At 28.1% G+C, this 956,854-nt stretch overlaps 33 protein-coding genes, 1 long non-coding RNA gene and 4 pseudogenes across 61 annotated transcripts; 19 read left to right on the top strand and 19 right to left on the bottom strand.

Annotated features, from left to right (window-relative positions):
• Positions 1–3,184: 3,184 nt before the first annotated feature.
• LOC149058373 (uncharacterized) lies at positions 3,185–4,578 on the top strand (annotated as a pseudogene).
• A 69,403-nt stretch (positions 4,579–73,981) lies between these two features.
• On the top strand, positions 73,982–96,302 carry LOC107165115 (uncharacterized). 2 transcript variants are annotated; one of them, XM_089221021.1, is made up of 4 exons: positions 73,982–74,950; positions 78,658–78,992; positions 90,875–91,153; positions 94,985–96,302. In XM_089221021.1, exons 1-4 carry the CDS (start codon positions 74,767–74,769, stop codon positions 95,180–95,182), a joined length of 996 nt encoding a protein of 331 aa, XP_089077147.1. In that variant the 5' UTR covers positions 73,982–74,766; the 3' UTR covers positions 95,183–96,302. The 2 variants fall into 2 exon arrangements, with proteins under 2 accessions (XP_089077147.1, XP_089077148.1); XM_089221022.1 differs by lacking the exon at positions 73,982–74,950 and adding an exon at positions 76,113–76,331.
• Positions 96,303–131,401: 35,099 nt separating this feature from the next.
• LOC107165345 (uncharacterized) lies at positions 131,402–161,886 on the top strand. Of its 3 annotated transcripts, XM_015513534.2 has the most exons (6): positions 131,402–131,520; positions 141,500–141,651; positions 141,740–141,925; positions 142,774–142,875; positions 146,303–146,452; positions 160,735–161,886. In XM_015513534.2, the coding sequence occupies exons 1-6, from the start codon at positions 131,508–131,510 to the stop codon at positions 161,179–161,181; spliced, it is 1,050 nt and encodes a 349-aa protein (XP_015369020.1). In that variant the 5' UTR covers positions 131,402–131,507; the 3' UTR covers positions 161,182–161,886. The 3 variants fall into 3 exon arrangements, with proteins under 3 accessions (XP_015369020.1, XP_015369026.1, XP_015369035.1); XM_015513540.2 differs by lacking the exon at positions 146,303–146,452; XM_015513549.2 differs by lacking the exon at positions 131,402–131,520 and having other exon boundaries at positions 141,510–141,651; positions 141,744–141,925.
• A 14,156-nt stretch (positions 161,887–176,042) lies between these two features.
• On the top strand, positions 176,043–177,837 carry dUTPase (Deoxyuridine triphosphatase). Its single transcript, XM_015513523.2, has 4 exons — positions 176,043–176,366; positions 177,085–177,221; positions 177,289–177,434; positions 177,500–177,837. The coding sequence occupies exons 1-4, from the start codon at positions 176,239–176,241 to the stop codon at positions 177,554–177,556; spliced, it is 468 nt and encodes a 155-aa protein (XP_015369009.1). The 5' UTR covers positions 176,043–176,238; the 3' UTR covers positions 177,557–177,837.
• LOC107165372 (leucine-rich repeat and WD repeat-containing protein 1-like) lies at positions 177,832–182,951 on the bottom strand. Its single transcript, XM_015513574.2, has 6 exons — positions 182,595–182,951; positions 182,351–182,472; positions 179,072–179,280; positions 178,813–178,999; positions 178,211–178,476; positions 177,832–178,141 (listed from the first exon to the last, which is right to left on the bottom strand). The coding sequence occupies exons 1-6, from the start codon at positions 182,670–182,672 to the stop codon at positions 177,852–177,854; spliced, it is 1,152 nt and encodes a 383-aa protein (XP_015369060.2). The 5' UTR covers positions 182,673–182,951; the 3' UTR covers positions 177,832–177,851.
• Positions 182,952–183,077: 126 nt separating this feature from the next.
• Positions 183,078–189,211, top strand: LOC107165266 (rRNA N(6)-adenosine-methyltransferase ZCCHC4). Of its 3 annotated transcripts, none has more exons than XM_015513437.2 (10): positions 183,078–183,341; positions 183,560–183,650; positions 184,847–185,036; positions 186,183–186,336; positions 186,407–186,604; positions 186,676–186,898; positions 186,963–187,076; positions 187,150–187,307; positions 188,153–188,275; positions 189,105–189,211. In XM_015513437.2, exons 2-10 carry the CDS (start codon positions 183,578–183,580, stop codon positions 189,153–189,155), a joined length of 1,284 nt encoding a protein of 427 aa, XP_015368923.2. In that variant the 5' UTR covers positions 183,078–183,341; positions 183,560–183,577; the 3' UTR covers positions 189,156–189,211. The 3 variants fall into 3 exon arrangements, with proteins under 3 accessions (XP_015368923.2, XP_015368915.2, XP_089076862.1); XM_015513429.2 differs by having other exon boundaries at positions 183,530–183,650; XM_089220736.1 differs by lacking the exon at positions 183,560–183,650.
• Positions 189,212–190,421: 1,210 nt separating this feature from the next.
• LOC107165390 (uncharacterized) lies at positions 190,422–194,435 on the bottom strand. The gene is made up of 8 exons (XM_089221231.1): positions 194,304–194,435; positions 194,062–194,197; positions 192,056–192,487; positions 191,767–191,996; positions 191,451–191,703; positions 191,306–191,375; positions 190,841–191,050; positions 190,422–190,778 (listed from the first exon to the last, which is right to left on the bottom strand). The coding sequence occupies exons 2-8, from the start codon at positions 194,079–194,081 to the stop codon at positions 190,692–190,694; spliced, it is 1,302 nt and encodes a 433-aa protein (XP_089077357.1). The 5' UTR covers positions 194,082–194,197; positions 194,304–194,435; the 3' UTR covers positions 190,422–190,691.
• Positions 194,436–204,082: 9,647 nt separating this feature from the next.
• On the bottom strand, positions 204,083–212,011 carry LOC107165124 (UDP-glucosyltransferase 2-like). The gene is made up of 4 exons (XM_089220634.1): positions 210,663–212,011; positions 204,801–205,020; positions 204,503–204,722; positions 204,083–204,396 (listed from the first exon to the last, which is right to left on the bottom strand). Exons 1-4 carry the CDS (start codon positions 211,500–211,502, stop codon positions 204,111–204,113), a joined length of 1,566 nt encoding a protein of 521 aa, XP_089076760.1. The 5' UTR covers positions 211,503–212,011; the 3' UTR covers positions 204,083–204,110.
• A 29,141-nt stretch (positions 212,012–241,152) lies between these two features.
• Positions 241,153–436,550, bottom strand: mtt (mangetout). 3 transcript variants are annotated; one of them, XM_089220730.1, is made up of 14 exons: positions 436,257–436,550; positions 421,351–421,871; positions 389,396–389,541; positions 346,455–346,770; positions 330,440–330,682; positions 319,747–320,031; positions 298,950–299,099; positions 289,592–289,725; positions 287,131–287,456; positions 280,527–280,689; positions 278,624–278,837; positions 268,090–268,241; positions 264,533–264,683; positions 241,153–241,748 (listed from the first exon to the last, which is right to left on the bottom strand). In XM_089220730.1, the coding sequence occupies exons 2-14, from the start codon at positions 421,769–421,771 to the stop codon at positions 241,651–241,653; spliced, it is 2,799 nt and encodes a 932-aa protein (XP_089076856.1). In that variant the 5' UTR covers positions 421,772–421,871; positions 436,257–436,550; the 3' UTR covers positions 241,153–241,650. The 3 variants fall into 3 exon arrangements, with proteins under 3 accessions (XP_089076856.1, XP_089076855.1, XP_015368827.2); XM_089220729.1 differs by having other exon boundaries at positions 241,154–241,748; positions 330,440–330,691; positions 436,257–436,549; XM_015513341.2 differs by lacking the exon at positions 436,257–436,550 and having other exon boundaries at positions 241,154–241,748; positions 330,440–330,691; positions 421,351–421,878.
• On the top strand, positions 419,115–895,949 carry LOC149058366 (uncharacterized). 4 transcript variants are annotated; one of them, XR_016190470.1, is made up of 3 exons: positions 419,115–419,488; positions 436,481–436,653; positions 895,612–895,947. XR_016190470.1 is itself a non-coding variant. In XM_089220734.1 (2 exons), the coding sequence occupies exons 1-2, from the start codon at positions 419,238–419,240 to the stop codon at positions 895,856–895,858; spliced, it is 498 nt and encodes a 165-aa protein (XP_089076860.1). In that variant the 5' UTR covers positions 419,115–419,237; the 3' UTR covers positions 895,859–895,949. The 4 variants fall into 4 exon arrangements, 1 of the variants encoding a protein (XP_089076860.1); XR_016190469.1 differs by lacking the exon at positions 419,115–419,488 and adding an exon at positions 429,644–429,938; XR_016190471.1 differs by lacking the exons at positions 436,481–436,653; positions 895,612–895,947 and adding an exon at positions 420,763–421,322.
• Positions 428,986–429,517, bottom strand: LOC149058372 (uncharacterized; annotated as a pseudogene).
• On the top strand, positions 438,270–444,097 carry LOC149058371 (uncharacterized). Its single transcript, XM_089220638.1, has 8 exons — positions 438,270–438,350; positions 438,558–438,606; positions 438,670–438,770; positions 439,725–439,802; positions 440,700–440,835; positions 442,211–442,401; positions 443,112–443,441; positions 443,795–444,097. The coding sequence occupies exons 1-8, from the start codon at positions 438,270–438,272 to the stop codon at positions 443,885–443,887; spliced, it is 1,059 nt and encodes a 352-aa protein (XP_089076764.1). The 3' UTR covers positions 443,888–444,097.
• On the top strand, positions 459,176–462,330 carry LOC149058370 (uncharacterized). Its single transcript, XR_016190523.1, has 3 exons — positions 459,176–459,329; positions 461,687–461,854; positions 461,971–462,330. It is a non-coding gene; the product is annotated as an uncharacterized LOC149058370 (long non-coding RNA).
• Positions 460,333–464,847, bottom strand: LOC107165294 (nucleosomal histone kinase 1-like). Of its 2 annotated transcripts, none has more exons than XM_015513469.2 (8): positions 464,630–464,847; positions 463,889–464,021; positions 463,775–463,821; positions 463,412–463,478; positions 462,985–463,184; positions 462,701–462,914; positions 462,437–462,619; positions 460,333–460,758 (listed from the first exon to the last, which is right to left on the bottom strand). In XM_015513469.2, the coding sequence occupies exons 1-8, from the start codon at positions 464,720–464,722 to the stop codon at positions 460,643–460,645; spliced, it is 1,053 nt and encodes a 350-aa protein (XP_015368955.2). In that variant the 5' UTR covers positions 464,723–464,847; the 3' UTR covers positions 460,333–460,642. The 2 variants fall into 2 exon arrangements, with proteins under 2 accessions (XP_015368955.2, XP_015368965.2); XM_015513479.2 differs by having other exon boundaries at positions 463,889–464,025; positions 464,630–464,829.
• Positions 467,141–485,108, bottom strand: LOC107165528 (uncharacterized). 4 transcript variants are annotated; one of them, XM_015513828.2, is made up of 10 exons: positions 484,679–485,108; positions 484,394–484,460; positions 477,714–477,883; positions 474,810–474,875; positions 470,676–470,939; positions 470,365–470,607; positions 468,947–469,069; positions 468,626–468,845; positions 468,243–468,571; positions 467,141–468,180 (listed from the first exon to the last, which is right to left on the bottom strand). In XM_015513828.2, exons 3-10 carry the CDS (start codon positions 477,855–477,857, stop codon positions 467,932–467,934), a joined length of 1,638 nt encoding a protein of 545 aa, XP_015369314.1. In that variant the 5' UTR covers positions 477,858–477,883; positions 484,394–484,460; positions 484,679–485,108; the 3' UTR covers positions 467,141–467,931. The 4 variants fall into 4 exon arrangements, with proteins under 4 accessions (XP_015369314.1, XP_015369306.1, XP_015369321.1 ...); XM_015513820.2 differs by having other exon boundaries at positions 484,687–485,108; XM_015513835.2 differs by lacking the exons at positions 477,714–477,883; positions 484,394–484,460; positions 484,679–485,108 and adding an exon at positions 473,617–473,684.
• LOC107165576 (uncharacterized) lies at positions 492,319–505,480 on the bottom strand. Of its 2 annotated transcripts, XM_089221011.1 has the most exons (6): positions 504,869–505,476; positions 504,369–504,794; positions 503,429–503,645; positions 502,515–502,964; positions 494,901–495,137; positions 492,319–494,072 (listed from the first exon to the last, which is right to left on the bottom strand). In XM_089221011.1, exons 2-6 carry the CDS (start codon positions 504,785–504,787, stop codon positions 493,047–493,049), a joined length of 2,349 nt encoding a protein of 782 aa, XP_089077137.1. In that variant the 5' UTR covers positions 504,788–504,794; positions 504,869–505,476; the 3' UTR covers positions 492,319–493,046. The 2 variants fall into 2 exon arrangements, with proteins under 2 accessions (XP_089077137.1, XP_089077138.1); XM_089221012.1 differs by lacking the exon at positions 502,515–502,964 and having other exon boundaries at positions 504,869–505,480.
• On the bottom strand, positions 511,595–517,776 carry Rep (Rab escort protein). Its single transcript, XM_015513940.2, has 9 exons — positions 517,510–517,776; positions 514,467–514,533; positions 514,179–514,376; positions 513,939–514,119; positions 513,385–513,845; positions 512,984–513,309; positions 512,770–512,915; positions 512,525–512,713; positions 511,595–512,454 (listed from the first exon to the last, which is right to left on the bottom strand). Exons 1-9 carry the CDS (start codon positions 517,556–517,558, stop codon positions 512,317–512,319), a joined length of 1,755 nt encoding a protein of 584 aa, XP_015369426.1. The 5' UTR covers positions 517,559–517,776; the 3' UTR covers positions 511,595–512,316.
• CSN7 (COP9 signalosome subunit 7) lies at positions 518,114–519,404 on the top strand. The gene has a single exon (XM_015513388.2). It carries the CDS (start codon positions 518,248–518,250, stop codon positions 519,007–519,009), a length of 762 nt encoding a protein of 253 aa, XP_015368874.2. The 5' UTR covers positions 518,114–518,247; the 3' UTR covers positions 519,010–519,404.
• On the bottom strand, positions 520,189–524,985 carry LOC107165310 (very long chain fatty acid elongase 4-like). Of its 3 annotated transcripts, none has more exons than XM_015513504.2 (7): positions 524,605–524,985; positions 523,561–523,649; positions 523,226–523,413; positions 523,075–523,155; positions 522,442–522,624; positions 521,178–521,327; positions 520,189–521,057 (listed from the first exon to the last, which is right to left on the bottom strand). In XM_015513504.2, exons 1-7 carry the CDS (start codon positions 524,622–524,624, stop codon positions 521,010–521,012), a joined length of 759 nt encoding a protein of 252 aa, XP_015368990.1. In that variant the 5' UTR covers positions 524,625–524,985; the 3' UTR covers positions 520,189–521,009. The 3 variants fall into 3 exon arrangements, with proteins under 3 accessions (XP_015368990.1, XP_015368976.1, XP_015368999.1); XM_015513490.2 differs by having other exon boundaries at positions 522,331–522,624; positions 524,605–524,980; XM_015513513.2 differs by having other exon boundaries at positions 522,331–522,624; positions 524,759–524,980.
• LOC107165138 (very long chain fatty acid elongase 4-like) lies at positions 527,787–537,638 on the bottom strand. The gene is made up of 7 exons (XM_089221036.1): positions 537,432–537,638; positions 537,282–537,367; positions 536,877–537,064; positions 536,723–536,803; positions 536,145–536,444; positions 535,884–536,033; positions 527,787–528,167 (listed from the first exon to the last, which is right to left on the bottom strand). Exons 2-7 carry the CDS (start codon positions 537,346–537,348, stop codon positions 528,090–528,092), a joined length of 864 nt encoding a protein of 287 aa, XP_089077162.1. The 5' UTR covers positions 537,349–537,367; positions 537,432–537,638; the 3' UTR covers positions 527,787–528,089.
• On the top strand, positions 530,398–533,745 carry LOC149058369 (uncharacterized). The gene is made up of 2 exons (XM_089221038.1): positions 530,398–530,470; positions 532,702–533,745. Exon 2 carries the CDS (start codon positions 533,183–533,185, stop codon positions 533,699–533,701), a length of 519 nt encoding a protein of 172 aa, XP_089077164.1. The 5' UTR covers positions 530,398–530,470; positions 532,702–533,182; the 3' UTR covers positions 533,702–533,745.
• LOC107165412 (mitochondrial import inner membrane translocase subunit Tim22) lies at positions 545,025–546,172 on the top strand. The gene is made up of 4 exons (XM_015513627.2): positions 545,025–545,451; positions 545,590–545,774; positions 545,849–545,921; positions 545,992–546,172. Exons 1-4 carry the CDS (start codon positions 545,244–545,246, stop codon positions 546,075–546,077), a joined length of 552 nt encoding a protein of 183 aa, XP_015369113.1. The 5' UTR covers positions 545,025–545,243; the 3' UTR covers positions 546,078–546,172.
• LOC107165222 (uncharacterized) lies at positions 546,994–553,485 on the bottom strand. 2 transcript variants are annotated; one of them, XM_089219782.1, is made up of 17 exons: positions 552,777–553,485; positions 552,256–552,423; positions 551,990–552,168; positions 551,812–551,923; positions 551,076–551,191; positions 550,842–551,001; positions 550,674–550,769; positions 550,350–550,609; positions 550,131–550,289; positions 549,864–550,072; positions 549,594–549,804; positions 549,236–549,351; positions 549,033–549,158; positions 548,513–548,864; positions 548,058–548,437; positions 547,246–547,374; positions 546,994–547,136 (listed from the first exon to the last, which is right to left on the bottom strand). In XM_089219782.1, the coding sequence occupies exons 1-17, from the start codon at positions 553,069–553,071 to the stop codon at positions 547,112–547,114; spliced, it is 3,093 nt and encodes a 1,030-aa protein (XP_089075908.1). In that variant the 5' UTR covers positions 553,072–553,485; the 3' UTR covers positions 546,994–547,111. The 2 variants fall into 2 exon arrangements, with proteins under 2 accessions (XP_089075908.1, XP_015368862.2); XM_015513376.2 differs by having other exon boundaries at positions 550,350–550,615; positions 552,777–553,480.
• Positions 556,026–556,852, top strand: LOC107165403 (macrophage migration inhibitory factor homolog). The gene is made up of 3 exons (XM_015513620.2): positions 556,026–556,356; positions 556,424–556,596; positions 556,663–556,852. Exons 1-3 carry the CDS (start codon positions 556,249–556,251, stop codon positions 556,739–556,741), a joined length of 360 nt encoding a protein of 119 aa, XP_015369106.1. The 5' UTR covers positions 556,026–556,248; the 3' UTR covers positions 556,742–556,852.
• Positions 557,824–562,527, bottom strand: Cnx99A (Calnexin 99A). 2 transcript variants are annotated; one of them, XM_015513747.2, is made up of 10 exons: positions 562,348–562,527; positions 562,174–562,254; positions 561,946–562,108; positions 561,114–561,577; positions 560,796–561,061; positions 560,380–560,611; positions 559,744–559,884; positions 559,225–559,344; positions 559,000–559,146; positions 557,824–558,289 (listed from the first exon to the last, which is right to left on the bottom strand). In XM_015513747.2, the coding sequence occupies exons 2-10, from the start codon at positions 562,246–562,248 to the stop codon at positions 558,212–558,214; spliced, it is 1,686 nt and encodes a 561-aa protein (XP_015369233.1). In that variant the 5' UTR covers positions 562,249–562,254; positions 562,348–562,527; the 3' UTR covers positions 557,824–558,211. The 2 variants fall into 2 exon arrangements, with proteins under 2 accessions (XP_015369233.1, XP_015369241.1); XM_015513755.2 differs by having other exon boundaries at positions 562,352–562,517.
• Srp54 (splicing regulatory protein 54) lies at positions 562,773–565,260 on the top strand. The gene has a single exon (XM_015513736.2). The coding sequence runs from the start codon at positions 563,088–563,090 to the stop codon at positions 565,086–565,088; it is 2,001 nt and encodes a 666-aa protein (XP_015369222.1). The 5' UTR covers positions 562,773–563,087; the 3' UTR covers positions 565,089–565,260.
• On the bottom strand, positions 566,401–572,284 carry Polr1C (RNA polymerase I and III subunit C). 2 transcript variants are annotated; one of them, XR_016190465.1, is made up of 10 exons: positions 572,125–572,284; positions 571,985–572,032; positions 571,785–571,892; positions 569,478–569,610; positions 569,302–569,409; positions 568,506–568,688; positions 567,803–567,922; positions 567,622–567,738; positions 566,889–567,031; positions 566,401–566,622 (listed from the first exon to the last, which is right to left on the bottom strand). XR_016190465.1 is itself a non-coding variant. In XM_089220716.1 (9 exons), exons 1-9 carry the CDS (start codon positions 572,164–572,166, stop codon positions 566,504–566,506), a joined length of 978 nt encoding a protein of 325 aa, XP_089076842.1. In that variant the 5' UTR covers positions 572,167–572,284; the 3' UTR covers positions 566,401–566,503. The 2 variants fall into 2 exon arrangements, 1 of the variants encoding a protein (XP_089076842.1); XM_089220716.1 differs by lacking the exon at positions 566,889–567,031.
• g (adaptor-related protein complex 3, delta 1 subunit-like garnet) lies at positions 577,107–588,093 on the bottom strand. Its single transcript, XM_015513931.2, has 19 exons — positions 587,464–588,093; positions 587,265–587,360; positions 587,079–587,207; positions 586,875–587,015; positions 586,549–586,818; positions 586,413–586,486; positions 585,631–585,680; positions 585,371–585,420; positions 581,641–581,689; positions 581,435–581,580; positions 581,230–581,378; positions 580,943–581,173; positions 580,737–580,887; positions 580,451–580,671; positions 580,225–580,384; positions 579,549–580,166; positions 579,279–579,419; positions 579,063–579,200; positions 577,107–577,815 (listed from the first exon to the last, which is right to left on the bottom strand). Exons 1-19 carry the CDS (start codon positions 587,557–587,559, stop codon positions 577,435–577,437), a joined length of 3,291 nt encoding a protein of 1,096 aa, XP_015369417.2. The 5' UTR covers positions 587,560–588,093; the 3' UTR covers positions 577,107–577,434.
• LOC107165146 (uncharacterized) lies at positions 599,331–616,442 on the bottom strand. 6 transcript variants are annotated; one of them, XM_089220724.1, is made up of 18 exons: positions 616,148–616,434; positions 616,015–616,072; positions 613,625–613,805; positions 612,148–613,526; positions 611,355–611,414; positions 610,192–610,308; positions 609,988–610,116; positions 609,690–609,885; positions 607,702–607,799; positions 607,429–607,633; positions 605,239–605,478; positions 605,049–605,170; positions 603,150–603,401; positions 602,965–603,081; positions 602,710–602,906; positions 600,910–602,534; positions 600,705–600,849; positions 599,331–599,655 (listed from the first exon to the last, which is right to left on the bottom strand). In XM_089220724.1, the coding sequence occupies exons 4-18, from the start codon at positions 613,440–613,442 to the stop codon at positions 599,627–599,629; spliced, it is 4,827 nt and encodes a 1,608-aa protein (XP_089076850.1). In that variant the 5' UTR covers positions 613,443–613,526; positions 613,625–613,805; positions 616,015–616,072; positions 616,148–616,434; the 3' UTR covers positions 599,331–599,626. The 6 variants fall into 6 exon arrangements, with proteins under 6 accessions (XP_089076850.1, XP_089076851.1, XP_089076853.1 ...); XM_089220725.1 differs by having other exon boundaries at positions 613,625–613,784; XM_089220727.1 differs by lacking the exon at positions 613,625–613,805 and having other exon boundaries at positions 600,910–601,284; positions 601,384–602,534; positions 616,148–616,432.
• mys (position-specific antigen beta subunit myospheroid) lies at positions 616,918–632,378 on the top strand. Of its 2 annotated transcripts, none has more exons than XM_015513920.2 (15): positions 616,918–617,300; positions 626,528–626,713; positions 626,903–627,170; positions 627,237–627,465; positions 628,730–628,817; positions 629,179–629,349; positions 629,412–629,510; positions 629,587–629,751; positions 629,857–630,147; positions 630,207–630,449; positions 630,514–630,789; positions 630,899–631,028; positions 631,093–631,239; positions 631,313–631,452; positions 631,520–632,378. In XM_015513920.2, the coding sequence occupies exons 2-15, from the start codon at positions 626,546–626,548 to the stop codon at positions 631,586–631,588; spliced, it is 2,484 nt and encodes an 827-aa protein (XP_015369406.1). In that variant the 5' UTR covers positions 616,918–617,300; positions 626,528–626,545; the 3' UTR covers positions 631,589–632,378. The 2 variants fall into 2 exon arrangements, with proteins under 2 accessions (XP_015369406.1, XP_089076859.1); XM_089220733.1 differs by lacking the exon at positions 628,730–628,817 and adding an exon at positions 627,550–627,634.
• On the top strand, positions 632,775–642,966 carry LOC107165381 (lysosomal membrane ascorbate-dependent ferrireductase CYB561A3-like). The gene is made up of 6 exons (XM_015513588.2): positions 632,775–633,033; positions 633,218–633,322; positions 635,609–635,653; positions 636,645–636,869; positions 637,166–637,520; positions 642,626–642,966. The coding sequence occupies exons 1-6, from the start codon at positions 632,988–632,990 to the stop codon at positions 642,744–642,746; spliced, it is 897 nt and encodes a 298-aa protein (XP_015369074.1). The 5' UTR covers positions 632,775–632,987; the 3' UTR covers positions 642,747–642,966.
• dlg1 (MAGUK family member discs large 1) lies at positions 647,044–652,608 on the bottom strand. Its single transcript, XM_015513768.2, has 6 exons — positions 652,472–652,608; positions 652,039–652,363; positions 651,593–651,864; positions 650,237–650,871; positions 649,657–650,173; positions 647,044–648,035 (listed from the first exon to the last, which is right to left on the bottom strand). Exons 2-6 carry the CDS (start codon positions 652,223–652,225, stop codon positions 647,439–647,441), a joined length of 2,208 nt encoding a protein of 735 aa, XP_015369254.1. The 5' UTR covers positions 652,226–652,363; positions 652,472–652,608; the 3' UTR covers positions 647,044–647,438.
• mRpS6 (mitochondrial ribosomal protein S6) lies at positions 653,763–658,610 on the top strand. The gene is made up of 3 exons (XM_015513799.2): positions 653,763–653,842; positions 658,020–658,324; positions 658,404–658,610. Exons 1-3 carry the CDS (start codon positions 653,798–653,800, stop codon positions 658,510–658,512), a joined length of 459 nt encoding a protein of 152 aa, XP_015369285.2. The 5' UTR covers positions 653,763–653,797; the 3' UTR covers positions 658,513–658,610.
• On the bottom strand, positions 659,530–874,426 carry LOC107165554 (protein qui-1). The gene is made up of 25 exons (XM_089220722.1): positions 874,083–874,426; positions 798,579–798,700; positions 741,612–741,691; positions 696,527–696,649; positions 691,974–692,140; positions 682,965–683,125; positions 682,754–682,895; positions 681,900–682,693; positions 680,859–681,086; positions 680,584–680,772; positions 679,613–679,705; positions 679,298–679,531; positions 679,095–679,217; positions 678,754–679,009; positions 678,056–678,255; positions 677,441–677,827; positions 677,151–677,297; positions 676,098–676,321; positions 675,753–675,946; positions 675,029–675,209; positions 673,685–674,093; positions 670,531–670,742; positions 670,265–670,375; positions 666,665–666,734; positions 659,530–659,889 (listed from the first exon to the last, which is right to left on the bottom strand). The coding sequence occupies exons 2-25, from the start codon at positions 798,682–798,684 to the stop codon at positions 659,879–659,881; spliced, it is 4,842 nt and encodes a 1,613-aa protein (XP_089076848.1). The 5' UTR covers positions 798,685–798,700; positions 874,083–874,426; the 3' UTR covers positions 659,530–659,878.
• LOC149058368 (uncharacterized) lies at positions 664,200–665,551 on the top strand (annotated as a pseudogene). Its single transcript, XR_016190468.1, has 2 exons — positions 664,200–665,059; positions 665,129–665,551. The product of XR_016190468.1 is annotated as an uncharacterized LOC149058368 (transcript).
• Positions 758,666–760,506, top strand: LOC149058367 (uncharacterized; annotated as a pseudogene).
• A 7,385-nt stretch (positions 895,950–903,334) lies between the features above and the next one.
• Positions 903,335–904,675, top strand: LOC107170957 (uncharacterized). The gene is made up of 2 exons (XM_015521181.2): positions 903,335–903,465; positions 903,653–904,675. The coding sequence occupies exons 1-2, from the start codon at positions 903,457–903,459 to the stop codon at positions 904,544–904,546; spliced, it is 903 nt and encodes a 300-aa protein (XP_015376667.1). The 5' UTR covers positions 903,335–903,456; the 3' UTR covers positions 904,547–904,675.
• A 41,771-nt stretch (positions 904,676–946,446) lies between these two features.
• LOC107172287 (ribonucleoside-diphosphate reductase large subunit-like) lies at positions 946,447–955,545 on the bottom strand. The gene is made up of 14 exons (XM_089219378.1): positions 955,061–955,545; positions 954,523–954,611; positions 951,259–951,436; positions 951,023–951,183; positions 950,747–950,949; positions 950,454–950,679; positions 950,142–950,383; positions 948,186–948,387; positions 947,951–948,100; positions 947,661–947,882; positions 947,383–947,595; positions 947,217–947,312; positions 946,960–947,148; positions 946,447–946,879 (listed from the first exon to the last, which is right to left on the bottom strand). Exons 1-14 carry the CDS (start codon positions 955,110–955,112, stop codon positions 946,694–946,696), a joined length of 2,409 nt encoding a protein of 802 aa, XP_089075504.1. The 5' UTR covers positions 955,113–955,545; the 3' UTR covers positions 946,447–946,693.
• Between the last annotated feature and the right edge of the window lie 1,309 nt (positions 955,546–956,854).

The raw sequence follows: 956,854 nt of genomic DNA, 5'->3' as shown, positions 1-956,854 counted from the left end.
AAAATATATAATAAACTGTAATTATGAATTCAGCATTATAATTTGATCTGGAACTGATTTTGATTCCGAAACCCAATGATTATATAAAGTTAAAAATAATAAATAATTATTGGCTATTTGTTGGAAATTTCGGAAGTAAGCGATTCCAAAGAAATCATAATTAAAATATTATAGTATTGACGTATTGTAAAAATACATATAAAAATATCAGTTGGCAATTTTTTGTCTACCTATTAATGAAATTGTACTTAAAATGGCCACTTATCTCAATTTTTCATTGGTATTTTGATAAAATAACTCTTTCCATGACATAGTCAAAATAAAAAACTCAATTATCGAAGCAATCTAAAAATGATTACTTAGACAAGTCTATATTTTACTGTTCAAATTTAAAATAATCTATAATTTAACTAAGAAATTACAAAGTCATAAGCTACATATTACAACATTAATAAAACCTATATTATTATACATCACATAAGATGTTTACAACAAAAGATCTAGCATAAAATATATATTTTATAAAATAGTACAATAATACTTTAATATTGGTCATATGGTTTTATGATCTTAACCCTTAACCATACAGAGTGTGATTTTTTTTAAATTATTTAAGCCTGTTATATGCATAATGTACTTCCTGTTTTATTTTAAATTGCGTATATGATATACAGTAGGTATATACCAGCCATTTATTTTTAATAGATTTAATAATGATGTGAACAATTTTCATCTTTTTAAATTATTTTTATAAAATAATCGTTAACTTTTGTGGATAGTTAATAATAACAATATTATTTATTGATCACATAAGAAATCTATATTATTAATTATTTTAAATTAAACTTTTTTAGATTTTACGGTTCCAAACCATAACCTTTCATCACGGTTGTATTCGCCCATCCATTCATTAGGTACCTGCAGTAAATAGTTACGATATTTATGTTAAGATTATATAGCCACGGTTATATTCAAAATAAATTCATACTACCCAGTTTTAAAAAATATCAAAATTAGAATATTTAATGAAGATTCGTCGTAGCCCTATATAGGCTACCAAATATTTTTAAATTGTATGTACGAGTAGGTAATATTGAATAACAAAGTCCATTGCGTTGTATTAAAATACGTTTAAAAACTAGGAATTTAGGACGCTTACCGAGTGAACTTTCCTAACTTGTTTTATATAGTATGTGTTTGCACGCGTACCGTTATACATTGCAGTATTGTTCTCGTGAAAAGTATGTGTACAACAATGACAATCAATTAGTAAATTTCGCGATGGAGGATGACGGTGTAATAGGTATATGTTTTAATTCTTCACAGCCGGCCAAAACTTCACGATCGTGTTTGGCATAATTTTAATGACGCTTCACTTTGCACGAATAACGATTGTGATTCTATTGTCATCGCTATTATGTGTGGGAGGATGATGGCAATATTCCTACAGCCTTTACGGGCTATTAGCAACAGTCTTCTTGAACATGGCATTTCACTGTATATTATACCATTATTATTAGTGGTTATACTCGTATAGAGTACAGGTTGCATTAAATATATAAATTTAAATCCCAGCTATTATAATCTATTTTTATTATCATTATCCTTGTAGGTATAGACATAGATATAATATTATAGCATCAAAACCATACTGAAAATTTAAATTTAAATGAAAAAAATTAATCAGTCAAGAAAATCAACGTATTTTCCATTTTATTATTTTTAATATTGAAATGGCAAAATATAATAATTATTATTAGTTAAATGATAAATGTTAGGTATAATAGATTAACATTTCGAACAAAAAACAATACATTACTAACCTATGTGGCTATGTTATAAGTATTTTGAATAGATTTTGGTATTTTTTTTCCGTTTGTTCTTAAAAAATCTAACAAAATGGTTAAAATAAGAATGACAAACAGATGAAAAAATGTTGTAAGTGTAGCCACATAAAATATATTTGTAAGAAATGTCTTGACTAAAATAGAGCTTTTCAACGTAACATGGTAATTTGTCAAAATACATTTAGTAAAACACAAAATCATAAAAAGTGAATTAATTTCTCCACTTAGAATCCAAAATAATTTAAAGAAAAGTTAAATTTCAAGACTTGGTCCAAAAGTTGGCTTTAAATTTGGTTGATGGATTATCTCTGAGTATTACATGAACTAGAATAATTACAGTCACAAATAAAAAAACAAAATTATTTTAAATTCAATAGGGTGAGTAATTATTAACTATTAATTTAATATTTTATTATAAACTTTTATAATACATATAATTATCATGTATTAATGTATTATAATAGAAAGCATTATATTACATAGCACTATTATACCCTCACGTTACTAATAAATAACAAATTAAAATTATTACCTTATACCTTCCAAAAATGAAGACGTATAAAATTAAATACTAAAAATTATATCATAAAAATAGTTCTAAAACTATAATAATATTATAGTGACTAACCTACTAACTGTAATAGTCAAACCTTAAAATACTATGAAAAAAAGTCTCAATAATACTGATGAAATATACTAGTTTTTTTTTACTCTTTATTATTATATACACAATCTGTACCACATGGGTACAATAAGAGTATTAGCTGAGATAATAATAATACATGAAAAGGCTTGTTAAAAGCACCCACCCAGTGATGACACTTAAATATTGAGATTATACATCTATAATATAAAAATGAATCGTAAAATGTGTTGGTTAGAGGCGTTAGAGCATAAGTCAACAACGCCTGGACCAATTTGGCCAATTTTTTTTTTTTTAATGTTTGTTTAAGTCCAAGGATGGTTTTTACAGCGAGAAAAATTCGAATAATTTCTGGAAAGACCCTAAAAACAGCCCTTTTCTTTTTAGCCCTTACTATAATATGGATAATATAACATTGATCGTCTCCATGGCAATGTAATCACTGATCAAGAACATCATTTGTGGTGGTCGATTATTTGTCAATATGTCGTAAGTGTTGTTTTTCTTGGATTTTCTGTTACCTACTCTACCGAGTTTGCTTTTGTCAACTGATACACGAATTAAATTCGAATATCGTGTTTTGTGCAGAGTGTTAAGTTACCTATGATCACTAATTTATTATTGCATGTGACACAATAATTCATATTTGATATGCCTCCTATACGACGAAGCAATATAGGTAGAAAAACCCAAAATGCTACAAACCAAGGTAATTACCGATCTAACCAAAGTGCACAAGAATGTGACGACCGAAATGAACGTGAAAGAATTCGGATATCACAAGCGCTTGAAGCGCGAGCGCGACATTCAACTAATAATCGCGCAAGTTTGAATCGAGCTGCTTTCAATTACGATGTGTCAATTGACTACAGTAGCTACCACTGTGTTGTTATTGGTAATATGGATTTGGTTTGCTCATATTGTAAGGCTTTGAAATACAAAAACGAAGCCAATGGATTGTGTTGCGCAAATGGTAAAGTGAAATTGATACCATTGGATCCACCACCAGAGCCATTGTACTCATTGGTTTCAGGAATAGGAACGAGATTCCATACACTTTTTAACAAATATCCAACAATATAACAACTGATTACTAATTACTTCATTTGGGGCAACAAATGTAGTTCGGGAAAATGTTATGCCAACTTGCAAGGTATATATTATTATAGCAGTTAATCATAATTATTTTAGCGAACAATATTTTCTGTCACCTAAGTTAAGATGTGTCACTTAAGTCTTAAGTCATCATATTATTTGGTGATTCAGTTTTAGTGACACTTTTATTATTTTGAAACCCAATATAATTATTTGATGATTCAAATATTCATCAATTTTTAAATGTTTTCGTCGATTCATCTCAAAATATACATAAAATTGTATTTATTCAATTTAGTTACAACTAAATATTACATATTATTGAGGTACCTAATCATATTAAATATTATTTGGTGATTAAAATTAGGAGACAGATATAATTTTTAAGAACAAATATTATTTAAGTTTGATCACTGACAATCCATAAATTTATACCCCACGGCCCCCACTGCTTATTTATTTTATAATGTTTGGTACAAACATAATATTTTTTTTAATTTACAGATGCAAGGCCAATTATACCACAGAGTAGGTTCACTGTTACCAGTGTCAGATAGCAACTACAAATTCCTGCAAATTTATTTTATGGGCAATTCACCACAAGATATTGATCTGCGTTGTGTACATAACAATTTAGTAAAGAGGTCTATTGTAGAACAATTAAAAACTTTATTTCATGAACACAATCAATTGATTATATTGTTTAAAACTGCACTGGATCTGATGCCATCTGATAATTACAAAATTGTAATCAGAGATGATAAAACACCTGCGGGTCAACATGCAAGACGTTTTAATGCACCAACTATTGATGAAGTTGGTATCGTTGTAGTTGGAGAAAACTTGGAATCCTGTGATATTGTTTTACATCGTCGGAATGATCGATTACAACGTATAAAGGAAACACACAGTTCATATGATGCACTGCAATATCCCATTATATTTTGGCAAGGTGAAGATGGCTATGATTTCTCAATAACAATGATAAATTGATGGGGTCAACATTTAATATAAGGCTTCCAACATATTGTTTCAATAGCAGTTGAAAAATATCAAAAATAAATTGGCACGATTTTTTTTTTTATAAGCATTTAAAGTTCAAATTTTGACTAAATACGTAAAAAATGACAGCTATGTTCAAATTATCTTGATGAAATTCACACAACATTTTATTTTTAAATCTAAGATACGAAAATTTAATCCAGAATTCCTTATAAGTTTGGTTTGTCTACCTGTATCAAAAATAAAAAACACTTTCCACTGGAAAGTGAAATATTTTGATAAGTATTAATAATAAGTAATAATAATCTATAATATTATATCCTAGACAGATAAACCGTCTCCGCCCAGAATCGTTTTTCGTATACAATGATATAATATCATTGGATTCAAATTTAATTCCATCCGTTACAGTAACCCACTTGTAACCTACTGTACAGCAGAGCGATATCCACGACTTACCCGCTTTTTATATTTTATATTATTGCACATTTTAAGTATAGGTAAATATAATTTAAGGTGCTGAAAAACTATACTATACCAATAGTTATATATAATATGTCTATGATTTAACAAACTTAAATACATATAATATATTATTATTTTATTAAGATTGTGTCTCACTCGCGTCGGATTTTCCGTGGTATTTTTTTCCGTTTGCGATATTTATGCATATGGTGGCTACAGTTGCGTAACAACTAAAATGGTACACTAAAATATAATGACAAAATTATTTATTTATTTATTTATTCACGTAGATTATTTGTGGCCACGTGGGTCATGTTTAGAGTACACATTAGTACGCAATTGATTTGTTAAAATATATTTGGTAATTGTTTGTGCAACGCAACATTAGCATATTAATTCGAGCCCTACAGGTTAATCATTAAAATCTATTTCTGTCACTCTTTTCTTTTCGTCGTTAATATCTTTCAAGTGATAATGTGGCGGATAATATATGTTTAAGCCTTGACTCAGTGAAAATCTTAAAAATATTTAAATATCTTAAATTGACTAAATTGTATAAACTTATATAATATTTCTAAATTATAACAAACTATTGTAAATATTTCTCACATATAAAAATATTGTAAGCATCCAAAGCCAATGACGTTTGTTGTAGCGATTCATTTGAAGTACAAAAAAATTAAAATAAATATTTATAGTACAGTTTAAGCTCTGGGCAGTATTTGTGTGCCGTTACTTATTGTGTACTCTTTTAGATTTGGCGACAGAGTATTGTCCGAATGCAGCTCGGTGTTGAACTACAATAGAAAATATATTGTGTCTCAAATTTCGTAAATCGTAATGATATATTAATCACTGCATAATAAGATATAATAACACTATATTGAAATATGTAGGTATTAGTATATTACGTATTCTAACAATAAAAACTGCATCATAATACATAATATTATTATTGAATAACGAATAAAATAGGACCGCTTTTTTTGTTGCATGAAAACTAATTTAGAACGACATCTATTGGTGTTTTCTTCTCGTTATGCTTAATAACCGGTAGAGCGCGTTGAATAATAGCCAAAGCCCAAAAGTAATAAATAATAATAATATTATACGTATTAGAGGTACAGTTATTAATACGTCCTGTTAAGTGTACAACTTTTTTCTATTCCACGAATCAGATATCTAGTAACATCTCAATAATTACTTAATTTTCTAACGATTATTTAAACAGTATACGTTTATGAACGAATGATATTATATACATACCATATCATCACTTAAGGAGCAAGACCACCTATCTAAGTTGATCAACTTATTAGAAGAGCAAAAACAAAAATTCTCATACACTCGATAACACAACCTACCTTAACATAGTATTTAAAACCCATAATAAACATTTATGTGTGAAACTTAAATTTGAAGTAAATAATAAATTATTTCAACAATTAAATCTGAAAATGTTAAGACGAAACACACATATTTTTATAAAAGCTTAATTGATTCAAATTGGACCGTTGAACAGAGGATAGGTGACGTTGCCTTAATATTGTATAGATAGGCTAGTATGTTACATTTTAATATTTTATCGATTAGTGCGTTATCTATTGACTTTATCCTAAATCTAGTACCCTAAGTCGCGTATGAAATTTTGAACAAAACAGTGTCAAATCAATTTGACCAAAATGTAAAATACGTATAGACTTATTAATATATTTACCGAGGAGAGTCCAATACACACTTCCAAATGTTGCCAATTACCAACGTTTATAGAAACTGATACCAGTGTCAATACCAGTGTAATATAGGTAATGGGACCTAACTATATAAAGGTGTAGCTATCTTTTTCTAAAAGTGTTGATCTCTGGATGTCTCTCGCTCTGTTATCAGTAAATTTATTTATATGTCTATAGAGAATAGAGATACGTAGTATTTTTTCTTAAGCGACGCTATATATTCCAACCTACTCCAGTTTTAAAATGTAAAACACAATAACATATTCAATATCGATGAACAAATATGTATATATATTATATATATATATAATATTCGACTTTAAAATAATATTATACAGCATTTTTTTCAGTCATCCATTATCATCATTCGTTAAACCAACACATTTACACTAATTAAAAAAAAAAATAAAAATCATAATCTTCAAAATGTCTTACAATATACCGGTATGTAAGATGTAATCTGGTGTTTATAAGTGATCGAGTCCTGAACAAAAATTTTAGTATTAAAACTATAAATAATAATGATAACTTAGTTTTTGAAATTTAAATTTAAAAATGTGGTTCAAATTCTTTTGGAAATTCAAAATAGTCAACTTCTAAACCTAGATTAGAACCTAATTTATAAGGAAAATTTTGACGGTAAAAAAATGTATCAAAATTATATAGCTTATTTTACAGAATTATATAAAATATCAATATTTTTCGAGGGAATTAATTTAAAACATGACAAATTTTTTCAAAATATTATTTTTGAAAATTTTATGACATGAATATTTATTATCCATATAATTTTCATAATTTTTATCATGAGTAGCATCATATTTTTTTTTTTTTGTCAGATATCTTTATAACTGTATTTACAGTTGAGTACTTGACTCACGATAAGTCAAAGATGAAGCTAGATAAAAAAAAATAGCTTCGAGATAATATATATTATTCGAGATACCTAACTCAAATTTATCCAAACCTAACTTTAAGGAGAAAAAAAATCAAGGTGTCGAGTTTTTTTGAGTTATCGAGGCTACACTGTTATTAATTTACGTGGCATTGAATAAAAAATAGCTATACTAATGTCCGACCAACATAAATATTGGTACGGCAAAAAATGCGTAACATTATTCAGAATACAGGTAGTAGGTATATAGTAATTAGTACTGAATGGTAAAGACTACATACATACCACATATCTAGCTAATTATTGTTAGTTTGTTTTTTATTATTATCATCGTTGTTAACCAGACTTAGGCGTAAGGTGAACCTGACGTTGAAATTATTAAAATAAAAAGGTTGGACATGCGGTTAGATGATTTGGCTATGATCTACGTCATCCACTATATCTATAGTTAGGTACTTCCTACTACAGTCCTATCGTATCGTTTAAGCGTACGTATAGTAAGGTAGTTTCTTGATGTATATCACTAGCTAACGCATTTTTGGTACTATACAGAGTCTCCAAAAATACCGTGATTATAATATTAGTTATAACTATACGTGCACATTATTTTCCAATGTAACTAAAAAACAATACGTATAGTGTAACACCAAATAATGATGCATTATGTCATGTCAACGACTCAAAATAGATTTTATATTTATATTTTTGTACATTTGTTGTACACTGCACCCAGCGCAGGACAGACTATATAGGGCACACAACAATTATTTAAATGCATATTGTGACACCCACAAATTACAATTACTGTGATTTATTTATCGTATTAATCATATTGTCAAATCAATCAAACATTTTATCTATAGTCTAGAATCTATTTTAATCTGTGCTTTGTGATAATATATCTATTATCTGTGTATATTGTATACACTATACAAACCATACAATTCATATAATACTACAGATGTGGTGGTATAACAAATAATAATTAGTAGCACGTATTTACTATTTAGCAATGATTATCAAAATGTGCATGTCAATTTTTAAGACTAAACCTAAATTAATATACAACAAATAAATCTAGTGCTCTTATGAGTTATAAGTGATGTGACGAATCTGTACAAGGACGGAGATCAATGTACGACTTAAAGAAGAAAAGCACAATATAATACAGTAAACTAAAATATATTGGACATTCTCGCAATCTGTGAGTATATACTTCTTTAAATTTCATCTCATAAAACCAATGGTAACATTATAATATATTATTTTGAAAAATGCAATTTAAAATATTTATTTTATAGTTATTTGATTTAAAAAAAAAAACACATTTGTAAATACTTTGAAGTATTCAAATTTATTATAGACGTTATGGTTTTTCTCAAATGATGTTCATCACAATATTGTCGGTTTATAAACGGACATAGCTGAATTATAGTCTAAAGCGGGCCTCTCATATTTTGCCTAGTCATTTTTGAGGCTTTTCCAATTTGGACTTTTGCCAGTAGTACATAATATTATTATAAAAAAATTATATTATATATTATATATCGTAGACGGCAGAAACTTGGAAGGGAGAAAACGATTTATCTACTGTCTGAATATTATGTGGTTATGCATCAATTATACATCGATTATCGCCGTCGATAGGTGTAGGTATGCAATACAACTATCGTTTAGTCCATTTTTTAGCATATTCATATCATTAAATCGCTCGCGGTGGGGTACCTCTATATGCTAGATCATATTATTAAATCGCTCACGTGGGTTACTTCTATATAGACCTTCGCATAACAAACATTTTATTTGGCCCGTGGGCGTCCTCACAAAACTTGCCGAGGTTCTTTTCCATCTTATTGCAATAAATAATTATAAAACGACTCGAAAACTCGCACACACTCACTAAATCGAGCCCGCTTGTATACATCGTGTGATTATTACTATAACACACTATACCTACACATTGACGATAATCCTACGATCTTAAAATGTATTTCTGTACTCCGTCAAAATAACGCTCGACATGTTAGTCGTACGAGTTATTCGTATACGAATAAACTGCTGTCGCCGTCGTCGTCGTTGTCTTAGTTTCGAATAAAATTTAACGCCGGCTTGCAAGTGTTCTTGCGCCACACGCTCCCGTCGTAGACGATCCATGGTAAGTAATCCACCTATATTATAAACTGTATGACAAATTACAATATAATATCATCATTTTTAGTACCTATGTATAGTTGACGAATATGAAAAATATTTCATAAAACTTAATACGTATTATGCTAATAGAAATAGGTTAGGCTGGGTTACGGTTCGTCTCAGAAATGGGTCCGAGAAATTCTATTTGTATGCTGACCTCATGACAAATCATCACAGGACACATAGCATATTCACACCTTTTATTCTTTATCTGTGCACTTATTCAAAATCTAATTTTTGGCATTTTTAAATATGTTGTTTTAAAATTCTCGATATCGTACTACTTAAAGTATGTCCTATGGAGATACTAACTTGTATTTTTTAAATAAAAATTCTCTTTTACTGCTGTAAACTATTTGGTGGTTTCTGAAAATGTTTCCGTATTAAAATCAACATTTAAACTAGTATTTTTGGTTGGGTAAGTTTTGAATTTTAGCGAAAACGGTTTACTTAACTTTGAATACTAAGAATAAAATTGTTCCATGATAATGGGTTTGAGAAATAAGTGGGCCATAGTAATCTGAAAATTTAAGCGATTGTTGTAATTATAAGAATAATATGATTTGTAAAAATTGTCCAAAAATATAATAAATAGGGTAGAGTGTGGTAAGTTGATGAACTTGAGGATTGATTAATATTTATATTATTAAATAATAGTCGGAAAATCTTGAAATTTTGTATGAGCATTGTATTAAATATGAAGAATAACCTGTAATAATTTCAAGCTTTAATATTAAAAGATTTATCACTTATAAATTTTACTAAAAAAAATTCTGAATTCGTCATCTTAGCCCGTACTTGGGGTAAGTTGACTTTCCCCTGGGGTAAGTTGACTGGTGTATATTATTACATCGATAAATCAATGAAATATAGAATACATATTTTGTATATTTAATCTATGATAATATTAAACATTTTATAATAAATGACTCAAGGTAAATTATTGAATATTATTTTTAATTAAATTATATTTAAGGAATTTATTTATTTATTTAATATTATTAATATGTTTCATACTAATATTGTATACACAATGAAAGTGCAATTTCACAAAATAATACAAATTATTATTTGATTGAATAAAAATGATCAAACAAATTCAAATAATACAATAACCTTTATTCAAAATTAACAACTTAATTAATCGTCAACTTACCCGTGTCATCTTGCCCCATAATTTTTTTTTAAACGTTTTAATTATTTATCGTAACATGCAGTATGTAATCGGTTACTAATATCGATTGATATCATAATTTGTTTAGAATTATAATCAATTCGTCAACTTACCCAACTCGTCAAATTACCACACTCTTCTTATAATAAATAGATCCAACTATTTAATGTTACATCTATCTTATATTTGTATACAGCCATTGTTAAGGACTAATATTCTTAGAATAATAATTTTGATAACTAAGAAACTACTCGTTTAAATTTTGAGTTAGGATTTTATTATCAATATTATTATTATTATGTATAAGTACCACTGGTTTTCGATCTATTATTATCTATTATTACACAGAATCTTATCCATACGGAATTAATATTGATCGATACAATAAAATAACTGGTAGTAAGTCGGTGACCTTGAATCGGTTTTGTAGGTCTAGCCAGTAATGTCGAAAAACCAGGATGTGAGACTCCATCAGTGTGCCACGAAGACTATATACTATATAGTATATAGTGAGTCAATGTGTACACAGTACACATAAGTGTGTGTGGGTGTGTGTGTGTGTGTGTGGATTATGGTCAATATACATCATAGCGATAGGTAGGTACGTCATAACTTTTCGTCGATGTTTCGATTATGCTAATGAAAATATTTTTATGTCTGGATTTTTTTTTACTTTTTACGTTTCGTTTCTCGTAGGTTAAAATCTTATACCACAAGAATATCATAAACTTCAATTAAATTTGTTAAATTCGCTCAAAATAACATGTTTCTTTTGATCGGTACCGGTCTCGGCCGTGTTCTAACCACAATTCAACGACAATGACCAGATATACTTTACAACAATAGCACTGGGGTGTTTGCTATTAAAAAAAAAAACTAATGATTTTGAAAATTGGTTTTATAAAATCGACGTTGCTCACTTATGTGTAGGTATCTATAATCGTATGAATATATTATTATAAATTATATTCAAAAATATACAAGTACGATTCTATTTAAAGATATTCATCACTATCAACATAATTCAAATGACGAACTCACATCAATCAAATTATTTATAGTTACTACCTGGAGTTCTTTGAACCGGAATACCGGATATATAGGTATTTTTATACTCGAATACATTTTTAGTACTTCTTGCTACCTCATCTATCGGATTTTAGTTGATATTTAGTCACTACTAAATTACGTAATTAAACAAGATTATAAAAGATTATAAACAAATTAAATACAACATTGTGTCATGTTTAACATACAATAATGGATTTGGATTTAAAACAATATTTCAATGTTGATTTTTATTACTTATATTAACTTGTAACTTAATACATTTATTTAGGTATCCTAATAATTAGATTAAAATTTACAATATTATCCATTAAAAATAATTTTGAATTTGTCATAATTATTAGCGTTTCTATAATGATAAGTAGTAAAATATAAAATATTCATAAATTAACTATAATCTTCACTTATATCATATATGCATATGATATAAAAATTGTAATATAATTATATATATTGATGTCGTAAAAATAATAAATATTCTCCAAACAATATTATTTAGTTCGATTACATTGTTAAATGATAAGGTACCTATACAAGAATGTATAAATGAGTATAAACCTACAACTTAATATATTATATATATACAAACACACAGAAATAATATTAAAAATGAAATGTGAAAGATCAAACCACATATACATATAAAATATTATGATTTATGACATAATAATATACTTAACCTACTTGTATTAAATTTGATTTGTTAAAATTAAAAATTTTATGAAATGATTAGGTATTAATGAATGGTTAAATTATAGATTGAATAATATTAAATGATATACGAGGGGACACGAGGTAGATACTAGATATTATATCATTTCGAAATTATGTAATATGATTTATTTCCGGTAATAACGTACTTATATTTTAATAAATTATTTAATTTAATTGTTATTTTGAGCTTATGGGTTTTCTAAATCACTAAAAAATATAAACATCGATGGTATCGAAGTGAATAATCTCTAAACGTTAAATAAATAAAAATTAAGTTAATGATGATATCAATTATAAATATGTGCAAAATAAATCCATTATTGGCGAAGAGGGTATCTTTAAAAAACACTAACTTCAGCTTTAGATTCTGAACGAAGTGATGAATGATTGATTTTACAATGATGTGTGTACAGCATAACTAGGTAGTCGAAATAATGCTTCAATTTCAAACTTTGGGGGTGGTTTCCGATGCAAAAGTGAATATCCTATAGAGGTCAAAAGTAAACATTTTCCAACAGTTTTCAAAAAAATCGAGAAAAACAAAAAAAAAATGACAGAAAAACAGGAATTTTTACGCAAAACCAGTTTTCGACCAAATCGATTTTTTTATATGGTTGTAATTCAAAAACTAATCACTATAAATACTTGAAATTTTCACCAAGTGTTTATGTTAGTGTTATCTATATACAGTTTAATTTTTTTGAGTTATTTATAGACGACTGAAATTTTCAATTTGTCTGAAAATTTTTTTTTGAAGTGTCAATAAAATTTTTTTGGCCCTATCAAAAAACTTGAAAATTTAATACACAGTTCCTCATAAGTTATTCTTATAATGATTAAAACATTATAAGAATACATAGATACAATTGTTTTAAATTATTATTTGAAGTTCAAATATTGACAAAAATTCGTCAAAACCATGAATATTTTTATTTTGTGTCTGTCATCACGTTTTGATACAGTAAAAGTGCTTCGATTTTTTACTTCAGTACCTTATTCGATCAGAAAGTGAATCTAGTTGGTACATTGTACCATTTATATCTAGTTGGTACTTTGTAAAATTCTTAATATTTTTCCAAATAATCGGGATAAACAAACTAAAAGTTTAGGGAAAAACAGGAAATTTTACGAACAATCAGTTTTCGACAAAATTAATTTTGATTTTTGATGTAACTTTAAAACAAATGACCGTTGAACGTTGATACATGAAATTTTCAAAAATTTTTGAATTGAGTTGAACTATTCATAGGTATATGTAATTTTCGATCATTATTAGTTTTTTTTAAATTAAAATCGATAAAAATTTATTTTTTGAGTAGAAAATCTTGAAAATTTAATACAAGGCTCTTAACATATTGTTACAATAGCAGTTGAAAAATAAAATAAATTCATGGTCACAATTTTTTTTTATAAGCATTCAAATTTTGAATTTTGACAAAATACGTAAACATCACAAAAATTCGCAAATTGTTTTAAGCTAGAAATTCATGAAAAATTTTCTTTTTAAATCTAAGATTTGAAAATTTAATACAAGATTCCTTACAAATTTTTCAATCTTTATCACAAAAAAATATCCACCGGAAATTCAAATTGAATTTTTATTAGCATTTGAATTTAAAATATTGACAAAAATTCGTCAAAACCATGAATATTTGCGAATTATTTTGTAGTTCAAAATTCATAATATTGGTTTTTTTTATTGATCTTTATAGCTTCGGCGACATGGGCCATAAGCTTTATACATAATTTACATTATACTAATACTTAAAACTTAAATAATATTGTTTGTATTTATATTTAAGGTTATAAAATTAAACACTAAGTTTTCCATAAGTTTATTGCTTCAGATAGCTATAGAGAAAATTTGAAGCGTCATTATAGGAAAAATGTATTGAGCGTTTGAGTTTTAAATTTTTATGAAATCACGCATGTAATGATAACGATTTATCCTCAAACCAGGTATATGTATAATATCTATGATAATATAAGGTATTATTAATTATGATAACTACATGCAATGTTTTTGGAAAAATTGATTAACCATACCTTATGCAAAATGCGTCCTAATTGAAAAATAAAATATTCGTTTCAAAATAGAATGTATGACAATATTTAAATATAATATATTATCCTAGACCAGGGGTCACCAACTAATTTCTATGGGGGTCCGTTTTGAAACTTACCAAACTTTACGCGGTCCAAACAGTTTCAATGACATAATTTATAAATTTGTGATTATATTTATTTATCTATTCACATTGTATTTTACACACATTAATAAATAGGTAGGTATATACATTTTAAAATTTGTATTTATATTTATTTATTTATTTAAATTGAATTTACAAAAAAAAAGATTATGTTTGAAATATTTCATTTTTAATGTGAAAAATTGGTCAAATTCATACGCGTCACTCCGACGACGGCGCGTTTCCCTCGCCGGTTTGGCGCGTATGAACTTAATCAATGTAAAATGAAAACGAGCTCGCGGTCCATAAAAAAAGTGCTCGAGGTCCGTATCCGGACCGCGGTCCGCCAGTTGGTGACCCCTGTCCTAGACTGACAAATCATCTCCGTTCAGAATCGTTTTTCGTATACAATGATACCTATCATTGCATTCAAATTTAACCTACCCTAGTCAGAGGTCCACCCCACCCCCAATGTACAACAGAGCGACATCCACTTACCCGCTATTTGAATTTTATGCATAAGTTTGTTTATTGGATAAATATCAGAACTTAATAGACTGTTGTTACGAAATCAACGTGTTTACATGATGTACTCATTCGTATTGGCTCATTGTACTCGACTGAGTACGCGAATAAAAAATGACAGAAATATAAAATTAAACTGCTAACAAATCAGATAATGATTATTATTAAAATAATATCCATTCAGGCATTACAGTTGGATCAACATCGTGTGTGGGCTCATATGAGAACGTTGCGAACAATATTTTTTTTTTTTTTGAAGGGTCATATTTGCTCTAGAAAATCTTATTGCGCATAAAACTAAACAATTTAATTACAACAAATTTGCTATTATACTCGAAAAAAAAAATATTATTAGCTATGTACAACAACTAAATACATACATATACTTTATATATATATATCAACGCATACTAATTGAGCCCGAACTTGGAAAAAATAAAATGTATCAATAGAGTCAGTAGACTTTTTTTGGCATTCCATTCTATATAGACCGGTTCATGATTTTTGTTGACTTTAAACAAGCCTATGATAGTATCAATAGACAACAACTATGGATAGCGCTGAGAAATTTCGGAATCCCAGAAAAGCTAGTCAAAATGATAGAAATATGTAATTCGAACACATATTGTAAAGTCCGGTACCAAGGTGAGCTATCCTCACAATTTGAGATTCAATCTGGACTAAAACAGGGAGATGCAATGTCTCCTATACTGTTTAATCTGGCGCTTGAAAAAGTAATCAGCCAATCAGGGATATCCCAATGAATCATGAAATGGAGTTAAATGGAAAAAGTATAATGCTTGCCTACGCGGATGCAATCGTAATATTAGGAGACACCAAAAACGATATAGTGAAGGTCACAGAGAAATTAATAGAGTCTAGTCACAGAATGAACCTCTTTATCAATGAGAATAAAACTAAATACCTAGTAATAACAAGACACATGGTAAACGCAGCAGCTCTAAAAGTAGGTCCCTACGCTTTAGAGCAAGTAGATGAGTTCAAATACTTAGGAGTCAATATTAATACAAAAAATAATATGCATAATGAAATTCAGTTAAGAATAAATAATGCGAACAAAGCATACTTTGCTACGAATAGGATGTTCAGCTCCAGATTACTGTCTAAAGCTACAAAAGAGAAACTGTACACCTCCTACCTTAGACCAATAGTAATGTACGCATGCGAGACAAGGTCCACAACACAGAGGGACGAAGAGAAGTTACTCACTTTCGAAAGAAAAGTATTACGGAAAATTTATGGACCTGTACGAAATCAAAATGGGGAGTATGACAGACGAAAGAACGATGAACTAGGAAGATTATATAACAAACCTAATATCAGATTATTCTTAAAAGCGAAAAGATTGGAGTGGGCTGGCCATGTAAGGCGGGCTGGTGATAGTGTCATACAAAATGTCCTAATCCGAAACCCAACAAAAAAGCGACCAAGGAGAAGACCTCGCCAGCGATGGTTAGACAGAGTTAAGAAAGATATTTCAGATACCAACGAGACAAAGCGATTAGAGGATGCAATGGACCGGAATGTATGGAGAAGTTTAGTTGAAGCGTGCAAAAAGCCTTAATGGCCTGTATAGCACTAAAAATATATATATATATATATATTTCTATTATGCATTTTTATAGTTGTAGTTCAAATATAAATACCAACACTGTTAAACATTGAATTAGTTCATCAAACAAACTTAACCAAAATAAATTATATCATAATTAAAAACAACGAAATTAGAGGGAAAAAATGCAACAAGATTTGAATACATAAAATTTTTATAGATTAAGATTTGATCGATGATCGATGTAATGCATGAATTTATTTATTATATTTAGCAAATTAATAACATTTGTCCACAAATTTATTAAATTTATTAAATATTTTTAAATTAACATAAAAAAAAATTGTTGCCGTTCATGTAGTGTGTGTATAGAATTTATTGTTGTTACAAAATAGCCCTCTTATAATGATAGTGTTATCAATTCTCTAAGCTTGTAGAAATTTGAAGAAAAATATTTTTCTTTTAAAGTTTGACGGTACCTTCTCAATTGGTGTACACCTAAAAATTAAAAATAACTCGGGACTTCATTCATTGCAAAAGATTTTATTGGGACTCAGTTCATATGCAGCCGTTATAATATTAATAAATAGGTAATAACAATGTTGAGTAAAAAATTATCTGCAAATAGTGATGAAAATAAATCGTTAAATGTGGAGCGCGCACAAGTCGGAAAATGTTCCTTAACTTCATTATAATTATTTATTATACATACGCCTTAGTTACCTAAACACGCATGCAGCATATTAATGCACTTGTTGATAAATATTCGCGGGCACAACCATTAATTTTATATTAGGTATGATATTGCGCAACAAACTGCCTGTAATAATAATCACGCAGCTATCAAACAATTCAAACTTTATGCTTTTATCGTATTCATTGACAATATAATACTTTTCTATGTGTAGGTACTATAATAGCATTATTCTGCAATACAAACGATAATAAGTTTTGTATTAATGAGTACTATAACATCATAATATTCGCTAGTACTGTATCGATCGAAAAAATGTCACGTAAGAACAACAAACTCATACGGTACGCAATAGAATATAAAATAGTAAGTATTATATATTGTATATATTATATTTTATTATTTTAATTTACTCGGTAAAACAAAAATCGTCATCTATTATATAATATAGATAAGAATATTGATCAGGGAAAATATTCTAGAAACAATTGAAAAATTATTATAATACTTTTCTATATGGATATCATTCATAGTAGGTGCCTATATACCTACGTACTTATATAGGTACCTGTTAATATTATTACTTATTAGGAAAGTGTATTTTTTAATTGAAAAAGTCTAATTTATCACGAATTGCTTGCACAGACAGAAACCAAAATCTATTAATTTAAAAACATATTATAAAAAGTAGTATATATTAATTTTATTAACTTAATGTTAAGACAATTATTAAATTATGTTTTTTTTTTTTTTTGAACGAAGCGATAATATTTATTCATAGCAATCAAATGTATTTATTGTCAGTTTTTTCGATATATCCAAAATAAAACATCCCATTTAAATCAATTAAATTAAAACACACAATTAATTTTCAATAATTTCTGATAAGCATACACCTATATAGGTATTGTTATTATTGTTGTTGTTTTTATTGTTATTATCATCATTAATATTACATTTTAGCATTAAATGTTACGCATGATAAAAGATCTTCTGATTTAAGTACAAAAATTGTTAATAACAAAAAAAAAACCGTTTATTCAATTTTTAATTTGACATAAAATCCTGTAAGTAATCGCAATTATTTTAGCTCATATCAAAAGAATTTCATCAAGTCGGCATTTCTCATAGTCCTGAAAACGTTAATCATTTCATTTTCATAAATGTTATACCATTTTGAAATATGTACCTGCCGTGTATTACGAACATACCTTGACGTTTAATAGTTACTAACGTTTAAAATATTTAGTGGTATAGAAAAAAAAGAAATTAAAGCTAACATTTAATTCTTCGTAATCATGTGTTAAATACATTATATTCACACGATAAACGTTTGTACTTATTTGTGACGTATAAAAGATAAAACCGTACGCCACTATTCAATGGCATTTAAAAACAACCCTACGTGCATTATGTAATAAAACCATGAATCTATGCCATTTGGATTTTTATAATATGTCTATATCAAATTAATATTAAAACGTAAACACAAAGTTTTATAATAATTTTTCCTATACCTACAAGTTATGAATGCTGTCTAGTAGTCCTTTCATTCCGCCTTGATCACATTGATTTAAACTAGAGGTCCAAACTACGCGGCCCTTTAAGAAATTAACTTTTTATTGTATCCTATTAGTTTTATTTATTTTATTTTTCTATTTTAAACTTGAATCAAATTATAATAAAATAACAAAAGAAACAGAGAGATACTGTTCATTAACATCAAAACAACATTAAATCAAATAAATTAATTACAAAATATCAATCTAATAACTTAATAAATATATTAAATTCAATATACTACCTATGCTAATAATTTTAATAATATGTATAAAATAAATTATGAATTGATTCTAAAATTATAAGTTTAAGAAAAACATTTGTATCATTAACGAACTTTTTCTTACAATACTCTTTCCTAACAAAATATCCTGTCTCACTTTAATATTCTCCGCTAAATTTAATAAGCAGTTGAAAATTTTTATAATATTTTTAGTAGTGAGGACTGCTGATTTAAATATGCTGTGTACCTAGGACGTTAGCGCATCGCTATTGTTATAACAATTATTAATACAGAAAAATTATTAATAATTTTTTATTTTATTGATCTTAAATTTAAAAATTTATTTGGAATAATTTATAGGAATGATTTTTTTACAGACCGTATAATACGCATTACTATTATTATAAAAATATTGTATTATAATTAAAATAAAATGTCATTATCGAAGTTTGAATAGATTTTGTAATTCTTCATTGTTTACATTCGCAAAAATCACAAAAGTATGAATTATTGTTATTTAAAAACATATTGAAATAAAATCTTAAAATTAATCTAAATATCTTATTTTGACTAGATTTGTTTATTAATTTTTCAAAAAAAAAAAAAAAAAAAAAATAGAAAATAGTTATAGGTAGGTACAATTATTTTTAAACTTAAATCTTTTTAAATCTCACTATCTGAGATAGATGTTATATCACCGTACTAAAACTAATACTCATTAATTACTGTTATATATTTTTAGAACGCGCGATGTGCAAACGACTAAACATTTTTTTTTTTTAGACATGGGGGATTAACTATGCACAAACAATAAACTCCGGATTAAAGTAATTAAAGGAAAAGTAATGATTATCACACCGCATCGTGATTGTGATACAAGGAAAACTATTTAAAACTGATTGGAGTAACCCATAATATATCTAATGCATATAATTTAGAGACAATGAGATCTTACATTAAAACGTTATTTAGTTCAATAAATTATATTATTATATTTAATATTATGTATTATATTATTATCATTTATATTTTATTGAAAGATGAAAAAGTGATCAATATGAATATGAATAATCTAAATTCTAAACTATTTAACTGTACATTTATAAATATTATTTTTTATAGCATTGCAGACATTGCAGCAGTTTACTATTATCGTGCATAGCTTAACTGCATTTTACGTTATAAATCAGTGATCGAAGTGGGAGGATACTGTGGAGTTTCATCCTTCATCTTGTTTTGTCAAAAATATTAAATAATACATCCCTCTTATAATTATTTACAAATATTAATAATTTATATTCATTTCTTCAATAACATTTTTTTTTTCTTATTAATGTTTTTAAATCTAGTTTTACATCAGTACAATAAACATTGATATTTATTAATATTACAGATCTTATTACTCTTTTGTTAAGAAACTAGTAAGTACCTATTTATTCTCTGGTTGAAATCGGGATTACTAGATGTCTAGATCTAATAAATCTAAACGTAATTTCTTACAATTTTATGATGATGATAAGATAATATTATCCTGTCGGAGTAGATTTCTAAGTTTCTTTCGATTAATTTTACAAAAGTTAATAAATATAAAATACAATTTTTATTTTTATTTTTTTTAAATTTAGCTTTTTTTATTCACTATATTTCTTGTATACTTTCTATATAATGCACTGTTCGAATTAATAAGTTATAAGTACATAAACACTTAAAGCATTATGTATAATATTTGTATATACATAATTATAAATTATACACTATAAATGTAATATTTGTTATATTTTACATTCAAAATATTTTTAATGTTGAATAGAAGACACTAAGTTAAAAAACTAAAATGTATACTATGCGTAGGTATCTACATAAAATTGTATTATAAAAAAAGTGTAAATAAGTGAAACTCCCCCATAACTCAGAGGTTTATGACTGTTTAAGTTATACATGAAAACTATACAAATCAAGGGCATCCTTCCACTTATTTTGAGCCACTTCAGTCGTGTATTTACGGGGGGGGGGGGGTCCATGGGGTCTGGACCCCTCCCACCATTTGCTCCATAAATACGTATCTAAAGTTTAATATATTTTTATATTCTGTGCACAGTGCAAATATAAGTTGTAACAAAAATGTTAATTTTTTACGTAATCGGGAAAAAAAATGTTATCACAAATTGTTATGCAAGGTTGACACGTCGTCTTTTTTTCTTAGACGTTTTGCCAGTTTAAAATCGATAAGAGTATATTATCTTCGGCTGTTATCAGTTTCTCAGGCCACTTGGGGGAACAACTACGGAGTAGTTAAAATTGACCTCTTCTATTTTGTAGAAGGACCTGCCGCAGATATAGATGGTTAATCTATTTACAGAATTGAGAATATGATAATATATGAGTCAAAATGATCGTAATTAATGATTACTTTTGTTATTGGTTTTGGTACTGAACAGTAAATGACCCTTTTTACTCTATTTTGCTTTTTGTATGTTAATTTTGTGTTACGTTAAAATGTCTAAAATAACAATATTTTTCACGAAGACAATGTCTACTACCACTACTGTGTCATCGTGGACGACTGGTAGTAGTAAGACTGTTGAGAGTGATGAGAGTGTAAATCTGAAAATATTACACAATGCCGAAGATGATATGTGCAACATTTAAATAAAAATGCCATTTATTGACAATTTTATAAACCAACTTACAACTAGATTTTTAAATCATAAATCCATTTTTGAAGGTAATGGGTATATTGAATTATCTAGGTTAATATAAAAATTGGTATTAAATATTATGTTTTGTATATTTTTATAGGATTTGAATGTTTATTTAGTTTAACATTTACTGATGCAGAAAAAATATCATTTGAGAATTTGGTTGAGTTTTATTTACCACCAGCTGAAAATGATAATGCTTATGTCGGAATTAAAATATGGAAATTAAAAATAACAAGTCAAAATGTAAACATCAAAAGTGGATTAGAAGCACTTTTGAGCTGCCCAAAGATTGACTTTCCAAATATACATTTTTTAATTAAATTGTTTCGCACATTACCGGTGTCAGCAGCAACACCTGAAAGATCTTTTTCAACCTTGAAAAGATTGAAAACATATCTAAGATCCACAATGAACGAAGTAATCTTTTAATTATTTTGAAAAATATTTAATATCTACTATATAACAATATAACTAATTTATACTGTATTTTTAATTATATTATTATGTAGACGAGGCTAAATGGACTAGCTATGATGTCTATTCATCGGAACATACATCTAGATATTGATGAAATAATTAATGAAATGTCATTAAGTCCTAGAAAATTGGATTTTGTAATATAAATGTTGTTTGATATGCTTAAAAATAAATTAACATCAAAATGGATATATGTTAATTCATTGTAATAAATTGAATTTCTATATAAAAATATAAAATATGGTAAATTTATTTAATAATGAGTAGGTAATTGGGGGGGAGCAAAGCCCCCACGGATCTGTATTATGAAAATTGTCTGGACCCTCCCCATGACAAATTCCTAAATACGCCACTGAGCCACTTTGACAACTGTATAAATCATTGTATTGTAATTTCGTGATGAATGCTCATAATAATACGTAAAGGTATATATTACCCATATCTTTATGCCAATTATATGACAATATCGCAAGTCGTATCAAAACAATTAGTTTTGATATCTAAAATTTGACTTAACAATTTAGTTCAAATGGAATCGTTTACAAGAGTTATGAGTTATGACTAATGAATAACAATGTACTAAACAAATATTAACAAACCGGTTTTCAAATACGACGCGACTGCTTAAGAATGAGTTATAACTGCATACATAAAATTACGATTAAGTCCAATTATTAAACAGTCCCAATAATCGTAAACACTTCGTAAAAACATATGAATCACTTGATGAAAAATACATTCGTTTTTCAAAATATGCAATCGTTATTAAAACTGTAAACTAGTAATACATTGAACTCGCATATTATTATGCACGATAAATGACCGTTTACCGACAAGAAAATAACAATCGTAATCGTAAAAGTCACAGTCAATTTTATAATTTATATATATTATACATTATAATTAATAAACATAATGAAGTACATAAATTACTATAAATAATTTAAGATGTATTTAAACAGTTTTTATTCCCTCCGCGTTTCATACCAAAACTTATGTGCCAATAATCGATTTCAGGGAGATAAAAGGACATATACATGCTATCCTACAATATCCAATAACATCCGCTGACATATATAATAAAGATTGTATTCTATTATAGTATTATGTGAAGAAAAAAATAATATACTCTATGACATTAATAATTGCTTCATCGTCTTTGTCCGTCGCGGCTATTGAGCCCAGTGTTTGTTTTTATATTTGAGGAGTTATCGTCTTACTTCAAAGATTCAAAGTGGAGTGACAAATATATTGATTTTACAATCATGTTTTATTATTATGATGTTTTAATTTGGTGTGTACACACGTTTTATAGCAGCAAAAACGCTTTGATCTTCAACTTTTAAAATGGTTGCTGATAGAAAATTTGATCTAATTCGTACTTCAAATTAAACAAAAATCAAAATTCTACACATTTTTCAAATAGGTAACCATGAAAATAAAATCTGAGTTAGTGGGTACTGCTGTGCTGTACAGTAGGTGTCAAGTACCTAAGTCTTGTAATGGACAAGCCCGTATATTGGGGGGGGGGGTCCTTCCCCAAAGTAATATTTTATTATTAATTAATTAAATTTATGTGTTAGTTGGTTTTTTTTAATTACCTACAAAGAGAATATTATTTGATTTAACCCCTCCCCCTCCTCCCTCAAAAATTTGTTCTTGCTACGGCCTTGGTAATGTATAAGTTAAAAAACAGCTTACGAAAAATAAAACTGAACGAATGACTAGTCGCTTACTATTTTATGATGATATTATATATAATTACACTAATATAATTTATTTTACTATTAATTATACAGTAACTAATTAATTTTTGCCCAACACATTTTATTTGAAATTATTATTTTTCAATTAAAATATGATTGCATACTTTAAAAGTTTCAAGTACTATTTTTAAGTTAAAAAATAAAACTAAAATAGTTATCTTTTGTTAAAATATTTAATTTAGTCCAAATTTGAATAAATTTTGTGTAAAAAACAATAAACATGTGTTTTTATATTTTTTGGTTACTGTATGGAGTAGTTACGAGAAACCTGATTTTAAATTTTCAAACCTTAGCTACAAAAATTGAACATTTTAATATTTTATAGATGTTTAACTACAAAATTATTTGCACATTTTCATGATTTTGTGCAGTTTTATAAACATTTTTACTTCGAAGCTTATAAAAAAAATAGGCTTACCTATGAATACTTAATATTTTTTAATTAATATATATTAACAACATATTATGAGGAAACTTGTGTTCAATTCAAAATTCCAACTTTTTAACCCAGAAACACGTTTTTAAGTAAATATAAAAAAAACTTGAATTTAAAATGTCTACAATTAACTCAAAAAGAGACAAAATATTAATTTTAACTTTATCATATTGTATATTAAGATAATGGGTCAAATTTCCAAGTATCTTTGATTAAAAGATTTTGAGTTATACCAAAAAAGCAAAATCGATTTTGTCAATCATCGGTTTCATTAAAAATTCGCGTATTGTTTCTTAAAATTTTTTTCGTTCTTATCGACGTTTTATTCTTTTTGACTAGACTCAATTTGGTATCATAAACCACTCTCGAAGTTTAACCCGCCATGAGTCGCACCATTGTATGTAACACATGTGGTCGCACAAGGTCTTTTTGACCGTTCACTTATTTCTCATATTTTTTTTAACATTTTACATACAAATGCATTTATTAATAATTTACAAAAATTATATTTTATTTATTTATTATATTTTACAATATAAATTGATGTTAAATGAAATTGACGACTATCTTGACGCGTATAAAGCTATACGGAATGCGCCGAGAGAGCGGAAGTCGGCCGCGCGGTTTTGACTGTTTTGAGGTCTAATTTCTCCCACCAAGTCGACTGTCGGCAAAAATAAACGAAAATATTGCAACGTTCGAAGAGATAAGAGGTAAGTGACTAGATATATTGTTTTTGTTGGTTTTTCCATTTAAATTTGTATGCCGACGAAAATAATACGTAACAAAATTGATACCGAGTTTAGTCGCACACGGTCTTTTTGACAGGTTACGGACTTTACAAATAGCTATAAATTCAATGAACAATAATAGACTGTTCTAAATAGTTTTAAAAAATAGGTCAACGTGTACATTGAAGGTAACCAAATGCATGAAATAAAGTAAATTACTCACAATGATTTATAAGTAAAATAATAAACTCACGGTCTTTTAGACCGTGATGCGACTCATGGCGGGTTAAAATCAATGACTTCTTTCGACTTCGTACATAAATATCCACACAAACAATAAATTATAAATATCTCTTCATTCAGAATCCAAATTAATTACAGATAAAAGAGAATTTCTACACAAACTTCGATTTTCGACATAATCAATTATTTTTTCGTAATTCAAAAATAAGCTATCATGCAGATAAACATAATATAATTTTGTAAAATATATTTTGGGCCATTTTATACTATTTATAGATGTGCGCGATTGCCCCGTGCCATATAGTATAAAATACATTAGGAACTGTTATACCGTACGTCTATTAATAATATAATTTTATACGTCTATTAATAGTTATCGATGGATCTATGTATGTAGAGATTCTGTGCGTACACCCGACTACAATGACGTAGATAATAATATTATGGTACCCCTTCTTATACTCGCATGATATTATTATATGCGTACACATTATAATATATGAACCACAGACCTATTAAATTGAATGCGTTTATCGATCCGTCTTCATAACGATTGGTCGACAATATCGTATTATATCCGACTGCAGCCCAAGAAGAAAAAACCATTTGACAATAATATATGCGATGACGGCGAACCGTATAGATACTTAATAATAATAATAACAATAATAATTTATGAATATAATTTGATAACTTGTGCATACTATGGATTCGCGCCATGGTCTGTAGGTATATTATTATCCTATTTATATTGGTAGACGGTTTTTTGATATATGTCTGTCCCGTGATTTCTTATTAACGCATCAATAATTGAGACGTCGCCATCTATACCTATTTTTTACTTTTAAAGACGTCATTGTTTCGATCCCTAAGTAGGTACACCGTATTCCAGACAGCGCGCAGGTCGTGTAGAATACGCACGTGCTCAACACGACCTCCGCTCCAAGACTTGCTCCCTCTGTCACTTTCTTTCCTTTGGTCTTCCGACCAAAATAAATAATAATTGACATAAGTTAGTGCTTCTCATACCAGTCTGCGCATAACAAGTTCGCGATCAAGCCGGTGTCGTTTTAGAGCCAGCCTCATAAACACACACCCCGTGGCGTCCCCATCCGTTTTCAGCCATAAGACTTTGCTGGCCGCCCGATCGATGAGTTAAGATATTATTTTATTATCACGCGTTCTTACGCACTCCCGGTACTGGTTCCTAACCTCATAGAAACGGCTCCGCTCGCCTCGGAAATCGCCAATCAGACAAACACCCACAATCTGGCAACCACTTGTCCAATCAAATCCCGGTCGATACAGTAGTACCTCCACTATATACTAAAAGTCCCCCCTGCTTCGTTTTTTTGGACCAAGTATATCTCGGCGCCCGCCCGTGATAGAGACTCGGTCTCTTCACTAACTTTTTTTTGTTTTGTCCTGCTTACAAGTCCCTCCCATAGCCCGAGGGTCTAAAACCCCTCTACAGGGACCTGAAGAGATTCCGGGAACCACTGGTCCGATCGGGCCAAAACTTGGCGACCACATTTGTGACCTCCCAAGAACCTCCCAACCAGAATTTTATGAAATTCTGGCATAATTCGAGAAGCTGCACTGCCACCGACAGATCCGGAGCCTGCAGTTGTATGTGTGGTGAAAAAGACCATCGCATGATAGACTGTAAAGCTGATGACGACTGCTATCTTACATGTGAGTTGGCGGGTTTCCAAAAGGTAAACCATAAGCCAGGATTGGGCGCCTGCGCCGCGAGTAGACTGGCTGCCGACTTAAAGACCCACCTGCCGTGATGATTGCCAAAGCGCCCTCACATTTCCGCCTAGATGGAAGAGAGCTCGATTGGTGTTTATTCACAAGGGACCTGACAAACCACCAGAATCCCTCTCCAGTTATAGACCAAATTGCATGTTAGACACTCTGGGGAAGTTACTCAAACGGCTGTAACTGCAAAGGTTAGAGGTGCAACTCGACGCCCACGGTGGGCGGATAAGGGCACCGAACCAATATGGTTTCCGCAAAGGTATCTCTACCGGGACGGCAGTGGGAAAAGTGCTGACAATCACATCAAACGCCGCATCCAGGACAGGCACAAAGGACCTTTGTATTATGCATATGACTCACTCTTAAAAATAGAAGTCCCGAACGGAGTGCACCTCATCGGTTTCACTGATGATATGGCATTGGTGTGAGTGGCCAGGACCGACCAGCTCCTGGGAGATGCGTCTATTCGGTTCTCCAGGACATTGATACTTGGATGCGGAATAGGGCCTGGAACTCGCACACCACAAGACCGAGGCGGTGATACTCTCTAAAAGATGAGCATACACCCCTGCCCGACTGCAGCATGTCGGAGAACACGTAGTCGTGCCATGTCGGAATCTGAGGTATCTTGGGGTTATCCTTTATCAAAGACTCGCCTTCACCGCGCACGTGGACACGGTTGCCAAAAAGGCCTCCCGGACGGCGGCCTCGTTGGCTAGGCTGATGCCAAACGTGAGAAGCCCGTCTAAATGGAAGAGGAGGCTGGCATTGGCATTGGTTGCTGAGAGCCAGCTCCTGTACGCAGCTATGGTGTGGTGAAAAACTGTTTCGGAGTCGGCCAAGACCAGGGCTAAACTCATTCAGCCGCAGAGAACCGTTGCACTCAGGGTCATTAGGGCGTACAGAACTGTGTCTGACGAGGCTGCACTATTGCTGGCATTCATGCCCCCAGTCGACCTAGTCGGGCTCGAGAGACTAAGAATCCGAAAACGACTGGACACTTCGGCTACCCCTGGAGAGGCCCGATCATCGAAAACGGCCATTAAGAGAGACGAAAGGCTGGCCACCATTGGCCAGTAGCAAACGAGATGGGCTTCAACCACTAAAGCGTCATGGACAAAAGCGCGTTAATCCCGGACGTCAGAAGGTGGTTGGGAAGAACTATGACCAAGGTATCTATGACATACTATATGACGCAGGCACTGGCGGGCAACGGTTGCTTTCAGCAATACCTCAACCGTTACGGAAGGGCAGAGAGCGCGCGGTGTCTGTACTGCGACTGCCTCTCCAACGACGCGGAGCACACCCTGTTCGTTTGTCCGTGCTGGAGCACTCACAGACAGGAGTTCTATGAGCGACTTGGCCCCAGCCCAAGCCCTGAGAACATGCGACATATCCGACATTATGTGTGGCCCGGAATTAGAGAGCCTCCCCATCGACCCCGCCGAGAAGTGCGAGGTGCTATGTCAGGCGGAGGAGTCGTTCCCGCTCTTTTATCGTATGGTCGAGACCATCGTGTCACTAAAGGAAGAGGAGGAGAGAGTTAGACTGGCTCAGGAAGGAAGACGGAGGAGATGATGACGAGACACACGAGACCAGGACTGCCCGGCCCGAGACTGGATCGTGAAATGGTGCACGAGTTCTCTAGGCCGACGGGCCGCAGCGCCGGGCCGTGAAGCAAAGCGGCGATGGACGAGCCTCGAGACCAGCTGGCGAAGGACGGGTCGAGAAAACTGGTTGGACCAACCTGGCTGGTGGGCTTGAACACAGTTATTGTACAGCTATAAAATAATAGTAATTTTTTCTATTTGTTTGTTGTACAATAAACGATGGAAGCTAAGGTGGGAAGCAATGCTAACAGCAGCCCCCTCCCTGATTCTCGATAACACGAAAAAAAAAGTTCACCGTATTCCAATACATACAATAATAATGATTGTATAATATTATCCATATTCCTTCCATCGGATTGCGCCAATTTATTATACCTTCAGACCTTCCTACAACCGCGTTCATACACCTGCAGCCTATACGTCACAACTCCAGACATACGATTTATATGACGTTCATCATTACGATATCATGATGCGCATACGATAAATTATAATTTTACCCGAATATTTTAGCGCGCGAGTTTCCGCTGTCACTAGACGTGTGAGTATTTTTCACTTGTGGTATAACGTCCACAATGTATACTACCATTATAACAATACAGTGCATCTTCACCGCGATATCTAAGTGGTATAATGTTGAATATTATTTCATAGTTTCGATTATTTACAAGCAATCTAAAACGTATAACCTTTGACTACGTCTTAAAACTGTGATATACTTATAATTTAATCACAATTTAATTGCAATCAAGAGAATTTTTACTTACGGGTGTTTCCATTTAAAATTTTATTTCTCCAATATTGACTATCTCGTAGACTATATCTCGTATCATAATAATATATTATTGTCACTATGATTTATAAAGATATAATATTATATGATATACAATAAACATACACGAGAGAGAAAAACAGAGAAAGGATTATTAGTATATTTAGTATATTCAATAAGTAATTACCAATGCATTAAAAATATTAATCAATCACATTTCAGCAACTACTATATTATGTTTGTGACTTTGTGTAGGCACTGTACCTATAATAATTAATAACTAATAACCCTCAAGGAGACTCAAGAGTAGCCTTAATCCTGTATCCTGTAGCGCTACAAACTTCTGGTACTAAAATAAGAACTACCATTTTTTACTGTAAATTATTTATCAGTTGATATTTTTAACGTCGATTCATCTTAATCAAAATCCAAAAGTGAATAATTTTCGAAGTTATTAAATTAATTATATATATACTAAGAATAATAGCCCTAGAAATTATAATAACGAATTTTATGAAATATTTAATAAATGTAATATTTATTCTTGTACTTCTATCCTCTGTTGCTTGTACAATTTTTACAAAATTAATATTAATTACATTAATTTTCAAATCATCTTAGCCCCTATGTATTTGAAACCTATTATCCCGTGGATTATTCTTAGTGCTTATAATTTACTACTTATTAGAAATATTTTTTATATGTATATATATTATACATCAACAATTTCAAAAACTCATCATCTTGTTAACAATCTACAACGAAAAATCGTATTGGATCTCGTTTAAAAAAAAAACTTGTATCGTTGTATCGCCACAGCCTATAGGACACACTTTAAGCTGCATAAACAACTAAATATTTGAAAATATGTTTTTTAGGTAACCCTACATAAAAATTCCAAGAAACAGAACTAATAAATTCATAATTTAAGTGAAAATGGGGTTGAACGGTATAATGGTCTGCAGTAAATCACCCTGCACTTTTCTATATAATTTATAATATGGATATTGTAATATATGTTATTCACAGGATCTTTATAAGTTATTACAATACACAGTTATCCACACAATAGTTTACGACCATTGTTGGCGTTATAATTTAAACGGACAAATAGTTTTTATCGAAATTACAATTTTCTATTTTCATTATATATATATATATATATATAACAGTGGGGTCAATGGCCAATGCATGTGGTTTCCGAAATAATACAGCAAGGCAATAATAATATTCTTTCGACCAGCCACGGAGGTCACAAAACATCGATATTAACAATATTATAGTATATTATTTTCAGTACCGTTTCAGTTAACCATCTTCGGTTCATATTTCCGATTTAAAAACATATAAAGCGGCACGGTATTATAAATACATATAAGCGCCTACAGTACTAACTCAGTACCTGCAGTTAAACGTCATATATATGTAACGAACATCGTTTGTGGTGGTTATATCAATGGATCTTAAATCATCTAAAATAGCAATGTTATATAAAGTTTTATGTTGATATAGCATAAAAAATTAAATTAAAATATAAGTCAGCATACAAATGATACAACACGTGATTAGGGGCCAAAAGCGACAGTTCAAAATTGATTACACTTGTCTAGGCGCGCTTACTTGCAGGCCACAAACGATGCTTTAATTGTTCTCTCTTATTCGTAGGTACTCGTGGTTACCAGTTACCGAATTTCATACCATGGTGTGACGTTTATTGTTAAAACTCATTGTTAACCACTTGTATAGTGATGCACTTGAATAACTTAAACCACAATATCTAATGGAAATAAAAGTGGATAGGTAAAAAAAAAATTTCCAAATTTAAATTTTTTTGTTTTTTAATTTTACTGATTGTGTTAATGTGATATGTTAGTTTAGTATAGATGAATGATTTTTTTTTCGTGGTAAATAATTTTTCAACAAGGGCTAATCCACAATATATGTCATATGCCAAGTCGGGAGTTACCCGTTTCCGCCAAAAGTGTACCTTTCCCTTTTCTCCCAATTCTCTTTTCCGCCAAATCTAAAAAGTAAGTCTAGAATTTGAATAATGTTTGAATATTATATATACAATATACATGTCAATCATATTATAATTTTACTATACTATTACTACTTTATACTTATATACTATATTATACGTATACTTTACTGAGCTTACTTATATTATAGTAAAATTATTGTTATATACATATATATATATATATATATATATATGTTATGGGTAATACAATGTAAACCAAAGGTAATAGGTATACACGTAATGCATATGATTTTTTCATAATAATGTCTGATATTAATCTCGAGTTCACAGGTATTGATAATTTTCATTCACACGTATATAAAAATATAACATAATCAGGATATTTTATTATTTCATAATATATGGTTAAGGCACCTGTATCTAGTAAATAATATAAGTAAAGAATTTACAGCGAACAAAAAAATTGTTATTTTAAAACATGAAACCAAAGTGAAAATTATTACGATAATACTATAATGTACCTATATAGACATATTGTGATCATAGAAATAAATCAAAAAGAAAAGGAAAAAACCAAAAATAGATTAATACCTATTATATATTATCTATAAAGGTATGACAAAAGAAAGTCAGACTCTCCAAGTAGGTATACCGACGTCCGACATACATATTATAAAATAGAATGTAAATTACTTAAGATATGGATTAAAATATACAACTCTAAAATAACCGTTTTAAAATGAATAAAAACGAGTACTTAATATATACGAATATGTAATTACCTATTGTTTAATACGATCAGAGTTTTCAAATAAAAGTATGTCAAAATAATTTCAACAACTTTTCAAGTGCGCCATTAGGAATATTATCGTATAATGTCATAAATCATAATAAACCATTACCATAACACACTGAATAGCCTAACTTCGGAAACATTTCGAGAATGCGCGAAGCAGGCTATAAACTAAACATTTATTTGGAGTAGTATTTATTTTATTTGAAAGTATATTCTATTCGCTGCAGCGGTATAATATTGTATCACGTGTTCACTAATTTAATAAAACGTATGTGTAAAATATATTTATTTGAATAAACAACAGTGATCTATATTAACTTTAAAACGAATATGTATAATGGTTTTAAATACGCATAACGAACATGTCTATACGTTTCATTATTTTCCATACGAATTATTATATTGTTTTAACACACATTCAGACAACACTAAAAACTTGACGCATCTAGGTAGATCGAACAAAAATTATACAATTACTATTATTGCACATTTACACAGTTGAATTAATTACCAATAAGTTAGAACGATTTCCAAACTCAGATAATTCAATGGCATTGATAATTTCAGCCTATATACCTAAATCAGTTTTTTGCAATGAAGTTCTACATTAAGATTACATATTATTATGCTGACGAGCTATCATCATAACTAATCCTTGATACTTTCACCGGAAATTCCTCAGTTTCCCACACACACACATTCAGACACACGTAACATAGCATCTACACACCCTCTCAATACCTATGTCACCGTATGCTCTAACATGCAATCTATTGCGTTATGTATGTTGCTACAATCCGTCACTAAACCTCGAGGATTAAATTCGAAAATTTTTCATCAGAATTTGGATAAAAACTGTACTTCTTTATTTTTATTTTTTAAATCGGAAGCTATGGCCATTAGTAATTTGGGGTGGGTTGCGGTGGTTTGTGAGGAGGGGGACAGAATTAAGGTTTAAAAAATCAAATTTTATTAAGTTGCTTGGTTCAGCGGTTATGCTTATAATTTATGATGGCTATTACGAGTATATATCTTACAATTTAAGACCTTTAGTTTAATATATACCTATAAAAAATATATTATAAGGCAACTTTTTATAAAGTTATAAATATAAACTGTATACGTACTCTAATACAGTTTACAACAGTTACCTTACCAATAATCCAATCAATAGGTATATCAAATATTAGTCTTATTCTGAAAATTAATTTATCACGAGTACATCAAATAACGCTTTTGTTTACGATTTATTTAGTGTTTTTTCGTACAACTTGTTATACTTATATTATTAACTATTTACACTTTGTGATATCAGGTCAATGTCTTTACTACGTCGTTGGCTATATTGAAACGTTTACATTATTACTAAGCAAATTATTAAAATTAAGATTGAAATCAACTACATGTTATATTAAATATATATTTTGAGTAATATATACTATATAGTAATTTGTTTCATACAATAAACCTGACAAGTAGGCATAAATATGTTCGAGTACGCCAACGTTAACAAAATAATTATCCTTAAAAATAATTATACTGATTAACAAAAGTATTATGTGTAGTTAAACTAGCTGGCCACCATATTATGATATACGATAAAAAAAAAAACCATCAATGTTTCTTTAAGTTATATATTATTATATATGATTAGATGTAATGAATAACGATATAACAAGTAAAAAGGTATTGAATTATCAAGAGATTTAGAATCAATTTCTATTAAACTTACACTAAGTATAGTAATTATATCAATTACCATACGTTGTAAATATTATAAGTATTTACAACCAATGCTTATAACTACATACAATAACTACAATACGTCAATACATAATATTATTAAATTACAGTTTTACATTAAACACTAATGAAACTTCAGATGAACGTCGTTTTTATTAATCCAATCCAATCCGATATATTATTTTTATTATACTAAATTAAATAAACATAAATAATATACAGAACCATTAAATTATAATTCAATTTCAAATGAAATTTTTATTTAAATCATACCAATATGTTAATTAATTCATGATACATTACATTTCATATTCTTCATCAAATTTATTTAATTATATTAATACTATTTCAAAAACAGAATATCTACTATTAATTTGTTTAATTTAAATTTTGAACGTTTAACGCTCTTTCATTTGACTCTTACACATTTTTTTCTACAAAGTGAATCATATTAAACTAAATTTAAAAATTAAAAAGATATTTTATTCACGTATTTCATGTTTAATGCATGTTTATAATGTTTAATGATCAGAAATATAATAATATATTATTAATTAGGTACTCAATGACTTTTAAACTATTTCCTGCTTTCTTGTTTTGAATCATATAAAAATACGATTTTCTGAAACTCAAATTATATTTTAAGGTAACGTCATTTTGTAGTTTAATTGTTTTTAATATGTATATAATATTTACACTATGATAGAACTGTTCTTTACGTTTCTAATAATTATGTATAGCTATAAGTTTAAAAATCAGAATATAACACTGCAGTATTATACAAAAATATTTATCAAAGATACAACATACAAAATTGCATTTAAAGTGTACCTACGTTCTATTGACATTAAATTATCAACGGAAAACAATAAGAGTCAAATAAATTATATGTTTAACAGTTTCCATACGAATGTAATATTCTGAAAAATTTCGTTTGGCGTGTATATAACTCAAGATTTTGTTGAGCTTGTTCTTTATCAAGCCTAACCTTTTAAAGGTACTTGTCTCGAAAAGTATCGCCAAAGTTTTACGTGTTTAAAATATTATTTTTTTTACGTTAAAATCATAATAAAACAATATTTTAGAAAAAAAGGTATATTTTTTGTTGTTATTATTTTACATGATACTACATCTATCAACAATTTCATATTCAAAAGCAATAATTAATTTAATGTGCTTACTATAATTACATTTTAAACGTGTAACTAATAAATTATAATTTAAGCTATAAGTGTTAAAGTTTAGATGATTGGAGTCGGAGTAGAATTTCACAGATGGTTATTGCTCAATGATTGTCTCGACTCATCTAAAATTTAAGTTGCGTCTGAAACAAAATTTGTGTTTAAGGATCAATGTACCAATTATTGTTTTCGCCGACTCTTGATTTCTCCGAACTTTTTATATGTTAATTCCGCTGGCTTATATATTGTTACACACTTTAATTTTTTTTATTAATTCAAAATTTAATTTAAAAAAATCTGTGATAAATACACTGGTAATATATCTGAATTCAACCTGAAAATACGGTTATCGTTTTCAAATATCATCAAAAAAGTGTGCGAACATACTCATTCGAAACTTAACCCAAAATCCACTAAATCATATCGTGTTATATTTTTGTTTTAATATATTGTATTTAATTTAAAAATATAAACTAATTTATAATAGTAGAAGATCAAAATATTCTGAAGATATATAAATTATTCGAATTATTTTTATGAATATTTGAAGTCTAAATTTGAACGAGAGTCTACATTTAAACGAAGAATAATGATAGAAATTATTCTGTTATACCTAATTCAAAATATTTTTCGGCCATTCTTCTCATTACCAAGACGCCAGGAAGTAATTTTAAACAGACTACGGATAGGTCATACATGGGTGACTCATAAACACCTTATGAACAGATCCGAACCTGACCAATGCCAAACTTGCGGTGAAACTTCCACGGTTGAACATCTAATATGCCTGCACTGCCATAAATTCAGCGACATCAGAGCTAAGCTCAACATAGAAGACTACCTGGAAGAAGCTCTAAGTCCACAGCCAATCAACACAGAAAAACGAATTAATTATTTAAAACAAACTAAACTATACCATCTAATTTCATCTAGATATATTTCAATCTTTTTTTTTCATACTATTATTATTTCTATGTATATATTATTATTAATGCTTCATACTTGTGTAAAAAAATATTAATGTTTAAGGCCAATAACCTTTGTTGTTGAGGCTCAATTTAAAAAAAAAATAATAATATTTTTCGTGATTTTTGAAATATTTGAGTATTGAGTATATTATTATTTATAATAATACGATGATTACTATGAATAGTAAAATTTAATCTATATATAATACTATTTATTATACTATATAATACATAAATGGATTTCTGTCTGTTATTTGTTTGTCCTTTATGCATTCCTTAAAGTATGGGCCAATCGCGACGAAATTTGGTACAGTGATATATTACACCTATGGACAGAAGATAGGCTAAGTTTCAAAGTGATAGGGCCAACCCCGGGAGGTAATAAAACAGACATTTTGAGATTTACGATGGAAATTTTTGTTTATTTATAAATGGTTGCTATTATTATAGTGATGGTTACTATTAAATATTAATGATGGTTGCTTATTAATTATTATTATTATATCTTTTATTTCTATCTATAAACATAAAAATGGATTTCTTTCTATCTGTCATTTATGTATTCCTAAACGTGGACCCTTTGCGACGAAATTTGGTACAGAGATATTTTAGACAGATATTTACGATGGAAATTTTTGTTTATTTATAAATAGTTGCTATTAGTGATGGTTGCTTATGCATATATTGTAGAGCATTCAAATTTAAAAATGAGGCACCAGGTATATGTGTTGTGCTGGCAGAAAAGTAAAATAGCCAGGATTACATCCATCCCCCGCACCATTATGAACGTTGGTATCAGGCGAAACGAGCATATAAAAACATTTCTTACCGGACATCCGCAAATACAATTTACATTTCCAAATGATATCATTCGGATCAACGAATATTGTGCGTGACTATTACATGGAAACATTCAAAGTGCAAGGTCGAATCTATCATCGCGCTGGATCATTACTATCAATGCCAAATACTGGAGATGTTCAGACATTTTGAAATTTACGATGGAAATTTATTTTTATTTAATTTATTAATTTAGGCGTCGAAAAATTGTATTTGTGTACGGTGCGTACAGAAGGAAGAACAAAAAATATTGTGTATCCAAATGCACCTCAATAATAATACCATTCAATTGAATACTTGAATTGACAGACTTTTTTCGATAAAACAAATAAAATTACATATTGATATTTGGTAAACTAATTTGAATATCGTTGTAAGATTATTACTTAACCGTTATCTATCTCTATTTATAAAAAAATACTACTAACATAATCACAGGTAACGAGTTTAACACACAGTTTGAGACATATATAAGAGGTAGAATTTTTAACGGGCTACGAACTACGAAGTGCAAGGGTTCAGCTAGTATTATTATAATAATGAACATCAATATTTTTATACGATAATAGGTTAAAGGTTGTCAGAACGTCTCCACTCTAAATCGTTTTTCATTTGCAATAATTTATTATTGAAATAAGCTTAAATACATCTATTACGGCGGCCTACTCAATAATGAGGTACAACTCGACTCCTACAACTGTACAGCAGGGCGATTAACTACGTTCCCCTTTTTAATTCTGGGTAATTTGAATTTTCAATACAGTTTTCCCATTGATATTATTACAGAAAAATTAGCATTTAAATGTGTTATGGATTTACCGCATATTATCTATTGTCAATAGGATTATACGGGACTTTTGAGACAAACTATTTATATACTATAAGTATTATAATATATTTCGGTGCGTACGAATTGCGCCCCGTATAAAAAGGTATAATATTAATTGCGTACCGGGTTTTTCTCGAGAACAGTTGAATTTCGTCCCCATTTTGGGCAGAATACTCGGCTACAACTATACGAACTACTAATAGTAGTGAAGCTTTTCATTTGAAGCTCAAAGATATGTTTTATAACGCACATCCAAACATTTTTCAATTTATAAATATTTTGAAACGGTCACAAACTGACATTTATATAAAATAACGGAGCACTCACTTAAAAAACCGTACAATCTCGATAATTAATAGAGAACAATTATTAAAATAAACAATGGCAGATTTTCAATAAAAAAAAAAAAAATAGTAGATTCGAATTCATAAAAAAGTTATCTTTTGAATTTTTACCAATATCATAATATTTTTTACTACTTAGGTACGCTTATATTTTTATACAATTATTATTATACAATTTTTTTTTACTACAGTTTATATTTCTATATTTTTTAATATTTTTATACATTTAAAATTACAAATGCAATAAATAATATAAAAATCAAAAACAAAAACAATATTTTTAACCTACCTATAGTAGTAATATTATTATGTAAATATTATTTTAGACAGTTCTAAGACTGTATAAAAATGGGAAGGGAAATATTATTTAGTTTTTAAAATATATGAGACGCATTTGGTATGCACAAAAAAATTCACAAATTCGGAAAACGCAATTTGGAAGGAATTGGTACCGCGGGACGCAATTCGTATGCAGCCATATATTTTGTGTACTAGGTGAACATCCCATATAAGAAGGTGAATATAATTTATAAGACACCATATTGTGTTCAATGTTTTTCAAATTGTACACGACATCAATTTTGAAAGGACATGTGTTGTTGCATGCTATTTTCGCATAAGTATCTAGATAATATAATATTATTATAGTATATAAAATGTCGCCAACTAGTCTGTTTGGTGATCGCGCACGTACGTTTGGCTTTGGCCGCACGCTAAGCTAAAAAGCGACGATTATAAAAAAAAAAATACTCTACACTATATATGATACTGTATTCGATTCGATTAACACTGCATTATAATTTTTATTATTCAAGCGCGCGTGTATGTATATATGCATATGTTGTACATAATATTATGGACGTGTTGCGTCGCCAAAAATATATCATGCAAAAACGAGAGTGAAAAAAAAAACATCATATATCTATATATAAACATAATACATATATACACCTATTCAGACTTCAATTACGTAACGATTACAATAAGATTAAAATGATTATCACAAAAAAATAATTAAAAAAATCATAAACTCGCAGACGTTGCGATTTATCGTTTTTCGCCGACCGGCGTATTACGCGAGGACGGCATGCGTATCACAGACACAGACACACACAAACAGACACCTATATATGATATAGATAAAAAAAGTGGAGGAGGTACGCGAAAATCATAATCTAATAATGTAACTCGATTTGTCGACTGATTTTTCCTGCTTCCAAAATCAATCCATAACGTAAACGGGGAAAATAATTTATGATAATATTATAGTATAGTATATACTATTGAACATATCCAACAATTATCTTATTATAAATTATAATGTTTTGGTATACTAAAATACTATACTGACTGATAATATGGTACAAATAAATAGATTTTGATAAAATACATTATTAAAAGAAAAAAGGATGAGATTATAATATGGTGAATCATTCAATCATCCTGTATAGAAAACGATTTAACGGCCGTTGCAATTTTCCGTGTTTTATCAATTTCATTATTTTCGCTTGTTTTATAATTATATTTTTTTTTGGCCGTTGGAAAATTCAACAGAATACATAATAAATAAAAAATATCAAAATGCTTATCATATTATGTGAAACAGCCGATACATTAATGATACGTGTATAATATGTTAATGTGTAATAAATATTATATATTATGTATATTTATCATACAATAAGTAGACCGTGCAATTGGTGCTTGGATGAGGTGGAAGGTAATATACTTTTATTTTTTTTTTTTTTTTGGTTTTGACATTGAACTCGTTCAGGAAAAACATATTTTTTGTACATTCCAACGCCAACACGCTAACTACAATTCTGTCACGTTACTATATCCCAATACGATCGAACGACACTGCGCATTTCGTTCTTTCGCTCACGCGATTCATCGATACACGGCCATACGTCGACGACGTCAGCGACGGTGTTTCAATATTATATTTTTGTTCTATGTAGACTATGCTTTAATATATGTACACAAGGTCGGAGAGTTTCTGACGTGATACTGTGACTGCGGCCGGTTAATGATTCACCGCCCGCACACCCGCCCGTCTGCGCTTTCACACCGGCCGAGTCCTCGTTCGACGACCATTTCACCGCCACGCCGCAGCGGCCTTCTGCGTTGGTTATAGTATTGCACAATTTACACGCGAAAAGTGCAATTACTCCGGAGATATCAATGCAAATAAACAGTAGAGAACATAATATCGCAATACACAATGATAACAACAGTTATTGGTTTATTTTCATTCAATGACGATATACATTTTAGTGACGTCAGTCATATAAACTGTAAAATGTTATGTAATATCTCGATTACTATACTACATAACAACCGAAACACTTCCCATTCATAACGGAATATTATGACTGTCCTTGCGGAGTCACAAGACTAGGTCCTGCACATGTTTTATGTTTTATCCTTTTATCCGGGATTTAAGGTGGTTATGACTAATTATAATAATGTATCGAACGCAATCATCATATTTTATTATTTTATAAATCATGACACTACATCATGACGCTTGATTAATAACGTGATTTTAGATGATTTTAGACGGATCAGAGAACACTACGTTTTAAGGGAAATTATATAGGCAACTTCTTATGTACAGTGCCATCGGACTTTGGTCGTAAATGATGATTTAGAATTTGAGAATTGCTGACATATGCTTTTATAATCTCAGATATTTTCCCACAAGTACAAATAAATACGATTTTTTTTTAGACACAAATGTATTTCACAAACATTGTGTTTTTACTTTGAAAATTCTATGCTCTGTAGTTAAAACAATAATATCCAAAGTATAAACGCGTATATTATTCAACACCTATTCGGAAATGATTGTTTTATTTTGTCACGCATAAACATTAAATAAACAATTTGTCCCACTGTATATTTACAGTATGCCACTATAATACACGCTAAACATTTATCTATAAATATTAATTTATTGTTATATGAATATTATAGTATGATCACTATGAACAATATACGAAAATAATAGATGTATATACTAGTAAACCTACGACAAAGTTGTATGAGAATATAGTATCCATGTTTTTTAAGTGATAATACTTGGCAGTTTTATAGAATTTCTCTGTCATTTTGACTCTGGTTGGTGATGATCTATACGTAAATTATTGCAACATAAAGTGTACAGAGGTAATTGAAAATCCAACAGTTATTTAAACCACATAATATACACTATAATAAAGTATATATAGGTACCCGCATTATACACGGATGATGTACAATTTTCAAATATCCATTTTGAATTTTTTTACGGCCTTTAAATGTTTCACTTTTGTAATACATGCTTGCGGTGAACTGTTATACACTTATTATACCTTATAATTTATTAGCCATCTAACTCTGTCGGCATCGCAACAGATTAACCAATCTCGTCGAGATCATCGTCGCCTGTAGAAATCTAGTCATATGAAATTGTACTTATATATGTATTTTAATGTTTTTGTAATATCGGGTAGTTAAATAGAGAAAACTAAAATCAAAATTACGTATGATAAAACTACTTAATCCAAATTCACATACTATAAATAATTAATCACGATTAAATAAGACATAACAAAAGTAATTTACAATAATTAAATTAAATTATAATAATTGTCAATACATTTAAATTTTCAATTATGTGTGAATATGCCGGTTGATGACAAATATAGACCATAACCCATTGACCTGTATATCTTTTATACTATATGGTGGTAGAGATGTAGGGTTGCAACCTAGGTTACGTGGGGAACAATTAAATGAGTACTAAATCGTGAGATTAAAAATAAAAATATTATAACATCTAATCCCAGCTAAAAAAAAATATGTCTGGAGGCATCTACGAGGAAAGGTTTACACATATTATTATAATTTGTACCGAGTGTATTAAAATAACAAAGTACAAAGTAGGTACATTACGATTTGTGGCTTGAAAAATCATGTTTTTGTGAATAAACAAGCACAAGTTCTAATATGTTTTTAATTTTAAAAAAAAAATAATATATATATATATAAATTAGAGTAAGTGCATTCTAATAGTCTCATTTGCGGTTAGTTTAACGTTTAAGCGCTATTATAAAAAATAAGAAACACTTCACTGCTAAATTTAGCTATGAACAATATTTGTTTAGTGATAATGTTTTTATAATTATTAACGTTAAAAATTAAAAATTAGTTATATGAATATAGTATTTTTAAAAACATTTAATAGTAGTCCATCTAACAGGAGGTTCCTTCTAAAGTGAAATTATCCATCTTAATAAAGTATATTATGTAATCACAAATTCTTAGCTGTAAATATCTACAGATTGTTTTCCAATAAAACAACAACAAAAAAATAGAAAAATGCATTGACTATTACATTACAAAGTCAGAGTCGTGAGATAGTTTTCTAAGTATATTTTTTTGGTAATTTTATAACTTAAGATTTTATGACATGTTTAGCTTTTTTGTTCCTTCGTTTTTCTCGGAATCCATATTAAACGATTTAAACGCACATATACTTTTAAATTTTCACCATGCTAATTGTAGTTTTACATATTTTTGTAAAACAGAATTGCAATATATTCTGTATAAATTATTTATTAAAGAAATATTTCGTAAAAGGACGTCGTAAGTGCATATTATATTATCTTCGTCTTACGACCTAACGCATAAAACTAAACATTTTATGTTCCGAAGAGTCTAGGATTATTATTATTATTATTTTTAGACTAGGTTGAGTTATTATGAATGAGATTTTTTTTATATTTAAAATAAATATCAAAACCATGTTGGGCTTTAGATAATATTCTTAACTTCAAATTTAATAAAAGGTCATTTAATTTCAATAACCACATTTCAATATAAACAAAGGTGGTATAATGGATTCTTCTGAACAAAAAAAATACTATAATAAAACATATTAGTAACACAGTGACAACCCTTACGGGTTTTGCAGCGTTATACAAATTTAACTTATTTTAAATGATGATTTTTAATTAATATTACGCGCATTACTATATACTATTTTAATCTAACAAATTGATTTTTAACTAAAAAAAAACAATAAAAATTAGATATCCATAAAATGTTTTAAAATATACATTATATATAACATGCACCAAAAATACATATAAATTACTTAAGATTTTTACAGCATAGGTGATAAATATACTACTTACTTATATGGCAACATAATATTATGTCGATTTGAGTATTAAATCTATATATTTTTAAGTTTAATGTAGTTAGTAAATGGCCGTATTTTCAAAATGTACAACTATCGAATAATTCTGAAAAAAACTACCGATGTAGCGCTAAATATTTTTTTCTCAAATCACTTATATCATGCATTTCAATAATGGTAATGATAACATTATCAGTCAATACAAGGTACTTAATCCATTTAATGTTAACCTATTTTATACAGCTTGTTACAAAACATAAAAAGCGGGGAAGTCGTGAATATCGCTCTGCTGTACAGTAGGTTACAAATGGGTTACTGGAATGGATGGAATTAAATTTGAATCCAATGATATTATATCATTGTATATGAAAAACGTTTCTGAGCGGAGACGGTTTATCTGTCTAGAATATATTATAGATTATTATTACTTATTAATTATCATTAATACTTATTAAAATATTTGACTTTCCGGTGGAAATATTTTTATTTTTTTTTATTATTGATAAAGGTAGGTAGACAAAAGAAATCTTGAATTAAATTTTCAAATCTTAGATTTTCAAATAAAAAATTTTTTTGGAATTTCTATCTAAGATAATTTGAACATTGCCGTCATTTTTTACGTATTTTGTCAAAATTTGAACTTTAAATGCTTATAAAAAAATCCTCACTCCGCTCAGAATCTAAAATTTAATAAAGTCTTGATAAAATGGATACATGGTAATAACAGTTTAAACCACCGTCACCATTCACATAATATTCATATCATTTTTACACGTATATAAGCGCAGTGGTAATCACTTTGGGTGGTTATAATTTACATACACCACACACGAAGAAAGTGTCGAAAACAAAGTTAACTATTTAAGGTATGTGAACCACCGGAAATTCGTTAACAATGACTGTATCATAATATCATGTACACTCTAACGAAACATTTTTGGTCGATTACAAGTGGTCAGTGCAGGATGTTTGTATGATTTATTGAGAGGAATTAAAGACAAACGTTTTAATCAGATCAACGACCGTGAAACCAAACGATTTTCGTATTATTTTTTTAAACTACGTAGGCACTTACCTGTTTTCGGTTTTGTTGAGAAATGTCATCTAAGGTTATACTAAGAACTGATTTTTGGGATAATGACGCCTTTGTATGATGACTTCAACAATGAAAAAAAATATTTTTGTAATATTATATAATTTATTATATTCTTTTATTATATATATATATATACATTTATATATTGTATGAAATATTAATGGAAAATATTCCTTTTATATTGATAGGTACGTTAAAGTAACGAACAAACCATTTTCTAACAGTTCTGAGAAATTATAGGTATCATTGTATCAAACTATAAATACCATAAAGTATATATTATGTACCTGTACCTATATTCATACGTATCAATACGAAGCCAAAAAAAATTGTTTACCTAAAATAATTAAATGTTTAAAAATTATATTATACCTACTCATAAAAGTGTAAATAGTGTAATACCACAATGCTATTCAGTATTCACTTGTATTTTAACTAAAAAACTTTCTATAACGGAATGTAAAAATATTTTATTTACAAGTGTTTTAAATGGTTTGTTTATTATTAAACGTTACGAAAACGTCTAAAATTAAAAATTATCTACACATTATAAATAATGAGAAGTTACTTTAACCACAAATTGGCAAATACGATTGTCCATAATTATTTGTGCTATACTGTGTTTATACATCGATCATTGAACCTTGGAGATAAATTATCATATTTTCATATTTTTTTATTTATGAATACAACTTTATATTTATTGAGGAATAATATACTATATAATTTCTATACTATCATCGTAAAATAACTACAATACAATGTTAAATTTTTTAATACTTAATCATCACTTATTTTGGCATGACACGAAACAGAGAGCAAATATAAACAAAACAATAGCTCGAGAACTTGACGATACATAAAATTTGTTGTCGGTAGGTATTATTATTTATTTTATCTAATAATAATAATTAATATTAGTATTAATTATTTCTTAAATATTCATAAATCGAAATATAAATATGTAGGCAATTGTTGATATTTACATCGAATCTTATCATAATGGGAAAAATTGAAAAATTCTATTATCAAATCATAGAAATAATGATTAAAATAACTATATGGTAAAATTAATTTAAAATACCAAAATTCAATATTTTTAACTCTTTTATACTGCACCATAAGTACATTACATACCATTTTTAATTATTTCACAATTCAATTTTATTATAGGTAGGTACCTACTGCATTTAATATAAAGACAAAAAAGAAAAACTATATAGTCCTTATATTTAAAAAAATTTGTATATGTATAACTTTTTTATACATCATCAACTGTAAGTAAATGGTAATGACTAATTTATAACGATTTATTGTTCTGATATAATTTTTTAATGTGAGTCAATTATATTTTATGTGAGCCGTAAGTCAGTTTTGTTGTTTGAAATTAATTATTAAAAATTTACAATTAACTATGATGATAGCGATACGGTAAGAGCGTTTTGATTACTTCATTTTTTCATCATCACTATAAATTTCAACGTTTTAAAAATCAATACCTAACAAATGTTTTCTCGAGATTCGATGCCCTAACGATATCATGTACTCACCACTCGGGGTTACCGCGCAATTTGAGCGATTTGTCGTCTCACGCGCGCTAAATTGTATAGAGAATTCTTCACGTTTAGCATTACATCGTTAAGTTAAATTTATTACAAAGACCTCGTAGAAGCTCTTTGATGATGTTTTTACTTAAACTTTTCGCGGAATACGATTAATCACAAGTACGAAACGAATAGATTTCCAAATACACGGATCGTAAACGAACGTCCGCCGTGTCCGAAACAAGGTCTACGAAACGAAATTATCCATACAGGTGTGAGCATAGATCTTTTTTTTCCGGTTTAACCGAGAGCCGGAGAAGAAACTATTGCTCACATTGCCTCTCCTCCGGTCCCCGTCGTTGGTGTGAGCATAGATCTATAAGCTAATGGACACTGGACGGCGCTTTTCACTCTACCCTGTCATTAACTATGTGTGAACGAATCACGGACAAAAAAATCCCAGTAAAATAGTTCCCCGCTAGGAAAAAAATGTCCTGACGTAAAGTCCTTTTGTTCCACCTTTAATAATACAGACTTGATTTCAATTATTACCTTTTATTTGTGACATTTCTGTACCTAACGATTAGCAGTCGAACAAATACTGAGAATCGCTTCGATATAATTTATATAATAATAATAAATACCTACAACAAAATAAAATAATAAAAGATGTAATGATAAAATGTTGTAATATACATTATACACTAAAATTCAAAGTATAACTATAGAACTATACAAGAAAACGTATTTTGGTAAATTTTTCGTTTAACTTGTTTCCGTAACATTTTAACCGGGACTTTTTTCCGTCTACATTGTAAACACGTAACTGAGATGAAAATAAGTAATAAAATATGTTAGGCACCTAGTGAAATATTGAGGAATTATGTACGACACTTCTATTCTTACCAATCCCGTTTCCATTATCAACCATGTTATCATATTATCAATATTGTCATAAATCATACATTTATAGATAAAGCTTTAAAGTACTTGCTACAACAATTACTTAAAAATTAAATATTAATCCGTGACATATATGTTTTGAATTGTATAAATCTAACGCATTAGTTATAGAAAAAAAAAACACATTAGCTTTTTATACATTATTATTAATACTTAAAAAGTACCTTGTGGAGATACAAACTTCTGTTTTTCAAATGAAAACCATCCTACCATTTTTACTGTTGATTTATTATACATTTATGATGTATACAGTCTTGATCTGTATATAATAGAATTTATTATTACTAATAATTAGGGCAGAGGACTTGAAGCATTTGCATATTTGTTTAATTCATTTACAAAAATAGGAGAGTACGATACAAATATTACATTCCATGCTTTCACAAAGCTAGTTTTGTAATAATTCGCAACGCATATTTTACGTTTTTTTGGTTTTTAAGGCATTTTTACACTTTTATATGCTATTTTGTACTTTTTGAGACATATTTGACTTAGATCGATTTTTTCCACTGTGGCATTTTTATTTCAAACAATACAGTCAAAATGTTTGGATAAAAATTTATTTATTTTTAATTTTTGTTGTATAATATGATTTTTGACTGTCCACGGGCATACATTTTTCGTAGAAGCGAAACCGAACTAACGTCGTACATTATACCTACGACATCACCACCACAGCTTTGTGCACGCCATCACGCGGACTTTTATTCGATTAGGATTTATTTATAAAACATTTCTAGACATGACAATAATCAATATTTTAGTATTTATAGTCTCAGTCAGTTTTGCGAAATGTATATTTGTGTTAAAAAAATTTTAAGTGCATAAGTGCTTGCATATTTAGAATTACAAGTCCTCTACCCTACTAATAATTAGACAATTAACAATTATTTAAATAGACAATATTTTGATAATGATTCATGAACACATTCTGACGCAGTGACGTATATATTATTAAGTATGAAACAAACAAACGGAATTAGAAAATTGTAATTACATTAATCTCCCCCTCCCATGACAATTAAGCTGAATTCAACATTATTTTTTTTCATCTAAGAGTCAACCTTATTTTATTTTTCCAATATGAGTACTGATAATCATTGTTCAATTGATGTTTCATAAATCAATATTAACTATAAGCGAAGTTAATAGATAGAATTATATAAAATTGTAATAACTTGGTTAATGGTTATAACTGTTTTGGTAATTTTTAATTAAAATATTTCGTATAAGATTTAAGAATAATGTAATAAAATGACGACATTACTTAAGTAATAATTGTAAATTTACACAAATGACAATGAGCGTTTTTAACAATAATAATTTCAAAAAAAATAGAATATTCAACGATGTCAAAATTTAAACTTTTAACTTCAAACGCTATAAAAAAAAACCATATCACGCTACACGATATTTTTTTTACTATAAGGAAAATCTATTAATCATAAATATGTTTTTGTTAATAAAAAACCACGTGAACGAAAATTTGATAATAATAAAAACATGTCCTAAAACATATTTATGTTTAAAAATTATGTACATATTTTCTACATTTTAGATTCTGAGCTGCAGAGCAAAGAATGTATTGATTTTAGTTGGTATACTTTGGAATTTGGGGTGTCAAAAGTAAAAAATTCTCAATATTTTTCTAAAAAATCGGGATAAACAAACTAAAAATTAAATAATTTGTTTTGAGGTGTTTACTGACATTTTGATTTTTCAACTTTTTTAGTTTTTTTTTCTCTAAATATCGATTAAGTTCGATAATCAGTTTTTACTTTCTATACATCACTTATATAGTTTAGCGTGCGATCGGTGGCTTGACGTCGAGTATGTTTTCAATGCCGCCGTGACGTCGGAAACTCTTCAGAGGTCGATGACGCCCGTTGGTTACAGATGGACCCGAAGAAAATGTCTGTACTAAATAAATCATTTATGATTATAATTAATTACTATACAATAATTATGTACTATTAGCCATTAGGTAACTGGGGCCTTGAGTTCCTACTATACCATGCCATAGTGACATGACGTAGTGATCCGTACATAATATTACGAGTATAATGCATAATGCATATCCCTAAGTATAACATGTCACTATGTCAGTAACACGCTACCTACTACAGGTAGAACTTTAATAATATTATATTCCAATCTTCACGATACGGTGTAGTGAGAACTCGACTTTAAGAAACTACATATTGTCCAACACGGACAACAAAGTTACACCAATTATGGCACAGTAGTGTAAAAGTGCCTTTTCCTTCGAAGTGCGACCGTGTTCGGTACTCCGGCGACATAGTAACGAGAGCGTTTGAACGTCGTCGTCGTTTTTACGAATGAATCACAGTCTGCACAGAGAAACGGTTGTACGAATTATAATAATATTATTATTATTATATTATGATTCAGCCGCCGCCGTCGCGCAACGGTCGATCGAATAAACAAACTTAGACGACCTTGTGACGTCACGCCTGTGGCCGTCGTCGCGCCATCGACGTGTTCTCACACGCGCACACACCTGTGGCAGTAACATAATAATAATATTTCACTATAGCCTGTTGCATCTGTCCCAGCTATAATAGTGTGCACTAGTGCACTTATGACTTATCGCGGATACCTCCAGTCCTACTGTTGTAATAAGTGCCTATACTGTCTATACCTATTGTACACATACCGTTTTATTAGAGAAGTAGCATGCGCCAAAGGTTTTTTCGAGGAATTTGGCTCAAGTCTGAAGTTATTAAAATGAATAGATGTGTGATATATTGATAAGAACACAAAAACATATAGTAAAATATGGACATTTCGTTTTTTTCTGTAAAACAAAAAAATATTAATTATAGAATCGTATTACAAATCTATTTTGTTTGGGGGAGGGCCCTTAATATCGTATAATATTATGTTCTCTCGAGTAGAAAATTATTTTTATATACATAATATTTATATTTATATTATGTAATGAAATAATAATAATACAAATTTCAATATATTGTCTTATTGCCTTGACGCGTTTATTATACGATCTTCGGTGCAGTCGATTCCTGAAATCGGGCGCTATATGCAATTCTATCGTTCGGTTTTTGTTTTTTTGTGATAATATCATGATCTACTGGTACTGAATGTTATTATTATTGGTTTGAATTTGTTTCACTCTTATTTGGCACCCGTCGGCCGCCAATGACATAATCATGTAATATGAAAGGACGCTGCAGCTGCTACGCTAATAATGCACGTGTGTGCATACAATATTTTATACGTGGGAAATTATTGACGTCACGATGATTTTTTGATTTTCCGGTAATCATTTTTCTTGATAATAATTACTCGCGTAGTCGCGTGATATATTATGTGATATGATGGGGCCAACGCGTCCTTGAACTATAAAATCGAAGAAACCGATATCTTACAACGGGACAAGAGATAACGTATTTTTACACAGCGAATCACTCGAAACCATAGTTAAGAATTTTTAATAGATATTCAATGATCTTTAATCGAGCTTTAAACGCAAAAAGTTTAACTTCTTATGCCAAACGACAAACTGAGTAAATAAATCAGCGCGTAGCGTCTTCAGTCTATCTTCATAATAGCCGTGTATTCTATTCGAATAATTAAATTACAGACCGTATAATATGTAGTGGCTCTGATACCATTATTTTCGTTTATTTGTGTTGTGTAATGAATTATACAATGATTCACAAAATATTATATATCAAAAAATGTCTAAGTTACCACTTGACACGCGTTAATACTTATTAAGATAAGTAGTTGCATTGGTGCTTCAACCAGCGCAAGTTTAATTGAATTCAGTTCAAATCTATCTGAAACTGTTATATTATATTATATTATATACATTAAAGTCATTAAAGTCATACAATATACGTAAGTATTAAGTGTGTTGTTTTTATTTTACCATCACGTTATACTTTGTAGTGCAGTACTGTTAGTATACCTATACATAGTAACTGTTTAATGTTTATTATATCCAAAAGTTTATTTATTATTTTTATTTTTTAGTGAAGTATGTGAAGATTTTTTTCTTTTCATTCCGCATGCTTAAAATGAATTTCAATAATAATTTCAATTATACACTTATTGCGTGTCGTACTGTTGTACTCCAAATATCCGTGCGTGTAGAGTAAAACTGTGCCTTGTGTCGATATATATATATCATATATTCCTGTGTAACTTACGCATCTACGTAAAGCCGAAATTTTTCATTTATTGCGATCTTAATATATATAATCTGTAACGGTGTGTTGAAATCTGTAACGGTTGTACAGTGTACACTATTTCTTTCTCGAAGAAAGTAAAAACTGGTTATTCTCGAAACATCAATTCGGCCAACCGGCTGTTATGGCATAAAACGTCCTAATAACCCGATGACTCATATAATAAAAAAGTTAGGAACTAAGTTAATGTTGTTTACCTACATAATTTTTATACTGTATATACTCTACCTCTATAATAATACCTACACGGAATTAATAATTGTGTGGTTTTTTTTATTCCATCATAAGGCGATTTGTTTTTGGTTTTTTTTTTAAATATTATATTAGCTACATTAAAGTATAATTTTCTATCAAACCTTATCGTTTTAATTTAAAACTTTACTTCATGTTGTATAATATAATATACATAGAATTATCGATCAATGGTTTATATTTTTACTATTAATTATTAATTAGACGTATGCCTTAAAAACTTTTATTTTATTATTATCATGATTATCCGTTGAGACTTTAGTCGCGATGATTATTAATCTACTTTTAGATTAAATACAAGTTATAAGAGCATGTAAGAGTAAGGCTAGGTTAATAAAGGTTTTAGCATATTTTTATCACAATGAGATGGATCGAAAATTTTTTTTAGCATATTATTACTACTATTATTTTTAACACTTTGTTTTAGTTTTCAATATTTATAATAGGTATAACATTTCAACATAATGCTTATTAAAAAAAAATAAAAAAAAATTTAAACAATTTTAATATATTTATATTATTTTACACCAATATAATTTAATTATAATTCTATAATTCTATGCAAACAAAATTACAAAATGAATTAGGTGTTTGGTCAAATTAAAATATAATATAATATAGCTATAATATTATTACGTTATTCAGTTGTTAATGGATAAGCTAAGTACTTAAGTACGCATGTATACATTAATGATAAACTCACCAACGTATCAAGCATTTAAGCATATTAAATAACACACATATTGTATTCTTCAGTTGTGATATCTTTTATTAAATGATTTTTTCCGTCAATAACCGACTATGTGAACGAAAGATACAGATGTTCGATCCCTTTTTAATCCGGTTAAAAAATTCTTCAAGTATTAAATTACAAAGAAAGAAATATTCTGTTATTCATAAAAAAAACCCCTATTGTGACAAACAGTATAAATCTGAGTAACAAAAACATAAGATATTTCAATTGAGGAAGGACAATATTTTATTGGTTTATAGTGTTTTTAGGGTTTAGAAAGAAGGTGCCTATTTTATAAGATTTATAAATCCGATTTAAGTATTTAGTGCCGGCTACAGCTTATTATAGCTAAAATAAGAATACCTTATATATTATATTATAATTTATCTTTATCCTTGTATTTAGTCGTTTACTTAATGAATAAATAAAATTTGAGAACAAAAATTGATTTTTACTATGTGTAATTCTTAACATTTAAAATAATGAATTCGGTAAAAATTTCATTTTTTAAACTTGGATAACGTCCAAACGGCTTGAATATTTCCTGATTAAATAGAGGAATTTTAGTTTAAAACCAACACATCAATATACGTTAATGCCGATCAATTTTACTAAAACAAACTGTACAAATACCATTACTAAGTTTTAATGAATACATGCAATATTTACACACTGATATCCGACAGTGAAAAAAACCACACCATTCATTGTTAGGTTTTAGATGGTTTATTTAGGCATGACATAAGTATTCGATATTCAAAACGTTGTCCAGTCACAAACATAATAAGATTTTAGTTGAAAATGAATGGGCTCTAAATTTATACTGTTTATCGAAACCTGTTCATGAATTTCGTGTGGAAAATGTATTTATTTAATTATATTGTCCTAAGGCTCGTTTTCATACAAACTATAACAAATTGAAGTATGTTCGGAAGTCAGAAAAATATTCGCTCACTGACTAAAGTTACGGTTATGGTTATTTCTACAGATAAATTATACTTGACCGAACCAAAACATTGAACAATGTTGCATTGGAATCGATACTGAATATGATTAACTTTTAACACTTTTCTACCCTATTATATTCCTAAAATTTATACAATTGTTTCAATTATAAATCTGTTCAAAATAATGTAACAAACGCTAGTTGTAAATTTTTTTATACGAGACTGTTCCTCAACGATTAAGTGTGAATAAATAAACCGTGATCACGCATTTGTATACATATAATTTGATGGTTTAAACGTTGTTGTACCTAGTAATTATTTTATATAAATAGATATAGCGAAATAGCAGGTTATCAAGAAGTAAACCAGTATTATAGTACTTTTATATATCATGATGACGATAATATTCGATAAACATACCAAAATACCTGTCGGAGGAAGCAAATTATTGGTTGTCATGAATAACAAAGTTCAGTTTTTTTAGTTTTCTTCTACGACCAAAAATGAGGATTCCAGATTCATAATAATATTATCATTCAAGGAGATCGTGGTCCAGAATTATGCAACTTGGTTCATATTGTGTCTCCCTCCACCGCCAGTCATTCTCTGTCACGGTCGGTTCTATACATCGTATAGCAGTTCCGGTCGCTTTCTTTGCATACCTGACGCACATTACCCCGTATTGCCTCCACCATGAGGACATAATTTAGGTATTTCACGAAATCAAACTTACCAAGAATGTTCGTACGCTACGTAATATAATAATTTTTATCGGCTGACTCACACTAAAACACGAGTTAGACGCGCGACGCCACCGCCGCGACGCCGCACCAAATTCCGGTAAATACCCCCTTAGATCAATGAGGAATTCGAACAGCAGGTACCTTCGATCTTGATTTTTTACCACTAAGCTTATGGATCAGATGTAAACGTGTTCATACACACACAAACCGGAAAGGTTTCGTGGTATAACTTAAACACGACAACAAAGTAAAAGGATATAACGGGTTTTATCATTCTATTTATCGTACACATACGTCTGCAGTACACTTTCGATTTAGGCGAAATTTAAATATGAGTTAATTTGTAACGGTTGGGTAAAGTTGTGCAATATGTAAAAATACAATTTGCTTCTATACTAAATGATCGAAAGTATTTTTTGTAGTTGTTTTTTTCTTTGGTTACAGTCATAGTTACAACCTTTTTGGAAGGTCGTACCAAACTCATAATGTTATTATTTAAGCCGGTATAAAGATTTTTTTTCAAAAATATACCTACTGAAATACTATCAAAATTAATTAAACAAAATAAATATAATACGTCTATTATTTTGCTATTTAATCATTTTTTAATAGTTTTAATTGGTCAAACAATTTATTTTTATCGTGTTGGTATAAATTGCGTGGGTGTTATTTTTAGTGAGAAACTGGCGACAAGTCACAAAGATTAGATTTTAATGATGACAATACATATACCAAAATGTTATTGTTAAAACAATACTCATTTATAACAATATTATATTATGATCTCAGCCCATTAATAATTTATTGTATAAAACCGAATACATCAAACTATAATGTTGATTTTATGTAACAATAATAATACGTTTGCAATGTTACAACTAGTTTAATGCAACACGTTTAGTTTTAAAGTCATCTTTTTCTCACGGTTAATACAGATAGGTATGCAATATGCAAACTAATAATAAACGCTTATGTTATGGTTAATATATTATACTCATATTAGTCGTCATAATGTATCACAAATTCACAATATATTATTAATTAATAATTAGTAATAACGTATATTACAAATAACTATTATTATTAACAATAAAAACTATTAAAATAAACTTCAATCTTATCAAGAATGAATGTGCAATTGTCGATCAGCATTCTTGTCTACAAAATTGTATTGCTCGGTGTTATACAAGACGTATTGCAGTAAATATTATTAACCTTTATTCAATTTTTTCCGGATTTATTTTTTCCTAATTTAATGTTTCTAGGTATTTTTTGTGCTTAATCTTGTATCGTTAATAATTGTTTATTAAAGAAAAGTAGTATTAAATATTAAGTTTATGCCCTTATTTTATTCACAATATCGCTCCATATACAATAATGATATCTGTCAAAAAATGTAGTTATCAAGCAATATTTTTGAATAATTGCAGCTTTGTGTCATATATATATACATTATTATGTAAACTAAGAAACCACGGAAGTTGATTATTAATATTTAAGTTGAAATCATGTTATGACGATTAACTAATCTTTAGATAAAAATAAAACTATATTTAAATAATGATTAATTTAATTTTTTATGGCACTAACAATATCAATATTAAAATTAAATAATGAAACGTGACAATAATAAATTTAGGTTTAGCCCGGTTTAGGTATTAAAATTTATGTTTTTAATATTTACTACACGGATTTCTGTCATTATTTATTTATTTTTAAATAATAATTAATACATTAGGCATAACAAAACATAAATTGCAGTCATATTTTCCAGTCTGGTATTATCTCCAATTTTATTATTTAAAAGTTGTCGTACTAAAGATTTGTCTATATTTTATAGCTATTTAAGATTTGCACAAAAATTGTATGTGAGCTACGTAAGTACTTAGTTTATGATTTTAAACAAATAATAACTTTAATGATTTTACTTCAAGCCAACAAGCTGTGATACAAAATATATTTATTGATATTAACAATATTAAACATGTTTTTTTATTTTTTTATATACACAGTTAAGTATTTCACGTTATAAAATAATTTTGACAATATGAATACCAAATTATCAATAACAGTAGGAAATATCAAAATTCCTATTCGCTACTTCTACTAAAATATGTTTATATAAGTGCCGACACATTACATAATCGTCTGCAGTAAATGATAAATTGAGACGTCTAATGACGTGAGGCTGACGATATGCTCAGATTTTTTATCATCATATTCAAAATAGATTGTATGATTTTATTAATATATATATTATGTATATATATATAAATGCTATATTGAGTTACTTGTTGAATTTTGCACACAATCAAATTATTTTAAAGATCATAATATTACTAAATTTGTACGGAAATGATGAACAAGAAGATTCATTCACATGATCATAAACAATTATTTTCCATAATTTCTATAGTAATTTCTTTTAATCAGTTGATATAAATATAAATACTATAAGAATATATTATATCAATTCTTTTCACATTATCGTGGACCTTTCATCATAAGAACTCAAAGTTAAAAAAACTCAAATACTACTCGTAGGAAATTCGATTATGATTCATTAACATTTTTAGAAAAACTATTCACTGTATAATTTATAGTTGAAACCGGGTTTTCAGTTGAGGTGATCATGTTTGGTGCATTATCCTATTTATCTATATCAGTCGTTCTCAAAGGGGCGATATCACCCCCAGTGGGTGGTGAAGTGTCACTGAGGCATTGAACTAATTTTGAGTGGTAAAGAGTACATGATGCGACCTAAAAATAATTCATACTTGATAATCCATATAATAACTATCAGTTGCTAATATGTACTATATGTTGAGCAATGCACACTAACTTATTTTTCATTGTTGACAAATTTATAATCTTTATTATTTTACAATATTTTGTGCGTGGACATTATAATTTATTATAGGTACCTACCTATAATATTAACCAACCTTTTAGTACACCGGCTACACCGTTTGATTTGACTCACGCATGTTGTAATAATTTACGTTATTATCCCAATGCGTTTATGTACTGTGTAAAAAAGTGTTCTCCAATGAGTCAATGAAACCGTCTTGTTTGCAGGAACATTTGCAATAAATTCATTCTGACCAACAGGATAAAGATTTGTCGTTCTTCACAAATATTAGGGACAAGTTTCTAAAAGGACCATCCATCTTAAGCTTATTCGAGAGTTCATCAAAACAATTCGATGATGGTTTGATTGCTTCTAATAATATATCAAAATTGATTGCAAAATCGGGAAAAACCCTTACCAAGTGAAGAGTTAATATTTCCAGCCGTCAAGAAATTTTAGAAACGGTTTTACACCACTCAGCCTCATACAGTGTAATCAAAAAAGTCACATTAAGCAACGATACTGTGCGACGGCGAATCGATGAAATGGCGGAAAATGTTGAAATTTCATTATGTGAACCTAGTATCCACTGAATTTGTGTATCATTAATATTAATAAGTATAATGCATTATAAGTACCACCTATGTACAGACATAACCAACTTTGTGACGGGGAGAAACGAGGCTCTGACCCCGGTGGCTGTGTTTCAAGCCCTTATCCGTCTTGCACGGGCGAACTCTCTCCTCGCCTTCGTGACACGGTCTCATCCCTCCGGCGAGTTTTAAACGCGGGCGCCCGGACGCCAGTCACGCCTCCCGCCCGCCGGCGGCTCTCTTTCTGAGATCGATCGTTGGGTCTCGAGTCCCGTGTCGGCGACCGCCGGTATCTTACCTCCGGACAAGTTTCTCCCCTTCTACTAATGCGTTACTCCCACAGTCTCCACGAGGCCGTCCACATAGGCGCGGGTGTGCGACGAGCCGGGCGCGGGCGCGGGGCATGGCCGGCGCACGCGTGCGGCCCGTCGGGCACGCGCTCCACTGCTAACCAGAACGTCGCTTTCCTTCCGGGCCGTGAGGCATTGTCGGTCTTCGCGGCGGGGCGTATTTCTGGTTCCCGTGGAATGGGATTTCGGAAGCCATTCTTCCCGGTACCCACAACGACCGTTTTCCCGCTGGCATTATCGTCGGGGACGGAGTTTTAGTCCGCCGCGGCGCAACCCTTGTTGGAGCGGTACGGTTTTTGTCGCGGGTTTCCGTTCCCGCACCGATTTCTCGGTGGTGCTTACTAGCGGCGATGACCCCGAGCCGGTCTTCTCCGTGCACTAGGCGTCCTGAACGGTCTGGGTTCAATTGGTCGGACTCTCGATCGGAGTCGGACGAGTGATAGCCGGCATGTGATCGGAGTTCCACGGATAGGCTGGCGTGAGGTACCTACGCGTGGTTACTTTCTCCCGATCCTTCCGTCTCCACTCGCCCAATTTCCCCATCGGTATGTCGCAGATCTGCGGGCATTTCCTTTTAGTTGTGCCCCTATTCCTACTCGGGTCTGGTTTTCCTCGTGCGGATTAGGAAGGGGTTATCCCTCTTTACCCTCGATCCTGGCTTCCCCAGGATTCCGTGTCGGAATCTTACATTAACGCCGAAGCACGCCTAACGAGCCAGCCCTTCATCAGTGCGCTTCTCAAGCGATTCATGTGCGAATCTTTGAAGCGCCCGGAACATGACCTCAGATCCGGTCATGTGCTCTAAGCTGCACGGCCAGTCCGCACCGGTCGCTTGCGCCGCAGCTATGAGTTGTTCTCTTTCTCGGTCAGCAAGTGGGCATTCAAACAGCAGATGCTCGGCGGTTCCTGCCGGGAACCCGCAACGGCAAGCTGCATCGCCAGTAAGGTTGAAACGGTGGAGTGAATGATTGAAGTCCCCGTGCCCCGACATTAGCTGAGACGTGAAGTGGTCTGGGATACACCACCCACGGTCCAGCCGCATCCGGACGTCCGGGAACCACCTCTCAGTCCACCTTCCCTTACTAGAGGCGACCCACTGTTGCTGCCAAAGGAGGATGGTTTCAGCGGTATATCTTTCCTCCCTATTTGCTGCCTCGAGGGCCGTCATCGCGCCTCGCCTTACCGCGGCTCTGTCCCTTTCAATTCTGGCCAGTTTCTTTAGCTCGAGGTCCAGCGGGGGCACTCCCGCTAGGACCTGCAACGCCACCGTGGACGTCGTCTTATAGGCCCCCGTTATCGCTAACAACGGTTGTCTCTGTGCCATATTTGCCCTCGCTCTCCTGTGTCCCGAAGCCATGCACTTCTCCGCCCAAATCGATGCCGCGTACCCCATCTGAGGTACGAACACCGATTTGTAGATCCGTAGTGCCACGTTGCTCTTAAGTCCCCATCGGGTCTTGGCGACTCCATGCAGTCTGCTGAACAGGCTTTTCGTCGCTTCGGCCTTCTCCGCTAGGTGAAGGCTGAAGTCCTGTTTTTGGTCAAATGTGACCCCAAGGTATTTCGCCTTGGCGGTCGATCTTATCTTTACTCCGCCCAGTCGGAGTTCCAGCGGCTTCGAGAGCGAGTTTTTAAGCCATAGCGTTTGAAACTTGGCCGCGGAAAAGGTGAGTTTTCGCTGCTCCGCCCATTGCGACGCTCTCTCGAGTAACGCATTTGTTCTACTAGTGACTTCCGGTCGGTGTTTACCGGAGACTAGAATCGCGATGTCGTCTGCATACGCGACAATTTCTGTTCCCTCAGGCAGTTCCTGCGTTAGCAACGGATTCATCGCGTATCGCCACAAGTCCGGGCCGTAGCTCGATCCTTGCGGCGTGCCCTTAGTTAGGGTCCTCGTTATGTCGACGCCGCCGATCCTCATACCGGCCCGACGGCCGTCGAGATAACTCTTTGTCAGTTCGATGAGCCCGCTGCTGCAGCCTGCCTGTTGCATATCGAGTATGAGCTGGGGCCACCAGAGGCAGTCGAACGCGCCCGATATGTCCAGGAATACGGCATGCACGTATTTCTCTGTCCTGTTTTCGGTCCAGCTGAGTACGTGATTGATCGCGTCGATCGTGGAGAGGCCTTTCGTGAACCCGAATTGTCTTTTCGACATGCGGGGATCCGTATCTTTGCGGATTCTCTCTACTATAATGTGCTCAAGCGCTTTCGAGATCACCGGCAGCAGGCTTATAGGTCGATACGACTTCGGCTCCGCCGGGTCCTTACCCGGGGCTTTCCTGAACACTACTAGACGTGCAATCTTCCACGATTTCGGGAATCGCTTCGTCCTAAGACAACAATTGAAGGCCCATGTTATGTCCTTGCCTATCACTGGCCACGCCTGTCTCAGTATTTTCGCCGTTATGCCGTCCAAGCCTGGTGCCTTGTTCGGAGCCATTCTCCAGATGGCTCCCTTGACCTCCTCCACATCGCAAGGGTCAATCGGTCCCGACTCTACTTGTTCCGGTCGAAATGTTCCCAGGCCGACCCCCGTTCTTTCCCGGGTTTCTTTTTGTTCCAGGTTCTCGCCTACTTCCGTATCACCTGGAACCAAGGCATCCATGAGTGCATCGCCTGTCTCCTTAAGAGTTAACGTGTACGATCCGTCCAGCTTACGGATCGAGGCCGGAAGGTCTTCCGAAGGCTTAGTCCCTCCGGTTTTCAGCCATTTGAAGACGGGTCCCCACGGGTCGCTATCTCCCGCGTCCGTGACGAATTTTCGCCAAGCGCTTCTTCTCGCTCTGAAGCAATGCCTCTTGAACGTGCGCTTACGTCTCATGTAGACAGTACGGATAGCCCGTCTTCTGAACGCAGTTTTTGCATTCCTAAGCTTGACCTTCCAGCGGCCGAGTGCACTCAATTCGCTATCCAGCGCTTCGTTCCACCACGGGGGAGGTCTCCGTCTGGCCTGGGTCCTCTTGGTCATTTTGACCTCACAGGCCATTTCCAGCACTTCGGCGAGTGCTGCCGTGCAAGTTTCAACGTCTGGCGACTCGAGACTTCGCGATTTCGCGTCTCTGCATTCCCTCAGGAACTTCCGGAACTCAGTCCAATTCGTTTTGGTGCAATTATATTTCCTTGCCGTATCCTGGGTCTCGACGCGCACGTCTGCCCTCGTTATTATATTAAAGCTGATCAACGCGTGATCGCTCGACGTAAGGTCGTGAGTGGCCGACCAGTCCGCAACCCTGACGTTGTTACGCGTCAGCGTCACGTCCAGGCAGGCCGACCCCCTGTTCCTAAACGTCGGAGGGTGCCCCGCCCTGTTATGCACTGAGAGGTCCTTCCGACCAATCAAGTCCACGACCATGTCTCCGCGGGCGTCCGAGACCGTGTCGTGCCACACCGATGACCGTGCATTTACGTCCGCGCAGATCAATACGGCACCATTGACTTTGCCTAGAATGTCGTCTAGCTCGTCAACGTATGTCTGGGTCGGCTCACTGTGCTGAAAGTAAGCGGAGACCAACGTCAAGGTAACGTCTCCATAGCTCAGCACGGCCACGGCAAAGTGGCTGGAATCAAATTGTCTAAGAGTCAGGAGTCCTACGGCAGGGTTCACGACGACGATCGCAGCCATGGGCGTGCGACCGGTCGCTATCACCCTAAAGGGGCGCCTATCCAGTAGGTAGACCCCTCTGCCGTCGGTCGCTGGCTCTTGTATCAGGCAGACATCTATTTCGTTCCTGACTAATAGTCTCTCAATTTCATGCATGACAGCTTTACTTCTGGCTGCATTTATTTGATAAATTTTAATTAGCGTCTCCGGTGGCACTTGGCCGACCGTGTTTTCAAGTCTACTGGCGTCAGATGCAGCGCTGACATCTGAGCCAGCCGTTCCTTCTTTATCAAAGTCACCCTCAATTTGAGCTGGCTCCTCCGCGAGGACAGCTAGGGTGGTTTCCGCATCTGCCAAACCACCTGACTCGGTTGGTAAGTCTCCGGGTGCCACATCCCCGGGATCGACAGTCTTTTTTGGGCACTTAGCCCGTTTTCTCAACCTGAGTACTTTCCGTCTCACTCCCTTCCGGGAGCGAGCCGGTGCCCGCACTGGGTCGCAGCTAACAGCTGCGGCCGCAGCCTGGCTTAAGCGGCTTTCTGTCGACGGGCCGCTCAGCACCGTCCAAAGACCTAAATCTTTGACACATGGGTGGTGGGACTCCGCAATCCGATCCCCACCTTCCGAACCGCAGTTCGGCATACACGGAGTAGTTGCGCTTTTCGCTATTTTGTCCATGCGTTTGTGGGATTTAGGGTCTTCTAAGACTGGAGTCGACCACTCTCCAGAATTCTCCCCATATCACCGGGGGAGCCGGTTCGGAGATGCGCCCTCCGCCGGCGTTGAGAGAGTGGTGCGGGGTCCTGAGACCCGAGTAGGCCGCTGCCAGCCTTCCCAGTTCCGCTTCCGTCTGGAACTCGCATGACCGTGTCCTCAATCCCACGATCGGTTTCGCCCATCATCAGTCCCGGTACAACCGAAGCTGGGCTTATCCAGGCGGGCGACCAAGGGTACGGCCTTAAGCGATCGCCCGCCCGACTCCTTTCCCTACGTAGAGTTTACGGGGCCTGGTATATCCCAAGCGTCCTGACTCTTCGCCACCCGGAGATTAGGTGGTGCATAAGTCCTTGAGGTTAGCGGAGACGTGTTACGCCCTACATCACCTGCCTCAAATTTTTACGCAGTCTCGATCCCATGGATCTGAAGCTAGGGACGAGCTTCGTTAAGTCTTCCGCGTCACTCGCCTCGTTTCCGCGGGGGGAATGACCAGCAAGTCGCAGGCGACGTGATCCGTCCCCGCGCGTCCGGTTTGCGCGTAATGCTAAGACTTCCCTCGTCACTTCCGCGGGCCCCCGGACGAGCCACGAAGCCGCGCGCGTAAGACGCTGGTCCCATGTGCGCCCCGCCCTCACCGGCAATTCGTTTCGCGTTGACTCGCGTCAACGGGTGCCTCGTTTGGCTAGGCGTAGGCACACCGTCCCAGTCGTCCGGCGGGTGCCTTACCACCCGCGGCTCCATGGTCGCTCGCGCGCCCCGGTCGTGTCAAGGTATTTGCGGTGCTTACGAGTCCCGCGGGAGGAAACCCACGCCCCGACCGGCCACCGGACGACCAGCCAGTAGTTTCTTTAACCAGCCAGCCGCCAGCCACCGGCCGGCACGCCAGCCCGTCCCGGTCCTTCGTCGGCATCGCTAAGATGCAGGCCTGCCCGGCGGCACGGGATGTGGTCCCGGGTCGCCACCCGCTTACGCGGTTTAAGTCTTAGAGCCGTGCAAATTGTGTTTATGCGCTCAATACGGTCAATCCGAGACGCGCGCCAATCCCCCGAGGCATACCGCCCGCCCGCCGACCGAAATCGACGAGCCGCGCGGCGCCACGGAGGGACACGGCGCACGCTCTCAGCGCCGCAATCCCACGGGTAATAGGGTTATTTCACACGGGCACGGCCAGCCTCTCGGCCGTCTCCGCGCTCCCTAGACCCGGTTGGGGTTCTCGGTCGGGCTTAGCCACGTTAGGTTCCGCCCATTCTCGACACAGTCCTTATCCGAGCCGGTCCACAACTCCGGTCTCGCCAAGTTGTAATCGATCTCGTGCAACCTCTGCCCCTCTCGATCGTCAAACATTAGCCACCGCAACGCGCCCAGCCGGCGAGCCGGCGCCGATATACCGGCCCACCGCTGCCCGCGTGGCGGCGACCCTGTCCCGTGCCGCCGGTGTGTCAACGCGGGTCCGCCGCGCCTTCCCCGTTCGAACATCCAGCATGTCATTCCATGATCATAGCCACCGAGTAATCGGATCAGGACAGTGAGTTATCATTGTCGGATTTCTTACGCGGCACCAGAGACGGCGCTAACGCGTCGTAACTGGGGACCGAAGTCTCCGGAACGATGCCATCTGCTCGCTAGTCCGGCGTGACCACTCACTATCGCATCTATGCGGCATGTCCCCTTGGGGGCTTTTACGAATATGCACGATATTTAAGAACACCAAGGCGCGTCAGACCCGCCCGGACGCCCGGGGCCCGACTGACCATCAGAAGGGTCCTTCACGGGGGAGCGAGTCGAGCCACCCGGGACGAGCGCTCCGGCCGCCGCCGAAGGTCCGCCGCGACCGGCCCGAGACTTCCCCGAGTAAACCACTCGGTTATCACCCGCCCGCATTTATCCGTCGGCCTGTTCAGACCCGACGTTCTTTCCACGAGGAAGTGCATCAGTCCGGCCGCGACGAGCGCCCCGACCACTGTCGGAGGTCCGCCGCGGTCGGCCTTCAACTTCCCCCGGTGAACTCTCTCGTTTGGCTGCATTGTTATGCAAGATTTGGCGTAGCGGTGTATTCGAGTTTGTAAAGAGAAAAACCCGACTAGCGGCCTACGCCGCTAGCCGGGTAGTTCGCACCCGTCCGAAGACGGTTAGAGATGAGCAACTTTCGCCACGTGCAGTCATATGCACGTGTTTCCATCCAGAACCACGGGGAGGTACGCTCGTGTGCTGGCCGGGTTTTCCACGCCCGGCCAGCCGAAACCCCAGCGGCGGACGGGCGACCGAAGTTAATCCGTGCCCGTCCCCCCGGCTGTGGTTTCGCTAGATACCACCTATGTACAATACAAACTATTATTTTATCATAAAAACGTTATACTGGAGTATTATTTTTTTTTTTTTTTTTTTTAATGGAGTGAAATTATAGTTCAATAAATTAAAGTCATATTGCATTTAAGCAGTAAGTACTTGAGTGCAGTGCTCGACGCAAACGCTGATATTATAATTAATATTAAATATCTATACAGTAATATGCAGTTCACTTATTGTCTTTCTATAATATGTCATAGTAAACAAGAAAAAATAATAAATTACATAATATATAATTATAGACTAAATTTAAATGTTAATATTAAATGTTGGTTTCAACATTGATGACTATTTTGAATTGGATGATGTTGGCTATGGATTGAGGGCGATTGTATCGTATTTCGGCTAGTGATTTGGGCAGGTTGTTCAGCATTTAGTGAACAGAAAGCTCATATCTGTATTTATATTAAAACAATAAGCGAATGACATAAAATGAATAGAAAAATAAGAAAGGGGAAGACTGCACCCATTAGCAACACCGCCGGGAGTAAATTAATTGTAGACTTAAAATGAACATGACGTATATACTATTAGTATTATACGTAATTTTATTATTTTTCAAATAATATAGAACTGAATAGTGATCTAATGTTTACAATTATTTTAGTTGATATATTTAATAAAAGACTATACAGTAATATCAACAATACGTAAAAACAAAAAACACATAATATAAAATATAAAATACGCATGTAATTGATTATAAATCATAACATGTGTATACAGTAGGGTCTCGATTATCCGAACACAGGCTAATCCGAAAGACGCGGTAATCCGAACGGGCTTGAGAATTATCTTATCGCCATAATATGTACATACTACATAATATGTACATATTATGTATGTATTTATAAATAATATTTTCCGGTAATAAAGTTTTTCAATTATGTGGGACAAGGCTACCAATTCATAACGGGAACCAATGTACAAAAAAAAATCAATATTTTAAATGGTAAAGTTCATAATTAATATTAATATTTTTATGTATTCAATGTCTTTTGAAATAACGAGTTTTTACACGATTAATACAAATAAAAATAAAATTTCATATTTTAAATAAAAATAAAATTGATGTTTTTTTTTTAAGCCATAGGTAATCCGAACAAATCGCTAATCCGAACGACCCCTTTCCCCAATCTCGTTCGGATTATCGAGACCCTACTGTATGTCTTATTTATGAATGCTTATTATTATATCATAGCTACCTAAATTATATATTTAATTGGATGATGGTACCGAACTATCGTCTGATGCAGCCTTCCTGCAATATAGCGCAATGCACTCATACTTCCTAACCATGTTTAGTATCGTTTCCATCATTTTCAATTCAATCACTTAACATATATTATATTAATACAAGTAAATAGTGTTTGTCTTATTTAAATATTATTTATTTCATCATATAAACATTTAGCATTACTAAAACATCTTATCTTAAGTTGAACTAGTTAAGATTTTGGTTGAGGATCTATATTGATAAATACAAAATAATTACACAATGCAAAATTGCATATATTAATATTGTTATACGTTTACCGTACAAGTCGAATTATATATTACACTATATTGTGTATAATATTAAACCGTACTAATAGGTCGTTTCAGAGTCGAAGGTAAATGTGTGTTTATTTTGTATAAAAATGTATAGAACACAATAATTAATAATTAATGCGTCTGTAGAGCACCAGCGATCAGCAATGCAGTAAATGACCGACTAACCGGTCCGAATACATAATAATATAAATGTAATGATAATGGTAACTACAAGTAAAGACGTGCAGACAAAACGTATAGGTACCTACTACCTACGTTTTCCAATTGACCTCATGACAGTTTATTTGTTCATAAATAGGTAGGTAGTAGATGTAATAATATATTATTATTGGTTGCAGGTACTCTTCATGATTTTATTTATAAACCGTTTTAATCCATACCTAATAATAATATTACTAATATTAGTTATGAAATCAAATCTTTTTATGGATTGAATTCTTTATATTTTGTTTTGCATTTTTATCAGATTAATTATTAATCTACTAATGATAAAATTTTCCCTAAATTAGATATTTTATCGAAAGTGCACAGTTATAAAAGATATATATCCCTATATATATATATCCCTTAAATACATATTGACACCTTGAGCATAGAAATTAATTCATGTTTGCCAGATACGTCATATTCATATACCTTGAGTATAATCACTATAATCATATTATACTCACTAATCTAAACATTTTGGGGAATCCCTATGATTTTATTGATAAAAATGGCGAGTTCACGCGAGTACTGAGTGTTCAAGGTGAAGTTAATAAGTTCAATGGAATTCAATAACTATGCGTCTATGCTAGTTGATGCCTTGTGGAATAATATACCAACAAGTAGTTATCATTATACATATACAGCATACTACTTAAAAAGTTAAATCAATCAACATCTTTGTCATAATATTTACAACTTATGTTGACTCTAACAGTGTAGAAATATAAAAATACACATCTATACGTCTATCATATCAATATTCTATCGTAATTTTTTTAATGAATTATTCTTTGGTCATTCACCATAACTCCCTAATATTATTTTTTAATATTTTTTAATATTGTCATTAATTCTAGCGTTTGTGAAAGAAACAAATTGTTGCGAATCTGTTGGGAAAATAATAGTTGACATTTAATTTTCCAATAATTAAAAAATATCGTAAGTACCTAAATAAAATAAATAATTGTTATTTTGACGGTGGCATATAACATGGTTAATATTTTAATGAATTTATATTTTCACCATAAAAAAAGTAGTTTCTTATTTTAAACTATATAGATTTGTTTTGTAATTTGGTATATCACAGTATTTTGTCAAGCTAAAACAAATAAAGGATACCATTATACCAACAATTTAAAAGCATGTCTATAATGTGAGTATTAATGTTTGTACTGTGCGAAAGTAGTTTTCAAAATGTTCCGTTTAGAATTTATTTTAAACACTTTTTATCTTTAGCATTTACAATTTACCTATAAATAATAAATTACTGTCAAGACACAATCAAAGCAGTAAGTTGAAAAATCAAAATTGGCTAAATGGATCTAGGGCACTTAGTCATATTAATATATTTACTTATATTATAGTCAGTTCGTTTTTAATTTCAATACCATACAATAGTATTTTTGTATTGTGATACCTTTAAATAGTTCTAACGGTTATTAATAAAATTAATTTCACTACAGAATGCCATCAATGTCCATATTATTCATAAGTAGTATATTATTGAATTTCTTGCACTTGTTGATTTATCTGAAAATGAATACTAGCACGTGCAATGACAAACATTGTTTTACTTAATATTTGTTTATAATAAAAATTTTCCATTTTTTTTGTAAAAATTACCATTTGTCGTTTGTCATATGATATATGCTTGATATTATGATATGATATATATCTATATGCTTCTGTAATCGTGTATTTATTTAAGTTAATTAGGCTAGAGTATTTCTGATTAGAAAACCAATGATATAAAATACAAAATATTATTGAATCGGGATTCTCAAATTTATTTATATAGAATTAAGTACAAGTAAACTATTACGGTTTATTGATACCTAACAATATTACACAATACTTACAATTTATAAAAACGATAAAAAAAAACCTAATGTAATTTAAATGGAGAATTTTATTTTTCAATTTTGACATTTAATATAACGTTAATGACTTAATGTTATAATAATTGTTCAATACATACAATTCTTCAAATTAATTTTCGCTTAAAATGTCAAAAATCTAACGTCATTATATTTTACACATAATATAGTTGAAACTGTCCAAACCTTTGGCCGTTGTAAGGTTTCATATTCATAATAAACTGCACTAGCCATGCAGATTGGTCATGTTTACATAACGTTAATATTTCTTCGAGTCTTCATGAACGATTTAAGTCTTTAATAAATATATCAATAATTTAATTGGGAACGAATAAAAATCCGATTTCTCTTTTATTCATTAATACCTATAATAAAATATTTTTAATAACTATTGAAGACGATTCTAAACTGAAATTTTAATAATATAAAAAGAAATTACTCTCTTATGGTTTTGATTAATTTTCTTTGCTTCTAATATTTTGCAACAAATGTCTACGAGACACAGCGACTTACCTATAGGCAGCAGACTGAATAAACATATATGTTTATTATTACAAAAAAACTAAATATCATACTGATTTAAGCCATTGAAATTAAAAAAAACGTGTAAGTCATGGATGTCGCTCTACTGTACATTAGGTTACAAGAAAGTTACTGTAATGGATGAAATTAAATTTGAATCCAATGATATTATATCATTGTATACGAAAAACAATGCTGAGCGGAGACGGTTTATCTAGATGTCTGTCCTAGACTCTAGGATATATTATAGATTATTAAAAATTTTCAAATCTTAATTTAAAAAGAAAAAGTCACTCAAATGAAAATTTTACCATGTCTAGGTAAGGCTAATATAAGTAAACAACCCAAATTTCAAGTTTTTATGAATGTTTTTAACCGAATTACAACAAAAAAAACTCCCAAAATTAAAATTTCAATAAATAGCTCAAAAATCGCTAAAATTTTCCGAACATTAGATTGAAAAAAATAAAATCCAAAATACAACAAAACAGATCTGTTGTAATTTTTCATTTGAAGTAATATTTCTGGTAGAAAACGTCGTCCGTAATTATTTAATATTATAAAATCGTGAAATCGTACGTTTTGGTTTCTTTATCCTTAAACCACATTTTTTTCGATTACCGTTACGAAAATCGAAAAATGAAGTACCAGCTCAAGAACATTACCTTTCAGAAAAGATGCAACACTTGATACTTTTGAGCAAAATTAGAGGGAGAAAAATTGTTTACATAATAAAAAATAAAAATAAAAATAAATAAACATCATTATAAAACCAATACATTCTTCGCTCCGCTCAGAATCTAAAATATGTTAAACAGTCATTGAGAATATGCGTCTATATATTTTGTGACGCACCAAAATAATTTAAAAAAATTTGTTACACCGCAAATGCATATTCGTTTTGTTTTATTTATAAATATCTAACTCAAGAACAGATTAGGCCAAATGAAATAAACTTCAGTTTTTCCAAGCTATACTAAAAATTGTTTTATTGTTATAATTTGTTATGTGTTCTTGTTTTTACTTGTAGGTTTCAAATTTTTATGACTTTCGGATGTGGTTGACCCTGGAAATAAAATACAATCAACGGTAAAAATTCAAATGGGACAAAATATATCGAACATTTCTTGAGCTATTTTATATTTTTTTAGTGAAACCTATATGACCGTTTCAATCACTCATCGATAACACATACGCCCCTTTTCTTTTAACTCCAAATGCCGCTGAGTGATTATTATTTCAGTTAAAACGTGAAAATAAAACGTTCAGAATAGGTAGGAAACAAGGATCATAATATACTATATAGTATACACTATACGTACATTACATTATATTGCATCATATACCTGGTGATTGAATTATAAAATACTTCACAAAAACGTGAAACATTGAAATTTTTTCTAACACATAAATATTAACGATGATTATTTATCAATAACCTAACTAAAGAAAACCATCATCACAAATGAGGAGGTAGTGATTGTTTTCCCTAATATTTTAAAATTTTGAAGGTTAGTTATGAAAATTATACTTATTAAAAATTAAAATAAAAAATATTATATTACTGAAATATTTCATGAAATGTATCACAATTTTAAATTTCATAAAATTTTCAAACACTACATATACCATATCTTATATGTATACGCACGAATACGTCTATTGACCTGCAGGCTGAGATAAGACGGATAATTCAATTTGTCTGTCTTTCAAGTTTAACATTAAATAGTATAATAGATTTAAATATAATAATTATTATCACTATACTTATCAGGATTCTTACCAAGATATTATGTTTAGGAAATCTCGTTAAATTACTATATTTATTGCATTACAAAATAATATTATATTGGTTTTATAGATGATACGTAGTTATTATGTGTCTTATAATCAAAAATATATACAGTATTTTGAAATAGTAATAATCCAATTGTGATATTTCATTTTTATTTTTAGTTGCCAATTAAGGACTAACGTTGCCTTCTCCAAGTGCTTGGAAAATATTATTGTGTCTGCATTCACGCTACTGCACACAATCGGTAAAACTACTGTATAAGAAATTCAGGATTCAAGACATATCGAAGAGTTTCAAAAAAGTAAGTAAATGTATGAAAATCGTTAGTAAATCTTAAATGAATATTATTATTATTATTGTTATTCGCAAACATACACCAATACTATTTTTATAAAAATTACATTGGTATATTAACGAGAGACAATTTAAAAAAGAAATGAGCACACCGTTATGACGTCAATCGTCGTCTTTTTTCTACGAGTATTTTTACACTAACTAACTGGAAATGTCTAACCGGAAGCATAATATAGGTGTAGAACATATTATAGATTTTCGTGAGGATGTTACCAATGACCAGTCACGGATGAAAGATATTATATTGTTATCATACTCATCCTTGCGTTAATACGTTTTGAAATTTGTTTTTATTTTATTAATAAATCTTATGAGACGTGATGTAAATTTAATACTTAATTAATTGATTAGTAAAAACTAATAAATTAAAATACATTTAATATATATAATTTTTATACATTTAATTAAAATGGTAATTTAATTTCTGTACATATTTCATAAACTACATTTTTATCATTTATTTTATATGGTCTACAACTTTAGGCCAATGCCAAAAAATCCAATCTTAACCAATGCCCCATTAAATATTTCTAATTTTACCATTCATTCTGACTTAAAAATCAAAAGCATTCATGAAGAAGCTAAAACTTACCATAATCGTTTTTCAACAAACTGCATTCTCACCCTAACCCTCTAATGTTTGACCTAGCCACTCATACGATTCCTGGTAATCCACTATGGCGTCTAAAAATAAATTGGTGCAGAGATCTTCTTAACGATTAATAAAAAAAAAAAAAATAACAATTATTAATTTAATATATATATATATATATATATTATATATATATATCAAATTATATTTAAAGAAAAGGAAGTAAGATTACTGGATGGTTTCTTCCCTCACCATATTCATGTTTTTCTAAATTATACTGTAGCACATAATATTCTTATCATGCCTTTGTGTATAAATTGTATGTTCTAATTATTAAAAATTAAAAAATGTATTTAATCAATTCGAATTTGGTAGCACATTACAGTCTACACAATTTCCATAAATATTGGAATTTTATCATAAAATACTTATATAAATAAAAGTTATTTAAAAACTAGAAAAATAAATAAGTTCAATATGTTTAATTTAAATAAGTGTCCATAATTTAAAACAAAAAATATATACCCCAACATTGACTATAATATACGAACATCGCCTTTAATTTCAAATAAATTTAGCATGGGTAATATCTTTAATTTATTGATCATTATTATTTATTGCATGAAATATGTATTTTTATTATTTAATTTTTTTATTTAAAAATTCATTAAACAAATATTAACCAATAAGACAATGAGAAAGTGTGATGCCTAAATAATATTTATTTTTAATCTGTGAACTAATACGTTAAGTATGTAAGATTATAAATGTATTTAACAGCTTTTAGAACATTCGTAATATTTTTTTTTTACTCGAAAACTAAGTATTTAATACAAGGTCCCGTAAATCCTTCTGGTTCACCGTGTATAGCTTGAAAAATATGTTTATTAATGACATCATATTAAAGAATAGCGGAAGCCAATTATTTTGATTTTAGATAATTAGATTTTGAGCAACATGATTGAAATCTATGAGTTTTACAATGTTTTTATTTGTCTGTTTCATCACGTTTTGAAACAAACTTCGACATTGAGTGCAAGAATTTTGATCTAGTAGAAAATGTAGGAAAGTAGGTACCTAGTGGAATAAAAAAATATGATCAGTATTTTTCTAAATAATTGGGATTATCTAACAAAATGTACTAAAAAAAGGAAGGAACCTAATAAGTTTCCGTATAAAATCGATTTTTTTTTTTTGATGCTATTTAGAAAACAATTAGGTATTTCGGAGATTTAAAATGTTCACTAAAAATACTTATAGGTACAGTTGAATCGCGATAACTCTATTTCTGACTTTTATAGCCCAGTGTGTTATAGACTTATAGTAATACAAAATACGTGAATTTTTAGCTTTTACAAAAGTGTATACCTACTTATATTATTAAGCATACTATATACTTACACTTCTTATATTCTCTTACTCTTTGTGAGTGGAACAATATTGTCATTTTTAGGTTACTATCGCATCGTAGTGCAGGCGGAAGTCAACAATACGCTCAAATACTAACTGACGTATAATATGTAGTATTTTATATAGGCCATAGGAGATGACGGTGATAACGTGCACGATCAATTTTTCATTTTACCAGAATATCGAAATTAGACCTTCTCGCGAACTGTTCTACTTGACACGTTGTGCGTAGTGACGCAAAGTTCCTAGGTTTAGATGTAATATTATATAAAAGTATCACCAGAACTTGTTTTTCCCTCAAAAATCGTTATTTCCTACTTTATTTATAATACCTATTACCTATTTACGCATGTATAGCGACGGGACCTAATCCCACACAGATGACATTATTATCCTAGTGTATTGTGCATGGTATAGTACACCTACACGCGCTGCACAGTGTAATTTATCCTTATTGCAGCACTTAATAAAAATAATATTATTTGCGTGGCCATCATCCCCGACGGGGGCCATACGAACCGTGACCGTCACCGCCTGGCTATAGGGTGATAGTGGTAGTGGTAGTGGTAGTAGCAGTGACTGTGGTAGTGGTAGTGACGGTGGCTGTTGTTGTAGCAGTGATGGGAAATACCCCCACGGTGTTTTCTGGACCGTATACAGTGGCGACAGGACAGCTATAGCGAACAGAGCAGTATGTCATCGTTCGTTGACGTCACCGCGTGTCCGTCCGCGCTCTCCGCGGCGGCGGCGTCGTCGTCGTCCGCGGAGGGGAGCGCGCGAAATTCGGCTCGCGTGCGTCTGTGTGCGTATACGTTTGCGCGTGTGTGCGTGCGCGCGTCCTGAATGAATGAACCCCCGGTCGCTTTGGGCTGGTCCTCCCGGCCGTTCAACAGGTCGCCATTGGTCAACCGGCGGCCGGGTGGAAAACCCATGGTCGTGCGGGTGGGGGTCCGGCGGGCCGCCCTTACGTTTGCCGCCACCGCTTCTGCTGCTGTTGCCGCCGCTCGGTCCACCGTCGAGACTTAAATGTCCACCGGAGTCAGGTGGCTATCTCAGTTGATCGTTTTCGGTCGACGGTGGTCATCCGTATAAATATATAATATAACATCATTATCATCGTCGTTGTCGTCGTCGTCCCGTATATTGCACGCGAGTTCACACTATTTGTTTAATAATATTATTATTTTATAATTTGAACCGTATCGTAATTTAAATAAAATACGTTAACATACAGCAGACTTATCAGTTCGTCAGATATAACACACATTAATTTATTATTATTGTTTTTCGATCGTTTTTTATTATTATTTGTGTTTTATCGACGTTCGTATCGACATCGCGCTCGCCGGCACAATATAACAACGTCTCTCTAGGTACGCGTGTGACATAATATACGTATATTATTGTATTAACCGTAATCAGTTCGATCGGACGTGCCTAATATTCTCGAAAGAATACGTTTTTTGACCATTAAAATTTTTTTTTTACACTTCGATTCGACCTCCGACGGCCTTATGGAGTCTTACGGAGGTACCGGGTGTGTTGATTGTTATCGAGAACACTGCAGGCAACAAACGCCTTCGGTGCCGGCCACGGCGAACGTGCCAGACCGCCGGACGCCATCGCTACAGATGGACCGCTGCCAAACTGCCCCTAGGAGATTTGATTTCACCCGCCGTTCGTGTCGGCTATTTTTTGGTGAGTCCCTGACGACAAGTCGCCATTATAATATTATCAAACACCTATACATCATGTTAACCCTATCGTGCCTCAGGTCATTTCATCGAATATGTTTTGCATCCTATGTATTGTAGTATAAGTAATTTTTCGCAAAGAATTCGTAGGATCGTACTGTAAAACCATCACTGCATTCATATCCTCAAAAAAGGGAATATAATAATAATATAATATATCATGTTATGACGAATGATGATAATTTAATATTGTTATACATATAATATTATAATTTATTACACCTAATAATAAATTAAAAAAATGTATAATAAAAAAATCTAACTGATCGCTGGAACCACGTTAGCGTTTTTTGTTATCATTCCTTTTGCGTGCACTGTTGTTTTGTCTGCAGCAGCCGTGCGAGCGGCAAACGACACCGGTTGCATTTCGTTCGAAGCCGTTCGAAAATTTACCTCACACCGCATATTAATGACGATGACGGGGACAATAGTTTATTTTATCAACATGCTCTTTGCTTCGAGTTTTTCATCAATCTACTGATTAGGTCGCCTCTTTGGTCTTCATCAAGATTCACTTGCAGCGTAGCGCTCTGACACCGTCGTCGCCTCTATTATTTTGAGTGTTTGAACTAAAACAATAAATAGCCGTAACTTTTCATCGATATCCACATTATGAACTTTATTTATTGTTATTAGGTATATAATATCGCTGCAAGTACACGTGTGCGGCATATTCGTCGAACAGCCACCGTGCGTGGCATTGCCATGCGATCGACAGTTGTTACGCTTTTCGATTATTCGTCACAAGTTATATTGCGTGATCGTAATCGATCCATATGTATTAATATTGTACAGGTATAATATATATATATATATATATATATATATATATTCTGACATACTTTTACAACTCGATAAGCTTTGAGTACCGCGCCAAGTGATTTTCATTCGCGTTTCGGGTTATAACATGTATAGGTGGTTTCTATATTACATAGAAATAAAATGACGTATGCACTAATTATCTTAATGGAAAACAAATGAAAAATAAAACAATCACGGCCTTCCGATAACATTGATAGTTGTCGATTGATCGTAAATGTTTCCATATACTGAACTATTAATAATTAATAATTATGTACGAAAAATAATAAATCGTGCAATGTGTATACCTCACATCCACACAGTACATTTTAGTCGTCGCTTGACGACGCGTCGACATCGTTGTGCCTCTCGTGATAGCGATATAATATTATGTGTTGTGCTGTCTGTGACGATGACATGGTCACTAGTACCTAAACTAGATTAGATATGTTGACGAATTATTCAAGAAACATGGTCCTTCGAATTACTAATGGCCCAACGAATCCGACTTAATTCATTTATAGGTACGATTAAATTTTTATTGCTCAAAACCATAATTTGAAATTTTAATTTACAAACATCGAAAAAAATGTTTCTGTTTATTTTACTGAAAAAAATTATGTTTTTTTAATATGATGTTTTGTTTGTTTTTATTTATAATATTATTACATGTTTATTACCAAATATAAAAATTAAAACTGCAGTTTTCCAGCTACGCACTTAAAAATGTTTATATTTTCTTTATACATTTAATTTAAATTAAAATTGTGGTGTAAATAATAAGTGATTTAATACTTTATTACTAAAGAATACAATTCTGTGTATTTAGAGGTAATTTTTATAATTTAGGAATAAAAATAATATTAAAAAAGTATAGGCTTGGTATCAAAAAATAAATGTTTTGAAAGTGCTAGCTGTTATGATAAAAGCGTTTTTACAATTAGTTAGATTCCTAATGCTAAATAATACATTTTTATTCCCATTCATTTCATTAAATTACGAACAATTTTTTTTCTTCATAAATCTGTGTGTTTGTCTCAGTAATTAATTAATAAGAATATTAGAAAAATTACTCACTATATATGTTGCCATGAATTCGTATAAAATAAGCAAATTTCGCACTTTCAATTCGAACAGAATAACTTTGTAATGCAAGATAATAAAAAAAATAATCTTGGCCACTTAAAACAAAATTCTAAACTATGTAGGTTTTTTTTCGTCTTGGACTTTCATGGTGGTCAATAAATATGTTTTATAGACACCATCGGTGTTGTAATACGATCGGTTAATAAAATGGCATCTAATAAGGTGGATCATTTTTGACAACAATAACAAAACAGATGCCGTATTCAAATAATATAGCGTGTATATTATATCTATATAAGTTGTACTCTATAATACAATGATATACGAGTAGGGAATATATATAGGTGTATAATATTATATCGGAAAAATATTTACGATGAGCACTATTTTCTATACAACGCGATTTATAAAACGGTGTTTCTCTAAGAGGATAACAATTAACAATTATATAATTTTTTTCCTCCGTTTAGCGTATACGCACACATACAATAATAATATATATATATATATATATATGACATATGTATATAATATACAATAATAAGTACGAGTGATGTCGTCGTAATAATGTACGAGATGAGATAAACAGCGGCTTCGACAAATAGATACATAGTACATATATATATATACCTGTAATATGTATACCTATCGAAGACCAATAATAATTCCCATCGCATCACCTGCAGTGGCGGTGATCGGGCAAACGGGTTAGCAAAATCGCACGGGGGTTTAAGATAAAAAATAAAAAAAAAACCTTGTAAAATCGCCGGTTTGCCGTGAATTTTTCGCTAATTGCTCGCCGAGCTTTTCGAAAGAAAAAAACCGCCGTCGCGTCTATGTTATACCAAACGAAATGAAAAAAATAATAATAATAAATAATCGATGCGAAAAAAAACCTACCTGCAACTATAATATACCTATATTACAACTACTCCTCCACACCTCGTCCTCGTCAACCTCATTCGTCCTCCTCGTCATTCTCTCTTAGTCCTCTACTCGTCTTAGTCGACGTCGTCCCTCTTGTATACCTATACTCGGCCGTCGCGGCCAAAGACGTTGTGGCCGTCATCGCGCGCGCGCGCTCGCGCTCTCAAACCGCCGCGCGTGTGTGGTCCCCGCGCGACAACAATACCACACGCAATCGACCGGCAGGCCGGACGATAATAATTAGCCAGTAATGTGCGCTACGTGTGTGAGAGATCTGTTGCCGCTGATCGAATGTTGCTGCGACGATCACGTATGGACCACGACGACGACGGTCGGATCGGAGACAGCCCGGCGGGCACTTTGCAAACGCGACGGAGGTTTCTTTCCCGCCGCCACCCTCGTCCGCAGTGCAATCGTCGCGCGCAGAGTAATATAGCTAATTGGGGTGCCAGACGAAGGTACAATAATTATTATTAAACGTATATATTATGCTCGTACATGCGTAACGTACCGGTCTTCAAGAGCGATATAGACACGATCCGGCCAATTTACAACGTCAAAAAATAAGTATAATATGTATTAGCGCTGCAGGTATAAATAATATTGAATTATATATCAATTATATACATTATGAGACAATCGCATTCATTTCAGTAGTTTTTTTGGTCTTTAAAAAATTCTTTCTCTTGTTCGTGTGTATAGTACTGCTTAGTAGCAAACTATGTATAATATACTGACTACAAATAAAATTTATATATTACATTATACACTTACACATCAAAATGTCTATGCTTTTTAAAATGTAACTCGTTATTTATATTTTTTTGTTTTTCACAGCTGGTTCGTTCGTTATCGGACTGATCTTGGTGCCCTGTGCCATGTCCGCACCCGCCAAATCGTCAAAGTCTCCGTCGCCGACGCCGCCGCGCCCAGTCATCGCTACCGGTACGCCGTTTTGGCACAACCCGTGTGGCACGCTGCTGACGTACGACGGTAGCGGTGGCGGCGCCACTGGCGCCATGATGAGCAGCGCCGTGGGCCACGACATTATGATGATGGAATCGGAATCGGAATCGGAGTCTACAATGCGGCGCGAAGAGGATATCATCCATGGCATCGTCGTGGCCGCAGATCAGGCCCTGACGCACGCCGAACAGTTCACCGGTGCTTTCGTAAGTACCCCCCACCCCCCATGATATCTAAAACGATATATTTAAAGTATCATTATTGTTTAGTTAGCGATTAGTTTGAAAATTAAAAACTGAAACAATATACATTTTAAGGGTTTTACACAGTTCAGTCACAAACCCGAAATTATATTTATACGGCATTATTACATCGGTTAATAACCCTAATTCAGTCCAATTTTTTAGTAATTGATACTCTAACTATAAGATAGCTGCCATAATATTGTCTGCTGATAGCATAGGCGCCCACAGAAATTTTTCTAGGAGGGGGCAATGTTAGGATTTGAGGATAAATATTATAATTTTACTAGGTGTTTTAAAATAATAACCTTTTTTATTATATTCGTATACAATATATTATATTTTATTATATTACAATTTATTTATACTTTAAATTTGTTGTATAGTATATAGTAATTTATCTATTCAATTAAAAAAAACATTTTGAAAAAGCCAGGAGGGGAAATGCCCCCCCCTGCGGGCGCCTATGAATCAGCTCCGTAAAATTAAAAGGAATATTGTTTTTTGAACTCAATTACGTTACTCTTCAGACTCTATTAGGTTATTTTTGTACCAAATTAGGTGCAAATTTGCCATTTAGGTCAATGGGAGATGGAACTCAACTGTAATACTTCCTATTAAATCTGCTTAGTATACCGAGCGTTATAAATTCTGGTAGCCTATCATTTTGTAGATTATCATCACGATTTGATTTCACCATTACACTACCAACCTATCTCCCCACCCTGAGAAATTAATATAATGACAGTTATAATATTACGGCCCACTAGATTTTGATAAAATAATAAACGACCAAAACACATATACAAATACCTTCGAATTGCGTCTATAATAATATTATTATGATCAATTCGATGTACAAGCATAATAATGTTATCACGCGGTATAACTATAATAGTATATTATTATATTATATTGCATATAGCATAGGTAGGTGTACACTAACATATTATAATAATAACATATTAATGTGATTCACTGGCGGCACGCGGCAGCGATGACAACGTGTTCGCGTGGCGCCGCCGCACGTGCGTTTCGAGTGCGCGCGCGTGCGTTCGACCCGCACCGCCACAGAGGGGGTCGCGCGTCGGCAACGGTCGAGATGAATGAAATACATGCGGCGGCGGCGGCGGTCAATTAGAAACGGTCGTCAACGCCGCCGTCGCGGCCACTCGGGTGTTTGGGAGGTCGTATATTTTCAGGGGCGGTACCGTGAAATACGTCCGTTAAAAACTAGTTACATTGTTTTCGCGTGTGCGAACAAACCGCACTCAGACGGAAATGCCGACCGGACGGAATAAAAACATAAAACATTAAATATAAAGTGTGTAAGTACGCGAGTGGCGAGTGTAATGTGTATTGCGAATTCGATGACCTGTGCTCCAAGGTGTATACAGTTAATAATAAGGATCGTGCATGTGTGTGCGCACGTTGTCTATACGATATTTTTGTGGTCGTACGTTTAAGTCACTGCAAATATACCGCGCGAGTTCAACCCCCTCTGCTGCTCCAAACCACGGAAAAGTCACGTGATATTAATAATATACCTACGAATAGGTATAGATATAGGATCGTGATTGACGTCTTGCCATGGTGTGTCATCGGTTAAACCTGCTGCAAAGAAAACTGTCATCGTATTGGATTTTTTACGAGAAGAACGCTCTATAAAATTCGTTTGTCCGCAATTATTTGACGAAAGCGAAGCGATAGGACGTGAAAAATGATAAATTAAGTTTAAATCTCTAACTTCTTTGTTACAGATACAACATCACAATGTTGTATAGCGCTCTTCAAATTCGGTAATGGATGCTTTAATAACGGTTAGATGAACGGAGATAGGGTTTACATCCTCGTAAGCAATTCGCCCAACTAGGAGGGTCAATACGGTGGTTTTTTCGATTGACGATCGGCTTCTTTAATCTAATAAACTATTGTTACGAATAATTAATAATATATAAATATATAAAATATATTGCATATTATACTAATACGCATGCACAAGGTCCGCATATAAGCATTGTTGTTTTTTCAAACTTTCAAACGACACGTATAACACTGCATGCGCCGTCAATTTCCCACGGTCTGCAAGCGATTATATGCGCAGCCGCCGCCGCGTGTACGACAATGTGTGTAAACAAGAGTCGTCGTCGGCTTCAAAAAATACATTAGTTCGCACCTAAATTATTGTTTCCGTCGTCCGCGTTCGTGTGTGTGCGTCGACGAGCCGCGGTATATACATCGTAAACAATATTTGTATACGGCATGATATTATATGTATTGCATACGGGAAATATCGGTAAAAAGCGAGCGGGACAAAAGGCGTCGGTGGCACAACTGTGGCGGCAGAATTATTGACGTAGTTACGTTGCGGAAACGTATCGGTTTTCCGTTGCGAAAACTACCGATCAAAGCCGTTTACGACTTATAAGTATTATAATAGTAATATAATAAAAAAGTACATCAATCGTCGTCATACGTGTTGTATTATGATGTACCTGTACGGCACTACTTATACTCAACGATTCAATTTATTCCGTGGATCGTAACGTATATCACTTGTTGTCATTTTTCCTCGAAGTGCACCGCAAAATTACGACATCACCGCCGCCGCCGGAACGTGCATGGTTCTTATATTATTATGCCGCCTACGCCACCGCTGCTGAGTGTGCATATTATACAACTCGGGAAGTGATCAGGCAAAACAATATCTATTAATGGCCTTTGCATGCCGAGTTGTTATTGAGATGAATTAAAAGAAAAAATACAATATCACAATAAAAATATAATATTTATATAATTACAACCCTTTCACGTATAGTTGTATTTATTATTATTATTCGCAAAGACGGAGAGTGACAAAATCTCGATCGCACGCGCGTGTACAGAACGTGTAAACAATAACGGTGTTTACGATAATATCAAATATTATAATGCGTTCGGTTAACCTACATAAACACGAATCCGTCAGCAATAACAATAATAATAAATATGATTCTCAACTGGTCAAATGATAAATCAACATTAGACGCCTACAGCGGCTACAGCATATAATAATTATATAATGCGAACTCTGATCGAAATTCGACGGTAAACTTATATTATCGCATCAATGCTAGTCCACTCTCGAGAACTCGAATCTCAGAAGTAAGAGGTGATAAAATTAAATTCAACTTCAGTTTTTTCCTGGTAAAATACTTTAAAAAAAAACATATAAAGTATAAACACTTCAAGAGCAAGAAAAAATGTTGAGTAACTTATAAAGTTTTCAAGTTATCGGGATTCAACCCTATAACTATATAAGTCTATAAAAGAAATGCTCCGAACTATATATTTTTATTAAGGACAATATTATATATATATATAGAAAGTGCTAAAGGGGAAAAAATATTCTGTTTACCCCTTATAAAAAAACGATGTGGCTATTATTGTATCTCTATATAATAAGAATCGTCTTTTCTGGATAAAAATAAAATATTTTTCTTGTCGTTCACTCTAATAATCTATATACCTATAATTACATTGAAACATTCGTTGCATCTAACATCATATAAATTAGAGGACTTTTTAAAGGAAAATTTTTTTAACGAAATTTCGGATGATATAATCTAACACTAATTTTGTACATTGTTGAATATTTTTGTTGTATTCAAGCGTATAAATTACATTTTTTAACAACTGCCTAATTTTTATCCACTTTGTTCGTATTATTATTTTTGGATTCGTTTTTCAATAGATGAAAACTAGTGACATGCGTAGAAAACTGACATTTCTAATGCCTACACGGATAATTGTTTAGAACGCGTTTAAACTAGACTAACCCAATCGAATCCTCGTTATGATGACTGTTATCGTCAAAATTCATAATGATTAAAATTATTATTATATTTTATGCGTACGCAGTACGCACGAATTATACCAAAACTCAATACGTTTATTTTCTGGATGACTCATTTCGTTTTCTATCCGTAAAATATTATACGCACTATAACAATACAACACGATCAGCGGAAAAAAAAATCAACGATAATTTTCGATATCTTCTAGATGTATGTGTATGTATTTATGCGCGTATGTGGTGTATAATAAACGATATTCGAAACGTCCGAAAGTAATATTCTTTTTTTTTCAGCGCACAGTTAGCGCGTGGGAGAACAAAAAACGGACAACAATCACACACACACTGAGGTTTTGAAGAAAAAAAAACCGCAGTTTACGTTATTTTATTCTGGCGTGAATGTTTTCGTTACACCGTCAGTTGTCGGCGGGACAACAACGAAAAAAAAAATAATAATAACGATAATAAAGAAAAAAAAACCAATGGTAAAATATGATATAATATTATAATAATACGCGCGGGCCGATACCTAAGTGATAACAGACGGTACCTGTGAATATATTTTTTTTAATTTAAATAATTCATTACTGGACACAGTGGTAACAATACTGACGACATAATATTTTATCTACATTAAACGCGCATTGGGTATTTGAGTCTTACTGACAGGAACTCGAAAGCAAATAATATCGTATGACTATTATAATTAACCGATAATATATTCTTATTAATAGACATGAGGTGTTTATGCGAAGCGTGCCGAGTTCGAACGGCATTTACTATAATATACAATATTATAATAATACGAGAAATAATTACGATTTACTATTATAATAATTAGGACGGTGTCGGTGGTCGGTAAAATAATAATATACCTAGTAGGTACTTACATTACACGATGTTGACTGTGGGACGACGTCGACGACAGTGCGGGGAATTTGCGCTTAATCGTTAATATTGTGTGCTTGCAATTATTATCATTTATCACCGTACATCGGACTCCGCTAGTCTTATCTGTGATTTTCACATTCATGCTAGTTAATTTTATGCATATTTAGGTATAAGTGAAAAAAAAAATCAAATATAAATCATACATTTGAGTATAAAATATTATTATTTTACAAGAATATAGTCATGAAGAATATCTGAATATGTAAGAACGTTTGCTCGGTTTGTTGCAATATTCTATTATACGTCGATTAATATTATTACAACTTCCAGTATGGAACTATTTGAGTGCGTAAGAAAATATTATTAGGTACCTTTTTATACGTGTTTCCAGGACATTTTCTATTGCCAAACTTCTGAATCTCTTGCATATAAAAACAACCTCTCGGCTACCTAGCATTCGAACTACATTATATTATAAATTTCAAATAACATCACCAGCGCCAGCGGTTTCACAATAATTATTGTAATACGAGTCTCATATTCAGGTTTATTATAGCATACCTAGACTTTAAAAACCCGATATTATAATATTCCAAGTGATAAGTGATAACATAATATATGGAAGGGGATATATTATAGGGTATAATGACTAATTAATAGTATTTAAAGATAAAACAAAACAGATAGGATGTTAATTAAAATTTAAAATATTAGTTAATACATTGATGATAGACTTAATATTATATAACTTATAGCTTATAACTCCCCATAACTTGTTCGATAGTGATGAACATTCTTCACAAGGACTTGTGTCTCATATAAATAAAATAATGGTAAATCATATCCATTCTTATTGATATGTATTAACTGCGCAGTTTGAAAGTGTTGTATCATGTTCCGTCGCCACATTAATTATCACATTATAGTAACGGTAGACATAATATAAAAATATAAAAATTATAATAATATAATATATTCAATATGATAAAAGTAAACATATTAAAAATAAATACATTACGATCTGCGAGTGGAATCGGTGTACCGTCAATTGCGAGCGGTAATTTCAGCACACGTTAATTGGGCGTGATAATTATAGCGCTCGACAATTAAGCGCAAAGGTACGACATTTTGGCGTGCATTAAATTAGTGGATACGACATTTTAGTGTGTGGCATTTAAACACGCAACAAAATAATACAATTTAAAAATATATTTATATCTAATCAAAAGAATTTAGTATCTAGATAATCGAGATAATCTGATATGGGTTACTACTTTACTATTATGAAATAATTTAGTGCAATATCAACTGTTTTTCATAGTCTGTAATATTATTGTATATTATAAATCATAGTTAACATATTTTTAGTCTTTATAACATATAACAAGACAAAGAGGAAAACGATTATTAGTATACAACAATAATTATAGTCATAGGCAGGACAGAAAAAATGAAAATAAAATAATTTGGAGTTGCAATGAAAATCAACATTGCCCAGGACGTGTTCGTTCATCATATATACAGAGTAAGTACACGCTAATAAACGAATAATTCATCAGCCTATTTGGCAAATAGCGTAACTCTAAAACACAACATTTTACTACTTTATATAGATGATATATTAAAATATGTAGACCACAGTCATTTTTTAGATGTTGCTAAAATTCAATAATAATAATAAAAAAAAAACAATCCAAGAAATGAAAATTTTAATGAAATAAAACAGTTTAACAACGCGTGATAGTTTTGGGGAAGGCTCTTCGCAGTTAAAAATATAATAAACAAATACAATTATAAATGTGCTGCAGTATCAGCACAACTACCAAACTTGAAAGCTTTAAAAAGAACTACACAACGAGCACGTCAAATTAAACAAATTTCCCCAACCTATCCAAATTCTGAACGATTCGATGTACTAGATTTATTCAAAAAAACATTATGTGGAGAGCAGTTTATTTTTTTCGACAGTGCTAATTCAGGAAATTTTAATGATCGGAATTTAATTTTTGCCACAAGGAAAAATTTAGATCTTCTGGCATATTCGAATCATTGGTTTGCTGATGGTTACATTTTCATCATGTCCCAATTTATTTTATCAATTATTATAATTTGTTACCGGACAAAAAAGAAACCACTTATATTATAATGTTCTGTAATTTAAAATTTATAAAACCAGACTTAAATCCAACTTCTTTTTTGATTGGCATCGAAAAAGCGGTAATGAATTCTATTAAAATCGAATTTCCACAAACAAAAATTCAAGGTTGTTCCTTCCATTTAAATCAAGCCATACGGAGGCATATTCAAGAATATGGTTATATTGTAATGATGCTGTGTTTGCTCTAAAGCCACGTCCACACCTGAGCACGCGCAGACCGAGCATGTGTGCTCATGTTGTGCGTTCTACAAATTTGCATGATTTTGACGCACAGCGAACGCGAGCCGAGTCGGTCGGCTCGGCGTGAGCACACATGCCCGGTCTGTGGACGCGGCTTGAGAGTTGAGAAAATTAGCTGCTCTTGCCTTCGTTCCAATAGAAAAAGTGACTGAATACTTTGAAGGTCTATTAGAAAACGAAGAATTGTCGTGCGCTAAAATGACTGCGCTGAATTGTCACCGATCCAGTGGGACCGTTACGGCGTGCGCACCATCTACCTCCCTCCAGCGACCGGCACTACGCAGTCCACCACGACAAAGTGGCGCAGATCGTCGGCCGCAGACCGTTCGTCGCCGTCGGCGGATGCATTTTCAGCGAAATCCTCGCGGGCCGTTTCCCATTCATCGTGAATAACGGGCAGACCGGCCATAATATTATCAATACATTGTTACGACATTGTTATGTCGTCCGTGCGTCTCGGGTGACAGCGTCGGCGGAAAAACAAAAGCGTTTTCCGCGAAAACCGTCGTCGCGCGCGCACTCCGCAATGCGTATTACAATGACATCGCTATCGCTCGCCGCCGGTTATCGCGCGCTCAGCTCTTCGTATGACCGGACATGCGGTGCTCGCACAAACAATAGCAATAATACTGAGCGACAATGATGGTGGCTCTGGTACCGTACCGTGTTTCAAACGACGCCGCCAACTAGGATTCGACGATTTTTTAAAAAAATGTTTCGCTCTTCGTTTTTCTATTTAGACCCAACGTGGCAAACGTGATCTACATGGACGTATCGTTATGCGGACAGTAAAACATAATATTTTCATAAACCACGTTTGTCTATGTTACCCACATAAACTGCTGCTTATCGGATCTACAGTGAGAAGAGTTTAGATTAGTTGATAGGAGGATGTGGATTTTTCGCTATTTTTAAACAACGTTACGACAAAAGAAAATTGTGTTTTTGCATACAGAAAATTGGAATTTTTATTTTAACAATAAATTATTATAAATCAATAGACGAAAAAACCAAAGGGGGATCTTGACTGACTTCCTTTCCCAATTCCGGATAAGAATGATATCATATTATATTATAATATTATGATCATAATAATTATTATATTATATTATGGACGACCGACTCAAAAATAAATCGACACCGATATGTCCGATTATGTTTTGAATTTTTTTCTCAAACAATAATATTCCCTATATGGTCATATACACATATACATAACATATATAATATTATAATATCCATGAGTACGTGAATATTATGATAAATATTGACGTTATTATATTACACTCGATTATAAAACGATAATAATATGACATAACGTGTTCTCGCCGATTTGTTATTGAATTACTTTTTTCAGTATACTTACATTAAACACACAGACACATATATTATTTAGGTAATGTTATATATACACAGCCGACGGATGACGGTTAAGTTTCTTTTATCGTTTCGATTTTGTTTTCAAAACTAGAATCGCAATTATTATACTATAATATGGCGGATTTATAAAAAACGCACGTCTTGTGCATTTAATATAGTTACAATATACATGTATAATACTCAACTGTTGCGATTAAAACATAAATTATTAAGCATATTGACTCATGATAGATATGTGATATAATTGTGTAATAGTTATTGTTTTTTTCGCCTTATACTCTCATACTTACTACAATATTCAAACGAGTACCTATACTTACCGTTTATAATTGCCCTTCTCGATAATTTCGTTTCGACGGTGTTTATTTACAAACTATTACGTCCACTGAGAAATTAAAACATCTTAACGTGAAATAAATTGCAATCGTTAATATATTGTATATAATATAGTCATTATTCTTAAGTAACGTCGTAGTATTATTGTGGGATGGATCGTATTAGTATTTGATTTTATAATATAGTCTATATACACGCGTTGTTGATTCTTTTCCCTCACACCAAATGGTCACAATGCATACTATTATTTTGTACTCTGTATATTATTAGAAACCGTTGACGCGACGATATTTTTGAAGTAACTCCGAACAAAGTGTTTCAGTACATTGTCGGCCTACCGAATATTATCGTTATTATTGTTTGGGGGGTCACGTTTATAAAGAACTTATCGGACGCGTCAAAAAACAAAAATACATATAAATTATTTATCGTATAAATTGACAAGTCATAAATTTCACGTAGTGTATAAATGAAGCGTAGGGATAGATTGTGTACAATGTAGTGAAAGATAAAAAAAATCTTACCAACGCCCAATAACACTCATCGAAATCGATCAAACGATCGTCATGGTCGCTGCCAGGCGCCTGTTTAAAAAAAATCCGACCAAGGCGAAAAAAAATTAAAAAAATATAAATAAGAATAAGACTAATCAAAAATAATAATTATTGTAATAGGTATATATACACATTGTAATGTAGGCTTTAAAATATGTACGCATAAATTTAATATATGATTTTTATTTTATGTTTTATTTGAATAATAATTATAATAAAGTAAGTTGTATAATACATAACCAACCGGTCTGCATTATTATGCAGGGATAGAGGTGGGAAGGGCGGTATACCGCCGAGTAGTATTGTTTACAAATTTAATTATTTAAAAAATGAATTTAAAACAACAACAAAAAATCGGTTTTTTTTATTAAAAATCAAAACTGACGACGGACACGACGACGACAACAACAATATAACCGCTACAAACCGTCAACTCATCACACTTTACGATCCAAGGGCTGGTTGTTTTTTTCCGATGCGATTACAACTGGCGCGTATTGTGCGACCGAGATATAACAATAAACGACGCTGCCGTCGCCCGTCATCGACACATAATCGTCACATTTATATTATAATAACGATATTACAATCATAATATTATTATGTCGTGTTACTCGTATATGTATTATCATATCAATAACTGGTGATTTTTTGATTTTGCAAAGAACTCTTGTTCTTTAAAAATAAAACATTTAAAGTTTTTCAAAATATTGTTTTTACAAATAATATACGAATAAATATAAATTTATGTTAACTAAAATTTTTTTTACCGTTTTAAAAGTTTTTTATTTGTTTTTTTAATAACAATATACATTTTTAATTCCAATAAAGCAGAATTTTTGAATGAGCGTTTACAATTTGAATTTTGTGGTATGCCTCCAGTATACTTAATGATTACTACTTAGATTCCCTATACTTTAAATAGTTATAATTAAATAATGAAAGCTATACTCCTCCAAAATTAAATATATAAACATTGAAATACTTCAAACAATATTCTGCTTTGGAATATTATGAAATTAAAAATGTGTGTTGACATCCAAATAAGTAAAAATGTGATGACATTTAATATTTTCCACAGTAGTATTTTTAATGTAATAAAATTATAATAGACTTTTGACTTGCACTACATCTTATGCCTTAGGTCAGGGATGGGCTACTGGCAGCCCTCGAGCCTTTTTTATCTGACCCGCGCTACATTTTCAAATTACTTCATATAATTTTAGCGATTATCTGTGTTTTATTTTATGTTTTTCGATAAAATGTGTATATAAATTCTTATCTAGTTTTAAACCGAAACTAAATTATTAAATGTCTAAATATATATTTACAATGGCGTAGCTAACATAGTATTTATTTCATTTTCGGTTTAGTCATATCCGTACTGCCGTTAGTAAATTTAATGGACCTTTTTTTTTTTTTGCTTTCTCCTATGCATTGCGGCCCGCTAGATTTTAAAGTACTTAAAAGTGGCCCGCTAGTTACTTTGAGTTGCCCATCCCTGCCTTAGGTTATAGCTAATATTCTGAAATTTTAAATCTGTACAAAAATTAATTATTATCTTATATATTTTATAAAATTAAGCTCACAGGAAGCACCAAAAATTAAAAGATACTCAAAGGCAATACTTCCGGGCTTATTTAATATGCGTAAAATATGTGACCCTTATTATAATAATATTATAATATTATTGTTATGCTGTGGACGTTTATGGGACTTTTCCTCGGTCGCTTTGCAAGCCGGAGTACTACGCGCGATGTGAGTACCAGAATAAGATGTCGTAATCGCGGTGAACGAGCGTGAAAAAAGTCAATTGGCCACTCGTCGTATTGTTGTAATATAATTTATAAGTATTGTTATTATATGCACGAGACAATAAGTGAATATAGATGTATAATATTGTCTTCGTGCGGTCTCTTCGTCCGTGTTCTTTAATCTCGGATTATGGGCCGCGCCGACCAACGGTCATCGTCGATGTATCATTAATTATTATATTTTTTGCACACATACATACACACACACAATCGCTATAATATGTACGCGCAAACCACAAATAAAGATAAATCAAAAAAAAAAATACGACTGAGAATATAATATAATATCAGAGGCGCAACGGTCGTTGAGAGCGAAAGACGATGAAATTTTGCGCAAACCACTCATTTATGTACTTATGTTCGTAATGTGCGTATATTTCATTGAATTTGACACCAGACTATATTATTATATATTATTGTTGTATAAAACCGTCATTTTATGAAAGAAAAAAAGTTTAATGTATATATATATATATATATAAGACCCACCACACCGCCCCGCATGTATATTGTCGTCTAGATACATAAAATACATATATGTATATGTAATAAAACGTAATAAATATATGTACATTATTATTACAGTTATTATCATCATACGCTGACCTAAGTGAATTTTTTTATTCTGTTGCGCGCAGGTGGTCGAAACGTTTCACGTCGACGTCAAGAAAAACCACGATCACTGGAAAGGCATCACGCTCGATTGGCTTGAGCTGGCCAAGTACATGCCCAAAGCGCTGGACGTGCCACTCAGCAAGTCTTATCTGGCCAGTTTGACTTTCAGAGACGTACTGCACGCCGTGTACGTCGGCTTACAAAACTTGGCAGTGGGTCTGGAACAAGTGGCGTGGGACCAGGACCGGGAGATGCTCCCGTACGCTAAGTACTTCAACGAGACCACATTGAAACTTAGAACTGTAAGTATTTGTTTTGTGTAATATACTGTATAGTACTATAGTTTTTAGGGAATATTATATTATGTTAATAGTGGCCACATATATTATTATGCTGAAACAGTAAACCAACGTAATCGTAGAAACACCATCTCATCGTTTGAGTAAAACGTAAACGGTTTTAAGGGCTAGTCGAAAAAATAACCTCGGAAATGTTTTCTTTCTCTCACTTGGAAAACATTCAGCTGAGTATGCCACGAGCCGAGTGCAACGATGTTGAGCATCTCATGAAATACCTACAACGTTCATAATCGTAGTAAAACGTTACGTTATCATAATGTTTAGGGTAAAAAAACATAATTTAAAAAGTTAATAGATAAGTTAGATTAGTTGCGTGTAATTTAAAATTGAAATACGACCTGCTGGTCATTGAGACTGTGCGCGAAACACCGAAATTATATTTATATTATATAGGTGCAATCTGTTACGGCGTTACCGCTCTAAAAGTCCTTACTTATTTTTATATAATATTAACGTCATAATATGACGTTGGAAACAGTTTGGTCGAAAAATGTGTGATCGATAAATTCGCTAAAAAATAAAACATTTTTCTTGACGATGATATTGTATAATATACTATATATATTATATTTAATAATTACATAATAATATTAATTTCATATAGGCATGTGATCACTCGCACGTACACATGACTCTATATGCGGTACCCATTTTAATAATAACGTGATTTTTACGACGGACCATAATGATATTAATACGTACCTATAATATGATGACTCTCTGTTATAACATTATGGCTAATCGATAATAGTACGATATTATTACGAGTATATGGAAATAATTTACACGTTTGGATAATAGCAGTCTTAGCAGTGTTTTTATTTTTTATTTTTCCTATTGCGCTACCGGAATCGTCGTACAAAATACAAGCAACGCTATAAATATATAATAATAATATTATACACCCATTAATTAATAGTTACACCGATAAAATAATGTTAATTTTCGACGCGTGAAATTTAACAAAAAAAGTCGTCCTGCGTATTTAGCTTATTATTATAATACGTTTAGCCATTTAAATAGCACACGTTGTGTGCATTATAAATAGTTTACCGTTCAAGTAGGTACGCGTAATCACCATGATGGCAATAATATAATAGCGTAGATTCGAAACCATTAGGTTAGATTGTAATTTTGTAAGTCGTTACGAATTATTGTCTGCAATTTATAGTTTACTGTTATTAGGTACATACGCACATTCCTAGGTGGCTAGGTTTTTATTAACACAAGCCGCGAAAAAATGTAATCATAACATTACATTATACATTTTAATCGATTCAATTAAATATTATAATTGGCGAGTCTATGCGTATAATATTATTAGGTATTATATTTTGCACGATGAGCGTACCGAAGATAGACGAAAACGCCGCGTCTCACCTTTGTAGGTCTGTTTAAAAATTTACCGAGTCCCACACCGCTGATAACATATAATTTTGAAATGCCTTATTTATAACACGTCTAATATCTATTATAATATAGGTACGTCCGTCCATCCGATGGACAATCTATATTACCGTTTATCTTTTAATATTATAAAATCAATACTAGTACGAACCTACCTATAATGATACATATTGTATTGCTCCGAGCGCCTTTGCCTCGAGACATCATAATATTATTTATGAGGCGTTTAAAATCAGCTGTTCTTGGCTCAGGCGGGGGTTGCAGGGTTGCTAATAATTATTATTACAGTTTTAAATAATATACGAAAAGCGTGTTCTTTCAAAAAACTTAAATGTTTGTACGTGCGAGTATACCCGTCGCAGTAGGAAAAAAATAAATTATACCATCATAATATATGTTACACGTCTCGCCGAAAACAGTAAGATCCGGCACCCAAATATTAGCTGCCAATTGCCATGGTTTCATACATTAATAATACAGTATTTGACCTACCGCCTGTGCATTCGTCTACAGTTCTACACGTCACTGCTTCGCAGGTGATTGTCCGTATTATAGTCTGTCATTATCGTATCATAATTTATAATATTATTATTATACAGGTATATATTATAATATTAGTTTGAACCACGACAAGGTTCACACCGGTTTTACTTTTTTAATATATTTAAATGTCCTATATTGTTGTTATTTACATTTTATTTGGAACTTTGCCCGATAATCAAAACGGTTATAGTTTCATGATCACGAGTACGAAGTCTTATGGTTGATGACGATGATGATGATACTAGTTCAAAATAATGTCTGTGAATAAAAATATACCTGCAATATTACGATACGCAGCATCGTTATCTCATTACTCGCGTAGTCTTAAATCGATCGTCTTAAAATAACATACATAATTCACGGTCGATAATATAATATTAATAATAATAGGGTTTGGATTTCGTATCAAAATAAATCGTCGAAAAAACATTTAAAATACAAAAACAAAATATATTTTTATCCTTTCCAAAAGTCAAAACAGTCATTTTAATACAACTTTTATGATATTTCATCAGTTCAAACTCAAACATTTCACTTATTACTGGCGATAATATTATTAAAAAATAAAAGTAATGACGGTAACCTGGATGATAAAATACAATTGAGAAAATTTGATATTTTCGTGAAAATAATTAAAAATCATGCTTATGGCGAAAAATTAAAAACGAAGATGAGGGTTTTTCAATAATATTCCAAAACAGAAATCTATTATTCAAACTTCCAAAAACATGCTCCATATTCTCGGCTGAAGCAATTGCGATACTTGAGGCAATAAAAAGAATAATACATAAAGAGCACCCTAAACATATTATATTTAGTGACACCCTAAGTTCCCTCAACAGCATCAAAAATCAATTCAATCCCGAAGACGCAATCGCAACAAAAATACAAAACAAACTAAACGAGGCCTCAACTAAAAACAAACATATCACGCTCATTTGGGTCCCTGGTCATACTGGCATCATAGGTAACGAGCTAGCCGACCAACGGGCTAAAATTGCCACCATAAATGCGGAAGCAAGATTAATAGGTACCACTGGTACCAGGGCTAGCATACGATGACTAAAAAACCCAGATTAATGAGATGTCCAACGACAAATGACTTTGGTTATGGAAGTAACAAACTACCAAACTGAACACAATTAAAAGTTCCATCCACCGATGGTTTAACAGCTCTCTAATAAGGAAAGAAGAAACAATATTAAACCGCATGCGTATCGGACATACGAGACTAACCCACGGACACCTAATGGCTAAAGAAGAAGTTCCTATAATATGTGAAGTTTGCGGTGTAAGTCTGTCCGTGAAACCCAAATTAACTGAATGTTTCAAGTATGAACAAGACAGTCAAAGGATCCGAATCGACGCGACACTTGGCACCGCCTAAGACCAGAAACTGAGAACAATATCAAGATGATAAACTTCCTAAAATTAACTAACTTATACAACTCACTTTAAAAATGATGTATACCTTTTTTTGAGTTCTTAGTTATTAGAATACGATAGTATAATGTGCACCTATTGTGCCCAACTTTTGTGCCACCATATAGCTGTAACCAATGGCCAAAGATACCGAGTTGTATTTAAGATAAATAAAAATAAAATAAATTGGATTTACATTTAAGAATTATCTTCCTATCACAATATCTACCAAAAAGGCATTTTTACAAAATCCTAGCCCCATAGTATAATATTATAATACGCATATAGGGTACCTGTGTGTATGACAATGGACAATGGTATTGTCGTCATCGTAATACCTATCTACCTACCTACCTTTACTACCTATCCGTACTAAAACGGTTTGAATTTGTTTTCTTTTAGATCCTGTGTGAAGTTTCGATGGCAATTTACGAAATCAACGATACGCCAGAATCGCACGTGTCCAGGGACATCATGCCGATGGAGTCAAGGATTTCGCGTGACAATCAGTCACTCAGGGACTGGCTAATACTTCGTGAGTACATGACCAGCCTTCAATACGTGATCGAGGCTTTTGGATACCTGAAAACTAAAAGATAATAGACGCGCCCTGATTGCCACCGCCGTCTCTGACCGCATAATACATCATCACCGCTGATACATATTATTATTATTATTATTATTAGCTATTATTGTGATAAATGTTTGTCGTCGCCACTCGTTCTCTTTTTCGCACACGTCACTTATTATTACAACATATTATATATAAATTATTATTATTATTACAATACATATGACACTACGGATACGGACGCCGCGCGTTTACGTTTAGTTAATTACGTATATAATTATGATATTTATATTGTGCTTAAATGTTTAATATTATCAAACGTTAATCATTCATCCCCTTCTCTACCTCCAGACCATCCAACTAATCCACCGCTATCGTTCCCACCTCCCTGCCATCACCTCGTTCCAATTGTTTTATGTATATTATGCATATTACCTGTGTAAAATAGTTTTAAGTCTTTATTTGTTTCATGGTTTTGATTTATTTGATTTGTTTTTATAAATGACCCGCGCACTAGCGTACAAATGTATTGTTGTATTACCTATCTCGTACGTATATTATCATACTATTATTATGTGTTCTATCTATAGGTAGTTAGATATATTTTTTTTAGTGTTAAACATTTTTTATTTACTGATTTATTTATTTATTTATTTATTTGGTACCACTACGTATCCAGACTGTTATTTACACATTGTATAAATGTTTATCGAATTGTTTTTACGACGACCTAATTTAGTATCAAACATAATTGTGTGTCTAGTTTGTTAAAGTCATTGTAGTTATTATTATTATTATTATTATTATTATTAATTATTATCATCATTATCATTATCATTATCATCATTTTCATTATTATTATTGTAGTGTTGAGTCCGTCACGCGAGATTCGATGATTTACCTATACACCTGCAGTTGTCCCTCGTATTAATATACTACACTATATACCTACTGTTTGTTCGAATAATTTTTTGTAGGTATGTTACTTGATGTAATCGTTTAAGTATTGTCTGTGATATTTTATTGCCTATTTAGATTATTATTATTATTATTATTATAGTTATTATTGAAGAGTATGAAAGCTTATAAGGAAAAATCAGTGTTGTTATGACAAATAAATCATTATTAATAAATACACATACGTACGATATGTACTGTAAAAAAAGGAAAACTTAAAATTATTTGTTATTTTTTATAATATAAATGTTGTTTTATATTTTTTTTCCCGCAACTTTATAATAGGATACCCGAGATATTAATCATTTGTTCAGGTATTTACGTCCCTGCAGTAGACTATACGTGTGAAACGGATTGTTTATCGTCTTTTCGGCAGTGTTAGCGCTGCGGGACAATTGTTGCCGATCAAGGGTGAAAGGGATCGAAACGTTTTTGCAACGGACGTGGGAGGGCGCTATACATCATCAAAGTAATAATAATACAAAATACAAATTATATGACATGTCGTCGTCCAAGACCAAACACCGTCCTCGTGTACAAAATTATAAAATCACACGGATGGTAATGGTAAAATGTACACACCGAGTGTGTTACGAGTATATAGGTCGATTCACCAATCGATACTCTTCTTTTCTTCGATAATGCAATTATTCGAAATCTGATTTCCAGAGTTTTTAAATAGGTGTACCTACATGCAGTGTACACAATGTTAGACAACTCAAAAACTACTCGTTCGAATTTTGTTTTTGATTCGTCAAAGTTTTCATAAAAATTATCAGCTAAATATCGTAGAAAATAATGGTTCTCATTTTAATATTTTTATCCTTATAGCATAAACATTTTAATTACAGTAAAACTATTATCGTTCGATGGTAAAAAATACTCACTAAATAATTTACATTAAAAGACGGGTTCTCGTTTTAAAACCATAAGTTTATATCGCAAACATCGTCTCACTCCTTAAGTAGGTACCTAGTACAAAAAAATCTCAATAATTTCAAAATATGTTCTATGTTTTGTTTAAAAATACAAGAAATCAGAATTTTAAATTATATACATTTCTAGAAAAAAATGCGGTTAAGTGTGATTGGAAAATCACTCTTTATTACATGTTGTGCGCCAAAACGATGACCCCTCAAATAGCCGCGGTGACGAATAATTTATTTATTTTCCGACACTAATTTATTGTCTTCCCGGAGTGCTTGCAAATCGCCACTCAAGGATGACTCTCGAGGGTGTATGAAGGTGAAATATCGCTATTATTATTATTATTACTGTAAGTACGTGCAGTGTGCAGTTTAACATGCGCACAACTATAACAACGACTTTATATGTGTAACGAGTTGTGGAAAATATCACGCGGCTGTGTGTACCTAATACCCATATTATATGCATGCGAAATATAATTTTGTTGAGACGGTCTTTGAAACGGCAGTAAAAAAAAATAAAAAATATTTATCAAAAAGAAGCCGCGGCCGGCGATAATATACGTGACCGTGAAAACGGGATAAAACTCTCGTCCCGTTTCCATCTGGTCGAGCAGCGGACGACCGGAACGACCCGATGGCGCGTGTGTGGTATACATTGTTGGACATTATTATTATAATTTCAATAGGCGTGTATTGCGACGCGTGTTAGTGTCCGACAGTGTATGGTATAGAGGCAACGCTATTATGTTAAAACAATATTTATTTATTATTTTCAAGCTAGCTAGTTGTTACAATAAAAACGAAACAATTTAATACAAACAGTTATAAGTTTGTCCACCGCTTATAAACTATACATAGCGGTTGTGGAATGAACTTGAATGTTTAAAGATACTAAAATCAATATCTATAAATTATAATAATTAATAAGGTCTCTGTGCTGAGACGTTTATGTCTGTCTGATAGCAGTGTCCAGATCAAGATCCGAATAGGACTTTTGTGAAACGCCATCGAAATCTGCTCTATTCGGAGCGTTTCAACAAAACTGAAACCAATATTTGAAGATAAATGGTCTTCAAACTAGTAAATGTTTTTAAGTACCTACTGCAGTGAAAAATATTGTATATCGTCATCGGTTCTAAACAGGAAATGAAAAATGTTCCTTTTGGTTTTAATAACAGAAATGCCGTTTACTAATACTAAAATACAGTTGTGTTGAAATGTACGAGTATGTAAAATTAAAATATGTATCATAAGAACATTATTGTTATTAGCTATTTTAAGCACCAAGCTATTATATAGTAATATTTACATTTTGCTTTGATTTTATAAAAAAAACATGTAATAATATTTTATCATTTGTCAAATCTTGAATATTGGTATTAACCGAAATCATAATTTTACATTCCGATGAAACATTTCAAACCATTAAACCTCCAATTCTCCTAGATGATCGATGGCTGCTATGTTAAAATATTAATTAATTATGTAGATTACCCATAAACAAGTAATATATGACTAACCTTTATTCATTATTATTAGCGTAGTGAATTAAAATGACTTAAGTAAGGAAATATACAATAAAAATAAGTTTGCGATGAAAATTCCAAAATATGTGAAACACTACAAAATAAACTGAATAAAATGTATTCTCAATATTTTATTTATGAAATAAAAAGAAAAAATTATTAATACGCATAAATTTAAAAAATTTTAGGAAGTAAGTACCTTTAAACACATTTATGGTTTGAACAAAAAATAAACCCGGGTAGTCATTTTCAATGTAATAACAATTTAATTTCAAAAACACAAAATTAATGATGTATCAATACAAAAAAACGATTCTAGAAGAAACCGTGTGTTGGGTTGATAAGTATCTATTTTTATGGATATTTTATAATTTTTTTATATTACTATTAATAATATGGTATGTTAAACTTGAACTCATTTTTATCAAAAAAATCACATGTATTATAAAATAACTATTAATTCACCATATATAATAAATACAAACCCACCTAAAAAATGAATGTTTTTACCATTATTGATGAATTTAAAACTGTACATACCTCAGTCGATTAAAATTTTGAATTACAAATTAATTAGTGAAACAAAAATAACTCGATTACATTTTTAAAATGGATTATTAGTGGATTATAGAAGTAGCACACACTGCGAATCATATAGCTACCACAGATATAATTGGCAATAGTTGCTCTAACCCTTTAGTTTCACAAAAAGCTACTTAAAACTCTAAAAAAAGTCTTAAAAATTACTTGTGAAATATTGTTTAAGATTTGAAATGGATATCAGCATATTATGGGTTAGGTTATGCCAACTTCACATAGGTACGTGATGAATTCGATCTGTACTTCTGTCGAATAGTATTAGATGAATACTCAAATGTAATATAGGTACTCGATATTGGGCGACAATCGATATCCGATGTATTTTAATTTTGTTTTTTTTTTTGTTTTCATTATAAGTGACAAAATTTAGAGCTGGAAAACAAATCATGTTTACGATAGTACCGGATATTATATATTATATTTCTATTGTTTTGATAATCAAACATTATGTATACCTATTTATATCAAATAAACATTGCAAACGACAATCATAAAACAAATATCGAACAAATCATCATTTTATCTACATACTCTTTTTAGTGACACAATGTTACCTATCTATAAATTTTATACAAATTAATGTACATTTGAATATGGATCACATCAAATACTAAATCGACAGAGCGAGGTACTCTGATTTTCCCTTGAATTGAGCTACACTGAAAACGAGATATACCGATAGTCGATATGGGACATATTTTATACTTTTTAATTTTTCTCGGATGAAGTCAGGTTATACAGCTATAGTAACTTGATAAAAAAACAAATGGCATATTGTCTACTACATACTAATGTTAGATTCTGAGTGGAGCGAGGAATGTATTGATTTTACCATGATGTGCAGTGTGTGTGGGTTTTTTTTCTGTGTCTGTCACCACGTTTTGGGAAAAATGCTTCGATTTTCGACCTCAGTACCTTGTTAGATCAGAAAGTGAATCTATTAGATAATTTGGGTAGGGGGTCAAAAGTTAAAAATTCTCAATATTTTTCTAAATAATCGGGATAAACAAACTAAAAATTAAGGGAAAAACGGGACATTTTTTGCACAATCAGTTTTCGACAAAATCGATTTTGGTTTTTGATGTAACTTTAAAACAAACGACCATAGATAAATGAAATTTTCACCGAATGTTTATATAAGTATATTCTATCCACCATGCAATTTTCAAACATTTTCGACTTAAGTTGAACTATTCACAGGTATTTGAAATTTTTGATCATTATTAGTTTTTTTTCTATAAATATCGATAAAAATTTATTTGTTGGGTAGAAAAGCTTGAAAATTGAATACAAGGCTCCTAACATTTTGTTACAATAGAAGTTGAAAAATAAGAGTAATACATAGTTACAATTTTTTTTTATAAGCATTCAAAGTTTGAATTTTGACAACATAGTAAAAATCACGAAAATTCGCAAATTATTTTAAACTTAAAATTCATAATAATTTTTTTCTTTTTAAATCTAAGATTTGAAAATTTTTATTATTCTATAATATATCCTAGACAGATAAACGGTCTCCGCTCAGAATCGTTTTTCGTATACAATGATATAATATCATTGGATTCAAATTTAATTCTATCCATTACAATAACTCACTTGTAACCTACAGTACAGCAGAGCGACATCCTCGACTTAATACCCGCTTATTTTATAATGATCTTAACAATACCAAAAGTTATTAAATTTATCAACTTTTTTATTTTTATTTTGTTTGATAAATTTTAACCTTAATGATTTAATCTCTAGTAGTGGTGAGTTTTGAATTTTCCAAAAATATCACGAGTCGCATGATGATTTTGAGATATTGTAATTAAGTTGTTTATAACTAGGTACCTATATACTTTTTATTACATAATCTAATTATTTGACTTGTTTGAATATGAAATATAAAATGTAGGTATATAGTTTCTATAGCATTTTATAGTAAGATTTGGATGAGTGAAAATTGAACATATCATTACAGTTGCTTTTCGAGAAGTCGAGACCCATGATCTAGGTAAAGTGGTTGATCGTTTTTACACAATGAGTTTATTGCTTCCTACAAAACCATAATACATTATATAATTATTCAGATGACTATCGATGACCCTAAAATTTAGGGCTTAAATTATGTACCAAAATCGTTAAGAAAGTAAAACCAAGTTTAGGTACTTGTTTCCCAATTACAATATTGATAGGTTTAGATGTTATTTTTTCATTTAATGAATTTTATTTTTTATGGTTAGTGATTCATTAGCAATTTCATCAGATTAAAAAAGAAAATTTATCTTTACTTTCGTTATAAATAGATTTTAAATAATCTTTTTATTTAAAGTGTTAGTTCCGAAAATAACACGTTTCCATTTATTTTCAGAAATATTGCGTTTTAATAGAACACTCATTTATTAGACAATTTATTAGCATGAAAAAAAAAACTTAATTTATCTCTTATAATATGAACATAAATAAGATAAAATAATATAACTACATATGTAATACTTATAATAACATGAGAAATAATATATTATTTAACAATGAATGGGAATAATAAGCTTTGTGAAAAATTAATAGAAATAACACTTAATGTTAAAACAGAATATTGAATCCTGTACCTTGTTTACCTACGGAAAATAATACGTTGAGACACAATATTGAAATCAGTATAGCTACGTTATCAAAGTAGAGGGATACGGAAATATATACAGCGTTTTAACCTATAAAGTATAGCACTTTTTAAATTGCATTTTCTATAGCATCGTTAATAATATCTTGTGTGAAATTACGTTAGCTTAAAAATTAGTTCCCCATCATAATTCCAATAATTAAAATCAATGTATAACTAAATGCTTATAAGAAAAATTGCAAAACCTACGTTATTAGTAATAATACTAGTATTATTACTTATTTCTATTGTGTAGGTACAGGCTCGTAGTCGAGGTGGAAGTTTAGGGTGTTTAAACTCTCTGCCCGACTATATAACCCAAAAATATATTATATGTGTGAACAGCTGCACCTTTAATTTAAATTTATTTTTTATTTTTACTATAAACCTAAACCCCCCACCCCCTTGAAGAAATCCTGACTACGTGACAGTGTAGGCACTAGGTATACGCACACATATACCAATTAATCACTATCAGAATCAATCAACTGAACTGTCAAAAAAACTTTGAGATTTCAGCTTTTTATTTTTTATCTGAAAAATATTCAACTAAATAAACCGCAAGTTTATCTTCATCTCCAGTTCTTAATAATAAATCAACCCGTACGCAACACAACTGACACCATTGTTTTACCAACAGTCGGCACCGTCACTCTGCGGAGCGTCCACAATATTTACAAAAATAATATAAATAAATAAAATATGATTATTAGTGTTATTACTTTTTATTCAATATTAATAATCGTGTATTTAATCCGTAGCTTTTTGATGATATTAACGAGTTATTTTAAATTCCGAGTTATCAAACCTTTTTTTAAATTAGGAATTTAGGATAATATTGTCGACTTGGACTGACGGCACGTAAAAATAGTTAAAAACATTATTTATTATTTATAAAAAATAAAGCCGTCAATATGAAAAAGGTTTGAACACACTGCTTACATGTATAATTCTTTATACTTTGACAAAAAAGTGCCTTTGATTCTAAAAAAATTCAATATTCGCTGCAACATACATATTATTATGTGTAAATTCTACAATTTCTACAATGAATTTTAAGTTATAATAAATAATAATCATTATAATTGAATACAGTATTATTATAATACAATGAAAATGTTCACAAATTATACAAAAATTATGGATTGACATAAATCACTCCAGTAAATACATTTGCTTAGTAATTTACAGTAAAGCAAAATATATAATAATAATAACGTCATAACTCATAATAATAATAATATTATCATATTGTGTTTGATTTAATGATGACGCGCGCCGGTTCCTGAGTTACGTCAACTCGTACGCAACCCAACTGACACCATTGTTTTACTGACTGTCGGCCGCCGACACTCGACGGGGCGTCCATAGTTACAATACTGAATACATACGGTCGAACCGAACACATGTGCACCCGAAGACCGATTCCATTGTCAAACTTTTCGCGATTTGCTAATATTATTTGCAATCCCTGACAATACGAGAATATAAGCTTATATTATAATGTTATCTTAATTGTTGAGATGAAGCATCGAGAATTCTAATCTATTCAATATAGTATAGTAGCATAGACAAATCATAATCATAATTTTAATTGAAATCAACTTAATTTAATTTAAATCATAATTTTTGAACTTTCATCTGAAAATTAATCCAAACAATTGCCTGGGGGTCAATGAGAACCACTTCTTCGTGGTAGCTCCTGGGTAACTCTAAATAGTTTACAAACTATAATTTTGACAGATGAAAAAAAATATATTTGGCGGAAACGAAAACCAAGTTTTTGGCGAAACGACTTGCGCCCCTTTTTTTCGAAACCGAATGACAGCATTTTGCGATTCATGTTTTTAAAACTATTCGAATTTCCAACTTTATTACATTAACTACATAAAATCGTTTAAAATATTTTAACCATTGTTTAACTTAAGTACATATTCTAAATGAATATAATATTTGATTTAGGAACCTTGTAATTTTAATTTAACTTAAGAATTTTGACATATCAAAATACTGATTAAATTGGCAATTATCTGAATCGTGATTTAATATACTTACATAATAATACGCTTTAAACTCCACATTAATCTTTATCAATATATTTATTAAACTAAACATGATACCTATGGTAATATATTTTTTATAAATAAGTGTGCATTATAATATTAAGCTGTGTTCGTTTAAATGCAAATTTTTCTTATTTCCGTTTTGTTTTTTTTTTTTCACGCCAAAGGTGAAATCCGTACAGCGTATAATTTGGGTCCATACCACGAGGTGAAAGCCAAAAAACCGACAAACGTTCAGTATACAGTGATGTGCCGAACGACCTTTCTTTTCTCTCAATCGAAAAAACGTACTGAAGGCTCACGTACCTACCTACGCCATGTTCAACATATCGTTGTGACGAAGGATCATGAAAAAAAAACTCACCCTTTGTGCTTCGCTTACCCATAAAATACCTCAACAAACGGTGGTCGTTACACGAGAATAATATAATAGTATAATATTAACAGCCACGAGTCGCGACACATTACTAAATGTTATTATTGTATTCAGCTGGTGTTGATCTACTCCGTACTCGTATGGTCTGAGCCTTCCTTTTCGCGTTCCCAATACATAGGTAGTGACATCTAAACACGATCATTTATTTTATTTTTCTGTCACTCCTGGTAATGGTCAGAAACTGCTTGCACGATTATTAACTACAGCTAGGTAGGTCTAAGGGATTTTATCCTACACTGGTCGCTGTGTTAATCGTAGTCACTCTGATGGTTTTTCACCGATGACAGCCAGTTGAGTGTAGTTCCTGAAGTTAGGAACAACGTCCTCCACGAAACATAATATTATAATGATGAAAAAAGAAATCCCGGTGAAAAAATTATAAGGTAAACAAAGTCCTAGAGAAATATAAAATTACATTTTGTCAATAACTGGGTTTGAGTAGAATATGGAAATTATAATTTTTCCTTAACTGTTTATTGTTTTTTCTGATTATTTTAAAAGTCCTGGTCCCTAGAAGGAATCCCGGACGAAAAGTCCGAGGACAAAAAGTCCGAGAACAAAAAGTCCGGTATGGAAATAGTTGGACAAAAAGTCCGGATTAATTTTTGATTGCCGGACAAAAAGTCCGAACACATTTTTAGTGTCGGACAAAAAGTCCGTAAATACAAAATTGTCTATTCAATTTTCATTTATAATTATAATGTACCTTATATTATATAATATTATTATGTAGGTATATATAAAGTATACACATGTAATATTATATATAGGTATATATAGTCAGTTCATATATAATAATTATTAAAATGTACCTAATTGTAATAATTTTATTACATTATTATATTATCATTGCATCTACTTTTTTTTATATTTTCTTATTTCTTATTATTTCTAATACCTAAATAAATATTACGGAAATCCGCTATAGTTTGGTAGGTAGGTCTATATGGATCTAATGTTTATCGCAGCCGTATGTCTACAGTTTATCTACCATAATATAATATCATACCTACAATCTACATGCTACAATAGCGTTATTACCACGATTATAATATAAATCTTGATAATATTATATTATATAGGTACATTTTTTAAATAAATAATAATTATATACGAACTGACTATTATATATAATATTACATGTATATACTATATATATAAATATACATAATAATATTATATAATATAAGGTACATTATAATTATAAATGAAAATTGAATAGACAATTTTGTATTTTCGGACTTTTTGTCCGACACTAAAAATGTGTTCGGACTTTTTGTCCGGCAATCAAAAAATTAATCCGGACTTTTTGTCCAACTATTTCCATACCGGACTTTTTGTCCTCGGACTTTTTGACCGATTATCCCCGGTAAGATTTTAAGATTCGGCCACCAGAATATTAATTATAGATTCAATTTGCTACAAGAGACCTCCATCAAAATAGTTTTTTTACTATAAATTGATGTCAGACAATTTTTGTTTTTATATCAGACAAATTATTATTATTCGTCATGATGATTGCATATTGGGGCATTGGTAAAGCCTGTGATCTGCCGGGCATTTTAAGGTTTAATGTGTGATCTACCGAGAAAACAGTAAACCACAAGTAAAATAAAAATTATAAATAAATATGTGGGTACCTAACATTATCTCATAAAAATGTAATTCAATTAAAAAAATAACTTTATTTAATACATTTAAGGTTCTTTGTGTCTACAAAACAAATGATACAATTAGTATGAGTCAACATTTTTATGAAACAAACTTTTTTATATCTTCCAAAAAATGTATAAATGAAATTATTCAGATTTTTTATTGAGAGGTACTAACATTCAATTAAATAGCGTGGTAATAGATTTTCATTGTCCCCAAGCATTTTTCTTAATATTTTAGGTTTTAATATTGACCATAAACTTTCTGATGTTTTCGTGTAGCCCTATTTACGGGATTCACGAAATTTTCCGATTTTATTCAAAAAATGTATTTCTCTAATCGGTTTTTTCAATTAACTTTATCGTACATTATCACCATGTATTTAGTCACAAAAAGTATATTTATACATACATTACCTATTAATAATAGATCACGGCGGACTCGGTAGATCACACACTTTACCAATGCCAATATTGGTGATGTATTGATTTATTTTTAAGTACCAAGAGGATAACACGGTGATACACATTTTTCTAGTTTTTTACACTTTTAATTAGATACAGCTATCCTTCAGGTAGATGGTTTCTCAAAAATATCTTAAGGAACACAAATTCTTTTGCGGACAACCGTTACTGATTTATAACATTTTAATAATTTGCTTAGGTAAATTTAAAAATTGAACTGCAACGTTTCACGTGTGTAAAAGGTAGAATGTACGGCAAATTGTAGAGCTATAATAATAATAATAATAATATAATAAGGTCGTAAAGAAACGTGTACCTAGTACAACAATATGACCAGCTGCAAATGTTTAACCCACATTTATAGGTCTTTTCCGCTCCGAATTCAAAGACCTATACGGTACGACAATAATGCATAATATACCTACTATAATATCTAGGGTATAGACAATTTGTATTCTTAGAAATTCCGTTCACCGCAGCGCGCCATTCGTTAGACGCGTTGGTACCTATCGCTAATGAGTGAAAATTCGTTCAAAACGAAGACCTCTAAGTTTCTTTGCAACTACGAACATGACTTATAACAATAATTTGACATGTACATTATTGTTCTGGATATTTTATTGTTTGCGATCGATACATTTATGTACATACCACACGTCCCGAAATAAACTGTATAACCATAGTATAATTTATAATTTACATTTTATAGGGGCAAAGGATGTGCGATCACAGGATGGTTTCTTCTCTCACCCTATTTATGTTTTTCTAAATTATATTCCAGCACAATTGTCTGATTCGTATTATGCCTTTGTGTATAGATTGTATATTCTCTAATAAAAATTTAAAAATATATATATATATAGATAGATAGATATATATTAATAGGTAGCAAGGTGTTAAACAACGAGCTCGTATAGAGACGTAGACACGCCATGTACCTACCTATTAATCTAAGTACATATCGATCGATTTTCTACGAAAAATCTTGAAAACTCGCGATTATTTGGGAAATTCGACTACGTATTGTTTTATACACAGTGCCGTGTCAAAGTTTTCGAAGACAAGAAACATGAGATTCAATACAAATTCCATAGTAAACGTGACTCTTAACGTTTTGTGCAAAAAATCGATAATTCAAAAAATGTCACAAATGCGTAGAAACGTATTAAGTCCAATGGAGGGGGGAGATCTCATCGAATAGAGTCACTGTATACAGTTGTATAACTGCAAAACATGTCACATATTAACTGTTAGGCAGTTTTATGATTGTGGAAGTTAGAAAATGTTATATCTATAACATAATTGTAAAGAACTTATTAAGTAGTTTAAAATGTGTTCTAACTGCTAGCACCGATTGGTGACACTATAGTTTCTGGATGGATGACCACTCAAGTTCTTCGTGGAAAATCTGTGAATTCTTGCCACACATACACATATTTGAACCTACCGTACTAACTGTAAGTCCGTAACCCTTACAACAGCTAATCATCATAATTTCTGTGCTCTAGATCAATAAAAATAAATAAAAATAAAAATAATAATGCATTATATCATATAGTTTAAAATAATGTTTTAAAAAAAAAAATTTTGATTTAAGGCTTTTAAATTAAAAAAATCGACAAATATTTATTGACACAACATTGAAACGAAGGTAATAAATGCACACATGAATTGGACGTTGGAAAGTAAGTATATATTATATAATATTATCAACTAATTTTCCATTTATTGGTCTAAAACAATAACAAATTTATGGTGTTTCGACAGCTTTACTAAGTTTAGCCCCAGTTGGGTTTTATATACTTAATATGATAATTTAAAATCAATTCCTGAGTATTGGCAAGACAATTGACGTTTTTCCATTAGTAAATTTATAATTTAAAACTCAGTGTAATTTATTCTTAACCCCGAACCCATTTCCTAATCCTAGCTATGCCACTGTTCCTGAGATTTCCAAACATTTTAACAGACAATATAAATGGGATTCACAGATTTAGAAAATCATACAGTATGGAAATTACTTCGAAGATCCTACGGGTGCCTGTTGTAAATTAAATATCTAGGGATGAATGGTCTATTAAGTATTAACTCGACATTTAATTATAATCAAACTATGTTTTTAATCTATTAAGGCACTTTCTAGTTTTTGTAATGAATTATATCATCAATGATCGTGATATCAATATTTAAATCAAAATTACAGCCAGAGCTCCACATGGGTATAGGAATATTGAACCTGCTTACAGGTGCCCGGCTATTTAAGTGGAATACTGATATGAATTTTTAATTTTGAAATTTTGATAGGAATACTTATTCTATATTTAATTATGTTTTATGACATAAATTTATATTATAATATATTAAATAGAAATTTTTTGTGAGACACTTCACACTTGTATTATTTGTAAGTTGTAAATTGTAATGGATTTTATTTTATCGGAAGTTTGGTAAAGGTCTTCCAAAAACATTTAGTACACGGTCCCAAAATTTTATATGGGGGCCTGATGGGCCTGCATAAATCAACTAATCTATTAAACATAAAAATTTATATTATAAATTAACATAATCACCTGAAATGTGATATTATCACGTACAAATTGTAATTTATTCATTGCTTGAGCGCATTGTCCCACGTGGCTCGTCAACATAATATTATTAATTAGGTATTCGTCAATCATTATTAACATTATCAATTTAAAACAATAATCTCGACCACGTGTATTTTGTTTTAATAAATTAATTTTTAATGCTACATAATTAAAGTATCAAATTGACGTGTTAGGTTTTTTTAAATTATTTATTGAATAATGGTCGTGTTTTATATGTGAAAGTAAATTCACCAATCAATTTTATAATCTGAAATTTGGCTTTAAAATAATGAGTAGGTATATACAAATGTGTGCATAAAATATAATCTATTTAGAAATACATAATAAACAGATTGTGTAGGTCGATTTAATTATTGTCGAGACATATATAGTAAGTATAGTGTATATAATAAACTATATAATATACAGTATTGTGTATAATACTATATATACAGCAAATTGATCAAATATTAATTATTTGAAACAATGTGTTTAAAATATGATCATTCGATACGTGTTATTAAATCGTTTATAATTAAAATTGATGTAGTAATTTAGTTTTGACTCATACAGTTGGTTTATTATTTATTATACCTATATAATGTAACCTTGTAGTTTTATATTTGCAGATGGAATATTATTTTTAGATCTTAGTTCATACAATATGCAATAAATTTATGTACTACTAATAATTTCAAATCTTATGTAACTATATGTATAATACTATAATATAAATATATTATCTTTAATACACTTATTAAAGGGGTTTAATTTGTTTAAAGGTTAAAACAAATTTAAGTATTTAAACGAATCAATTTATTTTACATGTAGGTACATCCCGTATTCCGAATGACAATCGTATAGTGAATCTTTTTAGATATTGAACATTTCTCTAAACTACCAAAATGATACCTCATAATATAGATATCCATTCCCTGCCCCCTAGCTATAATTTGAATAAAATAATTTATAATAATAATGATTAAATTATCAGATAGAATTTTATATTTATATTTATAATTTTAAGACTAATTTATTTTCATTAGTGTAATATTACTTTTGTGCAATATATTTTTATATTGTTATAGTGAGTGTATTAAAAAATGACATTGTGATCAGTTGTAACAATTGTAACAAATCAGTACATTCTCAGAAAGCTCGCTGGGATTTTCTAAACGATTCTACAAAAAAAATGAAAATAAAAAAATAATTCGTATTTATTATACGTATAGCATTTTACTGTATAGATATATTTCCTCTGAAAGAAATTGGAGAAATTATATCTATGCTTTTGGGTACAGTGTAATGGAAAAATATTTGGTAGCACACTACATTTTGTTAGGAATTTGATACAATTTTTTTTATATGGCAATAATGATGATGAATAAACAAAGTGTTACAATCAACCCAAAAACATAGACATGTTTTTAAATAAATGAAAATGATACCTTTCTAAAAGCCTGAAATGGTAAATGTGATTTGAAATGTCACTAAGAAACCCTTGTGGTAAAAGCTATCCCGGATTAAGAAATAAATTGTTTTTTTTAAATTAAAGTTAGGCACTTAGGTATAATGTAAAAAATAAAAATACAAAAACAAATTATATATAGGTATTCGCTATCTTATGTTATGATTTTAATAAATAAACATTTTTTTTGTACCTATATATTTTTATGTAGATAGTCGGGCTTCACTCTAATTGACTATTAATTGAAATTAAGTATCTACACATATTCATTCTCACACTCAACATAATAATATGCACCCTTTATTCCTTTCTATTATTAGTCTGATAAATTATAATCTAGCCTATTAAAACTAACATGATTATATGATGTAAATCCATATTGAAATTAATAAATAACACTTTATTACATGAGTTATGCGTATATGATATTTATTACGTACGAGTGTACATCTATAGTGGACTACATGCTATTGAAAGTTTTGATACGTTTTAAATTATAGTTAATCCATGTTTAACATTTCTAAACATTTTATATACCTCTTTTACGTCATAATACGTTATGCATGTGCATAATATATATATGTATATTGTACAATATAGGTATACACATTGAAAACATACCTAGGTATCGATAATAAAAATAGCCAATATACATATTTAACGTTAGGCCTGTAGATTTTGTGAGACCATTTTTTTTTTGTTAAATTATCATGCTAACTTTTCACTATGACATTAACCCACTATAATATAAAATATATTTCCAACGGTTTTTGAATCAGGTTTTGTCTCGATCTTAGGCTATTACAAATATATATCATATTATTATTATTATTATTATTATTGTCAGCAGTTATAACAAGTATATTCGTAATTTTTAATACAAAAAAGTGAGTAAGTGGATGTCGCTCTACTGTACACTAGGTGGTGGGGTGGACCTCTGGCTAGGGTAGGTTAGATTTGAATGCAATGATAAGTATCATTGTATACGAAAAACGATTCTGAACGGAGATGATTTCTCAGTCTAGGATATATTATATTTAAATATTGTCATATATATTCTATTTTGAAACAAATATTTTATTTTTCAATTAGGACGCATTTTGCATAAGGTTAGGTGCATGGTTAATCATTTTTTCCAAAAACATTGCATGTAGTTATCATAATTCATAATACCTTATATTATCATAGATATACATAAACCTGGTTTGAGGATAAATCGTTATTATCGTTTCGCGATTTCATGAAAATTTAAAACTCAAACGCTCAAAACATTTTTCCTATAATCACGCTTCAAATTTCCTCTATAGCTACTACTAGCTATATACTTTAAGAAAAACTTACGGAAACTTAGTGTTGTATTTTTAATCCTTAGTTATAAACACAGCAAATTTTATGATTTTTCAATTTCAAAATTACTTGCAAATTTTCGCGTTTTCCACAGATTTCGTAAAAATTTTAACTTTAAATGCTTACAAAAAATAATTGTGACTAACGATTTTTAATTTATTTTTTTAGCTACAATAATAATAACTCATGAGGAACCTTGTATTAAATTTTCAAGTTTTTTTAGGCATCCAACATTTTTTTACCGACACAAATTTGAGTTGTCTATAAATATCTCAAAAAAAGTAAAAAAATTTTGAAAATTAAACTGTATACCTATAGATCAGTGGCGGATTAAGAAATTTGCCGCCTACAAGCAGGACATTTGCCGCCGTTTCATTTTCAACTTTTTTTTTTAAAGAACAAAATACATATAGAAATACCTTGCGAAAATAAATTATTATTGACAAAAACAACGTCGTATCGCCGTATCGGCTATCGCGATATAGCTATGATTGTGTTTAAATACACCTTCTCGGGAAAAAACATAGTTTTGCTAATAATCAAAATTTGAGTTGATCGCGTTCACCGTAACCATTTCGATATTCAGTGAGTTAATAACCTAATGAGTAATGACTAATATTCATAAATTATAATATAAGTATAATTGTATAAATACATTTTTGTTTCAAGTGCGGCAAATTTGCCGCTCCAATCACCTGATTACTTTGCCTGTAGGGTAACCCACCACTGATATAGATAACACTAACATAAACATTTGGTGAAAATTTCAAGTATTTACAGTGATTAGTTTTTGAATTATAACCATATAAAAAAATCGATTTGGTCGAAAACTGGTTTTGCGGAAAAATTCCCGTTTTTTTGTCATTTTTTTTCTTTGTCTTGATTTTCTTGAAAACTGTTGGAAAATGTTTACTTTTGACCTCTATAACACCAAGGATATTCATTTTTACATCGGAAACCACCCCTAAAGTTTGAAATTGAAGCATAATTTCGACTAGTTATGCTGTACACAGACACAAAAAAAAAAACAACACATCATTGTAAAATCAATAATTCATTTATCACTTCGTTCAGAATCTAAAAAAAACACACATCATTATAAAATCAATACATTCATCACTCCGTTCAGAATCTAAAAAAAATACCTATACATATAGTCTAACGTTATTTTAATAACGCTCCATTTCACTTACTAATAAATCCACTATAGTTATAGTAGTTACACAACGAGTAAAGTCTTCCTTAGTTGAATAACAGACTATACGAGCATTCGGAAGAGGTTACTATGTGTAATTGTGTAAATTAATTTGTATTTGAATATGAAGTGTTGTCCAAAGTATAAAATATGATATGTTACTATCAATAATACGAATTTAATTGAGACACGTATAATCAATCATAATTTATTAATCATAATGAATATTATGTTATTTTAGATATCGAATAAACATTACAATTTACAATATCTTATACATACTATCATACATTTCGTATCTATTATTTTAGATGTGTGGTATGTCTGAACAGTAAATATACATATCTTATATGCAACGACCAGTATTTGACTTCATAGTATTATGTTAATAGAAAATACAACCATTCATAAATTATAATAGATTAAAATGAGTTTTAATACGGTAATTTATTTAAAATCGTTAAAATTTGTATCTATAGATTTATAAAAATATTATAATTAAGTAGACAATCTTATTAACACGCGTTACGTAGGTACAGTAGTAATATTTATGTTAATAAAAAAAGAAACGTCGAATGATTAACACAATAAAGTATGTACAAAAAATGAACGAAATAACGGTGTATAATGAATACTTACCTAGTATATAAATATACACCATAAAAATTCATTATTCACTCATCAATCACTTTTCCACTTTTCTTGTTTAAATATGCACACGACCGTGGTAAGATTTTAGTATACCTATATCTACCTATACGTACTTGTATCTCCGTTTGCATGGTATGGACAATATTCCATACATATTTTAAGTTCGTTGAATTCCAACAATGTTCACACTTGAAAGCAAATAATATGCGCAATTAAAATATGGTTGTAAATCTAAAGTACCATAGTAAACGAAATGTAATAAATATCAGTTTCAGTTTTCACAAGTCTACCATAAAATAGTGTATATTATACGCTAACCCGAGAATATTGGCTTGATCGTAATGATATCTTATACGTGTCTCACCTTTGAACTCGTTGGACAATGTTTATATACCAACCATAATTTGTTGCTTTGTCAGTACTTTTGTCTGTACTCAAAAACTGAAAATAACTCAAATGTATACTATATTTCACAGCCGGATATAATGATATAGTTAATCGTTTTATTGTAGGTATATCTTATATATTCACGACACGCGACTATTTACTTTTTTTTCTCATGATTGTACATTAAAATTAAGACGGACCGACTGATATAAATTATTTCAATTGATTTTATTTAAATTCGGGAATTTTACTAAAAATGGGTCTCTTTTTTTGTTTTTTTGTTTGAGGTTCAATACTGAGAAACTAGTTTCCCATTGCTTCCTCTATACATCGACATCGTTTATTAATAAAAATACAATGAGATTACAATTGCTATACATTTGATAATATAATGACTTATTATATCGTACATTATACATAATATACAATTATTGACTTAAGGCTTAGTTTGGCTCGCGCCCACATTTTGCTAATCCGGATGTTTCCCTTTTTTCGGCTTTATGTTCTCAACAACGAAGCGTCCTTTCCCAACTGTATACAAATGTGTCTAATCTATTATTCGATTAATTTTATTATTAATGTTATCGTCCTTGGCTTTGAAATATTTTTTACACGAGTTCTTCGAACTAAAATTAATTTATTGCTTTTCACTAAAACCCCATATAATTTCTATATCGAATACATTTCACGTAGTAAGAATGTGTGCTAAAAGTCAGTTGGTGTGTATCGTGAGAAAATATACTAAGGAGTATAAGAAGACATGTACGGTGTATCTAAAATATTTAAGCACCTCATATATTATAAATTATATTATTCCATATTATGTTACATGCGTGTAATCAAAATTAATTTGATTTTACAATAAATCGTGTTTATTGCTCAACGATGACCTATGATACTGGCTGAGAAATATTATTTTATGGAATTTTAATTGCCTACTTTTTTACGATTTTAAAATCAGTCATTCATTTGAGTTCTGTGTGCAATAACATAAAATCTATATGTAAACATGTAGCCACATATGATTTCAATTTTTAGTAACTAAACGCATCATTCGCAATCGTTTCCATGTGACATAAAGATATTGTATAGACATAAAATTGGTGTATGCTGTACACTAATTAATAGTCATTTCAATACTCGACTTGCGTGCATTATTTCCTTCGCGTATAATACGTCATAAAAAAAGATGTTTAGACATTGTATAAGCGAGTATGTATTTTATATGATTGTGTAATAATTAATTTTCGAAAATCAAGAAATTATGTCTGAAATAATCAAAATTATTTATATGTTTTACAATATTATTAAAATTATTATTTGAAATCAGCATTTTACATAAGTGTCATTTTTTAAATGGTTACACTATTAGAACCATACACGAAGGTTCTGTATACTTTGTCAACAAATCTTGTCATTTCTTAGTGTTTCGTCGAAAGGTAATTATAAAGTAATGTGTTTCTCTTATGACTCTTATTTATGTATACGGGGTACCTATATATATATATGCATATATCGGTAATTTGAAAATGTCACAAAGTATAAAACGCGGAAATAATTAAAATGTGTTTAATATTTCAATTTAAAAAAAAAACCTCTATCAAACAATAATTGTATGAATTAAATTTTTATTTTTATTAGATTTGTGCATTTATACAATATTAATCTATTATCATTTACAAGTTAATGTATAACATAACTGTATCAATTATAGAGTCGGTGATAAATGGAAATGAAACACTAAATAATTATAATACTTAAAATTAACTATTATAGAAACATACAACATGGCTAAATGTTTAATTTACTTATCATCAATACATTACTTTTTACTCATATATACGCATAAATGTAAATTTTGTAACACATTAAAAGTTGGAATTATATCATAATAATACATCATTGGTAAAAAAAATTGTAATAGGAACATATGATTCACATTTAATGTTTAATATCCAATTATTTTATCAATGTATTTTAATTGTTACCTAATAATTTATAAAATAAATTAAATAATTAAAATTTTAAAATTTAAACAATAAACTAAAAGACATGACACTTATGTATGTAATAATATGTTATTAGTTACAATGCATTTTAACTGCTGTCCTATAATTTTTTAAGTGGTCAATAATACGTATATTATAGTTCATGATAAATGTACAAATTATAATGTATAAAAACAAACATGAGATACCTATTAAGTTCTTCATCGGTGTACCTAGTCCAAAGTATTCCAAACTTCAAACACTATATTTTATATTAGGTACTTAAATGCTTAACTAATTACATAGTGCAAATAGGCACATATAAAGTAAAATTATTTAATTTAAATTTTTAAATGTTTCTACAGTGTTGGTGTTTACTAAAGATTCTTCAATCCATATATTTTAAATATAATTATTATGTTTTTTATATCCATCTGTAAATCAGTGATAAAAAAATCACATTTTTTATTCCTGAAAAATTAACATTATTATTAATTATGGATTTATCATATTAAACACAACCATAAAAACGAATTAAAATATAAATATTTTTTTATGAAATATTTTCCAATCATCGAAATAGGTGTAGGTATCACAATTTATAGTAAATTATTTATTGGTATTTGGGTCACGATGAACAAGTTTCAAATACATTACCTATATAATATGGATGAACAAAGATGAACAGATGATAATAATATAAAATGTTTGCAACATTATAGACTTTGTTTTGATATAATGTTATTCCATTTTAAAACGCGCGTATGATTATTGCGTCTATATAACATATTACGTGGACATTTCATATTAATTATTACGAATATTATGTTAATCACGGTCTCGCGCGATTGTATTGATCCGAAACAAAACTTCAGCTAGTATATTTAGGGTCTAGAGCAATCTACTTTACATGTCAACTCAGCGGCGTAATTACGGATGGGGGATTTGGAAGATGGACCCCCCTGGTCTTTTTTTTCTATTATTAAAGAATTTACCTATAAATACCTAGACACTAAATCGTGTTTAGTATTTTTATATGTTACTTTTATGTGTGACATTCAATGGGTCATCCCCTCCTGATAACAATTCTTAAATACGCCGCTGTGTCAGCTATAGACTTGTAATCTTTGAAGGGTATGAACTACAAAATATGTAATTTACTGGTAATCTTTTTTTTTTGAATTTACATTGACGAAAGTAAAATACAAATATGAAATTAAGGTTCGTTGAGCGAATAACGGCGGCAGAGACGTTTCCAAGATTTTATTCTGAGGGGGTGGATCAAGTTAAAAACAAATCAGTATTGCAAAAAAACTAGCTTTTTCCTTCCATCCAGATTCCAAAAAATATCTTCGATGACATTTCCGGGGGGGGGGGGGGTACGGGCTCCATGGGGCATGGACCTTCCTGACTATTTCTCTGAAGGGTGGATTTTTGATTTTCTAACGAAAACTTGTGTATAAAACACGCAACCAACCAGTTAATAATATATTCGCATAATTGGTAAGTTTCTGAAGAGTGGTACATCTAGGTGACCGATTATGGAGGTGTTGAGAGAAAATTGTAATGTATTATAGGTACACGACACATGCGTATATCTCAACAATCATATACACAGGTAGATTGTAAGTTTGTAAAGCATAAACAAGACAAGGCTGCCTTACACTGGCAAGCAAAATTATGTTTTGTGATCGAAAGATGATATTGGATCGGCGGTCGCCCCGAAGGATAGATATTTATATATAAAATATATTATATACGATGTGAAGAACGCAGCGGTCTTCCTCGGCACTTACGACCACGACGACGGCCACGATCATGATGCGTGTTGTTGTTGATGATGATGATGATGATAATATTATTTTTATTTTAACAAAGTTATAGTCGTTGCCTCGGGTTTTTGTAACCAGCAATGATTTATTCGTTTCAATCGAAAACCGTTTTAGATGCCCCACAGCAAAGAAAACTGTAAATACCGATCAACATTGAACACATCAACTCTTATTGTTATTATGATAAATAATAATATTAGAATCTCGGCCGAACTTCCTTTCTCTCACATATACATATTATATGCCACGAATAAACGATTGCGTGAGTGGTAAAATAATAGTTTTCGAAACAAAAAAAAAATCCGATTGTCTCTTAGAGAGGTCATATAATTAAATTAAATTGTGGAATAATTTATTTATTTGTTTATGGACATATTAAACAGATTTTGGGGAGGAGATCGAATTGCATAAATTTTTATAATTATATACATGAAATATATTTAACAATCGTATCTATAAATAATTAATGAACATAGATACCTATATCAATCTGTATATGAAACTAATTAAGTAGAAACATAATTTTTAATGAATGGAAAGAAATAATTTAATAAAAACGAACCAATTTTATATGAACGTTTACAATGTTCATAATTCTTTTAAGTGTTGTGTTAGTAACATAATTAATATTTTCAAACTTTTAATAAAATATGTTCAGGGATTAAATTGCATATTTGTATCTATAGTTCTTAATGTATAATCAAGAATAATTACCTAACCTAACCCTGGAATTATTTAGTTTACTTAATTTTTATAGATACCCTATGGTTTATTTATAAAAAATAAACAATAATAATACAAAATAATAGTTCAGAGTACACCGTGATACTTTTACGCAGAAATTATAAATACTATATATTTAAATAACATTTTATAAATTCTAATTGTTTTTATTATTATTATCATTAAATTAACTTAGATGCAACAAAAAAGTATTACATCACGTAAGTACTTTTGTCGGCGTTCAAATGTTCAAATGTTCAAAGACATCGTTTTAATAATGTACTACCGGTTACACTTTAACTTTTAAGACGCGAGTAGCTGCCTCAGTGTGAATCATTTGCGGAATACGTTAAACGTATACGACGTGGATACGTGCCAAAGCGAATGTTACAAACATTATAATACGTTCCTCGTAATTTACTGCACATAACTAAACATTAATGACCAAGTTGGAAGTATAGCATAATTATATGTACAAAGTAAATTAATTAGCGGTGAAGATATAGACACTTATACTCTTTTTAAAACGAAAAATGTACCTAATGAATTTAATATTAAAAACCAGCCTTAATAAATTTCAAACAAGTATATGACAAATGATAGTCTTAAAAATTATAAATATTTTTCTACTGAAAATCATTTAACGGTGAACAGTGTTGAAAATAACTGCGAGTGTAAAACACAACACACCATGTAATATATTACGTAATATGCACCTAATATGTATGTTAGATTTCGTTGTACGACGGCGATGGTGACGAAATACAAAAATGACTGAATCGATCATTAGCTGCAGTGCAATTATAGTGTCTGCATCAAAATGAAAATGAAATCATTTTGGCAAATTGACTTATTAAATAATCACATAATAATAATATAATGTACAATAATATCATATTATTGTACTTGTCGTAGTAAGAACGGTAACGGAATTCGAATCCGTCACTTGAACGTAGGTACCAAATTCCAATATTATACTTAAATTCAAACAAAATTGAAACGTTTATATCGATGGGTGAGTGGAGAAGGGGAGAAGATCCGTAACTCGTGACATTCGTTCGGTGTCGCTTGCATTGTCCACAAACGTTTTTTCGGTCTTCCGACCGGTCGGTCGTGCGCATTGTATATATACGAGGAGACGCGACGCTCGTTCGTTATTTATTATATAACACTTATTATTATTAGTATTTCTATGTGTGTGTGTGTGTGTGTATGAATCGCGGCGACGTCCCGTATTCGTCGTTTGACGATATCATTATTATTATGGCGTGGGTGGCAAATTCCAGCAGACGGAGAAAAAAGGCTTCCGACGAGGCCGCCGCCCGCATGCGATACACGCGCCTTTGTATGGTATATACATCGCGGTGCATACGACGTCATTATAACTACCGTTTAAAACCTCTGCAGCTACCCGGGTCGGCACTCAGCGGGCGCCCACCCGAACACCGCACGCATCGCGCGCAGATGATAAAAGGTATTATTATAGGTGCACGACGCGGCGGCGGCGACCGAGGGAGACGGACAGACGGGCCGACCCGGTCCAGAGTCGTATGCAAACAAGTATTTTATTGTGTACATAAAATATATTATTTATAGGAACATAACATAAGTGTAAGAGTAGGTGCACCGGGTGTCGTAGTTTGTAAGATGACTTGTATAGGCCTCCCCCGGCGTAATAAAACGAAGTCAAATACTCCGCCACAGGACGCGACACCCTATATTATGCTATTATGCGTGTGTATAAATGATAGCGTATAATATAATAATTATGTTATACGACACACATTACACGTCCCATCATGTCATAAATGCGTATCTACCTATCTATATATAATAGGAGTACACAACGCGCGGTATAGCCACTAACTAGGTAAAACGTTTAATCCAAGTTAAAAAGTTTTAATTTTAATTTTACCCTTACGGTTATTATTAGCTAATAGGTCATTTATTTCAGATATATTTAGTCTCTTATTTATTATAGTATATATCAGTTAAATGTATACTTCTTTACGATATAAAGTTATAAGTTAGAAAGGTAGGTAGCCCGAGGTAGGTATATCGTATCAAAAATTATAAAAATAATTGACTCGTTATAATGATTAATTTAGATAACAAACCATAGTAGCCAAGCTAATATTGTTCTATGCTAATATCTGAGTTAAATCTAAATTTATATTGTGTACATATGTAGTTATTTAAATAGTTAAACTCAAAAGTGGTTAACAACTACAACCGTCACGATTTGTCTTTAGGATTTATCCACACTGCAATAAGCTTAGTTCTGGAGAATTTTATAATTTGTATTTTTAGAACAAAAATACGCAATTATTTGATAACGCTACGGGTGTCAATTTTAATCTAAAAGTTTTTTAGGATCATTAAAACAGTATAATTTCAAGGTTTTAATTATAAAAAATACTACAATTTATTGCATATTGTGCTTTCAATTAATTGAAAAATCATTTAATCTAGTCGAGTTTTGAGTTTTGGAATTTTTAACCATAATACAGTGAAACCTCTAAATACCGGACACTCTCGGTCGCCGTAATGTTGTCCGTTATTCAGAGGTGGGAGAGGGGGTTAATTCTCAAAAATAACTCGGAGAAATTAATAATTACATATTTTATTATTATTTATTTATATAATATTTATAATCTATTATATTTCTATTATTTTAATGAAAATATTAATTGTACATAATATTATTCAAAATTATATGAAAAATTCAGTTAATTTTACTTGTTTATGCCTTGATGCATAGTAATTTCGTGTATCAAGGCATTTTCTAATTTAACTGTGTTGGAGACAATACGTTTAAGGATACGTTCGTAGTAATGGAATCACAAACACAATTAAATACGAGTAGGAAATAGTAATGTTTAATAAATGTTTAATCGACGTGATCATGGACAAGATAAGATTAACTTAAAACTATAATAGATTAGATAGATATTTATTACGGTATTCTACGATTATTCTATATTTTAGAATTGTCAAAATCAAAATGAAATTATCATAAAAGTGTCCGTTATTTAAAGTGTCCGGTATTTAGGGGTTTTCCTGTGTAATAATAGTGACAATTTCTCCGTTCCGGAAAAAATGTCCTCTATTTGAAGGTGTCCGTTAAGGGAGGTTGCATTATATTTTAAAATTACCAAATTTTTTGTATCCTATTTTAAGGAGGGTCTTCTACCGATTTAAAATTATTTTTAACATAAATATGTTTTATTTTTTTTTTTTTTGGGCTAAACAGGTTCGTTTTCAACCTATTTTTCGTAAAATGTTGGTTTTCATGGTATAACAAAAACTTATTTATTAATCAAAAAATGTCTTTGTGGAAAATAATCTAAATAATATATCGAGTTGCGTGTTTTTGCAGTACTATTTTTTTTTAAACGAGAACCATTCTTTTTCACTGTATAAACTATACAGCAGATGATTTTCTTCAAAAAATGTATGTATCCCAACGAGCAGTTTTTTATTTTGTAGGTTGTTAATCAAGAAAATTTTAATAGGTCTATCATCTATGGACCTATAATCATTTAGTACATGAATAATAGCTATAGAAGGCTTATAAGATATAATGAGTTTTAAACACTAGTAATATATTAATCTAATGATGTTTTAAGTTTTTAAGAAATGTCTAATATATGCTAGTCACAAGGTTAAAATATATTACACATCTATTTTAAAATGTTTTAAAATTAATTTTAAAGATTATTTTATACCTACATTTTAATATCTTATGAGATACAGTTCGAAATCTAATTATTTCAAACACTTTGTGCTTCGTAAAATATTTACATTAAATAATCTTGGTGCTTGTTTGAAAAAAGTAAGTTTGTATGAACACCGGAAACACTTAAATGTCGTACAAAACTCGTGTATTTTAAAATATATGGTCCTTACATGACGAAAAAATCACCTCGAAAATCATAATTTTAATAAATTCGCTATAGGTACAAGAGAAACTCGGGGGTGAGCTACGGCATATCCGATGAATCACCCTGTATATTATAATAAATAATAAATAATAATTATCTATTATAATTTACCTTGCCGGTCTGTATACCCGCGAGGAAAACATTGACAACACAGTCATTGGACACGGTCGGCGTAAGCGTTTGTTGTGTACGAGTATTGTGCATGTCTCGGGGCGGACGGCGACGGGTACGCGCGCGCGCTCGCCCACCGGGAGGGCGCCTCGACCGTATCATTATTATACGCATAAAAATCGCAGTACCACCCCGTGACCGACCGCGCCACCCGATTATTATTATTATTTATTATTATTGTACGGAATTCACGATATACCACTCGGATTATTGTGTCCGATCCGATGCGCATATTATTATTATTTTTACTATGCGCATTGTACCTACACAATAATATAATCGATTGTACGATTGGATACGATCTCAAATATTGTATTGTATAGTTGTAGTCTCCGTCTATTGGAATCAATTTAGGGCCCAAGCGCTGATTTCATTGATTGAATGAGTGAATTTGAGGCGAAAGGTACATATATAGTGGTAGAATTATTATTATGGAACATAATATCTATTGTAATTTGTGATAAAAAATATATAATTTGGTCATGCAAGATCAAATTAAAACGTAAAGGTACTTACTTATAAATGTTCATAATTATGCATTTACCTACTTATGTAATTTTTAATATTATGTATCTTATCACTCACAAGGAATAAAAAACAAGAACATTGAACACGATTTATTACATTCCTAGATATAAATATGATTTTCTGCTTTTTTAAAGTGTTTCAAAATAATTTTAAAATTATGTAAAAAACATTTTCTTTAAAACGTTAATACATTTTGATGAGTCGAAGAAATAGCAATAATCAACAAATTATACACATATATGTGATTAAAACAAGAAAATAGACTTCAAAATGTAAAAAATACATACATATACAGGCCATACAGGGGATAGACAGCGTATAGCTAGTATAATAATAAGTAGGTAATAAACGTATTTTTACCTATAGGTATGTGTTAGAAAAATATTATATTAAGTAATAGACGAACGAGTCCCATTAAGTGGCGATTACTGTATTATATTATTATTGTTATATTATGTGTATATTAGATATTATAAATGTATAATACGGTATCGTAGGTATACTTATTTTGCATGACGTGTGTTGGATACGCGCATGATCCACGCCCGTGAGACTTTTTTCTCCGCCCCGTAGTATTGATCGCGAACAAAAGGGTTAACGCGCCTATTTTTTCAAGGTTTTTGCACAGACATGAACCAGTTACGATCAGAACAAATTTTGGATTTAAGTTATATCACTGCACCAATATATTATATTGTATTCATTATTTATTATGGTCAATTTATGTATACCGATTGTGCTTCCCGTTTAGTTTTACTGTCAGGTACCTATGAAAAATATGTTTTTCATTCAATTTAATTACATCAACATTGAATCGTAATTACACCATAGGTACATCATAAAAATAACTGAAGATTATAAACTTCTATATTGATCAACTCATTACTGAGTGACTGGTTACCATGATGTCACATGTTAACTCAAAACGTATTGCATTTTATATAATATATAGCCATACAGCCCATACAGGCAGGGACGGCTTGGCCCACCGGGATACCGGGAGATTCCCGGTGGCCTGCCCTATTGGGATTTTTCATTGGCCTGACGGCTGTATCACATTATTTTTTAAAATAATTAGGTAGTTTTTAATTTCTTTACACTAAAATTACATATTTAATATTAGTAAACTTGTATACTATACAGTATAAAAATCCCGATTAGAACACCCCTTGCCAGTAAATTGTAATATAATAAGTTATTAGTGCTTATTACTATATAATAAGTAACAACTAGAGTTGCTCATGGGTATTTTGGAATCAAAGCTGGGCACTAACTAGTTAGAAAGTTAAAATTAAGTTAGAAAGTTACTTTTTAAGTAACTTTCTAACTTAACTAGTTAGTTTTAATATACAATAACTTTCAAACTTAACGAGTTGAATTGAAAGGGTAAAATAATTCTAATCTAACTCGTTGGAAAAATAACTAACTAGTTAGTTTATTATTATTATTATTATTACTTTTTTTTCATTCCAAAATTCTAAAAGCTATATAAAATATATATATAGAATATGGATTATAGGTTCATGGATAATAATTATTAGTATTTACTATTTATAATAATGTACTCACAGGAACCATGGCTTTTCCACTTAGTCCGTAGAATGTAAATATAAATACTATCTATACGGGTGGGTTAAACCGAGAGTAGGCATTTGACACGATATCGAATTTTCGTGGTAGTGTTATTGTTGGTCTTGGTTTGCCCATTTATCTATATAACTATTATTACTATTGTCTATTGCAGTATTTTAAATGATGATACCAATGAAGTCACATATGATGATTTTTTACATTTTGATACTATAGAAAATCCAGAAACAGATAAAGTTCAAAATCTATTTAATGATTATTCAAACTCTTCTCCTAAACTTTCATTAACTGTATTTTCTAAAGAAATACAAAAATTGTATATTCGATATAATACTAGTATTCCCTCTAGTGCTCACGTGGAGAGACTTTTTAGCGCTGGAGGGCAATTATTTGATGAAAGGCGTGGGTCTATGTCTGATAACAACTTTGAAATGACACTTTTGTTAAAATTTAATGAATATTTTAAATAAAACATAAAATATCTGATTACACTATGACTGTTATGTATTGTTATTTTATATTTATATTTTATGTTGTCATACTGTTATATATATTTTTTTATTTTGTTTCATCATTTATGTTTTAATAAGTAATAACTAAAATTCCAAGAACTTGAAATTATTACTTACCTAATTAGAACATGTGATCAAATTACTAGGTGATTAATTCAATTTTTCAGTTTTTATCAATAATATAAGTTAGATATAACTTACATTTGAACACAAACGTTTTTTAATCTAAAAAAAAAATCTAACTTCTAACTTCTAATCTAACTTAAGTTACTATTTTCACCAAACTAACTTCTAACTAACTAAGTTAAAAATTTGGACAGTTTCAGAAACTAACTTATGTTCTAACTTAGTTAGTTTTTTTGCTAAAGAAACTTAACTTCAACTAGTTAAAAAAAATGACTAACTTGCCCAGCTTTGTTTGGAATGCATAAAAGCATTGTTATTATTATGTATGTTTCGTCGGAGTTCGGAGAGATTAGGTACTTCGCGGCTAGCGCACACGAATGCGGGTCCGGGATTGCTATCTAAATAGTACCTAAATAATAATAATATTCACAGCCCATACCTCCTACTCTATTTTTAGTCCGATCCAACTATATTGATAACCGATAGAAATTATTACAATAATATTATTCTATGAAACGTATTTACATTTTACACACCAGCTATAATAATAATTCTATTTTATTGTTTATAAAATATAATTTGTTATAAAAAATTCAAGCATATAGTGGCTAATTGAACTTTTTGTTCATTTCTTTAAAGAAAATCTATAGAGTCATAGAGATAGGTGTAACTAGAAACTAGAATGTCATGTTTCGAAATTTAATCGAGATGTACAGTTTCACTAAAATATTGATACTGATTGAAGGTTGAAAGTCTATTTTATTTATGTCCTCTTACATAATAATATAATAAAAACTAAAAGATAAGATAATAAATAAATTGGTAGCGTGGGAGTAGAATATAAGCTCAGCAATCCCTTACCCCCCTCCACCACTATAGTAACGCCTAAAAGTAAACATTAATAAGTGGCCTGGGTAATACATTTTCCCGGCCTGAATTTTTCTCCCAGGCCGTCCCTGCATACAGGTAGTATAATTCAGTGGTGATAGCTTATATACTTTATAATATATAGGATAGCTTATATCGAGCTTAAGCAACACATACATTTGGTTGGTGGATGGCAGATTGGATGTTATGTGATTAATATAATTATTTATTTATTTATTATACAATAATTTAATATAATTATATAGTTTAACCATAACATATTCATATTATATTATTTTAAATGTTGCACTATAGTGAGTCATTGTATAATAAATAGTTATTAACCAACCTACATGGAATCGAATAAATCAAAAAAAAACTTAAAAAATGTAGAAACTTTAATCTGTGTATAGGTAAATAGCTTAACAAGTTGAAATATTTTGAAAATTATTTTATGCCTAGTAATTTTTATATTTAGTAAAAATGTCCAGTCTCCACAGTTTGATATTTATTTTTGAGTTAGGTTAGGTTAGAGAAAAAAAAATCAATTTTGTCTTAACTAGGTCTGTTTATAAATACTTGCTGTTATTATTCCCGAATTGTTTTATTGTTTGGAAATTTGGAAATATATGTGAGTATGTGACCCTTTGATCGTATATTAGAGATGTACATGGTCATAGATAACAAGGAGATGATTGTTCTTAAGTGTTTATATATTCAGCTAAATACAGCTATCGTTTGTAGGTGGATGCTCAGAAATATTCTCAATAACACATATTATTTTAAGGACAACCACCACTATACTATATATAGTATGTTTAATACTACCAATGTTTTAATAATAATTGATTACTTCTAACATTGTATACGGTCGCAAATACTATATTTTATTATTATTGCGTATACATTATGCAAAATTTTATAACGCGATGTCGAATAGGATACTTATTTTACATAACACGTGGCTGGTACGCTCATGATACACGCCCGCGATACTTGTTTTCCCGCCCCGTATCGATCGTGACGAAAAGGGTTAACGCTGTTATTTTTTGGTCAGTTTGTGAAGGGTGTCGCAACTACCATAGGCGCAGGCGGTGCTACGATACGCCTACGATGGGCCTCAATACATACATATAGGTACACAGACTTCGAATTTTACATCGTACACGTTTTTAACTACGTACATGAAATTACAAGTTTTAAATTAATTTATGACTAATATATTTTTACTGAATTTTTTAATTTATTATGTGAGGCCAAACACGCATTAAGGTACGGTTTCATTGCAGCGTCAAACAGTGGAACAGCACGCCATGTACAGATTATAGACGTCCGGTCCGGTAGTTAACGATAAACGCGGCATCGTCCTGCAGTCTATTCAGCGAAACCGTATCTTAAGAATATTTGTTGGTGAGTACCTACGTTGAGGTACGATACAAGTATACCTTTTATCAAATTAAATTTTCATCTTTTGTTTTGCTATATTAGGCTATAACTATGTTATGATTGTCCGTGGGTTATGGCAGGCCAAGTTGTTTGTGATGGTTATATTCTATGTAATTGCACACATAATTTACTGTTATTACAAAAAGGTTATATTTACAGCTTGTTGATTTCTTTAATAAACGCGAAAAATAAGAAAAAAACTTACCCAGAACAAAATCCTGAAAAGTCATAAAGAGATACTCTTGTTACCTGACCGTCATGTTATTGTCACACTCAATAGACAAAATGGAAACAACCACGGATGTACTTGTCGACGTTCTCGCTATACTATTTGTATTTTTATTAGTATTTGACCAGCTATCGCACAGATTATGTGAATTTATTACACTTTCATTATCTTTATATCTGTATGTATTTCAATATAATTCCCAATAAGGCAATAAACAACTTCCTATTAAATTGTGTACATGCAAATAGAATTATCACTGATTTATTTTGACTTTTTCATTTATCCACTGTTAATGATAATAATATGTACTTGATTTCGCTATACATAAATACTTTCGATGTTTTAATTTTCAATCTTTTATTACTCCGCAGTTATAACTTTCACTATTTCGAATGAATACCGTTGCACCATCACGTGCAAAATTAACGTTCAGAAATCAGTTATACAAAGGCACGTAGTCAGAAAATTATTCACTTGGTGGGCCAATGTTAGGTGGGCCCTCTCCTTCCCGACCAGAGGCGGTTCGAGTATACTGTTTTTGCTGCACTGCACCACCAATGTTAGGGAGGTGGGTGGTCTTGGTTGAGCATGTGCTGACCGCAATGTTTAATTTTAATTTTTAATAAATGACAAAAGTAATAAATCAATGACATTTGATAAATGATAATCGTGGCTGAAACTGTTGAAAGCGTCGAGTTAAGAATATAAGGGCCTTATAATTATAAACTATAAACTTATAAAAAAATCTTTATTTGTAATTTCTAATATGAAGGGGGGGAGTGAGTGGGTGTCTACATATTGTCTTGCACCACTAAGTATAATACATCAAAAACAATACAAAAACCGCCTCTGTTCCCGACATTTCTATATTGTAAAAAGGTAGTTATACTTATAATTATTACAAATATATAAGTATATAACCTAATAATACCATATTTTATCATTTTTCTAGTAACTAATAATGAATGTAATAAAAAAAAAAAATACGTTCAAATACATAAACAAATATCAAATACAAAATAATGCTTCTAATAATAATTGTAATGATAATAAAATCCAAATATTTTACAATGATAAATACACAACTTTTTAATGAAATACAATAAATATAATTTAAGCACTAGTATAAAAGTATTTTTCTATTTTTATGTTTTATAGGAAATCTATTTAAAATTTGGAAACAATTAAAAGCCACTGGGTGCCTCTGAACACTTTGGGTGGGCTGGCCTAAGACCGGACACATATTAAGGTGGACCAGACATATTCTGGACCCCCTACGTGTCTGGTTATACGAGATAAGTCAAACGTACAGGGTTAGGTTTTGGTATACAACCTATAGAATCTTTTGATTATATCGATACTGGTTCTGGACCTCGAGAAAAACATTAATCGGGTCTGTTCTGGTAGGAACCTGAAAAAAATAAGTGAATGATTAGTGAAATCCAAGCCGACGATCGTCAAAGTTGGTTGAGTGGTCGTACGAAGTACAAAACAAATAAGATAATGCGTGGTACGATAAGTCGCGTAGGAACTCTATGAAAGAACGTTGAACGAGCATCGTTGTATGGCCCGCAGACTGCCGACAAACACTTAAATAATATGCGCCTATGTATAGTACCCTCAGTTGGCCGCTTTTGGAGACGGCGCTGTCTAGAATCATTTGTAATCGACTTGTTCAGTACCGAATCGGAGTTTCACATCGTATCATATTTTGATATAATATTATAATATCAGTTATTGTATACCGTCCAGCTTTTGTATATTATACGCATATGCCTATGGCCGTATCGCCGCGGCTGCATAACACTGACACTTGAGGTTTTCATACAGAAGCTCCGCACGATAGTCACATCACCGAAACGGCAGCGGTGGGTCGCATTAAGAGTGCGAATCATATTATAATAATTCTGTAAGCGCCTCTCAATATACAATTATTGCACGCTATGATATGTATACACGATGTACACTCGTAATATAAACATTCAACGATTACTGAATTGCATATTACTTTTTTTAATTATAAATTCACCTGCGACAACATGGTGACCAATGGGTGATTATTTGTAGTAGGTCTTATCAAGAGGGTGTACAGTTGGTTATAGAACACGTTTTTTTTTGCATATTATGTATCAAGGATTCGATACTAATGAACGGGTCAGCCATCCGAGAGCTAGCAACACTGGCTGGGTGGTACACTCAAAGCTAGTATTGGATATATGCAGTGCATCGTATGCAGTGAGTCGTTGCAATTCTTTACCACTGCATCGGTGTGAGTCCGGCTTAAGACATATACTCTATAAATTTTGTATAGTACATAATATCATGTAAAATATTGCACTAAGCGTTATATTACGTATTTATGTTTGTATCAAATATATAGCCTAAGTTATAATTAAAACTTAGTATTATAATATTAATTTATTAGCATATTATATTATGATTTATGAACTTTGAAACAATGGTATATTATAATTTGAGTATTAATAACACATGAAAGCCAGCAAAGGAAATCGATTTTTTTATTTACCTATATATATGTATATTTCATATTTTGAATCAAGATACCATTGTAATATTATTGTAATGATAGAATGACGTTGTATGTGCCAGTCGTAAGACATAAAAGCTCATCATGCTCCCATGCTCGTAATTACAACACGTTTAGTAAATGTGTTTTATGTGTCTATACCAACACTTTTCTCGTTCCTAAATCTGCCTACGCCGCCCAAAGCGATCACGACCTATTTTACGCGATGATCAGTGGCGGCGCCTCCGGTATAGTTATATACTACTTCTGCAGTGAGTCCGAAGACTCGTATTATAGTCGTATAGTTTTTTTTTTTTTTTTAGTAAGTAGACGTTAGATAGGAATGGTATATAAATACTACTGTACTAGGCACTTGATTTATATTTTGTTAATAAATTGGCGGGTGGGTGGGTCAAATAATTGTTTGAAATCTCGCTCGTGATAATATCATAAGTTCACGTGGCGGCTGCACCACGGTGGCCTTACCCAAACGCGTGTCAGATCGTTAATGTAATGATAATAATAATATTATATTGGGCACCATTTAAGCCGGCTGCAGCTGGTACCGCGTTGTCTACCGACGCCGACGTCAGCGTCGTCGCGTACTTCGTGGTCGTCACACATTATTATTGTTTTTATCACGTCTTAACGATATCATTATCGTGTGTGTGTGTGTGTATGTGTGTTAGACGGGTGTCGTAGTATAGTATTGTAATAGTCGTATTATTATAATAATATTATACGACGATGTGCGGTAGTGGTGCACCGCAATGTAACGGGTGCGTCGGGGCCCGCGGGGGTACTAAGCGGTGTCGTAGGGGGGAATGCGGCGGCGGCGGCGACACGCCGTGTGTGCGCGCTGCCGACGGTGCGCAGTGTGTTCTTTTTATTTACTAGTGCCGGACACGATGGGCTGCAGACTGCGCGGTCGATGCACCGACTCGCCGTATACGATCCGACGACGACATGGTGTTCAAAGGTGAGACGATCGCATAACTTTTAACTCACACCGTATATTATAGTATTAAAATATAACATTGTCGCGTATTGGTACACTCAGTGGCGTGCCGGAAAAGATTTTTGAGGCTATTATTGCCTCGAGTCGAAATTGGGTGGTTGTGTGATAAAATGTATAATAATTACAAAAAATTATTTAAGTCCGTATGTTGAGTTGGCGAGTTCTTAAATTTCATTTAATCTCGATTGATTTAGCACGCCACTGATGGTGGTAGATTACAGCATTTTTGTTGTTATGTTATTATACCATGATTCGCCTCGTATAGGCATCATAATGTATACGTTTTCCGCATCCATGTGCAGTGTCAGTGTGCCTGCGTACTATGTATTTTGGACTTTAATTTCAGATATATTTCTACGTCTTGAACAAGTTTATGAATTATGGAATCCCATAATTTGATATGATCTCCTTTCTCCTTTTTAACTTGGAAACTGTAGATTAAGGGTTTACGTATTCTTGTCATCTACAAAAATAGACATTACTATTTTGAAGTTCAAGAACGATGGTCGTAAATCAATTTTGTGTAAAATGTATATTCATATATATATATATATATATATATATGTGTATTAATGTATTAGGTAGCTTTTATTAAGGAATCGTCCAAAGAAAATTTAGTCAATTTAAGTATGTATTGGAATTACCCATTTGTCGATCTATACAGGGTGATTTTTTTATCATGAACCACTCATTATTTCAAAAAGTATCAATGTTTTTGAAAATATTTTTTACAAAGTTTCATGTGGTCATTTTTTACTTTTTTGAATGACAACCTAGAGTTTTAATTTCATATTCCAAAGCAGAATATTTTTCTAAGTATTTTGATACCTACGTAAACATCGAATTTTGGACGAGTAGTTTATGAGTTAGAAGTATTTAAATTTTAGAGAAGTGGAATAGTGGAAAAACATTTTGCGGGGTAACCCCTTACCACTCCACTCTACCAATCTAAACTTTAAATACTTTAACTCATAAACTACTCGTCCAAAATTCGATTTTTACGTATCAAAATCCTTAGAAAAATATTCTGCTTTGGAATATGAAATTAAAATTCTAGGTTGTCATTCAAATAAGTAAAAACTTAAAAAATTACAAGGATAAAAAATATTAAAAAACATAATTTTTTAATAAAAACGTTGTTTTTTTAATAACATGAAACATTGTAAAAAAATATTTTCAAAAACATTGATACTTTTTGAAATAATGATGAAAAAATCACCCTTTATTTATAAATATTTATAAATATAGATATATGTTCGTTGTATAGCTTATATTTTGATCAACTATTACTGTATAATATATTTGCGTAATTGCGTATTATAGTGACATACTGACGTATTGTACATGTACAAATTTCTAAGTAAAACATCAAAAAACAGGTGAATAATTTCACGATTTCGATCCTATGTAATACCACTAATTATAGGTATACCCAGTAACTAGTTTATAGTGACATTACAACGTTCTATATTTTTCCGAAAAAAATGAATTGATTTTATATTTTAGGGATGAGCAACGTAAACATATTATTATATATACTATAAGTATAGTATCACAAGTCAAAATAATAGGTGTAAAATGATTTTGAAAAATATTCAATTTTTATCGTTCTGGAATTTAAAAAATAACTGTTTTTCTGGAAATAATATAAAAAATAAACATTTATATTATATTTAGGTAATAACATCATTATCCAAAAACATTTAACATTGTTCCATCCTTTATTGGACACAATGCATGGCAGCCTTGCGAAATTATGTTTTTATTGGTCACATCAGCTGTGTATTACAGTTATTCCGATCTCCGGTTGGCCGATTAAGTGACGAGTGGATAATGGCTATCGACGAACACCGACGACGAATAATTTTCGTTCGAGGATCATTCCGAAGTCTCCCGGAATGATGAAATCGTTTCATTTGTCACTAAAGATGATCACTCTATATATAGTACATGATAATAGATTAGTCATTTTGTTTCGATCGTCAGCCTTTTCTGATGTTATATTTATATAGACATAATGGGGCAAAGGGGAAGGTGATATTGATGTATCTATATCCCTACTCGTAAACACAAACCTTGAATAGGGCCGCTTAGAGAGTCAACCAGATGAGTTTGAGTGTGGGCCAACTACAATTCAGGAATAAAAATCATTTAAATACAAACAAAGAAGTTAATGGACCATTTGTTAATTTCGGGTCGTATATAATAATATAAATATCGATGAGCCAGGACAATCCTATAAGACGGAGTTAGTATAATATTTAAAATTAAAATATCGTTCAATTTCATTATTGTTTCACCCTCCTGAACACATCTAATATGTTAATCAATTCTATTATAAGTATAATATACCGGACTTGACGTCACTTAATTCGTGTATAAATGCATATCTATATTAAGTTAAAATTATTTCGAACTGTTTTTTTTTTTTGATTATTATTATTAAAACAAGTTATATGCATCATCAAGGTTAGGCCATAAACACCCCGGAGCTGTATATTTGGGTGTAATTCTCTTTTTATTTTATTTATTTTACACTACCTAACTATATCTATCATTATTATTTCAAGATCACCTGTCTCGCTTTCCTCCTCCGATTTATGTCTTGTGTTTGAAGCCTGAGCACAATCGGCTATCAGATCGTACCTTTGTCTCATACAAACACACACGACGCACATTCGTACGTAATTTATATTATTACGGTTTGTATATTAATCGTCGAGATTAGACACCTGTTGTTGACTGCTGCTACACGATGCTGTGAATCCTTATTGAATTTATCGAGTGTGCGCAGTCGTTATGGTGGAACAGCGGAAAAACTGCCGCTGAAGAATGGAACTGTATTACCTATATGGTTTAATCTTGAGATAGTCAAGAAAATTGCTGAGGTGTTAAGATTTCTGGCGCTAATAGGTCCCTCGGAATGAAAAACACGGAATCCGCAGTATCGCTGTGGAAAAAGTACCTATCTTACAATCGTAATCATAAGTTTCTGGCATAGGTATAATCGTCGCCGCAATAGTGCAAATATCGGCCAAGTGATCATTTTTATAATTTAGTTAAACATCAATATAACTTCATTAGCCCCAAATAACGTATAGTAGGTAGGTATATAAAACTATAAACCACAATGTTTTGTATTACGATAAATTCAATGATGAAATATTTCGGAAACGCGACCTACAAAATGCGTGTACCTACTACCTACTTATATAAGTCCCGACAATATTTGTCATCGACGACAATCAACAGAAATGCAATATACACGAAGGCAGTATAGGTACTACATCAATAACATGACCATATAAATGCATAGTAGCTTTTTTTTCGGACATTCACGCTTGATGATACACGCATAATATTGCAGTGTGGTAAAATGATTTATACCTTTATATGCAAAAATTGTCTACGATCGATATAATATATGTATTGATAATAGTTTTGTTTATTTTAGTTTTAACTTTCGACCGGTGCATAATAAATATCATCAGGTACCTGACGGCTATATTGCAAATATTCCATACCGTTATTAAAATAGTATTATTTATATAGATCACTGCGCGGGCCATGTGCCCATGTAGCCAAATATAATTTTAAAATATTATGTTATTAGTGTAATGCGTTGCGAAATCATGTCGGTCAGTCAGCACTTAGCTGAAACGGGTGGTCTTGTATACCTACATTGCAAACGCATTTTAGGGACATCGCCACATTATAATATTATATTTACGATATGATGTTATGCATATTATTGTATATTATATTATTATCAGTATACACGCGATCAGCGCATTTGAAGCATAATATTATCATGTATATTATTATTTATTAATGAACATCATTATAGATATTGATTGCCACGGCCACTAACTGTCCGCTGACATTCATCTTCGCGCGAGACAAGTGAATCGTTTTACTCGTCCTGTTTAAATTAATTGTCAATTTGATGTTTGAAATCGTTTAAACGGACTTTTATAAAATAATGTATTACAGTAACCGCGCGTGTACTATATTTAGATTGTCTATAATTTTGCCAAAATGTTGGTGTAGGTACTTCACGTTTCTATTGCAACATACAACGGTTTAATCATAAATCATTCACACTTTGCATTTGAGATTTCCATCGGTATTTGGTACATACTAATTAAGTAATATAATATATTATGATGTAAATTGATAAATTGTATTATCTTAAGCGCTTATAATACGTGTTAAAATTCAAACGTTAAACAACGTATTGTTATATCTTTATAAATTTATCATAATAATTTTTGCATCTATCTTCCTACATTATCAGTTATCCTAGCGAACTTGTTTAAATTTTTTTCTTTTTTGTACCTTTAAACGGCACGTCATCGAATTAATTGTTACCAAAATGTTGCAGAACGGTTTAAACTTATACATATTATGCTATAAAAATTAATACCATTCTTTAAATGTTTATATAAGAATATACAATATTAAATAATCATTTTACATAGTAAATATATTTCAGGATATTTGTTTAAAAATGATTCATAATACTAATATTATTGGCTACAATCTTTATTATTATACGCCTACCAACCAGTTTTTTTTACATCCGATTTTACTGATCATCGACATTACGCTGTATACTTACTAATCAATAATTAAATACGGATGATTAATCATCGTATAGTTTAGAATATACTTTGCGGGTGTTTACTGTGTTTTGAGTTCTCACAATAATTAACTTGTTTATTCTTTACGAAATAAAGGAAAAATAATTTAACTTATGACTAAAAATAATTACGATAAATATCAAAATATTATTCTTCAATTACTAAATCTATAGTTCTATACAATAATTATTTATACTTATGAAGTTATTATAAATAATAAACTTTAATGTACTAATATTTTTATTATTTATAAAATTTAAATTTATAATTTTTAGTATTTGATGTTGTCTGACGACTAGTTCATTAAATATTTCGTAGTTATAAACACAAACATTTTTATGATTTTTCAACTTCAAAATTACTTGCAAATTTTCGCGTTTTCGACAGATTTAGTAAATATTTGAACTATAAACGCTTATAATTTAATTGTAACGATTTTTAATTTTTTTTAGCTTCAATAAGAATAGCTCATAAGGAACCTTGTATTAAATTTTCAAGTTTTTTTTATCATCCAAAATTTTTTTCCGACATTTAAAAAAAAAATTCTCAAGAAAATTGCAGTGGTCTATAAATAACTCAAAAAAAGTCGAAAATTTTTGAAAATTAAACTGTATATAGATATCACTAACATAAATATTTGGTGAAAATTTTAAGTATTTACAGTGATTAGTTTTTGAATTACAACCATATAAAAAAATAGATTTGGTCGAAAATTGGTTTTGGGCAAAAATTCCCGTTTTTCTGTCATTTTTTTGTTGTTTTTCTCGATGTTTTTGAAAACTGTTGGAAAATGTCTACTTTTGACCTCTATAGGATATTCACTTTTACATCGAAAACCACCCCCAAACTTTGAAATCGTAGCATTATTTCGACTAGTTATGCTGTACACAGACACAAAAACAAACAAACAAAAAAAACACACATCATTGTAAAATCAATACATTTATCACTTCGTTCAGAATCTAAAATAATTTATCATTTTTATCTATGATGATATTATTTATATTATAATCAATAAACATAATTGTATGCCACTTTTACATTTTTAATCGAGACAATTATATACATTCAGGTTTCAAACAAAATCAAATGTCAGTAGGTAATAGCCGTATTTTGTGTTCAGTTATTTATAATAACTTGTGTATTAATAGTTGAAATATTAACATTGTTCAAAATAATACGTGGAAAGAAATTCGCAAAAACATTTAAAATATATTTTCAGTTTATTTATTCCCACGGTATTTAAGTACCTAAAAAAAGAAATAATGGATTTTATAATAATACTTTAATAGATACTTTTAATTAATTTAAAATTTTATAATATATCTACCTATATTCTTTTTTATATAGATTTTCAAAAAGGTAATTATATTATTACTATTATTATATATATATTTTTTTTTTAAATTCGTCGACATCATAGCTTTAGATTTTATAGTCTTAATGATCAAAACCATATTTAAAAATTAATGTAAATTAGGTAAAACGTTCATAATTTTGTAAGCTTTTTTTTTTAGAAGTAAAGTTGTCCTCGTGATTTATAACGAAATTCTAAACGTACTTTTAATTAAAAATTGAATCGTTTAAACTATTTAAAACTTTGGTTAATACTATTCAATATAAATAAAATATTACAAACATCATACTATTATAAAACATGGTACAATAATAATAATAATAATAATATGAAAGTAATTTTAAATCCTATCATAGATTATTGCGCCGGTTAATTTAAAGGTGAATGTTGTTTCTCATGCTAAGAAAATAATATCTTAATAAATCAATCAAATTATATAAGTTGGATCCCTTTTAAATAAATTAGAAAAATATATAAATACTTACCTAATATACTGAAAATATTTTAAAATTGACGTATAAATTATATCGAAACCTTATATTTTACCAGAGTTTTTAGTTAACAAGTTTGAAATTTTCTATAAAAACCAAGTTTATCAAATAAACTTATATTGCGTTATTTAATTACAGTATTGAAATACTATAAAAATTAAACCCATCGTTTTCTATGTAAAACGAATGAGTGATCCGTGTGCTTTTATGTGTGAAACGTTATAGTGCGAGGCTATAAAACAACGTCCATGTAACAAAATCTGTTTCCAATGTTTTCCTCGTTCGTGTACTCACACAATCGTTTAGGTCGACGCGTATATGAGTGGGTTATAAACGTATAAAGTGTATTGAGGTAAAAAAAAAAAATACCATACATTATAACTACATACAAACCCCGGAAGTACGGTGATATATATATATGTAGGGAATCTCTCCTCGACGGGATGTATCGGTAGTTCTTTGACAAAGTACAGAGTGGTTATTTTAATAGTAAACACTCAATATTTTAAAAAGCATTAAAGTTAATGTTGGTAATTTTTTCCCTCCATTTGTATTTATTACGAGACAAAATAGCTGAAAAATAATTATGTTATTATAGTCTTATCGTTATAATTATGACTCCATTTTTTTGAATTACAGCTAGCATACATTGTTAATTATATCTCGTTCCAAAGCATAATATTTTTCTGAGAATTTTGATGAATTCAATTTTAATTTCGATCAAGTTACAATTAATTATATATAAGTATTTAAAGCTTAGTTATCATGCGGAGTTGTAGACCAAAATTATTCTGGTTCCGAAAGTGAAATGAATGACATTCAAAAAAGTAATATATAAGGTATAATAATAGAGGTAGGTATAAACATAACATAATGTATTAATTATATAATAATGTTATGGTAAGCCTTACCTTAGTAGTTAGTAAACTTAATCATATCAGAACGAGTTAACATTATTTTAAATATGGCACATCAGATTGATTTCAATCCCCCATCACGTACCCCTAAGCTTGTAATTTATTGTACTTACAGGTAGCGTGTAGTTGACGAATTACGAAGGTAAAATTGTGTAGGGATATATTATATGAAAATATATTAATATAAAACAATAATATGATATTTTGATGGTTTGATAATATTCTAATACACTGTGACTCGACAATCAAAAGCATATAAGTACTTTGATTATGGAACATAAATGCGTGTACAAATTTAATAATATTATGTAGAAATAGCATAATAATAACTTTTCAGCACAAAGTTTTCGGTTCCGATCTGAATCGGGGAGGTCACCTCAAACACAAAACGAAATACAAGCGTGTCATAATACATGATTTATAATTATTACAAATAATATGTTATTATTATTGCCAAAATTGATCGTGGGTCGCGGCGGGTGTCCCGCGGCAGCCGAGACCAAGGATCTATATACCTATATACGACATACGTGTACACATTATGGAACCTACACGCATTTGATGGCCGGTCGAAATAATTAATTGGACGTATAGTACCGGAAAATATTATAGCGTCGTCTGACAGTCTCGCGCAGCGGCAAGAAGGCGATTGATCATTATTTATCGAGCGAGGGCGCGCACGTCACACGTCCGCATTGCACGCGTTATTTTATAAATTATTACAATCGTACGGATTTAGTGTTTACTACAAGTTTCGATATTACATAATATCATCCGTGTGCTGGAGTATTGATCGTATTTACGTTTTTTGATGGATGCCAGATTTCGGGATGTGATCCATACCAGGGAACACGAAAATCGTATAATCACCGTAACTTTTATCGTCGTCGCACAGTAATATTGCAATGATAATTAATATAATAATTAACTGTATATCTGTATACTGTATTAATTGTAATAATAGTTATTCTATCTGTGTTATCTACGTAATCGATACCGTAATATTACTCATAAATATTATAATTATTATCACGTTGGTCATGCGGTCTATGCATTTTTGCGCATAAGCCAACGCGTCGACGACTCCTCCGCGTCACACGTGTTCATCCGTCTGGCATGTCTAGTCATTGAACTGGCGGTCCAATCATTTAAAAAATTCGGGTGACTCGGGTGTGTCCGTCTGGTAGGTACTTGGCAGATTTTTTACGGATCCATTAATAATGTTATAGTTTCAATACTATTGTAACAATTACACGAGTCAATCGGTTCATAAACGTGCTAGTCCACGTGTGTCTGTTCGTCCGTATGATCTGTACTACATATACCTACGTCTGCGCCGTGTCACAATTTTATCATAATATCCTTTCATCGTATTCCAAAACACGACAAATTATAATAATATACGACCTTTTACATTTTAACACGGCACCCGCGAGTAAACAGTATTATCTACATAATTATCTCACTGCGAGTCTTCAACATAATAACGTCATCATTAAGCCAAGGGGGATGGTTGATAGGGGTCGTACAATCGGGGTCGTTGCTGAGGGATCGTGTGTGTTTCTGTCTTTTTCGGGCAACGGTGTATGTGTATGTGTGTGTGTGTGTGTGTGTGTGTGTGTGTCCGACGCATATAATATTCGAAGTATAACGCCGTCGTTTTTTTGGTTTTTTTTTTTTTTTTTTACCGAATATTATACCTAATTATTGTTTTTAAGATTCCGTATTAAATCGTAAACTTGCCTATCGTCTTCGGTTTAATGTCCCAGCAGTACATTATGTATATGTTACTCACCTGGTATTACGTATGTTCTACTGTGGGTGTGTATTAAATATTATACTTCATGGTTACGCTCGCATGTAGGCAAATAAACGTATCTAAATAAACGTACTGACAATACTGACATACAACAGTATACATAGACGCACGCATTTAGTATGAATATAATATATTGTGTGTGTGTATGTGAATCGAAGAATAGCCAAGAATGCGGATTTAAAAAATATAAAACGTTTTTATCGAATAATTTTTCCTTCTACTAATTCCACATAATATTAAATTAATTGTTAGTTTTTTTAGGCAAAATTGAATTAACACGTTTTTGTTAATTAATTTAACAATAAATTAACATTTTTAGGACTCATTATCTTAAAAATCAGTTTTCAAACTCGATATGAGTCTTTAATATTATATGCATATATTAATAAAATATGCTACATTACATTTAAAATTTATACATTGAAATAAGTACGTATTTTAAGTTACATTGATATAGAGATATCTTAAGTTATAATGTAATCTATTTATTATCTTTAAAAAACGTTAGATAATGAAAAATACCTTCATTATTATTAGTTGATAAAATTCGAGTTCAACTATAATGATTCAATGACTTGTTTCGTTCAACGATTTGCATTGGCTATTTTTAATACGTGGGTCTATTATGGATGGTATACAACTTTCTAATTTTTAATTTTTTACAGCATCAAATTCGTCATAAAAAGTAATTAAAAATTTTATTTGTATTCCAGCCAGTCGTAAAATAGGTCGAAAACTTAAAACTAGAGTATCACTTTTGATATTGGTCTTTTTAGCAATGCCAGCAGCTGCAAGAGATAACGATTTAGACTTCACGGTCGTGCCCATTACCTCGTTAACCATAAGACACTGTGGTCATATTCTAGTGAGTATCAATACTTAATATTTATGTTATTTTGGAATACTTCTACCCTCACCATCTGTACTCTGTTTACCATTTGCGTTTTGTTTAGATAGCCTCGAAAGCAAAAAACAACGAATTATACATGTCTATGAAATCCCGAAATCCTACCGAAGAATCGATAAACTTAAATAGAAACAATGACATCAAGATACTGAAAAGAGTGCGGACGCAGCTAAAAGTAGCTAGAAATCATTTTCGAAATAATCGAGAAGTAATCGCTCGGTTTTATTCGGATGTAAGTATATTCAGCCATTGATTGAAAAACATAAATATTAGGTTTATACAATAATTTTGTCATATTGTTATTTAAGATTTTTAAAAATCTGTACGTTTTTATTATTGGTAATTAAATCTCTGATAATATGAAACAATATTATCACTAATCGAAACGTTTATTGCTTTGGCCTTTAGACTTCCAATTATTTATTTATAGTAACAATAAACATGTACCTATATACATCACGGCGACATTAAATCAAAAATCAATACTGGTATAATTGTATAAGTAATTGCACCCAAGGTCAATTGTATGTATTATTCAATACTAAATATTTAATAATACACTGGCGTATTAGACCGATACAATCAGAGTAATTTTGTCCAGCATATCAGACCATCATTTATCAATATTATTAATTTACGTGATTTTAAGAGCACCTGCTATAATTCCTCATCAATTTAAGTACTTAACTATTCTTGTACAATCTTGTATATAGGAACACAGCGTTGAAATTATCTGCAGTGTAGAGTAGAAAAAAAATCTGAAATTAATGATGTTCACATTATCTGTCTGGCAAGTCTAAAGGTGTTTAATTCCAGCGGGGATACGAGTATTTGCATATACGTTTCCTGAAATTCTTATGTACATTTTAACGTACCATATATTATTATATTAAAATGCGCTGCGTCAACGTTTTTTAAGAATCTTTGAACAAAAAGAAATATTTACTTGTGTAACGTTTTGTAAAATATAATAAATTAATGTTAAGTGTTAAAACATAGGTTTTTTCGTTTTTTGTCGAAACTGCGTTGACGATTCATTCGAAGATAATACAGTATAAATATACGTTTACTTGTTTACAGGTGAAGACCGTGATGCAAACAAATTATCATTACGAGTGGTTGCCCTCTCAGTCGCTGGTTTGGTATAAGAAACATGTCAAAAAGCTTGACAAGGACACCAAGGTGAGCACAATTAATTGAAATTGTTACATATTATGCGCAGTTATATAATATATTATTATAGGTAATAGGCAGGTGGGTATATTCAGATTGAAAAATAGAATGATATTATTTCTCTTTCTACGTGTGTTTGACTTTGAATCGAAATTAATTATATAACTGTTATACTTAAGTGGTGCGTTTGCGCTTTTTGCGTTTTTACACAAGTCCATTGATTATTATATGGTAATAAGTAAGCGGCGAATTATATATAATATACAATGTATATATATTGTATATAACAATTATTATAATATTAGCGCATAAAGGTAATATAATATTCTATTCTATTCGTTAACACCACTTAGCGGCAATTACGCAAACATTCCAAAGCTCAATTTATAGTCTGGTGAGACATATCCCGTGTATACAAAATGTACACTAAAACAATTTATTCCGTACGACGGTCAAATGATAACAGTATAATAACGACCAACCAAGTCCTATAACACATGCCATCCGATGCATTATCACATAAACATCCGCATACATAGTTTATACCGTTGCAGTACTTTACGATGCAATTATATTACAATTTATAGTGTAGACATTAAAAGAATGTTTATATCGAAGATGAAATTCATTGTTAGAAATATATTTTGTATATCCCAAAATCCCGACGACTGGTAAACATCCGTACACCCTATACAAAAACGCTAGTAAATTATTTTTCAATCCATTATACACCACCTAAAACGATGTGGAAATTAATTTCAAAAATACTTTCCTGCAGGTTTAGTTGTATAAGATAAATATAGGTATACGAGTATCTTTAATAATTTATTATAATACCACACTCCCGGTATGATAGGAGTGGTGTTTTTCAAAAATTTTTCACGTAAAAATAGCTTTTGATTTTTTTTTAACGATTCGCGTCTAACGTCATTTAATCGCAACATCCCCAAGGAATATACTTAAAATCTATGGGAGAGGGGCGAGGAGGAGTGTTAAAAATACATTTGAATAAAAAGAAGCAATAAAATCCAAACGAAATCATTATCAATGACACGGTATCACTAAATCAAAAGTAATAAAAAACAATAAATTAATAAAATTTTGTCTATAAATTAGGGTCAGTAATGCGGATGGAACTTTGTATCATTATTGCGACTATGCTAGGTAGTAATTTTTGGTAAGCTATTTAGGGGCAATGATTATTAACAATCCGTGAGATAAATTACTTTTCCACTTAGTTCGTGAAAGTGACGTATTATATTCGATACAGCGACGGGTGCCAAAGTAGCTAATCAGTATATTAAGCATATTTTTTAACCAGCTCGTCTGCATAAAAAAAACTGAATTATTACCTCATTAAATTGAATAGGTTAGTGGGATGATCCACATATTAATAATTAACGTCAACGAAATACGTTGGTAAAATGTACAATAATATATGACGTTCTGTCGTAATGCGTGTAACGCATCGTTTACAAAATGCGCCATTTCTGTTCTACTTAATAACTGTCGACTGATGCAACGACGAAACGTAAACGAATTTATACTGATAAGATATTGACTTATACTTTTAAATATGTTTTAAAAATTCAAATAACATTTCAATGATTTTTTTTAAACAAAATATTACCTATCTTATTATAGATATACTATTTATTAAATTTAAGGAATAGATCGTAAAATGTATAAATCATCCATAAAATTTATCAATATAAAAATTTATTGTTTCTATTCACATGAATTAATTACACAATAATATAATATATAAAAACGAATATTTTTCAATAAAGACAATAAAGTATATACATATATCAATAGATTTCTTAAGCCGTCGGGAGTGTTTGTAGCTTGGTCTTTTAACCACTATATTGGCTAGTCGTCGATAAAGGGTGGCTCACGCATGCATTTTTTTTTCGGCCGATGAAAATCGAATATTTTTATATTTATGTATAGGATTATTGCATGGTTACAAATAACAAAATATTGATAATGATTTGATATCGGTTTCTATATCTATATTTATTAAACAAAATGTTTTTGGTTGTAATAATGATCCACTACGAAATCTATCACAATAATAATTCTAAAGTTTGGTTGGTAGATACATAAATAATCCTATGCCCGAGGTTGAGCAATTTGATGCCATTTTTTTTTTAAATTTTAAAGAGACTCAAAATAAAAATTTTTGGCTCACGAGAAAAATTTTTTGCTTGTATAGTGATGTCATTGGTTACGTAAAAAATTAAATATTTATTATAATTATATATCTACTATTAGACCGGTAGGTATATTATTTATATTTATTCAAAACCACCCAAATTACTGTGTAAACATATATGTTTAGTTTACATTTAACGGAGTCTAGTATAAAGTAGGGTAAATTCACTGACATTTATTTGTCATTGGCAACGAAGTGGAAGATCAGCGATAAATAGGATGGCTTAATAATTTAGTTTTGGCTTACGGAAATCGAAATTTTTTTTTTTTTTTTATTTAAATGGTTGCTCTTGATTACAGATTATATTTTTGTCGTTGGTCACAGAAAATAAAATAATTATTATGATTGGATATAACTATTATAGACTGGTCGTATTATTTTAAATTATTAGATCAACACAACCCAAATAACTATGTTAAAAATCAGTGCAGTTAGTTTACATTTAACGGATTTTAAGAATGTGTAAATCCACAGGCATTGTCTGATTTATCACGGTAAACGTGTAAAGGGTCATCTAATATTACATTTGTCATTTATACGTTAATAGCGCTGTATACTATAATTAAGTCCCTAATAGCTATTAACTCTTTAGTTGTAAAATTGAGTATATTAATTATTATGTATAAAAATCAAAGAATGTGGTTTAAGTTTAGGTATAGTCTAAAAATTATATTTGACTAATTTTGACAAAAAAATTTGGGAATATTTCAATTGAAGAAAAACAGAAACGATAAATAGATTATAATAGATATTAAGTTAAAATATTGATATATTACCCAAATGGCAAAATCTGCCGTTTTTGACCTATTGCCACCAAATTTTGTACAAACATGATTTATAATTTCAAATTGGTCGTAATAAAGCATTAGAATTTAGAATAGAATCCACTGATGTATAATGGTCAGCTATATTATACAAAAAAGAAAAATAACCGAGCTACAGTAGCGACGCAGGATTTTAGCTCACTTAAGGATTTATAACAGACCCGTTGGGGGGATTCTTCTCACAAGCCACATTCAATATACATATATATATGTTACATTTGTTTTTTGTAAAAAACGAATTAACAGATTAAGAAATAAACTTATAATTAGCAAAAAATAAAAAAATAAAAATATAATAATAACAAACGTGTAATATTATGGAATAACATACAATTTTAAATTAACTAAACATTTTTTTTTTTCAATTTTAATGTATAGTGTTATATTTTTCTAGGTGTTTATACTTTTGCCTGTGCTTCGGGATTCATTGCACAATTTTTCAGTAACACTCGAACAAATGCGATTGTTCAACGAAACACATTTTATATCCAATTACTCAATAAGAAAACTTATGTTAGACGATCTATCCAAACATCTTATCGCAGTGAGTTATTATTTAAATTAAACGTCAACTACGCGTTAAAATAGTACAAATAACAATATTACACATAGAGGTTTTTTTTTATATGCGATGACGGTATAAATTTCAAAATATCCGAAACCCATTTATAATGATATATACATACGAACATACAGGGAATTATATTCTCACCAATTGGAAATATCTTTGATTACCTATTCGTTTTAAATTGAAATAATTTTGAAGCTCCTTGTATTTCCTGGGATATTTCTCCAGTATTCACAACTGAATCAAACTCTCAATAGGTATCTCTATACGTATAATTGACTTGCCAAAATCATTTCGGTACAGCGCAGACACATTATTATACATATACCAATAGCTGCATATACACCTATCTATCTCACCCTATATCATGGTGCGTAATAAACTCGTTAACCACCGTGTCCGGAACCCAATAATAAAATCGTCACAAATACTACACATGTATTATTATAATATATTTTACGTAGTTGACGTAGTTTTGTATGAGTATACGTCGCTCGGTGGCGCTGCAGACAATAGTGCGCTGATCAAGGACCTCCTACGTTGCACCTGGTATGCACGCGTTTATAATATAACTATAAACGTCGTCATATACAAATAAATTTAATGCGCATATCATCGTGTATATTATACACATATAAGTTGATAACCTATATATATATATATATATATATATATACGATTGACTACGAACGCACCCCGTCATCGCCACACGTCTTTCGCGACCTCATATTACTCGGGGGTACACGACAAGCGTTATAGGTGTATATATAAATAATTTAAATAAATCCAGCAGTGGCTATATTATTATACAATATATAAATGGCTGCTGCACCGCGGTGCACCCGACTTGAACTGCAGTAGTGCCGACGGCGGACGGTTCGCAGCGTTTTCCGTCAAAGAGTATAATATCCTACAATACATGGGTACTGCCGGCTATACTGATGACTACAATATGATGTAGCCACATTTAGTATAAACGCGTCGGCGATACGCACTGTACACGAATATATTATATAGGTACACACTACGTACTATATAATAATGTGAAAAAGTCGTACCTATATATTATACGCTGCATCACCACCCGCCGGGCTCGCGACGACTGCCGGCGGAACACGTGTTCTTTATAATGCTTTCTTAAACACACACACACACACACAAGTATAACATATACATGTATATTATATAAGTACTCGTCTATATATATATATATATATATATATATATGCAGCGGGCTCTTCTACCGGCGGTGTCGGACAATGAGATTGTTTTGGGGGGCTGCTGCAGTGCGGGGCTTCCGTTTGTCTGACCTGTCACTGCAGTACAGTGTGTACGTGATTATAATTTGGTCCACACGCGCTCGCACACACACACACACACATTATATTAATAATGCGTCGGCTCCTACGATATATTATTACCATTTATATATAAGGGATCGCCTCGCGAAGAAAACGAAACTTGACGCGGCAACGATGTGGTGTTTTTGTATATACATAAAATGTGTATGTGTGAGTGCTTGGTGCTATGCGAGTCCGCGGCGATACGAGTTTAAACGGCGTGTAGTGTCTGCGTCTGTGCTGTCGATCCGACCATCGTGCTGCAGGTTATATAGGTCCCGCGGGCGCTGCAAAGAGATCCCAAATGTCCGATAATAATATAATATCCTCCGCTCCCCCGGTCGCCCAGGATCTCATCCTGCAAACTGCTCTGGTCATCGTGACGCATATTAAAATATTATTATATTTTAACGCATGGTATAATAATATTATAACATACTTGGCTGCGAAAAGAAAAGGTCAAAAAGAACCCGATTTATAACTAGGTATACACGTCGTGTAGAGGTACTTTGTCAGTTTTAACGTTCCAATAAAAGAAATCGATCGACACGATTTACAGTGCACTGACACATATAACCTGTATACACCTTGTCTGCTGTATTACCCGCGCGCGTCCACTTCAGACTACGATAATGATGTTCCGTTCATCCCTCTAATCATAACAATGTTATATGGTATATAATGTGTAAATTTGTGCTGTGTGCTGTTATTTATTTTATTTTCCAATCCTTCGAGTCGCGATACGATATTGGAATATCCGTATTGTGTGTATATATTCTTATTTCTTATTATAGATATATAGTGTATATTATATACATTTATGTGGATAGGTACCATATTATTTGCACGAACAAACACACACCCCCACACACCGTGGATAATAATCGAGTACCTACACGTTCTGCTGCTTTAAATTGTGATGTATATATAAATATGTATATATCATAGGTATTTCTCGTACGTATATATACATAATAAAGTTGTACGTTTGTGATGCGACACGTCTTTAGATAATGTTTCTCGAGAGTCTCGAGTAACATACAAGTATCGATTTTTATAAACAATTCTGAAAAAAATATATTTTATAGCATTATTTATTTGCAATATAGGCACTCAATATTGAAATTTGAAATGTACGAATTAGGTTTGGGTAATAACGTATATTATACAATATATTTGTTATTTATTTAATGATTTCGTAAATAGGTGAAAATAATATAAATTGGTGTACGTCAATAAAATACCATAGGTCTTATCTTTGGTAAAAGGGTCATCGAAACTTTTTTAATAGACCCGGTAAATCCCAATGTATCATATTATGGTACAAATTAAAATCTAAAAAAAATTGCAGTAATTGTATACGTATAGACGGTTGCAATAAATGTTATATGCATTCGTTATTATGGAAGGAAGTGTGTCATAAAAAATTGTTTACACCTAATTACGTTTATGCGAATCTAATAATATGTTATGGTATATCGTTTCCAATTTTCCATGACGTGTTATGACCAACGAATAACAATCGTAACGATTTTATTGACGAGAATTTTCGAATATTACTACGATAACCTCAACTCAATAATTGTCTACGAGATTTACAATAATGTGCGAATTCCCAAAATATCAGCTACCTATTCGTTTCAATTAATTTTTACCCTTTTTTATCTGAGGCATTCATCAGCGCCGTGTAGTACGACTTCATCATAAATCCGCAAAATGTGTTACGATGGTTTCGCTAGGCGTGATCGCATACTGTACTTACTGATTTTTATCTTTGGAAATACTACGCTGTCGCGTTGCAGTACAATTTCCTCTTTACATGATACCTTTTATTGCACTTTTTCTTTGTTATCATAAGTAATTTAATTTTTAATCAATGACTATTTAGGTTTTTCTATCACTCATTATGATATTAGTCATTAATGTATAATCCAAGAATAAACATCATTATTGTACAGATTTAATAATAGTTGAGTACATTAAGTTAACTGCATATAATCTAACATACATCTTAAGGAATTACTGCTATAGAATAGCAGTTAATATATTTACTCCTAAAAATCTATCTAGTCACTTTTATTTTATTTTAGTTTTTAATCACTGAGATATTCATTCAAGGTTAAAAAATTTATAAATCGATTTTATAGTTATATATTTCCGCTCAATATTGTACAGTAGTTTATTATAGTAATAATTAAAGCATAACGATGACGTCTTGACTCAATGTCGTAATTGATAAAACTGAAAATTCAAACACAAAATATTTATTAAATATTAATTGCTAGTATTAGGTACTTATGTTTGATTTAAATAATTATGATATAATAATGAAGAAACACCGCGGAAAAAAAAGAAAATTAATGGTTGATGAGACAAAACAAGGTGAATCACAACTATATGTTAGACAGAATTTTAAAATAAATACAATTTTAGTTATCATAGATCGATTAAATTTGGAATTAAATAAACGTGTAATAGCATATATGAACAGGTCAGTGAAAAATTTTCTTTCTTCTTTAATATCACTAAATTATCAAGTACTGAAATTTATGAAAAAGCTGAAAACTTACAGAAATTTTACAAAGAAGATCTTGGTATTACATTTCCTAACGAATGCGTTCGTTTTAGTTCTTTTTTATTGTCGTTGCCTGATGATGAATTTTCCGATACAATAGTCAAAATGCATTCAACAATATTATAGATAATGAATGTGAAGATTTATATCTATATGTTGAAATTGCCTTAATAATATTCATCTGCTGCCTATTTCAAATTGTTCAGCAGAAAGATCTTTTTCAATTTTGAAAAGAATTAAGTCATACCTCAGATCCAAAACAACTGAAGTAGTTACGTTTAAATTGTTAAGCAATTTTAACAATTGAGTCAGATCTAACCAATAAATTGAATTATGATGATTTTATCAATTTATTTGCCAATGAAAAAGCTCGACGTAAACTTTAAAGGACTATGATTTAAAAATATTTTTTTTATCATTTAATTATACCAAACCATTTAATTATTTTATTTTATATAATTATTGTCTATTGATTATGAACGCTAAAAAAGTATATATCAATTTGATAAAACTGCTTATTTTTCTAAAACCTATACTATTGATTTATATATATACTAAGAAGAGAAGTACGCGCGGGGCGATAAAAATTATTTTGACCCTGGATGCCAAATCTCTAAATACGTCTCTGAAAATAGTATTTACAATTCACGGAAAATGTTTTTCAAATTATAGAATTTTCATAGATTGATTTTATTAACTATATATAACTATATTCAAATTATTATGGCCTTCATATCTTACACATCTCTTACCATTGATGAATATTATCCTTTGATAATCTGCTTCACAATTTACTTGATATATATAATTTTTTTTTATAGAGAATTTAGTATCGATACGGTGCACTCACCAAATTAAAAGCTATGAAAAAATCTTAGAATTTAAAAATATTTTCATTCAGTACCTATTATAACCTACTTAAAAATCACAATAATCAGAATTTGATTAATTAAAGGGAAAAATAGAGAGTGAGCATACTCGTGGAGTCACATAATAACTCGTAATTTTTTATGTTATTACTTTATTTATTTCCTACTTTTATCGAAAACACTCAAAATTCGTCTGAAAACTGTTAATAACAACAGCATTTTGGTCGTTAACGGATTATGTTTCCAGTGAACTCAGATCGACCGCACATGAATATAATATGCCAATAGCTACCCAGCTATCTATTCAAACTGAAAAAGGTGTATATAAATGAGTATATAAATGTCGACATTTCGCTGCGGTTTCATTAAACACAAATTTTTAACTAAACATATCATATGTATTGTGTACGTTATTAATAAACAGTGTAAACACTATAAATACGATAAATATGCCCCACAGTTGGCTGCAGATCCATTCATTCAGACTAGATCTTTTGACATGCATGGCATATCACATTATAATATGGTCCATTCGGTTTCATTATTATAATAACAATATTGTTCAATCGTTCTTCAAACCATCAATAAGAACTACCTGTCTAATATATTATTGTGGTCCGGTACTTTGGTCGTTTTTGAACAATTACTTAATTCGAGTTTAAAGCGTGTAATGTGTAGGTATACCCATTATATTCGGCCAGGTAAAATTTCCAAACGAATTTGCGGAAAGCCATTTATCACGTCGTTATATTATTATTATAGTGTGCTGTGGGCGGGCGGCCAGAGCGTGACTAAATCGAGTCTGTTCCCGCCTCATAAACGCACATATTATTAAATATTATTATAATAACATAATAAATATAGGCGGATCCGATGTATTTTTCTCAAAAACAAACTGACAGTGACGTAAGGCGGATAAAAAAAAACGTGGGTGTCTCACATTAAAAGGCACTAAATCGCTTTTTCTACGTTTTTCTTGTGAACAAGTATTAATTACTATTTTTTTAATTTTTTTTTTTTTCTATAAGTATACAATATAACATGGCTTTATTATATTTAATAGTAGTAGTATATTTAATAAAAGTAAAGTTACTGAAATTTTAATCTCTAATATCTATAATATTTTTAAAATTGATTTGCGGTAAAAAAACTTAAATTTTGAAAATCATCAAATCAAAATCGTCAATTATACCTATATCTTAATCGAACGACCCAAGTCATATTTATGTGAAAATATTTAAAAGCATTAACAGAAATATAATTATATTGCGTAATTTCATTGTATACACTTCAAAATGCATTATATGGATTATTATAAAAAAAATATGGAAGTGGTAGATTAACTAAACAAAAATTCTACGATAGTCGATAATCTTAATCTTAATCGACCGAACAGTTAATTGAAGGAACCACGCGAATGTGACGTGTGTAGGTACCTATTGGATAACGCCCAGCGTACTATCATTTTCTGTATACTTACTACTTAGTCACTCTTTCCTTAAATTAATATTAAATGTATTAGGTCTCATATCAACTCTTCGGGGGTTAATCTTTTTTATTTATATATTTATAAAAAATATAGATGAAACTATTTATTTATCGCTAAAATTAAATAATTCATGTTTTTAATGTTTTAAGCTGACATGGTGATATCCATCAAGATAATTATTGAAAAATGTAGAAAAGTATTTAGTCAAGTATTCTAAGATTAGAAAAAATAGAAAGCAAACATATTTGTAGAGTTATCACTAACTCGGGTTAAATAATATTTTAATTCACCTTGCAGCAGCAGTTATGAAAATGCACATGGTATATATTCACTTAGCAGTTTTGCAATTTATTCATTGTTATTAATAAGTATCATAATATTATAGTTCAATCTTCAATAATTAATAACTAATATTATTAAATCGAACACACGATTTTATTATCACTGTATAATATGATTATAATGATTATATAGTATATGCCTATCCCATTCATATATTATTATTATTATTACTTATACTTTACTAAAGCACAATAATAATATGGCCATCATCGCTCATTCACGCGTCGAACACACTCCTTGGTCCGACATGGAGTTTTCATATTACACGTGTTATTGCTTAACAATTAGATTTAGGTAGAATAATATATAGGTAATATATGTACAAAATATCTAAAGTAATAACTTCAAAATTAAAATATTCATGTCACTCTAACATAAATGAAAATTAATGCTTTGATCAGGCCGTCAAAGTACTATTCACTCAGTTATCGCTTTGTCAAATCGTCTCACTAGTCACTCAGAGATGATATACGACCTTTAATAAAATATCTATATGTATATGCACAGTTATGTGCGCCAACAATGGTCGTATTATTCCACTTTATGCTTCTCAAAATTAAGTGAAATATTAATTAATGATATTTATTTGGTCATTTGGTTTCCTAAATCTTGAGTTTTCCAGATAGTTTGATGGATTTATCACAATACACAGAGTGACCACACATACGTATTCTTAGTGGTGAAAGAGGCCAAGAGGGCGCACCAATATGCATTTCTTGCGAGGTTCATATTATTATCAACATTAAACATTTTACACTGAATGCCACTTAAAATATATCCTGGATAAATGAGAAAATTTCAAACTTTTAGATACACTCAATCAGGACCCCTGTATCTTTAACTCAACCGCATTTAATATCTCGCAACGGTTTAAATACTGTCGTATTTGTCAACTGCTTATCCGTGTTTATCTAATCTATATATTTTTATATAAATAAATAGAATACGTAATTCTATCTAAATGACTACTGTAGCTGAAGGTTGTGTCAAATAAATAAATTTAAATACGAAAACGAGTACCTACGGTAAATTGAACTCGCAACTGCATACGTAGTAGCTGAATAGTATAATAATTGCGCCTCGCTATTATGCGATTGCTCGTAAAATTTGCACGATCCACGGTGTTTTCCCATAATATTAACGTGATGGCGTTACAACTTTGTATCATTGAATGTGTTGACATCGTGGCCGCAGTGGGAAAATTCAACGGTCGGTTTTGTCGTATCCGTAATACGTAACTCTGCTAATTTAATTACATTATAATATTGTACATGTTGTGGCCTTGGTAAAGGGGTGGGTTAAAATCGGTATAAATACTCACAGGTCATGAAAAATATTTGCCCAGACAATACTTAAAAAACACTTTAATTACATTTATTTTATGCTATTAAAATAAAAATAATAAAAATTGTTTTCTTTAATAATTGTTTTAGGTATGAAATTGTTTCAAAACCATATTAAAATATTATAATTCAATTAGCATTATTTTATTGATCGTACAGCGTGCTTATAAATTGCAGCTTTGTAAAAACTAAAAAGCAAGAAAGATATACTAATCGTAAAAGAAAAAAAATTAAATTGTATAAACCAAGACAACTTTCATAATAAATAATTTTAAAAATCGTACAAATATTAATAATGTATTGATATTTTTTTATCTATAAGCCATGCAAAGATTGCATTGTGGGCAATCGTTTGCGTAAACACCAAACCACATGAAAATAATATTATAGCTTATATAACAAACACAAATTATATTTTTTAAAGAGCTCCTACAGTAAGTGTAATCTTAATCCGACGTATAGGGGAGTGTGGGCCTGCATGTATACTTAGTGACAAACTGACATACTTAAGTTGGACGAAAAGTTACAATACAACATTATAACATGGAGGTGTTTCTGCGGTATAAACTGCGTACCATACGCGTGTTTAACGATGACTGACCGAATGAGAGTACAAACATTGTTATAGTGGGTCGTGTGTAGTGCGTATGTATACAGTGTCCGCGAATGAAAGAGCAGAGTACCGATAACATGTATATAATACATTGTACATAGGTAGGTATGTATATACAAGTTCGTACGGGTGCACGTTGACGAGTTGACTACACCGGTATAATATTAGGTACCTATGTCCTAAACATACCTATGTATATAATGTATAAATATATGTATATAGACACAAAAATATAAAGACCAATATTATTATGTGATACAGGCAGATGTTTCGCACAGACGTCCCCCGCGAATAAATCACCGCAATAATAAAGGCGTGAATGTTTCCGTGCGGTCTCCATTGACGTTGGTTATACCTCAGCGGGGCGCTAAGGGCAATCAATGTACATAACTCGGCAGTTTTTATCTATTCAACTCGAAATTATTATTATTATACTGCTAAAGTCAAGATGCGCCGCGTATATAACACTGTTTTTTTCCCGCCCTATCACACAACCACCCTCTATCGTATATACGCTCATTCCGTCGCCTCACCGCCTGTCTCGTTTTGTGACGCACTCTGCGGGTCGACAGAGACAATCGTAAATTTATTACTCCACCGAAACGCCCGAAAACCACCTCCCCGCAATATTTAGGGTTGGTTCGACTAATTTTACGGCCTGTTTTCCAAACGAAGCGCGCGCCACTGAACGCCACTGCCACCACTGTCTCGCGTCCGCTCAAACGCACTATTACTCGTAATTATATATTATTTACATGACATTCGTATATCATCATTACACGCTCAGTGTCAAAGACGAATTTCAATCATGTGACCTCGGCAGCAGGGCGTAGGTAGTGCGCGTCTTAAGGAGGCCTTATATACTTTATATGATCTGCAGAAGCCAATTATTGTTATTCTTTCTATCTCATACGCATTCATACCATCATACAATTAATATTTACGATTGAACGCGTCGAACGACGACACGCATTCAATGAATATTACTCAATAACCGACGTTATAATAGTAATGGGGCGGAAGGAAGTATTAAAAGATTTACAGGTTAATGGCTCCTGAACGAAAATTCAAGAAATAATTGACGTCTGCATTGATCCTATTATACTGCATGCAGCCACTTTCCTCTAACTTTTTTTTTATCTGTTTATCTGTTTATAGGTTCATTTTATGTCTTAAAATTTAAATGAAAATCGCTTTAAATGACATTACGACCGTATATTATTATTATATTTGTGTATTTGACCACGGCCAAGTATTGACATATACATGCAAATAGGGAGGTGAGTGTGACATCCTCGAACTACGCGTTGTTGGATCTCGATCGAGTGTCGGTATTGCAAGAATTTGTCATTGAATTGATGATTAAAATTTAACAATAAATGGTTCAAAACAAAATTAAGATTTACACATCCTGAATTCCGAATATTGCAAAATATTTATTGAAAGAGAACATAAAAAAGTATCACGAGAACTTAGAACCGAAAACTATAAATCGAAGAATGATTCGTGGTTGGTACATTAGTACATAATATATAGGATACATATTATACTATTATACATGAATTATCGTGTTTGATTCTAAACAAATTTTTAAATCGCCATATTAAAACACAAAATAATGTATGACTTTTGCTATCGTATTTCTCATTTTTATTCTGTTTTATATCTAAAGTGAAATGTGACCAGATAAAATATATATTATTAAACAGAGAAGCGTATTAGTATATTATGCATATCGAATGTATTGCATTACATAATAATATTGGAACATAGCTATAATTATTGTTTGATATCATATACATATAGGACTAATATTATTGTATAGAAACTTTTTATGTACTTATATTAATTTTCAATTCAATCTTCCATATTAAACTATTAAAATCAGCTGTATACGATATAATACAGTAGTAAGTGTAGATAGGTTATAAAACAACATATAATCTCTTCGTGTTTAAAATTTATTCATCTTAAGTGTCAAAAAAATTTTATATAATTATTATAATATAATTTTTTTATAAAAATGCAATCATTGCAACTTCAGCCTTTGGAGATAATAAAATATAGCATAATGTTGAAACATTGCCTGCATTAACATTTTATATTTCAACGTGCACAATGTTTAAAAGTTTGAGATATTTGTATATTTTATTTTTTCTGTAATTTATTTTCTACAACAATAGCCGTATAACAATTAATTGCTCGTTAATCATTAAATTATGATTGTATATATTATGTTTTTCTTATTAAACCTTAGTTGACATATTTGATCACTTGTTCTAAGTATACACACATTATGATTATGTATTTTCTATAATATTATACTGATAAGTTTATGAAACTAAAAACTTACAGTTATACGATAAAACTATTCCCATATCGTCATGTACTATGTACAATACTAATTAACTGTCAATTTATTCCTGATTACGACTAAAATATAACCGATGGCAAACGTCGCGGATCATATTATTTTATCATAAGCAGACACAGTGAATACACAGCTTCAAAAACAATGTACCTACAATTTCGTTAATAGTTCGCGGTTAGTATTACTGCACTATACCACCACCACCGCGGTCGACGTCGAGTAGGTACATTATAATGTAATCGTAATAAAAAGTAAAAACTACATAGTCGTATTATAGGTTGCACACACTAACCTTTTTGGAGATTAGAAACATCGATTACACGCACATCGGACGGATCATCAATGTGTCACTAACGTTACCTATTATGTATATACCTACGTCGTGGCGGGCATGTTGTGGCGTGGCGGTTCCCGAGATCCCACGAAGGGTAGTTTGGTAAAAAAAATAAAATAATCGTGTAAATATAAATAAAAACACACACCAAACAACCTTGAAGACAACGACGACGAGTCCCAGACGAAGGTTGGAATGTTTGGCGTAGGTGCGACGAGATAACGGTTGTGCGTCAAGAAGTCATTATAATATTAATATAGTTATGATAACTATTAATTGTATACGTGTTTATTACCTATTCGTAAATGCATATTTACATCCAGTTAATTAAGTTCCATTGTACGCGTCGTATCGTATTGATGTCTACTGTTTACGCACACGGTAGACCCACTAGACCCAATAAAATCAAAAAAAGGTATATTAATAACGATGCTAATAATCTAATACAATTATTAATCAGTGGAGCTCGAGAATGGGGTTGCACAACGGAATTAAGTCCTACCGTTATTGTTTGCTACGAAAACTTTCATTTATTACATATTAATATATTTTGCACATCGGTACATCGGGTAGGCGATGGCTAATAGTAAAATGTTATAAATCTCCCGAGTGGCCGGGCACTCTTTAAGGTATTTACGTATTAATTCCGATTCCGATTTTTTTTTTTTTTTTTGGTACATACAAATTAAAAATATTAAATGCAAAAAAAAAATATTATAAACTTGGTGAACTTTCTGTCTTGTTAACTTATGGACTTAATTTTTCTTCTCATTTTTTATAGACTATCTGGTATGATTAAGAATAGTGTGTAATAACTAATATAGTATTTTAACATAACAATGAACGGAGCTAAAACTGATAACGTTCAACAATATCATATTACAAATTTTATTTGGTGAATAAAATGGTTTCGCTGTGTGTGTTACTCACATTTCAACTACTGTTAAGTTATACTGTCTATGTGAGTCACCGACCAATATTATGTTATTATTTTTATTTTTGAATAAATAAAATATCTGATAATGCGATTAAGATTAGGAAGGCTGATACAAGTTTATCGTTTTACCTGCAATAACAATTTTTATTCACTTTTTGCGTGGTTTAGTTAAGTTTAATCAGTTATTAAACTGCTCGCTTTTCACAATACTTTTTTAATTTTTTTTTTTTAAATCTATTAATAGGCTTTATAGATCATATGCTTACTAGCTTATTTTATATTGTACTCCTGCATACAAGTAGTGATGGTAGACCACCTAATTAACTTATTTTTTCAAATATAAGGTAGGTACTTGGGGGCTTGGGGCTTCAGAAAAAAATGATGTTTAATTACAGTTATTAATATTTATCAAAGCCACATAAACTTTTATTGGATTTACCAGCAATAGGACATAATAAATCTTACTATTAAGGGGTTTTAAATAGGCAACTTCAAAGACATTTTTGAATAAATTAAATGATTAAATAATTAAAAAGTTGTCGAAACTATCTGTTACCCGGTTAAATTTAAATTATATCATATAAAACTAGTTTTTTTATTATGTCGAAAATATAAATATTTAAAATATTTTAATTATTTGAAATATAATATTATCGTGTACTAACAATGTAATATCAAAGGTACGTTGATTAACAGTATTGGGGTTCTTATGTTTTTTATGCTCGAATTACAACAAATACATGCTTACGCCTACTTAAAAGTTAGTCACATCCACGACCACATGTGTATTCTCCGTTTTACAATAACGAACAATATATTGAAATTTCGTTCAGCAAAACCAATTTTGTTTGTTAGATTTGTTCAACTGTTCTTTAAATTGAAGATATGGACATTTCTGTATTTATTTGTTTCTTTTCTATGATATTTCAATTTTCTTTTTGTATTCACAATTTTTAAAATGTTTATAACTTGATCTGAAATTAGACTCTACATCGAGCACTGGATAATATTTTTACTTCAAACTTAATAATAAGTAAATTCACTATAATACTAAAAATAACATAGTAAAATGAATTCTTCGTAAGAAACGTAAGTTATAAACCGCTATTTGTGTTAATTTCATTTTATAAACTCAAATCATAGTAAATTTTACGTTTAGAATAATCAATTTGATAACTTATTGTTTGTTATTTTATTTTTTCTATAAACTTCTTAAATCACTTGTTCTTATTGTAAATCATTATTTTACAGGTTGAACAATTTTCCACATTAAAAAATAAAAAATAATAATCCATTTAATCGTGTTTTTTTTAACACTAGAGTAAATGTATCTATTATAAAATTTAAAGTAAAACTATTTAATTTAAGGTTATAAAGTACTACGTATAGGATGTTTTTGTATTTTAATTTAAAAGGAAGTTATGAACATTTTTATTTTTTTTTATTTAAAACACTCATAGATATATTATGTTGGATAATATTTCTACCTTCAGGCTTCAATTTTTATTTTAAAATGGAATATTTTGGACGTAAAATACGCTGTATCATATTATGTGTTAATAAGACAAAGTCAATAATATATGTGGGAAGTCGAGTAAGATCTCATATTATAAGGGATCAGCGTTGTCCTTTGAATATCGGGCGTTAAACTCTAACAAATTGAGAACAAACATAACAGAATTATATGCTCATAGTTTTAATTTTAATTATTATTGTGCAGGTGCACTTATACATTCGGACCTTACAGATACCCAAGGCACACCCTTCCCACTTAAGTTCTAATTCACTAAATTTCTTGAAGCACTTGTGGCTCTGGATTAAACATGTTAGAAGTGCCCTACTACAGGCTGTGTCATGATTATCACTGTTATTTCCATGTCTCTTATTTCCTGTCACGCAGTATTTATTTCTGTTGGTACGCATACTATTACCAGTATTACCTTTGCTGACTATTACATGCTATAGACATCATGAACTGTAACAGTGTCCATTGCAACTTTTATTCCAAACATTTTTTATATCATAGTGTTGACTTTTTTGTGCAGGTGTTGTGTGAGGTGGAGTCGGCAATGATAAGCCTGAGCACGTGGCACAACAGAAAGATGCCCGACGGGCCACAGACCACGATCGTCGGTGGTCCTGGTTGGGACCCAAATCCCGACCATACGACCATGATGATCCAGGACTGGGGTGTGTTGACCATCTACTATAGGTTCCTAAAGGACTGGCTGCACATCAGCCGGAAAATGGTCCAAGACCAGGTGGACTTCCACCAGCATTGGTCAGCCGTCTCAGCGGTTGCATCAAACAACGACGACGGTGATGATAACGACGACTCATCTTCTGCCTCCACCATAGACCGAATACTACCTGTAACTCCACTGTCGTCATTATCACCACTGTCTTCATCGCCGCTGCCGTGTATCAGACACCGTAGATGTGGTTCGTCCAAGTATAACAAGCGGCCCAAAAAGTCCGGCTCGGTCACGTAGTTACCGGTCCCTGAAGGGTTAGAACAAAAATTATTAACTAATTCAATTTTTTTTTTTTAAGTCTGTATATATTTCTACAATATACCTATTATTTATTTATTTATTTATTATTATTATAATAATATTATTATTTTTTGTAATTTTGTGACATAATTTATGTACTCCACTGTTAACGATCGCGTGTGATGTGTAAAATAACTCTGTCGTAATGGCATTATTACCGACTTTTTTTTTGAATCTTCGATTACTACGCGATCGTTCTGTAAGTCATGCAGTATAGACATGATCTAAATCAATATTATTTTTACTACTATATTACGAATAATTTTAATTTAATATAATAAGCATTATATTGCCTATATTTTTATATTTTATGAAGGATTGAACACGAACAAACTGTATTTTTTATATTTTTAATGATAATAATATTAGTAATGAACATTTTAATTTAATCATCTCTGATAATTGGTCGGTGTGTTTTTTTTAATTTTTAGAACCAATGAGCCGAAATGAATGGGTTCTAATAATCTAGTAAAGGCGATGATAGTCCAAGTGTTACCACTGTCCGCCAATAACTGTAAACTAGTTTTATTCTTGATCCTTACGAATTTTGTATATATATTATTTGGAACAATATGAGCTATGTAGTCAAGACAGCCAACTTGATACTATATTATTAATTAATAAAATGTGTTGAACAATGTACGAATTATTAAATTTATAATTTTAGTATGGTAATTATAATAGAATACGGCCTTTATTATATCACAATTACTGCATTATTTCACTCATATTCGCGATAATTCAAAATATAATTACAATAATTATTTATATTGTATATTATTATATATGCAATAATAATTAATATTATAATTTGTAGTAGGCACCTACTCAGTAGAAATGTATGTACAAAAAATTAAACTCAAAAGTTGAGCATATAATCGGTACCTATATCATAGCAAAATATACTGTACTAATAGTGTAACCTACATTAAGATAATTTTTATTTTAATACAAATTATCATAGTATGCATTAGTGTGAATGTAAAATTTCAAAATTACTAAAAAAAATTTACATCACAACTTACAAATCAAAAAGTCCTATATTGGTTACCTACATAGCTTTTACTACAACAGCAACTGTATATTTAAATAATATTATATAATATATTATAATTAGTTATAACTAATACTTTTCTTAACTATGGTCTATGGTAGGTATTGTGCAATTTGTGCTTTACAAAATACTTATTTTATTTTCATAATTATTTGTTTTAATTTTAAACGGCGTAGTAGTTACCTATATTCATTTCATAATAAATAATAATACAACAGGCATAATTAAGTCTCAGTTCCTAGACACAACTCAGCACTCATTCCTTAATCACACCAAAATATACACAGATGCATCTAAATCCGAACATGGGGTAGGCTTTGCAGTGGTTAAGGATGACACAATCATCCAACACAAACTCCCGAAAATAACCAGTATATTCTCTGCCGAAAACTATGCCATATTTGAAGGGGTAAAACTTGCTAATACCCTAGAGACTAACGATATACTCATAATTAGTGACTCCCTCAGCACCCTACTAGCACTCAAAAACACATCACCAAGAAATGAAATAACATCAAACATCCAAAAATTCTATTAATATTCTAACTTTCCTAAAAATAACCAAACTTTATAACCTCATATAATTTCATATGTTTGCCTAGATATTCCCCTACTTTACTTACACATACCTACCAAGAATAATTTTATTGTAATATTGTAAAATGTATTGTAAATTGTACCTGTATATATAAGTAATATTTTAAAATATGTAAGCTAATAACCTTAGTTGTTGAGGCTTTAAAGTAATAATAAAAAAAAAAAAAAACAGTTGTAGGTATATTAAGCATTTAAAATTTAATAGGTAGTAAAATAAAATAACTTAACGGCAGTAATCACAAATGTAAGCAACCGTGCTTTCAGAACCAGCACATAAAATACCTTATGCTCAATTGTTTTGCTAGAAAGGTTATGCTAAATCGTATTATACTCAATGCTTTACTGTACGAGTATAACCGTCTGAGTTGTGTTAATGTTAATAATTACAACTCAGATAATAACACGGGAGTATGCGATAGAATGTTGAACTAATGTAATCTGCATCATTACTGAATTGTTGGTATACAATATATTTTGAAGAATTATAAATTTATAACAATATTAGGGTACTCAATATTCAGCACGCAATAAATTATTTGTTAAGTCACACCGGATTGGATGAAAATTCACCTCAGTTTCACTCCCCTGTAACGCCCCTTTCAACACACCCTCCCACGGTTAATGTATTGTAAATTATAACCAAATTATTTATATAGATATGGTCTGACATTTATTTTGCGTTGACTGTTGAATAAATAAATATAAAGTAGTCACAACGTAAGACCACAATTGTATTAAACTTATATTTTGCAAACCGTCAACATTATACCAATTAAATAATATTATATAACGTTAAAGAACGTTTTCATTCAAATGAAAGTGTTTTTTACACAATCCATAATGCTCACATGGAATACATTTTTGTGCTTTAGACGTACCATTTAAAATACATTTGATAGTGTTTTATAAAATTTTAAATACCTACCTAATTGGTAATTTCTGTTTCAATAATTTAGAATAAAATCATTAGATAAAACTATACAATTTGGACATAATTGCTTACGTATATCCAAAAAATGGTTTTGTTGGAAAATTAATAACCATGGTGATAATTTAACGATACTATTGGCCATTTATAGTTGTAGCTATAAACAACTCATTGGCATAATTATGTATTTAAATCATAGATAAATTTAGAAAATCGGACGAATGAAAATTTATTCGAAAAAAACAAAACATGTAAAATTAATAGTTATGAATTCAGAATTGATTGTATTATTATAATATTTATCCAAATGAAATCAGCCTGAAAAATCCTATAGTGCTAAAGTACTTTTGCCGTACTTATATAATAATAATATTAGGTACCTACATATGATTTGGGTACTACTTTTTGAATTAACTAAAAGTGTACGGTGTACTTAATACCTATATGTATAAAAATAATAGTATAATAGTATATATTACATTACTATTAAGGAAATGGATAGCTTTCTATAAAGTAGCATTTTTTTTTTTTTAACAAAAAGCTTAACCTAAACTTTTTTTTTTTTTATTAAAATAATCTACAATCTATACAATTATGTACCTACAATAAGTAAGTTTAACAAATGATATATAATTTAAGTTAACAGTGGTTCTTAAGATTAGGGAGGTTGCAGTTTATACGTGTACATATTTATCATTTCATATAGCAACGTTTAATAAAAATGGAAGAAAAGAAATGAATATTATAATTATAGTTAATTTCATGAATATTTTTTTTTTTTTTTAATTATCCCGCGGCAACTAAGGCCATTGGAAAGGGGAATGGAGTAGTACTGTAGGTTCTTATGGAACTGTAGGTTGGTTTTACACGTGGGTGAGAGTTTTGGCAGAATTTCTATTGGGGCACCCGTAGGTTTCTGCCATGCCCCGGAGTAGGGATGGCGGCACTTGTTCTCCGGACACCGTGACTTGCCCGGAGAAAAATGTCGCCCGATGGTCAAGGATCGAAGCAGGTCCGGTTGAGCCACAACCGACGCGTTAGACCGCTCGGCCACCTCGTCCCCCATGAATATTTTATAACACTTAATATAGGACAGGACCTAGGTAACACTGTTGTTTATAAAATATAATATAATACGTATTGTTTTTTGAAAAATAAAATAAAAATATGATATAATTTATTGACTATAACTGCTTTAGTGCTAGAAAATCATCTATACAGTTATAATAAAATAATAATTATACAAAGTACACGATATAAGTATTATTCATTTCATGAAATGGATGTCCAAATAATGTATTTTCGTCAAAATTCATGAACTGAACAAATTTCACTATCTGGATATCCAGTTCATGAAATTAGTGGTTTCACTATGTGGATGCGACAGATTATATACGTATCTGTACTATAGTCGATGTACGTAGAAAAATCTGATTTAGCCGTGACCGTATTATATGAGTGTCATGTGCCGTGTGTATATTGTATAATATAGGCCCCAGCACACTGCCAGTTATTGTATCAAACACCTGCAGCATCTGGTTTCAATCTCAAACAGTTTTTTTTTTTTTATTAATATATACTTGTTTCCGTATACCTTTATGGGTAATAATATATAGTTTTAAATCATTGAATGCAACCCATTATTCGTTTCAATTAATAGTGTGCATTATATCAGCTACTTACAATATTCTTATAATAGTAACTAATTACTATTATTGTATATGAATACAAAATATGCACGAGAATTAGTGCATACAATAATGGTGTACTATACAAGTCTTATAATATACGTTTATACATGTATCGATCATTGTAACTCATTTTAATGGATTTTTTACTGATTTTAGTTATTAGCATGTTTTATAATATAAACATATTATGTTTCATTTTGAATATATTAATCCCACATTGTAACACATCTCGATTGTATATGTTCCTAATGCATTTGCAGGTACCGCGAGAGTTATTAGCCCGCGGTTGGAATATCCAATCATACTTGGAAGTTGGAATAACAAAAAAAGAAATCGTTAGTAGCACTGAAAACTCTATATGTTTGCAAACAAAAACAATTTAAAAATTAAATTAATTTACGTGATGGTCCCTGCCAATAGTGTACAACAATAAGCCACTCCACTCACCACTGATGCCCATCATAGTGGAAGTGAGATCCGGTCTTCCATCTGGTCGCGTTTGTGATTATTATATTTTAGATAGGTACTAATAATATAATATTTTGTATGGTGACCATATTATATTATGTGTCAATGTGTGTGTATATTCATTCAAAAATCGACCAGCCTATTATAGGTGACGTGTTTTCCTTGTGACGACGACACGGAATGCCGTTCAAGACACATATATATTCGGTACCTACGTCTTATTATACGCCTTGTATTTGTCGGATCAACGCCTTTTTCACACACGCTCACACAATGTGTTTACATCTCCGAAATTATTGTAACAAAAACCGTCAGCCACCGCCGCCGCCCCGTGTATAACATTTTTGCGTCCTTTCGTTTGAGTGGCGCCGTCGCGTCGCCAAACGGTATACAAACAGTTTTCGATACAATAATAATAATATTCTCTCGCGCCCGCTGAGATATCTACACAATGAGACGCGATGAGATGCACCGCCACCGCCACCGCCACCGGAGCACCACCTCCAACGATGCATTTTTTGAATATTTTTATTCATTCGCGTTCATCTCTTTCTCCGTCTTTCCACAAACGCGTGGACACCGCGTCGAGCTTCCGGTGGCTACTCCTCGGTGGTTGTAGCCGTATTTGATCTTGATATATTTTTATGCATTGTGTTTGTTTATGGTCCCCCCACCCCTTCCACCATTTCCCTCTAAAAAGGACGTTTATTATTGTCCGTCGTGTATAGCTTATTTACGACCACGATCCTCGACGATGACACGGTGGTACATATTTGTACATTGTGTAAACTTGCAGTGCTGCAGTATTCGAACTGTCCTCGTAAATCAACTTTTTTTTATTATTAATCCTATACGTATGTATAAAATATCACCTAATGTATATATTATATTGGATTCGAAGCGGTTTCGAATCAATGAATTTTTAAAATCCGAAAATATGTTTGGCGGCCACTCGAACGATGGGGTGTAAAATGATTTTACACGGTGGGCGGCGACAGAGGGTCTTTATTTATTACGATAAATAATAATTTTGTCGGTGTAAAAATATTGTGTGTGAAAAAGGCGTTTGATCCGATAAATAGCGTAGGTATATAACTATACAATAAGACTCATAATACTTAGTCAAGGACGTTAAGATATAATAATATAGATATCCGTACACCCTCGACAGCATTCCGTTTCGTCGTAACCTCGTAACAAGGAAAACTCCAAACACGCGTCACCTATATAAAACGTATTATTATGTTATAACATATTTATTATTGCGGTAACACATAAAAGAGAATAAATGGCACAGTGTACTTTACGGGATAACGTGACAATTTAAGCTTTTGAACTCAAAATTAGCACTTTAAGCGCGTTAGTATACATATTTTGACCACTTAATAACAAGACATTTATAACTTTTTTTTTAAGTGACATATTTTATTAAAAGAAATTCCAAAAAGTATGCTTTTTCAGGGTACAAACGACTCTTGTAAAAGTGGGATGGAATGACCGTCTAACTACACACGGCGTTTGGTGGATTGGCCCATTACTATTGTACCTTTTCATATATTTTTTTTTAATTTGTTATTTAAAAACAACATTTAAATCATTTTAGATTAATTTAGTTTGGGCGTTGATATTGCAATCGTTGTTGGATTATTAAAATACGTCAAATATGTGAAAATATTATCATACTTGAATATTTTACTATGTAATTATTAATTTTTTACTATAATGCTTGTCTATAATTTTCTAAAATCTTAAATGTATTACATTACATATTTTGTAAAGTTGTTATTATACTAGTATACATGCATACATAATATGTAAGAATATCATAAAAAAAGTTTAGTGAAGTCGACAGCCGGGTAAATTGGTAAGTTTCTTACAAGTAAAATTATATATATATTTTTTTTTTAACCGACACCTTTTACACTGAAAATAGTATTATAATAAACACGATCATGAAAATAGCGAATAAGAAATACAATACAGCTATACAGCGTACCCTAAAATCGAGGATCGAACGCAAAGAGTAATTTTACTCACATGCGTATAGCAGTGAAAGATTCTACCTTCAAAAAAGTTTGTAAATATTATGTTTTATTAAATATTGAAATTTCAGCTATAGAAATAAATAAGTACATTCATTTTCGTTTTTTTTTTTTTTTTAGAATTTGGTTTGATTGTTTGATTCCATCTATAAAGCATTATTAATACCTAAAAATCTCTCACAGTTATTAAGCATCGATCCATTACCTTTTTCAGTATCTATAGCTATTATACAAGAAAAGTATTTGTTAAAAAAAAAAAGCATTTAAATACATTTTATTAGGTACCTATTGAAATGTAATTGATATTTTTTTAAGAGCAATACTCGTGTAATCAAACTTCATTATAACTCATGAGATCTTTTTTTCATGCATTCATATTATTTGCAAATACAGATAATTAGCTGTTACAATAATAATAATATCAACGAACAGGTAGGTACGTTTTATTAATCTCTATGAGCATAATATGCTTAATAAACTGTTTAATTCTGACAAACGACGTGCATTAATGACAAAAAGGCGAATTTATTTAGATATATGCAGGTGTTCTTCTTGTTACTTTTTTTTCTCGTATTGATAAAATCGTCCAAATAAGCGGTTTATTGTCTAGTCCACACAATATATAATTCGAAAGACTTTTGATTTTAATACCTTCAATACCTTTAAGCGACGTTATCAAGCCGACCCACGGGCCACGACAAACTGCAGATTGATGGGATAAACAATTTGAAGCTGTAGACTTGTATGGATTAATTGGGCTATAATGCGCTTTTTATCCAAAAGTGTACACCATTGTGTTTGATTGTTCCCGTTTTTTTATAGGTATAATTCTCGTTTTTTCAATGTCTATAATAATCGCGGGTACCGTGTGGGCCATCGATCTATTTCTGTTGTTAAACGAAATCGCTTTTGTTCAATATAAAAATAAAAAAACAACAGCCTGCATGTAGCGTCGCTCAGTTCTCTGTCAGCTTCCGCCACTCACGTGATATAAAATAGGTCTGTGCATGTAGGTGGAGTGAGTGCGTATATGTATGTTGGGTAGACGCTAAAAATGAACCTATGCGGAGCGACAATATACACGCTTATAAATGTTTTGTTATCGGATGAAACCGATTTGTGTTAGCTAAAAATAAAGTCTGATAATATTAGTTTATAAATAGTTCACACGTAGATTTCAACAACCGAAATACGCCTGACGGACTAAGTCACGGGTAAATAAAAAATATATTTGATTCGTTGTAATCGAATAGTAGGGGCGGGCACAGAGAATAAGTTCAGTGGGTGTAACAACCAACGGAAAAAATCAGTATATTATCAATTGCTCAATACAATTTTTTTCAAAATTTTCTCTAAGACTTTTAAATAGGATTTTGTGAAATATTGATTAACAATTTTTTTTGCTTATGCTTTTGTTTTTCAAATAATTTATTAAAATGATTAATTAAATGCCTCCCCCTCCCAGGTAGTAAATAAGAAAGTAAGTATATAAGAACTGATTTTTGATTACCAAAATTTGATTGTATTTTATATGTATATATTATAAAAAAACAAATCAACTAATACTAAAAAATAAAAACAGTAGTTATTGATTCGGTGCCCTAGGCCCTTAATACACATATTTTAGAGGAAAAAATTGAGAACGGGTATTGTAATTCCTCAAAGATAAAATTGATAGAAAAGTATGGTAAAATGTATTTAATTTAGAATTTTAAAATTTTTAAGTATCACTATATGTCTATGTATTATTTATATTAATATGATTTATAAATATACAATAATAGTAGATTTTTCACATTTTTGTTTAAACCAAGATGGATGTATAAGACGCCAAGACCTGGCGCGTTGAAAAACAAAAGAAATGCATAGTCATAATTTTTTTTAAAGCATTCAAAGTTTGAATTTTGACAACATACGTAAAAATCAAAAAATTCGTAAATTATTTTATGCTAGAAATTCATAAAATTTTTTTCTTTTATAGGTATCTAAGATTTGAAAATTTAACACAAGGTTCCTAAAATATTTTTACAATAGCAGTTGAAAAATAAAAGAAATACAAAGTCACATTTTTTTTTTACAAACATTCAAATTTTAATTTTGAAAAAAATATTTAAAAAAAATAAAAAAAATAATAACAATAATATTTATCCAACATGTCTGCATTGTACCTACTATATAGTCTATAAGCAGACACATCCTCTGAATAGAATTTCGGGGGGAGGTACAAAATATATAGCAATACAAATTATACAGCAACATAATAAAACTATTTCTTCCTAATCTTCCTCCTTACTCATCATTTATTTTGAATGTGACTATTATTATGCTAAATATCAAAATGTAATGTATGTCATTTGTTCAGAAGTAAGAATATAGGAATATCACTATATTAGGAAAATAATTTCCGGGTGGTGGGAGCTGAACCACCCCTGTATATAGGTATAATATCCAACATCGACTTCATAAATAAACAATAGTCGTACAAGAGTGTCGTACACTCGAGTTTACTGCACACCTCTACATATTATATTGTGTTTCAGTGATGAGAAGGCATACATAATATTACTATGAGTGTTGTCTCCGACTCAAATACCCCGACCAGATGAGTACACTCGTCGATAATAATAATAATAACAACAACAACAACAACATAACACAGCAACTACAGCAATAGGCACCAACATCAGAAACGACAACAATATAATAGTAGTAATAACAATAATATTATTTTTGACAAGTCGGATTAAACCGCGTACCCATAATATATATATATATATTATATTATACAAACGTGTGTGCTGATTGACGAGACGGCGTTTACGTTTACAAAGGACGTACTTCACGTACACCGCGGCGAGAGTTCGATAACGACGGTAATCCTCGGCCGCAGATCAGGACAGACGATAATCGTCTTAGTATTATTTTCTTCTCGCCTGCAATTGTGTATGGGTGTGTGTGTGTGAAGCCGCGTAGGGGTAGTTTTAGGGGGCACAAAAGTGTAAAATAACCGACACCTACTAGAATTTGATATCTATGCTCTGGTTATGTATATTTATGTACAGGGTGTTATGCCGACCATGATCACCCTCTTTTTTTTTTCAATAACGCAATAATTCAGTTATTCAAAATGTGATTTTTGTGATTTCCGAATATAGAAGACACCATATTTTCAGTTACTTAGATTATTTTATATACTTTTTAAATTTTAATTAGGTAGTATTTTGTTACGATGTAAATTTACTATATTTGTATCAAATAAGAATCACCTTCCTAAACTACTATATACATATATTATTCAACGATTTATCTTTTAAGAAATATCTTTATAGGTATCAATCTAATTTGTAATTTGAAGGTATACATTATATATAGTAGTTTCCGAGTTTATTTTAAAAATAATTATAATTGTCCATGATAATGGGCTAAAAGATATGATGGTTTTAATAATCCGAGTACTATAGTAATTAACACTAATATAGGTATTAACATTTTACAATTTATAAAAATTTTCCAAGAATAGCAAGGAAAATGTAAGAACTAGAAAATGATTAAATTTTATACTTTTGTAAAACTATTTTTAAGAATTATTTTTCTTTGTATAAAAATTTTATTAAATTTTGATTTATATCAATATTTCCTAAGCTGATTATCGATTTATCACATTACCTGCTCTCATTTGTCTTTAACAAAATAATTATACTAACTAAATATTATCGTGTTGCAATATCGTTATAAAGTGTATGACCTTTTTAATAATAAATAATGGAATAATCCATGAAATAGATTCATGAATAGATCTATTTGTTTTTATTGATTAAAAAACATGGAGATAATTAATCATTTTTAGTGATGAGGAATATAGCAGACGGCTAGAAGAAGTAAAAAATTCCAAAACTGTTTTTATACATGGGTTTTTAAGAACAATCCTACAAAAATAGTAACATGTGATAAACATTGTTTGATTTTAAGAGAGTAAATCGTACACAATAAAGTCAATAAAATTAAATCACTTTCTGAGAAGCTGCCGAATAGAAAGTCAGGGATATCAAAGGTTTCATCCAAATCAGATGCAAAAATAAACGATGTGCTAGTCGAGCAACAAAATTATGTTATTTTAAGTGCCTAAGTAGTATGTCTTGTGAACATTAATAAAATAGATAATTTATTTTAATTTTTAATCTTTATAGTAGTAAATAGTTTTGTCGATTTAAGTAATATTCTAATAAATAAATTAAATATTATCCACTATGACAATCAAATGTTGAAATGTATATATTTCATTGTAGGTACCTACTTTCTAGGTCAGGGGATACCAATTAATATTTTTGAAGAGTTAAGAATCTGAAAATCGTTCGTAAATCAACGAACAAAAATTATAAGCTACAACACTATAACATATAATATCATAATATTATTTTAGATAACTGTTTTTATTTTTTTTTCTTATCCGCGGACCGAATAATATTATTCCGCCATTTGGCGACCAAGGTCTAGGCAATGTCAGCATTTCCTAATAAAATTAGCCATTTTTATGAATAACTGATTTTCGACATTGATGGTAATGTAATATACATCAAGTATTCAAGTCATCAGCATTTAAAAAATATATATTAACTTAGTGTTGAAGAGTCACTTAAAAAAGGAATAGTCTCATTTAAAAAACAGAAGTTATTATATCTCTATAAGAGACCTCTGATAGGGTACAAAAAATCTTGTTTTATTTACAAATATAGCCATCAAGTATAAGTACCTACTTCAAAATTCTAAAAATCAGAATTTCATTGAATACATTAGTAAAAGAAATAAGGAGTGAGCGTGCTTTGTGAATCACACTGTATATAATATCAAGTAGGTATACGATGAATGGATTTATTTCATATTATGTATACTGCATATGTATGTACTATGTACATACATGTATACAAACATATATATATATATAGCGGTACTGTTATTGTCGTCGGTTTGCATCTCCGTAAAATACTATACATATAATAATGTAGTACGTATGTGAATGTGGTGTACCCGCTTGTATATATATTATTATATACGTACCTTACATGTGTATGGTATAGGTATATGAATATTTTTCACATCGGCAAACACACAAAAACGCACACATACATACACACCATACACACACACACACGCACACACACGTACACACGTGCGACAAAATATTATAATAATATAACATTATATACGTATTTATTTTACTATAATATTATATATTTATATATTATTATATACAAAGCTCATACATCTCTTCGTCTTCAATGACAATGCGCGTGGCCTCGCAGGCGCCGATATCATTTTATGCACCCCCTAAAATACAATGATATACACGCGTACTATATGTACTATACATTCGATTACCCTAATGCTCGGAAACTAATAATAATAATAATAATTTTTATTCGCCATTTTATTATTGTACACGCACGCTTGTCTCGCCGATCTGTGAATGAGCCATATATTATATATATGCATGATATTGGGTAACTACTAATTACCATATTATGCTCCAAAACAATTGTATAATTTTCCTTTAGAAATATTATATCATAAATTAAATGAATTATGAGTTTAAGCAAAAGAAGAATTGAGTGGCTCGCAAAACTTTTTTGCTTTTGTTTTTGTTTACTGCAGCTAGGCTGAAAACAAAAATGGGTAGGTACACTGTCGTACTTGAGTGAAACTATGAATCTGACCAGTCAGACTATGACCTACCAAATACTGACTGGATGGCATATTGGCTTTATTGGCTTAAGATGATTTTAAAGTTAAAATTAATAACTTATCTTGTAGGTAATTTGAATTATATTCCATACTTGTATTGTTTGACCTGTCATAATAAAACTAATAAAATCTTATGTACACTTAAGTTAATAAAATCATCCTAAGAATAATATTGAAAATTAATGAGTATAAAACCAAGTATTTGGTCATACCCAGGATTACCTATCAAAACACAAAATATTAAGGCCAATATACCGTTGAGAAAATGGATGACTTTAAATGCCTAGGTATAAATATAAATGCTAAGAATAATATGCACAATGAGACGAACTGTCTATTTTGCCATTTCTAGGTATTATTCTATTATGTTAAAATATAATTTACTTTTAAGGATACAATATTTCAATATTATGTTTTGTGTAAACGGCAAATACATAGGCAATTTATAGTCACGTAGGTGAATTGAGTGCACTGTCATCAAGTGGTTAAGTTTGTTCTATTATTATTATATTATAGATTCGTTATTACTTATTAGGTATTTACTATTTATAATAGTAAATGACAGTCAGATACTTTGACGTTTGTAGTTGAATTAGCTATTAGGTATCAATTTTAGTTATCTGTCTCCACTAATTATCTAATTTAATATAGTAGTATAGATAGTTCTACAAAATAGACTTTATGTAAATAAATTAACATTTTAAATGCTTTTTGGTTTATACATATAGTTGAATAATAATAATAATATAAAAATTTATAATAACGTTACAGTTTGTATTTATTATAACTATTGATTTTGGGTTGTTGTATATGAATTATAATTTATTGTAATTTAATGATGAAAAAAAAATAGTATGCTCTTATACTTTGTGGCAACTAACAATAATTCAATATTTTAATCAACTAAACAAAAATATTTTTTATAACTCAGTAGTTTATACTTATACCAGTTGATAGTTATATGCAATGCATGATGAGTTATAAATTATAATATAATAATTAGTGAGTACCTCACTACTAGTTACTAGTAAACCGGAATGTCATATTTGGTAATGCACTGAACTCTATAAAGTTTTTGTTATATTTATCCACAATATTCAATACCAAATCAATTACAATATTATATATGAAAAAAAATATCATATCATACAAAATTACACATTTACATTTTTGAAAAGTTTCAACATATTATTATACTCATAAATATAAAATATAATTAAAAATTATGAACACGATAACTTTATTGGTATTAATACATGCAATAGCAATATATTATACATACATATGAATTGTATGTATTATTTAATTACAAGTTAATCGTAAACGCGTTGTCGTGTTAGTATTAATGCCCATACGAAAAACCTTGCACTAGGCAAGGTAAAATTTATAAATTTACCTTGTTATGCGGAAATCATATAAATAATATCGTCATTCTATTAAAATTATAGATTATGAACTAAAACAGACTAATATAAATGGATTAAAAACTAATTTATGTTTTATAAATGATAATGCAAATGTCATAATTATTATGTAATGTATAACGTCATTACAAAGTAAAAACATTTAAGTGTAAAATATAAATCGAAGCTACACATCATATAAAACGGCTGTCAAAAAATAGCTCTGAAAGCCACTGGTTTCGTGAAAAACAATGAACGAGCAAATGTATAGCGATATCGGAAGACTGTACATGGCATGCAGTCGGATCAATGAACAACTCAATAGAAGGAGCATTACATTGCTAAATAGAAAAAGATTAACAAAAAACAAATCAAATGAATCACGTCAAAGGCTTACTTCTAAGATGTTTTACTTTCATAATCATCATGATACGATAATATTTACTAAAAATAAAAATGATAATATAAATGATTTTATTCGTTTACAAGATTACATCCAATATTGGTTATTAGAATTAAATTTTTGTTCCGCAACATTTCAAGGTCTTTTAATACTCGGTTGATTTTTTTCATTCTCTTGCCGCTCTCCTAACATGACAATCATCGACTTGATGTCTTGATTGTAAAAAACATTCTTATTTGTGTTTTTTCTAACTCGTATTTTCAAAACTGATTTCGCGGGCGCGGGCGAAACACTACAATTTAGTTATTAGCACATCTTTGGTTTAGACGAGTTGGCGAGATTAGTTCGGCCATCGGTCGAGGTCACACTGTTTGTTTGTGAACGCTGGTTGTTCCCGCGTTTTCCAAATTGGAGGCAAAACGTTCATTCTTTACAACGCGATAAAGAAAAAAAAACAAGTTTCCCGCGTTTGCCTTTACTCGACACATCACACAACGACGATTACCATTCGCCATATTCATTTCCAAGCACTTGTCATTAGTCATTCGCCAACCGCCGTTGCTGCTCACCTTTTCTCTTCCTACCACCCGTGTGGCATACACATTTTTGTACCAACTATTTCGTTTAAATCTTAACGTTTATCCGTACTACGTTGAATTTCATATCACCATGCCTAGCCCAATGAAGAAAGTACGCAAATGCATCGACGAAAACGTTTTGGCCTTTTCCAAACTCACTGAACACGGTTTCACCCCCATCAGGGGTACCGATTACTCGGCAGGTTACGATTTGAAGAGGTAAACTATTTTTTTTATAGTATAGAACTATTAAACTGACATTATAATGTTTGGATTTTAAGTTCTTCATCACTACCACATAACAATCATATTTCTACTAGTTGTAAGGTATATTATAATATTAGACACCTATAACCATGTGGAGACAACGCCCCTCTAAAAATCATTGACTTCTAAGCTCATGTTCAGGTCCATGCTTTTTTGATGACACTCCCTATGATAGGTTATAATGAGCCATACTTAAATATATATGTATATATTTATATATATCTGTGCTGCTGTAACCTTTGAATAAATTGCTTCCATTTTACATTACATTCTTTTAGAACTTTTGTATTACTATTTTTGAAAAAATAACTTAATATGAAATATTTTTACCAAACATTAATTTTTAAATAAAAACTGATTTATGTTATTACAATATTATGTTAGACCTAACTGTGTTATAATAGTCCTAGGTATACATTTATACATTTTCCACCCCTATAAAATATACCTAACTATAAGATATTTTACTATCCTTAAAAAATGCTTATGTAACCACATGTTTAGTGTTTATTAGGAAATACGACACAGAATCTATGGTATTGTGATTGGTGGACGGTAATATACATTATTGTGAATTAAATGGATTTAAGCACCACCGCTGGATGTTATTATTCTCTATACCAGTCATTGTAACCACAATACTCACTGTCATTTGTTTATTTATTCACAGTGCCTATTCATATGTTGTGAAAGCACATGGAAAAGAGCTAATCAAAACCGACATCCAAATTAAAGTGCCTCAAGGTACCTATGGCCGTATTGCCCCACGTTCTGGTCTTGCTTGGAAAAATTTCATTGATGTTGGTGGTGCGTATTACCACTGCAAATAACTAGTTATTTAGATTGTTCTTACATTTTTACTGTTGTGTTTTAGCTGGTGTGATTGACAGCGATTATAGAGGAAATGTTGGTGTTCTACTATACAACCATTCTGATGATGACTTCATAGTAAATAAAGGGGATAGAGTTGCACAACTTATATGTGAGAAGATTGTATGTCCAGAAGTAGTAGAGCTCGAGGTATATTGTATAATTTTTATTACTTTAACACAACTTATTTAATTATCTTTGTTATTATATTTCAGACATTGGATGATACTGTTCGAGGTGAAGGTGGTTTTGGATCTACTGGCACTAATTAAGATGTCCATTGTTCAAGTTATGTTCCCTGTTGTGGATTAGTTTTTTTATCAAAAAAATTGTGATACTTAAGTATAATTAATTTCCTTCTTTTTTTTAAGCATTGTACACATGGACCCTTAAGTTATCCGTTGACCTGACGTAATTTATAAGTTTGTAAATTGTTTAAAAAAAAAAAAAGGGGGTTATAACTTATAAGTTTTGTCTGTAATAATAATTATTTAATTTATATACAATTTGTAATTTTTCCTATTAATTAAAATAAAACTACTTTAAATATTAATTCTTAATCGTATTTTATTTTTTTACTGTTGACTTCTTATATAAACAAACTAAATTATTATTAGTTACAGCTACAAGATATTTGCCACTAGAGTGCACAGCACATTTAGCTATTACTATGTCATAAACATCTACTTCCAATTTCTTTTTCTTTTTCAAAAACTTGTCTTGAAGTTTGGGCCATTTCAAAACTGAATTGACGGTAATGACCTTGGAATCACTTTTTGAAGATTTGAAGACAATGTCCTTCAGATCGTAAATCCATATGCTACCTTTATCATCCCCACACGCTAAGAGCTTGCCATCTGTAATATGTGTGAATAAAATAGGATATTAGGGTTTTAATTACAATTTTAATAATGTTAAATACATACCAAGACCAACACTACAGCTCATGAAATAGTTGTCTGTATCACTCCATTGAAGTATATAATTTGGTTTTACTGCACACTTGTTTTTCTTAGTTTTAGGCAGCATTGCATCTAGATTGAAAATGTAAATAACTCCGTGTAGTGCCACTTTAGTGGCAATCCAACTGTCTTTAACAATCTCAACTGAATCAATCACACTTTCATTTTGATCCTTATACATTTCATTAGGATTTTTTGGAAGTTCAAAATCTATAAGTTCTTGATCCTTGCTACACATAAATTTTAGTAGTTAAGAAAGATTAATGATTTTTGTATAAATCTGTACTTAAAAAAAAAATATGAAACCAGGTTGGATTACACAGATCTGATGTGCATGGCGCTGACATCATTAATTTACAATTTATGCATCAAGTAACAGTATTTGTTTTACTTAAAAGATTTTTTTAACCACCCACTCTTGTAAACAGATCAAATGCACTATCTAAAGTTTATGCTCGATGCTAGCCTTAATAGTGATCTGTGATCAACTAGGCACTACATGAATGACCCATTCATATTTTAAAATATAATAAATAAATTATTTTTAATATTAATGATTGTATTACCTCTGAAAGTTATTCCATCCTTTTAAACCTTTATTAGTGGCAATGAGTAAATAATCATTTTTTTCACAAAACACTAATCCAAATATTTCACACTTGAGATCAATGAAATATTGATGTTCAAGATTTATAATACGACTTTCATCAGTTTCAAATGTGAGTATGTACAAGCATCCATTGCTTAATGCACCTATAAACAGACCAACACATATCAATGAATATAAATATTACAACAAAAATTGGCGATTAAGGAAATACTTACAAAACAATACATTTTGGGAAGGATGAAATAAAATGGAACTAATAAATACTTTTCCTTTGTTTCTATTTTTTCCTTGGAACAAACTGTAGTGAAGGTATGCTAATTTGGATGACTTGTCTATAAGCACAATTGTATTAGTAGTCCCGCCAGTGGCCAATATATTATTGTGGGGGCATGCTGTGCTCCAAGATAATGTATACAACAATCCTCTATAAAAATATAACAATTAGAATTAACTCCTACTAGGTATAATATATTCTAAAATAAAATTTTAAAACTTATATAATAATATATTATATTATAACAGTATAACAGGAAAAAAAGCCATAGTAAAATCAAACAAATTTCTTTTGTATTTTTTATTACATACTCATATAATCAATGATTATTTTTATTGAATAAAAAAATTTTCACTGAAAAATATACTCCAAATCTATAGGCAGGGTTGGGCAGTATCTTTGATACAATTGTATCTTGTATCTCGATACAATTATATGAAATATTGAGTATCTTGTATCGCAATACTTCAAAGCAAAGTATCTTGTATCTAGTATCTCAATACTGCTTTTTTAGTATCTTGCCCTTGGAAATTATTTTTCAGTACCGATAAATCATAAAATTATAAACTATTATTTATTAGGATTTAGGACATTATGTTATTACTAAAATTATTTTTATTATGTATTTATATAATTATTATTATTTAATTGTTCTGGAATTGTATTGTGATTATTATTGCATCGTTGACAACAGCGAGATTATGTTATGTCGTAATTGATTTGTTTTGTTATTATTGAATAAGTGTCAATTTTTATTATTTTATTTGCCATATTTAACGGAGGTGGTCATCCCCATAATAATAAACATATTTTTTTTTTTAAAACCAGTGACTAATTTTATTAAAATGTATGTATCGAGTATTAAGTATCGCGATACTCCAAAGCCAAGTATCGAGTATCTAGTATCTCGATACTGCTTTAAGTGTATCTTTCCCAACCCTGTCTATAGGATAAATGTATTTCCTCAGAAAAATCCTAACAAATATAAATTGAATAAATATTTTACATTTTGATTGTATTTGTATATTATAGGTTTGTGCACAAATTTGACTTGAAGAGCCACACTCATTGGTGGATATCCAGGATAGTATAATAAACGAGTAGTTAATGAGTTATAAGTATTTTAAGTTTAGACAAGCGGAGTAATGGACAAACATTTTGCGGGGTAACCCCGTACCATTCCACTCTGCCAATCTAAACTTTAAATACCTATAAGGCTATAACTCATAAATTACTAGCGCTAAATTTGATTTTTATGAATTAAAATACTTAGAAAAATATTCTGCTTTGGAATATGAAATTAAAACTCTATGTTGTCATTCAAAAAAGTAAAAAACTTAAAAAATGATTAGGATAAAAAAATATTTAAAAAATATGATTTTTTAATAAAAGCATTGGTTTTTTAACAACTTAAAACTATGTAAAAAAATATTTTAAAAAAAGTCAATGTTTTTTTAAATAATGAGTGTTCTATGATAAAAGAATCACTCAGTATATACATATATAAATATATTATATTATATTATATACCTATACAACAGCCAACCAGTGTTGCAATCGACTGGTCAATCTTTTTAGGAATATAGGTTGAAAACCCCTACATTTATGTAAATAATTTTAGCCCCCCCCTCCCCAAACATTTTCAATGGACATCCGCTTATAGCCACAACATAAGTTTTTTTTAGGTAGGCATCAAAAGACTATCCTTAAAAACTTTTCCGCCTAACCACTGTAATTTGGGAATATTATAAAAACATTGCATTATAGAATCCTGGAGATGCATTATTTAATTTTTACAATGTTATCAATTAGCAATTTAAATTCTATTAAAAATAATATGAAATATTTAACACGGATTTTAATGAACTTAAAACACATTTGTTAAATTAAAATGATCATACAATAATTTATAATCAATTTTCAAATGTTTTTGACTGTGTTCATCACTAGTTGTTATTATGAACGATAATTTTTGAAAATGAGCATTGCGAAGACAATGTTCAGCAATAAATCAAGAACGACTGGATGCTCTGTTATACATGTTTATTGAATAAGATGTTAGGAATTCAGTAAATTATGATGAAGTTATTGGAAAATTTAAAACCTTAAAGTTGGATGATGAAGATTAATTGTTTAAAGTTTAAATAATTATTGTTTATCAGTTTATTAAAATACATTTAAATTTTCTACTTAAGTATATTTTATTTATAATTTTTAGAATGAAAACTGGTAGAGGGGGTTACAGTGTGAAGGGATGGGAGATCAAAAAATATATGTATCTGCTACATAAATCTGCGATTTTGCACGCCCATGTTGTATGTATAATATGTATATATCACATGGTGATTTATTATTTTTAAATGTAAAATAGTTAAAATCTTACTCATTATTTTAAGATAAATTCAGATTTAAAATTAAAAAGGCAACTTAAGTTTCAATGCCTTGTGTAGTGAAGTGTACATTTTAAGTTGTATTCAAAGTGTCTATACTTTACCCTAAAATGGAATACAGTAGTTGCCGCTTATTTTATTCACAGTTAATTGACTCATTTGCCCATTAGACTCCAAACAGCTGGTTAAAATTTGCAAGTATACTAATTTGTCTATTTGACAAACACCAGTTGATGGGATGATTTAAAAATTAGATGAATAAAGAAGACTTGTATCTATTGTACTTATATTGAATAAACTTACTATAAATGCAATGTAAACCATTACCAGTAAATTGCTTTTATCATGGAGATAAATTAAATTACCTTATTCATTCCTTTTCCAAACCAAGCAGTTGTCAATGTTGCCTAATTAACTTATTTGGTTAATGGACTCAAAATGGTATGGTCCTAAAGTGAGCCTAATAAGCGACGACCACTGTACTATTTATAGTATTCTTAATTTCTTATAAATTTATAACTTTTGAAATAGGATTATATAATTATATGACTTGATCACTATAAAATTAACAAAACTTGGTAGGTATATCATAATTTTTTTTAAATTTACAAGAATCTAATAACAGTATAATATACTTGGTATTGTATGATGTTACATAATGTGTTTGATTGAATGTGTTTTTAACATATTTTATGATCTAGGTTCTTGGTAGATAAAAATATTGTTTTTAACTTGTACCAACACAGAGTATATGACAAATTTACATGTAGTTTGTGGTACAACTATCTGAGAATGAGAAGCAAAAGCTGTAATATAATTCAATGACTTACTTGGGATAAGTATATCTATATTGGACTTTTCCGGTTTCTGCGTCAATAATACAGACTTTGTTACCACCACACGTGGCCACTAAGTGGGATGTTTTGGATGGTTCGAAGGCCGCAAACCATACCTACAAGCAACAATGAATGATACATTAACAAACTGAGTGTGACAACATTATTACGTCCAGTTTGTTTTAGAATTGTTCTATATACCAAGTCTAATTAGTTATTACCTGATATTAGTAGTTACCTGTGTAGAAACGTCAGCCGAATCATTGTCGGACTTTGAATGACACCTGAGGAAATGGTGAGCCACAAAATTAACCATACTCGGTGGATGTTAGACAGACAAATGGTCGATTGATGTAAGTCGCTATGTAAGTTTCGTACGATTTCTAATTTCACCGTATCCCATTCAGGTAAGAATTCTGGAGTTCAGGAATCAGGATGGTTAGCAGAACGCGAAACCACGGATTAATATATGAAAATTAAAGTAGTATATTAAACAGCCCGGTACTCGATTAATACGTTTCAAATACCGTAAATCTTTTACAAGAATTATGGGTATTCGATTTCAAGATTTAGTGAATTTCCCTCCATTTTTACGTCTTGTACAAACTCTTGCGAGTCTTATCATCGTTATCACTTGAGCATGATAATCATTATCATTATCAAATAGAGTTCAATGTTGATAAAAAGCCGGATTAAAAAAATTACAAATGATAATAGAAGTTAAAAATCAACAATCATTCACACACGTGATGTCTTCGCCAGCCTCATTAGTCATTGCCATTATTAGTCATTACTTCATTAGACAATAGAGACTAGACAGTTGTAGTCTGGGACAGCCTCAAATTTCAGTGCACCTCAGGAGTGCAGGACACAAGTTATATTATGAAGAATTTGGTGTCGTGGTTTTAGTCTACAAAGTTGTAATTTTAGTATTCTTGAACCTCGTTTCTGGGATCAGTGGAATCTGTCGTCATATTGTATTTAGGTAAATAGTAAATATTTAATCAATGCTGTAGTGCTGTAGATAGTACTGAGGGTTCTATAAAGCGGTCATTTGTCAATTCGTCATTTTGTCAGTTTACCAATTAAGTCTTCTAACTATTACTTTAACATCTTTCTGTTCTAATTTCTAATACCCACATTGAAATAAGTACCATTTGATCAACCACACAGGGTAATATTAACTGTTTTTCACGCTGCCAGCTGTTTTTCGACACAAAGATGACGGAGGAGTACATCAAAACTGTTGCTGTTCACATGGACAATTTGAACGCACATCCTCAATGCTCTCACGGTAATTATTTTTTTTGTGTATTTACGAGGGCGTACCTAAAAGAAACCGAACTGTTGTTGTGCGAGACAGAGTATTAATAGTACCGTGTTTTTGCTGGTTGGGGCGTATAGACATACTTCTCAAAATTCAGTATGCCAAATTACCAACGGTCGTCATCTTTGAACGTTGCGTTACGTTGGTGTAATTTTTTTTTTTTAAGTTATTTTGCGTACCCGTCGTTTTTGTAATGGCTGATTTGCGTGAACAGCGCGCGGCCATCAAGTTTTGCTTCCTGCTCGGGAAAACGGACACAGAAACCCTTGAGATGTTGAAAACGGCTTACAAAGGTGATGCTTTAGAGAAAACTCAAGTATTTGAGTGGTTTACTCGTTTCAAAAGTGGTTAAATGTCGATAGAAGATCAAGCTCGCTCTGGACGTCCTTCGACGTTGCAAACCAACAAAAATGTAAAAAATATTCACAAAATTATCCTGGAAGATCGACGGCAAACCATCGAAGAAGTAGCGGAGAGATCTGGTGTGACATGGAGTTCAGTACAGAGAATTTTAAGTGAAGATTTGGGGATGAGACGGGTGGCTGCAAAATGTGTTCCTCGACTGCTGACTGAGCAGCAAAAACAAGGCCGTGTGGAATCATGCTCTTCTTTGAGAGAAGAAGAGAAGAATTCCAAAATGACCCAAATTTCTTTGCCAAGGTCATTACAGGTGACGAATCATGGTGCTATGGATATGACACCCTGAAACCATCAACATTGATTTGACAAACCTGATTTGTGGCAGTCGGGGGAATGGTGTTTTCATCACGACAATGCTCCTGCTCACACAGCCCTTTCTGTACGGCGGTTTTTGACCAAAAATGGTATGACCACTGTGTCCCATCCACCCTATTCACCCGACCTGGCTCCCTGCGACTTCTTTTTATTCCCAAGAATGAAAAGAGACATGAAAGGAAAGTGTTTTGCGGACATCGATGAAGTAAAAAAAAAACGACGGAGGCGTTGGCAGGCATCACAAAAGATGAGTTTAAAAAATGCTACGATAATTGGAACAAAAGATTGGATAAGTGCATTAACTCCAAGGAAGAGTACTTTGAAGGAGATTAAATGTTTTTTGTAAAAAAATTAAATAAATAACTTTGTACAAAAATAGTTCGGTTTCTTTTGGGCACGTCTATCATTTTTTTTTTTTTTGTTTCAAGGACCAACACTATTGTTTTCTCGAGGATCTGACAATAAAAAGTTTTACTCTTGCTCGGCACATAGAGATCGAAAAAAATGTTCTTTTTTTGTGTGGGAAAATCAAATTGAATCAATTGGACAGCAATTTATGGATCAGTATGAAAGAGATCTCATTGTTACAAAAATGATGAGATACAAACTACAATCCAAGTGATTATCATTAATTTATCTAATTACTTTTAATTTGACAGCAATGTATAAAAAAAGTAATTTTATAGCTAGGAGTGTATTTAGAAAATAACATGGACAATTTTAAACATTTTGTCAAATACAAATTAAACTTGACATAGGTAAAAATAACATGTTACAAAATATTTCATGGTAAAAATTTCCAAATCTATGTAAAAAATAACTCAATAAAAAAGTGCCATGTTTGGAAAAAATCAAATTATTTTCAAATTTCAAAAATCTGCATACCTATATTTCAGTTTACTTTAGGTCTAAGACCATGATATAGACTTACATACTCAAATATATAATTAGGTTCTGTTACTACAATATAATATGTTTGAAAGGTTGAATCTGATGAATCCAATACTGTTAATATACTTAGATATATCAAAGAGTCATTCAGGCACTTAACTAATATTTGGCATACAATTGTGTAGACTGATAAAGTGATAATTATGTCAACCACAACTTAGATATAAAATAAATTTCTAATATGAACAATACAATTCACCTCTATAGATGCAAATACTATGCAGTAGTCATAACTAGTTAATTCAGCTTCATATAATTGTGATCTATAGTATTTAGATGTGGGATGTGTCAGGAAAGTGGTCATCGAATTGATGTATGAACTGTGGAAACGTGATGACACATCTTTTGATCATCAGGGATTCTACTAATGATTGGGATTGGATTTATGACGTAATGGATCTTAAAACCACTCATATTTAAACATAACGTCATAACTGAGCTATCAAGAGCACAATCATATTATATATTAGACTTTTATTCAAATTATTGTTATAGGCTTGGACAATTTATATTTTGGACATAGAAAATGATGAATCGAATAGTATTCCTCTACAAATAAAAAGTATAGAGTTCAATTGAATTTTTTTTGGGAGTATAGAATATAATTTTACAGTTTAAATAAAAAATATATTAATGAAATTACAATAAATACTTTACATATATTTTGGTTTTCAATCTTTTTTATGATTAAAAATACTTTCTTACCCTTCTATGGTTGTCAGTACATTAGGCCCCAACATTTTTAATTGGTAGTCTATAATATAAAATATCAAGAATGTTTGACATTTCAAAACAGTTTTAAATATATTTCAGGTTCAATCACGTGAAGAATTTAAGCCCAGAAGAAAGATGTTTCTGTCAGAAATGTGGAGAATTGTTTTCTAAAACTGAACAGGATTCGCATTCAGACCATGGTGAAATGCTAGTAGAAAATATAAATGACTTAAAATTATCTCACCCTTCACAGGTACTAATTATAAACTTATTTTAGTACTAAAATATATTAATGAGGTATAAAATGTGTTGAATTAATTTAGTTGTTTAGACCACTTCAAGAATCTAAAAGCGAATCTCAGTATTTTTTTACTGAAAACACAATTGAAATGTTGATAAAAATGTTTCGCTCTGTAGGTACAACTAATGTTATTTGTATCGGTGCTCCTACTATACATGAAAGGATATCATGCGATGTGCCCGATATGAACAGTGTTTTACTTGATATTGATCATAGATATGTATGTCAAATAATATTTATTTATTATTTTCTGACTTAATGGTACAAATTTAATATTTATATTTCTTTCAGCTGCAATTTTATGAAAGTCACCATTTCAGATGGTTTAACATGTATAATTGCCATATACTTGAAGAATGTGACACAGAGTTTGTGTTAGAAGATATTCTGACTCAGGGAGATTCTACAGCCGTATTCATAGATCCTCCGTTTGGTGGCAGACTTGAACCACTAGCATATACACTAAAACAATTTGATCAAATTAGGAAAAAAAACAACAAAAGCATATTGTCAAGTAAACATATTTCATCCTTTTTATTGTGTTTAAATTAATATCAAATGGGTGATTTATTTTTTAGAGTTTCTGGTATTACCTTATTTTATGGAACGTTTTGTGGTCAACTGCTTACCTGGTATGTCAATGCTAGATTATAAAATTGACTACATAAATCATAAGAAATTTAATAGTTCTGGTTTGTATTTTTTTAATGTTGTTAAACTGTTTTTTCAATTGTAAATACTAAAATAGATTTATTTTATATAAAGGAAGGAATAAAGGGTCTCCAATTCGGATATTCACAAATGTAGATCAATGCAAGATATCTTTACCGGTTGAGGAAAATTATAGATTTTGTGATGAATGTAATCGATGGGTTTGCTCAGAAAATGTACATTGCTACAAGTGTAATAGTTGTACGTCTAAGGTAAATATATTTTTAAAAGATGTTATTAAAAAATTCAAATTTATAGTTTGTATAAATACTTATTATTTATCTTAAACCATTAAAAAAATTCAAATATCCAAATATATTAAAGTAATTAAAAAAAATAGTTAATTTTTGTAGATTCACAAGAATTTAGGGAATATATTTTATTGATTTCTGTTAGCATAAGAAAAAATTTAAATTAATATTATGTTATTGCCATTAAGACTTATCTGATAGATAATCATTGGTATATCACATTATTTTTTATTTAAACATAAACTCTATTTAGTATTACATTTGTTTAGAAATAAAATCAACTCTTACTAATTTAAAAAGGACACATATTCTCTATAATGGGTTAGATAAAGGCATAACATTAAATTTTAATTTTAATCGTAATTTGTAAACTGACTTGTAATAGTATGTAATATACTGAGACCTTTTTGTAATTATCAAAGTAAAAATCTATATGAATTATTCTTTAGAATGAATGATTTGGATTGTCTATTAGTAAAAAATTATGTTTTAAAAAAAGTCCATCACTTGTTTTTTTAATATGTATATATTGTGAAATATTGGCCGAGCTACTGTGAATACTGTTTCTGTAGGTTTGTTTAGCATAAAACTATTTCATAGATTAATAATTGATGTTGTGGTGTCCTCTTAAAACCTTCATTTCAACAAGCTATCAATTATTATTGAAATAAGTATAGTCATCAAACGATGGAAGATTAAATGAATTACCTAATTGTAAAATCATTTTTTGAAATTTATACATTATAATCTGTCAATATCAATATTTATTTTATGGTTTTGTATTCATTAAATATTTAATTTTACAGAATGGTCGTGCATACATACACTGTAATTTGTGTAAGAAATGTGTGAAAAGAACATGGAAACATTGCAAAGAATGTAACAAATGCTGTTTAATAAAACACAGTTGTATGAGATTCCCAACTAAGGTTAGTATATGTTTTTAGTATTAGTATTGTAGTACAACTTAATTGGCTAGTCATAGCATATTGAGTTAAATACTTAAAAAGCAAAATAAAATGGAGGTTATCATATAGTATGTGGTCTACCAGCTAACACGTTCTACAGGCCGTTATCTGCTATAGGATGTGGCTTACCTATAGCCGGCTGGTTTTTATACCGGATTTTGATCTTTAATAGATACGGTCTAATCTCTTTCAAATAAAGAACATCTTTATGACTTTCAATAACAATGCTTCAACATTTCGTAAAAGTGAACTCTGACATATTTGTGAGTCACTGGTAAACAGCATTACTATATAACAGCCATATTGAGAACATGTTATGTTTTTAAAATTGAAATTGACATAGTTAATAATGAATATGGTTAAATATACATAGGACCAGCCTGGTCACAGCATGGGGCAGGGATTTCTGCCTGGGACTTACTGTGTTTTAGTTTTTGGGCCTATTCAGTAATAATATAATATAACCATATATCACTATGTTCAAATATTGTCTACTTCTTAAAATAAAGATTATGATTGTGACAATTTGGACTGTTATTATCTACATAATATTATACTTTTTAGTTTTTTTCGTTTTTTAAAACTATTAGGTCTAAAAAAATCCTGTCTGCACTAAAACCTGGAAAAACTTGCATATACAAATGTAAATTTTTTTTGTTATGCAGTATACAAATTCTTTTAGCTAATATGATAATATTATCCCTAATATACTATAAAATTTTTACTTTTAAAAATTAACTTATCATTTAATAAAATATTTTTATCATAATTGTATATTTGTTTGTTATAGAGAAAAATGAAGGACAGACCGCGAAAAAAACATATATTGTCAAAAGCATAAATATATAAATAATATTCAATATTAATATATTTCATGAATTAAATTATTGAAGTATACTTTGTTGTTTTTATTGATTTAAATTTTTTAAATTTTATAACTTTATATTTACCAAGGATTCTAATTGGGGGTTGAATTAACAGATTTAGATTTATGGCATCTAATCCTCAAATATTTATTTTCATTATAATATCATAAATTCTGATGTCTGAAATACCTAACAAAAATCTTCAATATAGATTTTTGATTAGTAGAATCAAGTTTAGTTACTCATCTCATCATAAATTAAATAATATTAAATATATTGTTTGTCATTCAAATATACAACAAGGGATGGTGGACGAAGACAATTTAACTACCATATTATATAATTCAATTTTTATCTTATTAAATAATTTATTCTTTTTTAATAACAATATGAATTTCTTGTTAATACTAAGGGCCAGTTGTTCCGTCTATGGTTAAACTTCGATTACGCTTAATCAGCTGATGACAGATATTTAACCGTGCGAATTCGGCCGATTAAACTCCGGTTAACTTTAATCAGAGACGGTACAACTGGCCCTAATACTAATAGTATTTATAATCAATGATATTACGTGGTTTAACTTGTATTATATATTTTAATATTATTTATATTACATCAGATCTTATTTTTAGAAGCTATTTTATAACCTAAATGGCTAAATTATCTATTATTTATAAATCATATTTAATTAGTATATTGTGAATTAAAAACCTAAATCAATTGTACATGAAATCTGATTTTCTTACTCAAATATAAAACTCAATTTAAAAATAATACAGTTAAATTCTCTGTATCAGTCAGTAGTCACTCATTTTAATATCATAAAATAATTGATTCCAATTAGAACATTTGCAACAGAAATAACATTAAATTCAATTATTAATGATACATTTTTGATTATAATTTGCTATCGTAGATATTATAGACAATCTAATTATTATTTAATTTGGTAAATTAATTATATAACTGTTACTATTGAAAATAAAAAATGGCCAGAATACATACTTATATCTAAACTAGAGCACCAAAAACATCAAATTGTCAGTTTTCATTTAGAATGTCGTCATGTTGAACTTTTTTAATATTAAACATTCACGATGACTATGCTTGTTTCAGATTTGACTTTACTTAAATAGTTAAATATTGGTACCACTCTATTAACTAAAACCATTTAAAATTCCCCAACAACTTTGGGAAAAGAGTTTCTGTTCCAGCTGTATTTAATATGAATTACATTAGTATTACCTGCATATTAATTTATATTTAGTAAAAATCTGTGATTGACAATATTTTATGATACATTCTTTACAATTAAAATACTATTTGTTGATACATAGGTACATCTAAAATTAAAAATTTGTTGACTAGTCTTAATAAGTAAATTAACTTTTAGGACATTGGTATAAAACAATATATAAATAGCTAGAATTTGAGTAAAATAATTCAATATAAAAATTAATAATTAATAACATTAAATTAGTTAAATATAGGTAATAATTATCATCTTCTATTCAAACAATCTTCATTTTATAATATAAATGCCCCAACTTTTCATATATTGATACAGTTTTATTTGCTTTTATCCAGTTTTTCCAATTCTGAAATCAAATTTAAAATATAGTTCCTTTATTACTGTAGTGGATAATAATTTTTATCTCACTTCAAATATGTTTAATGGCTTATAATGTATAAATTTAATTAAGCTATAGATAGCTTCATCATCGTCGTTGTCAATAATTGTTGGTCCAGAAAAAACCCAATGACAAATACCTGATAATTGACATAATGCCTTGGAAGTTTGCTGTTTATAATTATAAAGCTTGATATCATCCAATATTATTCGATGCCATTTTATTTGATATAATGGATCCTAAAAATAAAATTTAAAATGTGATAAACATTTTTTTTTTTTTTAATTCATGCAGACTGTATCAGGATATTTTTTTAGACATTTTTTGAAAGAAATTGAGTTAATAGCATGATAATTATGTCATAAACAAGTTATGATTCATAATATTGTTTTTTAACACTAAACAACTTACATGAAGTAAATATCAAATACAAAATTATAATTTAACTAACTACCTATTGTCTTAAAAATGAGTTATTAATAGCATATTCTTACATTTAGTTTGTTGCGGAAACTTGTTAGAACCAGTGTAACTGTTGTGATAACGACATCTTTTTGAGTTAAACTAGAATTTTAAAAGAAAATATGTATTGCAATTGTTAAGTATGTACTTAATAATAATAATGTTAAAATCAATTACTCATGTAGTGATATATCTCGACATCTTCCATAATGAAGCCACACGTTTAATGAACCCTGTTTTTTCAAAAGATCAAACCAATGATCTATACTTGATCTTGGGCATAAAATCAATGTACATCCTTTTGAGGAAATGGTTTCATCCAAATCAGTTTCTCCTTCTGATTGTGTGTTATCCGAATTAGGAAGATTGGACTTTGATAACAAATGCATTAATATTGTAATTTTGCAATCGATGGTACCCATATCAGTTGCTATATCAATATAAAGTAAATTAAGTTACTACATATATTTTAATATTTTCAATTTAAACTTGCCAATTATTCCACCATATGGTTTTTGACTTTCTCTGGTAATCATCCATTCAACAACTTGATTTTGTAGATCATTCATATTAAAATTAGAGTTGTACAATATTTGTGATTTATCATCATCATCTTCATCATCATGATCAGAATTATTTTTGTTCATTAATACATTATTATTGACAATAACAGTATTATCCTGTAATGTTTCTTTAGATTCATCATGGACAACAGATATTTGACTAAAAAATAAAAAATAAATTTATCATGAACACCTAAATTAACGTTCAATATTTCTTACCTATCATCAACTTTAACTTTTATTGTATTTATAGAAAGATTATTAGAACTATTATGACTCCTACTGCTATTTTCCAGGCTTTTTTCATTGAAACTTGTATTGTACTCTTCTTCATCAATTATTTCCTCTTCTTCTTTTTCTGATTCATCAGCTTCTTCTTCTGATCCATCTTCAATTATTATTTCTTCTTCTGATTCATCTTCATTTGCTACTTCTTCTTCAGATTCGCCTTCATTTACTACTTCTTCTTCTGATTCATCTTCCATTTCATCTTCTGATTCATCTTCACCTACTTCTTCTTCTGATTCATCTTCAAATGAATCTTCATCTTCAGAACTAGAATTTTCACTACTAGACTGTTCTTCAATCTGTGCTCTACGCAGCTGAGCTTCAATTTCTACTCTACGATGATGGCGTTGTTGAAACAATTTTCTAAACACAACAGTAACAAACATTTATTAAATTATTTTGATTTAGAATGATTATGAACAATTAATATAAAATTTAAATTAGGTTTATACAGTAAGTATTATGTACATAAATAATTTCCAATTTTTCTAAAACATAATCAAAAAAGTAAAAACTCAATCTCATTTATTAAATATAAAAGGCAAAAATGTAGTAAAAATTTGTAGTTCAACTGATTTATTAATGAGAGAAATACAGAATATTATAATAAAATATCTAGAATACATTTTGCTTATACCTTTATTCAAGTTAACTGAACCAATATAGGTGCTACTCCATATATAACATTATAGGAATGGGAAACGAGAATGTAAATTAATATAGGTAATTAAATATTTTTTCCGATCAAACCAATAAATGAGTATATATTATATTTTCATATATATTTATATAATATGAATATTAAATATTAAATATGAATATGTATAATTCACATTATTTTTAAATTAAGTTTTTTGCATCTCAAATCTTACAAGTCACACTTTCTAAATTTCTGGAAGACGGAAATATTTTATTTAGTTAAGTCTCAAAAAAAGTGGAGAAAGCAAAAGGAGCAGTCGCTTTAAGTACAGAAATTCTGAAACTGTAAAACTTAGTGAACTTACTATGTTTCAGTAATTTAAATTATAATGCATACTTCAATACTCAATACTTAAATGTTTGAAATGTTTATGAACATTTATTTATTTTGCATATGCTAAGAGAAACTTCTCAAAACGTAAATTAATTAAATCATATATTTTAAGAAACAAATAAAGCCAAGAAACCTAACCTTTTAAGTCCTTCAATTATTTTAAGTAAACTTTGTTACTATTTTTTGGTTTATTCACCTTATTTTTAATAACCAGATATCAGCTAATTAATAGGAATAAATTTTAGCTATTAAATTTAATATGTAAATGTGATTGTAGATTGTAGGTAGGTCAATAATCAATATTAATATATTATTCAAACAAAACAAGTGTACAGTATCGAAAATAAATCAACCTCACCCCATACAAAATTACAAACATAATTAAAAGTATATATTTGTTACAATATTTTAATGTTTTAAAATATATTTTCCTAAAATATTAGTTGTTGATTGTTTTTATGGTCAAATGTTTGAACCTATGCGGCTATGAATATAGTTTTAATTTACAATTATTCAGAAATTTATATTAAATGTATGTACCTAGGTAGATTGAAAAAAATAAAATAAATTTGTAGGGGTGTATAATGGCGTTGCTAGTGCATAATGACTAATGAACTTGAATTTATTAATGTATCGGAAATATTTCTCTTCATCAATTATCAACACATGGCTTATAGTTAATATGATGAAGAAAAAAAGTGCATACACCACCTATACAGTAGGTATACATGACGTGTGTTATAGGCTATGCATAGTAAAAATGCAAGTATTTTGTATTTCATTAAATTGAACAGATAAAATATCAACAGTTATACCGGATTAATTAAATTTTAGTTAGTTTTTAAACAAAAAAATAAATTTAAAAACCAGTGGCTCAAACCCTAGACTTATAACTATTACATACCTTCGATCGGGAAGCTGCATTTTAGACAGTTATTTTTGCTAAACAGTAAAATTTCAGAATATTAGGTATTATTTTTGACTGATGTCTGCTGTGCTCCTTAAGTCCAAACGAAATGCGTATCGACCATGAATCGTAACTAGCAAGAAGTTTAATGACAAAAACGAAATATTATAAAATGTAATTAATACGCCGACATGCCACTATTTAGAACATTTGGAACGGAATTAATAAATGTTAAATACCTGCGTCTAAACTAGTAAACTCTTACTTAATTTATAGGTAGGTACCAAGCTGTTATTAGTCTGTTGTTAAGTCTCAGCTGTCACATTCGGTGTAAATGTGTAATAAATAATAATTAGGTAATCAACGACTGATAAATTTAATCGATAAACGAAAACAGAAAAACCCATAAAATATATTTTGCCGTACTATTTACTAACGAGTAACGACTGATATCTGACGAACACCAAAAATAAAATTGTACAAATTAATCTTGTTGATCGTTAATCTTTATGTACGATCGTGTGTTTTAGTCTTCCTAGTTGTTTTCTAAAAACTTCCTAGTGGAGGACTTGGTTCAGAGAAAAATGTGTTCATCTACAATAATTAAAAGCCTGGGTAGTACTAGTCTCGGCCCTTGGAGAAATATTTTTCAATCGGCCCGTAATTTGCTTTAGTAGCCCATATTGGACGAATTTTAATATTAATAAATAATTATGACCTTATCAGTTACCTATCACGTTTGTTGACTATTATATTATTATAGCAGCTGGCTGTCATTAAAATCGTGTTACGTGAGCATTTCGGCAAATTTATCATACAAGTTGAAAAATGAAAATGTTAGCGGGACCTTCGAGACTTTCTCGAATGCTTGACTGCCCTATCCGAGCCTCTAGGCAGTTCGAAAAGAGTCAAAATATTATTATGTTAGAAAAATAGTCATATAAACATTTGGCAACAATTTAAAGTATATTATTTATGGTGACCAGACGTACTTATTTTATAAGGACAGTACTGTTTTTTGGTAACATGTCCTACTGTCCTAAATAAATGGTCGAAGTATACTTAAATGTACTTATTTTTAATAATTTAATAATTGTAAATGGAAAAAAAATTACCTAAATTTAAATTTAAGGGATTTAAAAAAATGCTGTCATCAAACAAAAAAGTTTTAATAGGTACCGTGATATAGTGTTAATATTGTAATCACGGCTTTAGATACTATCTAATAATAATATAAATATAATAATAATAATCTAAGTTCTAAAGTTGTCTTTTATTAAGTATTTATTATTATAAGTCTTGTTTTTCATGAAAATCACATAATGAGTAGAGTTACCTATATATAAAAACACATATTTTATTTTTCACCGTTAGTAAGATTAAAAATCTGTGATGCATATTTATGTTTAAAAATAAATAAATGAGTTTAAATTAATGTTATATTGTTATGTAATTATATTGATATATATATACACATAATGTATTAGCCTATATTATAATGTACTGTTTTTTCTCTTTTAATATCTGGTCACCATAATATTATTATGTCTATAGGGTGTTCACCAATTTAGAGAACAGTGGATTTCTCGGCCTTTTTTTTAAGCTTTAAACTATAATGTATACATTTTTTACCGGAAACTGTTATTTTAGAAAAATCGCTTAGACAATCTGTGGGTGTCGAAATAGTATACAAGAAACTGTCACTATAATATATAATCTTTAACTAGCCTTACCTATAGCCTAGCTACCTATACTAGGTATATTAAGAACGGTAATGAGAGATACATGCTCTCAATATTATAATACTTTGGTAGAAAGAACAATGCAGAGAACGGAAGAATCCATTTAAAGAATTAACTCTTAATCCTATCATTAGGTATTTAGGCATTCTACTTAAAAGTCCGGTTTATTTATTATACATAAGTAGTACAATAAAATATTAATGTCATTAAAAATAATAGCAATAATTTATAATACAATAATTACAATCAATGTTATAGGTAGGCACAATAAAAAATTAAAATATTACATAAAATATGGCATTATAATTTTTTGGTTAGGAATTCATAACTCCGATCTAAGTGTTGAAGAGTTTTTAACTCAAGTGGGACATAATATTAGGACACGGCCAAGGTGATTAATGTTTTCTTGTACGGTTGTACGACATGACATTTTATTTTTGTATATTTTATTTTTATTTAAAAGTAACAATCAATCTGACCAAAAAATTATGTCATATTTTAATTTTTATTGTAGGTACTATAATATTGATTGTAATAATTGTATTATAAATTATTGCTATTATTTTTAATAACATTAATGTTTTCTTGTACTACATATGTATAATAAATAAACCAGACTTTTGTTCACTGGACTTTTATTACATCGGACTTTTTTTCGCGGGTCTTTTTTTTATCGGACTTTTGTTCGTAGATTCTATCATTATATTATTATGACGTATAATAATTTATTGATAATAATCTATATATATATTAATATATTATATAAATATATTATTATTTTTTTTCCGTTTTTTTTTTAAAAAACTATTAGAAGTGCTGTTTTAAATTTTCACGCCGATGAAACAGAGTAGGTACCTACGATGTGAAAACAAAAATTAGAAATTGGTTTCAACAAAAAATTCCAATAAAATAATTCGCCTGACTCTTAAAAGAAGTAAACTAAAATTTAACGACGAATATTTGTATTATTTAAATTGCATAACCAATAACCATCATTATCGTTATTACTACTATTATTATTATTTTCTTATTTTTTAATGCTGTTAAGATAACAGCTGAATTATATATAATGTTAACAGGATCAATATTTAACCCATCCGATCCTAGTTTTTATCTAGTAAAAAAAAAAGGATACAATATTTATATTAATTATTCTTAATGAACGTAATTATGGTGACAAATTATTACAATATATAAAAATATTTACATAAATTATTTGGTAGGATGATCACACATTAAAACTTTAATATAAAATAATGTTATTAGGTTCCTAATTTTGTAATTGATTATTAAATTATTTATATCCTAAGATTATTGCAAAGTATTTTTTATTGTTTGATAGAGATGATTATTTGATGTTGGATTTTGGATTATCAACATTTTCATTATTTTAACTATAAAATATTTTAAAAAAAATTAACTAAAATGTATGTTTTATTTAAATTATAGGTATTGTTTTAAGTAGTATGTTAAGGGGATTCCACACTACAGCTTTTTAGAGTAAAATAGATCTATACGGGTTCCAACGTACTAACTTGAGTTTTACTTCTATAATAATTTTGAAAACACATTTAAATTAATTGTGCAGTTTATTTTGAATTATTCGAATCAGAAAAATAAAAAATAAATGATTTTTTTCTAAATTTCAAATGAGGGTTTTTCTCTTTAATAATAATAAATTAAAAATGTGACTCGAAGGATCTAAAGTTGATTAAACAACAAAACAAAAGTTGTTTCAAAATTATTATGGGTGTAAAACTCAAGCCGTCAAGTTGGAATTCGTTTAGGGTTTAGGCCTTTGGTTTACAACATTTCGCTACGAAATAAATTCATTGTGACCGTGTGACCGTGTATGCGAGTGACACGTGTATGCGAGTGCGCAACGCTTATCTAGCTCGCTGTCAAGATAATCGCTACATCGATACGTCGCGTACGAATTATCGGAAATCTAAATATATTACCTTCATATAATAAGAAAATATTAAAATCCGAATATTACCGATAATGGTCGAAGATAATTATTGCCGTCGTCGCTGACTATATTTTATGTGTACCTGGTGCTCGCGCATTCACACTCAAGTATTATAAGAACTAAGAATACTTTATGTTATGATAATATTTGGTTTGTTGTAAACCATCACGTCGATCACCAGATCTTTATTCTTTAGTGTACCTATAATCAGGGGTGTTCCAATTAGGTATACTACATATACGCTGTATATTCTCAAGAATTTTTTTCAATATTACAGGTATACTGCGTAATATAAGGGCAATGTATAGAAAAATTTGGTTTAAAATTCTTTCCATATTATTGACACGCTCTTATTGGCTTTACTCCTATAAACCATCAGAAAAATATTTTTATTGTTTTTAAATGTTTATATATTATGATGATATTATAGTATACTCTCAAAAAAATGAACGGGGATACCTCTGCCTCTAATAGGCGATCTAGGACATCTTGGCGTGGCCGTATTGGCGTGGCCACTTGGCCTAAATCAATTTGGCGTATGGCTAATTTGGCGTAAGACTATTTTGGCGTTAAGTTTTGACTTAATATGACTAGTATATCAGCAGTTGTACGTGCGAGTAATATAATAAATAATAATGTAATAATCATTATGCATAATTATTATTAATTGATGAAGTAGGTGGAGTAAAAAATCAATTGATATAAATGTATATACTATACATATAGGTAAATAAAAAGTAATTGACTTTAGTGCTTTAGTCAATACTCAATAGTCTAGTAGTTTAGTTCATATATATAAAAAATATAAATATAATTTGTGTATAATTTAGTAACAACTTATATTTTGAGCTATTCCCCTTAAAAAAAATATATACCTCGACCTCAAAATACTCTTTATTTGAGCTATTGCCGATTACAATACTGATTAGTAAATATTAAACTTTATGACAACTTATTACTGATTACCCGCACAGACGACAGATATACAGTCACATAAGTCTGCTTTTCTAGTCTACCGTCATTTTATATCATACATTTTCAAATTCTTATTACTTTTAAATATACGCCAGAACTTAATAACAAAATAGTATTACGCCAAAATGTTTTACGCCAATACGGCCACGCCAAAATGTCCGGGTCCGTAGTAGCATATAGTTTGCAGTTATATAGTATAAAGTTATAGTTGCACTTAGTATTTGTAAATCAAAAAATTTTACATTTTTTATAAAATGGGAAAATTTAAAAAAAGCGTTGGTCGAAACAAAATAAAATGAAAAGTTATGTATTTAATTTAAAAAAGAAAATAGTGGAGTTCTCTAGCGTTGCATGGCTTAGTTGGTTTGTAAGTTAATTTGTTATTGAATTATTTATTTTAAGTTCTGAGTGAAGCATTAAGCAAGTTTATGTGTTATAATATGTTTCAAATTTCATGTAGGTACGAGGTACGACCATGAAGATCTAGACGGGAGATCAATATTTTTAAATGAGAGTTTTTCGAAAAAAAACTATATTATAAATTAGGTTTTTAAATGTACAGCATAAGCATTATTATTTAATGTAGATACAACTAAACTCCTAAAACAATTTTGATGTGTCTAACTCGAGGATTAATTGAATAGGTGTTGTGAATATTGAGTTAGTATCTAAAATATTATTTTATTTTGTTTTAAACTTATGATGATCTGTATTTGAAGTGTATTCAACAAATAATTTTTTTACATTTACCGATTATCTAATCAAAATATCCTGATTTCCAATAAATATCTTAAAACCAATATGTATAATAATAATGGATTTATTACATATTCGTACATCCAGTTTTTTACAATAAAAATGTTATCATTAATAATCCAAATACATTTTCTTCTGATATTTGGAGTGCATGCGCTCAAACATGTTTTGGTAAGTAACGTTAACAGAGTTTTTAACTGGTGTACAAAAACTCTCTAATAACGTACCGATCTGGTTTGCTTCACATAAAACTATGAGTTCAATTGTATCACTACCGTCACCTGCATATGGATATCGTACTATTTAGCGCCGCATTGTGCGGACCTTAACCCTTAAAAAAAAATATTCAAAATTAACCTATAATTAATAATTATAAATGGTTTATATATAAAAATGTCAATGGCTCTTATTCAGTTAATTTTGGTTTTTAGCCATGGCTAACTGGTCAAAATGACTTAAAAATTCAGTCTATCCGAATTTGGTATCAAAAATACCGGCTGCCATTTAAAAAAAATGCAAGTTATGTTGTGCATGCGCGTACTGAGAGAGTTAAAAATTTGAAATATATCTAAAAATGTGTATTTATGTAGGTACTACTAGCTTGTAATAAAAAAATCGATTTATTCTAATACAATTCGGCCGACAAATCGAGTGTTACCTAAATATTGGTGAACGCACTGTATATAGGCTTTGTGGATAAGATATTATTAATTTTTGTGTTATAACTACACCATAAAATAAAAAATCGATTTTTTTGAAGAATGGGTTTGCCTATAGATTATTGTTATTCTTTATTTTTTTTTTCGGACATTTTTAAAAACTATTGGATTTTTTTTACTTTTGACCCTCTAAAGTACCAATTAAATTCACTTCCTACCAGAAAATATGCTGAAGTAGAAAATCGATACTTTTTACTGCCCCTAAAGGGTATGACATATACAAAAAATTAAAACTAATATACATCATTATAAAATAAATGCATTCATCGCTCCGCTCAGAAAATATATCAAATTAGTAAGTAGGAAGGTACTTCTTAGGTAGTGCTATAAGTAGGTCTGTTACCCCAGTTCCACTAAATTAAGAATTATCTAAGTCGAAAAATATCACAACAGTTGTTATTTAATTTGTAACGATCGATTTGTTATCCTACTGTCCTAATTTCGTCATTTGTAGGTACCTACTTTACATATTCTCAATTTTGTGAAAATCGATTTATATTCACGTGTGGTGGTACGTGGGTTGCTTAATTATACCATTAGGTAGTACCACAATTTTTATAAAATCGAGTTTAAAATGTCTGAAATATAGTTGTTTTTTTTTAAAATTTTTTGAAGGAAGTATTTGATACTATTTAAAAGAAGTAAAAAAAAAATTTAGATAATTTAGATACGTTAGATATTTTTAAGACAACATTTTTATTTTTGTAAAATAGAACTACTTGTTGGTGCTCGATGCAAGTGTTTGTACTCATTGCAACTTGAAAGTAATAGGTACTAGTCGAAAGCTTGATTGTTGTATAAAGAGCGTAGTAATGGTATAATTATGGTTACACCAGTACTGCCATGTGAACATTGACTTTCCCAAATTTGGGGAGTTAATTAGTACTAGTATTTTTAAGTTAATTTATATATACATATCATCATGATTCAAATCATACTATATGTTATGCGATTTTCGTTCAATATGTTGTAAAAAATTAAGTGTAGTAGATTGTTGTGAGGTGACATTGATATTATTGTTGGGGTGATTTTGATAATCTTATTTATGTATATATTACATGTATTTAGATTATTTTAGTGGTTCATGTGTATAAAAAAAATGGGTAGTCGTCCATATGCTAATATTAGAGATGAAGTTGTGGAAGAAGCTCTTCAAAAAGTTGCTGAAGGGGAACTTTTAATTTTAAAAGCGGGTACAATTTATAAAACTCCGTAAGGCACATTATACAATCGTTTTAATTGGAAATACAACAAAAAACCTGAAGGGCAGCCAATATTTAGTCATGAGAATGAAAAAAAAAATGGTAGCTGTTGTATCAAAGTGTGGTGTTTGGGGATTCCCTTTAAGGCTTTAACTTTAATGGATTTAAGGTTAACATACACAATTTGTCTATATTACAATTAGTTTCAAAAGTAATTAAAATAATCTTGTTTTAGATTAATTGCAAAAACATCAATAGAAAAAAGAGGGATAATAATACAAAAATGTAAGGATAATCTTCCAGGTGACGATTGGGCAAGGAATTAGTTTAAAAGATACAATACTCTGACCCAAAGAATCACAACAAACATTTCTCACATTTCTCGATGTCGTACGGAAGTCTCCCCTACTACAATAAATTCATATTTTGATAATTTGTCTTCAGTATTAAAAGATATACCTGCTGATAATATTTTTAATTATGATGAGATCAACCTCCAAGATGACCCAGGTAAAAAAAAATTTTATTCAAGCGTGGTACCAAATATCCTGTTCAAGTGCAAAACCACTCTAAAAGTGTTCGCACAATAATGGTATATGGGTCAGCAAGTGGTATTCTATTACCGCCATATATTATTTATAAGTCAAACAATTTGTGGGAGTCTTGGAAAAATGAAGGACCAAAGGATCTCCATGCTGTGAAAGTCCTTGCTGTTCAAAAGGAACCAGATATAATTGTACACCACATGGACGGATAGAAGTTTCACTTTCAAAGAATGGGATTTCACTTTATTTTTGCCTCGTACAAACCGTTTGATTGGGTGAAAAGTATTAATAGGAGACAATCTAACATCTCATTTAATCTGGAAGTAATACAACAGTGTAAGGATTCTATTGATTTTTATGTTTACTCAAAATGCAACTCATTTAACTCAACCACTAGATGTGTCGATGTGTGTTTTTTCCAGCCTTTAAAACAAAGTTGGAGATTTATATGGGTTAGTTAAACATATTATACATTTACGTGACTTTTTTTTAAACTGGCGAACCATTTTTAAGTATAATTATTTTTAGGTACTAAATATGTAGTATATTTTATAAAACAACATATAAAAACCCGAATTCCCTATAATGGTATAGCTGTACCAGGTACCTACATAAATAAGGTAAAAAACAATTAATAATAAAAATAGTGTAACGTGGTCAGGGGACCTTGTTACGATATTAGTTATTCAGGTAAGGTTTTCTATTCCTTATGGAAAAGTTTTCCGTATAGCTGGGGGTTAGAGCACTGTGTATGAGGTTTTTTTTATCAATAATAAGACACGTTTGGTTTATAGATCCATATTAATTATTATATTAAAAATAATACTTTACTAATGTAGATGGCTGTTGATTAGTGTATTGGTGAGTTCGCTCCTGTTGATGGTGACCGTCGAACTAACTGCTGTGTGTCATTTTAATAATAAGTAATTATGTGCATGGGTAGAAAAGTGTTGAGTGTGTATATTATGTACTGGTCAATCATATAGTGTGTGTTAAGTGTAGGTATAATATTTATATATGTATATGTATATAAGGTGTAACGAATGTTACAATAGGTAAATAACATAACATTTTTAAGTTCGAGATTTTGCGTATATTAAGCATGTTATGCAGATTATTCCACGAATCTACATAGAAACTGCAGCTTAGTTTCCAACTATTAAGTGATTTTCGACAATCTTTTTTCACATACCTATCTGTATTCTTTTTTAGTTAAAACAACAGTGTAATTAGAATTTATCAATTTTTCGGTGAAACTTAATTATAGCTTCAAAGTTATAATTTAATATTAAAGTTATAAATTAATAGTTAAAATAATAATTGAAATAATGATAATATGTTTCTTAATATAAGACTTATTGTCATTTATAATATAGGTTATAATATTGTACCTATATCCCAATAATGCACGCGTAGAGAATAATGAGCTTAAAAAAAAATTAGAGTGTGTGAGTTACACTCTGGGGAAGTAAAACTTCTTTCATAAGTATTAGGTCCGTTAAATCATAAGTGAGATAGGGAAGGAGTGAAAAAAATCAGTACGAAAAAAAACACATAAAAAACACTCTGAAAATATTAATTAAAAAAAAAAAACAAACAAATTTCAATAACACTACCAATACACTTTTGTAACCTCATTTTTTTTTCACAAAGAGGAGAGTAGAATTGAAAAAACATAGAAACACACTAAGCAAATGAAGCGCTATCACACTCGGATATATAAATATAACATTTAACCATTCAAGCGATTTCTGTCGCAGTCATACACACGCATTCATACACCGTTTCATTTTTTCGTGACGTTTCATTCTTTCGTGGCGTTTCATTTTTCGTGACGATTTTTTTCTCCATCCATACCTCAAGAAAGAAGTTTTACTTCAAAAAGGTTATCCACGCCAATGAAGATCATGGTTTAGTAATTAGAAAAATTGCTCGTCTCTCCTGGTGTAGGTAGCATATAAAGGTTTGGTTAGGAAGATTGCAGATTTTGTCATTTTGACAGATTCTTATCAATATATTACATTGATATGATACTATAGACATGCGTAAAAAAACAAATGCAGAAGAATAGAAATAATATTTGTAGGCGATATTTTTGTAATATCACTTATTATTCGTAGGTATTAGTTTATTGTTTATTCGATCTTTGCTTTCACATTATGATAACATTTTGAAATGCATTTATAAATACTTTTTAAAATTTTGTAGATTGCAAAAATAACTACAGAAATTAAAATTATTGTAAAAGAAATAACATCCAATAAGTAATATTGATACCATGTTAGATTAATCGCATGCGATTTTAAATGTGGTGCACCTTTGTGGCGAAGAACATATTCTGTCCAGTAAACAACCGATTGTGCTGGTGTCATCGGTCGATCTTTGAATACATTTGAAGCAGTTTTAGCATTTATCTTGTACCTATAGAAAATAATAAATATATATTTGGTACCTACCTAGTCAAGTTAAATTATTTTTACTCATTTTGTTCACTAATATCATATTATAATTATTAATTATATTTTACTTTTTGTTGTTGATAAGTTCTAAAACATGTTTTAACAATGTTTCTTCAGACACAGATAATAAGTCCACGGAGATCGCCATCCCAGCATTGACTAAATTATCTATATTTCTATATTGATCACCAAATAAAGGAAATCCAAGTACTGGAACACCGGCATCTACGGCTTCATATAATCCAGATATACCACCATGACTGATGAATAGTTTAACTTTAGGGTGCACTAAAGAGTATAGAATCAAGTAAGAATTTAAAAAATTTAAATCAATACCTAGTTTTAAAATTTTTATAATTTATTTACTAAGAATGTCTCTTTGGGGAAGCCACTTTTTCATCATTACGTTTTTGGGTTTATTTTCTAATTCATCTTCATATTTCCATAAAACTCTCTGAGGAATTTGAGCCAAGACATCAATAAACGCATTTCTAATGTGTTCTGGTATTGAAGACATTTTAACAGTTGAACCAAAAGTGAAATAAATGACACCATGTGAAGATTGTTCTATAAACTCTAATATATCCTGAAATCATAACATTAAATTATTATATTTTAAACCTTAGCGTAATTAATAATATTATTTTACTTTATAATGTTTAATCATGAAGGTACCTAACTAACTACCTATTACAGTCAAACTTGGCTAACTATAATTTGAAGAGACCGGGAAGAAGTTTGAGATGAAAACGATTTTGAGTTAACCAAATTCAACAGTAATTTAACTTCAGATACCTTTGAATCGTTTTGAACTATTAATATTTGAAATTTGAAATTATATATTTTTTATTTTTTATATAAATGCCAATATTTTTTTTTCGTTGGGCCGAAATTCTTCAAAATTCAACACGAGATATACCTCATAAGTTATTATGATTGCATTCGAAAAATATTAAAGATCGATAATCTTTTTATAAGCCTTTAAAGTTCAAATTTTGAACCATCGATAATTTGCAAATTATTTTGTAGTTTAAAATTCATAAAATGTTCAATTCTTATTGTTAAAAGTATAATTAATTTAAAACAAGGTAATAAATAGCTTAAACTATAACTAAATAATCTAAAAAATATATAAGAATAGTTTTTTGATAGACATTATAATTTAAAATGTGAACTTAAATAATATTGTACCTTATAATTTATAAGGTATAATATTATTTTATTTTATATTTGTTTAATATACTAAACACCATGAATACAATTTTTTCGGTTAAAATTAGGCCAAACTTTCTTTTTAAAATTTAACAATTACAACTTATGACTTATGAAGAACCTTGTAGCATTTTCAAAGTGTATGATCGAACTTTAATTAAATCCACAATTTTGTTTATCCCAAATATTTATAAAAGTACTTGACAATGTAATCCTTTATTTTTGATTCCATAAAGAACTAACTCATCCGATTTTCTACTCAAAAGTCAAAATTGAAAAACAAAAATAAGTACTTCTTGGAGAAGTACGTTGAGACGATGACACAAAAAAAACCAATAACTACAAGATAAATATATTCGTCATTTTTCTCAGAATCTAAAATAAACCTGTAAAGCACAGTGGATTCCACCAATGTGGGCATTCGCGTAATACGGCAAACGGTTTGGTCCATTTATTTTATATACTTAAATGTTTACTAACTAACTAATTTCAGTATTTATATGGCAAACCACTTAAAGTCAGCAAGTGAGTTTGGCCCCAATCTGTCCACATTAAACAAAATCTACTGAATTAACAAATAGATGATACATTTACATTTAATATAATTACATACATTTGTTTAAGTTTTTTACTTTTAATTGTTTTAAAAAATATTATCTTAAGTAGTAGTTTTTAGTCGCTGCGATGTAAAATTGAATATTATTTTACGTATTTCGTCATATAATAATGTAATGACTGTACAGTGAAATGACACGAGCCACGAATAGACGATAGGTAGGTATTATTTTATTATTGTGTTAGTCATTGCGATAATCAGCTGTATTATGGTTATAAACTTTTAAATAATAATATACTACCTATGAATTAACTTAATAATATAATATATTAAATTGATTTTATTCTTATACTCTTATATGTATATATAATATATATTACCTATGTTAATTCTCATTATATAAGTTGAGAACTACCCAATCAAATTTAATATGCACTTAAGTATGTGTTATTTCAATAATTACAGAAAATTTGTCAGAAATAAATATGTAGGTATACATTCTAAAACCGTAGTTACATAATAATAAGAGCAAATAGTACCTACCTATACGGGCTATACGTAACATGTTTTGATGGTTTTCAAAAAAGTTTTTATAATGCACTTTGGTATAATGAAATATAATAAGTAATAAAAAACTAAACTCTTAAATGTAGGTACCTATACATTTTAAAATAGGTATTAAAAAGTATCTCATCGTTTTTGTCCACGTATTTACGTTACTTTAAAACTTACAAAGTTACAAAACTATTCAAGTACTTAATGGAAATTAATAATTAAGTTTATAACTGATTTAAGACATTAAAATTCAAAATATAATTTTCTCTACATTGGCTTTAAACACAAAAAGAATGTTTAAAAAGTTTTGTTTTTCGTTGAGTGCCAATAATTATTCTTGGCGAAAATTGGAGTGGAGACGTATTTAAATTATAAATATTCTATCAGATGATGCATTTAAGTGTTAAATGATATTTTTTATTTATTAATATTTTTTACTTATGTTTTTATTCACTCATATTATTTAAGTATACTTGTATTATATTTTTATATTAAAAAAAAAAAAAATATATATATATATATATATATTATATACGACAAAAACAAAAGCGACAAACGACATAAAAATAGTGCAAGTTTCTTAAAAATACGAATTTCGTTTACGTTTTATGTGATATATGAGAATGATATTCTCACGCGTTGTTCTAAAAATATAACGTGAACGTATTCTTTCCCAACGGCCAACAGTGATCAACGAAATTATCGACACTAATCGATATCATGAACATTGAAAATTGCTACAGTATCGATGTCGAATTTCAAAGGGTTCATTTTAGTGATTGATAATTGATAACTTTAGTTGGTGATGAGTTAACGTATTGAAATATCTTGTGTATGATTATAGATAATTACTATCTCAGGAAGCTAATGATGTATTTAGTTTTATCAAAATTAGTACATGTTATTATCAAACATGCTATCTACTTTGTATAATATTCAGCTGCATTTGATTTTTAAATATAAATATAGACACGTCTTAAAAAAAAAAAAAACACTTAATTTATCGCTATTAAATTAACAACATTAACTATATAAAATTGTTAATGTATAAAATGTAAAGAAGATTTTACTCTATAGGTTTTTTGATTCTTTACTGTACTTACTCAGCTAGCGCTAGATGTCTGCACTCTGCAGCAATGAACGGATATCGACATATTATCGTCCCACCCATACCTACCCTCACAAAAGACACTTTAACACTTAAAGTTACTCATTTCCAGCTCTCCCTATTTTAGTCGGTGATACCAACTACTAATAATAAGTAATTGAACATATATAACATGACTATTGTTAATTTAAATTCAAATAATATTTCTAAGATAACACAACTTATCATAAAATATTTTAATATATTCAGTATTTCAGCATGACGCCATGACGTATGTTTCCCACAGTGATTAAAAAAATTATTTTCAATTTTTATTACTCAATCAAATTTGTTTTTGTTTATGACATTATTTCAGTTATTTTCTCTTAAATCACAAATAGTAAAACGGATCGTTTATAAACAACAATATCAACTTGCAATAATTCACACTCTACGTAAAATATTTTATCATTATCATCCTTTCCATTTTGCGAGTCATTAATCTCGATGCGCCAGGACATATTTTTGTACGGCTACACTGCGGTTTTGCGTTGTTGAATGTGACCAGTGCGTTAGGTACCAGTGGTATACTCACCATTTGGCTTATTTTTTGTCTATTAATTTTTCTTAATATACTAATAAAGTAAAAATTATAGTTTTAAATGTTTTTTCGGATAATTTTTATTATTTCATGTTTTATCTATCAAGTTAAGTTTGATGATAATAATAAAAATATGTGATTAAGTAATACAATCTTATTTATCATGGGTCGATTTACGCCAAGGCGTTACTAATAACGCCTGCAGTTCTTTATTTTGAAAAGAAATTGAAAGGGGTATGAAATAGTTGGAATAAATCTGCGTACCTCAATATTTAAATGTCTTAATGTTTATTTAGAATGGGTACGCATTAATATATTTAAAAAAAAGTAAAGGGACTCCGTCTCCATATGTCTCCTCGTAATTTAAACAAGTTTATAACTTACCTATACGTACTGGTACTATACAATACGATTTAACATAATATCCTAAATCGTGATATCAAGTTTATAGACGAATAACTCAGGCTTGTGCGTTGGCTCATTTCAATGATTTTCGGAGGTTCTGACCTTAGTTAAAAATTCATTAGTCTAAAATTATCCCCATTATATCAACAGTTATAAGCAGAGCTAGGATTTGTATTCAATAAAAATTGTAAAATATGCATTTTATTTACCAAAATATGCAAAAATATGCATTTTAATTTCTATCTTTGATTTTATATTGACCGACATACTTTTATTAATTGTGTTTATCTTTCTCCGTCAAACTATTCAATCTTTAATCGCATACCTATTGTACCATAGGATTGTATTTATAAAAATAAAATTTGTGTTTGACAAAAAAACCAAGTTTTATACTTTAATCAGTAGAGCTAGAATTAAATATGAAATAGTAATATTTTTTTAATTTTAATTTTTTTAATTTGCATTCTACTAAAAAATAATTATAGCAAAGCGATTACAAAAAATATTAATATTAAATTATAAATATTAATTACGAAATATACTATAAAACATGCATTTTTCGCATTCTTATAATCGAAATATGCAATAATATTCATTTTATTCAATATATGCATTTATATGCATTTTATCCAAAATATGCAAAAACATGCAAAATAAAAACACCACCATTCATATCATCATGAGATGATTCGTGGACATTACTGACAAAATCAATAATCAGAAGTCGCAAAAAAAACATGCTGTTGCATACAAATCCTAGCCTTGGTTATAAGTAATCGTGTATAATAATTTCCATTGAATATTAAAAATAGTAATTTCTATATACCATACATTTTTCAAAATATTTTGACTCTTATTGAGCTATTTATAGGCGTGAGAATATTTTAATTTTAATTTTAATTAATGTCGATAAAAAATAGTTCGTTTGGTAAAAAGAACTAGAAATTGTAATACTCGGTTTCTATCATAAGTTTCCTGTTAGTGGGAACTAAAAAAACGTTGAATATAAATCTACAATATTTTTTTTATGAGCGTCTGAAGTTAGAATTTTAATTAAATTCGTTAAAATTATGATGAATGATGATCATCGATATTAAAATAATTTATACTTGCAAACTCTCTAAAAATAGCCTTACGAATTCTTTCAAACTATTTGCTAACTCTGAGCATAATTTTCAAAAATTTTAAACAAGCTGTAGAGCCAACTTCACGGATGTATATTGTAAATCACGGGTAAACAAAAACCCGATTAGTCAGATCAAGTTTTATTTTTATTATACTTTGCTATTATTAATTACAAATAGGTAGGTAATTAGTTATCAAAAACCAGTCCTCAAAAAAAAAAACATGTTTTTTTAAAAAAGTTTCATGACTGGTAAACAACACTATTTTAACACCTACTATAAACACTTGAAAGTAGGTCAATGGTCAATTAATTTTTTAATTTGTTGATGAAAATAATAAATCATTTTTTAAAGTTATAAAAACTAAATAGTAAATTGTTCTTTTTCGAGATTCCTATTTTCCTGATAGTAAAAAACATACAATAATTGTCTACTCCTATACGTTTATTAAAATATCTAGCACCTAGCACTGGTGTAGGAAGAAACAACAACTAAATAATGATTATCCACCAAAAAAATGGACGCCTTGCGGTGTTCTTATTTTAAAATGTTTGTGGCAGGCGAATGTAAGAATACAATTTTTTTTGTTGGTATAACGTGGTCTAAAATAGTAAAAATAGTAAGAAAATGTTATACCACTCTTTTAAAAAAAAATTTAACATGTCACTTATCGCTGGCGTATACGTACCTCCGGCAACTCTTTAGGTGGTCTCAGGTGTATGCCGCCGACGTGGATGATGGACGGCAGGACGGGGTTGGGGGGTTCGCTGACGTAATGGCCGTTGATGAACATCAGAGACGTAGTGACGGTTGGCGCCGTATCGTACTCTTTGGGATCGGTGCACTTGAGAACTCTCTCCGCGTACTCTATAGCGACGTCATTGTACGCGAACAGCGCTGAATTCGTCAGCCTCTGTGCAAACGTCTTGGGAACCCCGTGGCCGGCGACCAGGTGCGACGCGGTCGCGGGGTTGGGCACGTGGCCAGTATGCAAGCGTTCCATTAACCCGATGGCCGGTAACGCCGATGCGAATATGAGCGGCACGCCCAACTGGCCGGCCACGTACGACACGCAATCCGACAAGAACGGCTCGACGATGACGACGTCGAACGGCGGGCGGCCGTCCCGGCGATGCAACCGCAGCAAGTCCCTCATCGCCGGGTGGCCGTAGACCATGTCGCACACGTACCGACTTCGCCGTGCCCACTGTAACGCTTGGCCAACGGGCGTGCGCCACTTTTGCACGATGTCCGCCAACTGATTGTCGCGGGCGACCAGCAATTCCCGGGACAGGTCCACCTCGGTGTAGTTGTCACGCGGGCGGTCGCCGTCAGCGGTCGGAAACGGCGTGAATGCGGTGATCGTGTGTCCGCTGTCAACAAGCGCCCGCAGCACGCCGCTCATGAAGTTCCAGTGGCTCACGCCGGCCATCGTCTCCACGGCCAATATCCTCGCGGCGTCCGTAGCGCACGCCAACGCGGCCGCTAGCGTGACCACCGATTGCAACGACCACGGTAACCACCGCATATCGTCACTGTGGCGCGACGCTCCAGTAGGTAACCGAAAGGTAGTGACAGGTGAACTTCTTTTATGAGTTGATAAGTGATGGGTGAGTGTAACGATTTAGTATTTAACTTAAGTGTTTACACGAAAGGCAATTAGGAGTATGACGGTAAATGCCTTTAACCGGGTTCGGTCGGCTAGAATAATTAGACTTGCCTCTGAAGAGTTCATCGAGTTTCACCTCGCCACTACATCTCGATGTCGTCGATTAATAAATAATTATTATTCAGTTGGTGTATAAAAGCGAGACGCGTTCATTTTGTTTTCTGAATTATCCTAACACGCGGATAAACGTAAAATTGATTGATTAATATGAATATGTGGATAAACGCAAAATATATAGACAGACGTGCGCTTTTCGCAACGGACAACGACGACTACGATGACGACCCGACGATATGCAACGCATAGGATGACAGTAGGTACGACTAGAACTCAAGGATTTCTGATTGGTTGGCAGTTGGTACATAATATTGGTACCTACCTATATATATGCTTCAGTGCTTGGTATACATCATTAATCTAACAAACCGGCAAATGTGCGTGTGACGTGTGTAATGATGCAATATCATCTAATTTTATAAGTTATGCAACTGGAAATTATTGGTAATTATTACCTACACGCTGAATGTGATCATTGATCGCAATGTAATATTATTACCGTTATAAAAAATGTTTATCTTAGAACATGCGTATGATAACGAACGCAAATATAATGTTATACGTGATATTAGTTGGGAGTTGGTACAATGTTATCTATGTACCTACAAACCTACATGTATAATATAATATAATTGTGTATATTTCAATGTTTCTGACCCATCATCAAACATGACGTATCTGCCTGCTATAACCTAATAATAGGTATTCGTAGTACCTATCACATTTTGTGATATCTTCATAATACTATTTACCGAATCGCGGAAAAAAAGCCCAAAAAAATAAACACACCAAGGAAAAAAGTATAACAAATATAGGCAATCTTATATACGGATTACGGATACTCAAATACAAAAATATTAGGTACAATATAAAGTCATAGGTACAATAATAATAATAGTCACAGCAGGTCAGTCGACTGTAAGAGTATAACAAATAACAACAATTATAGTATAAATATTTATTGCTACCTAACCTAACCTATGATATTAAATATATAATGAAATTAAAACTCTATGTTGTCATTCAAAAAAGTAAAAAACAAAAAATTATAAGAATAAAATGGTAAAACGGTATATAAGTGTATTTATATTTCTGGGCTTTTTTTCCGTGGGCTTTTTTACCGTTAGGTTTTTTTCTAGGCTTTTTTTCCGCCTACCTTATTTACCATATATAATATCTATAAAAATTATTTTTTTTTATTTTATTTTTTTAAATTATTTTTTGAGATCTGTGTGTGTGTGTGTGGGGGGGGGGGTGTTTATATCTTATTTTTCAACACATAGTTAATTAATAGGTACTTAACTCGCACATATCAAAGATTTTTGAGTTTATGAAAAAGATTATTTTTTTGAGGGTTATTATTGTGGTTATGGTCTATGGTTAATATCATCATAATATAATTTTTAACAGCTTGTCCAATAATTATAATTTGTTATGATAATAAAAATGTTATAATAGTAATTTTAAGTTAAAAAATATGCCAACTACTATTATTTTAAAAAAAATTTATAGATGTTAGATTATAGCCTTATCGGGCTTATCTACGTTATATTATTTCCTATAATTTGTTTTAATTTTTTGTAATTATGCTCATGTAAGCATTATGATTGTTCATAAATCAGATATTATAGGTAGTTCTTTAAACTATTATAGCTTTTCAATATAAGCAGTACCTATCTATATAATTAATGAGTACTTAACTATATGCAAATGTATCAATGTATTAATATCAACTATTGTTACATCTCCTTATAAAGTAATAAAGTATTTACTATTTGTGTAGGTACTGCAAAATTGTATTCATTTAAATATTTATCTAATAATATGGTCCATTGGTTCCTGAACATTAACATCACAATTTACAAACTTATACGTTTGTAAACGTCACTTCAGGAATAGATTATGCGTTATACCTTTTATACACGTTTCAATAGGATTATAAAACGATATGATATTATTTATGTGTACCTACCGTGAGAATCCCATTCATCCTGTATTTGTAAGAAGCATATCGGTCTAATGGAAATGGTCCAAAATACCACTTTCGTTCCATAATTTGGATAATCCGTCCTGGGTAGAACACGATTGCGTACGTTTGTCCTTTTTGGCAACACGATTGCGTATGTTTGTAAATGGGTTAAAAGTACCTTTCAGAAAAAAAAATAAACACGATTGCGTATGAAATTGTATGCAACGTTGTCAAATTTACCAATTTCATCGTATATAAAATAAATAATAATATAATATAATATGTTATGATAATATAATAAATATCGAATACATTTACAGTTCTATAATAATACATAAAAAAAAAAAAAATAATAAAATAATAAATAAAATGAGATTAAATTAATAATATAAAAGTAATTAATAAATAAATAAATCGTCAATTATTATTTTAATAAAATTATCGTAAATAAATAAATAAATAAAAATTATGTGAAAAAAGGACGTTGCATCAGCGTAATCGTTCTATTTACTTAATCTATACATTTACAACTTACTTGATAATTCGATTGACAAAAAAATATAATTTCATAAAATAAGACCGATTTTAATTCAGAAATAGTTAAAAATCCAAACAAGTCTCAAAAATCCAAAAAAAGCACTAAAAATTAAAAAAATCATTTTTATTTCGTTCATAAGCAATCCAACGTTAATAATGTCTTTTCTATTTTTTTTATTACAATATTATCTAAATTAGAAAAGAAAAAAACAAGTACCTATATTTTAATTTATATTTAATATATTTTTTTTAAGTTAAAATTTTATTTTGCGGGCTTTGAGCTCAGCTTAATCAATGGTTAAATATTAAATGACTATATAATAATATATATATTTCATAAAATGTTATTTTACAATATTAATTAATATAAAATAAGTATTTCTACTAAAATTTCAAAAATTACAAATAAATTTCAACGGGCCCACCGGCCCTTAAAGTATTCGGGCCCCTGTACTCAAGGTCCACCAGACCCCCTTGTGGGGATTCTGTATACCGTTATGAAAATTGGCAACAACGCTTAAAACTTCGTACGCAATCGTGTAGTTAAAAAACAGGTAAAATCGTACGGAATCGTGTATCGCCGATAACGAACGTACGCAATCGTGTTTTACCCTCCGTCCTATATGCACCTTATTTTAAAATTATTTAAAAAAATGTAATGTTTTATTATCATTTAGCATTTTAATATTTAAATAATGATTGAAAAATTAATAATTATTGAAATTATTTAAAATGCCCCATATTTAAAAAAAAAATAAATCTCGCATCCCTGATGGTGTGCCGGATTTATTAATATAGTTTATAATTTATTTATTCGTTCGTATACCTACATACTTTGTGTATCTATTATGACATTGTAATGTTATTTAATGGCAACGTTGTATGTTTAACTTACTTTTACTTTAACTAACTTAAGAAGATATATACCGTACTCGACTATAAAATTAAATTGTTTAAATATTAAAACGTTTAATCCACTGCAGTAGTAGAATAAATCTCAAGGTAGCTTATAACGTCAACAATCGACGATTTTAAATATTGTTATACTTTAATACTTATTTCTTAGCTTATACATGCATACACATTATACCTATGTCTATTTTAATTTTTGAAATAATTATTACAATAACCACCACTAAGTAGGTACCAACAATGAAATTATCGATCCGGAAATAAGGCATTATGTGTTATTCCAATATTCGTCGTTAAAAATCGTCAAATGTATATATTATAATGATACATTTACTTGATATAATAAGATTATAATTTAATGTAAATTTAACTTTAAAAATAAAAATTTGCAATTATATTTATAGATGTGAGTGTGATTGCATATTTTTTATCTAGGTAGTTTTTCATTTAATTGTATTAACATTTTGTTCTGCAAATGTTTATGTGTTATGAACATAATCATGTAACTTGTATTTAACTATTTAAATTATATTGTATAAGGTATATAAAAATTTGTGCCTAAATTAACATTTTAGACTGTTCCAAAAAGTATTTGCAAGGTAGGTGTAGATTGGAAAGGACGATGTTATAAATCTGGTGTACTGTACTGTCATATTATGCACAAAATCAGTCCTGTTGGTAATTACTTGGAAAAAAGTAGATGGGTGTGCTACGCCAATCCGAAATTTTTTCCCACGAGCCCAAGGACGTATAATTATCAAGTTATATGATCCACCCAAATATTAAATTTGATTTTTGTTTATATCATACTCTATATAGCTTAATTTATTGTCCCTTATTACCTTATATTGTCTGAAGTCTTCTCATTATTTAAGCCTAAACATGATTCATGTTTATAGTTATTTACATGCAGAATGACAATTTTAACGTTTGATGCAAGCCCAATAAAAAATTATATCCCCAAATTATAAAGGTAGGTACTATAGAAAATAAAATAAACGTCGAAACCACTATAGATGAAATAGACATTAGACAACCAACCACCGCCATCATTTGTTTTATATAGCATCTAGGATTTATTTGGTTTATGTTTTATATTTTAAATATAAACATTGAACGTTATAAATTTACGCACTATAACTTTTGTTCGGGGTCTTAAAAGGGATGAACTGGCCTTATCGTTTCTAATGGAATTGAAATTGGTTCGTTTGCGAATTTGTGTACAGTACAGTGAACAAAGAAATCGCCAGGCGTTCATGGAAGGCGAAAAAATAAAAAAGTAAAAGTGGATCTTGATCTAAGATAGAAAATTGAATTTATATAATAATGTATACATACATACCATACAATCACAGTATACAATGAAACGGCTGATGTAATAATTATACCAATAGGTACCAATGGTTGTTGCGACGAGAGCGCTGCGAGTGTTTTATACATACAAATATATATCAAATAAGAATTGGACGCCATCTGCATCGATAGTAGCAGCAACCGAATAAGACGTATACTTACAGGGTGTCAGGGTGACAATTTTTCTAAATTTCCGAATTTGATTTTATGAACTCCAGCTGTCGAGCACAGACGTAAACCTTTTTTTTTGAATCAAAGTATAGGTACCTAGTACCTACTTCAAAGATGTATTTTTTCGATATTTTATGTTAAACTAAAAGCTTTGTTGTAGTCGTTTAAAAATTAAAAATTGTAAAAAAAATAGAGTATAATTGTATATTTCATTATATTATATCCATGTTGAGGATAATAAGTATACAGTGTGTAAAAGAAAGATATGACATTCTGCAATCATATCTTTTATATGTTTTATTTGTTATATCTTTTTGGGTGGTACTCTATATATCTGTTATTTCAAATGGTGGCTCTTAAAGAGTTTTAGTAAGATGGTATATATTATAAAAATGATATTTTATAGGAAACTTAATATTTTGCTAGGTCATAGACATCTAGAATTATAGTTTATTAAAATTAATTTAACCATTTAAGTTTATAAATGGACCACTCTGTATGAAGACAGGGCTAGGATACGTGAGTAAAATATAATACTATGAATAAGAGGAGTCGTATAACATTTCTTTGGTGACGGAGATCGCGTACAAAACGGGCTACGTGGGTAAGAATGCGACGCAAAAGCGTCCTAAAATAATATTATGTTATGTGGAGTGTTTTATGAGCGGTGAAATTGCAATAGGTCGAGAAAGAAATTATTTCGTTTATTCACTCCATCCATATGTTGTTTTTTTTGTCTAGTTGTGGTTTCGTCCAAATAGTTTCTTACTACACATTTACTAATATTAATTTTTAGATTTATTACTTGACACTATGTAAATTGTATCGTATAATATTATGTACCTGCAATAATTATAATATTATAATGTCCAGGTTAAAATATTATTAATAATATGTATATTACTTACCTATAGTACCTATATAGGTGTTTAGAGAACAACCACCATGGTTTGGAGGACGAATTTATTATTTTATTTTTTTATAACTTTATGAATTATGAATGACAGGCAGTGGTTATTGTTCAATTTATCATGGTTATTACGGAATAAACACAGTTGACGTATCTATATATGATCATTGGATTTACGATGCTCGTGGTAAAATAAGCCAGTGGTCCTTAAGTTTAACAACCACACTCAAAATGTTTTTAAAACATTATGAAAATTAATATTATACAGTTTGATAAAGGATTTATTTATTTGATTAAATTTTAAAACTTCAATTTATTTTTAAATTATTAAATATTTTATATTTAATAATAAATAAATACAATTACGTCCCACCCAATGATTGTAGAATAATAATATTTAAAAAATAAATGTAATGAATTTAAATCATAATTTTTAATGAAAATAGTTCAAAATACTACAAATGTATATACAGAATGTGCCGCAAGGATTTACACATTGCAATATCTCCTGATATAATAAATATATCATATATCTGTTTTTTTATTAGAGTCACACAGACAAAAATTACATGTATTTAATTTTTTAAAAATTTTTTATTAGAAATAAACAGTCTATATATTAAGTATGTATAATAAGCTTATGTGTTAAGAGAAGACAGGACGTGAGAAATTGAATAAAAAGCCACCCACTGGCAACACTTAGCATGAATTATTTATATATATATATACCTATATACCGTGTGTTCAATTTTAAAGGTAACAGGAAATATTTCGAACGCATGATCTTGAATTTGATTCGGGGTTTTTTTACAGGATACAGGACATATAAATACATATTTTTTTGATAAATTTAAATTTTTAACTTTTTTTTATCTACACATTCGCAGTAAAATAAAAATTTCATAAATAGGAACCATTATTTTTGACACTGGATTTGGATTGCTCTATTTTTTTTGATTAATTTTGATCTTTACAGTTTGTTGATATCTTCAAAATTACAATTTTTATGACGGTCTAAAATTTTAAATCAGTTTAATTCGTAAATATCCTATTTTTCAACGCTCAATCTTAATTACACATTTATAGGTATTATTATAACAATTTATTTTTAGTAAAACTACAATCTGTATTTATTATTACATCGAATTTATAAAAAAATATCATTATAATTTATTCGTTGAAAAATGTGATATTTACGAATTAACTGATTTAAAACTTTCGACAGTCATAAAAATGGCAATTTTGAAGATATCAACAAACTGTAATGATCAAAGTTGCTCAAAAAAAATAGAGCAATCTAAATTGTCGTATATTGTAGACTGCAGTCATCGGAATAAAATTATTTAATATATATGTAATATAAGTGGGAATATTTTTATTATAAATTGCTAGCATAGGTCGGGCCGAGGAAGCAAAATGTGCTGAGGCGACAATATTGTATTCTGTATATAACACCGCCGTACGCGCAGGCACTGGAGAGTCCGGGGGTCGCTGAGCGTTTAGGCGAGAACGCTGGTACTATGATCGTACGTGTGAAACGACGATTGTAGTACGGGCTACCCATCTGGACTTGTCAGTGTTTTATTATTATTTTATGTTTGTTTTGTTTTAATAAAAGTGTTTCCGACCTATAAGATATATGTTTTGTTTGAGTAGTCACATAATTTTATTCTACCGTACTCCTTGAATGCGATCTGTAACCGATCAATTTTTGGTCGTTGAGGATTGAAAGTCTAAACAGTAAGGTAGCGATATCGCCTTCTTGAGAGCCAAATTGTAACCGGTTAATTTATGGTCTTTTGGTAACTCAAGTGTCGATAGAGGTATATCATCGAAATAAGGTGCATATACGACAAAATCCAGTGTCAAAAATAATGGTTCCTATTTAAGAAATTTGCGCAGATAAAAAAAAGTTAAAAATTTAAATTTATCAAAAAAATATGTATTTATATGTCCTGTACCTGTAAAAAAAACCCGAATCAAATTCAAGGTCATGCGTTCGAAATATTTCCTGTTACCTTTAAAATTGAACACACAGTATATAGGTATACTTATATTTTTTGATTTTTAATTATTGATGATTGAAATTGTGGATATATGTAAATATTGTATATTTTAACTACATTTTTTAATTAAATTAAATTTTTTGATAAAAAAGTTATTTTTTAATTTTTGAAAAAAAAAATGAAGATACATATTTTTTAGAGTTTATTTTGATAAAAATGTTGACCTTCCAACATTTTATTTTCATTAATCTCATGATTTTTAATATTTTTTTAGTTAATAGATAAAACGGCAAAAAACTGGTTTTTATTAGGCCGACGAGTCCCCTCTACGGCTAATGGGTATATTCCCACGGAACATCCTGTATACATTTTATGTACCTAATATAATATGTACAAAAACTTAATTGTTCAATATTCAGTGTAGGGCCTGAAATACCATCTTATCGTTATGGCATACGATTAACGGATAAATACAATCTGATCGGTACACCGTGTTAATCTTAAGTCATAAGGTATACTCTATTCAAAATAAGACCGTGACCCGGCGGCGACCAGTTTTCGTCGGGCGGCAGTCAGACTCCACCAAAAAATAAAAAAATAAATATTTGTTCAATTATTAATATTGAGATGTCTATAGTCTTATCATGTTATAATTATGTAAAGTAAAATAGGTGTATAACTGTACATTATGATAAATGTTCAATACAATTGTTTATTATACTTGGGAAATTAGAAAGAACGCTGTTACTCTTAATAGTTTTTGTGATCCACATACCAATTAGGTAATAAAAGTACTTACCTATAGATTAACTTTTTCAAACTCAGTTAAATTTATGATTTGATAACTGTTAACTTCTAACTTATCGATCATGACGTGTTCTTTTAACTTGACTTGAGTTGATAATTATCATTAACTTCCCACCACATCGCGAGTAGATAATAAACTAAAAGATACCTGCAGTACAATTTTGACTAACCATTAGCAGCATTCTTGGGTTTTACGTGGTAAAATGTATATTGTATATTCCATAATTACTTTTTTTTACGCGATGTTATATAATAATATAATATTGTATATTAGTAAGAATAGTGAAAATTATAATTTGCATCATACCGACGTGAATTGAATAATATTATTATAAGTCAGTGGCTTAGGTGGTAAATATGTCTTCTAATAATAAAAAAATAGGTTTTAAGAATAAGAAATATTATTTATACTCATAATTTGTGATGAAAAATATTTTCCAGTACTGTTTTTATTTGTATTTTGTGTGGAATAAAATATATCCAAATTTAATATTAACTTTTACCTGTTAATTTAAATATATATTTTACCTCATTCAAGGCTTAAGTATACTTTATGTTAACTAAATGAAAACTGATATACCTATCGTATACATCAATATTTGTATGGTCTGCTAATTATTGCAATCGCAATTCATTGTAGGCGTTAGACGGAAAGTGTTCAGAAATTTGAATTCTGAGTTACAACCACAAATAAAAACTACCTATATAGAGAGTAAAAAAAAATGATTGGTAATAAGTTTGATTAGGATAATTATTTACTAACCGACGAATTGGTTTTGGGAAATAATTTAAAACTACATTGAGAATCTAAACTAGCTATTATAAAGTAAATACATAGTTAAGAACAATTTTATTTACAATAGTAGGTAGAAGTTATTTTACTTATATTGATAATCATTGGTATTTTTATGCATTCATTTTTCTTTTATCTCAATAAAAGTTTCTAAGCTTATTACCAACATAAATATTTATTCGTAGGTAATTATGGCTAATAATTACAACATTCTAGACAGGAATTATTTTTTATTGGAAGTGTAAGCCTATATAAGCTTGGTTGTAGATGCCCCTACCATCGTCCCACCTGCCATCAAGGCTAGGATGAAAGCCGCGGAAAGGTAAGCCACGCCGAAGTTGTAGAAAAGGCTTTTGACGTCATTTACCAAGAGTTCCTAATCTCAGTTGTACGCCGAAGGGTTGGAAGGACTCTGCCAAGGGTTTGTCTCTTGTTCCACACGACACAGTTCCTCTCAGAACATAGCTTTTTTCAATAGTATCTACATAGGGTGTGTAGGGTTGAAACCCTTCAATGCGTTCTGTGTATATTATATACTTACCGTGTGTATATACAAACACATGGTAAGTATATTATATTTAAATTCGTATTTATTTATTTATGTATAGATAACGCCTCGAGGATACAAGTACAATACAGATTTTGATATTGGATAATGCGTAAAGAATACAAAGTACAAGAGAAAAAAGTAACAAAGCTAACGAGAATATAAGTTAAGATAAATATTACAAACACAATTTTTAAATTACATATTATAACAAATTATCGTTTGAGAATTTTTCGAGTATTAACGAAACTGCTTAATGATAATTATACGAATGTTTGATCAAAAATGCGTCTATTTACTTAATTTAATTTTAATGAAATATTTAATACTTATTACAAAATATAATTTTTTTTTATATAATAATATCATTTTTGTTCCTATAATTTGAATTACTGCATGGATTAACCGCAATCTTATTCCGAGGTCAATTGAGAGTTTATACAATGATCCCGGATAGACACCTAATACCACAGTTGATCTTTTTTCCAATTCTTTACAACGTGAATAAACCAATCGTGTATTAAAATACTCGAGAAAATAACTAAAATATGTGTAAGTCCGATGATATCGTAGTCGATCTAAAGATGTGTTGAAACTAACTAAGCCCTTTGAAAGTTAATCCTTTTGAATCCAACTGCAGTTAAAGGTGTATAACTTCCTCTGTAGAATTAGATTAGAGGTTTACGTCTTTTCTTACGTTTTTCGCCCAGTAAGTTTTCGAAAAACATGGCTATTTAGTCCGTTCTACTTTAAACTATTCGCTTTTAATCAACAGGTAGGTAATAAAAATCTGTGTTTCGATCCTTGGCCGATGAAAACATTAAACAAAAAAAATTATTCTATTTCTTGCTTATCGATTTCAATTATGTGTTATATTACTGTTTTATAATATATGATAACTATTAAAACGTTGTGTATTTCTATAGATTCATTATATCAGGGACATGTTAATATCAAACAAAGGGAATATTTGGGAGGGTTTTGATGTTAATAATATTGAACTAGACATTTAGTAGTTAAACTAAGTCCGTTTAACGTATAACTTTTGAAATATAATAATATATATTTTACTTTATCAAAGATCTACAGAGTACAGGTGTAGCGCAACACGGGAAAAGTGATGATACGAAACTAATCTATCGACCGTAGTAAGCACATGTATATTTTAGCAGGAAGTAGTATTATTATTATTGAGGTCCGTCACTCCAGCAACCCAAGTTAAAAATATTTACACCAAAATTTCACAACATTATGTAGCCATTTTGTAACGAAATTTAACCATGATAACTTTTTTTGTAACTTACAAGAGAGCTCAGACATTATACAGAATGCTTTTATGCTGCATTAAAATTCGATTACATATTGTAATTATTTTCTATTTAGTATATGCATCTTGTTTTTTTTTTTTAATTAATATTTTAAGAATATTATTTATTTTGTAACTAACTTATAAAAACAAAAACATGTTTTTTTTAAATATGAGGCAAATATTATATTTTGATAATACCCAAAACTCAATAAAAATATGTGGCCCGCTAATTGTATATTGATAATTTTCTAACAAATGTTTGTATAGGTGGAATGAGTCCTTAGAATTATCATCAGCAACACGCCAACACATATTTCTTTGATGATAGCCGCCAATGCTGCTGTTACAATAAAAATGTATTTCATTATAATTGCCTATATTAATCTTCTTAAAACGAAAATAATTCCTATAAAAAAACCAAAACAAAGTTGGATTAGATCAATTTAAAACTTTTTTTTTTCATATTTGTTTTTATTTGTACAATCTTTATAAAAACAAATAATTACAATAAGTACAATGGATGTATAATATAATATAGGTCATCATGGTTGGCTTGGTGAAAAAACTATTCATTAATAGGACTTCATGACGGGATGGTGGACTAGTTAACTAGTCGACTAGTAGGTCACGGCACCAGCTACGCTTTAAACGTCGGCCAGGGTCGACCGGGATTGTTCCATGAAGAGAGGTTTTGAATGAGAGGGTTTTGGTGATTTGAAAATTTAAGGTGGAAACGTTTATATAGGGTTTTGGAAACGTTTTTTACTGTTGGAATGAGGAGGTCCCTGTGGAGGGTATCATTTGATACATAAAAGGGAGCTTTAGTTATCTGTCTGAGGCATTTAGATTGAAATGTTTGGATTCGGTTTATATTGGAGTCTTTGGCTGATCGCCAGAGTTGAATTCCATAGGACCAGATAGGTTTAAGGAGTACTTTATACATAAGGATTTTGCTGTGTAGTGAGAGATGTTTGGATGACAGTAGGAGGTGAAGTTGTCTTTGACGATTATTTAGTATGAGTCGCTTGTTACGTATGTGGGTAGCCCAAGTGAGTCGGCGATCGAGGTATAGACCTAGGTAACGGACATTTTGAGCGGTCAGGAGAGGGTGGTTGTTAAGAGTGATGGAGGGGCAGCTTATTGGTCTGAGAGTGAATGTGCAGTGGATGGATTTGGATTCATTGAGTTTATACCTCCAATCTTTGTACCATGTCGAGAGGATGTCGAGGTGGGTTTGGATTCTGCTGGATGCCTCGAGAGGGTCACGGTGGATAGCCAGGATGGCTTTATCATCGGTGAAGTCACCAGTGATGGTGAGGTTGGTAGTGGGTTGGTCTGACGTGTACAGGTTGAATAAGAGAGGTGCCGCTACAGCTCCTTGTGGCACTCCAGCTTTAATTGATGATAAGTCAGATAGAGCTGAGCCATATCGTACGGAGAAGTGCCTGTCTTCTAGATAGGATTTGAAGATTAAGTAGAAGCTGGGAGGAAATATTGACTTTAATTTAAAGAGGAGGCCGTGATGCCAAATTTAAAACTATAAATATAAACATAAGTTAATTAGGTATAAATGATACACAATATAATTATATATATATAATATAATATAATATAATACATATAAGGTAGGAACATTATTTGTGTTCTCTCGTTGATCTTTTACGATATTTTAATTTTTAAATGAGTTGTGTGCATTTTCTAATATTCATACTTTACATACTCATTTAAAAATTAAAATATTCTAAAAATCAACGACAGATAATGTTCTTACATAAAAGTTTGATAATGGATCAATTCACTCGAATATCTAAATTAACGGCACAATATTGAAAACAATGAACGACTATTTGGTATGTCGTAAGTGTGTAAAACGGAGACAACACAAGCGGGTGTGACGTCCTCTTGAGTATAGTAATTTATGTTTATGTAAAAAATTATTTGAAGTATTTAAAAAAACTAAATTTTTTGAAAATTTTTATTTTATTTCAATCTTAACAAGCCGACCATGATAGGTAACTAAAATAATTTTTTCGCATGTGTGAGTATATAAAATCGGCTAAATAATATAATATTAAGCTAATGCGACTAAAAGCATTTATAATCAATAAAATATACAAATAACGGAACTACTAAATTACTAATTTGTTTTGTTTTAAATTTTTTCGATTTGTAGACTTAAATATGAATATATATATATATATATTATGTATACATATTATATATATAAGGTGTTCAAAAAAATAAAAACGGTTTAATTACTATTTGAATATTTTTATAATTATATAAAGCAATAATTGATAACATTGTCTTTCATTAGGTAAAATAAGCAAATTCCACGAATATTTTATAATTTATTTTCTATTTGTGATTCGGTAGGTTGGACAGATAGAAAATAATAATATGTATAATGGCTATAAGTTTCAAGCCCCTGTGATAATTATACAGTATGGAAACTGAAATTATTATTATCCATTTAAATTTATAATTTCATCAAATGTCGACCCTTAGAAACAATGCATTGATTAAGAAAAAAAAAATGCATAAAAAGCTACCCCTGTCACTGTAGTCAATGTGACCATGTCCATTGTGTGTTGAACTTACGAATAATTGAATAATTAGGTATCACTACACAAAAGGTAACCACTGATTTATATAATATTTATGTTATGTACAGGAATACCCTTTTTTTAAAACGGAACAACTGATTTACGTTACAAAAATGTTTTAGCTTTTGATCGGAGAGTATAAAACCTGATTTTTTTTATAAGATAAATGAATTTAATTACAGATTCATTTAAATCTGATTCATCAGAGTAATCGCGATTGAAGAATGATTTATTACGAACAATTTTCGTTTTGTTTCACTAACTTCTTTGTCCTTGTATGTTGTTTAGTATATATTAGTACATCTTAAAATATATTATTATAATATCTTATTAGTGCTATTAAAGTTAATCATATAAAACTATATAATTTATTCTTATGTCTAATACGAAGTTTTATATTCGTGTAGAAAAATAAATATCTTAACACATTAATATAATAATTATTATAACATTTTTATAAAATAGTTATTTTATGAATATGCTAATCTGATTCTGGAAAATTACAGGGGAGGGTATATACGAATTAAAATATTACGTCAGTCACAACTTACAAACCTATCAAAAGTTATTAATTAATATTTAAATAACCAATTACTGAAAGTGAAATATATATTGTTATTTATTTTATTAATCAATGTTTAAATATTTATGATCAACAATTATTGAAAGCAACTACCAAAAATGGCAAAAAGTAATATTGATAGTTAAACGACGATGTATACTATTCGTGTTTAAATAAATTGTGTTAAAAATTGTGTGGCAATACAAATAACTAAACTAATATTGGTATTAGGTACGGTAATCAGTTGAAATATTTACTGCGAGTCATAATAATTAAGTACACAGTATAAAAAGCGCAGTGTTTCATTCAGTTATGAACTTAAATGTGCAGTAATAATTATAATTATTTTTTATTTTATAAACATGATTAAGTAGTTATATTAAAATTCGAAATTTAATACAAAGCTCATGATATATTTTTATAATATCATTTGAAAAATATTGAAATTACATATGCATAATTTTTTTTATAAGTATTTAAAGTTCAAATTTTGATTAAATTTATTAAATTTAAAATATACAAATTATTTAGTAGTTAAATATTTATAAAACTTTCAACTTTTATAGCTAAGGATTGAAAATGTAAAAAAAGGTTTTGCGTAATTAGTTCATTCTGTAACCAAAAATCTAAAAAATTTATAAATATAGTTTTTTTCATAGTTGTTTTAATTTCAAATTTCGACGAAATTACATATTAGATAACCAAAATTAATGATTTAAGTTTGAGTATTTGAGTAAATAGTATCACGTATTATCACTATTAATAAACTGCCACCACGGCAGTACGGTAGCAGTGCAGCACATATGAATATTTAAATTTGATTTTATCAGATACATGCAGCAATCATAGATTATAGTAGATCTAGAAGGTATCTAAGTATTTAATAATTATCTAAATAATCTTAAATATATCGTATTATCTAGAAGCTAAACGTGTGCACTGGTTCCAAAATAGCTCAAATTTTCTAGCATCACTTTTTAGGATAATATTATTAATAATATTAATTCAACTTACTGGTTACCGTATTAATAATAAGTAACAACAATATAAATATCCTTGACTCATAAATTGTCTCCGCTCGGCATATTTTTCATATACCTACTACGATATTATTAAATTATTGAAGTCAAATGTAATACTATCCATTATATTCACTACCCACATATGTAACTAGTGGGACATTTTTGATAATTTTTTTTTTATTGAACTTAAGCCCAGAATCTATAGCTATTAACAGTTTTTGTAGGTTTTTAGTGGTTTTTATTTGTCTTGTCACTAAGGACCCGGATGGTCACTTATCTGGGAACTAGTGGTACTAGTGGCTTGTGCTTACTTTCAGATCACGTTTCGCGATTGATTGCAACTATACTCTAGCATAGCGGTTCTCAACCTTTGTTTAGTGGTGACTTAAGATGTTTACCTAATTTTTCATGCGACGTTTTTATGTATAATATTCAATGGGGAGAATAAAAAATAACCGAATCATTTAACATAATTGACGACCCAAAATTAGGTCACGACCATTGAGAACTATTGCTCTAGCAAGTACACTAAAAATGCAATAATTAAATTTAAAAACATTTAGCATGGCAATGATTATTTTAAAAATGTATGATATATTTTATAGGATGGTAAAATCAAATGATATTTACCTAGTGAACTTTTACAATTATTTAGAAACAAATTGAACTTATAATGTGTGTGTGTGTGTGTGTGTGTGTGTGTGTGTGTGTGTGTGTGTGTGAGAGAGAGAGAGAGAAAGAGATAAAAAAGAGAAAGAGAAAAAGAACTGAAAAGTTCGTCATGTGGTACTTTACAACTGGGCCTCTTGCCTTCATGTTAGCACTGTAACAGTGTATAATAAACCTGCACACGACTACACAAACGAGCCACTACTAATGGTTGTGTGTAATAAATTGCCGATGCGTGAGAAACGAAATAAAAAGTAAATAATTTATACTCGTCGTACGACTATAGATCTACTTTTTACAGAAAAAAGGGTCTACAAATATGCCAACCGGAACGATTGTGATAGTTTTTCCGGAACAGCTTCAACGTGCTTATTTATATAATATCAAAAAAAAGTACTTTGGGAAAGTAAGAAAGGCTTTCTGTGCGTAAGATAAAGCGATTGGAAGAAAAGATAGAATTTTTTATGTTAATAAAAAAGTGAAATCAATCTCAAAATTCTGTGCCAAAAAGGCACATTGTTGAAAAAGTTTCTGTAATTTTTGAGGTTAATAAGGAAGTAAAATAAATTCAAAAATTCTGATACCTCGACTTGAAAAAATATCAATTTACAAAAATTTCAAGATATTCCATTGTGCAAACATAGAATAAAAATTAGCACAGAACGGCGCGAATTACAAATTGTCAATAAAAATTCGAGTCAGATAGATTAACTTGTAAAAAAGTCGACAACTACGATTTAAAGCCAATTTCTTCATTAATATACGCCGTTTTGTGATAATTTTATTTTTTCACTGCCAATTTTAGGTCTGTCTTTTTCGCACTATACGTATACAACCAAGACCAACGCGTGTGAGTGAGAGATCCGAGCGCCAAGACGAAACTTAATGTATAATACATAGCAATATCTCGTTATCGGGTTGGGTCGAGTTGTTATTTATTTCATATTTGTGTACTGTTTCTTCTCGGTGTTTTTTACGCATAGAAAAGAGTCTCTAGCGAGACTCTTCGATAAAACTTCAAGTAGGTATCTGTTACCGAGATTGAAAGTTTTTTTGTCGTACATTATATTTTATAATGATTAATTTCTATACAACAATACGTTCATTTACTAGGAAAACTTTATATTATTATATTATATAATTTAAATAAGGATAACCAATATTGTTTATGTCACTTTAATATATTATCCTTATAATATAGTAGGTACATAACATAATTATCAATTAAAAAATTAGTTCATTTCATAAAATTATATTTATAATATAATATGGTTGACTAATGACTATTTACCGTGGACAACTAGTAATAGACTATAGTTACTATAGAACGATAAGTTCAAAATTCATCAACAATCTATAAATACACGTAGTTCATTACGATTCCAGTATAACGTTTGAGCGAACAGACTTGTATTATGTTATATAATCGATTACAATTAGATTTTTTTTTAAATCAACAAAGTTAAGCCTGGATTACACTAGTACGAAACAACAGGTCACGTCACGGCAGCGATTCGTCAAAATAATCTTCACCGTAGTATTTTGTTATGTCGTATCGTACTAGTGGGAATCTGGCTTATTGCTGATGACTTTAAAAAAATTACAATTATAATGGATTATATAACATAATACAAATCAATGAATATTGCATCGTTTTTTTGTCGTTTCTCTGGTAAATTGTTTACAGAACATTCACGTTTTTTCAAATGCTTGATGCAAATCATATCATAATTTTAGATTCTGAATGTAGCAAAGAGTGTAATGGTTTTACATTATCTAGTGATTTTTATCATCATCTTCTTCTAAGAACATATTTTCTGGTAAGAGGAGTACTTGAAAAGTTTCGTGTAGGTATTCATCTTTAAAAATCGATTTTTTAATGGTATTTTGAATAAGTAATTTTTTTTATTTTCTCAATACTACATATATGCGTAAGAAAATACTATAGAGTACAGACAACCGTTAAAAATGTTTGAAGAAATGTCAGCAAGCTCCGAAAGAATTTTATTGTACTTCTAAGAATCACAAAATTCACCAAAAAAACTTCATAAAAATAGCACTAAAATCCGATTAGTTTATGCGAAATAAACAGCTACATTTGACAGTATATCATTATAGGTCACATGGTCACATGGGGTCACACTATGTATAAACTTGATTAATTAATTTTTAATCGATTCAAAAACATTCACAATAATAAAGAAAAAAACTGTTCATATTGGCGAAAAAAAACATGCAAACTTAGTTCAAGGTATTTCACTTAAAACCATTCCTATCACAAGACATTTTTCTAGAAGACTGACTAATAGAGCTTACATGCAAATGTCTTACATTAACTATCCAATATGTGATATTATAACTATGAAGGCCATGAGTATGTAATATTGTTGTAATTTTATAACATGATAAAAATACGAAGTACCTATGTTGACACAATTAGTTAAATAATAATATTTTAATGGCCAAGAAAAAAATAGTTATTATAAAAATTGATAGCGTGTATGTAGGATACTCCGTGATGGTTCTGATTAATTACAATAATAAAATAATTTGCTAATGCAATAAATAAAAATTATATAATCATCAAATGTAACGAGTCATATATCAATTATTATTTATTAGAATATTTTAGTACAATATTAAATGTCATAAATTATTGAATAAATACAATTACAAGCTGTTTTTGGTTAACACAAAAACATCAATTATCTAGTAGAAACATTAAATTATTTTTAAAAACATATATAATTAACAAAATAAATAAAACATTGAGCAACGCATTCGTTTAAATAACATTATAATATAATAGTTTTAGACATTTGCGGAAACCAAATAAAAAACTTAACACACAAATAAAAACGGAAAATTTGTCTTAATAATAAAAATAATAACAAAACGAATGTGTTATTATATCAACAACTTATAATATATTGAATAAATATGTATATGAAAATGTCACAGGACAAAAACGCAACGTCGTAATATTATTATAATATATCGCACATAATAATATACAGTATGTTCCAAATGCACCCATTATTATTATTTATACATATTACAGAAATATCATATTATTATGTAGGTGCTATACAATATTTCGTGCACATCCGTCACATTTTTCTGTAATGTATTATTATTAATATTGTAAATTTTTTTATTACGTCTTATACATCGCTCGTTCGTTCGTACGTTTTTACAAAGATAAAATATTACATTTAAACAAAATAATATCAAGCATAGGTACCTATATACACAGTATACACTTTGGAGTATGTGTTCCAAAATCCGTATTATACCCGGATATTGGAATATTTAGTAAAAATATTAAACACGAACATGATTTGTTTGAATTGTTTGTATGTTATTATAATGTACATAGAAAATCAGAAAATATGACGCCACATCGCAGGAAGCTGATTAATATTGGATGTGAACTAAACGAAAGTTATGTCACGAACATAATAAACGGATGTTTTTGATATATTTTTATAAGCTCGTCTATATTTATCAGAGGTAATGAGTATTAAGTAACAACACTTTGAACTTCAAACATTCACCAGGAGATTTAATAGGTTTCAATTCTTTCTGAAATCGGTTTTTTAATGATTTACCTAAGTATATAAAAAATGTACCTAGTGGCTAGTAATGATATATTATTATTCTTCCAGTATTCATGGTATCCCGAGCTCACATGCAAAAGTAACTATCTTGTTGCATATACACATTGGGTAACTTTCATTCTTTAATATTATCCTCAGTTCGGAGTTCCTTTCGACTTGGAATCTATTATACATATAATATATATTCACGTTCCAATTATATTCAGTTGTATATAATATTCACAGCCATCCTCCTTTATAACCGGATGAGTAATTTTTTTTAAATACATTTTTTGTTGAGCTTGTACCTATTCACAATTTAAAATGTATTTTTTACTGTGAATCAATATTTTCAATTTTTCGTCTTCAATCGTGATGATACAAAATATAAGATATATTACATGATCACATTTTTTCTTCAATAGGTATTGGGATAATAAAACAGAAAATGTTATTTATATTTTATTGCACTCATATAATAATCATATATTTTGTATAAAAAGGTGCTAAGCAAATATATTCTATAATTTGATGAGAATTAGGGTTAATTTGGTGCTCCCTAACGGCCTATTTTATAAAACCCTCCCTATACTCGCCGTAAAATAAAATATGCTGCTGCTATATATTTTTTTTTATGATTATTTATTTTACGATCGAAAATATATTTTGGTATTCCGGTGACGAGCGAAGGCGTCTATAGAAAACGTCAGATAGAACGAAAAACGATTTAAATGTTCGATTGAATGTATTGGTTTCTGGAATAAACGTATGCGTGGATAGTAATATAATATATTCTATAGGTACGATCGAAAATAATGCAACACAGAATGATTAATTATGTTTTTATTTTTTTCCAACCATAGCTGTGATTGTGTTTTAAAACAAGATCGAGAAGGAAACGTATTCAATATTCAATATAAAGTATTATAATGGCCATCACGTAAGGTTTAGTCCCACTGACGAATAATACCTACTTAAGGTTTATAAAGAAATCGAAAATGTAATATAAAAATCGTCCCATTCAGAATTTTAAAATTGAAGCCCACACGTTGTTTTATTTTTAACGCTTAAATTAGAATTTTAAATTTAGTTATTTATATAATATAACATAGTCAGGAAATTTATAATATTTATATGGTACTATGGTGCGATATCGTTAAATTGAAATATTTTGGAAGGGTCCTAAAAAGTAGGTATGACGATGAAGATATATTGATCATTTTAGAATATCTTCATGTTAGAATGTTAGAGTATCGTACTCGGATGGATATAAAAGCAACATAGTAGTAGAAGTGTCCGAGGATGCGAATATATATATTATATACGCTTGATTTCAATCGAATTAAATCAGGGTGTGCATTGTACCAATATATCATTAAAGGCAAAGATTTCTTTCTTTTCCCAACAAAAGTACTACTCGACGAGTTTATATGCATGGAAAAGATATAGTATATTTTTTATTTATGGATGTGAGAAATAAAACAAATAAAATGACGTTATTTCGATGGGGCGATTTGAAATGTAGGTACGAGCGCATAAAAATAAAACGTTTTCATTATTTGGACTTGGGAGACATTTTCTAGTGTGTCGAGTCAAACCTTATTTATTCAGACAAATGCGCCCGACGAGTGTAAAGTAAAGGTATACCTGGAACCTGCTACGTTTTCACATTGCTTTTCTCGTACGATTGTATAGTGTATAAAAATGTACAAATTGTGCCGTGACTCGTGAGACTACGCCACTAAGGTACGTTACATATATCATATATAATATGTATAGATGACCTTTTAAATTTTCATTTCAAATTCATTTCTCACACATTTCCAACAAAAACTAATAAAAGCGTGATACCTGGTGATACCTAGTGGTTGTTAAAGTGTCTGTGACGCGTATTAACTTATTATTTTATATTTCATATACCTATTTAATACCATATACCTAACGAGAAACAAATTGGAATTATAGAAAGTAGAAACAGATATTTGTCGTTCTTAATAGGTTTATAGTTTTAGATAACATTGTAGTAAGGCCAAGGACCATATTTTCACTAAAACATATATTAAATAATAATATTATCATATCTAAATACTCTTCAAACGAAACTTGTAAGACAAGTTTGGTTTTTTTTTTACATGCTTATGAACAATGGTTAAATTAAAAGAACAGTACAGTTAGATAATTATTTTAATCAAATATCTTGAATAATAAAAACATTCTTCTTATATTATAATATATATTAACACTGCCATTGACTATTATATTAAAATTATGGTTTTTAATTTTTAATGATAAAAACCATAATTTTATCAACGTTTGTAATAAATTTTTTTATAAAGTAAAAAGAAAAATCCAAAATTGTATACGGCATTAATTTATGAGTAAGTTTTTTTATGAGTTTCCTTCTTATATATTTTTATTATATGTCCAATGATGATGACTCGGTGACTTAACTTCTCCAATAATGCATGGTTTTGAATGAAATGAGTTCGTTTTTTGTTTAGTTAGTTTGAAAGTTGTAAAGAAAATATAAAATTGATTAATGCCATAGTAAACGTTATAAATATTTTATTTCTGAGCATAATTAATTTTTGTACTAATCAGGTGCTACGTATACGTTGTTTAATCATGTTATAATTACACATCCATTGCTGTTTGATAAAAATCTACTTAAAAAAATTATCATATGCTTTCACACATTTATAATCATTGGTAATCGTATTAAATGATATTATAGTGATGTGTACTTATATATGTATAATGTATGCTAATCTAATTAAAAATTAGGTCCATGTAATAATATTAATATTTACTAATTTATTATGTTTTTAAAATTATGTAATCGTTGCTGGACAGTTTAGTTGTAAAAATGTAATTTAATATTATTTTTATAAACAAATAGTCTAATTTAATTGTTGTTCAGTGGCTTTTACTTAAATTAAAGTAATTTGTTTTTTTTCCCCCATAAAATATGTATAAGAGGTATATTATATAGGTATTAAATATACTTACATATAACATGTATAATAAATAATAATACATAAATTATAGACATTTATATACGTTTTTCGTTAGACTAATATACTAATATATTAATGGACTAATGTAAATGTATATGATTTCATTTAATTTTGTCTATGAAAACTTATTATTAGGTTAAAATGTTTGATACATACATATTTTTTTGTATAGGTATATTACCTAATATTACATGATAATAATATAATCTAGAAATGTAACATAAATCAGGTACATTAACCTGGCACAAAAATGTTAAAATTTCACAATTTTGTTTTAACATTGATTGTACCAAAACTAGTATATTTCTTTGAAAAATATTTCGATATGAATTCTAAAATGTTTGTTACAAGTTATGAAGTTAATAGTAAAAAACAATCGGGATAGGTGTTTGAATATTATGGCAGATGAAAAATATTTAACTTTTAAGTTGGTTATAATAAAGTATAGAGTTCGTACCTAGCTACCCTGGCTATATCTATAAAGATTATACGTTTTAAAACTAAAAGTAAATATATTGTATAATATAAGTGATGCTTATACTCATTTCGAGGAAGTTTGCATTATCTTCATAGCTTAATGTCTAAATTAAGTCTTAGACGATCAAGCCGTAAAATGGCTTAAATAACCCAAGACCTGTTTAATATAATCTTCTCCATCAACAGTTACCAAACTGAACAAGAATATTAAATAATATGAGAAATATCTTTGATTTGTAGTAAGTTATTATTGCAGTTATGATAAATTGTTTGTTTAATATTATCAATGAAAACCATTAGAATATATCAAATGTATACTTTTTGTATAATATAGTATAAGTCATATTATATAATATATAATAACTAGAAATATTTAGTAGAGGTTAAACATTTATATAAACGCAGTGTAAATTATAGTTTGTATTAATTGAGTAGTAATTTAGAATTGTATGGTTTTAAATGTTAATTTCGTTTAAACGATTTTTCTATCATATACATTTGTTGTTATATTTTTCAAAATAAGTTTTTGACAATGTGGAACAGTTTATGAGAGAAAAAATTTTTATCCATTTATTTTGACTTTTATGGGCACAAAAGTTCAAACTTCGATTAAGGAATTATTGATTAAATTCCGAGAAAGACTATCTGCAGTACCTATCTGCTAGGACATGGGTGTAATCGTTAATCCGAATTAATAAGTTTTAAATTTTTGATGAGAATATAAAACTGTTTGGTAGATTCAACAATTTATATTTTCGTGTTCAACGACGATCGCCATTTATTGGCGCTTGAAATGAAACGTTTTGATGACGGTCTCACGGAAAGCGTGGTGTTATTAAGATAAGTATCTTTCGGGAATTGTAAACGAATTACACGATCGATTGTTTTTTTTCTGCACGAATCGAGAAGATTTATTTTGCACTTCAATTCCATAGGTACCTACGTATAATTAATCGATTTAGTTTCAAGTTTCAACATACAACCTATAATCAAACGTATCCTCTACAGATAACTATTACCTATATCCGCAAATTTTTTTCTCAATTATCGAGTAAAAATTTTACTATTAATCAAAATAGATCCATTATACAATAGTATAAGACGAAACGACCACCGTCCATTCATTGTACGCGTGGCTTAAATTAAAATATAAATCAAAACAAACTAAGATCGACGGTGTATGTTTTTTGGTGCATAAAAAATATATGAAAGATATATTGTGTGCTATGCTGTTCGACGAGATATTATAGTTGAAAGATTGCAGCAGAGACAAAATCAACAAAAATGTTCTCATTAGTAGGTATTATAGGTACCTACGCAAAATGATTTAACATAATATTCAAATAGATATCAGATTTCCAATCCAATAAAAACGACAAACCTACGCGTTATTAGATTCAAAAAGAGATTTATGCGGTTAAATTATACTAGGCGTATTGATCAGTCAGACGGGTTGTTTATTCAGGTAGAATAGGTAGGTAAGTGATGTCAAAGTAGATTTAATACTAATTAGTAATGCAGTTATATAATGGAAATATGTTATAAAATAAATTTAATACATACATTTATAGGTTTATTTTGTGTTCTCAAACGACCCAAATAGTTTCACGACTGGTATAACGAATGTAGTTATATTTTTGTTTGAAATCATATTTTATTTTCGATACTTTCAATGGTTTTTTAGTCATCTAAGATAAGAAAACGTTGCTTTCACATATTTTTTCAAACGAAACTTAAATTTCCTTCCATGTAATTCGCGTTACTTGTTATTATTACATTCCTAGTAATTAAATTGAAAACGAATTTTCTAATTAAAATAATTTCTGCAAACATTTTGTTTTGTGATTTTATTTTTAATGTTATGTTATTCATGTTACTCGGAAAACTTTACAATATAGGTAAAAAATAAATTTAGGGTTTTAAAATTTTAAATTCAAAGAAGTGTTGTTCATGGACGTATTTATGCTAATAAACAATTGTTAAATTTTTGAACAATATGCTTTATGTATATTCCCTCTGTACGTCACCATCAAGGATCGCCGTGAATTGAATAAAGAACTATAACGATAGAGATCATTAAAATATATATTTGGTTAAATATTAACAATCGATTCAATTAATATTATAGATATTGAGAAAAGTGACATTATATATAACAAAATGTTGGAATATATTTTTAGATGAAATTACTATATTTAAATAGTGTATGGATTTTCAAGGTATTTTCATAGAGAAATGTGTTGTGTTTAAACTATGAGATCGAAGTGTGCATAATGAATGTTTGTTTAAGTTATTGAGCACTTAGTTCAGACTTGAGTCATTTGTTATAAACGTTTGCAATTAGTCATAGGTAACTACTAAACAACGTGCATCTCTCTAGGTTATCCCTAAAATGTATATTTATTATTAAACACAATTTTTATTTATAGTTGTATTAATGGTTCTTTTCTAAATGCGTAGTCAATATTTAATCATTTTGCTAAAAATCTCCTAACAATAGTTAATTTTATATTGTCGAACGCGGAACGCCCTAATAAGTAATGAATTTAGATAGAGTTGCCCATAATAGAAACTAAAAAATAAAACCATGGTGCAGTAAAAAGTACTGGTAAAATAATATTTTTCATCATTATAGTACTTATTATGAAGACATAAAAATAGTAGCGTTATATTATCAAAAATAAATTTTATAGTTGAGAAGCGCAGTATAATAATAATAATAATAATAATAAAAAAATGTTGTTGGTTATAACTTATAACAAATTATACATTTATAAAGTCCATATTACAGTATAAGCAATTTAATAGTGATATGATAGATATGATACTAAAACTAAAACAAATCGCATTCATTATAAAAATTTTTGAAAGTTTTAATATTATCCACTATTAGACAATTCATGCAATATTATTTTGATTTGTTAATTTTCTAAATCGAAATCAATAGGTATATGTGTATTGTGTATCACCGAAGTGGTATACGCTAACGTTTTAAAACATTGACGATTTTTAATACTAATTTTGGACTTTCTACCTGAATATGTATTCGGAGGGTTGGCAAATACACTTATCTACGTCGGCGCACCGGAATGCGATCGTAAACTTCTAGTTAGGGGACGGGGGTTCATGTCTTGTCCGTAAAATTGGGTCGGTACATCACCGTGCTGAATATATCTGTTGGCGAGGTTAACAAAACGACGTGGCAACGACCCTAAGAATATATAACGTGTATAGAGATTTTCCCTGGCGATCCGATTTTACGAACCATTTTCTCTAACCACCAGAAAGCTGCGCGTTAGAGATAAAATGACATGTAAAATATTTCACCATTTACACTTTTTTTTTCGTTTTTAGTTTCGATTTTTACGCTCCAACACGAGCAAATTGCACGTGACATTTTTACCGGCGTTGTCGAAATCGGTTTCACAGAAATTTAATTGCGAGGAAGAGACGTTAACGCACCGGGGGGTTTTTTTTAGGGTAAAACGTTTTTTTCTTAACGACAATTAACGAATACGGTTTTGAACTTTCGACGAGAAAGTTCGACAGCAGGCCCTTCAGACCTTTTTTGGGCGTAGACTTCTCGTTTTTGTAATCGTCAGACTTTACCCATGGCATAAAGCCAATGGATAGAAAACTTTCGAAAAGATAATACCGAACTTAAAAATTATATTATTGAGGCTATGACAATTTTCATGCAACAATCGCACCCTATTTAATTGTGTTATACATTTTATTTAACTTTAAACCTTTAAAATTTACTTAAAACGTGTCAAAAAAATAAAATAAAAAATAAACAAAATGCTTATTAACATGCATGAAGTTATCTACTTCATTTGGTAGTTTAAACACGTGATTGATAATCGTCGAGTTGTACGGAAAAAGTTACAAGCTTTTTACATCATCATTGCACATTCATCAAGGTAACGTAATAAATATATTATTCACACCTACAGCAATAGTCTTGGAAATCGATTTACGTCGTTTCGGTTTGTAATATTAAATTAAATTATTTTTATTTACGTGGATAAAAATTTTTGGTGCTATAACAGGTTTTCAAAAGTTTGAACTTTCGATAACACAATTGCAAACGGTTGTCAGAAGATCAAACTTTGACATATTTCTTTGATTGTCAAAGGAATAATATTTTACAACTTAAATTCAAACGGTTGCGATTAATTTACCTAGCAAGGTTGCCAAGTTCAATGGTTCATATCGTTGTATACTTGTAAAACGATACAAATAATAATAACGATATCGTTGTAAATAATTTTTAATAATAATATTATCTCTAAAATCGTATTTTTTGGATAAGCTGTCATAACTTTATGTTTATTGGTGGACAGCGTAATAGTATTAAATATTATATTTTGTTAAAATGGAAAATGGAAAATTATTAATTTTGAAAGTGAAAAAGAATATTAGTATTATTGAACAATTATGAATTATTATTTATAAAGTTACGCAATCAAATTAATGAACTAGAAGTGTTCAAATATAAATTAGTATTTCAGTACTTTAATAGCTGTTGGTACATTTGTTCAAGCATTAAATAGTGAACAACGAAGATGAAAAACAAAAATAAACAAATCAAAAAACAAATATTAAGGATAGTTGTAAGCGAAAAGCTGAAGAAAATATAACTGAAAAACCTCTAAAAATGATTCAAACTGAATTACTTAATAGCAACGTAACAAATATTTAAAACCACTATGTCACATCAGTACGAAAGGTGATGTATGACAAAAGGAGGAAACAGCAAAGTTAGGGACATTTTTATGTAAATAACTGTTCAAATAATTTTTTTAGATCACTTACATTATTTTCCAATAGAATATTCAAATAAAAAAAAAAAATGGATATTCAAAAAATATTACCACGCAATTATTTTTTATTCGATAGTTAGTTGAACTTAAAAAATATTTGAATATTAATTTTAAAACATAATTCAAATTCCTACATTTTTATCCGTTTAATTACTACAAAAAGTATCCCTATTGAGTAAAAAGTTATTTAACATTCTATTCAGATGATTATTTAAATATGAATTTATTTGAATAATGCCTTATTCTGCCGTTTGCAATGATGTTATACCCAAATTGTACGGACCATTTAACAAATGTAAAAAAAAGTTGCAAAATATTAAATATTACGGGTTTGACCTATTTGACTGTCAAATGTCGAATAAAATAAATGTTAAATAACTGATTGACATATTGCGACTCAAACACACTCGGATTAGGGCTATTAGTGTCATAGTCGTATGCACATCCACACTATAATAATATGTAGCATACTATTCGTGATCTTCATCAAAAATGAAATTTCAGTCAACCTTCCAACGAATGGATTAAAGGTTAAATCCATTACAGTTACAGAAGATCTAACTAGGTTCTAAGTAGACAGTCGGATAATTTAAATTCACCCACATCGTATATTCGTGTATATACAAGTGAAATAATAGTAATTGTACGGCCCAGATGATGCTTTTGTAATTTCCAAAAACGATTAGAATAATCCGAATTAGTGAGTCGTATGGTAAAATGAAACGATTCTGCAATTATTTATAATTGGAATGACAAAATGGCAAACTAACTATAGCTACCACCTTGTACGTTGACGAGAAAACAAATATACATGTTACAGTATAAATGTGTCTGTACATCTCTCACCATTTGGCTTTCCGTTAGTGACATTATGGCATCAACAAAAAACTTGGAAAATGCTGTGAAAAAACAATCTGAATAAAAAAATTAATTTTAAAACGTCTGTTATTCATGTCATTTACAGGTTAAGTAATGTAATGTCATAATAAATAATTTTAGAAAAAAAACTGTTTTAAATTATATTAAATTAAAATAACTAGTTTCATTACGAGAAACAATTTAACTTCAGTAACAATATACGATTCAACTAAACAAAGAAGTTATTTTCTAATTTATGTTAAGTACCTAAATTGTACTCAAATTAAAACAGACAACAGCCGCTCAGCAAAGTTAAATTATTTCCATAATAATATGCTTATTTAATTAAATCTATTTTTAAACGTATATTTATTTTTAAAATTAATTATTTTATGATACGATGTACATTATAATTATGAACCTCAAACAATTATAAACCTTTCAGATTTTTGTTTTTTTCTTTGTATATATTTTATTTTTATACAATTTGTTCGTTATATGTTATATTGTATATTTTATATTATTTACAGAAGTAGTATACGTTTTTTAGGAGCTTTTTTAATACTTAATATTTTTATTATATACTGTTTTCGAATATCAATAATTTAACGATTATAATTGACTTATTCAAATGTAGAAAACACATACATATTTACTTGTTTTGAGAATAGCACAATGACTAATATATTTTCGGCGATGGTTTCAAATTATGTTTATTTTAAAACTGCTCAAGTGAATAAAATCGTTCTTACCAACGAAAAAACATATTGAACAATCGTAATCAGATTTTTTTTTTAAATGTTTGATATGACCACTCTCGTATTAAAGTTATTATATTTATACCTAGTATTGTTATTATTACGAGCCTCCAAAACTTTAAAAATTCTTGAAACGTCCATAAAACATAACAACTGTTTCAGTCATGTCATATACCTTTGTGCTTTCAGCTGGGGATTTGAGGAGGAAAATACATTATAATATGTTCAAAATTGTTTGGCGATTATGATTCCGGTATGATTCTGGTCTCTTCTGTTTGTACGGCTCGTTCGAGAACCTGTTTTCGATTTTCCAAGCTTATCTGCATGTCTGTACTGGAATCTGAAAAAAAAAATACATTTGAATGGAATGACAAGTATATATAAATATAGTAGGTGGGTGGCGGGTCGTTGATATCAATTACACTTCGTTGTAAAAATAAATTTATTCAATAATTTGCAAACAACGGTTTTCAGTAAAATTCAATACGTGCGTGGTAATCGCGTTTAACGATTATTTGGCCTTTCGGTAATAATAGGCCATTATGGACGATGGAAAAAAGTAATTGTGCCAACGAATATCTTCTAATATCGATGTTTTTATTATTATTATGGTACAATCGCATTTGGGATCAAACCATTATTCTTTTACATTTGAACCAACGCAGCAACGTCACGATTAAAATATTGATGTACATTAGTTATGTAGTATAATATGGAAGTTTCAAAGTTCTGTTTTTAATAGTTTTGTAACTTAATTATAAATACCTACCTATCTAATTTACAATGCATATTCGTTGTTAATAATACGGTTTAAATTATTGTTTGATGATTTAAGTTTTTCACATGATAAAATTAATTATTAACATAGTGAAGGTCTACTTCACACGTTAGTAAACCATATGATATCATCATATAATAAATCTTTGATTTTAGGTTCTGCAGAACGGAGCGATAAATAAATTGGTTTTACAGTGATTTTTGTGTATGTTTTGTCTTCTTGGGAACTTGTAAAAAGAATTCTTTGATCCTTCAACTTTGAGGGTAGTTCTTAATATTTTATAAGTTATGCTTATAGAAATAAAAAAATACTGAAAAATCAATACAATTTTTTATAATCTTTTAAATTTTTCGTTTTGAAATTCTTAAAAAACCATACGAATTTGTAATTAAAAATTCATAACTTTTTTAATCATAGTACTTTATGTTTTAAAATAAGTAGGTATCTCCTAAGTTTTCCTTCCAAGAAATAAAAAAAGTTTTGCAGAAAATTAAATAAATTTTTTATGACCATGATTGGATGTTCATAAAAAAAATAAAGATTTTTATTAAAAGGTTTTAATTATTATTAGGTTTTAATTCGAACCAAAATAAAATCATACAATATAATTGTGTTTAAATTGTTTAAACTTTAAAATATTGATTAATTAAAAAGAAATTCTTGGTATAAATATTAATAATAGTGTCGTATAAGTAGTGTAGTGTGTACAATACAAAATTAAAAAAAAGCGGGAAAGTGGGTATCGCTCTGCTGTACATTAGGTGGTGGGGTGGACCTCTGACTAGGGTAGGTTAGATTTGAATGCAATGATAGTATTGATATAGATCATTGTATACGAAAAACGATTCAGAACGGAGATGATTTGTCAGTCTAGGATATATTATATTTAAATATTGTCATATATTCTATTTTGAAACAAATATTTTATTTTTCAATTAGGAGTATTAGGACGCATTTTGCATAAGGCATGGTTAATCAATTTTTCCAAAAACATTGCATGTAGTTATCATAATTCATAATACCTTATATTATCATAGATATTATACATATACCTGGTTTGAGGATAAATCGTTATCATTACATGCACGATTTCATAAAAATTTAAAACTCAAACGCTCAATACATTTTTCCTATAATGACGCTTCAAATTTTCTCTATAGCTATTTGAAGCAAAACTTATGGAAAACTTAGTGTTTAATTTTATAACCTTAGATATAAATACCAACAATATTATGAATTTTTAACTACAAAATAATTTGCAAATATTCATGGTTTTGACAAATTTTTGTCAATATTTGAAATTAAAATGCTAATAAAAATTTAATTTGAATTTCCGGTGGACATTTTTTTGGTGATAAATATTGAAAATCTTGTATTAAATTTTCAAATCTTAGATTTAAAAAGACATTTTTTTATGAATTTCTAGCTTAAAACAATTTGTGAATTTTTGTGATTTTTACGTATTTTGTCAATATTCAAAATTTAAATGCTTATTAAAAAAAATTGTGGCTATGAATTTATTTTATTTTTCAACTGCTATTGTATCAATATTTAAAGATCCTTGTATTAAATTTTCAAGATTTTCTACCCAAAAAATAAATTTTTATCGATATTAATTTAAACAAAACTAATAATGATCGAAAATTGCATATACCTATGAATAGTTCAACTTAAGTCAAAATTTTTTGAAAATTTCATGGTGAATAGAATATACTTATATAAACATTCGGTGAAAATTTCATGTATCAATGGTCGTTTGTTTTAAAGTTACATCAAAAACCAAAATCGATTTTATCGAAAACTGATTGTGCAAAAAATGTCCCGTTTTTCCCTTAATTTTTAGTTTGTTTATCCCGATTATTTAGAAAAGTATTACTTATATAAACATTCGGTGAAAATGTCATGTATCTATGGTAGGGTGACCAGTTTTACAAAAAAAAAAAACGGGACAAACAATTTTTAGTTTAAATACTCTAAAAAAACATACACATTTTTTAAAAATATTTTTTATATTTTATATTAACAATTTACAATTAAAATATTTTTTAACTACCTTGCTTAATATTTTAATAAAAAACTTGTTTACTTTTATTGAGTTGATGTTGATTGCTCATCATGTCCTTTATTATCTATTGTGCTGTTATTGTACTTTTGCGATGAACTGATTGCGTTTAATAGTTTTGGTTGTGTTAGCAAAAAATCATAAAAATCATTACACGAATAATTTTTGAAATGATTTTTCAGAATTATAATTGACTTGATGGTAGGAACGATAAAGCGATTTTTTTCATCTGTCCATAACATATTAGTGATAGAAAATACTCTTTCAATTGCAGCATTTGTTCCAGGCATTGCTAGAGAATATTCTACAATAAACCAAAAATTATTTATCGATATATTTTTACTATTTAAAATTTTATAGATAGCACACCATCTTTCTTCAACACGAACATTGTTATTCTGCCATTCTTCTAAATTTTCATTTATAACATTATTTACATGATTATATTCATCAAAAAGAATATCTTCATCCACATTCCAACCGGTTTGTTTTTTATTATTTTGCAAAATAAATTTTAAACTTTTTTGAATATCATTCCATGTTGGACAATTTATCAGTTGAGTCCAACGAAATATTTTTAGTTCTTCAAATGTATTTCCCCACTTTTCAATGTACATAATAAATGTGTCATAAAACTGGTTAGTTTGCTCTATAAATTGTTTTTTTGTGTATTTATTTTTTGTCTCTAGTTCTAAAAGCATCGAGTTTACACTAGAAGTTAAAAAGTTTTGTGTTTTTCTATTTTTTATTTTTCCACATAGTATTTCTAATTCTTCTGATACTTCACATGCAGATATGTTGTCCCCTTCTATTCTTTTTATAGTGTCACAAACGACTTTTAATTGACTTTGTATAAAATGAAACCATATTATTGCAACGGGGTCACTAAAAAATGATTTTAAAATGGTTGGACATTTATCCTGAGTGTCAAAGTACAATTTTAAAGCTGCATACATTTCAATAATTCTGGAGACTGCTGGTTGTAAAGATAACCATCTTGTCTTTACACTTCCAAGTACGTTTTTGTATTGTGTATTTGTAAAATCACAAAATTCTTTTAATGTTTCCACTCTCACAGTATAAATATAAAAGTATTGAAATATTTTGTTAACGATACATTCGATATCAATAGGTAAGATATCTGTACTAGTTTGCATAGCGTTGTGCAGAATATGAGCTGCACAACCAATTCCACAAATGTTAGTTTTTAAATTATTGTTTAAAATCGTAAAAACATTTTTTGTTCCCCTCCTTGCGGCACCTCCAAAATTGGTATTACAGTTGTCACCGGTAAATGCAATGATTTTGTGAGCTAATTTATGTTTTGTTAAAATTTCCATAATATAAGACGACAGTATATCTGAAGTTTCTCCTTTCAAATTTGTGAATTCTAACACTTTAATTTGTACCCCGGTTTTAGGATTGAAATACCGAATAAGAATGGGGACAATTTTTAAATTTTTATGATTTGAAGTGTCAATCATAACTGTCGCAAAATTAACAGCTTTCAGTTCGTCTATTATTTGATCCATTGCAAAAGGAGCCAACACATTCAGAATAATTGATTCACACTTAGTACGTGCACAAGAAAACTTTTTTTCATGTAACTTTTTTATTAAAGTAGTAGTACAATCCATTGATCTAAAAGAATGGTTATGTACTATAGTGTGAAATGCAAACATTCCCTCTTCTGCTGCAATTTTTAAACCTTCACTAGTTAAGCCAGCTGGTCCTTGTTTTATAAAATATGATGTTACCTTGTCACTTTTTGAAGCACTAGATAAGGCCGTCGTATGTTTTTTCTTTTCCATATGCTGTTTGATATCTGAGCGTCCTCCATGTTCAATTGAAAATACTGCCTTGCACACCGTACAAAACACTTTTCCAATTTCATCACATTTTTTTAGGAAAGTAAATTCAGACTGTAAAGATACAGTGAACGTGCATCTCCTCTTTGGCATTTTTAAAAAAAAAAATAATGCACCAACTCACAAAATTGAAATAAAAATACGATAGGTAGGTAATGGCTATAATAAACACAATCGCTTTACTGTCCGTACGTTACTATTCGACATATTTTGTTGTTCGACTTTTAGATTAAACAAATTAATATAATAATATCTAAATATATCATCGATTATAAATAGTATTATATTTTATTTTAGTTCGTAATGCAAATGCTATTATACGACGTGTATCATGCTTATTTTATTATTATTGTTTATTTGTATTGTTCCTCGGCATCGGCACTCGACGTTCGTTCCACGGAAATTTTAGTCTGTTATTTATAACTTTGGTTTCAAGTTTTAAATATAAACTGTTTTATACTTGGTTCATCAATTTATTTTATTCTTTTACAAAAAAAACATTAATTATAATTTAATTATTTGGAAATAACGGGATTAAAACGGGACAATCTTCTAAAAACGGGATAAAAAGCGTCCCGTTCGAAGTTTTTTGGGACAACGGGACACGATGATCAAAAAGGGGACAATCCCGTTTTAAACGGGACGTATGGTCACCCTAATCTATGGTCATTTGTTTTCACTTTTGACCCCCCAAAGTACCAACTAGATTCACTTTCTGATCGAATTAGGTACTGAAGTCAAAAATCGAAGCACTTTTACTGCCCCAAAACGTGATGACAGACACAAAAAAAATATTTATGGTTTTGACGAATTTTTGTCAATATTTGAACTTCAAATGCTAATAAAAAAAAATTGTGCCTATGTATTCTTATAATTTTTTATTCACTATAAGAATAGCTTATGAGGAACTTTTTATTAAATTTTCAAGTATTTTTATTGGGCTTAAAAAATTTTATCGACACTTCAAAAAAAAAAATTAAAATAACAAATATTTAAAATCGTTTGAGGATAAATCGTTATCGTTACGCTATTTCATAAAAATTTAAAATTCAAACGCACTTATAATTTTTCCTATAATGATGCTTCGAGTTTTCTCTATAGCTACTTGAAGGAAAACTTATGAAAAACTTAGTGTTGTATTTTTAATCTTTAGTTATAAACACAAACATTTTTATGATTTTTCAACTTCACAATTTCTTGCAAATTATCGCATTTTCGACAGATTTAGTAAAAATTTGAACTATAAACGCTTATAAAAAAAAATTGTGACTAACGATTTTTTATTTTTTTTTAGCTACAATAAGAACAACTCATAAGGAACCTTGTATTAAATTTTCAAGTTCTTTTGGTGATCCAAAATTTTTTTACCGACACTTCAAAAAAAAATCTCATAAAAATCAAAAATTTCAGTGGTCTATAAATAACTCAAAAAAAGTCAAAATTAAACTGTATATAGATAATACTAACATAAACATTTGGTTTAAATTTCAAGTATTTACAGTGATTAGTTTTTGAATTACAACCATATAAAAAAATCGATTTGGTCGAAAACTGGTTTTGCGTAAAAATTCCCGTTTTTCTGTCATTTTTTTTTTTGTTTTTCTTGATTTTTTTGAAAACTGTTTACTTTTGACCTTTATAATGCCCCAAGGATATTCACTTTTACATCAGAAACCATCCCCAAAGTTTGAAATTGAAGCATTATTTCGACTAGTTATGCCGCTGCACATGAATTGAGTCCCAAAGATATTTAACGACTACACGAATTGCGTCCCAACCATATTTAACAACTACCTGAATTGCGTCCCAACGTAAAAACATTATTTTCCTTCTCATTTCATACAGACCTTGGACTGTCGATAGTAAATTACGACTATCGGTAGGTTAAAAATATTGTTTTTTTTTATCATTGTTACCTATGCAATTAGATGTAAGTAAAATAAAATGTGTAGGTTAATAATATAATAGTTAAAAAAAAATATATATATATATATATATATAAAGTTATAATTATAAAATTAAAAAGGCGGGTTAGTCGTGGATGTCGCTCTGCTGTAAAGTAGGTTACAAGTGGGTTACTGTAATGGATGGAATTAAATTTGAATCCAATGATATTATATCGTTGTATACGAAAAACGATTCTGAGCGAAGACGGTTTATTTGTCTAGGATATATTATAGATTATTAAAAATTTTCAAATCTTAGATTTAAAAAGAAAAATTTTTATGAATTTCTAGTTTGAAATAATTTGCGAATTTTCGTGATTTTCGTGATTTTTACATATGTTGTCAAAATTCAAACTTTGTAAAAAAAAAATTGTGACCTTGAATTTATTTTATTTTTCAACTGCTATTGTTAAAATGTGTTAAAAGCCTTGTATTAAATTTTCAAGCTTTTCTACCGAACAAATACATTTTTATCGATATTTATAGAAAAAAAAACTAAAAAAGTTGAAAAATTAAAATGTCAGTAAACAGCTCAAAACAAATCTAAATATTTTTTAAATTTCATAAAATATAGAAAATACCTATAAAAACATTCAGTGAAAATTTCAAGTATCTGCGGTCATTTGTTTTAGACTTTTAGAGTTACACCAAAATAAGAAAATCACTAAATGTGAAATTCAGTGAAAATCCAATGTTATAAAAATTTAAATTTCAAATGCTCATAAAAATTTAATTTGAATTTCCGGTAGACTTTTTATTTGTAATAAAGACTGAAAAACTTGTAAGGAATCTTGTATTAAATTTTCAAATCTTAGATTTAAAAAGGAAATTTTTATGAATAATTTCTAGCTTAAAATAATTTGTGAATTTTTGTGATTTTTACATAATATGTTGTCAAAACTCAAACTTTGAATGCTTATAAAAAAGAATTGTGACTATGAATTTATTTTATTTTTCAACTTCTATTGTAATAATATGTTAAGAGCCTTGTATTAAATTGTCAAGCTTTTCTGCCTAACAAATAAATTTTTATCAATATTAATTTAAAAAAACTAATAATGATCGAAAATTTCAAATGCCTATGAATAGTTCAACTTAAGTCGAAAATTTTTGAAAATTGCATGGTGGATAGGATATACTTACATAAACATTCGGTGAAAATGTCATGTATCTATGGTCATTTGTTTTCACTTTTCCCCAAAGTACCAACTAGATTCACTTTCTGATCAAACGAGGTACTGAAGTCAAAAATCGAAGCACTTTTACTGCCCCAAAACGTGATGACAGACACAAAAAAATCAATACATTCATCACTCCGTTCAGAATCAAAAAATTATAGCTTCTTTTGAAAAACCGTGGTTATTGTAGTTAAATATACTAATATTAATAATCAATCAATGTTTCAAGTTTGTTTAAAATTTATTTTTTCCGAACACTATTTAAATTACCTACAAACTATGTTTGTTATAAATTGTATTTTTAGATTTTGAGCGTTGAATGATGAAAAATGATTAATATCACAAAAACATGCAAATTTTATAGGCAACAGTAATAACTAATAAGATAGAAGAAATATTCAATGTTAATAGTCGAGAATTAAAAATTTGTGAAAATGTTAATTAATAATAAAATTTAGGCAAAAGTTAAAATGAACTCATAAATTTAGGCTGTCAAACTGCCTTTGACCAGAATTGCTGGTCATATATTATAACGATTTTTTATTTTTTATATAAAAAGTTATACTTAATTTATAGTTATACTACCAGTAAATATAGCTTGTATACCTTGCTGGTTATATATTTTTTTGAATGGTTTAGAACGTTTGCTAAGCATATTTTTTTCTCGTAAATATACAAATAAAAATATAGTCATATAAACATATATAATTATATGTATATATAATTGATATATAAAATTGGATAAAATGTTAAGCTTTAAAATAAATAGTATACCAAGTTATATTTTAATTGTGTTCCGTGGCTTTGACTGATATTTTAATAATGGAGCTTAAATAAATAAAAAAAAAATTATAAAAAGTTGATTAATATACATTTAACTTCAATTTTGAGGTAATTCTTCCTCTAAGGTTAGTACCTAGTGGAAATAGCAAAAACAAATTATTGCAAGTTGCCTAAGTAAATGCCATTTAGATCATCTATAGAGGCATAATATTTACTTTTATTTCGGTATTTTCACTGGTTTTTATTTTTTATTTTTAGTATCATGCATCCCAATTTCGATGGAAAACTAAAAAATTAAATATAATTTTAATATCTCTGACATTTTGATGCGTAAAATATTTTATCATTAATTGAACATTGTTATTTTCTAACAATTAATATTTCTAATTGAGTGTAGTTTTGCATCGTCCAACTCCTGTTCTTAAACGATTTAATGCTTTCCATTTTTCCCATTTCCAGTTTCTTCCTTTAGGTAGCTCTTCTTTTAATTCCCTCGTAGTGTTTTGTTCTCTCTCCTTCCATCTGTTGATTCTTTCTTTTTCTGGTGGGTTCTTTATTGGTTGGATCGTAGTAAGGAAACTTTTCCTGGATTTAAGTCGTGGTTGCGGCGGGCTCTTTCCATGTAGTGGGTGCCGGGGATCGTTTTGTTGTTTGTGTCGTTCTATCTCTGATGCAATCTCTCTCCTAATATCTGGTGGTGCTATTCCTGATAGTACTTGTATTTCCTCGACCGGTGTTGGTTTGAGGCATCCTGAGATTATTCTGCATGTCTCGTTTAAAGCATTGTCAACTTTTTTCGCATGACATGATCTGGCCCATACGGGGGCAGCATATTCGGCTGTTGAGTAGCATAGTGCTAGTGCTGATGTTCTTACAGTATTTGGGTCTGCTCCCCATGATGTTCCTGTGAGCTTTCTAATCAGGTTGTTTCTCGCGTGGGTTTTTTGTTTTACGTTTTCGCAATGATGTTTGAATGATAAGGTTCGGTCTAGTGTGACACCAAGGTATTTTGGGTATTCGGTATTTTCAATCTCAACATCTTCCCATATTATTCTTAATTTTCGTTTTGCTTCTTTGTTTCTTAGATGAAAAGTGCATACTTGGGTTTTGTTGGGGTTTGGTTTTAACCAATTTTTTTTGTAATAAATTGACATTTCCTCTAGTGCGTTGTTAAGAGTGCTTTCTATATTTCCAAACGAGCGATTCTGAGCAGTGAGCGCTAGATCATCAGCGTATATGAAACGCTGGGTTCCTAATAGTGTTGGCTGATCGTTGGTATATATGTTAAATAGCAAAGGTGCTAATACGCTACCTTGTGCAAGTCCATTTTTTTGAGTCCTCCAACGGCTTTTCTTTCCTTGCAACTCCACGAAGTATCTTCTATTTCTTAACATTTCAGCGATGAAGGACGTTAAATTGTAGTCCCTTGTTATCTCGTACATTTTTTTGAAAAGAATTCTGTGGTTAATCGTATCACAGAATTCTTTTCAAAAAAAACATAATAATGATGCTGCTTGACTGAGCATTGTATTTAATATATAAGCACATTATTTACCTTTTATGATCATACATTTATAAAGCACATTTCAATCATATTATATAAAAAAAAAAACACACATCATTGTAAAATCAATACATTCATCACTTCGTTCAGAATCTAAAAAATGTTCTTAACTTTTTTTCTTTAAAAAAAAAAATTATTTTGTTATTATGAATTTCAAATATTTTGTAAATATAAAATAGGATTGTTGTGTAATTTACAATCATAGTAACTGTTGACTGTTGATTAAATTTTAGATTTATCTTTTTTTGGCCATAGGATATACATTGTTTTTAATAGAATTTATTATTGTAAAGTTTGTGTTTGGGTTTGTTTAAAAACTGAAATCACTATGTGTCGGAGGGCGGAGGTTATAAAACTGACCATTGTAGGTCTTATAAAAGCTCTCTGGCCCATAAAATGTACTATCTTCAAAAAACTAGTTTTGTGTTATGCATTTTAAATATTCCTCTGTAGTTATACAAAAAAATTCGTCATTTTCCGAAACAAAACAAAATCGGTCTTCATGAAAAAAAAAAAAAAAACAAAAATAATTTTCTACCAATTTTAGTTAAGACATTGGTTCGTTGAATGACGTGGGAAAAACAGCACATATTATAAGTTGTTAATATAGTACATCACTTTACATACATATTGTATATCACTGCATCTTATATCTCTTGGATTATCTTTAATTTATCGAATTTGTATAGTTTTTAATGAAACGAACACGAACAACACCGCACTACTATACGAATCAAACTGATTTTACATCAAATTAATATAAATTTAGGAATATAATGAAATATGTTAGTATCTATTCTACATCGTACCTATATTTTATTGCCGATAGTATCTATCATAATAATAGAAAACCAAAATGACTTACTAAATAATAAATGGTAAGGTACATTCGAAACCTACAATACAGCAAAGTGATTTTTTCCATTTTTTTAAATATAAATATAACCAAAATATCTAATAAGATTTTTTCTGAGAGATAATTTTAAATCACATCTAATCAGACGAAATCATTCATCAGACTGTCACGTACACATCGAATCAAGGAAAGGCGAAGTTCTAAATTAGATCTGCTTTTGTAGTTCCTTATATTTCCTTTCAAAGCACCCAAGAAAAAAAAGTATAATTAAATTATGAGTTTTAATATATTATCCTCTCAGTGTGACCCAAATCTCGGGTAAGAAACTTGAAGTTTTCGTTAACTATAGATGTAGTATGTACCAGAGAAAATATAATAGGATCTTTGAACAGAGGAATGTGTATTATTTACTCTAATGTGCACTGTGCAGCCCTAACTTATAAGTTACGATCAATAATATCGTGACTACTGAAGGATAGAATACTATCACCGATCGTATATTAAACATCGATTGTTTTCAGATTTAAATATTTAGCCAATTATTTGCAGTTTATCTACCAATGTAGCCCGCTTTATACGATATTGTTGATTATTTCTCAGAGGGATTAGGTACCACTCTTGTTTATTTTTCACACTGTTTTGAATCAAAATATATAGGTAACTTACAGTGGGTAGTGGATATCTATGTAATGATCTGAAATAAATATAATATGTATAGTTAGTCGTACTCTGATAATGTGTGTAACGTGTGCCACGTCTCCAATGAGAATTTACAGAACGTTTAGAACGCCAGTTGTTGTATCAAAGTGATATTGTATTATTTTATGTTGCCATGCAATACTTCGTTTTATAAATGACAAACGATATCGTCAAAATTTGCGTCATTGTGATGCTCACGTAATTCTATATAAAATATAAAATAAAAATGTAGGTGTATACTTTGTAAAGCAAAAATGTAGAAAATAAATATTTTTATTTTTATTTTGATAGTTTTTTTTCGACGTTCAGATAAAATAGAATTGAAAATTACCTTTTTTTTGTTTCTAGACGGAACAACGAGGCGATTGGTTTTCAAACAGATGCACTGTTTTTCTTCGAAAAAAAAAAAACAATTTTCGTATGCTTGTAAATGCGTTTCAAAAGTTTAAAATAGCTTATGTAATCGATTGGAAATTGGATACAGACTTTACATTAGTAACTATTCTACCAGGTAGTTAACTACTAACAATATGTCTGATCTTGAATATTTGGTTTGAAAAAAAAGAGTCGATTATAGATTGTTATTTAAAATTCTGATTAAATGGAGGTATGGATGAATTACCTAATGTATTATTTTTTTTGTAATAAAGTTAAAACTTTTATCTATTGATGAGGTCGATTTTAAATGTAATTGGAGTTACTCGATAGTTGTATGAATAACTATTACGTCAATTTATCAGTTTTTTTAAAACAAAAAATTCTTTAATACCATTACACCGGACGTGGATTCAGTGAGGAACTATGGTTGATCGGGCACCCTATGTCGTCTAAGCCACAATTGAAATAAATTTATATTTTCAATTATGCAATCTAAAAAGTTTTAACCATTTTATTTTTTTAAGAACCCTCTGTCAACATTTTATGGATCTGCGCCTGCATTGCACAACTAGTTAATTTATGGAAAAGATATTAAATTTCATAAATTTAATTTGCACATTTATTTAACTTTATTTAATTTTGGTCTTTTTTTAGTAGAAAACTAACATAGTGTAGCTCTTATATCTAGTTATTATTACAAAACCTTCCTTATATCACTATAAGACTAATTATTGTAATACCACGCATATCGATACTAAGACAGTAGACCAGATTTAAATACGTAACGAGTTCGTACAGTTTTTAATACAAAAATATTTAAAATAATCAAAAATTAATGTGTGCATTTAGCTTAAATCAGCAGACTATGTAATCACTCTAAGTTATTTAAATATTATCGTATACCTATATCACTGTCAATCATTATTGCTATTATTTTACTTTTCTACTAACTTAATAAATTGTTTTTAAATATCTGTTTTTATTTAAGTTTAAAGTTTCACTATGAGGTCCATTAGCTTTGTACTATTGACTACCTAGTCATAATTTTGATTTAAATAAGCATTATATATTTATACAACAATATAAATATCACTTCAATATATATATAACTCAAAAACGACAAAACAACACTTTTAGTTTCATTCTCTACAAACAGTGTCAGGCGGCTAAATGTAATTATATTAATTCTATTGTGTTCGGACATATTGTTTAATTTTAATATAATAGTTCGCATATTAATTGTAAAGGAAATGCGCATAATGTTAATGCATTGTTTTACGAATACATATCGTAAAATAGAAGTGATTGAATTTGTAACCTAATATCATTTAATTTAAATCAAATCTGTTTGATTTCAAAATATTCCATCACTTTATTGTTTCTTTCAAGATTAACAAATTATAAATTATAATATAAAAAGATAAATACCTATGTGAATAATTAAATTATCGTTATTTTGCTAAGTTTGTAATAAAATGTGAATAAAAATTGTGTACTTGTGTATTTCGATATTTTCTGTTTAAAATTTAGATAATTTTCACTTTCAGACATATTATATTATAAATACTTAGTTTGAAGTTTCCTTGACAAAAACAAAATCATTACTTATATTAGAGAATTCACGCTTAATACGCTTTGCTTTTTGAATATCATTATAGTTTATCTGTATCGTATTACGTATTTCAGTAAATACGTATAGCATAGTACTTAGAATCCATTGTTGCTCTACCAATCAACACGATGTAATATCCTGAATAGTTGACAAAGGTCACAATATTACACAGATCTATAACATTATACACCGTGGGCGTCGAAACGTTTTGACGCCAACTTACAACTTTTGAACAAGTAACGTCATTATTCAAATTGAATATCTCATACACTCCAAAATCAAAGTTGTACGGCAATAGCAGAAATTAACTCCACTCTCTCTTCCTCACTAACACACACACACAATTATTATTATTATGATGTATTATGTATTATGTATTGGATCAGTTTCATGATTTGTATTTATAATTTATTTTCAAATTTTAAATTCAAATTATAAACCAATTAACTGTATTTAATAATAATTAGAATAATTTTAACTACGTATTTTACATTATTTTCTATAAGAGGCACAGCTGCTCTTTGGCATTTCTATGAAAACCATAACTGATCCTTGTACGTATTGGCCCTGTGATTCAACTCACGCGCAAACTATTCACATAATTCATACATATATCATTTATGTGTTACAAAAAATAATATTTTATGGAAACTATGTTAAAAAAATGTGATTAACATTTTAGTTCTGTTATATAAATTGACGAATTCCAATAATATGTATAAACAAATGTTATGTAAGTGTTTGAAATAATTCCATGATAAAAATAATAACATATATCTATATATTTTTTATTCATAATTATAGGTATAGGTAAACTATTAAAATACACATTTATTATTTTTATTGATTTTCATTAATCTTTTTGATAATTATTACTTTTATTTCATATGAATGTAATGTAAATTGTATTGATTAATGACGTATTTTCTTATTATCTTAATATTTTTTTTGATACTTTCACTTTAAAAATAGTTTTCATGTGTTGTATATATAACGAAATTATGAAATATTAAAATAACATACGAAGCAGAAGTCAATCTAGCCGAGTCGTCAAAATTGCAACCACTACATAAGGTGACGTCTGCGGCGGGAGCGAGGCTTTTTTTCTTTGTTTCGCTTATTGACGTAGCTAACGAACAGTATTTTAAAGTTTCTTTTTATTATTATAATTATTTTTTATTTTTTATTTTATTATATTTAATTCCTTTTTTTTTTTTTAAACCAAGTGTCACTGTTTTTCTTTACTCATTTTTTTTAGAATATTTTATCTTACGAGTGGACACAGAGACGTTGTGGTGAATAACACTTTTAAAAATAGGTACCTAGTAAGACACTGCAGTAATTATTTTCTCGTCCAGCACTCGTTATCTTCGTCAGTCGATAAAGAGTAAGACTTTGTCTAGGTTAAAGATATCTCACCCTCGAACATCCAGTACTCGCTATCGTGGTCAGTTGTTCGGGAGTAAAGTAACCTTAGAGTTGTATAGTGTAAATCCTGTTGGACTTCTGTTTAATTATCCTTTTGCGCGGCACTCGTTATCGTGGTCACTAACAGGAGAACTTAAATAATACTCATACAGCAGGTATCGAAAATTTACTCGTTCAACGGTTAGAGAATCGGAAACCGAAATATATCTGTTATATACGTCAAGCCTTTGCGTGGCGTATACGACACATGTAACATAATCAACATTTTAAATCGATTATTGAACTTTGATAAATTTGGTTTTAATATAAAAAAAGCGGGTAAGTGGATGTCGCTCTGCTGTACATTAGGTGGTGGGGTGGACCTCTGACTAGGGTAGGTTAGATTTGAATGCAATGATAGGTATCATTGTATAAGAAAAACGATTCTTAATATCATTAACTACATTAAATGAAACGTGTGACATTATGATGTGAAAAATTAATAGTTAGATACACTTATATTTAATATTATACAGTTCGAATAAAATTAGTCAGATCTACACTGATGTAACTAAAAGTGAAACGGGTATAGGACTTGCAGTAGTCCACCTCAATGTAACTAAACAGTTCAAACTTAATAATTTAAGCAATATTTATACAGCCAAATATCTATATCTATATATATAGGAACTTTATAAGCTCTAGAAATCAATGATTTAAAAATAGATATATGTTCTGACTCACTTAGTGCCTTGACTAATCTGGAATTTAAAAACTAACTGAGTCATTGGCTCTAAAAATTAGTAACTTTTTTCCTCATCAAACAAATTCATTAGAGTCCTTTAGACCCCAGGCCATTGCAAAATAAAAGGAAATGAGGAGGCAGATAAAGCAGCAAGAAATGCATTAAATAGCCCCACCAGTGAAATAATTACTTTTTTATTACTTGTTGACATAAAATTAAATATAAACAAAATCTCATTGATTTGTGGAACACCAAATGGCACACTATCACGGAAAATAAGTTAAGAGAAATTAAGCACTCTGTTGAAATCTGGCCGAAATATACTGACCTAAACAGAATAAAATTAGATAATTCTTAATCGACTTAGAATAGGCCACACAAAATTCACACATGGGCACCTTATGGCAAATACGAATCCACCAATATGTCCAACATACATTGAAAACTACTCCATCAAGCACATCATCGACCACTGCTCAAAACTTCAATGAAGCTAAGAAAGGCTTCAACATCCCTGATAACCTGTACGAAGCAATTGGTCTATTTTTTAACTATCAGAACATAATTTTATATCTAAAAAAATTGTATTGTACAATAACTTATAATAATGTAAAAATGTAATACTTTTGTTAAAGCTAACAACCTATGTAGTTGACGCTTAATCAATAACAATAATAAAAAAAATATTTAATAAATTCCAAAGGATGTAAGTACCTACATACTTTTAAATTTAAATTATTTGGAGTATAAGAAATCTTTTATAGAGCCCAGACATTGCATAATTATAACACACATTTGAGTATGAAAAAAAAACACTCACGAACTCTGAATTCGACGTTTTGCAATAATTCCAATTCCATCAATTCAATGTTTTGTTTTTTTCTTCAGTAATTTATTACATCTGTGGTTATTTATGAGACAATGAACACATCCATTGTTTTTTTTCCCTTTATTTAACCCCTTTTATTGCTATACAACATGCCGTTTGGGTTACGCGATCTCGTTGAGCTTCCCCTACTTGTCCTTTACAATTCATTTCCAGTTGCCTCGGAAATTGGGTTTAACTTAATTGGGTCGCCTCTGTTGTACAGCTCGTGAAAAAAAACTTTTACTCCAAGTGGTTTTCCACTTGGTTTCTGCGTTATCGGTTTCAATGTTGACATGGAAATTATTGCATTGGTGCAGTGGACCAAATAGCTCCTTGTCACCTGCGTAGGCCACTAATATGTTTGGCGTTATCAGTGCATAAAGTATCTTATGTCCCATACATGGATACGTATGCTGCAGTCTAGGAGTGATGACATTGTTCTTTAGCCAAGTGAACAACATCAATATATCTTTTTAAGGATAAAATCAAGGAACAAATTTTTTTAGAGCTGCTAGTTTCTCGAGCAAACTATACTAAATTGAATGCAATGATTAACTACAGTTTCGAAAATCGTATACAAATCACTATACTCGTATTATACAAAATAGTACTACCAAAAATGTTTAAAAATATATATTGATGTGTAATATATACAAGAATACAATCGATTATGCGTAATAAATAAAATAAGTATAATAATTACTCATCACAAATAATTTGATTTACCGATAAATAAAATTTCATTTGTTTTTTGAGTCCATTAATTTAATTTAAATTGTAAAAAAAAAATATTAATTTATTTTTATAACTACTTATTATTTACTAATTAATCTTTTCAACGAAATGAATTATTCAGGAAATATAAAATTTAGAGTAATTTTAAGAATTAAAGATGAGATAAACCTGAGATAAACCTGATGCAAGAAAACATAATACTACAAATAAAAATGAAACAAAAGTAAAAATCCATTAATGACTCACAGAAGTTGAATCCCCAATAGCCTACAAATAAGATAAGAGATAGAAGCGTTATATTAAGATAATTAGTGACGGAAGATGATATAAGATGATACGATGAAAGTGATAAAGAATCGTGAATTGTTAAATGGTGCTTTAAAATTAACAAGAATACTATTTACTGAAATGATATAGTATGCATAACCCAAACACCGGATATATATTTAGTTATAATATTCCTATGTACATTAAGTACCTATGAATAAATATAAATTCTCTCCTATTATAATAAATTGTTAGGAATAGATATTATCGCTCACCAATGAGAGGGGGAATTGAGATTCAAAAATGTGGTTAGTTGTGTTATATACCCCAATATATGTATAGTAATATTTAATAATGTGCGATTGACGATTATAGCCATGATAAATATTTAATAATGGCCGTGCCACACTAGAGCGGTTTTGACGCGCGGTGAAAACGCAAAACCGTGGCATACAGCGGTGTCACGCGGTAACGCGCGGTAAAATCGCGCTAGTCTGACGCACTCCATTACATGGTATGCGTTTTCATATCGCGTTTTTGACTAGTGTGGTGCGGCCCTAACATTATTTATATAAATAAACGTATACGTAATATTTTATATTACTTATATCAAATATCATGGCTAAAGTATTATTTATAAATGTAAAAACCTGTTTTAGGCCTAAGAATGATTGAGTAAGAGCAGTGGTGGATTTAAGAGGGGCAGAGGGGTTTTCTCCTCTGCCACCCTTGGCCCATAAGATGTGTAAGAATATAACTGTGACTTAAAACTTATAATCACGATTCACGAAAAATTCAGGTTTCTGATTTTGTTTTGATACTTTATATTTATTTAATTATATTACACTTTATTATATTTACAAGTCAACCGTAAAAACTGCTATAATTTTACGTCTTATCTTGTACTGATGTAAAAAAATATCCCCCCCCCCAAAAAAAATAAAAAAAAAATTCTAGGTCCGTTACTGGGTGAGAGGATGACTACTCTTTCTCTTTATACTCACCTCTTTAAATTAAACGTTGACAATAGACGAGTACTTTAAAAATACATTTCAATAATACTTATAAGATAATGTTACACGGGTTACTTGGGAAGGCAATTTAGCTACACCATTGTAGCGGATTCATTGGTATTTTTAAAAAACACATAATTATATGGAATACTCAATGATCGAGATATCACATTTATAATTTATGTGTGTAAATAAATAATAGTAAGATAAAATAAATATATTATAACATTCATGTTTACTAATGTTATAATATATAATTCAAAACAACGATTTTTTATGATATTTTATAAACATTTCGATTGGATTTATAGTTCATAAATTAATAATTAATAATTTAAACTTGTACAATACTAATATTAATTTTAATTGGACTAACTGAAATAAATCAATTTGTATGAACAAGAACAAGATCAAGACTATGAAAAGCTTGATTTTGGTTTGCTCATCACCGGTCCGAAACTGGTCACATTTTACACTCGATTCCGCAAAACACACCATTTTAGAATTTTACTATAATATAAAACTAAATAAATATTCTAACTTGAAGCACATAGTACTAAAAACCGGAAATACGTTTTAATAAATTATAATGTTTTTTAGGATATTCAATTTTAAATCATATTTTATTCAATAATACCCTGTTAAATAAAACAAAAATAATAATAGGTAAAAAATACGAAATACTTTAAAATACATAATCAATAATTATTTCAATAAATATCAAGGAATTAATTTGTCCATTATCTTACATTTAAATAAATATAATCATTGTAAAGGTTGATAGGTGGCAGGGGGCTTTTAAAGCTATATTATAATAATCTTATTTCAGATAAATATTATTATACTCTTATTATTATTATATTAGTTTATACTTTTAAAACAATCATACTTTAATAAATCAAATATGATACACATCTTTTGATTATTAAGTACAATTTTAATGGAAGTAAATCATAAACGGCCGTTTTGAAAGTAATTCTGAACTCTAATTACAAAAATAGGCCAGTTTTACAATCGCAGTTAGGTTATATTAAGTTGAACAGTGCAAAAGCAAGTCTCTTCCTCAAACCTTTATCTTCAATTCAGTAACCACAATAATAACAAAAATATTGTTTAATTAAATCATATTAATGTCATATTTAGTTAATAAATTACAAATTAAATGAAAATAAGCAACAAAATATACTAGTTTTAAATAGAAATAAAATAATATACTTATTATTTCAAAGAAATTCGATGTATCAAAAATAGTAGTAATACAAAATAATTCAACTATCAATAATCAAATTTTTAATTGAATGTGCAGCACTTATAGTCTTGCTCAGTCACCAACAAGAATAATGGTATCACACAGTCTAGTAGTAGTAGATTTTAAGGACTATTTGAAGATAGTAACAGTTAATCATATTGCTGTTATTGTTATTTATTGTAGATTTGATAATCAAATTATAAAGGTATGGCAATGTTTATTAATGATATTATAATAATTTACAATATCATCAATAATAATATGCTTAAGTAAAACAATTTACTATGTATCATAAGAGTTCACACGGGGTAGCTATATTATTGTGTTTGTATTATAATATTGTATACAATTTGGGAAATTTAATACAGGTCATACATTGAAAAATATGGACATCGAATACGTAGTAAAGTGCATGTCTGTATACTTAAATTTCTTATAGTTAGCTATAGGATATAGCTTCATACATCTACCTGTTTTTCATGGTGACACTGAATATGTAATAGAACTTCCGCTGTTTAATCAAGGCTATTTATTTTTATGCTTAACGAAATCAATAACAAAGTTCAAAACGGAAACACGATCAAATTTTAATTAACTCATAAATCCCAATAATATTATACAAATTTTATTTGACACTCGAGTGTTGATGGTGATTAAAAAAAGAAATAATAATAATTGTTACACTGTAAACCAGAGAATGTTTTTTTCACCATCCATTTTACATACTAATTTATTATTTTTCCAATAATAAAAAGCCAAAGAACGTCGTTCCATTGTGCATAGGCATACATAAACACAAACACAAAAAAAAAAAAATTAAAATTACAACTGGAATAATAATAGGTGGCAAGTGTGCAGCATGGTACACTGATACAATATATTTAAAAGGTTATGGTACGTAACTCAAGTGGCGTTTGGCCAATGTCAGTGGTATTATAATTGTTTTAATAGTATCATTCTGTTCGCTAATCAATAAATAAATATTAAAACTAAAAAACCTTAACATTGTTGAGCAATGCACCGACACAATAAGCCCTTCATAAGTTTTTGTCCGCCATATTGTGCGTGCTGTAGGGTATAAATAATTCGTTAAGCTCTTATTAAATAAAGGCATATCAGATTTGTCACTTCAACCAAAGTTTACGACAACAAAATATGTATGGACATAAAATATGTACATTTTCTGCACAAAATATTTCTGTTTGAAAATAATAAGTCATTATTTGCAACGAGTGAGTTATCACCTGTGTATGTTTGTGTTGGGCCTATTTCCCCTTACGTTACTACTAATTTATCGTCACTAAAAATATCAGCACTAGATTAGTAGGAGGTTGTATAGATTGTATTGTTTGTAATATTTATCAAATGGAAACACATCGCGTCGGAATACATTTTATACTTTATCTATTTGTTTTTACGTTTTTAAAAGTTTATACAAATGTATTTAATGTGGAAAAATGCTGTTCTTATAAAATAAGTAACAATATATTATTTTCAAAGCAAATACATAGGCTGAAAGTAAAAACTTTAGTTTTATGGAATTATTTACAACCATAAATTCTCAAATGAAATATTTAGTTGCGGAAAAAGAAAACTTACTATTTATAAAATAATACAATATTAAGTATACCCCCACGTCATAAGTGAATATCATCACATGTGTTTACCATGTAGTTTTGAAAGTTCAGACAAAATATTACTTGAGATACCTATTTGATTTATTCGTCAATGATTTATAATTTATGAAAGTAATTTTTTTGAAACATTAATCATCAATTTGTTAGTTGATTGTTTCTGATATTAAATTAATGCATATATTACATAATTGTATCTAAGTTAATGAAATAAAAGCAAAATTGGTAAATTGAAATAACAAAAAAGCATTATTATCCAAATGAGGATATTAATGCCTAACGTTTTAAAAAAACACCTAATATTATGTTTATTTTTTTCGCCAAGGGATAACATTTCAAATCATCTCTACCTATAAATTAATTTAAATCATGGTAACTAATCTAAAGCTTACAACCATGAAGTATATTTTATGATGGCTTAACTGCAATAGGCACGGCGAAGTCAAAATTTTTTTACAATGATTACTAATTTGATCCTTATTCGATTTACTCTATATTATGTATACTACAATCAAAATGCACACGCGCTCGACCATTACATCAATATATTTTATACTAATTCGTCTCTGTCTTGTTTTCAACATTCATGTACTGTCCTCCCCGGACAAGTATTCAACTATAAATTATATTATATTCGCTCAAATTGTGTAAACTATCAACGCGTTGTTACATGAAAACCAACAGATGTGGAACGACATGAATAAATGGACGTTGTTTCAAATATTCCAAATAGGTAATCTCATCAACTACAATGCTACGCGTGGTTACGGGTTTCCCACACCTTTAGAGCCATTCATACTGACCAACTCATTTGCGATCGACCACTCACTGTTTTCAATTAAATCATTCAAACCTATTCACATAATTATGAACAATATACATGTACAATAATAAGTGACTGATAGTCACGTGATTTGGATTGTACTAACATTTCGTAACCCATAATTCGAATTTTGTAATATAATATTATTATTATAATAATTCATTGGATTATTTTTATACAATATAAATATTTCAAAATCAAGCTATAAGAAATTGTGCAATTTATTTATCCAGTAATTTATCTAACGTTTAACGAACACCACATTTTCCATACTTACTATAAAAAGTAGGTATTCATATACAGTTTTAATTTTTTGCCTAATAAAAATTGGTCTGATCTTATTTTTTTAACAAAAATGTTTTTGAGTTATGAATTAAAAATTTTTAATATTTTAAATAACTTTAACAGTGGTGAAAAGAAACTGTAAATATTATAAAAAATAATAATGATACTTAATTGTTAACTAAAAAATAATGTATGATAATAATTATCATATTAAAAATACTACCTATAGGTAAATAGTATTTTTTCATTTATTTATTGATAACATTTTTCTGATATTATAGATTTGGATATATTATAATAATCAAAAACATAATTATGTTTATTTATCATATTTTAATTTTAAATTTAAATTTTCAATTATCATAATGTCGTACCTTTATAAGCTAATGAGCTGCGTCTTCTTGTTGAATTGTTGCAAAACGCATTTGTATTTGATGTTGTGAATGTTTTTGTGCCCGTTAACTTCATATTTGGCATCATACTTTGACGCACGTTTCGTTCCGGATGACACAATATTATGTACAACTAGAAAAATTTATATAATATGGTATAAAAAAGTCACATACAGTATGTACAAGATTTTCTAAAGCTATAATATAGTAGTCATCTCAAAAACTAACTGTTTCAGTATGAAAAGCAGTCTAATTTTTATCGCAAACTAATATTATTAGTTTATTGTTTAATCTTTATTAAACAAAGTAAACTAAGTAGAAGACAATTTGAGATATTGTATAATTCATATTTAGAACTACACAGTAATATCTCAAAATTGGGAAAAAATTTAAGTTTCTCGAAAATAATTTAGTTTATAAAAATATAAATAAACTGTTGTGATTTTACTGTATTTTACTAAGCAAATTACTCATAATATATATATATATCATCGTTATAGAGTTGTCATTATAAACAATTTGAATACTGATTTCCAAATCTGACTTGAAATTATATACGTACCTACTGAAAATATCAATCACACAATGTGTGCATAATATATAATGTTATGTATAAGTAGGTAACAGTAGAATAATTCAATTTATTCTAACATAACTATAATATTACATTCATAATAATTAAGCAGTCCTTCATGGCCAAAACATATATTGTACGGGCATCATAATACTGCCGGATTTTAATAATAATTATACGTTTAAAGTATTTATGTTATTGTTATTATAATAAAATACAATAAATTATAATGTTATGTAACTCTGCTACTTATAGATTTATTTTATATTTTACCTTATTAAAATAAAACGAAAATGTAAATTATCTGAAAATATTTTATTTCTCATATATATATATATATATATATATATATTTACTAATTTATACTCATTTATTATTGATAACGTATTTTTAATAATTTAAAAATAATTCATTAAAATTCGGTTCATATATTATACTTGTAAATTGTAATAAATATCATATAATTCTAGTATAAAATATTCCTAATCAACTCAATATAAAAAAAGCAGGTAAGTCGTGGATGTCGCTCTGCTGTACAGTAGTTACTGTAATGGATGGGATTAAATTTGAATGCAATGATCATTGTATACGAAAAACGATTCTGAACGGAGATGATTTGTCAGTCTAGGATATATTATATTTTAATATTGTCATATATTCTATTTTGAAATAAATATTTTATTTTCAATTAAGTCGCATTTTGCATAAGGCATGGTTAATCAATTAGTGTAGTTATCATGTAGTTATCATAATTCATAATACCTTATATTATCATAGATATACGAATACCTGGTTTGAGGATAAATCGTTATCATTACGCGATTTCATAAAAATTTAAAACTCAAACGCTCAAAAATTTTCCTATAATGACACTTCAAATTTTCTTTATACCTATTTGAAGCAAAACTTATGGAAAACTTGGTGTTAAATTTTATAACCTTAGATATAAATACAAACAATATTATGAATTTTGAACTACAAAATAATTTGTAAATATTCATGGTTTTGACGAATTTTTGTCAATATTTGAAATTCAAATGCTAATAACATTTTTTTTGTGGTGAAGATTGAAAAACTTAGGTATAAAAGGAAAATTTTTTATGAATTTCTAGAATAAAATAATTTACGAATTTTCATGATTTTTACGTATGTTGTCAAAATTAAAAATTGAATGCATGTAAAAAAAAAATGTAGCTATATATTTCTTTTATTTTTCAACTGCTATTGCAAAAAGATATTATGAGCCTTGTATTAAATTCTCAAATCTTAGAATTAAAAAGAAAAACTTTTATGAATTTCGATCTAAGATGATTTGAACATTGCCGTAATTTTTATGTATTAAGTCAATATTCGAACTTCAAATACTAATAAAAAAAAATTGTGCCTATGTATTCTTATAATTTTTTAATCACTATAATAATAACTTATGAGGAACTTTGTATTAAAATTTTAAGTATTTTGATAGGGTCAAAAAATTTTTATCGACACTTCAAAAAACAATTTTCAGACAAATTGAAAATTTCAGTCGTCAATAAATATCTCAAAAAAAGTCACAATATTTTGAAAATTAAATCATGTAAAGAAAATGCCAATCTAAATAACTGATAAAATTTTCACGTATCTACGACTTATACTTTTTGAATAATAACAAATGTTTAAAATCATTTGAGGATAAATCGTTATCGTTACGCTATTTTGTAAAAATTTTTTAATTCAAACGCACTTAAATTTTTCCTATAATGATGCTTCGAGTTTTCTCTATAGCTACTTGAAGGAAAACTTATAGAAAACTTAGTGTTGTATTTTTAATCCTTAGTTATAGTTAACACAAACAATTTTATGATTTTTCAACTTCAAAATTACTTGCAAATTATCGCATTTTCGACAGATTTCGTAAAAATTTGAACTATAAACGCTTATAAAAAAAAATTGTGATTAACGATTTTTAATTTTTTTTTAGCTACAATAAGAACAACTCATAAGGAACCTTGTATTAAATTTTCAAGTTTTTTTGGTTATTCAGAATTTTTTTTACCGACACTTCAAAAAAAAAAATTTAAATTTCAGTGGTCTATAAATAACTCAAAAAAAGTCAACAATTTTTGAAAATTAAACTGTATAAAGATAAGACTGACATAAACAATTGGTGAAAATTTCAAGTATTTAAAGTCATTAGTTTTTGAATTACAACCATATAAAAAAATCGATTTGGTCGAAAACTGGTTTTGCGTAATAATTCCCGTTTTTCTGTCATTTTTTTTGTTGTTTTTCTTGATTTTTTTTGAAAACTTTTGGAAAATGTTTACTTTTGACCTCTATAATGCACCAAGGATCTTCAATTTTACATCGGAAACCACCCCCAAAGTTTGAAATCAAAGCATTATTTCGACTAGTCATGCTGTACACAGACACAAAAAAAAAAAAAAAAAAACACACATCATTGTAAAATCAATACATTCATCACTTTGTTCAGAATCTAAAATGTAAGAAATTATAACTAGTGAAATTTTAATATGATTAGATAGTAGATACCTAATAAGCATATAAAAGTATAAACCATGTTAAATACTTTTTTGATTAAAGTATAGGGAAATCTCTACATTGTTATTTGGGCATTTGGAATTGCAGAAGTGTATGCTTTAATAATTAATTCATGTAGGTAGGTACATAACATTATAATAATAACATATATTCGTAATTTAGTTTATTAATTGATCACATTATTAGGTCTCGTTTAGACCTGCCTCGTTACAATTAACCGGATATTTTAATAAAAAAATAATGTTTCTATTATTTTATTTCAAATTTACCAAATTCAAAGAGTAAAATGAACATTTACTGATGCTCCGCTTTGTCCATAACAAAATTAATTACACACGAATTCTACCGCAGATCACATAATATTATGGTATGGTGTTGTCTACGGGCATTAATGCATTATATAATAACATTGTATAGTACGTACCTTTGGAGAGAACAGGCAAACTATAGTTACGCTAGCTGAAAGGCTAATAGTAACTGACATGGTAGTTATCCTTAGTGGAGTGTGGTTGCCAATTCCAAAGTAAAGTGGAACGAACGCAAGCCATATGACACAAGTTGTGTACATCGTGAAACCTGTTAAAGAAAAATTAAGACAGTTAAAATAGATACGATTTGGTTTGTTCCCAACAATAGTTAAAATTACTTATGTAGCTTAAGATGTGCATATAGAAGGCTCATAACTCATTAGTCTATAGAATCATTTTCCTGCTTGTATCAGCTATATTATATTTTTATCATTTTTAACATATTCTCCCAAACTTTATTATTATACAAGTACATCATATTATTATTATAACTTATCAATATGTTATGTCTAATTCAATTTTATATTGTTTATTTATAAATATATATATATATAGTTACTGATGTTTTAGATCGTTTATTTTTATCGTATTATACTTGAACTAACCTAACAACTGTTAGACGTAATATATACCCCATGAATATGTATAGCCTACAGTACCACCCTTTGAGATTGCGACAACGTAGTTCTGATGATTTATATTAGCCAGATTTAGCACGAAAAAGGGAAGTAGATTCGTTTCCAGAGAGAATTAAAATTATTTTGGAAAATTAATTTATTATGGAAGCCACCTTCAACTGAATTCAATAAATAAATTACCTCGACATGCATGCATTAATAAGAGATATAGTTGTAAGCAAATTAATAACAATGATAGTTAAAGAAATTCGTTAAGTAAATATTTCAATACTCATAAATTCAAACATATATTATACTGTAGGTACTTTATATTTATGTTGTACACGTAGCCAGTATAAAAAGAAGCAATTCAAAACATTCCGGAAAAAGGGTCAATTGAAAATTGATTTGAAAACATGTTAATCGTGATAACGAATAGTACAGCGATTTCTAACGATCCTATTATAACAAAAACAAATGAAGGAGTAAAGAATAAAGATATATTACATACAAATTAAATAAAATGCACATAACACCATATAAATTAGTCACTTAAGAACTAATCAAACTTCTCGTGGTTGGAAAACTTAATTTATCGCAATTGAACAATATAACAATGTAAAGTATTTAAAACAATTTAAAGCAGTGTGGTCTTAAAAAGTTAAAAGTACTTAAAACCAACAGTATTAATGTACAATTGAATAATACGTTGGACAATGACTGATATTATCATTTATCTCTTTAATGAATAATATTTATTCTCATAAATGATCATTGTTTGAATTCAAAAGTGTAAAGTGTTGCTTTAGAACAACTCTCACCTTAATAATGTGTATTATAATACACACAGATATGAAAAAAAAAAAAAAAAAACATTAAACTGGCATACATTTTGAAAAAAGGGAGTACTTATGTAAGTACAATAGATTACAATATTTTACATTTAAAAAAGTCATGATCATATTTTTAAATACAAAAAAAAACAATAGTTCAATAGAATTTATGTTGAATATTAAAACTGTCGGAGATATACAATAATTACTAAACAATATGATTTAATTGATTGGTATATATTTTTTTAATGATTTATTATTATTATTTGTTTACAATACAAGTCTAAATACTTTGTCTTTAAAACTATTGTAACAAAATCGTATACTTAAATAGTTCACTAACATTAATTTTCTATATAATATAGGCACTCCGTTGAAATTTCATGTTCATATTTGATTTATTCTCAATCTTTACTTTATAACATAATAAACTTTTTTTTTATAATAAATATACAATCTATACTAAGTAGCACAATAGATATATGTGACGAGAATTTCAAAAATAACATGGTAGACGTGATTAAGAAGTCACCCACTAGTGACTCTTAGCATGAGGGGTGATTGTGAATGTTGTGGTACAAGAGATTAGAAGAGAGAAGAGGTTAGGTGACTTTTTATTGTAATAGATCTCTGCACCATCTCTTTTTCAGGTGACGCCGAGGATTATTAGGGAGCGTTCAGGTATATTTAAGTTACTAATATTAATAGGCTGATAATTAACTTTAAGTCAGTTCAATTAACACAACGCGCTGTTATACTTTTATTTGATTTGTATTTCAATGTTTTGTCCATTAATTCTAACATTATATGCTACAACAGTTGGAAATAATCAAATACATTATTTTTATTGACATTAAACTACCATCGATGAAATATACAATTCAAACGCGAACGTATATTTTGGTGACCAAGAAACGTATGATTAACATACCTTGAATAAACTTAATATCACAATATTCTCATCCGCTGCGAGACCTATATGCGAATATCTGATCATAGTTTACAATCGATCAATGCAAATATTATTATAATAAAGTAATGATGTGATGCTGTTTCGAAAAAAAAATGCATCTCGTATTCATGTGCAGCACATAGCAAGCAGGTAATTTACATAAGTATCAAAACCGTGTAAATTGTACTGTGAATATAAAATACATTTTTATTCATTTTATTTTATACGATGATATCAGGAACCTTAAAATTTGACACATCTTAACTTTTCTAGAATAAACCTATTCAATGTATACGTTAAGCGCTTGTGTTGGACAAATTGTTGAGTACCTGCATTAAAGTGTAAATGGTTTTAAATGAATTGATTACTAATAGGGAAAATCATATTTTTCCAGAACAATGTTATGTAATACATTGTATACTTAATACTTAATTTTATAGTCCTTTTAACTATTAATATTAGTACTTTATGCTTAATTTTATAGTTAATTTAACTTTTAATAATAGTAAACTATTTTAACTATATTTGTTAGTTAATTCAAACATTAAAAACCGCGTTAACTATAAAATATAGTAAATATTACCATAACAAACAACTATATTTTTATAGTTATAATAAGTAAATAATTTTAGTTATGTTACCTATTAAATAGTTAAATTTACTATAATTTGTTTAACTATAATATTTTAGTAATTTTTTTTTTCCGTGCAACAATCAATATTTTTGTAATTTTTGTTAAACAAATAAATTTGTTATTAATGTCACTTTTATTAACTTCATTCTTACAAAACCACGAGAAATTTCGAAAACAAACTTTCTAAAGTTCTAACTTTTATTTTCAAACTTAAATAGTGTTAGACAAAACTACGAAATAATCGTTTGATTGTTTAACCAATATTTTGATCATATTCTAATTAATAATTTAAAGATTAGACCTGCTTAATGATATAATTAAAAATAAAAACAGTTTAAACTGAAATTATGTAATTAAAGTATTTTTTAATTCTTCCAGTCAGATAAAATTAATTTAATGAAATTCCTATTTTTCCATAAATAATTGTGGAGAAATAAATAATGAATAACATAAAGGATCCATTGTTATATATTATTTGTAGTGTTCAAAATATCTCAGAAAAACACATACTTCCGAAAATACACCAAATAACAGTTACCGAATTTCTGGTTCTCTTAATTACTTTTAGGAAATAGCCAAAATCACAAAAACGTTATAATATAATATGATTGAGTATTTTAGTTTTCGAGAAACTTCTACTTAATATTTAATTTAAAAAAAAATTACAATAATATATTCACTAGTTCAAACCGTTTTAAGAGATATATATGGGTACCTAATATGTGCAAAAGACAAAGTACATATGAAATATTTAATGTTTCTAACAAAAACTAATTTGTTATATTTTGAATTTTAAATATACGATCTAATGTAGTCTTCTAAATTATGAGCAATAAAAATGATAAATTGTCTATAATTAACATGTATTAGGTACGAAACGTATACGTACCACCATCGTTGTGGAAACCTTATGCAAAAAAACCTTCTGAACGTTATACAAATTTTTTTAATTATCAATAAATATTTCATTTATGCTATTATTTTTTAATTCGTTAATTTAAATCAAATCGATATGTTTATTAAAAATTTCTCGTAGCGTCTAATATTAAGTTTTATAACTTGTTATGTATTATATTACATCTGTTTATACCTTTTTATTGTTAACATTATTATATCAGTTCACTGTTACTTAATTATAGTCAATTACGTCTCGGCGTAACTATCACTAATGTACATATTATGCTAGATAGCAAATTCATCATACTATTTAAATTTTATATAAATTAATAATCATGTTAAAATTGTTAAAAATGTACCATCCATTGTAATATCAATAGATGTAGATAGCCAAGGCTAGGAACATCTTATTATATCTAATTAAAAAAAAAAAAAAAAAAATTAAAAATTTCATCTTTCCACTGCATATTTAATTATTTGATTGTCATGCAACATTTTTAGCTCTTGTAATAAAAATTCACACAAATAATTCTGTTGACGATGAATTTAGTGCTTAATGAACTTTAATATTTTTAATTTATTAGTTTATCTTATGAGACGAGGACATTTTTTAATGATTTATAAGTGTTTTAAAATATAATGTAATTTTTTTTCCGTATTATTGAGTTTATTATTTAAGCAATATAGGAAAATCTTCTGACCGTACTAAATTTCTGATTTTAGGTTCTGAACGAAGTGATGAATATATTGATTTTACAATGATGTGTTTGTTTTTTTTTGTGTCTGTGTACAGCATAACTAGTCGAAATAATGCTTCAATTTCAAACTTTGGGGGTGGTTTCCGATGTAAAAGTGAATATCCTTGGTGCATTATAGAGGTCAAAAGCAAACATTTTCCAACAGTTTTCAAAAAATCGAGAAAAACAAAAAAAAAATGACAGAAAAACGGGAATATTTAGTTTTCGACCAAATCGATATTTTTATATGGTTGTAATTCAAAAACTAATCAGTAATCACTGTAAATACTTGAAATTTACACCAAATGTTAATGTTAGTGATATCTATATACAGTTTAATTTTCACAAATGTTTGACTTTTTTTGAGTTATTTATAGATCACTGAAATTTTCGATTTTTTTTTTTGAAGTGTCGGTAAAAAAATTCTGGATTGCCAAAAAAACTTGAAAATTTAATACAAGGTTCCTTATGAGTTATTCTTATTGTAGCTAAAAAAATTAAAAATCGTTAGTCACAATTTTTTTTTATAAGCGTTTATAGTTCAAGTTTTTACGAAATCTGTCGAAAATGCGATAATTTGCAAGTAATTTTGAAGTTGAAAAATCATAAAATTGTTTGTGTTTATAACTAAGGATTAAAAATACAACACTAAGTTTTCCATAAGTTTTCCTTCAAATAGCTATAGAGAAAACTCGAAGCATCATTATAGGAAAAATTTTAAGTGCGTTTGAATTTCAAATTTGTACGAAATAGCGTAACGATAACGATTTATCCTCAAACGATTTTAAATATTTGTTATCATTCAAAAAGTATAAGTCGTAGATATTTGAAAATTTTAGCAGTTATTTATATAGGTATTTTCTTTACACGATTTAAATTTCAAAATATTTTGACTTTTTTTGAGATATTTATAGATAACTGAAATTTTCAATTTTACTGAAAATTTTTTTTTGAAGTGTTGATAAAATTTTTTTGCCCCTATCAAAATACTTGAAATTTTAATATAAAGTTTCTCATAGGTTATTCTTATAGTGATTAAAAAATTATAAGAATACCTAGGCACAATTTTTTATTAGCATTTGAAGTTCAAATATTGACAAAAATTCGTCGAAACCATGAATATATTTTTTTTTGTGTCTGTCATCACGTTTTGGGGCAGTAAAAGTGCTTCGATTTTTGACTTCAGTACGTTATTCGATCAGAAAATGAATCTAGTAGGTACTTTGGTGGTCAAAAGTATTCTTAATATTTTTGTAAATAATCGGGATAAACAAACTAAAAATTAAGGGAAAAACGGGAAATTTTACGCACAATCAGTTTTCGACAAAATCGATTTTGATTTTTGATGTAACTTTAAAACAAATGACCATTGATACATGAAATTTTCAAAAATGTTTGACTTAAGTCGAACTATTCATAGGTATATGCAATTTTCGATCATTATTAGTTTTTTTTAAATTAATATCGATAAAAATTTATTTTTTGATTAGAAAATCTTGAAAGTTTAATACAAGGCTCTTGTATTTAACATATTGTTACAATAGCAGTTGAAAAATAAATTAATTCATAGTCACATTTTTTTTTATAATCATTCAAATTTTAAATTTTGACAAAATACGTAAAAATCGCAAAGTTGTTTTAAGCTAGAAATTCATAAAAATGTTCTGTTTAAATCTAAGATTTGAAAATTTAATACATGATTCCTTACAAATTTTTCAATCTTTATCACAAAAAAAATGTCTCCCGGAAATTCAAATTAAATTTTTATTAGCTTTTGAATTTCAAATATTGACAAAAATTCGTCAAAACCGTGAATATTTGCAAATTATTTTGTAGTTAAAAATTCATAATCTTGTTTGTATTTATATCTAATGTTATTAAATTTAACACTAAGTTTTCCGTAATTTTTGTTTCAAATAGCTATAGAGAAAATTTGATGCGTCATTATATGAAAAATGTTTTGAGCGTTTGAGTTTTAAATTTTTATGAAATCGCGTAATGATAACGATTTACCCTCAAACCAGGTATATGTATATCTATGATAATACAAGGTATTATGAATATTATGATAACTACGTGCAATGTTTTTGGAAAAATTGATTAACCATACCTTATGCAAAATGCGTCTTAATTGAAAAATAAAATATTTGTTTCAAAATATTTATAATAAAAATAATGAATTATAATGAATTGAAATATCCATAATATTTAAATATAATATATCTTAGACTGACAAATCATCTCCGTTCAGAATCGTTTTTCGTATTATATTTTATATTCACCATCAAATAAATATTATTGATGTCCATTATATATACTTATTTCACGATTATTTTTAAAAAGTAGCAATGTTTTTCATTAAATTTTAAATTTATGTTTTTCACGTACCAATATAATAATATAAATAATGTAGATATATTTATTTTTATCTATACTCGTTATTTTTAACTTTAAATTTATAATATACATAATATACAGTTCTGTGTTATGTTTATGCTTGAGTGAATTACAGCAATACAAAACTCGTAATGATAAATTGTCAATTGTTGACTACTCTAAGACATGACGTCCCATTGTCAAAGTATTTTTGGACATAAAAACGTGACACTCAACTTTAACAATCAGCACGTTTATAATCCTAGTCACATTGTCAGTTTGAATTAAATTATTCTTTGCATATAATTAAATATTAATATATTTATAATGACGATAAGTAAAAACGCTAAAATCGATTAAAAGAAAAAAAGACAGATACGAAGTTAGTACCTACTAATTACAGTAGCAAGTATTTTAAAACAAAAATACCAAAAATGGTACCTATTTAAAAAGTTGATCTAGAAATATTTTGGTATACATTTACTAAAACAAACATTAAAATATTAAAATGAAAAATTGATTAAAACTCAATTGGTACTATATTAGTATGTATATTAGATGTATTACATTGATACAATTTGATTCATTTATACTAGTTTTTGAATTCATGTAGATGACAAAAAAAAATATTATGGCATATAACGCAAAGGGTATATTTCGTTTTAATAAAAAAAAAATTATATATATTAAGTAATTTAAATCTATTTAACAGAAATAAGTCTGGGATAAGCTAATGGAAATTTGATGTTGTACCATGTGGCTTTTATATAAGTAAAAATATGTTATTCTAGTTATCTCAGAAAATTTATGGTGATGTAGTTGTCGATAAATATAATTGATTTGTAATTGATATAACCATGATTAACAATGAAACATTTTACAATTATTCTTACTACCTAAATTATTCAAACAAATTATTGGTGCCTATTCTAAATTAACTATTTACTCTGAAATAATTATCTACTTTAATTTATATTGAGAAAATAATATATGATTATCTTAAATATTAATTGTTTGTGAATATATATATATAGTGTAATATATATAACATAAATACAATTCATGAAAAACTTTACAACTTTAAGTATAATTTTGTATAGTGAATTAAATTATGCATATTAATGTCTTAATTTATTCTTTCACTTTTTAGTTATAATTTGCTTAAAAGATAAACAGGTGACAACTTAAAATTTTTAACATCCCACAAAATCTCGAACAACATTGATAACAGCTAGTAGTAACCAAATTCACCGAAAATACTGTATTAACATCTGTTTTCATTAAGTAATTCTTCACAATTCTAAGAGCTTCCATCTGATGTGTTATATTATTACTATTTTTTTTTTGTGATCATAATTTTTGTATATTAAGTTGACTTAACGATCAGGTTATAAATTACAACTTCATTCTATCGTCTGGAGTCCACACTTAAGTTGTAAATACACAACTCACAAGTAGATAACAAATGTACCTTGGCAGTTATTATAACTTCCAGTAATATACAGGTGCTAACATATTGAGTTCTACACATTCATTTTATTTATTTATTTTAATTTTAAGCTAAAAAAATTCAAAAATCGTTATGAATTATAAAGTGGAAATTATTTTAAGTGTTTTTTTTTTTTTAAATGTAACAGGTACCTATTGTAATAAATACCGAAGTTATGATTGAAAACCATACATTTTTATTTTTTCGATATACACCATAAGAAATATTTAACCGTAAAAAGATAAAATGGTTTGCCTCGACATAAATAATAAAGTAGACATTTTGTGAGAAACATAAATACAATATAGTAATTTCTGATACGTGCAATAATAATGGTTTTTCGTACGCCTATCATTGGATCGTATAGAATTGTATACCATGCGTTAGAGTCTAGAAGATAAAGTAATTAATTTGATAGTGTAGCGATTACAACGAAACGTATTTGTTATTTTTAAAACATGCCTAAACTCTGAAATAGGCCAATATATAGAATTTTCGGAGTACTACTCACACGCACGTACACCACCGTCAACATCATCCCTTACTTGTAGTTATTACTACCACTCCCCCGAACTCATAGGTAAAAATATCGTAAGGACAGTCTGTTAAGTTCCATTTAAGAAATTGGTGATTTAGCAGAAGAATAAGTTTTTTGCGTTTTTAAAATAAAATAGTCTCGTAAATTATAGTAGATGGTTGTATGTATATTTGTGTGTATGTAGTACCTATGTGTGATGGATGGGGTGGGGGGGATTTAGTAAAGAGAAAGGTTGGAAACCATGAATAAAATATTGAAATCGGGCTACTGCTTCAGTTAATTGTTTACATAAATGCTAAAAAAATATATAAACTAACTGAATCCAATAGAAACGATGTTTACGATACTTATATTATTATGTTAAATGCATTTAAATTCGGAGATAACGATGAGTATTATTGGTTTTATAATGATGTTTTTGATTTTTGAGTATGAATGTGATCGATTTAAGAATGAGTGCTTTGTGAATTTTCTATTTTTAACTTATATGATGTGGTTGTATTTCAATTTTATTTGATCAAGAATAACTATAATATGGTATTTAAATTTAAATTAGAAAGTGGTTACTTACATAAATTGTTGTTAAGTTCATAAATTTTCAGAATAATCAGATAGCGATTTACTTAAAATAATAATTTTTTTTAATAGGTATTTGCAGTTTTTACTTTTATGTCTTTTGTGTATTTATTTACACACAATATGTTTGGTGTGTGTGTTTTTTTGGGATATACAATTTTAAAGGTCTTTATAGTGAATGAACTGTATTTAAAGGTAAAAGTCTGAAACTTTTTATTGCATTTCTTCTAGACAACATGACAAAGTGATACTAATAAAACCCTAAACAACCAAATTTGGTATCCAATTTGAGAGATCTGCATTGTTAAAAAAAATTTAGCTAAATTACTAAAAATAGTCAATTAATTTTTTTTATTTTGAAATTTTATATTTTGTAGCTACTCGATGAGCTCTTTGTATTATCTACCAATTGTCCAGCTCTATTTTAGTTTAAGATAAAAGAAAAAATGTAAGTGTATACTGTATAGGGTTAAATATGTGAATATTTTTCTGGATTAAAATCATTATACAGTTTGGGTATAATAACAAATCTATTTTTTTTTAAATCGTATAATATTAAAGTTAATTTTATTACGCACCTACTTATTATTATTGAGTAACATTTTTATTATTTTTCTATTTACAATAAACCGTAATGTTTTCAAAATTCTAACTTTTTCATTTCAATCATCATGCATAGATGATTTAATATAAGGAAAATAGTATAATATTATAAATATAACAACAACTTGTCTTGTAATTTCTGATAATTTAAAACATTACACAATAACCGTTGATATAATATGTCGATAAATTCTCGAGACTATTTAATTTATCACTAACAATGTCGATTTTACGAAGGTAATTGATGGCAATTTCTGGATAATATCATGCAGTATGTTGAATAGTACCTACCTCGTAAACTCGGGTAATTTACGACAATATCTAGAGATCGCAGTGCTTATTGTCATAGTTTATCTAAACTTAGATATTAAATAAACGGCCCACAAGTAATCACTCACCGATGTGCTTGGATTCGTTGAAAGCTTCCGGGATGTTTCTGGTGAGCACGGCGTATACGGTGCACACGACAATCAATACTATTGGGTATCCAAATGCTATCACGTACGATGTGTTGATGAATGATGAGCAGACTAGTATGTTCGATTCTCTGCTGGGGTAATAGTGTATGACTTTTGGCGGACTGACCAGCATCCATACACCGTTGATGAGCACCTGAAACGTGGTCGTCCATACGAAACGTGTGTATAGGTACGGATGTTTTCGTAACATTACATTATAGACAGTTTGTTTTATTTGTTTCATTTGTTTTCGACACTATTAGTGTGTGCCAACACGCGCATGATATATAATACAACATATTTTGTATTTTGTGAAATTTTTAAAAAATCATCATAACTCAAACTATAAAGATTCGCATACTGTAGTTAATTCTATACGTGATCATCGCTATTTTTAAATATGAAATATTTTCTAGTAAAACAGTAAGTGAGTGAATTTTTTTTTGATTAAAATAATATATATATTATATTATTGTATGCGTATAATATGTACGTAGATAAATAATTCATTAAACACGATATAACAATATAATATATGTTTTTAAAATTTTTAAAATTCGGTGTAACCCAAACGGTTTCCATCTATTGTTAGTAAAATCCCTAACAACTCCCATCGAAAAAAATTTCATAAATACGTAAATTCCTAAACGCTTCCGGTACTTGATAACATAAATTCTAAATTTAAAATCAATAGTGTATTTGGTGGGCTAAACTAGTATATATGGCTAATTGGTGACAATAATATGAGCTTTAAATAGAAAGAGATAGCCATTTCTATCATATAACATGACCTAAATATACGTCTTCCCCAACTTAGACTTAAAATGACTGAGAATCGTTCCATTGTATATTCAACAGTGAAATCAATAATGTTTATTTCACCGTATCCTTAAAATAATTCAAATACTGACCGAAATACGATCCGAGACACAAATCAAAGCTTGTAGTCTTGTCAATACATCTAGCAGAAAATTAAAAAAAAAACAAGAATTTTCCGGGGTCTTTATTGATGAATTAAAAACTATTAAAATATCTCGAATGTAATATATTATTTAAAAAATGAGTACCTCAATAATTTATCTTTAGCCTGAAATATTATTATAGTGCTAAATTTTGTAATTTATTTTTCATATAAAATTTAAAAACACTAATGCATTTAACCTTACATCTTTTGAGGTAGTCCTAAGTCTGTATAAAGTGAGAAGAAATTTGTGATGTCAAAAACAGGAGCCGTAGCCGCATGGAAATTGTACTTTTTGTGTAAGACGGGAACTGTTTGAGAAAACGGAAGCCAAATGGACTAGTCAAAATATCGACCGGACATAATATTATATCCTTGACATAAGGAAAATCACATCTTATTTTAAATACATGTTTAATTGAATACATTTTATGATTTGATAAATCGTAATTTGTTTTTCGTTATTTAAACAATAGGTTTCTAAAAAACAACCTAGTATAATATGCAATTACATTTTCACAGATAGGTAAGGAAATAAATTAATGGTTTAACGTCTTCTTCTATTTTTGTTTTATAGTTATTAAATATCTACCGACGTATTACGTTTTGTGAATATCAAACAAAATAATTTATTTAGAAGAAAATTAAGAATAATTTGTTGAGAAATCTCGACTAGTTTTAAACAGTAGATTTGAAATCAATAATAATCTTAGAACATAGAAATAAAATGATTTATTTCAATACAATTTAAATATATTTTTATGTCATAAACATATAATATTGTAATGTATTGAATATTTAAACTACCGTATTGTTTTGTAGAAGTTAAACAAATACAACTTCAAAATATCTTTCTCAATAAGGTACACAAAAATAACATACTTGTATCGATATGAGACCTGTGCAGATGACCAGTTGAGATTTTGGTGATATAAAATTAGGACGTTTAACGGTTCGCCGTCCAGCATTGAATATGCGTGATATACGATTTGTTTTCGTTAACAACGCAGCGTACACAACAGTAAAACAGAATCCAACACCGAATCTGAAACATTAAATTAACGAATAAAATATAAAGGCGTTTATAGCTATTTTATCATATTTTATAAACGTGAGCATATGTTGATTCTTTCAATAGTTTGAATATTTTATGTTTACGGTTTGAGTAAACGTAAATTTTAGAAACTTTATAATTATGTTTGTAAGTATAATATATGAAACTTTTAACATGGCATCTAAAAAAATCCGAAATAACTTTATATCCAGACAAATAAATAAATTCAGAATTTTGAACTTTTTACTTGAAAATTATAACAAGGTTTATTCTTACACTGAATTGGGTCATGATAAAAAAATCTTAACACGAAAGTTAAAACTGAATGCTAGAATAAAGAAAGATTTACATAAATTATATTAAAATTAAACATAAAATGCGTATGAATTCAAATAAGTTCCAATGTTTAATTACACCTAATATATCTTTTATAATATATAATTCTAGTAGATCAACTAAAATAATATAAACACTTCACTTGAGGATATAATGCCTAAGTTAGTTTGCTAGTATGCTAATTATTATTGCAAAGTTAATTTGATAATTTAAACTAATTACTCACTATGTAATTTAAAATTAAGATGAGATTTTAATTATTTAGAAAATTGTATTATAATAATGTATTTTTAAAGAAAATGTTTCGAAATATTAAATACTACGAAGGTACTTGCACAAACATATGTATGTATACACAATACGTGAAGTTTTTTTAATCGAATTAAAATAGTATGTACATATTCTAATTTAAGGTTAGAACAGAGCTAATTAATAAATGAAATTAATATCTTCGTAAATGCTGTGATGTTTAATTAAAACTGTCAAAATGATGAAATATTGTCATTTTGGTTCACTGAATTATATTTTATGGTAACAGTTTCATGAATATAGCAATTGTATATTATTAAAGACATTGAATGTGTGACACGAATAAAATACACTGTGAATCATTTCTGAAAACTGAAGTAATTTAAAAACTATAAGATTTCATTAATATTAACGAGATTTGTAATCAAAAGTCAGCTAAGTTCCGAAGTTCCAACCAATAAAAGTTATACTATACTACTAACTTATCAGTTATGGTTGGCAAAAAATGTAGCTGAATATTTAGAGGAGTATCAACGTGTTAAAATACATTTTATACTGAACAACTTTGTGTATAGTTCCTTTATAAAAAGGAAATTTAATAATAAGATACTAATATATGGTAATATTATATGCGCAATATGTCACCGTGTTAGTATGATAAATGATTTAAAGTATTTTGCCCAATACAATTGTAAAATATATATTCATCACAGAATATTTTTTCTTTTATTTGAAACTAAACTAACGAGACTAGCGAATTGCGAAGGGTAAATTTAAAATTAATCAATTTAATTATTATTATTATTATTTTTCTAATTATTTCTTATTTATATGAGCTTCATTGTTAGCAGATAGTAAAAAGCACATTAATGATTATTTGGAATAAATTATAAATGTTTTATATTTTGTTTAAACATTCATCCTAATCTTTAAAGATTTTAACAACAAAATTGAAACAAATAAAATCACATATTAATATTAAGTGGTAAAATTCAAAATTATGCATTATGAAATTATGTATTTAATAATTCTCTCTGTTCTTTATACAAACATTTACTTTGAAAATAAAAATAAATAGTTTTAATATTACGAGCTGACCTAATTAAATTTTTTTATTTAAAATGATGTTAAATTATTTAAGTTTAAGAAAGCTTAAAAAATTGAAAAAGGTCATTATTAATAATTATATGTTAAGAGGTATTTATATGATTACTATCATAAAATTTCGTTTTCATAATAAAACAATTTTATAATAAGTTTTTAGATCTTCCACCGTTTTAAAATTATGAGATTTGGTTAATCTGATTTTATTTATGCATTATTTATAAAATTTTAAAGTGTTTACCATATTTATAAAATGTAATCGAGGCGTTTTTTTTAAAATAAACTTATGGTATGATTAATAAAAATTTCCATATTCTAAAGTTTTTACTTGTGCATATATTCATAGGTATTTAAAAAAAAATGTCCGATCAAGTAAATAACAGAAGAGACATTAATCAATATCAAAACTTTTTTTACAAAATTAAAATAGGACTTGCTAAAGTATTACAATTTGTATCACAGTGGAATAATATCATCAAAGGTGACTTGGTATGCTGTCGTAGTTTCATTATTATTATATCAAGTCCTTTTTTTTAGTACCAAGTATGTTGATACAAATCTGATGGATGCCAAAAACCTAAGTTTTTAAATATAATTCTGAATCTCATAGCGAGTACTAATAAAAATAATTCTACACTTGAAGAAAAAGCTGATAAAAGAGGTATGATATCAGCCCTATTCACATAACAAATTAACAACAGATTTTCTTAGCTTTAACTAAGCTAAAGAACGGAAAATCTGATGGTGTTGATGGGATTTTTTCAGAGTTTTTCCAACAATTTGGGTCATGCACTAGATCATGGTTAGTCTCTTTCTATAACAACATCCTAGAAAATAAAAAATCCCAAAATAAAAGCAATTTGTAATCTAGAAAATATCCCCCACAAATTCATCGGTCCATCATGTTTCTGAGTGTTAGACACTGTTGATTGCACATTTTTTGAAAGGCTAACAAAAATCAATCGAATCTTTTGTTATATATTTGAATAATGCAGTTAATTAATTATCTTTTACTTTATTATTTCGTTATTTCTTTTTGATTTTTTAGGAATATTTTATGTCAATTCCTATAATTTATATTCAAGTTGGTTACCCCAACTGTTATGAATTTTTATAAAATTTGATATTGTGTTAGTCGTTAGTTTTTCGGTTGTTAATAAACTAAACTAATTTAAACTATAATATGACGTCAAACAAGCTCACAAATGAAAGGGTGGTAAAGGTTAATAATTTTTTAGATTAAGATAAAATGAAATATAAACATGAATTAATTACCTTCTTAAGAGCTTACGTTTTTGTTTATTGAACATTAGCATGAAATACTGGACATTTAATATTATGTATCATTATTCAGGTTTGAATTGGAAAACTAAACGATGTTCAACGACGTAATGTAATGATTGGACATTTTAATAGAGAAATTTAATCATTGCATAATTGGACAGCATAAAGAAGTCCTCACGAACTTGGGGAATGCCCATAATAATAAATGTTATGCTATGTGGTAAGTACCTACATTTTTTATGGCTGAGTATAGTTACAAATAATATATATTGTTAAAATTAACTATTATTTTGTGGATATAAGGCTCTTTGTTTTTGAAAAATATGTTTTTATAATTTAATCGTTTAAATATACTACATATTACTTTCAGTAGGCAATTTAAATAGATTCTATATTGTATTTTATCAGTCGCATGAATCATAGCTATTATTTAAGTTATTTGGTTAAGTGACTGAAAAGTTAATTTAAAGTTAAACTTTAAGTTAATGTACTTCTTGGTGTATAAAAATTTAGTATAGGTACGATATACCTGGAACATACATACATGATGAATTCAAATAGTTATAAATTTGTTACCTACTTGGTGAAAAAAAAATAGTAGTATTTATAGAAGATTATGTAAAATTAATAACCTCAAAAAATCATTATTTTTGAATTGAACTATAAAATATTTACTTGTGTTGCATTTCAAGAAAAAAAAAATTATAACTTCTTTTGAAAAACCGCGGTTATTGTAGTTAAATATACTAATATTGATAATCAATCAATTTTTCAAGTTTGTTTAAAATTTATTTTTTCTGAACACTATTTAAGTTGACAAAATTACCTACAAGCTATGTTTGTTATAAATTGTATATTTTTAGATTTTGAGCGTTGAATGATTACAAAATTATCAATATCACAAAAACGTGCAAATTTTATAGGCAACAGTAATAAGATAGAAGAAATATTCAATTTTAATAGTTAAGAATTAAAAATTTTTGAAAATGTTAATTGATAATAAATTTTAGCAAAAGTAAATTCAACCTATTGTACCTGTTATAATTGAAAACGTAATCGCTTTAATAGCAATTCCATTAAATGTACTCATAAATTTAGGCTGTCAAACTGTCTTTGACCAGAATTGCTGGTCATATATAACGATTTTATATCTTTTATATAAAAAGTTACACTTAATTTATAGTTATACTACCAGTAAATATAGCTTGTATACCTTGCTGGTTATATATTTTTTCGAATGGTTTAGAACGTTTGCTAAGCACATTTTTTCTTGTAAATATACCAATAAAAATATAGTCATATAAACATATAATATGTGTATATAATTGATATATAAAATTGGATAAAATTTTAAGCTTTAAAATAAATAGTATACCAAGTTATATTTTAATCGTGTTCCGTAGCTTTGACTGATAATTTAATAATGGAGCTTAAATGAAAAAAAAAATTATAAAAAGTTGATTAATATACATTTAACTTCAATTTTGAGGTAATTCTTCCTCTAAGGTTAGTAGTGGAAATAACAAAAACAAATTATTGCAAGTTGCCTTTGTAAATGCCATTTAGATAATCTATAGAAGCATTACTTTTATTTCGGTATTTTTACTGTTTTTTTTTATTTTTAGTATCATGCATCCCAATTTCGACGGAGCACTAAAAAATTAAATATAATTTTAATATCTCTGACATTTTGATGCGTAAAATATTTGATCATTAATTAAACATTGTTATTTTCTAACAATTAATATTTCTAATTGTTTAACATAATAATGATGCTGCTTGACTGAGGAATGTATTTAAAATATAAGCACATTATTTACCCTTTATGAGCATACATTTATAAAGCACATTTCAATCATATTATATTTTTAACAATGGAACTTTAATTTAAACATAAGCAACGTAAATTGTTGTTAATTTGCATTATATTTCATAACACTATAGACACCTTCTCTAATTTAAATTTCAAATAGTTATACCTATATAGGTGGACCTAATTTATTCTATTTAATTTTTTATAATTACCTCAATTATAAAATAAAGTCTCAATACTTTTTTTTCTGATCCTCGATATAATATTAAAGTATTATTGAATAACATTCCCTTATCATTTTATTTATACTTGAGCCAACAATGGGTCAATATCTTAATATTTCCAAAACAAATTTATCAGCCATCAATCTAAATTACTTAATATTAATTTTAACTAACTTTTCATATTTAGTATTTTTCTAAATAAATATAAATTTAATTAAACAACTTTTATATCGTTTATATTTCCCATCAATATCTTATATTATAATATTTTGTTTATAATCCGATATAAAAATGTATACTCATCATGTTTCTGTGTTAAAGCTGGTGTGTCCAATTTAGAAATTTATTTAATACTTATACAGCAGACCCATTAGCTATTACAATTAACATCACCACCTCCCAAGTATAATTTTAAAATCAAAGCTCCCAGTTCGCATTAAATGTATTATATTACATAAATCCCTTTTGCAACTCATATAGGTATACGATATACGTGTTAAAAATTTGTGGCCGTGCTAAGCCGTTCCAAATTCGTACAGTATTAGTGTTCCAGTTGATCACTTTCTGTATGATAACTTCCATATTTTGGTTTGTATCTAACTTCACACTAAACTTTAGTCTTAAGATCAAATCAATTGACCAATTAACCACCAAACATTACAGATCGTTTAACTCCAAGATGTATTCCTATATAAATAACAAATCTCAAACAATAAAAAATTCATAAATCCCAAACATCGATTCAAGAGAAAATATTGGTAGAGTTTTATTAACCTAAAATGTATCACATCGGGTTCCATCACTGGTTGGCCTCCCTCCTCATATTATTCATAGTTAAAATATATATAAACCATCATATTTACTTATTGTGTTATTCCAACATATCTAAGTGAATCCTTTTAAGTAAAAAAAATAATAACTGTTTTTATAAACGTTGTGTTTTTGCGATGTCATCATAGTTATCATACAGGTATTAATTATTTTTATAAGAACAATAATGTTGTATTGTGCATTTAAAAAAAGTTTTTTTGATTGCGTTATATTATGTGATGTATTTATCCATACGAATAAGTTTGTGTGTTTTTAAAATTATTCTAATTAAACTTGAAAACTTTTTTTAACAGTCATTCTTCTCATACACCGTTGGTTAAACTTTAAATGTCAATTACTAAAAAAAGTCAGCCTAAAAAATGTATGACAGAAATGGTTATTTTTTTAAGTAGTTGGTACGAAAAAACCATCAACTACTTAAATAAAAAAAAAAATGATTTGAATTTTAATGCTTAGAAACATGAGTGTGATGAAATAATCATACTCCATGATGAAACATTATTCTGATTTTAGATATTATATGTGGTGTGCTGAAAACTACGATATGGAAACATCAATTGAGATAAAGGATTTTAATGATTTTGGACTTACCTTTGTATGGCACATACGATGTCAGTGGGTTTGAGTACGAGCACGAACGTGATGAGATAGCATAGCAGTATGCCTGACAAAAGTACGTATGAAACTTCTCTGCCGGCGGCCTTTACTATTGGTGTGTGATTGTGTTTGATAAAGACAGAAATCACTAGCACAGTGATGGAAACACCTGCCACGGACAGTGTCATCGCTCCAATGGCCCAACTGCTTCCAGCTCGTAAAAATGCTTCCGGAATATCCAAACACCGTTGACGGCTACTGTCGGGTAACGTGCCCTCGGGACAAACTTCGCATCTGGTCTCGTCGGTTGGTGAACGGATCTGAAAAGGTGGTCACGAATAATACTATATTATCATGCTATATAGTTTCAATATGCATAAACAGGATAGAATCCACAAACAACTAAATTGCTCGTCCATTATCAATTTAATTGAAACAATTGTTCCTGACTCAATATGTACGTTTTATAACTAAATTGTATGCACATGTCTGTGTTTAATTGTATCACAATTTGTTAATTATACTGAAGGTATCAACTATTATATTCTTGTCTTTCAGAAGTAACATATGCTAACCTAGACGAGTCGTGTATTGCTTCCAATTAAAAATGTGTACGATTAAAAAATCAAATAAATTAAGTGTTCTGTAACATCCATGGTCCATGTTAATTAATACGAATATATATTTTAGATTAATATTCAGAAATGTGAACAAATAAATAATTTTGTAACTATTATTAAAAGAAAATATATGATTATGATTTTGAAGTATGATCTGTATGAATATAATACACCTACAATAACTATTCGTATTTAAATTTTAGTATAATATATACTATATAAGATAAGCAAAGTTAAGACTATGTTAGTATTAGTTTTTCTAGTTTATAGCAAATGGAAATTTAAATGAAATGTGTGTGTACTTGAACATTAAATAATAAATAATTTTCAGTTACAATATTCCTGTATTCTATTGATTTAGTTCATTATTTCATACTAAATGTTTTTAAATTGATGTATACTACTTCGGAATACTACGCATGTAAATAATTAAATTCTGCTGAGCAGAAAATCAACAACACACAGTGAATTCTCTTAACTAAACTGGAAATTATTAAATACATTACAGGCCGTTTGAAAAATTATTAAACATTCAAAACATAATTATTACAGTTGATGATTTTACTTTTCTTGAAATTTCAATTAATGAAGCAAGCTTGTACTAAAAGATTTCAATTTTTTAAGCCCTGTATACTTACACGTCGTTCCAAAGAATTTAAAATGATGTTTGTTATAATTTATTTTGCATTTGAGTTTAAATTTTAATTTGTTATGGATTTTTGCTATAGTAATTATTTGCAAATAACACGGTACAATTAAGTATATAAAAACTGAATCTAATGTTACCTTTTAATATGTAACAGTAACATATATAGCGATGAAATAAAATAGAAAATCACAAACTAAATTATATGCTGTTTTGAAGTATGGCTGTATTATATTGACAATTATTAGTCGTCAATCGACTACTATGAATCAATAACAATTGACAATACATTAATCTTAATAAATAGTATTATATTTTCAGTATTGAAGTTAAAAAAGTGAAAGTGAAGCTTTAGTAAACTCAAAAAATACAGTTAAGATAAAAATAAATAAATTATACTTAGAGGTTGAATATCATAAAATAAACAACTGTTAATTTTAAAATGTATTGCAACTGAACGTATATTAGGACGGCTGAATTGGGTTTTAGATTATAGAACGAATAGTTTGCCTAATAAAAAATAAAAGTATAATGTTTAACTCAATATTATCATTATGTTGATTTGAACACTAATGATACCATAATATAAATAATAGGTAACCATGTAGCTGATGCTTAACATTAAATCAAAATAAAAAGATAAATTATAAATATTTTTCTCTCGTATGAATTTTGTTAAATAAAATATTTAATGGTCCCTGGTAAATATAATATTTACGTCGAAAAGCGCTAATATTATTAGACGCATAATCATCTAATATCCTTATAGTAAAATTATGTGTGGCTGAATTACTGTTCGACATTTTGTTTCAGAACAATACAATTTATTTTACGAACAATAGGTAAAAAAAAAACTATAGGCTTGTGGAAAACCTATGTAGAATATTAAAACAAAAAAATCTGAAAAAAAATAAATTAAAATGTTTAATTATTCACGTAGGTAGATTTTAAAAAAATACGATAACCTCATATGACGTTAAAAAAAATAAAACAAACGTATCAAATACTGGAGCTTACTCTGAAACGATATGGTATAAGAATAAAAATGAATACGCATAATTCTACCTAATATTTCTTATTTATTTGTATGCCTAAAACGATGCCAATGGTTTTCGAATACATCAAATAATGAGTTATGGAAATGATATCGCGTTATTGTTTATTTTCTTTATTAAAAACATTGTCTTGCCTGATATTGTGTGCAGTTGAAACAGTGCCAGCAGCATTTTTCGCCCTCCAAATATTGCTTAGCTTGGCCTTTTTGGCACGGCAAACTGCAAATGGATTCTGGTGGATTTGATGAGTCTGTTTTGAACCGCATCTCTTCGAAGACAATACACATATACATAATATTTAATCGTTAATATTAGCTTATATAAACTATTTTACAATATAACATACTGGGTGAAGATAAGTTAGTCAGATTTTGAGTTTTGTTTCAATAAAATTGAATTATAAAAAGAAAATAATTAGTGACATTAATTTTTTCCAAAAAATAAATACATATATTATTTACTTTTTTTAGGTTTCTTTTTATCTAAAATGACAACCTTCTATATTTTCATTTTAAATAAATGGTTTTCTGATAAATTCGATTAGATATTGATTTAACAATTTATATAATTTAAAAGCTCTAAGAATGGGTGGTGGAATGGCTAGAAATAATATTCATTTTTTTTTTTTTTTTTTTTTGATAATAAACTATTATATTATAAAAATGTTGTAGCGCTAAATAACGAAATGAAGAGAGATAACCACTATGAGTTAAATAGTTGTAATTTGTTAACAAAATATTGATTTTTAGATTTCATTGTACTTTTTTTCGTGAGTAGATATGGCCATACCGTAAAAATGTGAAATAATAATGTTTTCAATTGAATAAAGAATTCGTTTGAAATAAAGGTACCTAAAAATTAGCTTTCAGTAAATCTTTGTTCCTATCCGAGTAAACACCAAATATAAGAATATTATAATACCTACATGTTTTTTTATTTCATAAAAACGAGTAAAATTTTTTTTTTTTTAATTATCCCGCGGCAACTAAGGCCATTGGGAAGGGGGTAGTACTGTAGGTTCTTATGGAAGTGTAGGTTGGTTTTACACGTGGGTGAGAGTTTTTGGCAGAATTTCTATTGGGGCACCCGTAGGTTCCTGCCATGCCCCGGAGTGGGGGATGGCGGCACTTGTTCTCCGGACACCGTGACTTGCCCGGAGAAAAATGCCGAGTATAATATTATAAACAGTATAATTCATCATTATATTAATGACATACAGACATTTATGTTTGGTACTTTTTATTTCAAAACAATTAAATCCGAGTTTTATTTTCATTATTTTCGTTGTTTTTTATACTTTAAAAATTGGCAAGAGACAAGAAGTTAATAATTATTTATACCTTTCTGAATAATGTTTAATGTGAATATTTCACATTAAATCGATTTTCATTGACGATATAAAATAATTACATAACACAGTATTTCACTAGTAATAGTTAATAGTTTGCAATGAATTATAAACTATCTTAGCCAGACTTGTTGTATGTATAATGTGTAGGTATATCATACAATTGTGTAAGACAGTACTCTATACTATGTCAGCATGACTGACGTATGAGTGTCTTCATTTTTAAAAACGAATCACCTACAATATAGCGTATTAAATGCGTGCATAATTTGGAGAGAAAGTTCTAGAATGTGCACGCAAGACCAAAGTTAAGACATAATATGCCTAATAAATATATTTATAAATTTATACAGGTACATATAATATCATATCGAATGCAAATATGCAATACCCCTTGACCTAAATCACGAAAACAATAATAATTTATACGGTTTTTGTTTTTGTTTTTTTGCTTAATGCCCCGATAAAAATCAAAAGTCAAGTCATTATTACAAAATGAGTACAAATCAATCGCTACTGTTGTATCTATATAGTATAATTCATACTATAGATAAAGCTACAGCGATAATATAAATATTTTTAACAAACATCTCAGTAAAAACGCTATAGATTAGGTACACATTTATTATGATTTATTTATGGTGTACCTACCTATAATGATTTACTATTTAGTATAATTATATTAATTGTTCTTATTTTATATTTTTATCATTGCTTAACAAATCGTATGAAAATTTATTATGTGCGTTTTTATATGTTTCAAATGATTTATCATGTAGAATTTTTATATTTAGTGGCTATATGCTATATTTTTTTATCAAAATTATTTTTTACGAATCAATTTTAGAATCAGTTGTAAAGCTATTCCTACCAATGTAATGTAACTTTATGATTTTTAAATTATATCAATGTTTACCTATTCTATTTTTAAAATCTAAAAAAGTATACATGACATTGTTCAACAGTCACCTTATTTTTATATATATTAGTGGCATAGCGTGGCTTAGTGGTTGTATTCAGTCACAAAACGTGTTCTGAGTGCAAGCATCATCGGCAGGGCTAGGATTTGTATGCAATAAAAAATTGTAAAATATGCATTTTATTTACCAAAATATGCATAAATATGCATTTTAATTTCTATCTTAGATTTTATATTGACCGACATACTTTTATTAATTGTGTTTATCTTTCTCCGTCAAACTATTCAATCTTTAATCGCATACTTATTGTACCATAGGATTGTATTTATAAAAATAAAATCTGTGTTTGACAAAAAAACCAAGTTTTATACTTTAATCAGTAGAGCTAGAATTAAATATGAAATATTAATATTATTATTTTTTTTTTTAATTTGCATTTTATTAAAAAATAATTATAGCAAAGCGATTACAAAAAATATTAATATTAAATTATAAATATTAATTACGAAATATACTATAAAACATGCATTATTCGCATTCTTATAATCGAAATATGCAATAATATTCATTTTATTCAATATATGCATTAATATGCATTTTATCCAAAATATGCAAAAACATGCAAAATAAAAACACCACCATTCATCTCATCATAAGGGGATTCGTGGACATTACTGACAAAATCAATAATCAGAAGTCGCAAAAAAAACAAGCTGTTGCATACAAATCCTAGCCTTGATCATCGGTGTCAGTAGTTCTCAGATGAATGACCGCCCAGACTTTTAATGACAAATCATTGCTACACTTCATGTGTTTAAACCAATCGTACCTTCCCCCTTACAAACTTAATAAAAACCTTCAAAAAGTTAATGGCCATAATGTCTGGCTTTAAGATTAATATAAATACATAAAAAAAAAAAAATACAAAATACAAAATTATAATTAATAAAAGTGTCATCAGGTAGATTTTGGTTTTATTTATGTTTTACTTGTCTGTTGTTTTAAAGGGGTTTAAAATTATTTAGTTGATTCATCTATAACTGACCATATAATATAGTTAGGTGGGATATGTGTGTATTTATTAGGAAATGTTAGAATATTCATAGAATAAACATTTGTATACATATAATTATATATTTTATAAGTTTCAGTTGGTAATTTGTAGCCTGAGTGAAGTTTTTTCTAAACAAATTTAGATTATTTTATCAGTTATCAGTAGGTATTATTATAATATAGAGATTAGTTGAGACATAAGTACATAACTAAAAATTAAAACAAATCAATAAATAATTTTTATTTGTCCCAAAACAGTATCATAGAAACAACATTGGTGATACTCCAGACTCGATATGTCTGTGTGTGTGTATTTATATTTATTTTCGAATCCCTGGTTATGACAGTGAAAGCTGGGAAAGAATCATCTATAAAATTAATCCTAACACGTTTCAAGCACAATATGATGTATTAGAGTGTCAATGTGGTTGGGTGACTGATTACGTACTTGATATTGACTTCATACCTATCCAAATCAATAGTAAATGATTGTTATTTGGTATAAAATTACGGTAAAAATATCGTACCAACCGCACTCTGCAAACTAACGTTGTTCTAAATTATTCTAGTGTAAGTATTTAAATATCTATTCTTGACTCTCTTAATATATGATACACAGTTTTACCACTGTCCACTATTTATGATTATCTTATTTATAAACCATTATTGGTGATTTCAAAATTTCATTATACGATTTGAAGATAAAAATTGATGAAAAGACTTCAAATAGTCTATTGCATTGTTTTTCAAACAAATATATTTATTTATTCAAATATTCGGTAAAACATTTTTAGAATATTTTAAAAACTATTGAGTTTCTACATTATCTGCATGCAACTTTTATTTCATATCATTATTTCCAAATACTGTTTTTTAAATACTGTTGTTGAATTCAAAATAACAAAATAATTACGAAAAAGATAAACATAAACATGTAAGGTACATTATTAAAACAGGATACAATACAGAGACTTATATATTGGAATGTGAAGTAATTTACGAGTTATGAGTTTTTTTACCAATCATTACTTGCTCACGAAGTAAAATAACGCAGGAACTTGCGATAAAATATTTATAAGTACCCTCAATGGAATAATAAAGAATTACAAATGAAAACTTCCATTGTGCGTATATCAGTTCGTAATAAATCTAAATCATGTAGTTTATTATAAAAAATTGAGTATTAGTCATACTTTAGTTGATTATAAATTTATAACTAAAACATGTGTCTTAATTATTTGTATAATACAGTTATTAGTTGTATTTTGTATCTAGGTGTCAAAGTTTTTTTTTTTTTAAAACAAGTGCTTTATAAGGTTAGGTTAGGTTAGGTTTGCAACAAATGTAGACTGTAAATGATGTAGGTAATCGTAAAACTATGAAATAACTGACCAAATGATAATGTTAGATATTTAAAAATAATATAATTTTATGTAGATTACTTGGTAATGCTAATCTATAGATACTATTTATGATATTATTATTAAATGTAAAAAATAATATTATTAATTTTAATTTGTTTAAATGTTGTTAATTTGAACATGAATTCAGCTATGTTTATGACTATTTAATATTTACTACCAATATCATGAATTTTAAAATGAGAAATATAATATATAATTATTCATCATATAGTTGTTGGGCTACTTAAACTCAAAATAAATAGAACTTAGAACTCATAAGTTTTTTTAATGATATATGACGAATTAATGTAATTATTCTGAAATTTGAATTACTTTCAAATTGCTTAGTGTCTACACTTCAATTATTAAGTAGGAAAGAATCTGTGCAAGATTAATACATTTCATATTATTTCAGTGTAGAAAGGCTGGAAGGGTTGCATAAAATATAAGCAATTAAAAACTCTGAAACACAGTCTTACATAATATTTAAGAATATAAGTAAACCAAATATTTCTGTTTTATTTACATTAGGGATCTTAAAGTGATACAAGCAACAATTTTACTATAAAATATAGTTTATTGTTTGTTTCTTTTTTTTTCATAATTAATACCTCGCTCATTGAAGACTGAACTCGCATTGACACGTTTCCATAAAAAAGTGACCAAAATTTAATTCCCATTCAATATCACAGATAACATTTTTTAACAAACTATTGTTTATCCAATAATATCGTTAACCAATACTTAAGCTTATCAAAAACGGAGTTCATACAATTTTCAAAATATAAATAAACTGAATCTAAAAGAAATATTGTCTTGAAGCTATTTATAACCATCAAAAAATAAATAAAACTGAGTTCACAATTATTATTATTTGATATTTATTATTATAGTTCAATGTTCTTAAATCTGCAGAAAACCAATGAACGAGTGGTTTATAAAGAAAAGAAAAAACAAATTAATGCGGTTCAAGTATCAACACAACGTTTGTATTATTAGAGACTGTCTTCATTTACCCCTTGCAGAATATTATAAAAATCACGTTCGTATAATCAAAATAAAATATATTCTTCAAAATATGTTGTTTTAGAAGATTCATGATCTCAGTAAAGAAATTAAAGGAAACAGAATTTTCACGTCTGACCTTTGAAATTCATTATTTCATTACATATATAATATATATTATTATTATTTTATTTTTGTGATGGCTGTGTGCTTGTGTCACGCACAAAATGAGATGAAAATAGATGTTTCTTGGAAATTTGAACGTAGGTTAGTATTTGAAAATAAATAATGTTACCTATACGAAATATGATCAAAGAAGATAAAATTATCTGGTGGTATAATATTGAATTAATTCTGCAGATAACGAACGATATTGTCACGTAGTATTCTGTAGTAATTGTGATTATTATAATGTTGTAATCGTAAGTATTGTGTAATACCTTATATATTATGTCCCCTGAGCATTTCGTTACCATATGATTACCAATGTTATAACATATTTGATTTTTTTATAAGAAACTGAAACATTTTCTAATTATACAAAAGAGTCATAACAAAATTATTTTCAATACAGTAAGATGTTTATGATTTTTAATTAAATAGCTTATTTTTAGTATTTAATTTTAGTTCCGTATACATTACGAGTATTATTATATCATGTTTATGGTCCAGGAAATTACTATTTTGTGCTAGCTATGTGCTCGAGAGTGGTTTTTGTTTCAAAAGGAAACAAACAAAGCAGCAATAAATCTATGTATCTAATATTATATTTTGTATAGCTGCTTATAATTTCACCAAAATAACTACCTACTCGTTAAATTATTGCAATATGAAATTAAATAAGTGTTTTTTTTTTTTTAAATAATCGTGCTCAAAAATAATTACCACTTTATTTTGGATTCCATTTCACAGTAAATACAAAGTGTTTTATCTATACTGGTATTATGTTCGTATTATATTCATGTGATTAACCCTTTTAAATAAAAACAAAAAGAACCTAATATATTTTTTTCTATCATTAAGTACCTAAAATACAACTATAATGCCATAATGAGCAATAAGTATAGGAATAATAATGATCCAGATGTTGATCAATAGTTGAAGTTGCAATAAACCGTGAAATCAATACAATTTTAAATTACGTAACTAATAATAATTATAATTTACCATAGATTATACTATCGTCGAATCTAAATACTTATTGAATCATTCAATTTGAATGTAGAAAAAAATATGTATGTAGTAAAAAAAAAAATTTAAAATTTAAAATTTTTTAAATACAAAAATAAATGTAAATAATTCTTTACCACTTTAAAATGTATAAACTGAAAAAAAATAATACAAAAATAAAAGGATATCATTTTTTTTATCCTCCTCTTAATATGTTAGGTACATATCGTCATAATATTTCATACACACAATGACAATTTCAAATAATATGTTGTTGGAAATAATTGATTCAACTTATTGTACCAATAGATGATTAAAAATATATTATTTTAACAAAGCAACAATATCATACAATGAACTTAGTAGTATAGGCTAACGATTGTCTTCGATCATAATTGATTTAGTAAATAATTATTAGATATCATTATATTCAGATTAAACACATATATTCCAGTGATACACACGACCGTCACCTAACGTACCATAAAGCAGTTCCCACTTGCCCACATTTTTTTTTTGCACTCTGGTTGGATGCGTTTGCAGTAATAATCTTATTTTGAATATAAAAAATATTGGTCGAATAAAAATGATATAATAAAATGTATATAACAATATAACGTAATAGAAAAACTTTGCCAGAACTTTAAATTTGTATTTTATTACCTTCCTAATAACAATTTGTGTTTTATGATCAAATGGTAATTTGACTTTGTCTTGTCAAAAAATTTACGATCTACAAAACAATCTGTTGAAAGATATTTATGACAGATAAATTGCAGGTACAACTAAATAGCACGCTATACAATTTATATAGTCGAGAAAAAATATAATGTTTACATCATGGGTGAAGATTATATTATATACTATATCCTAAATTCAAAATAACTATACAGGCTGATTCGCCATGCGTATGCGTATGCTACCATTTTGCCATTAATGTAGTATTTATTTAAATTCTGATTTTTTAATTTTGAAATAAACTTAAGGAAATATTTTAAAATATTCAGATTATTACATCACGAAAGGAATATTTTATGAAATACAAATTTCTTTATTTATAATTAAAATCACCTTTTTCCTTGTAAATTATTAAACAGATACATTTTTCGAAAATTTTACTGCGTCTAAGTCGAAATCCAAACTAGTAGTTTTTGAATAATGTATTTTACTTTGTATTCTAAGGATATTAGGCCCATGGTGGGTTTAAAAGATACGGGGACTATAATAATTTTGGTAACTTTAGTAATTAATATTAATCAATCAACATTTGTAAAAGTTATTGAGAATAATAATTACTAGATCCAATCAACTAACTAGGATTTTATTTAAGTAGAAGATCATATAGGTAACATATTACGATTATTACTACTTGAATGATTCATAAATCAGTACCAACTACTAAGAGCATTTGCAACCTATAAATTTGGGTATTTGCTACAAACTAAACAAACTATGTCTCATATCTTCATCCGATGCTCATTTTATCATTATCAATTTGCCTCAAAGCTCCATAGTTTATGAGAAACAGTCAAACTCACAATGATACGTGTTCATTAATGAATGAATAAAGACGCGATTCCAAAACTTTCACAATAATTAAAAAAATTCGAAGGGAGCCCGCCACTACAACCTAGGAATAAAAATACTAAACAGACGTCTACGACCTGGACTTCCTCAGTACATTCTCCTAACGGATAGCGAAGAGTCATTATCAGAAGACCCATAGAAGAATACACTTACACTTATACTATATATAACTATAATTTACTCAACTGTATCAATGTAAAAATTCATGTATCTAGTATAATCGAATACATTGTTAAAAAATAATTACTTGTAAGTTGTAATAGCATCATGTGTGCTGAAACATTTTATGATTATAAAAAATAAAAAAAATAATGGCTTAGATATATAAACATTTAAAAGCAGTTAAAATTTACACTAATTGGTAAGTTTTTTTGATTTATTAAATACAAAACAGTACATTTAGTTGATACATTTAATAATATAAACATTGTATTGTTTGGCTTTACTAGTTTGATGAGTTTAGGTTAATGAATTATAATTATATTTATTCAAAACTTAATAAGGCAATTACATAATAATTAATTAAGAGTATTAGGTACTTCAATACATAAAAAGTAGTACACCATCTACAAAAGACAAAAGTTAGAAACGATTGAAATGTGAATTTGTGAAATGTGATAATATAATGTAAAATATTTTGCACTTCTTTTATTATTCTCCTGTTGTAAAACACATTTCGCCATTTCGGGTTGTATGTTTTTATGGCGATGTGTATATCGTATAAAACACATGTCATGTGCACATAAAAATACTTGAAATATAATTTTGTGCAAGATCTATGTATAATAATAATAATAATAATAATAATAAATGCCTTCATGACCAAAAACTGATGTAAATAATAATAATACAGTCTATGTACATTGCATACTGTGGACCATTAATCATTATTACTGTTATATTATATCGAAGTGGTTGAATAACAGAGTTGGTTAAGATAAATAAAATGCCACATTTGTAGAGCTTTTACTGATATAAAGTATACGTACTATTTTAAAATACTCACCATCCATATTGAGATTGAGTTTTCCGTCTGAGTACACACCGACTTTGATCCATTTAAAAGTGCCCGGCTCCACCTGTTTGAAGTGAATGATATTATAACGGGCAGGTCCATCTCCGTTGTTATCGAAGTGAAAATTATCACCCGTGAGACCTGTAACACATGTGGTATAGTCGTATAGGTACAAATAGTAAACACTTTTACTGTAGAAATCTAAGTTTTTAAGATCTGTACGTGGCTCAACCAACTGCAGAAATAAAAATTATATGGATAAAACGAATCGAAAATGAAATAAATATAAATATAATGTACTGCCGTTGATAGGCTGGAAGTGTTTTACGAAAAAAAAAAAACTGGTGAGTCTTGATATAAAAAGGGAGCCTACTGATAACATTATTTATTAGTTTGTGTTTTGTGTAGTTAGTAGAAAAAACAAAACAAAACGAAGATATTCGATAAGAAACATTTTTTTTCTTGAAATTAAAGTTGCTATAATTGTAGTTTTATGTGTGTAAGTGTTCTTTTCTTAATAAAAACGACCAGTGAATCAATTAATGAGGTTACTCCTTCATCTTATTCCAGATATTATATGCATATATATATAACGTTTTCCAAAAGTTATAGATAATATATATTATTGTTGAACCATTTAAATTGTTTCTAATTATACCTAATGAATAATGATAATCGATATTAGCATAAGTTAATTGATTAAGTATAAAAATGTCACCGAAATATTATAATGATCCCATAATAGTGTCGTTATGACTTGAGTCGAAAATCATAGTGATATTAATAATATAATATAATTTTGTTTAATGCTATGTTAATATATGATGTTAACATTGGATGTATAAAAAATTCTATCTTTGTTGGATGGAGAAGATCCATCGCACAATAAAAGTTTTTCATGTATGTTGTACATATTATATAATATGTATAATATAATGTGTATTACATTTTTAATAATATTAATCATAAACAAGATGAATAAATATAATGTCCTAAAAAATATGATTTATTTTAATATTTTGTTTTTAAATTTTAAAAACTAGTAATAATAATATGTTCTTAAATATTTTATAATATAAATAATTTAATTTGAATTTACTTACATCTCCTAATTGATACAATTACCATTTAATATTCCACAATTGTGAAAGTGTCTAGTCGTAGGTTGAACATTTTATAGTACCAACGTTAATGATTTTCGTCGATTTTTATCAGTAAATATGACCATTTAGTAGAACATAAATTAATAATTAATAAAATATCAGACAATTGTCTTCATAAGTTTAGCGAAATGTTTTCATAAAGAATATTCGAACGTGAATGAACTTAATGACATGATTAGTTATTTTTAACCTAACTGGAGATCTTTTATATATTATGCAGAATGCAGATAAGTTTTAGACCAAACTATTGATCCAACATTATTCAGGGTTGGTCCACCTAGGGAATAATATACATTTTTAGTTTTGATGTTATCTTAAAATTTCGAGTATCGCCTACCCATTTCTAAAAAAAATATTGAGAAAATAATTTATTTTGTTAATGAAAGATAGTGTTTTTTAATATTTATTCAAAATGGTGGGCGGAATTTAAAATAAAAAACTGATCAATAATGTATATCCAGACCTAAAATTGTAAAAAAAAAATTAAAATACATAAAAATATTATCCAAAATAAAAATAAGAAAACAACAGTTGACCATTAGGTACGTAGTCAAAAAATTCAAAAAAATCTATAATAAGTATAAATCATACAATATCGTTTATGAGTTTGGAAAACTTGAGCTACAATGATAAAATTTCCATTAAACATTAGTTCATTAATCACCATGAATTATGCCGCAGCTAATACACAAAAATATCAAATAAAACTATCATTATGTTTTGAGTTGATTAGCGTATACATAACACAATTTTTACATCACATTGCTGATGTAAAAAAGACGGTCCGTAGAGTATAAACGATTAAACGTGGTAAAGGGCTAAGATAATAAATTAACGGGAACACGATGTTTTTTGCTTTTGAACCCCTTTAATAATATTAATAAAATTGCTTTTACATCGTATAATATTCCAATCTTAATTCAAAGGTTAATTAAAATATGCAAATTATTATGGAACATTCTAAAAAATAGAAATCTCAAGTAAAAAATTGCGTATAATTAAATTACTTAGTACACCAGAAAAAAAACCATGTCTAAGTAAAATTAAAATTGTATAATACCTCAATTCAAATTCTGAAGTAATTTATCCGCATTTTTTTTATGAGATTTTACATTTTACTTTACGGTAGCTATTTTATTTTACATAAATAATTTATGTAGCTTGTGTACACAGCGATGTATAACTATATGAAAATCAATAGTACATATTTTATATAAGTTTATTTGCAAATTTAATTGTTTATTTGTATAATTTAATCTCACCAGATTATTATTTTATTTTGTATAATGATGATGCTTACACATTTGAGAAATACAATAATACTCTCGTGACGCCTTTCCAGTTATTCGTTATAATAATTATTTTAATTTATAAACTCGGGATAATATAGGTTATTTCCAAATTAATAAATAATAGGTACAAATAATAATTTTGTTTCTTTCCAAAGTAACAATATTGGGTAAATTATTTAAAAAATAAATGATATATACTTCTACTCGGTATTATATTAAGCGACACGTATGTAATGTATAATATTATCATCCTTATCTTTCTCGTTGGATATTCTTTGTGGGAACATGAATTACACGTTTAAAATGAAAATGATTTATAATACCTACATATTTATCACCAAACGTGAAATGGAGTGGCAGACAACACACTTGCGTGTCTCTTGCAGCACAGTTGCACCACACCATGTTGAAAATGTAACCCCTTCCCCTACGTGTTTTTATTCATTGTAGCACGGAACCTGCGCTACATTGCCATTGTAAATATAAAAAATGAAAGTAATAATAATTAGTGAACTAAATCGATTATACAATTTCTGTTTGGAATCGACTGTCTGTTTTTAATATCAAAATAAATGTCGAGCTCGTCTCGTGTACACAGTCCAGTAGGCCCTGTCGTAAAAATTCAAATCGAGATTATTTCAACTAACTTCAGAGTATTCAGTGGTGTACTCAGGAATATGATGATCCCGGTATTTAATGAAGTAACGCCCCTTTTCCATTAACATTAAACAAAATCGACATAATTATAAGGTGTTGGGTTACATCGTTGACCGTTATTTTCCAGTATACCACACATTCTATAATATCCCTTCAATAATTTGTGAAATCTTAACGTGCAAAATCGAATCTTATTATAAATCTGTTTTTTAAGCTACTCAACATTTTACTTTTGACACTCACTTTTTATTTTATTTCCAAGAAGATTTGGGAATAACATGTTAAATTGTAAAATTATCGTAACATATAGAAAAAAATTCTTCATTGGTAGTTTTGATATATGGAAGTTAGAACCTTGATCATCGACGCCCCTTTACTATAGGATTCAGAAATTGGCACACACGGCAGTTCCCCTACTCATGGTTCCCACTTTTCCACCCATAAATACACAACTGACTATCGGGATGTCGGTATGTATATTATAACATCGACTTAGGAAAGGGTCTGCAGGAGTGCTGAACACTACAATAAATCACAAAACCAAAGTGCATAAATGCATAATAAACGTACTATAACAGGGTTGTATACAACGAACAAAAAATATAACTAAAAAGCTCTTAAGTTAATTGGATACATCACCGCCGCCTGTTTCGTTTGTTGACTAGAATATTATTCTAATTTACACTTGGCACACCATCACTAGAGCAAGACGTGATCCATCTCAAACCTTCGTCTCGTTCACGGACGCACTTTGTTAAAATAATCCGCTAGTCAATAAACGAAATCGATATGCACTGTGCATATATGCATGCATGATACACGTTATCCAACGTTATCTAACCTAACCAATTCGTATCACAAATAAATAATATTGATACCTGTCACCTGATGTTATGGGATAGTATGACTATTTTTTTTATTACATGTGTACATAACATTATATTTTTTTGTAATCTGAGTATTTTATTAAGCACGTAATTTTTTGTGATATTATGCACGTCGAGCGAATTGTCTTGATCAGCTTTTGGCTGTTTGCCTTCATTAATTTGACGAAGAGTAGGCAAACGCCACGCTAAAAAAATATTAGTAGATCTCAACAGGGTAATTTATTCATGTTTAATGCATTATTCAACGAATATTTGATTATCTAAACAAAATGAGGTACAACCAAATTTATATTATTGTTCAAATGTTAAAAATAAAATAACGTTTTTAAAATTCTAAGTTATGGACTAATATGTATTTTAAAGTTTTTGTATGTTTTCGTTTGCATTATTCTACGTCTATAAATAAACAATAAATCTAAATGATTTCCAACTGCAAGCTTTCTTGATTATGATTTATTTAGTCGATTACATACCAGTGTCCAGGTTTTTTAAACTAGTTTTCTCAAATAAAATATATTCAGTTTTACTTACACAGTTACCAGTGGCGAGCTTAACTGAAATGACGCATTTTCATATCTAAGTACTTAACACCATCACCACTCCCCAATGTCTAACCTCGAAAATCCATGGGGCTATTATGAACCTACTTTGAAAAGTTGACGCAGCTGCGTCAAAATTGAGCCCTTCGGCTCGCCACTGAGTTACATATTAATAATATAAAAACTACAGGTAGCTACGTACTGGATATTATAGTGTAAACAAATAATCATAATTTTAAAGTTTACAAACAAGTAAGTATATCTACTAAGATAAATGCAACTTAAATTAACAAAATATTTTATCAAGAAACAAGAAACATAAATACTATGTACAAATAACAAATTACAATAATACATATTGTAAAAATATTATTAATTTGATATTTAGATGTACATAAATAAATTGTACAAAATATTATAATAAATTAAGTTTAAATTTAATTGTGAAGGATTTATTTTCATTATTATAGAATTGTATTTCTCGGTTAAAAATCGTAAAACTCTTGGTGATGTGAATTTTAATTTAACTATAAAATACATACTGATTGCTTTAAGAATTTTGAAAATAAATAATTATTTGTTCATATTTATAAAAACATATTTTCACCCATTCCCGAGACGACCAAAAAAATCCTCAATTTCGCCAACTCAAAAGAACTGCGTAACTGATTTGAATATTCAAACTACTAAAACGTAAATCTGTAAATATAGGTAATAAGTAGAAATTAAGCAAGTATGTAAGAAATTAATGTAAATTAAATATGTAACGCTGGCTAAATAACCATGCAGTTAATGCCTCACACAATTATTATTTTTTTTTTAAACCATATTTTGATAAAGAAATTACAATATAATTTTAAATTATATGAAATTTATGAATCTAAACAAAAATCTGTAAAAATTTGATTCTATGAAAATTTTGGATATGTGCACTTTTTGCATTTAACGATTCATATAATATACAATATATTACATTGAATTATTTCTAAATGTTATACAATAGGTATAAAAATAGTATTATGTTTTTAAAATGCATAAATAATGTAAATGTAATACATAACTATATATTATTAAGTAATCTAAATCCTAATCCAGTGAAGTCCATGCTAATAAAGCGGGTAAGTCATGGATGTCGCTCTGCTGTCCAGTAGATAACAAGTGGGTTACTGTAATGGATGGAATTAAATTTGAATCTAATGATATTATATCATTGTATACGAAAAACGATTCTGAGCGGAGATGGCTTATCTGTCTAGGATATATTATAGATAATTAAAAATTTTCAAATCTTAGATTTAAAAATAAAAACTTTTTGAATTTCTAGCATAAAATAATTTACGAATTTTCGTGATGTTTAATTATGTTGTCAAAATTCAAACTTTGAATGCTTATAAAAAAAAAAATGTGACTGTATATTTCTTTTATTTTTCAACTGCAATTGTAAAAAACAAATATGTTAGGACCCTTGTATTAAATTTTGAAATCTTTGATTTAAAAATAAAAACTTTTATGAATTTTTATCTAAGATAATATGAACATTGCCGTAATTTTTACGTATTTAGTCAAAATTTGAACTTTAAATACTTATAAAAAAAAATCGTGCATAGGTATTTTTAATATTTTTCATCTACTACTGTTACAATGTGTTAGAAGCCTTGTATTACATTTTCAAGCTTTTCAACTCAACAAATACATTTTTATCGATATTTATAGAAAAAAAAAATTTTTAAAGTTGAAAAATTAAAATGTCAGTAAATAGCTCAAAACAAATCAAATATTTTGAAAATTATATCAAATATATAAAATGCCTATATAAACATTCAGCGAAAAAATCTAACTCAAAAAATAAATATTTATTAATATTAATTTTAAAAAAAACTAATAATGATCGAAAATTGCATATTCCTATGAATAGTTCAACATAAGTACAACATTTTTGAAAATTGTATGTATCTATGATCATTTGTTTTAAAGTTACATCAAAAACGAAAATCGATTTTATCGAAAACTGATTGTGCGAAAAATTTCCCGTTTTTCCCTTAACTTTTAGTTTGTTTATCCCGATTATTTAGGAAAATATTGAAAATTTTTTACTTTTGACCCCACAAAGTACCGACTAGATTCACATTCATTGATCGAACGAGGTACTAAGTCGAAAATCGAAGCACTTTTATTGCCCCAAAACGTGATGACAGACACAAAATAAAAACACACATAATGGTAAAATCAATACATTCCTCGCTCCGCTCAGAATCTAAAATCTAATATAAAAAAATATTGGCTTAGGTACAAAAACATTTAAAAGCAGTTAACATTTTTACTAATTGGTAAGTTTTTTGATTTATTTAACATAAAATAGTGCATTTAGTTGATAAATTTAATAATATAAACATTGTATCGTTTGACTTTTACTAGTTTGATACTCGCTCTGCTCAGAATCTAAAATAGTTATAATTTATTTTAGTAGGCATTTAAAAATCCTAGTTCTGATTGTAGGCATTATTCTGTTCAAATTATATACATGATATAATATACTATCATTATGTCCTTCAAGTTAGTAGTTCTTTAATTTTTACATTATAATAACTTTTATCATTTAATAATATGATATGATATTTTTAGTACAACTTTATCTAAATAAATCCTCTCGGAATATAATTTTTAATAAATAGCAATCTTTTAAATAAGCAAGAAGGATTATTTATTTATGCATATTTTAAATGACACTATATTGTTTTAAGCTATATTTCTCATATCCTCCATATTGATAAAATAATAAAAATTTAAAATAATGGTTAGAAAGGGTGAACAAAATCGTTCTTAAATCATATGATGATCGATGAGTATATTACATCATAATATTATTTTAATTTACAATATATTTTTCTTTATTAATAAAAATAACATATTTAATTTTTCCATTAAATTAATATTCTACTGATAAAATTATAAAAAGGAAAGAAACATTATTCTGAGCAATTATTTCTGAAAAAGATATAGAAATTAAATAATATTGTTACTGTTTGGCAACTATGTAGTTGCTTCCGTTGAAATCATCATTGACTGTTTGTTTTTAAAAATAAATATCTTATGAGAGCGGATTACGAAGAAAGGATGATATATATATTGTGGCTGTCAATATTATATAACGGTAGGCGTAGCCAAATGCCAATCATATTTTTTTTTTGAATAAAAATTATAGTTATATTAATAAGTTATTAATAATAACTATTATAATACATTTTTTTTTTTTTTTGTTTAATTTTTATTAGAGAATATTTATTAATATTTGTTCTATACATAAAGGCATAATGAATATGTTCTAGGTACAATATAATTTGAGAAAAATATGAATAGGGTGAGGGAAGGAACCATTCAGTGATCGCACTTCCTTTTGCTTATTAATAATGCATATAATAATTAAAACGTATTTTAATGAAATAAATATTAAAATTATTCGCTTTTTTTATGAATATTTATTAGAAAAATCATAATTAAACTAATAAATAAAAATAAGTTATTGATTTATTGTTACTAAGGTTATCTGCGTTGTACATAACCGTGATTTATACCGTCCTATGTAAAAGAAAAATTATGACTTGGTGTAGCGCGGTGGTTGCAATCAATCGCGAAACGCGATCTGCACATACATACGTCTATGTGTCAAGAAACTAACCATAACATATCTACCAAAAACAGCAAATGTCCATATTTGCCGGGCTTGAGTTTAATAAAAAAAGTTGTTAAAGCAAAAAAATATATTAACTTTTAAAAATATTATATAAGACACAATAGAAGAAACATCCACGGTTTTCATTAAGTTTCACCTTCTATGACTTCATTAAAATAATAAAATCTTTGTAATCTAAACAGATAAGTTCGTTTCGGTGGTAAATATTGAAATCTTGTTCCAATCTCATTTCTCTCAATATAGTGTTTCATTTTAAAATTAATTTTTATATTATTGTTAGTTTTTTCATTAATTATTATTGTTTTTAAAATAAATATTTTATATACTTTATGAAAGTGCATATGTCTTTATTTTAGTATACTAGATATTTGACCTATAAACATATGGTTGAATTATTCAAATGGTTAGGTTATAAAATCGATTGTGCAATTCAAATTTAATATTATAAATGTACTTTGTTTACTTATGGTTATTACATTTTGATATCAAAATTAAATACTAATCTGTTGATACACAATTTAAAAAAAAAATTGAGATTAGGATGGATAAAAATAATATATAATACTTATATATTAAATAATATTAAAACATTGATACACCTACTTACTACATGGTACAAAAATTTCAAATATTTTCATTGTATTCGTGATAAAATAAATGATTATTCATATCTAGTGCTTATTACATTACATATTCCGAAATAAAATGTATTTTATACTAGGTAGTTGAATATTTTACCTTAAGAAATAAGAGTCATACTTTATATGATTCAGGAAAAAAGTAAAATCAATTTTTTATTTGCATTTACTATTTTATTACTAACTTAACTTATAATAAAAACAAATATAATATATATTGTTAATAACACATTCCAGTCTTAAATCTATTATATATAAATACAATATGGAAAAATTAACTATTACATATATTTTTTAGATTTATTAAACTCTGCAACAAGTTTAATATACAACAAAAACAATAATGGTGCTAAATTAAAAATAATTTCAAAATCTGAAACTGAGAAAAAAATAGTACTATTACTAGAAATGCCAGCAGGGCAATAATATTTGGCATTCAAATTAAACATATATATTTAAACATTTTTTGCCCCTTTAAAATGTTATAATTTGTACCACCCCTAAGTACTTACCCCATTGCACCCCCTTGGCATTGTTTTGAAATAATTTATCAATTTTAGGATACAAATACGTCACAAATACAATGAATGTACAAATTGGTATAAAATGATTAGATGAGTCGTGATAAAAAGGAAACGAAGTTAATTGGATATCCAACAAGTAGAAAAAACATAATTCCTGCTATATAAAATAAGATGTGATCCTAACGCAATTAAGAATAGAGGATACTTGATGTATAGAATGGTATCCGGAAGGGAAGACGAAGGGCCATTTTATATCTCCTGATAAAATTGCTGTTACCTTATGTGCAAATTAGATTCAACCAAACGCATAGCCAGTGAAGTACAATTAATCGTCAAACACTTCCTTGTAGAGTGTTGAAAAATAGCAATTGCCAGGTATAAACATATTATCATCCACGAATTTCTCACCATCAATCACTAAGGTAAGACAAAACGACCAGTGCTATTAATATTTTTACATATTAGCAAAAACTATCAGCTTATGAATCAATAGCTGTAGCATATTATTATAATACAAATATTAATATAAAATATAACCTCAGTCCTTTAAAAAAAATTGATATAATTACATTAACAAAAATAATAATGGTTTTATAACCCTATGCTGATTTAAAACTATTTGTTTGATGATATTTCATAAAAATAGGTAGGTACTTAAAATATTTGAACACGGGTCGTGGAAATACTTAGATGACATAAATGAAAAGAAACAGTTTTTGATGATTATCTTGTTCGTAATTTCAGCTAATAATACTATTACCTATATACAAAAATAAATTACAAATGTTTTTCATCAACTTAACTTACAATTAAATTTTGTTTTATTTTATGTTAAGATATGTTAATATTTCAATTTTCTTTTTTTCTTTAATTCTCTACAATTGTACACTATATCACAAATACTATGCCTTAAACGTAATACCTACAACGTATCTATTGTTTTCCCTTTGTATTCATTTTAATTATTTTGAATCTCGTCTTTTTTTCTTATTTATCTCTCTTTTGAAATTCAAATTCCTTTCAACTCATAATATCCTAATAATTAAACCATAAACTCTTTCATTATAAAATATGACTTTTTGATTTCAGTTATACGCCAACTCCTAAATATATTTATTTTTGTATCCTAAACAATATTATGATATATTATTCTGTTGTGACAATTATTTTTTATTTTTGAATTAATGCTTTGACATCTCAGGTTATTAACTTGAAGTTAGGTTAGGTTAGTTAGTTGGTTTTTACTGTGATTATTAGTCTGGCTTAGAACAAGTATACATGAGTCGAGCATTGGTCACTAAAAAACAGGTGAACATTGGTCACTTAATGAAATCACCGATGCTTGACCTCAGAACACGTTAGTGATTGCGGTCGATCACTATGTCACACCAGACCCCTATTTTAAATTATTGATAGCTGTCCTAATAAATTTTAAAGCAATAAAAATAAATTAAAAATAAATAATATTTATACAAAAGTTAAGTAAATATATTTTGATGAATTTCATTAATAAATATGAAATACAATATTTGTACTGCATTGATATACTAATATTTCTATTTATTTGCTTAAATAAATAATAAAAAATGTTAAATTTAATAAGTGGGAAGATAAAAGGTAAAGCTAGGTATATTTATGGACATTTTTATTAAAAATATGAATAATAAACAGTTGTACAAATAGTAAAATTGTATTGTTATTGCATTCAGATCTATAAATTGAATGGCTATAATTAATAATAGTAATTTTTCATCATATCATAGTAGATACACATATTATAATAATTATAATAATTATTAACCATGATATGGACATTAACTGTATCTACAACCATTTTTTATTAAGTGTATATGGAAATTCTCTAAAGTTTATACTTTGGGGATTTATAGTTTCCTCTTAAATGATTACATATTTGGTACCTAGTAAAATTTATATACTCTTTTATTTATTCACGGAGAAAAGAAACTCCGTATAAATTGTCGGGCCAACTTTTTTATATACTATAACACAACCAAAATAACGTTAACAATAGACAGAGAAAATGAAAATACTTTATACTTGGAACTTAAGATAATTTTTAATAATGTTTAAGTCGTGTATGCACTATGCACCACGTAAAATTGCTCGGGAATAACTTGAATACTTTATTATTTTTAATATCTTAACTCAAATTGTATTGCTTTTAGTTAAATTGATAGAATAAGTATGAAAATAACGATACATGCATATGCATGCATGCAATTATACATTTATACCGTGTTACTTCCAACATAATATTATATTTGTGCGTGTCCATTGAAACCATTACAAATTCATTTTTGACATAATATGTCTGAATATATTATATTCTAAGGCTAGTAATTGCTCAGTGTCCCAAATTGAAATATAATCAATCAATTATTATTAAAAATGGGTCAATAAGAAAAATAATGTTTAAAAATTATCACATTTAAATCATTCATCATTATTTGTTACTTATAGGCATCTAAAAGCTACATTAAACAAATGTAATCCTCCTATAAACTACTACTTACCACAGAATATCTGGATAGTAGGTACAACATCGATTATTTATATGCATACGAATATAATTTACTATCAGGAGTAATAAAATTGAATACCTAATAATTTTTGTAAGTTTTTATTTTGTTTCATTATTTCAACCAAAAATTGGTACCTACCTACATATAATTTTTCGGACTTCGAAAATTTAATTATTTAAGTCACAATTTTTTTGATAACTTGAAATACATATTTCGGTTATAAAAATATAAACATAAAATGGTTAATGATGCTTACACGACTCAGCTTAAAAAATATATTCATGGATCGGTTTAAAATTTAATTCGTACAACACACATTCTATAGAGGAGGATTATGTAAAACAACAGTGTAGCAATTGTATGACCTAGATTCCGTATAATATGGACCATAATATATTATTATGTACAATATATACACTAACCTTGGGACTAAATATTTGATTTTATGGAACGTGTAAAGTACAGCTATCTCCAGAACCTTTGGTTATGTTTTTAAATTATATCTGTCCAATAAGACTGCGTGTGGTTTCACGGAATCCGGAGTAAAAACCACACGCAAGGAGAGGCAATTTTATATTTCGCAATCAATCCTTTGAAATCGGATTCAAATAATCGTTTGGATTTGTACTGCATTGGAATTTGACGTGATTTAAGCCAAAATAACTTTATATGTGTGAATTTAACATTTTTTTTTTTTAGTGCATGTAAATAAAATTTTGAAATAATCAAAATGACTTTGGGATGGAATTTGATCTTTGTAGAGTAAAATATTCTTTCATTGCTATAAAATATCACGTATTTAATATAAATTTGACAATCTTAGTTATTTAATATTAAGTTTTTACGAATCTGATTTATTGTTAAATACAACATTATTGTAGTTTTAATATTTAGGTTAGGTTAAAAAATAAGAATATATTAATAGCTTTTATGATTGATAACGAACTGAATTTGATTAAAAAGAAAATTTAACTAGAATTTAATTTCAATGAAGATCGATGTTTATCAGAAGAAAAACAATTATTATGTTATGTGGTTTAAAATCATGTAAAATTTTATATCACACAATGTGTAGATGACGATGGTAAAAACAATAATTGACCATGATAATAATATAACACAGTTGAAAAAATTGAAAAGATAACGTGTTCAATATCAAATTTAGTTTATCATCACAATAATAATAATTAACGATTTCTTTTAAAAGTTTTAACTAATTTATTAATTCCGAGTAATAATATTTAACTAAACAATATTTATTTAATTTTAAATCATTAAAATTATTTGACAAAAATAAAAATATATTTGTTTTATAATTTTATTGTTGTAAGTAAAATAACGCACACGTAGTAGATTAGTAGCATGTTTAGTTTTATTTGTAGAAATAACCAGTAAAATTAAAACTATGAGTAAAATTATAATGCATGGATATACCATAGTTGGTATTAAAAATACACAATAGATATTTATTATGATAAAATGAAGCACATTTTTAAATAACGCATAAATATTATTAAATTAAAATGTTTGATGTTAGTACTTAGTTTTTATAACTTACACTGTATATCAAATAATATATATATTCCCCCGTTTGTCATCACTTAATGGCTATCCTCGAAATGCCTATATATGGCCGCTAAAGCAGTAATCGTCTTTGAAATAAATCTGATGGTCCCTGTAGGCGAATTGTCAACTTGACGTTTACAGCCCCTTTTAAAATTTATAAGCCGATTCACTGTTAAATGTGTAAAAACACATAACATTGTCAAGTCATTGCAATATTTGTAATAAAACGTCTACTGGGACAAAAATCTAGGTTAAAAACTGCGTTATTTTTATTTTCATGCATGCATGTTGTTTTGAATGAAGGTAGATGGAATCCGGATGTAAATGAAATGCACAACGACTATTAAATCCGGCGCTGCGATGAGTAAAAATTTCAATAAAAGTTTTCACTCGCTTATTATCTACACTTAAATAAATGAGAAAACGAAAAGTTGATTCACAAGTTGAATGAAAGTTCGTTCAAAATTAATTTCACTTGGTACTTTTAGTCACTTAACCTTGTTTTCTCGATTGGTAAAAACATAGTAATACTGAATAGATACCACAAATAAATAAAAAAGCTCATCAGTTGTTAAATGATATACAAATAAATCGCATTAAAAACTAAAAATATTAAATAAATAGTAAAACTTCCATACCTATGGGGAATAAAAACAACTAAAAATTGTAATATAGAGAACTTCGTTAATTGAACTACGTAACTTCCACATGATTCGCATAATGAAAGTCATGGTTCTAAAAAAAAAATGCATAAAACAGAAATTTCGTTAGTTGGAAGTTTCACTGTAGTATTAATATATTATTATTGTGTTTAATATAATTTTTTTTTTCATTTATTAATTATAATTGTTTCAACAAAATGTTTGTTTTTAAAATTTTTTTTTTTTTATACATTTATATTATTCATACATTTCATATATAGAGTAATACAATTTGTACATTATTTTATTTTTTAGTAAAATGAATTTAAATTTGAGTTGTTTAGTTAGGTCATTGATCTGATGATACCGATGATGAAGATGATGAGGATGATTCTGGAGGTAGCAAGATGTCTTGAGGTAGCCGTGGCTTTAGTCTGCGGTTTTTAGTTATTTTCCCAATTTTGAAGTGAAGGGCGCCTTCTATTGTTTTTAGTTTCGTGTGAAATTTTTTAAAATTTAAATATTGATAATTTTTGTTTAAATATTTGTATTTAGAAATATATTATAAAATAGTTAGATTATATATTAACATTGAATAATAGTACTAAATATAACGCCTTAAAATGTACAAAAAATATTTAATTTTTTAAATTTTTTTTTACAAGAAATAAACAATCTGTATCATAAATTATATCTAGACACAATAGGATTATATGCTAAAAGTTAACAGGTCATGAAATGTTGTTGAAAGGAGCCACCCAACAAAAAATATTTAAAAAAAAAAATATTAGAATTCAAAAAAATGATTTATATGTGTTTGACAGTAGACTAAGGTCTGATACCCATAGCATTCGGCAGTTAAAAAATCCATAGATGAATCAATTAAAAATCTATTAACAATTGTGCTATTTATAGATAAATTTTATTGCGTATTGTTGTGTAATTATTATTTTATTTCGATTCCATAATAATGTCCAGCAGCTTTTAGTGTCAATGACTAAAATCAATGCTATAGAAATAAATCAAAATACATTAACTGTGCTTAAAACGTTCCTATTCGTTACCCGTAAAATCGTAAACTACTAAAAATATTATTGTTCAATAGAGCTATATTTATGATAGTTATACAATCTTACTATTAGTGAACTCACACGTTATAAAACCTGAACATATTTTATTTCAAATACGTAATTTAATATATGATTTAATTGCTATAAGTAAATAGTAGAATCAATTCATAAATTAATGTAAATTAAATACAACGGTATTCTTAAAAGCGGTTTTGAAATAGTTTAGTTTTAATTGAATTTAAATTGAATTAAAAATTTATCAAGACAGAACATTTTCAATTTTCAAATACACAAAACTATAAGTAATTACGTTTAATAATAATTCTATATGTATTTCAAACTTCGTATATAATACATTAAAAACAACCATATTATGTTTTTAAATAATCATATTTTAGATTCTGAGCAGAGCTATAAATGTATTGATTTTACAATTATGTGTATATTTATGTGTCTATGTACACGATAAGTTGTTGTAATAATGCTTCGATTTTCAACTTAAGTAGCTTTTCCGGTTGGAAAGTGAATCTAGTTGGTGTATTGGAGAGGTAAAATGCTCAGTAGTTTTCAAAAGAATCAGGAAAAACAAAAAAAAAAAATTAAGGAAAAAACAGGAATTTTAACGCAAAATAAATTATAGAGAAAATCGAATTTTGATATTGGTGTAACTCTAAAACAAATTACTGCAGACACATATAATATTATATTATATAAAAAATATTTTAAATACATTGTCAATTTTTTTTTTTAAGCATTTAAAGTTTGAATTTTGACAAAATACTTAAAAATCTCATAAATTTACAATTTATATTGAGTTAAAAATTCATAAAAAATTATCTTTTTAAATCTAAGGTTTTAAAATTCAATACAAGATCCTTCATAAGTTCGTCTACTTTAATCAAATAAAAAAAGTCTACCAAAAAGTAAAATTAAATTTTTATGAGCAATTCAATCACAACCCATGAAATTTACTAAATTTCTGCTGATCAATACTCTTATTTTGTTGTCATTAAAAAAACAATAATTTTTGAAACTTTAAATTTACACAATATGTTTATTTTGTCAGTTCCTATACTTGTTAAAATTTTCAAAATATTTCAACTATTTTAAAGTTATTTATAGACATTTGAAATTTTCTATTTTTTGTAATTTTTTTATAAATATCGTAAAAGTTTATTCATTGGGTCAAAAATCTTGAAATTTTAATACAAGATTCTCCATAAGTTTATTAATTGCAGTTGGTAAATATTAAAAATAGGCACGTTTTTTTTCACAACCATTTAAAGTTAAAATGTTGAAGAAATGTATTTAATTTTAGATTTACAAATTCTTTAGTTTTTAAAAGTATATAAAACATTTAACTTTTATAGCTAAGGTTTGAAATTTTTAAATAAGGTTTCCGTGTAAGTAGTTAATTCTGTAACTAAAAAATCTAAAAAATATCCAAATACAGTTTTTGTTTTATAGTTATTTAAAGTTAAATTTATTTAACTCAAGTAATTTAAAAATATTATTTGTGGTTACTTAAAATTTCTAGAATATACTTTATATTCTGATATTAATAGTTAATGTCGTTAATGACTACATTTAAAAAAAAAAATAGAAATAATATAATAAATATATTATAAAATATCCTAGACTGAAATCGTCTCCACTCAGAATCGTTTTTCATATACAACGATATTATGTCATTGAATTCAAATATAATATTATTCAAATACCATTCATTACAGTAACCTGCTAGCTATTATAAATACATTTTGAAAATGGCAATGGTCTAGAGATTTTCTTAATGCTAATAAAAAAAAAAAATTATCTAAGGAGAAATTACTAAAAATATATAAAAACCTTAATTTCTTGTCGGGTGGTACTTTTGAAAGCCTTCCTTTTCTGTATTTAATGTTATTTTGTTATTTTGTCATCACACTTACTTATTATACCATTGTATAGATTGTAAATTTACTATTTTTAATAAAAAAAAAGTTTATTTCGAATAAACTCAAAAACTACCTACTAAAATGCATTTTATTCAGGCCCGGAAATAAAGAAAGTAATATTTAATGAATTACTTACTTGTGAATACTACATAACTGTAATGGGTAAATTTTTAAATATACTGTTACCTGGTCGGGGGACCTTGTTACGATATTAGTTATCCGGGGAAGGTTTTTTATTCCTTATGGATAAGTTTTCCGTATCTGGGGGCTAGAGCACTGTGTATGAGGCATTTTATCAATAATAAGACACGTTTGGTTTATAGATCCATATTAATTATTATGCTAAAATAATATTTTACTAATGTAGATGGCTGTTAATAAGTGTATTGATGAGTTCGCTCCTGTTGATGGTGACTGCTGTGTCATTTTAATAATAAGTAATTATGTGCATGGGTAGAAAAGTGTTGAGTGTGTATATTATGTATTAGTCAATCATTTAGTATATATATATATATATATAAGGTGTAACGAATGTTACAATATCTAACTGTCATTTGAGTAAAAAAAAAAACACACATCATTGTAAAATCAATACATTTCTCGCTCCACTCAAAAACTAAAACGTCGTCCGTAATTATTTAATATTATAAAATCGTGAAATTATACGCTTTTTCTCCTTTAACCACTTTTATTTCGAGTATCGTTACGAAAATCGAAAAATAACCTATCTAAAGGACTATAGCTTAAGAACATAACCTTTCAGAAAAGATTCTATACTTGATACTTTTGAGCAAGTTTAAAGGGAGAAAAAGTGTTTACAGAATAAAATAGAAAAAGAAAAAGAAACAAACATCATTGTAAAACTAATACATTCCTCGCTTTGCTCAAAATCTAAAATATCATATAAATTAAATTATATAACTTTATATAGGCTATAAATATTTAGTAATGATAGTACAATTAGGGTACAAAACTTTTAATATAATGTTATAGTAGTTAGCATTTTAAATTACCAAAATTACAATAGATTAGTATATTTTTAACGATATACCTTTTTTTTATCAAAAACAAAAAAAACACGTTTTAGTAAATTATTTTAAAGTGTTATTATAATTAGTTTTTCAAACAAGTTTTTCTAATTTTATTTTTCTTTCTAATTACTCAGTACACACCTTACTTTTATTGGTAAATATCGGTTTTATCTTATGACTTTTTAACCCATGCACAATTAAAATTATTTTATTTTTATTTAGGCATACAACATTAAAACACCGTGTTAGTATGTTAGTATCGTAAAATACAGTTAGTTTTTTGTGCGCTTTTCAATTATTATTTTATTTAAAATATAATAAACTATTCAGCTATGAAAACAGAAAACAAATTAACCAATATTATTTTACAATGTAATAAATTGGGCTTACAATGAATCTATTTACATATATGATTTTAATATGGCACAATGTGTTAATTAAAACCATAAATATAAGTTTACGACGCTATCCTATATTTAATATTTTATTTTATTTTTTAAATGATTTGAAGTATTCTCCTATGGAGGGAAACTCATGTTTCGTGAAATTATACATTTTTTTGGTCTTAATTATAAATAAATATATATTTTTTCATCTTTTAAATTTCATACATCAATATATTAATACTAAGTAAAAAAGTTCATGTTGGAAAATTAAGTTAATCATATTTAGGGTATCAAAGTGTATTTATTTGTAGAGTTAATACACGGCACACGCATATAATTTTCAATGAAACCAAGTTGTTTTATTTAAAGTATGGATTTCAATAAATTCAAGATATTTGAAGTTTAAATTTCAATGAAATACCTAGTAAATAGTTTAAACTTTTTGCTACATTGCATTAAATTCAAATAGGAAAATTCACTGTAATAATAAATAAATACTTTCCAGTTTAGAGAAAGCATTAATTTTGAAACATGCAATACTTTCTGAACAAGAATTCAAAAAAATGTATTATCAAATAAAATGATTTTTTTTTTGATTTGACATACAAATAATTAAACACTAAGTCTTATAGTTTTCATTTTAGATTGTAAGCGGAGCGATATATGTATTGACTTTACAATGATACGTGGTTTTTTTATTGATTAGATACTGTATTATTTTTGTTAACACATTTTTTGTGTTATATGTATTTACATTTTTTATTAGTTTTTTTTTTTGTAATTGAAAAATATTATTTTCAGGAACTTGAAACTTTTGAAGTATATTATTTTGTATACCCATGATGACATTTTCAAATAAAATTGAATTATTAAAAATTGATTCAACCGGCTGTATTATTAATGTCAAATATTAAAATAAATTACTTTAATATGTAACAATGATACAATGTGCTTAGAAATACTTAATAATATAGCCTAATAAGTCTAACAGACTAATTAACTAACCTAACAAATCATGTAGGCTCAAAATAATTTATTTTTGTATACAGTAATTGTATGCATTGAAATCAAATTTAACCTATTCATTAAGCATTTATTTAGTATCTAATAAATTATCATACACAAATACTATAGGTATGTAACTTTAACACAAAAATGCAAAACTTACACTTTGGCATACTTTAATTTGAATAAAGATACTATTTGGGTTTACAACAATTTTAATTTTAATTTGGTATCTGTAGCTTACTCAATCGAATGAGTTTTAACCATATCTACTTGATATAAGTATTAACAAATTATTTAAGCACACATTTTGTTTCTTTTTATTGAAAATTGTTTTACTTATTTAATAAGTTACAAATAGCGTAAGTGTATTACTCTTTGTAATTGTTAAATTCTATATTAGATGTGTTTCTCTTAATTACATTTTTGTTTTAAAATTCATATTGATACTCATTTTTGAAGACGTATGAACTGTTAATTATATAAATAAATGCATATTGAATATTTAACTTTTCCAAAGATGTGTAAAGCTCATTAACCCAAAAGCTCTCCCCTTTCCTGGATCCATTCTTTACAGTATTTAAACATTAGATATTATTATATATTCCAGACGCGTATGTCATCTTACATTCATTCTATATTACCACAGAGTCGCACCATATTTATAGGTGTTATAACAGACTATTTTTGATTACTTTATAAAGTTTAAAATAATATTTCTTCGACCTACTACAAAATATGTATATGTGTGCCGAGTCTTGATTCATCGCTTGCGATCCACGATTGCTAACATATTGATTTAACTAAGTGCCAAGTATATTATTACTAATATCAAAATCCTCTCATATTCCCCCGATTGTTATTTATCTGACACCTATCAGCGATAGATATCGTTTTAATAGATACTACCACGTAATTATTTTAATGCAGAAATCTTTGGAAAATGTTAAATTTAAGATGTTCATGAAGTTTTTGGTTTTTGTGGAGATTTTTTAATTAAATTGCAGTTACACCTAGTGCTTCTTAATATCGCCTTAATAAAATAAAACTTATTAAAACTTAGTATATCATTAGTATAAATTAAATCGTCGCAATCCTTAAAATTACCTTTGCAGAAGATTAGCCACATTAAATGTAACGATATTTTGTTGTAAATTTATTGGTGTCACATATACTCTAAGAAAGTTTTATTTAGTTAGTTAATTTCAAACGACTTACCTGTGAAGTTTACTTTTCTGAGATACATTAAGAGCTCGGGTCCTTTAACAGGTTTCATAGCTTCACATAAACCAACAAAGTTCGGACCACAATGATCAGAATGCATATCGTACAATGCATGTGCAAATGCTAGCACAGAATCGCTCACAAATTGTAATTGGTTTTCAAACTTTGGTATTTTTTCCCTTAGATGAAACTTAGAATCACATTCATTTGAATAATTAGAGTTGTATGGTGTTCTCATACTTCTTGGATATCGACACTGGAAGTGTTCTTCCCAGAATTCTGAAAAAATCATGTTATTGTCATTATTTAATTATTATTATTTTTTTTTCTGAAATAATGATAAATTTGTTTAATAATCTACATAACATCATCACTATATGAAATAGAAAAAGTTAATAACTAAGTTAATATTCTATCGATTCAGAATTAAACAAATAAAGTAACTGGTATAATATTTACCATACACGTATTTCAACATTAAATTAAATTAATATATTTTCACAAGACTATAACAATAATAAGCTAAAGTTAAATTGTCTGTATTGTTAAAGAACAATTTTCGTTTTAGAAATTACTTCGAAGTATGTACAGAAATTAAGTAATATACAATAAAAATAATAAATCATTTCAGTTACAATACTTGATTAGTAAAATATAATTGAAAAAAAAGAAGACGAACATTAAGCTCAGCAAATTTATAATATTACGTTGTAATTAAATAACATCTACTCAGATTGATAATATTAACGGACTTCAGAAACAAAAAATGCAATTATATTTTTACTATATTGCAGCGATAAATGTACCTAATAATATCCTATAAGGTTATAACTTTATAAGTATTCAAGTATAGATCGATGATACGAGTATTATCATTGATGCAAATGGGGATGGGGAAGTCATCCAAAAAAATGTGGTATTTTTCCATCTATGGATTAAATTGTTATACTAATATATATGACCACATGGATTTTGATCACGGTCTGCCTTGTCAGTTGTCGATCATTATCTCTGGCGCCACGCTGCGGCCGTTTCTCTCCTTCCGTTCATAACATCAAATACAGTTTTCATCAAAAGTCACATACACAGTTATGTAACGACTGTATAAAATAATATATTTTACAAAACCTTTCACTTATACAGTATACCATTGACCAAGTTTAATTAATGTATATTTATTCCAGTTTTCTTACCAAATGTTGCGTTTTTATTTCAATAAATAATATTCTATTATATACAACCTCACAACCATCGCACCCCCTTAATATACCTAATGACATGTCGACTCAATTACATGTTACTAGCAACATACTAGCAAGTGTATATAAATGAAAATATTCAATTTTATTATTACCGAATACATCTGTGTCTAAAAATATATGGATCAATATCGCTAGGTATATTTAGGAAAAACAATTTATGTTCACACGTCGATTCCATTACCTACCTAATAAATGTAATTATTTTTTTCCTAGTCGTCTATATCATGACAAAAACAGTTCCACGAGTATCGTGTTATATTTTTTTTCATTACAATTTTTTTTTTTTACATTTTCAGCTTTATTAATAAATTTAGTTTTTAGATTACAGTATTTGTTATCAAAGTTACAATTAGTTACAAAATAGGCTTATTGAGACTTAAACAATATTCCAAAGATAATAATAATGTTAGGTATTTGAAATTATTATTATTATTGATTAATTCTACAAATATTGATATGATGTTAGATTTATTTACACTTGGATTTTAATTATTGCTAGGTATCGATAACAGAAAGTTTTCATCAAGTACTGTAACGATTTACAGATTACTGACTCATCATTTATGTCACGCTCGGCGATTTTGCTTAGGTTAACAGAACGCAGGAACGTAGAGTACGAGCATATAATGTATATTATAAAATATAGCCAGACAGTCCAAACCTTGGTTGTGTCTAAAACACAGGCAAGCCTACCTTTAAAAATCACTTTTTCAATTGTTCAGCTCGTACTCCACTACTCCTATGATCTTCAATATACTACCTTCAAGAACAGGGTTACTTAGGTGATAGTGTACTATATAATATAAATATTATACAATCATTTAATAAATCTTTTTTACGTTACTATATCGTGTTCTATTGTGTTAGCCTATGGACGCAGGTCATACGTTCGTAGGACATGTAAAATATAACTTAGGAATCTTTATTTGTACCGGTCCAACAACCCGGTTCTCAAGACTAGTCCATGTAGTAGGAATAGCTAACCTACTACTCCTTAACTGGATAAGATTTGGTATAAATATCGACAACCACTTAGTTTTAATAAACGAAGGAGGTGTGTTGCAGTACTGACATTGTGGTAGGTAACGTTTAAAATTAATATTTTACTGTATATTAAAAAAAAAAAAAGACTTTTCTGTAAAACTTTATGCTTAAATACAAAAATATTGGAGAAATATTTTCTATAAATGGTATCAACTTTATAGGTACAGATATATTTCCACCCTATTTATCAGCTACAGTCTATAGGTATATTTTGGTATCATCGGTAATAATTATACGAGTATTTTTGGCAATTATCAAATAACGTTTATCTTCCAGTATTTTCCACTTATAATTAATCATTTACAATTGATTTTGAACATGTTGTACCGGAAATTCCACCGGTCTTGTTAAATGTATTTTACTTTACCAGTATTAAACAATGTTGAGTTGTTTATTAAACATAAACAATAATGTACCTATTCAAAAGAACAAATATCTTTTTTTATATAAATAAAAGCGCAAGGATAATAAATAAATAAATGGCAGGAAGAACAAAATAAGATTGTAAAATATTTGATTTTCTATTTTATAATAGATAAAAATGACAGTTAAAAGTTTATGAAAATGTCGATTGATGCACAATATATCTAAGGTATAAATTTTATTTCGTGTGGATAGGTTTATGATATAATTTGCACTTTAATAGTTGGCAGCATGTATAATATATTTTTTATTACTTGTACATTATTTAATTCATGATTTTTGTTTCAGCAATACAAGCAAATTTTGATTTTATTTAAATAGTAATCTACGGCAAATATTTTTCTATCGGATAATTGACAGAGTAATATTATGTTCATGTAATCAAATGCAATACGTATATTTAATAGGTAATCAAAAATACAAATGTATGTAAAAGAAAAAAGAAAAATGTTGTAGCTGATTATGAGAATAAATTTTCAATATTTTAGTTGTACAAACACGTATTTTGTATATATTAAATAATTATAATTTTATGGCGTTCGATGAGGACGGAAGAAATATCCATTCACAAACGACGTATTTTAATAAATATAATATTCTATATTTTACTTCATAACTTTCATTGCCACCATATTATATAAAAATCTATATAATACCAATAACTGAAGTCTGAAATGGTTTCATTCGCGTATAGAAAACCTGATATAATTTTTTTAAATGTTGTCGTTTTCCGTGTAAAGAGAAAGACCTACCTATAATGTACATGTCATACACGATGACAGATTACTTGGTTCAAGCCCCATGCATTATAATAGTAAACACGCATTTCCTGACAGAAAAGTTTCATACAGTAAAACTGTACATGTTTCAGGGTCTGTTCTATCCAACTGACCGCGCAAATTACTAGTATAATGATATAGTGACGCCTTCTCAATCACTCTCTCCCTCTCTTTCACCCTCAATATTTTTCTTCCTCTCTCCCTCTATCTTTCTCTATCTGTAGAAAAATGGCATATATTTAATCGAAATGTCATAGACACAAAACGCGCAAAGACCAAATCCCAGTTTTAGTGGTTGTGGCGGCGTTGTAGTGGTAGTGGTGTTAGTGGTGGCGGAGTCGATTTGGGGATCGGTTGGAAGTTGTTGATTTTTTCTCGATGTGGTTTCTGTTGTTTTGCCATCATCGAACTTTATTTTCCCCTCTTCTGGAAAAACTGAGATATTCGATTTATGCCTGCAGTGTTTGAGGGTGACAGAAAATAAATAAATAAATAATACCGCCTATACACGAACTGTTATTATACGGCCGTCACGAGAGACCGACGCGCCTGGTGCATTACTGCTGCAGTGTTTCATGAACTAACACGTGCGACTATGAAAATTTTTCATCGCCCCAATTCCCCTACCCCCCCCCCCCCCCGCAGTAGATCCGAGGGGCGATCGTGGTGGATATGAACATTTTTAATCTATCGAAACGACTAGTATATAAATGCCATCTTTGGTGATTATTTATAGTACCATTTCGATATTACCGAATTTTATACGCCTCCATGCCCCATCTTATCCAAATCTTGATAAATATTACACTATATATACGCATACGACACACGCCATACGAGCTATCTTTTTATTTGTCCGTGCGAACGACCTGAAGAGAGTTCTAATTATAGGCGAGACGCTTTCAGCTAAAATGTACCTTTCCTTTTTTGGCTGGTGTTACGTTCCATCAACCTGCAATATCCGTTTTCTACAAGTACCTACACTATTTTGGTTTCAAATTTCAAATTGGATTATAAGTTTATTATTAATAATTTAACATCAAGATTATGCTTCTCGTTCTAGGATCGGACATTTGCAACACGATTATCATCTATCTAAAATATTATACCTGAACAATATTGGTATAGGATTTTCTTTTGTCGCAGTTATTGATATTGTCATTTATTTATAAGTTACTTTGCAAAGTTATTTTTAGTGTATGTGTTACGTGTACCACATATTTCATATTAAGTCACTATTAGATTGAATTATGAATCTAGGTTTTTTCTTTTAATATAATTTAAAAATATTGAAACAGTATTAAAAATAAAAATAAACACAATTAAATAATTTTGTTTGACTCACACTTCATATAGTTTATTTATTTTAATTTTTTTTATATTGAGTACCATAAAAGTTTACTTAAAATTAAGGTAAAGGTTTATGTTGGCTGATATTTTAGCCCAATATATTATATTATTATATCCACAATCCATTGAATGAACGTACCGCAAACTCAGAACTCAATACGTTCGGTATTATTATTATCATACACGGTGTTTCAGGGGTTTCAGTACAATGATCTTGTGTGAGTAAGTGAAGTATAAACATAATTTTTTTTCTGGGACACCTAAGTATGATAGCTATTTTATTTTTTACTTTTTTATTAACTTGTAACTATAACTATGGAAATTCTTCTGTGAGAATTAATTTTTCAATAAAATATCGATTTAAAAACTCATCAATAGGCCAATAAAAATAAATATAAATTACCATAACCCATAAGTACATTAAGTATCCCGAAATAAAAAAATTTAAAAAAAGGTTTTTAATTTTCATACACTGACATATGGGGTTGTTTTCAAAGTATATTATGCAGAAAATCCGGAAACACTCTGCATGACAGACTTACAGTTTTATAACACGAAAATTCACAAATAACGTATTTTTTTCTTGATAACTATTTATAAAGATAAATAAATTGTAAATACACACTGACGCGGATTTTTTTTATTACATTATATAAATAATTTTGGGGTAGCAAAATGATACTCTTGCGACCTCATAAAAATGTTTGGGGTCACGACCGCTACCCCTCGCTATCCCATAGTTATACCACTGTAGACCACAATGACAAAATTCTAATAATGTTTAAGTTTTACTGCACTTCTCAGTTCTCAAGCTATATATAACGTGTCTTTGTTACAAAAGAATTATTGGGTTTTGGGTTTTGCTAATGATATATTGAAGACATTTCGTTTCAGGTTGTATATAGTATAATATTATTGTACAGATAAGTTTTATGTAAATTAGGTAACCAAAAGGTATGTCTATCAATAATATATATATATATATATATATATATATATATATATATATATATATATATATATATATATATATATATATTAATATCCATATTTATAAATAAGTGCTTAATTTCAACTGCATAATTATATAATATTATATTATTCATAAATGATATAAGTATAATCGTAGATATATCTGAATAATATTCAAACCGAATAAGTGTGCTGCAGATTTATATCAACTAGTTGTTTATTTATATATATTTTTTTTAGTTTTGCAATATAATTTACAATTTTTCACTGATTAGAACAATAAGTAAAATAGATGGAAAAGCTTATATTTGGATAAAAACAGATTAAAGAAACCTTCTATTAAAAGTACTTTGTTTATTTATATAACATATTTAATAAGGGTTAAGAAATACGGTGATACTAACATAGAAAATGGTTTGAATACAATTAATTTATATTTATTGTACAATTTGGAAATACCTAGAAAATTGTATTTTTTTTTCTCAAACTCGATGATCCTAGTAAACATATCAATGGATTTATGCAAAACAATTTTTTTAAATACTAGGTATAAATGTAGACGAGTTTAAAATAAGGATAAATAAATGTTAATAATTATATAGAGATTTATCTAAATTACGAAATTAATAATTATTGTTTGATATTTTTATTTTTTCAATGCTACCACATAAATAATTCATTTAAGTTTATAAATACTCATTGCAATGTTCCAATTCGTAGTAACTATCATATTAAAATATTTATAAACATATTGTTAATTTACCTAAAAAATATGTATTTCTCTTTTTGTGAATCTAAAATTAAAATTCATCATCAGTTTAGCATCATAATAAAGAAAAATATAAAAATTCATTTATATCAATATGATATAATACTAACCCATAGCAACATAGACCATAGGGTAGTTATTTTTAGTAGGTTTTTTTTAAACTGTGACGGAGGTTAAGCTATGGTTAGCTTGAAACATGTGTATGTGTGTCAAGATTTTTAACACTAAGAATCCGGATGGTCACCCATCCGGGAACTAGTGATATCGGACGGTCCTTAAACTCAATCACGTTGCATGAATTATTGCAGAAACCGCGTCACGCCAAGCCACATTATGATATATTATTATTATATACCTAGAACTATTGAAAAATTATAAAAATAATATGTGACTAAAAATCAATTCAATTTATTTGAAATATATTAAGAAATAATTCTTATTATCATAACATATTATATTAAACCTTTTATTTTATCTTCCTAATACAGAGATTCCTAACCAGGGTGCCATGAACTTTATTTGGGGTTCCGTGAAATTCTTTGAAATAATAATTAAAATAAAAATACTTTATAGTTAATATTCAATGTAATAATTTGCTTAGTAAAATATAATATGTGTATAATATACTATATACCAAGAAAGTTGGAAAAAAATCTCCAGTAATAGCATTATACCGGTAATATTAAATTATTTTATAAATTATATAATATGAAATATAAAATAAATATTTTATATTATGTTAAAAACTGTCATCCTATAAAAACGGGTATGCTTATACTCTAAAAATCAATACTAGTTATTACTAAATATATATATGCATTATATTATATGTATATAAAATGTACGCCACGATAATTAAACTTTCGGTATTTTCAACAGTATACCTAAAATAAAAGCGATCAAGATGTAATTCCAACTGACCAATTAGTTGTTATTTGTTTCAGTTCCGGTAAAAGATAGTAGATAGTAGATACCACGCATTCTATAATCGTCGTAGATAAATAATATTATAATCACATAACATTTTAATTTATATTTAATTGTTATTATAAGTTCGGGGCTGACTAGGTAATATAATCACCTGTATATTATACATATGCATGCATTTTTTTACATATAATATAGGGTAAAAGGCAATTTTTTTTTATAAAATAATATACAATATTGATTTTATTTCTATTATATCTTATATATAAAATATGCTGGGGATTTTTTTCCCGCAATTCGTGTACCAATGACTTACTACTTTTATTTATACTTCAGTACTTATACACTGCTAAATAAAATAGAAGTATGCTAAAAGGTAACTCCGGATTTTTAGAAAATTTCTTAGGGCGCCGTGAGTCAAAAATGGTTGGGAACATCTAACCTTATGTTATTATACCTATCAAAATTGCATTACAATATGATGTGTAGAATACTAATAAAATAATAAATTATTATAATTATATTATAAAATCAGACAACTTGCTCTGCTAAATATTTTGTTTCGAGTTAACCTCGATAGGTAATGAGTGACCCTATTGTAATCGATGAGATAAATTTTTGTTGAAGTAGATGGAAAACAATTATGATAGAAAATATTGTGTCAGCCACAATTACTAAATTTGCCCATTATAAAAATGTTCCAAAATCTAAATTTTTTACAATTATCGAAGGTGATGTGTTGAAAGGTAATTATAGACTTGTGGGAAGAATCTGTCCATTAATATGAATGTGTGTGTGTGTGTGTGTGTGTGTGTGTGTGTGTGTGTGTGTGTGTGTGTGTGTAATAATATATAATAGTACCTATATATTATTAATATCGTGTTAAAACTGCAAATACTAGATAATATCGCAAATAAGTTCAGGCTGTAGAAATCTTAAAAATAGTATAAATACCCTGAAAATTGTATTGTATGTAGAATATGCAATAAATATAATGGCTAAAGTTTCAAATCCCTTCAGTTAATAATTTTTGAATCATGATAAAATAACTAAAGAAAAATCGTTGAACAAACAATTATTATATTTCGTTTAAGCATCCAATTTCATCTAGATTTGAACTTCAAGTATCTATACAAAAATATTGCTAGTGTATTTTAGATATTTTTAAATTGTTTGAAAACAACTTATGAGGAATATTGTATTACGTTTTAATGTTTTTACTTATTTGAATGTTTTCAACTTTAAAAAAAAACCTATATAAGTTCTTAAATTTTAAATCTCTATAAATGGCTCAAGGCAATCAAAAATAGGTTGGAATTATATTATATCGTCTATAAAACTCTTATGTAAATAATTCTTGAAAATGTGACTTTCTACATATTATATTCCTTACTTTTTTAATATATATTTTATTTAATAATTAATGTTGTGGAAAACTGTTGTTCTGTAAATATTTTCTTTTTTTCCCTTTCTATAGATACATTCATCCACAATACCTATTGAACTAAATTGTTGAAAAATTGATATATATTTACTTATCAGCTTTGTGGTTTGATGGTAATCACAAAAAAAACCCAAACATCATTGTAAAACTAATATGCACTAAATGTAAAATTCTATATGAAAATAGCAATAATCTTATAATGCGTTCATTGTTATAAATGAAAGTTCTAGTATGTCTAGTTGATGGAAAATTTTTCTATGAAAACGTGTAAAATATTGAATAAATGTGAAGTTTGACGAAATGAAAAAAAAAATGAAGGCAAAGATGATGAATTGTAATTTAATAAAATTGTATAAAATTGTTTTATGAAAAGACGTCTCAAGGACAAAAACCTCTTCGACAGAATTATCTTAAATTGCTTTACTGAAGTTTGGACAACAATTTATTTATTAATTTATTTAGACGCCAAGTTTTATTTTACATTTGATTTTTATGATCGGGATGTAAGTTTTAAGACTTTTATTTTGAATAACCAATAGATTTACTCGTGTTAAATTAATTGTATAATAATAGTTTATGTTAAGTACTTACTTTTTATCACACAACAGTTAAATTTAATCTTACAAACACGCACTGAACCTTTATAGTAAATGTACATCAGTACCATATCGATACTTAATAATAGGTAAGCCTCAGCGGGGCATCATATTAATAATAAATTGACAAAAGAAAAATATAAAATAAGCACCCAACTCATCTATTTATATATAAATTGTACTATCTATACAGTATCTAGGTACTATCTAATAGAGAGTGTCCCGCAAAGATTTGCCCATTGCGATATCTCACGAAATAATGGAGATATTAGAACTTTAAGGGATAGGATAGATTCACAGGGATAAGAACTACAATTATTTCATTTTTTAATTAATTTTAATGTTTTGGTAAAATAATTAAAAAATAAAGATAGCCATTTTGTAGAGTGTATCTTTCTAGGTTAGAATTTTTAATATTGTTTCTAGTTTAGAAGAAATAAAATATGATTATAACTAGGCACACGGAAAGTATCGGTTGGCCATATGCGAACGCGCGCGACGTGGTAGGTCACATGTTTGATAACATTACGGTGTTAAATAATTTGCAATTTTTCTTAAAACTAAAAAGAAAATTAAAAATTTGGAAATTAATGAAAATAAAATTTTGAAACGTCAATATTTTCAGAAAAATAAATCCTAAAAAACAGCTATAATCAATTTTTTTAGAAATAATTAAATAAAAAAATATATTGTATAACTTTTTTACAAATACAATTAAAATAAATTAAAATATGAATTATAGTAAAATGTGGAAAAACGATATTGAAAGATTTCTATTACAACATTGATGGCTGGTATCAATCAGATTAACTTTTATTAATATTTTTTAACGTTTATATGTTTTTGTGGGGAATCAGGTATATAAAACACAATCAATTTTAAAAACTACACTATTCAATCACTTTGCAATTGATTTTGAGACATTCTGCAAAATTGTTAAATAGTAATTTAAAATTATAAACATTTTAAAATAATGAAACCTTGTTCTGAGTGGAAACATATCATATTTTGTTATTCAAACTTTTCATGCCATCAATATATATCATAACCATCATGAAAACTTTGATATAAGTTAAATTAATATAAAATAATTATTAATAACAATTAACCTTATTACATACCAGTGAACCAAGGATTTCTTTTGTTGTTTTCAACAGTAAGTCCTAAAAAGTACTCTTCGAACCCGATGACAGGGTTGGCTTGAGGTTGAACAGATAAACATCCTTCCACTTCGGCTTCATTAGTAGCAGATACCATATCTCTTGCGCTCCATCCATCTGAACCGATCCACGAAAAATTTCCAGTAGCATTATTTCTCCTCACTGCTTTCATTAAACTCACCACTTCTTGATCGGAACCAAAAACTATAACGCCTAAAGTTAAAATAAATAAATAAAGTTAATTTTTAAAATTATAAACTATTACGTTAATCATCATTGAAATCGTTCTTTATATGAAGTTAGATTTTTTTAAATTTACCTCAGATTGCTGTTTAATCTTATTACAGGTTCTTTAAATCAACATCCATTTTATATTACGATTTAAAAATAGATTCTAAAATTATATTTTTATATTTTATAATTCATCTTTTCTTTTAAGATTTTTTCAACGTATGATTTACATTGTTACTACTATTATATATATGTCGATTTTAAAGGTAAATTCTACAAAAATTCAGTTAAATGAGATTTATATAAAGGGAATCTTGTGATACTACTTTTTAATATAACTGTAACCATAATAAAATATATTCCATTATATTAGAAAATAATAATAATTTAAGTTTTGACAACAATCATCCAATGCTATTTGGTATAGATCTAAAGTCACATAAGTATTTTTCATTATATTTTGAAGATATCTAAATTTAATGTATTTTTTAGATTTATAATATATATATATATATATATATATATATATATATATATAATCAGAAATTATTTAGTTAAACATTTTTTATTTGAAATATTACTTAGAAAAAATTTGTATTTGAATACACAACATGTGTTTAGAAATTTCATTTTTCCTAGAATTTTATTCTATTTTGTCAAAACTGTAGTTATGATAATGTCATAACTGCAAACTATGCATTAATAAACTAGTGTTTTTAGAATATTAATAATGAACGATAAACTTATAGTGAACTGTGATAATAATTCTACATTAAATTTTTGAAATGTCATTGAATATTACAGATAATAATTATATACATCGTGTTGAAAAGTATTACATTCCTTCAATTAATATTTTTTGAATTACAACACAATATTGAAAATTGTTATATTTTGTGTTTAAATACCTATCAACATTTTTAAAAATTAGAAACTTAAATGTCTATGTAAAATTTTGCCTATGTATTTTTAATAATATATATTGCTCTTTTTGTCTTAATATTGCTTAATATAAATTGTCATACATTATGATAATTGATATCACAAAATGTATATTATTACTAGTTAAACAACGCAATTTTGATATACAATTTACGAAAAATCTTCGTTGAGTAAACTATAAAAATTGTTTTCTAATAATTACTCATACGTTATGTTATTATTTTAGTAAATTTTGTAAGGGTAATATTTGATTTGTATAGTTTCCCCCCTCCATCAACTTTTGACAATAATATACAATTAAATAGCATTATATGAATAGTTAAGATGAGAGACTCACTTGTAGTAATATCTTAGTGACTCATCTTACTTTAAATGCTAAAATATAAAGTATTTGATGTTTACCTAAATGCCTAGTTGTAAGGAAAAGATATTAAATATTACATTACAAAATTATACCAATTTTTAAGTACTGATAATTATTAAGTATTATAAAAATCGTATATTTAAAATAAATAAATGAGGTGCGTATCCAATTCAGTTTATTTATTATCTAAACAATAATTTGTTAAGATAACCAGCAAAGTTCGTCATAGGAACTTGTTCTCAATGTTGTGGTGTATCAGGGTATCCGGAATTATAATCACAATTTATTATTGTCAGATTTTCGTACTCAATAATGGTTTACCATAAACTATCACTAGTGCAATATTGATGTAGGTATTTAATTATTTAGATATCAAAATTAATAGGAGTGCTATTCGGCACCACAGTAGCCAGGCAGGGTGGCGACGGCTTATTAGACGCGCAGGGCTCGGCGGGATTCGGTCATATAGTTCACGGTTGATGCGGTGAGGAATTCAAAACACCACCGCCAAACATACTTGTTTTATATATAATATATAAATTATCATATATAGCATCGCGCAGGCGCATAAAATATTGTGCGGACCGACCGTCCTGCAGCCTAGGGCCCGAGGAATGACGATGGTAGAGCCGAGGTGTATGCGAGTGTAAACGGATGTGATGGTGGTTAGTGGGTGGTAGGGTGGGTGGAGGATATGAGTTCCGTAGAGAGACGTGACGAGAAAAAAGAAAATTAGGGTCGCTTCTCGTATACGCTGCACTACAATATACATCCACTGGTAAATGCCTTATAATATATATTTTCAGCTCCCACGGTGACGTGGTGGAAGATAAACGAGTCCGCGGCATCGTTTAAAAGCTTGTTAAGTTCTGTCGATGTCAATGCGTTTTATCGGACCGGTGCAGGCTCACCATACAACGTCGACCGCCGGTTTATCATACCTTCTCTGCCGCCATTACCCCTTTGCCGTCGGCCAAATGACCCGCGAAACGTCGATGTGCAAAATTAATGAACACTTCTCTCTCTCACACACACTGTCTTTCTCTTTCTCTCTTTCCCATATATACACACACTCAGTCTTTTAACCGATTTATTACTAAATTGTTCCTTCAATGGACCTTTATACACATTTTCTCAACATTGATTATTAAAGTATAGTGATGTATAAACCCCTAGTACCTACTCTATATTAAATTGGTGGATGGACGCGAAACTTCAGATGACGAAATATTGATTGAAAATAACTTCATTGACTCATTAATAGTCATATTTCATACAACTTACTGCGTAACTGGTCATCGAAATACACAGCTCGCAAACGAGTTGGTTGATGAGTTGACGCTTCAAAAAAATAATGTATTTTTCATCATCTATTACAGACATATAGACCGGTCTACTATCTGGTAAATACGCGGCATGTACAATGCGAACTACCGAAAAACCAATTATATCATGCCCATCGATCTTTGGTATTCGAAACGACCAATTTTTAAACAAATAAATACCTAGTGATTGATAGCTATTACTATTTTTATAACTTATTTTCATTCTAAATCGAATGACAATTTCTTTGTTTGAATATAATATTAACTTATATATTATATATGTATATATATATATATTATATAATGCCATGATATGACATCTAAGGATGTGCCATAATTTTTGAGTGATGATATTTATGGCTTTAAGGGTTTATTGAATCCTCTGTACTTGAAACTAAATGGGAAATGGCATATTTGGAATATATCACTTTTCCTTGTAAACAATTTATAATAAGTATTTTATGGTTGTTAAATTTCAAAATGTATATAACATTAGTTCATTATTTATATATTATTATTATTATTATGAATACAATTGATACTAAATTTATTAAATTAAAGTGGAACACCTACACATGGAATGTATATTAGATTCTAATATGTACAAAAATATAAGGCAAAATAGATTCTATTTTAAATTACATACTTATATAATGTTTTTCTCCTAGAGTGATTTATTTTAATATTCACAACTTAAAGTACTGTATGTGTGTATGATTCAAGATTGGCAGCTTACGCATAGGAAAAATGTTGATAACATGTGGACATGGGAAGATTAACTATAATATACATTATCCTCAATATTTTTTTTAAATTTAACTTTAAATAGTGATTATACTATCAACAAACAAAGAAAAGTTTTTAATAGCAACCCAAAAAACTTTAAGTTGTATTTATTGTCTTGAGAGAATATAATGATTTTCTAACATAATTTTCAAAATATTCTTTAAGATGAATATTAGCTTAATATATACCTGATAAAAATGTCATTAAATAAAAAAATATAAACGAGGAAATCAAGGAAATCGAGAAAATCACTATGTTTTTATAAAATGTTTATACTTTCGACTTCTCTAGTTTATCGAAAAGTTATAAGTTTGTTTTAAATTTTGAAAAAATAACTAAAAGTTTTTATTGTTCTAAAGATTTCGTAAAAATTTGAACTTGAAATACATGTTTAAAATAAAATGCACATATGCATTCCACTGATATTTTAAGTAATAGTAAGAATAACTTATATACAACCTAACATACCTAGTATTAACACTAAAAATTATGCAAATAAATAAAAGAGTTTGCAATTTTGATGATTTTGATTAATTTTTCTCATATAAAAATAAAACGTCGTACCTATAATTTTGTTATCTTATAATTTATGTAAAAAAAACTAATAAGAAACCTCGTATTAAATTTCAAAGATTTTTGACCAAGAAAAAAATCTATAAAATAAATTCAAAAATCAAAAATTACAGCAAATGGCTTAAAATGTTAGTTTTAAAATGTTTAACTTAACTTTGTGTATAGAAAATATGTGTATCAGTCAAATAAAAGTTGAATGTTTTATGTTTCTATGATTAATATTTTTTGAATTATACAAAATAAAGTTAATCGTTTTAGATTCTGAACGAAGTGATGAATGTATTGATTTTACAATGATGTGTGTTTTTTTTTTGTGTGTGTGTACAGCATAACTAGTCGAAATAATGCTTTAATTTCAAACTTTGGGGGTGGTTTCCGGTGTAAAAGTGAAGATCCTTGGTGCATTATATAGGTCAAAAGTAAACATTTTCCAACAGTTTTCAAAAAAATCGAGAAAAACAAAAAAAAAAAGACAGAAAAACGGGAATTGTTACGCAGAACTAGTTTTCGACCAAACCGATTTTTTTATATGGTTGTAATTCAAAAAATAATCACTGTAAATACTTGAAATTTTCACCAAACGTTTATGTTAATGTTATCTATATACAGTTTAACTTTCAAAAATGTTTGACTTTTTTTGAGTTATTTATAGACCACTGAAATTTTTGTTTTTTATGAAAATATCTTTTTGAAGCGTCGGTAAAAAAATTTTAGATAACCAAAACTATTTGAAAATGTATTGTAGCGCATAGTAGGTCAAATAATTGAATTATGTTTAGGAATAAATTGCAGCTGTTAACACTTTTTTATTCTACCGATAAATTTACTACAGTGCTAAAAATAATAATAAATTCTCAAGTCAAACTAATATAATATAAAAAAAATAATGAAAACAAGTTCCAGCAAATATTATCAAAAAATTGATTTATATTTTTTTGATAAGTTATAACCCACATCAACTTATAACCTTATATTATGTTATTTATTTAAATACGGGCGCAACAACGGATATAGCTGTTCTGACCCTTAGGCATCAATAATAATCAATACATGTACACCTAATATTAAAGTTAAAATGACATTAAATAATAATTTTTCTTTTTTATGTGCGTGATTACCAGTGTTATTATTACACTGTCATTCACTATTCTGTGTTTAATCAAGAACGGTTGAACGGTTTTAATTAAATTAGGAATAATGTAATTTTTTTTAGAAGGAAATTAAATGGAAATATTCTTCCAATTTTTGTTCTTTATACAACAAATAAGCAAAAAGACAATACACAATTTTCTAACCACATAAAAGATCACGTCAACGTGAATAAGCGTAAAATTCATAAACACAAAGAGTGAGTTTAAAATTAAACTATTAAGAAACTACAAAAAACAGATTGAAAAAGATAGGGTAGTAACCCAAAATATTTAATGACCCGTCATCCTAAAGAATTAAAAAAAAAAAAACAAACTGATATAATTATATTATATTAGAAATGGAAGTTATGATGAATTATTTTTTTCTAGAAAATTACATCACAGTGGAACTAAGTATGTGTATCATTCGTATTATTTGTTTCATTTAGGTAGTTCCAAAATATTCTGGTAACATGAGGCATTTTTTTAAATTGATCTTCTTAAAACCATTCATTTTATAATTACTTAACATCGAAAAAAAAACAACATAAAATAATGTAAAAGTATTTGTTCATTCAATAGTTCAATACACTCAAAAGTGAAAAAGTAAAATTGCATTAAAAAAAATAAACAGTATGAACATAAAACAAACATATTTTTACCTTGTAATTTTTTTCTTCAGAAATCATTGGTTGATTCACAAACAGTGACCACTATTATTAACTATATTTTTTTACTTCTACATTTTCATTTTGAAAAAATATAGATGCTGAAAATTTTAACATTTTATACTTGCCTTATTAATTTGTACTTAATATTTTTTTTATAAATATCAAATTTTAATTTTATTTCAAAAAAAAAACCCTTTAAATTCAATGTACTGAAGCAGAATGATTCACTAGGAAAATGTATGAATATTGTAATAAGTAAATATTAATGTATAAATGTTAAATATTTTTTATTATCATCGATAAACATTTAAAGTTTTGAATTTGTGGGGTAGAATTAAAAAAATATATATTCCTTCTATATGTCGCCTGGTGGAAATAATTCAAAATCATAATAAAAAAAGCGGCAGGTCGTGGATGTCGCTCTGCTGTACAGTAGATAACAGTGGGTTACTGTAATGGATGGAATTAAATTTGAATCCAATGATATTATATCATTGTATACGAAAAGAAAATTTTTTTTTGAATTTCTTGCTTAAAATAATTTGCAAATTTTCATGATGTTGTCATAAATTAAGAGTTTGAATGTTTGTAAAATAAAATTGTGAGTATATATTTATTTTATTTTTCAACTGATATTGTAAAAATATGTTAGGAGTCTAGTATTAAATCTTAGATTTAAAAAGAACATTTTTTATGAATTTCTATATAAGATAATTTTAACATTGCCGTTAATTTTCATGTATTTAGTCAAAATCTTATCTAACTAACCGCCATGCCATTTCCAAATCCGGTTTGAATCTTCTGTCTCGGGAATTGAAAAAAAATTTCGCTGGTGTCCCTCAGGGTGGATCCTCTCGCCCATTTTATTCAATATTTACACATCAGACCAGCCTGTCTTTCAAAATACTATAGTAGCCTATTACTTGGATGACAAAGCTATAATCTCGATTGACAAATACCCCCAAATTGCATCTTTGAACCTTCAAATTCATCTGAATTTATTGTCAGAATGCTACATGAAATGGTGAATTAAACCAAATCCAAATAAGTCAGTACATACAACTTTCACTTTATGTCACTCCTTCTGTCCAAATATCTCTTTAAATAATATTCCTTTTCCAACGTCTAACACAAACTGTGGACTCAATTTGGATAAACGCCTTACTTGGAATGCCCACATCCGTATCAAGAGACTTGCTTTAAATGCCCGACTCCGCAGTTTACATCCCTTGCTTACAAATAATAAACACTCTAAACTAAAAGTTAAAGTTCTTATGTATAAAACACTATTAAAACCAATGTGGAACTACGGTCTTCAATTGTGGGGTACTGCAAAAGTATCTAATACTAACAAAATCCAACAGTTCCAGAATATTGCTCTTAGAAAAATTAAAAATGCTCCACCTTTTGTGTCCAATTATACTTTACATAAAAACCTCACAATGAAAACTGTGACAGAAGAAGCTGTAGATTTCTACAAACGCTTTCATAATCGCCTACAAACCCACCAAAATCCATTAATAAAGAGCCTCTACACTCAAACCATACCGGGAAACCTTCGGCGTCGTCTAAAAAGGAACTGGTGCCGTGACTTGTTATAAATATATATATAAAAAAAAAACGAAGTTCTAGACTCTTCCCAGCCAAGTGTCACCTATGGGTGATTTCTTAATTCAAGATATTCATGTTACTATTATAATATCATATATACTTATTGTGCTATGTCGTATAGATTGTGTATTTCAAATTGTAAAATAAAAAAAAAATTCAGTCAAAATTTGAACTTGAAATGCTTATAAAAAAAAATCGTGCCTATGTATTTTTAATATATTTCAACTGCTGTTGTAACAATATTTAAGGTGTTTTGAATTAAATTTTTAAGCTTTTCTACCCAACAAATACATTTTTATTGATATTTATAGAAAAAAAAAAAACTAAAAAGTTGAAATATTAAAATGTTAGTAAACAGCTCAAAACAAATCAAAATATTTTGAAAACTTTATCAAATATACAGAATATAATGCCTATATAAACATTCAGTGAAAATGTCATGTATCGATGGTCATTTGTTTTAAAGATACATCAAAAACCAAAATCGATTTTGTCGAAAACTGATTGTGCTTAAAATTTCTAGTTTTTCCCTTAATTTTTATTTTATTTATCCCGATAATTTAGGAAAATATTGGGAATTTTTCTTTTGACCCCACAAAGTACCAACTAGATTCACTTTTTGATCGAACGAAGTACCGAAGTCGAAAATCGAAGCACTTTTACTGCCCCAAAACGCGATGACAGACAAAAAAAAAAAAAACACCATAATAAAATCATTACATTCCTAACTCCATTCAGAATCTAAAATAAAAATATAGCTTGTTATTTAAAATGTTGATTTAAATAAAATGAGACACTTTCATCGACAGTCATAAGGGGTAAACAATAAATGAAGTTATATTAATTTATTACATTTTCCTTACTAAAAATATCAGCGATATAGTATTTTAAATAAAGTTTATAGTAAATAAAAGCTGCTGGAACAATCAACGGGCTATGATATTAATACAAGTTTATCTTATAGTATTAATTTCAGCTTACTATATTTTAATCAAACTTCAAATTCAAAACTCAATAATTAAAGGGCAATCATATTGTATGTGTAATGCATTTCAAAAATAATTTTCTCTTTTATCTCTTAAAAGTACAGTCAAGATCAAATTTGATACCAGAAACCACTATAAAAAGTTCAATATTGAATCATTTCTTCTGCTGTAAAACGTGCACACAGGCACAATAAAAACTCTAGTTTAAGATCTAAAACAAATATTTAATTTAAAATCATGATCGTAAATCTAGAACAATTAAATAATTTCTCAACTCAAAATAAAGTTTAAATTAAGCACGATTCTTCAATCATCTTTTTTTTTTTAATTATCCCGCGATAACTAAGGCCATTGGGAAGGGGGTAGTACTGTAGGTTCTTATGGAACTGTAGGTTGGTTTTACACGGGGGTGAGAGTTTTTGGCAGAATTCCTATTGGGGCACCCGTAGGTTTCTGCCATGCCCCGGAGTGGGGGATGTCAGCACTTGTTCTCCGGACACCGGGACTTGCCCGGAGAAAAATGCCGCCCGATGGTCGAGGATCGAACCCAGTCCTGCTGAGCCACAGCCGACGTGGTAGACCACTCGGCCACCTCGTCCCCCTTCAATCATTTTATTATTGAACATAATACTATATAAAATTAAGAAATATGAATTATTCAAATTGTAATATAGTAAGAGGATCTTTTTTTTATCAATTAAAAATAACTTTACAATTTATGTATAAAAGTATATAACCTTAAACAAAACCATTGATCTATATTATAATGTACAAACGACTAATTTTTTTCTTTTATATAATACAGGGAGATTCACCAAGCGTGCTCATCCCCTTTTTTTCTTAAATAATGAGGTTATTCAAAATCTGATTTTTTTAATCTTTAAAATATATGCTCAAAGTCCATATTTTCAAATTCTTGAGATTTTTTGTATCACTTAAGGAGTATCCTGTGGCGATACAAACTTTTGTTTTTCAAATGATAACCACTCTCTTTTTTTTACTGTAAATTTTTAGCGGATAAATTTTTTGAGAATTTTGATGTCTCGAAATCAAAATTCACACAAGTAGTTTTCTAGTTATTAATAGGTTTATTCTAAGGATAATAATCTTTAAAAATCGTTTTACAAAAGTATAAAATACAGGTAATGTTGGGACTAATATTTATGATACTTAGTTCGTTTATACAAATCATTTATGTTGATAGATATTATAGATTAATAATAATGACTAGTATTTTCAAATCAACCATAGACCACATATTTTATATACCTAAAATATGGACCTTTTATCCTTATAGCACAAAGTTAAATAACTCAAAAACTACTTAATCATTAAAATTTTGATTCCAATAATCAAAATTCTCAAAAAAATTATCCACTAAATAATGTACAGTAAAAAATTGAGGTTCTCGTTTAAAATACAAAAGTTTGTATCACAACAAGACACTCCTTAAGTGGTACAAAAATCACAAGAATTTAAAAATAATATGGTCTTTGAGTGTATTTAAAGATTCCAAAAATCAGATTTTTAATCACTTCATTACTAAAAAATGGAGGAAAGCATGCTTGGTGAATTGTCCTGTATAAATTATACGAAAATAAATTAAGATATACTGGCAACGAGACCGAATCAATTTAATTGTAAGAATTATATTATATAAATTATATATTTTAAAAAAAAATGTAACTGCAAAAATATATTTGAAAAAAGTACATTACCTAGCCTATATTAATAGATATGAGATATAATGTTAAATAAGCAGTTTAATTTTTTTTGAAAAATGCATTAGCTTTCATGTCAATGTTTAAGATATACCTATACTTAGTTATCAATTATCATCAATAATACTCGTATATATTTAATATATTCGTTTACAACTCTAAACTTTCTATTATTATCTATTTTTTTTTTTTTATTGAAATCGGCTTTACATGTAAACGAAATAGTTATATTTAGCCATTACATACCATAAAACATAACGTTTAATTTGTTCGTATAAGACATTACCACTTACAAAAAGCTCATTACCCAAACAGGTTCAAGAGTTTTAAAGTTTAAACATAATGTGGAATCCTTTATAATGGTGGAGGTACTTGTTGCCCCGTTTATTTAACGGCACTTGATGGCATAATAAAATATCTCTTTATATGGCACTATTATTTGGGGTATTTTCTTATTATATAAGTTTTTTTATGTCCCATACACTTCTAAATATAAACCTAAAGTGTTAATGTAAATTATGGTCTATAAAATATATTTTTCATTTTTTCCTTAATATTATAGTAAAATGTTTTATGATTTTCTAATCATATACAGGATGATTCATCCATGTTCAACCCATTTTTTGGCTACAATCATACGTTTATTTTAATTCTGTAACTTTTTTGTATTATTTTAGAAGTGTTATGTGGCGATATTTTTGTTTTGTTTTAATGAGAATCCTTTTTATGTGTATAAACCGTGTTTAATTTTATATTGGGTATTAAATTGTTATTTCATAAAAATAAAAATAACATTTTGTTCATTTATTTCATGTTACCATCGAAGCATACGTATTAAATTGATTTATAATTATTCATCTTTATTCGCTGGTTATTTTCAATATATTTACTTTTTCATTTTTGTAAATATTGGTGATTCCGAATATTCTAGGAATATTATTTCTACAGTTTTTAACTCCTGATAGTATCTTTGATTTTAATCCACTTTTGGTGTCGCTGCTATTTAAACTTGTCTCAGACGTTGATAAATCAGAAACAATTATTTAATGGTCGAGTTTTCTGCAGTTTTTATTTTATATTTATGGCTGAAAGAATTTTTAAGTTTCAGCTGTGTATACATACCTACTACAATTATTTTTCAGTTTGTGGTTCCAAGGTTGATAATTTGGTGCAGTTGTATTGTTGCTATATTATATTTTTCGGTTTTTTTTTTAACTGTCCCAGTAAATATATTTATAATTTTAATTTGCTTCGTTAATTTCTTAAAATAATTTTTTATACGTTTTACTGTTAGGAATGTATACTTATTATTTGTTGTAATTCGTTATGGATATTTATCATTTATCATTCTACATTTAAAATCTTTGTATTTTGCAAATTTAAGTACGAGTATAATGATATTTATAATATAATAGTATAATAATAATTATTGTTTTCGTCTGTATTTTATTGGTATTTTTTAAATAATAATATTAGAATACTTTCAGTTAAGCTAACTTAGATTGTATCTATAGACAATCGTAGTTCAGCTAAGATATAAGTAAGCAATGTTTTGTGTTTAAAATGTATAATATTTTTACCTTTACCATAAAAATATTGAAATATATTCTGAGTAATTGTTGAATTTGTAGAAGTATAAATATATAATGCGTTGATCCACTTCTAAGATTATGCTTGTTAATGTTTAGAGTAATATTGTTATAATTCAAGATTTATTTTAAGTTTTTCATTTCCCAATGAAATTTTTCTTTAAAAGTATGTTCTATTATCTTTATAGTTCTTGCATAATGAATTTGATTATTATATTCCGTGACATAAGGTGTTGTTTTTACTGTACGAGCATTTTATTAGCTGATAAATAAAAACCTTTTTACACTTAACATTTTTTCATATTTGTTTAAATTATCTCAAATATACAGCAATATAATAGAACATTTGTAGGAATAAATTTTGAATGTTGTTTTTTTTATATTTATAATATTCTCATATAATCCATATGTATCTTTCGTCACAATAATTAATAAATTTCATTAATTATTTTGATATCTTTTCATAGGTTTTGGTACCTATTTAATAATGCCGTTAATATTGTAACTAGAATTAGTAACCTACCTATTTCATTTTTAATACATAATATTTATTTATATATGTATAATACCATTCATTGATTAAAAAAAAAAAATATTAATGATAAATGCATTTTATTACGGGATGATAATCATTTAAAATATGATATAATATATATATGTAGGTATGTATTACTAGCTGATCCCCGTGCAATTCATTGCTCGGTAAAAATGCCAATTCCGTATGATTTAAAATTTGTGTTTAATTTGTCGTTTAATACCCAGCTAGTCGTGTTCAAAACTTCCCGTGAAAAGTTCCTGTGGATATACAAATTTACAAATTTACAAAAACGCGAAATGAATAATGCGAAAACGCCGAAAACAATAATAAATAGTTATTATTAAGAAATAATCCACCTTGGATTTGAAACCAATAGCTACCTTACAATATACAAAAACATTTAATATTTAGTATAATTTTTAGTGGGAAGATGGTGAAACTATTGTATTTTTTAGTAAAGTTATTTTCTTATCCCCACTATCATATTGGACTAAATTTATGCCAAAAACTTTTTTCACAATTTACTCTTTCGTTCGTTTAAAAAAAAAATCAAGAAGATCTGATAAGTAGTTCCAGAGTTTCTCTTGTACAAAGATTTATATTTTAAGATATTATTTTCTAACCTTTATAGTTGACAAGGAAACCAAATAATATCAAAGATGAAATAATGTTATAATTTAGCTTTATGGTACCTATGTTGCCCTTTAATAACCGATGCACATGATAATTACAGGTACCCAACCGATTTCGCGTTACAGATTACAGTACGTCAGTATCATGTTTTCCCTTTAGACATCGAAGAATGATATAATAGGTATAACGCATTACCATGCCAACCAAAATAAAAATTTCCCTTCAAAATTTTAACACAATGTCAATATCAATTAGTTTTTGAGCTAAGCACGATTTTATTAATGCTCTTTTTATTTCCGTTGAAATCCAAATTAACTTTAAGAATATATTAAATTTAATTTCTAACAAAATATAACATGCTACTAGATATTTTTTCACTAAATAGTAAATACTATATTCACAAAAACATCTACAATTCCTCAATTTTCATCGCTCACTCATTATCGTAACCATAATATTACCATTTATTTTACTCATAGTTTTAAAAACTTATTTATGATTTCAATATTTTCAAGTGGCATGCTATGTTTTTTAAATTGTTTGTTGACTCAGACTTTCAATGTTGTATTTAATTAGCTTCTATGTCTATAAAGATAGGTTAAGATTCCGAATAGTATTATGAAAGCTAGACTAATAACTAATTTTATTTAGGATGTGCTGTTACCATAACTCATGCTAAAAGGTTAAACGATATTCTATGTCATTTAGGTACATGTACATGTTTGGAAATATAAAAACTATATGTTTATTCTTCCAATTTGTATACACTATTGATGTCGAACGATTGTTCAATTCCACCTGCATTTCTAGCAAACGTTTTCTTAAGCCTAGATTCGTTACTGGGGTATATTATTTAAGAACTCAATTTTCACTGTGACAGTTGACGATTATACGTCTTAAAACTCTAAGTACGACTGTCTTTATAATACAATAGACACTGTCAACTGGGATTTACAAACAGCACAGGGTTAGTTCTTAGTATTTAATATACTATGACAGAATCGAGTTATCAAACTTTTGAAAAAAATATTACACGTTAAACCATTGAAGCGGGGATATAATACATTTTCAATCGCATGAAAAATTGCATTGGCAATGGTTCTCATAGGACTCTTAATAATTTTTATATAACTAAAATAATATAATTTCTATAATAAAATAAATAAATTGCTTAAACATAAATTTGGAAAGATAATTGTTTTACAAATTTGCTGATTTGAATGAGATTTAGTCAGTAATTTAAATCAATGAAACACTATAAAATACATTTAATATTTTCGCAGCAGTCATAACGAGTTAACACGTTTTGAAAGTTATTAAAATTAAGCTGAATAATACCTGCCTAAAAGTATGTAGTATACTATACAGGAGCATAGTGTATATATTAATGTACTAGTCGAATCCCGTTGGCACGTTCGAAATTTCCAATATTCTATCGGTAGCTGTTTCTGTTGCTGGGAAAGCAATTTTCGAAACACCTGCATCTAGAAAATACAGCCTGAGGGGTGTGAGAAGCAGTGGTAGTATATTATAATATTATGATGTATGTTTTCTATATAATATATACGCAAATTATTGTCACCATAGACAACAGGACCGTATGAAATGATTATGTTATTATTACCACAGTGGACAATGTATGTGTTTGAAGGTATCTATCTTTTCGTAGCATCAAAATCGTTCTCGTTCAAATAGAAACGGGACTAGAGATCATAAATTTCTGTCGAAATATACGTCGAGATATTTGAAATAAATCACGAAATGTTATTTTACATTAAATTCGTCCTGTAGTCATCTTTTCATTGTGTTTTCATTTTATTTTTCTCCTTTTCTGTTTATATTATTATAAATGTATATATATATTTTTTTTTAAGTGAAAAAATCAACACTCGACATTTTTATAAACAAGAGGGTCGCTTCGAGGCTTTTTTTAACGTAATTTTCACAGCCAAATGCTGTGCAAATATTATCAACCGTTGTATAGTATCTTTTGTCCTAAATCTTAACGTAACAAAAGTGAATACGTTTCTCTGAAAATCTACAGTTCTCACAGAAAATCTCTCACCCATCCACATTGTCACATTAAGAAATCAACTCAGAATTAATGTTTTTATTTAATTGAACGTCATTTTTCATCTGCCAACGTCATATATTTCTGTTCTTACAATGTCACACTCATTTAAACCCTATTTAGGTCCTCCATGATAGATCTACCACCTCCGGTTAATCTTAATAGAACAGCTTAAAGTGAATTTTATAGTTCTTTTTCTCTGAAAGTTTGAACTTTAGAACTTTGTCAAACCTCATTATATTATAACCCAAATGAAATATAACTGGCAAAATATTTATGTTGTTTTAATTAATATCGTGATTTACCATATTACAATATTAATTTCATTAAATGTATTTTAAATTTTTCACATGTGAATAAAACAACTTTTAATTCATAGTTTTACTTGGGTGCGAAAATTTATAAATTTATAATTGTAGGATAAACTGAGTTTAATATTAAATAAACATATCAACTTCACAACCTATCACCCAAAAGTTTCTGATATATTACCTTACAATATAATTAATACTTACCAGTAACTAATTAAAAACAACTACTTCCCGAATATATTATTTAGATGAATACATGGATTACTAAGGTACCTAAAATTTACATGTTTGTAATAAAATATAATAATTTAAAATTATACTTAAAAATCATAGCTATTAATTATCAATCCTTAAGTAATGAAAATAATTATCGAATAATTGAACTACTTGAAAAAATATTTTGAAATACGAATTTGCATTTAAATATAAAACTGTATACTTTTCAGATGAAACATAGACACATAAATTATAGTTATAACTTTATAAGCTCTTACCTTTAGCCTTAGGCTTTCCGAGAAGTTTAATCACGATATCGTCGTAAGCTTTTTCTTCTGCCACGCCTGAATCTTTTACTAGTTTTTCCTTTGCCGCAATACAAATATTGTACCTGGGCATTAATTTTTCTAATTCCTCAAAGGCTTTAATTCCATAACTAGACTCTTCGTAAATAATGGATATATAACTCCAGCCAAGTCTCCGAACAATTTCTACCATTACCTTTACTTGGTAAAGATCTGAAGGTATAGTTCGTGTGAAGTACTCAAATCGTTGTTTATTACTTAGTTCGGGACTAGTTGACCAAAATGACACCTAAAAAATGCAATTTAGCTGTATAAGAATATAAAAAATTTGATTTTTGATAGTTAATAATAGGTAAGTAATAAATGGAAATTTAACTTATTTCCAATTTGATGTGATATTAAAAATAAAACTAAAATATATAAGTGATAAATGTATTGGTCTACAATGATAGGTGATTTAATCTATGACATTTTCCTGAAAACAATCTTTATGATAAAAATACACATAGATCATTAATATTGAAGATGGTTTTTGGAAGCAAATTCATTCTTATTTGCGCTTGGTGAGCTTAAAGGCTGAAATGGATTTGTCAAAACTTTTGAAATTAATCAAGAAATATAACACTATGAAAAATGTTAATATTTATGCAACAATAGTTTTCGAAAAAACAATTATTTTGGTTTTTTGTTGTAATTATAATACTATCTAATTCTAATAATATCCATTTGACTTAAAATATGTAATTTTTTCAAGATTTTAGATTCTGAGCAGATCGATGAATTTATTGATTTTACAATGATGTATTTTGAGTGTGTGTGTGTGTGTGTACACGATAAGTTGTTGAAATAATGCATTCGATTTTCAACTTCAGTTTTTTTTTCAAAAATAATAACAATATAATTAATAGAGTATAACATATCATGGATTGACAAACCGTCACGTACGTTACCCCAGCCCCCCCCCCCACCAATTTGATTTTCGCAATTTTTTTTGCGGCAGTAATTAGTGCTCAATTCCTTCCGCAAACCCCGGAATTCCTGCTCTAACGGTTTTCCCGGAAAGTCAAATTTTCTCCGGGTGGGGCTTTAGTAACGTTACCCCAGCCCCACCCACCTTCTAAATTTGAATTTTTGCAATTTTCTTTTCGCCAGTAAGTAGTGCTCAATTCCTGACAATTCCTGCCTCAAACCCCGAAATTCCTGCTCAAAAACCGCACGAAATTTTCGATATTAATCGAATCAGTTTAAATTTTATAATTTTAAATTTATAATTATTTTATATCAATTAAATTAATTTTTTTTATATAATGCCAAATACTAATAAAATAGTAATATTATAAAAATAAATAACAGTAAAAATTAAATTTAAAATACCTATAGTTAAAGATTTGTTACCTAATTTCTAATTATGATTGGTATTTGCACGATTTTACAAATTTCAACATTTTAGAAGCAAGTTTTTAGATTACAGCTGTACATAAATCTGGTCTTTACTCAATTTAAATGCAAAATTTTCGCGAAAATAACACAATATTCAATATTAGAAAGTTACGTATTTAAAAACTACTAATTTTTTCACATACAGTGTGAATTTTGTCAAATCATTCGACTTTGTAGAATTACAAATATTAAATAAGTTTTATCAGAACAATTTTTTTTTTAGTTTTTTTACCAAAACTTTAAATTAAATTAAAATATGAAATAATTATAGTCTTTGTCTATCCTTGTCAGTCTAATAAATAAAACAGAGTTATAATAGTTTCATTATTTTAGGAGATATCCCAATTGGTAAATCCTCATGGGGACATCCTGCAGTGTGTAATAAAATAATTTATTATTCAGACTTATAAGTATTTTTAAATGTGCCGATCTATGGTTGTTGTAAATGACTATGAAAACTTCCCAAGGTACCCCCCCCCCCCTCCACCCCAATGATACCACTGTTGTTATCGGTGTCTATTATTTGATAGGTAGTAAATATATAGGTTAATTAGTTATTTTATAACAACATTTTGTGGCCATTTGTAATCTGTATTTAATACATTTATTCTATTTAATATAATATTTAGCTTATCCTACATTTTTTAATATAAAAAGCGGGTAAGTGGGTGTCATCCTTAGTTATAAACACAAACATTTTTATGATTTTTAACTTCAACATTACTTTCAAATTTTCGCGTTTTCGACAGATTTCGTACAAATTTGAACTATAAATGCTTATAAAAAAAATTTTGACTAACGATTTTTAAGTTTTTAAGCTACAATAAGAACAACTCATAAGAAACCTTGTAATACATTTTCAAGTTTTGTTAGTCATCCAAAATTTTTTTACCGACACTTATAAAAAGTCTATAAATAACTCAAAAAAAGTCAAAAATTTTTGAAAATTAAACTGTATATAGATAAGACTAACATAAACATTTGGTGAAAATTTCAAGTATTTAAGTGATTAGTTTTTGAATTACAACCATATAAAAAAATCGATTTGGTCGAAAACTGGTTTTGCGTAATAATTCCCATTTTTCTGTCATTTTTTTTTTTGTTTTTCTCGATTTTTTTGAAAACTGTTGGAAAATGTTTACTTTTGACCTCTATAATGCACCAAGGATCTTCACTTTTACATCGGAAACCACCCCCAAAGTTTGAAATTAAAGCATTATTTCGACTAGTTATGCTGTACACAGACAAAAAAAAAACACACACACATCATTGTACAATCAATACATTCATCACTTCGTTCAGAATCTAAAACTAACCAATACAATATAAATTTATTTTTAAATTGTTTTATTATAATATGTAAAGCATAATAATCAATCTGACTTAAGGTACGTATCAATAGGATACTATTTTTGTTTTAATCAATGGAACTCTGCAAAGTGGGTACTTTATACAAGTAAGAATTATTATGCTTTATGAATATGTACGTAAAAAAGATGTTGGGTGGTGAATCTGTGAGATGTTGCCCTAGTCAACAAAAACTGAAATGATACCAATAATATTTCATATTATTACATATTATCGATTTGACTATTAATTACAGGCGCAAAGAAATTTGCAAAAAGTTAAATTTAAAAGGTGGGTGGGGCTAGGGTAACGTTACTCCAGCCCTACCCGGGGAAATTTCGACTTTCCGGGAAAACCGTCAGAGCAGGAATTCCGGGATTGGCGGCAGAAATTGGCAGGAATTGAGCACTAATTACTGACGCAAAAAATTGCAAAAATCAAATTGGGGGGGGGGCCTGGGGTAACGTACGTCAAACCGTCTCTACTCAGAATCGTTTTTCATATACAATGATATTATATAATTTAATTCAAATTTAATACCATTCATTACAGTAACCCACTTGTAACCTACTGTACAGCAGAGCGACATCTTAACCTACCCGTTTTTTTTCGATTTAAAGTAACCATTTGGATTTTGAGAGAAAAATTTGAATATTGAATATACAATCGTCATAAATTGTTCTTAAGCGTCGTCCAGACTAAAGAAAAATTTGTCGAGAACAAGTGTTTCCGACATGTCGTCGACAATGTTTCTGATTTCCCGTCATAAGCGGTAACATAAATATTTGTTGACGACAGTGTCAGCAATATACAGTGTGATCACGATAAGTGGAAACACTCAATAACTATGTGCAGGCTTCATATATTTCAATTCTGCTTTTTCGGCTAACTAATAAACATTATTATACACATTTTCAAATAATTAGACTATTTTTTTGACACTTAACTTTGCGCATGCGCACAATAACTTTTTTTTTTAAATGGCATGATCCATTTTTGACCACAAATTATTTATTTTGGTATTTTTTTATGAATTTTAGTGGTTGAATTTCTTTTCTAAGTCAAAAAATGACCGAGTTACAGCAATTTGATTTTACGTTATTTGCACGGGTATAACAGATTATAAAATACTTAGTTAATAATAAAAAAATAAAAATAACTAATCCAATTTATGAAATACCTGTTTACCTATTGTAATAACGTAAAATCAAATTGCTGTAACTCGGTCATTTTTTGACTTAGAAAAGAAATTCAACCACTAAAATTCATAAAAAAATACCAAAAAAAATAATTTGTGGTCAAAAATGGATCATGCCATTTAAAAAAAAAAGTTATTGTGCGCATGCGCAAAGTTAAGTGTCAAAAAAATAGTCTAATTATTTGAAAATGTGTATAATAATGTTTATTAGTTAGCCGAAAAAGCAGAATTGAAATATATGAAGCCTGCGCATAGTTATTGAGTGTTTCCACTTATCGTGATCACACTCATAAGCGTGCGCACGGGGGAGGCAGGGGAGGCGGTTGCCTCCCCTGCGAGATTTTCCTCTACACCAAAATATAATATTATACCTACCAATTGGAGAAAATCGGGTGGGGGGATTGGAGTCTGGACCTCCTTAGCTAAAGTATTGCCTCCCCTGCCAAGAATACCTACGCACGCTTATGATCACACTGTATATGTTCCGGACAAATTTTTCTTGGTCTGGACCGAGCTTTACAGGAATTTTTTAACTATTTGAAACTGATGGTCAAAATTTTTATTTATAAGCATTTGAATAAATTTAATATCTCAAGGAAAAATAATAATGTTAGTTATTTTACTGCGATTCAAACTATATTACCCGCAGGTACTTGAAACTTTTTTCAATATTGTATTATATTACTCCCTAAACACCATAAAATCTCCAAATAAAATATATCAAATATAATTACATCGTAAATAGGTTATAGTAGTATAAATTGTAATCTATTTATACCAATAATCTATTTACACTTCATTGATTGAATGATTTTTTAAGGTTAAAATGAAAATAACAAATGGGAACAAACGAAAATTATGAAAAAAAATATATATGATTTATTAATTTAAAACTAATATTGACAATGATGTGAACACTACTATACAGGTAACTATTAATTCAGAAATACAGTTTTAATAATAAATGGTATTTTAAAACAATAGAAGATAGAATAATTTTTGAACAATAGTCAAAGAGAAGAGACAGTGTACTGATTGGAAATTAAATATGCAGAAAACAAGGGAATTGAGCAAAAAAAGGAAACATAAACGATAAACATTTAATTTATCTATACACTTATAAGTTAAGCTGTATGCACACATCAATATACATTTTTGAAAATATTTATATAAATAATGAAATCGAACAGTATAATATAATTTAAGCTTGATAATAATGATATTCTGTACCAAGAAATATTGAATTAATATTTTTCAACTAATATCATAAATTGTAATCTAATTGATAAAACTCATCGTTTGCTCAGGAGTATGTAACTTTGTTTTCATGTGAGTCTAATTTAATATTTCAATTTATTGTTATATTATCTGATGGTTTAGGGGATCCATTATTTAGATTATTTTATAATTTCTTAATCCTAAATCAGTATTCCAGTACAGCCTTAGTGTCGCTTAAAATGTAGGTATTCTTAGTCTAGACATATTTATAATTGCATTTTAAAGAAAATGCATTTTATGTATATATAAATTGATAATTAATATTAAATAAGTTTTATAATTTCATATTATAGTATAAATGTCATTACTGAGATGTGCGGTTATTAATTCAGTAAGTTAATAGTTGAATATTAACAATAATAATAATATACAATATGTTACTTTTTATTAATGTTATCACATTTTTTTATACATATGTTAGCTTTGCGATAATCTAAATAATTTTACAAATTATATAAGTTACAATAAGAATCAAATCAATTGTATATTAATACGTAACTAATAATAAGAGTGTTATCAATTATTAGATTTCTATACATTATATTATTTGGTTTCTATATGTATAATATCAAAATGTTGAAAAGTAATCATTTATTATTGTATAGATAATAGATAAGGAAAAAAGTTAATTTGAATAAAATTGTGTAATTTGTATACAACACTTCGAAACTTTTAGTTGCTATTGATATGTGCAATCTACTAGTAAAATCTATTTAATGATAATTGTACGTAGATTTATACCATATAGATTTTAACCTATTTTTCTTAAATAATATCGATAATGATAAATATATTACGTATTTAAAACAAATGATTAGGTAGTTATCAGATACAAATATTGTTAAATTTTATGCTTTATCATCACTGTATATAGTACTTATTCCTAATGTTAAATTAATTTTGATTATATGTTCTGATTTAATAATATTATAAACTGTGAAAAAGTTTTATGAGATTTCTACAACTTTCAAACAGAGAAAAATAAATCAACTAAGATAATTGTATTTTGTATCTTGGTACCCTGGAAAATGTATCATTAAGAGGACCCACCCTCGCATATATGTTGTCTTCATAATATAACAAATGTACAACAAAGTAAAAACTGTTTTTCGTGGACAACTCCTTTTGTATTTATAGTGAAATTGCCCAAATTCTAAAACTCATAGGGAATAACTTAATTTGTGACTTAGTGTTTTTATTTTTTTGAAACCATTAACCATTCGTTTTGAATAACTAAATAAAAAAAATCTAATATTCTCAATTTGATAACTTTTATTGTAATTATAATATATTATATAAACAATATGACACAGATGAAATTCTTCCATATTTTGTAGACTGTCTCAATACAATGATTGTACCGTTCTTTTATACCTGCAGCGGTCGGGAATATTTTCGTGCAAATGAGTCATTAAAAAAATAAATATATATTATTTTCAAAAAGTCAAAATGGTTGAGATAAAAAAATCATATCATATTATAAAAACCATTAATATATTTTACCAAGAAATTTCATTGGTAATTTATAAACACTAAAAACATAATAATTCATTTAAAATTTAGAGAAACCTTATTTCACTAATTCATTATTATTATGTATTATGATTTTATTATTGTTTTTTACTTATTATTACTTTTTTTTTATTATTTTTTTTTTTTATTATTATTATTTTATTATTTTATTATTTTATTATTTTATCATTTTACCAAGAAATTTCATTGGTAATTTATAAACACTAAAAACATAATAATTCATTTAAAATTTAGAGAAACCTTATTTCACTAATTCATTATTATTATGTATTATGATTTTATTATTGTTATAAACTTACCTATATAAATATGATATTATATTCAATTTGACACAATGATAAAAAAAAACTAATTTGCTTAAATAGTGTGATTTTTGACACTGAATTTCTGCGCACATTTTATTCAAACTTTAAGAATAATTTGTGATTTTTGACTTAAAAAAAGAGTCAAGCCTTATATATTATATCAATTGGTTGCTTTTTAATTATTTTTAATAAAGTTCATATTTGAAAATTTTTGAATTATACATTATACCATAAAATTATATTTAAAAAAATATACCTAATCAAATTTTAATTTATATTTTACGGATCTAGATATTAATGCATTTTCCAAAGAGTCATGTTAAGGAGCCGCAGGTTTCCAACCAACATAACCTCAGTCTGATACAGATTATACAGGTAGCTTTTATTATAAATTTAAATCAAAGTAAATAATACAAGTATAATAATAAAATCTTATAATTATGATTTGTGAATAAATTTAAACAAAAATATATAGTTATTATTATTTCAGCTAAATTTTAATTAACGCACAGACATTACACCATATATTTTAACTTTTATAGTTTATAATTTCTATAAAATAACTAAGAATAGATATATTATTTTGAAATATAATGTATAAGATACCTGAGAGTAAATTACAATAAAAGAAAATAATTTTCAAAAGTCATTGACGTAAAAAAAAAATTCCAATATTCCAATATTTCCAATATTTTTCATATTTTTATAAAATCTTAGGCTATTATTGTACAAGCAATTCTTTTCTGCATCAAAAAGAAAAATTTAGTTGTTCTGGATAATTGTATAACTTTTAGACAGTATAATGTAGTATTACTCTCTCATTATTGAATGTTCATCATCAAATTATGATTAATTCTACAACTCTGTTGACTTGTGTAGTTGTGTTCATATACATATTTTGTTATAACTAAAAAACTACTTTCATCCTAACAATATTGATATTAGCATAAACTTGATGAGGTTGTAATTTTTAGTATGTTAGCGATTTTTGTTCTTATCCTCCAATGTTTTGAATAATAATTTCCATGAGATGATAAATTATTTATAATAAAACAAAATATATAAATATTTAAAAATATCACATATTATATATATATATATATATATATATTTTTTTTATTGGACACACGCACTCACACGGTTATTTTCATATCACTCATTCTAAAAGTTACGAAATTTCAGTAAAATATACTATAGGATTTTTTTTCTTAACAATAAATAATAATAATAGTAGTAATAATAATAAAAAAAAAAACAATCGTTTACGTAAAAATATTTTGTGTCATGTGGTATGCGTTTGAATAACACAAAGTACTCGGTTACATCATATTGTGTGGTTGTATGTTTTTCTATTGTATTCTCATTTTCCCCCTCGGTAAGACCCAAAAAGCAAAAAAAAACTATCAAACGAACACTTGTGTATGTATGTATTGAGTATATAATATTTATATATATATTTATTTAGGGAAAGAGAATGCGTGGCTTTTATGGAATACGATAAAAAAATCTCGTTGTGACTGTGGTGATGTCTTTTAAAGACACACCAAAGTGCAAATGCGTGAATATGGTTCGTTGTCACTGTCAATTTGGTCTGAAGACTAACACGGTGAGCTTAATAATTTAAGAACTCTCGTGTGTGCACGCACGCGCTTAGGGGTGTGTGTGTGTGAGCGCGCATGCATGCGCTTAAATGTGCGTATAGATGTGCGTATAGATGTGCGTATAGATGTCTATAAGATATCACTACCAGTAATAAAAGTCTGTGGGATATGGAGGATTACCAGACAGCCGTAATCGTATATTCTTTTACACATACCTAATGGCTAATACATGTACACTATTCTTTTGCACAATGTTATTTACACAAACAGGCACGTTAATAAGAACACACAGCACACATATGTAATGGGCTTAGAACGAGTGAAATTAAACTCTGCGCATGACAATAATTATTATCACTTGGAGCTGGGCCCGAAATCGGTGTCGAACCAAAAATGTTGTTTAATATTCCCGGGGTACTAAAATTGATATCTGGCTGATGGTCTAGCCACTCTAGTGGTGTGGATTTTTTTTTGATTTTTATAAATTTGGATGTATATCTGTTTATTATTAGTATTACAAGACGTGTTATAACTTGTATAAATTATTCGTGAATTTCGCCTGATGAGTATACTCTATGTATACTAATGATACATTAATACTTGCTCCGGTATGTTATAAAATATATAATATAAACAATAATGGTGTCATTATTTTTATTTTTGGTGTAGGAGGGGGGGGGGGGTTGAAGGAGAGTGTACATTTGCATCAAATTTTTTTTAAACGCCTTTTTTGGCCTCCCAATAATAAATACATGCATCGATACATCTAAGTGTTGTATACTATAAAAATAATTGTGTTACCGTGTTTTTATTGTATTATTTATATGGCTGTTTATAGAGGGTTTGGTAAGTCTCCACATGAAACATAGCAGGTAAGCCAGTACATATGTAAGTTCCCACACGAAAAAAAATACACTTGTACGTAAGTTCCCACACGAAAAAAATTACGGCCGTACGTAAGTTCTCACATGGAAAGAGTTAAGTTATTAAGACTTAGGAATGACAACTTAAAATTTGTTTTATTTTTGTATTAGATAAAAGAAATCCAATTCAATTTTTTTAGGTATAAAATAATAATAATAGGTAATAGAAAAAAATCAAATTTTATTTGGTTTATTGCGAAAGCTTCACATAGTGTCATACTGTGTATAATTATTTTTAAGTTATAAAAGTTATATAAGTTATTTGTCAGTCCTAAGTCTGAATAAAGTGGGAAGGAAGTTTGTGTTTAGCAAGGCTGAGCATTAACGAATTAAAAGTTAAAATTATAAGCAATTTATATATAAACATAATTATGTGTCTGAAATGTTTATTTTGAAAATAAGAAAATTTTAACTTTAAATTAAGTTAAGTTACTTTTCTTTGCCCAGCCTTGGTGTTTGGTATAATTTTTTTTCGTGTGGGAACTTACGTACAAGTGTATTTTTATTCGTGTGGGAACTTACGTACGGATATCGAGGGGTAATTTTTAACTGCTATATCTCATGTGGGAACTTACATTCGCTCGTTTATAGTGCCATTGTGAGCAAAGATACCCATAGAATAAATTACAGGTCTTATTAAGCTAGCTATATAATATATTTTGCCACTCCTTTTGCCCAACAATGATCTTTCTGTTTTTGCCTAAAAATAATATTGTATTATTTTCGCCCATATTTTCTTGTTTAAAATTTTGGAAAACATTGTCACGAAATGATTTATGTTTGATATAATGTGATAACTTATAAGCTATAACCATTGATTAGAAATTTTACTCGGGCTAAACCCTATAAAGACAACTCTACAGATGCTGGCTGCTGGCAAATCGCTACACTACACGTTTGGTTTAATTTTTTTGAATCCTGAAAAGGTAGGTGATTATTATACCTATTGAAATTTTAATGACCAACTGTTTTGAAAATTAAAAACTACAAAAATACTAAGGCTTTTTATCTGATAACTATATATTCAATGAAAATATATTCCCACCAAAGCTTTTGGTGACTAACTCGTCAGAATTAATCAGAACAACTAATGCATGAGAGTCGTTTCATTCGTTATTTAACAAAAGTTTTTAATTTAATTCTTCACCAATGGGCAGTGTTAGGACTTATCTAGATAAATTATCCAGATAATAATTATTTTATCTTTTATCTTACCTAGATAAATAAATATAAGTTATCTAAGTATTTATTTTAGATAAATATTTGACTTATCTAGATAAATTTAAAAGATAAATTTTTTAGTGAAAATTAGATAGATCTGTACCAAAAATATTATTAACTATGTGAATTTTGTTTTTGGTCCATTCGACAACTTCTTCAGCAGGGTGACTTCCCAAATTTTTATTTATACTTTGTTACTCCCTTGAGTCCCTTGGATCTTATTGGTTCCTTATATAATTATATGTGTTGAAGTTAATGTTTGGTGATACACATCATGATATAAGTTAAGTCGAAAATAAACATATTATATAGGCATGTACTTACATGACATTATATATGTTTTTTTAAATTAGTTGTTTTAATTTTAATTTCTATAATTATCTGTTATTTATCTGGATAATATATTTTTATCTTTTATCTTTTTGTTAGATGAATTAAATTTGTTTATCTTTTATCTGTATCTTAGATAATATTTAGTGTTGTTATCTTTATCTTTATCCAGATGATTTTTTTGTTATCTGTTCCTAACACTGCCAATTGGTACGTAGTTGGCTATTATCAGTGGTGGATAGGCCCACCAGGAATTCGGGATTTTCTTGATAGGCTCTATCCTGCGTTAATGTATGGGTTCCTAGGGCCATTTACCAAGTACTGAACCTTGTGTGATGAAAATTGAAAATAATTTTAATAAATAAGATGCAAATTGACTAATTTAATAATTTTAACCACTCTATCAGAAAATTTCAAAAATACCATAATCATTTAGCTATAAACAATATTATTTTTGTTCCCCGTATCTGCCGTATAATCGGAAATATTGAGATTTATTTTTAGATTAGAGTTACAGAAAACTGTATTTAATATCATTAGATTATAGCTGTACTATACAAAGTACCAATGCGGTGATTATACGCTTTTATAGTTTTATTTTTATGTCTTGTTAGCTGTTGTCAGTTGTTAGTTGTCACCTTATTATTGAATTGTTTGATTGTCTTATGTTAATTCATATTTCTCATTGAAGTGTTTAATGTATAGTGTAATGTATGCGTATATTAATTTAAACACGTTATAAAATATAAATATAAATATAAATTCTAATTTTTCTTTTCAATTACTAAATAAATTATAATATATTTTAATATACATTATTTATTATTTAATAATAAATAAACTATGAATATCGATGACAAAAAACTGAATAAACGAAAATATGAGTCAGGAGCTTTGAAACGGAGTAAAAAAAATAGAGAGTCATTACTACAATGTGCAAATGACAAAAATCAATTTTTTTTTTTTTTTGTTCAGATAATAAATACAATTACTTTTGTCATTTTCAGTCACACAAGTGGGTTGGTAACGGAGTTTTTCCAAATTAAAATATATTAAAAATTATTTGAGAAATTCAATTACTCAAAATCATTTAGAAAGTTTTATACTCATGAGTGTAGAAAAAGATATTTTTACTTCTATTAGTACAAATAGTGTAATTGATAAGGTTTCATTAAATAGTGGGTCTTTAAAAAAATTATTAATGTATTAACTTAAAAAAATGTAGATATAAAATATTTTATAATATTATCTCATACCTGATTTAAAACAATAAAAAGCAAACAAATATGTACTAAGAGTACCTATATTACTTATTCAATAGTTTTTTTTGTTGTATTGTTATATAAAAATAAAATGTCACTCGTGTCTTATTTTTCGGGGGCCCTTATTCAAATTACTGCCCTGTAAAAAAATATAAGCCTATCCGCCACTGGCTGTTATACTAGAAGTCCAAACTGATGTTTATATTAAACTTAATAGTATCTATTTACAACACTTTCCTATAGATAGGAAAGTTGGTATGAGTTTCTTAAATCTATATCGTTCAACTAAACAAAAAATTTAAATTTAAATTAAATTCTAATCCATGATATTACATTTTTTTAACGACGTCATAACAACTAATGACAAATACATACCTATTTAATATATAATTATTATTTCAATGTGCACAAACACAAATACATTTTTGGAGAGAAGCAGAAGCCACCTCCTCATGGTGCTCTTTGAGTTATGATAATGGTTCTATTATATTGAAACAGATGTTTTCAAAATAATGAACATAAAACCATGAGCGAGAAGAATGAAATTATATTTTTAGGCGAAAAAAGGACATAATTTTATAATTTCTAGATGAATAGAGGAAAGTCAATTTGAGGACCACCCATATTGGTATATATATTATTAAAAATATATTATATTTGAGTCATTTGAAAAAAAATATATAGATTAGGTTTAGTTAAGTATTTTATTAATATGGACCTCAAAATTTATTTAAATAGGTACCACTGATAACCACAAAATAAGTAAATATATAAATACATTAAAAGTACAATTAGTTACACAAAAATAGTAAAAATTGTGATATTTTCAACAAAACATAAAATATATCATATTAAAAAAAAACTATACAAATTTTACAATTTTTTCACCCCATTTGACTTCCTTCCCTCCCCCCTCCCTCCCCCCTCCCCCCAAAAAAAACAAAATATTTATATATATTTTATGACCTGGTATTGATTTAAAATGGCCTTAAAAAATGTTGGCGACAACAATAAAAAAGTTGAAATTACGCCCCTGAATATAAAAGGCTTATGATTCCCTACACTATGAAACTATGTTGAAACTTTAAAAGAGTAAGACCTGATAAGACTAGTGTAATTCATCAATGTACAATACCTATTATAGCTTATTATTCTGATATAAGGTCTTGCAAATAGAGATTTTTTAATCTGAATTATCACGAAGAATACCTTCAAGCATCAGTTTTCCAACTAAGTTTTAAAAACTAAAAACTTAAAATACAAATTTAAAATGTCCGTATAATCTGTATTCCAGGAAGATATGTGTCCAATGTATGTCTGGTTTCATGTGCTTAAAAAGTTGTCACCGGTAAACTTTTGCCGTCATGGCGTGAGTTTTCTGTCTGTCCGTAGGGAAATATCTTTGTATACCTACATTTATAATACATATATAAATATAATACAAAGAACACGATTGATGGATCAAATCTAAACTTCTCGTTTTGAGTCATTACCCCCTAGCACCCAGCTTTTGCCGCTGTCTTTACTCGAATCAATTACTTGAATTAAATACTCAAATCCGGCGTCTTCTAGTCATATATACGCGTATTTGTATTTGTTTATTTTATTTTATTCCACATATTATGAGTACTGAGACCCTCAATACCATTTTTTTTTTTTTTTTAATTCAACTGCTAATTTATTTATCATTGTTTGAAATGGTCTCGAAATTACGAGTGATCTTTGAATGAATTTAACAAATACCTAAGATAACACTAACATAAAAATACTCATGTGAAATGGTTTTAGTTGTGAAAGGTAGTTACAAAAGAAGAGCAGATGATTTTATCTCTTCGTTAACAGAATGCTTCATTTCAATAACGTGGGCGTTTTTGTGGTAGTATCTGATGGTATGAGTGATACAAAAATTAACTAGTGTGATCTGATGAATTATTTTTTTAAAACACGAGATAGAATAAAGAAGGACATTCGATTTTACCCCGTTACGAGATTGGATAGAAAATATAACTAATCATCACGCCAATAATCCAATGAGCTGGACAGAGAATATGCTCGGTAATTCGGTTTACAGAAAGCTGTAGCCGTTAAACGAATAAGCGATGTTAAGGATGCGTGACGCAGAAACTTCTTGCATGGACCCTGTCAGACGCATACCGGATGAGACACAAACCATAACACTATATTCCTTCAGTGAGTACGGAAAAGTACATTCTAATTATATACAAATCACACTTCTAGAGAACGGTGTCGCCGCAAAACATACTATGCATCGTTACTGTCAACCCGCGGTTAGAACGACATGACGGTGGAGAGATTAATAGTTAATGTGTTTACGTTCGTGCAGCGTGTCCGACTTGACTAGTCAACCGAAAAGGATCGTCACCACAACTCACAAATACACACACACACACACACACACACACACACACACACACACACACACACACACACACACACACACACACACACACACACACACACACACACACACACACACACACACACACACACACAAGCTAGCAGTAAGCAACCCTTTAAGTAATACATATATAATATTATAATATGCACCTTATATTTTACTGCACACGTGAAAAATGGCATATCGGCGTTAAGTCAACGAAATTAAACTAGCAAATCAAACGAGATTTATGTCGGTCAGCATCAGTGGACGACGAGTGAATCATAATTTATTAATGAGCTGCACCTGACATTGTTCAACTTTTTCTAATGGTTCTATGAATTAATTTCATTGAATGACAAAACGTTACTATTTATGCATTTTAGGTTTTAAAAACGTAACTGAATATTTACCTTTTCATATAGGTTATAAAATATACCTAAACTATGATGTTGGCTAACATTATTTCATTATACCGTATTTTAATAGCAAAATAAGATACTTCATATTTCTTTTATCTGTAATTACAGTAATCCACTCAATGACAACATAGGTATGTACATTCTAAATCTAATACTTTCTATCAGAAAAACTTAGGTATTTTTTTCAATAAATGAAAATGTTTGACTATATAGGTATCTAAATATATTTAGTGCGAATATTTTTCTTATTTTAAATGAATAAATCCACGTACATATATTACAGTACATATTATAAATGTATCATTTTAAAATTCTCATTCTAAAGCTTATAATATAATATATAATAGCATTAATTATAAATATATAATATTTTAATTAATGATAATAGTATGGAACACCGGCCAAAATGATTGTTTGTATCTATTTCATATTTCATGAGGAAAAGGCGTTAACCGTCAAAAAAAAAAATGTGGATCCATATTAATCGTGGTCTACATAATAATTTATAAGCCGGTAAGGAAAGTCATGCGTAATATAGGTACAACTCAGCTAGTTAAAACCATCATCACCATCGGTGTGAAACTCTTTCCGTCGCAGCAGTGTATATTAAATAGATGCACGTGCCACATTTTGTCATGATGTTATTATATTTTAACTCGTGCCCGTAAAAATAACGATGTGCTATGGTTGGTGGATGAAATTAAAAATGCCTATAAGTACCTAGCACGCTTAAAACAGTGGTGAGGTTCGACCCCCACAATCCGTTAAGACTAGGTATCCGAATTTGTCTTATGGTAGATCCGTGATTAGTCAAATTGCAAATATTCAAATTACTAAGCATCTCTCAGTGGTTAAACGTGTATATTATACGTAAAGTATAATTCATCAAGCATGTTTACGTACATCAGTACTAACCTAACCTTTTTTCTTCAATAATGCAGTTATTCAAAATATGTTTTTTTTTAATTTATGAATATAGGTAGACTTGGTTAGTATTCCGAATACTTTTTAGGAGCATTCTGAATACAGTATTCGGAATACTTTTTAACGTCTAATCACGTTTTAAAAATAATTTCATTCTTTTTCCGTCCTAGAATTTGAAGAACTAAGGGCAACAACAAACTTCTCTATATTTTGTTCAAAATCAGTTTTTAATTGCACATTATCAAGAATAAACTGCATTTGGTGCAACAACTAGACAAATCTTACTGTTAAATACAGATATCATATAAATGAAAATGTCTGGTTTTTATTTTATTGCTACAAGACATTTTTAAAACATTTTAAAGTGATTTCTGAAAAATTGTATTAATTGGAGAAGTCTTGTTGTTGCCCTTAGTTCTTCAATTGATTTTGTAATTGTATATATGCATATTTCTACACAAAATATTTCATAGTAATATATTATTTTGTTTTCTACTATTTTTTTTTCGGTAAATACGTTTTTTTATTCAATCTGTTTCAAAAAAAGAACAATAAGAACAAATTTATGTACTATTTTTAGTGGGATATGGTAATATTATTTTCCAATTTTGTAGCAACGGACTAGGGATGACGATAAGATATTATTATGAATTCATGATTTCCCTATAATAATATGATAAGTAATGAACTTACTAATAGATGCCTACATGTCTGTTATATATAAATGTCTAAACCCCCCCCCCCCAAAAAAAAAAAAAATAGTTCCAAGTTGCATCACTAAATTGAAAAAATAAATATTTTTGTTATTAAAATCTAATAAAAAATCACTTAATCTACTTAAAGAAAGTATTTGAAAAATATTTGGATCACTTTTTTTTAATTATTCCGAATACTATAGGGAATATTATTATCATAAAGTATTTGAATACATATTCCAAATACCCAAAAAAAATTATGTTACTAAAGTTTGAATATAGGTACTCAAGGACCATATTATAAAACATCAGATTTGAGATTTTTATACTACTTAAGGTGTATCTTTATGGAAATACAAACTTCTACATATTTTCTAATTAGAACTGTAAATTATTTTTCTGAAACTGTTGATGTATCAAAATTCAAATTCAAACTAGTAGTTTTTAAGTTCTTAAACTTTATAAACCTAGATACAAATGAATCATTAATGCCTATGATAATACCTATCAATAATGGTATTAGGTCGAACATGGATTTAGTATTATCATAACGGGTTTAGTATATATGGAGTCCAAAGAGATTTAAAAATTATATTAATTAATATTAATCTATCAATATTTATAATTTGTGAAATACAGTTTAAATGTAATAAATACTAAATCCTACATGATATGATATCTATTTTATATTTGTGTTTACCGTTTTCAAGGACTATTATATTTACTACTTAGTATGCACATTTTATCAGCTGAGAAAAATATAGTCATACGAATTGTAAATTAGGCGTATAAATATTAAATTAAAAATATCCTCTTAATGATTTTCAGTAAAAACGTAATTTTTGTCTTAAAAATAAAAGTTTGTATTGCCACATCAATATTTAGGTTATACAAAATTTTTATGATTTCAAAAATATGGTCTTAAAATAATTTAAAAATCATAATTTGAATAATATATTTATTATTCAATAAAAAAAGAAATGGGAGTGGTTATGTTTGGTGAATCACCCTGTACACACCATATCCGAATTGGACTGCATCGCTAAAGCTGGTGTCAAAGGTTTTATAGGCCACGGTGGCTTCGCCATGAATATCAATTTACAACGCCGTCAACGGAAGGGTTCTGCACGAAGTATAGGGCCATAGACTAGTCTAAAATAAGGAAAACTACTTTGTTTCTCAGTTTTAATGCAATTTATACCATTTTAATATGGTATTACGTTTTACTTACATTCAAATATTATGTTATGAAAACTACATACAATTAATTTTGGTCAAAAATGTTTTTATATTACCTACATGATCTATTTATCTACGTATATTGTGTATATATCTTATAAAACAAAATTATCTAACAAAATATTGTTTTTCTTATATTTCTGAGAATATAATAGATTCCGGGTTAAGTAAAACACTCGTATATTGGTTTTAAATTTTAATATAATATTATTTATCTTTTAAGAAATACTTTTTCACACCGTATAAACCTAAAAATGTTGCGCTCGGTTATAACTTGATACTGTTCAAATATTTGATATTAAATTTACTGTCAAATAATCATTTTTCGATTTTCTTATTAGTTTACAGTAAACAAAAACAAAATAACTGTTAAAAACAAATATATAAGAAATCAAGCAAGTGCTGTTTTAACTAAACTACCTATGAGTGAATGTTTTTTTCCAAATTCTTTGATGTATCATTGTTTTCAAACTATTAAGTAAAATATATTTTTTTCTGGTCTTCTGGAACAATACTAATGAAGTTAACACTAGTTTCAATTATTATCCAACCCAGTTCGGCTTTTAAAAGTTTAAGTTGTTTTTATATTCGAAATAAGCACTGTGAAATGTGGATTCAAAATGATGACACACACATTTTAAATTAAATAATTAAAACAAACTGAACATAAAAATATAATCAAAAAAAAAGCGGGTAAGTGGGTATCGCTCTGCTGTACATTGGGGGTGGGGTGGACCTCTGACTAAGGTAGGTTAAATTTGAATGCAATGATTAGGTATCATTGTATACGAAAAACGATTCTGAACGGAGACGGTTTATCTGTCTAGGATACATTATAGATAATTAAAAAATTTCAAATCTTAGATTTAAAAAGAAAATTTTTTATGAATTTCTAGCTTAAAATAATTTGCAAATTTACGTGATTTTTACGTATGTTGTCAAAATTTAAATTTAAATGCTTGTAAAAATAAAATGTGACTATGCATTTCTTTTATTTTTCAACTGTTATTGTAAAAATATTTTAGGAACCTTGTATTAAATTTTCAAATCTTAGATATAAGAGGAAAATTTTTTATGAATTTCTAGGATAAAATAATTTACGAATTTTCGTGATTTTTACGTATGTTGTCAAAATTCAAACTTTGAATGCATGTAAAAATAAATTTTGGCTATATATTTCTTTTATTTTACAACTGCAATTGTAAAAATATGTTAGAAGCCTTGTATAAAATTTTCAAATCTTAGATGTAAAAAGAATACTTTTATAAATATCTATCTAAGATAATTTGAAAATTGCCGTAATTTTTTCGTATTAAGTCAATATTTGAACTTCAAATGCTAATAAAAAAAAAATTGTGCCTATGTATTTTTATAACTTTTTAATTACTATAAGAATAACTTATGAGGAACTTTGTATTAAATTTTCAAGTATTTTGATAGGGCCAAAAAAATTTTATCGACACTTCAAAGAAAATTTTCAGAAAAATTGAAGATTTCAGTTGTCTATAAATATCTCAAAAAAAGTCAAAATATTTTGAAAATTAAAAAAAATAAAGAAAATGCCAATCTAAATAACTTGTAAAATTTTCAAGTATCTACGACTTATACTTTTTGAATAATTACAAATATTTTAAACCGTTACGCAATTTCGTAAAAATTTAAAATTCAAACGCACTTAAAATTTTTCCTATAATGATGCTTCGAGTTTTCTCTATAGCTACTTGAAGGAAAACTTATGGAAAACTTAGTGTTGAACTTTAAAATGACTTGCAAATTTTTGCGTTTTCGACAGATTTTGTAAAAATTTTAAATATAAATGCTTGTAAAAAAAGTTGTGACTTATGATTTTTAATTTTTTTTAGCTACAATAAGAACAACTCATAAAGAACCTTGTAATACATTTTCAAGTTTTCTTGGTCGTCCAACATTTTTTTACCGGCACTTCAAAAAAAAAATTCTCAAAAAAGTCGAAAATTTCAGTGGTCTATAAATAACTCAAAAAAAGTCAAAAGTATTTACAGAGATTAGTTTTTGAATTACACCATATAAAAAAATCGATTTGGTCGAAAACTGGTTTTGCGTAAGAATTCCCGTTTATCTGTCTTTTTTTTTTGTTTTTCTCGAGTTTTTTGAAAACTGTTGGAAAATGTTTCCTTTTGACCTCTATAATGCACCAAGGTTCTTCACTTTAAATCGAAAACCACCCCCAAAGTTTGAAATCGAAGTATTATTTCGACTAGTTATGCTGTTACCAGACACACACAAAAAAAAAACACACATCATTGTAAAATCAATACGTTCATCACTTCGTTCAGAATCTAAAATAAATATTATCTTCATGCTTTTGAGTTATTATTCAAATAATATAATTATTCAATGTGCAACAAAATATAAATTCTTAAGTAACTTAGTTAAGTATACGTTATTCAGTACTTAAAATAACTATAACATAAAAAGTATTAAAATACTATAATCATACATTTTAGTTTGAAAATAAATTTAATGCATATACTGAAGACAACAACTTATTTTATTAATTTTTTTTTTACTTTCACGCCTTAGGCACCTATTATTACTGTTTTATATTGAATTGAATTAACTAAATATTGATTATAATAAGATCTACCTAATTTTCAAACACATGTTCTACTACTTCACTCTGTCCATCACCAGTTTGGGCCACGTTGTATATTTTACATATGAAATTAATTAAATTCATCTATAAATCACACTACCTATTGTTTTACTTTAAAAATAGGAATAACAGTGGAAGGTAAAGTTGTCTTATACATGAATATGTCAGTGAATAAAGCTAAGAAGATATCCATAATATGATCACTAGGGCTGGGATTTCGATGCACTTTGCATTGTTTTTCAAAGCTCACAGTGCAATGCTCGTCTTGTCACAAATTTGTTTTATGTACATTTGAATGAGAATAAGAAAGTTTATTTTGCATTTTTTAGTTTTTAGGTCATTTTCTTAATTTTTTAGGGCATTTTAGAGTTTTTGGAGCATTTTTGGAGTTTTTGGAAACCAAGTGTATGAATTTGAAATTTTATTTTAAGATTTTAAGATTTTTACACCAACATGGTTTTTAAATAAGCCTTCTACCCGCATTTCCTGTTAAATAATCTTAAATCGGTAAAATCGACATCCGATGATATTATATCAGTTTACACTTGTAATAGATTTTTATAATGTATTTTTTAAAACTTTTTATTGTAATTTATACTAAAATTATTAAAAATAAAAAAATTTGTAGATTTATTGCCCTTTTTTTAGGGCATTATTTAGAGTTTTTAGGTCATAAAAGCATTTTTTTTAGGACATTTTTCGGGGTTTTTGAGGGCATTAAAATCCCAGCCCTAATGATCACATACCAAAAAAATTGATTAATTTATATCAAAGGTATATTATACTACCTACTGCATGAACATTGAACACTATAAAACGTAACATGTGTTATAATAGCTATTATTACGGTCATAGTTTTATACAGATTTTTATGTATTGTGAAATCGTGCTATTACTGTTTCCAGATGATTAAGCAAACACCGAGGATATAATTTAATAGTTCAGAATAAATGAGTGCCTGAAGCAGAAACGTGAAACCAAAAAAATATTTTGTGGGTAATAAATAATGCAATTTAATAAAATATATTCTTGTCATATAAATCAAAAAATGACTTTTCTAATAATATAAAGCAAAAAACTTCGAACAAAAAAATATTGTTAAAGCATGCATTATAATATAGTGACTCTTTTGACCTTTAAAAATGTGTCTAAAACTAAAATAATTATAATTATACAAAATCAAAATTAATTTCAACAAAACATTTTAAGTGCATATAGCATATTGATGTCGTTTCCAATTATAACAAAATTAAATTTATGGTTACCCAATCTATTAAAAACGAATAGGTACCAATAATAATATTAAAATGTATGCTTGTAGACTAAAGCAAATAATAATATAATTTAGTAATAAATAAAACGATTCAAAGTATAACATTTTAAAATTGCTAAGCAATATTCTAAAAATGATTTCATTGAACAGAGGTAGGTAAGTATAATACAATCACTATTAATAATTGACAGTATAAAGTATTTAGGTACAAAAATCTATTTGAGAAAAATACTTATATAATTATAAAATGTTTTGTTTAATAAAATACAAACCATCACACTTAAACTGACATCGTTATGAAACAAGTTCCTTAGATAAATAAATTATCAGACCACTTGTACAATAAACCATCGATAGAAAAAAATTGTACTTAGCTATTTCAATACTTTGCGCTATTGTGTTATTCAATATTTAATGGTAACAATAAAAAACTTTAAAACTTTTCTGGTAGGTTCGTTTTTAAGGATGATATCAGGCTTTTGCAATGACTTTATTATTCTTATTCGGAATACACCGGAAACTATAAGTATCTTCAAGCAGAGAAAATAAAAGGGGTGGTGTTTCTTATATTATCTTTTAGTTAGAATATTATGATATTATTAACGCACGAAAAATATGGTTATGATGTATAAATATATTTATATATAAACGAAAATCAAAATATACCCTGAGAGCCAAGTAGAAGAAGAAAAATAGAAGATAACATCATATTATTTGTAAAATGACACTATATATGTGTACAAGGTCTTGACGCCTACGCCTGGGTGGCTTTTGCACGAAAATTTCAATTTTATGCAATTTTCACAAAAAACAAAGACGATTGTGATAAAATTACTTTTATATTTTGTTTTAATACAATTTAAATATAAACTATCTAACCAGTAACCATGTATTCTAGATTTTTAGCTGAATGAGGGGATTTTTGTTTTAAATCCATAAGTGCTATTTTGTGGTGAATACATTTTTGAGTAGTAAAGCTCAAAAAGTTTCATACCCACATTGCTGAATTGGAAAATATATTACATATACTGATAGTTCTTTTAAAGATTGTTTTTTTTTAAATCTCTTGGTAATATTCCGGAGTATTGTGAAAAATATAAAAGAATGATGAAACTAACATTGCAGATAGACTGTGTATTGTGTCATCGTATGATAATATTGGCTTATTATTATTAGTTATGCAATGGGAAATCATTACAATATTAGAAAATAAAACTTTTCAATAGACTATAATAGTGATTATTAGTACATTAGTATATTAAAAATCCGTACGGTTATCACAAATTAATAAGTACTTACAAATTTATGAAATATAGTAACACAACAATATTTACTCAATACGTTCCATAATCTAGAAATTTTTAACATGCAATATTATAGATATCGTTTGTAATTTATTATAATGCCCATTTTATAAATACTATTAATGTTAAAAAATAAATTACTGCATTACACATTCATTGTTGATATAAATTTAGCAGGTACCAATATGTTTATATTTGAACTAAGTTCAGTATGTTACTGAGAATAGAAATAGGAATAGAAAATGATTAATAAATAGTTTAATCGCACTATATAAATAGGTATCATACTTTTTTGAAAACGTATATAACTGGATTATATTATTTAAGTTGGAAAACTATTAAAGACATTATACGATATATTATGTTCAAAATTCTCAGTAGGCTTTTGAAACTAAATTTAATAAAAACGTTTTTGAATGTACAATTTTTACATTTATATTATTTAGTAGTCTTCACTGGAAGGTTTCTTAATTCTGTGAATCATGTCTTTTTTATCTCAATCAGAACGATTGAACAATAAAATTTTTTTTTTAAATTACATGTAGTATGTTATAAAACATTAATAGTTGGATAATTATCGCATGATTTAACTTAAATATACATGTGTTTAAATAAAATAGACAAATTATTATTATATTTATTAACTGAATTAAAATCGTATGCTTTCAAGTTATTTTTAAAATTGATTGCCACTGTAAATGTTGATTTTTTCTATAAAGAAAAAATATACAACATTGAACATATATTAGATATAAAGTATTTTATAAATAATTTACATTAGTAAGTAATATTTAAGATACTTTTGAAGCAAAATAAAATACATCGTTATCTCATCCTAATTGAACCATTACCAAACATACAAAAAACAGATTTTTTTTTAATTTTATAAATATTGAGTACACAATTAGCAAATATGCTTGACCAATTTATTTCACAATTTTTCTGACATCAGCAAGCTTAATATTATTTACCATCTGAAATATATTACGTACAACGTTACAGGCAAATATTTAGACTACTCAGTACCCTTTAACTTAACATCCAGCATAATTGTATGATAACAGTATGCAGTGTTAAATATAAATTATTTTCAGTTATAAAAGTTTTTTTTTTTTTGGTCCGGAGAACAAGTGCCGCCAACCTCCACTCCAGGGCATGGCAGAAACCTACGGGTGACCCAAATAGAAATTCTGCCAAAACTCTCACCCACGTGTAAAACCAACCTACAGTACTACCCCCTTCCTAATGGCCTTAGTTGCCACGGGATAATAAAAAAAAAAAAGTTTTTTGCTAATATGCTTACACGTCAAACGTTATTTGATGTTACAATGTATCTATGGTACAATAATATATTGCAGGTAAACATGTCATCTAATTCATTTTGTTTCACAATTTTCTAAGCTTGACATTGTCATAAATAGGTACATATCATGTAGATAATATGCGTAATCTCGGTGTTGTACGATTGAGAACGTTTTACCTATTTAGCAACATTATTGAGAACGATTGTCAGCAGAGCAAAGAAACAATATTTTTACCTTAAAATCAAACGATTGAGAACGATTTTTCGAGCAACGTTGTAATTTATCTTAACTTTAAGTAATACATTTTAGATCTGGGTTTTGGATGCAAGCGAATTTCTCAATCGCGTTCTACCCGTGTAATCTTCGGTATTTTAGAATATTGCCTAAATAGTTTTCAATTAATATACACATGAGCATTTATTGAAATCAACTTAATCCAATTACAACAGACAAACTTAAATGATTTTATTCAAAGTTCATTATTATAGGAATATGTGTTATATATATAATATATAATAAAATAAGAAACTATCTGACTGACATATCAACTCTGAGTCTAAGGAAACGGAAACTTTTGTACAAAGGTTCCTCTTACTTAATGTAGGCATGCACTGATGAGATTTTAGAAATTCAACCCTTTAGGGATCGAAAAAAGACGTCAAATTTAGTGTTTCTTCACGGATTTGATTTTAAAGCACTAATTTAATCTTCAAATACCTAGTGTTTTTTTTTATATATACATTTACTCAGGCGAGGGTAAGCTTAAACCGATTTTCTCATGAAGTGTTTACACTTAAACCGAAATACTCCAATCGCAGTATGATTCTATCCAATCCACCTCAGGCTGAGTTTCCTATCTTAGTCGGATTTGTCCACAAAACTAAGTACATTAACACCGACAAGACATTATGAAAACACTAAAAATAGAAAGCAAAATAATCGAGCTTTTACTGCAATCACACAAGACACAACATATTGAAACATTTTATTGGAGTATTAGCGAACTATACCAGAATCGTGAATAGATCCAATATACTAGTGATTTCTTGTTATTAAAACAAAAGTTGTGATATCATTAAGGTCGTACAGTTTTACCAAAGTCATAAAAACAATAAGGTATATTGTAATGCAGCTGAATCTAAAGTGTGTAATGTTTATTTGTATGCTTTATCTATAGGTATATACTCGTACATCTAATTTTTTTTATTTATGCTGTTTTCAGTTGCAGTATTATTGTTTCACAGTAACATAAAAATTAAATTATAGTAGTTAATTTTAATTAAATTTTGTTGATTTATGCAATTCAATTTATTTTGTTTTCCTAGATAAAATGATTAAAGTATCTAAACTATTGTATATTATTAGATTGAATATTTATATGAAATAAATATAGGTATACGTATACACCTATATGATAGATTAATTTTAGATGTACCTTCTGTATTATGGTAAAATACTATATAATATTATAGTTGTGGATTTAAATTATTATGAAGAATTCCATATGGTAAGACTATTTTTTTCAAATCATACAATATTTCTGGAATAATTAATAATATATATATATATATATATATAAATGTTTCATATTTTTTTAATTCATTAAGTGTAATGCTGTACTCACATAGTCAAATTTTTTTAAGATTTATATTTATTGTATATTACGTTAATTCTGAAACTTATACGAACAACTAAAACTAAAGATGATCGGATGCATAATTAATTAAATGTTACAATTATTGTATAACTATACTAATAAGCAAATCAATTATTAAATAAATCAATTTCAAGATTGGTTTTGTGATTGTTTAGCATAATTAATTATACCAATACTAACATAATCTATTTCACTAGAATGTGTAGTATGAAGTCCATAAATCAAAAGGGTTTAGACTGAAATGGCAAAGTAAAAAGAGCGAATATCATAAGGTGAGGTTTATTTTCCTATACATGTAGTTTTCGGTTAAAATCAATAACAATAAAGCCACAGAATTCTACAAAATAAAAATACCTTGTTATTTTTAACAGATAATATGGTTTTTTTTTTCTTAATGATTGAAAAACTGTGCTGCTAGTCACGATTATTTATAATACTAATATCTTTTTCAAACAAATTAATTATTTTGCGTCAAATAATATTATAATTGATAATAGTTAAAAATGTTAAAATATAATAGACCAATAAAAAAAATAAATAAAGTAATATAAAAAAAATAAAATTGACAAAACATTTGATAGCATGATATTATTTGTTACCTGGTATATAAATGATCTTTAGGTACTAATTAATCTTAAATATCAAATTATATTAAATAAAGAACTATCTACGATATTTCTTTAGTATAGAGATTACACTATAAGTACAATTATATTATAATTCTATATTGGAATCAATAAAAATTATAGATAATCAACAAGGTAAATTATATTGTTTTTATGTATAAATTATATCATATTGTTTGGTAAATACAAAATCAGTAATTTGACGATAAAATTGAATGAATTAGCAAGCAATGCTTTGTAATATGTGTACGTTGAATATAAAAATATGGCTTTAAACTGAACTTATTTACTTTTTTACTTATGTTAAACCGATTATAAACCGAACAAGGCAGTATAATGTTAAACTCAAATCGAACATTATTTCGTTCCACAATGAACTGAACCTATACCAACATTTTTTATTAATACCAAACTGCAACTTTTGAGCTTTTGAATTAAATATCAAATATAACTTTTTAGATATGTCAAAGTAATAAGCAAATATATAACACTGCTTGATGGTATATTCTTCGCCAACAAAATTTAAAAAAATAAACACTAGAAATATTTTTTATTCGAACGTTTAATGTGTTCTGATTGTTTTGGAATTTGAATCAATAAAATAACCGCAAACTCTTTGTATCAATCGATTCGATTTAGCTTTTTAAAACTAGATTTGACTTTGAACTCGAACCTAATAGCTTGATTTTATTTTATATACTTTGAATAATTCGATCCATTTCGACTTTATATGTACTTTATTTAACTAAGGATTTTAAATATGAATTTTTCTGATTTATTGATAGCATTTGTATGGTGCATTCCAAAAGCTATGTTTCTAATATATTTATATATATTTATTGTTATTATATTGAGTATTTTTTTTTTATTAAAAGGCGAATTGGTTTAGTAATATAACCGTTAATAATAAAAATAAAAATTTGTATATTCCTTTTTTTTTATATTTTTAGGTAAGTAGTGTTTTTAAATCAAGATTATTATTTTCATTCAAATGCGATAAATACGGCAATTATGGTAAATGGTAATTATATAAGACAATTAAAGAACAATTGCAGTTTATATACTTTGGAGTTTGGAGTTAAAAGCAATTATCAAAGTACAGGGAAAAATATTTGGAATAAATTTGCATTATAATGTGCATGAAATTTTGATAGAATATTAAAGTAAAGTTAGATTTTACATGCGTTGTTATAATAACATGATCAACTTAATCAACGAATCAATTAAATTTCAGTTGAAATAAAATATAAATTAAAATATTGTATGATGGTTTAACTTCAGGCATAATAAAATAAAAAGCCCAGGTACCTTGTAAATTTACATTTACAACAATAATAAAATATTATTCGTTTGGTGCCAAATAATGAGAATTATTTGTTTTGTAAATGATGGTGAAAGAGAAAAAATATTTTAATAAAATTTAGTTTCAACCGATGATCTGCTAAAATAAAATATAATTTATAGGAATTTTTTAACGTCAAGAATGCTAGGCGTCCAGTGCATACCCTATCTTGGAGTCAACATTGGCCGTTGACTTAACTGGTCGCTCACATAAAAAGTAAAACTTGAACACTTAATTATCGTTTTCGCCTTCTTAGACCATTCTTAACTTTAAAAAAATATGAAAATACCTACTAAATTACTGCTGTATAAAATACTACTCAGACCCATCTGGTCCTACGGTTTACAGCTGTGGGGTCGAGCCAAAGTATCTAACACTAATCGTATACAAAGACCTCAATCTCTAAAGCTCCATATTATACTATGTCTCCAATAATACCCTCCACTATGACTTCAATTTACACACCGTTACAGAATTAGTCAAAATTCACTATAAGCGATTCAGTAACAAGTTAACTCATCATCCCAACCCATTAATCGTACAACCACCATCTGCAACTACTATTCCAGGAAATCCCCACAAAAGGTTAAAAAGGCAATGACATCGTGACCTGCTTATCTAATTATATATAAAAAAAAAGAATGCAAGGCAACACTGGTTTATTTTATATTTTATTTTTTTGTCATCGCCAGGTTCAGAAAACATTAATCTTTATCATTATTTTTTTTTTTTTTTAAAGTCCTAACATCATGTTAAAACCCAGCCCACATCAACTCTATGATCTTTGATCAGAGCCCAAAAATAAACTGTCGTTTTTAATAGGAGATTTATACAAATTATTTATGTATATATTAACGACAATGATAATTTTTCATCTCAAAAAAGTATTGAATAACGTTATTTGTATAAAGCATAGTTTGCATAATAAACATTTTACATTCCTATAGTAATATGAATGAAAATATTATGAATTGATGACTACAAGTATTTTGATGTTTAGATTTTGAAAAATTATTTAAATACAATTTTTAAGATAATAATACTTTAAATATAATATATGAATAAATAAATAAAATAAAAACAACAAAAATATCATCACAACGTTTGGAAATTTACGATTATGTGCCAAAGTTTTAATTATAAATCATCGACAAAAATGTTTCTCTCTAATATTAAAAAAAATACATAAACAGGCTTGGACAATTTACGATAAAAACAAAATTTAATAAAAAATAATAAAAACATAAACCTTCTAAGCTTTAAGTATTAATATCTTGTGTTGGACAATGGTTTTTTTTAATTGAATTTTCACTTACTTCATTAATTTTTGTTTAAGTAATAGGAAAATGATGAATTAAATATTTAATACACAACTAGTGTATCAGTAAATTATTTAATTTTTTTAACTGCATTTAGGTTCTGTGATAGACATTAGTGACAATAGTATTAGACAATATTAATGTAAGCTTTGTCATCACAGAAGTTTTTTATATAATATGTTTATCTTTTTAAAACAGAAACTTATCTTTTTAATAGAAATTAGAATACTTTAATACAGAAAATACATTCTTAAAGTATTGGATTTTATATAACAATATAATAATAAATAATAATACTTGTAACAAAAACCTTTGTACATTTATCAATCTGTTATTATATTATAAGCTAGGTATACAATAGATCCTACATAAATTCAACATAGTCTTAATATCAATATGGTAAAATTTGTATACTAAAAAAAAATTAAAGTAGAATACAAATAAATAAGCATTAAACCTTATTTTTTAAATTTAATGCCATAAAACTATATGATATAAGTTATATAGAGTTAATTTTTAAACAATTATTAACTCGTAAAAAGTTTTCGAGAAAACAATATTATCAATATCATATTATGTCACGTATAGCATATATAGACTTTGTTTAATATAATAGCAATTCAATTAATATTTTTCTAAAGGCAAAAGCAAAATAATTATTAATAATTAAATTAAAAATGATTGTTTTGACGTAATTTACACATAACAAGGAAGATTTCATTGGTAAATGGAAAACTGATACGGTCTTTATAAACGCGGAATACTGGTACGATCCAAAATAATCAAGGTTTCCCTAGATATCATAGAGAAAAAAAAACAATAAAATATGAACGATTCATTTTTAATTTAATTTTACTGACGATCGATGGGAAACCACAAGTGACTGTGAGTTAAAATAATCACTATTTTAACCCGTTTTGAATAAAACATACATAATACCTAAACGCCTAAAATTAAAAAAAAAATTAAAATACTTTACAAGACAAACTACACAACGAATAATGAGAGAGCTATTTAAATATAAAGAAATTAAAACAGGACAATTTTAAATAATATACAAGGTGTATGAAATAGTTATTATTGATCATAAATTCATAAATTTTATGTTTATTTTAAATACCTGCTTTTTTAACCCTTTGTTTATACATACTTGTGTTTTTTGTTTATTTTTATTTTTAATATTATGTTTTGTTTTTATTTTTACCATATTATTCAAATTTAATTTTTTGACGATGGTGATTTTTCAAAACTATATAAGCATTGTAAATATTTTAGGACCTCTGAAAATTAAATTTTGAAGAGTACCAGTATTCCGTGTTTTTTATTTCTTTTATTCCATGGATCGTACTAATATTCCAACAATCGATTGCATTTTTAATTTACAAACATCATTAAATATAATTCCTATGTTCTTTAAATTAAAAAAAAATAATCATCACTCTGATATTGTGTAGAATGTTTAAAGTTCACCTAGTGAGTTTTAAATTTTTAATGTTCAACCGACGTTTGTTTTATAGTAAGCCGAGTAGGAGACTTTCCAACTATCTAACGAAACTCGTATTTCAGGACCATATCAATGCTAAATTAACTTCTAAATCATACCAAAATAAACTACCACGAATATCAACTAATGCACGTATAAATCATGACCTTTGATCACATCGCGTTGATAGAAAACTAGGCCAGAGCCAACCCCATGTGCAAGGTGATCTGAGGGTAACAAAGCAGACTCTCATATTACTTAGGGACTCATCTGCAAACTATACGTTAAAAAAAAAAAATATTGGTGACAATGAGAGCAGCGAGCAGGGAATCCTAAGTTAGGTTATTAGGACCTCCCGCTAATGTCGAGCCCCTATCGGCTGATTTCTGAGGAAACCGAAAATATCTTTACCAAGACTAACGAACTAAAATGTTTTACAACTGAAAATAGTCCGTTTTTTGTACTTTCACCTTTCCATCATCCCACGTGGATACTTGATCCGTAGCCGGAAGCAGCCATTTGATTAAGCGGTCACGTACATGCCAAATCAAATATATTCCCAAACTATTGAATAAATCAAGTCTCGCCAAAGTATTGGAAAACAATTTAAAGACTATCGCCAGTCGGATCTGTCCCATCTTCTATTACCTGTATATAACTTCCTGTGTACAATATGATAATAATGATTCGATAAACTAACATAATTAATGATTATCATGAAATATAATTGACTAGAATTGCTTATGATATAATATGAGCGCAACATGGTGTTCATTAGGTAATATTATTGACTCTAAAAATGTTAAATTAGTAAAACAAAGTAGGAATTAAATAAAACGTATGATAAATGATAATCATAATAATTACAATAAAAATCAGAATAAAATCCAAATTCATATTTTAAGTATTTTTATAAAGTTTATAAAATAGATTGAATAATATAGATTTTCTTGCCGGCTTCTCTTTCCTTAACTTATAACTCTCGTTTGTATCATTTTTAATAAAACAAAAATGTTAATTATTATTTTAATTTCCATAAAAATAAAATATTAACTGAAAAATAAAACTACAATACTTTTTTTGTATAAAATAAAGAAGTATAATTGATTTAGATTTACAATAGATGATTCTTTTTCTAATATAAAACTTATTAAGTACGTACCTAAAAATGTCATTTAAATATTTTTTTTTTCAGAACAGTGAATTAGATTAAAAATTTAAGAGAATTATTAAGAATTATTTTTTTTCGTTATACGACTTTGTGATGCAATATAGCAACAAAAAAAATATAAGTAATATGGAACGACTGTAAACGTGTTTCTAAATTATATTTTGAAAACTATATTTTATTTGTAAAAATTAATTGCTCTAGGGAGTAATCTTGACAACTTTTATCTGAACAACTATTTGTGGTTTAACAGTTAAAACCTATATTTAGTATAAACTGTTTTGTCTTATTTTATAGTTATAAAAATACGTGTTAGTTTTACTAATTTAATTAAAGAGTTATAAACTATAGTGAACTCTCATCGCTTTACAGAAATATGTAGGAGAATTCACTAGGTAATATTTATTTCAATTCATACAATAAACATTATACCACTACAAAATCACACGAAGTACCTAAAACCCTTAGATGATTGGTTATTTAATAACATAAATATAAATAAAAAAGACGCGATTGTATTCAATTAGGTTATTTTTTACATGCATGCATGCCCTATGACATTTACCAAACACTATTCCATTACCTATATCATTCCCTCGTAAAGTTAAACAAATTAAATATTTTATTGACTTTTCCCGTACATTTTCTATGGGTATATATGGGAAAATATATGGCCGTACTCGATGTATACACAACATACGTAAAATATAAATCATACATATATATGTGCACATAACATACAATATGCTCTCAAGAAAAATAAATTGTTTCATCTTTAGTTCTTTTGGATAAAATGACGAGAATGATGAACGAGAATAATGTCGAAACACAAACTATATGAAGCAGAACCTAGGGTTTCCATTTGGTTATGTAGTGTCAAATATGTTCCTGCGCTAACAATATAGACTAATATTAAGTTATTTGTTATATGATATATGCGTAGGTATTGACTTTAAGCATGTAAAAAATTACACGTATAAAACCATAGAAGGAAAATATAATAATCATCAAAAATACAAACGCTAGCAGACTAGTTAAACAAGAAATAAAACTAATAATCATCACTTCATCAGAGTGCCTTTAACATCCGGTAAGTATGTCATTGTCTATTTTCATTGATTTCTCAAGTATTTGAAACACTGACATTTGAGTATTATAACATTTATAACAGTAAATGTATTCAGCTGTATCAATATAAAAACAATGAAAATATTCTCTCACAATATATTACAGCAGTTATATAAAAAAAAAAATGTCCTTCTCCGGTCCTCCATACCATACCATAGGAAAAAAAAAAGCAGTTATAAAAAAGAAAAATATTAAAACAACAAAAACAAAATTACAATCTCTTGCAAATTGTTGACAGTTAAGATAAATAATTTGATATATCTTTATATTAACATTTTATTAAGGCTATAATATAGGTAACATATTATAAATAATTATTAATAACAATTCAACATAATTTAGTTATTTAAAACTTCAACATTATAATTTGAATGTTATATGAAAATATTGTTTGCTTCTAATATCCTTACTCTTAACTTGATTAAATTTATTATTAACACAAATTAATTTCAAATATACGAAGCAATAGATAGGATAGTAAAATTTCTAACCCTACTCTCAAGTCAGTTTTAACGGAGACAGTTAGATAAATGGCCATGTGTACGAGTAATTCTCGAGGACAAGTATTGAAGATTTTAGTTTTGACTCCCTTTTGGCTATATACCCTTGTAAGTCCATGATAAATCTTTACCGTACTTTAGTCGATCTACTTTACACCTGTCTCACATGGAATGTTTTCACACAAAATTTCATCCCGTATAATTCATCTCTAGGATAAACTTAATATACCCATTCGTTATTGTGTTTAAAATATTACAAAATTATAATATATAATTTCATGTAAGCACCAAACTAAATTCTTTATTTAAAAAAATATTTATTTCACAAATCTATTATCTACTTATTTTTAAAACTATCATTATTTTATATACAATGTTGATAATAAATAAAAATTGCGTTATTAGTATTAAGTTAACAACTATAGTTATACGGTTCCAACAATCAATATAAACATTTATCATCATAATAGTACAGCTTAAAAATGAAACATTAAGATCAATATTTTTGTTCACAACAAAACCTTACAAAATCATTTTCAGATCAATTTCTGAAACACTCAATATATGTTAAATATATAACAAATTCGTATTAATACAAATTATAAATATCAAAAACTTTATTTTTTTTGTAAATTATTGCATGTTGATTTTTTCACATTACATTCATTGCCATCATGCAACAAATCTAAAATGATTAACTAACAGTTCTTTTCTAAAACTCTTAACAGGTTAAATAAAAATAGTATGTTAGTTATTGGTATTCACAAGTACCTATTACGGATTCAATTTATTGAAGACGTTAAACATTGTTGGCCGTGCTTATTGTCCGTCAACCAAATTTTCGACGAGATTTTTCATTTTCATATCTTAACAATATTCAATTTTTTATTTATTTATCAATACTTCATAAAATATTAGAAAAACATAAATTAAAAATGAGAGCCTCATGATAACAAAACATATGATATAAAATATATAATACTGATAACTGCAGTTACACAGTTATAGAGTATAATACTTAAAGAATAGTTTAAATTAAAATTGTAATGTGAAAAATAAATTTGATTAACTGAAAAGATTTTTATTCATACCTACTCTATTCAAATAAAAATCGAATCTTGGTACTTAAAATTACGATTATATTACCCAAGTTGATAATCAATACGGAACGCAAGCATACATCACTAAACAATTTTTTTTTTTTTTTCAAAGTTTATTAAGGCTTCAACAACACTGGTTTTTAGCCTACTTTAGTTAAAATTTATACAAGAAAAAGAAAGGAAAATATATATATGTATACATTAAATTACTAAACAAATTATATGTTTGCTATATTATAATATTTATTTTATTTTATTTTCGATGGTTTTTAACAGATAATTATAACCTACATCGTTAAAATAATATAATATAAATAATAATAATAATAATTAAATAATGAATCAATATAGTAATAATATAAATGAAATAATTTAATTCAGAGATAGTTAAAATTAAAATACATAATTAGACTAATAGCATATTAGCACTATTACATTACATAATTTTAATGAGAATAATAATAAGAAATGTCAAGCATGAATGTGTCTGATTAAAGACCAGATCATAATTATTGGCTATAGTATAATTTGTGTTAAACCAGCTTTGGGTAGATATATTATTTAAAATAATAGACTTAAGGTCGGATAATTTGAATTTATATTTAAATGAGTTTAGTAGCACATTATTGTCAGATATATTTGAAAGTTTAACACAACACACAATTTATGTATTACAATATGAACTATGAACATCTCAACAAATATATTTCTGTACCTGACATGAACTAATATAAGATAATATTTTGAAAAAAATATGTAAGAAACAGAAAACCATCATTATTTACTATAATATATTTTGGGTCACTTTAGGGTTTGATCATCTTCACATTAATAATCCATTAGGTGTATATTTTTAAATATTCTATGATAATATAATATATTATAATACTATAGCTGAACCCGTGCACTTCGTAGCCCGTTAAAAAGCCTACATCTTAAATGTCTCAAACTGTGTGTTAAATTAGTTACTTGTGATCAAGCTTGCAGTATTTTTTTATACATATAGAATATAGATAGATAATGGTTAAATATACTAAGTAATAATCTCACACTGATAATCAATTTAGTTTATTATTATGTCATTTTATTCATTTTATCGAAAAAAGTCTGACAATTCAAGCATTCAATTGAATATTTATTGAAATGCATTTGGATACACAATATTTTTTGTTCTTTTTCTGGTGGGTACACAAATAAATCAGAAGGTTTTCCGACGCGTGAGTATACCACATACAGCTGTCCATATGAGAAGCATGGATTTTCTAAATTCATTCCATACACTTGTAACGATTGTCCTTGTGCTTTGTTAATGGTCATTGCAAAGGAGAGTAGCATCGGAAACTGCAAAGTTTGGATTCCAAAAACATATCTGTTGGAATCATTAGGATGCGTGGCGAAATGACAACAGTACATCTTCGCTTATTTAAACTTTCCGTTTAAAATTGTTGCTTCGATAATGTTGCTCATCAACTATTTTATTGAAAGCCTGATACCGTTGCACAGTCTTGGTGGATTGATGTTACGTAGAAGAATGATAGGTACACCAAATTTCAATGTTAGAACGTGCGGTGGCATGTCTGACGAATCAAGTGAATTTAAGAATTCGGTTGGATAATTAATAACTTCGTTTTGATTTATTACGGTATCGATGGACTGGTACGTTATCGTGTTGCCTGGAATTTCGTTTAGAATGGAATTACTAATTGTAGGTATTTACACCAATATAGCTCGTGCAATGATCCACTGACGATTTCCGTAATTTTGTGGTAGATTTGGGAAAACTTTGTCAATTAACTCATTAGTTGTTGCTGTTATTTTACATAAACTAGTTGAAATTTTTTTATGAATTTCTATCTAAGGTAATTTGAATGTAATTTTTACGTATTTAATCAAGATTTGAACTTTTAAAATTTTTCAACTGTTATTGTAACAATATGTTAGTTGTCTTGAATTAAACTTTCAAGCTTTTCTATCCAACAAATCAATTTTTATCGACATTAATTTAAATAAAAACTTATAATAATCGAAAATTGCGTATGATTATAAATAGTTCAACTTAAATCGAAATTTTTGAAAATTTTATGGTGGATAGAAAATACTTATATAAACATTCGGTGAAAATGTCATGTGTCTATGGTCATTTGTTTCGAAAATCAAAGCACTTTTTACAGCCCCAAAACGTGATGACAGACACAAAAAAAAAACACTTCATGGTAAAATCATAACATTTTTTTATTAAATATAGGAAACACCAAAATCCGTTAATGAATGACATAGGGACATACCAATTGATTTCTAGAAAATCCTCGCTGCAAACTCAAAAAAAGCGTGTTCTTTTGATTTAATTTTCTTTTAATCATATTGATCCCAAACTAAGTGTCACTAATGGTTGGCTTTTTAATCACGTAGCTCTGTTAATATATTAATATGTTAATCTTTCCGATCTTATCACACACACACACACACCTACTTCTAATTTATCTATAGAAACTTACTGTATATATTTCATTTAAAATCTATACGAATACCACAAATTTGAATCCAGCTGTGTCCGTATTTTGTACTAATGTCATGAGTGAAGAATACTGTGCAGTGGCATAGGTACACACTACAACGATGATATTTACAAAAAAAAAACCCATTATGCTTGCCTATATATTAAAATACACACATACATACATACATAGATATGCAAACATTCCAATTAAATCTTTCGAGCATTGTTAGATCCAATGAAAAAATTGTAATAGATAATGTAAACGTCTAGAGAAAAAATAATAACAAAATTTACATAAAGGAAAACATATAATAGCGTACAATAATTTGAATGTGATACCAGAAATGTTTACAATTTTAACACGGTTTTTCGACACCCCATACCGTTACAAGTTGCAACGGGGTATGATATAATAATACTAATAATAATAAGTGTCGATTTGGGCACAAGGCTAATTCCCTGATGCACGTGGTATACATAACAATGGATCCTTTAGCGGACTTTGATAATCAAGAATTGCATGATGCGTGAACACCGATATAGGGACAGATAGAACATTAGCGATGATGTCACGGTGGTGGCGATCGAATGATAATAAAATCCAATTTTCCGCCCGATATAACTATATTATATCCGTAACTGCTCACAATAGATGGTTTTTCCTGAACGATAGCAAAGTCTATAGGCTATGACACGACCATCGCCGTCATTACTCATAAAAATGAAATAATAATTTTCATAATATTGAGAGTATAATACAAATTTAATATACCAATTTGTAAGCTGTATCGTCTTTTGTTTAGTATGCACACCTACACATTTGTAATTTTTTTTTTTAAATATTTTAATTACCAAATGAAATACTTAATTTAATTTTGTAAGAAAGAAAAGTATAAACAATTTAACGAAATTAGAATTCCTGAGGAACATTTCAATCAAATATAGGTATCTAGAATATAATATAATAAAACTAAAATACTAAAATATAAATATGTACTGTACAAGTGTATTATATATTTTCTGAACGGATTTTGTGAAATTAATTGTTCTAAAATATTTTCAATGTTACTGCTTAAACCAATATTACTATTGTCAAATTTAAAATTATATTACCATTGAATAAACAATTTTGAATGTTAATAAAATGTACGAGAAACGTCTTGTTTAAATTAGAAAGCTAAAACATGTCTATTATTCTTCTTTGTGAATTATTCTTAAAAAAGCTGAGAATTTGAAAAATGATTAGGTACATATTATAATTGAATATAGTTTGTGTCTACTCAACAATCAATTGATTATAGTTGCATTGAATATTTAATAAACACAAAATCTAACACAACGGAAAGCGCGAGTATATATTATATATAATAATATATGAATTAGTTGTTCCTATCAACAGAATTCTGTTAACGTATTGATTACAATTATCGTAACATTGAAACATTCAATACTTAATTTTTAATTGTAAAGAGTATTTATTATTTTAATATGGTGTTTACTATACTATGGTAAATTTTTTTTAATGCATATTCTTGTGGACGCAATTTAAAAAGTCTTTTAATTGTGTAATTTTAATAATCCTCGTGAATCAATAAACAAAAACATAATTTAAAAGTTTTAATACAAGTAAATAAGTAAAGAGATTGAACGAATTTTGCGTGTTTGGAGTAGTTCAATAAGAAAAAACATTGGCTTGGAACCTTGCCAAATACTTCAAATATTTATTTCTAAGTCAATAGTGCAAAATTAACTGCTTTGTAAAATAAATTATCAAAATAAAAACGTAATGAATATATTTTTTTTCAGATTCCATAGTGTATAAAATAAATACATTTGGTATGTGGAAACCGTTTGATGACTATATACTAGAAATATTTCTGAAAACAAAATAATTTTTCCATTTAAGACTCTAATATATCTCAGTATCTCACAAACAACTGCTGTTTTAATATTTGATTAATTACTGTTTCACAATTTGTCATAGATACACCATACGCATGATTTAACAGAGAATCATATTAGGAAATAATTTAAAATAATCTATAATTTCGATCAACATAACTAGATCTCATTCAATATATCTAGAACAATGCAGATTAGTCTAACATCGAACTTGTCTGGTTTAGTTTTTCCTGATGCTTTTGAAAACTATTTTGAATGTTTTATTTTTAAACCTTTTTACTTTTACCTCCTAAAGTACCAATTAGATTTAATTATAAATATAATTATTTAATATATTCATTCTTTGTACTTGGTCAGAGTAAAAAGCTCAAAGCAATCGTATTGTAATCTATTTGAAATAATAAACAGAGGTTATTATGTGTACTAAAATGGAATGTGACACAGTTCAATGTTGTAAGAAAAATACACGTTTGAAGTTTGAACTACATAAAATATTATATTATTTTGCAATATGTAACTAATTTAAAAAGAGTCACCTTGAAATATAATAATATAATCATATAAGCCGAAGGTATTCATTTTTCAATAAAAAAAAAATCAAAAGTCTCTAATATTCTATATTTTTCTAATACATACAAATACATAAAAATGCTGAAATATATAACTATAATACTTTATTTTGCATATATTTTTTTTAGAATTTTTAGAAAATTTAGAATTTTAAATAGACATTTAAATTTAACCTATTCCAAATTGTTTTCTTATCAATAAACAAATTATTATAAACATTCATATATTTTTATGTTTGTTTTGTTGGAATATAAATCTATAAATATCTGTACTTTTTTTCAAAAAAATTACCAGAGACAATTAAAACACGATTCTATAAATTTAATCATATACATGTATGATGATTTATTGCATTTATTTATAATGCAATTTTTAAAAATATAGATAAAATTAATAATTATAAAAAGGTACAATGTATTAGATTCTGAACGAAGTGAGGAATACATTTTTAAATTAAAAACATTTAAAATATACTTACCATACAAATTATTGTTAATCTTTTTTCTTAGCAGTGTATATTATACTTATATTTTATAATTAGTTTTATGTTTCTATAGTATAAAACCTTATAGGTACAAAATACCTATAGGCATTGCAGTGCTCGTTATAAATTTAGTTACTATGGTTACTTATACCAATTATGATCACAGAACAATTTTTTCACCGAGGTAGTGGGAAGTTCTTTAATTTTACGTATTAAATTATTTTCTATCAATATTTCAATGTTTAAATCCATAAATTATGTTTATCATATTTAATTCACAGAGTTATTAATTGAGTGAATATTATATTATGAATAAATAAAAAAACACCTAAGAACTCACTCTGCTGTATAAAAGGTTTCTAGAAATTGAGTACCTAAGTGTAAGTTACATTAGTAATATATGTGTTAAATGAACTTAAATTTGAATTTAATTATAATCAATGTACATAAAAAATTTAAAAAATTAAGACTCTTTGTGAAAGAAGCAGAGGACTATTAGGTATCTATTTATATGAGTATTGTATATCATATTTAATGTATACTAGCTGAACCCGTGCACTTCGTAGCCCGTTAAAAATTCTATCTCTTTTATCGTCCATAGTTCATATTGTGTGTTAAATTCATTTCATGTGATGATGCTATCAGTATATTTTTATACATAATGATAGATAGTAGTTAAAATACATTATAATCTTACAACGATATTCAATTCCGTATATCATTATGTAATTTTCTTAGTTTTTTCAATATAATGTTGACAATTTAAGTATTCAATTCAATGATATTTAGGCATAACACTTTCTAACTTACCATATCTTCTGCCCATATGTCTAATAAAATTCTATACCAAATTTTGTCGCAATCAATCCAGCTGTTGAAGAATGTATGTAGGACTAACAGATAAATATATGTATAACCATCACTAATAACACAGAACAATAATAACCGCTAATAATAACCGTCACTAAAGCAACCATTTATAAATAAACAAAAATGTCCATCCAAAAAATAAGTCCAGCTGCTCTCAAGAGCACTTGTTTGTTTAAATGGTTGCCTTTGACTACCAAAACATATTAATATTATTTATTTTATTTTTTACTAAGTAGATGGCGCCACTTTAATTTCATCACACCCTCATCATATTTCTCTAACCCGATAACTTTCTCAAATTTTTCATCCGTAAAAACCTTATCCTGGCAATTACGACCCAAACAAAAAAAGAGTGAGCGAAATCGGTTCAGCCGTTCTCAATTGATGAATTGTTATACATTTTTGTCTCCATCATTTTTATATATATAGATTAGTACAACTAGTACAAGTATTTAATTAATTAGGTGTACCTACTTAACTTATGCCTAAAACATAAAAAAACTACCTATATACCTATATATAATATCTAAAAAGAAAAAATGTAACAATATATAGTAAAAATTTCGTCTAAATATAAAACATTAAATGATAAAAAGGGACTTCTGCATTTTTTCCAAAAATAATTTTTCTGTACAATCTTACAAATAATTGATAAAGTTATCGTTTAATGTCGAAAAAATACTTTTGCTGTGAATAATAAAACGATAACTGCTTCATTTAATGTTAAAAGCGGACTTCTGCGCTTTAAGTCTCATTTCTACATACGTTCTTCGAATCTATATAATATTATAATATATAAAGAAATATGTTTACGTTATTATTGTTTTTATTAGTCACAAGTTGTAGCACATTGTGTTCATTGTGATCAATTATATTATTATTATTTTTGTTAGGTATTTTATTTAATTCAGCGTGAGCACAACCCTAGTGGTTTAATGATTTAAATTTGAATAATATAATATTCAAGAGGAATAATTCTTGTAACATACTGACTAATATATCATCATTATACATTTAAACATTGTTATTTATCACTTAAAGTTTTGGGCATGTTCAACTTTTTAGCCCTAAAAGTACAAAAAAGACACCAATTGCTTTCAAATACTCTCAATGTTGAAAATTCTTTATTTTATGAATGACAGACTCAGAAATAGTAAGAAATAAACAATAGAAGAACACTAATTGTATCATTGTAAAACCGTTCCAATTTGTTTTAAATTCATTCCTTGCTCAACACAGAATCTACAAATAACCATAATCATTTATATTACTTATTTAAAAATGTTTAGCTATAATTTTTTATAATAACAGTGGGTGGAAATATGGGATAGTACAGAACTTATACACACTTATCTAAGTAGTTAGGAAAGAAAATATTTTAAAGAGTTACTCTTTCCGTGTAATTGTTTTATGATAAGTAATCTCTGAAAACTATTATGTACTTCTTCAGAATAGGGAAAATAACTTTTTTTTTTTACTGAACATATTTTTTTAGTTTGGAGCTTTGAAATATTTAATAATTCTGCAGCTTGCCTTCAAAAATAATATTTAATACGAATCAGCAATCTAAAATACTTTCAAAATTATATTTATTTTTTTTTTAATGAAATTACTCGGTAAATAATTTTATTTTTACCTGAGGTATTTTGAAAAGTCTTAATAAATTGGCTACTTGAACAGATGTAACACTTGAAGCCGCACCAACCACGCCAGATATTACTTTTCTTACTTGAGACTTGTTGCAATGAAAATATTGAGTTTCATCTATATTGCTAATTGAACCTAAAAATAGAAAATCATACTATTAATTACACTTAAAGATGTTTAAAATAGGTTACCTCATTGAGTATTTTTAAATTATAATTTTATCAAAATAAATTTAAGCATTATTTGGTATAAATAAAATAATCACTATCATTTAATTTTAAGGAATATAATTTAAAGGAGCTCAATAATAGTTCTATTATTTTCTAAATCAGACATTTTAATTATTTATTATGATTTCAAGCATAACATATAATAAATTTCACATATGTACATATTTATATTTTAGTGGTAATTTACTAGCTTAAGAGGACGCCACACCCGCGCATGTGTTGTCTCCATCTTACAAAACACACAACATAGCAAAAACTGTTTTTTGTAGATAACTTTACTGAAATTTCAAAACGCATAAGGAAAAACATTATCTGTATCGTAATTTTTTATTTAATTGGATAACATAAATACAATTTAAGTTATCAGTTTAAAAAAATTAGATTTTTATTTTAAATTAATTATTTAAAATTATTGGTTAATGCTATAAAATAAAATAGGTAATAAAATGTAAACACTACAACAAAGACAAATTTGTTCCCTAAGCGTTGTGGAATTTTGGTAACTCTGCAATAAATACAGAGGGAGTAAAATTGTCTCACACAAAACAGCTGTACATTTTGTAGGACGGAGTAACACATGCTGTGGGTGTGACGTCCTATTAGTTTTTTAGATTTTATAACATTTTTAATGAAAGCCATTATATATGTAACTCCATATTTAAAAACAAGACATTTTATAGAAAATAATTATAATCTAATCAACAGTTTGTTATTAGTAGATAATCAATTAAAACTTAGATTAGCATTCCACTTGTATAATATTTAGGTTCAACGAATCAAATTAAGTCACTATAAAATACATACTTATGTAGCTATATTTTCGATTTGTTGATAAAAAAATCAATATATTTGGGGGCGGTGGTAAACTCTCCCGATTGTATGGTAAAGTCTCCCGATTTTTAAAACTAGTAAACTCTCCCGATGGTAAACTCTCCCGGGTAAATATTATGTTTACCTGAAAGAAATGTGCAAACTCTCCCGAGTTATTTTAAATGTTATTGCTACTCCATGAATTGGCTACACTGCAGAGATTGTGATTATAATTTTTATTATGAATTGTATTACCGTATTTAATCTGTATTTATCTTATGTTAACATGTATTTGTCATTTAAATATTTAATTACCGTTAGAGTATTTTTAATTTAAATATTTAAAACGATATCGACTATAGTGGCTACAACCAATTCTAACTGTGTAAAACGAATAATACCCCCATGCTCCCCAGCTATCTTAGTAGTACTGAAGTAGACCCGGGAGAGTTTACATGTTCTCTTCAAGTAGTACTGAACTAGACCCGGGAGAGTTAACATATTCCCGTCAGGTAGTATTGGACTAAACCCGGGAGAGTTACCATCGGGAGAGTTTACATGCCATTAAAATCGGGAGAGTTTACAATCGCCCATATTTGGTTACTATTTTACTATTCGTATCACCCGTCACCCGTGTTTAACTAGGTAAGTACATAATCCCTCACCAACGCGTGTGAAGTTGATATATTTTGTACAGCAGTATGTTTGGAAGTTATAAAAATTAAAAGGGTAGAATTCTATGCACCAACTCACAACGAAATATCACTGGATGTAAGAACGTTGTATTTCTTGAAATTTTCAGTAAATAGTGTTCACTATTCACGTATAATTCCATTTCAAGAAAGTTCTATATAAAATAACACCTATTGTATTCGTGTAAAACATAATTGAAAACTATATTTATAATTTACGAGTATATGACGTAATATGTAGTATATATACATTTTAGCTCAGCAATTGTGTTATATTATAATTATAAACTACCTATTTAAAAAAAAACCCCATAGCTAGATTGTATAAAATTATTTAATATATTGCAGGATATGTTTACATGTATATCCCATATTTGACCATTACACGTGCCAAGCCCTTTCTAGCAATATTAAAATCAATAAAATGTACAATGTAATATAAATAACTGAAAAAACTCGAATATTAAAATAACTTGTTAAATCCAATATTATTAAACAAAATAACTATAATTATTTTTATTATATAAATTGTTAACATATTGTATAAGTATACAACATACATAAACAGTATTAAATTCAAATAATTGACTTTAAAAAATAAATCGACAATCTTCATATTTTATTGAAAAGTTAATAGTTTAAATGTTGTTATCTGTGGTTTTCAGTGAAAACTTTTCACTCTATATATTGCTCAATCGTTATTTTAAAACTTAGGCGTGGTAGACAGGATATAGTGAAAAATTATATTAAAATATGGATTTGAAATTGAGGATGTCATTTTTACAAATCAACACAAACCTAAATATGACCACTTTTAATTTTTTTGTTTTTTGTTTAATTTTTTTTTAATTAATAAAATAATTAATAGATCGATCAATTGAAAATATTATTACTTCATAATTTACTGATTGAAAATCCGTATTTTTACTTTGATATTATAGCGACATTTAAATTGTTACACATATTGTGAGTACGTAAAATGTTAAAATTCAATCATGTATAATATGATTTTTTTCGAAAAGATACCAACGTCAAACATAGATAATGTTCTTAATTTTAAGTTTGATGATATTCAAACGGTTTACGGTTCCTTATAATTTTAAAGCTAACAGCATTGAGTAGTAGGGTGGTTCTACTGAACATAAATGTTCCACGTTGGATCAGAGTAAATGCAATGAATTGTGTGTTGGCCGGTGTGCTCTTAGCTAACCGGATGTTACAACATTACAGTAGTAATCTCCGACGTTTTCAACCTATCTATTTCTTTACAAAATTACGAAAGCCACATAAAACCATTTTTATTTTACCCAAAACATTTGCCTTTCGCAAGAAATGCATGCTGTACGGCCAAAGAGAAACGTGACAAAATTATGCTAGGCTACAAAATAGCATGCCTCTAGTATTTTAGTTTTTTCGTACAATTCTATAACCTACATGATCACTTTTACAATATTGCAATGTGTTTGAAATTCATAATAAACCAAACCATGATTTTAGTTTAATACTGTCTACCTACTGTAGGTATACTGTAAACATGTCTAAGAAGCGACGAAAAAATAAATATAACTTTATTATTACAATATGTGATTATAAATGTTAAGTCATTGATAAATTATCTCTTTCGAAAAACGATTATAAGCGGAACTTAGTTTAGTATTTTTAGTATTGTACTTAAAGTAAGTTTTTAAAAACTTAAGAACTAATAAAAATAATTTATGAGTATACTTTTTCAAAAAATATTAAATAGGTAGAGTAATGATTATAAAATAAATAACTTTGTATCAGATTGTACGTCTTAAAACAAACAAATTTAATATTTTATCAAAAGTATAATTTAAAAAAATATATAACATTAATTATCTATGAATATAATACTATTCTGTTATTCTAACTTAAAGTAAACGCAAAGAAATTCGTTTACTAGGTAATAATTGTATAGATTTTTTTTAAATTATAGTTTAAAAATAACATTTTAAGGCATTTATACTAACTCATAAAAGTTTCAACCTTTATCAAAATGATAGAAGATATAGATAAAGAAATAAAAATAAACAACTATTCCCCAGAATAGACAACTCACTAAACTTTTAAGTAGGTAATATCTGAAACAAAAATAATAACAATAGAAAAAAAAGTAGTGGGAAAGTTAATAGGTAACAGCTCCGTTGTACGATCAATTGTTAGGTATCGAAAATTTGTATCTTGTAATCTCATAATTAAGTAATACAATAATATGCTCGTGTTAAATAGGAACTTAAATTTTAAGTGCCCAGTAGACAATTACATCAATAGTCATACAAATATTTTTATACAAATTCAGAAATCATAGACCACATAAAAACCTCATCAAAAAACTTCCATACCTCACTGCTCAACTCTTCAGGCCCACTTCACTATAAACTCCACGTACATCCTCCTCAACGTAGATTAAAACATGGACGTCCGCATGACCTTCTGGTTTAACAACTCCACACAATATACAGCAGCTGTTTGTTACTCTTAGCGTCTAATATAAGCTTTATAACTTGTTATATACCTATATATCTGTTTATACTTGTATTGTTAATTATTATATATCAGTTCACTGTTACTTCAATTATAGTGAATTACGTCTCGGCGTAACTATCACTAATATTAATGATCACTAATGTACATACTAGATAGCAAATTCATCTTACTACTTAAATTTCTATATAAATTAATAATAATGTTCAAATTGTTAAAAATATACCATTGTAAATATCAATAGATGTAGATAGTCAAGGCTAGGAACATCTTATCTTAATAAAAAAAAAATATATAAAATATAAAAAAATATAAATTTAAATTACTCATAAGATCATACGATAAGCACAATATATATTTTATAATACTTCTACGTAGACTAAAGAGATACTAATGATTGATTTATTTCTCACTTGATATATAATATGCTAATTAAGCAATATAAAACAAAAATAAAAATATAATTTATGATGAACAATTAACTGCTACCTCAAGATCTCTTATTCGTGTATCCTTATTTATTAATATATAAAATTAAATACTTATATCATAAATAGTATTTAAGTATGCTAATGGGCAACCAATATAAATTATTTTTGGTACATAATACACACATTATATTATCTATACACATAAATTATGGTAAAAATAAATCCAAGTTCTTAAATAAAACAGTACGTTTTTATACATATTAATAGTATCTTTTCTATTTTTGATCTGTAAAAGTTTCTATTTTCAAGTAAAATAGAATATTAGAATATAATTATTGTTGACATATTTAAAAATTGGTTCATAACCATAAACAAGATTTGTATGACAAATAATATTAAATAGTATTTTTAATAACCAAACTACAAATTACAATCTTATATGCTACACTTTAACGAGTTTGAAAAAAATGTAATGCCGATACAATTGGTTATGTTAGGTTTACAATCTTATATACCTACTAATAAAGAAAGACTTCAAAAAAAATAAAACCACATTATATAAGACACATTACATTTTAACTTAATTAATATTGCTCGTTACATCTAAACCTGGTGTATAATTTTCAAACTCTGATTAGAAGTATTTCATAATTTTGTTTTAATTGTTTTGACTATCAAATAAATCAAAAACTAAATGTTCAAATAAAAATATTTAAAAAAAATAAAATATACTTTAACATCAACTATAATTTTTTTTAAAGCATTCTATAGGGATTCGACTGCAGCATAATTTCATTTTTCTAAACTCCTTGCGGGTTTGTTCAACATTGAAGGTTAGATTAGACGTACCTCTGTGACATTTCAAAATTCAATAAATCAAAATAACTCATTTTTAAGCCTTTTTTCTGGACTAGAAATCTTAAAGTTTCTCAATTTTCAACAATGTTATTGGAAAACTTTTTTAAACAAACCAATATTTATGGCTGATTTTGTACTTAAAATAACCATTATTTACTAGTTTTAGAGTAAATAGACTATAGCTACAGAAACTTTTAAAATAATTATATTACCATTGAGTAAATTATCATAACCGCGTAATTATTATATACCTAAACCCTTATATAGTTATATATATATATATATATATGGTTTATCAATAGAAAATTATGCAATGAAGTCATAATTTGATTATCGATATAGGGCTTATAACAAGGAATTTCTACCATTCACATTTTTTTTCTGTACAGCTTTAAAAATAAAAACTAAAATAGCCATTTAGTTCATGACGTTAAAAATATAAATCCAAAACATTAAATGATAATAATATAATATGCCTAAACTCAAATACTCAATAGTCTAGTTTTTAATTATTACTTATCAAAGCATTATTATATTTATATATATTATATTTGAATAAGTGTTTCGATTGATACATCATAAAACTATTGATTTTAAAAATATGATATACTAATATTCAGAATTAGTTCATTCATATTGGTACTAAAAAACTATTAAAAGAAAACTGTAAATATCAAAAAGCAAGCACATGGCTATACATTAATAAAATTTTGTAGTTGTGTCTATTAAAAAACAAAATAAATAGCTAAATGCCTAAATATTAATAATAATAAATTTGAATATATATTAGGTATATTATAGTAGCTAGAAATTATATGTATTTACTATACTATTATTAATACACTATTTATTTCAGTAAGAAATATTTAAACAAATAAAGTTTTATAGACTATTGAATTAATTAGGTTATGGTAATATAAATTATAACCAATTTATAGATAATTTATAATACTGTTTCACAAGAGCATCGAGTTCGATAAAACAAACAAATCGAACATAAAATTATAAAACTGAGTAACAAAAACAAATACACCCCCAGTTACTATATTTTTAAACCAAACAGTGGGGGCAGAAAAAATACTTGTTTAAAAATATAGAATGCATTGAAAAAAATAATATTATTTATTTATTTATTTATGAATTATAAACGGGTATTAAACCCTTTAGCAATTAAAAATTTATAAGTACAGTACAGCTTATCATAACAGAAATTGAATTTAAAAAAAAAAGTAAAAATTATTTGTATCAATGGTAATAGTTAACAGCTAAATAAATAATAAATATATGTATAGTACACTAAAAATCATTAAATAACAATAAATGGTTGCAGAAAAATAAGAATGAAATAATAATAATAACAATCAAACAAGAGAATTTAAATTAAAGCCAAATAAACATTCTGTCTGAATACAAAACACGACATACTAAAAAAATCAACTTGCTCCATTATACTGTTAGCCAAAGATAGAGCTCTGAGGAAAAACGAGGTAGAACTATAATTATTTTTAGAAAGAGAAACATGAAAAAAAATTAGATTTTCTTAATACGGGAGTTTGTATATTAAAACCAAGAGAAATAATAAATCCGGAGAATAAATAAGACCATTTAATAAGTCATATAAGAACATAATATCCGCAACATTTCTCCTCAAATCACAAGGCGCGATCCCCAATTGGGAAATCTGTAATTTATATGATTCCCTTGCAATGGATATATTTAATTTAAAGCATAATAGTTTTAAAAACTTATACTGAACATTTTCAATTAGACTGGTATATGAAAAATAGTGTGGTGACCAGACAATTGATCCAAATTCAAGATGAGACCTAACCAGGGAAGAATATAAAGTTTTTAAGGCACTAGTATTTTTTAAATTTATCGTGCTTCTATTAATAAAACCAAGCATCCTAAAAGCTTTTTTAATAACGGAGTTAATATGGATGGAAAAATCCATATTAAAATTAAAGATAATCCCTAAGTCTCTGATGGATGAAACTCTCGCAACTATATAACTATCAATCACATAATTATAGGTGATCATATTACTTATTCGAGAAAACGATATCACACTGCACTTACTTATATTTAATGGGAGGTGATTAACACGACTCCATTCAACAAATTTATCTAAATTTTACTGTAATTTTACTGCATCATTAGGTGATTTAATAATTAAAAATAGTTTAGCATCATCAGCGAATAAAAGAATATTAACATAGCTATCAAAAATAGATGTTAAATCATTAATAAATAATATAAATAAAAATATTATCTAATAAACATAATATACAAACTAAACTAAGCAAATATTTTGGTACGTTTAGAATTTTCCTATAAATAAGCAACACCAGTGTATTTAACTAATGCTTTTTATATTTATATCACCCTTACCTCTATACATATAGTATGAATTCGAAATGTATGAATATCTAGTCGATAAAATGAGGTGTATAAATAAATCTATTAACTTGGGATAACGAAATCTATAAAGAGCTTTGGATTTAAGCACTTAAATGCCTCTTATCTTTGAAATTATGATATTTAAAGAATTTTTGACCCATGATTTGATATAAATACAGGATATAGGAAAATGAGAAAAAAATATGGAACTAGAATATTACTATTCACTGTAGTACCAACAACTTGCTATGATAAAAAAAAAATACAATTACTGTACACAAAACATTAGTGGAAGAAAGAAGGGTCACTAATAAAGTTACTTCAATCTGGATGAGATACTAAAGGTTGAAAACCATTTGGTGAGGAGATCTTATAAGAAATGAAGTGAAAAAAAGAAGCTAGGAATACATTGACACATTGGAGGAATTTAACTTTTGGTAGGATGCGGTGAAATAAAATTTATTTATCAGTATAAACCTTTAAGTCTTGCAATAAAAAGAATATATTTCGCTTTTACAAAAATTAAATTTTTTAATTCATAATTTTGTTAAATTGAATCTTTAAATAAATAAATCGGACTACAACGTATCACAACAAATAATGTTAAAAAATATGTTTGCTCAAATGTAAAATTTTACACTGAAATTTCATTTAAATTTGTATAATGTGTTATTTGATACATGCTATAATATTAAAAAACACATTCGACGAAAATTACGACTTGAAAACATTGCTACACACGCCATCATTTGATATAATGTCAACGGCTCGCATACGAGTCAAGACTAGGTATGTATAATATTTTGGAAATATATTTCATATGTGGCCCACAAAGGTATTCTATGAGGCCTGTTACAAATTTTTAAATCAAAAATTATGTTCTAAAAAAATAAATTTATAATTATTTATTTTATAAGTATAATAATATTGATAATAATAAAATAAAAATTACATATATTTGGTGACCCACTCAAATATAATTGCTTATCAGAGTGCCACGCTGAACAAAAAAGGTTGAGCATCACTGCTATAGACGCCTATAGTGCTATATAACAATAAGCAATAAGGAACCTGATGTGGCTCGGTGGTTAGCTTCAATCACTAATGTATTTTGAGGGTAAGAATCGGCCGGCACCGCTAGTTTCCATACTGGTGACCATCCGGGCTTTTAGTATCGAATTCTCGCCCCACATACACGTTTTCCTCAACCAATCGTAACCCCCCTACAAAATTCTAATGGACATAATTAACGATGTTTAAAATCCATAAAAATAAAATTTAAAGGTTAGATTAAAGGAATTTGCTTTCCAACATGCATTAATGTCTTGTTAAAACCATGGTTGTCAAGTGAAAATAAGGAAAAAAACATCCCTAATTCACAAAGCCTAGTCATGAATATACTGTACGCACCAATCCCTTTTTAATGTCCTATTCATTGTTTATCCCACCTGTGGTTATTGGCCTAAATGTCAACTATTTTAGTTCCAAGTATAAATAATAATAAAAATAATAAGCAAATTAATTATATTTTAAAAATGTATTTAAAATACAATTACAATGTTTAATATTGTATGAATTACTACTGCAAGGTGTATTTCAATTTTAAATATTAAGAACTTACACTCAACATTGTATTAAAAAATGTTAAGCATTAAATCCGTTATTTATACCAAATCTGTAGATTATCAATTTACTTATACGAAATAGGCCTAAGATGATAACCTCTTAAATAAATGCAATATATGCTTTTGTCATTTTTAAGCCTTCGTGTAGAATATTCATTACTTATCTCCCAGTAGTATCCAATGACTAGACCAATTTCCCTTTGGTGTACTCCACACTTATGAGGTAATACGTTACATCTCTCTCATATTATATTATCATCAATAACATCACTATTTTTCAACAACTATCCGGTGATAATAATTACGATTATTAAGTGTTTCATATAGAATGTTTTTTAGAATACTTTATCAACGATCTTTTTCTATATCTTGCCATGCTTCTATTGATTCAAAAATATTGTTTTCTAACTATACAATATATACAATATATTTAAAATTTAAATACATTGAATTATTTTGGAACGAATATTAAAAATACGTGTTCAAGAAACAAATTATATTAGACTCATACCTAAACAAAAATTTATTTCAAGATAATTTTAATTGAAATTAAATTAAACAAAGACTTAAATAATAAATATTTTTATAACTTGATTTTTTTAAATTAAATTTTTCTAAAAATATGTTTGATTAACAACTTTGCTTTATAATAATGTAAATATACATTATAATAATATATACTCAATCTAATCAAATATACAGCTATAAAACCAAATGTCGAGGTTTTAAATAAAATATTAGGTGACATCAATCTTAACCAAATATCATACAAAATTTTACTAGTAGGTGGCAAAAAAATCTTAAATAAATTACCACTCAACATAAGAAAACAATAAATTTGTATATTAAATAATAGGTCTCTTGATTGGTTTTCAAATATATCGGAAACATCACAACCTCATAATGATTATGTTGGCACCAGTACTAAACAAAACGAAACTCCGAACAATTGATTTGACAAAGTGATGTTTGCCATGGTCCATTTAACAGAACTAAATTAGTTCGAGAAAATATAGGTACATTACAACTAAAACCACTCCTGACGAGGCTCACGAAAGTCGCAAATTGTTTTTGTCCACTATTGTTTGTATTAATAGTGGTATTTTCTTACCCCTGTTACCACTGCTGACACTCATTACAGCCCATAAACGTTTATCATCACTTTCCTTTTCGCTACGTACGGTCATCAGATATATTCATGTACGTCAGGAACAATCATTAACATTCTTACCCAAACCAATTTAATAACACGAACCCGGTGATATTGCACTGCGTACCTAAGCAATCCAGCAATGCAATTAGATTTACTCGAATATCTCGTTGCATATTTCATAACTTTGTTCGACAACTAAATGATAGCGGTATACTACTTTATAGGTTTATCCTGGAAACTCGGTAAATTCAGCATATACAAATATAAAATAAACATTCATAAAAATCATTAATCATTTATACCAATATTGTTCTATATTATTTTAATTATTGTTGAATATTTGTCTAAGTATTTGCTTCATTGCTAGAAAATAACGGTGTCTGTGCTTCGTTATTCATTATTGTTACAGCGTAGAAATTCTCATTCAAATATGTATAAAAACAAAATTGTATAGTTTGAAGGCAGTAATATAAATAATTTATTAAGTTCTTATTACTTTGTACAGGTATCAATACAGGCAATTTCTTACTATGAATCATAATAACTGCAATCAATTTAATTTTAATAGGTACTGTAAAAACTACAGAGCACGACAAAATATCTACACTTTCTTACTTGATTCTATAACTATAATAAGATTGAATCAAAAATATAATGCATTAGAGAACGAGATATTATTTGAAAAACAATTGTAACGTTTTCTAACGGTCCCATTTATAAGACACTTAGCATAGTTATATTTGTTCTGTCATTCACAGTTTTATACTTAACATAATCTGTATTTACATAACATATTATGATAGTTATTCAAGTTATACTCATCAATCTATGGCACACGAATAATATGTTTTCAAGACCTATATATTAATTAATGATTAAAACTTCTCTTTTTTTTTTAACATATTTATTTTAATTTGTACAATCTGTAACAGATATTTACAATAAGTCCAATGGAGGGTCATATAATAGAACGTGGTTGGCTTGTTTGAAGAAGCTATTCAGTAATAGCACTTATGGCGAGATAGTTGTGATTAGTGGGCAAGTTAACTAGTCCACTAATAAATCACGATATCACCTACGTTTTAAACATCGGCCAGGGTCGCTCGGGATTGTTCGTGAAGAGAAGTTTTGGATAAGGGGGTTTCGGTGATTTGCAAGTATGAACTATGAGGTGGAAGCGTTTGTATTGAGTTTTGGTGAAGTTTTTTACTGTCTGAATGAGCAGGTCCCTGTGTAGGGTGTCATTCGACACATAAAAGGGAGCTTTAGTTATCCCCAGAGTTGAAGTCCGTAGGACTAAATAGGTTTGAGGAGTACCTTAACATAAGGATTGTATTGATTCAAACTTCTAATTTAAGGATTATTTAAACCAAACATTATTTAAATATTTTCTGTAAACTCTAACGGGTTATAATTTATGCTGATGTATGCTCGTATAAAAATATATTATATACATAATAAAATATAAATATATAATACCTATATCCTTAAATAATATAAGATCTTCCGAATAATATTTTTTGAATTACAATAAACTAAATGAAATTGTAATTTTTCGTTGAACTATCAAGTTTCGTTGAAATTTGATCTTTAAACACTATCCAACTTATGAGAAACTTTACATCAGATATTCGCATTTTCAAGCTTTTTACTCAAAAACATTTTTAATTTTACATTAAATTAATTTCAGTCGAAAATTTCAAATACATATTTTTTTATTTTTAACACAATACGATCCAAAATTTGAAAAGTATAAAATAGTAAATGCTAATTATGTAAAAATCCACAAATGCTATATCTGGCTCGAAAAATAGTATGTCAAACATGTTACCATTGATTAAATATACAATTGTATATTTAACCAATGATGTTACCATGTATAGAAAATACTATATAATATAAATATTTGTTAAAAATTTCAAGTGTCTACAGTTATTAGTTTTTAAATTACGCAAGACAAAAAAAATCGATTTTTTCAAAAATATGTTACGCTCAGAATCTAAAATCTAAAAAAAAAAACAATTATCTTGTATAGTATAGTAAATACATTAGTAATACATCAGTATACTCAGGATCTAATAAATAAATTCAAAATTCGATTTTAATTTATCATATAACATACTAACTTTTGTTCAGTAAGTGAACCATCTGTATTTTATTATGACACCATTATGAAAAAGCGGGTAAATCGTGGATGTCGCTCTGCTGAACAGTAGGTTACAAATGGGTCACTGTGATGGATGGAATTAAATTTGAATCCAATGATATTATATCATTGTATACGAAAAACAATTCTGAGCGAAGACGGTTTATCTGTCTAGGATATATATTATAGATTATTAAACATTTTACCTTTCAGAAAAGATGCTACTCTTGATACTTTTATTTTTATTGAAACTCATATTTCAACTTACCTAGTAATAGTTAATACTATAATAATAATAATAATAATCCTCAGTCTTCAAGAACATTTAAAACGTAATAATTAAACCACAGCAATGCGTTACTGACACATGTGTGCGTATATTCTACTATCACAGATTTTTTAGCACTAGACTAAAAATAAGTAGGAAATAGGAATGATAGTATAATGATAGTATGATACGATGATAGAATATAATATAATTATAATGCAATTTTAGTGCAATTTTAGTACAATGATAATACAATAATAGTGCGATGGCAATAAACACGTTTGATTTAATATACTTTTATAGCCACAATAATATGTTATTAATACAATATGATGTTCTGTCATACGAACAAGCACATAGAACGAGACAATATATTAACTAATAAATTATTGATATGGCGATACTGGCTACGACACGAATGTGTTAGAATAATAATATATATATGGGCAGGGCAATAGGTACTAAATTGTGCCCGTTATGAGTAGGCGTTGACGCTAAAATAATAATAATAATAATAATATCATCGTTAAGTCGAACTCTGCGTAAGTGTCGTGTGGCAAATCAACGGCTGCTGCGAGGCGGCAGTAACTGCTAAAATACCTACGACACCGCCACTGGCAGTCTTCGACCGGAATTATAGTCATATCATTATTATTATTAGTACACGTATCATTGCGAATATGGACCGCGTGCCAACAATAACTTAAGGACCAGAAAGTTTAATATTGTGTTGTCCACAAACGTAAGGTCGTACAAAATAATAATAATAATAATATTATATCACCAATCAGCTATACAGTAATGCGCGGGATGGCGTGTTATTCGAAAACACAACGGCCTCACCCCTTCCAGTATTTCAATGCTTCATAAATCAATTTCCCGAATGTAATCGAAGTCAAATGGAAATCAGAAATATTCGAAAATGTTTATTACAGAAAATAAAACGGATCAATGAAAAAATGCAAAACGATGAACGGCAGTCGACTTTGATGATACTAGCTAATTATAACTTATAGTAAGTTGTGAATGACACGGAGGTGCTCGGTTAACAAAAAATCACAAGAATGACTCACAAAAGAGTAGACATCTAGGCAACCGTTGACCTGCCCCGCTGCTTTAGATTTTTATTCCTGTTAAATCGAACCCATTTAAACATTCACTTTTTATCAGAGTATCTTTACATTATTCAGGTACATTTTTTTGGCACCCCCACTTTCAAATTTCGGAACCAAACCCGAGGCTTTCGATTGTTTTTCATTTGTTCTTGTTTGTAAGGAAATTTCATTGTTTGTTCCATCACCGTTCCCGACTTATAGCCCATTTACGATGGGAGTGCCAGGGAAATGCCCCCTAGTTTAATTTAAGCCCCATTATATTTTAAAACAGTTCTTAACAAAAAAATTTAATCATTGTATTTTAGTCTGTGTACAAGCATGTTGTTAATCATCGTTTACAGTTATAACATACCGTGTATTTTTTTTAATATATGCGATTAGAAATAAATAATAAATTGTTATTGATAAATGTTGAGTTGTATATTGTATTAGATTTCTTAAGTATTATGTTCTTATTGTCGACTATTGAGTACCAAACTGAATGTTTGGTATGTATTATATTATTTCCGTAAAAATTGTTACAAGTTGTGAGAGGGTGCAGGGCGGAGTCCCTGCGGGTCATGATTGATTTAATAAATTTAGCCCCCCTAAAACAGTTGCCAAATTTCACCTATGATAGGTTGTAAAAACAAAAATGCAATTCATAACGTTTTACGCTTGTGATCAAATATTTAGAATAGTTAGTAGGTGCTATTTGGTCGCAATGCGAAAGCAGATCCCGCGGCGTCGTCGGTTAAAACGGAAAAAAAAAAAAAAGGTGCTATTTGGTTAAAAAATGTTTAAAGATCTTTTGACCAAGTTTCATCTTGATAGTTTTGGTTTTGACAAAACAAACTAAATATTTAAATATAAAATATATATTGTTTATTCACTATTAACTATGTAGTATAGATTAACGTTCTTAATGTTAACTTAACTACTTAACCAAATTTCATTTTAGATTCTGAGCGGAGCGATGAATGTATTGATTTTACCATGATGTGTTTTTTTTTTTTTTTGTGTCTGTCATCACGTTTTGGGTCAGTAAAAGTGCTTCGATTTTTGACTTCAGTACCTCGTTCGATCAGAAAGTGAATCTAGTTGGTACTTTAGGGGGTCAAAAGTAAAAAATTCTTAATACTTTTCTAAATAATCGAGAAAAACAAACTAAAAATTTAGGGATAAACGGGAAATTTTACGCACACTCATTTTTCGACAAAATCGATTTTGGTTTTTGATGTAACTTTAAAACAAATGACCATTGATACATGAAATTTTCACCGAATGTTTTTATAAGTATATTCTATCCACCATGAAATTTTCTAAAATTTTCGACTTAAGTTTAACTATTCATAGGCATTTGAAATTTTCGATCATTATTAGTTTTTTTTTAAATTAATATCGATAAAAATTTATTTTTTGGGTAGAAAATCTTGAAAATTTAATACAAGGCTCTTAACATATTGTTACAATAGCAGTTGAAATATAAAAGAAATATATATTCACAATTCTTTTTTATAAGTATTCAAAGTTTGAATTTTGACAAAATACGTAAAATTCACAAATTATTTTAAGCTAGAAATTCATAAAAAAATGTCTTTTTAAATCTAAGATTTAAAAATTTAATACAAGATTTCTTACAAGTTTTTAAATCTTTACCACAAATAAAAAGTCCACCGGAAATTCAAATTAAATTTTTATGAGCATTTGAAATTTAAATTTTTACAACATTGGATTTTCACTTTTAGCGATTTCCTTATTGTGGTGTTACTCTATAACAAATGACCGTAGATACTTGAAATTTTGACTGGATGTTTATATAGGCATTTTCTATATTGGATAAAATTTTCAAAATATTTAAATTTGTTTTGAGCTGTTTATTGACATTTTAATTTTTCAACTTTTTTGGTTTTTTTTTTTTCTATAAATATCGATAAAAAATCATTTGTTCGGTAGAAAAGCTTGAAAATTTAATACAAGGCTTCTAACACATTGTAACAATATCAGTTAAAAAATATTAAAAATTCGTAGGCACGATTTTTTTTTATAAGCATTTAAATTTCAAATTTTGACTAAATACGTAAAAATTACGGCAATGTTCAAATTATCTTAGATAGAAATCCATAAAAGTTTTTCTTTTTAATTCTAAGATTTGAAAATTTAATACAAGGCTCATAACATATTTTTACAATAGCAGTTGAAAAATAAAATAAATACATAGTCACAATTTTTTTTAAAGGCATTTAAAATTCAAATTTTGACTAAATACGTAAAAATTACGGCCCACCGTATATGGGCTATAAGTCGAGAACGGTGATGGAACAAACGACGAAATTTTCGAAACAAACAAGAACAAACAATCGAAAGCTCTAGATTTGGTTCCAAAATTCGAAAGTTGGGGTGCCAGGGGAATGTACTTCATTATATCTTATTTTTTAGTAAAAATAAAATCATTCTTTTGTAATCAATTACATAGACCATCGAAAAATAAAAAACGTGACTTTTATTTGTACTGCTCTACTACTATTATTTCCCTACCAACAACCCCAATAATAACCAATCACACAGCTGCAAAAAGTTACTGGTCTGTCAGAATATCGTAAATATTTTTAATGCTTTGGGAAGTTTTCAATCCGAGATAAACCTTCATTTTGATGTTTTAAATTTTGATTTGTTGTAAATATAAAATAAGAAGGTTACACACAAAAAAAAAGTTATAAAAGTAAACGTCATTTCAAATTTCAAACCTCTTTAACCACTATGACAAATATTAGATTATAGACGGAAGTTGTAAAAGTAGTTTTAAAAATAAATGTGTTTTCCACCCAAGATTTGTTTTCCTATTATATTTTCGTTTTCAATGGGACGTTTGGTTGTGGTATACTAAATACTAACACTCTTTATTATTTATTTTATATTTACGTTTGTGAATGTTTTTTAATCGCGTTAATTGCTTGTTATTATATTTGTCTGTCACATTCGTACACATAACTTCACCTCTATCTACCTATTAGATGAACCACATGTCAAAAATATAATAATATTATTTCAGCCATTGTATTGCGCGCACTTTTAACACTATTTCGTAGTAACGTCAAATGTAAAACGCCCGCACTCCACCGTGCGTCCATAATGACGCATACATTAATGTAAATGCGTATTCTCTCACGTTTCGAAACCATGGCAAACGATTCTCAACAATGGGAAACGAGTAATCGCCATTTATACAATATATAGCAAACGTATCATATGAGTACATATAATACTATATCTATCAGGAAAAAATATTATCGTTCCGAAAAATTACGATTTGTATACAAAAAATAGAGGGGATGGGAAAAAAGTCTAATGGGTCTATTACAAATTACTATAATAAAATATACCTATTCCCTGGATAGCTGTGTAATTGATGATATTACTAATCTTCTCGAAATCAAACAATAATTACATTTTTTTTTTTAACAAACAGTTCAACTCGCATTATTATTTCCATTATAAGTGTTTTAATTTGTAGAATCGTTTGTTCGGCTGGTTTAATGGAAAATGGAAAATAACTTCGTATCACATAATACATCATTATTGAGTTCAGGTGTTCTATATCGCATGACGAGACCGATTGAACATTACAGTGTTTTCCGTTCAAACTATTGTGTAGTGTCAATAGTAATAATAGCTCATTAAGGTTTACCATATGTTAACGTGAAAATAACAACATTTATAGTGAGAAAACTGCACGCCATATCATACAAAATTTGATGTAATCACTTTTAGCAGTTACACATAAATGTGGATAAGATGAAATCGTTAATATGATGGTTTAATACAGAAAATATTATTATATCTATCTCGATGATGTACTAAACTTATTAAATTATTGAATATGCTCACAGAAAACACATAATTGTATTAAAAACAATTTATTATAATATATTAATAATTAATAACTGAGACACATTTTATGAGCAACACGCAACAAAAGAGTGAACGGGAAAGACATAAGTTTTTAATAATGAATTTTCAGGTTTTTTTTTATTAGCTTTTAGTTTTACTATTATAGCTCAACAATTATATAAAATAACATAACTAGATAATAATAAAATATTATAAACACGCAAAGAGTTAAAAACAGCAATTATCTTAAGCAATTATATGATAAAACCAGCCTTCAAAATAAAATAAATAATTATATTTACGACTATTTCTGAATTGGAGTTGAGAATAGAGGAAAGATTGAGGAGGACATTGATGGATTTAAGAGAATTAAACAAAATAACGCGTTTCGCGTACAGAGAAGAGGAATCAAAGAGAAGGTGGGGGAGATCGCAAACACTTTCGTAGGAATGTAGAGTACAGAGTAGGGAGTCGTTTAGTCCTAATTTGTACGCATGGGCAGGTTGTAATGTGTGACCAGAATGTAAGCGATTGAATCGTATGATTTATGATACTAGATCTTGGTAAATTGAGGTAGAATTTTTAGGTTACCTGCTGGATAGTATAGGGTGACCATACATAACACAGCGTAGTCTATAAATTTAGCAACTAAGATTGTGAGTAACGATAAAAACTAAAATTGCTTATTCAAACAAAAAGTATATAATTATAAACATGCTTAAAATTGTTTCTTGAAGTTTTCAGTTTAACCTATAAAATATTCCCAAATTAATTTTAAATTATATTAAGCTGGCCTAGGTTAAAATACTTGTGTTGATTGGATAAGTTTGAATTTTAATCCAAAAAAATAGTATTTAAACATATGTGGGATAGGTGAAAAACGTATTCTTAAAATACTTTAACATCTCAAGTTATATTATCATAGCGGTGATGGTAAACACAATATGTTAATAGCACATAATAGACACCGATTTCATTATGAAAATATTATTGATAAAAATAAAAATATACAATGAAACTATGTAATATTATTAAAATTTGTAGGTATACATCCTAATAGTGATATGCCAATAATATGCCAATCACTAAAATACATTGTTAAAAATTAATTTTATATTCTAAGTCATACCCGTGGTGCTCGTTTCCGTATTCACTTCAGTCAGTGGTCTAAAACGCTTTGTTTACGACTAATATTACACAATAGTACGATTACCCAATGGAAATGAAGAATTTTGGAAACATACAAATAATTAATCATTTTAAAATATTAGATATTTAAACCTAAACAATAAACTTTAGGTATCTCCTATTACTTGAAACAATAATATATATTTCCATTAAAATTTAAAACTATACTTCAGAGTTACCCTGTACATTATAACTAGGGAACGAGTTTGAATGCAAATTGCATTTTTTTCTAAATGTACAAAAACATTGCTTTCCATGAACAAAGTTCATTTCATACATCAAGGAATTAAAAAATGTAATTTTTATTTTGCATTTTTTAGACTTCATTACATTTTTAGACATTTTTAGTGCATTTATGTGTTTTTAAATCATTTTTTATATAAGAATGGATAAAATTCGATAAAAATGTAGATTAAGATTCAATCTTGAAAAATAAAAATAAATATTTATCATGTTTTTACCAATCAGATAAACCCTGACTCCAGACGAAATTATTGTTGACACCGCATGTAGACACACGTATATACAAACATAGGATGTAACCTATAGGATTATGACCCTAACCTAACCGTATTTACATGCGATTAGGTTAAGATAAGATAAGCTATTTATCTAAATTGTAATTTTGTATTGCACTGTTGAATTAACTTAATGTGTTTTTTATAAGTTGTAGATTCAAAATTGTGTTTTTATTGAATTTAAAAACATTTTTAAAGTTTTTTATGGCATTTAAGTCCGTTCCCTAGTAATAAACTAATAACTAATTGAAACACAATAATATAAAAAAATCATTCATTTAAATGTGTAAACTAATACTTTTAACTTTATAAGGTAAAACTACTAGCACAAAATTCGATTTTAATATATCCTAATATTCTACTTTGGAATATGTATATTATTTTAAATATGTATTTTTTACCAAATTCAAAAAAAATGTGTAGAGACTTGTAGAAATAAATAAAAATAATCACTATTTAACGAATTATGTGCACGACATATAAAGACACAGCGATGTTCTACAAAATACTAACGTGTTCTAGTCATCATGCAGTGGCGAAGTCAATATATGGTGTACGGGCGCGTGAAGTAATCTATAATCTTGGAACTTTTACGACGATACGGGTCTAAAACTTCCACGTGGTCGAGTGAGCAAGAACATTATTGTTGATGAACAATCCAAATTATATCATCATACCACCACAAGTAGATATGGCGTGAAGAATTTTGAAAGCTGTACTTCAAGGACCGGAATGAATTGTGCTTACTTGATGATATGGTGATGATGAATCGTAATCTGATGTTAGTTGTTTGGGAATGATCCACTAATTGTAAGGCTGGTGAACTATGCCATCTAACAAGTGATATGCAGGTTTAACCCAGTCAATGATAGCTATGACAGTTTCTTCTCAAAATTGCAGTTTAAACATTTTGTTAGTGTATGTGTATCATTATAGTCCAGGGTACAAAAATCATCAACGTGGTGTAGACGTCTTATTCACACAGAAAGACGTGAGAACAGTTTTCGGGAATCTAGGAATATGAAGGTTCAAGGATTGGTGTGACGGGATGTTGGTAGTCGGTACAAGACAAAGTTGGTCCATAAATACTCGGATACAAGCAAGCTACGAATTTTGTTGGGTTCACCATACTCACCTTATTAAGTATTATGATCTCCCTAGGGCCTGGGGAGACGAAGAAGCGACGTCGATGGTTGTTACTTTTATAGTTCCTATCGTTAAAATACTATCGCATACCGAGGAGAGCGGTGCGGAGTGATTCTGTCTTGAGCCTAGACTTAACAGAGCCGTGCCATAATGACTATCTCAAATTGATTTTACATATATTCTACTAGACCATTGATTGCAAGTCCAAAACATTTTGGTATATACTCCATCATTAAACACACGATCTAGTTGTGACCAATTTTGATACACACATAAAAAAAAAAAAAAATTATCACAAAATCTATCACGTAATATTTTGTTAATATAATTTAAAATTAATCTAAAGATAATCGAAAAATTATTTTTTATTATTTTTTTGTTATATGAAAAAGCTTCAACAACACAGGTTTCTAGTCTACATTTAATTAACATTTAGACAAAAAGTATTGATACAAGATACATAACATTTTAATACAAATATTGATACATTATTTACAGTGAATTGCTTAAGTTCACTCTTAAATATGATACTTTGACTGCAGTTAGAGAAACGGTCAAATTTAAGAAAATAAAGTTTGGTATTTCATAAAATCATAAATTATAATATATTATAAGTTTATAGTATAAATAAATGCAATATGATAATAAACACTTACATATTATCTATATCATTATTAAATTACAATAAAGTTTTTTACAATAATATTTGTTATTTTTACATTTTATGTATTTAAGTTTAAACATTTAAACATTTTATTTTGCATCATCTAATAAAATCAAAGAGCCTATATTTCCTTTTTTTTATGGTGTGTAAAATTCTGTCTGCCTTTATGCAATTGACAGTTAAACTAAACGAAACCCGTTTTTTTATACATTCACATAACCAATTTTTATATTTTTAATCAATTATATTTTCAAATAAATTATTTATAATAAACAATTATGGTTACAGACGTTACGCTTACAGTGTGATTGCACAATCGTTCTTGTCACATTAAAAATTATTTCTGGTGGGTAATAAAATAATATTCTTTGTACATTCAACTTAATTATAATAATGTAATAATGTATCTATAAGGATAATATTAAAATGAAGAAATTTAAATGTTTATAGTTTATTTTTGAATATTTTACATATCCTGATATGTATTATTATTCGGGTCAATGATTTTTAGTTGAATTCAGATGTTACCAAAACTCGATGAATGGCAATTTAATTCGTTATTAATATTTAAAAAAAAATCATAAATCGATAAATCGATAAATATAGCGTATAAGTATTCCATGAAATATGATCGAAAATATTAGAAAGAATATTTATATACCACATACCCTCTGTATTCTATATTTTATTGTATTGGATATTTTTATCATTAACGTATTACTACAAAAGTTTATGATAGTTATTTGTATTGATAAAAAATAAACATTAATACTTTGGACTTCTTACATATTTTATATCTTATTTTTAATATGGTTAAGTACAAATATATTGATATATATTGTGATATTGTGGTATTTTTCACGTAATTTAAAAAAATATTGTTGATAAATAAAACAACAGCAAATACTTTTCATATTTTTTTCTTCTTGACTAAATTACTAATAAAATTATTTAAGTGTTTTTTTTTCCATGAAGGAAAAAGCCTAAGTAACGTGACCATTGGCTGTTTAAGTGTGGTTGTAGTATGAATAGCCAAACTTTTGTCATTATTATGTGTGCACCCAATAATTTTACGAATCATAGTAGGTATTCTATTATAATTTAACACAATATAATTATGATTGATTCTTTTTTTGTAAAATGATTAAAAAAATCTCAACACTAAATAAAATAGTATGTATCTATTTATATCGATATAATCCAACACGGCAATAAAGGGAAGATTGAACAAATAACAAATCATATATTTTACTATTTAATTGGGTTATATTAATAAGAAGAAATATGCATACATATTTGTTACATATATGTTCTTAATGGACGTATAATAAAGAACACATAAATAGTAAGAGTTTAAAAAAAGTCTATACATAGGTGTCATTAAACATTGAACATTGTGCATTTTGAAATAAATAATTGATTCAAATATTCTTTTAATAAAAATATAAAGAAACCCACTATACTGAAAAAGTACCCGGCCGGGTGGTGCTGCTGAGTGCCTGCTCACAAATTTAAATTCTCCTGTCACCATTAATTGTCAAATTTGTTCATTGTACATAATATGTTGTATAGATTGTAAATTACTTAAAATATTATAAAAATAAAAATAAATATTTTTTTGCTATTTTGTATAGCATTTTCGTTGTTATAATTTATACATATATATATATATAAATGAATGTAATAAAACAATAATATTATAAATTATTAATGCGCTAGCTGCTGACCTATCTATAGTGAGTTGGTAGGTAATAATATTAAGGACGATTTTCTAAAACTTCTTCCTGATTACACTTTCCATACTCTTCATCGTGTAACTATTAGGGCTACAGTTATAATTTATATTAATATTAACTGTGGAAATATACATTTTTTATACGAGGTTTAATGACGAAAAAATAACTGAACTATAAAATACAATTTTACATTATAATAGATACAGTTTTCTTAATATTTTTAAATTGTTCTCATTATTTTTGTGAGTTAAAAAGTGTTTATTTTATGCTATTGAGAATAATGCTATTCCTCAATTAAAATGCAATTAATTAAAATTATTTAGAAGTATATTCCTCATAACGAAGTTTTCATTTTAATAAAACAACTTTAAAAATAAATAAGATTTAAGATACTCGTTCTCTGATTTTCATCCGATTATGGTTTCATATTACATAAAAGAAACCACAACTGCAGCAAATGAAAACGCTTGTTTTAAAATTACGTTCTAGCTGATACAATATGTATGTGTATATATATATATTGTTATTTTTCCCTACCATAAATTAAAAAATAAAAATTTTAACCCGAATTTATTATGATAAAATCTTCTGCAATATTGTTTTTCATACAGTGGCCGGTGTTCCATAACTTACAAATTTAATTATACCACAATACAACCTCTTTTCTCAGGTTTCAATATTCATTAGTATGTTAAAATATAATACTATCTACATATTATTTACCCGATTTAATATATTTTACCGGTCCAGACGCTTTTCTAGATTTTCTAAATTAATTTGAAAATGATTGACTAGGATGACACTTAATTTTCCAAACAAGCTAATATATAATCAATAAATTAAAAACCACTATTATAATTCATCTAGTCTACTACCATTTTGCATTCATGATTATTATACAAAAAATAGTACATTTTTTAGTTATAATGTTTACACTTTTTTCAATACTTATAGCATTACATGTAGGTAATTCATTATTTATCATACAATTTTAATAAATAGCAATAAATTATAGAAATAAAATTATTTACGTAACAATCATCATAATGTTAATAAAAGCCACAATGTTATTTTTATACACAAAGGGTTGGTACCTGGTTTCCTTAGAAATTTTGAAGTTATATTGTTATTTGCCATAATATATCACAATTTCGTCATGTCCACATCAATATTATTTATTACAACATTATTATTTATTCTAGTGGAGTGGAAATATACGAAAAACAAGTCAACTGTATAAAATTAAAGTTAATAAATATTATATATAAATAATAATAAAACATGTTCAATGTTTTAAAGGCGATATAGAAACAAATCCTGCAGGTGTCATCTAGATATTAACCAATGAATTTCCAAATAAAATTCAAGAACTTTTTTTTTGTTTCTCAATAAAGTCTAAAATACCTTGTAAAATACCTAGTAGGTATTTCCTACACTTTTGCAAAAACTTAAGTATTTAATTGACAAGAATACTATTCGCATCAACAGAACACGTGTTTAGTTATTCCAAAAATTCCCGATGAAAATATACTTAAAAAGTGACGTTTATCGGTTATAGACGTTAAAGAACTTATGTGACATTGTCTTTGAACAATTCACATTGTAGCTTATAAATATTGTAAAATGGAATCTCAAGTCGATAAGTCGATAAGTCAACAAATTACAGCATCAAAATTATATTTTTCCATTAGCATTTACAGTAAAACCTAAGAGACAGGATTTTTTTGCTTATAATAATAAAATTAGTTATTATAACTAAAATAAATTAAAAACCTTCATCGTATTAATTCAAATTTCGAAACATCGATTCGCTTATTATTTATGTATATTTATGTTTACGTATATCAATTAAAATTGTAAATATTTATAAAAAAAACTTATGAACAACAAATGTTTTGTAAAAAAATAACTCAATTTTAATTTAGTTGGAAACGTTAGGACAACATGTTGTAATAATATTTTGTTTATTAGAGTAAATTCTATATTTCAGCCAGTCTCAAGTACCGATTTGTATAGGCCATAGGGTACCGAATATTTTAGAATAATTGATAATTATTATAAAGTACAAACCAATACAAAAGCTTAAGTATTGATGCACATCAATGAACACACTCTTTAATCATTATAAAATAAGCACTGAAAATCCTCTAAAACAGCAGAGGATCAATATATATATATATATATATATATATATATCAATTTTATTCTAATATTATATTTTTTAGTTGTTACTCAAGTATGGAACATAATGGGCAAAATATAAGCATTTAATGTACATGTTTTAAATCATTTAAGTTTTAAATGTTTTTTGTATTTTATAATATTTACATACATTTATTAGGATGAATATTAAATAAAATTAAAGTACCTAAAATACAAATTACATAATATAGCGTTTCACATATTATTAAAACTAAAATAAATAATTTGCTTGTTACATGTGATTTTATCGGATTGTTATATTTTATTTATTTTGAAAACCAAGTTTCATCTTTTGACGATAGGTATATTGTATAAGTAGAATTTTGATTAACTAATTTTTCCAACAAAATTTTTATAATATACATTTAATTTAATATTAATTTATTATAATCATTTTATTTCATACAATGTTTCTAGCTTTTATTAACTTATAAGTCTATATTGATGTACAGTAAAAGGTGTGAATAGGATTATGGTATAACTGAAATAATTTATATATAAAAAAAATAATAGCGTACAGCGTAATTGCGTGAATACTGGAAAGTGCGACGACAGCTGTGCTGCTAAATTGCCTGTTCAAGAAGCCGTGTTATTATATTTTACTGGTACAGTGTATAATAAGTAAATTTAGGTGAGATTTTAAAATACTAAACATATGGATGTAATAATTAAGTTAGCTGAATAGAATAGATTGAAGCCCTCACACCTGTAACATCTAGAAAAATATAAGAAATTAAACGTTTTATATGCTATTTTCAGCCAAATATTTCAGTACCACTATAAGCATCATCATGAAATAAAAAATTACTAAAATTGCTTGAAATATTAATTTATTTAGATTAAAATGTTGTGTATGTTAGCGGAGTGTCATTTTTATATCGTTATAAACATCTGTCAATTAAAAAATATAAAATTTATAAAAATGTACATTCTAAAAACATAAAACGGAAAATTTCCCCCCCTTACATTCTGATTTTTCAAATATTTTTATTTTTATTTTAATATTAAACATATTTTTTATTCTCCTTCCCCAACCTCCAATCCAAAATAATCCTCTGTATACTTCCCACTAACGAAAGATCCGCTATGCTAAATTAATAAAAAGATAAAATTTGTTTAACTCTTTTTACCACAGTGCAATTATTTAAATTACATAAATCCCGGAAAATGACGGTAACCAAAACAAATGGAAACTAGACAAAATATTTATTTGAAGATAATGCTGTTTTATTGGGATAAATTTCAAGAACTTGAGTTGTTTATAAATAATGTCATTAATATGAAGCTTTGAGTTAAAAATTACCATCAACCAAACGTGGGATCTATGAATGAAACAATCGTGTCTAATATCGATACAATCATATGTCAAATAAAAATAGCTCTATATTGACAACTGTTATTAATTTATTTGTTGTGTTCTATTTACCAATAAAATTTTTATTCAAAATTATTTTCTATATCTAATTTCTTTTTGAACGAAATTAAAACAATAAGTGCATAAAAGAAATTAAAACTTTAAAGTATAAAGCATAAGTACTATATATTTCATTATCAAACTATTACTTTTTCTTATATAAAGAAACAGTTTTAGTTTATGTTTGAGCTTGAACAAGATTTAACTTTAAGTTTATATTTATATTTGTTAAGTATCTATTAACACAGAAAAAATAAAGTTATATTTTCTTCTGTTTTATTCACTCTTACTTTAACGAAGAATAAATAAAGGTTATAATTTTATTGAACATAACTGAAAATTAAAGATGATAAACTGTGCTCTATTTAACATCTCACGATTTAATCTTGCCAATTATGTAGACAGTTAAAATTAATTATTCTTGTATTAAATTCACAATATTTTTTTTGGACAATTCTAAAAAAAAATTGAATAATCCCATTAATACTATAGATTACAACAAACATTAATCCTAATAAATACACGTCAACAATTGTATTTTGTATTTAATAAAATTTAAAATAACGAGCAATTTGTCTATTTTAAACACACATATTTTCTATGCTTAGTAGCTTAATTAATACAACTGTTATGGAAGTATGAATAAGGTGTCACTAAAATCATTAGCAGTTTCATCTCCTAAAAATATAAGGGAAAGTTGTAACAATTCTTTATAGTCATCTCTAGGCTAGAATGTTGCTAACTGATCATTGATAAACTTGACAAGAATATATTTTTGTAAATTTAATACCTTAGCCACTGTATCTTCAATTATTCCGCTTTCGTATTTTTTCTTGTCAATTTTGTTCCAGTTTTCTGAAAATTTTTGATATTAGGACCATTTGAAGCTCCCATTAACGTATTAAACACAAATAATTCAATAATAATTTCCAGTATGTGGTATCGACATGCTAAACTGAGGAGATCTCTTTTCATTTTTTTTTCAAGAAGTACGCACGCACCGGTCTTTGCCTCACTATTGCTCGCTGTTGTATCAAATGATGTAAAATGAATGTGTTCAATTAAATTCCATTCTTCAAGTAACTCAAACACTGTAGTTGCTTGGACTTCTCCCGTTCCATTTGGAATTTTTGGCACATCAAGTAATTTCATAATACCATTCCCTAGTACTATAACTGCTAGGCGATCTTTTGAAGTTAAATCTAGAAGTAATTTTCCGTCCCAATGGACTGTCAGTGGAACAGTTGTAACAAATGAAATTTTTATTTCATCGGTGACTTTTTTTTCGATATTCTCAACAAACTTGTCTTATTGACTCTCGATTAAGAGTAAAGTTTTGTATATTATGACCTAATGACTAGTACAGTCATAAGCTACAGTACGTAGCTGATAAAACATACATTATATTAAGTTTAAACCTTTTTCTAGAAGGTACATATAAGATATAACTCATCATTATCACTACTGCTACAGTGATAATCAATACAATCAATATTATTATAATTTATTATCGACATTTGTTCCTCTTCTTTCAATCGTTCGGTCTTCTTTTTTTTTTTAACTCATTTTGAAAATTTAGTATCGATTGGACCTATACTTCTACGTATTCCGTTCCCTCTCTCTCTGAGCAAGAAGAAACTCTTTGTCTTCTTTTATATTTATAAGATTTATAACAACTTTGTGAGCAATATCAAACAAATTTTTTAAGTCACTGACGAAAACGGATTTCGTTTCTAATTGTTTCAATATTCGTCGTGAAGGACTTTTTTTAATGCTTTGCCACTTACCGTGTATTTTTTTAATTATTTCAATAATATAGCATTATTTTTGCATTGACATTTTGGCTTTTTCCCAAAAAACACTAACTTCCCTTGCCGTAATTGTAGCACTAATTCGAATATTTTTTAATTTTTTTTTTAATTTGTGCAAATCAAAAAAAAAACGGCAAAGTATTTAATGATTAGACGAAAATTTACTACCACTCATGGATTCAAGTGTCCCCCAATTAACCAAATCTCACGATATTTATTACATCTCTTCGCTGCAGTACTAGTGCTAACCATATTATTTTAATATTTACGCGTATAATATTATGTATTGTAATATAATAAATAATGTACTTACAAGTTACAAACCAACTATAATTAGTATTTACGTATTGACGACACAACTTACACATTACCATATGTCAATACTAATATTATATTATATGCAATTATATTCACGGCAAAATAATAATCGTTACAATAGCAATTTTAACGATTGAACCGGTGTAAGTACTACTAATGATGTGTAGTTGGTGTGTATACGTCGATAACATGAGCACAAGTGCGATATCTATACTATTAATAACTTCGGAAAACAAATGTGTTGCGCGACCTCTAAATATTAACCAATCAAATAAAACTTTCATAAAATATATTTTACATTATAAAAAACATTTTAGATGGATGAGACAAAAAAATATTTTATTTTACTTTTTTCCATGTTTTCAATTGTAACCTACCTTATTAAGGTGAAAACATTTAATTTTTTAACCAAAAATTATTTGGTCGCAAAAGTAGAGTACAAAATATTGTATTAATACCTAAGTAGGTGAAAGTACTTTTATTTTATTTAAATTGAATAAATGTATCAATTTTATAAGGATGTGTTTTTTTGATAAATTTAAAATTTTTTTTTTTTTTGTTTTTAAACTATAATTACTTAAAATTTCAATCAAATATTCATTCTAACATTTACTAGTCATGAAATAATGTTCAAAACATTTTGGATCTGTGTGCGCTGATAATTTAAAATTGAAGATTATAATACGTTACACTTTGAGACGCGTCTTGCATTTCATATTTTGTTTTATTTTATGTTTAGTGATCGTCACCACAACGTAATCAACCGCCGCAAACTCGTTATCGAATTTTTTATTCGTGGTTTATTTATTAATTGTATGATATCGTCTAAAATGTATGAGCAGATATCAATAATATTGACATTAAGTTTTTTTTTTTCGACATTTCCTCTACCTAAAGGCTCACTCCGTGCCACTGTGTTACTCATAAGTTTTCACATACCAACTATAAAAAATCAAAAATACATAGTCACAATATATTTTAAGTAAGTATTTAAATTTCAATTGTTTTTAAATATAATTAAAATTGTGAATATTTGTACCTAAAACAATTTTAGTTTTTTTATTATTAATTTCCGAACATATTAACATTTTTGATCTATTATAAATTTACAACTAATTTTAAGCTGTTTATACCTCAAACATATCACGTTTTTTGTAAAACTATTGAATTATAAAAGTTATAATACTTAATAGAAATAATAATTTAGTTAAATGTATTTTTTAGTGGTCTTGAGTATAGGTATTATGTACATATTTGTGATCGATGAAATAAATGTAAAATATCCTAGGCGGACAAACCGTCACCGTTCAGAATCATTTTGGTATATATTGATATCTTTAGATTCAAATTTAACACATCATTTTAAGTGACCTTCTTGACACTTACACATAGCGGTAACCACTTGCCCACCTGTTTATGTTTATTGTTTTAAGTAGGTTAATTAACATATTAAAAATTATACTTTGTTTATACAAACTCCAATCAAATACAAAAAGTTTAATTTACAATTATTTAAATATTATGACTTAAATAAGTACTTAAACTAAAATAATAGATACAGATAAGATAGCTATCAAATATTTTAAATATAGATGATTTTATGATTTTTGTTTCATAAAAGAAAGTATATTTGTTTAATTTAATGTACAATAAACATTAATATGATACCGTGGGAGCATGGTAATCATGAATTTGTTGAAAAGATTAACTTTTAAAAGCATTAAATAAAATAAGAAAATTCTTAAACTTTCTTACACTTTGTAGTTTTGTATTATTTATTAGAATAATGAACGTCAATGTTTTATCAGAGTCAACGATGAACACCATAATATAAAAGCTTATTTTAACCAAGTTCACCCATAAATAAGATCTATCAGCCTTCATTAATAAATGAGATGAAATAAAAGTCAACTAGATAACAAGTAACAACTAACATTTAGATGCGAAAAAATCTACATATTTCATAGGCCATACAATCAGTTCTTAATTGTTATGCTACAACATTTTTAATATTATATTTTCGTCACATTTTGATAAAATTCTTTTTTAAGGAAATTATCATATTAATTATATATAATTTTATATTATATATATTATAATTACATAAAAATTATATAATAAAATAACATAAAAAATATATATTTTAATATTCAAATTAATGATTCAAAACTAATTTATGTTATGAATATTAGTTTTTTTTTACATGAGTTTTGTTGACTTTTTTTAATAATAATTAGACATTATCTGTATATATAGGTAAGATGATTTGTCCCGGGTGGTTCATGGCCCCATGGGAACTGCTGAAGCTATGAATATGAACTTTGGACAGTAGTTTTGTTTCATGTTGTAGACACCCACTAAGTAAAGATTTTTCAAAATTCAACCCCTACCTGGGCTAAAAAGGGTAAAAATGAAAAAACCATCTAGCCGGAACCGCTAAAGGTATGAGCATGGAATTCTATCAGTAAGTTTGTTTTATAATTCGAAAACCACCTAAGACAATATTTTTCATAATCGACCCGTACAAGAGTCAACCTAACCTCTGACCCTAAGAGTCATAATGTTTTAGTGATTTAAAACGATGCCCTATAATATAAGCACTTAATGAGATGCAAATCTCAAGAGAGAAAAATTATGCCACATGAAATATTTTCATTAAGTTGGGATTTTTGTTAAACTCGAGCCATTAATGACAAACATAGTTATGAAAAAATATACACACAAATTATTTACTATAAAATAATATTGTTCACTTCAATCTACAGTAGGAACTTATCATTTAATACTCGAGTATATAAAAACAAAACAAGCCATTATGAGATAAAAATTAATTTAAAAACTGACCTTTTATGAAGTCTATAGCCATCTCCAATCCATACGTATCCTTATCGCAGTCGTCCAATATAAGTGCTCCAATTTTAAACTTGGTCCACTGCTTATTGATTTGATCCAAGGTATAGAGCATCGTCTCTACAGTCTGTATACCACCCTGAGCCATTATCGGACCACAAGTGAATTGTGTATCCTCACGGGAATGAACCATCATCAGTCCACCAAGAAGCAAATCACCCTCGACTACAGCCTCTTTTTTCAAGGGCCATACAAACTGCTCTGTAGAAAGTCCAGAATGCCGCATATGACGCATTCGCACTTCCGGAAATGGAGTCTGAGACACTCGACGAAGCCATCCCGTATGGTTCAAACACATCGCAAACGGAGACCATAGTACAACTAGATTTATGAATGTGTAATATACGGCTGCCATTTTGAATTTTAAAATAAACTAACGCAGTCCAGTACCCACAACATATGGTGTCTCAAAACTCAGGTAGGTACCCATCAGTGAATCCAATCGTCTGACCTACCTAAACATAACAGTGGTCATGAGATTACAAAAATCATAGAACCTTGTGTAAAAATATATAAAAAAAAACTGGAGAAGTCATCATTGAGGTAGGTTATTGTAATGGATATGTTAAATTTGAGTCCAAAGTAAATCATTTCATACAAACAACGACAATTGGGAGTAACCACATGCCTTTTTTTTTCTAAGGATATTTTACTATGTTATATATTATCTTGCAATTAGAAATTTATTTTTCTGGTATTATGACGTATTTAATATGGCAAGTTTTTAGCCATAAAAATACTAACTTTTCAAATATCGCTCTTAGAAAACTAACAAATGCCACCCTACGTATCAAATCATAAACTACATACCAACATAAAACTTAAATCAATAACTGCAGAAGCGAAAATCTTTCATAAAAGATTCCATAACCATTCAAATAATCTCCAAATCAACTAATAAAAAACTTGGACACTCCCTCAATACTTGACAATCCTTCTAAACGCCTGAAGCGTAAGTGGTGTTGTTGTGATCTATTAAATTTAATTAATTAATTAACTAACAGAAAGCATCATTAATGGGCGGCTTTTCTTTCAACAAAAGTCTTATGACTATATAATTGTAACTTTCATTTCCTATTCTTATTGTGTCTGTCTATTGATATACAGATTGTTTAGTACTCGTAAATATAAAAAAACAAATAACAACAAGTTTATGCTATATACGACATTGAAATTAACATCAACTCTTATTTTAACATTTCATTCCTCCAAACTCGATACACAAAAAATATCAACTTTAATCATACAATTTATGAAGAAACTAAAAAAATTGCGAAATTAACCTGCAATCATACATTTTATAATTTTATTTTTAGCTTATATTCTTACAATCAATATTTATTATTTATATCATTAGTTTGAGCCTTTCAGTATGAAAAGCTAAAAAATATTATAATTTAAATCAAATATTTATATGTCATTTTTATGCATGGTATAATATTATAAACATTTTGGAAATTGTTGAACAGTTTGAAACTGTTCATATACATCGGACAGCTTCAATTCGTTTTTTTTTTTTTTCTATATACATCGATAACAAAGTTTTTGCTTTGTTAAAAAAACTTGAAAACGAAACATATGGTTTTATTATGACTGTTAAAAATATTAAAGACAAGATTTCTTATAAGTCAAAAAAAAATTTCGCGAAGATTTAAAACTTTTACGTATATTATTTTACATTATACTTATACACTCAATAATATTTTTTAAACTATTGCTTATTCATATCACGAACCTATTCTCACCGTTTTACGGTACGGTAATGACTCAATTCAAAAGTTAATAGCAATACAAAATTATATAATAAATATATAGGTTATATTATTATATTAGGTACAAAAGAATATGCGTAGAAAGTAAATACCATTTAAAAAAGAAAATATGTGAATTAATTTTAATAGAATAAAAGTTTACATTTTGCAGAAATTAATGTACACACATTTCAGTTCAAACAATTATTAACAATCAAATTAAAAATGTCATGAATACAATAAAAGTAAAATTCAATAACTGAAACGTAAACATTACATTATAAAGCAATAGCTAAAATATACCTGTATCTAACAAAATTAATTTGTATTTGAAAACCAACAATACATCAGTCTACTTTATATCTTTGTACTTTTAAATGACATTTTATAAAACATAAACTATCCAATTCTATGAATTTTGAATACAACTTTACGGAATATCTAAGAAAATTAATTTGTCATTTTCCTTTTTTAATCAACATAAATTATGGTTACAAACTTTAAAATGCCTTACAAAAAAATAAAGTTTTAACTGAAAAAAATTTTAAATTTCTAGTCGTCGTCTCAAACGAAAATGGCCACGTGATTTTCTAACCAATTAACCAAAATTATATATTATAAATACATTTATTTTATACAATTAAATTAAATTTAAATTAAGTTCATATTGGAAGTAGTGTCAATGGACTCTACCTTCCCTCAAGCCGTCCAGTCTGGTAAAAATTGTTATCCAAATTACTTATTGTATTTATGTTATACAGATTGTATATTTTTATTTTTTCTACTTTAATAAAAAAAAAAAAAAATTTCTAGTAAAATACTTTAATACTATGTAATAATATAATCATATAACGTTATATAATAATTATAATTGTAATTAAATGTTATCAAGCGCTATATTTCAATTATTTTTGATTATCAATGCAAGTAGCTATGTTAAAAACTGAATCCTATATGAGATACGTATATCAATTCGAAAATACAAACATAATATTATTTATGATATATCGATAAATATTTACTGTTTGTTTAACACAATATTTTACATGCATATATTTTTTAGATTCTGAACGAAGTGATAAATGTATTGATTTTACAATGATGTGTGATTTTTTTTTGTTCTTGTGTGTGTGTGTACAACATAACTAGTCGAATAAATGCTTCAATTTCAAACTTTGGGGGTGGTTTCCGATGTAAAAGTGAATATCCTTGGTGCGTTATAGAGGTCAAAAGTAAACATTTTCCAACAGTTTTCAAAAAAATCGAAAAAAACAACAACAACAAAAAACGGGAAAGTGGATGTCACTCTGCTGTACAGTAGGTTACAAGTGGGTTACTGTAATTGATGGAATTAAATTTGAATCCAATGATATTATATCATTGTATACGAAAAACGATTCTGAGCGAAGACGGTTTATCTGTCTAAGATATATTATAGATTATTAAAAATTATCAAATCTTAGACTTAAAATAAAAAATTTTTATGAATTTCTAGCATAAAATAATTTACGAATTTTCGTGATTTTTACATAATATGTTGTCAAAATTCAAACTTTGAATGCTTATAAAAAACAATTGTGACTATGTATTTCTTTTATTTTTCAACTGCTATTGTAAAAATGTATTAGAAGCCTTGTATTAAATTTTCAAATCTTAGATCTAAAAAGAAAATCTCTTATGAATTTCTATCTAAGATAATTTTAACATTGCTGTAATTTTTACGTATTTAGTCAATATTTGAACTTTAAATGCTTATAAAAAAAAATCGTGCCTATGTATTTTTAATATTCTTCAACTGCTATTGTTACAATGTGTTAGAAGCCTTGTATTAAATTTTCAAGCTTTTCTACCCAACCAATAAATTTTTATCGATATTTATAGAAAAAAAAAACTAAAAAATTAGAAAAATTAAAATGTCAGTAAACAGCTCAAAACAAATCAAAATATTTTGAAATTTTTTAAAATATATAAAATACCTATATAAACATTCAGTGAAAATTTCAAGTATCTGCGATCATTTGTTTTAGAGTAAGAAAATCGGTAAATGTGAAATCCAGTGAAAATCTAATGTTGTAAAAATTTAAATTTTCAAATGTTCATATAAATTTAATTTAAATTTCCGATGGACATTTTATTTGTGATAAAGATTGAAAAACTTGTAAGGAATCTTGTATTAAATTTTCAAATCTTAGATTTAAAAAGAAAATTTTTTATGAATTTCTAGCTTAAAATAATTTGTGAATTTTACGTATTTTGTCAAAATTCAAACTTTGAATACTTATAAAAAAGAATTGTGAATATATATTTCTTTTATATTTCAACTGCTATTGTAACAATATGTTAAGAGCCTTGTATTACATTTTCAAGCTTTTCTGCTTAACTAATACATTTTTATCGAAATTAATTTTAAAAAAACTCGAACGAACATTTCAAATGCTTATGAATAGTTCAACTTAAGTCAAAATTTTTTGAAAATTTAATGGTGAATATAATATAATTATATAAACATTCGGTGAAAATTTCATGTATCTATGGTCATTTGTTTTAATGTTACATCAAAAACCAAAATCGATTTTGTCAAAAAATTAGTGTGCGTAAAATTTCCCGTTTTTCACTTAGTTTTTAGTTTGTTTTTCTCAATTATTTAGAAAAGTATTAAGAATTTTTCACTTTTGACCCCCCAAAGTACCAACTAGATTCACTTTCTGATCGAACGAGGTACTGAAGTCAAAAATCGTAGCATTTTTACTGCCCCAAAACGTGATGACAGACACACAAAAAAAAAAAACACACATCATGGTAAAATCAATACATTCATCGCTCCGCTCAGAATCTAAAAGGGACAGAAAAACGGGAATTTTTACACAAAACTAGTTTTCAACCAAATCGATTTTTTTATATGGTTGTAATTCAAAAAACTAATCACTGTAAATACTTAAAATTTTCACCAAATGTTTATATTAGTGTTATCTATATACAGTTTAATTTTCAAAAAGTTTTTGACTTTTTTTGAGTTATTTATAGACCACTGAAATTTTCGATTTGTGTCGATAAAAAAATTTTAGATGAACTAAAAAACTTGAAAATTTAATACAAGGTTCCTTATGAGTTGTTCTTATTGTAGCTAAAAAAAATTAAAAATCGTTAGTCACAATTTTTTTTATAAGCGTTTAGTTCATAGCGTTTATATTTCAAATTTTTACAAAATCTGTAGAAAACGCGAAAATTTGCAAGTAATTTTAAAGTTGAAAAATCATAAAATTGTTTGTGTTTATAACTAAAGATTAAAAATACAACACTAAGTATTCCTTCAAGTAACTATAGAGAAAACTCGAAGCATCATTATACGAAAAATTTTAGGTGCGTTTGAATTTTAAATTTTTATGAAATAGCGTAACGATAACTATCCTGGAACAATTTTAAACATTTGTTATTATTCAAAAAGTATAAGTCGTAGATATTTGAAAATTTTACCAGTTATTTAGATTGGCATTTTATTTACATGATTTAATTTTCGAAATATTTTGACTTTTTTCGAGATATTTATAGACAACTAAAATTTTCAATTTTTCAGAAATTTTTTTTGAGTGTCGATAAAATTTGATTGGTTCAATCAAAATTCTTGAAAAATTAATACAAAGTTTCTCATAAGTTATTCTTATAGCGATTAAAAAATTATAAGAAAACATATGCACATTTTTTTTATTAGCATTTTAAGTTCAAATATTGACTTAATACGTAAAAATTACTGCAATTTTCAAATTATCTTAGATAGAAATTCATAAAAGTTTTTGTTTTTAATTCTAAGATTTGAGAATTTAATACAAGGCTCATAATATATTTTTACAATAGCAGTTGAAAAATAAAAGAAATATATAGCCACAATTTTTTTACATGCATTCAAAGTTTGAATTTTGACAACATACGTAAAAATCACGAAAATTATTTTATCCTAGAAATTCATCAAAAATTTTCCTTTTATATGTATCTAAGATTTGAAAATTTTTAATTATCTATAATATATCCTAGAAAGATGATACCTATCACATTGCATTCAAATTTAACCTACCTTAGTCAGAGGTCCACCCCATCCCCAATGTACAGCAGAGCGATACCCACTTACCCGCTTTTTTTTAAATTATTTTTTAGAAAAACTTATGTTAATCATAGATACCTACATTTAAGACAAATTGAATTGAATAATACATTTAAATTGCAATAAACAATTTCAAAGGTTTTAACTCTATTTTTTAACATCGTAGAATAAATCATTAGATAAATATTACACACAATTTTAATTTGAGTAACATCTATGTAAACTTTAAAAAATTTAAAGCATAGGTATCATATTTGCATCCGAAACATTCATTCTCATATCGACAAAATACAATCTTCAGAACTACACAAATTTTTTATACGATCTATTTTATTTTAAACTGGCTAAAATGTCTTATTTTAAAATGTTTAAGACTGTTTTAATTTCGAAAACTCTTGATGTTTAATAAATTAAGACAGTTAATACTTCAGTAACTAGATATTTTTTTAATAGTAACTTATAAAAATAATAATATTGAATTATATTTCCTTTTTTTTTTTTTGTAAACATAGAAAAAAATCAATTTTCTCGTCAGGTATTTTTGGTGATTGAATGCAGTCTACTGAACAAGACAATTTCCTTTGGGAATTATCATTATGTATATATATTTATCTTTATGCATTTATTTTGTGAGTTTTGTGTCCATGGAAAATAAATTTTCAACATAGGTATTTTGTTACTTATGATCCCGTGGGTTCAACTCATTTTTCGGTTACTCCATTCATCCATATTTGATTTGGAAATATTATCAACACTTACTGTATTTTTCTTAGTACATTAACTCAGTGACACAAATTTATTATCACTGAATACGTAGGATATAAACCATTTTATCATCAAATAATATAACAACATATTATGTGAATAAAAACTATATTAAATTACATTGGAATCCATCAAAACTCATAACTCATAAGTTAATGTGTGTACCTAATTTATAAATAAAATTTACGAATCTTGAGTTAAGATTATACTAAACATTTGATGAAAACAAATATCATTGAAAACAAAATTAAAAGATAAATATATCAGTATTGATATGTATTATGTCAAATAGTAAATACATTATCAAAATTAATCAAGCATAGTAAAAACATAATTATACATAAAAATATAAATTTTATAAAATATATAACAATATAATATGTGTAGCTGCAGATTTAACAATAAAACTTCAGTGCTTTGTTATATGATGCTATTTTAAAATATATTCGTAATACCTAAGTACTTAACTTTAGACGACTTATGCAAAATATATGTAATTCATGTTATAATTCGGAATTCACTTAGTAAAATATATAGTGTGAGTTTATGAACAATATACATTGTATATAATTAATGTTTTATATTAACTTTACCCTTAATCTACTAACTACGACAAAACCATTGATGTAATACAATAATTTATAATTTTCAGCTTTGGTAAATTGTAGAATGTTATACACTAATAACATTTGTAAATATTCATAAGATTTTAATATTATCATAACCAACAGACTAAACATAGTATGTTTTTTATTGCTATAATTATTAATATCCACAACAGAATTGCGATCTAAGACAAAAATGGACGCGGCCATTTGGACGGGAAGTCATTTAGACGCAGCCGTTTGGGTGCGAGGATAAATTATAATTATTCAATATTTTTACATATACCTATGACGATAAAATATTAATTATATAGCAGAACAATCATAAAATATTATAGTTTATAAGCACACATTTTACTCAAATATTTATTTATTGTACAGAAGTATTTTGGACTATCCCTCTCATAAATGTCAAGATTCACCTTAATTCATAATTTTGAACTATTTTTAAAATCTTCTTATCAGTATATTTTTTATTTTTTAGGGGGACTGTTTCCTGCCTCTAATCGACTATAATAAAAGTCTCTACCTGCTTGTACTTTTTGAAGACACGTTATTAAAGACCACAAACTTGAATGGTGAACGCCCATTTCCATATTTAATCTTCTGTTGGCAGCTTTGAAGTGATTTTTTGTTCTGTTTTACCCATCCAAAACTCTATTACCTATACATACTCCAAGTATTAGGTGGAAATAAAGGTAACCAACGAGGCGACGACCTCTTCCATTTCTATTAATTCGCCCAACGTAATTGTCTTCAAACCAATTTAATAAGGGTTGTGATTCGTCTGGTAAGTATTCCGACAATAACTCAATTGCTACATCAATATCATTAAGTGGGATGAATGTCAATGCTACAACCATTTTCACTAAGATTGAATAATCAGCATTATTTTAATAATTTGATACAATCCTTAAATCACATATTTTTTTATAAACATTTTTAGAAAAATGATAAAGATAACCATAAATTTCAGCATTTGGATACTCAATTTTTATAGATTTTAATATTGCTTGTTCAAAATCACAAGATATTGAAGTCGGGTTTAATCCAAGTTTTAATTGGTTTAACATTTTAAATAAATGAGTCATGAGTGTATGTTTTTTCTTGTTTGTTAGGCAATAGAGCGTATATAAGTGGGTGTACATCTCCCAAAGCTTCAGCAAGTATCACAAAAACTTGAGAAAAAATAGCTGGAACGGTTTTAAACGATATCTAAACTACGGTTTCTTCCTAAAATTGAAATACGATTCACGCCTGGTCCACTATCGTCCAATAAAAATGTTTCAGTCATACCTGCTGATGGTGAGTAAACTTTAAAGGAGTCAAGTATTTCTAATGTTAATAGGTCTTTTGGTGCATTCGGTGATGTTCGAATTTTAATTCGTTTTCGTCTAACTACTTTTTTCAATACTAGGCTGGATGATATTGCACCCTAAAATAAAATAAAATACAAAAAAATTAATAATAAAATGTGTATAATATAATACACCTAGAACTTTTGTTCCTAATAAAATAGAGCACTGAATAATTTTTAAAAATTACTAAAATTCAGCCAATATAACGAAAAAATATTAAATATTAATTAATTATTAATTATATATTAATTAAATATTGATTACCTTAGCTGCTTCTGATAATCCAGTAATACTTTCGTTTATTACATTACAGTCGATGTTGACTCCATGATTTCAACCGCTCTATTTTTTAGACGATTGATGGCAACTGTCGCTTCGACTTTTGCAGCTTCCGAATCATGAGTGTGTTCATTAATGCGTTTTAGTACATACGTCTAAACTGTCGATTCCAGTATAAACTCGTGTTTTACACTCACGTTTATATTTACACAGCCAAATCTTATTAGTGAATCAGCACTTACTTTGTCAAATAAATGTATAAAACCATCATCAGTAAAAATATTTTGATTTCGATTCGACTTCATTAATGCCATAGCTAATTAAAATATTATATAATAAATTTAGTTAAAGTAAATATAACCACTGCTTTCGGTAAAGTGTAGAATAAAATTGTTGTAGGGTTTCTGGTGTATTTGATCGATTTTGATAACGTATATGTAAAAGTAACATATTGATAATTTAATTCATATACAACACTGGTCTAAACAACTTCGAAACATCGAAACGATAACGCCGATTTCGATAATGTCAGATAATCCCCAATATCATGATCAAACTATAATGTTAATTATAATTTTATCCTCGCGCCCAAACGGCTGCGTCTAATGACTTCCCGTCCGAACGGCCGCGTTTAAACAGCCGCGTCCATTTGTCCCTGTTCGTCAGTATTGGTATTCATAATTTATGAATAGGGCTAGGATTTTGTAACATTTGAATTTTCTTTCAATTCGATTCATTCATCACAGAGTTCAATTATGCAATTTTGTTTTTGCTTTTTTTGCTTTTCTTATTATGATATTCGTAAATAAATGCTTTTTTAGTACTTTTTTGTCAGTTATTTATTAGCTTTTTAATGAGTTTTTGTTAGGTAATCATCCACAATATATTTAACATTTTTTAGAACATTTACGTACATATTTATCTAAATTATTATTTATTAATTATTTTCAATTGTATTATTAATTATATATTATACATATTTCGTCAAAATATCTTATTGTCTTATTGAATTTTTATAAAATAAACAGGTACCTAAAATTTAATAAAACAGTTTTTAATTTATTTTTTTCAATATTTATAAATATTGTGCTTAGTTGTTCTAAGAACTAATTGGTTTGAACATATAATAATGTATTTAATAAATTATTTTTTGATATTAAAAATATTTTTCAGCTAAACTTAAAAATTTTCAAGTCTTTTTCAGTTGCATTTTCCTGGTTAAAATACTTTTTTGTAGCATGCTTTGTAGTAACTACCCTGCAGATGTTCCAAAACATAAACAGAAACTTACAAAAAAAAAAAAAAATGCCTTAATAATAACCAATGGAATACCTTTTAGCATTCACGAAACAACCATATGCTAACACCATGTTTACAAATTTGGAATGGCAAAAAATCTATTTATTTCTATTTTTGATACCTGCAAGAACGACATACACTTATTTGGACCTACATAATCAGGTATAACATGTGTATATGTTATTAATAAAGTCATTCTTCGATAAGTGCAAAGAAGCATATTTATTAAAGGCTTTGTTGTAAAATATAAAAAGGAAGAAAATAAAGGGTAGCAGGTATAATAAATGAATTCCTAGTCGTTTGGCAATTTATCATAAATTATAATAATAGTCTTATAATATCATTAGATGTATAATATGTATATGTTTCAAGCAATGGATGTCATATTAATTTATTGCACATATCTTGTTCAATGACAACATACTATCCTTTGCATGTTAATAATAATAATAATAATAATATATCATCCATAGCCACCCTTAATACAAAGTTGAAGTATGGATTTTCATAAATTTCTGCTGTAATAACTTATATAATATTAAATATCATATAAAGTAAAGAATAATAATTAAGAGTTAATCAATGATTATACTGGAAATATAGCAGATTTAAGCAAGGAAGCAACACTATTAGAAAATCAGACCATACTTATGAGTTATGAGAAATTACTTGTAGCGTCTTTTAGTTTGTCGACAACAAAACTTCATTTTTAAACACGCATTTAGTCAGATAAAAAGAAAAAAAAAGCTCTAAAGAACTTATCAAATTTATTCAAATAAATTTTCAAATGATTTCAATACAGTTAACGATATCCTTAAAATAGATAATTTAAAGCTTTAAAAATTAATTAGATATTACTTATGAGCAGGGCTAGGATTTGTATGCAATAAAAAATTGTGAAACATGCATTTTATTTACCAAAATATGCAAAAATATGCATTTTAATTTTTATAAGATAAGCACAAAAATATAAATATAGTTACAAAAAAAATATTTGTCTATTGAAATACATCAGTGGTTGGCTGTTTGTATTAATATAATTTAGAAATAAAATAAAATTTATAATTGACATTCACATTCACTACGTGTGTTACATGCTATGACCGCATATTTTTTTAAATTTTCAAAAATGAATGATCGGCGATTGGATCGTATTATGTGCAGGCTTTGTATTGGCTGAAGCTCCGTTCAACGTTACATGATGTATAGTTGACACATGTTTTTAAGTAAAGAAATTTGTTCTGGTATTAGGTTACAACTGAAATTGTCCTCATCCGATTCACCATTTAATATATTATTTATTGATTGTAGAGTTTTAAATCCTTTATTTTTTTGTAAAATCAAGGATAATTTGTTCTTAACTTTATCTGCGACTCTTTCGTTACACTCAAGAAGTCGACTCCTAAGCGTTTATTATAATCTGTATACTTTCATGAAGTGTTAAATTCTTTTTTGTAGTTTAGTTATGACTTGAAATAAAAAGCCAAAATTACTTTTAATATATGCTATATATTAAATTATAAATATTAATTACGAAATATACTATAAAACATTCATTTTTCATATTCTTATAATTAAAATATGCAATAATATTCATTTTATTCAATATATGCATTAATATGCATATTATCCAAAATATGCAAAAACATGCAAAATAAAAACACCACCATTTATCTCATCATGAGGTGATTTGTGGACATTACTGACGAAATCAATAACCAGAAGTCGCAAAAAACATGCCGTTGCATACAAATCCTAGCCTCGCTTATTAGTTATTATATTCAATGTTGTTTTATTTCATCATTAAGTTGTTTGTCCATTCAAATACATTTTGTTTTTAGTTGAGAGTTAAATTTATTTTGATACCAAAAACTTAATACTTATATATAATATATATATAATTTGATTATAATATGTGCATAAATATTAAATTATATATTTTAATTAATATAAAAACAATAAATAATAAATAAACATCATGGGATAGGTACGCTAATTCTTAAGCAGTGTTTGAAATATTTAAAATAATCTAAATAGTAACGTATATTGTATCATTAAATTACTCGATCACACGGTTATTTATTTTTTATTTTTTTGTGTTGTATGCAAGTGCTTTTGTATTTTGAGTCCGATAATAGAGAGACTATCATTTTTTGCTACACAAATGATAAATTGAGAATCGATTAACCAACAAGGTTTGTTTACGGAAATAATATTTTTTAAGCAAAAAATAACTAAAAAAAAGCAGGTTGAGCAAAATCGATTGCATTGAGTGCTGTCATGAAGGTTCATCTTCGCTGATAAACGAGTATAAACAACATTTTTTTTTGTTTCGATCTTATAGAAAAAAGACTATTAGTATGGGGTTTTAAGAGTAGTATTCTCAGTATGTGATTTTTCACTTGATATCTGATCTGAAATGTGTTCAACCTTCGATTGTGAGGTTTAAAATACACTTTATATTTATAGGGGAACTAAAATTATAGTTAGGTGACTTAAAGCAAAAGGTAAAGTATAAATTATTCTCAAAGAATGTCAGATAAAAAAGTCCTACATGTAATAAATAAATGATAAAAATATTAAAGTTAATCAAACAATATCTAAGACTCTTTAAATATAGTATATCTATACTAATTATATCATTCATAAATTTATATAAATATATATTATGTCATACCATGTTACTACATATGTGTATTTAGATTATTTACAATTGAATGTTACAATAATATACTAAGGATACATAAAATATGTTTAATAAGCAACCGAGTGGGTAACGCTTTCCTGTACCTGCAAAAATATAAAATAGACGTAAATTGGATCTATTATTATTATACTTGAGCCATATATTAGTATTAATATTTAAAATGTTCAAATCATCATAGCTGCTCATATGGCTTATACACTCATTACTGTGGAAATTTTTCCCTTAGAACACAAAATTAAATAACACAAAAACTACTTGTACAGATTTTAGTTCTGATCGTCAAGCTTTTCAGAAAATTTTTACATTAAATTGTAGGTATTCAACATGGTTGTCCTAACATTGTATACCTTCATTTAAAAATACTTTACTTCTTATTTAATTAGCCTTCAGAGTTTTAAATATTATAGTAAACGAACATAATAAATATAAACATAGACAATAATAATTAATATAAAACAATAAACAATAAAAATGATTCGTTAATATCGACTATAATTAATATTACCTATATTTAAAATAAAAGTTATACCTTCAGTATAATAGCCATTTAAAATACTATAGAACCTACATGTCGAATATCGAAGAAGGGACTATAAAAAATTTCAACGATATTTATAAAATATTGTTTGCCTGATCAACGTATATTAAAAGTTTAATTTTAGCTCACCTCTTAAATACGACCGTTATTCTATCTCTAAAAACATTAAATTATAAGTATACATAAAAAAACACATTGAACATACTTAGATTTAAATGGCACCTAGCTTATAGAAACTCCATTACCTGCTCCATTACTCCATTCCCCCATTACTATTTAACAAATTGTTATAAATCGTCTCAAACTTTCGTCCAAGGTGAACCAAAGAATTTAGCCAATTTTTCCATGTAAAGTCTTAACACACTGACATGTGACGATGGATTGGTCAGGCAAATAAATTCCGTCATATACATATTATGCCCATCAACACGCTTTGTTCACAACTATGTTCGCTATAGTATAATATATCACTAACGAAACTTAAAATGCCAAATGTGGAGATGGTCTATTATCGTGATATCTGTTAAAAATGTTCACAAACCCTAATCATCGAATATTGTAGATTTCACTTCAAAAAGTCATTATAACTAGATAAATATTTTTACTTAATATAAATGCTTGAAATCTGAATTAAGTGGTTGCATCAACATTATGTGAAGACCTTTAGTATAAATATAAACATACCTATCAAAGTTCGTAAGCTGTACAAAAAATGTATTAAAACGTATAAGTAAAAAAAGTTTACCTTGAAGAAGTTATTAGTATAATACACTAGATTGAGCTATATATGGTCCAATAAATATTATTTTTTTGATAGAAAATCATTGCAATCGAAATTAATTACTGACATTTTATATAATATTCAAAAAATTTACCAACATAAAAAATATTTAATAATTGAAGTATAATTATTTGTTTTAAAAATCAAAACTATGAAAAATGGACAAATATCCGGAACTGTTTTATATATTTCCACACTTAATAACTTAATATTTTTATAATAATTAAATTATGGAATATTGAATAGCATTAATAATTGTTTATTATTTGGTGTTTATTAAAAAACATTAAAAATTAAACTAAATTAACAAAATGGTTTTGAATTAAATCATATTAAATCAATGCAGAAAATAAAATATTAATAGAATATTTAAAATTTTATATTATTCTAAAGTTGAATTATTTTATAAGTCTTCAATATCACTTGATTAATTCGTTTTTTATATAATTAGGTTTCTAATACTAATAATAATAATATTATAATTGAATTGACAGAAAAAATAGTTGTGCACACAACACATAAATAATAAGTGATATGATTTTTGTGGACTTTAATTTAATATTAATTTTAGATAAGTGTATTTGTAGACTTTATTTAAATTACATATACTTATTACACCTGATTATATTTAAAATTATTAATCTTAACCTATTATTCTTACCTAAATAGAAAAGTTTATTTTTGTGGACCTTTTCATATAGCATACGACTACATATCTACTATTAATTTAACAAGATTTAACACTACACAATTAAAACACTTCAAAAACTAATGATATACACGTATTTAATTTATTACAAATTATTGAAACAAAAATATAACACCTGACGTATTATATAATATGTTTTACCATTTAAATCGTTTTCAAAAACTATTTGTCCGAAGAACGAGAAATACTTTGATTTACTGTCGGACCCCCGAAGAGACGTGACTGCATGCAACGACTGAAAAATTCGTGGCACCGTCAACCAGAGCTAGTAGCACTACTAAAGAGAAAGGGGTTGGAGCAGAGGAAAAGGCGCAGTTCTGTTGGCGCATGCTATCTATAAAATCCACAGGTGCCTCAAAATCTGTTTCTATTTGTTAAATCAATTTCTAAAACAAGCATAGAATTTATTTTATTTTAATATTTTCATAACTATATATTTTAAATGATTTAAATTAATTTAAAATTGTGGTATTTGAATTTCGTTATTAATTCAATTAAAACCTTAAATAAACATTCAGGTTTTAGATATTTGAATTTTTCCTTCAATCCGAAAGATTTCTGTTAAATTTACTTTTTTACTTTGTATTAGGTGTAAATATAGTTATATTACTATTATACTATAGTGCAAGTTTTTTTTTTTTTAAGAGTATAATGCCTAGTATATATATATATCACATTGAAGTGCCAAATTCATAAAATTAATGTAAGCCGTACATTCATGCATTGGATTCATAATGGATGCATAGTTAAATAAAATCAATAGTAATTTATAAATAGTAGTGCCAAATGTGTAGGTCTACCAACACAATTTTAAGATTCATCGAAAATTTAAATTTTATCGCATTTCGATAATTTTGAGTTATTAAAGTTTCATAAAAATCCAGGTGATTTCTCAATTTTTCAGTTAAATAAATAATAATATTATTATTATTATTTACTTTTTAACATAAATGTAGATAGATTTCTGATATAATATAAGTTGTCAATTATACACAGTTTAAAATATTAGCTAGTTGTTATCATTTTTAAATTAACATAATTTATAGTGTATACTTATTGATACATATATACCAAATTATAATTTATAATGATTTCTTTTATTCCTATAGAAATTATTATAAAAAGAAAAAGTCATTCATTCATAATATTAATATGAACAATATAATTTTATGTATTTGAATATAATGTAATAAATATTTAAATATATTACCTTTTGTTTAAAGTATATATATATATATGTATATATTTTAAATTTATTTATAATTTATTATGAAGTATTATACTAGTAATAATAGTAATATAATGTCAACCTCCCAAAAAATATTATATGAACTCACTTTTAGCTATCAACATATAAGGGTTAAAAAAATGAACCATAAACACCCTCTCTAAATCTTAAGGAACAAGTTAAAATTATTATATCCGATCAATTATATTATAATTATGTAACCTTAAGCAACCATTTAAAAAAAATTTCTACTAATTGTCTACTATTATTATACTCGTATTATAATATGCAACCAATGGCAACCATTTATACAGAAAAATCCTTTTCAGTTTTTCCCGAATTTTCTTATTTTTCGATTAACTTTTCCAATTTTTCTTTTCATAAAATTCTCAATCGGAATACTAAGAAGTAAGAATAGGTACATACAAAATTAACCAAATCGATCCAGTTGTTCTCGATTGGTGCGGTAATCAACGAACAGCTTTTCATTGTTATTATATAGAATACAAAAAAGTGATATCAAATAAATAATAATTAATAGCACAATTTAATAAGATTTGTGTACTTAAAAGTAATATTAAATCGCTACCATAGCAATGATTCAATAACAACAAAGCTGCTTACTAGAGTTCTTACTACCTACATTTAAATTTTAGGAATATTGAAAACAGTTGCTAAATAACAATAATAAATCTTTACAAATATATAAAAAATGTCATGACATACATATTTTCGAGATGTATGCTACATCGATAGCGTTTACTATATTATTTACAGTATGTCATGCAAATTATTTGACTAAAGATGTTTATTTACAAGTAAGTTTTAGTATTCTATACGTTAAAAAAATATGAGCTTATGTGTTGGACAAATTACTAAATTAGTAACAATAATAATGTTATGCTTCTTAAATTAATGTAATCATCTACAGTTAGTTTTTTTAACATTTTATGTTTTTATAATAATCTTAAAATTACCCTTAAATTAACAAATATTTATCTTACCATAAGAACTGATCTTTCTAGGGTTTTGGAAATTACCCTGTAAACTGGTATGATGATGTTTTAATACTTTGTAAGTAATTTTTTATTTTACTAACATGTGACTGTAAAAAATATATTATTTAACTTATCATAGATGTAACCTTAATAAATGACGGTGATATTCCGGTTATGGTGTCGGTCAAAATGATAAAATGTTGTGAACAGCTTTTTACAAGCTATGAAATGAATTGCAAAGTAATTAATAATTAATTTTTAAGTATAACATAAAACAGTTAAATTAAAGTAAAGACATTATATATTCAATTGAGTTAGGACAAATCATATTAATATTTACAATTACATTGAATTATATTATGTACAGATAAAATATACATTTAGTCATATAAATATAGATTTCTTACCTTGTATTTGTACATACCCACCAACAAACTATATAATATATATATATATAAATAAATATAAGATGTTATTATAATAATAACATAATAATTCCTCTATAGCACATCATTTTAAGGTTGATATAAACACAGAGTATAAACTATATAATATTGTTTTCTTCATTTTGACAAATTTATAATTTTTTCATACGATATGTAGTAAAATAAGTTTAAATGATGACATTTTCGTATAATACATTAAAAAGATTTAGTGAATGAATGGACCATTCAATGACAGATGACAGCACTTTGCTGTGAATTATTAAAAAAAGGAAACGGTAATTTGCACCACTAATAGATAACATTACATTTCAAAATATAAAACTACACATGAAGCAGAAATAAAAATTGTTGACACAGATTATAAACGCATATTTAGTCTTAACCATGGTAATAAAAAATCAAAACAATTTATAATTTTCCATCAAAGTATAAAAAAAAATTTTAGTTTAAAAATGTCATTCCTATTTACTATTTAAATCTCATCGCCTACATACCATATTTATACACTTGACTATGTACTTACATGGAGTATATTGTATCCCTTATAGTCTGTTAATGATTTTAAATTGACCTATAAACATGTTGGCACAACGCACAAACAATTAAAAAACCGAAATAATGCGCTATCTTAAAACTTTTAAACATGCATGATTAACTAGTTTTAACTGTACTGCTTCTTTAATAACGTAATTACTTTCTAAAATTATAATTTAAAAATGCCATATAAATATTACCACTTTATTACCAGCATTTGCAATTTTATGGATCACGAAAACAGTTAGAAGGAAATAGCAACACTAACTATACGCTCACATATCCTAATGCCGTAAGTAAACTATATATTTTTAATTATATTATTTAGAAATCAAAACATTCTTAAATGATAATCTAAATATTTTATTCAAAACTTTACATATTTATGAATAAACAAAAGATTTTTATTATTTAATTTATAAAACAATTTCAAATAAATTTACTTCTAAATAAAATCTGAACATTTAACAGTAAGCTGAACTTAACTTAGAACAAAAATAAGATTAAGATACAAAAATTAACCAGATGGGTCGCTATCTTTGGATTCTAAAACAATGTAACAATTACGTTTGAAAAATAATTTTGAATGGAAATTGGTTTACTGACAATGGTCAAAAGATGTTAATATATGAATATTCTTATATTTGTTTGCAATTTTTTCTGTTTTTACTCCAGATTTAATGCCTCCAAAGACCAAAATGTATCCAACTAAAAAACTATAGATGTGTTATATAAAAAATATAAAGTCCCTGTAAATAGGGTTTTCCATAAAAAAACTCCCCTAAAAAATGTTCAATATGTCTGTACGAAATGTTTATCCAGCATAATATTTATGATTTATCTATGCTGTACATTTTATCAACAATTTTTAAAGAATATTATTGAGTTAACAATTATATATAAATTATTTAAGAAATATGTTTTCTGTTTATTTGTTTTTATTTATTTATTCTTCTAACTAATTAAAGAGTAATATCCTGGGCTTATATACAATACTAATTTAGTATTATCGTTTTATTGAATTAATTAACTAATTTTGTAGAAAATATTATTTTTATTTAACTGTAACTCTAACCAATTTGCAAAAAATTAGTTTCTGTCCAAATATAAATAATTTCATTATATTAATTAGTTCTTTATCGTTTATCATCTTCAATCGTTTTTAATATTACTATATTATTTTTTTCAGTACCCGTACAATCGCAAAGGAATATGTAATGTAGATATCTCCATATACATAAATCGCAATAAAATTTCGAGATATTTACAAAATATTACATTTGATACAACTAAAAAACCAGAAGACATATTTTTGTTACAAGAAAGTAAGTGTTCAAATTGTATGCATTTGTACCAGGTTTTGATTTGTACTGTAATATATATATATCACATTTCAAAAACTAATTAATGAAGAATGTTGTCAAATATTTATAGTTAAGAGATGGTTCCCATATTTACGAGTAATCTATTACTAAAATTTAGTTATTAATAATATATCAACTAAACATTTTGTAATCATCTCCTATTCTACATAAAATCTGATCATTTTTAGTTTTAAATGCTCTGAAAGGTGTTCACAAAATTTTTTTTAATACTTCATTGTAAAATAATTACAATCGTTTCTCAACTCAGAATATAAAACTATATCGAACATGCTGAATATAAATTTAGGTACTAATGTTTGGTATATCATGAGCAGGGTTGGGCAACATACTCAAAAAGGAGTATCGAGATACTAGATACAAGATACTTGACTTTGGAATATCACAAATACTATAGATACTCGATACTTGGCTTTAGAATATCGGGATACTAGATACTCGGTACTCGATACATTTTAATAAAATTAGTCCCTGGATTTTTAAAAATTATGGGGATGGGTACTTCATTAAATAATTAGAATGACAAATAATATAATAAAAATTGACACTTATTCAGTAATAATAATATATTAGTAATAAAGCAAAATAAAACATCTACTTTATCGCAAAAGGTACACTATAACGTAGTAACTATTAGGTACACTATTATACAAAATTACGGATATCTAATAAGGTACAGACGTAAAGTCCAATTCAATGTGCGTGTGTTACAGATATATATATATATTATATACAATATACATCACATAAATACTCGTAACTATATTTTATGATTTATCGGTACTGGGTTGAAAAATTATTTCCAACAATCTACAATATGAAAATATTAATTTCTAGATTATTAATTATTATTTTGACAATATCACAGAATAGAATGGGTGTGAAACAGGTGCGCTACTTACTACTTAGTATCATAACACAAATATTAAATATGAATGATGTGTACGTGATATACGCCACGTATATTCTAAAATTATAATTCTATTATTTGTTTACAATTTAAAGTCAATTTTTATTATTGATTAAATCAAAATTCAATTTTTTTTCTACTTTGAATTCTCTATCAGCAGTAACGTATACTTACATTCGATACATTCTATACACTATATTTTTATATTATGCAGCAATTTAAATATTTATAAATTTTTAAGCTGGCATTTAGTTATAAGTAATAGCAACCATGAACCACGATTAGGTACGGATAATTTTGTCTTAAAAACAAAAAATAAATACAAAACCTTATACATAAACATAATACATAATATAATGTATTATAGGTAATTAAAAATTGTATAATATATAATTTATTTTCATTTAGGTATGTTTAAATTTGACACAAATTTTAAATTGTGTGAATCGGCAGATGAAGACCCGTTAGATTTTTGTGCGCCAGTTAATTGTCACATGAAATATCAAGGTTTCAGGAGTTTTTTTGACGCTGTTAAAAGGCAGTGCATATCTATTCCAATATGCAACCGGAGATTGAACAATGAAAATTCATCAAATATAGTAATTTAAAAAAAAAATATTACTTTTAAAATAAAATAATTATACAGGATGATTATAAGGATAATTAAATAATTTAAAAAATGTATATGGTAAAAAGTTAATTGAAGTATAATAGCTGATTTTTTAAATATCGATATTCTCGTTAAAGTAAATTACGATCTTGTTTATGTTAGAAACATTATAATTTCAAAAAATATAATTTTTTTTAAATATTTTATGTGAACATTTTTAAATATCTAAAATTTATATTTTTTGCACAAGTGTCTATGAGTTTTATTTTTAAAAATATTTATTAGAACAAAATTTATTTCTTATTTCATTTGTCCGATCTCCGTGGGACACCCTATTTTATTATTGCTTAATTTTGTAACATATTTATACCTGACCTCCAATTTGTTTTTTATACCTATACCAAAGTGATTATTTAAAAATTGTATTTTGCCTGAAAAATACACCTCCGACGATAAATACCTAGTTCTGGCACTTAATATAACATATGTGCTCCATGTTAGGTAAAATAACTAAAAACTTTAATAATGTAAATTCATATAACACAAATAACTAAGATTCAAAGCAGTATAAAGATAAATTAAATTCATATCTATGCAACTTTATGGTACATAATAATGCATTACCTATTTTAATAATATACAATCAAAATATTTGTAAAATAAATCATTTTCAATTTAATTGTATTCGTTTGTTTTAAGGTCTATGATCCTTATAGCAACGATTGCATGGCTTTAACGGACAAGATATCGATAACTGAGATTGATTGCATACTTAATGAAATAGAAGATAAAAAAAAAATTAAAAATAAAACACCGGAATTCCTGTATCAATCAAATATTCGGTGTTACCATGGCAAGATGGACGAAATCAATAGGTCCTGTATTTGCGACGACGGTTGGACCAGTACTCTAAATTGGAATTTTACCATAGTTTCCACAGTGCCAGTTTATATGTGTACTATTCAAGTTCAAAGTAAAAAGATTTCCAAACTTCTTTTTATGATAAATAACCTTGAGTCAAAAAATTTTGTATCCTTAATACAATCTTTAATATTTATATATTTATATCTATAATAGTAATTACTTAATACTATTATTCTAGCCTCTAGGTAACAAATATCAAATAAAATACGTTTTTTTCGCATAATTTGTAGATACCTATACTTAATATAATATATCTATAAATGTTGGTCAATATATTTTATGGACCTTAAAAATTAATCTAGGTAAGTAGCTATCTGAATCATTTTACTAAGGTAGTTACGTCTATAACTTATGCTAAAAAAATCTATGAAATTTGAATAAGTGACGTTACGACTAAATAATTTTTTTTAAGAAATAGTTTGAATAATTTGAAATACTCCTTAATTTTATTTTCTCAGTATTGGGCATTAATTTTATCATTAATATGGTATTTTATTATTCAGTTAATAATCAGCTATATAGCTATGATGCTAGAACCTTCGGATATTTAATTCAAATAATTACTCGCGTATAACGTAATAATTTATAAAGCTGTTTATTTGTAATGGAAATTAATACTTATATTATAATCTTCATAATGAATACTCGAAGCTGTAAAACTAAATGTGCAATTTTTTTTTGTTGTTGATACTTTGTAAAAATATTATATTACTGTTATAATGAAAGTTACTATGAAAAAATGTTTTGCATACTTTAAAATATTTGAAGTTTTGTGCATTATATTGCATATTTATTTCAAACACCCTAATTCTAATATATATGTTTCACTTATTAATTATAAAAGTTTTGGTACAATCTGGAGATCGTGATCAACATGAATGTCTCCTGTCAAGTATATTAATAATTTTACGAATTTCCAAAGACTAGTAGTATTTAGATTCTCGTTGTGATAACAGTCGAAAAAAATACCAATAAAAAATATAAATATTTATAGGTATTTTATTATGATTTTTTTTGATTTGTATTTTTTTCTTAACACAGATTAATAACAGTAAAAGAATATTTTATAAATAAAAATACTAATTACTATGAACAAGGATAAATTTTAAATATTTATTTACTGGTAAATCATAAAATATATTCTAATTAGTTAGATGATTTTAATATATATATATATATTAAATATAATATTAATGTAGTCAAAAATGATACAAAATGAAATAAATATTTATATTTTTTTCCTAAAACTAATTAAAAATGTTGTTTCTAAGAATTTAAGTGTACACATATATGAGTTCAATTTTCTGTATAAAACTTTTATACAACTTTAATTGTTTCAAAAAGAGTTTGTGAAACAAAAATAATATCTTAAAATCTAATATCTTTCCATTTTTTAAAAACTTAGTTACCTAATAATATGATATTTTTAAGCTTCGGAATTTTTAACGTTAACGCTTTTTAATTAAAAATTAAACATTAAAAATCTTAATTTATGTATATACATGTATGGCCTGTAAAATATACCGAATTAATTAATAAGATATTTCCGATTATTATTATTTTTGGATTACCTAGCCTAACCTAACTTATTTATTATAATAATTTAATTTGTCATAATACCATACATTTATCCAAATATATTATTGAACATCAAAAAATTATTAGGTATATATATATATATATGTATTCCTTTATAACAACTTTTCGTGTTTTACATTTAAATAATATACTTCTGCATTAACATAACCAAACCAATTTTGATTAGCATTTAAATAAAGGACATAATACTACAGAGGATCCTAATTACAATAATAATAAATCAATTACCTACCAGACAAAACAGTTAAGTTAAATGCATAATAGTTGGTATATGCATTTGACTTTGCTGGCCTAATAGCGAACGTGAATAAAATATTATAATATATATTTATATAACCCTGAAACTATTTAATTACAATATTACTTACTAGAATAATATTTTCATACTGTTCTGAGTATGTCGTTCATATAGTATAATTGCCAATTGGTATGTCAGGTATACCTATAGGCTATAGGTAACCAATGTTATTGATTTATTCCACCTTACGCTATAATATAATATTATAACATAATTTATTATAACAGAGCAAACCAAAATAGATCATTTCTAGTTTATTCTAATTTCGAAAACATTTAAAATTTTTATCGTTTTTGTTTTCGTAAACATGATGTTCTTACCTACCACAGAATATTTAGCACGTATGTATATTAATATTTTGGTTTCCTAAGCATGTGAGATCATATTCTTGTTGCTCTCATATGTATTTTAAACGTGAAAACGTTTCATCGGCAGTTTATCTCGGTGAACAAATCTATCACGGGCCACTGAAGCCCAAAGGCACTACCACAATCGTTTGTAGACAATCGTAAAAATGTATTCAAATTTCAAGGTATAAAGCCCCACCGTTGACCGGGCAAACGACGATAATAATTATTAGTATGACAACATGGCTGTAACCACCGTCATTGGATATGATTGATGCGTTTCCTGTGAGGCGGTCTATAAACGATAATAATTTATACTGTATACATACATATATTAGATATATTATGATACCTATATATTATACCCAATGTGAGTGTTGAGGGGTGCGAGACGATATTCAAAATTTGGTCTAAAATATTATGAGATATTATAAGCCTTGCGTGTAGAGATCGACAAACATCGAATTGAAACAGTATTTTGCTGTATATTGATATAATATTATAATATATGCTTATTATATACAGACAATATATTAGGTTAGGATTAAAACCTAAAGTTATTATCTGTCACATTTTTCACGAAAAACGATGATGATGCCAAAATATTATATAGAATACGATGAAATACAAAAACCATAGCTGGTACCTACCGACGTTTGTATTGAGGTGCCATTTTACCAATTATGGTTTTCAAAATAATTTCACTGTTTGTATAATTAAGTACAATTTACAAACCGTAGATATTAGAAATTAATACTTACAAGTCGTTACGACAAATTTCTAACAGTGGGTAGTTTTAACACACTTGCCGGATTGTCAGAATCTATTCTTTCACGTGGTACAATAGTATTGCAAAACTTTGTGATATTACCATAATTTTCTATGGAACTCTAATACCGCGTACTAATAATACATTCACACAAACATGGTACTTCAATTTTAAGCTGTTAACACGATAACTACCGTCTACGTCACTGTCATCTACACAATTTCACTTCTTACAAGTGTAGTGTGAGTGCATGGCAAAATACGATATTATAATAAGTCAAAATAGGTATACATATTTACACCGCCACACCACATCCATTACCATTGATCGGAACTCCTGAATAATTAATGAATAATACCCATTCAAAATATTTGTTATTTATATTTTATTATTATTTTCATTACTATTGTAATTAAGTATTAACACATGATACCATTCAATACTCCCACACGTCAATGCACTGTATTTTTAATAATTTAGAGGTGAAAAGTGAAATGGACTAGGTAATTTACCTAATGAATAACAATCGATAGTATTTTTCTAGACTGTTTTCTTATATTATTCATAGATAGGATTGAACATGCTCAAATATAATGCTTATTCGATTGAACGCAAACATAATACACCTACTATCAATTCCAAGAGTTCAAGCTGTTACAATAATAATTGGTATCAATCTCTGCAATATGACAATATTAATTGACGTAAAAGAGTGACTTTACATAAAAGTATAAGACGAATCACTGAAGCAAGCTCACCCTCGTTTTCATTAGTTAATTAATTTCTTTAAATTCTAATTTTTGGAATTTTTAAATTGATTCAAAGACAGTATTTTCAAATCCTTGAGATTTTCCATATTACTTAAGGAGTATTCTATTGCGATACAAACTTCTGTTTTTCAAATAAAACTCCACTTTTATAATGTTAATTATTGTGATGGATTATTAGTTGATAATTTTTTAAATATTGATGTGCTTTACTAATTTAAGATTCGAACTAGTTGATTTTTAGATATTAAATTATTTATGTTCAGGATAATAGTCCTAAAAAATTGTTTATAATAATATAAAATATATGTAATATTGGATTTAGTATTTATTTTACTCGGACAAATTTCATGTAATAAAATATTGATAAATTGAATAAAATATTAGTTTCATTATTATTTTAAAAATTACTAAAATTGATAAATTAGCCTAGCCTCCATACCTTCCAAATCCATTATGATAGATCTGTTACATATTATCTTTAGTACACAAAATGAAATAACTCAAAAGTATTCAAATTTTTGTTTTGATACATCTAAATAAAACAATTATTCTTAATATAATTCAGTAGTAGAAAAATGCTCAAGGATTAGAAAATATTGTCTATAAGTATATTTGAAAATTTTAAAGATAAAATTTTGAATAACTGCATTGTTGAGGAAAAAAAATACATGACATAATACTTAATGAATCACCTATATGTTTTATGTATTTTGTATACATTATTGATAAATAAAAATAATTATTAGGTACATATCATATTTTATATTATAGTCTACTCGTTTTCAGAAGTTCAAAATATTTTATTTTTTATTATTGGATTTTTCTACCAGTACAACTGAGGGAGTAGTGAATAGTGAAGTACCTACCTACAAATTACACAAACTTCGAATCAATCGATTTCAAATATGTATTTCTGCCTACATTATGACGACTGGCGAGATAAATATCTTAACTTATTGAACTATCTAATTCTACGAATCAATTACATACAACTCATCCATAGGAAATTATAGTTTGATAATTTAATGGAAGTTTACGTTTATACTAAAAAATATACTAGATTTTGAATTAAATTTAAATAACAAAAATAACGATGCAATACCAACAGTTAGTAGTTACCGATATTTGGTGTTAAAATACAATTTTAAAACAAAACCAATGATATGTAATATCTTAACTTCAATAAATATTACATTTTTAAGTACAACTCTATTTTTATTTTATTTTTTTCATTAGCTTCTATAGTCTATACCCTATAGACTATAATACAACTTATGAAGAACTTCATTTTTTTTAAACAGATAAAGCTAAAAAAAATGAATTTTTTCATTAATTAATAATTAATTGTTTAAAACATACCAAACGTTTTTCACAAAGTTGTGTGATTTTTTTTAAACCAATAAATATCTAGCTTTGATTAAAGTATAAAATAATTGTATGATAAAAAAGTTTTGATTATAAAACTGTGCAATTTTATTTTGTATAAACTATAAATTCGGCTACATGAAAATAACGATCTTTAAAATATATATGCTAATTTTCCTAACACGACTTACGGAAAGAGTTCTGAAATTGAGCTTTAAAAAATCAATTAACATGACAACAAAATAATATACAACATTACACAAAACAAATTTTTCGTGAATATCTTTTAATTTGTATATCAACTATGTTATAGGAGAGGTTCACTGGAGAAAAATATTTAAAAAATAGGAAATTATAGATAATTTTATGATTTTTTGAAAACGATAATATTATTGATATAATCAAGTATTATATAGAACGATTTTATAATAGATAAACAAACATTCATTGTATATTATAATAAATTAATAAAAATGAGTGTATAATATTTAAAAGTTGTAATTAAAAGTAAGTACATTAACTGATAACTCACGACTTATAATCAAGTTAATTTAAAGGAGTAGATAGCAAGTTTAATTAATACCTAATGATATTAACCGATACGGTGATACCCAGTGTCGTGTCTAGGGGCCACAGGAGCAATGCTCCACTCATTGGCTGTATTTGCAATTTTATTTTTCAAGATTTATAGTAAAGTATGTCTTATATTAATAAATATTCTGTGCTTCTACCATCAATTACTATCGCCATTATCATGTTACATTATCTGCAAAAGATTTTAGACATTTGTGCCCCCTCTCTGAAAAAATTCTAGACACGTCAGTCGAGTCACGTATACCGACCAGTATGTACGTACATCCCAGCATGTCGCTCCGTATCGCAGCTAACCCTGTCCCTGTGCATGCTCTCGCCATCCAGACACACCCACCAGCCAACCAGACGAGTCACGTGCAAAAAGCTTACCAAGCCCAACGGGAGCCGTAACAATCAGGTGCACATAAGCCACGCCCACTGGCCAACCGTAGCAATCCACGTGCGCCTAGACACGCCCGTGACCAACCGCATGAGCACTAGGCTCACCTAGCAATCAACCGTAGCGTTTCCCGACCGCACAAGCGCAGAATCGTCTCTGCGGGACCCTATATAACCCTGAACGTCAGTTTCACAGCAAGCCGGATTGGAGCACCAACTGGAAGAGAAGTCAACTACCACACCAGGCACCCAGGGCTCAGCCCCTGGTGACAACATGTCAGACCATAGCAGCCAAATGGACCAGACCCACCAGTCCCACGGATCGACCAGCAGCCGGCCAGTCCTGACCCAGGTGGAAGCGTCTGCAAACACCTCCGCTGCCAGTGACGGGCCAACCGTCAACAAATTTAAGATGGCAGATCCCCTCCTGGACAGCCTCAGACTGACTCAGAATTTTATCGGACACGATTAGAACGCCAATTTGAGGGAGAAGCTTAACAAAGCGAGGTCCATCATCATATTAGTTGTTGCATCCAGCGCGAAGGGCGTGATGGATAGAAACGTGGACGAGGTCCAGCGGGCTCACCTTGAGCTTCGGACCCGTACCTCACACGCTTTCACGGCAGTTGACTCGCTTCTCGAGAAGAATGGCTTGCCAAAACACGACCCACCTTCGGTCGGTATCTCCATCGGGAAGACCAAGTCCGATGCCTCATAAAATCTTCACAAAATTCTAATCTATCTTCACAGATATGGAATTTACCCCAGGGTTTTGGGACAGCCAGGCCGCCGCCAGCCGACGTAAGTGAACTTCGAAGGCCCCAGCTACCCAGTTGCCTCCAGAGACCTAGGCTGACACCGCCATGGAGACAGACGCCAAGGATTGATCTAGTCGTCAGAAGGCGCTCCAGGCAAGCAAAAACAACAACAACGACTGCGTCGGACCGGCCCCCCGCCGATCGCAGTTTTCAAAAAAGGCACAAGCTATTCTGGTCAGGAACGCCGAGGGAAAGACTTACCGGGACACATTCCTGGCGGTCCGCAACTGTGGCTTATCCAGAGAAGACATCGGGACCAACGTCACAATGAGGCAGACGCAAGACGGATGTCTCCTCCTCGAACTCCCGAAAGACGTGAGTTCCACCTCTGCCGTAAAAAATATCGTTTCGGCCATGTCATCCAGGCTTGGTAACTCCGTCGGCAAGGTACAGCAGCTCGGACTTACAGGTTTCATGGTTAGGTACATAGTTCAGACGGCGGATGAAGAGGAAGCGGATGTCCTCATCCTCTCCGAGTCTGCGACCCACTACGACCAGGAAGACGGCTGGTGCTTCAGCTATGACCGAAGACCGCCGTGGGCACATCACGCCATACCCAGCTCAGTCACGACAATCGGGGCTCCGGAAACAGCTTCGCATGTCGGATGTCTTTCCGGGATCTGACCATCTTCAGCTGCTACCTCCGTCCTAGTCTTAGGATTCAAGAGTTCACCACCTCTCTGAGTGATATCGATGACGTAATCAGAGCCAGGGGTAACTCCTCCATCATACTGGCTGAGGATTTCAACGCTTGGCTCGTCGAATGGGACTCTAGAGCTAGCAACCCTAGAGGCTGGGCGCTCTCTGACCTCGCCTCCAGCCTAGGGCTTATTCTTGCAAACTCGGATACCACCCCCACGTTCAAACGTGTAACAGCTAACGCCATCATAGATATCACATTCAACAGGGGCGCAGCACTCAAGGATTGGAGGTTGTCTGAGGCTGAATCACTGAGCGTTCATAACTACGTCCTTTCAACATAGCCAATTCCGCCCAGGTCTCGGCATCACCGGAACCTCATCCCGGCGCCAATTGCGGCCGGACCGTAAAAAATCTCGACGGAGACGTCCTGAGTCTCTATCTGGCTTCCACGCGCTTGGAACCTCCTGTAGGGCCACCAAGCGTAGTGAAAGCTCTCACGTCGGCTGATCAAACTGGAAGACTTTCTACTCGGCGCCTGCGACGCCTGCATGCCGAGAACGAGACCCGGTCCGGCAGGCAGACGTCCAGTGTACTGGTGGAATGAGGCTATCGCTGAGCTACACAGGTCACTTGCTACACTGGCCCTCCGTAGACAATACCAAGCATGTCTCAGGCGGGCCAACCACCCGGGCATACAAGAGGCCAGATTTTGCTATTCCGCAGCCAAGAGGAATCTCAGGATAGCAATACGAGAAGCGAAGACCAAGTCCTGGGCTGATCTCTGCTCTCAGGTGGACACGGATCCCTGAGGAAGACCATACAGACTCATCATGAAAAAGTTCGGCATCCGAAACCCAGGGGCAGAGAAGCCCTAATAGCAGACTCCCTGTTCCCTGCGGCCCTCCGTCACCGACTGGAACTTGGCACCCTCGACTGCTGTAAATAACATATTCCAGGCATTCGACCCGGAGCGCAATGAACTGGAGTTCCAGAGGGTTGTGCCCGAGTTCACTATTGACGAACTACGTGAGACCACTCGTAGGGCTATATAGAATAGAATTATAAAATTAATAATATATACTAGATAATATTGTATTTATTTAACATTATTATCAGTAAACACAGTATTCAAATTTGGGAGGGGATGCTGGGAGACATTGTTTTTTTAGTACTAGGTTACACTTTAGATATACAAAATACAATATTTTATCATAAATTATATCAAATTAAATTTGTAGCTAATACATAAAAAAAAACAGCACAAATTTGTTTTAATTATTACTACTTTATTTTATAAAACAAATTGTCGCTTTCTATAGTCTTACATTCAGAGAATTCTTTTATTATATTAATAAATGATATTTCATTTAAGAGTTCACTTTCTATGATTAGTAATGCAACAGAATTTAAGCGTTCAGCACTAGTAGTAGACCTTAAATAATTTTTGATTCGTTTCAATACTGAAAACGATCGCTCTCCAGAACAATTTTTCGGTGATAATAAAATATAATCATTAAAATTACATTTAATTTTTCATTTTAATTATTATAGTGTATATTTTTTTTAATATAAAATTTATACAACAAAAAAATATTTTTTTAAATTGTTCTAATTTTCAATAAATGTATTAAATTTTGGCGCCCCTCAAAAGCGGCGCCTGTAGGCACGTGCCTACCATGCCTATAGTGGTTAATCCAGCACTTTGAGTGGGGGATTGTCCCACCGCCAATAATTGTCGATGTTATTGCTATCAATAAACAATGGGAGTCAGAAGAGAAGTAATGCTACGCGGTTCCTTCTCTGGCTATCTACTCGATACAAAAGAAAAAGAAAAAAAGATACGCCACTGGTTGCCCCACAGTTGCCCAATTAAAATCATACAAAAATATAAAAACTTATTCTTATTATATTAAATATGCTTAATATATGATATGCTATTTTCATGAATTTTTTTAATTTGAATTGTGAATATCGAAATCGGAACCATTAAAAATGTATAACCCAATTAATATTAGAGGACCTATTATAATTGTTTCAGTAGGTATCACAAATTAATTAGGTACTATACCAATATTTAAAAAATTTTCAAAACATTAAAAATATAGGTATCGTCTTTAAAAGTGGTTTATTAAAGTTATAAATAATTATTATTAATTAGCAAGCATCTAATAATAAGTGAATATATCAAGTATTTTATATGTTACTAACTATACCAACTATAACTATAGTATGTACAATGTGCATATTTTACATCAAATACATATACAGGGTGATTCTTTTATCAAACAACACTTATATGGTGTTTGTGTGTAAATACCACCTAACATACACCTATAACACACAAACACCACTCAAAACCACCCAACTTTGGGAGGCTATATCTTGTAAACGGATTAACGAAAAATGAAAATTTAAACGTGAAAATTCATTGAAAAAATAGCCTTTTAGTTTATGAAATTTTAAGTATAGGTTTTCATTTGAAAATCAAAAGTTGATAATGGTTAACCTGATAAATATAAGGGTGAAAATATTTAAAAAGAATATAGTTCTAGAACAATATGGTTCTAAAATTTTGAAAAAAAAAAATTTGAAAAAGTCAATAGTCTTTGAAATAATGAGTGTTGTTTGATAAAAGAATCACCCTGTATAGATGTGACTATAATAATTTATAATTAAATCAAAATACATTAATTCAACAGAAAACACATTCGTTTTTTTAAATAAAATCCTAGAAAATTATGTTTATTAATTAGGTAGGTACCTATTTATAATGCATATAAATTCTCTGAAATTATAAATTTAGTAATTAACATTTTGAACTCTTATTGAATGCTAAGATATTGAAACAAACCCAAAGTGATACCAATTGTAAGAAAATCTTAATTAACCTAGATATAATTTAGTTGAAGGTTGAACTCCAAGGGGACAATATAATTCGTAACAGAATAAACAATACCCAGAGGAATATGTTAAAACATGATAGGTTACCACAACAACTTTTAAAGAGATTACTATAAGTATACTAAACATTACACATGCATTATACTTGAAACTTTGAAAGATAATACCTGCCTACCAAAAGTAAATCAGTGAACATAATCAGTGTTGAGACTTATCTAGATAAATTTATCTAGCAAAACAATTAAAAAGTATAAAATATAATAGGTTAGTAAGTATCTTGATATTCAGTACTCCAAAATTCAATGATGGCTATTTTATTATTTTTATTTTCTATTAATTAATTAAATGTAGGTACTAGGTACGAGGTAACTCTGAAGGCGGTGCCAGAAAAACAATGATTTATATGTATAATAATTTATTGTTAGAAAAATGATAGCGTATTTCTGCGTATACCGTTTTAGACGAATTAATATATATAATATATATATATATAATATATATATATAATATATATATATATATATATATACATAATAATATAATATTAATATATGTAATGAATATTAGGTATGTACATATGTAATATTTTGTTTATTCCGTAAAATTACCCGACCAAACAAACAGGTCTGTTTCGTATAATAGGTACCTACTGCCTTGCCTTGAGTGCCATCCACAGACGACGATATCAGCTATACCTATTATATTATATTACTATCCATGTCAATTTTATTGCAAATTTCTAAATTATACTTAAGAGGATGCTACACCCGCATGTGTTGTCTCCGTCTTACAAGTGCGTAACATTGCTAAAACTGTTTCGCGCGGGAAAGAACCGAGAAAGATACAGTTATAACTAAGAAACGAAATTTTCACCACATAAAAAAGAGAATTTTGTCTGTGCAATATCGTTTTTATTTTTTCGATATCACTTACTCGTATACAAAAAAAAATTCTTATTGTTTTATAATATATTAATTTTGTGTTTTTTAAGCATGAATAACTTTGTTTGTAGTTCTACTAACCTGCCAGTAACTGTCATAATGTTAAAACTAATCTTAACATAATAATAAGTTTACATTCTGTTGTTTTATTTTATTAAAAAATATTATCTAAGTACCTAGGTACCTACAAACCTACTTTTTAAGTATATTTACTGAACTTAAAATAAAATCATTAATTTAAAAACATTATAGAATTAATGATGCAAGTAGTATGTGTATCACAGTTATTTGAAGGAGGATATTAATTGAGATAGAAAATATTGATAGATCGTTATTACTTATTCCCATTGTTACAATAGCGTATTTAGAGACTTAGGGTGTCCGAAGGGCCCAACCCCACCCCCTTGGACTGTGTAGTCATACACGCAAGACTATATATTTAAATAGTATTTAATCTAGTGCCCCCTTGAGATGCTTCTGGACCATTCTGGCTATGTCATTGTACAGTTAATGTCAAGTATAAAAATTAAAAACACAAAAAAATTTATATCTATATTTTTATCTAGTTAAAATTATATTGATCTATTTCTATTTCTTTTTTTATTTTGATCTTTATCTAGATAATATTTTAGGTACCTATTTCACATTGAACATAATATTATCGACTGGTATATTAAGTACATTATACTACATACTATATACAAATATAATATTATGTATGTTCCCAATTATACATGTAAATACCTATATCATCACCTTCGCTACATATCTTATATACGAGTATAACACTTTTAATGAAGTTTAAATTGCTTTTTTATGATTTTAGATGCGTTAAATCTCGAACCAGGCTTTTAAATTACAGATAACTTGCATACGCCTACCTGCAGCTAAAGTGTAAACAATTAATAAGTACCTATAAAACATAATATTAATTTCACTAATAAACTTAACGTCTATCCAGTGGCGTAATTAAGAGGGGCTTGGGGGATACACCCCCCAAAAAAACTTTTAATTTACTGCTTACATTTTATATTTGATGGGGTAGGTTATTGTATGATGCTTACAGATTTTAGTAAAAACATATAATCTCCTCCCCCCCAAAACCAAATTCTTAATTATGCTACTGCGTCGATTGGCTATCAAACTTTATTACCTACCTACATTCATAGCTAAGTATCATGAATAATAAAGATACCTAGTATGTACCTATGACTAGCAAGCTATACCTAATCATAAATCTTGTAAAATATGACACACAATGTAAATAGTGTAATATGAACTAAGGTTGCATATAACTCAGACAGAGCATATTTTAAGTAATTTTCACTGGGTGGCACTTCAATAAAATTGTCTACCAGAGGAACATAGAAAGAAAGTCAACTCTCCTATTTCAACAATTTTGATATAGGTTTATTAACTGTACTCTACTGAAAAATACATCTACAAGTTGTATATAGGTTTACCTATTTATTGAGCATTTGAGATATTATTATTACATCAAAATAACCGATTTTTCAATAATAAAACTTTGATAAAATAAGTAGAACAGAGTATCTGGGTCAGGTAGTTTCCTACTTTTCTCTTTAGATTCCAGAAACTTAGCATTTTAATGACAGCTATATTATAATAGTATACACTAGGTATACATAACGTGACCACAATTTTTTCCTTCAAAGCGGGACACCTGTACATTTTAATAAGAAAACTATATAATTTTGCGTAAAAAAACAATTTTTTTATTGAATAAAAAAGAAAAAACATTAATTGTTTAGGTATATGAAAAATGCGAATATTATATTAATCATAATAGTCTCCCAACCATTATGGATTTTAGTTTTTCACATTTTATATATAATATGTAGGTATACGTCATATACTGTTAACTGTATAGATACAGTCAGGGGCGTCATTTGGGGGCGGCAGGGTGTGCGGTTGCACCCCTTACTTTTAAAATGTTACAATTTGACCTGCGCCTTGCTGAAGCCTAAAATAATGCACGAGCCACGATTGCACAATTATTTATATGATTAAAATCAAATTGTAATAACCGGTCTATAATGTATGGAAATAATTGAATGCAGGATAATATACATGTACTTATGTATATTATATTATATTATATTATCTATTTTTATATGGCCTGGTGAAATTTCAAAATGGCCTGCTTGAAACTTTGCACACACGAAGAAAAATCTGAAATGACGCCCCTAGATACAGTATAAATGTATGATTGTGATATGTGATCAATAATTAATACCTACCACATGTCGACTTTTCTTAAAACGGGACATTTTTAGGTTCTTTGAGGGACACTTATCTCGAAAGCGGGACTGTCCCGCCCAAAGCGTATACACTTATATTAGCGTATACAGTCAACAAACAGGATAAGATCATTACTATTTATTAATACTAAAATTCGTCCAATATGGGCTTTTAATGCTTTTATAGCAAATTACGGACCGATTGAAAAATATTTCTCGAAGGGCCGAGACTATCCAATCCGGCCCTGGACGAGTATAAGTATTTGATATTTCAATCACAGAACAATGCTATGAAATATGAATACTTCTAAACAATTGTATAAAAGTAGTATAAAATTTACCTATACAGTGTATGGTCGCCTCGCCTGTCTTTCATCAGGAGTACAGGACGAAAATTCAAAATATGTAGAAAATTAGAAATGTTGTAATATAGCACCTTATTCCCACCCAACCTTCAATTTACGGTGACGATCGACGACTTCCGAAGAAATTGATAGCATCGTTAAAATTACGTGTACTATTTTCGTACTACATCAGTACAACTATATCTATTCGTATCAGGCCCGTCGCAAGAAATTTTCCGCCCTTCGGCAAACGTAATGCCGCCCTTTTCAATCAAAAGCTAAATATATTACAGTATACAATTTTATCACATTATTAATATAATGAATAACATTTTACAAATTTAATTTTAAATTATTGTTGTATTTAATAAATTTTAAAAAGTTAATACAATATTGTTATTTCCATAAATTAATAAACGTCTTATACCTATAATGATAAAAATAATAATCTTATAAAGTTATAATATTAATAAAATAGTTAATATAAATATTTTATAATTTTAAAATCAAAAATCAAAAATTTTATCGATTGAGTGTCTGAATAATAATTAAAAGTATATTAACAATTAACATACAAACTGAAATACTGTGTATACAAATAGAATAAGCGAAGATTATAGTATAAATTGTTTAATGTAGTTTGTAATCTATTATGTAATTAATATTTCGAGTGTAGCGAGAAAATTTTTTTTTGCAATAAAATATAGCTTAAAGTGCGTATACCCAAACATTTTTTCACCAATACACCACTGATAATAAATAAATAAATATATATATAAAGAATATATATTATATTATTTATTATATTTGAAATTTAAGCGCTTATAAAAAAAATTGCGAATTAAATATGTATTATAATATATGATAATATCATAATTACAATATTATGTACTTACTTACTTGTATTTCTTTGTCGTTGCGCGTTTGAACAGTGACGACTGACGACCGACCACCGACCACCGACAGTCAAAAACAAAATTCGTAGTACGAATTATTGTAAATCAACAAACGTTGTTATAATTATTAAGGTTTTCTATTTTTATCTGCCAATTGCTCCGACACTGCGATAAGATAATATCATGGCAATTCCAGATCAGCGCGCAGCCGGTCAACATTGAAACCCGTGTATTATATATAGTAGATAAATATAAAATAATAATATATTGTGTACAACATTAGATAGGATAATAGATACCCACTTCTCAAATTGTTCTTATATACACTATAGTGTTGTTTTGAAATGTGATATTCATCTTTCGGATTTATTATTGATTGCCAACCAATAAAACAATTAAATACAACGAATTTTCCATCATAAAAAAAATGCCGCCCCAGTTTTATTGAAAATGTTTCCGCCCTTAGGCAATGGCCTAACCTGCTTATGCTCTAGCGACGGGCCTGATTCGTATAATTTATATTATCAATAGGTATATAATATAAACAATTCCGACAACATAGTTGTGAGCACGTGACATGTTCTACATTCAATAAAATATTACCTATTATTGTTTATTATAGGTATAGTATGGGATAAACTATACAAGAGTCGAAAGCTTAAAATAGTTTTATGTTCTTTATACATATATTATATACATAATAATTGACATTGGTACCTATCGGTCGTTATGAGAATGTATTAGTCAGTGGCAGTGTGGCACGATCACCCACCAGTGGGTAGCATTAAAATATCACTGGGGGGGGCACTAGTGCCCCGTACTTTGTATGTTAAAATATGCTTACTCACACTAAACGACTCTGTTCATATAGCCCATAGGTAGTATGCCAGGGAAAACAGTTACGTTAACGCTGGTAGTGGGTTATTCTGTTTCTTAATAGTCTCATGTAATTAATAATTACATAAATTACCTATTTATAATAATCTGATAATGATAAAAAGCTAGAAATCATATTAAGTCTATATAACTAACTGTTTATTACCTATATAGACGAATATTAGGTAAGACAGGTAAGTCAATTTACAATTAATATGTCTTACGTTTACTGTATACGTAGGTAGATACTTACTTTCTCCGTATGTATTGTAGTTACCTAATAGATACCTACCTATTTATTATTATTTATTTTATATTTTATTATGTGGAAATGTAAAATTGTATTAAGTATGATATGTATGAAAAACTGAAGATTTCAAATTCAACACAATATTTAATATTTAAATACCCTAGCTACCTACCTATAACTAACTTGTTAGTATTATTCTATTATTTTATGTTTTCATCTATTATAGAAATACAATTGCCTGAAACCTGATCCTCATTATGGTTATATAGTTATATTATATTATGAAAATAAATTAGTTAACATCTTAAACTGAATTTCTACACTAATATTAATTTTTTTAATGTAGGTTATCATAAAGCTGTACGTTAGGATTCGATTGTACCTGTGTACCTAGTCGTTCAATAGGTTCAAGGAGGAGTTTTTATTTTATTCTTGTTTTTAAAAATAATATTCTATCGTTTTACATTATTATATTTTAAAATTTGTAAGATAAACTCTAAATCCTCCGAGGCTAGTTGTCAAGTAAATTTATTATTTGAGGTTTATGTTAATATAATAAAATATAATTTTAAGAATGAAAAATTCGTAAATTTCATACTATAATTAAATTAATAGAAGATACATAATACATTCCACAAATTAACAGTTGGTTAAAAATATTTTTTCTTATTATAATTATAAAAATATAAAAGTATCACTCAAACCATTATTTTACTTCAATACCATTTGAAATTGAATAAGGTAACATTAAAAAAAAAGGAGTTAATATTTTATAATATGGGCAATAAAATAAACTTTGTCTGTTATTTAAAATCACTCATTCAGTATTTTTGATTTTTTAAAACAGGATCATTTTTCATTATAGTTTGATCATGTGCAAAAATAATACTGGCCCAAAGCAATAAAACCAATTAATTTTGTTTTTGTGCTAACAAATCACATCCAAAATTAAATAACCATTTTTACTTTTAGAAATTTTATTTGATGGTATACAAAAGTTTTGAAATAGAAAATATATAATACAGCAATTAACAAACTTATTTCAGTACACAAAAAAATTTTTTTTAAGATACAGTTGAGTAATTCATGAAAAAAAAATAGTATTATTTATTCTTAAAGAAAATTATGCAAAATTTCTATTTTTTAAAAATAATTAATTGTAAAATAAATTATAAATCAACACTGTACACTATAATATACTTTACAATACATCAATTTTTTTAAATATGGATTAGGTATATTTAGTTTTAAAGTTGTTCATCTTGAACTCAACTTCTCTGTTTTATACTGCTTTAATAGCTTTTTTAATAAAGCATAATCTGGCTTTTCAGCTGGTTCCAGATCATATATCAAACGCATGGCTTCAAAATAACCTGTAAATTATAGTACAATCAAGAGCTTAAGATATCAAAAGTATTTTTACTACAATTTATCCAAAGTAATTTTTTAACAGCAATTTATATAAAACACTTTTAATACATAAATTAATTAATTACATAATATTAGGTATTAAATTTTTAGTTACTTATTAAGTAATATATTTAATGTTTTAAATAAAATAATAATGGAATGTAATTTTTTTGTAAATAAAAACTAAAGAGTATATTTTTATTCGTAAAAAAATTTACTACAGAACAAATAACACAGAATAAACTCATGAGTCATAATATTCATACAGCATCATCACCATCATCTCTTACTTAAAAAATAGTTATTTTACGCTTAAAACGTAACTCAAGGATTACCTACCGAAATAAAAATCAGTGTTGATAAATAATAATGTTATACCAATAACCTATTTTTTATTATTAATGCACTCATTTAATTGACTTACTAAATTATATTTTTTTCCCTAGTAAAGGGCATCCTTTGGAAAAATGTACCATTCTATCCGCTATATTAAAACTTCTAACTACCTATATTATAATATCATCTTTCTATCAATTAATACTTAATCACTTCATTATTGGTCAAGCTTAGGTTAGGTTATCAATACCAATCCACCCAAATGTTGTAGAGGCGATTCTTCAATTTGAGAATATAAAAGATATATTGAAGTTTACGCAAGATACTTTTTTTAAAATAAAATAATATAACATTAGTGTTGCTCTCAAACACTTGGATATCAGTTAAAGTTGTCCATCCAATTCTTGCCTATCATTTTTTTTTACACGATTATTGACTACGAGAAAATCAATTTTAAATTAATTGTTGTAATAATATATTATATAATCTACACCCATTTGTAACTAGTAGGTACACATTCTATTCTTTCATTTTGGAACATTAAATTGGTTCTAGAATAATGAATGTATTCCTATTGGAAGCATAGGCGTGCGCAGGGGATATGCATGGTATGCAGCTGCACCATACCCTGAAACTCTTTAAGAGGCGAAAATTGAAACATCCAGTTATCAGTTATCAACTACCAAGTATTTGCGAAATACATACTTTTTGTATATTGTCAAGGTATTTGATACAATATATTTTTTTGGTTAAACAGTAGATACTTCAATATTTGTCTATTGTGTATATATTATATTATCAGAATTTTACAAACAATACAAAATTAAAATACCTTTCAGGGTGCGCCATTGTCAGCCTTCTGCATACCTTGAAAAAGAGGCCCGAGCACGCCTATGATTGGGAAGTTTATCATGATGTTTATGAATATCATCTATATTTATTTGACAATCATAAGAACATAAGTTTATTTTTTTTAAATGTATTGTATTTTTGTATTATTCATTTTCCTATATTATATATAAATTAGCAATAAGAATCCCTTTAGTCTTACCCTATAAAATATTTATTTTCATTTTTAACAACCATTATTATATATCAGTGAAAATTGAACTCATATTGTTTATTAGTGTTATTACATTAACTTACTTTTTTCATTGTATCAGACAACAAATAGGTATAATTTAATACTTTATAATAAAAATATGTCTTAAAATTAAAATATTCAATTAAGTAAATTTATTTTTGTTGCTTAATAAATTTAATAAATTTAATTAATTGTTCTTTAAAAGAATTTGTAATACTTACAATTTGGAACATTATTATAATCATACATTTTTTTATTCGGCCCTGCAGTTAAAATTGCATCTTTCATCTCACTTTTAGATTTAATGGTTTTTGGCAATGTTAAATTTTTCCAAGGTAATTTTAATTTTAACCATTCTAAGCCATTGTACATTAAGCTCTCAAGATCACCACGTCGAGTATGCACTACAAAATAAATATAATTTTTATAAAAAATAAAATTAACGTAGTAAAAAATATGATTTAAAAATGATAATCCATTATTACTTCCAAGGTGGCCATCTAGAGCTATATAATTTAAAGTACCATTATTGGCACATTTTTTATCTGGTTTAACATCTTCAATCTTATATTTAGTTACCATTCCAAAATCTCCTAAATACACATGATTATTTTTTGGCTTTTTACCAATAAATATATTTTGACATTTGATGTCCCAATGAACATATCCACATTCATGAATGAATTCTAAAGCATCAATCTAAAAAAATAAAAAGTAAATAAAAAAATATACAAATTTATGGAACATTAAAAATTTATGTATTATTTACAATTTGTCGAATTATGTTGATTACAGCACCTAGAAGTAACCCATCTGAAACAGTTTGAAGAAATGCCTCCAAGTCTTTATCAAACTTTTCAATGACTATAAACCTATATTTGTTATCATTATGAATAGTACTTCCAAAACCATAGAATCTTGGCAGTGGTAATTCTTTTAACTTTTTGATTGCTACCCATTTTTTCACATCTAAACGTAAAAAAAAAGTAATTAATTCACAAAATCATCTTATTTTGTGAATACTTCGTTTGCCGAGAAAATGAGGTAACTTTGTGCATTCAACAAGAGCCAAAAAAAGAGTTTGTAGTTATGGTTGTTATGGTGAGGAACAACCATTTTGGTTTGTAAGCAACCACATTTTATCGGTAAGCAGAGTATAATGAGTATAATATTTAAAAAATTTTTTATTTAAATACCTTCTTCCTTCAAGTTTTTGAGATAAAACATTCGTTCAACAAATAGGGGTCCACTTTCCATGTTTTCCTATCACCATTAAATTAAATTAAAGTTCAGTTAAGCAAAAATTATTGCATTTATTCAATTATATAAGATATAAATATTTCTAACCAAGATAAAATAAAAACATAATTATTATCCAACACATATATAGGGAATTATATAATATACATAATGAATGAGATACCAAAATATATAACATACAAAATACAACATACTAAAATAAAATAATTTTGTTTAAATCTTTAAACAAATTCGTATGTAATTACTAATTAGTAATATTTGTTTGTCATACAGTTAGTATTATTAAAAAAAATACATACCGTTTTTATAGCATATTCTGTTTTTGTTCTACACTTATATTTCATTCCTAAAAAATACATTATAAATAAAGATTTTATTGTTTATTATAATTAATTATTAATAATTTGACTGACCACAATAAACATATCCAAATCCTCCACTACCAATAATATTTTTAATTTCCCATTCGATACCATTAATATCTTTTAATAATGATCCTGGTGGTAATTCTTCCTTTGGTGTGGTTTTTGCTTTTTTGCTCATATTCTACCTTTAATTATATAAAACTACATGTTATTGAGTTTAACTTTTTATGATATGAAATTATTAAATAAATATGATCAATATTTTCCACTAGAATATGTGCCCATAGTTAAATATGACAAATTTTTTTAGAAAATTTTATAGAAAATTCCTTAAACATTTTAACGTTTGAAGTATAATTGTACTGTCTAGGCGGTACTGCAGTGATACTAACAAATTGTATTGTGTCCGTATTTTACTACTGTCATAGGATGTAATGTAGGACCATCATTCAATTAAGATTTCATAAAGGATTGTTTAATATTTTTAAAAGTACAAATCAATACTTATATAAATACTTCAATATGACAATAGAGTTGCTACTAATCAGTACTGTTGTACCCATTAAATATCAGGTACCTATCTAATAGCACAGAATATAACTAATAGTTATCTACAATAAACACAAATTTTAAAGGCTATAAAGCTAGTCACTAAAAATCCAATATATCAATAATTAAACATATTGCTTTAATCAATTTATTTTAAATTAATTATTTATAATAGATGTTAAAGATGCATAAAATGTAAACATTAAAACCGTTTAGCAGCAGTAAAGCACATAAACTCACAAAATTATATGTAGCGTAGAAAATGTCAGTTGTAGGTTGAGTGAAGTTTAAAATATGTATGAACAAACAATTTACTAAAAAACTGATTAACATGAATAGTAGAACACACTGACCATTTTAATTTAAATAGTTAATTGCAATTTAACAGTCAGCAACTCGGGCCGTTGTGTCTGTTTGGGTCTTTACTCTTTGGTTTGGAACGTTTGGTCTCATTTAAAATTGTCATATCAATGTGATAAGATTTCCCCGTTAATTTTACACTTATCACTTTCTAATAAGGTGATAACCACAACACAAATAATTATTACAGTATTAATTATACATAAGCAATTTAAATAAAGTTATTAGTAAAATTAATATACATAATTTATGTTAAATTATTTACGTCGAAAAAATTGAAATTTAAACTTTGGTGGCATATTATATAATATATAAGATAATGTAAGATATAACCCAGGGGCGCCATTTGGGGGGTGGCAGGGTGTGCGGTTGCACCCCTTACTTTTAGAATGTTACAATTGGCCTGCGCCTTGCTGAAGCCTAAAATAATGCACGAGCCACGAATGCACAATTATTTATATGATCAAAATCAAATTGTAATAACCGGTCTATAATGTATGGAAATAATTGAATGCAGGGTAATATACATATACCTATGTATATCTATTTTTATATGGCCTGGTGAAATTTCAAAATGGCCTGCTTAAAACTTCGCACAACCGATAAAAAACCTGAAATGACGCCCCTGATATTATAACCCCTATACCCAATCAGAACCAAAAAATAAAAATTTTTAATAAAAATAATTATGGAAAAATGTAATTTTTAAATACCTACAAACTTTTCAAATTTTTTTACAAACCAACATTTATTTTTTTCTTATACTAGGAAAATGGTGTTGATTTTCTTTAACATGAATTGTATAATGCAAATAAATATATTGATTTTAATAACCTGTAGTCAACAATTTATTTTCTCTTTATTCTCCAAAAAATTATAATGTCATATTGTATGTAATATTTTAATTTTTATAGTACCTACCTACAGTGGCGTGCAGATCCCTTTTTCCATGTGGGGCAATGCTAATTTTTTTACACCCACCACCCACCTAAAACTCAAAGTTACAAATAATATATGTTTTATTAAGGGCCTCTATACAGTTATATGAAAAATTGAAAACACAATATTTATCAAATAAAAAAAACCCACACCCACCCCGCTTTCAAGTGGGGCCTAGGCCCCATTTGTGTCTTGTCTGCACGCCACTGCCTACCTATAATGTTGATTGTAATAATTGCATTATAAATTATTGCTATTATTTTTAATAACATTAAATGTTTTCTTGTACGAAATATGTATAATAAATAAACCGGACTTTAATTACATCGGACTTTTTTCGCGGGTCTTTTTTTGCCGGACTTTTGTTCGCAGATTCTTGGGGCCTATCACATTGTATATATTCATATTATATTTATGGCCTATCACTTAGCTTATCTTCTGCCAATAGGTCTAATATATGAAACTAAATCTGTTCAAGTAACTTTTTCACTACGCAATCTCAATTCTCCACCTGTCACGTTAAACAATATACTAATTCCTAAGGCAAACGAAGTCAAATACCTCGGACTAACTCTCGACAAACGCTTAACCTGGAGCCCACACATTAAAGCTAAACGCAAAACTGTTAACTCTAGACTTCATATCCTTAGACCACTCTTAAAATCCAAACTTTCCCTTTCCAATTAACTTACAATATACAAATCAATAATTCGACCAGCTTGGACATATGGTATCCAGTTATGGGGCTCTGCAAAGCCCTCTAACACCAACACTCTTCAAGCTTTTCAATCCATCTGCCTACGATTAATAACGTCTTCTCCTTGATATTTCACAAACAAAAATCTTCACAAAGACCTAAAAATTCCTACACTTAATCAATTAGCAAAAGCACATCACTCCAACTTAAACTCTCACAGTAATCCATTAATAAAGCAACTTTCTTCCACCTCACTTCCTGGCAATGTACACAGAAGACTAAAAAGGCAGTGGCCTAGAGACCTGCTAAAACAAAAAAGAAAAAAACCCACATCTAAAATGTTCTCGGTCGGGTGGTGCTGCTGAGTGCCTGCCCCTAAATGCTAATTTCTGTTATTTCATATTATATTAACTATCAATTTGCCCATTGTACATAATGTTGTATAGATTGTAAATTACTTAACTATATAAATAATAAAAATAAAAATAAAAGGTCTAATATATATCTGTACCAAATTTCATCGCAATTGGTCCAGCTGTTTAAGAATGCATAAAGGACAGACAGATATTCATTTATTTATAAATATAGATAAATTGATTTTATCAACACATCAAACTATATTATTAAAATTTAAAATTTAAAATTATTAGGAACCTAGGGAAAAGGAAACTACTCAAAATATGATCTTTTTAAAGGAGACTATAAGCAAAAATGAATGCTTTCTAAAACACTATAACACATTTAAAACAAATGACTTAATTTTTTTTTTTTTTAATTTATTGAACAAGATATTAAAAATCATTATAAGATAACATGATAAACTGAAATTAAGTATAACATATTTCTTTTGTAATTATCCCAATTAAAAATTATGTGATTACACTTTAATAATTTGAATAATAATAAATATATAATATTGTTTATGATAATAAACATGGAATTCAGTCATAAAATACTAATTACATAAATGATAATAAAATAATAAATACATTAATGATTTCTAGTAAAAATTACTAAAAAAATTTAAATTGTCTCAATTGTTAACTACTACTGAGTACTGAGAAAAAAAAATTAAAAATTACATAAAAGTTAATACAATGTGTGAAGAATACAAAAAAATTATTAAATACTAAAATATACTTTCAAGATATTACTATATTTTAAAAACCAAAAACACGTTTGTGCACTCTCAATTGATTAACTATCAAATTATCAGTTCAAATAATTATTTTTACAGTAAGACAATATAAAGAATACTGCACCAATAATTATTCATAAATTTTGCTTAACACACAGACCCTGCAATAATTTAAATATTTAAGTTGTATGCCAAAAACAAATTAAAATACAAGATATTTTATAACTATAAAAAAACATTTAACAAATGTTTAACATATTGAGAATATTAAACCAATAAACCATGAAATAATAAAAATACTCAAGGTAGATTTACAGAAAATGGCACATTTATAAACTGTAAAAGGAACAAAATAATCTATGCTTGTCTTGGAGTGCTTAAGCTGAACTTATGAATTATCTAATGTGATTATTTAGCTTGAAAAATAATATGAGACTTTTGATTCATAAACACCAAGTTTAGCTTAGAGCTAAGACCCACATTGTCGATATACAACAATTTTGCTTCATTCTGCTTAGAGTATTTGACTATAACTGCAGTACCAGAAACACGAACAGAATGAGACTCATTGTCAGATTTATCACTTTTCAACATCACTTGACAAGTAACATCTACATGGATATACTTTGTCACTGTCACTCCAGTTGTACTGTTTACCTAAAATTTTAAAGTTAGTTTTACAATGATATATTAAAAACAAAATTTGATATCACTCTTACAATACATTGTTGATCCTCAATTTGAGGATTATCACTGCGAAATACTGTGGCTTCACCAATACGCTGAGTGTCATTCATAACATCAAACTTCATGCCACAAAATACAGCTTGAGGTTCAAACCCATAACCTTCTGGATATGAATCACTCCAGAAAAAGTTTGTATTATTGTTAAGACTATGGCTATCAGGTTTAAATGTCATACGTTTTCCATATCCCATTCCAATGTTAATCAATTGTAAAGCATTACCATCAAACAAATAATTCTTATGCCCTGTTGGACGTACTTTATAATGAAAACCAGGCATAATTCTTGGGTCAACATAAGTACCTAAAAAAAAAAATTATTTGACACTGCAGTACAGGATCAAGCACTGTTGCTTACCAATCACAGGCAATTCGTATGGTTCTAATCCTGTCATTGTGTACATAGTGGGTGCATCGCCAATACTACATCCATTCAACACCAATTGCCGTTGTTTATCATCTACGCCAGGTATTAAAGTGTAACCTCGACATGGTATAAAACCAATAGAAGCATCTAATATCTTTATAAGCTTTGCTGATCCCCGTGGTAGTTTAGAAGCCACAGCAATTCCAGTGACCTAAGTAGAACAATTAAAATTCATTAAAAACAATTTCAATATGTAAAGCTGTTTAAAATTGATTTACAACCAACATAATTTATTTAAAAGTACAATCTTACTGGTGTTATTGCAGATGAATCTTCTTTATAGAACCAATCTACTTTGCAAAGCATGCTAACTTCAACATTTTTCCTCACCTCTCCATTCTCTGTTACTTCATGATTGACTTCTTTCTGAGCATTCTAAAAATTACCAATTATAATTATAAATAAATGTTTATTGGTTAAAGTGTTTAGAATACCAATAGAATTTAACCATAACAATAATACATACAATTTATTTTAAGTAGATAGTTAATTAGTTATTTGTTAAACCAAATAACAGTAATCAGCTTAACTATTGTGTACATATTCAATTCAGTTTTTGAAAAAAATGTTCATAGTTACTTATAAATTTGGTACAAATAAACATAACTAAATATAAAACTACCTAACTCCCAGAAAAATTTCTACATTTTTTTAACTAAATGATAAAAGCCATTTTAACTTAATGATACCACAGTAATCGCCAAGAATTTAGCCAGCGTCGCCACTCTCGTGAACATATCTAAGAACAAATTCTCTACCGTTTTCTCTTCCTTACCAAACCCAACACAATGATTATCAACATAAAAGATGGACAGCTAGTGCCGATGAATCTAACATTCTTAGACAATTCAGTAATCCCTCCAGTGGAAGGTAACACCTGCATAAAATACCTAGGGGTTAATTTTTGACGTCAAGAGTTTTCTTTCTCAAGATAGAAAAGGATTTTAGAAATTTTGTAACTTCTCCACTATTGTGTGGAGATCAGAAACTAAACATACTAGACCAATATGTTTATCCAAAGCTGAAATATTCTATTCAAACCACCCCTGTCGATCTTCTCTATAAGAATTTCCTTGAACGTGTAGATATGCTTGTAAGACAAGGAAGCAGGGAGATATGTGGTATTCCTACCGACCCTCCAATTCCGGTTTACTACACAGCCAGGAAATATAGGGGCCTCGGTATGTTGAAAGTGGCATGAGAGGCTTCTATCCAGCACATCGCCACTGCCCAAAAGCTAGCACGCGTCCAAGACCCACACTTGCTAGCAGTTCGCGATCTTCCCTAAGAAGAAGCAGTCTCGCGCACGCTTAGGTCCTGTAAGTGGTCTAAATCCACGTGCGATTCACACTAAGTTAAGATGCAACAAGTTCAATAAATGGAAAAAGTTAAGAAAGAGGGGAATAGCTATATTATGGTATGGAAATTATAGCGCAACTAACAGTTGGATATCAAATAAATGTGGGCTCTCAAGTGGTAAGTGGATGAACGCTATTAAAGCTTTGATGAACTCTGTAAGTCTAACTGAGGTACAGGAGGTAGACGTGTTGGCAATCCCCATACCAGTCCGCTAATATTTATATAATTATATAAATAAAGTTGTTTATATATATTAATATTTTTACAATATTTCAAATAACTGTATTTGAACATAACATATTTGAAATTACCGGGATTTTAGTGACTTCTATTGTAGCCACAGCAACATTGTTTGCGTCAAAAACTGTGAAGTTGTCTCCCACAGACACAACATGTACTTGAAATGCATAACCAGAAGGCATGGAATCAGTCCAAAAATAATTTTCGTTATCATTCAATAATCCTGGACTAGCTTCAAATGTTAAACGTCTTGAATAACCACGACCAATGCTCATTAATTCCAATGCTCTTTTATCAAATAAAAACCTTGTACGCTAAACAAGTTAAAATTATCATATTAGCCATTCTTTAACTAAAACTATCCCTTTTCTATTCAACTGACCTCTTTATTTTCAATGGGACGAACTTTGTATTTAAACCCAGGCACAATATTTGGATGAATCCAGACACCAACTGCAGCAAACTCATAAGGCCGTAATAATGGAACTGAATATTTGGCAGGAAAATCATTGAGCTCAGCTCCATCCAAGTTAATCACAGAAGTTTCTTCAATAGTCCAATCAGAATTATTAGAACTTGCAGTTTTTAAGCTGCTGAATGCAGATGGAGCATTATTTTTTTCTGGATCAGAGGTAACAGCAAGCTCCTAAAAACACATTAAAAAACAAAAATCAATTATATTTTTTTATACTGGGAAAATTAAATTATCTACTTATATTTTAATGGAGATATTAGTTATTTGTTAAAGCTACAGATAAAAAAAACAACTTAATATTAATTTGAAGGTTTTAAATTGATTGAAAACATAAGGAAAAAGATCTAAGTATTGAGGATATAAATTTAAAAATAATAATGGTATAATTTCTAAAATTGACTGTTGATAATAGTATATAGGTAGTTTAAAAATGTTTTCAATAGCGCAATATTGATGGTGGCAGAAAAACAAAATGTCTTGATAAATTTAAGAGAAAACATTGACAAAGCGGCAGGTGAAATGGTGTCCAATATCAATTGCATGTTCCAAATGTCCTCCACAGTCCACAGCATAATTCCTTGTAGCATGTCCAGGATTCACTATGTAAGTTTCTAGTTTTAAAGTCTATCAATCACACATGTTTTTCTACCAACATTTAAAGCGCGCAATATTCTTTAAATGATTTCAGTTGATTTTTTTTTTTTAGTTTGAAATTTTGAATATAAAATTACAATATTCCATGTTTATTTTTCATTCACAAAACACAATAAGTGAACATAATTATAACTCAATCCTTTTAAATATTATTCTGTTTATAAAACAATGCATTAAATCATAAAATTAAGTTAAGTCTTCAATCATAAATCAAATCATATGTTGATAAACAAATAATAGTATTAGGTACACATAGATATTGGTGCTATTAGGCCTATATTACATACCTACATTATTACGAAAGAATAATTATTGTTTTTTTGTTTAATCTTTTACAAATCATTTAATTACAATAGTAAATCAGAATATAATGAAAATAAGTTATTTTTTATAGTAGTATATTATTGAATGAATTTTTTAAAAAACATTACCAATAGAATAATAATTAAAATAAACCAAATAATATTTTGAATACTTGATTAATTTTTACATACTATTTGATCAATTCTTTATGAAAATACAGTTAATTCATTAATTGGGATGTATTTGTAGAAATTAAAAATAATAGTAAAGAAGTTTGCCTTGAGAGTCTTAAGAAATCATAATTTTAAATTATATAAATGCTAAAGTAGTATATTCATTAATTTAATGAATTAACATATTATTATAAAAATACTTTATGTAATGAAAAAAAATAAAAATTTTAAATTGATAGTATTTTATGAATAATTATAGTTTTTTATGTACATTTGATATATATTATCCATTTCATATTTTAATTTATGTTAAACTGACTATAAGAAATACTATCGATAATTTTAAGTGGTTTTGGCGTATTATAAATCACAAAATATAAAGAATTTAAATGGCTGAATGATTCAAAATATCAAGAGAGCAAAAAGCAATTCAAAATATCTGAGTTATGAAAAACAATCATTTTACCTACAATGATGACTCAATAATTATCAGAAATAATAAGCTAAATTATACATAACTGTAAAGTAAATTATTAACAATTAGATCTTAAGAAATCCATTTAAGTGAATAAACTTTGAATGGCAGAGCATGGAACTTCAAATTGTCATATGCTGATGGCGGTTTTCCCTAAAAATTTAGTTAACACTACCGAGTGTACTTAAATTCATCATTTTTATTCAAATTATTGCAAAATTTTTAAAGGAACGAGCAACTGCTTTGAGTTACCAAAAATTTAAAATTATCAAGAGATGACTATATATATATTTAGATAGTATCTAATTAGTTGAAAATTTCAAAAATTATCTATTTTTATTGTATTTTATTAGTAAAAAATATAAAATACAATATATTATATTAATACGCCTATAATTAGAAAAAACTTAATAAAAACAACAAATTTCAAGTTTTTCGATTTTTTTTTGTTCAATGTAACTATATAATTATTGAATTCATAATATGTAATATAAGGAAATAAGGAATAAAAAAAAAAAGGATTTGTTTAGAAAAATATGGAATAAAATTTTTTGAATAATGTGGATGTGTGTTTCTCATGGGTATAATCTTCATTCATTGTTGATTTTATAATTATAAAAATTAAATTTCCTCAAAACCCTCAGATTAAAATTTCTCAAATACATATAAAAACATAAAAAAAAAAAACTATTAAACTATTTTTCTTTTAACTTCTTATTATTTTATAAGTAACAAATCTTACATCATAATAATAGTCTGATAAGATACAAAGTATATGTAAATAATATGTGCATAATGGCATCGTTAATAATTACTCACAAGGTCTCTTAATATTTAATTAAATAAATTAGGTATCTAAATAATATATTTACGATAATATGTAAAATTAAAAATTAAATATTTGTATCAATTATGTTTTAATTTTTTGAAACAATTATTAAAATTTCCGATTAGAAACATCTAATTTCTGAAGATCCAGATATTAAAATAAATCTGAGAGTTTTGTGTTTAATATTAATATTCAAATAAAAAATATATTTAGTATAAATCATTCACATACAAGTTGTTTCAGATATACTAGATGGCAAATATGATTAATACGAATCTACCTAGTAAATTGTTATTTAGAATCATATAGATTTCTAAATAGTTTTGTAAGTAGTAAAGCTACTTGGCCAGTATTTCGTGATAATACTTCATTTTTTTTTTTTTTTTTTTTTTTTTAGTCGCAACAAAAACTCACAAGCAACTTCGTTCTGATAATATGGAGTCCGTCATGGATATAAAAACCATGCATGTAACTGATGAGTCCTGTAAACAGAATTTACATTGGCGAACATGTTTTTTTTTTTTTAACAGGCACCGTATCGATGACAGTTGAATCCAAATAAATAACAACAATAATAATTATCATCCAAAACAACAAATTACATAATAATTCTGTTGATGAAATGCACAATTTGAGTAGCTACATAATTTATTGTAATTATATAATTCATATTATTAAATAGATAAAAAAAAATTACTCTAATTTAATAATTTTATTGAATAGTGGTATTAATAAAATCTAGGTGTATAAAAAATAAATAGAATATTAGAATATATCTTGGTCTTTAGTAATTATACTTGAAGGTTATAATTTATAAGTATTATAACTAGGATTTAACATAATATTTTATTATTTAGTTAAATAATAAAATGTAACAACTCAATGTGTGCACTCATGTTTTTGTAAATAGATTGCATCATAATATTCATAATATTAACGTGATTACTTACAGGAAAAAAATGGTTTTAACATACTAATAACTTACCAAGAGATAATAACTTACCAACCCTGAACTGACAAGAACAGGGCTCTGGTAAAAGGAGTTCATGAACTTCATATTTGTTAAAAAATAAGCCTGAGGCGTAAATAGACTTTATTGCATGTACACATTGAATACTATAAGAAACTCGACTGAATACTATTGAATAAAAAGAAAGACTACTAGACGATTGTTTAAATACCATTTACTTAAAATAATAAAGTGGTACAGAAGCCACACGAAATTATAAATTCAAATGAATTTGAAAAAAAAGATTGCTTCATTGAAACCTCACTAACTCAGCATTCAATTAGTAAACTAGTACTCAAATGCTCAAACACAATATAAAATAAATTGATATTTTTATGGCTTTTTTTGAAGCTTAATTGAAATGAGCAATTACATTTTTGAAATAACTTATAGTTGTTATTCTTTATTAAATCAAAATTAAATTCCATAAAACTCGAAATATGTTGGAATTTATTATTGACTAAAAAATAAAAATATGTTACATTTTTAATCATTATCATAAAATATGTATTTCTATGTTACCATTTGTAATTTATCTAAATATAAATTTACCTACCAACCAAATGTGATAAAACATAAGTTTAAAAACAATACTAACTTTTTCCAAATAATGAGCTCCATCTCCAGACTTGACTCTATCCCCGAGTAACTCTCCATCAGTAGGCTAAAAATAAAATTGTAATGATACAATCATGACAAAATAACATATTTATATTTTACTATTTTTATATAACTTTATATGATTTATTAATGATACTATTTCAACTTTATAAAATCATAACTTAAGTTTCTTTATCTATATCATAAAAAATTCAATTTTAACACAATTCCATATTGATATTTAAAATATTAAATATGACTGATTTATTTAAATGTAATATTAATAGAAGTCTTATTTCAGTAATGGATTTGATTCTTCTTCTGGTGGGGGAATATCCTTATGATCCAAAAAACAACTTCAAATTTTACCCACTGACCACTTAATGTAATAGTACAACTATATTTACAGAGGCTGTGATTATAATGTATAAACAATATGAATTTCTAAACAGATTTCTGAAACAAAATATTATTTATAGGTAGTTTATGATTTTTAGGGGAGAGGGACTATGACCCTGGTCTTTATGTCAAAGGTAAAAATGCAGGTATTTTATGTTCTTATACAATAACTACTAATAATTTACTTCAACAATGATGTAATAAGTAAATGGAAAAAGTCAGCCAATTTATTTTTATCACAAAAGCAGTAGAAATAAATTTGAAACAAAGTAATATAAGTGCAATAATGTTAGGCATTTAGCCAAAATTAATTTTAGCCTTAGGCATATATATATATATGTATATGTATGTATAAAGTACATACAATTCAAAAATATTCATAATAATAATGACCTTAAATAATTTACATTCACTTCAATTAGAATTAAAAACGTGTCCTTAGAATATTTATTAGGTATGTTATTTTGTTAGACAATTATGTGTTAACTTTTTTTCTTAATTGGCGAGTCCTATAATTATTTTAATATTTTATCAATATAATTTTTCACCTATGTATAAGTACTTATAAAAATATATTACTATCAGTGAAACATTATATCACATTATGCATTATTTTAATATATTTTATTTTTAATTAAACATTTAAACAAGTAATATTTATTAATTGTTTAGTATGGAATATTATTGATCATTTAAAAATAATTTTATAAACACAGATTTAAATTATAACCAACATTGTGTCTAATTTTTGATACATGTAAAGATATAAAATATTAATAATTACTAAACATTTAAATGTGCTAACTATTCAAAAAAATATTTTATTCAATTACAAAGTAATTCATTTAAAACACTGGATTTAGTTTACATATTTTATCACAATAGAAAACCATATAATATACAAATTACAATAGTTCATAATATTAAATAAGTTCAGAGAAACATGGCAAATTTCATTTTCAAAATGAATATTTTAGAAATTGCATGGAACATAAGTTTTTCAATAATATGTCTTTGTAATTTATAGCTTTGTTATATAACTTATATTTTATTAAGTTAATGTGTCGTAATACTATGCATTAGCTTATGATCAAGGCTCAAAACATTATGCATTTAAAAATTTCTTAGGAACTTAATATTTTAAGTATAGTTAAAAGTTTAGATAAAATTGTATAAATAACAAAAATAATGCATATTTTTTTTACATGTTATTATAATTTTTGAACAATTATGCATTTCATAATACACAATATTTAATAATTTTTATTGAATAGGTATACACTTATTTCATTGTTTATTAGCATATAAAGTACAGCTTACAAACATTGTTTTAAAGAGCACAGTGACCACCACACCTACAAAACATTATATACAACTTTGAGAACAAATCTAAAATATATTATTAATTATTAATTTTATAAACATAAATTAATCTCAAATTTAAAAACATTTTAACACCACTGATAAGAAATGAACGTTAAAATAAAGAATAGATGTTATGTCATTTTTAACTGGCTTTATTTTATTTTCCATAAAATTCCAAACAAATAATATTGAAATTTTTAATTGATACCTAACGCAATAAGTAATCATTGTCTATAACTACTTAGGCCTAATATCATTTACCTATGTTAATATATGAAAATTATATTTAATAAATATGCAGTGGCGGATCAAAAGGCTCAATGTTGACACAGCTGCGTCAACTTGTCAAAGAGGTGTTCGCAAATGGCAACAGCTAAACTTCTGAGTAGCGTCAAAGTCTATGCTGATTGCTGCTAAAGTTTGGGCCAGCCCAAACTTTTTCTGTAACATTCTATTCACATCAAATTTTTGTAGTAAGTAAAAAATATTAGATTATATTAAAGTATATCGTGTGGTGCTACTGTGCTAGAATCTAGTAGTAAATAATTTAAATGAAAATTGGTTATTTTAAATGAAAGTTTAGTACATCACTGGAAATAATGAAATGTCTATATCTACAAATCAAATATATCAAAATTGATTAATTTAAAGCTAGATAACAAATATCACATATATGAATAGAAAAATGTCGGTAGATTGTATATCTAACCATTGCCCAATTTTCAACATTCTATAATACACTATCAAATATTAATATTTCATATTTCCTCAAATATTTCAAATTAGGTACTTTATATACCAATCCATTTATATTATTTAGGTTTCCATGTATTCATTTCTTAAAATGTATCATCATTATTCATTTCAAATTCTTGAAACATAATTCTATATTTTATATAAATACATTGTACGTATAATAATAATATATAAGAATAAGTATAATACCATACGTACAATGCAACAATGTTTGAATAATGTTCGTGTCAAAAATTCTAATCAGAATTTTATAATATACATAATATTATAATAAATTAATATTCCATTCATGTACATGTATTATCGTAAATTCGTAATATTTACTTAAATTATTACAAACATTATAAAAATAATTATTTATACACTGCGTAGATCAACTAACCTGATTATCAAATGATGACGCACATTGACCCTGGTCCAATATCTCATCCCGGATTTCATGCACGTGACCTAAGATTGTACCCTGACGCTTGGCCCACAAGCGATGCAAACCAGATTGCATGATTTCAGCGTTTACGCCTTCCATTGTAGAAATGCAGCAAAATAAAAAATCTGCCAAAAAAATATGCCAATGACGTCAAAGGTTCAGTTTTTTTTTTTTATAAGTAGATGGGTAGTTATTAATATGGATATTAGGCAGGTACTCAATTATTAGTATTATACCAAATACTATAATTTAAAAGCTACAAAGATGTGTTGGTTTTGAACACCGTAGATGACGATATCATTTTGAAACTGCGAGCCCGTCTCACGTCTCACATTCACTAATAACTCGGCGGTCCGCGAGTTAAAAATACAGAAATTCCCAATTGAATATTGGCAAGAGTATCTAACAACAAGTTGTTTTATTTTGTTTAATCGGATTTTATTCGTATTGGTGGGAAAGATACAGTGAATAAATTAAAACAAGTATATCCCACATTCCCACAATATTATAGGTATAATGATAAAAAAAACCAAATCAAAGACGCATATTATGATATAAGAATTACCTATTACTAAAATCAAAATTGTACCAAAACCACGAATCGCAATTAACATGATATTTTAATTCAATATTTTGAAGACTTAAATTTTAAAATAACAAAAAATTTACTGAAAAATTAATTAGCTGCAGTATACTCACATGTAGTATTTACATTGAACATAATTGATTAATTGAAAATGTATTATTTCAGAGTACGTAACAGTGGTATTTGTTGTCTCCGTCTTACCAGTGCGTAATATAGCAAATTTACGCTCAGCAGAACACTTGTAGTTTAAAAATTACAGTGAATCGACCAATAAAACTTGATGGTAAGAACATTATCTGTGTTTGTACGTTGGTTTTTTACGATAATTCAATTTTTAAGTGAGTTATGAACATTTTTAATGTACTGTATATTAAATGCTCATAAGTTATCTCACTTAAAAATTGAATTATTGTAAAAACCAACGTACAAACACAGATAATGTCCTTACCATCAAGTTTCTAATAGGTCAATTCACTGTAATTTTTAAACTAAAGAAGCTACAAGTGTTCTGCTGAGCGTAAATTTGCTATATTACACACTGGTAAGACGGAGACAACAAATTCCACTGTTACGTACTCTTAAGGCATTTTACAAAAGAGGTGAAAACTGAGAGCACCATCGTCATTTTATGTACCTATAATGGGTTACGACGGTTTATAATATTTAGATTGATATTAATAAGTTATAAATTATAATGTAGGTATTTAGAAATTGAAGAATGTCAACGACTTATTACGTAGTCGTGTACCTCGATACACGTATTGCGTATTACATGTGGACACTGGACATAATGTGGTTATCGTGAAACAAGGCAATTTGTAAAACTATAAAGTGTCTTCCATATTTTATTCTTAGTAATTTGAACGCAATAATATATTATTATAAATCAACACTCCCGAGTAAGTACATCGTGTATACGATAAACATACAACTACATAAGTTACCTGTATGGCTGTATAAGTATATTATATCTATTATCAGTATTATCATTGATTTTATAATAAATTATATTATATAATATTAAATATGTATAATATGTATAATATATATACTATATACTTAAAATAATAGTAAGTTAATCAATACTAATACCTACATAGTGGTTATAGTTAGTCCTTATATAGACTACATAATATTTCATGATTATATTATCAACAAATTTAATTAATGTTGAAATTCAAGAAAACTATTTTATATACCTACCATAGTACTACATAGTATTTAATATGTAATATTATATTATATAATTATTCTGATACTGTGAAAATATAATTTTTAGTTATACATTTTAAAATATAAATAATAATATAAAAAAATAACTTAGTGATATATTAAAATTAAACACTAATACAAAATACATAAACGCAGTTTAGTAAGTAGAAATAGGTAAAATGTAGGTAGTACCTAAGCACATTTTAATAATTCGTTAACAATTATGATTTATTGCTCGGATAGCCAAATGGTTGGTAGGTTTTTCCAAGAATAAAAATATTAAGGTACAAACTAATATATTAATAACAATATAGGTAATATAAGATTATAATTTATAGTATGATTATAAATAAGAATGTTATTGTTATTTTTATCATATATTTTATTTTATTTTTACTTATCTACCCAGATTAAATGCCCACATATTGTATATTAATCGGCGAATTTTAAGTTATTATAGCTACCCCTATTTTAAAATAAATAGCCTCAAATAATGTTCGTCTTTATGTAAAAAAAACTTCTTCTTACAAAAAAATAAAACTAAAATGAGAAAATGCATAGCTTAAGCACCCTTAGTTTTTTACATGAACTAAGATACACTTCGTTTATCTTAGTCCATGGTTTTTTTATGTTATTGAAATTGCGCCTATAATAAACTTGAATAAATTGCATACATGGAGCCATAGAAGTGCTGATCACGACCATAATACAGCCACACAAAGGTTAAGAGGACGTTTCACCCGCATGTGTTGTCTCCGTCTTACAAGTGCGTAACATTGCAAAAACTGTTTCGCGCGGGAAAGAACCGAGAATGATACAGTTATAACTAAGAAATGAAATTTTCATCACATAAAAAGGAGAATTTTGTCTGTGCAATATCGTTTTTATTTTTTCGATATCAGAACTACAAAAAAAGTTATTCGTGCTTAAAAAACGCAAAATTAATGTATTATAAAACAATAAGAATTTTTTTGTATAAGTGATATCGAAAAAATAAAAACGATATTGCACAGAAAAAAATCTCCTTTTTATGTGGTGAAAATTTCGTTTCTTAGTTATAACTGTATCTTTCTCGGTTCTTTCCCGCGCAAAACAGTTTTTGCAATGTTACGCACTTGTAAGACGGAGACAACACATGCGGGTGAAACGTCCTCTTAAGTTAGAACAATGAATTAAATGATGTTTGGTAAAATTTTTGTTTCAGACTTTAATAATTAGAAATTAGAAATGTTGAGCCGGAGCGACATACCTATAATATTTTCGATAATAATTAACTAATAACTAATTGCGTGTTCTTAATATTTTAAATCCAACTCTGAGTATTGCCAATGTTCTTACTTCTCAGTTATGTTTGGTAGTTTAGTAGAACCTCGAGTAGAACTTTCGAGCATAACGAAAAACTACCAATAGACAATAATATTATAGCAACAACATTAAAAATATTTATAAAAATGTCAATTTAAAACAAGCACAATTCTGAATCGTTATTCATAGTTTTTAAATGTATTATGATATTTAATAATACCTAAATATTCCACTATTCTATGTTGATTTAAGCAATATGAAACCAAGAGCCTAACACCTAACACTTGTAGATAACTCATGTTCAAAAAATTGTTTTTCCAGATCTTAAGTAGCCAATATGGAAATCTTCAAAAATGTTAAATAAACATTTTTAAACTTTATATAATATATTACCATTGTATTAATAAAACATCAGTATTGAAACAATAAAACACAAAAAAATGTTAAAAGTTGAGTCATTAATAATAGATGAATTTAATTGTAGTTATTGTAAAAATAATTCATATAATATTTTAAATTATATATTATAAATCTGATGAAATAGCATTTAAACTATATTATATAATAACATTTTTATTTTTTGCAAGTAATGACGGAAATTAAAACTCAAAATGAACAATTCAGACATTAATAACTATAGTAAAAAACAGTTGTGACGAATAATAACGACACCTACTTCACCAAATTATAAGGGATTACAAAATTTATATTTATGTTGAAAATATTATATCTGCGTCATAACTGCATAAGTTATAATAATATTATAACTCATTAATAATGGCCATATCTATTAAAATTAAACAAGAATGTTCACTAACCTACAACCAAAGATTATCATATATCAAATAATTCAAATGAGCTATATTGATATTCAATTAAGTAATAAAAATAAATAAGTAATAAGAATAAAAATGTTATCATAAGCAAATAACATATTATTTTATAATCCTCATTGTTTTATTTTTTTTTAACGCAATGAGAAATATTACTTGCCATATGTCTATGGCTATAAAATATATTGTTTACAAACTTTAATAAATCATATCAAATGACATACATTTTCAGTTAATAGTTATATATTATAATTCACAAAGTAAATATAATACATATATGACAGTATTTAATATATGGTCATATTATCAATGAATTCTTAACTGTTATCTTTACAGGTATAAATGTACTTCAATGCAATATTGAAAAAATACAATAACTACATTAAAAATACCTAGTATTAAAATTGGTAGTTAACTAGTTGCATTTACTAGCTGTCTAAAATTTAAAAATTATTTAAAACTTTTAACATAACAATGTAGGTAATAGCTTTTTCTTTGATAAATTAACAATACTTGCCAAACTTTTATTTAAAGAAAAAATGATTTTAAATTAATATTTCATAAATAATTTATTAGATAACTTAGGATATCCTACAATTTTCTTTGAAAACTTAAAAAACATACACTAAGCAAATGTATTTTAATAAGAAAAAAATAATAGGGGTATCGTGATAGAAGGCTATTTTTTGTGACATTACTTTGAGAAAACAAAAACAGTAATTAATTAAAAATAAATTTTAAATTATATTTAAAATAATTAGGTAACTATCTATTATCAATATGATAACAAACTTACAAAGGTACTTTTTGTTTCATATTACTAAAAATTCAACAAATTATGTCTGATTAATAATAAGCTAGTCTATAAATAACTAAATGATTGATGAAAAAAAGCTTAGAGTTTGGTACAAGTGTCAATAGCTAGTTTAATAAGAAATTAGATACTTAAATATAAACTAAGTCTTATATCACTTAGCTATTGTTTTACATTAAATAAGATAATATAATTATTATAATTTATAAGATTATGAATTATGATGCTAAGACCGCTAAAATATAAGCGAGAACCTTATCTTATTTTTAACAAATTAAAAAACTGTAATAAGTTATTATTATGTCATAATTCGCTATCTATAAATTATGGATTAAATTATACTGTGTCGAAATTATATAATTTAGTTTAAATTTTTATGAATGAGCAGAATTAAATATTCTGAAATTCAAACAAAACAAAATAAAATGTATAATAGATAGTTAATTTGCCAGATTTTAATCAATAAAGGCTTTTTTTTATACAATTTTTCAAATAGTTTAATTGTAAAAACAGATAGATATTGTATATTTGTATATTATAATTTATGCAGAAACATTATTTTACCATTATTTTTTGTGTCTATAGTAATTACTTACCTAATACATTAAACAAGAAAAAATTTATTTTGTTCAGATATTTCAGTAATCAAATGCTCTACACAAAATATAGATATAAAATTAAATATTTCTATTAGTTATAGGTACCAAATATGATATATGATTTGCTAATATAATTAATAATATTTCAACATAGATTTTAAAAATGTCTCTCAGTAACTGGCTTTGTTAATATAATTATGAAATTTGACCTGAGAATGTTTTCAAATTATTACAACACTCACTATACATTTTATAAGCATAATGCTTTAATATAAATCACTGGGAAACATAAAAATAAATAAATATTTTTTATTGATCATAAAATATTGTCATTTGAGGTTTTTTTGTACACTAAACAGTATTCAGTATTACAGCTGTTTACAAAAGAGAAGTTGTTTCCTCGACTTACAATAATTCCTATTATTATAACATAATATGATAATAATTTATAATATACCTACGTCTATTCTACATTCTATAATTTAAATAACATTGTAGAAGTACGTAAATCGCGATTTGTGTAGGAAATGCACTGATGATGCAGCGGGGCTGCAACGCCTGCAACTACGCAGCTGCCAGCTATAAGTAGATTCAAGTGATTCAACACTCAAACGAATACTATAAATAACAAACATCTAAAAACAGCTGTTAACTGTAACGTCAATTATTCCTGTACAAATGGATATTATGGTTTAATATTTATACGTGCACTTTCAATGTCCATTGTCCACTACGTCCAGTGAAAATCAGCGGTTCGTTACAAATAACCGATGGGCAATGCGACATCAGTGTTGCCACGAATATTTTAAGTTGATAAAAGGCTCTTAAATTGAAAAATAGAATAATATTGTGTTGGGGAAATTCACTAGTCGATATAGACATATGTAGAAATGTATAAAAAACATAATCGTTATCTGGTGACGTCTAACATTATATTTTTAAAAATAATGAGTAAAAAATATTTTATAATACGTGTCATCTAAAACAAAAAAAAATACTCATGAAATTGCTGCATTAAAGTGTTTAGAAGTATAAGGAATCTCCGAATCTATGACAAGGGAATAGTCAAATACACTAATCAGTCTAACGAGACAATAATAGTCTATTTTAAATAAAAATCGTATTTAAATTTTAAAAAATAAGAACATTAGAGGATCTATAAGACATGTTAATAACTTCGCAGGCTAGGTGTCAATGAATTACGTATTAGTATTTTATATCATCGAAATTCAACGATGGTCAATAACGAATAAAACTTAATAGTAAAAAAAAATTTTAAAAATTACCTCCAAGTCGAAAAATTATCGGCGGTAAATGGCAGCGTTATGCGGGACGTTGACTGCGCTCTGTAATCTGGGGAGTAAAAATCAAAAACACAATGTTAAATTATTATGTTATTATTATTATTATTATTATTACAATAATAATAATACAGTAATTAGATAGATAATGTTTGTGTATTATGTTATTAATGTATAAATAATACATCAATACGACATTATAATTTTTATATTATTATATTGCCGTAAACGACGTCATGTTAAATCGATATAATATATGAAGTCAAAAACCTAGGTACCGTTGAATATTATCCGTGTCGACAGCCGAGTAGCAGCCAGCAGGGAATCGTCGATGAACGCAAACGTCGCAAATATCGCAAGTAGATACTGAAACGCTGGAACGAAGAATCGATTACCAAAGACGTGTGGGCGAGTGACGTAGGTACAACGTACAACCACGGTGAACGCACACACGCGGGTCTAAGAGCCAGTTATTGGCACCACAACGAGCGATGAGCCGAATTTCTGCCGGCGGGATCGATGTCGTCTTGGTATAAATATTATTTTATTTTATTCGTTGCTGGAATCGTTCGACCGAGACCTGGGGCACAGGCGCACAGCTGACCCGCACTAACCGACGACCGTTCGACAAGTGACAAGCGTCAAGTGACTACTGAAGTACTGACTAGTGAGTACTGAGTCGAGTAGTGAGCACTGAGCGATGAGCGTCCCAGACCCTTGTCTGTAGTATTCCTAGGGTACGAGGGGAGTGGAGAGAGAGGTGACGATGCGCCGGTGTGCTGCAGCTGTGGTGGTGTGGTGGCGGCAGTGGCAACGATCGCTACGACGACGGTAGCCGGCCGGCAGCGAACGCTATCGGCATTCGGTGGGTGTTTAATGGTGACGGGGGCGTCGGGGCGAACAACACACGTCGTCTGACGACTCGCCGACCCGGCCCGACCTGTAGCCTGTAGGAGCCGAACCGTGCACGGCGCCCGGCATCACGAGCACTAAGTACAGTTTTTTGTTCGATCGGATTATTCAGATTATAAAATACACATTACTGGCAGCCATTCATTCCTCCCCGAGTTTACTGTCGCCAACGGTGAGATCGGAAAACGTCACCAAATAATATATTAATATGAGTGTGTCTACGGTCTTATATTTAGAATAAATATAATAAACATTATATAATATGATATAAATATAATAAATAATATATTTAACAATCTTTTCATACTTATTATTCATATGGTTTAATGTGACTGCCTGCAAATACTGCACGGAGACACCTGACACCATTGGTACATTTTTATATCATCAAGTATCAAAACCAAGCATAAAATAATTTTAGATTCTGGAGCGGAGCGATGAATGTATTGATTTTACCATGATGTGTTTTTTTTTTGTGTCTGTCATCACGTTTTGGGGCAGTAAAAGTGCTTTGATTTTTGACTTCAGTGCCTCATTTGATCAGAAAGTGAATCTAGTTGGTACTTTGGGGGGAAGGGGGTCAAAAGTAAAAAATTCTTAATACTTTTCTAAATAATCGAGAAAAACAAACTAAAAATTAAGCGAAAAACGGGAAATTTTACGCACACTCATTTTTCGACAAAATAGATTTTGGTTTTATACAAGTATATTCTATCCACCATGCAATTTACAAAAATGTTCGACTTAAGTTGAATTATTCAAAGGTATTTGCAATTTTCGATCATTATTAGTTTTTTTTTAAATTAATATCGATAAAAAATTACTTTTTTGGTAGAAGATCTTGAAAATTTAATACAATGCTCTTAGTATATTGTTACAATAGCAGTTGAAAAATAAATTAAATATAAAGTCACAATTTTTTTTTATAAGCATTCAAAGTTTGAATTTTGACAACATATTATGTAAAAATCACGAAAATTCGTAAATTATTTTATGCTAGAAATTCAAAAAAAAAATTTTCTTTTTAGATCTAAGATTTGAAAATTTAATACAAGGCTCCTTACATATTTTTACAATATCAGTTAAAAATTAAAAGTAATATATAGTCACAATTTTTTTTTACAAGCATTCAAAGTTTGAATTTTGACAACATAAAAATTTTTCTTTTTAAATCTAAGATTTGAAAATGTTTAATAATCTATAATATATCCTAGACAGATAAACCGTTTCCGCTCAGAATCGTTTTTCGTTTATAATATAAACCAATATATAAACTTTATATGATATAATATCATTGGATTCAAATGTAATTCCATCCATTACAGACTACAGTAACCCACTTGTAACCTACTGTACAGCAAACCGATATGGCGATATCCACTTTCCCGCTTTTTTCAAATTAATATTTTAAGTAATATTGATTGCTTTAAATGTTGAATTGTACATTGTTTTTTTTTTTTTTTTTTTTTTTTATTGGTTAAGCATCAACTACATAGGTTATTAGCTTACATGTGTTAATTTCTACATTAAATGATTGTACATTGTTTGTAAATTATAATTATGTTATTATTTGTCATTCATCTGTAGATTGAATAAATAAATATGTATAGGTACCGTATTTGACTCCGTCGATGTAATTGAGTATATTACAAAAACTTTATTACATTAGAGTGCAGACTCCATAGTAATGTCACGTATTGATCTATACAAATATTTTTTGACTACATGTAAATATTATAAACTTATGTCAGATGGCAGATTGTTGGATGAATAAATTTCATTAATTATTCAAATAATCATAGTACAACATTTAAATCAAACGCATCAAGGTGATCGGTAGTATACGTTATACGTATACCTAAATTGAATCGCGGAAAAATGGCCACGGAAAAAAAGCTCAAAAAAATATATTATACATAATATATTTACATTTATTTATAGATACATATTTTAAATAATATTATACATACATAGTATTTTTATACTATAATTAATTATTACAATTTGATTATTGAATTTTATGCGTTTATCATGATTGTATACCTACATTATACAGGATTATACTACTTATCATTATTATGACTATGACAATAGGTACGTATGACCTATAATATAATATTATGATTATTATTATGTTGCAACAAGTCCAGAAACGCGAATATTTTGTATTCCGGATTTTCTTATTAATTAAATTCATTTTATTTATTACTATAGCACCAGGGGCGGCGCTAGGATTTGCGGGGCCCCGGGCAATAATTACATTTTATCCAAACTAACTAATCTCTGAACAGTATAAAATATAATTTAAGAACTGCGGGCCCTTGATTATAATTTTAAAATCGCGGGGCCCGGGGCAACTGCCCCGATTGCCCTCCCCCCTCGCGCCGTCCCTGCTATAGTATACATAATATACAAATTCCATTTATATTTATTTATTGACTTATGTGTTAATACAATTTTCAATTGTGATTAAATTATTTTATTGATTTATTTTATTTTATTTAAATAATATTTTTATTGTCTCATCGTCCGGGACGCAATTTGTTTCTAAAGGTTTGTTTACCTGACTTGATAAATAATTCGTGTGCACCGGTTTGTCCACCGCCTACGTAGGATACCTCACCTGCCTATTAAGTATTAGTAATATAATACTCTGGTTATTATACCTTAAGTTATTACTAGGGCTAGCATTTTAAAGTAAATGCTTTTTTTTTATATATATAATATAAAAATTTAATTTTTATACATAAATTCGTTTAAAGTCATTCTCATTCCAAATAAACTAATTTAATTTTGCTTTTGCTTTTTTCAATTAGTTTAGGTGCACAGAAAAAATTTAATTAATATATGATTATGATTTATACTATTTATGATATTATGTTTTTACAGTTAATTTTTTTTTATATAACCTGACATTTTTATTATGGCATATAACTTTAGGAAACACTTTATAGTTATAATAATATTAACCGTGGATGACATGGATGAAAAAGTAACATAAAAAGGTTCGTTTATCGTTTACCTGTTTCGGTACGCAATTCGTGTGCGCCCGGACAAACAGCCTGGGGTTAGGCCGCTGTATGGGGTATGGATTATGGACGTATGGTATGCAGGTATATACGTGTCATAGCATTATTGTAATTATATCATGCTTTCTTGAGTAGGAAGATTCCAATCTTTGTCATGTAATACATATATATATACATCAACCATTTTATTCGAGGCCTTACAATAAAAAAACCGACCGTAAAAACATGCTTTCGTACTTCCAATTTCCAATAGAACTCAGTCCTCGATAGTTTTAGAAACATAAGAAGTTGACTACTGGACTAGGTACATTTTATTTATTTATAATTTGACAAAACAATCAAGTTTGTGAAATTGAGTCCTGAGAAGAAATAAAAATATGTTTTATGATTAAAATATTTAAAATCTAAAATGTTAATTTTTACCAGTTAGTATAAAATATAAAAATAATTTAAAAATCATGTAAGAATGTAAAATTACTATTATTTATTATAACAATAGATAACTGAAAATATGGAAGTATGAGTGAAAAAAATCATGAAGGAACTCCAACTCAAATTGCTGACCTTGGAGTGAAATCCCTATAGGGATATACCTTACTATATAGTAAAACTATATATTATGGAGAGACCATCGAACTTGACGACTTCGAAAGCATACAGCATAAGGTATCACATTGTTTCACAGTCGTGGCAAAGCCGAAATGTCAACTTGCCAGACTGCCACCAGCTAAAGATGTCGCTAAGTAATGTGACTTTGAAAGAACTTAAGAAGATTCAGCCAAAATAAATTCAACAGCCGATAATTTATTTTTGGCAATATAACTAATATAAGATGATTTAATATGATGATAATATAGATTATAGGTAATAAATTACCTACTATGAGTAATAATATAGTAACATAATACATTAATTAATAATAATAATCAATTCATACTGTAAATGAATGATGATAAATAATTACTATAAATGGCTATCTTGTCGTATGCGCTCTACCGGCGACATTACGACTGCAGTATGCGCTCTACCGTTTGATTGCACTCTACCGTTTTTACCACTCTAATAAGTAATATAAATAATAATTATTTTTATTACACCATACATACATACACAAGTAATAGGTACAAGTATTAATTTTATATACAGATTAGTCGAACTATAGGAAAATTTGGAAACCGTATTTTTAGATTTATTTTATTCCGACAGACATTTTAGATAATTTTGAAGATAATAATATTTTCTAGGCCTGCACGGATTACGATTACAATTTATAGATTGAAAAATAAAATTATTATATAAATTAAATCATAATGTAAAAAATAATAATATACACGCAAACCATATAGTCAATAAAAGAAGTAAAAAAAAAAAAAATAAATAATTAACGTATGAGTCAAGTGTTATTATACCATATCAAATGTTGTAAACAATTATAAATTATGATGCATTGTATAAAATGCTATAAAATATTTATAAAAGACCGTTAGTCATCGTCTCGTCTTTTTTTGAAAAATAATCAGAAAAATAAAATAAAATAAATATAATGATTATAGGTAGTTAAAAAACTTGTGCCATGTCTCTCAGAAACGCGTCAATTTGCCAATCTTGTTCAAACTTCTCCACCACGTTTCAATGAGGTACCTGTAATAGTTATTACTTATTATATTTATTTATGTAATTTATTATATTATACCTTGGAAGTAATTCTGGAATTGTACCACACATTACAATTTTAAGCCTCAATGGGCGCCTCAAACTTTCTATTCTTTGAGTAGGTACCTGAGCTTACAAATATCAGGAAATACACCTTCAGACAATGATTTATTATAAATGAGAAATAGTGGAAAACACAAAACAGACCTAAGGTTGTAAATAAAAAAACCTGAGAGCCCACCTGGACCGACCGATTTTGTAAGATGTATATCTCAATGTGACTACTATGAAATTTCTATGAGACATATTTTGCACACAGGGGTTAGGTTAGGTTATTATGTGTTATGTCTGTGGTTTTTGATAATGAGTAAAAATAGCAGTGATAATGTGATTTAATACGCTATAAGAATGAAGCGTGACAAAACAAATTTTTTTATTTTTTTTTCATAGGAATAAGAATATATTTGTAATTCTTATTAATTCTCCTAACGGGATTGATTATTGTCAAATGTCAACATCTCATTCAGTTTCAAATCATATTGAGTTATGTAATAATATAATAATGAACGTCATTTGTTTTTTAATATGACATAGTAGGTAACACTAATTAGTTACCTGCACCTTACAAGAATCAATGAGAATCCTATTTACCCGTGTGTCGCGAGTGTTACTTTTGTGCTGGGTAAATATTTTTGCATTTCAACTTTCAAGTAGGTATATTGTATGTTAACCTATAACCATATAGTATATACATAGTATTAATATATAATCTAAGATACCTGTCATACTCTATGGCAAAAATGTTTAAAAAAATATTATAGTTGTTGTTTTTATTGCACACCGTTGTAGTTCATTGTATATATACCTACTTATATATAGTGTACACAGTAATTATTGTAAACCGAGATATTTTATAAGCTAATAATTATTATTATTATGGTTTCTCATTGTCATCCAAGAATATTTTGTAGATTCTAGTATTTTCTTTAGATTAGTGGGTTTCAGCGTTCAGAGTTTATGAAAAGGTTGTATTATGATTTTTGTCAATTAATATGTTTTGTAAGTTATGTTAGTAGTTACTACTTACTCTTACTTAGGGCCAGTTGTACCATCTCTGATTAAGCGTAATCGAAGTTTAACCGTAGACGGTACAACTGGCCCTTACTAGTAACTATATAGTCATCTAGCTGTTATATAATCTATGTCATTATTATGCCTAAGGTGACCAGATATAAAAATCCAAAAAAAGTACATTTTAAAACTTAGGTCCTCCTCTATCATAATTAACCAATGTGTGTACTTTTCTACTCATTTTTCCCATACCATAGCTATTAGCGGCCATAGGTCATCTCCATTTATATAATTTGTTTTTTTATCTAATTACTCTATTATGCTTTTCCTATAATCAACAATTAAAACTTATTATTTGAAATTATGTCTACTCATTTTGTGTGTGTCTAAGATGATAATACTTTAAATTTAAGATTTTTTAAGTAAACTTAAACTAAAGTATAAATTATTTTAAAGGTAAAAATACCAAGTGTAAAATTATCTTCAGTTATGTTAGTTATTTGGTTATGTCCATTGTTGTAACGTTTATATTTTTAAAAAAAAGAGTACAATTTCATGTACTTTAAACTATTGTCAAGGACACTAGGACACACATCAAAAGAAGAGTACTGACCTGCGAAAAAGAGTACGTCTGGTCATCATAATTATGCCGATGCCCAATTTGATATTATTATTTAGGTTCCTAGGTAACAATAAAAATGAAACTTAACGATTCGCTAAATAAATTTACCATAATATATCATGATCTAAGTTATAAGTAACATAAGATTCATAAGCTCATTATTTTCCAATGACAATATGGGTGTTCCATTATGCACTTATTTCATACATCAATACTTCTCAAAAAGCCTAGTTTTATTTTTTAATTATGTGTTTTTTATAGAAGTTATTAGTATTGATATATATTAAACTATGAGATTTAGGGTACATTGTATAATTTCATTCAAAAGAATAAAATATAAACTTTTATGCAAACACTCCTTTAAGTTCTTACATTTTTTTTTATTATCTATTATTATGTATTATGAAGATTATTGTTTTCTATCTATCATCATAGTCAACATATAACTTTAAATATGCTTAGCTGAATTTGACTAACTTAAGCAATTAACAATCACAGTACATCTAAGTGCTAATAAGCACTATTAATATGTTTCATGTCTAAACATAGCTTAGTTATAATACTGGCTACTTTTTTTATGGAACATAATTCATAATATTAGTGGAAAAATAAAATAATGCTGGTTTAATGGTGTTCAAGACTTTTTCATAATAGGTATATTAAATACACTTTCAGTATATTTACAATAACATATAATACATGGCAATAATAATAATTAACTGATCGAACATAAAATAACAAAAATACTGTACTTTTGGCTCTGATTAGCTGATTGAGCTATCATTCTGTGTAAAAATTGATTATGTAAACATATTTCTTTGTTTGTGTTTTAATTCAAAATAGAAAATAATAATGGCACAGTAATATATCAATGATAGTGACATACTTAGAAATGGATATATCTCCACAGTCTGCACAATTTTATTGTTTCACATTAGTAAAAAAAATAAACAATCAGTAATGTGAGAATTATCAGCATTTTATCGATAGAGTCATAATTTATAACTATTAACTATTTTTTCCTTGATTATTTATTAGTCAATATTAACAATGTTGTAAAATAAAAATTATGTTATTGCTTTTAAATTGCTCTTAATCAATTTTTTTTAATTTTTTTTAGTTTATGGTCATAGTTAATGGTTATATGAATTTTGGTTGATATTTTTCAGATATTAACCACAAGGGCCTATATCCGATATATTAGAATACATTTTTTTATGCTATAGCTTTGATTAAACAATATATATATATTTTTTTTTGTTTATAATTAAGTAATTGGCCAAACCATAAGCAACTTAATATTTTCATTGCTCTTATTTAATGCTTGATAATATTAAATAAATACATATTTTCATGATTTTAAAAATTTTGATTTTATATTTGTTGCCATAAATGAGTTATGAGAATAAGTGATTGCAGTAGTTGATGTGGCAATTTGTCTTGCAAGTCTATCTGCTATATCATTACCTTCAATCTCATTATGACTAGGAATCCAAATTAAATGTATTACATTTCCTTTTAATTGGTGTGCATGTATTAAGCACAGTATACTGTTAACTACATCAGATGCTGTATTTATGTTTTGAATACATGATATAGTACTTAATGAATCACTAAGAATTATATAATTTTTGAAATTTTCTGCTAACGCATAATCAAGTGCTCTCAATATAGCTACTGCTTCAGCTTCACATGACGTATAATCAGATGATAGCTTATATGTGTATGTATCCTTACTAGATACAATGGCAATGCCAACATTATTTTGAATTTTCGATGCATCTGTATATATTCTAAAACTTTTAGGATAATTTTTTAATAATTTATTGAGACGAGCTTTATAAGTTGCTTGAGAGGTTGATCCTTTTGGTAGTTTGGTTAAACTAGTATCTATATTTGTTAAATTTGAAGGAATATTGGTTGTTGTATTATTTGTATAAAATGTTGATTGAGGTGTTAAATCAAACGTTATATCCATTAACGACGGTATTGATGTTGTACATTGATATTGTTGAAAAGAATTTAAATGTTGATTGTAATATATATTAGTATTCTGAGTTAAATTTAATTGTTGCAGAGAGTTAATAAATATATTTCTGGATTTAGAATATTGCTCTATTTTAAATTCATTATTGTACATTGTTTTTGCACAATTAGGTATAGCAGATGTATCACCGATTATCTTGAACCTCATGAATGGATCTACAGCTCTTATTATTAGATTACACATTTCGTTAATCTTTAAGAATGTTGAATAATAAAATAAATTATCCATGAGAAAAGTGGCGCTTGAAATTTCTATGGCTAATTTGATTTCATTCCAAATTAGTTCGGCTAAACTAAATATTTTGGAACCAATAAATGACGAATTATGATGCTAAAACAAATAATTCCAACAATGTTAAAATAGTAATACTAATGTAAATAACCAGTAAATTATTGAGACTAATTTTTTGTTGTACAGTCTTAATAAACAAAATGTATATAATATATTTCTATTCTAGACATTTTTCAGTGATAATTATTGTTATGGGCCATAGACCTTCTACTCGATAGACCGATCATCCGAAAACAAATATATTATCATAGAACAATATTATGATAGTCGCATGCCGACAGGGTCTGGTGATGCTGCCCGTTTGATAAATATATATATACATATAAATTTAACATATTCAGAGTAACTCAGTTATCGGAAGTGCCACCTATCTAGACACAATGGAAACATGAAGAGAGCTGGTCTGTTAGTAAAAGGTCTGTTATGTTATGGACTGATTTAATAACATTAATAATTTGAATAAATGTTTATCATCTATATTAAGTATTTTAATATTTTCTACTAACAACAATTGCTAACAAATCTCTGGGATAACATTTGGCACCTGCAAGATGCTACTTAACTGTAATAAGTAAATGTGACGGTATGGAATGTTGGAATAATCCAGAAGGGTTTCAAAACCTAGTGGTGCTATCCCTAATGTGAATATTTTTAAAGAGAGAGGTAACCTAGAATATGTTTTTAAGAGAAGTAAATTACTAGATGATAACAATGGTAATTAGTTGCAGAAATATGGTATTTAATATAAATTTTTTTTCGTTTTAATTTAAAAATATATTTATTACGTTTAAGATCATTCATCATTCAGTTTAACTTAACTGTCTTAACTTATAATAATAAGTAATAATGTGAAGAAAAAAAACTTACCATAACAAGATCACTAGCAGAAAATGTTGGCTCTCCGATTAGTGCTAAAAACTGTTCAACACCAGCTCTAAAATTATTTGTGAATAATATTGTATGTGAACAAATTTGAGCCATAATTTTCCGATTGTCTTTTTCATTATGTTTTGGAAGTAAATTATTAAGAAAAGGAATGGCATCTTCACCATTTTTACGGTTTTTTGTATCTTTTTTAAAATTTGAATCTGTATTAATTCCATCCTAATTATTTGAAAATAAAACAAAACAAATAATTAATTATTAAAATTAATTAATGGTTTTTATAAAATATTAATCTTAAATTTTCTTGGACACTTTTTGTTCAAAAATAAATAAATTTCACACATTGTCAAACATTTTAGTTCTACACTTATATTTTATTGTACATGTTTAATATTATTATGTATTAACTTTAATGATACAAAAACTAGAAAATCCCATTTTTTAAATTGAAGGTAGGTACCTAATGTATTTTAAATAACAACCAATGGTTTTCAAAAAATTAAAATTATAATTGGAACTAAATTTATATTTTTATATAATAAGACCAGTGTCTGATCTGACAATCAGAGATGCCCATTCAAACTTGATATGACTGGTGGATATTTAGTTTAATGATTTTTTTTTTTTACTAACTAATGTTAATCTCAATTGTCTTTAAGTATTAATTAGGTCGTGTGGCAATTTTCGTTTGAGGCGGCGGATTGGGTTATCTATGAGTGAGAGAGAGGAAAGGTTAGGATGATTAATAGTATTTTAATGAAATTTCTTGAAGTGGTTTGACGCTATTTTGGAGACAGTTGGAATCTTTAGGTCATCATGAAGAGTGCGATTGCTGACATACCAGGGAGAATTATTTAAGAGTCGGAGATTGATGGATTGAAAACCTTGGAATTTATTTATGTTAGAGTTTTTAGAGGTTCCCCAAATTTGTATGCCAAGGTCATTGCAGGTCAAATGATTTGTTTATATATGAGAAGTTAATTATTTGGAGATAGATTAGATCGGAGGAGCTGTCTGAATTTAAGATTGAGGGAAGATCTTTTGTTTTTTATATAAGTTGCCAAGTTAGTATTTTTTCTAGGTGAAGTCCAAGGTATTTTACCGAGTTTTGTGTTTGAATTATTTAGTTATTTAGTTTTATTGGTTGACTGTTTTTAAGACCAAGGGTAAATATAATGAACATTGATTTTTATTCCCCATTAATGGAACCAGTATTGTAGAATTACTAGATGTTTTTGGAGGTGATTTGTGGCAGCTTGTAGAAATTTGTTAGAAGACAGAATAGCGGTATCGTCGGCAAAAGTGAGTTAGATTGTAGAGCTAGATGTAGCTAGATGAGTAGAATCATCTGAGTGTGGTATGTCGGAGGTAAAAATATTATATAGCGTAGGAGCAAGAATGCTACCTTAGGGAACCCCAGCATTTATTGGGTGAGTTGACGAAAGTTCGTTTTCACAGCAAACTTGGAATGATCTGTTTAAGAGAAAGGATTTTATTGTAAGAAAACGAGTTTTGTATAGCAGATCCTTTTGCCAGACCCGATCAAACACTTCAGCCACATCTAGAAATAAGGCATTGCAGTGTGTTTGTTTTCTAAGGTAAATGTGATATTATCAACGATTCAGTGTACTTGGTGCAGGGCAGAATGGTTGTTTCTAAAACCAAAATTGGGTATCGGGAATTGTTTTTTTCTCCTTATAATTTGGTTAATATCTTTTTAAGGAGAATTTTTTCAAGGATTCTTTTTAGGTAGGGAAGGAGACTAAATGGACGGTAGGAAGAAGGGAGATCAGGGGCTTTACCTGACTTATGGATTAATATTATGATTGATTTTTTTCCTGTAGACGGGATATATGACAGGTGCATGATGGAGTTAAATATGTGTGATAGGTGTATGATGGCTTTTTTTTAAAGGCGTTTGATGATTCTATTAGTTATTAAATCATGACCAGGAGATTTTTTGTTGGCAATATTTTTTATAATATACTGAATTTCAGAGCGAGAGGTATGTTTTGTAGGTAGAGACATAGGGAGGGTTTGAAATAAAGATGATTTGACATGGGTTGAGTGGTCTGAATCAAGTATGTCTGGGTGGGGAGTAAATCTAGATTCTAGGTCAGAGGCAAATAAATTAGCTTTCTTAATGTGCGAAATTGCTAAAGTATTGTCAGGGTAACGTAGAGGAGGAGAAATATTTTTTTGTTTAAGTAAATATTTTGTAACTTTCCATAAAGAATTGTTAGTTGTTGAAAGGGAATTAATATAATTTTGATAATTGCCCGATTTAAATTTTCGAAGTGTATTTTTAAGAACAGAGGCAAGGTAATTGTAAGTTTTTTTATCACTAGGTAGGTGCGATCTCTGCCATCTAGAGCGGGCGTGACGTTTGGAGATAATTAGTTGGTAGATATGTTGGGGAAGTTGGGAAGTGGATTTTTGTATAGTTGAATTAAGTGCAGCTTTTTGAATATTTTATGTAAAAGATAGAATAGCCGAGTGTATGTCCAGGGTTGTTATCAGAGGTATATTAAGCGTGATTTTATTTTCTAATAAGGCCTGAAAGTTGGACCATATGCTATTCCCTGAAGTAAGAGTAGGATAAGATTTAGTTTTGACTGAGGAGTCATTTAGTATTAGAATGATAGGTGAGTTATCTGAGGAAAGGTGAGCTGAGTTATTAATGGTAGCGAATAAGTGATTTGGCAGAGTAGAAATAAAGAAGTCGAGAATGTCAGATTGTCTGTTGTGATGTGAGGGTCAGTAAGTTGGGTATTGTGGTGAAATAATTTTCATAGCTTTATTTACAATGAGGTTGTTCAGTGCACGACCCCTAATGTTAGTTGTTTTAAAATCCCTTGGTGGATGTTTAGAGTTAAAATCACCGCCGCCGGCAATGAAGTTATTGCCAAAGGACGAAAAGTATTTGTTGTCTATAAGTCAGCTGCATTTATTTTTGAACGGGGTGGGTAGTAAATAGATGAGATGGTAGTTGGAATATTATTTAGAGTTAATCTTATGTTTGTGGCTTGGAAGCTATCAGTTTAGTAAGGAGGAAGGGAAGTATGTTTTGTGTTATTTTTAATTAGTATTGCAGAGCCTACATGTGCAGTTCCATTAGGATGACTTTATTGGTATAATGTATACCCAGAAATGTTACAATGTGAATTTTTGGTTAAATGGGCTTGCTTATGAGGAGTAAGTGTATAGGATTTTTACTTATATATGCTTCAAGTTCTAGTTTTTAATGGATAAGTCCATTAGTGTTCCAAAGGATTGATATTGGATGATGAATGTTATGTGATCTATGTGTCATTAGATTTTATGAGTATGCTTATGAAAGTGGTTAAAAGCAAGATTAAGGGATTTATTAAGGACTTGTCATCGAGGAAGGAAGACAGTTTAATTGAAATTAGATCTGGGTCGGAAGGGAATAGAGGAGTAATTGTTTGAGTTTGTTGTCTGGACATAAGACTAAGGTATTTGAGAATTTAGATTTGTGTTTGAAGTAGTGTCCCGTTTTACATCGTTTATGGGGTACATTTTTACGGTTATCATAAGTTTTTTTTTGATTGAAGCGACGATTAAAATTTTGATATTACAGCCATAAAAAAAAATTTCATGAAAACAGAATGTAAAATATGTGATTAGTTATATTTAATATTAATTCTGCCTCGTTATTTAAGTTTACTAATAATATCCAATACTATTTACCAAATAATGTATGTAGCATTTTTAACTTCAGTATAAAAGTATAGCAGAAAACTATTAGTCATTTTGACATTTTATTTAACTAAAAAATATAGTTATGCAAAATTAGAAAAAATAGTACATTGGAATGTAAGCATGATTAAAATTAAATGCACATTGCACAATTGTTATTACAATGTTAAGTGTTGACTGCCACAATAACAAAAAATGCTTATAATAAATAATTGAGTTTAATATTTGATATTATTATTATTAAATTACATAGATTAAGAAAGAACAAATCATTTTTTCCTTCTTTAGAAATTATTTAATATAAATAATATCTGTTTAAAAATCAAAATAATAGACAGTTTTTTTAAAATTGTCAAAACATACAACTTCTATGATACAAGATATGCATTTTTGATTTTCAAATTCTATAATATTGATCTGCTATAAATTGAGAGCATAGTATAAAATAATATATAACTTTTGAGCCCTAGCTATTACAGTAACATACTATAATGTGGTATGGTAATTAGCAAACAAAAGTAACACACAGAACCAGATATCATACGACAATTCAATGTAATGAGCCTAACAATGTTTATTGTAGTCTGGAACACTATATCTATATACATTATCTGGTAGACAGTATTGGATATTTTTTATAAATTAAACTTAAACATTAAACCAGAATAAATATAATAAACATATATAATATGATATAAATATAATAAATAATATATTTAACAATCTTTTCATACTTATTATTCATATGGTTTAATGTGACTGCCTGCAAATACTGCATGGAGACACCCGACACCATTGGTACATTTTTATATCATCAAGTATCAAAACCAAGCATAAAATAAAAGTGTTTTTTTTTTGTGTGTCTGTCATCACGTTTTGGGGCAGTAAAAGTGCTTCGATTTTTGACTTCAGAAAGTGAATCTAGTTGGTACTTTGGGGGGTCAAAAGTAAAAAATTCTTAATACTTTTCTAAACAATCGAGAAAAACAAACTTAAAATTAAGGGAAAAACGGGAAATTTTACGCACAATCAGTTTTCGACAAAATTGATTTTGGTTTTTCATGTAACTTTAAAACAAATGACCATAGATCCATGAAATTTTCACCGAATGTTTGTATAAGTATATTCTATCCACCATTAAATTTACAAAAATGTTCGACTTAAGTTGAACTATTAAAAGGTATTTGCAATTTTCAATCATTATTAGTTTTTTTTTTAAATTAATATCGATAAAAATTTATTTGTTGGGTAGAAAAGCTTGAAAATTTAATACAAGGCTCTTAACATATTGTTACAATAGCAGTTGAAAAATAAAATAAATTCATAGTCACAATTTTTTTTATAAGCATTCAAAGTTTGAATTATGACAAAATTCAAAAAAATCACAAAAATTCACAAATTATTTTAAGCTAGAAATTCATATAAAATTTTATTTTTAAATCTAAGATTTGAAAACTTAATACAAGATTCCTTACAAGTTTGTCAATCTTTATCACAAAAAAAAATGTCAACCGGATATTCAAATTAAATTTTTGTGAGCATTTGAAATTTAAATTTTTACAACATGGGATTTTCACTAGATATTTCACATTTAGTGATTTTCTTATTTTGGTGTAGCTCTAAAACAAATGACCGCAGATACTTGAAGTTTTGACTGAATGTTTATATAGGCATTTTCTATATTTGATAAAATTTTCAAAATATTTAGATTTGTTTTGAGCTGTTTACTGACATTTTAATTTTTCAACTTTTTTAGTTTTTTTTTTCTATAAATATAGGAAATGGTATCCAGGTATCCCCATGTAATTTTAGTCTTACACACATGTAACATACCAAATATATTGTTTATATTCTCCTCAACAATCCAATATATAAGGCTGTTCTAATATTAACCTAACCGTGATTTTCTGTCTTTGTTTTAAAACAGACTCAACATACTTGATGATCATCTCAAATCTGTTTTTAGAACTCTTATAGCTTCATAAGGTAAATTGGTACTTTTGACATATAACATGACTAAAATCATATGCCCAGGGTGTGATAGACAAAGACAGAAAATCACAGAATCAAATCCCCTTGACTATTAACAGTCTGTAGTAAAAATTTGTTAAATATATTTTCTATGTTATGTCTGTATAAGATAGTAACAGTACATACTGTTAAGAAATTCTCTTAAGAAGATGCCTCACCCACATTTGTTACATTTGTTGTCTCAGTCTTAGAAACGCATAAAATAGCAACTCTATCTAACAAATTCTCATGAAACTTGATGGTAAGAACATTATCTGTTTTTTTTTTACAATAATTCAGTTTTTTAAGTGAGTTATGCGTGTGTAATAAATTGTAAAATAAAAGTGCTCATAAATGAATTATAGTATTTGAACTTCCAATAAAACACAGATAGTGTAATTACCATCAAGTTTCATGATAGGTTTGTTCATTGCATATTTTAACATACAAAGTACGGGGCACTAGTGATATATTAATGCTACCCACTGGTGGGTGATCGTGCCACACTGCCACTGACTAATACATTCTCATAACGACCAATAGGTACCAATGTCAATTATTATGTATATAATATATGTATAAAGAACATAAAACTATTTTAAGCTTTCGACTCTTGTATAGTTTATCCCATACTATATAATAAACAATAATAATATTTTATTGGATGTAGAACATGTCACGTGCTCACAACTATTTTGTCGGAATTGTTTATATTATATACCTATTGATAATATAAATTATACGAATAGATATAGTTGTGCTGATGTAGTACGAAAATAGAACACGTAATTTTAACGATGCTATCAATTTCATAGAAAGTCGTCGATCGTCACCGTAAATTGAAGGTTGGGTGGGAATAAGGTGCTATATTACAACATTTCTAATTTTCTACATATTTTGAATTTTCGTCCTGTACTCCTGATGAAAAACAGGCGAGGCGACCATACACTGTATAGGTAAATTTTATACTACTTTTATACAATTGTTTAGAAGTATTCATATTTCATAGCATTGTTCTGTGATTGAAATATCAAATACTTATACTCGTCCAGGGCGGAATTGGATAGTCGCGGCCCTTCGAGAAATATTTTTCAATCGGTCCGTAATTTGCTATAAAAGCCCATATTGGACGAATTTTAGTGTTAATAAATAGTAATGATCTTATCCTGTTTGTTGACTGTATACCTAATGTATACTATTATAATATAGCTGTCATTAAAATGCTAAGTTTCTGGAATCTAAAGAGAGAAGAAGGAAACTACCTGACCCAGAGCTATACCAGAATCAAGAATTTATACAAAAATTTTTTTCCATAGATTCAAACATATAATTTTAAATTTTAACACGTATTTTTTTAAATACAGATACTGATAGAAATGTATATACTCTGTTCTACTTATTTTATCAAAGTTTTATTATTGAAAAATCGGTAATTTTGATATAATAATAATATCTCAAATTCTCAATAAATAAACCTATATACAACTTGTAGATGTATTTTTCAGTAGAGTACAGTTAATAAACCTATATCAAAATTGTTGAGATAGGAGAGTTGATTTTCTTTCTATGTTTCTCTGGTAGACAATTTTATTGAAGTGCCACCCAGTGAAAATTACTTAAAATAATGCTCTGAGTTTGTTTTTTCTAATTTTTAAGTTAACGGAATAAGACATAAACTGCTGAGCATAAATGTGCTATGTTACACATTTGTAAGACTGAGACAACAATTAATGCAAGTGTCGCGTTTTCTTATATCAAGTGGGTTAATTTTTACAGTGAAATTCTCAAATTTTTATCACCTAAAATTTCACACTTAACTTTTCTGATAAATAACCCATTCCTCTTAAAAACAAAATAAAATCTTACGATAAATTCTGAATCATCTGTTTTAAAAACAGGTAATCCATTTTGTGCCACTTGAAATTCATCGACCAACAATTCATTTAAAGAAGTTAATACTAGTAAATTAATAGAATAAGTATTTTTTCCATCAGAAGAATTAATAGATTGTTGAACTGCTAAGTTAACTTCATTTTCTGTAGGACACAATGCGTTTTTCTGTAACATCAGTCTCTCAGTTGAATATAACTCGTGTGTATACACAAATTGTCTTTGTGCAATCAACGCCAACGAATAAATATGAAACCAATGAGAAGTTTTAGAATCCAATTCACATGCTTCTTTAGCATACTTTGATGCATTTTTAAAACATTCAAGACTTTTCCCATATTCAACTAATATAGCAGCTCTTATAGCATACACAGCAGCTTTGGATTTATTATCCATGTTGTCAAATGGAACGATTTCTTTAAGTAACTAAAAATAAATGTAAAATTTAAAAAAATCACTTTAAAAGAGCAAATGCGATTATTATTATTTCATCTCATGTTGGCATATTAGCAAGTTTTTTTTCCAATTTGTTATGAATATATATCATTCTACATTTTTTATATAGCTATTTTGTCAATGTTAAAAATTAAACAATTAGGTAATTATAAAAATGCAATATTATATGGACATTTTGTATTATAATAAATGTAAATAACTAGTAAATCAAATCAGTTTTTTTTATAAAATAAAACTGATAAAAATTTTATGAATTCATTAAGTTTAAAAGTGGCAGTATTAATAGTTTCATCTAAACTATTTTATAATTTCTGTAACCAGTATAAAAACAAATTGTCACCTGAGTACCTCACCATTGGCGACCAATCAATTATTGTGTTTTACTGAATATTTTTTTTTATTTTACTACTTACATTTAAAAAATAACAATTTACCCATTTAAATCCTCCAGTTTCATTTGCAGCAAATAGCATATGAATAAAATTTGCCACTTTTATGTGTTTTAACGCGGACTTAATAGACAAGTAAAATTCATCAGTACCATTATCCAACTTTTCAAGCCAATTACCAACTTCCAAGATTTTTGTTTCGCTTTCATTTGGTTTACCAGTTTGAAATAATTCATAGCTAATGATTAAATTACCAATGAATCTAAAGAATAGAAGATACTTATCAAAAATTAAATAATACTTTGTCAAACATGGCTAAATGTATTATTAAACTAGGAACAATATTTTTTCTTTTGATTTACATACAAATATAATTAAATAAATTTATAGAACAAATTATTAAATATAAAATAATATTGAAGTTCAATTCATATAATTAGTAAGAAAATGTTAAATTAAAAATATTCATCATTTATTTGTCTTATCAACATGTTTTAATTATTGCCTTATAATGTACCTACTTACTAAAGAACTTAATATATTCAAGCCAATTAAATATTATTATTGAATAACAAGCTATTATTTTTAAAGTTTTTTTTATGTTATAGGTTGTTAGTACATTTTAACAATTATAGTACCTACCAAACTTTAAAAATGTTCAGTCACTAATTACATAAGACTTTTTAATGTGTTATTTGTATGTAATTGTTAGATATAATATGGACTTATATTACCTATAGGGCTATAGCTGTGTAGGTGTCTCTATACTCTATATCTATAGAAACATTAAAATTAATTAGTTACAATTTATCATCTAAAACAACACTACCTTCTTAAGCATTAAGATACTTTATAGTCTATACTTATTCATAACCTACCAAGATAAATATTGTAAGTACCTACTTAAAAATGGTAATGATTGACAATTGTTGACAATTACTGTACATTAGTAGATTAGACAAATTAATTTCTGAAACATATTTACCTTACAAATGTAAATTCTGATACCGAAATGTCTAAATTGTAATAACCATATTTGTTTTTAATATGTGTAATAACATCTTGTGTCTTTTGCGATTTTAAATTCCATGTGAATAAACAATGCAAAGATTTTATTTGGTTCGATAATTGTATTTCATTGGTATATTCAACAGGTATTTGTTGTTTTTTTTCAACACCAACCAAGTCAGAAGAAATTGATAAATGTTTAGTACTAATGTCCAAAGGTACTACATTAGAAACGACTATATTTTCAATAGAATCATCATCTTTGATTTCATTCAATAATTTAAGAACATCAATATTTTGACTATTATGTTCAATAGTATTTAGTTTTGATTCACTGTTATTTTCATTTTGTTTATTAGATATAGCTACAAGCGATTTAAACATTGAAGAAAACATTTTCGATCTAGTAAAAAGAAAGTGAAAACAATTTAAAACAATTTAAAACTTAGGTATATGATGGAATAAAAATCTGCTTACGTGGTTTTTTTTTTGTTTTGCTTTCCTCTTGCTACCAGAATTTCAACAGACTTTCGATTGAATGGTATGATGAATTGATGAGTTTATGACGGTCGACTGGGTTTTACATCGTAAACGCAGAAAACCGTCCGTCGAATACATTAAAATTTTGTAGGGAAACCCCTGACGACAGCGAATTGCAAGATCATAAGAACACGGTATCCAGTCGACCATTAAAATTTAATTTATTCGGTTAAAACTTAAAAATTATTGAGTATTATAAATATTAACATATCTACTGAATTACTGCGCAGTTACGGCCATATACAGGTCATATCTCTCGAGAAATTGAACTGATGTTGTCTACTTGTCTACGATCTACGTCAGTAATAGTCGTGCTCATTCGCACGGAACACCGGACTCCCACTTTACACTTACAAGTGGCAGTCTACTACTGCGGTGCAAACTGCAAACTGCAAATGGCAAAATAGCAAATAATATATTATATTATATTTTTTGTCATTTATTCTTGTTTTAAACCGGTTTATGGCTTATTGCACTGCTGCCATAATCCTAATCCCAAAGATATTCGCTATTAGCAATAAATTAGGTAATTTACTAATTTAGACATTTATGGCATTCAAGTATTCAACTTCTATTGTCGTGTTCCTCTTATCTAATAGATACCTAACGAGTTGTATATTCCAGGTGACCATTGATACATACATGTATATGTACACATATATTTATATATTATTTACGTAGATAACAACCTAACTAATCACACCACGATTTATAATAATATTATTATTATACCTGTTATAATAAATGATAATGGAAAAAGACCGTAACCTACTGCAAGTCTGTTGTATAGTACCTATATTAGTATTACTAATTGTATTTAGAAATATACTATAGAGTATAGAACTTTAGACTATGGAAAATAGTTATAGGTATGGTAAGTGCGTCTCCAGGGTGGCAATACAGAGCACTTGCCCCCCCCCCTAGAATTTTAAATTTGTTTTCCAAAGCATTATCTATAACGCGCCAATTGAGTTAACATAGATTATTTTAAAAATGTAAGTATTAAACGCATAAAAAAATCTTCATATATTTTTTCAATTAATTTTACCCCTCCCCCTCCTTATCTAGAAAATTTCTGGGGATACCCATTGTTGTAAACACAATTTCATAGGCACAATTTCAAAAAAAAAAAATAAGGTTACTGAAGCTATGTAATTTCTAAAAAATGTATAATTATGTGGTACGAATATTGAATAACATTGTTTTATTCACTATACTCCGATAGGCTACAGAGTGATCCATTTAAGTGGATACTCTAGTTATCTCGAAAAATATTAACTTTTTTTGAATTTCTTTTTTTAACTTTTAGGGTTTATTTCTCTAAAACTGTATATAATTTTAATTTTTTCACCCTTTTATTTATTGGTAAACCACTACAACAATATCATGAATTAATAAAACCATTTTTATCACGAATTTACGTGGAACATTTTTATTTTTCATTGGTGGTTTACGAGATATACTTCCCATAATAGTAGTAGTAGTAAGATTTTTATTATTTTTCCAACAATTGTAAAGACCAGGAGCTAGTGATAAATTCGATATCGTTGAATCCAAGATAACAAAATAAATAACAATTAATTAAATATTAAGATAGTACTTTGAACCCTAATCATTTATTAACTTACGGTATCGAATTTATTATTTATAGCTCCTAATCTTTACAAATGAAGAAATAGCATTAAGATTAAACAATGCCGTATTTATCGACTATAACACAGTGGCGGTTTTTAGGGGGGGGGCGAAGGCCCCGCTCGCCACCCCCTTGGATTTTTTTTGTGTCAACTGTTATGTTCTGTAAATTATATATGCATATATATAAGTTATATATGCAACTATTATGGAGGGTGGGGGGCACAAAAATTGAAAATAGCCCCCCCCTTTATGTTTTATCAAAACCGCCACTGCTATAACAGCTCCTTCAACAGTTTAACCATCAATACTTTGAGGAGCTGTATCTCGCAAACAAATCAACGAAAAATAAAAATGTTAATCCATAAATTCATAATTAAAATGGTGTTTTAATAATTCGTGATATTTTTATATATTACCATTTGAAAATCAAAAGTTGATAGTGGTGGTTTCACCAATAAATATAAGGGTGACAAAAAATTAAAATATTATACGGTTCCAGAAAACATAAACATAGAAGTTAAAAAAAAAAAATTAATACTATATAATTACCCACTTAAATGGATCACTTTGTATATAGTATCTGATAAAGTGATAACAAGCTGTTTTTGGTTTTGTTTTTTTTTTTTGTAAACAGAGGTTTTGAATGTGTTGATACATAAATACCAAAAATATGGAAGGTACTAATCGTAAAATTGGGGGTACTTAAAATACCTCCTACAATCGAATCACCGAACAAAAGTCCGGAGAAAAAAAGTCCGACGAACAAAAGTCCGGTTACAAAAGTCCCACGAAAAAAAGTCCGATGTCATAAAAGTCCCGCGAAAAAAAGTCCGGCTTAAAGATACCCAATAAATCGAAAATCATGTAGTTATATTTTTATATTATTATTTTTATTATCTTTTTTATTAATTAAGTACCAAATAATTATAAATAAATTACATTGTTTTTTATATTTATACGAATAAATCCTTTTTTTAATGACCTTTTATAAGTGCTTTTTTTATTTCTAGTGCATATTTATAAGTTTACGGGTCATATATAAGCGCAGAACTGAACTAGAGCAGCTGTACCTTAAACTTATTCTTTATAATCTGGTGTACATAATTTTCGATAGTGGTTTACCCCTCGTAAATAAATAAACCGGACTTTTTTTCGCGGGACTTTTGTTCGTCGGACTTTCTTTCGCCGGACTTTTAGGTATAATTCCCCTACAATCCTCTCCTCTAATTTCGCCTATGCACAATCAAAAATTAAGGATAATATATACTAAACAGGATACTCAACGCCCGCTGTCGCTTAGAAATAATAACTTATATAACTAATCTCCTAAGCCCAGAGGGTAGTTAAAAAAAAAATCCACGGAAAAAAAAGCGGGCAAGTCGTGGATGTCGCTCTGCTGTACAGTAGGTTACAAGAGGGTTACCTACTGTAATGGATGGAATTAAATTTGAATCCAATGATATTATATCATTGTATACGAAAAACGATTCTAAGCGGAGACGGTTTATCTGTCTAGGATATATTATAGATTATTAAAAATTTTCAAATCTTAGTTTTAAAAAGAAAAATTTTTATGAATTTCTAGTTTGAAATAATTTGCGAATTTTCGTGATTTTTACATATGTTGTCAAAATTCAAACTTTGAATGCTTAAAAAAAAAATTGTGACTATATATTCCTTTTATTTTGCAACTGCTATTGTAAAAATATGTTAGGAGCCTTGTATTAAATTTTCAAATCTTAGAGACTTAGAATTAAAAAGGAAAACTTTTATGAATTTCTATCTAAGATAATTTGAATATTGCCGTATTTTTTACGTATTTAGTCAAAATTTGAACTTTAAATGCTTATAAAAAAAAAATTGTGACTATATATTTCTTTTATTTTTCAATTGCTATTGTAAAAATATATAATGAGCCTTGTATTAAATTTTCAAATCTTAAATATAAAAGGAAAATTTTTTATGAATTTCTAGCATAAAATAATTTACGAATTTTCGTGATTTTTACGTAATATGTTGTAAAAATTCAAACTTTGAATGCTTATAAAAAAAAATTGTGACTATGTATTTCTTTTATTTTTCAACTTCTATTGTAAAAATATGTTAGGAGACTTGTATTAAATTTTCAAATCTTAGAATTAAAAAGAAAAACTTTTATGAATTTCTATCTAAGATAATTTGAACATTGCCGTAATTTTTACGTCTTTAGTCAAAATTTGAACTTTAAATGCTTATAAAAAAAAATTGTGCCTACGAATTTTTAATATTTTTTAACTTCTATTGTTACAATGTGTTAGAAGCCTTGTATTAAATTTTCAAGCTTTTCTACCGAACAAATAAATTTTTATCGATATTTATAGAAAAAAAAAACTAATAAAGTTGAAAAATTAAAATGTCAGTAAACAGCTCAAAACAAATCTAAATATTTTGAAAATTTTATCAAATATATAACACGCCTATATAAACATTCAGTCAAAATTTCAAGTATCTGTGGTAATTTGTTTTAGAGTTACACCAAAATAAGGAAATCGCTAAAAGTGAAAATCCCATGTTGTAAAAATTTAAATTTCAAATGCTCACAAAAATTTAATTTGAATATCCGGTGGACATTTTTTTTTGTGATAAAGATTGACAAACTTGTAAGGAATCTTGTATTAAGTTTTCAAATCTTAGATTTAAAAATAAAATTTTATATGAATTTCTAGCTTAAAATAATTTGTGAATTTTTGTGATTTTTTTGAATTTTGTCATAATTCAAACTTTGAATGCTTATAAAAAAAATTGTGACTATGAATTTATTTTATTTTTCAACTGCTATTGTAACAATATGTTAAGAGCCTTGTATTAAATTTTCAAGCTTTTCTACCCAACAAATACATTTTTATCGATATTAATTTAAAAAAAAAACTAATAATGATTGAAAATTGCAAATACCTTTTAATAGTTCAACTTAAGTCGAAAATTTTTGTAAATTTAATGGTGGATAGAATATACTTATACAAACATTCGGTGAAAATTTCATGGATCTATGGTCATTTGTTTTAAAGTTACATGAAAAACCAAAATCAATTTTGTCGAAAACTGATTGTGCGTAAAATTTCCCGTTTTTCCCTTAATTTTAAGTTTGTTTTTCTCGATTGTTTAGAAAAGTATTAAGAATATTTTACTTTTGACCCCCCAAAGTACCAACTAGATTCACTTTCTGATCAAATGAGGTACTGAAGTCAAAAATCGAAGCACTTTTACTGCCCCAAAACGTGATGACAGACACAAAAAAAAAAAAAAAAAAAACACACATCATGGTAAAATCAATACATTCATCGCTCCGCTCAGACAAATAAATATATTTTAAATAAAAATGGTATTTATTTACTTACAATTGGTACTTTTTTTAAATACTATAATTAAAACTTTATGTGAATAAATATAATTTTTCTCGCTTTTTGGGATGCAAACTATTCAGCCACTTGACAGTACCAACTATCAAGTTATATGAGTCAGTGGCGTAGTCAGGAGGGACTGCCAGCACCGTGCTGGTAGGCGATAATCATGGCCCCCACCTTAATCTGGGCTTAAAGTATGGATTGGATAGAAATATTGATTTGGTACCTACTTATAACTAAAAATATTTACAAGAATTCAGCAATTACAAACTTGAGCTATTTATTATAAATGGTGCAGATGTGAATAAAATCTGACACTTATGGTCAAATCAGACCCTCCACTTATAACTATCTTAAACCATATGAAACCAGAAATAATTAAAGTATCAGAGATAATGCAAAAAGTATACATGGTAAAAGTATGTAAAGAATCTAAAATAAATATTTGAATACATTTCTCGTAGGTACTAAAGACAAAACCAAGTAAATTTGTATTTAGTAATGTTAGTAGGAACTGAATAAAGGAATGTGATAAATACAGATTTATAAAACACTATATACAATTTGGATAAGTATATTTTTTCTATGTATAAAAATTAAAAACCAAATCACCAAGTAAGGTATTGCAAAAAACAATAGATACAAAAACAGTGTATTATTTTAACATCTATTATCTATATTATAATAATTAGATTTAAATATAAATAATAGAAAACAATATAATAAGATAATATTTTGAAGATCTAATAGTAAAATGTAGAGTAAACAAAAAATAAAACTTAAATTAGTTGTCGGTAAAAATTAAAAAGGAACAAGATTTAAAATTAATAAAGATTATTTACCTAACGGTGAAAATCTAATCAAATCCACTGACTAGAAAATTTAGATGCAAAAAGGAACCAAAACAAGTTGTTTTTAACATAATTAAACTAATATCAAACAAATATTTTATATTGACATACAACATGAAAAATTATATTTCTAAATGCATTACAAATTTCAATTATTCAAGCAAATACCTATGCAATGTTAACTGGAGCTGTTTAAAAAATTTACCTAGTAAAAGTAACGAATCATCAGATCCATCTTAAGTGAATAATAAATGGATTTAAAGATACTAATATAATATGTACTAAGATACTAACTGTAAGTAAACATTTTCATTACTTATTTAAATATTACTCAATATTAGAATAATTTAATACACAGTTAAAATATGCAAAACATACTAAAAATAATATTTTGAAACATTAACTGAATGCATTTAAGATATTTATAACTTTTTTCATACAAAATCATTTAAGATGAAGTGATATTTTACTACTTTGAATAAAACTGTATTTTCTAAAAATCTATAATTTAGTGATAAATTAAATAGTATAGAAATTAAAAACAATTATACTCTGTTTCAAAATAGAATATATCAGTACTGCGCGTGTGGAATGATTGTCATGGCAAAACGGATCCCAAATTTCTCCCTCTACTGGTCACTATTGTACGAGTTATTTTTAAATATGAAGTCTCAATGTTATACACCTAGAGGCGGCTCTTGAGACCCGATAGGGGGGGGGGGGAATCATCATTTTCCAAAAAAAAATTTGTTAATAGATATATGTTTTTTTTTTTATATAATTTTGTTTTCAATAATATAAAAATTTTTTTTTTAAATACCCCGGAAAGCAGGTTCTATAGTGGGATGAGGTGTGTGCCATTAGATTGAAACCGGTTGATATCTGGTAAGTTCTCTTTTGAAACGGAGTACAGTTGCCAAATAATATTTTTATTAAAAAAACTTGGGAATGTAGTTAAGAGGAGTTCATATTTTAGATATAATAATAAATATTTTATGCTAGATGTTACAGTTGATAAATATTAATGACAAAACAAAAATCTTGTAACTTAGATATTTTTCTATTCAAATCATGTAATAAAAATGAAATTTTTTTAAATAGTGTTCATTTATGCAATTACATTATATTCTTATCAAAACTGAAAAATTGAATTTTGAATTTAGCATTTCAAAGTGTAAAGTATTGAATCTCAATCTCATAATAAAGGCATTATATTATAATCGGTAAATTAATATAGTAAGATGTCATATATTTAAGTGAACAAAAATTATATTTTCACTTAAATATTCAATAAAAATAATATTAATAATAATTACTACTTTTCTATTATGAACTCCTTTTATCAGATTTATTAAATAAAATATAAATATTGTTTAAATATATATTATTTTTAGATCGCTAGATAATAAACCAGTTATACAAGTATAAAAAGCTAACTATTATCTTAGATTAAATTGGTGAAATAATAGCCATCATAAAAAAATTAAAGCGAATGCAGGATATTTTATAAGTTAATTCATTCTTCTTTAGGTTCTTCAGAACTTTGGAAGGGAGGGCCAGCAGCTTCATCAACTTCAAGAGATAGTTCTTCAGGATCAGGAGCACGGGGCAAAAATTCAGAATCTGGGTACATTTTTGAAAAAATAGATTTTGCCTGGAATAATTAAAAAATAATATAAAATATCTTTAAAAAATATGTATATAACAAATTATTTTTATTTTACTTGTTTAACAGCAAACTCATAATCAACATCTAGATCAGGTCCTGAACACAAATGTACATTACTCGGAACATTTTGTGATAGATCATATTCAGATGTTTCAGGACAATTAAAATATAACGCATACAATATTTGAGGCTTTAATGACTCATTTAGTATGTTTGACTCCCCACTTGATGCAGACGAATCCCCCTAAAAGACCTCATATTAATACTTCAATGAAAATATATAAAACAAAATTAAAATACCTCTTTTGACGTTTGGGTTGATTGAGTATCGGTATTTATTCTAATTGTAGTGCCATCTGCATATTCCGAATGTAATAATGCATCAACAGCCGGTTTTAAATCATTAACTGCATTATCAATTTGTTTAGTGGTCATGTGTAGTAAATCTAGAATGTTTATGTTAATATAAAGTAAATAGGTAGTTAAATAAAATTATGCCTAATTGTTTACTTACATAGTCCTGGTGGGCAAACATGAGTGGATGGTCCTGCTTCAATTACTGTTATTGGCTCTTTTCCTTTAATTGGAAATTGAAGTAATGTCAAAGACTCTTTGTCCGTGGTAGATATTGATCTATCAATTATAAAAATGCCTCTTGAAAGACCTGCTTTAGGAACAGAGCCTAAAAACTCTGGCGGAGCATCAGCAACACCCATTACAAGATGATCACAATCAAGCCTTGATCCATCAGATAAAATAGCTTTACATTCATTGTTGTCTGCTATAATACTATCAGCTGCCCGTTTCAGATGATACACACCTCCAAAAACAGCGCATAGCCTAAAGCACAAAAATAAAGTTATTTCACTGTGTACAACAATAGATAGTTACTTTAAAATGAATTTATTTACATACCGGCAAAAACATTGTGGAAGTTCTCCAGTACCATACATGGGCCACAAAAATGGTGTGTTACCATAACGACCGAGGCTACTTAAGAATCGTTGGGTTCTTTCAACACCAACCATACATGGTGTTGTATCATTTGACATAGCAATAGCATATAATACATAATGCATTAGATTTTCAGTTAAGCCTTTGCTTTCTAAGTATTGTTTTAATGTTTTATCTTCAAATCCTTTAAATTCACCACTCTCTGGCTTATATTCAACACACAAAGTCAATAGTTGCATTAATTGTCGTTTTTCAATAAGTCCAACATTCTTAGTAGCAAAAACATCTGCTCGAGAACATGGAACTGTTTCTAATTTATCAGACTGCCATGTAAGAATACGATTTACACATCGAAATTCAGCATAACGAGAGATATTTGATGAAATAAGAAGTTCTACCAGAGTGCCACGGGAGAAAAGTAACTGCAACAGATTAATTTATAAATATAATGTGGTTTCATAAAACAAATAGAAATAGAAATAGCTTTGAACAATAGTAAATATAATGAAACTAACTTTTGGTGCTAAATCCAGGTTAAATTTACGTCCCAGGGTTTTAATTTTAGCCTGACACCAAAGTTTATCATTCTGTTTTAATGTAGCTTCAGCTTCAGTCAATCCATCTTTACTTTCTTTTGGACTATCTTCAGTTTGGGTAATTTTTGCACTGAGTAAATTACCAACTGAAGGAAGTTTTCTAAAATAAAATATAGTTTTAATGAAAACTTAAAACTTAAAATATTAAAATTATCATACTCAGGTATAAACCATTTTTCTTCAATATTGAATACAGTGGAAAATTGATTGCCTATAGTTATAGACTTCTCAGTGTCTTGCACTAATGAAGAAGATGTTTTCACAAAATCATTTGTTTTTCCATTTCTACATTCATCTAACCACTTTTGAAGAGCTTCAAATGTAAATGATGCCCACATACCACCATAATAATCATTTCTATAAGAACCAATACAAATATTTATAATTAGGTACAATATGATTTTGAAATAGAATATTTTGAGCAATTTTTAGTAGAACATAATATACCTATCTAAATGTAAAACTCGTTTTCCAATTCGACTAGCAGCAGCTGCAACAATTGACTCAGTCATACCTGAAATCATTTTATTTAATATGTATTATATTTTTAGCTTATAAATCAATGAAACAAAAACACTACACTTTTAACAACCACTCTAATCTATTCATGGATCCCAAAATTACAAATAAAGCTCATATAGTTTTCCACTAAGTTAGCTTTACAATGTTAACGATAGAAATGTTTTTAAATTCTCAATAGTATTGTTTGATTTTTAATATATATATAAAAAATTGTAAGACAGCAACAATTTTTAACGAAATTACTTATAATTGTTAACTATGCCAATTGATTGGCATTAACAAACAAATAATTTATAAATATAGAATTTTATACATTATATACCAGACAACATTTTTCTATTTAAATTTTAAACCAATAAAATTAACAAAAATTAACACTGTGTGTATATCCTCCGGGCATTTAGATGAATAATTTACTGTGTAGAACATGGTACTTAGTCACAATTGCAACACCAATTCAAGGTATAGTAAAACAATATCAATAAAATATTATAATATAAATAAAAATCTTACTATGTTCCCAATAGAACACCAGTAAAGAATAATAATTACCAAAATTACAAAATATCACCAATATTAATTGGTGTTCAAACAAAATACACATACATAGTAATAATATACATTTATACAATGATAAATAATAATGATTAACTTAGGAAATTTTATTCATTAGTTAATAGTTTTAACTTGTAACTATTACTATTATTAACAACTATAGAAAGACCAATCATACATTTCTCGATGTATATGAAACAACTAAGCTTCAAATTCAATTTGAGTTTTTACTACTTTTTAGTGATCTATAATAGAGAAAATATATATTTTTATTTTATGGTTTATTTAGTTTTTATGGACTATAACATAATAGATAATGGAAATTCACTTTCTCTTACCATGACCAATAGACCATAATAGAATATCTGATTACACAACCATTAAATGAAGTGCTAACCAAACCATGTATATAAATTTAAATAGCAGATTTTTAGGTTTTTAAAAGCTTAAAATATGATGCTAAGATGTTCTAAATACTCTAAAATATTCTCTAAATATTACTTAAACTTTTAAATATAAAAATTTTTTTTCAAAATAGTTAAATAAAACCAATAAATCTGTTATGCACCATTTGTTTGGTAACAGTTAAATTATTTAAATATAAAAAATGTTAATAATTGAATGATTTTTAATTTATTCAATTCTTAAATAAAAATTTGTTTTGGTCTAGGAAAAATTGTAGCTAGAAAAAATCAATTCGAGAAATTAAGAAAACATAATTTTTTATAGACAATAATATAATAAATTCTAAAATATGAAAAATAGGCTGAATATTCTGTTATGTCAAGACATATTCTGCTACAAGGTGATATATTAAATACTTGCTAATGTTGTGAAGATTTTTTTTTAAACAAAATAATCATTTGGTAGAAACTTAATATATTTAACTTTTTTTAGTAACAAAATCCTTTTTTTATTTTAAGCACATTTTATGACTGATATATCCTTTAATTCAAACTCTACGATCTACACATTACAATGTTAGATATAATATAATAGAAAATTACAGAAACTGTATACTTAATATATACAAATATAATGTAATGATATTAACATACATTAGGATACAAAGTATTTATAGGGGAACTATTTTAATTTAAGTTATGTTTGTCAATTATTGTGTATTACATAGTTTGAAGTGCCTAATATTTATAACTAAATAAATAATTACATTTTAGGTAAATGGGTTTAAAATGGGTCTTAAATCTTATAGGTTTTAATTTTTTTAATGATTAGTTTTAAATTTTAAATCAAAGCTTTTTAACATGTTAACTGCCATGCAACCTCGAGAATATTTGTAATGGGTACACCATGTATATTTTTCAGTGTTATTATAAATTTGTATTTGTACCTATATATACTATTGAATTAGAAAAAAAATTTAAAATACAAAAAAAAAAAAATGTTAAAATTATGTTTATTACATAAAAAAAAAAAAATTCAATTATTCCCACTACGCCACAGTGTATTTTAAAGATCATTATTGTAGCATCAGGGAAAAGTTAGTAATATAAATATAAATTAATTTACGACAGTCCGCAGCCATATGGCCTCCTACGAATGATATGGTGCGGCAGCTAGCGGTCTAAAAGTTATCAATACCTAAGTATTTTTATACGGATGCCGGCGGCCGCATGGCAGTCAACGTGTTTAATAAAGACTTTCTAATATGAGTTTAAAATATCATTGCAGTTTAAATAACTAAAAATATGATACACACATTACTCAGGGTATTCAATGCTCCTTTACTATCATTATCTAAACTTTAAATACTTAAAAATCTAATATGATCAAAGTTAAATATAATAATCCATCAATTAAATATTTGATAATAATAATAGGATTGATAACTTTTTACTAGCTAATGAGTAATAGTTAATAACTGAAAAGTTTTAAACTATAACTGTAATGTATACTTTAGTATTTATATAATATATTATTATAAATTCTAGATTTCATAATATGAAAATATTATTATTACTTTTTTTAAATAAAAAGTTCATGGTAGGTAAAGAATTTGTTAAAATTCAAATTTCCATATTAATTATGTATTGATTATATTATATAACTTAAGTTTTTTTGTACTAGAAAAAAATGACAATTATCTTTAAATATTTACAAAACAATGAAAATAAAAACAAATTGTTCTTAAATATAAATTATTTGATTTGTATAATGTAATACAAACAATTTTACTCAGTCATGGGATATATATTGGAGAATGAAATTAAACATTAAAATTTAGTACCTTAATTGACCTCCTTAATTATATCATTTATCGATTCTCGGTGACCACCCAACCCATGTAAGGTGCAGAATAAAAGAATAAAAATAAATACAAAATATGATAATTAAGATGCTTACACTACACCCCAAATTGTAAAAATAATTATACACATATGGATCTTATTACCAGTGCCAATGACGATCACTTCATACTTGGATGGCAGGTTGTCCTCCATATTGAAGTAAATTGTTTGTAATTTATAGAATTATCTCACAGCGCTAGCCGCTTCCTTTCGAATGATTTATTAGGCAAATGATTTACTATTGACGGCAGAGAATGCCTAAAAATAAATTGCAAAACGGAAGGCAAATTAATGATTAAGTAATAATTCAAGTATTTAACATCGGTGATAACCGTGACACCACGTCCGTCTCTCACCGATTTATAAATGTAATATGTAATCAGTAATCATCGACCATCGTATATTATCATTTATCACTTAACACTATTCACAGTATGTGAAGAAAAAAAAATAGTAAAATTATCAATAATTCTATTTATCCCATACCACGGTTACAGGCTGTTGAAACCTCAATTCTCATTTTTTATACTACCTTATGCATAATACATTTACAACTTAAAACTATGTTATACCAGTTATACCACAGAGGCGGTACAATACTTACAACTGGCCCTAAGAATTGCGATACGGTTACAACATCATACCGGTCATCCGCTGCCAACATCATGCCGAGCCACCAGCTCAAGGTCAACAGAAATATTTTTCGGTGATCAATGGGATTTTGATAGCTGTGAGCAGTGTGAGCTGTGAGCTGTCGCTTCTCGCTTCTATTATAGTATTATGTTCTATGGTTAGTACCGAAGTTGCAAGGTCTCTGTTTATAACTTAAATATCTGTTCGAAATGTCTCAAGAAAAAGTAATTGAGAAACCTCTGCAACAGTTCGTTGTTCAAGCCCTAAAATTGGAAGGAGAGAGTTTAGTGGAAGTTATTAAACAAGCGTTGGATTGTGTTGACACATTTGTATTTGCGGAACTCTTAGAATGCCCTAACGTTATTGCATTAGAAACCACATCTCATGCTCCATATTTACATGCGTTACGTATTTTTTCGCAAGGTACGTATTTGGATTATTTGGAAAAAAAAGAATATCTTCCAGAACTCAGTGAACCCCAGATAAAAAAACTACAATATTTAACAATTGTTACATTGGCCAATAAAATGAAAAGAATACCTTATGATGTTCTCTTGAAAGAGTTGGATGTTGATAATGTCAGGGACTTAGAGGACTTAATCATTGAAGCGATCTATTCCAATGTGGTTTCTGGCGAACTCGACCAACGGAGTGATTATCTAGAAGTTGATTGGACAGTTGGTAGGGACGTTGGAATTAACGATACTGACAACATGATAGACATATTACAACAGTGGTGTGATTCCTGTGAGAGTGTTCTTTCTACAGTTCAAGCTCGAATTGTTGATGCTAATCGAACTAAACAAGATGTACTGAAACACCGCGCTGCTGTCGACAATGAAGTTGCTAGTGTGAAAAAAGCAATAAGAACTCAAATACAAGATGAAGAAATGTCAGTGGATACTAGTGGTCCTACAAAAAAAAGTGTTAAAGGAACAAAACCTAGTGGTGCTAAATTTTGGAACAAGTAAAGAACTGTACAATACCTTATAATAATTCACATATTACATTAATTTATAATCATTATAATTATGATTTTTTTTTGTATAAAATGGTTTTAATATGTAGAAATGAGCAGATATAAGCCATAACTATATAATTATTTTTCCTAATAATCTTTTTAATTTAATTTTGTGTTAGATTTTGGTACTGGATATACAAAACTTACTTTTTGATGTATGATGTATCCACCAACCTATCATAATCTTTATATTAATAAAGATTTTTTTTTTTTTGTAAATATTGCTTATAATTATTTACAATATAAACTAACTTTCTATCAGCAAGTATGATGAGTGATATATTATTTAAATTATTAACAAATTCTTAAATACTCGCTTAAATAAAAAGCCACTATGCAGCACCACATGACTAGATAATTATTATTTAATTACCTAAGATATTTAGGCTAAATTATCTTGGTTCCTCTGCAGATGATTCCTGGGAGTTAGAAGAAGGATAATTATTTAACTGTTATGAGTTTAATTTATTATGGTTTGAGGAGTATTGTGCCTTAGACATTTAATCATTGAAGTAATTAGTTTTTAAGTATAAAGATGTTTAATAGTTATTCACCACCGTGATAACTTAACTATATGTGATAAACTGAAATGTTTGGAAGGTTTTGCCACATTTCAAAGCTGAATCCTGGTAAAACAGATTAGATTATTAATTAAATCGATTTATTTATTGTTAGTTAATTTGATATGGAAAGTTGTAAATTTAATAATGTTCTGAGAGGTATAGTTTATGTTTTTCACTTGAGTTAGACGTGGGCCTGAGGTTAATTCAAGATAATTTGCTTGATTTGCTGTTATTAGTATTTAATTATAGATTCTAGATTTCATACATTAAGGTTAGATTAGTATGGATTTTAAATTTTACTTATTTATTTTAATTTTTCAACAGTATGCATATAAATATATCATGTCAAAGTAATTTTTTAACTTTTTTCCAGGTATGATATTATCTTGTAAGATGCAGGTATGCATTTATTAGAATATTATCGTATGGTCGTTTGGATGAGTAAAATATTTTTGAGGTATTATAATTGAACACGAAATAAAGAAAAGATGCAATATCACTTCTTTACTTAATTTTGTAACAATTTTAATAATTTTACTATTCATCAATACCACTAACCACATATATTATTGTATTTTTAATTATTTATATTTATTACTACACTTAATAAATTAATAATTATTATGTTACATTGTTAATAAAACTAAATGTATACAGTGGCGTTGTGAAGTCAAAATATCGAGAGATGGCCGCCTCTCATTTTAAATTAATCTTATAATATGGTTTTAAATTTGTTAAGGGGGAGCTATAAACCCTGAGTTCATTGTTCAAGAATGTCAAGAATAGGGACTTATTAGTATTAGTTGAATTATTCATCTTTTTAGTGATTAGATGAAACCATAAATTAAAAAAATAATAAACAAAAATCAATACAGTGAATATCTTAATATATACAATTTTATTGTTATATGTTAGGTACCTTACAACTAAGTCAATTAGAAAAAGTAGTTACAAAATACATATTAAGTGCAAAACAAATATATTATATTCCAATACCATACCTAGCCTAATACCATATTTTAAAAATAATATTACATGATAAAATCTAATAACAATTGAAATGATTTAATGTAATTTAATTACTAGTAAATAATCAAATATTTTAATAATTTATTACGGTAGATACATGTTTACAAATGGGAGAACATTAATAGATAAGGCAAAAAATTTAAAATTTAAAATTTTGTACTAGCAAGAAGTGTCTTGTGTAGATAGTATAATGGGTAAAATATAAATTTTAACTACAAAAATATTTAAATATCACATGATTGAAAAAAAGTTATAACATATATTAATGTAATGCTACCTCTAATTCATTATTTGTATACATTAATTTCTATTAAAAAATAAATACTTTTTAGGCTTAATTGAATGTTTAATTAAAATATCACAATTTCTTTAAACATTGTCCGACTTCACTTTCATTGTTGCTTATCTATAACAACATTTTGTACCTATTTAGTTAATTTTTTTTATATTGTATTATACATTTATATACTTATTTAACAGTAAAATATAAGTTATTAATAAGTGATTATATAATTATTTTACATACTTTTTTAACATAATTTTTCTTATAAAAGTCTCCAAATAAAATCAGCATTGTAATAATATAAAAGACAAATAAATATTTCATCCATAATGGCCATTTACACTCACTTTGTATGGCATTTATGCCTAATGGTAGAGCAAATGAAAATTGAGCCTAAAAACAAAAATATATAGGAAATGAGATTATAAAGACTTAAAAATGAGAAAGGGGTGAAGAATAAAGTAATAGCCATAAGTACACTTGTATCATTAAAGATTAGAACATATTTCCTATTGCATTACATAAAAAAAAATTGATAATTATTTATTTGTAGGTACAGTAAAACTTCAATAAGACAGAACTTCTGTTAGACAGAAACCCCGATAATTCGAACAATTATATAATGAGTGTGAATGGTGATCCCCTGTCTTAAAGTCTGAAACTCCATTATAAGACAAAAAAAATTGGACGGTCCTAAGCGATTTTGTCTTAACGAGATTTTACTGTACTTAAATTTATGCCATTATTTCATCAAAGCATTGTATTTGTATATTTTAATGTTTAAGCAATGAACACTGAGCTGATTATACCTAATAGCCAAAATTGTATTGGTTATATAGATGTAACATGAGAATTTTAACGTAGATATTCATATACAACATAACTAACTAATCTCTTAATAACTGATTTTTCTTATTCTAAAAATCAATTTTAAAAAGCTGAAATAAAAATAGCTGTGAAATATTAATCCCTATAAAATATTCATTATTTTCAGGTCAATATAATATTTTATATTATATAAGTTTAATAATATTTTAATGAATTTCTTATAATACAACCTTCCTATGTACTATATTAGATATATTTTATGTTTTGCTAAAATATTAACTGACAATACTCATATTGAATCAAAACTTTGAAATACATATATAAAATAGATGTGTTAAAATATAGGTAACTTCTACAAAATTATTGAATTTACTAATTCTAATACATTGAAACTTGTTTAAGACACTTCAAGGGATCCGCTCAAAAGAGTGTCTAATGTATTAACTTGGTAACTAAGTAAATATATAGTGACTGGCAGAAAACAGCATCTCAAGTAATTTTGTCTATATTACCCTATAACTAATTTATATCTGATCTATAACTATAATTAAATAATGATTATTTTTACCAATTGAATGATTGTAACATATTTTTTGTATTTGAAGATTTTTGAACATTGCATTGCTGCTAATGTATAGTAAGAATACATTATAACATGTACAGTACTGTTGATTAATACCGGTAGAAATGCTGAGCCTCCAGGTACATATTTTGTTCCTAGCCACGAGAATATGAACATTGTTGAATGATGGTAGACATGAAGAAATGATAGTTGATTATCTTTCTTCCTGAGTATCAAAAATATAGTGTCCAATAATTCAAAAAATTTAACTATATAATATAACCAAACTGCTGTTGCTATCTGCAATAAATAAATTATATTAAAATATTTTCTTATTTGATTTAATTTAGTGTTAACTTTAAATGTGTTAAATTGAATACAATTCAAGTTAAGTATTTTAATATTTTATATTATAGTATAGGTATACTATATTTCTTTTAACCAGTCAAAATAAACTAATTATTTTCTGTCTGTTCATGTTAGTTACTAATATTTTCTAAAATTTATTTGAATGCAATTTTGAATGCATACTAATACTGTAATACATAAGAATAATGTGTAATTTTTGTATGGTAAACTGATAAATATACCTTTCTCTATCCAACATTAATATACTATTATACTAATAAAAAATTATAACTTAATACCCCATTTATAATTTTTATGCATATTATTTTAAGAAAAGTTTTTTAATATTTTCCAATTGAAATTTAAAATTAATTACTATCAACATTCAACATCAAGATTTACCCTAAGCTCAGCTTCTGCATTGACATAGGTTATTGGCTGACACATCCAACTATAGTTTAATTTAGTAGTCATCAATATCATCTGGAAATATATTTATATAAGTTTTTAGATACTAATTAATGATGAATTTAATGAATCTAATTTTCATTACTTCTATTATTATGAATAAATTTGTTATTATCATTATGATATTGTATATTATTAGAACATTTCTTAAGTTGTATGCTGTGCGATTTTTCATATACAGTGGAGTCAGCCATACTATTAAAAGGTAACAAAGAGCTATAGTAAATGTAGTGAAAACTGAATTTACCATCCACCACCCTCTGGTTCTAGAATCTATTGTAACAATAAAAAAATCATATTGTCACTAATATAAAATAATGATATCACAGAACAAATTATATAAAATTTTAATATTTCTTTATTGGTTCTTTTAAATTTAAATACAATTTAATAATTATGATTAACATCAAACATAATTACCACTTAGCGATTCAGTCCATTGATTAAAATGTTCCACTTGTTCAAATAATGTAGATAAGTTGTAATCTAAATGGAATACTGTAAATTCTCTAAAAAAATATCAATTAATTATTAATAAAAACCACTTATAGAATAACCAAAAATCTATTGTATCTATATATTTTGTAGTTTTTTTTTATTGTATAGTACTATAGTAAATCAAATTAGGAAGGCTTAGTCCCCCCCCCCCACACACAGACACAAAAAATTCAGAAAACATTTATTTTCTACACTATTAAAATAAAATAAAAATCTATAATTTAAACTAAATAGTAATTTGTCTAATTCCGACGCAAAATATTATGTGAACTGATCATAATTTATAATAGGATGTACTTATAGTGCCTATTAAACGGGGCTCTGTATAGGCATTTTACACTCATACGTGTGATGATGAATACCATTATTAAGAATTAAAAATATCAAGTTAATAGGACATTATAGTCATTATACCCACATAAATTGTTCAATGTCTACGTTTAATTTACATCTTTAAAATTCTCATAATCTGCACTAAAATTAAAATACAAAAAGCCTAGCCTACAAAGGGCCAAAGAAATAATATTCTCAATTTAAGTTTGATAATAGGTAGAGCTAAACGGAAAATGTTTCATGTTATCTATCAGTAAGACGAAAAGAGTTTACATGCGCGTATAGCGTCCTGTTAAGGTTTTGAGGTTTGAGTAACCTAGTCAATTAATTTGCTTTCATGAAAGCATTTTTTAATCCGTTATCATAAAACCATGTGTTGAGATGCTCCCTAGCTGTTTAATAATATAGGTACTAATTCCTACTATTTTAAATCATTGACTAATACTTATGTAACTATATCAAAGTAATATGAAATGCCGTTAATATTTTAATTCCAATTTTTAATCTCCTTTCAGAAACTGTATTTGAAAAAATATTTAAAATATATATGTATTGTCGTTATATGCCTAATTAAGTAGGTAACGTTCTAATAGATAGGACAACATAATACTATTATAGGTGTTAAAAACTCACTCGTTTGGTGCAGTATACATTGTTATTTGTATTGAATTTATATTTCAGTGTTTGTGAACCGCTTAAGACTATGTGTATTTATATATTATATTTTAATATAACATAGACTCTAACTGGCACTGAATAAAAAAAAAAAAATTAATGGCTTGTGTACCTAGTTGTGTAACGGCGTATATGAGCACTAGGCTTAGCTCATATTATGATGACAATAAACGATGTAATTATTATTTAATACAACCAAATCAATTTTTTTTTTTTTTTTCAAACGTGTACGGAAATGTAAAACGAATATCGATGTGCACAATATTATACAGTGGCGTGCGTACTTGCCGTACAACAACGTACTACTATGAAGATAAACACACCGATGCCGACCGACGAACGAGAGAAGATCAATGTTCAAAAAACCATTGCGCATGCTTAGCCGCTGCAGTACCTATGATGCATTATGTATAATATAATATTATAATATTTTGTTATGTATTATTAACCACTGCGAGTTATTATAAGTGAGATATTAGGAGAGTGTATGAATTGTATCGAAAAAAAAGAACCAAAATTCGTGAAATGTATATAAAAAGCTTAATTGAAAATACTAAAAATGAAAAAGTAATACCAATGTTAAAAAACTATTGGAAAATGTTTACCTTTGACCTCTATAATGCACTAAGGATATTCACTTTTACATCGGAAACCACCCCCACAGTTTGAAATTGAAGCATTATTTCGACTAGTTATGCTGTAGGTACATAGACACAAAAAAAAAAAAACACACATCATTGTAAAATCAATACATTCATCACTTCGTTCAGAATCTAAAAGACTTAAAAAATTAAAGTTAAAATTTCAATTTTGAATTATTATTCACTTTCATTCTATATAATAAGCTATAAAAGGGAAATGTATTTCTACAAATTCATATAGACTCAATTATTATATTTTAATAAGACATTATAATCCATAAGTAGGTATATATAGGACATAGGTATAAGGTGTTTCTTAGTGTTCCATACATCCACTGTTCAGTTAGTACTTGGTTTAGTCTTTGAGAACGATCTCATTTGTCAGTGAATCGAATAGGAAATCTACTGCTTTTGTGTATGCTACCATACTGCAGGACTCAATACTCAAGATAGTCATTTCAATTAATTATTATAATCATGTTGCAATAATGAATAAATAATTATGTTTATTTAATAATTTATCCTATACAACATGCATGCAATAATATAAAACAATTATTATTTTGCAGAAATAAATATTATAATCTATATAATAATGTAGATACCTATTTAAATAAAAATATATTTAAACTACCTATAATTATTTTACTACTTTTGAAACTTTCATATTTATTTCAATTTTCAAATTAAAAGTTGTCTATAAAAATAAGTATCAGATATTTTTCATTAGACCGAAATGTTGGGTTCATGCAGGTAATTTATAATATGTAGGTATCATTATTATGAATTATGATATTTGATTAATTTTTTAATTTTTTTTTATCTATGTTATAATGGTGCATTACAATTCCGACGTTTTCAAACGCTGCCCATACAAATGTGCATACTTGCTAGCAAATTAAGGGATATTTTTTTGTTTTTTTTTTTTACAATGAAAACCATATAGGATACAGGTCACTACACTGTAAAAAATTAAAACCAATTTTAAAATTGTATTTATTTTAAAACTAAACAAAAGGTGTTTCGGATTTGTCTCCAGACTCTATCAAAGATTCGGTTTCAGAATCCAACTCTGCAGACTCGATGGTATTGTGGGTGTGGCCTCTAACTCCATCGACAGGGTCGTTTACTACGGAACACAACCCGAAAAACTCTGTTAGAGGGTCGACATTTTGTACCCGACAAGATTTCAAAAACATATATTGGTTGAATTTGGTGACCGGAGCCAGCAGTCGATGGGAGCCACTTATAGGTACTCATTTTACTTTATCTGGCCATCGAGTCCGGCGACCGGAGTCGATAGGCTCCGGGAACCGGGAGGTCCCTTGAGTTTAAATACATGACTCTTTGAGGGGAAGTGGTTAGTATGCTAACCATTTTTTTTTACCGTTCAAGTGCGATATGGTTACTATAAATTAACCACGTTTTAAATTATTTTTAATATTTTTTCGACGGTGGTCATCAGCATACCAACCACCTTATTATCAGCTTATAAACATCTATATAATTTCCCGCATTTTTTAAATTTTCGCCCCTCAAAGAGTTAATTAAGTTTCAGTTTACTTGTTAAGTCACTTACCCACAGTGGACGTGCGTATATAGGCGATGTGCGCGGTATTAAATTAGTATTTAGCGCGTATGCGTATAAACGTAAAATCTCAAACTTTGGATGGCTATAACTTCCAAAATAATGGTTCCCGCACATTTATTTTTGCACCATCGTCCTTAACTCGATGAAATACATAGATTTCAATTTTCATTACTATATGTATTTATTAGATATTATATAATATATAATATTATTGATATTTTTTTGTAATTCTTTAAATACTTTTATGGCGAATGTTTTAAGAAATACATAACAAATTAGGTACTAGAAACAACATTAACATCTCGTCTTTATGACTTTATTTCATTGTATTTTTTACTATATAAATTTAAATATTTTAATATATGATATTAATACCTATAATACCTATTTGTTCTTTAAATTTTATGTTATTTTTATTATTATTATTATAAATATTATCGTTATATATAACTTATTTACTGTTGATGTACGTGTACAATATATTATATACATATTATATGGAAAAAAAACTGGAATTGGAATTTATTTCCGTAATAAAGAAATATTATTATTATTAAATAATAAATATAGAAATATAGATGAAAGTCTAAAACTGATCATTTCAATGTACCTATTTATTGTTATAATTTATTGAGGTTCTTGAAAAGTGAAATTAAATTTAAGGATTACTTATTAGTTATTAATATATATATTTTTTTTTAAATTACCTATCCAGTGTCCTTATAGTTTGTAGGAATATAATCTATGATAGGTAGGTACTATTGTACTAATATATATGTTTATATATATAGACAGTTACCTAACGATAAATTATGTTATTCGTATGCCTATTTAGCAGGCATTGCATTATTTCAAAAAAATATACAGTTAATTTGAATAATCGTGTACAGGAATATAACTAGTAAAAATACCAATAGAGAAAACTGTTTATTATTTTATAAAAACATGTTACAAATATACTTAGTCGGTAAATGTGTACTATGTCGTCTATATACATAATAATAATAAAGTAGTAAAATGCCTTAGCCATGAGTAGCTTGTATATTATGTGCTCAAATTTAGTTTGTGATAAATACAAAAGTCAAGGCTGAAAAAATCCAAAACAAACGATCTTGAAATAAATATAAATTGTTTTCAGTTCTTGTACACTTTTTGTAAATAAGTACTTAATAATACTAAAAAAATATATACGAGTATATACAAAATGAAAGTTAATTATTTTTTGTCGATTTACATGCCACATTTTTCGTGTTGTAATTTCTATAGGCGTCTGACTTATTTGTTGTATCCTATAACAAATTTATAATCATAACTATTAATTAAATATTAAATAAATAATATCACATAATATTTATATATTTAAATATGTTGTAGGCGTAGTAAACATTTTTTAAAGTTATAATATCGCTCTTCGGGGCGTATAATCATCAAATAAAATAAAATAATATTAAATCGAGGAAGTCGCTTAGGCGAAAAAATAGCCATAATATGATACGTATATCCACTATATCAGGTTTTTTTTCCTGTTAGAACCGACAGCAAGGAGGAACTGTTTGTTCCTACTATATCAGGCTTGGGTGATGCGCGTCATCATTGCAGAGTAGAGTTCCACTATTAAGTCTACAATGAATGTGTTGAATTTAAATTCAAGACGAAAAATAATTGTATAAGAAAAACATTTTTACCGAGACGGTATTGAATTTATTTATAATAATGTTGGTAAGATAAGACATGGCATGTATTATTATAATATTTTATTTCATACCTAGCTACCATTGTTGTTATGTAATTTATTTTAAGTCAATAACAAGTACTGCGAAGCCCGCAAGTACCGTATATAATAGAACGGTATGTCGTATGAATAGGTTCGTGATGTAACTTAATATTATTATAAATATTTTTAAATGCTTTGAAATATTTTAGGCAGTGACATGCCGTAAAAAAGGAATTTTTTTTAAAAACCACATTTTCAAAAATGAACTCATCAGGTTTGTTTCAACAAACGTAATTTAAATATTTCTTTGTATAATATGCACTTCTATTATATATTACATGATTGTCATTGAAAAGTATTCAAATTTTATATACACTGTGATTTAAAAACTTCCAAAACTAAATCTAATTGTACATTTAACACGTACAGATACATTTGGACTGTCTGTTTTTCCGGTTAAATCTACGAAAAGAATGAACTGATTTTGACGGGATTTTTCATACGACTATAGTGTTTTTATTTTTTATTATCGTATATCTATAAGTTAGTAAGTTAGTTATTATGGTTGGGTATAATTTTACACCGATACCCCGAGTAACTATGTAATTTTGGATCATTAGCATCCCCTAAGTCAAAATTAGTACACTAAAAAATGTTTCAAAAAGTTAAGTTCCAATGGTCCTATTATTAAGTCACAAAAAAAATCTGGAGCTTAGCACCCCCTTATCAAATGTCTGGTTGCGCAAATGAAGACAGGTAGTTTAACATTTAGGGGTAAATTAATATAATTTTAGTTCGAAAATATGTTCGAAGAATTTTGAAAACCGATCAAAAAATTTTTGTGGAGGAAAATGATATTTGGCATTAAAAAAAAAAAAACCTAAAAAAGTTGGAAACTAAGTCGTAGGTATCAGTGGCGTATTTACGGGGGGGGGATCAAGGGGATCAATCCCCCCAAAGACTGTATACACACAATTAATTATAGTCGTTACTCGCTATAATTTGACGATTATTATTTAAAAATTAAAATATTATGATTATTTTTTTTTTTATTTTATCAATAATTGATTAAATTTGCAAGAATAAAACCTCCGAGCGCTGCTAGTCAGACGGGCTAGATTTTTATTATTCCCAATAGAAAATAACGCTTTGTGTTTGCAGACTGCAGTTCAGTCTTGTAATATTGTTAAGTATTTGAATAAATGTAATAATATGAATATGTATTTAAATACTTTTTTTAGATTCTGAGCGGAGCGATGAATGTATTGATTTTACAATGATGTGTGTTTTTTATTTTGTTGTGTCTGTCATCACGTTTTAGGATAGTAAAAATGCTTAGATTTTCTTCAACAGTATCTTTTATGATAGGAAAGCATAGGCGGATCTACGGCCTGGGCCAACTGGGCCATGGCCCAGGCTAATTGGCTCCGTATTAGTGTATACATTTGCTAAGAATATATTATTTTAAATGTAATAAAAAAATTAGGTATTAATGCGAAAAAAATTTGAGAAATTAACTGTAAGTACGTAATAAATAGAATAGTTTAAATGTTTAAAATATATTATTAGTAGTATTACAACTGGCCATCGAAATCAAATCATTATCAAAAGTTTTTAAATTATTGATATTTATTTTTAGAAAATGTCATTTTGCGAGTCTCACCATATTATTTTCATTGTTCATGCGTCCCGTACGGGTCTTATCTTTTTTATTATTATTGTGTTTAAATGTCCTAATCGTCAATCGTTTATCGAATAATCCAAATATAGACATTATATAGTTATTAGTTAATAGTTTAATACTTTTTACTTATTTAACGACCATACCTACTGGTGAACGGACTGAGGATACAGATGCTTGGTTAGCAAAATGGACAAGTAAATTAACAATTTTATACTTATTTTTAAGTGTTAAATTTAATTATTTGTATACTAAAGCATTACTACATGTAAGATCTAGGTATTTATTAGCTAGTTATTAGTTTTCAAACCAAATGCACTTCGATATAATATATGGAAATTCGCAGTGTCACAACTTGGTGTATATTAGTGGGTGTGCAAGCAAATATTATAGAATATAAGACCCATGTAACCATGTACCTAAATACCATAGACATAATAATATATTATTATGTCTATGCTAAATACCCAATAAATCCTTTAAAAATATCACTTACTGTTTGTAGCAGGGCTTTGCACCTGAACGAAACCCAAAACCCGAAACCCCAATTAACCCGAATAAATTTGCAAAACCAAACCCGTATAATACAACACCTGAATGAAAAAATTAACACCTGAATTAACCAGAAACCAGAATTAATATTTGGGTTAACCCAAAACCCGAATTATTATTAAATACAAAGAAATGAGTGGCATATCAATTCGTATGTATTTTACGCAAATAAGAAGATAAGAAAATAGTTGGCGTTATATTAATAAAACATAACATAATAATATTATGTTGTATCAACTATTGATATTGACTGCAACTGTATAATTATTAATTCTCGACGATATTATCTTTAAACACGCGCGTGTATTACCCTTATTTGCTTGTGTTGCTTGTGACCTGCGTTTAGTCATGACTTGTGATCTATTCTTTTATCCATGCTTGTGATCACAATAATATACAGTGTCAAACGTGTCTATACAGTGTACAGACACAAATACAACAGAATATAATATGAAAAATTAATATAAATTTAATGAATTAATATTAAATATAAACCAACTAAAGGTGTAGAATCTAGATCATTGTTTTATATTATTTCACAATATTAAATAATTATATTTGTGTTATCTAACCTTTGTATTCAACAATACTAACAACAAAATTATGTTTGATCAAAATAAATAATAAACAAGAAGTTTTTTTTGTAGAAAAATGACTTTTTAATGGTAAGTATGATTTTAATATGTTTTTTTTAAAAATTATATTTGCTTTAAAAATAAAATAAAAGTACAATACCAAATTCGCGTCGAAAATCTCATGTTAATTGATATAAAACATGGGTATTTTTTAACACCCGAATTAACCATAATTAACCCAAATAAATTTACATTTAACCATAACCAGAAAAGTTCATTAACCCGAAACACCCAAATTCAATAACCAAAATTTTCCTTAAACACCCAAAACCCAAAACCCGAAAAAATTATTCCGGTGCAAAGCCCTGGTTTGTAGCTATATAGATTATTATACATAAATGGTTAGGTTAAGTTAACCAGTTAAACAGACTTAATAATTAATATTAATATTATATAAATATATAATATATATTATGTATCTAATTAATAATTTATACAATTAAACTACAATTAATATATTGTATTCGACAATAATGTTATAACTACTAACTAGGGCGTGGATTTTTATGTAAAAAAAAATATTTATTTATATTTATATATATTTTTTTTCTATAGGTAAATATATAATTTTATTGAATACAAATTTCTCAATTTTGATTTAAAATAAGCACGGTACATTACATCCTGAATAAAACGAGTCTTTTTTATTTTACATATTTTTAAATATTTCATTAATAGGTATTTACAATGTATTTCGTAAATATATCGCTTTTTTATACCTATGTATACAGTTTTTATTTATTCCTATTAAAATTATCATATTGGAATTTAGAAATTTTGATCTATCAGCTTCTATTGATATACGGAGTGGTTATAAATAAGAAATAACTGATAAAGCTATTAGTGGGAGATTACAATTTGTAATGTAGCCATAATCTAAATTAAATGTATCCAATTCTTTCTAAAAAAACAACAATGGATACGATTAGATGAATTAAATCGAATCAAATAAATTAAATTAATGTAAAATACCGATATGTTTTTAAATTTGTATTTTTTTATTTAAATATTTCATGTTTTTTAATACATATTTTGCTAAAAATAAGAACATAAATATTTATATACTTTGATTTTTTTATTACATAAAAAACCGAGCCCAAGTTATAACATTTTATAAACTAATAATGATTCTAATCTTGCATTTCTTAAAGTATAAAACAATTTTAAAAATTGTTTAATAATATGCAGAATTGTTTAGGACAGACATGTATTCTAAAATCTGTATATTGGTTGGTTTTTAGATATATTATCCGAAAAAGTCCAAATAAGGAATCAGTTAATTCCAATTTAAAAACTGTTGAAGCTCAAAATACCACAGCAATTGCATTGCCCTCTGAAAATTTACAATCAGAAAATTTGAAATTGCAATTTTTACATTTTTCATCGAACATAATGACCCAGCTTTACCATTACCATCTGATCGTTTAGAAAGACACTCAAAATTACTTAAAGGGCCCTGCCAAGTCCATTTATCTCTTTATCCAAGAGTAAAATTCGGGGATCGATTTCGTTCTTTTCAAAAATCATGGTACGACATTTTTAAATGGTTAGAATACAGTGAAAGTATAAACGCAGCATTTTGTTTTTGTTGTCGAGCATTCTCTTCGAATAAACGTAAACATACCATCAATCAGACCTAGAAAACTACCTGCACGTAGAGATGAAAATTGGCAAAATCAGTTTGTATTTGAGACCAAAAAAGAGGAAACCCGAGTTACTACAATGTATCCATTGATTGATTCGTTAGTACAAGGAATTGACGAACGTTTCAGTCAAGAAAGCACTTCAATCATTACTGGAGTAGGGAAAATGTTGAAATTTAAACTGAACAAAGATGACATTAATTTATTGACAAATCATTTTGATTTATCAAAGGATGAATTTGTAAGTGATGAATTACATCTTTTGAAGGCACGAAACAAAGATGATATTCTTACTAATAAAGACTGTGCATTTTGGTTAAAATGGTTACGAGAAAATGGTATTGAAACCATTTTTTTTCAGCATAGAAAAGTATTAAAAGGTTTCTCCGTCATACCAGTCACAAGTGCTTCGTGTGAAAGAGCTTTTTCGAAGCTAACGCATATTAAAACTAAGTTACGGATGACAATGACTCAAGGACGATTGGAAAATTTAATGCTTCCATATATCGAACAAACCATGGCCAAAAATGTCGACATTAATGATGTGATCGAAGAATTTAAAAGAATGGTCCCATATGAACGTCGTTTAGCATTATAAGTCTTAACTTTAAGATAGCAATTTAAATATATTTACTATCTGTATTTTACATGTAAAATTTAACTATTTAAGTTTATATTATAAGTGATATAATTTAGTTTTAAATAACATCAATAAATACTCATGTTATACATTTGTATTGTAATAAAAAACATTAATATTCCCTATCGCCCTCCACTCTTATTTCCTTTGAGTATTCTAAGTGCAAAATGACTCTCGACTCTCGAGAGTGGCCCAGTCTAATTAAAATGTCTAGTTCTGCCTATGTAGGAAAGTAAACCTATATGGTACTTTGGGGGGTCAAAAGTAAAAATTTCCCAGTAGTTTTCAAAAGCGCCGTGAAAAACAAATGAAAAATTAAGGAAAAAACGGGGATTTTTACGATTTTTGGTCAAAATCGATTTCGGTTTTTGGTGTAATTCTAAAAAAAATTTCTATACTGTATAGATACATTAAATTTTCACTGGTTGTTTATATTAACACTTTCTATATTTGACACAATTTTCAAAATATTTTGACTTGTTTTGAGCTGTTTACGGATATACCTACTTAGTTACCAACTTTTTTAGGTTTTTTTTTTTAATGCCAATAAAACTTTATTTGTAGGGTAAAAAAGCTTTAAAGTGTAATACGATGCTTCTTATATATTGTTACAATAGTGGTTGAAAAATATTAAAAATCTTTAGTCACAGTTTTTTTTTATAACCATTTAAAATTCAAATCTTAACAAAATACGGAAAAAACACGAAAATTAGCAAATTATTTTGAGTTAGAAATTCATAAAAATTTTTCTTTTTGAATCTAAGATTTGTAAATTTAATATAAGATTCTTCATAAGTATGCTTAATTTTATCAAAAAAAAAAATCTCCACCGGAAAGTCAAATTAAATTTTTATGAGTATTTGAAGTTCATATTTTGTATCCTGTATTGTAATAATATGATTAACATGATTTTGGTTTAATAAAACATTTAATCTCAAGTAATGTGTTGTGTATTATAATTTTGGCAAACGTAGAAAGTATATTTAATATTAATAAGCTTTTATAATTTCTGGAAACTTGGGGGGGTGTAGCCCCCCTCAAGTTAGTAATTATCATAAAAAGTCATATCCCCCACCCATGACAAAAACCTAAATACGCCACTGCAAAGGGGAGTACCTCACACCGATAAGGTGATGATTAGGGCTAGGATTTTAATGACCCAAAAAACCTAAAAAAAATGACATTAAAATAACCTAAAAATGACCTTAAAAAATGCCAAAAAGATAAAAAATGATTTTAAAATGTTATAAAAATACATTATAATTATTAATTAATATTTCGGTAAAAATTATTTAAATTATAATATTATAAAAAAATAGCAAAAAAAATGTTAATTTAGGATTTTCTTTTTTTTATCTACTGCAACTTTAACTTCACAGACTTTACAAAATAACACCAAACCATCGGTAGAAAAGACGTCAGCGCCAAATTCCGAAACATAAAGCCGCATACGACTCGATTGCGATGATTTTTGTTTCGGCATATTTCGTTACAAGCACGATACGCAATCCCGAAAGTAAAGACACTAACTAAATAGGTATTTAACAAAACCATACGTAGGTACACTCCACACCACTGTCATCTAATTTTACGATTAAGATAACTCGAGGTATCGAAGATTATTCTCTATACTATCTCTATAATTGAAATATTGAATATGATATTATTTCTGTTACAAATTCAAAACTTTTATCGAGAACATCTAGTGTAAATGAAAATGTATAAAAATATTACCTAGATTTCAAAAAAGGATTAAAAAATGCCCGTAAAATTGAAAAAATGACTTAAAAATGCTAAAAAATGACCCTAAATCCTTAAAAGTACAAAAAATGCAAAAAAAAGCAAAGTAAAAAATATAAATTTGGACTCGTATATGACCAAATCACATTTTGTGCTTGAAAAGCTATGTCCTGTAAATCCTAAAAAAAAATGCAAAATCCTATACTATCCTAGCCCTAGTGATGATACTCTTTCTTTCTATTTGTATTATTCTAAAATTCCAAATATATAATATAGACTATAGAGCATACAGCATAATATACAATATACATATATTATTGTAAAATGGTTATATATACGTAATACGAAAAGAAATTCTTTATAATACCTACCTAATTAGTATTTATGTTTATGAATTTACCTTTTGAACATAAGCGTTTGCGTAAAAGTTTCCAAATAACACAATAAATGAAATCATATAAATCACCAATAAATATTGCATCCATATGGGAAATTTGCATCCAGATTTAATTCCGTGGATGCCCAAAAAAAGCGCAGTGGTAAATTGAATCTAAATATTAAAATATGCATATGAGTTAATTATAACATCATATAAATTATAATAATTATATAATATATATATATATATATATTATACATTTAACATTCAATTTATACTAACCAATTGAAGTATAGTTAAGTACTTTTTCCACCATAAATACTTTTCAATTTTAGGACCCAGGGCACTCAGAGCATAGTACGAATACATAAGTACATGTATAAAACTGTTTACCATTGCAGGTAAAAACGTAGATCCACTAGGCACCCATTTTACTCCAATCCACCACAAAGAGAACATAGTTGAATGATGATAGACGTGTAAGAAAGTAAGCTGCTTATCCTTTTTTCGGAGAATGAAGAAAATTGTATCACAAAACTCGAGAAGTTTTGAAAAATAATACCACCAAACAGCTTTCAATAACTACAATATACATAAACATGGATAAAATCATATGAAATGGCAATTATGTAACTTATTTAGAATAAAAATTAATTTTATAATTTTATTTTATTTACTATTACGAGATTTACCTATGTCAGTAAACTACTTATGGTATTTATGTAACACCTATACTTTTATAAAAGTATAATGTATAATATAAAACTTTAATCATCTAATAAATATTATTTAAAATATAAATGGCAGATATGAGGTAAATAATAATATTATATATATTTTTTTTCATAATTTTTAATTACCCTTAATTCGTCTTTGTTGTTGATAAATGTTAGTGGTTGACAAACATAACTGTAGTGTAAACGACTAGATGCCACCAGTAACTGAAAATAAAAGTTGTAACTGTAATATGCTACTACGTAACACCATTATCCATTTAAACACTGATATACATACTTCAATAGCTATATATAAATTTAATAATGTCATAAGGATGTTGTATGGTATCAATATGGGAGTGAGTTTGAATGGTTTTCTATTTTTCATACATCTCGGACCCAAACCAACGATTATGAAATAAATGACTGTATAAATTACAGTCGGGGTTGGAGAATCAACCATCAACCAACCTTTTGTTCTATCGTCTGTAAGAAGGCAAGTTAAGAAGACATACATAGTGTCATACTGTATTTATATTTTAACTATACTACAATTTTATGAAACATGCATGGGTACATTATAATAATATTAAAACCATAATTAGCGATTCTGCGCTTAATCTGTATTATTTTATTATAGATAGATACATTATGTGTTATGTAGGTATACTGACATACTGTATAGGTATACGTAACTACTTACCTGAAACTGATAAAGACCATTGATAAAATTCATTAATTTTTCCAGTCACTGACGTAGAAAAATTCATTGTTGATGAATTCTACTAACTACATAAAATAAAAATAAAAATATAAAACAAGCCTGTCTTAAAATATTTAAATTTATAGTTACATTTTGACTTTATGATGGTTATTGTATCTTCTATTTCAATGAATTTTAATGATAAAAAATAATTGAATCAGTAAACATAAGTCAACTGCAATACGCTGTGTTCATCACAAGTCCACACAAAGTACTGATCTGGAGAAAACTGTTGAATGAGCATGTCATATTATAAAAGTGACCAGTATACTATCGGTATAATGTTAGTCTATAAGTGGGTATGATTAAACCATTTTCATATTTTCTGTTTGTATATATGATCATCTTCTATTCTCCCACCCAATTTATTTGATTTGCCTATAATGTACCTATCACTCAATTTAAAATAAAATAGGCACATCTGTAAAACTTATTAATAAGTTTTTATAAATCATTCAACTATGGTCTTCGAATATAGCTAAATGTATAGGAATATCTGAGTTCCAAATTGAATTGAATAGGTATCTAAAACAATAACAATTATTTCATATTATAGATTTAAATATTTGCAATTAATTTAGCAGAGAAAATAGAGAAATCATTTGGTAAGTGGTAACCAACTTTTATACGAATTCAGATTTGTTGGAGATAACAATGAAAGATTTACTAAAAGTTTATTAATAATTGAAAATAGCTTTTCTATATTTTCACTTTTCAGTGGTTCTAACTGTATTTAGTTATTTGTTATAAATTTAAATTGTAAATTTTCTTTTTATTTGTAAAATTGAGTCATCGGTGCCTTCATAGTTTGCCATTATCCTTTTCGTAACACCGAATTACTTACAATTTTTTCTTTTTAATCTATTTCTAAATTTTAGTTGTTTAACCTTTTTTCAAAAATATTTAGTAATTATTGTATAATGATTGTATATGCTCCAACACCATATAGTACAATTACCCCCTCCCCCCATCATATTTTTGGCTTTGGTACAGAATTACCTAAATCCAAGCCCCAAAAATGTTCTCCTAATATATATTGAAGTAATTATTTACATGAACGCCGGGCCCCAATACCATAGGTCCTTCTGACCCCCATAACTGAACAAGTCTGAAAATATCCAATGCTAATCAGTAATAACTAATAAAGATATTATATATACATGTTTAAATAGTTTTTAAAAATGTAAATATAGGACAAGATAATAACATGTTTTTATAACCAAAAATAAAACTGATAAAAAAAAAATGAGCTTTCTACAGATCAGACCACTAGGTCATATTTTGGCACAGGTCATCTGGAAATTTCCCATTTTCAGATCACACACTCTGCCACCAGGTTCCTATCGGCGGCTTTATGCTTTGATTTGGAGGAGGGTCATGTATCGGAAAAACACTATGTAGATACTAATTAGTGGCTATACTACTAATAGATTTAATATTGTATTATATACAATAATAATAAAAAGGTATATATTATATAGTAATTAATGAAACTTTATAATACTAGATAGGAAACCTATTCTTAGTTTTTTTTTAATTTGGCGGGTGGGGGTATTGCCTTATTCTTACTCCCTTTTCCCTCTTCAAAAGCTACCATGAATTCCAATGTAGGTACCTTACCTATATTCATGAAAATTCTAAAACCAAAAATTTTAACACAGACCCACTTCAAATAACAAAAACAACCGAGTAATAAAATACATCTATACAGTTGTACACGTGGGTACCGGCAATATTGCTCTAATTTATAAATCTGATATATAGGTATTAATGGTATTATATTTTCTACTTATATCTGCTACATCTGTATATTATAATGCACAGCCACGTACACACATGTGTGCAAGCGATCCACAGCTAAGTATATGACACTAATAAGTTCTGAAATTTGGTGCACATACGTATAGGTAACCTATTACCTATACCTTAGAACATATACCTATAAACCAAATTCGAAATTTTAAATTTACAGAGAGGCTGACATAAGGATTTGTTGGCTCACGGAAAACGTAAAACCGTTAGTTACAGAAGACAAAATAGTTACCTATTATAATTTCGAATATAATTTTAAACATGTAATTTATTTATGTATTTGATCAAAACAATAGCCAAATAACCGTGATAAAAAAGTCATACAGTTTACATTTAATGGTATTTAACATTTAAGAAGGGATAAGATTGTAACTTGTATGTTAGGGCATATTATGGTATATTATACTATAGGGTAGCACTTTCCCATAAATTTAAGGGAATTGAGTTTGTTAAGGACAACGCATTATAATTTATTTCAAGTATTCTATACATAGAAAACAGAATGATTCATCAGGTACATACTTACATTTTATAATTTATTGAAATTCTATAATTTCCGGAATTTTGAAGAAGGTATAGGGTATTTAAAGAACATATTTTCATAGACTTATACGCGATATAACTTACATATTTTAATACCGATTTAAAAAGTGAAATTGGTGATATAAACTTCCGTGTTGATAAAACATTTTTTTGTAGGTAAATGGTGAAGTGAATAATAATTAAAAATGTTTCTCAATTGTAGGTATACCTATATTTTAAGTGTATGTTTTAAGAATAGCATAATCCAAGAAAAAATTATAATAATACATTTAATGGTACATTGCTACGTATCATCTCTATTATTATACTCGTATTTGAAAATTATTAATTATTCTATAAAACTTAATTATTATTTAAATAGATATTAGCATTTTATAATTTGCAAAAATTTTTTAAAGCATATACTAGATTAAATTTTGGATCTATTTTGGTGTACCTAATCTATTAAGAATGATTAATATCTTTATTCTTCATTCCGGGGTCGGCTTAATCCTTAGTAGGTAAACAGAGTTTTATTTGAAAAAACTATCTAGCACAATAATTCCTATATTTCAATATTTCATCATTCGAATTCTGACTTTAGATCCATAAAAATTAAAAAAAAAAAGGCGGGTAAGTCGTGTATGTCGCTCTGCTGTAAAGTAGGTTACAAGGGGTTACTGTAATGGATGGAATTAAATTTGAATCCAATGATATTATATCATTGTATACAAAAAACGATTCTGAGCGAAGACGGTTTATCTGTCTAGGATATATTATAGATTATTAAAAATTTTCAAATCTTAGATTTAAAAAGAAAAATTTTTATGAATTTCTAGTTGGAAATAATTTGCGAATTTTCGTGATTTTTACATATGTTGTCAAAATTCAAACTTTGAATGCTTGTAAAATAAAAATTGTGACTACGCATTTCTTTTATTTTTCAATTTTTATTGTAAAAATATATTATGAGCCTTGTATTAAATTTTCAAATCTTAGATATAAAAAGAAAATTTTTTATGAATTTCTAGCTTAAAATAATTTCTGTATTTTCGTGATTTTTACATAATATGTTGTCAAAACTCAAACTTTGAATGCTTAAAAAAAAAATTGTGACTATGTATTCCTTTTATTTTGCAACTGCTATTGTAAAAATATGTTAGGAGCCTTGTATTAAATTTTCAAATCTTAGAATTAAAAAGGAAAACTTTTATGAATTTCTATCTAAGATAATTTGAACATTGCCGTAATTTTTACGTATTTAGTCAAAATTTGAACTTTAAATGCTTATAAAAAAAAATTGTGACTATATATTTCTTTTATTTTTCAATTGCTATTGTAAAAATATATAATGAGCCTTGTATTAAATTTTCAAATCTTAGATATAAAAGGAAAATTTTTTATGAATTTCTAGCATAAAATAATTTACGAATTTTCGTGATTTTTACATAATATGTTGTAAAAATTCAAACTTTGAATGCTTATAAAAAAAAATTGTGACAATGTATTTCTTTTATTTTTCAACTTCTATTGTAAAAATATGTTAGGAGCCTTGTATAAAATTTTCAAATCTTAGAATTAAAAAGAAAAACTTTTATGAATTTCTATCTAAGATAATTTGAACATTGCCGTAATTTTTACGTATTTAGTCAAAATTTGAACTTTAAATGCTTATAAAAAAAAATCGTGCTTACGAATTTTTAATATTTTTTAACTTCTATTGTTACAATGTGTTAGAAGCCTTGTATTAAATTTTCAAGCTTTTCTACCGAACAAATAAATTTTTATCGATATTTATAGAAAAAAAAACTAAAAAAGTTGAAAAATTAAAATGTCAGTCAACAGCTCAAAACAAATCTAAATATTTTTGAAAATTTTATTAAATATATAAAACGCCTATATAAACATTCAGTCAAAATTTCAAGTATCTGCGGTAATTTGTTTTAGAGTTACACCAAAATAAGGAAATCGCTAAAAGTGAAAATCCAATGTTGTAAAAATTTAAATTTCAAATGCTCATAAAAATTTAATTTGAATTTCAGGTGGAATTTTTATTTGTGATAAAGATTGAAAAACTTGTAAGGAATCTTGTATTAAATTTTTAAATCTTAGATTTAAAAAGAAAATTTTTTATGAATTTCTAGCTTAAAATAATTTGTGAATTTTCGTGATTTTTACGTATTTTGTCAAAATTCAAACTTTGAATGCTTATAAAAAAAAATTGTGACCATGAATTTATTTTATTTTTCAACTGCCATTGTAACAATATGTTAAGAGCCTTGTATTAAATTTTCAAGCTTTTCTGCCTAACAAATACATTTTTATCGATATTAATTTAAAAAAAACTAATAATGATCGAAAATTTGAAATGCCTATGAATAGTTCAACTTAAGTCGAAATTTTTTGAAAATTGCATGGTGGATAGAATATACTTATATAAACATTAGGTGAAAATTTCATGTTTCTATGGTCATTTGTTTTAAAGTTACATCAAAAACCAAAATCGATTTTGTCGAAAAATGAGTGTGCGTAAAATTTCCCGTTTTTCCCTTAATTTTTAGTTTGTTTTTCTCAATTATTTAAAAAAGTATTAAGAATTTTTTACTTTTGACTCCCCAAAGTACCAACTAGATTCACTTTCTGATCGAACGAGGTACTGAAGTCAAAAATCGAAGGATTTTTACTGCCCCAAAACGTGATGACAGACACAAAAAAAAAAAAAAAAAACACACATCATGGTAAAATCAATACATTCATCGCTCCGCTCAGAATCTTAAAGGTTTTCGATTAATAATTTATATGGAAAAAAGGTGGCTCTCGTTTGAAAAAAAATTCATAGAACCAAATTAAATAGTTTAAAATAATATTTATAATTATCTTAAAATATACCTAACTACCTAAGATTTAAATTTTTACTTTTAAGTAGGTCCTGTTGGTAGGTTTTTATATAGGTTTAATAAAATGTACAAAACCAGAATTTGAATAAATGTATTATTATTTATAAGGTATAGGTAGTAGAGGAATAAACATGCTAGATGAATCTCCCTATATAACTGTATCTATTATTGTAATACAAGTACCTATACATACAACATACATATTACTTTGGTAATTACTAAATATTAATTTGTTTATTTTACTTATAGAGAGTGGGTATATATAAGTACTTGAATTTGTCAAACGGCTCGCAAGATCACCTATCTTCTAGAATGACAATTTATTTTCCATGAGTTCAACATTTTGATTCTAGGCCACTGTGGGCATCACCGTAGTGACGTAGTCTGTATTAAAACCATAAAAGTTATCAAATTTTGAGTACTGTTATTTTTCATTACTTGTACTTTTATGTAGGTAATTGGTTGTTCATTTATTTGTGTATGACAATATTAGCCACACTTTCAGAGTACCTATATCTGTGACCAATTCACACATTGTTAGTGAAATAATTTATTGGATATTAGACATCAATAGTCTCTTCTTGTAGTACCTTCACAAAGCAATCAAACATGGTTTAAATCAGAAGGTTTTCTATAAAATGATTTATATAATTTGTATACCTACAATATTTATGAGTTTATGACCTGAATTATTCCATTCAATTGACATGATTGTCAATAGGTACCTACTTAATAGCTATACATGTGTACATATCACTATATCAGTACAATATACATATTGGAAACACGTAACGGGTTTTTCTTGCTTAGTTTAGTATTTAATGCATCAATAAACTGCTAGATAGATGTACCTACGCGTTTGTGCGCAGCATGTCAATAATAGTGTATAATATAGTACTACAATATTAAATTCACGATCCTATATGTATAATGTATATTAGTATATTGCATATTATATATATATTATATATTATGAATCGCGGAAAAAAAGCCCAGAAAAAAAACTTAGCGGAAAAAAAGCCTATGGAAAAAAAGAATAACAAATAAATAATAAAGGCAATTTTATATACGGATTACGGATACTCAAATAGTCAAATACAAAAATAGTAGGTATACTATTAATATAGTCATATAATAATAATAATGACCATAGCAGGTCAGTCGACTAAAAATATAACAATAATATTATAGTATAAATATTTTGTTGGGTATAGTTATAGAGTAATATGATATTAAATATATAATGAAATTAAAACTCTAAGCTATGTTGTCATTCAAAAAAGTAAAAAAATTATAAGGATAAAATGGTAAAAGTGTAAAACGGTATATAAGTGTTCACATTTATATTTCTGGGCTTTTTTCCGCCTACCATATATTATATGTAGTTGATAGCTATGTAGTCAATAAATTATGACTCAAAAGCTAAAACTTACATTTTAGTTAGTTTTTTTAACTTTTGCCTGTTACTAATATTTAAATAAGTTCATTAAAAGAATTCATCTCTACGTCTCTACCTGTAGAGATATAGGTATTTTAATATATATTATATACAGTGGTGTATTCAATAGCAGGTGGTGTGACTAGCGTGAGTGTGTATTTCCTTTAAATATAAACTTTTCACGTTTTCATGTAAATCAAAAATGTATCCAAAAATATGAAAGCTCGATTTTTTTATTGGTGTTATATACAATTTTAAGATGAGATGATGCTCTCAAAACTCCAAACCTTTCACACATCAGTTTGTTTTTTTAATGATTGGATGGTATATTGGTATTGGTACCTATAACCTAGGTACATGTATGATGTAGGTATATATTATATATACAAACTCATCAAAATGAACCGTGGCATTTTTACAGTTAGTCGTTTGTCCAGTAAAAAAGTAGAATTTACAGTTGTTTAACCAGTGGTCCCTTGACGTAGTACAAACTATAGTACGTAGGTATGTCAGTTCATTGAAATTGGAGTGAAGCGAGGTTACTTTTCGAGATGAAAACTGTACATGAAAAGATTTTCCAGGGTTAGGTAAAAATTCTCCACCTATTTTCCCGAGTGGGAAGCATCAAATTCTTGTGCCAGTGAGCCATGTCTAAAATAATCCTGGATAGTATTCCTTATTTTCAAATGAGATTTTAATTTTGTCAGTTAAGTTATTTGGTGCACTGTGCCACTGTGAACAAATTGTATAAAAGCACCGAGATAAATAGTATATTATGTCAACACAGTTATAGGTATACAAATAGTATATATCTGTGATGTCAACAATATAAAATATATAATAAAATTAATAATTATAATCGTATTATTGACTCATCTTATCTAAGGCAGTGGCAACAATGCTACAGTGCTGTTGATAGAATAAAAGACCGGCCGTGAATGTGATTACTTGCGATTTTATCAAAAAATGTTATCACAAACTACTAAAAAAGTTTAAAAAAAACATTTAATATTAATATATTTTCATTTTCCATGTTTTTTGTTTAAATATTTGAACAACAGTATTTAATATTAACCATTTAAATTTTAAATATCTACAAATATTATAATAAATTATTATTATTTATTATTTATTTTATTATAATAAAATCATTTTTATGGTAACTTAATACTATACAATAGGTATTTAAATATCTTAAAACAAATATTCTATCTGTATTATTAACTGTGAAAGATGTCTAATAACGAGGAGAGCACTAATATGTCACAAGAAGAAGTTTTACATAAATTCGTTAATCGAATATTTAACAATGATCAATTTCGAGAAAAAATAATGATGCCAAATGTGATGGGACGGCCAGTAGTAAAATCGGTAGAAGAAAAAACATTAGACTCAATTACTGAAAGTTGTGCATTTAAGTGCATTCTAAGCGGTGTGATGGGTAATACAAATAGATTTTTGTGTACCATATTTTTAGTATAATGTATTAGTGTTAAAAATGTATCCTGTTTTTATTTACATTTTATTAATTTCTAATGACATTTTAATAACAAAGATGTTAATTAATTTGATTGCCTAGGTTTTGCTCTTGGTGGAGCCATTGGTCTTTTTACTTCTAGTGTAAATCCACAAATAAAACCACCGGGTCAGCAAGAAACAGTCAAAGAAATTATACGTGAAATGAAAACTTCTTCACTTGGTTATGCAAAAAACTTTGCTTTACTTGGAGCCGTATTCTCTGGGATTGAATGCATTGTAGAGACAGTTAGTATTTAATAATGAGAAGCATCTCTTAATATTTATTGTTCAATATATTGATTTTTTACCTAACTTTGTAGTATAGAGGTCAATCCGACTGGAAGAATGGTACTTATGCAGGTGGAATAACTGGTGGATTAATAGGATTTAGAGGTTAAAATTTAAAATTATAGTTAATATCTAATCATATAAATATATGATTTATGAAAAATTTTTATTTTAGCTGGAGCCAAAGCAGGTTTACTCGGCGCATTAGGTTTTGCTACATTTTCCACTGCAATTGATTATTATATGCGTAATTCATCATAAATATTTTTATTTTTAATTAATTTTATTGCTGTAAATAGAATGTTAATTAGATTCTTTAATTGTAGAAAAATAAAACATTATGACTTATATTTGTACACTGATTTTTATTTTATTTTAATATAAAATTATGTTTATAAAGATAGGTGTTTTTTTATGACTTTCACGTTTAAATGAACAAAATATAATATATTCAAAGCAAAAAAAAAAAACACTTTAAAAAAAAACTTAATTACATTTTCTGCTTATTGCTTACATTATTATTATTTTAGATTCTGTCTGTAAACATTTTTCCTAGTAGAAATAATGCTTTGATTTTCAACTTAAGATTTTTTTCTGACAGGAGAGTGAATTCAAAAATTCAAAGTAGTTATTAAAAAGAACCAGGTAAAACAAACAAAATTAGAAAAAATGGGGTTTTTATGCAAAACAAATTAATAAAACACTTGGCAAATTGTTTTCAGTTAGAAATTAAAAACAATTTCTATTTATATCTAAGATTAGAAAATAGGATATATTATTCCTAATAAGTTTTTATTATAGAAAGTCAAATTGTTTTTTATGAGCGTTTGAAGTTTTTTGACTTTGGATTTTTCCAATTTCAGCAGTAAATTAATGAATTTTTATAAAAAAGTATTATATTATAATTTTATTTTGTAGAAATTGAAAAACAAATAACCATAAATACTGTACAGTAGAGTGTTACCACTTGCTTGCTTTTTTATTATTGTTGTTATTAATCATAACTTGTTTTTATTTACATGTATGATTATATATAATCTAATTATAACAAATTATAGTTAATTTATTTCTCTGGTCCATCAAAAATTGCTAAAACATAATTCTATCATATTTTCCAAATAAAATTAAAAATTTTTTGTTAGCATTTATAGTCCTTATAATAAATAATAATGAGAACAAAAATAAACAATTATATATATTTCAATTAAAAATTTACAAACTAAAAAAATATAAAATGCTAAAGTAAATTGTATATCAAAATAGTAAAATTATTTAATGTTGTCATATAAGTATCATCACAATGTTGTGCTGTGATACTCCCTAAAAAAAATATAAATCATATTGATTAATAAATTATTATACTTTTGAAAAGTGCAGTATAATAAATACAACATTATTTGAAGAAATATATAAATAATCATATCCTTACCTTCTAGCTTGTTCTAACTTAGCTTTTTCAAATTTTACATCATTGAGCTGTATTTTTAATGAGCTTATTTCTTTTTCAAAACTTGTTATTGTAGAGCGACACATGACCAGTTCATTTTTTGTTCTCTCCCTATAATATTTAAAATTTTGTAGGAAACTTCTAATAGTAACTAACAGTTAAGAAAACATAACACTGGCATTTGTCTTACAATTCCATAATATAGCAAATTTATGTTCAGTAGATCATATGAAGCTTCATAAGTTTAAAAACTAGAGTGAATCGACCTATTATGAAACATCATAAAAATATTATCTATGTTTGTATCTATGTGGGTTTTTTACAATGAATTTTTTAGAAAGTTACATATATTATATAGGATACTGGATAAATTAAAAACACTTATAACTAACTTCAAAACTGAATTATTGTAGAAAACTACAGAAACACAGATAATGTTCTTGCCATAAGTTTCATCAATTCACATTAATTTCTAAATTTTCAAAGCGTAGAGTGTAAAGTTTCTATGTTGCGCACTTGTAAGACGAAGGAAACAAATTTGAGTGTTACGTCCTCTTAATACATTAAATATGATGGAATGTTTTTTTTTAGGATTCTTCCAGTGTTAAACATATGCAAATATTATTACAATTTAAGTAATAATATAATTATATCAAATGATAAAGAAACTAGTTTGTAACCAGACTATAATGGTGTTAAAAAAGTAAGACTAAGGTTTTATCAGGTGATTATAAATCAATATTTCTAAAACAATAATTTTAAGCCATGATTAAAATAAATTTTTTCATGCATACAGTAATTCCTCAAGATGTTTTGATTTTTGTTCACTTTCTTCCATCCTTTCTTTTAAATCATTTTTGGTAATGGTTAGTTTCATACATTCTTGCCTAGAATCACTCAATACAGCTTCTATTGTGGTTATTTTTGACCGTTCTCTTTCTAGCTGTGAATTCACCAAACTTAGTTCATCAGATAGTCTCAAACATTTTTCCTCAGCTTTATGTTGCAGATTTTCCACATGGCTTAAACGTTCATTTAAATTAAACTTAGCTGAATCTACACTTGAACATATTTCTCTGCAAGCATGTAAGTCTTGTTCCAATTTAGAAATTCGATCATTTCCAGAAGATAATTGGGATTCTAATGATACTATTTGATGAGTCAGGTTAGATATCTAAAGATAAAAAAAAAACAATTTGTTAAATTATTACCAACTATTGGCAGTTTAATTTTAAAGTCAGTAATATACTTGTGATTCATAACTGGATATAACATCTTCTTTGTCAACGAGTTTACGTTCCAAATCAGACATTATATGTTCCTTTTCTCTAAGAAGTGTTTTAGTAGACTTGGCTTCACTTTCTAAACTATAGTTATTACTTTCTAACTGAGTGGCTTCACAATTTAATGTTTTAAATTGTTCTAATATTTCATCCCTTTCAGATTCTTTCACTTCAAGTATCTCTTCTACTCGTCTTATTTCTAATACATATACTTGTAATTGCATTTTTAAATCTTCAGCTTGCTTTCGAGATGCTTCTAATTCAGAACGCAAGACTTTATTATCTTGAACTACCATATCTAAATCATTTTGAAGTCTCCTTAAAACAAAATATATTAATTGAAAGTAATAAAATAACACAAAAGCAAGAACACTATTTTATATTTTTATTCATATATTATAGATAAATTTATTTTGTGTTATGAAGTTATGATATACAAATATAGTAAATATTGGTATAAAATATTCTATTGTTTTGTTTACGTACTTCTTTTCTTTTTGCTGGCTACCAGAGTTACTTTCTATTAATTTATACTCTGTTTGAATATTAGAAAGTTCAAGTTTTAAATTATCGCACATCTTTTCAGTTTCTGATTGCGAACTTAAAGCATTACTGTTGAATACAAATTAACAGTTACTTAGTGTTATGCAATAATATAATATATTAGTAAAAATATAAATTATTTTTACGCAATTTTTTTAGCAGCATCTGTTAGTTTTGTATGTAATGATTGAATTTGATTTTCTTTATCTGTGACTAATGACTCTAGATGGATAATACGCTTGGTTTTTTTTTCCAATTCATTCTTAAATTAAAAATTTCATATAGTAAAACATTTAACCTTATAAAATGTGTCATGTAATATTTAAAGTCCTATGAAATAGTTAAAAATAAATAACTAATAAATAAACTTTTTAATAGTGTGATTATGAGTGATACTTTATTTGATAATAGAGGATCCATTACAGTATAACGGTTGGCCTAAATAAAATATTTTTAGATTTTTTAAATTTTGTTTTTGATCAACTTAAGTATTAATATACTAACCGTTAAAGTATCACATTGATGATCAATAGCCATTGTGTTATTGTGAGATTTATGTCGTTTTTGTTGTTCATCAATTAATTGATCATTAAGTTTATTATTAATGAGTTTTAATTCTTCAATTCGAACATGTGCCCGTTCCAATTGTTCTTCAGAAGCATTCTGAGCAAACTGTGTAGATTGCAGAGTCCGTTCAAGTCGTTCTTGACAACATCTAGTTAACAGTTAGATATTAGTATATTTAAATATACATAAATGTATTAAAATCTTTACTTTTGATCATCTATCATGGCGGTAAGTCTTTTTAACTCTGTTTTTAAATAAGTTATTTCTCTGTGACATTTCTCTGATTCTCGTTGTTTATTGCCACTTTCCCAAGTAAGTGAACGTTGTTTTTCAATTAACTGGTGTTTTTCATCTTCCAATTGTTTAATATATTCCAGTTCATTGTATTCATTATTCTTTACAGCTTCTCTAGTTTTCTGTGAAAAAAAATTTAATTACCTAATATCTATATCTTTAATGGTTTGTGTTACTTACCCTTAATTGAGAATTTAAGAATTCAATTTCTTTTTTCAAACCAATTATTTCTTCAGCAAATTCGTCTTTTTCTCTTCTGAGCTTTAAAATGTTTTGTCTGTCTAATCTTTCATATTCTTCTTTTCTCATTTCTTCTATTTTCCTTTTTAAACCTGAAATCTAGAAAATTAAATATCAAATAAATGTATAAAATATGTGATAAATATTTTTTTAAATTACTTCTACATTATGTTGTTTTTTTAAACAGTTGATTTCATATAAGTATTCATCTCGTTCTGCTCGTAGTTTACTCACTGCTATTTCTAAATCATTTGATCTTTTCTCATGTCTTAATGGATTATGTTGAGATTTCATTGTTTTCTCTATTTTTCTCTCATAATCTTTTTGTTCTGCATCAAAGGCTTTAAGTTCATCTTTAGACATATTGAAACATGTACAAGATTTATTTTCCTGCCATGACTTAGTTTTCACATCTTTTTCTGATTCTAAGGTAAATAAAATATATATATTTATTATACAACTAATTTTTAATAAGTGATGTACTTGATTTTTGTATATTATGTTCAAGCTGTGATATTTTTTGTGATAGTAAATGTTTTTCTTCAGATATTTTTTCTATTTCTGACATTAAATCAGTTTCTGTATTTAAAAAAAAAAGATAATCGATAAATTGAATTTCACTAGAACAATATAATTTAATTTAAAGCTAACCTATATTTTTGGAGAAGTTTATTTTTTCTAAAAGCTGTTTTTGATCATTCAATGCCTTTTTAAGTTTAGTTTCATATTCACATATTTCAGACTCCAGAGACTGATTTTTTGTTTTTAGTTCTAACAAATGTGTATTGTTTTCCAATATAATACTCATGTCCTTAAAATAAAATAATAATTAGCCTTAAATAGTACTTAAAAACTATACCTACTCAACAAAATAAAATTAATTACCTTATCACAATTACAATGATTTTTAATATACTCATTAAGAGAACGTTGAAGAGACTTTTTTTCTTCGGTTACTCTGGTTAAATGAAACATTGCTTCACTATGATTTGCCAATGCCTCTATACAAATAGAAAAAAATAAACCAAAATAAGAATTATAATATTATCCACCAATATCTCTAATTTAATTACTTTCACTATGTACATTATAAAATTAATTATTAGGTATGGCATGGCATCTCCAGGATTATAGAGGGCTGAACTGGACTGACAAAATACCATACTAAAATATTAAAAATTTGAATTTGCTGTTTATATAATATTTGAATTATAAGTAATAAATTATTATTTCTACATGTTTAAAAAAAGCTTAATTTCTAAAACCAGCTATTGATGACAAATTTTCTTTCTGAACCTCAATAATTTATTTTAAATGTAGTCAGATCTCATTGACCATTGGTTTAACTTGAACAGTGAGACTGACTAAAGAGTAGAAAATGATTTTATATTTGTTTGATTTTAAATAAAAATGTTTTTTAAATTCTATTCAGAATTAGTATACCTACTAAACTATTAAATATTTAATGTTGTGTCTAGAAAATTGGCTATTTAAGGAAAATAAGATTCAGCAATTGGAAATATTATTTTAAAGAACGGAAAGCAATTCACATAGGTGCTAACAGAAATTTCTTAGTGCATAGTAATTTTATCTCAAATTAACTTAATTTTTCATTTATTACCATCTAATTGTCTTCGAAGTACTTCATTATCCGCCCTCATATCAATAAAAGTATCAGATTCTGCTTCATTTTTCACCATTTGACTTTGTTGTTTAGGTGAAAATTTACTGGACTAATGTATGACATAAATTAGTTATATAATTGTTTTTGATTATGTTATTGACACCAATTGTTTTACCTGACATTTTGTATGCTTGATATTTTTTTTTAAGTGTGCAGTTTCTTTATATAATTCTTTGACTTTTTTCTTTAAAATATCATTTTCTTTATGCTTGGTTTCTTTATTTTCTTCTCCATTTTTATAATTATCTAAATTATCAATTTGTATTAATGGCCTAAGAGACTTAAATTCTTTACCTGAAATAATAATAAATATTGTTAGATAAATATAATGCAATAAAATATATAATATTGTATAGCTATAAATTAAAATAGAATAAATACTTTTAGTTTCAAGTTGGGGTATCAGAAAAAGATTTCCTAATTCTAAAAGTTTTGCATTTTTTATAATTGCTTCGTCTTCCAATTGTTCAACTTTTTTAATAAGTTCTTCATTTTCTTGTTTCCATTCTTTTTTTTCACTTTCCAAGATACCAATTTTATTTTCAAGTACTTAAAATTAAAGTAAATAGTTTTAATTATTACACTATGATAAATAACTCTAGGTTTTTTGAAGACCAGAGAATGTCAATTTGACATAATTTATTATCATCTATGTCATTTCATATACACTATAGTAAAACTGTTAAAACCAAGTTAACATTATTCATTCCAGTACTTACTAATTATAAAATCCTCCATTCAATTTTAAAATTAAAAACTATACTTAATTGAAGTGCCAATAGGTATTTAAAATAACTATTGCCTATATTAATATTATGAGTGAATTAACAAGACAACATAAGTTACATAGATGTTACGCTCAAGAAGTATTCAAATTAAATTAAAAACAGAATAGTGCTTACTCTTAACATATTCAAGTTCTTTCTTTAATTTTGATTGTAATTCGTTGTGCTCTTGAATGAGTGAACAATTATCTCGTAAATAAGGTGCAGATTTTGCTTCTAAATTTCGAGCCACTTCAATTGTGTTTTGAGCTAAATTTTTATACTGTTTTAAACTGTTGGTAGTATGAAGTAAGTCTCCTATTAGCTGGCTAACAAGACCAATAGAATCAAATGACATGTATTGTCGATAACCAAGAGCATCCAATTGATATCTTATTGATTCAAAACGCTGATTTTGTTCAGTTTCGTTCATTTTAAAATCAACTTTTATATAGAATTAATCCACAAACACAATTAGTTAATCTAGATATTTTCTATTCATATATAACTTATAAATTATTATAAAACATTATACTCAAGTAAATGTTTTTAGTATGTTCAAAACAATAATATTGAAAAATTTTTATTCCAAATACGACTTGAAAAAATTAAAATGTATTTTTAAATTATAAAATGTAGATCTTTAGAAGATTAAATTTAACCGATTTTTACTTCCATCCTGATAATTGATGTGATTTTGTGATGCTGTTCTGCATGAGTGTAAAGGTAAACTGTTAACATTATTGAATTATTTTGTGATCACGATTTAATACATTTTAAGAGATAAGATAAGTTTAAAATTTGTTGATAACGAAATTTAAAAATAACGACTATTTTAATATTGATAAAACATTGAGATAACATTATAAATCCAAGAGTCCAGGCATGTTCTGTGTCTGTTACATAGACATATTAAATATTAATAAATAATAATAATTAATATGTCTATGATCTGTTACTTGACATCTGTGCTATAAAGGTGATCCTGGTTGGGAGTCCCAACTTGGGACGGTTGGGTTCGGCCAGTGGCGTATATAAGGAGGAGGGGCTAGTGGGCTTTAGTTCTCCCCCCCTGAAATGTCAATCGTAACTGTTAAATACATATAATAGCTTCTGTAGGGTGCTAGCACATTTATTATTATAAAAAAAAATAGTTGCCATCATAGACAATATGGTTGCTATAGCCCACCCTGAAAATTATTTCTACACGTTCGACCTACGCTAAATTTACTTATATAGACCGGCTAAATCACCTTTTTAACCACATGTATTAAGTATTACTAGTATTAGGTAGCTATGTCAAAAGAAAGATTTGCTATTTGCTTAATAAATTAAAGTGTGCTAGCCGCTAGGTACTTAAGTAGTAAAAAGGCGGGTAAGTCGTGGATGTCGCTCTGCTGTACAGTAGGTTACAAGTGGGTTACTGTAATGGATGGAATTAAATTTGAATCCAACGATATTATATCATTGTATTCAAAAAACGATTCTGAGCGAAGACGGTTTATATCTGTCTAGGATATATTATAGATTATTAAAATTTTCAAACCTTAGATTTAAAAAGAACATTTTTTATGAATTTCTAGTTTGAAATAATTTGCGAATTTTCGTGATTTTTACATATGTTGTCAAAATTCAAACTTTGAATGCTTGTAAAAAAAATTGTGACTACGCATTTATTTTATTTTTCAATTGCTATTGTAAAAATATGATAGAAGCTATGTATTAAATTTTCAAATCTTAGATATAAAAGGAACATTTTTTATGAATTTCTAGCATAAAATAATTTATGAATTTTCGTGATTTTTACGTATGTTGTCAAAATTCAAACTTTGAATCCTTGTAAAAAAAAACGTGACTATGCATCTCTTTTATTTTTCAACTGCTATTGTAAAAATATTTTAGGAGCCTTGTATTAAATTTTCAAATCTTAGATATATAAAAGAAAAATACTTTATGAATTTTTAGTTTAAAATAATTTGTGAATTTTCGTGATTTTTACGTATTTTGTCAAAATTCAAACTTTGAATGCTTTTTTTAAAAAAATTGTGCCTATGTATTTTTATAATTTTTTAATCACTATAAGAATAACTTATGAGGAACTTCAAAAAAAAATTCTCAAAAAAATTGAAAATTTCAGTGATCTATAAATATATTTATAGAGTTATAACTCAAAAAAAGTCAAAAATTTTTGAAAATTAAACTGTATATAGATAACACTAACATAAACATTTGGTGAAAATGTCAAGTATTTACAGTGATTAGTTTTTGAATTACAACCATATAAAAAAATCGATTTGTTCGAAAACTGGTTTTGCGTAAAAATTCCCGTTTTTCTGTCATTTTTTTTTTTGTTTTTCTCGATTTTTTTGAAAACTATTGGAAAATGTTTATCTTTTACCTCTATATTGCACCAAGGATATTCACTTTTACATCGGAAACCACCCCCAAAGTTTGAAATTGAAGTATTATCTCGACTAGTTATATGCTGTACACAGACACAAAAAAAAAAAAAAAAACACACACATCATTGTAAAATCAATACATTCATCACTTCGTTCAGAATATAAAATAAAAGTATTAAAGGACTGGTAGAAATTAAAAATGTAGGTTTTTATGCATTATATACATTAAAATGTATAATAATGTTCAATATCATTAAAAGTAGGTGTTTAAAATACTTTATTTGAATTATTTTTATGAAGTTTTCGTCTTCTCGATAATATAATATTATGAATACGATGTTTTATAACGTATTCGTGTATTATATAGTTCATTCAGTTCATTGTAAGCAGGCATGTAGTCCTAAAGTTATTTGCGAGTATGCTACATATATGGCAGCTTTTGTCATCAACCAGGCCCGTAGCCACGGTGGGAAATGGCGTTGCCACCTTAAAAATATTAGACGGACATTGTTTTATACATAACGCCCCCCCCCCCTAAAGATGCTTTGCCCCAACAGAAAATTTGGTCTGGCTACGGCCAGCATCAACCCCTCCACCACCACCTCCTTTCAATTATATAAATTATTAAATTAATAACATATAATTAGTTATTATTTTATTAAGTTGATTTTAAATTATAATAACTTTAACAATGTAATTACCTAATATTATTATAAAGTATATTTATTTATCTAATACATAATATAATAATACTTCTGTCAGCTAGTTTAAAACAATTTTTATGTAGTGGGTATACGCATGTTTTTCAGCGCATACTTCCGGTCTCAAGTTTTTTTCTTTAGTATGCTCTCTTTTAAAAATTTGAAAAGTGGGTATGCGCCGCATTCTCACGCATACCCTCCACTACATCCCTGCATGTAAGCGCTAGTGTCACTATACCAGTTAGTTGTTCTGTATAGTTTTTTAATTTGCTTGTGAGTTAAAAATGATCTTATCAGTTATCAGTTATCATAATTCATAGGTCGTCGCCTCGTCCGGCAATTACTAATTATTAATTATAGATAAATCGTGGTTTCGTAGTTACGTTTCGTCTCTGTCTTAAATCAACTAACGCCATTAAGGATTAGTAAATACCAGTTGAAATCGTGACTTAAATCCACTTGGCTTTTAAATATTTTTTTAAAGAATTTTATTCTTAATTTTTCAATATGCCTCATTTTCGTTTGGAAACAAATGTATCCAAGTCTAAAGTAACACCAGAATTATTAAAAAAGATTTCTGCAGCTGTTGCCAAAACTCTTGGAAAACCGGAATCGGTAAATACCTAATTTTTTTTCATTGTAATTGGTTTTACTCATGATTGTTATATTATTTGTGTTACAGTATGTAGTTGTGACTATTGTGCCTGATCAACTTATGACATGGGGTGGAGATGATAAGCCCTGTGGTACAGCTACGTTAATGAGCATTGGTTGCCTAGGCGTTGAACAGAACAAGAAACATGCTGCCGTCTTGTATCCTCTTTTAAAAAAGGAACTAGGCATACCAGATGACAGGTTTGTTCACTTGATTTATCAGTCGGTGATGAACTGATGAATGAAATTAATAACTATTTTTTCTAGATTATACATAACATTTTCGGACCAAAGTTCATCCAATGTTGGTTATACTGGAACAACCTTTCAAACAATTTTAGGATGATTAATATAAGAGGACATTTTTTTAAATCTCACATTTTATGATCAACTACATTTTATAACCAAATCTAAAAAATATAACTTTAAATTAATAAACAGTAATTTACGTATAATATATTGGTTTATGACTATTTTTTAAAATTCTATTTATTCCTAATAATATCCTTGATGGTTAGTAGCTTTATCTAAAATTATTATATTTTCTTCCCAAAACTATTTATTCTTATACTTAATTCATAAGCTGAAGAACATATTGTTTACTATGGCGCTAAAAAATGAACTTTAAAAAAAATCTTTTTAAAATATTGATGTATGACATAAGTATACAATAATATGTTATGCAATAATACTTTTATAGTAGACATTAACAAAAAAACAAATAGTTTAATCGTATCACTGCCAAAATTGTAGTGCATTAATAACAAAGAACATGACACCAATTTTAGAGGCATCACCCTTGGTGAATATGTTAATCAAAACTAATATCAATATTAATTAATATTTTTAAAATATAATACTACTTTTGTATAATAATTTTACTAGAAGTTGATATCCCATGGTGGAGTAGTTGCATCTACTTGAATCACAGATTTATTTTACTGTTCTTTTGTTGACTATTACTGCTATTACTAGAGTTCAAAATGTATACACATTAAAACACATAAAATAAGGACTTCTGGCCCAAAAATATTCATTTAATTTTCACCAAATATGTCTTAATACAATCAAATATAAATTAAAAAAAATATATTGAGTATCCATTTGTAAGAACTTATTTAAATAAAATATGTTAGAAATGTGTACCAGAGCATGAAGTTCTACTAAAATTAAAAACCGTCACTTATCTAGTAAACAGATCATAAAATTGAAAGTCAATCATCAATAAAAATATCATAAATACCATACAATTGTTTTATTGTAATATTAAATTAGTATTTATAGGGTTTGTCACATTTTAAGATTTGACTTGTTTTTAAGTAATAAATGATTATCATATCAAATATTAAAATGCATAAGATGTGATAAGAAGTTGGTCAATTTGCTATAATTAAATAACAATCAAATTAGTTTTTTCAATAATAACAATTATTCAATCAAACCAATTTATTTACCACATTTGAGATTATATTTTAATTTCAGACACATTAATTTTCTTTTTATAATATATATAGTATAAAACATATTATAATTGAACTTGAAAGCAATACATTTAATTAATGCAAAAGTCTATCAAAAGTGTTTTAAAATATAATAATTCAATAAGTGTTTGTTGTATTATTAACAACACAAGTATAAAATTATTACAGAGACCTGTATAATAAATATTTGAGAATAACTTTTTTTTGGGTTTTAACATTATCATGACTAAAATGTTTAAAAAAAAAATAAATAAATAAATAAAACAAAACACACAAATTGTAGGAATACAAACAAAATGACGCTACCAGGGAAAGAAGATAGGTGATAAGCAGATTCAGTCTTTTCTTGTTCTGCGCTTTCTTGGAGAGGATGGTACTTGATCTTCATTAGTTTGATCAGCTTCCACATCAACCTTTATAAATATATAAAATATATAAAATTAATATATGAATAATTAACTAGTGCATAACTTGAAAAAGAAATAGTAATGTTACTCAGATGACACACATACAATTTGTAATATTAAAATATTAAATATAATCTTGGGTGTTTTGGACCCCAGACATACCTTTTACACAATTGAAAATTTTTTATCGCAGACCAATAAACATTTCATAATTTATTACATTTAAGTATATTTAATGGGTCAACCATAACTTCAAAATATATTTATATTTTATTATAATATTAATATACAGTATTTAAATAATAAAAATGATTGCTCAAAGTGTGTTTAAAATCATTTGCAAGTATTAATTATAACAAAAAATATGAAAAGCTTACACCACAAGAGACTTGATTTAATAAATTCCATAAACAAGTATATTTTTCATCTAAATTAAAGTTTTATTGTCTTTAAATTTTATCTGTAGTCCTTACCTTAAGAATCCTCAATTACACAGAGGTTATTTATTTTTCTATAACAAACACATTTAATAAAAAGTAGTAGAAAAATAAAATATCATCTCATGTGTACCAACAATTTGAAAAAAGTAAGGGAATAATAGTTAATAGGATGTATCAACAATTAGGTAAAGCAATCTGTTTTTCCACCAACAAGTTAACTACTGATATTAACTTAAAAATATTTTAACATAATATTTAATTGTTAGTATCACATACATTTTCTTCATCATCATCAGCACTTTTACTATCAACATCTTCATCTTCTTTTATATCTGCTTCCTGTTCTTCATCAGATACTTCTGCGTCTACGTCAGGTACTGGCTCGTCAGTTTTCTTATTTGACTCTTTTAAAGAAGACTTTTCCTATGTTAATAAGAACAATAAATAATATGAGCTTAAGGAGATTGAAATAACGTAAGTTAACGGTGGAAGAAAAATTACTTTTGATGTGCAGCATGTTATAACTATTAATACAACAGTTACTGCAATAACAACTACATACACAGCCCACAACCAAGGGTTCTCATTGGTATATCTAATTACAGCTCCAAACACACTTTCCTAAGCAAGAAAATACAAATTTGTTACAATACAATACAGTAATAGGATATGGGTATTAATTAATAATATTATAGTATGTACAAATATAATGGGAAAGTACAAACATAACAAGGTGTAACAAACAAACTATTAATTAGTTACTTAATTAGTAACTAACTACCTTTAAATATCTTTGTGTCAAATATGATAAATAAATAATCACAGGTATAGAACAATAAATTATATAACATAACCATAATCTTGGCTTAAAATTCATATTCTTGAGAACTCTGCCCCAAAAAGTGCCCTATAATATATATATATAGATATTTTTGTTTGTTTTTAAACCATTGCTAATATAATATTGGAGATATAAAAATAAAAAAAAGCTTTAAGTTTAAAATTTATATTAAACATTACCGATTCGTGAGATACATTCTTCTTTTTTAGTAACCAAGTTAATTCTGACCATTTTTCAGCATGTACCTCATCATCTACTATTACAACATTATCAAAATAAATTTTGTCTGAAATAGACCATAATTCAAAACCAACAGCACCCTATAATAATAAACAGAAATATAATGTTAATTTATTTATGCATAATACACACAAAAATTAATTATTCATTAATTATATAGGGTAAAGATATGAGAAAATTTAAAGATTTTCATCAAATTTGTTAAAATATAAAATGTTCTTATTTTCAGAGAACATAAATTAATTCAAAAAGTGTATATATATATATACGTGTGTGTATATTTTTAATTATACAATGTCCACAATATATAGTAAAAGGAATCTTTCTATATATTCTGTACCAGTGGTCTTATTTTTAAAAACTATTAATTTTAACACATGTTTAGAATGAACAATTAAGTTGCCAATACAATTAAAAACTTTAAAGTTTAAGTAATAGGACATCACAAAAATTGACTCTGACAGTAGAGATGGAAAGTTAATAAATTATCAGTAAAATGGATTGTTTTGTACTAAGAGTTAATTAAACAAACTATTTGTCTGTGAAATATATCATAACAAATTAAAAATACTTACAATAGGTGAAGATTTAAGTGGATTTTTATCATAAAAATAATCGGGATTATGTATAAGTCGAGGAGTCCACTTTCCACGATAGTTTGGATTGTCTATTAATGGCTGCTTCCATTTGCCTTTGTACTTTGGATTTTTCATTAATGGTCTTGACCAAGGCCCACAGCCTGAACGATCTTCACATTTTGGATTATTAATTAAGGGCGGTTCCCATTCTCCATCCATTTCATTATCCCTTTAAGTTAATTTAATTTAATAATAAGTCAATAATGCATACAGATTATAATAATTAGAATTCACTATAATTGATTTGGTACTATCATGTGTTATTATATTTTATGGGTTTGTCTACATTTTATTATAAATTAATTACCAAACCCATTACCTAGTTAAAATATTATCATATGTCTGATACTTACCAATCAGTGGGTTTAACTGCTGCTGTATCAGGAATGTGAGTGGGTTCTTCTTCCAACCAATCGTCTGGCATAGAAGAGGATTCATCAGGAATACTTTCAGGTTCACTTTCATCCCAATCATCTGGTTTAACAGCACTTTCATCAGGAATTTTACTTCTTTCATCCCAATCCTCAGGTTTTACATCATTCTTATCAACTATTTCTTTTGGCGGGTTAATTGGTGGATTAAAATCATCTTCTGATAGTAAATCTCCTTCATATTGCAACTACAAACAATAATATATTTAACTTAATAATAAAATTTTTAGAATAACTTACTTCTTGGTCTAAAAAGAATGAATATGAGTTGTCTGGTTTAACAACTAAGGTATACAAATGAGGTTGATGGTCAGTAAATACGGATTCTTCAGTTTTTAATTTTAAACAGTGTTTTTCAGTAATTGTATTGTTTCTAGGATTTTTATGTCTAATTATAAAATGCACTTTAGAAGTTGGTCCACATTTATCTGGACCAAACATAATTGAATAAGGAGTTTTATCATTGAACTGAGTTAAATCTTTAATATGAGGACCATCTGTAAGTAACTTTAAATATGCTCCGCCACAAGTATGTGGCTTTTGAAATGCTACTTCATATTGAATAACTAGAGTTTTTCCACCATCAAATTTGAATGGTTTGTCAAGTTTTGATGAAATAGCAGCATGACGACTCTCTGATGTTAAAACTAGACCTCTGTCACCTTTCAGTGGGAATCTTTCCAATTCCTCAATACTCCATTTACCTAATAATATAAATAGTTACAATGATTAAAAAGTACAATAAATATTAAACAATTATCTATCAAGGTAACTTAAGCTATAAAAATAATTAGGCATTGATTTTTATGGGTTGTATTATGAAAATTTTTATTATATCTATAGTTTCATAGGTAGAATCAATAAGACATAAATTATTAACTTTTATAGTATTAAAGACTACCTATCTTCTATCCCACTACCCACTAGAGGAAGCTTTCTGCTGTGAGATGTTATTTTGTTTCAATTATGTAAACAAGTATATAAATATAATATTCATTATTTATATCTACAAAATTGTAAGTGTGCATAAAAAAACATTTATTGTTATATCATATTAAAATAAGTAGTTTACCATCATATTGAGCTAATTCCTCATCAACGTCTGGCTTCTTGGAATTAGACTTAATCCATTTTTTGTCCAATATTGATGGATTATCGAAATTTTCAGCCAGGTACACGCCTACTTTACTTGGAGTTGGGCTGGTGTAAGGTACTGATTCTACCGTCACGTCACTCTGGTGAAGGATACACGAATTAGTTAAAAATTTTAAATTAATTGTAGATGAGACTCGTTGTTTACCGGTGCTTGTTCTTCGCCAAATACCAAATGCACGACCAGCACTGCTATGCATGCCAGTAGTTTAATTTTGGCCATTGATATCTGTTCGACACGGACAATATAATAAGTGTGAAAAACAATAATATGTCAAAAAACGTGCAGTAAAAAGCACAACCACCAATGAATAAAACGTACTCACACGGTTACACTCGTAGGGCCAAGACGATTTTCCACCCAAATACCCAAATTGACAAAATGTCAAATACTTGAATCGTATTTTCGTACAATGATAATGAAGAAACCTACGTAACACCACGAATCCAGTAATCTGCGGCAGGGTTTCGGCTTTCGGCAGCAGAAAATGACAAGACAGAAATAATATTACTGAACCGGCGTATTATCGCAGTGTGTGCAACTGCAACCGTGTTCAGCATAGAATGACTATGGCGACGATGATGATGTTATTGATATTTCCCCCTACCATACCGCTGTTTTTAGTTTTTACTTAATTATTCTGAAACATAACGAAATTTATTTTAAAATTTCCAACTCTAGCCCGGAGCTCGTGCGTTTAAATTAACTCGATTTTCGCACCTAACACGTTAAATATATCGCATGAATATACGAAAATAAAATTGTTAATTAAATGTACATTATTTAGTTTCCCTTGATGCCGTCCGCTGCTGTTGTTGTCCACACTGTTTTTGTGACATCATAGGCGTACTACTAACACACCGCGGATGTTCGGCTGTTTGATTCTCACGTTTAAATACGAATCGCAATTCTTGATCACTGTTGAAGTATTGACTGCCGAGTCTCTCGCCGACTGTACGAACAAAACCAGCCTTTTGCGTCGTTTACAACATGTAGCTGCCGAATGTCTAGCATTTGAGACCGATAGTCGTCGTTGATTGCACAAATCTTCGCGAGTCACGATGACGGCCAGCACGGACGCAGCTGCGGCTTTACCCTCCACGAAGGTGATACAGGTAACGAATATCGCACCGCAGGCCACCAAGGACCAAATGCAAACGTTGTTCGGTTGCATTGGCAAGATCGAGGATATCAGACTGTACCCGCAGATACGTGACGTGTCTGTTCCAGTCCAGTCTCGTATATGTTACGTCAAGTACTTCGACTCGTTATGCGTTGCCGTCGCACAACATCTCACTAACACCGTGTTCATCGACCGAGCACTTATTGTCACGCCCTATCAATCCTCGGTTGGGGACATACCTGATGAATACAGGGCGCTAGATATTGCTAATCAAGCGAACATCGTGCCTGGGTTATATCCTTCTGATCCCAAGTTGCCAGCTCACGTCGTCAATCAAATCGAAGGCATCCCTCCAAATCAGGTAATTGTCACTAACGATCCGGTATTGGCGTCCAATGGCTTACCGCCGTACCCACAATTGCCCATCACCTACGATTCTAGACGAATTGAAGAAATTAGGCGTACCTTAGTTGCTATTAACGTGGACGAAAATGTGACTGATGATGAACTTATTGGTTTTTTCCAAAAAGCTGGTGATGTCAAGTATGTTAGATGGTGTAGTAGAGAAAATGATATTACTCGTTATGCTCTTGTAGAGTATTCCGAACAAGCTAGCGTTATAGCTGGATTAAAACTCAATGGAGTACAACTTGGTTCCCGTCCGGTTCAAGTAACACATGCCACTCAAGCAATTGCTAAACCAATGGCTAAAAGTAATGAAGCAGCCCAAAGAGAAATCGAAGAAGCTATGACTCGAGTAAAAGAAGCTCAAAGTTTGATTTCTGCAGCTATTGATCCTGTCATTGGTATTTTATCGAAAGACAAAAAGCATGGCCATTCCCACCGTAGATCAAGGTCTAGGTCACATGGTAGGAGTCGGCGTAGGTCATCATCTAGATCACGTAGAGGACACTCACGCTCACGTCGAAGACGGTCAAGATCACGTTCTAAAAGACGCTCTAGATCAAGGAAAAGGTACAGGAGTCGAGACCGACGTTCTAGAGAGAGAAAAAGGTCACGGTCCAGGAAAAAATCTAGGTCTAGAGATAGAAAACGCAAAGCATCAAGAGATAGACGAAGATCAAGATCTAAATCCAAGTCTAGACGTCGCTCAAGATCTAGAAGTCATAAAAAAGATAGGAAATATTCTTCAAAACGAAAAGAAGATAAATCAGAAAAACGAAAAGAAAAAGACAAAAAAAAAGATAACACCCCACCTGTTGTATCAGAAGTTGAGAAAAAAAATAAATCAGCTACACCTGAAAAAGGGAAATCTAGATCAGCTACACCACCAAGAAGTAATTCTAGGAGTCCACGATCATCTAGTAAATCACCTAGGAGAAGTAGTTCGTCTGGTAGAGGAAAGACATCTGAACCAGTTAAAAGCCGTTCATCTAGTCATATTAGACGAACATTGTCTCCAAAAAGATCTAGGACAAGAACTCCGCTTCGTAAGCGAGTTAGCAGGTCTCCTCGCAGAAGTCGAACACCTAAGAAACGTAATAGGAAATCAAATTCATCGCAAAGGCGTACTCGTAAACGTAGTGCAAGTCGTCATAAGTCACGTTCTCCTACTGAAAAAAGACATAGACGTACTCGTTCACCCATACGTAGATCTCCATCCCCTAGGTCACCTCCTCCTAGAAGGGTTACTAGAACTCCATCTAAAAGTCCTCAGTCTCCTGCTAGATCTGTATCTAGGTCACCACCAATTAGGAATAAGAGGAGTACATCTGACAGCAGAAAAAGAAGTAAATCAACAAGCCGAAAAAGAAGCTTATCAGTAGATAGGAGCAGAAGAAGTATGTCGATTGATCATAAATCCCGATCAGAAAGTAAAAGTAGAAGCCATACTCCTGGTTCAGCTAGGAGTAGGTCACCTGGATGGAGAAAAAGTGAATCCATGTCACCACCACCTAATAGACGAAGTACTTCTTAAATCCATAATTTTACATTTTTTTTATTATGTACTTGTAACCATGTACACAATTTATTTTAATTATCCAACTATATTAATTAAACATGATGTATTTTTGCTTTAATTTAATATAAATATATTATATATGTATCTCGTATCTGGTGAATATTATATTATACAATTTAATATGGTATTCTTTGTAAATGTTAATTTCTGTCCTGGATACTTTGGGCACATTTGTGTTCTTTTGACTATTTTGCACCGGGTTATCTTGACTACCACAATTTATTAAATTTAAAAAATAAAGTATAAGTTTATAAATATTTGTATTATATTATATAAGGTAAAAATATTCTCATTATATTATTATTATCGTAAAATGTAATGATTAAAATAAAAAAAAATGCAGTTGGTAATTTTTTTGCAAATAGTAATTTTTGACCATCGCCATTTTTATAAACAAAAGTATATTATATAGAAATATAGCAAAAATTTTATAATTAATCCGTAAAAATTCAGTTGTTTTATTTTTTGTGGAGGAAATGTATAGCAGTTGTAAACAATATTTGTAATTTTCCAAATCAATTACTATTATATATATTTATTTACCTTCCAGCATTTTTATGCTTTACATTTCAAAAATGTTACTAAGTGATTGTTTGGAAAAATTTGTACACTTCCACACTTCGTATTTTTGAAGACAGACAGCTTTTTTCTCTGATGGTTTCAAATTAAAAGTGGGCGACATTCATTTTCTCAAAATAAAAATATTTGTTGGCTAGGCTTAAGTAGTGTATAATAAATGGTAGCAGGTGACTGTCATAAAAGGTTAATGGTAAAGTATGTATAGTAAATTGTACATTGAAAACAAAATTAAGATGAGACATGCAACAACGAGGAAATATACTTATATAAATAAATTTTAGATTCCTATACAGAGCCACAGAGGTAATTGAGATAACCCAGATGATCCAGAAAAGTAGTCTTGGAAATAATTGGGTAGTCGAGGTAGTCCAAAAGTACTGAATTTTGTGTCATTTAAAAATAGGAAAATTCACAAAAATAAATTTAAATACATAAAAATTAAAATATACTGAAAGAATTAAAAATATATTGTAGGTATTTGAAGAAAACATATTTAATTGGAATAAACAACTTTAAAATAATATTGCATTAAATACGATTAATTTAAGTGTGATCATCTTTAGCAGAAACCACCTACCAGTATTTTTAAAGGGTCACTTGAAAAATTCATAATTTGTCCTGACTTACAGTGAAACATATTTAACTAAAAATACTATTCAGCCTTCAAGTTTTATGAAAAACAATGATCTTGTTTTAATTGAAAAATGTTTTATTAAAAATTAATAATTATAATTTTTTCTGCATAATATATATTAAGTAATAATAACATTCAAGTCACAAATATATTAAAATTAGATTTCAGTTTGGTTTAATGCTGATTCTGAGGCACTATTAACTTTTCTAGTTAAAATATTTAATGCTTCTAAGAAAATTAAGCTTGGATCCATTGCACCGATTGATTCAATTGTAACTGAAAATTAATAATGTTAATTGTTAGTTCATGATTTAACTAAAATTATTTTAAATGTTAACAATTATTTGAATAAATTGTTGTCAGTGTAAAATTTAGATGTATGTTACCAATTACAAACCTTTACTAAAAATAACGTAATGACTTTCTATATTTTTAAGCAGAATTTGAGTTGTAGTTTCAAATTATTTTTATTTTCTAGTTAAAAGAATTATTACTGAATAGTAATTGAGTTTTTTTAAAACAAATGTTAAAAAATAACTTACTTCAATTTTAAGAATAGTAATACCACCAACAATGTCAAAAAATGTTGTATGTGAATTATTGTTTTGGTATAAAAGTATTTAATGTTATTCATTTGAATATATAAAACATTTCAATATATTAAATGTGTCCACACTAGTATAGCCTATATATATGGAAAGTAAACGGTTGTTATTCTACAATCTACAATACGATAAAAATATTGGTAATATTATAATTTTTATGCTATTGTTATAATCATAAATTATGAAATAACTATTTATAGTCAAATGAGAAATATCCATGATACAAAACACTGACTTTGAAAACTAATTAAATGCATGTTACTTTCAACATCTTAAGAATTGAAAATTAACAATAAATTCTAGCAAAAATAAAAATAATATACTAATATTTAATTTAATAATTAAAAAAAATGTTCTATGAAATTTTCAAATTTTAATTTCAAAAATAAACAGTATTACAATTATCAAGATAATTGTAATAATTTATTATTATATATAAATATATTATATTATATTATTATATTATTATATTATAATATATTATTATATATAAATTAATAATTTATCATTAAATACTGTAAAAAAAACTGTAGTAATCTATAAATGTGATTTGTTTCAAACTAGTATCATATAATTTTTTGTGCAAATGAATTTATAATTTTTATTAATTATTTACATAATAAACACAAAATTAAAATCTATTGACTTAGAACCAGACTAAAAAACTTACATATAAAATGGTCTTGAATTTTAGTAAGTAAAATTTTGTTATCAAATTGTTTGTATCTAAATACATTTCTGGAACTATTATCTTTTCGAGAATCTTCTACAAACGCACTAAGGACACCTAAAATCAATTATCAGATCATTTAAAATAATTATTCTAAATAGTTCTTATAAAAAATAAATACCTTTCACACTTTTCAATCCAATAACACCCTTAGGAAAGCATGATTGTAATAATACTGCATCATTTCCTTTAATTTCATCAAGCAATTTAATATTTGGCATCATTCTATACCACGCTGTGCCTAAATATTCAAAATACAACAAATCATTTTATTCATATAAAATTTAAAAAATAATAACACCTCTAACTTATCTAAGTTAGTCATAAAAATAATAACTAGAAAAAAAAATTATTTGTAAAATTTAACTCTTACTTAAGAGTACCATACTCACATGTGATGTTTCCGTTTTAACAATGTAGAATATAGCAAAAACTATTTTGCATGAGATAGAACCATTTAGGGTGTAGTGATAGTTAAGACTCCAAAGTGATATACAATACAGTTGAGAACATAATCTGTAAAATATTGTTTTTATCATCATACCACATATACAAAAAAAGTTTTTATTGTTTCAAGATTCAATTAATTTTGTGTTCTTTTAACTTGAATAACTTTTATTGTAATTCTGATATCGAGCACATAAATACAATATTTCACAGCCAAAGTTCTCTTTTTGTTTGTGGTGAAAATTATATTTCTTAGTTATGACCATAACATTCTCGGTTCTTTCCCAAGCAAAACAGAAATCACCATATTTTATATTTGCCAGATGGAGACAATACACACAGGTGTAGATTCCTCTTAATAAAAATTAGATACTTACAAACACTTTGAAATTTAGCATGGTCTTTAGGTATTCCTTTGACTGCAAACATTTTAAGTTCAATTTCTTGTCCTGGTCTTAACTTTGCAATGAGAATATCATCACTAATTATCCCAACATCTTTTTCCGTGAAAATATCTTTTTGATTGCCTAATGGCAACCATTTTATGTGTTTTGCGTAAACTAAAATTATATGAAAACTAATATTACAATCTTAAAAAAATATTTAAGTTATTAATTAAAACAAAAAATGGAAAGTAGATAACCCCTCTGCTATAAGCTAGGTGTTGAGTGTACTTATGTTACCTATTATCACTACAGGATCTTACCTTGAGAACTTGATTGTTAAATCGATACAAATTAAATTATGTTTTACAGGTCCTAGAAACTTGTGACTTGTGTTCATCCACTAATAAAAGTTAACACAATATAGCAATGTAATTGTGCGTACACAAGGTTGATTAAATGATTTAATAGTAATAAATAATGATATTATAAAGTACACTATCACCTCAGTAAACCTAATCTTAAGGGTGATGTATTGAAGATCACTGGACTAAGAGAGTATGAGTTGAAACAAATTGAATTATAATGAGCTATGTATGGGGGTAGGTTGATATATCTAGAATATAAAGTAAATCAAAATTTTAATGGTACTCTTAAAAATTTAAACAACTGTTCCCTGACAGTCCCAACTTTACTAACTAACTATACTAATAATTTATATCATCATATTCTATGTTTCTGTATTCTGTTTACCAAAGTAAATTAAATTTCATTGTAAAAACAATTTTACCTGGAAAACTAATAAACTGCTTGTGTGCTAATGCATCTAAATCCTTTTTTGTACATTTTATTTTCATCTCATAAACTAGACTGTCATGTTCATTAGGTTCAGAATTTTCTGAAAAAAAAAAGTCAATCATCAATATACAACACAATTGTAATTTATAAATATAAAAGAATACATACCATCTTCTTTCATTTTAAACTGTCTAGGATCTGCTTTCAATGGAATTAAGCCCAATCGATGTGCAAGTATTTCATCAAGTATATAAGATGTGTTCTGATATATATGCACCTTTTCAATTGCCATACTAGGTACCTAAAGAAGTATTATTAATGGTAATTGGTAAGTACTTCTTATTTTATGAAAAATTTTAAGTGATAGAACGAGAAGAAAAAATGTGATTTATTAATAATATAAAATTAATTAACATGCACACAGTAATCAATTGGCCACTATTATAAACAATTAAATCTTTATTTTACTTGTGATTTAATAAATACATATAATAATCATTAAGTTCCTAAAAAAAGCCTTTCAAAAATTACTATGTGGTGCTGTAGTATAAAAATGATTACAAATAACAAAAGAGGGATTCATAGAAGAGTAAGACCATCACTCTATAACACAGTTTAAGTAGCCTCTACTGTTATTATTTGGGTAAGTAGTATGGCGCGCACGCCGCACGTACACCACTTGCTTTTGTTCATTAATACCAAAAAAAGTAGTAACTAGAGGTATAAGATGCACAACTTATTATAGTATGATTGCCGCAGGGCTAGGATTTGTATGCAATAAAAAATTGTAAAATATGCATTTTATTTACCAAAATATGCATTTTAATTTCTATCTTAGATTTTATATTGACCGACATACTTTTATTAATTGTGTTTATCTTTCTCCGTCAAACTATTCAATCTTTAATCGCATACCTATTGTACCATAGGATTGCATTTATAAAAATAAAATTTGTGTTTGACAAAAAAACCAAGTTTTATACTTTAATCAATAGAGCTAGAATTAAATATGAAATAGTAATATTTTTTTTTTTTTTTTTTAATTCGCATTTTATTAAAAAATAATTATAGCAAAGCGATTACAAAAAATATTAATATTAAATTATAAATATTAATTACGAAATATACTATAAAACATGTATTTTTCGCATTCTTATAATCGAAATATGCAATAATATTCATTTTATTCAATATATGCATTAATATGCATTTTATCCAAAATATGCAAAAACATGCAAAATAAAAACACCACCATTCATCTCATCATTAGGTGATTCGTGGACATTACTGACAAAATCAATAATCAGAAGTCGCAAAAAAAACATGCTGTTGCATACAAATCCTAGCCTTGCCATTATAAATGCAGTTTAGATCTCTCACGCCGATTTGATTTCTTTTATCAATACATAGGTAACTTGAAGAGTTAAGAACAAAGAAGTGATCAGAATTTATCGCTCTTACTTACTTTTGAAGTTATAGCTTTCCAAAGTTTGTGATTTTAAATTTACACCTACGAATGCGCTGAACATTGCTTTATAATGCTTCCCAGAGGACCTCAAATTTGGCGACCAATAGTGCACTCAGAATTCAAATTTAAAGTTGTGGTGATATTACATCATAACTACTTATTTACTTTACTTATTTTAACACCTAGGTTGTAGTTGTTACTTAACCACATTGGCCCAGCACAATCAAGTTAATTTTAGCATTTAGAGTAATTTTTAACATTTTAGTGATGTATTATAATATTATAATTTAATATATTATAATCTTGTCCCCTCCTCCCAAGGTTGGCTATTTAAGGTCTGGGGGACTGGTGGACCAAGCCCACATCTAGAAAGAGGTCCAGAGTACCTCGAGCTTGGCGACTGGAGCCGGTAGGCGTAGGGAGTAACTACTGTTAACTTCTCCCAGCGAAATAACGTCAAAAATCTAGCCGCCGGACTGAGAATCAAACTCGGTTCTCTCGCTTGCCGGGCTTGCTCTCTACCACTAAGCTATCCGACCCACATAGACCCATGATGCTATATCCCCAATTTAACAGATGCTTACACTACTTATCATAACTTGCTCTCATTGAAAATTTCAAAAACCATTATTTTAAAAGGTTAGAATACGTAAGTACCAAAATAGAAAAATAAATATATGAAAGCATGGTAAATTATAGCATATTTGATATGGGTAAAAATTGCAAAATTGTTTAGTTCCAAAGACCATAACTTCAAAGCTAAGTCTGAGCAACAAATTATGAATGCACCATTGTTCTGAACTTAACGTGTTACATAAGTTTTGATAAAAACTTCAAAATAGTGAGGGGGGAGGTATCAAACTGCATTTGTTCCTTGTGATTTAAATAGGAAAACAGAAAAGCAGCAAGAATGAAAAAATTCTGTCAATCAGCGTCTGGACTTTTATTCAAAAATAAACAACCTTAACCAATAAACGATATTAAGTTAATATTTTAGACATTATTACCTCAGATATAATAACTCTTCTTAAACTATTAGCCACAGCTACATCAATGCCAATGAGATCAAACTCCAAATCATTGTCAGAGCGGCTAATTATGTTTATCTTGAAATTCTAAAACATTAATAATAAGTTTTGATAAGTTATAAAAAAATATCAAACTAATAGATAGGTAATATTCTCAAATAAGATATTGCAATATTTACCTTTACAAATTCATCATAGTTATATGGTTTAATTTCATTGCCTAAAGTCTGAAAATAAAATTATGAATGTTGTCTATGTTACAATGGAAGAAACAACATCATTAATTTGTATTATAAATTATAAAAATAGTTTTGCTTACCCTTTCAATAGAATATTTGTTCATTATTATTGGGTTTTCCATTTTTAAGAAAGAAGCGATACAAACGTCTAGAGAAGTAGAAATAGAAAAGTAGAGACAAAAATGTGAAACTGTTGAATCTGGAATTGAATGGGTGCAAGATGGCGGCCTTATGCTCTTATCAATCGTATCTCTTATCTTCACAAACATTTATCAGTATTATCACAATAATTATCATTATAATATCGTTATTGAATTGCGGAAAAAATATCCCGGGAAAAAAAATCCCCGACCCTAGGAAAAAAATTCCCAGACCGCAATATTACTCACAACCTCATGAAAATGGTTGAACATATATTTTTAAACGTTAATTAACACCTACTCACAGTAAAAACATATAGCATATAAAAATATTTCGAATAATTAATGCGTCAATAATACAAAATATAGATAATAATAATAAAATTAATAATAATATAATAATTATCAAACAATAATCATTAAACTTAGGCACCTATTCACAGTAAAAACATATAATGATATAATTGTTTGTAGTTTTTTGAAATTTTCAACAAATGTTTATAATATGATGTTTTCTATGCATAACATTTTCAAAATATTTTAAATATTTTAGAGCTATTTATAAATCAAACGTTATGATTATGACTTTATATATTAGACAAAAAACTGTTGACACTTGACATTTTTAAATGTAATTATAACGGAAAACAAAAATAATTAATACCAAAAATTACAAACATTTTCTAAAAATGCAAAAAAATTTCAATTTCTATAGCTAAGTATAGCAAATTTAAAACAAGGTTTCTCATAAGTAGTTGAAAAAAATCTAAAAACTCTAAAATACTCTATGGGACTACTATAGGTACTCGGTATTTTTTATAGATACTTTTAATTAAAATTATAAGGATAAAAAATGGCTGTGGCTAGAGACCCGGACACCGGGTATAAAATGCGTAAAAATTATATCCCCGGACACGCATGCGTGGAGACTTGTGATTTCTGCACAGAATATAATAATTTCTGCGCGACGTTATCACTGTTATCAGTTATCAGTTTTAAATAAATTTAATTGATATCGTATACCGCCTAAATTTAAATTATTGATTTTTATATATTAATTATAGTCTATAGTCTATTTATATTATGAAGAATGTGAACTGGTTCTGATGAACATTTGATGATATCACATTTTCTTTATTTTTATGGCTGGTTTTTTTTTTGTCGTTGTATTTAACAGTAAAAGATGAACAACTGTTATTATATTCATCAAAAAGTAGTGTTGGTGGTTTTTTTTTTTACATTTTTGGATTTAATAGAGTAAAAGGTGAACAATCGTGTAAATTAGTGTTTAAATTATAATTACCATATTAAGATGCAAATAGGTGATACATTCAAAAGCTATGCAGAATTTGAAAAAGCTTAAAATGTTTTCAAAAAAATAAACTATGTTGACTTTTTCATTGAAGACTGCAAGACTATATCGTCACAAAAACAAAGGTATCCTAGATTGGCAAATACATCTGCAGATTTAAAATATTATTATGTGAAACTTATGTGCATTCACGGAGGGGTCCATAAAAAAAAAAGATTTGCCAAGAGCAACGAAATACCTCGTAAGTATTTAAATTTTAAATATTAGTATATAGATTCATTTTATTCATATAACATTTATAGTCAATATTTACAATACAATATAATTACAATATATTATTACCAGTTACGTGTGCACTATCGACCGAGCAACACGTTAATCGCTTCGACCGCGCTCTCGTATTTATAGCTCTCGTATGCACTCAGAATAATTACGTAAGACTATCAGGTAATATGAACATTTTTCATACAACTACCACCTTCTTATATTTACCCGCCTATTAGAAATATTAACTCCAAAATGGGTGATTCACCCAAGAACCCCCCTAACCTAATAGACAAACTTTTAAATTCAAAAAAAAAACCAAACACACACACCCAATGAGCCAACTCGTATTTCCGTTACTACCATTACCACCGTAGATAAAGAAACTAATGTATCGCCGCCTACCGTCACATCAAACACAGATAACGTCACTAATGACCTCACATCCAAGCCATCCGACCAAAATAACGCCAATATTATTTACACCGATGTAACCAACCATATACAGAGCGTTCCAAATGAAAAATCGACATCAATTCAAAACTACCCCTCCGAAACCGATAAAAACAACTTTAAAAAAAAAACGTTCGCCGAGACCACTAGCAATGTTAATACACCAAAAAAAGAACAGGCAATCATCTTCGATTCTATCGATAACATACCACAAATCGAATACGTCTTAGCCATCAGCAAAATAATTCCACCGAAAAATATTAAATTCGTTTCTAGAATGTCAAACAACCGTTTTTGCGTTTATTTCAACGACAAAAACACTGTCGATCTTCTAATCAAAAATCATCCTATTATCAAACTAAATGATCTCACACCTATAAAAACTAGACGGCTAGTAAACCCAACCAAAAGAATCATTATTTCTAATGTATCGCCCGCTATTCCTAACGATATAATTATTGCTGAACTACATAATCGCAATATCCAACTCCTATCACCGATAACACACATTAACGCTGGATTCAACTTAAAAGACCTAGCGCATATCTTAAGCTTTAGACGGCAAGTTTATATAAACCATGAAGACTTTCATAAAATACCAGAATCCTTACTGATTAAGGCCGAAAACGAACTTCACAGAATTTTTCTCACAGACGACACCCTTACTTGCTATAAATGCAAACTCACTGGACACACATCAAAGCTGTGTAAAAATCCCCCACCAGATCCTCCAAACGCTATGTTATATCACAGAACAATATGGTTATATGAATCATCCGACCCCAACATCACTACAAGCAACTCAATCATCTCAAAAGATAAGACCGGGCATATCGTTCCGTCAACAGTTATTCCTTCAGATAATGCAAATGATACTTTTGATACTTCCAAAGTGCAAAACTCAATTCAAACATCTCTCCTCGACGACCCAATAACAAGTGAATCAACACAAGAATATAGTACACTAATACCCACATCTGAATCGAAAAAAAGATCTGCGCTCTCCTCTACATCATCAAGTATAACCACTAACTGTCCATCCCCTAAACCGTCGTCACAAACTATTATCTCAAACGACATTAACACGCCAATCGCAAATTCTATAAAAACACCTCAACCAAAACCTAAAAAAATAAAACGCACCAATTCCTTAGAACAAATAATTTTAAAACTCGACGAAACATTTGATCCAGTAAAATCCTTCTTCTCAGAAACACCTGGCTTGAAAATAAATTACGATCAGTTTAAGTACATTATTGAAAACACCCTCAGTATTGCCGACCCATCTCCTACATTAGAACAATTCAACATCACTGAATTCGAAATAATTGAAATCATCGAAAACATAAAACCCAAATTAAAAAATCAAAGCATAAAAAATAGGCTCAAGTAATAAAAACATACATTTTATGAAGTAAAAAAGCAAATGAAAATATGAAATATTTAAATAACAATTTTTTTTCTATAATATGCATTCAGTTGCCATGCAATCAGCTAACTGCTTCTGTATGCATTTGTTTAAAGTAATTTTGTTGAAATGCGGAATGCACATCACACGATGAAGACATGTAGAATGCTTCAATGGCCATTTTAATTTATCATGGAATACTTATTATTCTTTGATTATTTCAATTCATATTGTTGTCTCTCTCAGTTATACTGGAACCACAGTGTAATAATAACTGGAATAATAAGATGTGGATAGGATGGATTGCGCAGTAAATTAGTAAAGTTTATATGTTCATGTCTCCGCTATACTGATAACAATGTAAATAATAAAAAATTACTTTATCTAGTTATTATGGATATCTGTGAATTAAAGTAGTGTATTTTTAATCACCAGTATGTAAAATGGATTTCTATCTCACTTGGCAACCTTTTGGACTAACCAAAATAATATGCAAAATGCATGTAAATCCGTTCCCTAGTCATGACTTATTAGAGGTTAGCTAACATCTTAAGTTTGGTTACTATACTCCGTACCAAATAAGAACGCACCGGGCAGCCACAGGCAAAACCGGTTTTGTGACGTAAATTTGGTGCGCTCTTATTTGGTACAAGGTATAGAGCTGGTGGGCATAGTGAGCAACTACTGTTTCTTTGTTTTACTTTAACAGGCAAGATCACAACATCTTATTTACCTTTTGTCTTCTCAAAGAAGGTTGAAAAACTATATAGTTATTATAGCATAAAGATAATTAAAGGTACACTAAACTAGAATACTAGAACACTTTGTACATGGTATAATCATGAACTTTAAAACCAAGTTTATCAAACAAATTCTGATTGCAGCACTTTTCTAAACTCGAAATACACAAGTTTCAGGAAAAAATTTTTACCTAAGCTCTAAACTAGATATGTATCCAATATTAATTTTATCTACAATTGAAATTCAACCAATTTTTTTCTCAAATAACAATACATTTAAACGCTCTATTGATTTGTAAATCAAAGTTTTGATTAAGAACAAAGGTGTGCATTTTTTAAGAACTTTGTAGTTTTGATTCCAATCTTTATAAATGCTAATATGTAATATGATAGCTATTTAAAAAAATGTTTAGTATTGTTTGTGAATATCATGAATTATTATAATTATAAAGAATGAAATAAAAATAAAAAAGATTATTCATAATAAAAATTTAAATAGTAAAATAACTGATGAGAATAAAAACATATAGGTATCAATATTTTTAATAATACTAGTTATTAATATAAATAAAAACAAATAGCCATAAATATAACATAATTTTGTCTATGATGATTTGGTATACATTTGGGAGATTTAATAACACATTATTCAAATAATTATTGAAATATTCTCAATAATTGATAAAAGTCTACATTATCTAAAACAAATTGAATAGCCATTTAAAAGTATTTGACTAAAGTTCAATTTAGTAGAAGATTTGATATATTTTAAATCATTAAATAATAAAATATGAAAACACATTATATTTTGTATACAAATATAAATATGATCTGTAATTGATAATTTCTTAAATTATTTAAAATATAAATATATTCTAAGTAAAAATAAGTTAAATTCAATATAAAGGCAAACTAGTAAATTTAACGAATAATATAAACATTTTTTTTTTTTTATATAAACCATTATCAAACAATCTAAACTGATGACTGGCATACAAAACATAGTTGCATGTCTTCATTTTGTAATATAATTGATCAAATAATTAATATTGGAATAGTATATAATTATCTTGTTAGAAGTTATAAGTGGATTTAATTTCATTCATTAAATTATCAACTAATGTTTGTGATGTACATTTTGCTTCAACAGAAACATTGCTTAAATTTGATTTTACCAATAAACATAATTGTTCATTAGATGCAGTAGAGCCATAAAGTGAAGCAGTCTCACCAACACGTTCCACTAATACTAGATGAAGTTTAGTGGAAAACCAATTAATAACTTGGTTAAAATTAGTTCCTGGCAAGATCACTGACGATTTGAAGATTAGTTGACCATTGCATAGTAGCTCAACTAATGGTACAGATGGAGCAGCTTTAAGAAACATATCTGAAACAGCTACGGCCAATCGCCAGTCTAATTTGTCTTGGTGAAAATTGTCTTCTTGGAACATCTAATAACACACATATATATAAACTTAAACAGCTATACATTTATATTTTTATTCTTGTTAACTTAATTACAACCACAAAATTAAAACTAAGCCTTGGCCCTTGTAGACTGTTGTAACCATTATTACGCAATTTTGTATAACCGCGCAGCCACTAACTTATTTAGATACCTAATTTAAAAGTAGTGTCACATTATGTAACATTACTGATTTAAAAATGGAGTAATTAGAGCAGCCTTATAAGTATGTAATGAACACAAGGCTGGTTTTTTGAAATTCTATTTTATATTTTAGTTGCTACATAAGTTATAAAACTTTTCCACTAATTTATTGCCTAAAGCGCACTAATAGAAAAGCTCAAGGGCTTCATAGAATTGAAGAAAACTTTCTACAATACTTTCTTAAATTCCAATTTTTTATTTTAAAATTGCCACTTTTAAAGACATATTATAAACAGGTGAAGCTACAGGTAAGGCCAGTCAGGCCATATAAAATATAATACCTAGTTTATATTAGCCATATAAAACCTGACCTAATAAAATTTAAATAAAAAATTATTTTGTAGTTAGAAGTTTCTTTCACATTTATAATTTGACCTGTCCTAACAAAATGTTCTAGTTTTGTCTATAATTATAAATTATGAGATCAAAACATTGAAAAACATAGTTCAATATGTAGAATATTTTCCTTTGAAAATTATGGTCAAATTTAGCTGATTTTACAGAACAGGATGTTTATTCTACAGTAAAAATACTTATACCAAAATTGAATTGTGAAAATATTATTTTGAGGGCAAGACAATACGTTTAAAAAAAAAAATATTTAAATTTTGAAAAGTTAAAGGTCATTTGACAATGTATAAATTTTTACTATTTTTAAATAACATTATGAACAATATATTGGGAATCATAAAAAATCACACAGTCTTGCCCTCAAAAATATTATCACAATCCAATTTTGTAATAGGTATTTTTATTTTAGGATCAAAATTGAGCGAGTCCTACTCAGACAATGTAAGTGTGTTTAGTCTATATTGTATGTGTGTAAGACGAAAAAACCATGTAGGTAGGTATAGTGTCCTTTTAATTTTAAGTGGTGTCTTTTTCAAGTAAACTGCTTTAATATTAAATTAGTCAAAGTCAAAATAAAGTACCAATAAACCATTTCAATATGTTTTCTTCTTAAAATATCTTTAATATTAACTAATTTATAAAACTATAAAAGTAACAAACTAAAAATTAATAACATACTTGTGCCATATATGTTAATGTCCCTCGAAGAGTATTTGGAATAGCTATGTTTTCAACTTGAAGAGACAAGTCAAATTCAGTTGATGAACCACACTGTATGCTATTATTGAGTTTATACCAAGATAAAGGTTCACTTTTCTAAATGATAAAATAAATTTACAATAGTAAGTAATCATTTATAATAACTTATTATTTAGATTTAGGTGATATATTTACTTCGTCTAAAAATTGGATGGCAGTGGAATTAGTCACATCAATTTCAATGTTTTTAATCAAACAATTATTACCCACATTTGTAAGACGAAAGAATACAGTTGCCGAGTTACTTAATTCATTTTTTGGATCAATCTTGTACTCCTTAAGAATTCAATGTTAAAAAGTTATAATTAATTCAAAGTAATATAAGCAGAAACTATTTTTTGCAAAGCTTAATGTAATAATAAAACAGACAAATACAATTTATTAATAATGTTAATATATATTCACCAAAAGTATGTATTTGTCCATTGCTAATTTTTTGAATGATAAATCTTCGGCTTGTACAATTTCTTTTGATGGTGTGCAAATCCCCAATGCTTCTTCATAACCTTGTTTAATTTCAATCAATTGTTGATCACTTTCATCTAATTTTTTTACCTTTTTTGATTTTTCGCTCTTTTTCTTCTTCTTTTCTTTTTCCTTCTTCTTTTTTTTATGTTTTTTTTCTTCATCTGGTGGTGGACATTTAATTTCAGGAACATCTAAATCAATATCTAGGGCAGTATGTGGGTCATTGATGTCTTTTTGCACATCTACAGCCCCATCAGAATCTTCCGCACCATCTGGCATTTCTCCTACATCACGATTAACTACCATTTCAATTGCAAGTTCTTCATCTTCTTCTTCAAAATTATTTAATTCTTTTTTCTTTTTTTTTGATTTTTTTTTAGATTTTTTTTCCTTTTTAGCTTTAATGTATTTGTCAGACGATATAAAACCAGATACGTTTAATGAGGTTGGTAGATCTATGGCTGTGATAGGAACATCACAGGTTTGGTCGTTACTTGAGTTTAATTTCAAATAATTGGGATTATTTTCTTGTTCTTGAAGTCTAGCTTTTCTGTTCTAAAATATCAGTTTTTTTTTTTTAGTAATGTAAACATTATAAATTAAAATAATTTACCTTTTCTACATGATCAACAGAACTCGCTATGTTTTCTTCTTCTTCTTTCATATCAAAACCACCCAAATTAAAAAAATTTGAATGGTCATCAGACTGATTGTCATCATCACTTTCAGAAGAACTATGCAATGGCTCATTTATCCATTGATCCAAATCCAAACTAGAATATTTGGTTAAGTTTAAGGTTAATTATAATGTATTATTAACTAATTAAATAAAAACACACCCTTCTGGTACTTGTACTTTACGCTGGGCCTTAGGCGCAACTGGGTTCAATTCTCCATTAAATAAGTATGCTACTTGTGTGCATATATCATCAGTATCACCATTTTCTAACTCTTTATGAATGTAACTAATTAACTGCAAGGCTGCACTTGCACGTTCTTGAACTTCTAAATCTCCGCTAGATACATATTGAGCCAATTTATCTGATACTTGTTTACACACCTAAATCAGAAGATTTGTTAATTTATTTTTATTTCATTTATTTTTTAATAAAACAAGAATTATACCTTAATTGATTGTTGAATATCTCCTTTAGACAATATTACTGATAACACTTTCATTATGTTTTGCACATAGGCAGCCTGAATATGACCGGGTAGTGAATGTACTTTACCGGTTAACATAGAGAAAAGAGTTTCTTCAGGTTTTTCTAGTTCACTATGACAATAATAACTTATAAAATCCAAACAGATTTTTGAAGAAAACTAATTACTTGGCATATTCTCCGCATATCCAAGCTGCAGCATAAAGCACATTAGCCATATTTGAACCACCAGAAGGCTGCATAAACATATGAGCATTGTTAAGAAGCAGAGACATTTGTCCAACAGCAAATGGCCTTATAGCTTTAACTCTAACAGCAACATCCAACATTTGATGTGCTAACAAAGGGCCATGTTTCATCCCTTCTACTCGGGCTAATTCTACTAAGACACTGACATACCTGGAATTAAGAACTTAATTTTAATTTTATGAATATAATAATAATTTAAATCAGACCATTCAAAACTTGTAATAAAATGATAGTTATCTTGTGAACATATGTCAATTATTTTGACAAGCAATTCATCTCGATAAACTGTGCCTTCTGCTTTATCCATATGAACCATAAGTTTTTTCACTATTTCCATCAAATTTTTTTTTGAGACCTGAAATTAAATAATACTAATTAAAAAGTTTACAAAAATAACATTTATTAATTCACCATTCCATAAAGAAGATCTAATGCTCTAAGTCTGATTGATTCATCTTTGTCATCCAAGCAGATCATAATCAAATCTTTATGAGCTTGAACTGATTTAGGGTGTGTTTTTAATATCTTAGACATAGCTAGTAAACCCAAGTATTTCACTAAAACATATAGTTAGAATAAAGTTAGACAATACAAAATTAAAACTATAATATACTTACAGTTCTGGTCTGAATCTTCGATTAATATTCTTAATTTTTGGACACATAACTGAAAAAAAAATTAAACATGTTTATGTATTTCCATAGTATATTATAATAAATGTGTAGGTATTTAAAGTTAGATACTTATTTTTTTTAATCTTTCTCTATTGATAGTAAAAATAAATTAAACATCTAATCAAAAAATGGTATTAACAACATTTCATATTCTCTTTTTACAACAAAAAATTAGGTACCTATCTACAGATATAACTAGTGAAATAATAAAAATTATCCATACAATGTTTTACTAGAAAATTATTAAAATATTCTGCACAGTACTTAAACAGTTTATTACAATATTTACAGAAAAAGAGAAACATTTTTAAATACATAACTTACTTTAAACATCTAAAATGTGAACAAATTTATGATAAATAATGGTTTTATATTAAGAATAGTTTTTAAATATATATAATGTTTATTATAATATAAGGTTTTACATTAAGCATGCACAACTTTCTTTTATCTTTAACAATGTATTCATTCAAATTCATATTATTAAATTTACTTAAAAACCTTATTATTATCTAATACTTTTTATGATATTTAAAGGGTATACTGAAACAATCCAAACAAGGTCTGACTTATTTTATAGTTAAATGTCAAATACAGATGAATATTTTGAAAATGTTTATGCAATTATACACATGAATAATTAAAATTGAGGCTGATAATTTCTGAGTTAATTCAACTTTATGTACTATAAGTGGCGAAAATTGAGTTAAAATCTTGGGGTGCTACAATTATGAATCATTTACATCACATGGCTGTGAGAGGCTCTACTCTTCATACCTCCGGCATCAAATATTACCAATATATTGCATTATTATTCATAATAGGTACCATTAAAAGAAAAAATTATATATAAAATTATATTAAAAAATAATTTTCTATAGATAGTAGCAAATGTGTTCAATATTTCGTATGGAACAATGGCATTAGCTAAATATGGTAATGGTCTTTAAATGGAAATTTATTAATTATTTGGTAAAATTTTCATGAACAATGATTTAATATAAAAATAATTATATTTTTTTAACTGTCGTAGCCACTAACTTCTAAACCTATTATCATGGATTGATTTCTTTAGTATATCAAGTTTAATAACTAAGAAAATAGTCATTCAAATTTTGATTTATATTTATATAATATATATACATTAACATTTTCAAAACATCTTCTAATCACTTTTTAAGTTAAAACAGGCGTTCTTCATTTCAAAAAAAGCGGGTAAGTCATGGATGTCACTCTGCTGTACAATAGGTTACAAGTAGGTTACCTACTGTAACGGATAAAATTAAATTTGAATCCAATGATATTATATCACTGTATACGAAAAAAGGTTTTGAGCTCAGGCGGTTTACCTGTCTAGGATATATTAAAGATTATTAAAAATTTTCAAATCTTAGATTTAAAAAGAAATTTTTTTATGAATTTCTAGCTTAAAATAATTTGCGAATTTTCGTGATTTTTACGTAAGTTGTCAAAATTAAAATTTGAATGTTTGTAAAAAAATTTTAGTAGCCTTGTATTAAATTTTCAAATCTTAGATTTAAAAAGAAAAACTTTTATGAATTTCAATCTAAGATAATTTGAACATTGCCGTAATTTTTATGTATTTAGTCAAAATTTGAACTTTAAATGCTTATAAAAAAAAAATCAAGCCATGTATTTTTAATATTTTTCAACTGCTATTGTTACAATATGTAAGAAGCCTTGTATTAAATGTTCAAGCTTTTCTACCCAACGAATACATTTTTATCAATATTTATAGAAAAAAAAAACTAAAAAAGTTATTTTGACATTAAAATGTCAGTAAACAGCTCAAAACAAATCAAAACATTTTGAAAATTGTATCAAATATAGAAAATGCCTATTTAAGCATTTGATGAAAATTTCAAGTACCTGCGGTTATATTTTATAGAGTTACACAAAAATAAGAAAATCAACAATAAATGTGAAATCCAGTGAAAATCCAATGTTGTAAAAATATAAATTTCAAACGCTCATAAAAATTTAATTTGAATTTCTGGTGGACATTTTTTTTGTGATAAAGATTGACAAACTTGTAAGGAATCTTGTGTTAAATTTTCAAATCTTAGATTTAAAAGAAGATTTTCTATGAGTTTTTAGCTTAAAATAATTTGTGAATTTTCGTGATTTTTACGTATTTTGTCAATATTCAAACTTTGAATGTCTATAAAAAAAATTGTGATTATAAATTTATTTTATTTTTCAACTGCTATTGTAAAAATATGTTAGAAGCCTTGTATTTCATTTTTAAACCTTATATCTAAAGAGAAAAACTTTTATAAATTTTTACGTATTAAGTCAATATTTGAACTTCAAATGCTAATAAAAAATGGGCCTATGTATTAGTATTCTTATAATTTTTTAATCACTATAAGAATAACTTATGAGGAACTTTGTATTACATTTTCAAGTATTTTGGTAGGGCCAAAAAAATTTTATCGACACTCCAAAAAAAAATTGAAAATTTCAGTTGTCTATAAATACCTCAAAAAAGTCAAAATATTTTGAAAATTAAATCATTTAAAGAAAATGCCAATCTAAAAAACTGGTAAAATTTTCAAGTACGTACGACTTATACTTTTTGAATAATAACAAATATTTAAAATTGTTTGAGGATAAATCGTTATCGTTACGCTATTTTGTAAAAATTTAAAATTCAAACGCACTTAAAATTTTTCCTATATTGATGCTTCGAGTTTTCTCTATAGCTACTACTTGAAGAAAAACTTATGGAAGACTTATTGTTGTATTTTTAATCCTTAGTGTTATAAACATTTTTATTATTTTTCTACTTCAAAATTATTTGCAATTTTTTGCGTTTTCGACAGATTTCGTAAAAATTTGAACTATAAACGCTTATGAAAAAAAATTGTGGCTAACAATTTTTAAATTTATTTAGCTACAATAAGAACAACTCATAAGGAACCTTGTATTACATTTTCAAGTTTTTTTGGTCATCCAACATTCTTTTACCAACACTTAAAAAAAAAAATTCTCATAAAAATCGAAAATTTCAGTGGTCTATAAGTAACTCAAAAAAATTCAAAAATTTTTGAAAATTAAACTATATATAGAGAACATCAACATAAACATTTGGTGAAAATGTCAAGTATTTACAGTGATTAGTTTTTGAATTACAACCATATAAAAAAAATCGATTTGGTTGAAAACTAGTTTTGCGTAAAAATTTCAGTTTTTCACGTCACTTTTTTTTTGTTTTTCTCGACTTTTTTGAAAACTGTTGGAATTTCCAACTTGGAAAATGTTTACTTTTGATCTCTATAATACACTAAGGATATTCAATTTCCCTCGGAAACCACCCCCTAGAAATTGAAGCATTATTTTGAGTAGTTATGCTGTACACAGACACACAAAAAAAAAAACACACACACATCATTGTAAAATTAATACATTCATCACTCCATTCAGAATCTAAAAAGAAGTTTCTATCAACACACGAAACACATTTAAGTATTTAAAAATTTTGTTTTTAAGTGTACTCAATAATTTTTAAACTCTGAATATATTATTAAATAAATGCATTATTACAAGAAAAAGGATCATATATATATATACAATAACTATTTATAGATAAACTTGTATACATCAAGTGTATACATTTTAAATTTTAATAAAATATTTTAAAAAGTATTACTTGAATGGAAGCACTATGATTTGGCATACCGGATGAAATTGAGATAAGTACTGTAAAATTTAACATAGTGTTAAAAAATTAATAGTTACATACAAAAATATTTAATTATTTTAACTAAGGAAAATTAGACCGAAATATAATATCAAAAGTTACTAGTACAAAGAATATTACAATTAATACTCTGTACTCATATTCATATCTCTTTATTTTAAATAATGTTTATCTCAAAAAAAAGGTAAAATGTATAAAAGAGTACTTACCAGCAATCACAGTATTGATGCATTCATATAATAAAGACATGGCAGAAGTACTGTAAAAAAACAAACCAAATTTATTTTTATTTTGAAAAATGTAGTTATATTGAACATCAATATATAAACACAATTATTTTACAAGAACTGAAGATATTTTTTACAATTTTAAAATAATTAACTAATATAATATATAATCGGACTTATTTGGGTTTATAACTAAATATTGTAACAGTGAACACAATAATTTAAAGGGGTATAGTTCTATAAAAATTTTTTTCAAGTAAGATTAATAAATAATATTTTAGTATTAAAAATAGGTGTCCTAAAAATATATTATGCAGAAAACATAGAAGGAAACTTCGATGATAATTATTATACAGGTATCTAAAAATGTACTCGTTATTTATTATTGGTAGGGCATTTAAAAAATATAATTATTCTAGAATGCAATCAATACTGAATACTAATCTAGATTTACAAAGCATACTTATATTTTTATAACCCTTAAACATACCATCTCCAAAAGTGAGAAATGTCCCTCAATTTATTTTGTCCATTAGCGAGACTATTTGATAAAACTGAATTGTTTTTAGTAAATCTATTATCAGACCTAATCCTACAAAAAATATATTTTATATTCCAAGTGCATGTGTTAAAAATATCTTTAGTAAAATAATAATAGTTATTTAATTTATGAATCTAAAAGAAGGCTAAAAATACTTAAATAATAGCATTTAAAATTAAAAAAAAGTTAATATCAAAAAATAAATTTGTTAAAATTTGTTTACCTGTGAATTAAATTAGTAAGCGGCTCTATAAGTTTTTTTCCAAGTCTTGGTTCAAGTGGGGTCAATGCACCAAACTAAGAATAACAATTAATAATGATAATTACATACTAAAAAAATTTTAAATTTGAAACATTACCAATTTAATTATCTTAATCAACATCCAGTTATTTGTAGACGATGTCATTAATTTAAAAAATACAGGAGCTAAACTCAGGTAATTTTTTGGATTTTTTCTAGCTAATTCACAGACTACATTAACAGCAGCTGATTGAACCCCGCAATCCATGTCTTCTAATTTATCCTTCAAACGTGGAAATGCTGGTCTTAATGCTTCCGGAAATCGAAGAAATACTTTATACATCATTAGCACAGCCTTTTTTCTTAAATATGGTTTTGTGGACGACAACTAAGAAAATAGTAAATTTAGTTTCCATTATAAGTATTTAATAAAATATAAGTCACCAATGTCATTATATCATTAGCCAAGTCTCTTGCTAAATCTGGACTAATAAAACAAGCAAGTGCAGAAAGAGCAACACCAGCGTCATATTGATTTTGGCTATTCAGATCCTTACGTATCATATTGGTTGTCAACATCAATAACTAAAATAATATATAAACATACACATTGTAAACGGTTATTAATTATAAATAATATTTACATACATCTGTATCTGTATGAAAGCTCTGAGATGAAGCTAAGTATCCAATTCTTTTATATGTAAATTTAGAAGAGCTCATAACTTCAATAATGTTAAATCCAGCCCAACTAATATCATAGCCCAACATTTGTAACTGAAAGAAAGTAAAAAATATTAATTTGATCTTTTTGTATTTTAAACAAATTATTACATATGTGAGTTTGGCCACAGCTGTTGCTTTAACTGCTATATTATCTTGCCTTAATTCCTGTTTAATTTCTTCCATACATTGTGCAATGTATTTAGCCTGCAACAAAAAGTAACAATTAATTAAATTTAATAAATAAACAGATAAGTTAACCATGATTTTAGAATTTAATGATTCTTTTTTTTAAATTTAGTTTACATACCTCATTTTCCTTACTATTGCGGATACCGCGTACAAGATCGGTCAAATTCTTGTCAAACATCCGCTCAATATTGCCTCTAACTTTTTTTAAAGCCATTCTTATGAAAAAATAACAGATTATAAAACACTTTGTACAGGTAATGTGTTACAATAACAAAAATAAAGCATCTGTTATGATTTTCCTATAATTTATTAGCAGATTTTGCCGAGTGCAAAAACCGATGGCAATATGTTACAATAACGAACAAACATCGTAATTATTCGCAAGACGTTAACGAGCCCGTAAGGTTTGGAACCTACCTACTGTGTTGCATAATTATTATTTGTTTTTATTACCAAACGTATAATGCCCCGAATGGGCACCTTTAGTTAGTAGTTACGTGGATTGACCGGAGACCGGACTACAACAGTAATCACTATTCACTAATCAGTAATGTATTATTGTAAAATTGTAAATACTGCAGTAATGCGGTGGGGTTATCATCGTTGATGTAATGTCAAGAGATAATATTATTATGAATTAAGATTGTTATATTCTGTGTTATGATGGTCTGAAGAAAATTATGCCACGCCGTCACGATTGTATAAATCTACAGCTGGGCTTTAAGCATAAATGCATAATATCTTGCATATCCACCACATCAGATATATCATATATGTCTATAGATTTTTATAGAACGGAAAACAGAATTATAACACCGAATTTGTACTGAAGTTGAGTGTTTTCAGTTTTGATATCTGAAGTGACGTAACTCGTGATACGTCCATAGACTATAGATAATATAATATTTTCAAATAATATATAGGTATATCTATGGATAGTGGATACGTCACGAGTAACAGGTCACGGATCACGAACTAAGATAATAATAATATGATATTATGATATATTGTATAAAGTCATCTTTGTACTTTGGGTGAATTCCCAACAGTTTTCAAAAGCGTTACGAAAAATGATCAAAATATTTATGCAAAACTGAGATCTTTGCGCAAAACCAGTAAAAATTGATTTAGTTTTCAGCTATACTTATTCTTACCGATAAAAAATGAACGTAAGAACATGACATGTTTATATTAACAATATTTCCATGCATTATAAAGTTTTCGAAATAAAGTGAATTTTTTTGAGTTATTTAAATAGGCATTGGCTTAATCTATCTACAGACCTAGAGTTTATACAATTAAACAATCTATACAATGGGTGAATAAACCTTAGAAAAAAATTAATAAAATTACAATAAAATGCTCGAAAATAACTATTAAAAGTTAGTTTTCAATCCTCTGATATATGAAATAGACTTTGTGCTTGAAAACTATTGCCGGAGACTCAAAGTTCAGCATTTTGCATTAAAATTTTCTTATCCTAGTTATAATGAATTTAAAATTTAGTTGAGGAAAATGGAACATGTTGGTCCACTACATTCTATAACGGTGTTTTAAATAGATATCCTAAACAATAGTCAAAAATAGTTAGGTACTATATTTTGTACATCACTATTACCACAAAACAATTACAGATATTACAGTACCGGCCGTAATTTATGATTTGTATACATAATTACTTTAAGCATATTTTTTTTAAACATTATCATACACGATACACCTATCAATAGAGGTACCTATGTTGAATTATACTGATGGGTTTGACTTATAGTGATATATTTCTGTTTTATCATCCTTGTTTTTGTTATAACCTATGTTACCTATTCAACTTTTTATGTTGAATATGACGAAGAACTCAGTATTTGGAAGTCCAAGGTCAAGCCAAGGTATTTTTACATAAGTACATAACAAGTTAAGAGATATTTTCGATTTCAATTGTCTGTAGACTGTGGTGAACTTGAACGATTACCAAATATTTATTGCATCGAGCATTATCAAGATCTTCCTATTATATAATATTAAAAATATTATAGATGTTTTTGAGCTATTTATAGATTTTTTTTTTATCCGCAATCTCGAAAATTGAATACAAGATGTCAAGATTCCTCATAAGTAGAAATTATGTAAGTTAATATAATTAGCCAATTAGGTACTAGTTAAATTTAAATTTATAAAATAGGTACCTAGGTATTATGCGTTCGTTGGTTATACTTTTTTTTTTACAAGCGTTAAAGTTTGAATTCATCAAAATCTCGATAATGTGTATTGTGTAACTCATTATGTATAATTAAAATATGAATACAATTTTAAATTTTAATATTTAATGCTTGTAAATTTAAATAATTTAATGCAACTATACAAGGATGAATGTTTCTCACTAATTTTTCTTACAAGAACTTAACATTTTTGGGTAAAGCTTTATATAATGTATATATATACCTATATATATTGTTTACGAGCACACTAATTCCAAATTGTAATGAAAATATCTAAACATATATTTAAATTAAAAAATGTATTCAACTAGATTCAAATAAATGTTTCTTATAATATCGTTGTTCTATGAATAATGAACAGTTAAAGGTCGGGACTCGGGACATCATGTCAACCACTTCAAATTTGAGCTGGATTTCTCGTCGGTAAATTCTTAGGCACTTAAGAATTTATCATACAAAGATTGAAAGATTCCTATATTCTTAACTTCTGCTTCGAGCTTGATTACTCTTGGCGCTATGTCCAAAAGGCTCTCTCAGTTCTTGTCTTAATAGCACATTCTTTCGCAGATACGCAAAGTTATATCAAAACAAAATAGCTTCCTCTAAATGAAATTAATTTCCAATGTCTATTACTTTCCTCCACTACCCACCTATACAAAGACTTCCTGAAGCATATTATACTAAATTTTCTAATATTTGCATCATCTAATATCAACAATATTTTTCTTGAATTTATTCATAACTCTTTCCTTCCAACTTTTAATCTTAAATTTTACGGACGGCTCAGTTTCTCTTCTTTCAGCTGGGTATTTTTTCTAGATGCCGAAGTTTCACATATTTTTATTTAGTAGGCTTCCACCCATTACAACGTCATCCACAGCCTAATGTTTCAACATAATTAGAGTACTTTATACTATTCTTCCCTACCATGTATCTACCTAATTCATTCTAATTAATTCAAACTTTCTTCGAACGATTCCTCTCTCCGTACATTCCACAATAACACCATGGTTTATGACATAACCCAATATTAATACTCAACAGCCCCAGACATGGGCGCCCGCAGGAAATTTATCAGGGAGGGGCATAATGAAATAAAACACAAAAAAATTGTATTCCTCCACAAAATGTGTTAGAATTATATGAAATCCAACACCAAAAATAACATTAAAAAATATATTCCTTACAACCTAAAAAATGTGTTGGAATTATATGGTATTTATTCTTTATTAAATAAAAACTGAAGTCTTCGTGGTTGTTCTATTGCAAACCTTGTTATTAACTGTTCAATTAATTTCTCTTTTCTTGTATCAACTCTTTCTCGATGGACACTTAACATACATAGGCCATTTAATCGGTCTTCGCCCGTCGTAGACCGAAGCCAAGTTTTAACCCTTCGTAAAGTGCTAAATGATCTTTCGGCTGCACAACTTGTAGCTGGCAAAGACAGAAAAATTTCTAATGCAATTGTAATGCCAGGGAAAAATATTTTGCTATGTTCTAGTAAATCTATTATGTCCATACTTTGGCAGTCTTTTTTTTGCCATAAACTATACCAACTTTCACTTTCAGCTAACAGATTTTCAATTTTATAAAAATTATAAATATTAGTTATGCTGTCAGTGTACTCTTGTTTTTTCATTTTTATAAATAATGCTGGATGAAGGTGTTGTAGTGAAAAAGCAACACCATTACTTTTTCAAATCTTTCTTTAATACACTGAATTATTGAATCTAGATAAGGTATAAAAATTGATACTCGATAATAGTCTTTGGGAGATTCATAAGAATAATTGTTTCTGTTTGATTGTTTTCCAGTTATTCTGGGACAAGTAATAGTGATTTCAAAATCATCTGCTATAGATTTGGCATCAGTAAACAATAAATCAAAGATTTCATTTGCATTTGTTCTATTGTCTTCTAACATTTTTAACAATTCCTCTACATGTTCCCGAACTTTATAAAGCTCCATTGATACACCTTGTAAAATATTTGTAACCGGTTCTAGGATAGCGCTGTATTTTGCGATTATTTTCATACTAATTATAAATGAAAAATTTGAGGTTGAAGAGTATAGATATAGTGCACGTTGTCTTGTATTCGAATTGATAAGACCATTAATAGACAAAGATTGAAGGCTTTGAATTATAGTAATAAAATTTTCAGAAAATAGCCTAATACTCTTATACTTTGAAGACCAGCGTGTTTCGCAAAAAAGTGGTATATTAGGTATAAGATTTCTTCGAAGGGTACTTTCGCGATAAAATTTTATAATTTCTTTTATTGTGCCAATAGTATTACGAATAACCATAATTTTGTTTAGATCGTTAATTACTAAATTTAATCGGTGACTAGCACAATGGAAATATAAAGCTTTATTATATCGGTCACGAATTAATTTAGCAACGCCGCCTACTTTGCCAGCCATTGTAGCACAACCGTCATAAACTCATAACCTTGTCCACAAAATTTACTTAAATTAAGGCCACTATCTTCCATAAATGATAAAATTTTAGTAGCAACTGATTCTGCGTCTAATTTATCTATAATGGTAAAAAGCCAAGGAATTCTTCTCGAATCTTTGATTGTTTGTCTAAAAATCTAATTACAATTGTTAGCTGCTCAACACCAGAAATATCTGCTGATTCGTCAAAATAAAAGTTAACGTTCAATATTCTATTTGAATTCCAAGGGGGGGCAAATGCCCCGTCTTGCCCCCCCCCCTCCGGGCGCCCATGGCCCCAGACTATTATCACGAAGTGACCACGTATTATCCCTTTTCAATTTCTCCAACTCACATAATATTGACACCAAAAATATAGGTTTTTTAATTTTTTCGTAAACTACTTACTCTTCTTCTTCTTTTTAATAAGGCGAGTGTACCATTTTTTCCCGAAATTAATTTTCCCAATAACAAATTTTTCTAATAACTAGATTTTCCAATGTTCAATTTTTACCAATTGGAAAAAATAAATATTGGCTGTAGTGGTTTTTAGAAAAAATGTGCGTTAGTGTAATACATAGAAAGCACGAACTAAGATATATATATATACAGGGTGATTCTTTTATCAAACAACACTCATTATTTCAAAAACTATTGAATTTTTTCAAATTTTTTTTTTTTCAAAATTTTGGAACCATCTTGTTCTAGAACTATATATTTTTTAAATATTTTCACCCTTATATTTATCAGGTTAACCATTATCAACTTTTGATTTTCAAATGACAACCTATACTTAAAATTTGATAAACTAAAAAGGCTATTTTTTCAATGAATTTTCACATTTAAATTTTCATTTTTCGTCAATTCGTTTTCAAGATATAGCCTCCCAAAGTTGGGTGGTGTTTGTGTGTTATAGGTGTATGTTAGGTGGTATTTACACACAAACACCATATAAGTGTTGTTTGATAAAAGAATCACCCTGTATATATAGGGTTGGGTAAGATACTCAAAAAAAAGTATTATGATACATGATACATGAAACATGCATTTAGTGTATCAAGATACAAGATACAAGATACATTGTGAATGTAGAAAAGATACAAGATACATGAAACATGATATATGTATCAAAGATACTTAGATACATGATACTTTTATATTTCTAATCGAATTTTAATTACTATTAAACTTAAAACGTCTATACATAATTCACTAAACTGTCAATACATAAATACTTATAAAGTCATAATTATATTAAATTATTAAATAATATAATAAGTCAATAGGTACACATTATAAATTTATAAGTTTATAACTAAAACATCAGTATATAATATAAATACACCAAAATTAATAGATTGCATAAAAATTACATCTTAATTTGTATACATTTCATCTAATAACGAAAATCGAAATGTCTTGGCACTATTCAGTATACATTTTTACAACAAAAGTATCTTGTATCTTTTGGCAAAAAAGATACAACTATACAAGATACTGGTATAAAATGTATCATGATACAAGATACAATTGTATCATTGATACGTATCTTTGATACTGCCCAACCCTGATTGTAGGGGTGTATTACTACTATTACTAGGTGTCAGGAGACTCAGGATACAACCGTAAACAATCACAAATTAAAGGCAAATTATAACAATATATATTTAGACAATTAAACAATAAACAATTATAGTAGCACATTATAATATATTAATATATGATGATTTATAAACAAAATATATTGCTTTACGATATCATTCGCCATCGCCATTCGGTACAAGCAAAGAACATACGTACTATAATTATCGTCGATCGTCGTGAATGAAAATTAATTTTAATAGTAAATCTGAAGTTAATTTATAATAATTTAAGCGGACGCTACACACATATTTGTTTTCTCCATCTTAAAGATGCATAACCTAACAAATTTACGCTCAGCAGATCACATTTTAGTTCCGTAAACTTGAATTTAAGAAAATTAGAACATTATGTGTTTGTATGTGGGTTTTTTACGATAGCAAGTGATGCGTCATGCGTGTATAAAAAAGCGTAAATTAAAAATTTTCAAACTCCCTTAAAAACAAAGTTATCGTAAAAAATCCACATACAAACACAGATAATGTTCCTACCATCAAGATTCATAATAGGTAAATTTACTCTAACTTTTAAAACTAACGGAGTTAAACCAGGGGCGTCATTTGGGGTATTGCAGGATATGCTAATGCATACTTAAAATTTATCAAGATGCATATTGGGCTAACAATAATTTTTCCGCGCCGGACAAAGATTATTCTTTTTTTTTTAGTATGATTGATCTCAAACATCGGCATCTATTATCTATGGTCAAAAACTGTAGTAAGTAGGTATATAGTAGGTTAGTTTTGTTACGTTGAGTTTCTAACCTATTTATAGCAACGTAGAACAAATAAATGACTGCGGCTGATCACTATATGCCATAATAATAACACAGCATGCTCAAAATTAAACCGTTGAATAATACATTATTAAAATACTATTATATAATATAAAATAATTCGATAATGAAATAAAGTTATGAGTGTATTTATATTTTAAATCATTAGATTTATGGAGGATAAAATTGTCGAGCATTGCGAATTTTTTTGTTATAACTTTAGTCCATATTATATTGGCCTGTCTTCTAGTTAACATACGTTTCAAAAAGTTGAAATGACGCCCCTGAGTTAAACGTGATCTTAGCGTAAATTATTGCTATGTTAGTATGTTACCTACTCACTTGTAAGACGGAGACAACAAATATGTGTGTACCTAGGACTGTAGCGTCCAAGTATTAAATTTATAACACAGTAGATATTAATCAACTCGTATCTAATAAATAAATTAAAATATTTTAAAATTCTAATTTTATAATATCAAATGTTGAGCACCTTTTTTTTTTTTTTTTTTTACATATGGAATCGAACACTAGGGGTGGCACCGACGTGAGTCATTTCACCCCCTGGTGTTCATCGTTTATTGTAAACAAATATACAATGAAATACAATGAAATACATGCTGTAAACACAATTTACACAATTTTATTACATCAAAATAGGGGGCCTCTAACCCCCTTGTTTTGGTCTTTGACCCACATCTTACGAATGCTTAACTATACAGTTATTTAGGTCTCGCCTTCCTATAGGCCTCACATCTACCGCTTCCTGGGTAGTGGTCCGCCTGCCGCTTCAGCTCCTTGCATAGGACGCAGTTGGGAGCGCTTCGACACTGTTTCCCTAAGTGGCCTTCTCCACCGCACGTCATGCACAGCTTGCTCCTATCGAGGCCTCTGCATGAGAACGCCTTGTGATTGTATCCATGACATCTGAAACATCTGATTGGAGGGTTGCCTTTCAGGCGAACTCCACACGAGATCAGTCCGACCAGGACGCGACCTCCGGCAATGACTCTCTCAGCTGTCGTAGCTGGGACAGAGACGAGAGCCCTCTGTTTTCCTCCGAACGACGTTTCCATCTTCTTCACGACAACTTCTTCTCGTATTGGCCCGTACCGGCAAACTCCTTGAACGACGTCCTCTTCTCTATCTTCTTGGCTAATACCCCGGATCTCGATGAGGCAGGGCTTGCTCGAATCCTTGACTTCGACGTCACCGCCCAGTGCGTCCTCAGCTGCTCGTCTTAACTTTTTTGCTCCATCTACTGCCTTGGCCCCTTTGCCGACCAGCAAGAAGATTCCATCATCCTTCGTCCTCTTCATTGATTTGATCTGTACTCCTAATGTTTCCAGATCAATTTCTTCTTTTAATCTTTTTACCATATCAGAATAGGTACTTACTCCCTTTCCTGATATAGTGATGCCTTGGGGAGGGGCAACGCGGATTTTTTTATTCCCTGACTTCATTTTGGATTTCTTCTTTTTCCTCTCGGCGAGATTTTCGCTTTTCTCCTGTAATACGCCTTTCTCCTTCTTCTTTTCCGTGACTTTTCCAACTGACGTGGAGGCTGTTACGGCTGCTGTAGCGACTAAGCTCGCATTTAATGACGACACATCCTTCATTTTCTCGTATGTTTTTTCCGCAATAACACCCAGTTCTAGCATGGGACGTTTAACATGCTTCATCACATCTTTTAGTTCGGCACTCATCATTTTTATCTCCTTGTGGGCGTTCTTCGTTGTTGAGGTGAACGCGAAAAGTCTGGTGACTAACGCGTCCACCTTTTTAATGTTGTCATCTAAGTCTCCCCATGTTTCGGACATCCAACCACTGAGGGTTATGTCATCTAAGTCCATCATATCCTTTTCCAAATCTTCTATTATTTTCGTATCTTCATAATCATCATTTCCTAGTTTCCGGTTTCCGTCTGCTGATGCCTGATGGACGGCCCTCCCTCCGAATCCGTGAGGGCCTGTGACAGGGGTAGAATTTCCATTTACGTTTTGATCCATCTTTGGTTTTTGTGAGTGGCCTTCTCGTTGTGGTTTGCTGTTTTCCTTCAGGGTCCGTTTGCTAGTGGTAGCAGGTGGTTACCGTACCTGCCGCCCTCAACCAGTTAAGGTCAAGAGCGGCTCTAGAGGCTCCGGCACCAACTAATTAAAGTCAGTGCCGGGGAGTTGGGTACCTCTTGGCACCGACCGGAGTCGGTGAGCCCCCCCACCACGTCAAGGTGGGTCCCGTCGGGGGGGAAATGTTGAGCACCTGCAATGGGCTAACCTAACCTAACCTCAGGGCATCGGGGCCAGAGGCCCTCGGGCCTCGGCCTAGCGCTGAAAGTTCCTTCCTACATGGCTACATAAATCACGGATAATAGATATAATGTCTATTATCCGTGTACATAAATAACATAAAAAGGCATTATTTTTAGTTATTAATTTTTTCTAAAAACCACTTTGACCAATGTTTATTTTTTCCGATTGGTAAAAATTGAACATTGGAAAAATTAAAATGTGGAAAAAGTGGTAGATAACTTTGGATAATATAGTAGTTTTTGGGAATAAAAAAAAAATTAAAATATTTAATCATGGAAAAACGTTCTTTTGGCAATGAAGTACAATGGTAAAACTGGTAATAACGTTGCTGGATAAAATGGTTTTTGATAGTACATGCACAGAATATATTCTGTGGTGCATGCATATACGTCCTATTATACTATGCAATATGCATAGACCTATTATACTAGTATAATAGGTCTATGAGTACATGACGTAATGTTCACTTTTTCCATAGTTTACTATTTCCATGGAAAATATGTATAATGGATAATTTAGTAAATGGTAAAACTGGTAGCAACCCTTTAATAAGTACCTAACTGTCGAAACTAATTGTTGTATAAAGTTTAAATAAATAAAAAAGAGATAGTAAGCTAGTATAGTTTTATATACTTGTCTATGCTAGTAACCTGTAACCATTTTTTTGTATAGTAAGTGTGATGTCGATGTGTATACTGTATCTCATCATCGAGTAAGTCATTATAACCACTGTATAGTGTATATTATGTTAAATTTGAATTCAATGATAAATGTTCTGTAAGCCCATATGACAGAGGACAGAGGCGTTTAAGTATATTTTACGATATAATTAAGTTGATATTAAAGTTATTTATTTTATTAGTATCTACTGCCTACTTTATACACTATGCATAGGGTTGCCAGATTTTAAAAACACCAAACTTGGACATCAATATGAATAACCTTTTTTTTTCGTATAATTTGTTTATTATTATGTTCAATTGTAATTGTTGAGGTATCATAGTTTAATACTAGAAGCTAATAAAAATAGTAAAAACCTTTTTTTGTATAATTATATGGGAATTAATAATATCCCATATTTTAGTTGAAAAATGTATTAATCAATATATTTTTTTACACAAACTACATTTACTGCATTTACATTTATTAACAATTGTTGGTAATAACCTAATGTTCATACTTTTTGGTTGAATGAATTGTTTTCCATACAGCTGTATTACTTTTAATTTTTCAATAAAATTCATTACAAATTAAACCCGAGTTCTATGTATAATACTATTCTATGTTCTATTATTAAACAAAATAATATTAAAGTTATTTTCTCTTGTCTTTCATAAATCGGGACAAAATGAATGACCGGCCGGGACATGCTGTTAAAACTAAGACTGTCACGGTCAAACCGAAATGAATGACAAGCCTTACTATACAGTTCCTAGGTTAAATCAATTTTTGCTGATAAATAAATCATTTGAAAATACAAAAAAAATAAAATTAATATTCTTCGTTTAAGTATCTTATATTATCCAAATTTAACTTTATAAATTTCTTTAAAAAATTGTGTCAATAAGTAATTTTTTATAGATTTTTAGATTATTGCTTATGAGGAACTTTTTTAGCTTTTTGACCAAGCGAAATCGACATTTATAGGAAAAAAAAAATTAAAAAATCAATATTTATTTTATAAGTAACAATATATAGTGCTCCTGCGAGAATTTACTCAGTGCGATATCTACTGAGATACTAAATTTATTATAAATCTGTTTTTTTTATCAGATTCACATAGACAAGGGCTAGATGGATTTTATTTTTTAATTAAATTAAATTTTTTGATAAAAAAAAAGTTAAAAAATTTATATTTTTTATTTTTGAAAAAAAAGACATGTATTTTATAGCGTTTATTTTTCTGAAAATGTTGACCTTTCAACATTTTATTTTCATAGATCACAAGATTTTTAATAATTTTTTTAGTTTACTAATAAAACAACAAAAAACTGGTTTTTATCAGAGTGCCGAGTCCCCCTCAACAGCTAATGGGTATATCCTTACGGGACACCCTGTATATATGTAGAGCTCAAGTGTCAATATATTTTGAAAATGTCAAGTGAATATAATTATCTGTTCATGATTTTGTTAAATACAGGTTTTGCAAAACATTATAGTTTTTCCAACTTATTCAAAAAGTGCTAAGTATTTAAAATATTAAATCTTTCAAAGTTCCAACCAGATCCAATTTGCTATCAGATAATATCCCAAAATGTCGATGATTGACACAAAAATAAAACATACATAATTGTAAAATCTGAGGTAAAATCAATACTTTCATAGGTTCACTCAGAATCAAAATATTACAACTAAAGCTATAGAATAGATTGAAAACAAATATATTATGTCCCATCAATTAATAATAAAAGTTGATTGTAATACACGTGACAACGCCTATGCTTTAAAATTTTTAAACAAACACAACTTCAATATATATATATTAGAGTAACCCCATGTAGGCATATTAAATTAAATTTGTTACTATTATAAAATATAAATGAACTTCTTCATAAAAATAAAAATAAACTACCATTACAAATAAATAAAAATACCAATATAATTCTTTAATAATTTTTTATGTATTTTCAAAATATAAAAACAACATAATAATTAACAATATGTAAAAAAAAATGTAATTATAAGTTATGACTATATAAAAAAAGAAATATTTGTATATACATTGTACAGAAATAGTCATACTTAAATCAACCATATAAAGTATCTAATCAGTCTAAAATAAATCAAAATTATGATTAGTTTTTAATACTTAGAAAAAGTATAACAACTTCAACCTAAAAATTATTGGCAGTTAAAAAGTGTTATACTAAAACAAAATACTAAAATTTTCCATAAAATCTACTTCGGTTTGTGATGATAAGTTTGTTCTGAAAAAAAAAAGAAAAGATATATTATTAATTAAATTAACATAAAAATAATTATATTTCATAATGCTGATAAAATAATATATCAGATATTTGCAAACAATATTACGGAAACATTATATAGTTTATATCTATCTCATAGTAATAAATAATTTAAAAGCTAACTTTAACTGTTAAAAGTAACACTGAATTTAATCAGTGTTGGCATAGGTTGGCACTCATTTTTGGTCATGAAAGTGTAAATAGGTTTTTGGTTAAGTATATGATGTTAAAAAACAAAAATCGAAATTTAATTATAAACAAAATACCAAAATTTGGCGTCAATAACATTGATTTTAGGTGATTTTTTTGGTGTTGCTCAGATTTGCAGTCTACAATCATTTATGTAGATTCCATATACAAGCAGCAATAAAAAAAAAAAAAAAAAACAATTAAAGATTTAATTGGTCTAAATATAATTTGCTATAGGATACACTTATGTATTTTCCACCTATATTTATTATTAGGGATTAAAATATAAAATCATTGATTATGATTATACAACAGTATGATATAGTTATAGTGTATTTGATAAATATGTTAGTAACCTAACAGCTATCTATTTTTCATGATCTGGATAATTATTAGTATTATCCAATCAAAAGATTTTCATTTGATCGTTGCCTATATTGACAAAAATTAATTAAGAATTTTTTTTTGCTAATACACAAATATTAGGTATATGACTTGATATTTTTTTTTAAATTTGCTTATTTATTTACAGTAATAAATTTTGACATTTCGTAATATAGGCGTATAATAGGTGTATGATTTTTTTTTGCTAATATACAAATGATTCTAATATTTTAATATTATTTGAATTTGTTTATTTATTTATGTACTGCATACTATTATTACTGCACATTAAAGGTACATATACTATACCAAGGTCTTAATAATATATAGACCTTATATTTGAGCAGAAAAATGTCAGTAAACCGTATATCAGAGCAGCACCATTTTTTCCAGTACTTTGTAAGTTAACTGATATTATAACTTAAAATCATCCTTACCACTGGGTTTTCTTTTGTAGACTTCTCCAAACCGTGACATATATTTTCTGATATACTCGGCAACTTTATCTTTTGTACTATCACTTATTTTTAATTTGTCCACCTTTTTTAATTGTAACTCTTTCAACAACACATTTTCGTTAATCTGCAAAAAAAAAAATGAAGTTTTTCCATAAATAACTTTAAAATTAATATTTTTAATTACTTTTTTGGCAAGATATTTAAAATCTTCATCATTTCTTATACGCCCTTGTTGGCATGTTTTTTTAGCATATGATCCTAAAGTCTTTACTATTACAGTAGCCATTGAATGATAATAGTCAATAACTTTCTTCATTTCTTTTCTGTTATCAGGAATGAGTTTTAAAACATCTACAGATAAAGACATCATGCTTATAGGTATCTTATGATTTCTTTGACTACGTAATCGTTCTAATTCAGTTGACTTGTCTCGTAAACTAATGCGCCTATTTCTTGATGCTTTGAATTTTGCAACAATAGGTGTTATGATTTGATCATTAGTTGTATTGAGACCAGGAATTAGAGAATCATCATCACCTTGAATAGCAGAAGAAGAAGGCTGAAAAATAGATTTAGGTTCATTTTGTATTTTAAATGGATGACACTTCATAAAAGGTTTTTGTTTCATAATATTTTGATTCAAATTAATTGGTCTTACTTCTGAGTGTGGCAAATTTGGTGATGTCTCACCTTCTATCCAGAATGTGACTCTTTTTTCTTTAGGTTTTTTTAAATAGTCGTCCACATTCATACTACTTTGTCTCTTTAATGCTGATTTTGTCGTATTAACAAGACAATTTTTCAAAGCTAAACGATGTATACTACCCTTACGCATTAAATTACGTTTAGTAGCTGGTATTTCGTCACGGTTTATTTTTAAACCTTTCAGTTTAATTCCCCATTGTCGTTTTATAACAGCCAAAAAACCATCTTGAGTTTTTACATGACCAACTATTTTTTTTAAGATTTTTGGTTTCATATTCTTATACAATTCAATTTCTTTTTCAGTTTCACCATATGTGATTATATTAGAGTTGAGATTTTTCGAAATAAACTTTTTTGGTACTAAGTTTTCATTTTCAGTTCTTAATACCTTTTTCAACAAAGAACTAAATATGGCATTTGCAAATTTATTATCTTTAGATACTTTAATAGTTTTAGGAATTGGCATCAGATCTTCACTTAATGTGTTAGATGTCACACCACTTTCTTCATTGATGAAAACAATTCTTTTATTTTTATCACAAACAGACTTCAACTTTATATCAGATGAGGGTACCTTTTCAAGTTTTGTATTATCATTTTTATGTTTTAAGTTCTTAATTGTAATTAATTTTGATGGCTGGTTTTTAAAAGAATTACTAATAACTTTAATTCTTGCTAATAGATCTGCACCAGATTGTATAGCTCTTGTACAAGATTTTTTGGAATGTTCCATTTCTGTATCAACAGTTTGCATTTTATCTTGATTATAATGCTTACGTAAACTGTTATTGATCAAATTAAATACATTAGTTTCTGCTAATTTAAGCAGATGTTTTGTTGGAGATAGATCAGATGATTCAATATTTTGATATATAGGTTTGTTGTTTGATGTAATCTGATTTTGCAGTTGTGTTTGAAATGGTTGATTAGATGCCAGTGGTGGAGGAGTATAATAAAATGTTGGTTGATTAACTAAATGATAATCAGAGAAAACTTGAGACTGTGTATAAGAATACTGTGGAAATTGAATAAATGGTTGTTGTACTGCTTGTGGTGGCATGTAATTGAAACAAGGATCTGGCATACTATATTTGATTATTGAATCTGAAACAGATCATTTTAATAACATTAATGAGCATGATAACATAAAAATTTGTTAAATATTAAACACATATATAAATCCCACAAGGATTTAATAATTTATTAATCAAATATATGGTATGTATAATACAGGGTAAACTATTTAAATAAATATACAAGTTAGTAATGTTTACATTACTTTGATCTATATGCATTGCTTCTGACATAGAATCCCATCTGGGTTTTTCACTGATTCCATGATTATTATTTAATGGTGAATTATTACAATTATTGAAATTTATTGACTGGTGTTGATGTAAATAATTTTCATCAGGTTTGTGTTTTATTACTCCCTCGACTTTTTCATACCAATTATCCACCACTTTTTTCCTAAACCTAAATCTGAAAAAGTTAGTAAAGGCAAAAAATAAATTGTTACTAAAATAGTGTTTACATTTTTTGGTGTTCTTGATCCACTTTATATTGATATTCTTTTCTCAACTTTATACGATCAGAAGATAAAGTTTGTAGATTCCGTACTTTATTCACATATTTATTTGAATATCTAAACCTAACAAGTATTATAAACATTTTAATCTGAGACTAAATTATTTTATTTAGTATTTAATTATTAATTACGTTTTTCGATCCAAAGTTGCGTCCATAGGAGATTGATAACAATTGTCTATAAGTTTAATTGAATTTATATCACTAGTTGGTTTAGGTTGATCTACTTTTTTGGGTATTTTAAACACCATCTTCAATACAATCCACTTTTTCCACAAAGCTCTAGACTTTTCCACAAGACTATTTTTTATTTCATTATCATTTGGCAATAAGCTATTAATTTCTTGACAGTGATTTTTAATTTCTGAAGCAGGATACTCTAAACTAAAAAATACCATAATTAATGTGTTATTATAATTTTAAAAGTATTTAAATAAACTATTAAGTTGATAACATTTTATTGTATTCTGATAAATATTTCAAAGTTAAAGTAGAGCTATTTAAAAAATATTTTATTTTAAGGTATCATGTTTGAAATTACAGTGGAACCTCAATAACTCGAGTCAGCTGGGGGAAAAAAAATTTGAGTTATCGAAAATTCGGTTCTTAAAGGTTCCACTATATATACATAAATATATTATATTTTAGTAAGCATTTAATAAAATCAAGTAAAAAAGTAGTTTAAGAATATAAACCAGAAATTATTAACATATTCATAACAATTATACAATTAACAGTTTAATATTATTAATAAGAAATAAACATAAATACAATTTTAAGAAAAGCCAAATTGTATAATAATATTTTTTTCCACATATCTGGAGAGAATTAATGTTTTTCTCATGCTATGCAGATGACACAAAAAATGATAGCCAACAGTCCAAAATATTAAAATACATCATAAATATTGCAGATTATGTTATCACATATCTTTGCAAATTTTACCAAGTATTAAAATTCAGTGTATATTAAAAAATGAGATTTTAATTAAATAATGACTTAGGTATGTTTGATATGATCCAAACATTTCAAAAATGAAAAATATTTAATTGGGACATAATGAACAAGAATTTAAAATATTTTCCATATTTAAAAAAATTTAGGATGGGATTTGAAATTTATGAAAATCTTATAATCAACTTTTTCCAAGAAACCTTAAATATTAAGAAACATATAAGAGTTTTACACATGATTAACTTAGTTTAAAGAATTTGAGAAAACCACGATGTTAATTATTTATCCGGAAACCTTATTAATTGAAAAAATCAACTTGAGTGTTTATATCACTTAATATAAATGATTTTGAAAATTTGAAATGCGTCTTGTTGATCAACAGTTGAATCATATAAAAATAAATATTTGTTAAACTAAGAGGTGAATTGGAAAACTTTAAGCATGATTGAACAGTTAAGAATAGAGAAAACAACAAAAAGGAAGTGTGGAAAGCTATTTCCTAAAATTATTTTACTCTAAAGAAAGTACACTTTCTCTAAGGGAGTCACTCTTGTTGGAAATTAATTTTCAGTATAAAATCTGAGTTGAAAAATCAACCAACAGAAGAAGTGGTATCATATTATGTAAAGTTACTTATATAAATGAATTGATAACAAGTGTGCAACAGAAATAACTGCATTGCAATTCATTAAGCTGTAAGGTATTGCTATTTATGTTAAATACAATTTGTTTGTTGGTTAACTATATGAATAAAAATAGCTACTTTAAATATTTATAATAATTCACTGGCACACAGGGAATAATAATAATAAAAAAAATTTAATTTAATTTCAGCACTTAAAGTCAGTAACATTTATCATCCCTGTGATATTATGATTTGAGAAATTATAAACATCTAAATAAGGTTTTATGTTTTTAAAAAGGATTAGTTTCAACTTGAACCTCTAGTTCTATCCAATAGTACCCGATGTAAAAAAAAAATAAATTTCTCACGGAATATTCCAATAAGTACAATATTATTGAATGCAAGAAAAAATCCCCTCAAATTAATTAAAATTAATATTTGATTTTTGAAACCTTTCAATTTTAGTTTTGACATCTTGTGGTATTTTAGCCCATTCAGCAACAACATCTAATACTTTAGATTTCGTGATTGTATTTCTATTTGAAATTGGTAGTTCAGCTAAGATTTCTAAAATCTGAAAGTTTTAAAAATTAATTTAAAAATTGGAAACATATTTGTAATTATTAGATTAAGTAAATTAACCATCAATTTGAATGATTCATTTTCATTTGAAGTCATCCAGTTATGAATAATACTAAGTCCACTGAAGTCCATGAATAGTCTTTTGTTCATATCATGTTCTCGTATAAATGTTAACACATGTAAACGACTGACGCTGTCTGTAATGTGTACCATAAGTCTATTCAAATTCAATGTTGCCATTTCTTGATCAGCTTTTAAGCCAGTTTTTAATTTGGCAATTTCTGTTAATTGTCTTCCCAACTATTAAAAAATTTAATTAATTACATATCACTAAAATTAGAAACCTTTATGTACAATTAAATGTAAAGTAATTACAAGTAGTAAAATTATGTATAATTATGTAAGTTGGCAAATTTTTAAGTCAAACATAGTAGCTGCTAGTGGTAAGTATTGTTGTAAGTATGGGAATTTAGTTTCTTATGGAAGTCTAATAAATATTATTAACTCTACAACTTAGAAACTCACCTTTGTGAGTAGGGGTTACAATTCATTCACGGCAGTCCATATCCTTCATAAAAGGCGACCAAAATGGATTTAATAATGGGCAGCAGCATTGTAAATATTAAAAAAAGATTTATCTACCCTTGAATAACTGCCCTTAGTAATAAAAGGTACTACTGTGATACAAAAGGCAAAGGGAAAGCATTGCATACATTTTTTCAAACACCAATAAAGCAAATAAAGCAATAAAGATCAAACATAAGAATGATAGAAAAACAGATGAGAGGATTCAGAACTTGACGTTTTAAGATCTTTTTTACCAAAATATTCCATGCAAATCAGCATTAAAGAATGAATACTCTGATAAATGTTACAAAATAGTTATTAAAAATTAGTGAAGCTATAGATGAACATAAAATATGGGTGTATCGATAAATTAACAGATTTAGGACACCAAACGTGGCTAACATAATAGTTAGAATGCTACAACCAGATAGTCCTGTAAATTTCTGCCTATTTCACACAGGCTATTTAGATAAGATAAATAGTAGTATAATTATACAGCTATTTAACAAAGCAATGCATAAATTGTGTCCAAATAATGTAAAATATTGTCATATTTTACTTTTAATATCTAACGCGGCTCATTGTATGAAGAAATATAGGTTGTTCAATTCAAACTTTATACTCTAATACTATTTATTTAACTTATTTAACTTATTTGGCTTATGTATATCATGTATAAAAAATGTATAATAGATTATAAAAATGTAGACCAGTTAATTATTAAAATTAAAAAGATATTTAAAAAATTTCCTAAGAAAATTGTAATTCTGAAACAAAAATGTCCAGGATAACCAAATCTAACATATGAGGCAACTACATGTTGGAGTACATAGATTAATGATGTAAAATAATATTGTACACATTTCAATGAACTGAAATCTACAGTTGTAGGCATCAAAGAAGATTCTGAAAACACAAGAGTGGCAAAAAGATTTTTGAAAAAAAAATTAACTATATATTAATTGGAGAAACAACAAACAATAGTGATTTAATAAGTAGTAATTTTAATTTAGATAATTATTTATGTATGAAACATGTTCCAATACTAGTTTGATTTAGAAAGATAGTTTTCTATGTACAAAAATATTTTGAGCCCAAACCGTTAATGTTTTACTGAAAACAGATTATCTAAGTACATAAAAAATTTTTTTTTTTAATATGAAATGATTCAATAAACTGAAATCTATTAAATCTTTTTAACTGATTTTTTGCCTTTTTTCACATTTTAAATGCTTTGTTTATTGAAATAATTGATAAGGTTGCTTGTAAAGTTGTAAAGGAAAAGGGTAAATAAAATTACAGTGAAACTTAGACATAACAAAATCGCATGGTAAACAAAAAAATTTGCAATATAAAGAAATTTGTTAAATAGAATTTTAGTATGATTGATTGAATCTCATGGTTCTAGAAAATAGTTCACTAAACAAAAATTGTCATTAAACGGACATCTGTTAAATTAATCATTATTGTATTAATGGAGGGGAGGCTTACTTGGCTTATTTTTGTCATACAAAATATATGATAAAGCAATAAAAGCATATTTACTGATTATATAACATAGTCTAAGAATAGTCAAACATTTTTATCCCTTTGCCTTTCAAAAAAGCTAAATAAGCCACTGGACAGTAAATCCACGAAAAATTAATTTTAAAATAGTTGTGTAAATAAAACAATAAATAATACCTCTCTCAATTTATTTTCATCATTAAAAGCAGTCCTCTTTTCCAAGTTTCTTTTCTTTTTTCTATTTTCCTCAGGTTTTGGTACAAAAACATTTTCATTAGCACTTTCACTATCCTCAGAACTATTATGGTCAGCAATTTGAGATGATTTATTGATGTATCCACGACATTTTGATGAACCACAATAACAAATTTGAGCACCATCTCTGAAAATGTAAAGAATTTTTTGGAATAAGTATAAATACACAAGGTTTAAATATATAATGATTTTTACCCAAAGATTTGAAAACTATAATCAAATGTAATTTCTTCGCCTTTTTCAATATGCCGAGTACTAAAGAAACCAATACGCGACTGACCCAATACATGCCACTAAAATAAAAATTTGTGTTTTAAAAAACCCAAAAATTATACATGGATACAATTTACTGTCTGTAGTTAGTGAACACTATAAATGTATACATACATATCATCTAGGTAATTCTTATATTTATACATATAATGGTGGATACAAAAACAATATTTACGTTATAAAAATAACAAGCTAAATGATAATTTCATTGTGTTAAAGAGATTTAACTTATATTTAAGTGTTGGTATTTTTTTTTTTTACTGTGTCTATAAAATGTCTAAAAATAATTTAACATGTTTAGATTTCAAGGAAAAAAAAAGCGAGTAAGTGGATATCGCCCTGCTGTACAGTAGGTTACATGTGGGTTACTGTAATGGATGGAATTAAATTTGAATCCAATGATATTTTATCATTGTATTTAAAAAACGATTCTGAGCGGAGACAGTTTATCTGTTTAGGATATGTCATAGATATAAAATTTTTTTAAATAAATTGTGAATTTTCGTGATTTTTACGTATGTTGTCAAAATTAAAATTTGAATGTTTGTAAAAAAAAAATTATGACTATGTATTTCTTTTATAATACAACTGCTATTGTAAAAATATTTTAGGAGCCTTGTATTAAATGTTCAAATCTTAGATTAAAAAGAAAAACTTTTATGAATTTTAATCTAAGATAATTTGAACATTGCCGTAATTTTTACGTATATAGTCAAAATTTGAAATTTAAATGCCTATAAAAAAAATCGAGCATATGTATTTTTAATATTTTTCAACTGCTATTGTTACAATATGTAAGAAGCCTTTTATTAAATGTTCAAGCTTTTCTACCCAACAAAAATTATTTTATCAATATTAATAGAAAAAAAAACTAAAAAAGTTAAAATGTTTTATTTTGACATTAAAATGTCAGTAAACAGCTCAAAACAAATCAAAATATTTTGAAAATTGTATCAAATATAGAAAATGCCTATATAAGCATTCAATGAAAATTTCAAGTACCTGCGGTCATTTTTTTTAGAGTTACACCAAAATAAGAAAATCAACAATAAATGTGAAATCCAGTGAAAATCCAATGTTGTAAAAATATAAATTTCGCTCATAAAAATTTTCTGGTGGACATTTTTTTGTGATAAAAATTGACAAACTTGTAAGGAATCTTGAGTTAAATTTTCAAATCTTAGATTTAAAAGAAAATTTTCTATGAATTTTTAGCTTAAAATAATTTGTGAATTTTCGTCATTTTTACGTATTTTGTCAAAATTCAAACTTTGAATGCTTATTAAAAAAAATTGTGACAATGAATTTATTTTATTTTTCAATTGCTATTGTAACCATATGTTAGGAATCTTATATTAAAATTTCAAGCTTTCTATCCAAAAAATACATTTTTATTGATATTAATTTAAAAAAAAACTAATAATGATCGAAAATTGCATATACCTAAGAATAGTTCAACTTAAGTCAACATTTTTTGAAAATTGCATGGTGGATAGATTATACTTATATCAACATTCGGTGAGAATTTCATGTATCTATGGTCATTTATTTTAAAGTTACATCAAAAATCATAATACATTTTGTCGAAAACTGATTGTGCGTAAAAATTACCGCTTTTCTCTTAAATTTTAGTTTTTTTATTGTTATTATTTAGAAAAATATTCAATGTATATAACCCCTCTCCCCCAAACTAGATTCACTTTCTGATAGAAGGAGGTACTGATGTTAAAAATTGAAGCTTTTTTACTGCCCCAAATGTGATGACAGACACAAAAAATAAAAATAAAAACACACATCATGGTAAAATCAATACATTCATCGCTCCGCTTAGAATCTAATATGGCAAGTAAGTAATAGATATTGGTACAAAATAAAAAGATAAAAAATATTGTATGAGTTTAAAAACTTACTTTTTCACCAACTGAATTTGGATCACAGCTATGGTTAATAAACCTAGTCACATTTCCTTTAGAAGTGGAATCAATAATTTCATCCGGATTTAATTGAACCATATAATTTAGGTTTTTATATTCTTTTTTTGTTAGACGATTACACATTTCGTTATAATCAATAACTTCACCAACATACTCACTAATTAAAACACCTCTAAAAAAGATAAAATGTACAGGTAATAGTGTTTATAATATAAAATACTAAATTATAAAAATATTTATTTTTCTATTTAAATTAAAAAAAATATTTGTATACTTGGGAATATCTTCAACAGCACAAATTCCATAACCTTTATTTTCAGTTTTTATAATGTTAGTTTTCTTGAATTGTTTGTTTTGAAATTGTTTATTAGTACAATATCTTTTAAGAGAACAACCTAGCCCACTAAAAAAATTGTAAAACATAAAAATATTTATTATATGTAAAGAAAAAATAAAGTATAACAAATTGAATTATTACCATTCAACTTTAAGCAGTCGATTGAGACACCTATCATCACAGCCTGTATTTCCTTCAATTATATCTTCTTTAGATAATGTACACTCACAATAATCGTTTATATCACCAGATATAACCCTATGAATATAATACAGCATGATTTAAAAAAAATCAAGTCAAACTTGGGCAACTCAAAGTTAAAAAGATCAACAAAAAAGTTCAAGTCATCAAAAAATTTGAGTAATCTAATAAACCAAACATACAAAATTAGGTTTAAGGACTGTGGAAAAAGTTTGAGGTATAGATAATTTAGAACAAACCCCCTTTTACTGTAATTATTATATGGCTCAATACAAAATATATTATACCAGAATGTGTTGTCATTGTCTTACAAACATATAACATATCAAATTTTATGTTGAAATAATCCGTTTGACTGTTATTTTTTATGTGTGTGTCAATTATTCTATTATTAAATAACTCAATTACCGAGGATTCCACAAAAGAATTTTTTATATTTATATTTTAAAGCAAGTTATAAAAATTTCAAAATTGTTTAAATGCCTAAAATTTGCTTTAAAATTGATATATAAAAAATACAAAGCCATATAAAATCTTATCTTTGAACTTGATAATGTATAATTTTATTCTAATATAATTAAAAGGATTATTTTAAGAGGACAGCATAACCTCATGTATTGTCTCCATCTTAAACACATATGATGTAGCACTTTTTTGTTCACCAGTTTTCATAGCACACAGTTAGTTTTGATATTAGAGTGAATTGAAAATACCAAAAATAAAATTTAAAATCAAGATTATTATCAAGGGCCCCCATGCAAGTTTTCATTGATATCATAGTTTTGAAGTTATGACTTTGTTAAAACTATATACACATCTTAAAATGAACATAAATTGCTTAAAACAATATATCAATAAAACCCTGAGTTAATTTTACCTTTAAATTTTATAATAGGTCAATTTACTTTCAAGTCAAAACTAACAGTGCGCTGTTGAAACTGTTAAATAAAAATTTGCTGTGGTTCACGTGTAAGAAAAAAGACAACATATGCTGTTATAACATACACTTAAATGTATAAATTGTTATAATGAGTGTTGGTAAGATGGAGACAACATTTAATGGTTTAAACATCATATCTAATATAAAAACTGAGTTATTATACCGTTGTTTCAGCTTACGTAACATAGGAATCTCAGATGGTGGATAAGATTTCAAAGCTTGCCTGAAAAAAAAAAGTGATGAATAAGGTTTTGAATTAAATGGTAATAACTTCAATCAAAAATGAATACACAGATACAAAGATGATATTAAACAGGCCTTGATTTAGTATGAAATGTTAAATATTTTTTAGTGGCATATTTGCTTTCTAGAATGTTTCTTTTTTTTTAAGAAACTTCGCCAAAAAATAACTGTTTTAAAGAACCATTAAGATTCAATTTCTATTCTAGAGAAATGAAACATATAGTGCATTTACATTATATTTTATGGAAAAACAAATACATTTTCTTAAAATTATTATTTTAAACTTATTTCTATCTGCCTATCATGAATTAATAATTTCACTTTGTATTACATATCAAAAGTTAACAGTCAAATGCTTTTTAAAATAAGGATTAAGTAAAAATTAAATTAATTAATAAAAACAAATATGCATGTACAAAATTTAAAAATATTATAACAATATCATTAAATAGATCTTATAGTATTTTTATACAGCCACATGTACAGTGCAATTTGCATCATTTAATATCGTTCCATAAGCTAAATGACACAAATTAGCATTATGATAAAATCATTTACTTTTTGTGATAGACTATATATTAAATATAAGTATATTTCATACATTTGTGTAAGTAATTCTTATATAATATTACAATTGAATTATACTATGAACAAATATAAAATGCAGGGAGTGTTCTTAAATTTTTAATTATAACTGTGTATTAGGTACTTACCTACTAGGTCTGTATACATTTTCGTCAACTAATGTAAAATTAGTAGCTTTTAATTTTTCATCAAATTCTATATCGTTATTTCTTGCTTCAAGTAATTGATTTTTGTGTTCTTTGTAAATTTCATCAGCTACCTGATTATAATTAACTTCTGGAACTTTTATATCATTAAGTATTTCCATATTATTATTTTTAGTTTTAATTCTTTTTGACTGCCGCCTTTTTTTTTTGGGAGACTTTTTTTCAGGTTTTTGTAATTTAAAACTATCAATCACAGGATCTTTTAAATTATTTAAACTTTCAACACTTTTATAGCGTTTAAATGAATGATGAGTTTTTTTCAATATGGAATCACAACTTTTGGAACGAATTCCTCGGAGTTTATGAATGGGATTAAATTTTAAATTTTCTGATTTTGATAAAAAAGATTCAGGTATCACTAAATTACTATTTTGATATTTTTCATTATATTGGTTTCCATCCATATTCGACTCATCAAATTGCTTATGCTTATTTAAATTTTCTGCAGATATTTTATTTAGTTCTGTAATATTTAATAATTTATTACTCAAACCAATAAAATCTCTACAGTTCAAATCACAGTCATTTAAGGAATATGATTGTTGGGAAGTATTTTTATCTGTTATATTCTCTTTTTGAACTAATTTGTTATCTTCAATTAATAGCTTCTTATTTAAATTTAAATATTTAATATCATTAGAAAGATTATAATATTCATCTTTTTCTAACAATCTGATATTATCCTTTACATCTTTTGTAAATGAGAACTTAAACTTCCATGGTAAAGAGGCTCGACGAACAGGCTTTAATGGAAATTTATCAATAATTTCACTCATATTATTAATACCCTTTGATTGAAAAATTGAAATAGTATTCCAATCTACTGAAGTATGTCTTCTAATGATGTTAGATTCTTGTGATAAATTGTATTTACATGTGTCTTCCTGGTCATTATCAGATGTATAAGAAAATTGTTTCATTTTATGTCCTTTTTCATCAAAATTTTTGGAAGAGATTTTTTTTTTTTTATTTGACTGTCTAAAGTTTGTTCTATTACTGGTAATCCTACGAGATTTTCTTAATTCCAAAGAGTTAAATTCAGAATTATAATCAGTACTATCATTTAAATCACTTGATGAAACATCTGTTACAGTATCAGACATATCTAATGAAGACTGTGATTCTTCCATCATCATTTCTATTTGACAAGATTGTGTCCACCGTGATTTGACTTTTACAGGCTTTTGATAATCCACTGGAGGACTACTAGAAGACATTTTATGCTGAGTTTATTTACAAAAAAATGTATAATTTAGTTTCGTTTTTAAATTGATTGTTTGATTTTGTATTGAATAGTCCATCTGTCAAAAAAAAAAAATATATATATTTTATTTTACAAGATCAATATAATATTACAAAAAAGTAATAACACAGTTGATTTTTCTATTATTTTAAATACCCCCAAAATATGTGGATGATGACTATGATGACTACTCTATTCCAGGTTAAAAGTATACTGCATGTAGACTAAGCCGTCAAATATCATTGGATCCAGGGCCGGTGTTAGATGTGAGCAACCTGGATCTATGTTCAGTGTGCTTGTTGAAAGGGGTTGCCGCCTTAATCATATAATGTTAAAACTAAAAAAATTTTAATATTCAATCCATTCTATTGAATATTATTTTTTATGGTAGGTCATTGAGATAGATAATATATTAATATATACTAGAGCGCAAGATCACCATTCTTGCAATGATAAAAAAAAATGAGCCGTCCCGAATTCCGCTTCTCCCCCTTAATTAGATTTCCATCTTTAATTATTTCCAAAAAAATTGACCATAGAAATTTTGTAGAGTTTATTTTTCTGAAAATATTGAGGTTTCAAAATTTTATTTTCATTGAATTCCTATTTTTAATTTGTTTTTAGTTTCCGGCAAAATTGCGAATTATTTAACACCGTAATGTTATCAAACACGTGACCTGTTGCGCCACGCGCATTCCCATACAACCAGCCGAATACTTTCCGTGTTCCTAAGAGTTATAATCATATTTTATTTCTTCAAAACTAGAAAAAATATTAAAAATCAGGAAATTAATGAAAATAATTTTAAAAAAAAATATTTTTTACAAAAACATTAAAATAAATTTAAAAATGAAATAATTGTAGTTATTTTCCCTGTAAATCTTATTATAAAACCAGAATTTTGATATCTCCATTATTTCGAGAGATATGGCAATGGGTAAATCCTCGTGGAACACCCTGTATCTATACACAAATAGGTAATCTAAAAACTATTAGGGAGAATATATGATTGATATTTTGAGTTATATTTCTGGATATATTTTTAGAAGTTTGATGAAAAAATTTTTGTGCCGATATGTTGATAAAATATCATCAATCTAATAATAATAACTATACAGCCGTTACTTTTGTGAATGATTATTAATGCTTCAAATTTCTTTTGAAGCATTAAGAAAAAGCTTTTCAAATGTTGTGGTCAAGGAAAGTCAATTACATAAAAATATAGCGTACAATAATGTCAAATATACTAGAAAATAAAAATTTGTTTACCAAAACATATAAACTAATTAATAGACAATATTTCAATATGAAAGCTTAGATAAATATAACCCTACTCTGAAAGAGGAATTTAAAAGTGATTTTTCTATTGTTTTATGGATACAAATATCTATATAACTTCAATAGTCATGTTTTGAACAGTTGGAAGCTCATAAAAATACATGGAGATTCTTATATAATATTTCTGATTTACATGGACACGATTTTTTGGTAAAACATTGTATGGTTTACAAAATATACTTATACATGATACACGAGAAAGAATATATTAAAACTCTATTATCAAGATGTATCTTCTTTAAAAGCAGTATTGGAATATATGTTACACTTAGTACATCCAATCTATTTACGAACACCTGGATATCCTTAAGAATTGTATTAACTATTCCTGCCACTATTATAAAAATGTTTATATTAAAGTTTAAAGTGTTAATTTTTTAGTTAAAACTAATATGAAAAAAAAAATTAATAATTAGAATAGGTATGATGTGAATTTTTTTTAAATAAAATAATACAATAAGAATAAGGGAATAAGGCAATAAGGGATTTCTAAATATGATTTGTTGATGTAGGTAAAGACATACTCAAATTATGGCACTTACATAAAATAGCTACTATTTATAAGGACAGGCGCATATTTATTTAGTTGCTCTGGGCACCAATAACTCTAAGGCTGGCACTGAATTTGGACCCCTTAGGATTGTTATCATTGGTGTCTGTTGTTGCTCAACATCACATTGCTCGTTTATTCTGCTACCATAAATATGCCATTGGGGAAGCACAGACATGACCAATTGAGAATCTACTACCTATAAACCCTTTAAAACATTTTGAATATATTAAGAGCTAGGACTGTCAAAGTAAACAGATGATTATTTGTATTAGTGCAGACTAGTTACACAAGGTGCACTTGGCGTTAGCTAACGAAAAGCCTTTGAATTGAAGAATCTACTGGCTCTCACATACCAGAATTATCACTACTATAATACTATACAATTATATTATGTATAAGGCCTAATGCTCAAATGTTTTGGTCTGCTGAAGTTTTTATATTTTTATTTTTATTGGTAGATTAAATAAAAAAATATTATATTCAAATTAAATGTATACATGACCTAACCTAAACTTAACTATCAAGGTAAGACTTAGTAAAACATTTCATGCAAGTGTCTGTAGTGGGATATTCGAAACCTAATTAATTATAATAATAATATTGTACCATAAATTTAGCATAATATAATCAAACATAAAATACAATTATATCTCACAATTAAAAGGTGCATTCTATGTCCATATTGTGGGTATGAATATGAACAACAGTTGATTCTGAAATAATACAGATCACAGATGGTCAGTTAGGATTCTATCAGTAAATTTAATAGAATATTACCAAATACTCACAAGTAATTATGTCTAAGATAGTAACAAATCCACATTCTAGTTTAGGAGACATCAGAGAATGAGAAATAATGTAATATTACTTGCTTGACGCACTTTCTCTTTTGAAATTCGAATAAACTATGCAAAATATCGGAAGTAGTAAAATCGAAAACGGCTCAAGCGAAAACACAACAAGCTTGCAAGCAGTGCTTTAATCTTATTTCTATACTCTCGGCGAGTGCCGCTCAACAGTCAACGCTATGCGATCACGAAGACACGAAAGAAAGAAGACGCTTATCAGTTATCACAGAAATGATTAATCATAATATTTTAAAAGGACATACCTATAACTGCTTTAACCACCTTGTTTAAGACCAAGGTTTATAGATAATGTATTATATAATATGAATAATATGATAATATCTATTATGACCGTTTCAACCTTACTTTACTGACAAAGTGACAAGACGTGATAAGTAGCAACCATAAACCTTATACTTTTATGTTCTACGAAGTTTATTCAATACAAGGACGTGGATTGATTGATTGATTATAGAATGATTATAATAATAATTATAGATTGATTCAATCATAGATAATTAAGAATCTTTATTATCTATGGATTCAATACCTTCGTTGAGCAAACAAAAAAAAATTCTGATAAGGTGATAAGGATAACCTAAGTCGTCTCACCTTATTACTGTTATTACCTTACGTCTCATAACCACGGTTGTTGTGGTGTTGGGGACGTGGGTTGGGCTGCCCATTTTTAGAGATACATTTTTTCCCGTCGCCGATGTCGTCCGTCCGTTGCCGTCTGTCCGTGTGCTTGTGCGCCGCTGCCGTGTCAATGCGTACACTGAACGTATATAGCAAGTTAGAAGTGACCCGTTTGGTGTAGTGTATAAAATGACGTGAAGTCTTTTTAAACGTTTTTATCTAAAAAAATTGCATTTCTGTATTCCATCTTTTATTAAACGATATCTGATTAAAATGCTCACTCGAAACTACCGCAGGCACATTAAAATACCATCGGAAGCGGCGTAAATGTGTGTTCTACGAGGCTGACACCATTGCCTCCGCTGCCGTTTTAACAATTTTATTAGCTCTGCTACAGTCCAGTTACCATTGATAAATCACTACAGTGTGGTACTCGTATTATACACTATTGTGGGTAAGTACAAATATGTCATTAATTATAGATATTTCAGTAGGTAGTGAGTACTTGTGTAAATGAGGAGTGACTGTCAATATTGTCCACTTTATGAGTCATTCTGCATGTATGAGTAAAACTTTTTACACCGACAAATATGCATATTACCTAACATATTATTTGCTGTTTCTGATAAACAATTATTATTGTTTTTATTTCTGTTTTGAATACTATATTTACTTGTCACTTCATAACCTTTTTTCCTTGAAGTCTTCACTAAATAGGGATCAAACTGTTTGCGCATTGCTTGGCCCATGTCAGCTAAAAACTAATGCAGTTAGGTAATACACTAATATCTATACAATAACATTTGCATAAATGTCTATTCTAGTGAAATAAATCTCTAGCTACCTAATCATAAAAATAAATTTCTAATATTAAAATAGAATTTCAGTTGATATGTTAAACTAACATAAAATGTTTACATTGAATATTTGTTGACATTATGGAACTCTGTTTTTACTTATTGCATTAAATACTCTATATAATATTACTAAAGAAAATCTGATAGATAGATACTATGTGCTTTTAGTTTTCCTAATAAGAATTCTTTAGTAGATATCTTATGTAAATATATTATTTTTACCATCAAATACATTTCTTATATTTGGTAGGTTTTTACTTTATAATATATATCTAAGTATAGAAATGGTTAATAGATTCCTAACTTTATTGTACTAGGTACCTATTAAAATATTATAGTAAAATGTTCAATATTGTTATGCAATATTATATGTCATGTCATGGACACCTAGTGCTTTTGCATTTTAAGCTAAAGGAGACCTTATAAATTTAAATTGCATATAGGTAACCTACCCATAGTTATCTAGGTGAATGTATGTTAGACTCGTTTAAAAAAAAAATATTACAGTATGTTCACAAGACACTTGCTATTTTTTTAAGGTTTATTAATCAGTAACCAGCCTTCCTATAGGTAATTTTATTAGGTCCTTGAAAAAATAAGATATTTTAACATAAGCTCTTAAATAAACACCAATGGTTTAATATTATATCATCAGAGCCGTATTTAGGGGGGAGCTACAGGGTACTGTTTCCCCGGGCGGCTGAGTAGGAGAGGGGGGGCTAATTTTTTATAATTTAAATTTAAATTTGTATTTTGTATAATGATTAATGAGACATATTTTTTTGTTGCCCCTTGGTGTCAAATTCCTAAATACGGCCCTGTATATCATATTATTCATATTCCTACAATTGTGTTGAATCGATATAACACAGCAGTCAGCAAAATTTATTTATTATATTATTCTAAATTTGTATAATAATTTAGTTTTAAATGCCCTTACTTCTTGTAATCTCAACCCATAAAGATATTTTTTTTAAATGTGCAATTATAAAGTAATTAAATACCCATTTATCCATCTTAAAGTTACCTAGTAAATTTTAGTGGGATATTTATTAACAATAGATGTTTAGCAGTTAAAGTATAGAGAATAAGTTGTTACCCATCCTTCATTAAAAAAATTAATTGTACATAATATGGTATCTTTAGACAACAGTTATTCCTGGAGAAATCTATAGACATTAGTAACTATTTAATTGTGTTAATCAATATCTAATTTGTTTATAAGTAATTAAAAATAATAATGAAACAAAAATGTAACAAACTAGTAAATGAATATTAAGGTAGGTAGAGTGGCACTCAGAGGTATTTTAAGAGCATATACAGTTTAAAAATGTTAATTACCCACCAACCCAATTTTTTATTTATTTATTCGTTATAAGTTAACAATTAAGTACATAGGTAGTATATACAATTTCTGAATCTCATTTTATTATAAAACACAGGAAAAAATATTCATTAAGATAATTGGTTTAAAAATTACCATTTAAGGTTCCTATTCAGAATATTCATGGTATACTGTTATTATAATAAAATATGTGATGAAAACAACACATACTGATAAAAACTTCTAAAATTACAAAGTAATTAATAATATTATTTGTATATTTAATAGCCTAGCTTATACTAGATTATAATATTAATATTTCAGTATAGGTAATATACCTGATTTTTTGATTAATTGGTTCACTAAATGGTAAAGCTTAAAACATTTGACAAATTCTTTCAACAAATACAGTAAGTGTTATGTTACTTGATCTTGAATTATATCTTGCTTGGTCTAGTCATTAACAATGACTAAATACCATAGACAATTAATAGAAAATAAATAGCTATTATTGTACCTATTGTATCAACCTTAATAATACATTGTATATCTTAGTTGTATAAGTCTACTTACTTGCTTAAGTCATGTTTTAAACATTTATCTATTTAAACATAAATTTATTCATTTCAAATTAATTTAACATAAATCAAATATATCTTATTTGTATTACTTGTTTTCATAATATCATATTTAAGAAATATGATATATTTCTGTATGACATACCTAGTTGTAGTATTCCAAAATTTTCATATTTACATAAATATTGTTTTTAAACGTTTCAATTTTCAAAATATTTTAATGTAGAATAGTTGTTAGTAAAAGTTAAACACATTCAATTAACAAATGAATTCACATTGCAAATGAGTAAATAGCTTTCTTGTATATTTTTATTTAAATTAACAATGTCTAATAAAATATTAAATGGTAGCATTTGTCTTTATCATAACAAGTGTGTATTATATAAAATAAAATGATATACTTAGATACCTACCTAAAAATTTACTCCATCAATGAAAAATCTATTATATTGATAAACCTACTTAATTTGGGAATTATTTATATTTTTACGCCTTCACTCCTTTGTGATCTAAAAACGATAATACAACTAATGAGCTGTGCTTTTTCCTTCAATAAATATACATTTTGGCTGACTAAATTATGATTTTTCTTGTAAATGACATTCATTGACTCAACATCATTATACATTCTGAAATTTAAAACTATACCTTAACTAACTTACAATGCAACACTACATAGAATAAAACATAAATGTTCCTACATTAAATAAAACTTCTTTTGTAATTTGTTAATATTGAAATCTTTTAATTATACAACTTGATTAAACTAAATTTAAAATCTGAATAAAACTAATGCATTACTATGAAGTAGGTCAAATCTATTATTAAAATAAGCTGTGTGGCAAGTAGATAATAATATGTTAAAAGTATTTTTCTATACAATTCTTAGTATCCATAATCATTTTATTAATATTTATATACCTAAATTGTAAGCTGTAATTATTTTATAGGTGTATAAATGTATATGATGTTTTATAAATTAATATATTATGCTTAATTTCCCTGGTTAACTTTCAAGGCCATAGAATATATTTTATTAATATTTAAATATTTATAAAATCAATAGAATAATATCATGTAGTATTCAATTTGAAATAAAATTTATAACATACCCATTAGGCTAACAAAATAAATACATATATCGTAGCTTAATTTAAATAATATGACGTTGTCTTTTGATGATGTTTAAAAATAAAAAATTTATTTTAATTAGTTCACAAGAACATAAAAATGAATACTGTTATGTAGGTATCTACTATCTTTAATAAATTAAATCTAAATATTTTGTATTATTCTCAGAAAATGTATTCGTTTATGTGTTATTTAATGCCTACCTAATAATATGTGGTATGAATAATATTAATAAGTTGTCATTTAATGTTAATTAAAAAATTGAATACTTAAAAAAAAAGGTATTTATGTCCTATCTTTTAGTACTTGTGGTAGTCTAAATACTTTGAATTATTATGAACTTTGAAGTATCTTGAATTTTGTTCAATATTATGTAATTGACAATTTAAGAGGACGCTATACCCGCATAATATGTTGTCTTCGTCTTACAAACAAGTAACGTAGCAAATTTTATGCTCAGCAGAACACGTTTAGCTCCGTTAGTTTAAAATTTAGAGTAAATTGACCTCTTACAAAAATTAAAGGTAACATTATTATCGAGAGCATCTCGTAGGCTTTTTATTATATTTTTATTTTAAAGTGAGTTATGTGTATTTTAAAATTGTAAATTGTTTTTATAAAATGATTGTGTAAAAGTGTAATGACTAATAAAACACATTAATGCAAATCGCTAGAATATAAAATATACTATATGCCTGAACCTAATATATTATATTATATTTTTCTACACTGATTCCACAATAATTTTACTTTATTATTATTATTGACGAATTGGTTAAACCGTATTTCGTAACAATTTTTTCATACAACACAATCAGTGGCGTAGTTACGGGGGGGGGGGTAAGGGGTTTCCACCCCCCCAACCACCCAAAAAAAACTTTTTATTGGTATTTTATCTTCTGTGATACTGATTATTTTTAAAGTAATCTTTTTTTTGCATTTTTCGATGATGGAATTAATACCAATTTGAAACAAAATAAAAATGACGTTTAGTTTAACTAATAACTTGTAATTTGTGTCATAAATATATTTTTAACCCCCCCTCCCAGAAAAAAAACATATCTACGCCGCTGATCCGTTTTGAAATTGATTATCAAATACAGAAAAAAGGGCAGTGGGTTTTTTGTCTGTTAATTTTAAAAGCCCCAGTGATCGACATACCCATTTCTCCCATTAGTTGAGTATTTTCGTTACGGCGCTATATTATTTTAAGATATTAAGTGACATAATAAACATTTTTATTCACACTCATCTGTTGCCTATTGTAGGTATCGCATAATTTGTTTCATATTTCCTATAATAATTATTGTTTAACCTCGAATGTAAAATAATATTATTTTGTGACCCAATATAGGACATCTATTATATGCTATTTTAAATTTTTAAATGTAAACCATTTTTACCATACGCCCATACGCAAATAGTGATATGTATGATAGATAATGGCTCGAATGTTGCACTTGTAGATTGAAAATTATTTGTAATCGATATGCTGATTAATACGATGGAATCTGGAATGCCCTGAACAATCGTAAGGGTACATGCAGAATGACGACGATACATATAATAGGTTGAGCGTAGATAACAAATATTCCTTTGATATGTAAATAATAATGACGACACCCTGACAACTGTTTCCGATCGACCTGATAGTGGATTATCTAAACGTGAACGGAAAAAGAACTCTAGCTAAGGCTAACCCATTAGCCTAAATTATAACCTGTGTCGACAGTAATGAACTAATAACGCTTGCTTCTAAGCTTCAGTTGTTACAAAACAACAAAACTCGCATGTGTACTACTACATATATTTATGTAATAATATATAATTTTTAAACAAATGTATTTTATATTTGTATACAGTGAAACAATAGTCAAAATGTTTTCGCCAAAATTGGCTGATGACCGTATACACATCGTTTGCTGCAGTTTGCTTACATGCTAATAATATTTAATTTGATATCAATATTGATAAGTTGTAAACGTCTTCTTAATTCAGTAACGAACAATCACGGCCGCTTGGCTTGTTATTTCGTCTAAACTGTGTATTATATGTAGTTTTGTGTCAGATTGTTACAAAAATATGATATCGTATAACCGTAACACACATGCTACAGTCTCGCGCGCACACGCTCACTCACGCGTATGCACCGGATAAGCTGTCCATCAAATCCTTATAAGGCTGCGGCCGTTCGACTGGTATTTTTTTTCAAATCCTTGCTGTCTAAAGTCCGCGACAACAGGTGGAGGTAGAGAAATAGTTTACACCTCGTCATCGCCGCGGCCTTTAAAGACGAATAGAGAAGAGGAAACAACCATTCTTTTACCCATTTCGTTGTTCACTCTCGGACAAACGTCACTTGTGACGTGATCGTCTGTCGGTGGTGGGGACGTGAATATCTTGTGGTTTGTGTATTTTTATCCTATGATTTCATTGATAAACGCGCACGCGTTTCTCAAGATGAATAATCGCCAACACAGCGCGATTTCCGGCTCATGGCCTTGTATAAGGAGGTGAAGCTAGTTTACGCTAACAAAAAAATCAAAAGAAATTTCCACCATTTCCTTCCCTCTTATAGTTATAGTTAAATGCAATAATTCACGCAATTATATAACTTATATCTGGCAATTTTTATTTTTTTCAAACCATACAATTATTTTTCACAATTAAATCTCATAGTATAATGTGTACATCACTTTTATCTAATAGTTTTTTTTTTCATACAAATACGATCATAATTAATTATACAGATAAAATGTAAAGGTTATTTATAACCCCTATGAGGAATAAAATGTGATACCTATGGCTTTCATTGCTATAGAAAAGAACATCAATATCAAAAAAAACAATTTTAAAATCGATTAATGAAGAAATAAGAGCAAGACAATTGATTAATACAGAGGTTCTCAAAGTGTGGGGCGCGACCCTCCAGGGGGGCGCAAGACAATTTTAAAATCAACATTGCATTGGTAGAAAAAAAAAATTGTAAATGAATGAGAAAGAAGAGTGCCCGATATTGTTTGAAGAAGCCATGAGAATATTAGTCCCATTTGCAACTATGTATTTGTGCGAAACAGGATTTTCTGCCCTAGCATCAATGAAGTCTAAGTATACCGTGGAAGACTGGATGTCAGCAAAGAATTGAGAGTAGCTTTATCAAATATCTCTCCTCGTTTCACCAAACTTTGTGATGAAAAAAAAACAAGCCCACCCATCACATTAAAATTTGTCTATTAATTAAAATATTTTATAAAAAATAAAGACAAAAGAAGGCCTCGATTGCGTACCAAACCCAATTTTAATTAGTGATTAGCAGATTATGGATGATACGCAGCCTAAAGTACGATATTAAAGAACGACTAATATTAAAAGTCTGAAACTAACTGAAACCATGAATTCAGAATTGGAATGATAAAAATAAATAAAAATGTTAAGAATAGGATTCTGTTGAATGCTTTTTCCCAATCAAGCTTTCTAGATCCAGAGTTTGAGGATGAATCAACTGTGTATTGATATAAATTCGGTATAACCCTCCAAAGACGAACTTAGAGAAATAAGTTAGGTATTAGTCTGCGTGCTTATTGTCAATAATAATTATAACAGTCACAACATTGAATTGCGTAAAAATAGCGAAATAATTACAACTTTAAAGACACCTCCATCTCCAGGCTCTATAGACCAACACTGTTTTAATTGTCGAATTTTCGTTCCAAGAATTTTTTATAATATTACCGTGGCTAATTTTTCCGAAAGGACCGAACAGTGGACTTTTAAAAAGCGATTAATCGCAGACTGTTAAAAGCAAACTGTTCTGATTATTTACTATTTCGATTAAAATAATTGATCATTAAACTCGTATGAAGTGATGAGACAAATGTCGTAGTCCGTAGGTATAAGTATTTTAAATTTTCATTTTTCTGTAAAGTTACAATTTTGTTTTTGTCCCGGCAGCGAATTTCGAAGTTTAAAAAAATCGTACCATAGTAAAATAATTATTAGTTCAACGAAAGTATTAGCAATACGCGGCCGTGTGGGAACAGATTGGTTAGTGGTTTCCACCACGCGCCCACGACGTATTAAGTCGGTTTGTTGTATAGGCGTTCCGACCGCCGCCTCATCCGGGCCACGCCATCGTTACCGTCTCCCTGGTGCAGGCTGCCTTCCACGCATTGCCACCCGACCCGACACATGTTCGTGTTATTCGACCATTTGTCGGTTGCCAATGGGGCCAGGGTCGCGTGCTGGTCGTAGATGCGACTTTTGTCACGCAGACTCGACCTTTTCCGAAACGAACGTGGCGTTTGTCGGCCCGTGGATCGCATTTTTGACGCCGAATGCCGCATATGGCCGCACCGTAAACAACGATTGCATCTTGCAATACCGACGGATGGGTTGAGATTTTTGTATATTTTTTTTTTGGTGGGGGGAGTGGTTAAGAGGTGGACCTTGGCGCGGTTCTATACAGCGGCCGTCGACGCTGTGCAACGTTAATGAGCCATGTAGGCCAAAAGAAGCATTTCTATTTTACGGCCAAAAACTCATAACGCGCAGCGCGGGAAGAATACATTTATGTTATTATATTATTATTGTATTATTGTACATTAATTGTACATATTATTTAAAACTCGATTACTGCGGTTCCGGAAGACTACGGAAATAAATATTATTCAAGTTAGTACGACGACGTAATAAATGCCGTTGTGAACTAAGGTTCATTTCGTTGTACGTTTTCAAAATAATTTGGAAATAATGTGATATCTATTATTGCTGATATTATTGCTTATATTATTATATGATGAATGCAAAAATAAATAATTAACAATAAAATGTTTTCAAATTTTAAATAGGACGAGCGATTTGGTGATGACCAGTAGGGTTAGCTTTAAGCCATCGACGCCCTTTCGCAAAACATTTCTGTTTTCTTAAGGCTTTGTATAAGCTACAAGCCATTACTTTTATTTACTGCGCCATAGTCATACAGAGTATATCTAAATTGTAAAATTGCTAAGAAAATTATGACGCACATTTAAAACATCGCGATTTCTGTGTTTTTAAAACGAGGTACGTGCGCAACGTGACGTTTCCTTATATGGTTCTCGATCATTCTATGTGTGATCCCATTATAACTGTTATCATCCGGTACATTTTTGAGGCGTGTATTAGAAATAATTGTAAATTTATTTTCATCTACAATAATATCAATGTGGCGATTGTGGCCGCGGAATTGCTTGATGTTATAGAAGACATTTTTCTCTAAATTTCAAATTTTCGTTCCCTAAAAATACTTAAGACTTTACTACTTCAGTTTCAGTAGACTTAATTACCCACTCGTTTTAATTAAGCAGCCTTACTTAATTATGTGATCTTGTCGTATTTTTCATGAAATATTGAAATCATATCAACTATTCACAATATATAAATAATTAGTATGTATTTGGTACAACTTTACATGTGAAATCCTTTTTTGAATTGCTTAAAATGTTACTTCAATTTGTCTATTCGAACTCATCATACTCGTATTAATCTTTATGACCGGTTTTGTACTTTTTACTTTTGTCAGACAATTTTTACAATCTTAAGTTCTTGTGGTTCTTCTGTAACTAGTTTCCGCTATTAAACATCGGAGCATGTAAAACTTTTATTTATAGTAGGCTGACCTAATATCGTTGTGTTTTAAAATTTATTTTATAAAAATGGTTTTAATAAAAAATAGAAATTTAAACATTTTCATCGATTGTTAATAAAACATTACACATCGTTTGTATTTTAAAAAACTTCATATTTTTTTCAGATTATCATTCAAACCAAAATGAATAAAATACTAATGATGATAATGTTGACAGTTGCCTTGTTGACATTAGGCTTTTGTTATGCAGACGAAATACAACAACAATTAATCAGACAGAATCCTTGTGTTCTTAAACAGACCTGTCATGAATGTATACAAACTCCAACGTGCGCTTGGTGTGCTCAACCGGTACGTTCAGCAAAAAAAAAAATCATTAGTCATCGATATTTATTCTTTGTTTCTTCGTTTATTAATCATAATAATTTATTTTAACAATATTTGTGAAATGCTGATATCTTTTTTTATTATTAGTAGGTTTATTAATTACTTTATAAATTATTGCAATCGTATAATACAATTTGTATTTTATATTTGTAGAAATTTGATGGAAAACGATGTTTTCAATCAAACATTAACTCTAACATGGTACAATGTAATGAACGCTATGTTAATAATCCTAAAAATGAGTACAAGATATTGGATTCGCGTGAACTTCAAAAAGCCAGGAAAAATACAAATTCTTATGCATCTAGTGTTAGTAGTTCCAGCGGCTCCTCTACTTCAGCCTTTAAAGGATCAGCAGCGAGTTCTACACACGATGCTGTACAAATCTCTCCTCAACAAGTATCTCTTAAGCTTAGAATAAGTAAGTTATTTTTCAAATTATTGTATTTGTGTATATTTTCATAACAATTTATGACATTATTTTTAGATGAAGCCCATAGAATAGCTGTGAATTATGCACAAGCCGAAGATTATCCTGTGGACTTGTATTATTTGATGGACCTATCTAATTCAATGGAGGACGACAAAGAAAAATTATCCGCTCTTGGAAATTTACTGGCTGAAAGTATGCGAAATATTACCTCAAATTTTCGACTTGGATTTGGTAGCTTTGTTGACAAAGTTGTCATGCCATATGTCAATACGATGCCAAAAAAGTAAGTTGAATAGTTGTCTTTGGTTTTTATAAATTTGTTTGAATCAGTATAAAACTTATTTTTGCGTGGTTTTTCTTGGGTTAGAGTTGAATCTCCATGCGAATTCTGTGCTCATTCATATGGTTTTCGTAATCAGTTGTCGTTGAATTCGAACACTGATTTATTCTCAGTAAGTTATTGATCTAAATTGAACTCAAGACAAAATGTGTATAATCCATCTACAAATAAATCAATGTTGTATATATTACGTATATATGCATTTGAATAATATCTTTATTGTATCTATCGCAAGTTTATACATAGGTGTCTTTAGAAAACATTATATGCGCGGGAAATGGAGAGAGCTGATACTTGTAAATTTAATTTTCAAAAATAGAAAATGTTGTTGTGTTTCGTAAAATAACACTAATAACATATTTACTATTAAAAATTTTGCAAATATATTTTCCAATATACAATCTGTCATCAGTTATCATCTTTTATCGTTTATTTAAAAACGATTGTTCCGAAACATTGTATGAGGAAAGCCGAAGTCATCTCTCCATTAATCCATTTCTTTGAGGAAAAGGAACATGTCCATACATGTCTTGTTTATAAAATGTACAAATAATAAGTATCTATTCATTATTTTTAAACTGATCAAAGTTATATATGATTATTCTGTATCTAGAATCAAGGATTTACATTTATTTTACATTTTAATATGGTTATGTGATTATGTGACGGTATTTTTTAGGGTATTTAATAAATATATAAATATTTTAAAAAGTAATGTACTATTTTAATAGTACATATTATATTTAGTAATAAAAATTTTTCAATCAAACATTTTAATGTGTTATGGTTTAAATAAAATACTTTTTATTATAATTTGGTTAAAATAAAAAATACTCCTATAGTTGTATTATATGTATTTGCATGACTTGTAAGTTCAATATGTACAAGTATATCAGTTTCATGCGTAGTTTAGATTGTTTAAAAATAATATTTCTTAGCTTTTACATTTTTATTTGTTGTAGATGTTTTTATTTATACACTAGGCAAAACATTATCCTATTTTTAATACTTCAAATAAATACATGGAGTATATTTGTTTTAAGTAAATTATAATTGATAAATCATATTCATATCCATATGGCTATCTATGTTTAATAAGGGATATTATGCTTGTTGTGCACATAGTATTTCACTATTGTTCTGTAATTGTGTGATTATTACAAAACTTATTTTGTAATAATTTTTTGTGTGCTTGTATAATATCCAGCTTGGTGAAGCCATGTCCTCGTTGTGAAGCTCCTCCATATGGATTTCAAAATGTCATGTCTCTCAGTCAAGACACTAATAAATTTGCCGTAAGTCCATTGAAAACTATACATCATCATAAAGAATAACTATTGACTAAACATTATTTATTAATACTAACATAATTTTGTAATTTTTCACTATGTCTAATTTTCAAAAATGTGTTACTGACAAAAATAAATATATTATTTTTATTGCTATTATCAACATTTAATAAACTTTTATTTATCGTGCCCACTTATTAAATTATTTTACTTAAAAATGTGATTGACTTACAGCTTGTTTATATGTTTCTGTTGCATGATTAATTTTAAATTTGTTTATTAGTTATTATGGTATTAATTGTGTAATTAAATGCATGTAAAATATTTGTTTAATATATTTATTGATTGAATCTAATACTCAATTTAGGGTGAGGTCCAAAGAGCACCTGTTTCAGGTAATTTAGATGCACCAGAAGGTGGTTTTGATGCTATTATGCAAGCCATTGTATGTCGCGAACAAATTGGTTGGAGAGAGCGTGCCAGACGGTTATTGTTATTCTCAACCGATGCTGGATTTCATTATGCTGGTGATGGAAAAGTAAGATTTCTATATTAATTAATTTATATTTTAAATCATTAACCAATTCATTATATATTTAGCTTGGTGGCATTATAAAACCAAATGATGGCCGTTGTCATCTTGATAATAGAGGTACCTATACACATTCGTCTTTACAAGATTATCCATCAATATCACAGGTAACAACTATATCTATGTGCTTATAACTTACTAAGGTACTTATTTTACTTTTGATCTGATTAAACATTTTTTTAGATAAATTTAAAAGTAAGACAAAACTCAATCAATATGATCTTTGCTGTAACAAGAGAACAAATAAATGTTTATGAACGTCTAATGCAACATATTGAAGGAGCTTCAGCTGGTACTCTATCTGAAAATTCTGAGAATGTTGTTGATTTAGTTAAAGATCAGTACAGTGTAAGAAATATTATATTTTCTAATATAATAATATTTTTTATTACAATTCATTCAATGATCTTGCTCTGTATTATAGAATCTTAATAACTATTAATTGTATTACAGAAAATATCATCTTCTGTAGAAATGAGAGATACAGCATCTAGTGCTATAAAAGTTACATATTATTCAAGCTGTCTTGATAAAGATGGTGTATTAAAACAAACAAATAAATGTGATGGGCTTAAAGTTGGCACTGTTGTCAATTTTCAAGCTGAAATTGAAGTTACATCATGTCCACCAAATCGCAAAGATTGGACACAGACTTTTCAAATTTACCCTGTTGGTATTAATGAATCATTAACTGTGGTATTAGATATGCAGTGCGAATGTCCGTGTGAAAATGTTGGTCATCCTGTAAGTAACAACTTCATAATGCCAAATAGTATAGATAAATTATTCAAAATGTAATTTAGGATTATATTGAGAAATCACCTGACTGTCGTGGAGCTGGAACATTAAAATGTGGTGTTTGTGAATGCGATTCAATGCACTTTGGTCGTATGTGTGAATGTGATGCTAACAATAACCGCCACGGTAATGATACATACATGGTATCTGGCTGTCGGTTGAACAATGACTCGGAAATAAATTGTTCAGGTCGCGGAGAATGTAACTGTGGGCAATGTGATTGTCAAGCTAGATCTAATCCAGAAGAGGTAAAATTAACTTTTAATGTAAATTATTTAGGTTGATGTAACTGATAATAAAAATATGTTTCAGAGAGTTTATGGTACATACTGTGAATGTGATAATTTCTCTTGTGATCGATCTGGTGGTGCTTTATGTGGTGGTTATGGTACATGTGACTGTGGTGTGTGCAAGTGTATCCCAGGATGGACAGGTGAATCATGTGATTGTCATGCTACAAATGAAACATGTATAATGGATGGTAGTAATGAAATATGTTCTGGTCGTGGAAATTGTGAATGTGGTCAATGTAAGTGCTCTGAAGAAAACGGTATAAGATATTCAGGAAAATACTGTCAAAAATGCCCAGTAAGCCATTAAAATTTTATTATGTTGATGTGTAGTTTGTGTTAATATACATTTCTTAATTAACTTTTTGTAAAACAATATTATTAATTTAAACTGTTGTGTGATTCAGACTTGTCCAGGTAGATGTCAAGAATTTAAAGAATGTATTCAATGTCTTGTATATAAGACTGGTTCTATGTCTCCTGAAGAATGTGAAAAAAGTTGCACAATCAAACCAATCATAGTAAAAGTAGCTGAAGGTAAAATATGAGTACCTAATTATTTTAACAAAACATTTATTTTAATAATATTTTTTATTTTTAGCTAATGAAGACAAAGATGAAAATATGTGTTCATACTATGATCAAGACGATTGTCGTTTCGCTTATGTTTATACGTATGATCAAAGTGGAAAAATTGTAATTCGAGCACAAGAAGAACGTGAATGTCCTCCTCAAGTTTACTTCATGGGTATGTACTATAATATAGTAATTAGTTAAAATTTTTTCTGTACATGTTAGTTAACTGTCATGTATAACTTCAGGTATTATATTGGGTGTGATTGGAGCTATAGTATTAATTGGAATGGCTCTTTTGTTGCTGTGGAAACTACTGACAACAATTAATGATAGACGAGAATTTGCGAAGTTTGAAAAAGAACGTATGATAGCCAAATGGGACACAGTAAGTATTGTTAAATAAACAAACCGTTTTTTTTTTTTTTTTTATTAAATTCATATATTTTTTTTAGGCTGAAAATCCAATCTACAGACAAGCCACGTCAACATTCAAAAATCCTACTTATATGGGCAAATCTTAAGATCCAAATGTGTTCAAAACTACATGTTGTATACTAACAAAATCTTAAACACAGTATCTGTCACTCGTTTTTACAGCTCTTGTTAGAAATTAGAACACGTGCCATAGTTTGTAAATCATAGTAAATTAACACTTTGTTTTTTTTCCATCTGGAAGTCATGAATTAACATAATTGCAGTAGAAATCAGTATCTTGTAAATAAAGATTCATTATTTATTGTTGTCAATGTTTAATTTTCTGCAGCATTATTGTAAGCAAAAAAAAAAAACAATTATAACTTAAACATGTTACTTAGAAACTTCCTAATATTTATTTTTGTTAAATGTATTTTAATTCCTTTTCTGTATATTTTTTTCTATTTTGTTAATATTTTATTTTAATATTATATTTGATGTATACATAATTTATTTTCTATTCTATTTTTAAATTAATAAACAGATCTCTGAATTTGAAATCGAGCTTAATAATAAAAATACATTTAAAATATTGATTATTTTCATCTAGTCTTCCAACATTAAAACCGCCATTGAATTTGAACTTAAAATAAACTTATTTTTTTGCAAATAAAAATGCTGAACATCGAATTTTTGTGCCTTTAATAATTATTAGAAGTTACAATTAAAATAGCATATATTTAATATATTATATATAATATATACATATATATATAGTGCCTTAACAATTATTGTTTGCGTGCTAATTTTTTTTTTTGCATTATATTTTTGTATCATAACATTAACGACTGACTTTTAAATATACAATATGAATAAATAAAATTGTGTACAATATAATATGGACGTACGTTTTTCTTTTTATAACTCACGGTTTCCTTATCCAGTAGCAGTCGTTTAGAAATTAATGTACCTACTGATAATATTCCTACACAAGAAGTAAGACTCAACTGTGAAAGTCGCAAAGCCTCGAATCTTGAACAGATGTCATGCCATTTTAATGTGTTCATGGTTCGAGGTTCAACTGAAAATTCCGCACAAGGTCTCACGATTCGAACTCTTTCTCACGTAACGTGATACAATACTTATTCATGGGAGCTCGTTCGGCGGCTGTCCGAACGTCGTGCGAGAGATACGCAAAAACCCCCAATAGCCGAGCATACTGTTCGATAAGAGTGGCTCTCGAGATAACGACTACAAACTATAATAGGTATGACACGATATATCCACAATCCACTTTTCACCGCCGTCGTTCAGTAGGAAATCAGCAGTCGCTTTTTGGTCATGTGCGACAGTATATCTATGTAATATAACAGTAATATGTATATTGTTATAAATTATAATTGACACCTATATAATAATATATTTTATATCGGTAACGTAAACGCGAAAACCCGTTGTAGTTGTTGTGGTGTAACGAAACAGTGAACCCAATATTTACCAACCACCATGTACGCTTTGCAAACAGTCGGCAGCACAACCAGCTCCGTCAAAGGTAACGGCGACGCCGATGTAAACATAATAATAATTGCGATCGAATACCTTATACAGTACACGCGTGAATTATTCCTATACGGATGTACATATTGTACTTATGTGTCGTAACAGGAACGATGCCGTTCGCCGATCTCGCGGATTTCAATTTATATTTGTATGATATATTTTTTTATTGTGTGCAGATGACACGGAGGTGATGGATTTTGAAGATGTTGGCGGTAACTCGATAGTCGGGCAGATCATCAGCAACAGTAACGCCGTCAAACGTTCAGGGAACCTGACGTCAAGTACGTGATCGCGTGTTAAATATTATTTATCATATCGAACACCTCGGCGAGTGATCGTTTTATTAGTGTCAATTGTTTATTACTTTATATGTAAACGACATGCCATATGCGGCGAAATGAGTGGTTGCTCAGTTTTTTCCATTGTTTTAAGTACTTGAAACAAAATCTTATTATAATAATATATAGTGTAATTACTTATTATACGAATAGGCCGATCGCATATCTCATCTTTAGACTACCTATATAATCTATATTCACACTTTTGTATTTTTAATACTGTTTTTCTACTCCATTTTGTTTCGTCATTTATAAGCACTTGTGCTATAATAATCAAAACACTATTGAGAGTGTACAAAAATAAGTTTAACCTTGTCCGGTATTAAACGACAAAATTTGATATCTGTAATATATTTTGAGCTATAGAGGACATCTGGATGTTACCACTAAATTTACCGATGTAATTATTCTGTATAATATACGTATAACACGAATGTTCATAATTTCAATGAATATCTTTCAAATTTTGTTTTAAATGAAAAAATATTTATAACAAAAATTAAATAGAATATTGTTGATCGTTCAAAATTCAAGATAATTTTATAATGCAACTATTTAATATTTTAGGTATATTTATAGAAGCCAGAAGGTCGGTCTTATTTTTCAAATTAACAAAAATGTTATTAGATTTAATTTTTTTAAATTATTGGAATACTCATCATGATGGATAACCATATATTTTTTTATAGTATGCTTTTACGTCTTAAGCAAAACTGATCACACTCGTTACGTATTAAAATTTTATGTGATTTATACAAATAAAAACACACATATCATTGTAAAATCAAAAAATCATCATTTCGCTCAGAATCTAAAATAAAATAAAACTAAATTTGGTAAGACATTACATTTTTAACTTAACAAATTAACAAATTTTTGCCTCCTTTAATTCGCGCATCTGCAATACAACTTTGCACTTTGTTTTTTTTTTTATAGCAATCATTATTATTTTTTTACCAGATATGGATTGATTATTTTGTTTCTACAATTTGAATTACAGGCTGATAAATTTTTTTTAACATGGTAGCCGGACGCCTGTGGGTACATTTGTATTGAGAAAATTTCGAATTCCATTTAACCAATAAATTATAATGATAATTTTGTTTATTAAAAATACAATTGGTATAATTTGATTCCTTCGTCCACAAATGTATACTATTTAAAAATAATGGATACCTAGTTATTAATTATTGTTGTTCGTGCAATAAATGTTAATTTACGTTCGCCATCGATGAAAATCCTGCAGTAGATCAGACCAATTAGGATTGAACTTGTATTTTTTGAATATCACGACTGTACCATTTATACCCAACAAATTACCTAAATAATAATCAAACATTTTAGGGGACAAGTGTGTGGTGCGGAATGCGGATTAATAGAAGATAATTTAACAGATCCATATTTTGATGACGGTATTCTTAATGAAGATGATTTTCAGATTACTTCATTTCATGACGAATTATGTTAAAAGAAGTTCCTTTATTTGATCGTCAAAACTTATTTTTTCAACAGTACGGAACACCATCGTATAAAGCTATAATTATTGTTAGACTACAAGTGAAATGTTTAGAAATCAATGGATGAGAACAATGTACATAGGCGCACATTCAGTCTTAAACTTGGTAGTGCTAAAATCTTTTATCCCAAAGTGACTTGTAGTTGTGCGGGACTTTGATTTCCCCACGCCACCTAACGGTTACACTTACCATTTCAAACAAAATTACTGCGTGACTACATTAATAGTCTCAAATTAATGAATCTGATTTTCAATATATCCTATATCCTATAACCGATTATTATGACGACTATTATTATATTCTTTGATGAACAAGTGTTGCAATCGGGGTCGTCTACATTTTCACTACTTTCATCCTTTTTCAAAGGTTAGGTTAGGTAAATTTTTTCAAAGTGTGAACTTTTGTACCTCACAGTTACCACAGAAAGTCGTTTTTTAGGTTAGGTTACAGGACTACAGACTTCCCCCAATATTGGTTTTAACAACAGATAGGCCTACAGAGATAAGACATTTAGTATATTAATATAGCCATATTGGTTGTATTCATATAAATTATAAACAAAATAATATGAACAAAAGTTACATATAATATTGTTATTATGAAGAATATGTACTGAATAGCAGAATATATTTATTTATTATATGGACTCATGCTTAAAATGTTAGATAACTATATTAACTATTTTAATCGAGTATTTAATTATGGGTTTCAGATGGCTATCAATCTTCTCAAACTCACCCAGCGATACATAATTATGGTAAGGGCATATTATTAAAACACTTATTTTTTAGATTTTTAAGTCGGTAATCAATAATTAATATTTGAGATAATGTACTTATATTTCTGTATGCGTTTATCTCAATTCATTCTTATTGGAACGTTAACGGTCCTTTTCAACATTATAAATATTAAAAAATATACCTTTAGCATTAAATTAAAGATAATTATATACATAGGAACTGTGCCCCATCCCATTTACCATATTTTTTAACTTTTTAATAGCAAGGTATTAATCGCTCTTTCTAAGTTCTAACTAAATATTATGTTTCTAACAAACACATGCATATTGCAGATATTTAGTGATTAAGATATTATTTTGAGATGTATAATATGAGTTATTACAACTAAGGACTACAAATATATGCTCTATAATAGTATTAAATATGCAGTTATGTTCTAAAAATGACCAAAATATGCTCTAAAAAATAATAATTTTAAATTCTAAAATTTATATTATTTTTTTATTAAATTGCTATTTATATTTTCTTTCCTGTTCTGAAAATTATTTAAATTATTTATAAAAAAAGAGTGTGCAATTTTAGTATTTAAATTTTCAGTATCTGAAAACCAAACAATAATTTTTGGTTTATCTACACTACTTTACATTTTGCTGAATGCTGATAAAGTGATAAATCTTTAACATTTTCTAAAAAAAACCACGGGTGTCCTCAAACGAGGCAAGACGGGGATTTTGCTCCCACCGAGAATTTTAAATTCTTTTCCAAAGCATTATCTATAACTCGTCAATTTAGCAAACATAGATTTATTTTAAAATGTAAGCATTAAATGTATAAAATCTTCATTTATATTTAAATTAATTTTGTATCCTGCTATAAAAATGTCTGGGGACGCCAATGGAAAAGATTTCTAAATACGCCCCTGGATATGCACGTGTATACATTTATTATGTATATGTCTATTTAAAAAAATAATATCCAGATATTATACAGTGTCTTGTATAATTCCAGAGCGAAACAACGTCGACAAAAATCACACTGGCTTGTGTTTTTGGGCCATATTTCAAGCGGTTGGACTTACGTGCGTCGGCACGATTATTTGTCGATCTGTTGTGTATCAAAATGGATTTTTCGAAATATCTTCCAGCAGGAATTCTACGTCCATTACTAAAAACCAATTTTGTAATTGGCATTACTCACTTAGCACAATTGGATTTATATACCTCTATGCCAACTGTAAGTGTTGTCACAGTGATAGGTCAGCCGTTTATATACCTGCTATAATTACATAATGTTTTATTGCCTTAATCGTTCAGAATAAAACTGAAGGGTTTGATGCTGCGATTGTCTGTTCGATAAAAATTTAAAAATTCTAATACTTCTGGGGCAAGCGGGTGTACTAAAATTCGATACAATATTTAGAATTTGTGATGTTTTAGATACATTTTTGAGGGGCTTTAATGACTATTTTACATCACACATGTAGACAGACAGACAGTGTTCATGATATTATATTATACAACTGTTTGCAGCGATTTTCATGATAAAATCCCACAAATCGAAAGTGTCGCTGCCGTACCTGATGTTGCACACGTTCGCGTACCTCGTGTCGGCCTTGGGGCTGTGCGCCATGTTCGTGCACAAGGAAACTGGCAAGCCCGAGGGAAGCCCGTTCTATGAGTACCATTTATACTCTGTACACTCTTGGACCGGTGTGTTAGCGGCCACCCTGTTCACGGTCCAATGGCTGTCCGCCGCCGCCACGTTCATTATGCCCTGTCTGCGCAGCATAGGGTTACCGCTAGGCAAGATGTTCAGCCTGTATACTACCATATTGTCAACCATCTGTCTCATATCTGGAGTCAACCAACACGCCCTGAAGACGTTGTGAGTATGGTGACGTTATTCTTTAACTTTAATCGCAGGTGGACTTGAGATTTGATTATGTCTTATTATTTTTATTATTCATCTTCTTCGTCAGAGATTATTATGTTTGTACATGTAGGTATCATATTAATTTTTTCATTATAACTTTCCTTATGAAGTATATTCTTTTATCTTATTCGATATTCAAGTTAATATTTATATATAATAAACAGTTCGCCTAGTTGCTTTATGTTTAGTGTGGGTAGTTGGTAGATAGAATTTTGAAAAATTTGGAATGAGATGGAAGTTTACCATAATCTTTTGTTCACCATATTGATCGATAGCACTTTTTAAAAATTATTTGAATTCGTTATTGTGTCTACTTGAGAGTTGAGATCGGACAATCCATTTTTCCCAATTTCATGCTTCGTCCACCATCAATAATTTTAAATTCTGTTGGAATATTTTCAAACGTTGAGTATTCGGAATGTTGACTTATTATGAAGAGTATTCGGTGGGAATCGATCTGTAGTATGTAGATACTAGATGATATAATAAATAGACGGTGGAAGCAGGAAGCGATATACACTTGTACCGAAAACATAAATTAAAACAATAAAATAAAAATAATACAACTCAACAAAACATATTGATATACAATATAATAATCTATATTTACTGATAATTAATTGTTTCTTTATTGTTATTAAAGCATGCGATAATATTTTTTTATCTAATTAGTATTTATTTTTACTTTTGAGGGTCATAACTGTTCTTTAAACATCTATTTATCTAGAATTTAGAAAAAAAGCTGGTAAGTGGTTGACGTTCTGCTGTACGGTGGGTCACTGTAATGCAGAGGTTCCCAAACTACGCGCCGCGGTGTGTTGTCAGGGGAGCCGCGGCTGTGTCTCGCTGACGACTATGTTATCTGGTCTAAAAATAAACAATGATATTTTACGATGAAAAAAACGTCGTAAATTTTATTAAGGGCGCCATGAGAAAACTTCAGTTCTAAAAGGGCGCCACGAGTATGAAAAGTTTGGGAACCTCTGCTGTAATGGATTATCTTAAATGTGAATTCAATGATAAAATATCATTGTTAAGGTATGAAAAACGATTCTGAACAAAAATGGTTGGTCATACTAGCCTAGTATTACTAGGATATTTAATATTATATGCATTGGTGCAAATCACAGAGGTGATAAAAATGCTTAGCACCCTGAATCTTAATCTTAATGCTAACACCCCGAATCTCATGATTATCTTAAATTATAACTAAAATTTATGATTTTGTGCTTCTACCATGGGTCAAGATAGTCTATAGGACATCACAATTATTCACAAGGAAAGAGAAATGGAAAGGTAGGACTTAATAGATGTCCAGTACTCCAGTGTGATTACATATATCTAGTATAATTACAGTGAAACTTCCATATTATATCGAACTTCTAAATAAAAAAATTTTAAACTAAATATTTTTGAGGTTTGGTTTTTTATTTTAATTTTATTAAATTCTCTATAGGATTTTTTTATTATAACTTCTTAATATGAAAGTTTCATTATACATATTATAAAACAAAATTTGATTAGCATACATTGTTAGAATTTATAATTATGGCTAGTGTAATGCAGTGAAATACCTTAAAATAGTGTATCCAACCAGGAAACATTTGCTATATGACTGAAGTCTGAAATATGACTATTTTTGGTAATTTAGTTATACTATAACCGATCATATGATTAATCATTGTCAATGAAGTATAATGTTAGATTACCGTTATTAAATAATAATAAAGTTGGTATGGTGGTCTTGACAATTTTACATTTTATTTGGGGGGCCTTATAACAAAAACAGCTTAGAAGTACTGCCTGAAAAAATGTATTTAAAATCTCAATAAATGCACTAGTCATATATCCTGAAAAATTAATTCAAAGTATAAACGTATACAAATCTATCAAGATGTGTTAAGAAAAAAATTTTAAATTTAATTATTTTTAACCATTCATAAAAATGTATAAAACAAAAATTAACAAATACGAGTAAAAAGTTATTACTAAATAGGATTTGTAAAAATATCAAAAAGTAGGTATTAAAGCATGAAAAATTGGCTAAAAAATGCTTAAAAGACCTAAAATTCAAAAAAAAATTTAAATAAAAAAAAGATTCTAGATTGAGTTTGTTTGTACCTAATTTAAGCTCAGTGTTAAGAAAGTTATGTTTTACAATAATCTAAAAATAATAGATTTTCTTATAGATTTACAATCCTTTATTTTATAAAATATTGACTTAAATCTTCAATATATTTTATTTACAAAGATACCTATCAAATGTAACGGATATAAAGAGTAGTATCAATATTTACGGAGAATAAATTAATAAACCCGTTACGGTTTTGCTTCTTCTAAAATTTCTTGGGTGCTTAAGTCCCCTTAATATTCTTGAGTGATTTACGCCTATGATGACCTGCATATTATTATATTTGTATATAATCGTATACTTTAAAAGTTTCAAGTACCCACGAAAAATATTTTCAATTTACAACAAGATAACTAAAATCGTTATTCTTGGTTATTTAATTATGTACGTAATTTCGTCCAAATTTAAACTCAAAATAAATAAAGTTTTATAATTTTAGTACTTTTATAATGTGGTTGGTACTTTGGGGGGTCAAAAGTAAAAAATTCTTAATACTTTTCTAAATAATTGAGAAAAACAAACTAAAAATTAAGGGAAAAACGGGAAATTTTACGCACAGTCATTTTTCGACAAAATCGATTTTGGTTTTTGATGTAACTTTAAAACAAATGACCATAGATACATAAAATTTTCACCTAATGTTTATATAAGTATATTCTATCCACCATGCAATTTTCAAAAAATGTCGACTTAAGTTGAACTATTCATAGGCATTTCAAATTTTCGATCATTATTAGTTTTTTTTAAATTAATATCGATAAAAATTTATTTGTTAGGCAGAAAAGCTTGAAAATTTAATACAAGGCTCTTAACATATTGTTACAACAGCAGTTGAAAAATAAAAGAAATTCATAGTCACAATTTTTTTTTTATAAGCATTCAAAGTTTGAATTTTGACAACATATGTAAAAATCACGAAAATTCGCAAATTATTTCAAACTAGAAATTCATAAAAATTTTTCTTTTTAAATCTAAGATTTGAAAATTTTTAATAATCTATAATATATCCTAGACAGATAAACCGTCTTCGCTCAGAATCGTTTTTTGTATACAATGATATAATATCATTGGATTCAAATTTAATTCCATCCATTACAGTAACCCACTTGTTGTAACCTACTGTACAGCAGAGCGACATACACGACTTACCCGCTTTTTTAACCTTTGATCTAACGAATACAATTTTATTGACATTCAAAGAAAAAAATAAATATTTTAAAACTAAAAATATAAGTCAACAGCTCAAAACAAGTTAAAATATTTTGAAAATCGGTTCAAGTATAGCCTATACTGTATAGGAAATGATAAAATAAATATCTGGTGTAAATTTCTAGTATCTACGTCGTATATAGTTTCAAAAAAAAAATACTTATTTATTTACTTATATACTTTTTATTATACAGATACAGATTAAAATACTATAAGTTATAAATTACCTATAGTATAGTGTTATCGCATAATACAATATAATCTTTACGATCATCATTCATCTGAAAAACGCGTTCATTTCTGACTTCTGTAACAATTTTAAAGTTCGAACTTAAATCAATTGTAAATATATATTTTTATCAATTAAACATTTCCAAAGATTTTTTTGACTACTTCTTATACAAATGATGCTGTAGCCCTATTAAGAACCTATGATATAAATATTTATAAACTATAATAATATGTACAAATTACTATATAGAATAGTCTTTAATATTGGTTTAGAATAAGCTATCATTTTTTTTTTTTTATCTTTAGTCTAAAACTCTAAAATCTAAAAGAGTAAGTTACTTTAGTATTAAAAAATATTTATTCGTTTTTAATTTATACAGTTAGATAACAAGCTATAATATGGACTGGCCAGTGACACAGTTGAAAAATATTTTTGAATTTTTTCACATTGTCATTGTAAAATGAGATAAGCAACTAAACTAAATTATTATTGTTTTATAATAGAAAATTCCTTTTATTATTTTATCTCGTTGTATTTATAAATTATAAGTCATAAGTATTTGTTTTAAAAATTCTCAAGATGTTTAAATAAATAATAAGTACCTGTTTTAATATTCAAAAAGAATAATAAAATAATAAAGATCTTATTCAAGTATCTACTAAATAGGTGTTAAGTTAATATTTTTAGAAATAAATGTGATTAAAAAAACCGCCTAATTGTGAATGTCCTTTTGGCTTTGAAAATACATTTTACCTTGAATCTGTACAATATCTTGCAATAGTTTTTATTTATTAATAGATATATATCTAAATTTATATTATGACTTAGTAGTTAGTTTGTTAGGAGTTTTATGAAACGTAGTTAGATAATTTTATTATAATTTTATAATAGACTAGTAGTTAGTTTGTTAAGAGTTTTATGAAACGTAGTTAGATAATTTTATTATAATTTTATAATAGAAGTTACCTAGTTTAATTTTAGAATTATTTTTTTTACCAAGTATTTCTCGCGTATTTCGTAATTTAAGTTATTAACTCATACATAAATTGTTTTTAAGTTAAATTCACGATATAAATACATAAGTATGGTCTTTGAGATAAATTATGGACCACAGATAATATAACACAATCTATAATAAATATCGGTGGATAGCACGATTAAAGATATCATAATCTTTAACCGTGGTGGACTGCAATAACTGTTGCTAGTTAGTGTTGACTGTTCTTTGAAGTTTGAATAAACTATTTTTGATAAAAATAATTTTCTTTTATTATCTAACAGTAAAACTATTCATCGGTACTTTGTATTTTGTAACAACGAAATAAGACATATAGTCGTAATAGGTACCTTATATATACCTACTACAATATAATATATTATATAAGTTATAAAACCACTGTCCATTGTAAATTGTAATATTATTTGCTCATCATAATAATATATTATGGAATAAAATAATATGTGTGTACGATATTTTTGTTTCAGGGCAAAAGATAACAGAACATATTATTCAATTGATTCATTAATTTTGAACGGGTTTGGAATGCTTGTTATAGTTTTCTTATTTTTAATTACTTACATAGTCATAAAACCGAATAGAAATTAAATTTTTTAATTCATTTTGAACATGACGTATATAATATCTATTTAATACACACCAATTTTTAATTAATATATTTTATTGTATTGTATTAATTGTATAATGTTAAAATGTATTCATATAAATAATATATATTTTTAGTAGTTAGGATTAGGTATAAATTATACTTTAGTGCATCAAAAGTTACCTTTCATGCATCTTCATTAAAATTAAATTACCTGTATAATTATAGTTTTTTTTTATTGTTCTTTAGAATCTATTGATTTTACGTTTTTGCAAGTGTCTTCATTTTAGTTGGTATTTATTAAAAATTGAACACAGGTGATACTTTAGAGTTTAATCATATTATAGCCTATAGGTAGGTAAGTCTATATAATTAAATACATTTTAATAAATCTAAAAATTGTTTATTTCAAATTAAATTTTTTTTAAACGTCTTATGAATATATAAATATCTATTATTGCAGGAGTAAGTTATTTATGATTTACCTTCAACAAATGATTCTCTAATTAGAAAACAATTACCTACATACTTCTCTAGAAGATACATAGAAGTTAAAAAATACCCATTAAGGGTGTTATTTATATTATATTTATGTAGTATATATTATTATATATACTATATAATATATAATACTATATATTTACTATATATTTATATATTTATATACTGTATTTATGTTTATTATTGTTAATTATAATACTTTTCTACTAGGTAATCTACTACCCGATACCTATTTAGGAAGGGGGTTAAATACGGTGTATTATATCATTTATATTTACGAAAATAAATTCACAGGAACTTCTTTACGTGCCTTATTGGTATAGGCGAATTTTGATAATTTTTTTCCCCTGAAAGATGAGAACTCTTTTTTAAGACAGATCGTAGCCCAAATTTTCATTTTACTTTAATTAGATAGTGCTAGAAAAATACGTTTGGAAAAGATCAAATATTGTGCATTATTCAAATGCATATTTTATTTTATATAATTATAATTTAGGAAATCCGGGATTTGATCTGAACTGCAAAACATTCTTTTCTTTTTTAAAAAAAGAAAAAAAACAAATAACGAAATCCGGCTATTCTACAGGGCGTGAGAGTTTTTCATGTTTTTGTACTAAAAAACACACTGACTCTGATGTCCTTATAAGTCTCAAATTTCAAGTTGGCTGCTAAGTAGTCAAGTAGATATACATCATATGTTGCACATGAGTATATTATACATAATTATATCAACTAGCTGACCCCTTACACTTAGTTAGGTACTCTTTAAAAATTCCAAATCTACATGGTTCCTTCAAACTTTGGTGCAATAGTGTTCAAAACTTAAACATTTTCATCGGCCATCTTGAATCTCAAAATACTTGTGTAAGCACCACTTTAAAATGCGAATCTCGGAAAATGTTGTGATGTAGCCTGTACCTATACCTACTTTGTATAGATAAAAAAAAAGAGAAATATTTACTAGATATTTGATGTTATTATGTGTATATCAGTATATGGATTAAATACACTTTGAGATAGTAGCTTGGAGTAGCCTCCATGTTAAATCCAAGTTATTAAGTGTTTAATACGAAAAAAATATTTATTTTAGCACCTGGGTCTGGGTGCAATACAGGGGCGTCATTTCAGGTTTTTTTTCGGGTGTGCGAAGTTTCAAGCAGACCATTTTGAAATTTCACCAGGTCATATAAAAATAGATATACATACGTATATGTATATTATCCTGCATTCAATTATTTCCATACATTATAGACCGGTTATTATAATTTGATTTTAATCATATAAATAATTTTGCATTCGTGGCTCGTGCATTATTTTATTTTAGGCTTCTGCAAGGCGCAGGCCATTTGTAACATTCTAAAAGTAAGAGGTGCAACCGCACACCCTGCCACCCCCCCAAATGACGCCCCTGGTGCAATAGTGTTTATTTCCTAATGGTACAGATTGTAAGAGTCCTTGAGATCAACTAATGGCATTTCATTTTTCATGATAATGGAATACCATCGATAAGTAGTGATCATACTTGCTGACATTGATTACCTACCTATTAGAAAACTTATATGACTGTATCGTATCAGTGGCGTAATTAGGAATTTGATTTTTTTTTTGGCGGGGGGGAGGGGATTATATGTTTTTAGCAAATTCTAATAATCACATACAGTTACCTTACCCAACCAAGTATACAATGTTTGTTGTAAAACAAAAGTTTTAGGGGGTTCTATCCCCCTCATCGCATAAGAATTTAATTATTATTTCAATGGGTTAGAGTCGAGGTAGGATTGGTAGGAACAATGACATCAGGTTTGATCCTAACACAGAATACACATATTATAGTTAATGCACTGTTAAATTCAAATATACCTATAATTTATTACCGATAACATGTAAAAGAAATTTAATAGTCCTATTGTATAATTCATATTAATAAATTTAAATTGTTTTGTTCAGACTAAAATACCTATTAGAGTAACAATTGAATTTCCTCCAATTCTAGATTTGGTTACGATCAAATTAATGAAATATTCAAATACTTGCTAGAAAAAAGATTAGTTCTATTAACCGCTTTATAATTGTTTTGATTCTTTTCTTTTTATTATTATTGTTTAAAATATATTAAAGATTTTTGGCATCAATAAGGTACATAATATAGTTATAACCAATTACATTTTTATACATATTTACATTTATAGCTGTATAAATATCAGGGGAAAAAGCTTTAGTTTTTTGAACTATAGAAAATTTGGTATGTTATAAAATAGACAACTGTGAAAAAGATTTGGATATCGCTGATTGTTGAACTAATATTTAGTTTTAACTTTTTAAGTAAAGCTGGTATTTTTAATTAAATCTTTAGACCAAACTGTTTTTAATCAGAGAATGAGCACAATATTAGAATTCATGATTTTAAGACAAAATATTGTTTAAATTATTATGTATTGGCACAGGTATTTTGTAGTTTATTCACTAATTAACAATTGTTAAAAATGTAGAGGTATTAAAACATATTGTGTTTACAAAAAATTAAATATTTATTACTTTTCTATTATATAATATTTTGTACATAGTTAAAATGTAAATTTTACTACAGCATTGATTGTAAGTGTGTTTCATAGTGTATTTTTTTAATCCATAACACATGAAAATAAACAAATAAAATAAAATCAGAAGATCGTAAAATATTGAGACAGTGATTAGGAGAAACAATATTTGGCTATGCACTATCAATTTCAGATGTAATATTATTGATTATTATGTATAACTTACATGAATACAAATTTAATACAATGTAATATATTATATTGTAATACTATTTGAAAAAATTTAGAAACATTGAAGCACCAAAATTATAAAACCATTATAATAATAAAAATAAATCATTATTAAATTGTGTTTAAATGCTTTTATGGAGGATTTGAAGTAATTTAAACAATACTATTTAGTTATAATATTATTGAACACATGAGATTACAAAACTTCACAAAAACAATGAAGGAATTATTCAATAATAAATTCACAAATATTTTTCATAAGGATGGGTTATTGTACTTTATATAAGAAAAATGCATGTAGATAATTATAAAAGAACAGCATCAAATGGGAAAGCTTTAAATAATTAATGTCCTATATGTATTAAAAATAAATTAAAATAATCTGAAATACTGTTTAATACATCATTTGACAAAATAATATTTTGGTTGTTTCACAATAAAAAAACAATAATACAATATAGATATATTTTTTAAATGAGATTAGTTTATAAAATACACAAAAATATATATTTGAATATGCACGATTACAATAATAAAAATATAGTTATATGATTGCTTAAAATAAGTACAACATTGAGATAATAATAATAATAATAATAATAATAATAATAATAATAATAATAATAATAATAATAATAATATATTATACAAAAAATTATATTTGTTTCAACAATTCCGTGTTGAGGAGCATTTTTATAAAGCACATATACATATAGTTAACATACAATAAATTAATTTGTTAATAATTCATTAGTTAATATTAATAATTTAAATATCCAAATAAATAATAACTAAAAAGGCACTACTACATGTTAGACACGTGATTATTGTAACAAAATTAAGTTTGAAAATAATACAATTGATAAGGAAAATAAATTTTAAAATATGAAAAAAAAAGATATTTATACTTAATAAGAAAAGAGATATTGAGCAGGAATTTGATTTAGTTCTAATTGCACAAATATATATATATATGTACATATATATATTTTAACTATAAATTTAAACTTAAATTTGATTAAAGGAACTTTGGCACGGCTTTTGCGTTATAGATAAAAAAAAAATGATAGATATCAACAATAATTAATTTTCAAATAGAAATTGTAACAAGTACAGAATTAAGACTAGACTACATTTCAATCATAAATTAAAATAGTTGCCAAAAAAAGAAAAATACGGATAAATTAAGCTAGAGGTTTTTTTTACACCCATCCACCATAATATTTTTTAGAATGCTTAAGTAGTTCTACAATATTAAATGCAGAGTTCAATAAAATTCATTTACATAATAGAAACATAACAATTAATGACAAACAAAAAAACAATTGATGGAAGTACATAAAAATCGTACCCCTGATAACAAGTAAGCGTCAATCATTTCTTTTGTTATAAATCTGTCTAAAATATTATAATTGGTCTTATGGTTTATAATTTCTCTTTAGAAGATACCCAAATGTGTCTACCGGAATTTCTTTCAATCATTGCTTTTAAATTATCATAAACTTCTTCATATGTATCACCTTGCACTATGCCTGTAAATTGATCACCAAATTCTTGTTCTATTTTAGCTGCCCGTTCTACGTGTTTTCTTGCTTCTGCTTCGCTCATACGCTTGCACATTTCCATTAATGCTTCTACACTCTTTGGCTTGAAGAATATTGCTATAGGATGTAACCCAGCAACTTGAAGTCTTTTAATGGCATTACCACTCACATCAAGTATACAATGTTTACCCGATTCAGCTACATGACGGACAGATGAAACGGATGTACCGTATAGATTACCATTGAACTGTCCAGCTTCAATGAACAAATGATTTTGAATGTCAAGGTCCATTTGTTCACGAGATTTTACAAAATGATAATCACGACCATCAACTTCATCTGGTCTAATTTCTCGTGTTGTGTGGGGAACACAGGAACTAAAACGTTCTGGATATTCTGAAATTAGGTCATCATTGATTTTATCCTTTAATGGACCAAGTATAATAACAGGTCGTGTATAGGAGATTTGAAGCCGAACCTGTAAAATAGAATAGGATATTAGTACTTGATATTATTATAGGTACAACTAAAAATAATAAATTCAAAAATACAAATATTAATAATAAGTTTTCAAACTTAATATATTTTAATTAATAGCTGTGAATTATAATATTTATTATATTCAATAGAAAAGGTTGATTTATGCAATTCATTGGGTTAGTCATTAGATGTTGTTAATTTTTTACAGTTAGTCACATTATTTATATATTACATGTTTCGGTTTAATATAAGAAGTATAAGTAGTAATTAGTGATAAAATCAAAAATTATAGGAAAATTAAAATTGAACTATTACAATAATTATTATCTAAGTGGACTATTTTATGAAATGAATACTTCAGTAAAAATTTAAAATGACTTCATCGTAAATGTCTAGCAATTATCAATAATGTTTAATTAATAATAACAAATAATTATCAATGATAATAACATATTTATTATTAATATAATAATATATCATTTCACAGTAACCATTTTTTAAACAGAAAATTAAAAAAGAAATTGAGGGGCCTGGTACTAACATAATTTTTGTTAGACACAATTCAGAAGAATAATGACCTACTTTGTAAAATTAACATAATTTAATGATCATTATTCATTATTGATAAACTATAATATTGTATGTATTTTTTAAGTTAATAGAAAACAATATTCTACAAGTCTCATTGAATTCAATTCTCTGATAATTTAATATTTAATAGATCTTTAAAACCATCAACTCAATAGGTTTTACATGTAAATTTCTTTATAAAGTACATTTAAATTGCATTTTTTGAATTTTTGCATTTATTAATTCAGAAATGAGTTATCATTCGGGTTTAAATTATAAAAACAAAAATAAACTTAGATGCACAAAACAATAAAAATATACAGATTTGTATATAATATTGTTTTGAGAAAAAAATATAGGTATAAATACATGTATTAAAATTGTTGGAGTGTTAGTAAACAACTATGTAAAAATTGTTCAATTCAATAAATAAAAGATGGCAAAGAAAAACTGTGGTAAACTGATTACCAGTAGATAATGTTTGAAGTAAAAAATATTATTGGTACCAAAATAGTACTAATAAAAATATATTTGCAATACTGATTTGTATAGTTATATTTTCAAATGTGGAAGCCATGACAGTCATGTAATAAAAATAAAATTATTTTTCATAAAATATTAAATACACAAATTCTTTTCTAAAATGGACAAAATACGCTAAATAAGCATTAGCAATGTTTTTTAGCTTGCCGTATAGTAGATTTTTTTGTTATAAATATCCTAAAGGTTCATCACACACTACAGCGGTAGCGGTAAAATGAAGCCTAACATATTTTACTTCTACCGGGGTGGCACCACCAAGACAAAATAATTTTACAGCCACCACTGCAGTGTGTGGCGGCCTAACTTGATCAGATATAAACAGAGAATATATAGAAAAATATGCAACTTCCACAACTTCTTAGCTTTAGGTATCCACTAGTTTCATAAACTTATTTTCTAACACTTCTTTAAAGTCAAAATAATGGAATAATGCCATCAATGATGGAATTTGCATTAGTCTTAACCCTTTAATTAGTAAAATTGTATAAATTTTTGATAATACATACCACTGCTTCATAAGAAGGAGTTTCTTCAACTTTTTCACATATATTTTCTCTAGACTGCCTTTGCAAAACCATATCATCAAGACCATTTTCATATTTACCATCTTTACCTCTTCGCACCCAAGGGAATCTTCTACTAAAGGTCATAGACTTTTTTTTTCTTTCTAATGTTGATAACCTATCTAAACTTTTGCTTTCGTTTCCTCGAAATTTTACAGATCTATCACGGGCTTTTTGTTTACGCTCCCATCGACGTTTGGATGGTATAATGCCAATACCTTCTTCTCGACCAGTAGCTAAGACTTTTCGTGCCTGCCACCATTCATCATCACTTGCATTAGTTACATGAAGAATGGAACCATATTTGAACGGTAGTCCAATACTAGGTAGGCCATCGTCACTGGATGGATCATAATCAAATAGAGTACGGACATACAATGTTTTTTTCTGAGTAGTGCGAATCAATGTGCCAGTAGAAGCAGCAAGTTGAGATTTTAATTCATGAATTTTAGCTTCAAACCTAAGAAAAGATAAATATTCAAAAATATGTAACAAAACCAAATTTTAGTTATTAATTGTATACCTGTTATAATCTTTGGGTCGATGTTGAACTGTTAATAAGACGGTTTGTCCAGCATTTTTAAGGGCATCAGCTGCTTCTTCATGTGTTGCATTTTCTAAACTAACTTCATTTACTTTAAGAATAGTGTCTCCTCTTTTTAACTGTCCAGTTTGATCGGCTGGACCTCCAGCAAGAATGAATGATATAAATATACCTTCTCCATCTTCACCACCAACAATGTTAAATCCTAATCCTCCTGAACCTTTATGTAACACTACTGTCCTTATATCATTGTTTGGTAAGCTTTCATAACTTTTTACAGTATTTAATGTATCTGTAGAATATGAATTTGGAATGGTGTCAATGATGATTGGTGATGGTGCAGAATCTGTGTATGTGATTGGTTCAGTTTTACCAATGACCAATAACACTTTTTCACGAGTATTTTTTAATGTCCATACGGCTTCTTCATGTGTTACATTTTCTAAATTACGATCACCAAGAAGAGTGTTCTTGACTGCAACTAATTTATCACCTACTGATATTCTACCATCTACTTGGGCAGCTCCTCCATCCATTATTTTAGTAACAAAAATCCCATTATCACCAGGTATGTGTTGATTGCCAATCCCACCAGCAATACTGAATCCTAATCCCTGAAAAATATAATCTTCAGTATTTTATGTTACCATTTAGGAACAAGTTGAAAGTAATTAAACATTATAAATCCATGCAACTCTCAACTAGGTAAAAAAAAATACATGTAAAATACTGACGCTAAGTACCTACCTACCTAATTTTTAGAATTAAAATTAAATTTTAAGTTTTAAGCAGCATTTGATAGGCAAGTACATCCAATGCAACTCAAATGGTAGATTAGCCAACACATACTTAATACATTTTAAAAATATAAGGAAAGTATGAAACTAGATTAATGCATAACGGTTAATGATAAAATGAAGCAAAATAAATTAGAAATATCAAGACATATTTTTAAAAATAATCAATTTTTAAATTTTTTATTGGGACATGTTTATGTTATTTGTTATTTATCAACATAAGTTGTTATGGTTACAGAAGGGTGTTATTTTGGAACAAACCTATAAATAATTTTTATGATAAGTAAAATTATTATCAGCAGAATAAAGTTTAGCTAAATGTTTGATATCATAATAATATAGAGTATGACACCCTAAAGTAGTTGCTTTAATGAGAATATGTTTTCTTACAATTATTATCAAGAATGAATTGTTAAAAAAATATGCCATATTTAAACAACACTAATTAATTTACTAAAAGAAATATATTCTCACTAGCATACCTAGGTTAATAAATTGTCTACTACATAAAAAAAGATAAAAATTAAGATAGATATACCTTGGTGCCTTTACTGAGTTCTATTTCTAAGATATTTGGACCTAAAGGCAATATGTTTTTTTTGCGTTTTACACATAATGTAACTGTATGTCCAGCTCGTTTGAGTGCATCTACTGCGGTCGAATGAGGCACACCAACAACAGGTGTATCATTGACTTTGGTGATGATATCATTGACACATAACCGACCGTCTCGGTAGGCTGTCCCTCCAGGAATAATTTTTGTAATAAATATGGATGTATCGTCGTCGGTCTGTGGATTGTCTGTACCGCCTGGATGTATGAAAAAAAACCAAAACATAAACAAATCTGTTAATTTTTCATGATTAGCAGAATGGTAGAAGTTGCACCCAATATAGATATAATGTTATTCATTAAGACTTAATTCAATAAATCTGGTTGTTACATAGGTACCTATTGTAAGTGAAAAAAAATTCTAAAACATACCAGCTATGCTGAAACCCAGTCCCGAGTCGCCTCTTTCTAAGACGATCTCGTCGACAATCCATTCAGGCTTGGCGTTGCCGTTCATTTGGGCGTCCAAGCTGAACAGCGACGACACCTTTCTGATCATACCATTTGAACTGTTGATCGGTTTCTTCTTGGTGGACGCTGAGCGGTTGAGTTCTTTCATAGCGTCCAGCACCCAGACATCCGACGGGTGGCTAGCAGAGTGGGTGATGGATACAGTGTACTAGCTTAGCACACTTTCTAGCACGGAGTAGTCACTGTTGCACGGGCCACAGAGAGATGCTGATGTCTGACTACCTACCTATTTTAGGAAATCCGTTTTTTTTTTTTTAAATGTATATTTATATTTTTACGACACCGCACACATACACACACACGTACACTCACTGACGAGTCACCGCCTACCTACCCTATCTTGTTTTTGGACGGCACACGGTCACTGAGCATCGAGCGTGCACGTCAGTCGTCAGTTCACGGACGACGTCTGGTGAAGACGATGAATGATGATGATGTTAATATTTTACTCTTAATATCTTTTCACTGGCGATAATACCGTCGTTGGGCGGTGGTGACGACCACTGTCCACAACTGACTAGTGACCACTGACGACCACTACAGACTGCAGCTACTCAGTGCACACCGTCACTCCTGTAAATTGCCGTCGACGGGAAACCGAAAACCAAGAAGTGTAGTAGAAAAAAAATTAACCAATAAAATATTTTAACGGCTTTAGTGTGATTAGATATTAATTTTTTTTTCTTCTCTTTTCGTCTCCAGTAGTGGTTGTAGTCCAGTGGAATGTTTTAATTATCGCGAGAGAATTGTTTTATTTACGAGCAAACACACACACACAACATACATACATATGCATTATGTACACACACTACCATAAACACGAACGCAACGACGAACGCACGCACGCACTAACACATATGCACACACACACTTGAATTCCTCGACCGAACGAAAACAATTGGTAGACCAGTGGTTACCAAAACGGCTGTAAATGTATACGATACGAATGCCATAATTCAGTAGTACAACGCGGTTGGAACTATTGTAAAATGCTTCCGTATTATTATTATTGTTTGTTATTACAAATTACAACATGCCCGACTGATGTATTACTGTCCCGACTGTACATAATACCTAGTGCAAATACGTAATTAAATAATAATGCTTGTTAGCTGTACATAATATTGTTATATTCGTGTCGATGAGACACTGACGTGCCCGTGGAATTTTCGCCGTTATTTTTTACAATATTATCTAAAGCCGATTTTTCGTTCTCATTTCACGCTCGTGTCAGCGTTCTCCAACATTTTACCTACGGGCTACGATCCCAGCAGCTACGACAGCAATTTGAAAAAAAAAATAAACGCTTTATTTATTATAATTATTAATAATTTGTTATAATATAATATAATTTTTTTACTGCGCTCAGTGCGCTCACATTTTTTTCTCCCTGGAAATTGGAATGGAAATAGCCAATAGGATAAATAATAATCAGTTATCGTTTTATGGGTGTGTTATCACTTATCACACTCTTGTGATAAAATATGCACAAACGATAACGATATTATGTATATGAACCAATGAACCATTTATTAAAAAAATTTAATATTATCATCTTTTTACAGTCCACAAATATAATAAACGATAACGATAACGATACGCTGTAAAATTGTTTTATTTTCTAGGTTTCGTTGCACGCCGACTAATTTCACTCGTAATAATGCCCAGTTATGAGTTATGTTTGCTGTTCAAAGTCTTGCCGAGGGTAATAATATATTTATATACATATATTTTTTAACTATGTGTACGTTAGAATCGTAGAAAAAGAGTATTATTGATTGAAACTATTGCACGTTTATCTAGCCCTAAGTCTGAGATTCATGTTTAGTGTTTATGCGGCTATGCTATTTATTAATTTTATTATTAAATTAATACCTACTTTGCATCTCAAATCATTATTTTTTGATTTTATACCTATTCAGAACATGGACATCATACCTATAATATATTATATCTATTGCTTAGTAATTAAGATTTTTAATTTCTGTTTCATGAATCATTTTAATATGAAATATGAAAAATAATTAATAATTGTACATGCAATACATTTAGTTATTATCTATAACCCCTAGATTTTCTAAAATATATTGCTTTTATTTAATATTTTATTCAAAATCTTTAATTCATCATCAATACAAATTATCCAAAGTGTAGTTTTCATAAAAATCTTTTAAAAGAGCAAGTTTTTAGCCTTTAAATAATCTTTATATAGGGTTGTATAAACTTAATATTTTCATCATATTATCTTGAACATATCAGATGTACAAGACAAGTACAACTTTGAATTATACTTGGGATAGGTATTATCCTCTTTTTTTATTTAGTAGGTACTTATTTCATGCTAAAAGTAACATTTAGTGTTATAATTTAATTTAAGACCTATATGGCTGTATTTATGAGTTACTTCAATTTTTCTCATGAGCAAAATACATATATCTACAACCAGAAGGTTAGACCAAATTAATGAAATTAGAGTTTATTATGATACACTCAATAATCTACAAGTAGGTATAATGAATAGTGGTATATGATTGGCTAAAAATTATGGTTTGAAACTTTGAAATGTATTATATAGTCACATTATATCCTATACCAGGGATGGGTATCTCAAGGTTATTAGAAGGCCAATTTATAAAACTTTAAAATTTGGCAAGTCAGAGCATAGAGAACAAAAAAAGCCATTTCTTCAAAATGTACACTTCAATATATATATATTAACAGATCTATTTGTAACTCATTTAATTCTAATTCAAGTGATTAGTGAAGCATCTTGAATTTTAATTTCAACTACCATATAATTATTAAATAAATTAATTTAAGAATGTATACATTTTAAAATGTAACACGAGCCAGATGAAAATAATATGCCGACCACCAGTTATTCATCCCTGTCCTATTACTATCTACTGTCAAACTAAATAATAGGTATCGCCATATCAACTCAACTTTGACATAATAGTTTTTCCAGGTATACTAACCTTATTTCATACATCCCATTTGTCATCAGTCATTAAAAGTACAACATGATACTTTTTGATTTAAAAATGTATTGATGATTTTGAAGTCATAATTTAAACTATTTTTAATACTTTGTCTAGGCTCTGTGTGTAGCTGCATATTATAAACCCATTTAAAATCAATATTTATGTCTTAATAATATTATTTTTTTAGTACCCATTCAGTATTCTCCGAGGTATTCTCTGAATAATCTTGTTTATTCAAAATTAAATTAGTAAATCAATACCTACACAATATGATATATACATTATTTAAATTTATAAAGATTTAGGTATATAATATAAAAAACATTTTTGCAATTCAAGTGAATTGTTTTCTTAAGATAAAAATCCTTGTAAATTTAAAAAATATTATTTGTTCATGTACTAAATTTCTTTTAGTTATTAGTTATTATTTTTAAAAATGAATCTAGTTGGTGCATCGGGGAGAATAATTTTGAAGTAGTTTTCAAAAGCACTGGAAAAAACAAAAAAAAATTTAAATTTTTACTCAAAATCAATACTTGAGAAAATCGATTTTGTATATTGGCGTAACTCTAAAAAAAATTACCATTGACACATGAAATTTTTAGTGAATGTTTATGCTGGTGTGTTCTATACTAGATAAATTTTTCAAAATATTTAAAATCTTTTTAAGTTATTCATTGACATTTGAAATTTTCAATCTTTTTAGTTTATTTTTTGTAAATGATACATTTTCATTCTTTTGGTAAAAAAGTTTCAAAAGGTACTTTTCGGTTATCATACCCCAACGGTCGGTATTTATGCTGCTTAATCAGTTAACCTTGACTAAGTTTCTACGTGCTAAAGATTAATTTATGCATGTAGTATTGTATTATTTTTAAAATGCATTACTAATATTGTGTTACATTTCACAGAATGATTTACATACAATTTAATATCTTATAATCTTATTACTTTAAGCTGAAAGCTAAACACAGGTTTACATTCACACTGGTAAATTCAGGTCATAGAGTTACTTAATAACAATAAGGAAAAAGTTGCTTGTCAAAATGGTTCTCACTTCACAATTGTTATTGTATTTATTTTAATCTTTAGAAAATTATTATCTTTTGTTTTATGGGTAGTTATGAGCCCTGCCCTATCAACAATCAAAGTATAATATTATAACTGTTTTGTTTGCTAGAAAACTGTTTCAAACCATTCAAATACATTCAGTATTATGATGGATATTATATATTATATTTATCTTTGGTCAATATTAATTATGTATTATGTTATTATTCATTTTTAATATAAACACATTGATAAATTATTCATTAGGTAATAGTTATCAATGGAGAAACTTTATAAAACATTTATAGTATTGATATCTTCCAAAAAGTATATATATATATATATATTTATATAGATATAAAAAATAAATTTAAAACTTATAAAATCTAAATTCTTTACTCCGTTAAGAATGTATGTATATTAACTTAATATAAAATTTAAAACTATGTATCCACATTTAATTATGTAAAATAATACTTCTTGAATTCTTAATTTGTATATTATACATAAATAACATATTTGTGCAATGAATGTATAGGTTTTTAAAATTAACTATGTGATTACTGTTCTGATATATTAACAAATAATGAAACCACAATCTAAAAAAAGAATTGGTACTAGTGTACTTAACTATTTGCATTATCTATCTATAGTAAATAAACTTAAAAAAAATTGAATTTGTTTTTAAGACAATGCACTTGTAAAAATTGATATAAACATTTTGTACCTAAATATTTCAATGTATTACGATAATTATAAGAATTTAAAATCTTTTTAAATAATATACAGTGAAACCTGTATATAATGGACAGTCGCGGGACCAAAATAATTGTCGGTTATAGACAGGTTTCAATGTTTTAAAAATTACAATTTGTATGTACATATTTTGTATTGTTTTTTATTTCATAATATGTACTAGGTATAATCTGTATTAATATGTATTATATATTATACACATACATTATAAATTTAATTTTAATTATTATATTTATATTACATGTAATACATAGTACATACAATGACACATTATTAATTGTTAAATTGTATTAACCTAAATTGTTGTACAAATTTAAACTTTATAAATTCAATAGGTACTTGCAATTAGCGTTATCGTAATCGGCGATAATGTAATTGGTCGTAATCCGTGTTTTCACTATGTTCTAATTGCATTTCTTATCAACGTAGTATGTATGTTTTTTTGTCCATTATGAAATTGTCGAGTAAAATATTAGTGTCCGTGTCTGTAATAGAAGGAGTCCGTTATAGACAGGTCGAAATACATTGGAATGCCTATCTTTTTGCCACGACCTGGTCATTTTGTCCGTTAAGAGAGGTGTCCGTTATATACAGGTTTCCGTTAAGTCAGGTTTCACTGTATTGGTAATTCTGTTATAATATTTTTTTTTTTTTTGTAAGGAGAACCCGCGGCAACATAGGCCATTGGGTGTGGGGTGGTACGGTAGGGATTATTTTTGTATGTTTGTTTGTAGGTTTTTAATCGGGTAGGGTTGTAACACGTGTTTGTGTATGTGTGGCAAGGATATGTTGCTAAAAATTCCGGGTGGTCACCCATCCGGGAGCTAGCAACTGCGGCCGGTACGTACGCTCAGTGCGTTTCCGCAGATTGAGCGTACGACCGCGCCTCACCAAGCCACTGTTATAATATTGTTATTGAGTTTAGATGCATTGTTAATAATTTTCCTGATAAAGGTGTCAGTAGTGTTGATATTTGATAGACTAGCATATTACCCATTTAAACAAATGTAAAATTGTAATAATTGCAATTTTTTATAAATCTGTTTTTATACTAGCAATGTACTAAAAAAAATCAATTTTTGTTATTTTTAGCCTGAAATAACACAATGTCTAAAACGAACAGCCTGTAAAATCTTTGAATCCGGTGGGTTTATACGGCGTATTGACAACCTAGGAACAGCAGATACCCCTTGGAAAATAAGTTCACATGATGCAATACACAAACAAGCTAGTTATTTTATTCTTGAGTTTGATGTACCCAGTTCTGCTTTGGATCCATTCAATAACTATTTATCAAGAGACATTGACATAATCAAACGTACAATATTCAAAGTTCCCGAAAATACACCTCAACCAGCTTGCACATTACACGAAGAGCTCAAGCCACCGGCATATAGGTAAGTTCAATATATTAAAAATTAAATCAATAGATAAAAGAAAATTTATAGTGGATGAACTGACGTATTTTTTTTTTAGGTCTGAGGTTAAAGAGATGATTGCAATTGGCAAACGTAAACGTGAAAAAGAAGCAAGGAAAAAAGTACAATTCAACACTGGTTTGGATTACATGCCTTTCCAAAGATAGGATAATGTAAAATGTTAATTAATTAATATTGTAAATAATACATATAGAAATTTTGAGTAGTTAAATTAATAACAATAAAATAATACAATTTGTGTACATTCAAAGTTTATTTTTTATCATATTCACTTACAATTCAGAACAATAATAAAAAGAGTAGACTAATATACAATACATAACATAAAAACAGATGTTTTAAAAGTTACAACATTTAAATAAATTATAAATAGCTACCAATCTACCATAGAAATATTATTAAGAGTATGTCAATACATTATGTTTAGGAAAACTAATCTTGTAGGATTAGCTTCAATATTTATTTTTTATTATACTCAAATTGAAGAATATTATATTATCTGTGTTATTACTTTGAGTTTTTATATTTTAATTTGTTTGCGACATAACATTTTTAACTGTGATATATTTTACGTATTTGTAACTTGTACAAAAACTAAAGTATTGTAAAAAAAGCTAATGTACAAACATAGACAATGTTCTTAACTTTATGTTTGTTATTAGCAATTCACTTTAATATTAATGGCAACAATACAAGATTGATTCTGCAGAATACAAATTTGCTACGTTGCACATGACTCAGAGATAAAACAAGTAGGTAGTGTACTGACATCCTCTTAAACCTAAAATATTGATAAAGTATAAATTATGTAATGAATAATTATTTTTCATGATTATTTTGAAGAAAATTGGATCATAGATTAACCAAGATACCTAAATATTAATTCTGGCAGACATGATTCAGTAAACTGTTATCATAACATAAACTTGACTAGAACTAATATGATGTAACTGATATAAACTGACTTTTTTCGTTGTAAGTTGTTTTGGATATTAGCTACTGTTGTTGCCTTAGAATTAATTGGTTGACATTCATAATCTAACAATTTTTTGGTTGATTGTGATATAAATTTTGATTTCTACAAGAGCTTAATACTTAGTATATAATAAATCTGATTTGTGTCATTATAATTAATGATTTACAGTCAGAAAATCTATAAGATATAAACTGATGATTGTATATTGATGCAATAATAATAAAAACAAATCACTCAGACGGTGATATTTCTTGTGCTCAAAATATTTTACTTAATCTAGTAATCTTAAACTAGACTACGGTCTTGAAATGACTAGGATAAAAATGTTTAACAATAGATATACCATGCTATTCACTTAAATAATAAGGTAAATAATTATTGCACAGACTTAAGATTATGTTTCCGTAATTTTAAACATTAACATTACTAATAATAAGAAGAATGATTGAATGTTTGATCACAATTAGGTTTGCAACAATGGTGAATGAAGTAGGATTTGTCTAGGGCGTGATCGGCAAATGTGCAGCGATAAACGTTCATATGAAATCTGAAACAAATCAAGTCAGAAAGTGTCATCATAATAATCTTTAGTTTAAGCCGTTTAAGATATTTCTGCGGAAATAAACTTATTAGAATTTTTCATCAATATGTAATTAATATTACCTATGTAAAGTAAAAAACATTATAATGATAACATTGATTAAGTACTTTTTAGTAATCTAGTCACTCTGAATATATATAATATACAGTAAATTACATAGGTATACTTGGAATATTTTATATACTAATTACCTACCTACTTATTGGCAGGGGTTAAAGTGGGGGGGACGCAGGATGACTCAGTCCCCTTACCTCTGACGGCGGTTAAAAAGCGTCCCCTTTAACAAATTAGGATTTTATACATTAGACATTATACATAAAATTATATATGGAACGCTTAAAACTTTTTGGAATCATTAGTCCTCTCTGGAATTTTTTCCCACTTTAACCTCTGCTTATTGGTGCCATTGGCAGATATCCTTCGAAAAATTTTGGGGGGCTACGATTTTTCTTATGAACCAAAGCTGAGAGGGTGTGGGGGCTACGCCACCACACCCCCTCAAATAATTTTAAACGAAATTTTAATTTAACATAGAAATAATTTTACTGAACAACTGAACGAAATATTTTGAATAAAATGGCTGTCTAATTATTTTTTTCATATTTAAAATTTAATAATATAATCTTATATAACAAATAATAATATAGTTTAGGTATTGTAGAAAATAAATAGGTACTATAAAATATTATTTGTCTCAAATGTTTTATTTTAGAACCATCATCCTTGAGGATTTAGAAAATTCATTTAAAATACATTCAGTATCCATATTTTTTGTTACATCTTTCTCTATATGTAGAATAGAAAGATTTGTAAAACGTTCTTGATACATAAAAGTTCTTACCCAAGTCTTTATTGCATAACAGTGCTATGTATGTGTTCTAAATTATTTATATACAGAGTGATCTAACGGGTGTCACCTTGTATAGGTAGGTATATAATATAACGAAAATTGTCTCAACATTTTTAACTGAAATGTACAATAATATATATTTAAAACAATGCTTCTCAATATTTTTTACTGAATTGTATAATATTTTTATAATATGGCAAACATTTTAGAGGTGGCTTTGTAGCTATCAGCGGGGGCTAAGCCCCCCCTCCCAAGCCCCCCGGTTATCCGCCAATGATCGGTGCTATAAGTGAATGGCAGATTAAATTAAGCGGAATTAAAATACAGTCGAACTTGGTTAGGTACCTACTAGAATAATATTTTGTAGGTAGCTATTCCGTATTCGCAAATAAATGTTAACATTATAATATATATATATATCAATATGGTATGAGTGATGAGTGATGAATCAATATAAGGGCTTATAATTTTCATATTTTATGAATTTATGAATTACGAGGTATGTACCTACGGTAGACGGAAAAAAAGTTCCAGTAAAAATGTTCCGGTTAAAAAAGTCTTGACGTAAAACGTCCCACATTTAATATAATATAGAGTTGATTATGATTGATACCTTCTATTTGTGTAGGTACCTAATGATTGGCACTTTGGCAGCCGAACACATACTGATAATCGTATCGATATAATTCATATAGGTAATAATGATCGATATAATGATAAAATGTTATTATAATATTATAATGTTATAATGAAATAACGTATACAATAGTCAATAATACATAAAATAATATAAAATATAAAATTATAATAATAATACAATAGGTATATACTTAACAATATACTAATCACACCTCTTTCATATATTGTGCCTTACAACTGTTAAAAAATCTAACACACTGATTTTGTCCGCCAGTATTTATATACATAATATGTATGTATGTGTGGTATAATAAAAATAATAATACATAATTATAGCCAATAGGTGTATAACGGCGATAATTTGAGTGGAAAGGCCTAGCTATGATAAAATTGTTCGATTATTATTTTTATATCAATTATATCGATACGATTATCAGTATGTGTTCGACTGCAATCATTAGGTACAAAAATAAAAAGTATCAATTAAAATCAAGTATGTATTATTAAAGGTGGGACGTTTTACGTCCGGACATTTTTTTGGGTGTTGACCAGTTGCCTCCCACGGCTGTTATCGGCATTTTTAAAATATACCAGTTGCCCTCGACAAAATTTACCAGTTGCCCTCAACAAAATGTACCAGTTGCCCTCACATGTTAATATATACACGATTACAATATATAGCCTGTAAAATAGGAAAGGTAAATATACAAATAATAAATATAATTATTTATAAAAATAATGTAAAATAGTATAAAACGATAGAAATAAAAAATGCATAATAAATATTATAGTTATAATGATAAGTGGCATATTAAAATATGTGATAATTTATATACAATTAGGTATATAGAAAATATTCATATAGTTATAATAAATATTATAATTATGTGGCATAATTTGACAAAAAAAAAAAAAATAGATGTAATAATTATGTAAATCGGGTGTCCACTTAGACGCGTCTAAATGTACGCGTTTTTGTAAAATCCTGGCTTTGCACCTAGTAGTAGGCTATTATTATTAATACAATATTCATTTTATCCATTCTATTTGTATAATAAATTATACAAAATACAATATCATTTATAATAGCAAACATCAAAATTTGATTTTATCATTTTATACTATTTTACATTATTTTTATAAATAATTTTATTTATAATTTGTATATATACCTCCCCTGTTTTACAGGCTAGGCTATATATTGTAATCGTGTATACATTAACATGTGAGGGTAACTGGTACATTTGATTGGGGGCAACTGGTACATGACCATTTTTTCTTATTGTGGGACTTTTTTTCCGTGATTCGTACCTACCTACCTAATTGATTTCTTTATTTGTATTCATTTTTACATACCTAGTAACTTAATACATTTTCTTGAAGAGAGATCACGTGCACGGAGATCGCGTGTGTTACAAATTAAAATTTACACTTTTTAATTTATGAGTACCTATATAATGTTGAATATTATACCTATACTATTATCAAACACAATATAATATCTATGATACTTTACTATATCGTATTGATGTCAATATTTAGATAGATAGCTAGTTTAGGACTTACATACCCCACGCAGTCTGAGATTCTGTTACTAAGCTAATATCTGATACCTATTTATAAATAGGTTTATTGATGTTACTGATGTTAGGTATCTGATTTCTAATTTTTGAAAGCATGAATATGTATCTATTGATTATTATATCTAACTTACTGTATAATTTAAATTTATAAGTCATAACTAGGGCACATATTGCTAGGCTAGTCGCTATAGTGGGTAAGTTCGTGATGGAATATATCGAAAAATTTACGTTTTGTACAGTGTTTAGAAAACAAAAGAATAACTTCCGATATGGATTAACTACTAAGTAACGTGTATTTTGTAGGTACGACGAACACTTTATTGGAGTAATTACCTATTTTATATGGCTATTAATTATTCAAATATTAACCGTGTCAGACGAGCGTGTCTTATTGTCTTTTAAACTTCAACACTGATAGTACGTGTATAACGTCAAAAACAAAAGCAAATCCCCCCTCCCACTATTATTTGTGGATGTCCTACCACAGGACAACAATAAAGACATTCACGACATCACATCGCTACTCAACACTAAAGTTAAGATCGAGAAACCGCATAAAAAGCGTAGCCCTCCGCAATGTCACAACTGCCAAAGTGTCAAATTATACGGACACACGAAAAACGGTTGCTGTCATAAACCTAGATTAAATGCGGTGAAAATCACCTCACGGAAGACTGTTCCGAAGCCTGCAACAGTCCCGCCAAATGCGCCCTATGCAGTGGGGACCACACTGCCAACTTTAAGGGATGTCCAGCATACAAGGCAGCTTCCCAAAAACCTGCTCTAAAAATTCCTCCAACTAAGCGCCCTGAATTCAAAGACAATTCCACAGCAAAACCTTACGCAGAAGCCACCAAACAACAACAAAACACACATACAGAAAAATTCACAGACACCTGTTCCATGTTTATATCTAATTTGAGCTCATTAATCAATCCTCTTCTCTCCCTACTATCCACAGTACTATAAATACTCTCATTGCCAAAGGCAATATTTCCTCATAATTACATTTGTCCGGATTCCCGATTAAACCTATACATTAAATCACATACCTATATCATTGTTAGATAAGCAAATAGCTAATTTTTATATAAATATATTAAAGTGCTATCAAAAAAGTGCTATGTCGCTATGATGTGTGTGTGGTAGACTACCAAAAAGTCCGAGGTAAAAAAGTCCTAAGAAAAAAAATCCGAGGTATAAAAGGTCCTCCGATATAGGTAGGTAGTCTTATAATTAGGTAAAAGGAAAAATACCATTCGATGCACAATCAAAGTTCCAATTAGTATTAATATAAATTCTAACTAAATTATTTACCTGACAAAATTAATAATCTTGTATCTAGGTACCAATAACTACTTTTTTGGACTTTGAACACTGCTTGACTTTTGACTGCATGTAATAATCAAATAATATTTCTTTTATCTTAATTATCTGGTTTGTCAAGTTTTACTTGTACCTACATCCATACATCAGACATACCTAGTTAATATAGATAGAGATATAATATATTATCTACAGGTGGTGGGTATGTCCACCGCCGTGTATAATATATCGTTCATAGGTAACAGAACAGTTGTCATTTTCGTAAGTATAGTTCGAAATTTTGTTAGTGCCTGAAAAAATGTCGGAAATCATACAAACCAACGAAAAAGGCACCAAAATAGTTGTGGGTGGTTATGCATATACCCTTCAACATACGTTAGCAAAAACAAAGCGATGGAAATGTAGCAATAAACAAAGTATAATTGCCCGGGAACACTATCTTCGTCGTGGGTCTTAACGAATCCGGTACTCCAGATTGAACACATCCACGCAGGGAATAACCAAATTCAAATAATTGAAAACTTTAAAAACGACGTCAAATCACAATCACGAAATACTTGTGACAAACCTAGTCAGATATTTGCGGAAACTGTAAGTCAAATACCAGCCGAAGCTCTATTGTTCTTACCAAAAGAAAGTGTAGTAAAACGAACAATTAGAAATCAAAGAACTAATAATAATCCTGCATTAAACTGCATAGATGATATTGTTATAGAAGGTAAATACAATTTATTATTAAAACATAGCTAGCCAACATTTTTTTTTATAGCCTAATTTAATTTTTCAGATGATTGGGCTTTAGTTAATGGACAACAGTTTTTATTGGCTGATAATAAATCAACAAATGGTGAAAGAATTGTATTGTTTGCAACCGACGACAGCTTGAAAATTTTGACAGAGGCCAAAACGTGGTATTGCGATGGTAATTTTAACCTTAGTCCAAATTATTTTTTACAACTTTATTTTATAAGAGTTCAAAAAAATGATTCATATATAACTGCAGTGTACTGTCTTCTTGAACGTAAGACAATGTCTATTTATGAAGAATTTTTAGATAAAGTTGGTCATAATATCAGAACAAGGCCTAGATAAACATTAAAATTATTGAATTTTTATATATATTATAATTTATTATTATCATTGAATTTTTTTTTAATATAATATTATACAGGACTTATTTTTATCTCCGACTTTTTGTTAAATACCTATATTATATTTAATATGGTGATAGTTAATACTTAATTTAATTAAGAAATAATTGTAATAAACAATTATATTTTATTTGTATGATTAATTATTTTGATTGTTTTATATTTATTTATATATTATAATTATTATCATTGATTTTTTTTTGATAATATAATATTATACCGGACTTTTTAGGCTTAGGACTTTTCTACGGCGGACTTTTTATGCCTCGAACTTTTTTGCCCGGACTTTTTTTTCTAGGACTTTTTTACTTCGGACTTTTTTTCCGCGATGTGTGTATATCACAAGTGATGGGTGGAGGAACTCGGCATTATATTCTTATATAATAAATATACATATAGCCGTGATATAGGTAATATATTATAGGTAAACTGTATATACTGTTACTGTATAAAGGGTGAACAATATGGAGAATTTCGCCATTTTACACTGGAATTACTTTTAAATATATGGTATCTTTGGGGTGTAGGTGTTCTGTATATTGTATGAGAATATCGCACCAACTACCTGTTATACACTACCAGTGTCATTTCGATTAATTTTCCAAGTAAAGCTGCGTACCACTTGCTTTTTTACGATTCACTTAATAAATGTTTCACCCTGTCACACACACAACGTACATACCAACATATTTAATAGGTAGGTAGCCTTAATGTTGTCTTACAGTTTATATATACGATTACTCGGAATAATATAAAATAGTAAATACCTTTGTTGTTTAACAATATTGTTAAAATAAAAGTGATAATATTATGATATCGTATAAAAAGTTAGGTATAATGAATTCATAACTTTTTCAAATTATGATTTTAAGTTATATGCATGGTTGACGATCTAGATGCTGCAGAACATGTATACCTATTACCAAGTGAAAATTAGCACGGTCTACAGGTCTGTAAATTGGAAATTAGATGATTTAAAAAAAAATATTGATCATGACAAAATTGTTATGAATTATACCTACTTATACCGTTATACCTAAGTATAAAAATTACTATACTAGTTCGTTTATTATTAATTAATATGTAAATTAATATTTGGATGTAGGCAGAGTAGATAGATTCGATAGAGATTATATTATTATTTATTACATATACGAGTATACTGTACTGACCGTCGCTGCCGTGGCTCTCTTCGTCGGCCGAATGCTGTCTGCTCGATCTCGAGTTCTGTTTAGATAAAAACTGAAAAACAATTTGATTAGTTAATTTGAAGAATTCTTTATGCTTATATCTGCGTATGATTATTTTAAACACTCAAGAAAAGTCACACAAATTTTCCAGAGTTTAGAGAATTAGAAAATTCTTTAAGTAAACCAATAATAAATAATATTTAGGATATTATATATATATCCCTTGACCCCTGTATGTACCACCAATCAACAAAATTCAAATTAAAAATAATTTTTTAATATATCTATTATCCTTATGACTATGTGACAAATTGACGGCTTAGTAAGCCAATGAAATAATTATATAAAAATCTTAAACATAAAATGAACATTACAAAACAATTTCAACGCTCATGAACCAAGGCAATGAAAATATCAACAATGCAAATTAAATTTAATTGAATCGGTGTCACAGTACTCACAGTGAAACGCGATCCCATGTGTTTACCTTTGAATTTCAAATAATATAGAAAACCTAGCTTTTTCATAGTATAATAATTTATAGACAATAACTATTTTTTGTAGGAATTTGCGACGTGTTTAAAAAAATTATTACATATATTATGTCCTATTCTCCTATTGATATATTTTGACGTCCATGACGTAGTAATTTGGGTGAATTAACTTAGTTTAAAATTACTAAAACTGCAGGTTCAACTTTCTACGTTTCACAAAAAAATATTATACACTGTATGGCTAGAATAATCTGATTGTTAGTGATTTTATATTGATAAATCATAAAATCCTCATTCGAGATGTCTATGTAACGCTGCAGGTCCAAATAAACATTTTAAGATTTCAATTTTCAACCGAAAGTTTAGTAAAATGAAAAAAGTGTTCAAGTATATTATAATTTATAATAATTATAAGTACTTTGACTTAGTCGGATTCATTGTAAAAAAAAGCGGGTAAGTCGTGTATGTCACTCTGCTTTACAGTAGGTTACAAGTGGGTTACTGTAATGGATGGAATTAAATTTGAATCCAATGATATTATATCATTGTATACAAAAAACGATTCTGAGCGAAGACGGTTTATCTGTCTAGGATATATTATAGATTATTAACAATTTTCAAATCTTAGATTTAAAAAGAAAATTTTTTATGAATTTCTAGTTTGAAATAATTTCCGAATTTTCGTGATTTTTACATATGTTGTCAAAATTCAAACTTTGAATGCTTATAAAAAAAAAATTGTGGCTATGTATTCCTTTTATTTTGCAACTGCTATTGTAAAAATATGTTAGGAGCCTTGTATTAAATTTTAAAATCTTAGAATTAAAAAGGAAAACTTTTATGAATTTCTATCTAAGATAATTTGAACATTGCCGTAATTTTTACGTATTTAGTCAAAATTTGAACTTTAAATGCTTATAAAAAAAAATTGTGCCTACGAATTTTTAATATTTTTTAACTTCTATTGTTACAATGTGTTAGAAGCCTTGTATTAAATTTTCAAGCTTTTCTACCGAACAAATAAATTTTTATCGATATTTATAGAAAAAAATACTAAAAAAGTTGAAAAATTAAAATGTCAGTAAACAGCTCAAAACAAATCTAAATATTTTTAAAATTTTATCAAATATATAAAACGCCTATATAAATATTCAGTCAAAATTTCAAGTATCTGTGGTAATTTGTTTTAGAGTTACACCAAAATAAGGAAATCGCTAAAAGTGAAAATCCAATGTTGTAAAAATTTAAATTTCAAATGCTCATAAAAATTTAATTTGAATTTCCGGTGGAATTTTTATTTGTGATAAAGATTGAAAAACTTGTTAGAAATCTTGTATTAAATTTTTAAATCTAAGATTTAAAAAGAAAATTTTTTATGAATTTCTAGCTTAAAATAATTTGTGAATTTTCGTGATTTTTACGTATTTTGTCAAAATTCAAACTTTGAATGCTTATAAAAAAAATTGTGACTATGAATTTATTTTATTTTTCAACTGCTGTTGTAACAATATGTTAAGAGCCTTGTATTAAATTTTCAAGCTTTTCTGCCTAACAAATAGCATTTTTACTGCCCCAAAACGTGATGACAGACACAAAAAAAAAAAAAACACATCATGATAATATCAATACTTTCATCGCTCCGCTCAGAATCTAAAACATCATAAAAAAAATATCAAAATTAAATAAGATTTGAACGTTCTGAAAAAAGTATCTTAATCATAATTTATATTATGTAGTTTTCCTATGGTGGACGGTTTAAAATAAAAAATAAATAATTATTACTATTCTGCTGACGTAAATTACATGACTGATGAGAAAACAAGTATATTATAGGACATAATAGTGTATTACCGTGTATACTATTGTACAAAATGAAAAGGTCAAAAGGTTTTTTCGTAGGCGTTTACTCTAATAATTTACTCTTGCTGGTGATGATGAGAGGGGGAGGTTGATACTTATGCTGGAAATTATATATTATAGTTGCAGTAGGTAACCTTTGGGTATTATTCTGCGGTACCAGTATAATTTGCCATTATTTACAATTGTTAATAAACAATAACAATTATAGGTACTATATCGCTAACTTGCCGTATATATTATGTTGTTTAGGCTTTATAGACGGGTTAGGAAGAAAATTATAATATACGATATGTAAACACTGAACATATATATGGGTCGCGTTTTATAGCTTATACACTATGGAGTTACTACAATACTACAATACATTAAGTATATAATGTTATAATAGTGCGATGCATGCACGTTTATACAGTTTAGAAGTTAGAATCTGGACATAATCACTCCATAAAGTACAATTATATTATGTATAAAGAATAAGATCTGAATATGTGATTATAATTCTATTAAGCCTGTCTAATATTTTATTTATTTTGATTTAATTCGAAACATGGACGTTCTGATTCGCCTAAAGGCTAAAATGTTTAATTATTTCTTATTTTATAACTACTATATACACATTACACAGTATAGATAGGAAAAAAGCCATATTATAGAAATGAGAAATTTATTTTGTTGAAAGATAGTAATTTTTTTACTTATTTTCTTTTATTCGCGTACTGTCTACTTGGCTGCATCCGAGTTCCGTCCTAAATATAAAAAGCGGGAAAATGGGTAACGCTCTGCTGTACAATAGGGGGTGGGGTGGACCTCTGACTAGGGTTAGTTGAATTTGAATGCAATGATAGGTGTCATTGTATACGAAAAACGATTCTGAACGGAGACTGTTTATCTGTCTAGGATATATTATAGATTATTAAAAATTTTCAAATCTTAGAATTATTAAAAAAAATTTTTTTATGAATTTCTAGCTTAAAAATAATTTGCAAATTTTCGTGATTTTTACGTATGTTGTCAAAATTTAAATTTAAATGCTTGTAAAAAAAAAATGTGACTACCTATACATTTCTTTTATTTTTCAACTGCTATTGTAAAAATTGTTTAGGAGCCTTGTATTAAATTTTCAAATCTTAGGTATAGAATACTTCGTCTTCTGGCATACATATACTTGTCAAAATAATATGTATGAGAACCTAACTTTAGTTTAAGTAAGATATTAGTGGGTACTTACCACGTTCGGTCGGCTCGTTGATTTAGAAGGCGAACGTTTGTTGTTCCATTCTGCGATCAACTGGTCAAAGTGTTGTGATTGCGCCAAAGCGGCCTGCTCGGGACCCAGATTCTGTAAGCACGTGTAGATAGATCAGTAGATAAATCTTTTATTAAAAACATCCAATAGTGTGTGTGTGTGTGTGTGTGTGGAGACTGAATACTGGATAATATTTAAATACTGAAGTCATGTTTGTTTATGCTATATGCGCTTTTGTGTATGCATACCTGTGATCCCATGTTCTCATTGTTATTGGCCTGTTTCGATATTTCTTCCATACTGGCGGAAACGGAAAACCGGCGAAGCTTTTCGTCGACGGCCGCCCGTGTTATCGACGAGGTCAAGTGCGCGTACTTTCGTTGCCACGTGTACGAGTCCAACGAGTATTCTTTGATCAACATCCTCCTCATGGGTTTCTTGGCCGCTAGTGATCTGTGTTCTACGTTATTGGCATGACAAAAACATCAATACATTATTAACTTGATTGTTTCAGTTACGATTAAAATGATAATAGTAATATTGTTATTATATTGTACCCAGAATCGGGACAGTTATGATTTTATATGTTTCCGTTCGTTGAAATAAAAATGTAAGATGTTTTAATTTTAATTTGTTAAATACTTAATAGAATTTTATGTTAATGAAATCAACACTTAATAATTATCACAATGTATCTCTACTAATACATGTTTTATACACTGTGCTATAACTTTCAAATTTCGTATTATAATATACCTATACATTTATCTTGATCGTAAAAGTTAAAATACGCTTGCTTTTATTAATATTTCGTCTATATTTAATATTTTATAGTTGGTTATTATTTTATTGAAGTTAATCATAATTTCATAATGGGAAGTGACATAATTTTTATACTCAAATGATTATTGTCATTGAATTTAAATCTAATAATAATACAATCATTTGGTAGTAACTTTACATTGATCTGTTGAATAATGAGGTACTAGGTAAGTATAGGTATTCTTGAAATCTATATAGCAGAGGTAGTTTCTTTGATTTTTAAACAAGATTTTTTTTTAATTCAAAAACTTGTAATAATCTAAAAATATTTTATCTGAATACCTATATAGGTTTCGATTTCTATGGTTCTTAAAAAAATAATTGTTTTATATGGTTTTTAGTAACGGGGAAAGAGATGAACCTATAAGGTTTATACATTTTCAAAAAGTTCCTGGTTTTAATACTACGGATTTTGGTTCGGTTCTGTTTCTCACGCGTCTAAAATATAATGCCAATGGATTGTCTGTTGTGTAGGAAAATTACCTAAGTACAGTTGGACGGTGATGAGAAAAATATGTCTTGAAATACCTGTGTACTACGAGTGTATTATATACTATATAGACAGCAATTTAAAATGTTATGACAAAGTTCAAAAGATAGGCAAGTGGTTATTGCGGAAGAAAGAAATATGAAACGTAGTACTATAATAATATAATTGGACGGGTTTGTGCAGTGTGTAGTCAAATGTATAGTTGTGTAGACATAAATTTCATTGTGTTTTCGAACGTGATGTAATTTTACGGGAAAAAAAATCACTTTGTTATGGAACACAATTATGAATAATGAATATTATGATAAAGTAAAATGTCTCAAATTTAAATCTCTTTTAAGCTGTAAATTGTAATACAATATTACAATGTATTCGTTTTAGTACTATAAATGCAGTTAGCTATAGTAGTGCGTCGTTGTATTTTTGTATGAATCTCGGTAAATCAAGAGTGACTTTTTTGCCGTTTATAATGTTATAAAATGACACGTGTGTACTTATATATATTGTATATATACGAGCTACTGCCTACCGTGTGCCGAGTTTATTATATTATTTATGGAGGGTTTTCAGTTTTATTTATATAAATAATTAAAGTGTTCACGCTGACACGCGTTTAATATAGATAAGTTATTATGCTCATAGCTCATTAATCGAAGGGTATCCAAAGACGAAAGTGACCTTATTTTATTTTTCCTATCTAATATTTTATGAAGTTTTTTTTTCGTGGCAAGTGAAATTTCTGGTACGTAGTATGCACTACGCCAATCAAATCAGTTTTGTTCTATACATGCGTCATAGTAGCGTGATCGAATACTTTGAGGGAGGGGCTGATGGCTTATAGGGTCATAAAGTGCATGTTTAAGAAAATTTAAAAAAATACCTCACCTTCTATTTTACGTGTAATGCTTAAGAGGACGCTATACCCGCATGTGTTGTCTTCGTCTTACATGCGTAACATAGCAAATTTTACGCTCGGCAGATCACATTTTAGCTCCGTTAGTTTAAAATTTAGGGTGAATTGACCTCTCATAAAAATGAAAGGTAATATTATTTTCGAGGGATTTTCATAGGATTTTCATTATATTTTAATTTTAAAGCTAGTATTAAGTATTTTAAGATATACAAGCAATTTGTAATTTAAAAATACATATAACTCGCTTTAAAATTAAAATATAAAAAAAGCCTATGAGAACCCTTCGAAAATAATGTTGTCTTTAATTTTTATAAGAGGTCAGTTCACTCTAAATTTTAAACTAACGGAGCTAAAACTGATCTGTTGAGCGTAAAATTTGTTATGTTACGCACTTGTAAGACGGAGACGGCACATGCGGATACTCGTATAATGTCCTTTTAATAAATGATAATCTCATAAAATTTCTGATGACTCTTAAGAGGACGTTACACCCGCATGTGTTGTCTCCGTCTTACAAGTGCGTGCGTAACATAACAAACTTTACGCTCAGCACGTTTCGCTCCGTTAGTTTAAAAGTTAGAGTGAATCAACCTATTATGAAATTTTATGTTAAAAACATTATCTGTGTTTGTATGTGGGTTTTAACGATAGTTCAATTTTATAGCAGGTTATGCGTATATAAAAAAGTGTAAATTAAAAATGCTCATAACTCACTTAAAAACTAAGTTATCGTAAAAAACCCACATACAAATACAGATAATATGTTCTTATTATTAAGTTTCATAATAGGTTAATTTACTCTATTTTTTAAACTAACGGAATTTAACGTGATCTGCTAAACTTAAATTAGTTATGTTACGCACTTGTAAAACGGAGACATAAAAAATGTGTGTAACATCCTCTTAACAATTGTTGATATTTAAAAGCTATTAACATGAAAACATGCTTTTAAAACTCCAAATTTTAAAATATTTAAACAAGAGTTAGGTACTATCGCTCCAATATTTTTTAGTTGTACCAATTGTTTTTGGTGTGGTTCTAGTCATCGGTTGTTAGCGCAATTCACACTATGCGTAAACCTTTTTTTCTCCAAAAAATAAGACAATTAATGCGATATCGATCAATGTTTATCGTTACGTTAATTTATAAGTATAACTGTACAATATAGTGCTCATACCTCGATTGATGAACACCGGAACTTTGACGTACTGCGCGGGCGTGTTCATCAGCTGTGTGATGGGCAAGTACTGGCTCTCGTACAGGTGTACTGCGACCCTGGTCACATCCGTGGACATAGACAGGCTCAAAATTGGGAGGTGCAGTTGCAGTGACGTTAGCGGGACGCCACGTTTCGTGTCCCACACGATTATGCGCTTGTCGTCGGACCCGGACAAGGCCACCGACCCGTCACCGCTCAGTTTGACACACGTCACATGGCCAAGGTGACCAGTTAGTAAATGTCTGTCGTCACCTGTGTGTATGTCCCATATGATGAGGTTGGCATCCCACGAACCGGACACAACGATCGACTTATCACTGATGGCCACAGCCACGCATGTCACTTGGTCTTCGTGTCCGACCAACACCTGTGGAGCGTGTAGACAAAATTATGTGTCATATGTCTTCATGGTGTGTCGGTGAGTTGGCGGAGGGTGAGAAATGAATAGTTTTTATGAAATATGATGAAAGTTTCGATACACGAAATAAGTGAGTTGATTCCCGAGACCTACTTTATGTATTAGTTGATTACCGGGTCATTATTAGGTATGTACGAGTTGATTCCCAGGTCATCAAGAGTATCATGTACGAGTTGATTCTCTATTGTTTTATATTATGACCGTAAAGAGTTCGAACGTCACTTTTTTGAGAAAAGTGTTGTCATGGTATACTGGTAATCTCATTACTAGATACCACTTTTTAAAAGGAATGTGTTATACATTTTTACCAAATTACTTCTTCTTCTTCTTTCCCTTCGGCTTCTCTCCCAGCTATTTGGGGTCGACCACCCTGGTCTTCAATTTCCACTTACTACGGTCCTTAGCATGCTCCTCACAAACATTTCTACCAAATTACTACATTTTTTAATATTACATTTTTTTACTAATAATTTTTTATTGAAAAACTAAAAAGAACAACATTTTTGAAAAACTTGTCAGCTGACCTCCTCGTGGTGTTTTTGGGTTACTCTAATAGGCTGAATATTTGACTAAATATCGAAAAAAATATTTTATTACCCAGGAATCAACTCGTATGCAGCCTCGATACACGTTGGATAATTTAAAACATTTAAATTTTGTTGGCAAAACTTCATTAAATTTAAATTTTAAAACAGCAACCAATTTCATTATTATTTCTTGATTCAAGACAGGTTGATGATCAGTTAATTGACTTTAATTACCTACATTTTTTTCCGTACTTGGCCAGACAGAAAAAAAAACTATTCCTACGCCTACAGAGGTGGAGTCAGGCACCCAGTGAGGGACTGGTTGGTAGAAGATGTCCATCTCGATCATATTCGTACCTGAGAAAGTTTGCCACCATTGATTTGCCACACTTTTAATGACATGTCTTTGGACCCGGTAATTATTTGCAACGAGTCATATGTTATCACGAAACACGTTATCTCTTCCGTGTGGCTGACCGTCCATTTTTCTGTCCAAGGACCTCCCTCATTCTTGATGGATAACGGCCAGATGTGCAACCTGTATAAAATCATAGTGTAACGAACTGTGTGTACGACTTGAACCTGAAGTCATTCACTTGTTAGGTATTTATCCGAAAAAATTTAAAGATAAAGGTTTCTGAATCTATTTATTAAGAATTGGAAAAAATTTAATTAGATATAGGAACAAACGTGAAAATTTTATTTTGTCCAATTTTTCTTAAACAAACACTGATTTACTTTAATTTATTTCGAAAATGTATTTATGAGTATATACAGTAATAAGTAAAATAAAACAAGGGTTTGAAATGTGTTGTAAGTGGTTTAGAATGTTTAGATATTGAAATCGTGTAAATTATCAGTAAAAACCTTTTTTAAATTTAATAGTAAGATTTCCTTAAATCAAAAATAACCTGTTATTATAATCAAAAACTCATTATATCATGATTTCGGTTCTGATTTTGGCACCAGTGATAAAATAATAACAGTTATGACTTATGACTCATTGATTCTGATCGTTTTCGATTCAGATTAGTATTCTGATCTCAGTTCATTGTCTAATGTCTATCGAGTTCTGACTTACGAGAAATGGGCGTCACCGCTGACCAGGTATTTCATGTTGTTGGTCACTGACAAATTGGTCGCTGGGCATATCACCGAGTTGAGTAGCGTTCCATTGTCTGACAGCCAGACCGCTATGACGCCCGCCTTGTCGCTGGACACGACCTTTTCGCTGTCTGAGGTCACCTCCACGGCGGTGATGGCTGACTGATGACCCTGTCGGTTAGTCAAACAACAGTAATTTTTATGATAGATGAAAATTCAAAGACCCGGAAGTGGACTAAGATGTTGCTTCAGACAATGTTGAGTAACCAAGGCGTTTAAGCCTTACTTTATAACCCAATTTTATACTTTAAGGCGTACTTACGCTGAACGTGAAAACGGCATTGCCCACGGTCAGGCCCCAGACCAACACAAGTTTGTCCTCTGAACCGGAAACGGCAAAAAGTCCGTTGGAAGCAATGGCTAGACATGTTATAGCGGCTGTGTGACCGTGCATGGTAGAGTGTAGCTCGTTGTTGTTCAGCTGATAGACGTTTTCTAAGCTCTCCACGTTCAGATGCCAGACATTAACCAAACTGTCTAGGCCACCTTTGTGGATGAGACACAAAGTAAACCAATTTTACAATTATGTTCAACAAAATTCGTGTTATAGTTATAGATATTATGATAATTTAAACTATGTTGCGCTAAAAGTTGACCAAAATTGCACTTATTACTTATTTAATTACTTTGTTTGATGAAGAATAAAGGGTAATATAGATACTTAATCCAAAAATTTAACTTAAGAATAAATAATTTAATAACTAGTATTGTTTATATAACTAAGTTAATTTTTTTTTAAATATGGAGATATATTTTAAAACCTATACCTATTTAATAAATTAGTTACAGTTAATTCAGTTACATAAGACTGTAATCACTTCCCAATCAACTTACCTAATTTAGATAACTACCTGTTATATATTGTAATATACTTCATCATTATTTCTCTTTTGGACACATATACCTACATACATATATATTATATACATTATATATACGTCGTTTGTAAGTTTGTAAAAAAATTTTATTTTATCGATATTGTTATAAAATTGTTTATGTAGGTTTACATTTTTGTCAAAGGCTAATTCCATAGAATAAAATTTAAATAAAGTGATAATTATTAAGAAAATTATTTCAAACTTAAATATAATATAATAATAAAATAATAAAATTTCTTGGTTCATTAAAAATGTAAGGTTCTGAGTGGGACGACTCTTAAAAAATAATCTACGAGATAACCTAATATTCAAACGTACCAAAGAATATGATTTTACATTTTTTAATCATCGAATAATTTTAAAGTCCCAGCATTGAAGTCTGATAAACCCTAACATGCGCAAAACAGTTCGAGCCTTAGACTTATTGCATGTCATACCTGTAACAGCCATTGTACCATCTCGCGATATGTCTAAACAGGTAATGGCGCTGGTGTGTGGTTTTCGGGATAATGGCGACGATTGTTTGTTGGTTGTGTGCGCGCTTCCCATTTTCCGGAAATTCCAGTAAGCGATCTTCCCGTTGCCTGATTATAAAGAAACGACGTAAACGACAAGAAATAAAAATACTCCTCCACCCACCACCCCAACAACATCACACACACGACATATACACATACTCACAGTATTAAAACATTGTCAAAACAATGTTCTGAATATTGTTGCTCACCTGCCGTGACGAGGAAGTCATCGTTGTTTGTGATTTTCACGGCGATCACTTCTTTGTGGTGCGGGGCAGTAGATATTGGCACGAGATCCAAGTCTCCAGAGTGTATATCGTAGATGTACACCCTGGAGTCAACGCCGGCCACCACTGCCCGCTGACAGTCTTCGGCCAACGCGATCGACATGACTTTGGAACAGTATCCTTTTAAGTTGTGTATGAGCGTGCCCGTCGCCAGCGCGTGTAGCCACAACTGATTTCCCTCGCACAGCACCAACAGGAACATCGAGTCAACTGATATGTCCAACATTTCCACGGGCCCAGGTAGAGCGATGGTGTTGAGCAGGTCAAGAGTGTCTATTTCCCAGAGGCACACTGTACAATCTGACGAACCTGAGCACGTGACAATACGATTAGACGCAAGTTTTGATTTTGTTTCCCGGATAATTTAAAAATAAAATGTATGTTACGAACTTATATTAAACAATAGAATGGTGCAAACCTAGGGCTTAAATATATCAAAAAAAAAATGTCCGAGTATTTTCAAAAACAGAGAACTAAAAAATTAATATCATAATAAAATTTCTAATTTAAGCTATACATCATGTTGTCTTTACGTACCAGTAACCAAGACGTCTTGTGATGTCAGTTGAACGGCCGTAACGGGGCCTTTGTGATAGTCAATTTTTTTTACCATTTTGCCTTTTAACGTGAACAATAGTATTTTACTATTTTCGCAACCTAAAACCACACCAAGTTCTTTGTTGCCACCGTCGTTGATTGTTGCCACGCAAAGGCTTAACACAAGAGATTCTAGGTCACTATAAAAATAAAATAAATAAAATAAAATTATTACTTACATATTTTATGTGCGTATAACATATATGCATAAGTTAGCAAAAAGTCGATAGTTACGTCAAAATAAATAGTTTATGTCCACAGAGATGCAGAAAAATCTAAAGTTATTCATTTTTGAAACCATCCAATATAATCTTAGTTGTTAATTTGATAATTATATAGAACAATTTTGAACTTAGAAATGCCAAGTGTAAGTTACATAGCATGTTTTGATAGATTGGATAACAAAATATACGACTTTCAATACAAATTTGCATATTTTTTTGTCACAGTATCTTTATTATTGATAGGTAGTGAAATCAACGTTTTAAAGTCGCTTTATTGGCATAAAGACTACAGGAAAAAAGGTTTTACTGAGGAAAGGGAATACAATTCTAAAAATTATTGGAACCAATTTTGGACGATTTTCAAAGCAAACTTTTGACTTTTCTCTGGCAAGTTTATGGAAACGAATAGCTCACGTGTATTTCGCTAATAAAGCAAAAGTGTTTAGATCCCAGACTAAAACGCTACGGTCTTCTGAACCAGTAACTAATAACTGAGGGTTTTTGTTCACATTCAAACACTTGATGGGTTTCTGATGTCCTTTGAACGTCTGGACTCTCGCGTTTCCCATCGTGTGCCAAAGTTGAGCGTCACCTTCTTTTGGTATAACAACCACGTGCTGCGCTGAAGGCGTAGGAGCTATATGACGGATCGGTATACCACAGTTGACACCTGAATAATAAACCACATCGATATTGATATCAAAGAGAGTGTACAGTAAATTTTTTTGATTTTCATTTCGATGGAATAATATTACATTTGATGTGAAGAGGCAAAGGTGGTTGTAGCCAACTTGTGTGAGGCACCAACAACGGATCTGTGAAACCGTCGCACCATGATACTGAACATCGTATGATTCTGTGCATTAGTTTGCTACTGTCTATAACGATGGTAAAAAACGTGGTTAATACCTATTTAAAGTGTATTGTGGTACGAATAAAAATGCACGTGTTTGTTTACCCGCCACGGGTCGTAGCCAACTAATGATTTGTGCCCCGAGTTGCAAAGTATCCCTTGTGAGTACGTCACTCGATTTCCTCACTGTGTAGTAAACCAATTCGACGTCTCTGTCCAATACATAACATCGCGCGTGCTCTAGAATAGACCGGAGGTAACTGACGGATATAGTTCGTACCGCTGCCAGTAAAAAGTCGAAATTGCACAACGTCAGCTCTTTTAGTCTGATGTAGTCACCTGTGAATTTTCGTGTGCATTATTTGTAATTTTAATGATTATGGTACGAAATCAACGCATTATTCACAATCGATTATTTACCAGCTTTGAGTAGATGAATCCACGATTCTTCGACGTGTCTCAAACTGTAAGTCATGTCATTGTGTATAACGGTTTCTCCATCTTTGCTTACCGCTGTAATAATAAATACATACATTTCAACACTTGGTAGAATGGATACGTAAAAGTGTATAGTTAAATATATATATATAAAAATGGAGACAAAATGTATAACAATTCATCAATTGAGAATGGCTGAACCGATTTCGCTCACTCTTTTTTTGTTTGGGTCGTAATTGCCAGGAGAAGGTTCTTATGGATGAAAAATTTGAGAAAATTATCGGGTTAGAGAAATATGATGAGGGTGTGATGAAATTTAAGTGGCGCCATCTGCCCAATAAAAAATAAATAAATAATATTAATATGTTTTGGTAGTCAAAGGCAACCATTTAAACAAACAAGTGCTCTCGAGAGCAGCTGGACTTATTTTTAGTATGGACATTTTTGTTTATTTATAAATGGTTGCTTTAGTGACGGTTATTATTAGCGGTTATTATTGTTCTGTGTGATTAGTGATAGTTATATATATATATATTTATCTGTTAGTCCTACATACATTCTTAAATAGCTGGACCGATTGCGACAAAATTTGGTACAGAATTTTATTAGACATAGGGCAGAAGATATGGTAAGTTAGAAAGTGTTATGCCTAAATATCATTGAATTGAATACTTTTAAATTGTCAACATTATATTGAAAAAACTAAGAAAATTACATAATGATATACGGAATTGAATATCGTTGTAAAATTATAATATATTTTAACCACTATCTATCATTATGTATAAAAATATACTGATAGCATCATCACATGAAATGAATTTAACACACAATATGAACTATGGACCATAAAAGAGATAGAATTTTTAACGGGCTATGAAGTGCACGGGTTCAGCTAGTAATTTCTAATTGAATAACAAAGAGCTAAACGGCTATAGTTAAAATATACTTACAACCATCGGTTTTGGATTCAGATTCGTCTTTGGAAAATTCACTGAAAAACAAGTTTCCTATTTCCATATGCAACGTTTTATTATGTATCTTCGATGTAAGGTACCTTTGCCTAACTACATCAAATGTTATTTTGTGTCTCCAACATAATAATATGCGACCACTCATGAATTTTTCGTATAAGAGAGGCACTATAAATATATATATGAATAAATTCCATTGATAATATTTATTATTATTATTTTTTTTTAAATAAACTAAACATTTTTATTCTCACTTATAGTTTTTTTAACTGTACAAAATGTGGAAAAATTAAAATTTCCGTCTTCTAACTTCAAAGGAGTTCCAAAATCTCCAGTTGTTGGCATAAGCAACTCAAGAAGTTCGGTTTCTGTTAAACCAAATTCGGATACTGATATGTATGAAGCTAATCTAGTTACAGCTTTCAAACCATATGCTTGTTCGTAGTTGTCTAACATATTGTTAATATTTGTTTTGATTGTCTCTAAAAAAAAAAAAGGTTTACTTGTAATTTAAGACTAGATTAGTTGAAAAAATTGATATTGGTATTGTTTTAGATTGTTTTTTTTTTGTTTTGTAATAAATATTTACTAAATTGAAATGAGTGATATTATTTTCCGTTTTCATATCAGCACTGATTTTATTATTTTCTTTGTCATCATTATTTTTTCGATTTAAGGTTTCAGGATTACGTAGTAACTTTGCGAAATTTGGTATATTGTGTTAATCAGGAGCAACGGATTTTAGTACTCAAAAAGCATTAAAAATTGGGAAAAGTGCTGTTCATACTAGTTATCACAGCTAGAGTGTCCATAAACCCAATATTATGTGTTCACGTTTAAATCAAAATAATATATAAATATCTATTTTTGTAAAAAATGTTGTTTTAGTTATTTTCTTAATAGTAGGGAATATCTGAAGAAGATCATAATGTAATAACAATGTATTCAGATGAAAAATCACACCATTATTGCATGTTGATGTGATCGAAGTGAGATGAGTTTCTAAAATGTTTGTAAAGATCTAGTATATTTTGTTGCTTGAGTATCGTTTTTCTTATCCCACATTTATTTGAGTAAAAATTAAAAACAATGGTAGTTTGAAATGTTTACAATAAGTTTATTACCAATTTCGATTTTTGTTATGCATTCAATTTCTAAAAAAATCAATTAACTATGACATCAATAACTATAAATTAAGTTATTATTTAACCAAACAAACAGGAGTTATATATTCATAGTAAAGCAATATTATAGTCTATGTTAGAAAATGTATTTTTATTTTTAATCCTCCTTACCTATATTGGCGTCTGGTAGTTCCAAATAAAATTCAGAATTTCTAAAACGGTCTTTTTGCATTGGGGTCATTTTCAATTCATCAGGAATGTTCAAGGTCGTGCATACGATATGTACGTTGAATGGCAGTACTGTTGGTAACCAGGAAAGACCCGCAACTACATCTGAGTCCAAAGGGTTTAATCTATGCAAATCGTCAATGAACAAAACCAACGTTGACGATCTGCATTCTTCTTCAAATCGTTTTAACAGCGTCTGAAACCAATCGCTGATGTACAGCGGATCGAACGAGGCATCTAAAGGCACGCAAAGTCCGTTGGGCTGAAGTATACATGTTAGCTGCTCACATATTATTCTTAATAGTTCCAGGTTGTACGAAGCTCTTGGTGTCACCCCCGAAAACCTCACTATTCTCACTGGTTTCTTATCGAACCATTTTTCACATTCTTGATAGATAGTGGTGATTATTGATGTTTTTCCGGAGCCTAGACCTCCACGTATGATGATCGGTCCGTGTTTAGTGGTCGTGGACATCATTTTTCGTATCTTAGTGACTGCATCCAATCGAGGATTCTGAGGATTTAGCTTAATAAGATCTTTGCAGTGTACTATGTGCACAATCGCTTCCTTGAGCACTTCCTGTATAGTTTTGTTCCTGGCATTCAATTCGGGTTTCTGTTCGATGCTTGTGTTTATCATACTTTGCATTTTTGACATGACTGCCTCTTGGAATATAGTCAAATACATGTCATGTTCGGGATGTTCACCGTCGATACCCCCAGGTTTCCATTCCACACTGTAATCGCGATTTGTTTTAGTATAATCAAATTTACATAGAAAAATATTGATCATTTACCTTAATTCAATTAGATTATCTGATGAAACAGTATCCTTTAAGAAATGTTTGAATGATGAAACCGTCTCGTCAATACCACTATCATAATTGTGCCGTCCAGTGAATTCTCTACTAAACACGACCATGTGATCTTTATCCAAGTCTAAAAAAATATATTAATCACAATTATTATTACCTATTTTAACAAATGTGAAGTGTTATTATAACTAACCTAGAGCGTGTAAAGTTTGATGTTGGACCGCTGAATGAAATATTTGAGGATCAACAATTAAACCTCTGCTTAATAACTCTTGTGACGCTTCTTGCATTACTATTAAAGCTTTTTCATTATTTTCAAACCAGAGACGCAATTGTTCTTGATCCTTGTCATTACTGAATACAATTTAAATAAACATGAAAACAAATACTTATATATAAGTATTGAAATAGTAAAGATCAAGATTAATTTTTTAAATTCAAATTATTTTGTGTTGTGTTTTATACATATAGCTGTAGTAAACACAGTGAATTTAAAATATTAATTCGGTATTCGTCTAGTGTACTGAGTTTGGCCTATTGAAAAATACTATCTACCGAAATCTTTTACATGTTAGGTACTTTGTGCTACTAACCAATTAACGGTAAGTTTATAATATATAACTTAGGTAAGTATTTTTTTTTTGTTTCTAGTAATAATATCATCATATTTATTATTGTCGAATAATCAATTTTACCTACAAATTATATATCGTAGTTTGTATGTTTTAGATTCTGAGCGGAGTGAGAAATGTATTGGCTTTACAATGATGTTTATTTCTTTTTCTTTTTCTTTTTTATTCTGTAAACACTTTTTCTCCCTCTAAACTTGCTCAAAACTATCAAGTGTAGCATCTTTTCTGAAAGGTAATGTTCTTGAGTTGGTACTTTAGAGAGGATTTTCGAAACGGTACTCGAAATAAAAGTGGTTAAAGGAGAAAAAGCGTACGATTTCGCGATTTTATAATATTAAATAATTACGGACGACGTTTTCTACCAGAAATATTGCATCAAATGAAAAATGACAAGAGATTTGTATGTTGTATTTTGGATTTTGTTCCTTACGGTTTGAAGTTTGGAAAATTTTAGCCATTTTTGAGCTATTTATAGATATTTTAATTTTGGGAGTTTTTTTGTTGTTATTCAGTTAAAAACATTCGTAAAAACTTGAAATTTGGGTTGTTTACTTATATTAGCCTTACCTAGACATGGTGACATTTTCAAAACATTTGAGTGATCTAATATTTGAAAATTTTTAATAATCTATAATTTATCCTAGACAGCTGATAAACCGTCTTCGCTCAGAATAGTTTTTCGTATACAACGATATATAAGTAATATCATTGGATTCAAATTTAATTCCATCCATTAAAGTAACCCACCTACTGTACAGCAAAGTGACATTCACGACTTACCCGCTTTTTAATTATAAGTCATATCAAAAAAATGTCTTTACTAATGCCTAAAATTAAAAAATTAACTGATCTCAACCTTTCTTCTTGGATTATGCGATCTAACATATCTGTTGTTCAACGAATTTATTTTAATATGCATCCAATATTATATATAATCGTTTCAGTCTGTATACCAGTTGAATTCGTTCTTTTATCGTATATCAATTTTATATATGTATAAAATAATTTATTGACAATAATAATATTTAACTTTTATTTAAATCGAGTCTTATGTGCTAGGTATGCTGTGATATTATCGTCGTGTCCTATACCTAACGAGCTTGTAGGTATTATATGGTCAATGTCCATGTATTATGTTATTTAATACCTACATACCTAATACAGAAAAAATAAAATAAATATTTATTTGTTCAATTTCATTTATATTTTATGATAAATTAACATTTTCTAGTAAATTGCATATTACACTATTAACGATGTTGCTTGGTGAGGCGCGGTCGTACGCTCAATCTGCGTTTCCGCAGATTGAGCGTACGTACCGGGCGCAGTTGCTAGCTCCCGGATGGGTGACCACCCGGGATTTTTAGCAACATATCCTTGCCACACATACACAAACACGTGTTACAACCCTACCCACTTAAAAACCTACAAACAAACATACAAAAATAACCCCTACCGTACCACCCCACACCCAATGACCTATGTTGCCGCGGGTTCTCCTTACAAAAAAAAAAAAAGTATTAACGACATTCCACAGTAGATAACTAACAATACGAGTAGCATAAATGGCTAAATTCACATTAAAATAACTGTAAAGCTGTTGAAAAATATTAGGTTATTTAAACGGTATTGTTTAAAAACTGTATTTTGTTTTAAGTGCATGCCATTAATACACTCCGATCATATATAGATGATTATGGAAAAACGCATTTAAATATATCTATTTATTTTTAACGGAGATACTTCTAGTGTGATCGTTAAGTGGACCTTTGGTTATTCTGTATTAATATATCGTTACTTATCAATAATGTTGATAAACGATTTATCAAAATTGCTATTCATTTTTATTACCTATATTATATTATATATTATAAAACCTGATTTAATTTAAAATATTTTTTCGTATTTTTATGAAGTTATAATTATCATGCATAATACTAACTTCTATAAAGAATCTATTATACTTTCCGAGTTTTTTTGAATAATGTTCATGTTAAAGTAATATAGGGGAAGACAGGGTATTACCGTATGCGGGGCAAAATCGTATTATCGGAATATTATCAATAATTGTTATCATGGAAGTAAACTGAATACACCGATTTGAAACGTTTTGTTTGTTTATTTATTGAGTATGATAGTATATGTGTTTTGATATCACGTTTTTAAAATAAATACGTTTTATATTTTTACATTAAATTACTAAAATACTATCAAAATTTCAAAGAGTGAATTTTTATATGCGAAAAAATTGTTCAGGTATGCCATATTTATTATTTAATAGATAATTAAGTGTAATTTACATTTTTAGTATAAATACATTCATTTATTAATTTAATGTTTGATATGAAGCTCGATAACTTTTAATAGTCTTGTGGGGCAAAATCGTATGGTTATACACTATAAAATAACTATATAGGTACTTAGGTAAGTTGTATTTTTTGTGCCAATGAGAGTAGGTTTAATCGCATATTGTGTTGTGTTATTAATTTGTTGACATTTTGATGAATTGAAAACAATGTTTAGGTACATTTTTAATTAATAAAAATGAAATAATACATAACTTACTACCTAGTACCTACTGCCTAATTTTAGTTAAACTTTACAAGTTAATTAAATAAAAGTCCAATACCAATTAATAATTTACCGATAAATATAATGAACTGTGTTTTGGTATAACAATTATCCTCATACGATTTTGCCACAGAGTACACACGGATTTACCCCGCACCTGGGGTAAATCCGTATTTTTCTCAAAAAAAGTAAAATGCAAATTAAACAAATTTAAAAAAAAAATAGAAAAAAGTTTCGAATAAAAGTTATAGACCATAAGTTTTTCTATATATACCAGTTTAAAAAATTTAATTTCGTTAAAAATGTTAACCTTTAATATGTTGGAATAATTTTTGTTTAATTTAATTTAGTACGTATCCTACCTCACACTCCTTACAGACTTACACAGTTACACATTAAAATTTAAAACTGTATCTGGAATGTCGTCAATTATACATAAACTATATCGTTTACGACTAGAGAACCACCCCAACCTGCTAATAACCGCACTTAACTCAGAAACAATACCTGGGAATCCCCAAAGAAGGCTAAAGAGAAGATGGTGCCGTGACCTAAACTCTTAAGATAAAAAAAAAATATATTTATATATATAGGTATCTAACATAACAATTAAATCAATGTAAAGTGTATGTCATACTTATTATAGCTCATATTCTTATTGTAAAAAACTAATTTACAGATTGTATATATTATTATAGTAAAAAAATTTAAAAAAAAATTAATTTAGTACAAATTAAATTAAATTTATGGTAGAATTCATGAATAATAATAGGTTAATTAATTATACCTTGGTATAAATGTTTCAGTTATGCAATGGTAATTTTTCTAATAGTTTAATAAAAATCTATTTTTCAATCAATACAAATTGATATTTCGTTTTATAATGCCTGCATTACTGAATTATTAGTTGATGGTTTGTTTTAATCATGTATTGACTTTTAGTTTCCCATAAAAATATACATTTGTTGTCTGTCTATGAATGGTTGATATAATATCATTCGTCACAGTTTTTTTTGAATTGTTTAGTTGGTAAACATAATGATGCTTTAATGCATCGTCAATAGATAAAATATAAGAATATAGATGCAATAAATTCAAAATTTATGTTGCCAGAGTACCTAATTTACTATTCAATATATTAATTTGATATACGAGTGTGTTATGGGGTTGTTAAATTTCTGTCATTGTTTAAACATTTCAAGGATCATCAGCTTAATTTATTAAATGCATAGGTACATTTTATATAAACGAATAATGAAATATAATTTGAGGCTTTTTTGTATCATTTAATTTACAGTATAAAAAAACATTTGTATGGACATGCAATAGTATTAATTACTTATTTATTTCGTGAACTAAATGTCCAGTTTGTATAAAAAACAATCATATCAAGTGGACACACTTTTACATAAATTTAATCCGATAGAATTAGCTTGCTAAAAAAAATATTTATTTTTTCTCGTTATATAGACAACCACGATGGATGTACCTTTGCGTTGAAAAACCGTGTAAAGACACCTGCCCTGATTTCTTTCATTTTTCAGATTATATCAGGATCCTGTCAAAACCCTATTACCACGATAAGTCATTCGTTCTTTTGGGCGTTACAATGAGGTGACGTCCGACCGGACTATGGGTTTGGCCGGTTTATGGCGCGACGAGGATTTGATTTATGTCTTTTGACCATAGATTTTATCTCGCTGAGTGTAATGTTTGCTTGCAGCAGTCTAGCAGGGAATTAGGTTCATAAATATGACGGCCTTTTAAAACTAAGAAATGTAGGGAAAAAAATAGCAATAGACTTACGGGAAGTGACTTTGTCGAATAGATTAAAACCGGTGACAGCAGATGAGGGGAGAACATCCTCACCTTTTTCAGTCCCTTAAAGTAAACTCCGGCGTAATATATTTGTCTTTGGATTACATCTACACAATCCTACTCGACAGTCGAACGTTGTCTAATTGCAAAATAAACACAGTTGGGCACCTCACTCCTCCAAAAAACACTGAAATACTGTAATCCACCGTCTTGCCTGAGGAATTAGTTTAGTGCTTAAGTGAAAAGACGTTACAATAAATTTGAATCGTTGAACTGAGAATAATTATTCGATGAACTTTACATTAGCAAAACTACAGACAAAACTAATCAAGTTAAAACATTTATGGAGAAATAAACAATATAAGTAAGACTTTAATCGTTAGAAAAAAAAAAATTGAAAGCCAATAAATGATATTGATATAATTAAGTAGATCGGGGAAAAAACAAAAAAATAATATGATATAATTATTATGGCCCGTAGTCTGTAGTCTGTACAATGTACACACTTTTAATAAGCTTATATAATACTCGTTATACGTTTTGTTAATTTATTTGATATTTTCATAACATATTCACTGGGTATTATTGATATTTGATGATAAGGCATTGCACATAAATTATGCACCTACTCCGTATTCTAGCTATTAAAATATTTATATATATATATACCTATTTATATATTTTTTCATTATTTTGATACAGGTTTTTTTTAATTTTTAGTATAATCATTAGGTATATGACAAACATGGTTAATTATTATGTGTGACTCACAAGTACAATGCTAGAATTACACAATTAGGATGTCTTAATTAACACCAACATTTTTCTTGAGTGATCAACATTTACTTTCCTTCACTATAAGCACAATTTAATTTATAAGTATTTTTATATTATTACCTTTAACATAATTTGTATACATATTTATTGCGTTTGGTATTATTTCAAGTTCTGATTCTAGTAATTCGGTACTTAATGTATAATGTCATGCTAAAAGTTTTAGTCACCATAGATCAGAATTTTGACGTTTTTCATAATCAATGCCCAATGGTATTTAAAATAAATATTGGAGTTATTCATAAATCGTTTTTTTAATTCTGTCTAAGACACAATGTCATATCAATTTTTAATATTGCATGTTAAATTAAAAATAAAACAATTTAACAAAAATAATTAATAATAATATGAAAGTCTGCACACATTTTCATAGTTGTAATGTAAAAAATTGTACTTTATATCATATTACTATACAGGGGCGTATTTATATATTTTTTTTTTTTTTTGGGGGGGGGGGGCTGTGGTATTTTCTCCAACTGAAATTCCCAATTCAGCCTCTATGAGTTAGAAAATTTACATCTGATAGGACATAATAAGCAGACTTTATAAACAATTCCTGGATTTTTTTTTGGGTGTGGGGGGGGCTGAAGCCCCCTCAGCCGCCCCCATAAATACGCCCCTGTTACTATACCATTATTTGTTATAGATGATTATATTAGGAATTCGACGATAATATTAAGCTTAAAACGCATAATAATTATCGTGGTATCCGAGTGGATGCCGAGTTGAGTAATGCCAAATTACTAAATTAGGAATTAAATTGACTTTATAATGATTGCTGATATAGTTGCATTGTGTATTACGTTAACACGTCAAATTCGACAAGTATCTAATATCTATGAATGACACCTACTCTGAATTTTGACAATTTGACTATGCTGTTTGAAAACCAAATTGCGTTTGATGTGACAGGTACAAGTTGTTGTGTTCATATTTGTCATAACGAAGTAAATATTTTTTCATCATAATATTAATTGTAATTATCGTGAGAACGTAGCGTTAATGATTATTATGTAATAAAATTTGGTTAACTTGTAAATATTTTGGATGACTAGGACAGTCTAGGCCATCCCTTAGCTTCGTGACCAATAGTTCACATAGATAAATCATATAAATACTAGTTTAATTTCTACCTTAATATGGGATAGGTTTGGTTATAATTGAGTGATTATAATGCAATAATAAAAATAAATAAATAAATAGTGTTATAAAAATATTGTTTTGATATTAATTTATGTTTGTATATATATTTTAGGCACGTGTTAAAAAAAAAATAATAATGAAATAATTAATAAACACGTTTAAAACATTTTCCTACATAATTTAAAGCAAACAATTACTTTTGAGTGACAGCATACCAAAATGGGTATCTAGATTATATGAAAATAAAGTATAACATCAACATAACTTAATTTTAAGCAAATAAAAAATGTTTTCGCATTATTCAATTAGCGAGGTTTAACTTTTTTGGTTAATTTTGTGATTTGTTTTGGAATTTATTATAAAAAATAATATCCATCAATATTTAATCAATAATTCCATATACTTGATAGAATAAAAATAACATTACGTTGTTGATGGTTTAAACTTTAAACGATTAAAATAATATTGTTGCTATATTATTTTCAGGAATTAGTTTTTTAATAGATTATTTTCTTTTAAATTCCTTGAATTCTTGTAAAAATAATATTATTTTATGGAATTATGACGAAATTAATTTTAACAATTATTATTAATTCAAATAGAATAAAAACTATTTCAAGAAATTTTAAATTTGTAAAAACTATTTCCTTTTATATTATGAATAATATAATTTTTCTAGTTAAATTTATTGTTTTTATTGAATAAATTACATAATCACAAATTATAGATGAGAAACTATATGCTATTATTATTATTTCATTTAATGTTTTTGGACTCTCCACAAAATAAATAATTTTGAAATATTTCAGTCAAAATAAAAAATATTATATAAATAAAGTAACGTATTAATTTACAGAAGAAATTATTTATATTTTATAATAATGTTCAAGGGATTAAAAAATATACGTCAAAATAACCAATATTAAAAATAAGTTCATCACAAAATGTTAGCTCTAATTATATATAAGTATATAAATATGTACCTAATACAAATAATTAACAACAAATAATTTTAGTCAAAATTATTGGTTTTTATGTGAGTATAGAGTGCTCATGTATCCAGCCTGTCAAACTCAAAGTATTAACTGGGTCAAATATTTTAAATAGTTAACCATGCGGACTGCATATAAACATTAATAAAAAAATTAATACACTTTATACTGATTTTTTAATTTAATTTATTATTTAGTCATTATAAACACAACAGTCACTTTAACATTTATTATTCATCATTATTTTAATTACAAAAAAATCAAATTAATAATTTCTTTTTGATGTTTGCGGTATTCACATTTCTATTTTTTTTGGCACTAACTTTTCTACTTTGGGTAAATATTAATGGACGCTGCCATTTTTAAGGCTTATAGTCTAACGTTCAACATATAGTTGTGACACAAAATGAAAATTGTATTTTTTTACAATTAATATTGGTAGTCGAGGGTCATAAAAATGAGCTTTGGGTTGCGTGTTTGATATACCTGCTTTATATAAATAAATTATTTACAACAGCTATTAGGTCGTTTTCGTATGCCTCGCACACGCCAAACTCAGCAGGTAGGTACTCACAGTTTGATAATGGATAATGCGATTCGTCGGTAAATAATTATTATTGAACAATTGGCACTATTTTACGCGGACATCAATATTCAAAAATTTCCCCATTCAAATGTAGCCTATTCCTAGGTTATCCTGAAAATGCCATCAATTGCTGTCAGAATTTTGGTTTACTCCCCACAATAAATAGACCATCTTTATTTTACTGGTAACCAACCAGAATTGATTTCATACGCCATAAGTATAACTTTTTGTCTCGCATTGCTTCTACACATTTCACGACGTGTAATATAACTTGAATAACTATAATAAAACTGCCATGCCACATTGATTCGTGTAGTACAAATAGAGAAACACAAAAATTGCAACTCTTGATGAGAGGGGGGTGGTTGTTCAAGCGAGTTGTATATTATGTATACGAGATATATATTCAATTATAGTTCTGTATTGTTACCGATTGCACTATCGACGTCGGTGTTGCAATAATAATTTACACGGGAGCCCAGGCCTAGAATTTCGCCACTCAGCTTGAACGTTTTTGTACGTTACATTTCATTATCGATTTCGTCGCGAGAATAAAAAAATATATGAAGTGGCCGGCACAACTACCGTAGAATGGTACCTAGGTATCTTTAGAGGTGGGTACTCACGGTTTTGGCAGCGTGTAGTGGTTGTTCAATGGGTCTAGTTGATAAGCGCTCTCCACGGCCGACCACTCCAAGTTCAGCTCCTGCGCGGCGTCTTTCAGTTGTTCGTATGCGTCCTCCGCTATGCACACTGGCGCGGGGCACGGTTGGTGTTCGTCCCCCACCAAACACTTAAAAAAGCAAACAACGCTGAGTTTCAAATGAAAAATTGCTAACCCGTTTATTAATAACATAATCATAGTATATGTGTGTGAGTTTAAAACACTTTCTAGTAACTAGAAAAAAAAGGGACAAAAAGTTTTATTATTTAAACTTTTAGCCAAATAAGCATATTTTATATGCGTACAGCGTTACTGTGTCGTGAAATAAATCAGTTTTGTTTTTTTTTTGATTGATTTATAAAATTCAATTCATTGACGAACAAAATACCTGCTATGAGTGTACTAATGAAATAGTACATAACTAATAATATGTAGGTTAGTATAGTTTTCACAATGTTATTATTTTATTCACCAGTTATTATATTTTACTAAGTGGTACACAAATGAACAAAAATACTTAATTAAAAAAAAAAAAAAACATTCAACTTTTATTATTTATCGTATACTGTAATTTATAAGATTGTAATTAATGTTTAAGTATTAAAACAAAAACTTTTACTTGATAAAATAATGCCACATCAGTAAAATTATTCATTTTAGAATCTTTATGAGGCTAAAGTGTAAACAAACACATTTTAAATTACAAAGTTTATTGTTAACTATGTTCTAGTTTTAATTTTTGATGTAGTATTTTATAGCTATAGTATATAAATAATGGAATTAACAATTTGTTACAGGAAACCAATAGTTATTGTTCATGAACCATCTAGAAATATGTGTCTATAATTCTATAGTTTTCTTTTATATAAAGAATAATAGTGCCAACAAATGAAAACTTGATAAAATACAATAGTGTATAACATTATATAATATTATTTCATACTTTAACATTTTTATAATTATATTATTTTCTTTCTATGAATAATTTATTACAATAAAATATACACAAGAAGTAAATAAGATATTTTTCGAGTGAAATGAATAATTAGCGTAAGTATTAAACTGAGTCAAACCTATAATAAACCTAATGATTATTTCTTTTAAAGAAGTTTGCTTGCTTTTTTAATTATTAGTATAAGTAAATGGATGATAATTTACATGAAATATATGCTGGGTGATTCATTTAAGTGTTTTCAGTCATTGCATAAAAAAGTTTGAATTTTTAAAAATATGAATCAAAAAAAATGTAATGCCATTAAAATTTAATAATTATTATGTTTTACTTTTTTTGAATGATATACTATAGATATTGTATTTAGGTGCATATTGTTTAATTTTATTATATAGCGTAGCAGAATATTTTTCATAGTAGATCCATAAATTTCTCCAAGGCGACTGAAACTTAAATGATGCAGAGATTTATTACAATAGTAAGATAAAAATAAAAATAAATATAATCAAACCAAATTAAAAGTGTCATCATTGGGTGGGTTCTTTTTCCAAATTAGTGATTAATGTATCCTCCCTAAACGTACATATACTTATTAATTATTATGTTATGTATAATATAGTTTGAATATTTTCTTTTTTTAAATAAAAAGATTGATTAATACAAATGCAATTTTAAACGAGTGGTTATAACTTATAAGTAGGATTTGAATGTAGAAGTTAATGTTTTTTGAGGCTCAAATTGTGATAAAACCATAATTATTATGTATAAACGAATTTAGAATGCTTTTAATTATAACGAAGCAAACTTTATTTTCCATAATGTCTTTTTTTTTGCATAATTTGCACCAAAATGTAAACAATTTATAATATTCATACCTACGTAAGTATAGTGTAGCTACTATTATAGATCTTATGTTAGGATAAGCCAATACGTAAAGTAGTGATTAAATAAATATTCTGCGAGATACTTGAAATGTCACTCAACTTCGTTCATCTACATTTTTAAATTTAAATATTTATAAGTTATAACCAATTACATACTTACTCAATCGAAATACAATTTCAGATTCTGAGCGGAGCGAGAAATGTATTGATATTACCATGATGTGTGTGTTTTTTATTTTATTTTTTGTGTCTGTCATCAGGTTTTGGGGCAGTAAAAATGCTTCGATTTTTTGCTTTTACTTCAGTAATTTGTTAAATCAGAAAGTGAATCTAGTTGGTACTTTGGGAGGTCAAAAGTAAAAATGTCTCAATATTTTTCTAAATAATCGGGATAAACAAACTAAAAATTAAAGAAAAAACGGGAATTTTTACGCACAATCGGTTTTCGATAAAATCGATTTTGGTTTATGATGTAACTTTATAACAAATTACCATAGATACATGAAATTTTCACCAAATGTTTAAATATAAGTATATTCTATCCATCATGCAATTTTCAATTGAAAATTTAATTCGAGATTCCTTACAAGTTTGTCTATCTTTGTAAAAAAAAAAAAAAAAAATGTCCACCGGAAAGTCAAATATTTTAATAAGTATTAATAATAAGTAGTAGTAATCTTTTTTTTTTTCCGTTCAAAAAACCAGGAACGGGTGGGAAATGTTTAGCACAATACTGCCACCCAAGTAATAGTAATCTATAATAATATAACCTAGACACATAAACCGTCTCCGCTCAGAACCGTTTTTCGTATACAATGATATAATATCATTGGATTTAAATTTAATTCCATCCATTTCAGTAACCCACTTGTAACCTATTGTACAGTACAGCGATATCCACTTTTCATATATTGAAATACTACGAAAAATATTATAAAATATAAAAGTTATCTTTCTATATTATCATTTAGCAAAGTAAAAAAGTTATAAAATAACAACAATGTAATAACACAAAAGTAAGGTGTTTGTTTTCAGTAATATTTTCCGTCATGACATCAAATTATGCACACAAATATTTTCATAAGAATTAGAACTTTTTGAAATAATTAGTGTGGATTATTAAATGGATACATTAGGTAATTTTATTGGTGTTGAATCTAGGATGGTAAAAAATAGCTGAAAATGCTTGTGTGAAAATTATTTGTAGAGAACAATTTATTTCTAATGTATTAATACTATTAATTAGATACACATTAATTTCAGCGTTAGTGGTGAATGTTTTTATAAACACAATAATTATAAATTTTACAAATTGAGAAGGCAACGACGATCTATCTTTATTAATAGGAAATGAAAAAGGTATTAAACTTTATGAATAGGTTGTAAACGAATAATTAAAACTAGAATTTACCAATGTTAATAAAAAATTATGAAAGGGATTTTAACAAAATATGTTAAATATGTTAAAAAAAAAACAACAAATTAGTTTAGTTCATTTCTTACGTAATGAATAATAATAATAGTGACAAAGTTAATATATTATACTTGTAAATAATATTGCGTAATAACAATATAATATTATTATAATACGTTGTACTTAAAATATTTTTGTAAAAACAAAATATTGGTATCGATCGTTTTGCAGAAAAATAAACAAATAATTTGCAATTGTTTTAAAGTGTATTATTTTGCAAAAAAATACAATTAAAATGTTTATGTATTTGGTTGTTATGTAACCATAACGTCTGTCGGTTTTAGTTAAACGTCTTACACTTTTGTAGGTATTAAGTACATACATGAACTATGAAGTATGTTTAAAGTATGTAAAAAAGTGGAAGAATTTTCATAAATGTATTAACACGTCTATAAATATGTTTAAGCTGATATATTGCGTTTTATTTTATTGTTATGTATTTCAGTGCACATTATTTTACATTTAATACACATTTCATAATAATATTATAATGTATATTATAAAAATATTATAATGTATTTTTATACTGTAGTTTATTAATAACGATGATAATAATTTTGTTCTACTCCTATTATGATAAATATAATTGAATTTAATAGATATTATTATTATTATAAGATGTTTATTATTCAAGTAAATAACTTCGTTTATCGTTGAATCACTATGGTGACATTATCTGATTTTAATTGTTATGTTTTGGCAGTGTTAATAAAAATTCTACACTGTTTACTTTATCATATTATTGTACAGAACTAAATATTATTTTGGTTTGGAAAAAATCATAACACAATATTATTTCTGTGGTTATTGCCATTTCAGGATTTATACGAACGAAAATCAAAATCTCTTTGTAGGTATTTCACGTAACTAAAGTTGCAAGTTTTCAAGGTATCAAACTTCTGAGACTATTTTCTATGCAAATCTGACTTAAGGATTATGGAAATCACAGTGATAAAAAAAAAATTTTAAAAAAATTAAACGAGACTATAAAGAATATTTAAAAAAACGCTCATGACTGCGCAAACAGATCATTATTTCTTAAATGTAAACTTTTACTTAAATACGAAATATCAGCCCTTCGAGGCTTAAAGTTCATTACTATGTAAAAGATATCTTTATTTACCTACACAATTTTAAAATTAATGTTAAAATGTGTCAAGTTTCACACCACGTATTTTTAAATAGTATAAATTATGTGTAAATACCAAAAAGAAACATCCCCGGGAAACTTTTCGGCAATTTCTTATTTCATCCAAATGTTCTGCGAATAAAAACGGATTTTTCATTGGATCCAATTCACTGCCGTAATGCATGTCGACGAATTCTACCTGTGAAAAAAAAAATAACAACATAAAACATTGAATATTTCAAATGTTCAAATGTATAAATCTTGTTTCACATTTTTGCACGTTCAATAAAAGAGGATCAAAACGTAGTTACGGATCGAGAGATTTGAATAAAATTTAAATAAATATGCTTAAAATCATTAAATAATAGTATACCATTAAAATGAAGTACATTATTTGTAAATTAAGTACCTATCTAAACAAATAAGCAATGATTGATTAAAATATATTCGCCTGCCTATAATGATTTAAATACAATTTGAAGTAGACAAGTTAGTTTATCATTAATGATATTTTAACGATTGGTGTTGTCTAAATTTTTCAATTTTTCGTGTCAAGTTTACTGATAAATTTTTATAAATTCAATTTACGTTAAAATAATATACATAATAAGGTTATTAGTCACAAATAAATTTTAGTTCAAAATTATATGGTTTTATTCTAATGCTGTTTTTATTTTTCCGATATCGCAAATACAAAAAAAAAAAATTGTATTGGTTAAAAATTATTATTTCATAACTTTTTTTGTATTTGTGATATAACAAAAATATAAAAACTATATTGCACATTAAATGTTCTCCTTTTTACAGTGTGAACAATTTGTTTCTTAGTTATGGCTATAGCCTGAGTGGTTCTATCCCGCGTAAAATGATTTTTGCTACGTTTTTAAGTCCTACAACAAAGAGGTCAATAATTAGATGTTGTATAAATAGCCTCCAAGCTAATAAGATGCGAAATTGGTTACCCCAAATTTCCAAAGAATGTTAAATTCAAAGCCCCAGTTCAATATCAGAAATAACCAGACATTAATTGTTCTCCCCTCTTTCTAAACAAAATTATATTGTATCTAGTCCAGAGTACCGTATATTATAAATTACCGTAACCTAAATAATAAGTTTTATTTATATTTTGACACACTATCAAGTCAAAATATTTTATTCTTAATTTTTAATATTGTAACTATACAATAAATTTATATAATATATAATATATATAGGTATATATCACCGTGTTTTAGTATTTATAATTCCATGGGGTTGTCACTTTACACAATTACACAAATAAATAAATAAAAATCGTATAATTATCATTATAATTCCTAGGCATATACCGTGATCTGTGAAAGATTTAATCGGATGGTTGCTATGATATTGATAAATAGCGCATTGGAGGTAAACCATCATCGATCAAGAACTCATTGTATTAAACATTTAATATAATATTATGTATGTTTGAGAGCTATCTATATTTAACGTAGATAACGTAGGTACACTTGTTGTTTTTACTAGAAAAATAAAAGAAAGATGATTCTAAAACTAGAAAAAAAATGTCACATATATTATTAAACTTTGATACCTTCAGTCTTCGATTTTACAATGTACAAATTATGTTACGTTTTATGATATAAATACTGATGAGTGTATAATATTATTGATGAAATTGAATATCATTCTTATTTCTTCCATATCGGTTGATTTTAGTGGACCTTAACCGCTAGTTCCAGCTGTTAGGAGATTTTTGGTACGGAGTAAATATGCCGTGTATGCGTCTATACCGCGTAAGTATGTATTTGGTGGGTCTTGCTACGGTGTAGATAGAGTACTGAGCTTCTTTGCGCTCCGCACTCGTATTTATAGGTACGGCACAGCTTATTGCGTCGCCGCGATTGGTTGTTGCGTGTGGTCGTGCGGCGGCAACAACGCGGATTGTTCATGGCGATCTATCGTTGTAACTTTAAGCGTTTCACTGTACGGATCGCAGCCGGTCTCGAGTTCTGTGACGGAACGGCGGATGCCCGCCGGTCGGGCGCCAGCCGAGTCAGGAACAGAATATGACACCGACGCCGTGTGTGGTTTGTGGCACTGTGGCCAGTGTGCCAATCGGACTTCGGCGCGGCGCATGTATGTGTATTGTGTACCGCCGTATTGATGACCGCGACCAGCGTGCCAACCGGGCTTTGGTGCGAAGCGCATGTGCTGTCGTATGGACCGCGGCCGATCTCGTGTTCTGTGACGGAACGGCGCGGATCGTGCGCGGCTAACCGAGTCAGGAACAGGACACGACACCGACGCCGTGCATAGTTTGTAGCGGCTGCAAAAATGAGCTGTTTGACCGGCAGACGTCCAGCTTACGTCATCTTATACCTTGTGTATAATGTGTAACCCAAAATCTGCATCGCCTTTGATCACCCTGAGCCCTTATAGCCGTTACTGGTGTAACGAACATTATAACATATAATACGTATTTCTTATCGCAGAATATACACGAGTCAACGGCTCCTGACTCAAATGACCTAACCTAACCTAACATGACTTGGAGTCATCAAGAATGGTTCGATTGAGCAAGTTCGTAGCTATCGTGTACCTTATTGCGACCGGTGTCCCTTATGACCGGTGTCCCTTATGACCTGTCTGACCCGTGCTCTATATAATACATAGATCCGGTCGATACAGTCGGCTGGAGATGGGTAGCTCACCTGTACGAGTACGCCTCCCGACGTCAAACGTGCTCGCATTGCAGCGTTTTTTCGCGACGATCGACTAGGTAGAGTGTCGACCGACTTTATTCCGAATCTCATGCTATTGTGCGACGTATTTTGGCCAACGGCCCTAAAAATAACACACGTAAAATAACATACTTGGCAATTTATTACAACAAACGAAAGATTGTGATAACATAAAAAGAAAAATACCTTACGATGCGCGAACAATTATTTTATTCAATATAATTTCGAAAATAAAAATTACGAAAATAATGAAATATTTTCAATTTTGTAAAAAATAAAGTATATCTTCCAGAGTTAATGAAAATAATTATTATGGGTGCTTTCGATATATTAAAAAAAAAAATGAATATTGGAGGGAGTTTCATCCCTTTTCGTTCTCATCCATCCTTCAAATTCGAATGAACATTATATGCACGTGCAAGCAGCAAGCCTTCATTACACCCCCTTCACAACTCGTCTGCTTGCGTATTTTCTCTCATACTATAATTAATTTTCCTTGTAATATACGTGTATACGTCGCATATTCTGATTGATTGATGTACCTGCGTGTTATGTGTGCAATACGCAGGCATATTATTTTATATTAAAATGAACGTGCTGCGATTTGGTCATTTTCTGTTTTCGCGACAATGAATGTGTTATTAGTAATGACAATTACTCATACTTGTGTATGACTAATACACATCATTATACAAATATTACTATAATTGTCAAATAGGTATTATTGTAATATGTATAAATATACATGGAATACATTTCGAATCGAAATTCCACCAGTTTGGAATTTTTGATCAGCCAGATGTCATTCACAGTACTCCAAATTGTTACGCGTTGCCAATATCACTAAACATTTTCATTATACGAACAATCCATAATGATTATTATACTCTAATGAAATTTACACAACGCTTCAGTACTAATACATCGTAGGTATCTCGATAAAACTAACATTATAAAACAATACTGGCGATTATCGTATCGAAAAGCACCTCACATCGCATAGTAATATATGAATAAATTGAATAACTATTAGTTTCCTAGTTAATGGCTATATTGACGCACGGTGTGTGGTTCACGATTTGCCGATCTAACGCTGATTGTTAATATTGTTATCGTTACGACTGGTTATTACCGATCGTGTTTTGTTCTTGTCATATCGACGTCGTTTTGTAATCGTATTATTAAGCCTTCGATTTTCATAAAATGAAAAAAATCTATTCATCAATAATATTAGTAATATGGCGATATGATATAACTAAACACAGCATGTCACAAGGTGAATGCGGTTTGAGGATCTAGATTCTAGATACCTGTGCATAACGAACATTAAATGAAACTAGAACAGCATTTATATAATTACCACTACTTGACGTTCATACGACGATTAAACTGACTGTCAAACCGGAATTTAATTAAAATGTGTTTTTTTTTTAGAAAATGCAGTAGCAACTATATAGCCATTGGCTATCACAAAAAAATGTCTGGTAGTGTTGTTTAAAGGATTAGCTGTTGGTACATTAGGTGCATTAATTATATATTAAAATACATTAAGATAAACATTTGCATTTTGTTGATTGCCTAGTTGATTCGATAATAATTGTATCTGTCTGTAATAAAATATTAATTCAGAATAATAATAAAAAAAACGGATTAGTAATGTTTTCGCTTAAGTAAAATAAAAAAGAAATCAGTCCCAGGTATGTAATGTACCGTCGCTTGTTGTTATTTTTTATTGCGGTTACATTAAAAAATCTAAAGTGGAATGAAAAAAAAACATATTCACTTGATCTAGATTAAGTTGGAAATAAACCCTCTAAATGGGGGGTGGATATAAATCCATCCGGTTTAAAGTTTCGCATTTAGATTGAGGTTTAAGATTCTATTTCTAGGATTAGTTTTTTTTTTTTTTACTTGGATTATTTTTTTATTTAATACGATAATGCCACGCCATTAAATTATTTTAATAATGTACTATATACTATTGTCTTTTGGTGATAATATATGCAATATTATGGATCGCTTAATTGTTTGAACGAATTAATTGATATTGTAATATTATAGTACAAGATAAACTTATAAATAGGTATGTTGTATTTTATTTACATGTTTTTTTAAACTTACAGTCACTATAAATAAATCGTGATTAAATTATTCTTTACAACAATATTTAAAATTTTCCTAATATTTAAGATATTTTTTAAAATTTTGTTCAATATTATCCATTGTATTCATAAATAGTATAATTATTATTTGTTTTTTTTTACAATTATGTTTATAAATAATGTAAGTTTAAATCTTATGTATAGATTAATTTTCAAATACATTATTTGCACATTATTTTGGTTTCTCATACTTTGGAATTTATTAATTACATAATATAATAGTTTGTCCAATGGTTATTTCTCATTTGTAACCTGATCCTGAATGACTACAATCGTTCAGAGCTTAGCTGAATTTATTATACGTCATAGTTTATAAATTAAAACAATAACGATTGGTAAAACTGGAAATTTGGTAACTTACTGGCATTTGTCTTTATATTATTTGTTTTACTGGTATTAGTACTTTACCATAAACAATATTATAGAGTGCATCAATGACGACGGTTGTTCAACTGGATGCCAACCGCTGTGCAGTTTTTCAGAAAACTGTCAGACGATCGTACATGGAGTTTGTTTTTTAGTTTTCATTACAAAAAAGTGATTCCGAGAATCGGGAATCGTCGTTATAACCGTCAAAACAATTTCCTACAAATGACAGAAAAAGTTTACATTGTTTTCCGTTTTGTTATTTACTACGACGTTCTCGATAATTGCCAATACAACCAACTTTAAACTTAATAGTCATTAGCTTTTTGTTTTTATTTCTCAATGTAGTACTCAATTGTCAGCCGACCGCTGATCCAATAACGTTGTTAGACACAATCAATAATTATCTTGATTGCATTAAGTTGCATTTAAACGAAATATAACAAGTTTTAATAAAGCACACTACGAATGACATGATTATTTACCATGTTTTGATATTTCGCTTTGAGCTAAGTACGGTTTAATTAATATTAATTTACCAAAGGATCAAATTTCCATCTGCGTCTTCTAATCATGGTTTCGAAAAGTATTTCATAACATTCTGTAACACGAGCATAGATTTCTTTGGTGGTATGGTAATAAACGAAACACATTGACTTCATATTTATACATCCTTCGCCTGATGTGTTGCTTCAAAGGTCTAATGAAGTAGACTTCTGAGTGATGTAGTTATTGTTATTTCGTGAAGTGTACCAGTATTACGTAGAAGAAATTTGTATGTATTTCGTTTTATATTCTACCTATATATCCAGAAAAAAACTGTACGGAAATGCTTCAACGTTTCAATTACGAGAAAATTCAAACGTCAAGTGTTCAATGGGTATATCTAAACTAAGGACTCCCATACTTTCCTCGAATAACACCTGACAAGAATCAGTGGCGCGTATAGAATTTTCAATACAATTTTGTGTAAGTTTTTTTATTTTATATACATTAACACAACAGTCTTGACAGTCTTGAATAATAAAAAAAAAAATGTTAACATATTTTTTTATTTTTTTATTTTATCGTTATAATTTTTATATTTATCCGTTTGAATGATTGAATGATAACATATTGATATTATACATTTTAGATTCTGAGAGGAGCGAAGAATGTACCTATTGATTTTACCATGATGTGGGTGTTTTTTTTTTAATTTTAATTTTTTTTTTTTAGTGTCGTGTCATCATGTTTTTGGGCAGTAAAAGTTTCGATTTTCGAATTCAGTACCTCGTTCGATCAGAAAGTGAATCTAGTTAGTACTTTTCTTTTTTTTTTTTTGGGGGGGGGGGGGTCAAAAGTAACAATTTTCAATATTTTTTTGAATAATTGTTAAATGTATTAACCGGTAGGTATAGTTTATTTTGTTTGATTTTGTACGCTGTTTGCCTGTATAATTTGTACGAAGCTAACACCAGGAAAGTTTTCAATTAATTGCATTTGAATAATTTATTGGCATACCACCAGTACGTATTTCCCAATATTTCTATGTACATGTATAGAAAAACGGTCGTATTGTTCGTGATAATAATAATACACTTAAGTAACATTATTCGATTAACTTTTATTGTTTTTGTACTCGTTATTCCACTGGTAATATGATTCAATCATTGATTTAGGTGAATTTCGCATGAAACCGTATCGATATGATTACTATTTGGTTATGCGTATTTACGTAAAATACGTGTATATGTCTACAATGCAAATACAACTGTTAATTGGACATAATAAAATATTAAATTATTATGTTTTCAAACGTCACTGTCTCACTCACGGTTGTCGTAAAAAGGCCCACCATCAATACACATAAAATATAATATATGGTTGTTATAAATATCCATAATTTCATTTTTACATAAGCTATACGGTTTACTATATGGAAAATTTCTGTTGTGTGTGTGCACGCGTGTTACTAAGGTCCGTCAATGATGTAAAAATATTATGCCAAAGTTAAAACAATAACGGCAAGCCGTTTCACCATAGCTCTACCAGAATTTAATTTTAAAGTATTTCATCTTATTACTGGTACTCAATTAATTATATTGTATACTATATAGAGTATAGACAGTAATTTTCCATAAATAAACTTAATTAGAAAAAAAAAATTCACAAAAATACAATAGGTACAAGTAAATTAATAATTAACGTTTTTAAAAAAAATAGTTAGTAATAAAATTGTTGCATTATAATTATTTATAGTACGTTTGTAATTTTTTATCACACAAATACTGTTTTATATAAAATATTAAAATAAATGTAATTAGGTAGTTAATTTTATGGGAAAATAAATACACAATTAAATATAAAAATAAAAAAATAAAAATAAATATTTTAATAAGTGGTTGACATTTGTTATATTTTTTTTAATGTATATCAGTTTTATAATAGCCATTTAGTTTATGTTTAGGTATAGGTAGTAGGTACCTTTTGTGAAGTTATTAAAATTTAATTTAAATGTATGAATTACAATTTAAAATATTTATTTATAATAGCAAAATGTTACTTTGAAATGGTAACAAATATAGCTGCTCATAACATTTGAAAATTATTTATTTGTCGTCTGCAACATCTGGGTAATAATTAGTGAATAATATGCATAGTGTGCTGTTGCGCGACAATAATGACATTCAACAAAACATATCCTTTATGATATTTTATAATATAAAAATGTACCCAATTATGAGTATCATTTACATATCTTTGGATTATGATATTATAAATATAATTATAGCTGAACAGCCTGAACATAAAACGTATGGTATTTTCCTTTTAGGATTCTTCCATTTTCCGGTAATTTCATTCCGTGGCAGTGGAAAGCTTGTTAGTGAAAGTACAGATGAACTGAATTTTCTCAGACAAGTTAAATATAGATCAAAATCTTCTTTCAATTGTAGTTTATCTTTAAATTTAATTATTACGTAAGTTTTTTAATGCAATTAAAAAACAATGATTTTTATATTTTTATTATTATTATTTTGACGTTATTATAATAGTTTTTTTAAAAGATGTTTTGAAAACATTTTATTGAATTGAGTAATAGAAACTAGTTCTAACGTTTTGCATCTAAAGGGTTTGTTATAAAATTAAAATAATAATAATCTTATTTTATGTAGGCTATACATTTATTGTATCTTCTGTCATCTAAAATAGTTCATAGTATTTTACTTATTTAATACAATAAACTAATTTTTAATAAATAGTAATAATAAAACATTGAAATGAATACCTACTATGTATTAAAATTAATAAATAAATATACATTTTTTATCCATGTGTACTGATATTTTGGTAACCGCAAATAATTGCGCATACAAAGATTCATATAGAAACATAGAACATGAGTTTTATCCAAGCGTTTTTTGTTAAAAAATTGACTTTTTTATATTTAATAACTAAACAGTACAAAATATCAAGGTTAGTATAAAGATAAAATACAATAAAATACGTGTAATGTATAGAGTACAAACATTTTCAAACTAAAAAAAAATTAGAAATGTATTATAATTAAGATGTTTAATTGAAAATTTGTAACAATACATAGTGTATAACATTTAGTTTGATTAAAATGTGTCAAGTAGTAAAATCCAGGGTAGAATGGGGAACTAAATGGGGAACAGTATTCTATTTAATTGAATATACGCTATAACATGCCATAAACCTATGCAACGATTCAAAATGTAATAATATGTAACGAATATAATGACTGACTTATTATTTGTTATAATGCATTTAAATTGTGTTGATCATAAAAAAAAAAAAATTAAAATTAATAACACATATAAACTCATACGGTTCGTAGTTGAAACATTTACGCAAATCAATAATCATCGTACAAACACAAGGAGAATGATTCGTTTGAAAAAAAAATAATAAGACATGTAAAATATCACTACTTCTCGGAAATATTTTCCACGAATCAAATATTATCAATAAAATAGTATTCGAGTTGGTATTCGTGAAAATTCGATTTATTATTGTGGCAAACATACAACAATATAATAACGATGACATTATGCTCGGGGTGACATGCATGACTTGTGATTGGTTCTCTTTGGTCTGTTTCGCTCCATTCCGTGTACCTATCCTATACAGAGTGATTCATCAAACCTAACCTATTTTTTTTTTTTTATATATCAATGAATTTATTTAAATTATGGTTTTTAAGGGGCTGTGTCCTGTTCAAATTTTGATTTTAATAAGTCAATATTTTCAGAGAAAAATGATACGCTAAATAATTATACAGTATCAGTTTGTAGGCGTATAAAGTTTGTACATTCACTATAAGACACTATTCTTAGTAGAATTATTGGTAGGTTTAGTACTAAAAAATCTCAATAGTCAAAAATAATATTTTAGGGGGTCATCAAACATAATATATTATTTAAAAATACCAACATTAAGATTTTTAATAAATTCATCATCAAATGAAAATAAAAAATGAGGTGAGCACGTTTGATGAATCACTCTGTATGATACTAGGGTTTGACTGTGTTATTTGGAGTATCTTTTGCTACGGAAGACGAAGTAAATCGAACTGTTTTCGAGATGCTTCAACAATTTAATATTATTCAGATTGCAACCAGTACCATAATATAAAGTATTATAAATCATAAATCCAAGCCACTGACCGATGTGTTTCGGTGTGCGCTCTGAGGTTTTACTGGCAGAAGTGAATTCTCATTATATTAATTATTATTGTAATTATATTATCCGAAACGTGTTTTTGATATTATTAATTTCACTCGTAAGCTTTTTTCTAATTTGTTTCCAATCCACGTATCTGCTGTTTATAATTTATTTCGAAGCTTCGCTCTCAATACACTCATAATATTATTACTTCCTCTCTACTGAATTTTTTCAATTAATGCAATGCGTAACCCTTTTAATACCTAGTAGTGTCGTATACCATCTATGTCTCTGTATGGGGGTTTGACCAAGCATCATGCCGAACTTACAAAGTTATAAATACTCTTTTGCTATTGTTACGACTACTGAACAATCATATTTTAAGTTCTCATATGGACACCTCAATGTCACACGGTATTTTATACACAATATTACAGTTTTTAACGAATATTTTACGATTTAAATAAAATAATTATCTACTTACCTACCAGTCAGGTATAAAATTAATTTACTATAAATCACTACAATTTAAGTCATTATAATTTTTTTTTTTCATAGTTTTCAGTAAGTTATTAGATAGGTACTATAACAAACTGCATATAATAATATTATTATGATTGTTGAGATATCAACAAAGAATTATTGAATTTTTATTAATTTATTAATATTATATTATAATATATCTTATGCATTAATAATATATAGCTAAAAAATATTATTTATGACTTGAATGACTATGGACATAATGATTAAAGAGTAACGATTTTATTTGGTAGGTATATTTAGAAAAATAATTTATTTTATTTACACTTATAATATTGACTCACATATCGTTTGATAATTTGTAGTGTTTTTTTTTCTTTCTGAAAATGGATATTTTTTTTCTATTTTGACAAGTTAGCTAATATACGTCGAACTTACTTTGAAGAATAATTTATGTGAGGTACTTTTTTTACTTATTATAGCTTCGTGTAACATGCATAGTAATTTTTCATATTATGTACTTTGTACGTTTCGTTCAAATTTGCATTCAAACATAATACATTACGCCTGACTTTTAAATAAAAATAATTTCATTTTGTCGTCTCTAATATAGCTAGAACAGATATAAGACTGTTGCCAGGGATTATTTACTTTTCATTTAGTAAAATTATTAAGATTAAATGTTAGTTGTCAATATTAAGCATTCTGAGTAATTTGAATTAGGTCTTCGAAATTTGAAACAAAATAAATGAAATATTCAGAACAGATGATGTAGGGAATCTTTATGATAAGAATATAAAATAAAATAAAAATCATTTTAAATTAAAAAATTGGTTATAATGATAATTTAAATTTAAATTCAATATTATAGGTATTAAAATATAAACAAAAAATAGTTAACAGTCTAAAAATGGTATTTCTGCTATATTATTCAAATTAATATTTAACCAGCTATTAGTATTATATAATTGAATATATGAGTTAGTTTTTTGTTATGTGGAAAAATTAAGTATAAAAAGTTGACTTTAAAATCATAAAGTGATTGTGTTTGCATAATAGTTTCAAGAATTAATAACGTTTTAGTTAATTTTTATTTTCATGCGTAGTCTCGCTCACTAATGTCCAAGCGATTATTTTTTACTCCATTATATTTTTACGATAAAATAGATTTAGATAGGACGTAGTTGTAATATTCTGGTTTTGTTGTAATCAGTTAGTTATGTTGTATTGAAAATATTGTAAAATGCGTACTACCTATAAAAGTGATACGATTCTTCAAGAAGGTTTCCGCAAGTTCACCAATTATTCATTAATTGATCACAATATTCAATATAAACCGGATTATCCCTAAAATCATATATTATTGGACTTTATTGTACCGTCCATCGCTGTCCCAACGACATGATAAAGCTCTATCTATAACGTGCCTCTAATAGCTCAATAAGAAGAGTCATATAACTATATTATCATAATTAAAATTAAAATTATTAACAGACAATAGTTCCAAAATGTCATTAGTTCTAACGAACCAGAAAATTTTGATGATACGTTCGTAAAGGAATAAACTGAGGTTAAATCACCAAATCAATTAGGGTGAATTGGTTCCAGTTCAGTAATTTACGAGGAAATATCCTAGATTTAAAAATATAAAAATAACGCTACTGTCCATGTCTGGGTCACAACAAACCAGATGCGTATAGAGAAAAAAAATAGGCATCGTTATTATTGAAAAATGAAACTTCTGAATATTTCATTCAAATCAAAAAATCAAAGCTGTTTCAGTTTATGCAGAATTATCAAAAACAAAATTAGAAGGAAACCGAATTTTCTTGTTAAAGTACTCCTAATTATGCTGAAAATTTAAATCTATGAAATTCCGTAAGGAGATCAATGTATTAGGTACACTTTTCATCCGAAAGAGGAGAAAACTTAATACATCTTCATTCGTAATTTACATCCTACAATACCAAATTATTTTATAAAAAAAAACTAGTCCACAATGCTTTTGGTTAGTATCATTAAAATTTTCTCAAAACAAAAACTCTGATGCCTTTTTTTGATTTCACATTGAGTAATCATAAGTTAACAGTGACGTTGACCTGTGAATAAAAAAATGTATGCCTCAATAATAAAATGTGATTTTATATTGTATTTAAAGTGTTAATTTAAAAATCGAAGTACAAAGAGATTTAAATTTTTAATATTTTGTTATAAAAATATAAAAATAAAATCCAACTTATTAACATGGTGTTGTATTTCCTATAAATCGTTTTTCGACCATTGAAATGATAAGATTTTATTGTGTTCCGTGATGTTTTGCATGACCACGGTGCAATGTAACTAGAAATCGACCGGAATGTCGACTTTTTATGAGTATTATTAAATAGCTATTATTTTCATTAATAATAATGGAATTTAAATAAATAATATCAACAATGCTTATAATAAAATAATTACGTGACGTCGTTACAATATTATTATTATACATGTAAGGTGTAAAGCCTGCTAAATAACGTTATTTATTTATTTATTTTAAAACGTGCGATGTAGGTACTTGGAATAAGTTAGCTGATTAAAGTCTGCGAGTAGTGCTTGTCAGTATATAGCAGGTAATTAAAAATACGTTTTTAATTAGTTATTTCTTGAATAATGTTCAACCAAGTTTTAGAAACGTGTTTATGAAGTGTGTGCCTATTGTTGTTTTTGTTATTAAAACTATTTGTGATAGAGCTTATATTATTGTCCATGGCGTATAATTTATATATTATAGTTTAAACTTGACTACTTGAGTGATTAAATACTGAAGTCAAAAACTTATAACCAATTTATAATAATTATTATTAGATAGTAGCCTGTAGGTTAAACGGCTATGACGTGTACAATATAATGCAGTTGTTCAAACTCAAATTCGATGCGTAAATAGCTCAACATTATACTCATATTATATAGTACATTAACGAACTTATGATAATATGCAATTACATTGAATGTTATGTTCATGCAATATTATGATACGCACCGCACATATACAGCAGTGCAATAGTATTGTACGTATTGCTCTATTCAGGCCCGTCGTAAGACATTTTCCGCCCTAAAGCGAATAAAAATAATAATTAAATTTCTGTCTTTTTTGGAAATTATATTACAATTTGCCGCCTCAATTTAGCGTAACCGTCCATTGAGGCAACAACGACAATAGAGCCAGGCCCGTCGCTAGGGCACAAGCAAGCCATGAGTTGCTTTAAGGGCGATTATGGCGGCATAACATTTAAAAAAATTGAGGCGGCAAATGTTATGCCGCTTTAAAGCAACGCATGGCTTGCTTGTGCCCTAGCGACGGGCCTGGCTCTATTGTCGTTGTTGCCTCAATGGACGGTTACGCTAGCTCGAATATTTAATATATATAAAATTAATATTTAACTTAATCAGCGCCTTATAATTATAGCTAGCTCACAAGTCACAATACTATTTTACAATAATAGAAGCTCAATGACTCGACGCACTGTGAAATTGAGCTTATAAAAACAAACAATATAAAATATAAAATTACGTAGAAAAAAAGTGAAGCGAACAGAATAATAATAATAATAAGGGGTGATAATGTCTCGTGTTGGCCTTAATTTCTCTTACCATATCGCGATTATGATGCCGCGAAGTTTCGTTGTTATCGTCATATTGTTTTGACGACAACAAGTCAACAACTGTATCTATGTTCCGACCGTTTATCCCATTAGTTAACATTCGTTTATACATATATATTATAAAGTGTATAACATAGTATCATGACACATCGCCAGATGATGGAACAGAAATAAAGAGTAGTCAAATAAGATAAATTGTATGGTATTTTTAAGACACTTTTCTCATTTTTTAGAGAATTTAAATTTGTTTTCTAATTATAATATAACAATAAAATCTCTATTTAAGTACACGGGTTAATCTTTTTGTCATCGTCGGAAAAATTATTTTATGAAATAATAAAACAAAAGCATAATTTAATATTTAGTGTCACAAAGTAAAATAGTGTAATAATATCAAAATGATGATACAAATACCACGTGACTGTCATACAAAATAGTATATGCATCAAGTGTCCTTATGAATTACGACCATTTAGGTCACAGTAGCTGGTCGGTAAGTATTGCCCGCAATGATTTAATATAGTATATTGCAGCGTTTCCGCTCGTGGTTACAATTACAATTATTTTAGCCGTAAATTGATAAATGCCTATGTTATATTTTATTTCATACTCTATAATTCCATAATCTATATTTTATATTGTATAATAATAATGTGAAGTCTAACTAGTATTGTAGAATAAACGATGTAAAGTTACGATTATGGAATATCTCTTATCTTATCGGTAAATGTGCTAATGAGTAATGACTAGTCTCTAGTCGATGCCATTGGTCTCGGACGTTTGTCCATAATTCATAATATGCAGTTGAGCAACGAACGGTAGGTACATCAAGACTACGAAAAGTTTAAATTTACGATTAAAAACACATTTTAAATGATTTTAACAAATTTTAGCTTTTTCGACTAAATTAAGCAATTTTCTATTATACTAATTTTTTGTATTTTTTTATAATTTATTTTATTTATTTATCAAATTCGTATTGTATTTTATAAAAAACTCAATGATAAAATGGATTATAATAAAATTTTTATTTATTTACGGCATATTTTTTTTTTAGCGGGGGGTCGCGTACCTAATAAAGATTAAATTTATATATAAAAGTATATAATTACCTATACAATATAATTACTCGCGGACTTTCGTTACTCAAACGTATTATTATATTGTTACTATGATTTTTATTTCTAGTGAGATCACGACCGTCCCTCTTGAACAACTTACGGATGCGCCTCAGTTCGAATGATATATATTTATATATATAGTGTTGTCACTATATGGTCGTTGTGAAAATAAGGGATGAATTATATACAGAGTGCGTGAGCGACAAAATATATATAAATTGTCAGCGTTTTTCTCGCCAACAGTCGAGTAAAATAAAATAATTTACCACGAGGTCGGCGTTGTAGATGGGGTCTACGTTGGCGGGAAACTGTGAAGGGTTAGATAGAGAGGAAAACACAGAGACAGAAAGAGGAAGAGAACGAGCGCGTTTAATACGGTCAGATTATAGAAGTCAATCCATCTGTCCGTGTCCTAATAATTGACGAAAACCATTAATAATACTACCCAATCCGCTCGGTTCGTCGTCACCCCTTTGCTACTGTGCCACGTTCTAGCGAGGAAGGGAGTCCGAATTTAAGTGTATATATATATATATTACGGCAAGGATTCGGTGATGATTTATTACACACATACACACACACACAAATGTAGAAAACGACAGACGCCGCCATCGATCGGCCGTGGCGATAAATACGTGCATCCGGTCTGGGCTCAATGGTCGAGAGCGTTTTCTGCACCCACCCCCACCAACGACACCCATTTCGTCGTACGGGCGTCGAATAATAATATATTCCACGCTCACTGAATGCGATTTTGTGTATTTTTACACACACACACACTCTCACATTCACCAACTAGGATAATAGTCGTCGTTTTCACTGAAACTCAACAGTGGTTTAGATTTTTTATTTTCCATCTATTATGGTGAAAGAGCGCCACGTAATATGAAATGGGACTACATCATGTGAAATTGGGGCTACGTTATGTGAACTATGTGAAAAAAGCACGGCCTAGTGATGCAAAAAAAAAAAAAATATATATATATAAATGTTGTTACATCGCAACATATTGGTCTACTACTCTACTCATCTAAATTTTAAATTTTTGGAACTCATACACTAATTGTTCTGAATTTCGATTTTCATACTTCGGAATACTTAAACAAATATTCTGCTTTTGAAGATGAAATTAAAACTGTTGTCGATCAAAAAAGTTGAAAATTTTATTTTTAAAAACTAGAAACCTTCAAAAAATTTTTTTTCAATCCATTTATACTTTTAGAATAATGAGTGTTAATATTATTAAAACAATAACCATCTGTTACCTACATATACGTATTTTAAGCAATACTGTATGGCATAAAATAAAATATTATTTGATACAATTAGGTATTCAATTATTTTCATACAAATATTAATACATGTTTTGCATGTTAGAAAGTTTAGGATGATGTTAAATGTATAATAATAGTTTACTACGTTAATACCTACTTAATACCGATAAATGTGTACAATAGTAATATTTTATTGCATACATATTATTATGAATACGTATATTTTATAAATCCTATAATATGGTACGCTCTACACGAGTACCTACGTATGTAATAACATTGAATAACACTTATGTTACTTTTTGAATGATGGACGTGAATGTTTGTTTATGAGCATGAATAACTGATTGAACTGTAGAGTATTGAGATCTAATCATATTGTATATATATTGAAATTTGGATTTTCTAAAAAATGGATTTATTACCTTTTGGTTCCAAGCCCAAGGCTTAATGTATTAGATTTCTCCATGTATATACTATGAATTTAGGTATAAGTATTACTGTTCATTTGATTAATAAATCTTAAACCTTTGTCATATAACCATAATATTATTAGTAGATATTTAAGACGTGTCTTGTTTCGGTTATCATGTATTTTAGTTTCCATAGTAAACGTTCGAAATAAATTAATAAATCCATAAGCGATCAAAGTCAATTATTTAGTAGGAATTCAAGTATAAGAGTGTACCACGTAATAATGCAAGATAGGTAATATATATAAAAATGAGTCTCTGTGCGGTGCTAGTACCTACCTAACAGGAATCCTAAGAGTATTATTATTATTATATAGTATTATATAGTATTATTATTAAGCCAATATTATCACCGACGTACAATAATTATAATTATTACTAGGTACTGGATATTCGATTGATTTTAAAAACCTATAATAGTATGTTGATTGAGGAATTACAGCTTTTTCACGTTAATTTAAGACTATATTATGATTAGACACCACTGATGTATGTATATAATATTTACACACATTTGTATGTATAAAACCATAAATAAATAGTTAATATAATATATTATTTAAATATATTTATTTATTGATTTTAATTGAGTGAATAGAAATTGCTTCACAAGGCATACAACTGATGAATGTTTATCTGCAAAAAATTTTTATATAAAAAGGTCTGCACACTATTGAAATACATTGTTATTATAAATCATTATTATTGTCTATATATTTTTGTGTTTATTCCAACATAGATAATTTGCACTTTTTCGTAATGCTTATTATATTATTGCATTGTTATATGTGTCGTTTGATTGTTAAATTAATCATGTAAATATTTTGCGACATGGATAAATTTGATAAAGAATTAATTTAACTTTTTAATACAATCACACATTAAAATATTTAACGATATTTATTATACTCTAAATATTATAATGTTATAAATTGAGAATAATACATTGAGTTCAATAATTAATTCAATAAACAAAAGTCAATAAAATGCAAATAGTGTTTCATGAAAAATTAAAGCTATATATTCTCTTTAATATTTGGGAAAAATTAAGTCTTCAACTGTGATATGTACCTATGCATTGGACGATATCAGTTAGGTCAGTAATTAGAATTAGATAGGTGTAATATTAAAGAATAATAAAAAAATAAAAATAAAATATTAGTAATTAAAATATATAAATATCTATTTAAATTTTTTTTTTTTTTAACATGGAATTAAATGACATTAAATGTGATTAAAATATTATTACTTATTACAATTTCTAAACTACCCATATATTTATTTATTATAAAACAGAAGTTTTGTTCTATAAATTATTTAAAAATAAGTGATACATTTTTAATTTTTCTTGCGAATTTTTTATAGAGGATATACCTACTTAAAATGTAATACCTGTATAATTTGTAATTAAATGGGTACAATTATAACAATGCATGGATTTTATATTGTATTTTAATTGATTTTAACTATTTGTTTAGTTGTAAACACAAATAAACAAATATTCAAGATAAATTAATAATTACTAATGGTACGAATATTATCTCGACGCAATTAATTATTACCTAAATGTATTTTATATGCTCAATAATATTAATATACGACATTATGTGGAGCGTCATAACTTATATAATTATTATAAAACTATCATTTTAATCTCTAGTGATGTTATAATAATTATGATTCAGTTTGAAAAGGAAGTGAATTATTATGATGTACGAGGAAATATCGCACGTTACGTTGATGTATCTTTTGCGCTCCATGATATTATATATACATATATACAATATATATATTGAATTTTGTACCTAAAATAATTTAATTTGAGTCTACCTCGAACAAACGTTCACTGTCACGTTTCACAAACTAAGGAATAGTGTACGCAGATTTTTTTTATTTTATGCAGACTAGATTTATATGACACACATTCAAATTTAATTAGAACAGGACACGTATTTACAGCCCGGTGGCGTTTTTATAACCACATTGGTACCTGTGGTGGTAGATGCTATCGCATTATATTTATAACATTAGTTTATCATAAAAAACAGCATTAAAGAATTTTTGAAAAATGTTATTAAATACATTTAATTCACTATTATAAATGGTTCTACAAAAAGGGAGTGGCGTGGTTTTGAGTTTTTCACAACTGTTAAAAAAAAATAAAAACCAAGTTATATAAAGGGACTGATTAATATTATCTATTTTAATTTCATTTTCAGTACTACAGAAAACTTATTAACTAAATAAATATACATACCTATACAGGGTGATTCACCAAGCATTCTCAAACTTTTTTTCTCCTTCAATAATGTAGTTAATTAAAAGCTAATGTTTTGAATTTTTAAATATATTTAAAGAACATATTTCCAAATTTTTGGAATGTTTTGTTGTACTTAAGGAGTATCCTGTAGAGATACACTCTTCTATTTTAAATTCTTTTAAATTGTAAATTATCCAGTATAATTTTTCTGAAAAATGTTATGTACCAGAATCAAAATTCGTACTAGTAGGATTTAAATTATTTAACTTTGGGTTCTAAGGATAAAATAGGTTCATTGACATTAATAGTTTATAAAAACAACCCAAATATAATAAACACCAGGTCCAATATTACGTCTTTTTTAATTTTTGTGAAACCTTTTTTAAGGCCTTTTAAAAAAATACTCACTTAAATTTTGAATTAAAGATCAACATTTTCAAAAAATTTTCACTAAGTAATTTTAGTAAAAAGGGGGTGGGGGGTTCTCATTTAAAAAATATGAGTTTGTATCTTCATAGGAAACTCCTTAAGTAGTACAAAAACCTCAGGAATTTGATAATATGGTCTTTGAATATATTTAAAAATCCCATAAATCAGAATTTATTATTAAAAGAAAAAATGGGAGTGATCATACTCGGCGAATAACACTGAAAACAATTTTTACTGGATGTACTATTTATTACATTATTTAAATGCTATTCACTGTTGCAATAAATCTAGACAATAATTTATATGAATTGGAACTTGGTAGCATGAATCTATTAGGTTCATAGTGTTCAATGTGTTCATACATCATTTTTAAAACATCAATTTTTATTTATTTCATTGTATAAGCTACGAAAAACTACATTGAGTAGTTAATTATTGTATGTATATTGTAATGTGTGTTTTTGTATCATAACTATTTACAAATTTATGACGAAAAATAAAAATAAAGACGATAAAACTTGAATATACGAATGTATATTTGTACATCAGTTGCATTCGTGCAATTAGGAAGTACATATTATAGTTTTGACACACATATTTTGTATGTAAACATTATAATATTATCATGCTTATTGAGTGTCCAACCAAATTTTTAAACAATAAGAGTTTTCTTGGTATACATTTTTATTATTTGTACCGGACAAGCGGTAAAAATCAGCAATTTCATAAAATAAATGTTATGCAAGATAGGTTAAAAATAAACCTACCTTTCAAGGTAATGTAAATAAGTACAAAAACAGAGAAGTTAAATAAACTGGCAGTGAAAGAACAAGATTTTTTTTAAGCGATCTAAATCAAATTTAAACTTTTGTTTTGTGTGATTTTTTTGAATCACGTCATTGTGTTGGATAAGTCAGTATTTTTTTTTATTTTGGAATCACATCATGAGTTAGATAGTGATGGAATATACTAAGCCGTATGGTATAGAAACAGAATCCCATGAGAATTTATTATTGTGCTATTCGTATACTGTTTGTGTTAACAGTTATAAAAACAAATATATACATGTGTATATAAGTATTATATTGTACAGTGTTTTTTCTTTGATTTTCTTTTGTTTCTTAGATGCAATTATTATTTATTTTGTTAATTTAAAACTATTTTAAATTAGATTTGTTAAGAAATGAGTACAAGACTACAATATACTGTAAAATATATTATGGTAATATTTGTATGGTTCCAACAATTTGTATACAAAATATAAATACACAAAAATTTAATTTATATACATATATTATCGATATGACGAATGGATTTTATTTATGTAATACATTTCTTAGTTTAATATTCTTACTCGATACTCATATTATGGTACTAATTTAATTTTTAGATTAGATATATTTTTAAATTTTATATTTATTTTCATAAAACGACAAGTTTATATTAATATTATGCTTGTATGGGTAGTAATTTATAACGTAAAATACAAATTAGTATAATGTACTGTTATAATATTATATAATAATTTCTTTATTGTAATTTTTTAATATAATGTTATTTTCTTCTTTTTTCCCGTCCGTGCTACATTCTTAGAGTTCTAACCGTCACTACAACATCCCTCTCCTGTCAGTCTGTCAATCCATCTCTTTCTAGGGCGTCTTTCTCTCATTTTTCTTGAGGTTTTCATTCGAAAAACACCTTTATAGGATCTTTTTCTTATCTTCTTAGAAATGGTTATAAGTTTATAACCCTACCAAATCTAATGTTAATTGTTATACTAATTATGTACTTAACTTTGTTATTTGGAATTGCCATATCAATGTGTGACATGGATCTGTACTGGGTAAATATGAGCTTAAGTAAATCGATATTAATTTCCCTTAGCATACGTGGAAATAAATGACCGGTTTTTTTTCTGAAGGTTATGGAATTGTATTGTATAGGTTGAGACGGCGTGCTTTTCTAATATACCGGCCATCCCGTGTCAAGAATAATAAGCAAGTATTTGTGGTATTACCACATGTTTATTATACGCAGTGATAAATAATTTATTTATAATGGACGGGAACAGTGAGTGTCACACGGTTGCGTCGGCCAAACTTAGGCAAGCGAGCAGGCACACAGTGATCGCTCGTGTCGACTAGCAGGAGACGCTGCTTTTAGATACAATATTATGACTATGAATGTGTCGTTCACTCGGGGATGTTACAAAAGTGGGGCGGGGCCTCTGACTGGTAGCGTATAAAGCTATGTGAACCGGCTACTGTTCGCCGTTTGGTAAGAAGAACCCCGGGACGGAAGTACTTCAACAAGTGGCCGGAGGGGGGACGGGATTAGAGGCAGTGGTCGTACGGTGTCGGGTGTACAATGGTGATGTCGTTTCGTCCAACCAGCTAAGTCCCCAGCCTGGTTTCTTGTGCGGGTCTGACGAGGTCGTATTTGGTGTCCTTCTTGCTCCTCGGTGACTCGGGATCACAACATTCGTCGGCGGGCGGACTGTATCCCCGATGTTCTGATGGAGTTACGGACTTTAGAGATGGCGTTTTGATCAGTGGGTCGGTAGCCGACGTGGGTTCGGTGCTGTATCGACTCGACAGTGTCGGTGCGTGTGGCCGGACGTTACAAGCCCGCGACAACACTGATACGGAGTTTTCAGCTGGTACGGTTGATTATAGTGGTCGCAGCTGGCCGCGTCGCTGATCTGGACGATCGATTTTGCTCATTGATTTAGGTAGGTATTCGCTTGTAGTTTTGAGTGTTTAATGGTTGAAAGAATACAGATAGTGAAGATGACCTTCTTGTTGAAAACGTCCGGTATATATACTATTCTCTGTACCGACTAGTAAACTATAGGTGTGCAGCCGTGTGTATAGCTACTGTGTTCACTATCGGTACGGTTTGCATTGGAATTTTGACTGGTTTTAAGCTATTGTTGATGGGTTTATCTTATTATTTTCGTTGTTGTCTTTCTTACCCGATGGTTTAGCTGCTGTAGTCGTGCGGCGTCTTTGTAAGATGTAATTTAGCCTCTAATTCGACTCTGTGTTGTGTTTCGCGAATGGGGAACTCTGATTGGTAGTCCTGAATAGGACTGTTTTTGTTATGCGTGGTCGTACCGTTATATGATCATTATATTAACTTATTGGTTTTATTCACCCAGAAATCATATCGTAAAATAATTACAATTTCTATGTAATATATAGGTCATTGATTTATTAATCGATAATAAAGTTACTTTTTACTTTTTATAATGGGTCGAAACTGTAATTTTAATACAAAATATGTCGTTATAATAAAAATAAAAATGTTATTTTTCTGAAGAAATTACTTTTAGTGTAAACTTACATGAAAAATTGAAAAACTAGTAAATACTTTTGTCTATTAAATTTAATACAGTAGATATAACAAAAGTTTTAAGTGGCTTGGGAAAACTAATGAAACAATCATGATAAATTACAGATTGACTTATGTAGTTGGTTAATGAAAGTGATGGTTAATCACAAAATCTAACACAAATAACCGAAAGTTACCACGCTAAGCCAAATCACTTTGAATTGTTCCATAAATTAAGATAAATTAACTAAAATACTTGTGACGTTGTTTACATAAACATTCGTTCGCGTGTGTTTACACGTATTTGTGTGCGTTCAAGTTTTGTTATTTTAAAAAGTTACATTTTGGATTTATAAACAGTCATTTCGAATACTGAGCTGAAGAGTATTATACTGGAAGTCTGGAAATAAAAATGCGTAATGCTATGTACCTATGTATTGTTGAAAATTAAAAAAAAGTTAGAATTTGTTTATGCATGCTAAAAGAATATACATGAACATAATAAGCAAATAAAAAATACATTGTAAAGATTGTGGTTATCAAGATTTAAGATGATAACTTTTAAATTCAAACGTCAAAATTCATAGAATTTTGTTTAGGATGAGTAGCTTGGAACTATGAGTTAGTGTTCTATATTTATATAAATGTTTACACAAATTAATTCTGAAATTCTGAAAATATAAGAACTTTTAATGTTATGCATTTTGAAGAAATTTATCAATTGGATTTACTATATTAGTTTATCATGTACTAACTGTATCACCCTTGATTTAAACTGGGGAGGAGGAAAATAAACAAATATAAAATACGGAACTCGGTGTAATTTGGTTTTAGTGTACCTCAGTTATCGTTTATGTCGGTGTCTATGAATTTCCCTTTATGGACACATTAAACTGAGATGAGAAATCCGCATGTGGTGGTTTGGAAAGAGCACTTGGTATTTAATTAGATTTAAGTGTAATAAGTAATAACTTCATTAGTAAATCGGTTTAGATTGGTTTACTTCACCTAAGGAAATGAACAGTAAATGTAAACAACACAGATTTTTAACACTATCAAGTAAGTGATTGGTCCCGGAGATTTTTTTTAAACTTGTAAATATATTACAGTCAAACGGGTTTATTGCAATTCAATCACTCAAAGTTAATGGACTTTTTGGTTTAAATATGTTTAAAAACTAAGGCAAGTACTCCGTAATGTATTCTACAAATTAAAAATCACTTTACAGTTGGAAAATTGTGGACTATTTTTTACCATTATAGTCAATTAACCAAAGACAAACAGTACCTAACTATAAAATAAAATAAAATTGTTGTATTTAAGGTTAGGTTAGAAATTACTATTGTAATTTGTAGCACTTACTTTTTCTCAAACAAATTAGTTTATAAATGAATATTATTATACTTATGGTATTTCGAGTTCTACACTATAATATTATAGGAATCTAATAACTTGAATTGAAACTGTAGTTATTTTTAAGGTGCAAAAAAACACCGTCATCATGGTTCAACGAAAGCGTTAGAGCATACTAAAGGGTTGGAATATCATAAGTAATACAAGTGTAGAGGATTCATTGGTTTTCGTTCGTCAATATTTCATCAACACACAGCATCTATCTATACAAAAAAATAATAATTTTGTCGCCTACGGGGGTCGCAGGTATTTATGAGAAATACGATAGTTCGTACTCTTAAATAAATAACAGACGGTCGCAGGCGGTGTGCATAATGCGGTAGAGATTTTTCTTTCTAATAATAATAATATGACGCGTGTTGCGATTCGATGGCGGACAGAAGTAAACAAAAAAGTCGCTACTGAGTAATAACCGTGCTGTAATGACGTATATATAATATATATATATATATATATATATACGTGATGGGGTTTATTTATTTATTTTTATCATTATTATACCTATATGATTTTTCCGTTTATCTCTCAACGTGTTTGCTGAGTCGGCGTCGACGTCGTGCATTTCTGTGTAAGCCCATCGTCAACAGCCACCGACCAAGTGAAAGAAAATATACGATCGCTGTTTATAGAAATAACACCCGACCGTTTATCTCGCGCGTCAACAATCACGCGGATGGTGGATTGTCGTCGTCGACGCAGCCGCTAGCAAAGTGGCGTAATGCACTGCGCGTGTAATGGACGCGGACGGACGATTTCGAATAATATGATGACTCGAGATCAAGTCTCCGGTTCGTTTGTAAAATATTATGCATGTTTTATTAATGTTCGTCTTTTTAAATACGAACGTCACAGAGATTGACTACACGGTCGAACGCGCGCACTACTGTCATGCCACCCAATCAGTGAAAATCTTTTTGGAGTGAATATCAGTTATTTTGTTGCGATTTAAATATAATATTATACTTTTAGAGTACATTTGTATATTTAATATTCACAATGATGTTTTAAAATGCAATTTTTTTTTTTTTTGGGGGGGGGGGGGAGGGATTGGAATCCTAAGCCTCCACTTCTCTGACTACAACCTTACTAACTAAAAATATGAACTCTATATACATGCATTTCACGTATACTTAGTACTTACAGATATTTCGTACGCTTTTTTTATTACATACATTTTAATACGAATAACACAAAAACAATTGAGATAGTATGATATGATGTGTAAATACTTATATAATAATATATATTATTATACCACCAAAAAAGTAAATAATTTACTTATATAAAGGAAAAGTAATTATTAATTTCGTCGCTTTATCAATAAGTTGATACTTAATTTTTCATAGCTTGATTATTTATTTTAAGTTTTTAAAATTTAAAATTGTTTTTCGATTTGGAACAAATCTTTTGCTTTATTTTTTAACCATCTGCACGACTTTAAATTTTTTTTATGATTTATTTACATAGTATTTATATTTGTGTGTGTGTGTGTGTGTGTACCAGACAGAAATAAAAAACTTAAATATAAAAAGGAAAAATATGCTTATAATATTTTTTTAAAATTTCATTATTTTTCTGACTCAGATAGTGAGATGTTCACATTTTAAGATGAAAATACATTAAAAATATAAATAATGAAAGATAACATCAGTTTAACTAAATGTTCCATGACCAAAACTAAGTTTTCAGAATAATATAATTTAGCAAACGTAATAAAATACGTTCAAGTCATTAACACTATATTCGTCATATAACCTTTTAAGCGTTTATATGGTTTGGAATAATAATTAAATTTTATATTACACAAAAAATGAATACATAAAATAACTATAGTTTAAACTAAATAAAAGCTTTTTGTTAAATCAAGTTCTGTGTAAAAATATTTATTTTTATTATTTATTTTCATAATACATATACAATTTGATCACTAATAAAATTTTTAACAGAAATTGAACTTTTCATTTTTATGGAAAATAAACAATTTTTAGTTAAAATTGTTGGTATATTTTGGATTGATGAATTAAATAATCGGAGCTCAATATAAAATCAACGTTTGTTCACTTGATACTAATAATATTTAAGACGTGTATGTAGACCGGGTAATAATCTAATATTATGGTGAGCTTTCTACCACTGTTCGGATTAAAGGCCATCAAGTGCAATAATTATTCTTCGTATCGAAATCAGTATGTGTCAGTGTGTCACAAAGTACTTAACGAAATCAGCAAGTAGTTCAACAACAAACTTTCCACACTGGAATTTAATTTTATTCTTGTTAGAGATACCTACTCGTAATGTGTCAGCTCACGGAGTTGGCTACCGGCCACCATCTTGTGCACTTTCCAGAGTGTTAATCCAAATGGCAAATTTACAGTGGGCCTAGTGGACTGGACTTCGTTACCGCAAGATAAATCCTTAATGCTATGTTTCCAGTTCGCTGAACGTGAATTTCTGCAGCATTGTCGACCAGCAGCTTAACGTGCAGGCGTGCAGCCACAATTAAAAACTATCATCCTGTTTTGTTTTCTCGCCATATCCGTTTGCACTAATTAGATTGATACACGACTAAAATTAGTTTTGCAATATTGGAATGATAGTGCGAGCTAAGTTGAATCATATTGTAAGAACTAATAATAATAGTAATGTTATTTGGTTTTTTTTCGTAACACTATTCTAAGTGTTAATCAAAATAGAAAATATATAGCAGACTTAGTTGGATGGACTACGTTACCACAGGGTAAATTCTTATAATGCTAAGTTTCAACTCAGTTGAATTTGAACTTCTACGTTGAGTCAACGCTATTGCCATAAATCGCTTTGGATTTTTTCTCGCAACACCCCGTTTGCAATAAAACTGATATATTTTTCAATTTAGCTATTGCGATAATGGCGTGGCAAAGAGAAAAGTTAATCAAAGAATAATTATAGTTGTTGTTATTCGAGTTTTACGTAATACTACTAGTCTACAAGTATTAACTAAGCGACATGTATATAATATAAAATGTTTACGGAACTCGTAATATTTCAGCTTATATAATTTTCTATTCAGAATTTTCACTTTCCAAATCACACAGTCCAAACTGTTGTATAAAATGTGATTAAATTACGAGGGATGAAATCGAATAAAACTTAGAAATCTAACCTTAAATTTTAAACGAATTCGTTTTTAGTATAATAATAGGAAAGAATTTCACTATCGATAGAACATATATAATAATACATATTATACTAATAGTAAAATTGGGGTTTAAAACCATACCAAGGCTATTTAATCAAGGTAAAGATAAAATGAAACTAACTTTTAGTTTAGCTTTACATTATTAAAATAACAATTTAATAAATGTAACTTACATTTTTTATGATCTTCAAATTCATGTTGATTAAAAAATATACAAGTTAAGTTAGCTTAACCGGACCCATAAATAATTTAGCTTAAGTACATTTAATATTATTTATCGCCTATACTAGTCTCGAAAATTTAAAACACCATTATTATTATACGATCAAATAAATAGAAATCTTGCTTTACATCTCATATTTTAGTAACAACTATAATGCCGGGTTGCATAAACGGTCGATAAAAATAGTTCAATAAGATGTGATATCGGTTTGATAAACAAGCTGATAAACATCTTTATTGAATCCACAAAGTAGTGTTCGGTTGCACAAATAATTCCATTAAGTTCAATGGTTCGTTCGGTAACCGTGGTTATGTGGTTATTGATTACAAAATCACTTACACAATAAAATTAGTGATAAGTCAATCGATATTATCATTAAAAATACACTGTTATCAGTTCAATAAAGTTATAGAGTTCTTTTTAATATCTATCGAACTAAAGTCACGATTGGATCTGCGCCGGGACAAATCCCAACGTTCCAAGTGATTACCGCGCATGCGTCAGGACTTGGCATTTTGACAACATAATCAACGATTTCTATTCTTATCAGAGTTTAAAATTTAATTAATAATAATTATTAATTACACAACAATAATTGAACAATACAACATTACACAATAATCAATATTCGACATTCGTTTCGTATTTCGTTAATAAATAATAACAAAAATCAATGTAGTCATTGTACAATAACCATAGACATATTCTATGACAATAACACAAAAAAATACAAAAAAAAAATTATATAAAATATAATATAAATGTTGACATTTTGTAGTATCATATACTTATCTTATTGTATCCTAATGCATAGTATTAACCTTGTAAAAACATTTAAGAATACATTTAATTTAATTTTTTAAATAGTTTGTGTATTTTAAAGTGCATCATTACCTACGATTTATACAGTTAACAATAAAGAATTGTAAAATATGTTTGTGTTATTATTTATTAAATCATAATAGTAATCCACAACAAGTTGTATACAATTGTTCAACATGTCCACCATAAGGCAATGTACAACTAGGAACAAGTCCAATTAATTGAAATGATATTTGGTAATAAAATTATAAAATATATTATTATATAAAAATGAAATTTTTATTTTTATTTAGACTATGAAAAAAAGTATGCTATTATTCAAATATTACATTAAAAAAAAAAAGCTACTGACTACATTATTAGTTAACATATATATTATATATACATGACAGAATATTTAATATTTCAAATATTGCGCGGGAAATATAGACCAATAAGAATAGTGACCTTCACGACTATGATAAGCATAGAATTCATTGATAAGAAATTATGTTGTAAAAATGCTAAGTCCTGACGCATGCGCGGTAAGCACTAGGAACGTTGGGATTTGTCCCGGCGCAGATCCAATCGTCTAAAATCTGGCCTTCAAGTTATCGAACGATAGCAACATATTTATCGGATCGATAAAAGATAAAAATCGTTTATGCAACAGACAATATTCTTATCGATCCGATTTCTGTATTATCAAACCGATAACTACTTATCTATCGTTTATGCAACCCGGCATTAGAGTACAATTTGAACGTGCTTATTGAAATAAATATTAAATTTAGATATAGATATCAATGGAAAATAATTTATATGGTATAATTCGATAGGTAGTAAATACTGTGTAAGAATAAAAATGGTAAATTAATTGCAATATATTTAACGACTAAAATGTTATGGTCACAGAAGCTATAATGATATTAAAGTAAGTGTCTATAATAAAATCCAATTTTTAAATTTAACATCGATATTAACGAGAATAACCATTTTTCCCCGAGAGATGATATTAAAAAAGCAAAACTGAATGAATAGAAACACAATAAACCCATGGAAAAATCCCGAACTCAATAGAAAAGATGAAACCATAATAAACCGCCTCCGAATTGGTCACACACACTTAACACACAGCTACTTGATGAGTAAAGGCGATCCTCCACTATGTGAGTCATGCAGCGTACTTTTAACCATCAACCACATCATCACTGAATGTCAAAAATACAACCAGTATCGAAATCAATTCACATCTTCGAACAAATCTGTCAAGCACTTATGGACCAAAACCCACAGGATACAGAAAACTTAATTTTATTCTTAAAAAAAAAACACAATTGTACAATTTAATTTAATGTAGAAAATTTAAATAATAATTTTAAAAAAATGTAACCTAAAAAAAAATTTCTTTTTCTAATGGCCTAGTTGTCGTCTTGTCGATGTATTTTGATCAATAAAAAAAAAAAAAAAACACAATAATATAATTTTAGATCAACGTTTTGATTTAGTTCAGAGTGATGGTGTATAATAAAATTGGAATTGGAATTTTAAATATTAAAAATCTATCAGGTACTGAATGGTAGCGTCTCAGATTCAGTGCAAGCCACACAACAATAACATAATATTAGATATGTAATAAATTACAGATTTACATATTTTATAATATTTGGGTAGATATTTGAATTTCTTGTTTTTTTTTTTTGTTAATTAGTATTAAAAACAAGATTTTTTGTATTATTTTAAGACAGCTGATATTTGTTTGTTTTAAAAATAATGTTTATTAAATTCCGTAGTTTCTGATTCGAAAATGTTATTTTTTGTATACCTAAAAACTACAAACTTTTATAAACTTCTTTACAGTTCTTTACAGCGTTAAAATATTTTATGATATAAAGTTTTTCTGAATGTCCCCGCCTTAAACTCTAAACTGCTAAAGATATTTTATTTGTTTAAAAGTTTGTTGGAAGATTGACGAATCTTCAAGGTAGGTACTCAACTCTCTCCTATGTCCATTCATAAATCTAATGTCGTCATTGAATTATAAGGGGGCTAGAATTTATAATATAAAAATTATATTTTTTCATAGAAATTTTCAGTTTAAAACGCTATCAATATTAAACATTTTTTTTCATCAAAAATTGATTAATTGATGGTTATTAGTGAAGAATTTTGATATAAAAACTTTGCTCCACAAGCTGGATAAACTATCACTTCTCAAGTGAACCTATCGTTCTTTTATGTATGATAGTTTTCTAACTAGGTCATCATCACCATAAGTGTGTCTAAATAATTAATTATATTGATAAGCTAGCTATCGATTATTCCCATTCTGTATTATTTTAAACAGAATAATATTTTTATACTAGTTTGATTGATTTTTATTTCCCCTTTGTTTACGTCCGTAAATTATCAGGTCCTTACATGTCATATTTCCGTGGTTAGGTAATGACAAATCGGATATCTTATTATTATATTCCTATAGCAAGACTCGTTATTTTGCTTTGTTATTATCAAATACAATTGTTATATATATGAAAATCTTATTACAATGGTTTAGAAAATATCTTCTCCCACGATGTATTGAAACCCGGAAATTAAACACGCTTAAAGAGTATTCATAAAATATCATATAATCTTCAAACATTAAAAATTATCATCTATGGTTGATTTAGTATGAATCTACCATGTAGAAGAAATTTTAAGTTTAATACTATAGCTTAAGTTTTAGTTTTGAATGAGAGGCTTAAAGTTATCTTAAGTTTAAATTGTACTCAGCATTTGGTGTTCTTCGTGTCATCTAAGATTTATTTGAATAAGTTTTGAACGTTTTGAATTAAAATAGTTTTACATACAATGTACTACCCCATAATATAAAAATTGATGAATAATTTAATATTATAAATATTTAAAACGTGGCGTTATTTATAAGATATACCTTTAGACATTGGTTCAATATATTATTTTAATTTCATTAAATTTTATGATTGATTATGAATTATGATGTTCAAGTTTGAATCGTACATAAACCTGACTTACGAATTCCTTGCCTACTTGTTAATTATATAATGATAAACAAACACTATTCATTATTATTTCAGTTGAATCGCACATGGAATAAACACAAAAGCGTTGTGAAATATATTCTATAGACATTTATTTTAAACATATTATTATGTTAACAAACCGTATTTAAATAGAATAGCCAAAAACTGGCTAAATGTGTCAACGTAATACGTAATCATAAATTTTTTAATGTAATATGTAAGCATATTATTCTAAGGTTCTAAGGTTGTATCTGACACTAAGTAAATCATCAAATTGAACAAACAAGTAAAAAGCACAACTTTTTAAATTTTTAAATAACTGCTATATTTCTCGAATTCAGAAAAACATTAAAATATTATTAAATACTTTCTTGATTATTATAGTACTTTAAATTGTCCGATAAGATTAAATGATTATTGTACCAAAAATTTGTTCTCTCATAGTTTTTTTTTTCAAATATTTGATTATATAAAACTATTGTTGTAGTTATTATTTATAGGTTGCTTCTAATAATTAGTTTTTAAAAAATTATAATTATATTTCTTGAATAAATTATTTGAAACAAATACAGTGAAAACACTTTATAACGAAACTCGTTACAACGAAAAACTCTATATTACGTAAATAACATTAAGTTAACTTATAATGGTTGGTTTGATTTAAAACCTATTAATTACTCTTCATTACGAAAACTCTCAATAACGAAAGAAATTACATGGTCTCTTCAGATTCGTTATAGAGAGTTTTCACTGTAGTTTTAAAAAGGAATAGTATTTAAAGTAAATATTTTTGTTTTTTTGTTACATAAAACAACTGGTTGTATACATTTTAACCTGTTCGTGAATAAACGAAATGTAAATATTTTTACAAGAATTCATGGCATTCATAATAAATTATAAGATCAATGATTTTTATTTGTATACACCTTATCAAACCCATAGGTGATTGAAACTGTTATGTTTCTTAAATATTATGTTTTTTGAGACATAAAAATTCCAACGTCATTTGAAGACTAAATCGTGTTGATATTGAAGAAGTTCATCATAAAAAGTTATTACGTTTTTGAGTTTTCGGTCGTGTAGTCCGAGCCCCGAGGGTATCGGAATACTATTTTGTGATCTCGACATGTTAGCGTACGACTATTGTAACTCGATAACCATTGCTTTGTCGCAACGAAAAAGCACAATCATGGTTTATCAAATGCGTCAATTTTCCTGAACGATACGATATAAAAAAATAAAATAATAATGATATCTGAAATAAAAATAATGATAAAATAAAATATTTATCCAGTATCCGGTACAAATTACATACTAATAAAAATAACATATTACATAAAATTTACAATAATAAAATTGGCATTTTGAACCAGCATTAACTACCAAAGAATACCATTAAAGTTGTATTTTTTATTGTAATGTTTATAGTATTAATAGGTATACAGGAGAACAATTTTTTTGAAGTATTATATTATATTATTATACATTGAAACATTACTAGATTCATTCATATACGAAATCGAATCGAGCACAAAATCTAATAAATATCTGTTTTCATTTTGTTTAGATTACTTATTGATTTTGCCTAACATTATAGTAATTGAACACGTTATTTTTTTAAATTTAATATATTATGAAGAGTTCATAAAGATATGTTAATAAGAACTGTCAATTTTTTTCAAATGATCAAGTGAATTTAAAATGTTTTTATTAAACTCGAATTTATCATAAATAATATTAAGTGCATAAAAATTAAATGACAAACCGTGTTTTGGCAAATACGATAAAATTTGATCTGTCCTAACCAAACGGTTTTCTGAGGATTTGGGGATTTAGCATATGCAAGTTTATAGTTAAGTCTGAATTTCAACAAGACGCCAACAATAATACAACTTGTGCATTGAAGTGAATTTCCTATTTCCATTGCACAACCTACCTGTGCTAAACTATAAACCCTTATTCGTTTACCACGTGTTTTGCGGTGGCATTGCAGCAGTGGGAAATACATTTCGGTGCCAAATTCCACGTGACTAATGGATTCCTCATACATAGTCTCACAGACAGGTGTGCAGGAGTAGAACAGAAGTAATAATGTTGTTCACCAATCGATTTCTGAAAACTAAACTCGTCCACAGCAGGTGATGAGGGGGTTACCAGATACTGACACACTCGTACCCCCGGGGAAATTCTCGTGACATCACTTAACGGCCATAACGAGTTTGTCAGACTTCACTAGTATTATTTTGGAACCAGGCAGAACTTATAGGTCATATATCATCCGAGGAAAACAACTTTAACCTTTAAAAATTGTATAGACTTTTAGACGTTTGTGTAAATCTGAAAACTCATAAAATAAGGAGTTGCTGAATTAAACATGTATTGAATACGATAGATTTAATTTGAAAATATTATAATTGTAAGATAATAATATAATTATTTGGCCCATTGGTTTGGTTTTTACGTAAAAACAATACTGTGGGAACAATTTTAGTTTACAGATAAATAGTGCATAATTGATTTTGTAATAATATGTAATTTTACAGAAAATTCTTAAATATTGATAATATTCAGGGTAGTGTTTCTGGTAATGAATTGAATTTCATTTATATATTGGAAGATCAAAAGAAAACTTCTCTTTACTTTGAAAAAAAAATGATCATATGTCAAAAACACAGTTTCGTATATTTTATTTTAAATGTATTATATGATTATTCGATTTAAAAATGTTGATGAAATTCGTAAAAATCTTGCAAGTTAAAAATTTATTTTGTAGCTGAAAATGTATATATTTCTAAATTTAATAACTGAGGTTTCAATTTATTACAAGGTTACAAGGTTTCTTTCTTCTACTTTATTTTGGATTACTATAAAAAAAATTTGAATAAAACCTTCAATATTCCATGTTTACTTAAATTATAATTTTCTAAATTAAATTTGAAACAAAATTTATGTTAATTCAGTACTTTTATTTGTATGCTTTGATGAAAATTCTCATATTAGTAATTGTCAAGAGATTTAAAAATATCGTAAATATGTAGTCGCAAATTTTTTATACGCGTTTGAAGTTCAATATATTTTGTTAAAATATCAAAAACTATAGAATTATAACACAAATAATTTAAGATTTATACAATTTTCAATCAACATAATCAATGCTGTAAAATCTAAGAAAATTAATTTATAGGTTTTCTATAAGGTTTTTAATACAAAAACTAAAAATATAAAAATAAAAATCCATCATTTTATCATTTAATAAAAGATTTTATATTTTAATAAACCTATGTGATTTGTATTTGCCAAATCTAGTTAAACTTGAAATTTTATGAATAAATACTAATTTCATTAGAAATTTGAATTCTAGTTATGACAAAATTGGATGTGTAAACGAAAAATAATGATTTCTATTCTAAATATTTTAGTGGTTATATACTTATATGTTGTAAATAAATTATAAGGACATATATTTTTCGCCAATACTTGCTAGTATGGTATTATTTTCTGTCCAAAACGATATTTATCAAAATTTTCATACTAATTTCAAGCTAATTATACAATTAAATCATTCAAAATTTCAAACCGTTATTGGTACGTGATATTTAAATATTGGTTTTAAATGTATAAAATAGGTAAAAATATGTGATTTAGTTTTATAATATTAAATTATATTGCAGTAAATGTGAAAGTTTTTCTAAAAATTATTTCAACACATCTTTTTTGGTATCGTATACTACTGATAAGTGACAATATAAATAAATTACTAATAATATGAGTTACCTGCCTAATAAGAATTCATTATAAAATAATGCTAAAAACTGTTATTATATATCTGTTCAGATTCGTTTTTCATACATATTAGAATGATTTAATATTGAAATCGAATTGAGTACATCCAATTCATTGACATACCCACTCAATAACGGATCTCTACTATACTCGAAATCTCCGATATTGCATCAGAGTGAGTTTTCCGGTTTATATAGTTAAAGTGATTGTAAGTAATTTATATAGGAAATTGTCATTAAAATATAATATTATGTACATAGCATAAAATATAATTTACATACATTTCATTAATAGAGAAACAATTATATGATAACTTATCAACTATTAAGTTATCATAATATTTTATAGGTTTCAAAATTCAAAAGTTACTTCTTAAATTAATTTTCAGTATTCCATAACTAGTACAAATACGATACTTAAATGAAAATTTCCATTATCGATTTGGTTTGTTGATAAATAAAGAAAACAAATATTAAAACAAAGTTGATATTAATAAAGAATAAAATTATTAGAAGTTTTGAAGCGTTCGTGATCAATGATAAAATATTATCGTTTGCGTTATAAAGGCAATGAAATAATTATTAATTATTTTATTGTACCTATAACATTTTTTATTAATGTTCTATGTTAGATTAAATTGTAATATTTTAATTCTAAATAAAATAAATATTACCTTTTATCTACCTATATAAATGTAGGTATTTCATTTAAATATTTATTTTTTTTGTTAACATATAGGTAAATGGCATGCGTCTAAAAACCATATTTTCATATTTTCACGTCCCTGTTGTATAACCAATACCAAGGGTTGTTTCTAATTAACCCGCTTAACGGTGACCACTTCAGATACCATGTTTTCGAGAACTAATGAACATTCTTTCTAAATTTTTATATTTTTCCCAAGTTTTATTCAACGCTACTTATCAATTATTATAACAGTAAAACACCTCGACGTCGAGTAATTAAATAATAGCGAAACCTTTTGCGTTTCGAGTGTTTCAAAAACCTCATTTTAACCAATTAATTGAGTGTAATATAACATAATGTAAGTTTATTTTTTAAGTACTTGTTTATAGTTATAAACTAATGTTTTATAAGATTATATAAAGTTTTTATTTATAAATGCTTAAAATAGGCATTGTGTTTATGCTACTCATTTCTGTCTTATGTACTTATCTATTTATTTGGGCCAATTATTGATTTAAAATTGAAATTGTCGTAGTTAAATAAATCTTATTCAATTTGCATTATAATATTTTACATATTATTTTATTTTGTTCTCGTATCTTTTGATTCTAAAATTTCATTAAAACGAAATTATAATTTAATAGGATAATAATATATTTTTTCTAACTATAAAAGTATAATTCTCTTTTTTATCGTATTTCAGTGTGCGTCAGTAGTGACATGAAAACATCAGCTTAAAGTTCTTGATGTCAATCAATTTGAAGTGGGTTCACTCCGGGTATTGTCCATTTAGAAGGCATATTGTAATTAATAATAACCATTGAGTAGTATGAATAAATATTAAGTACATTAATATGCTATTATGTTGACCATATATGACTTATATATTTTTAAGTCTAAATGTTTTAGTAAAAATATGTTGATTGAAAAATTATTATGATCTAGTTATTTATTTTGTAGGTACTTTAAGTTTTTTGAAAAAATTTTATATTTTAAACAATTAAAATGTATATGCATATAGTCCAATATTATTATTTTTTATTTGATAAGTCTGTAACTTTTCAATAATTGTATGGTTATACACATGTATTGATATATCGTGGTTTAAGATAATATATGTATCATGAATCTTGTATAATACACATTCAGCCTTCCAAAGACTATAAGAGCTGTGCTATTCCTTTAATATATTTACAGAGAGGAAAATTGAACAATTAATACATCATTGGTATGCAATTTTTTATTGGCGGAAGAATACTGGAATGATGGTTTAATTAATAATATAATTATAGGTTACACGCCATATTTTTGAAAAGTTAGTTATTTATTTGAAAAATAAAAGATAGAGTAATTATTGTGCATATAATAGAAATTGTACTTATAAATCATTAGATTAATTATCTAAATTAATTATGGAATATAAGAAACAATGTTTAAAATATTTATTCAGTGTGTCAAAATGCTCAAAAATATTTTAAATCATTTAAAAAATAGTGGGTATCTATTGATTCATACAAAGTATGAAATATTTATTTTTATCCCAGAAATGTTTCTGAACTTCATGAAATAATATTATAATTATAAATTAAACTGATTTTATTTTTAAAATTTTAGAATAATAATAAAGAATTGTTTCAAAATCGTGTGATATAAAGTTATGTATCTAGAAATTAAGTCTCGAAAAATCAATTATTATAAAAATCATGTATGTAATATATTTTTTTAAATATAGGATTAAAATAACTATCTATTACTCAAAATACATCAAGTATAATAATTTTATGTTATCTTTTTCTGTTTCAATAATACTTTTTGAGGAATAGATAATTCTTTTTTTTATTGTTATTTAGTGACCCACGAATAGTTGATTGTGTAAGTATAGAAATTTATTTTTGCTCAATATTTTTTTTTCAATAAGGAATTAAATCCATTAATAAATGTTATATATATAGTGCTTATGACCTAGTTATCAAAGCCGAATTTATTCAAGATAAAAAAAATCCATTAATTTTAACGGGGTGTACATACATGAAAAACGCGATAATAATAATAATAATAATAATAACAATACAATATATTATTATACTTAAAGAGGGAGCATTTTTAATTAAATAGAAATTTTTCATAAAACCTAACTAATATAATAGTTTTGAAAATATCATTATTATTTCACCTAGCCTAACCTATCAATATGTTATTTTTATATTTTAGAGTTGTTTTTGTGACTTTTTAATTTTAAATTTTGAAATTTAAAATTTAAAATTTTTTAATGACTTTTTAAATTCTAACCTAACCTGCGTAAGGAACACTTTTACAATACATGACTGTTATAACAATGAGTTTAAAAGACATTATTTAGGAAACTAAAATTCATAACAAGTATATTATGAATTTTTAATTTTTGACTTGATATAAAATGTAGAGTAACGAATGTATATCAATTTTTATTGGTTAAGTTAGTTGGTAGAAATATAGGTAAGTATCAAAAGTGTTTATAAGTTTCAACGGTTGTTAAAATAAAGTAATGACGAACATCCAGTGAATATTATAATATTATACAAACAGTATAATACTCATCAAGTCGTTTGTTTATAATATTTTACTGTTTAACATATTTTATAATTTACAATATAATATTTATAAATAATAATAATCCTCTCCACTTCAAAAATAATATAAAAACATTATGCTCAATATATTATTATTATCATATGCTTATATAATATTTACAAAAATATGTACGGTGCTATGAAGCTTATATTTTAATTAAGTTTCTTGAATTTGCAAAACGTATTCCTTGTTAATTCAGCAAATTCGTTGACGGAAGTTGTGCCATGACTACACAACGAAACCGCACCGATCCGAGCATGATGAATTGAACTCAAACTGTCTGTAATTTCGGTTACCACACTAATCCCAACGAAACGCTCATACCTCGCCAAACCCTCGCATTTATTGACACCTGCTATACACCATTATCATTGCCACAAACTAATATAATTTATAACGTAATATTCCCGGGATAGCTTTTGATTCGGAAATTACATTAATTCGGCCGAAAATGTTTTCGTGTGCTCCGTTCGCTAAACGCTAACTGCTCTACGGCTTTTTATTCTATCAAATTACACATCCGTTATCGTTCGGCCGGGGAACTTTGTCGGTTACCAAACACAACCATTGCTGCCGCCATTGCTTTAACGTTTTCCATTTCATTTAACGAAACTTTTATTTTCTAGTGAAAATCTGTGAAAATTCTTTATTCCTCGTCACTCGCACTCACGCCTAAAAACACCGTCACGTATTGTCCTATTTGACTGAACATCGATTTTCAATAAACATTAACATGACAATAACTAATGAACTACTCATCCGACAATTTGATTGTGATGTGTTGAAATATAACTATTAGTATTGAGCATTAATTTTGTGCGGTTCATATTAATGGCATATTACTATACGTAATATAATAAACTTATATTTTAAATTTTTTTAAATTTTGATTCGATTAAACATCATTATTTGTAACAAGAATATTTATAGAAAAATTTAGTTTATTCAATTTAAACGAAAGAAGGTAACACAGATTGTCACTTTTAATGAATTCCTAGTAAAATGATTATATTATCATTATTTTTAATTGAAAAATAACATTTTGTATAAATATTGATGTGCCATAATAATGGTGAAATTTTAATTCCCCGTAAGTTTTTGAAAAATGTTGATGATGTGTATATTAATAATGGGCTTTGCTTCTCCGTTCACTAGATTTCCCAACCCCATCAGCGGCCTCGAAAATCGATTCGCTCGCCAACCACCCTTCAATTTTTTTTATTAGAGTTTATAAGCTCTTATACAAAAATAAGAATAACAAATAATACAAAAATTGTAAACGATTAACATTTATGAGAATTTTAAATAATATATAGTTCGCACGTTACTGTAATTGGGCGTCATCAAAAACGCAATATTTTCAATTGGAAACTTTTCACTTTGATTCCCCACGACTTTAACATCATGAAAATGCAATGTATTATTTATGATATGTAAATAATACAACTCTTTTCACGTATCTCACAAATAATCCAACTTTATCAACGCTTTGTCTCCATGACTTATTTATAATTGTCATGACAAATGCTAGTCTCACTGTGCATTTTAATCTTTTCGATACGAAAAAAATGTCTGAACTTTCAAGTGTTTTATATGGTATACGAACAATAACCTCTAGTGTATCCACTCAAAATCTCAAAATATATATTTAAGTCAACTTAAATCTCTACTAATCGTGTTCCGTTACATAAACCATAAAAAATGCATAATAATGTATTCTCAATAATATGATAATGCAACCTAAATTTAGATTATGTGAAGAGAGGGAAATCATTAATGGGCAAGAGATGCAAAATTGTCAGGTGGACAACGTGAAGACATGATTTCGCTATCAGCCACATCCCAGTCAAGAGATTCAGAAATATCAGTGGAAATACATTTTATGTTATCACCAGTCAATCTTGATAAATTTGAATCATATAATATATATTGCTTATGTCATCATTTCGAGATACTGAAATTGCTATCGTAGCATGGAATCCAAATCAATTTCAGTCGGAAACAACTCATCAATCAAATCATAACTATAAACATATATTTAATGATTTCAAGAGTTTAGATCTTATTATACATGATATCAATTTATGCATGGTGATAATAATGTAATTGGAAGATTCTATTTTTAAAGCTTTTTGTATGATTATTGAAAGATATTTTTAATTCACTATTTATCAATTTGAAAAACTATTATTTGATATTTCAATTTTTAGATAATAATAAATTGTTTGTAAAATATAAGTCATTTAAAATAATATCATCTTAAACAAATAAGGAGTATTATATTTCTATTCGTTTTATTTATGTAATTCTGTTTTTCAGATGATGCTTTTAGTTTATCAGAGAAAAAAACATAATATTTTTTTTTCTAAATAAATCAGTTTGTTATATTTTTATAATTGTACATTCAAGAATTCTAATTAAAAAATTAAAGATTGTTATATTTTTAATGGACATTTAAAAATTGAAACTGCAATTCAAAATAATTATTTTAAATATGATATGCAATGAAAATAAATGAAAATAAATATAAATGTATATTTTTAAATCCGATGGTCATTTAGTTTTATTGTATTTTTATTTAATTCTTTATCTTTTAAATGTTAATGTTAGAGTGGCAGAAAATTGAAATTGTTTTGAATTTCTGTGGTTAATGCAAGATAAAATTAGTTTTGACGTTTTCAAGTAATTAAATGCTATTACACACCATGTGTAAAAGGGGTCAGTCGTTGAATGTCTAATATTTGTTTAATGGGCTAACAAATGTATGCCAATATTTCAATATTTTAGAATATGTCACTTAAATACAATTTTGATTATTGTCGTGGGTTAAGAAAATTGAGACAGGGTTGACATTTCTAAAGAACCAAAATAATCGAACGACCCATGAAAGTTTGATAAGGTTAACATATATATCAATGATGGAATCATATTACAGGTGAGTGCAAATTGGTTCAACCGGGTCTACCATTGGATGACTGAGTCTTATACGGAGAGTTGATTATGAATGGGTAAGGGTAGACGTAAAGGGTTTGTATGGTTAAAAGCTGTGCCGTGTTCTCTAATTTCTGTTGTATAACAACGGTCACCTAATTATTAATAAATAGATTTTGAAGAAAATCCTTATCCATTATTCACGACCGTTAACTCCTTTATGCTTAAATTTTGTTGAATTTGCATATCCTACAATCGATATCCTTTCGATCGAGAGTAAGAGAATATATATGATGAATGATGATATTACGTATAGGTAATATCCCCTGTGCGCGGATCTATATTATTTAAAATGTTAGAAAAAATAACTGAAAAGTTGTTACACTACCAATAATTGCTATCGGTATTGTATTCAAAGAGAATAGAAGATAAAAAATAAAATAAATAAATTTAAAAAAATTTCACTATTTTAGGTCAAGAAAAATTATTATTCCCGGAACAAATTATTTTTAAATACATTTTTATTAATTTTATTAGACATTATTTAGGCATCACAAAATGCAATGTTACATACATATTATACTTTTTATATTTAATATATTTAAAAAATACATAGGTACCTATATATTATAATATTTTAACAATGTAATCGCATAATTCGTAAATTTTATATTCGTTATCAATTTTATATAGGATCAAGAGTGATTGTATATTTTTTATTTATTACAACATGTTTTAAATATTACTTATCTATTATTAAATTATCACTTATATAAATAGTTTAGCTTTTATACCTTTTAAATCTTAACATTTTTTACAAACGATTCATAACAAAATAAGTCGTATAGTAAACTAGGTAGTTTTATGCGTTAAAGCCATAGTTATTTATATTCCTACAACGAGTTTCAACAATGAAATACTAACATGTATGGAAATAATTTTCTGGTCACAGTATGTAAATCTAGAGCGTCTGTAATGGCGGGTACGTGCACACAAGATAGAACTCTTCAGCAGAAATACTATGAAGATGAACCCAAGAGACTCGTAAAAGCTCACGAAACCAGAAAATGAATTATTAAAAAAAAAAAAAAAACGTACGTAAATTTATTAGTTATAAAATAAAAAAAAATTATGTTATTGCAGTGTACGACGATAAACAACGTATTAAAGAATCGAAAACCATGTAGCGAAGCGGTAAATACAATATTAGCACTTCGCTACATTAATTGTCAAAATATACTTTACAATAATATTTTAACATATAACTTTATTTTTTCTTTGTATTTCAAATTAGTTAATTGCATTTATTTATGAATTTGTAGGAGGAAAATATAAATCAAATAAACATACATTACTTTTCGTAGCTTACAATAAAATACAATTTATAAAGAAACGAAAATAATGAATTCTTTTATTTTCTGAAAAATATTCATTTTTTTATACATAACTATTTTCTAATATTTAACAAAGATGTGTTTAAATTATTTGCTGAATGCAGTTAATAATTTGTATAAGGTAAACGAGTATTGAATTTATTGTGAACGTTATCATATAGTGCGGCATCAAGTGATACATTATTAAATATTCATGTATATTTAAAAAGACTTCCGAATCGTGCATTTTGATAGTAAATTTGTGATATTTTATGTTTATTACATAAGATAGACATTTTAATAAAATATCAAAAGACATTTAAATATTTAATATGCTATAATAAAATGTATTATTAAGTAGGTACCTATGTTCAATAGCTACATATTTTAACTCTATAAAATATGAAAATAATATTTATTTTTTATTTCATTTCAAAAATGATGCAATATTTTCATTGCTTAAAATTCAATAATAATTGATAAAAACGTTATATTTGTACAAATAACGTAGATAATTTAACCAAACGTGTAATATTGTACCTATTACATTATATTCATATAGTACCAAAATCATTAGATCTTTAATTTATTTTTTCCATCTTTAAAACATTTTAACAGTGCATAGTCATTTTTATTGTTTTTACTTGTCATCAATCTAAATTTCAAAATTTAAATACTTATTATAAGTCTATAAAAAAACTCTTTCGGAAAACTTTAAATTAACTACCTAATAGATTATTATTGAACAAGATTTATCTTTCTGATAATTTATATTGAAACTTAAAAAACTTTAAAATATTTTGTGTACATATATTTCCTCTATACTATACATAGCATTTTTTGTTTTGTTCAACAGATTAAATGTTTCTCACAGCGTGAATTCAATTCTGTTCGGAGACAAAATTAAACTTAGTTATTAAAAAAACAAATACATATATATTAGTCTACCCGACAGTCTGTGTTTTATGAATTATATTTCAGATGGAAACACAATTGAAGCTATTAATCAGAAAATAACGAAAAGAAAGAAATTCGTGACCAGAATAACAATTGCAATGGAGGAAATGGCTCTTTCCGTCTAATTGATAACATTCTTTAAGTAGGCATAAGAGAAAGTAGACAAACAAGGAAAAATTGTTTGTATTTATATAGGATTATGTTTTAAGAATTTAATGTGTCAAATTAATCGAATGGTACAAAATAAATACAATAATATACGGTGTGGTCTAAGATTCATAGTTTTCAAAACCTCCGTAGGTTCATCACATCCATATTTTGCTGGTTGTTTTTATATTTTATTCGTAATAATACAACATCTTAATTTTATTTAATTTGTAATATATTTAAACTTTGACAATACTACGTGATCGTAATAAAGACGATATTTGAAATAAATAAATCTAAACGCGATTAGTCGAAAAAATATATTTTATAAATAGAGATATTTAAAATGTATTTTGAACATTTTTATTTATCAGACAGTTGTGTAAGATATCATAATTGAAACATTTTATCAATACATTGCATTTTAAATCTCGAAGAGTATTTTTTGTATTAATATTATTGTAAAACTATTAAATAAGTACTATTATAAAATGACTAAAATGAGATATAAAATGTAAATATCATGATTATAATTGGCTCGATAAGAAAAATCTGAAATTATTTTAAAATTATCAATTGATAATGTTGTATCAAAACTACATAAAGGGGTATTTAATCAATTAACTGGAAGCCCCAAAATTATGATCCTAATCTCTCTGTATATATTATATAACTTGAATCACTATTATATTATTATACTGTACATAGTTCTATCATATTTCACGTATTCTTGCAGGTGTTTGTGAAATGAGTATAAAGTAGAATGGAGGAATGAAAATTTATGGGATAACTTTTTCGTTATATTATACGATAATGTATGCGGTTCTACCGTAGACACTTGGAACTAAATTTAAGTTAGACACACGTAAGAGTTCAATAGTATAACTCGTGATCACACAACAATTATTTACTAATCATATTGTATATTAATACAAAATTTGAATATTTGTTTATAATGAATGAATAAAACCTACGAATAGATAACAATATTATAAAGATTCACCGAATTGTAATTGTAATTGTATTGTATTTTTATTTTTTAGATTTGTTGAAATGCTAAAATGAAATTCATGTCACATACCTCTAGGCCAGTTGAGTCGTACAGGTTCTGTAGATCTGGACCCACATTTTCCAGAATACATCTTCTCTCTTCCAAAAAATCTAAAAAAATAAATATTATTTCAATAAAATAAAAATAAAATATAATTGACAAGTTTTCTAAATAGAAAATAGTTATTTTATAACATTAATTTAAAGAATGGAAATTTAATATTAGTTATATTATAACAATAATATAAAAAATTGAATCAAATTCAGTGTTATATATTTTACAAATAATCGTTTTATTGACATAACTTTGTAGTGTTAATAATAGTTCGAGAACTACGTTTAATATATTTGCTGTAGATTTTAATCCAATCTTAAAATATTGTATGTACGACAGTCGTAGTAGAACATTTTGAATATTGGCTATTTGTTATACATGGCTATCTATAAATATTCATTAATAAATTGTATCAATGCAATTATCTAATATCACTTAAGATTCTAATATATTTTAAATACTCTTTAAAGTTCCCTCTAAAAACATACTAATTTACTTGTGGAGACTGCTAAAATAGAAAGGTACATTATTCAGGTTAAACTAGTGTTCCAGTTAAAATTTTTAAAAAGATTTGTATTCAAATTCTTTTTACCTTTTTAAATTTTTTTATTGAAAAAATATTTTACGTTTTAATTTTCCAATTATCGAAGAAGTCTGAAGTCCCTTTTGCTTTTTTGATAAAATAATGAATTTCTTAGTAGATATCTAAGTTATATTAAATCTATATTAAAAAAATGTTTAGTATCGATTTTTACCTTATAACATTATCCCAGGTTATATATTAAAATAAAAAATTTGTTCTAAAATTCAGATACTTGTAATGTATATATAAAATTATACGAACAACGGCATTAATCTTTCATTCCTTAACTGTACATTTGATATAATTTTGAACTCAAGGAAAATGTATGATACATAAATACTATATTTTTAAACACTTAATTTAGATTCTGAGCGGCGTGGAGCGATAGGAATGTATTGATTTTATCATGATGTGTGTATGTGTTTTTTTTGTGTCTGTCATCACGTTTTGGGGCAGTAAAAGTGCTTCGATTTTCGACTTCAGTACCTACCACGTTCGATCAGAAAGTAGTTCTCTAGTAGTAGTAATCTAGTTGGTACTTTGAGGGGTCAAAAATAAAAAATTCTCAATATTTTTCTAAATAATCGGGATAAACAAACTAAAAATTAAAACGGGAATTTTTACGCACAGTCAGTTTTTGACAAAATCGATTTTGATTTTTGATGTAACTTTAAAAAAAATGAACATAGATACATGAAATTTTCACCGAATGTTTATATAAGTATATCTATTTACCATGCAATTTTCGATCATTATAAGTTTTTTAAAATTAATATTGATAAAAATTTATTTGTTGAAGCTTGAAATTTTAATACAGGGCTCCTAACATATTGTTACAATAGCAGTTGAAAAATAAAAGAAATATATAGTTACAAATTTTTTTATAAGCATTCAAAGTTTGAATTTTGACATCAGTTTCCGCTCAGAATCGTTTTTCGTTACAAAGATATACTATCATTGGGTTAAAATTTAATTCCATCCATTACAGTAACCCACTTGTACATACTGTACCCGCTTTTTATATAATGATTGTGTTTTAGTTTTATTATGTTATACGAGAACCACATTTTTCCCACAAAAATTGTTAATTAGAGAAGGTATATTAAATTTTTAAATTTTGATGTAAACATAAATTATGAAATGTATTTGTGAATATTGAATATATTTTAGTCTGGCACTTATCATATGAGTATTCAGATAATTTTTATAAATAATTAAATGCTAATAACTTGTTATCGATTAGTGATTAGTGATTACTATTAGTTTCAAATTATCATATCCGTCATATTTCCTTAACCTATCATCATGAATTATTAATAATATGTTAAATGTTATAATATTCAGAATTTACCTATATCTATAAATTTTTAAATATAGCCATCGAGTATTTTTAAGTGTTTAGAAAATCAAGATTTTGAATAAAATATGCAACGAAAATGATAGAATAATCGTGCTGAATGAGTTAGGTACACAATACACAGTTCCTGAACTTGATGAAAACAAAATCTGGATGTCCCGTGTTAAACCACCATCATAGAATATTACGAAATTAATGAATTTAAGGATAATCGCTTCCTATGACAATTTCACCAAAAATCGTCACTTTAGGATACCACATAGTATGCATAGTTTCCACGTCTTGTATAAACATGGTCGAGTCATCATATTTCGTACGAGGACCAATTATCGATTTTTCGTAGCTATTGTAATTTGTAACCAACGCTTTTCATATTAGAAAATAGTGGTGTTCATTGTATAACCCCAACTTTAAAGTTTCAATGTTTGCGTTGTTAACTCTAAGGCCTCCAAAATGTTTATAATTCTGTGTTGTATTGCTGAAAAAAATTAGGCATACCTCCCCAAGTAGGTATTATAATATTTACCAAACTTCCATTAAATAAAAACTAATAAAGCAACAAAATAATACGGTATATTAATTTCTTATAAACACAACTCAGATTCATAAAATTTCGTTTAACAGTAATCAAAAGTCAAAGAAATGAAAAGTTCAAGTGAATTTTAATCAAAATCATAAGCATATGAAACTACAATCATCATTTTTATGTTTATTCCATAAAGTAAGTGAGAGAATAATTTCACTTTACCACGGTTTGAAATTTGTAATTTTCTTATAGTATATATTATACATTTTCTAATAAACTTAACAAATATTATTTTTAATTATTTTAAAATAACATTTGATTATCATTTTAAGGTTGAAATGTTGTTATGCACCTATATTAAAGTACTTTACTGAAATATAGTATTACACCCGTTTAACGTGACAAATTGTATTAGTGTTTGAACGATCTCGTTGTTTAAATGTATAGGGGTATTACAAAAATTAAAAATTAAGTTTTTTTCACATTTTATAAACTTGTTGATTTTTAAATAAACTTAAAATTAATTTTAATGAAATTGAATCTTTGCTCTATGCAGTTTATAGTAAAAAAAAATAGTAAATAATAATAATATAATAATACAAGTCGGTGAAATCCTTCTGCTGTATAAAGCTATTAATGTTAAATGTATAGGTTTTAAATTAGCCCTCTTAATGTTAACAGCACAACTATGATAGGCACTCATGAAACACATCCGACAAACTTGTTGGACATTGTTGGATCAATCTCATAATTTGTTGGACATTATTTTTGCCGGTAGAGCTTTCGACACTTTTGTGCTGCCAAATATACTACAACAGCACAACTTTATGTCAGCAAAGTTTCACCTCTATAAAAAAGGTCAAACGTGAATTTTTGGACATTGTTGGGCATTATTTTCTCGGGGAGAGCTGTTTTCTAAGTTGTGCTTGTCTGCAAGGTTGAAAAAGCTCTCCCAGTGAAAATAATATCCAACAAATTGTCAGATTGGTCCATCAGTGTTCAAAAATTCACGCTTGACCTTTTTTATAGAGGTGAAACTTTGCTGACATAAAGTTGTGGTGTTGTAGTATATTTGGCAGCACAAAAGTGTCTAAAGCTCTACTGGCGAAAATAATGTCCAACAAATTCTGGAATTGATCCAACAATGTTCAATAAGTTTGTTGGATGTGTTTCATGAGTGTGTCTGTCATAGTTGTGCTGCTAACTTTAAGAGGGTGGTTCATCCATGAAATTGCAGATATTTGGATCTAGATCGGTTTGATGGGTTTCAATCATAGAATAAGAACTAAAAAAGATATGAGCAAAGATGGTATGCTAGTTTTTATTCCTAATAAAATTTTTATCTATTTCTTTGTTAGTAGTACGATGTGCTTGTGGAACTTTTTTTCTCAAAAACTTTATGCATATTAAAATATTATTAATTATTATGATGAATGATAATATATTATTAACTTATAACTTAAAAGTCATACCCACCTACCAAATAATGTTATGAATAAATTCATAAATAGGTTAAATTTTAAATTGTAATAATTGTAAAACTTATAGTAAAACCTGCGGTATGAAAAAATTAATTTAAAATCAAATTGGTAATTTTTGTTGTGACTATATCTACTTTAAATTTTAAGAGTTATATTTTTTTGTTGATAATTTCCACATATTTTACTATTGAATTATTTTATATCTACTAATTAAATATTAATCAATGATTTTCATTTGCTAAAATATCTTTCGCTATTATAATTGTTGTTATAATTTTAATGACAATTTTAAGAAGAATTCGTAACAATTAACAGATACAATTTTCAACTGGAAATGTGTCACCTACCAGTGTCCCAACTACCAAGGCATTTCTATTGAAATAGTATTATGCACTTCGAAATAATATTAGTAATAATTATTATAATAATAATAATTAATAACAATAAGACAATAATAATGTTAGAAATGCTACTATTGTGTATACAATGGCTTAAGGTACATACAACTAGGTAATAGGTATATCTTAAGCCCTGGAGTATACAATATATGTTCGTTGACATGCCAGTTCGTGACCCTACGTTGCTGTGTGGTAATAAATAACACAATTATATATAGTGTTGTTGGTATACACCGATAATATACAACAATATTACGACACATATTCCCAGATTGGCATTTTGAAAATTGAACGATGTATTGAATGCACAGGCAATACGGCACCGAAAAACGAGAGAGGATTAATTATATATTGTAATGATCATCGCTATAACAATAACAAAATGTCTGAATTTAACATCGTAGTAGACCACGTTGTCTAGCACTATTACTATTTGATAACCTAATAATATATTATTAGCAAACAATCTCTTTTATAAAAAAAAATTAAGATAGGTTCTATAACGATTTGTATATTATTTACTTAAAAGACTACGTCACGTAAGTCTAAATATTTGGCCTTGTATAAGAAGCTTGATTTTAAATGGTTACCATACAAGTAGGTACGTAAAAAGTTTTCACAAAATTTAAATCCAGGGAATAAACCATTTTGATAATTGTAATTCTTTTCTATACCAAGCGATAAGTCTATAGGTACCTTTTCTTGTTTCTTTCAACATCACAATCGGTAAAGGTAATAACAAAACATAGGCAAGAAGATACGTTGTATTCAGTAATGTTTGTCCTGCTACCTGGGAAAGAAGTACAAGAAATTACATGACCGAAGTAATCATAAGTCGCTTTAGGTCGTTCGACAATAGGATGCTTGCGTTCGTGGACAGTAGTAATGGCTACTATCTTAGGAAATTTTGTTGAGACGACAAAATTATTAAGAAAAAACTGTCAAAATTAGCGGAGAATGTGATCTGAACCTTAACGTTTATAAAACAAAACACATGATAATTACGTGAAAAATTGAAATCATGCAATAGAAAAAAATATTAGGTTGGAAGATTCTAAGTTGAGAAGGCTATCACATTTAAAATATTTGTGATTCAAAATAATTATTGAAGTGAAAATAGAGGTATCGACGAAAATACACTAGCGACTATGAACTAAAACAAGTTTTTAAATCAAATACCTCTTTGCCCCCTTTAAAATAACACTAACAAGAAGGATGTACTTATATGACATTAACACGACGGTAAAAAGTGTTGCATGGATCCGAGCGAGGCCTTTTGAGAAAAACAAAGACGATTAGACTTGATAGCATGTTCGAGAGAAATGTCATTCAAAAAATATATGGCTCAATGTTTGATATTCAAATCAATGAATGAAGAATATTGAATCATGATTAACACCAAAATAGTTTAGATTTATTATGAAATAACATCATATTAATCAAAAGTCAAAACTTTAAGGAAAATATAATGTAGAAACTTAAATGGATTGCTTTGTATATTCCAGTATTAGTTCGTGGTTGAGAGGATATACATTTTTAATGATTTAGTAATTATGACAAACGTTATTGATAATAAATAATGGTTTGATTGTTAATATGATACAACTTTATTTAATTTATCTGCTAGTTTCAATTGACGCGCATAACATGATTATATTTTTGTTAATTTTCTTTTCTTTTAAAGTTTTTATTAATTTTTATATTCACATAATTGCATTATAATAGTGGTATTTTTATAACAATGTTAAAATATATTTCTCAATTATAGAAAAATTGTTTTGTATTATTAAGTTTAAAAATGCCAGGTGAAGAATAAGTGAATATAAAGTATATTTTATGAACTTTAAATTCTTTTTAGCCAAAATCTTGTTAGCATAATATTTAGGTAAATGTAGGCCAATGAGGATTGAATTTAATTTTCCAACTATAGCCGTGAACGTCTCTTGTAATAATATATAAGAATAAAAAATTGCCAAAAAAAGATAACATTTTATTACACATGATATTTATTATTTACTTCGCTAGATGTATTTTTTACTAGACAAAAACTCACAAACTTAGAGATGATCAATATTTGACATAACACTATTTGAGTTAAAAATTAAACATTTGAATTATTAACGAAGTTGATAGTGTCGTTTTGTGTCAGCAAAAGATACGCTGGGTTGTAATAACGAGATGATTTCTAAGCGATGTACCATTTCCACCCATAATTCATTTGACGTCCGCTTCCCATTAATTACTTTTAATTCGAAGATATAATAACGTTTTGAAAATAACCCCGTACGTCATAATCAGATTAAATTAGACGAGATGTTTAATGTTTACGTACCAATTCAGATAACATTTAGTCGAGTCTTAAATTAATATAAGAACAATAATGAATCCTATCCATTATTTTGATTAATTCCGATTATACGCTGTTACATTTACCGTAATCGAAACTTATATTATAAATGCTATAATATCATATGCACAAAATAATAATATGTTTGCTATATGTGAAAGAAAAATGCTTATGAACTAAATAACATAATATATTTAAAATATTTTATTCTAAGTTATTGAACCGTAATATACCATGCGTATAAATTATAAAAATATTTGTTATTAAAATGATCCATTATCATTATTTTGATATATTTAAAAACTTTTTACATTTTTCTTTTTAAAGTTTTTAGATACTCGACGTTCTATATTATATTTTGTTCATACATTCAAAATTGCTACCTATCGGTTTTTGGTATATATTATTATTATAGACTAAAAATGAAATTCGGATTTCGTATTTTAAATTATTATAATTTATAACACATAATGCATATCTATACTCTCGTTGCGTCAATATCCAATATTGAATAAAATATAGTTTACCAGATATAAAAAATAAATGTCAAGTTTAAAGAAATATAGTGGATCTATACAAACGATCTATAATTTACCCATAAATATATTCCGATATTTTAATTAACTTTAACAAAAATTTACTACAGAAGTTATATAATTCTGAACATATTGGTAACGTAGACACTATATCAACGCATGTGAATACAAAAACTATAATTAGTTTACTTCATAATAATTGTATTAAAACGTGGTATACCATTCGAAAACAAAAAGTTTTTTATTAAATTTAAAAAGTATTAATGTTTTCATATTGGAAAAAAGAATATGCCAAGATATGTAAAAAATATTTTAAAATAATAAATCGTTAATTTGAATTAATAAAGTGTATTTTCTATTCTTTTAATTTCGTTGACATACAGTATTAATATGAACAACGACAAAAAATGATTATGTAAGAGAATTAAGATATTTTCACTTAGAATAAAAATTAAGTTCTATTTTAAACGTGGCATTTTACTGACCTTCATAAATTACCTAGGCTATTAAACTTTAGGTTACAACTTGTTTATTGCATTCTTATAATTTGTGACGTATCATTATCCTACATAACTTGAACAATAATTTATTGATTAAACGTAATAGTGTAAATGGCAATAACTGAATTACCACTAGATTAAATATTGAATATTCTGAATAAAAAAACACAGCAATTTTGAATTTAGAAAAAATAAAAACAAATACCTAATCTTACTACATGTATATGTGGTATAATAATTAATGAAATGTATGACATAGGAATTGAATAAATATATGTATATAATATAATATATAATAGTGGACACCAAAAATCTATATCGGTTTATCATATTATATTGACCTTAAAAGCAATAATCAAACAAATTAAAAGACTAATTAATTATAAACTATTAAACAATAACAATCTACCTAGCATACTATTATATTGGCGATTTTTTTTGTACTTGGTTCCTACATAGTCGTTGGAAGTATATGTTATTATTCGATGTATTCGTTATGCATGAATTCTTATAATTTTTATTTAATAATATTGATAAAAAAAAAAACTATAAAAATCACAGTGTTAGACACCTGCCGATAAAAAGTGGGTAACAATTTTATTAATCATCATTTGCATTTAAATTTGTATTTATCTCACGCTTAAAATGAAATGAATCATTTTCATGTTTATTGAATGAGTTCCTGCTGTGAATCTCCTATACTTTATAAATGCCTTATTTTCACAATTTCATCAATTGTTTATTTCTAGAATATCCGTTATGTAACATTTCCATTCGCTTCACATATTTTTCTCTTTTTTTTTATAGTTATGATATTATTACGTTGTTTCAAAACTGGCATACATCGTTTTATTATATTATAGTTAATAATAAATAAAATATTATGATTTATAAATAAAATAGGAAATTAAAATATTAATACCCAACTTTTGCAGTGATACGAATAAATAAATACATTCCTGTCTATTGAAATTATTTATTGCGTCATCATAAAAATATGTTATGATATATAGCTTTTGAATTTCTTAAATTATGGATAAAAAATTGAACACCTCTTTTTGATAATATAAATATTATGAGCATTTTTATATCAAGTGTTATTTGATATTTTCCAAAAAGGAATGGTTTTATTTTTGTCAAATGTAAATGTTGAAATGTGTTTATATTTATCTACCAAATCGTAAAATTATGTTTCTATATTAATTTTATGAAATATTGATTTTTATGAAGTTTTGATTGATTGATTGATTTTTACTTTTATTTTTTAATCAAACTAAAAAAATTCGAATCGGCTAACGTACTAAACATGAATTATTCAGTTACGTATTTAGGCATCTATGAATTAGATCCAATACGTGTGTTATCAAGATCATTTTTTTTTCTTAATTTCTCAAAATTTCAGGAGTATAATAATTTATACGAAATAAACATAATGTGGTTAAACTTTTAATTAAACAAATTTATGAAATCGTTCAACACTGGGTACCTTTAGTTGCTTTTAGTTTTAATGTTATCCATACATTTATATACAGTATTACAGTAAATAATCATATAGTTTTTGGTGCTTAAATAATAGCATAATAATGTATTTATCTACCCATATATTTTATGATATAATATTTATGAGTAAATATTGTAAATCCCGCTTTACAGGTAATGGAGTTGTACACTGTGCTTTTAAGAGTTTATTCAATACTGAGTTTTCATTGCATTCTTTTCAATTTTTTTGTTTACGCACCATTACCAATAGTTCGGCACCAAGTCACAATAATGCACTGGGGCATAGTTAACGATGTATAAACTACCTACTGCATTAGTATTTCACAAGATGAAAATTATTTTATCATTGACCAGTGTCAGTGTAACATTTACTTAATATTTGAACACTTATTAAGTAATAATGTTTTTGAACATATTTTTCAGGACACAATCTCTGTGGAAAACTTATCGAAATAATGAATATTTATAACTGTGACTCTCAGAAGTGAGGTCGCTGAATGGAAAGATCTTGGTTATGTCGACATAAACTGTAATTTATGAGGAAGCTTTAGTATTCTAGTAATAAGTTCACATAACTTATAAAACTTAATAAGTACTTTAAAAACAAATATGACGTATTTCCGTATTATTTTCAGAACAGTGTAAGTATAGTGTATGTATATGACTAAGTTATAATTAATATTTATTTAAAACACTCCCACTTCTTTATCAATTTTTTCTGGAACTTAAAAATATTAAGGCAAATAATAAGACTCATAAATACACTTTCAAAAACGCGATTTTTTAAACAAGAAATAAATTGAGTCAAACTATAAGATTTTATCGAACTGGAATTAATGTAAATTAACTTTTAGCTGTGAATTAAAAATATGGAAGTAGGTAGTTGAAAAAATGAATAACGGTTGATTACAAAATATTATGCTTATGTACATATAAAAAAAAAAAACGCTTCAGGACGCTCAACAATGAAATTAAACGAATTCAAAATTGTCTAAAAGGCTATCTGCAGATACTCTAGCATGAAAATCCAGACACAGCAAAATTAATCCTGATATTGCACTTTTAAGATTATACATTTTAAAATTCAAAAAAGTACCTACATCAATAGCGTTAATGATTAAAATATTATAATAGAGTAAACAACTATTGATTATTACTTACTAGGAGCAACTAGTCATGTATTATACTTTAATTTACAATTGTTTTAACAGAAATAATACCATAACTGGCTATTTATTTAATAACTATTTTAAATTTTAACGTTCTTCAAAATATAATTCTTTAATTTTCAAATGTGGCACAAGTTACTGGAGTGCTTTATAATATTTTTTAACATATTGTTTTAGACATTAAAGGTCACTCGATAGCTGATTAGGACAATTGGAATAATTATTTATCTTGAAACAATTCCTCAAGCTATTTAATTTTATAACATGTTCGAGGGAAATCAATTTATAAATGTGTAATGTCAGGGTGTTTATACAAAGAAAACAGAAAATTTACAAGTAGTTCTGAATTCTTACTCTAAACATATCCATGCTTGCATAATGTTTACGTTAATTTGTTTTCTGAATTAAATACTTAGCGTTAATATCTAAAAAAAAATTCGTAAGATTATGAAATGTTTCAAATACAATTTTTGCCCAATAGTTGTCCAAATATTTTTAATCTATATTCGTAGAAGTGTTGTAAAGATCTTTACTGTAAAGAGCTACTTAAACTCTAATAAAAAATATGTTATAAAAAAAAAAAAAATACTATCACAGAAAAACCAACAAATTTATTTTTTATAGAGCTCAAAATTTTAAAAAATAGTGTACTAAAATCTTATTATACCGAGAAATGACTTCAGCAGTAAGTTTGAGAAAATTGAGTTGGAAATTAACCTCAGAAAACTATGATAATATAATTTGATTATGTCTTTTTAGTTATTATTGCTTATTCAACAGATAAACAATAATTATTTTTATTCCATGGACTACGTTTTATACTTTTTCATTACATTTTTAAGCTGCTTAAATTTATTAAAGACAAATAGGTTCCAACAAACATAGAAAAGTTATCTGAATTCAATATGTTGAAGCTTAAGATTAAGTTATATTAATACTAGCAATGTATAGTTATTGAAATTATTTTTTACTTAACGAGCTATCATAATCTTTTTATACCAAAATTACTTGAAACATATCGTATAATTCTTGAGTTCAGTGTTTAAATAATTTTGTTTAAAGTTTGAAGCTGTTACTTTAACTGCATATTTTAATTATATATGAAATTTAACATTTACACAGATATAAGTATACAACATAATTATATAAAATTTGTTATAGGTTGGAATGTATCTAATGTTGCTTTTAATTTATTATAGTTTTATATTATAACTTGCTGAACCCATGCATTTCGTAGCCCGTTAAAAATCCTCTTCTTTTATGGCTCAAACTGTGTATTAAATTCGTTTCTTGTAATTATGCTAGTAGTATGTTTGTATACATATAGATAGACAAGCTGATCACGTGCACTTCGTTGCCCGTTAAATGTACTAAATCTATATGACTCAAACTTTGTTCAATTCGCTATTTAATAATCGGCGTATGGTGTTCAAAACTTATCTTAACTTTTCCGTTACCTGGAATACAAATTCTGATTCGCAAAAGTATAATATTATCAGGTACGCAATCTATCTGCGGTAGATCGCAGACCTTGCTGTTTGTACGTAAGTGTATGATGAACTCTAAAGTATTAATGTTATACCAAGTTTGTCGTTTTAACTTAATTCTACTAATGGTGGATTAATATAATCATTCAATACAAAATCCTTGATTATGCTAACAGTATATTTTTATACATAGGTATTATAAATAAATAGATAGCTTAATTACCTGACGTAGTACGTGGAAAAAATAGTGATTTATACTGTAAGTGATAGCCACTTTCTTTTGTCGAATTTTTCATTTTGATAATTCTAATCGCATGTGCAGATGACAACTCTCTCTCTGTCTGATTCATATAAAAATTTAGCTAACGCAAGTTCATTAAAATAAAAAATAAGACGAAAGAAAGTGGTGAATACAACTTAATATCTAAATTGAAATAGGCCGACAACTAATAAAACTCATACCTCGCGTTTTATACTAAACTTAAAAAAAACTACGTTCTTTGAAAAGTAATTTTTATTATTTTTGAAAAATGCTACATAACTACCGATAAACCAATATTTCTTTGTAAAATATATTATCAGTATTTTCACCAGGGGCATATATGTATAAGTTTTTTTCTGAGCTTACACGGTAGCAGGCGACATAAAAGGTGCAAGATAGGGCACTTGTCCCCCCCCCCCTCCATGGACAAAAAATAATATGAATTGACTGTACCTATATATATATATATATGTATATGTCAATACAAATATAACATGAATATTTACATTCATATATGAAAACTGAAAATTACATTAAATCTTTTTTTTATTTTGACCCTCCTTAAAATTTTACCTATGGGCGCCCATATTGGGATATATACAATTTGACCACTCGCTGAGCCGGTAAGAATTTCAGCTTCAATAAGATTTTTTCAAAGATAATATTTTTAATCTCGTTCCATTGCACAATTTGGGAGCATTTAAATTTTGCATGAGAATAATAGGCGCACCAATTTTTAAATCACGTTTGTGTGGGGGAGACCTGATGAATTTAATAAGTTAAAAAAAAATAAAAATGAAACCCGAACATCATAAGCATAAGCGTCGGCCGTCTAACACGCTGGGTGATCAGGGAGGATCGAATTATAGTGATTGTGGAAACCCAGAATGCTTGCCATGTTGCCAAGTCTACGTAACAGACCATTATTTACAATAATTTATAACTCCTTTGTTTATTAAGTTAGAGAATCGATCAATGCCATAAACCTTCTCCGCAATGAGCTCTTCAATTAAAAAAAAAAAATCATAACGATCGGTTCAGTAGTTTCCGAGAACATATGCCTCAAAGGTTTTTATTTTCAAATTTATATGATAGATAACGATTAAAATATATTAAGAAATGATTTTACAACGATATTCAATTTAGTATATCATTATGAATATTTAATCGTTTTATCGAGAAAAGTCTGACTATCCAAATATTCAATTGAATGATATTTATTAAATGGCCTTTGGATACACAATAAAATATATTTTTTCTTCTTATTTCTGGTGCGTACATAAATAAATCCGAAGGTTTTCCGTCACGTGAATATCCCACATGACACATACAGCTGTCTATGTGAGAAACATGGATTTTCCAAATTCATTCCTCACACTTGTAGCGATTGTCCTTGAACTTTGTTGATAGTCATTGCAAGGGCGAGTCGCACTGGACTCTGCAAACGTTTGAATTCGAAAGGTTAGGTTATCTGTTGGAATCATTAAGATGTGTGGTAACAGTACATCTTCACCTTTAAACTTTCCATTTAAAATTGTAGCTTTCATAATGTTGTTCAACTTTTTCACTGAAAGCCTGCTACTATTACAGAGGCGTGGTTGATTGATTTCTTAGAAGAATGATCGACACGTCAAATTTCGATTTTAGAACGTGCGGTGTAATATTTAGCAGGTCAAGTGAATGTAAAAATTCAGTTGGATATTTGACAACTTCGTCTTTATTCATTACGGTATCGATGGATTGGTACGTTGTCGTGACATCACCTAGAATTTTGTTTTGAATGGTGATAATGATTATATTTACATCATAGTTTTTGGCTGCCAATATAACCTGTGTACTGAGCCATTGATGATTTTTGTGGTAGATTTGGAAAAATGAATACGTCAATTATCTCATTGGTCGTTGTTGTTATTTTACAGAAATTTGTTGGGAATATGATGAATTGTGTTGATTCATCGTAAGCTATAATTTTCCATTCCGCATTCTTAGCAATTGTTTTGCGAAACCATCGGCTCTGACGCATCATTTTGTAGATGCACACGCATATTTGTTTCGTATTTCATATCGGTTTCCAATCTTGCATCTCGTTGCTCAGTTGTTTTAGATTAACGGAATCGAGCTTGACGTTTTCTGGCTGTTTCCAATCTTGCATATCTTTGCTCGATTGTTGCTGAAGCTTGTATTACCATTTTATTTTGTGCTCGAGGCGTAGAACTACAGAGCGATATCTTTTTGGAAGGTTTAAGAAATGACGTTATTAATTATTTCTTTCGCACTAATAGCAACTTATAAATAAACACAAATGTCCATCGTAAATTTCAAAATTTCTGTTTGTGCATCTTCCGGGGTTGATTCTATCATGTCCATACATATCTCCGTATCAAATTTCGTCGCAATCGGTCCAGCCGTTTAGGAATGTATTAAGAACAAATAGACAACATAAATCCATTTATATACGTATATATAGAGAGAAAAGATTTAAATTATAAGTTAAAATGTATGTATAATGTACATTAAATATTTTTATGATTGTTTATAATTTTTTTTTTTTTTTTTTTTTTTATTGAACGTTACAGCTTCGGCAGCATAGGCCATTAGCTTTGAGTTTTATACAATTATATACTTATAAATATTTACATAGAATAGGAAGAAAAAAAACAGTTTTGATTATAATTGTTTGTATACCTATAGCTTATACTTTATTATCAGGAGGAATGAAATAATTTTGTTAACTTTTATAAAATTCATGCTATTTTTGTTAATGAACAAAAATATAAGTCGACTTTCTTCGTTGCTTTTCCTTTTGCTTTGTATTATATTACATTATTACCTGAGTAGAAAATTATCCATTTATGTATTGAATTTGAGAAAATTGTATGATGGCAAAATAATTTTCTAAAGATCTAACAGAAAGCCTATCGGAATGTAGTAATGAAATCTAGTAATGAAAAAATGAATGAATTATAAAACATAAACCGGTAACATGTACCGAAAATCATGCCGAAAGTAATCCTCTTTCAATACTTGTTTTTAACTTTCAAAGAATTTAGTAGTAAACAGTTTTGAAATCATACTGATTAAATTGGTATTGATTGACCAGCGTTTTTTTGATTGATCAACTTCTGCCACTTGGAAAAATAATAAAATTCTACAGACTGTATACGTTGGGTGATTACAAATTTGAAGATTAGTACGATGAACAAATATTTTTTAGCTAGATAATTATTACATTTTAATATTGGTATAATATTATTCTTTTTTTCTTTTTTTTTAAATATCATATAGATACGTATAGTATTATTTCTAGAGTTTATAGACTGAATATTTTGACTTGATATATCTATATTATTATTGTTATAATCAAAATTTTATATATCTGTTAGATTCTGAGCAGAGCACGGAATGTATTGATTTCACGATGATGTGTGTTTTGTTTTTTTGTCTGTCATCATGTTTTGGGGCAGTAAAAGTTCTTTGATTTTCGACTCCAGTACCTCGTTCGATCAGAAAATACGTAAAAATCACGAAAATTCGCAAATTATTTTAAGCTAGAAATCCTTAAAAAATTTTCTTTTCAAATTTAAGATTTAAAATTTTAATACAAGATTTCTTACAAGTTTGAAAATCTTTATCATAAAATAAATATCCATCAGAAAGTCAAATTAAGTTTTTATGAGCGTTTGAAATTTAAATTTTTACAACATTGGATTTTCACTAGATTTCTCATTTAGCGATTTTTTTTTATTTTGGTGTCACTCTAAAACCAATGACCGCAAATACTTGAAATTTTCACTGAATGCTTATACATATAGGTATTTTCTATATTTGATGAAGTTTTCAAAATATTTTGATTAGTTTTAAGCTGTTTACTTACATTTTAATTTTTTACCTTTTTTAGTTTTTTTTTCTATTAATGTCAATAAAATTGTATCGGTTGGGTCAAAAAGCTTCAAAATGTAATATAAGGCTTCCAACATATTGTTTCAATAGCAGTTGAATATTAAAAATACATAAGCACGATTTTTTTTATAAGCATTTAAAGTTCAAATTTTGACTAAATAAGTAAAAATTACGGCCATGTTCAAATTATCTTAGATAAAATTCATAAACATTTTTCTTTTTAAATCTAAGATTTGAAAATTTAATTCAAGGTTCCTGATTCATTTTTCTACCTTTATCAAAAAAAAAAAAATGTCCATCGGAAAATTAAATATTTTAATAAGTATTAATAATAAGTAATAATAATCTACAATTTATCCTAGACAGATAAACCGTCTCCGCTCAAAATCGTTTTTCGTATAAAATAATGATATAATATCATTGGATTCAAATTTAATTTCATCCATTACAGTATCCACTTGTAACCTACTGTACAGCATAGTGATATCTACTTTCCCGCTTTTTTTTTTAAATTAATTTCTCTGTCATACAAATATTAAAGCTCAATGATAATATACTAACGTAAATCTAATAATATATAAAAATCTCGTGTCACAATGTTTGTTACCAAACTCCTTCGAAACGGCTGGACCGATTTTCATGAAATTTGTTGTGTATATTAAGTAGGTCTCAGAGAGTTATGTAAACTATTTTTTACACCCCTATTTTTATTTTAAAGGGTGGCTCATACAGGGATTTTTTTAACTTACGACAATTTTTTTTTTATAGAGTTGCCTTTGGTTACCATACATATTAAATTATTATTATTATTATTGTTTTTTTTTTTATTTTTTATATTTAATCGCTGTTTCATATATTTAATCAATGGCCACATTTACCGATCAGCCGCTGTTGTCTGACGTATTTCCATAGATATAAACATAAATTAATTAATTTAGTTTAATATGAACTTTAATTGTATCGATTTTTTATGTATTTTGTACAATGCCAGCAAGACGCAACGGCTTTGATTTGGCCCGTCGAACGACCAAAAATACAAGCATGCGAGATAGAAGAGTACAAAGAAGAGACGTACAAATTCAACCGAACAATGAAAATGTACGTGTGAACATGGTGCGATTGCGTGAGGCACAAGATGAACAAAATCAAATAAGACGATTAGAAGCGCGTCAATTCGTAGTTGACACACGCAGAGATTGGTGCTATGGACACCTCTGTATTGTAATGCGCTGAAGTTCAAAAATGAGCCAACCGGTATGTGTTGCGCGTTAGAAAAAGTTTAACTACCGGAAATTGAAACACCACCTGAACCATTGAACGGTTTATTTATCGGTACGGATCCAGATTCTAACCTGTTCCTGAAGTCAATTCAAACATTCAATTCATGTTTCCAAATGACATCGTTCGGAGCAACAGAAATAGTTAAAAATAATGCTGCAAATGGTCAAAAATTTAATTCAACATTCAAAATCAAAGGCCAAGTTTATCATAGAGTGGACTCATTGCTACCAATGCCAAACGAACCACATACATTTTTATAAATTTACTTTATGAGTGGTGAGGACTCCGAAAGCGCACTTGCCAATCGCGTTGATGCACATTGTAGTTACAATAACCTTAATTCACTTTTTGCCAGACGCATCGTCGGTGATCTGGACGCTTTATTGAATGAGCACAATGAATTGTTGAAATTATTCAAATCACACATGCACAAATTACAAAGTGACAATCACGCAATTGTCATCAATCCTGATAAAACAGCAGCTGGAGAGCACATTCGTAGATTCAATTCACCTGTAGTTGACGACGTTGCTGAATCATGGTTGGCGACCGTACAGCTACACGAGAAATCGTGATTCGAAGAAGAAATAATAATATTGAGTTCATTGCTGATACACACTGTTCATACGACGCTCTCCAATATCCGCTAATGTTCTGGAAGGGACAAGACGGATATTGCATAAATATTAAACAACGGGATTCCGTAACAGGTACTTTATTCATTGTGAACATCATTACTTAATTTGAATTAATATTTATGAATATATTATTACAGGAGACGAAACAAACAAGAACGTTAGCTCGAAAGCTTATTATGCGTATCGTATGATGATTAGACGCGGTCAGGACAACGTCATTCTACGGTGCCGCGAGCATTGCCAACAATTCATGGTCGACATGTACGTGAAGATAGAGAGCGAACGACTACTATGTTTACGATATAACCAACAAAAGCTGCGTGCGGAGGAATACATTCACTTGCGAGACGCTATTCTGTGCAACGCCGACACCACCGAAATTGGTAACTCTGTCATTCTACCATTATCGTACATAGGCAGTCCACGTCATATGCAAGAATACAGCCAGGATGCTCTAACTTACGTGCGCGAATACGGCCGACCATGTTTATTTATCACGTTCACGTGTAATCCAAAATGGCTGGAGTTAACATCTTTGTTATTGCCAGGACAAAATGCAATACATCGTCATGACATTACAGCACGTGTGTTCAAACAAAAATATTAAAGTCTTTAATGAGTTTCATTACAAAATTACATGTATTCGGTCCCACACGTTGCTGGATGTATTCAGTTGACTGGCAAAAACGAGGATTACCTCATGCACATATTTTGGTTTGGTTAATCGACAAAATACGTCCTGAAGGAATCGATAGTATAATTTCTGCTGAAATTCCAGATATGACTACTGATACATTACTGTTTGATATTGTTACGACAAACATGATTCATGAGCCATGTGGTAATCTGAATAGTTTATGTATTACTACCACGAATCCCTATTATCACTACAGATGTCCCAATTGAATTCAAACGGGTTCAATTTCCAATCAGATTGGCATTCGCAATGACAATCAATTAGTCTCAAGGCCAAACGATGATTGTTTGTGGCTTAGATCGGGGCACACCGTGTTTTTCACACGGACAATTATACGTGGCATGTTCTCGCGTGGGTAAACCATCCAGTTTGTTTGTGTTGGCTAAAGATGGATTTACTAAAAATATCGTACACTCCATCGCACTAAGAGACTGACAATATTTTTTTTTAATTCATATAATTTATGATAGAGATGTAACTTTAAATTTATTAGTTAAGATATAAAAAATACAATGAATTCAAAAAAATATTTTCGTTTTGTTATTTTTATGGGCCATCATCTTTCACAGTGCTCCATTCATCTCTCAGTCATATACCAGTATACGACATTCCCACACACTTACAATAAAAAAAAAACACACACATCATTGTAAAATCAATACATTCATCACTTCGTTCAGAATCTAAAATAGTTTAAAATGTATATCATTTATAAAAATATATTTGTTTATGTTATCAATAAAGAACTTTGTAATTTACTCATTCATTGCAGACTATGTTCTATCCTTAATCCCGAGGGTTATTAATTATTATCAGTGACATTATATGAATATTAATTTGACATTCTCAATAGTTTACTATACGCTATGATCTCCAAAACCAGTAATAAACTACAAATAAAAAAAATAAATATTTTCTCATAGGTGCATAATAACTAATAAGTAATAACACTATACACGGCCTACGAAAATGCCTAAAAACAAACTAATACGCGGGCAACGCCGTGCCGGGACAGCTAGTTAATATATAATTTCTATTCATAAATACAATACAAGAAAAAAACACATTAGTAATTGGCAATTTAAACCTAATTCAGAGCGCAGAATAGCATATTATATTATATCACTTACATCGAGAAAATTAATGTAAAGTTATTCAACATTCAGCTCTGAAGAATACAGTTATTTAAAATTAAATTTGACGTAGATACTTATTGAATGTTGATGGTTGGTTATAACTTATAACCAACCATTTCACTTATAACTTATAAGTGAAAATAAATTGTTATTACCTACATTGCTACATTTTATTCAAATTTCTTCGTGTATTTCTGGTTAATTGTATTTTAAGAGAAAGATAATACAAGTTAGACTGTAACATGATTAAGTGTAAACTGTAACATTAGCGTATAGGTATAATACGAGGTATTTTTTTTTTCAAGAAAGAAAATAAGAGAGTAGGCCTAGTAATGTCGAAAGTATGAATATTGAATTGTATAATATTCAAATTTACATTAGAATAAAATGATTGTGATGCAATATATTACGTTAAAAATGTAATGGTTTTTTTTTTTTTTTTTTTTGGGGGGGGGGGGGGTAAATATGTTTCAAATTTTATTTGGTGTTTTTTTTTTTTTATAATATTTGAATTATTTGAATATTAAATACATTTTAAACTAATTTAATAAAAATAAAACACTATGTGCTCTGTGTTATCGTTGAATGCTATTCCCACAGAATATTCACATGACTAGAATTAAATATTTCGTAACATTAATTTTAAAATTCATGTAGGTATATCCCTAGGGATGCATAATTGTGTTTTTGTTGATAAAATGCTTATTGCTTAAGTATGCATATATGGTTAATTAATTTAAATCAATAACTCACACATACTTATAAATAACTAATATATTGATTTTATATTTCAGTATTTGAATATCGCATGATAATATTATGTTCCTATAGTGTCCCTACCAACTTTATATTATTGTGGTATAATATGACGTTTTATATATTTTATAGAATTAAATATCATAAAACCCAATGGGGATTTTAATAAAAATATATAATATAAAATATTATTTTATTGAATCATAGTTCAAGTTGAATCAAGTGTTATGTATTAAACAAATAGTAAAAGTATTGAAAATAAGTACAACGTGAATAGCAAGAAAAAACTGTAACTCAAGAAAACGAGTGATATTTAGTGTACCTTGTATATATAACGCGGGGAAAGCGTAGTTTTCTGGGATCATTTTTCGAGCTTAAAGCACGATTTAAAAAATTTTTTGGACTTTTTATACTGTCTGACAGTGATAAACGATTTTCTACACAAGTCTGGAGAAAAAAAAATAAAAACAAAACAACGGCGGAACGAATTCAAGGTAGCAATAAATTACCTTACGAGTAAAGTAACCACGAACTACTAGAACAATTCGTTGAAACCTCTTTTATACCAAACACGAGGTGTGTTATGTTTTCAAACTAAACAACACCCCAAGTATATGCTTCATGTGGTGTAGGCAATGTGTTCAAAAGTGTTTGAAATATTTTAGACGTTGGGTCTCTTTCACGTAATGTTCACGACGTGTGAGTTAATTGTTTATAATATTTCGAAAGTGCAGTATTATATACATCGATAATAATAATATTATATAACTGTAATTACCTTTCGTTGTTGATTGACAGTTGGTGTAAAAATAACTATTCGCGTCGAATTAATGATCTAGTTTAAAATATTTACATAATTAAAGTATACAACAATTTAATTTAATAAATAATATGTTTACTGATTTTACAAGTGGTTGACTCTTCACCTGCGATGGATGATATTGCAGTATACAATGTAAAGTTACTAATTGTTCATTGATAATAATAATATCTACAACTATGGTCGTATAGTATGGGTTTGATATGTCTTATATTTTTGAAAATAATCGTTTTTCACATTATATTGCTAAGCAAAATATTTTTCAGAGTATTTCGATGTAATAAAAAAATTAAATGTTTAATGTGTATACTGTATAATGTATAATAATTTAGTCATAAGTATTTAAAATTTAGATGGGACAAAAGATTCCACACTTTGATAGTATTATTTGTTTGTTTGTATATCAAGTTATTACTATTAAAACTTCTAGTTCAAAAATGTAATTGTATATATTGATACTTACTTATAAAAAAAAAAAACTAATCCATTTTTGAACAAAAAAATGCGATTAGCAACAATTTTAAAAATACTGGCTAATAAAATATTTCAAGAAAAGCATTACTAAAGTTCCAATTCCAATATTTTTAAAGGGTTTTGGTTTCATAAATTGTGAGTAATTTTCAGTTCCAACGTACCTACTGTTTTGGAAGATTTTTTTACTGCTTTTAGTGTTAAAATATCTGTAAAAATAAATGTTGAGTACCTATCTGAATAATAATGATAGAATTATAGGTAACAAATTATCTGAATAATCTGATGCCACGCCAAAAAATTCCTATTCTTAAGTTTTGAGCATGTTGAATTACATTTTGAGTTTTTCCACTTAAATTCAATTATTTACAATTTTGACTCTAAAAATAATAAATATATAAATGTATCACTAATGACGATCTTGAAATATAATATGATAAAAGATTTCTATATGTAGTGTATTACTGTTATTCAAATACATGGATACCCATGAGTGACTTGTGATTTTTAGCATATTATATTTCGTACACAGCATAATTATTTATATTTTAGTTTTTGAATTTCTAGCAAGATAAAGACGTACTAATAAAAAATAGAGAAAGGAAAATCCAAGCGAACATCCTGGGTAGGTAGACTTATTTATATTAACAATCTCGTGGCAGTTTGAATATTAAGAAAGTGTATTTACAATTCAAATTATTTTCAAATAATTGGAATTTTCTGTGGCTAAAACTATAATAATACTATGTTTTGTGAAAATTTCGTGTTTTTTCTCACTCAAAACCAAACTGAATAAAATTTTTGAATATATTATCATAAAATATACAATTAAATTAACGAACATTGTAGATTACATTTTGAATATTATATCGTATCAAAGATTGTATGGTTGTTGGACTTGGCGAAGAATATTTATCTAATCGAAAAATAAATTCCAATCTGTTTTGTCCCGAAAAACGGCTGATATCATTTTTGAAAGACGATGATCCGATGTTTTATAATAATATTTGTATTTACGACGGATGACGCGCGACGCGCCTGCAAAACACTAACCCTGCTCGCTCGTTCAACAGACGACCACGACGAAGACTGTAATAATGTTACAACTTAGTCTCTATCTCTCTCCATATATATAATATGATAATTTAATAAAATATATATACTGTGACGGCAGGCTGTTATCGATTACTGCCACATCCGATACATTTCCAATCTGTTTTTTCGTCCCAAGTATAAGCGTTTTCGATCTTATTTTCTGGACCACTATTTTTTATTATTTGTTGTTGTTATTATTTTTTTTCTAGCCGGCCGTTGTCAATGGTTTTTCCACTCTTGTTCCGCACAATTTATATATATTATATGTATATGATCGTTACCACCAACACGCGATTTTTCCAATACAGATAATAATATTATGCTTCCACCCTCGTTGCAGACAAATCGCCTTATTTCGACAAGCGTATCTATAGATAGATTATGACAGGTTAACGACGTAAAAATTGGTATTCCGTATACATGTGCACATTTCATTATTATTTTATAAATAACGCATTAACACCTAAACGAAGTACTCACGATTAAAACCGTTACAATTACTCGTAGAGTAGGGGGTACATATTAATATATTATACATTTTAATTTTATCATTATCAATTATCATCATCATTATTATATTTATGAAATCTGGTCATGCATATTGGACACTAGTATATTATTATGGCACGCATAATAACATGCGAATCATACATAATATTATAACATTGGTGCCTAGTCTGGATTGGTGTTTGGCGTCGCGAGTCTCCGGATGGATAACCAACACGGGTATTTAGTGCCGAATTATCGCCCCACATACAACGTATTCCTCAACCAACTGTTATCCCCCTACAAAATATCATAGTTCCCGATGCTCAAGATAAATATTAGTATTAGCATTGATTATAGAATGGACTATTCTTTAATCAATGGTATTAGTGAACAACAATAATTATAATGACGATAAGAATAATATTAGATAGAATTATAAGTACGATGCTAGTGTGCAGTAAACGGGACGTCTTGAATTTCTCCGCTAAAACTATTTGTCACGAGGCGCGCATGGGTGTGTTCACAAACGATGTTATTGAATCGTAAAATACTATTATATGCAGCGACGGGCTACGCGTATCGATCTTTATTTTACAACGGTGTATTAAACTGAGTTTTTTCTTCCGACCACAAAATTAACAAATGGTGCAAATGAATGTTGACAATAGCTATAATACATTGACGATGATAAAAATAGTGATATAAATAGGAAGAATATTAGAGATATGGAGGGAGAGAGCTTTTAGAGTATTTTCAGAGTCTTTTGAACTTTTTGAACTATAATACAATGCTGTGTACCGTGGTGTATATAAAATATTGTTGCTCGTTGAATAATAATTTTCTGATATGTCGAGTGATAAATAATCAAGTCTGATCTGGGTTTAGTCTTTATAAATATAAATTTATATTTATATTTGTAACAACGATGATTCCTTAGCGTGTACTGACACGTGGCGAGTTTGATATTAAGATATTATTATAGTCATTTGTCATTACTGTTAAGATTTTTTTCATGTTTTCAACAAATGTATCACCAGAATATTGGTACATACCTAATACTTCCTACACACAATACTGATAGACGCGACCGAATAATATTATTGTAAAACGTATATTATTATACGTGGCACAAATGCACAATGCGCTTGTACTGTATATTTCAAAATCTCTTTTTATACACACATTACATACTCTCCTAAACACGTGTGCTCATGCGAGATTGATTTGGTTTGGAGTGCATAAACAAATTACGTGTATTTTGAATCAGTTGTCAGATTATATTATACCGGTATGTTGTTCCCATAGTACTGATGTAACAACAATTTGCCGGGAATTTATTCAATAGAATACATAATAACATGCCAATATAATTTCAGTAATGTAGCTTGAAACGCATCAGGAAAGCTGCATTTATACAGTGAAATAAATGATAAAAAAAGAACACAAAAATCACGTCATGATCTTGATAGGGTTTTTGACCGTTTAATGTCTATACGTAAGCATCGTGTCAAACTACTTTAAGCTTTAGTTAATACGATTGAGTTTATTAATTAATACTGCCATACAAATATAATAATATACACCCCTTAGGTACACCTAATTTAAAAAAATGAATCACATTATTAAATCAATTATAAATTGTTCAGCTTATATTTAAATTATGCTATGGTTTAGTACATACGATTTGAACTTGATTTCACTAGAGTTTAATCAAAGTATGTTGACTAGCTACTCTAGCGGGCATTTAAAATTTGAATGTGTATTTTAAATATAATGAATATAAACATAAATTGTTTATGTAGTTTGAATATGAATCATATTAAAATAATGATAATAATACATCTTCCATTTATACTTATGTGTAAAGTAACAAAGTAACTACCTGCATAACACTCGAATTTAATCAAAGTCTTTTGACAAGCTTCTTTAATGCAAGTTTGGAATTGAACGAGAATTTATATCTTAAGACCAAAATTTTTGGAGTGAAAACAAATGTAAGCACATATTCGTTTGGTTTAATTCCTGTCTGAGTTATTAGTATTTCTGACGTAAATAGAACAATGTTCGTGGGCAAAATAACATTAAAACAGAGGATAAACTCTAAAACCTCTAAAACAGTGTTGCGGGTTTTTGTTGTTTTTGCATGCAAATATGACCATTCCAAACACAGCCCTAACGACCAACAAATAATTATTCAGAGTCACTATTTTTGTGCCATATGTAAAAGTCCGTGCAGTATTTAAATTTGTTTTTTTTTAAATATAATGAGAATATTATTACAATAATTTGAGAATAGTTGAATTAAGGATAATTATTATTTGTTTCACGGGCCTGTATGTAACGAGTTTAAAATTGATTATTTGCAGTGATGCTAGATACCCAAATATACTGTTGCACTTTAATGAACTAAAAAATTATATGTGTATGTGTGTGTGGAGGGGGGGGGTTGATAGGTAAAAATTATTAATCTAGTAAAATTACACTATTACTAGGTATAGATATGTTGGTTCTTAGTTTTATCAGGTTATTGTTTTTAATTGATATGATAATAAAATTGTATTAGGTATAGCATAATAAATACCGGTATAAAATATAATTATTAATTATCATCTAATATTGATCATTTTTAAAAATACTTAGGTACCTAAAATTAAATTAAGAAGAATTTGACGTCAAGTAATAAGAGTGAACCAACTATGAATCGAAAATGTAATATACTTTATCGTTTTTTTTTAAGAAAATTTGTTTACTTTTAAAAAATCTTCCTATATTAATATTTGTAATGATTTTAGCAATAATATTGATCTCATAGAAAAAAACAGAGAATAACTTCAATTAAAATACTAACTCGATTATATAGCATACATTTTTTGTTTTTGAAATTAAATAAACATCTTTTAAGAAGAAACATTATTTTAATATTAACTATAATAGGCAAGTAGGAAAAAGTTAAGTAAAAAAAAAAAATAAAAACTGATGTTTCTTATCAAAAAAATAATTTAGTTACTTTTGTATGGTGCTACTTTAGATTTGCGTTTATAGTAGTGTTACATAAAAGGTGACATATAATACCTATAATGTTAGGAATTTAAGTATAATCCGTATGTTGATAATATTATAGATAACCTGCAGTGTGGAGCGTTGATAGATTTCTCTTGTATGATGTGTGCATGGTGAGGAAAAAAGAAGAAAAAATAAACTTGTTAAATTCGTAGTTGCGGTGAAAAAGTAAAGATGCAATGAGACCATAAGTTTCGAATTCACCTATTTAGCTCTACACTAGCTGCGTCACTGTGTACGTATGATATCGATGATAAAGGACTATTTAAAGTGAATCAATTTATCGTTTTTTGCAAAAAAAAAATCACTTGTGCCCGAAAGTATATTTTAAGAATATGTTTGAAGACGAGACAGCTTTTACATACAACTGCCGGGACACACCAAAATGACGGGACTGTGTTTAATTAGCCATGAAACGGGTTTTTATCTGGTGGTCGATTTGAAGAAAAGGGAGGAAGAGCCAGAAGGGTGGATCCTTTGTTGTTCGCCCGAGTGTCACTATAGAACGATTTATAATAAAGCTCGGGGCACCACCGCCAGCATTAATATTTTTATGCATATATACGTACATGGCCACAAAAGAAATGTGGTAGTTTAATACTTCGAAGAAATGTCAGGAATTTGCAAGAAATAAGAAGAACAAGACAGATAAGAAAAAGTATTGTCGAGGAAAAACAAAATAGTTAAAATTTTAACGAATGACATTGACGAGCGGTGAAAACGTTTTTTTGTCGTTAAAATAATAATATTCAAATATATTATTGATAAATCTGATCCATTTTAAAAGTATTCATCTATTGAAAACAAATGATTATTTTAAAATTTAAATTTAATTTATAATTTTTGAAGCATTTAAAATTTATTTAGAGTTAGTCCATATTATATTGGATAGGTACATAAAGTATATTATTATGATAAATATTATTGTAAATTATATTTTACTCATAAAAGAATATTATAATATGTAAATAAAATACAATAATTTAACGAGTGGGTTTCAAACGTCATGGATCAATTGAAATATAATATGTATTACTATACATTATTAGATATTATAAATTTTGTATAATATGATGTTCTAATTAGATAGATACCTAGTTAGTATCATACTATTATTTTAAGATATTTTTGCTATTTAATTTGAATAAAAAATAATAACACACATTAGAGAGTTTAATGATTAGATTATTATAATTATGAGTTATGATTTGATGATAAATACTAAGGTAGTAAGGTCATCCATTCCTTTTAAAATCTCATTACGCTTATTTATTTTGGTAATGTTCAAATTATAATTAATTGTATGGCAGAACCATCACTAGATATTAATCCGAGCCTGAAATTTTGGTATTATTATTTATGTCTAAATTTATTAGGGATTACAAATTAGTTCATTTCTTTTAAAAAAAAAGTCAGAATATAAGATCTTTAAAAATTATTTTCATTCTGATCTTAACATTTAGCATTTTATTAACAAAAATAAATTAATTTAACCGTACAATAAAGATTATTATTTATTATTATTATTATTACTGTTGTAACTTGTAATATTATTGTACTTTCAATGGATTAAACTTGTTATAATTTTACGGAGTTTAAGCTTGTAATAATTTTCATCAATTTGAGATATTCTTTTGTTGAACAATTAAAATTAAATAATTTTTAACAAATACTCTTGAGTATTTTGCAAACAGGTATAATAGGTATATAATATTTTAAAGTTTATTTATGTATTAAAATTGATAACAACTATTAAAATAATACGTTAGTTGGTGAAATTAATTAAATATAAGGTCTTAAACTTTAAATAGTAAAATTTAATAATGGTATTTTATTAAGTATTTTAGTTTGACACATCGAATAATGATCGAATAATGATAATAGAATAATAATAATAAAAAAAAATAATCTTACACTTTATTTTATAACGATAAAAAATGTATAAAGGCGTAACTATTTCCATAATTACCAAAATTACATGAAAAAAAAATTTATTTTATTTTACAATAATACAACATTATTAAAATAAAAAAATCTATTAATATCATGCCATCCTAAAAAAAAACTAACCGAACATTTCCAATGAATTGCATATTGAATATTCAAATAAAAAATTGATTAGAAGTTTTTTATAGCAATAGTATTGAATTGTATAGAATTTTGACTGATGAGTGCATAGATCGCATTTAAAAGAAGACTATTTCAAAGTCTATTTGCGATTATAATTATGATCAAATATTGTTAACAATAAAATGTTGACTGTATTGTTTCATCAACGTTGGTAAACATACTAGTTACCTACTATTTTGGCGGCTTAAAAATCGTGCACAGATCGATATTAACCTAGCCATCTGGAATTTTCCGGAACAGAATTTCGAAAAACAAATTCCGAAGCTTTTCCGAACCACCCTTATATATCATGCATAATATTGTTTCTACCGTAATGTGACGTTTGGCCCAAACTCGATGCATAATATTACTAATCATATTATGCTAAATCGCATAGGTATTATTGTTATTTTATGTATATATTATTTTATTGTACATATATTAAGGTATTGGGTGCCTGTATAATGAATGCGCCTCGTCGGGCCAAGTGTGTTTGACTGATTGTTAAGCAGATATATGGGAATAGTGTATAATATATACCACCCCGATGAACTTACGCAAAGCTCGTTACCCGTGACTTCTCTATATATATGTGGTCTCCTGTACGCGAACAGTTCGTGACGAGGAACAACCGCGGTGCACATCATGCGGAAAGCTGGTATAGAGGTGCCTAGAGTGTATTACGTTGCTGTATATATGCAATAATATATTGTAATATAAGACGAGTCTCCTCATTATTTCAGAAAACGCTAACGTTTTTGAAAATACTTCTCTTACACGATTTTAAGTCGTTACAAATTAGCTGCGCATTTTTAAGGGTACCTTATATAATTTATAATATTATTTTTTTAAATTTATATCTGAACTTTTTTTTAAAGTTTTTTATTCTATTGTATGATAACACTAATTTTTTATTACATATTTCAAAGCAGAGTATCATACCGTTCGAAATATTTCGGTCTATAAAAATTAAATTTCGATCAAGTAGCTTATGTATGTTAATAAAGTTTTGATGATAGGATTAGTGGACAAAAATGTTACAAGGTATACCCCTGTACTACTCCAATCCGTTCGTAAAAGCTTTAAAACTCATCTAAAATTTTATTTTCGTAAATCGGAGTACTTTAAAAGATATTTTGCGTTATTAAAACGAATAAAAATAATTAAATGAAGATTACGATAAAAAAATAACAAAGTTTATTTTTAGAAATTTGTTGTTTTGTATCTATTTAAAATCAAGCTAAAAAATTCCAAAACTTTAATATTTTTAAAGAGAATAAGATTTTTAAATAATGAGTGTCTAGCGTATGGATTACCCGGTGATATTATTATACTTAACTTATATAATGAATCATACGAAATTCCGGTAGGCTGGAATGATATGGTAGGTATGCATTATACATTTTAATATTATATATACATTATAACATATCGGGGTAATTTTGTATTTGAAATTTTAGGTTCCGAGTGCGATAAAAGCACGACGTCTTAAGTAGGTTTTGATGGTGGTTATTATTTACATTATCATCGCGATAATAAAACAGTAAGTTGAGCTTGATGACATAACTTTGATGTTGATCATTTTTGTTCTATTGACTGTAGTCGATTCTGCAAAATATGTATTTTATTTTTTTTTATATCATCCTTTATTATTTAAAAAAAGCGAATTTAAGAAAAACACATTTTTGTTATAATATTATTATTATGATTATATAAAAAAAAATAAGCTTTGATTGACTTGAATGTTACGTGATTTATTTTCCATATTATCCTAAAGTCATAGTGTTATAATAATATATCGTAGGAATTTATGATCATAATCAGATCTGATTTTAATTATTATTTAATGGGATTAAAACCAAACAATTGATTAAATTATTAACCAGTACACCATTAAACTGATAAATGGGCAATTTAACGTTATATGGACATATGATTTGATTTAGATTTGTGTTCTTTGATTCCAATATACCATTGGTTCTATAAACCAGTGATTTGATTGTTAAGGTATTAATTTTATAGTCCATATTGTGCATCGCACATATTAATCATACTAGTTTCAAATAAATAGATATTTTTATTTGTATCTCATTTCATAGTTTCGTATTTTCAGGACATCAAAGCATTACTTTGATGATCAAAATTACTCAAAACTCTAAAGCCTAGTATGTTAATTAAATTGAATTTTGGAAATCGAATACATTAAATCTATTTACAACATTTTGTATAATGAATAATGATAGACTTTCTGTCTAAAAATGATTACAATTTAAAACAAAAACAATAAACAATACCATTAATTTGGTTTCAAACAATACAAATATATGTACTACTCGTACATGAACGATTTTAAAATCAAACAGTAATGATATAATGACAAAAAATAAATAATTATTTAAAATGTTGATCTGTTGATCTGTGATCCCACTTCTCTATTCGTTTTTGTTGGTGTTGCAACCTTGCAACTTAATCACTAACAAAAAATGAAAAAAAAAAAATAGTTTACCAAACTCTCATAATCAAAACAAAGATTGTAAATATTATGATTTAAAGATTCAACTAAAGGTAAAGGTACCCAAATAATGATTTTTGGAGGACTGGCGTACAGATTACGTTATGCGGCCGTATGAACATTATTCTCTATTATACTCTGTACGTTGGTAATAATAATATATAATACAATTTCAATGTCAATAAAATACATAGCACTTTTAAAAGCAATAGTATGACGTTTAAATAATTAATTCTTTATGCGACGTTAAGCACGAAAATTGAATACCTAACGTTTAAATTCCACGAGCATGCCTTTTAAGATGCTTTATATATTTTTTAATTTGATCCCTGCCCGTAGCACCCATAATATAATAATATATTATATGTGATATAAGTACCGTCGGATTATCGATCGGTTGCAATAATATACTTCGCGATGGGAGCTTCGGACGACAATCCGATACAACATAATACCGTTATCGTGTAGAATCAGTTAAGTTAGATTAACATGTGAAATTATAGATAATTTTGAATAATACAGAGAACTGGAGAGGAAAACGGTTTTAAATAAAATTGTCACAAATTGGAAAATTATACGTCATTTTACTACTTGTAATAATGTTCAATACCTTAGTCGATTACTGCAGAGTTGCATCTTTTTCAATCTGTTTTGATAAGACACTTTAGCAGTAAGGTAAGACACCTTATGTGCAAAATATTGATATTTCGACACCACTATTTTCAGAAAACTATAATGTAAATCTATATAAATCAAAAGAACCTCTAACATGATAAAATTATAGATTTACTGAATAACTCCAATGAATAAGATAATATTATTATATCTTATAAATTTATAAAATTGCTAAATTAGTAATTACTTTCCATCTTAAAGTTATAAAAAATTATATAATTTGATATATTGTACCTACATACTGCTGAAAAGTTTTTTTTTTTTACTTAGGTAGCTCCTTTATATTATTGGTTGAAATTTTACACATCAGGGATTACATAAATTGAATTGTTATTGATATGCATAATACGTAAAACATAGGGAATATGAGTGAACATGACTGTAATAAAAAATACCTACAGTAACTGCTAAAGACATCTAACAAATTTCTCTTACGTTACAAACAATCTAAAAACTCTAAATTTTTGAAAAACTATTCCTATTTTCTACATTTTTTCTATGAATATTTTGAAAAGTATCTTAGTGTAAATTTAAATACATTTTTCCAAATTTCTTTAACTACTTAATCGAAGACTTTAAATATTCAGTTTGTATGCTCATGTGAATTGAAAATGTTTTATATTGCACCTACAACTGGGTTTTACTGTATAAACTCATCACTCATTTCTTATACCTTTTTTTTTTTTTTTAGAAATAAGCCTCGGCAGGCAGCAGTGGCCATTGGCTGACATTGTTTACATTATTTTCACATAATTTTTACATAGGTAGTTTTGTTTTCACATATTATTTTATATTATTTGTTTACAATACATTTTCGATTTCAATTTTTTTTTTTTTATGAAGTTTAGTGTCTGTTTGATGGCTGATACGTTTGGACTTAATGATTGGTATAGGTATGGAAATTCTGGGATGTTGTGTTTGGTTCTTGCAGCTTCTGTTTGTTTGCATTTTTTATACCTGTAATATGCTAGGTAATGAAATAATAATGATGATAATAATAATATATTTTACTGGTAATAGAAGTTCTGTATAGTTAAAACATGAATTTTCACACAGTTCTGGAGATCTTGTTGGTGGTTTTTTTTTTCATTCTAACCATTATAGTTTTCACGAATGACAATTATTTGTGCTCTGAAGTTACCGATAGACTGATGATTCAATTAATGCTACTGTTGCTATTGAACTGCCAAACATTAGTCACTAATAAATAAATAAATCATAATCAACCACCACATATAATAATATTAATCGCACTTTAATTCAACATCTGATACCTAATATATTACAATGTGAACAAATATCTATTAGTGGTCATACTATAGTGTTCCCTGAAGACATAAGACCTTTACCAAAAGCAAATGAAAGAAGAAACAATCCGGCAAGAAAAAAATGAAGTCTACAATAAATTATTTATTTTAACAATTATACCTGAAAAAGAAAAGTTAAGACTAGAACAAGAGGCTCGTGATTAAAAGAAAAAAAGACCTGAAGTCTAAACGGAAATTAGATTTTAAGAAAACTAAAATAAATCAGAAACCAAAAATTAAACAATTTAACTCCAACATAGTAGACTCAGATGAAGAAGTAGATGATTATTTCTGTATAATTTGTCTTGGAGCATATTCTAAAAGCCACGAAGGAGAAGACTGGGTAGAGTGTTGTACTTGTAAGAAGTGGGTCCATGATAAATGCGTTGGAGCATGTGGTTTATTGTTCTATAATTGCAAAAATTATTCTTCAGATTTTGATAAAGATTTTGAAGATGATAGATAATTCATGAGTAACCCATTAGTCTAGTAACTATTAATATTGTATGAATACTGTTAAATAAATAAAACAAGCAGCTGTTAATTTTTATTCAAAATTATTTAAAAATTAATTTTTTATTATAATATTTGATAGTTTGTTTTAATATTTATAATTAATTTTTAATTGTAATACACAAAATTGTTATTATAATACAACCGCACAATAATGAAATAATTAATATTTGTTGTTTTTTTGAATAATTTATATAAAAAAAAAAAAAAAAGTGTACCATTGTAATAACTTGCCCCCAGTATGTAACAATTTTCCAAAACTTGGTGCAAGTTGTTACATTTTGACTTGGTGGAATAAACATTTTATTTTATCTTCAAAAATTGTATTGTATTTACTTATTTGTTATAAAAAAATACCTGTGAAGTTACTTAATACAATTGCCTAACATCAACCATAATTATAATTATTGGAAAATTATAAAAATTAAAAATATACAAACCATAATAACTGACCCCGTTCTTCCATACAAATCTAAAAATGTACGATATTACGATGTATGTCCTTTTCAGATAATCACCGGTAATAATAATAACTAATAAGTAGATACTTGAATACTTCGTATAGTCCATTGGTTGAAATTCGCGTAAGAGTCATTTAAGTTGTAAAATCAACTTACTATAAAACATTTTATTTCTTATCGCACCCACAGTTTAGTGTCGGAGTTTATGCGTATTCGCAATTTATTCGTGTGAGCTTATAGCAACAGTAACCCGTTGTCAGCTGTCTCGTTTAGTAAAACGATTTAGGATGAACAATAATGGCTGGGATTTAAGCCAGCTACCTAACATCGACGATGACCCTATCCGAATATTGTAGTAGGCAGTTTAATATAATGACAACACTAAAGAGCCGGCCAATAATATCATTATCGACTATACATGACGAAAAAACTTTTAGTTTTTGATTTCGGGAATTATTATAATTTTCACACCATGTTTGGCTAACATTATAGAAATAGCGATAAATAACAATCGTATATTATAGTATTGTAATATTATCCTCTCGACCAAGTTCCGTGAAATTACTCGAGGGGTCATTTATTCATAAATAAAAATAATGTTTATATTATCCATTTAGTTCACTTAATCAAAATTCGTTTTTTTTTTTTTTACACAATGTAGTAATATACATTATACAGTGTGTTATCACTAGTCAAAATGAAAAGGTTGTTATTTATTTCTCTTCTGGCATCCTGGATAACCTCGAGTTGGGTCCCAAATTTCAAAAATAACACGAATTGGGTCCGGACGTATTTTATCGAGAACATGAATTGTATCCCGATATATTTTATCAAGCGGGGTTGGTAAATTGAGTCCCCGAGAAAAATAGGTAGTAAGTAAGTTGAGTCTAGGAAAAAATAAGGTAATAGGTAGTTTGAGTACCAGGGAAAAACGATTTATATGCATTTAAAATTTAAAAATATGCACTATAAAATTTTCATTTGTGATTTGTGGACATTTATTGACCGTATGATATGGTTTTGAAAACAGCAAAATGCATTTTTATTGCATAAAAATAATTATATAATTAATAAAAATGCATGTTGCTATTTTCAAAATCATTTACATGCAGTCAATGAATGTCCACAAATCACAAATAATAATTTTATAGTGCATATTTTTAAATTTTAAATGCATATAAATCGTTTTTTCCTGGGACTTAAATTATCTACTACCTAATTTTTCCGGGACTCAATTTACTGCTTTCAAAATGTTCCAAATTTATCTTGGACTCAATTTACCTAGCCCCTTATATAGTACATGAGTTGGGTCCAGCCTATTAGCGCTACTCAGAAGACACCATGTGAAGGTAAGCTAGAAACTCTTCCAAAATGTTTGTTTTTTGTTACGCAAAGGTAACGGTCTGTAGTAAATATTATCAAAAAACCTTTTTGTAAGTATAAAATTATTACACAATTGTTATACAATTGTTATTTGACAACAATATTGTCCTGTTAAACGTCGTTAAATAAAATAATCTTTAATTAAGATAACAATAAGATAAAATATTATCGAGGACCCAATTCGAGTATTATTAAATATTGTCGTGAACCCAACTAGTGTTTATTTTAAGCGATTATTTGTATATCTCGGAACTCAACTCAAGTTTTCCCGGCGTCTTGAGCCCGAAGATAGATAAGCAACCATTGGCTCGATTCACCATATAGATGATGCATTCTAAATTGTTATTTCTTAATGATTAATTTAAACTTAATTAACTTATTATTATTTATTATATCGTTTTTAACAAATACATTTTTTTTTTATTAAAAATGTAATGAGTTCTACCAGCTTTTATTTTTCATTTGATCTTAAATAATTTTTACGTATTTGATGAACTTTATTTTATAAAAAAAAAAGAATTTCCTTGGATATTATAGCTCCAACTCTCGATCACCGAAATGAAAAAAATGAAAAAATGACCATAAACGTACAATGACAATATTTCCAAGTTATACATAATTTATTATATCAAAACCTAAAATTAAATTTAACAAAAAAAGTTTCAAAATTACTTTTTGTTTGAGTTACGACACGTTCAAGCGTTTTGGTTTAAACCAATTACTGTAACTTAATCTTTTCTTAAAATGTTACAGTGGACACTTTCAAAGGGCTGATTTGAACACCTAACTTTCCCTCAATTTAAAACCCCTTAAAGAATAATTTTAATTTTTTTTTTGTAGAGTGTTAACTTCAACAACGGACGAACATTTGTCAAAATATGTGCACCACGTACCACCACTGTAGTCACAAACGCCGTCATCGAAATATCGATTAAACAATGCGTTGTGTGTGCGGACGTCGACTAGAGATAGGTCACACGCACCTAACATATTCCTTTAAGAGTTCATGTGATACCACCACTATGTGTAAGTTTTGCTCACAAATATCTTGTTGTAAAACTATTTATAAATGTTGTAGCTAAAAACCGTCAGAAAAGAGAAAATCTATCTTTAAAGATATAAAATCAGTTGCGTTGCAGCTAAGTTTTTACAAGACATCGATCACTTTCAGATCGTCTTCGGGTAAGGTAGAAATGAATAATTTATATCATAATGTAAAGGTTCAATTTTTTCGAGGTTAAACAAAATAATATTACAGAATAGTAAAAATAATAACACACTAGAACTTTCAAAAACTATTATTCAATTTTTACCATACACAAACGTCGTTAATGTTTGTTTTGCATTTTTTTGAAGCACTCAAGAAACCGGATGTAAGGGCCAATATAATTCAACTGACCTTTACTCTCCTTTTGGAGAGCCGTAGCTATATATTACGTACGTAATGTATAATGCGTACATTTCTCGCAATAAACAACTCGCGCATTATGCGGAAAACTATCTTGTTTAAGATTCCAGTTCTGTAGTGAAATATTGGGGTTATTTTTATAATATGTTTTTATCGTCCGCTCTTAACCCACAGTTAGTAGATTTAGTGTCGACAAAACGAAAGTGTTTTTTTATTCCGTTGTTAAATTCTAAGATGGACATCGAATGCACCAAAACTACCACCGCTGGCCTTCGACGCCACTATTACCTCAGTCGAAATATCGATTGGCCGTTACAACAATACTGTAAGTGGTTTAGGTAACCTATTCGAACAATAAAACGATATTTATAGGTATTACCATTATTTGTTGATTACGTGTTATTTAACCTAATCATATGTGTACATTATTACCATACGTAATATCTTGGGCAGAGCTTCAAGAGAACTTTATAACTGCATGTATTGTATCCGTCTTAGAATCGTGTAACACCGAAAATTGTACGCATAGCAAAGCTCGTTTAACTCCGATTATTTAAAAACTTAGCGAATTGATCTCTTATAAAATTTAAAGGTAAGAGAATTATTTAAATGACCTCATGGGCTTTTTATTATATTTTAATTTTGAAGCGAGTAGTTAGTATTTTAAGATGTACAAATGATTTACAATTTACACTTATAACTTGCTGTAAAATTAAAATATAACAAAAATAATAGGCCACGAGGTTGACTATATATTTATCTTAAATTTAAATTTTATGAGAGGTAAACTCACTCTAATTTTTACACAAACGAAGCTATAAATGTGATCTGCTGAGTGTAAAATGTCCAATTTTACGCACTTGTAAGACGGAGACGACACATATGTATATAATGTCCTCCTAATAAGTTAATAAGAGCAATAAGTTTATGTGAAGTTAAAAAAATTTGAATTGATTATAAATTATAAAATAAACTTTAGTCTTGAATAATTTTGTTTCAAATTTTCTATAGATCAAAACAAATTAATTTTAAATCAACTCTCAGTAGGTTTAATTAAGTTAATTAAATAGTTAATTTTACATAAATAAAATTTTAAAAGTATGCACAATTTACTGTAGATATTATATTCCATCACTTTTGTATTGGCTAGTTTTATTTTATTGCCGTTTTTTTAAATTGTTAATCTAGTTCAAATCTACATTAGGAAGTGACATTATATTTCGTATTTTTAAACGACAGCCAACAGTGCCCACTAAGAAATACCACGTGTGATAAATATATAAAACTTATTAAATTATTTAATTTTTAACATTAATTACCTGGTATATATAAATTATAACATAATCATAACTCATTAATACTCATTTTATTTTTACCTTTACAAGTCAATAATTTGCGTGTAACCTATAACATGGATTGTACAGTAGGTAGGTACAGTTGAATCATTATATTATATTAAATCTCAACGAACGAGATAAAATATCAAATAATCGAGATTTTTGAGTTATATAGAATCGACTGTTCAACATTATTTCACTATAGAACACTTAAATGTGTTATTGAGTGTATTATATATTATGTATGAATCATGGTTTTTAATTAATGGCAGGAAAAAATGTCAAGACTTTTTCAAAATACAATTGACATAAATTGGATAGTGAATTTCTGCGACAAAAAAAAAATACATTCAAAATTTGGCTAAGAATATATTATTATTATTATTATTTTTTTATTAAATTAATTATTAAAGGCTTCAAATACAAAGGTTTATTAGCCTACAATGGTTTACATGTTTAATTTATAAATATAATGAAGATTTGATAGTTGTGATGTGCTGTCTTTGGTTCTTGTCTTATAGGTTGGCTGTGAGGTCGGCCATCTTGATGAAGTTTACTATTTTTTTTTTTGTCCTGGTCCGAGTGCGTCTTTGAGTGAGGAGGTGTTTATGTTTACTTTTAATCTGGCATTATGATAAGTGGGGCATTCTAGGAATATATGATTAACGGTGAGTTCGCAGTTGCATGTTTCACACCAGGGTTTGAGCTCTCTACGCATAAGATAGGAGTGGGTGATTCTAGTATGTCCGATGCGTACTCTGGCGATCATGGTCTCTTCATGTCATGTAAGCTTGACTGGAGGGTCCGGCCATTTTTTGGTTAATGGTTTTATTTGTCTGAGTTTATTGTTTTGGTTGGATTGTTTTTCCCATTGATTCTGCCAGACGGCGTATAATTTCATTTTGAGGGCGCGGATTACATCGTCGTATGTTACATGCGGGCATATTTTGGTGTCCGGGGAGCTAGCAGCTTTCATCGCCAGTTCGTCAGCGAGTTCATTACCGGGGATGCCGATGTGAGATGGAACCTACATGAGTTTGATGGATTTGTCGGTTGAGAGGATTATGTTTTGAATGCTTTGGGTTTTTTGGATGACGTTGCTTTCAATTTTTTAATGTGTTCTTTCCAGTTAAGTTTGTGATCGAATGTTAATCCTAGAAGGCGGAGGCTTTTTGTGTTGGAGAGAGTATTTCCTTGCATTTTTTTCTCGAGAATTTGGGTTTTCTTCTGTCGATTGAATAAAATGGATTGGCACTTTGAGGGGGAGAAAATGAATCCTGTCTCTGAGGACCATCGGCTGATGCTGTCGATTGATTTTTGCATGAGTGAGCTGGTAGTTTTGATGTTTGATCCAGAGAGATACAGGCTGCAGTCATCGGCATATAATATATTTTTCACGGGTGCTTTTATGTATTTGCTAATATCGTTGATAGCTATTAAGAAAAGAGTTACACTTAATGAAGATCCTTGTGGCAATCCATTTTCTGTTCCGAATGTCGATGAAAGAGTATGTCTGAATTTGACCTCAAAGGTTCTGTCGGCTAGGAAATTGTTTATAAAATTGAGTATTTTTCCTTTGAAATTCCATTTGTGGAGCGTAGAAAGTACCCTATGTACCCATACAGCGTCGTAAGCTTTTGCGATGTCTAGGGATACCATTAATAAGTGGTTTTTTTTTCAAGCGCCTTGCATATGCTGGTGTGGATGATTGTCAGAGGATCTGAGGTGGATTTCTAGATGCCATATAAGTCTGGATTTAATCATGCTTTCGAGCGTTTTACTCATTGTATTTAGAAGGGATATTGGTCTATAGTTATTGATTTCGAAAGGACATTATTTGCCAGGTTTAGGGATTGGGATTATATAAGATGTTCTCCATTGTTTTGGAAAGATGCAAATGATTCAGATGTTGTTGAATATTTTGAGTAGAATGTTAAGTGAGGATAGCGACAGGTTTTGGAGGAAAGAAAATGGTAATCCGTCTGGGTCGGTGCTTTTACTGGTTTTTTTTTTTTTCAGAGAGGTATATATTTCAATGATCGTGAGAGGAGAGTTGATTGGGTTGTCCGGGTCATCTGCTTCAAAATTGATCGGGGAGTTAACTTCGGCTGTAGTTTTTAGGGTAACAAAGTCTTTATAATAGTTTTCATTGCTGTTGTTCCGTTGGAAGAAGGTCCCAAAGGCGTCTGAGATTTCTTTTTTATCAATAATAGTTTTGTTGTTGGAATTTATAGTCTTTGTATGGATCCGGTTATTGCTTTTCATGCTGCTGATTTTGGACCATATGAGACTAGAGGATGTTTTATAGTTAATGCTGGCTGTGAAACTTTTCCATGATTCGGTTTTGCTGATGTTAATTGTTTGTCGAGAGATTGCGTTTTTGAGTTCTATTTGATCTGATTGGAGTTAGGTTTTCTTGAAACGGTTAAGTGCTTTTTTTTAGTTTTTTATCGCAGTTTCACAATTTTCATTCCACCAGGGGACTTTTTTTTTTTTGAAAAAATGGTTTGCTTTTGCCTATTGTGTATTCGGCGGCTTCGTTGATAATACTTGAGAAAGTTTCGACTATGTTGTCTATGTCTAATGATGGATTTGGTTGAAGAAGGGTTTCGAATTGTTTGGTTGTTAATAAGTTATCGACTTTGTTCACGAAGGAGGGCCAGTCGGGGTTTCGTAGGAGCCATTTGGAGGTTGATTTTTCTGTTGGTTGTGATTTAAGAAGTCGTAATATTATAGGCCAGTGATTATTACTATTGTATGCCATTTGTACAGACCAATCTATTGATCATCCTAACGATGAAGATCATCTTCAGAAGATGTAATTGATAGGTCGTAGCAGAGAAACGTTTGTGGGTTACATTATGTCTTGTGTAATTTCCATCGTTGAGGAGGACTATTGAGTCGTCTTCTAACAGTTTTTCGATAGTTTTCCCTCGCCTGTCCGTGAAGTTGGATCCCCATAAAGTATTTCTGCTATTGAAATCGCCGAGTAACATGTAGGGACGTGGTAGTTGTTTGATGAGGTTCTCAAGGCCTGAGAGATTGAGGTCTGTGCTATCCGGGGCATATATATGTTGCATAAGCTGATTTTTTGATTGCTGTTTTATGTTATTTTTATGGCAATTGCTTCTAATGGAGTATTAAGGGGAATGCTTTCATGTTCTGATGATGTTGAGGCAAAGATGCATACCCCTCCACTGACTCTGGCGTGGTTTGTGCGGTTCTTGAAGTATCCTTTGTAGTTTTTGAGGGAGGGATTTTTTTTTATTATGATTTAGGTTGGTTTCTTTTAGGCAGAGGGCTAATGGTTGGAAGTCTACAACTATTCTGTGGACGTCTGGTAGTTTCTTAAAATAAATATTTATGTTCCATTGGACTATTGTTTCTAATTGTGTTTGGTTGTTGTAGGGGGAGGAATGATTGAAGTATATTATATTGTTTTTTGATGTCATTTTTATTTATTTATTTTTTTTAAAGCGGCGGTTGTATGATTGTGTGATTGAATGACTTGGTTTTATTTGTATGATCATGCTTCTGATTCGTTAGAATCATAGAGTTCAGCATTTAGAATTTTTGTGAAGCGGGTAATTCTGTTTTTGATACTGTTGTCTCGCAGACTTGGATTGATTTTCGAAATGATATCTAATAATTCTTCTTTTGAAATATTGTATTCTTTATAGATTTATACGGGATTGAAGGGACCTTGGTTATTTTCTAAAATATTTTTAAAGGTGTCGTAGTCGATTTTGAAACTGTATTGGTCGTTGAATAAATGTTGTGTAGGTTCTAAATAAGTATCGATATTTTCTAAGAATTTTTTTAAGGACGCGGATTTAGTTTTCTTATTCTTTTTTTTCTGTTGTTTTACTTTGGTGGGTTTCACAGTTTGAAGGAGCAAACATTTTGTTTGTTTCTTGAGCTATATCCATCGGAGACGAGGGAGCGGATTGGGTACAAAACGAATCTGGCAGTGATCTTTTGATGCCGCTTGGTTGTTCAAGTTCCATTTCTATTATGTCTGTGTTTGGATTTGATTCGAGATCTAGGAGTTCTGGTAGGGTTAATGTTGAGGTAGAAGCTGGTGGATTGTTTTGGGGAGGGGGCTCAGAAAGGATCTTTAGCGGCTCTAGTAGAGGTATTGAGGGTACTGTTTGGAGGTGTACTTCTGTGGGTGTATTGTCTATATTTAGAATATCATCTGTTTGGGTTGGGTATGTCATTATTTTCCTTTGTAATTTTACTATTTGAAAAATTTTGATTTGTGCATTGGGATGCTATATGTCCTTGGGACTGGCATATGTAGCAGTTTAGGGAGTCGTCGGATAGAAAAATCATATAGTTAGTGTCTTCGTAATTGATGAGAATTGATGTAGGAATTTTAGTGAGGTCTTCGTGTTTAATGAACGTTTGGCGACGGAAGCTTAGAATATGTGTAAAATCTTCGACTTGTATGCCAGCCTTTAGAAAAGTTATCGGGCTGCATAGAAATATATTTAGTTTGACGAGTTCGTTAGCGATAACGTCCGGAAGTATGTTAGGGTATACGTTGGACAATATGATTCTTTTATTTGGATTGTATAGTTTACGTAATTTGAATTGTTGGTCTTGTATTAAGATGTATGGATGCTTTTCAATTAGATTATCAACTAGTGCCTTGCTCGATAAGAATATACATATGCGTTCTTTAGATATGCGGGACGCGAATAGAATATTGGAAGGTTGAACTAGTTTGCCGATAATTATGTAATCATTGTGTGGCAAGCTTACATTTATATCGATTACACTATAGCTTGGTCTTTTTTAGGTATTAAGCTATTTGCAACAGTAGAAGCAGATGATTGTTTACTATTATCCACGTTAATTGGGGTTTCTGGGTAATTATCAATGAGTGTCTTTGTAGAGGTAGATTGTTGTTGAAGCTTAAGATCTGATGCTATTTTGGGTGAAATGGGTTTAGCGATGATTTTTGTTGTATTGGTTGGAGGGGTTTTTATTTTTGGTTTTTGAACAATGTTAGTTTGTACTGTTCTACGGATTGAAGGGCTTTTCAAAGCCGATGGTTTTGAAGTTTGCATTTTGGTGGTTGGGCCTTGCGCCGAGTTTATTGTGTATTAGCTAATAGTGTAATTAACGAGCATGTTACCTGAGGTACGGCGAGTGTAGGTTGTATGCTGTACTGCTATCGCAAGCTATTAAATACGGTACTCGTGAGACGCGATAAGTTACGTGTTGACTGTGCGGTGTCTAACGACGAACTGATATATATTATTATTGCAACAACTGGATGGCCTTATATTTATTTCCTACTAGAAAAAGGTTTCTAAAACATACGTTAGATTTTGAAATGTGCAAGGACAAAAAAATTAAATTAAGCATCAAAAGTACATGTATATTTAAAATAATAAAATAAATATATTATTTTATAAAATATTAAGTCATTATAAATGTTTTATTGGTGTTAAATTATAACTTGTAAATTTAATTTATATATATATATATATATAAGTATTGAATAAAAACAAATTAAAATAGAAAGTAAGATAAACATAGAAAAAAGAACATGGAAGTATAATAAACTATTAATTTAATCAACAGAAAACTGGCTCCAGCAGAAGCGTAATAATTATAAATGTATTAATATACAAAATATAAGTTTGGTTCCAATAGAAATTCTCATAAATTGGGCTAAAATTTGGTGGGAGAACTCATTACATGGTAAATCGAATGATTATGATTTTACTTTGCAATATAATATTTAAAGATACTAGAGCTTAAAAGTAGCGACGGGTAAAGGGAAATCCGGAAGTTTATATTGCAGAAAACGGTGTATTAGTTGAATAATTTATGAGTTTTTATAGAAATATTCAAATATCATGTTAGCATCAATCAGTATATTAGCTATGGTGGTTAAATTTAACTTAATGTTGTGAATAGGCGAGTAGTAATTGACGGAGCGGTGATATTTCCAAGCACGGCCAGCAAACAAATTAAAACTTCTTTGAGATAATTCTGAAATTGACGAGTCAGTGGAAGTTTGAAGGATGCGTAGAACAGAATAACTATGTTAAAGTTAATTCAACTGTACAAATCCTCGAGGAAAGAAAGAAGCTTAAGCTCAGATGATACATGCTTAAAAAAAACTATAATATATTAAATCCAACAAATAGACAAAATATGTGAATGATAATAATATGAAAAATATAGTTAGGAGAATACCAATATCTTATTTTTATTAAGACAGATAACACACTATGTATGATAGTTAACCATTTATAGAATATTAGTAAGAAAAAATTCAAAACTGTTTTTGAATTTTGAATTACCTAAATCTAGTTAAATAGATCGAATTTTACATTTTGAATGAAACGTATATTTATGGTTTTACAGTGATGTACCGAAGGCTCTTTTTGTCCAGCGAAAGAGTTTCACATATAACCTTTTTATATAAATTAAATATGAAGATGAATAGAGATTTAATAATAACATTTCCCTATAGTTCATTAGATGATTATTGTGAAAAAAAAAAAAATTAAAACGCGAAATTTATGACACGTCCAAAAAGAAAATCCAAAAAATAACAGTATCAATTTTTGTTCATTTTTATTATTTGTAATTATTTATCATTACTATTATTATTTAATTTTAATGCTCACCTATAGAAAATGTTGAAAATAGGTATGTACTAAATTTGAAATTATTCCGACTAATAGAAAAAAAAAATGTTTTAATATTGAATAATGGTGACAGCATTTTAAATCCAACAAATTACAATATTATTATAAAATATAAATACATCGTCTTACGTTTCTTTCGATTAAATGAATTGTATCGTTCAGTTTGCGACTTGTGAAATATTAAAACTTGATTAATCGCTAAATCCTATTATTTATTCTGAAAAATGTTGCCAAATATATATATATTTTTTTTTAATTACCCCGCGGCAACTTAGGCCATTGGGAAGGGGGTAGTACTGTAGGCTTTTATGGAACTGTAGGTTGGTTTTACACGTGGTTGAGAGTTTTGGCAGAATTTCTATTGGGGCACCCGTAGGTTTCTGCCATGCCCCGAAGTGGGGGATGGCGGCACTTGTTCTCTGGACACCGTGACTTGCCTGGAGAAAATGCCACCCGATGGTTGAGGATCGAACCCCCCCCCCCCCCCCCCCCAAAAAAAAAAATATTTTAATTTATCGTGAAAGCCGAAATCTTTAAGTATGCCAACATCAACAAATATTACGACGACGTTCTTTTTATACTCTTATTTCTCATAATATTTCTCGTACAATGCAGTTATTTATAATACCAGTTCAATAAATGTCGAGAAGGTCTTGATAGGTTTTATTTTTATTAGCATTTTAAAATTTAAAAACTATCTATGCGCACAAACACGCTGCTCGGCACTGACACGGTGCCTATCTATAATTTATATCATATTTATGAGAATTCCGAATAAAATCGTTGGGATATTATTGAAAAGTGATATTTAGTGATACTTATCCCGTGGAAAAGGTTTCCCACCAATGTGTGACTTGTGGACATACCACGTAATTGTTTCAGATTTCTATCAAAACGATATTATTTTTTGTTTATCGTATTATACGTATCAACGCGTGTTAGAGAGAGTGTGTGTGTGTACTATACAGTAACGACGTGTAGTAGAAAATAATAATATTTCCTGTCGTGTCTATAATCACGTGTTTGAGCGCCATAAATTATAGCTGGTAGGTATTGGTTGGAGGTTTTACGTTGGATGTTTCACGCACTAACGAACAAAATATAACGAGTGGCAAATAATCCAACTTATTGTAGTTCCGGTGCTAACTATAATATAATATTAGTGCACTCTATAAGGCGGTTCACGTATACGAATATTTAGGTAGGTTTAGGTAGCTGGTGTATACGTTTCAGATGTTTCGGTATATCTCATTATTATTTAATAAACACGGAATGATATTATTATTTATATTACTATTATTATCATTTTGTACTGTTGGTATGAATCGTCATTATCGTACACGAATATTGTGAATAAACCGCAAATGGGAGGATAATCATCTTCTGACATGGTAGTGTCCCACCTACGTTGTTCGACGATTTTTCGTTCGCGGGAATTATTATTATTGATTTTGTCGTTGCGCGACGGTCTTTTTTCATTTTGTTAGATATACGTTGAGAGCGTAAACTGTTGGAAGTATACATACCATTATGAAAAGTATTTATTTTTTTTTTTTTTTCTGAAAAGACGATGAACGAGATGAATGCTTTGCAACGGAAATATGACTGACAAAAAATAAAAAATAAAGAGACAACGATACATCATCCGCGTATAGGTAGTTTTAGCTAGTCGTCTTGGAGGGGTAATTGCGTATATATAGGTAGTAGGTACCTACATTTCAGAGCTCTTTAAAAAATGAATTCGTCAGTTTTGAATAAATAAACAAATCCAATTCAATTTAATGTCGCGAGTAGGTTCTTCCAAACAAAATAGCTAATAATATTATTTATTTTATTATAATATTTTTGAGTATTGTTACGAAACGTCTCACCGAAAAGAAAAACGCGCTGTTAATATTTTACTCAAACAACAATTTATATGGGTTTCGAACGTCATATTATTACACCTATATTAAATTATCAGGTATACGTATTACTATAGGGTTATGACGCATATTATTCGTTTCGCATAAGCGTGTCAAATGTCAATATACGGTAGGAAGTAAATAATACGGTTGTCGCATATAAAGTATAAAATAAACAAGTCATGACTTGTCATTGCGATGGTCCCGCGAGTGTATTGTATAATAACACGAGATCGACTCCAGTGCAGCTGCTTGAAGTCTATATCTATACCCACGCAATATTCGTCAATAGGTATAGGTATGGCCCAGTGACGTATTTACAGGAGGGGGGGGCTTGCATGGGGTCCAGACCCCTCTCATTGACTCATGTCTCGTACATGTTAAATTTTGCGTCTTACATGATTAAGAAAAACATATTTTTTCATACGAAACGAGGGATTTTATAATAGATTTACAATTGTTTACAATTTGTACGTAGTCGATGTGTCAAAGTGGTGGGGGTGGGGGGCACTTCACGTACTTCGATTGTTACCATACGCATATTAAACAACTTCGAGATTGTATTATTAAAGCATTACGTAATAAATAACAGAATGTCAGACGCACTGCGCTTTAACATTTTAATCTATGCACTTCTCTTAATACAGATTGAATATCGTATTCTTACCTAGTACCGTTCGTATACATATTTTGGATAGGTGTTATACACACAAATCGATTTTAATGATGAATAAAACATTATAGAACCGAGAAGGTTTTAAATACATTATTTCAATGTTTTAACGCGTCATCTTAAATTTATCTATATCTTAAATTTTTTTTCTTGTATACTTTTTTACTTATCTTTACTTTGAATACATCTTCGTTCACCGTCCATTTTAAATAATATAAACGAAATAAATAGGATTTGAATTTTGTTCCATTATTATATATTTTTTAATATATTTTTTCTTCTATATGATGAGTGAAGTTCTATTTATGTTTAGATATTATAGTATGCTATATAATTTAGTGTATATATTTATTAAATTGATGAAAACGGAGTTTTATAACTATTTTGTTGTTTTATTATCCTAACATAAATACAATATTGATCATCGTGGTAATAAAGCATTTAATGGAAACATGTCGAAAACTGGCTGTAGCCATTGTGTTCATATAGGCATATTTTATCATAATATATGAACATTGTACATAATATGTGTATATATCAAAATATATATTATAATATATGTTGATATATTCATGTAGGTACCTATAGGTGGTTTATGCGATTCTAATATTATCTATTATCCGTGAAAATAAATTATTATTTAACGTATTGAATGAATTTATCTATTTTGGACGATCGGTAAAACCTTTATAGTGTTAACTATAATATAGTGCCAAACATATTTGTTTTCCTAAAAGTGAAAGCAGTGGCTATACAATAATAAAATATAATATAGTATTTCAATTTTCAATAATAATGATATCGAAAAATTCAAACTGTATACACAGACCAAATGTTCAGAACTACGTTAAGATATTGTACAGACATTTCATGATTGATTAATTACCGGAATAGGCATATAAATTCGATACCAATGACAAAATACCATCGTATTTTATAAATGACTTTGAATATCCTGGATTTAATTTGCAACTTTAAAGTTATCTTTCCAGAATTTGGGAACCGAATAAAAAATTCTAAAATGTAACTCTTCAAAGTATGTACCGCTTACACATAATTTCTGAATGCCAAACATTTTGATATTTCTTTCATACCATTCAAATCAAATAGAAGTCAGATTAATTTCTGTTATTTTCTGTATTTGGTTTTCAATACAAATATCTTATCATTTTTATGAAACAAAAATAAGAAGTCAACTAGGTACTAATCTAAATACACTTAATGACACTCAGTGGATACATTGATGATAAATAGGATCGGTGGTGGATAGTTTTTAAGGAGTTAGAATTAGGAAATTTTCAAATTGCATGCATGTAGGTCTTATAAATGTGTGCGTAATAAGTGATCATTAGGGTTTGTGACTATGTGTAACTGAATAGTGGAGCACTCACGTACTCACAAGTCACATGACGAGTCACCGAATTGGCGTTGCGCTCGTGAATGGTAAACAAATTATACTCTTTTGTATGTATTTTTTATACCTCTACTTTCGACATAATAACGCGATAATATATTAATATTCCACAAAGCTGATCTGAAAATGTTATAACGTTTACTTAAGATCATATAGTTAAAATTTTAAGATTTTTGATTTAAATCCCAAATAATCAACGTATGAAAATATTTTTAAATTTCAAAATATTCAAATTAAATTTATAGTTGTCGGAGAGCTGAAATTGGTTCTAAAAAAGTGCACTGATTGATCTTAAGTAGACATAATAACGAATTCAAATCAGTTTTAAAAAGTTCTATTCGCATAACTAGGTCAGTATGTTTGACAGAAGATTGATATGTTTTGGCTAAAATAATTATCTGCCACTGATATCATTAAGAAGTGATTAATAAAAACTCAATTTCAGATATCAAAGCATACCAAACAGGCATAGAAGTTGGATAATTATTGATACTCTGTGAAATTAATTTGTCTAAGAAAGAGTTGAAACGATTAAAACGTCCACTAGTTAGCCTGAGCGAATGCATATTAAAAAAAAAAAAGCGGGAAAGTGGGTATCGTTCTGCTGTACATTAGGTGGTGGGGTGGACGTTTGACTAGGGTAGGTTAGATTTGAATACAGTGATAGGTATCATTGTATACGAAAAACGATTCTGAACATTGCATGTAGTTATAATAATTCATAATACCTTATATTATCATAGATATACATCATATACCTGGTTTGAGGATAAATCGTTATCATTACGCGATTTCATAAAAATTTAAAACTCTAACGTTCAAAACATTTTTCCTATAATGACGCTTCAAATTTCTATAGCTATTTGAAGGAAAACTTAGTGTTGAATTTTATAACCTTAGATATAAATACAAATAATATTATGAATTTTGAACTACAAAATAATTTGCAAATATTTATGGTTTTGACGAATTTTTGTCAATATTTGAAATTCAAATGCTAATAAAAATTTAATTTGAATTTCCGATGGACATTTTTTTTGTGATAAAGATCAAATTTGTAAGGAATCTTGTATTAAATTTTCAAATCTTAGATTTAAAAATAAAATTTTTTATGAATTTTTAGCTTATAATAATTTGCGAATTTTCGTGATTTTTACGTATGTTGTCAAAATTTAAATTTAAATGCTTGTAAAAAACAAAATGTGACTATACATTTCTTGTATTTTTCAACTACTATTTTAAAAATATTTTAGGAGCCTTGTATTAAATTTTCAAATCTTAGGTATAAAAGGAAAATTTTTTATTAATTTCTAGATTAAAATAATTTAAGAATTTTCGTGATTTTTACGTATGTTGTCAAAATTAAAATTTGAATGCATGTAAAAAAAAAATGTGGCTATATATTTCTTTTATTTTTCAACTGCTATTGAAAACTATATTATAAGCCTTGTATTAAATTCTCAAATCTTAGAATTAAAAAGAAAAACTTTTATGAATTTCGATCTAAGATAATTTGAACATTGCTGTAATTTTTATGTATTTAGTCAAAATGTGAACTGTAAATGCTTATAAAAAAAAATTTGTAACTATATATTTCTTTTATTTTTCAAATGCTATTGTAAAAATATTTTAGGAGCCTTGTATTAAATTCTCAAATCTTAGAATTAAAAAGAAAAACTTTTATGAATTTCGATCTAAGATAATTTGAACATTGCTGTAATTTTGATGTATTTAGTCAAAATGTGAACTGTAAATGCTTATAAAAAAAATTGTGACTATGAATTTCTTTTATTTTTCAACTGCTATTGTAACAATATGTTAAGAGCCTTGTATTAAATTTTCAAGATTTTCTACCCAAAAAAATTAATTTTTATCGATATTAATTTTAAAAAAACTAATAATGATCGAAAATTGAATATACCTATGATAAGTTTAACTTAAGTCAAAATTTTTTGAAAATTTCATGGTGGATAGAATATACTTATACAAACATTCGGTGAAAATTTCATGTATCAATGGTCATTTGTTTTAATGTTGCATCAAAAATCAAAATCAATTTTGTCGAAAACTGATTGTACGTAAAATTTCTTGTATTTCCCTTAATTTTTAGTTTGTTTATCCCGATTATTTAGAAAAATATTAAGAATATTTTACTTTTGACCCTCCATAGTTCCAACTAGATTCACTTTCTGATCAAATAAAATACTGAAGTCAAATATCGAAGCACTTTTACTGCCCCAAAACGTGATGACAGACACAAAAAAAAAATTCATGGTTTTGACGAATTTTTGTCAATATTTGAAGTTCAAATGCTAATAAAAAAAATTGTGCCTATGTATTCTTATAATTTTTTAATCACTATAAGAATAACTTATAAGGAACTCTGTATTAAATTTTCAAGTATTTTGATAAGTTCAAAAATATTTTATCGACACTTCAAAAAAAAATTTTCAGAAGAATTTAAAATTTCAATTGTCTATAAATATCTCAAAAAAAAATCAAAAATTTTTGAAAATTAAACTGTATATAGATATCACCAACATAGACATTTGGTGAAAATTTCAAGTATTTATAGTGATTAGTTTTTGAATTACAACCATATAAAAAAATCGATTTGGTTAGGTTAGGAAAACTGGTTTTGCGTAAAAATTCCCGTTTTTCTGTCATTTTTTTTTTTTGTTTTTCTCGATTTTTTTGAAAGCTGTTGGAAAATGTTTACTTTTGACCTCTATAAAGCACCAAGGATATTGACTTTTACATCGGAAACCACCCCTAAAGTTTGAAATTGAAGCATTATTTCGACTAGTTATGATGTACACAGACGCAAAAAAAAAAATAAACAAAAAAAAAAATACATACATCATTGTAAAATCAATACATTCATCACTCCGTTCAGAATTTAAAATAAAACAAAAAGATTCATAGTTAAATTGTGTTGAGAAAATTATAATGGAATTAAAAATGTGCCAACTGAATACATTTAATATTATGACATACACAGAAAATACTACTATGTAATGAAATCCATTTATGTACAAATGAATTTGACAGGTTTAATTAATACAGACAATATCATTATCGTTGTGGCATTTATTTTTTTCAGCTTTCAAATAAAATTTAAAGCTAAAACCATCAGTGGCGTACATACACGTCAGACAGTGATAGACGACTCCCTAGAGTTTTATTTTTTATTTATTCGCTATGAGTAGGTATTGACAAAATTCAGTAATTAATTGCGACTATAATCGGTATTTACGTTTTCACGTCAGCAATATGCCATAAAATAATAATTTGTGTACGGTAATCAATGTCTTAAACAGGCGTTTTAGGCTGGATATTTAATGGTTATAAAAGTTCTGATTTTTCATAATATAAGAAATTAAGGTTTTGGTGTATAAGTATTAATTGATTTTCTGACTTCTGTTCTGTGTTGAAACTCTTAATGAAAGTACCGAAAACTATAAAATCAAAGTTTATAAGACATGGCACTAAACCCAGGTACCCAGGTATTAAATTAAGTTGGTTAATGTAATAATAAAATATATAAGGTTATTTCGTCCATGAAAATTAATATAATATAATTTTATTATATTCATTATAAGAAATTTAATACACATTTTATTACAGTAAAAACTACTTTTCTCGTTGAAATATAATTAACGCTAAAGCTAAAAAAGAATTTATAAATCCAAACGATTTAATGATTATATTACATTTATAATTTACGTATACATTTTGAATTTAATTCTACTAAATAAAAATAAAATAATCAGAGATTAACAAAACTTTTCATTAATCATCATTTCTTTCTCAAAACAATAAATCGTTCAAATCAGTTATTTTATTAATTGCACCTATAAAATCCAAATAAATAATAAAACCGGTGGATTGAGCTGCACCGATGTGATAATTTATACTTAATAAACATCATAAGAGATTATTATTATCAATTTAATAAAATTAATGACACCGAATATTATTTTACGAAAGTTAATTTTGCATTTGCTATTATATATTAACTGTTTTAATTTAATTATTTCATCAAGTTTATATTATAGTGATTTGTGTACACAAATGTGCAAACATTACTCAGATTCGTTCATTAACATATTTAACAAGGTGTGCGTTTATATAGAGTAAGATAATCCTAAGTAAATATTGAATAATAAATAGTGAAGTGTATATTTTTTATAATTTTAAAATAAACAATCATAATTTTATAACAAAAATAATACTATAATTGATTGATTAAATCATTTGACTTATGTGCGATTATCTCGATTTTACTTACATAATATATTGTTGTTGCTTTTTAAAATATATTGTTTAACGCTTTGACTTGTATTGACTTCCAATTAACCGTTTTAAATGTATGTTGGAAATTACACAACTGGTCGCATTACATTTTAGTGCTTATTGGATTTTCTTGTATTTATGGATACTATAAGTTCATCATTACAAAAAACAAAATTGAATTAAACGATTATAATTTATAATGTAAGATTCTAAATTATAAAATGTGAAGATAAAATGGCTTAATGTTGATAGTACGTACTTATTTACTTCTTTATTTCATGAAATGTACATTATTACTATATGGTAATATAAATATTATATAAATTAGTTCATTGTATAAGTTTGAATCTAATAAAAACAGGTTATTAATTTTACAAAATCTTCACATTGTTGTTTTTATAATGCATACTTATATATTTTTAATATTTAAAATCTGAAACACCTACGTTGTGTTATTGACATTAAGTAAGTAGGTAGTTTAAGGAACTCACATCAACTCTAATCAATATGATTTAAAATAATAACAAAATACCTATATTATAGTAGTTATATTATTATTATAATAAGTCACCTATGTTTTACTGCGCCACGAGAAGAGCCAAAACCCGACTCACTGTATTTATTATCATGATATACCTACGTGTATTTTACATTAATGTTTTTAATGAAACCATTATGTCTGTTATTTTATGCAACAAATCAAGCTTCTATAGAGGAGCACTAGAAATGTGTTATGTATCTATATTAAATGTTTAGTAGTATTCGTCATGGAACTTACCCAACACTGTAACAGCTGGTCTTACATTTCACTATGCATCAATGATACCTGACGTGTATATTATTATACTAACTACCAACGCTTCAATCTTCCGTAGCCAGTTAATTTATTAGCAAATCTCTGAGGGATATTATAGTTGATATATTCTACAATAATGGATTTTCGTGATTGTTAAATTTGGCATGCCGACGATTTTAGGGTGGTAAATCCAGTTTTGTAATGGCTTGCATTTGAAAGTTTTTGTATGAACTATTGTTAGTTATGCCGCATCCTTAATTAGTTCAAAAGTTATTGTTTGAAAGGGTTGAATAGAATAATATTATAGATTATACATTATACTATCTACGAACATAATATTATAATAATCCTCATTATAATATTTGATTATTAATATTTAAAAAAAATATCATACCTATTTTATACCTAACAAAAGTTTATATAAAATTGAATTGTGTACATAATATTTACAAGATAGTCAAGATATAACCTGCACAGAATACATTAAAACAGAAATAAAAATACTCGTAAAATTAAAAAAATTTAATTTGAAGCACATTATAGAAGTTATTATTACGATGGCCACAGAATGTATTTGTTCACTAGTAAGTATCTATAAATTAGTTTATTTAGATTATGTCATGTGTTTTCATGCAAGTACACCACATTAAGTAATATTAAATTATTTTTCTCCAACTTTTTTCTTTTATTCATGATACAACATCAACTTCTAGGTTATTAGCTTACAAAATCTTCATCTTTAAATTTTTCTCTTAAACAAATAGTTTTTATAACAAATGAGGATTTTTACTTTCAGTTAATTGTAATTTTCTAAATATAGGTATAGGTATTTGAATAGATAACATATTATGATATAGAGAAACATTATTTTTCTATCTAATAATAGTCAATAATATTATCATTAGATCAGAGATTTTCAATACCTCGAGGTACAAAATATTAATTATGTTAAAAATCTATCCAGATTGCCCACACAATTATGTTATTCATCTATATATTCGAGTAAGTTGACAATTTATATTATGATCTCAGTGCAACTATTATTGCAATTTGAGATAAATTAACGTTAATCGAAATATCCTAATTCTTAACGATACTAATTTTATTCTTCTCAGCCTATTTTATAGTATAGTAGTATAGGATATCGATAAATCCTAATCAAAAAATATGTATAAATAAACTTATTCAATTAGAAAGAATTATATTATGTCCTTAGAAAAACATTATGTACACGGTATATGGTCGACACTTATGTATTAAAACAAATTTATAAGGAGTGACCTACCTACAGAGTTTTATTATCCACGTCTACATTTTAGTCATAATTCATAATTTTAGTAAGCTTTACATACTGTTTTCAATTTAAATTATTATCATAAATTATACTGTAATATAGTTCATTGCGCACACTGTCCTGACATTATTTGTTATTATGATTTACTGTAATTTTTGAGTGTTTATATTAGTGAAACTTTTATATGCTGAATAATATGTTACAATTTTTTCAGAAAATTAGAAATACTTTCTACAAAAAAAAAAAAAAAAAACAAAAACCAATCAAAAAAAGTAATATGTATAGTGTATAATTACTAATTTAGAACCTTTGAATTAGGACCTGAATATTTTTTAATTCACTTTTACTATTCACGGTAACCATAATGTATTTTAAATTCTTAAATAATAAGCACTAAAAAATAACTGATACAGTATTTAGCAGGTTTTTGAAATGAAACTTCCAGAAGAAGGGAACCTTATTTAAATATTCTAAAAATAAAACCTGAACCAATATTAAGATTAGGTAGGTAAGTAATATAAGACTAATAGCTTCGTTGATTTCAATATACTTATTTTTGCTGAATCGTATATAATATATATTATGTACATTTCACTGGAACTGTAGCCAAAAGCCAATAGGTATTAACCGAAACAATAATTTTTAAAATTTAAAGAACTGGAATTGAAATTTTTAGTGATGAAAACCCGGAACTAAAATCGAAAAAATCATAAGGCCCTTGCCATTTGAATTGTAATATGCATATCTATACTTCAGTTTAATATTATTACATATTATTAATTATTATTATGTTGATGATAGATCGTATCCGATATAACTCACGTAGGTTTGTAAAAAATGGATTACAGTAAGATGACCTTTGCCGTATCTTAATAGTAATTATTTTAATTGTAATTTTTGACAGAAGTTAGATAATATTCTGGGCAGTCATCGTTCCCGCCAAAAATGTGATTTTTGTTTCCGCCAAACTGAAAAAAGTTCGATTTTCGTTTTCACCAAATCTATTTCTACTTATATTATTGAGGTGGAGTTTGAGAACCTTTATAGACTATCTGCAGTGTTATCGATTATCGATGTACGTCGGGACTCGGGATAAACCATTTGATATTTAAAATATAATTGATTTTACGCATAGTAAATTATAAATATTTAATTTATAAATTGATCTAATTTATATCACGTGAGATAGTGTCTGTGTTTTCAAGACCAGAATAATTTCACGCATATTTTAATCAAATATTAATTAATTAAAAAAATTTAATTTCCAATGTTCATAACAACGTATCGTTCTAAATGAGCCTTTAAAAAGGTATATGCTACAATTATTCGAAGTAATAAATAATTTTGCCATTCTCAGAAATATTTGACTATATATTTATTAAATATATTAATTTAATTAAAATCAACTCAGTTTAACTCAAATTCAAATGTTTGAAAATGTAATTACAAAATTAAGTCAAAAAATATTTTGGGGATCAATGAGAACTGTCTCTTTGTTGTGGATCTAGGATATCTAAATATTTCCCAAACTATTAGTCAATACAGGTAATTAGAAACCGATTTGGCGGAAAAAAAATTGAACCTTATTCGTTTTGGTGGAAACGATACTTAGCGGAAATTAAAATCAAGATTTTTAGCGGAAACGACTAACGCCCACTATTCTATTATAATACTCAAATGATAGGTATCATAACTTACCGTTTCTGGTGGACGCGACGAATACCTTGACTAACCTGGGTATAGCCCATTCCGCCGTATCCAACTTGCCCCGGAACACTTTTTGCACCTCGTCCTCGTTATTCATTTCTGCGAATCCATATCTGTAACCATAATGAATAACCGATGTTTATAAACATTTTACGGTAACTGATGTTTATATGTCATTCATGAAAACGTGATAAGATAATACAATATAGGTAATTATGAGCAAAAAACAAAAAAAAAAAACACTCTTCATCGCGTTGAATCGACAACGGGCCAGCAAGCTTCGCGCCTATTCGTTTTGTAATCATTGTAGTGTAAAATATCGTACATCATATTGTGTTATTATACCGTTCAGAAATTCATGATTATGTAAGTTTTTTTTTTCTTATCGTTTCATTTGTAACGGTAATTATTAATCATCACTTGTACGTCGTTTACATTATAAGATAATACTTTAATTATTACATTAGTAATAATTAATAATATTATAACACAACGGTAATATAGATAGGTAATATAAAACTGTATCAAAACAATATGCTTACATTATTTAACGCTGTGCAGGGGCCATTGAATCAAATCTTCGCTAGCCTCAAAAACAATAGTTTAATAGATTATTCGTTCAAGTTATCGACAAATTTACCTAACTATTGGCACAGAATTGAATTTTCAATAAAAAAAAAATTGATTTTTCTTATTTAAAGATGATATTAGCTAAGTTTTGAGATATTTCGCGTAAATGCTTGATTTGTATTATTATTATTATTATTATTATTTTTTTATTGTTACAGCATCAACATCAAGGTAGCTTAAAATTAGACTGTATAGTTATGTACATAAGGGATTTTTACAATGATGTTAAAAAAAAAAAATAAGTTAAATTAAGTTGTACATTTCGATTTTTTTTTTTAAATGTGATTATTATAATTTTTTCCTACTATAGCTTTGTATAGATTGTCTGGTATTTCACATTCTTTTCTGGCCTCCATGAAGATTTGGCAGTGGATTATGATGTGTTTAACTATTAGTATTATCACTCTATGGTTTGTTGAAAATTTAGGGGCTATTTTTTAACCCGAGGTTAGCCTTTGAGTGAAGTTGTTTTGAAATATCGTAATTCGAAAACTCGTAAAACTGTAGTCATAGTCATATATAGACATGTGTTGTTTATGTTTTATATAGAAAAATGTTTATAGTTTTAATATTCTATAGGTTAATTAAATACAGTGGAATAAATGCAGAATCGTTTTTAAAATACAATGATTTATTATTTTTTCAAGAATCATTTTCAATTATAATTTTTATCTTTTCGTATATTTAGTTTTATCCGTGATTTATTAAAACTGCAGATTTTTTTATAAATGGGAAAATAATACAAAATATCCTCCATCAACGGTTCATTGTTCTACAAATGAAATTTCAGTTAAATGTTGTTTTTAATTTCGTCTCATTATGCATAAATACGTTTGAAAATAAATAATGGCTACTTAAGTTAATAAAAATCGGAAAAAATAAAATTAGGAATACAATATAAAATAAATAAAGTAGGTGCTTACTTATAGTCACCACTATCATAGACAATTTAAGATCAATTTAGTTGATAATAATTTATAATGAATTTTTTGATGAAATAATTCATAAAAAATATATTTTTCAGAATTTTGGTCAGTATGGAGTACTTACTATGTACATTATATGCTTTGGTATATATATATATTATGTATAAACCGAACTTATTATATCAACATAACAATAAGAAGAGATTTTATCCATAATACAGATTATAATTATATTTGCTATACTCTACTATAATGGTTCAATTAATTTATGTTTAGGTACAAACTATTCATTGTGTATACAATTATTGTAGAAAACCCACTAAACTACATAACTAATACTAGATATATTACATTTATTACAGAGTACCTACCTATAAAACACCTTGGGTAAAAAAATAAAAACAATACTCTAATTTTGTTCTTATAAATCGATTTAATATTTTTTAACTATGTATTTATTCATAGGTCAATAATTTAAACTTATTATTCAGATAGATATAATAGATAACACAATGGCAAGGTATTATTCATTACCATGAACTTTTCAATGTTCCCATCTATATTCCCTAGAATTTTTGGAAATGTCCACAAAATGATGTCCCCTGCTGGAATTGACCAACCCTAATAATGTTTCATTATTGAGTCAAGTCTTCTTAAAGTATTGTTAAATCATTTCTAAAATAATCTAAAAAATATACGTAACTAAACAATATTACACTAAATATAGATATGCATAATATTCACTAGTAAAATCTTTGTAATAAATTGCCATGTACTAGTTTTTAACATTGAAATAAATACAAATAATTATAGAGTTTATATTATAATATATTGAAAGATTGTTAAATTATCAGTGAAACTTCCAATGTGTGTGTATAATATAATTAAATATTGAAATATTAATTTTTTGTGGCATAGTTATTTAGTGTATATTAATAAAACTCCCTAAGAGCTGAGAGAGTTTTTTCTCTCTAAATAATTTTGATTATTTTTCATATTCGACTCAAAGCATAATACATAATTAATTCACCGAGCAAAAACAAACACAGAAGTAATATTATTGTACAACCACAATATCTTTAAATACCAAAAACAGGTATACGAAAAACGAGGTTAGATAATATAAAATATTTATATTATATATTTGATTATATAACATAAAGTTTGTATCGGTTACAAGGGGTCGAGAAAATTTTTTTTTGTTACAGCGATAGTAGGATTATAAAAAGAAAATTCTCGTTTTTTGTTGATCACATCATCTCGTTAACTTTATGTAGGTCACATACCTACTCACTCACACTACAGTAGTCAGTAGTATTGACTAATGAATAAATACTTTCAAATATTCACATTACCTTTTTTAATGTTAACATTTGTTTTGTTGTTGTTTTTTCTTAACCTAACTAAAAATGTTTTGTTTGTACTATGTCATATATTTTTTTAAACATGTTCTAAACGGAAGTTTTTATAAAAATGTTTAACCATTCCAAAGTAAAGTACTGAGGTGTTTTTATTTTTTTTTCAATAAAAGTTTAAATAATACAAAATTAATTACTATATATTTGTTTTAACATCAGACGAAATACTTTTATAACTCGCTTTAGTTTTTTGTAGATGTAAAAATAGTAAAAAGGTGTTTGAATTGTGACTGTAAAATAATACACAAACAACAAATGTTTTCCAAGCGCCGCTATTAAAGAGTAACTCATTTAAATTTAAATTAAATCATCATGCAATGTAATAATATTGTTACGGCATATAATACGAGGTTTGTAATTAATTTTTACGCTCTTGCAGAATGCATTTATAAAATATCCGAACAAAATCCATGAACAGCATTACATGTATTAAACGCTTTTGGTAATTTATAGTCGTTTGAACAATAAACAGTTGGCAGTGTTATTCGGCGGGCCAATTTCAAATAATAATCATTTAATTCAAAATAGAATTTTACTCCTCTAATCGTTTTGCATATATATATATATATATATATATATACACTCGCTTGCAATTTCACATAATATAATAAGGGTCACGAATAGTCATAAAAATCACTGCCGCTGTACGCACTAAAATAAAGAACCCTTAATGCAGCGCTCGGCTAGAATAAAACCACACAAGAATATAATATATTATGTATTTATATCGGTTCGAGCCAAAACGCCATAAAAATATTCGCTGTAAATCCAGTCGTAATTTTAGGAATAGATCTGTTTATTCGAATACATTAAGTGGGTCTTAAATTTAAAATAAAATTTTCTTGCTTACGAATTCGTCGATTGTGGAGGTGAATTGGGGTAAAGGAATCGACCATCGGTCTGAACAAAATACAAATTAATTTGGTCTCAAAGTATTACATCAATACGATCACATCGGTATTGTACGGGATATATTATTATACGTTCTTCGTTGAGCACACTGACGAGTTATGCTGCGATGTTTACCTAGTGTGCAGGACGTTTGTAAAATAAAAACAAATGGATTATCATGATCACGTGAACAGACATAATAATGTTGTAATCGTAAACGGATAAGACGTTTTTAAGTACGTATGACTGAGATTGATAAAAACACACCAGCATACAGGATGACAACATTTTAGAATTATGAGGGATGCCATCACGCCTAGCGGAAATACATTTAGGGATTTATTTTCCGTAACCTAAAACATCCGTCAATCGACAACGTAAACAGTTTTTACCATATGACAAATTAATGTTAAAATAAATATTTTCATTTATATATTATAATTTCAGTATTTTGAACTATAATAATTTTATTGATACAAAATCCTATAATTGTATTGATATTAAATAAAAATAACAGCATATTAACATTATTGAAAAAATAATAAAATTAAGTGGTATAGGCAACTATTATAGGCACAATAAAAATTTGAAAAAACTACTATTATTATGCCATTTTTATGAAATTCCTAAATTATAGAATTATTTTGTACGGCAAAGCAACCTGACAATTTTACAGCAGGCACCGAATAATTGTTGAATGTTTGTCTTTGTAAGTCCTTAAAAGTTTTCCCAACATTTTTCTATGGGGTGAGAGGGATATAACCCTATTAAAGGGTGCCGTGAAAAATTAACATAAGACGTCAAAACTCCATAAATGTCTCTCTCAGCGATGATTAAGACGTGTTCGTACCATCGTCTTAACGTCCGGTTCCGAGTTATCCGCTATTTACAGCCACCTACATATTATTTGGTTGGGGTGTGTCTCATCAGTTTGGTACCTTATCGATAATATTGAAGTCTCGAATTTAACGGTCTTAAAACCGCATGCAAATGAGTTATGATACATAGTATTAATGTTACATTAAACAGAGTTGTGTGTGTGTGTTATTGAAGTGGACACGCTTTACTCGTACGAGTTAATTACACTTTTCTATAGTGAAATTTTTTTTTACGGAACATTCCCTTTTTTGTTGCGTTTCGCATACAGGATTTGCATGTACCTAGGCACTAAGTCCGTAGACAATTTCAAAGTTATTATTACATATACATAATATAACTGTTGTAAAGAGCGGAATACACGCAAAAAGTAATTATAATATATTATTATACTAAAATATAACTCTAATAATCACTTGTAATTACTATGTACACGCATTGGATAACTTGCTTCGAGCGAAGTAGTGACCACAGCATTTTTTTAGAATTATAAATAAACACTGATCTCGCATATACATATGAGAACAAATTGTAAAATTCGGGGAGATTATTTTAGTTATAAAATATTATTAAAATAATATAATTGGATGTATTGATTGTATTGTATTTATTATAAAGATTTAATGTATTTTTTTCTCTATAAATGGTTGTAAGTATAATATGATAGTTGAAAAATCCATAACTGTGTATCGCATATAAATAAGATAAAAATTATCGGTGTGGAAACAATTGAGAATCATAAATATAAACTTAATATTTTAATATGCATTGATTTATTTACAAATTAAAATATATGAATATGATGAAGGGTAACTCTGGAAATTCAAATGGAAATTTTTTTTAAATATGATTCGTATAGTACCACTTTGAGAGTTTATATTATGAATTATAATGGAGCACACATTTTATTATTAAAACAAATTCAAGTGACTTTAGTTTTTTCAATTATTATAATTGACGCATCAATATAAACTACCCGGTAAATTAATTAATTATTAAACCGTACACAAATAATATTTAAAAATTATAAAGCGCCATTTAAATTTTAAGATTAACCTTTCATATTTTTGTTTTATATTTTATGGTTAGTAAAATACAGTTTAAATTTGTCTAGAAAATTGTGTTGACTTTTTACTGATTTAAAAAATATTTTTATCATATTAAATTTAGAAACTCCATGTAGGTATATATCGTAAATGCCTTTAATTATGTATATGATTTTCCATAGTCATGGATAATATATATTTATATATATATATAATATATATATATTGTTTATATATATTGTTTATATAACATTGCGTAAGTTTTGATCTGATATTTAAATTATCCGTTCATTAATCATACGGGTGCAGATAGCACATAATAAATGAGTATGATAACATAATATATAATTATTATAATGATAGTTTAAAGTTTCGTTATATTCCATCGTTAATGTTTACAGCGTCATCTTTTGTATTTTTGTGTGATGATATCAGATGCAGCACATCAATACAGATTACAAGTTACTAATTTTTGTTACTCATTACCTAACATTCATAACGTTTTGTTTTAAACGATATATAAATATTATAAATCATTATTACGTTAATCTATGTTCTTCACGTTATTACTATATAGTGCGCTGTGGCTGTGTCCGTGGACCGTGGCTAATAACAAACCAAATATTTGCATGTTATATTATGCAGGTAAACCGCACTGTATATTTTGCTATGGATTTTCTGAATTAAGACCCGAACACGAAAACTCAACGTTTATACAATTATGAAAACTCCCTTGATAATTTATATGCACAGTTGCGCGTCATGAAATTTTTATATTTTTAACCGAAGATTGACAGTAAATATCATAAAATCATCAATCGATTCACTAAAATTAATTTATTTTACAGTTAAATTATTTCACTGTTTAATTTGTTTGTTGTATTTTATTTATTTTCCATTATCTATAAATTATGTTAAATGGGAAATTAAATATAATTTATTTTTCAATTGAAATTACACATATTAATTGTATTCACGTGTATTAAATTATCGCATGTTATTTTTAACGTCATTGTCCATTAACCAAACACATAAATATCAGTAGTTAATAGAAAGCAATTAACCTGCAGATGCCTGATAGTTGCTAAAATATATTAAACGAATGACGTGTTGTTACAGATAGTAGTTTTTTTTAAACGATTCCTATTCTATGAAATGTGCGCCCGGAGGGTTGAATACACTTTTGGAATATTGTTCATTATATAAGTGGATGTGGAAACGAGGTTTTCGATGTTGGAAATTGAATGTTAAGATTACCAGTATAATGTATGGCTTATTGCTGAGCATACTCGTGAATTTAGAAGTAATTTAATTTTGATGATAAATTTCGTAGTAATTAATCCCACATTTGTGTAAATTAAAAATAATAATAATAGTAATACTTAATATTTATTGAGTTATGGAATATTTATATTTATATTATGTAAATTATAAGCGTGTCGTATAATACATCAGGAAGTAGATACGTATGAAGTCGAACACTATATGCGGACTGTATGCGGAATTTGTATATACTTATAATAAATATTTAAAAATACTTGTAAATTGAGTCCCACCTACACTAAATATTAGTCAATCAGCAGACTTAGAAACGTCTCGAAATCGTTCGAAATTTTGTTTTCTGTGTGAAATATTCTCAAAATACACAAACGTTTGTAAATTACCGATTTCAACTATTTATAAACACAATAAGTAACCAATAAAAGAAGCATTTATATTTTCCATTCGTGAAAAAACGAGTGTTAACGATGGGTAACATTTAACTGAAGTCTGTAGTTGAATAGTATGTGAGAAGCTTCTACGTTTCTAGTCGACCGGAAGACGGCAGTACAATAGAAGTCCATTTCCTAGATATTCCTATCAAAGTGGTCGATTTCGTTGTAGACAATTTTGCCATTCTATATCATATCATACATTATGTTTATTATTTTTCTTTTTCTTACATTGCGTAATGTGTAGACCATTGAGTGCTGAGCACTTAACGTACGTTAGCACTTTAATATGTGAGTTAATGCATTTTGTACACTTGAATCAAATGAACTTCATCACTTGTATGTTATTATTTTAATTAATTCAATATTAAAAACTGTATTCAAAACGTATTTTTTGACTTATCATTATTGATGAAATAATGACAATTATGTTATATTTTTTATTGATGATTTTTGGTCTGTACCCAACAAATTATTAAATATCACCAACAAGCTAAAATTATTTTACCATCAACCATTATCATTATAATTTACTTTTAGATTTTAATGAGAAGAAGAATGTATTTATTAATTCACAAATACATTTTTGGTACTTCAATGAAAATGTTGTTATTTTTATAATAATTGTACATGCTTATAGATTGTATCTTATTTAAGAAAATACTCAGAAATAAGATATAGTATAATGGTTAAATATAATTTATTTATTATTAACTTAATATGACATTTTTAGGATGATATAATATATAAAACATTTGATAACTCTGAACATTAATGATGATTAATTCAAATCACCGAAGTCGTAATTTGAAATTATTAGAAAAAATGAGTAGTTTCAAAACAATATTATGAAAGGTGATCTATTTAATATTTGTATTCAGTTGTTTCTTTTTGAGTCCTGAAATAATGATAATGTGCACATCGATCATTTAAAAATATATTAGATACTTCAACTACGTTTGGAAAATACTCTTCCAAAATGTAGGTAAGTATGTAGAGTAGCGAAAAGTAACCGTGAATAAACAATCAACAGTATTATCAAGGTTATGATTTAAATTGATAAACGATACTTCCACAATACTAATTATAAATTAAAGAATACTTTTTTTCTTTTTACAATAAAATTAATTTTAATGAAATAATCAACTCATCAAAGAAATGATAGACGTTTTGGCAAGTCACATGATTTGCATAATTGTATTTGATGTCGTTTCGTGGATCCAATAAAATAATAAAATATAAGATTATCTCTGAAACCAATTTTTATCGGAATATTGGTTTTCATTGGCCTTAGATTATCCGATTATTTATCTAACTCTTTAAATGCCCTAATAGTTGAATTCCATCAACGGCAATGCTATTTTACAACCATGCGATTGGGTTGTAATAATAGAGATATACATTTTTATAGTTAAGAACATTTGAGAATTGTGAATGAAAAAATTATCTTTATTAAAATATAACATTATATTACCAACAAATGACTTTCAGAAAATTTAACGTGCAAGAAACATTACATACTATAGAACAATATTTGTATTACAGATTTACGGTTTGGAATGGAAACTATTTTTTTTAAATTTATTCATCTGTAGGCATACGGTACAATCTACGTAGGTACTATGAACATAAATTTGTGTTTTGTTTTTATTTATTGAAATAATTATCGTAAATACATTTTGATATTAATTCTTCGTATTATTACTGTGGATTTTTAGCGAGCTATAATATTGTATATATATTCTATACTTATATACATCGTGATTTCATTAAAATCATAAAATTGGTGTTCCACTCAGCTTTTTCAGTAGGAATATAAATAACAAACCGTACTGTCAGATACATTGTATTATACCTGCATACGATAATAATATATTGTTTTACCAATGCGTAATATATAATGTTTTTTTATACACCAGTATCCTTGGAATCGTTATCATGAAGAAAAAAAAAATTGCACCCAGATAAATTATAACTGTTTTATATTGTATCCTTTATAGTACTTTTATTGATATTTTTAACCATTTAAAGAAACTTCAATATAAAAAGGTAAACAAAAATAATAATTGAATTGCTATTTATATTGTATTGTGTTCAAATGGTTTTCTGATTATGTAGGTTTCAGTATTGCACTATGTAAAGTAGATAAATTATAAAGGTACTTTTTAATATGTTCACTAACTGTTCGTTTTTGTTTTTTAGAAATTATTGTTATCATTATATTATATTCGCTGTACCCAATTTCGACAATTGTATACATCTTTTTCGGTTTTATATTATTCTGGGTGATTTCTTCCCCTTAAAAATATATTAATTCAAATTCAAATTTTTGGAATTTATATTTATAATGAAGAATCATATTGATTTTAATATGTAATTTAAGAAGTACTCTGTAGCTTTTATACGTCTTTTTTCTTAAGTACATGAAATACTATTTATTATTATGATTTTTTAAGGTGTTAGTTAAAAAATGTGTTTAAATTAAAATCTTAATGAGTAGTTTCTATGTTTTATTATTACAAAAATTGTTAATATTATAATTTATAATATTTTATGCAAAGCCATTAGGGCTATTATCCTTGCTAAATATACATAAGGCTTAGAACATTAAACTGCTCTTTGGAATTTTTGGTTTTTAGATATGTCAACAATTTTAACAATCATCTAATTAACAATAATATTAAGTATTTAAAATATAAAAGTGTGGTTTCAGTTAGAAAAAAACTGCAACTAATTTAAATATATTTAATTATTTAACATACTTAAGTATGTTAAATACTTGTTTTATAAAATTAAAATTCGAGTTAAGATAACACTCTTTTTCTTTTGAAGCATTCTATAAATATATTTCAATAAATATAATGCAGTTATAACCGTATTTATCATATTATGTAATCCTTCTTAAGTTGTGCGCAAATGTGCATACAAATGTTTATTTGTTTGGGTTCAATGTGATTTCAGTTGATATTAATCTGAATCCACTATAAGAAATTATGATGAATTATACTACCGGCGATAAAGTATTATTAATATTAAAATTGGTTTCGTTCTTAATATGAAGTTAAAATTTGTTTAGTCGTTCTACTCACGTTATACGTGCAAAATATAAAGTGATACTACCATGTGTGTAATTATTATTATTTTTTAAACTTTTAATCTGCTAAAAAATAATAGCCTTCTAATAATTTCATGTTTAAAGTTTTTTTTTTTATTATTATTATTGTAGTGATTTTAACTTCAGCTGGGTTTTTGTCATGAACACGAATCTCAACCCTATTATGGAAATAAAAAAAAAATCCCATGATAAAAAATACGTAAGTGAAGTGTGGAAATAACGTAAATGTAAGCATTGACAACACATTGTCATTATGTGTAATAAGAAAATATGAGCATATTTTAATACAAATCGACAACGTCTTGAATTGAAACTTGTCATACTTCAATCAGGAAAAAGACATGGTAGAAACTTTTCTCCTGTAGCATAAGTTATAATGTTAGCTACTGATTTTATGGTAAAATATTTGTGTATGATAAATATTAGAAGTTGATTGTCAAATAAGTTATTTTACTTTTAAAATTAAATTATTACAATACTAAATTGTCTATTTTAATAATGATTGGCAAAATATATAATTTTTTAGATTTTAATTATGTTATTGAAGGTATGAAATTTGAAATAAGTATCTGTTATAATAATTAATAATCAGTTAAATTATTTATTTACTTATTCATTACCAATTATCATTAACACATTATATATTATGTCCAAGTAAAACTACCTATAAGTGATAATATTTTACTATTTAAAAAATAAAAACACTTTTATATTATTGACACGTTTAAAATAAACTTTTGTAAGTTTAATTTCAAATTAAATAATAACGATATATAATTGTACATTTATTTATTTTAGTCCTATAACTACATTATAATACTTTTTTTTATAAATCAAAATATAGTTTTAGAAACACCCATGAATTTATGTGTATAAATTAATAAATTAATTTTTTTAGCGTCTAATGATGGAAATATACATTATTTAGAATCTGAAATTAACATTTGATAAGAATAATATTTTTGAGGGAAACAGAATAATATGATATAACTTAAAGATATTTAGATCTTTGTCAATAATAAGGATAGTTGAATAAACTAATAGGGTTTTGATTTATTGTGGTTGATTTTATATAATTGAACTTTAACACGATATATTTATTCAAATTTTCAGGTGATGTTTCAAATTTATATAATATATTATGGTGCAATTAAAACACTTTAACGATACTAGATTGCGTTTTTCAATGGTTATGGTTTCATGTTTGAACATTTTGTGAAACTGAACTATCTGTTTTTAGGTCAAGCATCTATTTTAATTAACCAATTAATGGTATCCTGAACAAAGAAAACATCTGACTGAAGAGTCCGTAGGTGTAATAGTGCTGTCATCATAAAACGATTTTAACGTATCTGCATTTGACGCCTCTAAGTGGACGATAGCAATATAGACTCGTGAGTTTGTATGTCTGACAATAATCCAAACATTGCATACATAACTGTTTTTATTCAAAATTTAAATTTGACATACGTGAAAATAACATTCATAATTTCCAAAAAAATGTCATATAAATGTAAATTAAGACAACTTTGTATTCACAGGCTTTTAATGTAGTCGAAAATTAAGTTTATTTGAGTATCGGATAATTTATACTTCGTATACAATATTTATAAACTATAAAATGTATGGAAGTAAGTTTTTATATTTCTTCGGAAAAGAAAACATCAACATAAGAAAAATAAATACGTTTTGGCCTTTTCCATTTCATGCATAATGCTTGAAACCTGAAAAGCTAGTAATTTTAATTAAAAATCCTATTTTAACTTTGTAAACTGGTCATTGAATTCAATTTATATAATAATGGTTTTAAAAATGGTTTCATTTTTTATTTTTTGTTTTGTTTATGCTTACTTTTTAGGGAATCTTTTTATGAACTAAAACCTAATTGGAAACCGATAATTTGTACTGACAATTTTCTGTACTAATGGATTTTTGTTTTTATTTACATTTTTAATAAAAGGTATATTTTTAGTTTATTTATTTCTAGTTATTTATGAAATTAATTTAACTGATAGTTCAAACATATCTGGAAATTAAATAAACACATTTCGAGTTATAATTATTTTTCAAGCACTTTCAGGTACGAAATGGGGAGCAGACTCTAAAACCCTAATAAACATTTACAATTCACTAATCAGATCAATTTTGGATTACGGATCCCCCTTATATATGACATCGAAAAACTCAGCACTGACAATGCTTGACGTTATCCATAATGCTGGCCTAAGAATGGCATCTGGTGCATTTAGAAGTAGTCCCATAAACAGCATACTCAACATTACAGGAGAACAACCACTTAATAATCGGAGAAATCAACTGATGTTGCAATACGCGGTAAGAATAGCAACCGACCCGAACAAACCAACGTATTCCACAGTATTCAATAACAGATTCGAAAATACCTTTAACAACAACAAAAAATTAATACAACCTATGTACAAAAGAATAAAAGAAAAAGAGGGAGAACTAAAACTAGAAATAAGTAATATATTGACTAGAGAAATACCAGTAAAACCTCCATGGACAACGACAAAGTACTCGTTTGACATGTCAATAGCGATTTACAACAAAAAAGAAACCACAAATCTTACATACAAAAATGCATTCTATGAATTAATAAACACTTTACCAGACCACATACATATATATACCGACGCCTCAAAAACAGACAAAGGGGTGGGTGTTGCTGCAGTTTTCCTACAAACCGAACTTTCTGAAAGGTTGTCGGATAATTGTAGCATTTATACAGCTGAGGCACTAGCTATATATAAAGCACTATCCTATATAATAAGTGCCAACCTGCATAATAATAAGTACATAATTTTTACAGACTCCATGAGCACTCTAGCTAGTCTTAGTAATATTAATAACAATAATGTTATAACTAATAAAATAATTAACTTGACTAATAAATTTAACGATAACTTAATCTTCGCATGGATTCCCGGGCACTGCGGAATACCTGGTAATGAAAGAGCCGACTTACTTGCCAAGGAAAAAGCCAATAATCTACATCAACTAACTGTGTGGAATATTAAATCCGACAAAGATACTAAAAAAATTATATACAACCAAATCAAAAATATCTGGCAAAAAGAATGGCTCAAAATGAATAGTAAATTAAATGAGATAAAAAGAACTATCGAAAAATGGAATAACCCTATGTCGCTCAAAAGAAGAGAGGAAGTCGTACTAAATCGCCTCAGAATAGGTCATACGCATTACACACATGGTCACCTCATGAAAAAGGAGCCACCAAAAATATGCCTTACATGCGGAATTACATCTACAATCAAACATATTATCACCGAATGCAGAGACACAAAAGAGGCAAGACAAAAATTCAACATACCGGAACACCTTCACGACGCACTGGGCCCTGACGAAAAATCCACCCAAAACATAATTTTATTTTTGAAAGATACTGAACTGTACAATTTAATTTAAGTCGTCATTTGATGTAAAAATAAGCCAATGGTCACGTTATCGAGGCTTTTCTCTTAATAAAAAAAAAAAAAAAAAAAAAAAAAATTATTTTTCAGGTAATCATTTACAATAGTGTATTAAGTAGTTAAGTTGACTATTTCTCAATAAATGTGGGCCATCGATTTGGTAGCTACGGACACCGGGGTTTTTGTTCAGTAAATAAACGTAGGTGCACTCTAATTGGATAAAAATGTATTGAACTTTACACATAATACAATCATATATAACACTTTACAACGTAACATAATTTAGTTTTTATAACCCAAATAAAATATTCATGTAATATTCCTCTAATATGAATATAAATTGATATTAGATTAAAAATACGAATACAATATATTAGGTAACTCAATTTCAGTTTAAAATTCATACTCATTATTTTTCTAAAATGTATTGAATGATAATGATTATTTACAATATATATATAATGTGCGTAATAAGTAAATATTTATAAAAATAATATAATAATACGATTGTTGATATATAAAAAAATAGTAGCCATAAATGATTATAAAGATATAACTATGGTTAGGATTTAAATACTCTTTGAATTATTTTTCAAAACGATCAAAGTATCTACTTGATACTCGTTTTATAACATAATATACGTTTCATTTATTTTTAATCAGATTGAGAAGTTTTTATTTAACATTTTTTGACGATTTTCAATTTATTTTCGTGTTATAGAATATTTGACATTAAAATCTGGTATCAAAAAATGTTGTTTAAGTTTGTTGAATGAAAAATCAATTTTGTAACAAGCTAACAAGGTTTTTATAATTTATGATCGATTATTATTATAAGCGTAATATTTGACGTAAAAATCAAGGTTAAAAGTGATGACGGAAAATAATTATGTTTTCTAACCAAAACACGTAGAAGATTATTGAAATTATTCAGCCCTGTAAAATTTTTTTTTTAATTTTCCAGTCGAAGTTTTTTTTATAAAATTCTGCTTTTATGAGAGATGATTAAAAATATTGGTACAGAACGAAATATGTATTTGACTAAAATATTTTTTTCACTCCTTGTGTTATTTTAAATATGTACTTAAATACAAAAAATAAACAATTTTCTTCATTTTATTTTCGTATGTAAATTTGTTTTTGATACGGAATCGTTTTGTTTTTGCGATGTATAAAAATAACAACCACTTTGTTTTTTGGTGTACTGCGATTGTGTTGATGATGATATTATAGTTGTTCCTTTTATGATATTTTTATTTTTGTACATATTATCTTTATTTTATTATGTGTACGTACCTAATCAACCACCTCTCCTTGGGATCACAGAATTTCTATCTAAATGAACTCAAATATTATCTTTAATAGACTCTGAATTAGTCACATTAATCTAACACAGTAGCAACTCATGACTGGATACGATCCACTTTACTTTTCTGTGATTCACATATTACACTCGCTGAATGCTATTAAAACCATCAAAACCAATACCATCTTAATATCCCGAATATAACTTTTTTCGAAAAATCCAGAAACTTCTTCTCTGACAATTAAAATTTAAAATTTATCTGAATTATGTTATTCGATGTAAGCTAACCAAAATCGTTCAATTACGTTTTATATAATATAATATAATTATACTGCTACCTACTTATTCTATAGTTACGTACTACATTTAATTTTACTCAACACTTATATTGATCCTGATTGAAAAAAAAAAAATAATGAAGTGTACAATGTGTTATATAATTATTTGTTATCTAACAATTTGAAAATTGTAATAATATGTTGCTTCAACGAAAAGCGCTAAAAGTTTTTTACAAATAACAATCGCATGAAAACAATGGGGTATTCATCGAAAAGAGATCCTTGATAACCCTCACGGCTGTAACGCGGAAGCTCGTTAAAAAAAAATAAAATAAAATTCCGCTTGCATGACAACGATTTCTCAAAAGGCACAAAAACACCCATCCTCGCATACCCGAGACCACATTTACGTCGTTATTGACCCAGTTGTCATACAATATCCAGCGGACCGACCCACCGTATACGTATAGTAATAATAATATGTTGCAAGTGTATTATAATGTCATACAAAGGAAACCGTGCACATAGAAGTTCAGTGAAATTTCTGCGGGCTCTAATTAATGATATAAAATGTCCCTCCTATTATAGATCGTCCGATGCACACCGATAACGCTTTGAGATTTGAAACCATTCGCCCGGCTCGTTTAACTTCTCCGACAATTTATTATAACACAATATTTGAGTAGATGAGGTTCGTACTATGATATTATTATTATTATAAGATGCACTCAGAGTTTGGTTAGAAGGGGTTGAGTTTTGTTGAACAAGGTCACAAATCGACGTTTAATTGCTTAAGTTCGACGGGTCATTTATTTTTGTATAGAAATATAATATTGAACATAGTTTAATAATTTATTATGATAATATAACATTAGAGTTGAGATAAACATAATCCACATGTATATAATACCTTGTCAAATAAAGTTTTTTTTATTGAAAGTTTGAATTTTTGTGATACTCGACGTTTTGTTAGTCACAGTAACTTGAATAGATAAATTAATATTGTAATACAAAGCTAAGTCAATGTATACATTTGTATCTAAGTATTTCAGTATGAATTATTATAATAATTAATTTTACTAATTTAAATCGGTTCGTATTGGAGAAAATATTATATTCATATTCAGCATTCAAGTGATAAATATTGTATTAATTATAATTTGTGATCAATCATTATTACCTTCACATTCGTAGTTCTCCATTAACGAATAGCGCGCAGACGAAAAAAAAGAGCATGGAATATTTCTGCGTTTTATTTAAAAGTCAATACCGTTAAAAAAAAAAAAAAAACACCTACTCAAATATAAATAACGATAATCGCCATTGCTGTACGCCTGATACACACTACTGACATGTTTAAAGGTATCGATCATACACTAAGATGTATTTACAAATACGACTATAGCACACAACCACAACACGTACATTTCCCCAACCACAACACCATAAATAAATGTCACCCTTTGGCAAACTAAGGCAATACAATATTTTTGTATAGTATATAGTCGTTTTTAACCGACATAAAGACCTACAGACGTGTTAAGAAAATGAAATCTAAAAGAGCGTTAACGACTAGGTAACGAGAGTGGTCCCGAAGCTAATGTTAAAATATAAGATGATATTATTTACATTATAATAATAATGTCGAGTTTATACTTGAATGATTTAAATATGCGGCTAACCTATCATAGAACTACAAAGAAACTTATTAACCCTTGATTATAAATATTTGATTACTGCTACTGATTATTTCTGTAAACAGGTCTTTAATCCTAAAGAATTATTACAATAAGTAGGCAGGAAAAACATATTAAACATTGTTGTATTTTTTTTTTTTTTTTTTTTTGTTTTTTTAATATAGGTAAGATAAATATTATACAAAATAAGTACCTAGTTTAAATAATATAGACCATAAACGACGGCCATAACATTAAAAATTCAAAAATTATTTCTTAGGAATATTCCATGTTGGTTGGTCAGTGTATCTAATATTTAAGATATAGTTATAGAATAAAAAGTACAGGTTAATTTCAGTCGAGCATTTATTAGAATAGTCGCTATTTTACTTAAATACCAACAACACCAAAATTTAACAGTCACATTTTACCCTCAACACGATTAACGATATTATTTGGACTTAAGTCCAACGCGTTGATCAATCCAATGACACTATATTATTATTATATCTAGTGAAATGTTTTAATAACATTCATTGTTCTACATTGAAAATAGACCAATATTTGTTTTCTACCATAATATATTTTACTAATTTTTCCATTATACGTAGGTATATATATATTTTTTTTTTTAATTGATCTTATTAACATCGGCAGCGAAGGCCATTAGTTACAATATTGTTTATAGTAAATTTTTAAATTTAAATTTTACTATACAAGTTTGTATATATATATTATATTATATTATATGTATAATCTATACGTAAAGACTATAACTTTGGATATATATCTTTTTTTAACATTTAAGAAATGTTTTTAGATAAACACAAATTTATTCATTTTTTTAAAATGAGAACTCCAATTAATTTTGGAAATTATAAATTACAAAATTGTTGATTGAAAATTTTGGTTCATCTAAATACAATTTAAACAGATTTATAGTAGTAAAAAAAATTGTTTAAATAATTTTACATAAAATATAATAAACTTATTATTAATGGAATAAGTTGAATTATTAATATGTATTACTATAATTTTCTACTCTTTATATTTATAAGGTTTAAATGACTATACTATTATCTTTAGTACAAACAATGTGATAGTACAAAAATTACTCGTTTAAATTTTGATTCTTAAAATACAATATCAAGGTTTTTTAAAGTATGCCTAACTAACAATTTACATTAAATAATGTGTTTTGATTTTAAAAAAAGTTTGTAATGATACGGTAAAATCAATGGTAAACTAAACATTTTTAAACATGGTTCTTAAGTAAAAAGTATACAAAATATTACCAATACGATTTTTGAAAATCATAATTATTATTTAAATAATTACACAGTTAAAAAATGAAACTGCCAAAATGCTATGCAAACGATTGAAGAATCACTCAAATCTACTGAATACTGATATCTGCTCTTGATCCAACTCTATTCCTGATAATTATTATCCTCACACGCTGAATAGAAAATGGTGTAGGGATATAATTCTTACTTAAATCTCTATCAACTGAAATTCATTATCAAATCATCTAATAAAATATCGCCATTGGTTTGCTATTTATTTGTTCATATGTGTCCAAGTTACAAAATAAAATATCTGTATACATGCTTCCATCAATACCTATACTTAATTACTTATTGTCTATTTTATAAATAAAGACAAAAATATATTTAAAAATATATACGTATTAAAGAGGAAAACGTGGTAGGTGAAGCTTCGTGAGACACTTTGTTTATCATATACCTAAGGATCACGATACTAAAAATACCACTGTAGGTGGACGTCGTATTTTATCCATGTGCCATGATCCACGATTTGCGCTCGTTGATCCGAACAACAGCAAAGTGTACGACGATTTACCGTGGAGTTAGATACGCTCACTATAGGATGATGGTCGTAAAAATAAAAACCGCGTGTCTGGACTTTACAGCCGACGTCGTAAACTTAGACCCAGTCCCGTACAAACACACACATACACATAAATAATAAAGACATATTATGTATACGGTTTACGCCTATTATTCCCGGTAAATCTCGTGATATATATGCTGCACACGCCGCCGAAAATATTATCGTCTCGGTTTATTATTTTACGTTGGCCAAAAATACGACGATAATAACACGGTGGTTTAAATGATAATGTTGTCACCGAGATATGGATTTAATATCTTAAGCCCGCATTGTCTTCGGTTCTCACCACTCTCCGTCCCTCCGCTAAAATCCTCAATATCGTTATGGATCGAAATCGGCCAGGTGTGAGTGGACTTTTTTTATCATACGCCGCTATGGCAAACTCGAAAATAAATTTCCACCGGAAAATCTCGCATAATTGTCATCTCTTCACCGTCACCGTCGCATCGTTGACTATATTCCCCGTTAGAAATAATGTCATCGCCATGAGCTTAACGGATTAAGGAAACACTATAAAAACGGACGCTAAATGCCGTGTAAGTTGTCGGTTGATTAAATTCGGCTGCGACGCATAAACAACAGCCGCTATTGGATGTGCCGTTCTGCGGCACCTAAAGGAATTATAAGCGAACGATATAATAATACTTTACTGGGCCGGTGAAATACAACGCCTCAGTTTGATCAGTTTAATTTTATTTGCGTTGATCGCAGCCTTATTAACTGTCACAAAACGGGTGAAAGTTAATCATAGCAAGCTAAGAGATACCCATTCTTAGTTTTTATTGTATACCTACACTATTGTTATAGTACAATTTATTGTAATAATCATACTAAAAACTACATGTTACAGAAATAGAATACATACATTTTCTTATGTCTTAGTATACCCTAATGTAATTTTAGAATCCCCAGCTACGAGATAGTTTTACAAAATATTAGGTTTTCGGAAAACACAATTCTATAAACTATAAGTATCACCGTTCTGTTTGTTATAACTTATCATCATTGAAATATAGTTATTAATGTAAGTAACTCCCTACTTTTAGAATGAAAATATTATTATAAAGGTAACAGAAATGTCTACTCATCGCGATGACTTCTAGATAATTGATCTTTATAAAATATAAAGAACTTGCAGGTCCCTGCGATATATATATTGTATATTACATCAAATATGTGATACAACGAAAAATCTGGTCCAGTCGAGAGGAAAAATTTTTACTGCCTGAAAAACAGCACTCTCGTAATTACATAATTGTCGTAACATTTCATTTCTATAATTACACCAATGACCAATGTTATTATATGAGATGATATACAGGGATCATCATCCTTGTAAACGACTATATTTCTCGGTACGAAGAAAATGGTCAAACTATGACACCATTCCGATTAGTGTGCGTATAATTTTCAAACGTTGCCTTTTTCATTTACGCCCAATATCCACGACAGATTTTTTGAACATAATTTGTATTTATTTTTACACAACGTCGTGAACGAACGCTATGAGGATTTATACTATCAAAAGTGCACTTATAATAACGTGAAAATTTTGTTTTTTTTTATTAAACGAAATATACCCTCGATGACACAGGTCATTGGGTTACAAAATTTAAGTTACATTTTTTTGTATTTACATTGACATCTATATTATTCTACAGTGTTCATATTTTATTTTGTAGTGTGAGAATATTGTTAGTACGCTATATAGTTAAAGAAGTTATGAATCGATAAGTTCGTCATACAACAAAAAAAGTAAAAAAATAAATATCAACCATTTTCAAGTCAATCAATAAAAGGGTAGTTCAATTTCGTATTTTAGAATTTTTATTCTTATCGTAATGATAAGTGGAATTTTAATTGTTATGGTATAAAATAAAACAAATATTTTTTCATGCCTAGGTATTTTACATAATATTTTGTTTAACCAACCGTATCTTAGAAACAAAAAATAATTAACTTATTATTGTACACTCGTAGTATACAATAAATATAATATAACATATCTACTATTATAATACATAATTTAATTATTCTGGCCTGGATCTGTCTATGTATCGTTACTATCATTACTCTTATCTCTTCACATTGACTGAACTCCCTCAGGTTTCAGTTTCCCACTAATGGAATATTATACGGTATACGCAACAGTGTCGGGTTGAATAGAATAATATCTCGTGTCGATGGTTTATATAGTTGTTACCAACACGTGAATTTGAACACGATGTTTGTAAAATATTATGTTAGAGATACCAGCAGTAAATATCACAACATTTATCGCCACTGAACTCGTTACTCGATAGTCGTGTTATAATTATTATTTGTGATTTAACATTATCATCGTGACGCCGTGTTATCTATGTGAAGAGAATACGTCTGTACGCAAATTTTGATGTTTGGTTTATAATCGAGAATTATAATATACAGCAGCTGGTTATGTTTACATAATCAATGTTGAAAACTTTTGCTTGCAGAGCGTTCGTTAGTTAATTACATTAATCATTTGTTTACATACCCTTTGACGGTTCTAAACCAATTGAGATATTTATTGTTGTTTGATATTTTATTACATAATAAAAATAAAACATAAAGATTTTCTACGGTAAAACGGCCGACCTGGAAAAATATTTTTCTTTATCAAAGATAAAAATAAAAATTATGAATTTTCTCGTATAAATAATAACGTTACATAATAAAATTGTGTTGTTACTCGAATAACAGGGTAATTGCGAGAAGAGCAAGAGAAATAAAATTAAGCAGATATTGCAGTTGAACCGCTGTTTTTTTTTCTTTTACTTTCTCAGAATTTACTTTCATGTTTTAATGCATGAATCGCACGAAAGCTATTATCAACGAAACAATTAATTGCGCGAAGGATACACACTTAACGTTTCGCGCAGTTCAGTGCGGGACGAAGTCGTGCGTTAAACATTTTTATATCTCGACTTCAAAAAGCTACTAGTCTGTAAGTTTGATTAGGTTACGTTTGTACGTTTAATACCAGTCTGGTCTAACATAATACCTAAATAATATTATAATGCTTTATTTATTAGCCAAGTGGTATTATAAATAGCCTCTTAGGTAATTCAAAATGTATCGATTGTGATGTGCATCGATTAGTATTAAGTGCACTGCGAGGCTTTGATGGCTAATGTACATTACATTATACGATACGATTTTACTGCGGTCTATACCTAAACATTATGCATTTTACAAGCTCACGTAATTGTTTTTGAGTATTATATACGATAATAATATGCGTGTCCGAGTTTTCAACAGAACAACACGAATAAAATACCTATGAATTTTCAGTTACCTGCAGCTGGTCGTGTTTAAACCCATCCTCGTTTCGTTAAATGTATTATGGTGGGCAGAGGGAGGTAGAAATGAAATAGAATATAGAGGTCGAGAAATACGCGCGATGAATGGAATTTCGAAAAACGGCGAAATGTTCATTTCCGTCTGAATAGCTGCGTGGGTTTAATAAGTCTCACGGTCTCTCTTGCACATGACATAATAATATTTACGGCGTCAGTGACTCGAGTACGAAAAGGCCAAAACGAAATACTTCATCCGTCGATTCTTATTCACAAAATATTGTTACAATATGCACATTGTAATACATTGTCGCTACTGTATGAGAATAAGTCGAGTTTATTTCCTGAAGTTCTGTGTATTGACATACGTATTCCACCTGCTGGCAATCGTCTGCATATATTTACAGTATTCGAGTAAGAATTTGGTTGACCTGTGAGTGAAAAGTTATATATGACTACCTATAAAAATCGCATTTTCCGGAAGCATTCGGAAATGTTGTTACCTATGAAGTTATATTCGTACGCCCACGATGCAGGCACCGAACACTGTGGAATAAAAGATAAAACAAATAATTTTTCCATAGGTACGATATAGTTTTATATTATATTAGTTATATATTATATTTAATTATTATTAGGTTCTACGTTTTTATCTTATCATTTTGATCGAACTGTGGTTCCATGTGCTGAAAGAAATCGTGGTAATAAAATATATATTACCTACCTCTCACCATTTGTACTATAATATCTTAAATTCAAAAGTTCCTGGTATTCCAAAAAAATCATATTTCGCAGTTTAATGCATACAAATCTAATGTATAATGACTGCTAGATTGATGATCAATAAAGTATTTAAATTCTTAAGTTTATTTGAATGCAATAGAGTGGCCTTGAAAAATATTGGTCGACTATAACTCCACTCATTATATCTTTAAATACCTATTTATAACTAAATACTAATAATAAATCGTTAAACATTCTATTTTTATAAATTGAAGAACACAGATAATAGTATTCTGATTCACAATATCAAATGGAAAATTCATGTTGTCATTCAAAAAAGTAAATACTTGAAGTATTATAACGGAAAATATATTTTTTTTAATGCAGTATCGTAATGACTTTAAATTATGCAAACAAAAAAATTATTTCAAAAACTTTCATTATTTCCGAAATGATGAGTATTGGCTTTTTAAATAATTGCACAGTTTATTATTGTAGTGTATAAAGCATTTTTTTCCATTTCCATATTTTTTTTTAAAAATCATTTTCTTCAAATTAAATATTTTGTAAAAGAAAAAAAACGATTTCTTCAAATATTATATTAAAAACGTATTTCTTTTTGATTGAAGAATGTGAAATATATGGTTGCATAAAGTACGTATTATTAATGATGAATTTTAACCTTTGAAATTTAAGCACATTTTTCTTTAATTATATAATATTTTATATTATACTTTAAAAATATGTTACTAAATTAAACTGAATCGCGTGATAATTAGGATAATGTATCGGCAGAATCATATTTATTAAATTCCACCCCCGGACCGAAGCATTTAGAGATATTTTACTGGTGAGTGAGGACGATAGAATAACATATTAAATTAAATGTGCTGGTATTTTATGGTCGGAAAATAATTCCATTCAGTGTTCTATTCTCTACTATGGGGTGTGTTCATTTTTTTCATTTAATAATGATAGATATAATAGTGTATTGTTATCATGTTATTATATTGAACGGTCAACGACAATCGTGACGGTGGGTATTCGAGTATAGTTCAAAAGAATACGCCATATTATTATTATTACTATTATTAATATTATTTTTATATTACATCATATTTTGAGCCCAGACAAAAAATATCATACTTTTTTGATATAACCACATTATGTGAATTTTTATATTTTCATCTCTTTAATAAATTGGTAAAATAAAATAGACAAATCGTCACGGTATTATAGGTTGTTACAGATTTACCTCCACGTAATGTGAATATAAATATTAAATAATATAGTATACAAATAAATTAATCATTATCCATGAATCACTGAAAATTGACAAAATTATGACATTTCATTGAAGTTTAAGTATAAACTAAATTGTATAGTTGTATTAAAATTGCATACACAAAGCGCCGCGTTACAAAATTATAATCGTTAACATTAATTTATCGATATTTATGAACTTTATTATTATATTATTATGTTTGAGTAGTTCGTTTAAATTTTTCAGTATAGCCACTCAATAGAGTTGATGAAAAAAAAATATCTTAACTTTCCAATTTTGGCTATAGTCCCAAAATGAACCATAATATACGTCGTCTGTTAATGCCTCAATTTTAGGAGGTGATATTGGTGAACTAAACAAACAAGGCAATGCCATTAGACATTTAGTGATATTTTTGTCTTTCATCCAAAAACTCAGTATTGTTTTGAACATCTAAGTTTGACTATTTATTCTAAAATTGTATTTAACTGTGTAACACGGATGTCATGGTAAACAAAAACAAAATATCTTATCACATAAGTCTCAGATATTTGTTCATGAGTTATGAGTTAAATGTAACACTAAAAATACATATACTTAAAATATAAAACAATGGTCGAGAGTAAAAATTACTGACTACTCACAAAATAAAAACAGTTTGAACAAAAATCAAATTTTTAGTCATGATCAAGAATATTCAATTTTATTGACAACTTTCGACTTCAGTTTACACAAGTCTTGTTCAGCATCGAATTTTTCGGGATAATATTTTACTCATATAGGTACGTTTCAAGACTCAAGTTGTACATGCTTAATATGACATTATTATATTTTATTTCATGCTTAATATACCAACTCACTGATGAAGGCATTAAATATGTTGGTTCGTCATGATATAAACTTCAAACAATTATAAAAATTAATGTGATTTAATTCTAGTAAAAACAACCTATATAAAATCTCGTATCAAATCATATGAAAATATTTTATATTATATTCATTATATAAATATATTAAAAGATGAAAATATTTTTAAAATTATATCTAAATTTTCAATAAGTAGGTAAAAAATAATAAGCACGTGAAAATTTCAAGCATCAACAAATAATCATTTTTTAACACATATTCTGTTGTGTAAATTTATATTATTCTAGTAGTTTAATACCAGTATATAATATGTTTCAATATAGTTTTGGTTTTTCCTAATCATTTTGAAAAATATTAATAATATTTTTAGGATATTTTTGCCTCCTAAAGTACCAACTAGATCCAATTTCCTACCAAAAAAGAGAACATACAGTCAATGTCAAATAACTAATGTATTCATCAATCTTCTTGAATTCTAAAATTATTGTATAAAATTCCTCAGTGATAGTGTATATAGAGATGATAATGATTTTATTAATATTAGTCTTCAAATGTATTTTCTTATGAAATAATGATGTCCCTTGGTAAAGTGAAGTTTCCCATTCCGTTGATATAATAACATTAAAATGTTAAGTATTTTTTCCTGTTTTTTAGGACCCAAATAAGTCTCTCGGGACATTAAATATTGCATTATGATTAAGCACAGTAAATGGGGTATGTACTAAGTACCACTGTCCGCAAATATCCTGTATTTACAAAACGCAAAATAGATTTTAGATTTCGCACTTACTGACATATTATATCACATTCAATGTTTGTGTGAAACATTCACAATTAGTTTTAATAGAGAATATAATAAACATAGGTGTATATATGTACATTGTACTTTGAATCAATCCTCTCAATAGGGGACGTTTTCTTGGGAGCCAAATTCAAACTTTTTATATTCTGAATCCTTTGAATAGCGTGAATAGAGTGTCCGGTATCTAGAGTTTTCATTGTATATATTTTAAATTGTATATTATGTACAAATACTTGTATAGTTTGTATTGATTGTCTTTGAAAGCTGTTAATATGTTTGTTATAAATACAATGATTTCGCAGTAGCAGTATGCTAAAATTCTTATCGTCCTTTCTATAGTTTGGATTGGACCCATCTCTACCTTAGTGGTGCTCTTCGAGTAGAAAATCACCGATACTGGGTATAATGAGTTACATTTATGTGTAGCTATATACATTTGTAGAATATTTGGTCATATAGCAAAACATGAACTTTTTGGAATGGTAGCTGTGAATAATAACGAAATAAAAATAATAAATCGTCTGTGGTCGATTTGATTGTCGTGGTTGACAATACGGATGGGCTGCTAAAAGCAGACAATTGGTCCAGGACGAGTGATAGAGATAGCTGATATCGTCGGTGAGAGATATGGAGAGTGTGTGTGTGTGTGTGTGTGTGTGTGTGTGTGTGTGTGTGTGTGTGTGTAGGTATGTGTGTAAAAAGGAGAGAGAGAGAGAGAGAGAGAGATAAAAATAGCATAAGAGACGCGTGTGACAATCAGAATAACAATATAAAAAAAAGAATAAAACTGCCAGAGACATATTGCGCTGAATGATTAACTCGAACATTACCGAACGACAGGTTTTTCGCTACCGAAATCTCGATTACCCCACCCGGTGTTCCTGTTTCTTCCACCACAAACATAACACACACGCACTCGTAAGCACGTTGTTCGTTCATTCGGTGGCTCCATACATATTACATGTATACATACACATATATTATATGTGGAAGCGCCCAGATTTATTATTGTAATCGTTGGCTATTCGTTCGTGGCCAACAATCCATCAGTGTCGTCATTGTCGTCGTTGTAGTCGTCGCTGTGCATAGTCGTCGTCAGTAGCCAGTAGCTGTCTTCGGGCGAATAATAATAATATTGTTTTTGTAAAATATTATTATATCATTATACGTACACTTTCGAATTCTCTACGTCTAGCTCTTAGGTAATATAATTGTTCTATTCATGACAGATACGATACGATACGGCCCAAATTTTTTATACCAATTCACAAAAATTGAGATCACTTTAAAAGGTGATCTCCTTAAAAAAAAATATTACAACGGTATCGTAAATACACGAGATTAAAATTGTTTATAAAATGTTCTTATTAACATACAGAAAAGTTGGATGTAGAACGTGTCAGTCTATGCATGTAAAATATCTCAATTTGTAGACACTAGCTTATATATACTTATAAGTGGTATAAAAATCCAAATACCTACTTAAAAATGTAAAAAATCAGAATTTCAAATAATAATTCAATATCAAATGATAAAAGCCGTCAGCAGCATTCTTGGTGATAATGAATAACCAAACGTCAATAATATATATATATATAATAATTATTATATTGCATTATGAAAATATTATATTATTATAAATTTATCTGCAATTTCCAAAGCTATACATTTAAGGTTAATATTGAGTGTAGTGTAAGTATATTATTAGAAAGTTTCTCAACTTCGAATTATTGATATGTATCGTATCCTTTTATCAAAGTTATCGAAACGGGTGTCTCGGATCAAGTGGTTAATTCGATATTAATCATTTCATCCTAACCACTCAATGAATCCATAAGTATATGTATCTGTCAGATTCGTAATTAAAGTGAGAAACCAATGTTGACAACGAGTAGGAGGAAAAACAAGAGCACGGAAAATAATTAATTTTGTCGAGAGAATTTAATCGTGAAAAGGTGAATACTTCGGTGACAATTTATTTGTGTTGCTAAACTTTTATTTTATTATTATTTATTGACGAACAAATGAAATATAATTTTGTGCAGATCAATGATGTATCATTTTAAATTTTAAATAGTTTTTCAAGCTTTTTTTAGAATAATAAGGCTTTAATTTATTGTCATTTACTGGGACCCTAAAATACTCGTTGTGAAAAGTACCTTTTTAGGATTATAGTAACGAGTCTGTTATTGTTCTATTTCAACGTTTTTATTATTAGTGTGTTCTGTGTTAAAATTTCGATACGTAGATGCGTAATAGTGAACGGGGTGACATTATGTGGACGCATAGTCTCGTTATGTTATAATAATATGTAATTTTTAGTGTGGTCCAGACACTATAAATAAACTTTCTTTTTTATGCTTTTGAACACTACAAAGTTGAAAGTATGCATAACTTAAACAACTTTCCTCGAATAGGACGCCACCTGAAATATTGACCGCGTCTGTTACCAAAACCATCGATTACTCTTTTCAAAGTTCAATTCTACATTCTACATTATAATCACACATCGTTTTATCGTACTACACCATCCAAACTGTAGATAAATAGGTGAGACAAATCGTATTTATATTATAATGGCACCTATATAATATATAGGTATTAGTTGTAAATTGAACACGATGTTGAACTTAAAAAAATAACAAAACATTTAAAAGTATTTAAAATGAACTACATGACCATTGGAAGGATAAAAAAATAAAGGATTACCATAATATACATGAGTATACGGAACTGCAAAAGGTATGTTTTAATAAGTAAGTAACAGAGGAGTAGAATTGTTGAGAAAAACATGAAAAATAAAAACAGTTCATCCCATATAAAATACACTATTTTTTAAATATTTAATTGAAACAGATTTGTATTGATTACTTACATAGTTGGTGTAATATATTCATTTTCAGTAAAAATAATAATGGATTTAACTTTATTCAATTTAAATTAAATAAGTAAAATCAAAACAAAAAGTAGGTTAGTGGGTGTCATTCTGCTTTACAGTGGATTACAAATTGGTTACTGTTATGAATGGTATTAAATTTTAATTCATTGATATAATACAATTGTATATTAAAAACGATTCTGAGTGGATACAGTTTGTCAGCCTAGATCCTAAACTCTAGGATATTTTATATTATACTAATTATTTTGCTGTTATTTAAAAACAAATTAAGTTCCAAAATTAATCAAATCAGATTCATTATGTACTCGACTCACTCAGCCATTCACAATATATACCTACAATATATAATATACTATACTGTATTAATATAAGTAATTAACGTCATAAACTATTGCACTTGGAATATAAAGTACACCTTTAGAAATTTCAGATACTTATAAATAATATTTTAAATTATAACAATATAACTAAAATTGTTATTCTTGGTTAGGTATTTACTATTTAATATGGAATTTCGTCCAAATTTGAACATAAAATAACTATAAAAAACAGACTATGTTAGTACAGTTTATTTGTTACAGAATTAAATACTTACGTGAAACTTTGTTTTAAATTTTTAAATATTAGGTGTAAAATGTGAACGTTTTATAAATTTTGAATTACTAAATAATTTCTTAAAATCTTCTTAATAAGCTTTGGCATAATGTTGACTTTCAACGGTGATAAAAAAATGTACCCATGTATTTTTAATATTTTTCAACTGCTTATATATATATTTTATAAATTATAAATGTATCGGGAACCTTATATTCAATTTTCAAGCTTTTGACCAATCGAATAAAATTGTATTGATATATTTTATAATATAAAAAACTAAAATAAATTCAAATTCAAAATGATAATTAATAGCTTAAAAAGTATTGAAATATTTTGAAAATTTTATCAAGTATAGTACCTAAATACCAATTTAAAAATTCATTGAAAATGTTATGTATGTACTATGTATGGTAATTTGATTTAGACTTACACCAATATCCAAAATCAATTTTGTCAAAAACCGATTTTGCGTAATAATTCCCGATTTTCCATAATTATTTATAGGTTTTCTATGTGCTTTTGAAAACTATTAGGAATTTCAAATTTTGACCCCCTCAACGCACCAATTAGATTCATTTTCTCAACGTGAAACTTAATGAAGTTGAAAATGGAATCAATGTTGTGCACAGTCAATGTTGTGCACATCATCAACGAAGGCACAAAAAAAAAAATAAAATAAACACACGTCATTGTAAAATCAATACATACATCGCTTCGTTCAAAATCTAAAAGAAATGTCAATTTTTTAAACTAATTACCATGGGGAAAAAAATAAAGAATAAGAAATATTCTATAATGTTCTCTATTTAGAAGGTATTTTAGTTTAGAGATCTATATAAAATCATGTGTCACAAATTTAATATAAAATTCATATTTATAAGCGTAAAATAAGTATAGGTTATTATATTATTAATAATTATATATAAATATAAAACAAATAGCATTTTTGTTTGTCTTTTATATTATATTATGATAAAAGAAACATTTTTTTCCGTTTGTATTTTTGCAATTCAAAAATTTAAATAAATATTATTTTGATGTAGAAGGTCGCTTAAATAGATGATATATTGTAAGATAATTTTTAGTGAAAAAGTTTCTTCTTGTTTTATTTGATTTTTTGATTTTTACATATTATTTTCTAGCATATTATCTGTATTTTTTTACGTTGCTCGTACATTAAAATATTGTCAATAAATTACTCAACATGAAACACAAACAATGAAAATTCAGGTTACATTGGTTATAGGTATTGTTCTTTACGGGAATTTAAGTATTCCGTGGAAACCATCACAATAAAAACAATATAGGCTATGGAATTTACATAATTTCCAAATTTGACTTTAGAAGGACCATGTAATGAGAACGGGATATTACATTTTATTATAACACCACGTATGTTTGGTGGACCATATTTTGCAGTCAGTTGGTAGTAATAAAAATAAAAATAAATTTAATTTCACCATCATTTTATATTATTAATAATAACTAGGTACCTAAATATATATTTTGAAACATTTTATAATAAATTTGCTTTCTCTTACCATCTTTATAACGTTATAATGAATATTATTAAATAAAAAATTAATATTATTTAATATATTAAGTTAATTAATATATCTAATAAATGATTTAGGTACCTACTCTCTATGGGAAATATAATATTTGTAAATAATTTTTTTCTGGTGCGTTTTATGATTTTGTTTCTATTCCAGTTTCATATACATGATTTTACATATTAACTATAACTAAACAAAAATATTCTTGGAAGGTTATTTTTTCTTTCTAGTACATTGTATTTTTTATGAGACTTTATGATTTAAAATTTAAAAGTTCGAAAAACCTTTCCCTATGTTTAAATAAAATAATTCCATAGGTACAATAGTATACAATCTACTGCATTTATTAAATATTTAAAAACATAATATCATTGATTTTATGAATGAAATTTTAACATTTTACAAACGAATGTATTCTTACACATACAGAATACGTATAACTTCATAAATTATATATAATTTTTTTAATTTTTTTGAAACATAATTGTATTTAAAATATGTACCTGCTTAATTTATAATTTGGCATCAATTTTTGTTTTAGGAAGTTATGCATTTTTATTAATAGATTATAATTATTAAAATTATTTTTTATTGGATTTATAAGTCACAATTTTTCTTAATAAACATCGTAAATTTGAATTTTGACAAAATACGTAAGAATCACGAAAATTTGCAATTTATTTTGAGTTAGAAATTCATAAAAATTTATTTTTTTATATCCTAGATTTGAAAATTCAATACAAGATTATTCATGAATTTGTCTACTTTTATCTAATAAAAAAATGTTACCGGAGAGTCAAATTAAATTTTGATGTACATTTGAACTACATTATTGGATATTCAATCAATTTCTCGTGTACCGATATTCTAATTTAAATTTTATTCAATAACGAATAACTGTAGAAACTTAAAATTCACACGATATTTAATTAATTCCTATACTTGATAAAATTTTCAAAATATTTCGACAATTTTGAAGTTATTCATAGACATTTGCAATTTTCCGTTGTTTTTTTTTTAGTTTCTTTTCTATAAATGTTAATAAAATTTTATCCATAGGGTAAAAAAACTTGAACATTTAATACAAGGTTCCCCATAAGTTGATAAAATAATAGATAGTTGGAAAATATTAAAAATACATATGCATGGTTTTTTTTAACCGTTTAAAGTTAACATTTTACAAGTTATTTAATTGTTAAAAATGTATAAAACATTTAACTTTAATAGCTAATGATTGAAAATTTAAAACAATGTTCAACGTAAGTAGTTAATTCTGTGGCAAAAAAATCTAAAAGTTATACAAACCCAGTTTTTTAAATAGTTATTTTAAGTTCGAATTTGAATGAAATTACATATTAAATAACCAAGAATAACAATTTTAATTATACTGTTATAATTTAAAAATATTATTTGTTGGCGCTTGGCATTTCTAGGTAAACTTTATGTTCTAATATTAATAGTTAATGAATTATATAAATACTTTATAATAAATTGTATATACCTACTATGAATGACTGAGTGAGTTGGGTGTAGGGTAAATAATGAATATGATTTGATAATAAATTAATATGGTATAAAATATCCTAGACAGATAAACCGTTCCCACTTAGAATATTTTTTCGTTTACAATGATATTAAGTATATCATTGAATTCAAATTTAATTCCATCCATTACAGTAACTCACTTTTAATGTACTCTACAGCAGTGCGACATCCACTTACTTACCCGTTTTTGTTAAATATAAATTTTTAAATATTATTATTATTATTATAAACTTGATTTTAAAGCAATTTAAATATCTACCATACAAATATCAGTATATCACATTCAATTATCGCGATAATGTATCATCGAATATTTCTATAGGTGTTCACAATTTCAGACGAAACGCTTATAAATAAAAATCGAATCGATGATCGGTGAACGATAACAGTCATTCTTATAAGTGAGTTAACTCGTCGTTGGTCACGTCGTGATAAATTTTCTCAACTTGGTATTATATAAGTTACCACTGCCCATTATATCGGTTTATTGCATTAAATAAATATATAGGTACTTTATCAATTATATATATAGTTTTAAAATAATTACTAAACATCAACCTATATTTAGTCATCAATATAAGCGATGATAAACGCCATCCGCATTTACATAGTGAGAAAAATTCTGATACGTGAAAAATAATAAAAAAATAATAAGAATAATATTATTATTTCAATGCCCGATATTATTCATTTTTTCACAATCAAATCGTATACCTATTATATAAATGACGAAGTGTTAAAAATAAAAATGTTTGTATTTATCGTAACTAACATCATTAAGTAATAGTATTATTTTAATTAGTAGTTTAAAATACTAAAAAACAAAATTTAAAAATTGAGAACTAATCAAGTATGAAAAACAACGACGTGTTAAATCAAAAATACGATTTCAAAAAATTCAGTTTTTCCAATGTTATATTACTCTGTACGACCTCGCATATGCATTATAATATTATTATAAATGTGTACTGCATGCGATGCGTCAACACCGATGACAATAACAATCACAATAACAATAACAATAATAATAACAACAACAACACGCATAACCTTCAAATAGATTTCATCACCCGTGGAGGAAACGTCGCCCGCAGCCCAAGATGTAAACCTCGCCGCCGCTAAGTGTAATAATAATAATAATAATAATAATATTAAAATCAGCCCCTACACATTCACCGTTGATCCCCGCGACACAACGGTATTATACCTGGATATTGTTTGATATTATGATATACGCGACCCGTCGGGGAAACTCGTATATTATATTATTTTGTACGTGTATAATTCCGACTGGATTTCCGGAAACGGTGTAGGATCGTGACCTGATGGTGGTATGGTGATGCAACGCTGGTGAGAGGAGGCGAGCGGTGTCGCATTTCCTGGCCCGAAGTTCGTAAGCCCCCTCCGACCAAGCCACTAGGTCTGATTCAAACCGTTGCGCCTCTTACGGTAGCATGGCGAATCAAAAACAGTTCGAAATTATATTATTTCAATACGATGGCGCCTATAACTTACTAATACATTTTGACGCCCCTGCAAACGCTGTGTCATTTTTAAGGAGTTATGTATTGGGTAATGTTCCTTGCGGTCACTGCCTGCCTTTGTGAGTGTAGTAAATTATCATAACCGTGAGTATATTCTCCACCAATCACCTACATCATACGTATTACGAACCTTCATACACTAGTCATTTAGTCATTAGATCAAAATATTCAAAACCAATTTATCTACGTAAAATAGCTATGGAAGGTACGTCATACAAAAATCTAAGTATATACTTCCAAAGGTCTGATTTAAATAGTGTAAAGATGCTTGAATGCGTAATCAAGATTGGTTTGCATCGCTCGTAGAACTTTTTTTGATTTTAGAAAATTCATGACGAAAATAAAAATTTAAAATTTAATCAATTTTTTATATTGAATAGGTTTAAGTTCCGAACGAAACAAAGTAATCTTTTTTATAAAATCAAAAATATTGACATTTCTTAAATCAAACCAATAGCTCATGATTTGATGAAAAATTGATAAGGTTTGCAGAGGTCTCAATAGGAATAATGTTATTAGATAGGCAGGTGTATTTTATATAATGATGATTAACAATAGCGTATTTATAGGTGAGTAATTTTAACGTATACCAACGCATCATTATTTTGTCAAATTAGTATATTATATGATGTATAATGCATATGTGCATTTTAAAAATAAATACTTATCAAAATATGCAGGTTACCAAAAAAATGCTTTTTTTTTTAAATTGTATAGGTAATATGGAGTAACTCAACAGTTTATTGAGTTGTACTAAAATATATTTCTAGAAACATATCATTTCTAAAACTCTCAAGGTGAGCTTTCCTAACTTGTTTTCTTATCTCATACATATTATTCAGTTTTCTGTTGAATTATGACCCATGTAAGTTCTGAAGTACTTTTCATTTAAATATTGTAAGATTGTTTTCATACATTTTGTTTAATGCGACTATGTCATTGTGTACATCACTATTGGTCTCAAGTATAAATGGTATTATACTGGTATCTTTGATGTAATTTTGAATATCAAGATAGTAATGATGATTTTAAGAGTCTAATAATCATATCTACTTTTATAACACATATTTTACCTTAATTTCAGCCTAAATGATTTCTAGTAATTTTGTAGAAACAGTATTTTACAAATTGTCTTCTCACTACCTACATATTTTTAATAAATTTATATTTTTTCAAGGTTTCTATCCTTATCGTAATCCACTTCAATTTATTATATCAAATTATGCCTGTTTGTTAACGATAAATATTGAATATAAGTCTACACCAAATCTAAGGTATTTGTCATAACTTGAAATTACACTAATATGTGGTCGGTGGTTGCATTGTTCTACCGTAAACTACATTGATAATTTTCGATAGTATGCATATGTATTTTTCTTTTTTTATATTATCGATGTTAAAAGTTTATAGTCTGCGTCCAAACACGAGATACTTCTGTAGTATTCTGTTTCTGCTGAATTTCCTTTTTTAAATATAAGGTAAATTATAGCAGGGTTCCATTCGTTCGGGGTCCTTTCTGTTCTTTATAAAATTCTAATGACTTCCGTTGATCTTCTCTGTAGTTATATCCCTCTTGTATTTCATATATTTTATAGTTCTACTACAATACCATCTTTGCCAAGTGCTTTATTATTTTTAAGATCGCCCATTGCCCAATGGATTTTTTTAGAGAAGGTTCCTCAATTTCTTGTTGTACTGTAGTATGGCATACCATTTCATCATTTTCAATGTTGTAAAATGGTCTGTTTTTTGCAGAAATCTTTAAATTCATTCATTATTAGATTGTTGTCCGTGATTAGGATTATTTTTTAATAATCCAATTACTAATTCAATTTGTGTCCACGTTCCAACTTAATCAATTATTTTTCATCAATCTCTATAATCTTTAATCTACTTATAAAAGTTAAGTACCTAACTATGATTTTTATTTTGCACGATGCTGCAGTCTATATTTTAATATTAACATAATGTCTTAATAGTATTAATCTTATTATACCAGCTGTACTATAAGTAACATCCAATATAACACTGATTATCAGAATAATAAATAAGTAAACATATTATTCTCGTTGCACCGGTTATGTCTATGAAACATCGATGGGCACTCAAGTTTAAATTCAATGTTTCAACGAGTGAAAACGATATAGTACGATATACAATAAATAAATGTAAACCAATAAATGTTACCATGTCATATTGAAATAATATGCGTACGAATATGTGACAGAAATGACCTATATTTCACTGTCGTCTCAATAATTTAATAGCATCAAGTGTACACTCGCCGAGTTGCAATGCGATTCGTTCGATCTTATATATTTCTATTAGAAATGTTACGAACCATAATATTTAAGGTTGAACCGAACCCGAACCGAACTTTTCTTTAAATTAACAAACTCGAACAGATCCGAACCTACACACTTTTAATCGAACCCGAACCGAACCGAACTCTTCAAATATTTTATCGGACTCGAACCGAACATTAAAAGTTAAATTGGATATTATTTTATTTAATATTTAATATTTATTTATTTATCATTTAGCCACTATACCTCAGAATTATTGAATAAAGATTTTACAACTATTTACTTAAATACTTTACATACTTTAATAGTTAATAATTATTATGCATGAGATTTTTAATTTTTAATTATTAATATGATGATAACTGATAAGAATAAGAAAAAGCGAAAAACATCAATATTTAAAACAAGCAAACATTAAACAACTAATATTAATCTATTAATTATTAATTATTTAATAATAATTTATAATTTTAGCCGTTACTCCATCGACTTTTATTTTTATTTCTCTGGTTCGATTATCGAACGGAACTATTAGATATTTGGTTCGGTTCGATTATTTGGAATTTCCAGTTCGGTTTTCGAACCGAACCGAACTCTGGGTGTTCGGTTCGAAAATCGAACAGTTCGTAACAATTCTAATTTCTATACGAAATGTATAGACAGTGGCACACCTTGAATCCTTGAAACACTATGGAATCTCCCTCAGCGAAACACCTGGAGTCTCTTGTGATTCGACGAGTTTAATCTTCGTTGGTTGAACGATTTTACAGTCACGGGAGAAATAATTTCTCTCTTAAAAATCACAATTTTTCGTCATATTTCGAGTGTATTTTATAATTTAATGTAATTTTAATAATTTACTTTATAATACGCGCGTATTAACTTACTTGTAAGTTTTTATCGTTTTATTGTTTAACGACCGCGCTGCCCTTATATACATATCATAAGAATATACAGTTTTAAGTTGTTTTCGTAACGGAGGCGAACCGTCCTGGGCGTGCGATTTATTATCATTTTCTTTTTCTTCTGGCCAATGTTTTCTTTCGTGCTTATTTCATTACGCGCATTCTCCCACCACCTGCGGTCCAAATTCCCAAAGTTTTTACGATCTCCGACAAAAGTGACGACTATATAGACTTATAAAAAAAGAAAAAACGCACTGACACTGTATGCACCTAAACTACGCCGAATATTAAAATAATGTAGCCAAGTCCTTGTGGCATGTCGTCCTCTGTGATATCACACTGTATTTTACTGACGCCAGGCTTCAGGGACGAATCTACCCAAAATTCATAGTTTAACTTCACCGTTGATAAACGATTGTTATACTTATTTATTTATTTGTTATCTTCATGTTGTATAAAATACAATAGTATAATATATAATGCAACTATACCATAATTATTCTAATGTGGTTATATTGCTTACTAAATGATAAGATAATAGTACATTGCGTTGCTCTAATCGCCATTTGGATGATTTATTCTAACCGTCTGAATTCTAAAGTATTTTCATTTTTGTTTGTAATATGTAAGATTGAAGATTTGAGAGTAAAAATAAAGTCGTTTTAAATTTTCAGATTGGATTTCATTTAAACCCCCGTCATTTGAACACTACATATACTGATGGTTGCTATAGTATATAGGTAGTTAACTGCGTTAAAAAAAATATCCACATGATCACCTGAATACTTCTTGTATAAGTTGTATAGCTTCCTATAAATATGCGTCCGACAGTGCTTTTACGTGTTGTGTAATATTATTACATAAAACTATATTACTATGTGATACAACTACCTAACAGAACTAAAATTTCGCATAACTGTCTATCAGATAAAAACTCGAGCTACTTGCTCCAAATGTACCCAAATTGGTAAGATTTGTTTGCATACAAATGTTATATTTATAGTGATATATTTTTTGATATTATCGGATAGTAAATTTATGGAAGTATATTATCGGTAAAAAAAAAATTAAAAAAAAAACAATGCATAGAGATTTTAAAATGATTTATTCTCAATTTACACTGTAAAAATCATATTGAATAGCCTTTATACAATTCACGATGATAAACATCGAAGTAAATATATGCTATTTAGGTATGCCCTAATGTTTCATAAAAAAAATTGTTTGTTGGAGTTGGATATCCCTTAATAATAAAAAGTATTTAAAAGTTCCAATTCAGGTATAGTCCACGAATTTAACATATAAAAATGTACAAAACAAAACTTTAAAAATATTCACCGATAAAACAATAATATAATAACTTAATCCCCTACATAAATGGTGTAATAAACGATTAACCTGAGCGTTTCGCCTCTAAAATAAAAAATGAAAACCATTTATTTTAGGTTTAAACTTCTTCGATCCAAACTATCTACTATCACGTAACGAAATTATACTACAAACTCACAATACATATATTTATTTTATATTAGACCAATAGGGTTTTAATAGGCGCTCAAATTTTGGGTACAGCTAGACCGTTAAATTAATTATGTATATGTAGCTTGAAGCATGCTGGCTATTCAAGCTATCTTCTTTGGCCACATTGTTTACATCCTTTGGTAATGTACCAATAACAACTTTTATAAATATCTATAAATTCTATAAAATACCCAACCACTGAAGTCCAAATATATTAGTTATTGTAAAGTTCCTATCAAAGCTCATCAAAGCCCTATAATACAACTACTATCTTTTCAGAAACCCTGAAAGCCCAATAATAATACTATGTGGTAGTAGCTCAAACAATATTGGGCATACAATTAATCGTAAATTAGATTAGAAACTGTGATGATATTATGTTATGCTAATTTTAGTATCCTGATTTATTAAAGGGTCCAGATTAATTTAATTCTTCAATTTCGACATTTTAAAATTGTATGAAAATATATTAATTTAAAAATAATTACTGTGGCTTGGTGAGGCGCGGTCGTACGCTCAATCTGCGGAAACGCACTGAGCTCCCGGATGGGTGACCACCCGGGATTTTTAGCGACATATCCTTGCCACACATACACAAACACGTGTTACAACCCTACCCAATTAAAAACCTACAAACAAACATACAAAAATAACCTCTACCGTACCACCCCACACCCAATGGCCTATGTTGCCACGGGTTCCCCTTACAAAAAAAAAAAAAAAAATTACTGAATTATTTTGAATGAATATATCTAACCAATGTTTGTGCAGTAAACATTCAATAAAAACCATTATAATAGAAAACAATATTTAAGTATAAACTTTATAAAAATGTATAAAGTTTTTATAAAACAAAACTTATCTTATTTGTTCACCGCACTGTATAATGCATATAAAAATTGAAGGTTTTCCGTACGATAAAATATGAATTTTAAAGTAGTCACATCAATCATAGGTATGATATAATCATTTTTACTTTTTTGGATTGAATGTGAGCATGAGAAATGAATTGAAAAAGGTGAATTTCAAAAAAGACTGCCCTTGTGAAAAAATAAAATCTTATGGAAGACACTAAAAATCTAATTATTTATGCGTTTTAAAACTTTGTTTTCATAAAAACAATAAACAATTCAATATTATAAACCAAATAAAAAAAATTTTAAACATGTTATTTTTCGGTTGGCGATTCGACAATAGATTAACATGGATTTTTTAAAAGACTTAATCTAAATAATGATAATATTTCTTTAGTAAATCCATTTATTGATTTATTTAAATGATAGTAATACATTAATACCAAATTATGCACAGTTAGATTATGAGAATGAGAGGTATATTATATATTATGAATTATATACTTAAAATGAACAAGCATAATAAAATATTACCAGTAGATATTTGATATCAATTAATAAAAAAAAATATCTTTCATAATATAATTTCATTTATATTAATTCAAGGAAATATAAATTCAAATCTAAGCTTGTAATATTTATTCTGTGTAATGTAATGTAATAAAACGTAATAACGATTAATAAAAAAATACAATAAAAATATTTTGAAAAAAATTTGAATAATATTATGATTACTGATTAGTAATTTCTAACAAAATAAAAGCTTATAGTCTTAAACAATATTTTCTATTGTGACGTCGATATTATGTAACAAATTAAAACGTAAACAGAAAGTTTTTTTAGTGTTTAAAATACATTTTTTGTGATTTTGTGAGCTTAATATTTGAAATATTGCATAATCATAAATACATATTTTTTTCTTTATTAATAATATACGCCATTGGCACAATTATAAGAGTATTAGCTAATTGACAAAAAGTAAATTGAACATTTTGAATGAAGAAACAACCCACCGATGATACTTTCGTCTTTTAATTATTTTATTCTATACAATTATTCTCTTTTGTTTATGTTTTTTTTTTTTTTTGCTATTTGGTTTAAGGGTTTAGTAGGTCTCGGCACCATTTTCACTTAAAGTGACGAGGAGGGTTACCGGAAATGGTTATTGCAGCTAGATTTTTTATAAATTCGTATGGATGAGAGTTAAAGCATAAGTTTGTAGTAATTTTTTTCCACTCCCTGAATTATTTACATGTGTAGGTCTTTATGCAGGGTGTGATTTGATACGTATGGTGGAGAATTGGATAATTTTGCTTAGCGTTTAATTTTATTTAAATTAGAAACTTTTTCATGACTCACAGCTGTTGGCCGTATTTCAAAATTGATTTAAGGAGAGATTTATAGAGGAGTAATTTATAAATACATATTAGTACATTATTTAAAATAATTTAAATTATTTTTATCCAACTTTGTTATGATTTATTTAAGTGAACTTGAATTTATTATATAGTGCTATTGAGTTGTTTTGTTGAAAAAAAAAACGAAATAATTCATCATAATATTTTTTATAGGCACTTAAATGTATTTTCCAATTTGCAACATACAAAATAAGTAAAGCGTTAAGATTTGATACTATATGATTTATGTTACCACTCCAAGTTTTTGTTGATCTCGTTATTTGTTTTTCTAATTATTCATAAATTCTAAAAAAAAATATTTTTATATGCCCTTTTGGAATACATGGAACATAAGCGACCGCTTTCAAATGCATGTATATTATTCAATGTTTTGTTAATATTTTCAACATGATATATTATTTTAGTTTTTAATCGACAATATTATAATTGAATACTATGTGTGATTGGTTTTACTTTTTATTTTAAACCTTAGTAGACAGCAGATGGTCAAATAAATGAAAACCAAATAGCAATTAACATTTTATTAAATTTGTTTTATATAATATATATATATATAAGTATACTTATCTTTAATAGGTATGTATTATTATACGATTCATAATAATTACAGTGTGTTGTGATAAAATATTATATTGTTCATCTCAAAACGATATACATTGTTATAAATTACGCTAAATATTTATTTTTTATTTCATTAAAACCATAAAAATAAAGAACTTTAAAAATGAATACAAGTAAATTATTTAGTTGATACTCATATTTTTTAATTTCCATCCAATATTATTGTGTGATTTAAAAATAAAAACTATCACCAAAATGTTAAATGTTTTATTAATTATTATTATTACCATTTTTCTTTTTACCGTAATTTTTAATGTGAGCTCACATTATATCATGGTGACTATTTTTAATTTGTCAAAAATGTAAATTAAATTGTATCTATAAAAACAATTTAAAACTTACACTTTACAAATACTAAATAAGAAGTCTCAATCACTAATATATACCAATGTTACATATTATGTATGGAGAAAACCCAAAATAATAAATTAATTGATTGAAGAATATTGAATTAGTATTTAATATTAATTATTATGATAATTCATTTAAATTATTAATATTATATAAGCCAATAACCATTAAATGTTTTATTCCAAAGAATAGAAATTGTAAATTGATTAATATTTTATTGGTTATTTTAATATCATTGAACAACATTTTTACTTGGTAACGTATTGTTGTTTATTTACATATTATAGGTATTTATATCATAATAATAGTAATTAAAAAAGTCCACGGAAATTAATTAAATTTAATAATTATTAATTGTTCGGATAGCGGTGAGTTACACTACTTTTGCTGAATTGAAAGTGTTAACGAATCGCATGAAACGGAATTTTACTAAATTGAATGCTGTTCTGTAAATAACGGAGCAGAGTTTCAGAAAACAAAATAGCAAATAATACACCATACATGAGTATTTGGATGTATATAGTTATATTTAAAGTAGACTACATATTTTATGAACGAATAATACGTACGAATAAATCTTAACTGTGGAAAACAATTGAAATTAATGTGTTTTTTTACTGTTAGCGTGCATACATATATTATATTATGTAAATCAAAATAATGTTGTGCACGTTGAATAAAATCTACTTATAGTGTAAAATTGGCATTATTTATTATACTTATAAGTTGATATAAATCACATTAATCCAAATTAAATTTAAAGTTTGGAAATAAATAATAAATATTATCAAATAATAGATAGTTCATATATTTGTATGAAATTTTTAATATAAATATAAATTAACTTGAAAATTAAAAACCAAAAATACGAAATTTATTTTTATTTTTATTTGACTCGGACATTTTTTAAAAACATTTAATTACGAAAATGCCGATTGAACTTTATCTTTTAATGTGTAGTAGGTACATTTCATCTAAATAAATAGGTACCAATACGTCATTATTATACTATAATTTTACAATGTTATATTATTATAATAAACTTTAAACTTTATACATATAAATACTGAAAATAATTAATAAACAAATTATTATCAATTAATTTAACTATCGCAAGAACGTGTCTAACTGCATAATTTTCCTTATAATACGACATTTAAAGCACTTATAGCACTTAGTTCAAACAATCCATGGAAAATTATCACAGCATATTTTATATACTATATATTGAACCCTTTACGACAGTAAATAAAATAATTCCTACATTTAGCTTTGTAGACCTCTTAGATAGGTATAGCCACTCAATGAGTTTATTAATGGCTTGTTAAAATAAATTAGGTAGTCGAAGTAAATACAAATAATATTTACGCGACCCGTAAGATCAGCCAATCCGAAATATTCTTGAATGGAATTAACCTTAAATATAAACAATACTGCAGTACAGTGTTTCAGGAATAATGATTGCACAGACTAATACAGAGATCCTGAGCTAAACTAAAACTCTCACAAATTATTATGCCTCTTTCCCTATATCTGCCTATATTATTTCTAAACATATATGTCATATCTGTTGACAATAAACTACGAAAACTTTCCACCTATTCATTACAGAATGACACAGCCAAGCATTTATTTATTTTTAGAAATTGTCTTAAAATGAATCGATAGTTACTTTTACTGTAATACGACTCGACAGTTAATGGAATTTAAAATTGTATTTTGTACTTTACGCCATAAAAATAGGTAGTTATTTAACGGTTATATAAACTGTCAAATACTTTTATTTACCATTAACATACAGCGTAAAAATATATATATATATATAAATTCTCCCATAATCATATACCATAAATCAATAGTGACTTAACCAGAGCCTAAATTAAAAATTAAATTAAAAGGTTATGTATGTTATTTTGAAAAGAATCAAAATCATATTTACTTTAAAAACAAATCTAATGAATACTTGACAGACGTAATTGTAGTATATCGTCAGCATGCATTTTATGTAGTACATAATAATACTAACATACGTAACCTAACCTATATATTAAGGTTTTTACTATTTAAACTAATCTGGGCATTTTTTATATCATACAAGAGTAATAATATCTGTATTTTATTTTTATTATGTATGTTATTTATATTTTTAAACAGTTATGTTTATGCCTTTGTGGTCCTTCTATATGTATTTTTATGCAATATTAGTTTTAACGATATCTTCGATTTATTTTGTTTATTTTGTTTATTGATTTTATGTTTTTGATTGGTGGCATTATAATTATTTGAAACACCAATCACAATGATTGTATAAGCAGTGTAATATGATTAAACGTCCAATGGATGATTCGCGAAACCGACATCTGGTCGAAACGCGGCTTGACGGAAACAATATAGTGAAAGAAAATATAACAAATCAAATAAATTATACACAAAGTTGAAAATAAAATCACTTCGTTGCATTGACGTAAAACAATCATGAAAGCAATTAACATAACATCATAGTAGTGATCCGCAGTATAAAACACGCTGTTAAGATATATAAATTCGATTTTTCCACAATATCTAATTGTTGAATTAAAAAAAAAAAAAAAAATGATTTAGAATTCAAGAACTTCTGGGATTTAACAAAATATATAACATTTCTCAGTTAATTATATTAATTTATCATGTTTAGAGTGTAATATTGATTGTTAATTTTATGTAATTCCTTCCGTAAAAAAAAATTATATTTGTATCGGATTCAGTTTAATCTACATGTTGATTAATTATCACACTTTTTAAGGTGACTTATTTCATGTGAGGAATTGATTATGGAACATTTGGAAACATAACGGTCTGCCTTAATTAACAAATTCCTAGAAATCAAGATCAGAACATTTTAGCTGACATAAGTTAAATTTAATAGCGATTTGTAACTCCTCGCAGGTGAATAGTATGAAAAAAAATCCTAACAGAAAAGTGATAATCAGTTTACGTGACTAACGAAAATGGATAGCGTAATGGGCCAGTATTGACATATTAATGTAAACCACTTCCTGTGGTTTCGTGTCAGGGCGTGGGTGTGGTTCAGTGTTCAGTGTTGAAAAGACGATGTTTAAAAACATGAACAAGCTTGTACTTTTTCACATAATATTGTGTTTATAGTGACCCTGCGATCCGAACAACACATTTTTCAAATATTTACCCTTATGAATGGTTTTTTTTCAGCATGAAGTATAAAAAGTATATAATATTAATATTGATTCGAGTTTGTAAATCGAATACTTCCATATGATCATGCGTTAGAACTTAACTGCTGCTAACCTAAAGAATAAGCAATATTAACAAAATATATTGAAATTTGATATTACCAAGAGTTTTAATTTAGATGGGCATGAGCCGCGGGAAATATTTTTCACGGTAACAAAACAATAATAGAAAATAAATCTTAGTGTAAGTATCATCAATCTTTGTAATAATCCCGTCTCTCTATCGAGCCTATTAGTTCCTTCAAAGGCTTAATGTTCGCATCAAAATATAATAGGTAATCGCGTAATAGAACTTTGTAGCTTTACAATATCTTTGTATATTATTAACACGAATTAGGTATATGATATATAAATATAAATGATATATATTTACAAAAAAATAAATAAATAGCAACCTACTTCTTCCAGGGCACCAGAGCTTAAGTATGCCGTTCAATAATTTATTAGGGTGAACTCTTTGGCTTTCATAGATGGGTTTATACCTAAACTATATAGTATACAAAGAATACGAGGCAATAATTCCGCTGTAGACGTTACACTGCTAACGGTTAGTCATCTACTCCACCCAAACTGGCCTGTGCGTTAAAAATTATGACTCCCAAGTCCACGAGTCGTGCACCTAAATTATTCGCTCGCATTTAGTTGCTTAAACATACGGCGCACAACCTCAGATTTGTGTTTCAGAGACTACAACACCGCAACATACATTTACTCAAGACTTTGTTTGTTTATCGTGTAGATATAATATTATCACGAAGTACCGTATTATAGGTATACCATGGAAAATATGAATTTATTCGTTCGACCCGGAAGTCCGTTTCCGCGTGAACGACCTATATTTCACACTCAAAAACATTATTATTAATCGCGTCAATGGTTATTATTACACTTATTTATAATGTTCTGCAGTAAATGAAAAACATTGTTCGATAATTGTTAACGTCACAGTAAATTCAAATATTGTATGAAATAATAAATATAATATTAAGTCGGAGCTACGGTAAAAGTACAACGACACGTAGTCCACTGCGATTGCATATTTATCACGCGATACATTTTGCTCGTACAACATCATAATATATTATAGTATAAAAGTACCTATACTCATATAATATTTTATTATACTCAAAGGGGTATCTTACATGTAGCTAAACCTCTGTTATTTTTTTTTTTATACAACACTTTTGAAAAACTAAATTACACTTGAATAGCTTTTAGAGGGTAATACGCTAATATATTAAAGTAAGTACGCACGTTATAAATAATTTTAATAAACAAAACTTTACGAATTTTCGATATGACTTTTATGACGTTACACGGCTTACTACTCTAATGGGGTTTTATTTGTATTTGTTTCTATGATAATAAATACGCATACAATTAATTAATTTTAACAGCCATAACTCATAATTAATATTAAGTACCTTTCAAACTTAACATTTTAATATTTTTGATAGTTTAAGTTAAATGTATTTTTTTAAATTGTGATATGAAAAATAAAATAAAAATATTTTTCACTATATTATAAAATGTATTAATTTGAATTGTGAAAATCTAATAAACTTTATCTGAATCATTCAAACATTAAAATAAAATATCTTTGCATAAAAAATAATATAAGTAGTCAAATATTAAAACGGCGCCTATAAGAATAAACATATTAACAATCTTATATATATATATACTTATCATTATAATACTGACCCTAAGTATTATGTATTTAGATTATTTAAAACAATATTATTACGGATTCATAAATGATGCACAAAACAATATTATGAAGAGTTCCATTGTTTGCTTTACTATTTAGAAATTCTGATAAGTCATTATTTTATTGGAACGCAATATTTATGCTAAAATAACAGGATGATACAAAAATAGAAAATAACTAACCAAGATTTTACATTATTCGTAACAAAAAAAAAATACATGTTGCTGTAAAACAATACATTTCAAATGGAAATCCACATTTTTTAAATTATATGCTCTGAAGCATTTTATTCCTCACAATAGGGAAAAAGATTTGAAGGATTTCCACAATTTTCGATTGTTTATCGTCAAGTTAAAAAAAAAAAATATGGACTTTAATTTAAACAAAAATGTCTGAAGTTCTATTTCAAGTACATTAGGTTATCTTAGTGTATCAAAATATTTAGTAACGTTCTGTATTTTTATTATTATTGCTATTCTTCTTTAGTTATACAATAAGGGATGAAGTATTCGACAAAAGTAAAGTTCCAAATGCTCATTTCTTACCAATTCCATTAAGTATTCACTACCATTCATGGTTGGTAGACTAAATCGTTACCTATTTAGTCATTTAATTTTGAAACATGAAATGAAATAAAAAAAACTTTATCTCAGTTTATGAACTACATCCATATTTCATAAGTTAGGTATATAGTCTTAATATCAGTTATGTCAAAAAATATTCCAACTATATTTTTAAACAAATTATATTGGACACTGAACATTGTCTCCTAGAATAAAATATAATTTAAACATAACACTCTTTACTCAAGTTACATATTTTCATAAACAATAAACATAGTTTTATTTATTTTGAATTTTAAATTCATCTCATAATTATAATTTATTGAAATCAAGGCCCTCAACATTTTACATTTATTATTGCCAAAACAAGTTTGATTAGTCACTCGATGATTTTACACAGAATCTATATTTTGAACTGAAGAATATACCATGCTCATAGATTGCCCTACGTGACTGCGCTCATAAATTTGAAGTAATATTTAAAAAAGAATAGTTTTTGTTAAAATTTTTAATATATAATATTATGTCTCATCTATTATAACATAGTTTTAAACAGACGCATTTAGATTCTGAGCGAATTAAATGCGTCCTACTACACATATACACATGTACATGAAAATTATGTTCATAATTATATTTATTTATCGTACTCATTGCATATAACTGTAGACCATTTTAATTTAAAATAAAATACAAATAACAATAATAATATAATTTACATAATATTTCGAATAAACCTACTCATTGTTTTTGTCGGACTGAAGCGCAGAAATATTAAACGCATTAATATTCATTTCATTAAATTCATGCAATACATTCTAATTATACACGAGAATAATGTAATTGGTATTGTTTTAACACGGGGATTTTATACCTGAATAGAATTTGTCGTACACGCAGTTCTACTCGGGATTCCTTGAAAACAATCTACTTGAATTCAAACAATGCTCCATCATTAACTAGACAAAACAGATTTCGCAGTATTTTATAACATTTAAACTTATACATCACATGCACACATACATAATAATATACAGATATTTTACGTGTTTTGAAATACCTTGAATAACGGCAGCTACCTATATTACGTGGGAGATAATTTTCCTTAAAGCTGTTGCACGCTATCTCATTTCAATCGAACGTATACGCTCCGAATACACCATTTATAACCACTTATTTAATTTGTAACCTAACTGTTTTAATTTTTGTTTTTTTATGTTGTCGATAGCATACGTCCCAGTCATCGCGATTATTTTCTGTACGTTTAATTAACGACAGCAATTTATTTTTTCATAAATATATATTGTGAAAAACAATCGTATATCATACTTGAAAGAAATGAAGTATAAAATCAAGTGTCAACCCATACCGAGATCAGTAATTATTATTGTAACCCTACTTTGTTCATCCGAATGAAATCGAAAAAATATATATATATAAAAACCATATTACCATAAAACAATTCAGTCAAGTATACATTTGCATACATGTCATCCATAGTCAGAAAAAAAAGAAAAACTAAATACAATGTAAAATGTGTATATAACTTAATATTATTTTTACTGAGCCTAGTTCATCGTATGTTGTAATTAGTAGGTTTGCGGGAGTTAAAGGAAAACACATTTTAACATTTTGAATACAATCTGAAGTTAGCACTTATTAAAAGCAATAATTGGCTGTAGATGAACATTTCTTTACCTTAGTATCTAACCAGCAGATGATTCCGTTTTGAAAAACTAACAAAATAATATAATAGCTTATGGTGCTAAATTAATCGTTGATAATACAATTATAGCCACAACGCTTTGAATATATTTTTTTTTTTCTTTTAAAGAGGAAGAGGAATGAGAACTTCATTAAAATACGATTTATATTATTTTGAATTTAATCGTGTATTAAAAATTGTCCACAGTATCGTAGGTATCAACAATAAGCCATTGAAACCACTTTTTTTCAAAATTAATTTATTTTGACGTACAAATGGTTTTTTTTTTTAGTAAGTATTAATTAAAACTCCCGATTTGTAATATTATTAAACAAGTTATATTAAATGATATTAAAAAAAAAAAAGATACGCCATAATGTTATATAGAATATATTCCAAGAAAATCCACCGATATTGGATAAAAGAATGGGATTCTTCTCGATGAAACGTAATATGGTTTTATAGTTGATGATATAGCCAACATGTTATAATATAATTATATAAGCAGGTACTTATACTGCAAAACACTACCTGCTGAAATTATACACAACAGCTGATGCGATTCACCCCGTTAACCGTTTTTATTCTGTGTTCGTATTATAATAAATTATTATGGTATCGAACTAATGGCTCACGGATCTTACTCGAAAACTTAAACCACGCGTAGAGGACCAATCGGAGTGGGCACGGTCCATTGTTGGTGGTTAGTTAGGGGTTTGCAGCGGCGCGGACGGGATTACAGAAAAAAGACTCTCCCCGTCATCGCCGGGAGTTTCTCACCGTACCGTCCCGTTCAGCCACCATCGCGGGCCAAGACGACCGTATAATAATAATAACAACGGCAACAATATATATATATATAATACATAATACCTGCATTAAGTGTGTGTGTGAGTGAGTGTATACATTTAAGCGACCAGGGACCCTATTGTTTTCTTATAATTGATTTCAAAAGTTCATACGACCCCCCGAATTTAGAATTCAACCTGCGTGCTAGTTCCGCGCTGCGGTGAGATTTAATTAGGAATGTGCTGCGATGACCGTCGGCACGCCTTTATCGTGTAAACACGGATCCGATAGAGATTGGATTGAACGCGCCTTTACTAGACAACATTCCATTCATGTTTCTACAAACAACTAGCGAAAAACCAAATTTTTTTTTTTTATTATTGCTTGGAACAAATTTTTTTTATTCAGTATCTGCATTCGAATAATAGTAATAATATTAATGCGGTTATGAATAATCTATTCCACTTGAATTTATGTGGCAAGGCATTGATGAAAAAAAGAAATCGGATTATTCCGAAAAATGTTTCGTGTTCAAAAAAAAAATCAAATTCAATAAAATAATATATAATAATATATGATGTATTATTTATGTGCGAGAACTCGAATATAATGATATATAATTATATAATATAATTATACTAAGAGCATTTGAATTCGGTAAATCATATGGATTTGTATTCCATGCCATCGACAACGGTTTAAAGGGAAAAGTATAATTACTTCTCAACGCCGAAACAGGGGCAACGCTTATAATATATTACTCAGCTGAACATAAAATAAAATAACAATAAATCGTTGTTGTCGCCACCGCTGTATTACACAGAATTTGTTCGACCAATTTGGGCGTTGATTGTGTTTTTTTTTGCTTGATATCTGCAATTTAGAAGGCGAAAACACAATCACCGTTACATACCGTGACAAAAAGCAAAAAAAAATATATCGACATACACCTTCGCGAGCCTTCGAATAGCGAGGTTAATGACACTTACTGCAGTGCAGTACGGAATTTGATTGGATTTAAACACTGTCTCGAATTAGGTTGAACAATAAAAACCAACGCCTTCGATAGTCTTTCAACATGAACATAAATGCAAGAATATTTTGACTGGGCTAAGGCATCATGCTTGTTTTTCAACGACGGCCAAGTTTTCTAATCAGTTTTAGGTAGACGATTGTCATACTTATTATGTCTTTTGGTACTTAAACTCGGGCTTACCAAATTCTACAACATGGGCTGGATGGCTATAGTTATTGCTACATACCTACACCAGCAGAGGATGAGCACTCGTCATGTCCTCAATGGTAAACAATGCTAATAATGATGAATATTATTATTATTTCTATTTTTTTTGTACAAAAAATAATATTATCAATACGGTATGGTTATTTAGGTCACAAATTTACGTACGGCATCCATCAATCCAGAATAGAGACGCCGTTGGATATTTTCAGAGGTGAGTGGCGGCGTCGTAACCAGTGCAAAAATGATTCAATATTATTATATATACCCATATACTGAATAGTGACAAAATGACTGCAGTGTCATTATGAATAGTTACTATATGAGGCGTTTACCTCACAAACAAGATTAGTTTACAGTTTATTCCCACACAATTACATGTGACTGGCATTTAAAATGCATGAAAAGTAATGTGAAAAAATTGTTAGGTGGGTACTTATTTAAAGTGATTTAGGAAAAAAAATTCTTGCCGCCACTAGAGAGTGGTAATTTTAACACGCAAAAGTGCTATACTCGTTCCCGTTAACCGGCACGTCTGTTTTCGTCACTCCTCGATATAATATATAACAAATATATAATGATTATATTATAATCGGTTATGTTATCCTGGTTGCACTTAAATATTTCTTTGCATGTTCACGCTTATGATTGTACCGAGTTTTCAAAACATATTATTATTACAGTCGTTGCTAGATAAATTGAGCAGGCGTTGGAGGCGAGATAACGAACAACCAGGGGTCCTACTTACTTTAATGTCAGCTGAGAAATTTATTTTTATACATTTACAATAAACAAATTTATGAAAGACTGAGGCCCACCGCGTGGTTTATGCACACCGCGACTATAGTTTGGGATACACCTACAGAAAAGCGTCACCTCCACCTGCTCAATTTATCTGGCAACGACTGTACAATCATAATAATTCTTGTTATTGTTACATACGCGCGCACATGTGTGTGTAAAATCTCGTGTATTAATATAGCACATCATAGGTAGTACAATTGTTTTATATGCTGGATGAATTTTCTTTTATAATTTTTATATTGTCATAACTCAAATAATGTAGGTATGAGTATGTTATTTTCTTTTTTTAACTTTGATTTCAATATTTTTGCGTATGCCCATTTCTAAAAAAAAAATTTTTTTTTCATTACTTAATATTATATTGTAGTGACTCTTATAATACACGTAAACAACATTCAACTCAAAAAAAACTATATCAAAAACAGTAATTTACAGCACTTTTAAAATAATATTTATTCATTTACATTTATAATAATGAATTATTGTATTTGCTATACGTGTCTGATAATAAATTGATTTTGTAATGGCATTTTCTAGGTTTAAATGTTATAATCATCAATGTTGTAATTTAATATTCGTACTTATCGTATTTTAAGTTTAAATGTGTGAAATTTAATTTCATATAATACTTATTATGACTTATTTTCTTTTAAAAATAAACTGCTAAATAAAAGAATATAGTTTTATATCGATGTTTATATTGTATTTTTTTTTAATTCGTTTGCCGGCGCAATGTATAGGCAATTTAGGTACATAATTTTCAAACGGTATCACAAGATGTTATTAGTTGTCATATAATTATGAGAATATTTTAAATAGTGTGACTATGATACAATCCAACAATCGTTGTAGTTTTACTACACTATTAGAAATTCATTCAGTAATAGGCCCAATATATGTAAATAATAGTTATATTATTAAAATGAATAAACTCCATTTTAACGCTGCATAAAAAATATACATTGCCGACAAACAATAAAACAAAGTACCTATTTTTATTATTTAAAATGTAAATGGTTATAATTTTTTTTTTTATTTTTCGGGAGAGATATGTCATAAAAAAGTACTATCAAAAAAATAAAACCACCGAATAATAGTAACTTTATTGTTGTTTCATGAACGAATGATCTTATGATAATAATTTATTATTCTAAATTAAAAATATTAAAGTAATATACCTAATAAAAATAATATTATGATATACAATTATTATATTATTGATGCTGTGTCTATAATAACAGACCATGATATTATAAAGACAGAATTATAGTAAAATCCTTTTTTGTTGACAGTTGTTTTACTTAGGATTGCTTTTGTATCAAAGTCCAAAATATTTACTGTACTATAATACAACAAGTAGCTAACATCATAATAATATTATTGATCGCACATTATATATTAGGAACCTAAATACAACATTCTTCGGACTTCATTTGTATATAATATTTAATGATGTTTGAATCTACTGAAAATATATTATAAATTGATTATTACTGACATTCAATAACCATAAACGTATAATACAATAAAATATATTAGGTACAATATAATCCATAATAATATTATGTACACCACAATTATGTAATATTAAAATATAAATGTATACAATAGGTATACGATATTATTTGACAGTTTATATTATATAGTATATGTCCAATTATCTCGTACCTTTTGAACTGTTGTATAATAAACACATAAATATAGTTTACATACCTATAGTATAACTAAACAACATAAGTTCTGCTGGATATCGATATGGACGTGAAAACACACGCACCACGATTGCCATTTGAATGGTTTGATTCATTTTTTATTCTTCGTGTATTATTAATTGAACGCTGCCATATACTCATATAAATAATTACTAATTAAATCTCACGACTGTATGTGAGCATATATTTCACCAATTTAATTCGTACAAAAGTTTTCTGGACGATATATTATTATTTACTATGCGATTTTTAATTAAAAATAATACATTACATTCCATCGTACTAATTACAAACTAGGGTGGTGCGTGTTCAATCCGAATAAATCAACATTTTAATATTTTGCATAAAACATGACGTAATATAAGACAAGATATGACAATAGCATATTTTTCAAATTAAAACGTTAATATATCAATTATTCTATTTTTTGAAGCAGTGGCATTTCATTCTCTATGCGTTTTGTTAGTTTATAATATTTAATTCCACCAACAAAAATCGTTTGAATATTAAAAATAATAAAAGAAATCATTCAAAAATGAATATCAATATAAAATTTAGTTCGGTAACAGGTATATAGTATATATAATTTTATTGAATTTTGTATCAAAAATTGTATTAAAAATAGTTCATACTTTTCATTTTTAACACAACCGTCTGTAACGGACGTGCATACTTATGGTGCAATGCTTCATGAATCCATACACAGAAAGTTGTACAGAAAATGAGATTTATCAGCAATATTTACTTAAGTTCTTAAAATATATTAAACCATTTTTTTTTTTGTTTCACGATACGTCAAACTTTTTTTTGTGAATTGTAATTTCAAAGACCTTTTTTCTATACACAGCACAGTTTAACTATTAAAATTATATTACTGTATCATAAAAATCACATAATAGGTAACCATTGATTGTGAAACATATACTTTGAACTATAAAGTAAATGCACTGAAATATAAAGACTTTAGACTATAGTAATATTAAGATAAAATAACACAGAGAGGATTGTAGAAGACATGAGCTGGTAATCAAAGAAGATAATAATAAAAACAATGGGTTTATAATAGACCTGATATCGTTAGAATTCGAAAGAAAACTCGTCCGTAACTATAAAAGAATATAAAGTCAAGTATACATAAAAATATAAAATTATCATAATCATTTTTTAGTAATAATTATCATCAGTTCTGACTGAAATCATATAATAATATAACCTGCAAATCTTACACACTGCTTGTTAGCATAATATTGTGTGTCCAACGTAAGTGGCATACAAATTATGTATTCAATGATTTAAATTCAGATGCCAATATTTACAGATACTGTAGTAGTTGTTCCGTAAAATTGTATTTTTCGTGAGGTATTACATATTGTGTAGCAAAAACATAACTTATTTAAAAAAAAAATAACTTTGAATCGAATTTGAATTATTTTCATCGTTGTGTAATATAATTTATAATGTTTAGATTAAAATATAGTTGTTATATTTTAAATTCACTGAAAAAATTTTGCTTAACTACAATGACGATTAAGATGATAAAGAGAAATTAGACCATTATCTGATGTATTGTACATAATTCATCAAGTGCATACCACATTTTTATAACTATTGCAATATAAAAGTTGAGAAGGTGAAGGCGAGAATGTTAAATTCGGCGTTGACGTAATTCGCAAGTGTCTATTTCTCTTTATACTCTAATAATAAACTATACCTGGAATTTTATATTTCTCTATTCATCTCTTGGGATCACAAAGGCTACGTTTAGATATTTCCTTGAAAACCGTAGAAATATCAATCCAAATTTTTTAATATATTATTCGTTTATCTGAAGTACGAAAAATATACTTTTATAAAATAAAATTGTGCACATTTTTTAAAACTGTTTCTGAAACAGAAAAAGTACCACAATAGTGAACATCAGTAAATTAATAAATTACTTATTAGGACTACAGTTTAACTGTATATAATATCTATTATATTATGTTAAATATCCCACGAAGTTCGAATGTTTTTCTTATACATAATATTTTAGTTAGTTATTACGTATTATTTGTGATTAAAACATGCCATTCACTGTTTATGATGTAAAAAAAAATTAGGTACTTAGGTACTTTACATATTTTAATAATTATATTTTTCATCGACAATAATATATTATTATGTGTATTGTACACAGAATATCACACCGATATCAATATTTTATGACATTATGTAAACAGTATTCCCTAAACATTTAAAATTATTCAAAATTAGCTAAATTCTAACAAAACTACCTGTATATTATAATTCATAATACATTTTATAAATGTATACCTAACATACTTGCACCAAATATCCTCAAAATGCTATGCACACAAATACTTATAGAAAAATATTTGAGTAGTCACAATTATTATTATTATTCACTTTTATGTATTCATTATAGCGGAATATTTAAGCAATTTAATTTTGAACTTATTTTTATATTATTATATTTTAATTTGTATTATCATAAAGTTATGCCAACTAATGAATTTGACACCGAATATTTAAAATATTTCACTAGAAAATAATCAATTAGATTTTCTTATTAATGTTAAATAAACATTTAATAGTGTGTGCATTTTTTTTTGCTTATGTAATTTTATAACCAAATTATATTAATATGTTTGAAACTGTATTCTTTAGTTTTTGTGAAAATTATTAAAAAAATTGAAAACTATGTAAATAATATTTTTATTAAATTGATTCTTTAAATGTTATTTATTTATGTTAATTTAAAAACAATTTTACATTCTAAAACCAAATTTATTTTTTTTATCAATTTATAAATATAAAATATTGAACCATGATTTTAATAATTTAATATTCATTTATTATACATAGTAAAAAATGTAAAGTTTAGATGAGTTGAGCAGTAATAACAATTGTTGAGATTAACTTCTAATATTTCTCTCGCTTAATTATTCATTTCATGCATAAGCCAAAATTATACTAATTATAAATGTAAGCATACAAATATCACAATATTATGCAAATCACATGCCAAATATTTTACAGACTTTTAAAAAATTGTGTAGAGAAACTGCATGTAAGAACTTAAACCAAACTGAAATAAAACCTATAAAATATTGAGAAGAAAAATTTTACAATAACCAAATTGTAATGTATTAAAATAACCAAAATACATGTGTTAATGCATATTTTTTGGTTAAAAAAATGGGTTTTACAGTGATAATCGCTTATGCATTAGTTTTGTTTTATCAACTTAAATTAACTTTTTTTGGAGTGCTAATTAGGGGAGTGCTCGAATAAACTAATATTATTTGTGTTTAGAGTCATTTATTTCTCACAAGTCTTTTAAATGGCCATTCACATTTTTATTTTATTTTGGTATTTTACATATTTAAGGTTCCTACATTATTATTGAGAATATATGTAATCATAAAAAATCAAACAATTGCTAAAGAATATTATTAAAACCTACACCAGAACTTTTGAGGAGTAATTTAGTTTCAGAATCAGAACTGAAACCGAAGAAAAATCACATTCCTTATACTGGATATAGTGGCGAAGATGCTTTACATTTAATTGATTTTTTCACTTTAATTTTAAATATATTTTATTGCCTAATTGTAGATAATCATAATAAATATAATATGTTAACATATATTATAAATTCTGGCAGGTAAATGTGGACATTACCAGAATGCTATACAGTTTCTTAATTATGTCTTTCTGATCTTTTTAATGTGTGAATTGAATACAATAACATTTAACGTATACTACATATAACTAGCATAAAATATTTAGAATCTTAAATAATAACATAAGATGTTAAGATTGATACTTATTGTACTGATATTATGGAATACCGACAGTTTATAATGGATTAACATATCATTGTGATAATATAATTACTATTAAAATTATTGTTCACTAAAATTTATTTGATTCGGGTAGACTATATTATAGTATCATATATAATATTAGTTTTAAAAATCGTTACGCTTTACAATTGGTTTGGCAGTTGTGAATTTTATCCGAAGTAAAAGCGATATAGTTAAATTCAAAAAATATAATACATCAACAACAAAAGTGCTTAACAAGCTATACAGTTTAACGACGAAAAATATTTTCTCTAATAAATACATTTTCTCGAATTAAATGCTACGCGTTTATGATTGGAATTAAATATAAAAGCGCTAATCTGAAATAGAAAAATAAATTAATGGACGCGGGCACATAAGCGACTGACCAAAAACATGAAGAGATGTTTATTTCGTTGGTGAAACAAAAACACATTTTGTAATCATTCGGTTGTCAAAAAATAAAACTATTCGCTACATACAAGTACGTTACCACACAAACAATACGAGTGGAAAACACGTATTCGCACACATCGTTATCGACATTTTTGATGTTCGTTTTTATCGGTCTATTAGCTATAATAATAATAATAGCGGTACCTACTAAGAAAAACAAACAGTTTTTTCGATTTTCTTCGTCTGTAAAACGTAAATAATTGGATTAATTTTTCATATTTTTCGGTTTGGTCTTATGTGATTTAAATGGTTAGGTGAGCTAATTATATACAATATTACACGTTCAACTGACAACATATTACGATGACGATTAATATGCATTGAAAAATTGCAAACACACACTCTTCACCTCGTACATATTTTATATTTAATCTCATGTTATTTCTCATTGTACATCATATTTTGTAATATTATTATTCTTATAATCACATACGATAAAGACAATACAAAACGTTTCAAACACATAATCTTAAATTTGATTCTGTTTTTTTTTCTTGAAAAATTATCTACTTATTTTAACATAGGTACATTTTGGAATTTTAATTAAACATTTTTTTAACTCACTGAAAAATTTGAATAGAATTTCAAAGTAAGTTAAAATGTTTTTTATTATCCTTACATTGTGTATAATATATTCTAGGATAGTCAAACTTTTAATACTTAACATTTAAAATATAATATGAAAAAATAATCTTAATTTCTGTACCGAGGCTCTTGAAAAATCATTATATTAAAAACTGTTATAATATTAACAAGCTTATGCCTGTCGACCATCATAAAATATATTAATTTTTTTAATTTCAGTTATTCTATAATTAATCATAATATTATTTTACTTATGATACACCGTACATATAAGTAGGAAATAGTTAGTTTGTATTTTACGAATTTTATTCCAGCAGTTAAACCTGTTTATAATTAATATATAGGTACCTGCATTATATTTTATGATTTAATGTCATATTTAAAAAAAAAAAATTAAAATTAAATAGGAAAGAATTTAGCCACGTAGTACCTTCTTTAAACAGTCTTATTGGATTTTTACGTATTTTTAATATTCAATCGCTAACATTGACAAGATGTCAACTAGAAATAATGTGTCAGATTTATTCAAATTTATCATTGAAATACAATTCAATTTTGTGTGGTTAGAATAAATATTAATAATTTAACCGTTTATATAACATATACACATGAGAAAAAAAGATGTGAATTAATGCTTTTCCAAAATCGCTTCAAATGGATATTGATTATCTGTACCCATATATTTTAGAAACTATTTACAACTTAAGTTCATATATTTTTCTGAAAATAACTAAACAAATTGAAAACTATGACTTAACCGAAGTAAGCAATTTCACGTATCTGAGATTGATTTTCGTTTTATTGATGTATTGTAATTAATTGGAGGATAACATAGAAATCAAATAAACATCCGCAAATATAATATTATTTCTGCCCAGAAGTCAAAGCCTATAAAACTATGATTTAACTGGATTAGGATATATTAGGTACCTCTATTAAATATTTATGTCTCAAAAAGATGTATTTTTAGGTGAATAAAAATATATTGCATACAATAAAGGCTCCTCTACTCCAACCAAAATCTGAATACACTTTACGAAACGACCAATAAAAAAAGTCAACAAGACATATTATTTGAGAGGTTACATTTTTATGGCATAATTTTGCCAGCAAATGTGAAGTTTTGAAAGAAACGCACAATTCCTAATTTCATTCACAACTATAATCATTTTAACACCTTATAACTACTATTGTATATTTTATTTTTTTATTGACTTTTTATTTATTTATTTATTAATGATTAATTGATTATTAACTAACTTTTTTTCTTTTTGGTAATACTATGACAAATATATTTCCAACATTCTTACGTAAAAACAATCTAATTGCTGATTATCGTTTGTTATTCATAGTTCAGAAATGTATAAAACTATTTTATATGCTATATTGTATTCGATGTGATTTCTCCAATTATATATATACAGGGTGATTTTTTTATCATTGAACACTCATTATTTAAGAAGTATTGAATTTCTTCAAAATATTTTTTTACATAGTTTCAAGTTGTTAAAAAACCAACGTTTTTATTAAAAAATTATATTTTTAAATATTTTTTATCCTTATCATTTTTTAAGTTTTTTACTTTTTTGAATGACAACATAGAGTTTTAATATCATATTCCAAAGCAGAATATTTTTCTAATTATTTTGATACATAAAAATTGAATTTTGGACGAGTAGTTTATGAGTTATAAGTATTTAAAGTTTAGATTGGCGGAGTGGAGTGGTACGGGGTTACCCCGCAAAATGTTTGTCCACTACTCCGCTTGTCTAAACTTAAAATACTTATAACTCATAGACTACTCGTCCAAAATTCGATTTTTACGTATCAAAATACTTAGAAAAATATTCTGCTTTGGAATATGAAATTAAAACTCTAGGTTGTCATTCAAAAAAGTAAAAAAATTAAAAAATTATAAGGATAAAAAATATTAAAAAACATAACTTTTTAATAAAAACGTTGTTTTTTTAACAACATGAAACTATGTAAAAAATATTTTCAAAAACATTGATACTTATTGAAATAATGACTGTTCAATGATAAAAGAATCACCCGGTATATATATGACAGATAAAACTCAAGGCATAAAAAAACGCAATTAATACCAACTGTAACATGAAATATTGATAAAAAACTTATTGAAGATTGATTAAAAAAAGACTCAAAATAAAAAAAATTGTTTTTAAAACATGCTTTTCTTAATTCTACTTACCTAATACATGAACTAAAAAGTTGAAAATAAACTTACTTTTAAAACAATTTCTTAAGTAGAATTAAGAAAAACATGTTTTAAAAAATTTTTTTTTATTTTCTACTTTTTAGTGATAACAATAAATTAGAAACAAAGGATTTTTTGAAATCATAATTTTTTTTATTTACGGCACATTCTAATATGCATAGTTTACCCCAAACCGAGGGGGATCTCAGTTTTTAAGGCCCCAGATGAATTTCCACCAATAGGGAACCAAAGCCCCCCCACATTTTGAGTTAAGTATAACTCAGCGGGAATTCAAGTTAAAGACCTGGACTAAGAAGGAACACTTCCTTATGATAAGGACTACAGTTTTCCGCTTTAGGAAACGGTGGCACCCCTCCCCCCCATTTTGGATTTTGTTTTTTCGCTGGATTTAGGTTCGGGAGGCCACTAGAACCTAACCAGTCAAAGGGGAAACTCGGGGTTTGTGTTTTTTTTTAGCCTTTTTTTTTTGTTGCGCTCTAGAGATGACCTCCAGGTACACCCATCATCAGCGACCTGGTTGTCCAAGTCAAGAATTGACAACGGAGTCATGTACTGTCACCGACCCTAGACCTCCATACAAAATTTGAGCCTCTTAGGTCATGTAGAAGTGATTTAAATTGAACTCGCAAGATTTGATGACAACAGAAATGAATGAAACATTGTGAGTTAAAGAAAAGCATGTAATTAACTAAAAATATATTGTTTTATAATATGAAAATAATAATTGGTATCCATATCGACGAAAATCGTGACTGATATAATGGAAATTCTATACTTATAAAGTAAAAATAAATTGATTACAGATTTATACTATAAGTAAGTACCTACCTATATAGTTGATACACCAAAAATATTTAATTTAATTTAAAGAGAAAATATCAAAACTATAATATTATGTACTAGTGTATACTAAATTAAAAAATGTCTTTTATATTAGCTACCTATTGATTACATTTTACAAAATATAATATAATTTATATGATAAAACTGTATTTGAAATGAAAACTTATTTTACGGATGCAAGTAACTAAGTATATTAAATTGTCCTAATGGAAAAATATATACATAATTAATGCTAAAAACTATTATAATATAATTTTACTGTGTTAGATATTGTAACCATAATTAGTTTATGATATATTGTACTTATTAATTTTTAAACAACCCAACCCATAAAATAAAACAACAATAAATTCAATTTACGTTCAAAAATATCCATATCCATACTATAATATATATTAATATTTAGTCACTAAAACAATACATCAAACATCAATCATGAAGTATAACTATTTTTTTGTTTTCATTAACTATATTAAACTATAAACTCAAAAATATTTTGATAGTGACAAGTATAAATGATAAGTTCATTAATTCTATCTGTTACGGTAAAGAATTAATTTAATTTTTAGTTAAATAAATTCCTAATCTAAGGTTTTACATAACATTGAAGGTGAATGATTTTTACATAGAATTTATTTTGATCTTAACATTATATTTATTGTTTTGTATGAAAATCATTGAAAAGGCAAAGCCATAAAAAAAGATCAATATAATCTGATGGAAAATAAAACCAAGCAACTAAAATCTAAACCTTATGTTTCCAAATACCCTTTTGTTAAAAGCTTTTTATTTCAAGTACATTAAAATGCTTTTTGATATGGATAGTATTCTATACAGTAATCAATAAAATGTTTGTAAAAAAAAATTAATTACTATCCTTTATATTGAACGTCATATGAAAACAAAATTATTACTTATACTTTTTATTTTATTTCATATAGAATATTATTATATGTTATTTTCATAATATTGAGAAGTATTCAAGTGGTGATAATTTGAACTTAAATTTAACTACCTTCAATCGACATTTAATTTATGAAATTTTAATCTTCACAAATTTTAATTAATTAGATTTGTATACTATTTAACTTTATATATTAGTTATATGGGTATTTTCCAATTAATTTAAACTATTTAAAATAAATACCTATGAAAACTACTTACTACTTGTGTAATTACCATATTTAACAAACGATTTTTTTTTTCTAAAAACTAATTAATATCTTAAGCCAAAGTTTAATCAAATGATCAGTGTACTTTTATTATTAATTTTTGACTTTTATAATAACATGAAAAAATACTAAATTTAATTTATTTTTATTGATTTAATATTAAAATGAAATCATTTACAAATAACGTATATAGTTTTCTGTTAAATGATGTTTGCATGACGTTTAACTTTTGCATAGTAAAAAATTCAACCCAAAAACGTAATAATAACAATAACAACTATATATACTGTGGGAAGTTCTATCGTCAAAGTAATAAATCAATCTACCAATACTTAACATCATAATTTTTGGTAGAATAGACACGTCGTGTTTGTTCCATCTAAAAAAATAAATTATCTATGTTTGTTCTTTTAGTCTCCAGAGTCCCCATTACAAATGGATTAATGAAACTGAGGTTCGTCCCTCTTTTCATTATTCAGTCATTAATCACAATTCTTTCCATTTCCTTGTCTTTTGAAATTAAATTTCTGCGCACCAGATACACACAGATATGTATGTAATATAAATATATAGATTGTATTTATATATATATATATATATATACATTCTATATTATTATACTGTTCATACAGTTAAGTTATTAAATTAATTATTAATAGTATATCGTAATCATAAATACCATGTTTCGTCAACCAACATTGTTTCCGATTACAAAATTAATTATTCAGAATATTTCCAGGGGACGAACATTTATATATATCATCCTAAATCTATTTCAATTTTGGGTGTTAAAAAGCGAAATATTCTTCTTCGACGTATATTGTAAAGATCTAAAAAATATACAACGAGTTAACTATGTTTTTTAAATAACATGACTGAATATTATACGGAACTTCTTAAAATATGCGTTCGGAAAATATGAGGAGGATTATGTAGTCAGTATATTACTTATGAAACCAGTGCTGTTATTATTATAAAAGAACATTGAATAACCTGTATATCAACAATATGATAATTTATAATGTGACGAACGCTATCTGTTAAGATTTAAATACAACACGATTTCGTAGGCATTTTTCAATAACATTTCAATGATCTTTTTAGATTAAATATAACCAGGGGTGTTTCTATAGGGTATACTACATATACGCCATATACTCTCAAGATTTTTGTTCAATATTATGGTTATAATCCGAATGTTTTCAATCATAATCAATACCCTACCATTATTATACAATATTTGTAAAGATTGACGAAATATACGTAATATAAAGAAGATGTATAAAAAATTTTTTTTTTAATTTTTTTCTGTATTATTGGCACGCTCTTTACCGGCTTTACTCCTATAAACCGTAAGAATGATATTTTTACCGCATTACATTTTTTTATTTGATGATATAGTATACTTTCAAACAAAAAAATAATGGGAACCTCTCTGAATAATATAACGATGGCCGATTCCAATAGGATTTTTCGATCAAAAAAATATATTCTTTTCATTACCGTACTAACGCATCACTATAACGGACCAAATTATAGCAGGGAGGAAGAGATTATTATGATTAAAACATTCTAGGAACTTGCTTATTTGACATATAATATGTATAGTAAAAAAAATACATAATACAGTAAATATGATATATTTTTGAAGATTTGAAAGGATATTTTTCATGTCAAAGAGGATATTGAGGGAATTTAAAAGGGATACTAGGTAGTCACGTTGGAAAAATAGACTGATGCAGTTGAAGATTAAATTTATAATGTAACAAACCATAGGGGCATTGTTGAGTGTTAAATAGAGTTTGAAGGAACGAAAAGAAAGAAGGGTATGGAAAAAATGGAGACGAGAGAACGATACTATGCATTTCCTAGAGAGATCGAGGATGAAAAATCAGGACATAGGTGGAATGGATGGGGACATTTTTTTTACGAGGCGGTGAAGTGAAGAGGAAGCGACTCCCAATATTTAAGCCATAGTTTGATATTGCAAATCCTATTCTTGTGAATGGATCGTGGACCATCGATTTTTTGAGCTTGGAGAAAATCTGAGAGATAGGTACCGAGGATTCAGCTAATTTATCGATGAATTCGTTACCTGTGATACTATATATATATATTATAGTATGTTCTGGTACGAGAAAAAATTGAAAGATTTTTTAACTTAATAGCCTCAATGTTGAAAGAGCTTGGCCTACTTAAGTATCATAAAGTCAGTTGAAAGGTGGAGCTAGTTAATGTCGGTCGTTTAATATTATCTTATTGAAGCTTTTATTTATATTTTTGTAACGTTGGACGTCATATACAATTCGTAGATCTGACATTATAGCACTATCGTGTTTATATTATCGAATTTCCTCATCAAAATTAAAGAATGCTGAACCGTCTAAACAAAACCTATTTATGATGCGAACTACTCACCAAAACAACGAAGAGACAACATATAATTTCCATCTTAATTATGCTTAACTAAAGATACCGCGGAATTTGTGTCACCTTTCATGAATATTTTCGTGTGCAACGTCATCGCTGATTACACACCGGTCAGGTATTTAAGTTTTACCAAGTTTGCTTACGCATATATATATGTATATACGCCAATTAGATTTTACTCGAATTTAATATTTTAATTAGTAAAATGTCATACTAACAACGAAGTGATAAACTTAATCGCTCCGATGGTAGAACCCTGTCGACATGGGTCAGACGATTTATTTCCATGATCAGTTTTTGTAATAATTAAAATATCTATGATATACAATAATTTATAATTGACCGCTATTATATATCGATAAGTATATAATTAGATTATTGTTGTTTATATAATATTATAATATGAAATATTATAAACAGTAATATATTATCAACCGAATTATGAGTACGGTATACCTAATGAATGTAATAATTATATGTTAGAATATTTTAATTGAATATATGTTTAGTGTAAAATACATGGTTATCTAAATTATAAATATCACAAAAAAAAAAAAAAATGGTCAATTTTATGGTGTTCAAAAATTAATGTCTGCCCTGTCTTTTGTTTCAACATCTGGATATGATTAGAGGTTTTTAATAATTTCTTGATTTTTTTTCTTCTTATAATCTTCACGCAAAAACACAATCTATATATTCTATTTACATAACTTTATTTTGAAACCTTTTGAGATTTTCAACCACCTACCTCATATGTTCGTGTAATGAGAGAATGCTTAGAATATCTATCGCACATTTCTAAATCTCAAATGACTATCACAAAACTGACCATGTGCAGAAACACTACAAACATAGTAGGTAGCCAAGCATATTTTATTAAAAATTAATAAATATTTATGAAATATTTATTTATTAGAAACTAAAACGATTACTTTAATTTATTATAATATTTTGATGGATGATAATATTGTAATCAATATTTGCACAAGTTACTTCAGTTACAGGCTTTAATTAATTATAGCCAATTAGGCCAATGAACTGTTTTCACATTACCTTGGAAATTGTAGGCAATACAAATAAATAACATTTATTTTACTTTTCATACTTAATCCATTCGTCCCATTTCTATAGAGTATTAGATCATTTTTATTAAATATTAATTTTAAATCAAAATTGACGAAATGCTTAGTTCCGTGAATTATAACATTATTTTATCTTACATAAACTGTTTAATAGATTTTTATATTTTCAGACGATATTATTTAGTACTAATGCGTTTCATATTAAAATAGCTTATTTTCAAATTCACTGGTCATTAAATGGATAATGTTAATATTTTTATTAGTTGTAATATTCAAAAGTATGTTATAGGAATGTAGTACAATGTGTGAATAACTTTATCAGTTATAAGTTTATAACCTACACGGATGAACAAAATTGATGTAATCAAATCATTTTAGAGTTCAATTTGTAGACGATAAATGTGGGATTTCACCGTTATTCCGCAATTATTGATAATAAAATAAAATAAAACCAGGAAAACGTAATAAAAAATATAAAATTTCTATTCAGTTTGATCTGATTGCTGAAACGGTTTAACTCAATCCTCTAGTAACCTAACTTAATTTAATATCATATATTCAATATCACATGATCCGATACACAATCGAATGATCGGAGTTTGATAATGTTACTTACCTGTTTTACTCAAAACTTCAAATGCACGAAAAAGGTGATGAAGTCAAAAAATTTAATTCATAAAATATACTGAACTGAAGACAGTTTTGTAACATGTGGATTTTGATATATTTTATTTTATTTCATTCATTTAAAACTGATGGGGTTTTCCATTCCAGAATTTTTTTGTTAAAATTATTTCAATTTAATATTTTTGAACCAAAATTGATTTACTTATTCTTCGACATTTTTACGTTTTTCAAGAGTTGTTTCGCGTAATATTATATAGATAGAATTGTATTTAATAAAGAATATGCGAGCGATTTTGAAATCATGAAATATCATAATGCCTATAATACAATCATGTTATAATATCTATAGTACGTAGTTCTTGAAATTTACATATATAATATACACAATGCAACTAATATAGGATTGGATTCATTTCAATAAATATTACCATTCTTTTTCTCATGGCTTGACTTCATGACATTACCTATGAGTGAATTCGTTGGTTTTCAAGCAATTTGGGTATTTTTTAAGTTAACGGTTATTTAGGAAAAAAAACTATTATACTTTATAAAAATACATCAAATAAATATTATAGCACACTAACCTAACGTAAAATACACTTTAAACAAGAAATATTTTTTTTTTTTATATAGTTAGGTATCTAGTTTTTGACGATAATCATTAACAAAAATAAGTGAAAAAAAATTTAAATTTTTACGTTCAACTTAATTCGTTTTAAATAGTTATTTAATTTTAGGTTTTCAAATCTTTGTCACATACAATACTAAATAGTTTATTGAATATAATATAATACATAATAAAATATAAATATCGTAGGAATCATGTCAAAAAAGATGTTAAAGCAGTAGAACCAAATGTAAAATGGAGAGAAGTTGCAGAAGATAGAGAAAAATGGCGGTAAATTTGTTTGCATTGATCTTAAAAACCCACAAGAAAAAAAATATATAGAAACATTAATTTTATTTTTTTTCTTGCATAAATAGATAAATCAACACTATGGATGGGAGATTAATACATATTACCCGAGAATCTAATAATAATTTTTTTTAATTGTATTATTCCAATAAGCATAAATTAAGTTTATAATTTAAAAATAATTTTTTTTTATTTGATTATTTATTAATTTATTATAAATAGTTTATAAGAAAAAAAATTAAATTATTCTTAATTAAATTGAGATACAAAATATGAAAATAATATTGTATTTAAAATAGGCTTTTCATTATCATTATTCTTTTTTAAAATCATAAACAACCATTATTTTCTGAAGAACAGCCAAAGGCTATATATTATAAAAATACGATGTCACTTGCACTTTATATCATTCTAAAGTTCTCAACATATCAGTGAACTTAAAATGTTTAAACAAATAACACATTTACAGTTTCTATTTTATCAAAATAAGTTAGTTCAAAAAAAGTCATCGATTATAAACTTCTTTTAATAATATTTGGTATATACTTTATGTCTTTATACCTTAGATTCATATAACTATATAATGTTTTTTTTTTTTATTAAAATAGAATATTTACAATCTGTAACATAAGTGCAATAAGCAAATAAGATTTCTTTTTACAAAATATTTACATTATGTTATAATATGAGGAGGGAGGCTGTTCAGTGACAGAACCTATCATACGTCGATGGTGTCAAGGGTTTAATAAATCCCTACACCAACGCTTATAATATTTTTACACACAAATACTGTAATTTTTTTTATCTTTTAATATATATGTTGGTATTATACAAATAGATCATAGACAAACATTGTAAACAACCTATTGTCGTCAAATTAATTTATTTTCCATCGTTTACCTAAAAAATATTCTACATCATAATATTTGATACTTCTACAAATATGCCGTTTCATTAACGGAAAACAATTGTCAATTATTATGATGATTAAAAAACTTTTATAAATAAAAAAGATTTGGTAAGTATAAATTTTAGACCCGTCATCTTTGTGTTTTTGTTTACTTTGGTGTACGAAAATACGATAGAATAAATATTTAAACATAATTATAGTGTTACCCAGAAACACAACCAACTTGATTATGATGAATGTTCAATAAATTATGCATTTGTAATGAATTCAAAGATTATAATTCATATTATAATCATTCATCCCCAATGTAACTATTTATGTTTTGTATATTATTATACAACACATGAATAAATTGATTTTATTTAACGTTCATTTCTGAAAGTCAGAATATTTTCTACTTAGAAAATCAGATTTATACGTGTAAATTTTGACATTAAAAAAAATAGGTTCCAACGTTGTATAGTTACGATAAACGATAATAAATAATATGATATTATGTTTGAGTGAATGTTCAAATGACTAATGAGTACCTGATAGTACTTACTTATATTCGTATATAACTAATATGATATTAAGATAATTTAAAAAGTCGACTCTGGACAAAATAATATAATAATAACATAATATTATAAAATAAAATAACATAATATAAATTTGAAGATAATAATTAAATTTATAGTGTGATATAAATTCTAACCAAGCGTAATTGTTGATTGCCTTTCATGAAGTAGATAACAAAATTATAAAACAAAATATCAATAATGCTCATATAAGAGCTCTTAAAAAATAAATCAAAGATTAAACCTATCGAATTTGTTCATAAATTATTATTACGTTTAAATTTCAATTAGTGTTATTGTAATTTTCCGCTCTGCGAAACCTTTCTAACGCAGTTATAATGATTACCTACCTCTTATTTGAGTTATCAGATAACGAAACGTTTTCGATGCCATAGTAGCGTATACTAGTTATTAGTATACGTTGACTGTCATGCAGCCGCCGGCATCCATATAAATATAATTAGGTATTGATAATTTTTATACCACCGGTCGCCGAGCCATATCATTCGTAGAAGGCCATACGGCCGCGGGCCAACGTAAATTAATTTGGATTTTGGATTTATATTACTAACTTTTCCGTGACGCTACAATAATGATCTAAAAAATGCACTGTGGTGTAGCGGGAATAATTACAACTTTTTTGATGTAATAAACATAATTTTAACATTTTTTTTGTTTGTATTTTTAACTTTTTTAAATTCAACAGTATATGCATATACGGCTATAAAAATTTATAATGACACTGAAAAATATCCTTGGCGTACTCATTATAAATATTCTTGAGACGACCGGTGACCACATGGCAGTCAACGCGTGTTTTTCGTCAATTATCGTGAAAAGTAAACAGTATACACTATACAGTATATTCTTATCTCTACATTTCACAGTTAACGTTTATTCCATTGCATTTACCACGCAAACTAAACAATGAGTTTTTATACTTATTATGTTTTATGTGACATGTGAAAACGGTAATCATATATAATTCAGGCAATAAATAATAATCAAAAATTATTAATATGGTAGCTTGGAGTGAATGTCTATATTGTGCCCTTTTATTGCAATATTAATATGACTGTAACACATATTATTTTGTACTCCGTCACTCAGATTTAAGATTTTCACAACTTATCCTCTGTATATTATTAATAAATGATAATTTTCATTTTACCATTTAAAATTAACCATTCAAGAATAATTACATTCCTTACCAGTTAGTTACTGAATATTATTTCTTAAAACGTTTTAAAACAATGAAAATTGTTACACATACAGTAAAAAAACTCAACACATCCATCGCCGTCTATAACTACAAGTAAAATCCGGTCATTATATTGTGGATCAGTTTTTATTACATTCTATTACCATAACACTATTATTAAATATTTGTAGAAAACTTATCTAGAGTTTTTCAATAAAAGTGGGTGAAACCAGATGGTTGAGAATTGAGATCATTATAGTTTCTAAAATATTATTGATGTATAATTTTTTCAATGCAAAAGTGGAGATTCTGCATTTCGACGAGGTTGAGTATCCCTTATAGTACATCACCGATATCCGCATCGTGGTTACTATATGATTAAATGAACCACATTTGAACTGAACTTTAAAAATGCTGACGTTACTCTGATACCCTGCATAATTATTACAAGCATCCACTGGCGCTTTACACAACGATATACTCAAAAACGAGTTCATTAGTGTTCCGTGTGTAATTAATAATTATTTCACTCATTGATAATCATATTGATAGCGCTGAGTGAAAATGCAAACATCAGTATACCTTTACCCTTTGGTTAATACTATTAGAGAAACCTGAGGAAAGTTTTTAACTTTAGACGACGCAGCTATATATAATGGGCAGTAATAATGGTGTTTTTTAAATATTACAGCCGATGGTAAAAATAATACGAAACATTACACCTATTACCTCCTATCCAATATCCATTTTAAATGAATTTGATGTAAAATATAAAATATAAATTTATTATATAATAGTAATAAAAATAATTGTTTATATTGTTTCGTGATTTAAGTAAATACAATTTTTTTTTTTTAATCAAGTGATAGAAAGAAAGAGCGAACAGTTTATCACTCACAGAATTAATGTTAATAATCAACAAACATCATTATCCAATAATATACATGATAAATAACATTTATTTTTGAACTATTGTTGTTTCAATATATACTATAAAAATGTTCTAAATTGATGTACTTGGGTTAATCTTGAGTTCAATTCACAGCCTCTATACGTGAACTTACGATCTATTACGGTTATATGGTCTCGTAAAGGTCAATAAATTTCCTCGCGTAGAAAACGAAATAAAATTACAAAATCTATGTGCCTTAGATACCTAATAATAATTTTTGTTTTTCTATTGTACCGATTATAGTAAATATATTAACAACAAATTATCTAAGTCAATTTTACAAGAAAGAAAAACAATACGACATTTTTTTCTTTACCTACAATTTAATATCTATAATAATTAAACAATATTAAATTAGGTATTTTTATTTGTTATATCTTCTACGGTTAAATTTTGTTATTTTAATAACACAAACTATTATCACAGTATCACATTAATTAATATTAGTTTGTGTATCATATTAGACTCATAATTAACGTTGGTATTACCACCATTATTGGAATTCAGTAACAAACATGGCTGGTATAATAGTAGGCTTTTCTTATCAGGTTCGTAAGTTTAATTTAATAATTTATTGTTGTAAGCTCAAAAAAAAAAAAAAAAAAAAACAACAAGTTTCAGTATGTATAGATAATTAATCTAACTAAACAGACAATTGTTTTATATCAGAAAAAGCTAGTGCCCAGAAATCTATAAGTCTCAAAATATTAGAAACACATTTTGAACACTATATTTATTTTTATATTTTTGTTTGGTCAACAAATCAAAAAATACATTTTAAAACGAGAATTCAATTAATTGATGACCATTTATTGAGAACAATATAGTAAACTATAGTTGATCTCTAAAGCATTTAAGCATAAATCATTACTTCGCATTACATTCAATATCAAGTAGGTATAAGCATTATGATATGTAACACTACTTGGTATTAAATTACTAAACGATTTTTGTTTACCTTCACAATATCCTATTGTTCGTATTACTTTGAAAGCATTACTGAACTCTAGTACATAGCTTCCAATTCCCTTTCAAACTTTCAGTCTGAATTTCGATAATACTCATCCTCTAAACAACATTCACCTATATTTTATCCAGTCTGTTTTTCGCCAATACAATGTAACGTCATATTTCATCATATCTAGTTACAAAACCATTAGTAATAGTTTTAGAATGTTCGACTACAGATGTATAGGATAAGTTAAGGACGCAAATAACTTTGGATCGTTGAGCGTGCACAACTTTTGGTGGACTCAAAAATAAAAAGACGCCGAGTTTGAAGTAATAATCCGTGTAATGAATCTCAAGAATTTATTGTGGCTTGAAAGCTGAATTCAAGGATTTTTTTTAGCACAAAAAATAAAACCGAAGGACTAAACTCACCAAAAATGTTGAATGAAACAAAATTGAAAATATAATGTATTTTATATTAATTATAATTCTTCATTCATATTATGCTGAACAACAATTAATAATACTTTTAAGAGCAAGGTGTTTATGCCCATAAATAAAATTAAACAAAACACCTCTATCGAAAGTTACTAAAACAATACCTCTATTGTTATGATAAGTGCATGCTATTTCTTATTTAATAGCGTTGTGTTTTTCTTCATAATGCAAAGAAATCCTAACTCGTAATTGTTTTTTGACAGACTGCTAGCGAAATCAAATTGAAAACCGATTATTTTGTGGATTGTTATGGTGTACCTAATATTATTTTACTTCACAGGTATATATGAACCTTTGGTATTATATAAACTATACAGTATACATATAACAATTTTAACCTTCATTATAGATTTTAACGTGACTTTATTTGATTTTAAATTATATTTCGTAATACTTTTATAGTGCGTTTAAATTATTAATAAAGCTGCGTAGATGTTTTACCGTGTTTATTTATAATTCATAATTCGTTAAATTATTAGATATAAATATATTATTAAATATTGTTTTATGTCATATTATTATACAGACATGATCAACATTATCTTCAACCTCCGTATTGTATTATTCTGTTAAGAGAGTCAAAATTACAATCAACAAATAAACATACGTGTTATGTTATTGTTTCTTTGTATGCCAATAGAAAAATGTTTATTATGGTATGAAAAAATCATTTAAATTAAACAAATGCATTGTTTTGAAAAATAGACACATCACTCATTAATATCAATAAAACAAGGAAAGAGGAAGGATATAACATATTGTAGCGTTGACATATTTAAATAGCTGTTTCGAAATGAATTCTGTGTAATTTATTATATATAACATGAGGTTTTATGCTTGCTTGCTAAACTCACAATATTGTGACTGTATAATTAGAGTCCCAATTTTTAAATTTAACGGTAGGTACGTCACAAATTGCTATAGAAAATATATAGTTATTAAAATATTCTATTTCCCATTACATACAAAACTGATATTGAAATAATCAATAATTGATTTAAAATTTTATATGTTTAATAATACGATAATACGAGTATTATAAAGAAATAAAGATTTTTTTTGTCATCAACAACGCTTACGTAAATTATAATATAGGAAATATGTTGGAAATTGTATAGAATAAAAGTTAGTTTTGTAAAGTGAGATATATAAAATTTCTAGCCACAAAATTCTTTTACAATTCTGGCAGCTTTAAATGATAATATATGCATATATTCATTTATTCATTCAATAACAAAATATTTATATCGGACATTTTAAAAGTTTTATCGCATACTTATAAAATACAAATGATCGTGTAATATCGGAAGTACTCAAACGACTTTTATAGTAAAAGGAGCGTTGTTCAACGTTTGAATATTAAATACATTATAATGTATAGCTACATAAAGTTAAGCCCAAAAATAATTACAGTTCTAAATATTGTATGAATTAGGTTTGAGTATAAAAAATAGCTTAATCAAATTAGGTTCAGGCGTTGAAAATTATTTTACGGTGTATGATGTACGAATACCTATATTCATTTGGATTCTGACAGTATTTTAACCTAGGATTTTTCTATAGTTATATAATCTAAGTAACTAAACAGTATCGCTTTATTAAAAATACACTATAGTAATATTAATTGCCAATACTGTCAGTATTTGTTCACATTTTATACATAATGGGCAAGCCCAATGATATTATGTTTAGTAAAAAAGGCAAAGTTTAATAAGTGCTTTAAAAACTATATTATACAGGTAAAAATAATATTTAAAAGTTTTAATTATCATCGAAAAATTCTCACGATAATTAACCAGCATTTTAAAACTAAAATAAATCGCAAAAGAGACTTTTATTTAATAATTAAATACTGTAAATAATCTAGTTTTTTTTTTTTAATTATTTAAACCATACTAATAGGTAACTATAATAGTTAACAAGTTTGACAGTCTTAGGCCATTCAAAGTGATAAGGAAAATGTTTATTATTTTTTTAGAAAATAACCATTATACTACCTATTGCAGTATGCTTTTAACACTAGACTCAACAAGTATACAATTTGAATCTCTATATGGCCTCCAACATGGAGTAGGCGCCACGATACATTATTATGATCGTATATGTGCAACGTGTATACTTACATTGGTGTCCACTAGTGTTGATAAAAACAAACCGCCAAACGACGGTGGAATGCGAGAGAATACGAGCTTTATATAGCCGTGGGAGGGGGAGGAAATGAGGAGAGAGGAAATAGGTTGAGAGAGAGAGAGACAGAGACAGAGACAGACAGACAGACAGATATAGAGTGACCGAGCTGGGGGATCGAACAAAATCGGAAAGTTATTATAACCGCGTGGAATGTATAATAATATATCGAAACGAGATCAGTGGCGCGACGACGACGGCAACGACGACGGCGATGGGCACGGGCGAGCAACGCGCGACTGAGAGGTTCGCGCCGTGCGTACGGTCGTGGCGTGCAAACGTTAAAGAGGTGCAACACTTGATGACGCGCGGTTTTTTCCCCGTGCGCGCGTCGCGTTTCCCGGCTTTTCCGCGTCGCCGTGCTGGCGGCAGTCCCCCTGGCAACGATGGCTGACCAGCGAGAGAAAACACAAGGGGCGCCCTGTCGCGCGAGTCCGCCGCACCGCACCGGTGGGGTGGTGATGTGGGCAAACGTTTTTACTTTTACTCTCCCATTCCCACCACCGACCACAGCGATTACGTCTGTAAAACCCCAACCAACTACGGCTTATTCGTGGAGCGTACGGCGTCGTGATGTGAGAGGACTGCTCCTGGATGTGGTCGTGCACGTGACTTTTCGAACAAAAAGTTTCCTCCGAAGCCTACTGCATGGTCATCAAAATATATTTTTCGTAAATTCGGTCATTCGTAACACCTAATTGGAACACTCGTGACACAATAATACGATATAACATAATAATATTATGGGTGTTATATATTATAACATCCTTCCCCCCGCAATTATTATAATAATATAGCGATGATTATCATAATCGAATAAATCGTGACTAGCATACATTTTAGCCAATTGTCATCGACAAATAATATTCTCAACGAATGTTAACAGAACGTTTCTATATCGACATATTTAAAAAAAATCCACTTATGGGTATTTTCTTTGAAAAAAAATACTTTTGTAAAAAGTTTGACAAATAGGCATTGGACAAATAGTTTCTTTTAATTTTATCAATAATAGAATAATAATAAACATCTAAAGTTAAGGTTGCCATTTAAACATCAAAAATCATGATTTTTTTTTTGTTACCCAATAATTTTGATATTTCTACAGCATTAACACTTAATAATATTGTGATATTCCACTTTTGCTTTAATTCAATAGAGATGATCGCCTGATTTTCGACCGCATAGAATTTTACAATGATACTATAGTATAAAAACAAATAACATATTTTTCTAACTATAGTCTAATATTATAAGGATACGTGGTGATCATGCGGCGTTGTGGATAGGCAATGTTGCTACATCATAATTTATGTTAATACAATTTCCTTGTTTCATTTTGTATTTCTGTATATAAATAAACAATTTTAAAACTCGTAGAATAACGTATTCAAATAAATATAATTTATGAGAAATTAGTTTATTACACACAATTTCTATCAATGTGACTACAGCTAAATACAATATTATTATTATTAATAGTAAATATTAACTCATACTCGTGTTCATAATATATTAATGACTACATTCAACCTCTTAATAAATAAAATATTCATCGTTTTTTTTCAAATCCCTAATTTAAGGTTTTCTTTTAACACATACTGCGGGACTGATTTTTAATGTAAATCAATTTTTAAATATGAACAGTTATACTTGTTTTTTTGTGTGTGTATTTATTTAATTGTAATAAACTAATAACTCGACGTCTTAAATGTAAACTGCGATGATTAACACAAAAATCAAATTTTTTTGTCAAATTAGTCTTAAAATATTATTGAAAGAAAAATGAAAGAATATGACAAATGTTGCCGAGAATATTATATTGAATTTGTGAAGTGAGGAAGCACGTTTTATATAATTATTTAAAGACTAAAATTTATTGTACTTCGATGTTTTTTTTCTACTCGGAAAAATTGTGGTTGATATGCATTGCATTATAATTCCAGTCTCGTGTCTGAACAACAAATGTTGTTAAGTATAATAATATACACGGTCGTTTTTTTTAAGCTGGACTCCATGCATAATAATCTCGTAGGTTGTTATTGTTGTACTTGCCAGTGCTTGCCAAACATTGTTGCTATTCAAAGGAGTCTATACGTGGGCGTATGATATAATATCAGCATAAATGTCTATCGTGTGTACTGGGGTATAATATTATAATAAACATTAAATAATATAAAATCGATTAACCGTCGTAGCATTGATATTTATAAGTGCACCTATCGCATTACAACTTGATGAATACAGAGTCTCGTTTACGCAATAATAACGTATTATTTAATTTCGAATTATCCGACACTACAATGTACAACAGTATGAGAGTATCGTAATACGAATAAATCTGGTCATCTGAAATCGTAGAGTTTGATACGCATAAAACATAATATTAATAATATATTAGGTTTACCTGTGCACATTACACGGATATATAAATACATTTAATATTAAACAGTTAATACCTCTAAATATATTATATTTCATATATTTTCTATCATTAAAATTTAGAGATACCAGTTCGATATGTAACCTTAAAAATGTAGAATAATAAACAATAATCAACTCATTAACACTAGAAACCTCAATGATTGTTTAAAAGACAAAAATCATATATCTCTTAAGCGGCTATGCATGATGTATCCAATCATTATTTTATTTTTAAATAACACACAATTATAATTCAGGTTAAAGAATAATAATATGGATACTCCAATTCGAAAACACAGAAAAACGAAGTATCAAATAATTTATTGAAAATCTACTAAAATGTAAACTTTTTTTCCTAATCATTTTTCGTTAGGTTTTAATAGTTAGAGTTGACTACAAAAAATGAATGTATGTGTCTTAATGTATAACATAATGTATATAACAGGCAAGAGCCAAATAAGATATTATATTGATTCCCCCCGATTATTAACTATTTTTTTTTTTTTAGATACATATTGGAACACTCCAAGTTAAAACATAGACTCGTTAAATAAATATTTTTACATTATTATGCTAATAATAATATAACTTTGGTACTGTGAATTAAAAAGTTAAAAATACATGGGATGAGTAAAAATAGTTTAGCTATTTAGATACATAGGTTTATAAATAGAAAATATAACTACTACATACTAAAATCAAATTTGTATGCTAAATAATTTTTAAACATATGTATGGACCTAAGGTAAACTCAAAAAATTCAAGTTAAACTATTGATTTATCAACAAACTTATTTAATGAATACAATATGTGAGACATTTTAATACCAGTATCATGTCTTTATAATGGTTAATATATTCGTTTTGAAAGTAAATTATCTTCTGTAGCAGACGACTGAAAGCCGAAGTCGATTTCCTCCACATTTTTATTTCTAATAAATAAAAATTGATTTTAGAAAACAAGTAACAAAAAAGTTTTAAACCTAATGGGATTTTAAATTCCAATTTATCATATTGGGTTTGTATAACTGTGAGTCAAAATATCCATAATTTATTTAAATGATCAAATTCATCGAGTTTTTATGACCACAAGTTGTCTTCACAGATGTTGACTAGTAATAATCACAGAATCCGTCAGATGAATATACAAATACACACATTTTGACTTGTTGACTTTAAAAGCCAAATATTAAACACAATGTATTATACGAGTAACATTACTTGACTTATTTTCTATCGAAAATTTTTTTTACACTGTATTTAAAAAGGATTTACAGATTTTAACACTCAAGATTTCATGAATTCTTTTTTCAAATATTTGTGAATATAAATCATTCGTTGTAAGCACATCGAAGATTGTAAGTTAATATTTAAAAAAAACAAATCACATATTTTTCTAATTCATAAAATAAGATCATGACGTTAGAAATAATTATAAAAATTAGTTAAAAAGAATTTTTTACGTTTCACATTTTAAAACATTGCTCTTTTTCTATTTTGTTTTGGAAATTAACTAATAGACTCTTCATATTAATTTGTTCCGGACGTAAAATATAGTTCAATTACTTATTTGCACTGAAACTTAAAAATAAAATAAACTTTATATAACTTTAACTGGAAGTTAGTAGAATTTAACTGCCGGCTAATACTTTGTCCTAGTTAAACTGTTTTTGGAACTCAAGTTAAGCTAACAATCAGATTTAACCAATAGTTAAACTAACCAATACTATTGCTTCTGATTAACTTTTTAACTGTTAGTTAATTTAATAATTATCATTGATTATTTTATTGTGATAATAATTTTAGCGAGTACATTTTAATACGTTTCACATCTATTTTTCTTCAATAATTTGAATTCAGATACTTACTAATATACTTTCTAACTATGAATTTCAAAAATGAATTACTTTTTTATGATGATGACGTTGAATTTTAAGAATATTTAAATTATCAGCGCCGACCGTATACTGTACGAACTAGGGTTGATCATTTTAGTACTTGGGATGAATTAGATTTTAAAAATTGTTTTAGATTATCTAAAGAAACGGTTATGATGATATTAAATATGATTGGCCCTAAAATATCATCAAATAAAGACAGGTAGTAGTATTTACATTATTCAAAAATTAATCCAAATAAAATGCTCGGTGACTTTTTTTTATGTACCTACCTACAGAAATCATGCCATAACACATACACAAAAACTATTATTAGCCCTGAGATTTTATGCTACAGGATATTTTTTAATTTGTGTTGGAGATATTGTTGGTGTAAGTAAATCTGCTGCATGTGTTATAGTACATGATGTAAGTGTAGCCTATGTATAAATATAACATATAGTGTTTAACAATTTTTGTTTATTATTTAACAATTTTATCCTGGATATACCACTGGCAACTAGTCTATAATAAAACATTGCATTTATTATATTATTTATAACTTTAAACTTTTTTGCTTAAAATTAATTTCAATGTTTGGAAAATGTAATTCTGTATCTAAAATAATAGAATTAAAAGTTTGAAGTTATTTGTAATTACAAGAAAACAACTAGTTATTATAACTAGTTAATATTGCTATTCTTTGTTTAAATGTCTAATTTTTTACTAATTTAAATTTAATAACAAATATTTAAATTGAAAATTTAACTCAAGGTAGACCAAATGCAGAATATTTCCGTAACCAAAAAGGATGGTTTTTGCTTAATGTCCAGACTGTAGTCTCTCCTAAGTTGAAAATTGTGGATATTGTTGTTCGCTGGCCAGGTTCAACACACTACTCTACAATATTTTCACATTCAAAAATAAATAATGACTTACATGTTACTCAAAACTGGGGAAATAGCTTAATAGTGGCAAATTAATAACAGTTCTTTTTTGGTAAAGCTGAAATTATTAGAACATTTTGTCTTACTTAAACAATTCATTTTATATAAAAGAAAGAAGAAAAAATAGAGTCAAACAATTTACTTTTAAAGCACTACAAACGTATCATGTAAAAACAACCGGCATTTTCAAAACACGATCACTAATAATAGCAAAATCAAAATAAGATAATACACATTTAGCAGTATTTGCAGATATTTTGATTTTACGATTAACCTCTAGTTAATTAACTGGAACAACAATTTAATTTGATAAACAGTGCACTATTTAACTGGCATTTTAAACGATAGTTAAATTAATCAGATGGTTAACTAACTATACACACATTACTCTCATAAAACTGCATAGATCCAGTAACGATATGTAAAAACAAATAAATCTGGTCTTTAATTATGACATTACATTATATAACTCCCTATAATAGTAATATATTTGAAAAATTTGGAGCGCTAGTGAATTTTGGCTTAGAGCTGTTTAATTTAATTTGACTTTCCAGTGGACAATTTTTTTTGATAAAGGTAGATAAACATAATAAAATGAATCTTGAATTAAATTTTCAAATCTTAGATTTAAAAAGAAAATTTTTTATGAATTTCTATCTAAGATAATTGAACTTTGCCGTAATTTTTTCGTATTTAGTCAAAATTCGAACTTTAAATGCTTATAAAAAAAAATCATGCCTATGTATTTTTAATATTTTTCAACGGATATTTCAACGTTATAATGTGTTAGAAGCCTTGTATTAAATTTTTAAGCTTTTCTACCCAACAATTACATTTTTATCGATATTTATATAATAAAAAACAAAAAAAAGTTGAAAAATTAAAATATCAGTAAACAGCTCAAAACAAATCTAAATATTTTGCAAATTGTATCAAATATAGAAAAGTGATAACTTTTATTTACAAATGTGTGTTATCATACTTAAAACTTTTAATTTTAAACCGCTCGGCGGTTTAGGATTTTTTCAATAACAGTAAGTAAAATTTGTAATTAATTTATGTTGATTTAAAAGATAATTTTATGAGGTTTATTTTTATGTAAATATGTAGTATAATATTTGATTTGTTTGAATTTAAAAATATTGTGTTTTGTAAAATATTATTAGTTGGGGTAAATTGACGCGGGTAATATGACGATCGTCAATTTACCTCAATGAGTATTATTTACACTTTATAATATTTTACCATAACTTATAAATAAGTTGACATAAATTACTTACCTACCTAATATTATTTAAGTACCAACTATTTATTATATTGTAGACACCATGCCGAGGGTATACAAAAGAAAAACTGAGACATCATGGGATAAGCATAAATTATTGAATGCAATTGAAGACTATCATCAGACTAAATAATTTTATATCAGTTAATTTCAAGACTTAAAATATTTACTTAAGAATTTTGTCATATAAAGTTGTTTTATTAATAAAAAAAACTATATTTAAAAGTTGTTGACTTTATTTATATTTGTATGTCATCTTACCCCAAGGAAATGTCAACTTACCCCAGTAGGTGGGTAAGATGACGAATTTCGTTTTTTTTTTTTATTTAAAAAAAATGGTTTAAAGTAAAATGTTGACTCCGATATTTTTTTAAAAACTTTTCCACAAGTTAAATTATAAATTGGCGTAGAATTTGGATTTCTAACATAGAAATTAGTTATCTGAGAGTACGTCAAACATTAGATTCGTCGACTTGCCCTAGTCGTATTAGCTAATACATATTAGCTATTTCCAAAATCAGATATAAATAAAACCGTTTTAATGTTTTCATATTTTGTACAAAAAAAACCACCAATAACCATGCAGTAGGTAATAAGGAATAACTAATAACAGTATCAATCTGCCATCAAAATGTATGATAAAAATAAACAAACAAAATCTGAGTTGAACATTTAGATAATAATATTACATATAGCCAGGTTGTTGGTTTGAAACGAATAAAGTTTCTTAAGTTATATTTTACAAGCCCTGGTAACTTATGTTTTGCATTTATAGACTAACACAATAGAACACGATATAGTAACATGTATAAGGTCTATGAGATAATTGAATGATAATAATATTGTAAAATATATTATCACCTAAGAAACCCTGTTCTTGAATGAAGGATATTGAAGATCACAAAATTAGTGGAGTGTGAGTTAAATAATCTAACAATTATAATTAATCTATGAGTTAGGTTATATACTTATGATAAATCCAAATATTAATGCAACTTAAAAATGTATACTATACTTTTGTCCAATTACCTCTACAAGCGGTACTGAAAACAAATTTGCCAAGTACGAAGATTTTCTGTAATTAAAGAATGTATGCATTTATTACAGTTAATCTACCAACCAATGAGCACATGGTACACAATACCTATAAAGAAATACTCGTTCGATACGTAATTTATAAAAAAAATATGTACCTTGTATTCGTTCAAATTGATATTTTTCACATACAGTATTTATCCTGTATTACTACAGAATATTCTTACACTTGTATCTCCAAATCATAACATAGTAGATGATTGAGAAATCCACTAATTTGAACTCATCACAAAAACTATTGATTAAATCTGTGCAACTCAATCCATGCATTTTTCAAACTCAACAACATGCTGATTCTGTGGGTGTGCATGAAAAAATAGCTTGTGCTTAAATATAGATATTATGTCTTAAAAATACACTACCCGGATAAATCAATGGAATACCAAACAAAAATAAACATAATAACAGAGTTTATGAGTTTTTAAAAGTTCATAGTGAGGAAATTTTTCAATATTAAACTGTAAACTTCAATTGTATGTAAGTGAAAAAATAAAAGCATATTCAGAGATAAATAAAGATTTCAGATTTTTACAAAATAGTCAAATATACTAATTTCGGTTGGTTATATACGAATTAAAGCTACCTAGATAATAATGGCTCGTAAAATCCTGTACGTTTGACTTACACTAATTTCTGTAGTACCATTATATTATTGTGTTCAACTGATTGGAATTATTTTTGAAACCAGTATAAATTACATCTTCCAGGTTACGATCAGAAGTAAGATCCCTCAAGAATCTCTCGAAGCTCAGTTATAGGTATTCCAGTACTTAGATCGCATTAAATTAAAGACGACAGGATCTTAAGACCTATGATACGTTTCTAAATGTTCAAATGTCATTATTATTATTATTATTATTTTTTTTTCAGTTTTCTTGGTTAGTATATCTATAACACAATTAACGTTTTAAATAAACACCGAAGATCATACTCATAAGTTAGTTTTAAGAGCACCGTGTAAGAAAAACAAGATTTAAGATACACAAGATATTAGATAAACAATATAATTCAATAATTCAACGTTAGCAGTGGCGTATTTACAATGGAATTAAAAAGTGGTGGGAGGGAGAAAAGTGTATTAAATTATACTATTTAGGTAGGTACATAATAAAATTAAAGTTTTTTTTTTAAATATTTAATTCGTCTGTGGCTTCATCAATTCAAAAAGTAAAGTAGTTTTGATGAATTGGTAATAAAGCAAGGCTTTAAAATTGTCTTTTATAACGATCTCGAAAACACTGTTTTACAACAACAAAAAATTTTAATAGTAGCTGGAGGGGGCTTAAATCCTCAGCACCTTCCTAATAAATAGGTAGGTACGGCACTGGACACTAGTATTTATAAGAAACAAGAATAACTTGAGACAGATCCAAAATAGTCTTAATGAAAATACTGAATTGTTTTAATAAATTTAATTCCTTTAAACGAGACTTTTAATTTTTTGTACACTAAAACACTGAATAAATTCAATAAGTTTTGTTTATTTTTTACGATTTGCTATTATATGTCAATATTTTAAGTTCTCTATGTAAAAATAAATAAAAATAAGTATTTTTCTGTGATAATTAAACTTATGTATATTTATATTTTTAAAATAACTAATTACAAAAATTTAAACTTGGACCAAACTTTTATTTAAAATAAACTTTTTACTATCCATATATTTTTTTAAATTAAATTATTATTCACACTTCTTAAGTTTTAATGACAACATTATTTGTATGGTATGAATGTTTAAATAACCACTTCATACTATTTTAAAAATAATGAAAGTTTAAATTATTATAAGTAAGTAACCAAAAAAAAAAAAATAATTTAAGACTTATCTTTATTTTTATGTTTCCTAGTTTATTCAGTATATTATGTTGATATTTAAGAACTATCAAGAAAAAAAAAAATTTTAAATATTTTCTCAAATTATTTCAATACACATTATTATCCAATTTAAATATCTATAAATTGTATGTATACTATAGTGATATAATTAGAGAAAAAAATATCATCTTTGATATACCAGAAAAATATTTAGGTTTTAAATTATAACACTTTTAATTCTCAATATAGATCTCTACGGATTTAAAATTATAATATAACTTATATGTATCTTCATTATTAAATTTTTTTATGACTACTGTTTCAAAAGTTGGTTAAATTCAACTTTTTTTTGTGTAATTCAAAATTATAATATTATTAAATAAAGTAACTAAATGTAAAATATGTACATTTTTGTTGTATAAATACATAACATACAACTATTATACAAGTCGTATTGTCCATTAATTATTTTGATTGAACTCAGTTATTCGGAGGATTATCATAAGAACTATATTTGTCTACAAGCCGTGGATTTCTCTAAAGATTTTTTTCAATCAGAATGAACAATTTTTTTAAATATTTAATCTTTTTTTTTTCAAAACTTTTTGGCGAAATTAATTGTTTTAAAACATTTAATATACTCGTACATTACAATTAATTATATATTTTACCTAAATTTTATTCTCGTATACCCTAAAAATGATTACTGATTATGCCATTTATATGGTTGATAATGTTTAGTAACCGAAATCCAAATATACAAATAAAATTTTTACATCAATGATTTATTTTTCATGAAAACAATAGAACCCGATAAAAGCTTTTTATCTTCAGAATCCTAATTTAAAAACAACACTTAAGCATATGTTAAATTTCACACCAGACTCGTTGTAAATTTTTTCTACAGACTATGAAATATGATTAATTAAACTAAATATGATTGTGGTTTTTAGTTGAAGAATTATATTAATTAATTAATAAATAATATGTTCTATAAAATTATAATGACAAAGATAAACACAAGAATTCAAAGTTTTAAAAATTAATTTCTACATTTTCAATCTAATTTTATTAAAATTTTAATAAAATTCAGCATAATATAATATTACATTTTTTTTTTAATTTATTAATATAATAAAATTGTTTAATTAAACATAAGTATTTTAACAATGATTTGACTATGTTTTTACAATATTATAAAGTGAATTAATTAAGGTTTACAAATAAAATTACGGATATATTTTAGCTTGACTATGAATCTGGATACCTCTTCTTGAGCTTCAACTGCTTCAAATAAAACATCTTGTGGTGGCTGTGGCTTTAGTCTGTGGTTTTTGGTTTTTTTCCCAATGTTGAAATGTAGGGCATCTTATACTGTTTTTAGTTTTGATTGAAATTTTTTAAATTGTTCATTGATCCATGTGGTTAGGTATGGTACTTATTCCAGTTTCGTTGTGAATTTGTGTGTTTTGCATCTACCATGGAGCTTTAAGAGTTTTTCAGAGAAATTTATTTTGTATCATTTGTATTTTTTAAATTTTTGTTTGGGATGCAGCTGTCCATATTATGCATGCATATGTAATTAATAGTCTTATAATTTATGTGTATATTAGAAGTGTGCATATATTATATTTCCGTGTAAGTAATTTTGAATATAATATTATAATTTAAAAGACCATAAAAAAAAATTAACTCATATCATTAATTCATATTATAATAAGGTTTAAGTAAACAATTATTGTTTAATCATTTTAAAATAATGTACGAATAAAACCTAACATTTTTTAAATCAAATAAAAATAATTGTTTTTAATTACCATGTATCGCATTACCAATTGAGCGTTCCATCAATCTAATAAAACATTATAATTTTTTTTATACATAACAAAAAAGGCGTGACGTGGCTAGTTTCCTCATAAATAAGGTAGAATGGCCAATTATAATTCCGTTCATAAAGCTATTTCAATTTATGAGCACGTGCGTACACTACTTAACCTTACTCAACTATGACCTACCTAACCATTGCCAATGTATAATTAATTATATACGTATTATATGAATAATCCGTTTTGATGTATAACGCATGAGAATTTGAGAAATGAGAAAATTGCAAAAACAGCAGGTAAGTAATGGATATAATATAATTACATAAAGGTCTTAGGTGTTATAAATAATACCAAGTTTACATAGTAAAAAGTACCTATATATATGGATAGAAAACAGTGACCATAGGCGTGATTCATTTTTCTCATTTTACTCACCTCGGAATCGCTTGTTATTCTATTTCGCACTAACAGCATTTTCATCCCAATTTTAGTTTGTAACATATTCATTATAATCCAGATTAAATGTTGTGTATACTTATAGACCATGTTTTCAAAGTACGCCTGTTTCGATTCGTGGCTCAAACTCCTTTTGATAAAATCATAACATTAAGAACCACCGCATCGTTCTGTAAAACTATTGATCACATCGTTATTTAGAAATCATATAAATGCATTAAAATCAAAATTCAAACGAATAGTTTCTTAATAATAATGAAAATTAAATATTTATATTTGAAATATGTTTCTATCTGTATGCCTACTGTGTATGATTTTACACAACCACTTTTTAAAAATTATTAAAAGTAAAATTATAATATCAGTTACTTACTATAATTATAAAATCATCATACACAATATGTCACTCCCGCGCAGACATCAAATCATCATCTATAGACTACGAATTGGCTACACATTATACACTCATGAGCATTTTAATGAACAAAAAGAAACAACGGATATGCACCTCATGTAACACCGCGATCACAGTAAAACATCTTTCAACTGAATGCCTCCTCAAAAAAGACGCCAGACATAAACTGATGCTCCCCAACAATCTGTGAGAAATAGTTGCACCAAAAGAAGAGAGAGCATCATCACTTTTAGAATTTCTCAAAGAGACCAAGCTTCTGCAGAAAATATAATAGCATTAGCAAAACTTAGAATATCACACAAAATATAAACATATTTCTCTTAAAACTTATTGTATCAATTTTTCACCTATTTACAACTTATTATTTTGTAAAAATTAAGTAAACTATAATATGTATTTTGAAACGCCAATAATTCCAGCAGTTGAGGCGTATTTGTTAAGTAAAAAAAAAAAAACCAAAAAGTCATCATACTTTTTATATACTTAAAATCTTTTAATAAATCAACTATTTATTAGAAATAGTTCATAAAGTTTAAAAAACAAAAAGTAATTGTTCAAACTAACCGTATTAACATTTTTTTTGAAAATGGTTGGACTCATAAATGACAGTTAAAACGGGTAGCTTTTTTTGAAAATAAATTATACTTATTAAATGATAAATACAGGGTGTAATGATCTGACAAAAAAAAAAATTGATTCTAGTAAAATGTATGACAAAAATTGTGAAAAATAAACACTTAGCTAAGATAAATGTTTTGATCATAAAAATTGTTCTTATAACCAGATTTATAAATAATTGTCTATTTTGAAATTTTCGAATAAAATTTGAATTTTTCATTTTCATTTTCAAGTAAAATAAAAATTTTATCCTTACGAAAATCAGGATTAAAATGTGTTCATAGTTAATTGAATAATTGGGGTGTAAACATACTTGGTGAAATCCTCTGATGTATTTAAAAATAGTAATATAAGCCATTGCGTTTGCACAACGATTCAAAGCTGAAACAATATTTGATGGATAATATTTTAAATTTAGTGTGTGTAATTACGATAAAAGTATATAACTCTTCACATTTCCCTGTGGGTTAATTAAAAAAATTATATTTTTGATGAGATCGAGGAGTCCATACTCACGAAGCGAAACCAGTCATAATATAAATATAAAATAAACACGAGGTTAAATCTACTACTATCGAATAAACCATACTCACACCAAACAAGGACATTTTATAACCAAGAAAAATTCTTCTAAATTTTCAGCTTGTGGTACACTCATCTCAGTCAAACGCATACTTCTCAAATAACAATAATATATCTACCGAAATAAAATACAAACATCAATATCTAAATCTACAATAAACCTCGTGTAATTCAACAAAAACAGTCTATACACATATCGAATTATAAAATGTATAAAAGAAACCGATCTTCATCAGCTAATAACCTCGACATTAATGCCAAAAATACTTGAATTAAAAAAAAATAAAATTTCTTACTTTAAACTTAAAATTCTAATGAAAAAAAAAACAGTAATCGATTGCCTTGAAACTGGAAGTAATTTACTAAAATCATTTTAATAATACATAAGTATAATATGAGAAAAAATGTCAAGATTGTATTATTTGATTCAATTAGTAAAATAATTTATTATTAAAACTTTTAAAAATAATTATGTATTAAATTATTTAATATCATTGAAATTAAAACCCTAATTTTAGAAATAAATTTGAATACAATTTATAAATTATGAAATTCATTTTTAATCATGTGGATAATAATCCAAATGAAAATAATAATGGTTTAAATTAAAAATTTTTACTGAAATAAAAAAAATATTGTATTTTTATTTAGCAACAGAAATTAATACATATATATATATATATATATGTGTGTGTAATTGTTACATTTTCATATTTTTCAAGTCTCCAAAATAAAAAATACTAGTTGTATATGAAAAAAAATTTTTAATTAAACCAATCTGAAAAATCTAGTATCTGGTTTATGACAGGGCCATATAAACTTACTGATAACTGACAATTTATCTAAAAAAAAATTGTGTTTTCGCACATCTAAATATGATCCATTACATTTCTTAAGTTTATTAAAATCTAATAATTTATTTTAACTGATACTTTATGTCTATGTACTTACTTCTATTTATATGACGATTTCGTTTATTTTGACTCTGTTAATTTTTAAGTGTTCAACACATACAATTGATTGCTATAAATCTGAATATCTTATTTATAAATGACCGAATATAAAATTAAATAGTCAATCAATTGTTGTGATGTGTGTACTAATCACTGTACTTATACAAAAACTATGTGCTGCAGTTATACAAGACGAAATAAATTATCTTTACACTATCTTCAACATATAACTTAGTGTTTAAGTAGCATTTCATTAAAATGTGTACATTATTACCACTCCGAGTCTCAGGCTTATGTATTTTAAGACCTTATCAATATCACCTAATGATGATCATTGATGTCACGAAGTTAATGAAGAAAAAAATCTTTAATCACTGTTAATTTTAATGAGTTATTTTAGTATCACCTAGGTATATTGTATATTATGTATAATTTTTAAAAATGTATAAACAGGGGGGGGGGTAAGTCTGGGAGCTGTCCCGTGACGGGCTGTTCGATTATTTTTTTTACCACTCGATTATTAATTTCACGTTTTAATCGATTATTTCGATTAATCGAAAATTAATTGTTATTCCAAAAATCGATTTTTAACGACAGATTAATCGATATTTTTAGTGATTGATTAACCGATTAATCGATTTTTTAATGTCTAATTAACCGCTTAATCGATTAATCAATTTTTTTTTTGACCGATTAATCGATTTTTTTAATAACTAATTAACCAAGTTTTTTATCATGGATAAATTGATTCCATAACTTCTACACAATTTTAGACAATATTTGCAGGATGACTATGACATATTGATGTAGATGTCCACTTACTTTTATAATATAAATTATCCTCAATACATTCCGAATCAGTTAGCAGAATGCAGACGTAAGATAAGATAGACTGATAGACGCATAGCAGCCATATAAAAATAAACACAAACACACAAAATGTAAAAAGTGCTAAAACTTCTAATTAATTCGAACCGTCAAAACACGTTTAAAGATAAGAGTATCTTTAATCGTGATTATAATAAGAAATTCGATTATTAGATTAATCGGAAATTCGATTATTTGATTAATCGGAAATTCGATTATTTCGATTATTTGACGATTAATCGAATTTTATAAAAACCGTAAAATAATCGATGGGAAAAAATAATAATCGTTTATAATCGATTAATTGAAATAATCGAACAGCCCTACGGCGGAGTCCCGTCTACCACCACGTATGTATGAATATTAATATTTATATTGTCAATAAACGATGGCGGCGCCGCGGAAGCAATGCGAAAGCAGTTCCCCCGGCGTCGTCGGTTAAAAACTGGAAAAAAATAAAGGTATATTTTATATTATTACAAATGTTTCTGAAATAGTTTTATGGCAACATATTAACATATTAATACCAATGCATATGATATATTTTCTATGCATTTATAAAGCTCGCTATTCACTAAAAAACTATATGCCGTAGTACGCACTACCTATGTATAATCTCATGTTGATAACAATGGTAGTGAAAGCAATTTGAACGGATTTATTTAAATATGACTTAGGGCGTGTGGTATGTAATAGTATCTACATATATACCTGTACCAATATGGCAATATATATATATGAAGTATATACACAGCACTCCGAGTTTTCATTAATCAACTGCCACAGCCGCTTCTCTGTGCTGACTGTAATGTATGTGCATACAGAAAGCTCGTAAATCTTCCATTTCTTTTGGTGCCCGTCAACCACCGACACCTCCTCTTCGTATAACCACACCGTTTTTTTACGTCAACAACCTATTCCTTTTGTACAGCAACGAGCTCCACCACCGCGGCAACAGGTATTGCACATCGTGCGGGTACTTTTAAGTTTTTACCCCGGTCACATCTAGTTTAGCAAATTGTTATGAACCGTTTAGGTTACAATGCAGCTTACATTTCGCCTAGGTACCATTTGTTGCGTAATTAGCTAAAAATTAAATTGCGCATTTTTGTGCGCGTCATCGAAATTCAATAACGGTAGTTTGAATTATAATATAATAATGTTACTTCACTTATTAATGAGTGACATACACAATATAGTATATTGATATTAATAGTGTACAAACAATGACCGCCAAACTAAATATTATGACTTTTTATTTATTTTTTCGTCGGTACCGTCATTTGAAATTAATTGAACTGATAATATCCGGTAACCGAAAATTCCCCTTATTTTCATTAATTTACTCACCCGCACATGTCTTCTACAATCTTCTACCATAATTCTTCTTATTTTAAATCATATTTTTAGGGCTTTATATAATATACAAACAATACGATTTTATTAAATCCTCAAGGTGCTTAAATCAATTATCAATGTTTTTTGTACCTTAACCGAATTGGTCAAACAAAATCTATGGTAATTCAATAATAATCCTCTTAAAATAGTACATCAACACACATATTCAGTAGGTATTCGATGACCCAAATATATTTTGGCAATAAATACATCATATACGTTTTATATAATATTTCCTTTTTCAATTTTTTTGATAACTTCGAACGATCAATTTTCTTTTGTAGATTTCGCGTGATAAAAACTCGTTTTTCATCGTATTGCAAAAAATTACAAAACGTTATTTCACAACTGTCAAGTTATATACTACAAGTAACAACCCCACATCTGAAATATTTCATTCAAAAAGGTCAACTTTAAGCAAACAAAAAAATATGTGTTAATCTTCACAAAAGATTGAGAAAATAAAAATAAAGTAACATGTTCTCAACTTTATAGTACCTAACTAACGTTATGCTACTGAAAATAATGTCTCTGTAGAACATAACGACTAACATGTAAGTTGCTTGCATTACAATGTTATATTTTTTAAGAATGATTATTATTATTATTTTTTTTTTTATTAGCCTTCAGTCGTTGACTATTATGGCTCAACAATAATTACAATATTAGGGATATAGAAGAGATTATTATATAAGCATATAAAAAAGCACAAATAATATTCCGTGGAAGAAATTTAGAAATGATACATCTAAATATTATATTATAGCTAAAAACACATTTTCCAAAAATTATTCACCAAATACATTTAAATAATAATAATTTCTATTTAACTAAATTATCAAATAAGGATTAATTTTAAAATTATTACTAGATAATAATTTATATTATATTATATTAAATAATTAATGTAATTCAATTATATAATTTATTTAACTTGTACTAAAATAGTAATCTAGACAATCTAGTAAATAAAAAAAAATTTTAATTTGTTACCTGCGTTGATTTCTATTGAATATAAATAATTTTAATACATATACAATTTGTTTGAGATATCATATACCATTACATTATATAAATAAACTTATAAACTCTAAGATTAAAAATCATAAGTTCTTAAAACATTTGCTCATAGTACCTATATTACTTAAATGTCTGTGAATTTTCAACTCCAAATATCATTAATTGAAAATACAATTCTTTTTTGATACGTGTTTAATTTAATTTTTCAATCTCGTTTACAATTTAAATCGAAGTTCTTTTTATTTACCTATGTGTATGATTGTACAACAATATACATTTTAGATGTTTTTCACAGAATATTTAATTTTTTATTGAATTTTGTTATTATACCTATTCAAAATTATTTATATTATTATGCATTAACATTTTAGTTCTTAGAAAGTTCTTAGAAATACCATGCCAAGCTCCAATCAGAATATTTTTTGATGATCTTAATTAATCGTTGCTTTCAGATTTATTATTAAAGTAACTACAGTTTTTATGCACAGTCAAACTTTCCAGAAATATATTTATTTTTTCAATTATTAATGGGATATTCTACAATTGGACTTAAATATTAAATATTATGAAGTAGTATACATGGTGCAACTGGTCTATTTGACTAATGATGGAAGTATTCATCACGTGTTCATGTTAAATAATGATACAATAATGATACAATATATGCATTTATTATTGATTGCCTATTTTAAAGATAACAAAAAAATATTTGAATTTTAACATACTTTGAAAATTGTTTAAAAATCAATGCCGTAACCAAATTAAAAGTTTTAAATGCAGAAACTGTCTTAAAATACTTATTTACAAGATACATATCTTGGATAATAAGAAAAAATGTAATACAAATTTTAAATTATTTAATTATAGTTGTCAAAAAAAATTAAATATAACATGGTTAAAAACGTCACCATAAATCTTTACAAACGTTTCCACATCAAACATTCAAATTACCGAAACCCTCCCATGCAAAGCCTCTCCACTCGAATAATCACGGGCGACCCTGGCCGATGTTTAAAGCGTAGCTGGTGCCATGATCTGCTAGTTGACTAGTTAACTAGTCCACTAATCACTACTATCCCGCCATGAAGTACTATTATTGAATAGCTTCTTCATTCAAGTCAATCATAACCTATTATGTATCCCTACATTGCAGTGATTATTATAAATATTTCAGATTGTTCAAATTAAATAAATATATTTAAAAAAAATAAATAAATAATATAACATATACAAATTATAGCGCAGAGCTCTAGAAATCATTACAAAAAAAAAAAACTTTGAAATATTGAAAACCTAGAAAAAAAAGTTATATTATTAGTCAAATAGACCTGTTACACCCTGTATGAATATACAAGAGTATAATATCTACTAAAGTTGGTATATAACTATTCAACGAGATCGTTTTAATACATTATCATCTATCAAACGTTTAATTTAATCCAACAATTTTATAATATAGCAAAGGTAAATTCAATCCAAATTAAATGAACCAGAAAATGAACATTTTATTTTGACATCTACAGGGTGATTCGTTTAAGTGGGTTCACTAGTTATTTCGAAAAGTATTAACTTTTTTTAAACTTCTGTTTTATATTTTTCTAAAACCATATAATATTTTAATTTTTTTCACCCTTATATTTATTGGTGAAACCACTATGAACTTTAGATTCTTAAATGGTAACATATAATAAAAATATCACGAATTAATAATCCCAATTTTTTTGTGAATTTACGCGTTAAAATGTTTATTTTTCGTTGATTCGTTTGTGACATACGTCTTCTCAAAGTATTGGTGGTTTTCAAAATGTTTTCAATAATTGTAAAGACCAGAAGCTAGTCATAAATTTTATATCGTTGAACCCAAGGTAGTAAAATAAATAACAATTAATTAAAAATTGCCATTGTACTTTGAACCCTAATCATTAATTAACTTATCGACTAATTGGACATACCAACCAAAGAATAATAAATGATAAACTGGAAATATATGTATAGTGACAAATTTATTTTAATCACAATCTCACAGATAATTATTTAAATGTTGTAAGTACTCTACTCCTGTCTGGATCACAGATGTCGCCAGAATCAGAGCGATCTTGATCCGTCCACAGAGGACTGCCGCAATGAGGGTGATCCGGTCCTACTGCACCGCGTCGGACCATGCCGCTCTGGTTCTGGCCTGCATACCACCCGTCGATCTGCTCGGATTGGAAAGACGTAGTATCAGGTCCCGACTGCACGCCGTTTTGGAGCCCGGCGAACAATGACCTTCCAAAGCAACCGCGAAACGTCAGGCGAGAAACGCTACAATCGGTGCCTGACAGGCTAGATGGCAAGCAACCTCAAAAACGGCATGGGCGCGCTGCATTATCCTTGACTTGGGAAGATGGCGAGGAAGGACCGTCCAGTGAGTGCCTCTGACGTTCCACATGGGTGTCCCGTCATTTCGACGCGGCAATCTTGGCGCGCGTCAAATGGACACGGTCATTTGGACGAACGACAATTATAAAATAAAAAATATATATAAATAAATATAAATAATATTTTATTACCTGTGCTGACGTTTCTCCCAGTATAGCTCTTGGAGTTGTTACTGTTGTTGTTGCATATTCCTTTATTATATCAATATTGTTACCTATTAGGTCATACGGTATAGAGTTTATCAGTTATAGCTTCTGGACTTAACAAATGAAGAAATAGTATAAACATGCCGCATTTACATTTTACCAACTATAACACCTCCTTCAAACACTAATACTTTGAGAAGATGTAACTCGCAAACCAATCAACGAAATATAAAATGTTAACGCGTAAATTTATAATAAAAATGGTTTTATTAATTCATAATATTTTTATTATAATATGTTACCATTTGAAAATCAAAAGTTTATAGGGATTTCACCAATAAATATAAGGGTAAAAAAAAATTAAAATATCATACGGTTTTAGAAAAACATAAACCTAGAGGTTTAAAAAAAATTCTTTTCGAAATAATTAGTGTACCCATTTAAATGAATCACTCTGTATATTTTGCGGTTTGTTCTGGGTAAAACAATATAATGAGATATTTTGTATAAATAATAATATATATTTATATGTGTCTTTATAAAATAAGAAAAAATGTACTAAAAAAGGGAAATAATAAAAAGTATAGAAAGGTATAAAAAGAAAGACAATAACGACCCTATTGTGTATAGGTAGGTCGTGAAGCCGAATATATTCACAATACAGGTCAGGAGTTTTCGAGGTTGAGAAAATCCTGTCGGTTATGCAACAAAGCCAAAATAAAAACTTGCGTTGACGGCCAAAATATAGTGGAGGAAAGAAAAGTTCAGAAGGATAGGTGCATTGTGTGAAATCAAATACAAAATGTTTTATTACATTTCAAGCGAATTAATAATAAGAACAATATTAAGTCTTCAAACGTCTCTGGCTTATGCATAGGTAGTAGGTACCCATCTAGATCTGAATGAGTACACATCACGAAAGACTTATATACTTAATTTGATGTTATATAATAAAATTCAATAAAAACAAATCCGTAACACATATTTTGTTCATTTTAAAGCCTACGTCAAAATATCAGACAAAAACGTATACTTTTCATATTGTACATACAACACTTGCCATAGGTATTAATTTTTAATCTCATGCATATGACTTTCTAAAAAGGATTTTAATGTGACAAAATGAGCAAAATATACGAGCAGTACTTAAAAGCATAATAGTTTGCATTAATTGAATAAAATCAAATAATTTCAACTAGATTCACGGTAAATCGGAAGTAAATATTTTATCGAAACAATATATTTACCTATCTGTACTAAGCGAAAGCAACAATAGCTACATACATACATTATAATACAATATTAGAGTTATCATTAACAGACTTCGTATCGGGCATACTCGGCTAACCCACGGCTACCTCATGACAAAAGACGAAAAACCTAACTGCACAACATGTGGCACCGAACTAACAGTTCATCATATCCTCACAGAATGCCGACAATACACAGAGGCACTCGATCAGCTGAACATCCCAACCACCTTAGATGCAGCCCTCGGTCCAAATGCAGACTCCACATTCAAAATTTTGTCTTTTTTAAGAAAATATGAATTGTACGACTTAATTTAAAATTATCATATTTAAAATACCAAAAAAATGTAATCAATAATGTAAAGTTTAAGACTAATGGCCGTTGTCGCCGATGTCCTTTTGATCAATAAAAAAAAAAAAAAAAAAAAATACAATATTGAATTATTGCTTTATTGTTATACTTGATGCATATAAAATTAATGAAAGCATATTAATTAAAATTTCTGAAAATTACTTTGAAAATGATCAACGGTAGTAACACATACCTACATATGATATGAAAAATAATATAGGACAGATATGTCACGAGTGAACTTTTGAATATTAAAATTAGATTAAATTTTTAGATATAAATGGATAACGTTTGAAAAAGTTAATAATGTCAAACTAAAAAAAAAAGAAGTTTTTGAATTGTAGGGAATTAACAGAATGCGGAAATACATATTTTTCCCTTCTATGTACATGTTTTATGCTGGATTTCTAAGATATCTAATAATATATATAGACTACGCTCAGTTTAATGTTGTGACAGAAATATTTCAGTAACTCAATATCCGGCGATAGAAAAAAAAAACATGTTATTTAAAAATATATTTAACAATGAATAACGTAAAATAGATGATTCGAGTTTAATCTCCATCTCCTGCTGCTAAAAGCGTAACGGAAATAATAAATATACTAAATATAGCGTTATAATAGTTAACACTTATAAAGTATTTAAGGAGTAGATCACAACATTGTTCATTTAGGTTTCAAATATTATTAACAGATATTTTTTGCAATTTATTGACCCATTGTGGTAATAAAATATTTTTCGTTAGCCGTTGCTTCAAAATATTATCTATTGTATTAGAATATAAATAATTAAATAAGTGGAGTGACTGTATTGTATTGCATGTGGCGCTATTTGAACACTTAGGACGCGCGTAAACACTCAGGCAAGGTTATCGAATATTTTAAACAAATAATATCCTGTACAAAATAAATATTGCTCTATACTTACTAATGAAAAAGTGAGTACAAGAAAAAATTGAATTTGTTTACATTCAAAGAGTTGAAAATATTACATTATAATATTGAAATTTTGTATGCTTTTTTGAAACATCCGCAATGCGGAAAATAATGTTTCAACAATAACATTTTATTACAGTTCCAAATAATCAATTATTTTATTCTATGTACAAAATACATATTTATTATATGTTTTATTATTCTTTGAATCACGAGACATAACAGTTTTGTATTGGAATAGAAAGGATGAGACAATGTTAAATAAAACCATGATACATATTTTTTGTAATTATTCTTTTATAGTCTTCGTAAAAATGATAATAATATTATATTGAATTATCTAATTTTAGACAATACCAAAACCCTATATTTCAATCAACGAGCTGAATTATTTAATATCTACACATTAAAATTCCAGTAGGTACGTAGTCGTTTTTTTGGATAACTTAACATTATTATATAATTTTTTAGAAGAAAAAATGTTAAACTTCACTTTTAAATTTTAAATTTATTATTCTGAAAAATGCATATATCTGTCGAGTTTTTTTTTTATTGACAATTGACAAACCTATAGCTTCGTGTGTGAGACACCTTTATTATTAAAAAATGTACAGCATATTGTCCACAAAATAATTGACATTATATCTTGATACTTGTGAGTACACTTACTAGACTAAATCTGATATAACCTACAAAATGAAATATTATTAAAACAAAGTTTGTATCACAAAATTAACTAAATATTAAAGAATATATTTCGTTTCAAGTATGTATGGTTTTTCCTTTCATAAAATTTACACAAATAGGGTTGAAAAAATGTATTTAAATTACTTAATTTTTTTTTTTATTAAAAAAAATATTAAAGTAAAAAATCTGGTACTAAGTATGTCATTACCACGTTTGAATGTTGAGTAATCACATTTTTTTTTTAAACATGCTTTTTTACTATCTACCAATTTCATTTAATAATATTGCCTCAATAAAATTAAATAATCATTAATTTTGTTACTTAAGGTATTTTTCAGTACCTATTTAATTAATAAACAATCAGTTAATAATTTATTAAAAGTATAAAAAACTATTTTTTTTTAAATTTTGTATACAATTATAGGATAAAAAACCTCTTCGAATGTAACATACATTTTAATAAATAGTTGTATTTTGTTGTTATAAGTTCATTTAAACATGGATGGTAACGCAGCAGCTCAAGTATATACATAATTTTTTAATTAATTTGGTATTTTATTTCTACGAGTTTAACATTAAGTAAATATTTTTAATTTATTCAACATAATAAATATTTTTAAGCTATAATTATTTAACGATAGTTTTGATTAATTTATTTTTTACATAGATTGTTAAATTGTTTATACAAATGTAGCGTCATCTTTTTCAACTTGCGGTATTTAAAAAAAAAAATCGAAAATATCATAACTAAATACTAATGAATAAAATTATCTAATTATAGTATAACTCTTGCAGTTTTTCAGAATGTATATTGCATTAAAATAAAATGTAAATCATTAAATATATTACCAATGTTAGAGATTAATTTTTGTATTGTTTGTTGTATACTAAACAGTGATAAATTTATTGGGTCAAGAATTCATTTTTTTTTCAGTACTTACTGATTTATAAAAATGCTTTCTTGTATTGTATTATGATGTATTTAATATTTATACATACGTGCAAAACATTTACAGATAAAATTTAAACATTTTCCAATTCCCACCAAAGTCTATAAATAATGATCTCTTCCAAACAATATACTTCTACAGAACCATCGAAAATTCTTAAAAGATAAACATACCAGTATTCTGTTGCATAATATACAATTGTTACCAATAATCTGTTTTTTGTGCACCTATGGTTAGGTTAGGTAATTACCGAAAAAGTTACTTTATACTTAGGGACAGTATGTGGTATACTACTGTGTGTATTATTATAATGTTATAGCAGGGATAGCCCGATAGGTGACCATTGATGCGTAAATATGGGGAAAGGCTAACCCACCCCTCGTCCCAACAAACATAGCCAACATTCCTTTAAAGCTTATTCAATGTTATTATAGTAAGACTTCAGCTCCCTCTAATCTCAACTACTATTAGCGCAATCGTGTCTATTGGTAGGTACTTATAAAGTATATAGGTATATAATTATAATTATTTATTGGACATATTGTATATGTGCCTGAATAAGCATACTAAATAATATACCTCAAGTCTAAAAAAAACACGTGTACTGAGCTTGTTTTACACGGGAATATATAAAAAAAAAAACGATTGCTGCAGTACGTATGAGTGTATGACGAAGAAAATTTGAGAAACATTATAAAATTATAATGTTTGACCATTTCGCGAAGTGGAAGTTTTATACAAACTAGACTAATGTAATGTGTATGTGTATTCTCACGTCTACCGCCACCTCGACATTACCGGATGACATTTACCACCGTAATAGTGTATCGTATAATACATACATTACATTATAATTTTACATAATATACTATACATGGTGATTAGTTATTTAGCAAACCGAGCGTCATCGTATTAAGGCACAGGACACATGTTTTCTTCGTTCAGTTTTACTCAGTGTTATATCCAAGTATACTGTAGGGGAAGAGAATTGCCCCCACCTAGAATATAATTCATTCCCCACACAATGACAATAAAAAATGAATATCAACAAAATGTATTTATTAAATGTATAACACTAGTTTTGTATCCACCTACAATTCACACGATATTTCACATCGAAATACTTGGACTTAGGTACCGATAAAATAAATATAATTAATTGTGATGCTATTATATTGAATTTCAAATATCAAATATATTTTATTCATTGTAATAAGTAATAATATATTTGATATTACTAGTGAGTATGATGAATGAAAAAATGAGCATTCCCAGCACAATTGTCTGGATTGAGTACCGGTTTTACTTGTTGTGTTTTCCAACTATTATGGGCCCCTATCGTTCTTTTGTGAAAATTATTCAAAAACTACGAGTATGATTTTACCCTCGACAATTTAAAATTTTAACCACGTAGGTACAATATAATATAATATATCACCCGTTTTTACGGTAAAGAAAATATCAAAAAAAAAATCACCTTGTATGCACATCGAACGGTAACAACTATAATACAGCTACTGGTTTAGTGTGCTCCACCGTGGCGTTGTGCAGAACAAAGATAACAACCCAACGTTTACTTTGAATGGTGTTTTGGCCAAACGTGAAAACCGACGACACCACAACGATACCAAAATTTGATAACGATAGTTAAAATCACGACCCTCACAAAGTCGCACAAAAGACGACACAACTTTGCACTGTTCAAACACAAACACAACACGCCGCGCGCATATGTAACATTGTAATATATAATCGTTTATATGATACACAAGCCACGGAAGGCTTTTGAATGTAATATTTAGCGTTAATGCGTATTATTATAATGCGCCCAAGTGTAATGATGTGTGTATATACGATATATTATATTATAATATACACACTTCTGCGATATATTATTATGGGTGAAATGACATGACTCAATATTATAATAACATTATAATATAGTCGCTCGACACGACGTGTTTTAAATCGAACAGTTTTCGTGAACGAATTCATTCAATATAAATATATAATATATTGTTTGCTTGAGTATTCGTTTTATTTCCCCCTCGTCTGACGCACATTGCATGTATGTGCAAATATTCTCCAAGCTTGGACGATTTAATCGCTAAACATACCTATACGTTTCGAACAGGTTATCCTTAGATAACTGCTACTACCTATGTCGCCGCCGCAGTGGCATATGTATCTAAATCGAAAAAAACGCACGAATCGTCGCCCATCGGTTGTTCTATTGTCTGCGGTAGACGGGAGATTTCAAACATATATTCACAAAAATACCTCAAAACGAGTAAAAATATAGGTCATTCGTTTGTTCGATGGTTAATAAAAATGTAAAGCAATCAAACCGAGGGCGGACCGAACTGGTAAAACGACGAGAGATTTCATATTGTCCCAATCCGCTTCTCAATCAAACATCATATTTCAATAGTTCAATATTTTTAATAATTGAATCACTTTTAAAATTGGAAATGGATAGCTTTCGTTGTTGACTATATATTTCTTAAATGTGGGCGAGTGTGTAACCGATCTGTTGTACAGTAGGCGGATATCAAGTGTAACTCGTTATTGAGTATAAGTCACTGTTATGCATGTGATACATAATATTTTTAATTCAAATATAAATCATAGCATACAAAAAATGATTCTAAGCGGAGACAGTCTGTCAGCCTATATTACAAAATACTAATTACATTTTAAGATATATTTATATTGCTATAATATTATAGTAATTTATGTTATAATTAGCAATGTGACAAGTCAAGTTATTTTTTGCCAAATTATCACATTTATTACCTAAGTTATTAAATTTATTATTCTAATAGTTCATATAAATTCATATTATATCTATACATTTTTACTATACACATTTGAGACAACACAGGCTTGCCATAGTTATGGTATAAATAAGTTGAAATTATATAATATAGACAATAGGCATAGCTCTTACAAATTATTTAAATATTTTTGAAACTTTATAATTATGTATGATAAATAATAGTAAAGACATTAACGTAGAGTTTCAATTTAAAACAAATAATATTTTTTGAATTAGGTACGAAAAAATTTGTTAATTTTCTTATAAATTTACGATTCTGTCGAATTTGAACTTGAAATGTAAATATCAAAATATTGTACATAACTATATATTTTTGAAATTTTTGGGTTTCTACAATAACCACTTACAAGGAATTAAATGTGTATGTCATTAGTATCGACGTTGAAATGTATATACATTTTTAACTACAAAATAATTTGTAAATGATCGAGATCATTACGAATTTATCAATATATTGTATATATTATATTGTATACACGAGTAAGAAAAAATTAAACTTTGATTAGTACCTATTTTGATGGGAAGTAAAAATGGTTCGTACATTTAAGATGTCAAAATAAAAAATTTCCACGACCTACCATTAAGTTATTTATAAAAATTTGATATTTGCAATTATTTTAGTTTTTTTCACATAAATATTGATACAAATGTTCCGAAGTTAAAATAGTTGAAAATTTTGAAAATTTAAAACAAGGTTCCTCATAATCTGTTGTTATAGATATTTAAAAATATTTCAGACGCGGTAAACTTGACACCGACTATATTGAAAAATAGTTACCGGCTTACTTACTCCTCTTTGTTTTTTAATTGAATTACAGAAGAACGTTGTAAATGTTTATAACATTGATGATTTATGTAAAAATTTGAACTTAAGTTTGAAAATTATAACTAAAAAAATTGTAGCTTTGTATTTCGGTAAGAAATTCTCAAAAGATACCTTGTATTCAACTATTTTCAAGGTGTTTTACTTACAAAAAACATTTAATTACACATAAATCGAAAAAACCTAAAGAAAAGTCAAATATTTAAAATATCTACAAATTGTATAAAAAGATTAAAAATGAAAATTATGTCATGTCTCATTGAAATATTTATACAAATATTAGGACTACACATTTTCAAATTTTAATTTATTCTTTATTAATAATAATAACAAAAAAAATTGTTTATGTCCAAGATTAACTCATGTTTTTCCTTAATTGTCTTTTGAAAGTATTGGACATTTTTACTTTTTACCTCCCAAGTCCCAAGACTTGAAATGATTTGATAACAGAAGCATCTATAGATGTTGAAGATCGAAATATTTTTTCTACTGTAACACGTACAAAATAAACAACACATGATATCATTATCAATAGTCTTTTTTGTCCATATTATACATAGCATCGACCTGCTCTGAATCTAAATATAATAAGCAATTTTTTTGACTTAAAACGTCATAATATTTCATGACACCTAATATTCACGTATATACTATAATATAAAGATGATTGAATAAAAATAATTTTAAATATAATATATTATATTATATTACTGATTAACAACCGTAACAGCAAATATTACTAACTGTGTACGGGATTAAAAAATACACTCGAGCGCACACCATCCACCGTACACATTCGTTCACGCGGATTTGAATGCAAACGGGTCGTAAAACAATATCGCATAATGGTTTCAAACTGAAAGAGCGTGAAATTCGGTCACGGATTCCGAAATCTCACGACACTCGACTCGTGCACAGACGGTTCCCTATTTTCGATAGACTTTCGAGTATAATATTATAATTAATTCTGCACTCAACAATTAGCAAGCATACGTCTAAACAGTAGGAATACACCGCGACACGCCATCATCTATAATATTATGTATAGTATAATGCATGAGATATTACGTGATCCGAAGACACCTTGAACTCAATAATATTCCAGATTTTGTCATTTGCGACGAACAACAACGATGACACAACATTATACATTGGTACCGGTTCTCGACATTGCCACCGACCGGATTGTCATCGTTTTAATTTTTTTCACCACCGCACATGAAGTCCGGACACTCGCCATACACCCGCAAACATATATATAGTCGATGGGCCAAGCTCAGTAATCATCATTCAACCGAGCTCCTTCCAATCATCGACATTCAACACGATGAAAATCGTAAGTACCTATATATATAAAGATTTTATAGCGATTCGTTTCATTGCTTAATATATAATATATTTACCTGCCTCTACTGTAACGAAATAGCAATGTTTTGACTTAAAAATAGTTGACATACTTTCTGAGGGACTATTTTATTCTAGTATATTTTGCCTTATTAACCGTATACTGCGTGTGATTTCAGACAACAGCTGTCGTTGTATTGGCCATCGTAGCCCTCGTCAGTGCCGACGCGCTCAAAGGTACTAAGAAGATCAAAAAGAGAACCTTGTTTGAACTATCTGGTCTGGGACACAATTCGGGCCTCAGTTACGGCTCCGGTCTGGGCTACAGCTCAGGACTTAAATTCGGTTCCGGTCTTGGCTACAGTTCCGGTTTAGGATACAGCTCCGGTTTGACCTATGGCTCCGGTTTGGGATACAGCTCCGGTTTGAAATACGGTTCCGGTCTCGGATACAGCTCCGGTTTGGGATACGGTTCTGGTTTAAGCTATGGTTCTAGTTCTGGATTGTCATCCGGTTTGGGATACTCCAGCGCCCCAGCACCGACCACTGGTCCACTCATACCGATCTCCAAGGAAGTGCACATCATCAACCGACATGCTCAACCAGTATCCGCCCCATACCCAGTACCAGTTCAACACGACGTGCCCGTCGCTGTACCACACCCAGTGCCATACGCAGTTGACAGCCCATACCCAGTCAAAGTACCTGCCCCATACCCCGTGCCGGTCGAAAGGCCAGTCCCATACGCAGTCGACAGGCCAGTTCCTCGTCCAGTGGCATCCCCATACCCAGTCCCTGTTGTCCACGACGTTCCCGTACCCGTGTCCAAACCATACGCAGTTCCAGTAGTCAAACAAATCCCTGTGCCAGTAGCCAGCCCAGTCGTCGTGCACGAATCAGCCCCTCTGATCACATCCAGCTATAGCTCTGAACATGCAACGTCTGATATCGGTTTGGGTTACGGTTCCAATTACGGCTCCGGTTATGGACTATCGTCATACGGCTTTGGAGGCCACTTCAGTGGAGATCTGTCTTCATACGGTCACGGACACAGCTTCGATTACAAGAAGTAGAACATTCATAGCGATTACAGCCTAACCAAACATCATTGAATCTTCTATAAATTGTATAGACAATTTTCCTTATATAATGTTGTTAATAACTGTTGATTATTAACTAAAATAAATTTTTGTTTTTTTCTATATTAATTGTTTGTCATTACAAGTCTATGCCTTTCCTAATCTTATAATTTCGTAGAAAAAAACTATTGAATTATCATTTTTATTTTTAATATTTTTTTTTTTTGATCAAAATATGATAGACCAATATTGGCTGTTTCCAAAACAATGTAATTTAATAAAAGTTGAATAAATTTCGGTTATGAATTTAATTTGGCAATTTTAATCACTTAAATTGTGCCATTGTCTATTATTATAATGAAATCCTTGAATTGACAATTATTTTTATTTATCAAATACGTATAATAATTAACTACATATTTAATGATAGGTAAATACATTTAGATGTTTAAGGTTATTTTATTCTTTTATATTTTCAAGCCGAACTTGTACCTACATTAATTCATTTAAATTTATAATACTTCATAATAATTTATTTAAATTCATTTTAAGACAATTTTTATTTTTTATGCTAAGAATGATTAAATTTTAATGAGATTCGTATGTTTTTTCTAACATCCTCTTTAAATATAATCATTACCTAATCTGTTTCATTAGAAAATATAAATATAGAAAAAGTTTTAAATCTCGTTCTATTATTCATCTCCAAGTTTCTAGCTTTTAATCAAAATAATATAAATTTAATATTTGTTTTATAATGAATTAATTTGATTAATAATTGTTTGAAACAAAAATTATATATTTTTTAAGCTAATTCAAAAAAATATGTCATCATAATAATCTCCTTAAATTTAAATTATGTTTTGGATATCTTGATGATTTAGTACTTTTAGACCATTTAGTTATAATAATAATTGTGATCACATAATTATATCTTAGCTTATGAAGTAATCAATAATTAATGAACCTATTAATTACTCTGGTTGTCTGATGTTAGTTGTCATGGACAATGAACAACAAAAATATCATTTTAAATTTATTTATTAAATTAAGTCCTAATTGCAATTAGATAGTTTATTTTAATACACACTATTATTAAATATAGCTTATGAAATACGATTTTGGTTACGAAATTAATATGTTTATTTATCAGCTTATTATTAAAAATAACACTAAGGCTGGTTCTCACAATGTCCAGTTAAGTATCCGTTACTTTAGCCGGATATTGTAAGAACGCCTCTAAGAATTAAAATTATTATTATTTTGTAATTTGACGATATATTATTTTGATTATAAAATTGAAAAGAATTTATACCCGATACTAACGAAACTTGTTTATTAAAAATCAATAATACGAAAAAAAAAATATCTATTCATCCCACAAAATAAATGTAACCGAATATTGTACAATCCAATATACCGCAAGCAGTTCATAAACCATGACACGTCACGGTGGTAACCAATTTATCTGTAGTGGTGTTTCAAAAGCTGTGTATGTGGTAGTTTTTGTTTTCAACTTTGATTAGTTTTAACACAAGCTGGTACCTAACGACTCCAACAGTACGGAATTTTATAAACGACGTTAACCAATATTTAAGTGTGTTTTTTTATACTTTCCCCCCGAACAGCTGTATAGTGTATACATTATTATAATTGCACGTTTCGCGATTATTTATAAACAGCATTTTTTTCGTTTCGTATTTTGCCCCATGTATCAACACACATACTTTGTTTCCATTAATAATTCAACTATGGTAATGATACAGGTCCTTGGTTACACCTAAATATTATGAAACAACAATAAATTATGTGTAAATAATTCACACGATACGCCGCCATTTTATACGTCGACTTCGGTGAAATAATTTAGGCAAATATTATAATATAGATAAACTAAATAGGTAATACGACATAACATAGAGTAAAAATATATAGAGAGATCTTATCGTATCTACTCTTTGCTATAGTTTTGAAGTATGTCAAAAGTGTACCGTCAGAGTGACAACTACGTTAATATAAAAATTATGGAACCCAATTTGAACCTAGTGTTTGGGTAAATCGTCTAAATAATATTAACCCACGATTAAACTGTACATTTAATTTAAAATCTGTACATTAATTTGTATATTAGAGCCATACTGACTTTTTTTATCAATTAATTTAATTGTGTCAATACACCAGATATTTTTATAATTTTAGGTACAATATACGATCAATATGATTACAATATTATGTTTATAACAATATTTAAATTATTACAATGATTTTTTAATTTTGGTTAGCTTATAAATCCAGATCAAAATCTGAGATTGACGTGTCTTCTTTGGGTTGTAGTAGGATATCCTATGGTAGTCGAGGTTTAAGTCATAGATTGGTGGCTGCTCTACTGATTTTGAAGTAGAGTGTTCCATCAACTTAACTTAATAATACCTTAATAGTACTGAAAATTTGTTTTTATTATTCGGTAACTCGTAACTAAAAATCTCCCCTCTTTGCTTGCTTTATTTGCTTTATCTAACTTTATTTAACGTCTTGTAATATAATAAGATATTCTTCGATATACAATATATTATATAATACCATTGTTTATAAAAATTAGCAATAAATGATAATAAGTATTCATAGTATATATTATTATAGTATATAGTTATCAATGATAATTGATAATAGTAACAGACGTGAAGATCATAATATAGACGACTGAGTTCGGTAGATCAGTTATCGGTGATTTGGGAGTCACCAGATCAAAACATGGTCTTTCTAATTTGTATTTTGTATGAATTGAAATTATCTGTAATATATTTAATAAACTAAATAAAGCAATTTAATATATTTTCCAAACCTGAAGTGTTTTTAGAATTTTCGTGAGTAGTACAATTTGACACATTTAAATACAACTTATCACCGTAAAAACTGTTGAAGTGTAAAAGCTATCATATTATTATGACTAGAATCATTTAGATTTTGAAAAATAGATATTAGATTTATTATCTGTTGGTCCGATTTGAAGCTTGATCTATAAACGATTGACAAACGAATTATAATTTTGCCTAATTTCATATTTTATTTTTTTTTTTTTGGTTTCATTAATTATTTACTTTTAAGTTGATATATTTGAATTATATACTATATATATATATATATATATATATTGTACAAAAAAATAAGTTATAAAGTTATACTATATACTATACTTTTTGGAATATTTAAATGCTTATGATAATTTTCATATTATGGTTTCTGTAGGATTGAATAGCAATTGGTTAATAACTAATTTATCATATAACGTTAACGATATGATACGGACAATAAATCGTGGGAGTGAGTACATCATATAAGTAGTCATATGTCATAGAAATAAACAAATTTTAGGTGACATGTATAATTTAAAGAAAATGTCCACATAACTGTTGTAGGTACATCATCTACGAGATATTTGCATTATACGTTTAGTGTTTTTTTTTAAATCTTACTTTTTAACTAAGTGTCACGTGTAGTGTAACAATTATTTTATGATCTTCTTGTATCATAACATATACTGTGTTTAATTACTACACAAACATTAAGGCGTCAAATAATGAGTTTAAAAGAAAAATAGGTATAAGTAATCTGTTTTTAAATATTTTTCAGAGTTATAAGTATTGCAAACATCCAAACTTTAATATTATAAACATGTTAAATGTATATTTTTTTTTTAAACAAATTATTCTTATTTATGATGGACAATTTATAATACTTAACGTGAAGGATGTTTATTAAAATAACAAAAAGGTTAAGGACTACTGAAATAAACGATAAATAAAATGAAATAGGGCTATAAAAAACCCTTAAATTTTTTTGTACTCAACGATATATTGTATAATAGTATTTAAGAATCGATTAGTTGAATATTGATTAATTTTTTTATGCAAAAAGTTTAGCACAAATAAATAATTTTCTTAATAATATCTTTTAGAGGTCCAGCCCACGATTTATTATATTTTATACGCGCTTTTCTACCATTTTCAGTACATAGTAGTCGCTAGGCCCTAATTTTCAATTAATTTAATAGACTATTAGATAAAATCATAATATAATATGAGCTTATTAAGAAAGTACACAATATATTGCATCTATAGTCATAGTGAATATAGTATTTACTTTCAATTCTGCGTACAAAAATTAGGTATACCCAATATTATGACTTATATTATGATATTTTTTTTAGATATATGCATAATGTATTGAGGACTTGTAAGTTTGTTTGAGTGTGGAAAATGGAAATCAAATATCAAATGCCAGAATATATTTGTTTATATTATATATATATATATATATATATATATATTATATATATATATACCGGTAGAGATAACACGCAAGAAAAAATACAAAACAGTAAAGCATCACGACGATACTCGTTAAAGTTGAACTTGTTACTGAAACTATACACCAAATATCTTACATTATGTAGGCAAGTGTTAAAAGCAACTCTAACATGTACAATCGGCCTACATATTATATTATGAATCATAATAATATATTAAATAATATAATATTTAAATGCAATAAGTTATATTAATATATTATATTAACCTAACCACTAAATCGAAACGTAAGAAAGAGTGTGTGTGTGTGTGTGTGTGTGTGTGTGTGTGTGTGTGTGTGTGTGTGTGTGTGTGTGTGTGTGTGTGTGTGTGTGTGTGTGTGTGTGTGTGTGTGTGTGTGTGTGTGTGTGTGTGTGTGTGTGTGTGTGTGTGTGTGTGTGTGTGTGTGTGTGTGTGTGTGTGTGTGTGTGTGTGTGTGTGTTTTGATTTTGGATCCGATGACTCAGATGACAAATGAACGAGTTATTATATTGTTATAAATTATAATACATATTATATTCAAATTATCTTTTTTATATTATAATTGGACATCAAGCAATACTAGGTTACTAGAACATAACTAATATCATTATTATTAGATACTTAACTCGGAAACATTTGAAATAATATTACGTAAATTAAGTCGTTCGACCGGTAATCAGTAAAATGTACTATACAAACAGAATATTTATGTTTAAATAATACCTTATTCATTTATGTATTATATTATATATAATATACATAATATATTAATGTTCGTATAATATTATACATACACACAGAAGTATTAAAATTATGAAGTATTAACATTTTGCTAGTATAACATTAACCATTAATAGCTATCTCGATGGCACAATGAAACATAATAGAGTTGGTATTTCGTAAAACGGTAGATAAAACCGTATAAAAACAATCAAATCTGACTCGAAACATATCATTTTTCCTAGCTGGTTTTATAGAAATTATCCAAAATGGTCAGCTTCTATTAGACTAGACCAAAAAAGTACATAATGCACATAGCGATCGATCTATATAAAAAAATATTTTCACGTTCTAGAAAATATTGTTAATTGTATCACTCTGCGTTATGTGGTTTGTGGGGTAACCGAGTCTGAGCGCCATCAAATATAAAATCCTTACAATATTATACGGTACCACTTAGTACAATAACTATAATTCGCCCTGTTCGTTAGTAATTGAACACCATCTTATAGTTACCTCATTAATGAACTCATATTGTTCCCGCTACACAAGAATTAAAACACTGTAGCCTGTCAGTGGTTCCTTAGTAGATTGAAAATTACAAAATAACTAATACAATTTATTTCCTGTTTATCTTCCCATGAACTTCCAAAATGTATTACTTATCTCTGGCTTGACATTGTGCAGAGAGTAGTCTTTTACGCTATTAAAATCTTGAATTTATTCCGGTTTTGATAATGATACTATATTTCACTCTATACTACTATTATTCTAATTTGCTATTACTATGTTTATATTTTATACCTTATTTGTTCGTGAATTTTATAAATAAACTAATTAAATAATTAAAATGTAAGTTAACGAACCTATAATTCACCGTATTATAGTTATTAGTTTATTACTTATTACTGATTGTACACAGATGTTTAAAAATGTAAGAATATATATCAGATGTAGGTATCATCCGTAGTAACAATACAATATAAAAAACGTACCTAATAATTAAATTATTAACTCATCCACTCACAATTTACTCCTATAATAAGTTCAAAGCTAATGAACCTAACATTTTATTAATTTATTATTCCGTAAACGATTAAATTGTTCGATACAAAATTAATGAGCTTTTTTACGTTATTGGAATGTTAATAGAAATAATATGTAATGTTTTATGTTATAACCTATAAGATACTATTACACGAAAATAAAACTGTATAAGTATTGAGTATAAATAACTGAGTACTGTCAATAACTGCAATGCCATGTATATGGTATTAATTACTACATCCAATTTTTGAATCATGATCATTATCAGTTTTATTTCCATTGTTTTCTTGATTTAATTTTCAAAACAAACTAAAATTTAAATATCATAATAGTAAATTTCGATAAGCTTTATGAGTAAATCGTTCAAATTCAAATGACTTAACAAGGTAGATGGTATTTTGCATCAATTTTATTATTTGTAATTTGTGCCACGAGTAGGTACATTTATGTACATATGTATTTGAACCATAATATAAAAACTAAACATGTATTTTGTGCACATCTAAAATTCATTTTGGTAATTTGCGCAACGACTGTAAACGAAAAGGAATAGGTACATAATCTGCGCCATAGTTCCAACTTCAATTGTTAGAATTTACCAGCAGAAAAATTAACTGATATATTGCATCGGAAATACAATAATACCAACGCGTGTCAGATATAATATTGTTGTGTTCTAATAATTATAATTAGATACGAAATCGAATGTGTCTAATCTAGGTCTAATATTACAAAAAAAAAAATTAATATACGGGGTGTCCCGCAAGAATTTACTCATTGCGATATCTCACGAAATAATGGAGATATCAAAATTCTGGTTTTATAATAAGATTCACAGGGATAATAACTACAATTATTTCATTTTTAAATTTATTTTAATGTATTTAAAAAAAATTAAAAATATATATTTTTTATTCAATTATTTCCAAAAAAATTAAAGATAGCCATTTTGTAGAGTTCAATTTTCTTTAATTATTGACGTTTCAACATTTTATTTTCATTAATGTCCTGATTTTTAATATTTTTTCTAGTTTTGAAGAAATAAAATATGATTATAAATTTATAACTATTAGGAACACGGAAAGTATTCAGCCGTCGTATGGGAATGCGCGCGGCGCGGTGGGTCACATGCTTGACGGTGTTAAATAATTTGCAATTTTTCTCAAAACTAAAAAAAATATTAAAAATCAGGAAATTAATGAAAATAAAATTTTGAAACGTCAATATTTTTAGAAAAATAAACTCTAAAAAATGACTATCTTTAATTTTTTTGGTATAATAAAAAATATATTGTTTTAATTTTTTAAAAATAAATTTAAAAATGAAATAATTGTAGTTCTTATCCCTGTGAATTTTATTATAAAACCAGAATTTTGATATCTCCATTATTTCGTGAGATATTGCAATGAGTAAATCCTTGTGGGACACCCTGTATCTTTGTTTATAATTATTAATTATTATAATATGACAACTGATTTTTAAATATTTTTTTTTGCATTCGAAATTTTACTAAGCTGTTTAATATAAATAACGTACATATACTTATACTTATACTTATATACTTTTGTTTACAATAATTTGATCTGCAAAATAAAAATTATTTATTTATTAATTGGAAGTGGCGCAAATTACAATTTTTGAAAGTATAAAATGGTGCAGACTATATAATACCCTTATATTCAGTTTATGTGGCACAAATTACAAAAATTAATTTTTATATGTAACGCAAATCATATCTCGTATATACATGAGATTGTATTTAAAGGTAAATAATTTTGTGTAGTTATATTGAATCGGGGTGGAGTATTTTTAAATAGTTAGTGACTATTAAAATATACATTTTTTTATAATTTTAAAAATTTTAACCCTTTTATTGTGCTCATGCGAACACAACTCGTATTTTTGTTAAATAGTAACACCTATACTTTCAACAACATATTTTATTAGACCAAAATGATGTCTTAAGTCAATTTGATAACTTTTACCGTAGCTCTAAAATCTAAATGTTACTGAGTTGAAGTACCTTCGATTAAAATTATTAAACTTTTCAATAATCATCATAGAATTTGTCATGCAATTTCAAGTATTTTTTATTTATTTTTTTTGTATTCGTAGGTTTTCAAACATTAATAAATCATTAAAATTTAATTTTGAGAAATAAATGAACTTAAATATAACTGATGTTATGAACATTATAAGAATTATAAGAATTATAAGAAAATTCAATTTTGTTACTTAAATTCTTATCTAATTGAAGATCGAGGGTTTTATTGAACATATTCTAATACCTACATGTTCGTTTGCTTCTTCAATCAACTGCCTTTAGCTTTGTCGATTATAACCATGTCTTGCAGGTAGTACAACACTATTTTTCAAAAAATATGCAATTTGGAAAAAGTAATAGCGAGAACCGAGAAGGATATCGTTCAGGATATCGTTCAGGATATCGTTCTGCATAAAGTCTAGCGGTATTTCGTGAATTACGCTAACGTTTGCCATAAACTAAAAGCATATACACTTTTTTATTGTTACTTGGCATTTTTAAATATCAATGAAATACGCGCAATTCATATGACTTTAAATCTTGTAATGACTTTCAAATACCACATTTAAACAAATGCTATAACTTATCGGTTATTGAAGTTAATTAATTCCTCAAAATTAAATTAAAATAATTTAATAATGTCTGAAAATTTACGAATACAAAAAAAAAACTTAAACTGCATGATAATTCCTAAAATTCTATGATAATAGTTGAAAAATTAAATAATTTTTATTGAAACTTTAACTTATAATTATCTAGTCATTTTTGATTTAAGAGCTATATGGTATCAAATTGGCTTTAACAATTTCGGTCTATCCAAATATCTGGAAATATCTGTTAAAAGTAGGTTTTGCTGTTTAAAAAAATGCAAGTTGTGTTTCGCGCGCACACAGTAAAAGGGTTAATAAATGAAAATTAAAAAATATATTATATTTCAACAATCCTCAATTATTTAAAAACACCACATCCCAATCCAATATCACTAAACAAAATTATTTAGTGTTGCCGTTAAAAGGAATTTCACACTTATACTCTAGCTGTATACACAATTATTTCGCGTTTATCCGTTATCAAATAATTTATAAATAACTTTTCAATATGCACCAATGTGAGTGTGCATTATATGTACAATTTTTAATAATTCTTTATATATTATGTCTTATACTATGTAATACGTTGTTTCAGTTGTCTGTACGTTTGTACTGTATAGATCTTTAATACCTATATAAATAAATTCAATGGGAAAAATAATACAATACAACCGAGTATTCATAAATAAAGTGTATGTATTACCTATATGAAAACCCATTCAGTAAATCTTTTATTTGTATACGAAACCAATTACATTTTATTATATTTCCACTACTTTCCTAATCGAACAAAAACTGAGGAATAATTGTTGTATAAAATAGATTGAGGTGGAATCTCATTGAATTTATCACTAAATGGGAGAGTTAAAATATTTCAATTCAATAATGAATCATTGTATTGAAGTAAAACATTTGTGAGTGCCAAGCGGAGTCAGTTTGCAAGACTATATTTCTAAGGAAATTTTACTAGGTATGTAATATATTTACGGCTGCATCCGAATTGCGTGCCAAAAAAAAAAAGCTATGTTGGTTGACAACCGAATTGCGTGCGCGCATTTTTCGGAACAGGTTCGAATTGTGTGCAAGTATTTTTCGTGATGATTGTAATTGCACGCGTACAAGATTGAATAGACGACCGGTTTTCGCCAATCATTTGAGTTTATACTGTAGTAATAAATATAATATAGTAATATTTAGTTAAGTATTGTAAATTCGATAGTAATATGGGTTTTCTCCGAGGAATAACATTAGAATGGTGAATAGCGATTAGAAATGATCATAATTTGATGAGTATGTAACAATATTTATTATATATAAACAGTTTGTAATTTTCGACAATCAGTTAGTAGTTAGTAATCAGACCAATCTAACGACAAAAAAAATGGACATTAGTGTTATGTTTAGCGAAAAAAGTAAAAAATTATATTTAACTGAGGGCTATAAATTTCGTTTTAACAAATATTTAAATAATAATATACAAAGATGGGCATGCACAAAACGTATGTGTAAATCATTTTTTTAATTAAATGAAAATAGTGAAATTATTTTTAATGTTTTAAATCACGACCACGAAAAAGACGATGTCAATATTTTAACTCGACAAAAAGTAAGTAATAAATTAATTTGTAAAACTTTGGTGAATCCCTTTGAAAAGCCATATAAGATTTTACACCGAAAATTACCCGAAGGAGATATAAGTAGTCTAACTACTACAGACACGATGCGTATAAGAAAATATATTCACTATGTACGTTTAAGTATGATTTCAAAGTTGCCTACAAGGCTACAAATTTAGAGGAACTAACTTGGATCTAACAAATTAAGGTGAAATCAAAACAAATCGAGATGAATTATTTTTGTTAATTAATAATTCAGAAAAAAATATAATAGCATTTTCAACACAAACTAATTTGAAATATTTAACTGAATGTGCAGTTCTATATATTGATGATACGTTTAAAAGTTGTAAAACCATTTTATCAATTATTTATTATTCATAGAGCTAAAAATTCAAATTATACCCCGCTAGTATTTTTTTTATTAACAGGTAAAACTAGAAAAATTTATAACGAAGCATTTTCTGATTTGTTAGAAAAAATTGGTGAATTAAATTTGACTTTTACACCACGTATAATTTATGCTAATTTTTAACAAGCTATTTACTTGGCAATTTCAAAGATTTTTCCCGAAGTAGTTCGTATAGGCTGTCGCTTTCACTTGGGCCAGACTATGTGGGGAAAAATCCAATCACTTGGCCTAAGTAAGAAATATTTACATTTCTACAATCAATTTATATTTTTATTTATTATACAATAGGTTGGATTTTTTACATAAAAAAGTCAATGTGTAAATATTATATTAGATATATGACTTTTAAATAATAAATTAAAATTATAATATGAAGAATTATTACAGCGATGTCACATGATACATTTACTTTTTAGACTAGCGATTCCCAAACTGTGCAACGCGGTGTACTAGAGGAATCGTGAGCACTTTCTAAGGGCATCGTGATCTATGGCTCATAATAAATAATTTAAAATGTATAGAATTTTTTTCGAAAATTCGTCAATGAGTATTTTTTTCTCCTATATTTCATTGGTAGACATCGTGGCCATATTTGGCACAAAATAGGGCATTGTGGAAAAAGATTTGGGAACCGCTGCTTTAGAAGGATTAACTGTAAGACATTATAATTAATTTTCTAATTAATCAACAAAAATAACAACAAAATAGGGAGAAAAGTAGGTACCTGCTCTGCTGCATTTAAGATTCACCTAATAAACAACCCCGAAAATTAAGTCCCCCAAAAAATAAACCTGTAATAAAAAGGGCGTTTGTAATTTGTGCCAAAAATAACCACCCACTCAAAAAAAAAAAAAAAAACATATATATATATATATGTATTTTGCACCACATCTAAATATTATTTTAGGTAATTTGAGCCACATTTTAAGGTTTTAATTTGTGCCACATAAAACAAAATAAAAGGGCGTTATATAATCTGTGCCATTTAATATCATATAAAATTGTAACAACAGTTTTTTTTTTACAGATTATAACATTGTATTTTTAATTATTGATCAATAAAATTCTTTTAATAGTTATATTTCTAGAAAATTATTAAAAATTATTATATAAGTACAATTCAGGTTATTAAACAATATTATATAAAAATCAATCATATTTCAATAATTACAAACAAAAATTTATCAGTATTATAAACACATACTTTGGTATTTTATAAGTACAATTCCGGATATTAAGAATACTGTTTCTATCTCATCTATACTAATTAGTAGTAGAAAATACCAATATTATATGGGGCATGCGTCGGTATTGTCGAGTAGATGGTGAGGAGGTACAGTTAATTTACCAACAATTATTGAAGTTAAAAGTGTTGCGCAGATTACATATTCAATTTCGTTTTCTCTTGTGTCGCAAATCACCAAAATTAATTTTTAGATGTGTAACCAAATACATGTTATATTTTGGTGCAAATAACATACGCAGTACGCACATAAATTTACCTATTTATGGCACACATCACAAATAATAAAACTGGCGCAAAATACCATCTCCCGATAAAAATTATGTTTACGGTGTACCTACATAATAATAGATTTGTATTAAAATGTCAAAAATATATAAAACATTAAGTTTTTTCAATTATGGTAAATGCATTTATAATATTAATATTTAGTGTTAATAATAATATGTAAAAATCGTATGTAAAATAATCTTAAATCGTGGCTGTGGGCCGAGATACGGCGCGTCTGAACATGCGTTATTGACACAGTACGCGTATTTTTATACTTTAGTAGTGAGTGAAAAAGTTGTAGAAAATCTAATACAAAGTTTCCAAAGTGATTCTTATCATAATATAACTAGCTAATCCCTGTGTACTTCGTTGCCGTTAAAAATACCAACTCTATATAATTTAAAATTTGTGTTTAATTCGTTGTTTAATACCCGGCTAGCTATATGTTCAAAACTTCACGTGATGAATTTCCGAGGATTTACCCAAGCTTAATCTCCATTAAAGATTTTTAATATAGTCTTATAAAATACAGGACTAAAACTATTTTCAATCATAATATTTTCTCGCATTTTTAGCTTTGTAAAGATGAAACAATTTTTAAAATTGGTACCTGATAACAAATTACTAATTTCTTATTCGAACTACCAATCAATCTTTTTTGGGAGACATAGGTAATCGCATAAAATATAGAAATGGCGTTATGATAAAAAAAAACACAAAACACCAAATATCAATAAAAACTTTAATATCATAGATGTTTCTTGATTTTCTCTCAAAAAAATTGAATGTTTTTTTTAAATTTTCGTAATATGTGATAGAAATGTAATTTGAGATTTATTAGTTAAGATAATAAAAGCACAATAAATTAAAAAAGATAAATATTCAGTGTTTTATTATTGTTCCAAGTGCTCCATTCTTCTTTCAGTCATATACCAGTAAAACACATCAACGCACAATTATTATAATAATATTTAGTTATTGTTTTTTTTTTTTTGACTACCTGCCTGCCACAATATATACATTTTAGATTTAATTTATAATACAAAACACCGTTTTCCGGGTCAGATAATATATTATGATATATAAAAATGGATTTCTGTCAGTTGGTCCTTTATGGATTCCCATTCCAATTGCTAGACCGATTGTGACGAGTTTTAGTACAAAGAAATATTAAATCTATTAGCAGAAGATAGGTTAAATTAAAAATTGATTGATCTAAATATCATCCAATTGTATATTTGAATTGTCAGACTTTTCTCAATAAAATGAATAAAATTACATAATGATAAACTAAATTTAATATTGTTGTATAATTATTACTTAGTATATTATAATTTATAACCGTTATCTATCAATCTATATATAAATATACTGATAGCATAATTACAGAAAACAAATTAAACACGCAGTTTGAGGCATATAAAGAATTGGATTTTTAACGGGTTACATCTTACGAGTTGGTTAGAAATCGATGATTTTGACTTGTTTAAAATGTTGCCACTAAGAAAACATTATAATGAAATTAATGAAGGATATGCCACCGACACCTCCTAGATATTAGACATGTGAATACTAATACAAACTCTTTTCAAGTTAAGTCTTATAAAAACAAATTTTATTTTTAAATAGAGAGATCTTTCAGAGATCTGTGTACTTCCATATCGGGCACTAACCTAAGTCATCCACGTGGCCTCGAACCCGCGTGACTATGACTTTCCAATGCTTTCGGGCTTCGCCTGACAAACCCAGAGATCGGCAAAAACTTGCTGCATCAGATCAATTTTGGATGGTGTATTCTCTAGAATCTCGTATTTAGATATCTTCAATTCTCCAATATTTGACATAATCGTAAGATATTAAGTAATCAAGCAGACCAACGAAAATATATTTCTTTGATAATGAACATAGTTTTTTTTTTTTTTTTTAAATATATTATTTCATTTGGTGATTAAAAATATGTTCCTGTATTCAACTTCGAAAACAAATAAATATAAGTAAAATTGGGTATGCACGAACAAACTATGGATACAAAAAACCTTCTGTTAATAACATTTTTTTTATATACAGTCGTAAAACGAAACTAATGTGATAACAGTTAATTGATAATAATCATAATAATATTATAGCGAATACAGATCCGCCATTGTTTTATAGAGAAAAATTCATAAATAATTTTCTTTATATGACTAAAATTTAATAATTGAATACAAGATTCCTAAGTCTCTGTGCTTATAATATAAAAAAAAAATGTCTGGAAAGTTTCATTCATTTTTTATTTATATCGGAAGGATAAATTTGTTTGATAAAATAAGAATATATTATACTAAAATTAACAAATATGAAATTACGATAAACATTTTTTTTCTGAACGGAGGCCATTGATTACATTTTCTAAAGTATTTCTTTTTTTCATGATCAAATCAAAACAAAACATAGTATAATATAGATAAAAAAATAAGTTTATATTTTTTTTTTTTTTTATTAATTAATTAAATTTGTTTTAGAATATGAAAGAATCAAATAAACATGAAAAAAATGTATGGTAGTTTAACAATTAATATTAAAAAAATAATAATACTAAACATATATAAATCTAACAAGAAACTTTGGAAACAATAATCATGTATTAACTCCGATAGGGGAAATCAAGGCCCAACAAATATATGTAGTGGATTTCGATCAGAATGAAAGCCTTGAGATTTCGAGGATTACTCTTCAGACATCTATAAGAGAAAATCATCAAATAATCACATATTATAAACTTAATTTTTAGTTCATAATGTCATATCACACGACAGTAGTTAGTTCTATATTTAGCACAAAAATCGCCACACATATGGCGTGCCACATCGCTTTCCTTATCTTTCGACATGTCACATAGGTAATACAATTATATTTTAGTTCATAGATATTGGATACATTTCCGTAAATCAATTATTTATCCTCAATCGTTTTGCAAACCGGACTCCTGCTTAAATTAAAACAATATTTACCGGGCTGGTATACCTCAAAGTGCTATTTCGTACCCAATCCTTTATAACATATACGTCTCTGACCAACCAAATTCTCCTCATATGTCAGTAACTGAATTTGATAATGACAAAATTATCTTTACCTCTAACCTCCTTTTATCATCAGCCAACGCTTGCAAAATAACCTAAACGACTTGAAAGTATGGTATTCAAAATGTAAAATAAAAATAAACAAGAAAACGTCTTGACATATAACTTTTATCCGCAGGCAAGGCGTCGTTCCTTTGGTCTCTTTGGCAAATAAAATTAAACCACCGGTTAAAACATAGACAACTTTTAAATAATGTTCCTTTTAGTTGGATTATGAATATAAATTATGTGAAACCTAACTACGGGTCTACGATGATCTACCTACCAATATGCTGGTTTTTATTTCAACAATACATTTTTACTACAGTTTATATTCGATTTAAAAATAAATTGAGAAAGATATTTCAACATTTTTAAATATTCCATAAAAAGTCAAATTTGTTTAAAAACGTAAAATAAAAATATCATAAAACTAATTTTAACTACTTTAATCACATTTTTATTTACGGAGTTTCATTAAAAAAAAAATTAAGTTTCATTAAAATTTCAGTCCTACTTATAAAGCTATTGATGTAGTACTTGGTACTTAAAATACTCATAATAAAATAACAAATTTATGATTTTAGTTACTTTAAAACACTCCTTATTCTTGGATTGAATTTGATTCAGCAAATCAAGCATCTTCTCTCTGCCCACCTTTTAGATTTTTCCTATGTCTCACGAGTATTTAATTTTTTTTATTTATTAGAAGCTAGGTATATAGTACTTGCTATAATTATTTTTCCATTTATTTGTGTTATTTTAAATGGATATGTGGTATTATACTAAATGGTGAATTATATTGATTTAATACTCATATATCAATAACATATTGTTTCACAAAGCCATGAGCAATTTTCTAAATAACCAATAATATACGTTCCGACATTTGAATATCTGCTTACTGGTTCAGTGTAGGCACTCATAGACCATTGATGTATTTTCTATTTAAGCAAGCCCATGGCGAGCTGACTTTAAGATCCTAAAAGCTGATTAGTGCTAATGATATAAGATCATACTTGTTGTGTTTTATTGCTATTATATAACCCATTTTCAGAAATTAGGTTACAACTAAAGTATCCTAAATTTTTATTTAATTTAACTGGAGCACCTCCTACTGCAGAAATAAGTTTATTGTCTCACTGGTATGATTGTTTCAGGCGCGTAGCCAGAGGGGGGGGGGGGGGTGTTACAGGTGTAATAACACCCCCCCCCTCAGCCATGGTATACTTAATATCTACTCTTCATTGATAGAGTTAACATCATTATATTATGTCGGTCTTATTTTATTTGAGAAATATTACATAAATCTTTAAAATATCATAAAATGCCCTACACAGCGAGTACACATCTTATTATTTGCAGGACCATCTGGACTATCATTAAAATGATTTATACCATCACACCTCAACACCTGTAACATGCTTTTCTTGTTTCTTTTATTTGAATATATCTACTGAGTGATATTTTCTTTTATATTAATGCACTTTTTTTTTGTCGTTCAGTATTTCGATTGTTTCAGACTACTTCCCATGCCCCAACAATTTTTACCACACTTACTAGACTGATTTTTATAGTTTTATAATAAAAATTCATTCATAAAATTCAAATACAATTGTGTGGAAAAGATAAAAAGCTAAATAAAGCTAAATATGTGGATTATATAATACTTGTTCACTAATACGTACCCATTATAAATATTATATATTATAACGATATGATTAAGACGATATAAACGTTAAAAAACGCGTCGGAATTTGTGCTGCAATGGCAGTTTCTACGGCATTGATAATTTGAAACAATAGATATCTCAAACAGTAATAGTGACAATCAGGGGCTTACTCTGGGGGGGGGGGTTCGTGGGGTTTGAACCTCCCCCATGGCCTCACTAACCTATGTAGTCTTGTGTGTTCGTGCTTAGGGGAGAGGTGGCCACAGTGATCCATTAAATATAAGTCGACTAATTTAATATTTAACCATCAGATGGAGAATCCAGAAGATTCATAAAATCATAATAAACATAATGGTTAACTATTAGTCACGGATATAGGATACTATAGTAGCTATATCCGTGCTATTAGTAAGTTCAGGTCAAAAAATATGATACTATCATCTTATCATAATATTGTTATTTTTTTTTTTATATTGTTATCAAAACGTGAAAAATGTGAGCTTCGTTTTTTTCAATTTTGGTATCGAATTTTATTCAAAGTTACGTATTTTAAGGTATGTATAAATTAAGTTTTTCTTGTGCACAATTTATTTATATGCACAATTGTTTATCATAAATATTCATACGAGAATAATAAAAAATCTGCAAAATAATAGATCGGTATACAGTGAGACAAATAAATAATAGGTACTGTTGTCTCGCTGTACCCAACATCAGTTAACTCTAAAACAAGACTGTTGAAATAAATTGTGATCATAATAAAGTGATATAGGTCATGATTTTTATTTAATTTTTAAAACTTAAACATAAAACTATTGAAATAAACAAAGTGAATACCTACATTTTTTTAATTGTACAAAAACACAATTAATTATTTTAAAATTTGTTAAAAAAAATTATCTTTAATTGTTTTATCATAAAATAAAATGTTGTGAAATGAAAAGTTCAAATATAAAAGATAAACTACAAATTTAAAAGGTTTTATATTATATAGTGCCCCGTGACGTGTCTCATTGTGTACAAGGCTGGGTCACAGTGAGAGACTATGAAATTTTTAAAAAAAATTTCTCTGAGTTGAAATTTCGTTAAATTTTAGAATGTATTAATATGTTTTTTAATGCTCAATAATATTTAGAATAAAACCATAATAACACTGTTGATGGATTACCACTTAAAACAAAAACAATATTATTATTTCAATAATTACAAACAAAAATTTATCAGTATTATAAACACATACTTTGGTATTTTATAAGTACAATTCCGGATATTAAGAATACTGTTTCTATCTCATCTATACTAATTAGTAGTAGAAAATACCAATATTATATGGGGCATGCGTCGGTATTGTCGAGTAGATGGTGAGGAGGTACAGTTAATTTACCAACAATTATTGAAGTTAAAAGTGTTGCGCAGATTACATATTCAATTTCGTTTTCTCTTGTGTCGCAAATCACCAAAATTAATTTTTAGATGTGTAACCAAATACATGTTATATTTTGGTGCAAATAACATACGCAGTACGCACATAAATTTACCTATTTATGGCACACATCACAAATAATAAAACTGGCGCAAAATACCATCTCCCGATAAAAATTATGTTTACGGTGTACCTACATAATAATAGATTTGTATTAAAATGTCAAAAATATATAAAACATTAAGTTTTTTCAATTATGGTAAATGCATTTATAATATTAATATTTAGTGTTAATAATAATATGTAAAAATCGTATGTAAAATAATCTTAAATCGTGGCTGTGGGCCGAGATACGGCGCGTCTGAACATGCGTTATTGACACAGTACGCGTATTTTTATACTTTAGTAGTGAGTGAAAAAGTTGTAGAAAATCTAATACAAAGTTTCCAAAGTGATTCTTATCATAATATAACTAGCTAATCCCTGTGTACTTCGTTGCCGTTAAAAATACCAACTCTATATAATTTAAAATTTGTGTTTAATTCGTTGTTTAATACCCGGCTAGCTATATGTTCAAAACTTCACGTGATGAATTTCCGAGGATTTACCCAAGCTTAATCTCCATTAAAGATTTTTAATATAGTCTTATAAAATACAGGACTAAAACTATTTTCAATCATAATATTTTCTCGCATTTTTAGCTTTGTAAAGATGAAACAATTTTTAAAATTGGTACCTGATAACAAATTACTAATTTCTTATTCGAACTACCAATCAATCTTTTTTGGGAGACATAGGTAATCGCATAAAATATAGAAATGGCGTTATGATAAAAAAAAACACAAAACACCAAATATCAATAAAAACTTTAATATCATAGATGTTTCTTGATTTTCTCTCAAAAAAATTGAATGTTTTTTTTAAATTTTCGTAATATGTGATAGAAATGTAATTTGAGATTTATTAGTTAAGATAATAAAAGCACAATAAATTAAAAAAGATAAATATTCAGTGTTTTATTATTGTTCCAAGTGCTCCATTCTTCTTTCAGTCATATACCAGTAAAACACATCAACGCACAATTATTATAATAATATTTAGTTATTGTTTTTTTTTTTTTGACTACCTGCCTGCCACAATATATACATTTTAGATTTAATTTATAATACAAAACACCGTTTTCCGGGTCAGATAATATATTATGATATATAAAAATGGATTTCTGTCAGTTGGTCCTTTATGGATTCCCATTCCAATTGCTAGACCGATTGTGACGAGTTTTAGTACAAAGAAATATTAAATCTATTAGCAGAAGATAGGTTAAATTAAAAATTGATTGATCTAAATATCATCCAATTGTATATTTGAATTGTCAGACTTTTCTCAATAAAATGAATAAAATTACATAATGATAAACTAAATTTAATATTGTTGTATAATTATTACTTAGTATATTATAATTTATAACCGTTATCTATCAATCTATATATAAATATACTGATAGCATAATTACAGAAAACAAATTAAACACGCAGTTTGAGGCATATAAAGAATTGGATTTTTAACGGGTTACATCTTACGAGTTGGTTAGAAATCGATGATTTTGACTTGTTTAAAATGTTGCCACTAAGAAAACATTATAATGAAATTAATGAAGGATATGCCACCGACACCTCCTAGATATTAGACATGTGAATACTAATACAAACTCTTTTCAAGTTAAGTCTTATAAAAACAAATTTTATTTTTAAATAGAGAGATCTTTCAGAGATCTGTGTACTTCCATATCGGGCACTAACCTAAGTCATCCACGTGGCCTCGAACCCGCGTGACTATGACTTTCCAATGCTTTCGGGCTTCGCCTGACAAACCCAGAGATCGGCAAAAACTTGCTGCATCAGATCAATTTTGGATGGTGTATTCTCTAGAATCTCGTATTTAGATATCTTCAATTCTCCAATATTTGACATAATCGTAAGATATTAAGTAATCAAGCAGACCAACGAAAATATATTTCTTTGATAATGAACATAGTTTTTTTTTTTTTTTTTAAATATATTATTTCATTTGGTGATTAAAAATATGTTCCTGTATTCAACTTCGAAAACAAATAAATATAAGTAAAATTGGGTATGCACGAACAAACTATGGATACAAAAAACCTTCTGTTAATAACATTTTTTTTATATACAGTCGTAAAACGAAACTAATGTGATAACAGTTAATTGATAATAATCATAATAATATTATAGCGAATACAGATCCGCCATTGTTTTATAGAGAAAAATTCATAAATAATTTTCTTTATATGACTAAAATTTAATAATTGAATACAAGATTCCTAAGTCTCTGTGCTTATAATATAAAAAAAAAATGTCTGGAAAGTTTCATTCATTTTTTATTTATATCGGAAGGATAAATTTGTTTGATAAAATAAGAATATATTATACTAAAATTAACAAATATGAAATTACGATAAACATTTTTTTTCTGAACGGAGGCCATTGATTACATTTTCTAAAGTATTTCTTTTTTTCATGATCAAATCAAAACAAAACATAGTATAATATAGATAAAAAAATAAGTTTATATTTTTTTTTTTTTTTATTAATTAATTAAATTTGTTTTAGAATATGAAAGAATCAAATAAACATGAAAAAAATGTATGGTAGTTTAACAATTAATATTAAAAAAATAATAATACTAAACATATATAAATCTAACAAGAAACTTTGGAAACAATAATCATGTATTAACTCCGATAGGGGAAATCAAGGCCCAACAAATATATGTAGTGGATTTCGATCAGAATGAAAGCCTTGAGATTTCGAGGATTACTCTTCAGACATCTATAAGAGAAAATCATCAAATAATCACATATTATAAACTTAATTTTTAGTTCATAATGTCATATCACACGACAGTAGTTAGTTCTATATTTAGCACAAAAATCGCCACACATATGGCGTGCCACATCGCTTTCCTTATCTTTCGACATGTCACATAGGTAATACAATTATATTTTAGTTCATAGATATTGGATACATTTCCGTAAATCAATTATTTATCCTCAATCGTTTTGCAAACCGGACTCCTGCTTAAATTAAAACAATATTTACCGGGCTGGTATACCTCAAAGTGCTATTTCGTACCCAATCCTTTATAACATATACGTCTCTGACCAACCAAATTCTCCTCATATGTCAGTAACTGAATTTGATAATGACAAAATTATCTTTACCTCTAACCTCCTTTTATCATCAGCCAACGCTTGCAAAATAACCTAAACGACTTGAAAGTATGGTATTCAAAATGTAAAATAAAAATAAACAAGAAAACGTCTTGACATATAACTTTTATCCGCAGGCAAGGCGTCGTTCCTTTGGTCTCTTTGGCAAATAAAATTAAACCACCGGTTAAAACATAGACAACTTTTAAATAATGTTCCTTTTAGTTGGATTATGAATATAAATTATGTGAAACCTAACTACGGGTCTACGATGATCTACCTACCAATATGCTGGTTTTTATTTCAACAATACATTTTTACTACAGTTTATATTCGATTTAAAAATAAATTGAGAAAGATATTTCAACATTTTTAAATATTCCATAAAAAGTCAAATTTGTTTAAAAACGTAAAATAAAAATATCATAAAACTAATTTTAACTACTTTAATCACATTTTTATTTACGGAGTTTCATTAAAAAAAAAATTAAGTTTCATTAAAATTTCAGTCCTACTTATAAAGCTATTGATGTAGTACTTGGTACTTAAAATACTCATAATAAAATAACAAATTTATGATTTTAGTTACTTTAAAACACTCCTTATTCTTGGATTGAATTTGATTCAGCAAATCAAGCATCTTCTCTCTGCCCACCTTTTAGATTTTTCCTATGTCTCACGAGTATTTAATTTTTTTTATTTATTAGAAGCTAGGTATATAGTACTTGCTATAATTATTTTTCCATTTATTTGTGTTATTTTAAATGGATATGTGGTATTATACTAAATGGTGAATTATATTGATTTAATACTCATATATCAATAACATATTGTTTCACAAAGCCATGAGCAATTTTCTAAATAACCAATAATATACGTTCCGACATTTGAATATCTGCTTACTGGTTCAGTGTAGGCACTCATAGACCATTGATGTATTTTCTATTTAAGCAAGCCCATGGCGAGCTGACTTTAAGATCCTAAAAGCTGATTAGTGCTAATGATATAAGATCATACTTGTTGTGTTTTATTGCTATTATATAACCCATTTTCAGAAATTAGGTTACAACTAAAGTATCCTAAATTTTTATTTAATTTAACTGGAGCACCTCCTACTGCAGAAATAAGTTTATTGTCTCACTGGTATGATTGTTTCAGGCGCGTAGCCAGAGGGGGGGGGGTGTTACAGGTGTAATAACACCCCCCCCCTCAGCCATGGTATACTTAATATCTACTCTTCATTGATAGAGTTAACATCATTATATTATGTCGGTCTTATTTTATTTGAGAAATATTACATAAATCTTTAAAATATCATAAAATGCCCTACACAGCGAGTACACATCTTATTATTTGCAGGACCATCTGGACTATCATTAAAATGATTTATACCATCACACCTCAACACCTGTAACATGCTTTTCTTGTTTCTTTTATTTGAATATATCTACTGAGTGATATTTTCTTTTATATTAATGCACTTTTTTTTTGTCGTTCAGTATTTCGATTGTTTCAGACTACTTCCCATGCCCCAACAATTTTTACCACACTTACTAGACTGATTTGTATAGTTTTATAATAAAAATTCATTCATAAAATTCAAATACAATTGTGTGGAAAAGATAAAAAGCTAAATAAAGCTAAATATGTGGATTATATAATACTTGTTCACTAATACGTACCCATTATAAATATTATATATTATAACGATATGATTAAGACGATATAAACGTTAAAAAACGCGTCGGAATTTGTGCTGCAATGGCAGTTTCTACGGCATTGATAATTTGAAACAATAGATATCTCAAACAGTAATAGTGACAATCAGGGGCTTACTCTGGGGGGGGGGGGGTTCGTGGGGTTTGAACCTCCCCCATGGCCTCACTAACCTATGTAGTCTTGTGTGTTCGTGCTTAGGGGAGAGGTGGCCACAGTGATCCATTAAATATAAGTCGACTAATTTAATATTTAACCATCAGATGGAGAATCCAGAAGATTCATAAAATCATAATAAACATAATGGTTAACTATTAGTCACGGATATAGGATACTATAGTAGCTATATCCGTGCTATTAGTAAGTTCAGGTCAAAAAATATGATACTATCATCTTATCATAATATTGTTATTTTTTTTTTTATATTGTTATCAAAACGTGAAAAATGTGAGCTTCGTTTTTTTCAATTTTGGTATCGAATTTTATTCAAAGTTACGTATTTTAAGGTATGTATAAATTAAGTTTTTCTTGTGCACAATTTATTTATATGCACAATTGTTTATCATAAATATTCATACGAGAATAATAAAAAATCTGCAAAATAATAGATCGGTATACAGTGAGACAAATAAATAATAGGTACTGTTGTCTCGCTGTACCCAACATCAGTTAACTCTAAAACAAGACTGTTGAAATAAATTGTGATCATAATAAAGTGATATAGGTCATGATTTTTATTTAATTTTTAAAACTTAAACATAAAACTATTGAAATAAACAAAGTGAATACCTACATTTTTTTAATTGTACAAAAACACAATTAATTATTTTAAAATTTGTTAAAAAAAATTATCTTTAATTGTTTTATCATAAAATAAAATGTTGTGAAATGAAAAGTTCAAATATAAAAGATAAACTACAAATTTAAAAGGTTTTATATTATATAGTGCCCCGTGACGTGTCTCATTGTGTACAAGGCTGGGTCACAGTGAGAGACTATGAAATTTTTAAAAAAAATTTCTCTGAGTTGAAATTTCGTTAAATTTTAGAATGTATTAATATGTTTTTTAATGCTCAATAATATTTAGAATAAAACCATAATAACACTGTTGATGGATTACCACTTAAAACAAAAACAATATTTTAAAAGTAATTTTTAGTGTCTCACTGTGGCCATAAATTCGCGCTTAAGTGGGCTGCACCGTACGTGGTTACTTTTTCGAACGGTCCACGAGTCTCCTTCGTATATTTTCATCTACTTTACCTATAACAATTAACGGATAGACCAGGTTCATTGGATTTCATATTTTTTCTCCTTAACGCATTTCCACACTACTCCATCCCTAATCGTCATTAGCCATCAATGTATATATGTCGATGCACAACACACATACTACGTACACACATTATTATATACGTATACTAATTTATCCTTTTGTTACGCAGCGGTCGAACGGGGTAGGTAACAATCAACAGGTAAAGACCTACATAATATGTTATGTGTACTAGTGTTATATATACAATATAGGTATGTATATTCGCGGAAACGGTTACCAAGTATACCGAGCTCTGGCTGCGGTGGCTGCAGGTATTATCGCACTCGTTTCCCAGGCAACCAAACCCGAAGGGAACAAAGGGCCAAGCTGAAAGTTCAAAGCCACTTTTCATATTAAATATTCAATTTCTCTTGGTTTTCTTTTATTTGATGTTTTTCACCCTTTGTCACCCCGGTGGAACTGTGCGTTCATTTCCCCATCAGAACGACATTTGTATTAATCGCAATCACTCATTATTGCATGTGAATCCTATTGTATATTATTTTCAGTCGTAATACAGAGAGAGAAACAACGTGTGTTCTGGACCTTCCACAGCATAATATTAGTGGCGCACAGAGGTATTTTAAGAGCACGTGCAGTATCAAAAAGTTAGTCACCCACTCACCCAATTTTTTATTTATAAAAAATATTTTTACTTATTAATAACTGTAATAGTTCAAGGAAATTAATTATTATAGATTATATAGCTTATGTTATAAATTTATAAACTTTTCTACAAAACCTGCAATAATATATACCCACGATCCACCCCCCTCGAGAACACATGCAATTGCATTACTTGCTAACCTGACTGGGCGCCACTGTAACATAAGTACAACATTACTACCACACTACTACGGTTATAGTAATTCACGTAAAACGTTACACGCTTTTATGCTCGAAATTAGAATAGTCTATCAGCTTGGCCGTGATAGCTGACGGTGGTATAACGGGTTAATGTGTCACGATAAAACGCACGAGAGGTCGAGAAAATGAAATTCGTCCACGGGCGGTGTTTAGTTATTAATACGATTTTACTTTTGGGCTTTAACCGACGAATGGTGGTAAACGGTTGATAAACCTATTTATTTAAACATTTTCTGGAAACTGCGCTGAATAGTAATTTTCATAAAACGACGCCGACTTTAATATTCGACATGGCTGGTGTCTTTATAATAATAATAAAGGTGCATAATAATAATATAATGTAGATATTTCATATTTGTTTGCATAGTACTCGACCACGAAATATATCCACATTTGTTAATGGTAAACGTTTTCCAGATGTCCACAGACGAACAATGGTCGACTCTCTCGACCCATCTATCTTTTTTTTCCCCTGAATAATATAATATTATATATAAAATATATATATACCGGTCAGAAGGGGCGGTGACAGGGAAAAAAACCCGTCGGTCGTGGTAGAAAACCGACCGGAAAGTCCTAAATCTCTCTCAACGGACGGGAAACTGTGGTATGATTGTGCGAATAATCTATTCCCGCGTATACGTTATACTCGTACGATACATGTCTGATATATAATATACATATGATTTATGTATGCGTACGACATACATAATACATACTATAAATCCTTCCTGGCTTGTATCGTAACAGCTGAACAACCAGTACTTTAAACGATATTATATACGTCGACGGCTCGTTTTTCTTCGAAAACAAAATTATTATATTATCTTATCGTTTTTATATTATTTAGATGTATTTTTTTTCTTTCACATAACTATCTATTTTTTTTCTAAACCTAATTTTAAAAAATGTATCTTTTTTTGTATATAACAACTAAAGCATATTCTTAAATAAAAAGTTGAAAATTCTTTGACAAATTTCTACACCTCACGTCGATCTCAGTGAAAAAAAGGTTGAAATATTGGTAATAATTTTAAAATACATCCCTTGTATTTATATAATAATTGTATAGGTACACACAAATCACAATTACATAATAATGTATATGATATTATATTAATACATTATTATATCATATAAACATATTATTAACATTTTGTTTTTCAAATTGTTAGCTTTATTTTTATCACGTTTTTGTCTTAATATGATCGCTTAAGCCATTACTTACTATTCATGGCCACAACCATAAAATAATACTAAAATAGGTTCATTTATATTTTATACAAGGTGATCCATTTAAGTGTGGGTACACTAATAAGTGGCGGTTATAACTGGCTTTTAAGGGGGGGGCGGAAATTATAAAAATCATAGGACAATAATGAGTCGTTGGAATTTTTCCCCGTTATTTTGGAATAATCCAAAATAGGTTCACCTTGTACTTACAATTAAATTTAAAAAAGTATAGTCACAGATGCACAGTTAATCAACCATTTTAATAGTAAAAATCTACAATACAAGCATATTATGTCTTTTTTTTTGTTTAGCAAAACGTGTAATAATATATGTGAGTTTATGAGTATAATTTAGCATTTATTATATTTTTAGATTTATATTAAGAGGACGCTACACCCGCATGTGTTATCTCCGTCTTACAAGTGCGTAACATTGCAAAAACTGTTTCGTGCGGGAAAGAACCGAGAAAGATATAGTTATAACTTATAACTAAGAAACGAAATTTTCACCACATAAAAAGGAGGAATTCCATAATATAAACACTAAATACCCATTGTAAATAATAACTATAATAATGTAGTAAAATGTATTTCAAAATTTAATGTATACATATATATATATATTTTCCTTTCTTTTTCTTGTATAAATTTTAACTAAAGTAGGCTAAAAACCTGTGTTGTTGAAGCCTTAATAAACTTTGAAAAAAAAAGGAGGATTGTGTCTGTGCAATATCGTTTTTATTTTTTCGATATCCGATCGAACTACAAAAGTTATTCATGCTTAAAAAACACAAAATTAATATATTATAAAGCAATAAGAACTTTTTTTGTATAAATGATATCGAAAAAATAAAAACGATATTGCACAGTCAAAATTCTCCTTTTTATGTGGTGAACATATCGTTTCTTAGTTATAACTGAATCTTTCTCGGTTCTTTACCGCGCGAAACAGTTTTTGCAATGTTACGCACTTGTAAGTTGTAAGACGGAGACAACACATATACGGGTGTAGCGTCCTCTTAAAATTATCGTAATATCAGAATTGGAAATCTATTACATTATTGAGATTATTCCTAGCGGCTAGCAGCCACATATATATATACATATATAAACAATGACACGCAACTTTCCGAATAACACATTACGTAGGTAGTACGTACATATACTATAATAACAAAAATTAATAAAATGTACTACAATTATTTAATATACCGTATTATATTGCGCAAGACAACTTTACAAATTGCTGATACTATTTCTATAAATTAGAAGCACAAAAAAATAGTACCATGATTAATACTTCTTTCAATAATTTATTATAAAATTTCAATAATAATTTATTATAAAAAAACACGGACCAGGGGGGGCAATCCACCTATCGCTCCCCCTTATAACCGCCACTGAGTCACTAATTATCTCGAAAAGTATTCACTTTTTTGGAATTTTTTTTTAAACTTTAAGGTTTATGTTTTTATAGAACCATATAATATTTAAATTTTTTTCGACCCTTATATAGGTATTTATTGGTGAAACCACTATCAACTTTTGATTTTAAAATGGTAACATATAGTTAAAATATCATGAATTAATAAGACCATCCAAGGTAACAAAATAAATCCAATTAGGTAGTCCAATTAGTAATCTTTAATTAATTGTTATTTAATTTGTTACCTTGGATTCAGCGATATAGCATTTATCACTAGCTCTGGGTCTTTACAATTATTGGAAAAACAGAAAAACCTCCAATACTTTGAAGATCTGTATCGACTGTATCTGACAAATCAATCAACAAAAAATAAAAATTTTAACACGTAAATTCATGAAAAAAATGGTTTTATTATTACATGATATTTTAATTATAATATTATGTTACCATTTAAAAATCGAAAGTTTATGGTGGTTTCAACAATAAAAAAAATTAAAATATTATACGGTTTTAGGAAAACATGAACATAAAAATTTGAAAAAAAAAAAAAAAAAATGTTAATACTTTTTGAGATAATTAGTGTACCTAAATGGATTATAGATAACGCATTGGTGAAAATAACCAGAGCATGGACTAGTTGCGCCTAACACCAACTTTGTATTTTATGTTAGTTGTTTTGAAATATTTCACTCCTTATATTTTACGGTGAGTAAACCAATCGCACTATTTGCACTTACCATTTTGCAGTGCGTTTGGGTATGAAAAATATATTTTCTCTTGTCTATTTTCATAAACATTAAGCATTCATAAAAAGTATAATATATTTATTAAACAAATTGGAAACCACAAAATATGTTATACTAAATACTGATCAATTCAGTGCAGTAACTGCAGGCTAAATATTGTTTTGTTTAGAAAAAAAAAATTATGGACATATCGTTTAAAAATATGTTTTAGCTGATTTTCAGCCAATACTCTACAACAGTACATTGACTTTTATAAAACATCGTCATAACCAAAATACACAAGATGAATTTGAGTGATTCCTATAAATGAAATTAATTTTTCATTATTAATAAATAATAATAATTATTATTATTGGTCAAATTCACTGTACAATATTGTTTGGTATAATATGGGATGGCACGGTGATACTAATAGATACCTAACTGCTTTTACGTCAGCACAATAATTTTCATTTATTTTATATTTTGTGGTAAAAAACTGAATAAAAAAAAGTCCATTATAGTATGTAAATAGTACTGTTTTTGTTATTAATCATTTGTTATTCATATTTCTATACAAATTTAAATACTGTATTTCATCTGAGGCCGATAATATTCGTAATAAATCTCCATTATTTATTTCAGAAGATTCCGTTTTATGAACTAAAAAACATTCTTGCTGCCTAAATAAACATTATCTATCTATTTTTTCAATTTGATTTTCTCGGTGGCTCGGTTACTATACACCATCAATAAAAGTTAATATTTTTAAAAATCATTGGAATCTATAAATAATAAATATTATTCAAATCGCAGACATAATTTAAGATTACGATGAGTTGAAGCTTTGTGAATCCACGAAAAAGCCCCTAGTAACGTATAGTTATAAATAACTCACAGTAGTATGTGAGTATGTCTATAATAAACTATAACATGATGTAATATTTGATATTTATATATTGTTATATACTATAATTTTGATAAATATATTCTGATTTGGTAGGTATCTAAATGAAACAAGGAATATTATTTATGTATTATTTTTTTGTCAAACATTTTGATATATTATTATTATTACATGCATTGAATAAATTATAAAACCATATATCATACTATTTATGTATAAATACTTAATGTTTTGACTTTAGACTGAGGGCGGCGGATGACGGTTGGTTTACAGTACCTAAACTGAGATGAAATATGGATACATCCCACCTGCAATGACTTGTTTTTGGTCACTTGTGAAATAGTTCTACATCTATTATACACTTTATATACACTCTCCTTATAATATAAAGACGTGTTGTATTAATTGAATGTAAATAATAGTATATAAAACATGTAGGTACAATATTTACAGTTTCTGTTTGCACCACGGCGTATTATAACTTGTAACCTATTATGAATATTAATCATTGCGGATTACTAATCGAGCGAGTATATTATATAATAATATGTATCCAATTCAAATCATGAATAACTTATAAAATTATAAGATTTATTTTAAATGTAATAGTATTTAGTCTATTAGTTTAATGGTTTGGTTAGGAACACATTACACATTATTTCATATCAGAAAATGTTTCTTCTTAAAACTGTTATAGGTAAATAGGTACGTATAGGTTAGGCTATCTATAACATAAAACGTTTTACTAATTACGTATAGGGTTAAAAAAAAATATTAAAGCCATTGACGAAAATAAACATTTTTGTACAAAATTATTCATTAAAAGAGTGAAATAGCATGATTTTTATTAAATGTTTTCCATCGTAGTTTTGAGGAGTAGATGTAAATGATCGTGGCGCTGTTTTTTTGAAGATCGCTTAGTACTGCTACCACGATTAAAGATATATCTTGGATCGTGACTGCCACTCCATCAAACAAGTGGCTTGTTATCACTAAACCTACATTTTCGCTACATTTTTAAAAACATTTTCTTGATTTATTTAGATATACACTTGGTCATTATTTGTTAATACCTACCACTATTTTCTAGTATTTTCGGAAAGTAGGTTTATTCAACGTTTCTCATGTATTTTTGTGACAGGATTCAAAATAAAAAAACCATCATCATAAAATTTAATTATCATTAAATAGGTTGAAAGTAGAGATAAAATAATGAGAATGTTTGCTACGCTAACCGTAAATTTCTAGTGCGCTATAATATTTCGCTACATTATGTATATTATAACGAAGCTATGTTAATCTCTACTCTCCACCATTGAGTGTACCTATTTACAAACAACAATACATTTTGAAGATAAAATACTTATTCCTTAATTTCTATGCTCCGTTGACTTGCAGTTAGATGATTTCGGAGAGTTTAAAAATAAAATAATAATTAAGATTGCAATAATTACAAAAGTACTTATTGAATCTTCTTTAAAATATATGTGCTATTTTACGGGCGTGTGCAGTTTACATTTAGATTCTGTATAGCCTTCCCAAATCCACCAATACCAGCGTTCCAGTCGTTTTCTGTAATATGATGACCTCTATCCCATGGGAATATGGGATATGGCATTTTATGTAAGAAACCCTGCGTTCCACACTGATTTTAAAATTGGAACAGTTAATCATAGTTAGCCAATAAATATTATAAAAATGTTACTTCAAATTACTGATTCATCACTCATTCAAATCCGTTTAAAATCTATTGAAGTGTAAACAAGTCACACTTATAACTTACTATGTTAATTAAAATTCAACTGATTTCAATAATAAATATGCTTTTAAACTTATATTATAGCAAACCTATACTTTAAAAACATTGTATATATTGTGGATGTGGATCCATATTGTAGTTTCTACATGATCATAATTCTACCAGTCCAAAAGTCTAAATTATAGATATTCTTTTATTTAAATGTTCTATACTTATAAGGAACATATTTTATTTATTCTTTACCTGAATACATTGGACAGCTTCGTTTAGTTTATTCGAATTCTATGAATATATATATAAGTATTTTACTGAAATAAACTGTAAACTGTGCATGACAAGTGCGATTTTAAAATTCTATCTTTAATAATATAATTAGAGAATATAGAATATCCAAATAAATAAATGGTGTCGATTAAAAATTAAAAGGTGATAATTTACTTTTTATGTATCGTTTTCTGTCCAGTTGAAAAAAGGCTTTTAGAACGGTAAGTGGTTAATTGGATTTTTATTAATTTATTTTTTTTACATCCTAATAATTAAATTCTCAGCACAAAGCCTACTATACTACGACATTTTTTCGAGTAAAAATACTTAATGAAACGCTAATGATCCGAGGAGAAGATACATGATACCCGAAAGAAAAAAAAACTATTAAACTTGGAAAGTGGTTTTTCTTTAATATTGTTTTATGGTCTTTCAACATACAATATATATATATGCAATCATTCATTATCACCGTTCGTTGATCAAATAATAATATAATAATATAACGTAATATTAACGACTTAAGCTATTTCTTTTGGTTTTATGAAATACACTATAAAATGTATTAACTTTATTGACTGTATAATGTACACTGCAACGATGGCGCAACGTCGTCACGGTGATACAAAATTATTATATACCTATGGCGAAACCCATTTTATTTAGTAATAATTTTTGGGACAAGTTAAGAATTTATTTAGGGTGGTTGGGAGGATAATATTTTAGTATGTTAAGATATTTCAGAGCATCAGAAACAAAATTAATAAGGACAAATGAATAAAATGTAAAGATATCACAGAATACAGAAATTCACATCATTAGATTATTAGAGGTTAATCACATGTTTTATTATGGTAGATACCTAGATAGTTATAGTGTTGTGGATTATAATTTTTTAATCAGTGAAATTGGAGTTAGTAATAGCAAGGAGGGAATAAAAGGAAGATTAAATTATGGTCTGGAGTGAAAAAGGAAAACAATAAAATAAAAGAAGAGAATTTATGACAAATTTGGATCATTTAAGGGAGATAGAGTGCATAGCTCAAGAGAAATCGATATTGTATCATCTCGGTTTGAAGGTTTATTTGAATAACTACCAATAGGTAAAAAAATAATATGGAACTATTAATAAAGGATTATTTTTATTTAGTAAGAGCCCAGATTTATGTATTATATTCTCAATATGGAAAAAAAATAGTTTTTTCATTTAAAAAGTTGTCGCATTGAAAAGAATTATTAGATTTTACAATTTAAAAAATTGGAAGCAAACTATTTACAAGTTTATAATATCAGCTTATTGAGACGTAGAAGTTTAGCAATTATATTTCTTAGAAACAATAGAATTTTTATTAGTTTTTATGTTTTCTTCTGATTGCAAGGCCAGGTATGTGAGTTTTTAGACACTGACAAAATTAGTTAATTTATTATAAACACAATTTATATAAAAAGTGTTTGATTTCACCACAGTGGCCGCATCTTAAAGCTCTACATTAATAATACAGTTGTATTTGTCTAACATTTAAGCAACGATTGTGAGATCAGATATTCAATACTTGGCTGAACTTCAAAAATAATATAGAATAAAAAAATAACGATCGCTTGGTATTTTGTGTCTATGATCATGCTTGCATTTAGTAAGCATGATATTTTTATAAGTTCTTATAGAAATTAGTTTGAAGCTTTTATTGGAGCCGGTCTGACTATTAAAACATAGGACCTTTACCTTTCTAAAATTCCACTTTCAAGTAATTTGTGTGTTTTAATTGTATTATTCCGTACGATAAAATAAGGTTGGATGGTACCTATATTTATTGAAAACCCAATTTTATTTAAAACTTTATAATTTAAGCAGTGGTTTTCGTTTTAATAAAGTCAAAAGTGATTTATTATTTTATTTGTAATTAATGTTTAATGTTGGTAAAACTAGTAAAATTATTGCGGATAACCGTTTAGTTGCTCTAAAATTATGAGTTACCTAAAATGTTTGTTTTTGTCGATGCTTTCGGCGATAAATGATAATAATTATGGGACCATTATAATCTAGGGTAAAAGATCGAAATAATATATTATTATTGCGATTGTTTTGAATAATGTCGATAACTGAGTTTGAAGGTGAAAACTAAATAGGGTTATCGGAAGGCAAAGTGAAACAAGTACACTCTGTAACCAACTTATAATGGAGTCTCTGCTTTCGATAACGGAATCGCCCAATAACGGTAGATGTGGACGTGTTTTTAATTGGAGATAAGATAATTTGATGCCATCATCAGTTGTTAGATGTGTGTATAAAGATGAGAAATTCGATGCAGACCAGAAGATACAGGGTTGGTGTAGGCTTTTATTTAACTTACGGTCCATTTGAAACTGAACCCTTGACTTTTGTTTGATTATTATTTCATTTTGTTAGTTACCAGACTTTGATCGGTGTGAATACTGCCACCCGATGACAATGGCATCGATATAATTACTTATTACGACTAATTATGCTAAATAAACCGATAAAAAGTACTGTTGTTAACTACTTTAAATTATAAACTTTAACAAGAGCATCTATATATCACTTGTCTGTTGTCTATTGGACAATTATGTCAATACATAAAAGAAAATTAATATAAAATATTACGAAGTCAAAAATAAGATTGATAATTTATTATTTACAGCAGAAACTGTTTCTTCGTTGTATTATACCTACTAATTTATATTAAATATTTAAAGGATCGAATAGCTACCAAATTAAATGTATAAATACTATGGATATTATTAGATTACAACAATTCAATAAGTAGGTTTGTCTACCTAAAATGTTTATAACAAAATGTAGCACATAATATTTATTTACACTAGGTACTGTAAATGAATGATCTGTTTTAAAACGTATAGGTATTGCTGCAAAATAAAAAACCGTCTTAGTTATAAATAGGTACTCGAGGCTAATAGGCTACATTGTGTAGGTATCCTAGTGGCTAGTATTCTAAGATTGTACGATTGACCATTCATCTCGGAATGATAATACAAAATATTAAAAAGTCTGGATCTCAAATTCTCGACACATTAGCCTTCTTCAAACATAGACATATAAATAATGATGATATTTAAGTATTTATTTATTTAATGTTTTCAATGTAGCAACGACATCTATCGGATAGAATAAAAATAAGAATATACGGTGAACCCTGAATATTAAAATAACTTATTAGAAAATAATATTATGTTCTATATAATATAGCCTATTCGACCTAAAGTCAAAGGTTATGGTAGCTATAAAAAAAAAAATAAAGCGAGTAACCTAGTATAACGAGTTAAAGAAGATATTTTATATTATTAATAGGTAGGTATAACGGTATAAGTTAAAAGTAATGTCATAAATTACTCATAGGTATGTAATTTATGTAATTAAATAATCCATTATTATAATTTATAAAATATATGGTTATATCAGTGATTTTATATCAACATACTCAATGCATGAAAGAGAAAATTCTTAGCCAACATTGTTTATCTTGAGATATTTTCCCTCTGGCGCAAAAAAAATATACAGCAACCTCATTTGGTGCATACAGTGTTAATATTATAGTCATTGTCTGTTTATTGCCAAATCGTTTACTATGCATACATTGATAACATGTTCTCTTGAATACTATGTAATTGAAGTGCAAAAAATAGACATTTTAATTAATAGGTATTAAATTGTATTATTTAAATATTAATCGCAAAACATAATAATATTACTATTAGACATAATTTATTTGCCATGTTACACTCCAATAGACCTCTGATTAATTATATCATAAGTAGGCATCTAAATTATTCTCGATTTGTATACTGCATTCGTTGCTAACACGTCATAAACTATACCTACTCTTCAATAAAATATTTTTGCTAAACATTCTATAAGTATTTTTAGATAATAATTATTTAAGTTTTAAATATAACGTATAACAATGAGTTATTATAATAATTTAGTTATATTTAATATCAAATAGTTGAATTTTAGAAAACAAAAATATTACACAATATAATATTATTATACAACATCTATTTTTATTTTCTAGTGATTTTATTAAACTTTAAAAATCTATAGTTTTTACTTTAAGACTTATTGAAAACATAGGTATTTTTTTATAAATTTATAAATACATAGGTTTACATATTACAACTTTTATACCTACTAATATAATAAAGAAATGTTTAATAAAATCATATTTTAACTTTCTTGTATAATTGTTTGTTTCGTTAAAGTTAAACCGTTAAAATTGACGTTAAGCATTTTCAAAATAAACATTAATTTTACTCAAAAACATTCCGAAAACTTACTGATAATCTGCTGTAATACATAAATACAACCACAAAACATTCTGATACAAATACATTATTATATATTTATATAATATGATGCATATAATAGCACAATAGTTACCTAAGCATTTACTTAAAGCTCTTAAAGTTAAATCCTATATACTTAAGACTTTATTTTGCTATATTATGTCGTATACTATTTTAGCGTGAAAAGAATAATATTGACTAATTAATAATTAACAGAAAATAATGTCGCATAGTACACTAGAAATTATTAATATTATTATAATACCTATACCTCGTAACTTACAGTTCCACTAACTCAAAGCAAGATAAATTTGGAATTTTGCTTGAAGTGACTTTTTTATTATATATTTATTTATATTTTCAGTTTTGAATAATACGAAATTGTTGAACGTGTAATATCAAGTTTTAATATATTATATTGTTATTAAATATTTATTTTTAAATATAATTTACAACACGTTACTAATTAGAACAATAAGTAAAAAATATGATTGAATTTATGGCTTGAGGAAAAGACGAATTAAAGAATCTTTCCAATAAAGGCATATTGTTAGTCACCTACTCATATATATACTCGTATTATAATTTATAGGTATGCGCTTACAATAATTATTAAATATTTAATGATTAATGACATTTGATAAAAATAACGTCAAGCAATAATTTTACGTGGGATGACAACAAAGAACTTGATGGAGTGGGCCGAATAATAACAATGTGACATATTATAGGCTAAATTTGTTAGTATTTTTTTGATTTTTTTTTTTGTTGGCATATTTCCGATATTATGATATATTTCTGGCCCAAATAATTTCAGTCAAATACCAAAATTATAATTAAAAAAGTGCTGAAATTCTTAATAGTTTAAGTCTTAAACTTTAAGACTTACTGATCAATTGACAACGGCTTAGTAAACAAACGCAGTCCCAAACGTAACCTTCCAAATATATACATAAAATCGAATGATAATGAATAATTTATGAAAGTTATAAGTTCAAAGACTCGCTATGTATTTCTTTACTTTGATTAAAAACAAAATTGAAAATGTACTTATTGCGATGCACTTCAGAGTTTATATAATATATATGATGCCAGATGGGAGCTTCGTTTCAAGGATTCAGTATTTTTTTTATGCTAAATACACGTTGTAAGTTCAATGTAGTAAAACGTACAAGATTACTATTTACTACTGTATGTTTAAAAAAATATATTTTATCATAAATCATGACATCCAAGTATTCGACCGGACGTTATGCATATTATGTAAATAGTAAAAAAAAAAAATCAAATGCGTTAAATAAATACAATATTTTCGTGCTTTTTTATTAAAAATAATGGCCCTTCAGGTTTGGAGATGTGCCAAATCCTCGCAAATCCGCACCCATACATGCGTTCCAAATTCCAATCAATAGCTCTTTAACTTATCACTTCAGCGCCTTAGTACGTAGCCAATGAGACATTACATAACAATCTAAACATCGAAACAGTTAGACAATTAGCTTCTAAACATCTAAACACTTCTCTAGATTCCATTCTAAGTTATCTGCTCACCCAAATCCAACAATTCCCTTCCCTCACTGTCGTGCAAAACTTTCCCTAGGAATCCGATACTATATACGCCGTTTTTAAAACTGAAATAGTGTTGAGATACTTACTCAAAAAAATCCACATTAAAATAAAATCACGTTGGGTTCTATCAATAGTTGGCCTCCCTCCTCATATCATTCATGTCTCACCTGTAATCATATCAGGGCTTGGAACCTTTATGATTTTTTCGGTTTCGGTTCCAATTCGGTTTGTCAAAAAAATAAAAATTCGGTACCGGTTTCGGTTTCGGTTCTTAAAATTACAGAATTAAGGTTTCGGTTCTGGTACCGGTTAATACCGGTATTTAGAGGTTAATTTTTTTTTTCAAAAAGTAAAAAACACCAAGTATAAACTTAATTCATATACCCATAGGCGCAAACTATGGGGAGGGGGCTGCAGCTCCCCCAAAATCCTATGACATACAATTTTAAAATGCTATATTGCAATGGTCAGCTTGCCTTTAATATATTCAGCCCCCCAAGTCAAAAGTTGAAATTGTGCCTACGCATTTACCTATAATTATCGAAAATGATAAAATCAAATTATAGTAGGCTTATTGGGTTAAAACTTAAAGGACTTAGTAAATTTACTATTTTGTTTTAAAAACATCCAAAACATTAATTGATTGGTTGTTACTTTGTTTTGTATGATAGGTACTATGATATGCTATTTTTAGTGGTGGACACTGCCAAATAACGACTATCGAATAATTCGATAGTGTTATTCGAATGGTCAATAAAAATAAAGGTATTCAAAATTCAAATATTCAATTGTGCACTTTAATCGATAGCTTATAATAAGAAATTAAGAATAAACGAACATTGCATATTGCGATATTAAAAATTATTGGTTATCCGCCCATCAGTCCTATTTTATTATTATAAGAAACTGTTCAGAAATTATATTTAATATGTATATGTATACCATTATATAATATTAATTATTAGTCCTTGTCACAATCTGATAACAATTTATACGGGTGTGTATTTTGATCGTTTTAATAATCATTTTATATTTTTAGACATCATTCATCAACTTACATTACAATAAAATTGTATACAAAACTATTTATAAGTTATAAAATATATGGAAATAATCATAACTACATGCTTTAAAAACCAACGGGCAAACAACAATATTTATATATTTATTTTGGTAAATGCTCATATTTTATTATTTCCTGGAACTGTTAGATTATAGAAATGTACAATTATAATTACCCGTTTAAAGTACAACCAAATTTTAAGAATCAACTATTATTTAATAATATATTGTATTACCTGCCTAAATATATTAAATAATTAAATAAAACTATAACCGAAAAAAACCGAAAAATTCTCTTCCGATTAATATCGGTTCTGGTTCCGGTTCCGGTTCCTAGGAAAAGCGAAAAACGGTTCCTTTAAGGTTCCGGTTCCAATATTTTCAATGGGTTCCGGTTAAAATACCGGTATTTTTAATTTCGGTTCCAAGCCCTGAATCATATATTCACTTATTGTGCTGCATTTTTTATTTTTTTAATAAAAAATGGAATTAAAAAAAAATGGACTTGCGATCATTTTTATAAAATTCTTTCAGTAGACAGTAAAATGTCTTTAAATGTTATTTACTTACAGCCTTACTGAATACAATAAGCATATAGGTACTGAACAAAATAATTTTTTAGGTTCACATGATGGGCAATATCCTTAAGCTCGGATAGACGAATAATAAAGCAGGCGAATTAATAGTTAACACATCCTATGCCCAATTTATAATACGAGTATATCTTCAATAAAAACTAAAAACGACTGATCAGTTTTATTATACCTAATAAACTCGGTAAGTTATTTACTGTAAACAAATTATTAATGTTAAAATCTGAAATTTGGGATAAAATTAGTGTTATCATATACGATATACCTATTTTATAGCTATATTAAAAAATAACCCACTACTTGTCTTATTATTATTATTTAATTGTATGTGTACTATGTAATACTGAGATCAAGAATTTTGAAAAATTTTTTTGTGGGAACTTTTTAGCAACACATACATTTATCTTACTGCAAATATAAATTTTAAAATAGATTTTTATAAAATATGGTGGAGGCGTGAAGTTGGGTGCTTTTACTCCTTACAAACATGGGTCATCCGAATAAAATGAGTAAAATGGATTGACGGCATCTAACTTTAGTACAGTACGTCAGTACGAGTATGTAGGCAATGATCAATAACAAAACCTACATAATCAATACAAAATGGAAATATAAATGAACACGAAGCAATAAAAAAAATTTAAGATAAGTAGTTTCAATAATGATAGAATTGGAAGGTCTCTCATTGAATACGGATTCGATGTCAATAAATAGAAGAGGCAATACCGTGGTTTTACAAAATCTATGAAAATACATTTTATGTAAGATTAAAATATAAATTATAAGTTTTTTTTTGTGAATATTTTATTTCATCTAGTTAGGAATATGTTCATAGCTAAGAATAATCAGCCTGTAAAAATAAATTTTAGATATACCCATGGCTAAATAAACCATTTAGCCATGGATATACCGGACCGGGCTGATTCATTTTAACAAGGACCAGGGCCGGACCGGATTGAAGTATTTTAACAAAGACCAGGACTCGCCCGCTGGACCGATAAAATAAAAATTAAGTCAGACCGAACGGACCATTTTATTTACAACGAATTACAAAAGACCGAAACCGAATCGACATTTAAAAAAGTAATTATAGGATTATAGGAAGAAGATCGCCATAATAAGACCACGCAACGTACTTCATAGCTCTCGATAGCAGTAGCCAGTAATGATAGCAGCGATTGCGACGACGTTATCTGAAAATGTATAAACATTAAAATCACGGACTAAGATATATCTTAGTCCATGATTAAAACTATTATAAAGTCCAAAGTGCGATATCCCAACACAATACACCGTATTGCAATAAAATTCACCGTTCACGGGCAATAAGCCTAGTAGATTGTAGCGTCCTCTTAACTACGAAGGTACAAACAACGTACAGCCAAAATGAACCTATCTACAACTGCGCTGAAATAAAAAATCTATAGATCGAAAGGTGCCACCTCTCATCATTAAATTAATAAAAATAGACTACACTCTAAAAATTACCAAGAATCATCTTCCCTTAACTCTGACACAGAGTTCAGGTCGGGGATTCATTGATTCCACCGAAATTACCTGTTTAGGAAAAAGGTTTATTTTGATTCCACCGGCTACTGTTTATAAAATCTACATATTGATTCCGCCGTCTACTGTTTATAATATCTACAAATTGATTGAGCCGGACACTGTTCATCCCCCCCCCACCCAAAATTGTACGTCTATTTTAAAATGTATAAATGTAACTACTTTTGATCAAATTTTATCATATTTTCATAAAATTTGGTCACATGTCTAAATATTGTATAAAATTGTATGTGGATATAAAAACCTTACCATATTATTAAGTACACAATACGCATAACACACGTCATGTCGATACGAAAAATAAAAATGTGATGAAACTGAAACAGAGTTTATATTATATATTCTTATAAGCTATGGCTACTTATACCAATCAGTACATCATCATGGAATTAACAAATGAGTAAAAATAAAAAACTGTTCAACTGAGCATCTGAGCAACAATTTTTTAGGTATTTATAATTTGATCAATACGGTTTGTTTTTAATCTAGTTACTAGAAAAATCAACAGTTTTGAGTAATGTTAGATTAAAACCAGTTTATAGACAACAATATTTTTAAAGGTATGACGTATCAACTTACCAGTTTAAACATAATTTAAATTACAAATTTTTTATTTTGAAAGTTAATCAATAATTAAATATACACTATACATAAAACCAATATGTCACACCTTTAAAATAATATACTCTAAGATAATTAAAAACTAATAAAAAAAACGATTTTAGGTTAAAGTTTTTTATCTATGTTGTATGTGAGGGAGGTCTGAGAGAGAATAGATTTGCACTGAAATTTCCCAACACTAAATGTTAATTAAGATGCAAGATATAGGCTTAAATTGACAAACAATTAATATGAAAAAAATATAGTATACAATATAATGTAAAAAAATTTAATTGATAAAATTAAAAAATATTTGTTTATGAATTGGGTACCTATTTTTTTCAACAGGTTTCCCAATTATATGTAAACAGTATACCAAAGATAATCATAGTTAAAACATAATACAAAAAATAGTTTTGAAAAAGGGATTACAAAAAAATCATGGTGAAATTACCACATAAATAATATTTGACATTATCTGATACATCAATAACCACACAAATGAAAGTATGTATCAGTGATCTAAGCACCACACATTGTGCAAGCATCTTTATTTACCAATGAACATACCAATTGTTCCATATTTAGTGCATCATTTTTCTCGGTTTGGATCGCAACATTATTAGACAGTGTACTTTTATCAACAGTAAACTGTATAGGATCAGCTGCTGGTCTGGTACGCAAATAGTACATACCAGTTTTTAAGCCCTGTTATAAATGATTAAAAGAATAAAATAAATAAAATTTTTAAAACATTTTGAATGCTTAGAATTGAACAATTAACTTACTTTTTTCCATCCATAGAAATGAACAGATGATATTTTACTAATAGTTGGTTGCTCAATGTGAATATTTAATGACTGAGATTGATCAATGTATGCTGCTCGATCTGCAGCCATATCTAAAATGATTTTTTGAGATAGTTCCCAATTTGTTTTATACAGTTCTTTAATATTGTCTGGAATACTTTCTATTTTCTAAATTAACATAGATCTAAAGTTTAAGTACACATTTTGGCAATTAAAATATTTTATATTTTTTTTACCTGTACTGATCCTTTATGGAAAATCAATTTATTTCTCATATCTTCATTCCATAGGTCAAGTTTAATTAGATCGTTTAACAAATGACGATTAATCACCTGGAGTATGAAAATAAGTTAAAAATAAAATAATCAAATATGTATGCTATTTTATTTAGTATTTACTAACACTAAATTCTCCACTAAGAGTACGTCTGTAATATAAATTTGTTGTATAGGGTTCTATAGATTCATTATTGCCAAGAATTTGAGCTGTTGAAGCAGTAGGCATGGGTGCTAACAACAATGAATTTCTAACACCGTGTTTAGCAATTTTTTCTTTTAATATTTCCCAATTCCATAAATCACTGGGCTTTACATTCCACATATCATACTGTAAAATCTAAAATCATAAAAATTAAATCAATTTATATCTGTACTTATATTTTAAACTTTTAAAGTACATACTCCTTGACTGATTGGTGATCCTTGATACGATGAATAAGTTCCATATTTTTCAGCTAATTCACAACTAGCTTCTAACGCACCATAATACAAAGTTTCAAATATTTGTAAATTAAGCTTTCGTGATTCAGGTGAGCCAAATGGAAATCGCATAATTGAGAATAAATCTGCCAACCCTTGGATACCAATTCCAATAGGACGATGTCGTTTATTAGAAGTTTCAGCCTATGTGATTACAATTTGATATAAAATAAATAGGATAATACTGTAATTAATTTAATAAATTGAATTACTTCTTTGACAGGATAAAAGTTGACATCTATTACTTTGTTCAAATTTCTAGTGACAATTTTAGTAATTTTTAAAAGCTTTTCAAAATCATATTCTCCATTGGGTTTAACAAACATATTTACTGCAATGGAAGCTAGATTACACACTGCTACCTATCAGATATACAACATTTATCAAAATAATATTTAGGTAACTAGTATAATGATTAATAATAATGAAAATAAGATGAATGTTGACCTCTTCTGCCGAAGTGTATTGTACAACTTCAGTACAAAGATTGCTACACTTAATTGTACCAAGATTTTTTTGATTGCTTTTAGCATTACATGCATCTTTATACAACATATACGGCATACCAGTTTCAATTTGAGAAGTTATTATACGGAACCATAATTCTCTTGCTGATACCTGTTTGTTATAAAGTTTTTCATCTTCATACCTATGATAGAAAACAAACATGTTATACTGGATAATATCTAATGTTTACTAGTAATTACTATGTTTTTAATTGTATAGAGTAAGATGATGCAAATAGCATGATTATAATTTTGTTTAAATTAAATATTCCTAGGTTATGAATAAATTTCTATATTAAAGGTATAGAGCAATTTATAAAAAAGTAGAGTGTAGCAGCCAATCCAATTAGTCTTGGTTTAAAAATTACAACCAGAGTACATACATTAGACATAGTATTACGTAAGTAAGTTTATAAAGATACATAGAAAAAAAAGGTTTTTGAACTTTCAAGGAAGGGGAGATATTGCCTACATACATCCCTAATTATACCACTGCATTATTATAATTTGTTTATTTTTAATAACACTGAATGTCCGACTGATTTTCACCAAAACTATAAGATGTAGAAAAATATACATAGGTTCAATGTTTTCAATTAATAATAGATTAAAATTAGTCTAAGGCTCTGGCCACACGATGTGTTTTTTATGCAGACATTGAATGCGGTGATTCCGCATGCGGTAGTGTTAAAAAAAAAACACATTGCTATAAACATAACTGTCCACAAGACGCGGCATGCCCAAACATTTCCGCGACCTGCCACAACAAGCTGCAGAAATGTCGTATTGCCAAAACCGGACACAAATGAAAATAACATTATTTCAAATTAAGCCGTCCACATGGTCCGGTACGGTATTCCGCATGCGGTACTGATATATTTTATTTATATTGTATTGTATTTATAGGCTATGTTTATGGGATGTTGGGTCAAAGGAATATAGTGACAAAAATTTAAGGGCCTTGTCTTGGAATTCTATCGCTGAAGTTGCCGAAATGAGCTTTCGCCATCACAAAAAGACGAAAAAGGTAAGTTAAATGTAAAAATAGTTATACCTAATTCTTTTACATTTTTACTTTGGTAATTAAATTAATATTTGACTGTGCTATGTCAACTGGTCATAATAGCATATAATATTAGTATTTTTACTTTTTAATTAAAATATTAATTATATAAATCAATTAATGTATTATTTATATTACATAAATAAATACATTTTTGTTTTCACATCCGACAATTCCGCATCGTGTGGTTCTACACAGCTGTTAAGGAATTTCCGCATTCATATTTTCCAATGAGGAAAAAATGCATTGTGTGGCCCGAGCCTAAATGGTAAATAAGTATTTCATATATTTTTAAAATTCAGTTATTGTGTACTATTAGAAAAATCAATATAAAAATTTGATTATAACATTATGGTGATGTTTTAACTTTTTAAATTATTAAGATTATAATCTTATGAAAAATGAAAAATTGTTAAATGATACATTGTTATTATACGTTACAAAATAGAATATCGTCAGAATATGAATAACAAATATACATAATAAAGGAAGTAACTTTTTTCTAAATACAGTGAACATTTTTTATAATTTATCCATTTAAATCTAATTTGCAACCAACAACAATGTTCAAAGTAAAGATTAAAATGTTTTTCCTGCTTCCAAAGTTTACATTAAACACAAACAAAACCAAAAATCAACATACATAAATTATCAATGCAAAACCTTTTTAATAATTATTACGCTCAGTGCTCAGATATAAAAATCAGATCATTTTTTTTTGGGTAATTTTGAGTATAAACACCCCCTTAATTAATGATTAATAGTTTTTTGCATTTTATTTCAATGAATTTCTAGTAGTTATGTTTACATTAAATTAATAAATACTAGTCATACTTTTTGTAAAGTTTTACAAAATCATCACCCCAGACATCTGAAAGTCCGGGACATTTACGTGGACACATTAAGCTCCAAGATTGATCAGCCTCAACACGTCTCATAAATTCATCAGGTATCCAAAGAGCTAAAAATAAATCTCTAGTTTTTTCTTCTTTATTGCCAGTATTTTTACGTAACTCTGTATAAGTATATATATCAGCATGCCAAGGCTCAATGTAAACAGCAACTGCCCCTGGTCTCTATTAAACCCAAATACATTTTTTTTTTAAACAACAAATTTAAGCTAAATAAAGTATGGTGTATACTAACCCTTCCACCTTGATCAATATATTGAGCCAAATCATTAAGAACTTTCAATGGTTCAACAAGACCGTGTGATTTATGTTTCGGATACTTTGTCCATGCTGTACCAGCAGCACTAACATTGTGGAGATGTACACCAATACCACCAGCAGATTGAGAAATTTTGGCACATGTTTTAACTGTTTTACCAAAATCTTCCAATGAATCTGATTTATTAGCCACCAAAAAACAACTAAACCAACATTTTGGAAAACTTAAATCAACTTTAAAAAAAATATATAATATTAAATAGGAATTACCTTGAAAGTTGAGGTCTAGGAGTAGAAGCATTGAACATTGTTGGTGAAGCATGAGTAAAATACTTAGAAGACATTAAATCATAAGTTTCTATAGCTGCGTCAATATCTTCACCATGAATTCCAATTGAAACCCTCATTAACAAATGTTGAGGACGTTCTACAACTTTTCCATTAATTTTTAATAAATATGACTTTTCAAGTGTCTGAAATGTATTATACGACTTATGTTGTAACTAATTAAATTATTAAAGAGTAACTCTGAATCTTAGTCTGTACCTTAAATCCAAAATAACTGTAGGTATAATCTCTATCATGTTTAATAGCATTATTTAAACGATCAGCATGTTTCATGACAATATTATAATGAAAATCAGAAATTATTGGCATACGACTTTGGTTTTGTTCATTGGGCATGTTATACAAATCATAAATAACATCTATAATAGTATGAAAAATCAAGCAATATAATATTTATAATTAAGGATAGAGTTATAACAGAATAAATTATATACCACTGAAGTTTTCTTTAGTTTCTTTATAAAGATTAGAAATTGCAATACGTGCAGCAAGTACAGCAAAATCTGGATGTTTAGTTGTTAAATAAGCAGCTGTTTCAGCAGCTAAATTATCAATTTGTACAGTGGTTATACCTGGGCACAAATCACCAATGACATGAAGTGTAATTTCAGGCTAAAAGTAAGAAAATTAACTATTAGTAAAACATTAATTTTCTAGTTAGGCAATTAATATAAAATTATTAGTTTAGTTGTAAAAGAGACCTCTTATGATTAAATCATCATAAACATAAAAAAGAAAAGTTAAAAATTTAGATAAATTAATTATGATAGGGATCTCTAAATGAAACAAATACATTATCTAGGTAGGTAGGATACAAAGGTAAGTTTTGGACAATGATTTTACTTCAACCTAAGCTAGTATTATATTTACAAAATGTATTATAAACAATAAACTTACATAGGTATATTGTTATAATATAATATTTACTAATTTAATTTGAGACAAAACATACTCAGTATAATTTACTTATAAATCTATTTCTTTCAGTTCTCGACACACATAACACACTTATTAAAGTTATCGTGACAACCATTATATAACAACATTGTACCTATACCATGTTAGATAATTATAAATAATATCAAACCATTTCTCTTATTAATCAATTAAAACAAAATTTATTGTCATCTTCATCACCAATTAATTTTCACTGTCCTAGATTTAGAGAGAAAATCATTAAAAATGAAAATCTAAAAACATATTTAAGCTGAAAAAAATCGCTTGATTCCCAAGTCCTAGTTGATAAATCCAAAAAAAGTTTGTAAGTAGCCACAATTTAAGCGGTGTCAATTGTATGGGTATATTCAGAGGTATCGTTGCGACACACTGCAGTAAATGTTGACTTTATATGGTCTACTGTTAAAAATGCATAACACGGACACTTTGTACGGTCGAGTAAAAACGTACATTACAGAATGCGGCCAGAAGTACTATTATATACAAAAGGTATATTATATTGTAAATATAAGTTGTATAACTAAGTAGTATCTAAGTATATCAAAGTAGTCAATTACATTGTCATGACAAACTTTATTAGAAATGTTATAAATATAATTTGAGAATATTCTCTGGGATATCAATGGGAATCGATAGTAATATATCATTATATAAATATTATATAATATTTTATTTGTCATTTTGACATATTTCATAATATACAGTACATTATACATGTAGTTTTTAAAGATTTTTTTCATAGCTTTATTTTATTTTCCATTACATTGTTAACATTTTTAATTTACTCAAAAAAAATAGCTTTTAATACATAATACATAGGTAATACAATATTTTATAACTACCTATTTTTTATATTTTATTTTTTATTTAACTTAATATTTATAATATATACTTTATACTTTATGTAAATGAAAACCCTATTGTAGCATCACTTAATCTACAACATCATCTATCTCTTATGGAAACATGGTATAAAAATTGGAGGTTTAGGGTGAACCAAACCAAATCTTATCACACGACTTTAAACCTTAAGCTAGGACACTGTCCGCCAGTCACTCTTTATGGCACTCAAATTCCGACTGCTCCAAAAGTAAAATATCTAGGCCTAACCCTCGACCGTAGACTAACATGGGCCCAACATACACGGGTGAAAAGACTTCAACTAAACCTCCAACTTTGTATGCTTAAATCTTTACTAGTCAATAACAAACACACCAACCTTAATATAAAACTTCTAATGTATAAACCACCCATCAAACCCATTTGGACCTATGGTCTCCAACTCTGGGGAAATGCAAAAAAATCAAATACAAATCGTATTCAGGCTTTTCGAAATATTGCACTAAGAAAATTAACGAACTTATGTTTCTAATCATACCCTTCACGTGGACCTGAAAATCAAATCTGTAAAAGAAGAAGCAGTCACTTACTATAAAAGATTCCATAATCAGCTTGCATCTCATCCCAATCCTTTAATTAAAGCTCTATCAGCAAATACTATTCTGGGAAATCCTCCAAGGCGTTTAAAACGCAACTGGTGTAGAGATATGCTAACTTAATATTATAAAAACAGTAAATAAATAAATTCATATTTATATATATAAATTAATGTATAATCTCAATATTTAAGTGTCATCACTGGGTGGCTGCTTTTATCAAGCCTTTTCATGTATTACACTATCTCAGCTAATACTCTTATTGTACCCATGAGGTACAGATTGTGTATATAATAATAAAGAATAAAAAATAAATAAAAATATTTTATGTATATAAATAGTACAAAATGTCCGCATCTGCAATGTACTTTTTAACCCAACAGTACAAAGTGTCCCAGTTTCGTACTTTCAATATTTGATCATACAAAGTGACCTAGAACCAGGGCCGCAGTGCAAGTATTATTTCGGCGCCTTTCACCCTCTTTTTAAATATATAAACAGGCAACCACGCGCCCTCTTAATCATGGCGCCCCTGTGCCATAATCAAGTTGATCGTATCTAAAGCCTGCCCTGCCTAGAACAACCCACTGCACAGTGTTAAATGTAGCCTAGATCCTTCACTGAAAACTATACAAAGTCAATTGAGTTACCAGCCAAATGTGCTTACCGATTATAAAGGCTACCTGTCTTGTAAAAAGCTACAACTAAATCACAACAAGAAACATGCTATTCATTCAATCAGTGCAAAAATAAATGTGGTCCTCAAGGTTCCAGAAGAACATACCTAGATCAAAATAAAATTAAGATTTTCAGTCAGAAAGCATTTTCATTGTGCTGTCACAATTAATTTCAAATTTAAATTCAATTGTCAGTCTACTGACTGTCTATTTCCTTTCTTCCCTGTTCTAAATGAATTAATTGCCAAAGAACTCATATTTAAGTTTTCCACTATTTTTAACCTTCATTTTAAATCTTTCTTATCCTTCATTAAAAACCTTTCCTATTAATAACTACTCCATATTCATTGTATAACAATATCTAATTATCAAATTAGTATTAAACACATACTACTCTAACTATAAATACACACATAATATAACAGTACTAAGTTTAATCCATGACAACATATCAATTTAAATTTGTTATAAAGAATTATTCAAAAAAATAAATTTGATATCATTATAATTATTTTATTCTTATCCTGGATGTATATTCAATTAATTGTTGAGCTATAATAACTTTAAGTTGAAAACTAATAAAAAATAAAAACCCATTTCCTAATAATAATATAAAATGTTTTATAACCGGATCAATAAAATCCATGTTGAGGCCATCACATAGTTGTTCAATGCGTAGCGTGATCTTGTCCATTAGTACTTCTTCCAAACGGCCATCTAAACAAATACATTTTAATGACAACAGATTTTCTTAGCAATTAATTTGGAGGGACTTTATTCATATAATAGAATAGATATTATTTTATAATTTTACTATTAATAGATAACCAAATAATCGTTAGGACAGAAATATCTGGTGCCTGGTAAAGGAAATTCACATACCCTCCAATTGCCCACTACCAAGTTTATATATGCAAGAGTAATAAGGATAATTTAAAACAACATATAATATTTAAACGAAAGTCATTATAAAGGTACCAACATATTTTTTATGAATTGGCATATAGCTAATGAATGGCGGTTGTCTTTTAAAATTTAAACATGTCAATTTATCTGGCTCAAATACACTGATTACCTATATACTAATATTGTAATAGGTATCTACATTGTGTGTAATTAATACACAATGAATAACAGACAAAAACAAATATAATATCAGTAATTACCTCGCTTTTTAACGAACAGATTCGTATTAGACTTTCCCGAGTAGTCCATCATGATTGGTGAGGTTCGTAAGCACGGAAAGCTCAAAATCACTGACGGCTGAACGCAGAATCAGACAGAATCGGGCACAAAAATAAGATTAAACCGGTGGATAATATATATAACACAATTACGATTAATTAATATTATCAACGTGTGCGCCTGTTTGGAGGAGTTAGTTTGCACCCTGCCACCTTGCCGAATACGAGTATACGACGTATCCTATCGCCAAAATAACCGGATGTATTGGATGTACTTTAATAATAAAAATAGACAACAGTATAGCTAACTATAATAGTGTATTAGTGAATCATGTTATAATAATATTGTTGTTGTGCAGCTGTTGCTGTACTCTGAAGCCGCTAGCCTCGACCAATTGGCAATTATTAACGATTAACCGCCAATAGGCAAAAGTGACACAATGTACAAAGAAGGCGGACAACACGCGAATTGCATAAACGGCGGCAAACACAATATTATTATCTTATGAATAATGATAAGATGATAGTAGCACAAGGTTTCCCGCGTTTTTCCTACCATATGGCGGCTTGCAGTCGTACCCAACGTGTAAAATATAATATTGATGATATTGTTCTGTGGCGGTTTAGGCCATAGGGACCGAATCTAGGACGTTTCTCCCCGTGCCTTTCCCCCCCCGAAAGGCCCGAACAGGACAATCTCCCCCCCGAACAAAAAAAAATAAGTAGACAATAATAATATACAATGCAAATAAATAAATGTAAAAACTAAAAATGATTGAATTAATATATAAATATAATTGTATAAATGTAAATAGGTAAATCTACTGCAGCTAGAATAAAATAATAATATCGACGATAATTTGTCGTACTATATAATTTATTATTCGTACCTTAAACTAAGAAAACGCATTAAAATCGTCAAAAAATGCAAAAAAATGTGTTTAAATAATCAATATCATACATTAAGATGATCGTATACTTCTGGTAAAACCAAAGTACCTATTTTCAAAATTATTATTATGTAAAAAAATATTAACATCAATTCTGGGGGGGGTTGACGTCTCAGTTCGGAGGGGAAATATCCAGTACCGCTAAAATTCCCGGGGGGGGGGGGGGGAAACGTCCACATACCATAAGGACCTTACCTGAAGATTCTATTCTGTCGTATTACGCTCATATATAAATCGTATAACTAGTACCTATTAATTATTATACAGCTTTATATAAAATTATAATTACTATTATTAAACGAACTACATGATATTATATAATTATTGTGTAGTAAATATATTTACATCAAGCCACAGACTATATAAAATATAAAATTACAATTTTCCCATAGCCTGGGTCAAGCAGTTATGATTTTTACTACTTGGGCGGTGAACTGGGTTTCGAAAATCGGTAATAAAATCTCTCCGGTTCTTTAGGCCCCTTAAATAACCACTAGTAAATTGTGATTAGGTATTAGTTATTCATAAGGAATAATCCCTAGTTCCTACTTCCTATGGGGCAGTAAGCGCTAAGTCTAAAGAGTAAAGAAGAACCGTACGTTTTGTGTATACTTTCTTTCTATAGAACTATCAACTATGCATGCCTTCGACCGGGCTCAACATATAAAAAAAACAGATAAACAGTCATTTGAGTAGGTAAGTAGTGAAATCCGGTCCTGGATAAAACATTATGGTAATGATTGAGAGTATTGAGAGTTTGAGACCATCCATATCCATTCCGGATACCGATCAAAAGTGTTCGAATAGGTATAGGTACTCTTTAACC

This window comes from Diuraphis noxia, unplaced genomic scaffold, assembly GCF_037042655.1.
Source record: "Diuraphis noxia isolate RWA-SAM2 unplaced genomic scaffold, SU_Dnox_SAM2 contig0002, whole genome shotgun sequence".
Taxonomy (NCBI): domain Eukaryota; kingdom Metazoa; phylum Arthropoda; class Insecta; order Hemiptera; family Aphididae; genus Diuraphis; species Diuraphis noxia.
This window is presented reverse-complemented; position numbering and strand designations above follow the sequence as displayed.

What these genes read in the sequence shown, in the direction of transcription:
- LOC107165528 (XM_015513811.2), bottom strand. Translation starts at nt 474,386, where the DNA reads ATGGTATTTAAACAATCGTCTAGTAGTCTTTCTTTTTATTCAATAGTA. An exon ending in TTATCAGAACGAAGTTGCTT is followed by an intron (nt 470,940 to 473,616) that starts GTGAGTTTTTGT and finishes ATGTGTTTTTAG; the next exon opens with GAGCTTGCTGTTACCTCTGA. An exon ending in GTCCCATTGAAAATAAAGAG is followed by an intron (nt 470,608 to 470,675) that starts GTCAGTTGAATA and finishes TAACTTGTTTAG; the next exon opens with CGTACAAGGTTTTTATTTGA.
- Srp54 (XM_015513736.2), top strand. Translation starts at nt 563,088, where the DNA reads ATGACGGCCAGCACGGACGCAGCTGCGGCTTTACCCTCCACGAAGGTG.
- LOC107165124 (XM_089220634.1), bottom strand. Translation starts at nt 211,502, where the DNA reads ATGCGGTGGTTACCGTGGTCGTTGCAATCGGTGGTCACGCTAGCGGCC. An exon ending in CACCTAAAGAGTTGCCGGAG is followed by an intron (nt 205,021 to 210,662) that starts GTACGTATACGC and finishes TTATGATTTCAG; the next exon opens with GATATATTAGAGTTTATAGA. An exon ending in GAACTTATCAACAACAAAAA is followed by an intron (nt 204,397 to 204,502) that starts GTAAAATATAAT and finishes TATTTTCTATAG; the next exon opens with GTACAAGATAAATGCTAAAA.
- LOC107165381 (XM_015513588.2), top strand. Translation starts at nt 632,988, where the DNA reads ATGTACGCTTTGCAAACAGTCGGCAGCACAACCAGCTCCGTCAAAG. An exon ending in CCCAGCGATACATAATTATG is followed by an intron (nt 635,654 to 636,644) that starts GTAAGGGCATAT and finishes GTATAATTCCAG; the next exon opens with AGCGAAACAACGTCGACAAA. An exon ending in TATATACCTCTATGCCAACT is followed by an intron (nt 636,870 to 637,165) that starts GTAAGTGTTGTC and finishes AACTGTTTGCAG; the next exon opens with CGATTTTCATGATAAAATCC.
- LOC107165403 (XM_015513620.2), top strand. Translation starts at nt 556,249, where the DNA reads ATGCCTCATTTTCGTTTGGAAACAAATGTATCCAAGTCTAAAGTAACA. An exon ending in CTCTTGGAAAACCGGAATCG is followed by an intron (nt 556,357 to 556,423) that starts GTAAATACCTAA and finishes TTTGTGTTACAG; the next exon opens with TATGTAGTTGTGACTATTGT. An exon ending in CTAGGCATACCAGATGACAG is followed by an intron (nt 556,597 to 556,662) that starts GTTTGTTCACTT and finishes TATTTTTTCTAG; the next exon opens with ATTATACATAACATTTTCGG.
- LOC107165576 (XM_089221011.1), bottom strand. Translation starts at nt 504,787, where the DNA reads ATGTTTTCTTCAATGTTTAAATCGCTTGTAGCTATATCTAATAAACAA. An exon ending in TCAGAATTTACATTTGTAAG is followed by an intron (nt 503,646 to 504,368) that starts GTAAATATGTTT and finishes TCTATTCTTTAG; the next exon opens with ATTCATTGGTAATTTAATCA. An exon ending in CTGCTAGTGATCTTGTTATG is followed by an intron (nt 494,073 to 494,900) that starts GTAAGTTTTTTT and finishes TATTTGTTTTAG; the next exon opens with CATCATAATTCGTCATTTAT.
- LOC107165266 (XM_015513437.2), top strand. Translation starts at nt 183,578, where the DNA reads ATGACGGAGGAGTACATCAAAACTGTTGCTGTTCACATGGACAATTTG. An exon ending in AATTATCTCACCCTTCACAG is followed by an intron (nt 186,337 to 186,406) that starts GTACTAATTATA and finishes GAATTAATTTAG; the next exon opens with TTGTTTAGACCACTTCAAGA. An exon ending in TAAGAAATTTAATAGTTCTG is followed by an intron (nt 187,077 to 187,149) that starts GTTTGTATTTTT and finishes TTTTATATAAAG; the next exon opens with GAAGGAATAAAGGGTCTCCA.
- Polr1C (XM_089220716.1), bottom strand. Translation starts at nt 572,166, where the DNA reads ATGGAAAACCCAATAATAATGAACAAATATTCTATTGAAAGG. An exon ending in ACAAATATTCTATTGAAAGG is followed by an intron (nt 572,033 to 572,124) that starts GTAAGCAAAACT and finishes TTTTATTTTCAG; the next exon opens with ACTTTAGGCAATGAAATTAA. An exon ending in ACTATGATGAATTTGTAAAG is followed by an intron (nt 571,893 to 571,984) that starts GTAAATATTGCA and finishes TTAATGTTTTAG; the next exon opens with AATTTCAAGATAAACATAAT.
- LOC149058366 (XM_089220734.1), top strand. Translation starts at nt 419,238, where the DNA reads ATGTTTAGTGATCGTCACCACAACGTAATCAACCGCCGCAAACTCGTT. An exon ending in ATAGTCACAATATATTTTAA is followed by an intron (nt 419,489 to 895,611) that starts GTAAGTATTTAA and finishes TATCATTAACAG; the next exon opens with ACTTCGTATCGGGCATACTC.
- LOC149058371 (XM_089220638.1), top strand. Translation starts at nt 438,270, where the DNA reads ATGTATGCTACATCGATAGCGTTTACTATATTATTTACAGTATGTCAT. An exon ending in GCTATGAAATGAATTGCAAA is followed by an intron (nt 438,771 to 439,724) that starts GTAATTAATAAT and finishes CTTTATTACCAG; the next exon opens with CATTTGCAATTTTATGGATC. An exon ending in ACCTTGAGTCAAAAAATTTT is followed by an intron (nt 443,442 to 443,794) that starts GTATCCTTAATA and finishes TTATTTTCTCAG; the next exon opens with TATTGGGCATTAATTTTATC.
- LOC107165222 (XM_015513376.2), bottom strand. Translation starts at nt 553,071, where the DNA reads ATGAACGAAACTGAACAAAATCAGCGTTTTGAATCAATAAGATATCAA. An exon ending in ATCAATGTGATACTTTAACG is followed by an intron (nt 549,352 to 549,593) that starts GTTAGTATATTA and finishes TTTTAATTTAAG; the next exon opens with AATGAATTGGAAAAAAAAAC. An exon ending in AAACATCTTGAGGAATTACT is followed by an intron (nt 547,375 to 548,057) that starts GTATGCATGAAA and finishes TAAATATTATAG; the next exon opens with GGAGAGAACAAAAAATGAAC.
- mRpS6 (XM_015513799.2), top strand. Translation starts at nt 653,798, where the DNA reads ATGCCCAGTTATGAGTTATGTTTGCTGTTCAAAGTCTTGCCGAGG. An exon ending in TGTTCAAAGTCTTGCCGAGG is followed by an intron (nt 653,843 to 658,019) that starts GTAATAATATAT and finishes TGTTATTTTTAG; the next exon opens with CCTGAAATAACACAATGTCT. An exon ending in CTCAAGCCACCGGCATATAG is followed by an intron (nt 658,325 to 658,403) that starts GTAAGTTCAATA and finishes TTTTTTTTTTAG; the next exon opens with GTCTGAGGTTAAAGAGATGA.
- LOC149058369 (XM_089221038.1), top strand. Translation starts at nt 533,183, where the DNA reads ATGTATCCATTGATTGATTCGTTAGTACAAGGAATTGACGAACGTTTC.
- LOC107165294 (XM_015513469.2), bottom strand. Translation starts at nt 464,722, where the DNA reads ATGTTAATCAGTTTTTTAGTAAATTGTTTGTTCATACATATTTTAAAC. An exon ending in TCTACGCTACATATAATTTT is followed by an intron (nt 464,022 to 464,629) that starts GTGAGTTTATGT and finishes AATTAAAGGTAG; the next exon opens with AATATGAGCAAAAAAGCAAA. An exon ending in TCTAGATGGCCACCTTGGAA is followed by an intron (nt 462,620 to 462,700) that starts GTAATAATGGAT and finishes TTTATTTTGTAG; the next exon opens with TGCATACTCGACGTGGTGAT.
- LOC107165412 (XM_015513627.2), top strand. Translation starts at nt 545,244, where the DNA reads ATGTCTAATAACGAGGAGAGCACTAATATGTCACAAGAAGAAGTTTTA. An exon ending in CATTCTAAGCGGTGTGATGG is followed by an intron (nt 545,452 to 545,589) that starts GTAATACAAATA and finishes TTGATTGCCTAG; the next exon opens with GTTTTGCTCTTGGTGGAGCC. An exon ending in TTGAATGCATTGTAGAGACA is followed by an intron (nt 545,775 to 545,848) that starts GTTAGTATTTAA and finishes CTAACTTTGTAG; the next exon opens with TATAGAGGTCAATCCGACTG.
- Cnx99A (XM_015513747.2), bottom strand. Translation starts at nt 562,248, where the DNA reads ATGGCCAAAATTAAACTACTGGCATGCATAGCAGTGCTGGTCGTGCAT. An exon ending in GGAATTAGCTCAATATGATG is followed by an intron (nt 561,578 to 561,945) that starts GTAAACTACTTA and finishes TTATATTATTAG; the next exon opens with GTAAATGGAGTATTGAGGAA. An exon ending in CTGATGATGATGAAGAAAAT is followed by an intron (nt 558,290 to 558,999) that starts GTATGTGATACT and finishes ATATTTATAAAG; the next exon opens with GTTGATGTGGAAGCTGATCA.
- mtt (XM_089220729.1), bottom strand. Translation starts at nt 421,771, where the DNA reads ATGGCAGCCGTATATTACACATTCATAAATCTAGTTGTACTATGGTCT. An exon ending in CGGAAAGCCTAAGGCTAAAG is followed by an intron (nt 330,692 to 346,454) that starts GTAAGAGCTTAT and finishes TTTTAACTTTAG; the next exon opens with GCGTTATAGTTTTTGGTTCC. An exon ending in ATCGTATGTGCCATACAAAG is followed by an intron (nt 280,690 to 287,130) that starts GTAAGTCCAAAA and finishes TTAATGTTTCAG; the next exon opens with ATTCGGTGTTGGATTCTGTT.
- LOC107165345 (XM_015513534.2), top strand. An exon ending in TCGCTCGGTTTTATTCGGAT is followed by an intron (nt 141,926 to 142,773) that starts GTAAGTATATTC and finishes ACTTGTTTACAG; the next exon opens with GTGAAGACCGTGATGCAAAC. An exon ending in TATCCAAACATCTTATCGCA is followed by an intron (nt 146,453 to 160,734) that starts GTGAGTTATTAT and finishes TTTTTTGTGCAG; the next exon opens with GTGTTGTGTGAGGTGGAGTC.
- LOC107165390 (XM_089221231.1), bottom strand. Translation starts at nt 194,081, where the DNA reads ATGCAGCTTCCCGATCGAAG. An exon ending in ACCATATGGTGGAATAATTG is followed by an intron (nt 191,704 to 191,766) that starts GCAAGTTTAAAT and finishes ATATTGATATAG; the next exon opens with CAACTGATATGGGTACCATC. An exon ending in GTTTCCGCAACAAACTAAAT is followed by an intron (nt 191,051 to 191,305) that starts GTAAGAATATGC and finishes TTTTATTTTTAG; the next exon opens with GATCCATTATATCAAATAAA.
- g (XM_015513931.2), bottom strand. Translation starts at nt 587,559, where the DNA reads ATGGCTTTAAAAAAAGTTAGAGGCAATATTGAGCGGATGTTTGACAAG. An exon ending in CTGTGGCCAAACTCACATAT is followed by an intron (nt 587,208 to 587,264) that starts GTAATAATTTGT and finishes ACTTTCTTTCAG; the next exon opens with TTACAAATGTTGGGCTATGA. An exon ending in CTGTTGATCATGTAGAAAAG is followed by an intron (nt 580,167 to 580,224) that starts GTAAATTATTTT and finishes CTGATATTTTAG; the next exon opens with AACAGAAAAGCTAGACTTCA.
- LOC107165138 (XM_089221036.1), bottom strand. Translation starts at nt 537,348, where the DNA reads ATGAATTTTTCTACGTCAGTGACTGGAAAAATTAATGAATTTTATCAA. An exon ending in ATGGTCTTTATCAGTTTCAG is followed by an intron (nt 537,065 to 537,281) that starts GTAAGTAGTTAC and finishes GCCTTCTTACAG; the next exon opens with ACGATAGAACAAAAGGTTGG. An exon ending in CAAACGCTTATGTTCAAAAG is followed by an intron (nt 528,168 to 535,883) that starts GTAAATTCATAA and finishes AATTTGTTATAG; the next exon opens with GATACAACAAATAAGTCAGA.
- dlg1 (XM_015513768.2), bottom strand. Translation starts at nt 652,225, where the DNA reads ATGAAAGAACTCAACCGCTCAGCGTCCACCAAGAAGAAACCGATCAAC. An exon ending in ACTGGGTTTCAGCATAGCTG is followed by an intron (nt 651,865 to 652,038) that starts GTATGTTTTAGA and finishes TCATACATCCAG; the next exon opens with GCGGTACAGACAATCCACAG. An exon ending in CGACCCAAAGATTATAACAG is followed by an intron (nt 650,174 to 650,236) that starts GTATACAATTAA and finishes ATCTTTTCTTAG; the next exon opens with GTTTGAAGCTAAAATTCATG.
- LOC107165115 (XM_089221021.1), top strand. Translation starts at nt 74,767, where the DNA reads ATGGAGTCTTACGGAGGTACCGGGTGTGTTGATTGTTATCGAGAACAC. An exon ending in AACAGTTCACCGGTGCTTTC is followed by an intron (nt 78,993 to 90,874) that starts GTAAGTACCCCC and finishes TGTTGCGCGCAG; the next exon opens with GTGGTCGAAACGTTTCACGT. An exon ending in CCACATTGAAACTTAGAACT is followed by an intron (nt 91,154 to 94,984) that starts GTAAGTATTTGT and finishes GTTTTCTTTTAG; the next exon opens with ATCCTGTGTGAAGTTTCGAT.
- dUTPase (XM_015513523.2), top strand. Translation starts at nt 176,239, where the DNA reads ATGCCTAGCCCAATGAAGAAAGTACGCAAATGCATCGACGAAAACGTT. An exon ending in GCAGGTTACGATTTGAAGAG is followed by an intron (nt 176,367 to 177,084) that starts GTAAACTATTTT and finishes ATTTATTCACAG; the next exon opens with TGCCTATTCATATGTTGTGA. An exon ending in CAGAAGTAGTAGAGCTCGAG is followed by an intron (nt 177,435 to 177,499) that starts GTATATTGTATA and finishes ATTATATTTCAG; the next exon opens with ACATTGGATGATACTGTTCG.
- Rep (XM_015513940.2), bottom strand. Translation starts at nt 517,558, where the DNA reads ATGGAGGACAACCTGCCATCCAAGTATGAAGTGATCGTCATTGGCACT. An exon ending in TGTTTGCCCACCAGGACTAT is followed by an intron (nt 512,916 to 512,983) that starts GTAAGTAAACAA and finishes TAAACATTCTAG; the next exon opens with ATTTACTACACATGACCACT. An exon ending in ATGAGTTTGCTGTTAAACAA is followed by an intron (nt 512,455 to 512,524) that starts GTAAAATAAAAA and finishes TAATTATTCCAG; the next exon opens with GCAAAATCTATTTTTTCAAA.
- LOC107165372 (XM_015513574.2), bottom strand. Translation starts at nt 182,672, where the DNA reads ATGGTTAATTTTGTGGCTCACCATTTCCTCAGGTGTCATTCAAAGTCC. An exon ending in CGGCTGACGTTTCTACACAG is followed by an intron (nt 182,473 to 182,594) that starts GTAACTACTAAT and finishes TGTTGCTTGTAG; the next exon opens with GTATGGTTTGCGGCCTTCGA. An exon ending in GGATGGAATAACTTTCAGAG is followed by an intron (nt 178,477 to 178,812) that starts GTAATACAATCA and finishes ATTTATGTGTAG; the next exon opens with CAAGGATCAAGAACTTATAG.
- CSN7 (XM_015513388.2), top strand. Translation starts at nt 518,248, where the DNA reads ATGTCTCAAGAAAAAGTAATTGAGAAACCTCTGCAACAGTTCGTTGTT.
- mys (XM_015513920.2), top strand. Translation starts at nt 626,546, where the DNA reads ATGAATAAAATACTAATGATGATAATGTTGACAGTTGCCTTGTTGACA. An exon ending in GTGAAAATGTTGGTCATCCT is followed by an intron (nt 630,148 to 630,206) that starts GTAAGTAACAAC and finishes AATGTAATTTAG; the next exon opens with GATTATATTGAGAAATCACC. An exon ending in TGATAGCCAAATGGGACACA is followed by an intron (nt 631,453 to 631,519) that starts GTAAGTATTGTT and finishes TATTTTTTTTAG; the next exon opens with GCTGAAAATCCAATCTACAG.
- LOC107165146 (XM_089220724.1), bottom strand. Translation starts at nt 613,442, where the DNA reads ATGTCTTCTAGTAGTCCTCCAGTGGATTATCAAAAGCCTGTAAAAGTC. An exon ending in TTACGTAAGCTGAAACAACG is followed by an intron (nt 610,309 to 611,354) that starts GTATAATAACTC and finishes TTATATTCATAG; the next exon opens with GGTTATATCTGGTGATATAA. An exon ending in AGCAATGCATATAGATCAAA is followed by an intron (nt 602,535 to 602,709) that starts GTAATGTAAACA and finishes GATCTGTTTCAG; the next exon opens with ATTCAATAATCAAATATAGT.
- LOC107172287 (XM_089219378.1), bottom strand. Translation starts at nt 955,112, where the DNA reads ATGATGGACTACTCGGGAAAGTCTAATACGAATCTGTTCGTTAAAAAG. An exon ending in TCTGTTCGTTAAAAAGCGAG is followed by an intron (nt 954,612 to 955,060) that starts GTAATTACTGAT and finishes GTATTTGTTTAG; the next exon opens with ATGGCCGTTTGGAAGAAGTA. An exon ending in ATATTGATCAAGGTGGAAGG is followed by an intron (nt 950,384 to 950,453) that starts GTTAGTATACAC and finishes TGGGTTTAATAG; the next exon opens with AGACCAGGGGCAGTTGCTGT.
- LOC107165310 (XM_015513490.2), bottom strand. Translation starts at nt 524,624, where the DNA reads ATGTATACTGCACCAAACGA. An exon ending in ATGGACTGAATCGCTAAGTG is followed by an intron (nt 523,414 to 523,560) that starts GTAATTATGTTT and finishes TTGTTACAATAG; the next exon opens with ATTCTAGAACCAGAGGGTGG. An exon ending in AGAAAAATTATGTTAAAAAA is followed by an intron (nt 521,058 to 521,177) that starts GTATGTAAAATA and finishes ATGTTGTTATAG; the next exon opens with ATAAGCAACAATGAAAGTGA.
- LOC107165554 (XM_089220722.1), bottom strand. Translation starts at nt 798,684, where the DNA reads ATGAATAACGAGGACGAGGTGCAAAAAGTGTTCCGGGGCAAGTTGGAT. An exon ending in ACAAGACGTCTTGGTTACTG is followed by an intron (nt 677,828 to 678,055) that starts GTACGTAAAGAC and finishes TCACGTGCTCAG; the next exon opens with GTTCGTCAGATTGTACAGTG. An exon ending in TGGTACAATGGCTGTTACAG is followed by an intron (nt 676,322 to 677,150) that starts GTATGACATGCA and finishes TCATCCACAAAG; the next exon opens with GTGGCCTAGACAGTTTGGTT.